The following is a 1,153,433-nucleotide window of genomic DNA, read 5'->3' as shown; positions in this document are numbered from 1 at the left end:
CGCCGGGGAAGATAAATGGCGTTCTGCAAAGGCGTATCGTAATTCTGCCGTTTAAGGAGCGGTACGTGGCTGCTGTCCAGTAAACTAAAATAGAACATGTTTGTTTCCTATAATCATGGAGTAGGGAATATACTCTTTTAAATTGTGTAATAAGGAATTTGGTACGGGCATTGCCGGTGCAACTAAAACTACAGCGAAAATGCAATATGGTGACGGTTTACCTCCAGTTGTAGGTATTTTCCAGTTTGTCGGAGTTGTAGGTATTTGCGGATATTATTAGAAAAACAAAAGAATGTTTTATATACGTATTTGGTCTCCGATCGAACATGTTTCTAAGTACACGTTAGACACGTTTCTAAGTATTATAAATAAGTGTAGCAGATGTAATATACACAATTTTTTTTAATTTTTTTTTTAATAGAACGTAGGTAACTTCTGACTGTTGGCGGAGTTACTAAGATGTACTCTTTCATTACGAAAGATTAAAGTAAGTATTACTGATGATGTTTATTACTATAAACATAATCATTAAATAATAGGTCTATATCCCATAAATTATAACAATTTGTTAATAGCTTAGTAACTTTATACGTATTCATACAACAGATGTTATAAGTAATTTTTTTCGCATTGTTGACTAATATTTTTCGATACAACTGTTTACTTCAATAAACTGATTTAGTTCAATTCTTGGCGAGTCCCGGTAGATTGGTATAGTTGTCTCCTTCTACAATGTTTGACGTATTCATTACGTAAATTTATAAAAGTTCATTATAAAAGCTTACTTGCACGAGACAGATATTCGCTACCCAGAGAATTATATCACTCTTTTTTTCGCACCATTAGGTTCATTCAGTAACTAAATATTCTGCAATACAATGTTTTAACTTGTTAATAAATATCTAAAATTCTTTCATAATTCAAATTTGTTACCAATTTGTTTAATATCAGACAATAATTTCTATAGAAATGATTAGGGTAGTAATAAATATTTCTTAGTCTATACCAGAGGTTCCCAAACTTATTTTTCTCATAGACCACTTTAAACATTTTGCTGGTTCCGGTGAACCCCCTGCAGCTACATTTGTACCATATTTCCAGTCGAGGGAAAATGTAAAGATTAGATCTAACTATGAAAATTTGCGTTACGGCTTAGTTCCACGAACTAACAGCTTCCGAAAAAAAGTGAGAATTGATTGGTTAATTTTTGATTGACTGTGCTGTGAGTAGATGTCAAAAAAGCAAAGTTGGCCAATCAAAAAAAATGCTTCCATCCAACTTTACATTTTTGACATTTACTCACAGCACAAGAAAGCAATCAATTCTCACTTATTTTATTTAGAAAACTTCCCATTCAGATCGGTAAAAAGCAAAAGAAAAATAATAAGCAACATTTTAGTTCTTCACTATGGAAACCAGATGAATTTTCGTGGACCACCGCTTACGAATTGTGAACCCCCATTTTTTTGTCACGCCAACGTAGACCCCCGTCGAGTCTCCCGTGGACCCTTGGGGGTCCACCTGGACCACTTTGGGAATCAATGCTCTATACAATAACAAACCAAATGGTTTATACTTGTTTTAATAGATTATTACACTCTCTCCTCAATCAACTGAGTCATAAAATGAATGACCACTTTATTTCATTTGAGTTATATTTATATCCACTAATTGCAAAGAGTGTAAGTATTACTGATGATGTTTATTACTATAAACATAATCATTAAATAATAGGTCTATATCCCATAAATTATAACAATTTGTTAATAGCTTAGTAACTTTATACGTATGAATACAACAGATGTTATAAGTAATTTTTTTCGCATTGTTGACTAATATTTTTCGATACAACTGTTTACTTCAATAAACTGATTTAGTTCAATTCTTGGCGAGTCCCGGTAGATTGGTATAGTTGTCTCCTTCTACAATGTTTGACGTATTCATTACGTAAATCTAATAACTGAAGCAGTTCCGTAGTGCGTTATGGCATCCGCTCCACTTCTCTTAACATCACTCAGCGACTTCACGCACCAACAGTCAAAGTAGTATATTCCAAACGTCACATCAATTAATCTGCAACGATTTGCACCCTATCTAATTATGACGCACTATTATAGTACCAAAGTATGTTATGGTAATTTGGTATTAAAAATAAAATTTTTAATTATTTAATCTAATATTTTGTTATATGATGTAATTTATTTATGACGCAGTACGTGTAAAGTTGGCTATATGTTGCGGGTGGGTGGGCGAGTAAAGGGTGATCCATTTGAGACATAGGCATCAAGACTGAGTTCCGACTTCTGGGGTGGGGCCCAGGAACGACATAATCGGGCCTGGTTACACCACTCCGGGATCTTCAGGAAGGCAAGAAAAAAATATCCAACCGGCGGGCCAACCTGTCATGGCGGTATGCGGAGGCCCGTTAGAGTTTTATGGACACCCCTTTCTTTGTCCTGTTAAGCCTCTGGTAATTACCGTTCAGATAATGCTTCGGAGGATGAATGAGGATAATATGTATGAGTGTAAATGAAGTGTAGCTTGTACAATCTCAGTTCGACCATTCCTGACATGTGTGGTTAATTTAAACCCAACCACCAAAGAACACCGGGGTATCCACGATCTAGTATTCAAATCCATGTAAAAATAACTGACTTTACTAGGACTTGAACACTGGAACTCTCGACTTCCAAATCATTTGATTTGGGAAAACGCGTTCACCACTAGACCAGCTCGATGGGTTTACCAATTAAGCCTGCTGCTCAAGATCTGCGAAATCATATTGTTACAGCAGTAAATTCAATAACCAGGGGTCAGCTACGAATAAAAATAATTTAGGAAAAGTTAAAATAATTAACTCTTATAAATCACGATTTTTACATCGTTAACTCGTCATCGCAAATAAGCTGATTTCGAAGTCGAGAGTTGTAAGGTTCAAATCCTAGCAAAGATAAGAATAACCTTTTTAGAGGATTTGAATCCTAGATAGTGAATACCAGTGTTGTTATGTGGTTTTGGGATTCAATTAACCACACATCTCAGGAATGGTCGACCTGAGACTGTACAAGACTACACTTCATTTACATTCATACATATCATCCTCATTCATTCTCTTAAGTAATAACTTACGGTAGTTCAGGAGGCTAAAAAGAAAAAAGATAATAACGTTGAAGTAAAAGGTTACATATGTATATGTATATATACAGGTGTCCCATATAAAACGCAACCCATCAATCACTCTTCAATGAAATTTCAAAAGTCAAGCTTACTCCCCTACTCGTTACTGAAATGGACTCGTCCAACATCTGATCATCTCAACGACGCAGCGACGCAGTCGCTGCCGATACTACCGATAGTAACAACAATGCAATCATAACGTTCAGTGTTTTGCTAGAGACAAGGTGGTGTTTTCGCTACGTGAACGTGTTTTCATTGTTGAGTCGTACTTCAGTTCGAAATCAGTGGTTGCAGTGCAAGATTTGTTTTGCCGTAAGTACCCAGATAAACCAGCTCCTAACAAAACATCAGTATTAAGGTTAGTCGCAAAATTTAGAGAGATCGGTTCTGTTAATAACAAGGAACACAATACAGATGTGTTGAATACAGATACAGTCACTGATATCAAAGACCGATTACTCGCCTCGCCAAATAAATTGATCAGACGTTTGTCTGCTGAAATTAATTTGTCTAAATCAACTGTTCATCGGGCGACCAAACAATTACAATTACGGTTCATCAACTTCTTGAGCCCGACAAAGAAAAACGGCTACAATATTGTCAATGGTTCCGTCGATTTCTGCGTGAGGGAATTAATGTTATGGATTCGTTATTTTTCACAGATGAAGCTCGGTTTCATTTGGAAGGCTACGTAAACAGCCAAAACAGTAGAATTTGGAGTGTTGAAAATCCCCACGTTTATCACGAAAAACAATTACACCCGCAGAAGTTGGGCGTGTGGTGCGCGATATCGCGGAAGAAAATAATCGGTCCTATTTTTTTCGAGTACACCATTAATGCATAACGATATCAGGATATTTTATTTCAGTTCATTGCACTCTTGGAAGAGGAAGACAGACACTGCTGGCTGCAACATGACGGTGCTACATCGCACTACGCAGGTTCAACTTCTGATTTCGTTGAGGAATTCTTTGGTAATCGTGTTATCGGTCTAGGCTTGTGACCACCAAGATCTCCAGATTTGACTGCGGGGGATTTTTTTCTATGGGGTTACCTCAAAGAAAAAGCCTACAGCAACAAACCACGAATACTTGAACAATTGAAAGTCAATATTGAACAAGCTGTATTAAATATCCAGCCACAAACTTTGAAAAAAGTTGCAAGAAACGCTGTAAAAATAATTGAAGATTGTATTCAAGAAGATGGTGGCCACTTCCAACATTTACTGTAAATGTAAGGTAATGGATGGTAATAATAATTAAAATTACATTTACATTTACACATGCCTTTTTATTATTTCAATACCTACCAATGTAAGGTTGGGTTGCGTTTTATATGGGGCACTCTGTATACATTTGTTGTTGTATATATTCTAATGTCGACATATTACCAAGTAGAATTATCAAAATGTGTTCCGGTCTAAAGTAATAAAAAATATTATTATATTTGCTATTTAAAAATTAGAGAGAAAACATTTTATTAATTAGAACGTAATATTAAAAATGCCTGTCTTATAAAAACAAAGTATATAAAAGCATACGAATAATATACGTGTATATACGCTTATAGTAAATTATAATATGAAAAACAAGTTTAAATTTAATATTATAATACAATACAAATAGGATATGGCAGCTTACACTTTTAATATCAACGCATCCCTTTGTATTTTTAATGAACAGAAAATTATGACGTGATATTTAATAATTAAAGGTCTGATGTTTACTCTAATATAAACAAGGTCATGATTTCAAATAGACTTTTATTCAAAAATCAGTAAAAGATCTTTAATAACTAAAAATAAATTATTTTTTTAAATTTTATGTAAAATATCTATTTTTCAAACCAAATGAATTACCAGTTTTAAGGGGTTCTAAATGGACAAAACCCCCAAATTACAAAATAGTTTATTTCATTATACTTTTGGACCACGTTTGGACCGTGTTTTAGATAGATTTCATATGAATAAATATTTATTTTATATATATGTATGTATATATATATATATTTCACTTTCTTGTGGACACGATAACTGCCGTAATTTTGCACCAATCACTTTCAATTTGATACATAAAAAATAACCACACAAAATTCGGTCGAGTTCGTTAATGGACAAAATCGGACCAAGGGAATGGAAGTGGGGTGGCTTTTTTAAAAAAAAAAACAAAATATCGCTATAACTTTCTTATTAATTAAAATATCGAATTCGTTTAAATTTCCTACTATTCTTTGGATAAGGGTCTAAACGTTACTGAGTAACGTTTTTGATATCACCAAACATTGGCCCAGGGGATGGGAATAATGGGGTTTGGAAGACAAAAAACTCATACCTCCCGTAATAGGCACAGTATCGAATCTGTTTAAAGTGGTTGGTTGTTAGTCCTTTAAGAATTACCTAAAATCTTTGTGTGTAACAATTGATATGACCAACCCTTACGGCAAGAGATGACCAAAATATTGCTGAATTTGTAAAAGGATGGGGCTTGTCTTATGTTAAACACGTGAAACTTATTTCACATGCAACGATTGTCGAATTGAGTACATTTGAAGTTTTTCTTAATTTTATAGTGGAAATCATTTTATACCCTACTTAGCACCGGTGAAATCTACCTCCGCCTTCCGGCGTGCCAAAAGGAATATTGGTTTTTTTTATAAAAAATATTTTTGTCTTCTAAAAGCCCAAATCTTAGAAAAAAGAAATACGTTTTTTTAGAATTTTTTTTTCCGATTTATATACTTTTTCGTTAGCTGTTACAGCAACATATTTCGTTATAGCTGGGAGAGTAAAAATGAAGGACTAAAACAGATATAAAATGAAGTATAAAAACGAAATAAATCTCGAAAATTTCAACTGAAATTTAAAAGAGAAGTATCATGTACTGTAATGTACTAGTATAATGAATTTAAAATATTACCAAAAAATATCTTTTTATAGACAACTAAACAAAATCCCTGAATGTAGTAGATTAAAGAAATCCAGAAAGATATAAATCATTGATATTAATACCTTGAAGGTTAAATAAAGAAATAATTGTTATAGAATTTCAAAAGGTTCCATGAGAATCCAAACTACGAATTATGTACATGTGCACAATAAAGTAGGCAAAATATGACCAGAGCACAATAGAATAGTAGACTAACAGAAAAAGGAGTAGAAATTGATTTTTTTTTCCTTAGATTACCATATTTTTTTGTAAGCCATTTGACTGGTTTGATTCAGCTCTTCAAGCTTCCCTATCTAGAGCTAGTCGTTCATTTCGGTAAACGCCCTATAACCAAAATTCCTAATAATTTTTTTTTACATATTCCAAATGTTGCCTGCCTGCATAGTTTTTCCCATTTACATCTCCATCCAATATTAAAGCAACTACTCCAGGATGCCTTAATATGTGGCCTACAAGCATTTTTCCAAATGCTTCTTTCTTCAACAATTTGCCGCAACACCTCTTCGTTTGTCACTTTATCCACCAATCTGATTTTTAACATTCTCCTATAGCACCACATCTCAAAAGCTTCTAATCTTTTCTTCTCCTAGGTATTCCGATCGTCCAAGTTTCACCTCCATATAAAGCTACTCTCAAAACACATACTTTCAAAAACGTTTTCCTGACGTTTAAATTAATTTTTGGTGTAAGCAAATTATATTTCTGAGTGAAAGCTCAGTTCGCCTGTGCTAAACGGCATTTTATATCGCCCTTGCTTCCTCCATCTTTAATAATTTTACTTCTCAAATAAAATTCTTTTACTTCCATTATATTTTCTCGTCCTTTTCTTATATTCAGTGGTTTATCTACTTTATTACTACTACATTTCATTACTTTTGTTTTGTTTTTTTTTATGTGGCAGTTCTTGCGTAGAACTTCATCCTTGCCACTGATGGATGAATGGCAGAAATGAAGATTACCATAAAGAAAAAATAATTATAGATTCGTAACTTATTTCGTAAACAGTTTTAATTTCTTTATATACTAGTGAAATAATAAATTGAGACGGTTTTGTTTCGTTTTTAATTTTTGTCAGATTTATTTATAAATTTGAACTTTCGTTTTTAAAAATAGATTCAACAGTTCAGTCTAGAACTAAAGAATTTATAAATGAAATTATATTTCTCTTAGATAGCTCGAAATTAAAAGAAAAATGACATTTATTTTCTTGTTTGATCAAATGAAAAATGATTGTAAATGGTTACAAAAATGTCAGATTATTAATTAAAGTTAAAAGGTTGAGTTTATTAAAAGGAAAAACCAATTTAAACTTAACTTCTTATTTGTATTTTACATCTCATTATTACGATTTTTTTTTTTAACTTATTTTAATTAATACTTAATAAAATGCGTATTATCAGAGAAGAGATACTTTCTAAATTCAACTAAGTAAATACTTTTTATTTATATTTAATAAAACGGTAGTCTATAATTAAAGATTAAATTTCCAGTAAATTTAATCTTAAATAAAAACGAATTCAATAAACTGAAAATTAATTTCAACAAATTTAATTTGCCTTTCAGTTGGTTTAATCTTAATAAAATGTATGGTTAGCTATTATATTGAGTAAAATACTATATAAACATTACTTCACTGATAATATAATAGAAATAAATTTCTAAAAAGAATAGTCACGATATTTAAATTAAAAAATAATAATAGAATAATTAATCTTACTTTAATATGTAAAATATATTATGTTTAAAAACGCGCATTTTCAAGAACGTAATTTACACACTGTAAAATTAAATTTGTAAGGAAAAATAAGAGTTAAAATTATATCCCAATTTAAATTGAATTAATAAAATAATGATTTATTTAAGTATTTCTATACTATTCTATTTATTTATTTCAAATCTTAACTGCCTAATTTCAATTTCTGGCAAATTTTAACAATTTACGGCTTATAATAATGAAATTGTAATAAGAAATTGCATGAAGTTTAATTAAAATGTCTGGTCGTATACCAATGAATTATTTAACAATGTTACCGAGTAGTTCCGTTCAATGCAGAACTAAAGTAGGTTAATTCCAACCATTATTCATAATACAAGTTATTTTTAAATAACGTTAATTTGTTTTAACTAAAGACATCAGAATACGTGACAAGTAAAATTGATTCTGTGCTAATATAAAGGAGAATATACAGTTTAATAAATTTAAACGTAAAAATTGAAAAAAAAAGAAAAAGTCATATATTTACTAATTAAAAATTAGATTGTAACTTCTACTTTAAATATCTATATAACTTTGTGCTATTCAGAGTAATGTAATTTATCTAATCTCTTGGATAAAATCTCATTAGTTGTAATTTCTCTTGTTCATAATGTAAAAATAATAGATGTTTAGTTAAATGACAATGAAACTGATTTCGTATGCAACAAAATCAAATCGTATTATTTTGTCTAAAAGCATTTTAATTAAACTCTAAGTTTGTTATAATTATTAAATTATTTATTATTCCTACATAAATATTTCAGCTGAAATGTGATATCATCAGCTGTGGGTTTCTTAAAACGTCAGAATGAGTTTTCAAGGTACAAAGGTTTTGGGTAGTAGTATTATTATTTTGCGCCAAAATATAGGAATGGTGAACGATATTGATAAAATGAAAATTGTAACTTAATCATGTTTTCATATTTATATGATTGCTAAAATTATTTTAAAAAGAATATTTTCTTATTTAAAAATAAAATAAAAAATAATAATATTCATCTTCTGTAAAACTAGACAATTTAATTATTTTCGAGTTACTAAAAACAATAATTCAGTTTACGAGGAAAGCCTACTGACCCGTTTAGGAAAATCTTCGCATCTACTTATTTAAAATAAGATGAAAATAGTTGTTATATTTACAGAATCTTTAAAATCTTTAAACATAATAATTTAAAAAAATAAATAAATATTTTTTTTGCAATAATTTACACTGATAATTTTTGAGCTGTTATTCAACATGTATATTTTTATTTATTAAATATTTCACTTATTTGCTGTTTTACTATTTCAGATGTTTAAACATTATAGGCTAAAAACTATTATTTTGTGCTGATATGAGCACCATTTTAATTTTTAATTACTTCCCTGGAAGCGTAGCTCTAGACTTATGCTAGAATTAAGTCAAAAAATGGGATGAGTTATTCATTTCTCGACGTTTCATGACCCAGGAACCTCAAAAAATAAAATAAAAGTGAGTGTAGGTAATGCTCATACAAACTACACACACACACACGTATGTACGTGTGTCACCGGTTTAAAGCTTAATAACTTTTGGTTAGATAACCAATTTTATACAGATTCGTGTACGTAGGGTAATTTGCAATTTTTTGGTAAAATTTGGGGGTCAATAGATTCAAGGAGTAAGGTAAATAGATTTTGGGGTCAATTTTCTAAAAATTTTAAACTCCTTTATATTAAGCTTAGTACTTGCGAGCATACTTGTCTTATTATTTTAAAATAATTTTTCCACAAAATTTCCCCTCCCCAAAAATATTGAAGAAAGCTCCATTTTGATTGCTGCATAAACAATATAATTTTAACCGATTTTTACTTCTTTGTACGAAGTAAAGGAATTATTGTGATCGCGTAAAATTTCGGTTCTCATTTTTCAACGGAAATATCCATTTTGACCATCCTTATTGCATCATGAATGCATTTTGATTAGTTTCAGCGTGACGTCTATACGTTCGTATGTATATATATCTCTCAAACTCAAAAATGATTAGCCGTAGGTTGTTGAAATTTTGAATTTAGGACTGTTGTAACATCTAGTTGTGCACCTCCCCATTTTATTGCAATCGACTGAACCAAAAAGTACAAAATCCCCAAAAATTTTGATTTTGGACTTTTTCTTAATTGCAGAAATAAGTCCTCATTCTCAGCTTTTCAACGATATAAGTGGTACTTATTTTCATTGGTTTGAGTGTTATAGCGAAATAAAATTGTAATTAATGAATTATTTGGATCTTACAACAGATGGCACATTGGTTCGAATCAGACTTCACCTCCCTTTGTTTTTTTAACTTTCTTTTTTAATTTAAATATATTGATTTATTAATAATTATTAACCCGTGATTGTAAAAAAAACTTTACAATAAATAATAATTCAGTAATAAAAAAAAATTATGTATATATGAAAAAAAAATCAGAAGTTATTAATGAAATAAAATTTTATGTACTTTTATAAATGTGTGTATGTAATTAAATAGGCATTATTATATAAGAGTATATGTAATAGATTTGGTAAAACATCCTATTATTTAATATTAATTGAAAATTATAAACTAGAATCGTATTATTTTTTAATTTTCTAGTTTAATTTTATTTAATTATTCTGGAATTTCTGTTTAATTTTATTTAAATTTAAGTTAACTACAGAGTAACTGAAAAATAGACCCTCAGAAGAACAACATAAGACACTGAGGCATACACGCCCGATCTTTAATAAATTGCAAAAAATTCTGTCTTGTAGTTCATTACTCCTTCGATATCGTCGGACAAATTCTCTGTAAGTCGGAGTTTATCATTAATTCGTTTATTTATTGCCAATCATTTAATCTCTCTTTGGTTTGATATGATTCTTCTGATCTTAATTTGTGGACACGTAAGGAGAAATCTATAAGAGAAGTCGAAGGACACTAAGTACATGGTTTTATTCTCAAGATCTTCGAAAACAGAAACAGTATTTTTACTTAACTAATGTTAATCTTTTCATAAACGATTATCAACTGTATATTTTCTCCATTAATTCGTTGTATTTTTACATGCTATTCCTTACAGATTATAAGGCGATGTGTTTATCCTATTCTTAAAATACAGAGTTCAGATTTATAAAAGATTTTAATTTTAACACTCTTTCAATGATCATGTTACTCACAGTTTTTTTTGGGAAATTGAAAGGCGGAGAATTATCCTGATATTGTCAACGATCTTACAAAAATTTGGGTTGTAATATATCTTTAAAAGTACACTTCCTGCATGAGCACCGGAAACACTTTCATCAGGAAATTTCAGCTATGGAAAAGAGGTATCAAAACAAATGGAATCCTAACATGCTGGCCGATTATTGTTGAACCATCAAGAGGGATGCTTCGCAGACGACATATAGCAGAAAATCGTCATTTCTTACTTTCTAGGTAAGTCAGGTATTTGAATATTATGTAGTTAAGAATGCAGAAAGTATTAAAATGTTTTAGATTATATATTCCTGTCTCTTGAAAACCTTGCGTGATAGGGAAAAAATGATATTTGAGACCAGGAAAAAAATACTATCAGAATCACGTATTTTTCTTCCTGAGACAAAAAAAAATAATTCTTATTGTTCCCCAGTGTAATTTACTAAAAAAAAATATTATGATCAACGTATAAAAGAATAGATACAGTTTTTTTTTTCTTTTCGTGGAGCGGAGCATTCAACTTCCACAAACCTTTGCCATAATCTGATACTCTATTGTCACGTAATCCATAAGAAGAGAAAAATAAAAACTCTGTGTATACTTTATTTCAACCGTTGAAGAAACAGTGCAAGATGAGTAGATGGTTGTGCTACGTGGCGGCTAAAATTATTCCCATCTGCATACATTTTACAAAAAAAATATAAATTTTGATAAAAATAGTTCCAGAATCGTAGACTAATAAAATCGATTCGTGATCTGAGTTTACTTTAGACAATACCAATAGCTGAGAACGTGTTTTAAACTCACATGCACGCGCGCAAACGCAAGCGCGCGCATGCGCGCTTGCGTTCTGTATCTTCTGTAAAGATACAGAATTTCTATAGCTTGGGTGATCCTTTCTCTGCTCTTGGTCACCGGAATAATTGCACATTATTTATCGGTTTCTTTTTTATAGCCTTACAAAATCAGCTACTTCACTATTCTGACTAATCAGAATTTTACTTCCAAGTTTTGATTATAAGCAGGAGTTTTTTATATCGAAGAGTATATGGAAAATATTAACTGAAGATTTAACTAAGTTTTACGCAAATAAAAAAAAATAAAAAAAAAAACAAACTAGGAAAACTATTAAATTCACACCGCAGCAGTTTATATTAAAACAAAACCTAGAAATCACTAAGCAACTTACTAAAATGAATTTAGCCTAATTTTACCTAATTTAGTAATTATTTCTCTTTAACGGGTGACTTAACCAAATCGTCAACATATGACACCTGAACAACATTTAAAACAGTTCTGATTGCTTATTTGATATTACGTATTCTAAAATTGTTGTTAAGGTACTATTATAATTTCTGCTAAGATCTTATCTTTTTTAGCTTCATTCTTCTATCTCTTATCACGTTTCGGTACCACCCCATTGTCAAAACTTATTTTACTCCTATTGTACAAAACTTATACAGTACAAAAAGTTTTGACAATGGAATGGTTTCGAAACGCGTCAACAAGAGATAAAAGAAGAAAGGTAAGAAGTACTAAATATAGAAATTACGTATTCTATCTAATTATGAGGTCTGAAATACACCTTAATTAATCACAACTCAATATTAGAAACACTCTACAAACCATTCAATACGTAATAAATTATCCTTTTTTCTAGACAATAATTAATTACTAAAATAAATTTAAAAAAATATTATTATGGAAAAAGCAGCAGCCGTTTATTATTTTACATAAATTACTCGGTTTTCAAGACTCTAATTAATTGTGAAAATGAATAACAACTTTCTTTGTTATCTTTATAACATGCCAAATATTATGTAGATCTATTCATGTATATATTTAAGATTGTTAAATTTAACAAATGAGTAATTGCTCTAAATATATATAACGATTCACTTTGTTTTATTTATAGATTTCGCCTTAGTCAGCTTATATACAGTAAGTTTTGAATTAACCATTCCATGTTTGTATATCTTTATTTAACCCACGCTGTCGAAATACTTTATTTTTTATGAAGCTAATGAGCTACGCGGCTACCGTATTGTTTTAAATTACATATTATTAGCACATGAAAGATTGTAACTATACAAAAAGTAAGCAAATTTAATATTGCGTTGTTTTTTTAATAATAAACTAAGATATCTACATACTCTTAATATGCATTCAGTATATGTGGACGGCATCTATTGGAGCTTATTATTTAAATATACTAATTTTTTATCATACGGAACTACGGTTACATAGTGTTACATATTTAATAATGGATAGTGTTACTACACCTTTTTTAATATTTTAATTTCTCTCTCTCTCTCTCTCTATATATATATATATATATACACATTTAAATATTTAAATTAATATCTAAATCAGTACTTTCTTAAGTATATTTTTTTCAGATATATATGTGTACCGATGTTCCCTTACAACTAAAAAACTGCTGGACCGATGTGAATAATTTGCCGGTTGGATGGAAATGGACGTACAGTAAAACTTTTTATAACGAGATTCAAGGGGCCGATCAAATATGCTTGTTACAGCCGAGTGTTCGGTACTTCCGCGTTGCCACCTCCTAACCGTAAACTTTTACGCCGTCATTATCTATTATAATACAAAAAATATACTGCATATTTAAGAAGAAACTGTTTTAAAATAAAAAAAAAATCACTTTTGGCACGCCGTAAGGCGGAGGTAAATTTCACCGTCGTTAAGTAGGGGATAAAAAAGATTTCTAACTTAAAGTTAAGAAAAACTTTAAATTTACTGTATACGACAATGAATGCATGTGAAAAAAATTTCATATGTTCAGGATACGACAAGCCCCATCTTTTACAATTTCAGCAATATTTTGGTCAATCCTTGCCGTAAGGGTTGGTCATATCAAAAGTTGTTATAGATAAAGTTTTTAGGTAATGTTTAGAGGACTAACGACCACTTTAAACCAATTTGATACTATGCCTATTAAGGGAGGTATGATTTTTTTTGTCTTCAAAACCCCATTTTTTTCCACCGCCTGGGCCAATTGTTGATGATATCAAATAACTTTACTTACATAAGTAAAGTACAACTTACATAAGTTGGCTCTTATCCAAAGAAAAGTGGAAATTTGAAACGAATTCAATATTTTACTTAATAAGAAACTTATAGCGATATTTTGGTTTTTCGAAAAAGCCAATAATATTCATCCCCTCCCCCTACCACCCATGGTCCGATTTTGGCCGTTAACGAACTCGACCAAGATTTTGAGACGAGTTATTTTTAAGGAATGATTTGAAAGCGATTAGCGCAAAATAACGGCAGTTATCGTGCCAACAAGAAATTAAATATATATATATTTAAACATTTGAGCGGATAGTCTGTTTTGGGGTCTGGAGGGTGTGAAACGCGAAGATATGTCGAAATTTTCCGGAAGTCGAATCATGGTACCCATTACAATAGGAAGCTTCTTATGACATCTGCTTAAAAGAGAATTTAGTTCTCACGTATTACACTACAATAAATTTCAGCCAATTACAATTCCGTATTATACCATCAATTATAATAATCTTAATAATAATAATAATAGAATATTATTAGGAATAATCCTAATAGAATACCTAATTTTTCGATCAACCGCAGTCCGAAACGGTATTAACATCAAATTCTTTCCAGTTAATTACAAAACTACATTTTCCATTAACATATAACTATTCAGAAATTACCAAGTTTTACCAGTAAGAGAACGAAATTATCTGACCAGCACTAAATAAAATGTTTCAGATTAGGGTAAAAACGTATTAAATAAGTACGTATTGTACATTACCATAATTAATGTTGAATATAATTCAACACTGCAAATCGCCTTCTTTTCAAAATTTCTACAACATCGATTGTACAGTCAGACTTGAAGAAACTTGAAGAATAGTATTTGAACTGAAGAGCCTACTTTCTATAAATTATGAACAAAATGTTAATTTGGAGATCATAAGTTATGTACCATATCAGTAGTTTGATTAATGTTCATGATTTATTAGTGGTTCAAGAGAAGTAGTTTTTTTTAATTATGTCAACAGTTAGATTGCTATTTCAATTTAATTTTTTGGCTGTAGCCTTTAAATGACTTTTTTTTGAAAATTTAAAGTACATTTAACGCGTTACTCGAAAGTAAAGTTCATCGTTACCACAGGTCAAGAAAAAAACACAACTTGTCACATGCAGATTTTTCTCTCTTGGATGTTATATTACATTCTCATGACCGCATCTCCAATACGTCATCATAAAATAAAGATAAATATCAGAATTTATGAACTCTGAAATTAAAAGTTAATTTAAATTCATTGTTTTGGTATACCTGAAAAACGATTATTTTGTTATACATTTTATCAATAGTTACATGTAACCGTGAGAAATCGCTTACACGCACGCTCTAACACCTACACACACCGATATATGTATATACGATCTGCATACGAGAAGTAGTAAAGCGTGCAAGACGACAGGTGAGGTGGAGTAGAAATAGAGTACACATGTTTAAAGATGAAGCCCTTCGGCTATGTATCAGGATGTGCAAAGCCATGCCAGTCTTGACAGATTATAATGAATGCAAATATCCAGTGTCTGATTAATGTACCCGTTGACAGATTATAAATGTAGGCCCGTTTCAACATATTATTCGCATCTGAATGAGGAGGAAAGAGAAAGAGCGAAACGGTAAAGGATAAAAGAGAAATGTTAGAAGGATAAATGAAGGAGAGGGGATTTCATATATAATATTCTACGGAAGAGAAAGAGATAACGATAAAATGAGAGAAAATATAGAATATTTACACTGCCAAATGTGCACTGCAATACGTTATATATCTTTGGTTTAATCGATATTACTCTTCACAGAGATATTAACGTTAAATTATACGGAATTTTATAGTTTATACTAAATATAAACTTAGAAAACAACTGATGAATTTTACAACGCAAATTGGATTTTATTCTAAAAATTTATAAACAATGGAATTTTAGAACTATTTTAAACCAAACTGTTATATAGCAAGTTAAATATAATCTTGGGTGGAAAAACTCTTTACATTAAAAAATATCGTTCGAAATAAACTTTGAAAAATAAATTTTGTAGTTAAATTTAAAACCTGCTTTAAATTTTTCGCTGTAGTGGAAAAGAATGAACAGTATTGTTGAAATAAATATCCTTTGCCTTGAGAGTATAAATTTATAATCTCTACATTATTCCAATATAAAGAAAATAAATCGATTGTTTCTGCTAAGAAGTGACTAACACTTCTCCATTATGCATTACACGCGAGCGCGTGCAGGGCGCACACACAAACACACACGCACACACAAACACACACACACACACACACATACATACATACATATATATATATATATATATATATATATATATAAATATATATTGCATTATTTCATGTGAAAAAAGGTTCATTACTTTGTTAATTTACACTTTCTGCTTCTATAAATCTATAGATAAATGAATAAAAAGAATCTGAGGTACAAGAATTTAAAATAAACATTGTTTTTTTCTGAAAGTAATGATGATATTTTTGCGCCAGTTACAGTAATGAATGAAGTATATGACTGATTGTCGTTTTAACTTCGATAGGAATGGCATGCTGATTTACTACACTATATGAACTCAGAAAAGAATGCAATGGGAAAACATTTTCCCCACGTTTTCTCTATTAGACCTGACACAGGAATTTATTGTACTAAAGAGGAGCTACGGTATTTTCAGAAACGACTTGTTTAAAAGCTTAACTATTTCCAGTGTACCCTGCGATCAATCTGACCATGAAGCTTTAAACGTAGGCTGTTCCAGTAACATTCTGGGGTCAGTGCTCCACTTCAGTTCTGGATTGGATAAACTCACTTTTTCCTTTCCATTATGAGACAAAAACTGCTACCACGTTTCTACGATTTATAATGAAGTTTATCCGCTTCTTTTCTTCTTATCAATATTGGTTTACAAAAATAGATCTGTTATCTGAAACGTCTGATCAAAAACCAATTTCACTTTACCAAGAACAGGAGATTGACGCTACCGACTGAGGTTTGCCTTGACCATCGTAATACTAATAAATTCATGAATCTGCTCAGTCTAACAAAAACAATTACTTTTGAAGAAAATGCAATTAACTTTTCTAGGAAAGAGCAATTTTACATAATCCGTGTACACGTTGTAACGGACATGACACACGTCATTGTCATTTAGGGAAAGTAAGACTAGACTAGAAAAATTACATGCGAGTAAAATGCAAACATAAATTACTCGCGTTGAAAATAAAAATACCAAGTAATGTATATTTTGCCGGCCTCCGTAGCGCGAGTGGTAGCGTCTCAGTCTTTCATACGGCGGTTCCGGATTCGAATCCCGGTCAGGCATGGCATTTTCACACACGCTACAAATCATTCATCTCATCCTCTGAAGCGACGGAGGTCGCTCTGATACTAACGGAGGTCTTGGAGGTTAAAAGAAAACATGTTTTGGTTGAACAGATGTTCGGTGGATAAAATAACCGTTTTTATACGCAACTGAAGACAAAAGTATGGTATTCTGCTGCCTTTATGCTAGAGATTATTCGTCCTGGAAGCATATTTATTAAGAACGAGAAGACTCGCAGTCAAATTCAAAACTCGCAAGAGAGTTACGTGCACAAGACAATTACCTACAAGCACAATTATGTATAGTTCATATATTTGTATGTGTGTTCGACACACACATAAACAGAAACCAAACAGAGATATTTAAAATATCTGGGGTTAAGCAAAATACAGAAATAAGAAACAGTGCGGTACAACATGTAAATTTGTCGATTCGTATCTTTACATGCTAAGTAATAAAGATGGTATCGTATTTTATTTAAACATTAGCTGATATCATTGTGTACTACTGGTTACTGCCTACCAACAGGAAATAATGTCCTTCAGTGTTACATAAGTTATCAAGTTATTCATTTTACTACCGATGTCATTTTAACACCGATGTTAATCTTTAATGCGAAATACACACAAAAGTTGATAATATAATTTAACTTTCATAGAATTCTAAACATTTAATGTCAAAAAATTGCTTATTATAAATTTTCAATTTATAGTTTGTTATATACCTTTTAATACCTCCGGGACTTCAGAGAATGAGATGAATGATTTTCTAGCGAGTGTGATAATGCCGTGCCTGACTGGGATTCAAACCCGGGACCTAGGGTTGAAAAGCCGAGACGCTATCACTCGCGCCACGGAGGCCGGCTGAAGTTGGTATCCAACATTTTGAGTTTTCAAAAAAATATTCACGGAGAACTGAAATTATATTTATGAATTATATTTTACCTTAAAATATATTGTTTTCTGTTGCCTTAGTTTCTAGACTGCATTAAATTTATTTTTAAATCGTTTAAATTTATTTTAGATAAATTAGTGCTAACGACTAACATTAATTTTTAGTTTTATTAATTTTTAAAAGAACATTATTTTAATCGTACTTTTTTTTATTTTTTACTTCTTCTAAATAATATAATGATCCAGAAAAAAGCAGAAAGAACCTCTTGTTTAACACTATTTTACGGTGCTGAAATCATGCCTTCCTGAATTAACGTTAATATATTAACGCTTGAGCCAACTTTTTTCATATAATATACCCATACAGGCTATAAAAAATATAATTCCACATGCATGATAAAATGCATTAAAAATTCATTCATGTTTCGTTCCTGTTAAACATTTTCTTACGAAAACTTCTTTGAAAATAGTACGTAAACTTTTTTTATGTTGCCAGTTTGGTATATACCCAAAAATATTTATTTTTATACTACCCAACTACTGTGTCTTTGTAAATCTCTCTCTCTCTCTCTCTCTCTCTATATATATATATATATATATATATATATATATATATATAAATAGAAAGGAAATTACGGATAACCGATTGTTTCAAACTATTTATTAGCTACTAACAACTAATGGGAGTTCCACATATTGTGCGTAAAAGCTAAAAAAAAGATAATATCACCACACGCGAAAACATATGTGATCTATTGTAAATAATTGTTTCTTTTGTAAAAATCAAGTTTTTTTGTGCTTAAAACAGTTTTTGAAAGGAATTCAAGACTACGTAAAGTTCGAAGATCATTTAGAGAATTAAAGGTGGCACTTTATAGAAATTTTTTTTGGGGGGGTCGAAAAACGTCTGTGCGTTATGATTGCCCGGAATTTTTTTAATAAAAAGGTAAAATAATAAAACTAAATAAGGCTTAAAACTAATATAAATTATATAATAAAAAATTTAAAACGAAGTTAAAATAAAAGTTAAAAAAGTGAAATAAACTCAAAACTAATATCACAGATGGAGTCTTTAAAATATAAAAGCTAAAATAATACAAAAGGAAACTATATAAAATGTAACTAATTCCGATAGGGAGTGCAAAAGACTCTCCCTACTCGGATAATAAAATTAAAGACATAGAACAAAAAAAAATTAAAATTGAAAGCAAGGGGAAAAAATTATCAAAACCTCTTCTAGCGTAAAAAATATATATGACAATATTAAATTTTCTGCAGTAACCTAGTAAAAACAGAAACATCCGGTCCAAAATTTCATTATCATTGTACAAGATACCACGGATGTTTCTGGGTACATTAAATTTACGACGCAACGCCCCATAACATATGCAGTCTATGAGTATGTGGTGCACAGTCATGCGGCAGTTGCATTGTGTGCATAGGGGTGCGTGTCCTCCTAACATTAGGTACTCGTGTATGACCCTTGTATGTCCTATCCGCAATCGACAGAGGACTACTTATTCACGTCGAGGTTTTCTGTTTGAGGAGTCCCATGCCAACACAGAATCTTTAATCTGCCGGAGTGTATTATCGACGGTAGTCGTCCAGTCATGGAAAAATGTTTCGGACAAGACTTACGTATCTTTGTCCCTAAAATCCAAATTCACGGTGAAAAATATGTCTCTCCCATTTAAAAAATGAATTACCAGTCTAGCTAGCCCGCTTCCGGGCGAAGTTGTTGGGAATATGACCAAAAGGTAGAGCGACCCAAATTGGTGTAATTTTTTGCGTTTTACAGAAAAATTACTTTCTTCAATTTTAAAGGTGGTGTACAGGTGATCTAGGAAACCCGGTATGTGTAGTTTATGTTCAAACCACAAAGGAGTGACAAATAAATTGTAAAATTTTATTGTTCAAAATTGCACTATTTATTTTGTTCAAAAAAATAAAAATAAGTTACTTCATTAGTTGTTTCATTTATCAATCAAACTTCATATTTTATGGTAAAATTTAAATATGATTATGAAAAGATTGATTCTTCCAAAAATTTTGAATTAACTAAAAAATGTTCAATTTCTTTAGTCATAAATTACTCGTAAATGTAACGAAATAAAAATATATTATTTGTAAGCCACAGTAGAGTTTATAACCTGCAGTGAAAAAAAAAATTAGTATTTTTTCCTATCCTTCTTACCATTAGAAAGGTTGTGATTTGTTTGTTTCGTGTATAAAAAAAAAAAAAAAAAAAAAAAAAAAACGGAAATGAGATAAAAAAAACACAGCAAAGCAAAGAGTAGGAGAATCCTGAAGGGAAGCTTAGGTCCAACTGCTAATATGTGCTATATGCTATATGGCAGGCGGGTGCTTTGTTATATGCAGTAGTCATGAGTCTTGTTTAGAATAGGGAGACCTTTGTGCGTAATCAACCGCCAAGTTCAGGCATAACAATTAAATACTGAGAATTAATGGTGACGCTGTTCTATATTACGCTACGTTTAGATGATGAACATTGTGTGGATAATTTTATCATACTATGTTTTTTTTCTTTTATTTTTTTTTCTCTTAAAAATACATCTGAATGAATAATTGCCGTGTTATTTTTTTTTTATAAAAAATTATTGTACGCAACCAAATTGGGTTGACTAAATCAAAATGTACAAAGCTTGTTTCATAATTTAATCATAACTTAGTAAAAATTTTTATTACAAATCAAATTAAATCAAACTCATATATCATTAATCATAACATATTTTATATAAATATTTCAAATAGTTAGATATTACATCAAAGGAAAATTAAAACCAAAATAAAAATAATATAACCCATTAATTTGATTCCCTTTAAATGAATGTCATTTGTTCCATTAATAGGAAGTATAAAAGATATTGCCGGTGAAAAAAAATCACTTCATCGAACGACATATAACTAAAACTCGATGGTTGTCTGTCATGGAAGTACATAAAACTACAAATAATGGAATTTGCGAATACCTAAAAAAAAGCAATATAAAAAATGTTCCTTTATAAATTTAAATATATCATTACTATTCTTTTACCGTATTTCATTAAATTTTCACAATAAATTTTTATACTCTTCAATTAATCTTAAAACGATGATAAAATATTGTATTTCATAAATAGAATTGTAAATGTAACGAAATAGGAAAACATATTAACCTTGCTACAGAGCGATTCACAAAGAATGTAACAAACTTATAGGATCTGTTCTAATGGTTAAAATAAAGATACAATTTTTTGCCAATTGACACTTACTTTCTTTTTCCTGTTTAGCCTCCTAAAGTTACCGTTCAGGTATTACTTCAGAGGATGAATGAGGATGATATGTATGAGTGTAAATTAAATGTAGTCTTGTACAGTCTCAGTTCGACCGTTCCTGAGATGTGTTGTTAATTGAAACCCAACCACCAAAGAATCCACGATCTAGTAACACTTGCTTCTTTTTCCTGTTTAGCCTCCGGTAACTACCGTTTAGATAATTCTTCAGAGGATGAATGAGGATGATATGTATGAGTGTAAATGAAGTGTTAGTCTTGTACATTCTCGGTTCGACCATTCCTGAGATGTGTGGTTAATTGAAACCCAACCACCAAAGAACACCGGTATCCACGATCTAGTATTCAAATTCATGTAAAAATATCTGGCTTTACTAGGACTTGAACGCTGTAACTTTCGACTTCCAAATCAGCTGATTTGGGAAGACGCGTTAACCACTAGACTAACCCGGTGGATTAGTAACACTTGCTAACAAAGCGATTCCGAACCTATGTTTATATAAATTTTCTTCTTTATTTTAACCTCCTATATATTTTAAGGTCCTATAAGTTTGCTACATTTTTTCGTGAATTACTGTGAAAATAAAAATCACTTGGAATAGTTAGAAAATGATGAGGAATTTTCCTTTTTTTTCTTGTCAGAAAAAACATTTTTCTGAGGTATTTACTCAACCCATAACGTCTGCGTTTTTATAAAATCGCAGACGACATACATGATTTTAAATAAGTTAAAAAAAAAAAAATTGGAGAAAATACAGAAGAAAATTTTTTTCTAGAATTTTTTTTTAAATTGTAGCACATCAAACACGTTTATTGTTTATATATTTTTCAAAATATACAAATGTAAGATTTTCGTTTATATAGTAAAAATCAATTGCAGACTTATTTAAGAAATACAGACAATAATTTTATTAAAATAATGAGTTTTTAAAAATTATATCTTGATTTATTTCGAAAAATTCATCGTTATTGTTCTTAAAAAAAATTACACGTGTAACTAGTCGTGTCAAATAATTAGTTCTAGTATTAACCATAAGAAATGGTTTTCTACGAACCAGATTTTTATATTATTATTATTATTATTATTTAGAATTAGCATTACTAATAAGTTATTCCACCAATCTGTTTGGATTAAGGATATTCTATTTTCAATTTAAGATAAATCTTAAGTTAAAATGTTTAGCTTTCAACGAAAATATTAAGAAACTTTTTATTTAAGCTGCTCGGATCCCTCAATCCTCGTACAAAAAAAAATAAACGATAAGAGTTTAGAAAGAAGAAAACAGGGATAGGTCTAATGTATTTTTATACATCCCTATTTTACTCTAAGTCAGGGAACGTAGCTGTGTATAAATATACATTATGATATGCGTAGCCTACATAGAATGAAGGTATATACCTAACGTAAACGTGATCGGGAAGGGCGAACAATGTAGAACGTTAAACTAATACCGTACATCGTGGAGTATTCACGCCACCTGTTACTCACCACCACGCCACTTTAGGTAATAGCTACACAACCTTCTCGTATGATGTATGACGGTCGCTTTCTACACTACGCCACTCAAAAGCAAAGGCTTCCATACAACTCACTCGCTCAATCCCTCTTTCTCTTCTATCTCTTGCACATAAAGAGGAAACACACACTATCGCGCACACACACACACACACACACACACACACACACACACACACACACACACACACACACACGCACACTTAAACATATGAGTATGAGAGCTGCGTAACCATTTCTTCATGCTGCATATTATAAATGTCTACCGTATTTGAAGTCTGGATAATTTAAAATCAACTCTGTACGTTGACATATTGCTGGTATTATTCCACTCATAAACACCAAATTTATGTTTCGTATAATATTATTGTATAGGTTACCGATAAATGTATTTCTCGGTTTACTTTTTTCTTTTTTTTACCAAAAATGCATTCAACTAAATAGCAATATGAATTAATTTTTTATCTTCATCTTATATAAACTCAGATTAAATTAGTTGTTAAATAAATAAGACAATGATTGGGATAGAATAACTCTGAAAAACATACTATTTTTAGATTTTATAATCCCTAATCACTTTTATAATTCATCTAAATTTTTATATTATTACAGTTTTATATTCAAATTAAAAAAAAATGTAAATTCAGTCAATATTATTTTTTTCATAATTTTTTAACCGATGTTTTGGATATAAAATTTACACAGTTTTCGTAAAGAAGAATATTCTTGAAATACGGTATTTATATTTCAGTTTTACATCATTCACTCTCTAACCTTTATCTTACTTTACATTTATTTATTGCCAATGACTTTATCAATTTTTTTTTATAGACGGTATTAACATTTATTTAGCTTTAAAAATTAATTCTGATGTGGCTTATTTGTCTTTTTGTCGTACTTAGTTCTGTGAGTTGACGAAAGTAAAAATATAATATATTTTACTAACAGGTTAATAAATCAAAATTAACATGAATAAAATGAGATTTATATTTAGCTACATTATAAAAAGGATTAAGGTATTAAAATGTATTATATAAACGTATTTTTAAAATGATATATATATTTTTTTAAATCGTTATTCGTAGATTTATAGTTCAGGGTTTACATATAATTAAAAATAAGTCATACATGACTGGTCTATATAATTTCACATAAAGTTGAGTTTCACAGAAATCAGAAAATTATGAACCCTTCATAATAAGATTCTGTAATTCAATAAAATTATCCTCAGTTTAATCAATAATTTTGATTACTGTTGCATACTAAATTAAATAACTCAATAAAAATAATAATAAAGATAAGCATTTAATTATAAAATTACGAATCTTAGTTAGGAAGGTTTTCGGCCTGACACATAGAAGCCACAAGCATTACAAAATGACTTTAAGTATGATCCTTTAGATGACATGCTGCAGAGTTTCAGACGGGTGTTTTTAGTTGCTTGTTTGTAAAGATCAAGTAAAGCAAACATTTTCAGTAAAATAAATCAAATTGAAGCTCCTGCCGTTACAAGTATGTTATTTTTAAAGTTTTATTCCGATGGATATATATGAAAACCAGATAGAATCCTCTTTAAAGGATTTTCCCCTTGGTTTTCGACGGTAAAAATGTAGGGTACTGAATTTATAAGTGATCGTAAAACAATTCAGATTAGGAACGTCGGGACACCCAAATACCGTTGCAATCAACGAAATCGTCACAAAAATCATGAATTCTGTATTTAATGATCGCCAGCTGAAGGTATGCGAGTTTACTGGCACTGCAAGCATCTCGGTAGCCCCTGCCTCTACATTTTACATGATGTTTTCTGTATAAAAAGGCTTTCGCTCGATGAGTGCCGCAGTGAACACTTGAGGATGATTAGATATATTTAAACGCGATTAGGCTGAGTTTCTTCAGAGTTTTATAACATTAGATAAAAACATTTACTCACCAATACAGGCCAAATGCCAGACAATAGGTGGGAATAGATGAGACTGCGTCAAAGCAAGTGGAAACGGTTCCTCTGAAGGTAAAGTCATGGTTTCAATTTTTTGGGTGTTCTCGTGGTTTGGTGCTCATGGAATACCCGGAATAAGGCGCGACAATCCCGGGGGAGTATGAAAGTTTAACTACTGGAGTGATTTGCTATTCAGGGTAAACGTCAGTGTTTGGCCCGAAAGAAAATAATGCTCTTTCACCGCAATAATAGGCTTCTACACACGTCTCGGGTTTTTAGCGCATACCTCCATGACCAACACTTTGAAGTGCTTCCATATGCGCAGAATTCACGAAATTTGGCTTTCACCGATTACTTCCTCTTCCCAAACCTGAAGAAATGGCTCATTAGACGAAAATTCATTTCAAATGATGAGGCCAAAACTGAGACAACCACTTATTTGCGAAATGGACAAATCCCATTATAGTGAGATCTGATGTTGGTGTAAATGTACCAAAATGCAATCTAACTACGTTAAAAATATTTTTCTGAAAAATTTTGTTTTCTTAGTTAGGCCGAGAAATTTCCGAACGGCCGTCATACTCGTATACGTATTTACACAGATAATTGCACATTTTTTAATTATAGTTAGTATAAACCAGAGATTTCTAAACTGTGCGCCTCGGAGAGCCTACAGAATCTGAATTATTATACTTTGCAATCCACAAATGCAAGTATTTAATAAGATTCTCTCATAATTAAAAAAAAAATCAATAAATGAATAATTTTTTATTAGTAACTTTGACGAACTAAATTTAACAAAAATAAATTATAATTTGTATAAAATTAATATCTTGGACAGAATTTAACAGGCTGAACTATTAAATAAAGGCTAATTACACCTTTCAGGGAATTACATTTATCATTCTATAATTCAAATTTTTATTTTTGTACTTACAACTAGAAATTAACAGTGTTAATTTCTACCAGTGTTAATTTCAATAGCTACCTATTGTAATGAGTACCATGATTCGACTTCCGGAAAATTTCGACATATCTTCGCGTTTCACATCCCCCAGACCTCAAAAACACCATCAGTCCAAAAGTTTATATATATATACTTCACTTTTTTGTGGACACAATAACTGCCGTAATTTTGCGCCAATCGGTTTCAAATTGATACATAGAATATAACGACTAAAAGTCTTGGTTGAGTTCGTTAATGGGCAAAATCGGACCATGAGGGGCTTTCTTAAAAAGAAATCGCTATAACTTTCTTATAAAGTAAAATATCCAATTCGTTTAAACGTCCTACTATTCTTTGGATAAGGACCTAAAACTTATTAGGTAAAGTTTTTCGATATCACTAACCACTGGCCCAGGGAGTGGAAAAAAATGGGGTTTTGAAGACAAAAAAAATCATACCTCCCTTAATCGGCACAGTATCGAATCTTTTTAAAGTGGTCATTAGTCCTGTAAAGATTACCTAAAGCTTTTCTCTGAAACAATTTTTGATATGACCCTTACGGCAAGGGACGACCAAAATTTTGGTGGAATTTTAAGAAGATGGGGCTTGTCGTATGCTAAACATGTGATAGTTTTTTCACATGCAACCATTGTCATATTGAGTATATTTCGTAACTTTTTTCTTAAGTTTTTTTCTTACCTTTAAGGTGGAAATCTTTTTTATCACCTATTTAGCACCGGTGAAAACTACCACCACCTTCTGACGTGCCGAAAGGGATTTTATTTTTTACATAATAAAAAAGCAATTCAAACTTTATTTAAAAACAATATAATAATCCGCAGGAACGTAACAAAATATTTTGCCTACCATTTGTTTCTGATCAAAATGACTCTTTATCTTTCTTGCTTTAAACACAAATAATCAAACATTGTTAAAAAAATATTAATTACATCATTCCAATATTATAATACAATTAAAATAAATTTTTTTAGTTTGTATATTTCTTATTAATATATTTTTTATGCATGCACGTAAAGGGTGACATGAAAACCAATAATAAATTTAATTCGATGATTGCTATAGCATTAAATCAAAGCGACTTTAAAAAAACATTCATGATTAAATATTTTGATTGAACAGAAAATAAACTGGTAAATAGAAAACTCGATTTCGCTAAGAGAGATACCGCCGCCAGGAATATTTTGCAGTAGAGCTTTCAACCTCTCTTGTGAAGATCATGCTTTTTAACAGTAAATGCTTTATTCAAATGCCAGTAATCATTAACACGTAAGTTACACAGTAATTAGCAAATTAATCTCATTTCTACAACTCATTTATCGGCAGATGAATATATTTATTTATTCTGCTGCCATCTAGGAAGAAACCCATAACAATAAAAATGAATACAGGTAAAAGTAGTAATCGTAATTATAACATCACTAAATACATATGAAAATAAATATTAAGAAATAAATTAAACAAAAAAGGAAATAATTTTATATATACATACATTCATTTGTGTAATAAATTGTGGATTTATTAGGAAATAATACACATCTCTCTAAAGTATACGTGAATTTTTGGAAGTGGATTCTTACATAGATAATGTAAAATAAAAGCAACGTTCCTATAAAATATGTTACAACAGCTACTGTAATATTAATGAATAAAATAAACATCTAACAAGGCTGCTACTTTAAGGTTTGAATACGAAAAATATTTATATTAATTTTCTCAAAGAGAATGTCGGTTTAAACACGCCTTCTAAATTTTAATTGAAAAAAATAAATACACAATCCGATGAACGAAATTCGAAGCTATTCCAAAAATATTTTATTAATGTTAAAATTTATTTTTAAATAAGGAAACCACATCCACATTTCTCTATCAATTTCTGAGACGTAATAAACAAATTTAAATAAAGAAATAATTTTCATAAAATTAATAAAAAATTGAAAAAATAAAATAAAAATTGTACAGAGTGATATTAAAGTTCGGAAACGGCTTCACATTTCAAAACTGAGAAATACTAAGAGGTAGGTGCGGGATCTAACTAGTCGCAAAATTACTATACGTTTGAAATTCTTGACCGCCATCTTGGAATCTTTACATAGAATGAATTTTTTTTTTAAATAGGAAGGTTGATTTTTATTTAATATTTCACGTGAAAAACGATGGCGGTTTTTTTCGATAAATGCCTTCGTTTTAGTGTTATAAGTAAATTAGTAAAAAAAAAAATCGTGGTAGTAATAAAATGAGGTAAAAAGCCAAAAGTAACCTTTCTATTTCGAATTACCTTAAGAATTACATCCAATTCTGTTAATGTTGGAATTAATGGCCCAAAAACAAATAATATTTGTTTTCAAAATAATAAGTAATACTAATAATAGTAAAAAAAATAATAATAATATACAATAACTAATAATTTGTAACACTACTACAAATTAAATAGCTAGGCCAGCTGACATTATTTACTTTAATAACCAAAATATTTAGTTTTAAAGTTTAGTTAAATGTTTTTTTTTCCTAAATTACTTAATACATAAATGTTTAAAGCATACCATACTACAAGAAATGTTCAAAATGATTCTACAGTTTGGCAGTGCGCTAACCTTAAGTAATATTTATTTATAACTTGTATAATCTTCGATGATATATGTACAGATTCGTCAATTAAATGTATTTTCAAGTCAACAATTTTTGTTTCGTATACGGTACGTTTGTTTAAAGTAACCCCCAAAATAATCTAGAGATACATCTGGAAACCTGGCAGGTCATTGCTATGGTGACCTGGCAGATCCCTCTATGACATATCCAATGATCTGGATATATTTCATTAAAACTTTGCTGTGCCCTTACATAATAGTGAGGTGGCCATTCGTCTTGCTGAAATCATAAATTATCTAAAACTTTATAATTACGGATATCTGATAAACACACCATAAAGTATTAATTACGCAACTATGTAGATCCGGACTAGTTTCTACGTCCTATTATCTCTCAGTTTAGAAATATGAAAACGTTTTATTTCCATACTTTTAATACCACTGTATGTATGTTCGATGTTTAAAATTGAAAGTAATCAAGTACATGGTACGAGATGTTATTCATTCTTGAAAAATATATATTAACAATAATATCTTATAAAAGAATGTAGAAAAAAATATAGAGATTTTTTCAAAAATAATAAGCATACTAAGAAAAAATTGGAAAAGAATACAGTGAATTGCTATTCTGTAACCTTCTTTTCTTACCTTAATATACAAATGAAAATCAGTAAGTCAAGCTCACCGAAATTCAGTCCTACATGCAATATTTATAATAGTATTTTGTCACTATAGAAAACTGTTGTATATTGAACAAGATTACTATTAAAAAAAAATGCACAACTGTAGCAATCGTTTCTTTTTTTTTTCCACACTTACACGTCAGACATAAGAGAAACTTAGACAAATCAAGTAAATCAAAATACTTACGTAGACTATACCGGGCGGCGTATTGCTGTGCACATAGGCTGACATTCCGCGCCATTATTATATCTGTCTAACTCTTTGACAATGTAAGTATACGGAGCTATACGAAATGTTTCGTATAGGAATGACTAACTGTTCCACCCGTCCTGTCATTCCATCTCTCTCGCACGCTATGTGCACAGCTACAAGCCGCCCGATATACCTCTTTATAGACTTCGTAAAAACCCTATGTATTTTTTGTAGAGAAAAAAGTAAAAAGAATTATTTATACATACTGTCTTTATTCAAAAGAGAATTATTTAGTTTAAATTGTAAATAATATGTTTGCGTCTAACCGTACTTTAAATAATTAAAGCATCTGATAGTACTGACAAATTTGTAAGTAAATATAATAAAAACAAAAAAGAACCGATAATAATACCACTGAATCGTCACTTTTACAATTATAAGGAAGAAAAAAAACAAATATCTAAGGAACAAAAGACAACATAGGTCGTCAAAAGTATACATAAGCCCTAGATTTAAACGTAGTAAAGGAAAAAGAAAATATATTATCGTAAAGAAAATTACACAATATAAGTGTTTGACGTAAAACTATTCTATTTGTTGGTTAGAGATGATGTATCGGAAATGACATTCGTTTGAAATTAAAATATGAGAAAAAGAAAATATATGACAAAATCAATTAAATCTAGTACGTGTAACAATTAATTATATTATACGAAAGAAGAGAAACAAAATTTAAATTCGTTTTGATAATTTAGGACCAATAATTTTACAAAAATAATTTTTAATATATTTATCACTAGCGACTGGATTATATGCGACATACTTGAAATATGCATGAAAAATGCTTAAAATATGCATGAAAAGTGTCAAAATATGTAACTTTAAATAATACAAAAATAATAATTTTTAGTTTTTTTTTTTAAATCAGCATACAATTAGTAAGTAGTTGAATAAAATTTCGATAATTAACAATTATTTAATATTTCATTACTTTTGTAAACATAAACAATCAAAGGTACTGTTCCGCTGCTGCTAAGTGCGCTCTAAGAGCCGTGCAGCTAATAGGTTTGGCCGGTACAACGTAATATTTCATTTATTAACAAGGTACTCTACGAAAAAATATTGTAAATATAGCAAAAATATGCATCATCACTAGATTTTAAGGAAATTATGCAATAACCGGTGAGAATGGGCTTAATATGCAAATGCATACAATCCGGTCTCTATTTATCACGTTTGAGATCAATATAAAACGATTGTATTAATTCAGTGTCATTTTCAATAATTTTATCACTTAATTCAATACACAAACTAAGGTATTATAAAAAATAGCAACAAAAAAAATGTAGTAATAATATTCTCAAATTAACAAAATCTGAAGGGATATAGAAATTGTGGTCAAACATTTTAATTGAGGTATTTTAGTTATACTGCATGAAACAGTGCGTCGACTGCATACATACTTCCTCGATCGACCAGCTCGTGCTGTTGTCAAATCATAAAACAAAGATTCTGAATACATATCACTTAAATTAACTAACTGCCAGGAATTTGATAGTATAAATATCTAGATCAAGATATAGCAAATACTCAATCGATATAAACATCAATTTTGTTGATATACAATAACTTTTGTTAGTTGAAACCGCATGAAGTGATATGTACTTTTTAATTTTTGAAGTAGTATTTGTAATAAAATCTAAGCTAAAATTGTATAAACTTATAAAAATTGTTGTCCTAATATTTACGTTACAATCTGCCCAACTAATGTACAGTAAGCAATCCCCAACAGCCCACTGAGATGAGGATGATATGTATATCAAGTAAAAGAGGTGTAGTCTTGTATAGACTCTAGACGACCGTTTCTGAGACGGGTGGTTAATTAAACCCCAATCACCAAAGTACACCGATATCCACCGTCTTGTATTCAAATCCTTGTAAAAGCAACTAACATTTACTAAAATTTGAATCTCAGAAGCTTCGACGTCGAAAATCAGCTGTTAAACAACTGATTTTAGAAGACGAATTAATCGTTAGAACAGCCCGGTGGGCTATAAACTTCAAAATCATCATTGTTAAAGGATGAGATAAGGTGAATAAAAAAAGACCATGAAAAAGTTATTTACAAAATGGAAAAAGTAAGAGGGGATCCCCGTCAAAGACACACCGAGAAAACCGACCGTTCAATCCAGGCTGTTTTAAAGAAAGTTTCGAAAATAATTTGCCTATTTAGGATCTAAAATACATAATATGTCAGATAAAAGTATAAAGCGTATTAACTATTGAAAATATCTTCATTAGAGGTGAAGAATAGGTTGCCAGTATTCAGAAGACTAATGTTTTGTTTTCTACATTAAAATAATTAAGATAAAATAACGAATAAAATTAAAATAGAGTGTTCAAAGTTTTCAATGTAATCAAAGGTATTGTATTACTGTTATGAACCGAACCATTAATGTATCGCACACCGCCGCGTATGAAATGTTATTAATGTGAACTAGAAACGATGGGGCAAACTTTAAATTAGCGATAATTATAAGATTAGGCTTTATTTTAAGGCTCATTTATGTATTAATACTTTTGCTATTGGAGATTTTATGTTCCTGTAGATATTCCATAGAATGGAACTTGTGTAATTATTTGTAAAATTATTACTGGAATAAATTTGAATTTGAAATTACCAGTACTAGTAATCCGAGTTGAAACTAGTTATTGAAACAGCTTGGTACTGATTACTAAGGTGGGAAGAAGTTAACTATGGATAATAAACAAACATAAGCTGCTAAAAATAATTGAAACTCTTAAAACTGTAAAGACCTCGAATAATTCAAGGAGACCTCATAAACTTTAATGTTAATTCAGAAAAACAGTTTTATTAACAGATAACAAATTAGAAGATTACTTCTTTAATAAAACACTACTTTAAATCATTAAAATTATTTTAAAGATTTATTAATTCAATAATCTAAAAATACAAAAACGTTTTCCAGAGGGTATCGTGTAATCGACTTAACTTCTATTATAATTTGAATTAAATTTTCCATAATGCCTTCGGGCAAAAACTGATACTTTTTATTTCTGTATTTTACTAATAATTAAATAGTATAAAACAATACCTGTACGAAACACTACTGACAGTCAGACTTTAATATTAATATTGCATAAAAACGTATCAACTGACATGTAATAATAAACTGTTTCATAGATTAATAAATTTTTTTATTATTATTGTTATTATAATAACAATAAACAGATATGAATATGATAACTTTGAATAATTTAATTAATTAAAATAAAATAATGACAAAAACAGGAAAAATTAAATGTTAAATAAATTGTGAAATATTTTTAATTAAAAATCAATATACCGTTAATGTTATGTTTTCTACATTAGAATAATTAAAATTAACATAGAACGAATAAAATTAAAAGAGAGTGTTCAAAATTTACAATATGATCAAAAAGGTATTGTATTACTGTTATGAATCGAACCATTAATGTATCGCACACCGCCATATATGAAATTTTATTATTAATATGGACTAGACACGATGGGAAATTAGATTAATTATAATCAGATTAGGCTTTATTTTAAGACTCATTTATGTATTATTACTTTTGACAATGGAGCTTTTATGCTGCTGTAGGTGTTCCATAGAATGGAACTTTATGAAATTAATTAATGTTATCGATCGAAAAACGTTATCTAAATCAATTAGTTCAACTCTTTACTTTCCTGGCATCATAGCTTTATAGCAGTGATTCTCAACCTCAGGGTCGCGGTAATATGAAAGAGGGTCACGAAATTAGTCTGCAAGAATTTACTCGTAAAAGATAATAAAAATCATTTTAGAGAAAAAAAATTTTTTATAAACATTTCACTTAGAAAATAAATTAATTAAATGGTTGCGTTTGTTTTTCATTTAAAAATTTCTTCATACATCCTGACCCCGCAGGGGAAGACAACCTCCATGTGACGGTTTCGGTCGCTACATCACCTCCACCGTACCTAATCCTTATGGGCTTTCCGGAGGTCATCTTCAGTACCTCGGCAGTGACATCTTTCAGTCAAGTCTCATCCAAGATCCCACCGATGCGAATGCCAAAAGCGACATTCCATCAGTGTCCTACTAACCAACATAAACTCCAAACAAAACACATCTAGCCAAGTCTCAAACAGGACAGAATCAATTTCTAAAAAGGAAGAAACTGAAATCTCCCTACCCAAAAGTTAAAAATGAGTTCGACAACAACGAATCATAAAATTCAACGCAAAAACACTAACAAAACATAACAATAAGAATAAATAATACTGTATAACATGAAACCTAACTAACGAAAAACAAACGAATCTGTAACAAACAGAAACAAAAACAGCAATAGTTTATCGAAGCATAAAATAAAATAACAATAAAACCAAACATAAACACAAAGAAGGGAAGTCCAAGCGGAACATCACACTCATTCAGCAATCCTTTCTTTCGGCAGATATCTAATAAAACTTTCTGCAATCAACCTTACGACCCGATTTTTCCAATTACCACGGAAATCAAATATCGACCCGATAATATCAAGCTGACAAATGGTCCCCGTGCGCATTAAGTCATACTTAGCACATTCATATATTACATGATCAGCATCGTCCAACAATCCGCATTCCGGACACATACCAGAGTCCACCACGCTGAATTTTTTATATCTGTCCCGAAAAGCGCCATGCCCAGTAAGAAATTGCGTTACATACTTGTTCGTTGTAGTGTTGTTGATTTGCGTCCCGCAAATCAACACTAGTGAAACGATCATGCGTATAACGCCCGCAATCTCTCTCATCCCGTCTGGCCTGCCATAGGACCACACCATGCTGTTCTATCTCCTTTATTTTCTTCGAAGTCAATTCACCAGACTACAATGCTGTTGCCTCTCAGACGCAAGCAAGCCAATCGGTTTCACGCCAGCGATCACTAAGATCGCCTCCAGTGAAACTGTACGGTAACCACCCGTTACCGTTACCAACATAAAAGACATTGAGCCCGTAACAAAATATCTCGGACATCGAGGCCAATACGGCTTCATGAAAGGAGTTGGCACTGTAGATTGCATCTTAAATGCTCTTACCGAGATGGAAAGCGCCGACTGGAAAGCCCAAGTGCTCTCCAACCACGTGAATTTTAACTAATATTTGTTTCGGTTCTACCTGGCAGCTGATGAGCTGTGCGTCTGTGGGGAGGTCCAGTCGAACGAACACGTGATGTTCGACTGCCCAGCTCTTGGGGGTCCAGAACTTAGGCCACCCAGGAACTTAGAAATCAAGGGGAAAATTGGCCACTCATAAACGGCGAGTCAATGTGGCGTAAGCCGCATTGTCGGACCGTGTGGGAGTTCTTTGATGCCGATGCTTTGTTCAACCAGAATCAGTAGTTTAAGGGATATAAGACTCTTACCCGTTTGCTGTTGAAAGCTACACTCGATAAATGCCTGGCCATCGTGCTGGTATTCAGCAAGTACCTGTCCACCATATTAGGCGTGGCAGCAAATTGCTGTCTTTGAGGGAATAAACTTTAATTTATTGACAAGTCATATATTTTAGCATGTAGACGGGGTGCGCCTACCCATTTTAGTAATATATGACAAGTGAGCGAGTAGTGTAGGGCACTACGATTATTCCGCTGACAGTTAGGAAAGCTCTAGGAGCTAATTAGGATACTCGTCGCTAAACAGTTTTGAGGCACAGTAGCCGTTTATGGTACGGACATTCGGTCTTATGCTTTAGGGCGACCTAATCGGGTGGTAGTGGGAGAAATGCCAGACAAACCAAATATCCCGAACAGCAGCTAAGTTAAGCTAACAGCAACATATACCTTTATTCTGTAAAAACATTGAGAATGGTGTTTGTTTATCCTGGAAAAATATTATTAATATATCTCGCAATACCCATAACCGGATTAACACTTTCCCCCGTAATAACCATCTGACTTCTGTATGAAAAATACAGAATACTTTCTTTCCACCCATTTCGTCGTATAATTTATCAAACAGCCTATTCTGTAATGGTTCACTTTTAATAGAATTAACAACTTTTACAGCTTTACACAGAATTTGGTTGAGATTTACTCGCATATTTTTTGTGGCAAGAACATGTCTGTGACGGAGGCAGTGCGTGAATCCCGCCCTTGATATTAAAAGATCTTTTAATTTTTTTCAGAAATCCACTGTTCTATCCTGTTATCACCAATGCACTATCACTACACTGATTGGACTGCAATAAATTTTGTCCAATCAATGTTATAGATTTCAGTGGCTTCATAAAAATCATTGTCTTGTTGCATGACCGGGTATCGATTTGCAAAACAACATATTTTCTTATCGTATCTCGCAAAACATAAGAACTGAGAAATGTTTGCCCCATCTACTGATTCATCAAATTGAGTACTAAAAGATTCACTTGAACCCATTTGCTGAATTATATGATCCCGAACATCGGTAGCCATATCACCGATTCGATTTATACTGTAGTTAGAAAGCGGAATTTATTTCAATTTGTTTGCTTCTTCCACGCCTATTAAAACACTGACCATATCAATTACAGCAGGCAATATGAGCTTTTTTGCAACAGTATTGGGTTTGGACATCTTAGCTACTCTTAAAGCTGCGAGATAAGATGCTTCAAGTGTATTTTTATCAGTATGGCTTGATTTACAAATAGTAGCTTATTGATTTCTCAAAGATTGTAATTTTCTTTCGAAAAATTCCAAAGGTTTGCTTTTACGATCCAGATGTTTAGTTTCTAAGGGTAAAATTAATTTTAATAACTTTATACTTTTTTCATCCGAGAGGATTTGAAAGCAAACAACGCGCTGCGGCTTTCAACCCAATGAGCTAAAACCATAACTTAAATAATTGTCACGGTACAATCTTGTCTTTTTACCAATCGATTCACTAGATGTAGATGGCTCACTTTGTTTTTTCACAAATTCAAATTTGCATAAGAATCTAAATGTAAAAAAAAAAAATCCCTTTCGGCACGCCGGAAGGCGGAGATAAATTTCACCGGTGCTAACTAGGGGATAAAAAAGATTTCCACCTTAAAGTTAAGAAAAACTTCAAATTTACTCAATACGATAATGGTTGTATTTGAAAAATAATTTATTTATGTTTAGCTTACGACAAGCTCCATCTTCTTACAATTACAGCAACATTTTGGTTATCCCTTACCGTAAGGATTGGTCACATCAAAACTTGTTTCAGACAAAAGTCTTAGGTAATATTTAGAGGACTAACGCCCACTTTAAACCGATTCGATACTGTGTTTATTAAGGGAGATATGATATTTTTGTCTTCGAAACCCCTTTTTCCCATCCCTGGGCCAATGGTTGGTGATATCAAAAAACTTTACTCAAATTGGTTTTAGGCTTATCCAAAGAATAGTAAGAACTTTAAACGAATTCAAAATTTTACTTAATAAGAAAGTTATAGCGATATTTTGTTTTTTTCGAAAATGCTCCCCCACGGTTCGATTTTGCCCGTTAACGAACTGAACTGAGATTTTGGGTCGTAATAAGTTATGTATCAATTTAAGGACGTACACATCAAGTTGGAACCTGTAAATTGCTCATGATTGTACAGTCATTCATGTATGTTCATACCCCTTGTTATCAAAGCCGCTAAATAGTTTTAACTTGATTTCATTGCATATTGGTTTTGTTGTCGCGAAATATTAATTATACTTTTTTTACTTTTTGGGGGTCGTGGAGTTAAAAAAATAGAGAGTAAATACTAAAATTATTGAACAGAGAGGTAAAATAAAAAAGGAATTCTTATAATTAAAATGAGCGTAAAATTAATATTAGACATAGATATTAATATTACATTATTAATTTAAGACAATCAATAGGGAAAAAACATTAAATTGTTAAACTATTCCAAGAAAATAATAGTTATCTGAAAAACTGCAATAAAGATAAAAGGAAAAGCGATTCAAAATAAAAAGTACGGCGAAAATTGACGATGTTTCAAAAAAACTGAAAAATGAGTAGTGAAATTTAATAACGTAAAAGAAATGGAGGTTATTAAATAGATTCCAGAAGAAATATTTTACCAAATTAAATTATTTTTTTAACACTTTTATTTAACAAAAAAAAAGACAAGCTGTTTTAATAAATATATATTTCAAACTGTTCATTAATGACTTTTATCTTACATTTTGTCTGAATCATAAATGTACTTTTCTGAATTAACGGTTTAAATTTTTTTATCTTTGGGAGAGTTGTTTTACAGAAATGGTTCTATGAATACATTATAACCTACATTTGATTTTGAAAACCTAATGTAATTATTTACACGGTAAAAGAAACACATTAAATTAAAGTCTGACATTAATTAGCCAAATGTTTTAATCAATATAATTTATTTACCAGTTTATAACATTTGAAAAATTATAAATATTATTATCTGATTAGTTAAACATTTAATAAATAACACTAAACATTTTCAAACACTGAGATATCTTTGTGAAAAATGTTCACTGTGTTCACAACTTATTGTCCCCCAAGATTTGGCGGGAAGAAATCTAGATATGATTGCAAAAAATGTACTTTTAGTGACATATTACATTCCAAAACATCCTGACAAACAGGTGACTGTGTTATCAGGTTTAGAGGCTCTAGAAGATGACCTCTAGTAGTAAAGTCCATAATGGCTAGGAACAGAAGGATATATGGAGACCAGGATTGTTACAAGGTGGATGTTTTCCTCTATAGGGCTCAGGACGCCTAGAGGGATAGAGTTTGAGTTATTTCATGAAAAACATATTTTATCTGAACTTTATCTAAAGGAGAAAATTGTTTAAAAAATATTGGTTTAAAAATGACAATATTTATATAGATAAAAATATTTATTAATACAGATGTATTGTATATATATTTACAGAGAAGGCTTTGGTGTAAAGAGGTTGAGGTACTAAATTTTTTGTTTTTTTTAAATGAGGAAACGTACTGTGAAAGAACGGTTTGAAAATTGAAGTAGTTCTATTATCTTCTGTAGGAATAGTGACAATGAGCGATACGTTTCAGATAAAAATATTTTTTTTTTTTTTAAAGAGATTTTTAAAACAATAAATCTATATATATGGATGAGTAGATGGATAGCGATGAGTGAAAGCTCTGTTGGGAAGCATGGAGGAAAATCTTAAACACAATGATGTTTTATTTTATTTAAGTAAATATTTCTTTTTAAAAACAGTTCAATATCTTCAATAGCATAATATCCATTATTTAAACATAACTCTTTTACTATCAAAGAAACCTGAACATTAACATATTCTGTTTGTTTGTTTTTGACAGTAAATTCATTATGTCAAAAACAGATTCAAATATAGCCATTTACATTTAGAATTTTTGATAACTGAGTGATAGGAAGACAAGAGCTCCTTGGTGACTAGGGGCCCTGAAATTTTTGGGGGAAATGATAGTCTTTCACTTTTCTGGAAATCTTTTCACCTTTTTCTAAAGGTTTCTCGCACCTTGAAAAACAACAATTTGGATGTCGCAATATTTCAGTTTTCTTGGTTCGGAGGGCTAGAAATTTTTTGGTGCTAGAAGATCTGAAACTCTTGGATTACAATGATTTTTTTGTTTTAAGGTAAAACACATTTTTTAAAGGATTCCAATATCTCGATATTTTAATTTTTGTTAAATAAGGGAGCTTGGGTGCAAATTTCCTTGGGTACAAAGGTATCAGAATCACTTTTAAAACATGATGTTTGTCATTTTTTTTCTATACAAACCATTTTGATAAATAATGGGTAAAATATCTCAATATTTAAACTTTTCTATATTGAACTACAGGCTCTTGGAGAGGAAAAGATTCTAAATCTCTCAGACACTATTCATCTTCTTTAGATTTTCTGATGAAAAACAACGATCAAATAACATATTTCAGTTTTGTCAATGTAAATTAACAGTACAAAAGATATTAAGATTGTTTGAGATTTTTGTTATTTTGGTGACACCATACTTCTGTACCAGAAGAAACAGGTTCTTCTAAAATTTTATAGTTCTGTTAAATAGTTTTTCACAATCATACTTTATATTTTATTAATGTATGACTTCAAGTACGAAAGGGTACAAAATTAAGAAATATAAGGATGGATGTGGCACATAATAGCCTCTAACACTCTGGAAAGAGTAAACTTTAAAAAATAATAAAGAAATTTTGCATACCAGTCTAGTAATTGTTCAGATAACCCTAAGCAAACTTTGCCTTTATACAATAACATTTATAGCAGTGTTAGTTTTACCCAGAAGATGGGTTGTACACATTCCATCACGTGTAGGTGGTATATATTGTTTTCAGAAAAAATGTAAGACCTATAGATTAGCAAATACAATTTCTGTAATTTTTATTGTGCAAAGAAGTGATCATTTGAAAATTGGTTGGTGGGAAAACGCCTTCCCATAAATATTTCATGTTAAAGTTAAAATATTTCAAAAATGATTTATGATTACTGAAATATTTAATTAACTAAAATTAATTTAATTTCATTTGGTATTGTTTACAAAGTATTTATGTAATTAATGTCAAGAAAGACTAACTATTTTAAAAATAAAATTGTATATCTTTAGTCTCCAATTTTAAATTAAAGGGAATTAGCTACTCATAGAAGATAAAGAGGGCAGCAGTCTTGAATACCATGGTTTTTTTTCAATTTTCAGAAGGTAGAAAACATGTCATATAGAAACCTTAGAATATTCTAAAACTTAAATTTTTGTTAATTGGGGGAATTAGGGGTATGAGCTTTTTAAAGAAAAGAAAACATAATGAACGTTTTCTTCTGTAAAATTTTTATTTTCATTTTTTAATTGAACCTTTTTCGCAGGTAATCTCTTCAATTAACGAACAATAACCAACCCTTCTTCTGGCCCAATGGGATGAGGATGGTATCTATGTCATGTAAATGAAGTGTAATTTTATATAGACTCAAGATTGACTATTTCTATTCCTGAGATGTTTGATGAATTGAACCCCAGCCACCAAAGTAAACTGGTATCCATTATCTAGTATTAAAATACATATAAAAGCAACAAATTTTTACTAGGATTTGAACCTGAAAACTTTTGACTTTGAAAACCAGATGTTAAACAAGTAAATGCGATTATGAGTTTCACCACTAAACCCAGCCTTGTGAGCTAACCTTATTTTGAAAAAATCTTATATTACACTTCATTTTTATTAGTTTACAGTCTGGAAAGTCCAAAACCTTTGAGCGGAAGGGATCTGATTCAATTAGACATCATTATGTATTTAGGTATTTTAGTTTAAATTTGCAAGCATTGGAAAAGGCAAGGAAGGAAATATAGTGGGTGAATACGGGCTGGGCAAAAGGAATGAAAGAGGGGACCGACTTATAGAGTTTTGCACGAAGTATAATTTAGTAATTGCCAACACCCAATTTAAAAATCATAATAGAAGAATATACACTTGGAAAAAGCCAGGCGATACTGCAAGGTATCAGATAGATTATATCATGGTTAAGCAAAGATTTAGAAATCAACTCGTTGACTGCAAAACTTACCCTGGAGCAGACATTGATAGCGACCATAATTTGGTGATAATGAAATGTAGATTGGGGTTTAAAAACCTGAAGAAAAGGTGTCAGATGAATCGGTGGAATTTAGAGAAGCTTGAGGAAGAGGAGGTAAAGAAGATTTTTGAGGAGGACATCGCAAGAGGTCTGAGTAAAAAAGATAAGGTAGAAAATGTAGAAGAAGAATGGGAGAATGTTAAAAAGGAAATTCTTAAATCAGCAGAAGCAAACTTAGGCGGAATAAAGAGAACTGGTAGAAAACCTTGGGTTTCAGACGATATATTGCAGCTGATGGATGAACGTAGAAAATATAAGAATGCTAGTGATGAAGAAAGTAAAAGGAACTATCGGCAATTAAGAAATGCTATAAACAGGAAGTGCAAACTGGCGAAAGAAGAGTGGATTAAAGAAAAGTGTTCAGAAGTGGAAAGAGAAATGAACATTGGTAAAATAGACGGAGCATACAGGAAAGTTAAGGAAAATTTTGGGGTACATAAATTAAAATGTAATAATGTGTTAAACAAAGATGGTACACCAATATATAATACGAAAGGTAAAGTCGATAGATGGGTGGAATATATTGAAGAGTTATACGGAGGAAATGAATTAGAAAATGGTGTTATAGAGGAAGAAGAGGAAGTTGAGGAGGATGAAATGGGAGAAACAATACTGAGATCTGAATTTAAGAGAGCATTAAAAGATTTAAATGGCAGAAAGGCTCCTGGAATAGACGGAATACCTGTAGAATTACTGCGCAGTGCAGGTGAGGAAGCGATTGATAGATTATACAAACTGGTGTGTAATATTTATGAAAATGGGGAATTTCCATCAGACTTCAAAAAAAGTGTTATAGTTATGATACCAAAGAAAGCAGGGGCAGATAAATGTGAAGAATACAGAACAATTAGTTTAACTAGTCATGCATCAAAAATCTTAACTAGAATTTTATACAGAAGAATTGAGAGGAGAGTGGAAGAAGTGTTAGGAGAAGACCAATTTGGTTTCAGGAAAAGTATAGGGACAAGGGAAGCAATTTTAGGCCTCAGATTAATAGTAGAAGGAAGATTAAAGAAAAACAAACCAACATACTTGGCGTTTATAGACCTAGAAAAGGCTTTCGATAACGTAGACTGGAATAAAATGTTCAGCATTTTAAAAAAATTAGGGTTCAAATACAGAGATAGAAGAACAATTGCTAACATGTACAGGAACCAAACAGCAACAATAACAATTGAAGAACATAAGAAAGAAGCCCTAATAAGAAAGGGAGTCCGACAAGGATGTTCCCTATCGCCGTTACTTTTTAATCTTTACATGGAACTAGCAGTTAATGATGTTAAAGAACAATTTAGATTCGGAGTAACAGTACAAGGTGAAAAGATAAAGATGCTACGATTTGCTGATGATATAGTAATTCTAGCCGAGAGTAAAAAGGATTTAGAAGAAACAATGAACGGCATAGATGAAGTCCTACGCAAAAACTATTGCATGAAAATAAACAAGAACAAAACAAAAGTAATGAAATGTAGTAGAAATAACAATGATGGACCACTGAATGTGAAAATAGGAGGAGAAAAGATTATGGAGGTAGAAGAATTTTGTTATTTGGGAAGTAAAATTACTAAAGATGGACGAAGCAGGAGCGATATAAAATGCCGAATAGCACAAGCTAAACGAGCCTTCAGTAAGAAATATAATTTGTTTACATCAAAAATTAATTTAAATCTCAGGAAAAGATTTTTGAAAGTGTATGTTTGGAGTGTCGCTTTATATGGAAGTGAAACTTGGACAATCGGAGTATCTGAGAAGAAAAGATTAGAAGCTTTTGAAATGTGGTGCTATAGGAGAATGTTAAAAATCAGATGGGTGGATAAAGTGACAAATGAAGAGGTATTGCGGCAAATAGATGAAGAAAGTAGCATTTGGAAAAATATAGTTAAAAGAAGAAACAGACTTATAGGCCACATACTAAGGCATCCTGGAATAGTCGCTTTAATATTGGAAGGACAGGTAGAAGGGAAAAATTGTGTAGGCAGGCCACGTTTGGAGTATGTAAAACAAATTGTTGGGGATGTAGGATGTAGAGGGTATACTGAAATGAAACGACTAGCACTAGATAGGGAATCTTGGAGAGCTGCATCAAACCAGTCGAATGACTGAAGACAAAAAAAAAAAAGTTTAAATTTTTATACCAGAACACATTTAAAAAAAAAAGTTTGAATATGATTTTTCCTAGTTTTGATAATTCGGAGGGTGAAAAGTGTGTTCTTTTGGATATAAGAAAATGTAAATGTCTTTTTCTCCTAGATCATTTTTTTTCTAACGGTAAATCAACTTTTTGGATACCAATTATTTACAGGATTTTAATTTTATGATGAATTATGAGGAGTCCATGAGAGGGCTAATGGAAGGTTAACATTTTTTCAAACTGAAGGATAGTACGTACGCTATGTAGCAGGATCAGATTGTAGTTTTGTGGTCAATAAATGATTTTCCCATATCATTTATTTTTATAAATATATAAAATAGTTATATATTTCTTTTCGATTCTCTCAATTCAGATTGGTTAAGTAGTTCACGTGATTACTCCATAAAAAAACAAACCATAAAAACTCTTGGTATTTTTGTAATAGTAGAAGTTGTAATGATAGAAAATAGCCCAAACACAAATTTTTTTTGTTGGCCATATAGATGTATGTGAGAGACAGAGAGAATGAGAGAGGAGAGAGTGTGTGCATGTATGTATTACAAAGATTTAGTAGATGATTTACGATAAATAAAATGTTAGCAGGATATTATCATAATTAAATATTTTTTTAAAAGCAAAATATGCAACTGAAAGTTTCATTGGTAGATAAGAAATTCAAATTTCAAAATCAAGGTTTCTTACAATTAAATTTTTTCTACTTAGAAATTCCTATTGTACTGTAGGTAGAATGTTAGAAACACAAGCTTTTTTCTTAAATGTTTAGGTCTGAGTGCAAAGAAGAAAGGCAAACAATTTTTTGAAGTAGCTTGTCCCCTAGTAAATGTTTCTAAAGATCTGTATAACTTGTGGTATAAATTATTTGTAAAGATAACTGGATCGACAACTTTTAACATTACATCAAACATTTAAAAAATAGAATTTTTTTAAAATACTATATACTATGAGTAGTATATATATATATTTTTTTTAAATACAAATATTTAAATCATAAAACTCTTTCTTCATTACTAATTAATTGTAAATGATAGTATACCATTTATCTTTTTAAATGTATATATAGAGTACTATATATACATTTAAAAAGATTTTTTTTGATTCAGTAAGCTTACTTTAGTCAATTTAGTATTTGGTCTTACTAAAGTTTGCATCAAACATGATCAAGACAGAAGTAAGACAGACTTAGCAGTCATTAAAAAGGTTTCAAAGAATTACTAACATGTGAATTATATGTCTCATCACTAAATTACATTTTGTTGTAAAATGTATATAACTTTTCAGTTAAATAAGTTTAAAGAAATATACTAATATTATAATTATTATAAAAATCCCAGGGTAAAGTTGCAATGAGAATAAAATAGTCTATTACCTTTAAGCACAACTCATGATTTATTCTAATGTACGGATGAGAATTTCACTTGAAACACCATTTAACATTAAGTAAAAGTTTATTTTTCTGAAAGTGTGTAAATTGTCAGCATTTTAAAATTTGTATGTGTTGTAAATTATACAAACGTATAGTTGAAAGTGTTGTAAATTACATAAACAAGTTTAAATAATTTCTTTACATTTTAAACTTTCAATTTCTACCAGACTGGCTAAAATTCTATTCAAACAAGCAAACAAGTGGTGCTGCAAGTACAGATTTCAACGAGACCGCTAAAAATGTACAACATACATAACTGGGTGTGTAGTGTGAGTAAAATGATTTAAATAAACTAAATAATTTTAAAAATTCCATTGCAGTTTGCATGCACATGCGCGCGTGGGTGCACGTGCGCGCGCGCGCACACACACAAAACCAAAGTAACTGAGTTAAATTTAACAAGGCTCAAAGACTAAATTAAAATTTCAAAGGCATTTAGGAGAACCGCATCTGAAGCATTGTGCATCTTGATAGATTTAATGTTAATAATAATTAAAATACAAGAAATTTCCAACATTTATAAAAAAATTAAAAAGAAAAGGTATGCAGAACCCGTAGACAGAAGTTGATCTAGAAACAAAATCATATCCTGCTGACATAATTTTAATTAAAAAAGTAGATGAGACTCAAAAGTGCCCAAAAAAAGGATACACAGATATATAATAGTAAAACTGCAAGTGGTGTTGTGTCAGGTATTGCAATACTTATTGATCAAAGACTAAATATTCAGATATAATACAAGCTCAATGAGAAGTTCTCAACTAACCAAGCAGAGCAGTTTGCTGCCCTACAGGCTTTAGAAAAACTTGCAGTTTTGAATGAAATAGATCTTTGTAGAAGAAATGTCAAAGTGTGCACTGATGGTAAAGTTACTACAGATCTGTTAAAAACAAACACAAAGATGCTCCACTAGTTGAAGAAAGGAAAACTAGTGGAGCATCTTGGAAAGTAAAGGCTTTAGACTATAATTTATGAAACTTAAAGATCATGGCTATTACTGAAAATTAAACTGCAAATTATCTAGCAAAAGATATATCCAGTGAGCAAGTAAAATTAATGAAGAATAATCGTATACCATAACACTGATCTTATCTGAAGAGAGAAAAATAAGATTAGACAAGTGGGAAAAAGAATGAAATGTAACAACAAATGAAATGATAACCAAATGGTTCTTTCCTAATGTAATGCACAAACTTGAAGTTAACATTCCTGCTACCAATATCTTTATAACCTTGATAACTGGCCAAGCAAAACTGCAATCTTACTTCTACAGGTTTATGTTAAAGGATGACATGAACTGTCCTTTCAACAATACAGAACAAACAGTTTATCATATAATCTATATATGCACTAAATTAGATGCAGAAAGATTATACTGTAAGGACTGTGATAATGCATGGAGGAAAATGGCCTTTCCAAGAAAGTAATATGACTGGGAAGTAGATAAAAACAATTTTAAAAAATTTGATCATCTTTGACTTTCAAAATGTTTTGATTTTATTAGTAAAAATGTCAGTGGTCTGACTGAAAATATGGTTTGATGAGAATTCAGAAAACCAAATGTATTAAATTATTATTAGATGATTATATAAGATTATATGTAATATTGTCTATGTTTTGTTTATGTTAAAACTAGATTAATGTGTTGGTTAGTTTTGATGTAGTATATTAATGTTGTTTTATAAGGTATTTAAGAGTTAGGTAGTTCTTGTAAATTGAAAAACACTTTAAAAATTGGGTTACTTTTTTCATGTACTATGTTATGCGAGTCAATATTACTTTTATAAAAATAAACTACCCAGTAAAACAGTGTTTGTACTTCTATTTTAACACAGTGTATTGCTTTCCTATACATTAGAAAAAGTTAGTTAGGAAGTAGTAAATAAATTTCTAGTTATATAAATTTGTCAGCTTTTGTGAGTAGTAACAGAATATATTGTTAAATAAAAGATATTTATGTAAAAGAAACATACACACACACGCGCGCGCACAAACACACATATATAAATTATTGACAATTCGATCTTTATTTGTCTGCAGATTAATTAATAAGTCGGTTATTCCTTATTTAAAAAATCGTTGATGAAATTTTAAACGATCAAAAGGTTTAGTTAACACCAATGAAATAATTTGTATACTATCATTAAAGGTTAATTTTATATACTAACTTAATAAACTAAAATTAATTTTACAACAAAATAATTTCTTGTTTGTTTTAGGAACAAAAACAATATGTTTACTTAAATGAGATTAAAACTTTTGTAATAAATATTCTACTGCTTTAAAAAAATAAAACAAATATTTGAATGAAGACGTTATGACAAATACATATCCTTTAACTCACATTTCATAAGAAAGAGAAATGACTTACCGTACGATTCGCTTGTTGTTTTGATTATTCATAAAACATTTTACATTTAATTAATAAAACCCAGTATGTCTTTATGATTTTACTGAAACAAACGCAAAAAATCGTTTTTATTACTAAATGCACATGATACGGTTTTTATCACAAATCTTAAGACTAGTGAATACAATACTAATAGAAGAGACGCGAACAGTTTGGTTAATTAAATCAACAGACCAGTAGAGGCTACTCTGCACTGACTGGAGACACATGCGCGAAAGACAAGGATAGAACGTCGGTCTTCTTCACTGTAATTTATCTGTAACAGACATGTTGCAAACGTTTGTTATTTTTAATTCATCTATAAACCAACAGCAGCGCTATCTTCTCTTTTTTTTTCTTAACCTCCGGTCTACCGTTAATATGACTTCGCTTTTTTTCTGTTTAGTCTCTGATCAGATATGTGATTAATTGAAGCCCAACCAAAGAGAACTGGTATCCACGATCTAATATTCAAATCCGTATAAAAGTAACTGCCTTTACTTGCAAAAGGCAGTCTTGAAAGACGCAGTCTAGTAATAAATTTGTTATAAGCTTATCATGCGAAATTACTCAATACATGTTTATAAGGAATGAGCCGGATATATTTAAAACTGTTTATCATAAACCCTTTTACTTCCAGAAATCTTTTTACAGTCATGCACCAGAAATCCCAGATATTTATTCTTGGGTATGGGACAGAAATCCGAGCCCGAATTTTACAAATTTGCAGGACATTTTTTTAATAATTCATAACTTTTTTTATGAACCAAATCCATTTTTTTTTTTTGTTTTAAAGGTAATAAATTACTATTTTAAAATATACTGAAAATAAAATTTTGATAGGCATGCACAAGAAAAAATTATATATTAAAAACAAAAAAAAAATTATTTAATTTTTATTTTTCTTCGAAATTTTAAAATTGAAAAAAAAATCGTTGTCAATTCATACACACTAGAAGCACATACACATAAAATTGAAAATTTTCACACAGTTTCATGACTTTATTGCAGTAAACAGCAAAGTTATTAATTTTCCAAGGCAAAAGCAAGTAATTTGAAGAGCATTCAAATTACTATAAAGTATTTGAACTTTAACACAAAAACTAATATCAATATGTATTAATTATCTTAACTTAACTATCACAAGATGCTTGTTAAACAATTTTTGTTAGAAAATACTTTATAGAAAACATATTCACAAAAAAACCAAACAGAGATTTGCAAACAAAAGAGTTTAGCATCTATGATCTGAAATGCAAATAGGGTGTAATTCCTTTTTACACTTTACACAAATAAAAGTACTTTTTTCTCTTTATAGTTTCATTCTCTTTTATTTGGTAATATTTTCACAAATTTTTTAGGCTTACCTGCATCGCCGCCTCCAGCATTCAACTCATCATCTGAGTATTCATCATATGAGCAATGGGGTTTCTATATTCTTCGATATCATGCCATTCATTAGCTAGTACATTTACCACAGTAACAATTAATTTTAGTCTGCTCATTTTTTTTATTTGTATTAAATATAAATATTCAATGTCATCCTAGACAGAAGGTCAAATGTAACTTTTTTCCAGAAGTTGATGCTTTTTTTGTCATATTTATTACTATGAAGCATCTGGTCATACCCATCTACATCACCCATAAAATCATTGTACTTTCTAATAATTGTTGGTTTTTTGGTAATTTAAACTTTGTTTTCTCTTTTCTTTGCCCTTTGCTCATCACCAGTGACAGAATTTGTGAAAAAATATGACAGGTTTTTTTGGAACTTTATTTATTTATTGACTAGTTTCTGTAACTCTTTTTTCCTCCTGTATTTTCTTTCACCAATGGAGTAATCCTTTGCTTTTACATCAATAGGAATACCACTTCTATTAGACCTCAAGGTGCCTGTCAAAAAAGTTAGTTTTCCATACAATTCCTTTTTCCTTTGGTAATTTTATTGAAGTAAAGAAATTATCCACAAAAATGTGATAACCCTTATTCAAGTACATTCCCAATTCCATAAATTTTATTACAACCATATGGCCTAGTACCTTTTCCTTCACCTGTTTTCCATCAGAGCCTTTTGTACCCCAGTACACAAAAAATGCAAACAATAGAGCGTGATAGCATCACAGAGAGCCCATAATTTGATACCAAACCTGTGACGTTTGTTGGGCATATATTGCATTAAAGGATATTTAGATTTAGTAGACAGAGTGTATAATAATACACTCTGTCAGTGGGAGGAATTGTGCGCATGGGTCATAATTTCGTTCTCTTGGTTTTGGCAAGTTAGTTGTGTCTACCAAATAGAAAAAATCTAATATATCTTGAGACATGTTTCTGGTGAACTTTCACCCTACCAACTACACAACTGACTAGGATCTGTCCACCATTAGCTATCTATTGTGAGTTTTCTGTTTAGCCCCATGTTTATCAGTACACAAATGAATGTTTGCATTTCAGAAACTGGTACATTCTGCCACTTGCGTAAACTGTCATCTGGAATTCTGTTCAAATTTGAGGAATTTTTTACCTTTTCTCCATAGAAATTAGTGTACCTTATTTTACAAACATTTCCATTATTTATTGGGTAAAAATAATCTAAAGTAGCCAGTAACTGATGGAACCGACCGGGTTGGTCTAGTGCTTAATGCGTCTTCCCAAATCAGCTGATTTGGAAGTCGAGAGTTACAGCGTTCAAGTCCTAGTAAAGCCAGTTATTTTTACACGGATTTGAATACTAGATCGTGGATACCGGTGTTCTTTGGTGGTTGGGTTTCAATTAATCACACATCTCAGGAATGGTCGAACTGAGAATGTACAAGACTACACATCATTTACACTCATACATATCATCCTCATTCATCCTCTGAAGAATTATCTAAACGGTAGTTACCGGAGGCTAAACAGGAAAAAGAAAGCCAGTAACTGATGAATCTCGGGGTGGATAATGCTTCATTCCAGTTAACGCTTGAAAAGAAAATGCATAAGCAAAATCAGAATCATTGGTTTCATCAACATTTTCCCAACCAATAACATTTTCCTCATCAGAGGAATAATTTTGGTTGTCATTACTTACACCTCTATGACTTCCTTAGACCTACTCCTAGGCATAAATACAGGTAGAGTTTCTTCAGTTGAACTGCGATTGCTGTCACTAAATGATACTAAATGATCGTTAGGCCTGCTTACATCTAGTGGTAACCTAATACTTGACGGTTCAAGAAGATCGTCCAATGGATCATAATGTGAATCGTTATCTGTATAGTCTGCAAGCAAAGGAGACTTGTCCTCATTTTCCATTTCTGAATCATCACTGGAAGGTTCTTCACTTAAAAAAACACACTCTTCAACAACTTCTTTTATAGTGTTCTCACTTAGAGGGAAACAAGCTCTTTTAATTTTATAAAAAACTTTATGAAAAACAATCGTAAAACACAAATACCACAAATAAACAACACTAACCTCCGCACAGATAAAGGTTTTTTCCTGTTTAGCCTCCGGGAATCATCGTCAGGTATTAGTTCAGACGATGAATGAGGATGATATGTATGAATGTAAGTGAAGTGTAGTCTTGTAGTCTCAGGTCAACCATTTCTGAGATGTGTGGTTAACTGAAACACACGCAGCCTAACCAAACAAATCTCACTAACGCTATATCAGCTGACCGCCAACTTCCACAGCCATTAGAATTTTTTTACGACACAAACACGTACATATTAAACACAAATACTGGCGTAATCGAAAAAATCGTTTCTTTTTGTTATTAACATTTTGATGTTAATGGTGTGTTGGTTTAAGTTTGTTTTGATATTGAAAAAAAGTTTTTTCCGAACGTCCGTATATACGGACGCTGGAATTTTTGCGTCATATTTTGCACGTCCGTAAATACGGACGTTGGGATTTTTAAGATATATTTTCAACATCCTTATATAAGTTCGCTGGGAACGAAAGTTTTAAAACATATAACAATTAAAATAACATAAAATAATTAATAAAAAAAAATTTGCGAGTAGAAACAGAAAATAAATTAAATAGTACTGACTTTGTTTAAAACCTAGGCTGTAATACGGCATACGATGACACAAATAGTTTTATTAGGTGTCATTAATTTTTAATAATAATAACTTCAGGGTTAAAAAAAATATGTACGTTAATATAATTATATTGCTTTAAAAATAAAAAATTAAGTAAAATATTAACTCATAAAAAATGTTAAAATTTCTGCTAACGTAGTTAGCAGAAATCTTGAAAAATATATGAATAAATAAATGTTTCTTTTCGATTTTTTTTTGTATATCATCCCGTACTGATCGAATTAACATCATCTAAAGAGTGAGATGAATTTGCAGGTTAATTATTTTTTATTAAATAAAAGCTTGTGTGTACTTACGTACTCCCTTTCTTTTCCTGTTTAGCCTCCGGTAACTACCGTTTAGATAATTCTTCGGAGGATGAATGAGGATAATATGTATGAGTGTAAATGAAGTGTAGTCTTGTACATTCTTAGTTCGACCATTCCTGAGATGTGTGGTTAATTGAAACCCAACCACCAAAGAACACCGGTATCCACGATCTAGTATTCAAATCCGTGTAAAAATAACTGGCTTTACTAGGACTTGAACGCTGTAACTCTCGACTTTCCAAATCAGCTGATTTAGGAAGACGCGTTAACCACTAGACTAACCCGGTGGGTCACTTACGTACTCCCGTAAGAAATTATACTCCTTTGGCGTGAGCAAAAAAAGAATTTTTTTACAAAATTTTGAACCTTTTTAGGTCATGTATATCATAGTAATTCGGCAAGAATCAGAAATTATTTTCATTCCAGGTTTAATACACACATCTTTAAAAATTTAGTAACGTGTCTTTTATTCGATCGGAGACCGCATATACGAAACATTATTTTTGTTTCTTTGCGAATTTCCTCATTCAATCACTGCTGAAATTGTACCGTCCCCACACTGTATTTTCGCCTTGAAAAAAAGACTTGTCTGTTTCCACGTTCAGACCATTCCCGCTTATTAATATTGGGTTACGGAGTAAGATGTCCGTCCAACTTCGCTTACTTATTTTTTTTTCAATCAGTTACAGTGCCACTATCTATATCAAATTATTTGTTACAAAACATAAATGTGATATATTCCCTACTCCGTCCGTACACGAAATAAACAATTCACAATCTTAGTTTTCTGTACTGCAATAGTAATACTGTAATAGGATTGTAACCACCCACGTTCCGCTCTTTAAATAAGTAGAATTGCGACTACTCGCCTTTGAACAACGCTATTTGTTTTTCTGTAACTTAACAAATGAGACTAGTTTATTTTAAAAGCATTGCGTCCAAGCGCTAATCTTCGTTATGCGCCTCAAAACATAAAAAATTACGCAAATCCTAGGATTATGTAAAAAAACCTTTGTCTTGTAAAAAAATAACAGCATGTTGTTTATCTGGCATCTAACGCATTAAATCAATCAACCCCATGTTGGATCCACCAAAGTATTGTTGACAATTTCTTTCACTAAAAAGTAAATTATGGAACTGTTAGAAGACGTGGATTTCTGTTCACGCGATTCAACATACTGTTTTTTGTATTTTACGTTTAATATTTTTCAGTTTGTTTTTATTTCTTGGCATGAATAATTTGCATTTAACAGTTGTTTACAAATCAGTCGTACACACTGAAAGATTCAAATATTTTCATTAAGTTAGCCCGCTCTGAAAACGACTGTAATGTTTAGAAAATTATACAGAAGAAAAAATAAATTTCTTCAAAAAATTGATTTCTTACGTAATATTTATGTAGCAGAATTAAATAAAAAAACCAAAAACCTATTGTACAACTTCATTTCTGAGCTAAAACTGGCTTGGCGGGACTGAGTACCTGGTTGAAAAGATGGCTGATTGATATGAAAAGGATCAGTTGCATACAATTTATGAAAGGTATTTAATTTTATAAATAGGAACAGAGGAGCGCCACCCAATGCCAAATCAAGACACTTTTTAAGAAATTTACAAATACGTTTATATTTTTCTAGGTAACAGAATCGATTTAAAAATATCCCAATTCGGTATCTTTATCGGTTAAGAAATTAAATACATTTATCCGATTTTCCAGAGAAATGGTATTTTAATAATTTCTGAAAACTTTACACATGAAAAAATCACAGAGATGGTTAAAATCAGCCTAGCAAATCTCCAGAAATAAGAATATTTTATTTTTACAAACCTTAGTATTTTATACAGGATTAAAAATTCAAATGTTGAAGTGTACTATGCAGAGTACTATGCAAGCACAGATGAGTTGAGTTACTTGATCTCAGTATAGATTAAATGTTTGTTCAAGTCCTAGTAAAGCCAGTTATTTTTACACGGATTTGAATACTAGATCGTGGATAACGGTGTTCTTTGGAGGTTGGGTTTCAATTAACCACACATCTCAGGAATAGTCGAACTGAGAATGTACAAGACTACACTTCATTTACACTCATACATATCATCCTCATTCATCCTCTGAAGAATTATCTAAACGGAAGTTACCGGAGGCTAAACTGGAAAGAAAGAAAAAGTATAGATTAAATGTAACCCACCGAGTTGATCTAGTGGTGAACGCGTCTTCTCAAATCAGCTGATTTTGAAGTTGAGAGTTCCAGCGTTCAAGTCCTAGTAAAGACTGTTTTATACGGATTTGAAAACTAGATCGTGGATACCGGCGTTCTTTGGTGGTTGGGTTTCAATTAACCACACATCTCAGGAATGGTCGAAGTGAGACTGTACAAGACTACACTCATACATATCATCCTCATTCATCCTCTGAAGTAATACCTGAACGGTATTTCCCGGAGGCTAACGAGAAAAAAAGAAAGTATAGATTAAATGTAATTAAAATAGGAATTTCAAAATTATTTAGAAAGGGAGTTTTAATAGAGGAGTGAGTTATAATGAAAAATATGTTTTAGTGCTCCACTATAGGAAATGTAGATAAAAGTAGAAATGTTGGATTGACCAATAGAACAAATAGCGGCAATATATGCAGGAGATATAAATATGATTCGAACTAGGGTATATAATTTACTACTCTATACACACAAATACACACACATACACACACACACCTACCCTTTATAAACAGAGCTCTTTATTATTATATGATTCTATATATGCTTCCACGTATATTCAACACATATAGTTTATCATCCGTTTATTTCAGTTTGACATTCAAGCATAAAGTTAGAATTTATGATTCAAATTTACCAGTGTTTAATAATATATATATGGGATATGTAGGCAGACATTGATTTCTATTTCAGATCTACTATATTTGTATTATACTATGCAGCGCTGTCTGCTGCACAAACACGACCTCCTTATAAAGCATAGGTTCAATAGTGGCCTATTTAGGATGAAGGGTGACTGGGAGAGTGTAGGAAAAGGGATGAACTGAGTTTTAGGACGAGGAAAATCCAATTCGACCCTCCTTTCCACTTACCTTTACGTGGATAGGAAGGTGCCTATCTACCTATTTCCTACTTCCATCCCTTTAAGGTTAAATCCCTGTTGTATTACAAGGCATGAAATTCTCATTGCAGATTCTATTAATATTCATACAGTTTACGGAGAAGGAAAGAGCTAGCTGCCCAGTTTATATTGTGTTTTACACCAAGCTAACTTTTCTTAAAACACAGATTCTGATAAGCTATTTTTTCTTATATTAGCCTTTTGTTTTTGTTATATTTTCGGAAAATCTTTCGACTAAATTGAATAAATTTGATAAATAAAAAATTTGATTTACTAATAAAAGATACGTCACTGAATCACTCGAAAGATTTTATATATTTCAAATTATAATATGAATTTTCTATATTGTTTACAATCGATTTGTATGTTAAACAAATGTAAATGAAATATTTGTATTTCATTATAAATAAAATTTTCATTTTAAAAAAAGAATGAATAAGAATTTCTGTAATTTGTTCTAAAATTCTAAATAATTTAAGTTTTCTTCCCACATGAATATTTATCACACAAGATAAAATATGAAATTTTAATTCGTTTTTTCTGAGTCATGATCTTATTTTAGTAAACTTTTCTACGCTTAAAAAAGTTTATAAAATTTTCATTTTAAAAAAAATTATATAATAGATGATTTTCCAAAAGACTAGATTTAAATCTTCATTTATTTTTTTTATGTATATATACACAAAACACGGCACACACATATGAACACATTTAAAACTAATTAATCGATAAAAGTTGTGAATTCAAGAAATAATCAGTATATAAATAAAAATTCTGTACAATAAGAAATAAAGAATAATCATGAGTAATATATATCGTGTACAGTGAAATAAATTATACAATCTACATTAGTGCAAATTCAAAAATATTTGAAATAAACTTCGTTTTAAAGTTTGCCATAATGTAATAATTTTATAAATATGGTATCGTAAATGAATATAACGACTTTAGTTTTGAACTAATAACATTCCTAAAGTACAGATCAGGATGTCTGAACTTGGTTTTTATGTTTAAAAATATGAGAAAATATTTCTGTGAACGGGAATGATTTATTTTGTAATATATTATTTATTTTTCGATACATATACCAAAAGTTAACTAACAATCGACTATATTTTTCTTTATTAAAAAGTGAAAAGTATAACAACTTTATAAAGCGCGTTATATTCGATTGACATTAAAAAAAAAAAATGAAATAAATTTAAAATTTATTATGTAGCGAATTTGTTTTGACAAGATTTATTGTTTTATGAAGTCGGACTCTATCTTTCGATTTAGACATTATAGTCAAGAATTGATGATGATTCGCTATTTTCTAATTGATTTAGTAGTTTGATGTACTTCTCAAATCCTTTTTTCTGTGACAGTCTAGACTATCTCCTATATTCTTAATTATTTGTTTCTTTTATGCTAATTCTTATTTTTATTCACTGTTTTATACTCTACATTTCCGTCTAGAGTTAAATTCCTTACAAACCAAAAAATAATTGATTCTTTATTAGTCATTCGCTAACTTAAGTTTCTTTTTACAAGATTCTACAACGAAAATTCTAATACTCTAAAAGTTTATCAGTGTTACTTTCCTGCCATCATAGCTCTAGAATTTCGCTGCAAGAAGGAAAAGTAATCAGCCAAAAAACTGGATATCGTTTTTTTTTCATTTTTCGACGTTTCATGACTTAGGGACCCCAAAAAACAACAATTAGGGGATAATGATGCTGTAATTATCCAACATATGTATTTACGTGTATTGGAGTGATTGAAGTTTAATTACTTTTCACTGGCCGATTTTGATAAAATTTGGCACAGTGACGAGTGTACATGAGGCAATTTGTTGGTAAAGGTTTGGGGTCAATGTCCACAGGAGGTGAAATAAATAGTTTTTTGGGGCCAATTTTTTCAAATTTTGCAAACATAACCTTAATTTATATTAAGCCCAGCACATGCCTACAAGTTGATCTTACCACTTAAAAAAACATTTGTCCCCAAATTATTTTTGCCTTTCCCCAAAAATCCAGCTATTCATTTATTTGTCCCCAAATTATTTTTTCCTTCCCCCAAAAATCCAGCTATTCATTTATTTGTTACATATTTTTTAACTGAACTTTTTTTTTTGGTTACCTAAGCATGGTAGAAGTATATATTTTTTGAGAAAATGGTTCAAAAAAATATTTTGGGAGCAATAGTTGAGGATTGAGGAGCTTTCAAAATTTAAAAATATCGATCACTTTAAATATTTTTAAAACTTCTAATTTATTTCAAATTTTAATAATAATAATAATAATATTGTAATTAAATTTTATCATAAGTTTTTATTGGTTGTATACTTTTCAAAAGAATTTTTTAGTTTCTTCCATTTAACATAGTAAACGTACACAGATCAAAAATTTCTTGAAAGGTGTTTTTTAAGGTGAGAAGCAAAAACCGTAAAAATATCGATTTTTTTTTTCAACCTTTTTTTATTTATCATTATTTTTCCATTGTAAAGAGTAAATAACCAATGCCGGGAAGGTATTGTAACAGGACCATTATAACGGATCAGTTTCACAGATTTCTTCCAGGTAAGAAAAAAGAAAGAGAAAATAATAATGAAAAAAGAATCCAGAAGGAACTAAAAGGGGTGCTTTTTTCAGTGTAACGGGTCCGTTTAGCAATCTGTTCTTTGTAGTACAAACAATGGCATCTCCAAAACCTGTTATTCGACCAGAAGGATTACCGGACCGAAATAAGAATTTATAAAAAAATCTACAGCCGTGGACGATGAAAATCATTACTTCAATAATTAAAGGGATGAGGCGTGTGATGGTTCTGCAGGCCAGGAGATATAAATATTGTCAGGGACCAATGGAGAGGGTCAGTAGCTCTGCAAAGCCGTGTTTGGTGTATTCGTGATAACAAGCGATAACAGAGTAGTTTCCTAAGTCCGATGTTGACTCGGTTGCGGTGACGGTGATTTGAGTAAGCGTATGGTAATGAGTGAAGAGTATGACAGGAGTATTCCATCGCAAATCGTGGGAGAATATAGAAAGTTCGGTGAGTTATTAGAAAATAGTAGAGGGACAGTATTTTAACAATTTTGTCGTCAGTTTTTGTTAAAATTTCTACCTTTTGTATTCAATCAACTCTAATTTTATCATTTTCCTCATACACTATATGTCAAAAACTTCTACTCGTCATTTTTCTCATTTCAAATTTTTCGTTGTCATAAGAGCTGTGTTTACAGCAACAAATATTTTGTTCTACACATAATTATCATATCTTTGCGCGGTACCAGTAGATATCTTCTCTTATAAAAGGATTTCTTGGGTTTTAGTTTTTATTTTATCCAACACATTTAATTTTACTGCCAAATAATAATAATTCTGTAGTGTCGTAATAAGTATGATCTATTATAAAATTTATTATTTTATTATGCTAATTTTTATTATGTTTCATTAGTTTATCAGTTTAGTTTTTTAGGTATATTTCATAAGAAGCTACCTATTGTAATGGGTTCCATGATTCAACTTCCGGAAAATTTTGACATTTCTTCTCGTTTCACATCCCCCAGAACCAAAAATCCACCGACAACTCAAAAGTTAATATATACATTTATATATCTATTTCATTTTTTGTGGACACGATAACTGCCGTATATTTCACTTTCTAATTTTTACCTAAAAATAACTCCATCCAAAATCTTGGTCGAGTTCTAACGGTCAAAATCGGACCGTGAGGGTGGAAATGGGGTGACTTTTTCGAAAAAAAAAATATCGCTATAACATTCTTCTTAAATAAAATATCGAATTCGTTTAAGGTTCTTACTCGTCTTTGGATAAGGGCTTAAAACTTATTTAAGTGAAGTATTTTGACAGAACCAACCACTGGCCCAGGGGGTGGAAAAGTAGGGTTTCCAAGACAAAAAGACACATCTACGTTAATAGGCACAGTATCGAAGCAGTTTAAGGTGATCGTTAATCCTCTAGACATCAGCTAAAACTTTTGTCTGTAATTTTTGATATGACCAACCCTTACGGCAAGGGATGACCAAAATATTACTGGAATTGTAAGATGGATTTTGTCTTATGCTAAACATGTGAAACCTTTATCACATACAACCATTGTTGTATTGAGTAAATTTGAAGTGTTTCTTAACTTTAATGCGGAAATTTTTTTTATCCTCTACCTATCACCGGTGAAATCTACCTCCGCCATTTTTTTCTAATATCTAACAAAGTCATACACTTTATTTTTCTTCAACCTCGTTGCTAAAATTAATACAGGTTTCCATGTAATGTTTTTTTTTTAAATTAACTGGTTTTTTTTATTATGCTTTCTATGTTATAAAAATGTCACACTTAAAAGAAAAATTATACTTAGATGACTGACGTAATATGTTAAGTCATAATATATATGACAGTCATTTATACTAAGTCTTTGCAAAAAAATCATTGTTGAAACGAATTTCATGTATGTTCTATGGTAACAAATATATACAGTAATTTTAGTTAATATCATTACAATACGTGAGCTGAAAGTTTGCCCCTCGCAACTGCTGTGTCCAACCCACCGGTTGGTCTAGTGTTTAACTCGTCATCGCAGATCAGCTGATTTCAAAGTCGAGAGTTTAAGGTTAAAATCCTAGTAAAGGCAGTTACTTTTATACGGATTTGAATACTAGATTGTGGATACCGGTGTTCTTTGTAATATTTCTTAAACATGTATAAAATAGTAACCTCAACAATTACCTCTTTTGAACATTTTCCTAGATTTTTCTTTTGCGCTGTTTTGAACTTGAAGGCTCACCTGTTGTGAGCCTGAACTTCCTCAACCTTAATCTTTTTCAAATTGAAGTATGTTGAAAAATATGTTAATTAATAAAAATACAAGTTTCAATAGTCGGAACAGTAAAATTACCTTAGTATTCTTCCTCAGAATCTGTAATGGTAGTAGCGTTGTTATCAGCTGTTTTCGGCAACTCCATTTTGTAGTCAGGATACAATGAAGCTGTCTACTGGCCATCTAAATACGTAATATATATATATTTTCTGTCTTCAGTCATTTGACTGGTATGATGCAGCTCTCCAAGATTCCCTATCTAGTGCTAGTCGTTTCATTTCGGTATACCCCCTACATCCTACATCCCTAACAGTTTGTTTTACATACTCCAAACGTTGCCTGCCTACACAATTTTTTTCCTTCTACCTGTACCTCCAATATTAAAGCGACTATTCCAGGGCCTTAATACGTGGCCTATAAGTCTGTCTCTTCTTTTAGCTATATTTTTCCAAATGCTTCTTTCTTCATCTATTTGCCGCAACGCCTCTTCATTTGTCACTTTATATATATATATATATATATATATATATATATATATATATATATATAAAACTTGTATATTTAACGTTAATTAGACGAAGTTAGCGAGTGTAGGTTATGTTTAGTTAGGTTATATTGATGTAGTGCGCGATACGTTATTACACGGAATCAATATAATCTAATTCAACATAACCTACGCTCGTTAACCTAGTCTGATTAACGTTAAAAATAAAAATTATATACAATAAGTTTATACGTATAAGTGATTTTATTTTTATATACGCAAACAATGGGATTTCAGTAGGGGTCCCGTATAATCGATAAGTACCGATATTCTTTTTTCGTACATCCTTTAAGTCCATATTACTGTGTCAGATCTCTTTTCCCAAATCAATTTTAACAATTTTTACTTTCAAACGTATAATACCTTGTAGAATTAGCTACACCAGCTATCATACACGCCACCTTACTGCCTACCATACAAAAGTATATTCTTCCCGGTACAATAATTGTTAGCGATTGCTGGAAGACATATAATTGTTTACAACACGAGGGCTACCAAAATTTCGCGATGAACCACAAATATAATTTCATACATCCTAACACAAGAGCTCATACACAGACAATCGAGCGTGCGTGGCGAGAAGTACGTTCAAATGTACCTCGGTAGGAAATCGTAAGCACCATTTACACGGGCATCTCGGAGAGTTTTTTCAAAAGAAAATACAGGAACTACAAGATCAGAGTACATCATTTATGGTCTAGTCTTGCTTCATTGTATCCTGGCTATATAATGGAGTTGCCCAAAACAGCTGATAATAACGCTACTGCCATTACAGATTCTGAGGAAGAATACTAAGGTAATTTCATTTTTCCGACTTTTGAAACCTGTATTTTTATTAATTATACGACATATTTTTCAACATCAATTTGAAAAAGATTAAGGTTCAGGACGTTCAGGCTCACAATTACCTCTATTTTTTGTAAGATTTCGCTGATATTAAATTTTAGGCTGGATTTTCAGAGTCGAATGATATTCCTGATATCAGTCTAGTAATACAGGTAGAATTCAAAATATCTAAACACCTTTTATATGCAGTAGAGAATTATATGTTTATGTGATATCACCTTACATTTACCTATTGTACAACTGAAATTATCAAGTTATTCAGCATGTAAAGAAAACTTAGTATTTTGAAACATACTGAAAAAAATTACTATAAAGAGACACCACGAGTATCCTGTCTTTGGAAATAAGATAGAAGAGGAGCTAATATAATGTACTTATATAATGTAATGTATTACAGATATAATGTATAATATAAGTATAATGTAATTTGTATTTACAGGTTTTTGTATTTGTACGGGGCTCGTGCGCGCGTGTCTGGCATGAATTTTACTACATTTTTTCCTAATATTCAGGGATAATAAATAAAATTATAGCCTATAAAATAAAATAGTAAAAAATGACACCCTTATCTCGGGATTGCAATTACGTCATAAAAATCATGAAATGTTATTAATTTAATATAAAAAAATAAATCGCATACGTATTTAATGGGTTTAGCAGACATGATATTTTACGGTTAACTTATACTATTATCCCTCTTGTACTCGTAGATCTTCCTAAAAATATAATTATAATTCTAATTAGGAGAAATAAATGTTCGTAAACAAATTTAGTTTTTAAAAATATCAAACCCACATAATATTCAACAAATTAACATTACTTATTATTAGACATTAATACACATATGTATAAAAACGTGTTTCATAATGAAATTTTAGGAAAGAATCATACATATTTTATTGTACTAAACATGCTCTTTTTTTAATATTAGCTAAAAAAGCAATTTATATTTTACTTACGTTATACATCACAAACTTGTGGTTGGATGCATTCGTGAATGTTTATAATAATGACTAAAAAGAAACTAATTAAGTAGCTTCTACAAACGATATTTTTTTAATTAAAAAATGTTTTCCTTTAATTTTGATTTCATTACCTTTTTTTTTTATACTTTTTTTCTTTTAACTTGTTTAAACTTTAATATAAAAACGTTTATTTGTATTTATTTGATCTTTAAAATTTCTTCGAATTTAATTGTTAATTTAAAATTAAATTTTACAACCTAATTCCAATCGAAAAAGATCCTATAAAATAAAAGTAATTTCTTTTACTTAATATGACCAAAAAAAAGAATTCGTTTTTTAAAAACGAAGAAATCCATTGCCTCTTAAATGTTATTGTTACAGAGAAATCTGTTTCAATATCAAATAACACTAAAAAGAAGTACTTAAAATACTTTGACAAAGTGAAGAAAGTGGTGAAGATCAATGAATAAGAGAAGACATAAAGGAAAACAATAATAGTTTTATAGAACAATGGAATTGCTTTTCTTTCTGGTATTTCCCGCTTTACTTTTCAGAATACTTATTTCTATTTCACTCTTTTCTAATTTTCTTCTATTTTTTTTTATCTCTAAAGAAATATTTTTAACAGCAAGCAAGGATCTAGTTGATTGCTTTGCAAAAATCCTGACTCACACTCATTTACATTTCAACCCTTATGTTCATCTCATGAATACCAGGATTTTACTGCTTTAAGAAATGTTCAATTATTGTCGCTTCACTAAAAAAATTTCTGGTAGTTTTAATTTTAAATGTAATTTTCTAACTATATATATTTATAACAGCAAAGATTAAATTTAATTCATTATAATTAATACTATAATTTAGTAACTGAAATTCATTATAATTAATCTGGAAAGCAGAAGAAAAAAGAAAATTAAGGATGTATTATTGTTCATTACTATATATGCAAGTTCTAATGTTAAAAACAAAAGCGGTTACTTAGGTTTCATATTTTAATAGTCCTGTATGCTGATACAATAGAGAGAATTTGGAAATAATGAAAAAAAACCCGAATTTTTATAAATGTCATATTACATACAAAATTTACAAAAGGCTCAGCTGATAAATTTGCACCCTAGCGTGCTACACGGATAGAGTAGGGCGTGGCAGCACATGGCAGCTAAAATCCCCCTCTACAAACCTGTGATAATGCGTTGAAATCCGTTTACCGGTTTGTTTTTAGTAGCAGTTTAAATGGAGTCGAGTACGGCAAATATGTCAACAGGGTTAAAACAGCGCGCAGTGATCGAATCTTTAACAGCAGAAAATGTGAATTCTACGAATATTTTTCATCGTTTAAAAGCGATTTACGCAGTGAAACTGTTGACAGAAGCACTATAAATAAATGAGTGTTGAAATTTCGCGAAAGCGACAATTGAAGACGCACCTCGCAACCACAATCAGTTTCTGTGATTGACGAGAAACATCGAAAGGAAGTGTACGAATTACTTCAGACAGGCGAATCGCCCAGCAACGCATCGTTATTCAGTTATACGCATCGTTATTCTGGCCATATTATCGAGTAATTGGGTTACCGTAAAATCTGTGCACAATAGGTACCGCGCAAACATTCTGATGGCTCTCCGGAAGCTGAAGTTTGAGCCTAGTCCGCATCCGCCATATTCGCCGGATTTGGCTCCGAGCGACTTCCACTTCTTCCCTCATTACAAGAGGAATCTCAAAAATAATCATTACAACACCGATAATGAGGTGAAGGAAGCTGTGACCTATTGGATCCAAGAAAGACCGCCAGGATTTTTCAGTGATGGAATAAAAAAATTTGTCACATGTTTGGAAAGGTGTATCAGTGCAAATAGGGATTATACTGAAAAATAAATACTGCAGTTTGTAGCTAAGATATTGTACTTTTATTCATTTTTTATTTCATTCCAATATCTCTTTTCATTCCCATGCTACGTATATATGTGCACAATTTATCAGCCAAGCATCGTATATTATATTGTATTCCATACATAACTCTAAAATTTAATGTCTGTATTTTTTGAAATGGTATTTTAAATTGTTAATTTAAAAAATTAAATTAAAGAAATTACAAAAAATTGATGTCGAACGTTTATTAATATATATATATATATATTTTACTTGGCTAATCCTTCATGGATAAAAGCTCAGTTCCTTTCCTAAACGTTCTGCTAGAGTATATGAACTCTTAATTTCTGTTAATAAACAAATTATTTTTTCTCAAATAATTCAATTTAAAAATTTCTGAAGATACAAATTAACAAATTAATTTCCTTGTAAGATGCGATTTTTAAACAAATAAAAAAAATATTTTAATGAATAATTGTTGGTATTAAACTGAGAATCGATTGTAATATAAAATTCTTAATAACCAATTATAAATTTAAAAATTTAAGCAAAAAGATGAAACAGGTGCATTAAATTTTGTTTACCGTAAAAACTGAGCTGATTTCTTTTTTTTATAAAAGGATTTAGAAAAATTAATAAAATCTCGAGAGACCTTCATTGCGTTTAAAAATTTCAGACATTAAAGTTTCTTAATAACCAAAGTTACGTGGTTGGCGTTCATGTTAAACAAATAAATTAACTTTACATTTTAGTAAAACTCCTACAGTTAAAAAAAAAGTTATTAATTTGTAATTATTCGTAAAGTCTAATATATATTGAGAAAAAACTTTAATTAAACGGCCGTGATCATACAAGTTTTTTCGTGATAAGATAAAAAACGCTCAAATCTATCATGATGAAGAAGTATAGAAGAAATCGTTTCGGTACTTGCAACATTGAAACGACTTTTCTTTCAGCAATTTAATTGTGGCGAGAAACTGGAGCAATCTCAAAGCGACGGACTTTATTTCGTTGATACCATGCTGAAAAAAGTTAGAAACTTTTTTTATAAAGAAATAAGAGTACTTCTCGATCCTGAACGTTTCATCTTAGTAATATTTATATATTTTTATTCAGTGAAATTTATATTAGTTAACTTAATAGGTTAATGTGCATTTTTAACCGGGCGCAATACTTTTATAAAAATCATTTTGGCTACAATATTAATTACTGTTAACTGGTAATAACTAACATATTGTAATATAGAGTATAATAAAGAAAATTGCTTGACAATTTTTGTGATTATTCAATTAATTAATTTACGTATTTAATTACTTAAATTGCGTAATAATTGTCTCACTTTTTGGGCGAGCGTTACGTGTAATCCAATGTTTTATAACAAAAAGAGAACAAAATCTGTAAAAACTGCATTTACCTATTTATTTCATTCTATATTACAATGGTGTATGTAAAAAAACAATCAAAAATGATTCTTTAAATAAATTCACAATACACTCTGTAGTAAAGTGACTAAATACGTTAAATTTAGAACTAAATCTCACCACTGAAGAGAACTTTTTTTCAAATTTCATCTCATCCCATCAACTCATTTCAATAGAAATGGTTATTTTTAATTATTATAAAGATTTATTTATATTCAATTAATCAAAACATAAGACTACCCATTTTAAACAGAAACTATTCCTTACTGAAGGAGCTATTTTTTTAAAAAATGGGTGCAATTGGAAAACTGTTTCTAAAAAAATAAACACGTCAAATTTGGGCGAGGACAATGATACATATAACTTCAGAAAGTTAGTGGAACGAATTTTTTAAATTCTTTTCCCGATCGTTTGTACTACATAAAACCCAGTTTAGTAAACAAAACAACAGTAATTTTTTGTAGTTTTTCTTTTTATTTTTATTTTTAAAGAAAATTTTATGAAAGAAATGAAACAACATAATTTATCCATAAACTAAGAATAAGAAAACACAATTCTCCATTTTTAAAGTCTTGACGAAACAGTTGTTAAGCTTTAAAGTCTTGAACAAAGGATATTTCAAGAAACTAGTTTTTCTGTAATTTTTATTTCATAAATATTATTTTAATTTTCCAGGATTTGATAAAATAAATTCATCTTTATTATTTAAAACAAGATCTTTTTCATGTTTATAAACAAATTTATCGAAGACTTAGTTATAAAACAAACGTAGTAATTCAACAAAACTATGATCAACCATCCGTATTGCGTAAAAAAAATAAATTTAAATGATTAATTATATAAATATAATGTGCACGATGCAATCTGTTAAACTAGTTTACAAAAAGTCCCACCGGGCTGGTCCAGTGGTTAACTCGTCATCGCAAATCAATTGGTTTAGAAGTCGAGAGTTCTATAGTTCAAATCCTAGTAAAGGCATACAAATACAAAAAGTTCAACTCCTTGTAAAGGGTATACTCCTTGTAAAGGGATTTGATTACTAGATCGTGGATACCGGTTAACCACCCAATTAACCACATGTCTCAGGAATGGTCACCTGGGATTGTACAAGACTACACTTCATTTACATTCATACATATCATCCTCATTCATTCTCTGAAGTTATACCTTACGGTGGTTCCGGAGGTTAAACAGAAAAAGAGAATGTACATAAGTATTCCCCCCCCCCCCCCCAGTGGCGCAATATGATGAGGGGTATATATACATATGATATATGTAAATGAGATGTAGTTTTGTACAGATTCAGGCAAACCATTCCTGAGATGTGTGGTTAATTGGACCCCAAATACCAAAGAACACCGGTATCCACTGTCTATTATTCGAATCCGCATAACTGTTCCTAGAATTCGAACCTCAGAACCTTCTGTTTTGAAAATCAGCTGTAAACAATTGATTCTGTGACGACGAGTTCACCACTAGAACAGCCTGGTGGGCTTAAATTATTAAGTAACGAAATTAAAATTAAATTTTTCAAAATCTCATTGGAAAAAACAGAAAGTTAAGAAAAAAAGAATCCCGAATATTTTGAAGTTAATAAGGAATATACTCAGCGGTCAGAACGTTTTTTCTTTTCCTGTTTAACCTCCGGTAATTACCGTTCAGATAATACTTCAGAGGATGAATGAGGATATGTATGAGTGTAAATGAAGTGTAGTCTTGTATAGCCTCAGTTAGACCATTAGACCATTCCTGAGATGTGTAGTTAATTGAAACCCAACCACCATAGAATACCGGTATCCATGATCTAGTATCCGGTATCTCACTTTACTAGGACTTGAACGCTGGTACTCTCGACTTCCAAATAGCTGATTTGGGAAGACACGTTCACCACTACACACACCCGGTGGGTAGCATGCAGAACCTATTGTAACATTGATTTAACGTTTTTAAATGATACATTTTTTTCATTAACTTCACGCATTTTTTTACTCATTTAAAATAATGCATAGCTGATTTTTTGAATTCCGATGTCAAACAATTCATAACAATGAATAAGTCAATTGCATACAGTGGCTGGAAATAGCTTAAATTTTAATTAAAATGCCTGTCATTACAGTTCTGAAATGATACGAAATTTGATGCAGGTAGAGGTAAAAGTTCGTAATTTTACATACACTACATAACATTATGTTACGTAGATTTCATACGAAAGTTACCTATTGTAATGAGTACTATCATTCGACTCCCAGAAAATTTCGACATATCTTCGCATTTCATATCCTCCCAGCCCTCAAAACTACGGTCAGCTCATATATATACATACATATTTTGTATATATATATATAAGTGAAGTATATACACTTTCTTCTAGACACGATAACTGCCGTTATTTTGCGCTAATCACTTTCAAATTATTCCCTAAAAACAAATCGACCCAAAATCTCGGTCGATTTCGTTAACGGCCAAAATCGGACCATGGGAATGGAAATGGAAGGCTTTTTCGAAAAAAAAATATATCGCTATAACTGTCTTCTTACGTAAGGTATAAAATTTGTTTAAAGTTCTTACTATTATTTGGATAAGTGCCTAAAACTTATCTAAGAAAAGTTTTTTGATATAAACAACCACTGGCCCAGGGGGTACAAAATATGGGGTTTCGAAGACAAAAAAGCCATACCTACCTTAATAGGCACAGTATCAAATCGGTTTAAGGTGGGCGTTAGTCTTCTAACCATTGCCTAAAACTTTTTTCTGAAACAACTTTTGATATGGCCAACCCTTACGGCAAGGAATGATGAAAATGTTACTGGTTTTTCTTAACTTTAATGTGGGAATTTTTTTTTTCTCCTACTTAGCACCGATTAAATCTGCCTCCGCCTTAACGGCGTGACGAATGGGATTGTTTTTTCTTTAAATTTATTTATCCATTTCTAGTTTATACATCGCATTAGCCTGAAAAAGTTTTTTTTTTGTTTTATAAAAATATTTAAATTAATTATTTCTTGCTGTTGAAAAGAGTTCCTAATTAAATACTGTAGAAAAGTACAAATTTTAATATATACGTAACATAATTTTGTACACAACGGCTAAATACAAAATTACATTTCCAACTGACCTGATTTTTTTTTACCGAAATTATTTACCTATAACTTTTCAAACGATTTATACTTCACCGTAACATTATACTTTAACTTAACACGCCAAACAATGTAAAATCAAATAAATGAAATCATACATCGACTAACAACATTATGTAACAAGGTTAAACAATTTTCAAATCACCGGTGGTTCGTTATTAATTCATGTTAAAATTAGCTGACATGATTACAGTACAGTGCTCTATTGGTTATATTAAATTCAAATGAATAGCAGCTATTCTCATACACAAATAAACATGATTCTGTTGCCCGTGGCAACAAACTATGTATCAAATTTTAAGTAATACTATTTGAAAACAGTACGTTACATATATAGCCTCTAGTTTGACACAGCTGGAAATGCAAAAAAATAAAGTATTTTTAGTGCCCTCTTTCACTGAAGATCGTTAGTATAAAATGTGAATAGAATTTTATTTGGATATCTACAGATTAAATTATTTTATTTTATTTTTCGCGTACACAATATTTCTCTGTAGTTATTTATTAGATTTAACCTGAAGCGTTTGTTTTTAAATAAAATTTAGAAAGAAATCACTGACGTTATATACATAAATTAGTAATCGAGATTATAAAATACTCTAACCCAAATTACAAAACATTTTGCAACGTTACAAAAAATTATTAAAAAAAAAAAAAATCCTTTTACCAGATTATTTTATTTATTATTCCGTCAGATTTTAACACTAATTTAAATTATTTCCATTACAATGACATATAAAGTAAACTGACTTTTTTGTTTTTTGTACGGAAAAAATAAATTGAATGTGACAGACAGTTACAGCACTTGTGTGGGTGTAAAAATTACCACATTGTTCGTTAGAAACACATGAGTAAATCTTTTTTATCAAGCACCACCGCTAAAGGATAACATTGAAAATTTCCATGGGAAAAAATATCTGAGACTTTTCAACGGTATTAATTAACAAATCACTCTGTCAAACTGCTTTCAACTGATTACACATAAATTAAATTTAATTGGAATAGTTCTCAGGGAAGTACGATTAAAGAAAATCTTCCTTGGCGGTAAAATCAGATCAATCATTTTCTGCAGTGTAATCTGCTTGTAGATTTGCTTGGAGATCACGTTTCTTATTTTGTGACAGCCTATTTTAAAAGCCCAGTCTAAAGGCTTATTGAATTGCACATAGCCTAGCCTAATACTCCTTCCTAATAAAAAAAAGATTTACTAGGCCTTGCAGAAAGTAGACTTACTAGCGACCAGAATACTTTTTCGTTAATTCTTAGAAATTCATTTTTAAATAGTAATAGTAATGTTTTGATCTTAAAGGATCTATATGGTTAATTTTTTTTTTTTTAATGAAGAAGAAAATCTGAATATTTGAAATTAAATTATTGTCTGAAAAAATTATAAAGGTATTTTTTTAAAATAGATTAACCAGTTCCTTCATATTTATTTGATTATATTATTATTACTGAATTTAATTTTTATTTTATTTTATAAAAAAATGTAGGTAGCTCTTAAATTAAACGATTGAAGCAATATATGTCTACAAAGAAAAAATTTTGAATATGTTATATTATATATATATTCAGGCTACCATTTTATATGTATTATAAATAAAGGAAAGTATATAAAGTTTCACAAACTTATGAAGAAATTAGGTCTACGGAATATACTGTATTTTAGTAATACATTAAAGAAAACTTATAATATACTCAATGAATAATGGAACTCCAAAATATAATAATAGGGAAAATTAGCAGTAAGAATCAAATTTTATGTTAATGCGTAGAACAGGATTGTGGAAAAGTAATTTGTCGCTTAGCTTTGAAGACAGAATATATGGGTATGAGGAAGAGTAAGGGAATAATTTGATAAAAGGGAGAAGATGGTGTACAGAAAGGTAAAGCAAGAGAGATTTCACGATCTCTGTACTTGATTAGCTTTAAAACTAATTTCTAAGCGTTATGTTGTGCAAAGAAGGGGTAAAAGAGACAACATTTCCGTTTACATTTATATTTACATCTGTCAAGTGACCTGAAAAGGAAATGTATAATCTTTCAGTAAACTTAAAAAGCTCATTTCAGCTTTAAAATTCAACGTGTGGAAAATTTTTTTTTCTGATTTGATTAAACATGAAATGAATCAAGAAATATAATTAATGTATTCATTTTTTTGTTGTTTTCCTTAATTTCTTTTTTTTATAAAAAATAAAACGTAATGAGTGAAAAATTACATTAAAATATACTGTTAATTTTGAATCTGTTATAACAAAGTAAATAACATATTATGAACTTTAAAATTTTCTGCAATCTAACTCTTAAGAAATTTAATTAATTATATTTACGATTTTCCTACCGAGGAAGTGAAAAAAAAACCATCAACTAGCCGCAACCTAGTTGATGATGATCATATACTTTTATAAAATTTCAAGCACAGTTAATTAATTATTTTTTTAAATAATCAATTCATCCTAATATTAAGTAAAGCTTAACTATGTTTAAAAGAAAATCAATCAAATTTAAAAAAAATATAATTAAAAATTTTTAATTTTCTGAATAATATTATTTTTATTTAAAAAAGTGGTAGTTTTTAAATTATAAAGTAAATTCATCTAAATTAAAATAAGAAATATAGTTTGCATAGTGGTCTAAGTTACACATCTTATTTATTTAAAGAAATTAGTAACATATAATTATAGGTAAAATAAAATTAAATTGTAATAAGGTGTAAATAATAAAGATTAATACCTAATTCATCGCCGGCCTCCATGGCGCGAGAGGTAGCGTCTCAGCCTTACATCCGGAGGTCCCGGGTTCGAATCCCGGTCAGGCATAGCATTTTCAGATACACTACAAATTTAAATTTATTAAATAATTCATCTTTAAACTCTGAAGAATGCCTAACGGTTGATCCGGAGGTAAAAAAGCAGAAAAAATGTAAAAACATTCATCCAATGTTTTACTGTCACAAGACAAAAAAGAAAGTATTGAGAATAATTTTAAGATCTATTTTTAAAGGCTGATGACTTTACTGGATCGTTATGACTTTACTGGGAAATATAGCTTCCCTGGCGTCATTAATAAAAATTAAAAGCAAAAAATAAAAACAAAAAACAAAAAATCCGAATATATATATTGTAACAAGACCGGAATAGCGGGCCTGAGTAACAGATCCCTACCAATTATTATGAAAATAGTAGCAAATATAATAATTGGAGAAATCCAGATAGGAACAAAAAGGAGAACCCTTTTTATAAAAAATAAGTCCGTTTAACAATCGTCCTTTGTTATACTGCCCACTAGCACACAATGAACACCTGTTTACGATGAGAAGAGACCAGGTTTTGAATGCTAGCCACGTTCAACTGTTCTCATGCTTTGACTTGGGTCCGGTCCGACAGGTAAAGAGGCTAGCAGTCAGTACAAATACCCCAGTAAGACCAGCTAAAAATAGAGTTCTATTAAAACTCTTTAGGAGTACAGGGAGAAGAGGCTGCGAGTTGTGTGGGTTCGGCGGAGTTCTGCTAACCAGCCCAGCGAGAGGTTACGGCGTCGGTGCAGCGAGGAGAGTCACAGGTGAGTAAGCGAGACGTCAGTTCAGCGAGGTAAATCCTAAATCCAGTTCGATACGAGTAAGATGACGCCACGAGTAATTCCAGTAAATCAGAAATACTATCGGTGAGTTAGAGTAAAACTATAAGTGTATAAGTGAAAGAAATAATGCAATAAACTTCATTCGTAATCTGTTGGGTAGATTAGCAAAAGTATTTGCAAGTGAACAGTACACGATCGTAAACAAGACTAGTGATTAAACAGGGTTAAGACTGCCAGTTTCTTTTGTTAATAGGTCTGAATTCTAGTTTTATATTTATCTACCTGAAATAAATTCCGAACGATTATTTCGATCTCTGCCTTGTGTGTATTCTGTATTTATTATTTACTATTGACAATTATCAATATTTGATATTTAATACTTTGATTTTTTTTTCTTTAAATCAATTTTACTATTTTAAATCAATTTTAAAGCCATTTTAAATCAATGTACTGTAACAAACATTCTAAATTGACATCCTCTGAGTATCCTGATCGAGCCGCGAAACACGCGACAGTATTTTTTAATATATATTTTGGAGAATAAATTAAAAAAAAATTATTTTCTAAAATTATTGACTTATACGTTAAGCTTATCAAATTTGCTTAATTAATGCTTTATCTTAATCTAATAACGTATTCAATAAGACTAAAATAAGGAACATAAACTTTTCAGCATTTTAGGTCCGGGTCTATCAAAAATATTGTAGACTTTTTGATAGTTCTATATACAAAGTATTAACGTTTAACAAAACATCTTTGAAAAATATTTAAATCTAAGGGAGTGCAACAAAGGAACACAAAGCATATATTTTTTAAAGAAATGAATTGAAAAAAATTGTTATGCATTGTATACATTATATATGCATACATAAAGAAAAAAGAAAAACAAAAATCAAGGATCTAATATAGAAAACAGTAAAAAAATATAAAAGATACCACTGTGCATAGTGATGATTTTGTCCACCCGTTTTATTCGATTTCTCAGATCAAAAAAACATTAAAAAAAAAACAACTTTACCACTTAAAAAACGCCTTAAAAAATTTTAGTATGATCAAATTTCACCCGGGAAAACAGAAATCCGGGATGAATTTTTTGCTAGCCATAGCTCGATAACAAAGCGTTTGCGGACCTATATTTGTATGAACTTTTATCCTTATTCCACGCTCTAGAATCAGCTATCTTATTATTTTCCATTCATTCTGAATCACTTTTTTATATTTATATTGTTATTCAATATTAAAATTTACATTAAAAACTATTCTTTTTAATAAACAAGTATTGCAGAAGTATTATACCGCATTATTGCGGTAAATAATATTACACTATTATAATACTCTACCGCATTATACTATTTGAATAACAGTAGCCTATTATTCAAATTTTATAGACTTATATTTTTTTTTAAGTGGAATAATAGAATTATCTTCAATACTTTTTGTAAAGTTGGAAAAATAATACTCGCTTTTCAGTTGCCATGATTTTGGAAATTGGTCTCGTATTATAATGCTTACATAGAGCGACTGAACCGGTCAATTGATTCTTTAACGTTTTAATCAACATAAAAATTTTGACAGCCGATTTTTTTATTCATTTGTTAACTGACATTAAGAATCTACGAACATAGCTTAATAACTATGTTCTTTAGTGAAAAATTTTCCAAATTTTCCATTTTGATAAAATAGCAACTTTTCTTTTTAAATTGGCCATTTTCAGAAAATACATTTTTAAAATACTTAAACGAAAAATAAAGCTCTGTTTTAAATATAGATAAAATCATTTTGTTAGAATTTCATATTTTTGTAATTTCATCTTTTAAAAAGTTGACATTTCAGTGGTGGAAAAACAGAGAAAACGGGATATTTTTGCACATAATTTCCTTAGGTTTTCTTAAATAAGTTTTAATTTACAGAATAACGCGGAATAAATTAAGTTTTAATATGTTTTAAAGACCAAATTCATTCAACAAGTATTTGGTGATACACAATTCTGATTAGAAAAATACACAAAGATCTTTTTTTTGCCACATAATTTACATATTCTATTTAATAAAATTGATGATTAACAAAAAAGTAGGTTCTAAAATGAATTTTATTTGCTGATTACATAAGCTGAATAGTATTTATGACGTTGTAAAGTAAATATATACAATGGATAGTATAAAGTAAATACACACAACACAATGGTGAAATGGAAATTATTTTCCGCATAATACTCAAATGAAATGAAGTTTCTATTATTAAAATACGTAGATAATAGTTAGTATCACATTATTGAATGCCATTTAGAGGTCAAATATTGAGGGTTAGTTCCCCATCATAGCAATGGTGAAGAGTTGAAGGGCAAAATGTAATGATAGTAGAGGGTTATTCTATTCTATACAATTGTCTTCCATCATACAGTATGGTAAGCTGACCGAATAGCTTCCTATTGTCTCACCCTTTTGTCCAGTGTCTATTGTAACGAAGGCAAGCAAGATACAATACATGCTTATATTTACATGCGGATCTGCACACGCACACATACAAAATATTACTATTCATGAGAACTATATTCTGTTGTTAAAATGTTCAGTTTTAATTGACCACAGAAAATTTAATAAGTTCAATTTTATTTTCAAAACTTATAAATTATTGTTAAGTAGGTTACATTTATTTATCAGAACCAGATTTTATTTTAAAACATAAAAAGTGAGGTAATAAAGATATATTAAGCTTTTATATACTAGTTTTAAGGTGTAATACCTTTTTCTTTTTTCTTAAACCGCGTATATAGAAATAAATAAATAGAGCTACTCTAGATTTTGTTTGGGTCTAGGCATTGCATTATATCCGGTATCTAAAAAAGAAATCTGGGGTTCAAGAACATAGTTTTATTCTGCAACCCTCATTAGTGTTTTATGCGTAATCATGAAACGACAACAATTAAGATTTAGTTAACTCATTCTTCGTCAGATAGCGGCTGCGATGGACTGTTGCACAGACCAAGCTGTTATGAGCCTGTTATTCTCAAGCGTTTGAAACTTCAAGCCTTTAAAGTGCAGCTACTCCATAAAATTAAGCATAGCTGTAAATCGCAGAGTTCAATTTGTAACGAAAATAATAAACATCATTTCTACTAATGATGTTTTCTAATATTGATGTTCATCAAAAATAAAATGACGCATTTTATTTTTGATGAAAGACCATTTCATATTCATGGAATGGTGAATCACAATAATTGTTGAGTACAGGCTCAATAAGTGCACACGAATCTATGGAATTTGTTCGCAACAGTTCGAAAATGAATGTTTAGAATGCTATCACGCATAATTGAATATTAGCCCGTTTTTATCCATAAGCCAGACAATAACGGACATAGTGTACTTGGACACATTAGAGAATTTTGTGCGTCTATAGACTAAAGATTTGGAGGATCTAATTTTCCAACAGGATAGAGCGCTTCTGAATCAAGCAGACTTTGTGAGGTCTACGCTCAACGATAGGATCCCAGAAGGCTGGATTTGCAAACAGTATCTCATCGTTTGGCTACCGCGAAAAATCGATTTGACGCCGGTAAATTTATTCTGTTGGAGTTATATAAAAGACATCGTATACGAAGAGAAAATCCAATCACTTGACCATCTGACGTAGATCATATAATAACAGCCGTGGAAGAGGATTCTTGCAGACAAGCTCGCTTGAGTGTGGAATGGGGTATATGATCGATTTGAAGTTTTCAGGGCTGTAAACGGTGTTCGCATTGAGTTACGATTAAGAGGTAAAATGTTTTTGGACTTTATAATCTCATGTAATAAAACGTATACAATTGTAATTCAAAATGTAGTAGTAAATTTAATTTAAAACCGCGAAGTTTTTTATCGGACACTCGGTATATTATTTTAAACAATGCCACAAAAAAATAAAAATATAATTTTGTGATCGAATGAGCAAGAAAATTAACATGCGTAAGTAAATATCCAGGTGATTTTTTCGACAAAAAAAGGGTGATTTGACAAAATCTTAACTACTGTATTAATAATTTTTTTTCTGTAAAAAAACCCTGCTTAATCTTATCTTTTGCTAGACAAAATAAAAGTGTGAAAGGATTTTTAATAATCCTTTATAGTTTAAAGTTAAAATGATAAAACCATATAAAACCCAAGCATTAAAAATCATAAATTTCATTTTTTTATCATTTCTGAGGTTATCTCCAAATATAAAGTCACAAAATATATTTTTAAATTCTTAAGAAGGTACTGTAATTTATTTATAATTTAGATATCTTTTGAAATCTTAGAAGATTGGCAACTATTATACAGGGTTATCATAAAAGAATGGTGCGGTTTTGAACATGGTTTAATTAAAACAGAATTACTTCAGTTTATGTTTTTTATTTTTCAAATTTGTCGTCACAAACATTTTTTTAAATAATTTATAAATTTCAATATGTGCGCCCTTAGTCGCTTGACAAATGTCCAAACGATACTCAACTTCTCTCCAAAGATTAGTTAACATTTCTTCGTTAATGGTTGTCATTGCTTCATTAATCCTGTTTTTTAAGTGGTTTAGGTCGCGAATTTTTTGTGTATAAATAACGCTTTTGATGTACCCCTACAAGAAAAAATCGCAAGGTGTCAGGTCTGAACTCCTTGGAGGCCAAAGTATGGGTCCTTGCCGGCCTATCCATCGATCTTCAAATTTTTCGTTCAAAGCGTCCGTGACCAATGAATTGAAGTGCGGGGGAGCACCATCTTGTTCGAAATGAAGTTGAAGGTTTTCGAGTTCATCCGGCTGAGGAAAGCAATAATTGGTTAACATGTCAAGATACACAACTCCATTAATTGTTTTTTCAGCAAAGAAGAAAGGCCCTATTACACGATTTTTCATCACACCACACCAAACATTAACTTTAGGCGAATCGCGTTGTTTCTCAATAATTGCGTGTGGGTTTTCAGAGCCCGATATTCGTGAATTGTGTCTGTTAACACATCCATTCACATGGAATGTAGCTTCGTCTGTAAAAATTATATCGTCTAAAAATGATTCGTTTTCACTTAATCTGTCCGACATTTCAACAGCGAAATTGTAACGTTTTACACCATCATCGGGTTTCAATTCCTGCACTATCTGGATTTTATAAGCGTGTAATTTCTTTTTTTTTATGTAAAACTTTGTGAACTGTTGATTTTGGAATACCTAATTCGACGCTTCGACGGGGAATGGACTTCCCAGGATTTCTAATTGCCGATTGTCTAATTAGTTCAACCGTTTCCTCTGGTACAATTGGTCTGCCGGTTGATTTATTTTTCTTAACCGATCCAGTTTCTTCGAATTGTTTGAACCAACGTGTTATGTAATTTTTGTGTGGTGGATCTCTTCCGAATTCACGTCGAAACGCACGTTGAACTAAAATTACGGATTTTAATTCAGCCATCAATAAAACGCACTTTGCTTTGTCTTTATCCGAGAACATAGTAGCTCACTAAACTTACCACAACAACAATACAAGAGCTGACATTGTGTTTACAACTGCTGATAAACAAACTTTTGGTTTGGAGACTTTCAGGGATACCAATATAACATCTAGAAATTTCCCTACAATCTTCCTATGAATTACTGAAACCGCACCATTCTTTTATGAAGTCTGTATTAATATTCTCACACAGATCAGGCACAGTAGATAATTATAATCGGAGATTGTAAATTGAATTAATCATATATATATAAACAGAGCAGATAAAAGTTTAGTAGTAAAATATGTTCAGTTTAATCCTAGGCAGACTAAATTTGAAGCCTTGAATTTCATCACTTTTATTATTTGATTAATTTAATTTGATTGCTGCCATTCTTACTTTATTTCTGGTTTTCATAACTCCTGATTATATAAATGGCTGCTGTACGTACCTTGTATTCTATATCACCAAAATACAGTAGTACGCAATTCCGGTTAGAATTAAGTAGCTACATAAAAAATTATCTGTAAGAAACCATTCTTATCGTAAGGGAATTTTTATGGAAAAATGTTCAAATTGCTCTTTTCAGATTTAATTCACTCATGGCACACAAAAATGCACACTTCAGTAATAGTTTATATCCATTTATTTATTTAAACCTGATTAAATAGTTGATTCATTTATTCAATTTAATGGCCGTTGAAACTGAAAAATACGATAGGAAAGATTTTTGTGTCTTATTTAGTTGAAAACTGCATAAAATAAAATAGCACATTACCTCCGAGTATGTGGGTTGCCCTGTCGACAGATAATAGGCCGAAAAAACGGGGTACAAATCTTTCCATTTCAACATTTTTATTTTTTTTCTTGTTTAACCTACGGGAGCACCGTTAGCTAATGCTTCAGAAAATGAGATGAACGATTTTTATCGTGTGTGAAAATGCCATATCTGACCGTGATTCGAACCCGGGAAATCCGGATGAAAGGCTGAGACGCTACCACTCGCGGCACGGAGACCGGCCCATTTCAACATCTTTTTTCTTTCTTTTTTTGTTTAGTCTTCGGGAATTACCGTTCAGGTATTACTTCAGAAGATGAATGAGGATGATATGTATGATTGTAAATGAAGTGTAGTCTCGTCTCGTCTTTCTTTTTCTGTTTAGTCTTCGGGAATTACCGTTCAGGTATTACTTCAGAGGATGAATGAGGATGATATGTATAAATGTAAATGAAGTGTAGTCTCGTACAGTCTCAGTTTGACCATTCCTGAGATGTGTGATTAACTGAAACCTAACCACCAAAGAACACCGGTAACCACGATCTATTATTCAAATCTGTATAAAATAACTGACTTTGCTAGGACTTGAACGCTGGAACTCTCGACTTCCAAAGCAGATTTGGGAAGACTAAGCTGGTGGGTTAACCAGTTCAACTGGTTATTCTTAAACTTACGGTTGATAATGAACTTTTAAAGTTGTACAAACTGGTGTAAAAAAAATCTATGTAAAAATAAAATTTCTGAATTTAAAAACAAATGCTATCAAAAAAATGTTTTTCCATATTAGCTTAGATTAAAAAACGTTCATGTTTTTTGTTTGTTCTATTAATACAATTAACTTTGACACTTTGATATTTTTCAAGAGAGATCTTATAGTTTTATCAAATAACAGAAAATATGTTTTTAGATTTGTCATCTTTTTAGGTATAAGTATCTACTTGTTAGGATTTAATTGTTTCTTAATTTAAAATTGGTTTTAGAATAATTCTGAGACTACAGCCAGTAACAAATCATGTAAATAATAGAACATTTTTTCTGTTTAGTTTACTCAAGAATAAATAAAGTTTACAAAGATGTACATTGATTATTTTATTTCGGTGAAAATAAGTATTTTTAATTCAATTTACAATCACTCAAATTAATTGGAAAAAAGAACGATTAAAAATTTTATTAAACATTTTTTACTATACGTATTTTTCATAAAAAAAAGATTAATGTCTATCTGTTTTCTTAAATAATAAAGAAGATTATTTGCAATGAAGTAATAATTCTTACAGAGGAATTTAAAATTATTGTTAGAGTTTAAGCTGAGGCCTATACGAACAAGTAAATAAATTCTTTTTTTAAGGTAGAATTTTTGTGGGCAGAATAATGGATAAAGGGCTTAACTGTATCAAAAGATTGCATGATCTTCCACGGACATTTGTCAAATGGATCATCGGATTACGTTACGTCTCTGTCTTACCTACACCTTTCCATTTCGTCTCTATTATTTTCTTATTCTTTATTATATAAAAAATAATTTTCTTTTCATATCTTTATAAAATTATATCTTTGTTTTAACTAAAACAAAGTTTTCATTCTGATAATTAAGTACAATTAATTATTGACAAAACACTACCATCTTAAAATTTTCAATTATCTTAAATGATGACAAAAAATCCGATGTGGACAGCACATGAGTTCCTTCTATAACTTTTAAATTACATATACACATTTTTTTTTTAAATGAAAAGTACATAAAATTTTATTTCATTAATAACTGATATTTTTTATTTTTTTAAATATTATTATTGAATTATTACTTATCGTAAAAATTTTTACAATCAGAAGTTAATAATTATTAATCAATCAATATATTAAAAGTAAAATACAGTTAAAGAAAAGTTAAATTTCAGTTAAAGAAAAGGAGATGAAGCCGGATTCGAACCAATGTGCCTTCCCCTAGTAAGACCAAATATTTCATTAATTAAAATTTTATTGATTATAACTGCGGAACCAATAAAAATAAGTACTACTTATGATATATCGTTGAAAAGCTTTCAACTAGAGCTTATTACAACAGTTAACAAAAGTTAATCAAAAGAGGAGGTGCACAACAAGATGTTGCAACAGTCCTAAATCAAATTTCAACATCTACGGCTAATCGTTTTTGAGTTATGCGAGATAGATATGTACATACGTACGTACAGACATCACGCCGAAACTAATCAAAATGGATTCAGGAATGGTCAAAATGGATATTTCCGTAGAAATCTGAAAACCGAAATTTTTAGCGATCACAATACTTCCATTATTGGGTATTTAGGATTTTTGTAACATCTAGATGTGCACCTCTCCTTTTGATTGCAATCAACTGAACCAAAAATGTCCAAAAAAGCACAAAATCCAAAAATATTTGAATTTTGGACTTTTTCTTAACTGCAGTATTAAGCCATCATTGAAAGATTTTCAACGATATATCATAAGTGGTACTTATTTTCATTGCTTCCAGAGTTATAGCCTAAAATTTTAATTAATAAAATATTTGGATCTTACAAGGGACATCGGCTCGAATCAAACTTCACCTCCATTTTTTTAATTTAAATATATTGATTTATTAATAATTATTAACCTCAGATTATAAAAAAAAATTATGATAAATAATAATTCAATAATAACAATTTTAAAAAATCAGAAGTTATTAATAAAATACAATTTTATGTACTTTTTATTTAAAAAAAAAAATGTATATATAATCTAGTAGGCGTACAAGGAAGTTATGTGGTGGCCACATCAGCTTTTTAAAAATAATTATCATCTAAAACATATATAACCACAAGAGAGAAAATGAAAAAAATTAGATATGCACAGATACGTGGTATAAAACATTTGGTACCTGCTGAGAAATTGTAATTTAATAGTACAGTTAGTATTATTATAGCACAAACAAAAATTAAAACGTTTTACAAAAACAATATGTTTTTTATTCTGTTAACTTCTGTAATGAAAATAATTTTTTCGTTATAATTCGTGTAAAATTAATATATCTGAAAATTTATCTACGAACTGAAATAAATTGGGTTGACTTGAAACATTAATTGAATCTCAAAACTTTTATTAGACATAAAAAGTGAAATTTTAATTACGTTATACTAAATCGTATTTTAAAATGATTGGCATTTTGAACACGAAACTAGCAATTTCCTTTTTAAGATGTTTATCTTTTCGTTAATAATTTAGTTTTGAAATGTAATTCCGCGTGATTTAACAAAGTAACTTTTGTTCTTATAAACCTTATCAGGTAATTGAATTTTCTCTCATACTTTCTTGGTTATCTTACTAATATCAGTTTTTAATTTATCGATAAATGATGCCTTTACTTGGTGAAAATCTATAATAAAAAATTGGAAGAACATTAAATATTTTTTTTTTAACAAGATCTACTTTAAAAAATTACAGAACTGTTTTGATACACAGTATTTTTATCAGCTCTTAGATACAGAATACTAAAGCTTAAAAAGACAATACAAAGAACAAGTTAATATCCGGTAGAGATCACATTAAGTTAAAGTGCAACAATAGGTAATTAGAAGTTTATCAGTAATACCGGGTGGGTTATAAAAACCTTGTCCAAGCCATCTGACTCAATATCTTATCTGAACTCCCGTTCAGTGTTTGTGCTTCATGGTGTATTCAATTGAGCAGCGTGTTTTCATTGTGGAGGAATATGTTCGCACAATTTCAATAAATTTTGTTCTAGAATGGTTTCAAGGGACGTACTCTAGAAGTAATGTTCCTGGAAAATCAGCAATTCAAGATTTATTGAAACAGCAGCGAACAACTGGCTCTGTTACCAATGCGAAGAGAGTGAAACAACCAAAAATTCTAACTCCAGAAGTTGTCGCTAATATAGCGAATAGTATTGGTAGGAGTCATCACAAGTCAACACGAAGATTCGCTCAACAAACAGGAGTTTCTTAAACATCGTGTCGGCGTATAATTCACAGTTTACAAATGAAAGCCTATCAGTTTTTAGATCAACTGAGGATGCGTTCGCATGTATTTTTCTCGCGCTCCGTATTTTTAAGTTTTTATTAGGATTTTGTGTATTTTAGTTGTTTTTCGTTTTTCTGTTGTTTTTTGTCCATTCGTTTTGTTTTTTATTGGTGTTTACCTACCGTAAACAAGTACAGTTTGCTTGGTTACGCAGTATTGATTTAATCAAAGACAGTTCAGATCTCTATTTACCCTTCGGCTTATATGGTCTATTACGTCGAATAATTTTATTTAAATTATTTTTTATTTATAACATTTATACATTACTTGATAATACTGAGCTTTCATAATGTTCTTAGGAGTTACAAAGATTCAGTACAAAAAATGTATTTCACTTACCTAAATAAAGTTGTACGAGGTGATGCAGGGACTCAAACAGTTTTTTGTAAAATCTATTAATGTTCAATATGTGCTCCTTTGGTGACACGGCACACATCAACACGAAAGTCTAGCTCTTGCCAAACTCGTTCTAACATGTCATTTTCGATAGAGTTGATTGCATTTACTATGCGATTCATTAGCTCAGCGATATCGTGCGGTGTTGGTGGGATAAACACCTTATCTTTCACGTACCCCCAGAGAAAGAAATCACATGGCGTGATGTCTGGTGATCTTGGGGGCCACAGCATAATATGTTGGTCTTCTTCAGACGCACGTCCTAACCAGCGCCGAGGTAATGTTGTGTTAAGGTACTGTCGAACCTCGTTATGAAAATGGGCAGGAAAACCATTTTGCTGGAAAATGAAGTCGTTGAATAACTGAGGCATAAGCCATAATTGTAATGTATCCAGGTATATCGTGCCGGTTACCGACGTTTTCATAAAAATGAACGGCCCATACACTGCCTCACGAGAGATTGCACAAAAAACGTTTACTTTCGGAGAATCCCGAATGTGTTCCACATAAGCGTGTGGGTTTTCAGTTCCCCAAACTCCACGTTATGACGGTTTTCTTTGCCAAAAATATCTTGTTTAGAAAACTTTCATCTAACAACATCTTTTCCTGAAACTGTAAACAAAAATCGAGCCTACGTGTTTTATCTCCATCAGAAAGACGCTGGATTAATTGAAGATGGTACGGTTTGCATAATAAACTTTTACGGAAAACTCTCCGCATTGTTGTTTTCGGAATTCCTAATTATCTGCCTGCAGCCGCAGTCGATTTTGACGGGCTGCGAATGAAACTTGCACGCACACGTTCGACATCTGAGGTTGATGGATGACCAGTTGATTTTCGCTTGCACAAGCAACCAGTTTCACTGAATTATTTATACCATGCACGAATTGAACTGTCACTTGGTGGCTCCTTATGAAACTTCAACCGAAACGCACGTTGCACAGAAATTACTGACTTTGACAAGTAAAATTCTAACACACAAAACGACTTCTCGCTTCCCGTGGCAGCAATTTTCTCTACTGTCGACGCCTAGCAAGCAAATGGTTTACTAACTGCCTAGTGTATGTGTTTAAAAGCTATTTGAAGTACTCTTTCGTTCAGTGCTTGTCTTATTCTTATGAGTGAAATACTTTTTTGTTAATGAATTTTCGAAACTCCGAAGAACATTATGAAACGCCCTGTATATTTTATTTATAATTAATAGTTATGATCCAGGTGGACTTGAGGGTGACGTCTCGATCGATGAGAAGGGATTTTCTCCTGTTACGAGTCGAAGATCCTGCAGGCGGAGAGGATCTGGGGTCACCGTGCAGAAAGTTCTGTCTGACAGCAGTGGTGGTGAGAGTTTTGAAGAGATGGTTATAGCAGAGAATCGGCGTGCCGATCGCTTGTTTACATTCTTCGGGGAAGGAGGTACGACTTGGTCGCTTGAGGAGCTGCGGCGGGCGGTCGAAGATGGGTCTGATGCCGATCTTGAACGGAAGGTGCTTAGGAGCTGGCCCGAGACATTTTTCAGTCCTCCACCCTTGGTATTGACAATTTGGACGAAGGCGTTGGCTGCGCCTGGATTGTTAACATGGCGGGTAGAATTCAGCATTTTCGGCATATGATAGTGCTTTAGAAAGCTCCGTGTCTTAGGGAATTGGCCTCTGCTGGCAGATTGGACCTGCCTTGGTCCTCCTTGTAAGGAGGACCAGGGCAGGTCCTGGTCCTCCTGGACCAGGACTGCAGTTGATAGAGTTGACCTATTCGGACCTTTCCGAAGAGGATAGCAGCTATGAGGTCGCACTTGGGCGGACCGATTACGCTCTGGTCATCGATTCAGCGGCGGAGGATCGTGGGGTGACCTCTGCTATATGCAGGTCCATCCCACGGACAGAGCGGACAGTGGTGAGGCGGACCAATTCAGCAAGGACATTGCCGAGAAGGTGGACGGTACTACTACGGCCCTGGCCGGTAGGGGCGGCAGAAGAGCCCACGTCCTGGTTAAGGACGTAGATGTCCTCACGTCACAGAATGAGTTTCTTCGGAAGCTTCGCTATACGATAGATGAGTCGGTCACTAATGACGTTCTGTCAATGCGGCCGGCTTACGGCTCCACTCAGATGGTTACAGTGGCGGACAAACTACTGTCTGATGGGCGAGTTTAGATTGGGTGGATAGTCTGTCGATTGGTGTGGCGTAAATCCGACGACCTTTGCTTCAGATATTGGAATCCAGGCGGCAGCGCCAAGTTCTGTTCTGACGCAGACAAAAGCGGCCACTGTTTTACATGAGGTAAGGCTGGTCATTTACGCAAGGACTGCCCGCAGGACTCTAGCTGCTTATGCTGCAAGTCATATGGTCATGCGTCCGAGGGTGGGGGATGTAAGATAGTTCAAACGGCATCAGGAACTGCTGCTTCGTAGGAACATTATGAGAACATCATGAGGACAGCCCCATCTTAGAGGGGGTGGGAGGCTCGGTCTTCCGCTTACGTTGATCGGGTGGGAACTGCCTTGTTCTACCGTTGGGGGAAAAATAAGACCTAGTCCCGGTGGGAGAGCCTTTCAGGGGTTCTCCATTTTAGGCAAGGGATAAAGACCGAGTCGCGGTGGAGGGGATCCTTTGGGGGTTCCCTCATAAGAGGCATGGCGCCTAGAAGACCGACTCCTGGCTAGGATAGGGTAAACGAGTAAATTATTGCCAGTATTAGCAAAGAATATTACAAAATATTAGAGTATTAGCAAAGGATTCCTTGATTCTTTTCTCTTTATTTCAACAGATGAAGCGTGGTTTATTAGGTTACGTTAATTCTCAGAATACGTGGCACTAGGCTACACCCAAATGAAACCCATCAGAAACCATTCCATGATTTAAAAGTTGGTGTTTAGTGGGCAATTTCTAGAAGCCGTATTTTAAAACCAATATTTTTTTAAGAGACTGTTATATTTGGGGACAGACATACGTCGGCCCCAAAAAAAAAACATTTACGACTGCATAAAGAATTTACCCATAACTTGAATTCAGAAGAAATTTCTTATGATTTTCAACAAGACGGGGCAACTTGTTACATTTTTGATCGGTCTCTTACTCGAATTACCAAAATTCCAAGGATAGAATATATATCAGTAGGGGCTTGTGGCCACCCTGATCTCCAGACTTATTGGCTGCGATTCTTACCTCTGCGTCTGTCTGAAAGAGACAGTATATATACATATAGGTAATACTAAAATATAGAAACGGTTTCATATTTATAATGAGGAATATTAGGTAATAAAAAAGGTGCAAATCTAGATAGTTAAAAATTACAATTTTATGATATGTTTGAAATTTTTGTATGCCATCTTAGTATTTTGCAAATTATAGGTTACTGTGTATTATTATTTATTATTAAATTATTCATTATTTATTATAGTAACGGCTCTTATTATTAGTGTTTGGGCTTAATTCCAAGATTAACTACTTAAAATTTGTTGGATGTAATTCTGAAGAAAATATGAATTAAATACGTTAGTTCGGAACGTTTTACTTCATGATACTACTACCGCGAATTTTTAGTGTTTTTGAAAATGTGATTATTAAAACACAAAACCAAGGGATTAATTGAGAAATGGTTTTCGCAATGTTTTACTTTGTAAAAGTTTGCATTAATATCATGTATCGTGATGTTCGCCTTACTATTTAAAATAGAAAAGTCAAAGTCAATGATCGAAGATGGCTGAAAAAAAATTTCACCAAAAAGTAATAATTTTGTTAACTATGTAGATCCGCATTTGTTTCTACCTCCTAGTGTCCCTCAGTTTTTAAATATGAAGATGTTTCCATGCTTTAATATCATCCTGTATATATAGTATATACTATATAAATTGCCATTATATATACTAAGTTTTAAGTTGTATTAATTTTATTAAATGCCAAATTTATTATTATAGACATATAAAGAGTATGACAGTATATTAAATGAGATAAAATAATGTAAATAAACGGCAAGTATAAAACTTCTAAATAGCACAAAATCATATATTGACTAAATTTAGATTAATTAGCCCTATTTTTATTCTTATTATTATTAAAATTTGTAATGTTAGTTTTTAATTTAACAAAATGTTCTAACTGTAAGTTAAGCATTTTAGTAAATTGATATTTTAATAACCAGTGACGTTTAATTCATTTCAATAAACTTTTAAAAAGTTTAAAATTTTATTTATTTACTTACTTACTGTTTCAAAAGAAATAAATAATTTACCGGTTGGATCTCTAAACGGGGATAGCTCAGAAAAGGTCATAAGAATACATATGAAATATTAGATTTTTCAACTGGTAGTATAGATTGTTAGAAGTTTAATTAAAACATATGAAATATGAAATATTGACATATGACATATGTCAATATATTATGACATATGGTGACATATGACATATGACATATGGTGACATATGAAATATATTATTTAAAGCTAAGTACGGTACGAATAAATTATGTAAACTGAAAAAATAAGAAACATGTTTTTGATCAAGATATTACGGGACAGTTAACAAAAAATCAAAAATTGAGAATGAAGGACTAGGAATATTAATAGATAAGAAAATATTTTGTCACAAGGGCACAATTAGATTATCATTTTATCCGGAATAGGGGTAATGTTCAAGCCTACAAGCCTCTAAAGTAATAGAAATTTACATCTCAACCTCTTCACTAGAATACAGGCATAATGTAGAAGTAGGCTAGTTAATCAAATATTTAAAATAAGTTGAAAGTTTTATAGTAATGGGAGATACAAAAGCGATAGATAAAGAAGGACAAGAACGAAAATTATTGCAGAGGACAGCTAGGTCAAAGAAACGAAAAAAAAAAACTTTAAGAACTTAAAGACTAAGAAATTAGGATTTTAAGAAATTTCCAGCAAGTATAAAATGTTGACTGCGTATCCAGGAGCAAACACTAATTCTGAAGAAAATTTATTAATATGAAGGGTAAACTTATATATTCAATAAATTTAAAAAATAATAATAAAAAAACTGACGGGGGTATAGAAATTTAAAATAGAATATCGCAGAAGAATTAAAAAAAATCTTAGATATAGAATTGAAATTACTGAAAAAGAAAAATCAATTGAAAATTAATGGGTAAAAAAAAAGGAAATAATTAGCCCGCTGGAGGAGACTCTAGTAAAAGTAATAAAAGGTAGGGAATATGTTATAACTAATAAACCTACGGAAAGTTTCATAGAACTGAAAATACAATACATAGAAATGTTAAACGGAGAAGTTTTATCAACGTATAAGAAAATAAAAAAATGAAAACAGTAGAAATCAGCTAAAGAAAACTAGTCAAGGAAAAGGTAATAAGGGGTAAAAGAATATGATCATTGGAAAGGTACGTACAATTGTAGCATGTAGGAATATAAAAGAAAACATTTTTAGATATGCAGCCAAATCCCTATCAGCGATACGGATTCAAATTTTTTGTTTTACAAAGAAAGAGCAAATAAATGGGAAAAATATGTAGAATTATTGTTTGAAGAATAAAACTAATGCGATGGAAAACTAAGTGCTAAGAAAAAACCAACCGGATTATTCTAGTAGTAAAATCAAAATCTAGTAAAATTAATCTAGTAGTAACAGCAAAATTTCGACTTCGAAAGCTCTGAAGTTCAAATCCTATCAAGATAATTTACTTTTATATGGACTGTGGATACACACACACACACACACACACACACACACATACACACACATATATATATATGTGTGTATATATATACACACATACATACAAACAATGATTATAGACAGTGGATACCGGAGAAATATTGGTGGTCAGGGTTCAATTACACATCTCAGGATTGGTCGGCGTGAGTCTGTATAAGACTACATCTCATTTGCATATCTTACGTAATCTACTAATCTCATTGGGCCATGGGGTTACTAAACTGATAACGAGCTGAAACAGAGATTACAGTGTACACACAAAAAAAATGAAGAGTGAAGTTTTATTATTCAGAAGAAATTCAATACTATTGTCAAAATTTTATAGATATCTGAAAAAACAAATTTTAATAAAGAAATAGGAATAAATTATGGATTATCTAAATTACGACATTGCCTGGGAGAAGTAAAAAAAATATGTTTTACACCTTTTTACTAAAAATTTATTTGGCTGGACTAGCACCATTATATAAATAAAAAAATGAAAATCCTCGCATTATCTGTTTAATGTCTATTAGATAAAAATATACGCGTTTTAGATAGAATATGCGATGGAAACTGCGTTAAAAGAAGAAAAGTTCGGTTCCAAAATGATTATAAGTACAAAGAAGGCCATTCGTGCTCTCAGAATAATTTTAGGAGTCAAGCAATAAGGCATTTTAAATAGCGAGAAAAAGTTTGATAATATAGAATAGAATGAAATTTTAAAAAAATAGGGCGTTTATATATTAGGGAAATATACTTTTTCACGATAACTACACATGGTAATCATACACGATATCACATGGTAATTATATTCCAAAAACAGAAATTGAAGAAAGATGAGCTGTGATACACAAAATGAGATGAAATATAGCATTCTTTGCTTTTCAGCTTAACATAATAGATTAAGCTTAAAATAATAGATTGGCAAAATAAAAAAAAATTTACGAAAATAAAGGAAAACTTTGGGAGTAAAATAATTATCCAAAGAGAGGAAATAATGTTAAGTTTTCATGATGGAATTGTTCGGCAGAAACAAATAATGAGTTAGAAAGCTTATTAAACAACAAAGCGTTGTAGTTGACAGAGAAATACACTTTGTAAACAATAAAGACTAAAAAACAGTATATTAAAATGTGTTAAAAAGAAGGTAAATGAATAATTAAAAATTAAGATAAGACTGTACAATGGATCAGAATTTACAGAATTTCGTTAAATAATGAAATAGCAAATGATTGAAGAATTTAGATGAAATATCAAAAATAGATTGGCAAAAATAAGAAAAGCTTTCATTCAGGAAAGAATTGCTAGTATTAAATATACATTTAACAATTCGAAATATATTCGTAAAAACGTTGTGTGGAATTGAAAAGAGAATGGAATATAGGATGTTTAAAACCTCTTTACTGTTAAGAATATTTATACTGAAGAAATATTTACTCTTAAAGAAAAATATTTAAATTAATGAAATGTTTTATTTATTTTTATGAAAATATTAACTCTATTTCATAAAAAATCCATTGCAGTTAATTTTAAACAAAATTACAATCATTTTCTCACTTGAAAGGCTTCAATTAATTTTGTTTTTTTGTGTTGATTCTTATATCTATAGTAAATTTCAACGGTATAAAAACCTTAATAAAGAATAAAGTTTTTCATTTGTATGGATTTTTCTCTTAAACTACTAAAACGATTTTTAAAAAAATATTTTTCATTGTTCAAAACTAAAATTTCCCGAATTAAATGTTAAACAATACGTGTATTATTTCTAATTTTAGACACTTGATCATCAAAGTTTCAAATACGATAAAATCTTAAAAATAACATTTTATGTAATAACAAGTATTTGTTTACAAAATTTATCCTTTTTAATATAAAAGAAAGTAGAAGAGACGAAATGAAGATTTATAAGAAAAAACCTACTGAAATGGTAGAAAAGTTAAAAATTGATAATAAAGTTGTTATATTTTCCTGGCATTGGTTACTTACTCTTATATACTGGAAAAACAGTGATACATGGAAAAAGTTTAAAAAAAAAAATAGATTTTTTTAAGCTTTGATCAGCTTCCCTACCCACAATATTGGTTCCAAAGAATTTTTTTGGTTTACTTTGTTATCTACTAATACTATCACGCCAAGGAATACAAAAAAAGAAATCTGTCAGCAAATATCCAATAAATTTAAAAAAAATTGCTTTGAAAAAGCTTTTTTACCATTTTTTAGGTAGAGGAGAATTTGGGGACAAATTTTTTTAAATGGTAGATACTAGGCTTAATATAAACTGTATTGAGCTTAATATAAAGTGGGGTTATGTTTGTAAAATTTTGAGAAAACTGATTAAAAAGAAATTATCTACTCCACTCCTTGGAAATATTGATCCCAAATTTTTACCAACAAATTTCCCTATACATATAAATCTCTGTGCTAAATTTAATCAAAATCGGTTTATCCAATCAAAAGTTATTAAGTTTCAAACACGCCAACACACTACGTACGTACATACGTACGAATATTACCCCTACAATTTTTATTTTTATTTTTGGGGTCCCTGGATCGTGAAACGTTGAGAAATATAAAAAAAATCATTACTTATATTTTCCTTCTTATAGCATCGATGTAGAACTATGATGCCAGGAAAATATAACGACATTTGAAAAATGTCTAGTTTGAAAATTTATTGTATTTCTTTAAATAAATATTTTAATCTAACAGCTTAATTAATTTTAATTTGTTTCAACTGATGTAGTAATTTAGAACAATAAAAATTTTGTTAATAAAATAATATTTATAATTCAATATGTATAAAAGCGATGAAACAAACTATAGACTGTTCAATACGTATTTTATACATAGGGGAAAACATTATATTACGTTTATTTGTGTGAATACATGACTATAAATACGCTTAAATATCTGTATGAGCGATATGATTTTATGAAGTATATCAGAATAGAGGTGAAAACTGGCCACGTAATGTTAACGTAAAGGATTAATCACAGCAGTTATTTATCTTTACCCAGCAGTTCTATATGACGTCATCAATCAGAAATATTGCCAGTAATTAATCAAACCAAGCGTCTAGCACCGTCTGTCCAATGCCATCTAAATTTCATTTATTTCATCAGACGTTTCTCTTATCTTCACTTTAAATAAAACGTTTCCATTTTCAGTAACTTCTTATTGTTGGTTATTTAATAAAGTCATATTCTTCAGAACTAAACTTCAATTAATCATAAAACTGTCCTATTTTATAGCCGTTAAAAACAATGAAATATGTACAGCCTACTTACATTACAGAAATTCATTATTTTTAAATCCTGATGTCTATTCAACGTTTTACTATAGCGTGCTGTGAAATATTAAAACACTATAAACTAAAGCAACTGATTCAGAGCATTTATAACATGATTAAGTTTTTTTATTTTTTATTTTACAAAATCGCTTCCAGTTTTTACATAAAAGAATATAAAAAATTAACTTAATTTTATAGATGAAATTAATTTAATCCTTATGAAGTGGTAACTCGCGTATAGGCACTGTGGAACTCTCGATTTCCATTTTATATTATCGTAAATATTTAATATAATGACTCCTTTAATTCTTTCTTTACACTTGTACAATACACAATCCCTAAGCTTAATATCTGAAGCCGACCCCAGTTTATGAAAAAGATACAAAAACGTTTGTATGGAATTGTGCGCTTCACAGTTCCATCGGTGTGGAGTTTGGCTGTTGTGTGTATGCGTACTTTGGAAGCTGCACGCGAGGCTGCAAGGGAGAGAGAGAGAGCACTGTTGCTCCCGCAGTGTCAACCCTGGTGTGCTGGTGGAAGGTAGTTTTTTTTTTACTTCGCGTGTGTTTTGCTTAAAAACCCTGTACCATATTCTTGAATGTGATAAAGTGTTCGTAAACGTGATCTTTTCGCGCAATTAAAGCAAGAAGAACATATTTCATTTTTAAATAAATAGATCAAGCTTGAGCTGTAACAATTTAGGTTAAAGTAAGTAAAATTGTTTAATTTTTGTTCTTTTAGGATTATCGAGTTTTTGAATTAATTTTTTTTTATACATGTTTGTTTCCTTTTACGCAATTTTAAAAGACGCTAAAAAAATTGTCTGGAGCAACACTTCTACTTATTTTAGCTACGATCCGCCACTGTCCTTATGTATATTTACATACCCAAAACTGTAAAATTTAAATTAAAAAAAATTCTTCCAATTTATTAAAAAGATAATAATAAATTTTCCTACTTTATTCCTTTTTTCAGTTTTTTACCAACCTTTATAATTTAATACATAAATGCGAAAATCTGTAGCGGATTCTGTCTGCCCGTTTGCAACAGCATCACGCGAGTACTAACCGACCGATTGCTTTCAAATTTTTAGGATATATTCCTGTTCTTCTAGGGAAGGTTTTAAGCTATAGATCGAGGCTCTAGGTGGCTTGGGGTGAAGTTGTGAAGTTTTCCTCGTCAAAAGTCTGTGCACTTCAGTTATTATAGTTATTACTATTCTGTCTTTTATAATTTAATTCCTTTTTCAGGTATTTATAATCTCTATACTTTAATTGTTATTTATCAGTATTATTCTCACAGTCATGAGGATAACGAACACAGTTGGGGGTCCTGACTAGACGGGAAAGGCGTGCAAAGCGACCCCTAATCGGCTAGTACATACTAATTAAAATATTTTTTTTTTTTTATTTATTTAAATTCTGTATTTTTTTGTGGTTTGATGGCTTTGATGTATTATCCTTTAATTTCTCCTGCAAAATAAATTAATGTCAGATTTTTTTTTTTAGATTAATCTAATTTTGATTGATTGTATTTGGAAAACTATGTAAATCCAAATATATGTTTTTTCAAGATTAAATAAATAATATCTTTAAAATTCAATGGCAATAAAAAGAACCATATTAAAATTTAAAAATATGTACCGAATACAGAATTAGCCTCAATCTATACAAATTTAAACAAACCCTCAAGTTTTTGTCAATAATAAACATTAATCATTTATCTAACCAATGCAAAATTCAGGTTTCATTAATTCTTAACTTAAAGCACTGTAAGTCCTTCTTTAGTAAACAATATCAGACAAACTTAAACTAAAATATACATTTAATTGTTAGTTTTGGCTGTATTTTTACTTAAATTCTTTATTATTTGATTGAAAATAATAACAATAAAATATTGTTTACTTTATGTTCTTCTTCTTCTTCTCCTTCTTCTTCTTCTTTTTCCTGTTTAGCCTCCGGTAACTACCGTTTAGATAATTCTTCAGAGGATGAATGAGGATGATATGTATGAGTGTAAATGAAGTGTTAGTCTTGTACATTCTCAGTTCGACCATTCCTGAGATGTGTGGTTAATTGAAACCCAACCACCAAAGAACACCGGTATCCACGATCTAGTATTCAAATCCATGTAAATGTGTACTTTATGTTAATTTTCCTTTCCTTTTTTAAAGAATAATTCATTATTTGCTATTGAAATAATCCTTACGAAAAAAATGTTGCTTACAAAAAAACTAGAATTATTACTTTTTTTAATGCTAATAAATCAAAATAAAAATGTTTATATATATATATATATATATATATATATATATATATATATATTTATATATATATAAATCATTGTTTCTGGTGTATTTACTATACGATTTTCACAATTCTTATTAATATACTCAGAATGTATCACGATGTTCTCCCGGGTTTTTCATGATCTCTTTTGCTCCTGAAAATAATGGAAAAATTTTATATAAACATATGTCCTAAAATGCTCCACTTGCGAGTTACGGGTAATGAAAGATTTCGCTCGGATTTCAGCTACCCCGGTGAAATGAGATTATACTGAAATTTTAGAACAATTTCTTATGGTTTCTGACCTAAAAACTCAAATAAAATAGGTCCCACATCCGTAAATACAGCAGTTTTTGAGACATCTGGTGTAAAGACCAATAATTTGGGATAAAAACCCTGTTCATTATGTTTGACGTACAATAAGGTTGCTAAATGGGTATAAACATATAAAACTTTTAAGGAAAACTTGCAGAAAATTTAATTGTGAACAAAATGGTATAAGATAAGAAACGAAGAAAAGTTAGAATTTTGTTTAGAAAGAGAACGCTAGACTAGAGTGAATTATACGACCAAGTTTATAATAAATATTCAAAAATGAGCCGGCTGTTTTCAACACATTTTGTGGCACGCTTCTATACTGCTTTATAGCTCTTTCTAGCACTTCAATATTGTCCTTAAGTAGCTCAGCCACATTCATACTGCGGACTATTAATTCCTCATGAGAATGTATTTTTTTGTATAGATTATTTTGAATTCATCCCTAGAAGCAAAAATCTAAAGGTGTTAGATCAGACGACTTTGGTGACCAGGAATGTGGATCTCCACGACCGATCCATTTCTCAGGGAAATGATGTTAGTGGAAATGTCACAATAGAACTGGGCAGGCGCGTCATCGTGCTGGAATTGTACTTTGTATCTCAGCGCTAGAGGAACACCTTCAAACAGCTGCGGCAATTCTTCTTCAAGAAAATCCAAGTAGACCTCTGCATTTAAGCGAATAGGTAATATGAACGGTCCAGAGAGCTGACTGTAAAGAAGGCCATACATAAACGCTAAATCGGTGTTTGAAGAGTGTCTTCCACCGTTTCAGAGGATTTGCATCTAACCATGTAAGCTCATTGCGTAAGTTGATGACGCCATTTTGAGTGAAAATGCCTCGTGGGTAAAAAAAACATACAGTTCTCAATCTGTATTCCACCAGTTGCAGAACTCTAAGTGAAGCGGACCGTCTCCTGGGTGTAGAGGTTGAACTGGTTGTTTATGCTAAGGATAAAACTTGGTCTATTTGTGTCCTCCGATCCGCTTAGAATAACGTCGTGTACTGATGCCTGGATTGCGCTGAGATACATCGGTAATAATTTCATCAATAACAGCATCGTATTGGACAAATCACTCGTAGCTGGTACGAATAATAGGTAGTGAACCTGTTTTCTAATTGTTTTGGGATCTGGAATCCTGCGATAAGGAAACGTGTTTCATATTCTACTGCCACAGATATTACTGCCATATCAGCATATTACTCTGTTGTAAAGAAGTATTTTTAACTAAAATTCACGGAAATCCTTCGCTCACGACAGAACAATTCACAGTACCCGTTTTACTTCATGTACCTTACAAAACGATTTAAAAACTAATACAATATTGCGCATTATTGATCAGCTTCTGTTATTTTATTGCCAACACTGAAATAATAATTTTTGGAATAATTTAATGTTGTACTGTCATTAATAAAAAAAATATTATTTAACTTATTTTTATTTACTTATTTTTATTTTACAGTTGTGTAGTTTCCAGTTTTTTTTAATTTTTTCTAAAAAAAAAAATTAATAATGCCAGTATCGTATCTAGACGACTATGATATTGAACGGTAAAGTTATGGAAACCACAAAAAAACCGTTAAATAAAATAATAATTAAAAAACGAAAAACCCGAGTACAAATTGTACACATCTACATAACTAGAATAATTATGAAATACAAGAGCCAAAAATCGTTAAAAAAGTTTTTCTTACAGGCATTTTTTGCGATGGAGTTAGTTACTCCGATGTAAAATTTAATATTACTTCTACATTTTATTTTGTATTCGGGTGCCTGTTAGTCTAAAAAAAATGGTAAACCCACCAAATACACAGGCACCCACACTTTACACAGACACCCGAGTACAACATAAAATTTAGAAGTAATATTTTGTTTCACATCTAAGACTACGTTACTCTATCCTCAAAAAGAAAAACTGTAAGAAAAACTTGTTTAACGATTTTTTATTCGATTTTCATTAATCTTCTAGGTATGTGTGTAAAATTAGTAGTCAAGGTTTTTGTTTTTAATAATTATTTTATATCAAGTAACAATTTCAATTTGGTTTCAGCAAATGAGTTTATCTGTGCACGATTTTATTATTATTTTTCGAAAAATTCTTGGCAATAATAATCATAGATTCTATTTTTATTCCAAGTATTAACATTTCGTTTCGTGCTTGTGTTACAGTAACGGTGAAAGTATTTTCAATTTTTATCAAAATTTGCAGCATAGTTTATTGCTATTAAACAAAACGAAATATACTGATTAACAATTTTTTAACAAAATTTTCCGTTTCAAAATGGCACTCTATAGAGCTGTTCGAAAGAGTGCTGACTATTAGCTTTCACCCAATCTGAGTAATTGTCCAGTTGTTTACTTTGTATACATAATTGTTTATACTGTAGTAAAAAAAGTGCGGGGATTAAGTAAAGTACAGTGAGAGATCCTGGATATTTAGCAATAATATTTATCCTCCTGAAAACAATTCTCACGATATTTTTAATAGAGTAAACCTTTTTTTCAGCACCTAAACTTCACCACAATCGAAAATTTCATGTTTATTATATTTTGCCTTTTACTTTATTTATTTAATTTCGTATTAGAGATTAATTTGTTTAAATTCAGAACAAATGAATGATATAAACTCTTTACAAGAATATTAATTATTTGTCTAATTTTATTTTGTCTGTACTTTAACTCATATTTTACAATTTATTTTAGCTACGAAGGAAAATAATTTTTATCAATTATTAGGTCAGATAGTTATATTGTTTGTTTTTATTATTTTTTTCTCTTTTTCTGTTTCTATTTTTGTCGGTTGTTTTTTATTATTTATCTGGAATGACAGCATCTCGTGATTTAAATAGATGATAATGTTAATTTTTAATTAATTATAGTTGACGTGAGGAATCCATTTACTGTACAATCCAAAGAAAGCTGTCTTAAACAATCTTATAATACATTCTCCTTTATTGTTTTTTTTCGAGTACAACCTTAGATTGCAAAAGAAAATTAATGAGTTCTTAAGATTAATATATATATATATATATATATATATATATATATATATGTATGTACATTAAAATGTTATTCAAACTTATTATCAATTTTTATCCACATCCTATTAACATAAAAAATCGGAATACCATAAGCTAGAAGATATTTTATTCAGAATAAAGTCGACGGTTATCAAATATGTATTTAACAATAACACATACATTATTTACAAAAATTTTATATAGTTCTTTATCATAAAAGTATTAATAATAATATAAATATCTGGAAGGAAAAATTATCATGAAATATGGAATTATAAGTGAATAGTGAAAATTAAATGGCTTGATAAAACTAAGAAAAGAAAATAATGAAAAAAGAAAGTGAGAAGTTTTAAACTTTTTTTCATAATCTTTTAGAAAGAAGCAGGGAAATTTATTTAACCATTCACGGTTAGCTAATTTGTTAAAATGAAACAATAAGGTTTGTAAATAAAAATTCAAACTGAAAAAAGATAAAGATTAGGCTAAATGAAGCAGGTAAATTATGTTCTATATAATTATATCTTAGGTAAAACATATTATATATAGATATTCGCCGGTCTCCGTAACGAAGTGATAGCGTCTCTGTCATTCATCTGGGGTCCCGCGTTTGAATCCCGGTAAGGTGTGACATTTTTCATACGTTACAAAAATTCCATTTACATAATCCCACATACAATGTTTTCAAAGCTTCTGTGATGAATTAATTCATAAAGCCAATTATCTGAGGGTAAAATATAAGTACAGAAAATAATGGAATCGTAAATATATGATTTCAGACATGTTTCGTGTGATAAAATATATGTTAATTTAGTTTAACAAGATCTACCGTTGTTAAAGGTATGCTGCTAAATTATAATTTGATTTACGAAAAACTAATGAAAATATAAAACTGGTATAAAAAGAAACGCAAAAAATATTTTGCACATCAAAACAATACTTAAAATTATTTATAATCCTTGTATAAAAAATAATCTATCTGAAAATCTTTCACAGATGATCAAGCAAATATTAAAAACAGTCCATAAATGATTTTAATTTACAGCGCAAGCCTTTTAGAGTTTCCTTATTAGCATTTTTTTTTTATTTAATATTCTTTTTTTAGATAATACAACTCATGAAGATTCTTGTTTACTAACGCTAAAATACACGGCGGGTTTATTAGCTTTACTGCACAAATTAGCAGCCTTTTATATGTACTTATAGTACATGAAAGGCCAAGAAACATGACACCCTCTCTACACACATACAAGAATTAACGTACTTAGTAAAATAACTAGACAGAAGCCTATATTCATTAATGAAGGCTTTAATGGCATACTTCCGCAAAGTCAAGTGTGTAAAACTTTGTACAAATTAATGGTTAATTAAATAAAATAGGCGGGAGTAGATTACATCCATCTATCACGATGTTAAAGTACTTCTCAAAATTAGGTAGAAGAGGGCAAATGACTGACTAACTTCAAGGGTATGTATGCTATGAACATGACGCTCGAATAATACGGTACAAACTAATGCGCGTAACCCTTTCCAAAAATCTTTTTGTATTAAATTACTTCCAGGGATGTAAATACTGTGATGATAAATACAAGTTAACAAAATTTAAAGATTATTATTACAATTGAATTAGTTATTTTTTGGCGGTAACTGTTTAAATTCTGGATTTGAATTTTCGTGATACAGATGGAAAAATTCTTGGTATACGTTACTGCGATTCTTGTTTTTATAATTTAATTGCTGAACAATCTTCTAAGATTATCACCATCCGAATAAAATACAATAAATACCAAATAACAATTACACGTTAAGACTAAATAAGATTTTACGATGTATGATGAACTAAAAAATACAACAACCAAAAAATTAAATAACATCAGATCTAGAATACTGAATAAATGTTTGAAAGGATAAATTAACAACATGCAACTGATAATTTAAATCTTGCAACCTGATGTGAAATTTTTCCATCTCTATTTAATCATACCATGAGTTTTTTTTTTTTTTTTTTTTTGACTCTCCTCCCCTGGGCCGGTTCGACTGGTTAGTATTGCGCCACTCAGGGGAGTGCCTGTTCTACTCTAATGGGCCTTCCCACCTACCGGCTATAAGTCCGGCATGGCAGGTCGGCCCACCGGTCAGTTCTTTTGAGTTCTTTTGCCCCATCCGTATATCGCCACGTCACGACAATACCAGCATTGTCGCGACGTGGCGATTGGTACTTCTCAGATCTTGATATTAACCTAACGATAAAACCCTTAGGAGTCCCCAGTGGATCATCAGAACCGACACACCTCGGCATGTCAGCCCTCACCACTGAGGCTGTCCACCCTGCCCTATGCTAAAGTTTAAACACCTAGTCTCCTCTCATCATTGTTTTTCTGCGTAAGTATTCTTTTGATGACCAACTCAACTTTTTTCCAAGTTTCTTCACTGTTTATCATGTTATTGATTAGTCTCCCAGCTCCATCAGACGACAGGTCAATACCATCTGTCTCTTCCCTCCATTTATGACATACAGTGAAAGTATGTTCGACATCATCATCACAGTCACAGTACATACAGGCTGCAGTTTCCCTTCTACCGACTCTATGCAGATAGTAATTAAAACTACCGTGTCCTGTAAAATACTGTGACGTGTAAAAGTTTATTTCACCGTGTTTTCTATATATCCAGTTCCTTAGATTGGGGATTAGCCTTCTGGTCCTGTCTCCAGGGCCTGCTGTGCTCCATCTCTCCTGCCATCTCTCTATTAGCCTATGCTTCGCTTCATGTACTTCAACACCTTGATCTCTTTCGACTCTGAAATGAGCCATAAGGTCGATCGGAGGCACTCCTGATAAAACGCACATACCATGAGTTAAAGGGAAATAATCTTACCTCTTCATCAGATTTCCTCATAAATTTATGAAATCAGTGCCTTATATATGCGAGTAACTGTACAAAATTTCATGATTATACGTTTACCTCACTCAAGATATATTGCTGAAAGCAAAATGGATTTTTAACATGCATTCATTATTGGCATACAATTTCTAGAATACAGAATTGCGCTCTACTTATTTTTTGCCATTTTTGAACACAAGAGAACATCGAGAAATACAATAACCTTAATATTTAGAATTTTTAAATATTATAATAATTTTCCTTTAAAAATAGAGTTCTATATTAAAATAACTGTGAAAGTTAAAAAATATCAATTAAGATGGAATAATATTTTTTTCAAAATTGCAAATCGAACCAAATTTTATAATAAAACGCTTTTAAAAAATTTACTTCAAATAATAATTAGAAATTGTAACCATATCTTAAACATTTAGTTACGACTGCCTTGCAACTGAAAGATATTTGAAGTAATTGTTTTTAAAATATTTTATAATTTTGTTCAGTTTGTAGTTTTAAAAATCATACTTTTGTAATAATATTTCTGATCGTCATGGACTAAAACATAGAAAATATTAAATTATTATTTCCTGATTTATTTATTCTTTTAGTCAACAAAATATATATATATTTTTTTTTTTGATGTTGCAACATTTAAATTAAAAAAAAAGTACCAGAGGACCAACCCGTATGAGAAATTAGTGTAAAAGCTGTAGACTACAATTTAAACACACACTTTACTTTCGATTTATACTGTTTACAAATCAAAGTTGTATAATCTTAGTTATCAATCGTTTTTTTTCCCCCAGCACACCACATGTATACTACAAATACTTCCTGTTACACGTCAGAACAGTAGATGAAGCCTGATGAATCCCACAAATCCCTCGAACTAGAAAGATGAAAATATAGTGACGTTCAAAAGTAAATGGAGCTATACCACCCGAAGAATAATTTATTGTGCTGGAAATTTCAAGTACAATATAGTTTTAAAGATTACTTATTTGAGAACAAACAACTTTAATTCTTTTAATTGCAAATAACACGTATTGTAAATAAACATATATAGTCCAACCAAATTACACTTAAAAAAAAAAATTGTTACCTGCACTTTTATAAGTTGAAATGGTAAAGGGGCTTATAATAAACGTAAAATAAAATAAATGCGTGAGCGGTGGTAGTGGAGGGGTGATTTGGAGGTTAGACGGTTGGAAAAAAAATTTTCCAATACAAAAGTTGTAGGATCATTCAAAAAAACTTTTGTAGAAGTCACTTTTTAACATTGTGATTTTTTTGGTTCTATGTCTTTAATTTTATTATCCAAGAAGAGAGCCTTTTGCACATTCTATCAAAATTAGGTAAGTTTTATATCGTTTCTTTATTCTACTATTTTAACTTCTATATTTTAAAGACTTCGTCTGCGATATTAGTTTTGAGTTTTATTTCAGTTTTTGACTTTTGTTTTAATAAATTTTTATTGTATGATTAATACTAATTTTACACCTTATAAGTTTTATTATTTTGGAGCTATTTTACCCTTTTATTAATAAAATTTCCGAGCAATGATAACGCTCAGGCGTTTTTCGCCCCCAAACATGAAAAAAACTTTTTTAACATAACCTTAGAATTTCCGAGAAAAATGCGAAAAATCTTTTCTTTTTTTTCGTTTTTCATTTTTCATTTCCGCAAAAACAATTTAATTTTGACAAAACTTGGTAAAAGTATACCTTTCTGTGTCTTAAATAACCAAAAATTTTTTTGACGTCACTTTTGCCGGAAATCGCAATAATAGTATTTTTCAACCCTTTCTCCAAATAACCCCTCCACCATCCCTGCTCGCACTTTTTTTTTTACGTTTATTATAAGTCCCTTTACCATTTCCAGTTATAAAAGTCCAGGTAACAATTTTTTCCCCTCTGAGTTATTTCGATCGGTTTAATAAAGAAATGAGCAAGCTAATATAATTTTTTTCTGATTTCGTATTGATGTGTTGTATAGGTTTACCGTTTGTTATACGAGGTATAGATAAAATTCGTGTCGATATCTTGTATAAATGATGCAATGAAGATGGCCGAGGCAAACATTCATTCGTTTAATAACTAGTCACTTAACAGCACCATATTAATTAAAATTCACTATCATAAATAAGTCATTCAAACTTACAATAGCAAAATTATTGAAATTATGAAACAGCACTCCTATTGTGATCGCTACAACCAATGAAGAAAATTTTAATACATTTACATCAATCTCAAGGACAATAAGTCCTGACTTATTGTCGCTGAGATTGAGCGACTACCCACGGGATAAAACTCGTCATCTTAAATGATCTGATTTCGGAATCATAGGTTCAAATGCTAGTAAAGGTAGTTGTTTTTATTCGGATCTGAATACTAGACCATGGTTACCGGTGTTCTTTGATGACCAAATGTGTTCTTTGATGGTTCAATTAACCACAGGTCTCAGGAACGCTCGGCCCGAGTGTGTTCAAGAGTCATGTGTTCCGGTTCATTTACAGTTATACTCCAGTCGCTAATGACTTAATTGTTGATGAGACTATAAATAAAATGATATTAAAAAAAAATCATGTGATTATTATTACTTAATTTTTCATTTCTGACAGATGAAAATATTTTGATGAAATAAACAATCGGTAAATTTACACGCATGAGCGCGCGTGCATGTGCGCATATTATTTATTTAAATCTGAAGCATTATCGATCTTTAACTTGTACATACAAAAAAAGTTTTGCAAAATGGAATCTGGACTGATAATATGAAAAAAAAATCCTGCATAAAGCTTTCCTTTTCATTGTAGAAAAGACTTATTAGATTTCTGGTGAGTTTTAAAACTCATTTAATTTAATTAGTTTTCAAAAAGAAATATAACCTTTTCTTATGTTACTTGTACCTAAATTGTTGATATTAAAAAAAAATCATGTGATTATTATTACTTAATTTTTCATTTCTGACAGATGAAAATATTTTGATGAAATAAACAATCGGTAAATTTACACGCATGAGCGCGCGTGCATGTGCGCATATTATTTATTTAAATCTGAAGCATTATCGATCTTTAACTTGTACATACAAAAAAAGTTTTGCAAAATGGAATCTGGACTGATAATATGAAAAAAAAATCCTGCATAAAGCTTTCCTTTTCATTGTAGAAAAGACTTATTAGATTTCTGGTGAGTTTTAAAACTCATTTAATTTAATTAGTTTTCAAAAAGAAATATAACCTTTTCTTATGTTACTTGTACCTAAATTGTTGATTTATACAATCTTACTACGTAGTAGGCGGTCGCCATTTTGGTATATTATAAATTTATTAATAATTTTATTTACCTACATTACTGTAAAATCTTTATCAAATTGTTCTTTTAAGATTCGTTTATGCAGTAAAATATTACCAAAAAAAGATGAAAGAAATTTCGAGTAGGATTTTCAGTAAAAGAAACTATTACACGTAAAAACTATTTTAAACTAGCAGACCTGATAATGCTTCGTTACTGCTAGATTTGAGTAATATAATTACCCAATAATTATATAATAATAATAATAATAATACAAAAAAAAATTACCAAATAATTATATAATAATAATAATAAATACAAAAAAAAAAAAAAAATGACCAAATAATTATAGAGATTAAATGAACACAATTGAAATTTTTGATAAAACATTAACAAAATGAACATTACGGAACATTTCTCCCATTTCCCCTTTCTCTCATTTTCCCATTTTCCTTTTTCCCTTTCCCCATTTTCATTTTTACCATATTCCCTTTCCCTTTTCTCCATCTTCTCTTTCCGTTTCTCCAATTTCCCACTTTCCTCATTTCCCCTTTTACTTTCCTTTCCCATTTCTCTTTACCTTCCTTCTCTCCTTTCTTCTTCCCATTTCCTATTCTCCGTTTTCCCTTTTTTTACTTTTTCCATTTTTCCTTTTTACCTCTGTTCCCTTTTAACTTTTTCGATTTTCCTTTTTCCGATTTTCCCTTTCTCCCTTTTCCCCGCGCGTAAATCGGTCCAGTAGTTTTTTTTTCTATAGCAGATACACATATCGGAAACATTGAAATGGAATCGTAAAATCTTTAGTTTATCGTGTTTTGCTTTTACGTCCAAAAGATAGCGCTGTTTTTCAGAAAAAGCATGTTTTTACCTGTCACAGGTGTTAGGTGTAACAACTAGGTATATAAATAGTAGGAATGCAACGTTGTGTCAAAATTTCAAAGCAATCGGTTAAGAACTTTCAGAGATTTAAGATTTTGAAGAAACGAACATTTAGATTTTTATTTATATAGACTAGTTAATTTAAACTTTTAATGTAAAGTTATTCATTTTTGCTATTTATGAGTATAACGAAAAATAAAAATTAAATATTTATTCAATTTTCATTATTAATAATCATAAAATTTTTAATTGCATTGTTTTTCTCTAACTATCATAATTTTTAAAGTTATTATTTAAAACGAAAATGGTGAAGTTTTAAACTTTGAATACAAAATTAAACTGTAATTCTTTTTTAATATTACTAGCAAATTTCTTCTTGAAAAAATTCAAAATACTGAAAAACAACAATGATACTTCATAGAAATATGCTTAACTCCTATTTAGTATTGCAACTTAACGTAGTATTGAAAGTCTTCACCGATTATAGTTTTACGAGTATATCCTGTTTATCAATATAATAAAACCTTTTAAAAAGATGTATAGAATCGATGCAAGATAATTTGACAGAAATTGAAATTATTATATATATATATATTTTTTAGTAAAACAATCTTTTATGGCAGACACTGACAAAAAAAGTTACTTATGAGAGGGCTTCGTATCGGTAAACCCGTTAAGTGAAGAAGTAGCAGATGTTACTAACGTTTCTATCGTATAAATATTTATTGCCTAACTTGAAAATAAATTGATATTAATAATTTATTAAATAAATTATGATTCATTGCATCGATTCATAACTGTACATTAATTAAAATTTCTCCATTGAATAAATTCATTAATTTTTTAATGCTTCTTTTAATTATTTACGTTGTTTTTTGCGCTATTTATTACAACAGTACAGTTGTCAAATCATGAGAAAAATGTAAAAATAAAAAATATCATTGAACTTAATGTCTATTTGTAATACTTCTGTAAGAAATCAAAAGATTGCTGCAAATTAGACCGATATTATTTACAAAAGTAACTATAATTATATATATAGATGCTGAATTAATTCGCTATAAAACTTTTGTTGACAGATGTCATGTCTTCTTTCTTTTTCCTGTTTAGCCTCCGGTAATTACCGTTCAGATAATACTTCAGAGGATGAATGAGGATGATTTGTATGAGTATAGTCTTGTACAGTCTCAGTTCGACCATTCCTGAGATGTGTGGTTAATTGAAACCCAACCACCAAAGTACACCGGTATCCACGATCTAGTATTCAAATCCGTATAAAAATAACTGGCTTTACTAGGACTTGAATGCTGTAATTCTTGACTTCCAAATCAGCGGATTTCGGAAGACCCGTTCACCACTAGACAACCCGGTGGGTTGGTTCTCATCAACTACAGTACAATAAATTCCGACCGAATAAAATTTTCTATTTTATAACTGAATATTTCTAAAAAATCGGTAATCGCCAAGCTTAAACTAATAATACTCATAATAATTTATCCAATGGTCCTGAACGTCGCTTCATTTTATCCATATCATAAAACCATATCTATAAACCTATGTCCGATATTGTTTATAAGGCTTTTTAATTAGTGTCGTTTACTTAAGACAAATATTCTTCACTATCCGAAGAATAAAGCAATTTAAAATAATTTTTCTTGATCGGACATCTTTGTATTTATGTTTACACAAATTTGAGTCAATTGGTAGGCTACAATTTATAAAAACTCTATAAAACAGTACATTTTGGAAGTCGCTGTATGCTTCAGAATTATGTGGTGTATTCTGTTCTTTTGGGCGTTAGGTTGTTACCCTGTGGTTTCGATGTGCGTTGCTCAGTAATAAATCAAGACGTCAGTTTTTGAGTAGTGATTGAACGACCTTCGATTCGTTTCTTTATCGGAATTAATAGTTCCGAAAACGTAATAATTCTTTCGTTAGAGGAACGTTAGTTTCTTTCTCGTTGAAAACGTCGTTCGTCAAGGTGACAAGTACACTGATTTGGTAAAGTACAAGTTTTCTGAAAAGTTTCCAAATACTCCTGTTCCTCACCGCAATGTAGTCCAAACTCTTATCGAAAACTTTTGGAAAATATGGTCTTTTGAAGACTATGATTGAAGTGGAAGACCACCTAAACTAAACAAACAGAAGCTTCTTGATATTTGTGTCCGAAAGTCCATCAAAGTCAATGCCTAAGTTAGCATAGTAGCAAGATATCGGATTTTGTATTGCACATAAAGTTGTAAGAAAAGAACTGAAACTGAAGCATGGTTTCATCTTGGATAGTGAATTATATGAACAATCCTTACACAAAGCGAATATTGGAGTCGGTGTGAATAGAACGTGTATTGCGGGTCCAATCTTTTTTGAAGATACGGTAAATAGTGAAAGTTATTGTGCTGTTTTAACAAACTTCATTAGTCAGTTAACAGAAGTGGAAATCAATCACGGTTGGTTCCAAAAAGATAGTGCCACAGCGCACACAGTTAACAGTTCAGTGACTACAGTGATTAGTTTACCAATGACGAAATGTCATTGGTAAACTAATCATTTCGAGAGGTAAACTAATCACTTCTGCACGATTGCCCGATCTGACTCCCCTAGGTTGCTTTCTATGGAAAGCAGTGAAACAAGCAGAGTGTGGACACCAGACCATGCACGATTGACAAAAACCGCAATAACGTCATACATGCAAAACATTCCAGTACATCAGCTGGTTAAAGTATTAGAAAACAAATTGAGATGTGTTCAGTGTTGTATTGATATTGGAGATCATTTTCAACATTTATAAACTATTTCAGTTATTGTAATATCCGTTTTTATAAAATAATGAAATAAAAGTACAAAGTAATAATTAAGAAAGTTTTGTCATTACATTTTCATAATTGCAAAGCACAGCAATTTTCCAAACGTACTGTATATCCGATACAAATTCATTTTTTTTGTGTAACAGAAAATCGAAGAGTTTATCATAGATTTCATTAATATATATATTAAGCAAATTAATCGCCCACACTCACTCATACATAAACACAAATAACAACGCGCGCGCGCGCGCGCACACACACACAGATATTTCGTTTAATTTACTTTAAAATTACTTACTATAATATATTTCATGTAGCATTTAACTAATATTCATAGTCGTGAAATACAAATTACATCTTTATCTAACATAGGATTTTCTAAAAAAATAGCTTTGTTTTAAAAAAACGCAGGAACGCCATCGAAAAAACAGGACGTATGAAAAAAAGAATGTAGAATATCCTTTCATTTTGGAAAACAAATTTTTTGGGCTATTTTATATTGGAGACAGAATAGGATAACTATGAAAATTTTCATTTTTACGGACTCAAAAGCTGTACAATGTATACTAAACAAATATATTTATCTATTTAGAAATTGACAGATGAATTTTAATCATCAGATATACTCTGAAATTGCTGCTGCAGGTGATATGAAACATTAATCAACATGAATTTGAAATTGATTTTCTTTTGTTTTAAAACTTTTTTCATGTAAATATTTTAGTAAAAATAATTTCTGTTCATTTAAGTTATTCTAACGTAAGAAAATAAAAAAAAAAAAAAAACATTGAAAATAAATTGACCTAATATTACATTCGCTTATGTTAAATGATAAAACTCTCTACCACTAAATATTTAAATACTCCGTAAACATGAAAAGAATTTTAACGTAACAAATGTTTAAATATTGATTAAATTCGTTCTCAACTCCTTTGAGACGCAAATTTTCTGTTATGCAAATGATAATTAGCTTATTAGAAATATGTAAAACTATGTAAAGATATAAAAAATAACTGTAATATATAAAATTGCGTTTTGCAATAAATATTATCTAATTGTTTAACATCTTAATGATAAAGAAATTAAAAAAATTGCAGTTTATATATTCCTTAAATAAATTGGAGAATTAAGTAAAATCGATCTGGGTTGCAACTAGTATTCAATACTTATGAAAACCAATTAAAGTTTAAGTTAAATTTTCTAGTCTCAAATGAGGTTTTAACCATTCCCAGTTTTTCCATCTGATAGTTTTCAGAAGAAGATAAATTATTGTAACTTAATTCTTTAAATACTTCTTTCCATTTATAATGACTAAGTTTAATTTAAAATTAAAAAAAAGGTATAAAAAAGTTTTAACCATTTTATAAGTACTAAGTTAATGGAACTTAAAAACCACGGAATATTAAAGAAATAATAAATCAGACGTACTTTAGTATTTTATAAACGAAATTCATTGTTTTTAATACTGAAATTTTGTAAAAATTAAGTGTAGAAAAAAATCTGATGTGAACACTACATGACTTCCTTGTACGTCTATTAAATTACATATACACATTTTTTGCTGCAAGTGAGATACGATACCCCAATTCTTTAATAAATGTGGACAGTTACACAATTGCTAAAATATTAGTTTTTATTAACATTAAATATTTAAAAAATTATATTAATTCAACAATCTTACCTGAAATATTAGGTTCGGCGGATTACTCTTTAAATAAATTGTTTATCAAATGATCTTATAATTAAAACTGATTATTCTACACCGTAAGATCAAAATTAATATTTGTAACCAGTACACAGAAGTTCACTAAAAGGAATAGTTTAATTATTATTAACTTTTATTTATACGACAAACCAGAAATCTAGTGCATGTTACGTAGAAGTGAAAATAAATTTTCAGTAATCACTTTAAACTGAATACAATTCAAATGTTTATTTTTTTATTTTTTTTTTCAAATAATTAAATAAAATGATTTAAAAAAAAAATAAATTACAGTTTTTATAAGAATTTGCTAACAAAATTCAAAAATAATACGATCTAAATTATAATTTTCAATTAATATTAAATAATCAAATGTTTCACCAAATATATTACATATACACATATGTAATGACTGTTAAATTACATTTACACATTTTTAAAAGTACAGAAAAAATTTATTTTACTAAAAGTTTTTTCGTTTGTTTTTATTAGTGTTGAATTATTATTTATTGTAATTTTTTTTACAACAAATTTTTTATCACGGGTTAATAATTATTAAATCAATAAAAAATTAAAAAAAAGAAAAGTTAAAAAAAAACAAAAGTAGATGAAGTCTGCTTCGAACCGATATTCCTTCCCTTTAAGATCCAAATATTTCATTAATTAACATTTTAATTTTAATTTCGATTGCAACCAAAAAGTTAACCAAAAAGTTGCTCATCTACATGATAGAACAGTGCTAAATCCAAAATTTCAACATCCTAAAACTAATCGTTTTTGAGTTATTCGAGATACATACGCACATACGTACGTAAAGATGTCACGACGAAACTCGTTAAAATGGAGTCAGGGATGGTAAGAATTGATATTTCCGTTGAAATATGAAAACCGAAATGTTTCGCGATCATAATACTTCCTTTATTTACTTCTTACAAGGAATTAAAAAGCAAAAAAAAAATTATAAGTTGTTTAATCTGTATGAATACTAATTCCAGCGAATTTATTTCAAAATTCAAAAAGAAATATGATATGTTATTTAAGGTTGTACACGATTTAAAATAAGAAAGAGAGGTCATAAATACCTTGTAATATTGGTAGAATAGAAAAATGTTACTAAAATTCATAAACTTTTGCGAATAAGTTCGTAATGTAATTAAACATTTAAATATAAAGAACATTCTGCTGTAATAAAATCAAATAATGGCTAAAATTAACATACTTTTCAGCCACGTCTGCACAAAATAACTTAATTCTATTGAAAGTACAAGGTGATAGCAAGTTTGAAGAAGTTATCTACAAAATGACGTAGAATTCCAACTTTGCGTATTCATTTAAAAGGGACATTAGGAAACGAACTCGTCCTACGTTCATATTATAATCAACGGTTACCAAATTACCTAACTCATCCTAATCGGTAAGGATCTTATCTCTCTGATTACTACATACAGCATAATTGTTATGGGAGGATGTGAGTATTTAAAGTTAACATAGGATTTTATAATGACAAAAAATTATTCAAAAAAATTTATTTTGTTTATCGAGACGTAAAATTATATAACTATAACAAAGATATCGTTTTTTTTTTTGTTTTTTTTTGCGTTCGTTAATATTGATTTTCTCTTTCTTCAGAACGAACAGAAGTCGTTATTTATCCGCGGTGATGGAAGCCAGTTGGTTACTTAAATGAATGTTAAAATAATTTCCTTCTCCAAATGAAACATCTTGTTTTTAAAATTAAAAATTTATGGTAAAGTTTTATTTTATCATTTATTATTCCATTTGCATGAAATCTAAATACCACATCGTATTTCTAAATACCACCTTAATTGTTTTTTTAATATTTAAATAATAATGTTGAATTGTCTTTTTTACCAGTATAATTTTAAAATTTGCGATTCGTTCGGATTAACGAGAAATTTATTTTGTAGTCATATGAGAAAAATTATAAAAATTTTCATTAGAATAGCAAACTGTACATATATTTTTTTAAAGAACATTTCTTTAATAAAAAATAATCAAAACAAGGTTATTTGTCTCTAACGAAAACATGTAAGATGAGGAACAACAAACATTATTCATTCATTATTATTCATTTAACATTATTTCCATAATTCATAATTGATTGAGAAATTTTAATAAATAATACATTGAAAATATTTAAATATCTTCTAAATTTATTACAAAATTAAATCTTCTAACATTAAGTACAAGTAATTTATTTAGGTCCTCAAAATACCAGCACTAGAGACAAGAAAAAAGAATAAAAATTGTCTCACAAGAAAACTAGACAAGAAGGAAAATAAGTACACACTTCATTTCACACTTCTCGTCCAATTACGGAGATAAGAAAGTAAATTTATTTCAGTAGTTTAGACTAAAAGTCACTGAAATGTTATCGACCATCAATACAAATAAGTATACCAGCTTATAAATGGATGTTGTACAATCAGAATGCATATATTTTGTCTACATACACCTGCTAATATTAAATGATCAATTTAATAAAATTAATGTTGATATTTATTTTACAGTACATAAAACATCAACGTGAATAATATTATCAGCAAATAATACAGGAAAAACATATATTTTCATATACTTTCGTATCAATTCATGATTAATTTAGTTTATGTAATATATCAGAGTGGCTTGAAATGTTAGCAATATTTTACTTTTGTATATCAAAGAAGCTATGCTTATATGGTATATATATATATATATATATAAACGCGCGTATACCTTGATGATTTATGATAGAAGGAAGACGCTAGCCCCAGCATCTAATAGCAGACTGTTGCATTCTGACCTGACTTACTATGTATATATTTGCTTTATGACTTGGACTAGCTGTAATATCGCCTTAATTCTTGATTAATCTCTGTACTAAAGAGCTGCGCTCCTGCTAAGGTATTCTGATAATTTCAAATTTAATTTCGCTGTAAGCATATTATATTATCCTCGTCTGACAATAAAAATTATACCATATGAGTTATTTTTTGTGTAATAATAATATTATTAAATTGTTCGACAATTTATTACAAAACAAAAATTTAATAATTACTTATTCGTATGTAAAGAAAATACTTATTTTTTTAAATAAGAATTTATATTTTGAATTAAATATCTGATTTTTATGATAATGAATGCAAATGTATAATAGTACAGAATTTATATTTCGAAAAAAATAAAACGTGTGTTTACAGTTTTTAAATTTGAATGTCCTTGTAATTACTATGCTTCGGAAAAAGATTCAGCAAACAATAACGATAACACGAGTCGTAGAAATAACATACTGATGAACACTTACAAAAGAAAAAATAAACCAAAAAAGAAAAAAATTAAAAATGAAAGTGAAAACAGTAATGGAGAGGAAGGAAATGAATAACGTACTACACTCCGCTGCTGTACACTATAGAGTTACTAACATCCAGAACGTGCAGCCACTTGGCTACAGGATTTAGATTACTTGAGGCCAGAGTAGCCATGTGATCGGCAAAAGAAGCGAAAGTCACTCCAAATCTAAACTAGAAGTTCGGCAGTGAAGATACAGAATAAGATAGGACCCAGAACTGAGTTTGCAGAACCCCCATCTTTAGTGTCGAATAACGGAGATAATAATTCTTGATTATATTTTAAGTGGGAGAAATGCCCGTCCAAGCAGCTACGAAGAATAAAATAATAAATTTGAGGAAGTTTCTTTTTCAAATTCTTTATTCTATTTAACATATTTTTTACACATTCTAATTATTTAGCTTATTAAAATATATTTTTCACGTTATATTAATATTCTATTTTATTTCAAGATTGATTTATTCTTCAAAACAGATTCAATTATATTTATATACATTTCAGCAATTGGTCTTGTCCATTCTCACTTAATAATAATAAGTTAAAGAGTACTATTTATATTACCACAAAGAATAAATTAATTTATTAGTATGTAAGAAGAGGATTAAATTCAGTCAAAAGTAATTATACTTATTTAAACTTAAACCTTTTTTGACGTAATTTCTTGAATTGTGAGGAATTTATTTTTTCATATTAAAAAATGTTATTTGTTATTCATATTAAAAAAAATTAAATAATACTTATTGCATCAGATTTTTTTTTTTTACTTCAACTAAATTTATTACTTTTTAAATAAATTATTAATATTATAATTTTGATATTCGATTCCACACCTAAATTTAAAAAAAAATGTTTCTAATTTATTAAAAAAAAAATGCTTGGATTAAATATTCTTTCTATTAGATACTTCTAACACTCTCACTTTGCAGATTCTGATTTCCATTTTATAACTTTATTCTTCTATTAGCATGTTTACTTGCTTTACTTTCCATATCATTACATTATTTTTGTTTTACTACCTCTAATCTTTATTCAACCATTTTCTTTAGCGTTACATTGTAGATTATAGCGTAGACATAATGTAGTGCGAGTCAAAGCAGTATTCAGTAACAACCACAACATAAATTATTGTATTAATTTGTGACGAGAGATGTTAATTTAAAACTTTTACATGAATTTAATATTTAATTAAATAGGCAAACTAAAAGACAAACAATTTTATAAAATTAAGCTATACAAATACGAGTATACAAGTAAGTTACATTCATTTCATGTAGAAAACATATTACTCTAAGTCATTATATTACTTTATAAAATTACTTAATATAAATTTTAAGATAAGTTGAAGTTACATGCGATTCTGTTGTTTCATTTAGTTACAAATCACGTACATATGTATCACGGTTAATAAGTATTGTATTCATATGTATGAGAGAAAGAGAAATACTTTCTCTACTTCCAAAAAGGGAACTCTTTCACTGTCATTTTGTTTAAACAAGAACTTAGAAGATTTCTCTAACAAAATTTTGCATTTCCGGAAAAGTTAAAATAATGCAGAGGAGTAATTTGCCAGCTGGAGCGAAAATAATTTAATTTTAAGTTGCAAGTATCTCGGAACATAGAGAAAGAACCATCTCTTCTTTAGTTCCACTGAAGCTGCAAGTGAAATCTACTTGAAACTAATGCAAATAAATCTTTTGCTGTTTAAATCTCTCTGACTAAAATACTGAAATTTTAACTTTATTGAAATATCATTACTGTTCTTCTTGCAGTCTTTTCTTCTTTGTTTAAGTTTGCAATTTTCATTAATTACTAATTTCTAAAAAATAAAATTCAAAATAGAAACAAAAATAGAATTCAATAAACACACGAGTTAAATCTTTTTAAAGAATTACAAAAGGAAATAACTTTTTTTTTAAATCAGTAGAAGTAAGGATGTCTCTAATTTACGTAAGATAACAATAAATTAATCCAATTATGTTAAATTCATATGTAATTTAAAATCATCCAAATTTGGAAAGATTACTATGTTTTATTTTAAAATAGCTGTAAATTATTTCTTTATGCATAAATAAAATTGTATCGAAAATATCCATTTCATGAAATATGTCATTTAAAACCCGAAGCCAGCAAAAGAAATACAAAACCATTTAAACATTGATATATAAGCTATTTTCTGATCTTGTGACATTTCTATATTGTGCTTTGAAGTCTAGAAGAGAGATCACTATTAAAGTTTGATATCACTGTCAATTCAATAGTTTAAAAACATACGGCACCCGCTACCAGATGAGTTTATGTTAATTCTTCAGAGAATTTACAGTTAGCTTTCCATACTGTATTACGTAGTGGTCCAGTTCAACATAACCTCTAAGAGTAACATACTAAATAAAATTCTTTTATACATTCTCGACAATTTCACCAATCCTGATGTACTTTAAAGGATTGAACACTGCTCATGTATCGGTTTTACATTTTATTTATACAAGATGATTATAAAGTATGGATTCTGAAATTAACACCTATTAGACTAATATTTCTCCTGGAGTTAGAATAAAATTCTAACTCGAATAAAATTTACAATCTGTTACAAAATTACAGAATTCATAAATAAATATGATCACATAGATCACATCCACAGAGGCTTCCGTAGAAGCTCCTTGATGAACCATCCAAATGACCATCCGTGATCGTGTGACGAGGAGGATAGCAGATTGCCAACATTCTGTGAGGTCCAAGTCTAGGATTTCAACCGTGGTCACCTAAATGTGATCTGACCCGTATTCTGGTAGCTGGTGATGCTTTATTACATCTATGATAAGTACTGCAATAACTCCATGCGCTCTATCATCAGGATGATTAGTCGTATAGACTGTATACCCATGAAGACGAAAATAACTATGATTCATGAAGAGCGTCTCGAAGAGAAGAACATCTTATGATTCAGCCATCATTAAAACCTCGACCAGCGAGACCATTGATATTCCAAGTAGCGACACTTAGAAATCTAGACATCAACCAATTTTACTGTTTACTTTAAAGCAAGAATATAGGCTTACCTAGTTGCTGCACTATAATCTCCATATTGTTAGTTAATTTTTGTAGCTTGTCTTCGTTGTCACCACGGATCCACGGATGTTGCGCTGAACAGTCGCGACATAAGATCGAGGACTAGTGTTGGGATGTGCGGTTGGATCTCTAGTATCTTCTTATCTAATGATGGGAAATTTGCATTACCTAAGTCGAACGAAGTGCTCCGTTTTTTCGAATCTCGAGTGGAGTAGAATTCTTCATAGAGGATTGTACTATTGTACTCTTTGCCTCTGTATCCTGTCCAGGATTTCCTTATTTAGCTTATAAACCCTGCACCCTGCAGGTGTTGCAGTGGTAGTGCGGGGAATGCTCTGTAATTAGCGCACCACACACATAGCCGGAGTATTTCAATTTTAAGTTTTATGGCCGTCGCACATTTAATACAACGGTAAGGCCGCGTGCAATTTCAGTATAATTTTGTGACTGTTGTTACTAATTGTTCTTACCATATTGTTGGCATCACATGTACTTCCTCAATCCAGAAAGTTTTCTGGGCGTCTCAAACGTAACCCCACAGTCCGCGATGTATTTCAAATTAAACACCTCCTCATGTTATCTTTAGATTTTAGGATAATGAAAAACGTCGACAACGGCCCTTTGTGATCTCATGACGGGCATTGATTATACTTCGGACTACGTGTCCGTGCGCCTCAATTGTTTCCTTGATATCTTTCGGAGCCGAGAAGTGAAAGTTCCTCAGAACAACGTGAAATACCCTCTCGACTTTCCTCGCGAACGTACGACCAGTCAAATTATGTTCATGGACCAAACAAATTATTCTGTTGAACACGTTAACATCTTTCGAGATCACACGTAGTTGCTTTGGGCTAATTACCTTTATACTATAGTCACATTTACTAGCCATCGTTTCCAGCAACTTAGTCGCATGATATCGGTAATCCCGTACAGAACTATCGGCAGGGGTTTAATGGCGTTCTTTCGAGATTCCTCAGTATTATGATCCGCCATCGGAAAGTGCTAGTAACAATTTGATAGAAGTGATTCAGCAGCGACAGCAAAGGGAATTTTCACGACTCTTTAGGAGGTACGAAAGACTGGCAGATTCTGCTATGGTACAGAAGTTGACTGTAAATTTGTGATGTCAGTATCCATCTCGCTATTTGAATCTTACAAGGAACATCGGTTCGAATCAAACTTCATCTCTTTTTACTATTTTTATTTTTTTAATTTAAATAAATTGACCTGTTAATTATTAATCTCTAATTGTAAAAAAAAAATTGTACGATAAATAATAATTCAATAATAACAATAAAAAAAGATGAAAAAATATCAGAAGTTATTAATGAAATAAAATTTCATGTACTTTTCATTAAAAAAAAAAAATTGTACATGTAAATTAATAGGCGTACAAGGAAATCTTATCGCGGCTTCATCAGAATTTTTTTTATTAGAACGAATATTGAAAAAAAGTCATAAGTTTTACTGATATTCAAATTTTTAAGTAAAATATTTGTCCGTTAATGTGTAAACTAACTTGACCATTCAAACAAATATTTAATACTCGTACTTTATAGTTAAGAATTAAGACTGATTAATGATAATCAATAGATTATGTTTTTATAATACTTTTCGGTCGTTTCATATGGAAATAGAGTAGTATTTTATGGCAGGTTAAAAAGTATTCAAAACACAAAAGCAAAGGGAAGAAACATCTCTTTTCTATGGTTTTCTTTAATTTTCTGAAGAAAAATTTTAAATAACTAAATAAAATAAGTTAAAGTAATTGTAGAGTAAAATAAGACTCTTGAGTTTCTTAAATAAAACCTCATTATAAAAATAAAACCCTACATAGCAACATTTTTCTCTAGTTTTTAAACTTGGAAGAGGCGGATTTCACTGTATTTTTCAGAGTTGAATTTTAAAATCCGTTTGGAGATTGATCACTTCACGATTTCTCTATCGGTATTGGCTGCACTCATACCAAGAAGTCATTCACAATTAACTTTTTACCACAACACTACCAATCAACACAAAGATTACTCAGATTCTTTTGTACACACCCACCGGGTCGGTCTAGTGGTGAACTCGTGATTACAAATCAGCTGAATTCAAAGTCAAATCCTGGTAAAGGCAGTAGTTACATTTATACGGATTTGAATACTAGGTCGTGGATTTCGGTGTTCTTTGGTGGTTGAGTTTTAATTAACCACACATCTCACAAATGGTGGAGACTGTACACGACTACACTTCGTTTACATTCATACATATCATCCTCATTTATCCTCCGAAGTAATACCTTACGGTGATTCCGGAGGCTACACAGTGAAAAAGAGAGGGAGGGGTTCTTTTGTATACAATTCGTCAGGAAACTGTTTCTCCCTCTTGAAGCAGGTGCTTCTTTTCCCACGTAAGCTTGAAAATGACTCATCTCGTTCAAAAGTAAATACTCTTTCCTAATTTTCCGGTAAGAATTATGAAAATACAAATAGATTTACGACAGGAAGAAAATTATGTAGAATATATTATCAAGCAAACAAACCTAAACGATTTACTACAATTTAAGTGAAAACGTTGAAATTGACAATCAAATACTAATTAAAAAATAAAAATAAAAACTGTTACTTTTATATCGCGTCCAGCAACTTAGAATCCCTTCACAACTATTTTATTAAAATATTGAGGATAGAAATATATTCATATCATATTTTCTAGATACTTAAATATTTAGTTTCACTGTATAAGAAATTTTAAGTCCAAAAAATAAAAAATATAACATCCGTTTCCACTTACCAAATTAGAAAGAAATTAATAACTTTTACATGATTACAATCTTTTATTTCATGAAAATATCTCACCAGTAGCTAATTTATTATCTTTTCGAAATATTTAATTATAACAATTATATTTACCATTTCCAAGCTATTAAATAATATGGTGTACATTGTATAAAAGATTGAGCTAATGATCATTATAACATTCGAAACAATGATACTGCAATTATGATCGTACGATAATATCAAATATCAATTGATCATTTGTAGCTTAATCGCGCTTCCCTCCAACAACTAAGGTAAGTTAAATTATCTCTGATTGGCTGTCCCTACCTTCATTAGTGGTCACTCATACAGACAGGCTTGTTTACGCTTAATTACTGGTTTCCATATATTTTTCAACAATCAGTATCACTGTAAACTCACTTTTGATTGGCTTAAATTAATTAATTAACCAGTCATAAAAGAGTTACGAAATTGTATTAAATCTATTAAATTATCACAATAATTTTTTACAGTTATTAATTCAACGCTTTTAATTTGGATGTAATTATTAAATAATAATTATTATCATCTGGATGCAAAAATTAAATTGTAAGAGTATTCTGCTAGAATAAACATCAGGTAGATTTATTTAGGATATTACACAGAAATATTATTCACTAATATTTACCCGTTCTTCTCTATAGCTTTTTTAATATGAATTAAAATTGTATTATAAAAGAATTAAATTTATTACGAAACATTTTTTGTGTGACCTTAGAAACACTAAATAAATTATCCAACCGTTCTTCTTTCTATAGGACGATGACTATAATATAGGAGGACAGACCTTTTAAGAAAAATTAAAAAAAAAAAATATTTTATCAAGTACTTAGGACCTGAAGGACAAGTTTCAGTTTGATTGATATTGCTGGTGTTTCGGGAGAAATTTTAATTTCAGTTTCAGATGATAGTAGAATAAAAAATGCGACTGATGGAGGTGGGGTAATTATATTTATATTCCATGAATTGATGGCATATTCTTGGCAGGCGATTCACTCTTATCAAAATAAATAAAAGATTTATATGAATATTTATAATATAAAATTGCTACGTTTAACGTTTTTTTCTACTTTTCTATATTTTTTAAATAGAAATTCATTTTTCAAAGACGGATTGCATTATAGTGTTAAAATTCAGTAGATAAGTCTAATAAGAAATTTCTACGAAATGAAGAATGTTGGGTTTCTAAAATTATGGCAATTTTAATTTTTGGATTATAAATTTGTGCACAATCAGCAGAAGAACCATACATATTGCAGGACAAATTTTAAGTGGAATAATGAAGAACGCTGGTCTAACAACTTCAGAAATAGTTTTAAATAGAAAGTAATTTTTCCGTAATTCGTCAAAGCTTTTATACGGATAAGATTTTTTTTTCTGCAACGGAACGGTTACAAACACATTGAATTTCTATTAAAATAAAACAATATTAACTTTACTGGTTTGGATAAAAAAGAAAACAAAAAACAAATACGGACTGTTTATTTATTAGACCTGTATCAAACCGTATGTATTCGTTATTCAGTAACTGGTATTCTTTGATGTTTGTTACCGAATCGTAAAACGAGTCGTTACTAGTTACATGCAGTTAATATCGCATCGTTACTCTGTCAAAACAATAACTGAACGAACATATAACATGATTACGTATCAGCAGTACGCGTTTAGGCCCACCCACCACTGACTGACTCATTTTCCATACGTTATATATGTTATATACAACATTGGGCATTAAATAATAAATAAGTACTTAGTTTGCATTTCATTATCTTAATGACCACTTCATAGCGCTGCGCCGCTCGGGTTCAGTGTTTACATTTACGATGTCTAATTCGTAAGTCTGTATTTCTTAACAATTTTTTTTTTAATGTACCGTAGTTGTAGCTTTACATAGATGTTATTTATCACATTACATGATTCATTCTTTTATTTGTTTGATCTCTTCCGTCGTCTACCGTTTCATTTCTATTTAGTTTTATTTGATTAAATTTTATTTTCGTCACTTTCATTCTGTCATCATGGAAAAGAAAAGGAGTAAACTCTGAAACGTTTTTAGTGAAGAATCGGAAAATAAGACGAAGTGTGATTTCTGCCTCTCTTCATATTCTGTAAAAGGTGGTTCAACAACAAATTAAAAAAAACACTTATTAAAAAAACATCCTTCTACTTATCACAGCATATTCCAATCAGAAATAATAAAAATTACAACACTAACATCTACATCTTCAATGTCAACTCCTCCTCAGTCTAATAACAATTTCAACGGTGATCAAGGACAACAAGACGGAACCGAAGAAAGCGATACTGATAGCTGAAACAACCGCTCTTCTCAATCTGATTCTGATACTTGCGTAGTTAGAAAACAAACTTATTGTCATTTGTTAGGAAACCAATAAGTGTTTACTGAGAGCAAAAAATGAATGATGTGATTTTGTAAATGATAATTAAAGATCTGCATCTGTTTTCTGTAGTTGAAGACGCCGGTTTTAACGAGTTATTAAAATATCTAGAACCGAATTAAAGAATGCCTTCACGATTATTTTTTTTAAGCAACACTGTTTAAAAGTGCACAATATGTAGTGGCCGCAGAAAAATTGAAGAAAGCCTTGAAAATTGCATCCTTTATACCATTAACAACTGATGGGTGGATGTCTGTCTCGTGCTTCAACTTCTTACCAAGCAGTGACTAGATTCAAAAGGCAAGGTTTAGTTATGTGTCTTCATATGAACATGCCAAAGACTCTAATAAAGCTGATTTAGAAAAAAATTCACCGACACGAATGATGCTGGAAGACCAGAGAGAATCATTCAGATGCAATAGATGAAGATTCCATTTTAATGGACTTCGATATGAAGACAATGAAAAATTCCTCTTTGTCAACAATTGCCGCCGGTATCATATCGATAGGTATATTGATGAAAGGCTACTCAATAGGAAAGAATATCCACTTGGTTGGTGGCGTGCACGAGCAATTTTATACCCGGAACTCACTAATTTAGCAAAAACATATTTGTCTGTTATGGCTACATCAGTGCCAACGGAAAGAGTTTTCTCCAAATCAAGACAAATATTATTCGAAAGACGTGCATCATTAAAACCAGAGAATGGAGAAAATGTTATTTTTAAACGACAACGGAAGATTACTTGATTCAGGTATAAATATCATATTTAAATTGAAAATCAAAAACCCTAATTAAAACAAACTAATTAAAAAAACCTCAGTAAGATAAATAAATAGAAGTTATATGTTTTATTAACTGAAATTTTATTTTTGTATTGTGATCGTGATGAATCAGTTAAGTTGGGCGTAGTTGTAAGTTATTCAAGTGTAATCACATTATTATTGTAATATTTGTAGTTATAAAAATTTTTTTATGAAAATTTTACTGGATTCAAGATTAAAAAATTATCAATTACTCACAAAAGGTGTGGGAATATCTTTTTTGTAATAGTTTTCTGCAGAAAATAAATTAAAAAATAATTTAAAAAAAAAAAATATTAAAAAAGATTGGTTGAATGAATGAGTTGAGTATAAAAAATCCTTTTCGGCACAGGAGAAGGTGGAGATAGATTTCACCGGTCCTAAGTAGGGGATAAAATAAATTTCCACCTTAAAAGTTACGAAAAACTTCAAACTTATACAATACAACAATGATTGCATGTGAAAAAAAGTTTTACATGTTTAGCATACGACAAGCTCCATCTTTTTACAATTTTAGCAATATTTTGGTCATACCTTGCAGTAAGGGTCGGTCATATCAAAAGTTGTTTCAGAAAAAAGTTTTAGGTAATGTTTAGAAGACCAACGATCACTTTAAACCGATTCGATACTGTGCTTATTAAGGGAGGTACGATTTTATTATCTTCGAAATACCACTTTTTCCACCACCTGGGCCAATGGTTGTTGATATCAAAAAACTTTATTCAGATAAGTTTAGGCCCTTATTCAAAGAACTGTAGAAACTTTAAACCAATTCGATATTTTACTCAATAAGAGAAAGTTATAGCGATATTTTGTTTTATCGAAAAAGACCATTTCCACCCCCATGGTCCGATTTTTCTCATTAATGAACTCAACCGTCGTTGTATATTACATATCAATTTGAAAGTGATTGGCACAAAATTATCGTGATTGGCAGTTATCGTGTCCACAAGAAAGTGAAATATATATATATATATATACATACATATATATATAAAATTTTGAACTGACGGTGGTTTTGGGGTCTGGAAGATGTGAAACGCGAAGGTATGTCGAAATTTTCCGGAAGTTGAATCATGATGCCCGTTATATGTAAATTTCTTATGAAATATACCTTTTTTCTTTCTCTTTCCTGTTTAACCTCCGGTAACTATCGTCTAGATAATTCTTCAGAGGATGAATGACGATGATATGTATGAGTGTAAATGAAGTGTAGTCTTGTACATTCTCAGTTCGACCATTTTCGAGAAATGTTTGGTTAATTGAAACCCAACCACCAAAGAACACCGGTATCCACCATCTAGTATTCAAATCTGTGTAAAAATAACTAGCTTTACTAGGACTTCAACGCTGTAACTCTCGACTTCTAAATCAGCTGATTTGGGAAGACGCGTTAAGCACTAGACCAACCCGGTGGGTTTATGAAATATATCTAAAATCAGTTTCATTGTAATCTTAATTTTGGTTAGAGTACAAGAACAATAAGTTCCTTTTTTTAAAAATGCTGTACGATATAAATTGTATCGAACGTGCTTTGTAAATGTAATACTTTATATATGATACGGGTAAACTGCCATACAGTATCGCGTACCTTAGTAACGAAAGTAACGAATATTCAGTAACGGGTATCCAACTGGAAAATACCGAATACATACGGGTACTAAATTTATCGTTACTTTTACAGCACTATTATTTATATAGAGGTACATTATTTAAAATATATAAATTATACATATATATGTATGTATCACTGTAAAAATTATGTAATTAATAATCACAACTCGTGGTAAACATTTTTCAATATTTTTTTATCGATCACTGATTACTACTTAAAATATAATGCACTACTTCACGTTTTTATTGTCAATTTTTAATATTATACAGTATATCGATCAGAAATTGCATGGAAACGCTTATTAACAATTAAGAATTCTCCTCAAGCACTCTTAAGAATTATGCAGATTACTGTATATAATACTTTCACTGAACGTAGAGTTTAAAATTACAACTACTGCAATTAATTAATATCCTAATAAGTTGCGTTTTTGATATTTCGATTTTATATAATTTTGTCTAATTTTTTATTACAATAATTTTAATTTGCCGTATTTTCTCAAATCGCAAGTACACTCTTTTCCTCTTTTTAATATCTAGAAAATCGGGTGCAGCTTGGATTCGAACTGTTTTTTAAATTAAAGAAAAGATTTAATATACATTTTTTTTTAAATCCTCTTTTTATTTTCCGATTCCTAAAATATTATACATTATTACAAAATACTTAGATATTTAAAAAAACACATTTTTTTATTTGTAAAACATAAGATTATTTTTATCAATATAATGGCTTCAAATATAATATAAGTAGTTATATGATGCTCAATTCAATTTCTCTTTTTATATAAAAAATAATTAAAATAAAATTTGATTTTTATATAAGGCGTAAATATTCGATATCCGTAAAAAAAAAATATTAAAGAGGTATAAAAGTATTAAGAAATATTATTTTCAATTTAATGTGATTCCCTAAAGGTTCAGTTGACCATTGAAAAAGATCGGCGAGAGGGCACAATATCATATTGAATTGTGCACACTTGAAAAAGAACTCTAGTGTAACCCTATATATATATATATATTACACAGCCTCATGCAGCTTCAACAGTAACCTATATAATATTACTCTTGAATGAGAACCCTAGAGGGTAATATGAACAAAATATCAGTGAATTGATATTTATTACATTTTAAAAACAAATACACAGTGAAAAAAGGAAGAAACATATCGAATGTTTAAGATAATCTATTTATTAAAATGATAAAAATGCATAGTAGGTTTTTCAAAGTAATATTACAAAGAAGTACCTTAAATTATTTATTTAATCAATTTTCTGAATATGTTATAAGATTTAATTTAAAATACACAAACAAAAGATTAGATATGCTGATAAAAACTTTTTTATTATAATTAATAAACCATTAAAATACAAAATAAGAATCTAGTGAAATATTAGAATATTCTCATTAATAACTAGCATTGAATTTATTTGTTGTACGAATCTACGTGTAACCGTAAACATTTTATTTTGTAGAACAAAAATGTTATAATGTTAGCATATCTTTGAAGTGATTATCAGAATCGTGGATACCGGAGGTGTTCTTTGGTGGTTTGTTTTTTAATCTCCGGGTCTACCGTTAGGTACTTCTTCAGAGGAGAAGATGAGTGATTTGTATCGTGCGTGAAAATGCCATGCCTGACCGGGATTCGAACCCGGGACCTCCGGATGACGCTACCATTCGCGCCACGGAGCCCGGCGGTTTTGGTAGTTGGGGTTCAAATAACCACACCTCTCAGGACTGATCAACCTGAGTCTATTCAAGACTACAAATTTACCGGTACATTTACACTTACACGCCAGACTGTGTGCAGATGTCTTGGCATCTCTGAGAGTAATGTTGACGACATCATGTCAGTGTGCTCTATTACTCTGTAACCTGGTGTTACATAAATAAATAATAATTAGCCATGAGTAATAAGCTGCTTCTATCTTTGCTAAAGAAGATCTTCCGAGGAATTCTTGGTTGAGTGTTGTGCGGCTGAGGCTTTGAAGTGTGCTCCCAAATATCGGGAAGGTTCACCACCGTTCTATTGTTCATAAATCGTCCCTTATTTATGATCTATCTCCTCTCATTCGTGATTTCCTCTTCCCCATCGTGTTCAACGAAGTTTTGCTAAATATCCACTGATTTCATATTAATTATATAAAGTTATTTACCTTTGGATTTATGGCTTTTTTTAATTTAATCTTTTTCGGATGATTATATTTAATATGAATCTATTGGAAAAAAACTTTATCTTACCCGATTTGTATAAAATGCCCAAATTAGAGTAAAATTAAGTAATGGATGTAGTCAGACCTTGTAAACCTTATTTAAAAATAGTTCAAAGGCTAATAAAATCTTAATAGAAAGATGCTTCATTAATAATAAACGGGAGAATAAATATATTTTTTTATGAAAACACAACTACCACACTACCCTACATCATTTTTTTTTTTAACACCAGCTGTAATTAAAAACATTAATTAGCCAATATTTAATTAACTTGTTCCCTAACTGGCGAATGGAGAATGTTTTCAATACGGATACTGTATATAAAATGTCTCATAAAAAGAAATTTTCAAATTAATTTTCTTCATTATTAATAAAAGATCAGGCAAAATAAATGTAACAACATTTTTAAACATTTTTTTTTTATTTAGCCAATTTGTATCTACTTTATCATAAACGGATAAAATCAATAAAGGGCGAGTTAAGTGCAATATAGTTTATATCATTCTGAATGTAGTAAGATCTTAAAATCTGAGTGCTTTCTTAATACAATAAAACGGAAACACGAATTAGCTTTGTCACTTTGTACATAACAATGTTATATAATATATGAAAGTAATGAAGGAAACTTCATGACATTTTCTCTCTCTCTTTCTACAAAATTTTAACAAACATTGTTAATAGTTTATAAAAACTATTTGTGTTCAATATAATCTTTTTGGTAGTGGTATCCTCATGCTATTTGTAATTATAAAAACAAAAATTAACCCTGATATAGAACATTATGTTAAAACTTACTAGCACCAGGATCAAACAAAAGTAAGGGGTCTGGCCGAACGGATATACCATATTTGGATATTTACATGCGTTACACAATTCTGGGGATGAAAGAATTCTCCTTCAAAATGTGTGCTTTGTTCTTAGGTGATCATTAATTTTTGTTACAGCATACAATTAGACTGGTAAACAAGATCGTTAATGGATAATATTCTGCTCCAATACAAGGGTAGTAACATCTAGATCTGAGTGAGTTTAGACACTTGGGCATTCACTGTCGGGAGACAGCCCTGTAGCTGTCATAATGTAGCTTTCTCAGTTGCATTGTTTTTTTACTGCCGTTTTTATGATCATCTATTTCCACAATCCTAGAAATATAAGAATGTTACTTGTGTAATAACTTTCACTTATGAATCCGAGGTCTGTGACCTTGCAATATGATCAAAGTTAAACGTCAAAAAAAAATAATTTTTCGTCAGTTCATTTTCCTTAAGCTTTCAAGGAAATCGATCATGAGTTTAGTATATATATTGCACATAATACTGTAGTCAGTCACGTTGTCATGGTAGATTAATCTAAATATTCTTACAAAGAATGCTAGTTTTTCTAGAATGAAAGGTTGACCTTTTTCTTAAAAAAAATTGAGAATTTCCAACTAGAATGAAAACCTTTTTAGATAGAACAAACTTTTGTATTAATGTCCATCCCTATTACTTGCACTTTATCTCTTTTTACCTACATCGGTGGTAGGACAGAATCCACTATCTCTGTCCTATAAATGAGAAGACTATGCTGTGCCTTGGAACAGTTGTGCATAAAGTGCCTATAACTGTACGGCTTACAGTGTACCTGTTGGGAGACTTTCTTTCTCACCATTGGCTGCAAAATACCTCTGTGGACTGAAGTATTAATTAAGTATAGCCGGGCCTCCTTATCCTCACTGGTAGAGTTTAGAGCTAGTGTGTACTGTATTTTTAATGAGATGGTAGATGATGAAATGAAGCAACGCTATGTTCTTCTTGAATCGTTATATTTAATTTGTTGTCACCCTTGACATTTTGATTGAATTACAATAGTTACATAAAACTTAAGAATGTATGACACTTTAGTCATAATTGAACTTGAACATTATCAAGAAACTATGAATCTCCTTGGACTAAAATGAAAACACGACCGCACTCTGCGGGATTCTTACGTAGAATGGTCATATTAGATTGACTCGCCTGCCAGCACTAGTAGATGCTAGAGTGCACCACCAACCGGCTCAACATGGAACGGAACACTCACAGTACACTACACAAACAGTTCTGTTAGTGCCTGAAAAAAAGTCAAAATACGTTATTTCCAAGGTCGCAAGGTATTATAGCTAGTAACTGACAAGACGGTACTTATTTTATTCATCCATGTGTTTTGTTTTTTATATAAGGTATCCGAAGGACAAACGATAGAAGTAAGTTTTCGAAAATTATTATAAAGTAAAATAGTTGTTAGTAGTGTTTAAGTACTGAGTGCGGGACATTTTACTATATACTAGCAAGAGAACAATCTCAGAAACAAACCATAAGCTGAAATATGACGTAAACATTATTCGGAACCACTAACAAAAAATATCGAAATGATTTATAACGTCAGGGTAGGTCGCTTCAGGGGTGCAAGGAATACAAAGTGTATTCAGTTTGAAAGAACGGAAGCTTGATGACACCGTACCACCCAACACACGTCTACGTTATCCTTTCTGCAAAATTCCGTTTTTAAACCAAAGTTTAAAGAAAAACTCGATGTTGCAATCACATATGTTGCAGTACATTGGATTCATCCTTGTAATAATTAAAAATCATACAGCCTTAATGAAAAACTTTACAAAAATCTGAAAAATCGTTTGGTTGTAACTGCAACACAAATACATTGTAAAAAAAAAAGTGTAAAAAAAAAATCGAATTAAAACAGGGTCTAAATTCGCTTACTAAATAATCCAGGCCATTTAATCCGTTGATTTAAATAACATAATATTATATAAAAATTTTTAATAACTGAATCATGCTTACGAATATATGTATATAAACACCGTATATATAAATTCTTATAGTTATGTATATATATTGTAACAGGACCAATAAAATCGACCAGGGTAACGAATCCATCGAATTAAGAAGAAAAAATTAGAAAATAACTAGGAACTAATAATTAGGAACTAAAAAAGATCCTATTCTCAGGCTGACAGGTCAGTTTAACAATCTGTTCTTTTTAATGCAGACAATGATTCCTCCAACTGTTGTTCGACGAGAAGGGTTACTGGACCGGAATAAAAATTTATGGGAAAACGTAAGGGAGCGGACGATAAAAGTTATTACTCTTCAATAGTTAAAGAATGAGACGGGTACTGGTTCTGCAAGCCAGGGAATATAAATATTACCAGGACTAGCGAAACAGCTAGTAGTCAAGCGAGTAGTGCAGAGAATGGCTCTGCGAGGCCGTGTTCGACGCGATTGTGTGACGGCGATACCAGTAAGCGTGTAGTAACAACGAGTGAAGAGTACGTCACAAGCATTCCAGTGTTGAGAGACGTTGAATGCAGGAAGTTGTGCGATGAGTTATTGGTAAACAGAAGTGAAAGTGACAGAATTATATTCATTCATAAAATGTAGGGTAATTCTATTGTAAACAACAAAAGTAATATTATTTGCAGAGAATTGAATCGTATGAACTTTAGACTTATTTAATTTATCTTGTTTATAGTATATTAGGAGTTAATTAATGTTATCGGTCGTTACAACGTTGTTACTAAATTACAATATATTCTGGATTTTGTTATTTAACTATCTTTAAATAAATCTTGTTCTTATTTGAATTAGTATTTTGTATGTAATATATTCATTTTTTTTTCTGAATTTTTATGGGCATCGACTGCTAAGGTCATTAGCCCTCGTCACAATCTTTAAAAGAAACTACTATCATCATCTGGATCGTCATATGTAAGGGTGTAAAGGGCCCTTACATTTTATTTAAAAGCACAAACTACACAAAACATTTAAGACATAAAGACAAGGACAATCACAAACACTTATGAGGTGAAAAGGGCCCCAATATTAAAATTTGAGATAGGTTCCCAAAAGGCCATTAAATTAAAATTAAAATTAAAACTTATCCTACCATATCTTTCTTTCTTTCTTCTACGAGTCTCATTTATAGTTTGTTTAAGCACCCTCGGGGCGACCAGAACCGCCGTTGAGCAGTATATCAGTAGCGCCAGGGTGCCGTGACAGTTGAATCCTTCTTATATGACCGATTCTAAGTCTGGTCACCGCTACTTGTTCACGGCGAGTCAACTTATAGTCGCTTTTCCATTTATAAGGAGAAGATTTTACTGTGTTTAATTTTGTATTTAATCTCCTCCATTCAGCATTCCACTTGTTTTTTACTATGTTTGTTAGACGGTTTTTAACATCTTCCACTCTTACAGGAAATGCATCCAAATCATCGCAGACTGTTGCCTTTCTGGCAGCTTCGTCTGCGATTTCATTACCTGTAATACCAGCATGCCCCGGAGTCCATACAAATACGCATCGCTGTCCTCGTTGTTTTAGTACGTATAAAATGGACAGGATGTTTGCAATTAGGACATCCTTAATGTTCTTGTTCCGAATTGCGACGAGTGCACTTAATGAATCGGAACATATTAGCACTCTCTCTTCGCAATAGTGTTCAGTGTAGCGAAGAGCTTGCTGAATTGCAGTGAGTTCTGCCGTGTAGACACTGGCCACATCTGGCAGTCTCCAAAAGTGGGCTTCTTCATTTACATATATCGAGCATCCAACACCATGTTCGGTTTTAGAACCGTCAGTATAAATTCTAATATGTTCTTCGTAATTACTGACGGTTGCCAAAAATTCCTGATGGATGATCACTGCTGGTTTCTTTTTTATTTCTCCTTCAGAGAGATCCAAACTTGTATTTACCGCTGGCAAGAGCCATGGCGGTATTTCTCTAGTAGAAATTGCTAGAGTCTCTGGTACAGCAATTTCATATTTTCTTCTTAATTCGTGGTACCTAATTCCGGCTGGTCTGGAATAGGTAGCACGACGTTGGTATAATGCAGCCATGGGATGATTCGTAAACAATTTATTATTTATATGAGCAGGGAAAGCCCATATATTTGCTGCATATCTTAACAAGAGGATCTCTCTTCTATAATGTAGTGGCATTATTCCGGCTTCAGACATCAGACTAGCCGCCGAACTTGTGCGGAAAGCACCTGTTGCGTATCTTATTCCGCTATTATGAACTACGTCTAACTTTCTTAAGTGCGACTTTCTAGCGGATGAATATACGATACATCCGTAGTCTAGTTTAGATTGAACCAATGCTTTATACAATCTCAATAATGCTCTTTTTCTGAGCCCCAATTTAAGTTCGATAAACATTTTATAATGTTTAGGGCTCTTTTGCATCTATCACTCAAGTCCTGTATATGTAATCCCCATGTAAGGGATTTATCCAATACTAGTCCAAAATACCTTACGCTGTCTTTATATTGTATTGGATTATCATCAATTGTCAACGCAGGACTTTGATGAGCAATTCCCTTCCTACAAAAGTGTACACAGCACGTTTTTTCTGGTGAGAATTGGAATCCATTATTCCTTGCAACTTCATTTAGAGCATTGATCGGTCGTTGCAATTTGTACCTCACCATAGCAGTCTTGTTGCTGGCATATACGATTGCCAGATCATCAACATAGACGCTTTTGGTGATTTCTACTGGAATGGCTAATATCAATTTATAAATGGCAATGGTAAACAAGGTACCGCTCAACGGCGAACCTTGCGGTATGCCATTTTCCAAGATTCTTTCACATGAATATTCATTGTTGACGCGTACTTGGAAGGTACGGTCATTCATGTAGTTGCTGAGCAGTATAGGCAGATTGCCACGAATGCCCCATTCATGTATCTGGAGCATTATACCATGACGCCAGGTCATATCAAAAGCCTTCTGAAGATCAATGAAGATTCCGACACAATGTTTCCTTGTAATAAAGCTGTTATATATAATGTCCTCTAAGCCGATCATTTGATCAGTGGTAGAATGGTATTGTCGAAAACCTGCTTGATACGGTGATATCAGGTTTTCTTTTTCCAAAACCCAGACGAGTCGATTATCAATCATTTTTTCCAATATTTTCCCCATAGCACACGTCAAAGAAATAGGACGGTAGCTATTGGGGTCTGTTAAATTTTTATTTTTCTTTGGTACTGGAACAACATGAGCTTTTTTCCACTGCTGCGGGTACGTTCCATCCCGCCATATTTTATTATAAAGTTCTAATAATCTACACTTTGCAGTGGTATTCAGCTTCCTGATCATATTATAGTGGATTTCATCCGGACCAGCAGCTGTGTTACCTGCTTTTTCCTACGCTTTCGCGAATTCTTCCATTTTAAATGGTACATTACATGAGTAATTATACTCAGTTCTAAAATTTAGTACACCTTCGAGTTCTTTTTTGGTTCGAAAACCTTCCTCGTAGTTGGCCGTTTTGCTGGCATTTTCGAAGTGATTGGATAACAGCTCTGCAATTTCATATGGAGTATCTTTTATTTCATCTTCATCTTGAAGGCTAGTTATGGGAGCAAAATCATTACGCCCACAAATCGCCTTCACTTTCCTCCAAACATCTGATGCAGTAGTAATTTTGTCGATGGATGACACGTATTGCTGCCAGGATCGTTTTTTCGAATCTATCATAAGACGTTTTGCATACGCCCTGTATTTCTTAAAGGCAACAAGATTTTCTATACTAGGACGCTTCTTAAAGGCGTTATACGCCCTTTTCTTTCTTTTTATAGCTTCACTTATTTCATCGTTCTACCATGGAACGGGTTTCTTTGTAAGTTTCCCAGATGTTTTGGGAATATATCTCGATGCCGACGGAATTATTGTATTTGTTATGGCGTCGACATCGTCTCCGATAACTCCAGTTGTTTCCGGGAGTATCGTTCTAGCTGTGAAGCTCGTCCAGTCTGCCTTATCAAATAACCATCTTTTAGAGACGGGATATGTTTTTCTCTTTAACATCAGTTACAATTTGCACCGGGAAATGATCGCTTCCATGCAGATCGTCTATGACATGGAAGCTGTACCTCGGTGCTATCGATCCGCTTATAAGTGCAAGATCTATACAGGACGTCGATCCATCTCTGGCATTGAAAATGGTTCCCGATCCATCGTTTAAAATAATAAGTTCTGAATTCATCAGGAACCCTTCCAGTTCTCTTCCACGGGGATCTACTCGATGCGATCCCCAGAGAGAATTATGAGCGTTAAAGTCACCCACCAGTAAGACAGGTGGGAGAAGCTCGGAAATTAGTCTTTCTATGTCATCCTTATTCCAATCGTAATTCGGTAAGTATATGCTGCACACAGTGATCTGGAGCGGTCGCTTCATTCTAACGGCGACCGCTTGTAGGTTGGCTTGTAGAACAACCGCTTCGGTGGTAGCTCTAGTCGATGTTAATATAGCTACTCCACCTCTACCTCTTACATTTGGCGGTTGATCTCGCCGAAATATATCGAAACCTTTTAATTTAAAATTTTCATTTCGGCGGAAATGCGTTTCTTGCAGACATATACAAATCTGGTCTACATCATGTACCAAGCGTTGGAGCTCATGGATGTTTGAAAAACATCCATTGATGTTCCGTTGTAAAATCGACTCGCTAATTTTTAATTAAATTATGACCTTGGTTTTCGTTTCGGCCATCCTTTTTTTCTCTTCTTCTCCATATTGCGAACGGCATCATGTTCGCGGAGAACATCGTCGCCGGCGTAGCTTCCGGTCTCCGAATCGGAGACCTCCGAAGCCGCCGACGACGACGGGCATGGATCGGCGCCGGTTTCAGGCGCCGATTGAGAGGCGGCAACCTGGCCGCTCCCCGACACGGGGGGCGCACTGGTCACCGCCAGTGGAAGGGGGGACACTCGTCCCCCCTGTGAAATTTTTTGTGGCCTCTGAGGCCACTTCAGTTACAGGAGGCTTGGGAGCCACCATAAAAGACTCTGTAGCTGTCACTTTCTTATCTTCAACTAAAATCTCGCTAAGACGGACTTGGATATCAGGTTTAGTGTCCGTTTTCTTCTGTGTTGGAGCGACTTTTTGTTTTGCAGATGTGTCTTCAGGAGGCTGTACAATTATTCTTGGCTTAACAGGTTCTTTAGTGCTGTGAGGCTTCATTTTGTTTTCGATTATCCTCTCAATTAAGCCAGCCAAGGTAGGTGCGAGTTTGTTGATGATTACACTCTCATCAACAGCAACTGGAGCAGGAGCAGGAACAGCAGCCGCAGCCTGAGCATATGTTGTTGTTGCTCTAGGTCTGCGGGCGTTTACGATCTTTTTTGCTTCAAAGTAGCTGTCTTTTTGCAGGGTTTTTACTTCCTGCACAGCTACTTCGTCTTTGTAAACAGGACAGTTCCTGGATCTACAGGAATGCTGTCCTCTGCAGTTTATACAGGTAGGAGGCTCCTTACACGGCTCTCCTTCATGAACTGCATCACCGCACACGCATATTTGCGGCCTCTCACACCAGCGGTGTGTCCAAAGCGTTGGCATTTAAAACATCGCATTGGTTGCGGGACAAATGCCCGCACATCCAACCGATGTATGCCCGCTCTTATCTTCTCCGGTAAAGTAGGCCGGTTAAATGTAAGAACATGGGATGCAGAAGGAAGGACTTCGCCATTCCTTCTCATGTTCAACCTCCGACATTCCAATACTCCTTGTGGCGCTAATTCTTCTACAATTTCCTGCTCCGTACAGTTAAGAAGATCCCGACAGACCACAACACCCCTTGAGGTGTTGAGCGTGCCGTGGGGATCAACACGTACAGCTAATTCTCCAATTTTCTTCATTCCTAGAATCTTCTGAGACTGTATATCATTAACAGTCTCTATATGAAGTCCCGTGAAAGTTTTTCTTATTTCTTTAACAGGGCTTCCAGCACATTTGTTTATTTCTCGAGCGATGAGGAAAGGACTCACCCTCGAGAAATTACCTTCTTCCTTCGTAATAACCAAATACTTAGGTTTTGGGATGCAGCTCTTGAAAAAAGCTTTCTGCAAGCTTTTCCTAGCCTCAGTCTCAATCCTCTTAATCTCCGTACTCTTTCGGCGTTTCGCCTCAGGCGAAACAGCCGGTTCTAAACGAGGGTGTTTGCGTGAACCCTCTGCCACGTTTAATTGTTCAGTTTCCATGAACAAACAATCCCTTCTGTAGTAAGGCTAGCCGCCGGGGTACACCCCCACTCCAGGGCTACCAACCCTGGAGGTCCGTTCCGGTACTCCGGTGGAACCGGCATATGTCCTGGCAGAGAGCGGATGCGCAGTCTCTGCACTGACTCCAGGCCCCTACACACCGAAGCTTTCAGGGCTCCCATGCTCCGAACATGGGCACCTTAACTACATGCTTGCCATCGCGGGGGGCATGTGGACGACGAAAGGTCTCCGTTACACTTATTCATTATTATTATTATTATTATTATTAATTTTATTTTTGTATTGTATTTTTGTATTTGTATTTTGTAATTGTATTTATAAAACATTTTTAGTTTGCTAGTCTCTCATATCCTTGTCGAGCCGCCAGCAAGCGACAATATGCATATATATTTTATCATCCAATGAACTAACTTTAAGTAGAAAATTTAAAAATCACTGTAACTGAAAAATATTGCCCATTCGAATAATAACATGTAAAAAATATAATTTACTATTTAGGTGAATCTAGATTTTATCGTTGTAGAATAACCGTTATTAATATGCTTTACCTAAAGAACACAACTTTATAAAAAATAAAAAAGTTTATTTCCTTATGAACATAAAAGTTAACGAAGGTCATATTAATAAAAAATCATTTATTATTAACCCTATTAAAATCTAAAGACTACGAAACATTAAATGCAGTATTCATTCTCATTATAGATTTTTATATTTAAATATACTTAACTACGTTTTAAAATTTATTTTTTCATACATTATTAAAACTTTCAAAACACCTATATTTCCGAGGATATATTTGTATTTAAATATTCGAATAACAAAATGTATACCTTACATAATAAGAATAAAATAAGCGTTCATTATAATGCTTGCAAGTTATTTTATTTCTGAATCATAAAATAGCTCTTTTAAATTATTAAAAAAAAAAAAAAAAGAAAAGAAGTTATTAAACGTATGGCATCATCAAAAAAGAATACAATTTCTGAATATATGTATAATTTACACCTAAACAATTCTAAATTACATCAAATACCTCGCGTGTTATGAAATGTTTGCGACAAAAATATTTAATATAATATTTTAAATAAGAACAGAGAAAGCTTTTAGACATTTCTCTTTAACCTCTCATTTTTATTCATATATATAAAAAAATATATGTCAGACTTTCTCCGGCGTATATTTTTTTTTCTTTTATTAAACAAAAAATAAGTTCATGGTCGACCTTTTTTTTATTAATGAACAGTTTTTTTGAATGTTTAATCAAAAAGTATGCTTTCATTATAAGTTGAAAATAAAAGTAATATGTAACGGTTGTTAGTGGTTTTTAACCCAGAAATGCTATTGGCTTGAAAATAACTTACAGTAGAAGTGTGGCAGGCAAGCAGAAAGGCAAGTTGACAGCTTAGCGTAAAAACTTCATAACGAGAGAAATGAAATGCCAAATCGATTGTTTTAAACTTTTAACAATATTAGGTTAAAAGAGTTATAACCATCATCACCGTAATCATCATTATTATTACAATAATTTTAAATCATTACTTCTCGACATTTAAATAAATTATGTTAGAAATTGCACAGATCATCACTTTCAAACAATAAATGACAAAGTTGAAAAATTGTTGAAATATTTCTATTACTCTTTATTATGTAATCGATACCGTTCTTTGAAAAAGACATCTATTCAGCATTTTTTATTTTTAGTTTATTATTTTTTTTTTTTTTTTACATCGAAGTTCTAAAATATAAATTTATGATTAGCTTACATAGTCAAGTCCTCTTACACTCCAAGGTGTCAACATCAATTATGTTGATTTTAATATATTGCATAATTTGTGTAGTTTAAAATACAACTTTCTAAATTATTAAAGTTAAAAATTATATTTTACCCTTAGTTCAAATGTTATTAACTTTTCTTTACGTTAATTTCTCAAATTGTCTTAAAAAAAAGAAATAACTTTTTTGAATACATTTTTTGTAATTCCTAAATTCTGTATGTTCTACTGTCAACCCATTCACATTAATTTTCGAAATTAATTTATTTTAATTATTTTCTTATTATTATTATTATTTTAGCAATATACCCTTAGTGATATTTGTATTTGATCACTAATTAGAATGAATTTTTATTCTAGATATTAGAAGTTCATTCTAGTATTTTTATCTTAACTTAATATTCTTTTGAAAATGAGGTTTTGGTAAATAAGACTGAGATTGAGAAAGTTATTAATTTTTTCTCACAATTTTTTTATAATTATAATAACGGGACTGAAATTTTATTAAAATACTAAAACATATAAAAATACCCACTTCAGTTGAACTATTTTTTCTTTTAGCCATGTGGACTCAAAGTTGAAATGAAAATATAGTAGTCATTCCTTACTAACAGCTGCAAAGGGATTTAAATGATTTACGATTTAAATACATAACCACACATTATAACTTTGTTTAATTAAGAATAGCTCAAACTGTAAAACGACTATATATATAATATTTAAATTTTTCATTGATATAGCCTCAAAAACTGAATCCGTCATTTCATTCATTATAATTGCGTTAGCAATGATAGGTACCACTAATCGGACTTAACAAGTCGTGCAGAAAATTGATTGAGATATATTGTTGTATATGCGTATATCATCGGATAGCATTAACGTCCGATGGAAGAGACACTACGAATATTATGAATAAGATTATAAAGGGGAAGGAAATTGTAAGAAGGTTACATTCGATTCTGTGGAATAAAATCATATTTCAATGAAAAATAAACATAATATTTTTAAAACTTTTGTTGAAAGCAGTGTGGCGTATGGATCTGAGGTAAGGACTCTACATGAGATAATAAAAAAGACATTAACGGCTGTAGAGATGATATACTGGAAAAAATGTTGCCAAGTTACACTGATAGATGGATAGAATCAGAAATGATCAAGAGAAATTGAAATTTTTAATAGAGAATGTAGCAGTTAGACGGCTACTATGGTATGGTTATATGTGAAGAATTAGTCCAGAAGATTGCCTCGTCAAGTTTGGGAATGGCAGCCATCAAATAGAAGAAAGACAGAAAGGTCACGGAGGATGTGGGGGTCATGATGTGGTGAAGAGTTATGGAGGAACGTGGTTTGATCGACGAAGCAACCTAGAATAGGAAGGTTTGAAGAGTAGGATGCGGAAAATGGCAGTAAATACTGTAAAAAATCCACTGAATAATAATAAATAATATACGCTTATATCAACAATAACACGTTGACTAGGTTCAAAAAAAAATTATTGGTACATCCCGGATTAAGTATCTCTCCTTAGATACTAAATTAATTCATAGATTTTTTTCATTCATCAATTAACTTAGATTCAGGCAGTACACCATGCAATAGTACATAATCTAAGAGTTATAACCATTGAAATTAATATTTCTTAACTGAGAGGAAGTCAAAAAGATAAGAAACACAGAAACCATTGCGAGAGATGATTTTTTCATATATATTATTTTGTTATATAGTACTTTAGCCGGGAATGTAACAATCTAAATATGAGAATTTGGATATTACTTCAAAATTAGTGCTAAATTTAGTTCTGTTTTTATTATTCTACTTTTAATTTTTATATTCATTTTATAACCTCTATTTTCTTTATTCTATTCTCCTGTCTCATTAATTTCATTACTCTCCTATATCTAAACCTCAAAAGCCTACACTTCTTGTCTAGATAATGATAACGCTTTTTAGGTAAAGATATTACTCACCGGGTTGGTCTAGTGGTTAACACGTCTTCCCAAATCAGCTGATTTGGAAGTCGCGAGTTACAACGTTCAAGTCCTAGTAAAGCCAGTTATTTTTACACGGATTTGAATACTAGATCGTGGATACCGGTGTTCTTTGGTGGTTGGGTTTCAATTAACTACACATCTCAGGAATGGTCAAACTGAGAATGTACAAGACTACACTTCATTTACACTCATACATATCATCCTCATTCGTCCTCTGAAGAATTATCTGAACGGTAGTTACCGGAGGCTAAACAGGAAAAAGAAAGGTAAAGATATTGCTTTGGTTCACACAAAACCAGCCGTGTTAATTATTAGCACATCTTATATTAATGGCTCCCATAAAAGAATTTTTCTAATTGTTTCAATGTTCTACCACCGTTTTTAATTCTCGGTTTTTATATCGATGGAGCTAAAAAATTTTAATGCGTTCGTTACCTTATTCACAGGGACGACAGAATCCTTATTATCAAAATAAAATTAAAAAAATAAACGATAATAATATTGATAGTAATAATAAACATAATTCTTATTAAGATTTAAGGACATCATCAAAACATTCAAATGAAGAATAAAGCTATTCGGTTATAATGATGTACTACCACGACCACAAATTCTTATCAATCTGTCCAATTATGATTCTTCATGGAGGACAGAGGTCTAGAACCTAGGTTGAACAATTTGATAATAACTTCAAAAATTTATTGAATCTACTCGCAGCAACACACACATTCATACTGTGCATAAATTATGCCTATTACTAATTTCAAATGATTGATCTCAATAATATTTTTAAGTAATATTTATTATTTATGTAATCATTTTCATACTATGTTATTGTAATTTCATTTGATTTATATTCTTCTAATACGATCCTTAACATGCTCATAAACATTGTATTAACATTTATAATCTAATTTACATATTTGTATTAATTTATTATGATTTCAAATTTATATTATACATTATATTCATGTATGTAATTTATGGAGATTTCTAATTATGCTATTGTCTCAATTTCAATTACATGGTTTAAAAAAAAAATCAAGATTTGGCTGGCAATTATGTTATAACGCAGCTCCTGACGGTTCACTCGGCTTCATACGGTAACCTATAATAATTCACGGTTATTTATCTGTTATAGATCTTTTAAATTTTTTCTTTAATCATTCTTATCCTCAATTCGTATTTGGTATTCTATGGTTAGCCTTCATCATCTTTTAAATAATTATTTAGTATCTCTTTTAAATTAATTTGCCAGGTACAATTAAATTTGAGGAGCTAATAAGGGTTCAATGTCGTCTGATGTGTGCTTGTTTGTATTTGCGAATATTATTGTGAACAAGAGGTGTGCAAGGGTTGGATGCAAATGTGTGTGTGTAAGTGTAATCTTTGGTAAAATACTAAAGGAACAGTACCCTCTCTGTTTAAATTTTAATTGACGAACTGAAAATCTCACATGAAAGTTCATTTAAAAATAAATATAATTTTTTTAACTAAATAACTTTTTGTTTTATAAAGTGTATAATCAGTAATTAAAACATTATTAAACGAAAAAATTAAGCCAGAATATTCCATTTTCAGTTGCTTTACTCGACCAGTTATGAAACTACACATAAAAAACTTATTTGAGAGCACTGTCAGGTTTGAAGGACTGCAGGTAATGTTGATATTAGCGGTTCCTGATATAAAAGTAAACATTAACTGAAATATATAGACATTGTGATTTGTATAAGAAATTTAGATAAAAATTTATAAGGATTTATTATGTTATCATTTTCTATACATAAATATTTATCTTTACTATCGTAATTGATCTAATTATGAAAACAAGAAATGTTAAACGTTAAAAAGAAAGTAAACTAGACAGATCAGGTAGATCAACAGAAGCTAAAATAAATTGCTAGAAACGATAAGAAGGTTTTTGTAAAAGACATCAAAACTTTTAAAATATTGTGTTAGGAAATCTGTGGCAAATAACCTGGTTTAAGAGAGTTCGAAACTACAATTCAACCAAATTCGAGTACCTTTATGTTCTACTGTCAACTCATTCACATTAATCTTCGAAATTAATTTATTTTATTATTATTATTTTAGCTCTTTGAATTTAATATATTTTTATATTTGAATTTGATCACTGAGAAAAATAAATTTTTATTCTAGATATTAGAAGTTCATTCTATTTTTTTTTATCTTAACCTAATATTCTTTTGAGTCCAAAATGAGGTTGTTATTAGTCACTAAAAAGAAACGTTTAAGAAATAACATATTGCTTTGTGATGAAGAAAATTTTCATTGAATGATGTTTGTTCTTAGGTAATCGTAATAATTCTTATTGAATAAATGCTTTCAAAAGGTAGATAAAATTTAATAACTCTGAAGAAGAGAAAGCAATTCATTTTTTTCACAAATTTTGTATAATTGCGTCATGGACATCAACAAAGATTATTATTATTATTTTTATTATTATTATTATTATTATTTTTATAAATGATATCGGGCATCTTTTGACGTGCAATTTTCAGATGTTTGCGGATGACGTCAAAATATATTGTCCGATCAGAAATAGTATGGATCACCAGTTGCTACAATTGAATATTAACAAGGTTGTTGAGTGGGCTGACCGCAATTGTATGCCCTTGAATTTTCGGAAGACCAAACATTTGACTTTGTCTCGTAAGACGTCGAGCTCTGTTTTCAGCTATAGGATTGGTACGCACGTTGTTGTCGCTGAGACATTGGTTGAGGACCTCGGGGTTTTATTTGACACGAAGTTGTATTTTCACGAATATGTTGCTCGGATTGTCGGTAAAGCACGCCGGGACCTTGGTCTTCTCCTTTGGATTTGTGGACGGTTTAGCAATATTTCCACTTGTAACCTGCTGTACAAGTCTTTGGTGAGGAGTCGCTTGGAGTACTCGACCGTGGTGTGGAATAGTACACGACGTTTTGCCTCTGATCTGGTTGAGGGTGTTCAGGATAGGTTCTTGAACTGGAAGCGTTTTAAGTTTGGAGATTGTTTTGTTGGTGCTAGTAGAGAGGATATGTTGAGACAATTAGGCCTTTCCAGGTTATCTGATAGAAGAACGTACTTTGACTTGGTTTTCTTTTATAAAGCTCTGCACAACAGACTTCCGACGCGTTATCATGTTGCCTTGCGGAACCAGGCCAGGTCAGTGAGGTCTTTTAGGCAATTTGTGACGCCGGTTGGTTCCACCGTGTCTCCGATTGAGCGGTGTACCAGTGTTGCAGTGGAGTTCCAGGATAAGCTAAGCTTTTGGGAAGATGAGGCAACCTTCGTTAAAAATTTGAGAGGGTTACGTGGCGATGGATCGTTGTCCTTGGTGTGATGCTCACTTTCATGATTTTAAAATTATTGTTGTTTTTTTAAGGATTATTGCTTATAACATGTTTTATTTGGAATGTATTAGTAATGTTGTCTTTTTGTTTTTGTATGTTTTCATCTATGTGTTTTTATTATCACTCCGTAGCTACCGTTTTTAAAGTTCTAATTATTTTTTGTATTTGACTGCATAATTGTTATTATTATTATTATTATTATTATTATTATTATTATTATTATTATTATTATTGTGTTTTGAATATTGTATTTTTAATTTATATGTGGGTTGTTGACTTGTGGCTGTTCTTTTGTGACTTTATGTGATATTGTGCGGCATACAAAGGTTTTGTAACTGTTCTGTTGCACAATTATAAAATAAAAAAATAAAAATAAAAAATAAATAAAAAATTATTATTATTATTATTATTATTAGATAATAAATATTCTTAGAAAAGTTATTAAAAATTTAAACATTCATTGAAAAAATTAATAAAGTGATTTACTAGTGGGCAAAATTAAATTTTTAGTTGAAAGTAGAAAGAATTTATTGATGAGAAAATAAAGCATGAGGTTTTAAAAGCGTTACATCAACCGTGTTTTTATTAAAAGTAGCGGAAAATGGTTGTAAGTATATGTGTATATATATAAATACATACACACACATGTACACGATTCAACTATCTAATAAAAAGTAAACCAAAAAGATTAATCTCAGTTTTTAATATCATCACACGTATTAATTACTGGGTTCATTTCTTTAATATTTTTTTCTTACCAGCAAACCCCCTAGCACAAAGCAATTTTATGTACTAGTTGTCAATTTATCACTCCGCACAAATATTAAGAAATAATAGAAAAAATTGTTGAAAATAATACATCTTACTCTTAGTCTTTATTGAAGCAAGTATATAAAAAATTCTATTTTAAAATACAAAGTTTATAATCTTAAAAAAATTACAGCAAAGAAATTTAATCCCCGATAAATAAAATTTTATGATTATAAATTTATTTTACAATTTTATTTTTTTAACATGTGTATGTGGATGATTTTAAGTATAATAAGTAGTTGTTTAAATTAACAACTACTAAATTAACAAAAAAACAGTAATGGTTTAAATTAACAAAAAACATATCCTGAAGAAACCATTACGTTATACCAATTTATAAACCAAAAATGGTAGCTATAAAATAAAAATTTATAAGAAATTTAATTGTTGTTATATAGTTACTTTTTAAATATATATATATTTACTAGCGTACCCCGTCGCGACTTCGCTCACAATATAGCTGTAGCTTCACTCGCAATGTTTTTATAATACAAAACTTATTTTTTTATAAATAAAAAAATATTTAATTAGATTTTCATTAAATCCTGATAAACGGTAAATAAAAATTTTTATGAAAAATACTGAAGGAATATACGATAAACAATGAATTGTTGCCCAAAACTTAAATAAAGGAAAACAAAAGAAGGAAGATAAGAAAACTGAACAATATTTGTTAGACCAATTCATTTTATGAATAAATTAAAATAGTTCAATATAAAAGTTCAATATAGATAAACAACAAATTTATTACAATCCCAAACCTAGCATCCTCATCGCGGCTTCACCCGTGCTCTATGGTTACTTGCGCTTCCCGTCACTAATCAGAGGGTCATGGCTCGCTTCGCTCTCCCTTCCCGTTTTCTCCCGTTTCTCTTTCCCTTACATTCCTTTCCACTTCCTCTTCCCATTTCCCTTTCCACCTTCCTCTTTCCTCTTTTCTTTTATATCTTTTCCCTTTCCATCTCCTTTTCTCGTTTTTTCTTTTCCCCGTTTTCCCTTTGTTCTTTTTTCAATTTTCCCCTTCTTCCCTTTTTACCCTCTTCCCTTTTATCTTTTACGATTTTTCCCTTTCACCCTTCTTCACCGGTTTCCGATTCCAGTTGGTTTTTGATGAATTTTGGTATAGGTTCATTTTGCCGCTAAGCAGAAATCATGGTAAAATTCTTTGTTATTCCTAATTTAAAAACAAAGCCTTTTCCGGATGCATGTTCATTATGAACTTTTTTCATTATATTAAACAGAGAAATACAGCTGTAAAATTTAACGCATTCTTCTGCAGCACTCACACACTCGTTCTGTCCCTCTGCGCGCGCATACGATGTATTAATATTACTTATATCACAGATGTAATGAATTACTTCATTTTCATGCTTTACCCGTTTTTAATCTCAACTAATTTTTTTGCATCTGACATCTTGAATTATTATTTTTACATATTCTAATTTTTTAATTCCTTTTTAATTTAATTATTTTAAATTTAATTTTGAATTATTTTATTTTATCTTAATTAAATTTATTTAATCTCCTTCCTCTTCCCTCATTACCCTTTCCTCCTTCCTCTATCCTCTTCTATTTTTTCTCTTTACCCTTTTTCTTTTTTTAATTTTCCTCTTTTTCCGTTTTTACCTTCTTCCCTTTTACCTTTGTAGATTTTCCCTATTTCCCTTTTCCGATTTTTCCCTTTCTCCATAACAGGGCACATGGCTGGTGTCTGACGTTTCCTTTGTTCATAGCATTTACATTTTAGTCGTTGAGATGGAGCCGGACGCTAGATCAACGCCTGTATGCGTATGACAGCTTTGTGCGAAATGACGAATCCGTAACTGCTGTTCAGCGAGATTTCCGCCGTCAGTTTAATATCCATAGTAATGCAAGTGTCCCTTCTCGTAACACAATATTGCGATGGGTAAACAACCTCCGAACAAGCTGTTCAATATTGAAGAAAAAACCACCAGGTCCCCGACGAACTGCTAGCACTTCGGAGAACATCGAACGAGTAAGGGAAGCCATCGTCAGAAGCCCACGCCGCTCTATTCAGAGGCATTCAGCAGCGCTTCAAATGAGCACAAGAACGGTAAGACGAATTCTGCATACATACCTGCATATGCATCCTTACAAGATAGCCGTCGTGCAGCAGTTAAACGAGCAAGATTTCACGCAGCGATTACAATTTTGTCGACAAATTATTACCATTTTTGGAGAAAGTGAATATTTGTTATTGTTAATGAGTGACGAAGCAATTTTCATCTGAATGGCTTCGTCAACAAAAAGAATTGCCGGTATTGGGCAGAAAGAAACCCACATCAGCTTCACGAGAGACCAGTTCATAGCCCAAAGGTGACTGTCTGGTGTGCAATAGGAAAGGTCGGTGTTATTGGACCATATTTTTTTTAAGAAAATGACGCTGCCGTAACTGTAACAGCTGATCGTTATATTGCGATGATGAATACGTTTTTCATTCCTGAGTTACGAAACCGGGGAATCGATTTTCAAAATGTGTTATTCCAGCAGGATGGAGCTACAGCGCACACAGCGAGGGCAACGATGGCTGTTCTCCGTAACTTGTTTCCGGGACGGATCGTTTCCAGATTCGGCGACATTCCTTGGCCCCCTCTGTCCCCCGACTTGAGTAGTTGGGATTTTATTCTGTGGGGGTTTCTGAAATCGCGTGTGTACGGCAATAAACAGCGTACATTGGAGGACCTAAAGATCGCAATTCGTCATCACGTCACCCAGATTGATGTAGACATGCTGCAAAGAATTGAGGCCAGTTACCGTGAAAGGCTACAACAATTTATTACCCAAAATCGACATCACTTGCCGGACATAATTTTTCGTTCATGAGTAAGTAACAAATGCTTTGATTTAACAAGTGTTTCAGTACCAATAAAACTTTTTTAAAGTAAATATTCAATTTTTTATGATTATTTTAAAAACATCCGGTTCCGGTGAATGACTCTGTATAAGAGATTTCTATATAAACAATTTTTGTACATAGTATTATTATATAAATGTTCATATAATCCTATAAATAATAAATCCTATGAAAATAATTTGGAAATACTATTTTTTTAAGAAAGTTTTAAGTCATTGGATAAGTTTTAGAAAAAATGTATTTTATTTCAACTTGGAACAAATAGAATTTTGGAAACAAATTATGTCATTCTGTTGTTTTTTTTAAAAATCATAACATCCAGTATTATTTGGGAACGGAAATAAATCATTTAATTCCAATTTCATAAAACTGTTGCAGTCGTTCAGATTGGTTACAAAAGTACTACCTAAAACTCTAACCCTCTTCCTGACAAAAAAATAGGCGTTTGAATTCAAAATAATCAAAAACATGGTCGCGTTAATCAAAATTCAAAAGTAATAAGATTTTTCATTTTATTTTATAATTCTATAAATATTTATTTAAAACCAATTTTTTTAAGCTAAAAATTGAATAATGCAGTCACTTTAATTTCCGCTAAATAATAATAAACGTAGATAATATAAACGAGCTGCAAATATTGAAATAATGTAGTAATACTAATTAAAATAGAGCAACTACAATATTTAACGATATTAAGAAATAATACTTTAATTTAGTATCATACTTTTTAACAATGATTAACTATGAAACGTTTGCTGATAAGGAAGTTTCTATGTTGACAATAATGTAATTTATTACCAGACTGTTGGAGTGGCAGGGATGTAGTCATTAATATTATTGTCAGGTTTCGTATAGATACCCTCAGGCTGGCTAGTGCTTTTGCTTTAGTAAGGGCGTCGGTTTATATATATATTTTTTTCCACTGAGAGACCCTGAGTTTCGAGATAGTAGGCTTATCTTTGTAACCACCCCTTTCCATATAAACCGAGATGTTCTCATCCACAACCCTCTCCTTTTTCATCTTCTTCTTCATCATTCTCTTCCTCTTTCATTCCAGACCTCAAAATCCTTCTAAGGAGCCACAACATCTATCGTCTTAAAAGTGATCGAATACACTGCCAATTCCAGTTCTTAACTATTTGTTTTGGTTAAATAAAATTGTTTTTGTTTGATTTTAGTATTAATAAAATAAAGCACAAGTTTTTTTGTATTATTAATAATTGCTTGCAAAATAAATAGATGAATTAATATATATTTACACAGAAAATTTCCATCATTCTCTCCACTTCCCTTATTTATTTACATATTTTATGAAGAATGTTAACTTCAAATTAAATCATTATTGTTGTAATTTTTCATTAAAACTTTTAATCTTATTCAATGATTGTCTAATTAAAATTATTATTTGTGTCTAACTTCTCAAGAATGCGATTGATATTACACGATTTAAAACCGGACCCAGTAACCTAACAATTTTTATGTCGTGTTTGTTTTGGAAATACTTACTGTTCCATTATAAAATAATAGAATTAGTAAAAATAATTCCAGATGACTTTAAAGAATTAAATTTGAATAAAAGAAAGTAAACTATTTAATCAAATATTACATACTTGATTATAGCATATGCAATACGTACGTGATACATGCTATTAAAGAAAAAATGCGTGTAAAATATATATATATATATATATATATATAATTATTATAATTTTAATATTAATAACTAAATATTGTAATTAAAAATAAAAGAATAACTTTTTGTGCTATTGTTTATAAATTTGTATATTCCAAATCATGTTAAAGTAACAAACAAAATTTCACTCCTCATAATTTGACAGCTGCTATTACTATTACTGCTAATAATATAGCATCTGCTAATAAGTAAACATTTTTAAAGAATTGAAAAGTATCATTTTTCTCTTTTTGGGTGTTTTTAAATCCAGTTTACACTTTTTTTCTTGTTATTGTTATCACTTTCAACTTCTGGCCCCAGACAATCTGCCTCTTTCAAAGTTGTTCCCAATTCAGAAACTTTGATAAATATAATAATAATAATAAAGTTAGTTAGATAGCTATTCTTCTTATTCTCCTTTCATACCATCTTCACGTTTTTTAACCATCTTCATTACTTAAGCGAATTGTCACTAAAACAGAATGTAATAGCTGAGGAATTGGCAGGTTGCCATTCCAGCCGTTCTGGGATCCAGCAGCATCCTGTGATCTTTTGTGGGATTAGTTTATTGGGTATTTTCATGGTGTGACCAGAAAGACATAGGTGTTTTATACAGCTGTCTTATACATTGAATAATTTAATTTTTCCATGTTGATTTTATAAACTAGTGATGTGATACGGTAAGAACCTTATTGCAAGTCAGGAAAACGATCTCTTTTTCGCCTCTCGCCTTTGGCCAGAGGAAATGAATTAGAAAATAGTGTTATAGTGGAAGAAGAGGAAGTTGAGGAGGATGAAATGGGAGAAACAATACTGAGATCTGCATTTAAGAGAGCATTAAAAGATTTAAATGGCACAGAAAGGCTCCTGGAATAGACGGAATACCTGTAGAATTACTGCGCAGTGCAGATGAGGAAGCGATTGATAGATTATACAAACTGGTGTGTAATATTTATGAAAAAGGGGAATTTCCGTCAGACTTCAAAAAAAGTGTTATAGTAATGATACCAAAGAAATCAGGGGCAGATAAATGTGAAGAATACAGAACAATTAGTTTAACTAGTCATGCATCAAAAATCTTAACTAGAATTCTATACAGAAGAATTGAGAGGAGAGTGGAGGAAGTGTTAGGAGAAGACCAATTTGGTTTCAGGAAAAGTATAGGGACAAGGGAAGCAATTTTAGGCCTCAGATTAATAGTAGAAGGAAGATTAAAGAAAAACAAACCAACATACTTGGCGTTTATAGACCTAGAAAAGGCATTCGATAACGTAGACTGGAATAAAATGTTCAGCATTTTAAAAAAATTAGGGTTCAAATACAGAGATAGAAGAACAATTGCTAACATGTACAGGAACCAAACAGCAACAGTAGCAATTGAAGAACATAAGAAAGAAGCCATAATAAGAAAGGGAGTCCGACAAGGATGTTCTCTATCTCCGTTACTTTTTAATCTTTACATGGAACTAGCAGTTAATGATGTTAAAGAACAATTTAGATTCGGAGTAACAGTACAAGGTGAAAAGATAAAGATGCTACGATTTGCTGATGATATAGTAATTCTAGCCGAGAGTAAAAAGGATTTAGAAGAAACAATGAACGGCATAGATGAAGTCCTACGCAAGAACTATCGCATGAAAATAAACAAGAACAAAACAAAAGTATTGAAATGTAGTAGAAATAACAAAGATGGACCACTGAATGTGAAAATAGGAGGAGAAAAGATTATGGAGGTAGAAGAATTTTGTTATTTGGGAAGTAGAATTACTAAAGATGGACGAAGCAGGAGCGATATAAAATGCCGAATAGCACAAGCTAAACGAGCCTTCAGTAAGAAATATAAGTTGTTTACATCAAAAATTAATTTAAATGTCAGGAAAAGATTTTTGAAAGTGTATGTTTGGTGTGTCGCTTTATATGGAAGTGAAACTTGGACAATCGGAGTATCTGAGAAGAAAAGGTTAGAAGCTTTTGAAATGTGGTGCTATAGGAGAATGTTAAAAATCAGATGGGTGGATAAAGTGACAAATGAGGAGGTATTGCGGCAAATAGATGAAGAAAGAAGCATTTGGAAAAATATAGTTAAAAGAAGAGACAGACTTATAGGCCACATACTAAGGCATCCTGGAATAGTCGCTTTAATTTTGGAAGGACAGGTAGAAGGGAAAAATTGTGTAGGCAGGCCACGTTTGGAATATGTAAAACAAATTGTTAGGGATGTAGGATGTAGAGGGTATACTGAAATGAAACGACTAGCACTAGACAGGGAATCTTGGAGAGCTGCATCAAACCAGTCAAATGACTGAAGACAAAAAAAAAGCCTTTGGCCAAAAGCAAGTTTTTTTTTATTCTGATTTCTCATATAGATGAGATTTCTCATATAGAACTGATATTAAAAGATATTTTTCATCTATATTTTACGCATATCGTGGATTTAAAAAAAAATATAGATTAGGATTTATTTATTGATGAATATTAAAGATTTACATTAAAGATTTTAATTATTTAATAAAGATTATGACAAAGCTTCCATGGCCAGATAAAAGGATTATCATGCAAGAATTGGATAGTATCATTCCGTGAAGAGTACAAGTTCTTGGTGAACAGTATAACTCATCAAAGTGAACTTGTACTTCCTGCCAAAAGATAATAACCAAGAACCAAGTAGGCGTTAAACTGGAGTGCTCCAGAACAGTAAGAGGAAGATTTAAGAAAAATGATGACTACCTGATTTAATATGGTCATCTTATTGGAAACTATAGCTTGTAACCAGGTTTGAACTTATCTAAAAAGAAAAAAAAAACAAAAAATCGTATTAAAACTTTTACTGGTATTTATTGTTTTGAACGTACAATTAAACAAATTGGTAAGTAATCGAACATAGTAAAAAAAAAAAAAAAATTTAAAACAAGTCAGTTTCTTAAAACATTTTCAATGAATAATAGTATTAAAGTCAAATTTAATTAAATTTTGTCAATAAATCCATAGAAATAAAAAAATTAAACATTATACATAAATAAAAGCAAAGAAAAATGGCATTATTTCTGATATGGGATTCATAAATTTACCTTCGAAGAAAAACACCTTCAAAAATACAAAAAAAAAAAAAAAACAAATATATTTTTACAAATAAACGAAGTAATTACTCAGTCTTAGCCGCTGATTGAATCGAAGTGCTAGATATCTTTCTCCAAGTATATAAGTATATATCCAGAAGAATTAGTGTATCAGATATTTATGAAGTCTAATTTCGAAACTATAAATCACGTTGACTCCTTTCGAAGTACAATTAAAACTTTAACAAATTGAGTCCCACAATTTTTCAGATTTAAAAAAAAAATCATAATAGAATCATTTAAAACCAAGATTAATTGAAATTCTTCTAAAATATTTAATAAATAAGAAGATAGATTCTTTTCTAACACTTTTATTGGGATGAAACACTCATAAGAATCGTATTTCCCTATCCCTCTATGATTTTCTTCAAAACTAGTCTTATTATGCTACATTATACGAGAGAAGTCAACCTAATAAATTTAAAGGCTTTTACACAATCCCTTCCTAAAATATTAGGCGAAATAGAGGATAATATACAGACACACAACACATACGTAATCATACTTTTTAGCAAGTTTTTTACTTGTAATTGATGTTTTGGTAGTCTCATGAATAAAAAAAAATTGTGTGTACATATATATGTATATATATCTAGAGGAGTCATTTATAAAATGATTGCACTATTTTCCCTCTCTTCTATTCTATAACTGTCTGGAAATTAAAAAAATTAATTCAATATTTCTTAAAAATAATCATTTTATGAATCGTTACAGGATAATATAATTATCGTAGTGTATTTATCATAAATCTTTTAAATAAATTAAAATTTATGTCTTCTATACTTGTCAACTAAACGTAAGAGCACGGAACGCAAATGTACAAATTAAAAATAAAGTAACACATTTAACCGATCAATCTGTCATGTTATATACAGTATGCTAATTATTAGTAAATGTAGGTAACACGGAATCGATTTCAGGCCGCAATTTAATGTTTGCACACTACTGGATGTGGCATATCACTATCCAATATTCAGTTATATGTCACATTCATGATGTATGTAGGATTCATACATAGGCTTACGTATATGTGTGTGAGTAACATTTCAACATCGGGTGATACAAACATGAAATCACATACGCAAACATCTGGACAGGAAACGCACACGCACACGTCAACACATACGAAATATATACACAAACTAAAACAAATAAATGTACAAATGCACTTAGATACGTGGATAAACGTTGAATTGTAGCGAAACAAGAGGTTGTAAATTTAGAATCACTCTACAGCATCCGATCTGTACACGACCGTGTACAATAGTATTGTTATTCAGAAGCAAACAAGTGTGGGTGTGCGTAGTGATATATGCGATAGGATTTTGAGAACATGCAGTCCATTGTGGTAGGAGAGGGTTTAGTACTGGTGTTACATATTATACACTAGACAATACGATAGCTTGTGTAAGTTTACAGACGCATATTTATCATTACAACACTGATCCCTATCTCCTACTTTCAATCCTTATTGTTTTGTACTTAATAAACTGAATAGAGAAACAGCATTAATAAAACTTTATATGTCATATTTTATTCATATTTTATCAAATTTACGTAATACTATTGTGTTTCAATTATTATTAAAAATATATACTTATTCATTTTTATCTTTGCTAGCCACAAAGGTTTAAAAGATAATTCATACCAATTAATCAATAGATATCTGCAATAATATTAAATTATTTTTAAGAAAATTAGTTACTTAAATCAGTGTTTCTCAACCTGTGGGGCGCGCCCCTCTAGGGAGACGTGATATATTTTAATAACAAAAATAATTAATAAGGTTTTTTTAACCACCTTACCAGCAAAAATCTTGAGAAAAGATTTCTTATATATCTTGAGGAAATATATCTTTTTTGCTGGTAAGGTGATTAAAAAAATCTTTTAAATATTCTTTGTTATTTTTAATTCCATTTTAAAATTGTCTTTTTTTTCCTAATTAATTTAATAACTATATATTGGATAAATAAAATGGTATTTATTTTTTATTCTGAGCATGCTTTTATAAGATAACGCTGCATAAACGTAAAATAAATGCTGTAATCAAATTCATATAACCTAGAGAATAACATTCATTTCTCATCAACAATAAAGAAACTGTAACACAAATGTAAAAGAAAAATAGCTGTAGTTGTTGTCAACTTATACCTGCTGGAGTAAAATAAATTAATGATTTTAAATAAAATCCAAATACAGTATTTGTAAAATTCTGATGTTAAAATCCCAGATTAAACTTTAGAATAATGTGAAAATGTTCGTTTCAACTAATGCGGTTAATATATTAATTTCTATCTTATAAATGTTTGTGGTAATTGCATTTACAAATCTAGGTCACGATAAATTGAGGTGGAATATTCTGTCATGTATATCTTAACCATTTTTCAACTGATTTTAATGTTACATAAGTTTAAATACATGTTAATAGTTTAAATTACAGCTGTATGAATATTTTTATAATCTGTTTCTTGCTGTTTTTTTTATATTATTTAGGATTTTTTTTGTTGAAAAAACGTGGTTAGTTTTTGGTTTCAAAAAAGTATTGCTTTTTTATTATTATAACAATGAATTTCAGCAATATCAGTATAGAATAGTATTTAATAAATATCAAATAAATTATCTTTAAACCTCGTTAGATAGTTTCTGATATGTGTGAGTTAAGAAAATTCTACTCAAATTCCGGATAAAGTTATATTTCAACATAAGTCAGGTTTTTTTTTTTTTTTTTTACTAAACCGCAAACTGTGATCCATTACAGTATTTCATCAACTACAAAGTTCGATGATCCTTTAAATAATGATTCACATAGATATGAAGGTCGCATAACGGTCCGTAAAAGTAAGATGAAAAGAAATTACCATGATTCAAGAATACATAGATTCATAAAATAAATTTGATAAATAAGAAACATTCATTTCGAAATTAGCATAATTGTGTCGATTGCTAGCGTTTAATATAAACAAAAAAAACAAATTGTAGATTAAACAAAAAGGAAAATAATGAAAGCGTTTGAAATGTGGGTTTTTTTTAGTTGACTTTTATCTGGGCGAAAAATGCTCCGGCATTATCTTCGCCCGAACACGATGTATTTGCTTTAAAAAAATAAATTTTAAAAATTCACAATTAAAAATTAAATAAAAACGTCGGGAAAACAAAACATGAAATATAAATACAAAACCTAATAGAATTAAAAAATTAAAACTAAATAAAAACTTAAATAGAAAGTTAAAGCAAAATCAAAACAAACGAAGATATTAAAAACAAAGACAAAAAAAACTTTAACTAAATGTTAAGACACAAAAACGTAAAACTACATTAAAAAAATGTTAAAACACTATTAAATGTATATAAAATATTAGCTCCGTAGAAATAATAAGACCGGGTCCAAAACTTCTTTATTACTATCCAGGATTTGAGGAAAATTCCTGGGCAATTTAAATTTACGACGCAAGGCCGCATAACGTATGTTAATCCACAAAGATGTGGCGCGCAGTCAAGCGGCACTTTCATGGTACGCAGATCGGTGCATTTTTTGCTGACATCAGGTACCGTGAGTAGTTCTCGTATGTCCTGTCCGCAATCGGCAGAGGACCACATCCTCACGACGAATTTTCCTGTATGAGGAGTTCCATGGCAACATACAACTATTAATTTGCCGGAGTTTGTTATCTAATGTAGTCATCTTGCCACTTTGCGCGAAGAGTGAGCTTTACACAGTTAATAAAGTCGGATGTAGTAACACGGGTAGTGAAGGATGGTTGACTACATGCATCTTTATCAGCAGAATCTGAACGTTCATTGCCCGGAATCCCCACGAGGCTAGGGATCCAGCAGAAACTCACTTGTGTGTTGCAATGGTTAAACTCGGCGATTGCATTGCAGATTTCGGTGACGAAAGGATGCCTGGAATTAAGATTTTATAAGGCTTGGAGAGCGCTACGCGAGTCGCTACAAATAAGGATATGACGGTACTTAGGGATAATGATGTTCAAAGCCTTATTTATACCGTAGAGTTCAGCAGTAAAGACACTCGTAATACTAAGTAGACCAAACATATAGGTTCGGTCATTAACAACTGAAATGTGTTGTAAAAGAAAAATATTCAGATCTAGATGAGGTTGTGATGAATATTGGATATCATTGGAATATTGTTAGTATTAAAGATTTTTAGTTAGGAAGTAAAAAGTTAGAAAAGGAAAGAAACCACCGGGTTGGTCTAGTGGTTAACGCGTCTTCCCAAATCAGCTGATTTGGAAGTCGAGAGTTACACCGTTCAAGTCCTAGTAAAGCCAGTTATTTTTACATGGATTTGAATGCTAGATCGTGGATACCGGTGTTCTTTGGTGGTTGGGTTTCATTCAATTAACCACACATCTCAGGAATGGTCGAACTGAGAATGTACAAGACTACATTCATTTACACTCATACATATCATCCTCATTCATCCTCTGAAGAATTATCTAAACGGTAGTTACCGGAGGCTAAACAGGAAAAAGAAAAAAAAGTAGAAAAGGAAAGACTTTAAAAAAATGGTTAATGGGCTATAAATTAAAGGATTCTGAGTTTTATAAAGATTCTGATTCAATTCTGAATTGTATATCAAGAAAACAGGTTAGAATATATAATTCAGACATTTTAGGATGTTTGTTACAGGAGGTATGCTAAAGTTATTACAGCGGAGATAAGAAGTAGTTTTTTAAAGAGTCAAATAATAAAATAATTAAGGATACAAAGTAACTGGTCGAAAACTAGTCATTTATAATACAAAGATGAAATTCGTTTTTAATTTAAAGTATTTATTATTCTAGTCATTTATAATATAAAGGTGAAGTTTTTTATTTATTTTTTTCATAAAAAGGAAAAGAAGTTAACACACATAAACCATTTGAAAATACCTATAAAATACGTTCATGTCGATTGTTAATGAATAATGCCTCTGAAGTAATTCCTTACGGTAGTTCCGGAGGCTAATTATATAAAGAGAGAGAGCCGTAGTAGTAGTACAAGTATCCCAAAAAAAAATATATATATTTCAGGGGCTATATTGGAGGTGAGCAAATCAGAATTTAAAAATATCGATTTTTTGAATTTTTAAACCTTTTTTGGTTTATTTAAACGTACGTATACTGATAATTTTACAGTAAAATTTCATGATAAATTACCTCTACTCCATAAAAGAAAACTTACGAATTTTTTTCATGTATATTTTTCCACTATATAAGAGCAAATAACCAATGCCAGGAATGTATTACAACTTTGTTGTCAGCATTTTCAAAACTTTGGTTTGTAATAAATTAATTTAGTGATCAGTTTCCAGGAAGTGTTAGACTAAACAGCCAATTTCTCTGGTTTCATGTATTTATAATTAGCCAAATAAATCTTAATTCTAGTTACAATTGTATTTTTTAAATTGTTCTGTGTATCCCAATTTGAAGTTATTACCTTTACAAAATAATTAATGAATTTCTGCTATTTTGATAGATTAGTTTTATTATTTGCATTTCCAGGAATAGAGATCAATTTTCTAGACTTAGCCACGGTAACGTTAAAGATATGAAATTTAAAGATACTTTTTACCTTGGATAATGGATAATTTCTGCCCAAGTTTGTATTAACCAGATTGAAAACTTTTTCCAGCTTACAGAAAATCTGAATGGAGGTTTTATTGGGTAGGTAAATTTAAGCTAAAGTTACGATTTCGATAGTAATTCTATAAAATTTCAACAATTGTCTCCATGTTTTATTAATAATCTAAAAAATACGTTATAAGTACTCTTCTTCTAATATATTATAATTATTTTTATTTAATATTAATTCTTTATTATTTATCTATACGAAATTAAAGAATTAATTAATGAATTAATAATCTCTTTTCTTTAAGGAACCCTTAATTCATAGCATTGGACAGTAAGAACATTACTAAAAGCATCTGCAACAATTTCCTAGAAGACAAATTACCAGGTAGAACCCTAACTATTACTATTGTATTGGATGTAACTGTAACTAATTGCAGAGTTTAGTTCACATAATAAACACTTAAATAATTTGTCTGGTTTTTCAAGTATATATTTTATATAATAATTTCACTAAAACCATGTAGAAAAAAAATTTATTGCAATAGCATTAAATTTATAATTTCTATCATTACTTCAACCGTCGTTGTTAAAACAGTAGATAACTGTTAAAAAAATTCTCCTTCTTTATTATTGATGAGTCTCCTATTATTAGATTTTAAGGTTATTGTGATCGAAAATTTTGATTTTATCACTAATTTTAAGCAGTTCTTCAGGTTGATCTGAAGTTCTAATGTCTATTTTTTCTTTTTTTTTTTAATGCCGTTTGATGTAACATCATTGTTATGACTACTGTACTTGTAGAAAACTGTTTTTTAATAATTTTTAAATTTTATCGTTAAAACAACACAAAATTGGTTTAAATATATTTTTAATTTTATTGCAATTTAAAAAAAAAAGATTAAATCTACAAGTAAAATAACTCATTTAATATTACATCCAACTAATAAACCTGTAATTAATTTTCTGTAATTATCTGTACAGTATCCAGTTGTTTATGTTTCTTTTTAATTCAGTTTTTTCTGCCTTTTTAATATAACTTTTTATTTTATCAGTGTAGTAGTGTAGCATCCAGTTAATTATAAAAAAGAAAAATTAAAAATAGATCCAAATTACATAAATGGCTACCATGTTTCATTGGAGAAATAGATATAATTGAAAGCGATATTTAATTGTTTGACTCGAGCTTTATATCATGTAGTTTTTTTCCTAAATCTATTTTCCAGACTGACACTGTACATAAAATTTCAGCACAAATAAAATAGACTACTACAGTAATAACTTTAGGTTATCTTACGCGTTGCCATTATAAAATTAAAGATAGCTATTTAATAAAGTTAAAATTTATTTATTTTATGAGTGTCTTTTTACAAAATTAATTTACCAATTTATTAAAGATTTAATAAATTTTAATTCAACTAGAAAAAAGGTAGGTCTAATTTTATATAGAATATTTTTGGAACGTAATATGTGTGAAAAGAGGAAAAGTAAAACCACTAATCTAAAAATAGTTTTGTATCTGTATTAATCCATAATCTGAAAGTTTAATCAATAATAATCTTTATTCGTATAATAAATCTGCCGTTTTCATTTATGTTTTAGGTAACAAAGATAATTAATTTAATATTCAGGTATACATTAATTTTTTACTAAATGTTAAGAAATCGAATGAAAATAATTATATTAAAATTATAATTATTTTATAATTTTATAATATTATATATATATATATATATATATATATATATATATATATATATATATATATATATATATAATTATTATAAAAAAGATAATAATAAAAGAAAAGTTTCCAAACATTTACACACATTTTTATACAACTGCTAATGAATGTTGGCAACTGTAAATACATAAACTTTGAATTACAAACCCGTATTTACTGACAAAAATGTTCTTTTGTTTATTCATACATATATATATATATATATATGTGTGTGTGTGTGTGTGTGTATCTTATTCGAAAATAATTTATATTTCATGTAATACATATTACATCCATAATTATTTTTATAGTAAAAATTCATTTCTGATTATAGAAACAAGATAAAGATTGAAAAATAATAAAATAATATTTAGATTATAGATTTTAAAAATTAAGTGACCAAAATAAAAAAGCTAAATTAATACATCTTCTCATAAAAAAAAAAGAAACTAAAAAATATATTTAAAAAAAGAGCAATAGAAACCAACGCGTAAATGAAAAACACGAAGTTAATTGCCATTGCTACCCATTGAGGTAGGCTAATAAAAGTTTTCATGTGTCACATATTGTTTCGTACCATCCGTGCACATATAGTCATAGCCTATGTGTACAATATGGTAAGCACCTGCCCGCTATGTAAAAGCCAAACCGTTCCCATTAAAAGTCAAATAATTCATGAAATACTGCATAGCATGCCGCATAATTCCCTTGTGTAAATAACAATACGGTTTGCAATGTGCATATTCTGTTTAAACCTGAAATTTTATACCAAAAAATAATTTAATATCTATAGTTTATTCATTAAAATAGGTTAGGCATATTTATAATTGCAATTTTCATTAACATCGTTCAGCGATTTAATATAATATTTTACTTTCCAATTTTAAAAATTAAAATATGCATTTACCATGTAACCGTTTATAAGTACTTTAAATAAAATTATAACACCTTAGAAGCATACCTAATACTGTGCTGCTAATAACAGACTAGTAATAAACTAATATAGTTTATATTACAATACTGGGCAAGATATGTAATTTAATAAGAACTAGCAGACCCGGCAATGCTTCGCTATTGCCGAAGAGTGGAAGAGAGAGAGTATAAATGAACACAATTTAAAAATTGATAAAAAAATTAAAAAACTGAACTTCACTAATTTTACCTTTCACTTATTCTCCTTCCCCTTTTGCCTTTCCAACTTCTCCCTTTAAACCCTTCTCCCTCGCCCCTCTCCAGTTTCCTTTTTCCCTTTCCGTTTTTCCCTTTTCTCTTTCCACCTTTTCTCCCTTTTTCCCGTTTTTCATTTTCCACTTTTTCCCTTTTGTCCGCGCGTAAATCGGTCCATTAGTTTTTTGATCTTTAGGGAACATACATACGAACATGCCTTTTATATGTATATATATATATAGAATAAAAAAGTCTGTTTGTATATTTGTGTGTTTGTTACGTAAATATCTCGACACCGGCCCCACCTAGCGAGTATAGTTTTTGCAAAATTTGTCCCTTTTCACGTAACTAATATTCATATTCTGAATATGAACCAAATCGGTCTATAAATATAATTTTTCTAAATATCTCAACCCCAGCGCCATTTAGCGGGTTCATTTTTTGCAGAGATAATTCTTTCCATGTAAGTAACATGTATTCTGAATATGAGGCAAATCGGACCATAAATACATTTTTTCGAAATATCTCGACGCCAGCGCCACCTAGTGGGTCCAAACTAATTCAGAAACCTTCCTTGGCATGCGTCCAACCATTCCCCAAAGTTTCATCGCTATCGGATGAACGGTTTAGGAAGACATAAGAGACATACAGACAGACAAACATTCATTTTTATATATATCGATATGCAAATTAAACATTTGGAATGAAATATGTGTTTTATTAATGGAAAGATGAAATTTGTTTTTGTCTTAAAATATAATTTACAGTCAAATACAATATTAAAAGAAACATAAGTAAATATGATCATATACAAGAGGCTTCCATCGAAGCTCCTCTAAAATTACAAACTAATATTTCTACACAGAATATTCGATGTAAGAACACAACATAAAAATTAGTCAGAAAACAGTATCATTGGTAGCTCAACTCAAAACAAACAAAATCAAAGATTAACAAGCAAGAAAAACGATAAACATTGAGAGAGAAAAACTAAAATTAATATCGAAAGATAATAACTAGAATTGAACGATGTGAAATACTAAATTAATGGGTAACATTCAATTGATATAGCTGAAACTCAAAACCCACCGGGTTGGTTTAGTGGTGAACGCGTCTTCCCAAATCAGCTGATTTGGAAGTCGAGATTTCCAGCGTTCAAGTCCTAGTAAAGGCAGTTATTTTTATTCGGATTTGAATACTAGATCGCGGATACCGGTGTTCTTTGGTGGTTGGGTTTCAATTAACCACACATCTCAGAATGGTTGAACTGAAACTGTACAAGACTACACTTCATTTACAGTCATACATTGATATAATTTTCATTCATTCCTTAAGTAATACCTCAACGGTAATTACCGGAGGCTAAACAAGAAAAAAAAGAAGCTGAAACTCATATCACAAAATGTTATCAAGTAATAGAGGAGTCGTTTAACCTTCTAACTTATTCACTATTATTTAGAATTTTAGTAGCTAAATAGTTCACGTACTTGTTTAGTGCAGTTTATACTTTGTACCGAATCTCTGTTTTCTTCTCGAACATACGGCAAATCGAGATATACGTGTATCTCACTGTTTCTTACGAAACAAGGCACTTCTGTTATGCTGTTCAGTAATCTGTTTTGGAACCGCTGTTGCTGTTGCTTGTAATACTTCAAACATGGATCTCATAGATCCAAATCGGTTTTAGGATAGACTTGTACAACAATTACTTATTACATACAGAAAATTGTGATCGCCTGCTCAGCAACCATTACATATCCTTAAATTAAATATTCAGTTATTTTATCTTTTCCCTTACATTAACCTTCCACATCAGTTGACGATCAACATGAAGACCAAGGTACCGTAAACTTTGAGCATGTGTTATGAGAACTCCATCATGATGGACCTGTGGGCAGTCTCCTCTCCTAATTGTGAATTTCACATTACTCGACTTCGTTTGATTAAACTTAATCTTCCAAATAGATCGTCATCCGTAGATTTGGTACAATTCATAGGTACTTACGTATTAACGCCACCACAGCTACAGCTTTATTTAAAATTGAGTATTAATTTTATTGAGTCCCTTTATTAATTTTAAGAAATGGTTACTTATATTTATTTATTTTATAAATATAATTTAACCAAATTTAACCAACGCTCGCTAACCTTGACTAATTAACACCGTAATTTTTTGAGTATTTATTTAATAAATTCAGTAATTATTACACTTATTTATTATTTAAATAACAATGATTACTGAATTTATTAAATAAATACTCAAAAAATTACGGTGTTAATTAGTCAAGGTTAGCGAGCGAAGCAAGCGTAGGTTAAGTTTGGTTAAAATTTATAAAATAAATAAATATTTATAAATTTTATAAATTAATAGACTGTTCATTTTCCACCGAAATCCGATTGACTACTTTGTTTTTTAAATAAAGCTGTAGCTGCGGTGGCGTGAATACGGAAGTTCCAATTCAGATTGTAGTTTGCTTGAAGCTACAGTTGATAAATCATTGACAGCCAGGACAGCCGTATCATCGGCAAATAAAGCGACATTCATGGTATCGGAAAATTCGCTATGAAGATGAAATATAAGACAGGTCCTAAAACCAAGTTTTGAAAAACACCGGACTTAGTGACAAAGAACACAGTAATACGGTTGAGTTAGGTTCTTTTTAGCCCACCGGGCTGGTCTATTGGTTAACTCGTCATCGCAATTCAGCTGATTTCAAAGTCGAGAGTTCTAAGGTTCAAATCCTAGTAAAGGCAGTTACTTTTATACGGATTTGAGTATTGAATCATGGATACCGATGTTCTTGTTGGTTGGGTTTCAATTAACCACACATCTTAGAAATGGTCGACCTGAGACTGTACAAGACTACACTTCATTTACATTCATACATATCATCCTCATTCATCCTCTGAAGTAATACCTTACGGTGGTTCCGGAGAAAAAAAAGAAAGAAAAGGTTAGGTTAGTCAAAATTCTATTGATCAGGTAACAGGTTCTTTTACAACTTGTATATTAGGCGAAGCAGCCAGAAATTGTCAAAGGCCTGCTAAACATCCAAGAAATCAGCCGAATAGTATTCTTCTTCTCAAGGCACTAACAGATTATTTTAGATGATTTTTAAATATCTGTAGAGGTCTTATGAAGTACGTAGAATATATTTACAACACAATTTAAAAAATAAATAATACTTTTTTTTGAAACCATCAGTTTCTTGATGACTGACTGACTACAGAGCTGTTACTCTCTATTTACTTTTATTCCTCTTTGTCCTTTACTAATAATTTAAATTTAAAGTTATCTGTCTTATACATTGCAATCTTTGTCTTTCTTACAGGGTTACCTTCTTTACGTTATTCTTTTATCAAATTAATTAATCTTAATGCCCTGACGAATGGCTTACTAACCTGACTCCCTTTTGATTCTTCAGTAATGAACTCTTTTTTTTTGTACTTTGTCTTGGAACTTATTTTGTAGACTTGATCGAACTAGTTAATTTTGAACATTCACTTGCAAAATTGGATTTTCTTTTCCTTGATATGAGAGATAATTGCAAAAAACTGATTAATAATCTCTTAATAAAACCGTTGAACATGTTATAGAAGGATTCTATTGAATTTAAATCAGCTAGTTTTCCTTTCATTAGGGAACACAGACTGGTAAAGAATAAACTATTTTACCGACATCCGTCTTGAAATGAGTAAACTTATTTAAATAAATGTTAATAGTTGTTTATAAATAATAAAATATATGATTTAACAGATTTACATTAATACTGCTCATTAAAAAAATTAAAAATGGAGTAAAAGTGAACCCCCAGGAGAATTTTAAAGATAATTATCAAAAGGTTAACACGGAGTAATATTTCACAATTCAGTAAAATAATGATTTTCATACTCTACTGTTTATAGATAAACTTTAAGTAGTACATGATTGCTATCTTATTATGAATTTCTTAATTCCGTTAAAGGAAAATATCTATTCTCTATTTTCCACTAAAAGATGTTTTTTATTCCTCTTATTACAACCTTCAATAGAATAAAGCAACGAATTAAATTTAAAGAAAGAGTTTACGAGTTCAACTTGTATAGTTAATTAATTACGATTAAATTTCTTTTTTTTTTAGTATGTATAATAAAAGTAGAACTAAATGAAAATATTAATTGTCGAAGAATATTAAAATATGTATATAGACTAACGAGGGGGCTCTGCCCCCTGGACCTCCGCATTGTTCGTTATTCTCGTGCTTGTGAGAATAACACTGATAAATAACAATTAAGGTATTCAGACTTTATAGATACATGAAAAAATAAACTAAATTACAAATGACAGAATAGTAGTAACTGTGGATACTAAAGTACACAGATCTTTGATGAGGAAACCTTCGCAACCTATTTCAGTTGCCTTGGTGACAGAAATATAGTAATGAATTAAATGGATTTTCTTCTTTTTTTTTATGAATATCTTTAATTCACAACTTCATCCCGAAGGGAGCTAGGGTTTCGATCTACGGCTTACAACCTTCTCTGGGATAACATAAATATATTCCCAAATGCTAATTTGAAAGGGATTGGTCGGTTGGTTCTGGCGTGTTGCTGATTCAAACAAACAAACTTTCGAATTTATATCTAAAATATATTTTCGATCGATGAAGCTTTACACGTTGTTGGAATACTGCACCAACAGAATTCGATAGTAATTATTTAAGACCTTTAAGTTAGGTTAGTGAATGGAACACAATATTCATGCTTGAATGCGGTATGAATCTCAGCAAAATAAAATTCTATGGGTTTAAAAACAGAATAGGGAAAATCGAAAAAAGATTTTCAGTTGAAAGTAAATATCATCAATTCGTAAGGTCGAATAGAGCACGCTGGTGAATTATTTGTTAAATGTAGTTAATAATAGCAGTGGGGAAAAATTTCTGTAAAAAAATACATCAGTGATAAAAACAAAAACGGTAACGATGTAGAGTACATAAAAGAAGTGGCTGAATTGTTTGTGGTGATTCAGATTATTAAAAAAAGCTATGTCTATATTATTCTTTTTAAATATTTGCCAACAAGCGAAATGTTTTCTAAAATTAATTGAAATAATACAACGTGATTTACATGAGCCTAAAAAATATATTTAAAAAAAGAGGAAAATTATAATGGAGATAAATAAGCATTGTTTGACATTTTTATACTGAGAGGACAGACTAAAGTTGGATGATCCTTTGTCTTTAGATTTTAGTCTAATTCAGTAAAAGTTTAAAAACGGACATAAACAAGAATGGGTAGTAGCTGCAAAAAAATAATTTCCTGCCTTTTTTATCTTTCTCCTATGTTAAAAATATAAAAAAAATTAACTAGAGCGTTAAATTAGTTTGAAGCAATTTTAAAGTATTTGATTACAAATTTATAATATCTCGAAACAAGTCTGTACTCAAATGGAGTTTGAGTGGCAATGTACAATATATTAGCCAAATTGCATCGATTAGCTTGCATAATATTTATAAGTCATTATTGGGTCAATAATTTTGGAAATAAGGTAATTAAAAATTGTATGGAAATAGGTAACCTAACTGAAAAAAATTACGTACAACTGAAAAAAAATTCTGTTGAAAATAATTAGAAGTTAAAATAAATTACTCTTTTTTTCTTTTTTACAGTACCTGATTCAAAATAATATTTTATTTAACGTAAAACCATATATTCACCTAATATTGTATTTTTTCCTAATATATTGTTACCAGATTTTTAACACTTTGAGAGATATTATTTTTTAAAAATTAAAATAAAAACTAATGAATTACAGGTCAAATTAACAAAAAAACTGTAAATGATTGAATAAGGTAAGCCAACGGAATATAAATATAATCAAATTTAATTTAACAAACTACTTTTATTTCATAAAAACATGAAATTAATGAAAAAGGAGTAGTAAGGCAACGATTACGAATTGACAGAACTAATTATCAAAAAATTTTACAAAAACAAAATAAATTTTCAGAATAATTTAAAAATCGAAAAAATTTCCTTTGGGTTTAATAGTTTATAATTTTTATTCAGTGTTTGGAACGTTGCTATGTACTAGAATTATGGAAGTGTAATGAAACTTTCGTAATTATTGTTTTCTATTTTCATTTCATTTTATAGAAACAGATATTACAGTAACTGGAGTCATATATAAAAAATGTTGAAAATGACCTCCTCCAACATCAATACAACAGTGCACCGTTTCAATTTGTACACACTTTAATCAGCTGATATACTGGAATATCTCGTACGCATTCCGTTATTGCGGGTTTTAGTTCGTCAATCTTGTGTGGTCCGTTGTGCATACATTGATTATTTTACTCCCACTGAAAAAAATCTGGGGATGTCATGCAGGCCACAAATCCCTCGAAATTATTCGTTCACCAATGACATTTAGTAAAGTAGTCACTGACCTGTTAACTGTGTGTGCTGTGGCGCCATCTTATTGGTACCAATCGTGATTGATTTCAACTTTTATTAACTGTCTAATGAAGTTTGTTAAAACAGCAAGTTTGTTAAAACAGTTAATAGGTTATCAAAAAAAGATAGGACAATACGCGTTCTACTTACACCGACTCAGACTTCAATTTTCGTCTCGTGTAATTCACGGGGGTTACTTGTCGACCACAATCGTGTATTACCTTGGAGGGTAATATACCCTCCAAGATGAAACCATGCTTCATCTGTAAAAAATATAATGTCGAGGGTACCTCCGGAATTTCAGTCAATAGAACGTTTAAACCACTGATAACAATTGACATAATCTCTAGGTTTCAGTTCGTAATTACTTTTAATTTAAGAACATTACTTTGAATGGCAAAGTTTCTGTTCTCTTGTTACAGCTTGATATGCGGTAGCAAGTCCGATATCTTGCTGCTGTACTAACTTACGCATTGACTTTGATAGACTTTTGGCTATAGCATCCGAAATATCAAGCAGCTTCTACTCGTTTAGTTTAGATGGTCTTCCACTTCGATCAGCGTCTTCAACAGAGCCTGTTACCCGAAATTTTTCGATAAGAGTTCGAACTGTATTGCAATAAGGAACAGGAGTATTTGGAAACATTTCAGAAAACTTGTGCTTCACTAAATCAGTATACTTGTCACCTTCCCGAAAGACGTATTCAAACAGAAAAATGCGTTCCTCTACCGAAAGAATTATTACGTTTCTCGCAACTATCCATTGCAATAAACAAAACAATGCGAAAATAAACGAAATGAAACGCATTCATTCACAATTCAACAAGTTCGTCTTGGTTTATTACTGAGCAACGTCCAGCTACTCCACAGGACAACCAACCTAACGCCGAAAGAATAAATTGTACCACATAATTCTAAAGTATACTACATACAGACTTTTCGAACGTACTACAAATTTAATTTTTACAGTATTTACTCTACGTAAAAGAAAGATATTACGTTTTTAAAATTTAAAGGAAAAGCTCTTGAAAATACTTGTAATATCATATTATAAAAAATTAATTGCGAATTAAAAGAAAATTAACTCTACTTAGAATGAATTTTTTTTTTTAATGAAGTAGAACAATTAAGTCATAGTTTCAATTTATTTTTTTAAAAAATATTTTTTCTGGATTCGTTATTTGTATAAACTTATTAGTTTTATATATAGTATAAAAAAGTGAAATACCATAAACTATAGATTTAAATTTATTACCCGTTGCTTAATGACTTTTGAAGTTCATTGTGTTATACATTTAAAATAACTAGATTAACTAAACACCCGCTGGCAAATCACATGGAAATGGAAAATGTTGTGTAATGAATAGCAGCAATATTGTATTATAATGTTTAACGTCATTGTTAAGTAAATCATATAAATTAGACTATAATATCTGTACACATTTTAATTAACAATGTACCTGTAACATTATGAATGCGCAAATATAGAATATGCGTATTCATTAATATACAGTTATTTTAAAATAATAATAATAGTAAAAATAATACATTCCAGTTTAAAACTTTGGCAGTAACTTACGAATAATAATTATCCATTTCATAACACTACCAATAATATGAAATAATGTGAAATAAGAAATATGTAAAATCGATAATATAATTAAGTTTTTGCTATAGTTTTGTCAATCGTTCTATCTAAAACATTTATTTTTTACAATCAATAGTCCAGAAATTATTCAAATTTAATGAATACATCAAGGTAGTTTTACTCTGATTAAAAAGAAATGATACAATCAACTTTAGCTACGTACAGCCCAAAATACTTTAAGGCAAGTTTAAGTTGGTTTACTGATTAAATGATTTGTGATATTACACTTACTAATACGTAAACGAGATATTATATTAGTAAATATTATTTTGCAAACTTTGTTGTCAGTACTAAAGAAGCCTATTATGACAGAACAGTTTTCATTTAATGGGTGCTTAAAAAAATTGTTTCGTATTGTTTTTAATTTTCACAGGATATTTTTTAAAGAAAATTAAATGTTTAGTTAAGTTTAATAATGTCATATATGATAGAAAAAAGAAAAAGTAACTTTTTTTCAGCAAGTCTGTAAATAAGTACATTATAAAGTAAAACAAATGAAAATACTACTAATTTTAAATGGTACACTCGTAACTAACAGCCAATTTATTTATTTCCTCCAGTACCAACTAGTTTACTTCAAATTATAATTTCTTAGTTGAAGGAATTGTGGCTTGAAAATTAAGGAAAATTAGAAGGTAAGGCAAAGGTTTTACAAATTTCCAACCAGATTTAATAAGCAACTTGAAAAATATTTTTAAAAACTCAGCGTAGGAGAAAAGAGAAGTAATTGGAGATGATGTGGTGTTTCTAGAAGGTTGAGCAAAGAAAGTTCAACAGATGAATTCAAAATAAGAAGAGATTATGGCAGAATATGAAATGAAAGTAATTGTTAATAAAAGTAAAGCAATCAAAATAGATGATTACAAAAAGCCAATTAATATCTGAAAAAAAAAAATGGAATTGAACAAATAATACATTACAAGTACGTACGAACTACCTTAATAGAAAGTTGGAAAAAAGGTAACGAAAGAAAAATTAGAACAGCAATAGTTCAGGACGTTTAATAAAAACTGGAGTTAGACCTAAAAAAGAATCTTGTAAAATTTCACTTCTGTATGATGTAATATAGGGACACTAAGAAATAGGAAAAAGAAAGATTGCAGATATTTGAAATGGAAGCATGAAGGAGATTGGGAAAAATAAAATGGACTACATGAAATATTAAGAAGTAATAAAGAGATCGAACGAAAAACAGAAGCTTAATCAGAACAATTCAGAATAAGAAAATTATGTAGTTGGAACAAATCATGGGAGAAGGTCTGATTAAAAGTACTAAAAGAATCAATAGATGGCAGAAAGAAAGACCTAGTTCATCCAGGTCTTTAGCTCTTCAGCCTTCAATCTGAAGCTAGTTAAATTTTGCCTTCCCTGTTTTAAAAACATATTTTTTAAATTATTTTATTGCCACATGGAAAATTATTTTATTTTCTGAATATAAAGAGGAAGAGAGAATATTCGTAGATTCACTAATAACCATTGAAATATATACTCGTATATATAAAACAAAGCAGATAAAACCTTAAATATAACTTTCACTATTTCTTTTCTTCTCTGGAGAATCTAATTAACTAATTGTGAATGTGAGTGAAAGTTAATACTTAGAAAAACAATGCAGTTTAATCAAATAGTTTTAAAAGTTATACCGAAGTGGTTTAGCGGTGAGCAAAGAACCAAAAGTGGTCCTTCTGCATTATAAAATCTTTCAAATTTGGGTTATATTCCAAGAGATTTAGAGTATATTTTATTTTTTTAAAATAAAATATGAATATTACATTAAAAAATGTAAATGTTAAAAATCGCTCTTTATATGTATTTTTTTAAATTACTAGCATTTAGTTCATTTCACTTTATTTCTTACGTTTCATTTTACTTCAGTATTTTACGGAGAAATAATGAAATTTGTTTTGTTTTAGGAATTACTAGGAACCTTTTTCACGGACGAGTTGTATATTCTGAGTTGTATCATTCTAACACAGGTATGGCCGTGCAAAATTATAAATTTTTCAAATTTTAACTATATTTTCCCTTAATTTTTTTGTAGCGTATTTTATTTAAAACTAAGGGTGATAGTAAAATTGTATTTCCATATCTGTAATATACGCAAAAAAGAAATTCATGAAATGGTATCACTCTTAGAGAAACATCAAAAAATCTTTTTTTTTGTCTCAGTGTAATCAGAGCAACTAAATTAATATAACCCAAAATTCACATTAATAACTCATAGACTAAATTTGTGTTTTCATAGATACTTTTTAAAACACATTAGATTTGTTATAAAAACAACTATTCCATTACAGTGTAACGATGTGAAATACAAATTTTCAAGGTCTTTAAATTATAACAGATCTAAATTTCCAACTTAAAAATAAAATCAGTATATTCATTGGTCCAAAGAAGTTTAGATAATGTTTCTTATACATATTTCAGTTTACAATAGTTTGAATCGAGAATATCAAAAAATGACGAGAAATTAAGGAGATTTATATTGTTTTATATTGATTAACTCTTTTCATATCAAACATTGTTTGTCTTTAAAAATTAACCTTAACATTTCATGTCTTACTACGGTGTCATAAAAATACTAGAAAGAAAGAATTTGTCACTGAAGAAAACACATTATCGTTATCCATGATGGGAGAGGTTACATGTAATAAAGAAGGTTCGCCTCAAGCAGACGTATATTATAACCTGTTTACTTAGTATGAAACTAAAAAAAAAATCGTAAAACTCAATCTGATGTGGAGATCATAGTATAATACTCTACTCTGTTGCTGCTGTTGGGATGGAAAATCGTTTTCAAAAGTAATCCTTATCGGTTCTGTATCAGCTTTACACATAATAACGTCATAAAAAAATATTCTACAGAAGAAAAATAACATTTTTACGTTTAAAAATATATAGAACATGAACAAAAGCACATTGTCGTACTGATGGAAAAAATATATTAATAGCAAAAATTAGATCTATATACGTACAAAAATGTTTCATCCAAATACAACTTAATTCGAATAAAATTAAATATAAAAAAAAAAATTAATAATTTATTGATATATAATTGGTGACATAAAATTTAAAAATAGTAATATATATATAAAACAACTTTATGATTATTTGCTTTCTTACTGATGATATTCCGAAGCAGGAAATTCTACAGTAGTCATAATCAATTATTAAGGTAGGAGATGATTATTTTACAAGATACTGAACTACCAGGAATTAGCATCTTTCCTTAAACTATTTTTTACACTATATGTCATCCTCAACGTAAAATATAAATTTTAATATCACATATTGATATTAAAGGGTGGAAATAGCTTCATATTTCAAAAGTAAGGAGGTAGAAAGAAATGGGGATCAAAGTTATAAAATTTTTACTTTATCGTGTACTAGAAAATTTTGCCCACCATTTTTGATCTGCCATTTTGAATCAAACTTTTTTTTTTTAATAGGAAGGTGAATGAATAATAAATGATTGTGATGTAAAATTTTTACGAGAAAAACGATGGCGAACATCGTTTATAAATGAATACCTTAGTTTTCAGGTTATAAATAATCGAAGTTGCAAAAACGGAAAATTGCGGTAATAATAAAACTACTAAAACGTTCCTTTTCAACGTTTTTATTTCGTATTACATTCAGAATTACATCCAAAAATAAGCTTTAAACAGTTAATATTGGAATTAATGGGCCTAACACTAGTAATAATATATAATACTAACTGATAAGGCATAATACTTAACTAAAAAAAATGTTTTTTCTTCCAGAATTAATTCTTTACATTAGTTCGAAGCTTGTGCGTGGGAATATGAAAGTGGACATTTTTTAGTTTAAGAAAAATATCATGCTTGATCGAGATTCGATCCCACGACCTCCGGATGAAAGGCCGAGTCATATAACTTATCACAAGCGTGCGAACACACACATACATACAGAGTTAATGTATACAGTTATGGTCATAAAGCTTCGAGGAAACTCAGCATTTTTTTTTTAATGTACGGACGGGTTGATAAATTGTCAAAGATCATCTTTTACAGAGTATTTGTTTAACTTTAAGTGATTCCTTGCATAAATTGACAGATATAATATATCAGTAAAAACCTTCTACCATAAAAATAAACCTTTAATAATTAGAAAAACTACTTAAAAATAATTATCGGGTTATTAATTAAAGCGATAATAAAGCCTATCATTTAAAAATAACGAAATAACTTTTTTACTTCGCATATATTTGTATTTTGTATAATAGTTTAATAACAACTATAACAAAGATAGTAAGAGTCTTTTATGCTATAAAAAAAGTAAACATATGAAATATATAGAAACCTACTCTAAGAAATATATATATATAAATTAAAGATTGAAAAGTAGTACTTATCCCAATATTACGTTAAAATTCAACATTTTAGTTAGGGCTGAAATAAAAACGAACATTTACTTACAATTTAACTGACCCTTAAATTTGATAACTAAATCAAAATAAAAAAAAATTACTGTATAATTGAATAATATTATTTTGCCTTTTTAATTCAATTTTTGTGGTTAGTTTTATTATTTTTAAATTTATTTTAAAATTATCTCTTCATTTTTATTTGATATAGGGAAAACCTTTTCAAATAAACAGTGCCAATAAAAAAAGACTGTTCCAGAAAATACGGAATAGAAGAATCTTGCGTCTTGAAAAAAAAAATATGTATATTGTTTAGAGAAATGACTTTAATATTGGGTGAACGCTTTCTGCCTGGAATTCAGAAATATTTATCATTTCTTTTACCTCGAGTTTCTATCTAATTTTCTTCAGAGTTTGGAATATTCATGTTATAGATATTTTTAAACGCAAAAAAAAGTTATTTATTTGTAAAATCAGGTTTAAAAACCGGGTTTGTTTGTATACATTTTAAAATTATCAATAATAATTTATCGAAAAGGTGAGAATTCTAAAGAAAATATTGAAAATTTTCTTTCTCATGATATATTTATATCATACATAAAACTTATTGAATATTGATTTTGGTACTGAACGGCTAGTTCTACCACTACTTTACATCATGGTTTCTGAGGTCACCTCTTTCGTAACCTAAGCGTTTGGATATCAAAATTATATGTTATATTCATTATTTTTCCGTAAATCAAATACTAGGTAATGATAACGACTATTTTAGAAATTTTTATAAAACTGAATATCAGAAAACTTTCCTTCACCAATTCATTAAATAAAACTCACTGAATATCCTGAATTTAGTAATAAATAGGATTTGAAGATGTATTAAATGCTTATTAGTACGGGTTGAAAAAAATAACTGCAATCGAATCGAGCAACCATTGTATTTCTTTTTTTTGAAATCGATTAATAAATAACAACTGCAGTATTATTTTAATTTTAAAATTAAAAATAAAAATTTTAAATTAAAAATATATTTATAAGAAAATATATTTGTTTATTAGATACCAACAATTCAATTAAACAGCTGGAATTCGGATGAAGACGATAATAATTTTAAAAAATGTACTCTTACGGGTGAAATGATCTAAATTATATTCCAATAACCCGAGTAATAAATAATAAAATTGATGTATATCATTTTCATTCGTTGCGTATAAATTATATTTCTTTTTTTTTGCACTGAAAGCAAATGACCATTAAAATGTATGTATATTCCTGTATTATATCTTAAAGTCTCCCTCTATGAATCATGAGACCTTGCCGATGGTGAGAGGACTTGAGTGCTCATTGCTACAGTGTAGCTGGATCGAAGGAGCAATCATATCGGAGAGCTATCTGTTGAGAGCCAGACTGAACAATGATTCCTGAAAGAGGGCAGCAGCTCTTTCAGTAGATGTTAAGGGCGTAGGTCAGGAGGACTTAAACGGCCATATCAACATCACTCAATCTTCTGAGTACTGCGCAGCTGAAAGCAATGGAAAACTACAGCTGTTTTTTTTCTAAGAAAATATAGATCTCTGCATTTTCATGTAACAAAGATGCAGGCGCCTTCCTTGGTAAAATATTCTGGAGGTAAACTAGTTCCTCCGTTCGGATCTCCGGGTAGGAACCACTAAGGAACGGGTCACCAGAAAATTAAAAAATCACGTTCTACGAGTCGGAGCGTGGAATGTTAGAAGTCTGAAAAAGGTTGGTAGGTTAGAAAATTTAAAGAGGGAAATGGATAGAAAAAATGTAGTGTAGTATGAATTAGCGAGGTTGGAAAGAGGAAAACGACTTTTGATCAGGTGACTTTAGAATAATTAACTCAGCGTCAAATAAAGGGCAGGCAGGAGTTGGTTTCATAATGAACAAGAAAATAGGGAAGAGAGTAAAGCATTTCAAAAAGCTTAGTGATAGAATGATTGTAATAACATAAAATCAAAACTTAAGCCGACAACAATTGTTAACATCTATATGCCTACAAGTTCCAATGATAATGAGGTAGTGTGTATACAAAGAAATTGACGAAGCAATTAAACACATAAAAGGGGATGCAAATTTAATAATAGTTGAAGATTGTAATGCAATCATGGAAAAGGCAAGGAAGGAAATATTGTGGGTGAATACGTGCTGGGCAAAAGGAATGAAAGAGGGGACCGACTTATTATGTTTTGCACGAAGTATAATTTATTAATTACCAAAACTTAGTTTAAAAATCATATTATGATAATATATACATGGAAAAAGCCAGTTGTTACTACAAGATATCAGATAGATTATATCATGGTTAAGCAAAGGTTTAGAAATTAACTTGTCGACTGCAAAGCACATCCAGGAACTTGATATTGATAGCGACCATAATTTAGTGATAATGAAATGTAGATTGGGGTTTAAAAACCTAAAGAAAAGGTCTCAGATGAATCGGTGGAATTTAGAGAAGCTTGAGGAAGAAGAGGTAAGGAAGATTTTTGAGGAGGACATCGGAAGAGGTCTGAGTGAAAAAGATAAGGTAGAAAAAATAGAAAAAGAAGAATGAGGGAATGTTAAAAAGTTCGATCGTTTTTATAAAATAGACGGAGCATACAGAAAAGTTAAGGGCATTTTGTGGTACATAGATTAAAATCTAATTATGTGTTAAATAAAGATGGTACGTACACCGATTTATAATACTAAAGAAAAAGGTCGATAGGTGGGTAGAATATATTGAAGAATTATACGGAGAAATGAATTACAAATTGGTGTTATAGAGGAAGAAGAGGCAGTCAAAGAGGATGAAAAGGGAAATAAAATACCGAAATCTGAATTTAATACACCGTTAAAAAATTTGAATGGCAGCAGGACTCCTGGGATAGACGGGATACCTGCAGAGTTACTGCGCAGTGCATCTGAGCAAGCGATAGATAGTTTTTACAAATTGATGTCTAATATATACGAAAAAGTGAAAGTTCCGTCAGACTTCAAAAAGAGTGTTATTGTCATGATACCAAAGAAATCATGAGCAGGTAAATGTAAAGAATACAAAACAATTAGCTTAACTACTCATGCACCAAAATTCTTAACTAGAGTTCCGTACAGAAGAATTGAGAGAAGAGTGGAAGAAGTGTTAGGAGAAGACCAATTTGGTTTCAGGAAAAGTATAGGGAAAGGGAAGAAATTTTATCACTCAGATTAATAGAAGAAGGAAGACTAAAGAAAAACAAACCAACATACATGACATTTATAAACGTAAAAGCCATCTGATAACATAGACTGGAACAAAATGTTTAGCGTTTTAAAAAATCTAGGATTCAAGTACAGAGATAGAAGAACAGTTTCTAACAATTACAGGAACCGAATAGCAACAGTAATAATTGAAGAACATAAGAAAGAAGCTGTAATAAAAAAGGTAGTCCGACAAGGATGTCCCCTATCCTAGTTACTTTTTAATCTTTAAATAGAACTAACAGTTAATGATGTTAAAGAACAATTGAAATCCGGAATATCAGTGCAAGGTGAAAAGATTAAGATGCTAAGATTTGCTGATGATATAGTAATTCTATCTGAGAGCAAAAAAGGATTTAGAAGAAACAATTAACGGCGTGGATGAAGTCCTACGCAAGAACTATCGCATGAAAATAAACAAGAACAAAACGAAAGTAATGAAATGTAGCAGATGGACCACTGAATATAAAAATAGGAAGAGAAAAGATTATGGAGGTAGAAGAATTTTGTTACTTGGGATGTAGAATTACTAAAGATGGACGATGCAGAAGTTATATAAAATGGCGAATAGCACAGGCGAAACGAGTCTTCAGTCAGAAATATAATTTGTTTATATCAAAAATTAATTTAAACGTCAGGAAAACATTTTTGAAAGTATATGTGTGGAGCGTAGTTTTATATGGAAGTGAATCTTGGACGATCGAAGTACCTGAAAAGAAAAAATTGAAGCTTTTGAAATGTGGTATTAAAGGAGATGTTAAAAATCACATTGGTAGATAAAGTGACAAATAAAGAGGTGTTGCGGCAAACTGATGAAACATTTGGAAAAATATAGTTAAAAGAAGAGACAGACTTATAAGCCACAATTAAGACATCCTGAAATAATCGCTTTTATATTGAAAGGACAGGTAGAAGGAAAAAATTGTGTAGGTAGGCAATATTTGGAATATGTAAAACAATTTGTTGGGATGTAGGATGTAGGGGGTATACCGAAATGAAACGAATGGCACTAGATCTTGGAGAGCTACATCAAACCAGTTAAATGACTGAAGACAAAAATAAATATCGTAAAGTAAGTTAAATTAAATTAAAAAAGTAAGAATAAATGATTAATGAAACGTTCATTAATAATATTAACGGTATATAAAAATTACTTAAGTTAATGAATAAGATTTATGACATTGTTGTCCGAAACTAGAGAAATAAAAAATATTCTGAAGTTAAACAGTTTAGCTTGAATGGACTTTTGAAGTTTAAAGGCAGCAATAAATTATACTAAAACTTTCGTCGGAGATTCTTATACAAAAAGTTTGTTAGTTGATGATGCGTGAAAAACTCATTAAATAAATTTATCCGCATTAGATGTGAAATAAAGTATATACAGATTTTAAAATGTATTTCACAGTTTTCAAAAATCTCATTACTCATCTTTAATATGCTGTAAGATTGCTCCAAAGAAGTTCTAAATAAGAAAAAGGAGAAAAACTAAAGTACATGAGTCTATTTAATATAACAACATTCTATCTTAATTAACAACACTTGTATACTTTTATTTTAATGTATACAATTTAAAAAGATTCTGAGCTCTTTGTATGTCATCTCTTTTAAACTTTGCTTTTACATTTTGCTACGTTAAAATGAATAGTAAACTCCATCATGGACAAAATTTTAATTCTTTAAAATACTCCAATCATTGAATAATTGTAATTATTAAATAGGGCATGAAACGAAAAAAGTAAACATAATATAAAATCAGACATGGTAGAATACTATTTAACTATAATTTACCAATGGGTTGTCCTGGCGGTTCGTAGCAATAAATGTTTAGATTTGTTTAAATGATAAACTAAGCTATCTAACTTAAGTATTCATTTTTAGTATTAAAATTTCTAATTTTTTTTTTTTTTTATAAATTAGTTCCGTAATATATCACTTTAATCCTCTGGCATGTAGCCAAATGGATTGTTTTAGTAATTCAGGTCAAAAACATAGTTCTGATTTTAGGTTTTTAATGATTTCTTTTTATGTTTTTAATAATTAATTGATAATTAAAAGATATTTAAAGTTTTCCCAGATTTTTTTATGATCCAGACCTGTATTTTAACTAATATTTTTTTTTTTGGTAACAAACAGGATTTTCATCCAATTCATATGCTTTCATGTGATGGTATCATAAACTACTTGAAGTAGTGATTTCAGAATGGTGTTTGGAATGTGTTCGATCACGTAAAATTGTAAAATTTAGCATGCCAGACAATAAGAATTTGATTCTAGAGGAACTGCAAATGTAGATTGAACAAATATTTTTGAAGTATAAAGTACTGAATACTATTTAACATTTTTTATGCTCTTTGAAAAACTATAAAAATTAAGAACGTATAACGATTTCTCTTTCGTTAAACAGCCATAGGAATTCTAAGTACCCATAATTATTAATTACATTATTTTTAATCAAATATATTGGATTTTAAATTTATTATTAATCTACATTTGTGTTAGTTTTTCAACAGCAGAGCTTTAATTCCTGTTTACTTTGAAACATAAAATAATGATTTTTCTGTAAAATCAGATTTAAAAAAGTGAATTTTTTTGTATACATTTTGAAAATATCAATAATAAGGTAAAATTTAAAAATAAAACACTTCAAATTCTCATTTGTATGATGTATCTTACATAAAACTGAGTGAATATTAATTTAAGTATAGAAGTACTAGTATTTACCACTATGCTACAATTTAGTTTCTGAGGTTACCTCTTTCGTAACCTGCAATAATATTTTAAGAGATTTAAAGTAATGAAAATTATCAAATTAATTCCTTGTACGAAATAAAGGAAGTATTGTGATAGCAAAAAATTTCAGTTTTCAGATTTCAACGGAAATATCTCCATTTTTATCAACCCTGAATCCATTTTGACTAGTTTCGCCTGTACTAACGTACGTATCTTGAATAATTCAAAAACCATTAGCAGTAGGATGTTGAAATTTTGGATTTAGGATTATTGTAATACCTAGTTGGGCACCTCCCTTTTTGATTGCAATCGATTGAACCAAAAGTGTCCAAAAAAAGGACAAAATCCAAACAAATTTGGATTTTTGACTTAACTGCAGTAATAAACCCTCATTGAGAGCTTTTTAACGATATATAGTAAGTGGGACTTATTTTCATCGGTTCCAGAGTTATAGCCAAACGAAATTTTAATTAATGATATATTTGGATCTTACAAGTAGAAGGCACATCGGTTCGAATCAGACTTCATTTCGTTTGTTATTTTTAACTTTTTTTTTAATTTTAATGTATTAATTTATTAATAATTATTAACCTCAGATTGTAGAAAAAATTAAGATAAATAATAATTCAATAATAATAAAAAGGAAATATGAAAAGATATTAATGAAATAAAATTTTATCTACTTTTCATTTTAAAAAAATGGACATATGTAATTTAATAGGCGTACAAGGAAGTCATGTGGTGTTCACATCGGATTTTTATATTTTATACACATATTTTCTTAATCGATAAAATTTTTTTAACAGAAATTTATTTAATAATTTATGTTTGTTTTTATAACGTGTTTAAATTTACTTAATTGGGATCAGAATATTTATATGATTTTTCTGATTAATTTTTCATTAAATATGCATCATTGCATATGATATTAAAAAGTAATAATTGTAGACTAGTAATAAAGAAATAGAAAATGAGCACAGATTAAAATTTCTTAAGTTTTTTTTGTGTCAGATTTTATTAATAATCGGTTTTCACTCATTCAGAAAACATGAGTAAATCGCATCACAAGAATCACTTTAAAAGGAGCGTTTATCGATACTCCTTAATACTTCAATAGAAAATAGATTCAATGTTATATGCTGTACATCTAAGAAAGCATTTACATTATAAAAGTCTAGTGAATAATAAAGTAGTAAAAATAATAACACGACAAAGTAAAAAGAAAAATAATATCAAGAACAAATAACACTAGAAGACAAAGGTAAGTAAAAGAAACAAATACAGTGAAAGCATAATCAATTAGCTTCCAAATAAACACATAGATGATGCACAAAAACTTGCGCGAGATAAAGCCTCGCCTCGAGTATCACTATGAGTCTCTCAGATACAATATGGAAACCCACAGGGTTGATCTAGTGGTGAACGCGTCTTCCCAAATCAGCTGATTTGGAAGTCGAGAGTTCCAGCGTTCAAGTCCTAGTAAAGTCAGTTATTTTTACACGGATTTGAATACAAGATCGTGGATACCGGTGTTCTTTGGTGGTTGGGTTTCAATTAACCACACATCTCAGGAATGGTCGAACTGAGACGACTGTACAATACTACACTCCAATTACACTTATACATATCATTCCCATTCTTCCTCTAAAGTAATACCTGAACGGTAATTACCGGAAGCTAAACAGGAAAAAGAAAGAAGATACAACATGGAGGAGCCGCTTTAACTGCCTAACATCTTTGCCATTGTCTAGAAGTTTAACAGCCATAGTTCACATGTTTGTTAAGTCTCAGTTTGTACTTTAATGGGAATAGATTCTTCCCAAACGTACGATAACTCCAATGTACATGATGAATCTCGCTGTACATAGCACATTCGATTTCAGATTCTTCTCGTCTGTGTTATGCACTATACTTATTTGCTCTGGTATCGTAGGATAATTTCAACATTGCTGGTGCTTGTCATACCGCAGAATTTGATGCGAAAGGTCAAAATCGGCTTCAAAATAACTTTTTATAACAGTAGCTTGTTAAATAATGATAACTGGATATCCTGCCTAGTAATCAGTGCAGTTTTTTTTAATTTGATGTCCAGTTGTTTACTTTTTCTTTCACATGAACCTTCTATGCTAAACGATGATCCACGTGAAAACCTAAGAACTTCACACTCTCTCCACGTGAGATGAAATTTCATTTAGATAGATCCTTGGACTGACATCTCTTCCCATTGTGAATGTCGTATGAGTAGATTTCACTGAATTGACTTTAATTTTCCATTTGGTCAACAAGACGATTGTAGGTCCAGCCAATTTCTTTAGTGAATTACAAAAAATATTTTAAAAAAAATCGCTCTTTTTTCATTCATTAAAAAAATTTCAGTAAAAAAAATTATTTTCTACTTAAATTTTCAAATAAAATGTAATACAGAAGTAAAAATAAACTCATATCTACCAAAAAATTCCCAGTAAAGAAAAAAACATTAAAAATGCTCCAATTAAATTAAGTAAAAACCTAAACATAATTTTAACAAATTATATAGCCAACAAAACAATAATAATAGCAATAAAGCCCTATAAAAAATACATCACGTTATTGTATTATAAATACGTAATTAATTAATTAATTAGGAATACAACTCAAACTTTAATTTCCCAATAATATATAATAGAAAGCGTAAACACACTCGTAAGAAATCATAATAGAATTTATTTAAAACAAATCACCTAAAGCATTTTACAAAAAATATTTTCACAAATAAAATAAAAAATTCTTCGAGATTTTATAAAATCAACTAGCTATAAGGTATACAGAACGTCTGCAGATTTTATCCAAGTAAAACTTCAATTAAATTATGAAAAAAACTTTTATGAACATCTACAACATAAAAAGCGCTTAAATTTATATTAAAATTACAGTAATCATATTTAAAAAGAAACATCTGAAAGCAGTGATTCCCAAACTGTGCGCCGCGCCGCAGCGCCGGGGAGCACCGGCCTCTTCACAAGGGCGCCGCGAAATATTGTAAAAGCTTCATAATTAATTGAACCAAGACATTTATAATTATAAATTTAATGTAAATAAAGTAAAAAAATAATGAAGATACACGAGTTTTATTTATTTTTATCTCTTACTTACGAGCAGTCATACTTTTATATAGGGTAGGGCGCCATGGAAAAAGTTTAGTTGGAAAAGGGCGCCGCAATTTGGAAAAGTTTGGGAATCACTGTTTAAACGACAAGATATCGCGCGCGCGCGCACACACACAAACGTTTTTGTGAATAACAGACAACTAATTCAGATAATCAGCTTTTATAAAAAATATATAAAAAAACATATCAAATAAACTACTTAACTGAATTCCAAAATACAGGTCTTAATATTTTAATCTTAACGTTTAATTCAATTTATTAAATATAGTTGTAATCTTAAAAATGTTAAAGGATTCATATAATAAATAATACAAAAACAGTAATATCATTAACAAAGAAATATAATCTACACTTATTCATTTGTTTTTTCTTGATAAATTTTATTAATTTAAAATTTTAAACCAACGAGAAATACAATAATAAAAAAATATGACTAAAATTTTTCTGTTGATAAAAATAATCAGCTGTTACAAGTTGAATTCCAGTATTTTGCTTGGTTTCTATATATATATATATTTTTTTTATCATCAAAGCACAAAAATTGTTAAAAATGCAGTTAAATATTGTTAGATTTTAATAAGAAGACGTTGATGAGGATGAGGGTGGTATTGACTTTATATATAGTTATTTCCTGTTGAAAGAAGTCATGAACTTTCATTTTTAACAAAAAATATTAGACCTAATAACCGAAAAAAGAAATAAAAAAGATGGCAAAAAAATTTAATTCCTTTTCTCTGATTTGCCTTTTATCTGCGGACAGAAAAATACAAGTGAGATTGAGAAAATAAATGAGTTTGGAGGGAGAAATAAAAGAGAAGGGTTGTGGCATCGATTGTGGTGGGGATAACAGCTGTTGCTAGAAAGAGAAGCATCGCGACGCCAGTCTGTGCGGAGTGTTGGAAGCGTTCGGACGTTTCTACAAACCGCAGTAATGAAGCCCTGCGTTTTTCTAGCACTCGCCATCGTCGTCTGTCATGGTTTGTTGACAAATTGATTTTATCTCACTGCTACATTTTCTTTTCTATTTTTTTTTTTTTTTTTGTTTATACAAAATAAATTTTAACTTGCGTATATATTTTTTAAATGAAATTTTTATACAGATATTTTATGTATTTTGAAGCTAAACCGAACAGTTTTTATAATAACATCACATGTTATAGAGCAATAAAAACTCCATTTTCAGTTTTAATCCACAAATAAAATATGACATAATTAAACAACTGTGTTTATGTGATATCGTTTTATAACATTAATTTAAATAATTATAGAAACCCTAGGGGTGACATTATTTTAAATATTGTAGCTTGAAATATGTACAAAACAATTTCTAGAATTTAAAAAAAAAAAAAGAAGCAAATTGTGTATTTAAAATTTTTACAAAATTATCCCAAGTTACTTGATAGTTTATGTAAACCATCTTGATTTATTGAAGTGAATTACTACGAAAACAATAAATGAGTAATAAACACAATATGAAATAACGGATTAATTTTTGAGAATAAGAAAGAAATATTTCTTAATGGAGAAAGTAAAAACAGAAATATTTAATAATAATAAAAAACTAAACTTCAATGTAATGTTAACTCGGCTACAACGACTTTGGAGTTACACACTTTCGGGTATAACGCTATAATGAATATGTAAGCACTTTTTAAAAGTTTAATAATCACAGGTTATTTAATAATGTAACAGTAAGAAACTGTTTAGGACTTTTTATAAACAATTTCTTTTTACTTTGCTTGAGACCTTTGGTCTAATAACTGATTATATTTTAAGTATACATTATACGGGAAATCTATCTGACATTCGGGTTTTATATTTATATTCCTAAACGCAAAAAATTCAAAAATATTCTAAAACATTTATATTTTTTATAAATAAATAATAATAAACATTATTATTCTTTTATTTATTTTTTTCAAAATATTATTGTGTATTTTTTTATCCTCTTAACCATTCATTTATTTATTGCCCTTTATTTTTTCCCTTTGTCATACACTGAAATGTTTATACAACCCTCCCCCTCAACTATTCTTTTAGTACAACTGTGAATTTTTTTACATAAAATTATGCACAGTACGTTAAGTCCTATAACAATTTAAATTTATTTTTGTATTAAAAAACATTGAAAATATTATAGAACTAATTATATAAGTTTCAATATCTTTTGATAATTATCTTTAAGAATTATTATCGATATATTTAAATAATTAATATCAATGATGAATTCCCAGTTTAATTTATACTTTAACCAATTAGTCGACTTCTTATTACTATGTACAATGACTGTTTAATGACGTACAATACCATTATTGTTTATAAAGAAATTCATGTCTACTTGATATTACATATATTTACATAAATATATTTATTTATAAATTATTTAATATTATATTCAAAATAAATATTTTCTTAAAAATTTTCACTAATTTAATTAAATAATTACATAAAAACCACAAGATCTGATACGCGTAGAAACCTTGCTTTTAAAAAAATACTCTTTGGCACTAATGATAATAAGTGCCCAATCCTTCGGTCAGTCAATATCAATTTATTTATATCATTATTTAGTTTATAAGCGATAATTAAATATTGCCTATCACAATTTAAATTTTATTTAAACTTTTAAAAAATTATGACTGGATATATATATATATGTTAACTTATTTATATATTAATTAATTTTCCTAGAGTGTTTGGTTTTGATATCCAGGCAGAGAACAAACTTCTTTGTTGTTTTATTTATTATTTTTTTTACTGTTATAAGGGTGTAGATTATTTTTTAAAAATTCCAGTAACAAAAAGAAAAAAATTCCTTTCGGCACGCCGAAAGGCGGAGGTAGATTTCACTGATGCTAAGTAGGGGATAAAAAAGATTTCCACCTTAAAGTTAAGAATAACTTAAAATTTACTCAATACGAAAATGGTTGCACGTGAAAAAATTTTCATATGTTTAGCATATGACATGCCCCATATTCTTACAATTCCAGCAATATTTTGGTCATCACTTGCCGTAAGAGATGCTCATTTCAAAAATTGTATCAGACAAAAGTTTTAGATAATGTTTAGAGAACTAACGACCAGTTTAAACCGATTCAATACTGTGCCTATTAAGGGAGGTATGATTTATTTTGTCTTCGATACCCCATGTTTTCCACCTCCTGGGCCAGTGGTTGATGATATCAAAAGACTTTACTTAGATAAGTTTCAGATCCTTACTCACAATACTTTAAACTTTAAACAAATTTGATATTTTACTTAATAAGAAGTTTATAGCGATATTTAGTTTTTTCGGAAAGGCCTCCCCCCCGTTACCACCCCTATGATCCGATTTTGTTCATTAACTAACTCGACCGAGATTTTGGGTTGTTATATTTTATTTATCAATTTGAAAGTGATTGGCGCAAAATTACGACATTTATCGTGTCCACAAAAAAGTGAAATATATATATATATATATTATTATTATTAAAAGTCGAGAACTTCCCAATGGAAGACGTTAAGCATTCATGATTCATATTTCTTTCGCTTGGGGTTCTTCTTTTCCCTCCAAAATTCTTTCATTCTTTCGGAAAAGGTTTTCTTCCGTTCTTCAGACCATTTCGGACGATGTTGTTTAGTCTTCGGCGCTTCTGGTTTAACTTCCCATATATATATATATATATATATATATATATATATAAAAGCATATATAACATTTTGAACTGACAGTGGTTTTTGGGTCTGGGGGATGTGAAACGCGAAGATATGACGAAGTCGAATCATGGTACCCATTACAATAAGTAGCTTTTTTTTATGAATATACCTAAAAGTAATAAAGAAATAATTGAAATAAAAATGATACTTTCAGTAATTTCCCTGTTCTTAATAAAATATCTCTCTTGTAACATTAAGATATTATTTTTACCATACTATTTTGTACAAATATATAAATAAATAGTTTCAAGAATTTTTACCTGGTATTAATATAACATATTTTAGATATCTTTTACGTTCTGCATTCAATATGAAATATTGAAAATGATTACATTTCATTGTTCAGTTTGATTTACATTAAAATCTATAATATTAATAATCCAGGTCATAGTCACTATATATAAATGAAAAATCTAAACGGAACATTGATAATTAATTCTGAAATTGGTTAAAAATTGAATTATTAATATTCTGTCATGGGGGTGAGTAATTTTATTTTTAACTCTGCTTGAACATTTTTTTATTGTACATTTTTTAAATTTTTTTTTTTTATTGTCATGTTTATTGTATACTAATTATTTGAAATATTATTTTATAATAAATATCCCTTACAGCTTCATATAAATTAACAACGGCTTTATATAAATTAAAAATTATACTTTAATAAATCTATATAAAATAAAAATATTTTCAAGACTTATGAATTGAAGTGATTATAATATATTAAACGTAGAACAGAGGTAGCTAATATAAAATTTAACATCTTTCACCTGAAGTTTTCTCATCAGAGATGGAGGTAAACAGTGCGTATAACTAACTGATAGTAAATCCACAAGAATTCTTTTATGAAATCATTTAATCTTATGTATATTGTATTGTTTATTTAACTAATAATTTTTATTTATTATTCTCCATAAATAGTACAGTATAATTCACATAATAATTTTATATATATATATATATATATATATATATATATATATATATATACGTATCATAATAATGAATAATGTTAAGCCTCACGTTACAATTACGTTTAAAAAATTCTAAACTCTACATTACTCTTTTGAGATTGCTTCCTTAAAAGATACGTAGATCTGCGGTTAGGAAAAGAAAAGACATTTGTTAATGAGTAATATTCAATAAATTTTACTAAAATATAATTTATTTCTGGTTGTGTATAGAAGGAGTTATAAAACTCCAAAACATTTAGTTTTGTTATAAAACCTCAACAGTATTTCATTTATCTACATCCTATCCCTTCTTGAATTTAATTAAATTTTGCGAAAAATGATATATTTGGGAAAAACAAATATCCCTCACCAGGAAATGTAAGGTTGATTAAAATTTAAAGAAGTAGTAGCAAGAAAACATATATATTTAAAAAAGCTATTAATAAAAAATCTGACGTGGACACCAAATGACTTTCCTTGTACGCCTATTAAATTACACATACACATTTTTTTTAAAATGAAAAGTACATAAAATTTTATTTCATTGATAACTTCTGATATTTTTTCGTATTATTTTTGTTTATTGTTATTATTGAATGATTATTTATCTTTGTTTTTGTGCAATCAGAGGGTAATAATTAATTAATTATAAATCAATATATCTAAATAAAAAAAGGAGATTAAATTTGATTCGAACCGATGTGCCTTTCTCTTCTAAGATCCAAATATTTCATTAATTACATTTTTTTTTGCTTTAACTCTGGAACCAATAAAATAAGTACAACGTTAAAAAGCTCTCAATGAGAATTTATTACTATAGTTAAGAAAATGTCAACAGTCCTAAATCAAAAATTTCAACATCCTAAGGGTAATCGTTTTTGAGTTATGCGACATACATACGTACATACATCACGCAGAAACGAGTCAAAATGGATTCAGGGATAGTCAAAATGGGTATTTTCGTTGAAATCTGAAATTTTTGGCTATCACAATATTTCCGTTACTTCGTACAAGGAAATAAAGATGAGTCCATTATGATAATGGACTCATCTTTATTCATAAGTGCAGTTTTTTTTATATACTTAATGATTTTTTTCTAAATTTCTGTCCTCAATTTTTTCATCACAGCCAATTACTGACTGCACAAAAATTTTGTGTATGCGAAAAGATTCATTTTTACTCTTTTTTAATAAAGGTTTTAGTCTTTTGTATTTTCTTAAGTCGTAATTACTATAACAACAAATAAGAAGGAAATTGCAAACTCAAGTAGAATATCCGCGGCTGATGCGTTTCAAGACTTAACACGGTTAGTCCAATCTGAGCTAGCAGTTGTTTAAGTCATTTATCTTATGTATATACATATATATATATTCATATGCATACAATAAAATACATTTTTATAATTAAACAATAAACAAATAAAATTTTGTGTTATAAAAAAAAAGTACAATAAATAATAAATAAGGGCTCATCAAGAACAGTTAAAAAATGCATTTTATAACAATCAAACTCGTAATTTTATTGATTATTTGCAATGTTGATCTGTGCAACTATTTAAAACGTCTGATAAAATCATTTTACAAAACAAAACCAGTGAATGGCTGAAAGTTCAGTCAAAAATTTGGAATGCTTAAAGGAAGAATACTTCTGAATCCAGCAAATGGAAAAATAAGAATCTATATTGTTCAAAGAACAAAGAGTCAATAACAACATTTTGAAATTGAAAGGTGTTTAAAAGCAATCGATGATATCATGCAGCCTATCTGATTTTGGGAAGATCCAAATATTTCATTAATTAAAATTTCATTTGACAATAACTCTGAAACCAATGAATATAAGTATCACATATGAAATATTTTTGAAAAGATCACAACGACAGCTTATTACTGCAGTTAAGGAAAAGGCCAAAATCCAATTTTTTTTTTTTTGATTTTGGGCTTTTTGGACATTTTTGGTCGTCTATTGCAATCAAAAGGGGAGGTGCGCAATTTACAACAGTCCTAAATCCAAAATTTCAACATCCTACGGCTAATCGTTTTTGAGTTATACGAGATACATACGTGAATAAGTCACGCCGAAACTGGTCAAAATATATTCAGGTAAGTTTAAAATGGATATTTCCGTTGAAATCTGAGAAACCGAAATTTTCGCGATCACAATACTTCCTTTAATTTTTACAAGGAAGTAAAAATTGAAAAATACTTTAAAATTGTCTACGAAAAAAATGTATTTGTTTTAAGATATTTTTCATTTTAGTTGTCAGGAAAAACTTATAATAAGACCAACAGAACAACCTCATCTACGAATAAAAAATGAATTACCGAAACTGATACTTTTAATAAAATGTAAAATTTTGTCATATATATATATACACACATAAACTAAAAACCACTTCTTTTTTTAAACATTGTTATAGAATTAATAAATTTACATGAAAATATGTTTTCTCCAATAATATTAGAAATAACAGCATTCCTGCGGTTTGGTTATTTTCTGAAAAATCTCGTTTCACTCTTCAGTTATCTTTATACCAAAAATACGAGTTTATATAGGGTAAAAGTTCATTATTATATTCCCTAAATAAATGGTTAATAAAATGTTTTTATTGAATGCAGACAATAATAATCATTATATTCTATTATGTTGAAAAAACGATGTTAAAAGCCTACTTATAGCAAACCAAAATAAAGTTTATTCCTTTTAACTTTCCAAACTAATTCCTTAATACATTAATTTTTAATGACGTAGAAAATAGGCAACATAATAGAATTAATAAATAAGAAAATATGCTTTTGTAAAATATAGAATTTGCAGCTTTAAAAAAAAACAAAACCTTAATAATCACCAAATATATCAGCTTGTAAAATTCGCACTGCCATATGATGCAGCGATCACTTTACAACAATTAATTGTTTTAAATTTTTATTTACGAATTTTCTTGTCTTATTTATGATACAAAAGTTACAACAGCATATATGTACTTTAATGAATCTATATATTTTTTTCAAATAAATATAATTGTAATTTTTCAACTAAAATATAAAGAGAGAAGTTTAAAATACATTTTTTTGTCTCGGTATACTTTTATCAATACTTACAAGTAACAAAAACAAAAAAAAAAACTTCTAATATTAAATAATCGAAATAGTATATAAAAAATATCTATAATTAATAAACTAATTAACGTTTATATAAATAACAAATATATAATCCCATATAAATAAAAACAAATAATTATAAAAATAAAAGTCTAAAACTAATTAAAAATGACTGGAATTAAAAATAATCCCTCTTACAATATTGCAATATTAACAATACATTGTGTATTTCATTGTATAATTTAATAATGCATGAAAACAGTTCCTATGACCTTTATAAAAGAAAACAGAGAATGGTTTTACCTTTTATTTCTGGTTAATGCTCTTACTGCGTAACAAATGACGCTCCTCTCTTTAACCTCCTCCTCTCTGTGAATTTTCCTCCCACACTTCATACTTCTTTGCATAACTCCTTTCCGACCTCATCATTTCTCTTTCTACGCTTTTCTTCGTTTGGTTTGCTAAAGTTTACTTCATCTTCTTTGTCCTTCTCTTCTTCTATTTCGTTTTCTTATTCTCTCTTCCGTACCGTTCTCCCTACTTTTTCAGTACGTCTTAACTCCACAACATAGCCAGTGAACCTAACGCTTTAAAAACGAAGAAATCACTCCTTCCACAAATTCAACAGCGATTTTACTCTCAAAATTTTAATCCTACTGTTTTTATGCTACTTTACCCTTTTGTTAAAAAATACAGCCTTAAAATATTTACATATTATTTACTTCTAAAATAACATTTACCTAAAACGAGGTATTATTATTATTTACTCATAAGTATAATTTGTTATTTATTTAATTTATATTTTTTTATATAGTTCTTGTAATTAAAAAAAAAAATAAAATTATCACCTAACGTTTAAGAATATACCCTCAACATCTTTAAACTACGAGGAAAATTTTTTTTTTTTTTATAATTTAGTTAACGTGCAATCTGTTAATAATAATTTTAAATGTTGAACGAATAAGATTAATAAAAAGAATCTGTATCTTTTATTCTGTTATTATTTTTAATTAATACTAGTACAACTATTAATATTGTTTTTAAGTTAAAAATATTTCTGAGAATATGTGTAAAGTGAAAAAGCAAAAGAAATAGCAATTCTGCTAAGTAATTTATTTGGATTCTAAAAAATATGTTCCTGTTTTCCTTGATATTTTTACTATTTTTATCCCCCAATTTTGGCTGTATTATCTGTATTATTCTTGTTAAATTATAAAAATGGATAAATTCTAAGAACCTGTCTATATTCTTTAACTGCTAAAAATATTTGTCTGTTTTAAGTATTAATTGAAATTAATCAAAATTCGCAAGATCAATAAATTTGCAATATTTGGTTATAATATGTTGATAGAATTGCGTACTAATAGTACGTGACTAAAAAAACAGTACGCAATTCTATAATAACAGCTTAAGTTTATTTAGAGAAAAAGATTTTAAACACTGAAAATAAATTATTTAATTATTTTAAACCATTGTTTAAAATAACGAACTAAAATAGTTAGTTATACATCTGTAGTAAAAATAATTGATGAATTTAATTTTATTTTCCTCTACCAATGTTGTTTTATCAATAGAACGATTTTATTAACGATGAATTTGAGAAAAAAATATGAATAAAGAAATTAAATATTTTATTTGTTTTTGCTATATTTAAATAAACATTATCTTCCATATTAACTAAACGGGTTTTAAGAGTTTTTTAATTAAATATTTGTACAATTTTTTTACGAAAATTTATTTTTCTCGAATATAAAATTTAGATACTCGTAGAAGGTGATGTAGAATTAAAGTAATTGGTAAGATTATTTTAAAAATAGTCTACTTATAAAAAATTATGGATATAATCTTATAATTATATTACTGGTAAAAATAAATTATAAATCATTATTATTATACACCATTTTCTATTTAAAAGATTCGGATTTTTTGCCATGTCATTAAAATTATTAAGTATTTACGTATATTAATTAACGTGTATTAAATTTTTTATAAAATGTTAATTAAATTTCTTAATAAACATTTCTAATTAACATTAATAAATGTTAATTAGAATTCAGTTCTGTATTCACTTAAATTGAAAGCAACTTTTGAATTAGTAGTTTAATTAACGTTACTCAAATAACTTAAAAGTGCTTATTCATGAATAATAATTCACTCAACAAGAATATTGAAGAAAAATCTGTAACTAAATTTTCCTTAAAAAAAACAATGAAAAATTTATTAAAAATGTTTAATTTCAAGTGAGTAAAATTTAAAATAATTATTAATTCTGGTGTTACAATAATTATTTTATTAATTACATTATTTATGATTTTTATTACATCAATTATAGTTTAATCTGGTATAACATAGGTGGTTACAATGTCCACAATTAGTAGGCAATTTATTAAAATACTTTTGTATTCTGAATTAGCCTAGAGTTTTTACAAATTGCTGTTTATTCAAACACTGTTTACATTTCGTTTATTCAAACGTTCTGTGTACATTTTATATGTTTATTTGGATTTGCACATGGGCCTATATGTATATATCAAATTTACTATAAAACAATATGTCATTTTAACTCTCATAATAGGCTATTCGATATTTAAAAAGTTAAACAAAAGAAGAAAAAGTACATAACACAAGAACAATACTCCCGTTTTTACAAAAATGTTGCATTTGAAAAGACAAATACTTCAATTTTTGTTTAAACTAGTAAAGTAGAATTTAAAAAGGCTGTGTTAGCACATAAAAAAAGTTGAATGATAACGTGAAAATAAAACATACAAATTTCACGTAATTTCATTTGGTTTTCTATTCCATATTGGTTAAATCTTACATGCGCTTCACCTTTCAATTCTTTAAACTATAATTTAAGTGATTAATGAACACAACGCATTACAAAAAAATTAAAAAGATGAGGAAACTAATAAATATCTCAGGATTCTTCCACAGGAATGTAAAAATTTTCTTCATGTTAATTTTCAAATTCTATAAATAACGTTTTTAAAAGCTGTTATTTATCAACGTACTCTATTTTTCTCCTTAAGAAGAGAATTAAGGGGAAAGCTTTGAAAAATATAGGAAAGAAAATTAACATTAAAAGGTTCATAGATGATACAATGGTTTTCTTAGAAATCATTCAACAGATTAGTTATGAAAGAACATGTTATGAAAACGATTGTTAAAATGTATTGGTAATAGATAAAAGAAAAAAAATGTATGCTTTTTTATTCATGAGAAAGTAATTTCTTATCTTTCAGTAGAAAAAGGAATTATATCCCATTATATGCAGACAAGCTAAAATACATAGTACCCAAACACATTATCGACCTTATTACCACTATCGATATTTAGGGTTGAGTTTTACACTACAGAAAAATAACTTTAAAATATTTTCTACAGCAATCATATAAACTACATTTTGAGTTCGAATCAGTAAAAATGAACCATATCGGTCTGTGTGGTACTTACTCTTACTTGCCCATTATATAATATTTGTAGGATATTTTCTGCTTGAATTAATAGGAAATTTTCAAAGCCATTGTTAATAACCTCAACATCGGTGACTGAAACGCCAGATTTGAAAAATTTCTCATGAAAAATATCTCGTAAATTCGTTTTTTCTCCTAAAATCCAATCACAGAATATAACTTAGAATTACATACGGCTGTCATTTACCTGGAGATGTGATTTTTTGTTAAATTAATCGGAATTCTGGGAAGGAAATACTTCAGTCACTTTAAAACCGTATACGTAAATCTTATTTTTTTAATTTACTTTTTTTTGGAATTAAATAAAATTTCATCGCTTTCTGATGAATGGTTTACTATTAATCTCAGTTAAAATACATTTTTTATAAAAATAAATTGTTCATAAATGTATAAATGATTTTTTAATAGTTAAATTAAAATTTGAATGAAAAAAATAATTTATAAAAGTAAAGCATATTAATTAAAAGCAAACTGATTTGAGCCCATCCAAGAAATCTTTTCATTTTTTCAACGAATAGTACATAATAATTTTTTTTAACCACTTTTGGAAGAAAAATACGATATTATTTTTGGTCAAACGGTGGAAATGGGAATGAAAATGAATTGTCTTTACGTTTTGAGGTATGAGGAGTAAGAAAATACCACTAACTTAAATTGTGGATTTTATATCTATATATATTTAAATATATCTAAATATATATTTATTTATAACATATGAATAAAATTTGATGACTCAAAAATATTCAAAAATACTAAATCAATTTCCTTGGAATTTAGATATGCTACAGTAGTGTACCTGAAATTGTATATGTGGAAATTTGATGAAATTTGGTTGTGTAATTCTTAATTTTCACTAAATTTAATGTCAAAAAGATTTGAGTGGGGCAAGCTAGAAGCGTGGATTTTTATGATGCTACAATTCGGACCGTTTTTTGTTTCTTTATCTGCAGTAACTATTGTTAGCAATAATGTTATTTTTATTTATTTTACTTAATTTTTAATTTTTAATTTTTCTTATAGTGCGCGTTTTTAAGATGGATAAAAGGTTTTTTTTTGTAAAATTTTAGATTAGAATGAGTTGGATACTTTTTTAAAAGGAAACAAAATAACATAACCAAGAAGAGTTTTTTTATATAAAGTTAATGTTTAAAAATGGTTTGGTTTAATCAATCTTTAAGTAACGTTTTGTACGATTAGTTTTATTGTATTTTATATTTATTGCTCAAAAAATTCAATATATCGTTAAATTCCAGTATATTATTTTTTCGGAGATAAAATAGTGAATAAAAAATATGTAGGTAACGTATCCTTTTATATTTGTTTTTCATTTGATTTTTTTTAACCAATTATTTTTCAGTATGAGATATTCAATAAAAACACGAGTGTGGGTTAAACGTTTAAACATAAAAAGAGAAACAAATTATTTCCTTGAGCGTTTTCTTTCTGAAGAAATTTACGTTAAAAAGTATCAAACAGAATAATTGTTTTTAAAGAAAATATTAACTAATAGGTTATTCGTCTGGCTAAAATATGGAACAAATAAGAATTTCTTTCAAGCTCTTTTGCTAAAAAAGCGCTTGGTTACTGATATTAAATTTAAATATTAAGAGATATCATTGCTTAGCTTACTACAATACAATTAAATTTATTATCTAAGAAAATTTAATCATTACATACATCAGGAATTTTCATTGAAGAACATATTCAAGAAATAAGAACTGAAATACCATTTATTATAAGTAAACTGTTTATTTAGTATAGATTATTATCAGCTGATTTCGAAGAGGTTTTTCTTCAATAATAATTTATTTCTTTTTGTCTAATGTAATGGGTGTTTTTTTTTTTTTTTAGATAGAACTTTGAATTGAAATAAAACAAAATAAAAAGGTAAGTTTGAAGCCAATTTTGTTTTTATCTGAAAGATAACTTTCTGACATTTAATTTTTTTAAATAATTCCCGGCATATGTCCACCACGATTAGCTTTGATTAACCGGATTCGATCAGTCAAATTTTTAACCACTTTTTTCAAATAACTGGGGACGTATTTTTTTAATAATACTAGTTATGTTTGCTTCCAAACGGTCAGTTGTTGTTGATTTATCAGCATAAACTAGAGATGCCACATATCTCCAAATAAAATAAACCACTGGCGTTAGGTCACGTGATCTTGGAGGCCAATTCGCTGGAACATTTCGTAAAATAATTTTGTAGCTAAATTATTGTTTCAATAAATCGATTGTTTCGGTAGCAGTCTGAGGTGTGGCACCATCCTGTTGAAACCAAAACTGTTGCAGGTCGATGTCATGCAAATTTGGAAACAAATAATCACCACTGATCATTGATCTGTAACGATCACCTTTGACAGTAACATGCGTTCCGGCCTCATTTTCAAAGAAATAAGGACCGACGATGCCTCCAGCATGTAATCCACACCATACAGTGCATTTTTCAGGATGCAATGGAGACTCGTAAATTTCCTGAGGATTGGTCTTATTCCATATACGGTAATTATGCCTGTTGACATAATCATTTAATAAGAAATAAGCTTCGTCACTAAACATATTTTTTTGATAAAAATGTGGATCAGTTTCCAATTGATTTAGGTACCATTTACCAAACAAACGACGCTTATTAGGGTCTTACGGCTTCAGTTTTTGCACCAGTTGCATCTTGTATGGGCATAGACCAAGATCTCTACGTAGAATTTTTCATGTAGTGGGTGGACAAAGTCCAAGCTGTTGAGAACGGCGATGAATAGACACATTCAGGATCTTCTTCGACACTATCACTGACAGCACCGATATTTTTGTCTGACAGATCTTTGTCTTGTTGGTTTTTCATTGAGTAGAGTAAATGTTTTTCGAAATTTATCAATAGTTCGACGAATAAATTGCTCTGATGGACGATTACGTGCACCATAATAAATACGTTTTGCGAACAGAACATTGATTTTGGAAATATATTTCCAAAATTTCATTTCAGATCAGTGAAGGTCAGTGACCATTGGCATTTGCCAATGCTCACTGATCTGAAATGAAAAAACAAAATGACATCAAAACAAACCAAATGCTATCATTTGGTTCTATCTATCCTATGGTTCTGTCTCCAAAAGTTCTATCATTCTAAAAAAAACATCCGGTAGATACATTAAATTTCAAAGATAGATCTATTATTTCAATTACACCACGTCTTTTATATATATATATAAATGTGTGTGTGTGTGTGTGTGTGTGTGTGTGTGTGTGTGTGTGTGTGTGTGTGTGTGTGTGTGTGTGTGTTTAAATGAACTCAAATATAAATTGTTAAAAAATTCTTCTAGTAAAGTTGATAAATTAATTTAAGATCGGTTTGAATAAGATATTGGAACACTATAGACAGGTTTCTAAAAATGCACGTAAATGTTTCCCTGTATTGATGGCTGCGTTGAAACTTAAAAGTTAGCATTACGTGTAATGTTTTCGGCTGATTTTCTTTGTCGTTTCTTCGTTGATTGATGAATTGTTTACAAAGAAGCTTCTACTTGGGAATGTGAAAATAAAAATTGGTACCATATGAAATATCATGCCTGACCGAGATTCAAACCCGGGACCACCAAATGAAAGGCTGAGACACTACCACTCCGCCACGGAGTCAGTGAAATGGCGATTTATTTTCTTTATAAATTCTGAATAACTTATGTAGAAATGTTATAAAGTAGTTTAATTTTAAGCCAATAAATAAGTTACATTCAAACTTCTAATAATTCGGTTGAATCCATTACGTAGCAGTAAGAAAATTTAAATAAATAAATTCACTCATCTTTACCCTAGATTAGTTTGTTTATACATTATTCTATTTTATGTTTATAGTAAATGAAATTCAAAATAACATGTTTAACATGTTATTTCAAAGAATTAAATCAAAAAACAGTTTTCATAATTAAATTTAGATCCGTTAATTAACAGAACAAACAAATCGAAATTAGTAATAAAATCCATAAATAAATAACTGGTTATTCAAAAGGAATAAATCAAAATGGAACGTTAAGTAAAGTAACAGAAAGGTTGAAGTAAACATGAAAGCACGTTTTTCTATCACAGATTGACCAATAAAATACGGATTTTTACAACTACAGCTCTCTCTACACGTTCGTTTCGGTTGAAAACGTTACGTGAAGCGATTCAATGTACGATTTTAGTATCGAATGTTCAATCCCTATCAGTTAGCTTCAACTCTGATAACGTGAAAAGTCAAAGAAATAATGTGATCACATGAACGAATCCATTCGAGAGGAAAAAATAAAAAAAATAGATTGTAATAAACTTTTTACGTTTTATAGTTCTTTAATGAGATAGATCCTGGTAATCAAAATTTATAATTTTAAAAAAGTTAGTTCAATACGTGAATAATATTATGTAAATATAAATAAATGAGATACAAGATATATTTTTATCGAATCCGAACATTAGGATTAGGGCTTAGCAGAAATCAAATTATTGTACATCATACTTAAAAAAGGTTTTTTATTATATCTTATTATACTTAAAAATATTACATAATTCTCTTACATAATTAGTTACTTTTAACAGTAATGTTAATAAGTACATTTTTATTTTATAAAAATACATTAATTTATACTATTCTTATATTTACATTTTCAGTGAACCTTGTAAACTGTAACAATTTTACTTTTCTGGCATCTTTTTCTTATATATTTTCCTTAAAGAAAATATGATAATCAATAAAAAAAACTGGGGTATGGTTTTTCTTGACATTTCATGACCAACGGACCCAATAAGCAAAAATGTTGGGGGGGGGGGAGATAATGGCCATATGTATATGTGTTGGTTGTTTGAAGCTTAGTAACTTTGATTGGATAAAACAAACAATGATAAAATTTTATACAGAGATTTGTGTATATGAGGCAATTTGTTGGTAACGTTTGGGTGTCTATAACTCTAGAAGATGAATTAGATGGTATTTTGGGGTCAATTTTCTCAAAGTTTTGCAAAAATAATCCACACTTCTTATTAAGCTTATGTGTGCATGATTACCTTAACTTAAAAGATGTTGCCCCAAAATTTCCCTCTTGCCCAAAAATTGAAAAAAACTATTTTTATTTATAGCATATTTGGTCAATCCTGACTTAGTTTCTTCTTTATTTGTAATATCAAGATTTTTCTTTCTATAAATGTAAACATACTTGCTTTTGTTACTGCCAGGGTTACCAGCTGTTTGTACTTAATATTAATAAAATTTATAATATTCATTATTAAAATTATTATTTCTTTATATATCAAATGACACACATCACACCACAGTAACACTTGTTACTGTGGTAACACTTGTTTATCATTTTTGGCCCTCCGGCCAACGGAAATGTGAAAAGTTTATTGTGATACTCAAATGATAAAACTTAGTCATATTATTCAAAGCTTCAATAACTTATAATAATGTAAGTGACATGAATTGATAAGTTGCCTACTCTACAATGATTTACGCTAGATGATACGTATTCATTCATCAATTTCGTAATATTACTTATTTAATTTTTTTAATATTAATTAGTTTTAATCCATTACGGATAAGGAAAAATTGTTAAAGCAAAGAAAGACTGTAAGGTCTGCTATTACCAGAATCTGTACATTTGCTGATAAGTTTAATGTATCAATGTATGATATTTATGCCTTAGAAATCAAGTTGAGAAATCTTCATGATTTACATGGAAAGTTCCAGTTTTTGACAAAAAAATAGTCAATAAACAGTGAAGCAAAGAAAAAGTTAAATTCAAAGACTAACCCCAAATCCAACTACAGCCAATTAAGTTTCTTTTTTCTTTTTTGTCATAAAGATGAGGGGAGGGAAAGTCTTAGATTGGTAACATTACTAACATATATTTAATGATCCAATATGTAGTAGAAATGACTACTAAATTGCAAAAAAAATACTACATTAGTACAAAAATGGCATTATCTTCATTCCTTCATGAAGGATGAAGTGCTAGCCATTATAAAGAATTTGCCAATTACAAAAGAAAATTATGTAATTGCATTAGAATTATTGAAAAGGAGATTTAATAATAAATATTTAATTGCTTTCCATAATGCTGACCGCATCTTAAATCTAAATGCTTTAAAGGAGAATCTTTGGACACTTTGTCCAATTTTATTAATGATGTATCTCATGTAAATGATCTTGAGGTACTGCAAATACCAATTAATACATTTGAATTTATATTGATTCAATTTTTAGTTACAAAATTTGATTATAATACTTTTATAAGATGGAAGGAGAATTTATTAAAAAAAGAATTTCCCAGATTTCAAGACATATAAGAGTTCTTTCAATGACTTAAGATTCTTGATAACACCAACCCAAATAAGTCAAACCTTCTAAACATGGAAAATAACGCTAGGAGATAGCATTACAAAACATCCAAATCTTTCACTAAAGACCTACTTCAAATACTAAAACTTTTAAGGGAAATGAGTTTAATGGTTATTCAAAATTTAATTTACAATGTCTATTGTGTAATTCAAATCATAATTTACAATATTTAGAAGATTTTTTAAATCTAACTATTGATGATAGAAGTAACCTTTTAAAACAATAATAATTATTGTTTTAATTGTTTGTGTAATGGCCATTTTGTTACTGAATGTCATTCTTCTACTGAATGTAACGTTTGCTTTAGAAAACATAATACTCTTATACATATGCATAGGAGTGTATTGATTCTAAATCAGAAAGGATTTGAAAACAATAATCATTCCTTGTTTAAACTGCAATCAAATAAACTAGTAGTTTTGTCTACTGCAATATGTAATGCCATTGATGTTCATGGTAATTCTCATCCATCAAATTCTGTTGGATTCACATAGTCAAGCAAATTTTTGTACACATGAATTTGTTCAAATTTTATGGTTTCCACTTGTGACATGTAATCTTCACATTTCTGGAATAAACAATCCAATTTCTCAGTCTTAACACATTGTTGTGACCACATTGCATCACATCCTATTAGGTGATTCCTTTATTAATGCTAGGAATAGATTATTTTCTTTAGAAAAAAAGTTAAATAATGATTCTAAGCTCAAAAGAGATTATTCTACTTTCAACCAAGAATACTTAGATATGGGTCATATGTCATCACTTAACTCCGATGACTTAATTAAATGAGCTAATGTGTGGTACTTACCCCACCATCCAATTTAACTACTAAACTTTGAGTGGTTTTTGATGTTTGGATAAAACTTCCAATGGCCTATCACTTAATGACACTTTACTAGTCAATCCAGTAGTCCAACAAGACATATTTTCTTTAATGATTAGATTTAGAATACATAATTATCTCATTACATCAGGCATAACAAAAATGTATAGACAAATTTTAGTCAAACCCAGCAATTCAAACTTACAACATATACTGTGGCATGATTCCCCAGATCAATAAATAAAGCACTATGCACTACGTATGGTAACTTATGGAACTGCTTGTCTACCATACCGAGCCACACGATATCTAATACAAATAGCAAAGGAAAATTAAATGAATTATTCGCAAGATTGTAACTCAATTCAAAACAACTTCTATGTTAATGACATTATTCCAGGTTCAAATAACGTAGATGAAGGTAATAAACTGAAAACTGACATTACTAAATTGTTACAACAGTATGGTTTTTCATTACATACTTGGTTTTCTAGCAATTCCAGCAGTTCTTCCGTTGATGATAATAATTGTTTTCTGTCCAGTCAAGAACAATACATACAAATTTTAGGAATCACTTTATCAACTCTTTCATTCTAATAATTCTAACATCTATAAAAAAAGATATATCCTTTCCATCATAGCTAGTATATTTGATCCACTGGGACAGTGAGTCCTATCGTATTTTCTCATAAATATTTTATGAAGTCATTATGGCAAACTAAAACTGATTGGGATGAAACATTACCCAAAACAATACTATCTCAATGGCTGGCTCATTACAATCAGTTGTATTTATTTGAACCTATAAAAATAAATAGATCAATAATTCGTAATAATAATATTAAGGTTAAGTCAATTACATGGTTTTTCCGAAGCCTCAAAAATGGGCTATGGTTGCTGTATTTATATATGAACATTATTTGTTGACAATGCAATTTCATCTAATTTACTGTTCAAAATCAAAACTGGCCCTTCCAAAACAAATAACGTTACCATGACTTGAACTATGTGGTTGTTTGTTACTTACTCGCTAATTAATAAAGGTAACAAATGCATTAAAGATAAATTATTAATGAAATACACTTGTATACTGATCATATGATTGTACTTTATGAACAACCATCTATTTAGAAGATATTTATTAGCAATAGAGTTTCAGAAATCCAACATAATACCGCAAATGCTATTTGACATTTCGTTAAGTCATCAGATAAATCTGCTGGTGTAATGTCTAGGGGTTGTCCTCCAAGCAAATTAATTGATATTTCATCCTGGTGGCATGGTCTGAATTGGCTTTTACGATCTTCTTCCTATTGGCCAATTAATAATAATTTTACCTTTAACAATTCTGATTCAGATCCAGAATGCTTAGCAGAAAAACGCAAAGCTATGTTATTGTCATGTGCATCCGCTGTCATACCTAATTGTACACAGAAATATTCATCTGTACACAAGCTACTCCACATATTTAGCTTCTGTTTAGATTCACTTATAATGCTAAGTCTAATCAGTTAGAACAAAATTCAGGTCCTTTGACTACATAAGAATTAAACCACATGCTTACTTTCTTCTTACAACAATCAAAGTTCATTCATTTTCATCATGAGATACATAGTATCAAAAATAATCAAATTATTGCTAAACATAGTAAACTCTCTTTGGATCCATTCTTGGATAACTCAGGTTTACTACTTGTAGGTGGCAGAGTGCAACACTCTTTATTATACTACCATGTAAAATAACCTATCATATTACTTCCTGATGTTAACATCACAAAACTAATCATTAAGACCAAACATTTACATGTACTTTGGATTTTACATACTTTGGCTTTTACATGCTGGTACTAAGTTAATACATCATTTGCTGCATCATTAGTATTGGATACTAAAAGTCAAAGAACTATTTCATCAATCATTAATAAATGATTGACTTGCTTCAAGTTTAATGCAAGAACTCAAACTCAACAACTTGGTCAATTACCATGTTTTAGAGTAGTTCCTTCAGTACTATTTTGTGCTTCTGTAGTGGATTATGGCGATCCAATTATTATATGCCATGGCAGGTAACGATTTAAGTCTATCACTAAAGCTTATATTGCACTGTGTATACAGTGCAATACAGTGCTTGTAACACAGTGCTTATTATACAGTGCTTGTATACAGTGCTTGTAACTGTGTATTGTCTTGCAACAATATATTTAGAACTAGTTTCTAACTTATCTACACAGTCATTCATTGCAGTTTTAAAAAGATTCATATATTGTAGAGGTATTCTTAAGCAAATCTTTTCTGACAATGGTACTAACTTTCACTCTGCTAAAAATGTATTTTATAACCTATATCAACTCTTTAAATCAGGCAATTTTAAATCGCATTCAATTACTTTCAACGAAACAAGATTTCAATTGGTCATTCATTCTTCCTGCATCTCCTCATTTTGGTGGTTTCTGGAAAGTGCAATTAAGTGTCAAACATCACATACATTGTGTATCGGTCAAACGACTCTTAACTTTGAGGAATTATATACATATTTAATGGACATTGAAGCTTGCCTTACCTCCTGTCCCTTTTATTCTCTGTTTCTACAGAACATAGAGATCCTGAGCTTTTAACTCTAGAACATTTTCTCATTGGGTTTCCATTTACATGCTTGCCTGAGCCCAGTAATCAGAAAATGCAAGTCAATCGATTAGGATGCTGGCAATTATTGCAAAATTTATTCAGTCTACTTGGAAGTGTTGGTCTAAAGACTATCTGCATTATTTGCAGCAACAAAATAAATGGCATTTTCTCAAATGAAATCTTGCTGTTGGTGATTTGTTTTTATCACCAATGAACATTCCACTCCACTGCAATGGAAGCACATCATTACCACTCAAGTTTATCCTGGTTCTGAAAATCTTGTGAGAGTGACATGTAAATACTGTTAAAGGTCGGCTAAAAAGACCTATATATAAACTATGTCTATTGCCAATTATAACTGATTGAATTAATTGATATAATTAGTAATAACATATTTTTTAAGGGTCATAATGATATTTATAACAATAATTTATTAATTTGTTATTTATGGTTCAATATTGTTATTTAATTTCATTTGCTTTGTATTTAATATTGCATTAATTTATATTCTAAGATGCATACTTATGTTGATGTAATTGAAATTCTCATTTTCACATTGCTCCCATATGTCTATACAATATACAGACCGTTGTACAACTTACAGATACACAAACCTACCAAGCTACTTAGGCTACCAGGCTAAAGGCTAATTTGGATGCATTAAGGCAACAAGATGGTATACTCATCACTTGCTTGTGGTTAAAGCTCCAAGCTACCTTGGTTAGATTGAGGCACCAAGATGGTATATCCATAATTTGCTTGGAGTTGGTCTCCCAAGCTCGGTACGTCTTGACGCATGAGGCTGCATGAACAACACTGTTGAAGAAAGCTAGAGCTATGTGACTGAAGGTACAATCTGCCATTGTCATGTGATTGCTCTGGCCAGTGGATACATCTTAATGCATGAGGCTCCATGAAAAACAATACCAAAGAAATTCTGGATCTTGCGATGCTAGATACAATCAATCTAGTGGTTTAGCGAACCCCAGGTAATTTACACATAAACTACCATTGGCATGTGATTGTCCTGGCAATGGATACTTCTTAATGTATAAAGCATCACAAACAATATTATAAAAATCCTAGATTGGTGCAATGCTTGTTATATACTGATTAAGATAATCAGATTATTTATAGAGTTATGTAGTTACTTATGATTATTACATAACTAATCAATTTATGACATTACGATTTATTCTGTTCACTGTATAATTGAACTACTGCATACTATTTGTGATTCATAAGTGATTACAATTTGTTCTAAACATGAATTTAGACATTTCTGTTATGACTTGGCAATATGCGCCTCGTAACTTTGTTACTTTGATAAATATAACACATTTATTTGTTACTTTCAATGTCTACACTAATTGATATGTACAATTATACTGAACCTGCAATTCAAAAATTGTTATTTTTACCATTATTATTACTTGTAAATTTGATTATAATTTAAATGAGAAAAAAATCTTGTATGATTTTTTGGCAGTATATGGTCAGACAATCCTGACTTCATTTCCTCTTTATTTGCAATACGAAGATGTTTCTTGTTATTTTGTTACTGCCATGGTTACAAGCTATTTGTTCTTAATATGTTAATATGCATTAAAATTGGTATTTCTTTATATATCAAATGACACACATCGCAATCACAATAACACTTGCACATATAAAGGTTAATAAAGAATTTACTCAAAATTCGGCTACTTGTATATTTAATTGATATCCATGAATTAGTGCTATGGTGAAAAATAATGTAAAGAATTCAGTTATACGAATCTACAATATTTTTTTAACCAAATTTTTTTTTATGTCTTAGTAGTAGTAGTGTGTGACAAAAAATACTTTGGGGGCAATTCTGGTGATGAGGGAGGCGACAAAAGTTTTAAAAAAATCATTTTTTTTTATTTTTAAAAAAATGTTTGGTTTATTTTCGTATATCATTCATTATATTTACACTATATAAGAATAAATAACCAATGCTAGGAAAGTATAATAATTTTTTTGTCAGTTTTTTTTCATTAATAAATTAATATTTCATATTAATTTATTTTTTAACTGGAATTCTATATAGGTTGTATCACTCATTATTATTACATCTTAATAAACAGCATATTTTTCTGGATCATGTATTTTTTTTGTCAAAATTCAAATTTACCCAGATGTTCTCTGATAAGAACATTTTCCATAAAATTCCAGTTGACCATATTACAACCTACTCTGCCTCTAAATAGAAAACAAAAGTTTTTTTTTTTTATTGACAAAAATTTTATGATTTTTCTATTGTTTTATCTTGAGTTGTAGAGCAATAGTAAGACTAGTAAGACTCTTATATTTCAATTGAACCGTGAGTACAATTGAAAATATTGTCAAAATCTGCTGCAATTATTTCTGTATACCACACAAAAAGTATCCTACAACTCCCTTAAATGTATTGTTATAAACACGGAAAGAAGAAAAACACAGTTTATTATAACTTCATCTGTAGCAATGCACAATACATATTTCTTAATCGTCAAGACCAATTTTTCATTTGCACAATGAAAAAAATATTTATCATTCTTCATTAAAGAATTAAATTATTGTCTTAAGAATTAAATTGTCTAAAATATGCAAAATAGGTTATTTAAACAAGCTATTTTAAATATTTATATTTAAATATTATTTTTTATAATTATATTTTCAAAATCAAGCAAAAATAAACTAAACAGTTCAATAATATATATTTTTTATTTGTTTTTTAACCCTTTATTTTACACACTTTTATTTTTTTGTGTAAAAGGGAGAAATTTAGTGAGATTTTACAGCCAGATGATCTTCCAACCTATTATTAGATACCATGAACACATGATTTAAATGAATGTTCGTTCAACCATTGACCAATCATCTATACCCAGTTTTATTTACCTTCAGTATACATTACGAGGATTATTACAACCAATGATGACACAGTAGATAATTAAAATTAGTAATAGTCAACAAAATTGATAATATATTTTCATCTTGTTCATAATATTTCCAAATTTATAACTTACAACTATTATTATAAGGAGAATATAAAATTTATTTTCCAGTGCACTATGTAATAACATACATTATTAGTGTTTATATCACAGTAAACAAGTGTTGGTAAAGTTAATATTTTATTTATATTATTATGAAACTTCTAAATTCACTGTTTGAGCTGTAATAAATTATTAGCTAACAAAGTTACTATGTTAATCACAAGTATAGTTCCTTTAGTTCTTAGTAAAATAAAAGATTGGGTTGCTAAACGGCAACCCAATTCCTACTTTATTGTTATTTTTAACAAGTAAAAACATTTTTCTGAGGTATGAGTTTATAATAATTTTAGTTACATATATTAAATAAAATACGAGTAAATAAATGATTAACGATTATATGCAAAAATTTCATTTCTAGTCAATTTTTAAAAAAATGTTTCAAGTCTATTTTAATTTATATTGTTAAATTGATATCAATTTATGAACTGCATGTTCATCATAAAGAATTAAAACAACATTTAATAAATACAGGATTACAATTTTTAATAACTAATAATTTAGAAAAAACTTAATTGAATATAACTATGTCTATATATATATATATATATATATATATATATATATATATATATATATATATACAGAATGGAACAGGGAACCGATACCCTTACAATAGGAAAGTTTTAGAGGATTTAAACAATCACGAACTACTGGACATGAAAACAATTCTTAACAGCCAGTAAAACTCTCATTACAGACCAATCAGCACAAATACCACGGCTGAATCAAGTTTTTGTTTTCTTAATACTACTAAAAGTTGGTGATTAATAAGCCAGATTAAAATATAAAGCGAAAGGTTTTTAGGTTATATTAGAATTATATCTTGAATTAGTTTGATCTAATGACAATTCTACAATATTTACCATACTTTTCTGAAAACTGAAAACAGGATCCATTTTCTGTAAGAATATTCCTACCACACGTTAACGACCCACACGTAATAACCAGCCACATATAACTTGGATACATATCATTTTGAGATTAATTATATACCGCATACACTCATGTACCACGCACACTTGCTTTGAAAAAATTAAAAAAAATTGTTCCTTTTTTTGCATTTTGTTACTAAAATCACCATAGAAAATTGTATAAAAATACTGTATAACAGTATTTGTATTTGCATATGTCAGTAAATTAGTCTATACTGTAAATAAGTAATTAAGAGCTTAGAAACTTTATTAAGTATTTAACTTAATTAGGGTCATTAGTGCTCGAAATTCCGTCATCCCTAGTGTTGAAACTATTTTCGTAATCACTTAACCACAAATAACTGTCGTCGTTTCCACCGAGAGTATTGAAATACAACATTTCTTGAACGATTTTTTAATGAAATCATCAGGTATTTCTTATCACGCCACAATAACCCATTCAAAAATCTGTATCAAAGATTGTTTCGTAATTTTTATTAGATGATGTAGTCTCGTGTATCGCGTTGGAAAAAGAGAATTTATTCATCGATGAGGTATGAACCCATAATTGCAAAAAAATTGCAAAACATTCCATCTATTTTGTGTAGTGTATACTGTATGTGGTTTTAAATGGTTGGTTTACCAAAATGGTAGATGTTGAATAATAGATGACATTCCACCGGGAAAAACTTGATCACGCTTTTCAACAATCAGTCTTCGCTTTTACATCAGAATTCGTATGATACCTAAAACAGTCGATTAGAAATATAGAAGATCTTCGTAATAAAGAGCTTAGTCCACGCTCACAAACGTATTTAATCCAGTCTAGTATTAATTCATTATACATTCCTTTTCTTGTGTTCGTACGTCAATATTCGGATGGAAATTTTTCATCTTTCGGTAGACGTTATTTAAATATTACATACGGGGTTAAGTTTCTTCATCGGAAAGTATTGACAGCAACAACGAATAACATTGTTTTTCGTAACTGGCAGTTCGTATCTGAACACTCTTTTCACTTATAATTTCAATTATTGTTGATGGTATTTCCGAAAGTGTGACTGGTCTGCATTCTCAATTTGATCTAGGAAATAATTGTTCCTGTTTCATAAATTTATAATATATCTTTAAAACTTTGTCAGTTTATCCTCGTATGTTTCTAGTAGCCGCTGTATTACTATCGTTCTTGTTCGAATAGAAAAACTATGTCGGATAAGAAATTGGCGTACGTACTGAAGATTCTTCCATACCGATATTTAATTAATTGGCTATTTCCAGGGCTTTAGTTTACACATTTCTGTAGAAACCACGTATCCAAACTGACGCACATTCCATATAAGCACTGCTAATTTTTCTTCTAATTGCGGATATTTTGCATTTTTCAGCAGAAATTCTTTCTTGTCTTTATTGGCTGCGAGAAGTTCGTTTTCTTTCTTTCGCCTATCACGACGCAGGACTCTACTATATCAAATTCTTTGTTTTTAGCACGATTTCCGTATTCCTATGCCTTTACTTGCGTCAGAGAGGCAACAGCGTAATGCTACCAAGAAGTTAGGTGAGTTAATTTTTGAAAAAATTTGAGAAATGCTTTATGGCAGGCCTGATGGGGTGAGGCAGAGGGCGGATGTTGTACGCATGGTCTCTTTCCAGATGTTATTAGTTCGCCTTTCGGGTAAACTCGAACAAGTACGTGACGCAATATCTTTCTGGGCACGGGACTTTTAGGGACACGCTGGAGAAGTTCGGTCTGGTGAACTCAGGAATGTGTCCGCAATGCGAACAGTTGGATGATGTTCATCATGTTTTATATGAATGCTCCAAGTTGGAGTTGATGCGCACGGAGACTATGTAGAAATATAATTAGTGTATTTTAATTTTTAATTATTTGGTATTGATTTTTATTAATTGGACATTAAAGACTGACTGACTATAACAGGATTGTTAAATATTGTTCTTGTTGTATCATGATACATTGATGATAAATTTAGAATTGATACTATTTATTTTGATTAGTGAGATGTAATGTTAATGATTAATTTGATTTATATACTATTTATATAATACAAAATCCCGTTGATGTACTGCATATTGTTTGTGTATTATGGAAAATATATCAACTCCTTTTTTACAAAATCTTGATCTTAAAAATTAAATGTTACGATAAATTCTATATATGTTTTTATTTATTTTCCTGATGTGTACGTTGAAATCCGTCAACTAGTGAACAATATAACCCTCCCCCAAAGGGCCCAATGAGATGAGGAAGATATATATGTCATGTAAATGAGGTGTAGACTTATTTCCACGTCACGTTTGAAAATGTCTGATTTTTACTTTATTCTCTTGTTATTTTTATGAAATTTAGCAAAATTTATGACCTCCAAATATGTATTATATCCTGAATATAATATTATGTATTATAATGACTTTTAATTCTTTCGGAATCTATGTTTTATCATTAGAAATGTATCAAAATTATGTCATGTAAATGAGGTGTATAGCATTCAAATCCGAGTAAAAGCAAAAACATTTACTAGGAAATGAACTTCAGAACCTTCGCCTTCGAAAATCAGCTATTAACTCATTGGTGAATTATATATATATTATTTATAATATCAGCCTACATTGCAACTTTATTATATGCATATATAGATTTTTATTTAATAAAAATTATGCGAAGAAGTTTAGTTTTAATTATATATTCTATTCCTTTTTTTTAATGAACGCAAAATTGATATACCCTTTTATAACTTGTCTTATTTTTACTTTGTTTATTAGTAAACTTTTTATGTGAATAATATAACAATATAGTTTCATAATATTTTTATTGTAGGAAGCATAAGATATTAAAATGAAAATTAAAACATCCGTCTATCATTAAAACTGTTATTAAAAATGTATAAAAGAAGAGATGATGTATAAATTGAAAAAAATTAACGTGTATAAAGTAATACAAAAATATATATATAATTATGGAGGTGTTCATTAAAAATAAAAATTAAAACTTTTAAATTATAAATTCTGAAACAAATAGTAAAACTGGAATTTTTTATTACATCCTTCTTTTTATATAACTTAACTGTTATATTTTAATTTTAAATATTTTACTTATTCTAATAAAAATTTATTATTGTATAATAAAACCATTAACGTTACAAAACTCACGTTATGAATTGTTAAATATTGTTATGTAACTTATCTGATAATAATTGTAACTGTTCAGGGCAATACAAGCAAAAACGTGCGTGATATAGAAATTAGTCGAACTAAGAGACAATGATTTTTTAAAAAATATGGAATCAGTCTTTTGTTTCTGAGTTATTTGTTTGGATGCGGCTAATATCTACATAGTAGAGTGTACCTTTCAGAAGAGTTAGTGGTTGGAGTAACTAGCGTTATAGGAGTTTATGAGTTAGTTAATTATAATATTAAAAACACAGCAATTGTTCAATTATATTGTTGAAAACAAACTTTCATTGTACTTTCAATAATAAATATTTTCAAAATTGATCATTATATCCTGAAAAACGTGATTTTTTTTTTTTGTAATAATATGCTGAAATTTCTTTAGATATTTGGGTATCATATATATTAAGTTTTATATGATTGTAATTACATGATTCTGATTACTTCAGAGGAACAGTACTTTTCTTCTCATCTGTGAGGTTGGTAGTCACAGCAAGAAGACTGGGGTAAATTTACGTAAACACTAACTTATTCTTGACAATATCTTTCAGACACTGTTTAGTTGTTATGACCCAATTACTCTCACATCGTCTCTTTATAATCTAGACATATGAAATTAGGGTAAACTCATTTAAAGGGACTTAATCCCGAATCAATTTTTTTTTTAAAATAATACCCGAAGACTTCCTGGAAAACACTAAGCAATTGGAATTGTTTCAGTGTATAAAATTTCTTTAAATTTTCAAACGTAAAAATAAAAAATGAAATAAATACGGTAAAATGAAAAATATTATTTCTAGGGTATTTTTAAAATTTATATATGGTTATATTTACAAAACAAATAATATTACTGCATTATGTGAACAGTAGTGGCAGTAAAGTGAGCCAGATTACTTTCAAAAAAAAAAAAAAAAAAAATATATATATATATATATATATATATATACTTTATAAACTGTAGAAAAGACTATTTTGAAACTACTTAGAACCCCTAAATTTCGGGTTAAAATGTTACTTGTAGTAACGATTTACATAAATACATAAATGTAAGTTACATTATATATATATATAATGTAACTATATATATATATATATATATATATATAAAGTAAATATATATATTTACTCATATATAAAATTGCAATCAAATTCTCATTACATTATTTAAAGATTAAAGCTCATTTAATACAATGATTACTTTATAGTTAAACAACCATATTCAAGATACGGTATTAAAGTACTCTTGTATTCAAGCACTATATAAACTTGTTTTCCCTCGGTTTACCAAGAAATAAAATATAGCTTAACAAGATAGAAGAATTTTTTTTACTTTCTGAATTATGGAACAGTTCCTGAGAACGATATTTCAAAAAATGTTGCAGCTGAATTGAGTTCAAATATTTTAAATAACGAGTTCATGTAATTTGAAAAATTAAACCCGAAGGTTATATTTTATTTACGACTTATTTCCACGTCACGTTTGAAAATGTCTGATTTTTACTTTATCCTCTTGTTATTTTTATGAAATTTAGCGAAATTTATGACCTCCAAATATGTAGTGTGTATTATAATGACTTTTAATTCTTTCAGAATCTGTTTTATCATTAGAAATGTGTCAAAATTATTTCCTTAGGGTATCATGAAATATTAACAGTAAAATAGATTAAAAGACTATGTTTATTAAAAACTAAATTACAAAGCACAAAGGGGATGTTTTTTTTTTAAGTGCTCACTTAAGACGTATACTATGTTGGCATTTCTGAGGTACTCCCATATAATAAGTGAACATTATATGTTTTATAATTTTAATATTAATTAATGATGGTCCACATAAACGATTTTTCTTATATTGTTTAATAAATGAAACATAGGTTTCAAAACAAACCGTTATTAGTACACATTTGATTAAAAATAAGACAGTTAAAGATGGTATATAAGTATATATATATAAATAATCCTATGGGGATCTGGTAGAATCGATTATTAATCAACCGAAAGTTTTTACAAGCCACATTAGTATTTTAGGGGTAAGTGAAAATTTTCTTTAGAAAGGTATTTGCCTCGGATTTATCTGTGATATCTAGAGAAAAACAAATTTTTTGCAGTGCATGGTATAGTGAGCCACACAAAATTATTATTGATTTCCTTTATCCTACTCCCATTCTGACTGAAGATGTAGCAACTTCTCAAAGAATTAAGGACATGATTGGAAATATTACCTTAAAATACCTTAAAGCGTTCCTTTGAATTCTATATAGACAAGCGGTTGTAGTTGTAGGTTTTGTTTCACGATTATTTCAAGAGAATCTTCTATTCTCACTATCTGTTTACTACTATATTCCTGATGTGTTTTTCTTCCAAATTCTGTAAATTCTGATTAATCATCTACGCGATCCGAAATTCTAATTGGTAGCTTTAAAAAAGAAATCCAACCTGATGCTGAGATGCTTTTTAAGTAAATCTGCGACTACTAATTGATTCTAATTATCCATACCCGTTGTTATCCATAAGTGAATGAAATTTTCATACCCATTTTTGTTGTAATAGAAGATTTAGAATGATAAATATTTTCAAGGAATCCATAGATGTTTTAATTAATAAAATTAATAGAAAAAAGTAATAATATATAAGCTTATTATTTTTCAGCTACATCTGTAATGATTACATTTTTTTAATAAATGTACTTATACAAACATAACTTTTGATAAAATTTGAAATGGAAACAAGCTTAGTTGTTTCATGTTTATATTATTCACACCTAATCTTAAGATAACTAATATAAAAAAAGATGGCAAAGTATTGCATGACTCATCGACTACGCCGGTTAAACATAATTTTTTTGTTCTAAAATTGGGAGCCCCCAGAATGAAAGAGACTATTTTAATGTCTAACATGCTTTAAAATTAGTATTAAAAAAATTAAAATCGAAATCCCAAAAAACTTCTATTTTAAATTGAAGGTTCCCACATTAAAGGGTAAATTTTCTGTTTTATGCTCACAAAAACAGATTTTAGCCATTGATAATTCAGAATTGAAAATAATTGTTTTTGGGGCTCCCTAACTCCAGTGGGAGTAATTGGGTAAAATTAATGTTAAAAAAGCAGCCCAAAAGTAGCAAAACTAAACTGAAAAAAATTTGTTCAAAAAAAGATACAGCTATAATTTTAAATGAATTCAAAAGTGATTTTTTTAGGAAGGTATGACAATTCTATGCCAATTTTTTTTTGTCAGAATACTTTACGTTTGGAGGTAATGAAATATCAATAATTTCACATTTCAAACTTTAAAAAAATTAAAAAAAAAAATTTTTTTGACATTGATTAAAGAAATGGAATGAACGAAATGTTTTAGTGATTTAAAGGCCCATTGATTTAGGTAGGATATCTTCGTGTAAAAATCTTTTACACGAACTTATTTTATTAACTTATTTTCGGAAGCAAGAAATAAAAAAAAGGAAAAAACGGACAAAAATTCAAGTAATTTTTTAAGGGTGGAAGTGAATATAAAAAAAATTGGGCAGTTTGTTATTCTGATAAAAGGGGATTTAACTTTTCAAAGAAAAATGTTTTAATAAAATGTTTAAATTTTATTTTAGATAAAACATCTTCCCCTTTTTCCCCCTTTTTAATTTTTTTTTCAGTTCTAATATAAAAGTTTTTTTTTTCGTATATGAGGATATCTACGTTGTGAAGAAAACGTTTTTTATGTCTCCTTGAGGTATAGTTTTAAAAAAGGTGATATTTGATAATTTTTTGAAATTGATTTACTTTCCTCTCCCAGGAGATTAAAAATGTATTTTTAAATATTTATATTTGATTCTTTTGACAAATATGAGTAGGCTTAAAAATATTATTAACATTTTTATTCCTCCAAGAATATACTGATTTCACTTTTTTTTTAGTTAATTGATAAGTTCCGTTCTGAAATTTCTATTATAAATATATTTCTATATCGTCAAAGTATTGCATTCTTTTCGTTTAGTTTTATGAAATTTATTTTATATATATATATATATATATATATATATATATATATATATATGGAACGTGATTTTGTTCGTAAATGAGTATATCTATTATTCAAACTTAAAATTAAGACAAATAGAGCTGACAACGTAAAATTTTGGAAGTGAAACATAGATCAGTTAATATTATAAGGCGTAAACTTATCTGCTTAAAATACGATGTGTTTTCCAGATATAAGCGGATTTATTCAATGCAAAATATCCATTCTGATCGTATTAAAAGCACATATTCCTGTCAGAAATAAACTTTTCATCGTGATTAATTATAATAAGCGGATATTTTAACAATAATTATCCCCATTTCATAATCGTTTATAAATTTTAATCAACCTCAATTTATTTTCATCGCTATTATATACATTTATAAATTAAATATTACGTTAATTAAAGGAAAAGACATGTTTATTCAGCGATTACAATTTTATTTTTAATTTATAAAGGAATGAATAGTAAATACGTATAGGATTACCTTTCCCATTGAAAACAATAAATAAATAATAGTGTTCTAGATTAATTTCCGCTTCAAAAGGTACAAAACAAATATTGTTTGTAACTTTGCTCTATGTTTATTTTCATATGAATAAAAAAAAAATGGAATATAAAGTCAGATTAATAGTTTATGAATAAGTTTATATGTTTATTTAAATTTCACAACTGTACCTAAAACTTAAGATTTATAATAGAAATTACGAGTATAAAAGAATTTGATTGTTCCTATCATAAATTGACACACAACAAAAACTTATTTCTTTTTAATTACTAGAAATGAATGTTACATAAAAAATTGACCGTTTTGATGCGTATACTCGTATATGTTTACTATATTTAGTGTTGGGTTTAATAAAATAATTACTTACAAAAAAAATTCGGATATTAAAATAAAACTTTAAATTATGAAATGCGCATCATTGTTATGTAAACATTTAATTGTTTTATTAGTGGGCTATAACTTTAATGGTTTTAGACGAACAGAAATTACACACTACTGAAAAACAACATGGTTCTGCTAAAAATAGTAATAAATCCTATATCTCATCAGTTATACAACAGAAAAAAAGTTGTTTTTTCTTTGTTTTAGTGATCAGAATTCTTGGAGATTAATGAACCTTTATTTGTTGCATGAATTGGTAATGTGACATACTTTGAAAGAGTAAACACTCCGATTAAATATGGAAAATAACATCCTCCACGTCTAATAACATTCGCGCAATTTTTTGAAAAAATTTTCAATTAGATTTTCGCAGACTTGTGGCCCAATTGTTGCAATAATACATCGGATTTCCTTGTTAAGATTCAGGAATAGTTGGTATGAGTTTGATGTAAACCTTGGACTTTACAATTCCCCAGAGATAAAGTCAAACGCTGTAAGCATACACGACCTTGGTGGCCAATTGTGATCACTATTACGGGAAATCAACCGCTCATGAAATTTCTTTTGTAACAACTCAATGATTCACTCCGCCGCTTGATAAGTGGCGTCATTCTTTTTCTTTTTTTGTTTATCGTCCGGAATTATCGTAAGGTATTACTTCAGAGGATGAATGAGGATGATATGTATGAATGTAAATGAAGTGTACTCTTGTACAGTCTCAGGTCGACCGTTCCTGAGATGTGTGGTTAATTGAAACCCAACCACCAAAGAAACCGGTATCTACGATCTAGTATTAAATCCATATAAAAATAACTTTCCTACGATGATTTGAACCTTAGAACTCTCGACTTTGAGATCAGCTGATTTGCGATGACGAGTTCACGACTAGGCAACTCGGTGGGTTAATGGCGCCATCCTGCTGAAAGAACATCTCATCATCATCAAAACCACCTGAGGCTAAAAAGGTTTCCACCTGAGGTCACAAAAGTTCTGTTATCATCGCGCGATAATAAACAGCACTGACAGTTTTAACACAACTCTCTCCGTATTTGTAATATGCTAGTTTTCTCGATAGTTATGCGCTCCTGTAACGTACATTTCTCCATCATGACACTCGCTACTAACTGGAATATGATCACTACAAAGTGTGATTCAGAGAGCGTTGCTAACCCAGTGGATATAAATGGCGCGCAATTTAAATCCTGCATTAATTTTGAGACACCATTTATCTAGCAGCACCTTCCTTACGAGAAAGTTATTTTGTATCATTAAGTATTTTATTTATCTGATGAGTGAAACTATAGCTTAATTGATCACTAGGTCGACAAACGTTGTAAACTAAAATTCAGATGTAAAATGTTGAAATAATGAGATTCCGTTTACATTAAAATACACTATCAGGCCATACTATCATCCCAAATAAAAAGGCTTCGTACACAATTTCCATCATAAAAAGGCTAGCGGTTAGTCATATGTACCACTCAAACAAATTTGTATTTTTGTAAATACATATTATTTATTGGTATTTTTGTAAAAGACTGAAAAAGCCTCATTTGGTTAGATTTCTTGTATAAAAAATGATTTAATTTATATTAAAAAAATCTAAATATATTTAGAAACAAGTCCTTTTCCTTGACCAATAGAATATCAATAGAAAGGATATTTGGGATTTAAATATATAAAGGATTTAACATATACAAACCTTTGACGGACTGGTTAAATAGTGAATATTTTCATATTTCAATACAGATCTGTAAAAGGTGAGAACGTTTCTAAGAAAGTTAAAGCTGAATACGATTAACTATATTTATTTTCTATATAAAAAAAATTTTCTGTATGTTTTTTTGAGTTAAAAATTGCCTTAAATCACAAGAACCATAATTTTTCACTTCTTCAAGTATCATTTCTTAGAACTCCAAATCAAAAGCAACTTACTAACGCTTAACTTATATAGCCGATTTCAATTAACCACCAAATTTAGAAGTATTATTTTTTAATTTTTAAGGTTTTATTAACTATCATTGTTTTATATTATAATTTAAACTTTTAATTATATTTAAAATATGATAAGGAGGCCTACAAAAAAGAGATCCGTAAGAAGTCAAACCGTTATCAATAAATAAAAAGGCAAGAAACAAACAAAAAAATAAATAGGTCTTGATAAAACTAAAATTATACAGAGAAACGATGTAAAGTAACCAGTGATGAGAATGAGCTAAAGATGTAAAAGTCAGGAAGATCCTGAGAAGATTTCATCCTGAGTTTGCCAAACTAAATTTCTTTGCTTAAAATTACTTTGAATATTAGAATAGCAATATTAGCTATAACAATTGAAAAAAAAATTGGATATATATATATATATTTTTTTTCCAATCGTCTGCTTATGTAAAATGATATTTCGTTAAACAAATTTTGTACTTTAATCGCCTTAAAAAAGTTGTAATGGTATTAAGAAAGTAAATACTTCCGCGCAAAGCAAGAATCATCAAAATCCTCCAGTTGATGAAAATTAAATGGCGTTAATATACGTACAAAAATAATAATAAACACCAACATACTTGAGAAGTTACCCTTTATTTAGTAACCAAGTCGGTAAAAAAAAAAACAATCCATTTAAAAGAAACAACTATTAATTTCCTCTTTTATTTATTAACTTATTTTTAATCATTTCACTGTTGGAAAAAATCAGAAACGTTAAATAATTTATTTTTTTTATTTTTATTTTAATACTTTTTATTCTGATTAGATAAAATTGTCATTACTGATATTAATTTTGTACTTTTATAATCTTCTTCTTTCAATTAGACTTTTTTAGATTTATTGCATTTAGTTTCTTCTTATTTAGTTTCTTTCTTTCTGTTGTTTTTAGTACTTTTTCTTTCTTTCTGGAGAGTACATGTTTTCGCTCTTCTGCAAATTTTCTGGAGCTCTTTGGTTTTTCATTTTCATCTAGTTTAAAATTCTGAATTGTTTTTCGCAACTTAATTCTATTATTATTTTTTCCCAATTTTTAAAAAAATTTTTCTAGATCTTGATTTATTTCCCGGTGCCACTTTATTATTGTTTTTCTATCTTGGTATAATTTATTGTAAAATAAATATTAATATTTTGTTTACTTATCACATCTCTGCTTATGATTCTAGTTAAATTTCGACGATCTTAAATTAAGCTGTATAATGTGCTCTTATGGTATGTTGTGAACAATATATTGTAACTGTTTTTGTGATTTTGCATTTAAAAAAGTTATTATTATTATTTTATATAAACTCTTAAGTATGTAATGTGTAATATTTAAACGTAAACAGAGCTTTAAGTTAAAATTTAGACATGAAAGCTACGTCACGGGTTATTCTAATCCAGTTTTTACTTTATAGTTATCATTTTACAAGAAAGTTAAATATTACCGTAAGGGTTAGACATATTTCATAATTTTCTTTTTTATATTTATTTTAGAGGCTTGATAAAATTATAAGTAGAAAATAAAATAAAGTATAAATAAAAGTAAGAGAAGATCTTGTGTATTATATTTTATTTTATGAAATAAAACTGGATTTCTTTTAGTTACTGTAGATAAAACATAAAAGATGTTTTTCTTCTAAAATAATCAATAAATTTCTTATACAAACTTAAAGGAATAGAGAAAGAATATTTTGAGACCTCGCTTTATTTTTTGAAACGTTTATTTATCTATCAGATCACATCATTAATATCTTATTGACCTTATATTTATAACAACACTGTCAGAAAGCATCAAAAGTAATTATAGAAAAAAGAAAAATATTCACTGAGAAGAACGAATCTTTCTTTTTGATGTCTTTTAAACTCATTCCTTTTTCTTAACGTAAGTCTATTACTCATAAAACATTAAATTGAAAATACAACTCTGAATACCTACGTCGAAATTTTTTCTCTCATAATTTCTTGTCAAAAGAATTTAATCAGTATGTTTTTTTAGGAATTTAAAACGCTAAAAAATAAAAGAAAACAAATTCAAAAGGAGATTGATTTCAATCTATTTTATTTTCATAAGGCTAATAATTTATTTCGTTGCTGTTCCCTTGTATTATTTGTTATTGAAACAAAATGTTTACGAAGTCTGTTTATAAAACACAATTCCAAAATAGTTAAATGAATTTTCATGAAATATATACCAAATGATTTTATACATCTCAATTGCTAAATGTAGCAATGGTGTACTAGATAGAGCAGGTGTAATAACTACTGTATAATTTTCAAATAAAAAACTAATATTTTTATTTATTTATCAAAGGCTTTATACTGATAATGTTCTTTGTTTTATTGACAACCATACATATATAAAAGCATATCGACTTTCTATTTAGACAAATTAATGTTGACATCAATGCGTAGGTTATAAAAATAAATTGTACACATATTCATTTTAGAATTATATTATTCCACATGCATACATTCTATAACTGAATAATAAACCTATTTACTATTACCAATAATGATTTACCACGTAATACGTAAAAACTAATTTGTTTTAAACATTTTGAAAATTGCAATCGGTCACTGAATAACTCTTACAGCTTTATTTATTTTCTACATTGTAAATAATGATTTTAATAATAAAAAAACAGTAATGCAAATGAAAAATAAAATTAAATGAATCATCAACACTTAATTTCCAAATTTAAAATAAAATGTTTATATTAAAACACACTGTTATTTAAAATGGTAAGAAATTCACTCAAAACTAATAGTATTGTTATTATAATGGCCACAGAATAAAAATAATTTTTTTTTTATTGTACGTAGATATGTTTATTCAATAAATTTTATTGATTATTATTCTTCATATTAAGTGGAATGCACTGAAGATTGTTGTTAATCCTTAGAGGCATTCAATAAACATATATTTAAATTTTAAAAAAAGTTAAAAAAATATATATGTATATGAAGTCGGATTCGAACCGATGTGCCTTTTCTTTGAAAGATTCAAATATTTCATTAATTAAAATGTTATTTGGCTATAACTGTAGAACCAATGAAAATAAGTACCAGTTATGATATACCGTTTGAGGGCTTATTACTGCAGTTAAGAAAAAGTAAAAAATCCAAATGTTTCAAAATTGAAACCTCGCTTTATTTACAGGTCTGACTATATACACATTTTTGGCCCAGTCGATAACAACAAAATGAGAGGTCCACATCTACATGTTAAAATAGTCCTAAATAAAAATTTCAACATTCTGCGGCTAATAGTTTTTGAGTTATGCCAGATACATACGTACGTACAGATATCATACTGAAACTAGTCAAGATGGATTCAGGGATGGTCAAAATGGATATTTCTGTTGAAATCTGAAAACCGAAATTTTTCGCGATTACAATACTTCCTTTACTTCGTACAAGGAAGTAAAAATGAAATTGTCTTTTTCCGAATTTATACGCATTTAATTCATTTATATTTTATCACTTATATACTACAATCTGTCTTATTTAATTATTTATTCCAAAGATCTTTGTTCCTTACACAAACTTTTAATGCCTATAAACAGCGTTTAAAAGATTTGTACGAGAGGAGCTGCAAGGGTTTTTTAGTGGAAAAGTGTTTTTTTAACCAGTACATGTTTCAACTGGCTCAATGTCATTCAGCGTAGCACGAAACAACGAGGTTGGGGAGGGGGGACATCTTCTAACATTTAAAAAAACAGAACTTTAGTCAATTTATTAAAAAAATTATGGATGAAAATTATTATTTAAATAATAAAAAATTATTATTTTAGCTTTTAATAAAAAATTATGGAAGGACAAACAAAAAAAAAAGAAGGACCTCCTTATTTTTTTAAATAGGTTAAAAATAATACAATCATTTTCTTATTACAGCTAATCCATACAACAAATAAAAGTTACGATGTAATTTACAGTAAATTTAAAATGAACAAAATATATATTGTTTAAAAAATATTTGGTTTCAACTTCTTCCTCAAAGCCCTTTGAATGTTTGCAAGTATACATGAGGACTCGAAAAAAATGTTAACAAATTCAAAAATAAGCCAACTCCAAGAAAAAACTAAATTAGACCGGTGGTGGATCAAAAATCGTTCACATTAAAAGTAATAATGCGTAACAATGAGTATTCACAAGAAAAAAATTATATAATACGGATATAATAACATTAGATTATTGAGTATTATAAGATAATACTGTAAACTGGATTTCTTTTTTTGTGATTACATTTGTTAACTTTTGATATCACCTTTATCAAACACAGAAAAGAAACATTTTAACGAACAGTATTACGAAATAGATATTATTTAATAAGAAGTATTAATATGGGTGATATTACCTAAATATGTAATGAATGTGATAGAAAGAAGATAATGAGGAATTAAGTATTAAGATAACGAAATTTTGAAGTTTAATCATTAAAATTGCAAAGGTTGAACAAAATACGCTCAATATCAAAAACAGAAAAAAAAATTCGTAAAAATTCTTCTGAACAGTGAAGCGGTTTATGATAGCGAAAAATGGATAATAGAAAAATGGAAAAGAATATAGATTTTTTAAATGTGGTATTCCATCAAACAGGATGATGATGATAAGGTGATAAAATTTAAAAACAAGAGGTTTTAAGACAAATAAGAGAGGAGAGAAATTTACTGCTGAATCTTCTAATAAGAACTCGGTTGGAAGGCCGTATGTTGGGATATCTACGTTAGTAAAATTGGTTAATATGTAGAAAGTAAAACAGTAAAAAAAGACAGAAACTGAAATATACAAAACTAAAAATTTATGTTACTAAGAATATAGGATGTAGAAAATGTTAGTTTATAAAAGAAACGAATGGAAATTAGTATCAAATAATTTCTTTACATATTAAGTGTCAAAATTAATTAAACAAAAATAACAGCAACATTTTCTGTACATACTAATACATAGTTAATCATATTTAAGAATTAAGGGTGTTTCATTATAACAATTTTCAAATATTTTACTGAGAATAGTTTGAAATCCCGTTTGAGTGGCACGTATATTTTACTAGGTGTCTATAATGATTTCAAAAAGAATTCCTGTCGGTCAGATGATTCATTTCTTCATGTTTCTTGTGTGAAGAAGAAATATAATAAGGAGAACGTAAAAAAGAAAAACAATAATCATTTAATCAAAATTTGTTCTGTTTTATTGAATATTTAGTAATTTCCATGGATGAAGTTTGTATGTAGATGTAATTCAATAAATACATCTACATACAAACTTCTGTAAGGTTGTTAAATATTCTGAAATAATTTTTTAATTTTAATGAATTCTATTACACATAAACTTCTTTAAAAGATATTATTGAAAATATTTGTCTCAAAAATGATATCATTTTAATGATTTGATAAATTCTACAAAAAAAATTTAACCGGAAATAAGTATAGAAAAATACATAATCCAATTCATGTAATGATAAAAACCTAATCGAAAATTATATTTTGTCTTTTACAAAATATGTATGTACAGAGTGTCCCATATAAAACGCAACCCATCAATCACTCATCCATGAAATTTCAAAATTCAAGCTTACTCCCCTACTCGTTACTGAAATGGACTAGTCCAACATCTGAACATCGCGGCGACGCAGTAGAACACTACCGATAGTAACAACAATGCAATCATAACGTTCAGTGTATTGCTAGAGACAAGATGGCGTTTTCGCTAGATGAACGTGTTGAGTCGTACTTCAGTACGAAATCAGTGGTTGCAGTGCAAGATTTGTTTCGCCATAAGTACCCAGATAAACTAGCTCCTAACAAAACATCAGTATTAAGGTTAGTTGCAAAATTTAGAGAGACCAGTTCTGTTAATAACAAGGAACACAAAAGATCTGCGTCAGTGTTGAATACAGATACAGTTACTGAAATCAAAGACCGATTACTCGCCTCGCTAAATAAATCGATCAGACGTTTATCTGCTGAAATTAATTTGTCTAAATCAACTGTTCATCGGGTGACCAAACAATTACAATTACGACCTTATCGCATTCAAACGGTTCATCAACTTCTTGAGCCTGACAAAGAAAAACGGCTACAATATTGTCAACGGTTCCGTCGATTTCTGCGTGAAGGAATTAATGTTATGGATTCGTTATTTTTCACAGATGAAGCACCGTTTCATTTGGATGGCTACGTAAACAGCCAAAACTGTAACATTTGGAGTGCTGAAAATCCCCACGTTTATCACGAAAAACAATTGCACCCGCAGAAGTTGGGCGTGTGGTGCGCGATATCGCGGAAGAAAATAATCGGTCCTATTTTTTTTCGAGTACACCATTAATGCAGAACGATATCAGGGTTTTTATTTCAGTTCATTGCACTCTTGGAAGAGGAAGACAGACACTGCTGGCTACAACATGACGGTGCAACATCGCACTAAGCAGGTTTAACTTCTGATTTTGTTGAGGAATTCTTTGGTAATCGTGTTATCGGCCACCAAGATCTCTAGATTTGACTGCAGCGGATATTTTCTATGGGTTTACCTCAAAGATAAAGCCTACAGCAACAAACCACGAAAACTTGAACGATTGAAAGTCAATATTGAACAAGCTGTATTAAATATCCAGCCACAAACTTTGAAAAAAGTTGAAAGAAACGCTGTAAAAAGAATTGAAGCTTGTATTCAAGAAGATGGCGGCCACTTCCACCATTTACTCTAAGTGTAAGGTAATGGATGGTAATAATAAAAGTTACATTTACATTTACACATGCCTTTTTATTATTTCAATACCTACCAATATAAGGTTGGGTTGCGTTTTACATGGGACACCCTGTATAATTTCTGTAGACGGCCTAACCTAAAAAAACGTTACCCAGAAAAAAGGTACAATCATTCTGAAGAGTAACAATCATCCCATGTTAGAATTCTATGGGAAATCGAGAAGTGAAAGTAATTTTCCGTTATTTTCTTCACTGAGCCGAAAATGTATATATATATATATATATATATATATATATATATTTTCACTGTTTCATAACAAAATGAATACTCTTCCATAATGTAGATTATATTCAGTCCTGCGAGTAACACATTAATTGTGTTCATCACAAAATCTGGCCGAGTAATAATAAATTTCATTACTCTCAGAAAAAGCAGCTCAAACAAGTATCAATTGTTCTTCAGATGCTGTACATGCGTTATTATTTGTGAAAAAGATTTGAACACGTAGTGTAAATTAAGAAATCCATTTCTATTGAATTCAATGCTTTAACATACACTTTCACCATTCTGTATCAACAATAAATATGATACAAAAAAGGGAGAATTCTATCAAAGAGATTTGTACTATTTTAAAACTGTACAATATTTATATTGCTAAGCTATCCTCAAAGTGTGTGAGTATACCAGATGACAATATATTAGAACAAATAAATTCAATAACTCAGAAAGAAATAAAATAAAAACCGCATTTGTAGTTACAGAGAATTTAATGTATTTTCTAGGAAACACACTCATTATTAACATCCTAATTGCAAGCAATAAATTGTTATTTAAAAAATAAAAATGCTTTGAATAATATCTAAGTAATTTATTTATTTTTATAACCGTAATGTAATAAACAGAATATTTAAAAAAACTATTTTATAAGTTTGTATAAATTATTAACAAAATGTAGTTATTTATGAATGAAATTCAGTTATATAAAATATGATTATGACTTTTAAAGTAACAATAAAATGCTAATACCATAATATAAACAAACATAAAAGTTTAAACTTCAACAGTGACCTAGAAATTTTAACGGAGGGTAAATACAAGTAAACATCGCGTTGAAGTAAATGTAGTGCAAGCAATAAAATAGCTTAAGAGGGAAAGAGAGAAAAGTAAAGGAAAGGGTAGCAAACAAGACCGAGAGACTTCTTGTCTAATAGGTAAGCATTCTATATTGTAAAGCATTTGAATCGAACGTGCAAACGAATAAAGAAGGTAGTGTGTGACAGGCTCTTCCGACTTCACTGAATATCGATTGTTTGTTTGTTTCCAAGGCAACGCCTGCCATCCAGGTGATTCCTATTTCCGATCAACGCTTGCCAAACACAATAGCTCAATTTCATCTATCTATATTTGAGCAGTCATCATAAAATCATTTGTAACAAAAGAATTTTCACATGTTAATTAAGTGAAGAAATTAAAATTCTTAGTTTACAAACGAAATGTTAGCGTGTTTCATGAAAAAAAGGAAAAAATTACTGAAGTAAATGATTATTAAAATCACCAAAAGTAGCTAAACTGTAAAATAAATAACCAAAATAAATACATAATTAACAAACTACAAAATAAATAAATTCTAACTTTTTGTTTTAATAAAATTTACCAACTGTAAAATAAATAAGATCATCCAAACTTAAAAATCTTGTATAATTTATACGTATTACGTTTTATTAATTAAATATAAAGTTTTACTCAACATAAAATTGATGTTATAAAATATTGAAAATAAATTTTAGGCAATTTTATTTTGAAAAAAAATTTTAATACTTAGAAAAATTTTAATTTTAGTATCATTTTTAAAGAAATTTCATAGTCAATAATCAGTTTAAAATAATCTATTTAGAGCAAAGCGTGTCACTACATAGTCTTCAGATCATACATTCAGTTTCAAAAAGGTTAAGAATTATTTTTACAAATATTGCGTTCTTCTTTGATGAAAAGTGTGATAACTGATTTAACTGACCGGTTTCTGAATTTTATTAATATGAAAATTGGCTAATAAAGTCAGACATAGAAGCTTACAAAATTCCTATTAAAAAGAAATGCATAGGGCTTCAACCGCTTTAAAAATAAATAAATAAAATAAATTTTAAAAAAATTATTAAATTCTAATTTTAATAGAATAAATTAGTGTTCAGATCATTCACCGGCATTTTTTTTACAAAGTAATGTCAGAAAGAAGACTTATATGATTATCATGAATTGCATGCATAACATTCAAAAATGAATCAAACCCATAACATTATGTTTAACGTAATATATATAAAACGTATATTTAATTAAAACACTTTTTAATTTATATTTCTTTCTCTTTTTGGTTAACGTAAAACTTTTCTGGACCTCTTCTCAAAGTTTCTGTGGAATTTTAATACTTTGAATTATAATCACGAAAAAGATTATTAAAAATCCTATAAATAACCAAAGAATAAATGCGTGTTGATTACTGAAGCATTTCTTCTTGATTGTATTTTTTTCGCCAGTTACGCAAAAGACGTGTACCCCCTTTTGAAAAGTTTCACTAAACTCTGATAGTTTCGTTTCTAAGAAATGTTCCATAGGAATTATTTGGCGTTATATATTTCCAAAGAAAATATATTCCACGTTAGCCACACATTATTTTCCCTAAAGGGGAATTTAGGGAATATCGAGAATTTAGAATATATCGAAGTTAGATTTTGTAGAAATATTCAATTAAATGCCTATTTGTCAAGAAAGAACTTAAAAAAAATATCATATATTTCCTAAGTACAGGTAAGAATCTTATACTGAATTAAGGTACATGACTTAGGTTTCTATACAATTTATTAGAATAACTTGAAAAAATAAAAATAATAACATTACACTTTTTGTGGAAAATCTTTTAAAACTATACATTTCTGATTATTCGTATAATTAGTAATTGAATTTAGATTTCTAGGACAGTGTAAAGGTTTTATGTGATATTTAAAATTAAATAATTACATAATTGAATTATTTTTACATTCAATAAAATATATATACTCACACACGCGCGCACGCATAATTTTTCATAGCAAAACTCAATATTTTCTAATCATGTTAATAATCTTCTGCTCTATATATATATAAACGTTGGCTTTGTTTATGAAGAGGGTAACAATGAATTGATAGAACTTCTGGACACCTCTTAATCTATGCTTTGAAATAAAGACAATTTTTTTTTATTTGTTCTCTTACCGAAGATAAAATTTCAACTATTGCGTTATTTAATGGAGGAAAGATGAAATAAAATTTTCATTATTGCTAATATTTTTATAATTAAACCAATTTTTTTTTATAATAGAAATTTACTTGTAAGTGGAATATAACAAAGTTAATTGCTGGAACGATTGGTAATTAGGACAAGTCAATCAACGGAAGAAAATAGATTCATTTTACAAAATATAGCCTCAGTGTGTAAAAAAATACCCATTTTCTGGAATACAAATAAAATATAATTTATCGCTAGTTGTTAATAAATAAACAATTTTCGGCCGCTTCTGGTCAAAATAATTTATTTATTTATTTTTTTATGAACAAGCGTGCATAATTATACCGGTGGAATTTGGTAGCGTATGAAAAGATGCCATGCCTGTACACCCACTTCCGTAGCAAAATGGTAACGTCCACGCCTTTAATCTGATATGTTCTGCGTTCAAATTCCATACAGATTTAAATCTTTGTCGACGTCCTTGGCTGAATAGATAGTTTTGGTATTTCGTGAGGAGGTCCCGAGTTCGAAACCCTTTCAGGCATGGCATCTTTTCATACGCTACTAGTTTCCATCGAACTAATGACCATCGAGCTAATGCTCGCTCTTTCATAACAAAAAAAATTATTGTTTAATTTTGTTTTAATTTTAATTTCTTTTAAAATATTGTTTTTTATATTAATAGTTTTCTTTTGAGTTAATTTTAAGTTTAACATACTTACGTTATATTAAGAAAAGTTGGAAATAATATTTCAAAATGAGTGACCTAATTTTATGTTAGTTAAAAATTTTTATAATAGATAGAACGCTACGTAAGAAAAATTATTTTAAAAAACACTTTTAAAATAACTGAATTGTAAATCGAACTATCGGGTGTTTTAAAATACTTCTACTGATATATTATTATAAAAAATATTATTTTATAAAAATGAATTTAATATGTAATATTTTTAAATTCCCTTAATACCTTAATACCCATTGCAGGAAAGAAGGCAATATGTCGATCAATGTATTTATGTGTTACAGAAAATATTTATTTACATCTGTAGTACTGTTATTTCAAAATATTAAAACTGATCTTCATGACTAAGATAAACTGTTTCCTATTTGCTTCATTGGAATATACTGACTTTAATAAATATAAAATCTGATTGTAAATACATTTTTATGTAAACTGAAAAATCAAAAAAATTGGAAACTCATCGATTTGAATAGCAAAGAAAACGCTTTTAAAAGTGAATTTCAAAATAAAATTGTATTAATAGAAAGTGATTTTCTTTTATTGTTGCAAATTTCCGAATGCATTTGAAAATTACTTACATTTACAAGTATCGTATAATTTACCGGAATATAAATAAAAGTAATTTCACTGAATTGTCTAAAGTTTTTGATTCATTCTTAGGAAAATTAAAAAAATATCTTTTAGAAGAGGGCATGCGGTTTAACTTCACTCATAAGGTACCCATAGTCTTTTAAACCAACTGCAGTATTTTTCTAAATATTTTTTGATGTTTTCGTTTTTTAACACAGTGCTAAAAAATATTCCGTAATTTTTCTAATGGATGAAACTTTTTATCTTTCTCGTTACACCATCCATAATATTATAAATTTTGATAGTTTGTTAAAGAAAATGAAATATTTTAGTGATACGCAATACATGTACGATATTTTACAAAAATATGCTAAATAGCATAAAAGTTCAAGCGCAACTTCTTTCCTTTCTTTTTCCTGTTTAGCCTCCGGTAACTACCGTTTAGATAATTCTTCAGAGGATGAATGAGGATGATATGTATGAGTGTAGTCTTGTACATTTTCAGTTCGACCATTCCTGAGATGTGTGGTTAGTTGAAACCCAACCATCAAAGAACACCGGTATCCACGATCTAGTATTCAAATTCGTGTAAAAATAACTGGCTTTACTAGGACTTGAACGCAAGCGCAACTTCTAAAAGATGTTAAGTGCACACAACTTGCTTCTTTATTTTATACATCTAATCATTTTTTTTTTTTTCGTTCCTACTACTCCCCTGAGCCGGTCCGACTTGATGGTATTACGCCACCTAGGGGAGTGTCCGTTACTCTAATTAGCCCTCCCCACCTGCCGGCAATATACCGGCATGGCAGGTCGGGCTAACCGGTGGCTCTTTTGAGGTTTATTTCATTTTTGTCCTTTATGGCACCACACCATACCTCAATGCTGTGGTGTGGCCCATGGATCTTTTGATATTTTTTATTCCTACCAAACACACCCAAGGAGTCCTCAGCAGATCATTGAAACCAGCACAACTCAGCATGCTGGCTCTCACTGCTGAGGCTGTCCACCCCACCTAACAAACTAGTACCCCATATTTCTTTCATCTATATTCTTTTGCTTTAAAACTGTTCTTATGTAATCAGCAACCTTTTTCCATTTTACCTCACTATCAAGCATATAGTCAACTGTTTCCTTCGGCGTTTTCCCTCTAATACCTGCATACTGCCTTAACTCCTGCCATTTGTGGCACCTCAAAATGGTATGCTCAACATCATCTTTGGTCTACACAGTACTTACACATAGGCTGATCTCTTTTGGCAATTTTATAAAGATATGCAATGAAAAACCATGCCCTGTTAAAAATTGTGTAACATAATAATCCATTTCACCGTGACGCCTACTTGTCCATAATAATATGTCAGGTAATTAATCTAGTCCAATTAGCTACCCCTGCATCCAGCCATCTTTGCTGCCATAAGTTATATTTTTACTTCATTATCTGTTCTGCCCAAGTATTTCTCAACTCTGTATTTAGCGATAAGATCTATAGGGAAAACTCCAGAAAGGACACAGAGGGCCTCATAAGAGACCGTTCTGTAGGCCGATACAACCCCGAGTACCCCTCTGTGTATCTTCTTCATTCTATCTCTATTCCTTCCAATTTTGAATGCTGACAACCATGCCGGAACGGCATACAACATTGCAGAAGTCACTGTCGACGCAAGAAGTCTTCTCTTCGAAGCCCTTGGTGCTCTCTTCTTTGACATTAACGCATTCAAACTTCTCATCATTCTTTCTGCACTATCACATATTTTTAAAACATGTTCTGTAAAACGACATTTCTTCTGCAATGTGACTCCCAAATATTTTAGCATCTGTACTTCCTCTATTCTGTGACCATCGATGTGTATATCAACCGATTCTAGTACCTTACGTCCGGTGAACTTGACATATTTACATTTATTCACAGATAATTGTAACCCTCTTGTACGCAACCATCTCGCTACTATTTCTAGTGACAGGTTTGTCTTATCTTTAACTTCTTCCATTGTTTTAGCTTGTACGAGCACAGCTAAATCACCAGCATAAGCAATAAGCTGTACCCCTTCTGGATACATTAAACTAAGAACGCCATCAAAGACCAGACCCACAGTAATGGGCCCAGAACTGAACCTTGCGGCACACCGCCTGACATATTGAAGTGTACTTCATCTTCTTGTGTACTAATCTTACACCTTCTTTCATTGAGATAATCCTCAATTTGTCCCCGCAGGTACGAGCTGATTCTCTTCTCTTCCATGGCCATATTTATGTGTCTCCATGCTATTGTACCGAATACATTCTTCACGTCAAGTGATACCATTAATGGAATCTGTCTAGTTCGCCAAATTAATTAGCCAACCTAGTTCTCCTCAGCCCAATTAATCACCTTACTGATGGCCTGAACGGTGGATCTCTCCTTCCAGAAGCCATATTGATTTGGGCTTATACCCAAGCCTTCCTCAACCTCGCTTACTACGCGGCCAGCCAGCATCTTTACCACAAGCTTTCCCGTTGTGTTCAGGAGGCTCAATGGTCTATACGTCATATTTCCTCTTTCATCTGTGCTCTTCTGTAATAACACAACTCTCGCCTCCTTCCAACACTCCAGGAAAGTCTTGTTTACTAGTCCATGACTGACCACCTCTAGCATTTCCCATGGAATGGAGCGTGATTGATAAGTTTCTTAATAATTGCCGCTGGGATATAATCCGGACCAGGACTTTTCTTTATAGCTAACATACATCCAGCGCATAAGAGCTCACTAATTGCAAGATGTCTGCTCTCACATTCAGTGTGTCTTCTCTCATCGGACGTGAAATACGGGAATAGGCTGGGGATTATCCTTTCTGTTTCTTCCTTTGTAATTACAGGGAGACACCTACTGAACCTTTTGGTAATTATTCTGTAAGCCATGCCCCAGGGATCTTTATCGAGTTCTTCACATAGCCTTGCCCAATGGTCTCTCTTTTCTTTTCTTATTGTTCTATTTATCATCTAATCATACTCGTAATTATTTTAACCTGTTTATTTAAGGACAGAAAGTTTTAGTAGTATAAAATAATTTGATAAAGTTTAGTTCAAAATTAGAAAAAAAAATTGTCTGATAATAAAATACAATAACAAGTATCTAAAAAAATTGACTTCATACAAAACATACTTTAATATTTAAGTATATTTTAAAACAATAAGAAATTAATTTTATATATACAGTACGAATGGGTGGCGTAACCTGTAGAAATAGACTGGTATCCAATAAATGTTGGAGAGAATGCACTGTCTAATAAACCAATTTGTCAAACAACTCATACAAAAAGGCATTTGCAGACATTAAATTGCAATTACTTTATCATAGATCCCTTCAAATATCTTCATAAATATTCAATGGAAGGTGGAAAACTTCCACCTTCCGAAAACTTAACAAAAAAAAGTAGTATTAAAATGGTCTAAAAGCTACACTGATACGACCACTCCCAGATTAAGAGAATTACTTTCAACAGTCCTTTTTGAATGAAATTCAACATTTCGGTTCAATTCATCAAAAAGGTTTTCGATATTTAACCGACGTAAAAAATTAATAATATTTAACAATCTTATATTTTTCGCAAACACACCACATTTATTTACTGTACTTTATAATTGCTACACCAATTTTCATGAAGCGATTATTAATTATTTTGATTCAGTCCTTTAAACGAGATTGTATAAATACAAGTTTTTCAAATTTATAAAAAGAAGAGTACTGGGATTAATAAAAAAAAGACTCAAAATATTTCCCACTCTATAAAATCAAATCTCAGAGTTATTTGATTTATACATTACTTTTGTTTTCTAATAATAAGTATTTTACTTTTAAATTAAAAAAATATTTTGACGTAGCTCAAGAAAACAATCTGCTGAAATTTAGGAGGGTTTTTCATTTAAACATGTTTTATAAAAAAATGATAAAGTTATATAAGAAAGTTTTTATATCAATAAAAAATAAATATAATTTCTCAGAACGTAAAGCGTAGACTACTGCAGTTTATTCACTTAACGCTATAAATGTCAGATATATTAAATCAAACTTATTCAATATTTTGTTTTAATGGTAATATATTTTATATTATAAAAGTTTTCTAACATTTCACAAGTTTTATGAAACGAATATAAATACCCAAAACTCAGTAAATTTAATATTGAATTTTCAATATACAGTAAATTATGACTTTGTATAAAGATACATTTTTTGATAGTTTAAAATGTCATGAATAAATATCAATAAAATAGAGTTACGGTAAGTTATTCAATATAAATCTATTATTATTCTTTTTTAAAGATTTATAGCTAGAGTTAGGGAAATTCTTACGTTATAAAATAAGATTCCTTCATTCATAATAGTCGTGAATGTACTTTTGAAATTTATATCTAAATTTTAATTATACATTTATGAATTTTCTTGATTTTATTTTGAAATTTAAATTGGAAAATATACTATTACGATTATTTTTACTGAATAAACTTTAAAATGAAGGAAATAAAAATTACCTTAATTTATTAAAAAGTAATGTAACAAGAGATACAAGAATACATACACGAGTAAAGTAATGTAACAAGAGTATTTGTGGTTATTACCTGAATAGAACATATATTATTAATGTAACTGACAATTAAGAATAAGAGCTCATCAATTCTCTATTGCCACGATATCGGTTTGAAAAATTAAGGGAAGGTACAGTTTCTTTAATCTAAAATTGAATTATCGACCAAAACACACCAGTTTGTTTTTGTGGTAGTGGTTTAAGTTCTGAAAATATTACAGAATATATAAACCATGATTAAAGTAGTTTTTCTTCTTTTTTTCCAGTTTAAACGAATATTTTTCGGCCGGCCTCCGTGACGCGAGTGGTAGGGTTTCGGCCTTTCATCCGGAGGTCCCGGGTTTGAATCCCGGTCAGGCATGAAATTTTCACACACGTTACAAATAATTCACCTCATCCTCTGAAGCAATACCTAACGGTGGCCCCGGAGCTAAAAAAAACAAAAAAAACGATTTTTTAAAATGTTAACAATAATAAATAGGAAATACATCTGTTGGTACCTAAAGGAAAGTCATTTTATCACGCTGAAACTTTAAATTTCTTGTGTAAGAAAATTTTCTCTTATTCACTAATTTTCACAGTTACAGAATATAGAAAACTGAATAATAACTAACAATAAAATCATCATTAATAATTATTTCAAGTTAAAAAAAGGTTTCTTAAAATCACTCCAAATTATCAAAAAGTTATAAACGGGGTTAGAATTTCATTTACTAGTATCTAAATGCCTTCGGCATCTATGTAATAGAAACTAAAGAATTTAGTTCTTTGACAATAAGTTTTATGTTTTTCCTTCAACCATCTAAAAAAAAGGTGGTTAGATCCACCTTATTTGAGATTAAACCATCCCAAATAAGGTGGATCATATTTTCCGTGAATGTTATATTGTGATTTAATTGTGATAAAAAGTATAAATTAATTTTGAATGTAACTTTAACAATATCTTACAAACATGGAAATTCCCTTATAACTTTAACTAAAATGTTGAAACATGATGTCCACGGATTTCCCATTATGTGTGGATATTTTTAAATACTTTCAATAATTAGTTTGTATTTGAAAATTACATGGACACATGTTTCGGATTTATGTCTAAATTATTCTTAAAAACGTGAAGCCTAATTTCCTCGTTCCATTTTGTAGTGTTAGAAATATTTAAATCAGTAAAACCGTTGGTTAGGGTCGGGAAGGATATTCAGCCCATTCCTCAGCAATCTAGCTGAGGAATGGGCTGAATATCCAGAAGGGGAGTCCTGAAAGAAAGAAAGAGTGTCCTGATGTCGCTAGAGAGACCCCGATGGGATGCCTCTACAGGTGGCTAGACAGAGAAGGCAGGCTGCTGCCACGACACCCTGAGGTGACCGAGTGATGCTTGATTGCCAGACTGGTTGCCTTAGGGATGTTTAAATCAGAAAAAAGTAAAGTAATTATATTCTACTAATGAGCTCTCTATGTATATATATTAAATCGGAAATCTCTCACTAACTCATTAATAGACTTTCATTTCCCAAATAGCTAGAAAACTTAAATTTTGTATATGTATTCCTAAAGGATTTTTTTAAAAGTAATAAAAAATGCAGTATAATGAAAAATCACTAAAAGTTTGAACAAGGGATACCTAATCTTAAGAATTCAGATTTTTACGTGCAAAAACGTATAAATATACTGAATTACTGTCAGTATTAGCTTTCAGGTCCCTTTTTTTCAACTGTTTTCTTTCTAGTCAATTCATATTAAAAACCGGGCTTTTTTATTATTATTCACCACTCATCAACCAAAATATAAAGTTTCTATAATTATGCTCATTCTGACTTTGAAATTGAATAAAGAATAAAACTTTTGAAGAATATATAGTAGCTCATATAATTTATTTATTTATTTTTTTTTTGCTTGATGATCTAATTAACCAATGAAACTTTGAAGATTGGACAAAAGCTTCAAAATACGGAAATAGAATTTTTTAGCATAAAAAATCTCATGTTTGATCGGGATTCAAATCCTCATGAAAGAACGAAATGCTACGGAGATCGCCAAGATCTCCGTGGCGGATTGATTTAAACGTTATTTAGCATTTTTACTTATTTACGAAATGAGACAGTTTTAAAAGGGTGGCGTAGAATATCGTCAGAGAAATACGTAAAAGGACGACATTAAATATTAACAAGGAGGTATAGAAAAAACTTCCCCTGTGAAAAACTAAAACATAAATAAACAAAATAAAAAATTTTAAGTCTATGTTCATCTACGATGAAACAAATTAAATTTAATTAATTCATTTTAAAGAGTTTCCGTCTTCCTATTACATGGAAAACCACGATGTAGCATTAGTTAAATCGTAAAAACTTCTTACATAATACAGAGATACGTTCGCTTGACCCTTCCTGAAAATAATATGTAAAGTTAAGTCGATAACAGCACGATGGAGAGCCGACCCTTAAAGCTTATGTACACGTTTACGACCGAACATAATATCAAGGGTAACATTTTGTGCTCCATTTTACAATCTTTCATGTAGCCAACTCTAAGCCGTGTAAATTCTTTAGCCAGGTCCCCGCATAAAGATTTAAAGAAAGGAATATATATTTTTTTTTTTTGAAAAGAAAATACAAAGTAAATATTACGTATTTTACTATTTCTATCATTTTTTCTTTGTTAAAGTCATTACTAATTTTATTTCGCCGCTTAATATAATCTTGTTCCGTTATTTAAAATATATTTGCTTAAATAATAAATAAAATATTTATCTTATACGCGTAGTATATTATCTATAATTTTGTTGAGTTATTAGGTGATCAAAAGAGTAAGAATAAATTAAAAAATTATTTTCTGCAGTATATTAATGGTAAATGAGAAAAATAATTAAAAAACTGTGTTTTATGATGCTAGTTAAATTCTATAGATCTATATAAATCTATTTTTTTTTTTTGCTTGGCTGATATACCTAGTAATTAATTTGATACGCATATAAGGAACGCAATAAAACATGTATTTTTTTACATGTTTATTACATCTAACAAAAACATTTATTACATGTAATTAATTAGTAATGCTAATAATAATACTTATAGGATATAAGATATAAATAATATTAATATTAAAATAAAAATATAATAATATTAATATTAATATAAAAATATTAATTACTTATAAGTAATACTTAGTAGTATTATAACTAATACTAATAAGTATGACTTAATATTTTCTTCACGAGTTTCAATATATTTATTTTTTCAATAAAAAAACAGAATAAAAATTTATATGAAGTTTTATTAATTGAGTAGAAAGAACAAAAAATATTACTTGTTTATGAGAAGAACTATAACAGTATTAAGAATAAGAAAAGAAGAGACCTAGGAGAATTTAGATGGAACAGAGCAAAAAGAGATAATCGTAAATCCAACGAGCAATACTCATTTAGAAAGAGGAAGTTAACATAAAGTCCCTTACTATCACCAGTTAATTGTTTGTAGAATTTGCGGTAAAATCTAGAACACTATATTTCTAACATTGTATAAGTACGAAAATAAATATAAGGGTGCAAATATTAAACTTACGTACACAATTATTATTTTATGTACTTAATGAATGTAAACTGTACCGATTCCTTTCATTACAAACTATATTACACTTGTATTTAATGTTATAGGTAATGAAAATTGTGTCGAAATCCGCTACAATAAATAATCTCGAGACTTGTATTTACCATTAACAGATATCGGTTTCATAAAATATGAATGAATGTTTTATTCTATTTAAAAATCACTATCTTTAGTTATATTTTTCTATCATCCAATTTACTGATTAAAAATCTGAATTGCTGTAATTCCATTTTCGTTACAATATTTCCGAACCATCGGTTTTTTTTTAGTTTTTAATTTTTATTCCTATGGTTTCTCTCAATTAAATTTTTATTTATTTTATCTATAGCCGATAATAAATTCCTCATATTAGCTATTTTAAATTCTGCGGTTCATTCGTAAAGTATTACAAAGGTTTCATTGATTTACATCCATAAAAATTATCAAAAGGAATTCTTTCCTATGTTGAAAGAGAAAAATTAAATCAGAAGAGGCAAATGAACAAAAAAAATGTTTCAAGTTTATAAGATTAGTGCAAAGGAATGTATTGAAACCATTATTATCTTTACGCCATCTATTAATATAATGTAGCTAGCAGAATTTATTTAAGACAATTTTTTTTTTTAAATCACCTCATAATTTTTTTTAATTCACTAGGGCCTTCTGTAAATTTTGAAAATTTTCGAAAAATATTATTTGATCTTTGAAAAGCTCAAACTTTAGTAAGAACATTTGGTCATTTTAAAATGACCATTTTTTCTCTTCCCTCTTTTTACTCTTATTTTATATAAGAAAAGGAAAAGAATAATTTAACCTCATTTAACGAAATGTGTAACGGGAGTATTTATTCATAATAAGGATCTTTTTGGTTGAAATTTCGAATATCATGAAAATATTTGTATTAAATTTCTAATTAGAATGATAATGAGTTGTTTATCCTGAAATTCATCCAGTAAATCCTTATTCTTACAATAATGTCCTATTATAAAATTTATAGGAATCAAAATTTATATTCTGCTATCATTCATGAAGTAAATATTGTGTTTTTAATAATTCAAATCATATTCTTTTGTGTACGAGTATTTAAAACGCGTTCTAAACGTACGTCAACAGTGAATATGTCACAAAAGAATAAAATATTTTTTTGAAGAGTTATCTTACGAAAGATTTGATGGGAAAAGTTAAGTTTTATATTATATTAAAACATTTCTTTCCGGATAAACTTCAATTTATTTGAAAATAAAGCAAAGATTTCCAAATCGGTCATATTTTTGGATACAGATATTATTTAAAAAGGAGAATTAAATAATATAAAAACAATTTTTTGCGGGTAAGGGGGAACAAATTTTAAAATGGCTGCTATGAAGCAGAATAGATCCCTGAAATATTGTACTTAAAATATCGTTACAGCACTTAAATTCACAAAATGACTAAGAATAAAAAATACGATGAAGATAATTTGAATTGGTTCCCGACACGCTGCAAAAAATTTAATAAGAATGAAAATCTATATGATATTGAATAAAAACCTAAATATTGCAAACAAGAATATAAAATGTACATTATTCTTAAAAAACAACCTTTCTCATATCTTTGTTTTTTTTTCATGAACTTGTTGCCTTACATGAACACAGCCTTAAGGGAGACTAAGGCGGAATTATTCATCCTTACACTTCTTTCCCCATCATCGTAAGTAAAATCTTGACTAACATCGTGAACCATGATGCTATCTGGAGAAATTACACCAAATTCTCACCCTTCTCTATGTTACGGAAACCGATTTTATACGAACACCGTTTGTTCTCGAGTATCCTCCAACTTGCTCGCGCACAGGTATGCTTAGAATCAAACGTGTAACCAGTAAGAAATTGGGTCAACTTTTATCCCGGTTTCTTTTGTTTGCACACTAGCCCTCTATGGAGGTCAGGAATCAGTCTGTAGGTCTACCTGCCCTTCGATCGACTGGTTGCATCTCTCCTCCCCAACTCCGAAAACAAGCAATGCTTCCGCATCCGCTTTACTTGCTCCCACGTACATCCTGTACCCTTTTCTCTCTTCGTATTTTACACAAAAATATTTTTTTAAATTAAGTAATTTTCCATTCAGTTTTTATGGGATGTATTCACTTCTCAAATACTTCTTTAGTGTAAGTCCAAGTGCAGAAATGCTGCTTTTTTAAAGTACCGATATTAATAGTTTTAAAATTTTCTATTATAAAATGTAGAAAATTTAAATAATCTTATCGTCACTCTAACAAATAAATGAATAAGGTAGTAGCGGTTATGTCTGTCCGTTTGTAACAGCATCACTCAATAACCAACCGACCCAATTACTTTCAAATTATTAGGATACATTCGTGTTATCCCAGGGAAGGTTTGAAGTCAGTGATTCCCAATCTATGCACTGCGGCGCTCCAGGGAGTCGCGGTCTCTTCACAGGGTCGCCGCGAAATATTGTAAAAACTTCATAATTAATTGAACCAAGACATTTATAATTATTAATTTAATGTTAATAAGGTAAAAAAAAAAAAATAATGAAAATATACGAGTTTTATTATTTTTTTAACTCTTATATACGATTAGTCATACTTTGACTTAGGATAGGGCGCCATGGAAAAATTTTAATTGATAAAGGGCGCCGTGACTCGGAAAAGTTTGGGAACCACTGTTTTAAGTCGTACACCGAAGCCCAAGTCCCCTTGCGTGTGAAGTTGTAAATATTTCACTTCACATTTTCAAAAAAATTACTTATACATTTTAATTTTACTTGCATAATTTTTGCTTAACTTTTTGTAGCGCCTTTACATTAAAGTGAATTTTTTTAAATATTTGAAATAATTTTCTTATAAAACCACACCATAAAAGTAAATAAAATAATATAGATAATAAACAAGCCAAGGCGTATTTAATTCATTTGTGTAAATCAATTTTTAGAGGTTACCTTACATTAATATAAGAAAATACCTATAAAACATTCTACTTTCTTGGTTCAGTCATTCTTATGAAAATGCCTTAACTGCACGTAGAATTTAGTAAAATTATATTAAATTAATAAATTAACAATTAATGTATTCCTCCTTACAAGCATGTTGATATGTACTCTAGATCTTTCGGCTTACTTGGAAGTCATCATGAGGAGTTACAATTAATACATTTAAAGTCAATGCAGTAATGGTGATAGTTGACAAGGCGGTGGCCGGTACCTGGAGGACCAGGCGTAATACCAATCGTAATATTTCTCGATGTGCGCAACGAATTCAACTCCCTCAGTTGGGAATCTATCTTCCGGTGGCTGAAGGGGTTGGGCGTTACTGGTTACCTGAGGAAGATAGTACAGGATTACCTCGAGGATCAGCTGCTTCCATATAGACTGGGGGATAACGGTGGTTCAGGTCTACGCGTGGGGTGACCCAGGGCTCTGTCTTGGGACCCCTCCTGTGGATCGTGGTCTATGATGAGGTACTTCGGCTGCGTTACTCGAGAAGGGTGACTCCCATTGCCTACGCTATTGATTTGGTCCTCATGGTGGTGGAGAAGACTGAAGAAGAGGTGGCTGACTCTGCGAACGCTGCTGTAGCTAAGATTGGAAGATGGATGACGGAAAAGGGGTTGCAGCTGTCCCGAAAGAAATTCGGTTTCCTTCGTCCCGCTGGCGGTGAGACGGGTGCTGGCGCCCATCGTGATCAACATCAAGGGAGAGGTGGTTCAGTCGCAGGAAATCACAAAGTACTTGTGATTTCCCACGACTGGCTTCACCAGCCATGGCTATCTTCCACGCGTTCCGGCATGGAAGAGAGCCATGGCGGTGGAGCGCAACAGGAGAATCCTAGATGGAGTACAGCACCGCATGGCCACCAAGGTGGCATCAGCATATGCCTCGGTGTCGACAAAGGTGTTGACAGAGGCGGAGGTGCTGGTGATCACGGGGCAGCCACCTCTTCAGCAGCTCGCAGAGCTGTTGGACTACCGGGGAGTTCCCAAGCGGGACATACATGAGGCCCTGTGTCGAGATTGGCAAGCTAGGTGGGATGCGGCCACTAAGGGCAAGTGACCGCACTGCTTTATCGCGGATATAAACCCGTTGGCCAGTCGCAGGCTTGGTGAGCTGAACTACTGGCTCACGCAATTCCTGACTGACCATGGGATCTTCCGCGCCTACCTATGTGCCAAGAGGAGGGCAGATGACCCCTACTGCCCTTACTGCGGCGATCCGGATACCCCAGAACACGTGGTGTTCTGGTGCCCGCAGTGGGATGATTACCGCCTAGCTTGCTCGGCGATTACCGGACCGCTCAGCGTGAAGAACATCATCGCCACCATGTTGCGGAGTCGCAAGAGGTTTGATACCATTGCAGGGTTCATGGAGAGGATTCTTCAGGAGAAGATTCGGGGGCTCGGGGATGAGGGACAGCCATCTGCGGAGCTAGCTGCCGTTCGCACGTGCTTGTACGAGTGAGTGGAAGCGATGAGGCACGGGGACTCTGGTACCCCCGAGCGAAAAAGACCGAGTCTCGGCGGGGATGCCTCACTCAGGGTGATGCGAGCGCAAAGTGAGATCCGACCGGCGGGTCGAGACGTGGAGGTCCGTTAGAGTAAAGGACACTTCCCTGGGCTGTGTAGTACTTAGCTTCAGGATCCAGCCCGAGGACAAGAAGAAGAAGAAAAGAAGTTAAATGTTTAAAAAATCATAGTTAAAAATCTAAAAACAGTTATGACTGTCCCGGTCCTACTAGTATACTATAGAGTTTGTTTTGACTAATTCGAGAACAAAAACTGCTTTCTCTACATGGATAACGACCATCTTACAAGATGTGACCACCTTATCGGATTGATTATGCGAGACAATAATTAATATTGACGTCATCAAGAGCAGTTTTACAATTCCACATGATGTGGTTTTTAAAACCACATCATCCTTTACATGTAAAAGTTAATCTTTTAATGAAAACTTAAATCATTTATTTCATTTGTAATCATTCTATATTTAAGGTCGATGAAATTTTGTATTAATTGAAATTTTGTATTATTGAGGGGAAAATCATGGATCTATCATTATGTCGTACTAACCACTCCTTTCCTTATAAATTCTTTAATACTTATTTATAAATAAATATTGAGGTAATCTCCTCAACTTGTAAAATTGTCCAGAGATTTTGTTTCTTGTTTGTCAATAGTCTCATTATTGATTCAACTGCTTGTCGGACGAAATTAGGTTTCAATTTCTCCTACAGTCAAGGGCGTCCAAAACGTTCTTAGTTTGAATACAATCATTTTTTATTACAAAATATATGTGTCCCTTTAATTTTTTGTACTAGTGTAGTAATTATTTAATATTAGTTTGAAATATCAGGAAAACATAATTTTTGCCTTTTTTTTAATTAGTTATCAACTTCCTAGACTGCCTGAACGTCCCCAATTTTCTGTGGTTCTACTACCGACCCCCTGAAGGCCTCCAGCGTCCACAAGTAGGCGTTATCGCCCTTTTTGAGAACAAATAATCTATAGAATTAAAACAGAACATTACGAAAACAATTTTTTTTTGCGTTAGGCAACAAATAATATACAATTAAGGTGTTTTCTCCCTCAAGAGTTAGATTCATCAGTCTGTTCTGAAGTTAACGCTTCTTCCGTCACCCTATATTTGTATTTTGCTAATGAAATGACATGGAGAAATATGTAAATGAATACAAACATTCACTAATTCAAACATAAAATCTTATCGTACAATTCGAAATTATACGTTAAAATTGAAGTAATTTGAAAATTATTCAAATCACTTCATTGTAGTTAGAAACGTTGCTACACTTTTCATATCACGTAATTCACCCTAAAAATTAAAACTATGGGTTATGTAGAATAACAAAAATATCTGATGACTTCCACGACACAAAAGATTAACTAAATATTATTAATTAAAAAATCGAAACATAATAATAATATATGCACAAACGCGCGCGCGCAGTATTAAACTGAAATTAATATGAACAATGTAAAAAATGTTATACTGGTTGTAATATTACTGAAAAAAACTAGTTTAATTAATTAAAACTAATATATTAAACTAATTTAATTTATCTACATGAATAACTAAAATTTTAATTGACTGATAATGTACACATTATTAATTTTAAGAGACCTAATTATTAATATAATTCCTTAATAATATTATAACGTAATTAGGATACCAAAAATTAATCGAAATTCTGTTCTGATAATAACCCATTTTAAGGTGCAATAATGTAACCTTTTTTGTTTGTTTTTGTTTAATGTTAATTTATTGTTAAATTGCAGAATAAATTATTAATACCTGGAAGCGTTTAGTTTTAGCTAAAATTTACTTTATATTAAAATTAATAATAGATAATAGGAATTAAATTATATGACATTATCAGAAAAAATATTTAAATTAAAACAATATATTCTATAATAACAATATATATATATATATATATATATATATATAGAAACTTATAACATTTATAGAGCAAAATAATTTTGGTGTGTTTTGTTAAGTTTTTCTCCGAGTGCGTCAGGTCGTGGTAAACTCTAATATAGTGAGCAAGAAGCAAGCAATTCCCCACATATTCTTTTTCATTTGTGTAGTTTATGGCTGGAAGGAAAGCAAAGCGTGCGTGGATCTTCTGGAAGAGAAAATTGCTCCCTATAAAAATGCCTTCAGGACAAATGACGTTTACATCTTGAACCAGAAAATTCGCATTATTTTAGATTGACTTACAGAAAATAATAGCTTTAAAAATATTTAAATAAATCAAAATAATAAATTGTTACTTTTAATAGAATAAGAGTATTAAATTATTAAATCATTTCATAAAAATAATAATCGAAATAAAAATAAATTAACTAACTTAAAAAAATATATATACTTATATTTGTGAAACTATATGCGAGTGTATTTAGGCGTATAAATGTATTTAAATCTCAAGTAATTTTACTTTATTAGATAATAAATTAATTTAATTTTATGTTTCATTGATAATTTGTTGTATTTAACTTTACGAATCTATAGTTTCTCTAGATTTAATTAATTTAGAAATTCATTGCTTCCTACAACGTGGAGTTTAATGAAAGTTAACTATCGCATTTATAAAACACTCATATATTTTATTTAAAGGCAGAGTAATTTTTAATATTTTTTAATTACGTAATGATACGTCAATATAAAGTAATATTTTTTAAGAGGAAAAATTTTATAATAAAATAAAATCTTCAAAGACTAAAAAATTATATTTATTTTTAAAGATGTTAAAAAATGGTAATAATAAACTTCGTATCAGTAAACGAAGTAGCTTACAAATATATATTCCAAAAAGTTAATGTTAAACCAAAGACCCAGATTAAAAACAAGAAATTTAAATTTTTTTTCTTTGATTAATAAAAATATTGCAAGCATACCGCACTTCTATGTCTGTTAAGCAGTTTTTAATAATAGTAATGAAAAGCACTTATTCTAAGAGTTATCGTTGTAAATGAAATTAATACATCAGTGCAAATTTATTATTTTCTTTAAAAATGTTGTGTTTTTGGTTTTCGTTTCTCGAAACAAAACATAAATTGTGAGGGAACGTCCACTCCTTCCTGCTAATACACACTTGATATCTACGTCATTTGACAGGCAAGCCCCTACGTGTGAATTCCTACTTGTGTGGTAGTGTATCCTACCGCTTAAGTGTAACTTTTGTTCGATACTCGCCCGTCTCGCGACCCTGTGTTGGTGTACACTGTGGAAATGTGAATGAAAATGGCATGTGTCATTGTCATTGACCTACTCTCACCTAATCTAACAGGGCGGTTCCCCACGATGGGGGCCGAGGCCCCCATCGGGAACCCCCCTGGATCTTGAGAACAAGCCGAATTTTTCTTTACCAACCCTCCCCTGGGGAGATACCCTTCCCGGTCCTAACGTACGTTTAAGTTGAGTGGATTCATGCGCTTCCCCTCAACTTCGCCTAACTTGTTTGTGTTGTGTTTTTGGCATAATAACAGGATCGGAGCGGAGGCACCCTCTGCAAAATCAACTTAAAATTCATTCCAGTGACAAAGGCAGTTGTACGTGTATAATCTGTAACTCCTTTTAAAGAAATGAGAATTTATTATCAACGTTTCTATAGAAACAAAATTAATCTATTTTTATTTGATTTTTTATTATTGTTGAGAAATTATTTAATAATTTTAATAATTCTGGGACTATAGATTCCGTAATTTCTTCCCCTATTTAAATTATTTTAATATTTGACTTCCATCAAAACTTTTAAGCCGTGCAGTCCTATAGTGAAAAAGATCCATATACGAGGGTTTTTTTTTCAATATCCGATCGATCACGAAATTAAAACCACAGTGAAAATAAAAATTTTTTTATATGTAACAAGTACTTACATAGTTACGCTATTTTTCTACATAGTCGCCACTCTGATTTAGACATTTGTCGTAGCGTGGTACCAACTTTCCAATATCCTTGTCATAGAACGGAGCCGCCTGAGTTTTCAGCCATGTTTCTACGCTGTTCTGCAGCTCGATGTCTTTGCCAAAATGTTGTCCTCCTAGCCAGCGTTTCATGTGAGCAAAGAGGTGAAAATCGGATGGAGCCAAGTCCGAGCTGTATGGTAGGTGATCAAACCCACCATACATGCATCCAGTTAGAGTGAAGCTGGATTGTCAAAAATTAAAAAAAAATAAAAATACATTTTAATAAATCCCAACAATTCAGACGATATTAAAGTTTTATTATGCATCTATCAAAAATATAAAACATGTTTATTTAAAACAAAAAAAAAAATTGCCAAAAATTTACCAAAAGTTGCGCGGTTCTACGTAAAACTTTAATAAATAAATAAGACGTAATAAATAACGTAAATTAGACCTTTATTATTTTATTTAGTTTGAAAAGGTATCAAGTTATTTTATCAATTATTTTATAACAAATTGTAAAACTAAAAGTTAATATTAAAATATATTTTCTGTTATTGTTCCGTTCCATGTTGAGCCGGTTGGTGCTGCACTTTAGCATCTACTAGCTCTGGCCGGCGAGTTAGTCTCGTACGATCATTCGTGAGTCGGATCCCGCTTGGAGCGATCATGATTTGTTTAATGTAACATTTATTCTAGTGCAGAATAGTTTTGTTTTGTAATCTAAAGTTTAATCTGGTTTATAGTGTTTAGTGATAATGTTGAATTGTATAATTTTAACTAATGTGTCATTTATTCATCAGTCTAATGTGACTTGTATTTTCGATATTCAAAAAATGTCTAATGTGACAAATTAAAATTTAACGATATAAGAAGAATATGTTTTAGTTCATTTCATCATCCCAACCATCTTTTCAAATTACAGTCCATACTCGCTCTACAACTTAAAAGTAATAACAAAATTAAATTAACCCACCGGGTTGGTCTAGTGGTAAACTCATTGTCATAAATCAGCTGATTTTGAAGACGAAGTTCTCAGGTTCAAATCCTAATAAAGGTAGTTAATTTTATTCGGATTTGAATACTAGATCGTGGATACCGTGATTTTTGTGAGGTTGGGTTTCTATTAACCACACTTCTCAGGAGTAGTCGGCCTGAGTTTGTTCATGAATATAAATTTAACGGTACAGTTTATATTATACTGATAAATCGCTAATGACTTTAATTGTTGATACGACTATAAAAAAAATTAATACGCCGTAATTTAATGAAATAATTAGAAAAATAAATTTGTTTAATTTTTGTATAAAATAAATACTATATTTAAAATGATTTATTCAAATATTTATGTTTAAACTTTTTTTAGTTAATTAACAATGTATCATTTTAAATATTTAAAAATTTATAAAAAAACGTCAACGTAGAAACTTGCAGATCATAACGAACCATATTTCTAACATGCCCGCTCAAATTTGTTTGACCTTAAATTTACCGTAATTCAAGAACGACTCCACCGATCATCATCAAATTGTCAAATTTACAACATTAGATATACTACTTCAGTATAACTGAATTTCAAGCAAATTGATCTTGTAGTTTTGGAGATTTTTGAACCACAAAAGTTTACACAGATATATATTTGTTTATATAAGGAAACGTCAATTTAAGTGAGTGGTATCCTCAAACCTCTAAAGGTAAAGGAAATTTATTTTCATCCCCATTGCCACCATTAGAACAAAATTAATACGGAAATTCTTTTCAAAAAGTCGGTAAAAAAGTAATAATAATGCGTAATTTATGATGTTGCATTCTATAGTTACTTAATGATTGTAATGACACAAAAAATTGATCGTTTTTCCAGTTCCTGAGTATGACTAATAGGATATAAAAGTAAAATTAAATAAATAATGGAAAAAGGCAAACTCTCTAAGTGCAAACAAACAGCTGTTTGTGTGAGGATAAGTTGTAGTTTGTTTACTAGTGCCAATATTTAATTTTTTAAATGAATAATTTGGAATTGTGCGACAAGAAAAAACATGAGGGGTTTTAGCTATTTTCTGTGTTGTGGTACGGATAGCTTTTTATATTTTTCAGTAATTATAGAAAGTTTTTATTAATTGGTAATGAGAGTAGTCGGATAACTTATTTTCTAGAGCTGTTATGGAACAGATGGTTGCTATTTGTGACGACAGTGGCAACGCATTTGTAAACAACGTCTCTCAAAACAACAGGAAACGAGCCCAGATGAATAATTCAAACGCGGTTCCCCGGAAGGCTACACGTGGCAAATTAATCAGAAACGAAACGTACTTGATAATGTTAGCGACATCTCGAGCAGCGAAGGGAAATGTAAAACGATGAACTCCCAATTGCACAGCACACCATAGCAAACTGTGCCGATATTGAGAACGCCTAGGGCATCTCATCCTGTTTCTCAATCTCCTGAAAACGGTTTACTACTTTCCAATCAGTTTGAATACCTCACCACAGATGAGACCGCTGAGCTAGCTGAACAGAGAGAGAATGTAAAGCCACTTACCATAGCCTTATATTGTGTCACGGATACAATGAAACTGTATTAACTACTGGAGACAGTCGTGACCATGGCCAAATTACTACTGATTAACAGTAAACAGCTCAGAATCAACCTGAAGAAAATTTGACACTTGCAAACGAACTGTTCAGTTAGATAACAGAATGTCATAGAACATTTTTTCACTAGGAAGGATTTGAGAGCATTTAAGGTACCGTTATGGACGGAATATGCACTACTTGGTTCCTCTTGATATTGTCAAAGAAGGGATTGAGCGTCAAGGTCGTAGAGTACGAGTATTGTTGATGCCCTTCATCAATCAACCAAAGAGCCGATACCAACTTTCTTAATTAATTTTGAGTCAGCGGAAAATAACAAGGAGATATTCAGCCTGAAATATATAGCTGACTCTCCCCTTAAGTTTGAGGAACCTAGATCTGTTGGAAGGTCCAACACCTGTTGGAAGTCGAAAGTTCCAGCGTTCAAGTCCTAGTAAAAGAAATTACTTTAATATGGATTTGAATACAAGATCGTGGATACTGGTGTTCTTTTGTGGTTGGGTTTCAATTAATCACACATCTCAGGAACGGTCGAACTGAGACTGTACAAGACTACACTTCATTTACACTTATACATATCATACTCATTCATCCTCTGAAATAATACTTGAACGTTAATTCCCGAAGGCTAAACAGGAAAAGAAAGAAGGACACCTAGGATTGTTCAATGCACGTGGTGCCTACAATATGGCCACAGCAAAAATAACTGCGTAAGGCCGTACTGCTGTGTCAAATGTGCGGGCAAATGTTCTAAGTCGGCGATATGATTCTCTATTAAGAATTAATTGTAAAATAATTGCTTTGTGTCATAAGAGGTGATGCATAATATTAATATTGCATTTGAGGTGGGATATCTTTGACGGTTTCCTGATACGTTATTCTTAGACAAAGATTTTACTGAAGGTCGCAATTCTTTTGGCGACTAATTGTAAAAATAAATTGTTCAAAAAAACTCACTGTTTAAATTATATTTATGTTTTAAAGCAAACAACTCATATTCTAATTAATAAAAATACTCTTCAAAGGCCTTCTGGAGTTTTATAAAGAACTTTCTAACTGGAGTTTCCACTGAAACATATTTTTACTATTATAATTACTTTTCATTATGTTGCACAAAATTGTAAATAAATGAGTACATAATTTTATTCTTTAAATATTTCAATTTTATACTTTTTTTATAATTCAGTGATATTATTGGAATATTTAATATTTTTAAGTTTCGATAAAATGGACTTTTTCATTGTTTATTTCAACATCAACAACATCTGGATAATCACATGAAAAAAAAAAATAATTAAAAAAACTTCTTCGAGTACCTAATATCGTTAAAATGTTTAAAAACGTTTAAAAAGATGAAGGAAAAAATTAAATAAAATATTAAAGTTTAATTATAGATAAACTTAACTATATCGAACAAACTTCTCCATGAATGAGCAAATCATTTTAAAACTACAATTGATACATAGATTAAATTTATTAGGAATAAATACAAAACCAACCAAAAATAGAAAACGCATAATTATGCACGCTTCGGTAAGCCTTATGAAGGAACTGAGAAAAAATTATTTTAATGTAGCTCGGAATACTTTAATATTTTCTTCAAATTCGCTTTTCTAATGAATATGCGTGTTCGATATATATCTTGGAACATCAAATACACGTTTGTCATATATTTAATCTTACAATATAATAAAACAGTCTATCTAATAGCATCTACAAAGGGATTGCTTCCTTTTAATACAGCAGTTATTCGTTTATGTTTAAAACTATGTTGGTACCGTTTAGATTCTAATGATTTGAGTTCTGATCCTCTTTGAATATACAACCTAACTAGTTATATCCTGTATAAGGTCTTACCAATCGCATTTCAATCGCTTTCATTGTAGGTTTCTCTTAAAGTACTCTTTAAGAGAGTTAATTCATTTATCATCAGTTTTCTCCACATGGAATTGAAAAGTACAGGTAATTATGTAACTTTTGAACCTCAAGTAATATCACAAAAGTAGATTAAATCTAGCGTTAACTATTCTTCTAATTCGCTTTTAGTTGTAGGTATTTTATTTAAGCCTCATAATAAGTTATATTCCTAACTTTTATCTAATTGCTAACAAAACTGAAAATGTAATATAATAAGACATGTAAGACCTGTAGAAGCATCAAATAAAATAACTTTTCACTTATATATTCATTAATGTTTGATTTTAAGAAATCGGCACAAAAAAAACTTAATATTAACCCTTATATATTAATAATAACCCTTATTTTGACAATGATTTAAAAAAATCTGAATTTTAAAAAAATTGCTCACCTCAATAGTAGAGTGGTAAAATCTCAGTCTTATACCTGCTGGTCCCATATATGTATTCAGACCGGGAATGACATTTTTATATGCGGTCAAACTTCCATTCCATTTACCTAAGCATAAGTTTCGTGATGAATAAAAAAATCATCTAAAAAAAAATCTTTATGTTATTTTTAAAATTTTATAGTTTATATTTACTTCCTTGTACGAAGTAAAAGAAGTAATGCGATCTTCAACAATTTCGGTTTTCAGATTTTAGTGGAAATATCCATTTTGACCATCCTTGAATCTATTTTGACTAGTTTGACGTGACGTCTGTACGTACGTACGTTTGTACAAATGTATCTCACATAACTCAAAAATGATTAGCAGTAGGATGTTGAAATTTTTGATTTAGGACTCTTGTAACATCTAGTTCTGCACTTCCCCTTTTGATTGCAATCGACTGGACCAAAAGTATCCAAAAAAGCTCAAAATCTAAACAATTTGGATACTGTAGTTTTTCTTAATTGCTGAAATAAGCCCTCATTGAGAGATTTCAACGATATATAATAACTATTAATTATCTTTATTGGTTCCAGAGTTATAGCCAAATAGAATTTTAATTAATGAAACATTTGGATCCTATAAGGGGAAGGCATTTCGGTATAAATCTTTCTGTCTTCATCTTTCATTTTTTTTTTTAATTGAAATATATGGATTTATTAATAATGATCAACCTCCGATTGTAAAAAAAATTTACAATAAATAATAATTCAATAATAATAATAAAAAAATATTAATAAAAATCAAAAGTTATTTATGAAATAAAAATGTTATGTACTTCTCATTTAAAAAAAAAGTTTATGTGTAATTTAATAGGCGTACAAGGAAGTCATGTGGTGTCCACATCAAAGAAAAATAAAAATAAAGGAAAAGAGAAAAAACTATACATCTAACTGAAAATAGTATAAATCCGTCACATTAAATACTATTCTAAATACGACCGAAATAACCACTAAAGTCATATAACTGTAATTTTGTTGGTTTTTGGTTTGGGATAGTTTTTTTATGTAGCATGTTTTCTTATGAAATTTTTGCCAAACCGTTGAATAAATGAAGTATCTACCACCCAACAACCAAAAATCAACTTCATAAACCTTTTAGTTAATTGCTCTATGTTTAAAATTGCATGTACGAGGTTCGACTGGTAAATCTTTCACACTAGCGTGCTACACAGAGACAAAAGGTACCATCCAACTGGGCGTGGCAACACATATTAGCTAAACTCCCTCTGTACAAATCTGCGATAATGCGTTGAAATCCGTTTACCGGTTTCTTTTCAGTAGCAGTTAATATAGAGTCGAGTTCGGCCCGTGTCAACACGGTTAAAACAGCGCGCAGTGATCGAATTTTTAACAGCAAAAAATGTGAATCCTACAGATATTTTTCATTGTTTAAAAGAAATTAACGGTAGTGAAACTGTTGACAGGGGTACTATGAATAGATGGGTGTTGAAATTTCGCGAATGTGAAGCTGGTAAAGCGACAATTGAGGAGGCACCTCGCAGCGGACGACCAGTTTCTGTGACCGACGAGAAATATCGAAAGGAGGTGGACGATTTGCTTCAAAGTGACCGGCAAATCACCCAGCAACGCATCGTTCTTCAGTTAAGCATATCTAAAGAACGAGAAGGTTATATTATCGAGCAACTGGGTTACCGTAAAATCTGTGCACGATAGTACCACGCAAACTCTCTGATGGCTCTCCGCAAGCTGAAGTTTGAGCCTATTCAGCATCCGCTATACTCGCCGGATTTGGCTCCGTACAACATTCACTTCTTCTCTTATCTCAAGAGAGATCTCAGATGTAATCATTACCCCACCGATGATGAGGTGAAGTTAGCTGTGGCCACTTGGATCCGAGAAAGACCGCCAGAAAAATTTCAGTTACGGAATGCAAAAACTTGTCACACGTTGGGAAAAATGTATCAGTGCAAACGTGGTTATATTGAAAAATAAATACTGAATTTTGTAGCGAAGGTATTTTACTTTCATTCATTTTGTTATTTCATTTCAATATCTGTTTTCAATCCCAGGCTACGCATATATGTGCAAAATTTATCATCCAAGCCTCGTATATTTTTACAAATATATTTATAATTCTTAACTAAATTACGTAAAATCTTTAGGATTTCCTTATAAAATTTAGCTGACTTAATATTAAATTTAAAGTATACTTAAGGTGTACATTTTAGTTTAAAAAATAAAAAAATTTTCTACAAATTTAAACAAACGAAAATCTTTTTTTTAAATGTTCCCAAATTTACTTTTTGAAATTTACCAGAAGCAAGTACACAATGAGAAACTTAATGTTGAGTTCACTATACTAAATGTAATAACTTTACTGATATAATTCATTTATGCCATTATTTATTAAATGCCCATTATTTAACCAAACGTAAAGTAAAAATTTACACTTTTTTTTTAATTGTTCAGGAAAATACTTGATTCTTAGTATGAAAAAAAAAAGATCAGTGAAAGTTGAACTAGTTAGTATTTAATATATATTTATTATTATAAATGGTTCCTTCGCTAAACAAAATAAAAAAAGATGGGTATTTTAAAATTAATATAATACAATATAACTTTATATGTATAAAAAAATAAGTGAGTATATAATACTCGCCGTAGAACGTCAACTTAGGTTAGGTTGTCTCGCATTGTTGTCCTCAATATTTTACCCGATTGCATCTAAATATTTCACTTACATATCCTTCCGTGTCCGTATTTTTATAATGAAAGCTCCATATATTTTCTTTCTTGAAAACTTCTAGCGCTGAAGCCTTATCCGGGAAATCTTATTCTTTGTTCCATAATTTGTCTGTTTTCCGCTGCCTTTTATTCCTAGTAATTTCTTCGTAGTCACTCTTTCTTCCATCACTCTCGTAATCAGGTATTTGGTTTATTATAGCTTTAAAGTTTTAATCACTGTTAACATACATATATATGTGCCGTACTTGGAGAAAACAGATACAGATACCCACCATAACTTGGGTATATGTCTTTTTTACTAAAAAAATGAGGTTTATTAATAGACACATTCAATTTAACACTACATAAGTACTGTTTAAAAATCTGAATATTTTGCTGTGAAATTAAAAAAAAAATACTGTGTAACTTATAAATAAAATACCCAGCATTTAATGGTTTTTACAGAGTTATAATATGGTTAAATACTGAAAATTTAAATATATATGCTAGACTATTTATATATATTATGTGTATTTTGCATATATTTTATGTATACTTGTATAAATTATATATATATATTTACGTATATTTTGCTATACTATTTATATATCGTATACTCTTAAAAATACAACCTCCATTATTTACCCTTAGGTAATGAATAATATTTTGGGAAAAATTTATAAAAGTTTAAAAAAAGAAGATACAACAGAAATTAGAAAAAGTAGCAGTAAATTTTAAAATACATTCATTACTGAATGAATTATGAGAAAAAAAAAATAGAATGACTACATTCTGTATTTAGAATCTGAGTATTCTGTACTTAGCATCGTATCGGTGTATCGAAACAGCTATCATGTTTAAATGAGTCTGTGAAAATCTAAAAAAATATAACCTATTGTTTTCATTTTTTTTATATAATGAAACCTGAGCGTGACAAAAAGAAACAAAAATAATAATAAAATTATTTTTCATCCACAAATTGCCGATCCAAAAGAATAAACTGTGGTTCACGACTAGCAAATCCACTATTTTTTTTTCCGATAAAGTGAAAAGAAACTGAATTAGGGACCCCTATTAAACCCACCGGGTTGGTCTAGTGGTGAACGCGTCTACCCAAATTAGCTGATTAGGAAGTCGAGAGTTCCAGCGTTCAAGTCCTAGTAAAGCCATTTATTTTTACACAGACTTGAATACTAGATCGTGGATACCGGTGTTCTTTGGTGGTGGTTGGGTTTCAATTAACCATACATCTCAGGTATGGTCGAACTGAGAATGTACAAGACTACACTTCATTCACACTCATACATATCATCATCCTCTGAAGTATTATCTAAACGGTAGTTACCGGAGGCTAAACGGGAAAAATAAAAAGGGACCCCTATTAAAATATTTAATTTATTTTCAAATAAAGTTTTTCACAGTAATATTTATTTTTTCCTGTAATTTCCTCTAATTTAATAATAATCATAAAACAGTATTATTCATTTTTTGTTTTATTCTTTTATGTTTGCATTTTCCTATAAAATCTTGTTACTGTACTCTACAGTACAAAATTATTTTAAAAATAAGGTTAAAAAAACAATATCTGCTGTTATAAAAATTGAAGAGAGAAAATTTTAAAGAACATTTTGAACTAAAAACAGGAAAATTAGAAATATTTTTTATGTTTTTGATTTAATTCTCTTAACATTGCATTTTTAACTATGTATATCCTCATTTGTTTTACTCGTTAAAACATTACTTACCTATGTAAAACTGCATTGAAATTACTTTAAAATATATAAAAAACAAGAATTTGTTTTAGGATAGTAATTATGAATAATATATAAATAATATCTGGAATAATGATTCGAGATATTTTATGAATCTTTAAATAATTAATGATGGCATAAATTAAGAAACACATTGTAATATTTTTTTTCATTTTTTTTTGTACTGTAATTTATGCCATATGTATCGTAGTTTATTTTAATTATTTCTTTTAACGTTAATTATTTTTCATAACATATGAAGTAAAGTTTCTTATTAAAATTTATTGAAATAAGTATATTAGTAAGTTACTTTTTTTTTTAAATTAAATAAATAATAAGATCTGTAAAATGTAGACGTAAATTATTTATCTCTAAATGTATAAAGCAACAAAATAAAGATTTAGCATACTCCTTCTTCTTGATTTCCCTGTTTGCAGTAATCATTGTATATTGATAAGATGGTTATTGGTTTAGATGAGAGAAATAAAGAGGAAAAGAAGCTGAATTCATCTTAGTTTACCGGTACGTTGGAAACGAATTTATTATGATGAAGTCCTCTTCAGAAACGAATTATAGAGTCTTATTATTGGTACTAGGAAACTTTACTTTTATTTGTTTCAATAAATATTCAGAGCATTTGTACGACTTATTCGTTTTTTTTTTCATTTGTTCGAATTCATGATTCTCATTCAGATCTGAATGAAATGCAATAAAGGAAAGAGCAAGAAGGACGATAGACAAATAAAGAAGAAGAGGCTAAATTGAAAAGACACTCAATCTATCTATTCAGAGGATCTGGAACTTTGAATGAAAGACAGTAATTTTAAGCCATCAGCAAGAGTACGCATGTACATTGTATTCACTGCATAGTATAGCACGGTACAGTATGGTGTATTTAGAGGATGCAGTGTAATAGTAGAATTTTCACTACACAGATTTAGAAGGGGATGGATTCATCATTTCCTTTAAATCGGAAGAAAACATCACATCACTTTTCCTTTACTTCATCTTACATCTGCTCTACTCTTTCAATCTATTTCTTATCCATGTTATGAATGCGAAACTTTAACGATTTCAGTATTTCCTTATATCTAATCATTTAAATTTTCTTGGTTAGTAAATATGAATTAGTATGTGTGGATAAAAAAGGTTTTTTTAACTTTTTAAATTAATATAATAAAAATAACCAATTAATTTAATTTTAAATTGACATAAATTTAAAATATCGTGTTCATACGTATTAATATTAAGTTGGATATTTTTGGTTAAAATTATAGAAGTTTGTAAAAGCCTCTGTAATATTCTACAAAATCACAATCTACTGTCAACTTCTGAGAATAGAAAGAATGTTCACCAGACTGATGGTTGGGTATAATGCGGAAGATAGGTCTCTACATTATGCATGATTAAGCGAAAACTACAGAAATAATACAGTGACTCACACTTTTTTCTAGAGGTAGAAAATTTGCTGAGAAAACTTGCATACAGAGTAGCGGTATAATGGTAGAGTTCTACTATCACTAAAAAATTTCGTTTTATTTCATCAAACAAGTTCTTCGTATACATACAAGTACATATTACTGCGATTATCATAGTACTGTAATTATAATTATAATATAAAGATGAAGGATAAAACATTAATGAATTAATTGATACTCGAATTGCAATTTCGATTATATTAATTGAATTGTAATAGCATTTTTCAACTATGCTTTTTATTGTGTTTCAAATTTCAATTAGGATTCTGATTATATAAATTAATTCAATATATTATTTACAAAAAGAATGGAGAAACCAAATTAAGACGTTACACTGCCATTAATGAGATTTTAATTAACAATTTTATCTCTTTTTAATGTTAAATTAAGCAAATGAGAAATATTCAATTTAGAAAAGATTGTTAAATATAATTATAATTATCAAAAATAAAAATTTATTTATTTTCAGATATACCTTAAGTATTCATTAAATTTATCACAAGGGCCTTGAAAAAGTTTTTGAAAAGGCAGTTTCTGCATTTCAGCTAACCTCTCTCTCTCTCGCTCTGTCTCTGTTATAATCTGGTTTTAGAAAGAATCAACCCTTTCCAAGGGATGCCCGTTTGCTATTTAATGCGATATCGTTTGATTAGAACCTATGAAACAATTTTTTTGGAATAACTGTTTTGTCCCCACAAGAAAAAAGAGCATGATTGCAAGACGTTCAGATTTCAGTCATTATAGTATAAATGAAAAGAACTGGATTTTATATGGAAATATGATTACAATAATGTTGTATGTCATTATAAATAGCTTAATTAACCTTGACTTTTAGAAATTGAACAAAATATATATTTAGTGTTGTTGCTCTAAATATCCGGATCATTCACGGAACCGGATGTTTTCAAAATAATCACAAAAAATTGAATATTTACTTTAAAAAAGTTTTATTGGTACTGAAACACTTATTAAATCAAAGCATTTGTTACTTACTCATGAACGAAAAATTATTCCGGCAAGTGATGTCCATTTTGGGGAATACATTGTTGTAACCTTTCACGGTGACTGGCCTCAATTCTTTGCAACATGGCTACATCAATCTGGGTGACGTGATGACGACTTGTGATCTTTAGGTCCTCCAATGTACGCGATTTATTGCCGTACACACGCGATTTCAGAAACCCCCACAGAAAAAAATCCCAACTACTCAAGTCGGAGGACCGAGGGGGCCAAGGAATGTCGCCGAATCTGGAAACGATCCGTCCCGGAAACAAGTTACGGAGAACAGCCATCGTTGCCCTCACTGTGTGCGCGTAGCTCCATCCTGCTGGAATAACAAATTTTGAAAATAGATTCCCCGGTTTCGTAACTCAGGGATGAAAAATGTATTCAACATAGCAATGTAACGATCAGCTGTTACAGTTACGGCAGCGTCATTTTCTTCAAAAAAATATGATCCAATAACACCGACCTATCCTATTGCACACCAGACAGTCACCTTTGGGCTATGAAGTGGTCTCTCGTGAAGCCGATGTGGGTTTCTTTCTGCCCAATACCGGCAATTCTGTTTGTTGACGAAGCCATTCAGATGAAAATGGGCTTCGTCACTCATTAACAATAACAAATGTTCATTTTCTTCAAAAATGGTAAGCATTTGTCGACAAAATTGTAATCGCTGCGTGAAATCTTGCTCATTTAACTGCTGCACGACGGCTATCTTGTAAGGATGGAAATGCTGGTGTGTATGCAGAATTCGTCTTACCGTACTTGTGCTCATTTGAAGCACTGCTGAATGCCTCTGAATAGAGCGGCGTGGGCTTGTGACAATGGGCTTCCTTACTCGTTCGATGTTCTTCGGAGTGCTAGCAGTTCGTCGGGGACCCGGTGGTTTTTCTTCAATATTGAACCACTTGTTCGAAGGTTGTTTACCCATCGCAATATTGTGTTACGAGAAGGGACACTTGCATTACAATGGATATTAAACTGACGGCGGAAATCTCGCTGAACAGCATTTACGGATTCGTCATTTCGCACAAAACTGTCATACGCGTACAGGCGTTGGTCTAGCGTCCACGGGTCCATCTCAACAACTAAAATGTAAATGCTATGAATAAAGGAAACGTCAGACACCAGCCACGTGCCCCTCCCACCACGAACGCCCGAGTACAACCCACTTTAAAAACATCCGGTTCCCGTGAATGACCCTGTATGTTTGTGAAGATTTATTTAAGTTTGGCAGTAATTGAAACAAATCTTCATTAAGCAGAAGAAGAAGTAAATTATCGTATTTTGACTATGTATTTTCTTGGATCCCCCTCACTTGCATGAAATATATAATTACATTTTTATTAAGAAATAGCATGTCATTTACGACACAAAAATGATTAATATTTATTATAATACGTATAATAATTATACATCTTGTGCAACTAAAAAACCATTTATAAAAACTAAAAAACCATTTTATTTAATTTTTTAAAGATTGGGAGTTTTAAAAACTATCTTTAGTTTTGAAATATTTGTCGAGCCATCCAATAAAATTTTAATTAAGAAAGGGCAATAAAAAGATAAGTTTAAAAGTAATAAGTCTAAGCGTAGTTTTAGGCTTTCTCCCGTTTTACATGCGCGTAAAATTGTTAGGTTAAAAATTTGGAAGAAGATAATAGTTTTGTTTATTTTTCAGTAATTTTTTTTGAAGGAAAACTGTAATAATGAAATGAAATTATAAAAATTAAGAGAAGAATAGTTTGGAAATAAAAAAGACCACTCACTTATGACTTATATTGTTAATGTAAAGTGAGTTACTAAGTTTTAAATTTATCGGCAATGTTATTATCTAATTCTAACATGAGTCACATGATGCAGTCTAATAAACTTTCATGAAGAGGTTTAACATTTTGTTTTTTAAGAAAGGCAATTTTGATTTAATTACAATCCTCGACCCCTCTGGAATTTTTTTAAAGCTAATTTAATTTAGTTTTAATATTTATTTTAATTTAATAGTTACAATAGATAAAGAAACGTCAACGTTCCAACTTGCAGTTTCATGACGAACTACCCTTCTAACTTGTCCCGCTCAAATGTTTTTGACTTCAAATTGACCTTAACTCAAGAACGACTCAAGCAATCTTCATCAAATTTTCATACGTAGAACTTCAGTTATACTACGACAGCATCTAAATTTCTATGAAATAATCTAGTAGTTTCGGAGATTTTTTACGCACAAAATTTTATACATAGGGATATATTCAGAGTGTCGCTAAGTTTTGTCTTAATACTTAGAATTAATGAAATTGTACATTTTTAAAAATATTTTTTTAATTAATTGGATATTTATTTTTATTTTCTGTTCATAATCAATTATAACAAGAATTGTAAAACGAGATATACTTTCATCTCATTAAAATAATGTAATAAACGTTTTAATTGCAAATAAATAGTAAATTATATTAGAAAAGTAATTAAAATTTAATTTAATTAAAACAAGCTTTACGATATTTTACTTTTAATTTTTTTCATTCTTTCTTTTATATCTTTTGACTGCTGATGGTAATATTGTTAGAAGGGTTTTATCTGTAGATTATAGCATTAACGAATTCTAACAATTGTATGTTGCTGTGAGGTAGGTTAGTTTTCTCTATATATTCACTATTATATCTTGTTACAAAAGATTTACTTAAAGTATAATTAGGATTGCTTATTCAAAAGGATTTATAATCTTTATTATAATCCGAGATAATTTGCTCTAAAGCCATCCATGCAATATCTAATAACCTTTATTTTAGAATATAAAGGTACTTTAAAAAAATTTAGATTTATGTTTTGATAGTTGCGCAGCTGTTTAAAAGAAAGAGATCCAATTTCGAACTTTTATAAAGATTTTTTTTTTTACAATAAACGTGACTAAAGTTCACCAACATGTGGAATTATGAAAGGTTGTGCATCGCATCAGTTTTGTATCCTTTTTTGTGCAAGTTCGCAATATATTTAATTTTTTATAAACTTTTTTTTAAAGGAATGCTTCTTTTTTTTACCTTTAATATTATATAAATTATTATTATAGAAATAAATAAATTATGACTTACACTCTTAATTTATGTAAAAGAACTAAATTTTACTTATCTACGACTTTAATTTCCTTATCTATATACAAACAGCGAAAAAATATTATTAACTAAAGTACACGGATATATTTTTATTTTTTGATTTTAAGACCTATTTTTCGTAATAATAATTATATATTTATTTTATTACTTCTTTAAAAGAATTTTTTACAGAATATTCAATAGACTGATTACTTAAAGGGGTTTTCAGATCTTTTTCGGCAAATTTTTACAAGCTACTTGTTTAGTAAATTTTAAAATAGAATGCTTTAAAAACATTTATTCAATCAGGAATGAAGCTCTCTTTTTACCAAGGAATAGCATAAATTTCAATCAAAATTAAAACAATTATTTCTGCAGGCTGATTTAATTTGTTACTTCTAATTCCAAGTGAATGTATAATTTATTAAAATTAGGGAAATCGATTGGTTCAGTTTTAAATGAAGAACAAAGCTATCATGTAAAATTGTAAATATTATGTTTTCAGTAGCGATCGGACAATATTTAATTCATGTTGAGTAGATATAAAAAGTTAAGACTGCTAATCATTTGTCAAGATTATAACAATAAAAAAAAGTTCCCAGCTTGACTCAAGTACACTTATTTGTTTTCAAAATGAACCAAAACTAATCCTCCTACAGCCTAATGAGGTGAGGATGATATGTACACGGGTTCGAATCTCGGTCAAGCATGGCATTTTCATACGCTAAAAAAATTTTTTTTCATTTCATCTCAAGTTAAAAAAAAAAAAACCACCAACGAACACCGTCTAGTATTCAAATCCGAATAAAAGCTACTAACTCTTACTAGAATTTGAATCTCAGAACCTCGGACTTTGAAAATTAGCTATTAAACAACTGATTTCAGATGAAAAGTTAACCACTAGGTCAGTCCGGTAAAATATAATAATTCTGGTATAACTTCGCATAGTATACATTTTTTTAAAACAAAAAAATACTTATCTTCAATGACAGTTATCTACTTTTATATATATTTTTAGCTTTTTCATTGTTATCACTGCTTTAAATTTAGCTAAGTTTTTGGTTATCGAAAATATAGTATCCCGCTCAATCTTACGAGAATTTTATTATCTACCAACAACTTTTACGTTTTTTTTCAAAGTGAATCAAAGCATCGTTTCTTTGGAAGAAAGGAAAATTCATTTTAGAAACTAAAATATAAAAATAATAATTTATTACCTACAAATGATAGCATTTCGTAAAATAACATAATATTGACAAAATAACGGTAACTAAAGTGTTAAAAAGGTAAAACCTTTGTTTATATGCAACAAAAATTAGGACGATAATTTATAGTACAATTTTTGTGATTTGTTTTCGTTCAATTCCAAAATTTTATTTAAATCGGTGGTATAACCTATCTATTATTTTATCAATAAAAAATCAAACCAATCAAGCGAGTCCATTCACATACAAAAGATTAAAATCGGGGACATATGCAAGGAAGGAAACAGTTATACAGTTCAGTCTTTGTACATTTTTAAAACATAAGAATGTGAAAATATTGTAGGAGTTTGTTTGACCAAAGTGATGTGAATTAACGTAAAAGTTCGCTGCATTAGCCAATAGAAGTTTAACTCTTGGAAATAATGAACGTAAACATCGCTTACGTAGGTAAGTAGGTCAAATTTTCAATCCTGGACAACATTTGATCTGCTTGTATCGTCTAATATCTAAGTTTGATATTGCTGACAGTAGTCTGTAACGACTTTCTATTTATAAGGTGAAATAATGGTTAACTATTTAAGAGTATGACTTCACGTTGAGTCGGCTGTGTGTCTTTGGGTATTATACAACGTACGGATGACCATGCACAATACCTGTGATGAGCCCAGTCCAAGGTTTCCCCCTAAAAAAAATCCTGGATCGAGCTTCATTCAAAAACGAAGGAGTGTAGATTTTCGTCTATCTGTGTCGTTTACGAGCTGGACTGCAACTCGGAATGATGATGAGTGTACAGACCTAAATCTTTTTCCACAACCCACAATGATGTTAGGTAGGAAACTGACGTAATGAAATAAAAGTTAAGAGGACGGCACGTTGCTGCACAGAGCCCTACAAGGATAGATGCAAAGCTTATTTGTCATTCGTATACCGTACTGTCATTCACACGGGGAACCCACAAGGGTGCTCGCAGTCAATAAAAGTAAACTCTTTATTATTACTTATTCACAGTATTCAGCTCTCGTGTAACACATTATGTATTTAGAGAAATATATAGTGTATTCCAGGAAGAATTAAACGAAGTTCAGATTTCGTTTTGTTTTAACGGCTAAGCATATTAAAATGTCTTAAGACCTTTAATTGAAAAATTAAAACAATTTAATTGAGAGATTAAAAATTCAAACTATATAATTAAAATTTACTGGAAAACATTTAAATTAACAGCTAACACTCAATAAGTTATTAAAGTATCTAATTACTGAAATATAAGGTTATTATTCTTGTAGCAACATTATTATTTTTCTGTAAAACCTTTAACACGTACGCGTAAATATAATTAGATATGCATACTTCCGTAGTTAGCATCATGTTCGGTTATTCTATTTCATTATTTACATTTTTAAATCTTGATTAATAACCTTAATACATCTATGCACCCCCAACTATTCATAGATACCGAACTTAAAATTGTTAGTAAAAGTCAAAACTTAAAAATTCAATATTTTTAATTTTTGTATGATAATTTTTATTGTATTGACAAACGTCTTTGAAATGAAAATCTGATGTGGAGACTATATGACTTCCTTGTACGCCTATTAAATCCCATATACACCTTACAGAGAAAATTACATGAAATTTTATTTCATTAATAACTTCAGATGTTTATTCATTTATTTATTATTATTACTGAATTATTATTTATCGTAATTTTTTTTTATTATCAGAGGTTAATAATTATTAATAAATCAATATATTTATATTAAAAAAAAAACAAAAAAAAAAAAAACACGAAGATGAAGATTTGAACCGATGTGCCTTCCCTTCTAAAATCCAAATATTTCATTAATTAAAAGTTAATTTGTCTATAACTCTGGAACGAGTGAAAATAAGTAACACTTATAATATCGTTAAAAAGCTCTCATTAAGCGCTTATTACTACTGCAGTTAAGAAAAAGTCCAAAATCCAAATGTTTTTTTAATTTGAGCTTTTTTTGACACTTTTGGTTCAGTCGACTGCAATCAAAATGAGAGGTGCACAACTAGATATTACAACAGTCCTAAATCCAAAATTTCAACATCCTACGGCTAATCGTTTTTGAGTTATGCGAGATACATACGTACCTACAGACATCACGCCAAAACTAGTCGAAATAGATTTAGGGATAATGAAAATGGATATTTCGTTAAAATCTGAAAACCGAAATTTTTCGCAATCACAATACTTCCTTTATTTCGAACATGAAATTAAAAAACCACATAAACTTTGAACTAAGGGATTTTAATCCAGGATTGATAATATCAAGTACCCTTTTTATTTTACTTTACTTGGAAATCTTTGCACCTCAAAAAATATTTAAGAATTCTTTTTATACGCATAATATTTTCTCCTTGTTCCTATATATATATATATATATATATATATATATATCTTTATACTTCATCTAACTTCCATTACAATTTTCGTACCAAATCTTATAAATTTTCTTTGTTCAATTTATTTATTTTTTTCTTTGTAGCTTATAAGGATATGGACGTAATTTATTTTATCATATAGAAAAAGGCCATGCCTGGTCGTGATTTGAACACGGAACCTTTCCGATGAATGAATGAAACGCTACCATACCGCTACGAAAGTTCGTAAAGTTGGTATTTTTAAAAAAATACCATTATCCATAAACTCGAAATATTCTTTTTTAACCATTAACTACATTTTACCATAGTGAAATAATCATCTTCCTCAGGCCTATTTTCTTACTACGGTAACCTTCTAACTATGATTAATTTTCTTACTATGATGATTTTCTTATTATTAATATGAAGGTAAAACTTTTTATAACAGTTAAGATACTATTATAACACATTGAATGGATATAAGAAATAATATACGAGTGCCTAAAACGCAATTAAATCCGTCCTTAAAAACACAAAATATTAAATAAGACAAAAAATTGAAAATTAGACCCGTCACCTAAAATAAACCTTTAAAAACACGCCCGATAGAATCATCCAGCAGCAAGGGACACTGTCCAGGTTCTGCGATCCGTAGGGAGAATATATAAACTCCCGCTAACTTTGCATTCCGTTCCGAGTGCCTAACGTTCTCTGCTTTGGTATTTTATTTTATGTAAAATACGTGCTGTTAAATATTTGTAGACAACCCAATATGATTCAAGAAACACTGTCCAAGATGAGATAGCTGTTTACATGAATATAAATAATCCCATGCCCTGTTTACAACAGAAACAAAAAAACTTTTTGTTTTTAATTAAAAAATCAATATTTTTAAACTTTGATCGGCTCCCCCACCTCAATATTGATCTCATAGTATATTTTTTGAGCTCTTGCACTACTACTCTGTCTAGGAAGAGAAAAAAAAATTAGTTAAAAAATACGCAATAAATAAAAAGATAGCTTTTTTCGATTTTTAAGGAAGGGGGAATGTTGGGATAAATTTAAAAAAGAAATGGTAGATAAACGTGCACATGCGTACTGAGCTTAATATAAGTGGGGGTTATGTTGCAAAATTTTTAAAAAATTGACCCCAAAAAACTACTTACCACATTTCCTAGAAATATTCACTCCATTTTACTAAAAAATTGCCCTATATTCAGTAGTCTCTGTAAAAAATTTCATCAAAATCGATTTGTCCAGTTAAAAGTTATTAAGCTTCAAATACGCTAACACACCTACATACCCTCATTATTTTTTTGGATCACTGGATCAAGAAAGACCCAGGAAAATTCCTGGTTCATGCAAAAAACTATAAATCGAGAAATGAAAACGCATATCTTATTTTTGCTGATTACCATACTTTCCTGTTTGCAGCACAGTTCTATAGATATGTTGCCAGAAGAGTAAAACACGTGATATTCAGCTATGAAATTGTCAATACATGACCTGAATGTGTAATAGATAAAATTAATCTAATAGAAAAGTACCTCTATGAGATGGTGCCTCTTGACAGCTATATGATTATGCTTCTTGCCTACGTTAAGTTATTTACTTCAGTTACAAAAAAGAGTGAGACAGATAGTATAAATCATCATAATAGTGGACCACCCTTTCTTCTGAAACAATACATTTATAACAAAGTTTTACTTCAGTAAGGGAAATCGTTTCATTAATCGTGTTATATAACTAAATCTCATATTAATAAACAGAAAACTATTAAAAAAAATACATATCAGTAAAATTGTATTGGATTGGTCAAATTTAAAGTACCAAAGGATACAATTTAAACCCAAGTATACTCTCTGTTCAACTAAGAAGAATTGATTAATACATTTTAAAAAACGCTACAAAAATTCAACAGAAGTCATAGTCTAGTTTTATTATTATTATAAATAATTAAATTAATTATTACGTTATTATTACAATAATATAATATGTTATTATTATTATTATTGTTTCAAATCAAAATAAGATGAGAGACTACTATACAGATAAATTCAAGAAAGTTTCTGAAAAGAATTAAATAAAATAATTATATTTGCAGGCATATTTCTACATTTGAGAATTTTCTTTTACTATGCATATTACTACTTTTTTACAGTTATTTTTTAAAAGAACAAATGAGTGAAATGAGTTAAAGATTATACTAATATGTGTGATAATGTGAACTGGGTAATTATTAAATACTAAGAATAAATCATACATGTTAATTGCTTAGATAAAAGTTTAAGAACATAATAATGAAGATGATGTTTTTATATTTTAAAATCATTGTGCTTTTTAAAGTTATGTATTAAATTACTGATTACTAAATATTAAACAAAATATATACTGAATTAATTATACAAGAGTGTATTATTTCAATTTAATTATTTATTAGAATATATTAAAAAAATTACAGAATGAAATTCTATCGTAAATTCATAAATTTTAAAATTAAAATGTTTAAGATCAGAAAAAGAAATAAAATTTAAAATAATATCAAAATATTGTTAATAACAATTATTAAAGTAAGTTTATGTAATATGAAAACTAAATTAGAACTTTTTTTACAACTAGTAAAAGTTTGCTTATCTAGTGATTTAAATTATATTTAAACCGTTTAAAAAACATTATCACATATTAAAACAGAAGTAAGATCTTTCTTAAGACTTTCTAAAACATAATAGTAATAAAATTATGGATATGGAAGGATCCCTAATGAGGAAAGCTATTAGGAAGCGGGAAGTGGAACATCTGAGGTGATCTAAAGTCACATTGGTTGTTATCTAATAGGTATCTAATGCAGTTTCTGGAGATCAACCAAGTTTCTACTATGGTTTTTGGAAGCAGTATGAGTTGTAGTAGTGTGAGAGGTGGTAGGAGAATGAGAAACTTAGGCTGTAACCAAAGCAAAAGCAAATCCCTTTGAGTCGGGGCTTTTATAGTAGTCCTTGCCACTAGTATGTAGTAATCAACAAGGATTCAACAAAGTTGTTTATTATCTTATATACTGAAGCTGTAATCTGTTTTGATTGTTCGTGTTACGTTCCCTCATAAATAATCTAAGGCAAAGCATATCAGTCGTAAAATTCTCATCAAGTCTGCTATAAAGCACTACTACACAAAAAAAAATCTCCACTCGTAGTAAACTAATAAAGTTATTAATAAATTAATCACAAATTTATACACAGAAGTAAATCCCTAAATATTAAACATAATTAAAAATACTTTTTATATATCATTTAAATCGAATTCCTTGAATCAAATATTTAATTAATTCTATTTACAGATCATTACGTAGGTTAATCTTAAAATAAATGTGAAATTTTCATTCTATGCCAAAATTTACTAATATACTTCTTTAAAATATTATAAAAATTATTGATTAAGTAGAAAATAGAGCTAATAAAAAATATATTCATGTTAGATGTCATGAGCATTACCGATGTAGGTCATCTAACCTGAAACACAAGATATTAAAAAAAACAAACCGCCGATCTCAAGAAAAATAATCCGTTATATTGCAATAAATCGGGATCAACTCGTACTAGCAGTTCTAAGAGCCATTGAAGCTTTAAAAAATGATGTTATTGGTTTTGCAGTATCGTAAGTTATCTTTCCAGAGAAATCTGACTTTAGTAATTGGTAAGTTCAGGAACTATTTTCATTATATCGCCTTGTTTTTTTTATTTTTATTTTTTATTTTTTTTGTGGGGGTAAAGCATTAGAGTGGAGAACGATAAAATATAATATTATGGAAGACTAACGTAAGGTTGACAATCCTTATGCTTAAACGTTAGAATAATAGAAAAAATAAAGTATCTATCGCTTGCACGATTATTAAAAATGCTGGACGAAATCAGTAGGTTGCATCAGGAGTGATATGATATAGTGTATAAGAGTAAATTAGAGATAGACGAAATATTTATTAGAGTCTTGATGAAAGAATTTCTTTTCCCCACTTCTCTCTATTCAGTAGTATTAAAAAAACTAGCAGCTACCATTTTCAAACGGAAAATTTTATAAAAACTCCTTACACATAAAATACCCTATTCTATTAAGGAACAATGAACCTTACTGTAATATAAAAATTGTAAAATACTTTTGGTCCTAACCGCGTTAAAAACACAAAAGTAGACGAAATAATAAAAATTCGAGTTAAAAGAAGAACGTCACTTTGTTCGATCAACTAAGAAGAGTGAAGAGTGAGCCGGTTTTTCACTTCTTTCCTCACTGAACCAAATATACCAAAGCAAGGCAACACAAAACACACACGAAATTCAAGAGAGATTCACTCAATGCAACTGATATACTTAGCACAGTGAACTGTTGTATAGTGAACAATATTATTCTCAGAGAAAGCAGTGTTAATCTTCAATCTCTGATATTTTATATATGATACAGTCTTAAACGTACTGGTCAAACGCATTGAACTGCAACAAATTAAACAACCTTTAGTTTTCACTTAATAAAATTATGAAAAATGAAAATGAAAATTAAATACTTAATTTTTAACTAATATATTTTCACGATTATTATTAAAAAAGTAATAACTATGTCTAGATTTAATTTATGTTTTTATATATAAAACATACAATTTTATGTTAGTCGTTTAATGAAAGTAATAAAATTATATTATGTAGCAACAAGTAAAAGAAATTTAAAAATCTTAATGGAAGCGTAAAAGTATTGCATAAAAGATTTTAATAAGAATAAATTTTTATTCATAACGTTTTAACTCATTTTAATCAATTTTAAAAGCATGAATTGACTTTTGTGTGTAAAAATAAAAAAGGTTAGTGTTGTATAAAAGTCTTAAACCCTTAAACTTTCGTAATAAAGACTCAAATAGAAGCAGTAGTAAAGTTTTCATTTCTATTCTCATTTATCCCATTTTCCACCCTTCTTTCATCTACATATCTCTTTTTTTTCATCCTGATAACATACATTGATCCCCATCGGTACAACATTACGTTCTTGAAAAAATCCATCAGCTTTTTTGAATCATCCTTCAAAAGGTCACAAATTACCTTCCATCGTGTATAGGTCTAAACTCTATACGTTTCCATCATCTCACACATTTTCTATTACTCTTCCGCATTTATTTTCATTCTATAAAATGTTACATTATTTTATATGAATTCTTTACCCAAATCGTAGGTTTTACTACTTTTCGAAGTTGCTGTACTTTATGAAACTTTGAAAAGTGATTTTTAGTTATAAAATTTATTATATATATAAAGTACATATCTTTCGTTCTCATATTTATATTTAGCTATTTTCTTAAATAAAGTGGAAAAAGTATTAAGGAAAATTTAAATAAAATTACATTTTTATCTGAGAAACAAAAAACTTACTACTTATTATATTATTCAAATCTGGATGTAAAATCGGGATACCCGTATGTGGTGAATGATCATTGCTTAGAAGTAAATAATGTAATGCATGTGCACCTACGTTATATGAGACCGTATATTAGCTTCTTATCTATTCAACTCGTTACGATTTATTATAGGAAAAGAAAGAATATGTAGTTTAAAAATAAATGTTATATGTATATAAGTACTAATGCACCTTTTGGAACATCTTAAAATTTCATTTGGAACATAAGATTTTACTTTTTACTGAATTTCAAATGTTTATGAATCAAACTAACTAATCATTCTAAGTTTTTCAGTGGAAATAATTATTATGAATCATGAATATATCATTTTTGTTTTTTTTTATGAATAATATTTTTCGTTCAATATTAATGTTTAATAGCTTATACATCACATCAAACTAATTTAGCCTATAAATATCCGTTATAAATTTCTCGAGTTTAAAAAAATATGAGCATCAATCAGCTTTTTAATAGATAAAATGAAAATTATATAAATATTTAATTGTTTACTATTATATTTGATTGATATTATTTTTAAAGTATATTTGATTGTTACTTTTTCCTCTACACCCCTGGTTCAGATCTGCAGTCAAGCATGTCTCAGTCCAGGGGTGTGTCTTTGCGACTCTAACGGGCCTCCCCGCCTGCCGGCATAGGTCCGGCATGGCAGGCCGGCCCGCCGGTTCTGGATCTTCTTATTTTAATTTACCTACCTCTAACATCAGAGGTAGGTAACCGAGCCCGGCTATGCCGTTCCCGGGACCCCGTCCCATCCGCCAAGACCCGGTTTTTTTCTCCATTTTTTTTGACCCGGGGATCGAGAGTCCCATTCCTTCTCACTGCCACCCATGTAAGCACGGATAAACGGCAGCTCAGCAGAGTCCTATCCTTCCTTCCCACGTCTTCCACTCGGGCTTTAGTCTGTCCCCCCATCTCTATAATCCTTTTCTTTCCTCTTTAGGATGTCTGCAGTCAGCTTCTCCATATTTAGCCATTCCCTTAAAATACCTGATAAAGAACCAAATATTAGATATAATTTTGTACAAAATAATATTTCCACTTACCAACAAATTTTAACGTAAATATCCGAGTGCTTTTGGAGTCACTTCTCCATCATCAGGGATTATTTGAAGTTATTAATTTAATATTCATATATATATATATATATATATATATATATATATATATATATATATATATATGTTTTTTATGTATAATTAAATTGAAGTTAAAGTTGTTACGTTCGTAATAGTCGACTGTCAATTAATAAAATAAGTTATACGTTAATAAAAATATAACGTCATGTAACTGTTATCTAGACATTTATTAGTATTTTTGTACTTTAGTTATTTAGACACTTTCATACTTTAATAATTAAAATCTCCGAATCAAAAATCCAATTCAAATCTTTGGAAAAAATGTACTTTTACTTTCACGGGAAATTGAAAGTAATTATTTAAATTTAAAAATATTTAATTAACAAATAGTAGACTAATAAATTACTGTTTATTTAAGTCACAATTAAACTAATAGTTCAGACTCTTTACTTACTACGTTCACACTTCTATGAACATGTTATGTAATTTCGGAATGTTTATTCCATCAGTTTTCTGAATTTATATTAGTTAAATAATTTGTATCTTCAATGATACTTATGTTATGATTTTATTTATTACATAATAACTCTAATTAAAGTACAAAAATTGACTTTAAAACGTGGAAACATTCAATACAATTAAAATAAATGTACGATTCTTTGTTATACAAATCTAATTATAATTTTAGATCATTTACAAAAATTATATTTTCATCGGTAATCAAGAATCTCCTCTATCTTTCCTAGTAATTAATTTTCTTTGTACTCTATTCGTAAAATTAAAAATTCTCTGTAAATCTCCAAAACTTTATTTCCACTTATACAAACATTGACTTAAACTAATTCTATGGAGGACTTCAACTGCAATATATATAGCATGCGCTCAGGTGCATCCGTGTGAGCTTATATAATATTTATTCTTGCGTATATAAGATATTATAACAATTCAAATATTTTGGAAATAAACAAGGCCTGTAAGAATTGGTTAAACATTTCATGTGGAACTATATTTACAAAATGTCTTTATTTTGTACAGGTTAAAAAATACAACAAAAATTATTGTATAAACTGACGCACAGTTATTCTGTTAACAGTAAATCTAATTTATTTGAATGCAGCATATAAAATTATATTAATGGAGCAAAGTTCATTATTGCCATGATTTTCTCTGTACCTTTCTAGCAATTAGCGATATATAATCGTATATCACTGTTCAGTAACTAAAATTGATGACGGAGAATACGAGTTCAACAGGAGTAGAATATAACCACACAAGGGGCGTTCCGTTTCACTGACTTACAGATTGCACAACGAAATGAACGCTCCTTAATTAGAAAACTGATCACCCTACTTTTCATGGTCGTATGATTACATTATTACAATCATTTTCCTTTGATCCACTGTGTTTACAACTATGTAATTGGAAAGACTCTGTAGGTGCAAAACAAATGATTTTCGGTTATTACTATAACAAAGTATTGAAGGATCTCCCTTCTTCTCATCTTAATATTTAACGTGAAAGTTTAATGTTATATAACCTTCATTTTCTCTATTCCAGTTGTTTTTATAATGATAAAGAAGAATTAGTGATGTACAGAACTTTTCCAAGCGTTTGCTTTTTTCTTTAGTAAGGATAAACAATTTAAATAATATTATAAACAATTTCTTTATTATTTTATGTATGTGTTTGTGTTTAAATGATCAAACACTTCTACTGGTATATACACATTCCTTCCAAACAGTCTCTCTTTCAAAACATTTTAGATTCTCCTTTGAGTAAAAATTTAAATCGTTTAATGATTGATTTAAATCAGGAAGAATAAAAACTTCTGCCTATTCAAATATTCGAACTTCAATATTCAAATACATCTATGGGATAAAAGTAAAAATCCAATCTTTAAAATTATTTATATATTTTAAAATGTTTTCTTTTTTCAATTAACTTTTGCCTAGTTGGTTCATGACTATGCTATTTAAAAAATAATATTTCCAAAACTAATGTACTTATATGTTATATTTGTTTTGTTTACGCGATCATTTTTTATGTTTTGTTTATATCTACAATTTTAATGCGATTTATTTTTAATAAATTTCAAAATTCTTATTTTTGTATTTAGTTTCTGCAAATTTTATTCTTACTATTTTAATCACAATCAAATTTTGTATATGTTTTGTTTAAAACTTTTATACGTTTATGAACCATTTAAAAAAATTATTTTAACCAAACAAAAAGTAGCGTGTTTTTTCTACTTCAATTTTTTTCCTTTTACCCCAGATTTCTCTAAAACTACTAAAAATATACTTTCTGGGATCTACTAATTTCAATTTTTCAGATCAAATTTCATTTAAAACCACTACACTTACCCTTTAATCTGGGTCCCAGGAATTACAGTCTGGCTGAATTTTACCGAAGGCGCAGAAATCAGGACGAAACTTTTCGCTAACCGACATTCGCAAACGAAGCGTTTCCGAACCTATGTTTATGTGAATTTTCTTCTTTATTTTTACCAGTAGAACATGTCATAAAAGTTTATTACATTGTTCATGAATAATCTATCTTATACAAAGGCGAGTTTAAATAAATGAACTTATAAAACACAACTTTAATATTTGCGTCAGGTCCAACATAGTCAACTAAAATTTGGATGACAATGAATCTGTTACAGAGAAAAAAGTTGAGCTTGTAAATAACCTTAGATATAAGCAAAGGAAATTAAATATTGCAAAAAGGAGATGATGATAAATTAATTAATAAAATAAGAAAAAATTTAACATCTGATAGTATCAAAATTTATTACTTAAGAAAAAATATTACAAAATAATAGACGAAGAAAGACGGAAATCTAACGCAGATTGACAGAGAAAGGAAACTTCCAAGCAAATAAAACGTCTGTTCGTATCAAATACTTACTGATAAAAAATAAAATAATAATCTTTTATTGTAATTGCTACGTAATAATACGTGATATAGATTACGTTAGAATTGGGTAAATTGCTGCACCAATGATAAAAAAAGATAACTACCGTAGCATTTGGCTGGGTGAATTTTGGTAAACCATGGTAAAACCTTAAATCTTACTATTAGAAAGTCATTCTTACAATTATTCGGATGGAGTATAGAAATGTTCTTTATGTTGTCTTTTTGATGAATAATAAGAAAAGACGAAATAAAAAAATAGAGTCCTTTGAAATGTGGTATTTATGAAGGCTTTTGAAAATAAGTTGGATTAATAAAGTATTAAATGAAGAGCTCCTTAAGCCAAAAAGGAGATACAAAGAGTTTGAATAGAATCTTATAAAAATAAAAAAAACAAACTGGATCGAAGGGGCCATATAATACGACAATCTAAGATAATTTTATAATACAGGTATGTACAGCGTAAAAAAACATAAAAGCAAATATATATGAAACAAATATAGAAGATTAAAATGCAGTAATTATATTTAAAGGAGTAGAAAATACCATCAAATGATTAATAACTAAAAAAAAATTGTAATAAGTTAATAAATATGCATCACGTATCGAAATTTATCCCTACACATTATGAACGTAGAACATTATTCTTCTGAATTATTATTCTGGTTCATATCAATAATAAACTTAAAAAACAAATCTTTTTTTATACTTTAATTACCTCATTATTCTGTTCACACGAAAAACTGTACTGATAAATTCATGTCACAAAAAACTGATGCTAAATATAATGGAACTAATATTTACGACAGTTCTATTTTCAAACGCCTATTCGTTAGTTAAACGTCAAAAGCAATTTATTTTTACTGCTTTTAACTAGGTCGATAATTTTAACTAATTTATTTTATTACATTCGTTTTAGAAAATTTAAAATAATTAGCTTTAGAAACTTTAAAAAATTACATAACAAAAACCTACGTTTATCACAAAATAAATATTTTTTTAATAAAAACATCTTAATTAATCAAACATTTTTTTAAACAAAAATAACACATTTTACAACAGAAATTCAAAAATATAATAAAAAAGTATAATTTTTAAAACTGTTAGTTACAAAATTATACAAACTCAAACTTTTTAATAAGCCAAAGTATAATTCAATTTTTTCCTAATCTTAATAATTTCTTTAATTAGTGATATATTTTTTTAAAATTATTCTATCAATCTTTCATAGTCATAGTTAAATTAAAAAATTGTCAAGAAAACTAACTGAAAAAGAATGAAAAAATATATAGTTACTTTTATTGAGAACCAGTGCTACTACTTGTTCCCTTCAAATCAGTGGTTTTTTGAACTAATTTATTCATTTTTAATTTACATTTAAAGATGAAAGAAAATTTACTTACTGTTACATGGCGGCTTTCAGCGGCACCGCTGAACGTTACATGATGGAACTGAAATGGCACCGTGTTCGGTAGTAGGCAAATTCCAAACATTCATATGAAACGATGGTAGTAAAATTAAACTCTTTTCACGATAAACGCCCAGAATTAACTCCATGTAACTGGTTGCAGTACACAGATGCAGATGCCGATATTAATTTACGTTACTGAGATAAGGAAACTTACTCTTATATTAACCCTTACGTTCGAGAAAATTTTAAATATTCGAGAAAAGTACCAAAAAATCACGTGATATCATAAGGCATTATTCTCTTGAGCTGGACTTTGATGACAGAGTTTTCGCGAATACTAAAGAATAATGTTTAAAAGCTTTAATAATGTTGTTACAAAACGGTTTACACTTTAATCTTTTGTTGAAAAAGAAGGAGAGAGCTTCCCGTATTCATCAAAATAAACTTAATGTTTTGGAGTTACTATAACTATGCTTAATCTTTTAACATTCCATTAAATAAAAGATAAAACCTATTTACTTAATTTAAGTTGTAGGTAACACATTCAACTACAAATTACCCTACAGAGAGATATTTACAGTTAAATGCATCTTGTACTTGAGATATTCCATTCGAAATTGATATATCAAATGACATACATGATATAATACCAATATTAATTTGTGATTCAGGTTACCCTAATAATAAACAATATATATATAATCTATCCATTATTAATGTAAGACTAATGTACGTAGAGTACTAAAATTAGGTCTAATATCAATCAATCAATTAAATTGGTTTCGTAATCCATTATATCCAATGGAATTACCAACTGATACGTAAAGAAATTGCTTATTAACAGAATATACGAAATGATGAATTAATATATATATATATATATACATAGTAAATTGAAACAACTATAAATATTACTTTATTTCATTGATTTCCTTCTGCAATAATGTCAATGACCTTTTAATTGTTATTCTTGTCAATATTTGCAACTTGTGCGTCAATATTTGCATATCAGCAACCCGTAACAAATTCTAGTAAATAAAGTTAATAATAATGATTTCTGATTTTATGATTAGCGGCATAGTAATGAAATTTATTGATTATAATTAGAGTATAAACCTTTATATAAATATTCATTCAGTAAAACAAATATACAAAATGCAAAAGAGAAGATAAAGGACTAGTGAATAAGTGAGAGAAAGAATAAGTAGTTGCCGTAATCGATGGTTCTATTAGATAAAAGAAAAAAAATTGTACTACTTATGAAAACTCTATTCACTATTATAGGCCTACTTAATATCTTTATGTGAAGTTTGTTAAATTGGATTTAGAATTCTAAAAATTCAAAAAAAGAAAATTAAAGAGTTAATGGAAATAAATCATGGTTCTGAAAACGACTCAGATGTTAGAGAAATTTAAAAAATAGAATTTACAGAAAAAATATAAAAAGTATATCTTCAGGAATACATATATTATACATATATATATTCAGGATTATATATATCCTGAAGGTATTTCTATTGTTATACGTATATATAAAGCATAATATAGTACTGCATGACTTTCTCGCCCTAGGCCGGTCAAGTTACACTACACCTTGCATAACATTTATTACATAATATTATTTTATGTAATAATTATAAATACATTATATTATATAATAATAATAATAATAACATTACAACTATAATAAAAAAATATTAACATATATACAGAATGATACAGAAGGAAAGGGAAATAATTTGCAAACTGATTCCAGAGCTCGAAATAAGAAAAACGTTCATATAAAAACCTATATCCGAAAACGCTTTGTTATGGAGATACAACTAGAGAAAGATTTCACCCGGATTTCAGTTAACCCCGGTGAAATGAGATAGTAATTAAATTTTCATATCGTTAACTAAAGGGTAAACTTGATTGATGGTTTCTTATTTTTTTGATCTGAAAATAAAACAAGTCTCAGAACTGTACTTCCCATAGCTTTCATGATATTTATCGTAAAACAGAAAAATTCTAGATGAAAAACATGTTTTTTAAGGTCTGAAGTACAATTTTTTTTTAAAAATACTTTTTATAATAAGATTTATAAAAACTTAGAGAAAATTTAAAAAGAAAATTTATATAATAAACTGTTTGAAAAAAAACCAAACGGCCTTTATTATTAAAAACAAAACAGAAAAAAATTACAGAAAATGTTATGAATTTATAAATATTAAAAAATATTGTTTTTATAAAAATAAATTTAAACTTTTGAAAAATTAAAATAGTTTCAATTTACTTCTAAAAAAGTACTCAGTGATATTTATTTATGTATTAATTTACAATAAATTTTCGAAAATTCCGCCATTCACGTCGATCCAATTTTCAGTTCATTGCCTTAAATTTTCTGTCGCCAATTAATTATATCTTTACGTTCCTTCATGAGGGTAGCAGCATTGAGAATGCGAGCGATCAGTTCATAACGTGTGTCAATTTTTTGTTTGTATAGATCAAATTTCAGCCATTTCCACAAACAATAATCTATGGGAATAAGGTTCAGTGATCTAGGTGGCCAATTTACCGGCTCGCTACATCTAATTCATCTACCGGTACAATTTTCATCTAACTTCTTCAATCGTGAAATGTGGTAATGCTCCATCAAGTACATTTCCTTTCGTCTCGTTCGTTTCGTTTCATCAGTGAACGATTTTCAAGCACTGTTAGAAATTCATTGTTTAAAAATTCCAGAATATTTCTCACCGTGAAACTTTCCAGAATGACAGGGCCTATTAAGCGGTTGTCGACCATGTCATACCAAACGTTCATCGATAATCATAGCTGGAAATTTGATTCAAATTTGGGTTTTATTGAAACCAACCATGTGAATTCCGCGTGTTTTTTACGATGTGAATTTCGTATATTTACCCATTATGAGTAAAATAGAGTCCTCAGAAAATAGTAGGAACAGAATTAAGTGGTAATTGTTGTTAACACATTGACAAAACTACAGTCGGCTCGCGTAGTCATTAAGCTTCTTTCTTTTTCTGTTTAGCCAAAGGAACCGTGGTAAAGTTATTACTTCAAAGGATGAATGAGGATGATATGTAGCAATGCAAATGAAGTGTAGTCTTGTGCAGTCTCAGGTCGACCGTTCCTGAAATGTGTGGTTAATTGAAACCCTACCACCAAAGGACACCGCTATCCACGATCTGGTATTCAGATCCGTATTAAAGTAATCTAAGCCTTTACTAGGATTTGAACCTTAGAACTCTCGAGTTCGAAATCAGCTGATTTGCGATGACGAGTTCACTCACAACTAGACAAACCCGGTGGGTTGCGGTCACTAAGCTAAAACTGTTGAACTTTCTGAACATAAGGACCTAGTTCATGAGAATTTAATGTCAACCACTGTGCAGTATTGAATCGTGTAGAAATTCTTGCGTGCTCGTTTAAGATGTACCATTTGAAGAATGTTTTCTTTTTCATCATAATGTAACGGTTCACAGTAAGATGAAACATAAGGGCTGGGAAGTGTTCCATTCTCACGAACTTTACTAAAAATACTTTACAGTTTGGAACTGTAACTCGTTCAGGATATCTATCGATATTCTTTCACCGCAGCTAAAGCATTTCCATCGCAGAAGCCGTACGCAAAAATCTTACCAGGGTATTATTATAAGGTTATTATTATAAGGGTATTATTATTATTATCAGGGTATTATAATAAGGTTCAAAAGGCACAATTGAGAATGGAGAACCTTTATACAGACCATTGAGTCTTTTAAATACCATGGCGAAGGTAGTGGAGAAGATTCTCGCTGGCCGAATCTTTAAGGAACTTGAGAAAGGAATAGGCATTAGTGGAAATCAGTTTGGATTCATGAAGGGTCGTTCGACGATACAGGCGGCGACAAAGGTGATCGACTGGGCTAAGGATACTAGGAGCGGCACATGGAGAAGGAGGCGTATTCCCCTATTCATAGCTTTAGATGTAAAAAATGCATTCGGTTCTATTAAGTGGGAATCAATAAATAGGGCATTAGTGGAAAAAGGTATCAGTCCTTATTTAAGAAGGCAGATAGGGGAATACCTCTCAAATAGAGAATGCTTGGTGGAGACGCAGAGTGAGTGCCTACGTTTCAATATTTATGGCGGTGTGCCACAGGGCTCTGTACTGGGACCCTTACTCTGGATACTGGCCTTCGATGGGATAAGACTAGACTATCAGGATGGGGTACAAGTAATTGTCTATGCCGATGACCTGGCGATACTCATCAAGGGTAAAACAACTGTCGATGTACAAGAGAGTGCTAACAACACGTTACGGACGATAGATAATTGGTTGAAAGAGAGGGGACTCCAGCTGGCAATAGAAAAATGTAAATATATTATGTTCACAGGGAAGAGGATTTTAGACCGTCCGGCAATCCAAATTGGAAACCAACAAATAACGGAGGTCGAAAAGATTAAATACCTGGGTGTGACTTAGAGAGGAATTGCCGGTTCACCCAGCATATAATAGACATATGTGCCAAAGGTGAACAGATGACTAAGAATTTGAATATAATAATTTCTTCGCAGAGAGCTCCAAGACCCACTAAGCGAAGGGCGATAGCGTCCACAGTGACATCTATGATGTTATATGCAGTACCAGTGTGGTGGCACTCAGTCAGGGTTAAAAGAAATTTAACAGACTGGTTAGTACTCATAGGAGGCTGTTGCTGGGGGTTGATTCAGCTTACAGGACGGTCTCCTATGAGGCGTTGTGCGTGTTGTCTGGGATGCCACCAATAGACTTGATGGCCCTAAATAGAATCGAGAGGGCGCAAGGCCTCGAATCAAATGAAGCATTAGATAGACTTAGACATAGATGGCAGGAGCATGGACCAGCCAGACGCACGAAGGAGCTGATTCCAGATCTTACACTATGGTTAGACAGGGAACATGGTGAGTTAAATTATCATATCACGCAGTTTTTTACAGGTCATGGCAATTTTAATGAGTACCTCCATCGTGTTGGAAGAAGGCCAGGTCCAGAATGTATGTACTGTGAGAGAATTGACAATGTAGAACACACATTTTTTCTGCTGCGAGAGGTGGGCAATTAAAAGGAGGAACTGTGGCATAATAGGTATGAGCCCAGCAGAGGTCCTAGAGCACATGTTGAGGAGCGAAATAAACTGGAAGAAGGTTACGTAATTTATAGTAGCAGTATTAACAGAGAAGGATATAGATGAAAGGCGACTAGGTTGCTAGTGTAGAATAGGGTAGGGTGGACAGCCTCAGTGGTGAGAGACGGCACGCTGAGGTGTGTCGTTCTCAATGATCCACTGAGGACTCCAAGGGTTTAGATAGGTTCCGATGAAGAAGAAGAGTTAGAAAAGACCCGGTGCCACGTTACGGCTATTTAAGGTATGTCGTGGTTTCCAAATGGGCAAACAGAAAATCACTCAAAAGAGCTGACACAGCGAGCCGACCTGCCATGCCGGACGTTCAGCCGGTAGGCGGAGAGGCTCGTTAGAGCTTACCAGACACTTCCCTGGGTGGCGCAATACCAACCAGTCGGACCGGCCCAGGGGAGTAGAGTAAAAAAAAAAAAAAAAAAAGAAAAAAGGGTATTATGCATGAGTGAAAAGAAGTGAAATTTTTCAAAACAAAGAATTCAAAACCGAATTCCTTTTTTTAATTTCAGATTCAACTAGAAAATGTAGGTAAAGTTTGGAATACAAGAAATATAAAATTACTTTATTCTCAAGCATAATTAAACATGATCAAAATTATATTAAAAATAACTAAATGGCGTAACGTCTATTATTAACACGTAAATACAATTTTATGACAACAAAGAGTAGTATTCAAATTAATTTTGAAGCATACAGTTAGTACTGACAACCTAATTTTACAAAGGTCTCAATTTATTGTACGAAAAACAGTTGTTTTCAATTTTACAAATTCATAAAAGTTTTTATGAAAAAAAGTAGTTAGTTTTAGTACTTTGTTTTTTTTTTAATAATAGAAGATATTCTTTTGTTTTTCTTAGATTTTATTACATAAACGTTCTCAGAATTAAATTCTCTACAAGTTTTGATAATACAATTTACGCATTTATTAATCATTTATCAGTCATTGTGCTTAAAATTAAAAAAAAATTGATGTGGACACCACATAACTTATTCGTACACCTATTACATGACATAATACACATTTTTAAAAGTACATAAAATTTTATTTCATTAGTAACGTCTGATTTTTTCATGTTTTTTTTTATTGTTATTATTGAATTAATATTTATTTAAAACATTTTTTTAATAATTTTTAATATATATTTAAATTTATTATTAATAAATTAATATATTTAAATTAAAAAAAAAGTTAAAAAAAAAGAAGGAAATGAAGTCGGATTGGAACCGATGTGCCTTTCTTTTGTAAGATCCAAATCTTTCATTAATTAATATTTTATTTGACTATAACTCTGGAACCAATGAAAATAATTACCACTTATAATATATTGTTGAAAAGCTCTCAATGAGGGCTTATTATTCCAGTTAAGAGAAATTCCAAAAACCAATTCTTTTTGGATTTTGGGGTTTTTGGAAATTTTTGGTCAAGACGATTGCAATCAAAAGAGTGCATAACTAGATGTTACAAGAGACCTAAATCCAAAATTTAAACATTCTACGGCGAGATACGTACATACATCCGTTCCGACGTCACGCCAAAACTAGTCAAAATGGATTCAGGATGGTCAAAATGGATATTTCCGTTGAAATCTGAAAACCGAAATTTTTCGCGGTTACAATACTTTCTTTACTTTGTACAAGGAAGTAAAAAGTGTTTTTGCAACCGAATTTTTCTATTTTATATTGAATATCATGAAAACTACGAGAGATACACTTCTGCGACATATTTTTAAAAAACTTTTTCAGTTTAAAAAACAAAAGAAACCAACAATTTTACCTGTTATATAACCCCTTAAAAATTTCAGTATGACCTCATCTCAGCGGGGGAATTGAAATCCGGGGCAAAGTTTTAGCTAGCCGTAACTAGATAAAAAAGTGTTTTCGAACATATGTTTTTATGAAGCTTTTTCCTTATTTCAAGCTATAGAATCAGTCCCAAAAGTATTCCCCTATCTTCCTGAATAATTCTGTGTAAAAATGTCCAGACAGTTTATGCTTCACAAATTTGCTTAAGTAAAGTTTTCTCTACATCTAACACCTCATTCAATAATGTTTAAAATAAAAAATAAAAAATCTTCAATTAACTTTTCTGTATTTTAGGACTAGTGTCTATAATTACAAAAAAAAATGTAGACATTTATAATAGATCTATACTCCGTAATGGAGTATAAACATTCAAAAAACTTTTGAAAAATATTTTAATCGAAAGGAGATAGACAAAAAAGGACAAAATATATATATATTTCAAGTTTACTTAGTGGGGAGGTTGATTTTTTGAAATAACCTTTAGGATGATTTATATACTACGCATTGTAAGCAAAATATCTGCTTTAGTAAAGTTTTTCCCAAAATGCCATTTGAATAAAATCTGAATTTGTTTGTTTGCTATATCCTCCACTCCTTAATAAATTTTGGAAAAAAATTATATGATCAATATTCGATATATAGAAATATATAAATCTCATTTGAAAAGATCGGTTGGATCAATACTGAGATATTTAGACAAAAGCAGCTACATACACAGATCTAGATGAACTAGTTCGACCGTAAAAAAGGAACGATTTACAAAAAAACCTGATAGCCCATCTTCGATATACTTTTCACTTTAATATTGGCTATTCGAGCTATATTCGGCGGGAAAGTAAAAAATGATAAAATTATATTCAAATCATAACAAAAATATTTTAAAATAGAGTGAAGAAAACATACAATATAAGTGAAATATTAAAAATAATATCTAGTCAAAAAATAAAAATTCAAATGAAAAATTACTAGTAGTAGCTGGTGCAAAATATAATCAACCCACACTAAAATCCTTTAAAATTGAATTATATATGTTATTTTACAACTGATAAATGGTGCTGTGCTTTTTTAATGGTGGAAAGTAGTTATCTCGATGACTACAACATTTAATCACGTAGTAATGGGTTTTTTAAGTGATGTTTCAGTAGTGTGATTAAATCAAAAATGAAATTTATATGAGCATAATTTTTACGAACAATTTTGAGTATTATTTCATCTGTTGAATACTCACTCTTCATTCACAATCTAGGGAAAATAAAGAGTTGTTATTTCATTTATTTTTAAAAATTTTAAGGATTTACTCCACTTTTCCATCAAATAATTGAATGAATTTTGATATATAAACTATGGAGTTTATACAACGTTTGAATATTATTTTTACTTTTTCTTTTTATTTGCTCGCGTCATTATAAAATATTCACACAAATACAGAAACACCGTGTAATTAGGATAAAATATTAATTTCTTTTCATTCTTTTACTTATTAATATTACTGGTATTTAATTATTATGTAGGGTTATTTTTATACTAGTAGCAGTTTTAATTTTATTTAATACTAGTTTTTATTTAATACTAGTAGCAGTAACTGATTTACACTTATATACTATTAAATTTGTTATTTTACTCCTGAATAAAGCAGAGAAATTTTCATAAACTAAACATTTTATCACAAGTTATTAGTTTTAAGAGGATTAAATTTTTCCCCTCCTTATCAAAGCAAACGTCGATTCTTTCCTACATCAGGTAAGCAGATTCTAAAATTTCATAGATTTTCAATAAATAGTTTTCTCTAAAGCAATGAGCGAAAGGATGGTCAAGTGAATTACGTGCCCTTTTAGTCTATAATTCTTGATTAAGGGTATCTCACTAGGACTACCTAGGGATTGTATAGTACCTAATGATGGTAGAAAGGGAAACTGATAAACAAAAAGTATCCGTATTTTCAATTTTAAAACAATCAACATGGTTTTACGGGCGAATGGACTGATGTAATTTAGTACGGTTATAAAATTCATCGACTCACGTATATTTTATCTACCATTAACGATAGATAATGGAGATATACTGAAACTATCGATTGGGTATATTAAATCCTAATTTTAATGGTTTTGAAACGTTACACGTTACGAAAGTATTTATTATGTGTAGTTTCAGTATCTACAAACATTTTTTTTATTTTTTATCTTATCTTATTACTTAGTCTACGTGATAAAAAATATAGTGATATATTATGAAAAATGAAAAACCAGCAAAAATTAAAATTTAATTGATACACTAGAATTCCCCACACATTAGTAAACTAGTAACCTGGTTTCCGGGTAAAAAATTACTGAAATCAGCTATTAATATTAACCTTATAAAAATATTAATGGTTTTAATCTACCCTCTACTGTATTGATATTTCTAGAAGATTAATATAATAGTTAAACTATTACCGTTGTTCCAACTCTCGCATCGTTACCTGTAGGTAGTTTACATTAATTATTTTTAAAAAAGCCATTTTGTTTTTTTGTACGTAGAGATTCTCAGTATATGGAAAAATTATTATTGACCAATGTTCATATAATCTTACAACAATTTAACATAAAATCTGAGTTCACTTAATGAGTTGAGCAGAAATAAACGGATACTACATACCGTAAATAATTAAAAATAATTATTAGTCTATTTTAATAAAGAATATTATATTACTATTCAATCATAAAATTACTGCCTTTAAAATCCATTGTATAATTACCGGGAGCAGAGAAACCATGAGCGAATTATAAAAATGGTAACTTCTACTGAAATGAATGAATCAATGAATTTTAAAAAATTCATTGATAGTGTAGGTACATTACCAATGAATTTTTTATGTTGTAAATCCTAGGATCAAATAGATATTCATAAACTATATGTTTATAAACAAGTATACACTCGATCATATGATCCAGGTTGATATATATTCGATATTTATGCATGTGAATGTATTCGTTATAAATCGATGGTGGCTCTATACTGTAATGTGACGGGGTTGGCATAACTCCAACTTGGTCTGTCTGCATCCAGATGCCTGGCCATTAGTAGGCGAGTTACAACCCATAACATTCTAACGCACCATATTATCTTCCCATCACTATGCTAATTAATTAACATCAGATACCCTCCCATTAATCGCTGCCTAGTATATTTCTTGTAACTACCATGTACCACAAATTGTTGCGGTTTAATGTAAATTTAAACGCTTTAGCGTCAAAATCTCTAACATGATCAACTTGTTAACTTCAGGCAAAATAAATTATGAAGAAACTAGATCTATTTTAAAGTTAAAATACTTTACGAAGTTTACTTTTGTAGCTAATACGTAATGATATTTAAAGAACCTAACAAGGTATTACTGAACTTACAAAACGTTTTGCTTGAGTTTAAAAGTAACCATTCTACCAATAATAAATTAAAAAATTACAGGTACGTTTATGTCAACTTTCTTCTTTGATTACTTAATTCTTATTTTTCTATCAAAATAAAAACATAATATTCCACCAATAAAAAAATTAAAAACTGCCCGAATTTCCTTTGTATAAATACAAAAAAAATAAAAAATAAAATAGAGAATGAGAATAATTTCAATTATTTCGGAGAATGGGTCAGTTTGAATTCTTTAGATAAAAAGCGTTAACAGCTAAAAAAATGGAATTAGCTTTTCAACTATCGAAAAACACATATAACGAACAGTATTTGTCATGAAACTCAAAGTTTCAACACTAAAACTGTGATAAAGCCAGAAGCACTTTATGCGACAGAACCCTAAGACTGTGCAACAAAGGTCTACTAGAAAATCTACAAAGAAGAAAAGATAATTATAAGAAAACTCTTACGTGTTAAATTTCAAAATAAACGGTTAAAATTAATTCCAAATAATAAAATTTATACAAAAATTGAAAATCTATCAGACACGATAAGAAAAAGACTTATTGCGTTTTATTCTCATTTATTTAGAATGAATAGATTGACCAAGTACTGAAAGTATTTGTCCAAGTAAAAATGGTTCTCATAAGTCAAAAAAAAAACCCTAAAAACCAGAAGATAACGATAAGTGAAATTTTTAAGAGAATATTAAAAGATGAAAATAAAAGATTTCCCAGAAGCGCCAAAAGAAGAACGAAGCAAGCAATATCAGAAAGAATGAAGAGTGACTGGGCTGATAGAAAAACAGAAAATAAAAAGAAACTACTGCAAATAAATAAATGATACAACGTGTTCCAAGGTGAAGTATTCCAGGAAAAAATAAAACACATATGTATTAATTTTATAAATAAAAAAAATAATAAATGAATTTAACTCTGTTTTAAGGAAATCTTCTCTAAGATACAAAAAAAAAAAACATTTAAAAATACCAAGAATGTACAAAATTTTATACTAATTAACTTTTTTTTTATTTTAGTTAAAAGTTTTGCTATTAATTTAACGATAAATATGGTAAACTTGCGGACTTACGAAGTGGATGTTAACGTCGTCGTCTTTTAACAGGAATATTATTCGTTCGAATAACAGTTAGGCATATTATTTTTCATTCTCTACAAATATCTCATCATATATCATTTCATAATTGTTTGTTAAACGTTCCATGTATATATAAAACCAAGATTCAAATATCATATATATGTTACAATCAAAAAATTAAAAAGTATACAAGTACTTGTTCTATCAAAAGAAATTGATACATCTTAATGTAGTGAATAACAATATATTGCTTATTAATCTATTCTAAACAAAATTTCTCTTTTTAAAAATAAATTTTTTTCCTCTTATATCTGGATAAATATATGAAATCTTTATAATACCGGACCCAGCTTTACAACGTTTTTTTTGGACCAGGATTTGCTCGGATTTAGTATTATATATCACAACTTGAAATCAGGGGAATAAAATAGTTTTTAATTAGCTTATAAGATTGTAATGTTATCTTATTAGAAATAATAAAACAACAGTAATTAAATTGCTTAATTAATTAATTTCAACTATTAACATCATAATTTGAAAATTGTCTTGTTTAATTTAGCTCCCATAAATAGTGGTAATTAAGAGCTGATCTTTTTTTGTTATTTCATTCTCTTCGCTTTTGGATTCATCTAACTAATAAATTTCTGCTTCCTTGGAGATGTGATTTAAAAAACTACGTCATTGAACAGCTTTATTATTTTTTTTACAATACAAGTATATAGATTACAGTAACTATTCAAATCATCTTGAACATATCTTTACAAATTTGCATGGCATTGAAATAAAAAATATAAAAATTAAAATGTGGGGACTTATCACCACTTAAATAATTGATATGTATGCAATAATTGAAATATACGTAATATATTTCAGTTATATCACACATCTCTCGAAATGTAGATCAAAATACTTTGAGACATCGTAAAAGCTTAAAATATATGATAAATAAATTAAAAGGTTTATAAAGAACAATCGGCAGGAAGTCAACCCAAAATTTTACGCCGTTTCGTCTTAGTACTCGGTTTGCAATAGATATAAAAACATTTTTCCTAACTATACCACAGCACTCTGTTTTTTGTCTCACTAAATTTACAAGTAAATATCTTAACCTCACAATGTCAAACGCTACACCATCAAGTATTCCAGCTAGATTCTTATTCAAATATTACAGTTGAAAATGAAATAAATTTTTCAGAAGCTAAAGTTTTAGCAATCTTCTGAAGTGTTATATAAATCTTTCAAATTTTATGTTAGTCAGTTAAAATATTGAAAACTAAATAAGTCACACAGATTTAAAAATTCAACAAAAAGTTTGTATTTCATTTTTAATTGAAATCGGTTAATTATGAGCAATTATGCCGTAAAATGGATTATTTAATTACAAACCACTATTCCTAAATTAAATTAACATGTTCGTATTTTAAAATTATTTCAGGTTATAAATTTATTTGTTTTTTAATTTAATTTATATTTTCATTTATTTTAATAAATTAAGTTTATAAATTTAATGTCATTTATGGGTTATTAATACCTTGTAATAAACTTTACATATAAAAGGCTATTGTTTTTAATAGAATTTAATACTAATTATGACATGAAATGATTATAACAAAATAATTATTTAAATAAAATATTAAAAATTATTTTTCTGGTGCTATTTAATTTTTTAATTTATTCTCTACATTATTAAAAAAAACAACATTCTACATCAACCATAAAAAAACCCAGAAGGGTTTTATGTGTTTTCATAATTAACAATATTACAACCGCTTTTCTGTAAGGAAATGAGAGTTTTATTTTATAAGGTCAACAAAATTAGAGACATTTTATTTATTTATTATTTTTTAATGTTTACTTCGATGTATTCGCATTTACTCAACATAAAACAATTTAAAAAAATCTTTAAAAAAATTCACAATTTTAAGTCAAGATTTAAAAAAATAATAATTTCTTTTGGTAACGGTTATGTATATAGTAAATGATAAACTCATGGTATACATTAAAAAATTCATTTTTTATATAAAATATTGAATTTTGAATTATTTAAAAATCATCCTTTTACGTTATACCGGATAACCGAGAGCATATATACTCAGTATTTTAATCTGTTCTAAGCTAAATGGAAAGTAATGAAAATATCCTTCCAACTGTAACCTACTTTTCGTATATAAGATATACTTTATATTACAGAAAGTATATAAAAAATACGCTATTTATATGGAAATTTAAAATAAATAATCAAATATTTCAAGTATGATTTATTTTCATTACCGAACCGTTGGCAATCCCCATTTTATTAGTAAAAAAATAATTCATTAGCGACATCTGTTAACAGTGGATTTTCAGAAGTCTCAGTAGACATGTACTGACACTCTCCGTAGTAAAATATTTAATCAGTTTAACACAAAAATTCTACTCCAATTTTTAAAAGTAAAACCACTTTCTGGGAACATAAAACAGAAGATAAACGTACATATTTAGAGAATAAACTAAATAAACTAAACTAAACATTATTCATGTTTATACGCGTTTAGAAAGAAATTAAGAAAAATAGTTGTACATAACCTGTAACAAAATAATTTTATTTATGGGACTACGAAAAAGAAAAGAAAGTGTGATATTTATTGAGAAATTACTTATGAACAATTCTTAATGCCAGCCCATACACTAAGGGGATAATTAGACTATAATCCACTCATAATGATAAAGCTACGCGATTAATTATAGTGTAAGATATATATATATATATATATTTATATAATTATATGTTAATTATAGTGTAAGATGTGGACACCACATGAAATCCTTGTACGCCTATTAAACTACATATACACATTTTTTTTTTTTAATGAAAATTCCATCAAATTTTATTTCATTAAAAAGTTTTGATATTTATCATATATTTTTTTTATTGTTATTATTGAATTATATATTGTATTTTTTTTTTTTACTACCAGATGTAAATAATTATTAAAAAATCAATATATTTAAATTTAAAAAAAAAGTTAAACAAAAAAGAAGGGAGGTGAAGTCTGATTGGAACCGATGAGCCTTCCCTTTGCAAGAGCCAAATATTTTATTAATTAAAATTTTATTTGGTTATAACTCTGGAACCAATGAAAATAAGTACCACTTATGACATATCGTTGAAAAGCTCTCAATGAGGGCTTATTACTGCAGTAATAAATCTACTGCAGTAGAAAAAGTCCAAAATTCAAAACGTTTGGTATTTTGTGCTTTTTTGGACACTTTTGGTTCATTCGATTGCAATCAAAACAGAAGGTACTAAAAATGTCAACATTCTACGACTAATCGTTTTCGAGTTAATGCGAACATATGTAAGTACAGTTGTCACGCCGAAACTAGTCGAAATGGATTCAGGAATGGTCAAAATGGATATTTCCGTTGAAATCTCAATAACAAAATTTTTCGCGATCACAATACTTCCTTTTCTTCGCGTACAAGTAAGTAAAAATTAAGGTTTATTGTTCTGTACTAAACAAGGTAACGAGATTTGAAAAATGTCTAATGTTATGCGTTCAGGAGTTAAGAGACGGATCCACTTACTGTGGATATAATGTAATTGTTTTTATACACTTCGCCATATTCTATTAGTTCAGTATGAGAAGCAGTATGTACATTGACATGAAAATGCGGTATATTCAAAACAGTAAATTACTGTATTTTTTGAAAAAAAAAATGGATTATGTACAATTTTCATAAAATTTCCATACAACTGATTGCAATTAAAGTAAAACCTTTTCAGTCTGACACTTCATTGATAAATAATTTACTAATTTGCATTTGACGTATAAGTAACTATAAAAATCACAAGAATGAATTAGGTTTTCAAACAAAAAAAAAAAAACAAAACATCATAAGTATATCAAATGTTTTTGGACGAATAAAAAAAACCATAGGTTATATTATTCACCAATATTTGAAATTGTCTGGTCAAATTTAACCCGATTTTTCTAAAATAAAAAAGTGAAATTAAGTTAAATAATTCTACTGTATGATTTTCAACATATCTACTATTAAATTTAAAATAAAAAGCTGCTACTGTATAGTTTCTGAATGTTTTCCGTTTTATTTTTGTTTTTAGAAATTATTTGATCTACGATCAAACAAATTGGTGTGATATCTTCTTTATTAGAATAACTGATTTAATTTTTTTTCCGAATGAGCCATTACCAAACACAAAAAACAATCAAAAATTATGTTATTAAATCATAGTCAAAAAACTTCTAAAAATTGGATAATTATACATTTGTTTCAGAATTTTAATGTTTCAACCTTGAAACTCAATTTTTAATTTTGTTCAACTTTCAATTATTTGTAAATAAGGCAAAATTGAGGAGGTCTGGCTTTCAACCAAAGTGACGGTGTAATGCTAAAAGTAATTTACAATTTTGTTTCAAGAAAGGGTTGAATTTTAAGCTCCTTGATAAATTTTTTAAAAGTTTAGCAACAATTGCCAGTAGATTTCCTTCCAGTTATTAACAACTAAAATTATTTTTTTATTTTTAAAAATGTATTTCCTAATTTAATATAAAAACTAATTGGAGAACGTTTTGAATAGAATAGATTAAATCGGGGAAAAAAATTTAAAAATAGAAAAGTACTTGGTTCAAATAGCTTTAGAAAGCCTCTTTTTTATAGCTCGTTATGAGAAACTCAGATTTTTTTTGTAGCCCGGATCAAGCTGTATAAAATGTCTTTTGTATGTCAACGTTCTTGTTCGCAAATAAACCCCTTTTCCAGTTACAGAACAAAGAACAGAATTCAGAGAAACTAGGTTTTTACGTATTATAATTTTTTTTTTTTTAAATAAGAATAATAATTTTAATAAATTAAATTAAAATAAATATTAGCACCAGAATAAAAAGATAGTAAACAAAATGAATCGCAGCATAATCTCATTTGATTTACACAACTTACTGATTTCTGATAAGTTGTTAAAATACACTTAATACTATTAACAGTTATAATGAGGATGAAGGAAGTACCTGCAACAAATCCGGATAACACTCTTGAAACTAATTTATATGTTAAATGCTATTAGTTATAGGATTGGAGCACTTCGAAAAGTACTAACTACCATGAATATTGTAATGTATTATTATAATTTTCATCTTGTCTAAAGTATAAAGGTATTACTGAAAGAGGTTGTGAAGAATTCTTTCAATTGGACTTAGGGTTCGAGTAATTCTAATATTTTTATAAGTTTACCAATAACATTAAGTATATATATATATATATATATATATATATATATATATATAGATATATATATAGATATACAAATATAAATATATATATATTTTTATATTTATATTTATGTAATATATATATATATATATATTTAAAATTATTTCTCAAATGTGTGCTCTCTAGAATAGAAACGGCATTTTGCTATTCATGAAAGTTGTTAAATACTAGTTATATTCACCTTTACAATCTTTAAAATTAGCTAATTTGTGAATTACTAAACTATTTAAATATTATGAGTTACAAGCAAGTGAATTTTTAAAAATCCCCTGTTTTAAGGATTTCAGAATAAACTAATAACATTGTTTTAATACAAAGTTGTATAATATGAGATTAACAATGTTAAAAAGAAATCTGCTAGTACCAGTTCTAAGAATCAGTAATACTGATTGTACAAAAAAGAATATAAAAATATTAATTTGTTAATATCTCATGGATGAAGTGGACAGTATTGATTTAAGGCTGGAATCAAAGAGCATAAAAGATAATTTTAACTGCGCACATAGATTGATTCCCTACCTTTCCGCTTGTCAGCGCCAGTATAAAAAATATCGACTCTTGAACAGAAAGCCTTCTGTATTTTGAAATTTGTTAAATTTGAATTGTTGATACAGTCAACGCAGTTACCTGCGTTCCGTAGAAAATTTAATTGTGATCATCCAAGTGACAATAAGATTTTTTGATGGTATTGCTAGATAGAAACGACCGAATATCTCCGTAAAGGAAAGAGTATTGGACGACCGAGGTTATCTGAAGAAAGCGTTTTACGTATGCGAGAGTCGTTAATGCATAGTAATACAAAAACCGTTCGGAAGGCCAACCGCGAATAAACGATGCTGGTAATGATGATAGTATAAAATGCTTTAAGGAAACGCTTACGTTTGCGTCCATACCATTTATACCGGTTAGACGCTTTGAAGCTTCTTTTTCTTTTTCCTGTTTAGCCTCCGGTAACTACCGTTTAGATAATACTTCAGAGGATGAATGAGGATGATATGTATGAGTGTGAATGAAGTGTAGTCTTGTACATTCTCAGTTCGACCATACCTGAGATGTGTGGTTAATTGAAACCCAACCACCAAAGAACACCGGTATCCACAATCTAGTATTCAAGTCCGTGTAAAAATAGCTGGCTTTACTAGGACTTGAACGCTGGAACTCTCGACTTCCAAATCAGTTGATTTGGGAAGACGCGTTCACCACTAGACCAACCCGGTGGGTTAGACGCTTTGAAGCCTACCGACTAGGTTATGCACGACGACTTCGTGATCGAAGTGTTGCAGCGATGAAGTTGACGATTTTCTCCGTAAAACTATCTTTTGTCGTGAGTCAATTTTTCACTACTGAAAAAGTTAACAATCATAACGATCGAATACGAGGGTAAGAAAATTTCCATGAACAATGCGAGAGGGTCTCCCAAAATTATGTTTTCTATGCAATATCCCGACGGGTAGTTCTTTTTCGAAACTGATTAAATGACGTTCTCTTCAACCGCTGGATCGATAAGCATGGACCCGACGACAAAGATCGTTTATGATTGTTTCTAAGGTACCCGATCTGAACCCATTTGATTTTTGCTAAAGAATCTTGTGTATCTGTCTCCAGTATCTACCGATTTATCCAATTTTATGCACCGGATTGAAGGAGCTATAGCTTCCGTTACTCCAAATATGTTGGTTAAAGTATGACTAGATTGTGGCGCGTGACAAAACGGTCTCACATTGAATACTTGTAGGGAAAAATTATAAGTACACTTTAGAAAGAGTTTAATGAGTAAAGAGTTTAAATTGTAAGAGTTATATTTAATTTCCGATTCATTACTCTAAATCAAAGTTAAAAGATATTAAATACCTTTAAAACTTCGAATTCATTTTTTTGTACCTGATTATTTTTGAAAATATGTTTAAAATGTAGAGAAAATATTTTGTAGAGAACATAGAGAGTAATAATACCAGAACGGAAAAGAATAGGGGCAACTGAAATGTAGTTCATATATCAGGATATGGAAATTTTTTCAATGATAAAATTCAAAATGAAAAGATCATTAATTGGAATTGCAGAGGAGAGAAATTCTTAGAAAGAATTTTGAAAATAAATGAGTTTGTCTGGTAGCGCGTATATTAAGACATCAAAGTTTAGTTCATTTCGTCATAGAGGGAAGCATAGAAGATATAAAATACATAAAAAAGTATAACGAAAGAGAACAATATAAAAAAAAATAAAGAAAACAAGAAATAAAGTAAATATGTTGACGTTAAAAGTGTAACATACTGAACAAAAAAAAAGGAAGATCATATCAAACTACTCGACTAACTTGTGACTCAAAAAACAAAAAATTGATTGTAAAAAAGAGTTTTAAATTCCAACTTTAAAGTACCATTTTGAAATGGTTAAATATAAAAGAAATGCTGTACATTACTTGGAATACTTCTTACTGGAAAATGTGGTTTTACATGATAATTATTCCCACTTAATAAACTGAAAGATAACTTCTACAACATGAAGAATTACTCTTCCATATTCATGTAGGGTGAAAAATGTTTCTTTAGATTTGTAATATAATTTACGAATCTTTATTGAGAAGAAAATCTTTATTTGAAAGAGAAGTCTTCCTTTCCCTGTGCACATAATAGTGGTAATACTAACAACTTTTTAAATTGTAATTTGCCTATTTAAAACATTATTTTTAAATTTGTAAAAGAAAATATATCTGCAGTAATTATAAAAATGTATATAATAATTTCATATTTTCAGTTATAAAGAAAAAAGAAGTTATATATTCTTAGTAAAATTATCCTACGTATTTAATTTTTTTAGATTTATAATTTATTTTAATCTTTAGAATTTGCTTCTTTATTCAGATAATGTAATATAATACATTACATGCAATAACTTACTAGTTGTAAAACAGATTCACTTCATCTTTTATTTTGAAAGTTTTGTTAAAAGGATAAAAGGTGGTAACTTATTTGTAGAAATAAAAAGCAGTCACTTAAAAAAAAAAAAAAAAAAAAAAAAATACCCTATAGTAAAGATGTGTAACAAGTTTAACTGAAGTTTCATAACAAAATAATGTAATTGACATTAAGTCTTAATTATGAAAAATCTGAATAAATTTTTTATACCATCATAAACAAGTCAGTCTTGTTAAAACCGTCCTAAGAATAGTTTAATCACAATTATAAATACTTAAAAAATATACAAAATTAAATATAATTATTTCGTTAACAAATATAAATTAAATAACGAATTTACTTAATCACGAGAATACATTAAAAAAAATAATAGACATATAAAAGAATATTAAAGAGAATAATAATTACTTCTTCGCGGCTTTATGTTTTTTAGTTACAAAAACGACTGGTAATTCTGCTGTTTTATATTGTTAAAAAATTCGTAATCTTTAATAAAAAAGTTATAAAAAATGTAATTGCTGAAATGTATATCAAATGAATAGAAATTATAGTAGATATAATAGTACAATGAACGAATTCCAAAACAGTTCGTAAAATATTTTTACTTGTATGAATCCATTCAAAACTGTGTTTTTAAACAAAAAAAATGTTTTTAGTTTTTTTTTATGATAGGATCTATTTTTCAATGATATTTACTGGATATGTATCTACTGCTAGTTTTAAATAATTTAGATATTTATATTCCAAGAGTTACACAATGTATTGTATTAGAAACATAGATTAGAGAATAGAAAATTTAAAATTTTCCTTATATTCAGAAACGAAGGAGAGATTACTAGAACATATAACTCCTCAATGTTCAGCATATTGACTCGATGAGCATTCAGTTATTAAATCTGTTCAATATATCGTTCTTTCTCGCAAAATACTTAACGATCACGATTTGAACTGACGATAATGGTTGTTCAATAAAAATATCTTTCCATGGCAATACAATATTATAGAGTTGAATGAATTTGTGAAAACTAAGCTACCCTTCTATCTTATCAGTTAAACAGGAGATGGAATCTTAAATATATAAAATAATCGCTGAGATTACTCGCAGTCTTGCTATTATCTATGTACACCATTTCACACGGCAGTGTAACCAGAATCTCAATATTTATTAACAATGTACTTGTTTAATTTCCCTAGATGGACATTTGAAATAAATGTATTATTTCGTTGAATTTATATTTCCATTAGCCAAAACATACTCTTATGAAATTAAAAAATAATAATCAACTAAGTTACAGATGTCTGAAATTAATTCATCTCTCACGAAACCTAGCTAAATGATTTACAGAAATAAAAATAAATTATTTACATTTTTTAATTATAAATGATTTACAGAAACACCACAACATATTTAAACAGAGTAGATCATTTGTTTCCAAAATGGGCGATAACGCCCATTCAAGGGGGCGGTAGAAGGCACACAAAAAATTGGCGATCTAGGAAGGCGATGGCTGATTAAAAAAAGGCATATATGATGTTTTCCTGATATTTCAAACTAAAATTAAATACCTACTATACTAGTACAAAAAATTAAAGCGACACCTGTATCTTATGAAAAAAAAAATGATTGTATTCGAGCTACTTTAACTTTGCAAACAAGAGGCTTAGAGAGAGACGAATAAAAAAAATAATAAAGCTATAATACTCTACTTTTTGACAGTATGCTTCAGATTTTAAAAATTCATCAAATTAAAAAAGGAACAGTGAGAAGAAAAGTCTTAAAAAATTGAAAGTTTTTCTTCATGTCTGATCGGGCGCATGAGGAAACAACATTTTTTCAATAAACTGCATTAAAATCGTTTAAAAGTTTGACTTTAGCTTTAATTTTTTTTTCTACGTTTCTACGATTTTTGTGAACCGAAATATTCCACTTTAAAGAGAAAAGGCCACTTTTTTCTTTAATGCTGCATATCTCCCGACCTAAGCAACGTATTGATATAAAAAGATATGGAAATTAAAGGGTGTTGGTCTAGCTAATCTAGCTTTAATGTAGCGTTGCGGTTTTTGTTTTTTATCCATTTTGTGCCGAGATATTGAAATCATTAAAGATTGAGACTGCAACATGTATCACCCGTTCTCATCTTAATCTAAGATCATGTTACGTCTCAATCATTGTTTCAACACGTAAATAGGATATCCCACGTTTAAAACAGTAACTGCAATTGCTGTTTTAAGAGCACATCTTAAAAAGAGCAATTGCAATTATTATTTTTAAGAAGTTTAAAAAGTTAGTAAGTTTAAAAACTTTGGAAACTAATGGAACTATTTTTCGATCTTTAAAGTCGTAAACTCATTGTCCTAAATCCTAAATATGAACCTTAATTCAATCTAAAGTGAATGAATTTACGTTCACTGGAAAATTAATATAGTATAAAACTCAATTTTATGCGGTTATTTTACGTTAATTAGGAATCATGTTCATGTCCACCCATAATTCATTATTCATGTGGATGTAATCAACTTTTAATTATTATTATCATTTGCTTGTTTTGCTTGTCATTTATTTTTTAAATATGTTTTGTATTTATCATGTAGTCTGGCTTAATTTTTTTAAATAGAATTTATTCATTCATACAATTCATATGTTTTCTACGGACAATATAATAATAAAGTTCATAAAGATTAACACTTATGTTGTATATCATATATAAATTTATGTTTTAAACAACAAAAGAATAAAGCTAGATCTGACTGGAATTCAAACCAGGAACTCTCTAAATAAATAGGAAAAGAACCGGATGGGATATTACATTATATTTTGTAAACGGGCTGCGATGCATTTAGAATACGGTCCATTTTGTCCAGTTTTAGGGTGATACCCTTAAAAAAATATTTTTAGTTGAGCCCGAGCAATTAATTAAATTTTTTTACATGCTCATTGAAATCCTAACTAAATCTTAAATAGGAAATACATTGTAACGGGTAGAAAATCTTCTAATAACAGAAAGTGTTAGAATAAGAAACAGAGAGAAAATGAAAACGTAAACCAATAAACAGATAGTATAAAAAAAATCAGAAAAAACGACAAAGAAGGAGAAACAACTACTACACAAGAATAGTGTAGAAGATTCGGACAACAGAAACCATTAAACAAGCTATTTGATGGATCGGCTGCTGTTACTACAGGTCAGACCCTAGGCCCAGAGATATAAATACTGCCGAAGACCAGCGAAATTCGGTACAGTTTGCGATAAGTGCGAGGACAGTGTGCGAGAGCATTTGAGATATGTGGTAATGATCGAGCGTATTAACGAAGAGTGAGTCGAGTATTCCGTTTTGAGACAGCGGTCCCTTTTGTCTGCCATTAACTACGAGAAGCTCTTCAGTAACTTCGTTGTAAACAGGGAACTAGGGAAAATTATTCATTGATAGAAGTATTAGCTAGTTTCCTTTTGTAAAGATTATAAGTAATTAATATTCTTGTTCTAAGTTCATAATTAATTTTTACTTCCTTGTACGAAGTAAATGAGGTATTGTGATCGGGAAAAATTTCGGTTTTCACGAAAATATTCATTTTGAGCATCCCTAAATCCATTTTGACTAGTTTTTGCATGACATCTGTACGTACATACGTAAGTATGTATGTGTCTCGCATAACTCAAAAACGATTAACCGAAGGATTTAGGATTGTTTTAACATCTAGTTGCGAACATCCCCTTCTGATTTAAATCGACTAGGCCAAACATGTGTATACAGTTACACCTCCAAATAAATTAGGATTTTGGACTTTTTCTTAACTGCAGTAATAAGCCCTCATTGAGAGCTTTTCAACCGTACATAATTGGTACTTATTTTCATTGGTTTCAGAGTTATAGCCAAATAAAATTTTAATTATGAAATATTTGGATAATACAAGGGGGAAAGCACGTCGGTTCGAATGCGACTTCATATACATATATTTTTTTAAATTTAAATATATTGATTTATTAATAATTATTAACCTCTGACTGTAAAAAAAGTTTTACAATAAAAAAATTCAATAATATCAATAAAAAAAACCTGATGTGGACACTACATGACTTCCGTTTACGCCTATTAAATTACATATACACATTTTTTCAAATGAAAAGTAGGAGGGTAAGTCAATTATTATCCGCAATTTAGTTATATTTTTGTAGTACTGTCGTGTTGCGTAGAAGACGCATGCGTGTTTTAATTGTTGTTATGTCTGTGCAGGTTTGATGCTACTAGGTTAGTTCCATTATCACTGCCCTGCCGTTAACCATGGCTGCTCCCCTTTTTGTTTGCACCAAAGAAGAGCAACGTTCAGTGATCTGTTTTTTGTGGTCGGAAGGTGTATCAGGGGCCGAAATTCATCGAAGACAATCGGTACAATACGGTAACAGTGTGCTACCGAAAGGGGAGTGTCTACGAATGGATTAAAAAATTCAAAAAAATAGTCGCAGAAGTGTTACGCAAGACGAAGGAGCCGGACGACCGTTTACCGCCACAAATGAGGACAACATTGAGCTGCACGTGACATGATTTTCTTAGACAGACGAGTAACTATCGATGAAGTGGCACGTCGTCTGCAAATTAGTCACGGTTCTGCCTATGAAATCATCCACAACAGACTTGGGTTTCATAAAGTCTGTGCAAGATGGGTCCCAAAACAACTCACACAGTTGCATAAACGAACGCGCTTGGACATCTGCCAAAAACATTTGGACCGCTATGGTAACGAACGGGGGACATCTTCTTAGACACAATCATCACTGGTGACAAAACACGGATCCATCATTACGAGCCGGAGAGTAAACGGTAGAGTATGGAATGGAAACATCCAAATTCGCCCTGCAAAAAAAACTCAAGACCCAACCGTCTGCAGGAAAACTGATGTTTACGGGTTTTTGGGACTCACAAGGCCCAGTACTGGAACATTATGAGGAAAGGGACACGACAATAAACAGTGCGCGTTACAGTCAGATGCTTACTGCCAAGCTGAAGCCTGCAATTCGAAGCAGACGACGAGGACTGCTGTCGAAAGGTGTTGTGTTGTTGCACGACAATGCCCGTCCACATACTGCTGCCCACACAGCTGAAACGCTCCAGAAACTCGACTTTGAAGTATTGGCTCATCCTCCTTATAGTCCTGATCTTGCCCCTTCTGATTACCACTTGTTTGGTCCACTCAACGAGGCATTAATGGGCCGTCGATTTACCTCGGACTATATAGTGAAAGAAGCAGTGCATTCCCGGCTCGCAGCTCTACCTAAAATCTTCTTTTATGAGGGCAACAGGAAGATTGTCCAACGATATACCAAGTGCGTTGAAATGCAAGGGGACTATGTTGAAAAATTATGTACATGTAAGTTTCCTATTTGAATTGCAATAAAATTTATAACTACATTGCGTATAATAATTGACTTACCCTGGTACATACAATTTTATTTCATTAATAACTTCTGATATTTTTTCATATTCTTTTTATTGTTATTATTGAATTATTACTTACTGTAATTTTTATTTTGCCATCGGAATTTAATAGTTATTAATAAATCAATATTCTTGGATTTAAATTAAAAAATATATATGTTTATGAAGTCGGATTCGAACCGATGTGTGCATGATTACGGATCCTATACGTTCTCATTTACACCACATAACTACTTCAGCGACGTGAAACAAAATTAATATATAAACTAATATAAAATTCTGATATAGGCATCACAATAAAAAGTGATGCAATGTGGTGTCCACCTTTTTTTCCTGTTTAGCCAAGGGAATCACCGTCACATATTACTTCAGAGGATGAATGAGTAGGATATGTATAAGTACGTATTTGTACGTTGGAACTCTCGACTTTGAAATTAGCTGATTTACGAAGACGCGTTCACCACTAGACTAATCCGGTATCTACAGTGCGGTGTCCACCACTATGCAATTTTGTAACAGCCCACTTTATTAAAGAATTGGAGAATCGTATCTCACTTTCAAATGAAATGCAGCAAAAAATGTGTAGATGAAATTTAATAGGATTACAAGGAAGTTATGTGGTATCCATATCAGATTTATTGATTCTTATCTCGTTGTCATGATCATTGATAATTTTGTATTAGTTATTTATTGTTAAGTTCATAGTAAAGTCGCATCGTATTTATGATTTTTAATTTACTTATTTTTTAGATAGTAAGTTATTCTAGGTTAAATAAATTGTATTTGTAAGAATTTTTTCGTGTTCTTTTTCTCAATGGCCTTGCCGTATCGGATCACACGTAATAATATATATTTTCTCAATCCTGTTTTATAGCAAAAGGTTATGATAATTGATGAGTCGTTAAGATTAATTACTCAACTAAAGCAAATGATACATTATTTGTTAAAATTAAACTTACCTCAGTGTTACAAGAAATACATTACATAGAAAAAATAAATAAATAAAAAGAAAGTTAGAAAATTTGATTTTATTTAATTATAGATTTCCAGTAATTTTAGTTAAAAGGTAATATAGGAAAATGGTAATATAAATAGTATAATAGAAAACAGTAATAAAAAGTAATATAGGAAATAGAAAAATTTAATAATTCACAAGCTTTATAGAGTAGTCGAATAATTCTTTATTAGTTAGGTGGTTGAAGTTCCTTAGAGTATAAAGTTCTACGAGTTACATTACACGAATTACAATGAACAGTTTGCAAAACTTATTCTTTTTGTTAAATTTTCCTGTCTACTTTTTCTTTTTCTAATGGTAGAAATGTTTCCACGCAATTCGATTTTTATAATACGTCTGTTAGTAATCCTGTACACTTTCTGGTCAGACGTGATTCAGAGTTACAAAGCGTGTGACACGGTTAGGGTAGAAGTAGAACAAGTTGTTACCTGTATATTAGGGGAGGGTTGTGTTCATTCCTCGAACACGACCGACTCACTATCAACAATACTGCCTGAACAACTATATGCCTACAGTAATCAGGGAAACTTTCTCTTCTAAAATTTCAAGTAAGGTACTACACCCCCTATACACTCACATGAAAATACAGGTATATTTGTACGTTCCCACACGCATACGTACATACCAATACCACAAACTTCCTTGTTCCTAAATCCTACTTTTAAAGTATTTCAGGTACCCTATTAGAAGTAAATACGCTAAATTTCAGGGTTATTAACTCATGTTATGTTCAAAGTATAATTATTTCGCATAAGACCAAATAAATAAATATTCTTTAACAAAATTTACCGATTAAAAAAAAAATATTCAGACCATTTTTACAACTACCCTAATGATTTACCCCTGCTACTTTCCAAGATTCTGCAATTTCTTTTTTTAATATAATTTCTTTTAAGAAATTGCAATTTTAACTTAAGATACGCTACAGCATATTTTATTGACCATTTATTTATTTAGAAAAAAATTAAGAAATTTCAAATTTAATAATCGGAAAGATTATAATATCGATTTTTCTATTTTTTTTTTCGAGCCTAGTCGTTCTTAACAGAAGGGAAGACAGGTATAAAGACTGTGTAGAAAACATTACTTTAGATATCAAATAATTCTTCTTAATCTCTGGTAAACACCAAAGCTGGAAAATCGTTAAATATGCTTACACTAAAACCTAATGACTTTATAACACATAAATTTGAAATATTTGTTTTACTTCCCCAATACCTTTTATCGGATAGATTTTGAAGAAACAAAAATTATTAAATTTGTAATAATTGGTATTACAATATACCTTCTGTAAAGATTAAGATATAAGATACTCGATGATCATCGTTTAAGGTACGAATAAATGAATTTTTTTCTGCACCACTAGTCATGAAACACGATTAAAGTTTAATGAAAGTCACGACATTGAAATTTATAAGAATATGCTGTACCACGTTCATCTAGAGAGAACTGTTAGTTTTAACCAAACGATCTAATTTTGTTGAATCAACTTTACTGATTTTAGTGGTAAGCGCCTTACAACTGTGAAATATGCTCTACATTTTTTTGTTTTTTATACTGAACTAGTAATAAGTAATAATGTATATTACATTAAAAAAATGCATGAAAAAACCTGTTGTAACATCAGCTGTATTAAAAAATAAAAAATATAATGTTATTGAAACACAATCTCTTAAAAAAAAATTATCATAAAATAGTTTTAACTAGATACAATTTTTTTTTTTGTGAAAAAAGTTATTTTTATTTACAATCAGTTCCAATTGTGAATCCTAAGTAAATTTGATTAAAAACAATAAAAAAATTCAGAGAAGTTTCTACTGAAATCTTTTAAAGAATCATATATGCATATATTTGCATATATGTATACGTATCTTATTTAGTACACCTAAATGTATAACAAAGGTAAACGAAGTACATGCAATGATGAATCCAAAGAATGTTGTTAAAAAAAAGAAATCATTAAGAAGTAGTTCTATCAGTTGCACAAAGAATCACAAAAAGCAAATCAAATGAAGAAACGGTGAAATAAAAAAAGAAGAAAATAGAACCAATAAAAGTAAACGTCGAAACGAAACATTTTGACGATTCATAACATCTTAACGTAGCTGATTTCTCCCTAATCTCGAAGAACTTCACTGATCAAATATGTGCTACCGCTTTAGGCACCTAATGAGCTCTTTTTTTTTTTTGAAAAAAAAACCTAATGACCTCCTATTATCCAGAAAGTTAACTGAGAGCCAGCTGACATGTCTGTACAGTATTTAATACAGAAGTACTTTGAAAAAAACGTTGTATTTATTTCTGCATCTCCTCTAGAACGGGTGGTACTTAATTAATTACTTAATTGATAGGTGATACTTAATTGATTATCTAATGATAATCAATTGCTCAATGTTTTTCGCAAACCATGGCGGATCTGTTACATTTCTCAATAATTTGTTCTGGAATCGCTGAACGTTGTCAACATTACTCACGTTTTTTGTACTCCACAACTGAATCCCGTAGGTACAACACCGTTTCAGAATCGTTGTATACAACAAGTGCTTGTTAGATAATGATAATTGCAACCCCCAGGCTAGCAATAAGTACATCTCGGAAATTACTGTTAAGCTGTTTTCGTTCTTTCTTAAATGAATCCTCGACGTCAGACGGCGATTCAGATGCAGTGCCAGGTATCGCACGCTGTTAGCATTCGGGATGAAAACACCAATCAGTTGAAATCGTGGGCATCCATCCCTCCTCATTGCAAACGTAACATGTGTAGACTTAGCCGGGTTAATCTTTAACTTTTATTTACATAGTCATTCAGTAATTAGATCCATATAGTTTGCAATTGACCCTATCGTATACTACGATATCCTACTACTACAGTATCCTGACCCTATCCTATAACTACGATAGGGTGAGAATCCACAGCCAGGATCGCCGTGTTATCCGCAAACGATGTAACTGTTATGCCCTCAGGAGTCGGGTGGTCCGCTGTGAAAGTCGAGAGAACAACAGGTCCTAGAACCGACCTCTTAGGAACACCCGACTACTCAGAATCAAATAATTTAGTTAAATTAATTTTTTTATATCTAAAAAATTTTTTATATATTTTGTTTTCATTAATAATAATTTTTAACTGTGAAAGTGAACAAGGTACGGATGATCATAAAAAAAAATTGGAGCACACCGAGGCCTTTTTCCAAAACACATAATTAAACTTCTTTAAAATTCATCAAATACAAAGTGAATGTATTTGACCACAGAATTGAAAAGCAAAATATATATGATACTACAGGAAAAAATATTACGCATAAAAAATATACAAACACTGTTATGTATATAAGTTAGTAGTAATAATCATGAAAATATTAACAGAAATCATTAAAATAGATTGATTTAAATTAATTTAATTTAATATACTGGAAATTCTTTGATAACGATACAAACAATTTTGAAAAATAATAATAATAATAAAGAATAAATCTTATACCTTAAATTTATAAAAAATAGATTTAAAAATTTGATTGATAAACTGTGGCCTAAATACTTATTTTACGTACATGAACTTTTGTAAATAAAACATTAAATTTATGAACGAGTGACACTGACTGTATACCAGTTTTTATCATCCTAATATAATCTCCGGGCTAGATAGTTCTTGTATAAAAGAAATCAATTTCCTATTCTAAAAATATAAAAGTAATTTACTTTTTGCAGATTATTTTCATACAATTTTATAACTTTAACTGCAGTCAGAGGGACATTTTACTGCTAAATTTAAATTACAAAGAAAATATAAGGGTAAAAATTGAAATGTCTCAAATAATTCAAAAAATGTTTTGCTTAGTCTATTAGTATTGTATAATAAATTGTGTATTTATTTTTTTAAATATAATTTCGGTGTATGTAAGAAATATTTTAAATTAACCGTTTTGCAAATTTTTTAATTTAAAAATTGATTACTTTCTTTATACTTTTTAACTTTAATGAGTCATCAAAAGTATGAGAAATTATTTGATAATCCTTTCTTCGTAAGGATAAGAAATTTGAGCTAAACAGAAATTCCTTGTTTCCAGAATTTATGATTGTTTACTTTTAACATTTATTGCGTTATAAATTGGTAAAATTTTGAATCTTTTCTTTCTACTTCCTATACCAAAACAAGGAATTAGATTCGGAAATGAATGGTGACTTTCATAATGAAGGATTTTAAAAATGGAAAATTCTGTACAATTAAGAAAAAGATCCAATGATATTTTATGTAGAAATAAAAACATAAATACAAACAAATATGTAAAAATTGTAAGAGAAATATTAAATTTAATCTCAATATAAAATTATAACTTAAGTTCGGAATTTACTTTACTGATATTATGTAATGAAAATAATTTTAATTATAATAAAAATATGTTTGTTAATATGTGAAATAAATAAAAGCAAAGAAATTAAGTAATATTATTATATATATATATATATATGTATATATAATAATAATACTTTATATACATATATAAATAGCGTGCATGAAAAATCGTCTCACTATTCTGTAATAAGCTATTTTATCACATATATTATGCATCCAGCGTCAGTTTAATTACCACTTAACATCCTCATTATAACGTTATTATTCGACATGAATGATTTTAATATTTGCATCTTTGTAACTTTTGTTAAAAGCTAAAAGTAGTTAGTATTGTCTTTTATTAATTAATATTAAAGATATAATTTGTAGATTTAAATATGAAAATTATCTCAGATAACTCTAAAGTAGAATTTCTGATATTGCATTACATGTTATACAGTAGAATTAACATAGAATTTAAAATGGAATTCATAATAACTAAAATATAATAATTTGACATTTAAAAAGCATAAATATATGTCTTTTACGTAACGATTTTTTTCCGTAACATTACGGCTGCATAAGAGAACTATCTAATGAAGAGAATGTACTATACATCAATACCTTCCACTAATAAAATAACATGAATATGTATACACAGTTCTGCAACTGAAGTCGATTTTAATTAGTATACTTACTCTTTTTTTTTAATTTAAATATTTCATCAATTTTCCTTGCTGTGGAAATCTACTTCAATTATGTTTTGTGTTCATTATTTTTATATATTTCATCTCTTGAAAATTTATAAAGTAATTAAATATTATAAAATAATATTTTATATTAATATAATATATTATAAAATAAAGAGAAAATATAAAAATTAATCCTTTTAAATTGTTTTCAATAAATGAAAAAAAAATATGTTCATATTATCGAAAAAGTACCATAAAAATGAAATTTTTAAAAGCAACAATTTTCTTTAATTCATATTTCTTATTTCATCATGTTGTCGTGTCATTTTTTATATTTTTCTCCTTATCTTAAACAAATTTATTCAGTTGGACAATAATCAGTCTATAAAACATAAAAATTTTGTAACAGTGGATTTCTGCATAACCAATGCTCTAAGTAACTTATAAATATGGAATGTAAAGAGATAATCCTGTTAGTTTATGCAAGTAATCAATTTAATTGAAGGCTACTAAAATCTGTACATTCTTTTCAAGTTAGAAAATCATTACAATCATTAACACATCAAAAAAGGATTTAAATTTTATATTGTAATAATTTTGGTTAAGAAATAAATTATTTTTTCTGTTAAATTTTTCTAAAATGAAAAATTAACATCAATTAAATTTTATTTTTGATTAATTAAAATAAAGGATACAATTAATTTCTTTTGGTCAGTTTTGTTGCTACCACCTTTTAATCAGTATCTTCTTTTTTTTCATGTGTAATCATTTATGATTATTTTTAATAAAGATTTGTTTGAGTGTAATAGAGTTTGTTTCAACAAAAGTTTGCTCTGAAGTCAAGGCTATTGGTCTTTTACAGTGAAAAAACATTAACACAACGGAGATATAATGGGTAATTATAGGTTTATTTCCAATTTTTATTAGTATTTCTTTCAAATATTTAAAAATAAAATCCACTAAAATAATGATAATCTTTTAATTTCAAAAAAATGATATGCGGTCATATAAATAAAAATGTCAAAAACATTTATTCGTCCTGCAAATAAAAATTTAGAATTGTAGTTGTTGAAACATTTTCATATTTGTAATATAATAAAAAAAGAGAATAAAAAATAACTTTTACACTGAAGTTTACATATTTACTTTATGTGAGGTAGGTGATGTAGTCTGGTAATAAATAAATAATAAACGTTTTTGCAAAATCATTTGATTTGAAAGAAGTTTGATTTAAAAAAATAATAAATCGTTTCTGTAATGTGTTCTACACGCGGATCTTTACATTATAAAAAGCTACTGTTAAAAAACAATTGTCATGTCTAAAATTTTGAGAATAATATTTGAATTTTTATAAAAATTGATTTTATTTTTATTTAAAATTAAAAAAATAACATACATACGACCAACCATCAACTTGTTGCTCTAGTTGAGTAAATGAAGTAAACCCTAACACGGGATTAAACCAGTGATAGCTGACGATAAACGAGATATAATTAGTAGGAAAACGAATAATCGATTAAATCTACAAACAAGAACATGTGTTACTTCTAAAATTTCAGGTTAAATCTCATTCACACAGTGATTATATTCTTAAATATTTTTTCTTGAAAAGCATTTTATTAATTAGTACGATTACAAATATTGAATATTTATTTAAATTAATCCTTTAATTTTTATAAATTTGAGTGGTTAGCCCAACAAAATGCTGCTCATAATGGTATGAGACAAGAAGCAAGTTGGTTATGTGACAACCAGTTGTCGAAAAACCATGTGTATTAATGTATGTAACCTTGCTCAGGCGTGGTCGTCGTGTAGGGCCAGGGAGGCAGCCTCTATGCCTAGGGTGTTCGGGCCTACTTACACACAAGTGGGTGGGTTGGAGCTCCCCGATGATGGCATAGGGTACCCTCGAGGTGTGCATGTGGGGACGCGTAACTGTGAAGGGCAAGCGAAATGCGTGTCTGGATCAGGTAGGATAGCGACGGGAAGGGTAGCTTCCCTGCGGAGAAATATTCTGATCACCAGAAGGTGATTAGTATTTTTTCGAGGAGGCACGGGAGATTCCGACGGGATCTCCGAGTTCGGACGAGCTAGGGAGGGCAGACTTGGCTGCCACGACATCTTGAGGTGACTGTGTTAAGCTTTTTAGCGTGGGCGTCTTGGGGGTTTTAAAAAAATTAATAAATAAAAAATCTTGCTCAGGCACTGCAATAATCTGCTTAATCTGCCGACTTGAAAATTATTAATTAAATAATAGGTAGAATGTCCTTTGGTCGACGTTTTAAATAAAACATATAAATACCTTGCTAATCTGTCTTGAACCTTTATTTATTTTCTAATAAAGAAAAGAATAAAATTGTCTTTAAATTATAGAAAACATTTTATAAACAGTTAATTATTTTTTTTAATATATTCCATTCCAGTTATTCCATTCAAACAACGTTGGAAATCCTGTTACTTTGGTTATTGAATTTTAAAACAGCCTAATACGATTTATTTTTTGCAGCCGTAAAAGAAAAGCTGAAGTGAGAATTATTACACGGACCATGAACTAAGTTTCCTTGCACTTTCTACCTGTCACAGTCCTGTATAGATTTCCTTAGGGTACATAGATTACCTTTTCTTCTGTTGACAGAGTAAAAGAACCGAAATTGAACTTTGCACTCTTCCCGGCTGTAACAACCCGCGAATAATTTGAAAGACTCCTTATAAGGAATTCTGAATTCATTACGTTCCCTTCGTAAAGCTGAACGAATCATTATAAAGCCAGTCTGATCGCAAACGGGGCATAACTGAATCTAAATTTCTTTTCATTCTTTATCGTTTTATTCGATTTACATTTTAAAACCTTTCCTTTTGTACTTTACTATTCAAATCATCGAATTTAATAAGAAAATCATTCGATATTTAAATACTACAGTTATTTCTTTTTTTTACTTTTTTTACAAAAAAAAAAACATAATTTACTTTCATTTATCTTTTACCGATGTACGAAAAAATAACGAAATTACAAATCGAAAGAAAAGTCTGTTGACAATCTTCTTATAGGATAGGTAATACATTCATTATTAATTACATTTTTTTTTTTTAATTTCATTTCTCAAAGATTTCTTAGAATTAAACTGAGTTTGTATGTAATTTTTAATCCACTATTTTTGTAAAATAATTTTTATCACGCTAAAATATCTTCTTTTGTACAAGGAGAGATAATTACAAAAAAAATAATAAATTATTCGCGCTAATTTTGTTAATTCATTTAAATTTTAATAGTATCCAATGTTGAAACGTAAAGAACCCTAAAAACTGTTTCCATAGGACAACATATACTTCACATATTTATGATAAACAAAATTAAGAAAAACAAAAATAAGTGAAAAAACTATGCGTACAATCATCAAGTTTAACCCACACGTAACGTCTTAAAAATTGTGTAAGACCTCTAAAATCCGAGCGAAATTTTTTGCTAGCCGTAACTCGACAACAAAGCGTCTTCGAATACAACTAACACTTCGAATAAAGTGTGTTTATATGTACTTTTTTCCTTATTCCAAGCTCTAGAATCAGTTTCCAAATTATTTCTCTTCCCTCCTGAATCAGTCTGTATATCTTATATATATATATATATAATAAACAGAAGAATTTGTAATTACTAAAGTGAATGCACAGTAAATAAATGGGACATAGCTTACCTCAATTCAATTAAAATGAATTTCAGTCAATTAATAATTCAGTTTGTAATCCCTTTCATCTTTCACCTGTATAAAATGGAAACAATATTCGTTTATTTATAATTCAATACTCTGGTCCAATTCATTAGAAATATCTAGTGAAATTATGTCATTTTTTCTTATTTCACCGTTAAAACACATGTGAAGTTTGTCCATGGCTGTAAAACTAAAATAATAATAAATAAACGTAAATTAAATAGACTTAGGAATAATAAATAAGTTATTAAATAAGTAATTGTGAAAATATCAGCGAAAAATATCACTGATTTTAAAAACACTGTGTTTAAAAAATATCGGCTGTTTTTCTATACTTGGCGTACATTTACGTATATGTTCTTCGAGATTTTTTAATTCTAGTAAAACAGAAACTTCATATTTTTAAAAAAATGCGGGATACTAGGAGTTAGAAAGCAATCAAATAATTTAGAAAATAGAAATAAAAACCGACTTCAGGAAATAATAGTATTAAAAAGTGAAAATAATTATATTTTTTATTTATTAACTAAAGTTAAAATATTTAATCAAACAACTATTTTTGAAGTCGGTGCCAGCCAACATAAGTTAACGTAAAGTTAGTCCCTCAACCGACCGCTAGGCGGCTAAACGGGATTTCCACATATAAAATGGGATGAGAAGAGCATATGAGGAAGAGGATCTCAAGATGATACCTCATCTTGAGTTCGCTAAGCCATATATACTTAAATAAATTAATTAAATTAATCTATTTATATAATTAAATTACGGGTAGACCTACTAAACGCGCAGTTCAAATGAGACAGCGAAGTTTTAAGAAATGTTGTCAAGAACGGAATGATCGTTTAAGGAAAAAAAGAGGAAGAAATGCCGTGAATATTTCCGCAGAGACTTCTCAAACAACGAGAATGTAGACTCTCACAAATGAGAACGTACAACAGTCAATTCCTACGGGATGAAAGTCTAGAGTCATACTCATCATGTCAGTTTAGTACACAACCTTTGTCAAACGAAACACAAGAGCAACATTCTCTCCGTCTCGGTTTGATATACGAGAAAGGAGAGTTACTGGAAGCTGTACTCGTAAAATTTGATGACGAGACTATTGGTCTTAGAATGAAAGATGTTGATGGTTGCGTAGCCCTTTCACCAGTTTGTACAACATTCCAAGCGACAAAGGGATATGGAGATATCAAGCGCAGAAAGCTACCTGTAAGATTAAGCTGGACTGTAATTGTTCATAAACTGCAGGGTACAACTTTTGACAGAGTATTGGTAGACCATGGCAAGAAATATTTTGCCAAGGGGCAGATTTATGTCACTCTTAGTCAAGTTAAAATTACAGAGGGCATCGCCTTGTCTGATTTGGACCAAATAAGTTGTTAAATAGAGCTCATGATGGGAAACCTCTGCAAAAATTTTGAGGTTGCGTAATCTATCCAATTTATAGGTTTCATTATTGCTTGTGTAGACATTTGGACAGGGTTTACGAGTACCCGGTTAAAAAAAGTGTTTTTTGTAACTATAGAATATTATTTATTGTAAAATTATAATACTTTCCTCGCTTCAAACTGGGTGATGTCAATTGAAAGCTTGTTGTGTGACTATTTATTTAATATTGCAAAATTAGAATTTATTATTTCGTAATAGAAATATTTATATTATAATTTTATAATTAGGAATAATACAATTTTTCACCATTTCATATAAATATTAAATGTAGGTTTATTATTCGTATGGTGTTTAGAAGAAAGTAGCGAAGAAAAAAGTAATGATAATCTAAGGAAGGAAAATAGAGAAAGATACGCCATGAATATTTCCACAGATACTAAACAACGATATTATAGACCGTTATTTTATTCTAGTCATACAGGGCAAAGATAGCAACACTACTGGTGCGAACGGCTAACGGTATCGAGCCGTGAGGCACTACTAGTTTCGCCATTGTGATTTCAGTTTTTTTTTCTTTTTATTTCTTCTAATATTATCATCGGATTTGGTTTAAATTTATATAGTACTACTGTGAAAATATACTCCCTGATAATATTTTTTTTTAATCGAAAGAGTATACTTTCGCAGTGGTTCCACATAAACGTAGAAGATACTGCGTAACATAAAAACAATTTTTAAAAAAATACAGTCGAATTGAGAACCTCCTCCTTTTTTTATGTCGGTTAATAACAAATTCTTTTTATTATTGTAATAATAATAAAAGTAAATAATATAAGCTAACCTTGCCACTTAGTTTTAGTAGTGTCGTGAATTATTACCTACTGTGTATTAATATTAGGATAATACGAAATAAAAAAATGTAACTAAGGGCAATTGTATTTTTATTTACACAGCAATTTTTTTCGTTTTTTCAACTTACGTTTATTTTAACTTGAAAATGAAGACATGTGTCAAGAAACGGGTTTTTCCATAATTTTTTTCGTATCATTTTATATTAAAATCATTCATGAAATATCCACCTATTTAAAAAAAAAATTTGCGCAGTTCTGCTCAAGAAGAAAAACTTTTCTTTAATTTAATTTGGTTTTACTATTTTTTTTTTTTAATTTGGTTTAATATTGTTAATAATAGATACCACAGGTAAAAAAACTTCAATCTTCCAACTTGCAGAATCATATCGAACCTTGTATGATATGATTCCTTTTAATTTGCCCCACTCGAATTTTTTCGATTATATAATTGAGCGTAACCCAAGAACCATACGATCAATATTCATCGAATTTTCAAATGCCAAATTTCAAATACATTACTGTAGCATATCTAAATTTCAATGATATTGATGCTGTAATTTTGGATATTTTTGGGTAATAAATTTGAGCCTTAAACTGAGAGTTACTCAAGACCACTAAACCAGCCATCATAAAACTTTCACATACAGAACTTCAGATACCCTACTACGGCATGCATATATAATTTCAACGAAACTGATCTAGTAGTTTTGTAAATTTTCGAGAACAAAATTTTATAAATAGGCTTATATACAGATATATATGTACGTATATAAAGGAAACACCAATTTAAGTGAATTATATTTTCGTACTCGTCATAGTTGAAAATATAATGGAAATTAATTTTCAACCTCCCACTCACATCTTTTTTTTTTTTTTGTCTTCAGTCATTTGACTGGTTTGATGCAGGTCTCCAAGATTCCCTATCTAGTGCTAGTCGTTTCATTTCAGTATACCCTCTACATCCTACATCCCTAACAATTTGTTTTACATATTCCAAACGTGGCCTGCCTACACAATTTTTCCCTTCTACCTGTCCTTCCAAAATTAAAGCGACTATTCCAGGATGCCTTAGTATGTGGCCTATAAGTCTGTCTCTTCTTTTAACTATATTTTTCCAAATGCTTCTTTCTTCATCTATTTGCCGCAATACCTCCTCATTTGTCACTTTATCCACCCATCTGATTTTTAACATTCTCCTATAGCACCACATTTCAAAAGCTTCTAACCTTTTCTTCTCAGATACTCCGATTGTCCAAGTTTCACTTCCATATAAAGCGACACTCCAAACATACACTTTCAAAAAGTGTACTCACCATGCGATCGAAAGTAATATTTTATTTTTACTTTAAAAAAAGAAATTATCTTTATTCTCTTTGTTATTTTTCCCAATTCAGACTTCGGTAAATTTATGATCCTTTATAAAAAAATTTTAGTAAAGTATGAGAATCCTTAACTTTTCGAAAAAAATATAAAAATTAAATTTAGAAAATGCTCCTACCTCAAAAGTGTCTATTTTTTGGTATGAGACTCCCAAATACACGCCAAACTTCCAGTGACCCTCATGACAACGAACATTATAAACAAAAAGAGTAGTATTGTCACAGGTCATTGTGCCATTTTAGTACGACTTGTCGTAGCGTTTATCGATGCTTTAACCCATTTGTTTTGTAATGCCCTTTAATGGTTCTCATACATTATTAACACGTGTGAATAAAAAAATATAAAGTAAGTTTTGTCCAATTAATATACACACTATATCATTATTTCATCTACTACATTATCTCAGTAAAGATGAAAAATGAACATTTTAATATTTTAATACAATTACATATCAGTAGTTAATGAAAATGTAAAAACACTGAAAGCCAAATCTCAGTATTTAATTATTTAATTTTTTATCACGGTTATCATTTTAAAAATAAATCTATATTATTAGAAATTGGAAAAATTTCTAGGAAAATTGTAACTTAAGCTAAGGCAATGAATTAAATGACAGATATAAAATCCTGAACAAAATAAATAAAAAATAATAATTTACATTGATTTTTTTTTGCTTTTTGTAGTGAAATCAATAAATCAAAATGAAAAATAATTCCAAAGAACAAATATGTTCCAAGAACATATTTTATATCGTTAGTTTTTCTTAAAAGAAAGTTATAAAGAAAATAATAAATAAAACAAGAAATAACGCTTGGTGTATATAGTCATAGATGTTTATTTTAGATTTAATATAACTTTATAAAAAAAAGGAAAAACGGTAAAGGTAAAGCTTACTATCTCATATTGAGATATAAAATCAATTTCTTCTAAGAACTCTATTTATTTGACTTATTCATAAAAATGCAATGAAAAATTAAAAAGATTAAAATATAAAATTGTAGAATGTTAATATTATTCAAAGATAAAATAAAAATAATAATAATAAGTAAAGGGGAAAATATGAAAATATACTTATTTTTTTCTTAATGTGTACGTTATAATCTGTTCAACTACTGAACAATAAACAATTTAATTTTCTTGTTATGTCGATAAATTTAAAATCGGTTTCTCCTGACGGAAACATAAGTAAATATTATGTTAAAATATCACATGAGATAGGACCATCCAATTATGACCCTCCTCAAGAAAATAAACAGAAAAGGTGACGATTAATAGAAACGTCCATGTTAAGAACATACTTATAGCAACAAACAGGATCCAATAAACAATCATTATGTCAAAAGCACTATTATCAATAAGTTCTATAATGTGTCCAAACTATGATGGATCACATGCGTTCAACAGCGGGGACGACACTCAGATCGCTTGCGATGTTATTTATCAAACAGAAGATATACTGGGGTAGATAAAAGGAAGAATGAAATTAGAGTTAAACAGTAATAAACAAACAGTAATAGTGTTAAAACAAAAAAAAAAAATAAGCATTAAAACAACAGTAATAAGAAATAATAGCGATGAAAAAGAAGGAAAATAGAGTATCTTAACCGACCATCACTAAAGTCTAGTACTAAGAACTTTTTTCAACCGTGTATGTCATCACCGTTGTCTTGCAGGTACAAAGCGAGGGGATTTACAAGTCTATTCAGCCTAACCATGTAGTATATGTAACTTAAAACGTTCAATCTCATCCCGAACATATGAAATCCCCAAGTATTCTTGTATTTCAGAATTCCCGACGAACCAAGGCGGTTGGGTCACTTTCCGTATTATCTTTTTCTGTGAATTTTGGATCACTTTAATACTGGTTTCACTAATCGTCCCCCAGAGCTAAATCTCATACGTCTATATCGGCTTCAAAAATGTTTTATATAGAAGGACCTTGTTTGAGAGAGGCAACTGAGAATCATATCCATTAGCAATACACATGCTTGAATTTCTGGTCAATCTGTTTCCTCATCTCCAATATATGACCTCTCCAAGTCATACGCTATTTAGGTGTAAGCCAAGATGTTTCATGCTAAATGTATGATGAATTTCAATGTTATCCAAGTAGAATGGAGCGCAGTCTTCACTGTTAGTCGTAAAGGTAACGTGGGTAGATTTCGCCGGATTGATTTTAATCGTCCAATTGTGCAGCCACGTACTGATTGCATCCAACGCCGAATGAACCTTCTCCGAGACTATAATCTGGTCATCGACAAATGCTAAGATGCAACTGCAACAGATTCTGGACAAGAAAGGTCAGCAGTAAACACCAGGAAAAAAACCGGTCCCAATACCGTCCCTGTCGGAATAAAACCGGCCCTGCAGCACTACCAAGGATTTTCAAAGAAGTCAGATAAATCTTGATTAAACCTAACCTGCAAGAAGCGACCATCTGAGTAACTTCGCAGAATCAAATAATAAGGCAGAAGAAAGCAAGATTTCAATTAGAAAACCAGGTCTTCAAATTGCAACTAAACTTTGTCGAAGGCCTGTTGTTCGTCTCAAAATACTGCAGAGCAGTACCTTTTTCTCTCAAGACACAAGATAATAACATTAATATTCTATGGGTTTGCTTTATAGTTGAGTAGCCCATTCTAAAACCAAATTGATGGTCGGGTTTTACATTCTCAGACTCCAAAATAGATTGTAGCCTTCGAGGAAAAAGTCTCTCAAAGATGTTAAATAAAAAGGTAAAATCGGCAGGATGCTAATTGGCTTGCAAGAAGAAACTTCCTGTGAGGGTTTACCTGACTTAGGATCCTGAGAGACTTTCCATTCCAGTGGGAAACGTGTCGGTCAAAGAAACCCATTAAACAAATTTCTTATGCATAATACAACCGAAAACGGCAGCAAAAATAACATCTTAATATTACGGAGTCGAACCCCGGAGACATTTATTTTCTCTATTCCCTTGAATTCACTGGATATCTCTTCCAAAGTGATTTTTCTTATGGACAACTCAAAGGGATAGGGCTATTCAAAAAATCCAGATTTCTTCTCGTCTACTCTTTTCTCACCTTGTGGCCGGAACATCATGTCAAGATGTCTAACAACCACTCAATCTTCTCGACATCACAAACCCATCTGTTAGAAGTTCTTGAAGGAGGAAATGAGAGCGATGGCCACCCAAATTTCCACGCCCTAAATTTTCCTAAACTTTCCATAATGAGTAAATCGTCTCCCTTGAGAGAGGACAAAGTTTCAACTAAATCCCTAAATTTATTTACCTGTTTTATAACAAAAAGATTTTTTGTTAATCTATATTTTTTTTTTCCCATTCCCACGAGTTTCTTATCAGCTGTATGGGTTCTCTATTTGATCCTAACAAGAAAAAATAAATTATATTAAAGTTTATGAAACTATAATAAATTAGATATGAATAATGAAATAAATTAGATTTAAAAGGAATTTAAAAAAAAAATATTGTGCTACCATTGAAAAATTAGAATTATTTCTTTATATTTTCATTTAAAACCAAAACAAGAGTTATTTGTCCAAACTTGAAATTTGTATGGCATCCTGAGTTACATCATATTCGGTATGGACACTAGACAGAAGAAAGAAAAATTGACAGAAGATACTTTTGGTAAAATAATATAAAGTTTGTTCATTTTATTTTAATTGTAAATTTTTATTTTGCTTTAATAAACGTTTGTCTGCTTAAATAAGAAAAAGGAAAACATTAATAATTCTCATTAGATATGGTATAAATAATTTTTTTCAATAATAATTTATAATTTTAATTTTTTTATGGTATAAATAAAAAATATAGTTTAAAGTCGAATATAATACGAAATTAATTTCTTCAGACCACAAAGTAAAAAAAAGCAGACTTTTGCATATAGATTAAAGAAAAACAAATTTGAAATGAATATGCTAAAAAAGTAAGTTATCTTTCATTTCAATCAAAATATTTGATTACTTTTTAAACAATTGTAACAAGTTACATAGAATGTAATTTCTTAAAGCAAAGAAAGAGTTTTCACTCTTAAAAAGTTATCCAATGCCTTTTATGAGTGATATAATATAAAATCAATGCTGATAAGAAAGTTGAAACGCTTGTCCATGTCGGGTTGTTTAGTGATGAACCTAAAAGATGTTTGAAGTTGAAACTCATTTTGTGTTATTATAATGAGAACGACTGGGTTAGAAGTCACTGCTTACAAATTGGTTGTTATGATAAACATGGATAGAAAGGGAGAGGAATGGATTACTTGTTATGGAGAAGAAAGAGATAGAGAATGATGGAGAGAGAGAGCGAGTGAGAGAGAGCGAGCGAGCGAGAACGAAAGAGCGAGTAAGAAACTAAAGGTAATGCAAAGCAGCAGCAATTTGTATCCTATCCAACTCATTTTGTATTCCACCTTCACTCGAAATCATAAATCACGAAAGACTATGAAGGAAAACTGTATCGGCCGAATCACAATAACTTTAACTCGATATTTTTCTTCTTTACTGCCTCTAGATTATTCGATATCATTTGAAAACTAATTACCATTCCTGAAATTTTAAATAATTATCTTATCAAAAGTTTTATTAATCATACGATCTCTATAAAGTATCATAAAATATTACGAAATAAAATTACATCATCACATTTGCCTGAAAAGAAATAATGTTTCTTTTTTTAATTACTAATTAACTACAGAAGCACAAGAAAAAATTTACTGGTTTAATATTATTTTTAGATTATCTTTAAAAGTTACAAGAAAAAAATTACCGATGTTAAAAAGTAAATTAGAAATCATTATTTGCGAAAACAAGTCAAAATTTTTTTCCCTGTTATTAATATGAATTTACAAAAATACAAGAAATCAATTCTGTTTACTTTATTTTTTAGAAGTAGCAAATAAAAAATGTAATAATTTAATCAAATAAATATACAAGAGAGAATATGGAAGGGCCTATGAAAATAGGTATTCCTTGAAAAGTATATATACAAAATTCAGACTTACACAGAATAAATCTGAACAAAATTAAGCACGATATATATGTAATAACTACATTCCCAGTCCACGAAGGATCTTATCAAAGCTAAAAATATATTTCGGTTACGAGATGTCGGATTACGTCAAAAAATAAAAAAAGAAGTAGAATGTCGAATGATATTTGCAGAAATTGTTCCTTTGATTATAAAATCTAAGCTGTAGGCAGACAAATTACTTGAAGAATAAAGAAAAGCAGAAAAGCAGAGGAATGTACATAAATAAAAAAAAAATGGAGATTAATTTTTTGCGTGATATATACGCTGTTATCAAAACAGTTGGCAAGATTTTAACCTATTTCCTACAGATTTACTTACTTTGCGATAGATTTTCGGATTAGTTATACAAAACTAAATCTAAGCAGATATGAAGAATACAATTAAAAAACACTAACTCTAGTATAATTCCAATTGCTTTGTGATGAAAAGCTGGTAAACTGGAAAAATTTATAGAAAACAGTGAGGCTAACAAAAATACATCATATTGAAACCTAAAAGATGGTAAAGAAATAAAAAAATAAATTTAATGTTGTAGACATACAAAATTATAATTAGTCTATGGATTTACGAAACAGGTCAAATAATAGAAATGTAGAAGAAACAGAATGCAACTTAGAAAAGTTTCAGATAAGATTAATTAAGCAAGTACAGATATTTTAATTAGACTATATCGGAAAATATCTTTAGGAAATGGCACCACCTCACTGAGGAAGTACCATCTTCCCGATGGCCAAACGGTGAATATTGAGACCATAGGGGAAAGGGTGGAAAATTATGATTTAGAGATGATAATAGATGGAGGATGAGTAGTTCCGCATCAGTGAATCGTATAAGTCAGCAAGCTGCAGAAGAAGAGAAAGGGATAAGAGTGGAATGGAAGATAATAAGTCTGTAATATACTGAGTATCGCAGTGAAGAAGTAAAAGAGAAAGAATGAAAACAAAATGGTTTGGATGTATTCACTGTGCATTGTACTGGTTAAAATTACAACTTTAAGATATATATAACAGGAAACGATGGAATGGAATGATTTGCAGGAAGAATTTATTTTGGTTCTTGAAAATGTTATTTTTGTTTTATTTTTCTGAATATTGTTGTATAAAGAAAATCTCTATAATGATTTAACATTTTCTTATAAAAGGGGACCAAGTAAATTTACTGATTTACAGTTATTTTTATTTACATGGAACAAATGACTATGAATTCTAATTATATCACAAAATATATTGAGCGTAAAGTTCTGTTCATAAGCCAGTATTCGTAAAATGAACAGAAACTGCTAATTTATGATTTTTTTCTTTTTTTAATACAAGGGATAAGAACCATTTGAAATATTTTTTAATGTTTAATTTATAAATTTAAAATTATCTTTATTTTTCAATCTGATGCATATCACAGATTTGTTAATCATGAACGTATCAGTTTAACTGTAAGAATATTATTTATTTGAAATTTATTTAGCGCATTAATTACATTGAAAATAATTATTTATATTCAAAGATATTACAGAGTAATTTCTAAGGCAGTTAATTTAAAAATCATCATAAAATTCACGTTAAACTGAAGAAATTCGGGACGCCATTTATTTTGCAATTATCATAGACATAATAACTTGACGAAATAATATGAACGTTGGAATTTAACGGCCAATCTAGAAAAGTAAAATATAATAGTTTCCAAAAAAAGGGAAAATATGAAAAAGAAGAAAGGAGGGTTTGCAGGCGAAGATAAATAGAATATGTCAATAAATATATGTTATGTTATGTTATATATGTTATATATTTATGTGTAATTTAACAATCACTACAGCTACATTTAAAAGAAAAAGTGCGAAATGCAAAATTAGGACTAAATGCAGATGGTAGGGTGGGTTACAAAATATATAAATATATATATAAATCTGGCGGCTAAAAAAAATGCTATTTGTGGACTGTTGTCTATTATGCTACGCAGGTCTGGAATTTTAAGCGATAATTAGAGTAATTACAGTGCTTTTTTAGAATAAGACTATTTGCACTTCCTAATAATACCCTTAAGTGTACTCTCCCTTTAGAAACCGGAAAGTCTTTTTTCATGAATATACGTTGAAAATGAACGACAAATTTTGAAAATGTAAAATTAACAAAATTTATTACATTACAAATAACAAAGAGCTTATGGTTGGTATCTACTGCTCTACCATCATTTTTCTACAGAAAAATGGTCAGTGTTAATTTAAAATTTGATGTCCATTAAGTTTTGCATTAAGCCACCGGGTTGGTCTAATGGTAAACACGTCATCATAAATCATCTGATTTCGAAGTCGAGAGTACTAAGGTTGAAATCCTAGTTAAGGCAGGTACTTTTAAATGGATATGAATACTAGATATTGGATACCAGTGTTCTTTGATTGTTGGGTTTCAATTAACTACACAACTCTAAAACGGTCGACCTGAGACTGTGCAAGAATAAACTTCATTCACATTCATACATATCATCCTCATTCATCCTCTGAAGTAATATCTTATGGTGTTTCCGGAGGCTAAACGGAAAAACAAATAAAGTTTTGCATTAGAAAATGTAGCAAATCGGTGAGGCGACACGGAGAAATTGGTGGAACGATGGATTGATAAGTACAGCGAAGATCCGGTTTTGAAAACGGGGGCTTCAATGTTTCATAATCATTACATACGAGGTGTGTGAGAAAGGTAATGAAACTGGTAACACTGCGAGCGATCTGGAAACTCTATGTCTACCAGTCTGTGCTAGACCGATTTGTTCATCTCTTCTACATACTCAGTACGAGTTTCAACTCCATTCAGCCAACACATTGTTTTTGACAGCGCCATCAGTGAAGTTCTGTGTTACGAAAATGGAGCATCGGAATTTAAACCAATGTTGTGCAATCAAGTTTTGTGTTAAACTTGGGGAATCCGCGAGTGTGACCTTTGAAAAGTTGAAACAGGCCTATGGGGAACATTGCTTATCAAGAGCCCAAGTTTTCCGCTGGCATAAATCATTTTTGGAAAGCCTAGAACACGTTGAAGATCAACCTCGCTCAGGTAGACCTTCGACTTCAAAATCTGACGAAAACGTTGAGCGTGTGAGAGTTCTTGTGAGATCAGACCGTCGTTTAACAATAAGGATGATGAGTGAACAGTTAAATTGAAACACTTTCACTGTACATCAAATTATGACAGACGATTTGGATATGCGAAAGGTTTGTACGAAGTCGGTGCCGAAAAACCTCACAACGGAACAGAAGAACAATCGAAGAAACGTGTGCGGTGATCTTCTTGAGAGGATTGACAACGACCAAGAATTCTTCAATCGTGTGATCACAGGTGATGAATCCTGGATATTTGAGTACGATCCTGAAACAAAGCGGCAAAGCGAAGAGTGGCACACTTCGTCATTTCCTCGACCGAAAAAATGTCGAATGAGCAAATCAAAGATCAAAACCATGCTGATTTGCTTTTTTGACAGTAGGGGTATCATGCATTAAGAATTTGTTCCTCCAGGACAAACTAAGTGTTTTACAAAGGTGTCCTTGAAAGGCTCAGGAAAAGTGTGATTCGCGTGAGACCAGACACTGCAGACAAGTGGATGCTTGCTTCATCATGCCTCCGTGTGACACGGAGCATTTCATGCTCCGAGTCACACGGCCATTTCCATCAGGAAAATTTTGATCTCAAAAGGCAATCCTACGGTTCCTCAACTCCCCTATTCACCTGATTTGAGTCCTTGTTACTTTTCCTTTACCCCAAATTGAAACATTTCTTAAAAGGACGTCATTTTGGAACTCTGGAGAACATTCAAAAGACTGTGACCGACTAGTTAAAAGCCCTACCAGTTGAAGCCTTCCAGCGCTGCTACCAGGAGTGGGAACAATGACTCCGCCGGTGTAAAACTGCCAAGGGAACTACTTTGAAGGGGATAATATAGTTGTTTGAAAAAAATTAAAACTTTGGTAAGTAAAAAGTCAGTCTCATTACTTTTCTCACACACCTCGTATTGCTGAATTTGAAGGAAACAGGAAATAGTTACTTACGAAAATAAACATATTTTCGTCAATTAAATGGATTATGAAAGTACGGTATGGGATAATTAATATTAGTTGTAATCCGGGTCAGGGATATAAATGAGCGCTGTTCCTTATTTAACACAGAAGAGCAAAAGGGTATTCTTCATTTTGTTTCTCGATGCCCTGTCTTCGCCGAATGGCGGAGTATCTGACGAAGGTCAATTCAGCTGTCACGTGATTTAATTATAGACTTTTTGAATGGAAAATATTCGCTGGCAGCCTGATAGATGGGTGCAGATAAATTACATTTTAGCTGGTAGAATTCTTCTACTTCTAACTAGTTCGGGAGTTCAACTATTAACTGCTTAGGATTATTAACTGAAAATGATTACAAAGATATGTATTGTGGTGTAGCAAAATTTCATCTTTTTAATTTGAATACTTATGTTGATGTTTCACATTACTTTCTGTCTGAGTTACGGTTGTTTTAAGTTAAGGTGAATGAACTTGAATTTATTGAAGATATTATTTTTATATTATAGTAATGAATTATATTAAATATGAATACTTGTTAACTAAATTCACATTTACTTCACATCAGGTTATTGTATGACTAAATTTATTTCTGTTTTCTAAACTACATTGTGTTACTTATAATAAACTGGATCTTTTAGTATAAAGGAAATTGTTTACTCTTACGAAGATAATAATTATACATGATAGTATAAGTTTAATCAAGTTACTATTGTTGTAATTAGTATTATTTTGCCTCTGTTTATTATTCTACTTAATAGTATTCTTGTTTCGTAGATAGTATTATTTTATCTTAGTACTTCAACTTTCCAGCAGACGATTTTTAAATTAATCTCTAGAACAATTATTATATATTGTAGTTATTTTTTTTGTAAATAATTTATTTTAAAACGAAATATTGAAAATAAAGCATTATTATTAACATTATTTATTTTTTTGAAGTTTTAAGGGCATCGACTACTTTGGTCATTAGCCCCTTTCCACTTCAAAAAAAAGAAAATATGACGTAATACTTTCAGAATTTCATTGGAACTAAGACTGTTAATTCATTCTACTTACAAAGTGTAACAAATATAGAATCATAAAAATTATGATTCTTGGACATATTATATTTATTTCTCGCCTAAGCTTTCCTTTCGGCCATTCTTTCTTATATCTTTTTTTCCATCCTCCTTACGGCTCCTACTTTTGATGACAGTGTGCCTGAAGCCTCAGACCTGTCATCTTCTTCCCTTTCAAATTTCAACGATGTTCTGCGGCTGACATCAGTTGATGATAACTTAGATAGAACGATCAGCATGGCTGTTACTGAATCAAAACTCGATTCCATCACCAGTTGTGTACATGAGAGGGCTGAAGTACTCACCCTCTCCTAAGATATCCTCTGGGCTTTTGAAGATTCCATAGGTGCTGGTAATCCAGTGCTTTCTCTATTGTTACTTGCACTTGCATCGTATTAATCTCGAACTTTTCTGCGCCTTTGCCACACCCTCCTTTCCATTATTACTGGTACAAGGAGTGATGTTTTTGGCTTTTTCAGATGTCTCCTTATCCTTCAACATCGATTGGTGGTTGCATCATCATGGGTTTTTGCTGTTTCTTTACCTTGAGAAGATTCTAGCCTAGCAATCGTAATCTATTCTAGAGATGAAATAAATTCTCGAATCTTCAAAACTTCATAGATTTCTACATTATATTCTGAGTAGGCAATATACTAGACAGATAAAATAATAAAAGTTCTACGATAAAGAGAATTGTACATTTATATATAAAATAAATACATTTATTATTTCTATATAAAAAATTCAGTCTCATAATGGCGAAATTAGAATGGTAAGGGGCAAAATCATAAATTTTCCCTTATTTTAATCATACATTTTTTTTATTTATTGTTGTTAAAGCTATTTAGTGCATTGTTATTAAAATAATTCAGTAAGTTAGAGCCATCAGTTTCTTTTTTCATTAAAAGTAGCTTTAATCTAACTAATAATTTAAATGATAAAAACAGTCTATGTCTCTTATTATGTTTGAAATATTTTTCACTATGTCTCAGCATTCCGATAAAAAAATCACTTTCTATACGCTGGAAGGCGGAGGTAGATTTCACCGGTGCTAAGTAAGAGATAAAAAATATTTCCACCTTAAAATTAAGAAAAACTACAAATTTACTCAATACGACAATGGTTGCATGTAAAAAAAGGTATCACATGCTTAGCATACGACAACTTCATCTTCTTACAATTCCAGGAAATTTTGGTCATCCCTTGCCGTAAGGGTTGGTCATATCAAAAATTGTTACAGACAAAATTTTTAAGCAATGTTTAGCGGACTAACGGTCACATTAAACCGATTCAATACTGTGCCTATTAAGGGAGGTATGATTCTTTTTTGTTTTCGAAATCTAATCTTTCCATTCCCATGATCTGATTTTGGCCGTTGACTAACTCGACTGAGGTTTTCGGACGAGATATTTTTAAGGAATAATTTGAAAGTGATTGGCGCAAAATTACGGCAATGTTATCGTGTCCACAATAAAGTGAAATATATATATAAATGTATATGTAAACTTTTGAGCTGTCGTTGGTTTTAGGATCTGGGGGATGTGAAATGCGAAGATATGTCGAAATTTTCCGGAAGTCAAATCATAGTACCCATTACAATAGGTAGCTTTCGTATGAAATCTACCTAAAACATTAGATTGTCCAAAAATATAATGAAATAAACTATTTTGTAATTTGGCGGGTTCCACCCGTTTAATACCCCTTAAAATTGGATAATTCATTCGGTTTGAAAATACATATTTTACATAAAAATAAAAACAATAATTTATTTTTAATTATTAACGATATTTTACTGATTTTGAATAAAAGTCCATTTAGAACCATGACCTCGTTTATCGGACCTTTAATTATTAAATATCACGTCATTATTTTCAAGTCTTTTAAATATAAAGTGATGCGTTGATATTAAAATGTAAGCTTCCCTATCCTATTCGTATTGCATTACATAATATTAAATTTTAACTTGTTTTCATATTACAAGCGTGTCATTACACGTGTATTATTCGGATTTTTTTTTATATGATAAGCATTTTTAATATTATTTCGTTTTGTTAAATGAAATGTTTTATCTCTTTAATTTTTAAATAGACAATTTAATAATATTTTTTATTACTTAGACCGGAACACTCGTTTTTAATTCTATTCTGTAACATATCGACGTTAGAATATAAACAACACACACATATATATATATAAGGAAGTAGTATTATGATCGCGAAAGATTTCGGTTTTCAGATTTCAGCGGAAATTTCTATTTGACCATACCTAATTAATTTTCACTATTTTCGGCGTGACGTCTGTACATACGTATGTGCGTATGTATCTCGCATAACTCAAAAACGATGAGGTGTATGATGTTGAAATTTTGGATTTAGGATTGTTATAACATCTTATTGTTCACCTCCCCTTGTGATTGCAATCGACTTCACCAAAAGTGTCCAAAAAAGCTCAAAATCCAAAACATTTAGATTTTGGAGTTTTTCTTAACTCCAGTAATAAGCCCTCATTCAGAGTTTTTCAACGATATATTATACGTGATACTTATTTTCATTGGTACTGGTGTTATAGCCAAATAAAATTTTAATTAATGAACTATTTGGCTCTTACGAGAGGAAGGTACATCGGTTTGAATTAGACCTCATTTCCTTCTTTTTTTTTAAATGAAAAGTAAATAAAATTTTATTTCACTAATAACTTCTGATTTTTTCATATTTTCTTTTTTAATGTTATTATTGAATAATTATTTATAGTAAAACTTTTTTTAAAATTAAAACATAATAATTGTTAATAAATCTATATAATTTAAAAGTTAAAAACAAAGATTTCATCCGTACTAAGGAGGGGATAAAAAACATTTCCATCTTAAAGTTAAGAAAAACGACAATAATTGTGTGAAAAAAGTTTCACATGTTTAGCATACACATAAGCCCCATCTTATAATTCCATAAAAATTTTGGTCATTTCTTGCTGTTTGTTATATCAAAACAAAAGTTTCAGACAAAAGTTTTAGGTAAAGAGGACTAACGACCACTTTAAACCGATTCAATGCTGTGCTTATTAACGGAGATTTGATTACTTTTGTCTTCAAAACCCCATTTTTTCCACTTCCTGAGCTGGATGATGATATCAAAAATCTTTATTTATTAGTTTTAGGCCCTTATCCATAGAATCGTAGGAACTTTAACAAATTGATATTTTAGTTAACAAAAAAGTTATAGCTTTTTTTCGTAAAAGCCACCCCATTTCCACCTCATGGTTCGATTTTGCCCTTAATAAAATTTACCGAGATTTTAGGTCGAGTTTTTTTTAGGGAAAAATTTGAAAGTGATTGGCGCAAAATTATGGCAGTTATCGAGTCTACAAGAAAGTGTAAAAGTACACTAAAAATTTACCGGAAGTCGAATCATGGTACCCATGCAATTGGTAGTTTTCTTATGAAATCTACCTAAAAACAATACCGACTTTGGAGGATAAATTGATTGGTCAATCGACTGATTAATATAAATATAGGGAAATATAAGGATTACAGTTTTAGGTATAAAAAAGGGTTTTCAATTAAATGACGATTGTTATTAACAAATTAATGAAACAGCAATGAGATATCAACCACCTTGTCTGAATTGTTAACTAATATTTTAACCTAGAAATTAAAGCTAAAAGATAATTCCAGCATTTCTCTCAAATTTGAATAAGATTCAAGAATGATACTTTTTGTGCTGTTTCTTACTTCTCATCATACTGAAAGATTTTTTAAAGATTAAAAAACATAAAATTTACTGATGAAGTTAGATATAAACAGATTTTGACATTTTTTAATTTAAATTAATATGTAAAGAATCGGATAAAATTAAAACATACACACACTAGTACGTGTATCATTACCTATTTTTTTATGTTACGCAATATAAGATGAAAGCTTAAAATACGGTGGTTTTCGGATAAACCGAGTGTTAATTGATGCAAAAACCTATCAGAGAGAAATGAAGTTTATTAAAAATAATTAACTTCATTAAATTTTCTAAACAACCATTCTCATTATGAAGAGGAAAAATGACAAAACATTTTACTTGGGCAGAACAATCTTACTTCAGAATAACAAAACAAAAAGATCACAGAGAGAATTGGTTGGATAAACACTGCATATAATAAAATAAAAGATTTTTACAAAAACACATATTTAACGTAACTAGCTACTTCTGGGAAATTATTTCTTCCCGTCTGAAGTGCCAAAGACAAAACTATAAGTTTCGACAGGTCGGTTTTTTATAAATTGTTTGTAAATATAATAATTGCAATTGACAGAAGAAATTTAAATCAAATTAAAGTTGTGAAACAAGAATAAAGGAACGTTTGGCTCTTTATAAATATGGAACACCAGAGAAATCGGATATAATCTAATAATACCTGGAAACCGTTCTCAAATTTATTTTACATGAACGAATTAAAAACGATTCACCGTGAAGCATAGCACAGCCTAGTGGATTACCCACACTAATGGATCGTTTCAGTGCCTGCCTCTAACCCCTAGGGCAAGGCATCCAGGCCCGACTATGTCGTTCCTGAACCCCACCTTAGGAACCTGGAGACGATCTTGATGCCTTGCCTCCAATGTGAGTATCCCACAAAGGGGGCCTACACCGGGTCTCGGTCTTTTAGCTGCCTGCCTCTAACCGGGTCCCTCGAGGGAGTCCCAGCTGGCTCACGGTTTTAACAGCTCGAGAACGACGAAGTCCTCGTGTTTCCCGGCAAGCCCGAACGAAAGACGTCTCCACAGGAGTCTGTCCTCCTCACTACCTCGTCATCCTTGTCTTTGTGCTGTAGTATCGTAGTTATATATTCTGACACAGCCCTGAATTTGTCGACTCCAGATAGCATTGTCGGTACAATCGTGTCTACATCGAGGGGTCCAGTAGTTGTTCGCAGATGCCTCTTTTGACCATCCACCGTCGACACTTCAACACAACATGTACAGGGGAGCCAGTCTCCGCAATATTGATTTGAATAATTTAATAAATATATACTGCAACTATTGTATTTTCTACCAAATTGCTAAACCGGTCTTAAATTTATTTTGTTTATCAAAAAATCAAACTTATTTTCAATGTAATCACAATTTATTTTTCTCTTTAATAAATTTCTTCATAAATTATATTTTAATGAAATGCCATAAAATTTTGGTAAAACTTCAGCTTTAACAAACCTAAACGAAATTAAACCGTTTTGAAGATATAACAAACTACATTATTTTCTGTAAATGAATAACATATAGAGTTTAAGATTAAATTTAAACTATGTTAAAATAAAAATAATCTTATTTTATATTTTCATTTATCTGTACATCTAAGTAACAAAGGAAAAAGGTAATTTCATGTAGAGTTTAATTACTATAGTTGTTTATATACATCTACGTGTTTTTGTACCGGTGAAACACTTAAAGTCGATGTTTCTGTTTATTTCCTTGTTTTCCGTCTATTAGCGTAAGTGTATACGTTTGGTATTAAGCAGTACGTACGGTAGATAAAGACAGATACAACTAGTAAGGGGTTTATAGACAGAATGTATGCGTATAGAGAAAGAAAGTGGAGAGGTAAGGAGGGATAAGAGAGGGGAAACTTTAGCTCGGGAGTGATTCGTAGGGAAATGTTTGTTGGTGGGTGCGTACGTGTGTTTGTGCAAGCACGGTGAGCTTTAGTGTCTGTGTGAAGCGCGATATTCTGCTCTCTAAAGTCATAAGAAAATGTATTTCATGAATATTCATCTGTTTAACTGTAAACAGTAAGGAACATAACAAAAACTACCTTAAGATCCATCCACGTAATCAACTTAGTTACGTTACTATTTGGACCTTCCATTTGTAATACGTATTGTATGCAGCATGAGTTTTGTCTCTCTTTTTTTAATATAACAATATTTAATGTTACCCATTTATTAATATGTATATATGAACTAGCCGCTTATTGAACTTTGGTCAATACATACAAAAATATAAAAAGTAATAAAATTATTTTTAGGTTTTTTTTATTGGAGATTCATAGATAGTTATGAAAATAATAATAAGTAGTTAGAATTATTCCAATAATTGGAAATCTATTATTATTATATATATATTAATTTATATTTAAAAGATCAACCTTAAGTACAAAACAATACAAATAGAATGACTAAACTTATTTCATTACATAACAGAAGCGCTTTCGCGAATTTGATTCGCATCATCAGCTGCATATATATATATATTACAAACCATAAAAACTTGTAATCCATGACAGTATACCACCCATTCAATTATAATCTTATGTTAAAAATATTTATAAATAATTAAATTTTTTTGTAATTTTTAAATTAAATTTAACATACTTTAAAACCATACAAAAATTTAAAACCTTTTATTTAAATTAAAAATTTTTAATTATAATCCCAACAAGAAATAAAAACATAATATAAAAAAATTTAAAAATTGGTTAAAATTACAAAGATCAATTAATTAAAATTAACCAAATCAAAATTAAAATGAAAAATGTAATTAAAACAAAGATAAAAATTACATAATTAAAAATTAAAGCATTTAAAATAAAATAAAAACTTAAGCAAATCAAAATCATGTGATAGTCATTTCAATGATTTTACTTTTACTGTAATGTACTTTTTTTTTTAATTTTAGTTAAGTTAAATTTAATTTAAAATTTAAAAAAATGTAATTAGTTTAAAAAAATGTTTAACATAAAAGTATAATTGAATTGGCAGTATGCTGTAATGGATTACAAGTTTTTGATGGTTTTGTAATATATATATATAAAATGTATGCAGCTGGTGATGCGAATAGAATTAGCGAAAGCTCTTCTGTTATGTAACGAAATAAGGTAAGTCATCCTATTTCAATTGTTTTATACTTAGGGTTGATCTATTAAATATAAATAAATTTGTATTGGTGCAAAGATGTATGGTCATTAAAAAAATTTCTTTAAAAAAAGAAATATATATATAAGAATCTAGTTGTCATTGTGAGTTTTTTACAATTTCACGCAAAAACTATTCAACTGATTCAGCTAAAATTTTGCATGAACGTAGTTTTTATACGTGTAAAGAACACAGGACTATTACCGTTACGAAATGTTTTACCGTTCCAAGATGGTAGCCGTTTTAGTGGCTTGAGATAACAACCGGATTATGCTCCTTATCTGTATTTAACATTACTATAGCCAAATTGGTCAAATACAATTCGGAGATTACTTATTGTATTTCAAATTAAATTTTCTAAAAAAAATATTCTTTCATGAGATCTGTATTGGTTATCGAGAAAAATAGCTTTAAATATGCTACGGTGTTCGGCGTACATTCCTTTATACTTGCCCTCCACTTTCAAGGCCTCCAGTTTCCACTTAAAAGTTTCTTTTTCGATGACAATAAATAAATCACAAGGGAAGACGCTTCAAGTGACTGATCTCCAACTGGAAAGTCAATGCTTTTCGCATGAGCAACTGTATGTGGCTTGTTCCAGAGTCTCCTGTGAGAACAATCTATATATATTCCCTCCACGGAGTAAAGCTGTAATTATTGTATACAAGTCCATCCTCTAGACTATATTGTTCACGAACTGTTTCACAAAAAAAACATAAGAAAATATGAGAAACGAAGTACGTTCAACTTCTTGTGGTGTTTAACGCTAAGAACCGTACAAAAAATATTTTTACCTGTACGAAGGACGAGTAACAGCTATAAATATTATTTTTTTAAATGGGAGCCAACTATTCTAATATCCGCAAACTTCAGATTCCTCATAGTTTTGAGTCCTATGGTGATCAAATTGTTTCTCTGAAGAAATTACAATATACTGACATTTATCATAGATTGAACACACTATAATTTTTATTTATTAGTATAATTCATACAAGCATGAGGATAATGAACACAGTCGGGGTCCTGTGGGAGGAGTCCCTTGGATAGACTCCTGGCTAGCATACGTATGGAGCTTCTTTTCCTAATATCGTATTATATCTAATGGAACAATTTTTTATTATACTCTAAATGAATCATTTAAAAATAAAATTGTAATTATCTGCCTTTGTTAAAGGTAAACAAAACAATAAAAATATAATAATTAATCATACAGTAATATGAAAATATAATAATTTTAATTCTTGTTTAAATTGTTTACAATAAAGTAATTATTCCCAAAATATAGAAGAGGCCAGATAACTGGCCTCTTCTATATTGGCCAGAAGAGGCCAATTGTCAACACTGGAAGAGATTGCAGGAAAAATTGGTCTAAAACTTTCAAACGAAAAAACCAAAATTATGGTGAGAGACCCACTATGCATAAGCAAAGTAAAAATAAATAGAACTAGTAGAAAACTTTAAATATTTGGGGGAAAACATCACACACAACCTCCAAGAAAATCCAAACTGGAATGAAAGAATAAATAAACTCATCAAAGCCACAATAAAAACACAAAACATCTATAACAAAAAATGCATGTCCATAAACACAAAAATAAGACATTATAACTCAATTATCCAACCAGAAATACTTTACCGATGCGAAAGCATATTTGGACCGTACAGACAAGCTTTACCGACACACTGGAAAAGATTGAAAGACAGATTCTACAACGATGCATCGGGAAAAACACTAAAAAAGATGGAATTTGGAGAATTATTCCAAACGAAGAGATTTACAAAACGATCATCCCGATAAATAATAAATTTAGAAAGAAGAGAATTTCCTTTCTAGGACATATTTTCAGAATGGAAGAGACCAGACTTATCAGACGGATAATCGAACTTTTCTCAAACAAGAAAAGCAGAGCGAACTGGTTATACGAAGTACAGAAAGACATGGAGGAATTAGACATAACCCATGAAAACCTAAAAACGAAAACCGGAAACTATGAAAATTAAAAAATAAACAAACAAGATTCATATCAAAACCCTAGAAAACAATAAGCCTGGTGTACTCTGAACAAGAAAGGGCAAGAAGATCTGAAACCCTTAGAAATTACTGGCAAAAAAGAAAAGCTGAAAAACAACAAATCAGCAAGAAAAGAAACAACTTGCCAAAAAAAAAAAAAAAAAGAACTAAAGTGATCCTTTATGGTCTTAAAAGTAAAAAAAAGTAATTATTCAAAAAATTAATTCTATACTTGTAAATAAGTTTTACCACACCACTTAAGACGTAAAACTTATATTTGTTATTATGTAATATTTTTATTTTTATTTGTATGTAAAGTTTATTTATTAGAATTCTAGTAACAAGTAATTTTATGCTTAAATCATTTTTTATGGTAAAAACAACAAACTTAGCCAAGACCTATCAAATTTAGTAACGCGAGGAAAATAAGTAATTATTTCTTTAATAAAACTAGATTGCAAAAATTTAAAATATAACCAATTAATGACAAGAGTTTAACAACTTTGTGTTTATTATTGACCTTTTCCATACTGTATAATTGCATCAAATAACTTTTCTATTTATTTTATTATGAAAATGTGCGTAAAAGTACATTCCTTTTAACTTATAAATAACCTTTTATTGCCTTGTAAAAAGCACGTCGTTGATTTGTAAACAGCAGTTAATGGTTCAGATGAGAGGGGTAAGGAAATTCCCTCCTTTACATTGTTAGGTAACTTGTAAAAAAAGTACGACATTTTTAATAAAGTTTGAATGGATAGCACCTGCAGTGAGAAAAAAGACATTAAAAATGCGACGCAATTGCGTTTTGAGTTTTAATTACGTTCCCCCAGTTGTAAATTTTTTAATACTGGAGTGAAGAGATTTATGGGTGAAAATCCATGCAGAAGACTAGCAATCCCTCCCACTAACGTAGTCTACTAGCCCTACAGGCAAAGCAACCGTTTGTTTCTACCCCTTGTCGAATTAAAGCACAAACCCCAAAACCACCCTTAACCCCCTTATTCACCACCCTTATGGTCACACCCATGCTTCAACAAATCCTTGTAAGCTACGTCTCCACTCAGAACACGGATTTCAGTATACGTATTTCTGTTCTCTAAATTTCAATTAATTGAAAATTCTCTTATTTAAATGGAAAAGAAGAGACTTTTAAATTAAAATCGAGTAAACAATTCTACATCGCATCTGTTTTTCTTCTTTGTATGGTATGAATTTATATTTACATATAAAATATAAAACTAATCTTCATTTCTAAATCGATACGTGTGGGAAATACAGTATATAGGATAAATGAAAATTTCTTCAATACTTTTATTATAAAGCGATGTTAGTTTTTATAAATTATTACATTTAACCGCTAGTAAAATCAGTAACGAAAGGTATTAAATAGTTAAAAAAAGGATAAAACCCAAGTTAACTTCATGAATGAATCGTACAGCTATTAACTTCGTTAATTTAAAATACTATTTCTCTTCTTTTTTTTTTGTTAATGCTTATTAAGATATAAAAATACCTACATTTAAAAATTAATCCCTAAAAATTAATTTCCAAAAAGAGAGATTATTTTTTGTTTAATACATAAAAATTATTAAAAATTAAACATTATTAAGCGCAAAAAATCACCGACGTATAATGATGCATGATAGAAACTAATCGCAGTTAAATGTAATGTTCCTTTATTTGTCTTTTCATGTGGCAATTCTTCACATTATTTTACAAGTATTACTATTAAAGTGAAATAATTACAATGTTTATAATATTGGTAACGGATGTGTGTATTATAAATACTTTATACTGTACATATGTTTATTTTCTATTATATAAAAATTAACACAAAATATAAACTATAAAGGGTAGGTAAAAAAATTCATCTTTTCCGTTATTTATTAAACATTTTGCTAAATTTTGAATAAATAGGGAAAAATTAATTAGAATTAATTTTTAATTAGAATTACCTTAGCATTAGCTAAAATCTATAGTATTAGGGCCAATTTGGAATATTAGTCGTCTTCACGGTACAAATATTTGGTCACCTCCATCAATGCTAATTGCGAGTATAGTAATTAACCTACTTTTTCTTAGACTAATTTTATGGGTTTTTTTTTTAATTTCAGTTTTTTATAGTTTGTAAATATAAAATGTTTTATAAATATATTTATTAAAACCTTATTCAAATCAAAAATATTAAACAATAACAAAGGAATTAAAAAGAGATCAGTAAAATGATACGAGTAACTTCACTGTCCTTAATTTTTATATAAAATTTCATTAGTAATTCTGATATAATTTTAAACTTTCCTGCAATAGCTTTCCTATAACTCTTTTCTATAAAGATTAAATCAACAGTTATTTACTGGATCATTAACATAGTCAAAAAACTTTTTTAAGGTTTGCGTTTTGAAAATCTCCTTCCACTTGATGTATTAATTAATAATGGCAAAAGATTTGTTTAAGCCAGTGGTTCCCAAACTTTACCGAGTCGCGCGCCCTTTTTCAATTAAAATATTTCTATGGCTCCCTACCCTAAGTAAAAGTATGACTACTCGTAAGTAAGTGATAAAAATAAATAAAACTCGTGTATCTTTATTATTTTTTTTATTTTATTAACATTAAATTAATAATTATAAATATCTTCGTTTAATTATAAATAAATAAGTAATAATTATAAAGCTTTAACAATATTTCGCGGCGCCGCTGTTAAGAGGCCACAGCTTCCAGGGGCGCCGCGGCGCACAGTTTGGGAATCACTGGTTTAAGCTATGAACACATTAAGAAATGATGACAAACTATCATCACCATCATCATCTTTGTTTTTACTTTTTATTTATTTATGTTGAGATGTCGGGCATCTACTGCTTTGGTTATTTTGCCCAATAAGAATTGAAATCCGTAGCATATGGATAATATCATGCCTGACCGGGATTCAAAACAGGGATCTCCGGATGAAAGGCTAAAACGCTACCACTACACCATGGAGATCGGTATTATTATTATTATTATTATTTAACGCATTTTTAATGGTTTTAATAGATCAGCAACACTATATGTTATCAGAACCGCTGTAAAGTTTTAGAATATTATTATATATTATTTCTTTAATACTATGAAGAAATTAGATTAAATGAAAAAAAAATTTTTTTTCTTTTTATTGTTTTTCTAACGTTAATATAAATATTTTTCCAGCCACCCGGTTGTCGTGGTCGAGAGGTTATGGGCCTCATTAATTTTTTTTTTCTATTCAGAAACAAGTATTGTAAAAGTCAAAATGACTTTAAGATGAAAGGCAATTAAATACGATTTAAGTGATAAGTGAAAGGAAGAAAGTAATTTAAGTGATAAGTAAAATCTTTTATTAAAATATGGCGACTCGTCCGACTACATTAGTAAACTAATCTATCTTACTCTAAATAAATTGACATAGTAATATATTAAGCGTTCCAGCCAAAAGGACGGTTTTGATTTCGAATTAGGACAATTTAATTGATATTTTCATAATTTTTGTTTTTGTTTAATATGCATGAAATCATTATATTTTAACGAAAAATAGTAAAATACATAAAAAACAAATTATTTCGATATTGATTCCGTAATTAAAGTGATAAATTAAATTTATAATACTAAGATATTTAAATTGATGACTTGTTGATTACCTTGGCAGATCATTCTGTACAAATGAAAAATCAAAACACTTATTTCGCAAAGTTCGAAGAAAGTGATTTGCTATCATAAAAATCCACAAACCGTTTGTTATTAAATTCCACATTTTTTTCATTATTTTGAATTAGTGATAACGCGTTCTAACCAGTCACTAGTCTTGACTTCGGAATTTGAAGTCTGAAATTATATTTGCCTTTGTTTTTAATTTCATCACAAAACAAATGTTCATGATGTTATGTGTTTTTAACAAGTGATAGAATGTAACAAACTAAACGATTATATATATATATACTAGCGGATCCGACAGACGTTGTCCTGACGCGGCATTATTCTGTAATAAATGCACACACATAAATATAAGTAACTTAATTAAGTTATAAATTAGCAGGAATGTGTTCTAAATTTCATTAAAATGACTATTAGTATGATATTATCAGTTTGTAATTGTTGTATTATTGTAATGGGTTTATTGATTAATTATGTGTAGTATGGTTAATATTTATTTTCACTGAATATTGAGATGTCCGATGAAAATTGAATTAAAAAATCGAAACGTCGTAAAATTAATAATTAGTGTAATTAATAAATTTTCATCCACATTACTACTAATTTTCACTTAACATCATTCTAAAAAAGTATCTCCTACATATTTTTTTTTTTTTTTTATTTAATAATTTTGATGTTTCATAACCATGTAACAGCTTAATTAATCAATTAATAAAAAAATTGAAGCACTGTAAAAAAGCAACGTAGTAAAAATTTTAGTAAAAATTTTTATCATTTTTCTCATTCTTTATTTTAACATCTATTTTACCAAATTTTAGATAATTGTAAATTAAAAATAATTTTAGAAAACTTTTTATAAAATTAATCAGCTAAAACACTATAAATTCAATTTTTTAAATATACTTTAAACTATATTATAAGTAACTTATATTTTAATTTTATAACTGTTATAATTTATTTTACAAACTTTGAAAATTTTTATTTTCAAAGAGCCGTTAAATACTTCATAAGTTGCATAGAATCAAATGAGAACTGACAATTTAAATTTGTAGGTTAAGTTGATTGTTATTGAATGCACGTGTTACATCATTAAAATTCATGAACAATCATGTAAAATACTCACTTCAATACTGCACCTTACAAATTTGCACAATGTACATTTTTTAATTAAACTTTAAAACGTTATTTCAATAAATAATAATATAATATTCTTAATAAGCGCGCAATTCTAGCAAACTCGGCAATGCTTCGCTATTGCTAGATCTGAGTATACATACAGATTAAATGACAACAATTGAATTGAATGTTTCATAAAACCTTAAAAACTGAACATTAGCAATTTAACAAAATTTAACTTATCACTTTATAAAAGTCAGAATGTAAATAAATCCAAATGGCAAAACAATGGCAAAACTACATATCGAATTTAATTCACAACACTCTCTAATCACAGTATTCGGTAGAAAATAATTTTTTAACGAAAAGTGTTGTGGCTGCAAAATCATTACAATTAATATTGAACATTAAGAAACTTACAAAACATTACGGAACCTTATAAAATTTCACCTTTAACTTTACAAAATTCAGAATTTAAATAAATCCAATTGTCAGAACAGCACTACCTATCGGATTTAATTAAAATTATTCTCTAAATACGAATTTTAATGTAAGAACAACACTAAGCTACGACGCAAGTAACTGATATGCGAAAAAGCTACAAAATAAAAAAAATTCCTAGAATCCAATCGCAGCACCAACTACCGCGTTTGACTGATAAACAAAAAATTAAATAAAAAACTTCTAAAACGCGATGGCAGCTCTGGCTACCGGACCCACACGCTGACTACCGGACCAAGTTGTGAACCTTAACCATCCCAAGATCAACAACATATAGATAAATTAAAAAAACATTTTCACTTCAATACGGTACCTTACAAATCAGCACAAAGTATATTTTTTAATTACACTTAAAACGTTATTTCCATAAATAATAATATAATATAATATTTCTCAACACGCGCACAATTCTAAACGCGATCGCAGTGCTTCCTACTTGTTACTTAATCATTTGTGATTTTGTTTACATTGACAACGGCCATACGGGCTCTTTGTGATTGGTCGTTGTGTTTGACAGCGGCCATCTTGCAGTGATATGATTGCATTGCCATCTGATTTATTAGCCTCTTATTTATTAAAAAAACTGTTTTCTCGCGATTTTTTGTAACACAATAATAACACAAAATTACGAAATATTTTTCTCAATTTGATCGCAGTACCAACTGTCGGGACAAACTAAAATTAAAATAGAATATTACTGAATATTCGATACTGCGATGGTTGTGCAGTCTGCCGGATCCAATGTAAAACATTCCAAAATCAACAACTACTTATAAATAAAAAATTAATTAAAAAACATTTTCCAGTGGACCAAATTGTGAATCTAAATCATTCTCGAATCCGCTTGAACACACACAAAATATTTCATCAAGATCGGTCCAGCCGTTTAGGAGGAGTTCAGTAACATACACACGTACACATAAAATATATATATAAAGATATATATACATCTTATGTGTAAAATTATGATATCACTATCGTAATAATAAATTTAATTTATGATCATATTTTTATTTTATAAACACGGAATAAACTAATCATAACAAACGTAAGTAACATTATAATCATAAAACTTGAATAATTTTAACGTATATAATTTTTAAGGGAATGAGATAAAGTTAGTATAATACATTATTATTTGTTTCGATTAATGGAAAAATGTCGTGATTACGAGAAAAGAACGCGATATAAAGAGTTCACATATAGTAATCATAGAAATTTGATTCGAAACAAATGTAATGTTATGAGATTTTCGAAAAGATACAAATTGTTTTAAAGAGAATAATTTATATTTGTTTAACTAAATTAAACAAATACTAAAAAAAAAGTTTGTTTTCAACAACAGCTTTAATATGACAGAAATAAACTAATGATTTTCATTTGCGTCAATCATATGTTTTTAATTGATTCCAACATTTTAATTATATTGAAAATTTTGGAGATAAAAGGTAATAATATTGAACATCATGATATGAACAAATGATTTTCAGATTATAACAATAAACAAATTTTAAGAACATAATATGAAGCCCTTCAAAATTCGAAGATTATTGAAAAATCATTAACTGTAAACTGAAGGTTAACAGCTAAGCGGAGAATACACTCGTACTATTGAAAAATTATAAAAATAACAAAAAATTTACGAAAATTTGTCTTTTTCAACAAAAATAACAAAAAAGTTGTCTTTTTCAGATAAATAAACTGCTACTTATAACAAAACTAGAAAAGTTTTCATTTTGTGAAAACGCCTTTAACATTTAAATCTTTATGTATTTTGAAATCATACATTTAGTATTTCGACAATAAAAATTCAGTATTATGCAGCACAAAAGGGAATAAACATAAATCCATAACATATAAATATGAAAAATGTAAATTGTGTTCCATATTTGCGGCGATATTTCTTTTATAATTTCCTTTAGTATTTTAAGGCAAAATATTATAAAACAGATTCAAATTAAATTTAATTAAACTTCAACTCGATGTAATATTACATCATCAGATGAGTTATCATTACATCATTATCAGATGAACTGATAATTTAAAAAAAGTCCATTATATTTTGTTAGTAACGCGGAAATTTACTGAGAAAAATTGTCATTTAGACAATCTTTTTTCCTCTTATGAATACTAATACTTTTTATAACAAAATACGTACTACAAAAAATATCTATAAAAATTAAAAGATTCGAATCTACATACTGTGCAATCAAAAATTTATGTTTACTTTTAAATCAAAAACATCGTCAGTAATGGTATGTAGAAATTTCAATTCTAACTCGTTAAAAATAAGTTAAAATCGAGTAATAAATATGTAATAAGAAAAGATTAATGTGTTTTTGCGTAGAGAGGCGTCTACGCAAAAACACATGGATTTTATTTGGATTTGCGAAAACTTGAGCAGAAATATATTATTTTTAATATATAAAGTAAAAAAAAGGATATTTTTATGTCTTCGATATTAATTCTGTTCATATCAGTGATTTTTAAATTGGTTTTAATATAAATAAGTTTTTTATTTAAAGTTTATGAAAGGATTTTATTATTAATTGAATATCTCATAGTTTTCTTTATTACTCTAAAAAATACACGAAATTTAAAATTAACAATGTAAGGTTATAACTGAAAGAACCATTAAAACTTTTAATGAGTTTAGATGTAAAAGGTGTTAGTACTTTATTTTATTTTATAGGTTTTTTTTTTACTTTACCAGTGTTTATTCTCCGTGGAGTCGGATCCGCAACCAAACACAAACACAGCTCCAAGGAGTGCCATCGCCTCAAACTGCCTAGTCGAGAACTGACGTTTCCTCCAGACAGCTTGGACTCTATCTTTAATTAGTCGCCATGCCTCTAATGAGGGGACCTCGTAGAGATTCTCACACCGGGCCTCCGGTCTTGACGCCACACCTCAAATGAGGAACGAAAAAGGGATCTCCACCGGGACAACGGTCTTACTTTGCTCCCCTCATCGAAGTCCATCCGGAACACTAAAGAAGTCCCTGTCCAATCATCGGCAGCTGGATACCTAAGCAGTCCACCCATTCTGGACAGGGCTGTCCAACCCAGGTCTTCCCCAAAAGACAGGAAAAGCACCTCATTTTTTGTTCTTGGCCCTGCAACAGCATCCCCCGAGAGAATGCTGCCAAGAATTACAACGGGCTGTAATTTGGCCTCCGTTGGGAAATCCTTATGTAGATGCCCCGCAATACCGCAGCTGAAACAATGTCCTCGCCTATCAGAACCGCCGCAGGACCCAGCCCGGTGCCCAATCCCCCAACATCTACAGCAACACTTCGCAGCTGATCTCTTTGAAACCCGGCAAGACACCACCCAATGCGGATGCGGCCGTCCTGCAATTTATCGGCGAGCACCGCCACCGTTGCCACTTTTGTATCCCCAAATGAGGGCCGCAAGTAGAGGACATCTATCGTCACTGAGAATGGAACACCACGACTAAGGGAAGATCCCTGTACAAGTTTATACGGGATTTGGGCGGATGGTATGCCTCGAGTTCGTTTTTAAGGGCAGCGGGTGTCCAAGTGCTCACCAACCATGTTAATTTGAACCAATATATGTTTCGGTTCCGCCTGGAAGCTGATGAGCTGTGCGTCTGCGGAGAGATCCAGTGAAATGAACACCTGATCTTTGACTGCCCTGCTCTTGTGGGGGGGGGGGGCAGAGACCGGCCACCCTGGAAGTTAGAGGTCAAGGGGAAAATTGGTCACTCACAAGCGTTGAGTCAATGTGGCGTGAGCCGCATTTTTGGACCGTATGGGAGTTCCTTGATGCGGTTGCTATGTTCAACCGGTATCAGTAGTTTACTTAAGGGAAATACTCCTACCGCAGTGCTGTCGGAATCTAGTCTAGAGATATATGGCTGACCACCAGCCATAAGCCGGTGGTTTATAGCACCGCGCTTGGTCCGCTCACGCTAGGTAAGCTCTAGGAGCTATTTAAGACACTGGTCGCTAAACTGTTTCGAGGCTCAGTAGCCGTTTGTGGCACAGACATTCGGTCTTACACTTTAGGGCGACCGAATGAGGTGGTGGTGGGAGAAATGCCAAGCAAACCAATGTATCTTTACTGAGTCTCCAGCTGTCTTGCAGATATCACGAACTAAATCCATCTCAGAGGTAAGAATGTCCACGTCCTTTATGAGCAAGTGAACACCCTACCGGCTGAATGTCGAACTCCCCTACCGGCCGTAACTTCGTGCTCTTTAACTTGTCCAAAATTTGCCGGCGATTGCAAAATTTGCATGCAGGTATACGGTTTTTTTAAAGCACAAATGTGCTTTACCCAGCTTGTTGGGAAAGGTTGGGGCGATGATAGGAAAACGGAGTATTCTTTGAAGTTCTGTGGATTTTGCAAATGAGTATTTGGGATACATTTGAGCCAGAAGTTGTGACCTTGGCTGATTACTTTCCAATTCGCAATATTTCTTATGAACTAGGTTACCGTTTTTATTGTTATTAGAGTGTCAATTCTTGTTTTAGTTATTTCTCAATTATTATTATTAATATATAAAAATTTTAATTTTCTTTTTCTGTCTTTGTCTTCTTTCTGACATTATACAATAACAAAGGAATTTCTAATCTATAAAGAATTTCAATTACTTCAAGAATTTTCTCTTTAAATCCTTAATAAGCCCTTCGTTGAAAGTATTCCCTTTTAGGTACACTTCCAGCTTTATTTCTTCATATTTCCTCATCCATATTTCATTTCTTTTAAACATTTTCAATGTACTTACCTTACTTTTATATATATTTATATTTCCTAAACTAATTCTTTGAAATACAAATAATCTTAAAATCATTTCATTAATGCTAATTAGTTCAATAATGTATTGCTGTTTTTATAAATGTATGCTACACCACACCATTAATCTGTTTTTTATGAATTTTTTTTTTAGAACAGGAAAATTAAGTTCGCTTATAAATATGGTTCTGTGAAATTCACAGTATTTTTACTGAAGTAAAAATATTTAAACTTAATTTTTTTCCTTTTGATATCATTTCATTCTGTGAAACGAACAAAAAACAGAAAAGTTTTTCTTACCTATTTGTGTTAATAATTTCAGCCTTATAAACTAGGAAAGGGAAGAAACCTTTAAAATAATATATTGCACTAAAAATTGAGATTAAATTTTTTTAAAAGTTAGTGAATATAAATATATAAAAGAAAATAAATCTAATTGTTCTCAGGAAGTTAGTTTAATTACAAAAACGAAATACTTCATAAGGAATCGAATTTATATAGAAAAAAAACCGTTTTATGATTTTTTTTTGTAATTATGATCCTATAAATAAATATGCAGATATTTAAATTGGTTATGATGAGTTGTGGTAAGAAGATATAAATATTAACATATTATTAAATGATACATTCAAACTACAACTGACAATATAAAGTTTGCATTATATTGTATAAAATATATTGATATCCGTAAATACCTCTTTTATAAAATAAATTTACGAAAAAATAAAATTATCTTCTCTCTTATATTTTGAAGGTGAAAAGAACAAAATCCTCTACTAAGCTCTCGTAGAGTTGCAACTTGAAAATAATATAGAGGAGTGCATCATTTTACCGGGAGTAATAGCAAAAAGGATTTAAATAAGTAGATTGAATCTGATATAATTCTTTTTATAAGAAGAGAAAATACAATTTATCAATCACATGAATGAGTCAATAGATATAAACTGAATATCTCTTTTGATAAGTGTCAATCTTATTGTTATTATTATTATTATTATTATGTTTTATATAAAAATCCTTTTTAAATATTATTTCCTGAACCAAACATTGTATATTTTCCCAGGTAGAATAAGATATATAAGATATTTTTAATAAATTTCTTATACGTTTCTTATTACGTGTAGGAAACAATTAAATGATTCTCATCAAATAAGAAAAAATCTTATCGCCCAATATTCAGGATTTAATTTTTGGTTAAAGAGGAAAGAAATCTTACAATTATTTTAGAATATCTCTTTTGGGTAATTTTATTTGATTCTACTCACCTATTAATCTCTGTTCTTTGTTAATCTTTTAACCTCAATAAATTTACCAAATTTTTTTCCCTCAATTATTTATTTTACACATTACAATGTTTGTTTTACTACCCAGCACCCTATTCTCTATACCTGATGAACGAAACTTAAATAAGAGTATCTTAATACATGACCCATCCTCTTCTTACTAGATTCATTCATAATTTTTTTTCTTGTTCTCTTAAAATTTTTGTAATTTTTATTTTATAAACCCATCTTATAATCCCTCTCTGTAACATCATACATAAAAGTTTTTCCCATTACTTTTATTTTTACCCACTCTCTTTCTACTCTAAGTACTGTCAGTTAATAACAAATATATACACTAATACAGGTTTTTAAAATAAAGAATATTTAATAGAAATACGTTTGTTTATTACTCATCTTTATTATATTTTATGAGTTTCTTTCAAATTACGATATAAAATGTATTTTACCAACCTTACCATGATTAATACTTTACTCCTGCAATCAATATTACAAACATAGTAAACATTTTAAAGAACTTATTTAGTTAAAAAAATTAAAAACACTTTTAAAAGCTATTGAATATAACTTTAAAAGTTATTCGTTCATTATAATATTGACTGATGTAATTTTCTGATGGTTTATCTAAAGAGAAAAAAATAAATAAATAAACAGCCCAATAGTGTTATGAAATGTAATACTGAAGTGAAAACTAATATATTTTTTCCCATTAAATATACGTTATAATTGATGCAATACAAGAGAAAACCCATTAGTTATTGAAGTCGCACTATTAAATTTTTACAAATCTATGTTCCAGTAAAAGTAATAAAAAAGGCTATAACTAACCAGACCATTTTATAATAAAAATGTTAGCCTCATAATATAACCTCAGTTTGAAATTATACATAACAGATAATACGTACAAAACTCAATTTGATGTAGTGCATTTTTCATACGCGCTTATGAAGTGAGTCATAGCAGTGCATGAATTAAACTCGATTTTTAAATGAGTTTAAACATTATATTCAATTATTTCATTAAATTACGGTTATAATAATTTTTTTTTAACAGAAAGTATATTTTTAATATTTAAAAAATTTTTCCTATTTTAATTTTCTCATTTAATTTATGTTTTGCTTATTTTTTGCACAAAAATTTACACAAAAATATTACGCAAAATAAAATAAGGAAAGTCGGTCTTCTTGCGCAGTTCTGCGCCAGAATTTTTTTACTTATAATTGTTTTTAGATGCATTTAATTTTTTAAGATAAAAAATTTTTCCTGTAATAAAATGATTACAATTATTTAAGTTAAAATATATTATTTATTTTTTATATAAATTTAATAAAAGCAATAACGCAATTTTAAATATTAGTAATTATAAACTTTGTTTATTTGAGTATAGCGTGTTTTTTGTTTTAATTCAATGTTGTAAAAATAAGACAAATAGAAACATTACGTAATTCATAAAAGAAAAGTAATTTAATAGTAGGAAATTATTTAATTGTCAGGTGATTCTCAATTCATTTAATAGTTATTATAAATAAATAAATAAATAAATGAAATTTATTTTAATTATTAGTTATATATTTTATAGGTAATTAAACATATTTATTAGTGATTAATAAGTTTTTTATTAAATTAATTTTTATATTTATAAATACATAGAACTAAAGGAAAAAATGTTTGATAGATGTTTGAAATCAAAGGAAAACTAATTAGAAAGCTGTACTGGGGTAATCCATTCAGTACTTATAAGATCTGAAAACTTATTTATAGGGGGAACCAGATCCCCGTGGAAGGGCAATGCATTTCGATATGTCAGCAAGTTAATTACTTTGGAGTTTTGAATAGAACTGCTCACCCGTGCGGTAAGTTGTTTTACCCTTTTTCATTAAACTTTTCTACCTTTTATTTTTCCAATTATTATATACAAAAATGAAGAAGAATTACGTTTTGCGTCATATTATTACAGTACGTTAATTATTTTTATTCATAGATTTTTGTCAATAATTGATTTTAATTTTTATTTACTTTCAATTTAACAAAAAAAAGTCATTATTAAAATTTCAAAATCAAATGAACAAATTTTATTTTAAGAAAAGTAAGAGTAATATTATCCACATTACATCCTTCTCTAGTTCCTGAACAATTTTCTCATATAAGATATGGTACACATGATATTTACTCATGTAGTATTCCACACTATCATTTCGCGCTGTCAACATGGTTTCCTTCGTGGTAAAGCCATTGTATCCAATCCACTTACCGCTCTGAATGACTAGGTTTGAGTGACTGACGAGCAAAACTCAATAGATGTTATTTACTTTGACTTTGAGAGGGCTTCCTATAGGGTCCCTCAAACTAGTCTACTCTACAAAATTGGATATTACAGAATTTCTGGCCCCATCTGACAGTGGATTAAGAGTCTCTTGATCAATATTACCTTTTTTTTTTATTACTAACAGCTAAGTCACGCGAATTCCGAGTTTCCAACGGAGTCCCTCAAGGAATGTTTATTGGCCCGATTTTTTTTATAATCAGTTGCTTCGGCCCTTGACAGGGATTGTCCCACGGGTAAGGGTATCAGGTTTCCTGCTGCTACGTGCGAGCGCTAGTTCTAGAGAGTCTTTGTCTTTGCAGGCGAATAGAAGGAAGAGTGTAGAATTTAGTGATAAAGAAGAGGTTATAGATCTGGAAAAGAAGAAGGAGACTCGTAAGTTTAGACCGATGAATAGTGGTTCAGTACCAAAATATTTTGTCATAAAGAAGGACGACGATTTTTCGAAAACTTTCGTGATAGCTCGTGGCATCACGAAAGCTGCTCTGGTGGACCGATGAATGATGTGGATGATTGCAGTAGGACTTTTCTTTGAAACAGTCAACGATTTACAATCCTCGCGATTGTTAAAGGCGAAGAAGATTGAAGTATTAGACGTTGAAGTAGCACCACACGGAACCATAAATACGGCGAAGGGTGTAGTTGTGTGCAGGGACTTGTTGAACTGTACTAAAGAGGAGATCGTCGATGAATTCAGTGAACAGGGAGTTATAGCTTGTTGCCGATTGAACACCTGGCTCAGTGGATAAGTACAACCCTCCGCGTCGCACGTATGGACATTTAAGAAGCCAAAATGCCCAGAAAAAATATAGGCTGGCTTTCACAGACGTCCCTCCGTTTGTTCCAACACCACTGCGATGCTTTGGATGTCAGCGGTATGGACATACAGCGGGACGTTGCATTAGGAAACAAATCTGTATTTATTGTGAACCGCTCCATCCTGACGACCCATGCAGGGATCCACCTGTGTGCGTCAATTTTCAGGGGAATTATTCAGCGAGGTCTAGAAATTGTCCAGTGTATAAAGAAGAGGTAGCAATCCAAGAGATTAAGACCATTCAAAAAGTGAGCTTCGTAGACACGAAGAAAATTGTAAAAAATATATCGCCGAAGAGAATGTCATATGCACAAACTGTGTCACCTCCAGCAGCTTCCTTCAATGCAAACTATATGATTACGGGAATTGCTCCAGCGTTAGCAAGTACGGTTGAACATATCGCGGTTAACAAACTTCGAAACCTTCGTTAACCGAGAGAAGAAAACACCAGCTGCTAAGGAAAAGAGTTCGTCTCCTTTGATAAATGAATCTTTGAAGACGAATGCAGGCAAGAAAATAAGCCTGAAAAACCGTCGAAATCACTAAAAGTCCCCATACAGTAAAGTGATAAGACAGAGATGAAAATCTTAGAAAAAGAAGATGCAGAAAAACAAAAATGAAGCCCCCAAAATCTCGGAAGCATCTAGCAGAGAGGGCAGGGATTTTGGACGCCCAACGTGTTTTGGCGGTGAGTGCATCCAGTTTGGACTGTGTTGACCTACTCACCGCGGTAGAGGAGCCGGTTTCATCTGATGCCGGCAGTTGGAGTTCCTGCGCGATTTCTACCAGAGGAACTGAAGGATCGATCTCAGAAGCCTTAGATACTTTAGAATTTGACATCGAGGCCTTCAGAAAGATGGAGAAGAGGAACAAAAAAGGATGGCGTAAGGGAAAACCTAGGCAATAGGCATTAAGATGAAACTCGTTTTACATGCTTTGACAAATTTTAACGAAAGGATGAATATTTTTATTTTTTGCGTCACATGGAGAATTCTTTAAAACTTTGATTGAAGTGGTCTGTGTGTTTTTAAGTTGCAAGGGTCCTTTAAAACCTTGTCATTATGTGTTAATTTGAAGTAGATATGAATATTTGACAATGTTTCGTTAGAAATGGTTTATGTTTTAATGTAACAAGGTGTTTTAATGTAACCCTTCCGTTTTGTGTTTCTTTTGGGTTTTAAACCCATGACAGGGTCAGGCAAGTATCTGTAGGGTCAAGTAGATGTGTACTGTTAAGTTTTCCATAAAAAGTTATATTATGTCATTTAAAACTATTTTCGCAATATTATGTTCTCCCTTTTTTTATTAGCTTATCTGCAAGTGTTCTTAAACACTTGTCTACTATAAGATTCAATAACAGACTAAAGTTTATAAACTACTTATGACAATTTTTAAATTTGTTTGAATTGTAATTTATGGTAAAAGAAATTTAAAATTCAGGTAAAGGTTCGTTTATTAAGAGAAGGATTATAACATTCTTTAATGTTAACATTAATATTTATTTTTAAATATCTGAAATATTCAATTTGATTTTTCTGCTAAATTTATTAGTAAATTCAACTGAAAAAAACAATATCTTAGCTCTGAAGTAGTATTTTTATTACTTATAATAAAATAATAAAGGTTATCAAACAATGTAAAGAGAATATATATATTAAATATATCAGCTTATCCCAAACGACAGTAGTTATAGCTATTATAATTTTATGCTGATTCTGGGATTTAACACGCAAAAGTTAAGTAAAATCTTCCGCTCATATGTTAATTAATTATTTCTAATATAGGGACGTATTTTACATTCATATTTTTCACTCATTATACTACATTACCATCATTATTATTCTCTTCATTAAATGTACCGGGAAATCTGGTAAATTTTTCAGTTTATTAATTCTAATAATTTTTATAAGCAATACACACAGGGAACGGTATTTCAACACAGAGAAAATGATAAAATATTCAGATTTAGAGATTGTATAATTTGAATTTAAAAAAATAAATTTTTATGATAGAACCAATTTAAAAATAATGAACCTTTTCTACTTTGATGAACACAAGTTAGAGATTAAGACTATTAAAGGATGATGAGGTTTTAGTTTTTTTTAAAAACTATTCCAAACACATTTTTTTCATAATTAGACTCACAGTACATAAATATTAGATTTAAAAAAGGAATCTTTGAAGATAGTAATATAATCTCTTAAAAAAGAAAAAGATAATGATTGATCATATATATAAATATAAAATAAACCATTCAGTGTTTTATTAATATAGTTACAAAAGAAAGGGTAAGGAGAAAATTGTTTAAAAAAAGTTAAATAGATAGACAATTGAAATTGAAGAATCTAGGAAATATGCAACACGGAAAAGAATAATGAACTATTTAAAACCAATCAAGTGACTGTGAAAAATGATAAATAATGAATATTTTACTAAAGATATCATTCAATTTAAATGTAAAAGATTTTTCTAATTAAAATTATATCCTATTTCATTCAGTAAAAAAAATACATTTATTTTCTAAATCAAACTAAAATTTAGATTTAATTTTTTTAAATTCTATTTTCTAAATGAAACTAACTACTCGTCAAATTGTTGTAATCCTCATTAGTGTAATTATACTAATCTAATTAACTCAGTTATTAATTAAATTACATAATAGGTTAATTTTCCGATAGATGAGGCCTTCGAATCAGAGTGATTGCCTTTCAGTTTAACAATTGGAAAGTACCGGATTTGATTACGGATTTTTCACTCAGTAAAAATTTTTGTTATATATTCCCAAGAATAATTATATAGTGAGTGAACTCACTATATGTGAACTCATCTTTTAAAGAAAAAAAAACCGAAAACTTTGTTAAATTCAGAGAACAATATTTCAGATTTTAAAAAGCTAAGAGAATCTAAATATAAGCACATCTGTGAAACAATGTATAAAACCGTATATAATGAAACAAAGGGAGTCTTCCTTTTGAAACAAGTAGCTCAGCCAACCTTATTCGGTAAATACTGCTTTTATCTTTACTAATTAGTACTAACAACTCATTCATATATGAATAAAGTAGGCTAAATTAATAATTTACTCTTCAATAATAAAATTAAGCCAGTATGAGTGTAAAAGTTTAAAATTTAAGTACACCTATATTAATAAGGAAAGTTATTCTCAAACGATAAGATATGTATATACAAGCCAAGCAATAGAAGCGAATAAATGTAAACTTCAAAACAAATTTATTAATTATAACGTTGTTGAACGAAATTATACCATAATTTTTATAATTTACAATATTCTCCTGCGAAGATCATTTATGAAATTTATTAATGTAATTTTTAAAAGATTGTGAAAAATTTAACGTGCGCGCGGTTGCGCGCACACACACATACACAATATATATATATATACACCTAGTTTCCAAGAGTGAATATAGTTTTTACTAAGCAGCATCCAAGAGTGTAATACTTAATCTTAAAGCGACATAAATTACGTTTTACTTTACACTGCATTAGACTATTGCAAAGGTCAATCTGTAATGAGCCCAGTTTTCAGTATCATAAATAAATTATACGTCTTATATAAAAATTCTCCAAGTGATAAAAGTACACGTCAGTGGTACGAACAGTTTTTGGAAACCAGAAGGGTTTTGAAAGAACATTCAGCAAGTCAGCTTAAAATAAGTACCGAAAACACAGAAAGAAATCTACTGTCTTTCCAACGAAGTCCAAAATGTTCCATTTTTATAGTGGAACGGAACGGAACGCAAGGATAGCGGGAGTTTGTTTTCTCCCTATTAATTGCAGAACCTGGACAAATGTCCCTTGGTGCTCTATCTTTCTATTTTATCTGGCGGATTATCATCTCTTTTGTGGCGGTTATAGATATTATTTGTTTTATTTTATTTATGGATGGATTTCGTACTTGCGTTCCGGTCCCTTAGACCAATCAGAAACAATTAACTGGGGCTGATACGAGGATACTAAGCGTGTATGTGCTTTGTACTTACGGCAATATTCCCCTTTAGTCCGTCCTCTGAAGTCCTTTCGGTGCTAGAGCCTTTCGGTCAAACAGGAATTTCCCTTCCGTGGGGGTCCTACTGTTTGGAGGAAGCTTTCAGATGCTCGTGTGTCCGGGAAGGGTTTGGTGGGATCATGTGGACAACTTCACTGTGCTGATTTACCTGAAACAGACATAAAAAGGAGGCGTGTTCTGTATTGCAAAGAAAGATACAGCAGACCTCGTTCAGGATGATACGACAAACCTCTCATGTTTCAACCTACCTATTTATTAAATATTTATAAAATTTTTATTTTTATAAAGAGCGGCAAAATCGCTCTTAATTTTCCCTCTCGCGCGCGCGCAAAAAACCCCTAATAATGTTTTAAAATATTAATTAGGATAGCATGGGCTTAGATTCAGATGTTTTCAATTTGTAGAGTATGTAGTTAACTAAATATTTCTAAAAGCACTGTCCATGATGTTTGGCGAAAGCGATTGGAACTTCGTGTTTACATATTGCTTTACTCCACAAAACTAAACCTAACGATAAGCTCCAAAGATTTCAATCTGTAACGATTATGTTAGACTTCATTTCTGCTGATGAAAACTACTTGAGGCGCATTTTATTTCTGACGAAGCAAACTTCATGTTCTTGAAGTCATGAATAGCAATAATTGTTGAGTATGGGGCTTAGAAAATCCACTCTTATCGGTGTAATCCGTCCAACTTCATAAAGTGAATGTTTGGTGTGGTATCACACATAATCGAATTTTTGGACCTTTTTTTCCATAAAACACATAGAACTTCCTCAGACTGAAAATATGGTGACTCTAATTTTCCAACTGGATCGATTGCCTCCACATCAGAAGTTGAGCGTCCTGTAATCAACGGCAAGTTCCCATTAGGTTGAATACGCAGAGAAGCTCCCATCAGTTGGCCATTACGAAGTCCCGATTTGACGCCGACGGATTTCATTTTTTGGGTCGAAGTAAAAGATATCGTATGCCAAGAAAAAAAAAGAGTTACTTGACCAGCTGCACCAGAAATAACAGCAGCCGTTGAAATAATTCCTGTAGTCATTCTACAGGAATGACTAAAGGAATAAAACTCGTATGTTTATAATTATAAATGTAATATAGTAAATTTAATTTAAAACGGTAAAGTTTTTTTTTGGACACCCGATATGTACATATATATATATTAGCAAATGAAATGTTGCCTAATTTTAGTCACTAGTAATTATAAATTTAAAAATAATATTACAGACTGTGTATTTGAGTAGTAAATATAGTTAAACACATCATAAATAGCCAAAATTTAACAACTTTTAGAACATATATTTTTTTTAATTTTGGAGTAACCATGTACAGAAGAGAATCGAACAAATAGCAAACAGGGCTAACCGACCTTGACTCAGAATAATAGAAAATAAGGATAGATAAAGCATGGGTGAAAACTACAAATTCTTCTCCGTATAACAAGAGATATGAATATTTAAATATATAGCAAGGATTTTTGAAAAATCACTATTTACCTTTACAGTGGTTGCATCAAGGAAATTATTCTAATTATGAAAACGTTTAACTAATAACTAAACCTGTTGAAAGAGTAGGCATATATAAAATGATTTATAAAGAAAATAATTTCAACTTAGGATCCGAAGGGCAATTTTAAAAGAAAGACTAGCCCTAAAAAAGGGCGTTTGATTCATTATTAACATAAAATAGCTAAGAAATCGTCTATACCCCATTAATTATTGGCAGTGTGTCAGGAAATTACTTTATTACAAATTAATTTTTTTTAAATATGTTAATAATAAAACAGTAAGTGGGTGATTTTAAAACTGGTCTTATTAATAGTAATAATACTGAAGTAATAATGATGAATAAACTTGATTGTAAGATAATAGACGACTAATATTTTAGCCTTTAAGAATTTTAAATTTATTTTAAATATTTCTGTAAAAGTTACATATTATAAGAAGATTTAATCCAAGATTATTCCGTATTATAAGAACAATTATCTCATTCCATTAAGTTTTAAGAGGAGAGATATTTCTTTGACTACTTTAAAAGTAGTGCTATCTTTAGCTTTCCTGAGATAAGTGTTTTCTTAGCCAATCCTAAATATGAAAAGTGTATGAAAGGTCGTTACAAAATCATACAATACTACTTCAGTAAATTACATTGTTTATAGTCTACTTGCACGTTTCTGACTGTGATTGTCTGAAATGTTACGTTGAAAATTTTTGTCAACAAATATCTTTTACTTTTATTAGAAAAACATTGGTAAAGATTTTTTTTTTTGAAGTACTGTTTACTTGATTATAAATTATTATCACTGTTATTTGTCACTAACTACATTTTTATATTTTTGTTTCTAAGTTCTTAGTTTATTTAATAAACTATTTTCTCAATAATTCATGATAATTGTTTTACAATCGAAATGATCAATTTTTAGATGTTGAACGACTTAAAAAGTGATGTTAATGACTTTTAGATGTTATATTATTTTTAAAAAATGATTTGTATTTAACATTCTCTAATTTTTAAATAAATAAAACAATTTCTTCACTTTCTGTTGTTCGTGAAATGATATACCTTGAAACATTCGATTAATACAGATTAAATGATAGCCAAAAGCGACATCATCCGGTGCGCGAGTGGTAAGTCTCGGGCTTTCATCCGGGAGGTCTCGGGTTCGAATGCCGGTCAGGCATGACATTTTCATACGCTATAAAATTGACATTTCATCTCATCCTCTAAATCAATACCTAACGGTGGTCCCGGAGGCTAAAAAAAAAAAATAAAATAAATGGTAACCAGCAGCAATATATTCTGGATAGTGAAAAAAATCTTTTATTTACCAACAAATCTTACAATCGCATGTGATACTTATCATCATTGAGTACCGATACATCATATAAGTGAACTATGTTTTGTATCGCGGGTTGTTTAAAAACGTCTAGTTACGTCACATATCAGATAGATATTGTGTATAAATATCGGTTCTAGAAATTAAAAAATTAAGTAAAATTTACAACAATATTTCTGAGTAGTTGGCACAAAATAAGTAATTACCGGCCTCCATGGTGCGAGTGATAGCGTCTCGGTCTTTCATGCGGAGGTCCCGGATTCGAATCCCGATTAGACACGGCTTTTTTTATACGCTACAAAAATTACATTTCATATTCCTATCAAAAGCTTTGAGTTTCTGATAGTGAATAGTTTCTTTTAGTGAATTTCATCAGGCAGAAAAAAAAATTGTAATTCAATTTATTATTACAACAAATAAATTATAAAAAGAGATTATATTTTCTTTTACTTTTCAAGTAATGAAGGTATTTTTAAAGAAAAATAATTAATAAAAAATAAATTTCGGTCAAAACGAAATATATACTGTTGAAGCGATGAACTGCTTTATTTATTCTTTACTTGTACGCAAGATGAAAATATGAAAACAGCTTGTGTAATGATGTGAGAAAAGAGGGATTATTCCTTAGAAATAAAGTTAAAATGAATGGAGTTCTTTGTTTACAAAAGAGGAAAATGAGTAAGAAGAGAGTTTTAAGTAAAAGGAAAGAGAAAGTGAGAGAGAGCGAGTTTTAGTCTACTAAGTGGAGATATTAGCATGCTGAGAGGGTGTACCTCGTAGAGCGAAACGAACAGTAAGCCCCTCAGATCGTAGTTCTTAGAGAGTAATTAGGGATAAGGTACATAAGAGGCAAGTATCGTCGGGAGACTAGGAAAAGCGGCAGGGGGTTTTCGGTCACGTAGGCCTTAAAATGTATAATGCAGTCACAGTAGGTCATCTAGTACTTTAGTGACAAGACGGGTAGATGTTCCTCGCACCCCATCCCGATGTACAACTGAGTTAGAATTCAACAATGTTTGTCTAATTGCATTCGTCCGTAGAATGACATCTTCCCGGTTAAGTTACCGACTACAACAGACTAATAGCATCAAAGTTTCATTTCTCTTCAACACTAATGTAACTATGAAAAATAAACTATCTCTAGAATTCAGTTGTTTGTTGCATTAGTTACTCACAGAGAATATAGAAAGTTACCGAGTAGAATTATTTCCAAAAGACCCTTTCCCATTTCTTTACTCTCTTGTATTTTGTATCACCATTGAATTTTATTCTCATATCACCTCAATGTGTGAGCGCGCGTATGCGTGATGCACTGTTAGTTTATTATTATCAAACCCTCTTTGTATCAGACATTTTCATCGTTCGTCCCCCTTTATTCTACAGCTAATGAGCATTTTTTTGTGATATTACCAAGAGAATCAGCACGTGATCTGCAGCTGAATTCTACTCAATACGTTCTTCATTTATCCTTTTCATTGGATGAATAAAGGCTACTCACATAACGTTTTTGTCTAAATCATCATTGGTAATATAACCTTTTAAATATGGAATAATAATTCTTGTACTACTCATGCAGTTTATCGTACGAATTAGATTTTAAATTCCAAAACAATTTATAATTATATATTTTACAAAAATTTTCACAAGAAAAATGGGGAATATTTTTATCACTTCCCTTGGTATTCTTACTGATGCTAAATGTTGAATAAGTTGATAATAGGAGTCTGCACTTAAAAACAAATCCATAAAGACCTTCTTCAGTGATGTAAATAATTCGTAGAATAGTTTAAAAAAATTTAAAAACATAAAATTATTGATTTTAAATTATTTACAACTAAATCTTAACTTCCATGTTACGGTTTACTAGAATAGTTGTAAGTTAATAGAACCTTTTATTTTTCCCTAAATTAAGATGTTGGTAAAACAAAATATATATATATTAAATACAAACAACCTATTTGAATATATCTAAAGATACTGAAAATTAACAAAATATTACAAATGTATAAAAAACCACTTTGGCGCTTAGTAAATTAGAAAATAAATTAATTTTATGAAAAAAATTTTCTCTAAGTTTTCTAGAAAAATTAGTTAAGATACACCTATTTCTGTTTTTCTGTGTTACGCAAAGCCCTGTTATAACTTGTTGCCTCAGATTCTCTTTTTCTGTTTAACCTTCGGAACCACTGTGTGATATTATTTCATAAGATGAACGAGGATGATATGTATGAACGTACATGAACTATAGTTTTGTAAAGTGTCAGGTCGACTGTTCCTGAGATGTGTTGCTAATTGAAACCAAACTACCAAAGAACTCCGGCATCCATAATCTAGTGTTCAAAACTGTATAAAAGTAAATGCCTTTCTTTATACCGATAGTATAGTACCCTCAAACTGATATGTTATTGTTTCCCTATTTTAATATTAAAAAAACAATAAAAATGAAGGGTTGGCTGAAAGTCTGATAATTTATGTACGCCAACTTGTATTTATTGGTGGTCATACTGTTAACATTTGATTGGCTATGTGGTACTAACTACTCACACAATCGATAAGTTGATTAATTATGCCAAAGTGAAATGAATTCGAAATGCAATTTATGGAAATTACTGTAGCATTCATACAAAAAAATGAGTACTTTTATTTACTGAAGCAAATAAGTACACCCTTCAGGAGGTTATGGTTGTTACAGTAGTACATGGACTACAGACCGATTGGTGTAAGCCGATTGCAACCTTCTGCAATACACGGTAACAAAATTCTTTTTATCTTCAATAAAAAGAAGTCCAATACTATATTCGCAGTATTTAAGAATCATTATTGATTATTATTAAGTTTACATAACGATACTGAAAATCAGTTAAAATTTATTTTTAAATAAATTAGACATCACGTAAGAATTTTCTCCCAACGTCAGGGTACTTAGGAATCGTGAAGTAGAATACCATCCACCTACTACTAATATACATTATACAGGAATCAATGATAATTCGTAAGGAATTTTAAGCATAAAGATTATTGTGTACTCCCAAAAAATAGCTCAGCTTATTTATGAAGGTTAGGAATATTAAAATCTGGAGAAGAACAAACTACAACGATTTGGACAAGCTTTCAGGATAGGATGTTTCATCTTCTATACTAAAATCTACAAGTATAAACTGGAACACCTAATACTTATTGATTGGCTGATTAACCCATACATTCTGATAATTTAGGGACAAAATAACCATAAAGATATTTCTGAATGAAAGGGAAACTCAAATAATAATAAATTTTGATAAAATTAGCTTAAAAATAAGAATTTTAAAATAAATTTTGATAAGTTGAGTCCTACATTGCCACCCGTATGTACGCGTATTTTGAATATATTATCAAACCGCGGTAAAAAACCTATTACTTAAAACAACATTAATATCTTTTGAATAGCTTAAATTAATTTAAAGTAGGATTTGAAGATTAACTTTAAACAGTTCAAATATTCGTTATTTATGATAAAAAGAATTCCTGTAAATTCGTCGTATGTTTTTAAATCTTCCATTTTACGTTAAATTATTATTATTTTATTCTAAGAACAACTTCTGTTTGCTCTGAATTAGTTGAATTTTCTCTTTAAATCTAGTAATACGCAGTTATAAAAGGTTGCATGATGACACCTCATTGCCATTTTCAAAACTTTCTTGCCGATTTAGGTTAGAGTTAATGACCCCATGATATCAGTTGGCTGGACGGAATCCAAGTCTCGAAGACGTTATCAACTACTTGCTCTGGCAAAGCAACCGACTTTAAAAGTTGTTAATTTAAACTAAATTTCTATAATAGTAAAATTATAGAGATTTTTAATCTAATATGACGTATAAAAACTCGTTAATTGTATATGCACTAATTCGATATTCAATATTAATTAAAACAGAAAAGCTATCTACTCTTATTTCTTCTACATACCGTAAAAATAACATATTTGATGTAGAACTATGAATATTTAGGCTGGATGACAAGAGGTCTGTCAGTGACAGATTATAATATATAAGCATGAGTGTCAGTGAGTAAGCTTACATAAATCATATTCTTCGTAACAGCAAATTTAAAATTAAATAAAAGGAAAAAATTAAAATAGGGAAATAAACTCTCTTCTGGAGCCAATCCCCTTCATAAAAGTTGGAAAAAAAAGGATTAATGAACGTTCTCTTTATTTTAATACTTAGACATTTTATTTTTTCTTCTTAGCGCTTTGAAAGAGATATTTGTAAAGATTGAATTCACTCACTCATGTTTAGGATGAGATAAAACAAAAACAAAACAAAAAACACTGAATACGTACTTTGTTGGAAAAACAATTAGATATTTTTAAATCTAAATAGCTATTACGTCAATAGATGGTAGCTGCATTTTGAATGAAATTAAATAAAAGTATTTGTAATTTTAATTAAACAGAAAAAATTCATTAAATTAATATAACTTAAAAAAAGCTGCTGTTGCAATATATACAGTAATAGTGGTAAAATTACAATTAATAAGCAAACAATCCGATTGCTTTAAAGTGGTTATATGTCTGCAATATTATTCAAAACATTGAAAAAAAAGTTATTTCTACTTGTGGTATTTTACCGGTGCATTAAACATTCAATTGCATTTGTTTTGGTGTTCAGCATTTTTAAATAATAATAAATTTATAAAAAACCGTTTTTATTTGCATTATTAAAAAATAATAAACTTTACTTTTTCACTGCTGAATATTTAAAACGAGTTCATATACTCAAAATTTTTTATAACTGCATGTAACGGATTGTGGATCCTAATTTTACAAACCGTTTCAGCTTTTCGAAATCCCACAGCGTATCACTGACTGAAAGAACGTTGACTACATCTACGATCATAACTTTTGTTTTTCGGATATTTAATCTCAGCCGTAGTGCCTCACCTTTTTTGCTGAATTCGATTAAGTATTTCCTTCATTTCAACTTCAGAGCCTGCGAACAGGACCATATCTTTTGCAAACCTTAAATTTGTTGTACACCGGCCTCCATTCTCGGAAAGAGCAGGCCAAAGAAGAATGAAGAGGTCATCGGAAGAAGAAGAGGGAGAAGAAGAAGATGAAGAAGACGGAAGACCCTCTACTCGTCTCAACATCACGGACTGGAGTCCGGAACAGAGCCCAGCAGAGATGCGTCCTGAAAGGCAGCCATAACAGAAGTGGATGAAGAGCTTCTACACAACCCTTCCTTTAAAACTTACATAAAAATTAACACAAATCAGCAATTGCGACTCCTCCGGAAAAGGGGGGGCGCATTGCTCCCTCCATATAGTTAGTGCCCCGTTGTGGCGTATTCCTGCTAGCCTATGAAGCGTTAGCACCGAAAGGACGGTCTGAAGGGGAATTACGTCGGGAGGACAGGTTGCATAAGCCTAGCCTTCCGCGGTCGGCCCATAAAATGGGTTTCTTTAACGCTGGTTTAACAACGGATTGAAATGCAATTAAATCCGTCCCTAAAACACAAAATACTAAGACAAAACTTGTAAAATTAGACCCGTCATTTAAAAATAAACCTTAAAAACACGCCCGATAGAATCATCCAGCAGCAAGGGACTCTGTCCAGGTTCTGCGATCCGTAGGGAGAATATATAAACTCCTGCCAACTTTGCATTCCATTCCATTCCACCGGCCTCCTAATACACCGCCATGCCAATTTTTCTGGCTAAGTATATATTAAACATTTGTTATTATATAGATAAACCTTTGTTACTGTTGAGGTAAAACGAAATTAAAAATATAATAAACTCAAAAATATATTATAAATTAACATACACATATATACGAATGTTATGCAAATTTAGTAATATACACGTACAAAAGGAAACATCAATTAATTTTAGTCGTTTAATTATTTAATTTCTCAGTTCACTGTTTTTAATATAACAGATATTTTATAAACAAGAATGGACCATGTAATTGACATAGAAAACGTGAATATTATTTCAGTAATTTTATAAATAAATTGAGATCAGCAGACTAATATAAATTTAATGCATCCAACCAATTATGAAGAGTTCTTCTGAGTATTCAAATCCATACTTTATTATTTACTGAAGGTATAAATATCTTAGTATGTGTATATATATATATATATATATATATATATATATATATATATATATATATAAAACTTCTTTTTTATTTCAAATAAAATTCTCACCAGTAAGAAAGTTAATTACGTATAGCTTGAAAGTTTCAAAATTATTCCTACTTTTGTTTCTTTTACTACTTCAAAGGAAAATTAAAGCTCACAAACAGCGTGAAAGAGATAATTACTTTTAAGACTTATTCATTAAGGAAACAGAAAAGTAAAAGAAAAGTTTTCGGTTAAATATAAATTTACATAAAATAAAAAAGAACCCAAACCGAATGAAATACAGATCTTAAAGAAATAAATTAATGTTGTTTTTTTTTTATAGAAAAAGAAAAAAAATATTTTTCTTCAAATGACAGGACTCTTTATTTAATGTTTTATCTGTCTCAAATAATATCTTTTTCATCGTATTGTTTTTTTTAATGGGCAAACTAAATTAAAAATGATTTATTAGGTTTTTAAACGACAGATTTTCCAGCTAGACAACTAAAATCAGAATTTAAGAAAACTTCTGTGTAAAACGAAAAATTGTTAAATGAAATTATATTTAATAAAAAAAGTGTATTATTAATAATATAGTATAATTCATTAAAATTCGGTGATGATAAACATATTTTTTTATGTTTGAAGTACAACAACATTGTTACATGACTAATAAATGCGAAAATTTTATTATCAAAACCTGTTTGAGAAAATTAATGTAATACAGTCTAAGAAAAATAAAAAAAATCTACTTTTGTTATTAAAAACAAAACAAAACTTAACAGAAAAATGTTATGAATTTTCAAAAATTAAAAACAGTTATTTTTAGTACAATAAATCTAGTCCTTTGAATAATTAAAATACACTTAATTTATTAAAAAACAAACACTCACTTGTTTTATATTGTATTAATTAAAATTAAATGTTCGAAAATCACGCAGTTAACATTGATACACTTTTCATCTCGTTTTCTTTCATTTTCTATCGCCAACTTAATGTTATATTAGCGTTTCTTGAGGGCAGCAGCATTGAGAATTTGAGCTATCAGTTCATCACGTGTGTCTATTTTTTATTGTATACCTCGCATTTCATCAATCCCCACACAGTAATCTAAAGGAGTACGTTCGGTGATCTAGGTAACCAGTTTAGCGACTCTGTTCGTCCATCTATCAGAAAATTTTTATCTAAGAATTGTCTTACTTCATTCGTGAAATGTGTTGGTGCTCCATAAAGTTAATGGTATATTTAAATTTGTTTCACCAATGGAAAATTTTCAAGAACTGTAAGAAATCCATTATTTAAAAGTTCTAGATAATTTTCTACGCGACACGTTGTTATAGTATGAAAAGGTTTATTAATTTTGTTTAGGTTATCGATCACGCCTTATTAAACGTTCACCGAAAATCGTTGCGGGAAATTTCAGTCATCTTTTTTCAATCTTCATACACTTATGCTTGTTTTATTTATATTTGCATGTCTTGCAACCGCTGTTTTGCATTTGAACCTGCTTATTTTAACCCAGCATGTGGGTTTTCGTCAGATCTTCAAGAATGTAAATTCCGCGTGTTGTTTATGTCACTACGGGTAAAAGCCCTGCTACGTCTGAAAACAGCATGAATGGAATTAAGTGCTAATTATTGTTAATCCATTAACAAAAATTCAGTCGACTGCCATGGTCACCAAGTTGGAGGTGATGAACTTTCTGAAAATGATAAGGATGCAGTCTGTGAGCATAAATGTCCTTCATACTTTGTGGAATGTTGAGTCATGAAAAAATTCTTCGCGTGCACGTTGTACGACTAAGTTGTAATATCGTAAAATACTTTCCCTTTCGTCAACAAGTACCGACGTAAAGACGTTCAGATAAAACATGAGCCCTGGGAAGTATACCAATGTAATGAAGATTGTTAAAAATTCTATAAATACTTCACGGTTTGATTCTGTTATGTTTTCTTCTGTTTTGTTTATAATAATAAAATTAGATTTATTTATGTTTTTCATAGACTTTGTTACATCAATCTTCTCAAAATTAAATTCTCTACAAGGTTTTATAATAAAATTTACGCATTTCTTTCATTTATTTAACAAAGTTATTATAGTTCAAACATTAAATCACTTTTTTTTTGTTTTTCGTAGGCTATCATGAAAACTACGTGAGATACGGTTCGGTGACTATATTACTCCATTTTCAGGTCAAAAAACATAAGATTTATCCCTTATATAACAACTTAAAAACTTTAGTATAACCGCATTTCAACGGGGGAACTGAAATTCGGGCGAAATCATTTGATAGCCATAACTCGGTTACAAAACGTTTTCGGATATAGGTTTATATGAAATATTTTCCTTATTTCAAGCTGTAGAATCAGTTTCCAAACGTTTTCTCTTTCCTCCTGAATCATCCTGTGTATTAGAAACAAAAATTGTGAAATTTTCATTATAAAAAACCAATATGTTCTAAAAGCAGATTTCAATGAATTTATTTTTCATATTATACCTTAATCAAAAATAAAAAATTAATGTTATCGTTTTCTTTAAAGTTGTATGCACTTTTACGAGATTTAAAAATTTTAAAACTGAATTTTTTAGATTTTAAATTAATAAAATTTCAAATGTTAATTAATTAGTAATTCTCTGAAAAAATGATTTATAAGTGGTACTTTTAATTAATCTGAAATATTTCAGTTGTAAATTATTTTTTTATAAAACATTTATAAAAATTTCTATTTATTCAGTTTAAAATAAGATTAATTTAATATAATTATTTAATAAATTATAAATGTATTTTATTAGAGAAACTCATAATGTCAGAACAAATATATTCATATTGTACATGAAACAAATCAGAATATACATTATAAAACCATATGATCAGCTAGTTTCATTGTGTTGGAACACAATGAAAATAAAACAACACAACGAAAACAAAACAACATAAAGTTGTTTTTTTATTCACAAAGTAAATAGAACATGTCCTGAAAACGTTTGTTGCATTCTTCGTAATCATTCTGTATATATTTATATTATGTATACACATAAAAACTATATATGTATATACTGTATTGGATCGTTTTCCTTCACTTAACTTAATAAACAAAAATAAAACTTAAAACTATATTGTATTATATTTGAAGAAATAATAAATTATATAAAATATAACAGTTACAGTTTCATACGATAGCTTTAGTCAATCAATCAATCACCTTTTTACCTTCATTCAATTAAAATAAATTACCAATGAAAATGAACTATCAATATTTCCAACTGTCAATAATTTTAGAAGCTACGCAAAAGAAAGAAAAAACTTTCATCCTATCCTAATTCTAGCTGGTACAAGAAAATGAGTACTTCTTGAATTTTTAGTGAGTACGTGAAATCATTCATATGATTACACGCCTCGTAGTGCATAAAAAAACCCTAATTTTTCCTTGTATAAATGAATATAGAACGTATTTACTAGTGAAAGATTTGAAAAAGAAACATTTAGTAACAACAGGAGGAAAATAGATTAAAATTAAAAAGAAATATTGAAAAATGTGTTCATTCATAGGAGGAAAATTTAAGTAAAAAATAAATATGACAAAAATAACGGTAAGAAAATTGTATTAAATGTAAGAAAAGTGGGGGTTACATATCAAAAATCAAATTACAAAAGATCGAAGTTGTAAAGAATATTGCTTTAGATATGAAAGAAGGTTAAAGAAAATCTTTAAAAGGTAGAAAAGTTTCTTCCAATAAAAACATAGATTTAGGAATTAAAAACACAATTTGTTTTTTATTATTTGTATGGACTGTCAAGTTTAAATTACGGAAAAGGGAAGCTAGGAAGACAAAAAAATAGAAGCTTTTAAAATAATAGAAAAATGCAATAAGTTAAAGGAATAAAGTTCAAAATGAAGAGGTTTTAAAACTAATCAAAAAACCTTTATCAAAGGCTCGAGAAGGCTTTATAAAATTTCAGCTAGAATAACAACAATTAGGTTGGTAGGTTATACATACATTCATGCTTATTTAGTTTAATAAACGAAAATGTGTACGAGATGATGGTAAAAACTATTAAGGCAAAAAAAATTTAAGGAAAAGAAAGGATAATGAATTGATAATGATTGAATAAAATAAGTGAGACCAAAAATTATGTAATTTTTTTTTTTCATTTTTGCTTTCCCGGATATAGCGATATATGCCTCTATGGAAAGTATAACGGGAAAGAATAATAGATCAGTAAAAAAATAAAATACATAAAAATCTAAAACAAAATTGTGATTTTAAGTTTTGTGCCTTGAAGATATTTAAAAAAATTAAGACAAAACTAAGATATAAATAAATTATAAATAATGTGCGAACAACCTATTTTTATTGCAGTGTACGCTAGTTCAATTTTTTTTTTTCTGACGGACGTTTGATGGTACGTATGTGTATATATGTATGTATGTTGGCTAGTATTTGGTCTTACTATAACACTAGTCCCATTTGATTGATTTTATTCAAACTTGATAGAAAGATGCTACCTTATCTTTCGAAGGGGAAAAAATGTATTCAAATTTTACAAAAAATTGGAAAAAGGGTGAGGGTGTTTTGGGTGAAATAAAATATGCAATTTTTACTAGGCTACTTTAGAAAAATAATTTTTTTATAAAAGTTGAGTTTTTTGATCGACTACAAAAACTACCAAAAATATTAATTTAATATTCGCCCCTTCCCAAAAAATGAGTATATATTTTTCTTTCCTTAGCTATATCATGCTATATAAAAGAAATTAATGAGAATTTTTGTATCTATTTTTTCTAGATCAATAGGCCTTTCAAGGCATTATAATTTTTTTTGCCCATTCCCACTCCAATGGTCTGTGATAACAAATAAGTATTTTTTTTTAATTTTAAACAATTTTTTTTGCAATTTATTTTAAATTTAAATCCATCTTGCATGTTATTCATTACATTTAAAATGTAAAAATCTTAATTTTCTAAAGTTCTTACTCTTCAGTATTTCTTGAAAAACAAGATTAGCTAAAAATTTTCACCCCTTTCTGGAAAATAAAAACTTTGTGTATTTAGAATTATGGCTTAACTTTATATTTTTTTTAAATTTATTATCACCACTTAGAAACTACTTTCTTAAAGATTAATTTTATTCGAATGTTTTCCCTTTAAGGGTGCCTCCAAAATGATTTTTTTTTTAGCATCTTTCGAGCAAAAAAATGAATTGCATAACTTCCCAGCTATACCCGTCAAATTATGAAATTCATTGCTGGCTTTCTTATCAATGTGACGAAGTAAATACTGGTCAAATAAATTCAGTTTTTAGTTGAAATTGATTTTTTGTCATTAAAATATATTAAGCTTTTTGTATTATACGATTTTAAGTATGTACTTCATACATCTAATATAGATGTCTGAAAAGATAATTTAAGGGATGTATGGTAAAATAAAATATTCATATGATATTATCCTAAATTAAAGTGAATTAAATACAATGTAAATGAATTACAAAGTAAATGAAACAAATAATTTAAAAAAAAAAAATTATAAATCAAATTATATTAGATAGAGAATAATTCAATATGATCATCAAACCCTACAGAAAAATGTTGACAACAAAAATGAAATACTTACGGTTAAAATAAATTAAAAGATTGTGGTTTTTGTTTTTTGGGAAAGGGGGAATTTTGGGGCAAATTATTTTTAAAAATGGAAAGATAAACATGTTCTGAGTAATATAAAATGGGGTTATGTATGGAAAATTTTGAGAATGGAGTTTGGAGAATTTGAATAATTGGGTTATGTTTGGAAAATTTTGTACAGACTCAATCTGTACAAAATTTCATCAAAATCTGTGTATTTAATTAAAAATTATCAAGCTTCAAATAAGCCAACATACGCACGCACACATAAGTAGGAATATTAGCCCCCATTTCTTTTTTTTTCTTTTTTTTGGGGTCCCTGGGTCATGAAAGATCGATAAATAAAAAAGAAACCCATACCTCATTTTTTGACCGATTACCATACTTTCCTTCTTGAAAGTATGGTAGTGAAGACCTAAAAGAAAGTAAAACCTAGTGAAGACACTAAGATTAGATGAAATATTGAAAAATTGAGCCTTGAATGTAATCTCTCACAGATAGAAACGGTTGAAGTATTTGTAAAAAGAATTTGTTAAAAATCAAATGGATAATTTTACGTTCCTCTAAAGATTATTTGCATAGCTATACCGCGAGGTTTCTCATGCTTATACGTCGTAAAGTTAACGAACATATTATTCGTGTATGTACTATAATGAATGTAGTAAGTACGTCGTTATTCATTTAAAGACATGAAAGATCAAAGGAAGTTCATATTATAATATAGTCTCTATTATATTACACAGACTACAAACCAACCTAAGAAAAACGTTAAAAAACAACACCAAAGGAAACCTTACTTTGACCAAGAGTTTATACGTAAGGCTAAACAAGAAGTTTAATAAGAAGAACAATATGCTATTTATAGAAGATTAAAACTATATATAATACTGCTATTATTAATTATAAGAAAATATTTTTGAAATCATAAATATATGATGTATTTATAAGACGAAAAATATCCTGTATATATTTTGCAGTTAAACTATTTCAAATTTATTTATAATAAATAATATTCAACATTTAATTTAAAAACTGAAGCTTTATTTACAGAATTTTATTCTGATAATATGTCGTTGGAAAATCCTTCCCGATCAACACTAATTAACAATACTTTCTTGGTCATCTTTATCAGCAATTTTGTTTTATTCTGCTAAGCTTTTGTCAAATAAATAAAAAAGGATTTACGTAAATGAACATTGTACAATATTTGTGATAATTTTATTGCACAGAATTGAAAAATAAGTTACTTAACTCATACTTTCTTATTTGTCGAGGACAGACTTGAATAGGGTAGAGAAGGTTACATTAAAATTTTCTTTCTTTTTTTGTTATTACCTATAGCCTGCCGTACTTTTTCTGCTTATTTTTTTTCTCAGGTTTTTGTATTCATTTAAAATCATATTTCCTTAGGAGCCACATTTTAATTTTTTCAATAAGGTGATTCTGTAATAATTTTATTTTATTTTTTTAAAAACGGCCAATTAAAATATAACTATAATAAAAAGTTACTTCATTTTATCGTAAAGAGTATACGCTCTCGATGAAGCAATCACGTTTAAATTCTAAAAATAATAACTATTATTAATAATTCTAACTCTATATATGTATAAAATTTAATCTAAATATCATATTATTTTATATTTATGAACACAGTAACAAACATGTCTAGAGATTTTACAAAATATTTTTAGAGTTTTAACTTCACAAGCTTGTTACAGTTTTAACATCAAGAGTAATTCGTGGGCGAAAATAAAACGAGAATTATGGTTAGAATTGCAGTTACTATGTGCAGACATGCAGAAACGCATGTCTTTAACCGATCTCATTGGTTAGTAATATATATACTCCCAACTAGTTCCCATCTGTCAACGATATCACTCTCCATATACAAAGAATATAATTAGGTTTACTGTCTAAACACCTACAGAAAAAAAATGGTCTTTTTAGGACCTGTTGAAATTACATCGCTGATCAAATACTACTTTTACATTATAATCGTTTCGAAAATTTAAGATGATTTACCAGGTCATAATTAAATAAGCTAAAAATAAGCTTACTCAGGATAACATCAATTCTATTCGAATATTAATATACTTTTTCAATAATTTTTTGTAATAAATTACTGAGCAAGGAAAATTACTTTTTTTTTATTATTATTAAATAATAATAAACGTCGCTTTTAATATATAGGCTGTACTTTAACGGTAGGAAGATCATTTGCAAATGCTGTTTAATTTATTTAGAATTTTCATATTTCTTCAGTTATTTTCACATACCTTTGTTATCTAATAATGAAGAATCTGATGTGGACACAACATGATTTCCTTGTACGCCTATTAAATTACATATACACATTTTTTGCTGCACTTCATTTAAGCTTATTTCATTTGAAAGTCAGATACGATCCTCTAATTCTTTAATAAAATGGACAGTTACACAATTGCTAAAATATTATATTTTATTAATATCAAATACTTTAATAATTAATTATTAATTCAATAATCTTACCTGAAATATTTCGATAGAGTAAAATTCCCTTTATTACTCATTAAATAATTGTCTTATATGTATCTAATACTATGTTTTTTTTAAATTATTGTGATGTAACAATTAAAAAAATTAAAACAAAACGAATAATCAGATGTTTCACCGAATATGATTTGGACACTACATGACTTACTTGTACGCCTAATACAAAGTATATTTTTAAGAAGATGAAATAGGAAAGTTGTTTAAATTAAATATAATTTCTTTTCATATGGGATATTATAATTAAAACAATTTTTATTTTGATAACAGTATAATATCAGTTTTGTTTAGTTGATATTGTTTGCGTGAGTTTTGTTTTTATATAATCAGATCGCGTTAAAAAACGTTACTTGTACCTATACGGTTATCAATAAGCTCTACATGAGGGAAAAAACATTCTTTATCAAAGAAATTACGTCAATTAAGTCGGTAGTCAAAATCATTGCAATGGAATTTAACTTGAAATAAATAAGCTTGAAAGAAAATTTAATTGTTTTTAAGAATAATATACATTTAATATTTTACATAATATCTGTCAAAACAGACAATGCATTTAAACAATGATTACAATGCTACTCACGGACATGCTGCCTGTACATGAGTGTTCGTCAGTCAACCCACACATCCGTGTGTCAGTTGGTTGGAAAGGGTTAAAATCAATATCAAGAACAGCTTCAAGGTTGTTTTCGTACACGTTCGTTCGTCTAGGGTGGACCGATCTTTGGGTACTATCGATAATATTTATCTTGTTTTAAAATTGTGTCTTGATACTTTTAGAACTTTCAGAAAGTTTAAATTTAGTAAAATTATTTGGCTCTAATAACCGCACCAATCAACTTGGTGGAGTTCATTTTTATTTTCAAAACAAATATTTTTTAATAATTTTTATTTTACGTTTCAGTAGTTCATGATTTCGATTTCGATTTTTACTTCCTTGTACGAAGAAAAGAAAGTATTGTGATCGGGAAAAATTTCAGTTTTCAGATTTTAAAGAAAATATCCATTTTGACCATCCCTGAATCCAACTTGACTAGTTTCGGCGTATGTATGTTTCAGGTACGTATGTATGTATGTATCCCGCATAACTCAAAAAGGATTAGCCGTAGGATGTTGAAATTTTGGATTTAGGACTGTTGTAACATCTAGTTGTTCACCTCCCCTTTTGATGCAATCGACTGAAACAAAAATGTCCAAAAAAACCCAAACTCCCCAAAAATTTGGATTTAAGACTTTTTCTTAACTTTAGTAATAACCGCTCATTGAGAGCTTTTCAAGAATATATCATATGTGGTACTTATTTTCATTGGTTGCAGAGTTATAACCAAATAAAACTTTAATTAATGAAATATTTGGATCTTATTTAAAGAAACATCGGTTCGAATCAGACTCCATCTCTTTTTTTAACTTTTTTTTTAATTTAGATATATTTATTTATTTATAATTCTTAACCTCCCATTGTAAAAACGTGTTTACGATGAATAATAATTCAATAATAACAAAAAAATATCGGAAGTTTTTAATGAAATAAAATTTTATGTACTTTTCATCTTAAAAAAAAAAATGTGTAAATGTAATTTAATAAGCGTATAAGGAGGTCATGTGTTATCCACATCAGATTTTTTTATTTGTCATAATTATAATTAAAAATACGGTATTATTTCTAATAACCGTAAAACCAATATAGAATACAAAATAAATGAATAATAGTGTCATAAAATCTAATAAAAAAACTTCCTATATTTTTAGTAAAGCATTAAGAAAAAGGATATATTTATTACAGGAAATCAAGTAATACAATACTCTTGATGCTACAGGAACAAGATTGAAAAATCCAGATTGTGAAACAACTTGTAGCAGGTAGTAGTGGATGTAATAAAGAATAAACAATGAAAAAGAAGCAAATAAAATGACATCAGAGAAAGAGCTAGTCCGGTACAGAATGTTGAGAAAGTGAAATAAAGAGATTTCAGCATAAAGAAAAGACAATAAAAATTGCCCTGCTGCTCAAACTAACTTAGGTTCTTTTATAAATAATGGAATTCTAGAAAATGAGATGAATCTGATTTTATTATTAAGATTATGAATCAACAAGAAAACAGTTTAGAGATGATAGTAACAGTACAACGAAAAAAACAACTTAAATTCTCTCCTATTATTCAGCGACAGATAGATGAAAAAAAATTACATAAGTTATATTCAATAAAAAAAATATTTTTTTCGAATTTTAAAAATGGTAACAATAAAAATTATAGTTAATGAATAAATTATAAGTATTTTTATTTTTATTTAAAAAAGAATGCTGACAACAAAGTTGTAATACTTTCCTGGCACTGGTTTATTCTTATATATATGGAGAAATACTTTTATGGAGAAATTCGTATATACATGAAAGAAATTACCTTTTCTGGAGTGGGGAAATTTATGATGAATTTTTATTTTGACATCATCATTGCAGTTTAAAAAATGAAAAAAATTCCTATCTTCATACTCCTTCATCTCCAAAATCATCTTTAAATAAATTTTTGTTGATTAATCTACATTTATTATGTTAAATGGAAGAAAATTAAAAGAAAATTCAGTAAAAATTGTACAATCAATAAAAAATGACCTATATACATTTTAAGGTGGTGGTGAGGGGTGAATACATTTTAAGGAGGTGGTGAGTGGTGAATACATTTTACTGAAAAATTATTGCTCAAAATTTATTAATTAAACTTTTAATAAACCAAAAAAATCGCGAAACATTAAAAATAAATCTGATGTGGACACTACATGACTTCCTTGTATGACTATTAAATTATATATACTCAATTTTTGCTGCATTTCATTTAAACTTATTTCATTTTGAAAGTGAAATAAGATTCTCCAGTTCTTTAATAAAGTGGACGGTTAGTTACACAATTGCATTCTGGTGGACACCACATTGCATTACAATTTTTTGTGGTGTCCGTATCAGCATTTTATATTAGTTTATAAATTAATTTCTTTTCACGTCGCTCAAGTAGTTATGTGGTGTAAGTGAGAACGTGACGAATTCGTAACCATGCACACATCGGTTCGAATCTGACTTCATATCCATATATTTAAAAAAAATTATTTCCATTTAATTAAAATATATTGTTTTATTAATAATTATTATCATCTGTAAAAATGTTTGAATTAAATGAAAGGTACATAAAATTCTATTTCACTAATAACTTCTGACTATTTTTCCATATTTTATTATTATTATTGAATTATTATTTATTGTTAAAACTTTTTTACAATTAGAGGTTAATAATTAATAAATCAATGAATATAAATTAAATAAAAAGTTAAAAGAAAATATATATATGTGTAGTCGGATTTGAACCGTTGTGCCTTCCCGTTGTAAGATCCAAATATTTCATTAACTAACCAATGAAAATAAGTGCCATTCGTGATATATCGTTGAAAAGCTCTCAACGAGGGCTTATTACTGTAGTAAAGAAAAAGTCAAAAATCAAAATTTATTTAGAGGTCTAACTGTATACACATTATTGGCCCAGTCGATTGCAATCAAAAGGAGAAGTGCGCAACTAGATGTTACAGACAGTCCCAAGCACAAGATTTCAACATTCTACGGCTAATCGTTTTTTAATTATGCGAGATACGTACGTACGTACAGACTTCACGCCGAAACTAGTCAAAATGGATTCAGGGATGATCAAAATGGATATTTCCGTTGAAATCTGAAAACCGAAATTTTTCGCGATTTTTACTTCGTCAAGGAAGTAAAAATCGATATTTTTAAACTTTGATCGGCTCCTCCCACCAATATTACCCCCATTTTATTTTATTATTATTTTTTTTTTGTTCTGTCTTTATGAATGTCTCCACTGTTATATCTGCCCGTTATATCCGTTGCATAAAAAATTGTTAAGTGGATTCTTTAATTATTGATCAGATATATTCGTATATTGATTATTTTTTTAGTCGGGAAATTCATGCAATGCTGCCTGCTTTTTTAAAAATAATATTTTTGTTGAAAATGTCATTTTTTATCTGAACATGGAATTAACAGGTTAAAACTTCCCTTCTCAAATATTTATTTTATTTTATTTTTTATTTATTTATTATTTTTTTAAACATGAATTTCAATCAAATCATTTACTTTTTTTAATGTAATTGATCATCTTGACTCCGAGAGGAAGACATCCAGCATGTGACATGTTTGACCGCCACGCCACCTCCTCCGTACACAACCCTTCAAGGCTTTACCGGAGGTCATCTTCAGTAGCCTCATGACATATTTCAGTCTGACCGCTGTCAAGATGCCACCGATGCGAATGCTACAAGTTACATTCACATCAATGTTCGTCGCCTAACATAGACACTAACCCTAAACCGATACCATTTATCAGTCTGAAACGAGACCACACCGATTGAGCTGCAATTTAATTGATCAGAATATGCATTAAAACAGTGAATTTAGATTAAATATTTCATTCAGAATTTCACATTCTAACTGAATGGACGAGAAATAATCGCCCAGCCAAAATTCAGTACTCCAATTTCTAATTTCTCCACCTGCGAGATTTTACGTGGCATGCGTAAAATAATAATTACTAAAAAAGATGTTTAACCAACATAAATCAGGAACAGTAATAATTTATAATTAAAACATTCAATTGCTTACAGTAATAAATATTAAAAGAAACAGTTTGTGGTTTATTTAATTTCCAGTATTAATTTACGCATGTATTGCTTAGTAGAAGGTTAGGTGGAAATGTCATTTATACAATGATGTTGTATAACCATGCGCTGCAAATAAGTTGTACAAGAAAGTGCTTTTGTGTTACTTAACACTCGGTTGCCTCAAAATTTCACAGTTGCCAATGAGGAAGGTTTAATTATAAGCTACATTAATGGGTTGTGGAAGAAATCACTTCAATGTTATCAGTAATCGTGCATTTTAGCGTAAATAATAAGGTTAGTGTAGAAGTTCTTTTCAATTTATTTTAGATATCATAAAGGTAATAAAATAAACTGTAAATGACCTGATATAAGGCATAAATCAGAGCTAATTAAGACTTACTTATTCTGATAGAAAACTTGAATTTCAGACATTACTAGGAATATTAAGAAATGAAGTTACATTCATAACCTTTTCATTGATATAAAAAGTCTAAGTGGCATTCAGACCTACAAGTGACATAATTCCTCTGTTTATCTCAGGGAAAAGTAATATGGAGAAGAATTGTTGTTATTATATTAACATAAAAACACTCTGATTAATGTTCCTTATGCAGCACATATTTGCTACTAAAACACTGAGAGAAGGTAGCAACAATGTAATTTATCCTTTACCGTCATGAAAAAATTGATTAGGCCTACATACTCGTATTATACTTCAAGAGAGTGAAAGGTTATTTTAATCTTAGGAATAAAGTTAAAATAATCCTAAAATTATAAAAATGCAAATCATAGAAGGTAAGCAAGAATATAAATTCTATGTGTAATTACTTGAAGAGTAACGTACAAATAGAACAATAAATATATCTGAATCTTATGCCAATTTAGTATCGATTTAAATATAGTTTTAGTCCGATTGGATTACTACTTACCGTTGCAATTTACTGAGGTTAATTTTGGATTTCTTCAAAAACAACTAAAAATAAATGTGCTCAAGTTTTTGTTAGACGATAAGGTGTATTCTTCAAAAATTGAGTTTCACACAATAGTAAGGCTATCATGTTTAAGGGAATATAATTTTTGAATCGGTAAGATGCAAAGTAAAGTTGGAAGGTTAATAATAAGAAAAAGCCGTTTACTAAACCGAATCCTAGTAAAACGAAATGAAACCAATACGGGAACATTTTTGTTTTGATTGTTATAGATATCTACATATAATTTTATTTTGCTTGATAATCTCACCACATATACTTGTAATGGGAGATGGAAATTAAATTTTATAACATATGAAAATTGCTATACCTGACCAGGATTCAAACCTAGGACTTCCGGATGAAAGGCCAAGACGCTACCACTCCTCCACGGAGGTCAGGATTTAACAGATTACATAACTGAAGATGATGGTTAACATTTTTATTATAAGTAAATATTTTCCATTATTTTTACGTAAAATTTTGCTAACAAAAGACGTGAATTCCTGTAATAAACAAATATAAAATATGTATATTTAGTTGTAATTTCCTCAATTTTTTTATAGAGCAATTACATATGAAAATGATCCAATTTTAAGATTTTATTTGACAAAATCATTCTTTTTTCAGGTAATGAGCATGCTGCGAAAGAAACATCAAACGTAAGTATTCTAACAAACATTTTTCTAATAATAAGATATATCTATATAATTATATTATACTCAATGACTACATTATAAAAAATGGAGTGCATCAACCAGTAAGAAAATTCCATAAAGTTAAATTATCATAGTCTTTTCCATTATAACCCACCGGCTTGGTCTAGTGGTGAACGCGTCTTCCCAAATCAGCCGATTTGGAAGTCGAGAGTTCCAGCGTTCTAGTAATGTCCTAGTAATGTCAGTTATTTTTCCACGGATTTGAGTACTAGATCGTGGATATTGGTGTTCTTTGGTGATTGGGTTTCAATTAACCACACATCTCAGGAATGGTTGAACTGAGGCTGTACAAGACTACACTCATATTTATCATCCTCATTCATCCTCTGAAGTATTATTTGAAAGGTAATTACCGGAGGCTAAACAGGAAACGAAAGTCTTTTCCGTTATGCGCATGGACAAACAAATCATCGAAAATAAAATTAGCCGTGCTTTAATCCCGGTGACACATCTTAAAAACTAAAATACGAGTACTAAAAGTTTTTATTATTATAATTATAACTCATATAATTTCCTATTCGTTAATTTCAATTTAATTTAATTGAGTAATATACGATTTAATATACAAAAGATTCATTATCCCATGCTACAATAGCTTTTAATACAAAATAACATTTGTTTATATTTGTTAGTTCCATTAATAAATCAATTTACAAAACACATACGAAAACAATACATTTACAATACAATTTACAAAACAATACATATTGAATATAAAACATAACATAAAAAGAATTTTTCTAATTAATTTTTTATTTCCTAGAACATAAACTATCATTTTAAAAGAAATTTATTTTTCCTCTCGCAATCCTTTTCCACACTTTGTTTTTCTTTTCCCTTTTTGCACTTTCTTTTTTTCTGTTAATATAGATAAATGCATTATACTATTTATATGTTAAAATTGATTTATAAATTTTTATTTATTACTACTTTTTTTTGAGTACATAATTTTTTAATCCCCTCGGAGCTGGGTCCGCAATTAAGCATTTACTTGGCTGCAGGGGGTGCGATCGCCTCAAACTACCTCGTCGGGAACAAACTTTCCCCATGTAGCCGCGACCCGATCTTTAATTATACGCTGTACCTCTAATGAGGGGACGACAAGGGCTCCCCCATCGGGACTCCGTTCTTGACGCCACGCTTCAAAGGGGAACCCCAAAGGGATCCCCACCGGTACTACGGTCTTACATTGTCCCCCTCCATTTTGGAGACACAAGAGAGTCCCAATCCAATCCACGTGAGTGGGAGACCTAACCGGCCCTCCCCTCCTAAACGGGGCTGTCCCAACCTTAGACCCTCCATAAGCGTATCCATATTTTGCTGCTGGCCCTGCAGTCCAGACCCCCAAGTGAATGGTCGCGAGTATAACGAACATTTAGCCTCCGTTTAGTAGTCCTTCCGGAGGTGCTTCCCAGCTCCAAAATTAAAATAACGCCCCCTTTTGTCGGGGACACTGCAGAACCCTGTCCGGTGTCCGATGCCCCGGCACCGATAGTATCGTTTCTCAGCAGACCTCCTCGAAACCCCACAAGATACCCATTCCACACGACGTCGGCCAACCTTTAGCAGTTCCTCGGCCAGCAGTGGCAGGACCGCCACCGTCGCTACCTTAGTTTCTTCATACGATGGCCTCAGGAAGAAGACAATAATAGTGACCGAATCCCCAGTAGTCTTCCCCATGTCACATAACAATTCCTCCTCCGAGGTAAGAACATCGATGTCCTTTATCAACGAATGGGCTCGACGAACGCCCCTACTAGCTACGGCAGTGGTACCTTCAACCTTGTCCAGTATTTGTTATTTCAACTTGAAAGCTACGTCACCAGTATCCTGAACTCTGTGGAGGTCCTCTCCCCGACCCCCTACGTACCGACAGAATGTTGGCTTCTCCCGGTGGCACGGTATCCTTCACTGTCTGGAGAAGATCCACGTATGACCTTTCCGCCGCCATCACCACAACTGTCGCGGTTGGGGTCCCCACCGCCTTCCTCACCTTCCTCATTGGGACCCGACTACCCGTAACAGCCAACGAAGTAATGTCTATGTGTCCCCGGGGCTTAGTAGAATTCCTCCAAACCATATACTCGGCCACTGAATGAAGGTGGAGTCCCACCCTCCGTGAGGGCTACAAAAACAAACGTTGGGGTTTCCGGCCAGAACCAGCCGAGCTGATTCCACCATACTGGTAACTGACCGTTCCTCGCCGTCAGAGGAGTCCACTTTCACCACAAACTTCATTCCACCTACTGTCACCTCCCTGTCGGCCAGGTCCATGGCACGGGTGCCGCCGACAACTACTTGGCCCACCCACATTGAGCCCGACCGAAGCATAGGCCCGGCTCAGGGCATCTCCTCTAACAACCTCGATTTGTCCAACAATCTGCACCTCGTGCAGAAACGACCACCCATGCCAATCCGTCGATTCCACTGACGCCCTAAAGAACTTCAGTGGACGTAAACACCTCCTTTTGCTCCTCCGCAGGAGGAAAGGAAACCCCTAATAACAAATAAACAACAAAACATAAAATATGGACGCAATGAAAATGTCAAACTGAGAGCGCTATCAACACGTCTACACTCCCTCAGATCTCACCTTCCATTTATTTAATATTAGATTCATAATAACATCCGGAGATCCTGAGTTCGAATCCCGGTCAGCTATGGCATTTTCAGTCGCTAAAAATCTTCCATTTCATCTCATTCTCTAAAGTAATACAAACTGTGGTCCTGGAAATTAAAAAAAAATGCTTCATAGTAACAATTCGATTTTTTTAATATTTTTTGTGTTATCCTTATTTTGTTTGTTTATTTTTACATACTTCCTTTTTTTAATTGTAAAATCGTAATTTATTTATTTATCCGTGTATGTAATTTAAATTTGCAATTATCAACATTTTATAATTTTCAGATATATCAGAACATTATATGGACTCTACCATAATAAACCAATTTAATGTTATAGGCGATTTAATGTTATAGACAGATTATAATTAAAATATGTTGATGAGGTTGTATAATAATTGTTGAAGTGTGGTAATTATAAAATGATTTTTATCGAAAATAATTGGTTAAACAGAAATAAGGCTTTAACATTTTTGATGATACGATACGTTTAATAAGTTATGTACACTTGAATTATATTCCCTTTTTTAGAATTTAATTTATTTATTATCAACATTTTATAGAAAATGTTGTTATAAATAAATACTTCAAAACGAGTTGTTTAATTTAAAATTAATTATATTTAGGTTACGTTTTTTTATCAACAAAAAATCCCAGAATCCTTATTTCTCATACTGCAACAAGGGAAAATTAAAATAAAATAAACATTTTTATTAATGTATAGTCTATCTAAATATGCATTATAATATCTCAAATATTCATATCTCAACAAAAATAACCTTTACACCAGATATTCTTCAATAAAAATTAATAAAGATTTAAAAAAAAAACATTTAATATACAATAATTCACTTTTAAAAAGGAAATTTTTTTTACTAACCAATTATGAATGTGGTATTAAATGTGGGAACTGTAACTCATTTTATGTGTAATATATATTGTAAATAATTTCCATTCTCTCTAAATTATTTAAAAATTTAGTGATACAAATTTAGTTAATGTTTTTTATAATCATAAATATAATTAAATAGCTGCGACTAATTAAGTAGTTTTTAATTAAAAATTGATCAATAATACTCTATATCAATTAATTTCAACTTTAATGCGTCTTACCACAAATTTTAAAAAATGGGTGCTTTTATCGAATCCCGGCGCCATTAGAAATTTGTTTAAATAGTCAAATTATTTATTTCTAGCAAATTTGATTATGCCTTGAACGGAAACGTAATAGTAAATTATAACGATATAAATTCAACTCTGTATTTGTATATAATGCTTTGCAGCCGGTTATCTGGAGTTGAATCTTTGTATTTATCGTGAAAGCAGTTTAATTTCGCTCCTGACGTGACATTGTACAAGAAAGCAGGACATGTCGCAAAGGTAACGCTAGGCATCTTTACGAATAATAGCCAATAACAGGAGAGAGACAGTCGAGAAGATAACCAACGCTTTCAACACAAAAAGCGGATGGATGAACGAGGTCAGGCTACAGATGTTGCCGGAAAAGACAGAAGCCGTCGTGATCACAAAGACCAAACGAAGACCCACCATAGTGATACCACTGGAAGAACAAAGAATAGTATCACGACCGTTAGTTAAGTGCCTAGGCGTCTGGAGAGACGCCCGGCTTCGTTTCGGCGCACACGTAAAGGAGGCGTGTGAAAAAGAACAAGAAAGTTAGTTCCTGTCCTTCTCCCGAACTGCCATGGCCCGGGGCAGCAAAGGAGGAATTTACTTGTAAGCATAGTTTATTCAACGCTACTCTACAGAGCAGAGTTAGGAGGGGGGAGTAACGAAGTACCAAAAGTACAAAAGCATGATAGAGTCATTACACAGGAGGTGCTGCCTAAGAATCACGGCAGCATACAGTACCGTGTCGAAGGATGCGATAGAAGTACTTGCGGGAATCCTCCCGATAGATCTAGTAATCGAAATACGGATAAGATTTACGTGAACTCGGTGCTTTCTCTCTCTCTCTCCCGCAGACAGAAGAAGATGGAGGACGCACACTGACGGAGGAGATGGAGAAAATCTCCGTTGTGCTGCCGTGGGACGGCAGCACAAAAGGCAGATGGACACACCGCCTGGTAAGAGATATAAGGCGCTGGCGAGGGAGAGCTCATGGCTCGCGGGATTACTGCCTTACCCAGTTTATGGCGGGCCATGGGAGGTGCAGAACATACCTTCATAAGTACGGCCTCGACGATGAAACAGAACTGCCGCTATGCTAGGAAGAAGAAACGCCATACCACGTGTTCTTCTACGGCCCAAGGTACGAAGGATCTAGGACAGAGCTACTCGATATACTTAGCAAGGGAGTGATGTTCCAGCCTGAGGAGATGATGGACATAGTGATAGAAAAGAAAAAAAACTGGAAGGCGACCACTACGTATTTGAAAATCATGAAGAGAGACCTCCAAGCATGGGAGAAGTCACGAAACAATTGGTGGCGTCTGTGGGTGCGGGGGCGGACAGGTTTGCGAGTGAGCAACTAGGGGGTCCCCGTGCATGTGAGGGTCGCCTTGATGTGAAGAGGCCGCGGGCACTCCGCTTCCGTATCTGATGGCGTCGCAGGTAGTAAGTATAAGGGGTATGTAGTTGTGCCTGGTTAGTTTATGATGCAAATTTGCTGTACTGATATGATGCAATGTGTTTTTTTTTCTACTGTCCGGTAATGCATTTATAGTGTTGCGTTGTTGTACTGATCGTGTAATATTAATGAATGTCTCTTTTCAGGCGTATTTTTATGTTCTTGCTGTTTGGCTTGAATGATTTTTTTTATATTGTTGTGAAACTTGTATTCTGAGTTTTTCTTTTCTTGTATTTTATTGTGTGACATTTTGCTTTGTAGGTAGTTTCATAATCTGTAAACTGCATCTTGATGTATGATGATGCATCTTGTTTGCTGTTGATTTACTGTGACTGATGTGTTTTTGTTGATATTCCTATTACGATGCGATTGTATTATGACGTATGAATGCATGAGTGGACGAGTAACCCTCCTTCCAGAAGGAATGCTTCGCTAGCGGTTCCAGGAAGACTGATAGCCAGGGGTGGCGGTTTAGTCGGTAGTGCACAGGTTTACATACGCATATTAATAACATCTTGCGGTACCTGTTAGCGAGCCCGACACTGCTTAGGTGTTCGTAAATGGGATTCCCCACCTCTTTAAAAAAAAGAGAAAAACAGCATCTTTACGAAACTGACGGTTTTGTATGGCCTTGCAATAAATGTTTCAGTGTTGTACAGCGTTGAAGCTTAAAGGGATCACTGAAATGGCGAATAAAAAGAACAGGGGAACTGCCAGGAACTAATAGTAAGGCTTCCCGTATTTATGTAGCGTTGCATGAAAGGAGAGTGAGAACCCGTTCCAGAAAATACTTGATTCAATAAGTAATAATAATACTTGATGAACACCTGGCAGCCGGTAGTCGTCAAGTAGCAGTTACTACACAAGTCTTCCGTGATCTTTAAGTTGATAGTGCAGTAGCCAGTAAATTAAAAATGAATAAAAAAAATTCGTTCGAAAAAGTCACCGATTTGTAGAGAACAAAAGATGGCGCCGGTATTCGATAAAAGTACCAAAGAATGACTACAGTTTCTTATAGTTAAAACTATAGTATTGGTTAATTTATGATTTTTTTCTTTGAATCTAAACCTTTGTTTAATCAAATAAAGAAACAGTAAATTCACTCCTTTTATCTGATAAGCAGAAGATAGAATTTTATTTGTAGTTTACCGCCGTTCAATACAATAAATTTCAGTTCTAATGCTGTATTTCTTTACTTTTGTGTTAACATATATTTTTATTATTCTCAACACCTCTTCTGTTCTAAATATAAATTTAACGATATAAATAAAAATAAAATAATAATTTATTAAAACGTAGGTATATCGCATGAAAAATTCAACTAAGTTTTTTTTAAATAAAAAAACGAAAATATAAAATAAACTACAGTTCATTTTCTATTACAAATATTTCTATGCAGGTTAAAACCAATAAAATTTTGCAATAAAATTCAAACATCCAAAAGCTACTTATTTATGGAAACAAATTATAAAAAAACACATTAAATAACAAACAATATGAAAAAAACAAATACAATGCAACTACGGCTTGAAAGTTACTTTAAAAACAGAAAAAAAATTTCTGTTCCTAACTACAAATGTAATGTCGTGTAGGAAAATATGCCAAGAGTAATACAGTTGTATTATTTTAATAATATATATAATATTATTAAAGTATTGAAAATCGAAAACTTTTTTATCATAAAAATGTATGAAAAATAATTAAATTATTTCCAGCGAATTATAAAATAAACAACAGAAAATCGTTTATGAAAAACCAAAAGGTTGTATGATTTGTATAAACAAATCATACAATCTTAATTCTGCAAAAAAATATTAAACATTTAAATATCCAAAGTAAATGAGACTTCGCTAAATAAGACCAGAAAATTAATAGTGGTAAGATTAAAAACGTATTTAAATTAGTAAAATTAAATTTGGCATTTAAAAATTATTTAACGCAAATAAAACATTAACCACGAAAAATATTTTATTTCGTTAACAAAGCAGGGATTTATCAACCTGAAAACTTTTTTAAGTGCTTAATAACTTACATAAAAGTAAACCTATATAAATTCTGTTAGTTTAGTAGTCATGAGGGATTTCACTTTGTTGTTTTGAAAACTACACAACTGAGAATAATAAAAAGTTGAAAACATTGAATAATAAACTTTTCTACATTATTTCATAATTAAATAATACTGTAGTAATAATAATAATTGATATATTTATTTCCTTATTAAAATTTACAAATTTATAATCCTAATTATCCATCCAAACAAATTTTTTAAGATACCGGTTTTTATTTTAATTTATAACTCTAGTGAAAGATTCTCATAACATTTCTGAAGGAATTTAGTGAAGATAGAGTCGTAAACGATATAATACGGTTTTCCAGTTTGTAGAAGGTGACTAGGGAGAATTTTTAGTACTATAATTATGTTATAATGGAAAGAACAAAAAAAAACATCACTCTAAACCTCATAGTGAAGATTAAACAGAACAAACCTATTGGTTTTCTTATGGAAACGATCCATATTTCAAACTTGAGGGATAATAGGAAATAGAAACAAGTTGAATAGACGCAGATACAAAATTACTACTTTATGATGTTTGATATTTTTTCCACTGTCTTGGATCAGGCACATTGAATCAAATTTTTTTTAATAGAAAGGTGGACATATATGATTTCAATATAAAGTTTTTCGAGAAAAAAAAAATGGTGAAAACTGTTTCTCGGTAAATGCCTTTGTTTTTGAGTTATTACCAATCAAAATTGCAATACGGATAATTCGCGGTACTAATAAAACGAGGTAAAACGCCCCGTAGTAACTTTATTATTTCATATTACCCTCAGAATTACATCCACAACAAACTTTAAAAAGTTAATATTAGAATTAATGTTCCAAACGCTAAAAATAACAGTCTTTACAATAATAATAATACGCAATAACTAATAATTTACACATTAACTTGAAACGAGGGCATATATCGAAAAACGGTTTTTGTTAATGTTTTTTCGTAAAACGTTACATTAACATTTTGATGATATACCGCGCTATTTAAAATAAAAAACGCATGTGGAAATATCCAAGGTGGCAGACAAAAATTTCAGGCACATTCCAAGGTAATTTTTTAACCATATATATCTACACTTGTTTCTGTCTTCTACTGTATTTAAGTTTTGAAATATGAAGCCATTTTCATACCTTTATATCAATTTGTATATGTTACCTTTCTTAGTTGTTTTTGTTTTATATAAATGTAAACTTTTCAACTACAAACCGAACCAAAATTTGTAATAGAACGTTTTTAAAAACTTACTTAACTTTCATTTCTTTGACATTTTAGACTCTTCGTATTGTTTTCACATAACCATCCGCTTCTCCTACTAATAGGAACTTCTTAATATTAGGGAGACATGTATTTAGAATGTGGTTTAAATGTTTGTAGGATTTGAATTACGTATGTTCACTTTATTATGTACAATAAGAACAGATATTTCTGTATATTATAGAATATTATTATATTGGTCAACCAGGATAAGTTTCAAACAAAATACAATAAAAATTTAAAAGTCCTACATTACAACATACGATTAATTAATGCCTCATCTTCCAATCATTCTCAAAAAATATCAAACACAACAATTAAAATGATACGCTTCAAATCTAACACGTTTTTTCGACTCCATTTTAATACGTACCTGAATAATCTGTATGATTAAAAAACTAAACAGATACGTTTCTGTTTAATTAAACGTTGACTGTAGTCAACGTGAATGTAAAATTAATAGCACATTTAAAGTAAAACTGTCGCAAAGACAACTGAAAAGTTTTAAAGTTTAAAAAAAGTTTTATAATAAAATTTTGTGGTTCGTCGTTGTGCATATTAATATTTTTAAATCAGCATCATTACCATGCACAAAAAAAAACAACCTGTATTTAAGAAAAAAACATCTTACTGTATAACCATTTAAGTTAAAAACATTTCCACATCATATCGTTAAAAGAAATTACGCTATTAAAATTATTATTATTTTTTTAAGTTTAAATTCCTTCAAGGTATAAATAATTTTTTATTTACCTGTAATTAAAAATAATGTTCTGAGTTCATTGAAGAACATTACAGGCTGATTGTAATATTAACCACTTCACGAAAGTAATCAATATTTCTTATTAAAAAAAAATTGTTTACATTTTATTTGTCTTTATTATATTTATTTTTAATATACAAATAAATTATAAATAAATGTGGTATAAATTCTAACCAGATAGTTTAAATTTCTCAATATTACTTTTACTTTTTGTTTCATTTAACCCAAAATAAACTTTGTGTGACTAAAAATTTATACTTGATCAGTTTTTTGATCGATACATTTTTTGAATTTTGAATCGTTGAATTATTTTTGAGTCTTCTTTTTAAAATCCTATAGAAATGCAAGAGATAGAATACGGAAAAGGTGGATATATTCGGGTAAAGCGTTAAGACAAAGTAGTTATATGAAAGGGGAGAACTAGCAGAAACCTTGTCTGGTATAGTTGATTCCGGTTCATCGCTCATGGCAATCTATATTAGTCCTTTTGGGTCTTCAAAGGGTTCAAGACTTATACTTAATTGTCATTGACTGAAATTCTATAATAATATAACTTAATATAAACCTTCTTAAAAGGGGAGTTCAGATGAAGTTCATTTGATGATATGATTTTCATACAAAATTAAAATTTATATATTAATAATAAACCTGGTTTATAATTGAAGAAAACTAATACAATGACAAACATTTTTAATTATATGGGTTAAAAAAAATTAATTAAAATAAAAAATGATCAGTGAAGTATAATAAATAAATAAAAAAGTTGTTGGAAAAAAGATTAAAGGGAAATGGATTTTATCAGAGTTATCGGGTAAAAATAATAATAAAATAATAATAATAATAATAATAATAATAATCGGGTAATAATTTCTCTTCTAGATAGAAAAGTTTTTTTTAAGCAAAAACCTAAAAGAAGACAAAACATTAACCCTATCATACAAAACTATTATCATTTCTATTTCAAAACTACAAAAATTAAATTAAATAAAAAATAATTTATAAAATTAAAACAACTTATATCAAAAAATAGTTATATAATTATTGTATAATTCGTTATACTAAATATAAATCAAGAGTATTAAATTTTTCGACAATGTTTCACTATGTTATAAAAGCACTAACCCATGTAACTATAGTAAAAATGAAACCAATATTACAATTTTTACATTTTACGGAAATAATATTTGAATATATTAAATATAACTGAAAAAAGTTGCTAATAAATGTAGTTCGCCTTCTCACTGACTCAGAACCTATAAAATAGTAGATTTAAACTTTATTATTAGCCTTATTTTTGTAGTTGTAAGATCATCAAACATAAGAAGTAATTAAAAGTAGAAACTTAAAATCAAATTAGATCAATATAGAGGCGCCTTATAAAGACAAAACTGATAAGTTTTTTGAAATATTTTATCTTATTAAGGGATTAAAAATAAATTTTCTTATATTTGGGTAATAAAATTGGCAATGAGAGTTTTACTATTACAAATGTTGATATTTATACGAAATTAAAACCTATGCATTTGTTTGCTGATAATCATCTAGAATTATGTTTTCGTGATCAACTACTCTTTAATCTACGCATTATAATTGTTTAAAAAATCTGTAACGAATATTTGTTTGAAGAGTAGAAAAATATAATTGTAATTTAGAAATATGTTCCGTGGAAGTTTAATTAAGAAGGAAAAAATGGTAATCAGTCAAAAAATGGGGTTTCTCAACATTTCATAATCCAATGACCCCAAAAACAAAAAAAAGTGAGGGGTAATGTTCTTACATATGTGTTTTGGCGTGTTTGAAACGTAATAAAGTTTGACTGGATAAACAGATTTTGATGAAACATTTTGTACAGAGCTCGTGTAAATGGGGCAAAGTGTTGGTAAAATTTTCAGGAAGTAATTTTGTTGAAAATTTTTTTTGGGGAAAAAGTACCGAGACGCGGCTGCTGGGGAAGGGCTCGGAAACGGCATAGCCGAGTCCGGGGTCCCTAGCCTTAGCGGTTAGAGGCAGAGGGACAACATGAAAATAAGGAAAATATCCGGAACCGGTGAGCCGACCTGCCATGCCGGTAAGTGGGGAGGCTCATTAGAGTTGCAAAGATATTCCAATGGCTGAGTAATACTTGATTGTTGAGCGGGCTCAGGGGAACAGAAGAACAAACACAAAAAAAAAGTAATTTTTTCGGGTTAATTTTCCCAAAATTTTGCAAACGTAACCTCACGTTATATTATGCTCAGTACATGCGTACATGCTTACCATTACCATTCAAAAACAGTTTTCCCAAAATTCCCCCTTCCCAAAAATGAAAAAAGCTCTTTATTTATTGCAAGACTTCCTAGGCATAGCAGTAGTGTAATTACCCAAAGAAATACTTTGGGGGGAATATTGTGGATGGGGGTGCCAATCAAAGCTTAAAAATATCGATTTTTTTAAATACTTTTTTTGGTTTATTTAAATTTTTAATATTATTAAAAGTTTAAATAATAAACTTTTAATAATATTACAATAAAATTTTATCATAATTCACCTCTAACCCGGAAAAGAGAAATTTTAGGAGAATTTTTATTGGTTGTACATTTTTCAGTGATTTTTTTTTTTTTTTAGTTTCTTCCATTTCATATAGTAAATAGAAAATAATCTTAGGTAACTTAAAAAAATAAATAAATCCTAGGTAACTTTTTTTCATATATAATTATTTTTCCACTATTTAAGAATAGATAATAAACGCCAGGAATTTATTAAAGGTTTTTTTTAAATAATAGAAATTTTCTGATAAATTTTTACTTTTTTTTTCAAGTATATTAATTTTAAGAATCGACTTGTTAAAATATATATGATTACTGAATTGGAAACATTTACAAACATTTGCGCTTTAATATAAGCCAATGTACATAATTTAATATTTAATATACATTATAATTTTGTTTACGGTCTAGGAAGGATGTAGAATAAATCTACGTTTAAAATTTTCATTTTTAAAATGACATGAAAGAAAAATATTTCTGAAAAAAAGCTTTTATAACAATCGATACAATTTACATTAAAGTACATATTATTTTATGAATTTTTAAAGCAAGTTAAAATATGGTAGAATGGTGTGTTTAAAAACTTTACTGCTTTTAAAAATTAAATATTGTACGTAATTTTATTGGATTACAAATATAGTATTAAAATCTATGGTAATAATATTGAAAACATGATTGATCCAAGAGAAAAGTAGATATAATGATTGTTACTAAAATTTCTGCAAAAATGTTTTTCTTTAAAAATATTTCATATTAAAACAAAAAATTAATTAATCATTTTCTGAAATAAAAATAAAAACTAATAGTATTCATTTTTGAAAAGGTGCGATAGAATATATGTGATTAAGTAATAAAGTTTATTTCAACACTTTACAGTGCAATACATTTAAACTTTTATTTATTTAATTTATATTTAGATATACAGTACATTATTTTATACAGCCTAACCATAGAATGACCGTGCTATTGTACAGGCCATTATGGGGACTGAAAGCAGAGGGAACATAGACCCCAATTAATGAACAAAATAACGCGGAAGCATTTACAGAACACTGGAATAAATTTACCTAATGCAAATATAATTTCCGAATAGAAATTCGGTCAGGTACCGTACCGTACCGTAGGTAAAACAAAAGGTCTTTCCTTCTCGCAGAATGAACAATCGATTTTAATCTGCAGCCCCGCTATTGGACAGGACGTGATTCTCCCAACAGACACCGTTGGGTTTGCTTCCTGATTTTCCATTCTGATTACTTCCTAATCAGAATTCCAGTTGGCCAGTATTCTACATTTCCCCCATTCCACTATGAAATTGTAGTATATTAAAATATATGTGCTGAAGGAAAATAAAAAAAAAAACGAAACAAAATATATTTGAAAAGTAATGGGAAAAAACAAAGACAATGTTGCTCTAAAAAATAATATTTAATACAAGTAATTTACAAAAGACAAAATATAAATAAAAAGAAAAAGAAAAAAATGTTTATAAATGTAAAAGTTATTTTTCGTTTTGTTAAATTGAAATTTAAAAAAAAATGTTCGTTTGTTTAGTTTATTAATACTTACATTTATTATTTTTTTAATCGGCATGTGAGTTTATGTAGATTTCATTCACCGGGAATAAAAATAATTAATATTATTGTTATGATATAAAAAATAGAGCTTTAGAAATAGATAAAACTAACAACTAGACGATTCAGCCATGTTAATATTCAAGTTTCAACGTGAACACTGGATTTAAGTAACATCGACAGCATGATTAATGGGTAGACCGTCTGTTTAAATATTGTGCCGCTGACATCCTATAGTAGGTTGACGTCACAGAAGGGCATCAGACCGTAAATCAATTAGTAATTATGTACAGGAAATTATTATACACCGAATTCTAAGTACATAAAACATATGATGTAATATATAAAATAAATGATTTTTTATCTTTAAAAGAATGTGTATTTCTTAAGGAAAAAAAGTATTAGTAATTTAAAATCCCATCTAAGTCAATTTTTATATCTTCCTGAATGACAGGCTCAACAAAAAAGTATGAATTTTTTTTTTAAATCTGATGTCAACGACTGTAGAAAGACATTAAATTATGACATATTATATTTGCGAGCATTTTTTAAAATGTAAATATGCATATTTACTCACGTCATTTAGAGGTGTTCAATCGTTTCGCGGTAAACATGTTTAATTGTCTTATACATGTAACAACTAGGTTATCTTCCTTGCATCGTATGTGGATTGATCATATTAACAATAAAATATTCAAACTAATTCCTTTGATGAATTAAATCAGTAACCCGCATATTACAACAGAAAAGGTACAGATGTTTGTTGCATTACAGTATCTGTCCTAGCCGTTTTGCACGGCTTTCACGTATATAAAGCTCATAAGTACAAGAGGAATCATCACAACCGCTTTCTCTGAGATTAATGATATTCACTATATAATCCCTTTGGGGAATAGGATGAAACTACCACTTGTAGTGCTGAATATCCTGTGCGTTTCTGTGAGCTAACGTATCGATTTGCAAACCATACATGTGATTACGAGAAGGAATGGGAAAGTACTCTACTCTTGACATCAGCCAGTAGGAATTTCGTTTACTTGAAGACGGCATTTTGGGATTGTCTTATGATACATGTAGGATCGCCTTTAACGATGATGATTATTGTGCTTAACTCATAGATTACAATTTTTAAAAAAAAATTTCCATTTGAATATTATTCTATAGGAAAGAAAACGTTATTGTTTTTACTCGGTAATTAAAACCATAGTACCAAGTAATCAGAAGATTGTAAAAGAGAAAATGAAATAAAAAAAATCTAATACGCATTTGCAGAACACTGGAATAAATTTACCTAATGCAAATATAATATCCGAATAGCAATTTGGTCAGGTAACGTACCGTAGATATAAGAAAAGGTCTTTCCTTCTCGGAGAATGACAATCGATTTTAATTTGCAGCCCTGCTATTCCATAAGTCGTGATTTTCCCAACACCGGATAACTACTAATATCTGTGAAAGTGTTTAACAGAAAGAAATAATATAAAGTAAGATGGAGATAAAGTTGAAATAATGTCTTGCCAAATGTTATACACAAATGTATGCGAGTAAGAAAATCAGAAAAAAAAGTTGGAGGAAATTGAAGATAATTAAATAGACAGACAAGATAAAGAATAAAGAAGTAATCAGAAGAATTAACCAGAATAGAGAGCTTAATCAGAACAGTTCGGTGTAGGAAAGTTAACTAGCTTCAAAATTTTATGAAAGGAAAATGATTGAGACTGACTGAAAAAGGGTTAGAAGAACCAAAAAAGAACGGTCAGAAAAAAAAGTTTTTAACGGATCTGAAAGTAAATAGAATTTATCAAAATCTTATAAGTTTAGGGCAATGGAAATGGAATCGTCGAAGGGGAGACTGTTGCCTCAGGATAGAAGAACATATCATAATAATGGCCTATTATTGAGTTGATATATAGGCAGTTTAAAAAAAAAATTGACAACAAAATTGTTATAATGTCCCGGCATTGGTTATTTTTCTTATAAAAATGGAAAAATTTATACACGTGAAAAACTTTTAAAAATTCAAATATTGATAATTTTTACTTTCCACCATCCCCAAAATCATCTCTCAAAAAAACTTTTAGATTACGTTTACTATTTATATGGAAAAAACTAAATGAAATTTTACTGAAACTTAGAACTAATAAAAAGGAACCTAATATTCATTTTTTTTGGAGTGGAGATGAATTTTGATAAAATTTTATTGTAGTATTATTATTAAAAGTTTAAATAAACCAAAAAGATGTTTTAAACAATTTCAAAAATTGATCTCTAAACTATGATCGGTTGACTTACTACAATATTGCCTAAAAGTATTTTATTTTCTTAGTTCGTTTTCACTACTACTATAATTAGGAAGACGTAAAAAAAATCGTTTAAAAATATTCCATAAATAAAAGGTTACATTTTTTGAGTTTAGAGAAAGTGAGAGAATTTGGGGGGCGGCAAAACTTTACTGAAAAATGGTATGATAAGCATGCATACGTATACTGAAATTAATGTAAAGAAGGAGCTATATTTGCCAGATTTTGAGAAAATTAACCCCAAAACAATCTATCCCATCCCCTGGAGATATTCACCCGAAACTACTTTATCAACACACGAATCTCTGTTCCAAAATTTCATCAAAATCGGTTTATCCAATCAAAACTTATTAAATTTCAAATACGTCAACACACGTTCATACGTAAGTACGAACATTATCCATCCACCTTTTTCTGTTTTTTGGGTTCCATTATCATGAAACGTTGAGAAATACAAAAATTCATACCTCATTTTTTTGACAGATTACCATACTTTCTTGCAAAATAGCTCTAAAGCTATGACGACAAAAAAGAAAAGTTTAAATTATATAAAAATCTATTTTAATATAAACAATATAAATATTTATTAGAAACTACCAGACCCGGCAATATTTCAATACAGCTAGATTTGAGTATACATATATATATAGATTAAATTAACAAATTAAAAGCTTGATAAAACACTAACAAAATGAACATTAGGAAACTTCCCAAAATTTAACCTTTCCTTTTGCCCTTTTTCCCCCTCTCCCTTTACCCGATTCCCTTTTCCGTATTTCCATTTTCCCCTTTTCCTTTTTTACTCTTTCCCCATATTTCCTTTTCCATATTTTCCCTTTTCAAATTTTCATTTTACCATATTCCGTTCACTTTTCCCCATTTCCCCCTTTTCCTCTTCCTTTCCCTTTCCGTTCACCCGTTTCTCGTTCCATTATTTCCCTTGCCCCTTCCTCTTCCCATCATTTCCCCTTTTATTTTTTCTCCTTTCACCATTCCATTTCCTTTTCGCGTTTTTATTTTTCTCCGTTTTCCCTTTTTTCTTTTTTCTTTTTTCAATTTTCCCCTTCTTCCCTCTTACATTTTTCGATTTTTTCCTTTCTAACTTTTCCCCGCGCGTAAATCGGTCCAGTAGTTTTTTTATCTACAGCAGGCACACATATCGGAAACATTGAAATGATATCGTAGAGTATTTAGAATAGCGTATCTTGCTTTTACGTCCAACAGAGAGCGCTGTTTTTCTGAAAAAACATGTTTTTACCTGTCACAGGTGTGACATCTTAGGTATAGTGACATCTTAGTTGGTATATAAAAACACGCGCGTATTCGAATGCAACGTTGTGTCAAAATTTCAAAGCAATCGGTGAAAAATTTAGGGAGATTTAAGATTTTGAACAAACGAACATTTACATTTTTATTTATACAGATGTAAGTATTTATGTGCTATGTTACAGTAATTAGTTTAACCCTTAATATTTATAGAAGAACTGAAATGAAGTAAAGTCACTCCTGAAATCGATGCAGCTACTATTAAGAATTACAAAATTATTACGTATAGGATAAAATAATACAAAGATATTTTTATCGTAAACAACATTCTGCTTAAAAATAATTACAGTAATAAAATTACTGTTCTACTAATAAATAAAAATAAAAAGTCTATTAGGCATAAAAAAAATTATTTCGATGAATCCATAAACTAAATTAAATCACCACAATACGAACATCATTAAAATTAAGTATCTATAACCAACAATAATAGTTATTCAAAGTAGCTGTGTTATAAACTACGTGCTGTTTCTATGTGCGTGCTGAATAACCGAGTTAAGATGTATATTAATTGGAGCGTCAATTTGCTGTATGGAGACGACACTTGTATTGCACACGTGGCGAGTAATTAGAGGTTATGGAGAACATTTCAATACATTACGTTATTATGAATGGTCTTTAATACGACCGAGATCGATCATTATCATTGATACTCAATTTTCCTACTTAACAGAATCGCCATCCAAAACGAGTTAGCTATTATCATTACAGAGAATCATAACTAAATGTTGACATTTTAACATATTGTTGCATGTTCGCGATTCGACAAGGATATTCAGAGATTAAACAATGTAAAAATTTGTTATAAATACAATTTATTACTCTAAAAATACAATATGTAGAATAAAATAAATAATAATAATAACAATAATAAATACACATAACAAACAAAATAATAATTCATATAAAAAAACAGAATTGATTTATATAAATACCAAAACACAATGCAATTTAGTAGAACGTTATAATCACTGATATAATAAACTAACATTGCATTAACAATAAGATAACAATAGAAAAATGTAAAATTCCTACAATTTACTCTCTGCAAATATTATTGCTTTTACTGTTTATAAAAACCTACCCTACATTTTATCTCTTTATGAATGTATGGAGGAATGTTGTCACTTTTACGATTATTTGTAAATAACTCACCAAAAAGCTACTTGTTTTTCAGCCTCTATTCCAAATGGAATACCCATGATGCATCCTTCGGTTATTATTACGAACACTTACTGTTATCGCACGCTGCACCGAACTCGGGCTTGCAAAATTACTGACCCTGTTCGCTGGTCACCGGCAGCATTTATATCTCCTGGCTTATAAGTACGGCACTTTCATTTCATCTATTTCCAATAAAGATTGCGGTAATTCTTTTTTTCCAACTAGATTTCTATTTTCAGTAACACTTATATAAAACTATTTGTTATTAATTATTGATATTTATCATTATTACAAAGAACCGATTACTAAAGTTTTAATCATTTAACTCGATATGATATTTAATTATTTATGTAGTAAAATTATAGAAATTATTGCTATCAAGGCAACGTTTATTTCTATGACAGAGTTTATCACATTGAAAAATATTTTGTAATAATTCGGAATTTAATAGAAAAGAAATCGTGGAATAATGAAAATTTACGAAAAATAAAAAATAAGAAAATTAAAAGTTACAGTGATATGTTATTGTAATATGTAATGTTATTTAGATTCATTAAATACCTATTTAAGTTTTATAAAAACTGTTCAAATTCACAATTTACTTTCCTTTAATAAAATTAAAAATATTAATAACATGAAGTAGAAATTCGCATTTTATTATTTTAAAAAAAATCCCTTTCGGCACGCCGGAAGGTGGAGATAGATTTCACTGGAGCTAGGGTATAAAAAAGATTTCCATCTTAAAGTTAAGAAAAACTTCCAATTTACTCAATACGCCAATGGTTATATGAGAAAATGTTTCATATTCTAGCATACGACTAGCCTCATCTTCTTACAATTCCAACAACATTTTGGCTATCCCTTACCGTAAGGGGTAGTCAGATCAAAAATTGTTTCAGACAAAAATTTTAGATAAAGATTAGAGTAACCACCACTTCAAACCAACTCGATTCTGTGCCTGTTAAGGGAGGTATGATTTTTGTTTTCGAAACCCCAACTTTTTCCACCCCCTGGTCAGTGGTTGGTGATATCAAAAAATTTTACTAACATCAGTTTTAGTCCCTTATCCAAAGAATAGTAAGAACTTTATATCAATTCGATATTTTACTTAATAAGAAAGTTATAGCGCTTTTTTTTTTGAAAAACCCCTAATTTCCATCCCCATGGTCCGATTTTGCCCATTAACGAATTTGATCAAGATTTTAGGTCGTTATATTTTATGTATCAATTTGAAAGTGATTGGCGCAGAATAACGTGTCCACAAGAAAGTGAAATATAAATGTATATATAAACGTTTGACTTAACGGTGGTATTGGAGTCTGGGGAAAGTGAAAAGCGAATATATGTCGAAACTTTCCGGAAGTTGAATCGTGGTATCCATTACAATAGGTAGCTTTCTTATGAAGTCTACCTAAAATGCATAACACCCAAAAATGCATATAATAAATGGCTTTTTCAAAAACTTCAAAAATATCGTTTACAAAAGTTTTTCTGAGTGTTCTCACACAATTTATAAAGTAAATGATACACAATGAAAAAAAATAAAAATATCTTCGCAAAATAAATTGACATTTGATTTTTTTACTAAAGCAAAGACTTATTAAACAGAATAAAACTGTGTTACATAAAAAAAAATCATGTAATCCTAAGTAATTTATAGAATGCTGACAACTTTCATATTAAATTATTATTTTTAATAAACAAATTTTTATATTACTGAAAATAATTAAATACCATTACTATTTTGCAAATAATTTGAGTTAAAGTAGTTTGTATATCGGTTACGGGCTTAAATTAACCTTAGACCAATAAACATATTTAATAATTTTCATAGCTAATTAAGCAGTATTAAGCGTACAACTGTATATCTATTAATAATTGTCTTTAACTTCCCATCTATCTACCGGTCGTGATCCTATCTACTACATATTTCCTTATCTACCGTTGGATATAAAATGAAGTAAAAATGAGCTCACTTCTACACAGAAATTCGCGAAGAATGTAACAAAATTTCAGAATATATTCTACTGATAGAAATAAAGAAGAAATTTCATATAAACATACGTTCGGAAACGCTTCGTTAGAGAGTGTCGGCTAGCAAAAGATTTCGTTCTGATTTATGCACCTTTGTTAAAAATTTAGCCAGAATGTAATTATTGTTGCTCAAATTAAGTTGTAAATCTAATGGTTTTATGTGAAAACGCATCTGAAAAATTGAAAAAAAAATTGGTCTCGTGCCTGTATTTTTAATAATTTTTGAGAAATCTACGATAAAATATCAAAAATTGGATAAAAAACAGTATTTTAGGTTTGGTGTAAAATAACTTTGTTAAATGGGTAATATGCATGTAAACGTTTTAAACCAAGTTCGTAAAGAATTTCTAAGTTTAGTAAAAATAATACATAACGTAACAGATTTGGTTAGAAATTTAAAATTATCTTAAAATTAAAATTAATTTAAGGTTGAAAGTTAATTTTTGGTTCATAAAATAATTATAAATTTAACGATATAAATAAATTTAATATATAATATAATATATATATATTTTACATAATTATATATAATTTACATTATATATATATATTTAATATTTAATATATTTAATTATAAATTCAATATGAATAATGTGTCAAGTGTTTCCGTATGCGTCTGCATTTGTGCGCAAGTTATAAAGCTACATGAAGAAGAAGTGTAATTTTTATTGTAATGATGATAAACTAGTTTGAATGAAACGCGTTAAATAAATAAGTAATATCTCAAAGATCAATAATGTGAGCAATAAAAACTACCGGTCACTGTTTTATTTACGACACAATATTGTACGTACAAAACAGAACATTGCTTTTATTTTGCAGTAAATGTTCAAAGTTATAAAAAAAAAGAAAGAAAATTCATTCAGTCCTAGTAAAAATCGATTTAATTTATACATTAAAGTTAGAATTAATCAACGTAAATTTATTCTTGGTCTTTTTTTATTGTTTCCTGTGTTATACAATGGATTTTAATTTCGAGTTTAATTCATACCCCAAAAATCCCTAAATCATTAAACTTTCTGTCATTTATCATGTAAGAATACGTCTATTAAACGAACTACACAAGTTTTTTTTTCAGGTTGAAAGTAATATAAGCAGTTATTAATTTCAATCAGCAAAATATATTTTTCGCATCTTTTATACTTCAATACATTTAATAATGATTTTAATGCACAATTTCTTCAGTCTTATATCTTCTCCTCTTTATTTTATGTAAATAAAGAAACTAACTGTCTCTTCTTCTTATTCATGTAGTGGATAAATATGTTGTAATTCAGTAGGCCTAATCACCAGCTGAATTATTATAGAGAATTGCTATTAATTATGAAATTGTTCAATCTAAATTAAGCATTCACACAATTAACATGTATACTATTCATTTAATGTTAAATTAAGTAACAATGTAATACTATTCATGAAACATTAAAAGATCATATTTAAACATAAAGTGAACAATATCTCTTTTATTCGATCAACACAATTCAAGAGCATAATATATATAATTTATTTTTATTTTTTCAAAAGTATAATTTATCGCCCAAAAAATAAATTCTTTTTCGAATATTTCTTTTGTAGCAGAATGTTGGTTACACTTTATTTTTTTTATGATCTCGAATTGGTGTGAGGATAGTTTATAATATGTTGGATTAAAGTTTAATAGAAACTGTGAAGAGAAAATATTCTTTGTGGTCTTTCTTTCTCCGAGAAAAATGATGGTAATTGGCTGTTGGAATATCATTCCACAACGTTGGCCATGACATCAATACCGAACAGATTTTCGAACAAATTAAACATGACAACAGTTAATAAAAAAAAACAATTAGAGGCTATTTAAGTAAGGTAAATTTCTAATTTAATACGAGTGTCAACAATAAAAAAATAAAAAAATTTGCATGCTTTATATAATTGCAGTACATCTTTTAACGTATTAGTAGTTTTAATAAATTCCAAAATATATTCGACTTTTTTTTTTTAATTTTTTTTTATTTCATATATTCAGTTGAAATTCAAATCAGCTGTTATTTTTCGGTGCAACTGTGTTAATAAACACAGTGTTGTTATATTTGATAATTTGTGAAATAGATATTTGTACGAGATTATTGCGGACCTTGTTGCATATTTGGGAGATAAAACAAAAACGTTTTTTAAGGTGTACTTATTTATACGTCATTTTAGTCTCTCTAAAGGGCTAACCTAGGCCACAGAGGAATCCAACATGGATCAGTTACCACCAGCTGATATAATTGGCAAAGGGGCACCTGATTGTGAAGATCGTCAAAAAACATAAAGAAAACGTGATCCATTAATGTCGTCGACTAGAGATCCGAGGAGGGTAGCTCGTAGAAAATTAATTAGAGCTGACATAGCAAGTAATTTATCCGGTAACTCAAGTGATAACGACAGGGTAATTATGGAATACCAACCTACTTCTAGTCAGTAGAGGCCATACCTATGCCGGGAAAACAAACTGCAATTCATATCATAGCAATGCTGGATTACCCATATGAAATAGATTTAGTCTTCCATTAAAGGATACGAATATTACGAACCAAACGGAACCCGTCAAGGCCCCCCCTCCACCTATTTTACTTTACGGGATAAATGATGAGCTAAGGTTATACGAAATGTTAGAAACGGTCGTGTGTAAGCAGGATTACAACGTTAGCATTAGGTAGTAGGTATACAACTTAGAATAATTTCTAAAGATATTGAAGCGTACAAGAAAATCATAAATATAGTTCGTGAACATTGTTTAATAGGTCGTACCTTCAGTAGAAAGGATCAACAAGTCTTTCGTGTAAGGATTAGGGACCTGCACCACTCGATTCTACTGGAAATGATCAAGGAAGAAATCGAAGGACACGGGAATACGGTGAAGGACTTAATAAAATAAGGATACGCTACAGAGTAACTAAAGAACCTACATAATTTTTTTCGTGAACCTAGAGCCACAGAAGAATAATAATACTATATTGGTCAGGGATACAAGACTCATGACTCATGTGGACAAAGAGAGATTTGCTTCACACTTAGGGGAAACATTCCTACCTCACGATAAAGAGGTTCTTAGTGACTTCACACTTCACACAACAGGTTCTTAGGATACTAAAGACTTCATAGAGAGCCCAATGACAGTCTGCTTTCCGATTAGACCGCAGCAAGGAAGTTACTGAAATTAATGAACCACGGAAGGCAACTAAAGAAAGCCCCGGGTTTTGGCTTAGTGATGGACAAAATGCTTGTCATGCTACCCTTTAAAGGCATCGTATATTAAGGATCTCTTTAACGTTGTTCTATCCTGCGGACGTCTTACTTTCCAGCGGAATGGAAGGTATCATAGGTGGTAATGACTTGAAACCAGGGATGTCTACGCAGGAGGTTTCTTCTTACAGGCCAATTATCCTCTTACCAGTTATATCTAAATTATTTGAAAAGCTGTTACATCGCAGGCTTAAACCAGTTTTGGATGGTGAGGGAGTAATTCCCGACCAACAGTTTGGGTTCAGGTACGGCCACTCCACCATCGAATAATCCCATAGAATCGTCGACATCAGTGGTTGTCTGAAGGAAAGAAAATTCTGCTCGGCGGCATTATTCTTGACATCCAACAGGCCTTTGATAAGGTATGGTTACGTGGCTTGCTTTATAAATTAAAATTAAAACTTCCTCAACCCTACTACCTTGTATTAAGTAATTACCTTGAAGGAAGTTTTTCTTACGTAAGAAGTATTATGAGTCATCGAAATTTTTTGACATTAGGTTGGGTATCCCTCAGGGCTCTGTACAAGGTCCTGGGTTATATTCCATATTCACAGCGGACCTTCCAGACGTGGAATATTGCATCGTCGCCACATTTGCCGGTGACACTACTATCCTTGCCTTTAACGAAGACCTGATCTAGCCTCGTGGGAGCTGCAAATGGCATTAGACTTTGTCTGCGCATGGCAGAAAAAATAGAAGACTGACGTTAATCAGGATAAATCAAAGCATATCACATTCACCGTGCGAAAGGATGACTGTCCCAGTGTGTACATGGATGATGTCCTGATCCCACAGAATGTGTGCGGCATCAAGGACTTCACCTATCGGCATTTGACCTAGAAGTGTCACGTGAGGATGAAAATAAAATAACTGTACCCGAAGTATAGTAGACTGCATTGGCTGCTACGGAGAAACTCATGCCTCTCGTTGTCCAATAAATTTCTGGTTTACAAAGTTATCCTATGATCAATCTGGATTTGTGGCGCGAAGTTATCCGGAACAGCAAGTAATAGTGACATCGATGTCATACAACGCTTCCAGAACAAAGTAACGAGAGCAATTGCAGAACACCATGGTTCACACGGAATGAAGAAATTCATGAATATCTATCTGGAGCTTCCGATGGTTTGTGAGGATGTGAGACAGCGCAGTATTAAATACCAGCAACAACTAGAAAATCACATAAACCACTTAGCAATCAATTTGCCTGATAACAGCAGGGACGTTCGAAGGTTGAAACGTCTCCATGTGCTTGACTTGGGGCTTCTGAAAGACGTTTTAATAAATGACAATGCCAAATCTAGTGATATTATTTTGTTTACTTTATTTTTTTATTTTTTATTTTTTGGTTTGACTATTTATTTGTTTATGGTTTTTCTTTTTTTTTTATTAATATTTTGTTTTTATGGACTAGTGTTGGCAGAAATATTTTTTCTAATAAACTTTAAAATTACTACTTACTGATAACTATAATAATGAATTACTTATTATGGTAGTTCCTTAAGAACCCCTTATCATGTGCTTCTTATCAATTGATTTACTTATGGTTTCACTTAAGGGGCCGATTGTAAATATACTGGTAGTAGAACAAAAAATAAATAAAAATATATTCAGTTATTTTTATCAATTTTGTTGGTAAAAAGTGCGTGAAATTATCTTTTGTCCTTCTACTTACTTTATTTCCATCTCATATAAAAAAAAACATTAAACACAATTAAGAAAAAAAAAGTTTTATATAACATATCAAAAGATATATAAAATAACATAATACCGGTTGCTATTTTCTATAATTTTTGAATCTCTTCTAAGATTTCTTTCTTTTAAAACTATCTAGAATACAGTTACACATTCTCCTGCTAATAGTGGAATGCATGAAGTACTGCAAAAATTTAAATATTAAGATTCTAGACCTTCAAAAAAATTTATGTTGTTACAAAATTATAGTTCTGTACCTGTTTTATATCTTTTTTATATCTAGTTTAAAATCTATCCGTGAAATTCTGACTTTTGTTATTCAATAATATTAGAATTTTTACATCTTCTACATCTCAACAGGAAAAAAAAAAAAAAATAAAATTATTTTTAGAAATTTAGAAACAAATTAAAAATAAATTTATAAAAATGAATGTATTCAAAACGGAAAAATTAATAAATTTCTCCTATCCGAGGATACAAGTAAAAAGGAAAACGAAGGAAATAAATTTTAATAGTAAAATGAAAACACATAAATAAAATAAACATACAACTTCGTTGATAGGAAGTAAATTTAAAAAATTAAATTAAAAATCATTAGAAGTAGAGCTGGAAAAATTACTTATCGTTAATAAACTAAGTAAAATTAAAAAAGTTTGCAGTAATTAATTTAATGAACTAAGATATTAATTAAGGAGAAAAGAAATAACTTTATGTGTATTATCTAATTAAGCTATGTAGTAGTAATACCACTTTAAACGACAAAAATTAATTTCTCAACGAAGGCAAATTCAACCATCCCTATAAATGTTCCCTGTAGATTAATTTAATAATATAATTTCTAGTGAAGCATATTATAAAAGGGAAAAAAAAAATTTATTAATTACAAAAACGTTCGGGATGCAGTCTGCAATAATTAAAATAGTCAGTTAACACGATATTACATTTAAAATTAGAAGGAAATTACTAAAAATTTAATTTAAGCATTTTTAAGATTATTTTAATATATAAATTCAGCTAATTTAATAAAACTACCCTGCATAAAATATCTGTTTTATACATAAAATTTCATTAATTTTTTTTTTTAAATTACAGTGTTTATAACTGGTTTTATAAAAAAAAAATCCCTTTCGGCACGCCGGAAGGCGGAGGTAGATTTCACTGGTGCTAAGTAAGGAATAAAAAAGATTCCACCTATAAGTTAAGAAAAAATTCGAATTTACTCAATACGACAATGGTTGCATGTGAAAAAATGTTCACATGTTTAGCATACGACAAGCCCATTGCCGTAAGAGGTGGTCATATCAAAAATTGTTTTATAAAAACGTTTTAGGTAATGTTTAGAGGACTAACGACCACTTTAAACCAACTCCATATTGTGCCTATTAAGGGAGGATGATTTTTTTTGTCTTCGAAACTCCATTTTTTCAACCTTCTGGGCTAATGGTTAGTGATATAAAAAAATTTACTTACATAAGTTTTAGCGCTTAACCAAGCAATAGTAGTAATAAGAATTCGATATTTTACTTAATAAGAAAGTTATAGCGATATTTTGTTGTTTTTTTTTCAAAAAGCTCTCCCATTTCCATCTCCATGGTCCGATTTCGACCATTAACGAACTCGACCGAGATTTTAGTCGTTTTATATTATGTATCAATTTGAAAGTGATGGGCGCAAAATTACAGCAGTTATCCTGTCTACAAGAAAGTGAAATATATATATAAACTTTTGAACTGACGGTAGTTTTGGGGTTTGAGGGTTGTGAAAATATATCGAAATTTTCCGGAAATCGAATCATGGTACAAATTACAATTAGTAACTTTCTTATGAAATCTACCTAAAAAAAGGTGCCAATTTTACCCGTACAAATATAATTTTCAAGCTTGCTTTTCACCATATGAACCATTTCAGATGTTTCTTTAGTATAAAAAAAAATTCTAACTTTCGTTCCATTGAACAGGTTTTCTATAGAATATTGGTGAAAAATTTACGTTGTCAACAGAAAAGCGTTTATTACACGCTTTTTAGATTTTTTATCTTTATTTTTTTTTGAGATAGCGGTGATCTACTACTGTGGTCTTCAACCCTTGCCCAAGCCGGAACTTTCCCACCCTGCGATAGGAACCGCGCCACTTAAAAACATACAATTCATTTCTAAAGGAACGTTGTTAAAAACTGGAACAATGGGCCCGCAATTAAAAAAACACACCCTTAAAATAATTTTGTCTGTATTTTAGAAAACTTACCTCATATCGCCTAGGTTTCCTCTTTGGTCAAGCTTTTTCATATCTTTCTCTATCCTCCTGATGGCCTCCACCTCTCACCTCTGAAGACAGAATATGAGATATCGGAGATGGGAAATGGAATCTTCATCCATCTCCGATATCACCGATGGTGGTTGAGAGGATGTTTTGCAGCCGGTATGGGACGATACCATCTCAGATGCAGCAGAGAGTATTGCACCCAGATCTAGACTGGGTACTTTCCCCCTTGAAATTTTTGAGCAAGCTAAAATGCTACTTCTCTCTTTTGTAGTCAGGTCTTCTGTGCTTTTGAAAGCACCATAGCTACTTGGTCAACAGTCTCTGCCTACAATCATTATCTTATCATCTTTCTGACTTCTCTGAATGAGGATTTTCTCTATATGAACTTCGATTTCCTGGTTTGAAAACTCTTCTTCTTAGTGGCATCTGACTTTTTTTATAACAGTTTTGTTTTTTAGATATTGTCTTTTAGATTTAAGATATTATTCATATTTTTATGGTTATCAATGCTCAATATAGGATTGTTATAATGTAATAATATATATTCTCCTATCGTTCCAATAATTTTTCCCCAAAATTCTAGAAAACATTAGGAAAACTAAGAGTAAAAGCAAAACCGGATTTTATAGGCCTTAGCACAACTTCAGTAGCAGTTTTTTAACGGAGGATGTCTGCGTATCATTTTTTATCTTTATCAAGACACGAGATTTTTCAACTTTTCTTCTCGACAAATAGCTTTATTTTCATTTGTTTTACTTTATCTTTTTTCTTAGAATTATCATAGTTTAAATCAGATAATTTTATTAGTTATTCATTATCATAACTTGTAATAGTCAATTTTTATTAATTCTAAATTCAGTTTATACGCCGGCCTTCGTGGCGCAAATGATAGCGTCTCGGCCTTTCAACCGGAGGTCCCGGATTCAAATCCCAGTCAGGCATGGCATTTTTCACACGCCCTACAAATCAATCATTCATCTCATCCTCTGCAGTAATGCTTAACTGCGGACCCGGAGGATAAACAAAAAAAAAAGTTCAGTTTCCACGCAATGGTTATAAAATAACAGCTTTTACGTTCTATAACCATCTTCCACCGAGAATTCTGAAGCTCGTACTGTCAATTTCGACGCAATTTTAGCTTGATGATAGATAAATAAAAATTAACTACAGGACAATGAGTATTTCAGTACGCGTTTTTTTGGATTTTTTGAAATAACCATACCTTATTTATAAGGTATTAATATTTGACGAATTAAAAATCAATGTCTTCTGGTCTGTGATTTAAATAAATTATATTATTAAATAATAATATTAATATTTTAAGTAATTAAAAAAAGAACTAAAAAAGTTTAAATAAATAAATTTCACATAATTAAATCTACAAAGAAAACTGCCTTAAAAATATAAATTAATACTTTTTCAATCTTTTTTTTTTTAGAATTTAGACTTTTTTCATTTACAATTCAGATTCGCTCCTGTAGGAAATTTTTGGAAGGTGTTTTTTGTGCGGATTCCTAAATCATGAAATTTAAAAAATTGAAATATTTACTTTAATTGGGAAGTTTAATTTCGTTTAATATTATTTTATTTTTTATTATCTTATTTTATGTACAAAATATTTACAAAGTTCCAACGGATTACCATTAAAAAATCTCTTCGTTAACATAAAATTAAATATTTTATTTATATTAGGAAGACCGATATTTTTTAACAAGATTCATTATATTTTAAGTACCAGTAAAGCTTGATTTTTGTAAAAATTTGATTTAAATCGATGAGTAATTTTCCTTGCTCTAATCTATGGGAAATTTGAACTTTCATATCATCAGATATAACTTAAAGGAAAAATTATTAAAGTATAACTAAAGAAGTTCTGTAATAATAAAGAATAAAGAGTAATAATCTGAGTAAGAGTAAGTCTGAAAAAACTGATTTCCTTTGTAGCAAAAATAACTATTTTATATTAGAAGTAAACCTACAACGAGTGTGCAACTTGGTTTCTTAACTAATACTGGAGCTATGGAATGTGAATCTCTGCTGAAATGGTAGGTTTTGGTTGATGTGGAAGGGAGAAGGTGTATAAAAATTACGAAGTGCACTTAACTTTATTAGTAGAAATCGGAAAGCGTCAGCCGTTACCAATTCAAAATACTATTAAGAAGTTTTTCAAAAAAGTTCATGGAATTTACATTCCCTTAAAAAAGTCTTTATTTTACTGGCTCTGAGAATTGAATAAAAATTATCTCAATCTGTATTTTTAACAGTTAATGAAATAGGAAATTTTTTCCGTTTTCCTGGAAGGTGTTTTCGAGTAAAACAACATTTTAAGTATTTCTTAACCAAAGATTAGAAATATCAAAGAGCACAAAAATCACTGTAATTGGCTTAGTAAAACACTAGAAAATAATTGTGTAAAACTACATTAAAATATAGTTTATATGAAATATTGTTTAAAATTTAAATTCAGATGGTCGGTCATTTTGATTGTAATCTATCATAATTGGTAAGAAGTACAGGAAAAAGAGTTTGTAAGAAATATGTCATAAATTAAATAAAAATAAAAAACAAAGTAAAAATGAAAAAAAAACTAATAATAAAAAATATCCTATGAAAAATATATAGTTTTTACACTATACAACATACATGGTTAGCCGAGATTTTAGAATAAAACATAAAAAACAAATAAATAATTATATATATATATATATATATATATATATATATACTCGTGTATACATTTATAAAACCTGCTTCGTTCTTGACAATCCCAATGAAAAGCGTAAATGTTGTTTAAAAATATTTAAATCACTATGACAGACTAGTATAGCATTTTATTAGTACTTTGCAAACAAGTTGAACCTAGTGTTGGGGTTAGCTATCCATATGTGCGTGGACTGTTTTTTTCTCCTAAATCACTAATAGATCGAAATAATTATATATTAAAGAAAAAAGCACTTATATATTTATATTTAAAAACTAATAATTATATATGTTTAAAAGAATTATACCTTCATTAGATATATTTTAGTTTTCCATATAAAAGTTCCTTTTAAATTATATTTTTAGAAATTGATAAATCAAATAAAAAAGTTGGGTGAAATAAAAAACTGGATGTAAATTTCTCCTACGCGTGTTGTAAACTACAGCAAACCAACATTCTTGGATTTCATTATTAAATAATGAAATTATTATTATATTGTTATTATTTTCCTTATTTCGATCAAAACCTATTTTACACAAAACAGTACATTGTAATTATAAGTCCCATTTATGTCTCATTCCTCAATTTATATTTTTTGAGACACCAATTTGTATCTCACACACTAAAATTTTGTGAAGCCCAAATTTATATATCACTTTTTTTATTATAATTAATTATACGGAATTTACGAAATTGTTTTAACAGTGAAGTCATGTATTGCTGTTTTTTGATGAAGCTTGTTAAGTAGTGATCAGAAAAAATTAAATTTTAAATAATAATTTATTTGCAGTCTTTTTTGAGGCAATGTAATTTTTGGATAACGTCAAATTATTGTTCATTCTTAAGGCAATGAGGTTTTAACACTTTGGTTGATGTAATGTAACGTACGAGTAGTTTAAATTGTACGACGTGATTATTTTGGTAGATTAAAAGATGCCAAATTAAACTTAGAAATATGTTCCCATAGTTTTTAAAAAATAAAAAAAGTATTTTCTACATGTATTTCCAATAACATTGTTTATTTAAATAAACTTTACACAACACAATATTTTCAAATTTTCGAAGATTGACTTGAACTTAATTGTAAAGGTATTTTTTATAACTTCACTTACACAAGTTTGATTTTTCTGAATTTGTTATAAAAATGATTAAATTGATAAAATTAAAATAATTAAGTATCTTTGCTTCCTTAAAGCACAAGCTTTCCATTATAAACTAAATTTATGTATGGTTTTTTTACAGAATAAAATAAAAATTTAATTCACCATCTTATTACACAATTTATCTGTTTATCTGGTATATTATTTACAAATATCATATTCCTGCCTTCTTAAGAAAATGGTAATGGGAAACATTAAAAAAAAAAAAAAACTGGTATAAGTGTTTCACCGATACTAACTATTATACGATACTCCTCAATTAATTTTGTCTTTCAGTCTATTTTGGTCTAGAGCTCTCATTAGATCTCGTAAGGATCACAATATAAAAAAATAATAGGCTCTTAAAAAGTGATGGTACTAAAAAAATAAGTCTTGTTGTTTTATGTTGTACTTCAAGTTTAATGTAAAAAAAAAACAAATTAATGACAAACAAATATCTCTTTTCTCGTCATCGAAGGCGAAAGCTCTTCCAGCCACCACCTGCCCGCTCAGACGGCAGTGCTGGGATCTCACCAACTAAAACCCCTCCACCACGTACGAAATGCCCCGATGACTTTCGGTATAATTCAGTAGAACGTCGTATTACTTGTGGGACTCCAACAGATGGTTTAGAGAGAGAGTCCTCAGAGCATTAACTGAAGCGGCGACCCTTGGGGGCCCCAAATACCTGACCCCCAGGCTGCTTCTTCACCACCCATCACGACAGCTATTATTATTGACGACCCTCTTATGTCGTCTTAGTCTGAATAATTTCTCTGTTCAAGGCTAGTATCGGATTCCAGAAATTTTTAGTCTCTAATAGCTTGCTCATCAGGTTGGCAGCACAGTCATCCGGCTATGTAAATACATCATTATCTCTCCTCAGCCCACCTGGGACATTCAAAGAAGGTTTGAGTAACTGCACCATCCAAACCACAGTACTCACACCTGCATTTTCTCTTCTTTTTCTTTTCGCTAGGTAACCATTGAAGGCTTCATGGCCCGTTAGGAGCCGGTTAAGCCAGAATTTTACCTCCCCATGTCCCCGACAGATCCACCTTCTCACCTTCTCTTGGGATAACATGTGTCCAACGACCAGCAGTGGCATCATCCTACCTCTCTTGCCATCTGTCCATTAATAAAAACCAGGCCTGCTTCTTCTTTTCCTTTCCACCTCTCCACAGACTCTCTTAATAGGAGATCCAAAGGTGGAGTCCCGGCAATCTCGAAAACCGCATCACTCGAAACGCTCCAGTAAACGGAAGCGATCCACAACGTCATCCTCCACTGGACTCCATTAAGCGCCTTCTTGCATTTCTCGTTGTCTAGCGCATTGTCCAGACGGGAGACTTGCATAACGAGCAATAGAACTCATAACTGTGACCAGCAACTTCCTTTTGGAAGCACGAGGGCCTTTTGGAGCACGATATTCCTCATGAATCTGGAGAAAGCCTAAGCCCCCTTTTCGTTTTCTCTGCCGTTTTGAGAACATGGACCGTAAATCTCATTCTCCTATCTAGCCATACGCCCAGATATTTGACTGCTGCAACCAGGCAAGTGGCACTCTTACTTGGACGGTAATTCAGGAAAGCTTTCTCCTACCGGCCCGGACCAGTCTCAACCTTTGTCCTCCAATCTCGACAGCTTGGTTGGCCATGGTCGTAAGTTGTTTAGGTGACTTGTCTATTACAACCAAGACACGTCATCAGCGAATCCTACTGGTTCGACACCCTCCGGTTTTTGAAGAGACCATCATAGCCTACGTTCCACAGAAGCCCAGCAGTGAGCCTTCTGAGTCTTGTGACAAATGAATAATTAATTGAATTTAAGTACCTCTAAATATCAATAAGAAAAATGGAGAAAATTTTTTTTTATATATACTGCAAGTTAATATTTTTCACATAAACAAATTAAAATTATCTAACTAATTAGATATTTTTTTAGGAAAATGATTATCAATAACATTTCTAATAAAATTATTTTCTTAATAAAATGACAATAACTATTTAATTAGTTATTTCATTTCGGAAAATATTTATAAATATTGCTCTAAATTAAAGAAAAATAATTTTAACATATTTAATTAAACGGTATTAAAATTTTTATCCGCTTTAACAAAAAAATATACCGATATGTGGAACTTTTATAAAATAAAATTATGTTTTTAATAAAAAGAATGGTAATTTAGTTTTATTTGTCCTTTAATTTTGTTTAGATCGATTAAAAAATAACATGAACAAGCTCTTGTATCATTTAATATGAAATTTGTTTTGGAATCAATAAATTCACCTATGGACGCAATATTTATTTAGGCTATATATTTTCATTTATTTATTTTATCTATTAATGATCAGAACTTAATTAATAAAAATTATTAAATTGTAAATACCATATATCTAATAAAAGATGAACAAAAAATTAATATTTTATATAAATTAATAAAAAGAAAATGATTATATTCATTTTGCTCTGGTTTCAAACAAATAAAAAACATGTAACTTTTAAAATGCTTTAGATAAAATTGTGTAGAATGCAATAATGTAAAACAAGACAGAGCTGACTCAATAAAACTCTTTTGACAACTCAAGAGAAAGTTCTTTAATCCAAATAGGTACTCTCTTGTGCATCTTTCAGTAGAATACGGGTATGCAAAAGTTATTATATGAATAAAACTGAAATTCCATCTTAAATACCCTTTGCAAAACTCTTGTTATATGAGTACGACCAAAATTTATCATAATAAGGATGAATTTATATACCATGTTTAAATATTTAAGTAAGTTCTCCTTCGAAAATGTTTAATATGCTTAAGAGAAGTTTTGCAAAACGTAACCAAAGGTAGCCAACCGATAAAATGTGTAAATTTTTTATTATAACTTTCACAAAGAAATTTCTTTATATTAATCGTTAAATATTTTTAGAGTTATATAGTATTATTATTATTCTTGTTTTTATTATTATTGTTATAAAACTTTAACACAGCCTCCGTTGATTGGAGGCAGGCTACTATGTACTCAATTGCTTCTTTTTATTGTCACAACAAAATACTTGCGATGTTGAACCTTTTCCACTATAAATACAATTTTCCTGTCAGAGAAAAATCCACACTGCATCTAGATAATGTTAAAATTTCAGCTTGCGTTGAAAACGATGACTGATGACGACAGGTACGTAGGTTTGTTAAAATTCATATTAAAAAACTAAATATTAATTAAAATTTGTAAAATATGACTGCAAGAGAAAATTTGAAATTTTATTATATTTATCAGTATCTAATATTACTTTTTTTAACACAAAATATGAGAAAAAAATAATTTTTAATTATAACATGAAATAACAAAAAAAAAAAAAAATAAATAAATAGCGGTAAATTAAATCGGATGACATTCAATACTCTTAAAATAACATTTTAATTATTATTTAAGCTTTTAACAAAATACAATGGTATACTTACGTAACCGTAGAAATCTATTGTATATAATTTTTATCTGGTTTTTGTAAGTATGTTTGAACTAAGGTTTTTCTGTCGCCAGTTAATGCCACAATAGGTCGGTCCTTAAGGAAAACTAAGAAAAAGAGCAAACAGAGAAAGAAAAGATTTTTTCGTTGGAAGAAATATAAATATTTGCATCGAACAATAGAAACTAACAAAATAAACAATTTCTCTTCCATTTACTGTGGCTTTCACTGTGTTTTTCCTATTTACCTTACAAATAAAAGTTACATGTCGCTTCTGATTGTTCTTTATGAATGACAATTTATATTTTAAGTTAACTCCACGTGTAAAGTTATCAAATAAAAAAAATAATAAATAATAAAAAGTTTTTAATAGTATTTATTAAAAATCTTCATAAAATTCGGATATTTTATTTTATAATAGCTGATAGGTTTTAAAAACATTACCCGGTTTTTTTTGTTAGCTATATTGGAGTATTAAAAAGCGCCCTTCTTAAGGATACAATATTTTCTTTTACATATCTCTACCACGCTAAAGTTTATCTTTCCTACAAAACGATAACGCCCGCAGGAATAAACGCTTTTAAAATTTGGCGCAAGAAGCGTTTTTATGTCTTCATTCACAATGTATTGATTTATAGAGATATCGGATTAAATATTTCAAGAAGTAGCCTACATCATATTCTTTCTTTTCATGTTATCCTATTCGGAACGCATATTTATCGAAACTATGTTAATAAAACATAAGTTCTCCCGATTTATATTACCGACATAAATCATTATTTGATTCCCTATAGAAATTCTAAATTTTGCAAAATTATTAACGAATAGTTTTATAAAATTTCGTAATTTCAAACATAATGTACCAATTTCAGTCTAAGTACTCTTTAACTAATCTTTTTCCACCTGGAAAAAACACAACCAACTAAAAATAAAACAAAAATTAAAAAGTACAAAAGGAAAATGTAGTATTAACTATTAAACATTAGTTTATTTATTTACCATATTTTTCTGCATTATCAATATTTACAAATTATAATTATTTAAAAAAATATTTTTCTGCTTTAACCAAGGTTGGTAATTATCAGTTTTATTTTCGTGTAAGAATGAATTAACCTTCCAAAATAATTTGGAGGAATATATATTTTTCCAGTCATGAAATGATCATATCTTCATTGCATATATATAAAACAAGAAAATGCACAAAATAAATGAAATTGTTTAAAAATAGATCGGAATCGATTGGACATATGTCATAGGATTGTTAATTAAAATAAAATTATCCTAAATTATGTTCGTAGACTTGCATGAAGAAATAACGATTATTTTCAGAATATTATTTGAATCATTATTTATTTTATTTTTTACTTTCTATAAGCGGGGATTTAATTTTCTAAAAGTATTTTATTACATTTTTTTAAAGTTGAAATGTTGGTTTCAAAGTAAATCTTTACTATGTGAAAATAATTTAATGATATTTTCCTGCAAAACAAGTTTTTTCTATTTAAAATTCGCATAAAAAAGTGATTCCAATCAATAAATATTTTGTCCTTATCCCTGATTCATTCATACAATATGGTGCCTATTCGACCTATTGCTTCATTTTACATCTAATTAAAAATAATATTGTCTGTTATGATCAATGTCTATTTTATGTAGAGTCGTAGTACATTACGTGATTTTGATATTTTCGATGGGCATTTTTAACAATAAAGAAGTGTTGAAATTGCTCTTATAAGAACAAAGTACAGATTATTTTTAATGGAAGAGTCTCATTTAGCATCAATAAATTAAAAAAATAGAGTAGATAAGTAAAAAAATAAGAAAGCTCTCGTGTTTTATCCATTTACGTACAACACAAAAACAAATTCCTGTATAAACTTTAAGCCTAATAATCGAAAACAGTTTCATGAAAATTTTTATAAGACGGCTAATAAAATTAGCCAAGATAGATATTATTGCTTTACTAATTCTCACTAATCCTGTAAAACAGCCTAGGCCTGTAAATAAATTAAATTTTAACAAAAGGCAGATAATGAACTTGCATGTAACATTAATTATTTTTATGGATAGAATTTAGACCAAAGAAAAGTTTGCAAAAAAGCTTTTTTGTTTATAACAGAACTTAAACTTGACAAAAAATATTATTTTAAAAGGTATACTGGTTAGGCAATTAAAGAAAGTAGAGTAGGGACAGAAAAAACTTTCTGAAATGTGTTAAAAAAGAATAAGATAAAGAAATTTATAAAGAAACTCCAAGGGACAGAATTTTACTGCAGTAGAAAAAAATCGAAAAGATTATATTCGATAAGCAACTTAAGTATTAGAATATCGCAACAGTTTTACAATGATCAGGCTAATGAGGAAGTTAAGGTACATTCTAGTACAGAAAAATATTTTAAAGAATTTATTACCAAATTCGGATCCTCGCATCAGGTTTTGCTCATACAAAATTAAAAATGCAAACTCAGCTGAGAAAATTAAATATATAGTCAAGAAAAGGGTTCACCCAAATTAAGTCAAATATTTTATAAACATCTGAATAAAAGTATGCCTCATTCCATGAGTTGTTGCTTTGATCTACAATAAATCCAACCTCTACTGAAACCCCCACCAAGACGAGAAGCATATTAGTTTAAGAATAATGTATATGAACACAAAAACCATACTTTTACACCTGGTCAGAGGAACAATCTGAAAACAGAAGATTATAAGTAATCTAGTCTCTGCTTAGACACCTAAAATATTTTCAAGGAAAAATATCTACTTCAATTATATAGTACAATTATATTTCACAAAACAAAAATAATATACTACATGGAAACCTCAATAACGTTCATCAAGAAAATATTTTTTTCTTTTTGATCGGGCACATCTTGTTGGCGAATTAAATATTTCACCGACTTAAGAAAATATTTAGGAAATTTTAATTATTCTCTTTAAAGATGAATATATTTTTTACTAATAACAAAAAATAGAACATGTTAAGTCTTAGGAGAACAATGGTATTTGAAGACTGCAAAAAACTAAGTATCACTTAGAAAAAAAGTATCACTTAGAAAAAAATCACAAGGAATCATACAATATCAATAAATTAAAAGGCATTACTAATAAGATGAAAAAAAAGATGATGATGTAGTAAAAAATTAAATAAAAAGTAGAAAAACTAACAAACGAAATAAAGAAAAAAGAAAGGAGAATAATGTTTTCTTTAACTTAATCTTTTAGAATTTTATTTTACATCGTAGTAAAAAGAATGTCTAATTGCATAATCAATGAATGAAGCTGTTACTTGGTAAAAATCCATCATAAAAAAAATAAATAAACAAATATGTTATTCGATTTTTACAAAATTAAAATCCGTTGTGATTTTTTTAAATGTTTACTGAAAAACATATACGGTATTTGTTTAAATTCTTTTGGCCTAATTTTATGTTTTAAACTGAAGAAAAACAGTTTGACTCATTTAGAAAAAAAAGGAAATGTGATATTTCAATTATTATGAAGTAGCGATAGATTTAAAAATAATTTCGACACACCACTGAAAAAGATATCTGGTGAAGAATAGGATTTACAAGGCTGTATCAAGGACTGAAATAGTACAATTTGATATTTAATCAGCCTGAAGTACAAAACCTACTCGAAGAAAATGAAATTTGTAATTGTTTCGACGAAGAACGGTACGAAATGCATTTTTAAAGACAAAAACTAATTTCTAAAAAAAAAAGAAACCTAACCTAAATGTTTTTACCAAAACTTTAAATTTCCTTGTGTGTTTATCATCTTTCAAATTAAGTTTGTTCAATCATCATTTGTATATCGAGTTCATCTTAAGTACTTTGAATTTAAGAAATAGTAAACGTATTACATTTAAGTAGTGTGAAAATTTATTTTTAAGGTGTTACATTAAATTATTTGTGGTGTAAATCTTTGAAACATGAAAATGTATATTTAATAATAACATGTATTTTATATATTGTATAATTCCATTATTGTAAAAAAACAAGATCTGAAAGTTATTTCGTCGAGTGTGGTTAGACTTATAGAACTTTATGAATTAAATCATAAAATTTCTCTTCCATTGTCTTCAATTAATCTTACCATAAGATAGTATTTTAAATGACACTGAAAACAAAATGAATTAAAATTTTAATAATATTATTCAATTTCAAAAAAGCAATAGAAAAATTAAATATACTAATTCCACTAGAAGAAAACTGTATATCAAATGTTTCTAAAAATAACACTGAAAAGAAACAAGTACATAATGAGAGTGATGAATTTCTAACATGTAATACATACTTTGCATTTCTAGGGGCACTCAATCAAGCACGATTGGAGCGAAACAATCCAAATTTGCACGATAGAGCGTACGTGTACACTAGTATACATGTACTCGTATACAAGAGTTCACGTAATAATTACATACGTATATGGACCTAATGGCCTCTGTCAGTGGTTGAAGATTATCAATAGTATGTGTATAGTTAACATACCTATGTTGTTAATTCGTACTTCAGTTATGTTGATTGTTTAGTAGGTAATGCGAAACAACGTTTCAGAGAATATCATTTCTGAGTATATACTAAAGACAACAATGAGGCAATATACAGCACAAACACCTTGTCTAATTTATAAACTATTAGTAAGAGATTCTACTATTTTGAAGTTTAAAAACAAAAATAAAATTATTGCTATCTACTCTAAACAGATGAATTACAATTGTAACAACGTAATGGAAGAGGATAAACGCTAGCAGCTGTTAGTAGATTTGAAGGTCGTTACCATGGTGATACTTTCAAGATTGCCAGTGTTCAAAAACTGCCTGAGAATATGTAAATAAATCACTTTTTCTTTGTACATAAAGTATAAAAAATCTGTCTGAACATTGTAAGGACTTATACCTGAGTATAAAAGACAAGTATATAGGTTTATTGAATCATTCCCTTCGCTCCTGTTCTCTGCTCTTTGAGTCGATTTTGCGCTAAAATACGGTATAAGCTAACAAGGATATATCTCTGCTTTTTAAACCTTTATCACTTTTTAAAACTTGTGAAACATTACTAAATATTAACTAAATAATACTATCTCTGGTAGAGTGGTAGCGTCTCGGCCTCCGGATATCCCAGATCCGAATCCCGGTCAGGTATAACAATTTTTATACAAAAATTTCTGTTTCGTAATCCCTGCATAAGCTTCCAGCTTTGGGGGATAATCATCCCCCAAAAATATTATGATATTGTATTATTTACATTACTATTGTTCTTAACAGCAATAAAGTAAAGATTATTGAAAAGTTACAGGAAACTTTCTTTTTTTCTAAATAAATCGGCTTTAATCAAATTAAACATACAATCATCCGATATCACAATCGGTATAATTTCATAAAAAATTTGTTATATATTATAGTTGCAAGTATTTTAACCGGTAGGGTATTATTTGTGATCGTTAGTCACACAATCCATTTTTAATTAGAAAACATTAAATTTAAGATCAGCTTTTAAAACACCATAGCTGTCTGCTCAATCTCAAAAAACATACACTTTTGATCTTCACAAAAATTAATCCTATTACGATACAATCCGTAATAAATGAGATAAATTTTGATTTACGTCGGGAAAAATGGTCTTCTAATATTTATATAAGAATTTTATAAATTTTCTTAAAAACAATGACATTTGAGTGTCATTCGTTTATAACTAATTTTTGTCTTGTCTATACAAGTTCACCGCGACTACTGATTAAATCATTCCGTATTTGTGGTATACAAGCATCTCTACTCGTGTGTTTGTTTTTTATTACTTTTATTTTAATAAAAATTCTATTATATTCGTTTTTTTTCAAAATTGTTGTGTTTTCAAGACACAACATCTCTAAGAAGAGATTTTTTTTATTATTGTTGTTGTTATTATTATTATTACTATTACTATGTCTGTATATCGGACGGGAAAAAATCTTCAACGCTTGCATTATTCTACTAAAGATTGAGATCAGTTCAAGGTTTCTGTTAGATAAGTTATATTTAACGATGACAGCTTCTCGATTTTTCCTCTTGTTCATAATTTTGTTGTTTGGTTCAAAATAACATTAAAACTTTTGACATACCAAACCAGGATTGAAACAATTTTAAGTACACTCATTTCACGATTAAGAAAACAGTTAAAACTAACAAACCAATAAATTTGTACTAGAAATGAGTAAAATTTCAGAAATAATTGGTTAACCAATAATTATGTGTAAAAAATGTCATGTTGCGAAAGTTAATTTATTAATTTACAGACCGCATTAATCTAACCAGAAATACTTTCACAGACTACTCTAGTTCTAGTTTACACTACTAGCTCTATGATTCCGTTATACGAAAACAACGGAGGGTAAAGGAATTCAGGGGTAAAATTCTATTTTATATACACCGTTTTCATTCATTTTCAGTTTCTCTTCTTTCAAAAAATCTACTCTTTAGTATTATAATGTCATAGAACTTTATAAATGGCATGCCATATAATCATTAAAAAATTATTTTTTTCTGTGTATAATAATTTAAATCAAACCAGTTTTACATTTTTTACAGGCCAAATTTCATAGCAGTTGGTAAAACTGATACCACTAAGGGTATAGGCTTGTAGGGATAACGAAATAACCTTATTTACTAGCAACAACACCCACTATTTATCTCTATAAGTACGAACGTGTTAAAACAAACGCATAAACATACACAAAATCAGAAGACCAACTACGCGCAGTATGTGGTATGCGGTGAAGGAATGAGCTGTTTTCAACGAGAAGAGAGTAATTGGAGCTCGCTTGTTATTCGCAACGATGCTGGCCGTGTTTGGTCGTTGTTCAACCACAGAAACCCGACCGTTATTTGTGAACAGATGTCTGCAGAATGGCAAGCCCAGTTGTATTTAATATAACCAATGATAAACTGCCCTACCAACTACTGAACTCCTGGTTGAAAGATTATTTTAACAATAGAAGGTTACGTTAAATGTCAAGGCACTATTAGTAACAGTATTATCATTTCCTTTTCGTTTGCTTACAAAATGCATATATTTTAATATATGTGAATACGTCATATGTTTTTTATGTGTTATATTTTTACAGATATTTGTATTATAATCACTCAAAGACAATTAAATTCAAAAAAAGTTGAGAAGTTTTCGTTTTGAGTTTAACCCGACAGTGGTCAAGAAGTTTTGAAAGTAGCGTAAACTTCTCTCAATAAAAGAATACTGTGAACTTTAAATACTTGATTTTATTTGTTTATCATAACAGAAATTTATTCTCTGTATATTTAAAATAATTGGAAAACCTTGACAGAGTCGCCTGCCTCAACCACTGGACCGATTTTACCAATCGTTTTTAATGAAAGCTTATGACCCCAGAAGATGTATTATCAATGGTCGTCTTCCCACCATTGTTGAAAGATATGGAATAAATAAATATGATGAACTATTGCATCATTCTTTAAAACTGGGGATATTAATAATTAATTTCAATACTAAATTGAAATGAAATATATTAAACATAAAAACAAAATAATCATAAACTTTTTTAAATAAAAAAATTTAGATGAAAATATAAATTGCATAATTTTCAGACTATCAGTACTGAAATGAGGGAGGAATGTACAGTATTACGTCATCATTATGTAACCAATCAGTAGCAAGCATAGCTAATCAATCAGAATTCTCCATAGTTATTACGCAAGTTTAGAGCTGTATTTAAGTTAGTATGTGGTTCAAGGATGTCCTTTGAACTAGTCAACATGGCGTCTCAAGAATATAGTAAATTACTTATTTTAGATTATGGAAACTGTTTATTAAGAGCAATCTCATATTGTATTTATGGATGTGAAAACCTTTATGCAGAAATTCGTGATAAAGTTGTACAAATTATTATAACCCATATATATAATAATTTGGGGTTATATTAATCCAAAAATTATTTAAAGATTTTATTGTTGGGGGCCTCAGTTATTCTAGATTTATTAGAAGCTCTGGAGGTTATGGGGATTTACTGAGTAGAGATGAAGAGTATGCTGGTCATGTTGAACTACACAGCATAAGACAGTTATACTATTAATATTTATTGAAAGTTCATAAGGGGAATGAAGAAGTAATCTCATATGGCAAAGGAAATAGTGTTAATATGAGAAAAAGTACTATGAACCATTCAAATCTCTTTCTCAGTGTGCTGATAACTAAAAGTGACAATGAACTTCTACAATTTCCCAAAAAAATTCTAGATAGTTTGGATCTAACTGAATTACCTCTTCACATTTTGGAACAAAAAAAAAGGTCCGATAGTCATGCTTCTGAGAAATTTGAATCTCGATTAAGGTTTATTAAATCGCACAAGACTAATGATTCGTAAATCTAAAATACTGTTTTAGATTTTGAAGTAATAACTGAAGTAAATAGTGGGAAAAAAGTGCTACTCCCTAGAAATTGATCTTTCATCAATTAATTCAACCCTTTCATTTTCATTTAAGAGGAGACAATTTCCTATGCATCCAGAATTCTGTATGACCATAAATAAGGCACAATGATTGGATGAAATTGGAGTCTTCTTTCATGTCTTCAGTCTTCAGTCATGGACAATTGTACGTGGCTCTCTCAAGTGCGACATCTTTTTAAAAATGTTAGATTAAAGGTAAAACCAAACGTGGAGTGTATTGAAAATCTAGTTTGAAGAGAGGGTACTCTGAATAATAAATTATACAAAATTTAACCTAGTTTAAAAAGAAATTCCCACGTACAACTAGTCAACACATCTATGAACAAAAAAAAAAAAAAACGACGAGAAAAGGCGAGATCTAGCGCTAATGCTAGTAATTTTATAAATTTCACTGGACTACTTAACTCACGTTTCTAATTTTTTTAAATAAATATCTGACTATAAAATTAATAATAAATGTGTTATAATTTTAAGTTTTTAAAATTTAACCTCAAAAATAATAAAACCTTATTATTTTACAATCAGAATTGTACTATCTATTTGTAAATTAATAATCTATCTTTTTGTAAATTAATAATCTATTTGTAACTTTAAAAAGAAGGTAATAAAAATAATTTCCGAAAAATAAGATAAAAATAAATTTTAGAGATAACTGATTACAATCTAAATGATGTTTAACAATTTAAGTGAGAGAAAATTTCGTTAATATTTTGCCCAATGGCGAGACTAAGAGAGTAATATATGATTTTGCTTCACAAAAACTATATTTTATCTAACTATATACCCTTAATGGTACTCAAGGAATATAATTTTATTAATATACGTTAAGATATAAGATTTCGAATGAAGCGTTCTAACATCTCAGATAAGTTTATTATTCTCACAGGTAATATACAACTACATAAACCATATATATCTTAATTGATTTAAACAAAAATGTTGTACCCTAAAGTATCACAGAATTATACAGATCTGTATAATTCGCAAGCTAATAAATAAACTGTTTAGATTTTAACATCATATTATAATTCTACTCTAATTTTTTAATATTTTTCAGCATTACAATGTAATGTACAATTTTCCCGAAACTAAAATTTTATTCTTATCGAAATTATCCAAATTATTACAATAACCAAAAAGTAAATCAGGGAATAAAAGCGTTTTCTTATTTTTAAATTTTCGATGCAGTGCCTAGAATTTTTAGTATATCTTCGTTTCTGTTTTCCATATCCTGTCCCTACTTATTTCCTTACTTAAAAAAAATATATTATCTAAAATAAAAATAATTACAAATAAGCCTATCAAAGATGCTACTTAAACAAAATTTATTACAGATATTACATTTTTTACCTTTGGTAACATCATATACATTAAATCATACTTCAATATTTACACTAGAATTGTTGAATAATATATGCAATGGAAGCTTTAGAGCAACGTTAATTCCTTCCTACCACACATCCTTAAACCTGAATAGAAATAGTGTTTGTATAATTCTAGTTTTACTTCAAGAGGTTGACTTGAATGTTATGTAAACAGTTAAATTTAACTGTTACTTATTGTCTGCTTTTAACACAACCATGTACTTGTTATATTGATAAGTAGTTTGTATATTTGTTTATTTAAATAGAATAATTAGTAAACTTCAATATAGTATTATTATCATTAGTTTCTATAAATATATATTTTCTAAATACTAGATCATTTTTAAATGTAATAACAAAAATACAGTTTTACGAAAGCATAAAAACAAAAAGTTACATTAAAAATAAAACTTGTATAAATTATTCAATAAGTATATAAGCATGAAGTTGGGGTCATAAGATGCAAAGTATTACCATTTAAAATGGAACAGCACAAAAAAAATTTGGAGAATCTGGAAATTTTAACTTAATTATTCTCATTACAGGCCATATTACTTTTAAGTTCCCTAATATAAGAACATATAACATACAAAAATACCACTCTAAAACATACAGCACAATCATGAAAACATTAAATAAGTCAGACAGTTGATATGGTACGTAATTAAATAAGAAAAGATTTAGAACATATCTAATGAGAAAAACAAGTTTTTAACGCAGAACGTGTATATAAAAATAAAGGAAATAAAAATTTGTTTACATTTCATATTGATTTATCATCATATACTTTTCTGTATGTTGAACGACTACTAAAAATATTAAAAGAGAATCATTAAGTTTCAAATTGAAATATACATTTTTCTACCCGCACTAGTAATTGAATCAAAAACCAAAAATAAATTTAGAAATTGATAGTTATTAAATTTTTAGTCACCATACTATGCCAGAAAAGACTCAATCTGATGTTATAAAAAGTTGAATTTTGGAAAGATTATTTTTCTTAAGTATTTACCTAACTTAAATGAGTAACACGTATCTCGAAAAGGTTTTTTTGAAAGTCGAGAAAATGTGGTCTGTTTAAACTTTTAAATATAAAACATCGATTTTGGGTAATTTTGAGCGTGAACGTTCTCAACCTTTTTTTTTCAAATTTAAGTGTATTGAAAAATATTTTATTTAATTAATAAAAATACAAGCTTCAAAAGTCGGAAGAATGAAATTTCTTCCTCAAATCTGTAACGGCAGTAGCGTTGTTATCAGCTGTTTTGGGCAACTCCATCATATAGTCAGAATACAGTGAAGCAAGACTGAACCTTAAATGATGTAACTGGACATAAATGATGAACGTTTGAACGCACTTCTCACCACTCACGCTCGATTGTCTGTGTATGAACTTCCGTGTCCGGATGTATGGAATTATATTTGCGGTTCATCGCAGTTGGTAACCCTTGTGTTGCAAAGAATTACATGTGTTCCAGCAATCTCTGACAACTATTGTACCGGGAAGAATATACTTTTGTATGATAGCCAATAAGGTGGCGTGTGCGATAGTTGGAGTAGCTAATTCTACACGGTATTATAATGTTAAAAGTAAAAATCGTTAAAACTGATTTGAGAAAAAAGATCTGAAACAGTAATTTGGATTTACAGTGAACAAAAAAAAAATGAATATCGTTACTTATCGGTTATACGGGACCCCTATTGAAATCCAAATGTTTGCGTATATAAAAATAAAATCACCTAAACGTATAAATTATATATAATTTTTATTTTTAACGTTAATCAGATGAGGTTGCCGAGCGAAGCAAGCGTAGGTTCTGTTTGATTAGATTATGTTGATTCAGTGTAATGACGTATCGCGCACTATATAAATATAACATAACCTACGCTCGCTTCGCTCGCTAACTTCGTCAGATTAACGTTAAATATACAAATTATATTAATATTTTACCTATTAGGTGGCCAGTAGACAGCTTCATTGTATCCTGATTATATGATGGAGTTGCCCAAAACAGCTGATAACAACGCTACTGCCATTACAGATTCTGAGGAAGAATACATATTTTTCAACATACTTCAATTTGAAAAATATTAAGGTTGATGACGTTCAGGCACACAACTACCCGATTTTGTTTTCCCAAGTATTAAAATTAAACTTTAACGTCCACATTGTAGATTACAATATGTTATTATCATACAAGCTTCAAAGTTTCTCTGTAATTTCATCAACCAAAAATTAAATAAATAAGCACATATCAGCATAAATATGTATTTGGGCAATGAGGATTTACAAAATAAAAAAAATATATAAATTAAAGGTAACGCTTTTATGAATACTAAACCTTCTTTAGCACTTCCCTTGCAATTTATATTTGTCAAACGATTTTGAAAAAAATAAAAGTAATTACCTAATTTTTTGTTATGCTGAATATTTGGGTTTTTAAATTTTTATAATTTATCTGTACTATTTTTATGTTTTAAAGATAAATATAGTTGTTATTCTAACTAATATGATTCCAATAATCCGTTCAAAATAGCTTTACAATATAATTTTTTAAAAAATAATAAAGAAGTTAGAATTATATAAAAATATCATATGTTTTTATACAAATAAAATTTGATTTGATTATAATATTTTCCTTATTTAATTTTTATTTTATAGTTAGTAACATAATAGATATAACATTTTTTGAATGTTTGCATTTTTTAAAATTTATTTCCGTTCTTATTAATATTAACTAAGTAAATTTATTACTTAAATGAAATACAGTTTAGTTAACGACTAGTATATATACAACTATAAATAACATCAGCTTTAAAATAAATACTTTCCTTGATCCATCTCGACTGGTCAAAAGCTCTAAAATTAATGATAATAATTTACAGGACTTAACTTTTGTGTGCAGTTATTATTTTTGAACCATAATAATTATATATAAGCTATTTTTCTTTATTTCATATATATATATATATATATATATATATATATATATATATATATATATATAAAGTTATGAAAATATTATTGTAAAATGTAATAATAATTAAATTAATTGATGTCACATTGGCTGGCGTAAAACCAACATTTATTTCTCCAAAAGTTTTTATAATATATTTTACCTTAAATGGACACTTAAAAAAATTATCATTCAATTTTTTAGACAGAAAATGTTATGCAGGGGATAAATTAACTAAGATTTTGTTAATAAATTATATTTGACTATCTCATATAACCAAAAAACTATTGGTTTTTTCCTAGATCAGATTTATTTTTAAAGTATTTTAATAGAGTTGGGGCCAAACCGTAGTTTGATTTACACACAATGCTATTTTTAAAAAGAAATTTTCTTTTTAATTTTAGGTTTCACCCTTTTACAATAAGTTATAATCGGTTCATGGGAAAGTACAATTTATATCCTTCAGTGCCCAAAGGTGTATCCATTTCGGTGAACTTAATCTTCGGACTTAGTGCTCGTGCACGCGCTCGCGTGTGTGAGTATGAGAGAGTGAACAACAACTGAGGGAAAATCTGATACCTCAAAGCACAATGTGAACAGATTTAACGCACATTAAACAGAATTCACACATCTTATCTGGTAAGAAAATTGGTTTCATTCCATCTATCCTATTAAGCCAGGCAGAATGATAAGCTTGAGATAATACTAACTAACCTTTAGGAATTGTATTCACGCGTTGTTTATACGAGTTTTATCCAACCAACGCAACTTTACGGTACGAGTTGGTGAAAATATTCTAACTATAACTAAATTGAAATTAAATCCTGCAATGGAAAATAATTTTTTTCCATTGATCATTTGGACAGAAATATCATCAAAGTTAATCATACTTTACTCCGAATTTTAAAAACAACTTAAATAAATTTTATCGTTTGGTTTATCTAACCACATAAAATAAAAAATGCAATAAATGAAATAAAAAGAACTCGAAAATGCATAAAACAAATCTGAGAAGAAACTATCAAACAGTAACTTTAATAAAAATGAACTAAAAACAGATAAATAAATTTTATTATAAAATATAACATTATCTTTTTAACTATTGAAGAATGAGTTTTAAAAGAATTGGAACAATCCAGAACTGAAAGAATCGAGAATTTGGTAAATATTTTTTTGAAATGCCTTCATTAAAACTCCAGACCTTTGCTCCGGGGAAAAATTACCATTTTTGTTTCCAATAGTCTCCTTTTTTAATTTATAATACAGTTTAAACACAAAAATTTAAAGGAAAAATTAAAAAAAATAATAGCATCTTTTTCTTAAGTAAAACATAATTTTAACTTCATTTTAAAATTCATGGAATAAAGATTTGTGAAGATATTAACTAATTTACGGGTCCTTCGTTACATGATTTCCATACGTATTTTACTTTAAAGAAATTTATTTCTTTATATAATAATTTTATAATTATTAAATACTTGATCAGCAAATAAAAAATGATGGTTTATTATTTTTTTTAGGAAAAGTAAATGCCATTTAAATTATGTAAACATATTACTTTAAATGATACTTGTACCCGTATATATACTTTTTTTACTATAACATATTTCGGAAAATTAAAAAAAAAATTCATCAAAAATTATAAAACGAATAATTACTCTATTATTTTATTGTTCCTAAAAAGAAAAATATGCTTTATTATTTCTTCTATCTTTTTGAAGAATTTTTTTTTTGGTTTTGTGTCGGAGGAACCGCATATACGGTCAAAGTGTTGGAATCGCTAACAGTTATTTAGAGAGCGTATGTGTGCCTGCGCCCTACCGACTAAACCTCCTACCTCACCTACACCCCTCCCGGAGCCGGATCCGCAATTAAGCATTACTTAGCCCTGGGAGGTGCCTTTGAGCTCAGGGGGATTCATAATTCGTTGTATTTTTGAGTCCTACCACTAACAGAAGCAACCCGAGAATCGCCCTCCACCGGGACTCGGTCGTTCGATGTCTGCCTCTAACGGAGGCAACCTAAAAGTCGCCTCCGCTGGGACTCGGTCTTAACTACTCCAGGATGTCAGAGTCCCCGTGCTTCATCATCGGAAAGTCGACGAATTCATATAGGGCTGTCCGACACCCCGTCGCTACCACGCCTTCTATAAGCATACTGAAGGGGATCGATAACATCCCCGAAGGAAAAAGGAAATCCGGAGACTGCTAGAAGGCAACACTTCACGAAGGACCGACGGTCACCTGCTCTTGCTCGCATCACCAGGACAGAAGTTCACCTCCGGTCACGCACTCATCAGTACGGTAGTCCAACTTTTCGCAAATAACACACATCCGCGGGTTTTCACAGCTTGCTCGCTGATGCCCAGGCTTCCCATAGTTAAAGCATAGATTCGAGCGATCAACTCCTTGACAGGCGAAGGATACATGGCCTAGGCCCTAGCAACGGAAACACCTGTCTTCGGAGTGACGCTATCGATCAAACTCTCCAATCAGTAAGTATAATCCATCGCTTGAGGCCATATAGTACGATGCCCGCACTATCAGATCCTCTCCTTCCATATCTTCCTGTTCACCTTCCTCGGTAGAAGCACCAACGACTTCGGAGCAGGGGTCACCATCCCCGATACCTCCCTCCATACTTTCCTACATTTTGTATTTAATTTTCATACTTTTTAAAAAGTTATAAAAAGTTGTTGTTTGGAAATCTGGTAGATCGTTATTATCATTTACAACTTGTAACACTGTCTATTGTAGGCTGTTCTTTTCAAAAATAAAATTCTTGTATTTTTTTTTACGAATCGCGTTTTTATCGAAATCGTCTACTATTTCTACAATTGACCTATGTGGGTTTTGTTTTCTTAGGAGACGGTGCAAGAAAGGATGGCCGAAAGGAAAGCCTAGAAAGTAATATTCTGAAGAACGTAAATTCTTGATTGTTAAAAATGTGAATCATCGAACCTTTTTTTTTTTTTTGAAGTGGGATGGGGCCAATGACCAAAGTAGTCGATGCCCCTAAAAACCTCAAAAAAAAAAAAAATAATAATAATAATAATAATTAAGGTAGGTATATACCTACAATTTATTTTAGAAAACATTTTATGCTGTTTTTCAATTTAAACGTGTGCAAAATTTATTATTATTAATAAAAACGTACCTAAAAAGCAACAACAACAAAATTAAACAATTAGACTAATATAAATTTAAATAAAAATAAAAATAATGAATCACAAGTACTTAATTAATTTTAATTATTTTCAATTAAAACATGAAATTTTTAGAATTTTTATAGTTTCATATTAAAATATACTATACCAGTATGTAAATAAAATTTAATTATTATACTAATTATAATGAACATGCCTTAAAGATATTATTATTATGCAAATATTTATAATTATAGCAAATTTATCAATGTTTTTGTTGTTAGTCATTATGCATTAAATAAATATAGCTCATACTTCTACTTTAAGCAGGAGAAATTATTATAAAATTCACTAATAAAATACTGTAAATTTTCCTATAATACAGTAATATTATCTTAGAGAGACATTATCGTATTGGTGTTTATAAACACCAATATTTCGCATTATGTATATCGGATATTTAATATAAATGTAACAGCAATTTTTTTTCATTTTCATAATAATTAGGAATAATTATGAGAGTCTATTTTGTACGAACCAATGTACTCGCGCAGGCATGATATAACATGCCTGCGCAAGTCATGCATTCTTAATCATTACATCAAATGATTAAGAAGTAATATCACGTAATTTTAGTTATTTTTGTTGGACTGAAATTTAAAAAAGTACTACCTAAAAGGGTTTTTCGCAACTACCGAGCGAAGGAGTGGGCGGATTTTAATTTTCTTTTCACCAACATTCATTATTTTTTTCGGGTTGTCAATTAATGTAATTAAATGTTACCATTGGCATTTAAGATTTTTGAGTTGGAGTAGGTGTAGCGGAAAGGGTGAGTTTCATCCCTTTGAAAATAATTTTAAAAAGGTTCCTCGGAGACTAGTATACATGCCTACAAACAGAAATACGATGGGACTGATATCTGTTTAATAATAAATGTGGCAACTTTTCAAATGATCTCATGTATATTATATGTTTATTTTGGTGAGGTGTATTTATTTTAAATAGATTTTAAACATACTTCGTGTATTTTAAAAATAATATTTCAAATAGTTCTGTTATTAATATAACTTCTCCTTTCTAAACACTTATACTACCAGATTAAAAAGTATACACCCCTTAAAATAGCAGTGAAAATTTTCTTTTGGATATCACTGTAATATTCAAAATACACACATAATGCAACCTAAGTATACATAAATAAAAGAATGTTTAAGTATATACGAACGAATGACCAATAGCGATGTAATATAAATCAACAACTTTATAATTTATACTATTTTCAAAAAATGTATAATTTACCACTAAGATGAAATAAGATAGTACAGAAATACTGGAGCAATCTCATAAATTCTGCATCATATTATAAATATAATTTTCTAACAATACTATATATCTTGCCTGAAACAGAAAAATCTTAAGAGTTACAGTATATTTCATCTAGGATGACAGGACTTAAAATTTCTTTCAGCGGATATAGAGACTAGTAGAAGTATATTTTATATAAATTGCAAAACAAGAAAGCGTTCAAAAACTGGTGACAATATTTTCTACATGTCAAACTAGGTGGCCATTTCGATTTTTTAAACATCATCACAAGATAATGAGGGGAAATAATGTACGTATAATAAATGAAGAAACTATATTGAAGAACTAATAATAGAAAGTTATCTAAAATTATTATTAATGTATATGTTAAGGAGAATTTTATTAATCAGTTATTATACATAATTACCGGTGAATTTGATTAATCGCCCTCAGTGTTGGAAAATTTAATAAATATATAACAATTTATTAAATATACCGGTCATTTCACATATTTTCCAAATTATCATATTTTACATATTAAAATAACAATTCGACTATAAGCAGTAATACTGATTTTATTAATTAAATAATCAAAACATTATTGTTAATTAGTCGAAGTTAGCGAGTGAACCGAGCGTAGGTTATGTTTGGATAGATTGTGTTGAACTAACCAAACATAATCTACGCTCGCTTCGCTAGCTAACCTCGTATAATTTACGTTAAATATACAAATTATATATTTTATTCTCTTCGACTGGAAGTGATTATCAAATTCACCGATAATTACGCAAAAACACCGCATTAATAAAATTTCCCGTAAGATATATATATATTCTTTTTTGCTACTGTCATCATTTTTATATTGAGTACAATTTTCTTCGTCATAATTAAATCATATGTTGACGCGTTTCGGATATACCATTTTCAAAACTCACGGTATTCACACTCACTACAGTCTCAAAATTGAACTTCAAAACTCACTTAGTACACTGAGTTTTGAAAACGGAGTATGTCCGAAACGCATCAACATATGATTTAATTATGACGAAACTAAGAAAGGTAAACAATTGTACTCAATGCAAAATAAAAAAGTTATTTAAATATATCGCTTACATAAATCATTAAAATCATTATAATTTTAGTGTACAATCTAAACTAGTCTTTCTTCAATACTGTGTAAACAGTGGGAGCGTACTCATAGTTTTTAGAATTAATCAAAATAAGGTTGATTAGCAAATGTTCATTTTATCCGAGTTAATTCACATTTATTTTTAGAATTAATTTCTAATTATAATCTACATAAATAGAAATGTAAATGTTCGTTTGTTCAAAGTCTTAAATCTCCGAAAATTCTTCATCGATTGCTTTGAAATTTTTACACAACGTTGCATTTGGATACGCGCGTGTTTTTATATACCTATTATATGTCACACTTGTGACAGGTAAAAACATTTTTTTTTTTTTTTTAAACAGCGCTATCTGTTGAACGTAAAGTAACACACGCTATACTGAATACTTTACGATTCCATTTCAATGTTTCCGATATGTGCGTTCGCAATAGACTAAAAAACTACTGGACCGATTTACGCGCGGGGAAAAAGGGAGAAAGGGAAAAATCGGAAAAGTTAAAGGGAAGAAGGGAAAATAAAAAAATAAAAAAGGGGAAAGAAAATGGAACAGGGAAAGGAGAAAAAATAAAAGGGGAAATGGGGAAAGAGGAAGAGGGAAAGGAAAATAAGGGAAAGGCAAAATGGATGAAAGAAGGGAAAGGAAAAGAAAAGGGGGAACTGAAAAGGGGAAATGGGGAAAGGGAAATGGAATATGGTAAAACGAAAATGGAAAGGGAGATGGGGAAAAAGGATAAAGGAAAATGGTGAAAATTAAGGGTGAAGGGAAGGGTGAAAGGGTAAAAGGGAGAAAGGATAAAAGGGAAAGGTTAAATTTTGTGAAGTTCCGTAATGTTCATTTTGTTAATGTTTTATCAAACTTTTAATTGTGTTCATTCAATATATATAATAGTATATTCTCAAATCTAGCAAGCGAAGCATTGCCGGGTCTGCTAGTAGATAATAATTCGTTAATATTATTCGACATATAATAACGTTAAAAATTTTAATAAATATTCTTTATGGAAGAGCTTACTTATTAAATTACTACATACATACGCAACAATACATAGTTTTTATTTAATTTAATTTAACGCATATATAAGCGCCTTAAAAAAATTAATAACAATTACAAAATGAAAAAGTAAACATTCATTTACTATTTCAAATAAAATTCTGAGTTTTAGTATTTTAGGATATTCAGTAGTGTTTACCTAATTAATTAGGCCGCCATCAAATAAATAAAACTCTGTTATTGAAATGACCCTTTTCATTTTCTTTTTTTTTATAATAGATCATTAAAAATAAAAATCAAACTAAAATAATGAGTTCCCATAGAAGACAACAAAATTCACGATTTTATATAATATTGTATTTTTCAAACGTTATGTAATAAATTTGTGCTATTTTAACCACAGGGAAATATTCATAGCAACAGACCATAAATTTATATATAATATATGGGTACATATTTGCGCTCATCAAAATTGCATGACGTTTATAAACTTTTTTTTATCATTTATAACAATGACGACAAACTTGCTGATCAACTATGATACGTTCAATATTGTAAAATATTATTTCTGTTAGCATAGAGAAAAAATTAACTAATAAACGAGAGCATTATACACATTGTAACAACATACACAAACACGGGTACAGCATTCACAAACACATTCACACAATCTTTTTCCCTCTCTTTCTTTCTTTCTCTCTATCTCTCTCTTTCTTTGCTTCTCTGTTCAAACTGAAATAATAATGGTACTTAAAACATGTATAAACGTTTTAAATGGTAGAAATTAGTTATTTAATCACAAAATAAACTTGAAATACAAAGACGTATATAAAATAAAGAGATTAATTAAACCGAAATAAGGTAAAATAATTTTTTTTTTAAAACTCTCAGTGGAATTTACTTAAGTCTATTCTTAGAAAATTATTCTAAACATTAAAAAAATATATTTAAAGAGATTATTAAACAACCAGTAATTTCTGACAAGTACTTCATATTATAACAGGATATATTTCTAGATAAAATTATGAATTATATATAAAATAATGAACTTTTAATTAATAACAAATATTTTATTCTCTATTGTACAAGTGAGTGTTTTAATTAGTATACTACTTTATTTTTAAATATAGACTTAATTTAAAATGGAAGATTACGGTGGAAATCTATAATATTAACATAATTTAATTTTGCAATCATCCGACGTAGTTCTTTTTTTTAATATTTTCCAATAAACTTACTTCATGGTTAACAGGTTTTGAAACAGTTGTTTTTAATTTTTTTTATAATTAATATATAAACCTAAATAAGCCTTTTTAGTACTTAACTACTCCAATAATTACTTGATGCCTAGGAAACGTTTGATCCTATCAGTAATTTACATCAAATAATAAATTACTAATTTCTCAAACATGGCACTGTTGATATGTTAAATGAATAAATTAACAATTAATATAATCCACCTTACCAGCACGTTGAAATGTATTCTAGATCTTTCGGCTTACTTGGAAGCCATCATCAGGAGTTAAAATTAATACATTTAAAGTCAAAAGTTTAAAAAAATCACAGTTAAAATTTAAAAACAGACATGACTGTCCCGGTCCTACCATTATACTGATTTAATTTTTAGTGTATACTAGTAGGACCGGGGCAGTCATGACTGTTTTTAAATTTTAACTATGATTTTTTTAAACTTTTGACTTTAAATGTATTAATTTTAACTCCTGATGATGGCTTCCAAATAAGCCGAAAGATCTAGAGTACATTTCAATTTGCTGGTAAAGGTGGATTATATTAATTGTTAATTTATTAATAAATTATTGTATAATCTATTATTTGATGTACAAGGTTTTATTACTGGAACAAGGTCCAATGGGTTGGTTTCAATAGGATAATCTTGAGATCTTCCTCCAATTATTTTCCTTCTTAAATAACCGTTCTACTATTCTTAAGCTAAGCCTTGTATATAAAAAAAACTTTGATTGTTAATTAGAATTGCTTTACGAGTTTCGTTATATATATATATATATATATATATATATATTTTTTTTTTTTTTTTTTTGCTGAATTCCTTTATTTACTTAAATTCAGCTTCTATAATGAAGCTATAAGTCGTATGACTGACCATCATATGAAACAGGACCACCCAGTGATAATCCTCAAGTAATACAAAAACAGTAATATAATATAGCAAATAATAGAATAACATAAATAATATAACATTTGATAGTACCTTTGATTGCCCATTCGAATGTCCAGTCAACATTAACATTAAAACAAAAAAATAAATAACTTTAAATAAAACAATAAATGAAACAGTAACTTTGAAACAGCCAAGAAACAAAAAACGTGAGGAACAAGCCGCCAAACCGGATCATCATAACGGGCCATCAACAAGATCAGGCGGATGGAACCTTTTCAGTCTTCTAACCTCCTCGCTATTGTCTGCAGATTCAAAGGGAGATGATTAATACGCTTATCCAACCTGGACATACGCCTTGAAACTAGACGTCCAACTTCCTCTCGAACGTATGGAATGCCTATGTAATCGTGGATCTCAGCATTCCTCGCGAACCACGGCGCGTGGGTTATGTTCCGTAAAAACTTGTTCTGAAACCGTTGAATGACCTAAACGTTGCTGATACTGGCCGTTCCCCAGAGTTCAATCCCGTACGTCCGCATCGGTTTCAAGAAAGCCTTGTAGAACAAAACCTTATTGGACAAAGAAAGATGATCTCTTACCCAACAACCAGTAGATCTTCTTAAGCCTAATTACAAGCAACTTTCTATTCTTCCTAATATGATACATATTATAAATATATCTTGGTTTTTTATTTTTCTTTAATTTAATTATTATGATATTTCTTAAACAATTACAATACAATTTGCTGATTACATTCAATATCACTTTATTTTCATTAATTATGTTTAGCGTAGATCCAAGATATCTGAACCCTTATATAGTTTCAGAACAATTGTTTTCTGATAGGACTTAATTTCTTCTTTATCTACTTCATTTTATTTTCTTGTTTTTTTCACTAGGTTTTTATTAAGTTTTAAAATTTACTTTTTGTTTATTCATTTAAATTTTTCCTGTTATTTTTGGCCTGTAGAAACAAAATCATCTCCAAAAATCAATGAAGTAATTTTTTTTACAATTCAGGATCTATGATATAAATTTCATTTCCCATAAAAAGCGATAATGAAGAGCGTAGTTTATGTTATATAAATATTAAATGTATTAATACTAATAATAAATATATAGAGATTCATAAAAAATGACACTGAATCAAGTGATTTATCACTTTAAATTTTCATATAAATCGTTTCTCATTCAATATTTACATAAATTATTTCCATTTCTTCATATCTTTAATTTTTCGTTATGTTTGTTTTTCCCTATAATATTTCAAGTGAATCATGTATATCTTCTATAATAAAATACATTACAGAATTTTCTCTTAACACCGTAGTTCAATTTACTTTACAAAGGTAGAATAATAAGACTTTATTTCCTTAAAAATTACTGCAGAAAATGTATTAGTGGATATTTTTTATAATAAATTCAGTAAATTCTTTAAAACTAGAGATATAAAACTACAGACGAATACCTTAGGAAGAGAATATAATAATAAATAATTTAATTTTTTTTCATAAATTTCTATCTCGTTAGAGATATTTTTTGTTGAAAATCATTACAACAAAAAATCTTATTTATTTTAGTTTACTGCCATCTTGATAGCCATCTCAATATAGTTAATTGAATTTGAGTTAATTAAGCTTGTTGAGAAAGTTGTGGAAATACTTTTGGATTAATTAGATTAATATTAAATAATAATTTAAAAACCTGAATTTATTCAAATTTAACAAATTAAAGAAAGTTTAAAAAGGTATTTTCATTTGTAAATATTCGATCTATTGATAAAATTTCACAATAGTAAATCATTAAAAAAAAATTCTTATTACAAAATAAAATTAAAATGAAGTATAGAATATGAAATGAGAGGTTAAGATAAAAACGTGTTTCACTTTTTCCGCTGATAGGAGTAATAACGTATAAATTTAGTCGAACATAACCCTGATAATGATTGTTAAATGGTTTTAATATCAGCATCGTTTTATAATACGTTATAAAGTTAAGTTACCGTATCTGTGTTTCATGCTAAATTACGTTCAAATCCAGCAATTCAGAAACCAGTCACAATGTACTACTGTTTTAGCAGTGAACAAATGATTTATGATTGGAATTCTGAACTTCAGCAAACTTCCATTTTACCTAAATATTCCTTAGTAGTAGTAGTAGTAGTAGTAGTAGTAGTAGAATAACATTCAAGATTATATCCTAACATTTCCAGCATGTAACTAGCAAAACGATATGGTAGGGAGAAGACGTTATCATTACGTTAAGTTACCTTACTTCTGTGGCAGTCAGAATACTCGTATTTTGCTTCAGCGCGCTAACGATCTCAAATTAGTTAACCTCTGCTCATTTCAGCTTTGTAACCAACATTTAATTTTTTTTCTTACACACAGAAGTGAGTAAAACTGAATTATATATTTACTTTACTTTTAGAAGATAAAATTAAGATAAACAGAGTAATTTTATCACTTTCTAAATACATCTTTTTGAACCTAATACTAATTTACCACTCTGCTGAGCTCCGTGGCAGAATAGTAGCGTCTCTTACTTTAATGTGGTAAATTGTGGGTTCAAGTCCTGGTCAGGCTTGCCACTTTTCATTCGCTCCAGAAATCATTTTCTCTTGCTAAATAATAAGAGAGGGGGTAGTCGTCAATTACAAAACGATGAAAACCTTTTTATACCAATATCAAACTACTTCAATATTAATATATTTTAATACATTTTAATATTATACAATATTTATTTATTTATTTTGAAGTAATTGCAGATGATGGCAACAGGCATCAGCTAAAATATATCTTTTTAACATTAAACATAGTTTTTGTCTGAAGTAATTACAGAAAAAAGCTGGTTACACAGTTTTGTAGGACTTTCTCGTCACGCGGCTTTTTACTGATGCGCGGCTTACACACACTATTCAATTTAAAATATTTATGATTTTATTTAAATATAATATTTTTTGTTTATTTAATTCAATGATTCTAACTAAAGCGCGCGCGTATTCAGTATTTCATTCTCACGGTACTGGTACTAGCGGCTACTTTAATTACTTTTTAAACTAAATATTACTCATTTATTTAATTCTACCGCTCACCTGTGACGTCACAACATAGCGGGCGAATACAGTAAATGTACGGTAATTGCTACACTAGCGATCCTTGTGACGAGAGGATACCTACACAGTGCTATACCTACACAGCCACTAGTTTATTTAGAGCATTTTTTGGGGTGGGGGTACGATTTTGTAAACTTTTTTAAAATATTATTTTTTAATTGTTAACAAATGTGACTAAGAAACATAAGTCCTTAATTAGCAGAAATTTGAAAATATTGAGGGGGACTTTGCTCTACAGCCTCACCCCCTTGGCGTATTAAGTTGAAAATTTAATGGCATCAATGCCCCATACATAAAAGTAATATGACCAACTTTGATCAAAATCGGTCTAGTAATTCTGGAAATATAAGGCGATTTAGAGAGCGAAACCGAACATACACACGTACATACGAACATACGGAAAATTTCCATCCGATTTTTGGTTTTTTAGGGGAGCAAACATCTCACCCCAAACTAATACCCCCAGACCGATATATATATATATAAAAAAACAACTTGTCCTGACCGACTGATTCATTAACGCCCAGCAAAAGCTATTGAAGATAAATTAATGAAAATTTGTATACATAATCTTTTTACACTGAAAGTGCACACAAAGAAAGGATTTTTAGAAATTTCGAGTTTAAAGTATTAAACTCGTTATTGGAGTAATAATGAAACTTAATTTTTATTTTTATTTCTCGATAACAAGTAAACATATCAACTTGATTTATTTGGCGGCTCCACCACCACAGCCACTGTTACTATATGTGTGACGACTGACTACATCTACCTCCACTTTGAAAAATAAAAACATAAAAAAAAAAGAATTAAATTAAAAAAGTGAGAAACGAAGTTCACCTCCTAGTGGCGTTTGTCGGGTAACGTTAAGAACTGGGCAAAATACTCATTTCTGTTGCATTTATTATTTTAATTACCCGTATTTTGTATGTGTAAAAATTTAATTTGCCTAGTAACTAACTAATTAAATAGTACGGGTAACCAGGTATAATTAATATTTTTAATATGGAGGCTGACTGTACTTAAACCCAAATTCTTAGATCACTCAATGCTTCGGATCAGGATCCGAAGCTTTGGTCAGTACAAGACCAAAGTGTTGCCTGAAGAAGTTACAATTTACTGATATTCTTTTTATAAATTGAACAGGATTTAAAATTTTATTTATCATTATTATTCTCACAATATCGAGTTTAATGAACACAACGGAGTTCAACGGGCAGAGCCATGACCAGCTAATTATCCCCTGACTGCGACGGGAAACGCAAACAACCACATAGTGCGGCAAAGACGGGACGGAGATGCTAGTATTTTTTTTTGTCTTCAGTCATTTGACTGGTTTGATGCAGCTCTCCAAGATTCCCTATCTAGTGCTAGTCGTTTCATTTCAGTATACCCTCTACATCCTACATCCCCAACAATTTGTTTTACATACTCCAAACGTGGCCTGCCTACACAATTTTTCCCTTCTACCTGTCCTTCCAATATTAAAGCGACTATTCCAGGATGCCTTAGTATGTGGCCTATAAGTCTGTTTCTTCTTTTAACTATATTTTTCCAAATGCTACTTTCTTCATCTATTTGCCGCAATACCTCTTCATTTGTCACTTTATCCACCCATCTGATTTTTAACATTCTCCTATAGCACCACATTTCAAAAGCTTCTAATCTTTTCTTCTCAGATACTCCGATTGTCCAAGTTTCACTTCCATATAAAGCGACACTCCAAACATACACTTTCAAAAATCTTTTCCTGACATTTAAATTCATGTTTGATGTAAACAAATTATATTTCTTACTGAAGGCTCGTTTAGCTTGTGCTATTCGGCATTTTATATCGCTCCTGCTTCGTCCATCTTTAGTAATTTTACTTCCCAAATAACAAAAGTATATAAATACAAAATAATATATCATGAGTCATTCATAATCAACACCCAGCAGAACCTACTGAAAATAAATTGATGAAAATTTCTATGCATGTTCTTCTTACCATGTAAGTGCACGCTAAGAAAGGATTATTTGGAATTCCGAGTTTAAAGTATTAAACTGGAATAACAAAAAAATTTACTTTATTTTTTTATGATTTTGTTTTAAATTTCTCAGTAAAAAATCTAGATATCAACTTGATTTTGATTGTATAACTTTAATTTGATTATCTAAAAACCAATTTCTAGATTTTTTTTTAAAATAACGAGTATAAAGGATTGAAATGGATTTTTGTTTTAAAACAGTTTTTTTTAATTACTGGGTAAAAAATGAAGATGTGAACTTTATTATTGGTTTGTGTAATTTTCATATGAATATCTAAAAACCAGTTTCTAGATTATTCAAAATTCGACCTTGAAAGGGATAAAGAAAGGTAAATCAAAATTTGAACCATGATTGAAAATTTTCCCCGTTTCCCACAATACTAAACGATATATTTACTCGATTTGAGCTTGGAAACAATGTTCAAATAAATATCTAAAACTCATTTTTGGATTTTTTTTTTAATTTCGATTTTTTAAGGGATACGACGGTGTATAGCACGACGGTTAAACTAACACAGCCTTTGCCATTGCTAATGTATGTGCGGCAAGACTGGGTGCACCGTGTTCGGATTACTTGACTAAGACACAAGAAATAAAAAAAATTGACCGCGACAGAAAAGCGAGTAACCATATAGAGCGGGCGAAGCCGCGAAGGGGATGCTAGTATATATATATATATATATATATATATATATATATATATAAAATACATAAATATTTATATATATTGTATATATAAAATATACAATGCCTAAATATAGCACCTACTGTAAATGATTCTTTCCGAGCTATGAAAATTAAAAAATACACGTTCAATTCAATTGAATTATAAACCAATATTGTCGTGTTCTTTTATTAGTTCTACTGATAGATTTTTTCTTAAGTTTTATAATTATTTAAAATAAAGTACGTTTGGCTAGATGACTGTAACGGACAACAGTTTTGATCATTCCAAAAAATTCTGTTTGCATACTACCTGCTAAATTTAATTCAGTTTATGAATGTAAACAGAAGGGTCTAGAAGAGACCTCTCTTTGAAATAAATATGTTTGCATCACATTTATTTCAATTTTATGCAATTTATCTCATTTCAAACTAAAATTACATAAAGGAACCTACACTTCTTTTAGTTTCTCTTATTTCCAGTTCATTTTAAAAAAACATGTTTGTTCTTAAATTATATTTTGCTATTGAAACAATAGGGTACATAGTAATTCTTGATTTTAAACTGAAATATTTTTTGACAAATAGGAAAATTATGGTAATATTTTTAGAATTATATTATTTTGTTTAAAGAAAACGAGCAAGTATAATCGAGTATAAAATTTAAAATCGATATTTATTATTTACAAGTTAAATAAGTTCGTTTTTTTTTATAAAAGTTAGTAAAGCGTTATGTGGCTATGGTGGTTATCCAAATCGGAATGTTAGTTACAGGGCAGCTGTCAGAAAAATGAATAATGTGTGTATTTTATGGAGGGATGTTGGGGGAAAAGCAATTCAATGAGGAAAGGGGTAGGAAGAGAAATATATGGAAGGATTGCTCAAGATTCTGATAAATTTGTAGCCATGAGGTGCATGCATTATGCCTAAGGCAAGGGAAAATAACAGCAACTCTCTGAATTGGATTTTTGGCCTTGGGAAGAAAATAACTTTTAAGTTATTATTCTTTAACGAGATTCAATATTACATACTAAGGTATATGAATGACTATAATTCAACAAAAATACAGATTCGTGCACATGTATTGAATTCTAAAAAATACCGTTTAAAATATTTTTATCCGGGGAATAATTTTTCTTTAAATAAATATAAAAACTTATGTGTACAAATATGTAAGCAAGGCATTCTGTTTTTCATTTACTGTTTAATTTCTGAGAAGTAGAATTGCAATATCAAATTTATTTATCTATATAATATTATATTATGAAAACGTATAAATATAACGTATGCGGTTTGATTTAGACTTAAGTAGATCTAATTTTATAATATTTTCATTAATTATCATCAGATTGACAAAAAGCATCGGTTATTTTATCTACCATTTAAAGTAATCTGTAAATTTACTAAAGTTACTGGTATGGAGCATTTATTACTTTAAAAAAACTTTAACTTTAACCGAGTTTGAATCAGAGTTCTACATTATCTCAAAAATGGTGTTATGATCAGCTGTTATAGTCATTCCCCATTTATACCTCTCTGATTGTATAAATATCAGAAAAGTCCACGCCTTAAAAGATTTATTTTATAATAAGGCTAACATTTTAATGGATTCAATTTAAAAAAAAAAAAAAAATTTCTCTTCAGTAAATCTGCTCTATGACAGGTATAATCTAGACATAACAATATTTCTTCTTCGTAAGAATCTTCCATAACTTCATTATACTACCGTCTTTCTTGTTTGACTCCAAACTTCATTTTTCCCGCTGTTTCCTCCACAGTCCTTCACGGTAGACGATTCCATCATGGGTAATAATACAACCAACATTTTTTCCTTTTCATGTTTTATCATTATCCTTTGCCTCTCACTTCACTTCCGTTCCACTTTTCCATTCTTCTGTAAAACCACATCTCAAAGTTTTCCAAATAACCTTAACTTTAATGACCGTATTCCCGATTTGTACAATCCCAAAATCAATATAAAATATTTAACAAACCTTTTTCTTAATTTAATAAATATCCTTCTGACATTCGTAAATACTTTTCAGAATTTCAAAACTTCGATACTTTTTCTTTAAGTTAAAAATATTTTTATTCTTAAAAATCCTTATTGATTACTAAGTAAATAACTTTTGTTATTTATTAAAATAAGGTACAACGAAGAAGAAATAAGATAGAAATACTTTTTCTATCAATTATTTATATAAATAACGTTTGCTAATTTTTTTTCTTATTTCAGATTTTTCCTTTTACGCAAAATCAAGATAATTCGTTGAATCGGTCTAATTTTTAAGTCCAAAGTAAAATTATTCTACCCTCAAAGGAAGTGAAAATTAATAATCAGTTTTTATCTTCTGCAATTATTTTCAGGATTTTCGCTTCTGGAGTTTGAGAGCCAGTATTTTCATATGTTAAGGGATTAAAAAAAAACTTCACTTAAGGAACAAACGGAAAATACTGCTTGGCAAAACAAAATTTCATGGTTTTTAAGGAAGCAACTCAATATATTAATTATATTATCTCTTCTCTCAAAGAATTGATATTTCCTAGGTAATTATCGTGAGCATTAATCTTTTCTAGTTCAATTTCTAGTGTAATTTTTCTAATTTTAGTACAATTCTCATTTTCTAGTACAATTTTGTAAAGTATCAAATAATCAAACAAACTTATCCTACAATAATTTACAAATCAAGAGCTCATAGAAAGGTAATGTATTTAACAAACCCTAGTTATCTTCTTATAATCGTATTGTTTACTGATCGTTTGTAGTTTATATAAAGTTAGCATGAGAAAACACGCCGCAGTATCACGTTACAATTATCATCTCGCCACAGTACAATCTCTACACAAACTACTATAATAAATAGGATATACGTACGTTGTACGTAGTATTTTATGGTATTTTTTTTATTTTGGTAAATTATGCGTGATTTAAATCAGCTAGTGTCAAAAAAAAACTGATGTAATATTTTCATCAATCCATTTTTGTTGTTTTTCATAGCTTACATTAAAATGTTTTTATTTCATTAGTAAAATTAGCTAAGATTATTAATCTTGTTTGCACTATATTTCAGAAAAAAAATTTAATAAATAAGGTGAAAGAGAAAATGAGTCTTTTGAAAGGCATAGTGACAGCCATGTAAATTTGGCAACATTGCCTTATGCAAAGGCAACCTCGGCCATAAAAATGTTTTACAAAACCAACCGTAGTTTTGAAGGTGCACAGATGAAGTTAAAATTTTCCCGTTTTTTGTATCACCTGTATATATACAGTTATTTTCTATAATACAATTTTAAAGAAAATACGCGTACAAATATATATCCTTACAAATACATTTTTATAAATTTTTATTATTTTATTATACTGGAAAATGATGTTTCCGATATTTCTCTGTTATAAAAAAATACGATTTATTCCATAAAGTAAGAACAAAACATCAATAAATAATATGAAATGTAAAAATGTGTAAGTAAATACACAACATACTTACACATGTGTAAGTAAAATTGATAGAATAATTTTTTTTTTAAATTATACCATTGTAACTGAATTTACTAAGATGAAAATATTTCACATGCAAACATGACAGATAATATATTTTCATATGAGTATACTGTGCCCTATTGATTTTCATACCAACAACAAAAACGGCAGAAATAGGAATTTAATCTTTTCATCGAAATTCCTGGTATTGACAGTAAATTTTCAGTTCCTGCTGGTCTCCTCCATACATATAAATATCGTTGTTGTACACTGATAAATAAAATAAATACTTATAAAAAACTAGGCTATGGAATTGATATAAAATAAAGATTATTAATTTATTTATATTGAAAATATATATACAAAGTACAGGCTAAAAATATAAATGTTCGTATATGTTAGTCAATGTATATTTTTCGATTTAAGAACGTATATGAATTAAAGTCGATAATGCAATTGTTTTTTTTTTTAATACAAAAATCAAGTTACATTTAAATAGAGTAGACTCTATCCGAATAGAGTGTTGGATGGTTGTTGAAAAAATAGTACTAGAAATAAAATAATTACCGAAATTCACCACCTATGCAAATCTATGGTTATGCAAATCTATTTGGAGAAATGCAATACTACTATTAACGAATTTAAACGTAAAGAAATTGAGAATTTTTTTAACCTGTACCTAAGTTTGTTTTATTTTGTTTATCCGCGTATGTTATTCATAGAAACAATACGACGAAACTATGTTTCCAATCATTAAAAATACACGTGAACTTCCTAATTCAAAGAAAATTAGCCATACATAAGAACTGATTATTATTTAGTTGAGATAATATTGCTGTATTTATAATTTTCCATTATTGATATACTATTAAAATTATACATCATCCAAAAAAAGTTCCTCAGTAATAATTTAATGAATGTATGGAAGCAAAATAAAAAAATAAAAATTTCTAATATTTTTCTCAAAAAAATACACATACAAAAGAAGTAATATTAAAAAAGTTACTAAATATTAGTTTAAAGTAACTAATTATATATATAATATTCAGTTAAAATAAATACTTATAAAAAACTAGGCTATGGAATTGATATAAAATAAAGATTATTAATTTATTTATATTGAAAATATATATATAAGTACAGGCTAAAAATATAAATGTAAAATATATATATATATATATATATATATATATATAATTAGTAACGTTAAACGTAATAGAAATTATAAAAGATAAAAAATACTTTCCATAAGATAATATATAATGTTTACATCAATAAAGATACAGTACACGAACATATTTGTGCTGGGCTTCTTTACATCCAAACGTTTATCAATAAAAAAAACTAAAAAAACTAGTAAAGTGCAATAGATAACAATATATCTATAGGAAAGATAGAGAAAAAAGCGATAAAAATTCCACCTGATAATTTATTATTTTCTGATAGGACTCGGTATCAAAACAAACTAATATTATAAAAATGTTATATTACAAGCGATAAAAATTCCACCTGATTATTATTTTCTGATAGAACTCGGCATCAAAACAAATTAATATTATATTACATATACATTTAAAAATATTTACAATGTTAAAAACAATGATGTTTTAATATACAAAAAATATTACTAAAAAGATCTATCATTACATTTCAAAAGTCTATGACATGTAAAAATTAAAAGCAAATGTTTTCAAATAACTATATATACGGAAAAAATACGCAATAAAGGCAATTTCAGTACGAACGATTTCTTACGATTTCCTTAAAAAAGCAGGTAAAGTTAGATTTTCTGTTGTTTCCAATTACGTGTACAGCTCCTTATCATAGCGCCCTAACTTTGTTTCTTGTTTATAGTGACTCCTCTTTATCAGATCAGTCATCCGTAACATTAAAAAGCGAAACGGCAGAATCCGATTAAATAAGTGATATTGAAAGTAGAAGAGTAGTAGTCAAAATGTTTTAACGGTTAAAGCACTGTTTTGTAGAAAAGTGGGTTAATTCTGCGTATAATTACTGGGAATCGACTTAAACGTTATATCTTCATAACGTAATATTCTAGCACTCGTCTTCTCGTTAGAAAAATTTAAAAGAATTCATTTTATTTTCTAAGACTTGATGTTAACGCTCAAGGCTAATTATTCTGAGCAGGTATCTAAAGATGAACGAGAACAAGAACATGTTGTACGAGTACTATGACACAAAATGAAGAAGGAACGTAACTGCTAACGGGTCGTGATTGGATTAAGCTTCTATTGTCAGCCCAGAGATTATCGTAATATGTTACAAAATAATACAACGATAACGCTATGAACCTTCATTATTTTAACTTTTGATTACGAGAACAATTAAATACAAAAAATCGAAATAATTCACCGTAACTTTATTTCTGTTAAAAAGAGCAAAATTAATTAATTTAAATGTTCAGTAAACAAAATTTATATAAAAGGACACCTTACCATATGAAATAAGTATTGTTTTTAAATGCCATTTTATTATGAAAGAAAGAAAAATTATAAAAAGACCAATTTGTTGTGGTGAAAAAATAAATAAGTTTTAAAGGATTTTTTATTTTTTTAAATAAAAATTAAAAACTTTAAAAATCCCACGACGAAAAAATGTTAAAACAAATGAAATAATTACGTAACTGTATTTTTTACTTCATAATTCTTTATGAAATTGTGATATTCTTTTTAAGACAATAAAATTTAAAATTTTGATTGACCGTTGTGCGTTACTCGTAGACTGCGTAGATAAGCTTTTTTCGTCTCTACTCGACCCGCAGTCGGATCCGCCATTAAGTATTAACACGACTCCGGGGAGTACCATTGCCTCAAACTACCTCAGCGGTTGCCCTGGACCCGGCTAACGCCGTTCCCAATGCACCACCCAGGTAGCCGGAACTGGGTCTTAGAATGCCATGCCTCTAGCGAGAGGACCCCCAAGGGTCACTCGTCGGAACTCCTGGCGAAGATTAGAAGGTAAAAATTATAAGGTCACAGAGGATTATAAGGTAAAAATACAGCTATTTAATTATATCATGTTTTTTTAAGGTTTTTACGTCGTGGGTTTTTTAAATTTTAGTTTTTATTTATTATTTTTTAAAGATTAGTAGACATGTGCCCAAAAAAGGGACGTTTATATAGTCTGATGATGATGAAAGTTTAGTGTAATTTACCAGCTCAAATTATTTAATAATCCACACAATAATGTAGCCATGCTAGAGTTACAAATGCCTACAAACATTCAAAAGCCGGTTTAGAGAAACAGATCTACTGCAGTGCCCCCTGGTGATCTATAACCGTAAAACTAATCTAAGAATCTGCTCTGATGTGATACACATGTAATGCAAAAAACCGCATCGAAATCGGTTCAATAGTTTTTTGAGGAGAATAGTAACAAACATACAGACAACCTCTTATCCCAAATGCATATGCCCAGTTCTCTCGGGTGTAATAAACTTTAAATTTTAAATATTTGTTTGTAATGCACAATGTATTGTTTTTTTGATAGAAAAAGATACATAATTTTGTTTCTTTACACAATGTCTGTGTCAAACTTTCTCATACGAATATTACTTTTACGTAAAGTAGTTTTATTCTCTTGGAACAGATGATGTTTGGTATAACATACAACTATTCCCTGTTGTATTGAATAGAATAAAATTGACACATTTAGAGCAGAATATTTCAAATATTTCAGGTAATCTGACATGCTAATTTGAAGAATAGCTTTAGAACAGTAATACAAGAGACAGAAAAAACACTTATTTTTCAATTTCCTTGATTTCCTTTTGATTCTTTAGAATTAATAAACTTTATTGAGGCTTACAAAGATTGTATTGTGTCTCATGTCAGATCGTGTTCGGTCTGGATCTTAGTAAATATAAAACAATATAAAAGTTTTTGATTCCACAGTGCTACTAGAATAATAAAATTATCTTTCTTTCTGGAAAACGGTAGAACGTGCATATTCACTTTCCCAGAATTTGTGTAGAGCTTAACATTACCTCCTTACCAATACGGTATATCTTGTTTTTTGAATTACTGAACTCTTGTCCTGATGAACTCTCAATTCGAAAATAATTATTTAATGTTCCAAGCAAAGAAGTTAAATATTAAAAAGTTTGAAAGATTTATTGAATTATTAAATTAAGGACTGAAACCACCATTATGAATAATATAACGAGATTAACCATTCATTTTATCTGTAATATATATTATTAATAATTTCCAGACTTGTTATGAGACTAGAAAAAACTTAAAAACCTATAAATTGGTACTATAAAAAGTTCTTAAAAGGAAGATTTTTAGCTGACTGTTTATGTTAAAATTGTTTATTATTTCCTATATTACTAAGATTTAATCTTTTTAATTATTACAGATATTTGAAAAATATTTAAATGTTAGTAATTTAAATACGACAAATATAACAAAATTTATATAACATCCAACATCGCAGTAATATTCAATATCACATTACTCCACCCCCAGATATATTTGTTAATTTATTAGTATATAATTCCATATAAAATTTTATGATTGAATAATTTTAAATTACATCATTCTTACTGTAAAAAAAAATTGCACAATATATACCCAACATATTTTATAACCTAAAATCTTTCATCAGTATAGTATTTTGCACCTGTACTTACACATCCTATAATTTATGGCTTTAACGATATTTGTAAACATTGCTTTTTGCTGAGAAATCTCTAAAATTCTAGATGGGTAAATTTTTTATCTGACAATTCCACAATGCTACTACACAAACGGTAACTTTAGCATTGCTTGCTAAGTTCATTGGAGATGAATTCGATTTTTCATTTCATGAAGATAATTTGATACCAAATATCAGAAGTTTTATGTATTTATCTATCAAAAAAATGAAAATATGATTTATCACTCGTTATCAAAGAGTGAATAATGTTTCCATTAACTTTTATAAGATTTAAAAAGTTAGCGGTAAAAATCAAATGATTACTTTATCAGAGTTAATTAATACTTATACTACGAACATTTTATACGGTGTATCTCGCTTTGAAGAATCTTCCGAACTCCGATGTTCAATATATCAAGTGAAACGGAATGACAAGAGCGTAAAGCGCTTGGAACTTCGTAGCATTGCAGCATTTCTTCTTTAATGGAACTGTCTGTTGACAAGTATCAAGAAACAGCATTCTCCATAATGGTCTGTTCTGAGTTTTTTGTTTTAAATTATAGTATCCTTGTCTCCATTTCAAATCATCCAACATTCCTTTCGTTCTTCTTCCTCTTCCCCTCACACCCACAATCTTGCCTTAAGTTATATTACTTTTTGGATACAGACGTGTCCTAGAATATGGCTATCAAATTAGGTTTTCGTTTTTTTATTGTCATAATCATACCCCTAGTCTCTTTTATTTTTCTCAAGCCCTAACCTTTAGTAATTCTCTGTCGCCAGTTGGTATCTAGTAATTTCCTTCATAGCCACGTTTGAAAAATTTCCATATATGAGTTTTATCTTTTCTTTATTGCCCATGTTTCTGCACCATATAATATCACATTCCGAACAAAACATCTTGTAAATCTCTTTCTCATATCAATAGGTACAATTTTTGATGTAGCAGTTTTCTAAGCTTGCTGAAAGCTATTTTACCATTCACAATTCTGCTTCTAATTCCCTTAGTGCAACTTCCATCAAACTTATTGTGTTTCCGAGGTATTTAAAACCACCAACCTGTTCTAATTATTTCTCCTCATTAATAATTTTTGTTGCATCGTATTCTCTACACATCCTCATTACTTTGAGTTTATCAGCGTTTATTCTCATTCCGTATTTTTATCCTATCTTGCTTATTCTATTCATCATTTGTTGCAGCTTCTCTTCAGTTGTAGCCATTAGTGTTTGGTTATCCGCATACTTAATTGATTTTATTTTTTCTCCTTCTACTGTTACATAACTACCATCCTCTAAGTCTTTCAAAGCTTCATCAATTAGTTGGTCTCCATAAATATTAAAAAAGATTGGACACATGCAACATCTAGTCTAACTCACTTACAGAATCTACATTTGCAGATGAATGTTTGTTTTTTATATGGCTTTTTTTTTTCAACGGCTTCGACTGACGGAATCGCATTATTACGATTGATTTTAAGTGGTGTTGAATGCTTGAACTGCAAACACATGCTGTTCACCCGTCTAATCCTAACAAAATAGCATATCATCTGTCCAATATAATTAAATACTATAGAAGGAAAACGAAATTGTTATAAAATGTTACAGAGCATCATCCGAATTTTACCGAAAAAGGAAGATTCAATAGTTTATCATTTATTTTAAAATTTTATTGAAAAAATAGCAAGCTTAAGATAATAATGTCATTTATATAGTGTTTACGTAAATTATTCTATTAAGAATTAAATTAAAATGGAATTCCATTTTTAAAGGATAAAATTTCTACTAAGAGTGAGGGTTAACAAGTAGTGTATAAAGATAATTTGTTGCGGTCTAAAGGTATTAAGACTAATCGGATGATCAATGTGTAATTAGTTCCTCTAATTAAAGCATTAACCCCCTAACTAATCCACGGTTAAATGACACAAACGTACATAAAACGATATTTAAACTAATTGAAACACAAATCTGAACTTTGAATTCTAATATAAAAAGTGTGAGTTATAATTTTTTTTTTTTTACGCAGGTAATGATATATAAACTAAAAATACGTTATATATATATTTATTCGTAAAAGAAGATATTATACAGCGTAAGTATGAATAAAGTTCTGACACAATTTTATCGTAAATAGAGTCTACAAAATTATTATTGTTTCTTAAATATTCTAAAGTAGATGATTTGAAAAAGAAACATATAAACTGTGACATTCCGTTTGGAACGATGTAGGAGGATGTTGTAATGGGAGTGAGAGAGAACGACGGTACAGAAAATCTGTCTGGCTTGAGTTCGACCCGAGCAAAGCAATAATGAAGTAAGATTAACGAACCGTACTGCGGATTGCTACGCGACCTTGTTTTGCTGCGGCGGTAAACTGCAACCCACACAACTTTCAAACCTTGTACAACCTTACTGTAACAAATGATAGAACAAACCTGTACCACGAGTAAATTCATATAAAAACGCAACCAAAAAATGCCTACCTTGTGTTTTCAACTTCAATATAATGTATATATATATATATATATATATATATTACTTTGATGTTTGTTTATTTTTATCTTTTATCGACATTCTGATTTCGTAATAGAAAAATTTTTTTCAAACGTCGTGCGAATGATTCATTCACTGATACGGAAAATATTCTGCGTCCTCATTCGAAACAAAATTAAAAAATCTGAATATAATAACGCTTTAGTTGATCTACATTTTAATAAAATATTAATTACATATATATATATATATATATATATGTAATAATAATAATAATAAATAAACCAAAAGATACATAAAAACACAAATAAATGTGAATTGATATGTATGTACTTAAATATACAGAAAGAGTAAATTAAACTACAAGCATGCGTGCCCGTCCACTCACACACACACACACACACACATATATATATATATATACACACACACACACACACACACACACACACACACTATCAAATATGAAGCAGTTGCTTAATAATTAAAATAATATTTGCTGTTAAATAATCTTAATATAAATAAAAGTATTGTATGTGTATATGCTTGGTTCATATCTCTTCCTAAACCACAAGACCGATTTCAGCCAAACTTGGAACAATTATTACTTATTAACAAAGCAGAAATACTGTGGGTGTTAGACATCTCTACCGCAATCACTGTGGTAGAAGTGAGGGGTGAGAACCTTAAAAATTATAAAAGATTAAAATTCTAGAACATTTGGGAATATTCTAAAATATTCACTATTTATTTTGAATTTTAGAACTTTATTAAAGTTTCTACAGCATTTTGGAGCATTGTAGATCATTCTATAAAATTATAGAATATTTTTTTAATTGAAACTTTTAGATCAATCTGAAATTTTCGTTATGTTTGTAGAACATTTTAGAGCATTCTTGCAATAAAGAAGCTCTGAAAATTTCTTTGACAATATAAAAGGAGGCATGAGATGTCAGTTGCTTTAGTTTAAAACTTAAAAGCACATACATTAAGGTCGAAGTGTAATGTATAGAACTTAAGTTTCTTGATAATAACTAAATTCAGATCATAGTGTTTAGTGAAATTTCGGACTATATTATCAATGAAATGTACAAAATTTAACGTAGTGATTTGACGATGCCTAAAAGAAATCCTAAATTTATCGGTCAAATTTAACCGTTAGTGAAAATTTTGCGAGCAGACAAAACAGATGATCTGCTTCGTCTGTTTTGCAACGGCTTCAATCTGTGCGGAACATGCCAGAAACATTCTACAAACATTTCAGGCTGCAGTTACTGACAATTTTTATAAAAAAAAAAAAAAAAAAAATGGATGGGCCTGTGAAGAAATTATGACTCAGAGCAAGAATGGATATATGAGCTAATTTTAATTAAAAATTGTTTTTTTTCTTCAATTAGTTAAATACATGTAGTTGGTACATATTCCTAATTAATGAAATTTTAAACATTCTTGTATAATAATGTTGGTGAGAAACCAAACACCTTACAATAATAAGGTAGTTCGTATTTCAATTTTTTTTATTTTTAGTACTCATATTTTGCTTACTGAACATTTTCAAATTTCCTAAAGAAGTTTTAAAAATGTCTTGGTTTGTAGTATCTGTTTTAGACTTTTTACGAAACTCATGTAAGCATCTAAGGTACATACACATCTAGAATATAAACCGTTTCGTCTAAGAATAATGGTATTCATTATACAGCGACGTCCTACAGTGATTATATTGAATGTCTTACGTGTATCGTCACTTCCGTTCGGATGAGCTTGCCATATTAAAATGCAACAGTTTATTCATATTGATGAAGAACAATAAACCACTTCACTCTTTACTTTCCTTAGCAAACTTGGTACAAGATGGGTCTCATATCAGATCCCCTACAATCGTTTGGTTATGATTCCTAATATACGTATAAAATAATGAGCCTTTCTAGTACCATAAAGGCATAATTGTAAGTGTTATAATTATCAAACAATTTTAATTATCAGTTCAAATAACGTAATTATTATATCAGATAATAATAAAAAAATTTAAAAAGGTGAAATTATAACATCATGGTTGATAAATAAGTTTTAATGAAGTAAATATTAATAATTTACTGATTAACAAGCAAAAACGTTAAGCGTTATATATATAATTACAAAGCTTTAAAACCCTTTGTAAAAATAAATTACTGCTGCAAATAGACGAACAATAAATCACACAATAAAAATACCCGCATATGAAAAAATTATATCCCAAATAAAACTAAAGTAAAAAATAAAAACAAAAAAACAATTGCTTCATTCATCTTCAACTATTTATTTACATCAATTACTGTAGCGAGAAAATAGCATTATACAATGTAATTTATCATCCAAGTCACTTACAAGAAACAGCGTTATTTATTGTTTAATTTTTGTTTTATTTAAAAAAAGAACTAAATTAAAAATTCGATAGTGCAAGTTGCAAAACTTTCCATTTATCCATTAATCGAAGGCCAATATAACGTAATTTAATCGATTGAAAAAGAATAAATCGAAAAATATTTTATGTAAAATAACAATTCATAACTAAAATAAAATTACATTTATACATAGATTATTTGTATAGCTTATGTAAATAAAACTTATTTTATTCCAGGAATTTAAATAAAAATGAATTTTGGTTACCTGTGGTAGTTATTAGCTCTAATTCAATTAACTAATAGCGTTTATACACTCGAAATATTAAATAAAATGAATTAAATTTACGTAAGCGGATCTTATTTTTTATATTAATACTAGCCGGTCGGAACTTGCTTCTCTCGCCCGACCGTCTAGCCAGGGAGCTTCGCCCTCTAGACACTCGGGAACGACCCAGGGATTCTTCACGCTCTCCCGGGTGCTGACCCCAGGGTCTCAGAGCTCGCTTCGCTCGCCATTCCTGTCTAACCAGAAGGTACCGTCCCCTGAACTCTGTAGTGTGTAGTGTTTGTTACCCCCATGATAGTAAGAATAATACTGATAAATAACAATTAAAGTATTCAAGATTTATAGAAACTTGAAAAACAGGCTAAATTACAAAAGACAGAATAGTAGTAATCATGGTAAGTAAAGTACGCAGTAATTTGACGAAGAAAACTCCACAACTTATTATTGTTACCATAGTGATAGTAATGAAGTAAAAGGACTAATTTTTGTTTTCTTTAAAGAATATTTTTAATCTATAACTCATCTTCAAGGGGGCTAGGACCTCGATCTATGACTTAAAACCTTTCCTGCGATAAAGCGAATGCATCCTGCGAATTTGTTTATGGAATGCGGTTGCAAACAAATAAACAAACAAACAAATTTTCAAAATTATATATAACATTGTATTGTCTGTTAAGATTAAAAAAAATATATTTAATTTATTAAAAAACTAAATTGAAAAAAATTTTTTTTTTTATTCATAAATAATAAAATAAAGTACCTAGCATGAAGGAATTTAGGGAAACTATAAAACTTAGAAACTAACTTAGAAACTATAAAAATTTATCTGTATTTGGATAATATGCTTAAATCTAAAATTTGTTATAAAAAAAATATATTGTTAACATAATTATATTTTGTAAACGGTGCATAATCTACATTAAAAAATTTGTGAGATTAATACATACATTATAAAACTAAAAAAATTAGATCTTATTGATTGGACAATTAATAATTAATTGTGTACTTGATTTTTATATATAAATATCCTGAGTTAGGATTTGGAAAATGTTAAACAAATTAAAACCACCGCAGTCGCTAATGACAATTAAATAAAAAGTTAATCATTTATGTAACAAAAAATATATCTATTCATATTTATGCAGATATGAAAAACAGAAAAAGTACATGAATTTAGAAAATACATTATCAAAATCAATTTATAATTAAAGAATAAATCATTCTTTATAACAATATATATTTTTAAAAAAATTAATATTCTTTAGTAGAATATCATTAAGTTGAAAAAAAATCCTAAAAAAAGTAAGATATTATAATTTTCATGATTGTAACTTAAGTACTCAGTTCCTAATTAATTTGTAATACATTTTAAAGTAATTGGGAAAAATTAAATTAAACACATAAACAATAAAAAATTTATAAAAAAAAATCTATTTAAAACTAAATGGAATCAAATGTAAGAAAATTTGAATTTATGAAAAAAAACTATTATAAAAAGGAAACCAAATAAACCTAGTTTTCATTCTAATATATAAAAGTATGCTAATTATAATTTCAATGATGACGAATTTAAAATAGATTTAAGTAGTTTCCGTGGAATAAAAGATATTAAGATTAAACATAAATGAATACTAATCTATGTTTAATATAAAGACTTAAAATATTGTTCTTATTTGTTACACTAGTTCTTTGCCAATGAGTTAGAAGCTTAATAGCTCACTTCGTATTAGCGGTAAGAATACAAGGTTGGCAAACTGAGTAAAATTTAATTTAACAAAAAAGAAGATCATTTTTTTACTATGTATTTTAACTTAACTCGACTTTGCATCTGCGTTAAACTCACAGTAAACCTAAAAATATCTGTTTATTATTTCCCTAATTACTAATCTTTTCTCATTGTTTTTACCCCAAGTTGGACATATCTATCCAAACCTTTTACTGTTAGTAGGCGTACTTTCAAGTAATAATTATCTTAGTAAACTGTTTTAATATTTAAAAATAAAAAATATAGTATGTTGCTTTTTGTTAACTAATTAAGAGAATGAATTAATACGATGCCGATAAATTGTATTTATTTATAGTTGAGCGCGCTCCACGTCGCAGTCTGTAACAAGAAGCGCAACGTCGTCAGCCTGCCGCGGTCTCATATTGAGACCGCGGTTCCTCAGGTATGCGCACACCATTCTGAGGAATTATTGAGGCACATGGAACGAATGCTCTAGGGCCCGAATGATATCGCTCCACCGTGCAGAATTGAAAGCGTTTTTAATGTCTAACGTAACAAGAAGGACCACACGCGCGAAAAGTGGTTGTAGCCCTCTGCTCTCCGCATTGCCTCAACAACCTCTTGGACTGCCGGCCGACCCTGCCGGTAACTGTACTGGTTGGGTGACAGGCCACCTCCACCTGCCTGATTCATTTACATAACGAGTCTTTTCATTAACAGCTTCTCCAATACCTTCTCAGCTGTGTCAAGCATACACAATGGGCGGTAGGAGGACGGCGAATAATAATAATAAATTATTATTATTAGCCGTTAGCCTTGAGGTAGATACACCCCACGTCAGAAACATACCATCTACGTTCCACGTCCAAGGCGGTAGTATCTGTATTTATATATAGGTGGCTAACGGGATTATAAGTTTTTTTCAGATACGTGATCACTGTTAATTACAATGACCCCGAGGTGTTTCCAACTTCAGGTCAATATAGGACTGGACTCTTTGGTCATCTGCAAATCATATTTATTACTAAATGATTTTGGATATGGACTTACACCATCTTTAGAGCTGGCAATGTAGCGTCCAGGGTCGATGCGATTTAAAGTGTAATAGACACCCTTCCTTTGTCCACATTCACACCCTTCCCACAATGGCAAGCAGGTAGTAAGATGGCCATGTATTTCGTCGATGCATAGGAGCCCTGAAAGCTTCGGTGAGTAAGGGCTTGGATTCAGTGTGGAGATTTCGCATCCTCTCTCTGCCAGAACATATCCCAGTTCTATCGGAGTACTGACTCGGACATTCAAGGTTAGCAGTCCTAGAGTGTACCTTGACGGCTAGCCTTGGTACAGGAGTAATCCATATTTTATGCAGAATCTTGAACAATCAAAGGAAGTAGAGGGTTCACGACAACACCCTTGTCTAGAAACAGCCGATTCGCCAGAAGTGAAGAAGAACCGAAGTATGGATACAGATAAACTTAGAAAAGAGAAAGTCGACAAACGTTTTTAGCAATAGTGTGCCCAGATCAAGGCATCTTATGACGAGAGAGAATGATAAATTTCAGAAAGGTAGCAAATTTGCAAGGTGAAACAACAAATCGATTAGAACTTTATCAGTAGATGATAAAATAAAGATATTTATAAAAAAATTATGTCAGATGATGAATAACAGTGGTCAAATGAAAGCCTTCAGTCTTTTCCAAATTTGGAAAATTTTGTGACAGTACAGAAAATTTAGATTATTTACGATAATTTAGACTATGTACGAGTATAACACCATTTTCTAATTTTCGCTAAAACGTTTCAAGAGTATTTAAAAAAAAATCTATTACGAATTTCAATGAATAAGAAACCCTTTCATACTGCATATCATTCCTGGAACCCTAAGTAACAACGAAACAGAATTTTTGATAGATCTATCTTGCGGTGAAATTTGAAAATGGAATTTCCTAAATTAGAGTTATGTGAATTTTGGCTAGAGGTTAAAAATGGATATTATCCCTATCCAGAAAAGTAATGTTATTTTTAATTCCATTTTCTAATACTTACCTTTGTGAAACTGGATTTTTTGCTATGGTGAAAGCAAAAAAATAAATTTCGTTATAAATTGAAGCTGGACCTAATTTGAGGTTAACCTTCTTGCTGAATCTTTAGTCATCAAAAATAGTGTAATCAATAACGCAAAGAAATCTATAATGAAACATTTCTTGTTTTTCTAAAGAAAAAAGATTAGAGAATTTGTAATAAATAGAAAATTGAAATACATGATTTTTTTTTAATAATATAAATAGATACTTTAAAAAAAGTTGTAACTATTTTTCCTTTAATATACTGAAAAATAACTCCGTCGGTAACGTAATGACATATTACATATTTAATAGATCTGTAGTACACTATTGATCAGTAATTTATATGTGAGCAACCATATGTAAATGATTATTCGGGACCTAATTTATTAGCAGCAATGTGGGCTATGTTATTAGTTAATCGTTATTATACATTCTGTTTGTAGTAGCTAGTTAAAGAATAAGATTAATAAATTTATTTTGAAATATCACCTTGTCCTCATAGTTAAATATTTTTTTTTAATTTATTTTTTTCTTTTATTATAATAAAGAATATACAGCATCAATAAGCAAAAATTAAATAATTTGAAAAATATAATGACAGTTTTTTTTTACTTCCGGGAACATCGTTATATACTACTTCAGAGGATGAGATGAATGACAATTATTTAGCGTATGAAAATGCCATGCCTGACCGGGATTCGAACCCGGGACCTCCAAATGAAAGATCGAGACGCTACTACTCGCACCTCGGAAGCCAGCACCTTTAATCTTTTACTCTCACTATAAGGCGAGATATTAAATTTTATACTCACAAGTGAATATAAAACATTTTTAGCACAGATTCCACACGTTATTTATATAAAAGCATTAATTTGTCACGAATAAAACTTAAAAAAATATACGTATTAAAAAAATTCCATGTGGATATAACCAAAGCAACAGCTTTTTTGAAAACAATTAAATATAACGGATTTCCGTCTGTAATATACTTGTATTTAAAAAGAATCATTGGGTAAAGGTTACTCATAGACATTCTCTTCAGTCTCTTTTACTGCAATAAATTGCAATACCTATTATACCTTTTAATATAATAATACATTTTGATTTTTTTTTTTTTTAAGTAAAGTTTATATTTATTAAAAACCCCGTTTATATATTTTTTTATATAAATTTTAGTATTTCAATTAAGCTTTACAGTTCATATTGAAAATCATTAAAACTGGGGTTACTATTGCATACAATAATATTCGTATTTTTTTTAATAAAATATTTACAAATATCACCTTTACAATTTTTTTTTCTGTTTCTGGATTCAAAGGGCTATGAAAAGTCGAGCTATGCAAGAAAAGGGAAAAGTTCTATATAAAAGAAAAGCCTGAAGAAATTCATAAGTATTTTTATGTTAGATTTTTTTTAAATTAATTGCATTAACACTATTCTAAATGGAGAAAACATTTAAGAAATTTGATTAAAAAACAACTTTTTGATTTTTTATGTAAAAAATTAAATACTCTTTAGTAAGATAAACGTTTAAATACTTTGCTGAAATAAAAGAATGTATATTAAAAACACTCTGTTGTTTATTATAAATTAGATAAATATTGCATAATCTTTAATAATTTCCTATATAAATGAAAAATATTAGATTATATTATGAAGTTTGATATAAATTTATTATTTTCGTAAGTAAAATTATTCAAAAGAAGAAATTAAAAATTGTTTAAATTAAAATTTAGTACCTTCAGTTCTCGTTCGTTGATTCACCAATTCGTACGTTCATTTGTTGAATAGGACTTTTTTAAGAGTTTTAAAATAAATCATGTCTTTAAACGCTTCAATACTTTGACTAAAAATCCAATAAAATTACGCAAAACAAAGAACCAAGCTACGATGAAATATTTGAAAACAATCAGATATAATTTTTTTGCCTTGATGTATCCTGAAAATTAATTAATTTTTTATTGTCAGAAATATTTATTGTCATTTAACGAATTGTACGTAAAACAGCTATGCATACTGATGTAAAATAACTGAAGTATTACTCTCATGCTTGTAAGCGTAAGAAATTATTTTTAAAAAATGCGAATTCTACCGTCGAGAAATAAAAATTTCTCGAGAGTGAATACTATATGCTAAATATTTAATATGTGCATTAGAGTGCGTTTAGTGAAATGAATACTGTTCTAATATTTATAAAAGAATAAAAAATGGTAGGTTACATTCAAATGCCTAGTATATTAAATTTTAATGCAGGAAACCCGCTAAAATTTTGCTGAAATTATTATTTGTATTTTAAATCAAAAGCTATATCCCTATTGCTATGTAATTTACCTCATTAAATGCATCCACATATACTCTGTTTTTTAAAATATCAGTTCTCTCAGTGTCCTAATTTGTCAATAAAAATTCTTTTCAGCGCCTATATCGATTTTTTTTTGTAATATACCAAAAGCTTTCGACAAATATCATAACTATTTATATCATTGCCTATAAATTAATTAACTATTTCAACTAAGAAATTAAATTTAAATAAACAATTACTGTATATAAAAAAATTAACTGCTTTCGGTATGTTATTATTTGAAAATTTTGAGTTGTGTAATTTTGTGGCACTCTAAAATTTGTATTTTGTAACTTATTTCTTTAATTTTTAACTAGGAGGGGAATAATGTTTATGTGCTTGAAGGTTCTTTATGAGCAAAATGGAAAAAACTCATAATTATGATTACTAATACCGAAATAAGCAACTGTAAATAATTAACTGACACGAAACATTGTAATGCTGCTTTTTATCGATAGATGTATAAGTATTTTTACTCCACCGATCTCTATATAACTGGATCCTATGTATTGAAATTCTTTAAATTTGAAGCATAAACTAGCGCCACTAAATGAATGGTAGAACCGGTAGAACTAAATAAAATGAAACAGCGCATGCGCAGAGGTAAGTGTAAAAGTAGGGATGAAACCACGTTTTAAATTTAAACCGATGCAGTAGAAGTGTTCTAATTTTGTATTTTGAAAAAAGTGTCCTATTTTTATTGCGTAAAAAAATAACTGATTGTGATTGTGAATACTTGTAAATTGAAAATAAATTTGTGAGTAAAAATCATGCGAAAGTGTGTTTTTTGTAAAACAAAAGATACGAAATTGAAAAATGTATCTTTCTTTTAAGTACAACGTAAATATGAAGTTATAACAATGTAAGAATTGCAAACTTGTGTAATTACTGTGAATTCATAATAAGTTGTTTTTCATAAATAATACAAAAATGTTGATTAATTATATAAAGCAGTTGTAAAACGATTGTCCAATTCAGTTAAGATTGATATCAACTGCAAGAAATAAAAAATACTTAGAGGAAGGCTTGAACCTTGGTCGTTTAAATGGTGAGCAGGCTTGCTACTAATCAATTTACTGCAAGATTTAATGTAGGCCTTAATAAGTGCTAGTATATAATACATGCTGAAAACTTGAAGGTTATTTTTTGAAATTGGTTCAAAATATATGTTCCGGGAAATTGGTTGGAAAAATTGGACATCTTTTATTATATTTTAGTTATCCAAATTGGCTTAGAAAATTGTTCATATATTACCTCTGTATAAATATTAAATATTTAAATACTTAAAAAAAAAATTTCTACAACTGTCCATAAATTGCTTGTGTTGCAAAAATGCCCTTTTTTGTTTTTATTATCGGACTTGGAGTAAAATAAAAAACCCTACCATCACGATTAGTCACGCAAGTGTACAATGGTTTTATTTAGTTCCCAGCATCTCATTATGCGGCGCTGGAGTATGCTTCAATATTGAACACTTTTTATTTTACGCCATAAGGATACCTATCCAGTTATATAGAGATCAGTGATTTACTCTTAAGACGGTTAAAGCTAAATTACTATTTATACATATTTTTCATTTGCTTTTTAAAGTTTTTTTCCTTAAATACTTTCTTTTAATTTCATTTTCATTTAATTAATTATAATTTTTCAAAAAAAGAAGTTTAAAAAATTAAAACCCGACTATTAAATTAAATAAAAAAAACAACGCAAAAAAATATTTCTCATTAAATTAAAACGACAAACAATATCCTGAATTTTATAAATACGGTAGCACAAGTACATGAAATAAAGTTGTTTTAATTTTATACTCGCAATAAACTTATTGCGCTCAATAAGAAGAAATGATTAGACCAAGATTAAAAATTTATTGAGCGTAAGATAATAACTTGGTTTATAAGTTTAATAGATTGTACTAAAAAGCAGAATGAAAAAATCAACCAAATATAAAAATATATGACCAATTCAGGTATTAAACAATCATCAGTAGATACTTATTTATAAACACAAAAAAAAATGAAATATATAATATACATTTAATAAGTAATAATGATTAATTAACAAATAAAAATTACTACTAGAGGTGCGTTTATGCCGATCTTTATAGAATGAAAATAATATTAAATGTAAAAAAAAAAAAATAAGAAAGACCTAAACTAATGTTCACTCCCAATAAAATGTTGAATAATGCAAAACATATCTCTAGAAAAAGCATGGACCATAAACCAACCATGGACGTATCCCCTCGAATAGTAAAATTTTCGGAGGAAGAATCTATTATTGTTCTTATAAAAAATATAAGAATTAATGTTAATTAAATTTCTTCATTGTTATTGAAAAATTAATAGTCTTAATTACCTAAACTGTTTATTACAAGCAATTTTTTTTTTCACAATTTTCGTCTCAACAGGTTTTATGATCAGTTTTCAGGCACTATAGATTTTGATCAATTTCTCTTATTTTACGGTTTTAATGAATCAAATTGGTCCTTTTATTTTAGTCTCAATATAATTTGACCTTCTTTCTTTTTCCTGTTTAGCCTCCGGTAACTACCGTTTAGATAATACTTCAGAGGATGAATGAGGATGATATGTATGAGTAGTGTAAATGAAGTGTAGTCTCTCTTTGTACATTCTCAGTTCGACCATTCCTGAGATGTGTGGTTTAACCAAAGAACACCGGTATCCACGATCTAGTATTCAAATCCATGAAAAAATAACTGGCTTTACTAGGACTTGAACGCTGTAACTCTCGACTTCCAAATCACCTGATTTGGGAAGACGCGTTAACCACTAGACCAACCCGCGGGTTGGTCTAATTTGACCTAAATTTATAGAAGAAGCTTTTATGTGATAAAGTTTGTTTCTTTAGAGAGCAGATAGGATATTTGATCTTGATGACACCCATAATTCAATAAACGAGTACAGTTATTTGTTTTAGTTTTTACATGGCACTACTCTTCAAACACTGCCATTCATAATACTTTTCACAAAACCATAAAGGATTTTCTGTATTTTTTGCCATTTATCATTTAAAACATTTTAATTGGGACTAAATTTAATTTATTTGAAGATACTTTGGATTTCATAAACGTTTTTTCATTCTATAGCCTGAGTAATGACTAACACGGATTGAATAACATCTAATTGATCAAATTCAGTTTACTTTTGTGTTACAAAAGGGATTAAATATGTATATATATATATATATTTAATATAATTTATATATATATATATATATATATATATATATATATATATATATATATATATACAGATTATAGCTGAAATCATAATCCTAGATTCAGATAAAAAGAAGTGATTTCAGGTAGTCCAGAATTCCTATTGATGCTTTACATATGAAAAGTCGATATCTGTGGCACTATATGTGAGTGAATGATTTTTTCGTACTGGAGTGTAATAAATACTCGAAATTGCAAAAATATAACCTTTCTTTCATAGCTATTTTTAATATAATAAAAACACTACATATCCTCCAACCTGTGTTAGAAGAGTAGCGCCTCTATCTTTCAACAGAAATGCAGTGGTTCGAATTCCGGTGAGTTTTACCATTTTTATTCAGTTACAGAACTTACATCTCATTCAAAAGATAAAGTAAGATAATTTTAATTGTCTAATTAATTTCTCTTTTAAATAATTAATTATTATTATAATTAATAATTTTTATTATATTTTAATTAAGTTTTACAAATTGAGACCTGACATAAGAAAAAGTTATTTCTCTATAATATAAAGCACAATTTTTTTTTAATACTGTGTTATTTATAGTCCCACTAACAATAAAAATCATTTGCTACTTATCAGTATAATGTAACTGTACCGGTAAATGAACAAACAAGGGCGACCATTCCTGGGACGTGTGGTTAATTGAAACCGAACCACCAACAAACACCGGTACCCACTACCTATTATTCAATTCCAAATAAAGGCCAAATCCTTTATTAGGATTTGAACCTCGACTTCGAAATCAGATGATTCACGATAATTTTAAAAAAATTCAATATTTTTAATGAAAATTGTTTGTAATTACTAAAAATACATAAGAATTGTACGTATAACAATAAATTAATATAAAAATCTTTAATTAAAATTTTATCAAATTCTACCAACTGTTTATCAAAAAGCCAAGATTCACTTTTATCATGTTTTAACGTAAGGGTCATGCGTTGAACAAAAGCCATTACAACGGTTGCATTCATCTTACGGTGAGGTTTTAGCTTTTATTTCATATACAAAAATAAAGGTTAAAAATCTTTTTCATGGTACTGTATTTTACAATTTTTCTTAATTAGGAAGATATATTATATTGGTCATTCATAAAAGGTGTAATTTATTTATTTCTTTTATTAATAGATTACTAATAGAATACGTTTTCTCCTTTACATAAACCAGTTTTCAATTTCACACACATACACACACACACACACACACACCTATATATATATATATATATATATATATATATATATATATATAGGGGTGTGTATGTGTGTTTGCGCGCGCACGCGCGATATTGTGTAAAATTCTTACTCTAGAAAAAAGTAAAATAACTGTACTTAAATATTCATGCACTTGAAATATAGGGTTTAATTTGAATTATTTAAGTAGATTAACACTAATTTGTACGTACATTAAGTGAATTTTGCAAAATATAAACCCATTATATTAATATAATAGGAATTTAATTTTTATTTATTTAAGTAGCATTTAATATATAGGTAGGTAAGACGTATTTAACCCTATAAATCTAAACCAATTTCATAGCGTTAATTTAGATTTAAGCTCGATGTAGGAGTATGACGGCTTGGTATTGAAGACCCTGATTAGTAACAATGTTATAAAGCTTATTTGAGAAGTTTAGCAAGAGACGAATTATATTTGTTGTACCGTGTGGTGGAATTAAGAGGCGGGTTTAACCTACCCCTATTTAAGTTTCGAGTGAGTCATAGCTAAGTAAACCATAACCGATTCTAAACGGTGGTGTAAAGAGAAAAGTTAGAGAGAAAGGATAAAGATTTTCATTGATTTCCTCTGTTAAAACAAAATTTTAAGAGAAAGTAAGGTTAAATAGTTATAACAAAAAAATAAAAAATAAAATAAAAATAGTATTCTATTTAAAAACATATGAGAATTTAATGTTATTTTTACTACTTAAGATAAGAAAAATTTAACTTAATAATGACTAGGAGAAATTCAGAATGCTTCTAACATTTATTTATAAATAAATTTTAATTTTAAACAGCTAGTATAATTGGAAACAATAAATTTAACTTTAAATAACAAAGTTTAAAATAGTTACTTAAGCTTATTTACATGTTGAATGGAACTTCTTTGCATAAACCAGTTTTCAAAATTGTAATTTAATTTGGGCAAAGAACAATGTTTTTTACCATATGGAAAATAAACTAAATTCCAAAATATTCCTTTATTTTATGAATTTTTCATTGTCTGAAACAGTAAACTTCCATTAAAATATTCATGAATATTCAATTACGGAATTATCAAAGCATGAATTTCTATGAAATAAAATTTTAAATCTAGAACACTTGAGAATTCTCAAGTAATTTTTTTTTTTTTTAATTGTGATTACTATCATTCAAATTAGTTTCAAACTTGCATATTTTATCATGATTTTGTATTAGTGCTTAAAAAACATTATACAATTATATAATTCTGTACATTTTTTTCAAAAAATATTAAAATAATTAATATATTTTCCATTATAATCATTTGCCCCAACAGTACAATCTCTTTTATAGTAAAGAACATCAAGTCATATATCCACTGATGTGTGACGTAATATGAATGGTAAATACGAAAAATAACAATTACTGTGTCTGTGTACGGGATTATAACAATAATAATCATCGAGATATAACCAAAAAACTAAATTTTTATTCAAATTTTCATTGATTTAAATCATTTTTTCAATAAAAAAAAATCTTTTTATGCGATGATACGGATAAGTTAACAAGTAGTTTTTCATCATTACGTCAGTGTTGAAATATCTAATCATGATTATTTGAAAACTTAGCGATTAATAAAGGTTTTATTATAAAAAATTATTATTCCAAACTGTATCTATCAAACTGATTTGTAAATAAAAATATATTATATATTTGTAAAATATAATTTATATTAATAGTAATATAATATATAGTTAATATATTATATTAATAGTAATATATATTTGTAAAATATAATATATATATCATATATTTGTAAATATATATATATATATATATATATATATATATATATATATATTCTTTCCCTTGTACAATAACTAGAATTGATGAGGTGGTTATGTGATAAAAAATTAAAATATTCGCTTATTATTTTTCGATAATTTTTATTGAATTTCACTCCGAATTCTTCTTTTTCATTATTTATTTTAAGATATGATAAATATTCTCGCTACTGATTTACCATGGATAAAACGTTTTCCGGAGTGTTTTAGATTGGAAGAGTCCAAGTACCTCATTAATGGAATTAGCCAAATATTTTCCATAATTGGATATCGCACATTTAAACCAAGTTGCCTATTTACTGGAAGTCTACTGGAAAATTACAGTTAAGATTATATCCAAAAAAACTTTTTAGAAACATACATCTAGGTAATTCTTTTTTGATAATAAAGTATTAGTACATAGCTTTCATTTAATACATAGCTTTCTATATGTATTAAAATATGCTTCCTACATACCTATTATAAAATATATACTTACAAGAAAACTTTACTGAAGGCAATTATTCCTAGCCAGAATAATTATGCTATTAGTGAACTTAGTTATACATTTTCTTCATATTTAACCTCTTTTTAATACCATCTAAAATGACTTGTAATCTCCTTTAGACAATACAAGGATTTTTATCATCGGTAATAATCGTTGCGTCACGTACAATTGTTGTAAATGTGATAATAAATAAATTGTTTTATTAAAGAAATTAAAACTTTGTTGAATTTTTATGTAAAAAGAAACATTGTTGCCACGTTTCACAATTCGTAATAAGTATTTCATACCGTAATAAATAATTACAGAGATCTATTAACATATCTTTTTTTTGCCGTAATGTTTATTTTACAATCGGTTCCAATTTACCGGAACCATAAGTAAATATTGTAACAGGACCAGTTTAACGGACCAGGGTAATGGATTCCAATTAAGAAGATAAAAAGAGAAAATAATAAATGAAAAGAAAAATCAAGAAGAAACTAAAAGGGATTATTTACTTAGAATAATAGATCTGTTTAAAAATTTGTTCTTTGTAATACAGACAATGGGGCATCTCCTAAAAGTGTTGTTCGACAAGAAGGGTTACGAGACCGGAATATGAATTGATAGAAAGACGTAAGGGTGGGGATGATGAAAATTATTACGCTACAACAATTAAAAGAATAAGGTGGGTACTGGTTCTGCAGGCCAGGGGATATAAATAGTGCCAGGGACCAGAAGAGAGAGTCTGTAGTTCTGCGAGGCCGTGTTTTATGGATTTATCGTGATAAAAAGCGATAACAGAGTAGTTTCGCAAACCCAAGTTCGACACGGTTGTAACATACCAAGACGCGAATGTGGTAACAAATGAAGAGTACGTCAAGTATTCCATTGTGGGCAGTGCGTGAATACAAGGAGTTATTCGGCGAGTTATTTTTAAACAGTAACAGAAAGTGACAGTATTATATTGATTCATAAACTGCAAGGTTGTAAAAAGTAAAATCAATAATATTTGCAGAAAATGAATTGTATGAACTTTAGACTTTTCTAGTGTTATTTTTTTAATGCAATATTAGGTTCTAGCGGTCATTATAATGTCTTTAGTAAATTGGTTTGTATTCCGATTATTATAATTTAACTCTAATTAAATAAATCTTGTCTTTATTTGAATTACTATTCTGTCTGTTATATATACATGTCATCATTATTGTTATTACTATTATTGTTATTATAATTATTATTTTTATTATTTACTTCGTTTATGTCTCAAGAGTAATAAATTGGGTTTATAAGAAATTTTTAATTTGTTAGTCTCCCAATATCCTGGTCGAACCGCGAACAAGCGACAATATAAATGTAAAATAATGACATGAACAGAGGGGTTTCCATTAAAAATCCTTCTAAGAAATAAATATTTATATAACATATGTATACATATATTTTTCATTATACATAGGTATATAATAAACGTTAATAAGTATATACAAACATGAGTCCAAGAAACATTGATAAAGTTCAAAACATAAAAAGCAAAAAACACTAAAAATAAATAGTCTTGTTAATCACACAAAATATAACTAATCAATTACAGAGATAATGAAATAGCAAAACAAATCAAAAAAGTGTAAGTGACGAAATGAAACAAACAATTTTGCACGATGTACAAACCTTAGCTAGCTTAAGTGATTCACCCCAAATGTCAGAGAACTTACAGATCTAATATATGCAGTCACTTTAGACGCCTTACATCATCGCTGTTAACCAGGAGATTAACCGCGAGCCAGTTTATATGTCTGTTCAGTCTTGTTTTACAGCTTGTAATGAATCGTAGTTACTCCTCTCGAACGTTTGGAAATCCCAGAGATTCATGAATTTTAGTATTTTTCACAAACCAAGGTGCTTCTGTTTGATTTCTTAATAGTTTGTTCTGGAATCGCTGTACGACTTTGGTGTTACTCTCAGTTGTCGTCACCTATTAGTTGGGTTCCGTAGGTTTAAATCGGTATCAGAACCGCCGAGTACAGCAACTGCCAGTTAGGTAGTGATAGTTGCGACCACCTACTTAACAATAAGTTAATATTATGTCGCGTCCTTTTCTCCCTGACATAATATCAATGAATAAAAATCTTTTGCGCAATTTACTTATATGGGAAAGCAGAAAATGCTTCTTCTTATTTTATCAATATCCTTCTAGAAATAGTAAGAACTATAACGAACTAAAACTCAATTATAATCATTTACTCAAAAACAGAACAAAATTTTGAAAAAACCCTTTCGCCGGAAGGCGGAGATACTCACCTGTGGTAAGTAGGGTATAAAAAAGATTTCCTAAAGTTAAGGAAAACTTCAAATTTACTTAATACAACGACGGTTGCATATGAAAAAAAGTTTTACATATTTAACATACGACAATCTTCTTACCCCCATCTTCTTACAATTCCAGCAATATTTTGTCATCCCTTGCGATAAGGGTTGATCATATCAAAAATTGTCAGACAACAGTTTTAGGTAATGTTTAGAGGACTAACGACCACTTTAAACCGATTCGATACTGTGACTATTAAGGGTGGTATGATATCTTTTGTCTTCGAAACCCTACTTTTTCCATCTCTTCAGCCAGTAGTTGGTTTGTGATATCAAGAAACTTTACTTAGATATATTTTAGGCCCTTATTCAAAGAATAGTAGGAACTTTAAACGAATTCGATATTTACTTAATAAGAAACTTACAGCAATTTTTTTTTCGAAAAAACCCCATTTCCACCCTCGTAGTCCGATTTTGGCCATTAACGAACTCGACCGTGATTTTGGGACGAGTTATTTTTAAGGAACAATTTGAAAGTGACTGGCTCAAAATTACGGCAGTTATCGTGTCCTCAAGAAAGTGAAATATATATATATATATAAACGTTTGAGCTGACGGTGATTTTGGGTTCTGGGGTATGTGAATCGCGAGATATTTCTAAATTTTCCTGATGTCGAATCATGGTACCCGTTACAATAGGTAGCTTTCTAATGAAATCTACTTAATAAGTTTTATGAAATAGGAAATTAATGATCTCTGTAGTGACATGTCTAACACTTATTTTTTCGGATTAGCACTGTCATCATTATGGAATGGAATGGAATGCAATGTTGGCGGGAGTTTATTTCTCCCTACAAATTGCAGAACCTGGACAGAGTCCCTTGCTGCTGGATGATTCTAATCGGGCGTGTTTTTTTTAAAAGGTTTATTTTTAAATGGCGGGTCTAATTTTTCAAGTTTTGTTTATTATTATTTAGTATTTTAAGGACGGATTTAATTGCATTCCAATCCGTTGCTGAACCAGCGTTATCGAACCCATTTTATGGGCCGACCGCGGAAGGCTAGGCTTATGAAACCTGTCCTCCCGACGTAATTCCCCTTCAGACCGTCCACTGAAGTCCTTTCGGTGCTAACGCTTATAGGCTAGCAGGAATACGCCACAACGGGGCACTAACTATATGGAGGGAGCAATGCGTCCCCTTTTCCGGAGGAGTCGCAATTGCTGATTTGTGTTATTTTTTATTGTAAGTTTTAGAGAAAGGGTTATGTAGCAGCTCTTCATCCGCTTCTGCTATGGCTGCCCTTCAGGACGCCGTCATCATTACATCAGTGAGAGTTAGTATGAACACCATTTACAGATTTAAAAGCTTTACTGGTTTTCAGGAAATAACACGATTATAATCGTGTAATTGCTATGGAGTGAGGGATGATTGTAATTTTAATACTTCTATACAAACACTGCCCTGACTTTCTATAATATTAAACAAAATATTCCTTAACGTATGAATGAACCTTATATGTGTTTTATACTTTTATCCCTAAACCCAAACTTATTTTAATTTTAATTACAGAAGTATGTATTTAAAGTTATTACTATCGTTTACTTTACAACTCAGAAGTTTAACCTGAAATCATCTAAGGTTTGTATAATTATGTGATTATTTAACAGATTTATGTAAATCTTCTTTTTCTTTAATCAAACCACAAAGATTGGATTTACTGAAGAGAACAATAATTCAACGGGTGATGGATGTAAAACTTTACTCTTGCACGTTTATAAGCTTATTTTTTCATTTTTTTACCTCTTCTTTCTTTCAACGTTCTGCCATTAAAAAACGTTTTAAAATCATTCTTTTTTAAATTTAATGTATTTTTAGGACGTCAATACTTTTGTCTTCTTTTTCTCAAGCAGTCCATGTTTTTTTTTTCTCATTCCATCCTAGGTCTGACATTTTCCTGTCTCGCTTTAAAGGAATGTATAAAAAAAAATGTCATTTTCTCTTCAGCCCAAATATTCAAACCATACTTTGATTAATTGTCAAACGTTGACATAATCCGTTGAATAACTGTTCATATTTAGTTGACAATTATTCCTACCTAGAATAGATGTGGTATGCGTGAATTTAGTCATAAATGTTCTATATATTTACCCATTTTGGAAATCATTTGAAAAGAATTGTATCCTCCTCTTGAAAACACGATTTTTATCATCGGTAACAATAATTGCTTCATCTACTAATATATCTATTGTTAATGTAATAAAAAAAAAACTCATGTCTAAAAAAATGTAATTAAGATAGCTAACGATAACATTATTTTCAAATTTATCAAGTATGGAAGGAGTTTTATTCTAAGCTCTATACCCAATTCCTAATTCCTTATTATTACACGTCTTATTCCATCCTTTTTGGCATGACATAATAATTTTTGCCGACACTTTTTATATCTATGGCTATTAGCTTTTTTTTCATTATACCTCAGATTCACATAGAAACTTTAAAATATATTATATTTTATAGTTATATTATACTTATTATATTTTTAGTTCTTAATAACTTCTTTTTATCCTATTATTTAGGTTATAAACAACGTAATTTGTTTTTATAATCTTATTATAATTATGTAATGTATTTAACTATTTCCATTAATTCCTATATACTTATTACTTGTAATTTTTCCCAAATAAACACCAGTTTATCTTATGTCCAGCTCTCTAACTCTCACAATTATCATTACGTTACTCTTCAAAATTAACTTTCATGGTTCTTTATAAATTTTTCATGTTAATAAAAAACATAATGTTATAAAATATACAACTTGAAATTATATTTAATCAAAACTGTTGAATTTATTGCTTGAAACAAAAATTTAAAAGAACTAGAATTTTATATACTTTTTTTTATAATTTTTTTCAACCAAAACATTTAGAAATTACATTTATTAATTTTCTGTATATAATATTTTTAACTGCGAAACTCCTAAAATCATCATAAAATTGAGAGTTTAAACTTTTCTTGCATTTTTGCAATTAAAATCTGTTAAAATATTATATATTATTCTTTATCAAATTATCTATACAGAAGAATTGAGAGGAGAGTGGAGGAAGTGTTAGGAGAAGACCAATTTGGTTTCAGGAAAAGTATAGGGACAAGGGAAGCAATTTTAGGCATCAGATTATAGTAGAAGGAAGATTAAAGAAAAAAAAACCAACATACTTGTCGTTTATAGACCTACAAAAGGCATTCGATAACGTAGTCTGGAATAAAATGTTCAGCATTTAAAAAAAATTAGGGTTCAAATTCTAGCCGAGAGTAAAAAGGATTTAGAAGAAACAATGAACGGCATAGATGAAGTCCTACGCAAGAACTATCGCATGAAAATAAACAAGAACAAAACAAAAGTAATGAAATGCAGTAGAAATAACAAAGATGGACCACTGAATGTGAAAATAGGAGAAAAGATTATGGAGGTAGACGAATTTTGTTATTTGGGAAGTAGAATTACTAAAGATGGACGAAGCAGGAGCGATATAAAATGCCGAATAGCACAAGTTAAACGAGCCTTCAGTAAGAAATATAATTTGTTTACATCAAAAATTAATTTAAATGTCAGGAAAAGATTTTTGAAAGTGTATGTTTGGAGTGTCGCTTTATATGGAAGTGAAACTTGGACAATCGGAGTATCTGAGAAGAAAAGATTAGAAGCTTTTGAAATGTGGTGCTATAGGAGAATGTTAAAAATCAGATGGGTGGATAAAGTGACAAATGAAGAGGTATTGCGGCAAATAGATGAAGAAAGAAGCATTTGGAAAAATATAGTTAAAAGAAGAGACAGACTTATAGGCCACATACTACGGCATCCTGGAATAGTCGCTTTGATATTGGAAGGACAGGTAGAAGGGAAAAATTGTGTAGGCAGGCCACGTTTGAAATGTGTAAAACAAATTGTTAGGATGTAGGATGTAGATGGTATACTGAAATGAAACGACTAGCACTAGATAGGGAATCTTGGAGAGCTGCATCAAACCAGTCAAATGACTGAAGACAAAAAAAAAAATATCAAATTGATCGTTATTAGAATGGGAATAGTTTATAAACTATACGACAGTGGTAGTGGGAAAACTTAAAAATAAATTTTTTTGCCGGTATTTGATCAAAATTTACCAAAACCTTATGATATATTAAGCCTTTAACAAATATGTTGAACTAGTATGAGTTATATGTTACTACTGATTTAAAAAATGAATCAAGACCGATTATTAGATAAGAGAATAAGTAATAAGATCGTTAGTTTCAAAGTTTAATTTTAAGCTTCATACAACTAACTAGAAATTTTCCGATAAATTCTTGCCAGCTTTTTGAGTGGGATGAAAACAGTAAGCAGAAATAAAGAAAAACTATTTATATATCCATTAATCACAAATAAATTAATTAATTTTTCACAAAATAATATAGAAAAGAAACTTTCAAAGAGTAAATAATTTTGTGAAGAATCTACAGTATTTTCAGAGTAACAAGGCTTTGGGGGATTTAAGAATATTACATACAATACACTGCACTACAGTCGAGTCTATTTTAGTTCAGGTTAAGTGTAATAACGTTGTCTTCAATTACACAGGGGTCTCAGAAAAAAAAGCAACTTCTTTCTTAACCCTTAGGGCAATACCTTGTTCTCACATTTTCTTTAGGTATATATGCTTACCTTCTTTTGCATCTCTTTCCTTTTTCTTTGTGTACTTCTAGAAATTCTCTTTTTATTCTTTTGTGCTACTGTTGAATATATTTTTAGAAATCCCTTATAAGAGACGTATAATAAAATAAGCATGCATTTCTTTCTTTAGAGTTCGCATTTATTATTTTACATTTTACAGCCTGAACTCTTCACTATATATAATTTATTTTTATAAAACGTAATGTATTTCTTAAAAAAACCCACATACAGATAAACTAAACGACTAATATAATAAATTAATCCAAATGATTATTATATCTTTTTATAAATAAAACAAATGCCATCTATTTCTTTAAAGATAAAAGCCAATCCTTTACATAGCCATCCATAAAAAAAAAGAATTTTTCCCCATATTATATATTTACTAAATGAATTTTATTACTTCTCTAAAGTTTTGTCTTTTGATAAACTTCCATTTACTACAATCAAATAAATAAAAATACTTTTTTTTAAATATCAATAAAAAAATACTTATTCTTTGAATTTTTTTTTTTTTTTTTTAAAACTTATTCAGTTTTACATTGATATGTTTGGTCATGTAGGAATATCTTCCCCTTAGTAAATATTAAAATTAACAATGAGAAACTAAAAATTTACTAAAATAAACAGAATCAATTGGTTAAGTAATATGTTGTTTAACATCTGTTAACGGTGAAGTATTAATTTATTTGTTTTATATTAAAAAAAAATAGTTACATGTTTTCATCAAAATGTTTTGTTTTATGGATCTTGAAGCCTTTCCGATATACTCATAAAATTAATAATAAACACTAAATTTTTATTATTATACTTACTTTTATTACTTCTTTTTTTCTGTTTAATCTCCTGAACCACCGTAAGGTATTACTTGAGAGGATTATATATTTGAATGTAAATGAAGTGTAATCTTGTACAGTCTGAGGTCGACCGTTCTTAAGAAGTGTGTTTAATTGAAACCCAACCACCAAAGAACATCGGTATCCAAGATCTGTTATTCAAATTCGTATAAAATAACTGCCTTTACTAGGATTTGAACCTTAGAATTCTCGACTTCGAAATCAGCTGATTTACGATGACGGTTAACCACTAGACCAGCCTGGTGGGCTACTTTTATTACTTACAATTTTTATTCAACACTGGAAACAGAAATGACGGTATATTTTTATTATTCTATTACAGAATAATAAATATTTCCTCCTTATCGATTAAATAATAATTTATTTTACGTTCTTAAACTATTTTCTGAAATAAACACTTCTTACTTATCAATGGTACTAAGTTTCGGATATAGTTATACGATTTCTTCTTTTTATTATTGATAAGTATAAATTATGTATTGTGAAATTAAGAGAATGTTAAAGTCTGCCTTTCCGAAAATTCTGGTGTTTATATATATTTACAGAGAGCACTAATCATTTTTTTTTTTTTTTTTAGTAAAACATAATAGTGGAAAACAGACGTTAAATAGATAAATTGTTCTAACCAAATTTCTCTAATCTATTATCACAATTTGTGAATCCTCTGCTCGCTTGGTTACGAAAACATTTTTTGGGTAGTCAATTACTTATAACCTATTCAAATATGAACCGCATTTGAAACATGAAAGAAACAGTTTGAAAACCCAAATTGTTTTATCCCAAACTTATCCAATTTTAGATCTAAAAGGTTTTTGATTTATCATTTGAAAATGATTCTTTATATCTTTAAAATCTTTTTGGGTTATTAAGTAAATGCTTTTATTAATAACGTAATAATAATAAATACAGAAATAATAATACTGAAAAAATTTTTAAATATTTTGATGAAAGAAGGAAGATTTATTGAACAAACAAAATATTCAATAAAAAACATAACCTAGAGTGAATATAAATAACTTGGCGTAGAAACGCTTACACGTAAAAAGATACGATAAACGAAAAACATATAGTGAAAATGAAAGGATTGGTAAGTGGCAGAATAATGCCAGTGTCAAAATCTGTTATTTATACCATCATGTTTTAGAAGAAGAGTGTTAGGTAGAAGATGTGTTAAGTTAAGAGCAGCATGTAGACGGATAGGTAGTGACGGGTCGGTAGGGAAGTAGGCACGCTGTGGTACGCTAACCGACAACACAAGCTGTATACCTTCTTAACAGCAACACAGCAAGAGAGAGAGGTAGGCGGCATCCGCCTTACAGTAATTAAATAAGCTTTGTAAAACAGAGAAGAGAGGCTTCTTACAAAATCAAATCTTCTTTGCAACCTTAAAGTGCTCACAATCAGCCATTGAACATTCGAATTGGTTCAATTTAATCACTGTTCTACCCACAACTAATCTTTCTTCACTTCACCTTACGAACACATTTTCCTTTTTTTATAAGGAAATTGTATTTAAATAAACCTATTAATTTTATTTATAAACGGAATAAATAGTAAATTGAATTATAAAATAACATAAATAAATAAACACGTTTCTTCTTTACCTATACCAACAAAGTTTAACTTAATTATAGAAAAAAGTACGTAAATTAAATTACATTTACTTAAATAAACCAGTAAATTTTAAAACTCCATCCAATGATGAAACAAACAGTGACTAACACTACTAATTTTATTGTTGAGATTCCCGTGACAGAAAATTACTGTAATATGATTTTTTTTTAAACCATTCATTACGTAATTATACCCTTTTGGCATATAGGCTATATCTTTAATAAAGAAAATAAATTATACACAAATCTCAAATAATTATTATTGCAGAGAGAGGAAATTAGAATGGAGTGGAATATGATAATGGTTTCTCATATAGTATTTTCTCTTATAAATTATAACTTATATCTATCGCATGAAAAAAAATACGTTTCTACCATTTAATAAAGCAAAAAGAAATGTTTACTTCACATATGCAAGAAGATCAAAGAGAATGAAATGCCCTCGATTATGGCGCTTCAGGTAAAATTAAAAATTTAATGTTTTTATGTAAATAAATATAAATATAAAAAAATCTGACGTGAACATGACTTCCTTTTACGCCTATTAAATTACATGTAAACATTTTTTCCTGCACTTTATTTAAACTTATTTCATATGAGATACGATCCTCCAATTATTAAATTTTGATACAATTATTAATTCAACAATGTTACCTGAAATATTAGGATAGAGTAAAAGTCCCTTTATTACTCTTTAATTAAATGTATGTCTTATATCTAGGTAATACTATGTTTTTTTTAAAAATTATTATGATGTAACCATCAACAAAATGAAAACAAAAACGAATAATCAGATGTTTCACGAAATATAATGTGGACACGACATAACTTTTTTGTACGCCTATTAAATTACATGTAAACATTTTTTCCTGCACTTTATTTAAACTTATTTCATATGAAAGTGAGATACGATCCTCCAATTATTAAATTTTGATACAATTATTAATTCAACAATGTTACCTGAAATATTAGGATAGAGTAAAAGTCCCTTTAATACTCTTTAAATAAATGTATGTCTTATATCTAGGTAATACTATGTTTTTTTAAAAATTATTATGATGTAACCATCAACAAAATGAAAACAAAAACGAATAATCAGATGTTTCACGAAATATAATGTGGACACGACATAACTTTTTTGTACGCCTATTAAATTACATGTAAACATTTTTTCCTGCACTTTATTTAAACTTATTTCATATGAAAGTGAGATACGATCCTCCAATTATTAAATTTTGATACAATTATTAATTCAACAATGTTACCTGAAATATTAGGATAGAGTAAAAGTCCCTTTAATACTCTTTAAATAAATGTATGTCTTATATCTAGGTAATACTATGTTTTTTTAAAAATTATTATGATGTAACCATCAACAAAATGAAAACAAAAACGAATAATCAGATGTTTCACGAAATATAATGTGGACACGACATAACTTTTTTGTACGCCTATTAAATTACACATACGAATTTTTTTAAAATGAAAAGTACATAAAATTTTATTTCATTAATAACTTCTGATATTTTTCCATATATATTTTTTTACTGTTATTATTGAATTAGTTATATTTTTTTTTTTTTTTTTACTATCAGATGTTAATAATTGTTAATAAATAAATATATTTAAATTAATAAATATATTTAAATTAAAAAAAAGTAAAAAATGGAGATGAAATCTGATTCGAGCCGATGTGCCTTCTAAGATCCAAATATTTCATTAATTAAACTTTAATTTAGCATTAACTGTAGAACCAATGAAAATAAGTACCACTTATAATAAATCGTTGAAACGGTCTCAATGAGGGTATATTAGTGCAGCTAAGAAAAAGTCCAAAATCAAAATATTTTTAGATTTTAGATTTATTTTGACATTTTTGGTTCAGTCGATTGCAATAAAAAAGGGAGGTGCACAACTAGATGTTACAACAGTCCTAAACCTAAGATTTCAGCAATCATTTTTGAGTTATGCAAGATACATACGTACGTACAGACGTCGCGCCGAAACTAGTCAAAATTAATTCAGAGATGGTAAAAATGGATATTTCCGCTGAAATTAGGAAACCGAAATTGTTCACGATCACAATACTTTTTTTTACTTTGTACAAGGAAGTAAAAAAACTTCCCTATCAGAAAAAATTATTTTTTTATACAACAGAAACATTTCAATTTACTTTTAACGTTTCTATATACGTATACCCAAAACGAAATAAAGGCGTTCTCTTATTTACAGAGAAAGTTCCGTTGTAATTTTAATTGGTAAGTTTTTGTGCTTAAAAGAAAGGATCAACTTAAATTTTAATTTCATAAAAGTTTATCTTATAAATCAATGATAACTCTCAAAACTTATTTATAGCATTTCTTGGAAATAATTTTATTCCGTATAATTAAGTGGTATATAATTTAATAATACTCTTAACTTGTAACAATAATAGTACAATGCTAAATAGTTGAAATACTACTTATGAAATTTCTTTGAGAAATTCTATAATTTGTTATTATTTTGGAGTTACATATAAGTTACGTGTACAAAACACTGACGTTATCTAAGTTCAAGGGGACAGGTCTGGTACAGACTGATACATCAACCTAGGCTAAATCATGACTTATTAAGAGCTTACCTTATTATTAAGGTCTTAAGACTTAATAATATTTCAAGTTTTAGTCGAATATGATTAGAATATAATGAAGAACTAATAAACTTATTCATTTAGATTTTTTAATTATATAAAAAAATTTATGGGTGATTGTTAAAATAAATATGTTATCTTAGAATAACAGTGCCATACTGTGAAGTAATAATACATTTCCTGATTTTATTTTATTTTATGATTGTAAAAATATTTCCTTCCAGCTGAAATGATTGTTCAATTTAAAGTTAAATTTTCTCTGCTTCCTTACATTCTTTTTATTGAATATTTCAACAACGATACAGGAAAGAAGTGGCAATAGTCGAGTGTAATATTTCATTTTCAATGAAAATTAATATTTTCCATATTCTTTTTTCGTAGGTTTTATTTCAAACATAACAGTTAGAAAATATATATTGATGTACATTTATTAAATTTTACTTAATATCAAAAAATAAAACTTATTTATAAACAAATTACATTATTTTTTGTTTTATTTTGTATTATTATAATTTTATTCAATTATAAAAGTGTCCGATTTCACAATTAAAAAATAATAAAAGATGTTTGTTGTTTTATTTCTTACATTAAACAAATATTTTACTTTTGTACAGGTGAAAAAGGTAAATTGAGGTATTCTGTTGTTTTCATATATTTTTAGATTTCTTTTGTGTTGTTTTTGAGATTTTTTTACGAAATAGAAGAGTAGCTTGTTATAGAATAGATTTTCAAAATAGGGGAAAAATGAACAATTATGTGTGTGTGTGTGTGTGTGTGTGTGTGTGTGCACCAATGAGAAGCATTGTCTTGTAATACAAATTTAACACTTTATTAACATTAAAATTAGCCTTGTTTTTATACAAAAAGGAACTTATTTACTCTTGTAAATAACTGTAGGAAGTACAAAAACATAGGAAAAATAAACATTATTTAACGCTGTGATAACTTCTTGATGATAGAGTGTGGGAAATTGTTTTGTAGATTATGATTTTCCGCCCTGTTTGTCTTTTAAATTACATGAGGAAAACATGAAATATAGTTATTAAAATAAAAGCATTAGAATTAATAACTATACCTTTACATATATTAGGAATTGATGAATTTTTCAATGGTTTTTAGAAATTACTTTTACAATAAATTTTCAAATATGTTCTGAAAATAATATACCCGTAAAATAAGAGAAATAACAAAATTCACAAATTTTGTTAATGAATTTTTCTATAAAATATAGTCATAGAAAATCAAAATGACAAAATAATTTTATTTCGTGTAACCTTCAGAGATATCGAGATACCATAACTGGTGGGCATTTTACTTTAGATAAGCATATCAAACTGCAGAATAACTGTTAGACGTTGGCAGCATAAGGATGTTTATCGTTTTTCGTTCCCGTTTACTGTGCGTTTTTCGGAAGGTTGTCGATTCATTTCATGGGAGTTGTCAGTAGAAGCGTGAGAGATCGAATTAAAATTGTAAGTGTAGTTTTCTTTTTTTTAATGTGCATGTGATTTTTATATGGATATTTAACTTAATAATATTAATATTAAAAATATTTCGTCCTTAAGGATTATTTTCGCTTGTCGGTGATAAACAAGTATGGGGTGTCCAAAATTGAGGTATCATTTTAATTTTAATAAAAAAATACTTTTTTTCAGATATTAAAAATATTTTTATTTCAGTTTATTACAACTAGGTTCCGGTTAAAAATGAAAAATTATGTCGGTCAAGTGACCCCCCCTACTGGCTCGGCAGGCTCGTAATCTTTTACCAAAATTATCAATCACGTTTTTTCAATAAACTGTTGTCAATGGTTGATATCTGCTCGATAATGTTGGTTTTAAGCTCTTGAACTGTTGTGGGATTATTGCTGTACACTTTCGATTTCAAAAAACCTCACAAAAAAAAATCTAAATGTGTCAAATCGCACTATCTTGGTGGCCAATTTACTCCTCCTCTACCAGAAATAATGCGATTTTTGAACTTTTCTTTCAAAAAATCCATTGTTTCTCTTGCTGTGACAAGTGGCACCATCCTGTTGAAACCACATATTCTCTACTTCTAAATCATCAATTTTTTGCCACAAAAAGCTTCGGATCATCTCCCTGTAGCGATTTCCATTGACCGTAATCGCATTTCCGTTTTCGTTTACAAAAAAATATGGTCCGATGATTCCTCTGGACCACAAACCACACCAAACCGTTACTTTTTGTGGATGTAATGGTTGGTCTAAGATAACTCTTGGATTCCTTCACCCCAAATGCGGCAATACTGCTTGTTGACGTAGCCATTGAGCTGGAAATGGGCTTCGTCGGTGAAGATTATTTTGTTAAGAAAATTCTCATTTTCTTCTAGTTTTTCGATGGCCCAAGAAACGAATTGCCGACGTAATGCGTGGTCAGCTGGTTTTAATTCTTGGGTCAGCTGGATCTTATAAGCCTTTAAATGGAGATCACGATGCAAAATGTTGAATAATGTGGATCGTTTGATGTTTAATTGCTGCGAACGATGACGAATGGATGTTTTTGGATCTTCTTCAACACTTCTGCTCACAGCTGCTATATTCTCGGTTGAACGACCACTACGTTGATAAATTCTGTTTCTGTTATCATGAACGGATCCAGTTTCTTCAAATTTCTGATCGTGCCATCAGCTTGATGGCACGATTTGTTGGAGCATTTTCTCTACCGAATTTTGTTCGAAATTTCCTAATGACAACTCGAAAACGTTTGCCATTTTCAAAAAAAATGTTTTAATAATAAAAACATGTTGTTCCTTCGTGTAACGTTCCATATTAACTAACCGGAATGTATTTAGAATCTGAAAATAAAAATTTCGAATAAAAATTACAAGTAGAAAAAAATGGCAGAAAAATTAAAATGATACCTCAATTTTGGACACCCAATATTATTCTGTTATTGTTATCGAAGTTAAATAACTTTAATCCCGTCTAGATAGTATTATTGGTAATTATATTATCAGCAGTTATTGTGCGTAATGCTTCTTGTGGCGAGTAAAATTTTTGACTGCTATCAGTATTTGGTAACAGAGATATTTTAATAACAGAGATAGCCGGAGTGACATTTTTATTCAGTTAAAACCTTTGCTCTATGTAGAGTAAAACTATATTTTTGTACCGTAAAATTTTATGTTTAATTGTTGTCTCTCCTGAATTTGCTGGTTTTTTGATAGTCCATCTCACAGGATTAGGTCATCCATCATAGATGACACTGTTAGAAAGAATAAGAAAATCGGCAGAACTCCCGTCACCTCAGGGACGGGGAATTTAGATTGCTGAGATGCCCCTCTTGGGAACCTCCTCAACAGGTATAGAAAGATTTAACGCCTACCTGGTAGCCAGAAACAGACGGGATAATATCCGTGTGCCTGTTGTGGCCATGAGGACACGGTCAGGCACATCTTCTTTGATTCAGCCAGGTGGGCAGATGAGCGGATGACCGTTGACAGCATGCCGGAGATGCTGCTGAAGAGCAAAAGCACATTTCGGCAAGAGCAAGAGAGATGCATTAGCCGATAATATCGGCAATTTTATCTATACATATATATTTTATCGGCACGAATAACCAATTTTATTAAAGAAAACCGATTTCTTTAATAAGAAACGGTGTTATTAAAAATCGTTTACTACGGAATATTGTAACATGTAATAGGATAGATAAATAATATATCCTATTCATTGAAATAATATATCCTACTCATTGACGTGCTTAATCAAAAGATGCTGTACTATTTTGTATTGTATTTACAAAACAGAATTTTTACAATAGTTTGTAAAATAAAAATTAAAAACAATAAACAAATAGAAGAATAAAATAAATCAGTAGTAGTGCATTATTAAATGTTCCAGTACAATGTTTCAAAATTATTTACTGCACGTTAATTTTTTATTTATTTAATTTATCATACGGATAAGTTTTGATGTCTTACCTTATTAAATTGTGGGAAAATGAAATCACATGTATCCATACATATTAAAAAAATCCTACTGCGAATGATTTAACATGATATCAACTTACATGGAATATTGTTTAGCTAATTTTTAACTTAATTGCTTTTCCTGTTCTGTTCGTCGAATACTACTTGTAGTTTAATAATAATTTATCCTAGCTTGGTAAATCTAGTTATGGTTTTATCAGCTTGAGGTTTGGTTATTACGCAATAACAACAGTTGTTTCATTTAACTATGTGATAGTTCCTTCAGTCTTAACTCATCTACCATTTTCTCTTGTTGTAAATACAACTTTTCAGCTGAAATTAGCCTGCAATAACATTAATTATAAACACTGTTCAATTAGTAATGGTAAAACGTAATAAATTTTAGTAGTATATTAATGAAATTGTATTATTTTCTTAAGTTTTTTCTATTACAAAAGGAAATAATTTTTCAAGAATGTTTTATCATGAAGTGTTTACTGAAGAGTAAAATGTTTATTTAAGAAAAATGAATTTTCAGTTAGCTTTAGCAAACAGAAACCTTATACACGTGTATAGTACTAACACAGGTTAAGTAACACTGATCTAATAAGTTTTTTTTTTTTACTTCTTCTTTTAGTAGAGAATAATATAAATATAATATATAGGAAAATATGTAACCTAGAATTGCTGCGTATAAAAACTATCAAGTTTTGCTTTTTCATCACTATTTAAGTTCGTATTAATGTTAACAGAATAGTAAATTTATATTAAAAAAAAATCTATTGTAAATGGAAAACTTTTCAGAGCTCTGAATTTTAGTCCGGTGTACTTTTAAAGATATAATTTAGTCATATACTAAATAATTTCTTTATTTTTTTTTTTTTTTGGATGGGGAAAGAAACATACATAAAGTTTTCTTTGAGTAAATCATCTTCGAAAATATAAAAAAATAAATTTTACTTTGAAAACTTTCCTATCTTTAAGAAAATGAATAAGTTTTATTTTCTAAACGTTTTGATGCCAAAAGGTTTCAGTTTCTTATCGTTTTGGTTTCGATGACTTAAATTTTCCCTGAGAAAACTCACCCAATTATTTTTTATATTTTTCTGTATAAATCTGAAATTTTTTTGTATCAGAATTAAATAATGAGAGAAATTTTAAATCTTGTCTTTTCATCATAATCGTAATAATCATTTTATACCTTTACCAATTGTTATTGGGTAGACAGAAATCATAGAACTCGATCTAACTGTTTCCCTTGTATACAAGACATTGTTCATTATAGATAGGGGTTTCTTAATTTTTGAGAGAGAAACTTTTCTCTATCGCCTTCTCTTTTTCACGTCGTCTTCCTTTTTATAATTTTCTTTCTTGATCTTCCTCTAAGTCTTTTCCTATCATATTTAATTAATCAACTTTTCTCGTTATTCTTCTCACTGGCATTCTCCGTAAGCCCCTTTGAAAAATGGTATGTAAAGTGATGAATAGCTGTAATATTTATAAAGGATAAGAAAGCGGTGGCTAAACGACTAGCTGGATAAGGTATTAATGTCTGTATGAAATCACCTTACATGTAAATATAAATTTTATAATTAAACAATAAATTTCAGATAATTTCTCATTCTGCTTTAGTTATTTAAGTATAATAATTATATTATACCGGGTGTCCAAAAAAGCCGTTTAAAATTAAATATATTTATTTTATGATGTTATAATTACAAATGTATGTTTTATTAGATGAAAGTACAAAATCTGAAAGTTTTTTTTACTTCTTAATGTAACTCAATATGCCTGCAGACGACGTAACGTTAATGCATTTCATTCCATACTCTGATGAACATGTCTGCAGGAATCGCTTATACAGCTGCTGTTATTCTTTGGTGCAAGTGGTCAAGTGACTGGATTTTTTTTTGTATACGTTGTTTACGTAGTCCCAAAAAAAGGAATTAATCGGGACTTCAGAAATCGGGAATTCGCAGTTGCAAATCAATGGAAGCTTCCTGCTTACCTAGCCTTCTGAGAACCTAACTTTGAGCGCAGTCAACAATGATGTGGAGGGGTTCCTCCTGTTGGAAAATTAGGCCCTCCATATTTTCAATGTGCATAAAAATAAGGTTCTCTAACATGTCCGAATACACTATTACAGTAATAATCTGCTCAAAGAAAAAGATAGCCCAAAAAATTCGACTGCGCATAATACCTCACCAGACATTTACTTTATAAAATAACATGCGCGGAATGTAGTTTTCATCAGCAGAAATCAAGTCTATCATGGTCATTCATTACAAATTGAAATCTTTCTGGCTTATCGTTAGGTTTAATTTCATGGAGTATAAGTACAAAGTCTCAATCGCTTGCGAACAACAACATGGACTATGCTTTTAGAGTGTTTAGACGACTAACATTGCAAATTAAGCGTTTTGAAATTCGTTAGAAAGACCGTTTCAAAAGAAAAGAAAGACTTACAAAAACTGTTCACAACACTTACGCATGGTATTATCATTCCAAGAATTACAACATTAATTTAACATTATTAATTAAACATTAGACTCGCGTATAATTTCTTTGTATAAAAGGCACTGATTTCATTTCTTCGAAACAGTACATGCACTGTGATTTCTCTAGTGGCAATGGTACTGAAGCCAGGGCTTATAGGCCTGTAAAACAATTTAACACAGCTGCTATCTGATGAAGAATTTATAAACTAGAACTTAATTGTTGCCGCTTCAAGATTATACATAAAACACGATTGAGTACTTCAAAATAAAAACTATATTTGTTCTTGAAATTCCGGAATTTTTTTCGGACATCTGGTATTATCGAAAAAAGGGAGTAAACAATTGTAAAATAGCATAAGTATGGTAATTTAATTGAATAAATAATTATTTTTGAATTTTGTTTAAAAATAGATCACCACAGTGATTAAAACAGCTAAATTACGTATATGTTTCTTCACATAAAATATTCGTTTAAAATCTTGTGCAAGTAGTTAGTTTCAAATAGATTCGATACAAATTTATTTAAAATTACCAATTCACGATAATTTTATTATTTATAAATATATTAAATGATATTCGAACTGATTTTTAAAAAGTGTACTAATGTTTTGTGTATTAATTGGAGAATAATAAATCTCTTATATTTTTAAAATATATTTCATGCATATGATACAATTTTTTACATTCTCTTTTGAACAATCTTATTTAATAGCCTACTTTAGCAATTTCCAAATATTTTGGTTTTAGAGCTTGAGAAAAATAACGCACCACATAATTATCTTTAAATTTTCATTTTTCCTGCATCGCTTATGTGATTATGAAAAGATAGGTCGGTACTTGTTTCAAGAAAACCATGTAATTTTTTTGGCTCTTAAAAAAATATTTAAACATATAAGTTATCCTATTCCTGGAGTAGTCGGGTAAAAATAAAACAACATGTAACTAAAATAAAAATACATTCAAGGATTTAACCACTATTTATTTCTATTTAATTTAAATGTGAATTACAGTCTATTTGAAAAAACATCCTTTTTTACAATGAAAGTACATTGTAACTTTACTACGGACAATTTACTGCTACAATGAAAAATCATCTACGTAATGTCTTTTTTTTAAGTAGCTTACTCTTAATTGCAAAAAACAGACGTAATAATTTATTTTTCGTTGACCACGTATAAATTTTCTCATGTATTCTAAGTCATTATAAAAGCCTTCTACAGCATTACTTTCCTGAGCAATTTAATTACGGTTTAAAATAGATTTTAGTTGAGAAGAAATTAATATAAATTATGTTATTTCTCTTAAAACCAGTATTAAAACGGTTTGATGATCAAGGAGATGACTTATCTAAAGTAAAATGTTATATAAAGAAAAAAAAATTTATTTAAACCAAACAGGAAATAGAATTTTCTTTGTTTTCTCTTTGCCTAAATATAAAATTCATTGTTTTAGAATTTTCAACCGAATATTACATCAAGAAAATGTAATCTTCAGTTAACGTAAGCTAGTTATTTTCATTCTTTTACAGGAAAATATTACTTAGTATTTTAAAATGTACACCTACTTTTTTCAAGAAGGAATTCTTGAGATTATAATGCATTTTTTGAAAATGTTCATTTTACAAACAAAATATTGAATTGTTATATTAATAATTTTTTTTAAAATTAATAAGTTTTGTTTTTATTAATTAATAATAAAGAATGCCAATTACATAAATAATTTAAAACTGAACGATTATTTTTAACCCTACTGGTAACACACATCAGACAGACGCTTAGGTAGCTAATTCTCCGCATTTTATAATTTAGAGCTATTTGTTACTAGAAACCTTCAATGTATGCTCAAGTTAAACACTGAAAATACCGTATGTGAAGTTTCAAGCTAAACGGTTGTGCGGTGTGATTTCAAAAAGAACTTAATTAAAAAGACGCCAGTTACTTAACAAGTGTTGATATCATCTTACAGACATATATTACCTGAAACGTCGTTTTTTACTACGTATGAAGTACGTATCTTACCCACTATGAGATTTTTTTAAATTGTTTGTGTTTGCTAAGAATTTTTACACTTGGTTTCCTCAATTTATTTTTATATCTGATACAATTTTTTTTTTGTTAACATTTCATTTTTGTTAATTTTTTTTTCTCTCTTAAATACCGCGGAATCCAGTATAAAATTTTTTTACTAATTACATTATTGGTTGCATAATTTTTCTCTTCATCTTTCTCTTTTTAATCTGAAAAATATGTTAGCAGAAAAAGTTTACAAAATAAATTATTTAAACAAAATTTAGTGCAAATATATAAATTTCAATTTAATATACGACAATTTTTTTTATTTTTTTAGCATGGCAAGTATAATTTTGGCTAGAACAAAAAAAAATAATGTCAATGGTTGCTCTTCCTGAAGAAGAGGTAGATCCGAGTGATCAAGAATTTGATTCAGATGATTCCTACAATGCTGAGGATGAAATAGAAAATTCAGAACATGACAGTGAATCCGAATAAGACGGGAAAGATATTGAGAATGAGGTGAATGAAAGAGCGAGTGGAAAATTAGTAGAAGATGTGGTTCTTGGCCCCTTTAGTGATAGTTATTCAAAATGTTTTGGAAATGAACCAAAGTATTTTTTTGGAAAAAAATAATGTTTTGCTTGGTGTTCAACTGAGCCAAAGTTTACAAAGACAACAGCCAAAAGTATTATAATGATTAAACTTCCTGCTTTGCTATCAAATGCGAAATCACTTGGCAAAAATCCTAATGTTGAAGATGTATGGCCGCTTTTTTTTGATGAGATGATTACACAAATAGTAGTTAGCACTGACCAAAAACTGGAAGCAACGAAAAAACTGACAAACCAAAACTCCCCAAATTACAAAGACATAGATGTTATTGAAATTGAAAGTCTGATTGAGTTCATGATGCTTTGTGCTATTTTTAAATCAGGAAGAGAGGATTTTGCATCATTATTTTCAACGCAACCTACTGGACACCTATTTTTCAAGGTGTGATGTTTTTGAAGAGATTCCAAACTCTATTATTGGTGTTAAGGTTTGACACAACTAGGAAGGAATGTATGAAATGTAATTCTGGTGCAGCAATTTCATTATTATTTTCACAGTTCATAAAAAACTATCAAACATCATTTGAAATCGGGAACCGTGTCTTTATAGATGAAATGTTGGTGAGTTTTTGAGGGAGGTGTCCTTTTCTGGTTTTTATGCCAAATAAACCAGCAAAGTACGGACTTAAAATAACGAGCTTGACAGATACACATATTTCCTATTATTATAATGCATTATGTACTTGGAAAAAACAGTGATGGATTTATACTGTCTAGTGAAGAACAAAAATTAAGTAAACCATCACAAAGCTTAATTCGGCTAACGAAACCTACTTCACACTCCAAGCGTAATGTCACCGCAAGCAGTTGATTTTCATCATTTGAAATAGTTAATGAATTAAAAGAAATCAATATAACTTATTTTGGCACTTTGGGAAATAACAAAAGAGAGATCCCACCTGAATTTCTACCTACCAAATAAAGATCAAAGGGATCAAGTTCATATGGTTTTTGTAAAGATGTAACACTTTTATCATATGTACCTAAACAAAGTAAAGCAGTTAATTTGATACCTTCAATGCATAATTTTACATTTACAGATGAATCTAATAATAAACTGGAAATAATAAGTTTTTATAATTCAATAAAATTAGGAGTGAATAATTTAGACAAAATTATTGACGATTATTCACCTAATAAATGACCGAGACGATAACCCCTGACAATATTTTACAACATGATTCCGGTTAATCTTGTAAATTCTGGCATTATCTATGCTAGCTATAATGAATGAGACGACATTGGCGAGTCGATTTGATAAAGGTGTAACGTCGTTTATAAATTCCAACCCTTTCTGACGATCTTAAAAAAATGGTAAAAGATATTCTTAGAGGGCTTGAAGAAACGGGCAGCGGTTCTCAGGAGATTTGTGTTAAGCTTCCCAAGAGAAAAACGTGCAGGTATTGTCCTTATCAAAAAAAAAAGAAGCAAACAGCATACAAATGTATAGTACGAAAATCCGTGTTGTCTAGAGTATTAAAAAAAATGTGTAATTCTTGTGCTCCTCGTGTGAAAAAATAGTTTTGGATTATGGATTCTGATTTTAATTTAAAACAGAAAAATTCGTTTAATTTTCAAATTTGTTCTTTATATATAGTACTAGTTAGTTATAAGTACTATTCGTAATGATTGTAATAAAATAAATTTAGTTTATTTAAAGTTTTATTCAGTAATTCACTCCTAAAATAAATCTTTATTATGTAAACGTCTCACATACGCATGTTACTCACAACGTAGAAAATATGTGTTATCAGTCAAGGGTTAAATATACAATTCACAAAATACTGAAACAATAAGCGGTTGTACATCAGCAAATATCCGTACCAAGTAAGCCCACACTGGCCAATAATTTTTTTTTTTTTTTTTTATGAAAGAAATATTATTATAACAGCTTTTACTCAAAAACTCTAATCGGATTCCATTTTTACTTCAAGAATGTGAAATTATCAACAACAAAAAAAATGGAAGAAATTCTTATCAACGGAGAACAGAATTCCATAGGGATGGTCAGAAGAAAAGGTTAGAGAGTAATTCACTTTAGTAATTAGCTTAAGAGGAGATTAATTAACTGATGATAAAGAAGAACGCTTTCTTTTAATTTCGATAAGATCGATTTATTGGTTTTCGATCAATCGTAAACAAAGTTTAATTCATCACACACGTTCCTAAGTAATTGTTTTCGAATTTAGATTAAGAAAATTATTTATTTATTTTTTTGTATTTTCTTCCCTTCAACTTGTAAAAATTATTTTCCTTTTAAACATATGCTTGTATTGTTGTAACTTGGTATATTTTTATCGTAATATTTGACTTCAACAGCATTCAATGCATTCATCAACTTAGATGTTTCATCTAACCTAACACATGAAATGGACTAGATGTACTAAAATGTCAATATCACTTAAAAGTCAATACTGAATGTTTTCAAAATCACATCATTTACTACCTTGACAAAATTTACAAAATTTCAGATAACCGAACTGATATATTTGATCATTCCAATAACTAAATTAATCGTTACTCTTAATTCTAATTCAATTTTTCAAGTTGTTTCGTTATTCGGGGTTGGATTACAAAGAAAAAATTACGTTTTTTCCCTTATTTTTATATTAAATCCACTTGAAAAGTTCATAGATTTCCACGTTTAACTGATAATATTCTTACGCTCATCCGGAAAATTTCCTAAAGTATTTTCCTTTTCATAAATTTATTTATTTAGTGTCAAAACCACATAAAGTAACACATATCTTACAGTTGTTTCGTAAATTTAAATTACTGTTTAAACATTATTTTATGAGTTTTTTTAACTAATGAATTTTTTTATCAAAAATGTCCAAATTGTACTTTTTTTATATATTAAATCGATTAGTTAAATTCTGGTTCTACTATAATTTACACAAATAGTAAAAAAGAGAAAATAAGTTCGTACCAGGTTAACATACAATTTAATCAATTTAACTCTTAATAAAAATTAATGAACATGATGAAACTTGAAAATACTTTACTAATTTTATTATTAACTTTATAATTATTCAGTTTACTAAACCACCAGTTACACAGAAGATTTTCAAACTTATAAAAAAAGAATAATTTCATTTCAACAATACTTGCAAATAAAAGGAATAAATAAATAAATAAAACAATGAACCCAGTTGTAGGAGGTTGGTACTTAACTGATATTTCCCTGTTCGTAGTATAATTAAAAGTTCAATTAATTAAGGGCAGTACTACCGGTTAGGTTGACAGGAAGCATTAGTCACTGGGTGATTCTATTTATCTTGTCACTAGCAATGCCATGCTCATGCCCGCTGCTGCTGCTTACGTCATCAATCAGCTACAATCCTACCAACAACCAGTAGGCTAGGTTACAGCTATTCATCACTGCCGACCAATTTACAGAAAAAAAAAATCGCCGCTAGATCTTGCCATCTCTCCCCCCTCCTACCACTTATTCTATCAACTAAAAAAAAAAAACTTATCCTCACTTATTCAGTTAAACGTAAACGTTTTAATTGCTTCCATCGATGAATGTTTACTTTTCGGATTAAAACTAACTTTACTTTGTTGTTCTACATCTACGCTAAATAAATACAGCCTATTGATGAGTACTTTGTAAGTCAGCAGAAAAAAAACTTCATAACATAGCAATTATACAGTTAGTATAAGCTGATTTTAATTATTCTACTCTCATCTAAAACTTTTCTTTGTTTTCCGATTGATTTTTTCTTATTAAAAAAAAAGCGCTTAAATATTAATAATTTTAGGGAAATAAAGAAACATTTTTATCATTTATCCTAGCCGTCAATAATTATTATTGATAAAGGCAGAGGCTTAAATCTCCTTGATCCTTTCAGAAGAATGCTTCTTAGATGCGAGGTGAAGTAAAACGTTATCAATAGATTTATCAAAATTCAACCAAATTCAATACTTAAAATTCATAAAATGATTTAATAATAATATTAATAATTTTTTTTTCTCAACTAAATCAATGATTTTACAATTTGTGCAGATTAATAATAAAACATTAATCAAGAAAATACAAATAAAAATTTCAATAAAAACAAATTTTTAACTATATAGGAAGATTATTTCACGAAGAATGTTTCCAACTTTCAGGACATGTTCCATTCCAGAGTTCTAGAGTTTTATACGGATTTGAATAATAAGATCATGGATACCAGTGTTCTTTGATGGTTGGGTTTCAATTAACCACACAACTCAGGAACGATCGACCTGAGAATATATGCGTACAAGACTACACTTTACATTTACATTCATACATATATATCATCTTCACTCATCCTCTAAGTAATACCTTACGGTGATTCCGGATGCTAAACAGAAAAAGAGAGAGAGGACATGTTCTATTGGAAAAAATTAAGAAGAAAGTTCATATAAACAAAGATTCGAAAACGTTTCTTTAGGAGCTATTGTCTGGAAAAAGATTTCACCCTGATTTCTGCGTCTTCGGTAAAATTAAGTCAAACTATAATTTTCTGGACCCAATATAAGCAAAAAACGTAAATCTAAATGTGACCTAAAAAATTCGTAAAAATGTCCAAGAACTCTATTTTAAATAGTTTTTGAGAAATCTGGGTTAAAAGATTGAAGCGTAAAACACTCTATTTTATGTTTGGGTAAAATAACTTTGTTAAACAGATAATAAAACCATAAAAGTTTTAAACAAATTATGTAGAGAATTTGATTCTGAATAAAACGGTTTTAATAATATCCACATAAACTAAATACAGACGTAAGAATTTCGTTTCGGATCCCAAGAATTACAGTCTGGCTTAATTAATTAATTAGGCTGAAACTCGCTAACGAAGCGTTTTCAAACTATGTTTATATCAACTTTCTTTTTTATTTTCATCGTAGAACATGTGCCTAAAATCTTTTACATTTTTTGTGACTGAAGAATACATCTGAGTATATATATATATATATATATATATACGCGCGCGCACACACGTACACACTCACACGCACCATATTAGGACAATCATTTGGTGAGGACAGCTCTGATGTTCATGGTTGTCAGTCCAATTACCAGATGAACGTAATTGCTAAACTTTATTCTCTTTATTTTTATAATTACTATCTAATAATTAAATTCATTGACAAGAACCCTCCTGAATTTTATGTTTTCTCTAAAGTATCCTGCCAAATTATTCCAGCTGAGCACTCCTTTATTGTATTAACATTCTTCCCCGAATTCAGCGCACCCTATAAAATCGTTTCTTACCCCCTGTAATTTATATTTGCTCAGAATATCTAAAAATTGGCTCTTTTTCTCTGTCGTTACATATGGAGCAGAAATGTCTATCAGCCGCTCTGTTTAGTATATTATTCAATGACAATACAGATACCCGGACCCTTAAAACAACTTCTATAAATCCTCGACTATATTCATTTTCCCATTAAAAACAGTTCTAACCGTACTTTACTCCTTAATCCTTCCACTACCTGTACCATCCTTAAAAAAAATCGATTATAACCTTAATGAACGGCCGAATCTGGCAAGTTCTCTGAATAATTACTGTATGATAAGAAAATTAAAGAGCTTTTTTTTTGTACATATACTAAATCTGATTTAGATTCTAAATATATTATATAATTTGCCCTCATACAAAGCAGTGTACATATTTTTTTAATAAAACTTTACCAAAATCTCTCATTATCTCACTATAATTTTTTCCACACACCTCAGTTCCATAGATTATAACCAACTTATATAATGCATTAAAAGTGATTTTAATTGCAGTTCATTTTTCTTTCCACGAACTGTTTAGCCAAGATAAAAAATGTTCAACCGAAAACCTCTCTTTTATTCGTAAATGAAAATTTGGAGGAAGCGTAATTTCCAAATATTTAGAGTTAGCAAACATCTCAATAGCAGTATTTTAAAAATACCATTATCTAACACCTCCCTTACCCTACCTAAAGACCATTATCTTTAACTTCTGTAAATTAATAAGTAAAGCAATATCATCAGCGTATAACATAACCCTAGTCTTGAGAAGATGACTAATTTTTATACTGCCCCCAACTTCCTCACATAAATTCTCCAAAAACAAGGCAAAGAGTAAAAAAAATGAACATCCTGACACCGTAGGAGAAGACATCCTGTATGTGGGAGTTTCGGTTGCCACGCTACCCCCTCTGTTCTTACCCATAATGGGTTTACCGGGAATCATCTTCAGAGAAAGGGAAAAAGGAATCTCTCAGCCTTGTTCTTGCTTCAGTCAGGATTCCACCGATGCAAATACCACATCGGTGATATTCCCATCGGTGTACTACTAGGAAATTAACTCGTTAAAACAAAACAAATCTATGTCGAGTTTTTAACAAGACAGAGTGACATGAAGAAAATGAAATTAAAAACCCAACTACCTACCAATAGGTTAGAAGCTGAGTTCAACACGGAACCGTAACATAACACAAAATAAAAAGTAAAAATGAACTTATAAATAAAACTGAAAACAAAACACTACAAAAATATCAAACTTCATAACACCAGAACAACAAAATCACAACCCAAACAAGACCAGGTGGAACCCTAAATTCCCTCGGCAATCCGTTCTCTTGCCAGGTACTCGAAAAAATTTTCAACGATTATCCATACGGCCCGGTTTTCCAATTCTCACGGACATCTAATGTCGAGCCAACAAATGGTCTTCGTGCGTAAAAGTTCGTATTTCGCGTATTCGTAAATTACATGGTATGCATCGTCTAGTAGTCCACAATCTGGACACACACCAGAATCCACCAGGCTAAATCGCGGGAGTCTGTCTCGGAAGGCGCCATGACCAGAAGAAATTGCGTCACACACTTGTTAGGGTGGACCCAAGGGGCGCCCCGCAAACCAACAACGTCTGGGAAGAGATCATGCGTGTAACACCCACCCACTGCCTTATGATGAAAGTAATGAAATATAGTAGAAATAACACGAAGATTGAATGTAAAAATGGGAAGAGAATGAATTGTGGAGGTAGAAGAATTTTGTTATTTGGGAAGTAGAATTAATAAAGATGGACGAAGAAGGAACGATATAAAATGCCAAATAGCACAGGGGAAACGAGCCTTCAGTCAGAAATATAATTTGTTTATATCAAAAATTAACGCCAGGAAAATATTTTTGAAAGTAAATGTTTGGAGCGTAGCTTTATACGGAAGTGAAACTTGGACGATCAGAGTACCTGAAAAGAAAAGATTAGAAGCTTTTGAAATGTGGTGCTACAGGAGAATATTAAAAATTAGATTGGTGGATAAAATGACAAATGAAGAGGTGTGGCGGCAAATAGATGAAGAAAGAAGCATTTGGAAAAATGTGGTTAAAGGAAGAGACAGACTTATAGGTCACATGTTAAGGCATCCTGGAATAGTCGCTTTAATATTGGAGGGACAGGTAGAAGGAAACAATTGTGCAAGCAGGCAACGTTTGGAATATGTAAAAAAAATTAGGGATGTAGGATGTAGGGGGTATTTCGAAATGAAACGAGTAGCACTAGAAAAGGAATATAAGAGAGCTACATCAAACTAGTCAAATAACTGAAAACAAAAAGAAAACAATAGATCTTTAAATTTAGTTTGAAATATCAGGAAAACATAAATTTTCCCTTTTTTTTAAATCAGCTATCCCCTTCCTAGACCGTCTGAACGCCCCCAATTTTCTTTAGGCCTTCACCGCCTTCCCTGAAGGACTCCAACGCCCACATCGGGGCGTTATCGCCCACTTTGAGAACTAATGAAGGACTCATCGATCTATCCTTGAACCACATTTATAAATTAGTCATGCAATAATGATCTTCCACTATCTTTAAAATTGTACTGATAAACCTAAAATTATGCTATTTAAAAATAAAGCAGGCTTAGCAATATAATCAACTGCTGCTATAAAATCAATTAAGAAGGAATAAACCCTCTTTCATCCTTTTCCTAATTTTAACTAAACAATAAATATATACAAATGTAGTTATAGTTAATTATAATTATCATACTCTACAATTGATTTAATTTTGTCAGTTATTTAGAATTATATATATATAATTTAATAAACTTATTTTTTTAATAAATTATTTCAGAACACCGTATTTGCTTAGTTTTGTTCAGATTGTCGTTTTAATAATTTATAGTTTTATAAAATCATATGTCTCTCTATTTAAAAAAAAACATAACTTTTAAAACATTTTCAAAATTCTACGTTAAGGTAAAATGTCTACTTAAATGATGATTGTTATAAACAAAGGACATTGATAAGAAAAAAAGATATATTCTTTTCTTTATAGATACGACTTATTTCATTTGGTACAGTTGCTACTGGATTTATATATGCTAGAAAAAATTGCTAAACAGTTTGTTACTCCTTTCTTTCTGGACTCTTAAAGAACTGTATTTGATGTTATCGTGACATCTTAAATGACTATATGTGTGTTAAGTCGTTAAAATAAATAGCGAAAAGAGGGAATAAAATATTTTCATTTCCGTTTGTTAGGAGAGAAAAATATTTCTTATCAGTTTTATCATATGCCCTCTTTTAGGTCAACTGAGGTCCCATGGGACATAGAGAGAAGGAAACATTTTAGTGTTGGAAATAATTCAAGGCACTGAAGTCAGCACATTAAAGGTTAAAGCTCCAAGCATTAGACACCATCACTCTCTGATGCTCTTATTCTTCAGAAAAATTGTTTGTTTCATCTCTTTTTATATATAAGTTTAACTAAAAATTATGCAGTTAACTCATAATTGTTATTTTTAAACTAAAAAACTGCAAACTACTATACTACTATAACTACATATGATTCATTTTTGATATTACATGAAATAATAATTTTTTCACCATTTTATTATTATTTAACTGAAATGTTTCGTGAAAAGAAAAGATAATTTCAAAAATTCAATTGTTACAAACACAATTTAAAATGAATATCTAGATACATTATTGCCTAAAACCGAATATCGCAATTTATTCACTATTGTTTAATTGGAATCTTATAAGAAGTAAAATAAATTGACTTATAAAACTTGGAACAAATTTATTTACATCAAAAAGTAAAAATAAATCTTATACAAAACAACAAAAAATTCAATTATATTGTTAATTACAATACTAGCTAAATCCACAATATATATGTATCATTACGGAATTATATTGGTTGTTTTCAAAAAAGACACGTTCCCGAAACATTCACTTAAAAAAAATTGCTATACAACATACAAATTACTTGTACTTCTGTTGACCAGAAAATTTCGACTTCCGAGTTTGATTTTAGTAACAATTAAAGAAAAAAATTTGTCAATTACTTGTTTGTAAGCACTAATTATTAAACTTTTAACAAGTACAAATATTTTTCAAACAGTTTCTTTGTTTTCTCTCATTTGGAGAAGAAAAAATTGTTTCAGACAACATTCCTTGCAGGAATACTAAATATTGTAAACATATTTCTAGAAAATCCACGGATTCATTTTGTTTTCTCCTAGAAGTCATTTTCGATACATTCTAGGCAACGTAAACAATTTTATGGAAGTATTCAGATAGCGAAAAATTTCTGGAACCCAAATCATATTGGATTCATAAAATGCACAGGTTGCAAGAATTAAATAGAGAAAATACTGCGTGACTTTACGGTGGCTTATAGGATTTCTTAAAAAGTATATTTGGTAAAATTTATTTTACTAATAAAACTACGTTCAACATCAGTAGAAAAGTGTAATAAGAACAGAATTTGGTATCTGAAATTCCAAATGCCTCCTATACGCTTCCACTTGGCTGTGTAAAAATCTTTCTTTCATTTTCTTTAGCATTTCCGTTGTTAACCAAGGTTTCTTCGTTCTACTTTCCTCATAGTAGCCTACTTCTTCCCCTAACATTTTTTCTATTACATTTTTATTTTCATCCAGGTCTTCTCACAGTTCCCGTTTAATTTCTTTTTGTTTCCTTTAACTATCCATCGTTTTCTCATCCAATTTCGTCAAACTTTCTAAGTTACATTTTTTAAATACCTTCGCTTTCTCTACTTTCTTTTAAGCTATTCTCATTTCTATCATACGTATATGAGCATTGTTGATATTTTCACCAGGTAATCTACTGACTTTCTTAAAGGATTCCTATACGTTTCATTTATTAAAATATGGTCTGTCTGATAGCGTAGTTTGTCCCCAAGGGATTTCATGCAAATCACTCATTCTACTAATTAGTGATATGCGTGATCATTCTCACGACAAAATTCTGCTAATCTGCTCCTCCCTCCTTTCTTTCTTCTAAGACAAATTTTCCTACTACACTTCAAATCTTCCCTACTACAGCATTCCAGTCTTATATCAGTAACCTGCAGAGTCTTTTTCTGATTTTATTACATCTTCAATTCTCTCATACATCTCTTCAATACCTTTTTCAATAATTTGATGGCATATATACTTGCCCTATAAATCTTTTGTTAACATACCAGTTCTTAACGATATTAATTTATCATTTATATAGCTTACATTTTGCACCCGTTTTGGTCGTTCATTCCTTATAATTATTGTCAGTCCACCTTTTCCTTTTTTCTTCCAGAATAGAATATGGTAACTCCTCCATTCTTCATTTCACTGTTCTTCCTACCTTATTTCACAGTCCTATTTTATTTACCATTTTATTTATCTTCGTTTCCTCTTAAGATTCTCTGAATTTTTACTCTGTATCAAAATCTTGATATTCCAAGTTCCTAAATGCAATCAGTCCTTTAACTTCTTTTGTTGCATCTCCCAGAAATCCGAATGAGATGCTATTTTAACTCCAAAACATTTAACAGAAGAGGCAAGAATTATAGCGTAACGCAATGAATTATTACTTGGATCTTTAACACAGTGGTTTTCCGTTGTCTTTTTTATTCTAATACCGTTGATTTCCTTAAGAAGTTCCTCCAATTTTGGAGGAAGATCCCGCACTCTCAGGGCTATAGATTGCCTTATACCCACCCCTGCTCATTCGCCGTGTGAGGAGGCCGTTGTCACAAGCAATGGGCCTCCTTACATATCGGAAGTTAATCGGTCCCTTCATCCTTTAGTCCCTTTTATATACTAGCAGTTGTTAATATATTATTTTAAAACTTCTATACTGTCACATAATATTAAAGAAATAATTAAAATCTTCCTTATATTTTTAGGTAATTCTTTGTAATCAAGTGTTCATTCCATACTGTAAACACAATTCAAAGATCGGTGTTAATAAAATTCCGGTATAATTTAGATAAAAAAGAAACAATAAATCTTCTTTAATCCGAAACGGAAAGTTCAATTTTGATGAACTAAAGCAATAATAACATTTTTACTTTTTTTTAGTTTTTACTTTAAAAGTCTTTTAACAATACAATTTGTTTAAAGATTGAAAATTAAAAATGTAGTATAAACCGTAAGAAATCTACAGTAAATGAGTAAACATCTAATCTAATATTATTAATCTTCAAAAGTATAATTTAAAATAGAATTATAATTTTTTAGTTTTTACCTTCTAAAACTGAGGCTTTACGAGAAAAATCTGATAAATTGACTAAAAAAAAATGAATTCATCAAATTTTTATTTGTGGCCGAGTTGTCAGTACATTAATGATTAGTAAATTAAATTTACTTTTTTTTAAAATGATTAGTACCAAAATCGAATTTAATGAAACTCATAAAACGAACTTTTGTTTCTCTCCGTAGTAGATGAAAATAAAACTCCGACTTTTCTTAAACAGATTTTTTTTTGTTTTTGTTGAACTGTGTAGAAATTTATATAAAATTTACAACTAAATGACAAAAGTTTTGATGAAAATTAACATTAAAAAAAATATTAAAATGAAAATAATAAAAACGTGATAATATTTGTAAAACCAATAATAAAATTTTAGTTTGTGAAAATGAAACCTTACAATTTTTGTATTATGATGAACAAGAATTGATATTAAATAATATCTTACCTTTAAGAAATAAGGAAAAATACGTAATTTATAGATAAAATGAAAATAGAACAAACTCAGCAGAAAAATTTAGATATGATGAGAAAGGATATTCAGATTGGAAATTGTCACGTAGATGTTCGCCTTCACTCAAACTGTATCCGTCTGCAAACTCAAATGTCCTATTTTTTACTCCTATTACAATTTGTGTAATAATAACAATGATGGTTTCTATTATAATAATAGTAAATCAATATTTCTATCATCATAATAGATCGTTGGAATAGCCTCCACCATTCCACTGACATCCATGGCGAAGAGGTACCATCTCTACCTTTCATTCGGAGGTTCGGGGTTCGAGTCCTGATCAGTCTGAATTTTACAAAAACTATAAAATTCATTAACATCCGTCAGATAGTAAATTATAAACTATTGTTACCACCATCTCTGATATGTTAGATACGAACTCTAACAAGGGAAAATTAGGTAAATGATACAAGTGGAAAATATCAGACGTAGCATAACATCAGGCAAAGTAACGTAAAAAAAAAAAAACTGGAAAAGTAATGTTTATTTCAAATATATTACTAATTAGAATAACAAAAGAGAAATATTTTTTAATATAGTTTATTACGAAAAAACACAATTTTCAGAATATGAAATCTTCCTAATTTACTCATTGTTAGTTAAAATAAGAAACCTGAAAGTTTCATAGCTCATTTTCCCTTTTAATTTTAGAATTATTAAAAAATAATTGAAACTGTTTAACAAAATAAAAAAGCTGACAACAAAGTTGTAATACTTTTCTGGCATAGGTCATTTATTCTTATATAGTGAAACGAACAGTGGTACATAAAACACAACCAAAAAAAGTTTTAAAATCCAAAAACCAATACATTATACTTTATCGGCTTCCACACCCTCAATGTTGCCCCCAAAGTATTTTTTGAGGATCAATTCCACTGCTACTACGTCTAGGAAAACGAAAAAACGTCCGGTTGAAAAATAAGTAATAAATAAAAAGAAGCTTTTTTAGATTTTTGGTGAAGGGGAAAATTTAGGGTCAAAATATTTTTAAAAATCTTTAAGATAATCATGCACCCATGTAATAAATTTAATATAATGTGCGATTATGATGTGCAAAATTTTGAGAAAATTGACCGCAAACAACTATCAACTTCCCTTGGAGATATTGACCCCAAACTGTTACAAACCAATTGCCCAGTATACACAAATTTCTGTACAAAATTTCATCAAAATCAGTTTATCTAATCAAACTTTATTAAGCTTCACACACGCCAACACATGTACATAAGTACGTACGAACATTACTTCCCAATGTCCGTACGTACTTTTTATTGTTTTTTGCGGTTTATGGGTTAATGAAACGTCGAAAAAAGCAAAAAAACCTATTTTTGGACTGATTTTCATATTTTCCTTCTTACTGTACAGCTAGCTCTACTGCTATGATTGCAAGAAAGTAAAAATTATAAAATTATTTCTATTAAAATTATTTATTATATTAAAATTACAAAAGAAATTATAATTTAAACAAACTATTTTTATCTTTAATCAAGAATTTTCATTTATAGCTAAGTTAATTGCATAAAACAAGATTTTTGAGAAACTTACTAATAGAATTCTATTATTACTAATAAATTAGTAAATTCAATAATTAAAATTGAATGGTAGAAATAGTAACTGTAAAATATTTATTTAAAATTATAATCGATCAACTGTTCTGTAATTGAATCAAAACTTTTTTTGTACCTACGATATTTAACTTTATTACATAAAATTAAGAACAGAAAAATTACAGATACAAACAAAATGTTTAAATTAATTTTATATATATTTAAATGACTACTATTCTGAATAAAGGAAGAACCAAGCTAACCATTATTTAAATATTTACAGAACAAATAGCTTCATTTTATTAGAACATAAAAAAATTATTCATTTTATCACCAAAAAAAGATATGAAATAATAAAAAAAAAATATTTTTTTTAATCCTTATAAATACTGCATGAAATAGTAAGCTACTATATTTTAATACAGATAAAGCCTTTTTTAAAAATTACTTTATTATGAAATAGTCTTGGACGATGAAAGAAAGAAATACCACAAATGTTGGATAAATTAAATGATTAAGAAGAAAAAAGATAGAATAATGTATATTACAAGATTAATCAAAGGGCTCAAGGCTTAAAAGAGAAATTCTGGTGTATTCTACAGATCTTTCTTAAGGCAAAAACGCTAATGAATGAGATAAAAGAAAAGAAACATTAATAAGAAAAACCAAGGGATTTAAAATAAGAAAAATTGAAGCAATTGTTTTCAAGATTAAGTGGTCGTAAAAAATATATACATATTAATAATATTGTACGTATTTAAAGGCCTATTATTTTATAAAAATAAACTTGTTACATCGATTCATATTAAGCTACTTGTAGTTACAGATTTTTAACATTTTTTTTACTTTAATTAAGAAAAGAAAGGTTGTTAAATTATCACAAAAAGACATAGTTCAACGTATCTATCTTTTAATGTAACAGACCCGATTTTTCCGTTATCTTTTGATAGAAACAAAAATTATAGAGAAAAAAGTTTATTTAATAGAAAAAATTCTATTCTAAAAATTTTCTGGGAATGCTAATGTCTATCTTTAAATAAAAATTTGTTACTTCGCTCATTCTCATTAAGGATGCGTTTTAGCACAAAAGGTTGCGTGGAGAAAGTTCTGTAAAGTTTACAGTAAATTATAATGCAATATTTAATGACATTTTAATACAAACATTATCTGCTTTTATGAAAATCGTGATTATTTCGTCATCTGAATGCATTTTGCTTATAGATATTTACTGTAAAAAAAAAGATATATACCTATTTTTTTAACTGAAGCACAGAACTGGAATCAAACTAAGGATTTACATAGAACAAACTGAAAAAAATCCAAGAGAAAATAAAAACAAAATTAAAAAAATTAAATTTTTATTTATAATTTTAGCCAAAAATTTTATTTTATTATACTTTCTTGACATAAACCCCTAAAAAATGCTGAAAAGTTAAAAAATTACCTTTTCTTTAATTGCCATACCTTCATTAATATTTACGTAATCATATTCTAATGTAGGTTTTTATCTATAAAACTAATTACGAACTTCATAAATTTTTTAAAGAAATACTTTTTATCAGAAAAAATGAAGTTCTTTTTAATTTGATATTCACTTTTTTAATATAGCTTATTTTCTTCTTCAGCAATATCTTGTTACATTTAAATAAAATTTTAAGTAATTTATTGTTTTTTTTAATCTAATCACATACAGAGGTTTTCTAATTTAATCAAACCGTGGTTTTATTTTCCATTTTGACTGACGATATGATTAATAAATTTATAAAAACACAAACATTTATTAAAAATAAACACTATCGTAAAACTTTAATAAATAACTAACAATAATCCAACATTAGTTACACATTTGTGGTGTTTTAAATTTACTGCTGTGTTTTATTAAATTTACAAATTTAGAACTTGTTGTAATGTATTAAAATTTCAATTTATTTAAGAAAATTCAGGTGAAAAAATATACAAAAGAAAAAAGAAACAAATGTACGGTAGAAAGCAGGTTGTGACCTAAGCAAAGAATACCACACACAGACTGCAATAACACTGAGTTCTTCCCCTTATAACAACCAACCAGCCTTTACTATTGTAATCGAGCTACCAACAAACTCAGACTGTGCAAAACTTTATTTTGCTTTTTGTCCCTTTTAAAGTAGAATTTGTGGATCACGTTAAATAAAACTGGGGAAAAACTGGAGTTTATTAACAAAATAAAAACGCTAACATCGTTTATATTTTTTCATATTCACCAGCATAAAATAGAAAAATTTACTCTTTTGCTTGTTTTTATATAAAATAAAAAAAACATTTACAATAATAAAACTAAAATATTTTTGTAACTATAGATATAATTTAAATTGTATTGCAGCATACATTCTAATTATGTTTGTAAATAACACGAGCTCGTGCGCGTATGTCTTGATACTGCTTTGATTGTTTTTCAAGTCCTTGTTTACATCCATCATATGGATAAAATAATATAATATAATCACATGAATATAATATAATTAAGAGATTTACGTTTGTTCCATTTTTTTGTCTTGCTTAAAATCGTCAATAGTACTACATAGAAGATGTAAAATATATAAATATTAAAAATATTAATATTATACTTTAACTTTTTTAATTAATTCTGCTTTCATTGATTGTTTTCTACGAGAAAATTGTATCTGAAACTCATAGTATTTGAACACTCTCGTTTAAATGAAATTAATCTAGAGAAAAGCAGGAAGAGTTTCACACCTTTGTGAACAATTGATTATCACTGAACTGCACTTACTAATCTCAGAAGAAAGAAGTAAAAAGTTTTATTTCAAATATCATATGAGTCTAATTTACTTTATTTTCTTCTTTTTTTTTTTTTTAACTTTTAAGGCCGCAAAAGACCACTTTAGTCAGAATAATTCAAGTCTTTTTTGCCGATCTTTTGGCCTTTAAGTTCTTAGCTTTTACTTTCTCCCAATATTTAGGCATTCTTAATGATCTTGCTTTACGATCCTCTTCTGAATAAACCCTTTTTGTATAATTAAAAGTTCTTACTTTAAATTTGGTATTCGGATCTTTAATAACAAATTTTAATTTTTCGGATTTATTAAGTAAATCTTCGTAAGTCAAATTTAATTCTTTGATATCTTCTTTAATTTCTTTGATCCATAAAGGCGGAATTTTTAAAGACCAAAATTGATCGATAATTGTCTTAGTAATCCATATATTTGTTTCCCATTTATTTGGTAAAAAACTTTTATGTTAATAAAACATTTTCATTTATATAAATATATATATTTTTTTCTTTTTCAAACATTTTTTCCTACTTTATCATTCAAAATCACCAGATACAGTACATTAAAAGCATTGCTTTTTGTCATGTTATTGGTATGAGAAGGAAATTTCACGTTAAATGATAAGGTAGAGTATGCTGATCTACGTGTAATTTCTAATTTAAAATAAATTTTAAGTAAATCTTTGAACAAAATACAGTTGGAAAGTGTTTCTTACTTTTAATGTACTGTAATTGGTGGTTTTAATTTTATAATTTATTGAATTATAAAAATATGTGTGTGTATGTGGGTGTGTGTGCGCGTGCGTGTATGTATGTATTTGTTTAGGAAAAATTCAGCTTTTTCTAATCGGGATCTTAATCCTTGGTAGATTTCTTTAACCCATATAGAAAACATAGTTCGACGAATAGTCCATCCAAAGAACCGTTTAACCAAACATTCAAATAGATAGAAGTAGTAACTAATATAGGTCCCAACATTCTTTGAACAGATGTAATGAACGATATACCAAATCCAAAGATCTCTACCACGGAGGAATAAACCAAGAATAAGGAAAAGAGTGGGTATGTGAAAACAGATAATCTACCAGTTGAAAAAAAGAGAAACGTTACCAATTTCACCTACATTATGAAGTAATTCATGGTCCGCCTTCTGATTAAAAGTATATCCCTTAAAATAGCACGGAAGATGCACCGAAGCATCTTCCGTGCTAATTACCTCAGATGGAAAGCAGAGATGTTTACCTGAGATGGAAAGCAGCACATAAATCAACTTTTTGTAGGGAGTAAATAGCAGCCTCAGAGCATGTTCAGGGTTCCTAAAGGATAATCCTCACTCATCCTCAAATTTTGGTCCTGAAAGTTTGATTTTATGGAAAGACTTATATTTTTATGCAACGTTTTTACACGAGTAATTTATTCTCTAAAATAGGTTGACATGAGGGAAGTTAACACGGCCATAAATTTCTCCTTAAGCTTTTTCAAGTATATTCGGAAAAACTTGAAAAAATAGGTAAATTTATTTACTTAATTACAAATTTATTTTATAAATATTAGAGAGGTTAAGTTAATCTCCTTTTTAAGGAAAATTATAAATATTCCCAACGATATATTTATAAAATATTATATTTGTTTCCCATTTATTTGGTAGAAAACTTTGCATCTTTTATGTTAATAAAACATAAATAAAAGATTAAAAGAAAATTTTCTACAAAGTAATTATTTCACTTCCTATATCATGTTGATAGCTAAACAAAAAATATCAATCTGCGTGAGTCTTTCTCAATGTTTTCTATTAAAATTCTGGAAGAGAAAGCAATTCAAAATTATGTAGTATTTCAGGTTCCTACCGACTTCTGTAGTTAATTAAAGTTGAAATCCAATCTGTTTTTGTAGCCTAGAACGTGGAATTCGATACCCCATTTTATTTAAATGAAAAAATAATTTCATCAGAATCATTAATCCGGAATGATTTTAAAATCACTAATTATATGATTTTTAACTAATGGTCACAATTTTACGTATTGCAAATGAATATTAGCATTTTCTACTTGCATCATAATAAAGAGATTATATACTGAAGAATGTCAACAGGACGGTGAGTACAAGATAAGTAAGATTACTTGCTAATTCTTACAAAAATTTAAAAGGAAACAACGCCGGACTTCGTGGCAATTTATATTAGTGTCTTTGCCTTATATCCGGAAGTTTTTGGTTCGAATCCAGGTTCGACATAGCATTTCCATATGTTTCAAATTTTTATGTTAAATCTCTCCAACCCATTCCCGTAACCACTCGGTCGTGAAAATACCACTAAATCCGTTTCTCTAACGCATTAAAACTGAAAAGATTTTAAATTGATATAAAAAAAATATGTATACAAAAAACAATTTAGGCAGTACGTATTTACATATTGGCTTTTGTTTTATTTTACTATCTGTTTAAAGATATGAAAGAATGTATTGATTATTGGATTTTGGGTGAACTATAAAACACAAGGTATTTTTTTAATGCTTAGTTAATGAAAAAAGAACAACTAAAATACTGATAAATAAATCAAAACTAAACCTGTAGTCAACTGTCACATGATCTGTTCTAAAAAAAAAAAATACGTAAATTTTTAAATAATATCACTTTGCATAAGCTAAAATGTTTTTATACGTCAAATATAGTTAGCTAAAACTAAACAAAACATTACTTATCTAACATACATCGTGAAACAAAATTATACTTTAACATGTATTTAAATATAAAACATCCGTAAACTATTAGATTAAGCTTGTGTACTTAGTAATTTTTTGCAGTTGTACTTTTGTTAAATAAAAATTGCTTGACTCTTTTTTTTTTTTGCTCGTTTATTCTAATTTTTCTTATTTCTCCCAATTCAGTCTGCAATACTCATGACTTTTTCGGCTTCAACGAGCCTATTCAGGCCATCTTCTCCTAAGATTTTCGCATTTCTGTAACCGACCTGACGTTTGTAATGCAAGATATTCTTTAGTAGCCTATTACAATCCCATTATTTTAAAAGATTAATACCACTGTTTATATGAAGTTTTTTCAATAATATTTTATTTAATAATGTTAAGTCGACTCATTATATCATTTTATAACCTACCCCTTATGCTCATACTAAAAATGAATCTAAATTTGTTTAATTTTTAATTACCTTTAAGGAGATGAGTAAAAATGAAATATATATTTATTTTGAGTATCGAGAGAAAAAACTTCAGTAATCACTAAACGACATATTTCTTTTTGGTTTATTGTTACTTATAAATTAATTAGTCAAACCACATAGTTTATTTAAATAAAAATGTCAAAACACTCATATATTACAACTAAATTTTCTCTACCTCAATAAAAAATGATTTACAAATAACCAGAAGTGAGATTAAAACAAACACTTTTTATTAGTTTAACTTATTTATATAAAGCATAATGTTTTAAAAACTTGCTTTTATTTTATTTTTTAACTTCGTGTAATTCAATTTCTTTAAAAAAAAAAAAATCTGTTGTAGACGAAACATGACTTCCTTGTACGCCTATTAAATTACATTAACACACTTTTTTTTTTTAAATGATAAAGTACATTCATTTGTTTTAATTGTTATTATTGAATTATTATTTATCGTAAACATTTATTTACAATCAAATGTTAATAATTATTAATAAATCAATATATTTAATCTTTAAAAAAAAGTTAAAAAAAGGAGAAGTCTGATTCGTACCTTCCCCTAAGATCCAAATATTTCATTAATTAGAATTTTATTTGACTATAACTTGAAAAGCTGTCATTGAGGGGTTATTTATTACTGGAGTTAAGAAAAAGTCTAAAATCCTAAGGTTTTTGGATTTTAAGCTTTGTTGGAAACTTTTAGTTCTGTCTCTTGGAATCAAAAGGGGAGGTCAATAACCAGATGTAACAGTCCTAAATCTAAAATTTCAACATCTTACGGCTAATCGTTTTTGAGTTATGCGAGATACAAATGTATGTACAGTCGTCAAGCCGAAACTAGTCAAAATGGATTCAGGGATGGTCAAAATGGATAATACCGTGAAATCTGGAAAACGAATTTTTTTCGCGATCACAATACTTCTTTTAATTCGTACAAGAAAATAATAAATAAGTTTTACAGTCACATAATTAGCTGGATTGTGTACTAGCAAAGTAAAATATATGTATTTATAATAAATTTAAATATACCAAGTATTTATAAATCTTTTTTTTTATAATTCAAATTTAAAAAATACACATTGTAAGACGAATTTGTAAGTGTAAATGAAACACTTCTTTAAAAAAGGTATGAAATAAATTTTCATCTACAATATTTAATTTTAAAATGAAGCATCATTATACAGTGATTAAATAAAACACTTTCATGCTGTATTACAAAGGTTAAGTTTTATAAAAGTTGCTTCCAAAACTTAAAGCTTCTGACTTAAAACTTTTTAGCTGAGAAAAACTTTTCTGAATTTTCTCAAAAATTGAATTCTTCCGTTAACTTCTACAGCGTATACTTCATTATTATACGTACATTTTTTTGTTTACAACATTGGTTCTAATTATTCTACATTGTTTTAAATTTTTTTAAATAAAACAAAATTTTAGTAAGTTAATCTATTTCTTTTAAAATGAAGGCAGTTCTCATAATATTACATAGCAAAATAACAAGCTTTTAATACATAATAAAAAATAAACACATCTTTAAAGAAAACGTAATAAATTTAATAAACATACTTCAAAAGTAGAATAAATAATAAATGTACTCAAAGTTTATAAAAAATGTTCTTAACTTAATTCTTATCTATATGCATTGTATGTTTCTAAAAAGATCATCCACTTCCAATTACGTTACAACATGCAAACAATATAAAAAATTACTTTAAAACAAAAATCAGTTCAGCTATTCACTCTGTGTTAATGAATGTGTTTTCTTTGAAACCTTCATAATATTTTACTTTACTTGATCCATAATATCAAGTTGCTTTTACTTTTACAAAAACAACGGTAACACAAGAAATTATAAAAACAGTCTCTTATTTGAAAAGGTATAATACTTATATAACATTGTATTCATATTACAAAAGCAGCTGGACAAAGTAAGGAAGACATCAAAATAAATTAAAAAATAAAATGAGAAACTACAGAAAATAAAACTGATAATATCAAATATAAATATACAAATTGATTACTGTTAGATAATATTTCGTTTTATCATATTAAATGTTAAGACGAAAAGAAAATGCGGTATGAATTTAGAATTTGATCAAATTACTTCTTCAAACATAGAAGTTTCCATAAAAGTAAATTCACTTGTAAATCACTGTATAAATTTAAAAAAAACCCTAAAAAAACATAAAATAATGGTATAATACTGAAATTAATTGATAAACACATAAGATTTTTTTTTTTTCAGTCATTTGACTGGTTTGATGCAGCTCTCCAAGATTCCCTATCTAGTGCTAGTCGTTTCATTTCAGTATACCTTCTACAACCTACATCCCTAACAATTTGTTTTACATATTCCAAACGTGGCCTGCCTACACAATTTTTCCCTTCTACCTGTCCTTCCAATATTAAAGCGACTATTCCAGGATGCCTTAGTATGTGGCCTATAAGTCTGTCTCTTCTTTTAACTATATTTTTCCAAATGCTTCTTTCTTCATCTATTTGCCGCAATACCTCTTCATTTGTCACTTTATCCTCCCATCTGATTTTTAACATTCTCCTATAGTACCACATTTCAAAAGCTTCTAATCTTTTCTTCTCAGATACTCCGATTGTCCAAGTTTCACTTCCATATAAAGCGACACTCCAAACATACACTTTCAAAAATCTTTTCCTGACATTTAAATTAATTTTTGATGTAAACAAATTAGATTTCTTACTGAAGGCTCGTTTAGCTTGTGCTACTCGGCATTTTATATCGCTCCTGCTTCGTCCATCTTTAGTAATTCTACCTCCCAAATAACAATATTCTTCTACCTCCATAATCTTTTCTCATCCTATTTTTACATTCAGTGGTCCATCGTTGTTATTTCTACTACATTTCATTACTTTTGTTTTGTTCTTGTTTATTTTCATGCGATAGTTCTAGCGTAGGACTTCATCTATGGCGTTCATTGTTTCTTCTAAATCCTTTTTACTCTCGGCTAGAATTACTATATCATCAGCAAATCGTAGCATCTTTTTCTTTTCACCTTGTACTGTTACTCCGAATCTAAATTGTTCTTTAACATCATTAACTGCTAGTTCCATGTAAAGATTTAAAAGTAACGGAGATAGGGAACATCCTTGTCGGACTCCCTTTCTTATTACGGCTTATTTCTTATGTTCTTCAATTGTTACTGTTGCTGTTTGGTTCCTGTACATGTTAGCAATTGTTCTTCTATCTCTGTATTTGAACCCTAATTTTTTTAAAATGCTGAACATTTTATTCCAGTCTACGTTATCGAATGCCTTTTCTAGGTCTATAAACGCCAAGTATGTTGGTTTGTTTTTCTTTAATCTTCCTTCTACTATTAATCTGAGGCCTAAAATTGCTTCCCTTGTCCCTATACTTTTTCTGAAACCAAATTGGTCTTCTTCTAACACTTTCTCCACTCTCCTCTCAATTCTTCTGTATAGAATTCTAGTTAAGATTTTTGATGCATGACTAGTTAAACTAATTGTTCTGTATTCTTCACATTTATCTGCTGCTTTCTTTGGTATCATTACTATAACACTATTTTTGAAGTCTGACAGAAATTCCCCTTTTTCATAAATATTACACACCAGTTTGTATAATCTATCAATCGCTTCCTCACCTGCACTGCGCAGTAATTCTACAGGTATTCCGTCTATTCCAGGAGCCTTTCTGCCATTTAAATCCTTTAATGCTCTCTTAAATTCAGATCTCAGTATTGTTTCTCCCATTTCATCCTCCTCAACTTCCTCTTCTTCCTCTATAACAACATTTTCTAATTCATTTCCTCCGTATAACTCTTCAATATATTCCACCCATCTATCGACTTTACCTTCCTATTATATATTGGTGTACCATCTTTGTTTGCTCCGTCTATTTTACCAATGTTCATTTCTCTTTCCACTTCTGAACACTTTTCTTTAGTCCACTCTTCTTTCGCCAGTTTGCACTTCCTGTTTATAGCATTTCTTAATTGCCGATAGTTCCTTTTACTTTCTTCATCGCTAACATTCTTATATTTTCTACGTTCATCCATCAGCTGCAATATATCGTCTGAAACCCAAGGTTTTCTACCAGTTCTCTTTATTCCGACTAAGTTTGCTTCTGCTGATTTAAGAATTTCCTTTTTAACATTCTCCCATTCTTCAAATATAAGACACATAAGATATGAAAATCTAAAATATTATGAAAGCAACAAAGCATAACATATTCAACATAACATTAACAGAAAGTAGCAAAGAAAGACAAATACAAATAATTATAAGAAATATAAAGATGTAGGGTACGTAAAAATAAGATAAACCTTTAAGAGACAAAACCAAAATATAAAAAATATGAAAAAAATAATTTTAAACAGAAAAATGAGCTGAGAGAAGTTGGCAAAAGAAACTGATAATGATTTTTCAGGAGATTCTATACTACTATTCTAACTTGATAGAACTCTGAAAGTTTTACACTAGAATAAAGGAAATATTAAGTAAAATGAATGATTGAAATAAAAAAATAATAATTCAAAAGTATTAAATATATTGTCACTATAGAATGTTGAAAATGTTGTAGGTTGTTGCAATAGAAGAGGTTATTAGGTATATCAAAAAAGGGGACATTTGTAAAAAACTCTTATAAAAATAAGCCCCAGGTACAGCATGTAAACATCACCCAGGAGTTTTATTCTATAAGAAAATGTAATGTTAAAACCTCTAAAGAAAGGGAGAACATTAGAAATAAATAATTTAGGATATGAGATGAAGAAAGAAGCTTAAGTAGGTTAAGTGTTAAAAAGAAAATACAAAGGAATGCAGAAGTATAGCTAATCGACCCCTGTGTTACATCAATTCCTATGTTTATACGACTGAAATTAAAATATGTAGAATAGAAAAATACTTTACACTTAATAAATGGTATCTGAAACACGTTTCATCGATTCATAAAATTAAAATCTGACAACAAAGTTGTTATACTTTCCAGGCATTAGTTATTTAGTATTATATATTCTAAAAAATGTAATATGTTAAAGAAGTTTAAAATATTCAAAAAGTTGATATTTTAATCGATTATTAAAAAAATCGGTTAAAAATGTGCAATAAATACAAAGATTGCTTTTCCGATTTTTGGAAAGGGGGAGAATTGAGGAGAAATTTTTTATAAATAATAAGATAAGCCTGTAGCCATGTATTGGTTTAGTATAAAGTGGAGTTATGTTGGTAAAAGTTTGAGAATATTTACCCAATATCTACCCTATACTCCTGGAGATATTGACACCAATCTTTTACCAACAAATTGCCCAATATACACATGTCTCTGTGTCAAATTTCATTAAAATAGATTTATTCAATCAAATGTTATTAAGCTTCAAACAAGCCAACACACGTACATGCATACGCATATAAGAACAAACCCCCCATTTTTTTTTTTAATTTTTGCTGTTCCAGGGTCATGAAAATTTGAACACCTATACTCCATTTTTTGACCGATTAAGATACTTTCCTTTTTCCTGCATAACTTAAGAGATATGATTCTAGAAATGTAAAAAACATTAATTGTTGAATTCATAGAATGAAAATTACTTTATTAATTGATTTTTGATTCTGTCATTTTATAAAATAGATTTTCTATTGATAATTACTATTTTTTATCAAACAAAAAAACAGAACCGAATAAATTAAAGGGATATATATGAACCTTCCACATATGTTCTTTCAAAACTATACAATAAAGTTTTTTTTTTTTAAGAAGAAACTAGAGAATACTTCATCTTATTACTGTATGGAAGACGTGTCTAAAATGCCTATAAGTTTCGAATTTCAAACTTCTCTTATTGGACCTTTGCACCATCTTAAATGGCGTAGAAACAAACTTTGTTAAACAGACAACTTTCAGAAACAATTCTGGTTCACACTAGAAAACTATTCATGCCATGATCGCATTTCACCCCTTTATAACATTTATTCGTTCTGCACACTCTAACTGATAACAAATACATCAGTTCTTTCTACGATATCGATATTCGAGTAATGTTAACGTACTATAAAATTAATTATTTATACTGAACTTGAATTTAACATAAACTGCATAAACTTTATAATACAAACGTTCCGGTTGATTAATTTTGTTATATAATAGATATTTCAATTATTATTGGAAAATATAATAGACTTTCTTAATATTATTATTAAAATTGATAAAAAAGTGAGGATGACGATCATATAGGCTATTATTTACAGCTATAATCCCTCTTTATTGATATATTTATAAAAATATATATTAACTATAATCTTTGGTTGTAATACTATTTTTAATTTGGTTTAATATTGCTAACAATAGATAACTCAGATACAGAAATTTCAAACTTCCAACTTGCAGCATCATAACGCTTCTATCTAGTCCCGCTCAAATGTTTACGACCATAAATTAAGCGTAATTCAAGAATCGATGTTACACATGCACAAATTCAGATAGACTGCTACAACATATCTAAATTTCAGTGAAATTGATCATCTAGTTTTGGAGATTTTTGAGCCACAAAACGTTCGTTATACATAAGCCTATAAATATCTAAGGAAACCCGAATTTAAGTAAATGGTATTTTCGTATTTTTCATACCTAAAAACATAAAGAAAATTCATTTTCACTAGCCCCCACTCTACTCAAACCATGGGACCGAAAGTATACCGTACTTTTCTTCAAAAAGTCAATAAAATAATTTGATTATTTCAATATTTTTAATTGTTTCAAATCAATATTCCATCAAATCCTGATATGAATAACAATCAGTTAGTTGATTAATCTGAAGATAGATTAAGAAAATCGATTTTAAGTTACAGTACATGGCAATTTAATTACACCATTAAACAGAGAAACATGATATAATACATTTTTTTTATAGAATTGGTATATGTATTAACCCACACAGGCGTTTAAACTACAATTCCTAAAGTACTTATCTGATTTTCCTGTATTTTAGTACACCATTACCGTACTCGCAATTTCCCGGATTAATTTAAAATGTATTAATTGATAAAACATATTCTTTTTCCCCCGTTTTACTTATATAATTTTACATTATAAAATACACATAGACTATTAAGGATTTTTCCGTTTGTTTAGACCTTTTCCCAATTTCATCCAGTTTTCCCTCGAATATTTTAAATATCATCAGCCATTATCAGTTCTTTCACTCCTCTTCTCCTGTTGCAGTATCTTCATTCTAAAATTTTCATTTCACATCTTACTGAGACCATTCATCTAACATTACATATCCATTGCCGTTTTATCTTTGCTATCAATTTCCTAATATCTCTTACTCCGGTTTGTGAAGTTATCCAGAAGTACATTTCTCTTTATATAATTAGTTTTACTCCTAAAATTTACTTCTCCATAGCACTCTGAGCCTTTTTTAAGTATCCTATTATTCCCTTAGATATTAGCTAGTTTTCTACTTCCTTGTATGAAATGAAGGAAGTATTGTGATTGCGAAACATTTCAACGGAAATAAATTTCAACAGAAATATCCATTCGACCATCCCTGAATTCATTTTGACTAGTTTCGGTGTGACGTCTGTACGTATGTATGTATATACATACATACGTACGTACGTACGTCGACTGAACATACGATTGCAGTCGACTGAAACAAAAGTCTCGAAAAAAGCCGAAATTCCAAAAAAATTGGATCTTAGGCTTTTTGTTAACTGTAGGGATAAGCCCTCATTGAGATCTTTTTAACAGTATACCAATCATAAGTGATACTTATTTTCACAAATTTTAATTAATGAAGTATTTGGATCTTACAAGAGGAAGGTACATCGGTTCGAATCAGACTTCACCTCCGTTTTTTAGGTAGATTGCATAAGAATGCTACATATTGTAATGGAAACCATGATTCGGCTTCCGGGAAATTTCAACATATCTTCGCGTTTCGCATCCCCCAGACCCAAAACCACCACCGTCAGTTCAAAATGTTATATATATATACAACTTTCTTATAGACACTATTACATCCGTAATTTTGAGCCAATCATTTTCAAATTGATTCATAAAATATAACGACCCAAAATCTCGGTCGAGTTCATTAATGGGCAAAATTGGACCATGGGGAACTTTTCGAAAAAAAATATCTCTATAACATTCTTATTAAATAAAATATCAAACTACTATTCTTTGGTACTATATCTTTGGTTCCTACTATTCTTTGGATAAGGACCTAAAACTTATTTCAGTAAAGTTTTTTTGATATAACTAACCATTGGCCCAGGGGGTGGAAAAAATTGGGTTTTGAAGACAAAAAAATCATATCTCCCTTAATAGGCATAGTATCGAATCGGTTTAAAGTGATCGTTAGTCCTCTAAACATTACCTAAAAGTTTGTCTGAAATAATTTTTGATATGACCAACCCTTACGGCAAGGGATTACCAAAGTGTTGCCGAAATTGTAAGAAGATAGGGCATGTCGTATGCTAAACATGTAAAACCTTTTTTCACATGCAATCATTGTCGTGTTGAGTAGATTTGAAGTTTTTCTTAAATTTAAGGTGGAAATCTTTTTTATCCCCTACTTAGCACCGGTGAAATCTACCTCCGCCTTCCGGCGTGCCGAAAGGGGCTTTTTTAATTTTTTTCTAAATTTAAATATATTGGTTTTATAATAATCATTAATCACTGACTGTAAAAAAATGTTTACGATAAATAATGATTCAGTAATAACAATAAAAAAAATTAAATATCAGAAATTTTTATTGAAATAAAATCTTATGCACTTTTCATTTAGAAAAAAAAATTGTTTATGTAATTTAATAGGCATACAAGGAAGTCATGTTGTGTCCTTCCTTGTATGATTTTTTCATACAAGGAAGGACATCAGATTATGTCAGATTTTGTATGAAAATCTGACATATTTTTTTATAATAAGATTTTTTTATCATAAAGCTGCTAACAGAACATAAAATGATTGATTTACAAAAACGAATTACATAACTTGACCGACGTAGCCGTTAAAGTAATGCAACTCAATGCCGGATTTTTAATTTTAAGTTCGTTATCATTATACATTGTTTATTAATATATAAATTGTTGAATTTCAACGATATTCTTGTTTATTAGAAAGTAGATTATAGTTTTTAATTTAATGATAATGATTTTATTTTAATATTTTCATTTTTTAATTATTTTTTTATAAACGTACTTGGGTTATGGTATAAAATATGGATTAAATCCGAGGTTCCTGCTTTTATTTTATTTTGAAACTATCATGATAAAAAACTTAATAATTGATTATTTTCCACACCTAGAAAGAATGTTTCATGAATTTAAACAACAATGAACATTATAATGTAAATCAACATTAATGTATATAAACATCAAAATATTTTTTTATGTTTGTTGTAATAAACAAGATAAAAATGAAAAAATATTCAGCCATTTAGAGTACAAATATTATTTAATATTTAATGATAAAAGGAAGGTACTCCGGTCGAGAATAAAGAAGAAAAGGGGTGGCAGAGTCCTTTTACGGAGGAGGAGGTGGTTAAAATATAGGGAAACAAAAGAGCTCCATTACACACCGCACAGCATCGGATGATGTTGCAGAGATTTGTGCCTCGCCCTTTGATCATGAATCTATCCGTCTGTTGAAGCATACTAGCACAGCAGGCACAGTTGTAATAGGCATCCTGCACTGTGCCATACCATAGCTGCAGTGCGTGGTAGTAGATATCCGGTATAGGCAAGCAACCCGGGTGGTTACTCCCGCACACCATCATTCCTTTTGATCAAATCGCATCCTCACCACTTCTCTTACCGACTAACACACAAAAAACTCATACCCGTCTTCCTCTTCATTTTACTCTCCATTTCTCTCATCATACACTTCTTTTATTTTAATTTTTCTTCTTTACTTTCTTATTTATTAAGTACGAAACCTTTCCCAGAAATAAAAATGAACTAAGTTCTGAAAACGACATTATCATTTATCTTAAACAATAATATAATATATCATTCCCTTAATTTAATTTCTTTGTGAGACAGTTTATAAATATATTTATTAGCATACTTTTTTAAGTTATTGTTATGAATTTTTATTAACGTACTGTTATTTTAATTACCGGTCTAAACCGAACATAAAACTACTTTTATATAACGCATATAATTCCCAATTTTTCAAACTTCAAAGATGGATTCTTAAAAAAATTTACAACGATTCTGATATATGTATTTGTATATTTATATATATAACTAATTTTTTTAAGTAAGCTGAAGTCATATTCTTCATCAAATGGCTCAACAATTTCTATGACTTTTTTTACAGGACATTTTAGTAAAGATTGAACTGTAAATTGTAAACAAAAAAAATTACAATGAAATTGTAAACTGTAGTAAGAGTCTCGCAGATATCATTTCTTCCGATCAAAAAATAAAAAAATTCTGTAATATAAATAAAACTGTTTTTAACAAAACGATACTGATATCAAAAAAGGTAAGACACTACATTTCTATTATCAAAATCTGTTATTGATTTAGAATTTTCTTTAAAAAAAATACATGGAAATATATTTAATAGACAATGAAATTTCTAAAAAGTACAATAGATATACAATAATAGATAATAAACAATGTTTAAGCGTTCCAAATAAGCAAAACATAAAAAATAAAAATTTGTTACAAAAGTCTTACCGGCCTTTATTTCTCATACTATTTATTCCTTTTTTAATAAAAGTAGTATAATCCCTTGTAAACTAATACTTTTTTTTTAAAGAAGTGATGGGAATTAAAAAAATTGTTTCATCTTCAGTACTTTAATTTAAATAACAGCATTTATATTAAAGCAAGCTGTAGTATATTCTTTTAAATTGTGTTATTTGAAGTGCATTATTAAGTTTTTGTAAGCTACCTAGTACTATCAAGTACTGCTATCTAGCGGAGTGATTCGTAAAGGTACATTAAAAAAAAAGAATAGAATGACATATTCGAGCTTCGCGGTTCATCACATAAAAAAAAAGTTCCCTAACAAAATTCGAGGTACATTTTTGAAAGTATTCTTTATTACTAATATAATTTAACTGAAATATAATGTAATCACGCTTATTATTCCCACATTTTCATTTTACTGTTAGGTTAAATCATGTTTATAACTGTAAACGTAAACGTAAATAATTGACTTCGTCGTTTCTTACCGATGAAGTTCTAACGAACTCCGTGATACTTTAAGTGAAATATTTTTAATAAAAACTTAGTGTGTTGATACGAGTAGGTAATTTAAAATCGTATATTTATATATATACATATTTTTCGCCATCATTGATTTCTTTGTTAATAGCGTAATGACACAAATACTGGCTGTATCTATAAGGATGACAATTGCACTAAAAACATGTTTTTAATTTTTACAAATTCATAACATTTTACTGTTAAGTTTTATTTTGAGTACTAAAAATTGATTCTTTTTCGTTTTTCGTACACTTTATTACATCATATTTTTTTATAATTAAATTCTCTACAGGTTTTGATAAAAATTTTACGCATTTATTGGTTATTTAATAAAGTTATTTTACTTAAAACCTAAAAAAACGAGATTTTCATCACAAATTTCTTCGGTTTATCATGAATATCATGGAAACTACGGAAGGTTTACCTTCTTATTCGATTTTTCCGTTCAGTTAACATAAGAAACCATTAAGATTATCCCTTATAAAACTGAAAATTTCAGTATTATCTCATTTCACCTTGAGTTATGTAATCTGGCAAAAATTTTCTTTAGCCATAACCCAATAACAAAGCGTTTTTGGACTTAAAGTTTATATGAACTTTTTCCTTATTTCAAGCCCTAGAATCAGTTCCAATATTATTTCCTTTTCCTCGTTAATCATTTATATAACCGGCCTTTCATTAGTAAATTGAAAGTTAATTTAATAATTCATTTTTGTTCAAAAGTTTAAAGACAAATTTACTTTCTGACATTTAATTAAACGTAATACCAAAAGTAATATAAACGAAATTATGTAATGTAGAACTTTCTGTTTCTTTATTAAATAGTAATATCCATATTGAAGAAGTTCTAATTATCTTAATAGGTTTAAAATAATTTCTCAAGTCATGGATGTAAATTTAGCTAATAAAAAATAAATCTATTTTTCGTTTAAAAAATCTTTACATAATTATTCATATTTTATGTTAATAAATATAATCTTATATTATCACATTTACATTTATTACATTTAATTTTATATTATAAATTGGAATATAGCCAGCCAAGTACCGTTTCAAGAATAAGGTATGTTAATTTATTAAGATATACACATTACGTTTGAGTACGGTGAATATCATATTTAACGATGCCTTCAAGGTATACTTTAACGTACAGTATTTACTTTTTCCTTCCAGAGTGCGTTTTGAATAAAATATTAAACATAAACACCGTCAGTTTCTCGTAAAATAAACATACAGTAGTGAATATTAACTTTTATCTTAATAACTTGTTATTATGACATTTTTTGTTGAAGCAAAACACTGTTAGAAACTAACATAAAAATATATAGTTATATTTTTTCATCTTAAGAGAATGCATAGTCCTTCCTAAATGGCCTAAGTTTACACAGGTTTTATAGTTTTATAAATGTCTTGTGTGTGTGTGTGTGTATGTGCGTTTGTGTGTGTATGTGTGTGTGTGTGTGTTTGGTGGGTGTGTGTGCGTGTTTGAAGTGTTTTTTTGTTACTGTTTTAAAATTTGTGACTCATTATTTTAATTATTCGTATGATCTAACTCAAACCATCACTTTACACACTTTGGTTTACGGATAAAATTATTCAATTTTTAATTTAATTCCCAAAGATCAGTTCATATTTATCACAATTAAATAATATTCTTTCAATATTATTGACTGTCATCTTACATTTTTTCACTGTAGAAATATTTCTATTGTTTGTTATATTACGGTGGAGATAGAAACTTAGATAATGGTTATATTTGTGCGATTGGGTTTTAAAAAATTTACTTAACTTTACAATAAATCAATTTGGAATATTTCTGTTAAATATTTTTAAATAAATAATGTATTTATTTAAAAATAAATGCAAAAATAAAAAAATATCACATAAATAAAAATACTTCCCACTTTAATGACTGGAATAGAGATTATATTTTAAGCTTTATATAAATATGAAGAAGTTAAAAATTTTTTTTTCTCACTCGATTTCCCCGCTCCTTAGATCCGGATTTGCGACCAAGCATTAGCTCAGCTCCAAGGGGTGCCATCACCTCAAATTACCTCGGAAGAGCACAAGGACCCGCCCAAGCAGCCGGAATTCTGTCTTCCTCGCTTGCCATGCCTCAAAAGAGGGGATCCCAAAAGGTTCCCCTCACCAGGACCCCGGTCTTAACGCCTCGCCTCTAACGAGGAACCCCAAAGAGATTCCCCGCCAGGACTACAGTCTTACTTTCCCCCTTGAGACGCCGTAACCTCCCATCCCTGATGTTGTAAAGCATCTCCCCCCTGGTGTTGAAAGAGATATTGAAAGCATCTCTTCCGTGATGAAGGCGTTCCTGCGGGTCCTACAGCGCTAATTTCCCCTTCTGGTAAATCCTCCTCCATGTGAGAGATGTCCATGAAGGGTTCATACCATTTCAAGTTTAAAAGGTCACCCGACAAATAAAGATCACTCCAACCACCAGTCTTAAATTTTTTTCATCTCTTCACCAGTAGGCGGGGAGCAACGCAGCCGTTACTTCCCCGAAGTCGTAAAAGAACGACGATCTGCACCTACACTGCCATCGGACGTAGTTGGAAGAGACGGAAAACCTTCCCCAAGGTCTCCACTGGTCGAGACTACCAGGTTGACAGTCTTCCGCCGCCGCCGAATCGACTTATTCCCGCCTTCTTCCCAGAACTCGCCGTAACTTTTCCACAACCATGTCAGCAAAATTCTCAGCCTCACTGCTATCAGAGATAGCAGTGAACCCCTCCTCTTCTGGTGGGGCCATCTCCTTGGACCGATGCGGGCCGGCCAGGTTGACAACAGTAAAACTTTCTATGTACCAATGTAAATAAGCCTATGTAAACAAACTTACAAATGTAATCAGACTCACAGCTGTATAAACAAGTCCCTAGCAACTCTAAGCTAAGTTCAATATTGCAACAAAAAAAATTATCCTAAACCAACAAAGCAGAACAACTAAACTAAAAGCTAATACAACCTAACACAAACAGAAATCCTGAAACAAAATACTTAAGAAATCAAAAACCATAAGTAACAACGAAAAATACCAAAATACAACCTGAGTTCAACAATATTACTAGTTGTTGCTCCTAACGTTTTGAACGTTATTTATTCAGTTGTTTTTTTTGCAAAATGTTTTATTGATTCGTAATCAGAGACACTTAAAATCATTCAAAGTTTGGCCCAAGTTATTACCCGCTACCGAAAAATTAAAATATAAAAATTTACAAAACTAAACAGAATTGGTTAATTTAGAGATTATCACATAAACTAGTAGAATAAAACTAAAAGAAATTAAAAAAAACTTCTAGCATAATAAATACAAATCAATATAAATACATTCCATTAATATGAAGTTATTTATATTAGATAATAAATGAAATCATGTTAGCATTGATTATACATATTAAAATACGGTATTTAAAAAAAAGTTTTTTTTTTTAATTTCAGAAAATATATTTCTACTGAACAAGTAAACAAGAAGGAAAATAATGGATTACGGATTGACTTTTGATAAATAACAAGCGAAAAAATAAAAATAAATAACTGCAGGATTGGAAAACTGAACAGTTACTCATTACTCTGGCCACGTTTATAAATATACAAGCAGTTAGAAATTCCAAAAAGCATTCGGTGAAAAACAAGAATGTCAGGAATAACAGATGAGCGTTAGGTTGGTACATCTCCACATGAGGTTGTGCAAACTGACCAAACATTCTGGTCAGTAGTCCGAGAGTAACATTAACAGTATTCTGTTACTATGTGGCTATTGCATTCTACTGGAATTGAACTGGCCCAAAAAAATAAACAAAACAAAAAACCCTATCTTCGTTGTACATAAGCTACTCTGGCAAACCGCCAGCGAATGAGAATAGTTCTTTCTTTTAACCCTGCAACACCTTTCACCTATTTTTAAAAAAACAGAAAACTACCATTTTTTCCTGAATTTTTCCCCCGTCTTATTGTCTACTCTATTTTATATTAATTTTAGCAACCATTATTTTTTAAACAAAAGAATGTAAACTGTTTTAATACTTATTCATAAACAATTTATTTATGACACAGGTGGTTAAGTACTAAATTTTCACTAAAAGTGTTCAGCTATCCATCCCGAAAAAAGGCTGCTTTAACAACACTGATTTATATTTTACAAGTAGTTCCATTACATACTCTTAGCTAAATAGATATTTGTCTGCGTCACCTATAATCAAAAATAGGCTTATAATAATCAATTCTTGTCTCAGTGATTTTTAAACGTTTTTTTGCAATTTGTTTGCAATTAATAAAATAATATAATAATATAATTGATAAAAAATATATAAACAATACATAATTTGTATCAAATTAAAACACATCTAATTAAGGTTTCAAATCTTAAAACATTATACGTAATAAACATATACGTAAGACTTATCCAAGCTGAAGAAAAAGATTATCTTTGAAAATAAGGTTTAGATAAATAAATAAATACGCGAGTACAGTGCACGAACTTAAATATATTATCATAAAATAAAAATAAAAAATAAAATATCAGGAATAAATTCAATCAAAAGTAATAATTAAAACAATTAGACATATTCTTTAAATAATTATTTATAATAATTATTTGTAGTAATAATTTCCTACCATTATTCGCAATCAAAACTGCAAGAAAACCACATAACATCCGCACAAATTAATAAAATAAATTAAAAAACCAATCATTAAATTTATTTGTTCGTATAGTATAATTTAATTATATTTATCTGTTCAAAGATATAATACTGCAATATATCTGCAGATTATGCTATAATTCATGTTATGTTTTACACATATATTATTTTCATATGAGGCTTATAATAGGTTAAACGCATATTAGAACAAATTACAGGAAGTCATGTTTAATAATAAATAAGTAAGAAATGCCATAAAATGCTTTAAAAATATTTATTTTTTTCTTAAAACTACAACCAAACTCTCAATTATCAACACTTGAAAAATTCCAAATCTGATCGATATTCAAGCCAGAATCTTCTGGATGAAAGGCATATTACCGCTACACCAAAAAAGGGTCTATTTCCGTTTATTCTAGAATATTTCGTAATAAAGTATTCATGTAATTATAATTTAATAATCATATATAGCTTATAATTTGGAAAAGAATTCATTATAGGAGTACACAATAACATTAAACGATATTAAATTCGGATGTAATTATAGAGTGAACTAATTTAATTAATGCAATGTGTTTGGTAATTAATGCGATTATTTAATATTTAATTACAAGCAATCATTATATTATAGTCTGGTCCAATACATTTTAATTAAGAACATGAATTAATAAGGTTATTTCAAAGTAAGCGAAATTTACAATAAATGATATAATGAATCAGATTTTTACGTAATCTATACCCTAGATAGAAGATATTTAGATAATTAAATTCATGAAATATGATAACATAAAACGAACTAAATTTTGTTATTCCTATATTTTTTCTAATCGAATTGTTTTGGATTAGAAAAAATCCTAACCGTGTTTTAAAAATCCCTTTCAGCAAGCCTGGAGGTAAAATTTTACCAGTGCTAAGAAAGGATAAAAAAGATTTCCACCTTTAAATTAAGAAAAACTTCAAATTTACTCAATACAACAATGGTTGAATGTGAAAAAAAGTTTCACATGTTTAGCATACGGCAAGCCCCATCTTCTTATAATTTCAGCAAAATTTTAGCCATCCTTTGCCGTAAGGGTTGGCCATATCAAAAATCGTTTCAGACGAAGGTTTTAGGTAGTGTTTAGAGGACTAACGACCACTTTAAACCGATGTGATACTGTGCTTATTAACGAAGATATGATTTTTTTTTTAAGCCCCATTTCTTAAACTTTTATAAACTTTCCCAAGTTTAAACCAATTCGATAATAAGAAATTTAAAGCGATATTTTGTTTTTTTTTTCAAAAAAGCCCCCCATTTCCATTTCCATGGTCCGATTTTGGCCGTTAACAAACTCGACCGAGATTTTCGGAAGAGTTATTTTTTAAGGAATAATTTGAATGTGATTGGCGCAAATTTACGGTACTTATCGTGTTCACAAGAAAGTGAAATATTATATATATATATATATATATATATATATATATATATATATATTTGTACTGACGGTGGTTTTAGAGTCGAAATTTTCCGGAAGTCGAATCATGGTACCCATTACAATAGGTAGCTTTTCTTATGAATACCTAAAAACCGGTTCTTTACTACAATAACAACAAATGTTCACTACATATTTATAAGTTGTGTACAACGTACAATGCAAAGGAAACATTAGAAACTAAACAAAAAACAGTTTTTGGGTGTATAGGGGTCTGAGTGTTTAGGCCGTGTGCGTCCACTCATACATACAACAATAGATTTATTACAAGATACGGATAAAAAAAAATGAAATTACCAGTAGGTTGACTAGAAAAATAGAGGATTATTAACATTAGTACATCAAATCATCGCAAAACCATGAATACTGTAATTCAAAGTGACTGTTTTGATAATAATAACCTAATTATTGCTAATAATAATTAATACATGCGGATGTACTTACATGTACTAATCTATTTCATCCTTTCAGCTTTGTAAACAGGTTGTCTTTACACTATTTGATTACCATTTTATTGCCTAAGAGAGGTCTTTTCTTTATAGGAGATCATTAATTTAACAGACAATCCAGTGATCGAACCGCATTCTCATTTATTTTATAGTTTCAATTACAGCCTATAAAAGGAAAAACACAGAATAAAAAACAGATAAATTATATGTGATTATGAATTAATAATAAAGGAAAGTAAAAATCGTTTAATATAAAATGCGATGATTATAATAATTTATATTCTAAAACGGATGTAAACTGAAGCTGTTGTAGTATTGAATTTCAACGATGAAATTAGAAATCAAGATACTTCTTCCATCCATTACAAAAAAAAAATATTTTTCCTTTTTTTTATTATCTAATGTTTATAAATTTATTATACTAAGGATGTTTTGTAAGGTGAATTCAATACTATTTCTGCGTAACCCACCGGGTTGGTCTAGTGGTGAACGCGTCTTCCCAAATCAGCTGATTTGGAAGTCGAGAGTTCCAGCGTTTAAGTCCTAGTAAAGCCAGTTATTTTTAAACGTATTTGAATACTAGATCGTGTGGATACCGGTGTTCTTTGATGGTTTGATTTCAATTAACCACACATCTCAGGAATGGTCGAACTGAGACTGTACAAGACTACATTTCATTTACACTGATACATCCTCATTCATCCTCTGAAGTATTATCTGAACGGTAGTTACCTTAGGCTAAACAGGAAAAAGAAAGAAAGAATACTATTTCTGCAATGAAAAAATAAATATACAAACGTTATATCGTTGTCTTTAAAACTAACTTTATTGAATATAATATCGTTTCCATGTTCTTGGTTTTTCATAGTTTTCATTTCTCGTGCCACAGAATTTTTATTATTTTCAATTTACCTTTTTTCAGAGGAGAAAATAAAAATCAATAGAACATCAAAATGTTCCTGTTTGGGTCATTAAAATACATGCCGCATCATGCACATACGCATCCTGAGCGAATAAATATCTTGATTCGAAAAAAAGATGATTACAATTGTATTCTTCATCGAAAAAACTGTTTCGTTTTCTATACATTTTAACAGATATAAAAGAATTCAATTTAGATCAGATTTAAAAAAAATTTATTAACGTTTATAAAATATTTAATAATAGGTTAATCGTTAACTATTTAGCCATGCTTATGGTGTGTTAATTATAAAACGATTACAAAAATTTTTTATTCAATTCCTTATATAATTTATCTTTCATTGATGACTTTAGAAATGGGAAGGTTTGTTGTTTCTAGAAAAAAAGGAACTCTCCCAATATTTTCCTGAATAGATAAAGGGAAAACACGGTAAATTCTTGATCAAAACAGTGATATTTATGACACAGATTTAGAATTAAGTTACAAACAATTAACAAGTTAAAGTTAGTACTTACTCATCTATATAAATAAAAATGTAGATGTTTGGTTGTTCAAAATTTTAAATCTCCGAAAGTTCCTACCCGACTGCTTTGAAATTTTGACACAACGTTGAATTTGAATACGCGCGTGTTTTTATATAACTACTATTTATATATCTAAGATGGCACACCTGCAACAGGTAAAAACATGTTTTTTTTTTAAAACAGTGCTATCTGTTGGACATAAAAGCAACATACGCTACACTAAATATTTACGATTCAGTTTCAATGTTTCCGATATGTGTGTCCACTATAGGCTAAAAAATTACTGGACCGGTTTACGCGCGGAGAAAAAGGGAGAATGGGAAACTCGGAAAAGGGAAATAGGAAAAACTCGTAAAAGAGGTCCTTTCATCCGGAGGTCCTGGGTACGAATCTCAGTCATGCATGACATTCTACATACGCTACAAAAATTTCATTTCCATATCCCATCACAAGCTTCAACTTTTTGTAGTGATATCTTCAAAAAGAAAAAAAAATCCTTATTTCAAAATTTACCCGAATGTAGGAAAAGCTAAGATGCCAGTTATTGAATTCCAACAGACACTAATAGAATATTGGCAGTGATGTAAAACTACTCTAAATATGATCGCCTGAGCGATTGAATGGGCATGCTAAAGTAGCCTACTCTATGCGTTCGAATACTATTTAATAACTCATCCAAAGATAGAAATATGTACTATAAAAAAAATCGTTTAATTTAACTTTAAATACAGCGATTGGAAAATTTGTTCATTGTTTATTAATTTATTAAAGAAAATAGCCACTGGAGCATGATATAACTCTCCTAATGCCAAAAATTTGCCCTGTATTACGGGAAAATAATTCTGCAATTTGGTTATTCTTCCACAGAAGTGGAAGTTGTTTCGTTTTAGTTATAAAGAACGATTTTTTTTCAGCAAAAATATATATTAACAAAATCAAACCGGCAAAATGTTAATATGAATTTCCTTTTCAATCATAAATATTAATGCATTATTCGAACTTTTAATTTGTTAAATATCGGTAAATATAATTCACATTTATTAACGTGATAATAATTCACATTATTTATAACAAACCATTTTTTTAATTTTGTTACTCATTCTGATTCTTTGAAGGAGTTCAGAGAGATAATTACATTTCAGATAGTTAAATTTGTGTGCATAATAAATAATTAAAATAAACTTGACATTTTATAAAGGCTATTTAAAATGAAACTTACATTTGATTTTGTTCGGTCCCAACAAATTCGATTAATTATCTTATGTAAATGGATTCATTTACGATTTTACGATATGCAACAAATTATCCAGAAATTTCAAACGGTAGTTTATATTAGTACAGCTATTATAAAAAATACAATTCGGAATAATATTCTGGAAATTATAGACCAATTGTTTTAATGTTGTATGAAACATACAGGATCTACAAATATGAGAAATACAAAGAAAAACTAAATTTTATATAGAAAAGGAGAAATCACTCTCTCTTTCCTTCAATGTATTATTTATATAGCAAGAAGGAGATTAGGGAAAGGGATGGAGTGATAAAGAGAAACAGGAAGAGACAAAGAATGGAACGCATCCTACCACCTGGGTATGTATATATATATATATATATATATATATATAGTTAGCATTGTGACAGGTGAAATTGTTGAAATAAGTGGAGATGATAGGAAGCAAATACAAATTCCCCATTCCCCAAAACGTCTAGCGCACCATTTACCTTATATTCGTACAAGTTTCCTTGCTTTCCAAACCCGAATACGTTTACGTGGCGTAGTATACTACAATACAGAAACTATTGGATGTTGAATGTAATAACAAAACTCCAATGGAAAAGCAAATACTAGGGATTATATTACATGCATTCTTCAGTATTATTCTACAGTAAGGTGCCGTTTTCTCGTTTCAGAGTATAACCTAACGCATTGAATTTATCAAAATATAAAATCTCGCTTCATATCGTAGACAAACGTGTAGTAGATACGTACCAGTAAATATATGCTCGACTCAACCCATCGATTCAAACTGTTTAAATTCCAACAGCGGTTCGTTCCTATTACAATAAGCATTTCTTTCGAATGCAGAACAGAATTTATTATAAAATTCAAGCGGATTACATGTATATTTCAAGAGAATTACCAAAACCGTATGTGATGTACTGGTATTTATAATAACTAAGTAAATATGCATCCTACAATCTAACAGATATTTCAATAAAAGATAATTCTGTATTTAGAATAATAGTAATAGGATTTCGATTAATAATTTTTAACTACCGTATTCTATAAAATTAAAATTTTCCTTCATTTACAGTACGCATTTTTAAAAGATTTTTTTTTTAATCAAATTCAGCTAAAATATAAATAAAAATATAAACAATACCATTAGAGAGTTAATGACTTACAAGGCGTGGCTATTAAATAACGAGACTCATGTAAATTATTTTATTTTAAATTTCCACATATTTAGTTATTATCCCCTTCCATATACACCTCTCATCTATCCCTTCAACGCTCCATGCGAATTTTTCATTGTTTGAAACAGTGCTGAAAGACTTCTTCTGTAAGCTCATTCATGAAGCGTGCCGCTTTTTCTTTCACATCTTCAACGGTCTGAAATTATGTTTCTTTTAATGCAGATTTGACCTTGTGGAACAGACAGAAGTCATATGGTCCCAGATGAGGGAAATACTTGGCTAGAAAGATCTTGATAGACAATGCAGTGCGAGCCGATGCGTTGTCCTGATGAATCCATGACTTGTTCCTCCACAATTCGGGTCGTTTTTTCTTATTTTTTCATGAAGTTGAGCAAGGATTTTGAATAAAGACAAAAATAGTTAACCGACTAGACAAGAATAGTTATCAGATCGGATCAGAACACCAATCTTATCAATATTTTTATCCGTTTTTGACAAGAAAGGGCAACCCGGGCGAACATCATCTTCAACATCTTCTCGGCCGTCTTGGAAATGCTTAACCGCTCAAAAACCCGCGCACGTGATAAAAATTCATTGTCATATACTTTTTTTTAATAAAAGATAAGGTTCAGTAGCGGTTTTTCCAAGCTTCATATGAAATTTCACGACAATTTTTTGCTCTCATAAAACACTTATTTTTTTGGCAAAACAAAAATAAACAAATGTTATCCAAACGAAGGCCACGGCCCGACTAATACGTCTACAGAAACTGGAGTAGCAACAATCAAAAGAGAAGGCTTCCCGCTACACAGCTGTCGGTCGTACGAATTTGGCGCATGCGCAGTTCTTCTGTAGCAGCATTAAACTCATTATTTAATAGCCACACCTCGTATTCTCTTACACTCACCGAAAATTAAATAACCAAACATGGTAAATAATTAAGTTGTGATCGTTTTTCTGTAAATCATTCAGCTCTAGCACATTATAATATGCAAGTGCTAGAAGTATAGCTGGCAATAAATATGACGTCATTTTTCGTTTCTAAATCTGTTTACGAATGAATGAACACGTATAAAGTGTAAAAAATAAATGGGCATACGAAAAAATTTGTAAAGATAAATTGTTGAAATAACAATCATAACATGAAGTAATTTTAAAAGATTGTAAAGTTTGAAACATATTATTACTTACTACTCAAAGAATATTCGTATAAGGATGTAAACGGCACTATTCAAACTACAACTGTACGCTTATTATTTATTAATTAATTATTAATTAAAATCTTAGAATCTTTAATTGAAGATTTCTCAGTTTTTCATTCTAAAAAATAAACTGTGTATGAAATTACCCTAAATTTGTTACGGTCACAAAATTGAGGTCATTATTGGTAAACATGATTACTGATCACAATGAAAAATGAAAAGACACTAAAGTAGTGGACTGTATTGATTTATTTTGCTTATTACACGTATAATAAACGCTCTACATTTTTTCACTGTTACTCACGCACACAACATAATTCAAAGGGACACAAAACGCAACCATCCATACCCCCACCATCAACCCACGCAACACACCAAAGGCAGGCAAGCAAACACCTACACAACACACGCACGCGCTTACACACATGCTCACAAATTTCACATGTATACATTACATTATCCAATTATTTAAAAAAAAAATTAAACAAGAAAACTTTCCTCTAAAAAAGTTATTAAAAGATTTTTTTTTAGAAAGAGTGACTATTACCTAAAAATTGTAGTTTTTTTCTAAACAAATGTTAAATAAATTTGAGATTAATTTATTAGGTTAATATTTTACAATTTCAAAATTACTCGTAAATACAAAAATTTTCATATAAAACAATTTTTTTTTGATAAAAGTTTGTAATTTATAAATGTTATTTAAAAATGAATTACGATTCTATAAAAATGTCATTAACTAATATACTGTTTAATAATGTTAAAATTTCCAAATACGTTGCCTTTATATTTATACGTCTAGAAAATCAATTAAAAATATCGAAAATATAAAAAGCAATCTCATATTGAAATGGCATAGCCGTTCTCAAGAACAAGAAATATTCCATGCTAAGAATACTACGGAATGTGTAAGGAGTGAAGTAGTTTTCTACCGTCTTCTTCACCGAATCAAATATACTGTGTCATATCCTTTTGTCAACCCCACCAAAATTCAGAAGATAGTTAATTACATTTAAGCTATAATTATATATAAACTGTGAAAGTTATGCCTTTACCCTTTTTATCTCAGAGAATGAAATGGAGAATATCATTACTTTCAAAGAAATAAATATGACTTCTGCCTAATACAAGTTAAGTTAAGTAAGTAAGTTAAGTTAAGTTTTAAGTACGTACACATCGTACATACTTAAGTCAGTCATAAAGAAGACTGATAGAATTAGTATAAAGTAACAAATTAATGTACCCCTTTATGCGGGAAATAATACTTTACTTAGAATTTCATACACAATATACAAATCGTATTCCCTCAGACTGGGAAACTGTAAAAGAATAAAAATGGTAATAAGACAAAAAAAATTAATTTTATTGTTTAATCAATGTCATGCAACAAAAGAAAAGGAAAAATAGCACTATTTTCATTTTAAAAAGGTTTGTGTCTCAATTATATACTAAACAGTAGTGGATGAAGGAATGTAGTCGCTGATACTGAAGCAAAAAATTTAATCACCACTTCAAATGTATTTATTATGTGATTTTATAACATTACTAGCTCCGCGTTGCAGCTACCCTCATGATATATGGTTACTTGCGTTTTCCGTAGCGGTCAATATTTTTATTTTATGTTTATTAGTCAAGTAAACGAAGGCAGGTACCACTCATACTTACAGTAACGGTGGCAGTGCCTGTGGTGGTTGAGCCACATGCCTTTACACTCCTTAAAAAAAATCGGAATTAAAAAAACTGAAAATCGTTTTTAAATATTTACCTGAAGTATATTTGCAAGCCCAAATATACTGAATTTTTGTTTACTATACTCGGGATTGGGAAAATTTTCAATTATTTTTTTCAAACGTTTTTAACCTTTCTTCATCCCCTTTCAAGGTAAAATTTCAAAAATCTAGAAATGGATTTATTGATATGAAGATTACGCTCTCCAAAAAACAGGTTTATTTCTTCATTTGTTACCAAGAAATTAAAAAAATAACAGGGATTCAAAAAAAACTCCAAAAATCAATTTTAACCCTTGAAACTCGGAATGAAACTAAAAATAGTTAGAAATTGGTTTTTACATGTTCATAATCAATCAGTTCATCAAACTCAGCTCACATAGTGATAGGCACTCACATTTCACAATTCCGTAAAGTTTGTGCTTCAACCGGAAAATTTCCAGTATTACATTACATATATATATATTAGAGTTTTTTCCTACAACATTCTCAGTTACGCCAAAAAATGTGTAAAAATTTTGTAGGAATAGATCGTGTAGTTTTTTCGTTTATCCCTAACAAACAAAACCCTCTTTATATAACAGTATAAATAGATTTAATGTAAATTTAATTCTATTATTATGTAATATTATTCATTCGATTATTTCGAATCATTCAGTTCAAGCCCTGTTCGCAGTTCATTAAAGCTTTTACTTCATCCGGTAAACCTACACTACTATATTTTTTTCCAGATGAAATATATCAATAATCCTTCTCTGTTATTGCAAGAATGGATAAAAATTTAGTAGCGATAAATCGGGTATTCCGAACAAAAAAAACCCTCTTTCTCTTTATAAAATAGTATAGATTATTTGCAGTATACGCTCACGTAAAAATAATATTATAGGGTGAACGTAAATTATTCAGCTCATTTAAGGGTTTATAAAAAATGAACAAAGCTAGCGCGCATTGATTTTTTCAAACATTACTATAGATGCTATAATATTGATGATCTTGAATCAACATGCAGGAACGATAAGGAGGTCATCAATTTAGCAATGGTTACTGTAAACGAAAAAGCAATAGGCGTTTTATGGTTTCATGAAAATTATTGCCGTTATTGCTATTTGTAGACATTTTTGTAGAGTACAGCCGTGATCCTCCTAATAAAAACTCTATTAAATGTTCTATTAAAACCCTAAAAATGCTCTATTAAATGCAACATTTTTGTGCGGCAAAACCTTCCGTCTCCGAGGAAGTTGTGGATCGAGTAAGAGAAAGTTTTTGAGAAACCAGGATAAATCGACTCATCGTACGAGTTGTAGAACTGGGAATACCACAAACTATAATCGTCAAGCTTCTATACAAGCTCCTAAAACTTCATGCATACAAAACTCAGTTGTTGCATGCAATTAAAGTTAACGATAAAACGCGCTGTTACAATTTTTCCGTGGGCATTTTTGATAAAGCATTTTAAAAAAATTACTCTTCTTGACAAAGTTAGCTTGTGTGTTTCTGGTCACGTTAATCATTATAATTGCCAATTTTATGGTAGTGATAACCCTCATGCCGTTCGAAAAACACAATGTGATAGTCCGAAAATTAAGGTTTGGTGTGTGTTGAAATGAAATATCATTAAGGATACCTACATGAGCAATTTCCTCGACGTTAGATTTGATGTGAATTTCTTGGCCACTTCGATCACCTGACACTGGACATTCGATTTCTTTTCTTTTTTTTTTTAATTTTCAAAGACATGTGAACGCAATGAAGATTGTAAACATCAATTAAATAAAAAGAAGAATCAAAGGTGTAATTAATCGAATAACTCCAGATATTCTTCGTAATGTGTGATTTGAAATTGAATATTGTCTAGACATTTTATGCGCAACCAAAAAAAAAAAAGAAAAAAGCTAAAGAAGAACTTCTTTGACGTTACTAAGTGTGGTTTTTTAACAAAACTGTTTGAAATGCACTGTTCAACAATAAAACATGCATGCAAGTATAAACTGGTTTATTTTTTTTATTAACCCCTAAAGTGCGCTGAATAATTTATGATCATTCTGTATATAATTAGTTCAACAGTCACAAGTAAAATTTGCTTTCTCTGTTTGAGAATAATGATGGCCCAATAAAGCCAAAAAAAGAAATAAACATGTAACTTCTACTCCAGAATATTATTTAAACTTTAGTTGTCTTGATACTATAACATACAACTGAATAATTTCGGCTTAGTAAAGAAGATAACGGACGCTACATAATTAACATTTGTTTGTATAGCCCACTTGCCATTCGATACTTGTTCTTGAGCAAAATGTCCTTCTTTTCCATGATTACTCTAGCACACAATCAGGAAGCCTGTGCGTGGACATATAGTATGAAAATTTTTTAGTGTATGAAAAATGACAAATCTGATAGGAAATCGAATGCGTGACCTTAAACATGATAGATAGTGAAGCGAGTATTCTACCATATTAGTCGGAATTTATAATTCATGTTATTAAATTACGGCTAGTAAGTGATTTGCTATGTTATATCATATCATGTTCTGAAATTTATTATTAAATAAATCACCTAACTCCTATAAAGGCCGTACTCATCAATAACAGTGTTATTCTTTCGGTTTCATTTTAAGGAGGCATTACTATTTCATAGAATTAAATGAATAAACGAAGATTATAATAATAATACTAATAATAATAATAATAATAATATTAAATGTTCACTAGAGAACAAAGATTTAAATCATTATAACGTAATTTTCAGTACGTAATTGATTTAGAGACAATCGAATACTGTACTTGTATGTTGAGGTAAAAAGCCAAAATGAGAAGTTAATAACTTGTATTATTGTAACGTTATAAAAATTGCCTTGTTGTAACATAACAGCCGACTTGTGGCTGATTTATTAAAAATTTGTAATAATTTTAAAATTTTTATTTTTTTCAAATTTTATGGTATTGAAATTTAGGACCCGAAACAATAAATTTAAAAATTAAATATGATAATTAAAGTTAACCTTGCCATTAAATTTGTAGTAGTGTTGAAAATTATTAGTAATTGTGTATTATTATTATTATTATTATTAATGTTTGGGCCATTCATTCCAACATTCACTTTTTAAAGTTTGTTATGGGATGTAAATCAGAAGGTAATATGAAATAAAAAAAAAGTTACTAAGCGATGTTTTACTTTGTTTTATTACTATCGCGATTTTTCCATTTTTTCAACTTTTATAACGAATAACTAGAAAACAAAGGAATTTGTTGAGAAATGGTTTCCGGCAACGTTTATCAAGTAAAATTTAACATAAAATTCATGTATCTCATGTTTATCTTTCTATTAAAAAAAAAAGTTTGATTTAATATGGAGGATTCAAGATGGTGGACAAAAGTTTTAAAAATCATCGTAAAATAGTAATTTAGTAATTAATTAATTACTACAAAACTTAATTTAATAACAATTAATTCGTACTTGTTTCTACCGCTTATTATCATTCAGTTTTGAAAAACGATTAAAAACAGTTTTTAAATATAAAGCCGTTTCCATACTTTAATAACATTTGCGTTCTTTCTCTCGCTCTCTTCTATATTGGAAATATATTTCTTAATTATTTATTGAGATTTAATGATTAATATATATAAAATATTTGAGTATACGAATAAGCATCTACAGTAAAAAAATATTGTTTAAAATTAGAACATTACATAGCAAAAAAAAGAGAGAAAGTGATTAAAATTACAATCCAAAATCAATAAAAATAAAATTAAAAGAAAAAACTGAAAATCTATTTATTTTTTTTCCCCAAGGTTTTTTAACTTTAAAGTAATTTAAGGTGAATTTGTGGTAGTAATAGAAGAATAGAAGACGGGAGTTAATTAATGTACAGCATAAAAAGTGAACGTATCATCGAGTGCTTTTATTTACATGGGTTGTGGTTTAATTAATCATTTATATCATTCTTAGACTTATTTGCATTTTCGATTCAACTTAATTCATTATTTACGCTCATTTCATATTGCATTTAGAAAATAATGAAATAGATTTCTCAAAAAGAAAATAATACGTATAAATAAAATTTGAATATTTTAATTCTATTGAAAAATTAATTAAAATTCTGTGAAAAAAATTCTAATACCGTATGAAGATAAGTCACAGTTTATCATTTTAACTCGGCCACCATGACCTATTCGTTTATTAATTAAATTGTAAGAGCATTAAAACATATTCAGTGCTGGAGAATAAGGGAAAAACACTGACGTACCTTAAATAAATTTCCATAACAGCGGAATATTTCAGTTACTTTATGGTATTTTAAAATAAAATTTCATTATAGATTTACTTTCCATTTGGTAGATTTTTCTTTCTATACCGAGCAATTTACAAGAAGTATTTAATGAAATTTTAATAAACATAAATTCTTTACTAAGAATAAAGAAGGATTTATTATGTTTGTTCATTATTTATTTATCTGTTTTGGTTTACATACGGATAAAAGAAAATTATTATGTACACAGATTATGTTCTAGAAAATGAATTAAACATAACTCAATGAAAAAATCCCGATCTCCGAATCGGAGTAGTCTGTCATCCGCAGGTCTCGGGTTCGAATACCAGTCAGGCAAATGGTAATTATCAAACGCTACAAATTTCCATTTCTATATTCCCATATGAATTTATTATGCATTGTGGTAATAAAAAATATTCAATGATGCGAATATCTATGATGAAATAGTTTTCACTTACGTGGCATCACGCTTTAGAGATATGATGCAAGAAGGAAGAATGGTAATCAATCGAAAAATTGGATATAGGTCTATTGCATTTTTCGAAGTTTCAAACCCAGAGACTACAAAAACAAAAAAAAAAAAAACGGGGAGAATGTTCGTCCGTACGTGTATAAGTAAGTGTGTTCGCAGGTTTGAAGCTTACTTTTGACTGGATGAACCGATTTTGATGAAATTTGTACAGAGACTGGTGTAAAAGAGACAATTTGTTGGTAAAAATATGGGGTCAGTATCTGTCACTTTACATTAAACTGAGTGCATGCGTGCTTGCATATCTTACCATATTTTTTTTTTAAATTTGCTTCGAAATTCCCCCTTACACAAAAATCCAAAAAGATATCTTTTTATTTATTACATATTTTTTAAGCAATTTTTGTATATTTCCTAATCATAGTAGTAGTGCAAATTAACCAAAAAAAAAAATACACTGGGGACAATTCATCAAGTCAATACACAGAACACATCAAAGTTTAAAAATATGTTTTTTTTTTTAATTATTAAAAACTTAATTATTTAAACTTTTAATTATATTAAACGTTTAAAAAATATTTCAATAAAATTTCATCATAATTCAACCCCTCCACCCCTACAAAAATAAATCTTAGGTAACTTTTTATTGGTACATTTTTTAGTTTCTTCCATTTAACATTATAAACAGAAAAAAACAAATTTCATGGAAGGGAATTTTTGAGATGGGGAGCAAAAAAGATTATAAAATAACGAGTTTTTAATTTTTTAAATCTTTTTTTGTTTACCTAAATATATAATGATAATTTTACTAATTATTTATTTATTTAGCGTATGGCACCAAGACACAGCACCAACTACAGTCAAAAATTACAAACATCTAACAAATTAATATAAGCTTTTGATTCTGAAGTCGCCATCAGGAAATCTTCAGAAGTCCCTTCATAAGCTGTCCTAAGGCAAACTTCTGTGATGTGTTTAACAGTTTGATTTTCACCACACTTGCAAAGGGGCGTCGGTGTTTTACCCCATTTACACAGGAAATAGGCGCAATTACAGTGCTGAGTTCGTATTCTGTTTAACGTTGACCATTTCTTATGTGACAAGTCAAAACCCGGCGGCTTTTGAGTAATACATGGAATTTGGTTATTCTGCTTTGTGGTCCATTCTTGACGCCAGGCGTCAGTTAGATAATTTCACAAATTATTTTGTGAATTTGTATATATATGTAATGCAAACTGTACAGTAAATCCTTTCGTAGGAAACGTATGTTAAACATCTAAATAGTTTTGAATAAGAACCTTAAAACATAAAGAATTATAAAAATCCTGGAAGTAATTTTTAAACAAACGGCAGCTTTTTTATTTTTTATACAATATAAAAACTGTAAAATTGTTATTTTACTTTTTTATGAAAGGTGTAACAAAGAAGATAAATTTAATAATAATAATAATTAACTAAAGTGAAGTACTTCCGTTTAATTTTATCGAGTTAATTTTATGTTTAACGCCATCATTAGAGAAATTTCTGAGTAAAGAGACTTTTAAATTAATTGATCTATTTAAATTAACATTAAATGGCTGTTAATTCAGCGTTAAACGAAGTACAGCAATTAATTCTCTCAAGTGGTCATAATTATATATTGTATAATTATCCAATTAATTAATTATTTATTTATCCGGATTTATAATAAATAAATAAATTAATTAATTAATTTTTAGATTTCATATTTTATTTAAACTATTGACTTCAACTTACATTAATTAATATGACACTTACAGATAAATAATATTTGTTTTGTAAAATATATATAAAAAAACGTTTTAATAAAATGTTAATTGAAAATAAAGGAAGCACAACAAAAAAACAAAATAGCATATTTAATGTTGTTTCTAATTATTTTGTCGAATTATTTAAACAAATAGACTATAACCCACTTTCTAGCCACTACGTAGTTTAGTCGTGATTATTTTATTCAGTCTTTTCTTTTTCCCGTCCAGCTTCCGGAAATTACCGTTCAGGTATTACTTCAGAGGATGAATGAGGATGATATGTATAAGTGTAAATGAACTGTAATCTTGTACGGTCTCAATTAACCATTCCTGAGACGCGGTCCTGAGACCGTACCGAGACGACTTCCAAATCACCTGATTTGGGAAGACGCGTACATCACTAGACCAACCCGGTGAGTTTTATTATATTCAGTCTTCTTTCTTTTTTCTGTTCATCCTTCGGGAATTACCGTACAGGTATTACTTCAGAGGATATATGAGAATGATATGTATGAGTGTAAATGAAGTGTCTTGTACAGTTTCAGTTGGAGCATTCCTGAGATGTGTGGTTAATTGAAACCCAACCATTATATTCAGTCTGCCTACAGAATTCTTCACTCATTTTACCTTCCTGCCATTATAGCCCTACAGGTAAGGATGCTAAAAGAAAGAAAGTATGATAATCAGTCAAAAAATGGGATATGAATTTTATTGCATTTCTCCATATTTCATGATCGAGGGACCCTAAAAAGCAAAACAGTGGGTGGTAATGTTTGTCCGTACGTATGTTCGTGTTTTGGGGGGTTTGAAGGTTAATAACTTTTGACTGGATAAACCGATTTTTATGAAATTTGGCACAAAGACTTTACTGGGCGATTCGCGGTAAAAGTTTGGTTCGTCAATATCTCTAGGAGGTGAGGTAAGTGGTTTGTTTAGAATCAATTTTCTCAAAATTTTGCGAACATAACCCCACTTTATATTATGTTCGTATATGCGTATTTATCTTACCAATTAAAAAAAATAATTGCCTCCAAATTCTTCCCCATCCCGAAAAATTGAAAAAATCAATCTTTTTATTTAAAGAATATTTTTTAACCATAATTTTTGGTCTTCCAAAGTTCCAAAGTATAGCAATAATGCAAGAGGCCCGAAAAAATACTTTGAGGTCAATATTGTTGACCCCAAATTTACTTTGGTCGGCTTCTCAATCCATTTATTGAATTTAAGTTTATATATTTATTTGAAGTGAAGTTTAAAAATATAATTTTATTTAATTTCTTAAATTTTTTTAGTTAATTAAACTTTTAATAATAATATTAAAATAAAATTTCATTATAATTTACTCCCCCCCCCCCCAATAAAAGAAATCTTAGGTAAATTTTTATTTATTGTAAATTTTTCTGTAGATGTTTTTTTGTTTTTCCATTTAACACTATAAAAAACAACTTAAAATTTCCTTAGGAGGTTTTTCGGGTAGGTGATAAGAAAAAAAAATCGATTTTTGAATTTTTAATACTTTTTCCATCTATCAATATTTTTTCTTCGTAAATTTATAAATTTATTAGACACGTTAATTTCTCTTTATATTTCTGTTGGATTAATTTTTTCATGAAATTCATTTAAATAAATTTTTTTCCCACAAGAGACGTTTTACTTAAACGACAATCAGATCTTACTCTTTAGGGTCTGTTTTCCAGCCATATAAAAATAAAGATACATTTACAGCTTTACGTACCGTAATATGTTATATAAATGCCTTATGTTCCCGTAGAAAAATCAAAATGATATAAAAGAAATTAAGATTAGGGAATCATATTTTTTGCCAATTGAACGATTAAATATTAATTTTTTTCAGAAAAAGGAACTTTTTTTTAAGGAAAAGGATTAAAGATAAAATACAGGCCAATTTGTATTTAAACATAAATTTTAATTTAAAATAATTCAATATTTAAATGTTTATTTGAAAATAAATATTAAAATAATAAATTTATTTTTATAAATAATTCTTGATTATGTTTAATAAAACGTTGACGATTGCTTTGTTTGTACACAAGTATAATGCGTGTGGTTGAATGGTGTACATGTAATTTGAAAAGGGAAAAGTAATTTTCATAAATAGTACCTTGTATTAGGGAAATCTCTAAGTACATTTCTGGGCAAGGAAATATGGGTTTATTTTCCCTCTTTATTCTATACAAAAACCATTTATGTATTATAACTATTACGTATTTATTATGTCAGTAGTTATATAACATAACCTTTGAAAATGTAAACCACGAATCATTCTAGGGACTATTTTTAACTTTGTGCTTGTTTCCGATTTATTAGTCAGAAGGAAGCATCTCAGTTTACATTATACTTGTATAATAGTTTAAAAGGAAAATTAGAAAATCATGGATAATTAATTATTTTACGATTATTTTTTTATAAGAATGGAACAGTTGAAAATTTGTAGTCTAACATGCATCTACGTATTTATATTGTTTTTGTACGAGCTATGAATTAATACGGTTGTAATAAAACCCAGAATATTTGTCAAGTTGGTAATTGTCAATGTTGTGTAAATTGGCCCTGATGTTTGATGCGGTAGAATTAATGAAATTTCTGTTCTCCTCTACTTCATACAAAAAATTTTATAATCTCTTTTGTTGTAATTTCTCTCTGGTTTATATTTAATTAACTCAACTATTTTCCCTTTTTTCGATAAAAAATTTAGCCGATAAAAGTTTTAATTATATAGATGTTTTTTTAATTTTTTAAACTATTTGGGTTTATTTAAACTTTTAATAATATTAATATTTTAAATAATAAACTTCTAGAAATAATATTTCACCATAATTCATCCTACCGCCAAAAAAAGAGATCTAAGGTAACTTTTCATTGGTCTTTTTTTAAGTGGAATTTTTCCATTTCTTTTTTTTTGTTTTTTTAGACATAAATGATAATTTTACAATAAAACCTCGTAATAAATTATCCCCCTTCAGAAAAGATTCTTAGATAACATTTTTTCATGTACAATTATTTTCCAACTATATAAGAACAAATAACCAATACCAGGAAAGTATTACAACTTTGTTACCAGAATTTTTATTATTTTTTTTATAATGTCTTATGAAAACTCAAAAAATAAACTAATATGGTTAATAAATTTATAATTATTAAAAATAATTGCTCCTTCCGTCCCACCTTTTATTCCATCAATTTCTCACATTTATTATTTTTACAAAAAAAAAACATTTATACAACGTACATATAGGTCCAATTTTAATCAAATATTTAAAAATACTGTATATTAATTGCATGTATCACACTACAGTATAATATCCCTGCATAATGAATAAATTATGCATTCGATTATCGTAAAACAACATCATCATCATTATTATTATTATTATTATTATTATTATTATTATTATTATTATTATTATTATTATTATTATTATTATTATTATTATTATTATTATTATTATTATTATTATTATTCGTAGTAGTAGTAGTACTAATAATAATAATAATAATAATAATGTTAAAAGATTAAAGGGATAAAGCTACACGACGGGTAGGTTTCATAACATTACATGAACAAGTTTACGCTTGACGAACTCAGCTTTAAGTGACAACCTATATACGTACATAAACTTAGTGAACTGAACAATTTAAGTTAAACTAACTAACTAACTAACTTACACTGAACTAAGTATATTACCGTACTGAACAATTTCAAAATCCCATACAGAAAACAAATTGCCAACTAGTCACATAGAAATCAAGGCTGCATTACGACTGATATAAATTATAACAGTTGTTTTAAGATGGAGAATTTATTTTACATTAAACTTTTCTTAACATTTCAATTAGTAAATAATCAATTTATGAAGTAGCTAATACCAATTTATAAGGTTATCGGTTCTATTTAATATATCCTCGGTTTTGATTCAAGACTTTTCGTTAATCTATCAACTCGTTCACTTTTTATTAAATTTAACAATTTTGATATTTTATCCAAGGTTATTGGATTACTGTCTAAAAATGTAAAAACGTTTAAAATGTTTTACTTATAAAGAAGAAATAACAAGAAATCTAAGAAATGTTGTAAATATTTTGACGTGAAACGTCTTTAAAATCTCACCGAAACATACGGGTACCAGCACAAAATACGACTTTGAGTCTGCGTTATTGGCGAGCGAGTTGGCGCGGATGGCGCACGGCGCAGATCGGCCAAAACTGGTGTTCTCCCTCATTTCCATTTAGTGCAGCTCACGACATAGACGTGATAGCGCGGTGATTCGTATGTTTGGGTTTGTTCAGACAGATGGATTTAAGTAATGATAGGTGTATTTTGGACAATATTTATGTGCAAAAATTAAAGTAAAGATGTAAACAAATATAAAAATTCTGTCAGCCTAAAATTTTTCAATGAACACTTTCAGATTTTTTAAAAAAATACGTTGATGGCTCTTCCATTTAACTCAATATATAAGTTGGTCAGTCTGTAGCTCGGAGGAACTTCATCCAAGGTCTGTAACGTTTAACGTTAAACCAACGACCGTGCGCCCCGAGACAGCACCACCCCATTATTTTTTATACCCGTAAATAAAAAAAATTCTCAAAAAATTATTTTTTTAAGTCATTAAAAATTAACTAAAAATGTTTTTTTAAATAATTTAAAAAAAATTTTAGTAGGTAATTAAATTCAAATAATTAAAGTCTGTTACTTTAAGAATGACTAATAGATATTTATTCGAAAAAAGGTTTTCTAAAACCACACAGAAAAAGACTTCTATAATTAGTGGATTTAATTAAGTTTCATATCTTAATATTTTCGAGTGGGAAATAAATTTAAAAAAAAAATTTTAGTAATATGCATTAAAATATTGACTTTTTTGTCGTTATTTTCATATAAAATTTTTCCTTTAAAAGAATTATTATTTTCATCGTTAGATATCGTATCAAAATAATATCTTTAAAATAATACATTTTTGACTACATTACAAAAATGTATTATAATCATTTATAGTTTAGTGGTGTCGTATCTAATTTCTTGTTAATTCTCTTTCTTTTTATTTTTTATTTGTTACTAATATTTGTTTTGTGGACTATATGGTGCTGAAATTAATGGTTTGTGATTTATGACTGAGCTTGACATTTCATATTTGACTTTAAGTTTGCTTGTAACTGTTTATTGTGTATTATTTATGTTGAGGGTTCCTTAAGGACCTTCTTATCACGTCCTTTTGTCAGGAAACTTACTTATGGCTCCGCAGGAGAGCCGGTTGTAATTAAAATTGTTATTGAACAAAACAAAAATTATAAATTTAGATCAGCTGGGTAGTTGAATAAAAAAAAAGAAGAAATTAAATTACTAATTTAAAAACCTTCATTCAGTTGTGTATAGTAGTGTAAACTTTAGTTAGTGTTGTAGTTATCTTCACAATCATATTTTTAGTTGTACTTTGGATGTAAAAATAAAAATATTACGTAACATATATTTAATAATGAATGCAAGTAAAAATACTAATGTAAATTAATAATAAATTACAGAAGTTGGATGGTTTACCACATGAAGACAACTGGATTTCAGAAAGAGTATGAATTTAAGAGAGCCCATTTTATCTCTCATATTAAATTTAGAACGTAGATTTCCAGGGAGAATTTAGAACGTCGAGATTTCCAGCGTTCAAGTCCTTGTAAAGGCAGTTACTTTTATATGGTTTTGAATACTAGATCGTGGGTATCGGTGTTCTTTGGTGGTTGAGTTTTTCAATTAACCACACATCTCAGAAATGGTCGAACTGAGACCGTACAAGACTACATTTCATTTACAATCATACTTATCATCCTCATTCATCCTCTGAAGTATTATCTGAAAGGTATTCCTAATTACCGGAGGGTAAACAGGAAAAAAAGAAAGAAAAGAACGTAGATTTGAAGAAGAATAGAGTTACATGGAATTATTTAACCTCGAAAAACTGAAAATTAATCTTTTTATATTATAGAAATAAAATAAAAAATATATATTTGAAATTATTATGAGCTGAAATAAAGAAGAGAAATAAGGTAGTCAATGTATGCAAGAATTATGTAAGTTGTTAGAAGTGGAATAAAATTAGTTAAATATTTATCATTTTATTTAAATATAATATTTTCTATTTAATTCAACGATTCTAACTAAAGCGCACGCGTATCCCGTATTTCATTTTCGTGGGTGTGGCGGTACTAGCGGTCATTTTAAATACTTTTTTAGACTTTAAATATTATTCATTTATTTAATTCTACCGCTCACCTGTGACGTCACAACATAGCGGACGATTACAACAGCTGTACGTCAGTGCTACACTAGCATTAAAAAAGAAAATTATTTATTAATACATTAATTATTATTAATGAAATTATCGACTCTTTTGAATGTCGATAAAACTGGACCATATGTCTAAAATTTGCAGATATGTTACCAGTTATTTTTTTTTAACATTTTAACAGACCTGTAAGCAGAAACTGTAGGTTACAATTCTTTTTTAAAAATTCTTTTTCTTACTTATTAATGACGATAACGCGTGCTGCAAAATGCTGGTTTTATTTATTTTATATTTTAATTGTACAGAGTGATTTAGGAAGGATGTAACAAACGTTTGGTACATACATTGCGGTTATACATGGAACAAAATATGTGGATTGAACGAAGTAGACCTACCAACTGGCTTTCAAGCTAGCCTGAATTTAACACTTCTGGACTGCAACCTGCGGAACCACTTGAAATCATTAGTATATGAAAAAAAGTCCGGGCTGTATGGTGGATGATCAAAAACTTCCCAATGTAAACGCTGGAGGAGCTTATTTGTTACAGCTGCAGTGTGCGGCCGAGCATTGTCATGGAGAAAGACAATTCCTGGTGACAACATTCCTCTCCGCTTATTCTTATTCACTCACCTTATAGCCCGGACTTGGCTCCATCCGATTTTCACCTATTTGCTCACATGAAACGCTGGCTAGGAGGACAACATTTTGCACAGATATCGATTTGCAGACCAGCGTAGAAACATGGCTGAAAATACAGTCGTCTCCGTTCTATGACGAGAGCATTGGAAAGTTGGTACCACGCTACGACAAATGTCTAAATCGGAGTGGCGACTATGTAGAGAAATAGCATAACTATGTAAGTACTTGTTACAAATAATTTTTTTTTTATTTTCACTGTGGTTTTAATTTCGTGACCGATCGGACCTTGATAAACCCTCGTAGTATAAATTTTTGAAATTTGTTTATTTAAATAGCCTATAACTCTCCTGGCAAAATAAGGATTCCAACGCGGGGTCATACATCTAAATCGGTTCAGTCATTGAGCTGCTACGGTGGAATAAACAGACATACATACACCCTATGTACATTACACTCCTTTTTGGGCAGTAGTGTAAATATAAAATCATGTCCCTTTTTTTTAACCTACAGGATCAAAGAGGATGAGACGAAATGACAATTTTGTAAAAAATATGCCGGACATTGCAAGAAATCATATTGGAGGATATTAAAAAAGTGAAAACTGTAGTACAATCCTCCAGTCTTTGTTAGTCTTTAGGTAAATAGATTCAAAGTTTGATTCTTGTTGTAATAGCCTAGCGCATTTTTATTAAAGTAAATTATATTACTCACGCAACAATTTCACGAATTTAAAATGTGTTATATTTAATATGTTATTTTTTTGTGTGTTTATTTAATCATTTCGGTGATTAAATAATGAATGACAATAAGTTAAATACCACGCCAGCCATGTTAGTTTTTACTTATTTTAAGGTTGTTTTTTTTTTTTTTTTTAACTTTTTCAGATATTACAGAACCTGACCGAGGTACCATAAATATCGGGTTCAATAACTGGTGTAAATTTTAAACGTTTTCATTCGTAGTTAATCATTTTGCAAATTAAACACAAATAAATATTGCTTCTTTAGAAATTGTATTAAAAATATATATTGTAGATAAATAATGGTGAATATAACGGTAAGAATGAAAAAAAAGTAGACAACATATGATTTTTACCATAAATATTGGCAACACTGCATGTTATTAACCATTTAAGATATTCTAACAATGACTAGAATTATAAATAAAATCATGCTAGAAGATAGTGTAATAATGATAAATCAATAAAACAATAAATAATTTACCACCAATAAATTGATTTCACATTTTTAGAATAGAATTAATATTTAATACTTTTAACTAAGAAGCTATTTAATTTTTGTATTTTGTGAATAGTTTCTCCTTAGAACCTACTTAAAATTGTTTGAAAACAATTCAGAAACTATTTTAAAATATTTAATAATTGTAAATAGAATACATAAATATACGAAGATAGATGTACATTAATAATTCTGATCCCATACAAAAAAATAAAATGTACCGAAAAAATATATTTTTAATAAAAAGTTTTAATTAATGTTATTATAACTAAACTAATTTCAGATTTCCGTAGTGGAGTGGTAGCCTCTCGGCCTTCTGTATAGAGAGGTCCATAGTTCAAATCCTGGTCAGGCATGGGATTTTTTATACGATAAAAAAGCTTTCCACATACAAAGCATCAAGCTTATGTGATAAATTAATAAAAAAATAAAAAAATGTGAAAGCAGTTACTGAGTAATAATATTTCAATAATCATACATATTATATGAGTTACTCCTTTACCTCGTTACATTGAAAACAAAAAAATGAAGTGAACATTTTTTGTTCGATAAAATTAATAATATCAAGTATATTCAACGTAAATTGGATTTTTAAATTGATAAGGTTTTTTTTTTATTAATTTACTTTAAACATTTTTAGGCTATATTTAGCTCACAAATCCAAAGGTTTGACAAATTAAATTTTAATATTTTTCATTAAAATAACAATTGAAAACAAAATTTTAAAGTGAAAGTATACCTAATCATCAATCAGTCAACTTACATTCTTATCGATTTATTTATATTCATGCATACCCTCTCTACCAGACATGAATTTCTGATAAATTTAATATCAGAACCAGAGTTCAATTGTTTCAACATGAGATTTAATTTAAAAACATTTCCTTTTGTTTATAAATTGCAACCTACTACCTAGAAATTTAATAAAAATATTAATGACATTTAACTATAAATTAAAAGTGATTTTTTTTTTCAAAGAAACGCTTTAGAAATAAGTTAAACGCTACCTTTCATCCGGAAGTCCTGGGTTCGAATCCCGTTTAGGTATAACATCTGCACACTTGCTACTTGTCATCCATCTCATCCTCTGAAGCAATACCTAACGGTAATCCTGGAGATTATACCAAAAAAAAGTAAAAAAAAAGTTAAACGTTAAATGATAAACAATTTATTAAAACAAATTTTTAACAGAAAAGTTAATAAACATTGAACTTTTTGGAGGAAAGTTATAAAATTTAATAGATTTGTTCTACTCTTTTTCTTGTAGAAGTTTAACAAGAGTACATTCATTTAAGTTACTGCTGCTCCAAACAAATCAAAGAAAGTAGAGTTGAGTTACTCTCTAAAATTTCTAAGTTATCTGGGACCTTCAATATCGTACATGCTGCTATGTTTTCATGTTATATAACCTTTATGAATATATATATGTATATTTAGAACCAGCCAGATATTAAAGTATTGACATCAAATTTTTACCTGAAAAAGGTATAAATTCTTATTTTGTGGAGTGTTGTTATGAGTCTTATAAATTTTATAAATCAAACTAAAAATACGTCCTAAATTTATTTAGCATTTTTATGTTATAGAATAGTTAATATATCTGAAATTTTAAATCCAATGAGAACCTTGGAGTTGATGAAACGAAGTTAGTTCTTATATGTTCGGCTGAAAATTTATTAAACCTAACCTAAGGTCTCCTCGGTTTCAATATTCAATCGATTTCGGGATTTGGATAATAAATAATTAGTTTTTCTATAGCCATATTCCACCATATAGCTTCTCCAATAAACTAATGTAGAAAATGCTGTCTTTCAGAAGGTAAAATGTATCTTTTATTTAGGAACTAATCAAAATACTTGATGGTTTCGATTATATCATAAATGGAATGGAATTACTTTGCAAAACCTACAAGTTGTTCTTGGGGAGTTCTATAGTGACATTAACACACGATTTGATAAAATAAAAAATAATTAATTAAATATAAATAAACGTTCGTTTACATTCAAACGCTGTTAATCAAAATAAAATTAATGACGCGGCAGCCATTATAGCATGTGCAGCCGTTATTAAATTGGCTATGCAGCCGAATATTTACGAACGTAGAGATCGCTGTTCACATCGGTAAAGTTCGGCTAATCAGATAACAAACCTATGAATATTCGACGGGTGGCGATAATATTGCGGGAAAATTTGTTAAAAAGCCTGTTCATGGAGTATTAAAAATTATGACTGAGATTTGCTATTGTGTATACTTATACCGACGATGAGCTCATTTTATTTTTAAATATTTCACGGCCTGCCTTGGCAGTTTTTGTAACCTCTCAGTTTTGAAAAATTTTCCTATGGCTACCCAAAAGTTTTCTGTGGCCTCAAGGAGGACATATAGCTAAGGTTGGACACCCCAGAGTTAGTGTGCGATGGTTTATTTATACTGTTGATATATTTTCTCAATAATTCCTATAGCCTGACTCTTCTGTCTCCTGAGAAAGGATTGGGTTCACTGGAAGGGTATAAAGTGAACCACAAAAATAGTGTGCGTCTGCATAAAGTGTATGTGTTTGTGTGTGTGTGTGTGTGTGTGTCTGTCTGTACTAAACTTACATGTTAGTTTGCATATCTCAGTATATATACATACTACACTACCTGATTTTTTCTTATAAAAATAAGTAAAAAGCATAATATTAATTTAGAATACATTAGTTTATATTAGATCATTAACTTCTTGTACTTCGATTAATTAAAAGCTTATTTTTCTTTTTACAGAATTCAAAAATTCATGAATCAAAGGAAAGAGGTAAGTTATTCATTGTATATATTTATAGTATTGTAACTGAAATTATTGAAACGGTTTTCATAATACCTAATTTTACTTAAAATTTATTTACCTGAAATATTTTATCCGTCTACAACATTCATAAAAGAAGCTGCACTGAAAATAATTATTATAAAGTAAAACTATTGTAATTAACTAGTTAGTGTAATTAATCTAAGTAAACTTTATAAGAATTAAGAAAAAAATGTACAAAAAACACATGTGTGTGTACGTATGTGTGTGTCGCACTGCTTGAGGCCTTATGTCTCAAGATTGACCAAATCGATTACCTTCAAATTTGGTTCAAATATATCTATATATCTAGCACTGAACATATTAACTTTTTCAAAATTCGTTAAAAGGGTGGGGATAATGGGAAAAACCTGATTTTGATTTTCTTCCCAGGAATTTAAAAAAACTAAATTAAAACAAATTTGATACCTACAATGCATATTCAATAAATTCAACCCCCACTTCTAAAATTGAAATGTATGACGTTTTCTTTCACTTTACCGTCTATAGATTTAAATAATTATCAAATATTTTGAAAGTTTACACTTTATAAAACTATCAAGAAATGCTTACATTCTTTTTAAATTACAAACCCTGAACCTAAAATCCAGAAGAGGATTTTTAAAAACTATCTTTTTCTTATTTTAGACTTTATTAAAGGGGGTGTTAGATTTATAGAAAAATTAATAACATAGTTGTATATTTTATATTTTGTTTAAGTGTAAATTTTTAATTTTATATTTAATATTATAAATAGGACATTATAACGTTAAATAAAAGAAAACTAAACAATATGGTTATCAAAAACGTTTTCTGATCGTGTTAGTATATTTTGATTTTTTTATTGTTTTATAAAAGTATGAAATTATATAACTATAAAAATAAAAGGCAGATCCTTATGTCTGAATTTCAAAAACTTTGCATTGGAAAGATTTTGAAATGAAAAAAGCTGTGCAAGATATTTTATAACTTCATCAACGTACCCGGGCATCAGCTTTTTTTAATGCCAATCAGTCGTATATAATCACATACAAATAATTAAAAAATAGTCATTAAACAAAATAACAATTAAAATTATTACGGTGCAGTAAAAAAACCATTTTATATGATATATAAAATCTGAAACCTTAAAAAAAATTATTATTATGAGAAACCTAAGTACAAAAAATAAGTTACAACATAGATTTTACCACCCAAGCTTCTATACAGTGTTCTGCTAATTTTAAAAAGTTTCTTGTCTATTATTCAGGAGAATTTTTTATCGTTTTAATCTTTTTTTCGAGCATTATAAATTTAGCTGCATCTTTGATAAAATCCCTTTTTAAACGAAAAGAAACCAGGCAACGTGGATATACACATTACCAACAATTCTTTTCTTCCTTTTTAATGTAAAATGAAAAGAATAGTTTGCAATTTATCTATCAGAATACATACTTTTTCTAGAATTATCAAAGCGATTTTATCGTTTCTATAATTAGTTATTGTTGTGTAACTTTTCCACAAGATTTAGTTTTTAAAGAATAATAAAAAGAACAGATTATAAAACATGAAAACTTTATCATATTTCGATAACTAAACTATCATTTTAAGAAGAAGATTTTATTTTTATGATAAGAACTATCATTTTTTACATTAAACTATCATGTTACTATCAGTGTATAGTAATTAGACAGAATTTAAAATAAAAGTCATTAGAATAGATAAAATGTAGATACAGTAGTAAACAAAATATCTACCAAAAAAAAAAAATGTCTACCTGTAATAATAAAATATAAAAATAAAAAAAAACAATCAAAACTAAATTGAAATACATTTTTTTCTATGGATGAACTGATTTGAAAGAATATTCATTTTTATTTGTTTTATTTCAGTTAGTTTTGTTGTCTGTTGTTGACCTTTATTTATTCAAATTATTTATTTAAAAAGACCAAGTATTTTAATTGAAATTAGAAATTATTCTCCGTTCAGATTAAAATCACTAAAGAATTAAAATTTACCATTTATTCTTATTCCCTTACTTTAAAATATATAAATTAAAAAAGATCTCGACCAATTTAATGCTTATAAATTGATTTGACGAACTGTATATACTATCAAACCGATCAGGTTTTCGAATTCATGATAAGATATTATTACATTATTATTAAATTACTGTTTTGTTTCAATTTTTCCTCATATTTATCTATTGTAAAAATTATTTTTTTTTTCGTGGAATAACTAGCTTAAATGTAAGCTGAAGTAACATAGTAGAATTTGATGAAAGGGTGAGGCAATAACTAAGTCTTTCGGTATTATATCATAATTTAAAGAAGAAGCATTGAAGGAACAAAAGAAATTTCAGATCAGAGTAAAAAGATCAACGATAAAGTGTAAATACACATTCACCGATTATACTGTTCTTTTGACTAAAAGTAGAATCTAATTAAGAAATTTAATAATTTAAATATTTAGGAATGAAATTATTTCAAATTTTAGAGATCATAAAATGAATATAATGGAATGTGACGACAGAAATGGAAGAATTAATCATTTTAATTAAGAGAACGTGATGTAATAAAACATTATTTAGCACATTTTTTATTTGTAAAAACCTTCAACAAATAAAAATAATATCTGATTTTTAGTGAAAATAATATTCATGAAGTTATTCATACGATTATTCATAATACATTCGTAGTATTAAAAAGTTATTAATATCGAATTTTCATTAATTTGGGAAGTAAAGCTACAAAAAAGTAGGTAAAATAACCATGGATTACATGGATTTGAATACTAGATCGTGGATACCGGTGTTCTTTGGTGGTTGGGTTTCAATTAACCACACATCTCAGGAATGGTCGAACTGAGAATGTACAAGACTACACTTCATCTACATTCATACATATCATCCTCATTCATCCTCTGAAGAATTATCTAAACGGTAGTTACCGGAGGCTAAACAGGAAAAAAGAAAGAAAGAAAGGTAAAATAACCAAAACGTTCAAAGCAAAGCGGAGATGCCAGGAAAGGAATCACATGGTACAAGCTTATAGTAATCACAATACTTTCCAATCCCACCACATATACAGCATTACTTTTTTCGTCGTAAATCCTGGCTTTTCCACCTTTTGGGGAGTTTCACCTTGCTTTGAACACGATCTTTAGCATACATTGTTGTCTTACGAACTGTGTGGGAGAATGTAGGCACTGATCTCGCTCCCGAAAGCGAAGAAGACCAGAAAGAGAAAGGGTATGTTTTCATTAGAGACTTATAAAATTTGTAAATCTATTTCTTGATTTTAAGTATATCAAGAGAACTTTGAGTAAATTGAATTTTAGGACAAAATTATTATTGCGTAATCTAATTGAAGTTAGATGTGTGAAACCTTCTGTGTGAGGAAGGCCTGCGGATCGCGCTTCCGCGAATCGGTTAATCAGTTAGTTGTGACTGGAAGAGACCATTCGAAGGCGATAGATAGTATGCTATGTAAATACACTGATGTATAATACAATGTCTGCCGAGACATTTGCATCGGTGACATATTGACAGAGGCAAAACTGATGACTATTGTGTTGTCAGGTTCAGGGAGAGTCTAAAAGACGACCTCCGGTAAAGTCCTCACGGCTTTGAACGGAAGAGGTAGTGTGGCGACCGGGATCGTTATATGGCAGGTGCTTCTCCTACGGGGGTCAGCATATCTTGTGAAGTTCACTTTTCATCGCTCGTAACGAGCCCCTACAAAAATGTTTCGATTTCGATTATTTTTAGGAACAATTAGCAGGTGGAATTTAGATTTCTTAAATGTTTCATTGTAAAAAAATTTGGCACCCAAATATCGAGTTTTTTTTGTTTTCAATCTTCCTCAAATAATTTAAAACTGTTTTTTGGTCGATATCTATTTTGTTACTGATATAGCAATCGTTAATGTGCCATTCTTGCACAATTTTTTCTGTGATTTCTTTCACTTTTTCAGTCATTGCCCAAACAGAGCAAAGTAGATCATCGGCATAAAAATTTCCAGATTGAAAACTTTTGAACCAAGTTTGTTCTACAAATACTTATACTGCATAATATTAATAAACATAACATATTTTTTATCCGCAGTCTCGTTCTTCCCTTTTTTGTAATAAAATGTCAAAATTTATCGAATTTTTTGTTTAATTTTGGATAATTTTTAAATAAATGAATTAATATAAAACATAATCTTTCTAAAAATATTCAGTGAAAAGTTACTTTTCAACAGTACCCAGTGTTGGCAGATTAGATTAGCAATTGCAAAGTAATTCGATCCTAAAGTTATCTATCGAGAGAATAAGAAGAAACGTTTTCAGCAACCTTGATATTTTTTGTATGAACTGATTCGTACAAGAAACAGAGATTACTTTATATGCAGAGTTTTTAATATTAATTATGAAAATTTAAAATAATTTTATGAATTACAACTGAAATATATCCACCAAAACGTGCAATAAATTATACGTTTTTTACAATACATTTGATAAACTGCATTTTTGCAACAACTGTGTAATTCAATTAATTTGATTCAAATGATTAATTACAATCGATTAAGAAAAAAAAATTTAACATCTTTAAGTGATCAAAGAATAAGCAAAATAAAAAATGATCTTAAAACAACAATATTTCCAGTTTTATTATTAAAAAAAAAAATTAAAAAAAAAAAGTAATGTAATAAAAATTTGAAAATATAGCTTATATTTATGCTGAGAGAAAATAATTACAAAATACGAAAAGTTTAATGAAAAATTAATATCATTGAAAGTGAATAATATTAACTAATAATAAAATTTAAAAAAACAGAATATTAAATTGTAATATAAACAAATTGGTTATAACATATAAATAATCATGTGTTTATGATAATTATAGCTGTTATAGATTAATTGGTAATCACAACAATCAATGATAATTTTTAAAAATTATCATTTTATTAAACAGTAAGCAGTAATATTTACAAAACCTTTGATGAGATCTAAATACAAATTTGTATAATACATAGTAAACGTTTTACACTTTTCAGTCAATGCAGTCGATAATTTAAAGTAATGCAATACTAATATCCACAAGATAGATTCATCATATTAAAAACTGACAAATTTATTATTTTAATTATTATCTTAATTTATAGATATAAACATTTTTTAAAGTAACATTTCAAGGACACAAAATTAAAGGAAAGTATTCATTAATTATTTGTTAAAAAAAAAGACATATATATATATATACAGCCGAAATAAATTAAAAAGTGTATTCTAAATGACAAGGGTGAAGTTGATTAATGAAATTACATACTCAGTCAGTAATAGAATCACATTCTCGTGTGATATGCTCACACTTGCAAGTACACTCATACAACACAAGCACACTCACACCCCTTATTCTCTGTGTATATTTATCTCGTTTCTTTTGCATTTATTTCATTCATTATCCCTCATGTATTTAATGTTACATTTTATTTTTATTTGGTACTATTACATGAAATAACGCAGATACATACAAATATATCTTTCTCTGTATTGTATTATTATGTTTGTGTGTGTGTGTACGGGCGCGCGCGCGTGTGTGTATGCATGTTGTGAAGTAGCGAACTGAATGAATAACAACTCATAATTAAATTTCCAATTCTAATTAATCCAGATCTCTCTAAATGTATTCTAGCACACCATTAAAGAGTAAAAAAATAAACTCTTCAAACTTCAAATTGCGTACGGTTGATTCAGCGTGCTAATAAATACGAATTTCATTACAAATAATATATGAACAATTATTTATTGCAGGTGTTTTGTAATTTAGAATGTCATATATTATATTATATGAAGTAAATTAAATTGTTAGACATAACTAACGAATCGACTTTATTAATTTAATAATATTAAGTTAAAACTAAATGTGATATAATTTGCTTAATTAAGTGATGATTTCACTTATGTAACGATTTTGATATAATATTATACTGCATAATATCTAAACTGGATTCCTAGTATAAAGATACGTATACCTCAACTGTATTTTTTAATACAGAGTGCGGCAGAAACAGTGATTCATTTTAAACACTGCATTTAAGCATAAAGAATTACGACTACATATTTTAGTGCACGGTTTTGTTTGAAAGAACACTTCATACTATTTCTTACTCATGTACCTTTTTGTAAATTATCTTCTTCAGTTGACCGCAATTACTGGCAATGCAAACTTTGGCACTAGTACGCATATCTTACGCAGAGTGTCTCTTGTTTTGCCTTCAATTTCGGTGCGAATGTTTTTTTTTTCAATTCCTGAATATTTGATAGCTTATTAGCATATACTCTGGATTTCAAGAATCCCCACAGAAAAAATCACACCCCGGTAAATCGGACGAACGGCTGGCCAGTTGACATGACCAAACCGGGAAAAAACATGCTCTGAAAACATTCTTCGTAAGGTTTTCATGGACGTTCTTGGTGAGTAAGCGGTTGCACCTTCCTGTTGGAACCACATCTACTGCATATTAATTTTTTTCGGCGCATTTTTAGTGTTACGAACTGTTGCAATATAACATCATAACGATCTACTATGACTATTACAGTGTCGCCTGGGTCATTTTTAAAAAAATAGGGATCAATAATACCCTAAGAAGACACTCCACACCACACAGTAACTTTTGAGTTATGAAGTTGTCGTTCATAAAGTTGATAAAGATTGCGAGACGCCCAAGACGCCCAGTACCTAAAGCTTTTATTTTATTACATAGTCACATAAATGTAAATCGGCCTCGTTAAATATCATAAAATTGTTGAGAAAATCGGGTTGAGTATTTATCATCACAGAAATTTCGACTGCCTTTGAATGTCTAGGCAATAATTCATCCACCACTTGCATCTTTTTCGGATGGAACTTAATATGCAGATGCAATATACGTCCCATATTTCTATCTGATATTTAAGGACTACAAATGCCGACTAACTGATTGCACGGGCGAATCGTTCGTGGACAATCAGTGGTTTCTTGTTTGATGAAGATGCTGTTGTTCTGAACTGCTTGTTCATCTTCCGCGACGAAACGTGTCCATTCCGTTCGATTTCGAAATGTGGTTGAAAAAACACTGCATTCTTACGATACTATCAGCGCATCTGAAAAAAGTTTCAATTGGAAACGCAATGTTCTTTAGATAAGCGTACCATACTGACTGCCAAGGTCATGTAATATGTCGGACAGAAAATTCTTTGAACTACACAATGGAATAAACATCAACTCTCTACGAAGCCGTGACAAACAATAGAGCACGATTTAAAATGAGTCTGTTTTTGCCGCATCTTGCTGAAAAATCTCGCTCTAATTTGAGTCCCAATTATAAATGATGTGAAAAAGAATCTTAATAATACATATTTATGTTGTAAAGAGGATTTTGTTATTGAATAAAATTAAAAATATATTGATACGCTTAACTTTAAAATCATGTTAAAAAAATCATAAATAAAAATTATAATCTTTATTTACGAGTATAATTCTCTTAAAACAACACTTTTTTTGCTACAAAAATAATTATTTAATAAAAATTTGATTAATTCATCAGTCGGGGTCATAATTTAAATCAAAGAAGATAAACAAAAGCACATGAAAAAACGTGTATTTGTACGTGAAGGAACTATTTTTTTTTTTAAATAGAAGAAAATCTACAACTAAATGTTTTGGGTGTGATTCGGTTCAATTAAGTTTTATCATCTTTATAATAGTTTCATCTTAAAATAGAAGCATTATTTTTTAAATAGTTTGAAAGGTATTTAGTAATAATAGATTAATAAATATTATAAATAATGTAAGTTTATACTTCAGACCGTAAACAATTAATATGCTCCACTATTTACTATAGAAGTTAATTTATTATACTATGTGTTGATCATATAAAAGGGTTAAATTTCCGTTGTCCGTTTTTCATATTAAACTAAAATGGAAATTTCCAGTAATGTTTGTTTAATACAACAAAACTCCAGTGGAATTAAATTGAACAAACTTAAAAATTAAAACATTTTATATACATCAATATTATATATATAAAATAATAAAAGATAAACTGTCGGAAAATAAGAGTTTAATCAATCTTATAAGTTTTAACGAGACTAAAACCTAACGCTCTGATGTGGTTGATTTGTTTGTTATTTTAAATACCTGTATTAGCAGGATAATTGTTTCAATAAAAAAAAGTGTGTACTACAGTTTTATTGATAAATATTTTTTCCATCAGGCTATTTGTCACATTACTTTTTCTTTAATACATTTAGCAGTATAATTAAAACAAATAGAAAAAATAATTTTATAAATCTGTTCATTGGAAAACATACGTGTAATAATTTTGTTTCTGTTTTTGTAAATTGTAGTGTTTAAAGTTTTTTTTGAATAATTTTCTCTATCATTTTTTTTATTGAGATTTTTTAGAGTTTTTTATCTTTTATTTTTTATATTCAAATTATTTTTAATTGGCTTTACCTGCACAGAGATTAAACAATTTATCCAGTAAACTTCAAAATCGAGTTACGGCTTTTCCAAACCCTTATTGACGATAAAAAAATCTTCATAGTTTGTAAATAAATAATGGCTTAAGCAGTTACTGAATTATGTGTAAATCAATTCAGGTTCGAAAAAATACGAAAATTAAAAAAAAATATAAAGGAAATTTACTTATAAATATGTCACATAAATGGCAGTCGGGATGTACAACAATGGAGAGAAGTCCCTTTACGCTACCTATGAAATTATTAGGATAGGTGTAGCTTTCCTTCTATGGATCTAAACTGTCCGTGTGGGTTCCACCATGTTCAAAGCACAATTTTTTGCACTTCCATATCCGGTTGTTCATCCACAACAACAAATCAAGGGTGATAATTTCAAATGCTGACCGAACAGCGTCTTGGAGCTGCTCGTTGTTGACATATCTACGTTTTCGGATATCTTATTTTACAAAACCTCAGAGTGCATTGTCAGCAGAGGTGAGATCAGGTTTCATGTTGGCCAAGGCAATGGTGCCGGTAACTTTTCTGATCCATGTCCAATCCAGCGATTAGGAAAAATTTAATTGAGGCGTTTGCGGACATTCAAAGCAAAATGCGCTGAGTACCATCTTGCTGAAATATAATGATGTCAGCGATACTTGCCGTTAATTGTAGAAGCAACCAATCACCGCGATGAGATAACTGTGTTAATCAACTACGCCATCGTAAAAATAAGGACCAAGATGTTTAGCTATTACTCCAGCGCAAATCATAACATGAGCCGAATATTGTTTGATTTTCTTAAAAAAGTGAGGACTGTCTTTCGTCTAGAAAAAAAATTTCGGTTTAGAGAACTACGATAAATCGCACACTCGAACAAGGTAAATATGTCGATCAAGTTCATTACCGCTCAACAAATTAACTATGGCTGGATGAAAACATTTATCTTTCAAGTCCTTCCGCGTATGGATTCGCATTGTCAATCTTGGATTGCCTAACTCTGTAGAATATTTACGCGTTGATTTCATCGGTGATCGTTAATCGATTCCTCCATTGAGCACATGTTTCAGCTCAGTTGCTTGGCCTCCCACTGCGTGGCGCATCACCAACACTTCCCGTTCCAAAAGCCTTCTTCTCCCATATAAGTAACGTTTACCGTGATGGTGACGATTTCCCAAAACGCACAAAGCAGTCATTTATAATATTCTCCATTGTTTTACCAGCGTGAATGTTGACCCAAATACAAGATAACAAACCCTTTTCGACAGTGAACACACTCTTATCCACAATCGTTCCACACTCGACCGACTAAGGTCATCCCACCACGAATGAAAACACCGGACGATCCCCAATACGGCTTATCCTCCCCATGTTTTCCAACAGCATTGAGCAATATCAGCGATGAGAACTGGCTGCAGTAGAGCCCAATTAAGCTAGATTTATTACAGCGTAAAGGGACTTCCCGTCCACTTCGAACAATCAGATTTTAGCTCATTGTACAGAACTAATATTCCTAGGATTTGTAATAAATTACTTCCAGAAATTCATAGCTTGCAGAAGTAAATGAAGAGACTCTATCCATTTTCATAAATTTATTCTGGTATATTACAATTTTATTGTCAGTTGTATATTAAGCAAAGTTATATGGTTCAAAAATAAAACTTAAATACATAATGACGTAGTTAATTAAAAACATGTTATGAATGTCTACATTAAAAAATCTGATGTGAACACCACATGACTTCCTTGTACATTAAATTACACATTCACATTTTTTAAAATGAAAAGTACATAAAATTCTATTTCATTAATAACTTCTGATTTTTTTTCATATATATATATATATATAAATATTTTTTATTTTACTGTTATTATTGAATTATTTATTTATTTATTTATTTTTACGATCAGAGGTTAATAATTATAAATAAATAAGTATATTTAAATTTTAAAAAAAGTTAAAAAAACGAGATGAAGTTTGATTCGAATCGATGTGCGTTCTCCTAAGATACAAATATTTCATTACTACAATTTCATTTGGCTATAACTTTGGAACCAATGAAAATAAGTACCATTATAATATATTGTTGAAAAGCTCTCAATGAGGATTATTACTGGAGTTAACAGAAAGTCCAAAATTCAAATTTTTTGGATTTTTGGCCTTTTTGGACACTTTTGGTTCAGTCGATTTCAATCAAAAGGGGAGGTGCACAACTGGATGATACAACAGTCCTAAATCCAAAATTTCAACATCCTACGGCTAATCGTTTTTGAGTTATACTAGATACATTCGTACGTACGTACTTACAGACGTCACGCCGAAACTAGTCAAAATGGATTCAGGGATGGTCAAAGTGGGTATTTCAGTTGAAATCTGAAAACCGAAATTCTTCGCGATCACAATACTTCCTTTACTTCGTACAAGGAAGTAAAAAAGTTTTTAAAAATACTAAAATAACAATGACTGTAAAAGACTGTTTAGATTTTTTTTTTTTCTTCTGAGATTACAGTCATCAACTGCTACGGTCACTGAGCCTTAATGGAAACTTTAGTCATGATTGCCATTATTTTCATGATTTGATTGTTCTAGTAAAAAAGTCATGCCTCTCCGACATTCGAATTCGGATGAAAGCCTGAGACGCTACCACTTCATCATGGACATCTAAATTGTAATATAAGATTAAAAAAGGTTGTACATTGTTAATAACAATACTAATAGTGATATTTTTTATGTTAATTTAATTTTTACATAACTATTAAAATCGCAAAAAAGAATACAAAATTTATTATCATATATTTGAACATTTAAATACAAAATATGAAAATATAAGGCACTGTATTTTATTAATTAAAAACAGTAAATTTGATATCCGAATCTGATTTGCATTTTCAGAGTTCAAAATTACCTTTTAATGATTTTTTTTTAATATAACTTTTTTTTTGTTTGTTATACATTAAAAAAGCTATTTTACACTTTACAAACTTTATATAATAATTGCCTTTTTTAGGTCTTTTGATTAAATTAGATATTTATGACCAAGTATGCAATAATTTGAATTTTTTAAATCGACTCTTAAAATCTTTTTTCGGAAACTTATCGTTTAGTTTATTCTTCCATTGAGAAGAAAGCGGATTAGAAATCAGGTGTTAAGAATACATCTAAAAGAAGATTATATTTCTAATGTTTAAGTTGCCAATCTCTGTTTATAAATACAAGCATATATACTTACATATATATTTATGCGTGCTTATATCACTGATCATTAGTAAAATACTATAAGTTAAAATTAACATTTTTCTTAGTTATAAATAATGATAAAATGTTTTATGTATTATTTAATAAATAATTTATTTTATTTAATAATAAATTAATATAAATAAACCTATAAATATTATTTTCTCCGTGATGGAGTGGTAGTGTCTTGGTCTTTTGTCCACAGGCCCAGGTTTCAAATCCCAGTATAGCATTTTTCATACGCTACAAATTTCCATTTCCACATTCCCAGGTATACGTAAGCTTTCAAGCATCTGTGGTCAATTAATTCATTAAACAAACAGAAAATAAATGTTATTATACACTATTTGTTATACTATAAATATTTATATTCTACTGAACCATCAAGATATAAATTCCTAAAAATTAAAAATAATCATTAAAATTGAATATTACATACTTTTCATTCTAACATAAGGAAAAACCTGTTATTTTTTTATATAAATAGTAGATTTCTTTTTTTGTACAATCAAAATTAGTTTTACCTTATGACACAGAGGAAAAAAAACAAAAAAGGAACAAAAACGAAAAATAATTTGACCAGTAAGCCGGACTACCATAGCTGTGGTTTTCTTCACAGCACCCATTTGTGGGGAAGTCGCATGTCGTGATAAATTGCAACTAGAGCTCTAAACACACATATACTATTACTACAACTCACACACGCACACATGTTGTACCCTTAAATTGTTCTCTTTTACTTTAATACAATAATCTTCACGAAAAATTCATTTACAATTATTTCCAGTTTCAACATTTTCTGTAAAACTCATGTGTAAATAAAAATTTATTTATTGTAGCAAGCTATCGTTATCTGATTATAAAAGATGTCATTTACAGCACTTAACAAAATTTTATTAATATTTTTTTACTATTTTATACTTTACTTTGTTTCATTTATATATATATAAATAATAAGCATAGTGTTTATTTCATCAATTTATGTCTCCTATTTTCATAGAATTGAGTAATTTTATAATGTTGTTTCGAGACTGATAAATAAAGAAATATTAACTTTAGGTCTCAAAAAGAAAACCAAAAAGTATGTTGTTAGAATCCATAACAGTATAAGACTGACCGTATATAAAAAAAAAATAGAAATATCAAGGAATAGGCTACGTGCAAATTTTCCTGGTTTCCTGGTGGTGCTTCTTTCAGTCTGTCAATATTCTATAATCTGTGTACATACAACACAAAAAAAAAAATTAATGAAAGTTTGTACATAACTTCATCAATTTTTTTCTGTTTATACAACGTCATTTAATGTTTCCGTAATTTCTTTACTTTGCATATTTTTTTTTTTTATAAACATCCATAACGATTAAAATACATATTTCACTTATCTAACTACTTTAATATTTTTTATTTGTTTTTGATAATTATTAACTCACCAAGAATCTTGAGGCTTGTAAGTGACAATATACACGTACGTAGAAACTAAAATTTTGTAGAGTAAGAAAAATGCCATGCCTGACCGGGATTCGAAGCCGGGACCTCCGGATAAAAGGCCGATATACTACCACTTCGCCACGGAGATCGACATAGTCCGGGAATTATAATTCTAATTGAAAAAATTGCGGAATACAGAAATAATACAACCTGTATTGTAATATTTTATTCTCTAAGCCCTGTGTTTTACCGTTAATTTTTACAGCATACTTTGTGAATTACGCATAAATTATTTAAGAAATTACATTCTTTTTCAATAGCTACGAGTATATTACAAATACGAGTATTTAAACGACTTTTCTCCATAATATGTTACTGTTAACATCCAGTAGAACCATGAATTTAAATGCTGAGTGTTATCTAAATTTCAGCTTTTGTTTTTCTATTTTGGCCAGCTAAAGGACCGCATACCATCTTTCATTTAGCTTTATTTTTTTTTTCTCTTAATGTTTGCCCAGATTTTTTAATTTTTTCTGATTGTTTTTCTTGTGCCCATTTTGATCTCGTTTTTTTTTTGTAATCCTTTCATGATTTTTTATTATTTTTCTCTACTTTTAAACATTTTTTGAGGTTATTTGTGTGTTTATTAACCTTTGCAGGTTTCTGTAAACCATTTTAGCAATCGATTATTTTTTTTTTGCTATTTTCGATTTGCTAGTTTTTGTTATCGATTATTATTTTTTGTCATTCTACAAAGGTGGCCATGAAATTAGATTTTAATTGTATTAGAAAATATTTCAGCATTTTATTTATTTTTTTTTTAGCAAAGTTTCCTTTATATGTTATTAATTTGTAATTGACAGGTACACTTTATAAGCTCCTAATATTGGTTCAATATTTCAGTTGGTGCAATATTGAGATTTAAAGATATAAATGAGATTTATTTATATTTTTTTATTTATTATTTATATTTATATATATATATGTATCATATCATACTAAAGGGCATTTGTATGTGGATCTGTGTGTGTATCCGTCCCCCTTGGCTGAGAACATAATTTTTTTTATTTTACCTCCACCGATAGGTATTGCATCAGAGGGTGAGATGAATGTTTTGTAGCGTGTGAAAATGCCATGCCTGACCGGGATCCAAACCCGGGACCTCCGGATGAAAGGCCGAGTCGCTACCACTCGCGCCAAGGAAGCCGGCAGAGAACATTTTTTAAAAATCTTTATAAACAATAAGAAGAAGCAATACCAACAAATACAAGAGTAAATAGAAAGAACATGCTTATATGATTGAACATACTTTTTCTTTTTCTGTTTAGCCTCCGGAACCACCGTCAGGATTACTTCAACTGATGATATGTTCGAGTTTAAATGAAGTGTAGTCTTGTACAGTCTCTGACCATTTCTGAGATGTATAGTTAATTGAAACCCAACCACCAAAGGACACCGATATCCATTATCTAGTATTCATCATGGCTTCGAAACTATAATTGAACATACTGCCCGTAAAAAAAAAAAAAAAAAAAAAAATCAAGATTTTTTTCTTAAATGTTAATAAACAATAAATAAGAACAATAATAATAATTATAAAATAAATTTTATGACCGTAATTCATTCATTCAATATCGTAACAAATCTTGAAGCTATTTTCGATAAAATAAATCGATACTGAAAATACTAACGATTATCCATTTAGAATCGTATAGTTTTTTTTTGGCCTTATAGTTACAATTAGACATACATATAGGCAAAAAATACTTGAGACAAATAACATGGTAAACATATAATAAAAATTAGAAGAATTTTGAATCCTATATATACTCCTTAGCGATTTATTGACTTCTAAATAAATTTCCAAATAGAGATTTCAGAATGAGTAGCTTGCACTTTTGTATGAATTCAGTATTGAAATCAAGAGACTTCAGTATTGAATAGACTTCAGTTTCCTGTATAATTACCTTTTTGTATGACGATTAATAAGTCTCACTTTTGAATTGATTAGTACTGATTTGAGAAGAGAAGTTTTTGGGCAAGGACAGTTGTATGTTCTGTTATCAAGAGTAAAACCATGTGAAGTGTAAATAAAGTAAAATTGTCTCCAGAGAAAAAAAATAAACGAGTGAAACATGCTTTTTAGAGAAATTTTACCTGGTCTAGATTGATAAGTGGAACAGTGATTTTTGTTTATTGAAGAGAAGAGTTTAAAAGTGCAAGTGGATATTTTGTTTTGAAATTATTTTGGGTTTAGGAAACGCGATGATGGTAACCCACCCTAAAACTTATTTCTTACTGAGGAAGGGTGCTTAACTGAGTGAAGACGAACCCTTTTTTCGCATTTCTTTGATCAATTTTCATCATTCAAAAAAAAAAAAAAAACATTTTTACACAAGAGGTAATCAATTTTGGACATCTAACAATACCATTCCGAGACTTCGCTCGCCGGGGCAACCCGCCGGGAGGGCGTTCCGTGGCACAAAGCATTTGCTTTTACAGAAATCATTTACAAATGGTTGTAACTTGGATGGTCTCGTAGCGCTCTTTTAAAAGAGAGATTTCATTTTATTGTGAATTATTCTCTCTGTCATAGTAGTCAAAAATGAAGCAAGGGTTCTGAGGAGCTAATGTACATAAAAACTTTGTGCAGGAACCGTGGCCGCTGCTTTAGCATATGTTGTTGCTGTTTTTAGTGGCAGTTTCTTATCGACGTGAATGCTGTCCTTTGCAGTTACCACAGATGAGAGGATCCTAACATGGTTTCCCTTCCCAAGTTTCTTCACCACGCGCACACATACTTGATGTTTCTCACACCGAATACGATGTAGCCAAATCGGTGGCACTGGAAGCACCGCATGGTTTTTGGCACGAAATCTCACTTATCTAGACGGCATATACCATAGCACATTTTTCAGCAGGGAAGGCCTATTAAAGCTGGGGACATGGAGGCAGAAGGTAGAACTTCGCCATTTCTTCTCATGGTCAGTGTTCGGCACTCTATTACTCTCTGCATGGACTACTCCTAGGCAATTTATTGTTCTGAACAATTTAATAGATCAGAACAAACCATAACACCCTTTGAGGTATTGAGAGTACTGTGAGGATCGACACGTACAGCAAACTAACCTATTTTGTTTAATGTAAGAATCTTCTGGTACTGGATGTTGTTAGTTGTCTCGATACAAAAACCGTTGAAAGTTTTGCATATTTCTTTTACTGAACCACGAGTACATCTAGTAGTTACACGAACGATAAGAAAAGAGATTATCCTCGCGAAAATTATCTTCTTTCGTGATCATAAGGTACTTTTTTTTTTTGAATGAATTGGCAAAATACAATTTACGTACTGAGTGTCGGGCTTGCTAACAGGTTCCGCAAGATGTTATTAAGAGTGCGTATGTGTGCCTGCGCCCTACCGACTAAACCTTCTATCTCAAGGATCTTCCCTTCCCAGGGCTAAACCCATATTAAGCATTAAACAGCCCTGGGAGATGCCTTTGATCGAGGAGGATCCAGAGTCCCCGTGCATCATCACCATCGCCCTTCCACGTAAGCGCGGATAAAAGACAGCAGGAGATAGTCCTTTACCTCGCACTCACCGGTCCTTGTCTTCACCTCATCACTAGTGGAGGTTTTTTCCAGCTTTAGGGATCAGAGATTTCCGAGTCTTTTCACTGCCACCCATCCGAGTAACACGAACAGACGACAACTCTACCCGGGTAATCCCTTCTGTAGAAAGGCTAGTTGCCAGGGTACACTTCCAGTCCAAGGCTACTACCCGGTACTCCGGTGGAACCAGCATATGTCGTGGCAGAAACCGCATCCGCAATCTCTGCACTGACACTATTCTCCTATTCACAGAAGCTTTCAGAGTTAAAGTTTAACCCTGAAATTAAAGTCACCAGTGCATCTTTCCGTTATTTTTTAACTCAAGTTAGTAATTGATGGTTTAGCTGATTTTTATTATGGTTTAACAGAATTTATTTATTTTTTAACATTGATAATGATTTTATTTCAGCTTATTTATTTTATTTGGTATATATATAAAATGAGCTGCTATGTAAATTATTATGATCAAATTTGTTTTTTGTAATTGAAAATAATAATTTTTTTACGTACTTGTCATGAAATTTTATTTACTAGCTTTTATAGTACGGTTTTTATTTCAGTTATTCACTTACAAGTATATATATATTTATTCATACAGGCAACTAGAGGCTGAAATCCCATAACAATTAAATGTTTTTTTTTCTTCTATATAACAAGGTTTTTTGCATACAAAAGCGTTTTATATAACAAGTGTTTTGCATACAAAAAAGTAGGATCTGATCTTGATTCAAACCCAAACCCTTTCAGATGAAAGATAAAGATACTAAAACTCCTACATGGATGCCCTCTGGTATTAAAAATATACTTTCTATAATTATTAACAGTAGGAAAGGATAAAAAAGTTAACCGAAATGTTAATTCAACGAGAAAGAATTCAATTCATTTCTCACTATTAAGGGACTACATTTTTTTTAATGGTACAAGCGTTTTAAAATATTGATAAATATTTCATATTTAACAACATAATCGTTGAATAAAAATAATCTCAGGTATAAGATTAAAAAATGTATACGTTTCAGTGAATATACGAAGATAAATTGGATATATAGAAATTAACCAATGCAAAATTTTGAATTATAGGCCTCTGAATCCTAATTGTATCAATAGGTATAAAATGTGACAGGTTTTTTCCTTTATTTTCATTTAAAAACAGAATCCAATCGGAATTAAATGAAAGTGTTAATAATTCAATCGAAAATGGTTCCATTTAATGGGATTTTAAACAAAATAAACTGTCCAATTGTATTATTTATAATGGTCATGAATGCATTAGGTTTGCAGAATACATCATAGGGTTTAATCAAGTACACTGGATTAATACTCAGATTCTGTTTAACAAAATTAAATTCACTAAACAAAACATTTCAACAACTGAAAGTTCATAAAAGTGAATTAAATCTGGAAAAAGGATGCGATTTATTGATATACACGAAATAATTGTTCATTTATAAATACAGTTCTACCTACAATTTATTTCATTAAATAACACTTTACTTAAATAACAATCTCTACTATAAAATTTTCTACAATATTCTACGGAAAACTGCTGCAAATTTTATCAATTTTACTTTTTTTTAGATTCAACTTAAATACGCTTAGCTAGAAAATACAAATCAAAATTTATCTATTAAAAGGTGAAGGCATTTTTAATGCTTTAATTATTTAAATCTGATAATTTAGAAGATAAAATTAAGATACGGTTTCAGGAATGTAATAGAAAATGAAAATTAATTCACAAGATAACTGAAGAAAAGGGAAGCCGGAATCTTTAAATATTTTGTGTGTTTAGTATGCTGTTGTAAAATTTAGTTGGTATAAAAATTTTTAGAAAATAAATACATTAAAAGTAGAGTCATACAGGTGTAAATTAAAGTATTAGAGTTGAAAACTGTAATGAATAAAAGAAATCTAAGGTGGTAATGAAGAAAGACATTTTATTAGTACCATTATAAAAAAAAAAATTGGTTAGAGCATGACCAAAATAAGAGTACTTGATGAGGGATATATTAGTAAGAAAGTGAAATAAAATATTAAAAAAAGGGAAAATAAGGATCAAGTCTGTGAATCATGATAAATAATCAGGTTATACAAACGCGATGAAAAATAAGATAGACGGAATATCAAGGAGAAACAGTTTGAGTAGAAGCAGAAGAAAATAAAAAGGCGGTTATAAATTATTCTGCATAATTCTCAAAAGTGTGTTATTCAAAAAAATTTATTTGCGTTTTATCACATTAATACTGGAATGAACATTTTTCCTAACGAGAAAGAAATGGACAATGGATCACAATCTAATCCCAAACTCTATTACCAAATTTATTCCACACAGAATATCTATGCGTTCTTTCCTATATTATTTGCCTAATTAAAATTAACAAGCATTAACTTATTAAGACTAAATTCTATATTATATCTGACAAACCAAACTCTAAATTAACCCTTATCGTTCGTTGTAAGAGGCAAACCTGATTTCAATCTACAATTCCGACGAAGAAGTTTATTCCTGGATAAACAGAAATACACGGGAAAAACGGTCTTAGTACTCACTCACAAATAATTGAAGCATATAATAATAAGTTTTTTTTTTTTTATGGGGAAGGTGGAAATGCATTTACGCATTGAGTGTCGGGCTCCCACTGATGGTATTATCCAATCACCATCAGCAGACCACCGACTAAAACCACTGCCCTTTATACCAGGACTCTACAGGAACCGTTTAACACATTACTTCAGGAAGAGTCCTCCTATCCTAGCCTGAGAAGGCAGCTACTTAATTTTCACGACTATCCAGGTCACACTTTTTGGTCCTGAGAATTCTGCCGACGAATCGTGCCACACTTATCAGTTGCTCAGGTGGAGCATCATCGCAACTACGTTGTGGCGGCGGAGTGCCCCGAGATCCGCCTCTAGTGTCCCTCGATCTGCCGCCCACCGAGCACAATTTAAAAAGATGTGCTCGGCATCCTCCCGTACACAGAGGCAATAGTGGAAATCGGGGACGACGCTTTCCCTATGACATTAAGATAAACGCGAAAGTACCAGTGACCCGTAAAAAACTGGGTCACGCAGTACTTCACCTCTCCTAGCCGCCGCTCTGTCGGCGGTCTGAACAGAGAGATAAGCCTTCCGGTCCATCTTCTTCTGGTCTCGTGATCCCAGGTCTCTTTTTATGCGAGAAACGTGCTAGTTCGTTTCTCCTTAGCAATGGACTCCCTGTCTCCACCTTCCCTTCGCCTCTTGTAGGCAGTCTGGCGCTCCCTTGCAAAAAGAGCAATGGGTATGACGCCGGCGACCACTAGTAAGGCAGGCTCGGAAACCGTCCGATACGCGGACGGTACACCTGAGCGAGCCGCCTCGGTTTCTTTCCACATCTTAATGCCTGAGCTCATACTTTTGTCCTGTATAACAAAATGGAATGCACCGAGGGCATCAGCAGTCACCATCTGCTGGCCTTCGGTCTGCCGATATTCGTCATGAACCGGCTGAGAGCGGTTATGGCTGTCGCAGCTTTATCGGTGGCTCTCCGAAGCTGCTCAGCAAAGCTGAGTTTCCGGTCAATCAACATACCGAAGTACTTTGCAGCCGCAAAGCACTTCGATAATCTCTTGGCTTGGCTTGGTCTAAGCCAAGAGCCATTTTAAAAAAAATTAGGGTTCAAATACAGAGATAGAAGAAGAATTGTTAACATTTACAGGAACCAAACAGCAACAGTAATAATTAAAGAACATAAGAAAGTAGCTGTAATAAGAAAGGGAGTTCGATAAGGATGTTCCTTATCACCGTTACTTTTTAATCTTTACATAAAACTAGCAGTTAATGATGTTAAAGAACAATTTAGATTTGGAGTAACAATACAAGGTGAAAAGATAAAGATGCTACGATTCTGATGCTGATGATATAGTAATTCTAGCTAAAAGTAAAAAGGATTTAAAAGGAACAATGAACAGCATGGATGAAGTCCTACGCAAGAACTACCGCATAAAAATAAACAAGAACAAAAGAAAAGTAATAAAATGTAGTAGAAATAACAAAGATGGACCACTGGATGTAAAAATAGGAAGAGAAAAGATTTTGGAGGTAGAAGAATTTTATTATTTGGGAAGTAGAATTACTAAAGATGGACGAAGCAGGAGTAACATAAAATGATGAATAGCATAGGAAAAATGAGCCTTCAGTCAGAAATATAATTTGTTTACATCAAAGATTAATTTAAACATCTGGAAAATATTTTTTAAAGAATATGTTTAGAGCGTAGTTTTATATGGATGTGAAACTTGGACGATCGGAGTACCTGAGAAGAAAAGAATAGAAGCTTTTGAAATATGGTGCTATAGGAGAATGTTAAAAATCAGATGGGTGGATAAAGTAACAAATGAAGAGTTGTTGCGACAAATAGATGAAGAGAGAAGCATTTGGATAAATACAGTTAAAAGAAGAGACGGACTTATAGGCCAAATATTAAGACATCCTGGAATAGTCGCTTTAATATTGGAGGGACAAGTAGAAGGAAAAAATTGTGCAGGCAGGCAGTGTCTGGAATATGTAAAACAAATTGTTAGGGATGTAGGATGTAGGGGGTATACTAAAATGAAACGACTAGCAGTAAATAGGGAATCTTGGAGAACTGCATCAAACCAGTCAAATGACTGAAGACAAAAAAAAACATTTTCTTATGGAAATCATCTCTTAAATTACATTTCATATACCTCTCTTTAAGTTTTAATGAAACACCAATAAAGTAATGATCAGTAGGCTTAGATTCTTTGACAAAAGAAGTACATATAATCTGTCTGAATTCTTAAATTAATATGATTTAAACAAGAAGATACTAATCTGTTACTTATTACTCCTGCCCTTGTTGGTTTCATTTAAGTGTAGAGAATAACATAATTATGCAGCATTATATTCTGATGACCCATAGGCATTTGAGAGAAAACATATATTTATGTCTCCAATCAGTATGATATTCCTTTTCATTTTTGAGAATACTATTAGATAATAAAGATTCTAATTCTGCATTAAAAAAATTAACAATAAAAGATGGAGGCCTATATAAAATTAAAATAAAGAAGCTTTCATTTTTCATCTGAAGATTCATTAATAGCAGTTCTGTATTGATAAATTGAACAAGAATAAGAATGCATTGATTCGTAAATCATGTCTATAGATTATAATAGCACCACCCCTCTACCAAACGATCTACAACAAGAAAATGAAAGAAATCCTGGCAAGCAATAAGTGTTTGATACATCTTTAGGTACATTGATTTCAAGCAGAATCAATACGTGGATGAGTTAGAATTTCCTGTATATAAATCAGGAGTAGGTCCCAGTGTTTCCTAATGCTTCTGATAGTTACATAAATAATATTAAGGGCACCATCAGCAGTTAATAACTGCAAGCTGGATTCAGGAGAATTAAATGAAATAACATTTCTATCTAAATGTATATCCAAGTCATCTAGGTCTATATAGATATTTAATGATTTATTTTTAGGGATTAAGGTGCTGTAGTTAATGATATTGTAGTAAATAAAAATTGATAGTTTAAATTTTAATGCTTAACTGTTAATATGTATGAATTTAAGTAGACATATTTGATGTTTAGTATTCTGTTTTACAGTTCATTTCCTGTTGTTTTACTAGATAATTCACTTACCAAAGTTTATAAAATAGTTAATATTTAAAATATTTATATTTCACTAGTTAAAAGAAATTTTAGTTACAGTTAAATTTCAACTGAAGACTACAAACTTTTACTTATTTTTAGTTTAAGTTTGGTATTTAATTTAGTAATTATAATTGTATTATTAAGAGTAATTTAAGTGAAAATTAGATTATGTTAAATACAATATATACAGACAGAATATTCAAATATATTGTCTGTGGAATTAGGATGGGTTACGTGATGAGTTCAAAATTTGAATTTTTATTAATCATAACAGGCCTACTGGTATCATGATTGTTGATCATTATGCTTGAACCATTCATTCATAGACATTTATAATCTTTATTCTTCCCAAGCTTCCTAGCTTTTGCAAACAATATTGAAAAAAGAGATAAGTGATCATTAAAGAAAATAGGCCTATCCGAGTAGATTTATCTACCAGAGATAACTTAGGTCTACACTTTCTTGCTTTTTTAACTATCTCATCACATGTGTCTTTGTTGAAAAATTGGACAGTTACTGGAGCTGCAGCATCATTCCACCCTCTTAGACGATGAGCTGTAAATCGTTCTTCTCGTATATCAATTTTCATTTAACCAAGGAAGTTGGAAATCTTCCTCTTGATATTCTCTCCTTTTTCATTTGGGAATCCAACAACTTTTACATTTCTGGAATATGAATATAGCTTCTCGGATTCAAGGTCTATCGTTAAAAATGAGACTTCCATTTTAAATGAGGAATAATTCACCTCCAGGTCATTCACTGTATCGAAATATCCCTTGAGGTGATCTTCAAAGCTAGAAAAAATTGGTTCTATGTGGGATATCCTTTCACTGAACATTTTTTCATGTTTCTTAAACATTGATTCTAAAAGCATTCGGAGGGCAGTCAAAGTGTGCTCAACTAATTCATCGTCCTCAACATTGATATATGTGTCCTTCCTTGAGTAAGTTTCTTGGCAATTGTTACATTTCCACTGCTGCTTTTTCTGCGAGCTTTTCGCTTTTCTATTGTTATTAATAATAATAATAGTAATGTCTTGAGGTAGATAATCCTCACGTCTGGAACATAACATCTGTGTTCCACTTCCAGGGTGGTAACAGCTGTACATAAGTACTATTCATAATTTTGGCTAACGGGGGTCCGAGTGTTTTCCTAGGAAAAGGAATTTTCTTCGGCCTGATTCCATCTACAGGCCGTTCTACAAGGACTGGATTTTTCGGCCACTTGCAGATATGATAATTAATATGATTAAGGAAATGGATTCACACTATCTCTAGAGCTGGAGATTTGGCGACCAGGGTCGAAGTGATTGCAGGTTTAACGGGGAACCTTCCGTTGTCCATATGCCCCACGCGGTGGTAAGCAAATAGCTAAGGTAACCATGCATGTCGCTGCATGGGCGCCCTGAAAACTTTGGTGTGTAGGGGCCTGGAGTCAGTGCAAAGATTGTGCATCCGCTTCTGCCACATATGCCGGTTCCATCGGAGTACCAGACTGGACCTTCAGGGTTAATAGCCCTGGAGTACGGGTGTAGCCCGGCGAGTAGCCTTGCTACAGAAGTGATAGGGAATCATGTAGATAGAACAAACATCGCACGTGACAGAGGGTTCACGTAAACATCCTCATATTGAACCAGCCGTTTCACCTGAGGCGAAACGGAGAAAGAGCTATGAGCTATAAAGGATAGAAAATGTCAAGAGTTTACAGAGAGCTGTATACAAGAATAGTTTTTCTAAGCCAAAATATATGGTAATTAGTAGAGAGTTTGGTAATTCTATGGGGTTAAATCCTTTCCTTATCGCTCGAGAGATAAGTAATTGTGCTGAAGACCCAGCAAAGAAAATCCGTAAAACTTACAACGGACTTCATGTAAGACCACTAATGACAACCAGTCGCAGAAGATCGGGCTAAAGAAGATAGGTGAGCTTACTATATGAGTCGATCCACACAGCACCCTCAATATCTCAAAAGTTGGTTTGTCGGAATCTACTCATTTGTACAGAGCTGGAAATTGTAGAAGAGTTGATACCTCAAGAAGTGATAGAATTCCGAAGGCCAAACATGAGGAAGAGAGAAGTTCTTCCGTCTGCCTCTCATGTCCATACTTTCAACAAACCAACCCTACCGGAGAAATTGCATGCAGGAATAACCGATTGGATGTGCGGGCTTTTGTGCCGCAACCAAGGAGATGTTTCAGGTGTCAACGTTTTGGCCACACCGCTGCTCGATGCAAAAGGCCACAAATATGCATATGAGGTGAAGAAATCCATGAAGGAGAATCATGCAAGGATCCTTCTTCCTGTGTAAACTGTAAAGAACAGCATTCATGCAGATCAAGAAATTGAACTGTTTACAAAGACAAGATAGCTGTACAGGAAATCAAAACCCTGCAGAAGGTCAGCTACTTCGAGGCAAAGAATATTGTAAGCACTCGCAAGCCTAGAGCAACAACAACCTATGCTCAGGCTGTGGCTGCTGTCCCTGCTCCAACTGCCGTTGATACAGACCAGCTTCTTGGCAAAATTGCGCCCACATTAGCTGCCATGATTGAGAGAATAGCAGACAATAAAATGAAATTTCTTACCCAGAAGGAATTTACAAAACCTTTGATGAACATAACGCCTCCAGATAATATGCCTACCATGAGCCAAAGCGCATCTGACCAGAAGAAGACACCTACTAAACCAAAGGTTCAAGAACGTCTGCATAACCTGTCAGATGACGGAGCGAGAAAAGTGGTTGCTTCGGAGTCTTCTATGGAGGCTCCCAATACTCCTACAACTGAGGTGGCCTCCAAACCACAGAGACCATAAAAAATCATACAGAGAACGCCTGTTTCCCCCTTGCCTGAGGTGATGACTGATGTGACTCCTGTTGCCGGGGTCTCCCGGGTTCCCGCCTCTCAATCGGCGCCTAAACCAAGCGCCGATCCATGCCGATCGTCGTCCGCAACTTCGATGGTCTGCGATTTGGAGGTGGAAGCTACACAGGCGATGACATACTTATATGTCATACTTATATGTTAACACGAAGCTGTTCGAAAGATGGAAAAGAAGACGAAAAAAGGATGAGCAAAAGGCAAACCTAGAGAATAATAAAAAATATATTTGAAGATTATTTGAAATTTCAAATAGGGTTCTATTTCCATAGTCCTTGGACAGACTTTTTTTAATTTACCTGCTGTGAATAAATTTCATTAAATAATTTTTCAGAACAGAATTAAACCACAGAAATAACTTCTTTTTTTTTTATTTTACAATAAATCATGATTTGGAATCTCGATCGATGAGATTTGGTATCCGGAGGGGAGGAACATCGGCTTATACAAATATATATATATATATATATATATATATATATATTACATAATTAATATATGGGTGTATCTATCGGATATGTATGTTCATCAGTCTACTAATATTGTGGTAATTAATGCAACTGGTTGTGTATTGTTGTAGAGATTAACATGTACGATTAATATCACTGACTCGTTTCTACTAATACTAGCAATGAATATTAGTAATAGGTTATTAATTATCATAAATTGCTTTAGTTCATTGAATTCTATCTTATCTTAGTTTTAGTTTTTAGCGTTAGTATCAGAATAAAGTAGAAATACTAAATAATTTAATGTAAATCCATTTGCATTATTAATTATAATTTACTATTTCCAGTAATTCGAATTCTATTTATTTATAATGCATAGAGAATCTAGAATAGTTTTTAGTTTAGTATACTCGTACTATAATTTAGCATTGTGTGCAGTAATATTAGTTCTACTAGTACTAGTGATAAGTTATAGTCTTTGTTAGGTTCAAGAAATGACCATAGCCTAAATATAAAAAATTTGATGTGAACAACACATAACTTCCTTGTACGCCTATTAAATTACATTTACTCATTTTTTTTTAAATGGAAAGCACATAAAACTTTATTTCATTAATAACTTCTGATATTTTTTCAATTTGTTTTACAATTTTATTATTGAATTATGATTCATTGTAAAACATTTTTTACAATGAAAGGTTAATGATTATTAATAAATCAACATATTTAAATTAAAAAAAAAGTTAACAATAAAAAAAGATGTTCCTTCCCCTTGATCCAGATATTTAATTAATTAAAATTTTATTTGGCTGTAACTCTGGAACCAATGACTTTGGTTGAAGTACCACTTCAAAAAATCCAAAATCCAGATTTTTCGGATTTTGGGCTTTGTTGGGCACATTTGGTGTAGTCGATTGCAACAAAAGGGGAGGTACACAATTAGATGTTATAACAGTCCTAAATCCAAAATTTCAACATCCTACGGCTAATTGTTTTTGACTTATGCGAGATGCATACGTACGCACGTACGGACGTCACGCCGAAACTAGTCAAAATGGATTCAGGAATGGTGAAAATGGATATTTCCGTTGACATTTGTAAAACGAAATTTTTCGCGATTACAATAATTTCTTTACTTAGTACAAGGAAGTAAAAACTTTTTTTTTGACTAATCAAAGTTCATTATTAAGTAAACTGAGTAGAAAAAAGTTACCTTAGTGTTAATTTTATTCGCTTTATATTAATAGTATTTACATATATATATATATATATATATATATATATATATATACGTGTGTGTGTGTTTTACCATTTTCTCGCACTTTGCTGATCTAGTAAAACATCCGTTAACTGTTGTCACTCTTCTAGAAGTTTGCTCGTAAAGTTTACCTAGCAATAATTAACAACTCAATTTAGCAATAATTAACAACTCGCAAATCCTAAACAAGGAGATAATCTAGCTAAACAAATTTGATCAAGTTTTGCTTTACCGGTAACATAATTATCTGGTTAGAGTATTATTTTTAAGCTAATTAAAATAAACAGATGTGAAAAACCACATAAAAGAGATTCTTTGTTTCTAGTAATTTTATTTTTAGTGGAAAATAATTAACAATATGTAGTGGCCACATTTTATTGCTATAACACTTTTTATCCTAACTAGTAATTTTGTAATTACTAATCACAGATAAGTTGTATTTTGTAGTTACAAATGTAATCACTAGTATGTGTAATTTTTGAGGAATCTCAATGGCAATTCCTTTTTAATGTGAATATAATTTACGTAAGGAGGTTCCAACAAAGACGAATTGATTATAAATAAAATTTGAAACAAAAAGTTTTATCGGACTTCTTTATTGACGTCTGAATTCAATTCACAGGATAATAATATTATTAATGTAGGTTTTACTGGAGGATGTCACTATTCAATATGGAGAACGAGAATATTTCATTCCCTATGATCTTTTCATGATCTATTCCATGATAACTTTTCATAGTAGTTTTATTACAATATAATGAAATCATTTTTTTTTTGTATCTTTCAAATCTTATTTGGAATATAAGAACCCTTTTTGTTGATTTGGCGTTAAGAATTGAACGTCAAATCAATTTTAAAAAAGCAATAAATGAAATACTATTGCTCAGAAATAATTATGCATAATATTTGCTTATAATATTTTTTTTTAGGAATATTAAACATGTTTTCTAAAGTGAAAACTATTTCAACTTTTATTTTGCATTCAAAAGTATGAAAAGAATAAATAATTTTACTCACCATTATCCTATTAAAGTGATAAAAAAATGGAAACAATCTTGAAAATAGTTTTTGTAAATGAGAGGAAAGCGCTCATCATCCAAGTCACTGCAAAATTAATAAATTAATATGAGAATACATCGTATATTATTAAAACGGTTTTACAATTGGAGTAATTGAATAGGATTACGAATCAATTTCCTCTCTCAGTATTTTTTACACCACTATTGTTTGAGAAAGTTACTCTGGTTGAAATTATTTATTACTAGCAGACCCGGTAATACTTCGCTATTGTTATATTAGAGTATAATATATATATATATATATATATATAGAGAGAGAGAGAGAGAGAGAGAGAGAAAGAGAGTGAGATTAAATGAACACAATTGAAAGTTTGATAAAACATTAACAAAATGAACATTACGGAACTTCATAAAATTTAACCTTTCCCTTTTCCCTTTTCCTTTTCCCCATTTTCATTTTTACCATATTACCTTCCCCTTTGCCCCTGCCTCTTTCCCCTTTCTTTATTTCTTTTTTCTCCTATCCCCTCTCTATTTCCTTTTCCCGTTTTCCACGTTTTCTTTTTTCCGTTTTTCTCTTTTCCGATTTTTCTCTTTCTCCCTTTTTTCACGCTCGTAAATCGGTCCAGTAGTTTTGTAGTCTATAGCAGACATACATATCGTAAACATTGAAATGGAATCGTAAAATATTTAGTATAGCGTGTGTTGCTTTTACGTCTAATAGATAGCGCTGTTTTTTCAAAAAGAGCTTACAGATAGATGCCACAAGTGTAACATCTTAGGTATATAAGTAGTAGGTACATACAAACACGCGCGTATTCGAATGCAACGTTGTGTCTAAATTTTATTGAAATCCTTGAAGAACTTTCAGAGAATTAAGATTTTGAACAAACAAACATTTACATTTTTATTTATGTAGTTGATATTGGTGTCTAAAACGCGTCACAGCCGGAAGAAAAGAGAATATTGTATAAATAACGTTAAGAAACGAATTGCTGCAGTCCGTTTTACCCGGAAACAATGCAGCTTACATTCCTCCATTCACTAGAACAAACATTCTGTATAAAAAAATGAAAAGTTCATTTAATTTTCTTGTACCCTTTATTTTTAAACCATATATTTAATAAAAACCTTTTATTTTTAATTAGTTACCCTTTTTATACTGCTGAGATTATAAAATTTAATGTAAAATTGAAAATAAAAAGGAATCCCTTAGCAAAATTCAGTATGAAAACTATAGCCGGCGTCCGTGGCGAGAGTGGTAGCGTCTCGGCCTTTCATCCGTAGGTCACGGATTCGAATCCTGGTCAGGCATGGTATTTTCACACGCCACAAAAATTTCATTCATTTCATCCTCTGAATCAATCAATACCTAACGGTAGTCCTGAGGCTAAAAAAAAAAAAAAATTAAGACTATGAATGGAACAAAATGTACTATTGCTACCCTCGCTTTCTGATGTGGGAAAAAATTACCGTGAAAATTGCATACAATAAAGTATAAGTTAATAGAGGTTAAATAGTATTAACTGGAAGTTAATAGGAAACGCTGAATGAAATCTAAGCATAACAGTGGATCACTGATTTAAAACCACATACGTTCAACTAATACGGGTTTCATCAATTTGTATAATATGATCAACTAGAATAATGATTCCAGATTCGATCAGCACAACCCCATAAGCAAAACTAAACAGAAACAGATATAAATATAATTTTGCTCAACAATCTGTTACAGTATGCTAATAAATTATAAATTAATGTTCATACATTTTACTCATGCGAATTATTGTTTTGTTTAATAAACTAATTTTTTCTATTTTCTAGAACGATATACAAATCGTATGAATTACATAAATTATATATATATATATATATATATAGATTATAACACATCACAATTAATTTAAAATAAAAGAGCGTTCAGTGAGATAATAAATTTAAATTTTAAATCTCAATAAATAACGTGTGTTTAATTTTCTGCAGTAATTCTTTTTTTTATGAATTTATTTTCATAATATTAAAAAAAGAAAAAGAGAAACTCTTTATATATGAGGCTGGTATAAATGTTTATTAATAAAGACAATGCATATTATTCTTTCTGTTGTAAAATAATGAAATTAAATTATTTTTATACTTATTGCCTAGTTCAGACAGAGCAACTTTGTATTATCATTTTCAATAATTAAAAAAATAAAAATACTGTTATGAAAAAAAGTACAAAATTAATAAATTTTAATGGATATTTTTCTCTCTGTAAAATGTAAAAATGTAAAATTCAAAGCTTGTAATTTACATACAGTATATACTTACATATATATGTATACATTTCTACTGGCATGTTTTTTTAATTAATTTCTGAGTTACAAGTGTATAAAACTGAACAAAAATAACACAAATATACAAGGATTTCTGCACGCGTAAACACATACCAATTGGAGCACTGAATAAATGATATAAACATATTTACATAATGTTGGGTATTTAACTGTGTAAATAAAGCTTACATATCGTTACTTTTTCGAGGTTGTTAAAATAGGAAAAAAATAAAAATAATAAGCAGCGTCAAGAGGATAAAAATAATAATGTACTGCCCGCTACTGTGAAAGAAATCTTTTTCATTATACGTGAAAGTGACAAAATAAATAACGCAAATCATCGTATTGAAATCAATGTCATCGTAATCATCAACAGTAGCATCATCCGAAAAAGGAGATAAAAGCGAGATGACGTTGAGAAGAGGGTTATGAAGAGATGAAATAGCAAAACGGAAAATACGTAGATAGGGGTTAGATGATTCTCTTGGACACACCCTTCAGCGACCAACCAAGAAAGCAATCAACTGTGTGCGTGACTCCCATATTTAATCTACCTTGATACCGGTCTCGTATAAACCTTTCCCCCTTAAAATATATTTCGTGATATATGATAAATTTCCTTTCGTACTCAGTATTGATAGACAAATAATTATTATTAATTAATGTTATACAATTAAATGAATATTATTATCTATCGGTTAAAACAATAATTAATCAAATTATTTAGTTACATTAATGCGTTTTAATTCATTAATTTTACAAATGGTCTTTTTATTAATACTAAGAAAATGAAAATACCAATATATGAAAGGGAAAACTAAAAACTAGCGTGATTTTAAAATTCAACTGGTTATAATAATAAAATTATTTAAAGAACTTAAACAATATAAGCGATGAAATTCTAAGAACATAGTTTAATTCAACGTGTTACATGTTTAACAATGAAGAAATCTTGCAAATTCAGTGGATCAACGACTGCTTAATCGAAAAATTTTATAAAAAAACTTTATCAGTTTTTAAGTACGACTATTGTCTATAAATAACAGATATGATCTACAAATGTTTATAACATCTATTAAATGACCGTATTAAATATTTCAGTTTTCAAGTTATTTCCGTTTATGTTTAAATAAGTGTAAAAAAAAACTATTTGCTTAATGGTGTTTTTCTACATGATCACTGTGGCTCATCCTAATGCTATTACGATGATATACATACAATGTTAACTTATTAACACAATATATGCTATTAAATCGACAATTATTATTTGATTTTCTTATAACTTCTTATGTTTGGTTGCATCGGTTTAGAAATTATACATGCAGAAATCTGTTATTAGGAATGATTTTAACAATCCAATCTTACTCTGACACGGTTTATTTACATCAATTTCAAATATTAATGAAAAAGATTACACACATTCTTGTCAATTTTTTAAAATTTTGATTGTCAAAATACAACCTTTAAAATAATTAGGCACTAGTAATGTTGATGCTTTACAATAGAAAAACTGTAACTTTTTGCTCGAATAATTTTAAATTTTTTTAAAAGCCCTTAAAGTAAATAAAAAAAACTTATGTTAAAGTATAATATTAATATTTCAAAAATTTTTTATGAAAAAATCTATATAATATATGGGCTTAAATTAAGTTGCCAAATATATAATAGTACTGCATTTTCAGTTATCGCATAAATTAAAATAATTATTTTTTACCAAAAAAGAAGTACTTTTACTGACACATGGTAAGACTAACGTCTCAAATAAAAATCATTCACGATAAATTACAATTACTATAATTCAATCAATCTCGATCGAATGTATGATCTTCCCACCCTAACTTCCTATAGTTGTTCCACAATGTGGCCAAATCCAGATTATATAGAGGAAATATAAAAAGATAAAACCCATTAACTATTTGATAAAACTTAGTATAAACCACTGTCCTACAGGTAAATATTGTTTTGAATACACATTACGAAAACTTAAAGCATGTGCGTTCATGCTTTAAGTTTTTCGGCCCCGTACTCTTGTATGAAGTAGAAATTGTTTACCTTATGTAATATTTTAAACCTGACCAGAATAAGAGAAATAGCTGAGACCTACCACTTCACCACACAGGCCGATGGTTTGTTACAAATATATTCCATGCTTTCTTTAAGAAAAATATTCAAACGATTTTAAATTTAAAAAAAAAAATTTAAAAACCTTTTGTTACTGACATCTAAAATAAAATTATTCCAAATGACAATCAAGAAATGTTACACTGAATAATAATAATTAAAGTTAAATTTTTTACCGTTATTTATCAATAAAATTGGTAAAATCTCTTTTAGGTTCCATAAAACAAGAAGATATTTTTTTCTTACCAATCGTTTCTGAGTAATTTAATTTTGAAAATTTTCATTATAAGCTATTAGTTGTCTATGAAGTTGATAATATAATTTTATTAAAACTGAAAAATTATAATTTATTTATTATATTGTGATTAAATAATTTATTTAGTATTAATAATACGAGTACAATTTATTTATTTAGTATTAAAATATAACTATAAAATAACTTATTTTTCTCTCCTTTTTAAACTTTGTTTTAATATCTAATATTTTAGAAAATACTTAAAAATTATTAAAATCTAGGAAATTGAAAGAAGTTAAAGAAAATTTCTTATAACAGACTAGAAATTAAATATTTAAAAAGGGATTAATTTATCAGCTTCCGTAATCATACTTGAAAGTAGTTTATATTCCAAACGAAAAACTAAAGATTAAAATATGATTTAAAGATAAATGAAGTTACATATTCAAAATTTTAATCATCTAGAACATGAAACTTATTTTCTTTAATGGTAATAATATTATCGGATCCGTTATTGACAAAAATATATAAATTGACAAGATTTTAAAATTATATTTTGAAATTTTGACTTACCTATTCCTGAGAAAACAGTGAAATATCGGAAATATTAAGTCAGAAAGTAAAAAAAAATTAGGTAGGCCGTCAGAAATAAGATTATTTAACAAAGTCTAAGGTTTTAAATATTCGATATAAAGAACATTTCGGTTTTCATTTATCTCAGAATTAGGTAGATTTCATAAGAATGCTACCTATTATAATGGTACTATGATTCGCTTCCGGAAAATTTCGACATATCTTCACGTTTCACATCCCCCACATACCAAAGCCACCTTCAGCTCAAAAGTTTATATATATATATATATATATATATATATATATATATATATCACTTTCTTGTGGATACGATAACTGCCGTAATTTTGCGCCAATCACTTTCAAATTGGTCCTTAAAAATAATTCGTCCAAAAATTTCGGTCGAGTTCATTAAAGGCCAAAATCGCACCACGGGGATTGAAAAGGGGCTTTTGGAAAAAATATATTGCTATAACTTTTTTATTAAATAAAATATCGAATTCGTTTAAAGTTACTACGATTGCTTGAATAAGAATCTATAACTTATCTAAGTAAAGTTTTTTGACATAACAAACCACTGGTTCAAGGGGTGATCTTCCATAATAGGCACGAGTATCGCATCAGTTTAAAGTGTTCGCTGATCCTCAAAACATTATCTAAAACTTTTGTCTGAAACAATTTTTGATATACCAACCCTTACTGCAAGGGATGATCAAATTAAAAAAAAACAATCAAAAATAAAAATTAAAAAAAAATCTCTATAACGTTCTTAAGTAAAATATCGAATTCAATTAAAGTTCTTACTATTCTTTGGATAAGAGTCTAAAACTTTTTTAAAGTAAAGTTTTTTGATATAACCAAGCATTGGCTCAGGGGGTGGAAAAAAATTGGGGTTTTAAAAACAAAATAAAACCATACCTACCTTAATAGGCACAGAATCAAATCCGTTTAATATGGTCGTTAATCCTCTAAACATTACCTAAACCTTTTGTCTGAAACAATTTTTTATATAACCAACGCTTACGGCAAGGAATGACCAAAACATTGCTAGAATTGTAAGATGGGGCATGTCGTATGCTAAACATGTGAAACTTTTTTCACGTGCAACCATTGTCGTATTGAGTAAATTTGAAGTTTTTCTTAACTTTAAGGTGGAAATTTTTTCATCCCTTCCTTAGCATCGCAGAAATACATTTTTTAAATTTAATTATAATGATTTATTAAAAAGTTTTACAATAAATAATAATTCACTAATAAAGAAAAACAAAAAAAGGAAAAAAGTTATTAATGAACTAAAATGTTATGTACTTTTCATTTAAAAAAAAGAAGGAAATGAAGTTCGGATCTGAACCAATGTACCTTCCCCTTGAAACAGCCAAACATTTCATTATTAAGATTTTATTTGGGTATAACTCTGGAACCAATGAAAATAAGTACCACTTATGATATATCGTTGAAAAGCTCTCAATGAAGGCTTATTACTGCAGTTAAGAATAACTCCAAAATCCAAATGTTAAGGATTTAGGACTTTTTTGAACACTTTCGGTCAAATCGATTGCAATCAAAACGGGAGGTACCCAATTAGATGTTACAACAGTCCTAAAGCCAAAATTTCAACAATCTACGCCTGATCATTTTTGAGTTATGTGAGATACATACGGACACACGTACATACAGACGACATGCCGAAAATAGACAAAATGGATTCACGGATGGGCAAATGGAAATTTCCGTTCAAATCTGAAAACGGAAATTTTTCGCGATCACAATACTTTCTTTACTTCGTACAAGCATGTAAAAATCGACTTTTATAAACAGTTAATTATTTTAATTGATCCCAAATTATTTTTATTGCTAACTGGTTATTGAATGCACTGCTGTAATAATTCCATTTCGCAGATCTTGAAGAGTAGCAGTCTTAATTGATAAAACCCACCTGGTTGGTCTAGTGGTTAACTCGTCATCGCAAATCAGCTAATTTTGAAGTCGAGAGTTCTAAGGTTCAAATCCTAACAAAGGGAAGAATAACCTTTTTACGGATTTGAGTATCAGATTGTGGATACCGGTGTTCTTTGATAGCTGGGATTCAATTAACCACACATTTCATGAATGGTCGACCTGAGACTGTACAAGACTACACTTCATTTACATTCATACATATCCTCATTCATACTCTGAAGTAATACCTTACGGTAGATCCGGAGGCTAAACAGAAAAAAAAATAAGTAAAAGATTACATACGCACATATATATACATACATATATATATGTCGACAAGAATTATAAACGAGTGTTCCGGTCTAAAGTAATAAGAAATATTGTTACATTTGCTACTTAAAAATTAAATTATCTATTTAAAAAATAAAGATAAAACATTTCATTTAATAAAACGTAATAATATTACAAATGCCTAACTTATAAAAATAAAATTTATAAAAATAATACGAATAGTACACGTGTAATGACAGCTTATAAAAAAAATAATTTAGTTTTTAGTTAAGTTATATTTATATTATATTAGTTTTATTTAATTTATAATTAAGTTAAAATTTACAATATAATACCAATAGGACAGAGAAGCTTACAATTTAATATGAACGCATCACTTTATATTTAAATGACTTGAAAATAATGACGTGATATTTAATAATTAAATGTCCGATAGTTAATACAAACGAGGTCATGGTTTTAAATGGACATTTATTCAAAAGTGTTTTGATATCACTAACCATTGTCCCAGGGGATGCAAAAAATGGGGTTTTGAAGACAAAATTATACCTCCCTTAATAGGCAGTATTGAATCAGTTTAAAGTTGTCGTTAGTCCTTTTAACATTACCTAAAAACTTTTGTCTGAAACAATTTTTATATAACCAACCCTTAAGGCAAGAGATGACCAAAATTTTGCTGGAATTGTAAGATGGGTTTGTCGTACGCTAAAAATATGAAACGTTTTTTCACATGCAACTACTGTATTGAGTAAATTTGAAATTTTTCTAATATTTGAATATAATTCTAAAATATTTGGAAATATTTTATCCCCTACTTAGCACCGGTGAAATCTATCTCCGCTTTCCGGTGAGCCGAAAGGGATTTTTTTTAATTCTTTTTTTCACCATAATTTGAAGTTACAATATGTAACTTAAATAGATTTTTATATTTAAATAGATTTTTAAACCGCTTGCTATTTGATAGATTTATGAAGAACAAAATCACAAACCCTTTTGTAACATGAATAAATAACTGTACCTATCGTTGTAATAACTGAAATTTATCACCAATTAATTGGAAATAGATAAAGGTAAGATGAGAGAATGCTGCATTCTATGAAGCTCTTTCCGTAAGATGATAACTTTGCTGTCGCTTTGTGGAGCTTGTTCAAAGGAGGTGACAGCGAGGAAAGGAAATACCCTGCTCCTTTACTAACCAACAGAGCAAGATTAAAGTCATGCCAGTAGTGGTGTAGGGTATAGTACTTCTGGTTTGGTCGAAGAGAATTGCAAAAGGGGTGAAAAGGTGGAGGTAAAGGAGAAGTGTAAAGGATGAGGAGAAATGAACGGTTGAGGAGAGAAGGATAGCAAAAGGACAGAGAAGCGAAACGATGACACTGAAGGCCGCTGTACTGTCTCCGTTTCCTGCAGGATATAAAAACCTGCCCACTCACTTCCATTCCGTAGAACAGCCATTTAATACATTAAATGTGACAGCACCCAGAGCTGTCACCGAGGGTAAAAAAAAAGTAAAGGTACTTTTAACAGTCGCTGCTTGCAAGCAATCAACAGAAATAAGTTACACCTTGAACAGAATTATTTTTATTGCATTTAATGGAATAAAACTTTTTTACTTTTAACGTAACAAAAAATTTAAAATAAAAAGTAAGCTACCAACAATAATATTTTACGTAATTTTAAGTACCATAAAATAAACTACTTTTTATAAAAAAAATTATAATCTACCCTAGAACTAATTAACAACAAAAACCCATTAGCAAATTCATTATAATCTGTTGCAACAAAGAATTGAGCAAGGATAAACACACGTTTGTAAACATAATTTTGAAAAAATCACATCAACAAAAATTATGATTAAAAAAAAATTTTATTAATGTTGTCTGGTAAATATTCTTAAAGTAAGTACGGTTTCATGCATTTTTAATCAAATTTTCGATTTTTTGAAATCAAGAAAAGAAAAAGATACATAAACTCCAGTTACAATGCTTTTTTAGCCCACCGAGCTGGTCTAGTGGTTAACTCGTCATCGGAAATCAGCTGATTCGAAGTCGAGAGTTCTAAGGTACAAATTCTAGTAAAAGCAGTTACTTTTATACGGATTTGAATACAAGATTGTGGATACCGGTGTTCTTTGGTGGTTGGGTTTCAAGTAATCACACATCTCAGGAATAATCGACCTGAGATTGTACAAGACTACACTTCATTTACATTCATACATATCATCCTCATTCATCCTCTAAAGTAAGAAATACCTAACGGTAGTTCCGGAGGCTAAACAGAAACAGAAAAATGTTGCAATGCTTTTAATATGACGTAATTCAAGTTTTACTACAATTAAACATACACTTAATAACATTTTATCATTCGAGTTGTTTTACGGAAACGAAAAATATAATGTGAAAACTGAAATTATGTTGGGAGCCTATTTTAGCTGATGTAAGGAGTTCATTATTGTATTTATATATATCCTACCCTACTAAAGGGCATTTGTATGTGGGTCTGCGTATGTGTCCGTCCCCCTTAGCTTAGCACCGGATTCTGATGATCACCAGCGGAAAATTCCGGTTCGTTAGTACATGTCTCGTGGTGGTCAGGTGCATACTTGTTATATTATTATATATCGATATATTGCATACACTCTTATGTCGTATATATGCGAAATACATAGTAATGAAATTTCTTTTTATTTATGTCATATTTTTCTTCATAAAATAATTATCAACAACCAAACAGTAGGCACAGGAATGCACCAATCACTAGCAGAAAATCCCGATTCGTTAGTATCAATAACAAGAGTTTCTAGTTTACTTTCGGTATATCAATTTTGGACACCTAATAATTCCATTCGCGCCCGCCAGGGTAACCCGCCCGGAGTGCCTAGCTTCAAGGTCTAAATTACCCTGTCAGAGCCCGTTTGACCGTCTAGCCAGACTCCATTCCTGGACCCTCGACGCTTTTGTTATCCTCATGGTTGTTAAAATATTAAATATTTTACAGATATTCATGAAACCAGATCGTGGATACCGGTGTTCTTTGGTAGCTGGGTTAATTAACCAAACGTTTCAGGAATAGTCAACTTGAGGCTATACAAGACTACATTTCATTTATATCATCTTCATTCATCCTCAGAAGTAATATCTTACGGTGGTTTTAGAGCCTAAGCAGAAAAAAAGAAAACATTCATTAAAAAAAAAATATGTAACAAAAATATAATGAAATAGAAGGATTAATTTTTATTTATTTAATGAATATCTTTAATATATTAACCCCCCCCCCCCAGGGGAGGAGTTAAAATATATGGCATACTATCTTCCTTAGGATAACATTAATGTATCCTAAAAATTTCAAAGCAATCGGTTTATATATAGTGTAACAAGACCGGTATAACTGACCTGAGTAACGGATTCCTGCCAATTAAAATGAAAGGAATAGAAATTATAATATTGGGTGGAATCCAGAAAGGGAATAAATGAAACCCTTTTAGTAAAGGTAACAGGTCAATTTAGCAATCGTCCTTTGTAATACTGTCTTCTGACACACTAACAGATGTTGTTCCGTAAGAAGAGTTACTGGACCAAGGTAAAAATTTCATGGGAATATGTGAGTAAGGACGATCATTCTCAGCTTTGAGTTGGGTACGGTCCGTCAGATAAAGAGGATAGGAATAAAAATACTCCGGGAAAGATCAGCTGGAATCAGTTCTGCGAGATGTTAATCTGCGAGACAGTGCTACTTTAGAGTTCTAAGCGAGAAGTTATTATGCGAGTTTGAAGTTAGAGTATTCTTCGAGGAGGCCAGTGAAGGATCAAATTTCTATTGAATTAAGTTGACGCGATTAAGGTAATGTCATAAGTAATTCCAGTACATGTAAACAAGAAGTGGTTCGGTGAGTTACTGATAGACTATAAGTGAAAGAAAGATATACTAAATTTCATTCTTGAATTATTAGGGTAGTTTTATTTTGAACAGCAAAGGTATTTGTAGTGAAAAAACTTTATACCTGTCTTATCTAATGTACTATTGTTGTTAATACAAGACTAGTCGTTTACGTGTCATGCAAAAAAGTCTATTTTCAATGGGACTGAATTCTGGTTTTCATTATTTAACTACTTGTAAATAAATCCTGACGATTACTTTAAATTCTCTTTGTATGAAAATTACTGTCGATTATTTTTATTCTTATTATTATTGTGCTTGTGATTACTATGATCTTATTTGCTTATTACTGTTGTTGTTTATTATTGTTTGCTGTTGACATTATTATTCTGATAATTATTGAAAGTTGTTTATTATTGTCGTTTATTATTAATATTACTATTGTCATTATTTTTATTATTGATTTGTCTTATTTTACTTATGTTCTTAAACTAATAAATTGTGTTATATAAGCATTTTCAATTGGCAATCTCTCAATATCCTGTTCGAGCAGGAAACACGCGACAATATATATATATGTATATAAAATATTATATAAATGCGAAAGTTAGTATGTGTGTTTGCAGCATCATCACGCGAGAACCAACTGATCGATTATTTCAAATTTTCAGGATTTCATTCACATGTCTGAGTGCTCCATAATCAATCCCAACAAAAACTACTGAAGATAAATTGATGAAAATTTATATATACCATCTTTTTAAGCGGTAACGCACAGTAAGAAGGATTTTTTGAAATTCAACGTTTAAAGGGTTAAAATAGGATAACATTAAATTTACCATTTTTTTTATTAATTTCTTTGTAAAAAAGAAGATATTAACTAGATTTTTGGTGGGTGTGGGTGTGGGTGTGGGTGTGGGTGTGTGTGTGTGTGTGTGTGTGTGTGTGTGTGTGTGTGTGTGTGTGTGTGTGTGTGCGTGTGTGTGTTTGTGTGTGTGTGTAATATCCATGTAAATATCTAAAAATTAATTTTTAAAACTATATACCTAAAAACTAAAAATTAATTTAAAACTAACTTAATTTCTAAATTTTTGAAATTCGATCTTGAAAAAGTAGAATAATTCGAAAAATGATTGAAAATTTTTCCCATTTCCGACTATGCTAAACGAGATATTCACTCGATTTGGGAGTGTAAATACTCTTCAGATAAATGTCTAGAACCCATTTTCGTGTGTTTTAAATTATAATATTTTAAGGGGTAAAAAACACAAATCGTTTTTTTTACATTTTTGCTGTGTTATGCTATCGCTAACGAATCAATTTTTATGCAATTTTGTAACATTGTAAAGTAATTTATGCTTTTAATTTTTATTATTTATTTCTCAAGCAATGCTTGAGGGGGAGATCTAAAGATCTTGTTGGGAGATCTAAAAGCCATTATTGAATTCTGTACTGATCAAACTGTTGCTCTGAAGAAATTACAATACACTGATAGTTTTTATAAGTTGAACAGGCTTTAATTTTTACTTATCATTATTATTTTCACAAGCATGAATTTAATGAACGGGAGCAGAACCCCCTGTCTAAACGGGAAACGCAAGAAATTATACAGAGTGGGCGAAGCCACGACAGGGATACTAATATATATATATATATATATATATATATATATATATATGTGTGTGTGTGTGTGTGTGTGTGTGTGTGTGTGTGTGAAAGATCATCATTATATTATATATATATTATGCGCAAGTATTGTACATGTACAAAAAAGTATACAAATATTATGTTGTTGTATAAATATAGTACTCGAGCTTCAGTTAAAATACACATTTTCCAAATTTGACAAGAGATAATAAAATAACTTAAAATTTATTTTATCATCTCATATGATAAGTTATTTTATCATTAATATGTGTGATATACTTCTTTTCACGTATGAATATATATTTCTTTGAAATAAAAACAGAAATTCAAATTACAAATGTTTTAAATTTGGCACCGAAATATAAACAAGTAAAAATTAACATCTTACCAACCTTAATCTAGCATATGAGTAGTTTCAAAAAACCCTTGAATTTCCGAGAAAAAGTAGACGTTTTGCTTCATAAAAAAAATTATGCTTTACAAAACAATCCGGATATACAGAATTCAGTTATATGGAACAGAAAGGAAATCAAAAATTAAAATATTACAACCGTTTGAATTTAAACTCCTTCACATTTTCAGAAAGTCTCACCAGTGTACATTTACATTTCAGTTGCCCACAGGGACTTAAACAAGTACAGAAGAAATGTTCAATTACTACAATTTATTAGTTTAAATTATAAAAATATTTAATTAGAAAATGTTAAACCTATTATACAATATGCCAATCTCGTAAATTATGACGCCGGCGTCTATTAAATTTCGTTTTGAGGAGATACAAAATATATCCATTCAACCTTAAAATAAATTATTCACAATTACGAAAAAATAAAACATGACTTAGAAGAGCCGCAAGAAGGAAAATCCCAGAGATTGAGTTTCCTTAATGAAGACATCTAAGTGTACATTTAAGCTATTTTTAAAATATGAATAGACCAACAAGAAGAAAACATTGGTTGCGTGAAAAACCCGTTCACAAGAAAAGAAAAGTGAAATAAAGCATCGTCTTTATAAAAATAAGAAAAAAGAAACAAAGAGACTACATTAAGAAACTTCAACCGAAAATGTGCGAAGGTTGTCTGGATTGTGGGTGTATGTACTATATTACTTTTGTACCTCAACTTTTTAACCCACTTTAAAACATAATACAATAATCAAATCGTCTTCAAGAATATGTATTTTTCACTTAAAAGTTGCCCAATTATAAAAGCTGTAAGGGATCACTACAGAAACTTTTTCTATAAAATAATATCAAAATAGATACATTTGTCTTGTGCAATGCTGAATTACGAAAAAGAAGAGATTATAGGGGTCGAAATGAGAATTTCTTTCTTTTCATTAAGAAGGTTGAAAATGATGAAAATACGACAAGAATTACGGTATTCTTGCCTGTTAAATATTTATTTAAATAAAATTTCTTCCAATTATAATTTCTCTGATTTTGTCCGTTCAGAAATAAAACGAATAAGGAATGACAGATTAGGAAATACCAATTACTTTTTTAAGACGAAAAAATATAACGGATGTTTTTTTTTTAAGTTTCAATGTAATTTTTTTTTTTTTTATAAAAATTACCGAAACTGTAAAGTTAATAAAAAAATAATAAATTAAAAAAATTTAATCTTGTTTGAAACGTTACTAATGAAATCTACACTAAAACTTCGAATAAAATTCAAGCAATAATATGATTCTTTGGATAAATCAAAGGAATACTGGGAAATAATCTGGATAATGAAAAAAAAATTAAGTTATACAGTTTATACCTATTTTTGATTTCAAATAAACATCAAAAAGTGAAATGTATAAAATAATAAAATTAACATAAATCTTGTTTCTTTAGAGACGACCAAAACTGAAAAGGCCACTTTTTAAGTTTATGAAATTTATGTATTTGAAAAAAATAATTGTCTTATAGAAGACATCTTATATTAAAAATAATATGTCTTATAATGTACATATATAAGGAGAGTTGTAGTAGATCTTACTACTGGTTGAATAATAATGGTTATAAATAATAATAATAATAGTGGTAATGAATAATAATGGTTGAATGAAAACAGTAAAATTTTTTTTTTGTAAATAATACTACACAAAACTGATTATTACAGGTAGAGAACGCAGATGGTCCATCAGAGTGCTCAAAGTTTGAAAATTCTAGAACAAATATTTTCAATTAAACTATCTACTCCAAAACAAACAAAAAAAAATAAATTTATGGATTGATTTGAAGCATATATATATACACATATATGCTTGAACTAAAACAGCAAAAAAGAAAAAAATGGAGACTGTAAAACTAGTATTTTCAATAAATATTAAAAATTAAAAAACACGACTGCCAAACAACTGCTGACAAACATTGCACTTTAATATAGGATAATTATTAATATATGATAATTAAAGAGCAGGCGGGTGACAACAAATTTGTATATAGTATATTTATATAGTATAATTCATTTTTTAAATTTATTATAAAAAATATATATATATTTAAAAATGCAAACAATTAATTGTATATATATATATATATATATATATATATACAATTATATAGCCTATGACACTTCGGTACATCAAATTCGGTTCAGCCGTTGAGTACTACGGTAGACATATATACATAATATACCATCAGAATACATTATACTCCTGTTTGGGCAGTCGTGTAAAAATAATAAACTTAAGAAAACAGCTGAAGCTTTAGGTTTTTAATTGCTATAAGAAATACGGTCTTTAGTTAAATTACCATTAAGGAAGAAATTAATAACAATAATTGAAATAATAGGTAAAACGAAAAAAATACTATCAAATTTTTAAAACGTTTATAAATTACAAACGATAAGAAAATTCTAATATCAGCATGAAGAAGGAAAAATTCAGTAACAGGTCATCTAGAAAGGGATGTGAAAGAAAAACAAGAAGAAAGATAACAAGAGTACAATTTTGGATAGGATATAGTTGTATTATGCTTGTAAACAACTTCAATCTTACCTGTAGCGGCACGAAAACCCTTGCCAAACTGTTAAGTTCTACTTGTAGCAAAGGATAACATTCCCTTTGAAAACGTACATGTTGTACCACGAGAATACTTATTTCCATAAATAAAAGTTTTCCTCTTCAATTTTCATCAGTGCTTTATTAAATATTTTGCACATCTGCTTATTGTAAATTTATTGTAACATATCGGAACTTGAACTAAAAAATTATCATTACAAATCTTAGCAAAGTGAACATGAAAAACCATAAAAAAATGTAGCCAAATAAATGCTAGACAAGAGTTAATTAGATAAATTAATATTATAAACACTTTGTTCATAATCTCTTTGTAAAAATCAAATTACCGATCGGTTTAAGTTAAGAAATTGGAAATAGATTATATAATATGACTTCTGTAATGATCATGAAAAATATCTTTGTCAAATATGAAACAAATTATCTAAACTACCCATGTTTCTCAAACGTTTTTTTATACACATTTTTCAATTTTTTCTGAGCTGTAAGGTGGGAAATATTTGTTGGTCCATTACTATTTTCTTGAAAGCGATTTATTTAAACGCAAAATTACATGGCGTACGTAGACGATTTGAAGATTTTTTCCACTTTTTATCACCATTAGTATTAAACTGTTGTAACAAAATGAAATACAGTTTGATATCATTTTAATAATCATTGTATTTACTCAGGAAATTTCAAGAAAATTAGTTATAATAAATAAGGTTAACAGAATACATTCTCGCACTTCAGAAAAACTTAACTCATGCTCGGTAGTAATCTCTTAGTCATTCTTTACATTTGTTTTCTTATTTTAAAAAGATCAGGGTTTTCTTCTTTCCCCTAACCTACTTAGTTAATGTTTTATTTCTATTTAATTAATAGCTTTATTTATTGTTTTATTAAATTTAATTTATAAAAATAGAAATACGGCATTTTTTACTTCCTTATACGAAGTAAAGGAAGTATTGTAATCGCGAAAAATATCGGTTTTCAAATTTCAATGGAAATATCCATTTTGACCATCTCTGCATCCATTTTGACCAATTTCGGCGTGACATCTGTACGTACATAAACAACGTATGTATCTAGTATAAATGAAAAACGATTAGCCATAGAATGTTGAAATTTTGTACTTGGACTGCTGTAACATCTAGTTGTGCACCTCCCCTTTTGATTGCAATCGAATGAGCCAAAAGTATGTGTATAGTCAGACCTTTAAATACATTTAGATTTTGGAATTTTTCTTAACTGCATTAATAAGCGGTCGTTGAGAGCTTTTCAACGATTATCATAAGTGGTACTTATTTTAATTGGTTCCAGAGTTATAGCCAAATAAAATTTTAATTAATGAAATATTTGGATCTTACAAGGGGAAAGCACATCGGTTCGAATCCAATTTCATATACATATATATTTTTTTCAACTTTAATGCTGATACGGACATCACAAAAAAATGTAATGCAATATGGTGTCCACCACAATGTAATTGTGTGACTGTCCACTTTATTAAAGAATTGGAAGATCGTATCTCATTTTCAAATGAAGTACGTTTATATGAAGTGCAGAAAAAAATGTATATATGTAATTTAATAGGCGCAAAAGAAAGTCATGTGAAGTGTACATCAGATTTTTTTTTGTTAAAAGAACGTTTTTAAAATAATTATTCAAAGCAAAAATAAAAACCTTAATTTACTAAAAACTGAAACTTTTTTTGTAATTATTCTTTTTACTTTTACTTTCCAAATAGAGATAAGATAAAATTTTAGTCTGTTGTTTAGATAGAATTGATTTCAGCATAAAATTATTTGCAATTTAAATTTAAGGAACAATTAAAAAAAGCGTTATATTTTACTTTTTCGTACGATTGTTTTTCAAAAGTGTGATTAACCGAGCTCTCTCTACAGAATTATTATGAATGAAAACTATAAAAAAAATCTAAAATTTAGATTTATAAACTACATATACATTTTTAAATAATTAATCAAAAGCTTATCATTATTGGGTTTTAAACAATAATAATGTTACAAAACTATCTTATACTCGATTTTAATAGCGAAGTTAATGTTTATAATTTACATAATTCATTTATCTTTAATCTTATAATCCATGTAAGCTTTTAAGTTAGTCAAGAGTTTCATCAACAACTACTTACTTTGTTACGTCTTTGCATTAAGAATAATGTTCTGAAGAGCATTATAGGAATAAACTTCATAATAAAGGTTTACTTTACGTTTGGTATGCGATATTATATGACAGTGGGAAGGAGTTTTATAAATTACGATCACTAACCGACATTTTCATTACTTCCTTTGAATAAAAGTACACTCTATCTAAAAACAGTTTATGATTAAAGATTGTTTTCAGCGCAAGGATTTTTTCTATTATAAGAACACCAATCATCGGTTCACTCCGAAAAGAAACAAGTGAAACTTTCAACTATACAGCTTCGCATTCCAATAACAAAATGTTATCGTTAGACATCTTCTTAAGTACGCTTATAGCTTACTTAAAAAGGCAATGGAAAGCCATTTCATTCCTTGTTTACTTATCAACCCTTCCATGAAATGCCTGTTCCCTTGCGAATGAATATGTCAATTTCAACACTGGTCTTTATCTCATGTAAAGTAGTCTACAAACTTTCGGTTATGGCAAATAATATATCATAATATAATAATTTATTATTACTTTAGACTGAAAATATAGATTTATTTCCGAAAATATCTTTCGGACAAATCCAACATGATTTTTAATTTATTAAGTAATAAAAGTTTACTTTATATTATATCTACTAACTTTTGTTTCTGGTTTTCTTTCTTTTCTATTCATAATTTATGATGAATAAATTATTCTATATACACATTTTAACCAGTAAATCAAGTATATTTTCTACAACTCCGATAATGATAATTATCATTTAAAACTTTTGAATATAAACTAGAATTCTGAGTGAATAATTTTAACAAATAACTAACTATTCGAAAGTTTTATTCATTATTTAACAAGCAACACACTATTTCACTAATTTTCCTTATTATTAAACAAGAAAACAAAATTGTAGTTCTAAGAAATGAGCTTAACAAAATTTCTGTGAATGATTAAATAATTACAAATCACTAACAGAAATAGATATAAATAAGTTGGTTAATATAAACTATGAATGTTTTGAAATCTTATACTATACACAGCTGAAAAAGAAAATCTAAAACTATAAATGAAATGCATGATTACCCTTTAGTAGAAATTACGACGGGAATAAAATTTACAATTTAGAAAAAAATACAAGAAAACATTACCTGTTTTCCTATCAAATTTATTTCGATCCGTAAAAAAATACAATGAAAAATGCTTCATTTACATTTTCCAGTTCTGTAGTTTTAACCTTTCGATTCTGAACAATGTTTCCTAATATTTTTTATAATGAAAGAGAAATCGGTGAATTTAAGCGAATAATTTTTTATTGAAAAATTGTTTTTGATTTTTTTTTAAGCTATTATTTTAATAATAAATAGCCTAATTTGTTAACCTGAGTTAGTATAAAGCACATAGTTCTGAATTATTATTTTTACTTACTAAAAAATATATATATATATTGACTTCAATAACGCAGTATTTAAACATACAGTTTGTATGATTAAATCTGTGTACGAAAAGCATAACAAACGATCGTTGCGGGCAGAAAAATCATTGTAAGCAGAGAAATGGTTGTAGGCATATAAATCGAAACGATTGAACCGATTTGCATAAAACGGATGTAGAACAATCATCCTATAACGTACGAGAGTATTACTAGTTATTTAGATTAGAAAAAAAGTAATGAAAATGGTTTATTGATATATTTCAACGCATAGAACTTTAGTAAAAAAAATATTGATTCCCATGTCCGGAGTTTGGGTTTTAAAATATATATATATATATATATATATAATTCAGCAAAATTCTATGAATCAAAACAAATAATTTAAAATTTCTCTCATTAAAATCAACCCAATTTGAACTGTAATAATTACAAAAAAGCGTTTATTGAATGCAAAATACAATCCATAAATGGAGAGCAGTATAGTAAAATTTAATAAATATTTTGAACCAGATAAAAAAAAAGAAAGAAAAACAAATCGCACAAGCTGAATCCATAAAGGCGATATTATGTCTGGTGGTCGTCCCACCGGTACATCAATCACTACACGGCGTAATATTATACAGTCCCGTGACCATCAGCCGAAACGATGACTCACATCCATCATTTCCAACACGATGCATCTATCCCGTATACATGGTCATTTTATATCATTAACGTAAAACAACCCCAACCTACAAAAAAGAATACCCGTTAAAAAATACAGATTGTTCGATTGCATGAATATATTTAATAATAATCTATTGATACATCCTACAGATACATAATTATTAAGATTTCTCACTGATTAATCTTAAATTAAAAATCTTAAGAAATATCACTCATAATATGAATTGTCCCGTCTCTGTATAGGATAAATTTTTTTAATATAAATTTTATAATTTGTTATTGCGCTTTACTTAAAAAACTGAATAACTTATACACTACAATAGGAGTATGTAGACCATTATGAAATTGTTCACATTGGTATAGTTAGTTAATAATACCTCTGCCAAGCGCAAAGGGAGGAAAACACAAAATCTAATAAAAATATAAAAATCTTTAAAATACAAAAATTAAAAAATATATAAAAACAATTAAAAATTAAAAAAAAAAAACAGTGGGCAGGCCAGGAGGACGAAGCGTGGCGACGTCTAGGGCCAGGGAGACAGCCCTGTTATGGAGAGGGTGAAGGTCCACCTGACATATAAGAGGAAAGTGGGTCGGCGCTACTCGATGAAGCACTAGGGACCCTCGAGGTAACAAGATGGGTCGCGAGGGGTAAAAGCGACCATGTAGAGGACATGTCGCCCATTGTAGGATAGAATGGGAAGGGTAGACCTATGGGGGAGGGGGTCATGGCATGCCAGAAGAGGGATGTCTATGGTCTCTGTTACCGTGGGGACCCCGTCGGGAGAAGCCCTAGTAGAAGGGTCAAGTTAGGGGGTGGTAGTCTGCTGCCACGGCATGCCTATGGGAACTGCGTTTGCTTAACGGCGGGTACCGGTTTCCATAAGGTTCCTAAAAAAGGTTGAAAAAAAAACTCTGCCAAGCGCTAACAGGACGCCTCGATGTAGACACGATTGTACCGACGATACTATCTGGAGTCGACAAATTCAGGGCTGTGTCAGAATATAAAACGATACTACAGCAAAAAAGGAAGGTATGGCGAAGTAGCGAGGGGGTGGTGGACAGCCTCCTGTAGAGTCGTCGTTCGTGCGGGCTTGCCGGAATGGGCGGTGACGATGATAGACGAGGACTCCGTCGCCCTTGAACTGTTAAGACCGAGACCCGGTGTGGGCCTCCTTTGTGGTATACTCACATTGGAACCAAAGCAACAGGTCCGAGTCCCGACTTCTAGACATAGTCGGGGATGGATATCTTGCCCTACGGGTTAGAGGCAAGCACTGAAACGATCCGTTAGAGTGGACATTCCCCTCGGCTGTGCTATACTTCACGGTGAATCCAGCTCAGAGGGGTGGAAACAAACTAAAACAAAAAAAAGTGATGCAGCTGGTTGATCTTTATTGAAAGGTGACATTAATTAGGCCCAATGAAAATATATAAAACTAACGTAGAAATTTAAATAATATTAAAAATAACTACGCATTGTAACATCCGCATAGTACCTTTTGCCGATGAATAACATACTTAACAGATCGCTTCATCAGAATAGTAAAAGAATTCATGTAAATATATTTTTTCCTATGCATTTATTGTGAATCTACCCTATTTAACTATATTAATCAAAATTTTTCTTTAAACATTAAAAGGAAGACTAATTAAAAAAACGTTCGTTGAATAATTTCTAATCTAACATAATTTACGACCCTTGTAAAAGGCATAATTTTTTTTTTAATATTTCTATTAACTGCTTGCTTAATAGCTAATCTTTTTTCATTGTCACTGCCCAATTTGAGAATTTTTTGTCGAACAATTTTCCATTTATCAGTCATTTTCAAATGAATACAGATTTCAATTAAGAAAAGATCTATTTAAAAATTTATCTATTTATTATAGTTATAAACAGTGGTGGCTCGTAGCTAAAATGAGTGGGGGTTCTCCTCCAGAACATTTTTTTCTGGGCCTTTTCAAGGCCATGGTTACAGTCTTCTGTAAAATAAAAGAACCAAAAATAATATGAATCTTTCCTGTCTTTAACTGTTGATGTAAAAGATTATTTAATTATTTTTTCAAATCTGTTACATTCAGATACCATTTTCTTATTAGGTTCATTAGAAAAATTAAAAAAAAAAAAGAAGATAATAGTTATTTAATTTTTTTTTAAACACTAATTTTGAATGAAATAGTTATTACACTGAAAATGGCCGGAAACGGGAAAACTAAGTTTTTAGGGGAAAAAAATCTAAATTTAGGGTAGATAATGGAAAAATACTAGTTACTATTAGGTCGTTAACAAGGTATTATATTTATACGTTTCACTCCGACACGTTCGAATAAGGTTAAGAAACCAGTTCTGTTCTATCATTTTATAATTTTTCGATTAAAATTTCGGTAATGAAATAATAAAATTGTATAGGTTCAGAGAAAAGTAATTTTTTTTTATCCTTCGGGACCAACGTTAAGCATTGCTTCAGAGGATAAGATGAATGACAAGTAGCGTGTGTGAAAGTGCCAAGCTTGACCGGGATTCGAACCCGGTACTTTCGGATGAAAGGCCGAGACGCTGCCACGGAGGCCGGCAGAGAAAATTAATTGTAGAATAAAATAGTCCCACCCATTATTTTATACTTATATTAAGGGGAGAGTTATTTAGATTCAAATTCATTGGAAAAAATACATCGTGCCTAGGATAAATGTTACTATAAAAAATACATTTATATGTAATATAAATTGCCTCCTTAACCATTCTTCTTAAAAAAATTGTTTTATCTATGTTTATGTTGTACTTACAAATTTAAAAAATAGTAATATTAAGTAAAATTAAGGCAACACGTAATTTGTTAGCTGTTAACTTACATTTATTTGAAAGACCATTTTATCATTTCAGAGTAGACCGGGAAGGACGCATCGTGTTTTAAAACAAGTATTGACTAATGATTATTGTTTATGATTCAGTTATAAATTGCAGTTTCATAATTATAAAGTGGATGATACAATAATAAGTTATTTGTTGTAAATTTACGTATTACAGCCATTACTAATAACAAAATAATTAGGGGCTAGTACAGTCTTACTGATGCATACTATCGAAATAATTAAAAGATTATAATGAGAAACAATTATTTTTCAATGACAAACAATTTTGCAACAAAACTGATTATAATTTCTTTATATAAAAGAATTTTATATTATATATTTATATTAAAAAAATATATAAACAATTATTAAATTAATAATAATTTAACAAACTACATCCTGCAGCTCAACACATTAATTTATTAAGAGTAATTCAAAATGTTATAATTTTTATTTTTATTCTGTGCTCGTCAATTACGTTCGCGTAGATATCTGTTTCTTCAAAACAGGTTTTAATAATAAAAGTCAAAAAAAACATTAGAATTTTAAAACTGTAGAGATAATTCGTTTGTTCAGTCATTGAAACTAAATCTTTGATGACTGTCAGAAAATTTTGTTAACAGTTACTTTGGAAATCCGCTAAAAAATTCTAATATATTTTTACAAAATATTTTTTATTTTGATTTACAAGAAAAGTTTTAACTTCTTCCTTTTTACTGCCTTGTGCGAAGTACAAGGAAGTATTGAAATCACGAAAAATTTCGGTTTTCAGATTTCAACGGAAATAACCATTTTTACCATCCCTGAATCCATTTTGACCAGTTTCGGCGTGACGTCTGTACGTATGTATCTCGTATAACTCAAAAACGATTAGCCGTAGAATGTTAAATTTTGGATTTAGGACTGTTGCAACTTCTATTCATGCACCTCCTCTTTTTATTGCAATCGATTGGACCAAAAGGGTCCAAAAATGCACAAAATCCAAAAAATTTGGGTTTTGGACTTTTTCTTAACTGCAGTAATAAGCCTTCATTGAGAGCTTTTCAACTATATACCTTCTAAAGATAAGTGGTTCTTATTTTCATTGGTCCCAGAGTTACAGCCAAATAAAATTTTAATTAATGAAATATTTGGATCTTTGGTTCGAATCAAACTTCATCTCCTATTTTTTAACTTTTTTTTTAGTTTAAATATATTGAATTACATATTATTAACCTCTCATTGTAAAAAAAATTACGATGAATATTGTTAGATGATTTTATTATAATGAATATTACGAAGAATTCAATAACAAAAAAATAAATAAATAAATAAAAAAATATCAGAAGTTATTAATGAAATAAAATTTTATCTACTCTTCATTTAAAAAAAATGCGTATATGTAATTTAATAGGCGTAAAAGGAAGTCATGTGGTGTCCAAATCAGATTTTTTACTAAAGGAAGATTTGAGAAATTATTTTATCTTAATTTTTACAAAGCTAAAAAGAAAGACTTTTCATTATAATATAATTTGACTTTTTGATTAGCGAACTGGTCAATTGATAAAGATACGTAATTTTTACGTATTATTATCTGAAACAGAATCTTTTCAAAAAGGGTTGCAAAGATATGTAAACTTATTCCGGGAATTGTACCGAAAATATTCAATTTCATTGCGCCTAAATAAACAAATAAATTACTATTCATTGCTAAAATTTCTAAAAACACATACCAGATTATCGATATTTCTTTAGAATTTTAGTTAAAAAGTCAGTTTTTTTTTGTAAAAATATACGGTTTCTATTATTCTAAACTGTTTTTTTCCTCTTACTCAAGCAGTAAACCTGAATTAGAGCTCAGTTATTAGTTTAGAAGTTATTAGTTTAGTACAGCCTCAGACCTACTAATTTTAAGATAAGTAATTGCTCAAAATCTATAAAACGCATATAAAAAACCGGACATTTATATCCAATTAAAAGTTTCTATATCTATCATTTGATGTGAACCAAGATCATGCAGCATAAAAACCCCAACTTACTTTTTAATTCAAGTTTTAATATCAGGAATGATGATAATAATCACTCAATCATCAAATTTAATGAAACTGTAGATAGAGAATATATGAATTTTATAAAAATGTTAACAATTAAATAAAACAAAGTTAAAGAATAATAAAAAATTAATTATATATATACATTTTTTTAAAGTATGAGATTGTATAGATAGAATAAAAAAAAAAGTTACGATATAAATTGTTTTAACTGTCAATTTTATAAAACGATTTGTCCCAATTTTCTACTTTATGATACATTTATCATTTTTACTGTGAAATTGTTGGGATATGGCATTTCAAATGTGGAACGGTGGATTTTCTTGACATTTTATAAGAGAAGTGGGGAGTCTCTTTTACGCTCTGTCGGACTTTTTCCCAGAAAAGTAAAAAGGAAGGGGACTGACAGTTTTATTTTTAAAGTGAGAAAAATAAAACCAATGTCCTTCTTTGGAAAAAAAGGAAATAAATAGAATAAAACCATACATCTGACTAATTGTATGAATTATGTACAAAAACTTTTATAGGGTTTGAACAGTAACGCATATTAATTCGGATCATTTTTCCGGTTGTATTCATAATTTTTTTTTTCTTAGTGGATATTTTATAAATTAGCTGTTCCAGAAAATATGATGAACATTCCAATTTATTGATGTAAAAATATTTATATATATTCTCTTACAATAATTAAAACAAAAGTAAGCTTGAAAATATAATAACAGAAAATCGTTAATATTAAATTAATTGATTCATATAATAAAATTATTCTAACAATCATGAAGATAATGAACAGAACGGGTGACCAGGGGGCTTCGCCCCCTTGCTTAGACGGAAAGTAATGCTAATAATGAACGGACTGACCGGCTAATAATACATAAATGTAACGGCTCGAATTATTTAGCTATTACAAAAACATTAGAAATAGAACCCTACTTCTTTCATTAAGAGCGTTAACCATCGTCAACAAAAATTAATTAAATCTAAAAACTCTCAAACATCCTAAATTTCCAATAGGTTAGTAAGGAAAAAATCGTTAACAAAATATTTCAGTGTAAATAGAGATTTGTGGGAATGAAATCTGTAATTAAAATTCGTCTATTACTTCAAAAAAATTATTTATATAAAGCTTTGTATAAATATAAGATCAGAAACAACTACCATTCTGTATTTTTTTAAACATAAATTCATATTTCAATAAGAGATAGACTGCTTTTAAGCATGATAAATTGTATCAGAATGGCAAATTGCATTACTAAAAAAAACAAGCATTAATACCAGAACAAAGATGTTTAAAATATAAATTAATGTTTGAAACATAAAAACAGACTATAAAAAATTTTTTGATACACGACTTAAAAATTATTTTTGGATATTTCCGTTCAATGTAACTACGGCTTTAATACTGTTTTAAAACTGTTACATTTATGCATTTAAAAAAACTGTATGTTACTATCCGCAATATATTATTCATTCAGATTTTTAATTGGTGAATGTTTAGCGGTTTAATTTTTAACAAGTGGTTTTACTGTGATAAAAATAAATTTACAAACTGCTTTTTGAGATTTATTTTATGGTGACCTCGTTTTACATCTACTCTGAATTTTATATATATATATATATATATATATATATATACGCTATATATACTCGTACAGTTATAAAACAGTAAAAAAACCGTACTTTAAATATGCTATATGTTTATGACAGTAAATGGAAAACTATGTGTTACACAGAAATTGTCATACAACGAGAGAGTCATCAAGAATTTTCCAATGTAACTTACATTCCAGACATACTTGTGTTCGACCAGTCAAAGAGCTGCGGTCAACAGTAACTGGGCTCCAATCCATCTATTCACGGTTTAACGGTCAAACGATTGTCCCATTGTGTACAATGTGGTATTTTACTCGTTACTCGACATCAGGAAACGAAGAGTAAACATGGTGTGAAATACGTCCGAGGGATAATAATCATGATATAGTCCCGTTACATAATCACACTTGCACACGCCGATAGATATATACTTGTGTACTGGAATCCTCTGAAGTAAACATAGATAATATAACATAAAGAAAACACATACACAAACGGATATTGATCAAAGAGGTGGAGTATTATTACTCCATCTGATTAAGTTGTTATCATTAATAAGCAATACTGCTGTAAACCATTTTCACACTTATAATAATAATAATAATACACCGACATAATAACCAATACACCGGGAAATGCATAATAGTGTGCATTATCGGAACTAATGATAATATGATAAAAATTTCGTGAAATCAATAACTATGTCCTCGTTAAAAACGAGGACATAACTTTTCCTCGTTTTTAATAAATAATATAAGATAAAAAGAAGCTAATAACAAACTTATTATCCATTCTTGGCATTAGTTATTTATTTTTATATAGTGGTAAAATAATGTTACAGAAAAAAAAGGTTTTAAAAAATCGATATTTTTTCTGCTCCCCACACTAAAATTTACCTATCAAGAATTTTTTTATCTATCTGCGTTCATTATGATAATTTTTTCAAATTATTTTCTCTTGTTTAATTAGAAAACATTCCCAATGTGTGCATGTGGTAATTTATGTACAAAATTAATCTGCCAATAAATCTAATCACTCAATATATAGTCTATCAGTAAATTTATTAGTATTGCTGAATAAACTTTATGGTTTGCTTTACTATCTAAATGATATAAAAAAAAAAAAATTTAAATAAATAACTAAAAAAAACAGCATTTACTTCCTAATCAAGTGGGATGAAACTATCCTAAAATTCCAACTAATCCGCTAATTTAACAAAAACAGAAAAATCAAGAACCAACACTCGAAAAAAACGAAAGGTTAACAATTTTAACCAAATCATTAGAAAAGGTATTAAATGCCTAAGAAAATTAGAGGAAACAATCCAAACATTTCAATTAATCTTCTAATTTAATAAAAACAAAAATCAAGGACCAAAACTTGAAGAAATCTTATGTGGAAACCACATGACTTTCATGTACGCCTATTGAATTACACTTTTTTTTTAATGAAAAGTACATAAAATTTAATTTCATAACTTCTGATATATTTAATTGTTATTATTGAATTATTATTTACTGTAATTTTTTTGTTACAATCAGCCGTTAATAATTATTAATAAATTAATATATTTAAATTAAAATAAAAAAGTCGGATTTGAACCGATGTGCCTTTCCCTTATAAGATTCAAATATTTAGTTAATTAAAATTTCATTTGCCTATAACTCTGGAACCAATGAAAATAAGTACCACTTATGATATATGTTGAAAAGTTATCAATGAAGGCTTATTACTGCAGTTAAGAAAAAAACCAAAATATTTTGAATTTGGGTTTTTAGACACTTTTGGTCCAGTCGATTGCAATCAAAAGAAAAGTGCACAACTGGATGTTAAAACAGTCCTAAATACAAAATTTCAACATCCTCTGGCTAATCGTTTTTGAGTTATGCTCTAGATACATACGTACGTACAGACGGCACGCCGAAACTAGTCAATGTGGATTCAGGGATGGTCAAAATGGGTATTTCCGTTGAAATCTGAAAACCGAAATTTTTTGCAATCACATTTTTTTACTTCGTTCAAGGAAGTAAAAAAGAAAAGTTAAAACTACTATATACTTGTAAAATAAATAATAATGTATAAAGCTATACAAACTATAAAATCGAACCAAAATCACATCCTAAGAATTTTTTTTTCTTTTTCAACGTTCTCTAAGTTAAATGAAAGAACTAAAAAAATTCCACTGAAAAATTTATAACCAACAAAAAGGTACCTAAGATTTATTTTTGAGAGGGGATATATTATTGTGAGATTTATTGTAAAATTTTTATTAAAAGTTTAAAAAATCAATAAATATTTAAAAAAATTACAAAAATGATATTTTAACTGATCGGCTTCCCCAACACCTTATCACACTTTATCACTCTTTATCAGTCAATAAATTTACTTCACTTTACTATCGATACTTACTATTAATATATATATTTGTGTAAGTATTTATTTACATACACAAACTTCTAAACAAAATTATATATTAAAATTTCATAAACTCCAGGTACGAAAGTCCGAATCAATTTTCAAAATGTTATAAAGCAAGTTTTTTAATAAGATTCTGACCAAGTACGATTATATATCTCAATTTGTATTTTTGTCCTCACTCAATCGAGCTGTGTTTGCGGTTGAATGCAAAATTTAAAGGGATTCTTTCAGACCAATCGCGATTCTTTAGTGAAAATTAAATATTACGACTTATAATTGTGTAAAATCTACATTTATTTTATTGTGACATGACCTCGTGTATCGATAAAAATTAAACACCACTGTATGCTGTTAGATTGTTAAGTGTTTTCGACTCGTAAAACAAATATGTTAAATGAACAATAAATTTATAAATTTAATTTTGAATTCCAAAATAAAATACATTTCCTACAATCGCAGTTGCTTTTAAAATAAAATTTACATGCTAAGAAGTTAACTAATCGCCTACAATCAGTTTCCTACAATCAGATTGCATTAGTCAATAAGTACTAGATTTATAGAAGTACATAGTTTCGCTTGTTAAATTGAAATGTTACAATATATTTAGAAGATTTAAGCCAAAATCTCTGCATGCACTTACAGACAAGCATACATAAGTTAGTTTTATTTATATATACGAGTAACAATACGGAATTATATTACTTTTTTTATTATTAATCACATGGAGATCTTTGAAATTACAAAAAAACTAACTCATTTAAAAACAACAAATTACTTTGCAAATGTTACGATTTTCACATTTAAGACAAGCGTGATATAAAATTGGACGGTATATTCTATTAATCATAATTTGAAATAAATTATGATAAACGTTTCACGGTAAGTTATGTCAATTTCCTTGATTAATGTCAGTCAGTATATTCTAAAATGTTAATAATTTTTGTATTGTCAGAGGCTAATGTAAGAATATGTAAACGAATAAGATACCGGCATTCATTAGTTTTTAATAATAGTTGAAATTTGGTCAATCTATGAAAGTATACTCAATAATTTTTAATATAAGTAGAAAATTGAACTATGTGGGCAAAAATAATTCGTAACTATCAGTCCTGGGAAAGGTAAGATATTACATTTTTTTACGCAAATCCCAATAAGTCCAACAAGCTTTTGTACTTTTTTTTAATAAATTTTACAAATAAAAATCTATTCTTATTCTGTGTAAATTACTTTGATAAATAATAATATGTAATTTTTCCGTAATTTATTCTTAAATTCATTTATACACATAGGTTAATATATAATGCGCGAAATACAATAAAAATTCGTTTTTTACTTCTTGTACGAAGTAAAGGAAGTATTGTGATCGCGAAAAATTTCGGTTTTCAGATTTCAACAAAAATATCCATTTTGATCATCCCTGAATACATTTTGACTAGTTTCAGCGTGACGTCATTCCATACGTACCTATGTATGTATGTATCTCGCACAACTCAAAAATGATAACCGTAGGATATTGAAATTTTGGATTTAGCACTGTTGTGCACTTTCCTGATTTTATTGCAATTGACTGAACTAAAAGTGTACAAAAAAGCCCAAAATCAAACAAATTTGGATTTTTTTACTTTTTCTAACTGCAGTAATATGCCCTCATTGAAAGCTTTTTAACAGTATATCAGCTAGTACTTATTTTTATCGGTTCCAGAGTTATAGCCAAATGAAATTTTAATTAATGAAATATTTGGATCGTAGGGGAAGACATCGGTTCGAATCAGATTTCATCTTTTTTTTTTAATTTTTTTTTTTAAATTTAAATATATTGATTTATTAATAAATTATTAACCTCTCATTGTAAAAAAAAATTACTATGAATAATATATTCAATAATTACAACAAGAAAAAAATCAGAAGTTTTTAATGAAATAAAATTTTATGTAGTTTTCGTTTTAAAAAAAAAATGTGTAAATGTAATTTAATTGGCGTACAAGGAGGTCATGTGTTTTCGACACTAAATTTTTTAAATAAATGCTTCAGTTACACTATAATTAAATCAATTTCATTAGGTAAAATTGTTAGATATTTAAATTCATCATAAATTTTTACCAGTAATTTTAGAGAATTTAAAAGAAAAAAAAAGGTTATTAATCTGACCGGTTTTTTACGTATCTTTGTAAGCCTTACGTTTAACAAATTTGATGTTTTTTTTTTCTGTTTAGCCTCCGGTAATTACCGTTCAGATAATAATTCAGAGAATGAATGAGGATGATATGTATAAGTTTAAGTGAAATGTAGTCTTGTACAGTCTCAGTTCGACCATTCCTGAGATGTGTGGTTATTTGAAACCAAACCACCAAAGAACACCGGTATCCACGATATAGTATTCAAATCCGTGTAAAAATAACTGACTAATAGGACTTGAACGCTGGAACTCTCGACTTTCAAGTCAGCTGATTTGGGCAGACGCATTCACAAACAAGCTTGACTTATTCCAATTATTCTTTATTTTAGTCTGTAGAGAAAATTTCTATGACAGTCCTGTTGTTAGATTTTTAAACATAGCTAAGTTTTATTTGAAACAATTTATCATTCAAAACTAGCGAAAACCTTTTAATATATAAAATAATCATGCTTACATAATTTAAAAATGTTATTTTATAGTCATGAATTCTTACTATTAAGGTTTTATTAGTATAGTGATATATTTCATCTCATTCTAGTTTTAAAAGTAAAAATAAACATTAAGAAAAATAAAAATAATACTTTCTTATGCTCCTATACAGAAAATTTAATGTAAATACACATAAAAAGTTAGGTCAAAAAACGGTGCCAACGAACACAAAACCAAAAACAATCATAAGAATTCATAAACAAGAGAAAAAATGAAAATAAAACTATAATTAAAAATGAAAGAATAATAATTAAAGTTGAACGATAGTTTATATATATATATATATATATATATATATATATATATACATACATATGTGGTAGATAACGATAAGTTGATGGAGTTCTACCTCAGATCACATCAAGTCACCAAGGTCCAACACGTGGAATCGTGTTAACCTTCTAATTTGTTTGAGAATCACTGTTTAGTATCGACGTTGTGGCTGCTTGTTCGTCCCCAAAGCTGGATCCGATAGATTCAGATTGGTTAATTAAAATAAACCTAAAAGTATAAAATAATAAAAGCTTTAAAAAATAAATAAGACCCGACTTTAACATTAAGAATTATAAAATAATTATTTTTTCATTTCTTCATTAAATGACGACTTTTGAAGTTTTTAAAAAGGAAGTTTAGTTAAGTGTTAATCATATTCTAAAATCCTAAAAAATATTGGCAAATGTTTTTTTGTGGAGTTTATTATTTGATGACGGTTTTTTTTTAATTTTTCTTGTTTTAACCGTAATATAAGATTAGCCGCTGTTAATAGTTAAAACGTTTTTCGAAAAAAAATCAATTTCTCTATATTTAAATATAATAATTTCGATTATTACTAATTTATAACGTGATATCAAAAAATTAATGATATATTAAAGATAAAGTTACAGTTGTCGAAACAGACTTTCAATAATTATGCGAAGGCTATTTCAGGCTATACAGAGTTATGACATTCTTTTATAACTTTACATTGAATACAAAAAACACACATACACACACACACACACACACACACACATATATATATACACAAAAACTGGAAAAACCCTTTTGGAGAGCTATGTTACATTAATATACGTTCTCTAGTCTATATTATCAACAAAAACGATCATTCTTCCCGTCACATACACACACGTAACACAATTACACAATGCAGTGTAATATTAGTAAAAAAAGGAACGAAATATAATAGCTCTGTAGTAAAAAGGACAGTGAAAAAAGCTGGTGTAAGCATCAATTCAACACTAATGGAATTTTATAGCGTGTATTATTTACCCCTAGCATTTTATCCAACCAACTGAATGAAATATTACACCTAATATTTAATGTAAAAAAGTAACAAAATAAAAACAAAAAATATATATAAAAATAAACACACAAAATAGAAAATTAAACATCAGTTTAGCTTAAATACAACGTATGTAGTAATAATAAATTAATATCAAACCAAATTTCTATTTAAAATGTTTTAATACATATCTAATCTACTTTTTAAATAAAACTTATTAAAATAAAATGATTACTTAATATAAAACAATAATTATGGTATAATATCACAAAAGAAAAACCGCTATACCTCGGCAAGAATTATTGTTACCTTATAAACCATTTTTTTAAATCTGTAAGATAAATATTGTTATTCTGCTAATTCAGTTTAACCACTATACGACAAAGTATATATTTAACATAAAACGAACTGGAATTGCTGGCCAATAATTTATTTTTCAGTGTTTTGACAAAATTGTTGTTAATTTCATAATCAATTGATTATTCAAATGTACAGTTTAACGCATTTGAGGAAAAACTGCAGATGCAATAAAAAAATTAAATATTTAAAAAGAACATATTCAGAAGCTGGTAATGAAACCGAGATTTTTGGAATTTCATCATAAATGTGTGTATGTGCGTGTGTACGTGTGAATGTATAGTATCCATGCTTCACATTGTTTTATTGAGGCAATCAATATCTTCAAATTGCTCGTCTTTATAATTTAATTCTGAATTAATCAAATACTACTACGTAGAACGTAATTAAATTTATTTTAAAACAACTTTACTGGTTGCTGATTTTTCCAATTTTGATCCCAAACAAAAACTTTTTTAATAAATTTTAATTACATCAAATGTACAATAAACATTAACCGTAATTTATTACTATTACTATAATTGTATGAAATAAAATACAAAATATTTAATACAGGTAGAATAGTTATACTAAATAATGTACAGTGCCGATAAATTTACGAGTAAATTCTATTTTTATACTCTAACGTATTTTAGCCCAGCTGAATTCACAGGTCTCATATAGTTTAGTGATTATAAAATTTAATCATTCAAAATTTCTGAAGAAATCACAACTGAATACATAAGCAGTTCAGTTCATTTTATAAGACGATAATACCAAGTAACATGCGGTTATTACGACACCATAAAAAAAATTTTGTGTAATATTTTTTTCTGTTTGTTATCTGGGGTTCATCCCAACACTTTTCAAATATTCTTTCAAACAACATAATTTTTTAATATTATAAAGTTGAAGACTAATAAAATACTAACTTTTCTTTGTTAATATTTTTATTTATTTATTTTTGTTAAAGAGGTGGGGAATCCCATTTACGTATGCCTAAGCAGTGTAGGGCTCGCTAACAGGTGCCGCAAGATGTTATTAATATGCGTATGTAAATCTGCGCACTACCGACTAAACTGCCACCCTTCCTGGAACCGCGAAGAATTCCTTTTGGAAGGGGGTTACACGCCCACTCACACACTCATACGACATAGTGCAATTACATCGTAATAAGAATATAAACAAAAACATATCAGTCACAGTAAAACAACAGCAAACAACATACATCACCATACATCAAGATACAGAAAACTAAAATACTGACTTAATAATATTTTTATTTTAAAATAAGAGATTATAAAAAAATATCAAGAATATATATATTTTTTAAATTTATATTGCTAAAAAAATCATACGTTTTCTATTAAAATAAATTACACTTCGGCATTATTTAATAACTTCCATTTTTCTTTGACATGTTTAGATTCCGAACTTAATTTATTTTTCGTGAGAAGCGAAACAAAGAGATGTTATACAAAAAGTTAAATTTTCTAATTTTACAAAGAAATGAACTTAATTATCAAGGAAATGTGAAATAATTATTTGTAATATAATTTTTTTTGTCGAGATAAAAAGGTAAAGTTTAAAAATAATTTTAATATAAAAAGAACAAAATTATCATCAAAAAATAAAGGAGACCTAGAAAACAACTTAGTTCAGTGAGCGGTAATCAAACGAAAATTATTTTAATTCTTTGTCAAAAAAAAAAAAAAGAAAAGAAACCGTCTGTCTAATAATATTATACACGAATTTTTTACTTTCCTGGCGTCACATCTCTTTGTTGCTAAAATTAAAGTATGGTAAAATCAATAAAAAAATTGGGTTCTGGTTGGTATGCATTTCTCGACATTTCATAACCCAGAGACCCCCAAAAACAGAAAAAGGGGGTAATTTTCGTACGTACATATTTAGGTGCGTTGGCGTGTTTGAAGCTTAATAACGTCAGACTGGATAAACCTATTTTGATAAAATTTGGCACAGAGACACAGAGAAATGACACAGAGAAATTTGGTACATGATGCAAATTTGTTGGTAAAATTTTGAGGTAAATACTTCAGATGGCGACCCTGCCAACATAACCCCGCTTTATATTAAGCTCAGTATATTGCCAAAATTTCTACCCCTTCTCCAAAAATCAAAAATTATATTTTTCTATTTACTACATATTTTTTAGCAATTTTTTTTAAAAAATGTTTTCCTAGGTTGTAGCAGTGAAGAAATAAAAAAATACTTTAGGGGCAATATTGGGAGGAAGAAGCCGTTCGGAGGTTAAAATTATAGATTTTTAAAATTTTTTAAATTTTTTTGGTTTATTTAAACTTATATTTTTCTTATATAGTGCGTGCAATTTATCTCCAGGCCCGGTTGTACTGTCTTTATTACCTCTAATAACATCTTTTATATTAGCAATGTATTATGCCAGATATAAAAATTGTATAAGGTATTTCTGAAAACACATCTTAGAAATTCATCGATGTCAATTTTTTTTTTCCTTTCTTTTACGATATTTTTCGGGCTACTAAAATGTTCATATTCTTCTTATTTATTTGATTCTATTTAAACTTAATACATCATTTTAGCAGTCATATCGTAAAGATCAACTAAGTGACGCTTTAATCTTAGACTTAAGATTTCTGAATTTTCTTTAGTTATTTTGTTATAAATATTCATTTCTGTAAATTTGTTTTGACTTTTTAAAACTTCTTCTCGTCCTATTTCCTGCAAGATCTTGACTGACACATTGTGAAGATAAAAGTCAATGACGAAGTAGTATAAAAAAAACTGTTGGTAATGAATATTTCAAAATATATTTTAAGATGTGGAAGCGTAAATCGCAAAATTAACTACACGACTGCAACAAAGCGGTTCCCTACTTCTACAAGCGATAAACAATATTATCCCCCCATAGATGCGGTTCACTATCCTCTGCACTATACTATTACCAGTACCAACATTACTTCGGATTGAACTTCTATGTTTCATCTTTCTAAAGTTTTATTAGTTATAGGTACTTAAATAAAAAGATTGACCTTTTTCATAATTTACAAAATTGTATTTTTTTTCTTTTATTAAGAAGCCAGAAGTTTTCATCTTTATTGTGTAAACTGCTACCCGTAATTTTACTAAAAATTTAGATCGGGTGATGAATAGATGAAATAAAAGATTAAAAACCTTAACTTACTCTAAGAAAAGTTACGAATATGACATACTAGAAGAATAACAATTGAAAAAGGCCATAATAATAAAGATAATACAAATTGCAATACAATTACAAAAACATTATTTAAATTTCTAAATAAAATAGAAACAATCAAATAACAGCGGTACGAAATATACGTTTACCAAAGCAGAATATATACGTTTATGTTTGGCAAATATTTTGTGTTATTTATTTTACTGTCGTAATTGGGTATATCAATGTTTATGATTGAATTGCATGACAGTAATACATCGATACAGAAAGGGTACATGGATATTGCAATAATACAGAAGGTTGATTCAAATTCGAGTAACAATTAAGTACTAAAATATTCATGATTATAACTATAGTACAAATAGATTCAAAATAATTTTAAATATAATATTCAAACATTGTTGATTTGTGTAATAATAAATAGTGACTATGGGAGATTTGAAAAACAAACATGACACATTTAATTGAAATGAGCATATAGTATCTATATTTATTTCTAGATTATTTTATTATAATAAACTATAAGAATAAATTATTGTTATTGTGGTTGAAAAGTATCGTCTTTTCTTAGTTGAAATAAGCATTTCTATCTTTTTGGCAACCTGCATAAAAAATAAAAATAATCTTTACTAACAGAAAAAACCTACATTTAGGAAAATATTTGTTTTTTTAAGATAAATCTTAAAAAAATAACACAAACCTATGGCGTACCTCGGCGTTGATTACAAAATTATTTTGTACAGTGTGCAGTGTTCTGTTCTAGTTACCTGTTAGCGTTGTTACTACTCTGTGTATGTATTGTCAATGTTACTTTTTTTTTTTTTTTTTTTTTTATCTGAATTTTTACGGGCATCGACTGCTAAGGTCATTAGCCCTCGTCACATTCTTTAAAAGAAATTATTATCTCCATCAGGGATCGTCATATGTAAGGGTGTAAAGGGCCCTTACATTTTATTTAAAAACACAAACTTCACAATAAACATTAAAACATGAAAGACAAGGACAATCACAAACACTTACGGGGTGTAAAGGGCCCCAATATTAAAATTTGAGATAGGTTCTCAAAAGACCATGAACTTAAAATTATAATTAATCTTCTCAATACCATATCTTTCCTCTTTCTTCTATATGTATATATATATATAACTACCGCTTAGAGTATCTTTTACCACAGCTTTAAACTTCCATTTTACAGACTTTTAAGAAGTCCACTGGCGTGTAAAAATGCAACTATATTTTCTTCATTTCCATTATCCAGATCAGCACTAATATTATTTGTAAAACAGAACCTCTTTCTGAGGTCCTCATATATGGTACACTCTTCTATTAGATGCTTGATTGTCAGTGTTTTATTGCAAACACCGCACATTGGTCTCACTTCGCCGGTTAACAAATATAAATTTGTTAATCGCGTGTGACCGATTCTAAGTCTGGTCACCACTACTTGTTCACGGCGAGTCAATTTAAAGTCGCTTTTCCATTTATAAGGAGAAGTTTTAACTGAGTTTAATTTTGTATTTAAACTCCTCCATTCAGCGTTCCACTTGTTTCTTACTATATTTGTTAGACGGTTTTTAATATCTGCCACTCTTACAGGAAATGCATCCAAATCATCGCAGACTGTTGCCTTTCTGGCAGCTTCGTCTGCGATTTCATTACCTGTAATACCAGCATGCCCTGGAGTCCATACAAATACGCATCGCTGTCCTCGTTGTTTTAGAACGTATAAAATGGACAGGATGTTTGCAATTAGGACATCCTTAATGTTCTTGTTCCGAATTGCGACGAGTGCACTTAATGAATCGTAACATATTAGCACTCTCTCTTCGCAATAGTGTTCAGTGTAGCGAAGAGCTTGCTGAATTGCAGTGAGTTCTGCCGTGTAGACACTGGCCACATCTGGCAGTCTCCAAGAGTGGGCTTCTTCATTTACATATATCGAGCATCCAACACCATGTTCGGTTTTAGAACCGTCAGTATAAATTCTAATATGTTCTTGGTAACTACTGACGGTTGCTAAAAATTCCTGCTGGATGATCATTGCTGGTTTTTTTTTTATTTCTCCTTGAGAGAGATCCAAACTTGTATTTACCGCTGGCAAGAGCCATGGCGGTATTTCTCTAGTAGAAATTGCTAGTGTCTCTGGTATAGCAATTTCATATTTTCTTCTTAATTCGTGATACCTAATTCCGGCTGGTCTGGAATAGGTAGCACGACGTTCGTATAATGCAGCCATGGGATGATTCATAAACAATTTATTATTTATATGAGCAGGGAATGCCCATATATTTGCTGCATATCTTAACAAGAGGATCTCTCTTCTATAATGTAGTGGCATTATTCCGGCTTCAGACATCAGACTAGCCGCCGGACTTGTGCGGAAAGCACCTGTTGCGTATCTTATTCCGCTATTATGAACTACGTCTAACTTTCTTAAGTGCGACTTTCTAGCGGATGAATACACGATACATCCGTAGTCTAGTTTAGATTGAACCAATGCTTTGTATAGTCTCAATAATGTCTCTTTTTCTGAGCCCCAATTTAAGTTCGATAAACATTTTATAATGTTTAGGGCTCTTTTGCATCTAACACTCAAGTCCTGTATATGTAATCCCCATGTAAGGGATTTATCCAATACTAGTCCTAAATACTTTACGCTGTCTTTATATTGTATTGGATTATCATCGATTGTCAGAGCAGGACTTTGATGAGGAATTCTCTTCCTACAAAAGTGTACACAGCACGTTTTTTCTGGTGAGAATTGGAATCCTGTATTCCTTGCAACTTCATTTAGAGCATTGATCGCTCGTTGCAGTTTGTACCTCACCATAGCAGTCTTGTTGCTGGCATATACGATTGCCAGATCATCAACATAGACGCTTTTGCTGATTTCTACTGGAATGGCTAATATCAATTTATTAATGGCAATGGTAAACAAGGTACCGCTCAACGGCGAACCTTGCGGTATGCCATTTTCCAATATTCTTTCACATGAATATTCATTTTTGACGCGTACTTGGAAGGTACGGTCATTCATGTAGTTGCTGAGCAGTATAGGCAGATTGCCACGAATGCCCCATTCATGTAACTGGAGCATTATACCATGACGCCAGGTCATATCGAAAGCCTTCTGAAGATCAAAGAAGACTCCGACACAATGTTTCCTTGTAATAAAGCTGTTATATATAATGTCCTCTAAGCTGATCATTTGATCAGTGGTAGAATGGTATTGTCGAAAACCTGCTTGATACGGTGATATCAGGTTTTATTTTTCCAAAACCCAGACGAGTCGATTATTAATCATTTTTTCCAATATTTTCCCCATAGCACACGTCAGAGAAATAGGACGGTAGCTATTGGGGTCTGTTAAATTTTTATTTTTCTTTGGTACTGGAACATGAGCTTTTTTCCACTGCTGCGGGTACGTTCCATCCCGCCATATTTTATTATAAAGTTCTAATAATCTACACTTTGCAGTGGTATTCAGCTGCCTGATCATATTATAGTGGATTTCATCCGGACCAGCAGCTGTGTTACCTGATTTTTCCAACGCCTTCGCGAATTCTTCCATTTTAAATGGTACATTATATGAGTAATTATACTCAGTTCCAAAATTTAGTAGACCTTCGTGTTCTTCTTTTTTGGTTCGAAAACCTTCCTCGTAGTTGGCCGTTTTGCTGGCCTTTTCGAAATGATTGGATAACAGCTCTGCAATTTCATATGGAGTATCTTTTATTTCATCTTCATCTTGAAGGCTAGTTATGGGAGTAAAATCATTACGCCCACAAATCGCCTTCACTTTCCTCCAAACATCTGATGCAGTAGTAGTTTTGTCGATGGATGACACGTATTGCTGCCAGGATCGTTTTTTCGAATCTATCATAACACGTTTTGCATACGCCCTGTATTTCTTAAAGGCAACAAGATTTTCTATACTAGGACGCTTCTTAAAGGCATTATACGCCCTTTTCTTTCTTTTTATAGCTTCACTTATTTCATCGTTCCACCATGGAACGGGTTTCTTTGTAAGTTTCCCAGATGTTTTGGGAATATATCTCGATGCCGACTCAATTATTGCATTTGTTATGGCGTCGACATCGTCTCCGATAACTCCGGTTGTTTCTGGGAGCATCGTTCTAGCTGTGAAGCTCGTCCAGTCTGCCTTTTCAAATAACCATCTTTTAGGGATGGGATATATTGTTCTAGTAACATCAGTTACAATTTGCACCGGGAAATGATCGCTTCCATGCAGATCGTCTATAACATGGAAGCTGTACCTCGGTGCTATCGATCCGCTTATAAGTGCAAGATCTATACAGGACGTCGATCCATCTCTGGCATTGAAAAAGGTTCCTGATCCGTCTTTTAAAATAATAAGTTCAGAATTCATCAGGAACCCTTCCAGTTCTCTTCCACGGGGATCTACTCGATCCGATCCCCAGAGAGAATTATGAGCGTTAAAATCACCCACCAGTAAAACAGGTGGGGGAAGCTCGGAAAGTAATCTTTCTATGTCATCCTTATTCCAATCGTAATTCGGTAAGTATATGCTGCACACAGTGATCTTAAGCGGTCGCTTCATTCTAACGGCGACCGCTTGTAGGTTGGTGTTTAGAACAACCGCTTCGGTGGTAGCTCTAGTCGATGTTAATATAGCTACTCCACCTCTAACTCTTACATTTGGCGGTTGATCTCGCCGAAATATATCGAATCCTTTTAATTTAAAATTTTCATTTCGGCGGAAATGCGTTTCTTGCAGACATATACAAATCGGGTCTACGTCATGTACCAAGCGTTGGAGCTCATGGATGTTTGAAAAACATCCATTGATGTTCCATTGTACAATCGACTCGCTAATTTTTAATTTTTAATTAAATTATTGCCTGGGTTTTCCTTTCGGCCATCCCTTTTTCCTTTTCTTCTCCATCCTACGAACAGCATCGTGTTCGCGGAGAAGGTCGTCGCCTGTAAGGCTTCCGGTCTCCGTATCGGAGACCACCGAAGCCGCCGACGACGACGGGCATGGATCGGCGCCGGTTTCAGGCGCCGATTGAGAGGCGGCAACCTGGCCGCTCCCCAACACGGGGGTCGCACCGGTCACCGCCTGTGGGAGGGGGGACACTCGCCCCCCCTGTGTGATTTTTTGTGGCCTCTGAGGCTTAGAGGCCACTTCAGTTACAGGAGGCTTGGGAGCCTCCATAACAGATTCTGTAGGTATCGCCTTTTTCTTTTCATCGAGGATCTCGCTGAGACGGACTTGACATTCAGGTTTGTTGTCCGTTTTCTTTTCTGGAGGAGCAACTTTCACTTTTATCGACTTATCTTCAGCAGGCTGTATCACTATCTTTGGCTTAACAAGTTCTTTATTGCCAAAAGGTTTCATCTTGTTTTCGATGATCCTCTCAATCATGTTAGCCAAAGTGGGAGCAAGTTTATTTATAATTTGTGCCTCATCGACAGCAATCGGAGCAGGAGCAGGAACAGTAGCCGCAGCCTGAGCATAAGATGTTGCTGCTCTAGGCTTACGGGCGTTAACTATTTTTTTTGCATCGAAGTAGCTGACTTTTTGCAGGGTTTTTACTTCCTGCACAGCTACCTCATCTTTGTAGACAGGACAATTCCTTGATCTACAAGAATGCGCTCCTTTGCAGTTTATACATGTAGGAGGCTCTTTACATGGCTCTCCCTCATGCACCTCTTCACCGCACACGCATATTTGCGGTCTTTCGCATCTAAGAGCGGTGTGGCCAAAGCGTTGGCACTTGAAGCACCTCATCGGCTGTGGGACAAATGCCCGCACATCCAAACGGTGAATCCCCGCTCTTATCTTTTCTGGCAAAGTAGGCCGGTTGAAAGTGAGGACATGAGAAGCTGAGGGTAAGACCTCACCGTTCCTTCTCATGTTCAATCGACGGCACTCTATTACTCCTTGTGCTGCCAGCTCCTCTACAATCTCTTGCTCCGAACAATTTAAAAGATCCCGACAGACCACAACACCCCTTGAGGTGTTGAGCGTGCCGTGGGGATCAACACGTACCGCTAGCTCTCCAATTTTCTTCAGCCCTAAAATCTTCTGAGACTGTATATCATTAACAGTCTCTACATGAAGTCCCGTAAAAGTTTTCCTTATTTCTTTAACAGGGCCTCCAGCACATTTGTTTATTTCTCGAGCGATGAGAAAAGGACTCACCCTCGAGAAATTTCCATCCTCCTTTGTAATGACCAAATATTTGGGTTTCGGTACATTACTACTTTTAAAAAAAGCCTTTTGTAAGCTTTTTCTAGCCCCAATCTCTATCTTCTTACTCTCCGTACTCTTCCTCCGTTTTGCCTCAGGCGAAACGGCTGGTTCTAAACGAGGGTGTTTACGTGCACCCTCTGCCACGTTGGTTTGTTCAGGAAAATTCATGAACAAATAATCCCTTCTGTAGTAAGGCTAGCCGCCGGGGTACACCCCCACTCCAGGGCTACCAACCCTGGAGGTCCGTTCCGGTACTCCGGTGGAACCGGCATATGTCCTGGCAGAGAGCGGATGCGCAGTCTCTGCACTGACTCCAGGCCCCTACACACCGAAGCTTTCAGGGCTCCCATGCTCCGAACATGGGCACCTTAACTACATGCTTGCCATCGCGGGGGGCATGTGGACGACGAAAGGTCTCCGTTACACCTGCAAATAACTTTGACCGTGGCCGCCACATCGCCAGCTCTAAAGGCGGTATAAATCCATTTCCGTAATCGTTAAAAATGTATTATCTGCAGGTGGCCGTAAAGTCCAGTCCTGTAATTCGGCCTATAGATGTAAATCGACCGAAGAAGGTATATCCGAGAAACAACACTCGGAACCCCGTTAGCCAGCTATATGTAATGTACTTGAGTACAGCTGTTACCGCCCTGGACGTGGAACGTAGATGTTGTGTTCCGGACGTGGGGAATATCTACCTCAGGGCAGTCAATGTTACTATTCTAGGTTCTAAAACCATTATCTATTGACATTGCTACTTTTCTAGTATTCTAACATTCTTTTACTGACTGTCACGACGAAGTACTGTCATTATTATATTTTTATTGACTCATTTTAGGTAGATTTCATAAGAAAGCTACCTATTATAACGAGTACCATGATTCGACTTCCGGAAAATTTCGACATATCTTTGCGATTCACATCCTCCAGACCCCAAAACCATCGACAGTTCAAAATTTTATGTATACACAAATATATATAAATTCTTTATATATATATATATAAAGAATAATATATATATATATATATATATATATAAACTTTTGAACTGACGGTGATTTATATATATAAATATATATATATTACACTTTCTTGTGGACACTTTCAAATTTATATATGAAATATAACGACCCAAAATCTCAGTCGAGTTTGTTAATGGGCAAATCGGACCATGAGAGTAAAAATTGGAGGGCTTTTACGAAAAGAAAAACGAAATATCGCTGTAACTTTCTTATTAAGTAAAAATATCGAATTTGTTTAAAGGTTTTGCTATTCTTTGGGTAAGGGCCTAAATTTTATCTAAGTAAAAATTTTTATATCACCAATCATTGGCTCAGATGTTGGAAAAAATGGGGTTTTGAAAAGACAAATAAATCATATCTCCCTCATTAGACACAGTATCGAATCGGTTTAAAGTGGTCATTAGTCCTCTTAACATTACCTAAAATTTTGTCTGTAACAATTTTTGATATGACCGATCCTTACAGCAAGAGATGACCAAAATTTTGCTGGAATTGTAAGAAAATGGAAAAGTTTTTTTGAAAAAAGTTTTTTCACATGCAACCATTGTCGTATTGAGTAAATTTGAAGTTTTTCTTAATTTTAAGATGGAAATCTTTTTTCTTCCCTACTTAGCACCGGTGAAATCTACCTCCGCCTTCCCCGTGCCGAAAGGGGTTTTTTATTATGGTTTTGGTCCTTTAATATTCTTTACTGTAACTATCTGTTATTCTTGCTTGCCGCGCACGTACTCGTGCACACACAAAGGAAAGCATACAGAATCCAATGAATGATTATGATTAAATAATAAAATGTTTTAAAAACGTTTTAGAATAAAACTAAATAATAAATGCAGAAAGATTAGAAATCATACATTTGAGAATCGCTTAAAATCATATAATACCTGCATTAAATAATCAGTATTTAAATCTATTTCATTCCACATTAAAATTTAAAATACCGTCATTTATTATACGATGTACATGAACATTATTTGACCAATAATGATATACTACAGCCTATAAGGTTTGCTTTTGTTAACAATTGTAGTTGAAGTAAACTAAGACAACATGCTGCAAACAATATATTCATATAGTGTTATTATAAGGTGATATTTTAAACAGGGTTCGCAAGAGAATTTCTCTTTATGTTAATACTCATTATTATTATTATTATTACTACACAGTATTTCTGTTGTTTCTGACAAGGTTTGTGGAAGTTTAAAATCAAATAATGCAAGGGCTGTCATTGCATTTGAACAAACATTAATAACAATTGTAGGGTAATACCAACTTTATGAAACGAAACTTTAAACATAAAGCTGTGGTAATTATTATAATTAAATATGTTTCACTTACAATCTTCAATCAAACAGACATAATAATATTAAATTTTTATCTAGATAAAGATATTATAAAAATAACTATCTTTATATTAAAAAATAAGTATTATACTAGTTCATATTTAATTCCCTTTTTTCAGCGTTATTACTCATATACGTGCAAACTGTTTTTCTATCTAATAATTAAATGTCTTTTTATTTTTTTGTATAACAATAAATAAATGAATCTTTATGGAGTTTTATTCAAATGCAGAAGATATGCAAACAATTTTTTAAAAAAATATTTATTCCTGGTGATCTGCTTAAAATATTTTTTAAATTCTTACGTAATGGAAATAATTTCATCTTTATAATTGTATCAACCAATTTTATTTATTGCAAACTTATTTTTAATTTTTATAACTTTATACCTTTGACTACTGCACTTAAGAGTAAAAAAACTTATTTCTCTGCCCTAACCTATCTACATCACCCTCTTTTCAAGAAATAAAAAAAATGATTGTGACATGTTAATATAATTTATTACTTTTGGGCGAAAATGATTCTTATTTCAAAATAAGTAAAAAAATTGTTTTATATCTTAATTGTTATTTAAAGGTAACGGCATATACTTTTTCTAAATATTTTGTTAACTTTGTAGAAAATTGTGAACTATATCCTATTTAGTGTAATGTTAGCTCTAACCACAATAAAATTAAAACGGCTGTGTAATGTGAAGATAAGATTATATAGTTCACACCAAACTCTATTTTTTCAAACATTAGTTTTTCAATGTTATATATTGACAAATTCTTTTTAAGTTCGCAATTTTCAAATTTTAACTTCTTCCTGAGATATTCTTTGATAAATATGTTTCTGTTTTCAACTTGACCACGAATTCAATTATCTAATATTGTTTTATAAATTTTTACTTTTATAAATTGATCTGTTAAGATAAACTTTAAATTTTAATAAGTATGGCTAACTAAAAAGCAGAATATCTCGAATAAAGTTGGTTTTTAGCCCACCATTATTTTGAAACTGATTACAAAATTAATTTATTGGAAAAAATATTTTTTTTTTTAAATTTACTTAACAATCATGACTTGGATATTTTGGAAATCTAATTTATCAACAATGAAACAGTTACTTCATTGTTCATTGTGTAAAAATAGGGGAAAAAATACAGTAATCTGTTTTTAAGTTTAAATTTGTTAAAAATTCCATCATGGAATGTATTAATAACAAGAATATTAGAGTATAATCCTCAGCCATAAAATTTAGTTCCTGGGCAGGGACTGGTTTAATATTCATGTTCTCTCAATCTCTCTTGAAATATATTTTATCTGTTACATCTACCTAAGAGCCGTACGCTCCCCAAATCCACTGGAGAGGATTTGGGGAAGTCAATTTCTGACTGACCCAGTTCCTAAAAGGCCACGGTGGTTTCAGGGCTTATGTGTGGGGGAGAAAAAGGGTGGACAATGATGATTGCCCGTATTGTGCAGCGGCTACCCCTGAACATGTGGTGTTCCGGTGTCGCAGGCGGATAGCCGAGAGGTGGGAGATAGGGACGTCGGCTAGCCCGATGTCTCAAGTTGGCCTGATAGTTATCAAGATGCTATTGGACAGACGATAGCCGGGTTTATTTCCGGCATTTTTCAATGCAAGGAGATAGTGAAGGATAGCTCCTCATGGAGTTGCCGTTCGTCTGGGCTTGATTGGGTTGTTTAGTGGTGGTGATGTGGGGGGGGGACTCTGAATCCTCTGTCTTTCCGAGTTTTCGGCAGATCGCTGTGAACGGTGGAGATTATTGGAAAATAAACGTTCCAAACCGGTGGGGGAAGCCAGCAATGGTGTTCCCTCATTTGAGCGGACGATTAAAGAAAATACCCGAACCCGGGCAGGAAGCCAGAAATGGTGTACCCCGCTACGGGCAAAATCAAAAGAACAGATCTAACCGGCGACCCTCGTTTGAGTTTCAAGTACATGTCCCTGCGCTGAGCCATGCTTAACTGTTGATCCAGTGCAGGGGGGTAAGGAGAAAAAAAAGAGGCGTACGCTAAGTCGTGATGGTCAGTCTGAATTGAGGTATAAATGGTTTAGATATTTTTAAAGTAAATTTAGGGTTTCTAATTGGTATACAGAGCATACCTTCATAAGTACGGCCACGACGATGAACAGAACTGCCCGGTATACGAGGAAACGCCATACCACGTGTTCTTCCACTGTCCGAGATACGAAGGACCTAGGACAGAGCTACTTGACGTACTAGATAGGGAAGTGATGTTCCAGCCGGAGGAGCTGATGAACATAATGATAGAAAAGAAAGAAAACTAGAAGGCGATCTCTACGTATGTGAAAATCATGATGAGAGACCTCCAAGCATTGGAGGAGTCACGAAACAATGGGCGGCGTCGGAGAGTGCGGGTGCGGACAGGTTCGTGAGTGAGCGACTAGGGGTCCCTCGTACATGTGGGGATCGCCTTGACGTGAAGAGGCCGCGGACACTCCGCTCCCGTATCTGTTGGCATCCACAGATATTGTGTGACTTTCTTCTTTGTGTGTAGTATGTAGTTACATATAGTTACATTCTTACTTGACATATGGTGATGTTTCTTGTATGCTGTTGTTTTGCTGTAACTGATGTGCTTCTGTTGATTATTGCACTATGACGTATGTGAGTGGGCGTGTAACTCCCTTCCAGAAGGAATGCTTCGTTAGCGGTTCCAGGAAGGATGGTAGCCAGGGGTAGCGGTTTAGTCGGTAGTGCGCAGGTTTACATACGCATATTAATAACATCGTGCGGCACCCTGTTAGCGAGCCCGACACTGCTTAAGCATCCATACGTAAATGGGATTCCCCACCTCTTTAACAAAAAAAAAGAAAAAAAAAGCTTTTTGATTGGAATTGCCTAAAACTTACACCTACAGCAACAGTTGTTTGTAAATATTTTACTTTTATTTTTTTATTCTTCTAAAATACTGGCTAATAATCCTTGTTTTACATTGTTTAGTAATTATTTTAATTGCTTTTGTTTATTTACATTTAAAATTTATTACATATATATATATATATATATATATATATTTTATTTTTATTCGTTTGACCTCAAACATGTTTTTACACTATTTTAACGACGAAGATCAGAGAATGAAACGATAGATAAAAAAAATTCCCCGACTCTTGCTGGAAATCGAACCCGAGATCAACTAATTTAGAATACATGTTAACCTTTACACCAATTAGCTGGCCCATTTCAAAGGATCTAATGATTTTAAAAAAAAATCGAAATGAACGTCTAGTTATGGATTTTAAGTAAAATACTTTATAAACTGTTTTTGGAGCGTAATCCCATTTCCAGTTTTAATAACAGTTAATATACCTCTTTATTTCTAATAAAGTAATTCATTTAATTCTTTACATAATTTACATTTTGAAGTCTAATAAAAAAATTTATAATTTTTACGGATTAAAATATAGATTCCTTACACTTTACAAAAATGAGCTACTGATATAGCTAACTAATAAAATAATAATTGATTTATAAATAAAAACAGGATTCTGTTTAATAAAATTTGTTTTTTTTTTTGTTTTACAGGAAATACGACATCATTACGTTTGAAAAGAGAAAACGCTAAAAATCAAAAGGTAAGACAATATTATCTAATTTTTCTCTGCACTGCCATTGGTATTAATCATACTGATTGGATATTGGTATTCCAGTGATATTGATAGTATAATTTTAAATTCAATTAAGTTAATTTAGAACCATAAATTGAAGCTAAATTTTTCGTCACAATCTAAAACAAATTTTATTTTTGTAATTATAGAGTATATTTCATCACATTAATCAATAGAAAGTATCTTACAAAAAAGTATGAATACTTTTCGTTCAATGATGTTAAAATTTAACAAAAATTACTTTTCTAATTAAAGGGAGACTATTATAAATCCAGTAATTAAACGATTTCATTCATTCATTAGTTACTATCAAAGATTTTAATTTTTTTAAATGAGATAATTTTATTGTAATTTAACTATAAAATTAACAACAATCGATTAAACGTTTAATGAAAAGTAGAGTTTCGTTTTTTATATATATATATATATAGTAAATGCTGTAGTAGTTTACAAGTAAACCAATCACAGAAGAAATGAGTAGATCCTTCGGTCTTCAGAGACCGTTAAATTGCGTGATTTTCAGAGCTAAAAAAAAGAAGGGGACGTAAGAAAAAGAACTGGGGACCGATTTTCAACGAGATTAACGACTCATGGGACACAAATTAGGGTCTAAAGAACAAGAACAGACAAGACACAAGAATAAAAAAAAACGAATGGATCTCTGACGTTAAAATTGTCCCATTCGTACAACGAAGTTAAGGCAATTCAAAATGTAAATAACAATATAGTTAGTTGTAAATGTACCTATCTCGTCATTTTATTTTTAATGATATTAGATTTTTTCTTTCTTATACTAAACGTAAATTAATCTAATTTTAAGCATATATGTTAGTCATTATTATATTTTAAATACATAAAATAAAATTTTGTTTTAAAAGATATATTGAACGTTTTTTCAAATTAAGAATTACAGTAAAAAGAAGCTATTAATATTGACTAATCGTTATTTAAATAGAACGTGTATAACGATTTATCATTTTAATTAAGCTCTATGACTGAATGTTGCTATAAAAATCGTCATTTCCAGATAATGCCGTGAGGAAATCTATCCTTAGTTGATTTAATGTTGTTTGCCTTCTTTTCCCCTGCTTCCCAGAACTCTTTCAGCATTTAAGCATAAACATGGCCCTGGGAGGTGCCATCGCCTCTAACCACAGGAAATGAGCAGCGCCAGGCCCGGCTATGTCGTACCCAGCCGTCCCAACCCGGTAACCTGGAATCAGTCCTTTGATATCTGGCCTCTTACGGGGCACCCATGCCGGGACTCGATCTTTTTAGTTTTGGGGGTCAGGAGTCCCCCTGCTTCCTCACCGCCACCCATCCGATGAAGCCCAGATGAACGAGACTCCATAGAGGGCTGTCCCTCACCCCTCGCATCTTAAGCTTTCTGATGAATCGTCCATGCTACGTATTGCGAGATCAGCGTGCACCAATGCTCGATCGACAGCATCTTGCATCTCCACAGTCAGCCCTACCAGCCGTTCACATACCCGACGTTCATGATTCCACCTGCCGCATTCAAAGACCATGTGCTCAGGGGTGTCCCTGCCTCCGCAGTATGGGCAGTCCTCACCTCTGCCCTCCTCATGCCAAACATAAGCCCCGTGGCCGGTCAAGAATTGCGTGAGCCAATAGCTCAGCTCCCCAAACTCACTCCCGAGCCACGGTCTTATGTCCCTGATGAGTCGGTGGGTCTATCGCCCTTTACCGGCAGTGTCTCACAATGCCTGCCATTTAACGATCATCGCCTCAAAAGAGTCCTTCCGATCGTCTCCCTCGTAGACCTTCACCCTGTGTCGGGTCAACTGTTGAAGTGGGATGACTCACGCAACAACCATGACTGCCTCTGTGGACACGGAACTATACGCTGCCGCCAACCGGAGCGCGACCGGGCATTGAACCCCCTCCAGCAAGAGCCGGTTGTGCCCCACTTTCAGGTCCCTGTGTCACACTTGGACTCCTTACAGGACCACAGAGTTTACCACATGCGCATACAGGCAACGCTTCGAAGTTTGTGGATAATGTTTTTTTCTTTTCTGTTTAGCCTCCGTGAATCACCATCAGGTATTACTTCAGAGGATGATATGTGCGAGTGTAAGTGACGTGTAGTCTTGTACAGTCTCAGGTCAACCATTTCTGAGATGTGTGGTTAATTGAAATCCAACCACCAAAGAACACCGGCATCCACGATCTAGTATTCAAATCCGTACTAGGATTTGAACGTTGGAACTCAAGACTTCGAAATCAGCTGATTTGCGAAAACGCGTTCACCACTAGACCAACCCGGTGGGTTCATGGATAATGTTTGAGGAGCACAAGGTTAACGCATAAATTTATGCATCGATTGTGGTCTAATTGTATTCTAATCTTCTTTATAATTATCTATAACAACCTCATCGAATATCTAAGTCATTCGTAAACGAAATAAGTAACATCATTTATAATTTGGTAAAATAGATATATTATTTACACTTAGAGAAAACTATACATTAAACTTCAAAATTTCAGTATTTTTATGTGATTGATTTATATCTAACAGGGAGTACAATTATATTCAATTTCTATTGCTTCTAAATAATATCAAACCTAACGGTATTCGAATCCGGGACCTCTCCTTTGAAAGTCTGAATAGATACAATTTACGCCAGAGGTAGGCTTAGTTTTCAATTTATTTATTACTTTCAACATTCAGGAAATAACAACCTACTGAATTGTTTCACCAATTAAAATCTATAAAACGGGAAATATTAGTAAAGACAAAACAACAAGGTCTAAATGAAAAGTATAAAAAATTAATATTAGTATGTTTTTAATAATGTAACCAATTAAATAGAAAACTTATTGATTAAAAAAGAAATAAAAATCGTATTTTAAGGGTTTGCGTTTTCAAAAAGGTAGAAAAAAACTGTTATGAAATTTATATTAATCAATCGATATTGAATTATGCCAGTAACACAAATATAAACTCAATTATCAAAACACGCGACTAATTAAATTCCCTAGCGATATGATCGCTGACTTATTCGTTTGCAACGTCATTTCATGAATTAGTCACGTTTTTCATCTACACGCACACGGGTCTTGAAAAGTTCATGAAGTAACCGAATGATGGTATACCTATACGTAGCACTTTTATCTTCACAAATATGAATGTGTGTGTGAGCGTGTTTGTGTGTGGTAGATAGAGACAGAGAGAGAGAGAGAGAGAGAGTGGGAGAGAGAGAGAGAGAGAGAGAGCGAGCGTGTGTGTAAACTGATATATATATATATATATATATATATATATATATATATATGTGTGTGTGTATGTATGTCTATGTACATAAAAATATATTAAAAGGTAACAAAAAATGAGAGAAAGATTAAAAAAATACGATACTAATGGTAAGCAGTCATCAAAAGAAAAATTTACATACTCGATACAAAATAAAGTACGATACATCTATTAACAGAGTGTGTATGTATATATGCATAAATATAAAACAAATATATATATATATATATAAAAAAAATATTTATTTATATATCTTTTATATTAAAACTGTGAAGCTTCTAAATATTTTTAGTTATAAAAATAAGAAGGCCTCCGTGGCGCGAGTGTCTTAGCCTTTCACCTGGAGGTCCTGGGTTCGAATCCCGGTCAGGGATAGCATTTTAATACACGCTAAAATACAAAACACTCATCTCATCCTCTGCGGAAAGAATTACTTTACTGCGGACCCGGAGGTTAAACAAAAAATAAAAAAATACAATTTTTTTTAAAAAAGATAATATGATTGAACTGCAGTAAACTAAGTCATTTATTTTTTAAACCTGCAATAGACAGGCTTATAAAATTAAAAATTTCCACTACTACTCTTTTTGGACATAACCAGATGTAAAAAGATCAAAATTATTATTCTTAACTATTAGTACCAGTGCAACCAAAATATGATGGGAAACATATATACATGTGCAGCAAAGACGAAATCAGTTTTATGATAAAAATGAATAGCCAAATAAATTATTTAATTAAATTAGAGGTTTCGAAAATTTAAAAGCTTTACAATTACACACACAAACACACACACACACACACATATATATATATATATATACACTCACGCACACACACACACACACAGAATTACGTCAAATTACGTCTATTATAATTGAACACAACTTTGAGAAGTTCAACTCTAATAAAAAACAAAACAAAAATCTGGATCGGAAAAGTGAAACGATTTTAAACAGAACATTTTCATCAATGTTTGAACAACGTAATGTAAATGAAAAAAAAATAGAAAACTTATTAATAACAGAAAAATTGAATAAAAGATAGATTTGAAAAAAAATAAAAAAAAACATACTTTATGTTTTTTTTCTTTCTAGAAATGATTAAATATCAAAAAGGTTACTTGATAAATCTCCTAGCATTTCTTCAAAGCAGTTGTTCAACGTGGCTGCCATTCTATTCAATCCATACTTCAGCTGGCGAATCAATGCTAGCCGAGCACATAAAATAGCATCATTATTATTCCTAATACTAGCTCCATCTTCTGTTATACGAAGTCTCAATTTTTCTTGTTTGTCAATAGAACCGAAATAGGCTAACGACTTCAACCAACCCCATCCGCTGGCGTGAGATTGGGAGATCGAGATGGGCATTTTACTGTCCGTTTCTACCAATTCATTGCTTACTGAACGTGATATTTAAATGATTCGTCACATCACGAAAATAATAAGCAAGTGCGCCATCATTGAAGAACCACATGTGCACTCTATCTGCAAGTGAAATATCTTCTAAAAATTCCATCAGATTTCTTTGAAAAAAATGCAAATAAATATATCGGCAATTATGTTGGTGCAGGGACTGAAAGACTATGAACTAGCATTTTGCATGCATTGGTTCTGTAATAAGCAAACTAAAGACATTTTCATTTTTTATATGTCTTTTGTGGTAGGATAATACATAAAAAATACCTATTTTTCATAAAGTTATAGCATATGTAATTGTTGAATTTAATTCTAAATTATATGTTGATGTTGTGATCTTGGCCTACCTCCTGTTGTATAGCAATTAATAATAGCAGAATCATGCATAATTAATGTGCTATTTAAGAATTGTTGTAAATCCAATACGCAATTCTACGAATTTCATTTACTTATTTTTAATCTACTCTAATCATTGCGCTATGAAGAGTCATATGTCGCTTGAAATTCTGTTCTAGAAGTGATTATTACAGCAATATTTATTGCGGTGTATATTTTACTTAGAAGTGAATAGCTGTTAGTGATTTATTTTTACTATTTGTTGGATTGTTAGGAGGAAAAGGTACAGTGGTTCATAGTCAGGCGAGGGAAATTGTATTCAGTGTTTACAATTTCTTTTTAGGAAACAATGCCGGAACCGAAATAGTGAGGAAAACTGAAGTGCTGAATACGGTTGTTCAAGCGACAAAAGTATCAAAACGAACTTAGCTTCCAGGAATAACCGTCAGGTATAACTTCACAGGATAAATGAGGATGATATATATGAGCGTGACTGAAGTGTAGTCTTGTACAGTATCAGGTTGACCATTTCTGAGATATGTGATTAATTGAAACCCAACGACCAAAGAACACCGGTATCCACAACCTAATATTCAAATCCATATAAAAGAAACTAACTGCCATTAATAGGATTTGAACTTTAGAACTCTCGACTTCGAAATCAGCTGATTTGCGAAGACGCCTTCATCATTATACCAACCCGGTGGGTTACTCGATCACCACCTCTGGTGCATTAATAGTACAGAAACGGATCACAACGGTATTGAAACTTGAAACAATGGTATTAGCAGTAATATTATTCTTTTTCAGAGTATTTTAACCTACAATGTAAAGGGATTTACCATTGTGAACCCAAATCAAAAAATCATGGAGTAGAAGCACTCAAGTTTACCTTCAAAAAATAACTCCGAACTCAACTATCAGCGGGATAGATCATGAAAAAAATCTTTTGGTCTGCATAAGTCCCGATTTTTGTCGATTTTCTAGAAGCTCGGCGAACAATAAATAGCACTTATTAGTGTAACATGCTTATCGACGAAGTGTAAAACCAGCAGCGTTGAAAAAACTCCATTGGTCTCAACGCAAAGAAATCATTCTGCTTCACAATAACACTATAGCTATGTAACTCGAGAAACCATCCATAAATTGCGTTCGGTACTGCTACTTCACTCCCTATACAATCGGATATTCAGCCCCATCGGATATCCACTCGTTCGGTCTATTCAAGGAGGCGTGGTAAGAAGATTACTGGTAACGACGACGTCAAAGAAAGTGTGATAAATTGGCTCTGATATCAAGACAAATATTTCTTTGCAGCAATCATCAATAAACTAATTTAGATATGAGACAACTGTATTAATGTTGCTTGAGATTAGACTGAAAAGTGAAAAAGTGTCACATTGATTAAATAAATCATTTTGGTCCAAACAAATTGGATCTTTAATTATTGAGTGACACCAGTATAAAATTAAAAATTATAATGAAAATAAATATATGTATTAGATGTCTTAACATAATCAAAATGTCTTCAGTAACCTGACATGAGATACAATCATTTACGAAAAAAGTCATGTCATTGTTAAAAATAAAAAATATGTCAGAATTACTGGAGAACGTGTAAAGAGGAATGTTTTTTGATTTTTTCTTCGCTGAGCACAATATACCGTGTTGAATATCATTACAAGCACAATAAATTAGTTGATATTCAGCCATGCAAGTTACCCAATTCTCATAAAAAAAAAAACAAAGATCATTTCTCTTAAAAAAGTAGCTCTGACTATTGCTACTTTTATCTCAGAAAATTTTAATGGATGAAGAATACTACGTGATAATTTAAAAATGAAAGTTTACAGCTGTAAGATATGTTATTAATAACTAGAACTAACTATAATTTAGCTACTAAATAGTATATAACAAAGAAATTTTATTGTAGCGTTTAATTTTTATTGATAATTATTAAATATCCTTTTTTTTAAATTAAGATATTCTTATAAATAATTTTATATAGTTATACCATTTTCTGGCAGCAAAACACGGGCAATAGTAAAGGTAAAAACCAATGAATAAATTTTATGAAATTCAATGTAACCAAAGAATTTTGTAAAGTAGGAGTTAAAATAAAGGTCGAAAGAATTAACTTTTTAGATAAATAGGAAAAAACACTAAAAATTCTAGGTTTGTAGGTCATGATATTTCATCTAAAGATTATTTAGACTAGAAATTTACATGATGAAAATAATAATTCAGAATATATTAAGCAAATACTTGAAGTTATATTAAATCATGAAAAATGTGTGAGTACAAAATACATTAGTCCAAAAGAGAACGAAAAAACCTGTCAAGTGATTTTTGATAAAAACTGTAATCAGAAGATGAAAAAATTAATTAATTTTTGTTTTGGATATATTTTCGCAAACTTTCTTCAAATAAAAAGAAAATCAACTAATCAAATGATGAATTTTTTTAATTTTTACTGACTTTTCGAAGAAAAGTATGGTATTATTTTAGGTCGCACGGTGGGACTAAGGATGAAATTGAATGTTTTTTTTTACGATTTGAGGTATGAGGAGTACGAAAATTCACTTTAAGTGTAATTTCATTATATGTTATATAATATATATTATATATCAGAGAGGTCCAAAAAAAAAGTACTCACTGTTTGGTAGTCCATAACTCGTGACAAATTTGACGTGACAATTTTTAGCACTAAAGGTTATGGTATGTGCTCGAAATGGACATAGTACAGAAGCTGCCACGAGCAGCTTCTATACAACGTCCATGGCGCCGAAATGCACACCGAACTACGACTGTTAGTACATGACATGACAGCTAGTATCGCAGCACATGACTACGATTTTTTCACCTGGCTCGTCGATTTTTATTGGTTTTTGTCGATACATCTCATTCTTGACAGTCCCCAGATGTAGAAGTCCAGTGGTGTCAAATCAGGAGACCGAGGTGGGTACTCAACAGCACCTTTTCAACCCACCCACCATCCGGGTAGAGTTTTATCAAGGTACAACCTGACATCTCGATAGTAGTGAACGGGGCTCCGTTTTGTTGCAAGTAAAAAATTCATCGCCATACAGGTTTTGGATGGCAAGCAAAATCCTTATCTGAAGCATATCAAGATACGCTCACCAGTTACGGTACCCTCGAAGAAAAAGGGTCCAATCAAGCATCGCACTAATAGAACACACCACACATCAATCCCCGGTAGATTTACTACGCTGTCCACACGAGCGTAAGGATTTTCAGGAGTCCAGTAGACACAACTGTGGCGGTCCACAATACCTTTAAGCTTGAATTGCGCCTCGTCAGTTCTCACAAACTTCCCTGCAAATTCCTCATCCTCACCAACCATGTGCTAAAACCATTCATAGTACTCCATCCTTCGATCTAGTCGTCCTGATTCATCGCGTGTAGCAGTCATGGAACGTACACTTTCCTCTTTGCACTCTTCAGAATGCGTCTTACACTTGACTGGCTCACCCCACTTTTGGGCAGTTCCTGGTTCACTGAATTTTGCGGTGATCGGGTGAAATACTGCAAAACCGCAGTACTGGACGCCAGACTTGTAGCTGTTCGTGGTCGGCCGGATCTTTCCTTGGGCACATCTTTAAGAGTTCCGTCGGCTTTTAATTTATCGCGAATGCGGGCAGTTCTTCAACGTGTTGGTAGTAGTGTTCGAATGTTGTCGTACTTCCAGTACCACTTCGGTACAGCTTTGGGTTCAACAAACGATAAGCGAACCTCAGCCATTGTTGCTACTCGTCTGTTTTCTGCTGCACTGGCTAATATGACTGGCTCGTTCCACCACCAACCACCCGCGCATGCGCGGCATAAATTGCCAGCTCCGCCTATTACGACAAATTTAATAGCTTACACTACATTACACATTAGATTAGCGAGTGTAAGTCTTTTTGTTAAGATATTATTTAATTACAAGCAGTGAGTACATTTTTTTAGACTCTCTGATATATACATAGGTCTCTACGTAGATTTTTGGGTCAAATATCTCAAAGGCTACTAGATCAATTTCATTGAAATTTAGATATGCTGTATCTGACGTTGTGAATGTGAAAATGTGATTATATTGATTGAGTCGTTACGGAGTTACGCTTAATTTAAGGTCGACCACAGGCAACATAACCTCAATTTGAGGTATTTTTTCGGTCGAATGGTGGGATTTAGGGTAAAAATTAACTTTCTTAAAAATTAACGTTTTGAGATATGGAGAATACAAAAATATAATTCATAAAAAAAAAAATAATTGAGATATAATTCATTTTTGGCTCGAAAATCTCAAAAATATCATTCATATATAAGGTTTTGTGGCTTGTAATCTCCAAAAGTATTTGATTAATTCCACTGAAATTTAGATATGCTGAAGTAATGATATGAAGTTATGAATGTGAAAATTTATTGAAAATTGATTGAGTCGTTCTTTAGTTACTCTTAATTTAAGGTCGAGATCAGACAACATAACCTCAAATTCAGGTTATGTTGACTTTGTATTGAATTTTCATACGCACTTGTGCAGGGAGTCACAGTGGTGAGTGAGTTAAAAATGATGCTTGTATGTAGGATTATCATTATTTTTAGTTACTTCGTCAAATTACGGTTTCAATAATTTAATTTTGTTATAAACAGATAATATATTTTAATATTAAATAAAAAAATTTTACTTCTTTTAGTTTTCTCATTTAATCTATATGTTTTGTATATGTCTTGCGCAAAAAATTATACAAAATAATATAAAGAAAACTCGGTGTTCTTACGCAAAAGTGTACACGAATTCTTTTTATCTATTTATTTAATTATTTATTGTTTTTGTAAATGTTTTAGCTTTCATACTAAATCTTCAGGAATAATAAAGGGAAAACCTCATATTCGCCAGATCTTCATTTTTATTGAAAAATAAAGAACGAACAAGAAGTTATAAGAGAGAAATTAAATTGATTTCTATTTTTAATTAAAAATATTTTTTTCAGATGAATAAATGTAATAAATCAAAAAAAATTTTAAACAATATTGATGAAAAATTTACGCTTCCTAGACATTTTGACGTATGTGACAACTTGAGAGGATTACTAAAGTATTCATTTAGATGTACGAGTATAACGAAGTCAATTAAATACCTAAGTTAAACATTTATACATATAAATACTATCAGATTTATATAAAATTGAATACAGTTCTATAAGAGAACAGGTTGTTTACAAAAATAAAAATTAAGTCAATCAAAAAAGGGTTTAAAACGGATAAAAACATCACCAGAAAAACTTCATTTTTTTTAATAAATCAAAATCTACTACAATTCGAGTCCGATAAAACAAGGATTAGTTGGGGTTAAAATAAATTAGTTTCATTTCGCTAGCTTAAAATGCTTTACCTTCAATATATATTTTATATAAACATATCGCTAATAACATAACGCGCGTACACAAACACAAAAAACACATATATATATTTTTTTATATTTGTATTTGTGCGTGCGTGCGTGTCTCTCTGTATGTGCGCGCGCACATTCGTACGCTTAATGAATCGTGTGATTTTAATGAAAATAATGTACACTCAGAGCATCCACTAAGATTTCCGATGATCATTTCCTACCGTATGTAAGTAAAAATGAAAATTAATTATAGTTTTACATTATTTAAAATAATAAGGAAATCATAAAATTGATTTTTAAGTAGGCCTACTTGATAAAAAAAAGAAAGAAAAAAAAGAGTTAATGAATATTTTTATTAATGTACTTAGTAAAAAAATAATAGTAACATTAATAATTATTATTATACCGGAGTGATTAATATAAAAAAGTACTCATATTACAACGCTGAACTAAAAAGAACACGACTGTAATGTTACAGCTTTGAATTTAAGTAACATTTAGATTTAAGACGTAAAGAAACGTAACCTTTATTTATGAAGTTCTACAAAAAGGGAAATGTGTAAATTTTCAAACTAGAAAGTTTTTAATTAAATTTTACATTAAGTTAAAAACGAATATATTTTATTAAAAGATATTGAATTTGATGCATTTTTACTTTCTTAAATTCTAGATATGTGTTAGATGTGTGAATAGATTAATTTTATATTTATCATCAGGATAATTTAATTACTAAAATGAATATTTTATTGTGCTTGTAATTTTTTTTTTTTCAGAAAATCCGTTTAATAATAAAATCTTTTACTACAGAAAATTACGATTATAGTTAAAATAATAAATAATAATTACTACAACTAAAAGCTATCACACTTAATATTTGGAAAAATAAAAAAATTAATGCAGTTCAAAGTGATTCTTAATTCCACTGCAATGGATTGGGATGTTTTATTATTGTATAATTTAAGTGCTATATCTGAAATTGTCGATAAATACGAGTATTAACAATCCTTATATTTTTCTATTTTATTAATATTCTTGTTTATATATTTTATTACTTTTAATAATTTATTATTTTATGATAAATTTAAAAACATATATGAGTTTAAACAATTATTTTACTTTCGCCATAATAAGGTAGAAAAAAATTGTATTCAAATTATTTTATTTTTTTGCTGATGAGTTAAATCACCATAGAAACTTACAAAGGAGGTTGTACGTGGGAATATTTAAATCTAATCTTGTAGCTATGAAAAATCGCCTGAGTGACCGGGATTCGAACCCGCGACTCTCGGATTAAAGGCCAAGACACTACCACTCGGCCACGTATTTTACTTTTACAATTGATTTTACTTTACGAATGAATATAGCTAGAATTGCTATATTAAAGGAGAAAATATGTTGATCATGTCAAAAATGGTGCACTGGGTTTTTGCAAATCTTTACGTTTTAGGGCCCAATTAGTTCATCTAAATAAAACAATTTATGTCAATAAAACGTATTATATTTATGTATGTGCGTACGTATGCATGTATGTAGCACTGCTTTTAGCTTTATATATATATATATCAGAATTGACCGAACCGATTTTCTTCAAATTTAGCTCAAATATTTCTATTTATGGAACACTGATCAAATTATTTTTTCAAAACTACTAATGGGAATATATCGCAAAAAATCCACTTTAGAAAACTTTCTTAAAGAAAATTTGTTACAATGATTATATAAATAATCCAAAAGAATTTTTTTTTTCAACAGCACCCCAACTTACAACTGAAAATGTGTTTTTTATTCTTTCACTTTATCTCTCTTCGATTTAAAAAAAAAAGTTTATATTTCATACATGGAACTATCAAGAAATATCCTTTTTTCTAGATCCCGGCCCTAAACTGCAGAAAATGTTTTTGAAAATTTTCTTTTTCTTATGTTCTTGGGTGTTAGATTTAGATAAAACTTTACAGAGATCGGTGGAATATATCTAATGTACTTCGAAACAGAAATTATTTAGATAAAGTTAAAATGTCTCTTGTATTAAAAGTAATAATAATAATAATAAATGTCATTCTGGAAAAGTATCTCAGAATTAAAATATAAGGTAACCACATTTTTTCGTTTATTTTGTGTTCTATAGAAAACCTTCTTTTTTTGTTAATAACACATTTTGAATACGTTTTACTTTAATGGTGTTTAAATCTTTTAATTTTTTCTTTTTTTCTCTTTAACAAAATGTATCTATATATTTTTAATGTAAGGACACACAAATATTAAATTCTTATTTATTTATTTACATAATTTTTTTAATAATATCCATAAAGTTAATATTAAATCTATTATAAAAACTTTGTTATTTTTTCTTTTTAATTTTTATAATGGGTTTGTCTATCGTAACATAGAAAACAGTATTTCTATTATTTATAAAAGCTTTACAAAATTTATTATAATTAATTTAAAAAGAAAAATATAACTAAAAGGAAAGAAAGTAATTTAATTTCGCGACAGTCTACAGTTGACGAAGTCGATGAATAATTATAAAAACTGAAAAGCACATTAGTAAAGGGTAGACTTTTTTCTTTTAGATTTAGAAATGAACTACATTTACAAGTACCAAATATATATATATATATAAAACTAGTGCAGAAGACGTTGGAAGAAAGTAAGGGAACCAATAGAGCAAAAGGTAAACTGGTGAAATTAAAGAAAAACTTTTTCGCTTAAAACGAGAAGCTGGTTGGTTTCATTTGTAGAATACGTCAGGAAATATTCGATTGAACTAAAAGATTTTGTTTTAATTTACAAATCTGTCAAAACTAGATATCTCTGTAGAAGGAAAAGCACCAAACGTTTCATCAGAAGAAGTAACAGTCAATGGAAAATGGGAAAGTTTCAGAAACAAATGATATTATTGCTGAGATTCTGAAAGCTGGTAGCAAAACGTTGCACTCAGCATTTGCAAAACTATACTCAATTGCCTCAAAAACCGAATGATTCCGAATGTATGGAAAACTGCTGAAGTGATTCTCCTTCACAAGAAAGGAAATTGGAAACCCTGAAGAATTATCACCCAATAAATCTTTTCTCTGTTATCTAAAAGATTTCCACAAAGAGAATGCTAACAACACTAAATAAATCACAATTCAAGTAGCACGAAGGCTTCAGAAGCAGATTTAGCGCAGTGGATCACATCCAGGTTGTTCAGCAAGTCATAGAAAGACCCAATGAGTATACCATGCTCCTATATATGGATTTTATTAACTAGGAAAAGGCATTTTATTCGGTAATAATGCAAGCCATAATGACTTCACTACATAGCCAAGTGAAAACATAGTTTACATAAACTTTCTCCGATCGCCGGCCTCCGTAGCGCGAGTGGTAGCGTCTCGGCCTTTCACCCGGAGATCCCGGGTTCGAATCCCGGTCAGGCATGCCATTTTCACACGCAACAAAAATTGTCATTCATCTTATCCTCTGAAGCAATACCTAACGGTGATCCTGGAGGTTAAAAAAAAATTTCTGCGATCGATATAAAAAGAAGTAAATATTACCATCTGCATCAACGAACTTAAAATAGAGACAAATGCGCAAAAAGTTGTACGACAAGAAGTTCTAAATACCTCCTAAAGGTATTTAGAAAACTGGAATGGGAAGAATAGGGTATACGAATAAATGATGCGTATCAACTCATAAAACACCTGATATTCACAGATGATATAGTTCTCTTGTCACAAGAACCACAAAGACACATACAGGATCTGCAGGTGGCTGGCGAACCCTATGGTCTAAGGTGAAGTTTAAAAATAGCCAGGTCATGTTTAAAAAAAGGACATGACCTGACCATAGCGGTTAGAGGCAGAGGCAAAACAAGGAAAAGAAGAGGGAAAATAGGGAAAAGATCCGGAACCGGAGAGCCGATCTGCCATGCCGGACGTACTGCCGGTAGGAGAGGAGGCTCATTAGAGTCGCAAGGACACTCCCTTGGGCTGAGTAATACTTGATGGTTGAGCCGGCCCAGAAGAGTAGGAGAACAAACAAACATAAGAAAAAAAAGGTCATGTTCAACAAGTTTGCCGAAGACAGATTTTTGCCTCTGGAGAAGAACTCGTACAGGTAGATCATTACATAAATTTTGGCAACGGATGTCAACTGAGGGTGATACAATCAAAGAAGATGAATGACAAGTTAAGCTTGAGTTGTAGATATTCGGGAGAATTTCATCGTTTTCAAGAACATACTCACCTTTTGCCGTTAAAAGAAAGTTTTCGATCAATTTATTCTTCCTGTACTTATCTATGGAAGCGAAACTTCCATACATTAACCGATCAATCACTACAGAAGCTGCGGCTTGATGATATATATATATATATATATATATATATATATATATATATATATTAAAATTATGATTTTAATCGTTTAAAAATAGATAATTATTAACTTGAAATATAAAAGCCCTATAATAAAATGTGTCTTTTAAAGCTGGTATGTTTCTGTTATACGTTCACTATATTTTTATTTCGTAAAAATAAGTTGACTATTATAACCAAAAAAACGCGTTATAATTAGTTTCATTAAAAGTTGTATAGTGAATGTTATTTTGGAAAGAATACCAGTTTTAGTGTACCAAAATAATGCGAAATAAAATTAAAATGTATCAGTTCCTATCTGCAGCATCATAATATTCACACAGAGTACAACTTAGGATATAAACATGTGTTTGATTTATGTTGGTTACCAAATGTATTTTAAATTCAATAAAACCTTCCTTATATTTACTTACAAGATGTCCAGTGTGTTCTTTATTTAAAACAAAATACTACATGTACATAGATACATCCGAGGAAATACTAAAATATACACCAAATATCCTACTAGAATATGAATTATAAACAGATAGACAACATTTATTTTATATTTCTTGCCAGAGGGACTGAGATGAATATGAAATTTTATTACTGACTCCAACTCTGTCCAGTTTTACAACCCCGTTTATTGCAGCTACAAAGCCAATTTTAAGAAATATGACCCAGTATATAGTATGCATTTCTATCTCTATATTTATGTAATAAAATAAGTATTTCCTTCCAAGTTAAGCTGTAAATTTTTCCATTCTCTAATATTAAATATTTTACGACTGCATATTATTTTTTGATAATTTAAATATTATCATTTCTTTTCTCAATAAAATTTTAAACAAACACATTCTTTCTTCATTATTACTTAATATTACTGTATATAAAAAAGTTTAGTTTTTTCTAAAAAAACAATGTAACCACCCCCAAAATTATAAAAATAACAAATTTACTTATTTGCCTATTTTTTAAAAATGAATTTGTTCAGGTAGATTTCATAAGAAAGCTACCTATTGTAATGGGTACCATGATTCGACTTCTGGAAAATTTCGACATATCTTCGCGTTTCACATCATCCAGACCCAAAACCACTGTCAGCTCAAAAGTTTTATATATATACATTTTTTTTACGTTATTTTGGACAAGATAACTGCCCTAATTTTGCGCCAATCACTTTCAAATTGTTCCTTAAAAATAACTCGTCCCAAAATCTCAGTTGAGCTCGTTAATGGCCAAAATGACACCATGTGGGTGGGAATGGTGGGCTTTTTCGAAAAAATAAAATATCGCTATAACTTTCTTATTAAGTAAAATGTCGAATTCGTTTAAAGTGTTAACTCTTCTTTAGATAAGGGCTTAGAACTTATCTAAGTAAAGTTTTTTGATAATACCAACCATTGACCCAAAGGATGGCAAAAATGGGGTTTTGAAGACAAAAAATCATACCTTCCTTAACAGGCACCGTATCGAATCAGTTTAAAGTGGTCGTTAGTCCTCTAAACATTACCTAAAACGTTTTTTTGTAACAATTTTTGATATGAGAACCCTTACGGCAAGGGATGACCAAAATGTGGCTGGAATTATAAGATGGGGCTTGTCGTATGCTAAACATGTGAAACGTTTTTCACATGCAACCATTGTCGTATTGAGTAAATTAAAATCTTTTCTTGTTTAAGATGGACATTTTTTTTATCCCCTACTGAGCACCGGTGAATTCTACCTGCGCCTTCCGGCGTGTCGAAAGGGGTTTTTTTTTGTAGGTAAGCATACAAGAAATTATAGGTGATCGAATTAAAACATTAAACGTAAAACTTGGGAAATGCTTTATATTATCGCCAGTCAGCAGTTATCACAACTGTTTGTTTTATTTCATGTTGTTAAAAATTGACCTACAGATGACCTAGAAAAACTGATCTAAAGATTCAATGAATAGTATTGTTCCGGTAATCTTCGATGTAAAAATTTAACGATTAAATATTAGATTTTAATTGGCAGATCTATTGTAAGTGAAATAAACTTATAAATAAATAAAATAATTTGTCTTCGTATTATACGGCTGCCTTCATCAAATGTTTCCCTAATAAAAACATCTACGCTGATGAGAGTCGTCGTATACGTTAACTACTTCTGTTCAATACTTTATCAGCTGACGTAAATTGCAATCTAATTAATCTGTTTATTTCTACCGGCTAGAAAAGTTTATTAGTATTTTCATTACAAAATAAAATTGACCAGTTACGCAATGAAATTCTGGGAGATGGAAAAAAGTGAGAAATAATCTTCTAGTTTTTTACAGAACTTGCATAGTCTTCCTTCTTAATGTTTTTATCATAATAAACATTTAATGAAGATCTTTCAGTGGCGGTTTTGTAATTAACGTCGTGTAGGAATGAAAAATCGGGTATTGAAATTCGAAAGTATCTTTTGCCATGAAAGGTTTGATTCATTTACGCGTGGGCTCATAAATTTTCTTCAAAGGAATGGTGTTTTCGCGAATTCAATATGCGTCACAACTCTCTAAAAGATTTGAATAGATCTAAGCTTGAAATATTTATCCAGAAAATTGAAAATGTGATAAACGGACATTAAAAATAGACGGTGTATGTTTGTCCAGTAGACAAAATTTAAATGAGATTTGTTTTCAAAACGAAAAAGTAACTCCTGTTTTATGGATGTTCCTGTTTCCTGTTTGTGGATGTTTGGCGGTAACTGTGATCATAGAACAGTGTTTTTTTTTTTTTGGAGGGGGCAGGTTTAAGTGCAAGATCAATCCTTTTTTTAATTTTAATAACGGAAAATATTAACCATTTCTAAAAAAGAAATAACTTTTATTCGGATTCTTTGAATTAATATCAACCTACGGATTTGCAGGAACAAGGGTTTTAGGATTTCAAGAAAAACCACGTGTATAATTTTGTTGACTGGAGTACATTCTTGAGACATTGACAGTTGGTAAAGAACGGTAAAATTGCTAAAAACCTTGCGACTTATTATTTCGTTGTATTTTGTAGAAACTATTTGACTTCATTAGTGGCTCCACATTATCGGAAATACAAATAGTTTCGATATCTTCTTAGTTAATACCGACAAATATCGGCCTCCTGAATGAAACATGAACCATATAAGTAAGGTAGGTTTATTTTTAGTCGTGGAATTCATAAAACACTAATAGGAAAAAAATTGAGGCTGACTGTCGTATACTAACCAAGACTTAAAATAAATAACCTGAAAATAAACTATATTTATTTACACATTTATGTTGTTTTATTCTATCAGTTATTTTATCTATTTACCACGGCGTACATGAAGCTCAGTTATCATTAGGTTTATCAAACCAAGATATACACACTATACTTATTTAAAATTCAATAACTATTCTCCATTGTGTTTAGGAAATAAAACCGAGCAACTTATAAATATAAAATATAATTGGTATGATTAGGTTTCGATCAACTTTTCTTCCACAAAAAAAAAGTTGCTATCCTATTATCGTTAAACTGAAAAATTTTTACATCCCGTAGCCATAGATCAAATAAAAACTGCAAATAGTAATTAAAATTTTGATCATTATCAATTATAAAGCAACATGGTTCTGATGAATCAAAATTAACGAAATGAAAATAGAATATAATCTGGCCAATTAAATAACAGAAAGTTCTAGCAATACTATTTTTAATATTCAATAGGTTATATCTCGAAACAAATGTGATAGATTTTTAAAACACAAAGAACTATATCATTTCCGTAGATGTTAAGGTTATTGGTAAAAATAATCTGTGATGATTCAATGGAATTTTAACAAAATTTGACAAATTGAAGTTAATAAACTTATAAATTATTTATGAATTAATTCTATCAGTTTTTAATAGTGAACTTAATTATTGTTCATTTGATATATCAAAAAATTTAGACAATAGAAATTCAAAGAATAAACGTACCATTTTTGTTACATATTACGTCACTTCATAACAGGAGGTAAGATCAACAATAATATAAGATTTTTTGTCCAGTTATGTATCAACCAGCACTGAGAGAATTTGTAAAATGATTTGTTATCAGATACACTAAAGCATTAAGCATTCAAATACAATTGTAACTAAATGTATTTATTGAATTTAAATTACTATGTTTAAATTCCTGTAGGTGAAGCTGCATCAATAGCTGATCATGAAAATGCTGTTGACACTAATCAAACCAACTGATCGAGTGGTTCGTTTTATTATTCATTCTTTTTTTTGCAATTTTTATAAAATCTATTTAAACTATTATTACTATTATAAACTCTTCAATTTCTTAAAATAATTGGTACATAAAGCTACTAAAATATCTACGTAGTTTAATAAAACCAAATACGCATTAAAAATAAATGTTTAAGTAAATTTACACCCATAAAGAAAGTTGGCAAACCCTCCTTGTTCACATAGTTGTTTTATTTAGTTCACTACTAGAAGATAACGCTTGTTGAAAATGCATAACCCAATGTTACTCACCGTTTTAGTCATTAGCAGACGCTGTTGGTGTAACACATATAACTGGATAAGCCCCAAAGTCTGAAATATGGTAGAGAGAGAAAGAGCGAAAAGAGAGAGAAAGTAGAACCTTCTAATAGTGCGATACGACTCTGTTGTTTATTACAAGATGATAAATGTTTGTGGGCACCTGGTTGGCAAGTACCTGTTACCACTATATACATTTATTCACCTAAGCATTTCTTGAAGTACAACTCATGTTTCTCTCCGGATAATAAGAAAAGAAGTCAAAATTAGTTTTTTACTAGATGCTCTTGTCTTCTGTTCTAATAAATAGACATGTTTTATTTAAACATTTTAAAATAAATTTTGTTTATGGCCCAATGAAACTTGTTTATCTTAAATTTTAAGAAAGAATTGTACAATATAAGGACTTTTTTGTATACTAAAATTTAAAAGAGATGTTAAAAGGTTGAAGGCTGAGTTGTAACAGAATAGGTTAAAATACCTGCCGGTCTCCGTGGCGCAAGTAGTTGCGTCTCGGCCTTTCATCCGTTAATCCCGGGTTCGAATCCCGGGTAGGCATGGCATTTTCACACACGTTACAAATCATTCATCTCATTCTCTGAAGCAATACCTAATGGTGGTCCCGGAGGTAAAACAAAACAAAAAAAAAAGGTTAAAATATCTAACTAGTGATAAAAATGTCACAAATAAATAAACAAAGACGTTGATGGACACTGAAATTACTGCATATTTAAATATAGTTCATCAGCCTCTAAAAACATAAAAATAATATGTTATTTTAATACCGAAGCTTTGTTAAGTCCTTCTTTTTATCGCATCAACATTAAAACGGTTTCCAAAGTCAAGGTGAAGACAAAAAGGGAAAATTTCTTCCATCAAGGAAACTGATGTATAATCGAATTGAAATCAGCCTTCTGGTGTGATTTGTGAGCAGATCAAATAAAAATAGTCTATACACAAATACCTGGTAATGTTTGTTCTTTTCTTTTTCTCCTCACACCAATTGTCTACAAAAAATTTTTAATGAGTTAAAAGATATAATTTTTTCACTCTTGAAGTTAACTTCATTCAAATTTCAGCTTGATAGAGAAAAAATAGTAAGCTCCTAAAAAACTACTCCAGACTTTTCTCAGTTACTCGGATCCAGAAGAACAATATCTTATATTTTTAAAGGGCATTAATTAGTGATCAATCACGACTAAAGATATATCAAAACGAAAAATATTTGAGAAATATTATACTGCATCGAAAATATTTTTTCAATAAAATGTAAAATACTCCATTACTGAAATTTGGTTCTCTCATATGAATAACAAACATATTTCAACACAAATATTATTGAAATAACATTTTAAAAAAAAATTTCATTACGTATCGTAAACTTATCCCTAAAAAAAAATTAATGTTAAAACTGCTTTATTCTTAAATTACCGGCTCCGAACTAGAAATAGTAAATAAAAAAACATAACTTTTTGGCAATAGGGGATTGCCAAATTTATGATATTTTTTTAACTAAGTTTTCGATTTCATTTAACAATCTAGCTAACTGTATTATTAGATAACTACAAAAGTTCAATCGAAAAAATCAATTCTAGTTTTTATCCACTGTTTATATTTTGTGGTTTTTAACACCTAATAAAGAATTTAGTATCCTTAATTGAAACATAAATTATTAATTTAAAATGAAATACATGTAATTAGTACAGAAGTTAAAAAATACGATGTGGACACCACATGACTTCCTTGTACGCTTATTAAATTAGATGTACACTTTTTTGCTGCACTTCATTTAAACTTATTTCATTTAAAAGTTAGATACGATCCTCCAACTCTTTAATAAAGTGGACAGTTACACAGTTGTATTGTGGTGGACACCACATCATCACATTTTTCTGTGGAGTCTGAATCAGCATTTTTTATTAGTTTATGTATTAATTTTGTTTCACGGCGCTCTAGTAGTTAGCTAGTGTAAGTGAGAACGTGTCCGATCCGTAACCATGGACACATCGGTTCGAATCCGACTTCACATACTTTTATTTTACTTTTTTTTATTTAAATATATTGACTTATTAATAATTATAAACTTCTATAAAAAAATTTTAATTGAAATGAAAAAACATAAAATTTTATTTAAAATGAAAAAAATAATTTTTTTCCATATCTTTTTTTTTTACTGTTACTATTGAATTATTTAATGTGATTTTTTTAATAATCAGAGGTTAATAATGAAAATGAAAAGTACATAAAATTTTATTTCACTAATAACTTATGATTCTTTTTTCATATTTTTTGATTTATTGCTATTAATTATTTTTGTTAAAAATTTGTTTACAATCACAGGTTAATAATTATTAATAAATCAATATATTTAAATTTAAAAAAAAATATGTATATGAAGTCGGATTCAAATCGATGTGCCCCCTTGTAAGATCCAAATATTTTATTAATTAAAATTTCATTTGGTTATAACTCTGGAACCAATGAAAATAAGTACCACTTATGATATATCGTTGAAAAGCTCTCAATGAGGGCTTATTACTTCAGTTAAAAAAACGTCAAAAATTTAAAAAAAACTGATTTTTTGGACACTTTTGGTCCAGTCGATTGCAATCAAAAGGGCACAACTAGAAATTGCAAAATAATTATTACAACAATCCTAAATCCAAAATTTCAGCATTTTACGGCTAGTCGTTTTTGAGTTATGCGAAATACATAAGCATATCTACGTCACTCCGAAATAGACAAAATTGATTAAGAGATTGTTAAAATGGATATTTCCGTTGAAATCTGAAAACCGAAATTTTTTGCGATCACAATACTTCCTTTACTTCGTACAAGGAAGTAAAAATTAGTTAAATTTTTTGTTTAAAATTTCTAAAAGATTATTTTTTCACAGGTAACTGGACTTCCTCCACCGAACGAAGATTTATTGGAATTAATGGTTCGAATAGCGGAAACTCCTCAAGAGTGGGAAAGAATACAAAAAGTTTTAAGTAAGTATTAACAAAATTAAAAAAATATATATATATTGTTTTACTCATATATATATATAATATTAATGGAAATCTTTATTACATTCAGAATTGAAAAAGTCTATATACTATAATTTTCTCTTTACAGCTAACAGCCCAAATGCATGATTCTGACTCTCTTATCGTACCATCAAACGCTTCCACCATATATTATAAAACATTTGATATTATTGTTGTCGTTAACTTAATTATTTCTTGAGCTAAAAATATAATTCAGTAAGTCGCTTACGAATAGAATTTAATGGATGCAAAATAGTTTACTGGGGGATCCTCTAGCATTGATGTGTAGTGTTTTTGTGTTATCGAGTGGTATTTGCGGGAACGAGTAAATAATTACGTTTATATATACATCTAAGTTAGTTATTTTAAATTAAAAAGTATAGTTGAAGCATTGGTAGCATACAGAAAGGAACAGGCAAACATTTTAACAAATGCAACAAAACAATCTTACTCTAGAAAAATAAAGAAAAAAGATAGAAAAGAGAGATAAAAGTTTAAATTGCCCTCCAAACAGCAACAAGGTAAAAAATATTTTTTTAAAAATTATAACTTGATGTTGCTACATCTAGGAAATTGGACTCTGTCCTCGGAAACAAGAAAGATAAAAAAAAACTTTTTAAAATAGCGGACATTTTATAAACTGATTATTACACAATATGACTGCAATTTAAGATACGAAGGGCAAATTGAAAAAAATATTAAATAATCAACCAATTGTCTGATTATGAGTAGTAGCGCCTTTATTTTTCATCCAAACGTTATTCCACATTCGAGTCCCTGTCAGACATGGAATATTTTTTCGCAACAGAATTCATTATCATCAATCATATGGACTATTATATGCTATCAGACTATCGTTGCTATTGCATAAATAATAAATAAATAGAAGAACAACATAATTATTAAAGTACAGAATTTCCTGGAAACTAAATCACAAATTTAGTTTATTTAAAAAAAAAAAATATTGTATAAAAAATACAATAACCAAAAGGAATTAAGATAGTTGGAAAATTTACTTTACCAACAGTAAAGCAAAAACTTCATTGTATATTGATAGAAGACTAATATCCAACTGCCTGTTTGAAACTCAATTTGTTAAAAATCCTTTTGCGAAATTTTTCAGTCTTAAGAACATTAAACTGTTATCTTCTTCCTTAAAATTCTTTTCATCAATCATGATAATTACATTAGTTTAAATTTCATGGCATCAAACAATATTTATGATAAGTTTAATTTGCACAACCAACAAAAGAGGCACGAAAATTAACTATGCAGCGATGTGTGATTGAGAATTACATGCTTAAATATTTTAAAATTAGATTTACGTCTTTATTGGGATTGCCCAGTACAAAAGTTATTATTTGCATCTTTTTACTATATTTTTTATTTTCTTATTCTTAAATCCCGGCTAAAGATACTTGTTTTATAAGTTTTCGTAATCGAAATTATCATTAAGGTTCAAATTTTAAATAAAATTACTTGTAAACTGTTTCTGGAGTATAATTATGTTTCCCAGTTTATTTTAATAACCAAAACAATAGAAATAACAATAGAAATAATTTTCAACTTTAACGACTGAAAAAGGGTTAAACTTTATAGTGTATATAAAATTCCGGTAAAGTTCAACATCCTCTTAAAAGCAGTCCTACTTTGGTTTAAAATTTTCCTCACAGTTATATACGATTTTAAATCAGAATCATTTCTGTGGCAATAGGTTATTAGTCACAATATATTATTAGAAGTTAATAGGTTATTAGGTTCTGCCTTTTTTTTAAGATCGATCGGTCTTAAGATATTCCTTCCTCAGAATTAAACATAATTAACAACACCATAAACAATGTAATATAGAAACTTCGTTACCAATTGGTGTACTTTCAGATTAACCTTTGTTTGCTAACTACTAAATCGGATTAAAAATCAAAGTAAAAACAGCAGATATATAAACAATACCTGATATATAAACAACATCCGTTTCTAATTGAAAAGAGTAGATTGGCTGAAAAGAGTAGGCTTTTAATTGGTTGAACACCTGTATCATAATGAAAATCTGTTTCATAATGATTCTCATTATGAAACAGTTTCCAGCCCCGTGATTCAAATACAGCTATAGAAAATATTTATTTATAAAATCAAATTTTTTTATGGTGAGCGATGTTTTTAAATTATTAAATCTATAATGTTGAGTGAAATATTGATTTTTTTTTTAATTATTGTACCGTAAATATATTATACAAAGTCGATCTTCGTGACGGAATGGTAGAGTCTCGGCCTTTCATACAGGGATCGAGGTTCGAATCCCGGTCAGGCTTGGAATTTTTCATATGCTACAAAATTTTATTTTCATACTCTCACATACAAGCATCTGTGTAAGATTCTATGGTGAATATTAAATTAAACTACATCTAATATATATATATATATATATATATATATATTTTGCAAATAGAAACATACAAAGGTATTTTATACTGGTATCACCTTTTTTTTTTTTTTTTGATATCACACAAACTTTCATATAATTCGTGTATAAGTTCATCAATATTTTTATTCCTAATTTTCCAAACTTTACAAACGGATAAACATAAACTTATAGCATCTCGTCAATCATAATTATTTTTCAAAAATTATATTTATTTGAATGAAAATTTTTTCAAATTAATTTTTGAGATCCAAATTACAGGCGCACGTTCCTTTTCTAAGTATTCATATAACATTCGAATTCTAATTAGTAAAACACTTTATGGAATAATCAGCGATTACTTTGAAATAATATATTAGATGTTTTTATAATGCAAAAATACATATTCTAAAACAAATAATACTGATAATAATTTATTATTACTCAAGTATAATTGGATTTACAGTAAAAATATTCACATATATTTCACAAAAAAAAACCCAATGTGCACGTATAATTTATGGATCTACATACAATCTTTAATTTATCAATCTAAATGGTGAGTGTAGCGTCTCGACCTTTCATTAGGAGATCCCGAGTTTGAATCCCGGTCAGGCATGGCGTAAACTTCGACCTCCGTGATAAATTAGTCACAAAAAAAAACTGGAAGGTGCGCATGATGGAATACCGGAAATAATATTAAAAGCCATTAGAATGTCACAATATGTAATCGGCCAGATTGTTAAACGGCACTGAGAAAAATGAATCTAAACACACGCACTAAACTGCTACCTCTTTTGCCACTAAATTGCTAACCCTTCAAATATCTTTGTAAATATGCATACGATGATAGCGTATAGTGTTCGAAAAAAATTACAGCATTAAAAGTATGCCGTGACCACACCTGGATTAAAAAATAAACCAGATAGTCGATAAAATTGAGTATTGAAATTAATATTCTCTGCAGGACACGATGTATTGACGTAACATATAAAATATATTTAAATCATAAAACCTCGTAACACTATTTCACATTTTTAGTGAGCCTTTTACTGTAACGAGTTACGTGATATTTTTTTAATATTGTACATTGAAATCTTCAGATTAACCAACTATTTACTCTTTTTTTGTCTTATACTTTTAAAAACAATTTATGAAACCTATTTTATTCTTGTATAATCGATACAAATTCCCTCTTCTTGGTAAGCCACATTAGCCCTTTTTGGATGTTTTTATTTTTTGTTGATGATGTATGTTTTGTTGATTTTGTTGATTTTGTTGATGTAAATATTATTGTTATTTATAAAGACTAATTACTTACTAAATACTTGCTTGCTTGTTTTTTCTCTCTTTTCTTCATGTTGAGCGAATTTCTACTTCTTCAGAACGAATGAAACGATAAATATAATAGAATAAATAACATAATATATAAACATATTAAAACAATTATCTTGATTATTAGATAATTGACTAATGATTAAACTGAAAAAATAAACTTAATGGTCAAACTACCTTTGACTATTCGATTAAGTATAAGGGTAGTCTAGCGTAAGTAGGATTCCAAATATGAGTGCCGGACAATGAGGTGGAAACGGCCATTTTCTACCACTGCTGACAGCATACAAGAGTTTTTGTGTGATAAATAAGAGCAATTGATTTGAGAATTGTTTAGTTTTCTTTGTAATCTTTGCCTTTCACTTGGTCAATCTGTAGTTTGAAATTCTTAAAAGCGATTATTTTAATACCAAAACGTGTAACCGTACAAAAAAAATCATAATAAAGATGTAAAAAAATAATCAAATTATTTTTGGATTGCTAATATTTTGAAATTCCCTCCCGAGGGAAGAGGGAGGGGGTACGGTTAGAGGCAGGCATATAAAAGACCCAGTCAAGGCCTACTGGGTGAACGATCCGCGCTGGTTCACGGTATGTTAGAGGCAGGCAAAGGCAACTTCTGAGGATGTGCAATGAATTAGCTGGTCCACCCTCCTAGATACGGGAAAAAATATATATTTTTAGATGTTTTTATTTTTTGTTGATGTAAACATTATTGTTATTTATAAAAACTAATTACTTACTAAATACTTGCTTGCTTGTTTTTCTCCCTTTTCTTCATGTTTAGCGCTTTCGCAGGAATTTATATTTCTTCAGAACGAATGAAACGATAAATGCAATAGAATAAATAACATAATATATAAACATATTAAAACAATTATCTTGATTATTAGATAATTGACTAATGATTAAACTGAAAAAATAAACTTAATTAAAATTTTAAAAAAACTTATATAAGAAATAGAAAAATAAATGTTAAAATTTTAAAAAAATAAAAAGGGTTTATAAAAATCTGCATTAGAATCAATGTTGATAAAATAAATATTTTGTTCACACTTTTTGAAAACGAAATAAATTGATGTTATAAAATCAAATAAAAAGGGTCTCCAGTAAAAATGAATTGTGTAATAAAAATTACATTTTTTTTTCTGTAATAAAAATAAAATTAAAGTTATCTTAAAAACCGATAGGTACAGGCAGAAGTATAAAAACATGATAATCAATAAAATCATTTAAACAAAATAAAATAATACCAGAATTATGCTTTCAATAGCCGATTATATAGAAATAAACGAGAAAGTAAATTAAATGGATGTAACTTACCGTACAATTCCTGATCAAGATAAAATTCGTTATTAAAATAACCTGTTACTAATTTCAGTAGCTCTTTAAAAGCAATAACTTTTTTTTTATTAAATTGAGATCTACATCAACGTAATACTAAAACATTCATTTAGCGTAAAATATTTGTTTTCATATCATACATTGGAAAATATTTGTTTTTCGTTGAAATTTTAAGTTAGAGAATATCTATTCTATACTACGTACATTACCAGTAAAACAAATCTGAGTTCAATTATTCCGCCCGAAAGTAACCGCAAAAGTTTTAATCACCAGGTTTGCTTCAATTTTCATTTGTAAGGTCTAAACGGGAATTGAATTTTTCGCTCTACTCATTTCGGCGATTCAAATTTAATCCATGATGATTTGAACGAGACAGGTCGGTTATATATATCTACCTTATAATGTAAAATATTATATCAGTAGGTTAAAATCTCACCGGAATCGTCCATGAAATTGCATCCATCATTCGTACGTGAATCCAATCATAAGAAGTAAAAATTTAATTTATCTAAATGTCAGCAAATAACGAAATGTTACATCGCGAAATAAAGTTATACAACTCATCAAAGAATAAAAAATCTACACGCACGAGAATGAAAAAAAATTAAAAAAGCAAATTTCAATTTAACTTTATCTGGGGCTGTTCTAAAACACATAGATACGCAAAAATTAATTTCGATAGGAAATAATGAATACTTAACGGACATTAAATATTAACAAAACAAAAATCGGTCGTTTTATTTAATATTCTATAACCTTTTTTTCTTCACCGTTTCCCTACTTACTGTTATTTAAATTAAATTTTATTTTAATTTACAAATTATTTGCAAAATATTTTTAAAAATTATTTTTTATATACATAAAATTATATTAAATTTTATTGATTATTACGTAATTGACTAATGATTAAACAGACACAACAAACATAATTAAAATTGATGACTCATATTTATTTACTGTTTTTCAACATATTTTAGCAGAAATAATTAAAAATTATAGAGAATGATCTGATGCTCGAGTGCGATTTGCTAAATTATATATTATTTATAAATATTTTAAAAAATTTCCGGAATAAAAATAATAAACTGTACAGTTAAATAATTAATCCCTTTAACAATGTGTGCACAAAATGTTATTTTTTTAATTTTAAATAAATTTGCTAATAGCTCATACATATTTGCACATTTCAACTGAACTTAGTTTAATCTGTTTTAGTTTGTTTCATTTGTACAAAACTCAGAGGTACATTTATTTAAAATAATAATATCCTAAATGTAAATATCAATTACTTAAAAATGTAAATATAAAATATTTTTAATGTAAAATATTTTTAAGCATTTCAAGTCAACCTTGCGATCATTTTCAGTGAACAGTCAAAAGTCACGTGCGGATCCCTCGCCCAACACGCGCGCGTGGGCGCCCCCCCACATACATTTATATATCCATCACACATATACATATATATACCATAGTGTCGTATCGTATATATAAAATAGTATCTTATAAAAAATTAAGTAACTTTATCTGATATATTCATGTATACATATATATAAAAATGTAGTGGTGTCTGTTAGTCTGTTATTTTTTCACGCAAAAACTACTCAATGGACTGAAATGAAATTTACATACATACTGTTTATATCCGGAAAGAACTTAGGATTACTGCCTTTACGACATGCTTCATCGTTTCAAGAAGGTGGTTATCTTAATGGCTTGCGATAACAGTCGGATTATATTCCTTGCCGATATTCAACTTTATTATGGCCAAACCGTTGGTCAAATCGAATTCAGAGATTACTTGCAGTACTGGAAATTTTTATACAAAAGATCCGTTAGAATTTTTCGATAACTCTTTCGGTTATTGAGAAAAGTAACTTTATAATAAAGAATGAGAAATGATGTACGTCACCTACTCGTGGTGCAAAGTACTTTTTTATTATTTGTATTTCATATCTGAATGAAAGAGTAATACAAAAAATTAAATATTATTGCCCCATTCTATCTGTTATTTTCAATTCGTTATTTTTCCATATTTTGGTATGGTTTTTAGTAATAGACCTACAAAATGTAAAGCGCAACCATAAATAAAATATTGTAATTTTGATTGCCTAATTTATTCTTCAAGACATCTGTCGCAATTTACAAAAGTACTTTTTTTTAACACTCCCAGAGCGACCGGTACAGCCGTAATGCATTACCTCGATCGCTCCGGAGTGTCGTGGCAGCAGATTACTTATACAATAAAATATGGAATATTGAATACAAAAGAATGCAATCAAATCACTAACGTAATTACATTATTTACAAACACATGATTATCAGCATAGCTCAGAACGGTTATGATCACAAGCTAAGCGCCATAAACATTGGTGCCCGCGAGTACAACAAAATTACCTTATTTCATAACAATACAAAGGTCATTACAAAATATATTACACAACAAATTTGATACGTAGCATATCTTAGTTCGACCATGACCGCCTGCTCAGTGCGACGGGACATCAGCGCCCACCGGCAAAACCAGTCAGTTATTAATATTACGCAATATACACAATATAACTAAAATTTATATATAATATCTACAAGTTATAAATCAGTGATAACCAACAGTTCAACACGACACACACTAGTGCCCATTGTCACCGTTAATTTAATTCACAATAAGGCGTAAATTATACTATTCCAAGAAGTTATTTACAGGTACATAATAGTTTAGCCGGCACAAATTTCTCAAATTCGTATGACAGGCAGAAAAATTATTACTAAAATTAAAGTTCATCATCCCATGCGATGTAATTTACATAATATTACAAGTCTGCCCATATCATGGGTAATCACAGTCAAATAAATCAAATATAAAACAAGACAAAAACAACAAAACAACTTGAACAATTACAATCAGAGTGTACTAATTACTAAGAACCTTAATCTAATAACTAAGCTTATTATGCTTAAGGCTAAATGAAGCTCCAACCCTGGTAGATTGGGTATTCCTACTCCATAACTCCTTTGTCACTTCCCAACATATTATTCTATGCCCCAGAGTACTTCTTCCCTGCCTTTAGTCTGCAGTATCTGTGAGGCCAGTGACGCAACTTCAGCCCACTGCCTCCGACCCTGGAGCATGTATCCCAAACGTGCTTAATAAGTGCAAAATTACTTAATAGCATTTAAGCTTTTATATCGATTTCTAAAACGTGTCTGATGCTGTTTGAAATATTGCTGGTTTTAAACAGACTGTTTCAAGGCGTCAGCTGTAACTTGTAATATACTAAAATATTTTAACTTTCTTAATTAATATTAAATAGTGTGTCCACTCGCACACATACAAGAGCATATTTAATAACAAACAAATGCTTTTACATATATTTAAAAATCCTTCAGTTTTCTTTTAATAGAATCTTTATTACTAGGGCTATAATCATTATTCTCGTATAATCTTTTTCGAAAGAAGTGCAAAATACAAGGAACAAAATATCATCCTTATCACAACTTCGATTTGTTTACGCTAAAATTTTCTGTATCCTTAGCTTCTTCATCTTAATCATCAATAGAATTGTACTAATTAACACAATTACAGAGAAAAAGCAAAATAAATTGTTAAAGTGTTAAAGATTTATATCCGCTTGGGAATTTCATAATCGCTTGAGTAATACTCTAATGATTTCCGTAGGGTTATACCTTCTTTATGCCATATTAAATTATAACATCGTTAAATTAAAATTTCTAAAATTTGGGAAAATATGTTTAATAAGAAGAAACTGTTGTAAAGAACAAATAATACTTTAGATATTATCTGTAAGGAACAAATAAATTTGTTCTTCTCATCACTGCATATGGATTTTTACCTCTTTATATTATTAACAATACCTTTTAATTTTTCTTTTATATCCCATTTAAGAATAATTATCCGTTTGGATAATTTTACTCAACATTATCCAGTTCACATTTCTATTGTATAGTTGTTTTTAATTTTAACTCGATGAATACATTATAACGTAACTGTAATGTAAAAGTGTAACTACACTTTTTATAAATTTACCACAAAATTTTATATTTGTAATTTTTTCCCTTTTATGAAAATCTAATACTTAAAGGGAAGCGAAATAATTTTTGCTGTAATTAAAATTTTATACTCCATCAACATGAGTCTAGAAATGTTTTGGATTCCAGTTACCTCTCTTGAAAAATATTTCCAGATTTATGTTTTAGAAGTAATATAAAATGATATTACATTCTGTGTGCTTACATAAGTGGGGAAAAAGTTAATTATTTAATTTTAATTTGACTAAATGAACTTCAAATAAAAGGAGCCAAGAGTAATATTTCAGTTAAAATTAGACAAACGTTTAGAAAAGTATAAAGTTAAAACAATTTATCGCTTAATATCCCTGATGATGACACCTTGTTTTTTGTACAAAAGTTAACAGCAGTGAAGTTAAAATTAAAATTCAGACCATTAGTAACGAATGCTGTGTAGGAATCTAAAACATGTTTTTTTTTTTTAAATTGTTCATTAAAGAATTATTTAATATATATATATATATATGTAATACGCTATAATATTGATTAAAAATTATATAATTTATTTTATTTTTAATTAAAATTAAATATTGATTAAAAAGGTTTTTTGAATATATATACATATATATATATATATATATATATATATATATATATATATATATATATACACACAAAAAACTTGCATATCTCTGGAAGCGACTTAGTTTAATTTTCACTTTGTATAATCAATAATTATTTTTTTTATATAAAAAAAAAATAAAGCAAGATAAAACATGTCCATTTACCATGATATTTTATAGATTTAGTATAGAAGTGGCCCGATGAACAACCTGATAAGTTGCCCAGGAGACGTGTCAAAGCTACAAGTTATATAAACGATATACGTTTCTGTGTGAATGCGTCCAACCTTTACTGATTTTGTGGACTGTACAAACTCATATCGTCGTATTAGATGAAAGAGGAAAGTATTCTTACACATATATATATAGGAAAATACTTTTTGTCAATAGAAACCTCACATTTCATAAAAATGTTAATTTTATTTTTTGAAGGTATAATATTTATAAAAAAAAAAATAATGCTGCTGATTGTTAATATAAAATCAAGATAATTACATATAAATGTCACTAGTCAAAAATAGACCGCAGTATTAAAAGTAGACACCAATTTTATTTCCAACTTTATACCTTATTTTCCAGGCCTTTTTATCTTGTCAAACAAAGGAGGGCAGATTGATAATATATATGTAAATATGAACACCTAAATCGGATCATACGTTGGAAATAGCTATTTTCGATCCGTTGAAATCTTTCACCCCGTGGACATTTAATTTTTCAAATTTATTTGTAGCTGAAAGAAATTTATTTATCTTTGTTACCTACATTTTAATTTCTATTTATAAAATCCTTTGAACAACTTAATCAGGCTTACAACTTCCCTTATATCTTATTTTAAAAAATAGATATCTGCGTTAACAAATGGAAATTAATGAACTAAGGTTTACACATTTTTAAACAAGTTTTTTAAATATCGTTAAATAAATTTTTATTAAGTAAATAACAACAATAAGGTGATATTATTATTGATATAATAAATCGCGATATTTAACTTTGACGACTCACCCAGTTACGTTGATTAGAGGATGAAATGTGTTATCAAACGATAATTTTCCGGCTAAAGGACGATAATTTTTTAGCATTCAGTAGAATCGCGGTTCGTTAGGAGCACAAGGAACGACACCGTGTATTTCATTGATGGTTAGCCTATGACCTTCAAAAACGGTCCAACGTCATACGTGTATTTACATATTCCAATGAAATTTTTGCTTTTTTCATTGGTTGGATCAAAAGTAGGTCATTCTATTTGAAAAAAATCGTGTTAACCTTGAAATGTGTTAACCAGCCACAGCCGGCCATCATGGCGCGAGTGTAGCGAATCGGCCTTTCATCCGCAGTCCCTGGGTTCGAATCCCGGTCAGGTACGACATTTTTTATACGCTACATTTCCTTCGTATTCCACCGCACAAGCTTCAATCTTATGTGGCGATATCATCAAGGAAACAAGTAAATAATGGACAAGGTCAATGTCAAATCAAAAGTCATCGTAAGGTGTCTAATCAAAGTTACTTTCGTTTTGGTAATTTTATTTTTATTGTGTGAAGTTTACGAGAAAATCCCCTGGAGCGATTAAAAAGAAATAACCTATAAAAATGCTTTAGCTTCCGTTTTCGGCTTTGCTCGTGCTGTCTGGTATAGAAGTTCAAAAATTGATAATATCATCTTAATAATTATGTGTGGGCTGTTGCTCTCAGAATTTTCGCTTCCCACAACTTACCGGATAAAATAGGTTAATTTTGTAGAATAAAAATTTTTCAGTAAAACAAAATTTCATAAAACAAAAGAATTGTAAAACTTCTGGGCAAATTAAAGGGAAAGCGCGTTCTTCTGAAGTAGAAGAACTATTTTTGAAAAATTTACATTACATTTTTTAAATGATCAATTACATTTTTTTAACATTGTATCAATGTTACCTTCATTTGTTAACTTCATTTCTTGTAGTTGATATAATATTTATAAGATTTCATATAGTAAGTGTTAGTAATAATACATTTTCGAATTTGTATGATGTTTATAGAGATATTTTATATCAATTTTCTCAGAATTATATTTTCTACAACTTTTAATAATAAATTTTACAAATTTATAAGTATTTAAAAAAGTTTTTGTATTAAAAATGTAAAAAAACGTGGTTTTAAATAACAGAATTTTCTTTTTTACGTAGAATATTATATAAACTACTGGAGTTATGGTTTTGAAACCTGTTTTATTCAATTTCTCAGGTCAGTTGTAAGAAACAATCAAGTTTACCCCTTAATTTGGGTTTCTAGAATTTCAGTATGGTTTTTTCACTTTTTTTCCCAGGAATCAGGGCAAAAAGTTTCGCTAGCCGTTACTCGCTACCGGAATGTTTCCGAACTCATATTTATATTACCTTTTTTTCATAATTTTCGATAGTAGAATGAGCTCAGAAATGATGAATGAGCTCCGGTAGAGATACACAGCGTGCATTTCTTTTTTTGTTACCGTTGGTATGGTAAATATTTGGTCGTTAGGAATTCCAGTTCTGGAAAATCCTACATATAATTGGCCTTAGTAGAAACACACTGAACATAGATCCCCTCCAGTTTCACTAAAAATTCACCCTTGCGACCTGTTAATAGAAATAGTCAAAGAAACTCTGACGGGAAATTGTAAATGTTTAAATTGAAATGATAGATCTGTAGGGATCATACAGAATCGAGGAATAAATGTAATTTTTCCTGTCGTTGGCCTAGTAAGAATTATAACTTCAATGATATTGTTACCCATAGATCTGTCCCATATTTTACTCATAGTCTGATACTATTATACAGATTGCGAGGTTGATGGTTACAAAACAACATAACTGGTGAACCAACATTTAATTTCAGTGTAACAGTTGGAAATCATCCCTAAATTTAGTAAAACATATAATAACTTTCTGAAAAAATTGATATCGAAATTCGATATTTCTCAAACCATCAAAACTTTATTAAATATATAAATAGCAGAAATTCCCTTTCATTTTATTAGCAATCTAATTTGTTTTTATATAAATCAATATAATATAAAATGAACTTTTATGGATAATGACATTAAATGTAGTATATTACATAGCAAATGTCTGAAGAAGTCGATATTATTAAATTGTGTAAAAGAAGTTCTAATTATTTATATAATTATTTAATACGTTTTCTTTTATTTATGATTTATGCAGTAGTAAGACTGATGACATTTGAACTGTGGTAAACATTCCGAATTCTGTGTTAAAATTTCCTAACATTTGGATCAATGGTTTTTGCGGTTATCGCGATCATACGAAAAATACGTCGTCTCTTTATAGTAGTGAACATTAAATTTTCAAACTGTCTGTTGAAACAGAAGAACCTTTCAAGAACCATTAACATCGTGATCTAATTTATTTGTTTATAACAAAGTAGATTGTACTACGAAATAAAATTTGTTTTATTAATGAAACGTTTAATTATTACTGTTTGATAATGAGAAAGCGGTTACGTCTTGTATATTTATATAAAATCTAGGATTTTCGTAGAATTTTCGAACTGAATGATACTTACCTATTAATAATTGATTCTGTCTTATTTTACAACCATATAGGTTATTATTGTCCAATACAATATATACATCAAAACAAGTTGCACACGATTTAGTACGGCATCATAATTCTCTCTCTTTCTCTCTTTATTTATCTACCTATCTATCGCTACCCCTGTCACCTCTACCTACCTACCTATCTACCTTTCTATCTCAAACTATATCTATTCTTAAAAACATTGACTCACTGGAATACGACAAGTTGGCCTACAGAGATGCCAACTTGACCTTAAAGGGATGTTGTTAAACAGACTGGTAAACTAATCGATGTGGGCACACTAGCTTCCCCACTCCCCAACTACGAAATTCATGTAACCTTTTCTGGTACGATAACCCGTTAATTAATATTGACTATATATCATTATCAATATCAATTAACGTCTAACGTCTATGATATTACGGTAACTGAAATTCTACCCTACTAAATGGCATTTGTTTGTCTGTTCCCCCTTACCTTAGCACCTGAATGTACTGAACACTAGCGGAAAATCACGATTCGTTTGTACTTGAGACATGTACAAATGAATCGTGATGGTCAGGTGTATACTTGTTATAGTATTATATATCAATATATATATATATACATCTAAGTTTTGGGAAAATATAGTACTTTTTAACCAAATCCGAATTTTCGGACGAAAATTGCAAATATTTCAAAAACGGTTGGTCCTAGCGCATTGAAAATTTGTTCGAGCCCCCTGTAACATGGGCTTATCCGTCCCCAGTAGTACTCGTCGGATAATAATATTTTCAAGTGCCCCCGGGGCGCTATTTGGAAATAGGGGAAGGGGTGCGATGAGGTACAATCGTAATATCTCGGCAACCGCTTGTCCGATTTTCCCAATTCAAACGGCGTATGTATCAGCAAGTCAAGCGCTAAATGTTTGACAAACGTATGTACTCTTTATCGACCGGATCTTGGTTATCCGGAAATTAAATTGTTTAGCCCTATATTTGGATTGCACTTTCCCACCGTAAAACGTAACGATCTGAACTGTCGCTAAATACGCTCAAAAGTATAAACTGTCAAAAGTATAAACTTATGAAGGCTAAAAAGTAGAAAATAAAATAATATATAAAAAACTTTTTAAAAACCACTCTTATATTAAAGCACTAAAAAGCGCTTTAGAAGCACTTAAAAGTGCTTTTTTTCTACTAAAAAGTAGGGAAAAAAATACGTAAAAAAGTTTTTAAAACACCTCTCTTAAATTAAACGCATTAAAAAACTTTGTTGGTGATGTGTAAAATTATGTGAAACTCATAGTTTCAAATTAAAAATTTTATGTTTTTACCAATTTTTTCTTATGGGTGATGAATGGCCTAAAGAGTGGGGTGCAAACACGCATAGAAAAGATTGGAAAAAGCATAAAATTTTTAATTTGAAGCTATGACTTTCACATAATCTTACATATCACCATCAAAGCATGTTGTCAAATCCATTCTGATACCGTCCTAAAATTATTTTTTACCTTTTTTACAGCGTTTAATTTAAGAATGATGTTTTAAAAATTTTTTTAAAATATTTGTTATTTATTTATGTGATCGTTTTTCTTCATAAAATAATGAACTATAACCAAAAAGTAGGCACCGGAATATACCGATCCTAGCGGAAATTTTCGATTCGTTAGCATCAATTTCTAGAGTTAAATTTCTAATTTAACTTTCATCATATCAATTTACATCATTCAAAAACAAAAAAATTATTTTCACAAGTGGTAATCGATTTTGGATATCTAATAATCCTAGTCCGAGACGCCGCCCACCAGCACAACCTGCCCGGAGGGCCTAGCTGAGGCAGCGTGCCGTAGGCATGCCATGTAGCTAGTAATAATACTATAATACAAAATATAAGTTAATATATAATAGTTTTAAACAGGATATTGTAAATTTTGTGCTAATTTACCAAAAATTTTAAAAGATAAAAGCTCTGCAATTAATTTTTTTACTTTAATGAAAATTACATTTACGTAATAAAACAATTTTTTTATTTGTAAATGATAAAGTTTTTTTTGTAAAAAACGCTTTGAAATATTACCGATAAAGATTAAAAAATGTGTGATATGTTTCTTTAAAAGTCATATATTGTCTTGAACTGAATATGCAAGAGGAAATGCAAATTTTTTTTAGCTTCTACGATAAGCTCATAAAGACTAGAGTGTACGGTATTTTCAAGAAAAAAATATTTAAAGCATACAACACTCAGAGTCAAAAATATTAATTAATTTTAAATTTTACTTACAGTTAAAAAATTTCAGCATAAAATGATTAATATTTTGCAGGATTTTAAATTTAAATATACTTCCAGTTTATTTTTTCTAATGTTCATTTCCGCTTTTACTTTTTAGAAGTACACCGATACATCTAACTTAAATCCTTGTTTTGAGAAGAATTATTAAAAGCTTTTAGTTTATGTATAACTCAGTAAAATGATTTTAATAATTTTGTTTATATATATATATATATATATACACACACACATGGAGAGAAGAAGAGACATACATACACTGTCTGGCCTGAAAGTAAGGAGACTGGAGTGAAGAAAACACTATCTGACAAAATCTTTCAGTACGTGTGAGTATTCTTTTATATCACCATACCCCAAGTCTATCAGAATACAGAGATAATCGAGCTTATAAGTGACATCTTCACTCTATTGACTACATGTCTAGCCACTCACATTATTACTCTCATAGGTGGCAATTTTAACAAGTCTCTTGTATCTCAAGTGCTTTACTTCCGTCATATTCATAAAATAAGACTGGTTAGATAGCATAAAGCAACAAATAAAACGTACTCTTTCTTGTTGTAGAAACACTGCATTAAACATACTGTTTAATCTCAGTACGGTAAGAAAATATAAAAAATAACAATAAAAGAATTAGATAGCGATTGCAGCTGAAAATTTCAAAAAGCAATTGTAAATATTTTACAAAAGCAATTTAATAAAAATTATAATATCCGGTTAGAGAACCAAACTGGTATAAATTTAATTAGGACTGTCCACCCCTATACTGCGACATTAATTATTATTCAGTTTTTTTTTTTTATTATTTAAAAACACAATAAAAAAATTAAGTATATTTCGTTAATAACGTTGACGTTTTCTTTATTACATTTTTATTATTTTATCTATGCTTTACTTTTTAATTTATATTCATTTTTAATTAAATCCATTGCAGCTGCAGGTGACGGTTCTTTATTAACGATAGAAACATGCACTTATAGCAATAGTTTTTCTCTTTTAAATTATTTCTTTTAGTTATTTTATTAATTTTTGTTTAATTTTCAGAGGTATTTAATTATACTTAAATATAAAACATATTATCATCATATTTTACAAAATAATTAATTATAAGACGAATAAATAAAATAGAAAATTTTTAATTCCGCCTTGGGATTTAATTTAACGGAATAAAGGAATCTGTTTAATAATCACGCAAACAAAATTTCAAACTTTAATTATATTACGTCGTACATATTTCAAAACGAATGTAATATAGGCTGTTATTAAAACCTTAAAATTACCGCAAGCAATTTTAAAATAGCCACTGGCAATTATTACCGTGCAACGCAAAACTCGGTTAACGTAGTTAATGCAGTTAATAACTCCCACGGACATAGATGTAGTTGAAGTGAAACCGTTTTGCGTAAATATATTCTTATTTGCATGTTAAATGTAGTAGGAGAGTAAAGGTTATATGAATGTACAAAAGCTTTATCCGTCCTTGCTTAAAGAGGAATTCATGCAGCAGTAAACATTTTGGCTGGTAGTTACGTAACGTCGGTATGTAATAGTGTTATTCTACTATGCTGCCAGGCACGTACCTTTACTGCTCGAATAACATTTCTAACATATCTCTATGTCATAAATGCTTGTCACTGCAGATCGCTGAATGTTTAAACTACTTGACGATATATATGTTGCCATTCTGTATACTTGTATACTACGTTATTTGTAAAACGATAGTACTCGCTTACACTGCCGTCGTCCCTCGTACACATACAACTTGTTATGCATTATGTACTCATCATTGATGCTTACGCATATCCACAGATAATACTACAACAGAAGTTGTCCTAAATTTCCATATTTATTTAGTTTTCTCTCCCGCATATAACGAATGAATTAATAACTTTAATGGGACGAGAAAAAGATATTTCAGATGAATATTTAACATTAAATTTATACAACTGTATAATGTTTTCTCAGCATAGAAAATAAATACCTGATATCTCGTCCTTCTTAATAAAAAATAATTTCAATCAGAATCTATCCCGAAAATTTACTTTTTAGTCATTTTAAAATAAAATTTCGTTTTAAATGTTATCAATGAATATTAATTTTATATTTATTACCTGCACAACATTAAATTATTCAATCAGTGGCGTACGATAAAAAATATAAAGCGTCATTTCTTGTAACATCATCTCACTGAGAATTCTTTGCACTGAGGGAAAGAACCCTTATGAAATAAATGAAAAGAGCCTTCACCTTATTTTTTATCGAAGGACAATTTAGAAGAACTACTCAAGACAATACTTGGAACTTTTATATTTAAGATGATCAGCGTAAGATAATTTGATTCTTCGTTTATTTTTTGATTTACCATTAGGTAGTAGAGGATCAATGGATATCACTGGTTTAGATTTTTCTCGTACGTTCTATGTTTTGCCTTAACTCACATCGTACAAGTTTGCGGGCTCAAATTTTGTCACACATAAGTTTTTCTTTTTACTAAAGAGATTTTATACTCTTCAGACTTCTCTTCGGCTCTCCTTAGTGGTTAAAAGCCTTTAAAAATCAACTACAAAGAAATAAATTATATTTAAATAAATTACTTCAAACTATTACGTATTCATCTTAGGAAAATAAGGAAGTGAAATATGAATTCTGGCTCTATAAGTATAATGAAATAATATTTTTTCCTTAGGAAGGAATTATTTTTGTTGTGTTGGAAGGTAAATTGTCTTTAATTCTCAAATTCTATAAATATAATTTATAACGAACAAAATTAAATACTCGATTACTTCAGTCAAAGTCATTTACTCGTTATTTTTTTCTGTAATACGCAATCCGAAAATTGATCGGCAGGAGCTTTCTAAATAGCTCTTTCAAATGATTTTTCCTTTCAATTCCCAATAGCGTCCACAGCCCATTTTTTTTTCAAACTATATTTTAATATCGATCTCCCTCTAGGTTTCTCTTCAACAAATCCTTCAATTGTTAGTTAACAATTGAACTGAGACACTTACATGTCTCAGTGAATGGGGAAATAATTCATTTCTCCTTTTTTTTAAACTTTACCAGAATTTTTTTTCTTTTCTTATTCTTCTGAGAACTTCCTAATGAGTCATTTTATCACTTTTATTTCAAATAAAAGCATAAAGTTCAGATTTCTTTATTAAAATAATTCTGTATATTGATTGTAAAACAAAATATATATAAAACATACATCGCATAAAGGATATACAGATTTAGTATAATAGAAGATTTTATAGCTCTGCAACAAACAAAAATAAAACAACATATTAGTTAAACCCAAAACTTCTTGATAATGGTGAAATATTCTACAATACTCAAACTTCTTGTGGTTTTAGGATTGAAAGTTCTTCTGCGACAGCTTCATATTGGACCAAATGAAGCGAAACAGGTAAATAGGGAAACAATACGTAGATAGATAATTGGTTTACGTCAGTGACAAGATAACCAATCGACATTTATCTAGTCATTTTGTCTTAACAATATCATGGAAAGCCATTATTGTAATCTAATAAAACAATAATATCACAAACACCCACTCTGACTAATGAATTGACGAGACGATATTCTTAACTGGTCCTTACGACCAGTTACGCTCTTGTCAAAGTTTCAATGATTTCTGTCGCTACCGCTCGCTTCTAGTAATACTTAATTGAGGTATAAACCTACAACACTAATCATTATAAATTAAAAAAGACCTGGTCGTTCATAAGTCAGATTGTTTAACACTTCTTTCTAATCTTCTAAATTAATTTTGCAACGCAAGCGACTAAATCATCTGATGAGCCAAACATAAACAATTAAAGAATATCGACGTTACTACAAAACAGTATCTAATGAAACACGACATTACTTAATGAATAAGTTTGTTCTTTGCCAACAGCTTTGTTTTCCCAAAGTTCTTACTCGAACTTCTCCCCTTCCAATAGTGTTAATGCAACTTTATTAGTGCATCGTAGTACTTCTGCGTGATCTGGTGGTATAATGAGACTGCGTTTGGCATTTATAAGATCCCCTGCATCATTCCAAGTTCATTCCAATTTCCTTGTTAGGTTCCCTTCTACTTAACAATCCCCTCATAAGCAATTTACCATTCCCTTAATATTTATATTCTCTTCGACCGTATTACATTCCTTCTTTCTGTTAATTCCTCACCATACACCCACGATTTCCTTGTTTCACACTCATCTTAATGGCCGTTACCATTACGATTATGTTAAGCCATTTACAGAAGAAACCACTTAGGTTTATTATATATGAAATATTCCCTTAATCAGTGTTCAGTTCTGTATTATAACTCCTGTTGTATTACTCCTATTACGCTACTACTGCTACTCTTCTACTACCTCCTACTGAACTGTATTATGTATTATAACTCCTGAAACTCTGTTTTTAAATTAAATTTTTTTTTTTTAATAAACGTTTTGTCTTTTGAACTCAATGTTTCTGTAGAGTACTCTAACAGGTATATAATTTAAATCTTGACAAAATAAGAAATTGTTTTTATAAATATCTGTTCATGGTTACCGATTTGGAAACCGCAATCAATCGTCTAGAAATTTAATTATATAAATTGTAGAGCTATTGATTTTAATAATTATATATATATATTATTTATGAAACTGTATTATCATTGACCAAAAGAAGCCTATAAATAAATTAATTTTATGCCATCAACCTATCTGACGGAAATCAATAAAAAATATACATCGAATTAAATTTATCAGTAAACATTAAATGATTCTAATAATAAATGGGAATGAATTAGTAAACACATCTACTAGTAATTAAATATAATCCGTTTAGCAATGTATTATATTTAATTTATTCAATTATTCAATATTAAGTACATTTGAAAAATTATATTAACAGTATAAATTTTTAAAACTAACGGTTTTATGAATTTTGAAAAAGGATATTTTTATTTATATAATTTTAAATTAATTCATATATTTCAATATCCAAAATTTCTACCAAGAAAGCTCCAATAATTTGGTAACGAATAAATCTGAATTCTCTGTTAAGACCTACGGGCACAGTAAAAGTAAAAAAAAGCACATTGAAACACACATGTCCATTCCGGTAAGCTGTTAAGGGTATAATATTTATGAAAAGTTTAATTTATACAAAAGTAGTTTCATGTGATATATAGGACAATTAAATGTTTTCTTATTAAAAATGTGGGAAGAGTACAAACTTTTACAAAATATAGCAGTTTCTGTGATGCTGTATGAAAGAGAATTGGGAGAACTGTGGATGGTGCAATTAATTAGATTTTAAAGAAGAGATGAGATATTTTTAAAATAGATTTAAGGTTTCTTCATTTAAATAATACTCTATAAACATAGAGAATCTTGAAAACAATAGAAAACTCGATGGATATCAAGAAAAATAAAAACAGTAGTTGGACTGTGTCTCAAAAATTCTATTACCAAAAGCAACATAACCATAAATATGAGAGATTTCATAATCATGAAAGATCAATGTTGAAATTATTTACGAATTAGAATAGCTCGATTGGCTTTGCTCTTGATAAAATAAGTGAGCTGTAGGTTTGCTCTTCCTGTCTTCAACCGAACTGTCGACTGGATTAGGCTGGATGGGCGAGCGTGGTTTGTTGTACTACCTAATTAGATGACATCATCCGATTATTAATAACACGACAGTTTTATGTTAAATGCAAACACAACAAACTAGTACAGTACAATGACTAGTACAGTAGACACAGCAGTTGGCGGAGGACAAACTTTCATGTAGGTAGCACTACAACAAAAAAAAAAAACTCCTTACGGTAGATGTAAACTATTATTATAAATTAACTTCTTTTTTCTCGGTTGCATAGAATTTTTAAAGCAAAAAATAAAAAGGTCATGATAATAGATAATCGTAGTTAACACAAAATCACTTTTTTACTAAAATATAGTGAACAATAGTAGCGAATTTGGATGTTACAGATAGAACTTTCATTTAATTTTTGTAAATATGTGTTTTTACATCTTAAGTTTAAAATATAAAATCATGTAACCTAACAGCTAAGTTTTAAAGAAATGACTGTTACAAGTTTCTTGTTATTCATAAAAGAAAATGTTACTCATTAACTACAATAAAAGTTAAAAATAAGAAAACGGATTCCGTGGGGGAATTAAATTTATTTTTTTAAAAATATATGTAAATCTCAATGATCGGTTGTTTTTGTTTTTTTTTTTAATACTTTTAGTTATAGTCGCATCAACAATTAAAGTCATTACCGACTTATCAGGTTAATGTAACTGTACTGGTAAATTTGTAGTCTTGAACAAACTCAGGTCGATTACTGCTGAAATGTGTGGTTAATTGAAACCCAACCACCATAACAACACCGGTATTCACGATATAGAATTCAAATCCGAATAAATAATCTTTATTAGAATTTTAACCTGAGAACTTCGACTTCGAAATCAGCTGATTTACGATGACGAGTTTACCACTAGACCAACCCGATGGGTTAATCAATTTTTTTTATTTATTATTTTATTTTTCATGAATTAAAATACCAAGTCTGGTATTTAAATCTTAAAATTTTATAAATTTGGTTTTGGATTTTTTCATTTATAGTAAGATTATCACAGTTAAAAAACTTACCTGATTATTATAAATAAATAAAAATTTATAGTAAAAATAAAATTCATCTGTTCTGTGGAATGCTTTTACTGATTTAATACTTTTTAGATTGAAATTAGAAAGTTAGGATAAATAGCGTACAATGAAATAAATATCCCTTGGGAATTCGTATATACGTATTTTGTTAATAACCGTAATTCCATCCCACCTTTAAAACTTCACCTATTAAATCATTATAGGTCGAGTAAATACGTTCAGTAAGAGTATTAATTATTTACGTGAAATTTTATTTTTTTTATACGGCTGTAAGCTATAATTATAAGTTTTCAATAGAACTGAGTATTTAGAACTTTTATATTTTATTTAATTGAAATGGAATATTTTTAATGGGTAAATCGTTAACTGAATATTTCTATAAATAATAATTATTTAGATATTTTGATTAAAAATGAGACAATAACAATTTTAATCTTTATGTTAACATTCTTTCTTAAATAGAAAAAATAAATAAATATTATTAAACGAGTACATAAAATAAGTTGTAGAAATGTATTTACCGGTATAAAAAATATTTACAAGGGGATAAATTATTTTATTATCAGAGAGTACGAATCATTTACTGCACAAAAAATCGGGATAGAACGTAAAACATGCTTGTTATGATATGGTGTTTATCTTCTTTTGAAGTTATACAAAATAATTATTCTGCTTTCGGTAAGGTAAAATACTTCTCGTATTTTACAAGTTGTATGATAAGGTATAATAGTTCTAACATAAACGAACGTCTTAAATTATTGAAGTAAACAAGAATTACTTGAAGATAAATCTATTGGTCCTTTTTGTAGATATTAGCGTCTATACCACAACTTATTAGATAGCAAAATTATTATAATTATTTTCAAATATGTTAAAAAATTAGCGCATGTTACTTTTTTTTTAAATTTTATCAGTTAATCTTACTGACGATTTAATTGACATTAATTGTGCCCGAATTACTCGATAAAAATATTTTAAATTTGGCTCATAATAATTTTTGTTGGAGTCGTTATAAAAATTAATATTTAAAGATAATTATACAGAAAAGCGCAATATGACCATTACAAATATTTTTTCTCATCCAGCCATAAAAAAATATCTGAGTTTCAATTAGCTTTACAACAAATAACAACCAACCGCTCGGTTTATGTTGTCAAAAAAGTGACTGAAAAAATTATCAGAAAAATGCTCACTTTTTAGATAAGACAAAAAGTTATTAATTCAAGAATGTAATTCTGTAAAAGATAAAAATTATCAGTTTTTCAAGTATGTACATACATATTTATTAATTAACGAGTTATGAATTTTATGCATTATAAACTTATGCTTGCATGTTTTGTTTTTTATTAAAAAATCTTACGACAGTTTTTTTATTTCGATTTATTAATTTGTACAACTACAAATATAAAAAAAAGCATGATATTTTAAATCTAATAAAATGTAATAAACATTCAGAGGTTTTCCTTTCCTAGATTCTTATAAAATTGCAACGTATTCAAGTTAAAAAGTTTAAATTACAATAAGTTTTATAGTAATTGCAGCCTGTTCGTCTTTTATCAAAAAATTTCTTGATTTTTCCACTTTAGGAAAGTGTGATAAGTTCTCAAAAGCAGTTTTAAGCAAATATTTCTGGTGAATCCTTTTTAATCGGAGTCATGATAGTATTTAACTTTGTAATTACATGTATTTAAGTCGATTGCATTTTTATCAAAGGTCATAGGTTATTTTCTAACTGGCAGTTTAACAAGATATAAAAATCATTCCTTATCACAGTAACATATACCTAAAGTTTAAATTTCTTATTTTCATAAAATTTTTTAATAAATCATAAAATCTAACCGAAGAGGGATCTTGTATGCATATTTTCTTAATACTGAACTTCGATTGCCTAAAATTTATTTTCTACGATCTAAACATTCAAAATATACACTAAGTTACATATATCATCATTTCTTGCACAGATTATTTCAATGACCTGTTCCGACTCCATACTTTCCTCGGTCTGCCTCTACCACATCTTCCACAAGGAGCATAAACTAGAGCTCGTTTTTGGATTCGATTTTATTCCATTCAAGTGCTCTGTCCATTTATTCCTATACAAATCAATACTTTCATTATTTGAGAAAATATTTAAATTTGCCCAAATATCTTAATTTTTTATTCCACCCATAACACTCAATCCCTGCAATTCTCTCAAAAAGCCCATCTATACTCCTTGGATCCTACTGTAATCTCGAGATTTCATCACCCAGGCTTCATTTCCATGAAGTAAAACTGGCACTGCCATTATTTTATAACGTTACTGGCTTTCGATGCTAACCTTATTTCTGAGATTCTTTCGAATAGTTCCACACACTGCACAAAACTTATTCAACTTGTTATCTATATCATGTCTTGATCAAAAATTAAACGGCAGCCCAGGTAAATAAAGGATTGAACCTGTTCAAGAATTACCTCATTTAATATTATGTTACTCCCATTTATTTTCTCTTGAGTACCATTATTTTCGTTTTACTGGTAGAGACTTTACAGTTAAAATCCATAGCGGTCTTACTAAATTAAAATTGATTTGTAATTCGTCTTCAATTTCAACTAGAATAATCATTCGTCAACAAACAATAAATGATTCATAAAACTATGGCCTAATGTCACATCAAATGGTGCTTGTCTTTTCAATATAAAATTAAATAATTTAAATAAAGATAAAATAGTGTGTCCCCTAAATAGTGTGTATCCCCTAATAGTGTGTAAATAATAGTGTGTATCCTTGTGTTACCCCTAAATTAATGTTTAAAAGTTTGGTTACTTTGGTCATACTTACTGCTGTTCAAAACCTCAACCTTAATTAAATGTATAATAGTTAAGTCTTTTATTTACAATATTTGCCACTATAAACCTCCGCCCACACGATCAAAAAGTCTTCTCCAAGTCGACGAAGGTGATTTGAGTTTCTAATTAAAATTCACGTCTTTTTCAATTTCTGCTGTAAACTAAAAACGTTGTCTATATACGATCTTTCCTTCTAAAACCACTTTTTTCCTCCAACAATCAATCGTATCTTATCTGTACTCATCAATCAATCATCTGTACTCTAGCTGTAATGATCTTAAAATAGATTTTATATGCTAATTTTAATAAACAATTACCTCTATAATTTTTGCAATTATCTCTATTACCTTTTTTATGAATCTGTTTCACTTTAGAGATTACATTTTACGGAGATATACTCTATTGCAATCAACATATGTTGAATGAAATGAAATAATTCATGTATCAAAAGAATACCGTGTATTTAAATAACTCTCCATTAATTCGATCCCTTCCACTCGCCTTCATATTCTTAATTAATCTTAACGCTACATTTGATACCTCCAAAATGATTAAAACCACCAGTGATGAATCAGAATCGCAGTCCATAACAGCCTGTATTACAATATCAACTTCATGACATTCATCATACTATGAAGACTATGAACTTCATTAAAATCCGGCCCGAAGGACCAAATGTTCACGAAATTTTGAATCGAACAGCGTCCGCGATCATGCCCGCTATTATAAGTAATGTAATCCATAAATCAACTTTACATTAAATAAAGTGCACTGGTTCGCTTGTTCAAATGATTTTAATTAACATACTAACATACATCAATATAATATTATCCAACCAGTCCTGTTCCAAGATTATCTCCAATTTCGCACCATCTTTCTCTTCTCTATTCAACCAATACCTTCTATATTTTGTACGCGTAAGCCTGACGGCGATGTAGATCATGCTCCAAGGAATACACAAATACCTATCAGCTATTTCTATGAGATGCTTGAACGGCCCTTTGTGCAATATTTCTCTTCTGCTTATATAATCGTTGAATGATTGTCAGATTAACTGATAATCATTCTCATGTCTAGTATGCAAACCTTGATATGTGTTTTCCTCTATTACTACTTCCAAACTCTCATTCCAAACTCTTAAACCTCTCTTCCTTCCATTCTTCACACGTTTTCCCAGTTCTTCCTCTATAGCTTTCCTAAGAGCTGTCTTAATATTTGCCCGTTCGATTTCTATATGTTCAGCAGTTAGAGTGGCTGATAAATATTTATTCAGTCTATTCTGAAACAAATGGGGTCTAGCGCCCTACCGAGGTAGTTTGAAGCGAAGGCACTCCTCGGAGCTGAGTGTATGTGTAATTACGGATCCGGCCCCGGGCCGGCGGGGAGATTACTGACGAAAAAAAAGTAGTTCATAAACCAATTACTAATAATTTTAAATTACTAATTTTAAACAGTGGACCTCGGTTAATTTTACTGAAGTTAATAAGCTGAGCTCTATATCGTATATGATTTAAATAGTGCCAAAAAGTAATCTGTTTATATTAGCAATACCATAAACACTATTTCTCGGGTCACCGGATATTACTTATTCCGAGAAGATATTTCCCCCTTGTTCAGTTCCCCTTGCTCAGTAAATTCCCCCTTGTTAAATTTTTTTCTTATATTATTCTATGTTACTGTACATATAATAAACACACAACAATGTTAATATTTATCAAGTTTTTACATGGAACACAGCTGGGTAGTGATTTAACGAGTGGTGGCTAATAGTTGGCGTTCTTCTGAAACGACTGTACCAGCTGCCATTTTGTAACAAGAGACTTTTATGGAAGATATTCATGCATACATCATTCTGCCTAACAAAAAAAAAAATGAAAAGCTCGACTTAAAACAAGTCTGGCTTTAAAATGTTTAATTTTTATAATTTTTTTATATTTATCGGTGAAAATAAAAAAATGTATAGCATACAAAGTTATGATTTTTTGCATAAATTATATGCATGTTTTGAAAGTATATTTCATTACTTAAATCACACTTTATTTTAATTGTGTGTATTAATTTCATTTACAACTAATACTATACTTTACAAATTCCTTAAAAATAGTAATTTTTTTTTTATAATTATTTACTTCATTAAAATAAAATTTTCTTAGTTTTTTACCTATCAAGCTATAAAATAGCTTAAAATTATGATACATAACTGATTAAATAAATTTAAATACATTAATCTTTCAGCGTTTAAAGTACGTTTTATATTTCTTTAGGTTTTGAATTACCGACTATAAAAATACAAAAAATAAGTAGGATGCATTATTATATGTAAAGGTGTGTGAGTGTTGACGTCTGATTTTTTAATTCCTGGAACGGGTAAATATATAGTTATAAAAATTAGTGTGATACCTTGTGTACATGAATGATTAAAGTTATTACATATTTATTAAAATCGGAAAAAGGGGTAATAATCTCCCTTTTATTCATTACGGTGTTAAATACAAACGGAGAAGTTTGGAAAAAAAATGTTACCAACGTTTTTCATATTATGTCTCCCCTGGCGAGGGATCAGTGGTTTCATATAATACTCTACTAAATAATTATAAAATTCTAGCAGTCTTTACATAAATTAATTAAAATTAAATATACAGACCTAATAGTATATGGAATTCATTTTATATTTTTATTAATCTGAATATAATACTTTTTTTTTATTAAAATATAGTAACTAAGAATTTTTTGTATTTTATTAATGTTTTGAATTCTTTACTTTGATGTAGCATTTAAAAAAGATGAATATCATCATTATTTTCATATCATTTTAACCGTACATTTAAAGATTAAAATGAAATTTTTAAAGAAGAAGAGATAGAAAAATTAACCTTACTTTTATTCAGAGGAATATATTACAAATTCTAACGAATTGAAAAGTAAAATATTTTATATTAAGTTATTATTAAGCAATACCACATGGAAATAAAAAATGAAAATAAATTAGTTGTTATTTATTTAAATAATTAAGAATAAAACATTATGACGTGTTTGACAAAAAAAAGAAAGATCATTTATGCCATTAATATAGAGTATAACGCTTTATAAACTAAATGAAGCTCTAACTGAAACATAGTAGAAATTGTTATATCAGGCGATGTTAGGTTGTATTATAAAGAAAATGAGATGGTACAGAGATGAAACTTCAACATAAAGTCTTTTATACAATACACGGTGCCTCTGATCTTTATCAACTCTTTGAGAGCCCCTAAAAGTTTAAAATCCTTAGCTGCAACGCCAAGTTCTGTAAAATTATCCTGAATTTATAACATACATTTAAAATTATTCATTTCCACAAAGGTTTATTGTAACAACAAAAATAAAATACTGTTTTAATGAATTACTCGTAAAATAAAACAAACCTAAACGAAAATAATAAATAAATAAGATTCACCAGAATTATAACGAAATGATTACCTGGTAAAAAATAGCCCGTTTAGAATTAAGCAGTATAAATAAAGTTCTTTATTATCCTATTCCTAGATGAAAACTAAAAATATTCTAGTATTTTTCCGTATGAAACTACAAATTTCTACATAAGCAGTTTGTTCAAAGTAATGCACTGCTACTATTAACTTTTATTTGGTAGTTTATTATCACGGAGTTCGTTAGAACTTCGTCGGTAAGAATTTGCAGACGGCAAAGTCAACGACTACGTTTACAGTTCTAAACATGACCTTACCTAAAAGTGAAATGAAAATGAGGAAAAGAAATAAAAAATAAGCGTGAAAAGATTGTATTTCAGTTCAATTAGATTTGTAATAAAGAATACTTTCAAAAAATGCCTCTAATTTTGTTAGACAACTTTTTTTTTTCCATTTGATGAACCGCGGACTCGAATATGTCATTTATTCATTTATTAATGTGACTTCATGAATTGCGCCGCTAATATTTAATAGTATTTGATAGTACTAGGTAGCGTACAAAAACTTCATAATGTACTGAATATTATAAAATTTAAAGGAAAATATTATACAGCTTGTTTTAATAGTAAATGCTGTTATGTAAAAAAAAGTACTAAAAATGAAACAATTTGTTTAATTCCCATCACGAATAATAACAAGAATTGTATTATTTCTGTAAATGTGATATGTATTATTCGTTGTTTAATAAATGAAATACGGTCGGTAAGAGTTTTATAACAATTTTTTCTATTTTTTGCATAAACGCTTAAAAATCATTTATTATCTATTATTGTATATCTATTGTCTATTACATATATTTAATATGTTTTTCTTTTAAACAGATTTTGATAATAGAAATGAGGTGTCTTAACTTTTTTTGATATCAGTATCGTTTTGTTAAAAACAATTTTATTTATATTACAGAAATTTTTGTTTTTTGAGCGGAAGAAATGATATCTGCGAGACTCTTACCGTACGATTTACAATTTTATTGTAATTTTGTTGGATGTAATATTATTAAAGAATAATTTGCCAGACAAATAACCTGGGTAAAGGAAGTTTAATATCACATGGTAATATCAAAATGGCAAAAAATTAAAAAAAATTATTTTTTAACAAAACACTAAATGTCTAAATCATTATTTAACGGGTAGATTTAAATCAAAATTAAATTATCTTTTAATTTGTATTAAAATAATACTAGTTGATACTCGAAATTCCTTTTTTCCTTAGACAAATAGAAAGAATTCAATCCGTCATTTATTACCCTTCCACCTGGCTGATAGGGTATAGATCTCGGTTTTCAGTAGAAAGTAAATTATTGATTTATAAATCAGTTTTGAAACCTGTTTGGACTTACGGGCTTGAATTGTGGGGTACAGCGTGCAACTCCAGTACTGACATACTTGAACGCTACCAGACAAAAACATTGCAAAAAATGCTAAATATACCCTGGTACATAGGCAACAGCCTCATAAATAATGATCTTAAGTTGCAAACCGTTCGGCAGGAGATCTCTCAGCTCAGCCTACGGTATCAAATTCGTTTTAATCGGCACCCGAATTATTTGGCGGTCAATTTATTGGATAACAAGATCAGTGATTATTCAAGATTACTAAGAAACAATACTATTGATTTGCCTTATCGTTTCAATTTGGTGACTTTATAGTCTGACTGTACTCTTCTATTTCATTTCTTTCATTTTTTTTATCGTTAAGTGACCAGCCGCTGGACTCTGATTACTTAATGTTAGTTCAAGTATAGATTTTATTTATTTATTTTTCAATTATCTTGCTGAACAGATTGTAAAGCTGTTGTGTCGTTATAATAAAAATAAGAAGAAAATTACCCTTTCACCAAAGCAAATTCGAGTGGTATACAATATGTAATTTCCTTTAAAGGATAAAGAAAAAATGTTATTGATGATATCTAAGAAAAGATTAAAATATCAGACAGGGAGCAAAATCAGGTTTATATCTCCATAATTAATTATATATTTATTATGTTATCTAATTTCAGTTAAAATGCATTTATGCAAAATTAAATTCGTTTTTTTTCCAGTAAAAATTTAATATAAGTAGTTTTACGTTAAAAAGATTTACATGAAAATTTTACTTCATAAAATTTATAAATTAATTAAAAATAAAAATTTGTTCCATTATTTTTTAATGGTTAATAATATACTAACCATTAAGAAATCTATGAAAAAATGTATGCACATTCCTAATGCTTTGTGTAAAAACAATTGAGTTAATTTGTTCATAAAATTAAAATCATTAAAGGTTTTGTTAATTTTTAAAAAATTTTCCTTTCAATTTTATGATTGTAAGGGTCAAATAGCTTTTAAAACTAAAATTATTTAGACATCATAATGTAACATTAAGATAGTAAGTAATTTCACTGAAATAATAAATCTTTCTTGGTTTATTTTTCGGAAATTTACGTGAAAATTATAATAATAAATTATTTATATGTTTTTATCATTTTTCTGTAAAAAGTAAAATCCAAAAACTGAAATTTAAAATTTTAGAATACAAAAGTATTTTCACTTCACAGAAATTAGATTTATATGCGAAATTTTAAAAAGTTATAGGGCCTTGTTTAATAGTTAATCACGGTAAAAGCGAGAAATCAGAATTTTTTTTATCCTCAAAACTAAATTCTTGATTTCCGAATAATTCTTTGAGGGTTAGATCTAAATTAAAATTTTAATTAACACATTTAGTCAATTTTGTTATTTCCAAGTAAATGAAGTACGGTGTTTGAAATAGTAGCATTAACCTGATTTTTGCTACATTCTCTGGAACACTTTTTTCTGAAATTGAATAATTCACATTATAATTTATCATACGTCCAGCAATGCAAGAAGAAATTTTCGTTAAAAATAAATAATCTTTCATTTACGCACGCTTTATACATAAATTCCTAATACGTAAAAAAATGCAGTAATTTCCACAGCAAAAGTAACTTTTTTCTTCTATAAAAGATCGTATGTTTGATTTTCAGTGTTGAAACAATTTGAAAAGCAATAAATTATACATACAAATCATTTCCATGGTGGAGTGGCAGCATCTTAGCTTTTCATCCGGAGCTCCCGAGTTCGAATCCCGATCAGGCAGGGCATTTCTTATACGCTACAAAATTACATTTCCATCTTCCACGCACAAGTTTAAAGCTTAGGTGGTGAGATCATCAAGCAAAAAAGAACAAAAATGGCCTTTCAGGTCACGGATTCTAAGTAACTTCTTAATTGTATATTGTAGATAACTCTAAAGCTATTGATTGAAATTTTCGTTTGAACCGTGAATTTCTTATTATCAACGGGAAAAATGTACGCGTATAATATAAAAATAAACGGAACTTACAGTTTGTTAAAGAAAAATATTATTGTTTTATGTTACTTAATATTATTGTTTTTGTTAAATATTGTTGTATTGTTTTATGACTTGTGTATAAGATCAGAATAAAATAATAATTTCAATAAACTTTAGCAAACTGTAAGAAAACTAAACTTACGTATTTAATTTAATTTATTAAATTTATGTAATGCTTATAACAATTTTTTTTTAATATTGCTGAAAACCAAACGACCTACTTAATATGTAAATAATACTTCAACTACATAAATTTAATTAATCCATCCCATCAAATTTCTATCAAGTGAAATCTGAATCTCCATGGTAACTGACCAAAAGAGAAAACCGATAACTCAAAACGAGTATGAACTTCAAGTGCCTTGATGTAATATCAAAACTCTATTTTAGGCAATAGTTTCGCTTCTATTTAGGCAATTAGTTTGAAATATCTGAACTGATTTAAATCAAAGTCCATATTATAAATTATTGTAAAAATAGTTTTGTAAGATTTATACAATTTTAATATAATACCTAACACGAAAAAAACTTGTTTTGCAGAGCTGTCTCTTAAGCTATAAAAATGTAATTTATTTCTCGAATTGCGGAAAATTACACAATAAACTTCTTTGTATCATTCTCAGTAGTGCAAACTCAATATTCTAACGGTTAACAGATTATATAAAGAATAGAGTTTAATTTATTTTTAAACTAAATTTTATTGGAAAGGTAGAAGAACACTTGTACAGGCTATAAAATTTTGTAGCACTACGAAAAGGAATTTTCTAACAATTCCCTTTCTTATTTATTTGAATTTTCTCTTTCTTTCTTTTTCTGTTTAGTTTCTGAAACCACCGTAAGGTATTACTTCAGAGGATGATACGTAAATAATAGTCTCAGTTGATCACTCCGAGATGTGTAGTTAATTAAAACCCAACCATCAAAGAACACCGGTATCCACGATGTGGAACAAACATTCGGTGCTACGGTAGAACATACATACATACACCCTAAATAAATTACACGCTTTTTTTGGGCAGTCGTGTAAATATATTAGTAAGTGTTAAAACCTACACTTTTAGGTTTAAAAGTGAAATACGTGTCTCAACCTTCACACACGTATTAGACGAGGTTTCCGAATCGTTCAGAATGAAGAGTTAAGATGATGCGAGTTATTCAAAAACGATTCATTCATCTGATAGATTTTTTAGTTTTTTTAATTTTAATTAAACATACATACATATAGTCTATGAGAATCCCGGTAACGTAACGATTCCAACGTGGGCCATACATCTAAATCGATTCAGTCATTGAGTGGAACAAACAATACGGTGGAACAAACAAACATACATTCATCCACCCTAAATACATTAAACTCCTTTTTAGGCAGTAATGTAATTAAATCTCGGACTTTTTGTTTTAGTACTTCCGTTATATATATTTAAATACTAAATTTTATATGATTTCTTAACGAAGTTACGGAATTTTAAAACTGCGCTACTGAGAAAACAAAAGAAAAACGTCACACTTTTTACATGTAAATTTCTTTAATTCCTACAGATAAATTGCAACTTATAAAATATCATTAAAAAAATTTAATACTTTATAAACTTAACTTTTCATCAAACGTTTTGTAACAAATGGGAAGCTTTTTCATGATAAATCCTGTAACAGGTTCTTACAGTTAAAACAAGATAAAAAAAACAAAGCTTGTCGGAAATAAATATTTCCGACACAGTTCAAACTGACCGTTATTTCGATTAACATTATCATTAATAGTAGTTATCTCAGTATGTTAGTGGGTTTTTTCGTACAAAGTAATCAATATAAAAAATAATTCATAATGTAGATGAACCTCGTTTATTTTGTAATCTGTTGCTAATGACAGAGATAACTACGTTCTGATAATCTTCATTTGGATTTTTATTACTTTAAAAAACGACATCGCTCAATGTTATAAAATCGTAATTAATAAATTATGCTTTTGTTTTGTTTAACTGTTGTACTATTATTCACTTTGATTTATTAATTATAATGTTACTAAAAAAAACCCAGTCAAATTGCTATTAAAAAAAAAACATCTCCTGCAATAATGAAATCATTGTTTAACGAACTCAGTTTCGTTAAAATAATTTAATTTTTATTAATTTTCTTTGTTTCACTGTTATTTTCATGTCTGCATGTCAAAAAAAGAAGAAATCAGAGGATTTGTCAGTTCTCAGAACAGCAGTTCCGAGAAATTGTTTGTATAAATCTGACGTCACTAGTACAATATTTCTAGTGACAAATCGACAGGTTGAAATATATATTTAATCCACCGGGTTGGTCTAGTGGTGAACGCGTCTTCGCAAATCAGCTGATTTTAAAGTCGAGAGTTCCAACGTTCAAATTCTAGTAAAGGCAGTTATTTTTATACGGATTTGAATACTAGATCGTTGTTATTTGGTGGCTGGGTTTCAATTAACCACACATCTCAGAAATGGTCGACCTCAGATTGTTCTTCACATACGCTCATGCACATCATTCTCATTCATCCTCTGAAGTAATACCTGACGGTGATTCCCGGAAAATAAACAGGAAAAAAGGGGTTAAATATATATATATATATATATATATATATATATATATAGGGGGTATCATAATGTTCTTCGGAGTTTCGAAAATTCATTAACAAAAACCTATTTTACTCATAAGAATAAAACAAGTACTGTACGAAAGAGTACTTCAAATAGTTTTTTCCACGTATACTAGGCATTTAGTAAACGATTTGCTCGCTAGGCGTCGACAGTAGAGAAAATGGCTTCCACGGGAAGCGAGAAGTCGTTTTGTGTTTTAGAATTTCACTTGTTAAAGTCAGTAATTTCTGTGCAACGTGCGTTTCGGTTGAAATTTCATAAGGAGCTACCAAGAGACAATTCAATTCGTGCACGGTATAAACAATTCAGTGAAACTGGTTGCTTGTGCAAGCGAAAATCAACTGGTCGTCCATCAACTTCAGAAGTCAATGTTGAACGTGTGCGTGCAAGTTTCATTCCCAGCCCGTCAAAATCGACTGCGGCTGCAGGCAAAGAATTAGGAATTCCGAAAACAACAGTGTGGAAAGTTCTCCGTAAACGTTTATTATGCAAACCGTACCGTCTTCAATTAATCCAGAGTCTTTCTGATGAAGCTACTTTCCATATTAGCGGCAAAGTAAACCGTCATAACGTGAAAGTTTGAGGAACTGAAAACCCACACGCGTATGTGGAACACATTTGGGATTCTCCGAAAGTAAATGTTTTTTGTGCGATCTCTCGTGAGGCAGTGTATGGGCCGTTCTTTTTTATGGAAATGACAGTAACCGGCATGATATACCTTTCTTTCTTTTTCCTGTTTTAGCCTCCGGTAACTACCGTTTAGATAATACTTCAGAGGATGAATGAGGATGATATCTATGAGTGTAAATGAAGTGTAGTCTTGTACATTCTCATTTCTACCAATCCTGAGATGTGTGGTTAATTGAAACCCAACCACCAAAGAACACCGGTATACACGATCTAGCATTCAAATCCATGTAAAAATAACTGGCTTTACTAGGACTTGAACGCTGGAACTCTCGGCTTCCAAATCAGCTGATTTGGGAAGACGCGTTCACCACTAGACCAACCCGGTTGGTTCGGCATGATATACCTGGATATGTTACAATTATGGCTTATGCCTCAGCTACTCAACGACTTCATATTCCAGCAAAATGGTTGTCCTGCTCATTTTCATAAAGAGGTTCGACAGTACCTTAACACAACATTACCTCGGCGCTGGATAGGACGTGCGTCTGAAGAAGACCAACACATTATGCTGTGGCCACCAAGATCACCAGACCTCACGCCATGTGATTTCTTTCTCTGGGGATACGTGAAAGATAAGGTGTTTATCCCACCAATGCCGCATGATATCGCTGAGCTAAAGGATAGCATAATCAATGCAATCAACTCTATCGAAAATGACATGTTAAAACGAGTTTGGCAAGAGCTAGACTTTCGTGTTGATGTGTGCCGTGTCACCAAAGGAGCACATATTGAACATTTATAGATTTTAACAGAAAACTGTTTGAGTTCCGTGCATCACCTCGTACAACTTTCATTTAGGTGTGAAATACTTTTTTTGGACTGAATTTTTGTAACTCCTAAGAACATTATGAAACGCTCTGTATATATATATATATATATATGTATATATATATATATATATATATATATATATATATATATATATATATATATATACATATATATACATATATTATATATATATTATTTCCCTTTCATCCTATATATATATATATATATAGGATGAAAGGGAAATAATTTGCGAACTGATTCTAGAGATTAAAATAAGGAAAAAGGTTCATACAAAAATATATTCAAAAATACTTTGTTATCGTGTTACGGCTAGCGAATAGTTTCGTCCGAATTTCAATTCCCCCGGTGAAATGTGGTCATACTGAAATTTAAGGTGTAATTTTTAATATATATAGTAATTTTAGCCTTCTATCCCTCCAGCGTTTCTTGTAATTTATCGGACTAGACAAACGTTATTTACTTCTGACTGATTTTCTACTAATCTATTTAAGTTAACTTTAATTGGGTATTGAAAATGCCATGCCTGAACGGGATTTGAACCCGGGACCTTTCATCCGGAGGTTCCGGATTCGAATTCCGGTCAGGCATTTTTACACGCTAAAAAAATTTCGTTCATCTCATTCTCTGAAGCTATACCTAACGGTAGTCCAACAAGTTAAAAAAAATTATATCAATTCCATTTAAAGATACTAACAGTCTAAAAAATCTTAAACGTAACAGTAATAAAATAATGTCAAAGATTATAATTATAATTTTAAATTGCACCAAATAACTATTATAATTAAATTATAAAACTTTATATTAGTCTATATTATCATATCGAACCTACTATTATACCCTTATTGTTATAAATAACGTTAAAACTGTAACGAGATAAAATCTAGTTGATTAAACGATTTTTATCACTCATATACATTTCCAAGGAATTTTAAATATTAATTTACTTGATGACAATATTAATCCTTGATGACATTAAAAAAAATAATAATAAATAATGAAATAAAAAAAGTAATAACATTAATACTATACGTTTGAGCAGTACATAGAATTTTCTTGTTTCAATCAGATTCACGTCAAACCGAAATAAAAATTGAACATAACAATAAATGTTACATGTCAATTTTATAAATAAATAAGATGAAAGTGCTACACGATAAGAGATGCAGTGTGTAACAATTCTAAAACATTTTGATATGTGAACATTCTCATGAGATTTATTTCCATCATCTTGTACTCATGAGACTGACAGTCAAGAAATGTTGCTAAAAAAGAAATAAATAATAATCTCGCGGAGGAGTGGATGATGCAATATTCCCCTGATATTATCCTACCTGTAAGAAGCGACTTAAAGGAACGCACATATCGATTAACGATTTTTATAGTTATTTTTCTCTGTCCAGAAAAGTAATTAATGCTTTGTTGGTTAATACTATGCTTAGCTAGGTAAGTTCAAAGCCTTTTAGCTACGCTTTTGGTATTAGATATATGAGGATACATAACTAACGGCTCAGCAACCGATTTTATCAAATCCAGAATAAAATTAAAAGTTATGAAAAACTTTAATAATATGTTTTCTTGCTTCCCTGGGTCGGATCGGCGTTAAAGCAATACTCAACCCAAGGGTCGGATCTTTCATTCACCTCATTCGCCTGTCTCAAATCACTGAGGCGGGATAACTGGGCCCGGTTATGCCATTCCCGGGCCCCGCCACAGTAACCGGGACTCGGTCTTGTCTCTTGCTTGCCTCGAGCCACCAGTGAGAGAAACCAAGTCCGGCTATGCCGTTCCCGGATCCCTCCAGTAGCCAGGTATCAATCTTTCTCTTCCTTTTTTTTATACTTGCTTTTTCCTGTTCCAGTCACGAAATTCTATTTCTTTCCTCTGAAGAACTTCCGTGGCCAAAACGTCTATAGCATTCCAACACTTATAGTGTTTTCGGTCGTTATCCATCCAATGCCTGCTCTTTCTTTACATTAATATACCTACTGAATTTTACCAAACTTATTTCATGTAAAAAATACATTTTATTTTGGAAATTACTTTCATTGGTAATTTATTAAATATAATTTAACTTTGTACTTCCTTTGTCAAAAATGAAATAAGATAATTAAAAATGAGCAAACTAGCTTTAATAATACCTAGTTTACAAACAATATTGTGTACAGAATCTTTCACAACTACATTATTTAACTACACTCTTCAACATTATCTAAATTGCCACAATAAAGAAGCAGAATAACACTGTAGAACTGTTCACTAATCTCAGATCTACAACAATAACTACTGAAGTAATCAATAAAAATTAAATTTTTACGATATATTATGAAATTTTTATTATAAGTTCAAAATGTCAATAAAATGTTCAATATGAGTAAATAACGACTACATAACTAAATAAATCGAGACAAGATGTACGTTAAAATAATTCAATAGTGGATAAATCCCACATTACATTGGATATTAAATTAATATTCAACACATCTAATGAAAGAGCAAATAAAATAGTTAATAAAAATGAAATTAAAAAAGGTCGTATGGTTTGCGATTATGAGATTCATTAGCTTGAAAACGACGTAGGGTTTGATAAATATTAATTTTTTTTTTAATTAAATTTTTTTTCAATAGAGCAATAACACGCATCATTTGCGTAGTAGAGACGGATCGTTTGATAAATATTTCATTAAATTCGTTGCATCCATTCTGACGTTATAAAGGCATAAATAAATATATAAAGTAGTCATTAAACCGCATTAGATTTATGTGCTTCATCCGTAGTCGACGAAAATTAAATTAAGTATAATATTAAAAATAATTTTCTCGCAAATGGAAGAAAGAAACTTCACATAAAAAATTATTGTTAAATGTAGTGATGTATTTTACAAAGAAATATATTGATTAAAACCTTCTTTTAAAGAAAATAAAAAACGTGCCGTATATGAATACCAATATCCATTTGTAATTTTAATCAAGAAGTTGCAGATTCATAATATTTTATTTACTACAAAAAAAAAAACCATATGCAGTAAAAAATTATAAACACATACCCTTTCATTAAATTAACCTTTTTAATAAGTAACTGAAAAAAAAATCCGAATCTAATTATTTTTTTAATTTTATTTTCCTACTGAAGAGTAACATTATACACTGACTCTTCATGACGTAATTTTGGTATCGTTATTGAAAATAGGCTTAATTAATTTTTAAATAATAACATGGAAATTTTCCACTCAGCTAACCAATCTAAGCCAAATTCATAACTATTCCATGTGTAGCAAATTTTGTAAAACTTTAAAGCTAAATTTCTTTCGAGTATATTTATTATTAATTTATATATCTTTAATATTCTAATTTTTATAAAAAGAACAATAAATAAAGTAATGTTTATTCTCATATGGAATACTTTATTCTTTCCCACATTTTTATCATCAATGGAGAGTTTTTTACGAGATTTATATTTATAAATATTCGATTTTGTATTAATACTGTATACATTTTATTAATAAAATAGAAATTCTATCTAAAAAATGTAATAAATACAATATAAAAGAATTTCTACTCGATTTTAAACCAAATTGCTGAAAATATTCAGATTTAGTTGCGTATATTCCGAAAAAAAATAAAGCAAATTTAAATCCGGCACATCGAATTACTTTAGTCCTAAACAGAAGTAAAGAACTTTTAGAATAAATTGAAATTTTAAACTTTAATTATTACATAAACAATATTTTCACAGCAATCTTTTTTCTTATTATAAAAAGTATTTTAGTCGAAAATTACATTAACTGAAACAAAAGGAAACACCTGAGTTAGATAAAATATGATTTTTAATTAACTTCACTTAATAGACAAAATTATTTTTCAAAATAGACTAATTATTGTATATAACTAACGTACCAAAAATATAGAAGAGAAAAATATAGACACTATCCAAATGGATCATAGACAGTATCCAAAAAAGCAGTGCAAAAAGTAAAACCAATCAACGTAAAAAAAAAAAAATAATATTTGATTTTTCAAACAAAAACTTACAAAATTTCACATAAAACCTACATATATAAACTCGGAATTTAAAACAAAACCTTTCTTAGTGTTCACTTATACCATAAAAAGAACATGTTTAAAGATTTTTATCAATTTATCTTCAGTTGGTTTTGCTGGGCGTTGATGAATCAGTCAGTCAGAACAAGTTCCTTGATAGGTACATATTTAAACATATATATATATATATATATATATATATATATATATGTTTGACTGATTAATCAACGCCCAGTAAAACCTACTGAAGATAAATTGATAAAAATCTTTAAACATGTTGTTTTTATGGTGTAAGTGCACACTAAGGAAGATTTTTTTTTAAATTCCGAGTTTAAAAGGTTAAAATGGAGTAACAGTGAAAATTAATTTTTTTTAATTTCTTTGTAACAAAATAAGAAATTAATTTGATTTTTATTGTGGGTAATCTTCATGTGAATATCTAAAAATCGATTTCTAGATTTTCCGAAATTCGACCGTAAAAGGGATGAAGAAAGATAAACAAATTTTGAACAATGATTGCAAATTTTCCGACCACACTAAACGAGATTTTTCTTCGGGTAAATATGTAAAAAACATTTTCGGTTTTTTTTTTATTTCGAATTTTTAAGGGTGCAATGATGTACGGCGGGGCGGGGCGGTTCAACCAACACAGCCACTGTTATTTTACGATGTGACTGACGGCACCTGTCTCCGGTTACTTGATTAAAATTCTTAAAATAAAAGTAATTTTAAAAAAATTGAGAAACGGAGTACGGTCCACCTGCTAATGTTGTTTGTCGGGCAACGTTAAGAACAGAGCAAATACATTTTTACCCGTACGACGCACAAATAATCAGTTCTAAGTAATATTTTTAAGATGGAGGCCGGCTATTTTGAAACCCGTTTTCTTAAGACCATTCAGTTTCTGGTCTTGCACTGATCAAACTTAGCTCTGATGAAATTGTAATACACTGGTATTTTTTTATAAAATGAACAGGATTTAATTTTTATTTATCATTATTATTCTCATAATCATGAGGTTAATAAATACAGAGGGATCCAGGGGGTAGAGTCCCCGACCACAGTATGGGAAATAATTACGTCACATTTGGAGAAGAATAAGGAGGAATCCTCAACTATGACGGAAAATAATTGGGGTCGCAACTAATCGAGCTCCGATGAATATTTCATTCAAATGTCCAAAAGTTTAACTTGTGGTGGATTGTGTGAACTGGTAGCGGCTGGTAGATTATTTCCATTTGTATTCGATGCTCACCGCAATGGCGAACTTTATACTACTTTCGGTAATGAGGTTCACCCTGTACTAAGGATGCGCTTCTCTGATCGTTATCCACTGGTCATTTTGAGGTATACGAACCCTCACCGTTAACTTACCACCAACATTTGACAGCGTCATCTGTTACCAAGGTAACACCTGTTACGACTAACGAGATACACAGATGCCTTGCGAAAAAGCAGCTTATTCATTCCAGCACTACAAAAAAAAATGGTAATGTAGTTTACAAGGAAGTCCTGAAATAAAAATATATCAAATAGCACTTTTCAGTGCTACATTTTAAATCAGCCCTTATTATGGATGTAGAAAACACCTCATCGTTGGCAAAAATTAATTGTTTATCGTAATAAGTAATTTTTCTATAAATTTAATAAAAATTCTTATTTACCGTTTTATCAGAGTTTAAAATCTAAAAGACAATATTATTGATTAAATAATTTTTATTTATAAATAAATACGTTTGCTATTAAAAAAAAAATATTGAGGCTGAAACCTCATTGATATCGCAGGCAAAGCCACGAAGGGGAAACACTAGTGTGTATGTATATATACGAATATATATATGTGTGTGTGTGTATATATATGGGCAATGAATGATTCCCAAACTGTGCGCCGCGGCGCCCCGGACAGCCGCGGCCTCTCACAGGGACGCCGTGAAATATTGTAAAAGCTTCATAATTAATTGAACCAAGACATTTATAATTATTAATTTAATGTTAATAAAGTAAAAAAGTAATGAAGATACACGAGTTTTATTTATTTTTACCTCTAACTTACGAGTAGTCATACTTTTACTTAGGGCAGAGCGCCATGGAAAAATTTTAATTGAAAAAGGGCACCGCGACTCGGAAAAGTTTGGGAACCACTGATAGAAGGTGATCATTTGAAAAGTTAACATATTTATTATGCAACAGATATCAGTCCCATCGTATTCGTGTTTGCAGGCATACCAGTCTCGGGGCAAACTTTTTTAAATTTTCAAAGGAGTGAAACATACCCTCTCCGCTGCACTTATCCCAACTTAAAAATCTTAAATAGCAACGGCAACATTTAATTACATTAATTGACAACCAGAAAAATATAATAAATTTTGGTTAAATTAAAATTAAAATCCATCCACCTCTTCGCTTGGAGGTGCGAAAAAACGTTTGGGGTAGTACTTTTTTAAATTTCGGTCCAACAAAAATAACTGTAAAATTACGCGATAGAACTTCTTAAACCATTTAAGATAATCATGATCTGTGAATTAAAACTGTGAAAATTATTTTTTAAGTTATCATCAAAAAATTTCGCTCTTAAGGGTTGAAAAAGTATTTTTTTTTTTTTTTTTTAATGAGATTATATAGCTTGTGACACCTTATTGGAAGACCCCTTGAATGACACGTTATTTGGTACAAATAAAATAAAAATTGGTTCATTGGTATTGAATTTATGATTAAAGATGTGATTTTTTTTAGATTATGTTAGACTTTTTTTAGGTTATGTTGGGATACAATGTTACTGACCCAAAGCATTAGGTCTGAAATCGTCCGTTCATCTTAAAAAATATGGGTTTTACGTTTCTCCAGCATTGAAAAAACGTTCCGATAAACACAATTATGAAATCAGTTAAACATACAAAAAAAAAACCAATAATAAGGTACTTACTTCTTTGCTGATAACATTGTTAAAAAATGCAATGGTGCACAGCGGGCGGTTCAACCAACACAACCACTGTTACTGTATAACCAAAGTTATGGTTACTTCATAATTATTACCATTATACACAATGATTCGGGAGGAAAAGGAAAATAATTTGGGAACTAATTCTAGAGCTTGAAATATGGAAAAAGGTTCATACAAACATACGAGTACGTCTGAAATAGATTGTTATCGAGTTACGGCTAGCAAAAAATTTCACCCGGATTTCAGTTCCCCCAATGAAATGAAATCATACTGAAATTTTTAGGGCGTTATATAAAAGGATAAACTTCATGGTTTCTTATGCTTTCTGACCTAAAAAATTAAATTAAACAGGTCCTATAACTGCATCTTTCGAAGTTTTGTTGATATCTAAAAAAAAAAAATTCGGTGACGAAAAACATGTTTTTTTTAAGTTTAAAGTACCATTAAATGACAAATACGTAAATTTTATTATCAAAACTTGTAAAGAATTTAATTCTGAGAAAATTAATTTAATAAAGTTTGTGAAAAAAATGTTTATTATTACAAACATAACGGAACAAAATTTAACAGAAAAATTTTATGAATTTGTAAAAATTAAAAATTCCACTTTTTAGTAAAATAAATTTAGACCTTTGAAAAATTAGGTTGGCAACACTAACTGCATGCTTCAAAATTAATTTGAATGCTACTCATTGTTGTCATAAGATTGTGTTTACGTGTTAATAATAAACGATAGTTGTTTTTGACATAATTTTGAGTGTTTAATTATGTTTGAGAATCATGTTATGCATTATTTTTGTTGTTTTCTTTGTACTTTAAAATGTACCTACATTTTTCCAATTGAATCTGAAATTAAAAAAAGTGAATTTTGGTTCTGAAAAATGGTTTTGAAAAATGCTGCGTCTCTCAGAGCTGATATAAAATTGGTTTGTACCCTTTTTCTTCTTCTTTCTTTTTCCTGTTTAGCCTCCGATAATTATCGGAGGAGAGGATGAATGAGGATGATATGTATGAGTGTAAGTGAAGTGTAGTCTTGCACAGTCTCAGTTCGATGATTCCTCAGATGTATGGTTAATTGAAACCCAACCACCAAAGAACACCGATATCCGCGATCTAGCATTCAAATCCGTGTAAAAATAATTGTTGACTTTAGTAGGACTTGAACGCTGGAACTCTTGACTTCGAAATCAGCTGATTTGGGAAGACGCGTTCACCACTAGACCAACCCGGTGGGTTTGAATTTAGTACCCTGACGAGTAGTTCCAAACCGTAAAACATTTTGTAAAATTTTTAATAATGTTCATGAGAATTTACACTTCAACAACTCCAGCACGATGATCATGCCGAATAATTGAAAATTGTCAATGGGTTAACGATAACTACCACTTAATACTATTCATACCACTTTCGGGCGAAGCTACTTTTGTCCATAATGGCAAAAAAAAACACACGGAATTTCGGTTGATAATAAAGCGTTATCGGTCCCTAATAACTCGAAAACGAAGACATTTATCGAGAAATGTTTTCTTGATCGTTTTATTTTTTCGTAAAATTATATATATATATATATATATATATATATATATATATATATATTCAAATCAAATATTATATATAATATTAAATATCAATTTATATATATATATATATATATATATATAATTTGATATTTAATATACAATTTGAAAGTATAACAAGCCAAAATAACACATTCGTAAACTGGTTTGTCATTTTCGAGATAAAAAACACGTTTTATGTAAAGCTAGATCTATGGAAAAAGGCGGTATATATATATATATAAAAAGAAAGCTAAACTATAAATTATTAGTGAAAAAAATGTGATTGTACGGCTCCTTTTTTTATTTATTTGAATAAAAAAAAAACTAGAGTAAATTGGAATTAATAGATATTGGTGTTTATTCGGTCTGTAATAAGCAATAAGCCACGACTAGTAATTAAAATTTCCATCTGGTAGTTCATTGGATTCGTTGATGAAAGGTAATGTTGTTGTAGAGTGTGGTATTAGTAAAGGTTGTATGGTGTATTGTGCAAGAGAGTAATTAATCTGTACCCTGTAGTGAGTGACGGAGTAAACGAACGACCCCAGCTAGCTAGTGAGCGAGTGAATGAAGTTCGTCGGAGGGTGGAAGGTGCTGTGGGAGAGGTAGGTTATAAGCGGGCGTACCTCCTTTCTACAAGGCAGGCTAATAGAAGGCGGTAACACAATTAATGTTGTACAGACCCGAGGCCTATCATATGATATGACGACAACGTTGATATCGTATCATAACGCCACATAATCATTATGATGGAACGGCTGCTTTCCTTCCTTATATGCCACCATCTTTTATCCTTCATAGTCTTCCTACATTTATATTTCCTTAACATTAACAAGCTTGTGTATCCTTCTATTCTTCATCATAAATTACTATTTATTATTTTAGATAAAATTATAAACTGTTATTGTACATTTACATTAATTGTAGAGGAAAAAATCAACTTAAAAATTGAAAAATGATTTAACCCTTACGTTTTCCTATTTTTGTATGCGTTTACATATAAATTAAATTGAATTAATTACGTGGAAATAAAATTTAGACTGGAACATAAAATAAAAATGAACGGTATTTTTTTATTAGCGTTACATCTTTGCAGGCGTAGAAAGTATTGCAAAAATCATCCAACTGTTTTTGTTTTAATCAGAATTCTCTGGTGAAAAAAAAAATTAAATATGGCAATATTTGATTAATATATATATATATATATTTTTTTTTTAGAAATAGCGCATAAAAATTTCACTAAAAATATAAAAAGAAATCGTACAAATATTTCGTATTGTATATTTTGGTTCATCAATCAATATTTCCACGTCTCGAAGAAAATATATGATGATAAATTAAAATCATATTGTTTCCTGTGATTTAATGTGAAAGTAATGGAAGTAAACATCAAAGAGAAATTAGTTGTAAGAACAAGAGAAAGAAAACTGCAGATATTTGGTATAAAAGGAAGGATGACAATACCAAAGGAAGACTTCATTAAGAATAGGAAATTATAATGTAATAATAGTCTGGACTTTATAATTAAGAAAAAGGTTAGCCAAATATTATGTATGGAGTGTTTTAATGCATGAAAAAGAAGAATGGACAATTAGAAAGAAAGAAAGGAACTGGATTGAGGCTTTTGAGATGTAGGTATGGAGAAAGTGGGATGGACGGTTACAATGACGAATGAAGAAATGAACAGAATTAAAAAAGAAAGAGAATTTATGTGGAAAGTACATAAAATAAAAAGAACTGATTATTAGGACGTGAAGTTAGGGGAAGTGAAACTTGAGAACTGCATTGGAAAGGTCAGTAGAAGCAGAAAGGAAGCGAGGAAGAAGAAGGATTATGTTAATAGATGAGGTGAAGCTTGAAAACTACAAAAGGACAAAAAAGCTTAGGACAGAAATGGATGAAGGCAGCGCCAGCTTTAAGATCCTGCCACCAGGCAGAACAGCAGATAATGATATAAAGAGTAACAATAGGTTCACCATCACATCATACCTTTGGTCATAATCATCCTCATTTTAAGCAGCTTAAAAAAATAATTATTATCGTGATGCTTGGCAAACAAAGACTGAGGGGAAGTAAAATATAAAAATAAGTCGCAGCATTTTTCCGAATATATAATCACATTTTAAGTTTTATATCTCCAATGAATTTTTTATTCAATTTTATTTATTGAAAAGACTTCTATTTTTTTTCTGAAAAAACATCCTTATATAAAAGAAAATTTAAAACTTATTTAAAAGAAAATATTTTTGAAAACTAAGTTTCAAAAAAAGGCATACAATTAAAGACCATGGTGTTTTTAATTAGTTTATTACATTCCTTCTCTAAATTTGTTTTTTTTTTTCTAATTCATACAATTACATCAAAATGCACTAGAAAATTTGATAAAAGAACTGTCTCTACTAATTAACTAATTCTAAAAATCTGTGGGGAATAAAGTAACATGAGGTTACTACTATAAAGCATTTCTGAATAGACACCCCTTTTTTTCATAAATTGTCATAAAAATCTTTTAAAAAGAAAAGAAAATTAAATTAGATAATTACATTTTATAAAATATTTCCTTAATAATAATCCTTTTCTTTTACACTGAAATAATTATCGTAACAAAATATTTACTTAATAAAACATCAATAAAAGAAGAATCCAGTTTATGGAATAAATATGTCAATATAATTAAAGTAACCTTTTTCTTTAAGGTGTTTATTTCGTATAATATTTATTATTTAATACTAAAAAGCAAATATTCCCAAAAAAATAAATTATATCGAACAATATTCATTTGAATTTTACATTTAAAAAAATATATATACTGTAGTCATTTTTATTTAAAAGAGCTAATCATCACTAAATACGAGTAGTTACTTTTCTATAATACTCAAGGATTGTAATTAAAATTCAGTTAAAGATATCATGTAATTACTTGGATAAAGGTAAATAAACTTGGATTAAAGTGATCATGTTGACGGTGTACTTTGGTTATTGGGTTCTTCAATTAACGAGGCTACCTTAGGAATAGTCAACCTGAAACTTGATAAGATCAACTGCTAAACTTAATTGAACTTGTGGTTAGTTTTGAGTCTAAGTAAGCCAAAAGATAATACATATATATATATAAACGTAAACCTCACACAAATAACGTTGTTAATAAAATGTAGGTTTGAAAAAATCTCTCTTTTGTGGCTTCACCATACAAGTCAGATAAATTCAGTAGTGTTAGACGAAAAGTCTAGGAAAAATATTATTCAAAGATTTAAGGATAATTATCAAATAAAACTCTATTTAATAAAAAACAAACTCTGTTGCGCAGTTTTGAGACCGATTTTATATTTCCGACGTCTTAATTAATTCGCATTTAAAAACGCATTGCTATTCAGACAACACACTGGTTCTATAAACCAGTAGACCCAATATAATAGGTTCAAGTTTCATGTCGCTCACCACTGTGACTTACTGCATAAAATATACCACTTGAAAAATATACCACTACACAGTCAAGATAATCTCAAAAATTATTTTTCTGTTGTCGACCTTAAATTGGGTGTAACTTAAGAATGACTCATCCCACCTTCATCAAATTTTCACATTCACAACATCAGATACAGTACTACGGCATATTTGAATTTCAGTGAAACTATGTAGTAGTTTTGGAGAGTTTTGAGCCATAAATTATTTTACATAGGCCTATATATATATATAAATATAGAGGAAATTAAATTTCAAGTGAATGGTACTTTCGTACTCCACCACACAAAATGTAAAGAAAATTCAATCTCACCCCTCAACCCAATCGTGCGACCTAAAGTAATACCGTACGTTTCTTTGAAAAGTCGGTAAAAAATGTGTAAAACGCCCTTCTCAGAAATGTAAAAATTACGTCAATTTTAAATTTTTTTTAATGTAATGGGTACCATGATTCGACTTCCGGAAAATTTAGACATATCTTTGCATTTCACATCTCCCAGACCCCAAAACCACCGTTAGTTCAAAAGTTTATATATATATATATATATATATAAATTACACTTTCTTGTGGACAAGATAACTGCCGTAGTTTTGCGCCAATCACTTTCAAATTAATACATAAAATATAATGATCTAAAATCTCGGACAAGTTTGTTAATTGGCAAAATCGAACCATAAGGGTGAAAATGGGAGGCTTTTTCGAAAAAAAAACCAAAAATATCACTATAACTTTCTTATTAAGTAAAATATAGAATTCGTTTAACTACTATACTTTTTACTAGGCTACTACTATTCTTTAGATAAGGGCCTAAAACTTATCTAAGGAAAGTTGTTTGGTATCACCAACCATTGGCCCACGAGGTGGAAAAAATGGGGTTTCGAACCAAAAAATTCATACCTCCCTTAATAGACACAGTATCGAATCGATTTAAAGTGGTCGTTTGTCCTCTAAACATTACCTAAAACGTTTGTCTGAAACAATTTTTAATAAGATCAACCCTTACGGCAAGGAATGACCAAAATGTTGATGGAATTGTAAGAAGATGGGGCTTGCAGTATGCTAAACAAGTGAAACTTTTTCCATATGCAGCCATTGTTGTATTGAGTAAATTTGAAGTTTTTATTAACTTTAAAGTTTATTAACTTTATTAATCTTTTTTATCACCTCTTAGCACCGATGAAATCGTCCTCCGCTTTCCGGCGTGCCGAAAGGGATTTTTTAATGTACATATTTCTTTTAGATAGACTGACGGATGGCTTTTATGTTCGAACAGATCAAAATTGCATTGGTTAAATTAAGTATTTCCTTCTAACTGTTTTCTTTAAATTACATAACTTCTTTTGAATTCAGTCGTTCTTGGTAAGTAGAAATACTATTTGCATTTAATGATCCAGCTTTACATAATTAATGAAGAGTTAATTTCCATATTCACGAACGACGGGAAAGGTTCATAAATAGGTTTATAAATATAATTTATTACATACCAGGTTTTTTCATTAAGATTATAACAAAGAGGTGGATTATAATAATTGTATGCATGATAAATTATAAAAAATATATCAATATTTAACTGTAAGCATTTATGTGTACGCCCATATCCATGTATATGTGAGTATTTTGTTTAAGTTATGGAGCATATACGTAAACAGTATTTCCAATACTTGCCAGATTCTACCGTAGGTCAAAACATAAATTACAATTATTAATTAACATTGATACACAGGTTATTTCTGTTGTGAAAAATTGCTCATTATTTTCATCTTTTTTTGATGAACCATAATTAGAAATAGACATAAAAAACATAAATAAATTACACATTTACTGATATTATTAGCATTGAGTAAAGGCTTAAATCTTTTTTAATCGATTAATAAGGACAGGATTAATGACAGACATCACTATTTGTTTTAAATGAACTCATGATATAATCAAACTTTAAATTTGTAATAGGATAAAAATCTGAAACCATGAAAATTAACAAAAAACTTAAGTAAATTGATTTTTATATTATCAGATATGTTTATTTTTAAAAACGCTTTCATACAGTTAAATTTAAATGATTTCTATAAAAATAAATTTTTAGATTTTAAAATTCTCAGTTGAAAAATTATAAAATGTTGAGAAAATAATAAAAGAAAGTCAGATCCGTCAGAACTGAAAGACAGATCTGTTGAGAAAGTAATAAAAGAAAGACAAATCCGATTAATCAATCCATGACCTCTATGGTTTATCGAAATAAAAAACAAAAAAAATAAAAGACAATTTTTTGTTCTTTTTTATTTAATAAGATGCCTTTTCGATTTTTTTATATTAATAAATATTACTTATTTAGTTAACTTTATGCAAAAACTAACTATATCCTGTCAATTAACTTCAAACTACGTTCAAAAAAATCGGTAAAGAATAGAAATATTATCGAATGAAAATGAACCAAATCCTCAAATTGATATATTCGTATGGATGCCACAAATAAACGTTCGGAAAACTGAACAATAATAAAAAATTTCTGATGAGCATCAATATATTATATTACATATTTAATAGAAAAATATTCTTTGATAAATATCAACGAATTTTGTTGTTATTGGCAATTATAATAATTATTATAATAATAATAATAATCTTTATTCCACATAACATAAACAAATTACAAGTGAAAATAAAATTATTTATTCATAAATTCTTAAAACATAAGCTTAACAGACATATAATCAAACAATAATATAAAATAGAAATAAAATAATAAAAGTAATTATTTATTATATAAATGGTGTCCAATTGGAACTCGGTATCCCCTATAGTAATAACTATATTGGAGGTTACCATCCATCATTTTTCAATGAGTAAAATAATTAACTAAAAACTTACTGAAAAATGGTTAAGTGTGAAGTTCCAAGTGGTTTATAATTACACAAGTCTTGTAATACTAAAATTTCAAACTAGAGACAAGATTATATATACACACACAGATTAAGTAACTGAAAACTAATCATAATTACACACATAAATTCAATTTTCGAGTGTTCTGGTGGTGGTGTAGTTGAATATACATATGGATACTGGCTTATGTGTGTATATATATATATATATATTTACCGTCTAGCCAATCCGCTATGTTCCTTACCTTCACGGTTATGAAAATAATACTGGTAAATAAAAATTTATACAGACTTTACAAATTCTGAAAAAGAATTACAAAAGACACAACAAAGTAGTAACTATAGCAATTGAAGTGCAAAGACTTTTGACAAGAAAAACTTCACAAAACAACGCCCAAGGGAGGTAGGACCTCAATCTATGCCTTAAAACCTTTCCTGGAATAACATAAATGTACCCTGAAAATCTGAAAGCAATAAGTCGATTGGTTCGCGTATAATGTTGCAAACGGTCAGAGAGAACCTATACTACAAATTTTCACATTTATAAATTAGATTATAAAAATATAATAAAACATAATTTAAGTAAACAGGAAAAATATAATTTTTTATTGTACGACGAATGAATTAGGTCCTGGATAAGCGACAAACATTCTGAAACGTCTCAACATTATAACATCTTGAAAATGAAAAGGGGTGAATCAATAATACTACGGTGGAAGCCACATTTAATGAACTAATTTCAATATACAACCACTGTAATTCTCCATTTAGACTGTCAATTAGAATCATCTAAACACAACGTGACTCAAAAGTCATAATCCTTTACTACTGTTACAACTTCACAATAGGAAGAAGACAGATGACACCGGTGAAACAGTACGAGTCTGTGTATCTTTCAAAACGTCGGCCAGTCAAGTGAACCCACTATATCCAAACATTTGTCATATTATTTGAGTATTATTTCTACGGAGGATTTTTATATATTTCATCTTTCGTTTGATTGTATAAGACTGCAATTGAATAGTGAAATTAAGTGGTATTTACTTGTACAAAAAAAAAAAAAAAATTATTTACTTCAAAACATAAAAGGTTCTAAGGACCGCAAAACCAACGCCGTCCATAAAGAAAGATATGAAAATCTATATCTGCCATTAAATAAATAATGACCCGATTGATGAAAGAAAAACACAGCAGCTAGGGACATTTGTCCAGGTTCTGCGATTAATAGGGAGATAAAAATAAAACTCTCGCTACCCTTGCGTCCAAAAGATTCTATTTTTTCAAAAAAAGAGAAAATGAAAACTTTTTAGACATTCATGAAAAGAAACCTTATTTGAAAATCTAATATTAAATCCTATCATCAGATTATAGACTCATAGATTAATTTGGAAATAGATGAACCTCTTTCTTCTAACAAATAATTCCTTACTTTCAACTTCAAAATATTGCAATATATTATGTTTCAATATTAAAGGAATATTATAAACTTTGTATACAATTGGCAGGGATTTTGTGGATGATGACCAGCATTAAAACTCAAAATTAAAAAAAGAAATAGTTAAACAAAAAATGTACTAAGAATAAAGAAACACACATTGATAATTATACAGTAAAGGACTGTAAAAACTTTGAACCACAGACGCTCATGCGCGCACACATAAATACAAACGATGGATTTAGTTTCTTTTTCATGATTTATTTTTGTTTGTGATAAAATTTACCACGCATGTCAGTGTGTGTATTCGTATCTGCATTTAATAAGAAATTAAAATTTATGTAACTTCTTACAACTTTAAAAAAGATCTAGGGGAAAACCAACGGGTATGTTTTTCATTTTACGTAAGGTTATATTTATATAGGTTTCAATTCGCAGAAAAACATCTTATTAAGAAATAACCACTCATTTGTCAATATAATGACAGTAACGTTAATATCTAACAATCTAGGTCACTAGTAATTTAATTAAGGAAGAAGTTAAAAGTTTTAGCGTCATATATTCATCTTTTTAGGTAGTGTTATTAACTTTACTTACTAAATAATGAAGTAAAAGGGCATTTCAAAGTAATGACTAAGTGCAAGTACGTATCTGCATGAATTTACAATGTACACATCATGCTTATCCACACCAATTTCATAATTAATTTTGTAAAGTGTCTAGGTTACAAAGTGCAAAGTTAGGTACGATGACGGAGAAGGTCGGACGTTCCTTGAACGAAAGGGGGTGTTGATTTATTCAAATCTCAGGAGGCATCTATAGCTTTTGTTTACAAACCTCACAGCCCAGCCCGACCTTTAAGTCTCTTAAACTTCTTATTCTTCAATATCATCATCAAAATCAACGTCTTCTTGTTCCTCTTTTTTTTTTAAATTCACAAACATTTTATATATTCCAAGTCCCTTAAGGATGCCTTCTTCATACTTCAAACATCAATAATCCTCTACAATCAAAAACCCTTTTCCTACGACAGTGCGCTTATGTCAGAAAAAACCGTATGAATATTGGAATCTATTCAAAAATGCTTTAATGAAAAATTTATCAGAAACATGAATAATTTCATACAAAATAATTTTCATGAAAAGAAAGAAGAAATTTAAAAATTTACTTAAAATATTTTTCCCTTTTTCATTAAAAATAACGTATTTAAAAAAAAGAAACGAAATTTTTCACAAATGTTTCATCTTTCATTTCTGTTTGAATTAATGATTTTCAATTTAAATCGTCTTCAGTACGTTCCTCCTATTCACTTTACCACACCTTTCTTAAAAATTCTGTAAAATGAAAAAAGTAAATAAAATTAATTTCACTAATGGTTATTTCTACTATAGTCAAATCATGGAATAGTAATTAATGTAACCGTACCCATACACCTGAGATTAAAAAAAAAATTATAATTAAAATTCCAAATTTTTAAATTTAAGATTAATTACGATGAACAGTTTAAGAGAAAAGTTATCTCTGTTAACTCCTGAAAGACAATATCTATCATTAACTCATTTGGTCACTTCTAGAAAAATTGGATAAAGATGATACAAAATAATAGCTATAGTTTCTGAAAGCATCAACAAACAAACAAATAGATTGTTTAATACAGAAAATCAAAACTGAATTCGAAATAGCTATTTTAACGTTAAGAACAAAGAACTCAAGAAGAATCAAAGGATTAATCTTTATAATGATACATTTAAATTTACTGCTACTTGCTTACCGGGTAGAACATTTTTTATTTTTTTATTATTAGATGTAAAATGAATTTATCTGTGAAAAAAGGTAATTATAAATAAAAAAAATATATTTTAGAAATTATGCGTTACTAGTTAAAAACAATAAAATTGGTTTATGTGTCGTACTGTACCTGCGAGTAGTTACAATCAAACTTCAAATTTAAAATCCAACGTTTAAATAAGTGTACCATTTTAAAGAAAAATAAAATCCGTTACTTTATCGCTCGGATTAAATTATCAATAAAAATTCATGAATGGTTGGGTTGATATCAAATAAGTTATACGTCCAAGAGCAATTAGTTTTGCAGCTTTTGATGAGGTTCACTGAATATTTTGAAATTAATTAATAAATTAGTATTTAAAAAACAGGATAGCTCGTAAAACTGCATTCATCAGAGTTAAGAGAAAATTATTTTAAAATAAAATAAAGAATACTTATAAATGATTAGTAATCAAATCTCTTCCTATATTGGATGCGATACCTTGATAAATTATGATGGGCTTGCTAATAATATTTCAGATTAACCCAAATTGTTCTTCCATCATAAAATATTTACTTGGAACTTAGTACACCTTTTTAATAACAATAAAATCAGGAAATACTGACATAGAACCAAAAAGGGTGTAATGGAATAAATCTGTACTAACAATCCTCCAACAATATTACGTGAAGTAGAAACCTGAGTTCTGACTAGAAGAGGTATAAATAAAATGATGACTACGAGAAGAAGGATGATAAAAAGAAAGATCGGATTAACAAGGAAAGACAGGAAAACACAGAAATGGTTTCAAGGAATAACAGGGATACACGATATTGGAAAGGTAAAGATGATAGCAAGGAAATAGGACCAGCCCGGTCGTTTAGTAAGAATAACAAATAAAAGATATATATAAAAAAAACAAAAAAAAAACAATTAAATGGTATCTACGTGAGTTGAAAAGATCTAGATGAAGGGCGACTAATGTTGCTTGGAATGAAGAGATGAAACAATCGTCTGTTTGGACCGTTCATATTACCTGGCTGCTTAAATACTACTTGTACTTTCTTCAAGAAAAATTGCCGCAGCTGCTTGAAAATGTTCCAGTAGCGCTGAGACGCAAAAGTATACTTCCACCACGAAGGCGCGCCTCTCTACTTCTCTTCTGCCATTTCCATTCACTTAATCATCATTTCCCTGAGAAATGGATCGGTCTTGAAGGTCTACATTTCTGGTTACCAAGATCGCCTGATCGAACAGCTTTAGATTTTTGCGTCTAGGGATGGATGAAAAATATTTTATACAAAACAAAAATACATTTTCCCACGAGTTAAAATGACGGGCTCAGTATATACTGCATTATGGTATAATGCAGTGTGGATTTGTGAACTGGTTCTAAATAAAATACGAATTTTTCTAACTTTTCTTTGTTTTATTCAACTATCTTACACCATTTTGTTCAGATTTAAATTCTTTACAATTTTTGTTTAAAAGTTTTACGTGTTTATTTCCCATTCAACAAACATATTGTACATCAAACATAAAAAAAACAGCGTTTTTTACCAAAATGTTTTGGTTTTCACCCAAGATCTCTCAAAAACTACTGTTCACACGGTTCTGGGAACTATTTTCTTCGAATTTTCAGATTAAAACCATAACATAAAAAATCAATAATTCTGCCCCTTAATTAACGTTCCAAAGATTTCAGTATGACCTCATTTCACCGGGGTAACTGAAATCCGAGCGAAATCTTTCATTAGCCTTTCAAATCTTTCATAACTTGCAAACGATGCATTTCAGAATATACGTTTATAAACTTTTTCCATTATTTTCAGATTAGAATAGGTTATGAAAGTCCCGGGAGAACTACGCGTTACACTCTGTATTGATAAAGAGATAAATATATCCGCGAATATCGTGCATATTTTATCAAATATTTACATTTTCTATTAATCTAAAATTTTCTGTTACACTTTTTAAGAGAAAAATTGTATTTGTATAAATTTTTTTCATTCTTGTCTGATTAATAACGTATCATTTCTGAACATTTCATGTATTTTTAAACGAAACCAACACTTTTGATTTTTTGTGTTAGCCCTGTTTAAACATAGGCTACACAAAATTTCAAAAATATGTTCGGATACCATCCAGTTGTTAACTGTATGTAAAAACCGATTACGGCAAAAGAGTACCGTTATAAAAGTCGTTACAATCATCGTAAATCATTGCTGTTTAATCTAACTGTAGCTAATACATGCTTTGCACAATTAATTATAATTCCGTTCTCTATTCCACTTCATTTAGTTTGTAAATTAATTACAATGCATTCTAATATCAATATCCACATCGATATTTCATTTTCGTTATATATGAATATATGACTCCGTATTGATACGTTTTATCGATTTAAATATGACTAATATAATTTTATCAGTTCTAATAGTTTTCATCCGTATACGTTTAGTTGTTTAGTTACCATCCAGGTTGTACGTCGCAGCACAAGTTGAACTATCAGTTTTAATACTACCTAACATACACCCGGGGTCAAACATCTGTTAACTTGATATACTTCCATCGAAACTAATGATAATTATATATTGAAATATTATCGAAGTTCGTTCGTTTGAAGCTACCTCTAAATTCAAAATTTGTAATATACAAATATCATTTGTGACCTCTTTTGATTTATGCGAGTCAATACAGAGCGGGTAAAACGTTCAATTATCGAGCGTATTCAATGATTTCTGTCAAAAACACTACGATTACTCGGTAAGCGTAATACTACAATAAAATACAACAACGTATATTGTAAACAAAACTTATCATAATGGCTTAAACATTCTTTACGTCAATACATATTTTTTACCTTCATATGATATCGTAAATTTAATAGTAACTTAATTAAATCAATAATAATTAATTAATTGGTCGTTTGTTCCATACCAAAACCCAATACAAAAACCGACCATGGAGCAAAGAGTTTCTAAGTAAATTTATTAACAAAAATTTAGTTAAAATATATGTACACCAGAGTCTTATTTAAAGTATTCTTTTCACGTTTCCATACCGATATATTTTTCCTGTTTAGCCTCCGGGAATCACCGTCAGGTATTACTTCGGAGGATGAATAAGGATGATATGTACAAGTGTGAGTGAAGTGTAGTCTTGGACAGTCTCAGGTCGACCATTTCTAAGATGTGTAGTTAATTGAAATCTAACCATCAAAGAAGACCGGTATCTACGATCTAGTATTCAAATCCGTATAAAAATAACTGTATTTACTAGGATTTGAACGTTGGAACTCTCCACTTCCACATCAGCTGATTTGCGAAGACGCGTTCACCACTAGACCAACCCAGTGGGTTTCCATACCAATATTATCACTCATTATCAGCACATTCATCAATTTTAAAGATGTACAGTTTTAAATGTTTTTTTAATTTTATTTTAATAAAATTAAGGATGAATTGGATTATTTAGATTTGAAAGTTTCGATACATTTCATTACGATTCTGTTGTTTAATTAAACCGGTTTATACTTTGAAATAAATACTTTTATTTTTTTAGCTATTAATTATTTTATTTTTTAGCTAATGAAAGATTTATTTATATATTTTTTCTTAATTATTTTTGTTTTTGTAAAAATAGTAGTTGAATTATATAAAATTAGTTTTTTCGGGGACTCATTGAAAGTATTAAAACGAAAAGTTTTATTACTTTCTTTAATTACTTTCTTTACTTACTTAATATTTCTCGTTTCGTCTTTGTATCACTTAAGTTACAACCATCATCAACAGGAATTACTATGATTGAAAATATTTTTATTTTTATTTAAAGGAAAAGTAAATCTAAACGAGATATTTAAAGTGAAATGTTTTAGTAAATCAATGACCCATTAAAAAGCATGAAAAGAGAGGGGTTTTAAAAGGGACCAAAATTAAAAAAAAACAGAACTAGCTAATTAGGAACTAGGACATGCGGGAGGTAATGTGCGCTGACCTAAAAGAATAGTTTTAATACATGGAATATTGTTTGTCAGGCTATCCAATTAGGCTATTTGCCAATAAATCGTACCTTTCTATCCCTCTTCGCATTCATTTAATATATAAATAGTAGATTCAATTTTTACGAATATTACCTAACGAGATTACTACAAGCTTGGTTTAAACTTTCATTACGATTTATCGAAAAATCTTGACAAAAAAACAACTCTCTTTTAATAGAAGACGCATGATCAAAAGAAAAGTCGTGAATATGGCTAGTAAAAAAATACGCTGTAAAATGTTAATAGGAAATAAAATTTAAAATAATGAAAACAGAAACACATTATCTATTTTAAAGCAATAAAAAAGTCGAAGCAGTAATATGATAATAATAAAAATCTAATAATAATAATATTAACAAATATATCCAGCAAATGTAATAATAGAATGAATAATGTAACTACATTTCAAGTAATAATGGCCCATTAAAAAAATATTAAACAAGTACAATGAAGCATGGAATAGCACATAAAAGTAATAAAAAAATTGGGGAGATGGCACCATAAAAGTTGTAACAGAATTACTAACATTAAAGAACAAGCAAAAGTCTGTTTCTCTAATAATATAACTGTCATGGAATAAAAATAAACATAAAATATTATTTTTAAAAAACATATATTTTAATCGGAGTTATGGCATTAGATACCGTAAATGTTTACTATAATAAACATTATATATTTATTTTATTAATTATAATAATACAAAATATTATTATTGGTATTATTAATGTAGAATAATCTATATATTACTTACACAATAGATAATGTGTATTTTCATATCATTCCACATTAAAATAAGGGTAATTATTTATTATCCCAATATCATAAACTATTTATATGATTTAATATAATCCAGATATCACAAATACCATAGTTGAAATTATATTGATTTTAAGAGAAAATATTACTATCATTAATATGTATTAGAGAATGCAACGTAATACTATTTCATAACGTAATGCTAATACTAATTGTAAAATTTAATTGCGTATTAAACCACAATGTTTACTATTAATTAAATTTAATTAATTATTTCATATCGTTATTTTATTTATTTATTTTTAAGCGGTAAGACAATTTTATATATGTATTTTAAAATTCTGATGAAATTGAGGTGTTACATAATTTGCATATTTTATATCTGATATATTTATAAAAATCTGATCGAGTCTGTGGATCCGTTATTCTATCACGCAAATACTACTGAACAGATTGATCTGAAATTTTGCATGAACATAGGTTTTATAGCTGAAAAGAAGATAGGACTGTTGCCGATACGAAATGTTTCACCGTTTCAATATGGTGGCCGTTTTAATGACTTGCTATAACAACTGGATTATGTTCCCTGCCGATATTCGAAATTGACCATCAGTCAAATTCGAATTCGGAGACCCCTGTAGTATATAAAATTAAATTTTCCACAAAAAAGTTATTTTTTTATTTTTTTCGATATCTCTATTAGTTACTGAGAAAAGTAGCTTTAAATATGCAACGGTGTACGGCGTACATTCCTTTAGACTTGTCCTTCACATTCAAACGCCTTCAGTTTCCCTTTAAAGTTACATTTTCGATGACAATAAATAAGTCATAAAAGCAGATGCTTCAAGTGGGTGGTCTCCACTTGGTGAATCAGTGCTTCTTGCATGGGCAACTGTACGTGCTTTCCTCAAAAGTTTCCTGTAGGAACAGTTTATATGTATACAGATAAAAAAAAAAATATATAAAAAAACTGTACAAGTTCATTAAAGAATGAAATACAAAATAATCTAAAGAGATTATTTTGTTCACAAACTGTTTCACAAAAATCTCAAAAAAATTAATATATATAATTTAAAAAATTGAAATGTGAAACGAAGAACGGTCACTTCCCGTCTCACTTCCTGGTATTGTCGGGTAACTGATCGTGCAAAAATCATCTTTACCCGTACCCGGGTAACCAGCTATAACTACTATTTTTAAACCAAATATTCTGAAACTCGCATACTAAAGAAAGTTTCGAGTCCTGAACTGTTCAAACTATTGCTCTGAGGAATTTCCAATACTCTGATGGTTCTTATAAACTGAACAGACTTATTCTCACAAGCTTATTCTGAACAGTTCCCTTACACTTATTAACTTCCCTTACACTTATTAAGTTCCCTTAACACTTATTCTGAACAGTATTATTCTCACAAGCTTTAGGATAATGAACGCAGTGGGAGTCCAATCTGGCTAGACTGCGAAGCGAGCCCTTACCGGCTGGTATATATTTCATTATTTCTGATTAAATACAGCTTTAGAACATCTCTAGACAACTGTTAAGTGAAGGTTTGTCGAATAACTAACTGATTGATTTACAATTTCTATTCTAAATATTTATAAATACACATACATTTTACAGCAAAAATAAAGACGCTACCTTCCGACTTAACAACAGAATGTACACTGAAACTATCAAAACCATTCCTAAATATGGTTTTGTTACAAATGCATAGTAATTTTAGATATAAATACAAACAATTTTTTTTTTTAAGTTAGTACCTTTTAATCACAAAAAGAAAACACAGACATCACTAAAAAAAAAAAAATAAATAAAAATATAATATAAAATATTAAATAAAACTTTTATAGGAATCCTTGTCACAGTATCGCTATATTGACACTACATTCAGAGAAATACGAGTATATATAAATTAAGTTAATAAATTGATATGTTGATGATTTTAAAGGTTTTACTCTTCAGTTTATTTGTTACATCACAGATCGCATCTCATTTTTATTTTTTTAATTACTGACACAAATGGGCAGCAAATAAAAAAAATAAATAAAAAATAAAATTAATAATTGTTATTAATTAATAATTTATTAAATTGATAAATAAAATAATAAATAAATAATTTTGGTTTTCTTTCTTGTTTTTTTTTTAAATTTCAGGTTTTTTAGCTTGCGTAAAGATCATTTTATAAGATTCGATTACTCATATTTGGGTTATAAATGGTACTGGTATTTGATTATCAACTTCGATTAGCCGAAATTATGATTTTTTTTTTCTTGATTTGTTATATGTGATTCAAATTCCAATTTTTTAGAGTATTTATATGATCAGTATAGTATCATTGATGCCCAATTGTTTAGATAGTAAATACTATCACTGACTGCTTCAGTAGTTTTGTATTTTACTTATGTCATAAAATTTTAATTAAAGTATAATTCGAAATTGCATTAATTAAAATAAAAACAATTTACAGTGTTTCAGTATTTTTTTAAATAAAATCCACCAAATATAAACTAGGGGGATCTAAATTTTTTTTTTTTTTTTTTTTTTTTTTTAATTCCAGGTGTTTTAGCTTGCATAAAGTTCATTTTGTAAGATTCTTAGTAGACGAATGATTGTCTCACACCTTATAAAATTTAAACATCTACAATGTTCATAAAAGAAATACGCTTATATTAATTTCAATAATAAAGTTAATATAATATAGACGTCCCTTTAATAACACTAACACGAACACGATTACCTAGATTAGATACAGACATTTTCAAGATACAGACTGTAATCAAAATTTAAGTTAAGTATTAACTTAATTTAAGCAAGTATAACTCATTAAATTTTATTTGATAATCTAACCGAAAAAGCTTTTCATGACTTTCCGACTTCACCATTGATAAACTTTATTTAAAATTACATCGTTGGGTTTTAAGTAGATTTCATAAGAAAGCTACCTATTTTAATGGGTGCCATGATTAGACTTCCGGAAAATTTCTTTCACATCCCCAGACCCCAAAACCACCGTCAGTTCAAAAGTTTATATATTTAACTTTCTTGTGGACACGAAAACTGCCGTAATTTTGCGCCAATAACTTTGAAATTGATACATAAAATATAACAACCCAAAATCTAGGTCGATTTTGTTAATGGGCAAAATCGGACCATGCGGGTGGAAATAGGAGGAATTTAAAAAATATATATATTGCTATAACTTTCTTACTAAGTAAAATATAGAATTCGTTTAAAGTTCCTTCTATTCTTTGGATAAGGGCCTAAAGTTTTTTGATATCACCAACCACTGGCCCAAGGGGTGGAAAAAATGGGGTTTCAAAAACAAAACAATTATACCTCCCTTAATAGGCAGAGTATTGAATCAGTTTAAAGTGATCGTTAGTCCTCTAAGCATTATCTAAAACGTTTGTCTGAAACAATTTTTGACATGAACAACCATTACGGCAAAGATGATTAAAATAATACTGGAATTGTAAGAGGCTTGCCGTATGCTAAATATGTGAAACTATTTCACATGCAACCATTGTCGTATTGAGTAAATTTGCAGTTTATCTTAACTTCAAGGTGGAAATCTTTTTTATCCCCAAATTATCACCGGTGAAATCTACCTCCGCCTTCCGGCGTTCCGAAAGGGATTTATTTAAGTTTAATTAAACACATTAAAGTCAATAATTATAATTAACAACTTTATTTTAATTTAAAAATCTATCAAATAAATTATAAAATACAAATAGGAAACGATTTTAGAAACTGATTTTAGATTTTTAAAAATGTAGTAAACAGTTTTAGAAATCTGTTTCTGTAGAGCTTTCCTAGAGGTTCTAGAGATACTTCACTAGCAGGTACTGAATGTAACAACTTTATATAAAAATTAATAACCCGTTGTATATTTCTTTTATAAGGAATTTTTTTAATTAATCTCGCCCCTTAATATAAAATCTGCGTTATGGTTTTAGGATAAAACTAATAAATGTGAAATAAGATTCCCCTTACCCGCTTGTCTGCAGCTGTGCAGAGACTGCAAATTATTACAGTCTGATTATTTATGCCTCTTTTCACGCATGACGTATTAGTTCCACTAATAACTTCGGTTATATAGGTGCTGTTTATCAATAGATTCGAATAAATGAGGTGTCGTTATGTTCATAATAAAAGATTTAGGCTTAACAATTTATCTAATTAAACATTATTCGATAAAACTAATATTTATGGCGCTATTGGTGATTAAAAGATTTAAATTTCCGCCATCTTGGAATTTTCAAACTTATTTGTTTTGTAGAAGAAACGTTTAAGATATAAATTTTTATTTAAAACACGAAAAATTTCTAACAGAGGTAAAATAAAGCGTGATGAGGTATTTATCTGCATGATGTATTTTCGGTCGCGAGGAGGGGATAACCCTCCCATCAGATGAAAAATAAAACGAGATAAGGGATTTGTTCATATTAACTTTTTTGTTTATTTTGATGTCCTGAATCTATACCTTAATTTTTTCTAATTCAATCCTAGTTCGTATTCTCGGAGTGGGAATAAATAAATATGAGTACCCTGATCCTCCCTTGTCCGATGAAGTTGAAAATCAGGTCAAAACTCGGTTATAATATAGCCAAATATTTATGCCAATTTCAACTTTTTCAGTCAACGGGTTTTTGAGATTTGAGATCAAAACTGTTAGGAAATAATGTTGATCATCCCTCCCACCAGAAAGTAACGTTTGATTTAAAATTTTGGAATTTTATATAACTTAATCAGTATTTTCATCATACTAAACCTAATATTTCAAAACCTACTAAGGAGAAAATCAAAGATTCAAAATGGCGAAAAACTACCTTTCCCCTTTTTTAATTTTTTTCCCAAAATCTAATGCCACCAGTGGCTTATATAGAAATTTTTTTAACCATTTTCAAATAAGTTACATTGAGCAAGTTGGAACATATTAATCAAAATATGCCAACACACGAACGTATGTACAAACAGCTTTGGGAAATTTTTACGGTTTTTTAAAGTATTTTGGACTCAAGGAATCGTGGAACTTCGACATTCGCAAAAAAATTGAGAGAAAAAAATTGGATCAATTTATTTATATAGTTTTTCTTTTTACTTATAGCAGCAATATAGTTGTGGTCGGGAAAGTAAAAATAAAAGCATATTAACTTCAAATCCATTGAAATTAATAAAATTACTCACGATTCGCTGGATTACTTCCGGATTATCTTAACATAATTGTTAGATATATATTTCATTTAAAATTTACAGATTTTATTCTGAATAAAAGGTACGAACAAATGTCCTTAGATTTTGTCTATTTTACTCATAAATTTTATGTATATTAATTAATTTTATGCCTATCCATGGTACTAATACAAAAATATTTCTGATTTTATTAAATTAATATACATCATCTCATATTTCATAGGCGTGAAATTTTAAAAAGTAATTTAATTATTTCGTTTTTGTTATTTATTTAGGTTTGATTTAATTAAATTTTATCTAAATCTAATTTAAAAGAGATCAAAAAATGAGGCTTAAATCTTAATTAAAATTATAAAATCCCATTATCTAGATTACATACAATTCATTCTTAGATATCTGATAAGCGTGGTTTTTTTTATGATTTATTTAAACCTAATCTTTTGAAAATAAAGTTCTTGAAATGGTAAAAGTATGTGAGAAAATCTGCTCAGAATTATTGATTAAAATTTTATAAATCATTTTATCAACATTTTTACAGCGATGTGATAAAAACCATTGTCTTGTAGTCAATTGGAGGTTGATATTGGTTACGATATTAAGTCTAACTTTTTTACCCGCACCTTTACCACTTAAAGTGATGTAAAAATGAAATAAAATCTTTGTTTAATTATAAAACTGACAAATAGAGAATAAAAAAATAATATACATACAAATAAAGTTTTTCTACTTTATAAGTAATAATGTAATTTTAATAAACGACTCTTTGAATTGAGATGATCATAGGTGATGTGTTTTATCAGTCTTTCGTAATGCATTTCAATTTGTTAAAATTGTATAAGATATGTGATAAAATAGTTAATAAATAAAAAGACTGATAAAAACAGTGCAACCAGTTATACGATTTTAGAATTGATTGAAATTTGTTACCTAATGATTTTCTTAGTCTATATATTTCACAGTCACTCTCTTCTTAAAACTTCCGTTTTAAAGATAAACTCAACCGTATTAAAATATGTATATCTTATATATATATGTAAAGCCGAAAGTTTGTCTGTTTGTTTGTTCTCGCACCACGCGAGTTCCAACCGACTGATTGCTTTCAAATTTGCGGAATTCATTCGTGTTATCGCAGGGAAGGTTTTAAGCCATATACCGAATACTTTAAGCCGTAATCCGAATCCCTACTCCCCTTGGGGATGAAGTTGTGAATTAAAGATATTCATTAAAAAAAAAAAAAAAAAAAAACAGAAGATTTAATTTCCTTATCCTTATCCTTTCCTTATTCCTTATCCTTTTATTTCATTATTATATTTTTGTCACCATGACAACAGAGCTAAGTTATGAATTTTTTCGTTTTCAAAAGAGTATGTACTATAGTTACCAACACAGTTACTGCTATTCTGTCTTTTGTAATTAAGTTTCTTTTTCAGGTTTATATAAAGCCTGAATACTTTAATTGTTATTTATCAGTATTATTCCCAGAATCATGAGGATAAAGGAACTGCAGAGATTCAGGGGGAGCTCTCTGGCAAGACAGGAATGACTAGCAAAGCAAGCTCTGCGGCCCTGAGGTAGGTGCCGTGGCCTCTGAAAGGTCCAGGGTTCACCTGGGCTGACCTAGGCCTCGGGGCTCCAGGTCAGCTAGACCTGCTGAGATGGCCGGTCAGTCGAGCAAAATGATCCTCGACCGCAATATATACATACATAAAAATAAAAAATTATATTTTTCTTGGGTATAGCTATGAATTACTGTATTAAAGATTATATATAAACACATAAAATTGTTAATGCTTGGTTTAAAATAAATCACATTTACCATACATCATTTACGCTGCTTTATATACAGGAAATTGTTATTAATAACTTCTAAAATCCAGATGTAATTCTTTTTTTTTTTTTTATATATACAAACAAAACAGCCTATGAGAGTCTAAACAGCTTTTCTTTATTGCTACAGTCTTCTACTACGCTGGTGTGAATGACACTTGACTAATTACATTTTAACTCCCCCAAGAGAAAATAAAACAACAAAAAAAGAGGAATATAACAGGCTGTATGTCATAAAAATTACTCTAGGATATAAATTGTAGAGAAAATTGGTTATTTCTATTACAGATTCCATTTTTACAATCACAAAAAAAGGAATTCTCATTTATCTTTATCTGAAATGAATCAAATTATTCGGTAAAATAAATATACTAGCATGGTTCAATTTATCCACCTTTCTACCTCTATGTATTATATTTTCTAGTACATTTTATTAATTTTAACTATTTTTTAAAGTTTTAAAGAAATTTTTTACGATTTTAACTACTTTTTTGCAATTTGAATGCAATAAAGTATTAGAGAAAGTTGTAATTTACTGCTTTTTAACTCGAATCGCAAATCGCTCGGTATCATGTTGAAACATCAGTCTCGTTAACATAAATAGAAGAATGACTGAAACTAGGCCAATTGTTGTCAATGTAGATAAATAAATAAGCAAACTGAAACAAATTTAAAAGATTGTAATCAATCTTGACTAAATTGTATCTACACATTTATAAAAAAAAAAAATATGTAATTCTATTATTAATGTGAAAAAAAGGAAAATATATGATTTTTGAGGCCGGCTTTCTTTAACCAGAAACAACTGTTAGAATATTAAACGAAATTCTTAAGTTCTTCATGTTTAATTCAAATAAAGCTTGTATATAGCTAAACTTGAATAAATAAGACACATCGCGTAGTTCTATGATATGGCTTACAGCAACTCCCCGATTCAGAAGAAACATACTTAAAGGTTCAGTATATTTAATTTTACTTTTATTGATCGGGTCTAATCAACGATACTAACTAATATGGAGTGACTCATATGTAAGCCAGATATTAATTAATATTATCTACTAATTTCTAGTAAGGTACGCAGTTAAAATTTCGTAACAAGTATGATATTTTAAGAATGTTGATATTTGTGATATATTAAATAAATATTTTTCATATATTTTACTACCAATCACAGTTTTAAAATTAAAGCTTACAGGAAACTGTAAAAAATAGTAACTATGTTACAATTATGAGAGTTCTATTATATGAAAAAGTTAGTGGTAGAAGATAAGTACTTCACTTTTTCAAAAGTTCAAAAATAAACTTTTAGTAAGCAATAAATGAATAAACAAACGAATATTTCTTCTAGGTCTGTGAAGAGTATTTTTCCAAATAAATGAACTTATCAATGAAAAACTTCAATACCTTCCGAACAATATCACAACAATGCAACCTAGAAGAAAGAAAAAGTTGAGTTGGGTTGATGAAAGATTTCAGAGAAAAAGGACAAACTGGAGAAAGTTATCATAGAAAAAAACCATGGAAATTCAGAGAATGGGATGTAAAAAAAGTAGTCTAACAAGAGTTGTGAATGAAATACAAGATAATTCTCGGTTTTTCCATGACAAATTGTTCCATTATACAGGTTAATTCTGTTCAAACTCCTTCAAACTTTTTTCTGGCACTATCGGTAATTCCGGTCACAGAAACAACTGAAAAAAATCTCTTTAATGTCTTATATTTAAAATATTTTAAATTAAAGGAATAAGTGATTTTTAAATAAAAATTAAATACTGGGTCAAAATATTGTGATATAAATTTTGTTGCGCCTTCAACGATTCACATCGTGGCGAATATTTAATTAAAAAGGTGTATGTGTAATAATAAAAGTTTGGGAAAAACGCTTATCATTGAATAAAAGAACACTAGAATCAAGATCCGATTCAAGGGCTGTTTCTTGAAACTGGATTTGATCTGTCTTCGTTACTCCTTCTTGTTCATCACTCTGTCTCACCTCACGGAATTTTCAATTTACGATCTAAACTTCTAGCCAACGTAGGATATAAGTTACCTAAGTTACGTTTTGTCAAACATTCTTTTTCACGACGAGAGTTTTAAAAACTTTTATAAAAATTGCAAATCTCTGTGAATTTGAGATTTTCAAGGTATTAGAGAACTTGTTGAAATTTGAATCAAATTTTAAATTTTATGAAACTTCTTGAATTTGTTTTCAATTTTTAAATTAAAATTAGGAATCATTCCCAATAAAACAGTTTATGTTAATATAGAGAAGTAAGTGTATGCAAAATTCTTAGAAAAAGCCAAGAAAATAAAGTCATAACAACTACGCAAATGCTAAACCAGTAAGTAAAATCTAGCATATATACAATTTGCTGGCACGAACTTTACTTTTTTAAATTAATTAATAGTTAATTTAATATTTGTTTAATTAATACATAACAATTACAGTAGTGTGGATATAAGTATTTGCAATTAATTAACGTCTAATGACGTTAGTAATGTTAACTATTTGCAGACTATTTATCAAAGTTAACTTCCTACAAGGAAGAAGCAATTTATGTAAAGTTTAATCTAAAGTAACTGATTTAGTATACACAGTTGGTTATGTAAGGTATTTAACCTGTCTAATCGGTTACAATTTAATGCACTCAACTGCTGAATTTCATTATTACATCAGCTTTAAGTCATACGTCATCTTTTTCTTCCGTGACTACTTGAGATAAAAACTATTATAAACGAAGAAAAATAAATAATTCTGGACTTTATAATAAACATATAGATACGTAACAGAAAAATAATATTTTTGACGGTTTTTTTTTTTAAGAAATATAATCTAAATTTAAAATTCTAATATATAAAATTTCTGCATTTTCGAACAATGTTAGAGATTTTAAAAAAATAATATCGAATAAAGGTGTTTTTATTCTGATCACAAATAGGGTGTCACTTGTAGAAATAAATCTCAACTTAATCTCTTTACGTTTGACGTGTAATATCTAAAATATTTTATATTTATTAAAAAATGACAATATAGAAAAACAGTTTTATTCATCACTTTAATGAAGTTACTCGCTATAAACATATTCTCATCTAAAAGTTGTACATGATTTATAATTTGAGACTTCTCCATTTCATAAAGTATCAAGTTTAAATATAATAAAGCTGGTTTCTACAAAATCAGTAATACACTACTTTTATCTTCGTTAATGATACGCAAATCTTCCAAAGAATTGGGAGTCGTAAAAATGAATAATGGGTAAAGAAAAAAGTAGAAAACAAAAAAATTGAATTTAAAAATGTTATTTTCAACATAACCGTATTTCAAATACCGTATTACAAATTTTTTTAACGTTTTGTGAACGTTAAAAAATGAGACTACGCATGTAGAATTAAAATGTAACATACATTTCATTTGTTTTCTCAACAGATAAATATCACTTGATATATAAATATTTTTGTTCTATGGGTCGCTTAAAAAATTGTTTAATTTAATTTTTATCTTTTATTTAATTTACTCTGGTAAATTAAGTAAATGTTTTTTTCATTTATATTTTAGCTACTCGTATATTTTAAATGTTAATTACACCTTCGATTGTTTGTCCGTTTAAAGATTTTACATAAGATTGGCAAAAATGTTCGAAATTAATCTTCGATTGTTTAGTTAAACCTCAAGTATTAACCTTCTGCCCATTCTGAAATTAACAACAAGGTTAAATTAATATAAGTGCAGATTATTATTATATTATTAATTTGAAATACGTTGAACCCAATAAAAAATTAATTAAAAAATGTTAAAATCAATAAAAAAATGAATTGTGGGGTACAGCGTGCAACTATAGTATTGAAATACTTGAACGCTACCTGACAAAACATTGCGAAAAATGTTAAACATACCCAAGTACATAAGCAACAGCCTGATATATAAAGAGCTTAAGTTGCGAGCCGTTCGGCAGGAAATCTCTGAGCTCAGCCTACGGCATCAAATTCGTTTGAGTCGGCACCCGAATTATTTGGCGGTCAATTTATTGGATAACACGATCAGTGATTTTTCAATATTGCTAAGGAACAGTATTCTTGGTTTACATTATCGTTTCAATTAGGTGACTTTATGCTCTGGCTGTACGGAGTGCTCTTCTATTTAAATTCGTTATTATCTTTAAGTTACCAGCCGCTGGGTCTGTGACTCTTTAAAGTTGCTGTCTAGTTATAATAAAATAATAAAAAATAGAAAAAATAATGTTTATCCCATTAATAAAAAATAATTTAGCACACCAAAAAAATAAAATTAATAAAACTTTAGTATTAGTATTATTTCTTTACCAACATTTTGAAGTAAATTTAAATTTAAAAGTAATGCTCAGAATGCTTCTATATACAGATTTAATCTCATCAATATTAAGTTATTGAATTCGCAGCGTATAATTACGTCTAGTATTTAATTTGTCTATCAGAGAGTGAAGCAGCTAGCTCAGCTGCACACGAATATCAGACTGGAATCAATAAAATTATACGGTAAAATTGGATCTACAACCTTAAAACCTTCAGACAGACAGAATTATGGCCATAACGAACTTAATAAAACAAATATAATTTGTTATATTATAAATTTGTGATCAATATTAATTTTTTTTTAAGATTTATCTTTTTAATTAAATTTTCTTTATATTTTTTTATATTCTATTGATAAGAAATTGGTTTAAGTGTTATGCAATTTATAATTATATAAAATTTGATTCTACGATTACAGTTTGTTAAAAATTAGTTTATGAACTACCTGAAGTATGAATATTAATTCGGTATTAAATTTCATATATTTTATAAAACTGGTATTTAAAAAAACTAAGTTATTAAAATAATTAATCATGGCATTACATTCATAACTCATAAAGTTGGTCCGAATAAATTAACATAGAAAAAAAAGTTAAAACTAAGAATAATTTATTTAACGATGTAAGCGTTCAATCTACATCATTTGCATGTATGAACGCACGCATAGAACCGTGCATATGTGAACACAAACACACACACAATCGAACAAAACACACTACTACTACACCGCAAAGTTTACATTCATGTTTTATATATGGATAAAATAAGCAAAGAAAAAAATGTAAATATAAAATACATTCATGTCCACATAATACTCTTTTAATTTATTTACTTGTTTTATAAATGCACCCTCAGCTTCATAACAAGATAAATGCGAGCTAACAAGCCAACAGAGACGCACAATGCTCTTCTCAAAAATCCGTATAAGTGAAAACAAAATCGTACCTTTGAATCTACATAATCCGTAAGGTTTATATTGGATAACAACCGATGCACTCAGTACGGCTCACCGATTATTGTATCGTATTAAATTCTATTCATTCTGTTTGTAATATATACATTCTTTTCATACTAGTTGATTGTTATTAACAATTCATTAACCGATTCAATAACTTTCTGTATCACACTTTTATTTCATTTTGGATATATTGTTATATAAGCTATCTAAAATGTAATATTATTATTAAAATTGTACAGTAGCTAAATTTATATAGCAAAAGATAGAGATATATACGGAAAGCCTCTAGTTTAATACATGATTTTTTTTTCATTTTTATGTACATTATTTTTAAAAAAAACCACAGAAACTTACAATTAAAAACATCCTATCGACTTTCAGCAAATTTTGTACCAACTTCTACCCAAAACAAAGTAAGATGCAGTAGTATACACAGATGGGTCGAAAAAGAATGATACCGTTGGATGCGCTTTTGTTGTAAATGACACAACTCGTATGTTCAGTCTACCTGATATTACAAATATTTGCAATGCTGTACTATATGCCATCAATAAGGTTTTTAATATCATTCGTCTAAAATACCGTCAGATCTTTATTTGAAGAGATTCGTTTAAAGCACTCCAATCTTGGGAAGATTTGTATTCTAGACATCCTATCATCACTGAAATTCATAATGCAATCGCTGAGTTGAACTGTCGTAACAACAAGTGAGGTTTTGCAAGATCCCTAGCCGTGTGGGAATCCCGGGTAATGAAGGAGCGGATTCCGCTGCTAAATTATGAATGTGGCTAACCGTCTTTCACCACTCGTGTTACTTCTACCGATTTCATTAATTCTGTTAAGCAAACTCTTCGAGAAAGGTGACAAGGTGAATGGAATGCTACAATAGCTAATAAATTCGGTTACATCAAGGATACTGTGCTATCATGGAGCTCTTTAATCCGGAATAACCATCGAGAGGTTGTTATTATTTTCCGTTTGCGAATAGGTCATACTAATCTTACACACGGACGCTTAATGAATCAGGCCGATGTATTAGTTTGTGTTCGCTACAACTGCCAACTAACGATACACCGTCTGGACTACATTACGTTACAAGATGTTACGTCGGAAATTTAAATTAGTAGCTACCATCCGAAATATTTTAGGAAATAATCTGATAATGTTATCGAATCTGTTGTTCTTTCTTAAAGCCGGACATCTGCATTCCATTATCTAATACTTATGTTTTCTAAGTATTTTATATTGAGATTAGTTTTTGTGATCACGTTTACCCGTGTTATTGTACGGTTTTCTGTTAATTTTAATTTATTTTTTCAGTTATTTAGTTTATATTTCGTTATACTTAACGCATGTGCTCAAAATTAGTTTACATATTGTAAAAAAAAATCAAAACGTCCACAAAAAAGAAGTTAAAACATTAAAAAATAAAATAAAATATTTTGTTTTCCGACTGCGTCATCAATATAATTTTAAAAACAATTTCACAAGAAAAAACCAGGATATAAAATCATAACAGTATCTCTTTAACATAAAAGATAGATATTTATAAATAATCACAGTAGTTTTCTTCAAACATTATAATCTACTTCAGAAAAAAAAAACAATCGAATTTGCCATAACGAGGATGAACTCTGTCAATACATTTACACAAAGAGATTTATCTAAATAAAAGTTGTTATTATATGTATTACGACGGTTTTTAATATTCATTAATTTTTACTAATATGTATTCACAAAGCACACATGTTTCAAATTCAAATTTTAAAATCTCAATAAAAGTAATTTAATTGTATTGTCCGAAATGAATTATAGCCTGGATTTTGTCTATTCTAACTTCCGCTTGCACTATTATCGACGCAGTTAAATTTACTATCTATGAGTGCCGTGATATTTTATTTGCGTCCTGCGTATATTTTATTACTGCATTTATACACTTTCTAAATATGTACTACATATATTTTTTATTGTTGAATTTTACATACATTTTTATTTCTATTTTTCCCCGTTTAAATAATTCAATATGCTTAATTCAATTCAAAACTTACTTTAAAACTATTATAGTAATAATACTCACTGTCTATACCAACTCTAATATAAATAATATATTGTCCCTCACAATTTTACGTTATAACAATTTTTAACGATGTTTTGTTGTAAAGCGACGAATTGTAAGCATGATTTTTTTAACTTTTTATTATGTATTTTTTTAACATAATTTTTTTTCAATTTTTAATCATCGATGTATTTAAATGGATTGCTAGTAAAGCACTGTAAATGCGATCCGATCCTACACGGATATCCCCACTCTTCAACGTCAAGCTAGACATTAATTGATACAGGCTTCATTAGAAATCCATCGTTTTGTCACTTATCTGAGCTATGCGCGATGTATTTAAACTGCCGTTTGCGGAATATAATTATATCGTAATTTTGTCTAGTTTACGTTTCAAATATTCAGTAAATCATTACATTTATTTAGCCATTAGCTTTATAATCGAATGAATTATTTTTATAAATAATGAAATTCTTACTGTGGTTTGGGTATCAAAATAATTTCACAAAATATTTCAATATAGTTTTATTGAATACAAATTAATAACTGAATATAAATGGTTTCAATTTTTTTTTATAAATAGAGATGAAGAATTAATCTTTATTATCATTAATGTAGCATAAAGATTATTGTTTTAATTTCATATTGTACATTGCTAAATAAAATTAATTTTGTTACTTTTTGGCGTTCACACATAGTTACCCATACATATATAGTTCATATATAGTTCATACATAGTTATTGCGGACTCACAAAAAAAAGTCTACCCTTTTTTCCATCCGAGCCCTCACAGGCCCAGTGCTTTTAAAAGTCTAAGAAGAACATTCTGAAATATTGTCTTCTAAATCAGCCAAATATACAACGAAATGACCACTATTAATATTCCCAGTAAGACGACATCTTTTTTATTGTCAGTACCAAATTTCCAATAAAGATTGCAGTTGTAATAAACTTTAAATAAAAAAGTAAAAATCTTACCAGCTGCAACTAATTCGCAATAACCACCTTGACTGAATGAATTGACATTTTGCGTACATATTCCTCACAAGTTGGAAAGTTGTCACCATTTGAAGATTTGTAAGATATATGAGCAAAGTCAATCCAATGATCAGCCACGTACGAAACGGTTGTATTTCGTACCTCCTGGCATCGTTTTTCTAGTGAAAAGCAAGTGCTCGGAACAGGCATGCACCATCTCCTTTGATAAGTTTAACTGCTTGGGTTATTAACGTGCCGTCGACAGTTATCTTTGTTATCTTTTTAATTGACATGTTTATTCACTTTTAAAAACACTACATTAACCTGTTCACTCATAAAAAAATCATATGATTTCTTTTTTCTTAATTATTTATAAACGATCGGTAGGAAGAAACAACACAAAGCCAGAAGCCAGAAGAAAGAACATGCTTACATGATGATGCTCGTCAAAAAATCATAAGATTTTTTCTTAAATGTTTATAAATAATAAATAACAACATTAACAATAAATTTAAAAATTAAATTATTAACAATAAATAACAACATTAATAATAAATTTTAATTAAATTAAAGTATTAATAAATTTTACTACCATAATCCATTCACTCAATATCAATTGATCTTAAAATACAAATATTTTCGACACAAATAAATCGATACTGAAAATACTATCGCTTATTCATTTGAACCCTTTAAAATTATTTATTTGAACCCCTTAAAATCAAAATTTCGCAAAATCCTTTCTTAGTGCATGCCCACTTAAAGATACGAAGGTACCCTGCAAATTTCAAGTATCTACCTATAATAGTTTTGGCTGTACGTTGATTAGAGTCAGTCAGACAGGACATTCTCTTTTATATTTAGTGATTGTAACAATGGAACTATTTCTGTATTGTTCAGTCTAAATTCAATGCTCATACAGTCAAATGTACACTATCATTAAATCGTATATTCACTGACAATGTAATAAAATTTATGGAACATTAAAGATTACATATACAAATTGATAAATGTCTCAATTTATTATTATTTGAATCAGCAAATTAACATTAGAATAATAGAACCAGGACGGTTTGTTATTCGATGAGCAATTACATTAAATCCTTTTGATTATGTTCATGAAACAACCTGAATTAAAAATGTTCCACATAATAATTTTTAAATTGACAATATCATTAATAAAAATAATGAGTGACGTAATCAAATGATTTTTTTTGGGCATAATATTGTTTTATTAAATTTTTATAATATTTTTAACAAGTATGACATATGCATCTCTCGGGATTCAAACAGTTATGCTGCCGCACAAACGACCAGTTCAGTTAGCTGGGCATGATCCACGGCTCCTTTCTTGACTGTCAACAGTAAATTTGCTTTAAAGAAATCTTTTTAAATATTTTTTCGAATACAATTTTAGCTACAAAACGTTACACACAGCGCATAGATAAAGAGGAAAATGTTTTTTTTTTTATATCTGATATTTTGGAAATAAGCTATCCATTGAGAAAAATAAGGTTTGCTTGCTACTATTTCAGATGAAACGGTAAACAAGGATCTATAATATGATTAATATCATGACTATGATGATGATATTAATATGATGATTATGATAAATATTCTGATGATTTGTGATGATGATTAATATTATGATTAATACGATACATGATGATATTAATATGATTTGAACGCCTTAATTTTCCCCATTAATAAAAATCTAGTTGCCAATATACACAGATACAATAAGTTTTATAGTAGTCATTCCTTCCAGTATGAGTTTCAACCAAAATTCAAAACAGCAATCTTTCGATTAGATAATTCCTTATCGCTGTGACCGTCATCCCTTTATTTTATACATCTGTAAGAAAAATTCTTAAATGAAGTGATACTCATACGACAGCGAATTAAAAAGTTCTATTTAAAAAACTAATCTTTAAAAAAACATTGGCTCACAGCGATATGACATGAGCAAGAATATAAAGCGCTCAGCCGAGCTATTAAAATTTGTTTGGGGATTATTAGTATATTTTACGTATGAGCAATAGGACAGTACTCCAAAAACAAAAAACACATAAAATCTTTACAAAAATATTTCGTGTGTATAAAAAGAATTATACAACTTTTTCTTATTTAATTATAATTCTTTATCCAATTATATTAACAAAATTAAATTAATTTAAATACATTAAAATTAGTTAAACAATTTTTTTTTTTAAATTTAATCCGTACTCTTGGAGGTGTAGAAAACAAAATAAATATTAAAAAAGTTACTGCTAATTACTAATAAATAAATAAAGTTTCTTCCAATAATTTATTATAATTAACTGCTATTACATGTAACATAGAAGTAACAGTAAAGTAACATTGTTTGAGGGACAACAAAGCATGGTGTAAATGCGGTTTTACTAGTGTATAGTTAAAGTGCGTTTAATTGCGTTCCGCGGTTACGGGGAAAACCCTTTCCAAATTCTGACTCCATCCCGTTGTTTAAAGCTAAAGTTTCTTTCCCATACCACTGAAGGGCTACTCATAGATTCAGTAGAAATTTCCCTCCGTTTCTTAAATAGATAGTTCAACATTTCCTTCACGAAATTTAAACTCATAACAAGCAATAAATATATAACTTCATAACTTTACACTTTATATATATATATATATATATATATATATATATACAATAAGCTCTAACTTACTCTAACTTATAATAACTTCTAAGCTCTAACTTTATAAGTATATTATATATAAAAATTAAAAATAAAATAGTTTAAGTGAAAATATAAAAATATTTTTAAAAAAAAGATATTTAAAAAGGAAGAAAAATAGAATACAATATAAACATACCAGGTAAACTATACGGATAAAAATTATGGATGTAAACAGAGTGTATCATGAAGTTCTTCCGGGACTTTTATAATCTACTCTATTTGTGAAAATAATGAAAAAAGTTCAAATACATATGTCCTAAAATGCTTCGTTTGCGAATTACGGCTAGTGAAATATTTCGCTCGGATTTCAGCTACCCTGGTTAAATGAAGCCGTACTGAAATTTTTAGGACGTTAATTAAAAATCAGAATTAGTGATTTTTTATGGTTTTTGACCGAAAAAATTCGTATTTTATTTAGAAATTGTATATTGCGGTACACTTGTCAGATGAGTACTTATTTAATTTAAACAAAAACGAAATTCTTTTTTGGTGATGCGAAATTTTGTAAAAACAAAATTTACGGTTAAATATTTCAATTAAAAATGTAAAAGAAAACTGAAAATTACTCAATAATTGTAAAATAAAAATAAATAAATAAAAATTATTTATATAATCTTTTTATTAATTACAGAAATAAAATAAATCAGTTGAAAAGTTATTATTTTAAAATTGGCAATAAAATAACAGGAGCTGATCAACAATGCTTAATACTGTATTAGTTTTTAAACCAATCTGTAAGGTACATTAAGTACATCGGGTACTGTGAATCGTGCTGTTGTTAGCGAAGGTTTTCTGTGAATTTTATTTTGAACGTGATCGGTTTGCCATTAAAGTAATGCCGCACTTATTTACAACAGAGGAGTATGCTGATATGGTATTCATTTTGGGTGTGTGTAATGGTATTGCTACAGCTTCTGAAGAAGAATATGAAATACGTTTTGCAAATCGCAGGATTCCCGATCCTAAAACAGTTACTGCGACTTTTCGCAATCTTTTGGAAACAGGTTCAATATCTAGTATTCGTACCAGCTACAAACAATCTGTCCAACACGATGATTTTATTGATGAAATTATTACCGATAAAGTTCAGTACATTTCAGGCGTCAGTACACGTCATCGTTCTAAGTAGGTCGGAGTTTAGCATTCGGTGGTTTGGAGGACAGATTGTTCAAAACAATCCTTTATAAACAGTTTTATCCTTATCATAAACAGCAAGTTCAACATCTACACTCAGGAGACGGTCCGATTCGCTTGGAGTTCTGCAACTTGTGGAGTACTAATCGACAACTCTATAAGTATATTTTGTTTATGAACGAGGCAAATTTCGCTCTAAATAGCGTCAATAACTTTCGCAATGAGAAAATATGAACAGAAATAAATCCTAATGAAACAGCAGAAGGCAATTTTCAACACCAATTTAGCGTCAACGTATGGTGCGGCGTTCTTCACAATCAGCTGTCTGAGCTGTTTATGTTACCTGACCGCTTAAATGTTGAGGTCTACTAACACTTTTTTCAAGAAGAATTGCCGCAGCTGCTTGAAAATATTCCTTTAGTGCTGAGAAGTAAAGTATACTTCCAACACGACGGTGCACAACCCCAGTTCTCTTCTGCCGTTTCCACTCACTTAAATCATCATTTCCCTGAGAAATGAATCGATCCATATTCGTGTTCACCGAAGTCGTCTGATCTAACACCTTCAGAGTTTTGCGTCCGGGATGGATTAAAAATATTCTATACAAAATAAAATACGTTCTGGTGAGGAATTAATTGTCCGCATTATGAATTTGGCTGAGCTACTTAAGGACAGTAATGAAGTGCTAAAAATGGCAACGAAAACAGTATAGAAGCGTGCTACAATATGTGTTGAAAATGGCGGGTTCATTTTTGAACATTTATTATAAACTGGTACGTATAAAATCACTTTGGTCTAATACTGTTTCTAAGTAAAATAAGGATTTTTCTAACTTCTCTTTGATTTATTCAAATTATCTTCCATTATTTTGTTCAAAACTAAATTCTCTAAAAATTGTGTTAAAGTTTTATGTGTATTTTACCCGTTTAGCAAAGTTATTGTACGTCAAACATAAAATAATAGGGTTTTATACCCAAATTTATTGGTTTTCACACCAGATTTCTCAAAACTTACTGCAGTTGGATGGTATGGTTCTGGGATCTGTTTTATTCGATATTTCTGGTCAAAAACCACCAGAAGTCACTAATTCTGCTTCTCAATTAACGTTCTAAAAATTTCAGTACGATCTCACCGGGAAGACTGAAATCCGAGCGAAAATTTTCACTAACCGTAACTCGCAAATGAAGCATTTTAGGATATATGTTTACATGAACTTTTTCAATTATTTTCAGAAGAAGAACAGGTTATGAAAGTTCTGCGAGTTATTTTGCAAAAAACCTTCTTGATATATTTTGCATATGTATATTTTCAACGGTATTAGGATTATAATTAAATCCTGCTAGCTCGAATTTGGTTTATGTCTTTTAACAGACTACTCTCCAACCACTTCAGTTTTAATGAATGGATACCTCGTTTTTACTGATTTGATAAGCTAAAGGCAATCATTTTGTGTGTTAGTCACATCGCCTTTTATATACCGTTAAATTTAAACATACATAACATACATCTCCATTAAAGTAATATCTTGTTGAGGGAAAAACTTTTAATTATAACTAATTAATTAAAAATAACGAGCAGTAAACTGTACCAGTGTTGATCATTCCAGTACAAAGTCATAATAAAATAATTATTACTCTTATCTCTAGCTAATGCAGGTTGATTAAAAACTTTTATCGACGTTGCATGTTATTGCAAAGCTTATTTAATAATAGAGCAGTAATAAATAACAAAAATATAAATATTGACGGTAGCAATAAAAAGGTACGGCGCAATATAATCTTTGATAAAATTATGATGTTTCACATAAAATTAGTTTTCATTAAAACAATTTATAAATTTATTAATCTATAAACGCCAATGAATTTTCACTATTTTTTTTTTCTTTACTGAACGCTATTAATTAACATTACAATAAAAAACAATGCTGATAACAAAAACTATTGATAAGAAATAAATTACATAATTAGACGAGAATTTGTTTCATGCCATGAAAAATTTATTTATCTACGTCTTCTAAAGTTTTACCTTCAAAAAAATTAAACATCTTTATCAACTTCAGGTTTTTCTGTAGTATTGCATAACTTGACAAAAATTCGGTCATTATCAATCATTATCAAAATTATTTGTCAAAATCAATCATTATTTGTTTACTTTAAACGTAGACAAATAAGCTAATAATATTAGCACAGAAAAAATAAGGAAAACATAAGCTATAAAAAAATGTACGACGTCAATTATGCTAACACTGTAAACGAATATAATCTCCTCAAAATTCAATACAAAACGTTAAAAGATTAACAGTTTTAGCTATATATGGGTGCAAAATCTAATTTTTTTTATAACTTCAGAAAATTCAAAACGTGTGAGAGAAAATTTAAATAAACGTAAAGAAAAATCTGTCTATCAGAAAAACGTTACAAACAGAGAATTAAAAAAATAAGCTAAACGAATTGATTGCAACTGATTATGCAGCTCAAATGGGTATATAAAAAATATTTTCAAAAAAATAAATCCGTTATGAAACTCGATAAAAACAAAGTAATTCAATAAGCAAAAGCCTAAGGACAAGAAACCTAAGGTATGTAAAGGTAATTAAATTACTAGAATAGGATGATTAAGTCACAATTTTTATACATTTTAAACAAGTTAATGAAACAGTAAAAAATATATTTAATTAGATTTAAGCTTTAAAGTGAGCCACTAATTACTGAAAAGGTAAATTTCGTTAAAAAAGGAAGTAAAATATGAAAAAAAGAGAAACAAACTATTTGATTACTGACGGTAGAATTTTCTAAATTATAAATGGAAATAAGGGCTTTACGAAGAGTAAATTTAGTTTTTAAAGTTTTTTCAAATGTTTTTATTTAAATCGGCTTTTAAAAGTTATCATTTACAGAAATTAGGTAAAGATTTCATAATCTTATTCATGAAAATTCAATTATTATTAATTTATATAAGTAGCAGTTACATAAAATACTAATTAGTACTTCAAGTATTGCCGACATTAGACGAAACGTTTAACCTCACTGAACACAGGTTTTAAGTCAATCTTCTAATTAAGAATTACAATACCTATCTAGAAATGCTGGACACATTATCATCAGGGTTGACAGCTCAGCCCCCTGAGCTGAGCTTTACTTAACTATATCCGGCCCAGGGGTGTAGGGGAAAAAAGTGCCATAATACAGTATCTATCTTATATACCTCGCAATGTATAAAGGTGATGCTGGACACATATTACAAAAGGTTTGATCTGCTTAAACGTGAAACATGAACGTTTCCGGTTCTGTAGAAATGGCTTTTTATCAATATCGTGGCAGAACTTTTAGCAATTTTTTACATCTTGTTTTTTCTCTTTTTCAGCAAAGTTTTATGATTTTTATGTCGTCAATAGTTCGTTTTGAATAGATTAACAATTAGGTTGAAGTATTTGTTTATCGTGTTATTACTTCCTTGTACGAATTAAAGTAAAAGAAGTATTGTGATCGCGAAAAATTTCGATTTTCAGATTTCAACGGAAATACCCGTTTTGACCATCACTGAATCCATTTTGACTAGTTTCGGCGTAACGTCTGTACGTACGGATGTATGTATATTTGTATGTACGTATGTTTCTCGCATAACTCCAAAACGATTAGCCGTAGTATGTTGAAATATTGGATTTAGGACTGTTGTAGAATCTAGTTGTGGACCTCCCATTTTGATTGCAATCAACTGAATCAAAAGTGTCCAACAAAACCCAAAATGAAAAAATTTAGATTTTCAAGAATTTCTTAACTGCAGTAATAAGCCCTCACTGAGAGCTTTTCAACGATATATATATATATATATATATATATATATATATACTAGCGGATCCGACAGACGTTGTCCTGACGCGGCATTATTCTGTAATAAATGCACACACATAAATATAAGTAACTTAATTAAGTTAAAATTAGCAGGAATGTGTTCTAAATTTCATTAAAATGACTATTAGTATGATATTATCAGTTTGTAATTGTTGTATTATTGTAATGTGTTAATTTGATTAATTATGTGTAGTATGGTTAATATTTATTTTCACTAAATATTGAGATGTCCGATGAACATTGAATTAAAAAATCGAAACGTCGTAAAATTAATAATTAGTGTAATTAATACATTTTCATCCATATTACTACTAATTTTCACTTAACATCATTCTAAAAAAGTACCTCCTACATATATATTTTTTTTATTTAATAATTTTGAAGTTTCATAACCATGTAACAGCTTAATTAATCAATTAATAAAAAAATTAAAGCACTGTAAAAAAGCAACTTAGTTAAAATTTTAGTAAAAGTTTTTATCATTTTTCTCAATCTTTATTTTAACATCTATTTTACCAAATTTTAGATAATTGTAAATTAAAAATAATTTTAGAAAACTTTTTATAAAATTAATCAGCTAAAACATTAAAATTCAATTTTTTAAATGTACTTTAAACTATATTTTTAGTAACTTATATTTTAATTTTATAAATATTATAATTTATTTCACAAACTTAAATTTTTATTTTCAAAGAGCCGTTCAATACTTCATAAGTTGCATAGAATCAAATGAGAACTGACAATTTAAATTTGTAGGTTTAGTTGATTGTTATTGAATGCACGTGTATACACCATTAAAATTCATGAAAAATCATGTAAAATACTCACTTCAATACTGCACCTTACAAATTTGCACAATGTACATTTTTTAAATTAAACTTTAAAACGTTATTTCAATAAATAATAATATAATATTCTTAATAAGCGCGCAATTCTAGCAAACTCGGCAATGCTTCGCTATTGCTAGATCTGAGTATACATACAGATTAAATGACAACAATTGAATTGAATGTTTCATAAAACCTTAAAAACTGAACATTAACAATTTAACAAAATTTAACTTATCACTTTATAAAAGTCAGAATGTAAATAAATCCAAATGGCAAAACAATGGCAAAACTACATATCGAATTTAATTCACACCACTCTCTAATCACAGTATTTGGTGGAAAATAATTTTTTAACGAAAAGTGTTGTGGCTGCAAAATCATTACAATTAATACTGAACATTAAGAAACTTACAAAACATTACGGAACCTTATAAAATTTCACCTTTAACTTTATAAAATTGAGAATGTAAATAAATCCAATTTTCAGAGCAGCACTACCTATCGGATTTAATTCAAACTATTCTCTAAACACAGTAGTCCGTTTAAAATACGAATTTTAATGTAAGAACAACACTAAGCTACGACGCAAGTAACTGATATGCGAAAAAGCAACAAAATAAAAAAAATTCCTAGAATCCGATCGCAGCACCAACTACCGGGTTTGACTGATAAACCAAAAATTAAAAAAAAAAACTTCTAAAACGCGATCGCAGCTCTGCCTACCGGACCCACACGCTGCCTACTGGACCCAATTGTGAATCTTAACCATCCTAAGATCAACAACACATAAATAAATTTAAAAATCATTTTCACTTCAATACTGTACCTTACAAATTTGCACAATGTATATTTTTTAATTACACTTTAATACGTTATATTAATAAATAATAATATAATATAATATTTCTCAATACGCGCACAATTCTAAACGCGATCGCAGTGCTGCCTGCTTGTTACTTAATCAGTTGTGATTTTGCTTACATTAGCAACAGCCATACGGGCTCTTTGTGATTGGTCGGTGTGTTTGACAGCGGCCATCTTGCATTGATCTGATTGGTTTTCCTTTGTTTAGATTTCAATCTGATTTATTAGCCTCTTATTTATTAAAAAACTGTTTTCTCGTGATTTTTTGTAACACAGTAATAACTCAAAATTACGAAATATTTTTCTCAATTTGAGAAAGCACCAACTGTCGGGACAAACTAAAATTAAAATAGAATATTATTGAATATTCGATACTGCGATGGTAGCGCAGTCTGCCGGATCCAATGTAAAACATTCCAAAATCAACAACTACTTATAAATAAAAAATTAATTAAAAAAAACATTTTTCAGTGAACCAAATTGTAAATCTAAATCATTTTGAATCCCCTTGAACATACACAAAAAATTTCATCAAAATCGGTCCAGCCGTTTAGGAAGAGTTCAGTGACATACACACGCACACAAGAAATTATATATATATATATATCATAAGTGGTACTTATTTTCATTGGTTCCAGAGTTCTAGCCAAATAAAATTTTAATTAATAAAATATTTAGATCTTTCAAGGGGAGGAATCATAGGTCTGAATCTTTTTTTTAATTAATTTTTTTTAACTTTGTTTTTTAATTTAAATATATTGATTTATTAATAATTATTAACCCGTGATTGTAAAAGGGTTTTACAATAAATAATTATTCAATAATAACAATAAAAGAGATATGAAAAAATCATAAGTTATTAGTGAAATAAAATGTTATGTACTTTTAAAAATGTGTACATGTAATCTAATAGGCATTATTACATATGTGTATATGTAATAGATTTGGTGAAACGTCTGATTATTTTATATTAATTGATAATTATATTATATATTTTATATTAATTGATAATCATTTAATCTCTCTTTGGTTTATTATAATTCTTCTTAATTTGTGTACACGTTTTCTAGTTTTAAAATTTTCTCTCTCTTTATATTCATAATCCTCTCTTAATCTTTTAATTCCGTCCTTGGTCTAAAGGTTTTCTTCCTGTTTATATTCATCATCTTCTCTTAATCTTTTTATTCTTTCTTTGGTTTTAACATTTTCTTCCTCTTCATATTCATCTTCTTGTCGTTTTTGTGTATTTCTTCATGTTATCTTTCTTTTTCCCGTATGTTCATTTTTTAATTTTTTAATATTCACCAATAATAAAAACTGAACATTAAGGTCAAATTAACATTTGTAACCAGTATACAAGAGTTAATTAAACCGAATAGTTGAATTATTATTAACTTTTATTTATACGACACACCAAAAAGCTGGCAATTTTGTTAATAAGCAAGTCACGAAGATACGAATAATACTGATCTAGTAATACGAGTAATTAGGGACTTTTAATATATCCTTATACTTAATTAATAATTGTATAAATATTCAATTTTAATAAAAACTAATATTTCAGCAATGTGTAACTCCACTTTATTAAAGAAATGCAGGATGGTATCTCAATCTCAAATGAAATAAATTTGAATGAATTGCAGAAAAAAATGTATATATATAATTTAATAGGCGTACAAGGAAGTCATTTGGTGTCCACATCACATTTTTTTTTGTTAGGACGATACATAATATAAACTACATCGTAAAGACAAATAAATAAGTAGTTTATTGTTATTAACGAAATTGACTTTTGAAAGAAACTTTACACGAACTATATAAAGAAATCTAAGGAGAAAATGCAAATTGTGATTATGCTTATTAATGTATTAACTTGTACCTTTTTCCTGGCATATTTGATATTACAATTGGCGACTCGCGTAGAGACACTGTGGAACTGCAGCAGCCCCTGTTACCATTTGATAATATCGATAAAATTTAATGTAGTGAGCCTTTTTTCTTTAATTCTTTCCTTATACTTGAACAATATACAATCCTTAAGCTTAATGTCAGTAGTCATCCCCCCAATTTATGAAAAAGATACAAAATTCTTTGTATGGAACGGTATGCTTCACAGTTCCAGGGGCATGGTGTTTGGTTGTTATGTCCATGCGGACATAAGAAGCTGTACGCGAGGCTGTGAGAGAGAAAGAGCACTGTCGCTCCCGCAGTGCCGACCCTGGAATGATGCTGAAAGGTAGTTTTTTTTTACTCTACGTGTGTATGGAACGTTCCTTGTTTGTTCTCTTTTATAGTTTAATCGGTGGAAAGAATATGAAAGCGGTTTAGTTGTTTTTTCAGTAGTGATCAGAAGATGGCAGAAAGCAAGGGCTCTTTGATTGCCAAATCTGTCCATAAACATGCTGGAAGGATGAAAGAGAAGGTAATTAGTAAAAACTAATTATATATATTTCTGTATACATAGAAATTTAAATTAAGCACCATTGGACTATAGTGTTTTTAACCGGACATTTTATTAAGTTATTATCTAAAAATACTAAAACACATTATTTGTATTGACATTTTGTTATTTATTCGGTTAAACCGATTTTGGTTTAAAAGCACATTGTCGTGTACTTCCGAATGTGTACTACCGTGTGTGTTCTTGAATGTAATAAAGTGTAAAATTAGATTATTATCCTGCTTCCAGCTATTTTATTATATTCATTTTTTTAGGTTCTTTTATTTTACAGAAAACTTTAACCATGACCTTGAAAACGCCCAGGAAAAGTTTTCTGGAGCAGCACTCACTAATGTTAGCTATGAATATAGCTAATTAGCCACTGAATATTATTCCATTATCAGTCGAAGCACCTTGTGACTCTTCAGTAAATATCAAGCTATACATACAATTTACAAGCTATATATATAATTTACAAATGAAGTGATAAAGAATCTGTAAGTTAAACCTGTTCCTGACACTTTGCGTGTTGTTCAATATTTCAGGATACATACAGTAATTTTTATTAAAAAATTTAATTACAACATGTGTCCAATGTAGTTACAAATTTCGTACAGTGCATAGACAGTTCATAAAACGCATGTGGCTATGACATATATATAATATTCATAATTCGTTTCTCAATGTGTGCTTCTTCTTTTCTATTGTGTTTTTTTAACTATTAATTTTGAATTATTGTTTAACATACTTCAATGATAAAATTTAAAGCTATCTTAAATTACGACTTTATATTTGCTAAGTAAAGAACCTTCATATTTATTTTAATATTATTACGAATAAATGTTTATACTATATTTACTGGATTAAATTTTTCAGTTTACTTTCCACCAATTTTGGATTTTAACTGAAAAAATATCGTCACTCTTCCAGATATTTTATTATTTTAAACAATATACATTAAGTATTTCTTGCGCGATTATAAAGAACCATTTCATTTTTGTAATACATGATAAAAATTTTTGATACAATTTTAAAGGTACGATCATAATATCATGTACATAATTACAAGTATAGAGGTACATGTATTTAATTACCAAACATACATCAAAACATATAAGATTTTCACTGGAGAAAAATATTGTGGTATAAAGATTATTTGGCGTCATTTATACTTGAGGAAAAAAATTAAAATTGAAATTATAAAATGATGAAAATGTAATATTTCACATAATTATAATATTAAATTAACATCCTAATCCCATAAATTTTGTTTATTACAGAATATTACACCTAATTTTTTTTTCTCCTAAATTAAATTTATTCCAAGAAAAGAATAAACTTCAATTTAACATTTATAAAAAAGTTGAACGAAATGATTAACAAATTAAGGAATTTCATGTATAATTTTATCAAAGGTGTATATATTGGCCTTTATAATTTTATAATATGTAATATTAGTAATTTTCCGAGTGTAAGTTAATAACCGGTAATCGGAAGTCGATAATATAACAAAGTAATTTAAGTTCAAGTGTTAAAGTCCAATAGAATAGAGTCAAGCGGAGCGGTCGCCGTATAACACTTCAAATTCCTGTGGCCGAGCACGCGTAGAAACTGCGGTTTCTTGCCGCCAGGTTTTGGTCCCGGTCACACAGGAGGGCAGTTTTCGGGTCAGGAAAGAAAGACAAGAGATGTGAGCAAGAGGAGGGTTATGTTGGTGTTCCATTAGTATAGCGGTTTTGTGCATATAGTAGTTACAGAGCTCCATTAAAAGAGGAAATTGCTTGGTTTAGCCCCAAACTCTGTTGTTATGTAACCCTTAAACAAAAGGCCCTATTTATACTCATTTAACATCAAAAACAAGTATAAAACAGTTTTCACTTCATACTTCGTTCATATGCAAATCACCATTAATATTAGGCAAAAACATTTTGTAACAATGTTCTTCAATACTTTTACTGGCTTAGTAATTTTAAAAGAAAAAAATTACTCTGCATTTAATAATTTACACAAAATTGTACCCTTAAAATTCATTATAAGTAATTTAAAAAAATTCTCTTAAAAAAAATTCATTAAATTCCTTATTATTTAATGTTTAATTTCTGAAAAACTTGTCAATCCCGTTTAATTAATTTTAAAATAAAGGAGGTTCTTCAATGGAATGCCACAAAATTTTTACTTTGCCATATAGATAACGCTATAGCAGAGCTACAGCTCTAGAAAAGAAAGTATTGTAGTCGATCCAACCTATGCGGTTTCTACTGGATCTTGATGTTTTGACACCTAAGGGACCCAAAGTAACAGATGGAAATTTTCCATATCTTAATATTCGTATGTACATTTGTGTGTGTTCAGTGTTGGCATCTAAATCACCCTATATATATACAAAACCACTGAACCGATTTTGACCAAACTTGGTCAGATTACTTCTATGTACGGGCCATTGATGCCATTAAATTTTCAAATAAAACGGTCAAGTGGATGAGGCTGTGGAGCAAAGTCACCCTCAGTATCTCGAGATTTCTACTAATTAAGGTTATATTTTTCTTAGGGACATTTATTAATTAAAAAATAATAATATTTGCAAAAACGTTTTTTGCCAAATCGCACCCACACTGCGTCAATAGTATCCGCTGTCATCACAAGGAGCGCTAGTGTCACAGTCCTACCTCTTGGAATTTCTCATTCCCCGTGTGGGAAATTCCATTTTCCCTCATCTTGGACCGGGAAATTTGAAATTCTACAGGAAACATTACTTGTTTTATTTAATTTAATTAATATTTCAAAGATTGGCAGCACTGACATACAGCTGTTGTACTCGTCTGTTATGCTGTGAAGTCACAGGTGAGTGGTAGAGTTAAATAAATTAATAATATTTAAAGTATAAAAAGTTAACTCGGTCTGGCTGGGTCTTGAACTCGACCTCCTGGTTGACTTCGGACCTGGTGCGTTAAGCCTCACGGCTACACAGTCTGCCGACCGTACAAGCGAAATTTGTTCCACGCAAATTGTGAAATTACATTATTTTAGTTAGTGCCGACCGTCGCTTCTAGTAACGCCACACCCACGCGAATTAAATGCGATATGCGCGCGCGCTTTAGTTAGCATCATTGAAGTAAGTAAACGAAAAAATATTATATTTAAATAAAATTATAAATATTTTAAATTGTGTGTGTAAGCCGTGCATCAGAAACAACCCACTGTTGAAGGACTTTCCCGGAACGCGGCTTTAGCCGCATGACAGCTTTTTTAAGCTAATTTTATTTACTTTTTTCCAGATACACTGTTCTCCACGATTAAGTTTTTATTTTGTACAAGAAGTACACCTTTGATGATCCAGCACCAAGTTTCTTTCATATAATTAAATTGGAAGCCGCGAAAAGATTTCTAAAAAAAAAAGTGCATGTACTCGTAAACGCACATTTTGTATTGATTAAATCAGGCTGACTAACCCTCCGTTACATATTGTAAATGTAATTTATGGTCGATTTAATCAAAAATGTTCGTTTGATTAAAGCCACTTGAACGACAGTTTGCAAACAACAATTTCTTTCAATTACTGTTTAGTTATATAAGCTCCTCTGATATTTACTGTACTGACCAATAATAAATCGTCGCAAATTTACTCACTTAACAATCTTCTTTGCATTAAGCACAAACGCATTAAGCACAAGCTCGTCATGTTCATTTGATAGATATTCGTAACTCGGTGAGAGGCCAACTCTAAATTTTTTTCAGAGTTTCATCCGAAGGTCCCGGGATCGAATCCCGGTCAGGCATGGCATTTTCTCACACGATATAAATTATTCATCTCATCCTATGAAGCAATGCCTAACGGTGGACCCGGAGGTTAAACAAAAAAAGAAAAAAGGAAAATCAAAATTTTTACTTCAGATATTTCTATATCAAAAAAAAAAAATGTTCTCTTTCGGGTGTGATTTATATTTGTTAAGCTAACCGAAAAATTCCTCCATTTTATATTATTTTAGTTCACGCTCCATATTTATTTCTTTAGGTCCTTTCAATGTATTTCGTTCCTTAAGTTGATCATGGCACAAGTATTTTTTAAGTTTTCCCATTTCTTGCGAACAGTTTTTTATTTAATGAGCAACGTTTTTTATAAGCCACCAATATATTAAATAAAAATAATTGAAAAAATTAAATAAAATGAACTTTAAAATAAAAAAAAAAAAATACTTCGTTAATATTTATTTAAGTTTCGACTTTATGAAATCTACGCCTAATGAAAAACAAACAAATGTTTTTTATTTTTATTATGGTTAACATTTTTTGTAATTCTTTTAAATCTGTTTTTTTTTTATTTCAAAACCTATTTTATTTTTTTTTAAAACATGCAGTGGAATTCGTTTTACTTTTATTATAAAAGCTTTTCTAAAACAACACTTCAAGTTTATTATTAATTACCGATATTCAGAAGACTTAATCTAAACAATAAACGGATTATTAAAAATAAAACAGAACCACAATCAATTTTATAATTAATTTAACGCAAAAACAAACCTTTAAAAATTTACAGGTTACAAAAAGTATTAAATTTTACCTGTACACAGATAAAAGATTTGTTAATAAAAATTTCGTTGAATGCATTTAATTAAATAAAATTTTTACTCACATTACAATGGAGATGTTCTTGGATCCACCACCCGACACAAAAAAATGAAATGATATCAGGGAATCATTGAATTTTGTATGAGTAATACAACACGTGTACGGACGTGTTGAAAATTTAAATTTGACATTTAACATTAGCCTAAAAAAAAAATCAACAATCAATATTAATCATTTATCATTCAAAAGAAAAACCATTATCACATCACAATAATCATTTTTCAAGCAAAGAAAAATTGTTAATTAAAAGACGGCCTGTTTTGTATAAACTAAAATATAAAACATAATAAAAATGCTTTACCATAAATCTTAATTGATAAACTTTAACAGCCAAATTTGCAATATTTATTCCTAATCTAATTAGTACAACCATCAGGTACTCAACTCGAACATTTATTCTAAACAATCTATTTTCTTATTCATAAATTACAATGATACAAAAATCGATATAAATACCATTATTTATTTATTAGTAATGCTAGATAATATAAAGAAACAATTAATTTAAAAAAAATGCTGTAAACAAGTTCCTTTTTTTAATAAAATAATATTATAATAATAATACCTGAAAATATTAGCATACACTACACAAAATATACGAGTATATAAATTGTTCAACACTCATTAAGTTGTTTGTATAGTAAAAATTTAAGTAAAAAAGCAGAAATACAAATCTATTTAACAAGTTGACTTGGAAATATATCAATAATTTACCGAGATAACCTCATGGTTAACAAACAAAATAATTATACAAATATAATTCTTGCCGGCCTCCGTGGCGCGAGTGGTAGGGTCTCGGCTATTCATCCGAAGGTCCCGGGTTCGAATCCCGGTCAGGCATGGCATTTTCACACGCTATTGTCATTCATCTCATCCTCTGAAGCAATACCTAACGGTGTTCCCGAAGGTTAAGAAAAAAGAAAAAAAGAATAATTCTTAAATATTAAAATTACTGACAAAAATTAATAAAATAAAATTGTACTAAAAGCGAAATTCAAAACAAACTGAAGACTAAAATTTTATCAAACATAAGAAAGCCAAATAATAAATAAAGTAATAATTAGACTTATCTTACATGACGTTTTGCTTAAAAATCTAGCCTTTTTTACAGTTTAAAAACTCCTTCACACTTTACCAACTAAAATGGATAGTCTTAGAAAGTTTAAGATTTTAGGTGAAAAACGGACATAATGTTTCTTAATTTTTTAGCTTAGCGTAATTTTTATTTGCTTTTACTATTTTTTTTTCTATATAATTTAATTTAATTTAATTAAATTAATTATTTTATTTTATTTCTTATATTAATTTAATTTAATTTTAAATGGTTTTTTATATTGTAGATTGTATTTTAAGATTAGTAATCTAAACAATTTTTTTTAAATGTTAAAATTTTATGCATTTCCTTTCATTTTTATAAAATTTGACATCAGCCAAGAAAAACTTATTTTTGAAATTATTTATTTGAAATACTTTCAGAAGAATTTTTTAGTTTATTAATCTTATTTTTGTTTTTAATTTTTTTTTTTTAGCTGGTAAATTTTTTCGTATTGGAATTATTCTATCGTCAGAATAACTTTCACCTTTCATGAATTTCAATAAAGCTTTACAAATATTTTATTTTAAGATAAAACGTAAATTGAAGTTAAACATTATTAAATATTACAATTTGCTGAAATCCATGAAGTGAACTTGAGTAAACATCTTCAAAATTTCAAATTAAACAATATAAGACACATTATTTATCTATTGGTAGACAATTGATAATTTATTTATAAATTTAACAAATTTTTATTCATAGTTTGGTTTGTTTGCTTCTGTTCAGTATTTTTACTACAATTATAAATATGCTGGTCTTCCATGTGAGTTTAATTGGCTCCCTTTTTCTACTTGAATTAGTAATTATAACTCGTGTTTGTCAGGAAAGTGATTGCAGTTTTTTTTTTTTTTAATAATGAGTAGAATATGCGCCCTTTAAACTAGAAACAAAAACTTCCTTCAAGATTCCACTTCTATTGTTTGCATCTTTCTAAAACTGATTTTTTTTCTTTTTACCAACTGACTAAAACCAAATTTTATTGACATCATACAAACATGCATCATTGATATACTATAATTTTTTTTTTTTTTTTACTCCGGGACCACCGTTTGGTATTGCTTCAGAGGATGAGATTAATGATAATAGCGTATGAGAATGCCATGCCTGACCGGGATTCGAACCCGGGACCTCCGGATGAAAGGCTGAGACGCTACCACTCGCGCCAAGGAGGCCGGCTAATAGAAAATACTGGAAAATCAATACTTAAAAATAGATGTAAAGGAAAAACTTAATTATGTATCAAAAAGAGGAAAAGAGAACGATTATCACGATAAGTAAATCGACTTTGTTTCGACTTTATGAAATTTACGCCTAATGAAAAACAAACAGTGTTTTTTAGTTTTATTATGGTTAACTTTTTTCGTAAGTCTTTTAAGTCTGTTTTTTATTTTATTTCAAAAACTATTTAATTTTTACAAAGAACATACAGTGGAATTCAAATGAATGTTAAATTAATAAAAACATAACAAAAAATAGAATGAATCACTGCCGCTTACACAATTTCGTGTTAAAAATACTCTAGTACTATCGAAATATAAATAAAGAGGTGCGTTTACAAAAAAAAAAATTATAATAATGGATTCTACAGAATAATAACATTGTATTATAGAATAATGTATGTATTATAGATGTATTGTTATATGTATTACAGATAATGTTTGTATTATATAAATAAATTATATTATAGAAGGAAATAATAAAGAAGTAAAGCAATAAAGATTCTTAAGTATCATCTTCAATTAATTTAAAAAGTGAAAACTAAATCCAAACTAGAGTTAAAAGTTAAGTTAAAATTGAAGTAGTAATAGGAATAGAAGCTGAATCTGAACAGATCAGAATAGAAAAGCTAAATGGGTGCGTCATATTATGAAACAAAAATTATTGATTAAAATAGTGATAAAAGGATTAGTAAGTAAAAAGTGCAAAAAAAGAGGTCTATATTGAATAAAAATTGTAGATTGTTTAAAAGGAAATGGATGTAAAATGATCTTAAAAATTTAGCTGCGAACAGAAAAGAACGGTAATGGTTATGATGAGTGAAATTCATGATAAGTGATACGTATCAGGCGACGGGTTAATCTCGAAACCGATCGTAAATGAATGAAAATTCGCTTATATGAAAGTAAGATATTTTTATTTTGTGTAATTGAGTGCGTCTACAAAAAAAAATAAATTAAAATTTCCAATCTCGAAATATTTAATAAATTGTTCATAATTCTTTAAAGCAACATTAAAATTAAAAAAATATATATATAAACAAAGCAAACAATTATTGCTGTACTAAGCCATACTAAGGATTTTTATGGACTTATGGGATACAACTTTGGCAATCGATAATCAAATATTGTGATTAACCAACGACATCAATGAAACGTTTTAAGAATGGTCACGAAAGGTTTACAATCTATGTATTAATAAAAGCTGACAACACTGTTTCTGATGCACGGCTTACACATACATACACACACAACTAATTTAAAATATTTATCATTTTATTTAAACGTAATATTTCTTTTTGTTTATGTAATTCAATGATGCGCGCGCGCATACCGTATTTAAGTCACGCGAATGTGACGGCGACAGTCGGCAGTGACTAAAATAATGTAATTTCACAACTTATATAAAATAAATTTCGCTGGTAAGGTCGGCAGACTGGTGTAGCCGCGAGGCTTCACTCGCCAGATACCGAGTCAAACCGGAAGATCGAGTTCGAGACCCATCCAGACAGAGTTACTATAAAATTAATCATTTATTTAATTCTACCGCTCACCTGTGACGTCACAACATAACAGACTACTACAAAAGCCGTACATCAGTGCTACCAACCTTTGAAATGTTAATTAAATTAAATAAGACAAGTAATGTAGAATTTCAAATTTCACGGTCCAAAGAGGGAAAAGGGAATATCCTACAAGAAAAAGGGGAAATTCCAAGAGGGCGGACTGCGATAGCGGTCCTTGTGGTTTCACGGGGTATTATTGACGCTATGTGGTATACGATTTTCCAAAAGATTTTTTGCAGATATTGATATTTTTTAATTAACAAATTGTGCCTAAGAAAAACATGACCTGGTGATACTGAGGCTGAACTTGCTCTACAGCTTCACCCCCTTGACTTTTTAAATTGAAAGTTTAATGGCATCAATTCTTCTTATGAAGACATAATTTGACCTATTTGGTCAAAATCGGTTCAGTAGTTCTGGAGATATAATGTAATTTAGAGGTCAACACCGAAAACCTGTAAATTTACGTCCGGAAAATTTCTATCCTTTTTTTTTGTTTTTTGGATGCCGTAGTTGTCAAAAACAAGCGTCAGGATTCGGTGAAAGCCGCATATGTTCAAGTTGGACCGATTACAATATTTTCCCTTCTACAGCTATAGCTCTGATATAGCACTATCTAAACGGGAAAGTCATTAACTTGCATGCAGAAGTAATGAAATAAATAATTCATGAATGAAATCAAAACGAATCGGGAAACAACCGTAATGTTTTATAAAGCTAATCAATAAAGTCTCGTCTCGGGCTTTCATCCGGAGTTCCCGGGTTTGAATCCCGGTGGTCAGGCATGGCATTTTCACACACGCTACAAATCATTCATTTCATCCCCTGAAGCAATACCTAAGGTGGTCCCGGAGGTTAAAAAAAAAAAAAATAAATAATCAATAAAGTCTGAGCAGTTTAAATACTTTTCATTATATTTATACGTAACTTTTTTTTATCAAAAGTAAATATTATTACTCATTATTTTTTATATTTATTTTATTATTTTTTTAATTTAATTAATTTCTAAAACTTATTAAAATTTATATTGCTTGGTATTCTTTATGTAAGTTCTTTATATAGAATTTCTTTCCTTTTATTTACTTACAGTTTTTTAATTAACAGATTTCAAAAATCGTTAATATTAAAGAAAATATATACATATATTTTTAAATATTTTTTTTTAAAACACGGAAATTATTATTTTAAAAATACATGAGAGATGGTTGTACTTTGAAAAGATTAAAAAACAAATAAAATAATTTTGATTTGTAATGAATTTAATTTATAATTAATATTATTATATTTCTACCGTTTAAATACATAAGAACGTAATTTTATCTTAAACAATATTTTTCAATTTCTTTTTTTTTTTCATTATTTAATTTCTTTATTATTTTTAATACGATTAAATATTTTAAAAGCAGCAATCTGCGATCATATTTATTTGAGCAAGGGAAACGACCAATTTCCTTTATTGGCAATAATGTTGAATATTTTTAGGTCGAGAGAAGGAGGTGAGCTAAGTTTTTTTATTCTTTATTTAGATATAGAGGATGGTTGAGCTCCACCCTTAAAGTGGAAGACACGCGCTAAGTACTGACTTTAAAGGGTGAGAGAAAACAGTGGAACGAGGAGAACAGAAGCGAAATCGGGAGGTGATAGTGAAGAGAAGGGCTAGTTGATCGGATCAAAGACGATTGCAAGCAAGGCAGATCTTAATCTAATCTAATTCCTTCTAATCTGTTAGAAGACTCTTCTGCCCCCCTCTTTCATTTCCAAACACATTTACGAAACCTATTTGCATTCATGATATTGGCCTACTACAATATAACATAATAAAGATATTGTAAATTAGGAATTATTAAGAAGTATAGATTTATTTAAGCACTAACATAATCTGCTTATCTACTACATTAATAAACGTTGCTTAAAATTAAATATGATTTTACAATTTAATTAAACAGATTTTGAAATCTTTTCACAGTTAAACTTAATTATAATCACTAAAACTAGGCCAAAATGTTTTCAAAATATTTAGATCAATTGGCTGCATTTCATTAATAAATACTAAGATAATCACAAAAATATTAATTCTTCTTTGGAAAGTTACCCCTAAATATGATAAATTAAACATACAGTATAATAAATCGTCGTGACAATTGTAAAGAATTATATAAATTTCCCTTCTATGTGGTGTTGGAATGTTCGCGACCAATCAAAAAATAATTTTTAAATTAAAAATATTTTTCCACAAGTGTCTTATATAGCCTCGTTGTCTAGGAGGTTCACGGGTATGTGATTCATCTGGTTGTTAAGTCGCAGTTCGTACTTTAACTGAAACGTTGTATTTCCTTCCGGACGTATCGTAAACCTAAATATTCGTGTATTTTGCTGTTTTTTTGCAAATCAAGGTGCTTCTATTATATACCTGACAAGTTTATTTGAAACCGTTGTAGGATTCTGACATTTAACTTGCTCTCAGTCTCCCGAAAATGCATCCCATAGGTCTACATAGGTTTAGAATCGTTGAGTATACCAGCAGCTTTTTAGATGAAGATGATTGAGAACCTCTGCCCAGCAACCAGAACATTTCCTTTAAAGTTGCCTTCTCTTCTTTCTTATATGAACTTAGCCAACAGTCGAGGTTTAGACCTAGGTACCTCACATTGGTTCAAAGTTAGTCAAGAAATCAGACAGAGCTATCAGGCAGAGTATCTTGTCGTCCTTTTTCGTCAACATTTATGTAGAGATAATTATGCGGAAGTTAAACTTGGAAGAATTTAAGATCGAAGTCAAAATTGGGAGGTCGCAACATCAATAATCTCCATTATACAGATGACACAACACTTCTAGCTGAATCAGAGCATGATCTGAAGACGTTGATAAAAAGATTGAAGAAAGAAACTGAAAAGACTTCAATGTCAAAAAGACTAAAATCATGATAACTACTAGAAAAAACAACAAAGTTACGATTAATAATGAAGACTTAGAGTGCATTAATGCTGCGAATACCATGGACAGCTAAAATTACCAACAAAGCAGTTTTAGAGCGGGTCAAACCAGTCTCCTTTGCCTCCTTTGAAGGCAAAATACTTCAGCTCAAGCTCTCGTACTTCGAACATGTCATGCAGTCAAATTTATTAGAAACATCAATGATTCTTGGTACGGTCAGCGGCAAAAGAAGACCTGGCCGCAAAAGAACACGTTGGCTTGATACCAACAAAGCTGACACAGGTATGGCCGTGAAAGAACACAACTGTAAGAAGCAGTCAATTACAAAAACGAATGGAGAAAACATGTCCATAGAATCGCCGAGGATCGAACATGACTGAACGAATAACAACAACAACAACAACCACCACACAATCTCAATTTGCAAAATTACAACCCCACCAGGGTGGACCCGTGGGCAATTATCTCTCTTCAACATGAATGTCACATGGTTCGACTATGCTTGATTAAAGCGTATTCTCCATGTACGCAACCACCTGTTGATCAAATCTATCTGAAATTGTAGGTTATTCGATGCTATACTTGGGCTAACATCAACAACGAGAAAGCTGTGTCATCCGCAAAGGTAGCGACTGTAACCTCATCTGTAGTCGACATCTACAGACGTATTATAATCCTTTTTACTGCAGTAAAGATGCGGTGAAGATGGTGGAGCTCTGAGGAATTCCCGACTTGATTTCGAAGAACGTAAAAATTCCTGATTATAATTCACCTAAGAAAAACATCCTTCTAGGGGTTCACGTAGAATTAGGTATTAAGGTTGAAGAAGGCTCATCAATTTGTATAAAGTGAGAAAGAGTGTAGCCAAAGGCCTGTTGAATGTCTAAGAATACTGCCGAACCGTATTTTTTCTCTTCAAGGCTTCTACTGAATACGCCTACGTAACAGTGTGTTCGCTTGCTAGTGGAATGTCCTCAATGAATACCGAACTGATGGTCAGGAATTCTGAAAACAAGATAATATATGGTTCAATAGTCAATAAAGCTTCTAGTTCTTCTTTCTGACCCACCAGTCCATTAATATTCCACGTTGCAACTCTCAGGAACTTAGCAATTAACAGAGTTTGGTAATTACTTAAGTGTAACTTCAGCTGTGAGTGTTGTACATTATATCTTCTATTTTTATTTTCAAATTTATTGCATATTTTTACTTTTTCTTTCTCTTCTCATTTTTTCATCGTTTTTCTTGTTATTTATAACTTATTTTATTTTGCTTTCTCTTGTTACACTGATAGGTGTTAAATTTTCATAATATCTTAGTACAAGGGCTTGTTGACACAGAAGTTCTTTGTAATATTAGTATCTAATTTTTCGCAGGAACTTCTTATCAAGTGATTGCGAGTGTGATCTAATTTTCTCAAGGTTATACAATTGTAACAGATTGTAAATAAACTTTGAAACTAAAAAAAAAACTAAAAAAGTGTCATATATAGAATTCGAGTAACTAAATTATGAAGTTTTATGTTAACGAAGTTCGAAGAAATGATCAATTGCTAAATCCGTTATTTCACCTCATCTTTTCAAATAACCCTCAAATTATATCATATTTCATATGTTATAACCATAATTAACCATTAAATTACAATTGATTAGTTATTGCAAACCAGTTCTGAATGAAATTCATATATCTATACGAGTATATATAAAAGGAGTCGATTTCTCAGAAATGCAAGATTAAGAACCCCGTAGGTATTCAAAAAATATAATTCGGTCGGCAAAAAGTTTCTATTTATTGTAAGGGTGGTATAATCTCGATTAGTCGGTTGTCCGGTTATCCTGTCATACTCTTATTCCGAAATTCAGTTATATCTACGAGACAGTATGACTAATTTTAAAAATTGAAACGACTTTTTTTTTACCATGTTGAGTGTGAATAAAAATTACGTACGCTGGACCAATTAGTTATCCGGTTATCCGTTATTTTTCTGAAATTAAGTTCATCGTGGCGAATTGCTAATATTTATTTTCTTTAAATATTTCAAAAAATACTTAATATTCTTACAAACAAGAGGATACAAACGTGTCAGGGGTCCAGGAGGCAGAGTCCCTGGCTAGACTGTTGAGCGAGTAAAGCGAACCCTGATCGGCTAGTTTTAAATATCTGGTAGAAAGAGTTATGCGTAAATTTTTTGCATACATTTAATTACATCGAAAAGGAAATAAATAGTTTTCTCCCCTGATATTTTTATCGATATACGATAGTATAAATTTTTATCTCACCCCCGTTTCAGTGATTTAATATTATCAGTATTCTACTACAGAAACCGTCCGACTTTAAGCGATTAGTTTAAAGCAGTTAGGAGATATGACAGGAAATATTAAAGGATTTCTTCTCTTCTTAAGTCCATTTGAAAGAAGATTCATTAAAATGAGACATATGCATCTTTAAAATGTATTTTAGTAATAACTATTAAACTTACGTTAAAATTTGTAAAACAGCATCGGTTAAAATTTATATGTATGAAATACTTGTCGGAAGGGGTGGTTTTTTAAGTAATCCTTCTGTATTCACTGTTAGAATCAAAAAGGTAATAAAAAAAGAGAAAATTTTACCCTTCGGAATTTTTATCGAGATTATGACGCTTCTCTATCAACTGAACTCTTCATCTCCTCCAGCGATTTTATTAAAAATTAATAGAATCAACGTCCCATCCATAAAAGTTACTCCCTACCAAATTTCAAATTTTATATCACTCTTAAGATAATAAGCGAGTTAGAGGCCAACAAACAGATATTTTTGTAAACTCATTTTTTATCAAATATCAATGTTCCTGGTGATTCCCTAAGTCAGAAAATGTGTGCGTGTGTTTGTTTATATATTGATGGATAATTTTGACTCAATAAAGTAAAAATCTATTTAAAAACCAGAGTTTTGAATATTTTATATTTTTGATATCTTTGGATGTATTTTATGAAGTTAAAAACCACTTTTTGAAAAACAAATAAAGTCCGGATTTTAATATTAAAAGCTAAATGGTATTTTTACTTTTAAATTTGTCTACATTTTTTAAATAACAGAGAAATCAAAATAGTTATTCAGTAAGATTTTGCAAAAGAAAAAATATTAAAATGCGGAACTTGTTAATACAAAATGTGCAGCCATAGAAACATTTATCGTTTTGATCTTTTAAGAAAAATATGTTTCAAGAGAGAATACCTAATTGTAAAATTTTGAATACCTATCATCCCGTTTTAGATATACCGTTAGATATACCGTTTTAGATTGCAAAAATGTAGAAAATTTAATTTTCTAAATCTAACTTTAGCATGATAATGAAAGAAAAGCTCCCGGCTATTTCTATGATCTTAATGTAATTTAAAACTATCTATATGAAGTAATTTAAAATCTGTATTATTATAGGTAAAAAATGAAATAAACCTTTCTTATACAATAGAAAAAAAATTGGTCGTAATCGAGATAAAAATTAATCCAGATATAAAATAATGTATTTTTCTTAAGTCCAACGAATTTAATTTTAAAAATCTTGAGCTTATCAGTTCATTATATTTAACAGTGTGAAAGAAGTAAATAATCAATTCATCCAAAAAGAACTCCCTCCCAAAAAAAATGTTTACCAAAGCACCACAGTTCTTGGAAAACATTTTAAAGAAGAATCTACAGATTAGGTTTGTCTATCATTATTATTGAATAATAACTAAGAAATAGTTTTCAGAAATAATTTGTTTAACCAGTGAGACGACTTTACACAAAACGTTAGGAAGACTTCTATTTTTTACAGCCTTGTAAAATTAATATTGAAAATTATTTCTTAACTAAATAGAATAACTGAACGGACAAGTGACATTTGATATGATATCATTTTTCTCAGCCTGTTGTTTTTCTTGTGGCATTCAGAATTGTACCATGAGTTTGTAATGGTCACAAAGTTAAGTCTGTAGTATTTCAGCTATATTACATAATTATACATATTTGTTTTATAAAAGATCCATCAAGCTAATATTTCGTCAAGAGATATTTTAACATAAATACTATTATAAACACGCTTTTTACAATATACTGAAAAATATTTTTTTTTTTACGATATAATTTAATTAACGTTTAAAATTGTAAATAATTATCATTGATTACTGTTAGTTGCATTAAATTAAACTTGCATTACATAACGTCATCTTCTACTTTGTATTTATTATGTCTGCATTTATATTCCTCAGATAACATGTAGAAACAGATTACGAGCCAATTTAGGTGGTGAATACAAATGTACAATACGGCGTAATAGTTTATTTATTTTAATTTTCGAGAGTAATGAATAAATAAATTAGTCAACTTGAGGTCTATTTAATAACAGGTACAGTATACATATATGATAATAATCATTACTAACCTTAACCGTTTATTTGGATTTAGAAATTCTCTCTACCGTTCAAAGGAAAAGACAGTTTGACATCTGATAATTAAAGTACCGATGCAAAGTTGTTAAAACTACTATCTCGTTCAATTTATCCGAGTATTTAATGATAAGCTTAAAAGTAAAGGTAATATTTAAATGTAAAATGCATGAAAAAACTCGAACTTAACTACTATCATTTTTATCTCAAAATCACGTATGTAATTATGTATAAATAGATTAAATGTAATCAAAATAAGCAACATTTGTTAGTACAAAGAAACTATTTTATGATAAAATCACGTAATATATCGTTGGTTAATAAATTTAGCGTAATTTAATAAAAATAGATAATAATGTAGTAAAATCTGAAAATAGAATTTCATGATCCTGAAATAAGGTTTTCAGAATTATTTATTACACATTATTTTAATACAATTATATAAAAAGATCTGCTTCTTTAGAGAGGATTTGTAATAAAAATTAAATAAAAATGAATTCCTGATATATAAATTTGTATTTTAAATATTCAAGATAATCAATGTAATATATTGATAATAATCAATAATGTGTTCCGACTTCCATGGCGGAGTGGTAGAATGGTAGCCTCTCAGCTTTTTATTCCGGAAGGTACCGAGTTCGAATCCCGGTGGGGCATGATGACATTCTTCCTACGTTATGAGCTTTCCATCGCATATTACCGCACCTTATGTAGTGAATTAATTATCAATTACAAAAAATCTCTATATATAATACGCTAAAGAAAGACGACGACGGATTTGCACCACTTATAAGACGCCAACACAAACCCCATAAATGTGGTATTGCTGGATAGGGAATTACCTCACGGATGTGCAACAAACAGATTTAAGACGAAAAAGAAAATGAATAAGTGTTGAAAGTGCAAAAAATTTAGTTAAAATTCAAATTTGTTTCACTGGCCCGTTAACGCGTACAATCGCCACCGATGCACTACCGTACGGTCGCTGTGTTATAACCAGAATCAGTATTAATGTTTTTGTATTAACGTAAAAATGTTTCGTAGCAGATATATTTTTCATGTTTTCTAAATTTCTGTACGGTCTGTTACTGTAACATTTCAATCAATGTACACGTGCCAATTTCAATCATTATGAAAAAGGAAAGAAAGCTTTCTTACACCATAGAAAAAAAATTACTACTGATCGAGATAAAAATTAACCCAGAAATACAATAACGTATTTTGCTTAAGGCCAACGACTTTAATTTATATAAAATATCTTCAGCTTAACAGTTCATTGTATTTAATAGTGTGGAACAAGTAAATAATCAACTTGTCCATAAAGGAGCCCCCCAAAAAACAAAGTTTATTAACATTCACCAAAGCACTACATAAACATCCTCATTTTAGGTAGATTTTATAAGAAAGCTACCTATTGTAATGGGTTCCATGATTCGATTTCCGGAAAATTTCGACATATTTTTGCGTTTCACATCCGCCAGACCCCAAAACCACCGTCAGTTCAAAAGTTATATGTGTGTATATATATATATATATATATATATATATAAACTTTTTTGTGGATACGATAACTGCCGTAATTTTGCGCCACTCACTTTCAAAATGATACATAAAATAACATACAAGAACCTAAAATGTCGATCGCCTTCGTTAATGGGCAAAATCAGAACATAGGGGTGGAAATGGGAGGGCTTTTTCGAAAAAAACAAAATATCACTATAACTTTATTATTAAGTAAAATATCGAATATTTTTACAGTTTCTACTTTTCTTTGGATAAGGACCTAAAACTTATCTAAGTAAAGTTGTTTGTGATATCACCAATCATTGGCCCAAGGGGTGGAAAAATGGGGTTTCGAAAACAAAAAAAATTATACCTCCCTTAATAGGCACAGTATTGAATTAGTTTAAAGTGATCGTTAGTCCTCTAAGCATTACCTAAAACTTTTGTCTGAAACAATTTGTAATAAGATCAACCCTTACGGCAAGGAATGACCAAAATGTTGATGGAATTGTAAGAAGATGGGGCTTGCAGTATGCTAAACAAGTGAAACTTTTTCCATATGCAACCATTGTTGTATTGAGTAAATTTGAAGTTTTTATTAACTTTAAAGTGGAAATCTTTTTTATCTCCTCTTAGCACAGATGAAATCTTCCTCCGCTTTCCGGCGTGCCGAAAGGGATTTTTTTTATCGGAGTTGCGGTTTATTCGCATAAACATCGGCATTTTCTTATCCAAGCTGGGGCGTTAAAATTTTAATATCAATGAGGTTTACTTCAATCATTGTTCAGCTATGTTTTTCTTGTTATTTAATGATCATGAATGTTACTACGAAAGTACCAATGAATGTACGTACAGCACTATTTTACTTTTTTCTAATTTCTGTACAGCTTTTTTTAAGTACAAAATTTCAATCATGATATTACTTTTCCTCTGTGTAGAGATAAATTATCTCTGTAGTTAAAGTAACTTGTTTTTATTTTTATGTAATTTAAATTGCGAAATTTTCGCACAGATTCGCTTGTACTGTTTTAAATGATTATAATAGCACATGGTTTATTTGTTCATATTGGTTCTTAATAGATAGAGTATTCTGTTTAATTTATAATGTTGAGATGATCTGATCCATCCAAGTAACGATAGGTTTATGACTGAATGAGTTTTCTGAGATTTCTGGCGAAGCTATTTATTATCTTAATTCGATCGATCTGATCCTATATAGTTGAAGATGAAAATCTATAAAAGTAATGCCAAAATATGTAGATAATAACATATAAATGTTATTTAGAATTTCGTAATGTAGTTTACAACAGTTGAACGTCAACACGACAGCGTTATAAAATTATTATAAACAGCTGTTCTATTGCTACTTTAATTATTAATGCAGTAACCTTTTATTAAAGGAAAAATAACATCGTATTTCCAGGAATATATCACCAATTTTTACTATTTCACTTCTTACTTCACCTCATCATGCACTAATATTATATAATTATTAATTCGAATTCATATTTAAACAGCCAGCGCGCAAGTATTGATTCATAATCGACAAGGCTTATTGCTATCCTTTGGATAGAAATTCAGATGATGATCGAGAATTCCTTGGTCGTAGAGACTCCTCTTGTTATAGAGATTAAATCCCATGTTACACCTGCACTGTTGTTATATTTGAAACTACCTTAATTTCACCAAAACGCAATCATCCAACCCGTGAATTTTATTTATTAAATTTAACCAGCAAACTTGGATATTATTGTAACTTAACTGACATCCACTTTAGCGGTACTCTTTATAAAGTTATTTGCCTACAAATTACATATAATTTTCAAAATATAGCAGTGCACAATTTTTTGATAATTTATTCTTCCTCAATGTAATTTTATACCAAGACGGTCCTATTATAATTACAATAACTGTCAAGTTTACCTTTTCCACACAAGTTACTTTTGATCAATATAATACAGTGGATTCTATAGCTACATTCTATGTTCTTTAAAATCTTTATATATTTACCAAGTAACAAAATTTTTATAATTACAGGAATGATAATGAGCTTTAGAACGTCAAGAACGTTTAGAAACGTTAAGTATTATTATTACTCGATAAGAAAATAAAAGGATTTTTTTTCTGCCATCACTCATTTTTAAAACTTAATTCCTTTACAAATAAATTATTAATTATAAATATATATAAAACTTTCAATCTACGTATTCCTTCCAGAAAATAGTACTTACGGTAGATTTATTAGAAATAGTTTTGAAAACAGTTTTTTTTTATGTTTAAATTTTGCTATATATTAATATTACACAAATGTTCGAAATTTACGTACTAATTACTCATATGCTTTTGTTTCACTTCTATTAATATACTTTCATTAAATTTAAAAATAAATTATTCTATATTTCAGAACCCTAAAGCTGGTGCGTTATAGCTTTAATATCATTGAGGATAAAAATTAAAATTCCAACAAACTTTTTTAATGGAAAACCGTACCTATTTAATATGTAACATTATTTTATTTATGTCAAAGTAGAGGAAGATCACAAAAATACTCTTCGATATAAATAAATTACGTCTGTGAAATATAAGTTTTGTTAGGTTTGAACTAAAACAAAAGTTTAACAGAATTGTATAATTTTATTAACAAAAATAACAAAAAATTCTTATATACAATTATAGTTCTTGTAAGAAAATCTTAATTTATGCCGCGGGAGTTGCCAAAATATAAGTTTGTTAGAAAATTTATATGACACCGTTGAAACTTCTTAATAATAATAATACACATATACCAAATATAACACTTCATAATTTTTAAATAGTCTAGAATAAAAAAAATCAAATCGAGATATCTGTTTTTCTACTATTACTTAAAGTAAAAATATTTTCTATACTTTTCCATTCAGCCTATCAAAAAACAAATACAAAAAATGTTTTACCATTTGAGATACAATTTTATTACAGATTTAACCAAACCTCCAATTAACATCTTATGACTGCAGTATGAAATTCTCAAATTCTAGGCCGTTTCTCAAACTTTCTTCCATTCTCCCTCTACTTGTCATTGGAAAGCTGTCTCATTGGCAAAATCTCTTCAAGAGCTGTCTACAACAACTAAATTTTAAGTGAAGCGTACCAGTTACAGGGCAACTGTCAGGTAGTTTTAAGCTGGTAATTATAACAGATGTATTTGAATATAATTGTAATTTCCGGAAACATCCTCATCGAATAAATTCTGTTTATATAATTTCATGTAAAATGTATCTTTTACGATTACTTATAAAATTTGTATAAGAACGCACCGAATTGTTTTTCTTAAAAACATACGTACTTGATTAAAAAAACAATAATAATTATCATAGAGATAAACTAAATTATTTTATTAGTAATTTTGAAGAGTAAATTGTTGATTTTGAAGTTCATAATAACAATTATAAATGATTTTACCCAAACAACAGATGGTGAATGAATGAAACTGTCAGAATAATGTGAAATAATTTATTGGATTCGTAATTTTGAAACAAAATGTCGTATACTCGTATAATCATTATGAATAATTCATTTTATTAAACGGTTCTACTTTAAATTATTTCCGCCAAGTCGACTTAATTTTATGTCATATAATTGGCGGCAATCATCGAAGCGGGTTTGTGAGTAATATAGGGGTAAAGAGAGACAGAGAGCGAACAGATTGAAACGAGTAGGAGAATAAGAGAGAGCTTAGATTAAGTCGTGTATGCAAATGTTTCTCTCTCTTTTCCACTTTCCACGGGTAGACCTATTTTCTCACTCGTTCCCTCATTCTCTCGACTGTCGGGCAGGAGTTAAGCATCGCTTCTTCTATTGATCTGTAAATCTGAATATTCTAATGAGTCCGGGCCGGTTGGTACGCACAATTTCCCGCCAACACACCCAAAAACCACACAATCTCCGTCTGACTCACACTCTTTTCATTTTTTCTCAGCTTCTCTCTACAACGAAAATGCGTCTCACAAGTGGGAAAGCTGTAATAACTTTATTTTAACAAAACTTTCAACTTTCTCTCTACTGTTTTTTCCACCGCTGTATGTTTTCTTCGTTGATAAAATCATTGAAATACGAATAAGTTTTTTTTTTTTTATAGTTTCTTCTGTAAACAATACAATTTAACAAAAATAAGCAGTACCCAATGCAAACAACACAATTTAATTCAATATAAATACATTTAAAAGAAATTATATTAATACAATTTCAACAAGAATTACATTAAGATAATTAATTAAAAATAAAATTAATTTTACGAAGTAAAGGAAGTATTGTGATCGCGAAAACTTTTGGTTTTCAGATTTCAACGGAAATATCATTTTGACTGGTTTCGGCGTGACGTCTGTACGTATGTATGTATGTATGCATTTACTTACGTACATATGTATCTCGCATAACTCAAAAACGAATAGCTGTAGGATATTGAAAATTTTGGATTTAGAACTTTTGTAACATCTAGTTGTGCACCTCCCTTTTTGATTGCAACGACTGAAACGAAAGTGTCCATAAACCCCAACATCCAAATTTTTTTTAGATTTTGGACTTACTCTTAACTTTATTAATAAGCCCTCATTCAGAGTTTTTCAACGATATATCATAAGCGGTAGTTATTTTCATTAGTCCAGCGTTATAGCCAAAAGAAAGTTTCATTAATGAAATATTTGGATCTTATGAGGGGAAGGCATCTTTCTTTCTTTTCTTTTTCCTGTTTAGCCTCCGGTAACTACCGTTTAGATAATTCTTCAGAGGATGAATGAGGATGATATGTGTGAGTGTAAATGAAGTGTAGTCTTTTACATTCTCAGTTCGACCGTTCCTGAGATGTGTGGTTAATTGAAACCCAACCACCAAAGAACACCGGTATCCACGATCTAGTATTCCAATCTGTGTAAAAACTGTGGAAATCGAACTCTCGACTTCCAAATCAGCTGATCTAGGAAGGCGCGTTCACCACTAGACAAACCAGTGGGCTGAGGGGAAGGCATTGGTTCGAATCGGACTTCATCTCCTTTTTTTTAACTTGTTTTTTATAATTTAAATGTACTGATTTATTAACAATTATTAACCTCTCAATGTAAAAAAAGTTTTACGATAAATAATAATTCAATAATAAAAAAAATGAAAAAATATCAGAATTTATTAATGAAATAAAATGTTACATACTTTTCATTTACAAAAAAAAAACGTGTATATGTAATTGAACTTCAGTTTTGGCTTACAAAGCCAAAATTTAATGGGCTTTCAAAGAAGTCATGTGGACCCCTCATCAGAATTTTTATATATAGGATTTCAATTGATAAAAAGCATTTATCTATAAAAAAAACAGTCAATGGAATCATAACTAAGATCACTAATTTTTAAAATAACGAAATTGAAGAAGGAAATTAAAAACCATTTTCACTGTTTACTTTCCGTATTAAATTTGGCATAGCGTGCTTGTTGTTCTTGGGAATAGTTAACCCATTACAGGGAATGACTATGTTTTATATTGAGTAACTTACAACCGTTAGGATTATGGTACCAGCTAAAGCTGAATTTCTCAAATATGAATTGCAAGATGTTTATAAAATTCTGTATTATTTTTGTATGTATTTGTTCATATTTTTAAACGTTTAAAGGATTTTCACTTAATTATTTTAAAAGCAACCGCTTATAATTTACTTTAAAACGATTTACATCATTTCAAAAAATATTGTTTAAAATGGATGGATTGCTTTAAATGGATTCGTTAAAATTTTAACGAATTATAATTATAACGTGTAAAAAATATATAATGTTTACAAACATTTTATAGTACAGCATTAATTTTCTATTATAAATTATTTATTTACAATTCACATAAATTATGATATTGTTGACTACTGACTAGACAGGAGACGATTTATTTCAATTATAAGGAAAAAAATAAGATCTACTAAAAAGAGAGAAAGATATTAAAACTAACATACGAGTATATAAGTGAAGTGAATGACAACGGTAAAATTTAATAGAGCAATCTCATTTCAAAGTAATATATATTTTGGCGTAATATTTTATTACTATTATCATCCTACTGAAGACTTTGGATTAGGATTACTTTGTATTCGTATTTTCGTTAATTATTTTTAATTTCAAACAAAAGCACATGAAAAGTTTACTTATCTGATGTTTTATTACAAAGATTTTTCAATATTATTTCAGTTTAAATATTATGATTTCAAGAAATTCACAACGGGGAACCACCAGCGAGTAATTAGCTTACATTATCAAAATTATATAATAGGAATTCTTTTCTTTTTCTTTATTTCTGTTTTAGCCTTCAGAACCACCGTAACGTATTACTTACCTTAAGAATGATGAGAAGGATGATATGTAGTCTTGTACAGTCTTCTAACCCACCGGGTTGGTCTAGTGGCGAACGCGTCTTCCCAAATCAGCTGATTTGGAAATCGAGAATTCCAGCGTTCAAGTCCTAGTAAAGTAATTTATTTTTACACGGATTTGAATAATAGATCGTGGATATCGGTGTTCAATTGGTGGTTGGGTTTCAATTAACCGCACACCTCAGGAGTGTTCGAACTGAGAGTGTACAAGACTACACTTCATTTACACTCATACATATCATCCTTATTCATCCTCTGAAGTATTATCTGAAAGGTAATTACAGTAGGCTAAACAGGAAAAAGAAAAGAAAGAAAGTGATATTCGTTCCTTACATTCATTACATTTCAAGAAAAAAATGTATGAAAATTTTTGCAGAAAATCGTAAAATATATCAAAATTGCAGAAACTTCATGGGTTTTTTCTTTTAACTTAAATAATTGAAATATATAATTCTAAGATATCCTTCATTAATTACTTTAAAAAATTATTATTTTTTTCTATAAACCGATCGACTACAAAAATTACGTTTTTTCTTTCTTACTTCAATAATTTAAGTATTAAGAATAAATGTATGTTTAAATATGTACAAGATAGCGGACCCACAACTAAGAAAATATATAACACCGGATATTAAGTTAAAATAATAAAAAGAATACCACTTTATCTCAATCTCACTGAAAAATCTACAATTTATAAGATATTATTCAGAGAAAGTTATTGACTTTAATACACTCAATCAAATAAATTTTTAAAGTATACCTTTCATCTTTTGACGTAATGTAAGATTACATTGCGGTTATCAGCTAACCGGCAGTCTGACCACGGAATTAATGCCATTATTTTTATAATTTCTTTAGTTGCTTTTAATTTAGGAAATAATTGCATCTTTACTTTCTTTTTTATTTGATTAAAAGTGATAATCAACTTTAAACTACCAAGTATCACGTTATATATATATATATATATATATATATATATATAATTATTTTATATAATTTTGATAAATTAAATTTACGATTCCAACAGTCAAAAGATGGTAGATCATCCTGACCTCCTAGGAGAAAGACACCCCCCGCCTTATGGTGATTCCATCACCACACCATCCCCTCTGTTCCTAAATATGGCGGATCACCGCTATTTATATACACAACTTTATTTTAATCAATTTTCAAAAATCTTATTTTTAATTTAATAAGCCGCATAGTAAATGATTTACCATGATAATATTCCACAATAATATTTTAATATAACAAAAAATTACCTGGTTTATATTGACCAAGCACGTTGATCATTGGCACGCTATACTGTTCTAGTTTACTAACTAATATCTATAGCCTACAGTACTGCATAGGTAATAGGTGATGGCATATTGCAGACAAGAACTAAATGTTAGTTCTCTGTGTGACAACGATTATTTAGTTAATGTCACATTCACTGAATAAAGCCGGTAAGTTAAGTGAATACATCTTTAATTATTCCCTAAAGAAATTAAGGTGACCGTGTTGGTTCAAAGCATGCATAAGTATTTAATTACATCCCATTAGAATCGAGTTGGATACAAATAGTTACAGTAATAACATTTGATGTACTATGACTCATTGAAAGATAATTATACGTATCTTCAGCATTATGCAAATAGTGTAATTAAACTACTGCAGAATATGTAAATATTACGTTGTATTCACTTCTTATATAACCAACAGCATTAAATCTACACGGCTATCTCGAAATTTATTATACTGCAGTTTATCTTTTACCAAATATTGAATTAAAAAAATTCCTGCATAGAAAAATTGAATAAAAAAAAACATTAGGTAACCTAAGTGAAATCATACCTACAATAAACGAACAGATTTACTAAAAATTGAAAATTACAGTTAGGAGATAAATTTTAGTAAATTATTTCCACGCATAAATAAATATTTAATTAGAAAAAATATTTTAATTTTCTTTTAAATTTCTCACCCAGGTACGCAGAAAGGTAGTTATGAGGTATGTTTGGTTGTTTGTACCCCTGAAATCCAGAATATCTGCATTAATCTTTATGATGTAAACATAAAAATTTTATCTCAATCACTCCATTATCGTAAGGTAATTACATAAACAATAAGATAAGATGATTACTAAAAGAGAATCACTTCAATTAACCAAACCGACAACGTTAACTCAAGTATGAAAAAAAAACTATATAAAAACGGAATTTTTAGGCTACACACTTAATAATGTTTCATTATAATTGGCCAGGAAAAAAAGCTTACAACAAAGTTATAAAAACGTTCTTGGCATTAGTTTTATTCTTATATAGCGGAAAAACAATGATACGTGAAAAAAGTTAAAAGTTAAAAAAAATCGTTATTTTTTACACTTTTGTTCTGCTCCTCCCCGAATATTGCCCCCAATGTATTTTTACTGTGTCACTTACACCACTTCTGTGCTTAGGAAGACATTAAAAAAAATCGGTTAAAAATTCAATAAATATAAAGATAGCTTTTCCAATTTTTGGGAAAGGGGAGAGAATTTGGGGGCGAAATTTTTTTTTTTAATGGTAAAGCACGTAAGCATGTACTGAACTTAATATAAAGCGGGTTATGTTTGCAAGATTTTGAGAAGATTGACTCCAAAAAACTATCTACTCCACCCCCTGGAGATATTGACTCCAAGATTTACCAACAAAATTTAATCAAAACTGGTGAATCTAGTCAAAAGTTATTAAAAACACGGCAACATACGTACATATGTACAAACATTAGCCTCTACATTTTCTGTATTTTATGGTCCCTGGAACATTAAACATCATTAAACCATATCATTTTTTGGACTGATTACGATAATTTTCCTTATTACAACATAGCTCTAAAACTATGCTGCCAGGAAAGAACAAATGATACAGTTTAAAAGTTTATTTATGTATAAAAAAGTTACCGTTAAAAATATAGTAGCTTGGTATTTTTCATATGTTACTCAGTTTCCAACGTACAAGCTAAGTACACGCATAAACTTTGAGCTGATGTTTTAAGCCATGTATAAGCGTTAAGTACCAGAATAAAAAAAAAATTGTAGGTGACATGAGATATCATTCAAAAAAATTTAAAAAAATTCTCAGTATAACCAGGTACAATTCTTGGTTTATTAACGAAAGTAAGGTACGAATATGATTTTCTGTTTCTTCTTCCTCCAGCTAAAATATAATGTTATATTACACAAATCAATATGCCAGTCCCGCTGAAATGTAAAACATGTTCAGTTCTACAAGTGACACTTCACGTCTGTTCACCAACAGGACTGGGTGTTAGTGAACGCAATTACTCTCAGAGAAAGCGACTCTGATTAGTACCTCTTGCACCAGATATTTATGTATAAGAGATTAAGAAAGTCTGGGAAGAAATAAATTTCAATATACTTCTGTTGAAAAACAATAAATTATATGTTGATTATTGGAAGGAACATTCAATGAGAGATATTCAACGCGTTTAGTATATTAGTGAAATCATATAGTGAAATTGATAATAATTAAAATAAATGTGATTACGTGATTTTAAAACGATAAAAATTGAACTGATAAAAATTCTTTAATGAAATAATTTGAAAATGATCCGTTTGAAAAAACAAATTAACAACGATCTCAAATTAAAAATTAAATTAATATTAATCACTTTTAAAAACTGAAAAAAGAAATTTGAAGTGGACACCTCATGATTTATTTGAGCGCCTATTTTTGTACGTACACAGATTTTTTTAAAATGAAAAGTACATAATAATTTTATTTCATTAATAACTTCTGATATTTTATCATAATTTTTTTTCATTGTTATTATTGAATTATTATTTATCATAAATCTAATTTTACAATCAGTGGTTAATAATTATTAATAAATCAATATATTTAAATAACAAAATTAAAAAAAGGAGATGTCTGATTCGAACCGAAATGCCTTCCCCTTATAAGATCCAAATATATCATTAATTAAAATTTTATCTGGCTATAACTGTGGAACCAATGAAAATAAGTAACACTTATAATATATCGTTAAAAAGCCCTCCGTGAGGGCTGATTTCTGCAATTAAGAAAAAGTCCAATCTGTTTTGGATTTTTGGCTTTTTTTGGACACTTTCAATTCAGTCGATTGCAATCAAAAAGAATCTGCACAACTAGATATTACAAAAGTTCTAAATCCAAAATTTTGACATCCTACGGATAATCTTCTTCGAGTTATGCGAGATACATACATACCTACATACAGACGTCACGCCGAAACTAGTCAAAATGGATTCAGGGATGGTCAAAATGATATTTCCGTTGAAATGTAAAAACCGAAATTTTTCGCTATCACAGTACTTCCTTTACTTCGTACATGGAATTATGAACTCTTCACTTTATGTACTAAGAATGGGGTTAAATAATACAATAAAAGGATTCTCATAAGTCGCTTCCAAGCTAGAGAAATGCCTCTATAAGAAATCATACAGGTTTCTTCTTTTTCTTCATTTAAATGTTAAATAAATAATTTTTCCTCTTTTATACATAGTTTGATATGATTCAGTAAAGATCGTTCACTTACTGATATGGATTGATAAATAATTCGGTATTTTTCTACAAAATCGATTAGAAATTAATTTTTTTTTTTCATTATATTATTAGATCGTAATGCAAAAAAATTATATACAACTCTCGAAGTTGCTTTCTCAGAACGATCATTCCTCTGCAGTAAGTCGCGATGATGAACAGAGTACATTGAATATCAACTCTATTTTGGTCGGATTTGTATACTGTTCTACAATAGTTCGTATATTCGGCTCAGGAAAAAAAACACCGAAGCCCATTTCACTTCTTGCCTTACCTAAAAACCTGGCATGGATTGTCTTTTATTTTTGAAAATATATAGAAATCATTTATTGCTCACGTAAAATTGAAAATTTTTGGTTTGTAAAATTAAAAATTTAATAAGTTTTAAACTCTGAACTTACAGATCGCCAAAAACCCAACACATTCTCACAGAGATCGACTTTCATAAACAAAACGAATTTATGAATTTATTTAAGACATATTTAAGTATTAAACATAAAAACAGATAAAAGTTAGAACATTAATTTATTTATAACAATCCTAATTATATAATAAAACATACCAAATTTTTTTTTTGTCATAATAAATATATAATATTGCTTACAACTGCATTTGAAGAAAATATTTGTTATCCTTTGAACCATTTGACCTGGATTAATTAGAATCAGAAGATAAAAAAGCAACGTTAAATAAAATTCTCAATACCTACAGGGTATTGAGAATTACCATAAAAAAAATTTCATGGGATATAAACCTCCATAATTAATTTCCAGGAAAATACTAAAAATAAAAACCTAAAATAATCTTATGTAGTCGTTTTGTACTATAAAATTATGTATTCAAGTGATAAATAAATACGAGTATATCTATACAGATATACTCACTCACTTTGTACGTACACAGATTTTTCTAAAATGAAAAGTACATAAAATTTTATTTCATTAATAACTTCTGATATTTTATCAGTTTTATACAGAACTTGAATACTTTCTTTCTAATTATCAGTGCTTTTCAGTTTTTTCTCTAAGCCAAAGTAATTGCTGATTAATTAAAATGTATCATTCTAAAATTGTTGTGAATGTTTTTCATAAATGAGAATAACTAATGATATAACCGCTTTTTGGCTACATTAACCTTTTATCTACATAAAATAAAATTAAAACATGTGAGGAAAGTTTCTTAAGTAAAACTAAAGGGGAAAAGTTGAAAGTTTAATATTTCAAACTGTTTGTATATTAAGCTGGTATTAAAATATTGTCAGAAACTTTTAAGTTGGTCAACTCTTTTTTTCTTGCTAATATTGTTTGATAAATATTACAAAGAACCGTCATTAAATACTCATTATATACAAAATTTTAAATTCGGGCTTACTTAAGTTCCTCGCATTGCTTGTTTAAATATTTTATGCATATAATGAAAATAATAATTTTATTTAACGCGGTATACATTTTTTCTTTCCTTTTTTTTAGGATTATGAAAATAATATACATTTTATATGACAGCAGTTTAAAAACGGCTACTAATCTGTGAACGGGTATTATATATATTTTAAAGTGCTAAAATGTTTTATCTTTCATAAAGATAAATTTCTCTTTAAAAAAGTTACAATTTCCTGTGTGTTTTACTTTTTTCTCATTACTTTTCAGTTAATTCTAGTCTCTTTCTAACTATTAATATTTGAATATTTTTTACGTGAAATCATCAATCCGACGGCAATTTTGATTATTTCAAGGTACCATTAACATTTTTAGAGTTAAAATAAATTTTTTTAGAATTTTAAAATTTACATTTTTTTTTTTTTTTTTAGTAATAACTATCCAAAAACCTAACATTGGATATAATCCAATAAGGGTCTACTAGGCTAAGAATATGGTAGAAATTTGTTTTCTTTTTTATATAGAAGGATTATTTACCAAAATACTTAAGAGACCAATTAAGCTGTTAGATAAATATTCACTCTATTACTAAGCCAAAAATTAATTGTAAAATCGAATTTTTTCTGAAATACTTTCTACCTTTACTGTACTTGCTATTTACTATCTTAAAATAAAATTGGCTTAGCAAAGGCAAACTGGATAAGTATAACTAAAAGAAATAGTATTCTATAACTAATAGAAACAAAACCAATAAATGATGTATATAAGTGTATATATATATTACAAATATATTATTGTTTGTATAATTACAAACAAAAATGGTTGTTCTCAGATACAAGTTTGTACTACGTCTACAATTAGGTTTTCATTGTATAACTTTGTTATGTCTTATCAATTCCCAAGATGACGTTGATATCTCTTAACTGTTTTTATTTATTTGAGAATTTAGTCCAACCAACATAAGAAAAACTGATTAAAAAATTAACTTTCAGATAATTGCTTTTAAAAATTTGAAGACAAGGGCCTTGTAGTTCACGTAATTCATTAAAACTTCTTTGCAGTAAAATGGATTTTCTTATTTCTCTACTTTTAACTTTACCTCTAGTTTTTATGATGAAGCTCTGTCTAGCTTTATTTTTATTTTACTTTGGTGAGAAATCTTCCCGATTTCATTATTTTCGATTAACAAATAACATCATTTTCTAAGCATTTGGCACCGTTGGTATTAATAAAATTGTATAAAGTTCCACTTACCAACAATCTTCAAATGCATTTCCAAGTATTTTCGGAGTCGGTACTCCATCATCAGGAATTTCTTATAAAATGTTAATTCAATATTCATATGTCATATGTATAAGTATATTTAAATTAAAATTGTTACGTTCATAATAGTCGGTCGTCAAGAAATAAAAATAATTAATACATCAATAAGTCTGTGATGTCATGTCACAGACATAACGTCACATAGACATGACTGACGTCAAAGACTATGTTCATAAGAAGTTTACGACTATTATCTATACATAACATCTATTGGCATCTATTGTAACATCTTATTTTAACATCTACTGTAAAATCTTATGGATATCACGTTACAGTCTATTTTATTTTACTTGTAATTCTTGACGACCGACTATTATGAACGTACAATTTTAATTTAAATATAATTATACATATGACATATGAATTTTGAATTAACATCTAATAAGAAATCCCTGATGGTGGAGTAGCGACGCTGAAAGTACTTGGAAATATATTTGAAAACTATTGGCAAGTGGAACTTTAATTTATACAATATCTTCATTACTTTTACAAAAGTAGTCTCTAGAATGACTTCTAATATCGTAAACGTTTTGTTTTTCACGATTTTCCTGTGATTAAATGTATTTATATTGATTGTCATTTACATCTAAATATAGTATTTTTAAGACTACAAACATTTGTTTAACAGACCTAATTTCTTTTTGTATACCCTACTTGCACGTTTGGGTAGTTGAGTTTTTTTTAAGAGATACTCTTTCAAGTAAACGTGCTTCAGCTTTTCCTCTAAAAATAAATTTTATTATTTCATAGCTACCCATGTAGTTTATAGCCTTTTTAATTCATTGTATGAAGTAAAGGAGTATTGTGATCGCGAAAACTTTCGGTTTTCAGATCTCAACGGAAATATCCATTCTGATCATTCATGAATCAATTTTGACTAGTTTCGGTGTAACGTCTGCACGTACGTATGTATGAACGTATCTCGCATAACTTAAAAACGATTAGCCGTAGAATGTTGAAATTTTAAACTTAGGACTGTTGTAACATTTAGTTGTGCACTTCCCCTTTTGATTGCAAACTACTGAACCAAAAGTATCCAAAAATGTCCAAAATCCCCCAACAAGTTGGATTTTGGAATTTTTCTTAACTGCCCTCATTGAGAGCTTTCCAACGATATATCGTAGGTTGTACTTATTTTCATTGATTCCAGAGTTATAGCCAAATGGGATCTCATGAGGGGAAGGCGTATCGGTTCAAATCAGACTTCATCTCCTTTTTTTTAACTTTTTTTTTAATTTAAATATATTGATTTATTAATAATTACTAACCCATGACTGTAAAAAGGTTTTACAATAAATAATTATTCAATAATAACAATATAAAAGATATGAAAAAATCAGAAGTTATTAGTGAAGTAAAATTTTATGTACTTTTAAAAATGTGTATATGTAATTTAATAGGCATTATTACATATGTATATATGTAATAGATTTGGTGAAACATTTGATTATTTAATATTAATTGAAAATTATAATTTAGAATCATTATTACTTTTGAATTTTCTGGTTTAATTTCTCTTTAATTTTATCTACATTAAAGTTAAATACAGAGTGACTGAAAAATAAACCCTCACAACAACAACATATACACGGAGGCATACATGCCCGATCTTTAATACAGTGCAAAAAAATTCTTATCTTTTAGTTCATTAATTTTCTGATATTGTGGACTATATTCTCCCTAAATGGTTGATCACCATTTCGTTCATTTGTTTTTATTGCCAATCATTTAATCGCTTTTTAGTTTGTTGAAATTCTTCTGATCTTAATTTGTGTACTCGTTCTCCAGTTTTCAAATTTTCTCTATCTTTATAATCATAATCCTCTCTAATATTTTTATTCTTTCTTTGGTCTTATTTACGTTTTTAACGTTTTCTTCCTGTTTACATTTATGATCTCTTAATGTTTTTATTCTTTCTTTCTTTCTCTGCAACAATTTCTTACTGTTTAATTTTTTTTTGCTTTGCAACATTTTCTTCCTTTTTATTCTTTCTTTGGTTTTAACATTTTCTTCCTCTTCATATTCATCTTCTTATCTTTTTTTTTTTTAGATATATTTCTTCATGTTATCTTTCTTTTTCCTGTATGATTGTTTTTTTTTTTGTTTTTTTTGACATCAACTAAATAATTCAATAATAAAAACTGAATATTTTACACCGTAAGGTCGAAATTAACATTTGTAACAAGTATACAGTTGTTTACTAAACGGAGCAATTAAATTATTATTAACTTTTGTTTATACGAAACACCAGAAATCCAAAACATTTTGTTAATCAGCAACTCACGAAGATATGAATAATATTGATCTGGTAATAGAAGTAATAAAGGGACTTTTAATCTATCCTAATATTTCATGTAATGGCTGTTTAATAAATAACTTTATAAATATTTGATGTTTATAAAAACTAATATATCAGCAATTGTGTGTAACTGTCCACTTTATTAAAGAATTGGAGGATCGTATCTCATTTTCAAATGAATTAAGTTTAAAGGAAGTGCAGCAAGAAATGTGTATATGTAATTTAATAGGCGTACAAGGAAGTCATATGGTGTCCACATCATATTTTTACGTTTAAATTAACTGCAGGACAAACTACGTGCTTTGACTGCTCATTAGTGAAACCAACATAAATGTATTAAGCCTGTACAACTTGTTTCATTTTATTAACTCATACGTTTTATCATATACATCGAAACCATACAACGTTTGTAAATTTTGAATCTCATAATAAAAAAGATGATTTTGTTCATACCATGGTTATCTATGCAAAAAAACTTTTGTTAAATTTCAGCATTTACAGTTTCATTCCAAACCGTTTTTTTTTTTTTTGCCAGCAGAAATATTATAATTTTTTTTTTGTTGTTCTTAACATAAAATAAAATTACTAACGAAATTAAGCCCAATAAAACCACAGATATATGTTACTTGTATAATGGTTGTTTTTACCATACTTATATATCGCTCAAACCATACATATAAAACTCCATAAAAAGATCAATAAAGAAATTAATTTTTTATACTACAAACTAGACGGTCGGGGCCCATATCGGTCCAAGCAATCCTTAGAGCCACGGGTCTCTTCCAAAGCCGCAGAGCTCGCTTCGGTCGCGTTTCCCGTCAACCCCTGGACCCCGTTAGTATCATTAATGATTACTTATAAATAATAATTAATTTTTGGCTTTATAATTTTTTCAGGCTTTATAAAAACCTGAAAAAGGAACTAAATTAGAAAAGACAGAATAGTAGTAACTATGGTAAATTAAAACACCTTTGACGACGAAAAATTCATAACTTATTTATGCTGCCATTGAGACAAAAATATAAAAATGAAATAGAAGAATTAATTTTTTTTTTCTTTAATGAATATCTTTAATTCCCCCTTACAAATGGGCTATGGTATTGGCCTGTTGATTACAACCTTCTCTTAGTTAACATGTTAACTAACATTGTGAGTTAACATGAAGTAATCTGCAGATTTGAAAGCAATCTGTTGGTTGTATCACGCGTGATACGCGTGAACAAACAAACAAACAAACATTCGGTTTTATGCAAGATATAAGATTTATAAGAAAGCACCATATAAAAATATAAATTGTATTCAGATATGGATTTAGAAAATCTGATGTGGACACGACATGATTTAAGGAAATCATTAATAGGCGTACAAGGGTACGCCTATTAAATTGCATATACATATTTTTTGCTGTACTTCATTTAAACTTATTTCGTTTGAAAGTGAAATACGATCCTCTTAATTCTTTAATAAAGTGGCCAGTTACACAATTGCATCGTGGACACCACATTGCATCACATTTTTTTGTGGTGTCCGTATCAGCGTTTTATATTAGTTTATATATTAATTTTGTTTCACGCTGCTCAACGTGTCGGATCCGTAATCATAGACATACCGGCTCGAATCCGACGTCATATACATATTTTTTTAAACTTTTTTTTTAAATTTAGATATATTGATTTATTAATAATTATTAACCTCTATAAAAAAAATTAAATTAAAATGAAAAGTACCAAAAATTTTATGTTACTAATAACTTCTGTTTTTTTTCATATATTTCTTTTTATTGTTATTATTGGATTATTATTTATTGTAAAACTGTTTTACAAAAAGAGGTTAGTAATTATTAATAAATCTATTTATTGAAATTAAAAAAAATAAAGTTAAAAAGAAATATATGTATAGGAAGCCGGATTCGAACCTATTTGCCTTCCCCTTGTAAGATCCAAATATTTCATTAATTAAATTTTTATTTGGTTATAACTCTGAAACCATTGAAAGTAATTACCACTTATGATATATCGTTGAAAAGCTTTGAGTGAGGGCTTATTACTGCAGTTAAGAAAAGGTTCAAAATCTAATTTTTTTCATTTTGTGCTTTTTTTAGACACTTTTGGTCCAGTAGATTGCAATCAAAATGGGAGGTGAACAAGTAGATATTACAGCAGTCCTAAATCCAAAATTTCAACATCCTACGGCTAATAGTTTTTGAGTTATGCGAGATACATATATACCTACGCATTATTATTCGTTTTATTATCCGATAATATAATTTGTCAGCCAGAGATCTCTCTAAACTTGATGTTATATTTTTTTCGATTTTGGACATTTTAGAGATACGTTCTAACTTCCTTCACTTCTTTTTTTTTTACAGTTCAATGTACTTCTTCATTCTCTGCGCATGTAGTTCTTTCTGGTTTTTCTGACCACTTCATTTTTGGATTGTCTTTTATAGTCTTTTGTCCATATAAACACATCATAATTTTGTTCTTAAATGGTGTCTCTATTTTAATAGCTTTTTAGCTACATTATTTAACTTTATGACTTTTTAACTTCTTTAAACCAGTTTAATTCTGTTTTCCTGTTATAGGAGAAATAAAAGAATTTCCTTAGTTAACGTGTTTCTCATTTTGTCGAGGTAACCAAAGAAAATTCATTAATTTTGGCTTTTTCATCGTGTCCATTATTCTTTGTAAATTTTAATATGTTTCATTGTTGCTTATAAATTTAATTTTTTTTTTTATACTTTCCGAGCTATCTGTCTAATCCCTTTTTTTCTATGATTTTGATCATTTTTAAACACACTCACGCATATAAACTTTTGGATTTTATTACTGTATTATAATGTCAGATTTTCAAATGTTTTGATAAGCAGTTTTTATTTTATGTATTTTTAAATTATTCCGTATTTTTTTCTATTTTTGAAACTTTTATTTTGTATTGTTAAATTTGTATTCGATTTTTCTGTATCTGTATCGGTATCTAGATATCTGAATTCTTTGAATATTTCTGTTTTTCCTATGCCTATTTGTACGTAATATTTTTGTGTTTTTAATACTTGTCATTATTTCTGTCATATCGACTAATTTTTAGATCTGTTTTACTACCTATTGTATCTAAAATGTTGATTTGTGCTCTCAACGATTCCACTTCAGTTAAGAGAATTGCAATGATATTTACGAAAGCTAAACAACTGATTTTAATGATGTTATTTATTAATCGAAGAAAAATTAAAGCTAGATTTAAATTTTAACATTTTTTTATCTTAAAGAGAAGTTAAAAATAACATATTTTTTCATATAAAAGAATCCTAGTTGGAATTCAAAATTAATCAAAGAACAAGATCCACCAGTAGAAGGATTAGGTTTCTTTCACATATCTGAAAAAATTCTCTATAGTTCTAAGTTTAAATAAACGGATGAAAGTTTTACTTTGGTGGTTTCAAACGAACGTTTGTTGACTTTTCATAACAGAATATTTTTGGAGTGTAAAAAGTGCTTCACACTGTTGATGTCTATGGATATAAATAATTTAACAAATAAACAAAATTATACTGTTTTACACTGCAGTCTGTAAACGTAATCGGTAATCAAGGGTAAATTTTGAGTCAAATTAAAAAAAATAAATATATATATTAACATTGTTGAAAAGGCCTATTGGCAAAATAGCTCCATGAAATATCGTATTTCAGTTACTACAACTCTTAAACTTCTACTTAAATTATAATGAATGAAAATAGTGAACATAGCCAATGAAAAACATATTTAATTAGTTATTAAAAAGATTCACATAATAACACCCCATTCAAATAAAAATGGAAAACTTGCCTTATCGATTACAAACATTTATGATTAATAAGGACGACAACATTTTAAGTATTTTATTATGTATTCTGGATGAATAGCGATTTTTTTTTAAAAATAAAAACAATAAATGAATAAATATGCGAGATTATGTCCTCGGAAAGAGCAATTTATTATATTGGAAATCGCACCTGCTACATTATCTAAAAGACGATTTGAAAAATGGACTAAATATCACATTCTTTTTATCTTTATTAACAACTGAAAAATTTCCAGATAACTTTTATACATGACAATATTTATAAAAAAGAAGCTATATATGAGCCATACATCTAGTTTTAAAGATTTTTATGGATGAACTACTTGGATCTAAAAACAGGCTTCATGTTTCGTTGTATGCTCTATTATAAAATAGGAAAACTTTCCAAATAATGAAAAAAATAAAAATTTAACTGGTAAAAATATTGTATAGTATATAATATGCTCCCTAGATTTGTTAAACTCGAAATAATATTTATTCATTATAACCTCAATCATATTTCATTAAATTAACTATATTCTTTTACAATTCCTTCAAAAATTCCCTTTTCTTTTAAAACTACCTTATCTGCAAAAAAAGTTCAACTTTCATAAACACAAAATTCTTTCTATGATTTCAAAGAACTTATTTAGCTTGAAAACATCCAATTTTTGGTTCTCTTATTGTAAAATTTCAGGGATATTTTCTTTACTCGTACCTACAAAAATAAAAAATCTATCTCAAATTAATTACTTTTCAGATTTTCAGGAAGACAAAGAAAAGAGAAATTATATATATACAGATAAGTTCATCTAATACCACACAATAAGTCTTACAAACTTTCTGTAAAAGTTTACAAAAGTTTTACAAAACTGGATGTAATCTATAATATATTAACCAACATTCCTACCAACTGAACTAAAACGTCGCCGACTGAGCTGAGTGGCGTGATTTTCTGGACGAAAAAGTTGTCAATCAATCGACGGAAACGTAAAATTTGACTTTATGATTTCAAAGACTAAATTTCTGCGAGAATTTAACAGCTATAGGTAGAATAAGAAAACCCTACTTTATAAGGAGCACTACTTACAAGTTCCAAAATCTAATCTTCTTTTATAAAGAAGAAAAGCTGGACGAACTTAACAAGAAAAATATTTAAATTAAATGATTTTCTTCTTTTATGTAATCAGTAATACCACTATTGATAATTTTTTGTATAATGATATTCGAAAATTTTAGTTTCCTGTATGTTCGTTTAACGTTTACAAATAATACATATTCAAGTAATTTCAATTAACGCCTTATAATTTTTTTATATTTCTTTAAATTTATTTAGTAAATTTTACATACTTTTATTTTACATAAATATTATTAAACACAACACGAACTTAAAAACGTTCTTTGATAATCCAATGTGAATTCTATGATACTGCTCTCATCAATCTTTTATCAGGTTTCTGTAATCCGTCAAAACGGATGAAATGCAGGAGCCGTTTGTGTTTTTCACACCTACCCATTTCTGACGATATTTATACAACGTATTAAGCAATGTGTATAAAAATATATAAAAATAAAATATTTATTAATATATTGACGTTGACCCGTTTGATAAAACGATAGGAGCTTTAACGTGGGACATGTTCTAAAGGTTTCATACATTATTTACACTAACGTCGCCGTTGTAGAATAGTACAAGAGATCAGAAATGTACTTAACGAAGTAAAGATGCATTTTCTTTTCGATGAAGTCTTTTCTTTTAAATTAAATTTCTTAGTGCATAAAGAGCGCTTTCGCATCGTTTTAAGGTTTTTAAATAACTATTCCTTTTTGTATCGTAATGAATTTGGCCTCATCTAACTCAAATAAGCGATTCTTTGTTTCTGACAACTTATTGATCAGTGAAGAAAATATGGATAATATAAGAGAATGTTTTCCAATGCATTCAGTAAGTATACATAACGGTTTAAGACACAATCTAAACAGGTACTGTCTAAATAAAAAAATAAATAAATTTTTTTAATATGTACACAGTTTATTCGGTTTTTTGCCATAAAATTTATTAAGAAGATTGCAAATTACAGGATAAAATGAGATAAACGTGTTGGTTTAATTTCATGTTAGTAATATTACAATGCTTCTTTAAGGAAGTCTATTGAATGTAATATTTTAAATGTAGTTAATTTTTTTTTACCGACAGATAAAAAAAAATCATAAAACGATGAACTCCATCGTTTTACATATTTTAATTTACAAATTTTAATATCTAGTTAAATATATCCTTGAAAAAGAAATAAACAAGAATGCATTAAAAAAATTGACTATCGTAAAAGTAACCTAAAATAAATATAATAAAACTGAAATAGATACAAATTTTATTTTAATAGCGATTTATAATTCTCTTGAAAAGAAATTCATGTAATTTGAATTTAACCCTAAAGATCTTTGGATGTACTAGCGTTTCATAAGAGAAACATGAATGAAACTAACGTAACGTAGAATACTTTGAAGTATAAAGTATGTTAATACTCCTTAACCCTGTCAAAGCCTAAACGATTCGTTCAAATGTTCCGGTTTACTGAACTTAAGAGAAACATACATTTATGCAGCACGACAATAAAGATGATACAGAAAGTACTTTTTTTTAAATACACTCAGAATATTAAGGTAATATAAACAAGTGTATTCGTATAAATAACATTAAAATGTAAAATAAGATAATAGAAAAATGCACTTTGATAATATTATTAACTTGAAATAGTATATTATGCAACGAACGTATAATTATAGCCATTAATGCACGAGTGCAAAGTAAATTATGAAACAAACCTTTCCGAGTATCGTAAACTTCTCAAGAGTGCATTAATCGCCGTTATACAAAGTTGGATACCGTATCTTTTCTACGGCTGAGAAAATACTGGAATTATTGACTTAGATTAACGATAAAATACATTGTTTACGGAATATCTTTTTTTAATTTCTCAAAAAATACATTTCTGTGGCAACACAGAAATGTATTGTGATGTATTAAATGTATTTATGACTAATAGGTTATTAGTCATAAGTTTTGCCTTTTCTTTAACATTTTCAGAACTCAGAATCCGACATAATTAAAAAAAGGCTAAACAGTGTAATATAGAAACTTAGTAGCCTTTTTAGTGCACTTTCAAATTAACGTCTGCTTGCTAACTACTAAATCGGATTTCAATAGAATTTTAAAAAAAGTGATACATTAAGCAATAACCGTTTCTGCTTGATCAGTGGTTGAAAAGAGTAGGCTTTTGATTGGTTGAACATCTGTGTCATAATGAAACTCCTTTGATAATTACCCTCATTATGATACCAGCCGTGTAATTCAAACGTTATAGTACACCCGTACGTACAATAACTATTTTTTTAATTACATGGTTTATGGTTATTTGCCTAGTTTTCTGTACAAGATGGGTTTTTTAGCCCCCGAGACCGCCTCCGAGATAAGTAAAAATATCCTTTACTATATTCATGATTACAAATAAAATTATGTATTTGAACAATTTTTCTTGTTATTCTACATTCTTACTGTTACAGAACCAAAAAAAATATATACTTTTATAATTCGTTTTTTAAGCTATTGATTATATTACGTAAAAGTATCGTTGAAGCGTTGTAGCGTAAAAGTAGCGTATTTTTATGTGGGAATATGGAAATTTAACTTCTATCATATGAAAAAAAACACCATGCCTGCCCGGGATTTGAACTAGGAACCGCAGGCTTTTCATTTATATATTTTGTAAAAAAAAAATTGTCTTATACTAACCAAACCAAATTGTTACATAACTCCTAAAAAACGTTCATGGAAACGAATCGTAAGATACATATTTAATGAAATTCGAAATGTAACTTCTAGGAATTCAATTAAACAAATAAAAGTGCTAACCGAACATGTAATTCTCCATCTAGTGTAGTTTGGTCCCACCTCAGGGACTATCGTTTCGTTTGGTATTCCTTCAGAGGATGAGATGAATGAAGACTAGTGTGGGAAAATGCTATTCCTGACCGGGATTCGAACTCGGGACCTCCGGATGAAAGTCCGAGACGCTACCACTCGCGCACCTAGTGTAGCTGATTCAAGTCAACGGTGGGAGAACAAAACTCAATATATTATTTGAATTTTTTTTCTTTATACTTTAAAACATTGGTCTTTTTTTAATGAATTTATAATCCAGGTTTCCTACATTAAAGTAAAGATATTAAACAGCTCTGTAAAATAATAAAGTTAAAATGAAAAACTGTGAGTAAACAAAACTTTTTCTACATTAAAAAAAAATTTGTATGAAATATTTTACTTCACAAGACCGTTTTATTATTTATTTTTGTATTAATTTATGAGATTATATCACTCTCCTCGAATTCTGGCTTACATGTTGGAAAATAAAAATAAACGAACAAAGTCGAAGCACGTCACGTTCATCCTTCAAAAGGAACACAGTCAAACTGTTTCAATTTTCAGTATTCCAATACCAAGTTCTCAAGACTGCAAATATTTAGGTTTTCATCTTGACAGACTACTTACCTGGACAAAACATATCAAATATAAGCGCATACAGTTGGACCTCATGTTTAAAAACATGTACTGGCTAACAGGACATAGATCTAGGCTTTCAGTAGAAAATAAATTATTGATTTATAAATCCATTTTGAAGCCTATTTGGACTTATGGGATTGAATTATGGGGTAAATCATGCAATTCCAATATCGACATACTTGAACGCTACCAGACAAAAATGCTAAACATACCCTGTTACATCAGCAATAATCTCATATATAATGATTTTAAATTGCGAAAGAACGGTCTCTGGCTGGCCTAAGATATCAAAATCTTTTGGATCAGCACCCAAATTATATGGAAGTCAATTTATTGGATAACACAATCAGTGATTTTTCAAAATTGCTGAGAAACAATATTCTTGGTTTGATTTATCGTTTTAATTAGGTGACTTTATAGTCTGGCCTTACGGAGTGCACTTCTTTTTCGATGTTACTACTACGTTACAAACCACTGGGTCTGTGGTTACTTAATGTTGATTTAAATAGATCTTATTTACTTTATTCTCTTACTGAATAGATTGTAAAGTTGCTATGATGTTACAAAAAAAAAGAGAGAAAGATAGAATGATAATTTTTTTAGCATGTGAAAATGCTATACCTGACCGGGATTTGAATCTGGGATCTTTACAATTACAATTATAATTTACAATTATAAAAAATATTAAACTATATATAAAAATATTGTTATGTAGGTTTAGTATAACAATTTTACTTATTTTTCTATTTATTTCTCGTTAATCAATTATTCATTAACATCAATTTGATTAAGATACAAAGTTAACTACTGAATGAAAATTCAATCTGATTGATCGGTTATTATGAGGTAGGTCTTTATAGCGGTACAATTTGATTAAACTCTAGACACTTATAAAACTATTAATCCGTACTTAAATGAAAATTAAACGATATTACTATAATGGCAGTGAGTAGAGTTCATTTACATATTTATTTTCTAATTAATAAAAGAGCTAAAAATTAAGTAACTATTTTTAAAAATTACGTAATAATTAAACATTTTAATAAATTATTAATATGCCGAAAAAAATTATACAAAAATGAAATAATGAAACTGAATTTAAATAATTCAAAATTTTAAATTCATTAACAATATGAATTAATAGAATTTAAAGTCAAATTATTATTATATCCAGTGATTTAGAATTTACATTTTAATTAAAATACGAGAGTTAATTACTTACTGGTAATTAGTAGTTGATGAATCATTTATTAATTATAAAATCAAATATTAACCTATTTTTGAAGTGATTAAATTAAATTCCATCATACCTTCCTCTGAATATTTTATTGAAATATTCAATTTAATATTAATAATTAAGTAGAATTTAAAATTTATAGCTGATTACAACACGACATATAAGAATATTATTCTCTAAAAAATTAACATATTAATTACAATATAAATAAATCTGAAAATTAACGGAATAAAAAAAAACTGACATTTTTCAGGCTAAGTCATGCAACACCTTGCACAGCTTTTATTACATTATATTATTATTATGTATTTACATTATATTGTTATTATATGATGTTATAAAAAATATATATTAACCTTTATATAAAAATATTGTTATAAAGGTTAAATTTATAATTCTACATAAATGAAATTTTTTCTAAACCTAACACACCCTTCAATAAAGGCTAAAATAAGAAAAAAAAAGTTTTTTCAAAACCCTTTTCCGTAATTTAGGTGTGAGGTCCATAATTTAAAAAAAGTGTAGTAATTTCTTGACAGTTGTAATATATGTGAAGAATATACTTTCACAAAATATTATGGAAAATGCTTAAGCTGAAGGGAAATAGAACGAAAAAACATAATATATATATTTCAATTTTAAAAGGTGGGGATATATTTTTTAAAAAGGAATTTTTGGTTTATTTATACGTACATGATGGTAGATAAAAAATCTGCTTTACTGAAATTTTCTTTATAATATCTCTGAATAAAATCGAAATTGTATTTTCGCGATATCCCTCAATCCCCTAACGAATTTTGAAAAAAAAAGTATGACCATTGCCCCATACAAAGAAGTATTTGAGCCAAGGGGAAGAAAATTGGTTGGGTCAATTCTGAGATATAAGGCCAAAAGCAGTATGGCACATATTCATACCAACTTACGTACATGGATGTACACATATTTTGTTTTTTTGGTCTAGATGAATTAGTTGAACCCAAAAACGTAAAGATTTGCAAAAACCCCAATACCCTATTTTTGACATGATTACCATACTTTCCCCTTTTATATAGCTAGCTATTGCTGCTTCATTCGCCAGGAAGTAAAATGAAATTTGAAAAAATTAAAAAAAAACTAGATCATTATCCTTCAATTGAATAGCCTGAGAAATTCGTTAAATGAACTGTTGGTGAGTAGTATTATGAGTGTTGTACTGCATAAATACGAATGTTACATTACACGAGAACCAACCGACCTATTTTCATATTTTCAGATTATATTTGTGTTATCCCAGGAAAGGTTAGTTCCCTTAAGCTGGCCTTAGTTCCCTTTGGGATAAGATTGTGAAGTTTTCCTCGTCAAAAGTCTGTGTACTTTAGTTTCTACAGTTATTATTCTGTCTCTTGTAATTTTGTTTCTTTTTCAGTTATCTGTAAATCTGTATGCTTCAACTAATATTTATCAGTATTATTCTTACTACCATGACAATAACGAACCCCTGACTACCGACACAGTGGTGGCCAGGGAATGGAGCCCCCTGGCTAGTTAAATAATAATATAAAGAATTTATAAAGGAATTATTTTGTATATTTTTACTCATAAACATAGTAATTTAAAAGGAATAATAATTATTTTTAACAAATTTATTTTGACGGTGCAATACCGCTTCCCAAACTCAATGGCTAAATTGCAATAAAGGTAGTATAAACTAGAAAACGACCAAGAAGAAATAACAACAAAGTAGCTCAATTAGCAATGCGGTTCTAATTCAATCAATTTGCGTATTCAAACTTGAACGAAACCAAACTAAACTAAGCTAAAACCACATTCGTACACCACCACTTTGTAAATGGTTTGAATGTGTTTATTACATTTTAATAGAAGTGTAAATTAGCAATTTCGATAATTACACGAATAAGGGTAATTGGTGCTTAAGTGCTCACTATATAGATTGAATTGATGATAGGAAGCAGTGAAAAGGAAACACAGTGAATTCTATATAGAACTAGTAATGGTAAAGGGTCGGGATTCGGTACAAGTAGTAGTAATAGCAGTAGCAGTAGTAGTTGTACTGGTAGAAATATCACAGGGGGCAGGGGAACCGTTGGTGCCCGGCTTGAATATTGATATAGTTCACTTTACCCTGCCCCTTGCCGGGCCCTAACCTCCCGCGACACTGCCTTTCCATATACTTTGCTAGCCAAGCGTTTCATAGTCACGTCTTTTATACGCACACTCGCGTACTTATACATTTACAATGTTCAACATCCTATAAAAGCGTACAAATTTTAACTCATAGCTCTGTAAATACTATATAATATAGGCGTACTGTTTTAATATTACATTGTAAACATTAATGGTCTATATCAAAATATCTAAAATATTATTAAATTACATTATTATGGGAGCGATAAAATTAAGTGGTAATTTTAAACGTCAATAAAAATATTAACATTACTGGATATTTTCCGTTAACAGCATTTTTAAAAATATCTATAAAATGTGTACATCGACAGCACGAGATAACATTCACTCCTCTATAATTTAATTTTTATTCGCTCTTCAATCAAGATTTAAAAAAAAATCGTATGCGGTGAATTGTAATAAAACATATGCCGACATATGAAAGATTCATTAACTAGTTGAATGTATGAAATACCAATGATATAATTATGCTGATCATTTTGATAAAATATTATACAATATAACAGAATTAATGTTTGTTTCCTGAATGAAATTATTACTGTAAGAATATGCAGTTAGTTAAATAGAATTCTGCACGAGTGAGGCAGATAAGATACCTGATAAATACGTAATAAAGATGCGTGTAAATAACATAGAAAATTGTCGAAAAAGAAATTTGTAGTAAGTCAACCTCCAAAAAAAAAAAAAGATGAATGATGAATTGCTGATTGATAATAAGAACGTTATGTAAATGTGGAAGGAGCATTTTGACGACATATGTATCTTACAGCAAATAAAATTGGGTAATGAGTTGAATGTGGTGGTGGAAAATGCGTGAATTGGGGAGGGTTTATTGATAGATGATAACCAAAAAAAATTGAAATTGTAACAGCAGTTAAAGAACTCAAAGCTATCCAACGCCTGGAATTGATAATACTACTTGGAAATGATGGAATTTGGTCTGGCTTTCTAGGATTACAAAACTTTCTTTAAATATATTTGGTCGTAGAAAGTTACATCTGTGGGCTGAAAAAAAAAGGCTTAATGCTAAAACTTCTTAAGAATGGCCATCTATCAATTGCAAAATTTATAAAGTTATCGTCCAACTTTCTGAAATCAGCAAGGTAATGATAGAGTAATTTTGTTACAGTAAACAAAAATATTCGATAGAAGTGTGAGAAGTGAACAACTAACAGTATTTCAGGTGAATTGTTCATATATCGATCAGATAGACTTTCTACGAAATATTATAGAGTTGTCTACTAATTAGAATACAAAACTGTGTCTTTTATTTATTGGTTTTCATATCATTATTTGAAGCGCCACGGAACGATAACTTACCACAAACCAAAGGAAATTATAAACCTCCTAAAAGAAAAGCAAGATCATATGCCTGTGAAGTTGTTCAAGGAAGAAAGTTGGTCGAGAAGTTTAACTTTTCGAAAAATTCTCGTAAATTTAGGTGTCAGATAATAATAATAATGTCAGATAATAATACCGGCCAAGAACTGTCTCCTTGCACATTTCTATTTGATAGTGTTCTCTGTACGAATAAATGAAGATAAAAGTTAAATACAGAGCGGAATTTTTTCGGAAGATTTAAGGTTCTGGTCTTAGCTGATGATATGTATATTTGCTGCCAAGTAACTTCGCTAATAAAACAGAGAATTCTTTCCTTACTTCCTAAGAACTGTTGCGACTTTTCTTCAGTAGCTTTTGCTGTGCGTTGTTTATTAGTCAGTCAGTACATGTTGTTTAGTCAGTCAGAACAGGGCAAGAGGTAGGCGCCCTATATACTGGTGGAACAGTGAGATTGCGAACTTAAGGAAGAAATTGCATTACGCCAGGAGGAAAAAACACAGACTCAGACCCAGAGGTGGGCAGACTTATGAAGCTGCCGTAGAAATGTTTCTGGTTGCTAGGCGTGCACTAAATAGAAGCATAAAACAGGCTAAGAGGGGTCATTGGATCAGACTGTGCAACGAGCTGGACCAATGACCCTGGGGACAAGCCTATAAAATTATTACGAAACCCTTTGGCAGGCGGATACCTGTATTGAGCAGAAATCAGGCTGTGCAACGAATCGCGGACTTATTCCCCTGTAGGGAAGAGACAGAGGTCATCAGAACAGAGTTCGAGATAAGAAGATTCACGCCTGCTGAAATTGCAAGCGCGGCTATGCAACTGGGAAACAAAAAGAGCCCTGGGCCGGACGGGATACCGACGGCTCTTGTTAAGGGTCTTATAAAAAAAGCTCCTTAGCAGATAGCAGATGTAATTAATCAAAGCTTGGAGTCCGGTACCTTTCCCAGGTGTTGGAAAGAAGCGGGAGTGGTCCCGCTTCCTAAGGGTAGAGATGAGGATGGCCACCTACAGTATAGGCCACTTAGTCATATATTTAACCTTGGGAAAGGTGCTTGAGAAGTTATTATCAGCCAGAATAGTTAAGGAGATTAATGAAGGTTTGGGTATCAGCTGTAAGCAATATGGTTTCTGGAAAGGGCGTTCTACCATACAAGCGGCAGCAAAGGTAATGGACTGGGCCAATACTGTGAAACAAGGGACATGGAGAACGAGACGCATTCCCCTCTTTATCTCACTCGATGTTAGGAATACATTCGGCACTATCAGGTGGAAGCACATAAACAGAGCACTACTGGATAAAGGTATTAGTCGATATTTGAGGAGACAGATTGGGGAGTATCTCTCGGAGCGAATCTGTTGGATTAATACCCAGGAGGAGCCTATTGAGTTCGAATTGTATGGTGGGGTCCCACAGGGATCTGTCCTTGGGCCATTATTATGGGTTCTTACGTTCGACACCATCTTGCAGATAAACTACCCAAGAGGCGCTGAAGTAATAGCATACGCAGACGATCTAGCAGTGATAGTGCAGGGTAAAACTACTCAGGAGGTGCATGAAATAGCTAATACTACTTTGCAAAGAATAGAGGAATGGCTACACTCTAGAGATCTGGAGTTATCAGTCCATAAGAGTAAGTTTATCACTTTAACCGGCAGGAGAGTATTGGAACCGCTTAATATAAATATAAACGGACACGCGATTAGGGAGGTACAATCCCTTAAATATTTAGACATCACATTTTAGAAAAATGGACTTTTTACGGACCACATAAATAATGTATGCGAAAAGGCTGAGGGCATGATCAAAAGCATAAATGTGGTCATGTCCTCACAGCGAGCACCAAGGGCCTGTAAGAGAAAATTGATAGCCACAGCTGAGACGTCGGCACTCCTATACGCTGTGCCGGTTTGGTGGCCTTCGATAGAATACAAGAGGAATTACAAAAAAATGGCTAGTACACATAGAAGGATGCTAATAGGCGTGGTCTCGGCGTACAGAACGGTGTCGTACGAGGCGTTATGCGTGCTCTCCGGTACACCTCCAATTGACCTGTTGGCCAAATATAGAGTAGACAGAAATAACAGACTATCAGAGCAAGATGCCAGAAGCAGACTTTTGAATAGTTGGAAAGACAGATGGAGTCAGGATGGACCGGCAAGCAGAACTAAAGAGCTGATACCAGATCTACAAGCATGGCTCAGCAGGAGACACGGGGATATGGGTTATCACATGACACAGTATTATACAGGCCATGGCAATTTTGACAATTACCTATACAGGATAGGCAGAAGGCAGGAGTCGGCCTGTATGTACTGCGGACACGATGATGATGCGGAACACACGTTCATAGATTGTAATAGATGGGACCAATACAGAACGGATTCTGGTTTTGTTGAAAAAACCACTGGAGGGATAACCGCGTACATGTTACAAAGCATTGATAAATGGAATGAAGTAACAGGCTATATCAAAAGAATCTTAAAGACTAAGGCTGAAGATGAAAGACTACAGGGCTATTAGTGTAGAATAGGGAAGGGTGGACAGCCCCAGTGGTGAGAGTCGGCATGCTGAGGTGTGCCGATTTCAGTGATCCGCTGGGGACTGCAAGGGAGCGTAGGTAAAAATAAAAATAAAAGAAATGCTATGACACACGTTGCGATAGATCAAGGTATGACGTGAGGTCATCAATTTCAGTAAAAAATCTCAAAAGAGCCGACTGGCGGGCCGACCTGCCATGCCGGATATTAAGCCGGTAGGCAGGGAGGCCCGTTAGAGTATAACGGACACTCCCCTGGATTGTCAAATACCAATCAGTCGATCTGACCAAGAAGAGGAGAAAAAAAAAAGGACATATTGTCTTATACGTATAGATAAAATAAAGAGATTATAAGTAAAATACTTTTAAAAATATCAATATTAGTAAACAAAAAAGTAGATAGATGAGATTGAAAATAGAATGGAAAATATATAATTACACAAGTCGAAATTTAGTCTAGACTTTGTAAGTACGTTATATATTTCTAATAATCCTAAAAAACTAAAAGGTGCAAAAATTTTATTTCAATAACAGAAAATTCGGAATATTGACAAAAAAAGCTCCATATTATTTATTACGACTAGAAATTATTAACGAGATGAATTTTTAACAATTTCATTAACAAGAACATAACATTCGTAAAACTGGTGTTATCACCTACTCTAAATTCCGTTACACTCTCTTGAAGCTGTATTCATTATTCATAAGCGAAATATATATATTTAATTTACATTTTTATTTTGATATTTTACTACATTACAATAAGCCTAATTCCGGTTCGAAGGCTGGTCCTTCCATACACCGGTTTTGAGAATTTCATAAAATATTTTATATTTCAGAGAATTAAAAATTATACCACTAAAATGGATATACTTAAATCCACTTATGAATTTTTATCGTGATATTGTATTTAATTAATCAACTCAAGACAACGAATTCTAAAAATTCATAAAAATAAAAATCTGGATTATGATCTCGTCGGATAGAAATCCATAATACACATATGTATGTCTATATATATATATATATATATATATATATATATATATATATATATATATATTATAATATCATCTTATTATATATATTATAATAGCATCTTATATATATATATATATATATATATATATATATATATATCTTTCCTTTTTACTTCTCTACTGTAAAGTCAAATTCAGTATATTTAATACAAACTCCGATTAAAGTAATTCAGTATCGGTTTAAGAGTATGAGATTTACTTTTTGATTCAGCAGAGTTAAACCAGTCAGAGACATTTTAGAGCAGTCAGATATAAGAGATAAAAATTGCTAGCATAAGTCCTCTAACGTTACATTAAAGCATTCTCAATAAACATTTAACTTCAAAATCAATACCTACCTACTTAACCAGAGAACAATATCTGAGATCGCAGATGTTATATAAAAAAACATTTGATGTACAAATTCATGAGCTACTTTTTATTAAACTATTTTCAATTAAATCTCAATCCGTACAAAACATTTTTATTCTTATTACTATTATTCAATTTTTTTTTATTATTAGACAAATTTTATTTTGATTATACTTTCCATTACATAGTATTGAATGGCAAGTTTTCAGAAAGACTTCTTTGAATGCATAAAAATACAAAATATGTGAAATATTTTCACCCGTATAGGGTTTTTCTACTCAACTAATTTTTGATTCGGTTTCCAACAAATTATAATTTTTATACTATCATAAAAAAACAATTGAAATCTTAAAAATTACTCACGCGTAAAACCAAAAACGTAATAAAAGTTAAAACTTTTAAATTCACATGTTCTATATAAACAAAATTTAGTTTTCATTTCTATTTTATTTGTTAAATTTAAAATCCTTTTTTAAGAAAGTTAAGTTTAGTTTTTAAACTTAATAATTGTGAAATATATCTCTATGTATTTCAAGCATTATGATTTTCCAATTACTGACTTAGATGATACTTTGCTTTATTTCGTAAAAGAAATTCCTCTAGCCAACCTTATTTCCCTACGTAACTAAATAGAAGTTCTTTTAAACAAGACTTAATATGAACTACGTAAACAAGAGAAAGATTTGTTTTTTCATCATCATTGCTTATTATTCGATTATTATGTTGTATTATGTAATTAATATTTTCTAATATACAAGGAATTTTCGAGTGACAATTTAAAAAAATTATATAAAAACAGAGTATTCACTTACCAACAATTGTTGAGTATTGAGTATCCAAGCGCTTTCGGATTATTCTTCCATCATCGGGAATTATAATTGTATAATACCAATGGTGTCAGATGTTAAGAAAAATTGAACCTTAACAAAATTAATTGAAAAACATAAGGTTAATATTTATTAACATTAATCAATAGTCTTACTTTAAACTCTAAATAATTTCTTTGCGTTTCTTCTTCCATTTTTTTTTTTTAACCAAGACGCAAATTCTTGCCTTTGCATTTCTCGTTCAGATTTTTTTTAAATACGCGGAAGCATTTTTATACGAGAACGCTCCACATACTAGATGAAAAAAAAAAAAAAATTAATATAAAAATAACCTTTTTTTTCTTTTTCTTTGGCTTGATGAGTTAATTCACCACAGAAGCTAGAAGCTTGAACGAGAGAATATGGAAATGGGTATTCTTAGCGAATGAAAAATATCATTGCTTGACCAGGATTCCAATCCAGGACCTCAGGATGAAAGACAGACGCGGTACCACTCCAGCAGGGGGATCGGCAAAAAATGTTTATTACAAAAACTTTAAATTACATCAGATTAAAAAATTATTTTTGTGTCGTATTTTAAATTTCAACTTTTTTATTTGGCTGCAAATTAAGGGTAAGTAAACAGTTTTTAATTTGGCTCCGACTTAACAAATGTCGAAATTTAGATTGATATTGAAAAATATAATTTTAACTCTTTAATTATTACAGTTTACTTTACACATACTTTTTTTTAAAAAACTTATTATTTTGTAGAAAGTTTTCTTGATCCTAGAATATTTAGTTTTTTATTTCATTTTCGTAATTTTTATATTTTATTGGATTTTTATTATTACTAAATAATGATGGTTTTTATTCCTATTCCACTAATAATAACATTTAAGCGAAATAATAATGCTTCTTCCAAAAAAAAAATATAAAATGTATGAAAATATGTAAATTTAAAAGACCAAAATGTGGTGTACAATGCTTTCTCCTTTATTTTTTATTTTAATTTTCGGGAAAACTATAAAAAGTAAGCTCTACAAAATATGTTTCTATTTCTTGTTTTTTTTTTCTTTTCCTGTTCATACTCGTATTTCAACGAGGATAAATTTTAAAACAAAAAATATTAAAATATTTTTCAGACCACCCTAATTATTGTTATATTACTAACCAATCATCAATTGATGAATTGATTTTTTATAGAATTTTTTTTCATGGAATTGAAATTCCAAAATTGATGAATCATGAAATTTTATTATAGATTTATTTTTCGGATTATGCATGAAGATGAAGGAAAAGGAACCGATAATCACAACATAACTTTTTGTAGTGTACCTTAAAGTTGTGTAAATTATTTACAACAACTAATTATGTAATTTAGAATTTACCAACCAGATCTCACTTATTCATCACAGGTTAGCAACTTAAGTTGTTAACTTAAATTCGAACTGAGCCGGCCCAAACCGCACTTACTTGAGGTCAACTTTAACGCTGCTACTACTACCGCCTCTGCTGGTTGTGTATGTAACTATTTTCATCAATTGTTAGCTATAAACTGTTTGCTTCAATGCAAAATACTAAAATACCTTATTTAAATTATTTAATTTCTAATTTATTCTAATTCTAATTTTTATTCTAAAATATCTTATTTAATCGAAGAAAGGGTTGCTATAGGGGAAACTTATGTACCCTTTCAAAATACGAGTCAAATCTTCGGGGGAAAATTTCCGCATACAAGTAAAGAGTAGTACACACGATTTAGTTAAAAAATGACATGCAACGGGGTCGGTTTCAAACGCTAAAAGAGGTAGAATTCTAGAGGCCATAGCCGATATTGAAAGAAGAATTTTTACAAATCCGAAAATTTGTACGTAAGTTATCACAAAAAAAGTGATATAAAATACAAATCTTACAGTAAGGTTCTTCATGATTTAAATTTGAAAACGTATTATAAAACCAATTATGCAACAACTTAAAAGAATTGCCAAATTAAAACGTTTTAAATATTACGACAGCCTTCTCAAAAATCATTGTCGATGGATAGGTGGAACCGATGCTGTATTTCATGTGAGACGACTATTTCATTGGATGACTAAAAATATTCCCAGGTTTGTGTAGCTGCGATTTTTTCCTTTGGGATTATATGAAAGATAGACTTTATGAATCAAATCCCCCACAGTACCAATGAACTGAAAGGGAACATTCAACAAGAAATAAACGCATTGACAACAAAGTTTTGAGTCAAGTGACTCTCAATATGATCAATCGAACAGAAAAGCGCATCGCTGCGCAGGAGTTCACTTCGAACAACTGTAAAAATAAGTTAAATATGTAAAGACAGAATTTATTTAATTTACGTATTCATTTCATTCATAAAATGTCGTAACCGTGTTTATTTTACAGCGGTTCGGTTTTAAGTTGCTCACCCAGTAGAAAAAAATTAGTATAAAGTAATTATAATTAAATAAAGTAAAAGAGGCAAAACATTTACATGTTTTAGCACTGAAATAATACTTGTTATTACAAGTGCATTAGAATAATAAATTTTTATATGTTAATTATCAAATAATCCTAAAATTTGATATTCATTTCATGTGAATGTGTAACGGTGCAGGAAAAGTTGAGAATACGAGCATATATAATTGTATGTTATATATATTTATATATATGGCTAAAGCAAACGTTTTTATTATACAATATTGTCTATGCCTAGAGCAAATTTACTTAATTAAAAAGGGATACGTTCAGTATTATCATCAGTAACGGAACTTAAACGAGGTTAGTATATTAATTAAAGATACTGTATATTAAGTAAAATAATATTCTACGTATATATATATATATATATATATATATATATATATATATAGAGAGAGAGAGAGAGAGAGAGAGAGAGAGAGAGAGAGAGAGAGCAGTTTAAATAATGATCATAATAATAATAAAAATAAAGCAGTAAAATATTGAATATGTACCGTGAAAATAAAGAAAATTTAAGTGAAATAGATGGTAACTTGTAACAAGAAAAGAATGAATAAAGCTAAGGTAGGAAAAAAGATTACTTTTTTATTAATAATTTGTTAATGGAGATATTAAGAATATATCCTTAATGATCCTTAAGGTCATTAACGCTATACAAAATTAAAAGCATGAAAAGAAGCTCTATGTTACATTGTAATAATAATAAATAAATTAAATGAGAAAGTATAATGAGTCTGAGCCAAACTTTTTTAAGAAAAATAGGAAAAGGGAATAATAGAACTAAAAACAAAGTATAAAGTTGAAATTATTAGGTAGGTGTAAATAAGTTAGGTAGATAACTTCATTCTACAGATTTCCCGGTAGATTTTTCGATTACTTAGATACAAGAAAATTAGCAGAATTTATTATATACCATAAAATCTAATTTTAGTTTTTAAAAAAATCATTCCAAAAAATATCTGGAATTTTATCTTCAATCATCCTGAAAAATATACACTACTTAATTTTCTAAAATTTAAAGTTATTTTTATAATAATATCTGCAATCCAATTGTGTAATATTCACTTACCTTTAATAAATTTTACTGATAATTTAATAACTCAAAATAAATAATAAAAAAGATCCAAATTGTAACATTTTAAGAAAATGTTTTTCTCATTTGTATTTGCTTAAGACCACATGGTCGAAGTGAAAACTTCTACGGCAGTCGTAATCGTTATTACTAAAACGTACATATTAAAACTATGATTCATTAAACGTATACACTGAAAGACAGGTATAATAATTATACGAAGAGCAGTACACGAAATTAACTATAATGAAAAATTAGCTATAACGAAATTAGTAATGAAAAGTAAGCTTTGAAATATTAAATTATCGCATTTCGTTTACAACATATATGAGAAACATATTAATTTATTTACATTACACGATGACTGAATTACTCTTCAATAATATTTTTCAGTATCAGAACGAAGATGTAACAATTACTGAAAGATAAATATAGCGGTTACATGAGTAATTACACGTACGCCGAACAATTATAAATGCAGTTAACGTAAAACGAAACACAGTCACGGCGAGCTTAAACAAGTTTTCACTTCAGAAACTATTTATAATCTTTTTTCAAATCTTTAAAATATTTTTTTAAATAAAATTATAAGTAAATCTGCTGTAAAATTTAAAAGATAAATATTCTTTCTTACAATTTTAAATTTCCTTAGAAATTGATATCGATACACACTTTGATATCGTTTTTATAGAAAAGATTTATTTTTTAAATAGAAGAATAGATACCCGATTAAAATTTTAAAATGTTTAAATATTTGAATCACAAATATATAAGAAATAGAACTAGAATTTATTAATTAGTATTCTTGACGATAAATTGCTTTTATTCGGTTACTTCTGAATAAAAAAAAATCATTTAATTCAAACTTTTACTGGAAAATATTCAGACAGTGGAAAAGTAGATTTTAACTTTTCATCGCAAAGTTACCGGGTTTGAACCCTGAAGAAGCTTACAAGTATTTGTATTTAATATCTTACATGTGTATCTTTTCAACTTATGTAGAAATGTTCCCAAAAATCTAATTTCTATCATTTTAGAGCATGATATAAATTTGTCTTGAAAAATATTTTATTCTTAAAACCTCCGTTTTTTTTTTGATTTTTTTTTGAAAAGTAAAATAGTCTTTAATTTTTACTATTTAAAAAATATATATATTTTTTTTATTAAGACATAATATTTTTTACGTTTTCGCATCGTTGATCTTGATTTTAAATCCTTTAATCCTTTCTTCGTTTAATATTATCGGCTTCTACAGTACGTAATGGAGTGGAAGTATTGTAATCGGTCAAGAAACACCATCCCGGACGATGTTCTACTTCTGAAGGGTTTCAAATTCCCTTTTATTGAAGTGCAAACAAGATTATTGTAAGGAAATGAACCTTTCCGTCTTCCGGGTTACAGATCCTTTTACCCAAATACAAAAATAGTAAAATTTTCGTCAAAAAATAGTGTATTATGTACAAAAATGTATTGGATTATATTTATCTTTGTTTCTCAAGAATTTTTTAACGTATACCGAAATAATTCTATGTAGTAACAAGGTATTACTTTTTAAGTCGAAGTAGGGAAGTGCCTCGCGTGATTGTCACAACACAGGAAGAGAGATGGTTCACTATAGAAGAATTACACGAAGCAGTTGGTAGAATACATACAAAAAAGACCCCGGGTCTAAACGGGTCAATAAAAGTCATGGATGTGATTTTTCTAAAGCCTTTAATAGGTGCCCGAGACCCGTCTAGACCCGGGCTCTTTTTGTATGTATTCTACCAACTGCTTCATGTAATTCTTCTATAGTGAACCATCTCTCTGTCTGTGTTGTGACAATATTGGAGGTAATCAACAAGGCGTTGACTACAGGGAATTTTCCTACAAAATGGAAAGTGGGAAACTTGCTGTTGATCCTGAAACAGGTGAATGCAGGTCAGCGACAATCATACAGACCGATATGTCTATTGCCGACGTTCGGCAAGTTATACTAGAAGCTTTTTGCGGGACGAGTTCAGTCTAAGTTAGAGGCATCCGGAGAACTGGCGCCACTGCAATTTGGGTTCACCAAGGGAAAATCCTCGGTGGATGCCCTCACTAAGGTAGTGAGGTGGATAGAGACAAGTAGAGCGGGCACGCGAAGGGCCAGAAAGATACCACTGATGGTCCTCCTGGATATCCGCAATGCTTTCAATAGCATTCCGTGGAGACACGTCTTGGAAGAAATACGGAGGAGGAATATAAATTCATACCTGAGAGCCTCAACAAGCAATTACCTACAGGGTAGAGAGCTGCTGATACAAGTAGAAGGGGGAGAAATAAGTTTTCAGATATATGGGGAGGGTCCACCAAGGGTCTGTGCTATGCCCCCTCTAGACTGCTGGGGCAGGGCACGCGTTGGGCATGGATTGGTGTATATATCAAGATAAATTGATGAAACTTTGTCAACGTGTTCTTCTTACCGTGTCATCGAAAAAGATTTTTTGAAACGACGATACCTCTTAATGAATGGGTACTCCGCATCTTAAAAAACCCCGCAACATTTTAGAAAAACGGTGTATGGCAAGGGGATCAACCAATTCATTAACTATTAGTGTATGTACGATGCGATTGGCTGCATCTGCCTCCGGTTACTTGATTAAAAACCAAAAAACAAGATTAATTAAAAAGAAAGAGAAACGAAGTACTGTCACTTCCTACTGGATTTGTCAGATAATGATAAGAAAACAGGAAAAAATATTCAAGTGAGTATCAAAAACCAATTTTTAAATTATTCGAAATTAAACATTGACAGGGGTGAAGAAAGGTAAACAATTTTGAATAATGATTGAAAATTTTCTCCATATTCGACTATACTGAACGAGATATTTATTCGATTTGGTCTTGGAAATACTCTTCAAATAAATATTTTAAAACCATTTCCGAGGATTTTTGAATTTTGATTTTTTAAGGGATGCAAAGCTGTACAGCGTGCCTCAACCAATACAGTGTCACTGCCACTGTTGTACGTGTGACGCGAATGGCTGCACCTGCCACTGATTACTTGACTAAAAACCATAAATTAAAAAAAGTTTTTTAAGCTAGTTTTTTATATATATATATATATATATATATATATATATATATATATATAAAACAAATATAAATATTATATAAATTAATAATTTTAATAATATTATATAATTAATATTATATAAATATTTATATATATATATGTATATAATCTTATTAAGTGATATTCACTTGATCATATGTATTTTATCTCTTATTATTATTATTACATTTTATTGTAATGAATAAATAATAAATACTAACTATTAATTATTAAAATAAATAATATATAATTCACCAGATTTAAAGATTAAAATCCTTTGTTTTAGAATTCAATTTTATGATGACTAGTTCTAGTTTCTACCAGATTAAGTCATTTCTTTTTTAACGTAATAATTTTTCGTTAAAAGAAAAATTAGAAAGTAAAAAAGAAAAAGATGATTTTAAGATATTTCTTTATCGTTGTTATTGCAAAATTTTGGTTTGCTGTAAAATAATGGTATAGTCTTGTTTTATTTTCAAATGTGAATTTAAGAAAATAAGTTAGAAATTTGGAATGATGTTCGTGTGTACAACATATACTCTTAAATATAAAAAAAAAAAAACGGTGTTTGCAAATCTCTATTTGACTATATTTTATACGAAAATATCTATTTTCATACAAATGAAATAATTTTTTTTTTTTGTTTTTTTTATAAAGAAACGGTACACAATAGAGTTCAAATTCCCGTTAAATCATGCAGCTAATTGACGTTTCTCTACACTCCTTTTCTTATTTGCATTTAATGAAGGTATCTTACGTTTTGCGTTTCTGTTAAATAATCAGCTTTTCAGACAGATTTCTGAAACACTTATTTTATGATTACCCATGTTGTGTGAATAAATAAAAATTAAATTAAAAAGTTAATAATAGTATTTTTTTTAAATAGAATTAGTTTAAAAAACATTAAATTAAAAAAGTTTTCCAATTATTTAAATTTTGATGTTTTAAAATCGGCGCGAAATTAAAGTGTTTAGACACTTAATTTTTGTTGGTAATTTTTGTTTTATATTTTCCTCTTCTAATCATCTTTTTGTTAATTTGCCTATTGTGCCTTCGGGTACGAACACCTTAAATAGTTCTCACGAAGACTGTGATTTAATTTTATCTTTAACTTACAGAAATATTTTATTATTACATACTTTAAATTTTTAAATAACATAAATTTTATACCATAACGCTCAGTAACGGAAGTTAAAGCGAACAAAATTTGCAACCTTCTCTAATTAAAATTTTTCGACTAAGTTACTGTATCATTTCTTGTGACTCATGTATGTATATATTTTGCTTTTGAGAATGAATAGTAACAAGATGCAGCTAATTTAAACAACGATTAAGTAAATGCTTTCTATCTCTTTTATTTAAAAACGTGATATTTCTGTTTGTTTATTTATTTACCATTATTTTTAGATTTTTCAAGCATAAATTTTTATATTGTTCAAGCATTTTATATTTATTTAGCTGAAAGTATATTTTATAAGTTAATAAAATGTTAAATAATATTTCCATCCTAATTTGAGATTTTGTCATCAACGATTTAAACATCGTTGAATGAATCAAAAGCAGTTAAAATATAACCCTGAAATTAATCAGAATTTGTTTAAAATTACTGCAGCAAGTAAAACTCAATACGAATTAAGAAAATCAAGATGTATTAACTTATATTAATTACAGTTTCTGTTTATAATTATTTAATTTTTGTTTAATTAAGATGATTTAATACAGACAGTTGCGGTGACATGAAACAATTTTCAGAAGCGTTTCATGTACGAATATAAATGAACAAACAAATTACGAACCAATACGTAACACTAACGTCACAAGCTCGTGTCAAAGATCGGTTGCTTTTAGAATATGTGGGTTGAGTTTTACCAGTTTAAGGTACGGGTGGAAGGCACCCTCGCGTGTTACGCCTCGAAGGGATTTATCACACGGATTCTCAGGTATTGATCGTAACACGACATTCCTCTCCGTTCCCCTAACGTTACGCATTATACAGTACCCGTCACATCTCTCTGTCAGACGTTTTCTCGCTCACATCTCTTCTCTTACTCAAACTATTCTCCCCCCTTCAAATACGCAGACACACGTTTAAATCGCACACATATACACGCACGAATGTGCTGCACACACGCTCAAGCGAGCACGTAGACATATATAAAGAAAGGATGCAGCAACGGAAATAATTACTGCCAAGTACACATAAGTCTCTAAAATATGTAAGAATCATTTTAACTAACTTCCCATCGCTGTTAATTAATCACTAAGAGAACTTGTTTGAAAAATCTAGAAAATTTGCTCATTCTGTACTATTTTTTATTATAATACTATTTTTACTTTACTCCCTAATTATTGAAGCTATCAAATATGAATAAAAGATTGTATTTTTTTAAAACTAACAAAAATTTGTTTCTTTAACGTGATTTTCCAATACGTCTGCAAAGTACTTTCATGTAGTTTTGAGATGCTTTTATAAATGAGTCACGAACTAATTAAAAAAATTATAAATATCTGTTAATTTTTTTTTTTAGATGGATTACTTTTGGTCTCTGCTTTAATTTAAAAACAATGTATTTAATATGATTTACTTAAAAAGGAATTCCTTACTACAATTCCTTTTAATAATTAAAACAACTAAAACATCTTTTAATTTAAAACAACTAAATCAGAAGAGGCATCAGTCGTTTGGATTCTCTGAGAATAATGATATTAACTCCATAGTCCAGGCATGGCCAACATACGGCCCGGGGGTCAGATACGACACCGAAAAATGTTTCAATATTAGTTTTTTTTATAAGCAATTGAATAATGGAAAATACGGAAATTTAAAAAAACTTGGCAAGAAATATTTAGTAATCTTCTGCTCAACTTATTTTTGAACAAACTTTTTCTTTAATGAATCTAAATAAAAGAACAACAAATTCCGTAATAAAATTTTGTTTACTTAAATGAGTCGTTATTGTTTTTAACATTTTTTAATTTTAATATTTCGTTCGGCCAGTGAAAAAGGTTTTCTTTCCAATTTGGCCCGCAGGCAAAAACTGTGGGCCACGCCTGTCATAGCCAATCCTTGTGATGATAAAGTATAGATAACGTATGTATGGCTCAGAACAGATCAAGAACATATCATAGTACATAACAGGGCATAAAATCATGCCACGTTACCTTCTAACAGTCTAAAGTAAGCGTAAAATAGAATGCTTGTTATTGTTGACAATGGCTTTTCGGAGAAAACTCGTATCTCATATGGGGTCCTCTAAAACCTTTCGGTTATGGTATCGAACTGAAAACTTTTCATTTAAACAGAAAAGTTTACTCTTTAACATAGGTTTTTTCCGAAACTATTTTTAAAATATTGATTTTGGGCTGTATTATGTTAATATAAAATGGATTTATAAAATATTTTTCTTTCATCTTAAAATTTCGAATAAATGTAAAAATTATTGGAATTTCAATTGATTTCATGAGCGTCACATCTAACGGGTCTAAATTTGATGCTATTTGTACAACTAAGAACAAATATAGTAGTACAGCAATGTCGTAAACATCGGTAGCAAAGATGTTGGTACGTTTTATTAAGATAAATAACTATTTTAGCATTTTTAGGTATTTAAATACGCTCACAAGTTAATACAATACACACACCCAGTATGTATGGCTGCTGGGCGTTTGGTTGAGGCAAATTTTCCCACTTTCGATGTAAAAGAAAAGTTATAGAAAACAAAATAAATAAAAAAGAATACGTGTTAACAACTGTTTATGCTAACTGAAAATTAAGTTATAAATTAGCCAAGTTATGTTAGTTAACGTCAGTTCAGCCGAAATTAATAACGTACAACTTTATACAATTTTTAATGATAAGAGCTATTAGTTAATGATTGCATCTGTTTGATTAAAAATGATCATGTTCCTGTTTTTTTTTACTTCCTTGCACAAAGTAAAAGCAGTATTCCGATCGCGAAAAATTTCGGTTTTCAGATTTCAAGGGAAATATCCATTTTGACCATCTCTGAATCCATTTAGACTAGTTTCGGCGTGACGACAGTATGAACGTATCTATCTCGCATAACTCAAAAACGTTTAGCCGTAGATGTTAAAATTTTGGATTTAGGACTGTGGTAACATCTAGTTGTGCATCTCCACTTATGATTGCGATCGACTGGACCAAAAGTGTCCAAAAAACGCCCAAAATCCAAAACCGTTTGGATTTATTAACATTTGGATATTTTCATTGGTCCCAGAGTTATAGCCAAATAAAATTTTAATTAATGAAATATTTGGATCTTATAAGAAGGCACATCGGTTCAAATCTGTCTTCATCTCCTTTTTTTTAATTTTTTTATTTTTACTCTAATTTAAATATAATGATAGATTAATAATTATTAACCCCTCATTGTAAAAAAGTTTTACAATATATAATAATTTCATAACAATAAAAAAAAATATGAAAAATATCAGAAGCTATTAATGAAATTAAATTTTATGTACTTTTCATTTCAAAAAAAATTGAAAATGTTAATTTCCCCGACACCAAATGACTTCCTTGTACGACTGTTAAATTACATAAACCCATTTTTTTTTTTTTTTTTTAATGAAAAATACATTAAATCTTATTTCATTAATAATTTCTGATATTTTATTGTTATTACTAAATTATTATATATCGAACCAATTTTTTTTACAATCAGAAGTTAATAATTAATAATAAATAAATATATTTAAATTGAAAAATAAGAAGATAAAGTCTGATGCAAACCGATGTCCCTTATCCTTCTAAGATCCAAACATTTCAATAATTAAAATTTCATTCGGCTAGAACTACAATGTGTATATGTAATTTAATAGGCGTACAAGGAAGTCCTGTGTTGCCCACATCACATTTTTTTATATGTTGTAGTTTGCACACTTATTCTTAACAAACTTCTAAAAATAAATAAGATTCTCAATCAGACAATTTGTTTCAAGCGTGTTCAAAGATATGGAATGGATAGATTCATTAAATCTTTGTTTATTCTGTAGAGGACATTTTTCTGATCGTTTCGTTAAATATTTAATTGAAGACTTTTGAAAATCAAAAATTATACTGTTCAAAAAAATGATTTGAAGACATTTTGTATTTACCATTCCTTATTTTATAGCGTAATGGTGTATTTATAGTGTGGTATGGTGTTATTACATTCAAATTATTTTATAATCGAAGAAAACTTTATGAAAAACTTTGTAAAAAAAAAAAACAGTTTCCTCGTTCCAGAGAGTATTACCTCAAGATACCTTTACGTTGGTAGCAGTATACATCTTTTCTCGACATTCCTTTCCTATTTTTTTTCGAGACGCCCCCTCTGATTTCTTGCATGTTTCTTACGAAGTGCCGTTTTTCATAAGCACCGCTTTTTTATTGTTCTATCTATATTTTAAATTAAAACATATCCATATTAAAAGTGTTGTTTATTTTATTTTTTGGGTGGCTTTTTAGAGTGTTTAAATCTGTTCTGCTATATTTTTATTAATATTATTATTATTATTAATAATATTGTTGTTGTTTCAATGAAATTAAGAAGAGCCGACATTTTATTTAAAAAACACAATTATTATTTGAATAAAAGATTCTGGAATCTTAAGTATACTAATTTTAAAAAAATATATTTTTTTGTTATCACTATTCTATTACACATACCAAGTTATAAATGCGTAAATAAATTTATGAAACATAAAAATATGTCACTTGGTATTAGTTTTTATTTCATTCAGAAAAGACAGCGTGATGAACTATACACAATTACTTTTTATTGCGTAAAGTTATATTTTCTTTTTCCAATTTTGCAAGAAAATAATGATATATTTTCAAGGATCATTCCAAAAGGTTATTATGTAACTTTATTGAGCCATTTCTCAAGATACCCACTGCCAAGGAGATCGGCAGTTTTAGAGCAATTTATGGGAACTCCAAGTTCTTCCTCGCTCTGCTAATGGAATTGTCCCGACTCCTTTAGTTGAATACGTACTTCAAGAAGGTGATTTATATTCAACTGCGACTCCCGTATCCAGTTACAAAGTTCTTCCAAGTATGACCGTAACGTAACTTTCAAGAAAAGTTATGTAATATTTCAATATTTTATAAGGCGCGAATAAGAAAGTTATTACAGTCCTAATCCTTATATAATTACAAACAAACAGAAAAGTAAAGGTTCACTTTATACGGATCAGAGAAGAATTTAAGATGTAATACAGACAAATACACACACACACACACACACACACACACACACACACACACACACACACACACACACACACACACACACAAGAGAGAGAGAGAGAGAGATATATATATATATATTAACTCAACCAAATCAGTTTACGTAGATTATCTTTATTAATACATTTATAAATTAAAAGTAATGTAATTTTTATTTAATTTATTACCCAAAAATTAGGTTTTTATAAAAATCCTGGAAAATGTTTCCTACAAAAACAATTTTAAACACTTTCTTTGACTTTTAATCTCTATATTCTTAAGCTAATATGTTTAAGTATTGAGCAAATTTAAAAAAAATTTCCCCGTTAGAGAAACGTCTATTTTTATTTTCAAAAAATATTACGTTGAAAGTTATACAAATTTTTTTCCAATGCAATTTCTATTCCTAGAAGTTTTACGCTGTAATGTTTTACCAGAGAGAGTTTACATATAAAACAATTGTTTTTACTGAAAATAGTGAAGTGCTCTATTTAAATAGCTAAGAATGTTTGTTAAATTTTTAAAGTTATATCTTTCTTTAAATTTTTCGTACTTTGCAACACATTTTTTTTAAATCTTTCTTTACTGAGTGTTTTCGATTAATTTTAGTTATTAAACCTAGTTTAATACTGGAAAGTGTACTTTTTTGTGAAAATCGTTTAAAATTTCTATAAAACCGATAGAAAAGTAATTTTTCATACATACATTTTATAAAATAAAGGCAACAAAAAATTGATTGAAATAGAAAAAATGTAATGGATTTAATTCTGAACAATTCATGTAAAAATATCAATAAAACGAATTTTTTTAAGGATAAAAAAAGTTATATTCTGAACTGAATTAATAAGAAAGCATATAAAAAATCATTTGATTAAATTTATCTGTCGTATTTTGTTAAAATTTAATTAAAATCTATATTACATCATGTTTAATATTTCATTTGTAAGTTGGTTGAAACAGGTTTTACAGTTTAAACTTATATCATAAACCTATCATAGATTTTAATTTAATTTAAACAATATATTTTTGATAAATTAATAAAACCGATGTCAGGTTAATGTAAATTGTTAATAAGTAACGGATAATACAATCGACTTGTAATGATCATATGTTTCGTGCAGTTTCTTTATTCTGCTGTAGTCAATTAGCCTATTCATTAATAATAATTTTCTATTTACGAACAAGGATATACTCATTCCAAATATGAAACTACAAAACCTTCAACAACTGAGGAAGACCTCTTAATACTTTAACAAGAAAGACTGCATCATCATTATAACTACCAGTCATAAATATACAACAGAGCACTCGAAACTATAATTCTGTGTTCTCGAGATACAAATTGCAACTTTGTTGAGAAAAGTTTTCATTTTTTACAATCTTATGCTTTTTATACGTTTGGTATGAATAGCGTATATTAATACCTGTTTTTGTGACAGCAACAAAATACAAAGTGCTCATCAAATGAAGAACGTAATTATTCAGTTTAATCAAACGGTTTTTATTGTAAACAAGTATAATTATCGTGTTTAAAAAAGAAATTATTGAAATTAAAATTATATAAAATTTTTAAAAGAATTATTAAAAATTTTTTTTAATTTGCTTCCTACGTACAGAAAAATATTACTTATTCGAAAACATTGAATTTGTTACGACTATGTTAGAAATTACATATATATATATAGCGGACCCGCAGACGTTGTCCTGACGCGGCATTATTCTGTAATTAATGCAAACACATAAATATAAGTAACCTTAATTAAAAATTAGCAGGAATGTGTTCTAAATTTCATTAAAATGACTATTAGTATGATATTATCAGTTTGTGATTGTTGTATTATTGTAATGGGTTTATTGATTAATTATGTGTAGTATGGTTAATATTTATTTTCACTAAATATTGAGATGAAAATTGAATTAAAAAATCGAAACGTCGTAAAATTAATAATTAGTGTAATTAATACAATTTCATCCACATTACTACTAATTTTCACTTAACATCATTCTAAAAAAGTACCTCCTACATATTTTATTTATTTTTATTTAATAATTTTGATATTTCATAACCATCTAACAGCTTAATTAATCAATTAATAAAAAAATTAAAGCACTGTAAAAAAGCAACGTAGTTAAAATTTTAGTAGAAATTTTTATCATTTTTATCATTCTTTATTTTAACATCTATTTTACCAAATTTTAGATAATTGTAAATTAAAAATAATTTTATAAAACTTTTTATAAAATTAATCAGCTAAAACATTATAAATTCAATTTTTTAAATATACTTTAAACTATATTATAAGTAATTTATATTTTAATTTTATAAATGTTATAATTTATTTTACAAACTTTGAAAATTTTTATTTTCAAAGAGCCGTTAAATACTTCATAAGTTGCATAGAATCAAATGAGAACTGACAATTTAAATTTGTAGGTTAAGTTGATTGTTATTGAATGCACGTGTATACATCATTAAAATTCATGAAAAATCATGTAAAATACTCACTTCAATAGTGCACCTTACAAATTTGCACGATGTACATTTTTTAATTAAACTTTAAAATGTTATTTCAATAAATAATAATATAATATAATATTCTCAATAAGCGCGCAATTCTAGCAGATTCGCCAATGCTTCGCTATTGCTAGATCTGAGTTTACATACAGATTAAATGACAACAATTGAAAGTTTCATAAAACCTTAAAAAACTGAACATTAGCAATTTAACAAAATTTAACCTTTTTTCACTTTATAAAAGTCAGAATGTAAATAAATCCAAATGGCAAAACAACAGCACTACCTATCGGATTTAATTCACACCACTCTCTAATTACAGTATTCGGTGGAAAATAATTTTTTAACGAAAAGTGTTGTGGCTGCAAAATCATTACAATTAATACTGAACATTAAGAAACTTTCAAAACATTACGGAACCTTATAAAATTTCACCTTTAACTTTATAAAATTCACAATGTAAATAAATCCAATTGTCAGAACAGCACTACCTATCGGATTTAATTCAAACTATTCTCTAAATACGAATTTTAATGTAAGAACAACACTAGCCTACGACGTAAGTAACTGATATGAGAAAAAGCAACAAAATAAAAAAAAAATTCTAGAATCCGATCGCAGCACCAACTACCGGGTTTGACTTATAAACCAAAAATTAAAAAAAAAAACTTCTAAAACGCGATCGTAGCTCTGCCTACCGGACCCACACGCTGCCTACTGGACCCAATTGTGAACCTTAACCATCCTAAGATCAACAACACATAAATAAATTTAAAAATCATTTTCACAAATTTGCACAATGTACTTTTTGTTTATTACACTTTAAATCGTTATTTCAGTAAATAATAATATAATATTTTTCAATACACGCACAATTCTAAATTCGATCGCAGTGCTGCCTACTTGTTACTTAATCAGTTGTGATTTTGTTTACATTGGCAACGGCCATACGGGCTCTTTGTGATTGGTCGTTGTGTTTGACAGCGGCCATCTTGCATTGATCTGATTGGTTTTCCTTTGTTTACATTTCCATCTGATTTATTAGCCTCTTATTTATTAAAAAACTGTTTTCTCGCGATTTTTTGTAACACAAAATTACGAAATATTTTTCTCAATTTGATCGCAGCACCAACTGTCGGGACAAACTAAAATTAAAATAGAATATTATTGAATATTCAATACTGCAATGGCAGTGCAGTCTGCCGGATCCAATGTAAAACATTTTAAAATCAACAACTACTTATAAATAAAAAATTAATTAAAAAAACATTTTCCAGTGGACCAAATTGTGAATTTAAATCATTCTCGAATCCCCTTGAACACACACAAAATTTCATCAAAATTAGTCCAGCTTAGGAGGTTCACTTTCATACACACGCACACAAGAAAAATATATAAAATAAATATATATATATATTTCTTTTTCCTTTTCACTCTATTTGGAGGTAAGTTGGATCAATCAATTTTTGTGTTTTATGCTCTCATTCTAGCCCAGTATTGTTTCATTATTTCCGATTTTTCTTCGGAGAACTCAATTTTCAGTTTGGTTTTGGATTTGGCTTGGTACCTCATTTTCTTGTTCTTGGTGATTGTTTTGACAGTTTTGCCCAGGAGCATGCTTTCTTTGATTTGCTGTGCCATTAGATTTTTTTTTTTTTATTTGGTTGAAACTGTTTGCGCTCATTCTGAGAATGTGTCTGTAGAACTCATTCTTCTTTTTCTCACTGTGACAGACAGTTCTTATGTTTTTTGGTATAGGGTTAAGTTTTAGACGTAAATTGGTCTGTCATTTTGAAATTTTGAGCCTAGGATTTTTCTTAAGATTTTCCTTTCTCCAGTCTCAGGATAATGTTTCGGCTGCATGCAGGACTTCGTTATGATTATCGTATTTTAGTGTTGTATTTTTGCATTCCAGGATAAAGATTTTTTGGTGTTGGTATTTTTGGTGAGTTGAAAGGCTAGTTCGATTTTGTTCTTTCTGGTTTATAACTGCCTTTTCTTACGAACATTACAGCTGATCTATTTTACGAGATAGTTACATCCTTCAACTATTTCTATCTTTTGTTTTCAAATTTTAAGATGCCTTGTTAAGTTTGTGATTTCTGTTTTTATTTTGTTCTCTTCGAAGGAATTTTAGGAAACTACTTTTTGCTTGTTTTTCAAATCTGTTCTTTGGTTTTATCCCATGATATATATTTTATCTTAATAGATTTTTTTTTTTTTTTTGATTTTTTAATACGAGTTTTACATTTAAGTATTCTAAATACGTTATTTCATATTTATATACTATTTTATTCAAAGGTGATGAAAGTTTATTGGTTTTATTATATTAATCACTAATCTGTGCATAGAAATCTACGACTAATCCACAATAATTTTTATTATTATTATGTTTATGTTATATTAATTATTATGATTTAATTGACACTTTCGTCTCAATTAAAACAAAAATTAATTTAGCTACACTTTTATCAGTCTTGAGATAGTTCTCAACTCCATTACTACCTGGTCACATCTTGTACAACTGGTAATGATAACTTCATGGTTACCATTCAGACAGTGGTCAGTTATTTTCGAAAAATAATCCTAAGGAAATTATTACTAATTACTGTAATTTAAAAGAAAAATAATGAATAAAAAAAACTTTTCAGCTTATAGCTTTAAGCAGTTGGAGAGAACGTACTACCTCTTTGAAAAATTCTAGGTCATTTCAGCAACGTTTAGTTTATAATGTGAGGAAATTAACCGGGTATTAAAAAAAAGAAAACTACAAATATATGGCAATAAGGAAAAACGTTATACCTACAACGTTTTTTTTATAGCAACGACATATTCTGTTCATAAACTAAATAATAAATGGCAGCGACTTTTACTAACTAGGTCAGAAATACCCGACCTAGTATTCCAAACAATTTAAAAGAAAAATGACAACTGTATGGATGAATTTTCCCAGCAGATGTATACAGCTTTCCCTAAGGATTTAAATGAATATCATATTTGCTATTTTTTTTTGTCATAGTCACTATTTTATTTTTTTTTAAATTTAATATAAGTTAGTTATTCATTTTCATAAATTAATAAAGATTATAAAAGGACATGTATAACAATTAGTTAAATAAATAAAACGTTTTAAAAATTATTGCATTTTTTACTACAACTTCACTTTACTACAACATCTTGAAACGTAATAAAAACAACTCATAAAAGTTTTTGGTTATTTGAAAAATAAGATTAATTTTGATAATATATAAAAATTTACAATCCGTCTCTGTGATAAAGGTTGAAAACTGCCTCCAACGCATGATTTAATGGGGTGAAGGTGAAAATACACATATAATTTATTCGCCAGATAATAACTGTAAAACGTTGGAAAAATGTACGGATCTCCTCTTCATTTAGAGGTATAACATTTTTTACGGTGTTATAAGGTCTAAAATTGGTCTTCTCCTAAAAAGAAAGAGTGCACTTAAAAACTGCTAAGAAAGTCAACTTGTTATGGGGAAACAGTAAAATGTTAATAGAACACGTATTTTTGAGAGTGAAGGTTATAATAACCTAACCTTATAAGACTAAAATTGTATCCATCAAATAATGTTGCATCTTGTGAAAACTAATTTTTAAAACATTCTGAATTAGTTCTTTGAAACAGTCGAAGAATATAAGAAATTATAAAAATAAAACTTTTAGTATCGGGGTGTTCTTTTTTTTTTTCAAGAAAATTTTCATTATAATTTCAATAGCGAATTCAAAGATTTTTATAAGCTAAAAACACAGTTTAGTATACTTTATAGCAATTCCCACCAGATATACCATCCGTCTAGATAGAGGTTTCACCTTTTTTTTTTAATAAATTAATTATTCGATTTTTTTAAATAAATTAATCCCCTAATACACAACCACCAAACCAGGATTTATAATTTTATATATCACTATTCCTTAACTACTAAACCAAGTATATACAAACAATCCTACAAGAATTTATAAGTAAAGAGTTTTTTAATATTTTCTGACTTACGAGAACTTCAACTTCTATTGTTAAAAAAACAATAATAAATAAAATTATATCAATCAATTTCAGTGCATACGGTACCCAACCAACAATCAATCATTTGTATTTAAGGAAATTACGTGTTCCTCACTTAGAGATTCCAGAAATAATTTTATTATAAGAAGTAATAGAAATATCTTACGTTTTTAATCTTTCCTCCACAGCTTTTTTTTATTTTTTTATTTATTTCTCTTGTTTTCTATTCAGCCTCCGGAACCATCATAAGGTATTCCTTCAGCAGATAAATGAGGATGATATATATGAATTTATATGAAGTATAGTCTTGTACAGTCTCAGGTCTACTAATCCTGAGATGTGTGGAATTGAAACCCAACCACCAAAGAACTCTGGTATACACGATCTAGTATTCAAATCCGAATAAAAGTATTTGCCTTCACTAGGATTTGAATCTTAGAACTCTCGACTTCGAAATCAGCTGATTTGCGATGACGAGTTGACCCCTAGACCAACCTTTTTTTTTTTTTTATTCCTTTTTTAAACACCCCCAACATCCCCGGCCTCTGCCGTTAGGCTTTGCGCAGGAATGTCAGGGTGTCGTGGCAGTCGACTGCCCCCCTGTCTTGCCAGTTATGGCTACCCATCGGGGTCCTACCAGCTTCATCGAGACGCAGTTGCCCCCCTCTTCTGGGCGACCGCTATATCCCTCAGCTGAGAGGCTACCCTTCCCGTTCCTAATCTAGGTTGTCGACTGTGCGTTGCACATAGCCGGCAAACCACCGCGCCCCCCATCACTCATACCTTCAGGGTCCCGAATGCATCATCGGACCACCCCGACTAACCCGCATTCTTGCATATGCAGGAGCCAGAGTGACCTCTGCATCCAAGCTGCCTCTCCAGCCCTACACGGCAACCACGATTCGCTTTTTTTTTCAAGACCAACCTGGTGGACCCCTAGACCAACCTGGTGGTGGGTTTCCTCCACGCCTTAAATTAAACAATCTATAGATAAAGTAATTAGTTAATATATAAATAAATTTTATAATTTAAAAATTTATAATGTTAATAAAGAAGTAAATAACGTAAAATGTATGTTTTATTCGTGTACATTTTCCAAACTTAATTTTTCAAAAACTTTTTTAAATGATTATTTTAAAAGAATCTTTCTAAATAAATACGAATCGTATATTACGGTAACATATTTTTAATTTATAATGTAATAAAAATAAATACTTAACATTATTAAAATTACATATATATCGCGCGCGAGCGTGTCTGTGAATGGAATTACACAAAAACATCATTTATTCTTTGCCTTTCATTGTTAAGACATAAGTAATGCAGAATATTATAAAAGAAATTGTGCAGTAAATTTATATCCTTGTGAAAATATTCATAAGGTACAATACTGAATAGTCTATATATATATATTTTAGAACTACGCAACAATCAGTACAGTTAACGAATTCGATTTCCGCATAGGCCATTTAAAAAACAAAAAAGAACACAGTTTTGCGATATTCGTATTTTAAATGCCAACTGGAAAACAGTACGAAATTAGTTTTTCATTAAAGTTTTACCGCAGTTAAGAAATCTGATGTGGACACTTTATGACTTCCTTGTACGCCTATTAAATTACATACGAATTTTTTTTAAAACGAAGAGTACATAAAACTTTATTTCATTAATAATTTCTGATATTTTTTCATATTTTTATTTTATTGTTATTACAGAATTATTATACATTCGTAACAATTTTTTTTACAATCAGGATTTAATAATTATTAATAAATCAATATATTAAAATTAAAACAAAAGGAGATAAAGTCTGATTCGAACCGATGTGCCTTAACCTTCTAAGATCCAAATATTTCATTAATTAAAATTTAATTTGGTTAAAACTCTGGAACCGATGAAAATAAATACCATCTATATTGTTAAAAAGCTGTCATGAGGGCTTATTACTGCAATTAAGAAAAAGGCCATATTCCAAATGATTTTGGATTTTGGGCTTTTTTGGACACTTTTGGTTCAGTCGGTTGCAATCAAAAGGAGTGGTAAGCAACTAGATGTTACAACAGTCCTAAATCCAAAATTTTTTTGAACATCCTATGGCTAATCGTTTTATAGTTATGAGGGATATATACGCACATTCATACATACGTACAGACGTCACGCCGAAACTAGTCAAAATGGATTCAGGTATGTTCAAAATGGATATTTCCGTTGATATCTGAAAACCGACATTTTTGGCAATCACATTACTTCCTTGACATCGTACAAGAAAGTAAAAACCTCGTTCCTTATTATATAGTATCACAAAAAAAATTAGAAAATTATTTTAATAAAATTAACAGTGAGATCTGAATTAAGACTTTTATAATCCCCAATAGGAAAGTTTATTAACTAAATCGACGGATAATTTCAAAATTGCACCAATACCATTAATAGGATTAATAGTGATGATTTCTTTTATAAATTAGAGAATTTTCTTTAAGTGGTTTTCACCGATTGTAAATCATCACACTGAAACCATTTCATTATTTCCACTTTAATATCAATATGACGAAAGAATTCATACCTAGATTATTCATTTTATACATAAAAACATCGTCCTTCCATCTAATAAGTAGATATCGTAGGGGGCTACTTGTTTAGAAATAGAAAAGCTGTTTTAAAAAGAAATATATTATAAACCAGCTATATTATGTGAGCCAGCCTTTCATGTGGGTTCGGTAAACTGAGGTACAAGAACCGCCAGCCGAGAGTTGGTTTACTTGAAAACAATGAAGTAAATATTTACTATTAATTCAGTTCCTATGTTGAAGGGAATGGATTTATCGCCTAAAAAACTGACTTTCATCTGCATTTTGGTTTATTTGTCAAACTGATGCGTTTTTTTTTTTGTTTTTTTACGTACACTTCTGTCGTTAACTATGCATACTTGGAATTTATTAAGCTTGTTGTTCTAATGATGACTATGCCCTTTTCTAAACAATGTTGTGTCTCATGATAGGTAAAGTTAATCGTTAATAGTTTTGTCAGTTTTCTAGTCATATTATTTTTTTTTTATATATCCTTACGATTAAAGGAACCTGTTCAGGAAAAGAAATCATATTTTTCTACTTTATAAAAAAATAATTCATTCTCTATATAAAAATATACATTTATTATTATTGATGGACCTAAAATATGATGTATCAAGATATTACGCTGTCTTTAATGAAAATTCTGAATGTAAGGTTATGTCAGAAGATTCAGAAAATAAAAAAATTTATGTGTACTGCTGAAAATTATCTACATGACATTTCAGCTACCAAACTGTAAAGAATGTTACCGGAAATTATCGTTAAGAATCTTTTGAAAAATTATTGGTTGTACATGAGAAAACAAATGTAAGTTTTTACAAATTTATTTGTTGTTTATTACCGAAAAGAACACAACTTTAGAAAATTGAATCACAAAGTACACAAGTGATAAATTATAAAATATTATTTAATTGTGATCAGACAAAGCTAAGCTTTACGTGAAGTGAATATGACCGCAGAATTGACATATTAAAAAAATGAATATATAAATAAAAAATCAATGGAAAAGACATAGAAATAGTTAGACAAGCAATAGACAATAGACAAATAAAAGATAAAAAAAAAACTAAAAATATAGGAGTCTATAGTAAATGGAATTTTGCAGTCTTTGTATACTGCAAAAAGGTTTAAGCAAATATAATATATTACAATTTCATATTTATTAGTAGTAGTACGACAAAAGGGAAAGTTTACTTAAACCGCTATATTTTAACGTTAAGCATTCTTAGTCAATTTCAACATATAAGTTTCTACGCTAAATTTTTCTTGAATGGATAACTTTATGAAATAATTTTTTCTCAACAGTAAAAATTATTCCCGTAGTACTACATATGACTTAAATAAAACTACTATTTTGGAATTAAAATATATATTTTTAGAATGAAAAATCAAATTCTTATTCTAACATCTATTTTAAATCCACATAAATTTAGCGTACATAACAATATAAATATCCAGAAAAATATAACAAAAATATTGCTTATAAATAATCACAACAGACTTGAAGACTGGCCTCGAAAATGGAGGATTAAGATTAATTACAATAAACTTATCACCTTCGCATACAAGACTACGCTATTACACTCCTTTATTTTTAAATAACTCACAGATCCCTGTTGAAAGCGATGTATCTTTGTCTAGGTAGATATGTTAATAGAATTCAACTGTTTGGTAAAGTTTTTAAAACGAGCCTAATACAAATCGCGAATTTTTATATTTCAATAAACATTTTGAAAATGAATCTCTTATAAATCTCTCTTTTTCGTAGGCGATTTTAAGTTACAGACTTATTTTTTTACAGTATATTTTACTGTTTTTGAAAAATATAAAAAACTAGACTACAACACTTCTCACAATCGTCTTCAAAATCGAAACATCAAAATCTTTTAGTAAGTCAGCTCTCCGGAAAATTCTCAGAAATTATAACATCATAAGTAAATTTTAATGTAAATATTAATTTGTACAGTATCGAATAATATAGTTTGATCTACTTAAAAATTTATCTTACGTTTGATCTTAAAATTTATCTTTTGTTGCATTCAAAATAACTTTTAAATGCAACATTAGTAGCGTACTTGGAAAACTCTAACCCTAAACTAAAGAGTGTTTTCGTTTTATAGTATATGACACATAAAAATACGATACATATGTAACCTTCACCGATTACACAAGCTTTCCACGATTTTAACCGTTACAAATTCTATGAAAAATTATAATATCTGATGGAAAATATAAGATTGAAAATAAATTATTCAGCGCACTTAGGGATTAATACAAAATGAACAAAGCAATGTAACGCACGTTGATTTATTTTAAACATTTAAATAAATCAATGAATGAACATACCTGTGCGATGTAACGACGGTGCGATTGCCAGTTGAGCAACCAACGGCTAGCCTGCAGGAGAAAGCAATGTGCGTTCTACGGTTTCATGAAAGTGATCTATTATTACCGTTAATAGATATTTTCTTTTAAAGTACGGCTGTGATCCTCCTGATAAAGATTCTATTAAACGCTGGTATCAGCAATTTAAGGATATAGGAAAGGTGCTAACAGACCTCCCGTCTCCGAGAAAGATGTGGATCGGGTAAGAGAAACTTTTCAGAAAAACCTGGGTCTTTAGAACTTTTTGCCGCTTTAGAACTGCGAATACCGCAGTTTAGAACGGGGAATCGACAGCTGTGAAGCTTCTATACAAGACTCTCAAACTTCAAGCATACAAATATTCAGTTGTTGCATGCAAATGAAGGTGACGGTAAAACACGCCGTTACAATTTTGCCGTGGACATTCTTGATAAAGTGAACGAAGATGCGTTTTTAGACAAATTAATCTCTCTGAAGAAGCTACGTTCCTTGTTTCTGGCCATGTTAACCGTTATAACTGTCAAATTTTGGGTAGCAAGAACCCTCATGTCCGATAAACACACAGCGAATATAAGAAAATTAACTTTTGGTATCCGTTGACAGCTTACGAAGTGTCGGACCATTCCTCAGTTAGCCGAGCCAACTGTTACTACTGCTAGTTATCTAGATATGTTGCAGGAGTATACACTACCACAAATTGAATATCGGCAATTTAACGTTTAGTTTCAACAAGATGGCACATACACTAGGTTACATGTTAGGGACTATCTACATGAACAATTTCCTTAACGTTGGATTGACCGTGATGGACCAATTATCTGGTTGTCAACATCAATAAATTAAAAAGAATGAATAATCGAAGGTATAATTAATGGAATAGCTACAGATATTTATCGAAACGTGTGGCATAAAACTGAATATCGTGTAAATATTTTACGCACAAGATGCTCATATGGAACTTCTTTGTAGTTAATAAGGGTTGTAAATGGGTTGCAAGGTAAATGGTCTAGTTAGTAAGTAAATTTTGGTGTGTTGCACAGAGTATGGTTTTGGGTCCTACTTTATTGCCGATATTACTTCGGAATTTTTAGCTTAAATTCTACAAATATTACAGTCATTTACTTTTCTAACTGGAAGAAAATAATCGTATATATATATTTGTATATTTTAGTAATATATTTTTAAAGATTACGAAACCTTTTTTTAAGCTGAAAATTCTAAAATCAATATTAAGTAAACTTATAATATATTATTGTCAACTAGCCAGATCTTTATTTTTTAAAGTATGATTATTGCGGAATAATTATTTGGAATAATTCCTACGATTTTTTGCTAAATTCTCTTACTTTGACTGTGAATTCTTTGTTGAAAAGTTGTTTAAAACTGTTTTATATCCAATAACTGAACTATTATATACGAATTTTAATGTTACCAGTTAAAAGGTTGTTAAAAATTTATATATAAAATTAATAGTAAAAGTAAATAATTTAATTTTTATTTTTTACATCGAAGGTAACTAGATATTAAAAAATTACTAATATTTGCTTATTTTTCTAAGGCTACATCAATGTTTAAAAGGGATACTTGTGTTACTGCTAATTGGCTTCTATTAACAGTAAATATTAATATCAGACATTTAAATATTCTTTTGTTTTTAAATAAACCACAATTTTGATATAACTATTTATATTAATGAAGTGTATATTATTCAAATTGTTTTTTATTCTGCATAAATGTAGTTCTCCAATTTTTTTTTAAATGTATAAAAATTATATTTATGAAAATTATGAAGACAGTTTACCGTAAGAGATTTATGTTTTGTTGTACTCCTGCTCTTGGCTCAGGCACTACTTTTGAGAGTAGCATTATACGAGTAATATTATTATTATTATTATTATTATTTATGTGTATTATTCATATTATTATGAAATGTATATCACTAAGTATTAAGAGTATTATTAATTAGTAAATATTATTTTGTATATTTTTTCAGTAAAAATAAATAAAATTACAATAGAATGTTACAGTATACGATTACAAAAATAGATTAAAATAAATCGCATCACAAATGATTCAACAGGATGTTAAACTTTCCCGTATACTGACATTTTTCTTACAGGAGTTAAAAGTTAATAAATGAAATGTTGAATTTAGAATTTTTTTTAGTATCTGTTATCTTGGTGTACAAAATTTTACAAGCTTTGTGTACAAGTTCAACGTACAAGCTTTTTTATGTTATATTTTTAATTAATAACTTTTAAAATTTATTCATATCCGTACACGCCATATCAAAGTTACTATTAATTAGCATCACGTATAAATGAAATTCAATGTTACTTAGTCACGAAGAGTATTGTGAAAATCAAGTTTACTAAAACAGTAAGAAACTTAATAACAGATTTATTTTAAGACGAATAACTCATTGAACAATTTAAATACAATCAAGTTTTAAATAGATTTTCAATAAACTTATTGGTAGCTAAAGTTCAATATAGGAATGTCACCGGCAGCTATGTTAAAAGTTTTTTTTTTTTTTTTACTCGTCGAATACATATATTGAAACAAACACTCAAAAAGGGAAATTTATTTATTCTTTAAATAAAGTTGCTTTCGAAAACTTATTTTAGATTAAATGAGGTAGCTCTACAGAATTGTTATTTAAAAGTTTGATCGGTTTAAAAAGTTCTCTGTTGAGATCGGAAAAGATAAATCCAAACCGACATAAAGACTATATCAGGCTAGGTACAACGTTCAACTTTAGTATCTATGTTAGCGTTCACTTCCATTTATTGATCGGTCGGGTTCATGATAATAGATACTTATTTTTAACATTTCTTTAACATGAAAAATTTCTATTATAACTGACATAAAAACGAAATAACTTGTTTTAGTAAAACCATTTATCTATTAACATAACCTCGTTTATTATTTATTGAAAAAATAAATAAATAAAATTCGGTTATGATTTATTTGACTCTATTGGCACGAATGATATAAGGGGATGATTATATTTAATAAAGTAAAGCAATAATCGTTTGCAAAGGACGTGTTTCGTCACATTATTTTCTCTTGCAAGTCTTCCATTACAATCATCAGAAAACTACTTTATGACTTAGTTTTGACTTTCTTAAAAAAAGCTAAATACTGAAGGATTTCTAAGAAATCCTATTAAATTATCTTTTTACCTAATTATCTTTTATTTAAATTATATATATATATATATATATATATATATTTGTGTGTGTGTGTGTGTGTATGTGTGTGTGTGTGTGTGTGTGTGTGTGTGTGTGTGTGTGTGTGTGTGTGTGTGTGTGTGTGTGTGTGTGTGTGTGCATATGTATTGTAGGAACAGATAATTACATTTGGGCTGTACGTATGAATATATATCTCCGCTATCCGTACCGTCTTTGAAAATTACAATTAAAATAATAATAATAATAATAATAGACTTGGTGGTGGTTGCTGGATACATTTTTAATTCGATATAACATATAGATGGCACACAGAATGGAATTTATTCAGTTCCATTTCCATGATACACTGACCGGATTTTTGTCTGATTAAATTTTCACGCTACCAATTGTTCAGTTCTATCTGTAGTTCACATTTGTTAATTCTTAACATCAATCCTTAACGATGTGACATGTAACACAGATGTCACGTCAAAAACAAGGGAAGCAGTTGTTAAATAAGGAATAATTTACGTTACCAGATGGATGAAGTAACATATAAAAAATCCCTTTCGGCACGCCGAAAGACTGAGATAGATTTCACCTGTGCTAAGTAGGAGATCAAAAATATTTCCAGCTTAAATTAAAAAAAATTTAAAATTTACTCAATACGACAATGGTTGCATATGGAAAAAAGTTTCACATGTTTAGAATACGACAAGCCCAATCTTCTTACAATTCCAACAACATTTTGGTCATTCCTAACGTAAGAGTTGGTCATATCACAAACTGTTTCAGACAAAAGATTTAGGAATGTTTTGAGAAATAACACCACTTTAAACAGATTCGATACTGTGCCTATTAAGAGGGGTATGATTTTTTTGTCTTCAAAACCCCATTTTTTCCACCCCCTGGGCCAATGGTTGGTGATATCAAAACCTTTACTTAGATAAATTTTAGGCACTTATCCAAAGAATAGCAGAAACTTAAAACGAATTCAATATTTTACTTAATAAGAAAGTTATAGCGATATTTTGTTTTTTTCGAAAAAGTCCCCCCATTTTCATCCCCGTGATCCGACTTTGCCCATTAACGAACATGACCGAGATTTTGGATCTTTATATTTTATGTATCAATTTGAAAGCGACTGGCGCAAAATTACGACAGTTATCGTGTCCGCAAGAAAGATAAATTTTGAATTGACGGTGGTTTTGGGGTCTGGGGGATGTGAAACGTGAAGATATGTCGAAATTTTCCGGAAGCTGAATCATGGTACTCATTAAAATACGTAGCTTTCTTATGAAATCTACTTAAAAATTAACTCCTTAGAAGGTTTAATTTCGCAAAACATTATAGAATCTAAGCTGAAAACATCGACTGATCTATAAATTACTTACGTAAGAAGTATATCATACTATGCTTGATCTGACGTTTTATCTTTTTTCACTACATGTGATGCCATTTTTCGCTGTGAATTTTTCTATTATTTTTAACGGTAACGACCATCCAACCTGTATTATTTAAGCTATTCCGATGATTTAATTGTTATATCAGGTAATTGCACGAATGAGAATAATAAACAAATTATAATTCCATTTCATTAAAAATCCCTTTCGGCGTGCCAAAAGAGATATATATGTTACTTCCATCTGGTAACGTAAATTATTCCTTATTTAACAACTGCTTCCCTTGTTTTTGAATTGACATCTGTGTTACATCGTTAAGGATTGATGTTAAGAATTAACAATTGTGAACTACATATAGAACTGAACAATTGGTAGCGTGAAAATTTAATTAGACAAAAATCCGGTCAGTGTATCTTGGAAATGGAACTGAATACATTCCATTCTGTGTGCCATATATATGTTATATTGAATTAGAAATGTATCCAGCAAGGGGTGATGTAATGAAGACTTAAATAAAAATTTTGTTATTTTCCATTAGAAAGTATTATTTGAAGTATTGTAAACAGAGAGATTGAAATATTTTTAGATCATAAACTGAATATTAATTTATTAATTTGTTTGCGATCTGAAGTTTATTAATGCACGGCTTTCCTAGTGATAATATGCAGCTACATACTCGTAATTATCAGTTTTTAAATCCAACTTACTTTTAAATGAAAGATTTAAAAATTCATACCATTTAAATCTACTGATGTAGAAACCACTATAATTAAAATGTTAACACTTTCAGCGTACATCATTCACTCCATGCTTCTTATACTCATTATCAACAACGTAAGGTTCAATATACTTTTTCGTTAAAGAAAATATAAATATTTTTTCAACTATAGAAAACATATCAATATTAGAAATCCGCAGTAATAAATTAATCCCTTCTACTTGAAAAAAATACACTTAATACAATATAGGAACAAAAATATAATTAATCAACCAATAAAATTTGAATACAACGGTTAACTTGGGATTTTAAATAATACTTTTAACTACTCAAAGATGCACAATTTATATTTTAAAATACACGTAAATATGATACCAAAACAATATTTTTATTATCGACCAATATATTTTAATAGCGTTAGAAAAGTTTATTTAATTTCAATGACAGAGAAGTAAACATTTATCTTATGATTTTAACCTTTTAATTAATTTAAACAATTTCTTTACAAAAAAGTTCTTTCTAAGGAATCAGAAATCTTTCCTAATGTTCTCCGGAGATAAATAAAAACAAAAATTATTTTATTTGTTCATTTTATTAAAATATACTAGTTAATTCACTTTCTTTTAAATAGTAAAAATATAAATAAATAAATTTATTTAAAGATTTTCCAATATAAATCTTAATAATCCCTTTACTGAGATTGATCGCATTTATCCCATATTTATAGAATTCATCTTTTATTGTTTAAAATTCCACAGAAATCTGTATTCTTGTAATGGCCTAGAGAAACGGGATTTTTCTGCGGAGTTCCTGAAGACATATATACAGAGTGTCCCATATAAAACGCAACCCATCAATCACTCATCCATGAAATTTCAAAAGTCAAGCTTACTCTCCTACTCGTTACTGAAATGGACTCGTCCAACATCTGAACATCGCGGCGACGCAGTAGAACACTACCGATAGTAACAACAATGCAATCATAACGTTCAGTGTATTGCTAGAGACAAGATGGTGTTTTCGCTAGATGAATGTGTTTACATTGTTGAGTCGTACTTCAGTACGAAATCAGTGGTTTCAGTGCAAGATTTGTTTCGCCATAAGTACCCAGATAAACCAGCTCCTAACAAAACATCAGTATTAAGGTTAGTTGCAAAATTTAGAGAGACCGGTTCTGTTAATAACAAGGAACACAAAAGATCTGCGTCATTGTTGAATACAGATACAGTCACTGAAATCAAAGACCGATTACTCGCCTCGCCAAATAAATCGATCAGACGTTTGTCTGCTGAAATTAATTTGTCTAAATCAACTGTTCATCGGGCGAACAAACAATTACAATTACGACCTTATCGCATTCAAACGGTTCATCAACTTCTTGAGCCCGACAAAGAAAAACAGCTACAATATTGTCAATGGTTCCGTCGATTTCTACGTGAGCGAATTAATGTTATGGATTCGTTATTTTTCACAGATGAAGCACAGTTTCATTTGGATGGCTACGTAAACAGCCAAAACAGTAGAATTTGGAGTGCTGAAAATCCCCACGTTTATCACGAAAAACAATTACACTCGCAGAAGTTGGGCGTGTGGTGCGCGATATCGCGGAAGAAAATAATCGGTCCTATTTTTTTCGAGTTCACCATTAATGCAGAACGATATCAGGATATTTCATTTCGATTCATTGCACTCTTGGAAGAGGAAGACAGACACTGCCGGCTACAACATGACGGCGCGACATCGCACTACGCAGGTTCAACTTCTGATTTCGTTGAGGAATTCTTTGGTAATCGTGTTATCGGTCGAGGCTTGTGGCCACCAAGATCTCCAGATTTGACTGCGGCGGATTTTTTTCTATGGGGTTACCTCAAAGAAAAAGCCTACAGCAACAAACCACGAACACTTGAACAATTGAAAGTCAATATTGAACAAGCTGTATTAAATATCCAGCCACAAACTTTGAAAAAAGTTGCAAGAAACGCTGTAAAAAGAATTGAAGCTTGTGTTCAAGAAGATGGCGGTCACTTCCAACATTTACTCTAAATATAAGGTAATGGATGGTAATAATAAAAATTACATTTACATTTACACATGCCTTTTTATTATTTCAATACCTCAATATAATGTTCGGTTGCGTTTTATGTGGGACACTCTGTATTAGGTAACTTCAAATTTAACACTATTAGTGCTGGAAAATAAAAACCATATTCATTATTCAAACCCCAGAGTTTGAATAAACCCCCCCTGAGATTCTCAAAAAAAATCGTGTTATTATAAAACCTTTTACAAAATGCGAAAGGATATAAACTAATTAGTTTCTATTTAAGTTTATTCATTGGTAATTTCATTTTTAACCGAAATCAACTGACACATTATCTAACATTCTCAAACGATCAGTACGGCCTCAACAGAATTTCAGTTCAGTCGCATTAATTTAATCCTGAATAAACGATAATAATTTTACTTGCTTATAAGTAAATAAAGATAATATTAATTATAATTCTGGATAAGAGGTGATATTTGAAATTTTATTAAAGTAGGAGATGATTAACCATAATGCCTAACGAAGAATGATCAAGTGATCCATACAGCAACAAAATACTCAGTTTTATTTTAATAATTCAAATGTAACTAAACAACTCTATTTTTCACATTTCAAACGTAGCGAAAGTAAGATTATTTATTTAATCAGATACAAAATTTTCCTTTTTTTAAAGAAATTTCTTTAATGTTGATAATCGAAACCTATGGGAAGGTTTGACCATGTAAACATAATAACAATAATTTTTATTTTTCAAACGTTAATTGATGTACATAATCATCAAATATATTAATAATTACACTTAAATATAACATATAAAGGAAATAGATTGAACTAAACTGAATCCATCCAACATAACTTATTGAAGATATAAATAATAAGCACAACTTATCATTAAGAGGAATGAAAAAAAGATATCTTGGAAAAATAAATTTCCATATTGTAATTTATTTATACATACTTTGAAAAAATAGTTACTCTAATAATAATAATAAGAACATTATTTTTAAAAAAAAGCCAGTTGAATAATTTTATTTGTTACCGTTTTCTTTCTCTAATTATTTTTGTTTCAAATAAAACACATAAATATTGCAAGGAATAAATAAATATTTTATTCTACTTTCTACTAAATAATACATTCTATTAGATTTACAGAATGAACAACTCAAAATGGCCACTGTTGGGATTTCAGAAACTATAAGTTTTATGAGAAACTTTAAATGGAGAACCCTCCCTAGTTTTTCCCTACATTGAAAATACAGTGTTAATATTTTTTAAATCTTCACCCTTTTTCCAATATTGGCTGCCAACTTCAACTTTCAAATGGATACCTCGCGTTTGTATTGTCTTTTTTGGGGGCAGAAAATATAATTTTAAGACTTTTTATTCTTGGGTATTTTTCTCTAAACGCAGCCGTTACGAAACTACAATCTAACTTACAAAACAATAAATATAATTTGAATGCTATGTAATTATCAGATGTTTTATGCATTCTTGAAAAACTTCTTGAATTTAACAGTACACTCATTGATGGTTAATTTGTCACCTTCATTTATTAATTGTTTGAATTGTTGTCAAGAAGTCAATAAATACTTTAGATTTTAGTATTCTTTATTTATTTTCAAAATGTTTATCGGTTGTTTGTATAGTTTTTATTTTAACAGTACAGTTTTATAATAACGAAAAAGTGGATATGCTGGAAACCTATTTTTTTAAGTAAAAGGAATTCAACATCAGCAAGAAATATGAAGATATATGTAGAGCGATATCGTCAGAAGATATCCACCTCACCGTTAATTGCATTTGCAAGATTAGTAGGAAAATTAGGATTTTTTTTCTTTGATATCGCCACATAGAAATTTTTCCGTGGGATATGGAAATGTAGCGTATGAAAAATGCCGTGCCTGACCGGGATTCGAACCCAGGACCTCCGGATGAACCCACCGGACGCTACCACTCGCGCCACGAAGGCCGGCGATTAATTGATCATTTTAGAAAAAATGACATTGTCATGACGAGTTGATATGTTTTTACTGAAAATATTGTGTAAGATAATCTGACCTTCTTTGAAGTACATATTACAGCTTCCATAAGGGAAGCGCAGCGCAATTGCTATCCGTATGGCTCAATAGTAAGTGTTTTGCGGTAACATAGTTGTCATGCATAGAAACCGACGGTTTATTACACTATCAAATCTGGTAATGAAGGAAAAATGCTTGAATTCAGAAGATTGAATTCAAATAGAACAGGTTGCAAATTAACCTAATTTTTTTTTTAATACCATTTGTTGTATTGAAACAAATTTCTTCAATAATGGAATGTACAATTGAAAAGACAATCGTTATTGATCAAAAGAAAATCCACTTAGAGAAAAATACAAGCAAGTAAGATTTTCCATAAACTGCTAATGCGCCATCATTAACAATCAAATTTTGCCCGTGCATTTCTGTGAAGAAAATCTTACGGGAGCTCGATACCATCAATTTCTGGAAGACGTTCTACTGCCAACTATTTAAGACTTGCCTTTAGATTTGCAAGTGTAACGTATTTCCAATAAGATGGACTCCAGCACTTAATTATCTGCGAGGTAAAGGAATTTTTAAATGCTCAATTCTAAAACAGGAGGATTGCTAACCAAGGAGCTATTGCTTGCCCAATAACTCCAAGTTGGCCCGCAATAAAAACATGAAATATCCATTTGAAATAATGAAGTTGGTTTCCATATTAGAAAAAGGGCAAAAAATGATAATACAGAATATCTACTGTAGAGAAAAATCTGTACAAATGATACAACCAGAGCATTATCAGTAAAATAGAAGAAGATATATTATTAATACTTAAAAATGATAAGTACATAAAATAATATGAAGATACTAAATAAATAGAACAATGAAAAAAAAGGAAATCGTTTAGAAAGAATTAGTAAAATTATTTAAGAGTATATTACTTATACGCGTTAAACAAAGATGAAAAAAATTCAGTTTTTTATATTAGTTGAAAACCTAAGATTAACATTATTTTGGTAAAAAAAAATTATTTGTTTATGTAAACTGGTGGGAAGATCGTTTAGATAATTCATTAAATTATAAAACAAAATAAGGAAAATGAAGACTGATATTAAATTTCTTTCTTCAAGATTAATATAATGACCCCTTAAAATGGAAATAATTCTGTTTCCAGGTTTCGTAGAGATTAATTTAATTTTTCCTTTTTAGGAATAAGTGGCTATTTCTTTTAACAAAAGACGTATTATTTTTGTAAACCATTCCTGATGTGATTGTATAATTTATAAAATTAAATACTGTTCTGAATAATATAAATATATATATGTTACGAATCATGTAAACCATGTAATAAACATCTGTTTCTGTGTAAAATACATCAAAATCTCTATGACTCAAGTAATTAAGCCAATTCAACTACAAAATCCAAAATGTTGTAAACAATCGGCTTACTATACTTATCGTTTTACATACATGTACAAGAAATACATCAGCATGCGTGCACGCTCATACAGAGATTTATAAATGCAGATTATTGTAATTAAATAGCTAAATAATTTACACTTTAAACCATAGACACCAAATTTACACTTTCCATGTCGTTTTACAAAAATTACGGATAAAATAATCTAATGCGCTTATTTCATATAAAAAAGCTGTCAACAAAGTTGTTATACTTCCTGGCATTGTCTATTTATTCTTATACAGGTAATTTATTCTTATATACTCGTATAATAATAATAATAATAATTATAATAATAATAATAATAATAATGATACAAAAAGTTTAAAAATCGATCATTTTAAACTTTTATCTGCTCCCCCACCACCAAAATTGCCCCCAAGTATTTTTATTTCCCCCCCCATTTGTATTACTACTATGCTTAGGCAGCCATAATAAGAAATTGATTAAAAATATGTAAAAAATAAAAATATAGCTGTTTTTTTAATTTTATTGGGGAAGTGGGAGAATTTGTGGACAATTTTTTTTCTAAAATGGTAAGATAAGCGTGTACTAAGCATAATATGAAGTGTAATTTTTGCAAAATTTTGAAAAAATTGACCCCAAAGAAACTATGTACCCCATCCCCAGGAAATACTGACTCCAAACTGTTATCAACAAATTGCCCCGTATACACAAGTCTCTGTTCCAAAATTGTCTTTTCCAAAATTCTCTGTTCCAAATACGCTTCCCACTGTAGTGTATTTATTTAATTTCATCATAATATCTTTTAGATTTTATTTCAAAGTTATTAAGTTTCAAACAGAAGAACAAACTTTGCATACGAACAGTCGCCTACCACACATTTTTTTTTTGTTTTTTTGAGGCCCAAGTGCCCATAATATGTTTCATAACGTTTCATGACTTTTTTCGTCTAAAACTATTCCTCTCATTATTCTAAACTAACGTTTCTCAACCAGGGGGTCGCGGTGATATGAAAGGAGAGTCACGAAATTAGCCTACAACTTTACATGTAAACAATAATGAAATCATTTTATGAGAAAAAAATCATTTATTATAAATATTTTACTTAGATTTACAGGTATATGTCTAAAGAAAGTAAATTGATTTGTGCATTTATTTTTCGTTTAAAAGTTTCTCCATGCCTGGATCTATGTTACAAATACAAAATTAAATTAATTACGTGTGATAAAATACGATTCCTATGTTTAGATTTCAGCAAAATCATAGATGAAAACCCCTATTCACAGAGGTAAGATTTTGCGAAAGGGATAATTACTTTCAATGCTTCTGTGACTAAATTTCCATATTTACTTCGACGAACAAGCCAAAACGTATCAAAATCTTCAGAATTTGTTTGAGGTTTTCTGGTATTTTTTTCTAGTAAATTGTAGTTGTAACATTTTATCGGCAGATGTTTCGATGAGCTGATCGTGAATTTCAACTGGTAACTTAGCAGCTGCAATAACGTTTTCACCAAATGAATTCAGTAACCACCACTTCGAGAAATCAGTTTTATCTTTCGGGAAATACTACGACAATTGAATCTTTTGCTTCAGCATATGCACCTTCATGCTATCCAAACTGTGGTGAATAATAATGTCTTCTTGATCCAAATTTTTCTTAATATAATCGAAAGTAAGTGGAAATATATCAAAATGTTTGCTTTGAAGGCGAATAATTCAGATGTCAAGTTTCCTAATGAAATCATGATCTTCATCATTAATAAAATGTTTTTTTCATCACGACCTTATAAATTCACATTCAAGTTGTCTAAATACGAAAATGCACCAGCTAAGTAAGCCAACAGCAACTCATTCTCTAAAACTTACATAATGATCTATAACTCATTATTCTGTAAAAACATTAAGAATTGCGTTTGTTTATCAGGAAAAATATTATTAATTTTTCTTGCAATTTCAAAAACCGGGTTAACACTTTCCCTCGCGATAATTATCCGTCTTCTATATGGAAAAGAAGAGATTTTGTTCTTTTCGACCATTTCATCTTATAGTTTAACAAACAGCCTATTCTGGAATCGTTGACTTGTAATAAAATTAACCATTTTTACAACTTACAAAGAATATGTTTGAAATTTTATGACTTTTTTTTTTGTAAGAGCATACCTGTGAAGGAAGCAGTGCATCCACTCCGCCCTTGGTGTTATCTCGTTGCGCTATCACTATATATATATTTTTTTTAACCTCCGGGATCACCGTTAGATATTGTTTCAGAAGATGAGATGAATGATAATTTTTGTAGCTTGTGAAAATGCCATGCCTGACTAGGATTCGAACCAGTCACCATATATTAGAATACAATTTGTACACTATATGTTATATTTTTTAGTAACTTCATAGAAAACATCAAAAAGATATTGTCCTGCTGTATGAACAGTATTGATTTGCAAAGCAACATATTTTCTTTTATTAATCTGTCCCTATCGCATTCATATCTCACAAAACAAACAAACTGAGAACTGTTTGCTACATCGGTTCATTCATCAAACTGAATACTAAAAAATTCTCTTGAACTCACCTGGTGAATTATCCGATCGCCAACATCGGTAGCCATGTCATCGATTAGCCTTGATACCGTATCGTTAGAAAACAGAATTTTTTTCAATTTTTTTTCTTCCACGCCTATTAAAACACTGACCATATCAATTGCAGCACGCAATATGGGGTTTACTGCAATTGTATGGGGTTTGGACATTTAGCTACTTTTAATGCTACGAGATAAGATGCTTCAAGAGTACTTTTATCAGTACGGCTTGATTTACAAACAGAAGCTTTTAAAACTTTTTCGAAAGAAAGTTTCTTTCGAAAAATTCCAAGGGTTTTTTATGATTCGGCTATTTAGTTTCCAAGTGTCAAATCAATTTTGATGGCTTGATGCTGTCATCGGAGAAGACATGAAATCAGACAACGAAACTATGGCTTTCCATCCAATGAAGTAAAATCATAATCTAAATAACTGACATTGTTCAATTTTAACTTTTTACCAGTCGATTCACTGGATATAAATGGCTCACTTCGTTTTTCACAAATTTACCCATTTTTCATAAGAATCTAATTGAAAAAAAAGACTTACACCGTTTGACCGCACACTAAAAAAAACGAAACTTCTACGATTATTATTTTCAGTAAAACTATGCTTTTAAAAACGTAAATAAAGGCACCAGACGCACTTTTCGGATTCGAAACTATTTTGGCATCTGCAATCCCGTACACCTCTTTTAAACTGCTGAAAGCACGACGTGTTCAAACGGTATCATATGCATGTTCGAACATGACGCTCTAACAGCAAATATTATGCAAGCAGACTAAATTACAAGGAGAACGTACACATGAAATTGAAACCTGTAAATCGCTCATGTTTGTACACTTCATGGATGTTCATATCCGCCGCTATCAACACAGCTAAATAGTTTTAACTAGGTTTCATTGGATAGGGGTTGGAGGTTGCGAAACATTCGTTATATATATTTTCTTTACTTTTTGGGGATCGTGGAGCTAAAAAGTTAGAGAATCACTTTTCTAGAGCTGTGACGACAGGAAAGTTAAAAATAGTTAATTGAGGTCAGTAAAAATGTCACTATAAAACGTTTATGAAAGATAGAAGCAAAGTTTATAAGTGGTAAAAAAAGAAAAATAATAATAGTAAACTTTTAAACGTTCTAAAGTTATATGTACAAGTTTACCCCTTTTCTTAATACATGAATAATTTATTAACTACTTTCATTAAAAAACTAAAGGGTTGCAAAAAAATTAATCTTAGTTAATTCTTCGAGTAAATTACGGTTTTGTTTTTTCATGAAAATAAAATGTAAAAGTTTTACTGAAATAATTTGCTGCTATATTATGTACTCTTAACGTTTAGAGATTTACTTCAATTTATCAAAAGTAAAATATTTTTACTCTTAATGAAATTCTATTTCAAATAATTAGTTACGAATAAATTTATTGACTATATTATAATGTTTTAACTTAAAATTTATTTTATAAACGTTTTAAATTGTTTACCAATATACCGTAAATTGGATTAAAATAGAAAAAAATTTTCTTAAGTTTAAAAAAAATCAAACATTTCATGCCAGAGAACATTTTAAAATAGAAAGGCCAATTAGTGATACATTAATAATAACACAAGAGTTTTTGCAAATATAAAAGAAAAAATACATAGATATACGGATATATGATTTAATTAAAATTAATTGTAACACTTTGTGTAAATAAAAAACTGTGCTAAACCGTTTTTTAAATAAACCTGAAAGCAAGAATGCACTCAACTATTTATAAAAATTTAATTAAGAACTAAACTTAAATGATCATTTCAAATTGCTAAAAAAACATCAATATATACTGTTTTAAAAAGATTTAAAAAAAGTAAATAAATGAAAAAATAACAGTAAAAAAAATACTGATTGATTGGCAAATGATCACATGAAATACTATTAAAAATTTACTCTTGAAATAGAAACTACTACTGTCATTTCACCGATACCAATAGACAACAACAGCTGTTTGTATTATCACTTTGTATAGCGAGTGATTCATACGTACAGTTCATTTTTCAATTAATATTTTATTATTATTCATTTCTTTACTAATTATTTACCGAAGCGTCTATTGATAATTAGATTGTTTGTTTAAAAATCGAAATGGCAAATTGGGTTCACATTTTAAGTAAAAATTTAAAAAATATTTTTGACCGTAAACTTGTCTTCCAATTTTAGAATTTTTTATTGATAAAAAACTTGTATTCTATTCTATTTCAAGAATTATTTTGTAAAATATTAGTGAATTTTATTAAATTCCTATCAAGCCTGTATAATTCGTAGAATAAAACGGTCAACGTTAATAATGAAAAAAAAAAATTAAATTATACTAAGAAAAGTATAACCGTATGTTGTCAAGAGTAGCAAAATGACGTCAGAGAGCAAGCCCTATCACATTACACGCAGTTTGTATTCACCCCTTCACTGTACGTTACCGACCTTAGAAAACTATTTTACTAAATTATACATTCCTTCTTGTTTCAGAGAAACCCTTCATTTCACCACAGTTTTCCTTCCTTACAGGATATATATATCGTCTCAAACAAAACATTGATGTAATAATTTCAAACAAAGGAACAATATCTTTGTTCGCTACAAAAGAACAATTCAGTTCAGATTTATTTCCGTGATACATAACCAGTGTCCTTAAGAAAAATTAATGGGGGATTTAATAAGTACGATAACACGACGAGTTCTTTTGTTTCATAAAACGCAGTTTACCACGAAGAAAATCGTAAACTTTATTCACTAGGAAATTTTTGTCATCAAACACTTAATCGGTTTAATGAGCTTCTCGTTTCTTTCCAACTGAATGTTAATATTTTGATCTCGACTTCCAGTAAAGTACGTACACAGTTTATCTACCCAGTGTACTGAATAGAAACATAAATTTCAGCACGATTGTATCAACGTATCTCTTATCACTGAATCATCCGGATTACTGTAAACTATGTAATTTTTTTTCTGACTGATGAATTAATTTACCACAGAATCTTACAAAGAAGTTTGTACTGAGTATATAAAAATACAAATTTATAGCGTAAAAAACTGAAATGCTGACCGGAAATCGAACCCGGAACCTCCAGATAAAAGGCCCAGATGCAACCACTCCGCCACGAGACTGCTAAAATTACGTTTTCAACTACGTATTAATTTAAATTACAACCTTTCTCGCTGAAAGTATTGTATCTATATTTTAGAAGATATTAGGAGACGCGGCTTAAAATGATAAGGATTTCAGCTCAAACATTATGTACAACTCCGTATCGGAAACAAAATCCATAAATATCCACTCCCATGTAATGACAAGGATAAATAATTTCCACAAATCTATTCATTCAGATCATGAACTAAGAGAAGACTAAACTTATAAACTGGTTATTAACCTATAGATAGAACATCGATTTAGTCGAATTTTAAGAAAACAACAAAAATATTATTATTATTACAACAAAAAAAAATTGTGAAAATAGTTAGGAAAAAAATTTATTTTTATTATTTTACATTGGCAAAATACCAAACTGTTAGTAGCAACGAATCATCAGATTATAATGAATAAGACTGGTGATAATGGACTTATTGATTAACAATATAAAATGAAATAGTTATCGATTTATATTCACAAATTCATTTAAAGCTTTTTTTTTTATTTATGAATCAATTCACCAAAGATGCTTGTACATGTAAATATGAAAATGGAAATTTGTAGCGCATGAAAAATTTCAGGCCTGATCAGGATTTTAACCCGGAATTTCCGAATGAAAGGCCAAGATGCTACCACTCCGCCACTGAGATCAGCAACTATGATTTTATATATTAAATTTTATTCTTTTGTAATCATTTAACTTTATAAATTTAATTTTTCTTCGCTAAAATACCACTGAATGTTTTCATTTTAGTAAACCCATACTTATAAAGAATTTTCATTTAAGTATAGATAAAATATAAAGAATAAAAATGAGAAAATCACTTAGCAAATAAAAAATTCTTCTAAAAATGAAGAAAAAACAGGGCTTATATTTAAATACAATATTAAGATTATATAAATAAATTTTTAATAATAATCGATCCAATGAATCCAGATTTTACGCCGTCAAATATTCATAATATGAAGAAAAGAATGAATTTATTTTAGAACGGTTTGGATTTACATAAGGATAGAATTATAGAATATTATATCAGATGAACTTTTATCTGGGCTGATTAAATATTATTACAGTAAAGATTAATAAATAAAAAGTTTTACTCGTAATTCTAATATTGGATTAAATAACATACCTCGTATATATAAAATACGTACAGTTTTATTATAATACAACTGGATTAGGCAGTAGGTAATACCAGTTAAACAGATATATATGAAGTTTAGAAGAAAACCATGTTTTATTCATATTATTCGCTGTACGGTTTTTATATTCTGAGTAAAGTTTTTTTTTTTAATAACTAAACGCATGAATTGAACAGGATTATATTATTAAAAGTGAAAAGATTGAAAATATAAACAAATAATACGTTTGAATACGAATAAAATCGATATCGAAATATACTCGTAACGCATAGATTTTATTAAGAAATAAACAGCCATTTTCTGACCCACCCTCGACAACTGTTTTACAAGTTTTCTTCTTCTTTCATCCCCAAACTTCAGTCCCTAAACATCAAAACCACAAAGTGCTGCCTTAGGATAAACCTGAATCAGATCTCAACAACCTACAACCCTTGAACTTATTCCTTATATCGCATACAAAATCACAATCGATGTTAAATAACGCCCCTTCTTTCTTCTTAAAATTGCTTCTACTCCCCTCGGTTCAACCCTCTCGGTTGTAATTATCCAAACGCTGTTATTAGCGTTTTGGAATACATAAGCTGCACCATTATATTTTATGGCTGGTACAAGGGTTATTTTTAAATGGATAAATGGAAACAGGAAGAAGCCTTATCGTTACTGAAATAGTTTTTAATTGTACTAAAACAAAGAAAAATTATTTAACGTTGGTTTAGTTTTAGTTTTATCGATTTCAAAATGACAAACGGATAAAAATCTCCAAATATTTTCACTAAATAAACTTTTTTCTTAATATTTTATTGATTTTATTTTTTCATTTGAATTTTTTTATATTGAAATGCTTACTTATACAAACAGATCGCTATAAATGTTAAGCCTAGACATCAGATCTCATAATTATCTGCCCTGAAGCAGACCTTTGTATTATGCCCCATCCTCATTTTCTTCTACTTGCAGCAAAGTTTTAAGATCACGATAGCTTGTTTTTTTTTTTTAGATTGTTTTACTTTTTTCTGACCTTTCCAAAAATTTTTCTTATTCTGAATTATTCTGATTAAGATACTATTCACTTTATCTCATTTTTCATATTTTCATTTAATCTCCTTCCAATTTCACAATTGCAGATCCCTCTAGGATAAATTGTCTTTTTTTTCTCAGGAGTACAGCTTAAACATAACACTTCATAAAACGCTTCTTCAAACTAGCTTCATTTTACTACTAATTACATAATAATTTAAATGCTTCCCTTGTTATTTATTTTGTTTTTACCTTTACAATCTTATGTTTACATGACACATAATTATCTGCAGTTTTATACCTTCAATTTATATTTCTTTTGTTTAGACATTCATTGACTTATTATCTCCTATTCTTATTATTTTTGATTTTCCAAAATAATTTTATTTCCATATTCTGTAATAGTATTTTCTAATTTTGAAACTATCTGTTAAATATCCAAAACTTTACCTTCTAAAATAACCATAAAATGGTAAATATAGTGTTTAGAACCATTTCATCTACTTTATTTGATTGTATTCCTCTCACGTAATTTCTAGTCATGTTTCCTGAATCCTACCAAACTACACTGTAGTATTCTTAGATTTCTTAAGTAACATCTCAACATAATACAAGCTAACAGGCATTTTTATCTTCCTGTTTCTTTTACCTCGGTTCTGCACCTTCAGTGAAGGACAGAACTGGCCTAGCTAGCTAATTAAAGACCGAGAAAAAGGATACGTGGAGAACAGGTTCTTTTACAGTATTTCATAGTACATGATTGAATGACTACCAGAATCAATCGATTATTAATAACATCTAAAACGAGTTAACCGTCCTTGAATTAAACAGATTTTTTAAAAATTTTCTATATATAAAATGACCGCTAAGAAACTAACTTATCAAAGATTTTCCTATGTAATCGATTGAAATTTAGTAAACTTTTTTGGAAATTTTCAATGAAAAACCTTCAAGATTGATTTGAGTGTTGAGTTCTCATTCATCGTTAAATTACAGCCTTGGAAATAGTTATTTAAATTTGTTTAGAATTGTGATATCTAGTGCCAAGTTACGTTTACAAACTGATTTGGTTCAAAACAGATGATGTTTCACGCCTTTTTTGGTCAAAAACCTATACCTCTCATTACCTTAAACTAACAACTGTCCCATTCCCTTCCTAGTATTATCACTTGTATCGTTTACAACCATGTAGATTTTTTCCTCAACAATAACGATATGAATATAATTGTTTTTCTGTTATTTTATTAATTTATAATTTCATATTACAATTTTTACATGTCGTTTATTTCTTTAAGAAAATTACTTTATATTGATTTTTTAAGCTTAGCTATATTGTATCTTGAGCAGGGGTTATTATTGCTGATTGTCAATGATGTTCTAGAAAACCAGTTCACATATTTAAAAAAAATTCTTATCCATAAATAATTCACAGGAAAACACACAAAAATATAATTTATTACTACATATTAATTGTTTTATTTATTTTTAAAATTGTTAATAAATATAAACTAATGAAGTTTGAAAAGAAAAACCAGATTTTATTCAAGAAAAATATGTTTTTGGTTTTCCTTATTATACTTTTTAAAAAGGAAAAAATACTGTAAATCGAAGCGTTTATAAGAGAATAGTAAAACTAAAATGAACTTTTAAAACTATAAAACAATGGAAAAAAATATTCTACAATCTACTCTGAAGTGAATGCTGAATTAATATAAGACCATATGTGCTTTCGATATTGATCTAACCCTACCGAAAGCAGCCCTTTTCTTAATACTTTCATAATAAAGCAGAGTCATTCAATTTACTTAAACAACTTTTAGCGAAATCTATAAGATTTTTTTATCAATTTTTACTCAGCTATTTAATTTTTACTACTCTCCCATAGAAAAATAGTGAAATTTAAAAAACTTAATATAGATATAATAAAATACATCTTCTACTATTCTGATTATCAGGGAATATCACTAAAAAGGTCATCTTGGGTTTTATGTACTTTGACTTCAAAAAAATTAATTCGGGAGACATCCTTCCTACATGTTCTTTTCACTGCAACCTGAAGTCCTTGATTTGATCATTCAGTAACTTTACTTGGAATTCTGCGCGTGTATCGGCATTAGGAGTTTTATCTGTTCTGAACCAATCTTTAAACACCTTCAGAAAGTACATTTCTGCTGATTGGATACAGTTTATTTTTTTTTTAACTTAAATACCAACCATCACTACTATATTTACCGCTAAAATTTTAATTTTGTTTTTATCTTTAATCTTCAAATTTCTGTTAGTGGTCCAACAAATAAATTAAAACTCGTCGATTTTCTGATGGATGTCAAACTTTTTGGGATGCATAGATTACAACCCAAGTTTTTATTTCAAAATATATAATTTTTGAAAGCATTAATGTTTTTTTTTAAGATATTATAATTTTGTCTACTGTTATTATAGTTGTTTATAACTGCACTGAAATTTAGTATTTACAAATGGCTTTATTAATGCAGTATCTTAAATGTTTCAGACTCAGATTTTACAAGGTTGTTTATCAAACTGAGTTGCTATTTACAATAACAATAAAAGATTGTACTATTTTTAATAAATTTAAAAAAATTCTTAAAAAAAGTCGTAGCAAAACTTTTATCAGATTTTAAAAAATCGAGTTTATCTGACCTTACATTATAATAAAATATTTGTGCACTTTATTTTATAAACTAAAATTGAATGTTCCAACTATAAATTAATCCTATTAAGACAGTTTATAATAGTTAATCAACTATCAAGATAATTCGTACAAATATTATATTATTTAAATCATCAATTTTTTAAATATAAAAGTATTTAAATTATAAATTAACAAAGATCATAAACTAATAAAAAGTTAATCAACTGTAATTCTATTTTGTTTTATATTAATTGCAATAATTTATAACATACGATTAACGAACAATTTACACAAAAGAATGATTAATCAGAAAAAAGGCTCTAAAATTTAATTACTTTTATATCGTTTTTACAAAGCAGACAGGAAAGCAAGATCTGTTCATTCAACAGTTTCATTAAATGGAATAAAAAATAAAAGTATAGAAAAAACGTTGACGCTTATACACATATGCAAATACACAATTTTTCTAAAAGCACGTACGTACTTTTATTAAAGCAGAGAACTGGAAATGATTAAAAAAGGTGAAATATACTAAACGGACACCTATTGTGTGAATTTGTATGAAGGTTTTCGTACCGTGTGGTAATGTTTAAGTATATACAAGAGTATGTGTGCGTTTTTAAATTTCACTAAAACATTATATTCAGCCAGAATATATTTAATGGAAAAAAGTCATTTTGTTTAAAAGTCTTGTCACTAAATACTATTTAATACATACAGTGTGTTAGCACGTTTTAGGTTTTCCTTAGAGAAAACTAACTTAAATATTATTGTATGAATATTAATGTAACGCATTATTTTAGGTGTATTTTAAAAAATTTTATAGTTTTATTATTATTATTATTATTATTATTATTTTTATTATTATCATTATCATTATTATTTTTATTATTATTATTACTATTTATTATTCTTTATAACCACTATCTATTTTTAAAAAAATAATATTAACGATCCGGTTACTGCTAGAAAAGTTACAAAGGCTCTAGTATCGTTGTTATTAGCATAAATAAGATTTTTATAATTTTATCTTGCACAAAAAAGACATACGCAATAAGTCATATTGATAAACAGAGATATTGCGAAACAGATTTCGCTTACATCTACCAGATAGATGTTATTATTTAGGTTAACTATTCAAAGGTAAGGTAAATTGTAAATGTAACATTCATGCATGCGGATTAAGCCAGTATACCCTAATTTTCTGAAACCCTCACCTATTATCAGCTGTGCAACATTCTATAGCTTCAAATTAACAAATTACTTATAAGTTCCAAACTACTTTTAAAAAATTACAAATTAAAATTCTTCAAAAGAGAAAAACTATACCTCTCTTAATATCTGAAGCTGAATTACCAGAAAAGTTGTGTACTATTTTTATAATATTTTATTACTTTTATGTCAAATGCTAATATTTTCATTACCTGAAAGTAATTTTTGAAAAAACTTTTATACTTATTATACTGAAAAGGGATGTCATATTTTGGCATAGTTAAAGTTCTAAAAAGAATTATAAATTGCTCAAAAATAACTACTGTAAATGCTGACTCATAACCCTGCTCAGAGTACCCAAAACTGTTTCCTGATTATCGGAAATTTTTTCTTTTTTTCCATTTATATCAAAATTAAAAAAAAAAGAAAAAGATTTTTTGGCCATCCCAAGATTATGAAACATTTCTTGTAATAATTTTTGAAAGTTAAAAGAGCCGAATTAATAAAAACAGATTAAAATGAATGTAATAATCATAAATTGTAAAAAAAATAATAAAGAAATAGGAATTTTTTACGTATTTGTGTGCCTCTGAATATATTTATACGTATTCTTGGAGGTTATATTCCATAGTTTGAAAACTATCGGAGAATATCTACACATAAGTATCCAACTGTACGTATACTAAATTATATTCGTGATAAACTAAACATTTATGTAGAAAATTTCTTTTGAATAAAATCTGGCAACAATGTTGGTGGTCTTACTCGGTAGTTCCGTAGATCGTATGAACTTCCTAAAATATTACAATTAAAATTATTTTTTATTTTTATTTTTTTTGTATTTTTAAGGGCATCGACTACTAAGGTCCATTAGCCGTCGTCACATTCTTAAAGTAAATTAGTATCACCATGAGGATCGTCATATGTAAGGGTGTAAAGGGCCCTTACATTTTATTTAAAAACACAAACTACACAGAAACATTAAAACACCACAAAAACAAAAACAAAACAACACTTATGGGGTGTAAAGGGCCCCAAAATTAAAATTTGAGATAAAATTCTCAAAGATGATAAAAGTAAAACTATAAAAACAATACCATACCATTCCATTTTTCTTATACCCGTCTCGTTTAGTTGTTAATTTTAGCACCCTCGGGGCGACAAGAACCGCCGTGAAGCAGTATATTAGTCGCGCCAGGATGCCGTGGTAGTTACTCCTTATAAACAGGCTACAGGCATCCATTGCGCTTACCCATAGCCTCGCGCCCTCAGTCCACCCTTGAGGGTCCCTCATGCCATCATCGGACACACCCCGACTCACTGCTCTTGAATGCAGACGAGCCAGGGTGGCCTAGGCATGAAAGCTACCTCCCGTCACTATACGTGCCACGCTTCGAGACTCCCATATATAAATAAATGAAACTACCTCTTCGAGACTCTTTATCACAGCTTTAAATTTTTCATTTTTACAGACTTCTAAGAAGTCCACTGACGTGTTTTTTTTTTATTTTACTTTTTTTTAATGAAAAGAAACAAAAGTATGTTCTAACTGTTTTATTTTTTTTAAATCAGTTAAGTTTTACAAAAAAAAACTACAATCCAATGTTATTTTGCCTTAATTTATTATAAAATACAGCCTTTAATTTTAGGGAGAAAGTATTCGGGTTATTTGGATAAAAAATCCTTTACTAAGATAAATCGTTTACCGGAATATCCTATAATAAAATGTTAATATTATTTTCCTCTCTGAAAAGCCTTGTTTGGAGAAAATAATAATCATAAAAAATCTTGTAGATACATTGAAAAATTGTAAAAAATTTTAAATAATGAAAAAACAGGTTATAAAAGTCAAAATTTTAGAAGTAGCTAAGATTTCAATCAGCACTGAATCAGTACTCCCAATAAGACCACTAAGGCTGAGAAAAGTTTTTCATTTAGCTGAGAAAATTCTTTCACCCTATTATTTAAACTAATATAACAGCCAACACTAAGTTAAATTTTAAATAAAATTGCAACCATTGCAGCCATTACTTAATAGATAAAATATAGATGTTAATATATTTCCAATTTTTTTTTTTAGCAAGATCTAGGTGGCATTAGCGAAATCAGTTGATTTCGAAGTCGAGAGTTCTAAGGTTTAAATCACGGTAAAGGTTTTTGATAAACTTTTATACGGATTTGAATACTAGATCGTTTATACCGGTGTTCTTTGATGGTTGGGTTTCAATTAACCACACATCTCAGGAACAGTCGACCTGAGACTATACAAGACTACACTTCATTTACATTCATACATATCATCCTTATTCATCCCCTGAAGTAATACCTTACGGTGGTTCTGGAAGCTAAACAGAAAAAAAGGCAGCATTAGCTATATGTAGTCCACTATATTCACAGTTAAGAACCAGAGAAATTAATTCCTTTCGCCTTAAGAAGCAAACGCTGCTGATTAATCGATAATATGATCGAAAATATGTATGAAAAATATCCCCAAAATTTAATCATCAGTATTTAAAATCTTAAATTATAAACCTCATTACACTTTAGTATTTTTTTTTTTTTTTAACTAAGTCATTATTTAGGAAAATAAATTTTAAAGAAATATATATTAAAAAAGAGATAAAAAGTTTTAAATGAATGTATATTTTCATAAAATAAAATAAGTCAATGACATAACGATTCTTCAGTTATATTCATACACAAAAGGTTTTTCACTAATAAGAAAACTTTACTCGTGTTAAAAGTACTTCTACATTTTATGAGCAATTTTATGTTGCTAGTAAAATAAAGTAAAATTAAACTTCTAATCTTGTCTAATATTGCTTTAACTATAGTGTCATTATTTTCCACTACTGCTCTTTTCCTCGTACTTCAACCATTATTATTAGTATTTCTCTCGTAAAAGTTTTTAAAAATTAGCATTCACGTTACAGTTGAAACTTTAATGAGATAGAACATTAAGTTTAATGAATTATATTAAATATAATTCAAGATGTTGTATTGTTGCGATATAACTAAACTTCACAAAGATAAATTGTTATTCCAACATAAACTACAATGAGATAAGTTAAAACAACAATACCGCTGCTATAAAAACCAGAACAATTCATAAAAATAAAAGAGATTAAAATAGTTTTCCTTTATTCTTTAAACGAAACTAGTTATTGCATTTTACCAAATTACTACTATTTATTCCTAAAGTATGGGAAAAAAATATTTAAAAAATTAATATTTTTGTTGCGGACGGAGAACTAAGAGCAAAACACTTATTTTTATCTGGACGAATAACCTTTGGGTCATTACCTCCCGAATACTCTTAAAAATGTAAAAAAAAACGAGAGTTTATGTGTACTTAAAGAAGTATGTTCATTCACATTGTCTTAAGAAGAATATTCGTGTAAAAGAATATTTTAATTAAATAAATTAATTTTCACTATTAATCAATAATTGTAAGTTATTTATTCATTATATGTATACTGCTGCGAAATATTTTTTGACTTGTAGGTAATGAAATAAATAACAAACATTTGTAAAATGTTTTTCACTTTTGTATTATTCTTCGGATATTCGTTTTGTTGAACTATCCAAATATATGATGATAAATTTACAAATAAAAAATTAATGTCTAAAAAGTTGGTTTTAAATTTAAAATAAAATCGGTTACTTTTTTTATTCATAATTTTTTTTCGTTTCCTTGAAAGGACCTTAATTAAATACGTTCTAAAAAACATCAATAGTAAATCAAAGGTAACTTAAGCCACGATAAAGTCTAGACAATTAGACACTAGAATTCTTATAAAGTTCAGTAATATGAATAAAATCCTTAGAAAAAAGAAAAGTAACAAAAACCAACAATTTACTTGGATAATGCACAACTCAAGCCTAGTCACGAGTATCGTTATTAGGTTTCTTGGTCTAATACATGTAGTTGCTTTAACCACTTAACTTCTTTACCTTTGCCCAAGAGGTTTTTTTTTAACCTCCGGGACCACCTTTAGGTATTGATTCAGAGGATGAGATGAATGAATTTGTAGCGTGTTTAAAATGCCATGCCTGACCGGGATTCGAATCCGGGACCTCCGTATGAAAGGCCGAGACGCTACCGCTCGCGTCCCGGACGCCGGCTTGCCCAAGAGGTTAAAAATTAGATAGTTTACGTAGTCATTACGTTTTATTTTTTAGATGGCTGTCAATTCATTGCATTCTTCCCGAACACACGGTAACCCAAAGTATTCATAGATTTCGGTGTTCCGAACGAACCATGGCGCCTGCGTCATGCATCTCGCAAATTTATTTTGGAAACGTTGAATTGTCTGTATGTTGCTGGTACTTGCCTTCCCCAAACTTGTATTCCGTATGTCCGATTGGTTAAATTTGAGGATAAAATTAGTTTTCGCAAAGAAATCAGTAATTTCAACTCGATGCTTACGAAAAGTATACGTAAATTTTAATGATATATCAAAATTGATGAATTTCCTTCCTCTTGTTATAATTTTTTTTTATTCAAGAAGTTATGCAACACAAGTATAAAAAACCTAAATATAACACAACCATAAAATTATATATAAAATAATATTCTTAAAAATGATAAATTATTGTAAAGAAAAATTGCTCAAAAAATTTGACTACTTTAAATAGATAAATAAATCTAACGTTGGAGTGATTTCAATTACATTCAAAACCTAATTCACCATCTATCCACTGTAAAAGCGAGATAGTTTGATCAAGCTGATGATAATTCAGACTTTCGGTAACTTACGAGGAGTATTGAAATGGATATTAAAAACATGGATAAAACAGAAAAGGTTGAACTAAAAGGATTATAAAAGTTAAGTTGGTAACATAAATTTTCGTCTATACCAAACGGCAAAAGGAAATAATTCAAAAAATATAAACGTTAAAAAAAATTTTAAATTTACTTAATATGAAGATCTATAAAAGTAATACTGCTGAGATTCTGGATAAAATTTATAATAATAACTGGATAAACAAAGTGATAGCGTAGAAAAAACATTAAGACCGTACGAAAAAAATTCTCAAAAAATTTAGGAAGGACCTCAAAACAATGTATTATATTAACAGAGAAGAAAGATTAAAAGGAAAAAAATTCGTTTGCAATTTTCGAAAAAAGTTTTTGCAAAAAGCAAAGTATAAGTATTGTTTATCCAGTCATTAATTAGTATTATACAACCACCAGAAAATTTTTAAAAACTTTTTCTAAATTTTAAGTCCGAGGTCTACAATTTAAAAAAAATGTAGACCTTTCTTGATAAATCTATTTTTTTTTTTTTTGTCTTTTTTTGTCTTCAGTCATTTGACTGGTTTGATGCAGCTCTCCAAGATTCCCTATCTAGTGCTAGTCGTTTCATTTCAGTATACCCTCTACATACTACATCCCTAACAATTTGTTTTACATATTCCAAACGTGGCCTGCCTACACAATTTTTTCCTTCTACCTGTCCTTCCAATATTAAAGCGACTATTCCAGGATGCCTTAGTATGTGGCCTATAAGTCTGTCTCTTCTTTTAACTATATTTTTCCAAATGCTTCTTTCTTCATCTATTTGCCGTAATACATCTTCATTTGTCACTTTATCCACCCATCTGATTTTTAACATTCTCCTATAGCACCACATTTCAAAAGTTTCTAATCTTTTCTTCTCAGATACTCCGATTGTCCAAGTTTCACTTCCATATAAAGCGACACTCCAAACATACACTTTCAAAAATCTTTTCCTGACATTATAATTAATTTTTGATGTAAACAAATTATATTTCTTACTGAAGGCTCATTTCGCTTGTGCTATTCGGCATTTATATCGCTCCTGCTTCGTCCATCTTTAGTAATTCTACTTCCCAAATAACAAAATTCTTCTACCTCCATAATCTTTTCTCCTCCATTCAGTGGTCCATCTTTGTTATTTCTACTACATTTCATTACTTTTGTTTTGTTCTTGTTTATTTCCATGCGATAGTTCTTGCGTAGGACTTCATCTATGCCATTCATTGTTTCTTCTAAATCCTTTTTACTCTCGGCTAGAATTACTATATCATCAGCAAATCGTAGCATCTTTATCTTTTCAGATAAATCTATATATGAAGTATAATTTTTCAAACTTATAAATTTGGGTTTGTTATTTTTATTCGCTAACATACTCATTTCATCCAATCATAAAAAAATTTCTCGACTGGAGTTGGACATAAGCCGGTTAACATCAGAGACGTAAATAAATAATTTGTTATTTAATTTTTTTTTTATATTACATGCGTCATAGTGTGTGGTAGTAAGTTTCAACATAATTATTACCTTCTCAACGCCTTATATAATAGTATAACTTTCTTTCCGTAAATTAGCAGCCGTCTGCTAATAAGGCAGAGTCGTTACATTTTCTACCTCTTAAAATTGGAGTTGTGGTAAAAAGATGAATTAGTTGCTGCAAGGCATGCAAGTTGCTGCAATTAAATTACAAGGTCGTACATTATTAAACAAAAAAATTTATCAAATTACGTAGCCTAAAAAATTACATTAATGTCATTTGAAACACTAGAAATAAACACAACGAAATATATATATTTTTTTCTAACTACATTATAATTTATAATTTAATGTTAATTTTCATTAAATTACGTATGATAATTTACCCATGCTGAAATAAATTATTATTTTTCCATACCATGGCTTTTATGGGAATAATAGTAATCAGGAATCAGTAGAATAAATAAATACAGAAATAATAAGTTTTAAATAGAAAACAAACAAAAAGAAATTTCTTTAAAAAATAAAACGGACGTGACGCGGGATCAAATCAGTAAACGGTGATGGGGATGTCAAACTCTACAAGTGCGGACAGACAACATCGGAAAGTGACATCGGTTCTACTTTAACCCCAGTAACGTAAATATTTTATACGTTTAAATATTTAGTTACATTGAACTAGTACGCTCTGGGCGAATTTGGCTCATTTTTCGAACTCGACTGAGAGAATGCTTCTGAAAATGTTCATGATGATAGGATGAACCCCTAAGCAGTTATCATGCATATAGAAAAGAGTCGACCAGACAAGTTTGTTTAAGCTATATTTAGCTTTAGGAACTTCATAAATACTCGTATATAAAATTTATAAAAAGTTATTTAATATGTTTATTTTTTCATATTGATAAGTTTTAGAGACGAATACAAAAGTAGCCCTGACCTTGACCGGCTGACTTAACCGCTTTATTCCAGTATTATAACTTTTTATAATCTGAAAGCTCCATATAATGAGTGTACAAAATTTTGTATAACTTTAATAAATAAAAAAATACGCCATAACAAAACTATCACGTCATTTATCATTTTTATTATTGCAATATTTCATTATTGATTTAAACATTATTATGCTGAAAAATTTCTATTCACATTTTTTGTAAACATGAAAGTCTTTAATACAATAAATCAATAATGTTATCCAATCAATAATTTCACCATTAAACATTCTACACTATTAATGCTATTTTACGTAAGTATCATAGTACAAACAAAACTTGTTGGATATTAATCACTGTACAAGAATGCCAATTCTTTTTCTTTTTTTGACTAGAGAATTAATTCACCGCAGAAGCTTACAAAGAAGCTTGTGCATGGAACTGAAAATGGAAATTCGAAGCGTATGAAAAATGCCATGCCTGACCAGGATTCAAACCGTGAACCTCCGGATAAAAGGCCACTCCGCTAAGAAAATCGGCAACGTTTTAAAAATCTTTTTGTGATAATAAATCTGCCACTAACATTTTAATGTTAAGTAAACAATTTAAATTAAATTTATAAAAATTAGTACCAAGATAAAATAAATTACGTTTTAAAACAAAAAATCGTTAAAATAGTTAAGTTGTGCGGGTCAATAAATTATTTATATCAAATTTTATGCAGGCAGATATGATTTTTTTTTAAATTTAATGAAAGCTTTGATTTGATTAAAGCATATTGAATTATTTAAAAAGGGAAAATAGTGATAAAAATATCTAATAAATAAGCAGTTGAGACAACGCGATACTAGTAGATTATTGAACGTTACCGAAATGATAATAAGTCCTTGAATTAATGTTAGACCAAGACCCAGGACTAATTGTGTTCCTTGTCAACAATCTCTTGATTCACTCGTAAAATACAAACGGAGAATTTAATGATTTTTTCGTAGATAATTATTTTATTTTTTAATTAAAAGTTTAAATCGATTACTCATTACACATACTAATTGATATACTGTAAAACATTAATTAAATGTTAGTGGATCTTTTCCTCCTAAAACAAGGTTTGCTCTGTTAAAATATGCTAATAGTATTATATTTGGTAGTAGAAGTGGTACTACCAACACATTATATTATAAAGTAACAAGTTTATTACTTACTATTCTTCTTTCGTTACGGCCGCCTAAGGACCACGTAACAATTTCATTTCCTTCTCCTTTGTTGTTTCCTTATCTTCCAGTGCTCTTTCATCTTTTCGCTATGCGTTTTTTCCTTTCCTCAGACCACTTTATTCCAGTTTAATTTTCTTTCCTACCTTGGAATCCTTCTATACTTTCCTACGAAACACGTCTTTTTCTGTTATTTCATTCTCATTTATGTTGTTTCTTTCTAGGAATTTTTCAATTTCTTTGATTCTGTTTGTTGTTACCTTCTTTTCCCAAAGGTAGTTAAAAATCTGTTTCGGTAACCTATTGACATTCTTTCTCTATAAGTGCCCAATGATAATCAATCTTGGTTTCTTATTGTTTACGAAATTTTTTCTACGTTTTCATATACTTCACCATTACTTATTACTTTCCAGCGTTCATTGGTTTTTAGTGGACCCAATAAACTCCTAATAATTCTTACCTTTAACAATTCTAATTTATAACTTGGTGATAGGAATTCGCAAGCATTAAACATTTTTTTAAATTAAATGTTAAAATGAGTTATTTTTGCATTTTTGATAAGCATTTCTATTTTTGCAACTTTATTATTATTACATTATTGTCCAATTTGTTCGAACGATGGGCTTCCATAACATTTGGTATTCCATTTTAACCATAATATGATTCATAAAAACCTTCAATATTCACATAGAATCCTATATGTGTTTTTGTTTTTCATTCTATTGCTCAATGAAATATAATATTCAGGGATAATTTGGCTCGTTTTTAACGTAATACTAGTATGATAAGATGATGCCACATAAATATTAAATGATGACTAAACTTTTCAGGGATTCTTACTGCAAATAGTATTACTTTTCTAGAAGGTCAGATATGCACATGAATTCTTTAAAGCAATAACCTTTGATTATTTTTACAAGAATACTGTAGATGTATCAGCATCTTACATCACAAAAATAACGCATAATAAACAAGAAACGTAAATGTATCCTGAATAACCTAACTAAAAAACCATATGAAATTAGTATTTCATATTAAAATATTTTAGAATTTATAAAAAATAAATAGGAATAAATTATTACGTAACTTATATTTCTTTACAATAATTATAATAATATAATAATTAAATTTATAAGATTAATCATAACTAATCACAATTTTTTTTTATAATAAAAGAAATCCCTTTCAGCATTCTGGAAGGCGGAGGTAGATTTCACCGGTACGAAGTAGGGGATAACAAAAGATTTCCACCTTAAAAGTTAAGAAAAACTTTACTCAAATTTACTCAATACGACAATGGTTGCATGTGAAAAAAAGTTTCACTTGTTTAGGATATGACAAGCCCCATCTTCTTATGATTCAAGCAAAGGTTTGGTCATCCCTTGCCGTAAGGGTTGGTCATATAAAACGGTTTTTAGACAAGGTTTTAGGTAATCTTTAGAGGACTAACGACCACTTCAAACCGATTCGACACTGTGTCTAATAAGGTAGGTATGATTTTTGTTGTCTTCAAAACCCCATTTTTTCCATTCCCTGGGCCAATAACCATTGGCCCAGGGCCAAGTTTTAGGCTCTTATCCAAAGAATAGTAAGAAGTTTAAACGAATTCGATATTTTACTTAATAAGAAAGTGATAGCGATATTTTGTTTCGAAAAAGCCCTCCTATTTCCACCTCCCTGGTTCGATTTTAGCTGTTAACGAACTCGACCGAGATTTTGGGACGAGTTATTTTTAAGGAACAATTTGAAAGTGATTGGCGTAAAATTACGGTAGTTATCGTGTCCACAGCGTTACAGCGTGTTACAGCGTTCGTGTTACAGCGTTCAAGTCCTAGTAAAGCCAGATATTTTTACATGGATTTGAATACTAGATCGTGGATACCGGTGTTCTTTGGTGGTTGGGTTTCAATTAACCACACATCTCAGGAATGGTCGAACTGAGAATGTACAAGACTACACTTCATTTACACTTCATACATATCATCCTCATTCATCCTCTGAAGAATTATCTAAACGGTAGTTACCGGAGGCTAAACAGGAAAAAGAAAGAAAGAAAGTTATCGTGTCCACAAGAAAGTGAAATATATATACATACACATATATATATATATATATACATACACATATATATATATATATATATATATATATATATACATACACATATATATATATATATATATATATATACATACACATATATATATATATATATATAAACTTTTGAGCTGACGGTGGTTTTGGGGTCTGGTGGATGTGAACGCGAAGATATATCAAAATTTTCCAGAAATCGAATCATCGTACCTTTGCAATGGGTAGCTTTCTTATGAAATCTATCTAAAATATTTTACACTTTCCTCATAGTTAATAATTAAAACTAAATCGTTTTTTCTTCTAATGAATGAAGATGTACTATTTTAATATATGGCTTCTTACAGAAGTGCCCTCCCTGTGTTAGACAAGTTATAATTTGTTGCTTTACATTATCTTTCATATGGCTATCGTGTATTATTAAAGCTTCTGAGGTACAAAAAACACAGAAATTAAGCAGAATTATAGTTGACATTTTAAGAGTAATAACATAATAATAATAGTAATAGTTCTTTATTTTCAATATTTCGTTTAAAAGTGCATTATTTACAACATAAAAATACAGTATATAATTCACAACATACAATAAACACATATTCAACAGCTTAATGTCCATTAAACAGACAGTCCTTTGACGGACAGTCCACACCAAACTTTGGGTTTGGTGTGTTATTATGCAACAGTTAATTCAACTCAATTTAGAAAGTAATGGAAAACCGACTAACTTTTCACTTTTAATAGTAAACCTAACACAGGATCTTTGAGAATATATATGCCATTTTCTGGAGTGATCACCACCGAACTTTAACCTAGTTTGTGTAACAGCAGACATCTAAAGTTAAATTTTATGGGGTAGCATACATTTTTAAATAACCTTAAAAGCACATCATGTGGATTATACCTTTACGCAAGAAAAATGAAAACTGCTATGTACATTAAAAGATTATAATCTGAATATCCATTCCAACATCCACACAAGTTTACATTATAAGTACAATCACAGAAATAAAAATTAATAAATAGTAATTATATTAGTAGTAAGACTTTTCACAAAAGTAGAGAGGGATTATCAAAATTCATAATTACTTAAAATCAGTTTTAATTAGCGTTCAAGATAATTAAAATTATGTTTATGCACAGTTTTTTTATTACTTATTAAAATAAATTTTACGTTTGCAAAATTATTAAGTTATGATAAAAAATAAATTAAAATACTGAATATTCTTAAAATTAAGTACACCTGATTTTTCAAAAACGTCAAAATTTAATGAACTATATTTGTATTTTTTGCAATCAAATAAGAACCACTTTCATATCCATATTTGTGATTTATAAAAAAATTTGGGTAATATATTTGGTTTTATATATATATATATACTTTAATTTTGAGGTGTACTGCTTTTACTTTTTAAAGACAAATCATTGTTGAAAAAAATTATGAAGAGTTGTGGCACGGTAAGGGAGAGCCTATACGAAAAGAGATTAAAATGTATAAATATAGCTATTTTTTAATGGAAAAGGGCTTCTATGTTTTATAATAAATTAATTAAGTTAACAAAAGGAATTAGTGTATATTTTATGTTACCAAGAAAGAATATTACGCGTATTTTCATAGTTCTTAAGGCTTTTAAAATGCAGAAGAATGTTTGAAAAGTGTTAAATTAAGCCGTTAAAATATTCAAAAAAAGATGACCTACTTTCTTATACCTTTTCTTAGGTTAGTTATTATTCTTTCTTTTCTATTAAGCTTCTAAAAGAAATGTAAACAAGTAGGATAAAAGATTGTAACGTATTCACGTTTCATTATAGTATAATAATTATACATTGTTTCATAATATATATATATATATATATATATATATATATATATATATATATAATAACTATACTATAATAATTATATATTAATTATACTATAACTGTACTTGAAGGTACAATTTTTTAATATTCAAAATAATATTTCATTAGTATAATGGACTTGCCATCAAATTTTTCTAAAGAATTATAACAAAAGAAACACATCTACTGACTCACATTCAAATATTCATACACACTAGGACAAATAATAAAGAACTTACACGTCAAAACTAGAATTCAGAAATTCGTGTAAGTGATAACTAAAAATCTATTCTAATATTCTAAAATCTATTCTACTGCTTTCTTTTCAAAGCCGATTCTAAAGCAGTATATACTCTAAAACAGCACCCAATTAATACTACACTATTTATTTATTTAGCGGTTGTTTTACAGCCGTTACGGCCATTTCCCGCATCCTACTCTCCAAGCCTTCGTATCGTACGAAGGCCTGCGTCATAAATACCACGCTCCTCCATACTCTTCACTGCATCATGACCGCACATCCTTCACGGTCTTCCTCTCTTTCTTCTATTTGTTAGCTGCCATTCACAAACCTGACAGTTGCCGGCAGTCTGTCTGGACCCATCCTGCGCATATTACCACACCATAATAACCGTCTGTTACGTTCTCTATCAGAGATGATGTGACCATAATTTCTTTTACTCAATCATTTCTGACTCCCATCAGTGTAATTTGGCAACATCTTCTCCAGTATATTTCTACAGCCGTCAGTCTCCGTTTTATTTCATGTACAGTCCGTAGCTCAGATCCATACGCTGCACTGCTTTCAACTACAGTTTTAAAAATATTATGTTTTTTACGTTATGTTATTTTTACAAAATATGTGTTTTTCATTTACATACGATTATTCTACCAAATCGAATGCAACCTTTTTACGATTCTCTTTCCTTTTATAATATTATTCGAAATATCCGTAGTATCTCTTCTATCATATTTATATTTCACAGATATTTAAATTCAGAGTTCTTAACGACGTTTCTAAATCCTCTACTTTTCTTCCGATCACCGTGCACTGTGTCTTTTCTACTTTTAATTTCCAGTTCCCATTTCTTGTATTCAGTAATTAAGCTCTCCACCCACTGCCAAAATAACCTGATCATCTCCAAACAATAAAGTGTAAATATAGTTTTCCTTCAACAGAACTCCCATTTCAACATATTTACGAGTCCATTTCAGAACCTTCTGCAAATAGATTTTAAACAACATTGAGGAAACACCACACTCTTACCGTATAACCTTAGTAATAACGAAGTCATCAGACAAATGAACACCGACCTTGACCCTTCTTTTAGAACCCTGATAAAAGTTTTTAACTGCATTTACCTTTCTTTCTTTTTCCTGTTTAGCGTCCGGTAACTACTGTTTAGATAATACTTCAGAGGATGAATGAGGATGATATGTATGAGAGTGTAAATGAAGTGTAGTCTTGTACATTCTCAGTTCGACCAATCCTGAGATGTGTGATTAATTGAAACCCAACCACCAAAGAACACCGGTATCCACGATCTAGCATTCAAATCCATGTAAAAATAACTGGCTTTACTAGGACTTGAACGCTGGGATTCTCGGCTTCTAAATCAGCTGATTTGGGAAGACGCGTTCACCATTAGATCTACCCGGTGGGTAACTGCATTTACCTAAATTTATTTAACTCCACAGCCTTTCATAGCTAAGATACTTAATAAGAACACAAAAGCTTTTTTCAAGTCAATAAAAACTATATCTCTCTATTATAGGCTAATCACTTTTTAATAAGCTGTTTACGCAAAAAACATTACTTACACAAGAACGACCAGGTTTAAAAAGACTGATCCTCCGATTCCTGCATTATTAATATATATGCGTATATTACATATATACTACGAGTATATTATCTATTTACATATGAGCTTTAGCAGCATTTCCGTCTATTTATTTTTACGCATAGATTTTTGCATTTAAAATATAAGAGTGATATTACGTAGATGGTCTGATCTACATAATTCTTCTATTATTAGTTTCCAAAACATTAGAAAAAAAATCTTAAACGTTATTTCTTTAAGAAGACTCCATAATAGGGAAATAATACAATTTAAACATAACTAACAGAAATTAATATGACCAAAAATTTGAAAATATAAAAACAGCACGACTTGCATTTTTATTTTACACATCGATTAAATACTCGTTTATATATATATATGTAGAATTTTACAAACTATTTTATTCGATTCATAAGGTAAATATTTGTACTTAAAGAAAAGAGAGAGAGAGTGTGTGTAACAAGCGTGCGCGCACATGCCTTTCATTCTCTCTCTTCACCAACCCACCCATTCCCTCTGACTCCCTCACACTTGTTCACTCTATCTTTATATATATGTTTCTCTTCACACTCACTCCTCGTACGTGAGACACAGAAGAGCGTCAGAAGAAAACGAAATATCTCTATGAGAACTTTTTAATGTCCCGAATCGTTTCCCAAATTTATTCTGTTTATTTACATTATATAAATTCAGATTTCCGTGTGTTTGTATCCAAATAATTTCATAATAAATTGAAAAATCAGGTAAAAAACGACAGCTTTATGAATTTTACTTCATAAATTTACAATTATATGATTACCGAAAATGAAATTTAGAAAATAGACTAAATTTTATTTTACTGTTTATTTCTAAGAATTGTTCAATAATTCCTGTAAATATAGAAAACTTTACGTCACACATTTCTCGTAGACAGGCAAGTTATTTTTTTCCTTTTTAACATTATCTACTTAATGTATATACGAGTATAATTAACTTTTTTTGCATGTTCTACCAAAATGAATTTAATGAAACTTGCAGAATGAAATTGTTGTTATTACTATTAATTTCAAAATTTATGCTATGTCTGTTACAGCTTAAATAAAATATCTACCGAAGACGCACCCATAAATTTATGAAAAATAGTTCTTTTGCCCCTAATCGCTCATTCAAATTCCTTTTTTTTACTCCTAGAGAATAAATCTTTCAAAAGATCTATATTTATATATTAGAAGGAAGAAACATTGAAAAACCTTTCTAGACTACGTTTTTTTTTTTTTAATTTCCTTGGAGCTCTGTCCTATTTTTTTTAGTAACATTACATTTCAACTTACTAATGCATATTTTTTAAATTTCCTAGATATTTTTACATTTTTTTAACTACAAAAAAAAATTTAATGATTTACTTACCGTAATGCTCCATTTTAGACAAAAAGATTAAAAGTATTTATTCGATTAAAGATAAAAGCAAAATGTATTTTTAATACTTTCTAAAAAAAGTTTTAAAATTTCAAAAAACGGTTCTGGTTGTTATCTTACAAAAAAATATTCGTTATTAATTGCCGATCTCCGTGGTGGAGTGGTAGCGTCTCGGCCTATCATTCCACAGATCTCGGCTTTAAATCCCAGACAGGCATGAATTTTTTATACGCAACAAAAATCCCATTTCCATATTCCCAGGTACAAGCTTGTCGTGTTTCTATGGTGAATTAATTAATCAAGCGAAAAAGTAAAGCGAAATTATTTTATTAAAATATTGATGAAACAAGAATTAAACAAAATATAATTAGAAAATATAATCATTTTTTCTTTTAAATTTAGACTGATGTTTTCCTTCCAAGTAAAAACTGATTTATAGGTTTTGAAATGATGATCGAGATTTTGCGAAAAACATGTGAACAACTAAAACAAGTCGAAAGTTAATGTGGAGAAAATTTTTAAATGTTAGAGAAAAAATGAAAAATTGTAACAGACCTAAAGGGCATGAATTCATGTAACATAGAGTATCAAACTACTTCTTTTTGCGCATTGAATAATCACGCAATGTGAAATAATATTAACAACGGTGAGAAAAGTAAGTATATCTAGGAAAGCAAAGTGTCAAGCTGTAGTAGAAATATTAAAACTGCGAGAGAAATTTTCCAGATTTAATTACGTTGGTTTGAGACTCAACTGACACATCAATTCTGTCCCATTTTACAATATATACTCGTAAAATTGAAAAATAACAATGTATACAACATTTCAGTTAAATAAATCTAATTAAAAATTGATTTATCCTTTAACATACAGATTTCACACACATGCTGACTAAAATTATCCCTACAGACTTTAAAAACGAATAAATTAGAAGTACAATAACTGCTGTACTTTTAGATGATTTTATAAAAATTCTAAAGATTTCAGTTTTCAAAAATATATTTTTAGGGAAACAATAATAAATGTAGAAAATTAAAATGACACGTTTTTCCGCTTTATGATTTATACTCGTATTTTCAAATTATAAAGAAGACTGTCTAAAATACTTAATAACTATCTATTAAACGGTTTTTCAAAAAAAATAAAAACCTTTTCATAAATAATTTCGAACATAAAACTGGTCAAAATGATATCTTAAAAAAAGTTTCGCAAAAAAAACATTTTTATAGTTTGTTCATTAGTTTTCGCACGCTTCGGAATATAAAAATTCATGAAAGTATACTACTCTAATAAATACACACCAAACATCGTACAAATAAAATTTTCTACAATTATCTTGCAATAAATACAGTTTTTTCTGCTAAAATCTGGCCGCCATATAAAAACATACTGCTAAAAGTACTAATGCGCTGAAACTTTGTTGCCAATACCTCTTTACTAGTAGATGTAGCAAAGAAATTAAAATAACAAATTTCAAAGTGGAAACAAAAAAAGAGGATTCAAAACTACAAACTTCAATCTTTTTATCCAATTGAGCAAAAAATCAGAGAAATGTTTAGAAAAATAACTTTTCTAAAATACTACTTTCTTAGCGAACGCGTGCGCGCTTGTTAACACACACACACACACAGAGAGAGAGAGAGAGAGAGAGAGAGAGAGAGAGAGAGAGAGAGATTTAAAAATGTTAGAGAAATAATTAAAAATTGTAGCAGACCTAGAGGGCATGAATTCACGTAACATAGAATAACTACTTCTAATAACTACGTAACTACTTCTTTTTGCGCATTGGATAATCGCGCAATGGGAAATAATATTAACGGTGAGAAAAGTAAGTATATCTAGTAAAGCAAGGTGTCAAGCTGTAGTTTTGTGTACGAGTCAAACACAAAAATTTAGAAATATATGTGTGTATATAAAGAAATCAAAACAGGATTTCAATCAAGCTTACAACTGATTAATATTACCATTAGATCAATCAATATGTCATTAATATTTTACATCATGTTAATATTTACATTTGTTTATTTTAGAATATATTTTATATTAAACGATTTATTGATTTTTTTTTTTTTATTTGCAGGTAAGTTTCATCTTCACAAAGACTATGTATGAATAACATTATGTCAGTAAATACCAATTACTATAAAATATTCTTTAATATGTTCCTTTACAGAAATAAAATTTCTCTAAAACCGTAACATATGCCATCTGCATTTATAGTAGATAAAAATTAAATATTACAAACGTTTCCTTTAATCCTATTTAAGAGAACCATAAATAAAATATTCGTAATTTTTTATTTTATATAATAAAAAACTTATATGACTAGTTAGCGTAATAATTTTTTGTTTAAAAGAGAGGATAAAAGTTCATTTAATATTCTCTACTACTTTAGTGTCGGACAGTGTGGTAATTACTAAAGAGTGTAAGCGTAAAACATTCCTTTTGTAAATTTATTATAAATGTTAAATACGTAAGGACGCGAGTTCAAGTTGCATATAACTCACTGAACTGTTAAAACTGATCTAATTGATTACTTATTCCGTTAAAGAACATTTGTAACCTAAGAAGTACTATTAAAATACAAATATATAAAAAGAATTCAAGAAAAACTATAATATTTTTTCTAAAATTAAAAGAAAAATTATGCGTGGTTGTACTAAAAGATATTATTAAAAAAAAATATTTAGTTAACAGTAAGTAGCAGAAAGTCAGAATAGAGATGATTTCCCTATTTACAATTAAATATCATTTGAAGGTTTTTTTGAGGTTTTAGGGGCATCGACTACTTTCGTCATTAGCCCCTTTTTCATTTCAAAAAAAAAAAAAAGTAAAAATAAAATAATTTTTTCCTCCCCTAAAAAGAAGACTAGCGACATAGTCAAGGACTAGTATTGTCAAAAAGAGCATCTTAAGATAGACTTGTCAATGGTTATAGAAACCCGAAAACACCACATAACAAGAGTATAAAGAAGACCCTTGTTATTTTAAAACCTTTCTAACCATTTCTTATGAAATTTTGTCAAAAACTATCAAAAAAAACTCTTTACTGTGATAAAAATTAAAAAACACATTATAAAACTTTTAAATATAAGATGACAAGGGTGTAAAGATCCTTGCCACTTAACATCACACAGGTCATTATAATGAAAGGTGTTTTGAAAACATCAAATTATTCAAAAATTAAATATACACCTATTAAAAAATTCTTCATAGAAACATAAAATCAACCTCTTTTCAAATTCTATCGCTTTGGTTTCCTTTTAGGCCATCCTTTATTGCTTCGATTTTCCATTATTCTAAAAGGCTTTGCTGTCGAAATCCAAGATATCTGAGGCCTCAAAGATAGCGCCTTCAAATCCTCCACGGTAAGTTGCGGAGGATCTCCTGCTGCCGGCATGGGATGATACCGGCTCCGTTGGCACGGTCAGAAGTATATCACAGTCCAGACTGGATGCAATCACCGCTACAACATGTGAGGCGATCGAATTTCTCGCCCTCTCAGCTAGAGGTTTCCGTGCTTTCGGAGGCTGTATCATTGATTTTTCAAAATCTTCCTTTTCTAATATCTTTATTTCTGGTTTCGCGTATACCTGATTAGGGATTTTTTTCTAGCTGGACTTTTACTTTAAATGTAGTTAACAACAGCTTTCTCTCGGTTTTTGTTTCTTTTGGCTTCACTTGTGTACTAATCGTAGGCTCAAACTTTGGCTTGACGGAGTTCTTTTCCACGGAAACTTCTGCTTTGTTCTTCGTCGACTTAGGACTATTTCCTCTTGATGATCGTCTCATCATTCTTTGGTTGATGATATGTTCGATCATATTTGCAAGAACCGGTGCTATTTCCAATATTATGAGTCCTTTGAAGCTACAGGAGCTGCAGTAACCTGCACATATGACGCAACCTTTGGCGTTCTGCTGATCACGAGATTCCTAGCTTTCAATTAGCTAATCTTTTGTACCGTGTTGACTTCCTGAATACAGTTACATCTTTCTTGTAAGTAGGGCAATTTCGAGACTGATCTCGCAAAATGATGTCCATGACAACTGACACATACAGGCGGGTCCCTGCATAGGTCATCAGGATGTAATGAAACACCACAAACGCAGATTTGTTTTCTGGTACACCTCGCCTCTGTATGTCCAAATCGTTGACATTGCAGTGGAGTCGGTGTAAAAGGAAGCACATCTAATCTATAAAATCCTGCCTTTATTTTCTCCAGACACTTCGCGGGTGTCTGGGTTCCTGAAGGTCAGGAACCCGTTTTTTCGCGTATTTAATCGTCAATACGCGACGACTCATTGGGCACGATTTCCTCTTTGACGATTTCCTCTTCAGTACAGTTCAATAAATCTCTTCATATAACACCCTTTGAGGTGTACCGTGCGTCATAACCTCAAGTCTAGTACTTCAACTTTCTTAACATTAAGTAACCGTGATGATTGTACGTCGTTCACGGTTTCTACAAATAGTCCAACTGTAATTTTCTTCTTTACCGGACCTCCGGCGGCTTTCATGATGAATCGAGTTATCTAAAAGGGCTAATCTTTGAAAAATCGCCTTCCTTTTTCTTGATAAGATATTTAGAAATCGGTCCACCACTCTTCGGTTGAAACTTAGATCGATCCTTCTTTGTTGCTAAACTCAACAATTTTCCTCCTCTTCGCTTCCGAAGAAAGAAGTTATTCAAGAGGAAGGTTTATACGTAGTCCCTCTGCCACGGAAGTTGTGATGTTGAAATATCCATAGCCTATAATTTCTCTAGTTTATATGTAACAAGGTGCGAGCAGAGAGACAGTTGTGCATGCCCCGGATCGTTGATCCTGACTGGGTTCCCCCAGTCAGCCACGTCCTACAGATTTAACTTGGTACTACCTGACCCACGATACCGACATCCCAGAGATCGCACGTAGCAGTAAGAGCTCCGATACCCTCACTCACGGGACAATTCCTGCCAAGAGCCGAAGTGACTGTCGACAAGACAAGTGACGGCGCAAGACTTCGGCAGATTAAGCTCACAGCAGCCCATCTCAATCCGGTCTACAACCAGGAAGAAGTATAAGCACTCTCCTTCCGCATTCCGCCCAGCGTCAGCAGATCCCGGTAATGCCTCCCGCCCTCGAAGCTAACAGAAAAACCGAGAAGCACAACCACAACCAGCTTGGACAGCTCGGAACCACCAATTCTGTACCTCACAGGGAAGCTCCTGAACAAAACCATTTTCCCATTGGCCGATATATGTGAAAGGTAACGAAGTACCATGTCGATGCTCACTCCAGACCTATGCATAGATATTATTGCACGGGCGTGGGGTCGGATTTATTCGAAACATCATTATTATTATTATTATTACATTAGAAAACAATGAAAAACATTTACAAACCTTATTATCGGCTTTTAGATGTCAAATATGAAAGAAAACAGATTTAGTTAGTGAATGGAAAATTATTCACTACAACATAAATAAATTTATAAAATTGACATTGATAAATGGAAATTATATGTAGAACCATATAACGTAATAATCTGTAACAAAAGGAAATCATATACTTACGAAATAAGTAAGGAACATCAACACCCCAATTTTACAGTCTCAAAAAAAAATAATCCAATAATTGAACAAATTCTATAGGACAAGAAAATTCATACTGAGTTTGACCATAACACAACATAACAGGATTGTGAGTATTCATTTGGTTACAATTCACTTTCATTAGAAAAATCAGGTATATTTTAATTCCAAATATTGGACGTAGCATGTTACTGGAAAAGAATTTTTGCATTAACGACCTTTAAATGTAATGTAAAGTATTGATTTTTCACCAGATATAATAAAAGTATGTTCACGCTTGTGCAAACGTTATTTTTGGCCATTCAAGGAATAAAAAGTACAAGGAATGAGAAAATTTCTAACTAAACTCTATAAATATTAATGCAGTATCCCTCCGTTGTTTAAAGTTTACATGTCCAGAAATTAGAAGTGCATTTACAAAGAGAGAGAGAATGAAACCTGTTTTCAGATCACAATCATTATTTATGCACTACAATATTACCAACCAGTAATACTGGCATTACTGATACCGACTGTAATGAATTAGTCAACCAATTGCGAATTTAGAACTACAAGCATTAACCTTTACTTTATTTCCATTTTCAGATTTAACAAAATGATTTTTTTTAATGGTCAAACTTTTTAAATTACATTTTAAAAAACTACATAGTAAAGAAAATACAGAGAAACTTGAATGAAATTTATTTGAATCTAAACCAGAGTTTTGTTAATTAGAAGAAACGTATATTAAATGTGTAAAAAAAAACTAAAAGAAAAATTTTTAGTTTAATTTTTGTTAAATTATTGATTTCCTGTAATTTAAACTTTTCCACAAAATGTATTATTTCATACTTAATATATCATTAATTTGCCATAACAGAATTGTATATTACGTTACAATTATTCCTTAGTTACTAAAATACAGATATAATTTTAAATAAGTTATATTTTTATTTCCTATTTTTCTGATAAAAATTACAAGATTTTTTGTTATAGCTCATTGACTTTACAATAATAATGACTCGATTTACTACCATGTTTTTAAAATTATAAAAATTTATATTTATAAAATTTATAAGCCTTATGTATTTACAAAAATTCTTTAAAAAAACTATTTCGTGCTCAGCTATTCACCGAACATATTATCTACTGATTTACAGAGCTCCTGTTCAAATCAAACTAAACTTTTTCTTGTTTCTTTTACTATGTTTGAGTGTAATTTCCACTTCGCTATATAGTTTTTTTTTTAAACCGCGCTAAACAGGTTTAACATTTACAAAAGAGATTTGTTAAATTTTTAAATGGAATAAAAGTTAAACCAAGTAGTTTTAAAATCAGAATAAGTTGACTTACCAAACCTGACAAAAAACTGTATTGATAATCTACTTATAACTCTGTTTGATAATCTTATTGTGCATATATAATCTATGTACATAATTTTCCATATCTCTTTTAATCGAGTTTTGATGTTTGATCAATTAATAAAAAATTTCTGCAACTTTTTTTTTATAGAAGGAATTTACTTTTTATAAAATAAGGAATGCGAATGAATGAGATTGTTAAGTTTTTGAAAAAACGTGAGATCAAAGTACATATATACCTGTTAATATATAAATATTGAATTTCTTAAAAATATTCTATTCTATTTGTTCTACAAATTGTTCATCATAACCTACTTTTTTTTCCTGGTTAGCCTTTGTGAATCACAGTCAGGTATTACTTCAGAGGACGAATGAGGATGATATGTATGAGTGTAAGTGAAGTGTAGTCTTGTACTAAAGTCTCAGGTCGACCACTTCTGAGATGTGTGCTCAATTGAAACCCAACCACCAAAGAACATCGGTATCCACTATCTAGTATTCAAATCCGTATAAAAGTAACTGCCTTTACTAGGATTTGAACGTTGGAACTCTCGACTCCAAAATCAGCTGATTTGCGAAGACGCGTTCACCAATAGACCGAACGGGTGGGTTATCATAACCTACTTTTTTCCTGTTTAACCTACGGGACCACGGTTAGGCATTTAGAGAATGAGACTAACGTTTTGTAGCGTGTGTGAAAATGCCATGCCTGACCGGGATTCAAACCCGGGACCTGCGGATGAAAGGCCGAGACGCTACCACTCGCGCCAAGGAGACCGGTATCATAGCCTACCTACTTAAAATTAACTCACACGTATAAAACTCCATTAGCAATGAATAATTAAACTGTGGAACATGAAAAGCAATTCAAATTACCTGAAACAGATGAAAAAGAACGTCTAAAAGATCGGCTTGAAAGAAGAGGACACTTCGATAGTATGACTTCTGAAGAATAGTTTACAATATAAAAGTTCTTGTGGCAAAAAAGCAAAGGAAAATATAGACAGATGAGAAAAACGAAACCATAAGAAAATGAATACCGTAACAAGAGAACGAAACCGTAAAAACGAATGGAAAAAGAGAAAAAAGCTAGAAAGAAGGGTTATTTCCGTAACCCTAAGCTTCCCTTTTCACTTAAAAAAAAAATCTACAACCTTTTTTGAGTTGGTTATAGTTAATTATTAATGATTTTCTGCTGTGCAGACGTCGTTCAGATAATTGTCCTGAAAATCAATTTTACGATAATCTTCTACTGAAAAAAAATTATCTCCCAATTTTTATTCATGCCATTTAAACGTTAAACCAAACAGAAATTAAATTTGGAAGATTCTCATATTTAAAAATACTTTCATTCTAGAAGAATAATAAAAGCCAAACCGTTTTAGGTGCAGGCAGAAAGGTATTCATAGAGTTACTTATCAATAGTAATGTATTACACACGATCTCACAAAGAAAAAATTAATCAAAATTTAATATTCTTTTTAAATTATTTTTTTTCCTTTAATCAACTTATTTTAAATATAATTTTTAAATATTAATTAAAACTTTTAAACAAAAGACAATCAGTATATTTTATAATTAAAATATCCTTAAAGGCTGAAACATGATCTCAACTTATTTTTTTCAAATGTATCCCAGGAAAGTAAGACAAGTACTTCGTAACTTGAGAGGATTAGAAAGGATTGTCATTTTCTTCCTCTATCTTAAGTTTCTTTTGTCCTTTTTTCCGTAAAAGACAAGCATCGGATAATTGTTGCACTGTACTTCCTTTTATACTCATTCTTTTTTCTTTGTCTTTTTGAGAATGTAGTAGAACATTAATGACAGCTGAATTTAAACAAAAAACAAAAAGAAAAATACATAAGACACTTCGCCCTACTTCGAATTCATTAAACTCACTTTTAAATCAGATGATAAACTAAAATTAAAAAAAAATTGCTATTTTATTTTTCAAACCATACTAAGTATATTCTTTTTGTTTTCTGTTTAATAGTACTTAACTATTGTATTTTTTTTTCTAAGTTTTTTTTTTCAACCAAATTAACTAATTCAATCGTTTTTATTTTTTACCTCAGCTAAGTCTAATTGAAAATTCTAGAGAATGCATTAATGTTAGTATAATAATCAGTACTTCAGTCACTTATAACTATTCTTTTTTTATTAGTAACATCCAATAAATTACTTATTATACTGTAAATTATTAAGCACTACAGATCATATTTGGAAAATTATTTCATTGGTTGCCAGAATACACCTCAACCGTAAGAATATATCTTATTCTGGAGAATAAACATTAAGGAAAAGTTGGACTTCATCCAAACGAAAAGGTATTTATCCTGAAGACAGAAATGTCTTTTAAACATACATCACTGCGCTTATGTAGGAGTTCAGAAATCATAGCAGCATTATTAAAATATAAATATTTTCATTCTGAAACTACGAAATATCTTTATCATTGTTTTCCCTGCATTGTTTTCGTTGTATTAATGCGGGAAATAAAACAAATCTAGAAGAAAACTTCACCCAACTGAAGGGTGTTCTTCAAAATATATTCTATTAAGTAATTTAGCAGCGGATTTGTTTAACTAAATCTTAAAATGAATTATTGTGAAAAAACAAAGTAAATAATATGTGTTGACCTAGCCATTTAATTACGTAGTATTGATGCAAATTATTAGATATTGTATAATATTATATTATTATTGTTTTACTAGTAGTAGTATTAGTGTTATTTATTATTGTGAAGCTGTTATTATTAGTGCTTGGGTCATTAATTCCAACATTAACAGTATAAACATTGTTATTGCATACAATTCTGAAGGTAATACGAAAAAATTTACTACGGGGCGTTTTATTACTACCGCGAATGTTTTGTTTTTGCAAATTTAATAACTTACAACTAGAAAACGAAGGCATTTATCGAGAAACAGTTTTCGCCATAGTTTTTCAACATGTATCACAAAAATCATAAAAAAATCATGTATCACATGTCCATCTTCCCATTTAAAAAAAAATATTTGACTGAATACGGCAAATCCAATACGGCGGATAAAAATTTAAAACACAATAAAATATAATTTTTTTTTAACTACGTAGATCTGCAATTATGTCAACCTCTTAGTATGTCTTAGTTTTGAAATATGAATCTGATTCCTTACTTTAATACCGTTCTGTATAAAAATAATAATGTTTTAGTATTTTGCAAGATTTCTTAGTACTGTAACACATGTACACTTGCAGTGGAAGATTAAATTTAAAATTAATTATACGCTCAAATTATTGGTTCAAAGATAACAGTCGTAGTTGAATAATAGCGATTCTTCTTTTCTTTCTAATTTATATATACGGAAAGTGCTGATTTTGAATTCCAAAAATCTTGACATATCTCATACACTATAAATAGTACATACTATACATATCAATCCACAAAAACTTGAAATGATATGAATTAACGTCTAAAAAAATAAAAACGATCTTCTTGAAAACGAGACTAAAAATCCGACACCTTTTCCTTTACTACAGCTGTATTAGAGCTTTTCTTATATTTACAGCAGTAAAGTTCCAAAATAACTTACATAAAACGAACAGTACGTGAATAAATTAAAACAAATAAACTAAAATAACTGTTTAAGCTTGACTTGTAACAAATGTTTATAAATTCGTACTGTTAAGTTTGCTGATTGCAAATCCCAGTTTTATCTTTTTTTAAAGATGTATTTTACTGTGTGATTTGATTTATTACTTTACTTTAATATATTAGCGAAAATAATCCTCGTTAAAAAATTTTATATTTTCTTTATACGCTAGTAAGACAATATTAGACTTGATTAATCTCCTAATTTAATGAAGAAAAAAGTAATTTCATATTTTTCTGGTAAATTATGATAACCTAGAAATTATGATCAACTAAGATTTATAATTATGTTTTTGGCAAACGTTTAGTGGATTGACCTCCTATTGATTTGACATTACGCGAAACGCTAAAATTACTTCGTATTAATAAACGGAATTCTTGTTTTTCACTTTTTTCCTTATTCCTCACTTTTTATTGTTATAATTTTTCATTACTTTTAAAGGCAGACAGGCATCTTTATTTTTAATTAATTATTTTATTTTAATATTTTTAATGTAGTATTTATATAATATACACAAATTTTCCCCCATTCATATGATGATTAAAGTGTTGTTTTTTTTTTATACAGTAAAATAAGTTGATAATAAACCTTACGTCAATGGTAATTATGTAGATGGATTTCTTCAGTGTAAGCACAAACGTTTAAAAATTCTACTGTAATAAGAGTTATGAAAGAAACCATTTTACGAATAAATTTTCCTTTTTTTGCATGATGATATCGCTACATAAGCCTGAAACTTGTGTGTGGAATATGAGAATGGAATTTTGTAGCGTTAGAAAATGCCATGCCTGACCGGGATTCGAACCCGGAACCTCTGAATGAAAGGAAGATACGCCATAAAGATCTTTCACTGGCGGAGATCTTTTATTTAACTCTTAAAGATTGTAATTTTTTACATGATACATGAGTATTGTAAGTATAAGAGTATGAGTGTTGTAAGTTATAAGTTACTATCAGTTATAAAAAATAAATTGTTGAAATTACAGGTAATTACACATAAAAGAAACTTGTGTTTTTGAATGTTTTCCTGGGACTGCATTTTCAAGTTTCCATAGCTTCTTTAAGAAATTATGTATTCTTTTAAATTCTTGTACAGTTCTGTGCTATAACACCGACTTTTTGTAATTTTATTTTATTTCGTTTTGAAAGAGTGAAAAATTATCCGTAAAAAATAATTACACGTCAAAAACGCATTACAATAAAATATTTACAAAAATAGAAAAAAATATTAAAAATTAATAAATAAAAATAACAATATTTCTAAGAATAGATATCGCATATAAAGAAACATCGACATTTTTAACTCGCAGCATTACAAAGGACCACGCTTCTTACTTGCCCCGCTCAAAATTTTTCGAACTAAAATTGAATGTAACACAAAAACGACTCAACCAATCTTCATAATATTTTCAAATGCACATCAAGTATTATTACAGCATATCTAAATTTCAATGAAATTTATCAAGTAGTTTGAAGTTTTTCGAGCCACAAAATTGTATACATAGGCCCAAGGTCTATATATAAATAAATATATATACGCTTATGTATATATGTGTATATACACACCGTTGCGTATATACCCTTTGCGGTTTCGCCCACGCTATATGGTTACTTGCGTTTGCCGTCACGGTCAAGGGATATTTAGCCGGTCAGGGCTCTCTTCACTCGCCCTTCTCATCTAGTCAGGAGACTCTACCCCTGGACCCTCCTCTATTCAATTAACTCTTTCTTGCGAAAATAATAATTAATAAAAGTTAAAGCCAGTTCAATTTATAAAAACCAATCACTCTACAATTTAGAAAACATGTCAGTCAGTCAGGACATGTTTTTCTTATATTCATAAATATAAAATAGTCGGTCTACTTCCCCTGCTAACACGTAAGTATATCATAATTTCTTCACCAGAACAGTTTGGTCAGTACAGGCCTTAACTTGAGTGATCTAAGAATTTGGGTTTAAAAACATTGGCCTCAATCTAAAAAATATTAGTTATTTATTACTGGTTATACCTTTGAAATACAGATAAACATATTTTTTGCCCAGTTGTTATCGTTACCCGACAAACACCACTAGGGAGAGTAGCAGTCCTTCGTTTTTCATTTTTTTTTTTTAATACTTCTATTTTATGTTTTTTAATCAAGTACCCGGAGGCAAATGCAGTCAGTCGCGTCGTTCATACATTAACAGTGGCTGTGTTGTTTGAGCCGCCGAGCCGAACACCGTCCCACTCCTTAAAAAAACGAAATTAAAAAAAAAATCGAAAATGTGTTTTAGAATATTTGGGAGTATTTGAAAACCCCAGCCTAGTGACTATCTCGTTTTGTATAGTCGAAAATGGGAAAAATTTAAAGTATTGTTCAATTTTTTTTTACTTTTCTACGCCCCTTTCAAGACTGAATTTTGAAAAATCTACAAATTGATTTTTAGCTATTTACATGAATATTACACACACCAAAAATCAAGCCGATATTTTCGTTTGTTACAAAAAAAAAATAAAAAAATAAAAAACAAATTTCATTGTTACTCAATTTTAAACCTTTAAGCATGGAATTCCAAAAAAATCCTTTCTGTGTGAACTTACACCGTAAGAAATGAATACAAATTTTCATCAATTTACCTCCAGTAGTTTTGGCTGGGCGTTGATGAATAAGTCAGTCAGTCAGAACGTGTTCTTTTAAATATATATATTTAAAGCCGTTTAAAGCTATTTATAGAGCCGCTTAGGGCTCGTTTCGCTCGCCCAACCGTCTACCCAGAGGGGAGAGTCCCGTGGGCCCTCAACACGTTCTTTATCCTTATGGTAGTGAAAATATTAAATATTTTACTGATATTAATTCATTAAAGAAAAACGTTAAAGAATGACGAAAAACGTCATTATATTTCTGTTGTCATAGTAGTTGTGATTTCGTTAATCTTGATTAATATTTTCATTAACTTTTTGTTTCTTTAATTAATATCGTAACCCTCAAAGGTGCTAGAATCTTGATCTATGACTTAAAACGTTCCTTGGGATAACACAAAAGTATCTTGAACATTTCAAAACAATCGGTCGATTGGTTCTCGCGTGATGCTGTTGTAAACAAACAAGACAGATCCATAAACTTTCGAATTGATATATAAGATTTATAAATATATTAGGAAACCCCAATTTAACTGAATGATATTTTCGTATTCCTTATACCTCAAAACTTAAGAAAATTCAATTCCACCGATTCCCACCACCACCATGCGACCGAAAATAATATCGCACTTTTCTTCGATTAGTCGAAGAAAATTTTTAAATATATTTATCGATATAAGTTTATCTATATTTTAAGTGCTTTTAAATAGTTTTCCGATAAGTGTTTTTTAATATGACAGTCTTTTAGAATAAAACTGGAATTTCGTTTTGGAGTAAAAATAGATTTTTTTTTATTACGATAAAATCTAAAATGGTACTTGCGCATTTTCATAATTTCAATAAAAAGATGGACAAGAACTATGAAGTAAATATATTTCATCAAAATTGCTGATCAACAAAAGAAGTCAGACTGAAAAGGTAATGGACGGTGTTGGATTCTAGTCTTTACTAGTAAAGACTCCCGCCTGCTTTAATATAGATGCTTCTTTCTTTACTGAGAACTAAAATGTATTTTTTGATATGCAAAAATCGGGTTTTTTGCATATCTTTACGATACAGGGTCCAACTAGTTCATCTAAACAAAAAAACAAATGTACTCGTATGTACGTGCGTTCGTATGTACATGAATCGTTTTGGTCTTATATTTCAGGACTGACCGAACCAGTTTTCTGGTTCAAACTATATGTGGAGCATTGATCAAATTATTTTTTTTTTCAAAATTCGTTAAGAGGGTGGGATCATATCGTGAAAAAACACAAATTTCGATTTCCTTCAGACCAATTTTAGGAAAACTTTTGTATAGCAAATCTATTACCTACAATGCATATATATATAATCCAAAAACCTTTTTTTTGCACAAAATCAACACCCACCTCTTGAAATTAAAATGTATGTTTTTATGTTGTTTTTTTTGCCGTAAATATTTCTTTTTCTTTGCGGTTTATATTAAATATAAAATATTTTTCAAAACTTTTTTGAAAGTTTATACTTCATATATAGAGCAATCAGGAGATGTTTACATTTCTTTTTAAGTTACAGATCACACATGTAAAATTAAAAAAAAATTAAAAAATTCTTTTTTTATTTCAACGTTTATGGAATGGGGCATTAGATTTGAGAAAATCTTACTTAATCAAATTCTTTAAGCTTAACCTATGTATGAATATTTTTGGAATAATTAGCTTAAAATTTATTCCACCATCTAAGAAAATATATATTCTTTTTTTTTGGTTTTTGATTTTTTTAATTTTTATTATTAAAAAAAACCGGTTTTTTGTATTTTTTCTACATCAATTCCAAGGGCTATTAAAATTAAATTAGCTTTTGCACCTATATTTCTGACCCAAAATGAAAAGCTTTTTTTCATTACTTTCATAAAATTTATACTTATTAAACAAAATTTATATTTTCAGTGTTTTTAAACAGTTCAAAGTAAGAAACCTCCTAAACGTGAAACATTTTTATTCTAAATCTGGGAATTTTGAATTTTTGGGGGGATTTTGATCTGAGATTTTTATTTTGGTAATCATCATAATCGATAAAAAAAGCCCCCTTGCTACTTGGACTCAAAATGTATTTTTAAGAATTCGACAATTTTTTATAACTTTTTCAATCTTAACATCTTCAGAAACAATTATGGTGAATATTAGTGTTATTAAAAGTCTTTTTAATACATCAAAATTGTACAACATATCAGTGACTTTATAAGGCCATTTTATTTCACAATTTCGTAAACCTTTTTACTTTGTTTTACTTATTTTATTTTACTATTTCTTTACTAATTTTTATAATATTTTTATTTTACAATTTTTGTTCGAATTTTTTACGATTTTACCATATTACTTTTTGACCGGTGTAGATGGGAAAATCATGCAACACTTGGGCATCTCAGTTTTCTTAGCAATTTTATTTCTATACGTAAGTTGGATTTTAAGAAAGTTAAACACAATATAATCTTGTTTTTATATCAAATAAATCAACCAGTAATCTACAGACGATATAAGTCGATATATAATTGAATTTTTGTAAGACTAATAACAGAATTAAAAGATATAAAAACAACAGTTTCCATTATTTTTTTAGGAAATATTTTCTAACTAAAATGTCAAATAAATTATATTGTATCATTTATTGAGTTAATTCATTAGATTTTTAATCTTCCCCGTAAATCGATCAAGTGTTTAAAAATTGTTTCTGAAAAATAAAGTAAAGCTAACAGTTATTTTAATTAATAAAATTAAAATCATTCATCTGTTTCTTTCAAATAACTTTCAATAAATATATATATATATATATATATATATATATATATATATATATATATTTTAATAATAAATAAACTATACAGTTAACGTTGGTTGTCTATTTTCAGTTCAAGGTTTAAGAGTGATATCAATAATCGGCTTATAATAGCATAATCTACACAACTTGTTACATATTTTAACAATTTTTTTCCAAAAAAAAAAAAACACTGATTATATAATACCATAAAATGAAAATTAATTGTAGTTACATAAAAGGATTACCGCAGGGTTATTACAAAAGATCTCAATCACATAATACCAGATTTTAGTTCGATAATCTATTTAATCTATTCCATTTTCAGACAATCTATATGTAAGCACATTTAAGCTTTTAAACGGTTAGGCTGCATTATAAAACACCTATAATTTTTTTTTAATTTATCAGTAAATTAATTACACATAAAGTAAATTAAGACCTTCTAATAAATTGACAATATAACAATACATTTTATTTTGGAATTTTTTAAATAAATAATTACTTATAAAAAAGTACAAATAATATAGAAAATTGTATAAAATTTCTGAAATTTAAAACGACTCGTTTTTAACATTTTAATTATAGAAAATTTGTTTTATTTTTAAGAATTATTATATTATTCTTTTTTTAGTACATTTATACATTTTATTATACATTTTTATACTTTTTTTATTATACATTTCATTTAAGAGATATTATACTTTTAATAGTGCCCATTTTAAAATGACTCGGAATAAAAAATCTTTGAGAGATCAATGCTTTTTCAGATCTGAAAAAACATTTAATGTTTTTGTAAAAGAATTATATTGTTTTATACTTTAACAAGAAAGTGTTACTGATGACAAAATCATTTATGTTTAAGATCATAAATTATCCTAGACAAAATAAATAAAATTATGAAATTTTTTAATATTATTCAGAAGAGAATCCTGAGCCAATATTCTAAAAACTCTTCAATTTTCATTATTTATTTTTCTTCATACATATATTTCCTTACGCCCGAATTATTTTTCTACAACGCTTCCTCAATGAATAAAACACAAAAATTATTTCATTAGAGAAGAATGGAGCTTTTGTTTAATAAAAAGTATTTTACGAATGTTATATTAACTTCTCTTTGCTTTAGTTTCTAATTTATCTCGAAAATTTACAAAAGAAAATACTTCTTTAAAATAATACTGAACAGACGTAACACCCGTCTGAGAATCATATGTTTAAAAATATAATATAAATATATTTAGCCTCTAACTCTCTCCTTCTATCACTATGGTTCAGTTTCCCTTTTTCAAAAACATTTAAAATTTATTTTTTTATTACCTTTGAAAATATTTTAATAGAATTTTTTTTTCTGGAGGGGTTTTATTCGGTTTCCAAATGAGGTTTGTTTCAAGTATATTTATGTGCTTATGGTAAATAAAAATTGTTAATTACTTATGAAAATTTTGGTAATTAAAAATTTTTAATTAATTTTTTCCACTTAAAAATATTAAGTGAAAGATTTCTGAAAAAAAAATTAGGCTAAAAATATTATATTTTATTATTAAAAATGATATTTTTTTATTTTTACTGGGATAGCCTAATTTTTATGAATAACGATAAGTCTAAGTCTATACGAAATATGATGATTATCTACTGCGTATTAAATTAAAATGAAGTGTCAGTTTACATTAACAGCACATTTTCCATACATCAACGCCTACATACATACATATATATATATATATATATAGGCGTTATATATATATATATATATATATATATATAATAAATAAAAAGAAACACTCATTCATTATTATAACGAAAATTCAGAGTTCGTCAAAAATAAAATAACAACGCCTAACTTATTTGTGACTTTTTTCATAAAGTATAATTAAATTATAATAACGTGATAAAAAGGCTATAACTTTATTAAAAATAATAATTTGAAAGCTGTGCAGAAAAGCAGTTCCGCTTTAGTTTTTTTCCTATCTGCTTTCTTTTTCTCCCTCTATCTCTCTTCCTCTACCACCTCGGTTCAGTTTCCCTCTTTCAAAAACTCTATAATATATTGCTTTCTGAAAGGTATAACGTGAGAGGATGGGTGTAGAAGAAGGGTTAAATGGGAAAAACAAAACAACAGCAGTGAAGGAATGAATGCTATGAATAACAACAGCACTGAATTGTGAACGGTGGAAGGGGTGGAAGCAAAGAGGGAAAAGGTGCTTGATGCTTTCATACCCTTCCATCCCTGCCTTACCTCATCTCTTCCGCACTTATATCGACTCATCTCACTCAAATACTTCACGTCTGCACATCCCCTCAAAACCTTTATATTTATTTTTTTTTTCCTGTATTCACTTCACTTTTTTTTTATCCTAACTTTACCCTTCTAAAAATCGAGATTTAAAATATATACCTTATATTAAAAGAGATGAAATTAAAATTCCATTTAAGTGATATGTAGATGAAACAACACTTCCAATATTAACATTTAATTTTATTCCGAGCTTAGAAGAAAATAATTTATTGAAAGAAAATAATATTTTACACAAAATCGATAAATAATTAATTTTTGTAGAAGTGACAAATAAAAAAAAAAATATTTTAATTAAAAAATATAGGATAAATTATAAATTAGCTTGAAACATATATGTTCCATATCATAAGCTAAAGGTTATTAAACCTTTAATAAAGGCTAAAGACTATTACTCTTTTAGTTTTCCATATAAAAATAAAATAAGTAACTAATTATCTATTTTTGTAACCGCCATCATCTTGTTAAATAAAATATTTTCTTTTTTGTATTTACTTAATTTGCATGATGTACTCAAAAAACATTAAAAACAACCATTTTATACCAAGCGGGGTTCCAATCCTCTTGCTGCGAAAACCTTTTATTGATTTAATATTGTTAAATTATTTTTACCTATTTTTTTAACATTAAAAAGATAAATTCTACCCGACGAAAAAACTCCTGTTATTATGTTTTACACGCACACAATAAGTAATCCAGAGAAACAATTAACGATAATAATTAAATAAAAACTAAAAATAACTTTTCTAGAAATAGTTTTTAACAGCAACTTGTTCTACTTAGAAAAAACGTTTTTCTTGATTAATTAGTCGTCGTCTATAACTTTTATAGGAAAATTAAAAAAGAATAGTCAAATTTTAAAAAAAACTTTATTGAAAATTTTCTCAAACTGTAAAATGTAATTCTAAACCCTCTAAAACAAAAGTACGATATAAGGAACACCAATAAAAGTAAATAATAATTTTAAAAAAAAACCTTTTAAGAAATACTACTATATTTTGACGGATGGTTTACTTACGAATGCCAGATAAGACCTCATAGTATGAGAAACTCCCAAGTAGTATTTGTTAACTTTAAGAGCTAATTGTTTATTAACAAAGTGAAAACACATTCACAAAAAATTGTGGTCCTTCAGAAGATTTCACCGCATAAATTCAGATAAATTTAATTGTTGGCGTACCCGGATCTTTTTTCTTAGTTGTTCTACTCTTGTAATTGTTTTATCAAGTTATTTTTAATAACAAAAAAACAAATTTTAATGGACGCCAAAAGCAACTGGTTCATAATAACGACTATAAATAGGTTGCTTAAATAGCATATGTTTAAATGGTACGCAAATTCAAAGGTAGTACCAATTATTTTGTATCGGTCTCCTTTTGCTTCGCTTGTTCCAGTAATGCTAATGAATTCACGTGGTATCCGAAATGAAAGGGTAATAATAAAGTTTCACTTGCATCCATCTCTGCTTTTAACTAACAAGAAATACCTTTTATGTTTGAATGCCGTATGAGATTTGCATTAAAATTTTAAGTAGATTATATTAAATACACCGTAAATAGAAATTAATGCATAAAAAAAGGAAATAATTAGTTGATGAACTATTAACCGATAATACTAGAGAGAAACTGAACAATTAAAAATTATTTCAGTTACACATTTCATACACAAATTAAACGATTTATTAGTATTAAAAAGAAACCATAATACAAGCTTTAATATTATTTTAATACAGAATTTTATTCTTCGTTTAAACCATATTTCAGATTTTGGATTTTGTTTTTAAATATCTACCCATATAATCCTCTAATAATATTAGTTTCTCTATCACTAATAATAAAAGAACCTTGGACCAATTTCAGTGATAGTTTTACCACAGTATTTATTGCAGTTTATAAAGATTTTATTAGTGATTTTCCCAGTTTTGTTTTGTAACAAAACTAAATGTTATGTTACAAAAATCTAGTTTTGTAACAAAACATTTAGTTATGTTACAAAAAACATCTAGTCGTGCACCTTTGCTTGATGCAATCAACAAAACTAAAAGTGCCCTAAAAAGACCAAATTTCAAATTGTTTTGGATTTTGGACTTTTTCTTAACTTTATTAATAACCTCTCATTGAGAGCTTTTCAACGTTACATCATAAATGGTACTTATTTTCATTGGTTCCAGAGTTATAGACAAATAAAACTTAACTGATGAAATAACGAGGTCTTATAAAGGGAAGGAAAGGAATCGGTTCGAATCAGACTTCATCTCCTTTTTTTCTTTTCTTTTTTATTATTATTATTTTTTTATTTATTTATATATATTGATTTATTAATAACTATTAACCTCTGCTTGTAAAAAAAAATTACGATAAATAACAATTCAATAATAATAAAAAATATGAAAAAAATATCAGAAGCTATTAATGAAATAAAATTTGATGTACTTTTCATTTTAAAAAAAAATGTAATTTAATAGGCGTACAAGGAAGTCATGTGTTGTATCAGATTTTTTTAACATAAATTGAGCGTAACTCAAGAACGACTCAACCAATTTTCATCAAAGTTTCACATGCACACTTCAAATACACTACTATAGCAAATATAGATTTCAATGAAATATAATATTTTTTGAGATTTTTGAGCTACAAAATGTACAGTTCTGTACATGCATACATTTTTTTTATTATACCCTGTACATGATTTTCTTTAATTATATAAAAGAAAGCCCCAATTTAAATTTTTTCCTATTCCTTATGCCTCATAACGTAAAGAAAATTAATTTCCCTCCCCCTCCAGCGTGTGACCGAAAATAATACCGTACATTTCTTCGAAAAATCGGTATTAAAACATCATCATAAAATATCAAAAACAAAATTACATCCAAAAAACACTAGTTTCGCTATATAATACCTTAAGTTTCGCTGTAATCCAAAATGTGATCTGGTATGATGGAAAGAGGTTGGTGTCCAAAAAATTAGTATTGAATTTTTAAACGTTTTGAACACATGATACTAACATATTAAAAAAAAAAAAAAAAAAACAACAGCAAAAGCTAGCTAAAACAATGAAAACTATATTATTTTCAAAAATCATTACAGCAGTGGAACATCCATTCTTTCTTAACTAAAACTGGAAATACGCCGCCCTTCTGACGCATTTACTGCGACTGTGTTTTTTTATTAATATCCTTGAGTGGTTTAAGGATGTAAAAGTTGCATGAAGATTATATTTTAATATTTTAGGAAGTGAAATAAAATTAAATCTAAATGATATTTAACTTCACAACTATCTATCAACTATATATGTACAACTATCTATATAATACGTATACTTATTTTATTCTTTACTAAATCTATATTTAAAGTTGTTAAATATCTATATATTTAAATCGTTAAAATGCTTTTTATTTTTATTCTATTATAACAAAAAAGGTTACAGTATTATCAATAAAAAAACTGTCTGAAGCCCATTCTTTCAAGCTTTACCAGTAAGATCTTGTTACGCCACACCTAACCTCAGTTATGCCGATTTATACGGATTTACTCATGAATGACATAACGTTTATTTTAACCAGATAACTCTCTCTTTTATTCAGTAAAGTATAAATTATCTGTTTGTCTTCACTTAAAATATTTACCGACTACATTTTTGAAAATCAGTCAGTCAGAAACTACTTAAATAAAAAAATCTGATATGGATTTCCTTGCACGCCTACCAAATTACATATACACATATTTTTTTTAAAATGAAAAGTACGTAATAAAATAATGAAATAAAAATTTCATTATTAACAACTTCTGATATTTTTTCATATTTTTATTTTATTGTTATTATTGAATTATTATTTATTGTAAAAAATTCTTTTTACAATCAGAGGTTAATAATTATTAATAAATAAATATATTTAAATTTTTAAAAAAGTTAAAAAAAAAGAGTATGAAGTCTGATTCAAACCGATGTCCCTTCCCCTTGTAAGATCAAAATATTTCATTAATTAAAATTTGATTTAGCTGTAAGTCTGGAACCAATGAAAATAAGTATCAAATATGATATATGCCGTGGAAAAGCTCTCCAATGAGAACTGGCTTATTACTGCAGTTAAGAGAAAGTCCAAAATTCAATTTTTGGGGGATTTTGGGCTTTTTTGGACACTTTTGGTCCAGTTGATTCCAATCAAAAAGGAAGTGCACAACTAGATGTTACAGCAGTCCTAAATCCAAAATTTTAACATACTACGGCTAATCGTTTTTGAGTAATGCGAAATACATATGTACATACAGATATCACGCTAAAACTAGTCAAAATGGATTCAGGGATGGTCAAAATAGATATTTACATTGAAATTTGAAATCCGAAATATTTCCTTTACTTCGTACAAGGAAGTAAAAATATGATAGAAAAAAGTAAGAAATAAGGTCACAATACTTGCTTTACTTAGTACAAGGAAATAAAAAAATTAAATAAAATTAAAAAATTAAATCTGAGAACAAATTTTTTCTGGAATTGGTATTATAGGTTTAAGTATTTCTGATTATTATTATAAAGTGAATAGATAATGATGTATGGAAAAAAATTACCTAAGATTTATTTTTTGAGGTACGGATAATTTATGATGAAGTTTAATTATAAAATGATCATATGTTAAAATAAACTAAAAAAATTAAAAATAATCGGTATTTGTATATTTTTTCTGCTCCCCCACCTCCAAAACCACATTCCAAAATAATTGCTTTATTTTTCTACGTTCATTATGTCAAATGGAACAAAGTAAAAAGAATTTCACTGAAAAATATAAAACCAATAAAAAGTTACCTAAGATTTTCATTTTTGATGGTCGATGTCAATTATGATGAAATTTTATTGTAATAATATTATTAAAAGTTTAATATAATAAACTTTTAATATAATTTAGAAAAATATAAAACAAAAACATTTTTAAAAATATAAAAAATCGATATTTTTAACTTGAATTGGCTCCCCCAGACAAATAAACCAAACCTTCATAGTATTTTTTGGGGGTTACTTGCACTACTACTATGCTTAGGAAGACATAAAAAAATAGATTAAAAATATTCAATAGATAAAAAGATAGCTTATCCGATTTTTTGGAAAGAGGAGAATTTTGGAGAAAAATTGTTTAAGATGGTAAGACTGACTTTATTTTAGGTAAATATGAAGTGGGGTAATGTTTGCAAAAGTTTGAGAAAATTGATCCCAAGAAACTACCTTCCCCACTTCCTGGAGATGAGATATTGACTCCATATGTTTACCAACAAATTGTCCTATAAACAAACACGAGACTTTGTATAAAATTTTATTAAAATCTGTTAGTTCTGTCAAAAGTTATTCAACGTCAAACACGTCAACACACGTACATATATGTACGTATAAATACTACCTCCAATTTTTGTTTTTTTTTTTTTTTTTTTTTGTGGTCCGTGGGTCATGAAACGTCGAGAAACGCAAAAAACCACCCATATCCCATTTTTTTACTTGTCTTCTTACAGCATAGGCTCTAGAACTATGATCCCAGGAAAGTAAAAATAGTAGACAAAAATTTTAATTCACTTTTTTGTTAGTTTTTTACATTTTTAAATGGAGACGAACAGGTCTGATTGTATTAAAGCAATTTCAATAGACAAAAATACTATTTCAAAAAAAACTCTCTCTAAAGTTTACTATTAAATTCGAACGGTGAACGAATGATTACTCTTCCTTTAAAAAAACATTTTTATTCTTTTTCATTTTTTTTACGAATTACAAAGCAAAGGCTGCATTTTTGCGACAAATTTAAAGAGATAACAATTAAACAAGATTAAATAAGAAATATAATTTTAAACGACTTTCATATGAAATATGTATCCGGATTGGCATCAAACAACACAGTTTATTTAACAATAATTCAGAATGCAGAATAATACAGTCTTTTTATGTAGATTACACAAGCTTTTTTTTTTCGCTATTATTATATATATTTTATTGCAAAAAAAAGAACATTGCAGTCAGTATTAAAAATAAACTGCTCTCTTTTGTTTTCTTTATTTGTTTTTTGTATTGAATTTCCATTGTTAATAGTTTGAACATGATATTTCTCTATTCCTTTTTATCCTATTATCTCTTCACGCGACTAGACGAATAAAATATTTAACAAAAGACATATATCCGCTATCTAGTGTCAAAAAACACTAGAGAACGGTATTAGTGGTTAACTCGTCGTCGCAAATCAGTTGTTTAACAGCTGATTTTCGAAGTCGAAGGTTTTGAGGTTAAAATCCTAGCAAAACGTTAGTTACTTTTATATGGATTTGAATACCAGACAGCTGACACCGATGTACTTAAGTAATTTATTTTTACTTTTTTTTGTTTAACCTCCGGGACACCGTTAGGTATTGCTTCAAAGGATGAGATGAATGACAATGTAGCGTGTGAAAATGCCATGCCTGATCGGGATTCGAACCCGGGATCTCCGGATAAAGACCGAGACGCTACCACTCGCGCCACGGAGGCTGGTTCTTTTGGTGATTTTTTTTTTTTATCCTCCGAATCGACCGTTAGGTACTGTTTCAGAGGATGAGATGAATGATATGTAGCGTGTGTGAAAATGCCATGCCTGACCCAGATTCGAACCCGGGACTTTGGTTATTTTCGGCCTGAGTCTGGGCAAAAGTAGATCTCATTTGCGTGTGATACATATCATCATCATCTCAATTGGGCCGTGGGGAGGGTTGTTAATTGTTCACTAATTGAATCTATTGCAACGTACATAGGAAATAATAAAAAAGACAGTTAATATAAAAAAGAAGTAAAGTTTGAAATGTTAATATAAAGTTTGAACATTTTTTAAAAAGTAATTTTTGTAAAGTTTTTTTCAGTAAAGTTAAAGTTTGAATTTTTTTTTTTTTTTAATTATTTTATATAATTTTATGTTTTAAAGAAAATTAACGATCGTTAAAAGTCTTTTTGTTATTTTTAAAATTTATTTAAAATTGTTTCAGCAAAAGTTTCTCTTTTACGAATTTTTATTATATTCTTCTTCATGAATCATTATGTTTATTGATATATTTAAATTTTTACAGATAAAAAAGAAAATCTTTAAAGTATCAATATGATAAAAAAACTGATGTGGAGACCACATGACTTCCTTGTACGCCTATTAAATTACATATACACATTTTTTGCTGTACTTCATTTAAACATATTTCATTTTAAAATGAGATACGATCCTTCTATTGTTTATTATAGTGGACAGTTACACAATTGCTGAAATATCAGTTTTTATTAACATCAAATATAGAATTATTAATTCAACAATCTTATATGAAATATAAGGATAGAGTAAAAGTCCCTTTATTACTAGATCAGTATTATTCGCATCTTCGTGAGTTGCTGATTAACAAAGGTTTCAGATTTCTAGTGTGTCGTACGAATAAAAGTTAATAATAATCAAACTATTCTGTTTAGTGAACTTCTGTATATTGATTATAAATGTTAATTTCGAACGTACGGTGTAAAAGATTCAGTTTTTATTGTATTATTTGGTGAATAATCAAAAATGAAAAAACAATCATACAGGAAAATGAAGGATAACATGAAAAGCATATATATATAAAAAACCGACAGAAAGATGAATATGAAGATGAAGAAAATGTTAAGAACAAAGGAATAATAAATAAATTAAGAAAAGATGATAAATATAAAGAGGAAGAATATTTTAAGACCGAGGAAATTATATTAATAAAAAGATTAGGAGAGGATTATGAAAATAAAGAGAGAGAAAATTTGAAAACTAGAGAACGTGTACACAAATTAAGATCAGAAAAATTATCACAACCAAAGAGCGATTAAATGATTGGTGACAAAAAACAAACTAACGAAATGATGATCAACTCCGACCTAGGAAGAATATTGTTTGACAATATCAGAGGCGTAATGAACAAAAAGATAAGAATTTTTTGCAATTTATTAAAGATCGGGCTCGTATGCCTCAGTGTACTCGTATATGTTGTTCTTGTGAGGGTCTATTTTTCAGTCACTCTAAGTTAACTTTAATGTAGATAAAATTAAACAGAAATTCTAGTATAATTAAATAAAATTAAACAAAAATTAAACTAGAAAATCCCAAAATAGTACGATTCTAAATTATAATTTCCATAAAAATTAAATAATCAGATGTTTCTCCAAATCTATTACATATACTACACATATGTAATAATACATATGTGTAGTTATTTATTGTAATTTTTTTTTATAATTACGGGTTAATAATTATTAATAAATCAATATATTTTAATTTAAAAAAGTAAATATAAAAAGAGATAAATAATAAAGGAGATGAAGTCTGATTCGAACCGATGAATCTTTTCTTATAAGACCTAAATATTTCTTTAATTAAAATTTCATTTGGCTATAACTCTGGAACCAATGAAAATAAGTACCACTTATGATATCGTTGAAAAGCTATCAATGAGGACATGCAGTTAAGGAAAAGTCCAAAATCATTTTTTTTTTTTTTTTTTGGACACTTGATTCAGTCGATTGCAATCAAAAGGGAGGTAACACAACTAGATGTTACAACAGTTTTAAATCCAAAATTTCAACATCCTACGGCTACTCGTTTTTGAGTTATGCGAAATACTGTACGTACGTACAGATATCACGCTGAAACTAGTCAAAATGGATTAAGGGATGGTCAAAATGGATATTTCCGTTGTAATCTGAAAACCGAAATATTTCCTTTACTTCGTACAAGGAGGTAAAAATATGATAGAAAAAATTAGGAAATAAGGTTCTAATTAATAATTTTCATTTTAAGAAAGTTATTTAAAAGGATAAATCTTTAATATTTTTGGAACTGCCTTAATAGATATAAAAAATAATTTTGATTAGCTGTTTATTATAAGCATTTTCTATTACGCTCTCTCTTTTCTTCTGTATTAAATCATAAAACATTTTTCTATCTTTTTTTTATGTAACGTAATTTAGCCACGCAAATAATTTATATAATAAAGATTATTAAAAATAATAAAAACAAAAAGGCTCAAATGAAAATTATAAGTTTGTTTTTCAGTTCTTTAAAATTTAACTTTTAGAATTCCACGCTTAATTGAGATCAAGTATTAACAGCTAACAACTCTTAATTTGGTGCAGATTTTAAGACATCGAATTCCTGTAAGTTTTCTTTTGAATTTTACTTTATAGGTCAAAAGAATTGTTGCCCGTATGAAAAAATGCTCTTCAAAATACAAGAAAGGCGAGAAATCTACGTTTTAATAAAAATAAGAAAATAAGGGATAACAGAGAAACGATCTATCGAATGCAAGCTAAGGCTCTTTAGATTGCGGGAATATATTTTATTTCTTTACTGCGTCTTTTTTAAAATAAAAAGGAATTCAGAGAAATGATGTACAGAACGTGAGCATAGGCTATCTGGAAGGCTGGAGTATATATTATTGTTTTATTGTATTTTCGTAAAAAAATTTCCCCAAATTTTCATATGAAAATACTTTGAACAGCGTAATGGCGTAAGGCTATGATATCGACCTATGAATATCTAATAATTACAATAAGCAATGATTTCTTCAAAAATTGTAAAATATTTCCAGCTCGATAAATACTGTAATAATTCGTAAAAGCGGAAAGTAATATGCAGTACAGACTTATAACTTTATCTCACTGAATTTAGGTATGATCTTGATTATAGGTAACGGAGGTACCTTATAAACTTAATGCCTTCAAAGAATAAAATTTTTTGAAAAAATTCAGGGACACTTTGTAATTTTACGGATACTCAGTTCATCCGAACACATGAGCGAATGCATTCAATCGTACAGAAAATATTTTTAGACAAATTTTCATTTCATTTTTTATAGACTCTAATCTTAACATTTCATCAGTATAAAATCTCTCCAACATAATTTACGTATAAAATAGCAGCCAATACACTTAAGATACTTTTAACTGATAAAAGCGTTTTTTCTTTAGTAGTTTTAAGAAATTTGTAATAAGTTCTTCAAATATATGTCAGAATTTATTATTACAATAATAGACATTAAAATTATACTTTTTACTGCATTTTCTGTTTAAAAAAAGTTTTAAATTACAACATAACATAATGTAATAAAACACAAAAATTAATGTTTTTGTAATACAAAAACATTAAATTGTAACAAAAAAATTCGTAAAGAATAATTTTTCAATAGAGGTTTTGTAAGATTATTTGAATACTCGTATATTGAAAATGCATACAAAAATGAACTATTTTAGATAAAAATTAATTCATTACAAATCCTACGGATTTTTTTTTTTAAATCAACTGTTAAAATTTTCATCTTTCATTTTTCGGTAATCATTATAATTTTAGTTACAGAAGTTTATTTTAGACAAACTCGTACAGATTGATTTGGTATTATTAAAAAAGGCACTTTCTTCTATTTTAAGTTATTTGATATAGGATTTTTATTTCTGTAGTATTACATCGATAAATGAATCGATCCCAATATTAGTAAAATAACAGTCATCAGTTTTAGTGCCTAAGTTTTATAAACTTATTTAACTTTTTTTTTAAATTACCGAAATATATGCTAAAATAGTCATTAATTTTATATTGCACCACAATTGTTGACTTTTATAAAAGTTATGAATTTTTATCGGAAATTTAATTTTTAACTTAAATGATTTTTCGTAATATAAAGATAATTTTTATTAAAATTCTATAATTACTTATAAATATTTTAATAAGAAAAGTAGTTTCTGTATTCAAATTACATTATAGTTTCTCCCAATGTTTCCTATTTCCCTCTTACTTTAATTTTATAGTTATTTCATATAAAACGTATGACGTATTCTTTACTACATACATGAATAGGTACTGGTGATATAGTAGATGCATAGCCCGTAGCATCTAGGTTAAACTAGAACAAACTACTAGTTTTAATTAAATTTATATTATTATACAAAGGATTCGATATCTGGTTTGAATCATAACAGACTGGATGTTATATAGATATTCTATGAATCTGTACGTTATTATTATTTTGATTTCAGTTCCCAATCAGACGCTGGAATTGAATTAAAAACACTACACCAGGAATAATTAAAATATAATCTTGAAATAATAAATAAAAAATGTATGATATCTTTATATCCGTTATTTTTCAGTAGTTAAAATACAGCCATTAGACCAGCAGCGTAAACTGCATTTGTCAAACATGTAAAAATGAATAGAAAACCAGCAAAGAAATTTACCTAATCTGAACATTTCCTGACAGTGAACTTCTTTTCTAATATTAGGAAAGTATGTAGAAAAATATTATATATATATATAAATACAAGTGGTGTGTACGTGTACGTGTGTGTGTGTGTGTGTATGTGCGTGTGTGTGTGTGTGTGTGTGTGTGAGAGAGAGAGAGAGAGAGAGCCTGTTATAAGTACGTACTTATAAATCACTTATTCACTAAGAATTTATCACATCAAGGACACCAAAATTTAACTCAATATTGCCGATCTATGTATCAGTATGTAATTAGTTTTAAAGATAAAACCTCTATAAGACAAAAGAGAATCCAACAAAGTTATCTTACACTAATTTACGTGAAAGCTTTTAATAACTTAATAATTTGATTACGAAAATAATAATACAAATAAATTCAAAAGTTTCTTCCATGGAATAATGAATTTAAAAAATATTTTATATTATTGTTTTAAGTAGAAAGTTAGCGATAATAACATTTGCTATAAAATTAAGCTATATATACTAATTTATTTATTTATTTAAAGAAACATTATCATTAAATAAACATCACTTAATTAATCATTTATAAACTTTATTTATTTCTTTGAATAAATAATAGTATACTTGATGTATTAAGTTACTAAAATACACATATGTTACTATTAGATCGAACCTTAACAACGATTGAATGAACCAGTGAAATAATTCACCGCATTATCATTTTTTAGTTATAGCTTTCAAACTTTACAGGTATTGCTGCCTTCAAATAAAACTTTACTTTTAAGATACTTATAAACCAAGAGCCTACATATATATATATATATATATATATATATATATATTTGTGTGTGTGTTCCGGCGCGCGCGCGTTATGTAAATTTTAACAATCCTGTAAATTGTAGTATATATATTGTTTTACAATTTTAGTTAATCAAAACCATGTAACTTAAGGGAAATTGATTACTTTTTGGTTTAACAAATATTTTACTTTATATATTGCACTTCATAATCAATTTTTTGGTCTTTAGTCCGGTTAGTTGACATAAAGAGTACATAAAGCTGTGACACATTACAGTAATTTCTGGTAAAAACAGATGGACCAACTAAATAGAAACCTATATTACTAATTTTAATCTTCAATTAATATTGATTAGGTTTCATAAAAACACAAACAAGTAGTATTGATTGAACATAACTCATTTCCAAAAATGATATCTAAGAAAAACAAAAATATTTCCCATGCTATTTATTGATATTTGTCATAAGTATTAAAAATATCGTTCTTAGGAGAGAAAAAATAAATATATTTTTCTAAAATATATTTGATTAGTATATTTTCCAATGAAAGGATAGATAATGCATTAAAATATTTTGATCTTAATAATTAATAGATGACTAGTTCATCAGGAAGTGTTACAGCTTAACACCAAAGCAAAATCACAAAATCGCTGTGTAATAATAAAAAAGCTAACAATAATATTGTTTAAATTTCTCGGTATTTACACAGAGCATAAAATTTAACGCTTCTTCAAATGATGGAATAAAAAATTAATAATTATTTGCCAAATAAATCTTACAATTTTTATATTTATTTACTTGTTTGCTTAAATAAAGAAAACCCTGTTTTAAATAATTAAAACAACGATCTAAAATGAATAAAAAAGAAAACAAATAATTCTATGTTTCTATATAATGGTTTAATATAAAATATTTCAAATGACGATAGCCCTTTTTTTGCTGAATAACATCAGTTTCTCCTGAAGAAACGATAAGTAAATATTATGTTAAAATAGCACATGAGAGAGGGGCAACCAATGATGACCCCCCCCCCCCCCCGGCACCACAAACACTAAAACAAACAGTAAATGATTATAATAACAGTAAACATCCGTGTTTTTTAATAAACATACTTATAATAACAAACAGGAAAACAATCATTATGCCTTAAGCAATAAAAGCAGTGGATTCTAGAACTGTCCAACCTATGGACCACATGTGTCTCAACACATTCGGTTCGCACGCCATGTTTTTTAACAAATAGAAGATCATCATGCACATATGAACACGGTAGATAAACGAAAGGATGAAGAATTAAACAGACATAAATAAAAGGCTGATAAAAAGCGACTATAGAATACGACAAACAGTAGTAGTATTAAAACAACAGCAGTAAATAGGTAGGAACAATGAGAAAAAAGTAATAGAAACATAGCTACTGAAAATAGCTACTGAATTAATCGTTAAAATAATAATAACAAAAATTGTTTAAACCATTTAACTATTAATCAATTACTTTAATAATCAAATTTCACAATTTTTTTTACACAGTGTACTCAAAACGTACTAAAAAACATGAAAGTAGAGTATTTTTAACGACCGTCACTAAGATCACGTAACCCCTTTTCAATCGTCTAACGTCATCACCGTTGCCTGGCACGTGTAAAGCAAGGGGATTTACGTGTCTATTTCGCCTAACCATGTATTTGATCTGGAACTTTGAATCTCATCCCAAACATACGGGATCACCAGGTATTCAAGTATTTCAGAATTTCTGACAAACCAAGGCGGCTGGGTCACTTTCCTCAATATCTTGTTCGGTGACCTGTAGAGATCAATTTAATAATACTGCCACTAGTTGTCCTTAAGACCTGAAAATAGCTACTGAATTAATCGTTAAAATAATAATAACAAAAAATGTTTAAACCATTTAACTATTAATCAATTACTTTAATAATCAAATTTCACAATTTTTTTTAACCTGATAACTCTATTTATTAAACAATAGGTAAAAAGTATTTTGGCTGGTATATTGCAACAGTAGAAAGTTATAAAAATATTAGAACTGGGGTTTTATTATTTCCTGAAATTCTGATAGTGTTTAAAACTTGTACCACCCCAAATAATTTTAAAGATTTCAAGTCAGCAGGCAGGAACAATCCAGAGAATTCCCCCAAAAAAAAAATGGACCACAATAAATGATACTAACCAGGATCACCAAAATGAACTCCTATTTTATTAAAGAGCTAAAAGCATTTATCATTGTGTTACTAATATTAGATTTATACTTTTGATACAAATTTCTAAAAATGTCATGTGCCGAGGTCAGTAAATCTTATTTAGAATTTTAGATTTATTTTTTCATCCTTGATTAATAATACTGCTACGTTAATGTTAATTTATATTCTACTTTAGGGCGTCTCTTATCTTATGCCTCTATGCATGAAGCAGACGGTCACTATGTCTCCAAACATGTTGCTACCGAGACGGTAGTATCCCCTACATGTCAGCGTACGCTTTAGATGTTCAAAAACATGTCTGCTGTTATTTTGAATGTTTCAGAAAATTCAGGTATTTTAGATAAATACAATATAATTAGCATACTAGCACTTCCATTCACTTCGATATTGTGTTTAAGTCTGTGTGACAATATGTGTACATAAGTGGGTGGTAAGGAAGGAGTAAATATTATATTTGCTAGAAAATAAACGGAAAACCACTTTTAAAACATTGGAAATTATTGTCCTAACCCTAAGATAAAGGTTGAAAATTGTATCCATCCTCTCTTTAAAGCCAATAATAAATTCAAAAAATTCGAGAATTATATAATTTATAAAAGCTACATTTTTACGAATGAAGGTGATATAAAAACGGATGGAGGAATTAAAAACCTTTTAATTTTTAATTTTCTACATGGATTTCAAACAGTATATTATTTACCTTACTCAAAAAGCATCGCTCAAGTAAAACTATCATTTAATCCAAATTTCTTCGAGTGTCACCCCTCAATATCAACTAACCCAAAACAGATATTAAAAAATAAATTTAGTAAAATTAAACTTTTTAATACATAAATGATTGCTTCACCAAATTTCATTATTAACTTGACTGTTCCTGTATTTTTCTGTTGTTTTGTTGGATGTACTGCAGACCTTTGATAAAGTCTGTCTTCTTGGCTTATTCTATAAAGTGAAAAGAGACTTTCTCATCCGTATTACTTGATCCTACACAGCTACCTGGAAGGACGTTTTTCCCAGGTGAAGTACTTCTCAATCCCCCCCGAGGGGAGAAGATCCCTCCTCGTAGCGTGTCTGGTCGCTCCGTTCCTAGCCAAGAGTGGCTTAATCGGAGGTCATCTTTTCACCCTCAAACTGATCACATTCCAGTGTTCAGTCCGGCCTCGTGAGATGCCATCGATGCAGATGCCCCGTATGTAATTTGTAATTTCGGCCTAGTCAAGTTTTGCCTTCAAAGAAGACATCAGACACCCTCGCGTAGCCTCACGTATAACACTATCACGTAGCCCTTAGGAACTAAGCTACAAGCCTACACGTGGAAGATTGAAGACCCCGCGCCTATCACTACAATCAAGCCCTCCGTAAGTACCCTCAGTACAAACAGTTGCAACAAGTTATGCCACGACAGCATTCAAACACAGCAAATTCAGCCTAAATTGGCACGACGGCATACCGTTAAATTAAGGGATTGGAGTGCAGGCAGCATGAAAGAACAAAGTCCCAGAGGACCTCAGGTCTGATCCGTTCGGGAGCTGAGAATAACCTCTAGTCTCCCACTTCAGCTCCAACTTTGAGGACCGCTCGGATTTACACAAGGTTGATCGCAACCAACATTTAATCTTATTAGCCCCATAATAGGTGTGCACTGTAATTCGACCCAATGCCATGCTAAAATTAGTAAATCACGCCCGGGAGAGCGAACTCCCCGAGCACGACCTCCATTGAAACTTAGCTAATCTAACCGAGGCACGATGCCAAGCACGCCTACCTCTGGCCAATTCAACTGCCTGGGTGGAGCCCTAGCCACCCGAGATCCTAACCAGGACAAAGAACCCACAGACGCCAGCGCAGGTTAGAGGAGCAGGAAGCTAGTCAAGTAGGAATACACAGCGGTAAAAAAAAGCCGCAGGGAACCCAGGTGAACTACAATTAAAACTTATTTGATACTTCTTCGATACTAGATCGAGTGTTCCTCAGACTACGATCTGGGGCTAGTTCTATAGTCATTCTTCACAGTGGACCTCCGATTTCAGAGGACATCACAGTTGTATCGTTTACGGATAACATGGCGATCCTGGCTGTGGATGCTGACTCTTTCGTAGCTTCTGCTAAACAACAAGCTGTATTGGATCTAATTAATGAAGGCTAGCTAAATAGAAGATAATCCGGCTAGGTCTACACATATTATGTTTGCGATGAGGAGGCGTGACTGCCCACGAGTTCAATTTAATAGCGTTTACATCTCATTTTCTAACAACGTGCGATACCTAGGACTGCATCTGTGTTGTCGAACGTGGAGACTTCATACCAGGGAGAAAAGAACACTGCTTAATATTAACTTCAGAGAGATGTACTGGTTGTTAGGCAGGGGTCACAATTATAATTACGTAACAAGAAATTGCTGTATACTCAGCGGTCCTGAAACCGATATGAATCTACGGAATCCAACTATAGAGCACAAGTAAGAGTAATATTGAAGTCGTACAGAAATTCCGTAAAATACTATTGAGAAATAGAACAGAATTGCTGTGGGTTGCGAAAAACAGAGAAATACACGATAATTTGGGATTGCCAACCGTTCGAGAGAAGATATGGTGATTTCATAAAGACACAGAACGAAAATAAACATGTGAACTGGCTCGCAGTTAACCTCCTGGATAACAACGAGAACGTAAGGGGCCTAAAGCGACTACATATATTATTATATTTGTAAGTTTTCAGAGATTTGAGGTGAATCAGATACCCTAGGATGTTGTGCATCATCAAAACTCTTCATTTCGTTGCGGCACTTTTATTAGTATTTTGATCTGTTTCACTATTTCTTTTTTGTCTGATTAGTTACCCTTTGTGTGATTAATAAGATTATTTTTTATGTTTTTGTTTTTTTTTTTTTATGTTCTGAACTTTATCAATGGTCCTTGGTCTCAGGTTTATTAATGTATTTATGTGTTTACTATGCATTTATTAATTTTTATTATATATCTATATGTATTGTATAAGATACGTATACTTATATGCATACATAAACTGTTCTTTGAGAGATTTAAATGGAGACTCCCCTCTGCATGTTATATTTCTTTTATTTATATCCAAATTTGCTTATGATTCCGGTACATTTTAAGTGATTGTAAATTAAACGTTGCAGCTAAGAAAAAATGTTAACCGTCCCTAAATACAAACCAAAATTGAGGCCAAATGGCACAATCTGTATGTAAGTACTGAAGTTTGTAATAAACATTTCAATATTTCTGCTCACAGATCTCAAAAATCGAGATGTAAAAAAAAATCGAGTCTGGGTGATCATTGTTTGACTTCAATTAATTTCTTTTATTTAATAATACCGTATTATTTTTTTTTTTATAATATCGTATGTATAACAGCCGAGAATGTAAAATATTGCGGGTTACTTTTAATGTAGATTAATTAATTTATTACAAGGATTTTATCGTAATATTTGTTCTACCATTTTATTTATTTTATTCTGTTCCAGATAAAATAACTGGTTTAGAAACATAATTAAAATAATATTTTCAAATCTGTTGCGTAATGCCTTTGAATTTCACTGAATAACTGTTTACACTTATATTTCTGTAAACAATTTTTGATTTGATTTATGGGAACGGATATTTTTTTTTTCTTCTTTTTAATTACCTACCCGAAATGACGGGAAAGTTTAATTACATTACTTCAGAAAAATCTCTTCGCATTTATTTTACAAATATAAACGACATAATTCTCGTTGTTTGTATAAATTTTTAATAAAATTGAAATACGAGAAAACAGAAATTATTTTCTATTTAATTCATGCTATAATTCTTTAACAAATAATTACAGTAGCTGAAACTCAATTTTTTTTAGAAAAAATTATTGTTTAATTAACTTGCTTAGTTCAAATTAAATTCGATAAAAGTTCATTAATACATATAGAGTAAATGCTATACCATTAAAAGTGCTACAGAGTAAGTGCTACACCATTAAGTTGTATACGATGAAATACAACTTTATTTAATAACGGTAAATCTATTTTATATCAATTAACTTCTACTCCACAAGATATTACGTAACCTAGTAAATATGCATTCATATATTATTAGAAAATACGCTACTACTCCATGGATTGCCCATGAAAAGTAAAAGTAACCCATGAAAAAACTAACATCTCTAATAATAAAATTGTTGTCATTTCTGCTGTAATGTAAATTGTCAAGATGTAATGTTAAATATATATATATATATATATATATATATACATTTATATTAATTGTGCTTTACAAAATAAAATTGGTTATATAAAATATGAATTCACAGAATATATATATAATAATAAATTAAATAAAAGAATGAATATAAAATACACGTAGCGAATTCATTTTTCAATATTTATTTAATAAACATTGCACTGCACTGCATTACATTCCATGGAAACGATCACTGTTCAATCAACAGTAACATTTATGGAGTTTTATTATTGTAGATGAAATCGTTTATTCCTTTTTTTAATGAAAAATGTGTGATAAATATATATATATATATATATATATATATATATATACACCTATAAAACAAGATGTACTACTGATTCATAATCAACGCTCAGTAAAACTAGTGAAAATAAATTGATGAAAATTTTAATACATTTTTTTTACGATTTAAATGCCCATTAAGAAAGGATTTTGTAAAATTCCAAGTTTAAAGAGTTAAAATGGAGTAACAATGAAATTTTCTATTTTTGAATTTCTCGGTAACAAATTAAGATATCAATAAATTTGATTTTTAGTTTGAATGTAACCTTCATGTGAATATCTGTACACTAATTTCTAATTTTTTTTGAAATTCGACCTTGAAAGGAGTGAAGAAAGGTAAACAATTTTTGAAGAATGATTGTTAATTTTCCCCATCGCCGACTAAGTAAAAGATATATTCACTCGATTTGGGCTTACTCATGAAATAAATATCTAAAAACCATTTTCGCAGTTTTTTGAATTGTTAATATAAAGAAAATTTATTCAATTATAATTGATTACTATAAACGGTTCCGAGATTTTATGATTATAATTAATTGTAATAGAAAAAAAAAGCAATTGGTAACAGTGTTATTAATGATGCTGGGAATTTTTGTAGATCTTAACATTTAACCCTTACTAAATTATAAATTTAAATATTATCATTCTTCATTTAACCTAACTTTTTTATTTATTTACTAAACAAATTAAAAATAATAGAAATATGATTTACAATAATTTATTCAACCAAATTAGCAGAAATTCAGTCCTCTGTTGTTAATGTTCTCTGTCTTAAACGTTTCAGCATTTTATTTAATTTTAGCCGAATGACCCGTCTATCCGTTAAAAGCATAACTCGTTTTAAATGCAAGGTCATGAAAAACTGCAAGATTTGACTATACTTTCACGATAATTAAAAATGAATTTTAATTGTGTTACGATGCTACAATAATTATTAAAACACTAGAATTAAAAATTCGCAGTTATACAATCGGAGTTGAAAAGCAGGCTTATTTCTGATAATTTTATTCTTTACATTCTGTTTTCTTTGCATTTTTAAATAATTATTTTGTATGAGAAATATTTTCATCTAATTCTTTACAATTTTTAGTACTATTTAATAGGTTATGACTTTTTTTAAAATTTTTATATCATTTGTTACTATTTTTGTTATCAGGAAAAAACTTTTATCACAAAAGAAATAAATAAGCTATACTGCAAAATTTTATGTAATTATAATAATTTAATTAATTATTTTAAATTTACTTATACCGATTTTTTTAGCAGTTGTCTATTTTGAATGGTAGTTAAATATCTACCTCTATTTTTAAAATTGTTAAAAAGATTACTGTATAAAAGATTATTGTTTATAACTTACATTTATTTATTTTTAATATTTAATGATTAATTAAAACTTAAAATATTTTTACAAAGGGATTTTTTTAATTTCTATAAATTTCATCTTTAACTGTTGAAGGGGGAATTTTGTTTAAGGGATACGTTACTTTGTTCTTTTAATTATTATTTTTTAATAACGTTTAAGATAAAAAATTATGAACATTTAAAAATGCTGCGTCGAATTTCATTTTTCTTTTTTTCAAAAAAAAATTGCGAAAAGTTTACATGGAATAGAATTAGATAAATAATTAATTAGATAAATTAAGGTAAAACAAATATTTTTTTATTTTAAAAAATAGATAGTTTAAATAAAACAGTATAACAAATGAGAAGGAAATTAAATTATTACGTGGTCCTTAGGCAGCCGTAACGAAAGAAGAAAATAGTATGAATTAAATAAGATAATAGTTTTGATAAAACAGTTTAAAACATCCCAAATAATACTTTAAGACCTTCTAGCCGGTTTGTAGAGGAAATGGAAAATACAGGTGAATCAAGAGAAGTCGACTCGTATGACATTCACCATTCTTGATTATTCTTGAGTTGTGCATCATACAATAACCATTTATGTTTATGATGTAATTAGTTCTTATGTTACTGTATTTTACCTTGTGGCTTTATTCATTCATGTTATTGGACTTTTTATGAATTCTACTGCCTATTTGTCTAATATTTATAATTGCTTAAGCTATCTTTGATTTACTATTGCTGTTTTTTAAAAAGTATTTAATTTAAGTCCTTTCTAGAAAACACTTTTCACTTGCTTATTGCAATGAAATTTACTTCGGTTTTTACCTATGAAATCGACTGTAAATATAATTCCAGAGAGAAAAAAATATTGATTTTTAAAACAGAATTTCTAACTTCATGACAAAATATTTAAATTACTTAATTCTGAAATTATCATATTTAGGAAAAATGTAATCACAAAATTTCAGGTTAACAAGTTAAAAAATCCCTTTCGGCACGCCAGAAGGCGGAGGTAGATTTCACCGGTGCTAAGTAGGGGATAAAAAAAATCTCTACCTTAAAATAAAGAAAACTTCAAATTTACTAAACACGACAATGGTTGCACGTGAAAAAAGTTTCACATGCTTAGCATACGACAAGACTTATCTTCTTTCAATTCCAGAAAAATTTCATCCCTTACGAAAAGGGTTGGTCATATCAAACGTTGATATGACCAACGTCATATGACGTTGATATGACGTCAAAGGGTTGTTTCAGACAAACGTTTCAGGTAATGTTTAGAGGACTAACGACCACTTTAAACCGATTTGATACTGTGCCTATTAAGGGAGGTATGATTTTTTTTTCGAAATCCCATTTTTTCCACCTGCTGAGCCAATGGTTGGTGATATCAAAAAACTTTACTTAGATAAATTTTAGGCCCTTACCAAAGAATAGCAAGAACTTTAAACGAATTCAATATTTTATTTAATAAGAAAGTTATAGCGATATTTTTTTAATTTTTATTTTTGGTTGTTTTTTTTTTAATTTGATCATCCCTTGCAGTAAGGGTTGGTATATCAAAAATTGTTTCAGACAAAAGTTTTAGATAATGTTTTGAGGATTAGCGAACACTTTAAACCGATGCGATACTCGTGCCTATTATGGAAGATCACCCCTTGAACCAGTGGTTTGTTATGTCAAAAACTTTTTTAGATAAGTTATAGATCCTTATCCAAACAATCGTAGTAACTTTAAACGAATTCGATTTTTTTTTTAAAAGCTCCCATTTCCACCCCATTGTCTGATTTTGTCCATTAACGAACTCTACTGAGTATGGTCGTTATATTTTATGCGTTAATTTCTAAGTGATTGCTGCACAATTACGGCAGTTATCTTGTCCACAAGAAAGTGAAATATATATATATATATATATGTTATGTCAAAATTTTCCAGAAGTCAAATCACAGTAATATGTAGCTTTCTTTTGAAATTTACTTAAAATGTAAAGTATAAAATATGTTAAAGTAATATACACTGTATATAGCATACATTAAAAATATTAAAGTGTAGCATATATTTAAGTCGGAAAAGTACAACTTACATTTTTAAAAGTTTAGACACCGTTACTTCTAAAACTGTAGTCGGGTATAACAGATCTCTTTCTAATGTGGTAATGGATCATTTAGAGAAAAAAAGACTTCAATATGATAAATTGCAATTGAAAAAAACTTAAGAATTTTTACTTAATAGTAAAGATGTATTTCCTATATTCCTCTGATAATCGAAAATGTATCCCAACCTGATGATACATCATTTAAAGAAAATAATAAAAATAACTATTTAAGTTGATAGGTTAGAACAAGTATTTTTTCACAAAATTCTTAGTTACGGATTGATTTCGTGTGTTTATTATAATTCCTTCAGTAAAATTAGCTTATTTAAATCGACCCTCAAATTACATTTTTTCGTTAACAAAAAAAAAACATAAGTAAAATTATCCTATGTTATGTTCTTAATATAATTCTTTACCATCTTATAAAGCTACTCGTAGAAAATAGAATTATATAATGCTAAATTAAACAGTTTCGTAAATATAAAGGGAAATAGAACTTGCTACATTAGTTTATAACTTTATTTTTCTTCTTTCTCTCTGATTTAAACACCCCTACGACAACCAGTCCGGCAATCAAGTTTCACTCGGTCACCTCAGATTGTCGTGGCAGCCTATCCCTATCCAGCCCTCTGTTGAGGCAACCCATCAGGGTGTCCCTAGCGTCATCAGGACATGCCGACTTCCTCTTCTGGACAGCCAGCCCGTCCCTCAGCTGGAGAGCTGTCCTTCCCATCCCTAATCTACGAAGCACCAGGTGTGCGTTCACACATGTGGTGTTTACCCCACGCGACCCATCTTCTCATACATTGAGAGTCCCCCTTACCATCATCGGGTAGCTTCGATCCCCCGCTCTTGCATTTGGGTGGACCAGAACACCCTAGGCATGGAGGTTACCACCCTAGCCCTAGACGTCACCACGCTTCGTTCCATGCTTCATCATTGTAGTAGATTCCCTCATGAAAGCAATAGACCCCTCACCACAAAACTACACAACAGTCAGCCTGCACCCCACACGCTGTACTCTGACTCCTTCTTCCGCAGGATCACAGCAACCATTCCTGCAACAGTCTTCCACTGTTTGACACCTCGTAGCATGTAGGCTACTGTGTCATCCGTCGGAATCCGTCTTAGGTCCGAGCGTGTCTTGACTTGTCCCATCTGAGGCACTCATAAAATATGTGCTCCGTAGTGCTCACCAGTCCATAATAGATACAATTTGGGAAGTCCCTTCTTCAAAACCTGTAGAGATAGGATCCAAATCCTCCGTGACCAGACAAGCTGACAATCATAGTAATCATCATCCTCATGCTTCCTCCTCAACCTCTCCTTCAGCCCTGGAATCAGCCGACTGGTCCAAGCTCCCGTATTCGCGGTATACTTTATAACTTAGATTTTAACATTTTTACTTTTCTGACGTCATAGCTATGCTGCAAGAAGAAAGTATGATAATCAGTAAAAAAAAAAAAAACGGGGTATGGGTTTTTATTGCATTTCTCACCGTTTAATGACCCAGGGAGCTCAAAACTTTTTTTGGTTTATTTAAAATATATAATGATAATTTTACTATAAAACTTCATCATAAATTACCTCCCAAACCAAAGAAGAAACTCAGGTAATTTTTTTTATGTATTTGTCCACTACATAAGAATAAATAACCAATGCCAAGAAAGTATTCCAACTATTTTGTCAGCTTTTTAACTTTTTTCCTCCTGGTGCGGAGAGGAATCCCATTTACGGACAAAGGGTTGGACTCGCTAACAGGTTCCACAAGATCTTATTAATGTGTATATCTACACCCTACCAATTAATCCTCCACCATATCAACTCTCCTGCCAGGGCCAGACCTACATACCACAACCCCGGGAGATGCCTCCAACCATGACAACTCGACTCGCTGTAATGCGAGCCGACAGGATATTTTTCTTCGTGCCCTGCTTCTAACCTCTGCGGCGGGGTAACCAGGCCCGACTGTGTCATTCCTGGGCCCCACGCAGGAAGCCGGGACTCGGTCCTTATGCCATTGCCTCAAATGGGGGCACCCCGGACGGGGTACCCCGCCGGGACTCTGTCTTCTTAGTGCGGGGGTTCAGGAGTCCTCATGCCTCATCACTACCGCCCACCCGCGCAAGCATGGACGAACGGCAGCTTCGCAGGGAGCTGTCCCTCATCCCCTCGCCAGCGGACCCCTGCCACAAATCCCGCAATAGTATTGGAAGTTCGAGGAGCTCCGCAACATGATACCGATGATGTTATCCACACTGAGTGGCCCAGTGACTAATGTACAAGTGTGAGGGTGTTCCATCCACCGCGGGTACTGGAATACCACGTGTTCGGGCTGTCGGGATCACCACAATAAGTGCAGTTGGAGTTCTCAGTCCTCCTCCTGCCGCACACGTAGGTTTTTAACTTTTTTCCTCAAGCATCACCAGATCCGTGAAATTTTGCAAGGGTTATTTTTTACTGATAAAACTACTACTTTCTTTGTTTTACAAACTGTAATGCAGACGAGCGATAAACAAATTTATAATGTTTCCTTCAACATCAATTCACTTCAATTTGTTCACATTTTTATAATCTATAATAACTAGCCAAATATTTCGATATAAGACTCATTCTATTAATATAATTAATAACTCTATAGTTTACTTTTCTTCCGGGAAGGGTGATCTTGTTTTCATCGTTCAATTAAGATTTTATAACGGATTCATTTCAGAATCGTAGTATTAGTAAACAAGAAGTAAATATTTTTGGATTATTAGTTACTTAACTGAACTGATATAATCGTTTCATTGCTTTCCATTCTTTGCTAATTTTGTTATATAAAAATGTCTCCTATTTCCTACATTCCCGATTATTATTTTCCTTTAATACTATTCTTATTTAATTTACCTTGCCGATTTTATCTTACTTCTTTTTCCAGCTTTATCTTACTCTAGATGTCATAAATTATATACCTCCATAAATGGAAGTTTTTTTCTTCTTCAGTTATTATTATTCAGTTATTATAAATATCATAAATTCAGTTATTATAAATGGAAGTTTTTTTTCTTCTTCAGTTATTATTATTTTTTTTTATATTTTTTTTTTATATTCATCCACTTGATTATATATTTGCCTTTCAATTTTTGTATATCTATTTAACTTCAAAAGGTTTCGAGCAAAACTTCATTTCCAAAGTATAATCTCTTCGTTTCTAACTCTCTTATTGTCTATGTTTCTCTTTCTTAACATTTTATCACTAGTAACAGTTTAAGTAGTATTTTTGTAAACTGTCATTGTTTCCGTACAAAATATTTACTATCAAATTATTTTTCGCTTTACTTATTTGCTTCTTCTCATTAATTTTAAATATTACATTATCTGAAAAACATCATTTCAACACTTTACTTTTTTACCTTTGAAAAATTTGTCCAGCAATGTTTAAAAATAAGTTAAATATACACCAGAATATTAGACTATTTGTTTACACGTCCTTTAATTTGACTTCCCCTATCTTCTTTACGTTATACGATAAACATGATAAGATACGTGTATGTAGTAATTGGGAGGAAAACTACGAGGGAGAAAAGAGCTAGATATATGTGTATTAGGGGTGTTGTGTGAAACAAAAGGGAGAGGAGTTGATTAGATTCCGTATATAGTGAGTGACGTATGCAAAATGCTGGCTTACTTTCACATAATGCGAGCAAGCAGGTAGCCATAGCAACAACATGATTCTCTTTTTCACTCTTTCTCTCTCACTCTCTCAATCACTCTCTCTCTCTCTCTCTCTCTCTCTCTCTCTCTCTCTCTCTCTCTCTCTCTCTCTCTCTCTCTCTCTCTCTCTCTCTCTCTCTCTCTCTCTCTCTCTCTCTCTCTCTCTCTCTCTCTCTCTCTCTCTCTCTCTCTCTCTCTCTCTCTCTCTCTCTCTCTCTCTCTCTCTCTTTATGTATCTCACTGTTGATAATCCAGCTTTTTATCTGTTTTCATAGATTTTTGTATAAAAAATGAATTCTTTTCTGATATGAATGTACCAATTATTTATTACAAAGCTGTTAAAGCAAAAAAAAAGTAAATAAATTATATAATTATAGCTAAAGTCAAATAATAGTAATAATAAAAATTGCTAAAATTCTGGCATTCTTCTTTTCTTATAAGGGAAGTATATCACAATATTAAACTGCAACAGCTGCACTGTTAGGTATAAGCTTAAGTCCTGATAGTGGCAATATGTAGGTTCAATGTTAAAGTATTTATTATTTTACTACAAATAAGGGTATATTTGTACCAGAATCTGGTAATTTTGAGGTACGAAGGGATCTCAGGAGTCCGAGTTGTTTCCATTAAAATAAAGTGAATATCATCTGTAATTTTGTAGTTTTGGAGTGTTGAAATGTTATTTTTCTAACTGACTCAAAAAAATAATAAGTTATCAAGTCATCATATTTGTTTTCTTTATGTCTGTTCCCCGATTATTCGAGAATGGTAGGAACGATTTTTTTTGTTTTTATTCTAGTTTTAATGGAAAGAGCTTAGCCCACAGTGGTTTCATAACGTTTTGGGAAGATACTGAACCAGCACTAAATCAATACTGGCAAAATTAATAAAAACGTTGGGCGAATTTTTATTCTTAATGATTGTAGTATATTGGAATTGAATCAGTAACCAAATTTGTATTATTTTTGAAATGAAATGATCTTAACAGATGAAGAAATACAAAATTCCTGAAGAAGAAAAAAATAAAAATGTTTTTTTGTTTATTTTATATTATAACAAAATTATAAGTAAGAATAAATACAGAAATATACATTATAAAATATTGCATTAAAAGTTATAAAAAAACCATTGCATTAAAAACCGTTGCATTTTCAGTAATGCAATATTCACTACAGACAACATATATTTAAGGTAGTACAATCAGCACAGAAATGACATAAACACTGTTCATATTTCATCCTGTTTGATACCTATACGAGTATACAGATTTGTAAGCGAGTTATACATTAATTATGTGCATCTAGTAATAGCTCCGCTTTCCAGTTATATCTATCATTATATTAACACTGTGCTATTGTCAATCTGTTAAAAATTAATTTTATAATACATAGATATTCAATACTAGCAATTACTTTAACTTATTGATTTTTCTCGTAAAATGCGCGACATATTTAATTATTAACAATTCAGTTTTCTTTTAAACAATCAATTTTTTTACACACATTTTTATAGAACTGTTATAAAATAAATTAATCATAAACGATGTAAAGTCATAGAATTTATTATAGTACCGTATCCTTTTATTGGTTAAAATAAATTCTGCAAGATCCACATATTCCAAGTAAAAACTATTAAATAAACTGCAGAATTATGGAATAGTTTTTAGTCCCTGCCGTGATTTTTTTTACATAAGCTGGATTTACCAAGTTAAATTTAAATGTCCTAGTGAGTATCCAGAATTAGTAACAATATGGAAAATAGTATAAAAACTTAATTAATGAATACAAACAGAGCTAATGTTTTAAAGACCTCCGCTATAGTTATTACTTCTTAATAACAAAAAAGGTGCTATTACAAAACAAACGTATCAGTTTCACGAAAGTTTGTTTGCGTGGTAAGAATCTGTAAAGATAATTATCAAGTCTTTCATCATTTGTACTCTTGGTGAAGCATTACAGGTATATATGTAGGTTAAAAAGATGATTACAATCAGAAACATGGTCGCGTGCACCATATCAGCCCTTGAGACTACACCGAATACAATTAACGTTGCAGTTCTGAATTACATTTAAATAAACGGCTATTGACCTAATGTTCAAGTGCTGCTACAGTCTTTTCTTTCATTTTAATACTACCTATTACGTAATTACTTCTGTAGCAGCCAGGAAGTATTAGATATTTATTTTGAATTTTTAAGCAATTTAAATATTTTTTTAAAAAATAAATAATAATAATAATAATAGAACGATTTATAGCAAATTAAAATCATGTTTAATTTTCCAAGGTTTTAAAATAAATTTTAACAAACTGTTCAATTCAACATATTTTACTTTAAATTATATATTTTTTAATATAACAGTTTTTTCGCTTTAATTCTTAAAATTTTAGTACGTATTAAAAAATATGTAAGTATTTACCAGACATTGATCTTAATAAATGTCAACAACTCTCTTTTCCTGATCTCTTAATTGGACCTCTGACGTATTTTAACTATTGTAGATTTAACAATTAATTATTACAAAATAGTAAGCCTAAAATAAAATTTCGATAAAACCTTATTAAATCGTAATATATCACAAATGTAGACTGTAAAAAACGCACAAAAATATTTCATATCAACGAAAAACAAACTAGACTATAAATGAAAATCAACAGACAAACAATAGGAAGGGTGATTTCATACCAAGAAAGAAAGTTAAGAACCGAAAGAATGAAGAAGTACTGGGCTAACAGAAAACTGAAAAACCCCTCCTATAAAAACTGACTAAAGTGGTCTAGTTCAAACAATTAAAAAAAAAGAAAAAAGCAAACGTTTTTTGTCTAAAGATATTATCCTTATCATAAGATTATTTACTTAAAAAAAATAAAACCTCAAAAAAAAATTATTCAGGTAATTTTATTTTACTTTTTTTTATTGACAATATTCCGTAGATATCAATCTGGAAACACGTCTGTTTCGTTTTTTTGTTTATCTGCCTCCCTATAACAACAAAATTACACAAAAGAAGATCAGCAGTACTATGTATTTGATTGAAAAGACTCAAATAATTTTAAATTTTGAAAAGTTGTTAAAGATGTCATTATGAAAACAGTTTTTTTTATAATGTTACCTTATATATACCTCATGATAATTTTGGTGGATAAAAATAAATTATTTCATCCTTCCTCAATCTTCAAATTATTGGGTATTGATAAAAATATGAAAATATTGATTATAGTTTTATTATTTCGTTATTTAAATAAATATAAAATATACCTACGATTTGCCTACCTGGTCTAAAGGTTAACTCATCGTTGCAAATCGGTTGCAGCTAATTTTATATGTTCCAGGTTCTCAGTTTCAAATCCCAGTAAAAATTTGTAACTTTTATACGGTTTTGAAAATTAGGCAGAGGATACCAGTGTAGGTTGGTGGTTGGGGTTCAATTAACCACACGTCCTAAGAATGATCGGTCTGAGTTGTACAAAACTATAGCTTATTTAAATGACATATATACGAGTATCATTCTCATTTCACTGGGTAATGGAGGATTGCTTATTGCTCACTAGTTGAACAGATTACAATGTACACATTAGGAAAATAAAAAAATAATTATACCTAGAATTTAATTTTTTACTACTGATTTTCTTTTAAACCATAAAAATGTTATAATTAAAGAATTTTTAAAATGCGAATTGCTTGTATGTTTGGAACATATAATTTTCTGAATAAATCTTTTCGATTTCTTGGTAAATCGTTAAACGATTTACCAAGAAATCGATTTTTTGTTAAATTTGATGAACTTATTCATCATGAAATTATTTGTTTAGCAAGAAAAAATTAAGCCATTGTTTAATTTTTAATTAATCCAATGTCTATGTCTTAGATTTAAGAAATAATGTGTGATATATAGTGTAGGAATCTTATCTTAAGTTTGTCAATTACAATGATAAACAAAAAAAACTTTTTTCAATATTTCTCCATTTCTTGAATTTACCATTTCTTGAATTGCTTTTTTACGTACATTACAAATCTGTAAATACAATTTTTCTATCACCCTTAGTTTTAAATAAATTATCCTTCAAAAAAAAAAATAAGGGAAAATATAGATAAAATCTGTAAAATTTATAATTTTGCATGACCGTATCTGTGTTAGAATGATTTCCCTGATGCGTTTCTTTTATAAATAGCCTCAGGCACATCCCGAATTAATCTCCAACAGTAATCGGCTACCATGTTAGTATTCAATTTCCCTTTATAGCGGCTTTCCATCACCGAAATGTCTTGGTGGAAACGTTCCTCACTTACGTCTCCGAGGTTTTCCGAGAAAAATCCAGATGTAAATGGAGGAAATATATTTTCAAAGACATATTACATCCCATAGTTCTGTATGAAGAAAGAAGTTTATTAACAATATCGTAGTAATTGTCGGATTTTTGTTTGCCGAGAAAATTTTTGCAAACGTCTTTAAATGAAGCCCAAGCTGCACTTTCTACATTATTTAACATCGCGTTAAATACATCATCTTTGACCAACTCTCTTATTTGAGGACCAACAAATATTCCTTCTTTAATTTTTTCTTCACTTACATGATAAAAATATTATTTTGGGTTCAACTAAGGGCTCATGAATAATATTTTTCCCAACTGGAGTTAAGTTGTCTCGTTTCTTCCACTCTTTGGTAACATAATGTTTATCCCGAGCACGACTGTCCCATTTTCAAAGAAAACACATGTATTTGGTATAGCTTAAGTGCATACCTAACAAAATAATTCACCACATATGTTCCAACTATATTTTTTATAATTTATTTTTTCAAGAACGTCTTTCATCACATCGTATGTCTCTTTCAAATTAATCCCATAAGCGTTTAATATCGAAGGATATTTTTTACTGTCGTGTAGTAGAACCACTTTTAAACTATACTTTGACGCTAGTCTTCAAAAGGCGCTAGTCTTCAGGTTTATGAACTTGTCCTAAGTGCAACATAAACTCATCAATATTTGATTTTACGGTAAACTCACCACATACATAACAAAAGGCATCCACATCATTTACACAATTTCGAGGCATTATGACACTGCACTGTGTCATACTGTACCTATGTTTTCAGGTACATGTTTTGACCTGCACAGACATGTTTAATCTTGTCAATGAAGGCTCACTCTTCAGTATTAGATATGATGTCATAATATGTGACTATGATATTATTTAATTTTTTGTCTAGTATTGTTTATTTATAGCTTACAAATTACGTTAACAAAGTTAAATAATAAAAAATGACCTAACAAAATACAATATAGGAGCTTAAAATGCTAACTATACGTTGAAAAATGAAAAAATCCTTTAATTAAAATTTAAACATTTTTCAAAAATGGTGGGTAATAGAAAGATTCTGATTTCATATTCGCTTTCAGCATCAAAAATCAGATTATAATAATGTATCACAAGTTAGGAAACAAAAATTATGTTTATAAGTGTTATCTTTTGTTGTATTATTTCATATTGTTCTATTTTTATTTTTTGTTATGTTCTTTAATGTGTTCTATTTTTAACTTTATTCAATCTATGCTGATTTTTATACCAGAAACGTATACAATTGCTTATATGAATTCTTTATGAGAAATTCATTGGGTTTTTTCTTTCACGTCATTGCTTTTTCATGTATTGTAATTTTAAATTAAATTTTGATTGTAGATGTATTTTTAATGATTTAATTTATACATTTTATATATAAAACTGATCGTAAATAAAATTTTGAAGCTAAAAAAATATATTAATTTAAATTAATAGTTTTTATCAATACTTATTGAAAACACAATTTTCATAAAATTTAAAAAATAAAGATAAAATTCTGCAATATATTATAAAAAAAAGAATTTAATATAAAATTATATATTTGAGTATATTATCAAAAGGATAATATTACACATTACAAACTACAACGGAATCGATAGAAAAATAATAAAACAAGAAATATAATATCAATTTTCTTGAAAGACAATGTTTTACAATATTTGGTTTTGATTTATTGAATATAAAAAAAAAAATATGAACTATGATACAGTATTGATGATGCATAGCGGTCTTTTATTCCCTATTGAGACCAAACATCAATCTTTTTTACTCATTATTATGCAATCTACTTCACTGTAGTAGAAATGTATATAGAGCATGGCTTAAAAATGATGTTTAATACATGTAATAAAAAAATTTGTATCTATCACAAGCTCTTTTCTCTATACAAATATAATAAGTATATAAAACGAATTACATTTCTATAAAGATTATTTACTTAATTTATTTACGAATAACTTAATTAATATTGATGTTCAGTTAGATCCACGTATAACTTGAAATTAATAAAATAAATTAAGCGAATCTAAACAAGATAATGGACATTATGATGGTACCTATATATATAAATATATATAGGTAATTACAGTATAAACGTTACAGCATAAACGTGTTAAAATGTGTATATATATATATATATATATATATATATATATATATATATATATATACATATATATATAATTAGATTATTTTAAATAAATTATTATTCTCTCAAATCTAATTTATTTATTATTTGTTGTATGCAAAATAGATACCACAAACAAACGATCTGACATGAAACACAAATCATTTATTACAATGGTAAAGTTTTTCTCAAGATTAAATAATCTGTAGAAGACTTACAAGAAAAGATAAGACTGAAAATGTTTCCTTATGCTTTCTTCAATGGGCATAAAATACTATTTTTATAAAACTTTGAAGCAAAAGGAAAAAACATATTAATTTAAAGTAATAGATTTTACCAATACTTATTAAAAACAAAATTTTCATAAAATTTAAAAAAGATATTATGTTTGCCAGTATATCAAGCTCGCTGATGTACAGGTGAAATTCATTATTTCCAGAACCCTAACTCTGATAACTATTGATACTAGCTGTATAAAAAACATTATTACTTTCAGAGAAAGAAACTGTGACTTACAACGCTTGGTACTTTTAAGAAAAACTGGCGCATACTCGTATAATTTTAAATAATTGATTTCCGGTAATGTATTCCCCTTGATGCAGGAAACAAAGAAACAAAATATTATACAAATTATCTTCTCCGTAAATGAAATTATTAATATATTCAATTTTACGGTTTTTTTTTTTTTTTTTTAGTAATACTTTACAAAAACGTATTAAAGAATTTCGGCCGTTCTAAATTTTAAAGTTAGAAATAGTTACGTTACTTAAGCATTTACTTAGTTAAGTTTATATTAACTTACTAAGAGTTTATATTATCAACTCTTTAATTAACTAGCGCAGTTAAAATGGAATAATCCAACCGTGACTTTTAGAAATCGTAAAAGCAGCTCTGGAATTATTTTTGGCGCAAATGAAATCACTATATTCACAGTCGTTTAAAAATTTCAATTCATTAGCTGATTGGAAAGCGAATATTGGAACCCCCAATGATGAAGCCCAGAAGGAGAATTCAAAGGTTCGATGTAAGTAAATGATTTCTCTCTTACTCTTCAAAGAGACTTCACGAAGAAAACGGAATATTCCGATTTTGTACAAATAAAAATGTTATAAAGATTTAACATCTCTTTGAGGAAATCCCTGATGAAAAACTAAGTGCAATGCCGATCTCAGTAATGGAGTTGTAGCGTCACGGCCTTTCATCCAAAGGTCCCGGGTTCGAATCCCCGTTAGGTGTGGTATTTTTTATACGCTACAAAATTTCCATTTTGTATTCCCATCCATAAGCTTCGAAGCTTAAACTAACCATAAAAAAAATACAACTAATAAATTTTAATTTTAGCACAAATATTGTGTAATACTCGTAAAAATTTTAATTCACGTAAGTACATAGATGTTCAGTATTTTTCCTAGGTTGTCTGAACTATCAACAGGATATCATAGGTGGAAAAAAACCAGTCAGGAGTTCGGCAATTCATCCCAACTATATCAACATAAGTTTTCTAAACTTTAACGAGTAGCAATTTATGAAATTGTTAGTCGGGCTGAGAACAACTTGAATAAGTCTGTATACTCTAATATAACTTTACTATTAAACTCAGTTCTTATATTACACTAGAACTTTTTTATAAATATTTTTATTTAATATCTGAATTCGTACAAAAAAAAATATATTTTAAATATCTTCATAATTTATTTTTTCTTTAATTTTAACTAAACAGTACACGTATTGCAGTCATTTTGAACAGATGCAGGAAGAAGTGCAAACTTACTGAAAAAATTTCTATCTATTCTTTTTCTATAAAAATCTTTACGTTTGTTAAAAAAGTCAAAATCTTGCATGAGGGTAACGTAACGATTAATTTCATTTTTTAATATTAACAGTTTATGTTAAATACCACTAATTTGCGTACAATAGATATACAATCGCTTTAGAAAAAATTTGAAAGTCAAGTTTTTCGAAAAAAGGTTTTCCAATTTTCATAAAATGTTAGTATTTTGATTATGTGAAATACTATTGTTTTCCTCTTATTTTTTAAAAATTAGGATAATTTTTCACAAAATAATGGAAAATATTTTTTTTTAGTTTAAAGGACATCATATTATTTATAAAATTGTACAAATTCTTGTTGAACATATTTTAAAACTGATGTAATTGGGATTCAAGTGATGAGTGATGGGTGTCGGTACGTCTTCGTTAAAGTTTTAACATTACTGATAAAAATGAATCTACAAGCATAAAACATCCGTGAGCTGTGTACCCTTCTGCTCAAATCGTACCAGCAGAAAATGAATGCTCATGTAAAATATAAAAAACCTACTTAAGGGCTTGTTGCACAGCTGCAAATTATTTACCGCTCCTGCATAGCGGCAGACTAAGGTAAACACTATTGAATCTAATTCTATTTACCTCGTTTAAACAATAGACGACCTTAATTCTTCTGCCGTTAGTTGTATGTATATTCGATGCACTGAATACAAAAATGATTGGTATGAAATAAATTTAAAATAGTATTACCTGATTGTGTATGAAAGATAATATCATTTATACGGGTTATACTGTATCTGTCTATACGAGTTTAAAATAACAAATAGATCACTGGAAATTTTCATCTGTTTACGACTATCTAAACTCAAGACAAATACAGTTAAGTAAACACATTTAACTCGAAGTAATAAGTTTTTCCTTCATAACTGTTACACATAAATTTAAATTATACAAACAGCTGGAAATTTCATTTAAATTTAAATTCATATTTATTTAAAACAATAATTAAATTGAATTGAAGTTATTTGTTTGGTGTTCAGAGTATAAAACCGTAATATTAATTTCATATTAAATTGTGATACAATTATTTATGTTATTCTTAACTCATTCAAATCGGTTTCAATTCATCGATAATTAAAATTTAATTATTATTTATCGATAAAATTAAGTATTACCATTGATCTTAACAGGTATTAACTAAATAAATTACAGTTTAATCTCATCAATTAATTAGTAGTAAATGAACAGATTTTTTTTAAATATACCGTCCAACTTCTTCGTCATCTACCGGCAAGCAACTTTATTGAATTTTGGTTAATTAAACAAATCGGTGGACAAAGAATCAGCTTATAATTTATACCAAATGATCAAATCAACTCAAACAAGATATATTCGGTTATCGATATTACATGCATTATTTTTAAATAAAACATACAAAACATTATTTATACTCAGTATATATTTATTGTATTTCTTTTTACACAATTAACCTAAAATATGTTATTAACATTTATAAACGTTTCATGAATCTATTTTATTTATTTTTTATACAAAATTGCCAGAAAGAGATATTTTTTTTAATATCTGATGTATTGAACCATTTTGTTGTACAATAATTAAACTACCAGAACCTCAGGTTAATTTTTGTTTTATACTTAAATGAAACTTGTATCTCTATAATGAATATTAAATGAACTTAGTCATATATACTGCTTGAAATTTGTTGTTTGTCCTTAGGATTTGATTTAAAATGGAAACGGTTACCCGTTACCACGATTTCAATGCGGCATTATGCAAAAATAGTGTCTTCCATTTTAAATAAATCCTGATTAAAATCTTAAACATGGCTTAACTTTACAGGCCTTTTTTTGAAAGAATAATACGTTTCCTCAGCTGTGTTGAAGCATTGTGTTTAATGTTTTGTTTTACAACAAAAAAAAATCTATTTTTACACCCGAGGTGGATAAACAAGATATAATGTCATTACTACTTTCTCTAAGCCTAGTAAACTATACAGCTAGTCCCTGTGGTGAACGGAAGGAAAGTCACTTTAAGGGCGAATACCATGTATAATTTCAGTGGAGTTAACATATCAATACAGTATCACATACGTTTATACATTTCGATCATTGGGAATGCTATTCACTTCTCGCATTCTTAGCAAATCTTAAATACGATACGCTTGTTAGTATTGAAAATGGTGATCTTTGTCTGAAATGAGTTGCGCTGTTGTCAAGTCTCTACAACTAACATATTTATGACACTAACTTCCCTACATATTATGAAATCTATTCATTCAGGGTACTCGTTACTAAAAATTAAAGCCTGTAAAATTTTTAATAGTATTTGCAGTGAAAATTATTTTAAACTTTCTACAAAACATAAAAACAAAGTGCTTTTATCCGTTAAAATTAAAGAAAAACAGTCCAGAACGTTTAGAAAAAGATTTTAATCTTAATTAGATGCACATTTCAATTTTATAACAATCATGTTCATTAAATATTAAGAATTAATATAAATAAAAAATAAATAAAATAAAAACAAATAGAAAAGCAATTCTGGATATAAATTCCTGTCAGGTTTAGAATTTTTCACAAGATTTTTTTTTTGTCTTCAGTCATTTGACTGGTTTGATGCAGCTCTCCAAGATTCCCTATCTAGTGCTAGTGGTTTCATTTCAGTATACCCTCTACATCCTACATCCCTAACAATTTGTTTTACATATTCCAAACGTGGCCTGCCTACACAATTTTTCCCTTCTACCTGTCCTTCCAATATTAAAGCGACTATTCCAGGATGCCTTAGTATATGACCTATAAGTCTGTCTCTTCTTTTAACTATATTTTTCCAAATGCTTCTTTCTTCATCTATTTGCCGCAATACCTCTTCATTTGTCACTTTATCCAGCCATCTGATTTTTAACATTCTCCTATAGCACCACATTTCAAAAGCTTCTAATCTTTTCTTCTCAGATACTCCGATTGTCCAAGTTTCACTTCCACATAAAGCGACACTCCAAACATACACTTTCAAAAATCTTTTCCTGACATTTAAATTAATTTTTGATGTAAACAAATTATATTTCTTACTGAAGGCTCGTTTAGCTTGTGCTATTCGGCATTTTATATCGCTCCTGCTTCGTCCATCTTTAGTAATTCTACTTCCCAAATAACAAAATTCTTCTACCTCCATAATCTTTTCTCCTCCTATTTTCACATTCAGTGGTCCATCTTTGTTATTTCTACTACATTTCATTACTTTTGTTTTGTTCTTGTTTATTTTCATGCGATAGTTCTTGCGTAGGACTTCATCTATGCCGTTCATTGTTTCTTCTAAATCCTTTTTACTCTCGGGTAGAATTACTATATCATCAGCAAATCGTAGCATCTTTGTCTTTTCACCTTGTACTGTTACTCCGAATCTAAATTGTTCTTTATCATTAACTGCTAGTTCCATGTAAAGATTAAAAAGTAACGGAGACAGGGAACATCCTTGTCGGACTCCCTTTCTTATTACGGCTTCTTTCTTATGTTCTTCAATTGTTACTGTTGCTGTTTGGTTCCTGTACATGTTAGCAATTGTTCTTCTATCTCTGTATTTGAACCCTAATGTTTTTAAAATGCTGAACATTTTATTCCAGTCTACGTTACCGAATGCCTTTTCTAGGTCTATAAACGCCAAGTATGTTGGTTTGTTTTAATCTTCCTTCTACTATTAATCTGAGGTCTAAAATTGCTTCCCTTTTCACAAGATATAAAATTATTTCTCATTCGATCACAAAAAAATAAGGTATCCTGTCGTTACTTTATAAATAAATACATAACTAAGAGTTACAGGTACATTTTTGTTTGTATTAACAAAATAAACAATGGATACCAAAAAAAATAATAATACTTAGCGTAGCCAATCCAAGTTGAAACAAAAGGCTTACCTTTAAAAATAATACGTACCACTTTATAATTCGAGTGGGGAATGTTAAATATTTATATTAACTTTTAGGTAAACCTATTTCTATCGACTTAGACTGCCCATAATTAAATTATATTACATCTTTTTGGTTTTCATTTTCAAGTTTTATACAAGCTGAATTCTTTTGTAAAGCTTGGCGAGCATTTGTAACTACTAATGATATTTATTTAAAATTCAAAAAAAATTAATCCAATTATAAGCATTCTTTAAACAGTCTTTGAGCGTTTTCATATGCCAGTTTATTTCAATAATATTCATTTAGCACCGAATATTTTTTTCGCACAACATTTATATAGTATTAATACTTTAAAGTATCCACCCTAATGTTTTTAAACTTAAGTTTCTTCTGGGAAAATTTTATTAATAACCAACAAAAATAATACTTTAACCGTAAAACGATAATAAACCATACCAAAAATTCTAAACACCGGTCTTTTTCTCTCATATAACATTCATTGAATATATGTTCAAAAATTATACTTAGATAAAAATATATTAATAAAGAAATCATAAAATTGTTTAATAATATTAACACGAAAATAAAAATTTTTGTTGAACATAAAAAAAGCAAAACGTAAAGGAAAAAGTAAATGTTATGAGGAGAAAGAAAGATGACTGTAAAGACACACTTTATTACTTCTTTTCAAAGATAAGAGAACTGTAACGTAAAACTTCGAGTAAGACACTCATATTAGCTACAAACCATTCTCTTATGTCCATTACAGAAAGAGACTAGAAAAATGGAAGCACAAGGAAAAAATATCTCTTTATCTTGAAGAAACTTTTATCTTAACGGATATCTTTGTCTTGCGCGAATTCTAGTGTAGAGTGAGCGTGTATATGAAATACGTTACAGGAAAAAAAAATAAACATTTTGAATAAATAATTTCTATTATTTTAAACCTTCACATCATTCAATAAAATAAATAATAAAATTCTTTCTTATTATGAAACAAATTAAAATCTAGATTTATTTATTTATTTATTTATTGACATGTAATATACGTTGCGACAGTTATTTTATTATTATTGTTTGTCCACCGTATTATGAACAATCAGCAAAACCAAGTTTGAACATCAGTTGTGTTCATTATATTCAAAGGCTTAACTGTATCAGTGGATATTTATTTATAAATAGATATATTATAAATTTTGTTTGTAGAAGAATAAATAAGCACAAGATATAAAAACAACAAAGTTGTAATACTTTCCTGGCATTATTTACTAAAAATCGACCTAGATGAAACATACCGTGTTTAACATCAAACAGATCTGACAGACCATTTTTTTAATACTGAAATTTGTTCAGTCTTTTGAATTTAATTGATTAATAAATAAATAAAAAACTTTTTGAATGATGTTTACGTGCATTTTATTTCATTTTACATTAATTTAGTTTAAATTAAATTACGGTGATGCAAATGTTAAAGAAATTATTTCTGAAAAATTCAAAATATTTCCGGCATTTTGTAATTCTAATTTGCTGAAGAAAATACGTGTAATTAGAGATAAATACTCTCTTGTGAAAGAGAGTATTTTCATAAACTTTTTTGAACATTTTTTGAGTATTTTTTAAGAAAAAATTACCAAACGTTTTACTTTCTCTATCCGTAATCAAAATGAACTATATATTGTAAAACAATATAGCTTACAAAATATTTTTTTTTTAAATTAAATTTTTCATAAAATATTAAAAGGGTTCTTAACAAAAGTCTCTAGTAAGTAAAACTGCATCAGCGTCTAAACTATGTTCTACATCTAAACTTATTTTTTAATCTAATTCATCCACTGAAACGCAAAGAAAATTAAAAACAGGAAAAATTCGGAGTTATTTTTGTTTTAAAGCAATTATGATTGCTTAAAAACAAAATAAAAGAAAATAAAATTACTTAAGTTAATACGTGTGCTAACTCACACGGTACGTAGAAAGATTAAAACTTAAGATCCTGTATGGAATATTATTTAAATTTTGTTGCTTCTTAAATAACCGGAATACCATGAAATTTCAGATAAAAGAGATGGAAGCAAGGAGGTGGACGGCGTAATAGCAACCACTTTTAAAGTGTACTTCCACTTGTATAGATTACATAAATGAGGCGTCTGTAATGATTACAATCTCTGAGAAAAATAATTATCACTAGATCGGTGACCAATGAAATAAAGATATACTTGTAGCATATAAGTTTGCATGATGATGAGGAACGGCTCAAAGAAGAATTCGAAGAAACTACTTAATTTCTCACATTTCCAAGTACGCTGACAATTATTGTTACGAACATTACTTTATTACTTTCAGATGTTAATCAAGATTCTTGTCAATTCGTCTGTAAAAATTCCTGGGTTTTTTGTACAATACCTCATTCAGTTTCAAAAAAAAAAAACTGTTTAAAATTAGAATAAAATCTTTCTTTTAAATCCAGAATAATACTTTTAAAAACTAACTTTTTTAGATCATCTCCTTCTTTTACTAACAATCCCGTAGGATGTGGTACCTATATTATGAAAGATATAATCCTATATTATGATTATGGAAGACGTATCTTTCGAATCTGGTCGATATTCTTGAGCCTCGGTCTTCCTCTAGCATTTTTTCCTTCCCTACACCTTCTAATATAGTTTTTGTCAACCCACTATATGTTAACCAATGGCCAACCCAGCTAGCCGTTCTTTGTTTGAAGTTGATCAAGAGGCAAGTTTTATCAATGCCGGCCATCTTTAACACCTCCTCATTACCTCTTTTGTCTATTCACCCGATTTTCTTAATATGTGATAACACCACATTCTCCTTTTCTCCTCTAGTCCATGTTTCGCTTGCATACGAAATACCCTCCACACAAAAGTCTTTAACAACCTCTTCTTGAGATCATCATTATGTTTGTTATAAATGAATTATGTTTGCCGACCTCCGTAGCGGAGTGGTAGAGTCTCAGCCTTTCATTTAGAGGTTTCGGGTTCGAACCTTGGTCAGTCCAGAATGGCATTTTTCTTACGCTACAAATGTTCCATTCTCATATTCCCACGCACTAGCTTCGAGCTTATGTGGTGAATAGTTTCATAAAAAACAAAAATAATAATAATAATAAAGAAAACAAAAATAGATTACCGCTTTTTGTTAAATCCATTCTTAGCCTGGTTGATACGGCTCAATATTTCGTTTTTTTATCTAACATTATCTTACTGTCCAAATATGTGTAAAGCAGTCCACATTCATTAAACACTCCCAACATGCATTGTGCTTTCGTTTGATTCCGACTTGTCACAAGTATCCTAGCCTTAGTAAAACTGATGCACATATTACACCCTTTACTAAGCAGGAATTCCATTTCTTCCAACGTTGTCATTAGATCCTGCTCATTCTCTGCCAGAACTGGATATCATCAAAAAATCTTACCATACTCATTCTTTCTCCTTGAATTCTTTCTCCTCCCAGCTTCCCTCAACCACTCTCTTACCTCATTCAGTCGTTACTGTAACCATTGAACAAATACGATTATAACATGCATCCCTGCCGTACATCTTATCCAATGTTGGCCTCTTCTTGATATTTTCCACATCTTATTACTGGAATTTCACCATCGTACAAATATTTTCACTCTCTTATCCCTATATTTCACACCCGTCCCCCTCACAGTCACCCAGAATCTTAAAATATCTCGCCCAACTCACTTTGTCAAAAGGTGTTCTACGTCTATGTTCTGAGCTGTATAGGTGACTGAATCTTTCATTAAACTCTTTTTTATAATCCTAAAATAGCTTCAATTGTTCCAATCCTTTTCTTCTATTTGTTCCTCAATCCTTTAACATTATTGAGATCAGTAATTTGGACACATTTGGTACTAAACTAATTATTCTATACTGTTCACATTTCTTGGCAGATGTACCTTTACATCTATGCAAAGCCATCTCTCTTAAGGAGAATTTAATAAAATGATTACTTAATAAAAATAATTATACCAGTGGGCTGATATGAATAAATACATATTTTTGTAAATATGCTTACTAGTTTTTTTAAAATAAAAACACGTATTTATTTACAAATGTATAAAAAATAGAAGTTAAAAAATACAAAAAAATTCTATTTACGGTTCTTATTTTAATAATTTAAAAAAAATTAATTCTAGGCAAATTTTCTACAAAATACTAGGTTACAGTGTCTACCAAAACCTAATACGTTACATTTTTATTTGAATAGATTCTACCTAAATTTAAAGAAAAAGAAGACAAAAACCTTTTCTAGAAAATAGTTAATACAGCGGTCATTAAAATATCATGTCAAGAAAAAACCAACAGTAATTCTTTGTACCTACCTAGAGTCTGAAAAGTTACAAGGAACAGCAATATCGACTACTGTTTTCGATTTTTGTTTTTTTTTTTAAGAAGCTTTTCTATTCTGTTTTAAATGTACCGAAATACTTACGTAAAAAGAAAGCTATAACTGTAAAGTTAAGATATGTCATGACCATTACATATATCTATATATTTACCGGATATATTTATATCCGATACTTGAAACGTTACAAGTACAGTAATAAAAATATATCAAGTCACTAGAGGTTGTGTAAAACAACATACTAAAAAGCACTTTACTTCATCACTTTTTATTTATTTATTTTAGTTTCGACTTCTATTTAAATTTATGATTAACAATAATTTCCATGATATACATTGATATCTAAATAATTGATTTTATTTATTTTTTTGTTAGCGTGTTACTTATTTTGGTGTTACTGTGTGGAAGCTACGAATAGAAATTACACACCACTAAACAGGTCATTCACGTTTCAATAGTTAATCCTTATTTATTCACGATACTATTAACTGATTCATAATAAACAAATTAGTAGGGTATCCAGGTCATTCAAGTTCATTTAAAGAAATTAATCTAGATCTGAAAAATAGAACACCTGCGATATCTTATCGATGTCGATGCTATACACATCCATTTAATATGGGATATAATGAAACCTCTTTTATAAATTCTCTCTCGAAGAAAATAAAATAGATAAATAATTTAAAAAGTATTGAGTTATTTTTCCACACAATAGTTTCACAGCTTATAACTCGGAAAAGCTTTTGTGAAGCAAAAAATTAAATTATTTAATTACACACAAATACCCGACGTTTTTTTATTTTTTCAAGATTAACAACAATAAAAATGCTAACTGAATATTTTTTTATAATTTTATGGTTATAGTTCTCTAATTAATAAATGGAAATTGTGCAATTAAGTTGCACTTATGTGATGTAGATTCTATAATAAAGTAATATAAATTGAATGCTATCAATACGAATGACAACTCAATCAGCCATTACCTTTTTTATGCGAATAGGCCAACTTAGAGCCACCAAAATATCACTTCATTCTAGCCTCTTTTCTTTTTTCCATGCGTTTCTCATCTTTTCGGCATGGCTTCTTCGCTTTTCCTCTTCTGTAAATTCCTTCCTGCTTTCCTTTTTCCTGTCATAAGAACCATTGCATTGTAAATTATTCTTCGGAAGTTATTTCTATCGTAACCGTCCTCTTCATTCAAGCCAATACTTAGGAGGTCCTCATCCATCAGTTTAAGGTAGTTGAACTTTTCATGTTGCACATATCTTGTCAAAGATTTATTAATTTAACCTTTTTTTCTTGTTTAACCTCCGGAACCACCGTTAGGTATTGCTTCAGAGGATGAGGTGAATGATTTGCAGCGTGTGTGAAAGATGCCTGACCGGGATTCAAACCCGGGACCTCCGGATGAAAAGCCGAGACGCTACCCTCGCGCCATGGAGGCTGGCTCTTTATTTAGCCTGTCTGGATTCATCCTGATCAAATGTCCCAAGAAATTTAACTTCTCTTTCTTACCGCTGTTTCTAGGACTTCTTGATTTTGGTAGATCTCTTATTACATTTCAGTCTGTATCCTTTGTCTGTTACTCTCGGTCCATGGATACGCCTTAATATGTTTCTTACAATCTTCAGCAATTATTCCAGATCGGTTAGGTGTAATGTTTCAGTCCCGTATAGTATTACTGATGTGTCTTACTATAGTTGTATAATCTCTCAGTTTCGCGGCCTTGGAGAGATTCTTCTTATTGTAGATATCTTTGGTAACAAATATACGCTTCTCCAGTTTTAATGTTCTATCTTTAATTGATTTTTTATCTATTTCAGTCCTGTTTATAATTTCTCCTAATTATTTAAAAGGTTGGTAGCTTTTACCTCTCCGTACTTAATCTCTATTGTCTTTTGTGTGAATGATTTTATGTTTGTTATGATCTCCGTTTTGATAAAGGATACCTGTAGGCCTAATTTCTGGGCTATTTCTGTTAACTGTTCTATTTCTTCTTTTGATTCAGCCAAAAGAGCCAGGTCATCGGCAAAAGCTAGGCTTTATTCTTTTTTTTTTTTTTAATTATTAAGCGATACAAACATCCAAGTGATATGAACTAGGTAAAATTAATAAAAGTATAGGAAAATAAGAAATTTTTAGTTAAATAATTTTTAATTTAATCTTTATTTATATGTTTGAAGAAAAAGAAAACTATTTCAAAAAAATGAATTCTACATTCACTACTACTGTCTTTAACAATTCTTGCCACTTCATAACTTTTCAAAATATGTAACAGACAAAGTTAAAAAATAACTTTAGTTAAAAATAATTTATATATCGTATAATATGTTTTTTCGTTGTTTTTTTTTTTTTTACTGTAAAATTATTTTTTTTACCAAAATTAATTTTAGTAGAAATTATCTGGCATCTGCCAGGTCAACAACAAATTAACAGAAGATTGCTTCAAGATGCAAATTATAACAATGATATATTAATTTCTTCTACCCGGAAATTTCCCGTGGTTTTTTAATCAGTAAATATCCAAAATTTAAAAAGGAAATTTATTAAACTACAATTTGAATTTATACATTTTTTAATTTAGTTTCAAACACTGAATTTAATTATTGTAGCTCTAATTATTCAAGTATTACTAAAAATCATAGTAAATCTTGCGAACTGATATCAGGTTACTTTTTACGAAAAGTAATTACGTTAAAATAATAATTTCGCTGCTATAAACGGATCATTTTCAACTACTTAAAAGTTTCAGTCATAATTTAATAGTACGAATTTAATAGATCATCTGGTTAAGTTTCGTGCAGACAAGTGAGATGATCTTTTGAACTTTAGTTTATTTATAAAACATAAAAACACAAAATATTTGGTTAAATTACTAATAAATCATGGGAAATTTCCAGATGGGACAAATTATAATAAATGGAACTTTTAAGGGATCATCTGTTAATCTTTTTTTTATTTACTTAGCAGATTATATATATTCTTCTTAAAATTGAATTACGGTAAAACAAAATAATAATTTCAAAATAAAATGACCGATTAACAGAAAATCTGTTTAATAGTAAAACGTAAAATTGATAATTTAAACATTTTCTGCTAAATTAATTTGCTTATTTAATATGGATTTAAGATTACTACTAAGATACTTCAATTAGAAATTACTTGCTAATGGTTTTAATTAAATGTTTTAATTTCAGAACAAACACTACTGTGTATTTTTAAAATCATAAATATTGTTTTTGAGAATTATACGTACAAGTAAGCGAATTGAAGATCGAAATTAAAGAAAATAACCAGAATAAAGAAACTCAATCAGAATTTTTTTTTTTTAAACTTTATATAAGTGCGGACTTTTTCATAGGAGAATAAAAACATTTCTTTCGTGATTCAGTAAACTAACTACTTAATATTCATTCATATGGTATAAATAATAAGATTACATTTTTACATGTATTTAAATTACCATGGCCGTAATCTCGAATGTGTAGACTATTTCACAGGAAATAGTACATTTATAATAACATAGTCTCCAAATGTCGGTAATGTGAGCATTCTACAACACAGGAATGATTTTAATTATTAAAAATAATGTATATAATTCCCCTGTTGAATTAAAATAGAGTACATAACGCATTGTTTCACTACAGAAAGTGGAAAATTAATCCGTTGCTCTACACCATCCCTCCCAGTCTTTCTTATAGCGGGACACGTATTAAGCACCTGAGTTAAAATAGATACTAGTTAAGAGTTAGAGAAATAATTTCCACTACGCGGAAAATAACTGCAGGGATTAAAATAAAGGAAACGCTCGAATAAAAGGCTGAAAAACAGTTGAATTTCAGTAGGCTTGGCGTGCTGATGTGCATTCATATATTTGATTAAGAAAAGAGGTCAACAAAAAATCATTTCGCTTCTCACTTTTCCTAATAAGCCTTGCATGAGATGCTTATTATTCTTGCAAATAACTGTGTCATTTTGAAGCGTGACTCGTGGTCATACTTAGTCACCTATAATCGTTACGGATACAGAACTTAACATAACACAGCATATATACGAGTAATTATGAAAAGAATTTATAATTTCTCTGTAGATAGATTTTTAACTATACTCGTTTCGGTATCGATTCATTCTGTCAAATCTGATAATGGCTGGACTTAAAATAGTTGAAATTATTATTCCACAGTTCAGGCTACTTAGTAAAACATTGTGCACGTTTGACGCAGCCAAACACGACAACGAAATAGGTCATCCAATATTAAAATAAAATTTTAAGTTCTGCAGTTTCAACTTCTATTTTTAAAAATGAAAGCTCTGAAACCCTATACTGAACAAACATAAAAATATACGTTTTATTTCTCAAAATCGGTTTCATTTATTTGAAACTATAGAATAATTGTTAAAAACATTTTATACACAAAACTTTCCGAAGTAGTAATTTAAAGTTTTAGGCTCGCATTATAACGGCAATTTCGAGATTATTGAAATTTCGATAAATTTATTTAAAATTATATCTTTTTAATAAAAGAATCTATGAAAGCGTCTCCATAAATTAAGAATATTTTATAACAATTCTATTTCTACAAAATATATAACTGCAAAAGAGTATTTTCCTCCACACAATTTTTTACTTCCTTGTACGAAATAAAGGAAGTATTGCTATCACGAAAAATTTCGGTTTTCAGATTTTAACGGAAATATCCATTTGACCATCCCTGAATCCATTTTGACTAGTTTCTGCATGACGTCTTTACGTACGTGCGTATGTATATCGCATAACTTAAAAACTATTAGCCGTAAGATGTTGAAATTTTGGATTTAGGACTGTTGTAACATCTAGTTGTGTAACTCCCCTTTTGATTATAATCGTCTGAACCAAAAGTGTCCAAAAAAGCCCAATATTAAAAAAAAATTGGATTCTTGACTTTCTCTTAACTAAATAAGCGCACATCCAGAGCTTTTCAACGATATATCAATCATAAGTGGTACTTATTTTCATTGGTTTTAGAGATACAGCCAAATAAAATTTTAATTAATGAATTATTTGGATCTTACAAGGGGAAAAAAGACACATCGGTTGAAATTCCACTTAATCTCTTCTTTTTTTATTTAATTTAAATATGTGATTTATTAATAATTATTAACCTCTAAGAAAAAAAAATGTTATATACTTAATATTTTTAAAAAAATATGTAATTTAATAGTATATGTATATGTAATTTAATAGGCGTACAACGAAATCATATGATGTCGAGATCAGATTTTTGTTTATATTTCACAGGATTTTTCCGTTCTTCAATCATATGTGACCAGGCTGATGTGAATAATTTAAAAATTAAATTTTAAAGAAATACTTTTTTTTAATCCGAATTACTTAATGTCTACGTACAATAATACATGTGTGTCTGTGTGCGTGTGTGTGTGTGTGTGCGCGCGCGCGCACTCACACACACAGGGTTAGAATTTAACCGTTTTTAGCTAGGACTAACTTCAACTTAATTACAAAAAATATATATACAAAAAATTCGAGGAAAAAATATTATGTTCAAATAAAAAATCAAAAAAAAATCAACCAAACTAGTTTAATTCATGTATTACATATATTTTCACGGTAGATAAATTTCATTGTTTCATCAGAAAAATTCAAACACAGGCGCATTGATCAAAACAATTCATTGTTTATGCAATTATGCATAAACAATTCATGCATAAACCGTTTTAATAAGTTTAAATATTTGATACTTCTCTTTAATATTTTACGTAGGCTACAGCATTTGTTATCTATTTGTTATATAATAAATTTAATTTAAATAAATATGTAAATTATAATTTAAGTCGTATATTACATTAATTTCTGATATAATAAAATTATGGCCGCAACAATTACAAAAGTAGCATGCCCACATCCTTCACTGAAAGTTCCGTTTGATTTCAGCTAGGTCTAGAAAATTTAGAATTTATCAATCCCAGAATAAGTTGCTAATTACTTCAGTATTTGATGCGACTTTTAACTAAAAAAAAAATAATTAAGAATGAATTTATCGGTTTTTTATGTATTATAAATTTTATATTTTAATATTACGTAATATAATAAGTACTATAATTAAACTATGGGTTTAATATACATTCTATATTTACACAAACCTAAGCTACTTAAATTAGCTTTTTTTTTTTTTTTAAGCGATGCGCAATGTTACAATCCCAGTAGGTACACCAAAGAAAAAAATGATAATATACACCGGGCTACATACAACTCCACTCACAGGATAGTTTGTTGTAACCCCCGAGCCTACGGAAAATATTGCCTTTTTCTTCCTATCCTACCAAACAAAATAAAATAAAACCCTTTTTTTTCTTTTATTTGGTGTCTATGTTTCAGATTCCACAGGCAACACAACATAGGCAATTGACAGCGGCCACGCGGTCCCTCCAACCCCTTCCCGGACACTGGTGTGTCTGGATAATTTATTAATTACGTTTAAGTAAGAATGCCACTTCTTACTACTTCAAAAATTAAGGTGATCGCCGCTCCCAAACCGCGATCGCGAGATTAAACGCCATTGTAAGTTCCTTACTTTCTTTTACATTTCAATAAAGAAAAAATGGGAAAGAGCCAAGCAGCCACCAGCCGTAAACCGAAGAAAGACAAACCTGCACTTTCCCCCGTTCCGCCCTTCCGGGCCACGGGACTTTCTAAGGTTAGTGACGTGTAATTCGATTACTGCCAACTCACAGAAAGGGCAGGCCAAAAAAGAAAGAAGAAGTCAACAAAAAGAAGAAAGAAGACCCACAACTCGACTCACCGCCACGGATTGGAGTCCGCTAGAAGAGCCCAGCAGAGAAACATCACGAAGAGCAGCAACAAAAGAAGATGAAAATCTACAATCCCTACAAATTTCTCCCTACAAATAACTAGGGCCACGGTAGACCTATTCCTGCTAGCCCGAAAGGCGTTAGCACCGAAAGGACTTCAGCGGACGGAGTGAAGGGGAATCAAGCCAGAAGTACGAGGCTCAAAAGCTCAGTCTCCCACGGTCAGACCTAGTAATTAAATTCCACGCTGGTCCGTACGGATAGGAATGCAAATCACCAAATCCGTCCATTAATAAAACTTAAAATTAATAACAGCCACTAAATAACACCAAATAACCAACCTGATAATAGAAAGATACAGCAACAAGGGACATTGTCCAGGCTCTGCGATCTGTAGGGAGAAATAATGAAACTCTCACCATTCTTGCGTTCCGTTCCGTTTAAATCACCTTACAAACAATGGCAGTTAATGTACTTATTTTAAATATCTGTAGACCAAAACAATGTTTGGTAACAAAATATGCCATCCTGTTGGAAATTTTTTATTAATAATTGTTATTAAAAACAGTATAACTGATGTAATGTTTTAACTGATTTTAAAATTTTATTGAAAAATTTATGGAAATATTTGTAAAGCTAATCCTATTGTACATTTTACGGAATTTTAATTTTTGCTTAAGGATGTTTAATCCGGCATGAAAATATAAGTATTTAGTGGGATTACAGGAAACAGACGTTCTATTTCAAATTTTACCTATTTAAAAAAAATTCTAATTCTTAATTTATAAAAAAAAATGTTAGATAGCATTTGTGTATAACATCGAAAATAAAAGTTTGTATTTATATTAAATATGTAAATACTTTATAATCATTTCCCAGAATTTTAGAAATAAAAACACGGTATTGGGCTGAAAATGAATGATTATACTTGTTTCCTTTAAGAGGTACTTGAAGGAAAAAAATAAAAAGGTAATTTATTGAAAACATTAACGTACTTCTCGTCTTTCAACATACAAATTACTTGAATAAGTCATTACTTTTGCATGCGTCAATTAAAAACTCAAAATACCGGTTCTTGATTAATGACTTCATCTATTGCTTCAGTTCATCACTTAGTGAAACATAAATGTTGTTGAAATTCCTTTGGTAGTAAAATTGTAACCTTTCATTTTTCTGTTTATCCTTCAGTAATTACCAATCAGATAATACTTCAGAGGATGATATGTATGAGTGTAAATGAAGTGTAGTCTTGTACAGTCTCAGTTCGACCGTTCCTAAGGTGTGTGGTTAACTGAAAGCCAACCACCAAACAACACCGGTACCCACGATCTAGTATTCAAATCCGTGTAAAAATAACTGACTTTTAAAATAACTGACTTTTAAGTAAAATTGTAACCTACCAAATCTGATTCATACGGAAGATAAGCAAAGAGTCAAATTTCTTTATTACACGAGCAATCATAGTTCGGAAAGCATCTAGGATTATTCAGCTGCTACACTATCGGATTTGTTGATTTTTGAATTCGACAAACACATTTTTTTAGTTATCTTCAAGGTCATATTGCCAAGCAGAGTTCGAAATATTCAACCTCCAAATAATCGGTCAAGTAAATAAATCCCAGAAAAACTTTTAAAAGAATAAACGGTTACATAAACACTATATTTTGACATTTTTCCATTAAGTAGATAATTAATAGTACGTGTTCTTTCTTTTAATCTTTGAGCGGTAATGATGACCCATCCCTAAACAACAGCCACGTCATTAAAAAGGAATTCCTCCTCTTTTTCATGAGACCGATTCAAGTCTCCTCTTTGTTTTCCTTAGATAGTAATCACTGAGATCAAATCTTTCTACTGCCGGATTAATAACGTTCTTTAAATATTCCGACCTTATTTGGGATGAGTTTTTGAGTAATGCGTAATCTTGTAATCATCATGAGGTAATCATCGACCTGAATTTCATGCAAATCTGTCACAGATACTACTATGTTCCCTTATTCCATATTAAGAAACTTACTGCATATTTAAGAAATTGTATTATCAAACGATTGATTGAGTATCCTTCGATTAGTAGTTTTCTTATCTTAAACAGATTTGAAGAAACGATGAAACTGAATAAGAATGATTTTTACTTAAAATTCGATCACTACGTGCACTTTGTTCTAATTTTATTTACAATGTACAATACTCGAAATTGTTTATAGAGAATATCTGCAAAACATACACGCTCTGGGGAGTTTTTTATTGAGAGAATATAACCTACCATCCCGGAAGAGGCGTCTGCATCGATCATTCTATTCCTTCTTGAGATAACCAGGACTATATATTACTTTTCAGCTTCACTTTCGTAAATAAAATAAGTAAGAGACTGTCTTTTTTTATCAGCCATAAAAAATCAATAAAGTTTTATGGTTTTCCTGGAAGTAGTAAAAAAAATTTAAATGTAGAAAACGTCAATTTTTTTTTAAATTTCACTTAGCGTATTTTTTTATTTATTATTGAACATTTTATTTTACGATGTTATATTTTGAGAAATCTTTTCTTACGGTAATAAAACAATTACATGCACATGGATGTAATGGAAGTTCTCTTTTTACCGTTCTTCAGTTTATTTTTAAATACGTGCTGCGTAATAAAATATTTAGTTTTACATATAAATTAAATTATGGGGTGATTCTTGACTTGAATCAAAATGATTTTTTAAAATTAATTAATCATATTTTACATAAAAAATAATAAACTATTTTTAAGGAAGAATAGAGAAAGAAGGAATTCAAGTTAAAATAGTTTCATAGAGATAAAAAATCTGACTTCTCGATACAAAAATGTGATGTTTTAAAAACTGTATTTTTTTGTACGAATTTGTGTTATGTATTCGTTTCAAATTATTTTGAAGATTTTTTTTTATGTGTATCACTGGACGAGTTTAAATTATGTTTATATACAATCTATTTTTCTTAAAATCACGAGTGACAAGGATTGCTTGAAGGATGAAGAGTTAAAAATACAGAGCGTACGGAAAGTCTCTGCAGTATGTTTTAGAATTATGTAGTGCATACTGTCTTTCAGCTCGGGTGCCCTGTGAGTTTGTTGAGTGTTGCTCAATAATAAATCAAGACGTCAGTTATTGAGTTGCGACTGAAATTGTTTTGTTTCGTTTTGTGTTGTTTCGTTTATCCGGAATCAATAATTTTGAGAAACGTAATGGTTCTTTCGGTAGAAGAACACATTTTTCTCATTAAACTCGTCTTTTGTGAAGGTGACTAGTACACTAATTTAGTAAGCATAAGTTTTCTGAAAAGTTTCCAAACACTCTAGTTTCTCACCGCGATGCAGTTCGAATCCTTATCAAAAAGTTCGGCTCTGTTGAAGACGCTAATCGAAGTGGAAGACCACCTAATCTAAACGAATAGAATGATATTTCGGACTCTATGGCCGAAAGTCCATCAAATTAAGTTAGCATAGCAAAGATATCGGGCTTGCTATCGCATATAAAGCTGTAAGAAAAGAACCGAAACTTTCTCCTACAAAGTATTGCGTGTTCGTAATTAAAACCTGCAGATCATGCCCATAAACTATTTTATTTTCAATAGTTTAAACGTTTTATTAACCAATATTCCGGAGATATCCAACATTGCATTTTTCGCAAATGAAGCGTGGTTTCATCTGGGAGGGTAAATCAATTCAAAAAATACACGACTGTGGTCGACAGCTAACCTCCATGAATTACACGAACAATCTTTACACGAAGCGAAAATTGGAGTCTGGGTCAGTGCGAGTAGAACGCGCATTGTAAGTCCAATCTTTTTTGAAGATACAGTTAATAGTGATCGTTATTGTGCTGTTTTAACAAATTTCATTTTTTTTAAATATTTCAAATATATATATATATATTATTATAGATAGTCTATAATTTTTCTTCAGTTTACAATGTTCTAAAACAAAAATAATATTATTACTCTTAAAAACCTCACTATTTGTGAATTTCAAGAATTTTGAAATCTTTTATTATTTTTTACAGATCTACTTCAGATTTATTTTTTTTATATCCTTTATGAAAATAAGGGACATTTTTTTATATCCCTCATCTTCTGAACAAGGGAAAAAATTCGCCTAATTTTAAATAAGAAACGCTATCAAAATTTCTTAAAAAAAAAAAATTTATTTTTATTTTACGATAGAAATTCAGACCGTGAGTTTAATGTATGAGGCGTTTGAAAATTTACTTCTCAACAGATAATAGAACATTTAATAGTAAAAATTAAAAGCTATGAGAGTTGTATTATTTTAAATAATTAATTTGAAGTAAAGATTAATATTTAATTAGTTCTCATCGCTGTAATACAAAAAGAGATTTCATTTATCATTAAAAATACGAAACTTAATTATATTTTCTTTTGAGTTACATCACTTCGCGTAAATGATTAAATTACCACTAAATAGTTCAATAAAGTGTATAAACCCGTAATTTATCATCTACCTGCTGTGAGTTAGGACTCCCTGCTACGTCAATTAAATTCTGAAAAAGTACACATAAAAAGAAAAAAAAGACAAGGATGTTCAATATTTGCTATCGATTCCATCTCGGGGTAAGACGATTAGAATTGAATAGGGTGAAGTTATATAGGGTCAAGGGGGTGATCGGGGGATAAGAAAAGGGGGAAGGAAGTACCCGTCTTGAGGGAAATCTTATCGGAGACTCCTTGTGAACGATAGGGTGGCCTCGTTCAGAAAATAATCCTCCATTCTGTAAGTTTTGTCACACGGATGCACATCGAGCGTGACGGATCAAATAGATTTTTCCATTGTCAGTTCTGCTCGCTCAACAGTTCCCTCTTCTCAACTCTCTTTTCCTCTTTATATATTTTTCCCAATATTTCTTCTTTGTCTTTCTTCTTTCATATTACATCTGCCTTTATCAAAAACTGATTGCGAAATTTATGATAAAAACTTAAAGGAAAAGTTATGTAAAGAAAAATATCAAAATTCAAAGATAAAAAAATATACTAAAAGGAAAACATTCATAATAAATCCAGCAACAAAGAAACTTAACATTTTCCAAAAAAATGTAGTTTTAAATGAATTGTTAAAATTAAACAAAAATTCAAAATTACAGTTGATTTTTGCGAAATTATCACTGCACACCTAATAAACTAAGTAAACTAATTTTATAAGAAATATTTTTTTGAATATTTTTAAGACAAAATTATTATATTATTACTTAATTAGAAATTGTATTATAAGGGAATAGTTATTTTTTAAGGCAGAACTGTCTAATCAGGAAATGATTTCAGGGAGTTGCCAAAATACACCAATTTTTACTTGATTTTTACACCATTTTTACTTCAATTTTTTATTCTTTTTCTTTGCAAATCCATTCATTTGTATTTGAATAATTGTTCAGAAACTTCTATTTTTTTTTAAATCAGCCTCTCTCTTAAACTAATATTTTTGCAGATTTCCATTTCCAACGGACTTACCCTGACCCACAACAGATTTAGAATAAACACGTTATACTAAAATAACGTATTATTAAAACATCTATACTCCTGTCTAGCTGTTCAAAATTACGTAAAGGTAAATATTCAGAGCAATACTAAAACCATGGTGGATGTATAAAAGTCATATTTATACGTTACAGCAAAACAGTAAATAAACCGGAACTAGGCTTTCAATAAAAATTCATACTTTTAAAAACTTCGACGTACGTATGCAGTATGATAGATACTAAAAAAAGAACGTGCAACTTCAGTACATTACGATATTTTTAGAAATTTGATCGATGATTTACCGGCAAAAATAAATATAAATCTTTTAGTAGTTACCCTGACTTACTAGCAATAATTATTTAAATAATTATACCGTACTAAAATTTACTATCCCCTTTTTCTTACCAATATTAATATGGCTAAGAAAATAATTCCAGTAATTAACCGCTATTTATTTAACTAACGAAAGTATGTTCTTTAAAATATATATATATAAATATAACCTAATTTATTACTTGCATGCGCTGGTTTACGGTTGTATTTGTAAAATTAAGTGAAATGAAGATTATAGAGAGACTGAAATATACTTAATATCACTATATAATGTTCAGGTATTTTTTCACAGCTAACGTCAAACTAGTTTTTTTTTTTAAATACTTAATTTATTCAATTTTTATTTATTTTAAATTGCTTATGTATGTTTATTAAATTTCTACATGGGGGGAGTAGTAGTACAAAAGCCAATCATTCGGAAGATTTTCGGTTAGAAACCCAGAGAAGCACTACAATTTTACAAACCCCCAAAAAAAAACTTCACCAACAACAGGAGAAACTCGAACGAAAGGTATAAAAATAAAAAACCACCTAATTTATTAAATGTTAGTTAAATGCATAATGTTATTTAAATATAGATTTATCAAAAAAGTATTTTTTTAGATATAATATTATTATGTAATTGTACAATATATATATATATACATTGGAATTTCAAAAATCTTTACATAATATTCCACCTGATGGGTTTCAAAAAGAATTATTATTTTACTATAATGTTGAAGAAGGCGTCTTATTGGTCGTCATTCTGTTTTCATTTAAATTTTGATATATTTAGTATTACTCAGACGATCGCTCAATCGTTTGATAACCATTTCTGAAGATCGATAGGAACAAGGGAACAAACAAATCTCCCAGACTCACCTTCTTCTTGGAATTTTGTTTGGTCTGAATGACAATTACCCTACTTTATTTATGCAAAAAAAAATTGGGAAATCGTTTATCAAAATAAATTTAAGCAATTATCGTGTTAATAAAATGTAATGCATCAAAGCGAGGCTACAGATAAAACCTAGTAAAAAATAAAAACTCAATCTACAAGAATAAATTATTATAGAAATAAAAACACGGTTTTGTAATTCGATAAATGTTCAAAACATAAATTTTTTTTATGATGCAAAACATTATTGCCCGCATTCATGTTATCTGCCAGATTCAGACCAAACAGATGACAAGTTCAGTATGTTAAACAATTTTTTTAAATACATAATACTGCTAGAGGAAATGTATTTTGCTGCCAAAAGGAAATCATTCTATTTCTATATAAACTGATAGTGTAAAGGGGAAAACGATGTGTAGTATTGTATATTTTATCGAGGGAGAGAGAAAGAGAAAACAAGAGAAATTGGCAGGGAGAAAGAGTGCGATGGAGGTATTTTATGGTAAAAGAGATGGAATGTATACGTTTATTGAATGACATAACTATTATTAAACAATTCTGACAGTTTGTATTTGTAAATGCATTATAATGTCCATCACAAAACGTTACTAACAGTGAACCGTAACAGAAATCTCTCAATACATTTGAATACATCAACACCTTAACTACATATATGTAAATATATGAAACCGTTACAAATGATACAGCTCGCTATCAAAGAGCTTAATATCAAAAGCAGAATCTTCTCTAGTATTCAAATTAATTTACTACAAAGTTCAAATAACGCAATTTCTAAGTCGGATCAAATTGATCATTAATCCTAAAATACTATTTAACACAGTTTAATACCACATAAATAGCGATATTACTACAATCATTTTATTTGTGCTTTTCAAATTATCCATTTTTTTCAGCTTAAATGCTTAAATTATTTAACTACAATAAGTTTTTAATGATAGACATTTTCTTAATAAATATTACTTTCCTTATTGATAAAACGATATAGTTTTTGTTTATCTAACGTTTAAGTTAAAATTTATATGAAACCATTCCCAATTTTTAATTAAATTCTAGCAAAATTAATAATGTAGTAATTGTACAGTTCTTGTCTGGCATTTATATAACTATTACCTGATTACCTTTCTATTATCTATTTCTCTATGCTATACGAGTATAAGCTCTTTAACCTTACAACTAAAATGTAATACAATTTGTAAATATGTTATAACCATGCTCAAAAAAAAAAACAACAAAAAAATTCATACTCTGAAAATTATGGAAGTAATTGATATTCCAAGACATTTTCCTGAACCTTTTTTTTAACCTCCGGGACCACCGTTAGGTATTGCCTCAGAGGATGACAAGTAGCGTGTGAAAATGCTATGCCTGACCGGGATTCAAACCCGTGAACTCCGGATGAAAGGCCGAGACGCTACCATTCGCGCCACGAAGGCCGGCATTTTTCTGAACCTAACACAACTTACTATTACGTACATCACAACCCCGTAGGAGAAGTTACCCCTACGTGGTTGGAATAGTCTTGTGGCGATTCCGGTTGCCACACCACACCCTCCCGTTCCGAGCTCTGAGGGGCTTTACCGAAGTTCGTCTTCAGACCCGCTAACCGATTACATCTCACAGTCATCAGCCAGGTCTCAGTCGGGATGCCACCGATGCAAATTCTTCGGCAGACATTTACATCAGTAAAAATTATTATCTCAGCCAACGCATTCGCTTTAGGCTTCTTTCGGACATCTTCACTCTTCTTTTCCTACAACATCACCCTCTGAACTAACTAACCGAGTCCGCGGAAGCTCGGACCCCGCGCCTAGTCCAATTTTAATACCAACGCTTGTGACTGTAAATGCCTTAAACATCAACTAAGTAACGAGTCAATATAATACTAAATTCAAACCTTTCAAAATGTGTTATACGTAACAACGAAATTCGGGCCTACATCCACCCACTATAAACCCATTACCCACTATAAACATTATACTATTACGTATACGAGACTGGTTAAAATTTAATTATATTCTGGATGAGAAGTCACACTTTTATTACGTTTGCTTTGTGAAGCAGCCTTTTTTTAAAAAGCAACTATGATTTATGCTTCTTGTAGGCTATCTTAGATTTTTAAATATAAGGTAGCTGATGTTTTTTTAATTAATAATCAAGATAATTTAGAGACAAAGTATATAATCTAATATATAATTTTTCCCCCTACGCCCCTGAAGCGAATATGCAGTCAAGCATGAATCAGTCCAGGGACGTTTCCTTGCGACTCTAACGGGCCTTCACTGTTCAGGTTTATGACTGGCTACAGAATCAACATGAACACTCTAAAAGTACTACGAGTGAATCTTTGATTCTGCAGAGCTTACATACGACATTGTGTGTTAGTTACAGTACTGCTTACAAATTTCATATTTCTTTCTACAACCGAAGTTCGAAGCCGGTTTCGAGAAAATAATTAACTTCACTAGTAATGAATGGGTAAAAAAAAAAGAAAGGAGCAACAGAATGGTATTTTTTCTTTTAAATGTTTCCTATTCATTTTCTTTATTCAAATTATAGTTCCCAACAGTAATACGGTGGACAGGAGCAGTAGATACATCGGATCTTCATCGTTTCAAATAAGAACGGGTTACACTGGTCTGCTGCATAAGTCTATCTGTTATAGTTCATTTTCAGGTTTGTTTCACAGCAGAAATAAAAGAGGTATCAGTTTAATCTCCTTTAACAGTAAATATACAGCCGGTATACCTATACAGCTATCCTCTGAACTGAATGTATGTGGGAAATTTTATCGTTGGTTGTCATCAAAATTTTAGTGAAATGCTTCATTGGGCACAAAAATCGACTCAACGAAGAAGGAAATACCAAAATAATTCATTTCCCCCCTTGTTATTATTAAAGTGTTATTTTTGAGAGTATTTGTGCAGTTTTCGGAAATGAATTATTTCTCATACCAGTTCACCTTGTCACCACATATATGTCTAATTTAATATCGGCGGGCGATAACGGTAAGAACGATGTGAGCTGGTGCACAGTATACGAACGCGCTGATACAGCATCACTCCCACCGCATAGATGACTGCCAGTTCTCCCACCATAGCGGCGCTGCAGCTTCACCACTAAAAGACCTTGCACGAAAGTGAATTTTGGATGGAAAAAGACAGAAGAAGTTCCCTGACCGGCTCAACGTGGGACCTCCCGGCGGATGCCAACATCCACGCCGGAGCAGCAGGCCTGGCCGACCCTCCGAGGAAGCCGCTGGACGCAGATGCTACCTTCCCGCTCCAGCTCCAGTTCGCCGCGCTTTATTCGCCCTGGCCGGCGGACTTACCAGCAGGAGCCGGCCCAGCATGAGATCGCTCGGGGAGAACCGCCTCGGCCGCGCCGACCCGACACTGCTGGGCTCTGTGGGCTACCACTGCCGCTCTGTAGTGGGGACCCAACTGCCGCTGAGGGAAAGCCCAGTTGGACTTCAATAGACGAGCCGCAACTACCCGACTTCGTCGAAGACCAGCTTCCGGAGACCAGTTTCCGGACCCAACAGCTCTTCTCAGAGCTAACGCAAAATATGACCCTTTTCAGGGCCACCACCAGATAATGAATTACGAGCCATCGAAGCCATTTGACGACAACAGCCCTTCTCAGGGCTACCATAAGGTTACTATAAGGTTACCATAAGGTGCTACGTTCCGTCGAAGCCATTCGGCGACACCTATAATTGTTATACTTTTGGCAACTAACAACATTATATATGAACAACTCTGTTTTTCTCCCCTCCCTCTCTCTTCCTGTACACACACATAGGTATAAAATTAACATATGTATAAAATTATGTAACTTGTATGTATAAAATTAACATAACTTTATTACCAGATCAAATCGTATCAAATCGTTCTAGAAAATTTAAAAGCTGTATTTATTGGGTTTTTTATTTGTTAATTCTTAGATTTAAAATTAACTTTATTAGATTCCCTGCTATTTAGATTTTTACTTGTACTGAGTACAAATATATAAACTAAGGAAATAAAAACCTTTCGAGTATAAAGTTCTATACGTTTTGTGAACATGAAAAGATTAATTTTACCATTCCAAACGAAATCGGAAGCAATGTAACTGATTCTGTAGAATTATATTAATAAAATTGGCATGAAATTGGAAATGAACAGGGCAGTTTGCCAATAGTTAGAATTATAGATGAGTAAAGATCACGTAACAAGAACTTAGCAACTCAAAAGAACACAAATATATAAACTTTACAAAAACTCCTAAAACCGGCACAGTGTTGTTGAATAAAACTAGTCAGTTGTTTCATTACAAACAATAATGAAAAAATTGTAGAAATATATTTCAAAAAGGCTACGAATTTGTATGTTTTTTCATAGTTATGATAATTGATAAAAATAAGTAATAACAAGCTAGCAAACCATAAACCAATTGTAATTTAATTATAGCCTCCAGAAATTTATTCTAAGAGATAAAAAGTTATCTTTAATACTAAAAGATATGATTCCTTAAAATATTTTCAATCAAATAATCTTTTACTGATATTTTGAACTTATTTAGAATTGTGTACGAAATGCGTAGTATGTATACTCTTACTTTACACTCACTGTAAAAACTGATTTTATGTTACTTCATGTATTAATTACATCATTTTTTAAATAATTTTGAATTTTATTAAACTAGTATTCAAATCGACACGTTCGCGCGTGCACACACACACACACACACACACACACAGACACACACATATATATATATATATATATATATTACCAATTTTGTATAACCAATTTTACTTATGGTTTTTTGATAATTGAAATTTACTGTTTAATTACACCTTTATAAATCTTTAAATCTATTATAGCTGCTTTAAAACTACTTTAATACTTTTTGTTATTATTTTAAATTATTGTTATTTCATACTCATTATTATTCTTTAAACATGTTTTATATATATTCTGGGTGCATAATATTGTAAAAGAATCCAAATTCTATTTTCAAAAATCTTTATTTGATACCTAGATTGATGAATTTTGTTTTTTTTTTTTTTGTTTTATAAAAATGACATCATTCGGTTTTTTTAAGCATTGTTTAGAATCATAAATAATTATCCTAATATAGAAAAATCATTTCAAGTTCTACAGTCTTGCTAGATTGTCAATTACCTTTTTTTTAATTGGTCGGTAATGAGTTTAAATAAAATTTTTATTAAAAAATATACATGTAAGAATAAACAAATAACAAAGTAATCTCTTTTTTTATTGTAATGAATTAATACATTAATAGAAATTAAGACATCAATAGAAATAATTAAACAAACTTGATTAACTGGGTTTAGTATAACTTACGTATCAAGTTTTAGATAGGTCCAAGTAAAGAGAGATTTAAAACTTTTCAAATTATTTGTTAGCAATTTATCAATTTATTTATTTTTAATTGAGACAATTATATTAAACAATCCTTTTGTAACCTGCCTATTATAATCTGAAACAAGAGCGGTAAGAATAAAGTGTACGAAAAATATACCATATTATACGCGTAGTATAGATTATAATTTATGTAATGACCATATAAATACACATATGTATTGTAACTATTATTATTTCACTTCTCTTTTTTTTGCAATCGTTAATAAATAAAAAAGAATAAAATAAAATATAATGTTACCAAAATTAAAATAAAACGAAGAGGCTTTTTCAAAAGTTGAAAAATAATAATCTGTATATTAATATCAGAATAACTGAATATCAGAATAATTATCAGAATAATAATAATAATAATAATAATAAATATCAGAATAATTATAAATGAGACTCGTAGAAGAAAGAAAGAAAGAAATGGTATCGATAAGTTTAATTTTAATTTTAATTTAATGGTCTTTTGAGAACCTATCTCAAATTTTAATATTGGGGCCCTTTACACCCCATAAGTGTTTGTGATTGTCCTTGTCTTTATGTCTTAAATGTTTTGTGTAGTTTGTGCTTTTAAATAAAATGTAAGGGCCCTTTACACCCTTACATATGACGATCCAGATGGTGATAGTAGTTTCTTTTAAAGATTGTGACGAAAAAAATCAGAATAACAAAATTGTTAAAGAAATGAATAATAATTTTTGGAAAATATAATTTGGAAAAAAGCGAAATAGAATTGTAAATTACGCTTTTTTTTAAACAATGAATTAATTTAAGCTACATAAATGGTAGTATTTATGTAGTTAACCTTCTTGTAGTTTAACTTGTAGTTTCCTTGTAGTTTAACCTTACAAGAAAAAAGAGTACGGTAATAATTTGTTCTGCATTTGTTGGATATACTCTGATAAGAATAAGCATTAAACGTCATTTACAGTTCCTAAAAAATGTTGTAATACCATCTACTAACTTTACCGGAAGCAATAATTCAGAAAATACAGACCATAAATTATGAAAATAGAGATTTAAATATCGGATTTAAATTCTGCAACCAGCTTAAATCTGCTTCATTTTCTGATATTGTCACACCAGAAAAGAATAAATTTTCAATTATTTTTATAGCAGATTTCTTGACATTATTTATTTCTTTATAGAATAATTTAAATCGTTTGTCATTATCATTAAAACAAAATAATTTACCAGTATTTCTGTATTATTTCTCGTAAATGAAGGTCAATGAATCCATTGAACCAAAGTAATATAAATTCTTGCGTAGCAAGAAAACCGACTTTTCGTTTACTTTATATAATATTTTTTGTATAATTTTTTGCGCAACAGTTATAGAAAACATAAATTAAATGAGAAGATTAAAAAAGGTATAATTTTGTTTTTTATTTAATATTAAGATATGTTTTCTGTTTATAAGAAAAATAAATTATTATAACCGTAATTTGATTAAATAATTATAAACAACGAGCAGACCCTACACACAAGCTTCAAATTTAAACACGCTCACCACTGTGAATCCCTGCATATACACAACATATGAAAAAAAAATCTGATGTGGGCATCATATGATTTCCTTGTACGTCTATTAAATTACATATATACATTTTTGCTGCACTTCATTTAAATTTATTTCATTTGAAAGTGAGATACGATCCTCCAATTCTTCTTAGCAATTGCTAAAATATTAGTTTTTATTAACGTCAAATATTTATACAATTATTAATTCAACAATCTTACCTGAAAGCTTAGGTTAGAGTAAAAGTCCCTTTATTATTCTTTAAATAATTGTTTACCAAATAATCCAATAATAAAAACTGATTATTCTACACCGTAAGGTCAAAATTAATATTTTTAACCAGTAACCATGAGTTCACTAAACGGATTAGTTTTATTATTATTAACTTTTATTTATACGACACACCAGAAATCTGAAATACGCACCAGATCTTGCGCATATTACGCACAAGTGAAAAAAAATTTCAACAGTCACTCTAAACTGATTATAATTCAAAGATGTATTTTATTTTTCTGTGAAATAATTAAATAAAATGATTTTTTTTTAAATAAATATACAACTTTTATAAGAATTTCCTAAGAAAATCCAAAATTAATACAATTCTAAATTATAATTTTCAATTAATATTAAAATAGTCAGATGTTTCACCAAATTTATTATTTTTATTTTATTTTACTTCTAATGTTATTTCACTATTTTTTTTTTTTTTTATTATTATTATCAGTGAATTATTATTTATTGTAATTTTTTTTACAAATCACAGGTTAATAATTATTAAATCAATATATTTAAATTTTAATTTCGTTTGCAATCAAAAAGTTAGGTGCACAACTACATGTTACAACAGTGCTAAATCCAAAATTTCAAATCCTACGGCTAATCGTTTTTGAGTTATGCACATTACATACGCCCATACATACATACAGACATCACGCCGAAATTAGTTAAAATAGATTCAGGGATTGTGAAAATGGATATATCCGTTGAAATATGAAAACCAAAATGTTTCACAATACTTCTTTTACTTCGTACAAGGAAGTAAAAAACGCTTAAAAAAAAGAAAAAAGAAGATGAAATCTGACGACCGAAATTTTTCATGATCACAATACTTCGTATAAGCAAATAATACACCAATAATAAGTAAACAAAACCTAACATTGAGGTTATGTTATCTGTTGTCGATCTTAAATTAAGCGTAACTCAGGAACGATTAAACCAATCTTCATCAAATTTTCACGTACACAACTTCAGAAACATTTCTATAGCATACCTAAATTTCCGATTGATCTAGTTTTGGAGATTGTCGAGTCACAAAGTTTATACTTGGACCTATGTATAATAACATTTTAAGCGAATAATATGCAATTAGTGTAATTGGTATCAATAATGTTTTTAAATTTTTTTAGGTTATATCAATTCGGTGATGATGTGGCTTTAGTCAGAGCAATCATATGAACGCGCTGTATTTCAGATGCAAAAAGATCTTATTGCACTGTTACGCTGGGCTCATGATCTAGGTATAATTATTAATGAAAAAAAGACCCTTGCAAAGCACATCCATTGCCCAAAATCAGTAATTAAAGAAAACTTATTTTTTTAAATACATATTTGTTTGCAAAATTATTCATCTCCTGCGATTGCCCTGCACTAGCTTATAAACCCGAGCATAGGTATTTAGACATTATTATTGAAGAATTTTTTACTTGGTCTAAGCAAATTAGAGTTATTTCTGCTCGAATGAGCAGTATACAATGTAAAATGTATCATCTGCGGTTTCGTTCCCTAATTATGTTTTAAAAATTATTTATTACTCGAGTCAGTCTTATGATATAGTATTACTGCTTGAGGATTGTTATTTAAATGTAATCCTTTCCATTCAAAAACAAGTAACTATTCTAAAACCTTATAAGAATAGACATATTTTAACAAACACTCAAGATTTTCATAAAATCAGCAGACCTCTATCACTCAGACATCTGCTGTATGAAAATATTATTACGGACAACTTTTTCTCATCAAACCTTTTAAAAATAAAAAAATATAAATTACGAAACTCGTAACACACCTTATACACCAGCCTCATAACAAGTATGGCTATCGTACGTTGTCATATCTTGACCCAAAGATATTCTCAGATTTGTCACCGAGCACATTAAATTTTATTTCTATAAAGAAGTTGAAGAATGACATTCTTAATTTTTGTTTAACTATTTATTTAATTTTAAGTAAAAGGAAGGATAGAACTGAAGAGCCAAATATTAATATTAAGGAGATTAGTTTTCGTTTTTTTATGTTAATTAATCGTAAGTTATGAGTTTCGTTTTTATGTTTTATTTTTCAATGGAATTATTTTTGTTTTTTTGTTGTTTTATCTCCGTATTTGTTATTTATATGGATAGCCCTGATAAACTGCTGTCAGTTTAGGGATCCTATAAAAATGTAAACTGAATGAAATAAAAAATAAAAATTATAATTATTACAAATTAGAGAGTAAAGATTTTCTTTATGTTAACAAACACCATAGACCTAAACAACATATATTGTTTCCTTTTTCAGAATTAATTAACAACAGATTTTATTTTTGATGTTCATGAAATTTATTACTTTTCGATTAAAAATTATACGCGTAGAGAATGAGGATTCGTATCCAGGAAATGGATAATCACGTTTTCATAAAATATAAAATAATTAGCTTGTTCAATTATGTTTTTTTTTTACTTTTTAAAAAAATTCAAGTAATTTATTTAACATATAAAAATTTGTTTTTAGAAGTTTGATTCCGAAGGCCTTACTTGGCTTACTGTAACCCATAACCAGATTGTTTAAAATTATGAAATTTTAATTGCCATAATGATTTAAACGGTTATAAATTTTATAGACTACAAACTTTGTTCGTCTGTTGTTGAAAAAAATAAATGATTGTGCCCTTGCTGACAAATCAATAGCTAGCTCAGACCAGAAAGGTTATAAAACTAAATAAAACTTAGCACAGATATCCCATAGTAATCTACTATTAATAAAGGAATTTTACATCATTATCCTTTAAAAGGGAGGATCGATGTGAATGTAAATTTGTCAAAAATTGACTTCTCATACCAGTTAAAATACAATACGAAATTTCATTACTAATTTTGTTCATGCCAACATTATAATCTATAAGGAGGCTTTAAAAGTACTGAAATTAATCAATATGAAGAGTTAGTTGACGATTCCTCTCAAATCACAATGTCTTATTGACGTAGTAACTTTTTATATAATCTTCTTCTTGTTCTGTTTAGCTTCCAGAACCACCGTAAGGTATTACTTCAGAGGATGATATGTATGAATAGTCAATGAAGTATAGTCTTGTACAGTTTCAGGTCGATCATTCCTTGTTCTCTGATGGTTGGGTTTGAATCAATCACATTCTCAGGAGCGGTCGAACTGAGACTATACAAAACTTCATTTAAATTTATACATACCATCCTCATTTATTCTCTGAAGTAATACCTTATGGTGGTTCCTAAAGCTAAACAGAAAAAGAGAGATAGGTCTACCCCATTCCTGAGAATGGTCATTTATATAAATTTTTTCCTGTTTAGCCTCCGGGAATCACCGTCTGATATTACTTCAGAGGATGATATGTATAAGTGTAAATGAAGTGTAGTCTTGTACAATCTCAGGTGGACCATTTTTGATATTTGTGGTTAATTGAAACCCGACCATCAAAGAACACCGGTATCCACGATCTAGTATTCAAATTCGTATAAAAGTAACTGCCTTTACTAAGATTTGAACGTTGGAACTTCCCACTTCGAAATCAGCTGATTTGCTAAGACGCGTTCACCACTAGACCAACCCAGTGGGTTATTTATACAACATATACTTCATAAAAGTCAACACCCATGTGAAGCACAGCTTTTCCGCTATTTTTATATTCAATACCATATAGAACTGTGTGTTTGAATTTCAATATTTATTTACATTATACTGATTTCACTTTGCTGATATTTGCAAAAGAAATTTACTAAATAAATAAAAATTAAAAAAAAAATCAACGATATAGAAATAATAAAAACATTTTATGTGGTATTTGACGTATCAGAAGAAATACCTTAATTTCAAAGGAATAAAAGCATCCATTCATGCCTTATTGAGAGGAAAAAAGACAAAAATCGGGAGGATGAGATAAGATGAGCTTTCAAAAGATTCCATAATTCAAGACAAAAACAGAAACCCCACTCTATCACACTAACACTGTCCACTTCAAAGAGACAAACACATCGGACTATATATAGCCATCTACTTTTACTTTCTTTTTCTCTTTATAAGAATACTTCTTGAAAACGTCTGTTAATTTCCTGTACAAAAAGTAGCTTTGTTGTGAAAAACAGCAAAACAAACTATAAACTTTCGTTCATTGGGAAAACAATTATATTTGAGATGGTCTATCATAAAATCGATTAAATAATTTTATAATAAAATTATTTTATTAAAATAGAAATAATTAACGGTTTACACAAATCTTTCCTCAATTCTAATTTTTTAAGGACTGTATAAAATAATAAAATTCAAAAAATCACAGGGCAATTAATTACTTAAGAATCATGAATTCCAGTAAGGATCTTGCTGAATATTGAATATTTTAACGTAATATATTCGGATGTTTCATCACGCCACATAAATTCAGAATGTTTCTAAGGGAATATTAAATCTGCTCTCAGGTGGTTCATTTATAACTGAAGGAATAGAGAATATTATTTGCAACCTTAGTAGTCGTTTAAATATTATATCATTATACATTCTGACCCTTTTCCCATTAGGGTCATCCGGGCTGCCACAGTGGTAGATCAACCCTAGTCGTACCCCGATCGAATATTTCTATGCAAGATGATTAATTTAAATCAATGTGTTCGCTAACGAAACCTCATTATCATATAAATCTCATTATTATTTGATTTCAAAATCTTCAACAGAAATTGAAAATAATTCTACTCTGATAACGCTTCGTTTAAAAAAAAATGATGAAACAAGAAGGATTAATAAAATTTCTTTGTTTTTAATTCTTAATTTAAAGATATTTATTCGCTCGTAACTCTATGGTAAAATAGAAAACTACTATAAGCCTGATAGCCTTTTGTTAAACAAAAACAAAAAATTGTTTAATTTCTAAATGATGGGCTAACATCGCAATAATAGTTTGGCGACTGGAATTTGGCTGCTCTTGCTTGTGACAAAGATTTATCCTTTCAATTGGATTAATTTTTTTCCCCATCAGTATCATTGAATGGGACATAATATTTCTTATTTTTTGTTCTGCCTAAATTCAATAATATTAATGTTTTTCTTATTAAAAATTGTATTACACATTTTAACTAATACGTGTATTACTTTTTTTGAAGAAATTAGATTTCTGCACTGATAAAGTAATTTTTTAAAATTAAGTTAATTGGACATAACCAAAAAACCAATAAAAAATTGATTTTTTTTATGTACATTATTTACAATCGGTTTCATATTTATTTACGATCGAGAACCAATGTAAATGTATTAACAAAACCATTGACACGAATGAAGAGTACCCAGAGATACTCCTCTCATGAAATACCGATACCAATAGTTTATATTATTTCTATTCATAACGGACATTTACCAACACAAGCTTAATAACAAAACACAAAAATAATCACAATGGAAAAACCTACTGTAATAGAAAACAAATTATTAAAGGAGTTCAACAAACAAGTTATGTAAAATAGTAGTCTCTACACAAACAACACACAGTAGAAAGATTCATAATTTAATAATGTCAGTCGAGAGGACGATTGACCCGATCACAATAGCCCTCAATACATCAATAATCCTCAGTTAATTCCATTCGGCGAGTGTATTCTCTCTATTGGCAGATACATAAAAGTAATATAAAAATATAAGAATATAAATCCAATATAACAAACTAGGTTGTCAGTAATAATTGATATTTTAGTTCTGAAAGGCAAAATCCATCGCTACACAGCATAATCCGGGTCCAACACTTGTCGCCTAATTAGACGTCTGATACTTCTTCTGTTGCCTAACAGATTCACCGCTAGGTGGTTCACATGTTCATTTATTTTAAGTATGTATTTTGCTCTTATATCTTGGGTTTCCTCACATACGGGAAGAGATCCAACAATGTTGTTTAATCTTAACAATTCAGAATAGCAAAGCTAACTGGCTGTAATATCATTAAGTAAAGCTATGTTAGAAGATGCAAAAAAAAAGGCTGAAAATTAGCAAAGATTATTGAAAATTTAAAAGGAAATGGGAGATATCAGGATTAAAAAAGTTTAACTGAAAATAAAAAATAATGGAGACGGACTGGAGCAAAGGGCTTGCCTAAGGGCGGATCCCGTATGATAATGAGAATGAAACTAGACCACCACTAAACTGTTTACATGTAAACTCGATGCAATACTTTTGGCTTACAAGAAAGCCCCTTATCACACTTTAATTGAATATTTCATGTTCTTTAATGTCTTTGCAACATGTTTACATTTTTTTAAATTCCTTATTACATGATATTTCGTATTCCGAGTTGTTCAGTTTAAAAAGAAAAAAAACAAAAAACTACCTTTTCTATAAGTAAATTGATTTCTTTTTACATAAGTATAGAAATACTTATGTATTTCTAAACACAAGTATTGTCCATATTATTATATCCAAGGATATATCATTGGATATTCGGGATCTATCATTTCTTACAAACTATGGCCCTTCTGTTAAGATTCTGAGCACTTTGTTTTGGAATTTCTGGGTGATCTCAACGTTGCTGTTACACGATGTTCCCTATAACTCTATGCCGCAGCTCCTTATATAGTAGTAATCTGTTTGATAGAGATAAAGGAGATCCCCTCCTGCCCAGTAACCAGTATATTCACTTAAACTTTGCGTCTAATTTTCTTTCTCTTCTCTTTTATGAGTTATCTCGACATTAAAATACGATCTAGTTGCAATCACAGATACCGTACAGTGTTCGTATGTGGGATGTAAATATTATCCAGTTGGATAACACTTATATTTATGTTACATGAAAATTGATTTAAAAACAAATATTAAGTAATGGTGGTGGCTTACGTTAAAACTGTTTTGTCGCTAGTATATTATCGATATAATTTTCAATAGTATTTTCCACCGGATAAAACCACACGAGTAAAATTTTCATTAATTTCGTACCTTCAAGGTATAGCGTCTTTTAACAACTTCTCACACCTCTTCCGATTATTTTTTAAAATTTTTAATGGAATCAGTGCTCTAATACACAAGCCACCTACCAAGGTTATATATATATATATATATATATATATATATATATATACTTTCAACTCAGATTAAACGCAAAATAGATGATAGGCAGCAAATTCCTTCGTATAGTATTTTGTAACCTACATTTTATTATTATTTTAAATAAAAGAACTTCGATAAATACAGAATCTCAGAAATACAAAAATCCTAATGTATGATTAAAAATAAAAATATTTACATTAATTAATAATAATAAAATATATGCACATGGGTACAACACAAAACACAAAACGAATATAATGGTGGGTGAAGTGCAAAGGACTCGGCTATCTGAATTTGGAAAAATGTTTTGTATGATTATGCTAATATTAAAATAAAATTTAAAAGATTTTACAAAGATTAAATAATATGCACTACAAGTAGTATTACTTGTCTTGCACCCTTTCTGTTCGAAACCAACCCCTTTGCTGATTTCCTTACCCTTTTTTCCCCTGCTGTAGTTGTTTCTCCCTGAAAAGACACAACGAGGGAGCGAGACCTGTAATAGCCGTAATTACGTAAACAATGAGTCCTTTCTCTATGAGCCAGTCGAGGGACTCTGTAACAACCGAGAGTTTGCACAAACGGTCCTAGCGCCCTTAGTTACACCAGCACACAAACATATATATATATGAATGTATGTGCTAGCATCCCCGTCGCGGCTTTGCCCACACTATATGGTCACTTGCTTCCTCCTCACGGTCAGGGGATGTTTAGCCGGTCAAGGCTCGCTTCGCTCGCCTTTCCCGTCTAGCCAGGGGGCTCTGCCTCCTCGGGTGTTCATCAAACTCGTACTTGTGAGAAGAATAATGATAATTAAAAATTATGGAAGGAAGTGCAGTTAGTCACGTAGTCGCGTCGCATGTACAGCAAAAAATAAAATTTAAAAAAACCGAAAGCCCCGAAATAAGCCCCAATCAGTTGAATATCTCGTTTAGTAAAATCGGATACCGGTAAAATCATTGTTAAAATTTGACTTACATACTTTTCCAGATCGACTTTTGAAAAATTTAGAAATTTTTATTCAAGTAGTTATGAATGAAAATAAAATTTTTTATGTAAAATAAGGACAGAAATTCCAAAATGTTGTTTAATAAAACAATATTGTTTTCCAATCTCACCCAACTTCCGTATACCTCGTACAAACTTGAACTTGATCTATAGTAAAAATAATATAATAGAGATAAGCTATACAACAATTATTTATTGTTATTAGAAAATATTAAGGTTAACACAGCCTATAAAAAGCCTTTATTATATTATTTAATATAATAAATAATGATTCATCCCTATGGAAAATTTATGACAGTTCATATCAAATGGAAAATTAATTAAATTTCTCTTGCTGGTTATACATCAGATGAAAACTGTTCACTTATAAACAGATGATTGAATTTTGACGTTTTAATCACAATCTTCAGAAACAGTTATAATTAATAAAAGGTTATATATCTAATTTTAAAAATATTTTATACATAATAACTTTCATAATTAAAAAGTATTCGTAAACATTACCGTGTGAATAACGTGCCAAATACCTAATTTTATTATTCAAATTTTTTTAATCGAATTCGAAATTTATATTTATAAAATAGTTTCTGAAATATAATTTAATCGAGATATAACTTATGAAATTTTAATATTATTACTACTCCTATGAAAACATATCACTGTTTATTAAATCTGGATTTAAAATATCTAAAAATTTATAAGGGGTCACATTGGTAATACCTAGTTTTATTAATAGGCTAACCACATTTGTCATATTTACTACAAAAATTCATATATAATGTATTTACGTAGACTTATAGTTTTACGTGATCATTACATTTACGTTTTTTTTTAGTTTTTTTTTTTTTTTTGTAGTAGAATGTCTTTATAACAAAATTTTTCCACCAGCGATATCAAGAGTTATTAAGTTTAGGTATAAATTTTAAATCATTATTTCTCAATAAACATTCCCATTAATATATTTTTATATGTTATCAGTAAAAAATATTACCGTCTATCATTCCTAAAAAATTTTCTATTTATTTTTATGTTTTACATTACAAATAAAAACTAAATATCTTTAAAAAGTATGCAGTATTGTCACAAAATAACTGGGTTAGAATCTAGTCAGGTTTGGAATTTTTCACACGCTTCAAAAATTCATTACTCATCAGCGGCTGTAATTGCTTAAAAAAGTAAATAAATAAAATAAAATTCGTATTTGTCTCACCGTTCATTTAACCACATTGAAGTTTATTAATTTTGACAACTGTTATTAATAATAAAATGATTCAGTATGTTACACGCGTTTTTAATAATTACAATTGTTTCTGAAAATATAATACCGTAAAAAAAAGTTTAATCGTATGTTTGGTGAATAAATCATTAATAATAATTAATCTTTCTGCTTGATGGTTCATAAATTTATCAAATCAGTAATACAGAAGAAGAAATATTTTTAAATAAAATATATTTTTATTATAACATTTCCAATTCAAACAATATACTGAAGTGAAATTATTTATTTTAATAAATTAATTTTAAATTCAAAAATTTTAAATATTTTAATAAAAATTCAAAGCCTACAATAAAACTCCTTTAAATTGGGAAGGAAATGAATATTTTATAAAAATTCTAATAAATTTTTTTTAAATTATATTTTTGCAAGACTAATAGATAACTTAATAGATTTGAAAGAAATATATACTTCATAACAATTTGTAACTTAAAATATCCCATAAAAGCAATAAATAATCATTACTGAAAAATTAATTGTAAAAGAAAACTATTGAATCCGTATACTGAAGTATTCTGAAAAATATTGAATGGGCCTCTAAAAATAATATTTTCTAAATTTATGCAAAAACTCGAAAAATTACGGTAAAAATATAATAAGAAAAGCACACAATAAAATTGAAATACTTTCCTGGTATTGGTTATTTATGTTTATATAGTGAAAAAATAATGATACATAAAAATAAGCCAAAAAATATTGCCCCCCCCCCCAAGTATTTTGTTTGAGTTACTTGTATTATTATTATACCTATAAAGATAAAAAATATGCAAAATATAAAAATTTTCAAATTTGAAAAAATTACCAAAATTTTGAGAAAATTGATCTCAAAAATCTAACTACCCCACCCCCTGGAAATATTGACGTTAAAATTTTACCCTCACGTCCATTACCCTCACTTTTATTTTGTTTTTCGGGATTCCTGGGACATGAAACTTCACTTACAAGAAATGCAAGATAACCCATACACTATTTTTTGTCTGATTACCACACTTACTTGCGGCATAGCTCTAGACCTATGATGTCAGGAAAGAAAATCATTCTATACACGCTTTCTTACTAGAATGAATATTATTAAATATAAATAAATAATAATATTAATATTTAATATTAATCCCAATAAATTGGGATTCTTTACAAAAAAAATATTCGAAAGTATCTAAGTATCTATAAAAGTTACTATTGATGACTTGGATGTGCCTATCCACACTTAATAAGTAAGCTGAAGATTTGCTCCGGTCTTAGTCAACCGAACTGTCAGGTGCCTTTGGAGGGAGGGTGAACGGGGTTTGTTATCTACCTCACCAGATGACATCATCCGATTATCAATAACATGACACATTAAATATAAAATGCAAATACAACAGACTAGTACACTAAACATAGTACTTAGCGAAGGATCAAACGTTCAGCTCGCGTATTGTAAGGTTAATTAGTCTGTATAGCACGTATAAAAGAGTACTCGTGCTATAGAACAGAGATTAATATTTATGCATTTTGAAATAGCTGCATTAGAACCTGGTATATGATTCTAAATTTCGAACTTCTTCCTTTTAACGTTAAAAAGTTGGTTCTACAACTCTTCTAACCCTGAATTTGATGTAGACTTAATAATTCTGAAACAAAAGTTATATCTATCTAACGAATCGAGCAATCAAATGTTAGCGATATGGGCTACTAAGATGATACAATGAGCTGAAATGTTTATCATCCTTGACTTGTCTTCAACCCTGATGTAGTAAAGGTGTATATAAAAGCACTCATTAACAAAAGAGTGCTTTTATATACACCTTATGTAAATAGGTAATTTCGACTTTTAGAAGATCTAACGAACCTTCTTTCTGTTAACTATACGAACACCTTAAAATATTGTAAAATGTTCATAAAAGGAATATTGTATCCAAAACAAATTTTATTACAGCCATACACTAACGATACTTATATCAGTAAAAATAATTCAGGGAATAAATCAAATCAATTTCCCTAATAGTCGACAACCATCAAAAAAAGTAAAATCTAGACTACTTTAAAGGCAGCTGGGGTGTTGATTTAATTTTACTTATCACAGCGTCAATCAATTTTTAATAACTTTATTCGTCAGTTCAATACTTGTCAACAATACAACCAGTAAATAAGTAATAAACAGATAAAATAAAAAATTAATAAATTTTGCTGATAACAGAATTCGTATAAAATATTAATGAATTTAATTGTGAAAATTTATTAATAGTACTGACAACCTATATTGAAATATAGAGATGCGATACGATGTAATCGACTACAACCAATTCAATTTGCGCTTAATATTTTATAAGACTAAACTCAGAATAATAGGAACAATAAATTTATAAATAAAACAATATGATTTCTATCTACATATTTTTTTTTAATTTTCTAAAAAAAAAAACAAGTAACAAAATAAATAAACTTAGATGCATGTATATCGACCTGAAATGAATAAAATATGAAGAAAATTAACTAGAAAAAAATAAAACTGTAAAGTATAAATTTTCTTAATATTCAAATTAAACAAAAAATAATAAAAAATAAATTTTATTATAACTTTTTACTCTTATTTTGAGCAGATATTACGTAAAAAATTTTATAAGCTTCGTGTGAAAACATTTATGATATTTTTTTTCTGAGTGTTTTAATTTACTGGAAATATATTAATAAAAAAACAATATCAATTATTTCACCTTTTGTATAACCCTACTTTTTTTGGTTTTTACAGACTTTTTGAAGAAAAGTACAGTATTACTTTCGGTCGCTCGGTGGGATTTGGAAATAAATTTGAATTCTCTATGCTTTGAGGCTATATGAGGTTATAAATAGACCTATGTATAAAAATTGCCACTCGAAAATTTTCAAACCTAGTAATCAATTTCATTAAAATTTAGATATCCTACAGTAGCGTATCTAAAGTTTTAAATGTGAAAATTTGTCGAAGATTGGTCGTTTTTGAGTTTAAGGTCGGTAACAGAGAAAAAAACCTCAATTCGAGGTTTTTTTTTCGGTCATATGGAAGGATTGGGATGTGAAAATGAATTTTCTTTACGTTTTGAGATATGAAGAATACGAAAATACCATTCGTGTATAAAATTATGTGGGCTGAAAATCTCCAAAATACCATTCATGTATAAAATGTCTTTTGGCTTGAAATTCTCCAAAACAACAATTTGACGTTATTTTTTAAGAAATCAGTCAACAGTAACGAAGCCACCGGGTTGGTCTAGTGGTGAACGTGTCTTCCCAAATCAGCTGATTTGGTAGTCGAGAGTTCCAGCGTTGAAGTCCTAGTAATGCCAGCTATTTTTACACGGATTTGAATACTACATCGTGGATACCGGTGTTCCTTTGGTGGGTTGGGTTTCAATTAACCACACATCTCAGGTATGGTCGAACTGTGAATGTACAAGACTACACTTCATTCACACTCATACACATCAATCCTCATTCATCCTCTGAAGTATTATCTAAACGGTAGTTACCGGAGGCTAAACAGGAAAAAGAAAGAAAGTCAACAGTAACGAGTAAGTTTAAACTAAATGCTTGCGTGTAGGATCTATTCGATATTTTTAATTATTTCATCAAATTACGGTATAATAATTTAATTTTCTTATAAACATAAAATATATTTTAATATCAAAAAAAAATTAACCTCTTTTGGTTTTCTAATTTAATTCATGTTATGCGCATTTCTCGCGCAAAAACCTTTACAAAAATATTATTAAAAAAATTAAAATAACGAAAAGTCGGTCTTCTGGCCCAGAACTGCGTAATAATATAATTAAGTAGAATGTTAAATAAATAAAATTACATCGGATATTACCTATAAATATTTAAAATTTGTAGATAAATTTATATACAAACTTAAACATAAGATACTTAATCATAAGAAACACAAAACCTATAGATTCCCCTTGATGAATAGAAGCAGGGGATATAATGTATTGTTTCACAACAGAAAAAGGTACACTAATTTGCTGCTTTATACTATCTGTTCTTTTCTTTCTTACATGGATGTGACGCATGTAAAGCACCTGAGGTACAAGAAGCACAATTCAGAACGGCTTTACTTTCCGTGATTGCACTATGTTTCTTTGTACTCGCAAGACAGTTTGTAGGACTGAGATGAGAATCGATCAAAGTTTTTTCGTATGCTTCTCGAGTATATAAGAATTTCTGTTACAGAGAATTCCACTCAATAAGAATTATTTTACTAATCTCAATGATATTCAGAATCCTGACCAAAAAATCTTAGAAAAAAATGGTTGTGACATAAATATCGAAATCGAATATTCAAAACAATAAAAAAAATAGATCAGAAGTTACATCTAAATGCTATATTGCAACCATACCTTGTAAAAAACTATTCTGTGAACCCAGCAACCTTTCTAGTCTGTAAACAACTTGTATGCTTTCAAATTATATGAAGTATAAATTTGTGATTTCAAAAACATATGAAATTAAATCAAATCAAAAATAATTTTAAGAAATATTATTAAAATCAATAATATTTCATTTATAAATTTTAAATAAAATCCTGCAATTTCATTCGACCATCACCTCATATTTAAAAACTAATTAAATGAAAAATCATCAAATCCAGATAACAATTTTGTCAAAGGTAACAAGGCGGCTTATTAAAGCACAAAAATTAAAATAATTAAAGTTAGATGCCCGAATAAATTGGAAAGAGAATGTTTTAAATAATCAAACGATTTTTAAAAGGTAATGGGTAAAAATATGAAAACCCTTCGCTTGAAAATAAATGGAACTGATATTAAATCATGCAAGGTTTATATTTATATGAGAATATTTCTTATAATTATAATTCATTATAAATCTTTCTCTAGCTCTCTGATTTTTATTTATTTATTCATCGTAATTTTGTTTTAATAAAAAAAATTAAAAATATGTTTTTTAATCAGGATAATAGTTGCCTTTTATTATTTTACTTCCTTACAAGAAGTAAAGGAAGTATTATGATCGCGAAAATTTCGGTTTTCAGATTTCAACAAAAATATCTATTCTGACCATTCCTGAATCCATTTTTACTAGTTTCGGCATGACGTATGTACGTACGTATATATCTCGCATAACTGAACAACGATTAGCCGTAGGCTGTTCAAATTTTGGATTTAGGACTGTTGTAACATCTGGTCATGCAACTTCCCTTTTGATTCCAATGGACTGGGCCAAAAGTGTCCAAAAAGGCCGAAAATCAAAAAACCTTTTCTTAACTGCAGTAATAAGCCCTCATTGAGAGCTTTTCAACGATATATCATAAGTGGTGCTTATTTTCATTGGTTTCACAGTTATCGCCAAATAAATTTTAATTAATGAAATATTTGGATCTTATAAGGGAAAGCACATCAGTTTGAATCAGACTACATGTCCTTTTTTTAAGTTTTTTATTTTTATTTAAATGTATTGACTTATTAATAACAGACCCGGCAATGCTTCGCTATTGCTTGATTTGAGTAGTATATATAGCATATATATTTGAGTAGTATAGTAGTAGTATATATTTGTGTAGTACATATATATATATATGAGCATTTACCCTTTCCCTTTCCTTCCTCATTTCTCCTTCCCTTATTTCCCTTTTGCCATTCCTCTTTCCCCTTTACCCCTTTTCTTTTTTCCTTTCCAGGTTTTCATTTTCCTGGTTTTCCCTTTGTTTTCTTTTTTTCAATTTTCTCCTTCTTCTCTTTTTACCTTCTTCCGTTTTACCCGATTTTTCCCTTTCTCCCCTTTTCCCCGCGCGGAAATCGGTACAATAGTTTTTTAATGTATAGCGGACACACATATCGGACACACTGAAATGGAATCGTAAAATATTTAGTATAGCGTGTGTTACTTTTAAGTCCAACACATAGCGCTGTTTTTCAAAAAAAGTATATTTTTACCTGTCACAGGTGGGACATCATAGGTATATTAATAGTAGGTACATAAAATCCGCGCGTTTTCGAATACAACATTGTTTCAAAATTTCAAAGCAATTGGTGAAGAACTTTAGGAGGTTTAAGATTTTGAACAAACGAACATTTACATTTTTATTGCGTAGATTATTAACCTCTGATTGTAAAAAGATTTTTACAATCAGTTTTCAGTATGAAAAAATATCAGTAGTTATTAATGAAATAAAGTTTTATGTACTTTTCATTCCAAAAAAAAAAAGTGTATATGTAATTTAATAGGCGTACAAGGAAGTCAGATGATGTCCATATTAGATTTTTTTTTTGAAAAATTTTACAAAGCTAAGAGAAATTTTATTTTCGTGTAACGATTTCATGTAGTTGCAGAGATAAGTTATCTTCTATAATGTTTTATACAAGGCAGCATTTTTATAAAAAAAAAACATTTTTTATACAAAGAAACTTCATCAGACAATTAATAAATAAAAATTAAAAAAACAATGGATCATTCATAAGTAAATTAAAAAACAAAATCTTTCTAATCTGTTATTACATTTAAGGCTGTTTAAAATGAATCATTAGAATAACTGAACTCCCTATCTATATATTTATCAGCTAACAAAATTTACTAAAAACAAAGATAATAATAAAATTAGGAAAACTATTTAGAAAGAAATAATTAAGTAATTATTAGCCCGAAATCTAATTTCATCCTCTCCAGGACGATCATAACCCGTTATATACACCCAAGGCTGGTGTATATACACCCAAGACCCGTTATATACGGCCTTGGGTGTATATAACAGGTTATTCAAACTATTCAAACTTTTTTAGTTAAAAAAGTTTGAATAGTAAACGGTTATTTTCCTCTTCAAAAATATCAGATTACCAGTTAATGATTAATCCATTACTTATTTATATATAAGTTCTTTGTAATAAATACGAATATATATTTCACATACATTCCACTAGATATCTATGTAAAAAAAAAAAAAAATGAAATCATAAACATATTTCACAACTAACCCACACTCCCTGAAGTAATTAGGGTAATATTTTCTACCATAATGATATTATGAGATATTAGAAGAAATAAAAAACAATTTCAAAAAAATCAAATCAAACTTCCAAAACGAATTATATAAAAAATATACTAATTCCGGTTATGAAAAATGAAAATTATTTTTACCCTTATTGAAAGAAAAATATAGGTAAAATTAATTTTTTTTAAAAATCACATATAAAAGGCGTAACATGATTTATTAAATTATTAAAAATTGTTGGAAGTCATATTATCCTGAGATTTAATAAAATGTAGTTAAACTTTTTACAATGTTATTTTTTTTTACATCTTCTTCTCCTTTAATAAAAGTTGCAAACTACTTTCACCCAAATTCACGGTTTATCTAGAAAAATATTATTATTGTTTTTTGTAATTTTCAAAAAGTAAAGTTGAAAAAACACTAAATTATAACTTCCGTGTATAAATTAACTACGTGTATTAATAAATTATAATTTCGTGTATTAATGAAGCATTTATTTGTAAAATTATTTTTTTCTTTAATATGTTATATAACAATTATATTAAAACTTTCGACGTTTTCGGGTTCAACTAGTTCATCTAAACCAAAAGAACATGTGTATGCATGTCGCACTGCCTTTGACCTTATATCTCAAAATTAACAGAACCGATTTTGATTCAAATTTGATTAAAAAAAATATATATATATATAAATGAATTTGATCAGTTTCCCGTAAACAAAAATGAATATATATATATATTTTTTTTGTTTTCAGGGGTGGGAGGATATCGTGAAAAAGCAACGTTTGTTTTTGTTGAGAAAAATTTTTAAGAAAACTGAAAATCCTTTTCAAAAAATGAACCCGCACTTTTTAAAAATTAAATTTGTTTTTTTTTAACTTTTACTCTTCTCCTTTTAGTTATATATTTTTCAAAAATTTGTTGAAGTTTCTATTTCATATAAAGAGCTATCGAGAAATGCTTACAACGTTTTTAAATTATTGACCAAGGTCCTAAAACGAAGAAAAGGTTTTTGAAATGTTTTTTTTCTTACTTTAGCCTTTATTGACGAGGGTGTTGACTTATAGAAAACTCAGTTAACCAAATTTCTTAGGCTAAACCTATTTATGAATATTTTTAGAAGAATGTTTTTTTAAATTTTATTTCCCACCTCTAAAATACATGTATTATTGTTTTTTTGTTTTTTTTTTGGCTCTAACCTTTTATTTTTTATTATTAATAGCCGGGAAAGTCAGTCATACAATATTATGCGAACATTTTTCTTTTGAAATATAATAGTTTTTCAATTAATAATCCCTGTTCTCTTATCTGATATTTGTATTGTTTTTTTTTATACCAGAACCCAAAAAATGAGGGGAAAAATCTTGACGGTCGGCTTTTTTTTTACCAATAGTTACATACTCAGTATATGTTACATAAATTAAACGTACACATTACTTTATAATATAGATTATATTTTAATTTCTTAAAAGCCACTTCCTTTTTACCTAATCTATATTATTATATAAACAAGAAGACGGTTTTTTTTTTGTTCGGGATAAACAAAAAGCTATTCGATCAATCGCAACCAAATTTTTAAACCATATTTCTTGGCATAACTGAAAAGGTTTTTAGATATATTTCATCTCGAAAAATCTCAAAGAACCAACTGATCGATTGCTTTAAAATTTTCAGGATATATTCGTATTTTACCATGGAAGATTTTAAGCCACAAACCGGAGCCTTAGCTCCCTTGAAGGTTAAAATAATAAAAATATTCATAATTTTTCTTCACTCCCAAGGAGGATGAAGTTGTAAATGAAAGATATTCATTAAGGAAAAAAATGATTAATACTTTTACTTCATTATTATATTTCTGCCTCCAAAGCAAAGAAAAAAGTTACGAATTTTTTGTCGTCAAAGGAGTGTGTACTTCAGTTACCGTAGCTGCTATTATTCTGCCTTTTGTAATTTAGTTTCTTTTTCAGGATTCTATAAAGCCTAATACTTTAATATCAATATTATTCTGACAATCATGAGGACAACGAATAGTGCGGGAATCCAGGGGGTGAAACCTTCTGGTAGACGGAAATGGCGTTCGAAGTCAGTTCTGCGGCCCTGGGTAGGCCCCGTGGATCCGAGGAGCCCCTGAATTGCCTGCGCGGTTGTCTGGGCTCTGAGGGTCCAGGTTCTGGCTAGACGGGCTGGCTAGTTTACTTATAAAATATAAATTCCGGCTTAAACAGTAAACAATGAAAATATTTTTAATTTTATTTTTACAGTTCGGTTTTTAAGGAAGAACACTTGCTTTTTTCTTTTTTATTTCATCTCCACTTCCTTTCCTTCCACCAGATGTTAATATATCTTCCCTTTTAATTTACCATGTCAAATCATTAAGAAACTTCATACTTATAATTATTATATGAAAATGTGTACAAAATACATAATAAATTGACAAAATTAAAATATTACGTTATTTAAAATTATTACGTTAAATATATTTCGTCGAAACAGAAAAAAAAATAACACTTGACGAAGGAAAGGGAACAAACATAAGGAATAAAACCGGAAAACAGTTTCTTTCTATTAAAAAAAAATCTTAATCATTTCTTACAAGAGTATACAAACATATTTAAAAAGTAATCAAATTAATACAATCCAGAATATTTCGTAAATTTAAATGAAATAAATTTTTTTGCGAATTAATTAAACTATGATTTATTTTTCTCTGATTTTCTTAGATTTATAAAATGAAAAAAGTCTGCTACTCCTACATTTATCGATTGATTTAAATGAAATTATAGGTTACTTTATCAAGCAGCTTAAATTAAAGAGGATTTAAAAATTACAGATGCAAGAATTTTGTAAAAAAGGGAATTTATTCATCTTTATTAAGAATTAGTAATTCTTTCTTTCGTTATACTTTCCATTTCATATATGATCAAGTAATGCACTTAATAATTTATGTTACAACGCGCCCGTGCACGCTTTTCTTTTATATATTTACATATATATTATATGATGGAGGGTGAACTCTTTCCCCAGCGATACCTATTTCTTGTATATGATAATGTATGGGAGTTGATGTTATTATTCAATTATGCATAGAATGTGGATGTAAATACAACACAATGACAATATGATGTTAAACGATGTAATATAATATATGTGATAGGTGACAAAGAATGGGAAAGTTTAAAAAACATGGCAGATAAAACAAAACAGGAAACTGGGGTCGAAATACATATATATATGTACATATATGTATATGTGTATACATGTGTGTGTGTATATATATACACACACACACACATAAAGCCTATATATAATAACATACTACTGAAATGGTTTGTTCTTCCCTCCCCTCACTCCACCGAAACCGACCGACCCGTACCCGTTCTACCTACTCGCATATGATGGATGGCTAGTCAGATGTATAGGACTCGTGGGAGTGCAAACACTCATTCCAACTTTTTCCGCTAGGATTCCTCCCTGTCGCTGTGTCTTCAGTATAACTCTATAACCGAAAAATCAATTTGAATGGTCATCCTGTGTGTCGTTTCATTTCACTTTGTTTTTATGTCAGTGAATTTGTGGTGGCTAACTGTCATGAAAACTTTTCTCTCTTTTTTTCTCATGTAATAGTGTAGTCTATAGAATGGGAAAAACAATATGGAGTTGAAAGTTTACAACGTTATAACAAGCTTACAGAAAATCAAGAAATTTATAATAAAATACAACCAGTTTCTTGTAAAATTCTGTATCAATTGATATCATAAAATAACAAAATAAAGAATATGACTCCCAACCTTTTAGGATTTATTATTTCAATGAAATAAGAGTAATAATAATGAAAAATGATTATTTGAATTTCGCAATACTCTAATTATAAAATTTACTACTCTATAGTAATAACAATAAATAGACGTGTTGTTCTATTTAAAACTGAATATATTACTTTTATACTCGTAAGAAGTGTACGTTATTGTAATGTTAATTTTTTTTCTGTGTTAACCAATCCATTAACCAAATAATTTTTCATAGAACATGATCAAGTTTTAACAAAACTCTAAAAAAAAATTTAATGCTTGATTTCTAATAAAGATTTTTCTCTTTTATATTGGCATACTAATCAATATTAGTATATTGTATATCAGTATATTGTAATATTTTCAGTATATTGTTTATGGGCTAACAAAATGAAAACAAGAATGTTTACATTCAAGTTTTCATTTGAATGTGGGAAGTTTATTTGCCATGTAAAAGATTGTGATGTAGTTTTTTTTAAGAGTTCAGTTCATTAAGTTTACATATCGAATTTAAGTGGGGGGTATGAATGTTACACAACAGGGGGTGTTTAAAAATTTTTTCTATATCAGAAAAAATTCCTAAATTTTAAAATGATTTGGCTTATTATACTAGACTGTAATATTTATTGATATAAGAGGAAAGAGAGCTAAGCCTCTGGAGCGTCGAAAAATTCTGCGTCGAATATCATATTATAATTTGGCGTACTGATTTAAGCATAAGTTCCAAACTAAAACTTAAAATTTGATTTTCTAAAAGAGGTTTATAGTTCTAGGAATCCTATTATAACCTTAATATCCTACTTACTGTTTTAATATTCCAGTTAAGAATAAAAAACAACCTGACAACAAAGATGTAATACTTTTCTGGCTTTGGTTATTTATTCTTACATATGTATATATAAAAAAAGTTAACAAAATTTTATTTTTAGGTGTAGCGGTAATTTATAATAAAAGTTTATTGTAATATTACATTATAAGTTTAAATAAACTAAAATCAGTTTTTGAAAGTAAGAAAAATCGGTATTTTTTAAAACTCATTCTGTTCCCTAAGTCCAAAATTACTTCCAGGTTTTTTTTTATTTTTCTACGTTTACTATTTTTAAATGGAAATAACAAAATAAAATTTCACTAACAAATATAGTATTACAACCAATAAAATGTTATCTAAAACTCAGTTTTTGGGAGCAGGGGTGAATTATGATAAAATTTTATTGTAATATTATTACTAAAATGTATTATTTAAATAATCTTTTAATACTATTAAACGTTTACAAAAAAGATATTAAAAATTAAAAAAAAACGAAATTTCAAAATGTTTATCCGCTCCCTCACCCCAATACTTCCATAGTATTTTTTTTTTTATTCGATTTTTGATCTACTACTGTTCCTAAGAAATAATCCTAGAAATTAATCATGTGAGAAATTTTTTTAAATTCTGTTTTTTTTTTTAGTTAGCGACCCATGAAAATATATACAAAATACTAAAGTAACACATCGTTTTAACGTGGCGACATATGCAAAACATTATCAACAAAGTTAGTTAATTAAAACCTGTGAATGTTGAATCAACGTTAAAAGACTGTACAAACCTTGCCACTCACTTTATTGCGTGGCAATTATTACGTACCGATTGCCGGTTCTCTAAATGAACGTTGACAATTTAAAAGTTAAATAATATTTATTTTCACAAACATAGATTTGAAGAGAATAATTAAACAGCCAATGCTCTGCACTTTTTCTTACGATTAGATTAAAACAAGTTAAAGATTACATCACTTAAATTTTGAACTGAACAGAATGGAATATTAAGTCATGATTAAATATTCTCCGCTGTTTAAATAGAATAAGTTATTAAAGAATACATGTAAAACAATTCATCAATTGATAAAGACGATTAAAGAGTCAGCGGACTTAGAAAAATAAAATAAGTTAAACTAATTCATGCCTGAACAAGAATAAACCAATGAAAAGATAGTTTATTAATGTCGTGCACTTAATTTTCGTTTTAAAATATGCAGTTAAATATTATTTGCCAGTTTTAAAGAATGGTTAATTTTTTATGCATATAAAAATTCAGATTAATCATTACGTAACTGCTTTTTTTAAATCATTAAAGAACAATAATTTTAAAAATCAAGGATTTAGTCTCTTCAATAACAAATCAATTCATATTACGAATTGATTAATGGTAACCTCCTCTCTTTTTATGTTTATTCTCCGGAACGACTGTAATAAATTACTTCAGAAAATGAATGAGAGGATGATATGTAAGAATATGTAGTCTTGTACAGCCTAAGGTCGACCATTCTTGAAATGTGAGCTACTTTCTTGAAAAAAGCTACTTTTATAAGGATTTGCCTTTACTAAGATTTGAACCTTTGAACTCTCGACTTCGAAATCAACTGATTTACGATGATGAGTTCACAATAGAACAACCCGGTGTGTTAATAATATGAATAATAATAATAATACAAAAATAAAATCAATATTAATAAACAGTTTGGTAAATGTATACAACTGCGTCCTCACCTCAAATGTTGATGCAATTTGTAATATGCAGAGTGTGGCAGCATAATTTGCTGATTTGAATTAGGCATCAACAAGCGAGGTTTCACCGTTAGAGGTCCGGATGGACTTATTCGAACGGGTGGGTCGAGAAGTTTTTTCTCCCTTCCACTTCAGTACTGAGAATGCGGTGGACGAAGGAACAGCGTACGCATGCCGTAAATGCTTACTTTTCTACTGGTCGCTCGATCGTTGCCACGCAGCGAGCATTCCGCGCACACTTCAAGATTGCCACCTGAACTCCTTTTTCTGGTCGGCAATCGATTGTTACATGGACAAACACTCTGGGGAACTGACAGTGTTGAAAATAGAAGATCAGGGAAATGGTCCGTGAGATCCCCCTAAAACATCGAGGCGATCTCCTCGACGCTCGGCACGCAAGCATGCAGTTGTCCTTTTGCTTTTTTTTTTGCCAAGGCTTACGAAATGGATGTCGGGGATGAGCGGGTTCAGCAGTATGAAGCCACGGTACCCATGGCGCGAACGGCAATGCGTGTTTTGCGGGCAAACTTCCCTGGGCGCCTGACCTCTTTGAGGGGCGATCTTCAGTGCCCGCGCTCACCCGATTTAGCCCCTTGACTTAGCCTTAACCTTAACTTTAACATAAACCTAACTAAACTCAATTTAATTTCAAACAAATCAAATTATTTAGTCCGCAATTAATGAATATTATTCTTGTCCAATGTTGAATTACGAAATTTTTGGTGCGGTCACTGTGTAACTTACGAGGGACTTAACGCAGGTGAAATGCGTTTCTGAGGTATAATTTCAATTATAACGAATAACTTAGGTCCTAAGCAAATTCCACAAATATCTGAAGAAGTTCATAAAATAAATGGATTGATTATATTACGCGAAAATTACCGACTGGCATTTAACAAATAACGACACAAAACAGGAGTTAACTGACTGACATCCGACAAGATACGATAATCGTTATTATTCTGGTACTGAAAACCTACAACCTACAGAGCAGCAGAGGGAAAAAATCTCTCAAATATTAGAGAATACTACCGGAACTCACAGAGCGAGAGGTAATAATATAACTTTCTATGAACACCAACCATAGGAAGTTTTTTAGGGGAGTAAAAATCCTCCCTTTTTTACCCTAGACATTTAGTAGACAAAAGATTACACCTTAGTAACGATGCGTACAAGTAGGTATTTAACATTTATTACAATAAGCATAGAGTGGACGCAATTTCTTATATTTATGAAAGATAAATGTTACAATTATGTGAAAGATTTTATCTCTCTCATGTTACATACTGATTATAATCTAAAACAATCTACGTAAATTAAATTAATATAATAATAATTAGCGGTTATACTAAAATCACCGTGAATTATTGTTTGCATCTGTTTTATTAATATTTTATTTCAAGCAGCTAAATATGATTTTTTTTCGATAAATATAGTGTTCTTAATTTTATTTTAATTATAAAGGTACAGGCCAAATAACAAATTTCCCGTTACCTCATCTTAGTCTATATTTTCCTCGTAGGACTAAAATATCATCCCTCATTTTAGATTTAGTAAAATAACAACACTTACTTCACAACTTTATCATCCTCTCCTTCTATATCACAAAATTTAGTAGCCTCCTTTTTACGTATTAGCCACAAAGCACTTTTGCCGATCAGTTTAAAGCTTCGTAAGATGTTAAAAAATCGAATCTAGTCTTTACTTACATCCATATCACTTTTCTGTTAATCTATAAAATGTAATTTTATTACTTAATTTTTTTTTTTAATCCTTGTACGAAGTAAAGGAAGAATTGTGAGCACGAAAAAATTTAGGTTTTCAATTTTCAATGGAAATATCCATTTTGACTATCCCTGAATCCATTTTAACGAGTTTCGGTGTGACGTCTGTACGTATGTATGCGCGTATATATCTCGCATAACTACAAAACGATTAGCCATAGGATGTTGAAATTTTGGATTCAGCACTGTTGTAACATCTAGTTGTGTACCTCCCCTTTATATATGTGTAAATAAAAATATGATTTAGGTATTTTGCGTGGATAAAGGAATTACCGCATTCAGTTATAATTACGTCATCAAGAAATTACCGCAAGAGAATGATAGGGACTAAAAGTTACGAGTAAGTAACTAATCACTACGTAGTCACTACGGTAATTTTTCCTCTCCATAGTAATTAATATAATTAAATTATTTTAAATAATCTTTTATTTCATTTACCACTTCATCCTCGAAATAATATTGGTATCCCATTGTTATATACAATCTCTGACGCAGTTTATCAAAATTAACAATACCGTTTTATAATTTTTAAAAAACAATCATTCCTGACTGAAATAGAAATTACTACAAAAGCTACAATTAACTTGTATACTGTTACACGAAAAAAAACATTTAAAATGGCAAAAACAAGTAGAAAAAAATTAGGCATAATTAGGGCATAATTTTAAAATATGTTTTATCTTTTGTTACATAGATGTAAATTCTTATTAGGTTAAATGACAAATCAAAAAGGTCACCTTTTGTTTTTTTTCTGTTTTTATAACGAAAAAATAATAAAATAAAATTATTTAAATTTTATAGCAAAGTAAATGAGAAATAATATGAGACCATCGTTATTTCTTTATAGTCCGTGCTTATTAAGTTATGATAAGTTCCAAACTCATCGGTAAAGAACGACGCTACTAGAATTATTGATAATGACTAACTTGTGACAATTAAACAGTTTTACTTAAGTTAAATTACAAACATAAATATAAAAATTAATCATTTCCTTAAAATATATATATATATATATATATATATATATATATATATAAAACTAGAACTGAATATTAGATATCAATAAGGTAAAACTTTAACGTGAATTGTTCAATACCTCAAATTCACACACAAAATCTGTGATTGTTTTATTCAAGTGTTAACTGAAAACAGAAAAAAAAAATCTAATTTAATGTATTAATAGTTTTCTACTAGCCATTAAGGTGCACTCGTTTTTATTGAAGTTTTCAAAGAAAAGTGCAGTTACTTTCGGTCACATAGTGGGAGGAGAGGGGTGAAAACTAATTTTCTTTACGTTTTGAGGAATGAGAAATATGAAAATACCATTCACTTAAAATCGGGTTTCTTATGTATAAATAGGTCTATGTATAAGATTTTGTGACTCGAAAATCTCCAAAACAACTCGATCAATTTCACAGTAATTAAGAAATGCTGTAGTAGTGTATCTGAAATTCTGTATGATTAAGATTAACTGAGTTCTTTAAGGTCGAAAATTTACGTTCAATTTAAGGTCGAAAAGATCTGAGGATATGTTATGTTGCCTGTGTATTGGTCAATTTTTCACACGAGCTTATGCAGTGAGTTAGTTGAAAATTGTTTTTTTTTTTTGTGAAATGGCTCAAAGGTTATTTTTGTACAATTTTAGGTTATAATGTAGTATAATATATCAAAAGGAAACAAAATAAAAGAACAAAATTATCTTCTTTTGCAGAACTGTGCAAGAATTTTTTTAATCAATAAAATGTTACGTTTCATACACATAGCGTATGATGTTCTTAAATATTTCTGGGATCAAAAAAAAGTCCCTTTCGGCACGTCGGAAGGCGGAGGTAGATTTCACCGGTCCTAAGTACGAGATAAAAAAAAATTTCACCTTAACATTAAGAAAAACTTTAAATTTACTCAATACGACAATGATTGAATGTGAAAAAAAGTTTCACATGTTTAGCATACGACAAGCCCCATCTTCTTACAATTCCAGCAAGATTTTGGTCGTCCCTTGCCGTAAGAGTTGATCATATCAAAAATTGTTTCAGACAGAAGTTTTAGATAATGTTTAGAGAATTAAAACGACCACTTTAAACAGATTCGATTCTTGGCTATTAAGAGAGATATGATATTTTTTGTCTTCAAAACCCTATTTTTTCTACCTCCTGGGCCAATAGTTTGTGATATCAAAACACTTTACTGAAATAAGTTTTAGGCCCTTATCCAAAGAATAGTAGGAACTTTAAATGAGTTCGATATTTTACTTAATAAGAAAGTAATAGCGATATTTTTTTTTTTTTTCGAAAAGCCCCCTCATTTCGCCCCCATAGTCCGATTTTGGCCGTTAACAAACTCGACTGAGATTTTGGGACGAGTTATTTTGAAGAAACAAATTTAAAGCGATTGGCGCAAAATTACGGCAGTTATCGTGTCCGCAAGAATGTGAAACATATATATATTGGTTTTGGGGTCTGGGAGATGTGATACACGAAGATATGTCAAAATCTTTCGGAGTCGAATCATGGTACCCAATACAATAGGTAGCTTTCTTATGAAATCATGAAATCTACCTAATTACGACTAGCTGATATCTATAACTTATTTTCATAAAAATTTAATAATAAATTACCCAGAAAAGTGACAAAAAAAAATCATAAAAACACAAAACTGATTTTTAGGAAATTTAGTTTTAATTAAGCCTTTTTCTAACATAATTAATTAAATTGAAACTTCTGATGGATGATTAACCTATTCTATGATAATTTTATTTATTTAATTTAAAATAAAATACTAAGATTCCTTTCTAAACGAGTAGTCAGGCAATGGCAGATCCACAATAGAAGTTTTCACTTTCAATTCGTACCTTATCGGAACTATTTATCCAGTTAAAGCTTAAAAACTGGTAATTTTAGCACAACAGTTCCAACTTTATTTCCACTGTTAATGCAAGCTTTTTACAACTTTCATTTTCGTTAAGTTTTCTTTAACAGTTACTTTTATTTTCTCAGATTCTTTCTTTTTTATATCATCGATATTCGATTTTATAATTCATTTTTAATGCTACAATAATTCTTTCTCAACGTACAGTTCTATTAATTAATAAATCTAGTATTTCTTGGTTAAGTGATCAATTCAATTTTCGTTTTCTGTTAAGAATTTTGATTCTCAACCGTACTGCAAAAATTTAACTCTACACGATTTTATTTATTTATTTTTTTTTTAATTGTCCAGATTTTTCTGAGTAATAGTACATTGTCAAGGCTTATCAAAAGATAGTAAAATTATGTTTAAACAGTATCTGTGAATCAGTTACATTTATAAGTTTACTTTAATCATAAAAATAAATGAAGACGTAGGTAATAAAACAATAATAAGCTATATATTCCATTATTTGTAGATAATTGTTCTACTCTAAGTGTAAAATTACGTAAACGATTCAATACATTATTAGTAATATAAATATTAATATTTTTACTTTTATTCTTTGATTTGTATATATTATTCTTGAATGTAATTATGACGTCACAGTATATCAACTTTTATTTCTAAAATGAATATACCAAATCTGTAATTTTTCAAAAATATTAATATACCTTTCCTTTTTCGTGTTAGATATGGTAACCACATGGTTGTAATCCGACATAATAAGTTATTCCCACAAATGTTATAACCACGAAACCAGATGATATCCAACTCTATAATAATGACATCATTGAGTGCATCGCAGGTACTATATGTGTGGAGAACTTTCATAAACAACTCTGATTAGTTCTTCCTGCACTTCTTCAACACAGCTTAAGAAATATTTAAGAGATCGCTAGTAGTTTTATTATAGTGAAAAAATTAAATTACCGTTGGACAAAAAAAATGTCTTTTTTATAATTCATTAAAAAATACAGACCCAATCTTATGAGGAAACAAATCTTACGGAAATATATTACCATATTTTATGTATGATTTGTAAAGTTATGTAATCTTCTAGAATGACCGAAATCATTCCTAATCAACTGTTAAAATAATTAATATGTGATTGTGTAATACCAAGAAACTACATTTTTCATAGCAAAATTAAAGTATATTTAATTGGATTTGAATCTCTAAGTTACCGGAGTAATTTTTGATGTAGGGTTCAATAAACAGTATTGTCTCAGGAGTACGACGGCGTGAATCAAAACAAAACAATAGATTTTACATCATTATTTACTTGTACTAATCTAGATAATTGAGGTAAGATAACTCGATACTTTTACTTGAATTGAACGATTAGTCCACGCAAAATTGCGTTCTTTAGATAAAAAATATAAAACATAATCATTAATGTTTGTCAAAGTATCTCCGTGTATATGTATTTATATAGATAAAAGTTTTTTAACAGAAAAATATCTTCAGAAAAAAGTACATATTTATTAATCTGGAAAAATAGTTTATGTTTTTTTTTCAAACAAAATCTATAAAACTAGCAGGCGTATATCACACTAGTTGCCAGACAAACAGCTTTTTTAATTTTCGGTGAAAGTGTTAATCCAAAGAAAACCTTCTAAATGAAACAATATATTTCAAAAAATCTTAGCAGGTTTGTTCTACAAAATAATTCGAAAGATTTTTTTTTTCTTTTTGTGTTGGAAAAGAAACTGACTGACTGAAAGATTTATCCGCCACATAGGGAAATGACGGTTCATCTGTATCTACAGATTTCAATTGCATTACTCTTCACGCAGAATCCAATTTCATCGTAGTTTTTAACCGATTCCCTAAAGTAAATCCCAAACAGAAGAGGAGTATTTTTTATTTAACGTTCTGCATTTTAAACAATATAGCGTGCATGAAGTACATTTTTGTATGAAATGCAGATGTATCATCATATTTTTTAACTATATTTCCCCTAAGATTAAGCCAAATGGATTACGGACTAAAACAATCATCCATTTACGCAAAGTACGAATACTGTAGCAGTTTTTAAGGTACAAACTGTACCTGTAGACTGTATTAGTCTTGTAAGGTACAATTTTAACAAATTTCTTCAAGTGTAAACTTAAAAATATGGCTTCATTCGGATCTTCGTCAATTTTTTAAAATTTATTTTATGAAACTCACTCGAACTTACATTTTCTTAGAAACTAAATGTCAGTTCATTGGTTACATAGTCAAATTTATTTAGCTTATATTATCAAAAATTAGTTAAAGGTCGAATTAATGAACAAAATAAACAAACAGCTTTTAAGGAAAAATATCTTACAATATTTGTTCCAGGAATTCCCTTCCGCCGCTATGACGATACAGACCAGAAAAAGTTTTAAAACCCGTAAAACATTTACAGAAAAGTTATTTACAATTTTATGACGATTAAACTTGCTCTTAAATAGTTTTTCTAAAATCACATTTAAGTAAAAAGATTGTAAAAATAACTAACTGCCTAAAAACAGAATGTTACTTTCACCATAAATTTGAAATACCATGTAGGCTAAGTTTGAATCAAGGCTAAGACCAAATAAACACACACACACTTTCATTTCTATAAATATTATATAAATTAGAATGGTAAAGAATAAAAAAAAAGATATTCTAATTGTACCCTTTGATATTTATTTTAATAAAACATTTGGTCTGATTAATTAAATTCACTACAATAGCGTTTCATAATGTTCTTAGGAGTTACAAAAATTCAGTACAAAAAAAGTATTTCACTACCTAAATGAAAGTTGTACGAGTTGATGCAGGGACTCAAACAGTTTTTTTAAATTTATAAATATTTAATATGTGCTCCTCTGGTGACACGGCACACATCAACACGAAAGTCTATCACTTGCCAAACTCGTTCTAACATATCATTTTCGATAGAGTTGATTGCATTGATTATGCGATCCTTTAGCTCAACGATATCGTGCGGCATTGGTGGGATAAACACCTTATCTTTCACGTAACCCCAGAAAAATAAATCACATGGCGTGAGGTCTGGTGATCTTGGTGGCCACAGCATAATGTGTTGGTCTTGTTCAGACGCACGTCCTATCCAGCGCCGAGGTAATGTTGTGTTAAGGTACTGTCGAACCTCGTTATGAAAATGGGCAGGATAACCATCTTGCTGGAAAATGAAGGAGTAGCTGAGGAATAAGCCATAATTGTAACATATCCAGGTATATCATGCCGGTTACTGTCGTTTCCATAAAAAAGAACGGCCCATACACTGCCTCACAAGAGATCGTACAAAAACGTTTACTTTCGAAGAATCCCGAATGTGTTCAACATAAGCGTGTGGGTTTTCAGTTCCCCAAACTCGCACGTTATGACGGTTTACTTTGCCGCTAATATGAAAAGTAGCTTCATCGCTGAAAATTATCTTGTTTAGAAAACCTTCATCTAACAATATCTTTTCCTGCAACAAAAATCGAGTCTACGTGTTTTATCTCCATCAGAAAGACGCTGGATTAATTGAAGATGGTACGGTTTGCATAATAAACTTTACGGAGGACTTTCCATAATGTTGTATTCGGAATTCCTAATTCTCTGCCTGCAGCCGCAGTCGATTTTGACGGGCTGCGAATGAAACTTGCACGCACACGTTCGACATTGACTTCTGAGGTTGATGGATGACCAGTTGATTTTCGCTTGCACAAGCAACCAGTTTCACTGAATTGTTTATACCGTGCACGAATTGAATTGTCACTTGGTGGCTCCTTATGAAATTTCAACCGAAACGCACATTGCACAAAAATTACTGACTTTGACAAGTGAAATTCTAACACACAAAACGACTTCTCGCTTCCCGTGGCAGCCATTTTCTCTATTGTCGACACCTAGCGAGCAAATCGTTTACTAACTGCCTAGTATATGTAGAAAAAAACTATTTGAAGTACTCTTTCGTACAGTACTTGTTTTATTCTTACGAGTGAAATAGTTTTTTGTTAATGAATTTTCGAAACTCCGAAGAACATTATGAAACGTTCTGTATAAATCCAGCACTATTTAATGACTATTAAAACAGAAAAATATCTGCATCTACGCATCAGTATCTTTTTTATTACTATTACTTAAAATTTTTATCGTTACCCAGTATACACTTCTATTTCCATTCATTCTATCTTTTTTCTTTCTTTCTTTTTCTACTTATCTCTTCAAATAAGTGGCGGGTACGCAGGCGCACGCACACATACATACACACACCCACACACAAATAAATATATATTTTTTACTTTATTATATTATTATTATATATATATAAATATACATATACATATCCATATGCATATAAATATACATATATATATGTGTATGTATGAATGTATATAAGTAAAATAAGAGAAATTTGAAGTAGTCTTTGAACTTAAACTCTCAAGGGATTCTAGTGGTAGAAGACTGCCGTTGGTACACGCAGAATACAATACGATCTTGCAAAAGCTGATTAAATATTTCATCTGTCACTATTGAATTTGAACAGAAATCTCTTAAACCCACCTTTGTGCTCAGTAGCACAGAATTTCCTCATATTACCCACCAATTGTAGATCTAGTAAACTATGCCCATTTTGTTAATTAATTCATTTATTTTTAGTCAACATTTGTCCTTATAATTAATAAACAAATTTTAGTAACATTTTTTACCAAAAAAATTGTTTAACAAAAGATTACCCAGATTCTAAAATAACATTAAATATTTATACAGGCTACTACAATTATCATATTTTACTGACCAAAAAAATCCAGTAATTTATTTCTGTTCTGGTATTTAGAAAAAACCCAACTCTTTTTCTTAAATAATTTGACTGCATTAAATGAATAAAGAGATATATAGTTCGTTCTACAATCCATTAATTTATGTTTATTCTTCTTGAAAAAAAAATGAAATTTTTTTTTCTATTATGGGTAACTACAAGAGAGGGTATGTTATAGTTGCAAAACAATGATTTATAAATTAATCAGACGTTACTCTAGGCGTAACAACAAAAAATATATTATATACGGCACATATATAGTATATAATATATTTAAAGTAATATGTTATAAAATTATATTTAAGCATAATATAGTATAAAATATATCTATTTTATATACATATAAAAAATAAATATATTTTATTTATATAATTATAATTAAAAAGGTCACATTATTAATGGATAGTTGTGTTGTTTCATACATATATTAAAGGACCTTTTCTTTTAGAATTAACCAGGAAATTCATAATAAGCAGTAGGAACCGTAAGAGAGAAAATGTACAAATTGCAAATGTAATTAAAATAACGAATAAAATTCTTACTAGTACATTAAATAACAATTATCTAAAATAAAAGGAATAAAGTGATATGACGATAATAAAATAAATAACATTAGTAGAATATACAATTAGAAGCCATAAATTTTTAAAAAATTTAACGTTAAACATGCTGTAGCTAAATTGCATATTACCCTTCACATTTTTGCAAAGTAAACAATATTTTACTTTTAGATCACAGCTATCAAAGATAATTGCAAACTAAAAAAAAAAATTGAATCTGGAGTAAAAGAGTTTTGGCTAGTTATAAATACAGATGATTAGAGAAATAGTTTGTAATCCAGCATTGCTTGGAAACTAGTAAAAAAATTAGTTTATGAGAAACGAAGGTTTAACAAATGTATATAATAAAGAAATTAGATAGTTGGAAAACTTACTTTATCAATAGTGAAGCAGAAACTTCATCGTTAAACAACGATAGGGGATCCATTAACTTGTACGAACTTTAAATTTGTTAAAAGTTTTTTGTTAAGTTTTCAATGTTTAATTTTTAACGAGGTTATCTTTGATCATTTTAAGATTAATCCGTCTTTATCTTTTTTATGACAAGTTTTTATCTACCCAATCTATAAAAGAGGTGTACAATTAAGTCATGATGTGCAGTCACGATTGAAGGATTAAGTAGTTAGGTAATTAACTAAATTTACACTTTCTATTCAGAATTGCCATAAAAGGACGACATAAATACTTAGTACATTTTTTAATCTTTTTTCTTCTTATTCTGAAATCGCAGATAAGGATATATGTTTTTTAATACCCTGTTTGATTGTTTATTAAAATTGTTTAATTTTTTTCTCTGGCTATTTTTAATTTAATTATTCTTATAAATATACTTTCTCTATGGTATTTCCTGATGATTTAACAATCAAAATAACTATCTAGATTTAGATTTTTATAAATGGTTTTTGAAGCTTAATTTTTTCCAGTCTATTTTAAAAACCATAACGCTTAGTTCTTTATTTGTATGTAGTAACATCTAATGAGTATAGAACAACTAATTTTTAACTTATAACAAATTAGGAATAATTCCCATGTTAGTGATCCTAACACCGAACGGTTAAACAAATTGTCTCAAAATTGTCGACATCTACTTAATTTTCTCGTGCGTAGTACTTTTTTTTAGGTATCTCTGCTTCGATAGGGCAAATGTAAAATTAATCAATGTTCATAGGCTAAAACAGCTATTCATCAAACCTGACAGAGCGGACCCTCCCATCAGCACGAGTGATACACACTAGGGATCGATCACTCTTCTCAATGATGTCTATTCGTGTCAATACCCTACTGCAGCTATCAAATCTAAAATTGTTGAATGTTCAATAAAAAATAAATAAATCAGATCGATGAGTAGATTTTATAACAAACACAATCAGTAAGGCATTAAAATATGTAGATTTTTAATTTAAAATTAAATATTTAAAACATAAAAAGCCAACTATTGACGTAAATAATTAACGACGCTCCAAATTAATTAAATCTGTTACCCGAATAATTAATCGATTGACAATCTTTTCATATCTTAGGTTAACTTTACCAACAAAAAAATTTAGTTTTTATTTTATAAATAAACAAAAATCACTTACTTACAAATAAAATAACAAAATAAATAAACTTAGCCCCCTTCCAATAGTTAGCCCCCTTCCAATTAATTTCTCACAAAGCCTTAAATTTAAAAAAATCTATAAAAATTTTATTCACCTAGATTAATTAATTTACAGGTTTATCTCTGACCCACTTATCGCCTAAAAATGTTGGATGAATCATGTATTATATTTATAATTTAATAAAAATAAAAAGAACTATTTTTTTTCTTGGAAAAAGAAAGAGTGTGATTAGCAGAATATTCACCCTAAATACGATAATAAATTTTCAGAGATAATCTTTGAAACATTTGGTAAAATTATTTTATATAAAGAGGATAACTGACAGCACAACTTCGTGTTTTATGCTTTTAAAATTTAATCTTTCCGTAACAGAAAATTTTAATTTACCTAGGTTGAAAATTATTCCATTTCGATTACGCGTCAACTGGAAGGAAAATAGAATTATACAAATCGATTAACCGACACGATCAGAGGTTATAAAATAAAGTCCGACCCCTCTTTTGGATTTGATGGCAGAGGAATATTAGTACTTGTAATCCTTGTTTAAGGATTATATTAATATGTTTATTTTTTTATCGCATCAATATTTGAAGTTAGTCATTTAAAAAAACTTGAAATTTCTATGTTAGCGGTTAAAACAATTATTCACTTGATGGATTGCAATAATCTGACGTTAAAGATGCATTTTACTTCTTAGGTAGATGTAACATTGCTGGTCGCGTGAATAAAATTCCTATTAATTATAAACAGTATTTCTGTTGCCCGTAAAACGAAACCTCTGGCTGTTTTATTAAATGACAGATTCTTTAGGGATGAACAAATTTATTTCGTTAGCACCAAAACAAACGTACGTTTTGTTTTAAAGCGCATTAATAAAATACTAAGATTATCATCATAATTAAATATTTATTATGCTTACGTATATTCCCCTCTGAATTATAATACCATCTTTTAAGGCATCCTCAGAAAGTCAAAAAGGCAAAATTGGTCTATCAGATGACTGTTTGGCAGCTAAGTATGAATTACGTAAACTGATATTTGAAAAATAAAACGTTTAACTTATCTTTTTCATATTTACTCTTGAGCAAACAATCTTTGCTAATAAGTCAATTATTCTTAACAACTAACAATATCCAACTCTACCAAATTAGACAACAGATCTGTTTCCATGTGTCTCAACACAAATTTGACTTACGAGAAAAAATTGTATTGTGCTTCCGTTCCCATTTTTAATTAATTTTCAAATCATTAAAATCTTCCGACAATTTTATTAAAATATAATTAATAGATTCAAGAAGTTCGTTAGAACTTCGCCGGTAAGAGTCCTCAAAATTGGATGGCATGGCGAAGTCAACGAACTGTTTACAATTCTAAACATGACCTAACCTAAAAGTGAAATGAAAATGGGGGAAAAGGTAAAAAATAAGCACGAAAACAAATATATTTCACATCAATTAGATTTGTAATAAAGAATACTTTCAAGAAATACCTCGAATTTTGTTAGAGGTTTTTTCTTCCATTTGATGAACCGCGGGACTCGAATATGTTATCTTTTCCTCAAAAAGGTGGGTTTACGAATCGCGCCGCCAGGTAGCAGTACTTAACGGCGCCTTTGATTTTACGAATTGTACAAAAACTTTATAATGTACTTGAAATAATAAAATTTAAAAGAAAATATACTATAGCTTGTTTTAATAGTGAATGCTGTTATGTAAATGAAAGTACTGAACATGAAACTATTTTTTTTTAACTCCCATCACTTCATTAAAAAAAAAAAAGTATTAGTTTACAAGAGATTATGGCAGTTAATAAAACACAAAAAACAAGAACAGTAGGAAAGTGTTAGATAAATATTTATTACATTAAACAGAAATAAATTCGATTGGTAAAAGTTTTATTCTGCAATTAGAACTATTTGAACTAGTTGATGGAGAAATAAAAAAAGTTGATTTAATAATAATATAAAAAGTGTGTCCACGGATACGATAAAAATCGAGAGTTACATTTACAAAGTAATAAGTGCAATATTACATCACCGATTTTTTATTCGTAAAGGTCATTACACTAGTTTTATTAAAAAAGGGAAATTTGGTAGGAAGTGAATGACTGACTATCTACAAATAAACTGGTCGAGAAATACAAAAAATGTATATTTGTTTGTTCTAGAAAGGCAATAAATTTTAATAATAAATCCATAACATAGCAATCAGTAATTCATACAAAAAATAAAAGAATAATCTAACAAAACGAAGTGATATCCAATAAAAATGACAACGAAATTGTAAACCGTACGGTAAAAGTCTCGTAAATATCATTTCGTCCGCTCAAAAAACTAAAATTTCTGTAATAAAAATAAAACTGTTTTTAACAAAATGATATTAATATGAAAAAAGGTAAGACACTACATTTCTATTATCAAAATCTGTTATTAATTTAGAATTTTGTTCAAAAAAAGTACATTTAAATATATGTAACAGACAGTAGATATACAATAATACTCGTAGATAACAAACAATGTTTAAGCATTTCATATAATAAGAAAAAAATAGAAAAATTTGTTACAAAAATCTTATCGGCCCGATTTCATTTATTAAACTACGAATAATCATAAGAAATGTATTCTGTAAAATGTGAATATGAAATTTAATAGGCGTACAAGTCATTTGGTGTCCACATCAGATTTTTTATGGGAAAGATCGTATCATTTTTCTCGTCTAATAGAGTTCTTTAAAATGATTCATCAAATGACGACCACTGGTCCCGTTTAAAATTTTTGAGTTGCCACCCGCCCGCCGCCACCCAAATATCAAAAATACTGAAATAAACGTTCACTGAAGTAGCCCTTCGGTACAAGGAAGAATGCCGCAAACCGCATCTAGTTTACTCAATTATAAAAAAAAGTTAGTGGGAGTGTAAGTTACTTTTCAGCCACTATATATATATATATATATATATACCTGTTTTATATAAATTTATATAAAGGAGAAATAAAATATAAATATATGAAAGAAGAAGAAGAAAATTATGTGATTTTTTGATTTTGAGATTCTCTGGATCAGAAATGACTACAGAAGTTTCACGAATAATAAATAAAATTATTTCTAATAATATCTTTTATCCATAATACTGTTTATTCCGTATTTATTTATTTTAAATCCTCTTTTAAAGTGATTTTATTTAACGACATTGATGTGTTTTTCCAAATATTTACTTACTGTCATTTTCACAATGAAAATGAAAAGAATATTTTTCATGATAAATCAGTGTAGTCCTTATGGAGTTTTATAATACCGTTTGTACTATTGATATGTAGTGTTTCTAAATATGCACAATTATATATATTCTCCGTTGAATATATTTTTTTCATCAAAAGAATCAGATAAAAACGATTACTAAGCATCTAAAACCCGCAAAGAATCTTTTTAAAGAAAATTAAATTTACTGTTTTTTATTATTATTTAATAATTAAAAAAATCTTGTTATTATACAGTTTATCTTACATTTAATGAAAGAAAAAATAGTACGGGGAAATTCCAGGTCATATTCTATATTACTAAATAATTACTTTAATCTACAGCGGGTCTAATAATTATAAGCTTTTTATCACTCTTAACAGCAAAGGAAATGTGAATAAGACATTAACCTATTTATTTTTCATTTAAATTTGAAATTAAAATAATCTAAAACGTAAGTAAGGGGTTGGGTAGAACTTTCTGTTTATTTTAATTACATTACCTTACTTGTACTGTAGATTAAAACAGACTCCGTTAAATTTTTTAATACAAAAATTAATAAATAAAAATTGTAAAATTACTAGAAACATTTATAATATTAATCTCATAGCTTTATCAAATTTACCAAATTAGTGGAAATAGGAACTTTCAAATCTATTTTTTTGAAAGAAGTACAAATTAAAAAAAAGATAGAAAAAATCTCCAGGTATCTCAAATTTAGTTACATTTAGATAATTATAGAGAATTCTGTTATGTGGATACTCTGTTGTAATTTTTATTATTATGTAATAATAATGCGATATCACACAAATAAATACCATATTTAGTTAATTAACTGCTCAATAAGTTTTCTTATAATAATTAGGCTTTCTTTCTCTGACCTTTAGACCTTTAAATTTCTTTTTACGTAGAAAAATATGAAGCCATGTAAAATGCATATTTTAATGCACAATTTAGGCTTTGTTAAAAACAAGTCTGAGTTGAACTTTGAAAAGTTAACTCACGGTAAAGTGCACTTCATAAGTAAAAGCACGTAAGATTTTACGTATGCTAGTAAGGTACAGAAGAGAAAAAGATAGTCGTGTATATACGTGACTTAGGCGAATGACAAGAAGCAGTTTTCGGACTAGGAGAGAATTCTGGAATATGAATCAAGGCTGGAGCGAGCAAACCTAGTTGTCAATTCTTATTGTGTTACATAAGTTTCATAAAATATAAATAAAGAAAAAACCACGTTTATCTTTTATAAATAAAAAATTTAATTCCCTCTATCAACAGATCGTCAAATAAATAAGTAAATAAAACATTGACTACCTAAATCATTACTTAATAACGTATACACCCATATAAGACGCACACCCAGGTTTGGAAAATAGAAAACGTAAAAATTATTGCTACTTTTTTGCATTTTATTAAAAACTCACCATAGAAGATTGAACATATAACAATATTATTTGCATAATGTCAGTAAACAGTCTACACTGTAGATAATTAATTAACAGCACAGAGATTACATTACGTATTTACCTTAATTATCGTCATCAGTTCTCGAATTTCCGTTATCCTTAGAATTGCAATTATATTCGTAATCACTTAACCACAAATAATCGTCCTCACTTCCATAGACATCCTTTGAAATATACCATTTAGTAAACGATATTTAAATCACATTATCCGGTAGTTCTAACCAAGCCGCAATAATCCACTCACAAATATCTGTATCAAAGACGATTTCTTATGATGTAGTCTCCTTCTGTCGTGTTGGTTTGTAATGTTTTCAGAGGTCGTTTTCAAATGGTCGGTTTACACAGTTACGACTAGCTTTAAATTTATCCCTACCAATATTTAATTCATCGACAATTTCCAGGGCTTTCATCTGACACATTTCTATAGAAATCGCCTATCCAAACCGATGAACACTCCATATATGCGCTGCAAGTTTTTCTTTTACATCCGGATATTTCACGTTTTTCCACCGAAATGATCTCTTGTTTTCATTGGCAGCGAGATATATTTTTTCTTTCTTTCCCCACTCACGAACGCAGGTCTCTACAACATGAAATATTCTGTTTGCCTGTAGCACGATTTCCACGTTCCTGTGCGTACGCAGTAACAAATAACTTTTCCAGCAACAGTGAAAGAACGCAGTCCTTATTTTTCATTCATTATATTAATCTACTGTACACGAAACGTTTAGTATAACGATCATCGTCACAATAAAACTGATTATAAAATGACTAATAAATGATCGGTAAAATTGTTTTCGTATGAAATAAGAATACGTGTTAGCAAACTGGTTTTGCAAATCGACTGCTAGTACACTGAAGAATGTTGACCACCGCTAAAGCGCGAAAACATTGTCCCACCTAAAAAAGTTAAGTATTCAGAGTTCAACTCTGATTATCATAACATCTTTTTTTTTTATATCATTTAAAATTAGAATCATTCATTTTTAGGAAATTCGTTTTGCAGTTCTTTTTTTAGTGAAAAATTTGTAAATGACAAATGCACAAATGCACATTTACATCATGATAATCTGTTAAATTTATTCACTTTTAAAAACTGCTCTATGTAAAAACCTTAAAGACTGATTTGGTCACCGCTGCTGACAGATGTGATTCAAAGCATTGAGCACACTGGTAACGTGAGAGCCTACCTTTCTTCCTTGGCACGACTTACGGGATAAGACCATACTTATTCTGAAGATTTATCAGAATATGTTCCACTTGTTTACCTAAAGTGCATGACTTTCATCTTAAATAAAACAAACATGACAGTAGTACTTTTTGTACCTAAGTAGACAAGACGGGTATCAGACTAGTCTTCTGCTACCCGCAGTCTCACATACAGAACAAAATTAACTGCTATTGCCGTGCTGGATATATTATACCTGTAAGTTAAAATCCGACATACATTCAACTTACCATCTGATCAAGACCGTCTTATTCAGATGGGTGTCAGATGGTCTTCGGTGACAAACGAGAAGTTTCGGACAAGTGCAATCCTGTCATGATTCACTCACTCTGCTTCATCCGATTCACTATGTAAAATAACGACCGAGGACCACTTTTGCTTTTGACCGGTATATGGTTTGAGCTGCTCACGATATGAGGAAGAGACCACTTTTAAGAAATAAATTTGAGACAAAAAACAATCTGTACAGAGTAGAGCCCGTTCCGGCATTAAAACTACAGTTTTCTACGTGTCCTAATGTGATAAGGGCAACCAGTAACCCGATGAGTCTAAACTTCAATTGATAGAAACAACAGACACTTTGACAAGACAAATAGCCGTGTTACCAAAGATAGTTCACACATTCCGCACGCAAATAGACAATCGGTTTTACAGTCGGGTGAATACTTTTCAGATTTAGATCGCTACAAGGTCAGTGTATGTATATATATATATATATATGTGTGTGTGTGTGTGTATATATATATATATATATTGAGCTCAAGTCCATGATAATAATAAGATATACTTGTATATAAATCACTGCTTTATAAGAGAGACATCTTTTTCATTTGTTCGAAACTACTGAACCAATTATTACGAAATGTTAACTGTAGCTTTCGTATAATTCCCCGAAAAGTTTATCACAGTTCAAACCTCACTAGTTTAACTACTAAATAAATTATAAACAAAAAAAAAGAAGAGTATAAATATATAACCAAGAAATATTTTTTACCAAATTTAATATCATTGTCTACACCGATTATTGTCTAGATCAATATCGACTTCTTCACACAGTTATTATTTCATTTACTAAATTTAGTTACTGTCTAATCTGGTGACGACTCATCCTCACCCGATTAGAGTAGCACTGTGAAGATTTTTTATAACCTGAACTAAGAAGTTCCATCAGGATAAGTCATAAAAATAATAGGTATGAATTCAACTTTAAATTCGGTATAAATATTTTCATATTAACATGATCAGCGAGGTCACAAATAGGAAAAAGTACTTCTAGGGCTACTAGAATTTATAACTGTAGGCGACGTGAATCTAGACCAGAGAATTCTCAAAAACTTGAAGAGTAACGTATATGATCAGCTCAAAATTAAGTTTAACCTTTGAAAAATATGTTATGAATTGTGAACTCTGAGAACAAGAGCCCATAAATAATTACTAAAACGTTATTTCCTTTTTATGAAATTTTTTAGTTCACGTATTGCGGGCGAAACCGCAGCGGGGTTAAAATCGATATATAGTGGATTTTAATTAAAATCTTTTCCTATTCATATCATCTTTTCTAAGTTTACCATATATATGTATATATCTCATTTATTACGATTTTCTTTTTATTAATAGACCTGCAACCAGAAGGTTACGTAACATTTAATAAGTTATTTTATTTATTTATTTTTTTATTTATTAATTTAACTGACGATGACACGCGCATTGAAACGCGTTTTAAGCTGTAAAATTACATTATTCAGTATACACTCTTTAAGCATGCAATTCTATTAATATTACAAGAAATTATCGTACTATTTTTTTTAATTTTAATTTACAACGAATGAGTTTTACAGAGTAAAATCTATTTCGATAAATTTTATCACACTTTAAGCATCTCGTAATCATAACTATCATTACAATTTACACTATTTTACTGTAATTCATATTTTTAATCCAATCAATAATTTATTATTTTGTTTCATTCGTATACGTTCTACAATAATAATTATTATAAATAACTGAATTCAATCCTATAAATTACGAAAATCCCAACTTTCAGGCAGTAACCAAGGTAAAAAATAATGCATTGTTTTATAAAAAAAAAATAAATAGTAATACTAAGTAAAATAAATTAAAAGAATGACCTATGAAAGAGAGGATATCAACAGCTCCGGTCATTAGCCCGTGGAAATTGGTAACGTATGAAAAGAGACTGACCGGGAATCGAACGCGGTACCTCCTCACGAAAATGCCGAGACGCTCTCTACTACGTACGCTCTTTTACGATACGCTAGGTTTCATATATAAAAATATTCAAATTTAACCTCAAACAAACAAGATTAAAATTACTTTCCTTGTATTAATGATATCCTTTTTACTTCCTTGTACGAAGTAAAGGAAGTATTGTGATCGCGAAAAATAACGGTTTCCAAATTTCAATACAAATATCCATTTTGACCATCTCTGAATCCACTTTGATTAATTTCAGCGTGATGTCTGCATGTATGTATGCATCTCGCATAACTCAAAAACGATTAGCCGTATGATGTTGAAATTTTGGATTTAGGACTATTGTAATATCTTTTCATTTTTGACACAACAAAAAGTGTCCGAAAAGGCACAAAATTAAAAAAATTTGGATTTTGAACTTTTTCTTAAGTGCAGTAATAAGAACTCATTGAGAGCTTTTCAACGATATATCATAAATGGTACTTATTTTCATTGTTCCAGAGTTATGGCCAAATAAAATTTTAATTAATGAAATACCTGGATCTCATCGGTTCGAATCAAACTTAATCTCCTTTTTGTACCTTTTTTTTTAGTTTAAATATATTGATTTATTAATCAATGATTATAAAACATTTTTACGATAAATTATAATTCAATAATAATAATAGAAAAAAAAATATTAAAAAATATCAGAAGCGATTAATGAAATAAAATTTTATGTATTTTTCGTTTTAAAAAAACCGTTGTATATGTAATTTAATAGGCTTACAAGGAAGTCATCATAGGTTTCCACATCAGATTTTTCACTTACAAATGTATTGTTTTAAAAAATAACTGAGAACAAATTTTACTTTTAAATCATTAAGAGAATTTAAGCGTATATTTAAATTGATGGAAGTCTCTGCATAAACTGATGATATTTTCAGAAACTGTAACTTATATTGGAATATTATTAATAAAAAAAATAACAGCTAATGAACACAGACTTTTAAATATCTAAATATAATTTATTTTAAATAGAATAAAAGAAATAAGAATTTAAGTTAAATGATAAGAATACTGTGGACTAAGATTAATTTATTTGAAGTAACGTATTTGCCCTTTAATTTTATGGAACATCAATTCTGTAAGACGATTTACGACATTCTATTAGACAACACGGAATCAGGTACGTAGAAAATAAGTTCATTATTTTTTTACCTTCTTTTTAATAAAATAAAAATACTTAAAATTTTTCAATTCTCTTTTAATATAAAATTTAATTCTCATGAGACTTAAAATTTAATTCGCTTAAGTTATTTCATTTTACCGTTTTCGTATTTGATGTAGACTTAATGATATAAAAGAGTACGAATAATGTAGCCACCGAGTTAATACATCAAATTGTGTCTTTATTTCTAAAGAAAGTACATAAGGTAGCAAAAGAAATAGGCTATACTGTGAAGGTAATATACCAAGACAGCTAAATCTCTCGTGTGGCAACAGACCCTGTAATCTACTAAGCTAATAGAAATTGATTTTTGTTTGTTTTTTTTTTTTTTTACAAAATAGAAAAGGAAAAATCGTAAATCTTCTAGATTTTCTTATTGGAAATAGCTTACTTACATCAGTAAACTTATTTTACATTACTTTTCTCCACTTATATAGGCAAATATAATCTAATCCTAAAATTGAAGGCTTTATTTTTATAACTTTCTTTCCTGTTCTCTTTTTTTGGAATTTCTCCGAAAACCCTGAATTTGTATTTTTAAGGATAAAAATATTATTTTAAAAAGACACAATAACTTTGTTATTCTTTTTAAACAATTTTATATTTAAAAAATTAAAGAGATTTCTACAATCTATTAATTACACTAAGTAGGGGAAAAATTTTATAGTTTTTATTATTTATACTAAACTTGTAAATAATCTGTGTTAACTACATAAATATTAAAAGAAAAAATAATAAAATCGATATATTTAAATTATATAAATAATTAATTAACGTACAAATTAATTTTATTGTTATTCCTTAAGAATGTGAAATATTTCGTGTCACTTTTTCCCTACTTATTACTATGCAGAAGTATATTACTAACGTAGAAAAAATCATAACACTTTTTTCTTTAATAATGTAAAGATGAATAATATTTAATTTAGTTTAAGTCTTTTTTATTGTAAATATATTACAATAAGTGCATTGTAACCACATACTAAATTCATTTTTGTAGTTTAAACATTTAACGAGGTAACTTTTATGAAACTGCTTTCTGATGTCCAGAACATTTTTCTTTAAATTTTTAATTTTAAATATATTATTTTATATTCTTTTTCTTCGTAAAGATCTAGTACTTTTTTTATAACAATTTGCTTTTATTTTTAATTTGACCTTAATATAGTAGTGTTTCATTTCAATCGCCCTAGGCGATTTTCTCTCCAACTACGCACAACGTAAAAAAATCACCTAAACAAATTTTACTCAGATTGAAGGGGGACACATCATGGTGACCTTGACCTTGACCTTGACCTTGACCTTGACCTTGACCTTGACCTTGACCTTGACCTTGACCTTGACCTTGACCTTATTTCAAGGATAACACGATTTTCCAAATAGAATGACTTATTTTTGACACCATCAACAAAAATAGCAGAAAATTTTACATTGGAATATATAGCCGCACATATGACCTTGAACCTTTTTTGAAGGTCATACGGCTACCAGCAGAAATAGTGTTATACGATAGTGTAAATTTCATTTTTATGCTGTTTCGTATAATTTGCGAGATAAGTGGCCTAGAATATAAATATTCAGGAATATCTCTGAGGGCAGTTTTTATATATTTATAAATAATAATAATAATAAGCGATAAGTTGGTTTCGTTATTTTCTTGACTTTAAGATTAAAGTTTATGGTTCTCAATTAATTAAATGTTTTAATATTACTTTTTTGATTCGATGCCCAGAGGTAAAACTTCTTTCCTGTTTTCGTGTAATAAGTGTACCTGTAATTCATTAAATCTATAGATGTAGCCAATATATTATGATAATGAGAACCCTTCAACAGATCTGTGATGAAGGATAGTGTCAAGAAGCCAACAGCTTTAAAATGGAACTAGTTCGACCGGGCTCCACAAGGAACGATAACGCTTTAATCATGTAAGTTTATAAAAAAATAAACTTATAAAATGAAATATTTATTCCCCGTAAAGTAAAACTGATAGGAATAAGGTAAATTAAAATTCTACTAAATAAGTATTTACTCAAAAAATAAAATGCAATGTAATTACAAAATACAAACGCCACTAATTAAAATTAAACGCTTCTTTCTACAAAATTAACATTCGTACTTATTTATCACAAAATTTTGTTACTTTGTCCAACGGATATACACTACAGATTTTTTTTTAATCTAATTTAACTTTTTTTCAATTCCCCGAAAATCAATGGAAAAGTAGTTTAATAATGATGTAATAATTTATTTTTAAATTACCATGGCTCAGAATATGCTTCGGAAATTACTCTGTAACTCTCTCTCTCTCTCTCTATATATATATATATATATATACTAGCATTTACCCGCGGCTTCGCTCGCGGTGAACCTTTAAACGAAATACGCGAGCAACTATGTCATGTCAATCAGTGGCTTTTTGCCCGGGCATTAGCTCTTTAGTTACATCCTGCCACGAAGGATTTCAAGTAAAAGTTACAAAGAGGTCAGGCCTGCCGTAAGTTCGTACATAAGCGAAAGTGTCTTGAGTGTATTCATGCAGATAACGGGGACTGTTCACAAAATTAGAAGGCAGAATAACCATCTTGCCTATGTCGTTAGGTCTAATATTACCATCTGCGCTAATCGCATCTTGTAGATGAATGTAATTTTCAGCTCGTAATTTCGTCTGATTTATAGAAATGTAACGAAGGCGTTCCCTCTCTACTTTAATATACATATCTACCAAGAATTGATGAAAGAGTTGACTTGGCCGCGAAAGGAGATTGAAGTCGTGCTCTCGAAGCATCATGTGATAGGCATAAAAATCCATGCAGGAAACTTTTTTATTGGGAACTGGCTGTCTTGTTGTTGGATTAATGACTGGAATATTGAAATTATATCCTGGCTCACCTTTACTGAAAATTAACGGGTACTGCAAAGCATCATAAAATTTATGAGTATCGGCTACGCATTTCAGCGGATTATCATGTGCCCGTAACACTACGTCTCGTGGAGAGCACGGGTCACCAGCAACCAAAACAGCAACTTCATTGATCATCGGCGCATTAAAACGCCTCTCACGTTCGCCATGTGGAGTCCGATCAGCATGAATGACCACTATGTAATTATCTGGAGGCCAGTTTTCTATTGCACTTTTAAAGGTATTTACCAACAAATTGTGGCTGTGTAACATTCGTTGAATTTTTAATACTGTATCTCTTTCGACTCCTTCAATATACTAACAACGAAGGTTTACTTCATTTTCTTCATCACCCTTAAAATGCACCTGCAAAAATGTATGCTGTTCATTATCTGCTGGAAAGAGTGATCCAATTTGATGATATATCTGTCCTTGTACAGTAAACGTTGGTGAAAATCCGGGCATTCTTATCACTTTATCTACTCCAAAGGATGTCATTAGGAAGTAAGAGTTATACTTTCTGATTTTACTTAAAAATTGCTTCGACTCATCTGTAACACTTAAATATAGTTTTTTCAAAATCTCCTCTGGTTCACCAAGTAAAGGAAGCGAAACTTTACCACTGGAACAGCACATTCCAGCAGTTTCATCTTTCCATTTCAAAGCATCGCAATGCTGACTTTTTCTATTCACTGAGCCAATAAAAATTAAAGAATGCTTATGGTATTCAAGTGAAGGATCATATAGAAATTCAGAATTATTAAATACAGTCCAATTGTGTTTGCATTATATTAAACGAATTTGTGTTTGAATTGGCGTTTCAGCTGCTCTTAAGGTAGCTTGGCGTTCAGCTTGCTCATCTAATCTTTCTTGTCTCTGAGAAGTTGTTTCACCAGCCCTCAAAGCACATTGTCGCCTCGCTTGTTGTTGTCGTCTTAGTTCTGCGTAAGCGGAAGATTCTTGAGTTCGAGCAATTTTTGCCGCCCGGGCCCGTGATGAATCCCTTGACAGGTTAGATTTGCGCTGGCATTTTAGGAAAAAACAGAGTAAAAACTGAAAATAGCGTTAGAAGTAAAACAATAAACAGGCAACTAACCTCAAAATCTGGAAAAGTTTTAGTTTTATTTAGAAGTGACAGAAGAATAACAATAAATATAGAAGGATTCGAAACAGCAGAAGCACTATAGTCAATTGAATAATGACTTGACCGTCGGTGTTACAGTGTTGGATTGGCACTTTACTTCATTTACTTATTGGAACGCCAGATGGCGTTGAATTTGGTCAAATTTTTTGTCGGACGATCATACCTACCAATATTTATTTAATATAAATTTTTTTACCCTACCGAAAAAATATTGTTTTTTTTTTTTTTTTTTTTACTAAAAAGTGTCCTTTGTCCATCGCAATACCTTTGAGAATACGTGTACGAAGTTTCATGATGATCGGTTGTGTAGTTTCTGCGTGAAAGCGTAACAAAGAAACAAATGCACATTCACATTTATAATATTAGTAAGGATGTATGCATGTATATTTAGTTAGTATTTATAACTAACACACAGAACAACATATGTTTATATATATATATATATATATATATATAATTAAATATTATTAAAAAGTACGAATCCACCTTCCCAGCTATTAATTTTGAACGCAAGCAAGATCTTTGAGTCCTTAGACCATCGTCAAGAGATTAAAATATATTATAAAATAAAGTTATTATTTATAATTTTTTAACTTTGTAATAACTACATACCTAGCCGTTAAAAATTTTTAATTTTTTAACTTTTTTTTATTATATTTTAATCTTCTGACGATGGTTTAAGGACTCAAAGATCTTGAGAAGTTCAAAATTAATTGCTGGTAAGGTGGATTCGTACTTTTTAATAATTTATTAACATATCAGCGGTAACCAAGTTTGAAAAATGTATATATATATATAAAAGAAATTTGTTATTAAAACAACAATAATTTTTTATGTGTTTATAATTTGGCTACCTTGAAATAATGTTCATCTTAATTCGTATCTTGTCAAGTATTTACGTAATAAAATAAGACTCGCCTATAGTATAAATTACTGCTGATTTACGATTAATAACATACTATGTATTTGAAGAATGATACCCTGATTCATTATAATAACATTATTCTTTGCTTCACCTTTGTAAGCTATATCCTTTTTCTTTTTTTTAACGAACCACAAAAAATAAATCTAAAATAACACGTTTAATATTAATTATTGTGTTCATTTGTTTTTATATAACCTTTTTTTTTATCAGTTAAAATAGATATCTTTATTTCGATTTGAAATTACATTTTATTATATAGATTAAACAATGTAGCTGCTCTCTACACAAGCTACAAAACAAACGCCACCAATGGGAAATAACACCCAGTATTTGATAAAACTAACACCAAAAACGGACTAACGAACGTACCCAATGGTACGAGTATATACACCAGTGCAGGAGTAAAACACTGAACTGATTAATAGCTTACAGAGGTGCACATATATATATATATATATATATAATGTACCATGAGGGGGGAAGGGTATAGGCGGCAACTCAGATGTATTAGAGAGTTGGAGTTTGGAGTTCGAGGAGGGGGAGGAGTAGTAGGTACGAGTATAGCTTCCACTGATTAATAGCATCTGCTTTTGACAACATTGTTTCGTTCCGCCCCATAATTTAACACATACCGAATTACACATCTCTATCCTCAACTCCACCTCTTATCCGTTTGTACCCCGCACCTCCCCACCACTAATTCAAAAACCTGTCATCAGTTCGGTCTAAATAACCTATATCAATAAATGACGAAAACAAACACTGTAGATGGGTAAACGCACTAAACGTTAAAGCAATTCATCATTAATTATTATTTAAAATCAATTCAAAATTTAGTAATCTATTTAGCCTAGCCGTTATACAATTTAATTAATTTATTAATTATACCAATTAATAAGTTAACTGAAAATGTCAGGTTTAAGTATATTATTGGTAACTGATTTTCAATATTTTATTTTATATTTTTAATTAAATTTAGCAATAAGATTAACATAATAAACAATCAATACTGATGTAAAAATCAATAATTAAAAATTAATTATATATTTTTACTCTCTTGGCTTCATAGTTCTAGAGCTATGCTGCAAGAAGTATGATGATAATAAGTAAAAAAAATGGGGTATGAGTTTTTTCATTTCTAGACATTTCGTGATCCAGGGACCCTAAAAAACAAAAACAAAATGGGGGTAATGTTCTTACGCACGTACATATGTACGTGTGCTGGTGTGTTGGAAGCTTAATAACTTTTGACTAGGTAAATCGATTTACTTAAATATATGTGCTATAGATATATATGTACATATGCTACATTAGCTTAAATATATGCTATTTACTTAAATATGTGTATTATTTAATTAAAATATTGAGGCCTTTTGTAAAATAAGATTCATTATTTGAGTATATTATTAAAAAGAAAATTTAAAAACGTTAAAGAACACGTAAGTAATAGTATGCACAATAAGGCTCGCAGACCTCATTATTTTAATAACGTGCCGTAGTTTAAGCACCACAGAAAGAAGATACAATTACTAAGATTAAAATTAAAAGAAAATAATAGGTATTGAAACTCTCGTAATATTTTTTTTTTTTTTAATTTAAAACAACCATTAATATTTAACAAAATTCTATTAATTGATAGAAATAACATCTACTAATATATATGTAATAATTATTTTAAATATTTAAAGTATAATATTTATTGTTATTCAAATTATATAAATATATACGTAAATATAACAAAAAATTACAAACGTAACATTGCATTTAACATAATTTTAAGGATCAAAATATTTAATTATTGAGGATCAAAATGAGGACCAAAAATTAATCAATATTTTGATCCTCAAAGTTAGACCCCAAAATACTTTTGTTTTAAAATAGTATAGCTACAGTATATAAAAAATAAATATAATAAATTAAAAAAAAAAGAACTTAAATAAAATATTGATTAGATCTTCAAAACAGTCTGCTTTGCGAATTTGATGTTTTACAAGTTTTATATAAATCGAATGTTTGTTACGAAAATAGAGTAAAAAACACACCCACACACATATATATATATATAGAGAGAGAGAGAGAGAGGGGGGGGAGAAAGAGAGAGAGAGAGAGAGTGAGAGAAAGAGAAGTATAATAAAATATGTTCTGCTGCTGACAAAATTCTAGTATACATAAAAGAAAACTCCGCTGTTATAAAGAGTATTCACATTCAGAAACCCAAGATTCATGAATATGAATTGGCGAATGATTTCAACCCGTTTTACACGAATTACGATGTTAATAAAACACAGTTGTTTTAGGAGATAAAAAACGAATTAATTCTGAATCCATAATGTTTTATTTATATTTCAAAAATAGTTTTAATTTTAATAATAAATAATTATTCCGTGAACACATTTATTAAAACTTAGAATTTATCTGTTTTAAATAATGTTAACTAGGAAACATTAAAACTTTATTATATTCATGATGATACTGGCGAAGTGAAAATTATTCGGGTGGTAGAAAACAGTTCGAGTGGTAGCAGTTCGAGAGACAGTACCAGTGGTAGAAAACAAGTCGCATCGGAAAAGAATACAGATTGAAGAGATCGTAAGAGCAATATCCTTAACGTTGCGTCGGATTAGTTGGGTAATAAATAAATTACACATATTCATTTAATTAAGAGCCATTAAATGAATGTAAAAAAACGGTATTTATTATTATCATTATTAATAGTAATAATAATAATAATAAAAAATCGCTTGTCATTTTCATACTTGTTTTCGGTTTGATTACAACTGTTCTCGTGGAGGAAAAGGCTCTTGCCAGCCACCGTCAGGTCCACACTGACGGCAATGCAGGCTCTCACCCGCTAAAAAAAACCTTCCTTTATCATGCAGGGGAAGAATCTAAACCATGTATGTACAACCCCTGAATGATCACCCAGGCACTCTACTATCCGAATTTGGATCACCAGAAATTGCCACGAGGGCGCGATAGACGAGCGACGACTCCGAGGAGCCCCTGCCGTCCAGCCCCAGATGCTGGCCTCCATTGATCACTCGTCATCGAACTTGTCTCTATCGATCCGAATCACTTCACCCTGTCGTCGCCTCTCCTGATTGGCCTTCTCTCCTATCATTGTTGCGATCGTAGTCGAGACACATTCCCATTTGTCGCTATTGCTGAGCATCATCTCGATTATAGTGTTGGCTCCCCCACACCCTGATCCTCGAGCACTACTCTTAAGTCGCCCATCTAGGGAAAAAGAACACCACATGCTCTGCTGTATCCAGCTCGCCGCAATCATGACAGAGACTTCTATTGAATGTGCCAATCATGTTCAGATAGTCCCGGAAATATTCATGTCCAGACAGGAACTGGGTGAATTCTTAGCCTATGTTACCGTGCTGCTTTCACATGTTATTATTATAATATATAAATAGAATAAACAGCTATTTGCAAGGAATATTAATGTCTTAAATAAACGAAATATATTAACGTTCAGTGTGAACCTAGATATTCTTATATTCACAATATATCAGGAGAATGTACCGTTTAGAGATTAAAAGTCTTTTTAAGTTTATCTTTAGCCGACTTCAAATCATTTGAAATCAGGTATACGTACGCTTAAAAATACAGTTTTCTTCTGGCTTACGTACAGGTATTATTTGAACTATAAAGCTACACGGAATTACATAAAGTACCCAAAATAATCGCAAAATTAATCTGTACACAAATCTAATTCACTAACAAGGAACATAAATTTTCATTTTATCATAAATCAGTTTTGTATATAGATAATTCACGTTACAGTACTGTTTATTTAACATACCAAATGTGCATACACGTATTTAATTATGTAGTATTACAGAAAAATAAGGACTGTTGTATAAAAAGCCATTAAGTAAAACAAAGCTTATAAATTAGGAAGCCATTTTCAAAGATATATTTTTGAAGGTTATATTTATACTTACATTAAAATACGAGAAAATGTTTAAAAAACCTGAAGGTATTTTTTTGAAATGTAGGATATTAAGCGCTTTTGAATTATTTAAAATATGAAAATAAATTTTCAGCTACAACTGCAAGAAATTATGAAATAGTAAAAAAAACATTAACTAGACTGGCCGCGATTTAAGAATAAAACGAACATTAAATGATATTGAGGAAGGAATCTTCTAAAAGTTAAAGATAAAATAAAAGTATTGATGACGTCACGAAGAGGTAAGATTATTCTGAAAAGATTAGACAAAAAAGAGACGATTGGAGAAGATGATAACAGAAAATTGAAAATGATGGTAATCATTGATAATGATGATTGATAACGATAATAGTGAAAAATAAAGCGTAGCAGACGTATTATTGTTATCTAGAAGGGTCAACAGCAGATTATTTCGGTGATTAAGTAATATTTTTTACTTAAAATTTTCTTAATATTGTGATACCTTGCTAAAAATGGTACTTTTTTAAATCTTGACTCGATATACTCGTATATCGAAAATTTATCTAATCTAATAATACTTTTAGCGGTTAGGAATTTTTTTTCAAATTAATATGAAATTCGAGGCTGATTCATATACTCGTATATCATATAGACAAAACTTTTTATACTTTGTTCACAAAAACTTAGTTCAAAATCTATTAAGAACATCAAGAAAAATTTGATTTGTTAATTATTTTATAAAATTAACATTCAGTCCATCTCAGTGTATATGAAGAGTAATATTTTTATTTTCCTTATGTTTAGTATCAATCTTGATCTATTTCTTTAAATGTCATCCAGTTATGGATAATGCAAATTTATTTTAAATTACTTCTTAATTTTTATATAGAGTGATCTACAAAGAATATTACATTATTTCAGGATATGTTTTATGATGAAAATAAAGAAAAATATTCGTATTTCCGAAACTACGAACAGATTTCATCCTGATTTCTGCGTCTTCGGTAAAATTAAGCTAGATTATAATTCTTGAGACCAAAAATTAAGGGGTAAATTTAGTGGTGAAATACGAAATCTGGCCTGAAAAAATAAATAAATCCCAGAACTGCAGTTTTAGTTTTTGAGAAATTTTAGATAAAAAACAAAAGACTACGGGCGAAAAACGCACTATTTTTAACTTTGTTAAATCGGTAATAAACAAAGTTTTCAAGAAAACTTGAACAAAATTTGATTCTAAGTAAAATAGTATGAATAAAGCTCAAAGAAACATAATACAAACGAAAGAATTTCGAAATTTATTCAAAACAAAATATTTCAAAATGTGTGATTTTAACTACGCATTTTTTAATTTTTTTTTAATTTTTTTATTGCATTTGAACTTCAATAAACATTTAAATAATTGAATGGAATAGTGTGCGTATGTCATGATGCCAACAATAGAATAATAAATTTTCCATTGAAGAATACGCAGACATCATTCTTGTTTATATGTTCTGCAATGGAATGCAAAACATTGGCTACTAAATAATTCTTCGTCAGATCAAAAAACAAGAATTCTGTCTTCATTGTGGTGGAAGACATTTTCAGCAGCTTTTTCTTTTTTTATTGTCGAACTTCGTGGCGCGAGTGGTAGCGTCTCGGCCTTCCATCCGGAGGTCCTGAGTTCGAATCCCGGTCAGGTATGGCATTTTCACACACGCTACAAATCATTCAACTCATCCTCTGAAACAATACCTAACGGTGGTTCCGGAGGTAAAAAAAAGTTGGTTTTATTGTTTATATTTCTATACGTTATTTTCTAAAATATTTCATTTTTCTGTTTTTTAATATTGAAAATTTTGTTTCGTTTTGAACTGAAAATTTTACTGAAGTAGCAGAAATCAGTGCAAAATTTTTCGCCAGACTACACTCGCTAACGAAGCGTCTCCAAACCTATGTTTATACGAACTTTCTTCTTTATCACCAGTAAAAAAGTCTTAAAGGTTTGTTACATTCTTGTGAATCTTTCTGTATATTAATGATGTTCAATTTTTTTAAAAATATTTTCATGATTAATTCTAATTTTTTTTTTTTCAACTTTTATTACTATTAGAATATAATTATTTTCTCATCCTTAATTAAAAGATTAAAAAATTAACATACTGATTACATCAACTTGTTCTTTCCCAATATAACTTTCATGATTAAAGCAAATCTTTTGGCGTCATTAAAATCGATTTTTCTGTATTACACACAGGAGTGACAAACCAAATCATAAACACATATGATTTGTGTTGAATTAAACAACCTTAATTCTAAAATACTTAGTAAATTTAATGAAATAAACTGTTAAGACTGGAGATTAAATAAAAACTTCTGCAAAATTTTACACGATAATTTTCATTACGAGTATAAATAAAACCTTTCAAAGGGAAATTTTTGTCTACTAATATGGTAATATTACTTCGGAGCAGTAAGGGAAGAAGATAAATTTACATTTAAAAGACAGAAAGATAGAAAAGGGAAACTGTATGTTAACTACTGGTATATTTTAAACGAAGAGAGAAATGGAATTCATTTGTTATATATTTTATTGCTTAATCAAACAGAAAAGCAGACACTATCTGCTTGCCAAACATAATGTATAACAGTAGTACGCCAGTCATGAATTATTGTATATACCGGGTTCCCTTGACAGCTACGTTAATATCTCTCGACTCACTTCAGTTGGTCGTTACGGAACATGGGTTTACGGATCGAGAGGATTAGGTCAGACGGAAGAGAACGGTTTCAGTAACCGAACTAATACTGATATAGTTAGTTAAATATCATATACAAGTTTACCTGACCTTCAAAAACAATCAGGTCAACCTGTCATTACCTTTCAAAACAATAGGTTTACTAATGATAACATTATATCGAGTTTTGCAACTGAAATTCTATTAACTAACAAAAGTATAATCTATTACGTGTTTAATTACTTTTCCTTACTCACTTAAAGTAACGTCAATATACTAATTGCTATATTAATTAAGAAAACAATTAAGCAGTTACTAGTAATTAGAAGAAAAAACCCTCGTAAGACGATTTTTTAAACTAAACATTAATTAGTTGACATTTCTTTTGAAATTTAAATAATTATCAGGAGCTTTCTAATATTAAAAGGATTTTTATCTTAAAATAAATACAACTTCACCTTTTTTTTTTTTTTTTTTTTATTATTATTTCAATAACTATTGTTATTCTAAGTATTGTGTTGTACCTTTTGATGATTTTTATTTTAAAGAAATACGAACCGAAATAATTTTTTTGTGACTTTTAAGTTATATTTAGGCTATGAAAATAATTATTATTTTATTTAAAAAGAAAAAGGTGCTAAAGATTTTTCTGAACTTTTCCGGCATTATTAAAAGCTTTTAATTTATCTACCCCATCTCACGATAAAAGTTGGAAAATATTAATTTCTTCTATAGCAGTCTTAAAAGAAAATAATTTTTTAAAAATTCTACATTAATTTTTTTTATATCACAAATAAAGATTATGAAAATCTGCTAAACTGGAGGAGAAACCACAAAAATTTAAGAATGGTAATATCATAGAAACTAGTTTAAAATTACCAAAAGTTTAACATTTAGGATTATAAAAAACTGTAAAAACGTCTTTATTGAGGATATTTATTCTTACAAAGTTTTTTCATATATAATTACACATGTGCATGCACACATACACATAATTCATACTACTATAAGTTGTATGAATACTAAACAAAAAACAGATAGAATAATACCGAACATACCAGACAGTTTTTTTAGGAGTTAGGAGAGGTAAAAATGTACGAAAGCTAAAGTATACTGTTATTACATAAATTTTTGACGATTAATCTTTTACCGATTGAACATGTCATTTTTTAAGCTGTAGTAAAAATTATAATAGAGAGTCTGGAAAAAACTTGAAAAATTTAAAAAACAATCCTAGAAGATAATGTCAGTCAGATGCACGATATGTAGTACACTAAAACTAACTACTCCAATTCTCTTAGCTGTATAGAAATACACAACAATAAATAAATTATAAAAAATTCCACTTATCAGTTGTCGAGATGTACTCCAATAACAGAGTTCTTTTAACTTCATCTTTTGGCTACTCTCGTTTTGTGTTACAAACGGCCAAACCGTTTTCCAATATTTTTTTACGAAATTTTGAAATAAGGTTCTTTGCTATTAGGTGGAACAACACATTTGTAAACAAAGTTGGAAATAAATTTTCTTTTAAAAATGGCGGCCAGTACGGTTCTAGCCTTTAAAATTAGAATAACGGCTTAATGAGTGATCAGATGATTCGTTTCTTTTTTTAATCTTTTTTTTCATTTTTCAACTTTTATTTTAAGGGTTTTCAATATAGTACACGGAGGTATACATTAGTTTTTAATACACATGTATAAATCCAAAAAGAAATAAAATCATGATCATAAACATGAAAATTTGTTCGATAATCCAGGTAAATAAAAGGAATAGTAAAATCCATAAAATTAAATTACACTTATTTACCCACTAATAATTGTAAAAATCTGAATTTTGAATTTTATTTTTTCTATACATTCACTGACACGTGCAAAGAAATTAGTCAAATAAAGTTCTAATCTTGAAACAGCCAAGATATGCACGAAAATAAAGTAATGGACAATTTATACATTTTTACAAAAATTATATTATCAGAACATTCTTAATGACTTATCCGTAACGCGATTACCTTTAAAAAAAATGTAACGATTTAACGTATTAATAATCCACTCTAAAACAAGTCTTTTCCGAACTTAATAAAGATATTACGTATGAATATTTTAAATATATATCACAATAATAATAATATAAAATCGTAACTAAGATCGAGAAATTGCTGAGACACAATAACTGATAGTTGCTGTTCTTCACCCTCCTTACAGACAATTTCAAATGCCTCTTAACTTTTTCAATTCTCTCTTTCTTAAAGTCCATTCTCTAAACCCATATAGCAATTCGTTCCAAAAATAGCACTTTAAGAAACGTTTCTTTAGATTTAATTCCATTTTACAACACAGTAACAATTTCTTTGAGTAAAGTACTCCTTTTGCCGTTTCGGCAGTGGTACTTTTCCCTTTATTTCTTTTTCGTCGTTCAAGTTACTGTATTTCTTGTTTTTACACGTACATTTCTCCTCTCATCTCATGAAAAATTCCTAGTTACCTCGTATTCTATAGTTTTATTTCGGTCTTATAATGTAATTGTTAATTTATTAAACGTTAATTTTTATTCCATTTTCTTTGCATCAGCTTACCTATCTTTTATCATTAGAATACAACTCTATGTTCGTTGATTTTTGTTAGGTTTCGTAGGCGTAATAGTTGCAGAAAATCTAATAACAGGATACAAAAGTAATTACTCAAAACGTTACACCCATTTTCAAGAATAATAAGCATCTTATGCTATGCTTAAAAAGAAGGTCAGGAATGAAATGTTTTCCCGTTTCCTTCTTTAAATATAACAGATTCTAAACAATACAGCTAATGATGCTTGTACTGCATAACTCTAAACCCTTTAATCTGTCACTCAATTTCAACATTTTTTAAAGTTTAGTTTTTAGATTTTAGTCAGGGTATTTGCCAGTTTTAATTTTTTAAATTATTTTTATTTTACTTTTTAGTTTTATATTTATTTAAGATCTGTACAGTTTTACGAAAAATATTTCACATATGAAAAAAAAATACTACTTGCTAAAAACGCAAAGGTGAAAAACGTGATTTTTGATAAATATACGAAAAGATAAGCAGAGAAACAATGTAAAAAGTGTGAGCTACAACTGACTATAATTTGGGAATACTCAATATATTATGCTTTCAATCTTAGTTTTCAAAGTAACTCCCATGAAGTTTTAAGTTAAAATATTTTTTTTTTTATGAAAATGAAATCAAAATATATCATTAAAAGCTACTAAACGATGACGACAACCAAAATTGGAACAAACAAAATTTCAAATCATTTTCACAGATTATGTAATTATTGGTTTAAAATTTTCAATTGTTATCGGAATAAACTCACAATGGAGACTATAGGAAGGTTCTCGATAAAACAGAAAAAAAATTATGAAAAGCTGTTACGTTTTTATGAAAAAAAGTCTTAAACACTGTCGACATTGAAAAAAAAGCTGGCTAAGTACTGCATGACTTTTCCGGCTAAATAAAAATTAAGAGTTAAAATAAGAAAAACGAAGTATATATTTTTTGAGAGGTGGTGAATAAATTTTAAGAAACATTTTTCGAAGAATATTCATGTATAGGTTAAGGTTAACAAATTTACTTAAAGTTTTTTTCTAAATCTAACACTCCCTTTTACAAAAGGCTAGAAAAATAAAAAGAACATTTTCAAAAAATCTTTTCTGCATTTTAGGTCAGGGATCTATATTTTTTTTTTAATTAATGACATTTCTGGATAGTTCTATTTATGAAGTATAAACTTTCGATTAATTCTTCGAAAAATATTTAAATTTATAGGAGATATAGTAAAATAACAAATTCCATTTTTAAGAGTTGGAGTACATTTTTCGAAAAAAAAATCTTTTGGCTTATTTATACATGCATTGTAGATAATAAATTTACTTTAATAAATCTTTCTCTACCCCCTCCACCACAAAACGAATTTTGAAAAAAAGATTATTACGATCAGTACCCCATCTATAGAAATATTTGAGCTAAATTTGAATAAAATCAGTTTAATCAATCCTAAGATTGTAAAATTCATTCATACATATATATATGTTTATTTTTTTGTCTAAATGAACTAGTCGGAACCGAAAACGCCAAGATTTTCAAAAACCACCCCATTTTTGATATGAATATTTTCTTCTTTAATGTAGCTATATTCACTGCGTGTTACACAAGGATCAAATTGAGAACTTTCTCCTTTTATTGAAATGAGTAGATTTTTTTTTTGCAGCCAAAGGCTTATTACTTCCTTGTACGAAATAAGGTATTGTGATCGCGAAAAACTTCAGTTTTCTGATTTCAACGGAAATATCCATCTTGACCATCCCTGAATCACTTTGTAGTTTTGGCGTGATGTCTATACGTACGTACGTATGTATGTATGTACGTAAGTATGCATCTCTCATTACTCAAAAACGATTAGACCAAAGGATGTGTGGATTTTGGACTTTTTCTTCTGCACTAATAAGCTCTCATTGAGATATTTTCAACGATATATCATAAGTGGTACTTATTTTCATTGGTTCCAGAGTTATAGCCAAATGAAATTTTAATTATTGAAGTATTTGGATCTTACCTAGAGAAGGCACATCGGTTCAAATCAGACTTCATCTCCTTTTTTTACCCTTTTTTTTAAATGTAAATACATTGATTTATTAATAATTATTAACCTCTGATTGTAAAAAATATTTTACGATAAATAATATTCTACAATAAAAAGAAAATTATGAAAACATATAAAAAGTTATTAATGAAATAAAATTTATGTACTTTTCACTTTTAAAAAATCTGATGTGGACCCCACATGACTTCCTTGTACGTCGGTTAAATTACATATACACATCTTTTAAAAACGAAATGTACGTAAAATTTTATTTCATTAATAATTTATTGAATTCTAATTTATCGTTAAAATGTTTTTACAATAAGAGACTATTAATTATTAATAAATTACATGAACTTTATTTATACAATAAGTATTATTACAATTGGTATAGATTAACTATAAATAATTAACTTTTAACATCATTTAGCGTGTATGTTAATCATGAATTAAATAGGACGATGAAGCGCATCGAACGAGTACTGCAATAGAACTTTACACGACGAGAATATATTCAGAGCTGAATAATTATTCTGTACACTTGCTACAGAATGCAGCTGCATTGCACTCCATCATACGGTAGATTTCTAAATATTAAGTGACATGAAACAAACACACGTGACTTATGGAATGCAATGAGTCAGGAGTTTACTGTAACATAACTTCCCCATCCCAAAATAAAACACCGTGTGGTTGATTATCAGGCACAGGTGTGCTTTCCCATAAATATTTCAATATACAATACAATAATAACAATTATAATTAATATACAATATAATATTATTACCCAAATCGATATATCATCTGTGACCATATTATTTTTCCTGACCATTGACAAATTGTTTAAGTTTATTTTTTATTTCTTTGTACAAAGTAAAGGAAATATTGTGATCGCGAAAAGTTTCGGTTTTCAGATGATTTCAACGTAAATATCCATTTTGACCATCCCAGAATTCATTTTGACTAGTCTGTATTTATAGATCCAAATATTTCATTAATTAAAATCTCATTTGGCTATAATTCTGGAACCAATGAAAATATGTACCACTTATGATATATCTTTGAAAAGCTCTCAACAGTAGCTTATTACTGCAGTTAATAAAAAGTCCGAAATCCAATTTCTTTTGGTTTTTGAGCTTTTTTGGACTTTTGATTCAATCGATTGCAATTAAAATTAAAAATTTCAACATACTACGGCTAATCGTTTTTGAGTTATGCGGGATACGTACATGCATAAATACATACGTACGTACAGACGTCACGCCAAAACTAGTCAAAATGGATTCAGGGATGGTTAAAATGGGTATTTCCGTTGAAATCTGAGAACTGAAATTTTTCGCAATCACAATACTTCCTTTAGATCGTAAAAGGAAGTAAAAATGTGTATATATAATGTAATAGGCATACAAGGAAGTCGTGTGCTGCCTAGATCAGATTTTTTTTAATTTTTGTAATACAAGAGAAGACTCTTTATTTATTTGTATATTTGTTTTATAATCTATGATATCCAATTTTTATATATTTGTATATTTAGACCCTTTATTTATTTGTATATTTATTTTATAACCTATTATATCCATTTTTCATTTGTACAAGCTTCATTTATTTGGATTGTAAATATGAAAATTATAACAATACTTTTTCAAAATTCCTGCATTAATGAAAATTCTTAACCTTCCTAAATGACATGGTACTTTTATGTTCTGGCAAATAGATATACAGACCTACGAAAAAATGAAAATTTCTTTTCATAAAACTTTTATAAGATGGCCAACCTACACCAGATGAAGAAAATTTATCGAACTCATGGATGATCTTTTACTCTAATTTAGTTCTATAAAAACGTTTTCTGTACCGAACCAAAGCAATTTTTTTTTTTTTTTTTTTTACCATTTGCAGCAAATCATAATGACTTCATTATAATTAATTTGGGGAAAAATTGTTTGATATATTGTATTTTAATTTAAAACAAAATATATTTTAACTTTCATTTTACTTATTGTTTATGTACCTTAGTTAAGGTTTTTTTAATATTCCAGTGAATGCTATTTAGCTTATTATTACTCAAAAATCTTCATTATTTAATATATGTCATGCCATACGACAACCAGAAAGCAGAATCGTTGCTTCTTTATCGAATAAATTCATTGACTGAAACATTTTGCAGTAATGTTAAGATAGAAATTAATTAAAAACATGGTCGTACAAAACAATTTGAGGTCTACAATATTAGGTAATATTAATTCAGAATTTTACGATGATTAATTATATTTAATAACAAAATGATCATTTATGTAAATATAGATCTATAACGTAGTTATAAAACAAACATAGTTTATACCATTTATTTACTAACAAAACTTGATAAGTTAAACTTAAGTTTATCAAACTGATGAATGTTCCCTTAAGGAATCATCAATCTGTAGGCCTATACAAGAAAGTTGAGAAGTAAAGTAAGTTGTAACATCAATGTAAACTTTAACTTAGGTCGCCCTCTACTCCTGCTTACACCAGCCAACGACCCTTTTACCATTACAATCATCAACGTTATGTAACTGTATCGAAATTATGCCTGAAGGAAATAAACCTATAATAATAAATATAACATTTCTATACAAATGAAACTTTGCGTTTAAATATCACATTAATAAAGTCATACAAATTCATTTTCACTAAAAATGTTCAAAAAAACAACAAAATTCTTCTGAATGCAAGTAAAATTACTAAATTTATTGGTAGATTTTCAGATAGAATTTTAGAATTTAAACTTTCTTCGACTGTTTATATGTCCCCATACTTTTATTTAAATTTTTTACTAAACAATTTTAATGTAAGTTTTCTCAACATGGCACAGTTGATTATTATTTATGTTCAACTTACAAGTTCAACTTACCAACATATAAAAGTTTAATTCATTCTAGGCTTTCCGATAATTATCCATCTTCAGGAATATACAATTATAAGATGTGTAAAAATTCATTTAAAATAGTAGAAATACAATAAAAATAAATTGAAATAAATTATCATAAATCAAGTAAAATTAAATATATATATAAAATAATTGATCGTCATGGTCATAAAATTAAAATAAGTATACGTTAAAGTAAAATGCATCTTGTCAATGAAGTAATCTCAATTGTTATGATAATATAAAACAAAAGCAGTCTGGCCAACCGATAATCATTAATTATTGTTAAAAATTTGTTTAAATAATGTCGTTCTCGAATTTAGTTTGTGCGTTCATCAGTTTGTTATTATTTAAATAAATGTAAAATTTCTGTAAAATATTAGTTTAATGAAAATTGTTAGTATATTCTAATATATTGAAGAAATCGTTTGGATTGTAATTATGGTTTTATTCAAATACATTTTTAGCAAAATTAGAACGGTCTCTATTTCCTTTATTTATGCAGTTAATACGTTCTTTTGACCTATCTGAAAATGATTGATTAGTCATACCGATATATTTTAGTTCATAGTTTTCGCATTTTATGCTATATACTCCTAGTTTGTTTAAATTATATTTGTTATAATAAATTATAATAAAATATATTTTATTATATTAAAAGGATTTTTATTATTTACATATTTTATTATTCTGATATTGGTTGTATTTAATTCAAATGATTTAAATATTTTATTAAATTTCTGATAGTTTATATTCATTCAATTTTAATGTTATACTGAATTTTTGAATAACAAATATGTATATAAACATGAATTATTAAATTTACGAATACTTTTTCTGAAAATTTTAAATTTTATTATTTTAATAATACATTTAATAAAAATAATTTTTGAGCAGAAAATCTGAATTCAAAAGACTCTTCTACCAAATCTTTCCCGGAATTTATAATTTGATTATTAAATATTTATAAATTAACTTACAATTAACGGAACACTGAATAAGATAGCCAAGTGATTGATAGTAATACTCGTAAATGCAAAAAATGTATATCGTAGCATATCCATCACAATTAATTTGTTTTTCTTGAAATGACAGGCATCGACTGGTTTGGTCATTTTGCCGTACGAAAATGGAAATTTGTAGCGTATGAAAAATGCAATGTCTGACCGGGATTCGAACCCGGGACCTCCACATGAAATATTTTATTTTTCTGTTTAGCCTTTGGGAATTACCCTTCAGGTATTACTTCAGAGGAAGAATGAGGATGATATGTATTAGTGCAAATGAAGTGTAGTGTTGTACAGTCTCGGTTCGACCATTCCTGAGATGTGTGGTTAATTGAAACCCAAACACCAAAGAAAACCAGTATCCACGACCTAGTATTCAAATCCGTATAAAAGTAACTCTTTACTAGGACCTGAACTCTGAAACTCTTGACGTGATACACAAATCACTTCCCTAAAAGCAACATAGCTATTCTCAGGAATATAAAGCAATTCCTATCAAATTTACTAGCCAATGTAAAGAGTGGACAGTTTATCGATGCATTATTAACTAATCCAAATATATTGTTGCATAATCAGCATGTCAAGCCTATCGAAATACAATTTGTACTCAACAAGTGATAACTCGTACTGTTCACCTCAGGGACTGGTTGTAATATCACCCACATCACACTGACTATATCTATTTTAACTCTAATTTAACCCTAATTGGTGCCTACTATATCTCAAATGCATAAAATATAATGTTAAAACAATAACATATAATTATGATAAGATTTTACGTCAAACTTAATTTAAGTAAAAACTTAGATTTTGTCTTAACGGTGTACACTCTCTCATCAAAATTTAGATTTAAATCTGATCGATTCGGAACCACACGTTACCGGTTTAAAGATACAAATCACCGAATTTGGAAAGTATTTGTAAATATTAGAAATTACAACAATACTAGTTAATCAGGAGCCTACTATTGTAACTGTCAGGAGAGTACAATATTACCTACAAATGAAAGCTTAACCTATAATATTAACTTTATAGGAAAATGGATGACACGGTTAGAATTTTTCTATGTTTTAACAACTAGAAGTTTACGGCAGAATCGTAAAAAGAAGGAATACAATTTATTAGTTGATAGGTCGTATCTTAAGGAAACAAGTGTTGTTTAATTCGGTTGGGGAAGAAGAAATGTGAGGAGAGTAAAAAAGGTCGTTTATTGTGCAATCCTTACAGCGAAAAGAGTAAAAGAATTTAATTTCAACATCAAAACTGTCATTTAAATAGTTTTTCCTACGAATTTATTAATTTTCTTTTGAAATTAATTTGAAACTGTTATTGTTAAAATAATCGTGAAGGATGTAAAAATCTGTGCATTTATCAATAGTAATCATCAGTAATTCAAATTTACGTACGGTTCCCGTCTACTGGAACAGATTGTGAATTAAACACTACGGTAAAAAAATAGAAAAAAAAATTTATTTTAGTCCACCTGGCTAATCTAGTAGTAAACTCATCGTCGCAAAATCATTTATTTAAAAGCTCATTTGCAAAGTCGAAGGTTCAAATCCTAGTGAAAGTTGGTTGCTTTTATATCGGTTTGAATACTAGACGGTGGATGCCGGTGTACTTTGGTGGTTAAATAACCATGCATCTCGGGAATAGTCTGCAGAAGTATGTTCAAGACTACATTTCATTTACATACCATACATATTAGCATCATCTCAATTTGCCGGTGGGAAGGAGGTGCTTATTGTTCACTAGTTTAACAGATTGCAACGAACACGTTAGGAAAATAAGATAAAAAAGTATTTTTTATTTTGTAAAATTAATACTCTTTCAATTGAAAGACTTCTGGATTTCTTACAGAATTGAGTATCTTTTTAAGCGCAATTTTCTTTTTTTACAGAATCCCAATAATCATTTTAAATTTTATATTGATATAGTAATTATTTAAATGTACCGGTTTTTTTTTACAATATCCATTGAAAAATTCTTAAGAATATAAATTTTAATGCCATAGTCCATTTTTTGTACCTAAATTATTGTCTAGAACAACATTTTTTTGTAGATTTTTTCTAATCAATTATGTAAGATAAACAATTTTTCATCTATATAAATTATACATTCAGTTTCTTTTTTTTTAAATAAGCTTAGATAAATTTTTGCCTTTTACCGCTGTAAGTTATCATTTAATTACATGGCAAGTCGAAAAAATAGCGCTGTTTCATCTACGTTACCAATCATGTGCAGGAGATCTTCCTTAATTAAATTAAAAGAAATATGTTTGAAAATGTACTCGTACTCCTTGAGTTTTGTTACCCATTTGTAGGTACTATTTAATTAATTATAGTTCTTTCTAATCGCCGACATTTTTCCTCATAAAATTTTTACACTACGAAAAGTCGAAAATAAAATACCTTTTTCTCTTGCTAATTCTCTAGCCCTCCTCCCGCTTCCTGGGCACTCTCGTTTTAGGTAATCCCTCATTAAAGTAAAATACAATAACAACCTCTATCTCGCATGAAATTTTGTTTTCTTTTGCCCAGAATTATTTTCATAGTGTACTTCCTGCAAGATAAAAACTTGATACCTCGCGCATTTTCTTCAATCAAATCATAAATTTTATCTGCTGCATAGTTACCGATTTGTTCAGAACACAACATTAATCTTCTTTTGAAATCCAAAATTTTCCGCGGTAAAAATTAAATAAATAAATAAAAAAGCACATATAATCACACGATAAAACAACAGAATGAAGCACGAATGCTTTATCAGTCTAGTAGTATTGTAAAAAAGATAATGGTGGATGGACATGATAAAAGAAGGAAGAAATTCACGCATATAGGTATTTTGTAATTCCAATTCTTTACATTGCAGCTGTTATAGCTATGATTTCTAGTATTTTGGATTAAATTAAAGATTTTATAAAATACTACGTTAAAAATACTATTGGATTTAAGGCACTGATTTGAAATGGAAGATTTTGTGATAAAAGGATGTCTTAAATTCGAAAAAATACGATTTTAATTTACAAAAGCATTTTCAAATTTATTTAAATTATTTTAAAAATTCTTTTCATTATGTACCAACTAAATTATATTTTTATAAACACCCCTTTAATTGGTAAAAGTACTGACTTGATAATTTCAAAATTAAAAACTTGTTGAAAATTGTTTAATTTCAAAGAAAAATAAAACTTTGGATGATATAGTGCCTTTCTTAAGTACCTTATAAAACGTCCGTATGTATAATTCATTTCTTTGTATGCGTGCATACGTGTATTTTTAAGTAATTCTGTTTTTAATTTTTGTTCTAAAAATACAAGAATGCATAAACATGGAACTCCTATAAACGATATTTTTTAAATTAGAGCCAATACACAGAGTGATTCATGAAGAATGTAAAAAACCTTTAGGACATGGTCTACTGGTAAAAATAAGGAAGATAGTTCATATAAACTTAGGTTCGGAACCGCTTCGTTAGCGTTTCTTAAACAAATTCGCTCTGACTTCTTCACCATCGGTAACATTAAGCCATATTGTAATTCTTGGGAATTAAATTAAGGGATAAATTTGGTCGTTTTAAATGAAATCTGACTTGAAAAATAGAAACCAATAAGTCCCGAAATTGAAATCGTTTTAAGAAACGCAATTTTTAAGAACTGTTTCTAGAAATCTGAGGTAAAAGACAAAAGATTGGGATCCAAAAACACACACAATTTTATATTTGGCGTAAAACATCTTTGTTAAATACTTTTTAAAAACACAACATTTTTAAATAGACCTTGTAGAAAATTTGATTCTGAGTAAAACGCTATGAATGAAGTCCAAATGAACAAAATACAAACATAAGAATTTTGAAATTTATTAAAAACAAAGCATATCAAAATGTGGCAGATTTTAACTAAGTATTAAACGAAACAAAATTTACAGTATTATAAAACAAACGAAAATTAAATAATCTGCGCCAGCTACCGCGACGTTAGTGGTAGCGACTCCGCATTTCAACCGGAGGTCCTGGGTTTGAATCCCGGTCAGGCATGACATTTTTCATACACTACAAATTTCCATTCGGGCTAAATTAATCCGAGCACTCGATGCCCGCACATTTCATTAAATAATTTTTTTTTTTAAATACAGACCAAATATTTAACCAACTTAAAAAAAAAAACAAATAAAATGCTAAAAATGTTCTCCGCCAATGGATACAAACTGTGCTCGACAACCAATGTTTCTGGTGGATTCTGTATTACAGCAAGGTTTTTTGGTATTATTTGTACTGCACTGAGAATTCTAATAACTAAGACTTCCTTTGCATTACATTTTTGTTCATATACCGATGATTTGAAGTGGCCGCATAGTAGTCCAGAGGTATTAAGTCAGGTGACTTTGAATTATTGATTTACAAGCGTCCTGTGAAAATTTAAAAATTTGTATCGATAAGATAAATTATAATTTTTACCTTATCGAATAAAGACAAAATCAATTTAGAATCGCATTTGGTGTAAAGATGCTGATTTCTAACTGCAGTATATAAGAAGCCTGCTTATGTATATTTTTATAACGTATAAAAGAAACGTTCAATAAGTATTGCTAGAGATATGGTGTGAACAAAATTCAGTACCGCGATTTACTAGCTGAATTACAGATTACTATTGATCATTCACGAATATCGCTAAAAATGAAAATCTTTGCGCTTTTTTGTTTCGTCCTCCTACAAAAGTATCGACATGTAAATTTTTACCGGCCTGTTGATCGATCGATTATTGAATATTGACAGAAGTTTAGGACGTAAATAAAGGGATTTATAGTGTGTGTGTGTGTGTGCGTAAGGTTTTAGGCGTGCACACGCGTTTTGTACATACAGTGTTATAACAGACAACATATCTTATAACAAACACACATTTTGTAAAAAAAAAAATTTGATGTAGGTTTCACTTACAATTTACTAACGTTTTAGAGTTCAGAGCGTGGGTATAAAACAACGAACAAATATATAATTTTACATTACACAATATGCATTCATATTATTTCACCAATACGCAACGCAAAACTTGAGGGTATGTATTTAAGATGGCAAATTATCTGTTGATTAATGAGAAGCATAATATTTATTATTTCGAAAAATCCCTTGAACAGTTGTAAAATGCTTCAGGGGAAACATACGAATGTTGGTAAAGATATTATTAATTAAATAATATTATATTTATTATTAATTTAATTATTAATAAATATATTTATTTCAATTTAAAAAATAAATAAATAAGATATTTTGAAAATGATACATTGTTCAGATAATTAATTTAATTTTACTAATGATAAAATTTAATACTTGTATTACCACCTTACAAAATAAATTAGCAAGTTAAATATACTGAACGAAACGATGTTTTATGTTTTAAGAGAATTTTAGCTTTTTATTTTTAGACGTTTAACTAGAAAATGTTTTTAAAAATTAATAATTTACAATTTTAAAAAATATATAGCTGCTGCTGATGATAATTTTATCTTTGAAAACGAGATTTTTAGAATATCTTTAAAATATAGGTCATGAACTACATGATTTTTCCTATTGCAAAAACAGATAAAAAAATATTAATATTTTTTATCTATACCTGTATAGAATCACAAATCATTATTTGAAATAAATATTTCAGACGTTTTCAAAGATGAAATTTTTTTTTCAAAACCTCTTATACGGTTTAATAAGTCTGGTTTTTCACTCTGAGAAAAATGTACTTTATCTACTGTTGTTTAGTTTATTCAAATCATCATATAAGCTACCAGTTTCGCTAGTGCGATCGAAACGAATTTTAGTTATTTTCATCTGTTTATAATTCTACTGTAAAATTTAATGCTAAATTATTACAGGAAATTTAACAAAAGAATAAAAAATATATTTTTTACGGTTTAACAATAAAAGGATATTTTACAATCTTTTAAGGAACATTTGATGAAGAATTTAACGGGTAGGCCAAAAGAAGAGGAGATTTCAAAAGACGATATTGAATTCCTTTACTTTAGAATAAGAGTTAAAATTCCCTTAAAATATAAGTCTCAAAGGGTTATTCTGTATGAAAATTATAGTGAACTGTTCTCGTTTTCTTACTAAAACAGTGAAGAAGAATTGCAACGAAGGAGGTTATATTAATTTATCATCTGCTAAGTATAATGAGGCCGTCTGTGCTTTTGCTATTCCTTTCTTCCTTCTTCCTCATTCGTTTTTCTTCTTTGTCTTCTTAGCCTACTCTTTGCTTTATTTCTATTAAGTTAACAGCCTATTAGATGCTATCATCTACAAGCAATTGTTTCTGTTCCGTGATAAGAAAACAACTTTACAAGGTATATTTATTGCAAAACAAACGGTAAGAATGTATCAAACAAGAGTTCAATTACAAAACACAAGTTACTATTCCTAAATTAAAATGTAAATTCCTAATGTCTTCTTCCCTTTTTTACCTGTATTTCGTTTTAATAAAACTAAGAGTAAAGTAAAGATTTCAGATAATATCCAAAGTAAATCGGAGAATGATATTGTAGAAATATTCTCATTATAGTAAAAATAGAAATGAAATTGAGTGCGAAAGACAAATATTATTATAGAGTTCCAATAAATGTATAGCTGAGAATAGAATCTAAAATTTATTCATCCAAGTTAACAATTAAAATTACAATCCAGAACTTTAAGTTCCCGTTCGTAATTTTGTTATTTAAAAGTTATATCACCCTAAAAAGAGAATATTAGAAATTTAAAATAAAATAAATGTCAACAATTTAGAAAAGTTTTCGCCAAATTAAGGATCCTTCTTGCTATTTCTATTTAGCCTCCGGAACCACCGTAAGATATTACTTCGGAGGATGATATGTATGAATATAAATGAAGTGTAGTATTGTACAGTCTCAAGTCGACCATTCCTGAGATTTGTAATTTTGTAACTATTCTGCTTATTCACGGTTTCTGAATTTTTAAAACATATTTTGAAAAACACTTTTAACTTCTGAGTTTGTAAAACGTTATTGGTTTAGAATTCAAATCAACATTGTCAATTTGCTCTTGTTTTTGAGATTCGAATATTTAAATCATTGATTAAAAATCTTGGGTAATGTTCGTTAAGAGGCAGATCTTCTACCGATGAAGTTTTAAGCACCATTTAAATTAATTAATTAATTTTAAGTATTGTTGAAATTTTACTTGAAATTCGTAGAATTATGCAAATACGAAGTTCAATATTGCAAATTGGTAATTCGAATTACTAAATTAGTTTTTTTTACATGTTTTTTTTTTTTTTTAATATTTTATTTATCTCTTTAATTTGATTAACATTAATTTTTCTTTATATATATATATATATATATATATTTTAATTTCAATAATTTATTATTTTACTTTTAAAATATTTTTTTTAAATTATTTTAACCATCTCAAATTTTTATTAAAAACACTATTTTTTATTATTTGTACGATTAATTTAGTTAAATGAAATATTACATTTATATTAATCTACAGTATATAATTAACTTCAGATGTTTGGGGATATACATAAATTTACCAATAAGATAAGAATTCAACATTAACTATTATTTCATCAAAAATATCAACATTCTTGTATTGTTGTCGCTACATAAATTGGATGTAGAAAATCTTAAAAATTAAAGTTTTTAAGAAATCTCTTTCTCAAGTAATACTAACAACAGAGATGATGGGACATCAGCGTACCATACTCTAGTGTACCAACAGATTATCTGAAAATATCTGGTAATAGTTGTATTATCTGTACAAGTCTATTGACTTGCAACGGGCTGAAATTTAATTTTTTATTATACTTTTACGTTTTTACCTTCACTTTACTTTTTTCTTTATAATTTATTTAAAATCTACATTTTACGTTTCTTTAGCGTTAGTTATTTTATTTATAATAATGTACATACGGATTTTTACAAATTTAAAACAATAAACACAAAAACAAATAGTACTTATTTTAAAAAGTTGTCACTCAAATATTCTAGCACTGAAATTTTGATTGAAGTTATCCGCTATCGATAAATAAAATAATTTAAAGAATTTAAGAACGTAAGCTCAAAGATTGTCCCTAATTAATTGATGTGTCTAGTGTACTAGTCATGCAAAAATATGCATCGCCTGCTCATATATATTTATTTTTATTTCCAATATTTTATACGTTATTAAACACGATATAAATTTATTAACTTCACGTATTAATTTATATGTATTTTATTTTTGTCCTTGTTTTTATTTAGGTTATTTTACTTTAACTACAAGTAAATATTAAAAATATAAAAATATTTATTTTGATTTTTAAGGTGTTACTAAGTCTTCGCTGCCGAAATCATCTTCGCTTATAAATGAATAATCATTGTCCTCTTCACTACTTTCTCGTAAATTAAAAACAAATTCTTCTTCAAAATCATCAACTAAATGTTCTCTGTCCAAATATTCATCTTCTAGTTTTTTCACATTCTCACATATCGGTGATCAATTTTTCTCTGTTATATTAGAAATTATTTCTTCACATAGCGTAATCGCGGCAATTAACTCGAACGTGATGTTTCTTTGGGCCACATATCCTTTTACTACGGATTTAAATACTAGATCGTGAATACCGGTGTTCTTTGGTGATTGGGTTTCAATTAACCACACATCTCAGGAATAGTCGACCTGTGACTGTGCAAATCTACACTTCATTTACACTCATACATATGATCCTCTGAAGTAATACCTTAAGGTGATTCCGAAGACTAAACAGAAAAATCCTTTTACGTTGTCCACATCATTTCGATGAGGTTTAGATGAGTTTCCAGAAGGCGATCCAAAATACACGTCTTATGCCTTCAGCTTAATTAATTTGTAAAGTTCTAATCAAAGCATTTTAGAATAAAACTGTATTTGCTTCTCCTGTAACCAAGATACCATTTCCGATTTCTTAGACTTTGTGTTAGGTGCCTTATCGTATGGATTATTATGGTACTCAGCATTATCCAAAACTACAACAAATCGCAAGAGTAGATTGGACAGAGTTTGTTTTCCACCCATTTCATGAAATATTCGGAGTTCATGTTGTCGTGATAATTCCCACTTGAAGTACTTTTTTCTATATCAACAGAGCGTTGTTTATGAATCCCATCTCACCGTTAACGAGCACGATTATCGCTCGGTCTTCTTTTGATACAGAACGAGGTTTGCCCTGATCAGAATTGTCCGATCACGTTTTATTTGAGATATGAGAAGATAAAATGTGCGCGTTACATCTACATAAACAATGGAACGTTTTTTTTTTCTGTAACGTTTAATACATAATTAAATAACGTATTCTGTATTCTCGTATTTCAACATTTTCGACGAGAATATTTTTATTATTTTTTGTTTTTTCTTTGACATCAAAAAAGAATGTTGAAAGGATTTAAAAATTTTCCTGATGCTCTATACACTCACCCTAAAAATTAATAACCTCTTTCAGTTTATTACAGATACGTTTAGCTGCAGGAAGCGCTTTTTCTTGCAAACAGAAATCTAAATAATTTGCCTGACAAAACATTTATCGAAAATGTCTAAATTAGTAATTCTGTTTTTCCGTTTTCATCTTTTTGGGGTTTGAAACGAGCAGTCACCCTCCCGACATCCCATTCTTTTCTTTCCTAATAGTTTTAATAGTCCTGGCCGAAACCCCACATGCAGAGGCAGTTTTCTCAATACAATTTTTACAGTAATAATAAATGATACACTTGAACCGCCCTGTTCTTGGAACTATTTGGCCTTTCTTTCCATAAACTGATTATTGTTCCATATAATTTCCCGAGCTTGACAATGGAGAGTTTTCCCTATTTTAAGTTTTAACGTAAAACCCTCTATAATTGTTCGAAGAACATTAAAAATATGCAAGAAAATAAATATTCACTAATATTAAAATACAAGTACAAAAATATTATACGCAGGATAATCCACACCACACGTGAAAAACAAAAAAATAGAAGAGTGTAAACAAATTAACTTTACGCGCACTACTACACAATTAAACTGTAACAACAAGATTCTCAATGTGTTCGCATTTTATACACAAATGTGCCTTGTTATTAGTAATCTCATGATGTAATCTGGTTAGATAGTACAACAAAACCCGCTAGCGCCTGTCCCGCCTAAGCCAGCCGACAAGTTCGGTTGACAAAGACAGGAGCAAACCTTCAGTTCACTAGTATATTTATCTGACAAAAGTTTCGTATATAAACTGTAAAACTCTTTTCTTTCTGGAGTCTACAATCAGTAATCGGATTTACCCATAATTTCCTGTTTCTCTTCAACTTTTCGTTTATGCTGAAGCTCACAGATATAATTTCTTGTAGTTCCAACATATTTTTTACTATTCAATAAGATAAGACAAAATCTTCAGTAAACTTAACTAAGTTACACAACTGTTTGTACAAATAGTACACTAATTACAAAAATTATAGAAAAAATCGATTGATTGACAAGTTCAGTTACTAAATATAAGAAGATATTTAGAATGTGGCTATGACGTCATACACACAGTTTTTTCTGAAAGGTGTGAGTCGGTTACCAATCTATCGTACAGCCGATGTCTAATCTCTTTTATTCTAAGTGATCTGAACTCTCGGCAGTCTTTTTTACAAAAGACCTATAATGGACTTTTAAAATTTCCACCCACACCCATTAAAATAAAACTGACTATTTCGTGAAACCTCTTTTCTTATAGCTTCACTTTATTGGAAACTAGTTAGGGAAATTGTTGTAAATTTATGGTTATGAATAACACAATTGTGGGATGTAAATTACATATATACATATTTGTGATATAAATTTGATGATTTACATATGATATATATCTATGTGTGTGTTTGTCTGTGTGTGCGCGCGCGCGTGCGCGCGCGAAAATTTACGTCCGCGTGCGAAATGGAGAAAATTTACATTCTTCAAAAGTTTTTACCTTTCTTCACCCCTTCAAGGTCAAATTTCGAAAAATCTAGAAATTCTTTTTTAGATATTCACATGAAAATCACACACACGCGCGCGCGCATACATACATACACACAGAGAGAGAGAGAGAGAGAGAGAGAAAAAAAATTAAGTTGAGATCTTCATTTGTTACCGAGAAATTTATCTCTTTTAATTTTCGTGTTATTGTTATTTGAGTGCATCGTGTTTAAGTGTTTGTACGATTTTTGTAATATGCGATTTTCTGGGCAGCGATGCAACGTAAAATTTTGCGTGAAACTGGAGAAAACTTTCACAGAAAATTTTTCAACTTTTGAAACAAGCTTACGGTGATGATGTTCTGGGTCGTACGCATTGTTACGAATGGTTTTCACGATATAAAAATTGTTGTCAGTTAATTGGAAGACCTTCCTGTCAGTCCGACAGCAAGGTATTCGAACTGATGACACCCACGTTCAGAAAATTAACGATCTGGTGTGTGCAAATCGCCGGTTGCCTGTCAGAGAACTTACAGAAGAGGTTACCATCTCGATTGGATCATGCTATGACATTTTGACTGAAAAGTTGAAAGTGCATAGAGTTGCAGCAAAGTTTGTTCCTCGTTTGATGACCGAACAGCAGAAAAAAATCGAATGGACGTTAGTCGGCAACTTCTTGAACAAGTCAATGGCGATGAAACATTCATGTAAAGAATCATAACGGGAGACGAAAACTGCGTGTATGGGTACGACATCGAGACAAAAGTTCAATCATCACAATGGATTGGCAAAAGATCTCCCTTTCTTTTTCCTGTTTAGCCTCCGGTAACTACCGTTTAGATAATTCTTCAAAGGATGAATGAGGATGATATGAATGAGTGTAAATGAAGTGTAGTCTTGTACATTCTCAGTTCGACCATTCCTGAGATGTGTGGTTAATTGAAACCCAACCACCAAAGAACACCGGTATCCACGATCTAGTATTCAAATCCGTGTAAAAATAACTGGCTTTACTAGGACTTGAACGCTGTAACTCTCGACTTCCAAATCATCTGATATGGGAAGACGCGTTAACCACTAGACCAACCTGGTGGGTTGGCAAAAGATCTCCCATCGCCGAAGAAAGCACGTCAGTCTCGATCCAATGTAAAGTGATGCTCTCTGTTTTTTCGATTTTAATAGAATTGTGCATTTTGAATTCTTGCCTGGAGGTAAAAGAGTGAATCGTACGTACTATCAAGGCGTTTTACAACGGTTACGTGAAAAATCCTCTACGAGAGACCAGAGTTTTGGCGAGAAAACTCGCGATGATTCTCCCTTCACCACGACAATGCACCCGCACACTTAGCTTTGTCAATTCGTCAGATTTGTTGACAGCCTTTCTTCAGCCCCCTACTCACCAGATCTGGCTAAGTGCGATTTTTTCTTATTTCCGAAATTAAAATCAGTGATGAAAGGACGCAGTTATGAAAAAATTGGTGACATTAAAATAAATTCGTTACAGACCTTAAAGGCCACTTCAAATGAAGTTATCCAGGACTGCTTCGCAAAGTGGAAACACCGCTGAGAAAAGTAAGTGAATAGGGAAAGGAAGTACTTTGAACAGTCAATTACTAATAATCCGTACAATTAACAATAAAAATTAAAAAAATAATTTTTGGTTATTTTCTGAACAGACCGACCTCATATGTAACATTATAAACAAAAGTTAAGGTAGATGTCTCCCAAGATTCGTAGCATACGCCATTCGGACATCAAATGTATTCTGTAGATATTACTTTCAGGCTAAATATGCTATTAGTTTGTTTTATATTATTATATTTTTATTAATTACTCATTTTTATGTCTTTAATATAAGGTTCGAGTCAACAGACCAGATGAGTAAAAATCACTGGAACATCACATGTAAAAAAAAAAACGCTGTCGCAGTAAGTGCATCAGAAGAGCGGATTTCCAGTTTTATTTAACCTTGAAAACGTGCCCAAAAACCCCGTTTTTGCCTCTAACTCCGATTCCTATGAACCGATCCGCTTGAAAATAAGTAGGGCTCTATTCCTAATAGGTTTACATCACCCCATCGAGTTTCGCAAAAATCGGTTAAGATTTCCATCCGGTTCAGCGGAAGAAAAAATCTAATACATACTTACATATGTATATAAACATTGGAAAATCGTGTTCAGGAGTTACTAAAACCGCCTTAGAAAATCTGGCCGGGCGCAATAGCGATTTTCTATTTTTTTTTTTTTTTTTTTTGAAATCCACTAAAAAATTAATATTTATTATATTAAATATATAAATTTCTCGGTTAAGATAACAAAACTTATTCAAAAATGTGTTTCTAGTGGCATGTAATTAAACATTTTTTACAGTATACATTATCATATATTTAAATATTACCTATTACATTATAAAAAAAGTATTCTGTATGCTTCACCAGTGTTACATAGGCTTGAATAGAACATGACAGCATCAATCCAGTCCTATCTCTTAAAATAATTCATTCCTAAGAAAATGTAAAAAAAATTCGCACGGTAGAACGATAAAAAAGCTGAAAATCTAAAAAAAACCTAAAAACCTCGTTTTTGGTCTAACTCTGGTTCCTATGTATCGATTCACTTGAAAATCAATAGGACTCTATTCCCAATAGGTTTATATCGCCCCACAAAGTTCGTCAAAATCGATTACGATTCGTCCGGTGGAGCGAAAGAAAAAATCTTAGACATAAACATTAGTAGATATTTATATAAACATGACCTGGCGCAGTAGCAATTTCCAAATTTTTGAAAGTTCACTAAAAACTGTTCAAAAAATTACAAAATGCAGAGTTTATCTCCAAAATCTAACTTTTTCAAAACACTCATTGACTCATCCCTATATAATATCAAAAGAAAAATAAAAACAATCAAAAAAATACAAACATTGATGAATACAGGTAATGAATGTGAATAAATCAGGTAAAAAAACCGCTTTCTAAAACCCAATATCATATTTATAAAATACTTATTAAGATACACCATCTAATGGCAATATAAATACACTGTGCGATGAAAAACGTTTTTCGTTGTGTAAATAAGACAACAAATCAACGATACATTGAAGAAATAATAGAACAAATGTCAGAAATTTCTAGGTAACAAATTTAGATTAATAAATCTGTCTCTAAAATGCCTTTGAAGATAATTGAAATTTTTTTTCGTATCCCCCAAACCGCCTTAAACAAATTTTGAAAATAGATTAATATGTTCAATGCTCCACATATAGAAATATTTGACCCAAATTTGAGTAAGATCGGTTTGGTCAATTCTGAGATATAAGACCAAAAGCAATGCGGCACATAAACGTACATACGTACGTTCACACGTACGCACATACATACATATGTTTTTTTGGTCTAGATGAACTAGTTGGACCCTAAAACGTAAAGATTCACAAAAACCCTGACATCCAATTTTTTATATAATCCCCACACTTTCCTCTTTAATAAAGCTATTCTAGTTTTATTTACCGAGAAAGTAATTATGGATGAAAAACATATGCAGCCTATTTATTTTACTAATTTTTTAAAAATAATACAATAAAATAACATTTCTTAAAATAGATCGTACAAATATTTAATTTTGACAAAAAATGAATACTTCTACTCCAACAGAGCAGCTCAAGAGTTTAATAAATACATTCGTGTTTAATTAAATATATTACTGTATAATAAATATATTAATGGTTTAATAAATAAATTAATTTTAATAAATATATTAATAGAAATGCATTAATAAGTTTAATAAATATATTAATGGATTTATTTTATTTTTTAGTTACGCCTCCATAATTAATAAATATATTAATTACGAAGGCGTAATTATAATGACATTTAGTTTTAATTATTTTTTTAGATGCTTTGTTCATTCGAAGTTTTTTGGTAAAATTGTCAGTTTTTGTGTGTTTTATGTATATCAAACCAAATAATACTGTAATATATTATATTTTACTCCTTCCGTTTTATTCTTACAAAACGATCTCACATTTATCTTTTATATAACTCCATACAAAGAATATCTTTTATAACCCAAAAAAAAAAAAAAAAAACAGGTCAGATGTCAGTGTTCTAAAACATGTTACATGAATTACTAATACTACCTTCGTTATTACAGCATTATTATAAAAAACAAAAAAAAACTTTCAGAGTAAAATATAAAACTTTCACGCGAAAAAACTTTGAAACGTCACAAAATTTAACTGAAACAAATATTCTCAGCTGACTATTCTCAATTAATGTCGAATTATGCAAACTTAAGTATAAAGCCAACTAATACAACTTGGATGTCTAAAATAAGACAATGATTTATAACATAAGAGAAAAAACTTGAAAGATATGAATGTTTTAAAAATCCACTCTTCAAAAAATCATTAAAACTTTTTTCTCCTCAACAGACTTATTCTTGTACGCTTGTTTACATGTATATGTGTGTGTGTGTGTTGTTAAAAATTTTATATAATGAGGTTTAACAAGAAATTTTCTTTCTTATATACTTAAAATCTACACGTTATAAAGACTTAATTGTATTATAAAGTAGGTAAAGCCACGTTGCTCCAATTAATGTAATTAGAATAACCGTAAAATAATTAATAGAATTTAATAAATATAAATGTTAAAAAAGACAAAGAAAATATAAAACTGATCGGTTTATTTATTTCCAAATTTTTTCCCGCCTTCTGGTGAGATATAAAACTAAAATTTTAAGCCGATCACTTTTGTACTGCATAAAGATGCCCCTTAAACTTTTATAATTAAAATTATTAAAAAAATATGGAATTAAAAAAATTATTCATTTTCCTTTTTCAATTAATTCTATAACCCTTCTTCTCAGGCCTATATGCGTCATAAGCCTTCTTATTATTACTATGATTACTTTTGAGTCTTATACGCTCAGTAACGTTGACTATCATATTGGCAAATATAATTTTATTCACCGCTAACTAGAAAAGAGATGTACTCGACATTCCAAACCATTAACTGAAATTTGTAGACCAGGCCTCACTGGACCATGACGTCCTGGTATCTTTCGCTAGATAAGTATATGTAAAAGAGAATATTAATCTAAAAGTCAGATGACGTAGAAAAAATATAGGATAATTTCCGGATTTTGTCTATTCGTATAATCTCTGGTTTCTTTCTCATCCGGCTTAGAATACAACGCACTTTAAGAAGACGTCTTCAGAAGAGATCTGGTGACACGAGCACATTCTTAAGCCGGAAAAAGGCTGATCTGCTTCCTTCTAGATTCTGCACTTTATTTCCAAACTGTTATTCCATCGTTCATCAATACTACTATTCCCTAAGTACACATGCTTTTTCATCCTTTCTAGCATCACTGCCAGTATAAAATTACTCCACTCACCCGATCCTCAATGACGACCATTTACTTGGAAGTTTTGGTGATCAGACGTAAGCCATACTTCTTACACGCCTCAATAGCTCGATCTAAGAGTTTTGGCATATTCTTTTCAATCTCCACCAATAACACAGCGTCATCAGCATAAGCCAATATCTGTCATAAGCCTATACGCCTTATACTACAGAAGTTAATTTATTATGATTACTATTTTGATTTAAGGCGCTGCATAAAGAATTTTACTAACACTTAAATATGTAGAAAGCAATTTTTATAATAAATTACACATAACTACAAAAAAAAAACTTTTAATAGTTATTTAAATTATTTAACCCATCATAAATATATACGAATGTCAGAATTTTGTGCAAGTTTAATTTCCATTATCTGAAGCACATAATAACACTTCCTAGCGAAGGGTAAATTATTCCAACTTTCGATTTAAGAAATTAGAGTGTTTGTATTTACGGTTTATGTAAAAATTATTACGATCAATATTTTTTACATTAGCTTTCGAGTTTGAAATCTAGTGAAAGACCACATCTTTCACCAGACTTCAAATTTGAAAACATGTCTTCTGAAATTTATTTATATTAGCTTTTTTTTTTTTTAATAATAAGTTTTAATATTTTTCTTCTATGAGTAGCAAATAAAGACTTTTATCTGTATGAAATGTCAGTTTTATCTGTGCAATTTAAATTAAAATTTCTAGTATTTTCAGCTGTCTTACAGAATTTTTCGGCTATAATTCTATAAAATAAAAATATAATCTAATGTATTCAAAAGAATTTCCAACAAAACCCTAACAAATCGCTTAATTCTCTACCGGTTAAGTCTTCATTAGACAAAATAATACTACCACGTGTCACAAGGCGCTGATTGGCCCATTTATTGTGATGGAAGTAACCCAAATAAAAATGAAGATATCTACAATAATCTAATTGAAAACTAGATATAATTTATTTTGCTTCGTTCAAAGTTCCCATTCAACCTTCGAATGAATAACTTCGAATGAAGTAATGCAGATCTGATAAAAAAGAAGTGCATTATAAAAATAGAATAATTCAGCTAACCGTTTCATAAATTTACTACTTGTATTTTTTAAATAAATTAATAATATTTGGAATATATACATACACTAAAGCTGCTAAAACCGGTTTGATTGAATTATGGTTTGAAAAGCGAAATTTTAATAATTGCGCGCTGCTGCTACCTTGTAGCTCAACAAAACCAATTTATAAAATTCAAGGATAAATAAACAATTCGAGGATATTAACAAGGATTAAATTAAAGGATATAAACTATTCAAGGATGTTTTTGTCACTTAAAATTAATAGCAGTAAGTTTTAAATTACTGTAATTTTACTTTTCAGAATACAGCTATAACCTCAAATTTAATAATATGTACACTAATTTTCATATTTTATCAATTACGTTAAACTACTATGAAAAACCAAAGAAAATTTTTTTCCCCGATATAAATTCATATTTAAATTAAGAACTATAAACATATACAAGATTATTCACATTAGTTATGTTTTTTTTTTTTTTCAAAAAGTAGATATCTATAAACTACAGATCACTGCAAACAATGATTTAAATTATTATTCTTTTATTACGTTATAGACAATGTACAGTACAGTTTACTTGTAACGTTTACAACTACATTTAGAATTTATTGGATAATATTTTTCATTCACAGTGAAAATTCTCTTTTTAAAGACAATAAAAGGAGTACTACTGTAAAGTATTAATACGAAGCAGATGGCAATAAACATAACCTACTTAAATCAACGTCGTACGCACACATAAACATATATGAATAAGTGTACGTAATTTTATTACTAAAATAGATACTGTTGAAATACTTTTTAAGCTCGAACACTTATCCCATATAGCGAATAATTCTTTGAGAAAGTAACGGAAAGGAAGATACTTCGTGTAAATAATTGCAATGGGCATTAAACGACATTAGCAAAAGCTCCGCATTGTATAATTAAACACATAAATTCTGGAATACTGAGCCTAAAGATAGGGGATAAATACAAGCCAATTCAACCCCTTTCATGGTTTATTGCAGAAATTAACTTGTATAATTTGAAGAAAGCTCCGTAATGTTTTTGTTTTAAAAACAAGATTTTAAAATTAGTTCTGAGGATGTCGACTAGGGAAAATAATGTTGTTAAAACAATTGTTTTCACTCTATTTTAATACCGTTTTATTATTAATTTATTCTAATAATTGTTCCAGTGAATGAATGTAACATCGTAAATATATATAACATCGTAAATTATTTTACATTAAATTATGGGCAATTTAATTTCACGAGCGTGTAGGATATATTTCATTGGAATGGAATGCTAGAAATAATAGCTCTATTATAGATAAATTTAAATAGAGTTGAACTGCCTATTTTATACAGAGCATAAATATTCAGAACCACAAATGTAAGTCTCTCTCTCTCTCTCTCTCTTTCTCTCTCTCTCTCTCTCGCGCGCGCGCGTGTGTGTGTGTGTGTGTGTGTGTGTGTGTGTGTGTGTGTGTGTGTTTGGTGTAGAGGTAAGCTTAACATTTAACTTCACATTCATAGCCTATTTACATTAGATTGACTGTCTACAAATGATTACCTTTAACACTTAAACATTAAGAACAGCTGGTACAGTCTAAATGAATCTTTTACCATTAAACGTTAAGAAGTAAATTAATCTAGTTAATAATAACAATTAAAATTTTGATCAGGTAATCTAATCCTTTCGATTGTAGTGAACAATATTGATTTTAAGGAATCGTTTCGCATTTTACAAAAGGATTTTGTTAGTAGTAAAATTTTAATTCTCTTATTAAATCATGTTATATTTTAGATAATAATATTTTTCCTGATGTAATTTTACGAAAGAAGTTTTGTCTATAACTAAAATTAATGGTTTGTCTTTACATTGGAAAAGAAACGTTAATATTTTTGGGTTACACAATAAACTGAACACTCAAATCGACGTTTTTACTCGGAAATAACGAATGTTTCATTTATTCGCAGAAAATTAAAGAAAAAAATATTTTCAACAACATAAATAAATGATAATAAAATTTTAAACAACTTTGGTTAAAAGTTTTTTTTTTTTTTGAAGTAATATATTTAGAATAAATATTAACATAGTGTTCCAACAGATGAAAATGAAACTTGAAATAGCTTTCTTAACTTTTTTCTTTAATTTTTAATTGGGTAATGAAAGTTTTATTCACTTAACTTACGCCGAAGAGATTCCACTAACTTTTGAACGTCTCTCAAGATTTGCTTGCTAGAATCCATTTTAATTTCAGTGTAAAATTTAAATGGATAAAACTGAAATAAAAACGATTTCAAATAAATTACACCAAAAACATATATATTTTTTTTTAAATTTTAAACTGGGCCTTCATCCGCATGATTACTAGTTGGGAACAAATATCTCTGTGAAGTATTTCACGGGGATAAAAATTAACCTTTGTCTGATCATCTCCTGCGTAAAATGTGCCAGATAAATTTAACATTTTTGTAATTAGAATCTTGGTTACGTCTAGACTTAACTTACTTTTTATTACCACATTCAAAAACAGTTTTATTGGTGTTCAACTCCTTGTTATTCACTTTATCAAAACATTTAATAAGAAGATCTGATCAAATATTCACAACTATTTCTGAAAGGTAAAATTTATTTTTAATTCTCAACAGTTAGTCAAGACCGTTATAAAGAAAATATTTTTTTGTGGTTTGCATTCTGAAGATGCATCCTCCTAAAATATTTCAATAGAGAAAAAAGAAAATAAATTTTGAAACATCTTTCCTAATAGTTCTGTCTCTCAGGAACAGACAGAATACCTTATGACTGAACAGAAGCAACAGTTAGCTTGTACTATTCAGAGTACACTGATACTGTATTATTTACATAAGTATGACAGATTTAGCAAAATATTTTCCTTACCAGACTTCGAGTAAAATCGTAACAATACTCAACAAGATGCAAAATTACAAAATAACGAATTGCACACACAAGCGTTACTTGGCAAAGTGAAGGAGCTCGTATGAGACATACCTGCTGCTTACTATCTTTAAGAAAGAAAGTGAATAAATATATATTATTCATGTATTTTGGAAACTACGATTTAAGTAAACCCAGGTCATTTCTCCTTCCTAGTGTTCAACTCTGAAAAATACAATGCGTGAACGCAGTTATTTTCAAAAGTAACCCACCGGGTTGGTCTAGTGATGAAATCATCCTCGCAAATCAGCTGATTTCGAACTCGAGAGCTATAAGGTAAAAGTCCTAGTAAGGGCATATACTTTTATACGGATTTGTGTACTAGATCATGGATACCGGTGTTCTTTGGTGGTTGGGTTTCAATTAACCACACATTTCAGGATTGGTTGACCTGAGACTGTACAAGACTATACTTCATTTACATGTATACATATCATCCTCATTCATTCTCTGAAGTAATACCTTACGGTAGTTCCGGAGGCTAAACAGAAAAAGAAAAAAGTTATTTTCAAAGGTGGTCTAAAGTACACGTCAAGAAGTGGTCTCGTATCAAAAGAGTAAATCGTTTTGAGGTAGAGCAAATGCGAAACTTCATTTTACTTTAACAGTTGAAAGTTATTTAATGGTTTATAAAATTTAAAGATAATTAAGTTTTTTCTTATATTTAAACTTAAAAAACATTTTACAAAATTACTGATAGAAATTACTTTTATTCACCTTTTCAGCTATGGTTTTAAGAAATTTTCTTTGAAGGTACTGGATACAATCTCGAATCTAACAACCTACCATTTAAGAAAAATCGAATCTGGTATATTGCAAGTTCTTTATGAGTCAGAAAAAAAATCAGGCAGTTCTAAGTAATAAATAATAGTGTCTACACTGCTGAAACCGATGCTAAAAGTAGACTGTAGTAAATGTATACGTACTGATTCAAATTCCTTTTCAATCTCTCGTTCAAGCTCGCGTTTATGCTTTTGTGTGTGTGTGTGTGTGTGTGTTTTTAGATACACTATTGTAAGATTGGTACAGCCGTAAATCTTGAATCTAGGACCGTTCATACATTTTAACGATTTAAAAATTACAAAACATAAAAAAACTGAAATTAGATTTTTAGTTTGCTTACCTACTTTTTTTTACTCTGTAATGTAATCAAACGTAGATGGAGAAGGGTTCTGACAAAAGAAATAATATTCGCCAGTTTGAACGTGAAAGGAAAAAGAAAGAAATTTATTAAACTCAGATAACATTTAAACGCTTTTGTCCCTATCTTTTGTTCAATTTGTACGTTTTAAATTAAAAAAAGAATATTGCAAAATTTTAAATACGATCAAATTGTAAAGTATATTTCTACTGTTTTGTACTACATACAGTAATTTTTTTTTATTTCTACAAGCCACCACACAACAATAAGATATTATGCAAACTTTCACGAGTTGCAACTATTTTCTTCACGAATTATTAACAACTAGCATTCACAAGACTATTTATTTATTGACGTGGAATTACTCAAATAGCATCATTAATCTCTTGGACATTATTTTGTACTCTTTTTAAACTTCATATCAACTGAAATAAGACATATCTCTAATGATTCAGGAAGCATAAACATTCTAACGAAAAAATAATAGAATAAACGAAAAAAATAATATTTTTTTCACGCTCAACGCGTGAGCGGTGGTGGTGGTGTAGGAGGGACGATTTGGGGTGTTGAGGTTGAAAAAAAAATGTTTCAATACAAAAGTTGTAGATCATCTACAACATTTGTAGAGGTCACTTTTTAACATAACCTTAAAATTTCCGAGAAAAATTCAAAAAATCTTTTTTCTTTTCGTTTTTTACATTTCATTTCCGCAAAAATAATTTAATTTTGACAAAACTTTGTAAAAGTATACCTTTCTATGTCGTAAATAACCACAGACTTTTTTGACGTCAACTTTCGCCGGTAATCGCAATAATACCATTTTTCACCCCTTTTCAACCCCACAAATCAACCCTCTTTCATATTCGCTCACGCATTTATTTTGTTTACGTTTATTATAAACCCCTTTACTATTTCCACTTATAAAAGTCCAAGTAACAAATTTTTTCCCCTCTAAATGAGTTATTTCGATCGGAGTAATCTCAATATCGGTTAGAAATAATGTGGTATCTGTAAATCTTACTGAGCAGAAATATTTTTTACAATTTAATAGTGTAACTTTACTTTTCATTTTAGATAATATGTTAATTCAGTTTATAAAAATCTTTTTACTGAGTTTTACTAAGGTAGTGTTTTTAAATTTAAATATTTGAATATTTTACAAATTAATATGGAAATATAGAGTAGTTACAAAATGAATATTTGCAAAGATTAAAGTACATCGATCACTAATTTTCAGTTAATTTATAGTTAAGTTTTTTCTTTTGCTGAAAAAGAAAATTAATCTAACTAAAAAGCAGCCTTCACAGACGTAAACCGGTCAGCAATCATAAATCCATATAACATAAACACTCTAATATTCACTGAAAAACTAGGTAGAGTTTTTACTCTATTTAAACATAAGTAGGTAGTAAATTGTACGTTATCTTCTAACTTAGAATGCTATACCATATAATTATGATAAAGGTCAGTATAAACAAGTGACACGTGAACTATTAATTTAAATTTAATGAGTATAAATTACAGACCGGTTACATTATATTAGGTTGAGTATCGCACGCAAGATAAAGGAGTGTTAATGTATATTACATGGTGATTTAAGACATAATACTGCATTTGCTGAACTGCAGCGATGCACATTAATATTGCTGCTTGTTTACAGAATGGCGTATCCACTCCATTATTCTGTTATTATCCAATCCATATCGAATGCGGAGGCTAATTCTGGTCAATATCGTAGGTCATACGTAATAAACTTTATGCATTAAACGCTTATGAAAATATTAGTTACTAGACTCGCGACAATATATCCATCTATCGATTAAGTTCAAAAAGGAAACTACATATATTGCTATCGATTTATCAGGCTATCATTTTTAACACGAAGAATGATCAAAATCAAAAGTGAACCGACATAACACACAATAAAACAAATTACAGTCAATATTTATTATATCATATAAAAAACTATACTGAAAGAATACAAACTGAACTGCATATTAGCCTGTACATGAGATAATAAATAATTTTAAAATATGTTTTTTGATACGTACATTTAAAACTGGAGTACAACCTATCGATAATAATGTATTTATTTTAACATAAAAATCTGACGTGGAAACCACATGACTTCCTTGTACCCCTATTAAATTATACAAACACATTTTTTGCTGCACTTCACTTAAACTTATTTCATTTGAAGGTGAGATACGATCCTCCAATTCTTTAATAAGGTGGACAGTTACACAATTGCACTGTGGTGGACATCACATTTTTTTGTGGTGTCCGTATCTACATTTTATACTAGTTTATATATTAATTAATGTTGATTATTAATGCGTTTGGAAGGAAATACATGGAAAGTTTTCCAATGCTAAAAAACTACTATTATATAATCTAGTTTCATTTTTAAACTACTACTTTTTAAATCACACCATGTTTAATTTGCCATCTGTTTGCTTCAAGATTTATTCTTAACTTGGATGACATTTCTTTTAAATTATTTTATAAAGAACTAGCCGATGAGGTCTCGCTTTTGTCTAGCCAGGGGGCTCCGCCCCAGGACCCTTCGCTGTATTCTTTATACTCATGATTGTGCAAATAATACTGATAAATGATAATTAAAGCATGAAAAGCTCTTTTTTCTCCTAAGTTTTCTTTGTTCTTGTCAAAGGAGATCCTGTTGTAGACAAACATATCCCTTTTGGTTTCCCTTTTCATTACCCTAGAATATATCTATATCTCTATCATTACTCTATATCTCGGGAAGGGATCAAGGTAGAAAGCTGAAAGTCGAATATGTTATAAAATGCATAGTATGTTATTTTACATCGAAAAACGGTATTAAGTCGTCGTCCAAGAGAAAAATTTCACAGTTAGAAAATTTGAAATCAGTCGATCGGTTGGTTCTCGCGCAATGCTGTTGCAAACAGATAAAACCCTCGCAAACTTTAGTATCTACTTTTAGATTTTTTTAAAAATATTTTCCTTAAAATAATGAATTTCCATAAAAAAATTTTGGTTACCACTTTTAAAGTCCTTACTTTTATGAAATGATATGTTAGTTTATCATAAAATTTACCAAATAGTATTCTTCTAACAAAAATGAATAAAAAACATTCAAAACCATTTCCATGAATCTAAAAAGAATATAATTAAAGTTAACATACAAAAACCGCTTACCAACAATTGAATTCGAAGCGTTCAAGTGCTTTCGGAATTAAATTCCATCTTCACAAACTCTCATATTCGTCCTACTCGTAACAGTAATTAAAAAAAATCGTGTTTATTTGTTCAAATCACAGCCACCAAATTAACAGGACGTTTACGTTGACATAATTTTATAATATATGACTACCAACTGTTATGTTTTAAACAAATACCACGATATTTTATAAGTTACATGTGAAATTTTAATTACTACACCTGTGAAATTGTAATATTCACCTACACTAATTAAATAATAATTATTTTTAAGATGTTTTTCGACTGTATTTTTTGGGTAATTTTATTTAAATTTCTCATTTTAATATATAAAAACTATGTCTTTATACATGAAAAAAATAACCTTGTGTTAAGTCTCACTGGACCTATTATTTAATCTTCGTAAAGATGTTAGTGGGGATAACACGGAAGCGCACAAATAAAAAAAGAGTAATCTCCAAAAACTACTTTAATATTTTCAACTGATAATCAATAACATGTGTCTCTAAAATATTTTCACACGCGATACAAAAACTCCTTGACATGAGAACGTCGACGAATGTTAGGTTCATAAACAAGATATTTGCAGGTTGGCTGACATGAAACGAAAGTCATTCACGACAATGTCATATCCATTCTTAAGGCTCATATGAGCCTGTCATATTAGGCTCATTAAAGAAGCGAACGGAATTTCCTCTCTACCTTTTTCACTAAGCCGTTTCACACCAGCACGCCAAACCACATGAAAATTGCATAAAAGTTATATTAAGTTGATCTACAAATGCCATCTTTGTTCACCGTTGGGACTTCTGTGCCGCGAATATCGTTACTCTAAAGGAAATCTGAATGATTCAAAGAGAGCTGTAGCTTTACTTCAGTTCCTTTAATCGCGTCATACAGAGAGAAAGAAGATTTTGTCCTTGAATAAACTGGAATAGTCTGACGTAAAAAATTAATGTAACTTTTTCCTTTGTGAAGCAATGTATTGTATTCATTAGAAAAATTATATTATATATTTAGCAAATATTAAAATATAAATAAATTATGAAGTTAAACGAATACTAGTCGAATTACTACGAGATTGCGAAAGGTGAAGGAATAAATAAGTACTAATTTTCTGTCATGATCTATCGTAAGTCGCATTCTGTCTCGAGTTGTTCTGATTATTCGATTCGTAATTCGTTCACCTAAAGCACGTACAGTACGACACTGCACTGTACTTTAAATGCACCAACTATCTCAACACCAGTCAGACTCCCAACCATCAACTGCTTACGTACTGTATGTCGATTTTTTCATGTCACGTAGCAGCAACGACAGGTGGATAGTAATCATTTGAATAAATTTTCGATTGAATGTTTGAATTGATGTTCAATTATTTTTGCTGTTTGGGTGGTGGCAACTGAAATTTATATGAATATCTGGCTGAATGGTTGAATATTCGTCATTAAAATATTTAGGAAAAATATTCGTGAATCATATGTTGTCATGACACCTGCGAGCCATGAAATATTATTTTGCTATACGAAATAATTTTTTTTACGAGAAATAGACTGATACAATATACCGATTTAAGGTATATAACTTTATGTAATTAACAACTTCTATACATCAACTACTTTAAAATTGTTAATCAATAAAGTCGATATACTTAAAAATAATATATAATAAAGTAAAAGTTAGGTAGTACATTCACAATATATTTAAATCAAATAATTAAAAGTAAATACGTGATATATTCACGTTTCTTTCTTTTTAGTTTTTCTGTTTAGTCTCCGGGAATTACCGTTCAGTTATTACTTCAGAGAATGAATGATGATGATACGTATGAGTGTAAATGAAGTGTAGTCTTGTACAGTCTCAGGTCGACCATTCCTAAGATTTGTGGTTAATTTAAACCCAACCACCAAAGAACACCGGTATCCACGATCTAGTATTCAAATCCGTATAAAAGTTACTGCCTTTACTAGGACTGGAACGCTGGAACTCTTGACTTCCAAATCAGCTGATTTGGGTAGACGCGTTCACCAACTAAACCAACCCGGTGGGTTCATATATCCACCTTACCAGCAAATAAGAGTTCAAGTCCTCGAGATCTTTCGGTTTTTTTCAACCATCAAGAGTTAAAATATTATATATAATTAAGTCAAAATTTAAAATATGCATATTTCAGTATACTGTTTCAGCATAGCTGTTAACACGCAGACACTCATTACTGTATACCTAATTTAAATTTTGACTTAATTATAATATTTTACCTCCTGATGATAGTTTGAAAAAATCGAAAGATCTTTAGGACTAAACACTTATTTGCTGGTAAGGTGAATATATCACTTATTTACTTTTAATTATATTATTAAAATATACCAGCCGAACAATTTTTTTTTTTTAACCTTCGGGTCCACCTATAGGAATTGCTTCAGAGGATGAGATGAATGATTTGTAGCGTGTGAGAGGAACCATGTCCAAGAAATTTATATTTAAATCAATCAAAAAATCGATTAGTTAAAATAGTTTCGCTACTTCAAAAACTGTTCAATTATTGTCAACTTGAAAATTATACAAATTTGAAATTATATTCGAACTTTTTTAATGTTACCGTTTATTTATATTCAACCTTAAATTATTTATAATCGATAAGCAAAGAATGTACATCGATTTTATTCTCCTTGTAACAATAGTTATATTCAGGTAATTAACAGATGAATGACGGACAAACACTAATTTTTTCCTTATTATTCAGTAAGATAATAGGCTGATCAATTTTTAATTATGTCGATAGGCTACGAAGTTCATAACTTACGTAAATACCCTAACTGCTTTTTTCTTATTTCATTTTAAAGTTGCTGGGAAAGCACAGATGTTAGCTCAACTGCTATTATTAGCTTAGAAAATTTTAAAAAAATGTTTCCTCATTGTTTGCCCGATATTTTTTTATTTATGAGAAACTTTAAAATTCAATTTTTTTTAACCAGAATAATAATTAGATAAAATTAAAAATCTATTTAACATCGATTTAATAAAAAAAACTGCAATTTCCACTCCTGTTACTAGATACTTTAAAATGCTGTTATATATAATTTGCCGGAAGCAGTGTTTTATTTTAAACCAGTGGTCCTAACTAAAATTTTAGTTCGAGCTACTATCGGTGTGGTAAACGTGTATTGGGAACCGTAGTTAAATACAGCCTTAGGCTTCTCATATAATCGTGACCGGGTAGTAAATTCCGATACCAATAAGATAACTAACTGGTGCTATTATAATGTTACGCTCCATTTATCGGTAATAAAATGTACTTAATTCAATAAAAATATAAAATTGTATCTTCATAATCTTTGCCTGTATGTATAAAATGTTTACCTATTGCAATATTTATTATAACTATAAATAGTAATTAATATAAATATAAAACTTCTAGCTACTGCAAAAGTCGTACAGGCTTGCTCGGGTGGCGGGGACGCCTTCTCCGGGGTGCCCCTGTTAGAAGAAATGACAATATAGGACCGAGTCTAGGCTACCGGGCTGGGAACGGCATACCCGGGCCTGACAGTGCTTAATTAGAGGCGATAGCATCTACCAGGGCCGTGATAATGCTTAACTGCGGGTCTGGCCCTCAGAGGAAGGATGAAAAAAAACTATTGCAATAGGTTTTAATATTAGTTATAATAAAACGATTTATTTGAATATTAGTTTTGTTATATTAGCCGCCTGGCAGCTGATGAGCTGTGTGTCTGAGGGAAGGTCCAGTCGAACGAACACATGATGTTCGACTACCCAGCTCTTGGGGATGGCCAGAACTCAGGCCACTCTGGAACTTAAAAGTCAAGGGGAAAACTGGCCACTTACAAGCGGCGAGAAATGTGTAGAGAGCCGCATTGTCGTACCGTGTGGGAGTTCCTTGATGCGGTTGCTTTGTTCGACCAACATCAGTAGTTTACCTAAGGGAAAAGACTCCTACCGCGCTGCTGTAAGAAGCTGTAAGAAATATGGCTGGCTACCAGCCAGATTAAGATTCCAAGCGCTTTAATGATGGACAGATACTTGTTGGCATTCAGCGGCCTAGGCGTGGCAGCGAATTGCTGTCTTTGATAAATTTAATTATTGATAGTCATATATGTTGCAGTAGTTGAAGGGCATGCGCCTACCCATTTTAGTGATATATGAAAAGTGGGCGGAGGGACATGCAAGCGAGTGGTGTATGATACCATGTTTATTCCGCTCACGCTTTTAGGTTAGCTCTAGGAGCTAGTTAGGACACTGGTCGCTAAACTGTTTCGAGGCTCAATAGCCGATTGTGGCACAAACATTCGGTCTTATGCTTTAGGGCGACCGAATGGGGTGGTGGCGGTAGAAATGCCAAGCAAACCAAGCCAGTTAGTTTTGTTATATTTCTAAACAAGTCGTTAAGAATATGTAATAAGTGTGCTTGAGTTATTCGTATTTACGAGTTTTAGTTTTGTAATCCATAATAAAGATTTTTAAACTTTATAAGTTTTTTTTTTTCAATTTATTAATGCGTAATATTCGTAAATATTTAGATAATCTTTTTCAAAAAAATCAATAGTTAATAAAATCGAGTAATATGTCGGACTAGCTATTTATATAACTCCTGAACTGCCCACCTAATGATCATACAGACGTAAATGTTTTCATTTTTGCAACTTTAGTTTGAAAATTAAGCTGTTGCATTAATATTTCAAGAATTAGCTAAATCCCCTCTCAAAATTGACTTGGTATATATATATTACGTAGGATTATTTGTAAATAAGTGATTGATTAATTTCTATACACTAAGGTAACTGTAACATTAAGAATGAAACCTTAACTATGACTGCAATTACAAAATTTTACGTCTAAATGAATAAATAGAATTCCAAACTGTACGGTACTGGCTTACAAACAACCTCGGTATTATTCCTTTGAGGAAAAATTTACATCCCGTAAAATTTCACGTTTTATCAAAGTAACAGGCAACGAAATTTTTCTCAAAGACCGGAAATTTGTTGTTTGATTATAATAACTTTTATATGAATTGTTCATGTTTTTGTTCATGAAACAGTATATCTCTTTCTCGCCTTTGGAATTCGACACGACGCTTATATGTAAGTCCGAGGTTCTACTAATTTTTACGGTTCCAAAATTCCTTATATGGTTCCTATTCCACAGAAAACCGCTTCGGTATACTATTGAACTGAAGTTTTGAGACTGATCGTTAGGTCTAGGGTCAATAATTAAGGTTACGTTTTATTACTATGATTTTTCGAAAATTTTTAATATTAGATTTAATTTTGCGACCAAATTCAGATTATCTATAAACTTAAATCCAAAGTTTTCTTGGAAATATTAATTTTTAAATTGATTGATGTAAACTAAAAAATTTATACAACTAACATTCTTTCTTCTTTTTTATCATTAGCAATACTTATAAAATAACAGCCTTAATTTGCTTATATGTAAGAACATGCAGAACAGTCCAGAAGCGTACGGTTTAAAATTGTACAAATTTAATTTTAAAGCCAGAAAAATAAGTATAGTAATCTAATAACTGCCTTAATAAAAATTTTATAATATTTACTGCGGGTAGCAGCAACGTCCATTTGTCACATCGTATTTTTCTAGAGATAATAATGCTTAACTGAATCGCGCAAAAAATTAGTAACTGCAACAGTATTTACTTAAATCAGCATTTAATACCTTAGCATTTAATACCAAGCATTTAATACCTTAAATTTTCACAAAGCAGCATAGATAACATAATATTAAAAATTAGAAATTGAATAACAGAGAGTTGCTAAGGACACTGGTTACAGATTTAAAGGCTTTTATTGGTTTTCATCAAGATGTAGCACTTATACGATTAGTTAGTTATTGGTTCAACTAAAAATGTCATTCTTGTAATAATGTAATTAATGCCATAAAGAGCAATCTGTAGTATATTAATAGCTATAAAAACGCTTACAGATGACTTAATAGAAGTCAAAAGTTTAATAAATAAATAAGTGAAACTGTTTATAAGTATAATGGCTAAATAAGTAAAATGGTTTCCCTTTGTCTCCTTCACCGATCCGATTTTACTGATGATGTCAGCATGGACCACCATAATAGTGAGATAAAAGAGGTGTCAATCGAGATCATCACTCTGTATAATATAGGTACAAGCTATATTATAAAACAAATTAATTTAAATAAAATACATTAAATATTTAATACTAATATAATAAAATCATTAAACTAAAATAAGTAAATATTTAAAATAATAAAAGTGAATAGGATAAAACTAAAATAAAACCAATACAATTAATTAATAATAGAATAAATTTATAAATTAAATAAATAAAAATCAACGTATAAATTACAGATAAAAATAACTAACTAAATAATAAAAAAAAAACGAAATAATATTTAATTAGTATAAACCATATTAAACTAAAAGTAATAACAATAAAATTAAATTAACTAAATTAAACCGAATTAAAGTAATTTATATTATATTAATTTAATTTAATATAATTAAATTAAAGCCTCCGGGAATCACCGTCAGGTATTACTTCAGAGGATGAAACAGGATGATATGAATGAATAAGTGAACTGTAGTCTTGTACAGTCTCAGGTCAACCATTTGTGAGATGTGTGGTTAATTGAAACCCAACCACTAAAGATTTTCACGGATTAGAATACTAGATCGTGGATACCGGTGTTCTTTGGTGGATGGCTTTCAATTAACCACACATCTCAGGATGGTCGAACTGAGAATGTACAAGACTACATTTCATTTAGACTCATACATATCATCCTCATTCATCTTCTGAAATATTATCTGAACGGTAGTTCCCGGAGGCTAAACAGGAAAAAGAAGAAGAAGAACCACTAAAGAACACCGGCATCCACGATCTAGTATTCAAATCTGTATAAAAGTAACTGCCTTTACTAGGATTTGACGTGACCTTACGAACGAAGTCCTGCATTCATGTGAAGGACCTGGACGCCGATACAATGTTCTGTGACTCAAGCGAGCTCTCGGCGGCAAGACCCAGGTGACGGTCACGTCTCTCAGGTTGGCCTTCCACGATTCCCAGAAGGCGACCGTGGCGCTGCTCGTAAGTTCCACGACATGGGTAGGAACCGTATCGGGTAGCTGACTTATTCCCAGACGGAAGGAGGAACCTAAGTGCTGGGATTCTGACCATCTTACTTCTAAGTAAAAGGGCCCAGACCGCTCTGTCCTTTGCTTCAATGTGGTAAGACCCGCCACAAGAGGACCGAATGTAATAAAGGACAAAGATGCGCGGTCTGCGTACAGGACTGGTAGCAAGCAGTGCCCGAAATCTCCCAGGATCTAATAGGATTGAGCCGTGGGATCAGATCAGTAATGGAGGTGTGTATTTATCAAGACACATAGGGTGCTGTGATTATTCGGTAAAGATGGGTCCGGCCTCTCATCTGTTTGAGGAGAATGGATTTTATTGGATAGGCTTGCAAGGGAGAGTCCTATAACAAAATATTATTACGATGGATTTCGAAACCACTCAGTGCCTATAAAAATCTTCCCTTCTTCCGACAAAAAAAAAAAGGGAAGGGTATATAATTATGATAATAATAAGAATAATTAATTTCAGAGAAAAGTATGAGTATTTTACTTATACTTCAGATACTTTAGTTTTATCACAGACAAAAAAAAACACCCGGTTGGTAGTAATCTGTTGAGCAACAAACGCACTCATTTTTGTTATGAAATTATAGCCATTTATTAATAAGATACGTAAATCCCAACTTCGTTAGTAAAATTATTAATTTCATTTAAATATTTTCCAGATTTTTATTCTGGCCGAATGCTACAAATGATTTACATTATATATATATGTAATGATATTTCTTTAATATCATTTTTAACCTTTTGATACAAGTTAAAAATCAGTATTATTTCATTAATGTTAACCGATAGTAATTTTTTAATTTTTTTTTTCAGATGCTCTAGGAGTGGAGGAAAGAAGCAAAAAGGGGACAAACAGCACCAATGATTCCACAATAGTAAAAGAAAATAAACTGAAGGAAAACAATAATACAATAGACGAAGTAAATGTTAATAATACATATATAATCACAACTACCGTACGTCCTCATATTCAGAATGTCACTTTTAAAAAACGAAGGAAAGGAAACAGACGAAAAGAACATGTAAAAATGAAAAAGGCTGCTGCAATAAGCATAGAGAATAAAGAAGATGGAGATAACAGAAGATGGTCAAAATTCGTCCAAACAAAGAAACGTGTCAGGGACAGAAGAGACGAAGGAGAGGATGACAGTGATGAAGGAAGATGGCCGCAGCCCGATGAGTGGCTACAACCGGTTAGATTTCGTCACGGAAGGCAAGATATACTGTGGTCGGAATCGGAGAAAGAGGATTGGCCAACGGCTTCCGTACAAGATAAAGTAAAATGGACTCCTAGTAATGACAACAGTGAACGAGATGGTGGTAAGTAATGTGAATTATTACATCATCTAAATCTAAAAATTAACAAAATCAAACAATTTTTTTTAATCTTTATATGTGTAATCAACGTAACGCTATAACTGAAGATTTAAAGGCTGAATATCAGTAAAGATATTAATAAATTTACAGTACAAATGTACACATACAATAAAACTATTTAATAATTATAATTTGTCTTAAAAGAAAGGAAGTTAATTGCCGATGTTTTTTTTTTTAATTCAAGTCTACTGAATATTCAACACATTTAATTTTTTTTAAATACTTTTTTATTTATTAATTCAATGAATCTAGTAATTTTTAAAGTATGATAAACAAACTTTAAAAATACTGGTAGTAACTACAAATTAAATTATTTCCACAAAGAAATATAAAATTCTACAGAATAAAAAAATCATTTCACTCTAAAAACCATAAACTCACAACAAAATAACATTTCAATTAAAAATCTTTAATTAGCAGTTTAAAAAAAAAATAACAATTTGACTAAATTATGAAACGACATATATAGAATGATTCAAAAAGAATGTAACAAACTTTCAGATCATGTTCTACTGGTTAAATAAATAAGTTCGTATTAACACAGATGAAACCTGAGCGTTAGGAAACGCTTCGTTACGGAACGTCGGTTGGCGAATAATTAAAAAATAAACCAAAAATCGTTGGTACCCAAATTAAGGGATAAATTTAATGGTTTTATATGAAATCTGACCTCAAAAACTGAGAAAAAAATACGTCTTAGAACTGTATTTTTAGTAGTTTTCGAGTAATCTGGGGAAAAAGACAAATGATTACAGTCGAAAAACAGACGATTTTATATTTGGGATAAATATCTATGTTAAATAGCTAAAAAACATAGAGGCATTAAAAAAAACTTGTAAAGAATTTGATTCTGATTAAACTGGTTTGAATTAAGTCTACAGAAACTAAACACAGGCGTAAGAATTTCAATGTTTATTATTAAAAAAAAACATCCTCTACAGATTTCAATGTCTTTTAACTAAACAGAAGAGAAACCATTTTTTTTATGTCCACCATTAATTATAGAAAATAAGATAAAATAGACTTCAAATTATAACTGTAAAATCAAACCTCTTAATGCGGTTTCAACATTTTACGAAAGATTTAAATTTTTTTTATATAGAATTTCGAAATCAGTATCTGTGTAAAATGCAGTAAAATACGTTTTTCAAAGTAGCGTTCCAGTATTTTTACGCCTTCTAACAAATCATTTAAGGCAATTTTCTTATTTTCAATTAATTCCCATCGGAGTTTAATTTTCAGTGAGATTACAAGTTAATTTTTCTTGATTTTAGTGTACTCAAAATTTGTAATTTAGTATCATAGTAATAATTCACTATTTATTAGCCATAAGCAAACATAATACGCTTGCTTATACAACCTACATATTATAATTAACATGTCAATCAATTACATGATCTAATTAGCAGATCGATGAGTAAATACAAATTAATCATAATAGAATACGTCTTAACAGACCAATACTTACTAATTTAAACAATAAAAAAAAAACGATTATAGAGTTCCTCCTTATAAATTAAGTAAATATTGCAATATTTAAAAGAAATTAAAATAGCTGACAAAAATATTTGTAGGACTTTCCCATCACGCGGCTAAAGCCGCGTTCCGTGGCTTGTTTCTGATGCTACGACTTAACAGACAACTTAATTTTAAATATTTATCAGTTCATTTAAATATAATATTTTTTCGTTAATTTAATTCAATGATTCTAACTAAAGCGCGCGTGCATGCCGTATTTAATTCGCGCGGGTGTGGTGATATAGAGGCGATGGTCCGCGCTAACTGTAAGTGTGGGTGAATATAATTTCACAACTTGCGTAGAACAAATTTCGCTTGTACGATCAGCAGACAGGTGCACCTGCGAGGCTTCACGCACGAGATACCGAGTCCATCAGGCGATCCACCAAGTTAGAGATACTTTTTTGCACTTTATATATCACTCATTATTTAATTCTACCGCTTAAATGTGATGTCACAACATAGCAGTAGTTTAAAGCATTTTTTGGGATGTGGGTGCGATTTTGCAAAAGTTTTTTTAATAATTAACAAAATATGCCAAAGAAAAATATGACCTTAATTAGTCGAAATCTCGAGATACTGAGGATGACCTTGCTCTACAGCCTCAACCCCTTGGCCTTTAAAGTTGAAAATTTAATGGCATTAATGCCATTAAATAGAAGGAATTTAAACACTTTGGTCATAATCGGTTCAGTAGTTCTGGAGATATAGGGTGATTTACAGGCCAACACCGAACACACACGATGTTCGTTCATACGAATATTAACATCCGGAAAATTTCCATCCGGTTTTTTCGTGTTCCTTAGATATCAAAAGTGAGGATCCGGTGTGAAACATATGCCCAAATTGGACCGATTACAATACTTTTCCTTCTAGAGCTATAGCATTTTTTTATATTACGATTTATATTTTATTTTTAATTTTATTCAAATCATAAAATCATTTTCTCGTATATTAGTAAAATTTATATTACCGCAAGAAGGTTAAATTCTATAAAAAAGAAAAAAAAACTTTTTTTATAAATTACACGGCAGTGTTAATAGTATAACAGATTTTATAGTAACAGCAGACTACAATTATTTGCAAAACTTAACTATTCTACTTATTGTTTTGTATTTTCTTAAGAGTTTAGTTCTCTTGCAGGAATCCGCTTCATCAGAAAATGTTACGCGGAAATTAAATTAAAAACATAATTTAAAAGATGAAAACTTTAGAGATGTATGTTTACCATTTTAAAGTGGAAATATTTTTTTTTTTTTATAAATACAGCACATAATACACTAACACCTGCTTTTTGCAATTTTTTTTATTAAAAAGAATGTAGAAAAAACATCCCAACCCGTAGGTGAAGATAACCTTGTGGTAATTCCGGTCGCCACACCACACCCTCTGTTCCGAGCCCCTATCGGAAGTCGTCTTTAGACCCACTAACTGATTACATCTCACAGTCATCAGCCAGGCCTCAGTCGGGATGCAACCGACGCAATGCCTCGGTAGACATTTCCATCAGTCAAAATTATTATTTCAGCCAACTTCTTTCGGACATCTTCACCCTTCGTTTCCTATAATATCACCCTCTGAACTAGCAAATCGAGTCAGCGGAAGCGCGAACCCCGCGCCTAGTCCAATTTTAATATCAACGCTTGTGACTGTAAATGCCTCAACCATCGACTAAGTAACGAGTCAATACAATGCTAAATTCATACCGTTCAAAATTTATTATACGTAACAGCGAAATTCAGACCTACATCCCATCACCCCTATAAATATCATACCTGAAGCCACACCTCACGGCTGCATGGACTAACATGCCCTAGACAGCACAGTCACCCCCTCGCCGACAGCGGCTCCACCAACCAACTTTAACATTAACCGCGTGACATTTACTCCAACACATTCGAAGACTGCTCTTGGCAAGATAGTTCCACACCTCACGGCTGCATGGAAAGCTATGCCCTCGGTAGCACAGTCCCCTCCCCCGCCAGCGGCTCCGCCACTCGACTTCAACAATCAAGGCTTTTGAATAAAAGAGGCTCGTAGAAAAACACTATATTTACGTTAATTTTTACTCTACGCAATTTTCAAGCTTCATAACTATAACAGAACAATGATAAATGAGTAAGCAGAAACAAATTACGTTAAACGTAGCTTTTTTTAATGTTATCCATTTACGGATCGTTTCTTTCATTATTCACGTTTCCTGATTGGAAGTCTTTAAAAAAATTTCCTTTCCAAGACATCGAAAATATCTTTTTCATAATAAAAAAAACTGCTAAAAATCGTGTATATAAGAAAAATCAAATACATATTTCTCTGACGAAGTAAGCATGGAATTAAGTAGTTAAAAATAAAAATGTTTAGTGTATATTTAAAGAGTATCCGTGTTACTTTCACCATTTTACTGAAACTATGCCACGTAAAGGAGTGCACGGTGCAATAGGTAACTGGTAGTTGATTTGACGTTTTTAAATGAATGATGGTTTATTAGTAGTATAATATTGTATGTATACTTAATCCATAAATAATTTACTTTTTATCAGTAATTCAGGAAATGATAATTAAGAAATGAGTCCGCTTTCATGGTAACACCCAATAATACTTAAGTAATACTATAAACAAGTGTATCTGAGACCGGGATATTAGAGTAAAAGAAAAAATAAATAACTGTCGTTCTAGAAATTCCAACAGAAAGGATAAATTTGGTTTTAAATTATTTAAACAAACCTTCAATCACGTCACGGTCACTATGAATTAGTACACACTTCATTCATAAGCTAGTGAGAAAAATTATCTCAAAACAAACAAAGACAACATGAATCTTAAACCAGGCAAAGAAATTTCCCTCCATCGAAAATAATTTCAAGGGAGGAGGTAATAGTTTAATTTTCTTACTTAATTTTCTTTGAACAGATTATTGGATTCATTAACGTTGTTCAACAATGAAGTTTCTGCTTAGCTTTTAATAAACTAAGTTTCTATTATGTTATATACTATTTTATTTATCCAATCTATGTTAATTTCGTAAATCTTTTAAAACCATCGTTTCCAATAAAGTGTAATCTTATAAGCAACTTCTAGGAAATGTTGGGGTCAGCCGATATGTCTTCTATAAGTACAGCGCGTTCGGAAAATTGCTGTGCACTGGAATTATGGAAGTGTAATAACGAAACTTTCTTAATTTTTACTTTGTATTTTTATTTCATTATTTTATAGAAACTTATATTACAATAACTGAAATAGTTTATAAAAGGTATTGAAAATGACCTCCTCCAACATCAATACATTGCATACGATTCAATTTGTTTTCAAACACTTTAAAATCGGCTGATGTAGTAGAATTTTCTTATACATATTTATGCCGTTATTGCGGTTTTTAGTTCGTCAATTTAGCGTGCTCTGTTGCGATGCACTACTTCTTTTGCTGAACTTCATAGAAAAAAAATCTGGGGGAGTCGGATCAGAAAATCTTGCAGGCCAAAAACCTGTCAAAATGATTCATTAACCAATGACATTTCGTAAAAAAAGTCATTAACCGGTTAGCTATGTGCGCTGTGACGCTATCTTGTTAGAACCAACCGTGATTGATTTCCAATTTTGTTAACGGACTAATAAAGTTTGTTAAAGCAACACAATAACGATCATTATTAACTGTATTTTTAAAAAAGATTGTACCCTCAATGCGCGTTCTACTCACACCGACCCAGACTTCAATTTTCGCTTCGTGTAAAGATTGTTCGTGTAATTCATTAGAGTTGTTGTCGACCACAATCGTGTATTTCGTGAATTAATACAACCTACCAGATAAAATCATGCTTCACCTGTAAAAAAAAGTAATGTCGACAATACCTACGGAATTTTGGTCAATAAACAATTGATAGTAATAATTAGTATTTTGGCATGATCTGTAATTTCAGTTCTTGAACACATTACTTTATAGGGGAAAAGTTTCAGTTTTTTCTTACAGCTTTATATGCACTAGCAAGTTCAATATCTTGCTGCTACGCTAACTTACACATTGACGTTGCTGGACTTTCGGCCATAGCAACCAAAATATCAAGCAAATTCTGTTCGTTTAGCTGATTTTCCACTTCGATCAGCGTCTTCAACAGAGCCTGTTTCTCGAAATTTTTCGATAAGAGTTTGAACTACATTGCGGTGAGGAACAGGAGTATTTGGAAAAGTTTCGGCAAACTTGTGCTTCACTAAATCAGTATACTTGTCACCTTCACGAAAGACGTATTCAACGAGAAAAACACGTTCTTCTACCGAAAGAAACATTACGTTCTTGCAACTATTGATTCCAATTAACGAAACGAAGCAAATTCAATCATAACTCAACAATTGACGTCTTGAACTATTACTGAGCAACGCCCAACGAATCAACGGGGCAACCAACCTAACGCCGTAAAAGCAGAATGCACCACATAATTTTAAAGCATACTGCTTAGCGACTTTGCGAACGTACTGTAATGAACAAAATACAGTTTATTTTTCAAAAATTTGTTGTATTGTCTGATGTTGATGATCGGTTAACAATCGAAATGGCCAAATAGGTTCATATTTTAAGTAAGAAATTAAAAAAAAAAAATGAGACGGTTTTGGTAGCGTAATTTTCTTTCCTAATTAATTTTTGACAGTTTAGTAATACACAAACCATACACTACTCTTAATCACTTTTTAACCACTATGAATGACAAAAAAACATTGTAACTTCAATCATTAATCATTATTGTCATTAATATCATTGATATTTTTTAATTACAAATCTCATGATTGTTTTATAACAAACTATAACTGGCATTTGTTTTTTGTTTGTTTAACAGAAACAGAAAATAAAGCAGTAATACAAGAGACAAGAACATCTTCAAACTGGCAGAAAAACAATGGATCGTGGCCGGAAAGTGCCCGCAGTAGAGCGGAGTTTTCGTATCACCGTGTTACCGCAAACCCTCGTGAAAGACACAAAGCCGCGACCGCATTTGTGGCAGTTTCAGTTGTCAAAAACAAAGCCCCTCCACCACCATCACATAAAACTCATCCGCCGCCTTGGAGTCATGCACGACATCTACATAGGTTACAGGTAAATGAATTAAAAATATCGTAGACAAATTATTTGTGAAACATTTAATTAAAATATATAGACAGTTTCCTTCATACAAGTTAAAACTGTTACTGTTAGAAGGGAATTGGCGATGGAGTAACCTACCAATTCAAACGGGCATATTTTTCAAAATAATAACAGAAAAAACTTTCATCTTGAAAAACAATTATTTATTTATAGTTTATCAATTGCATTAATTATTCTACACGAGTGAGAATAATAAATGCGCATTAAATTTGAATAATTAATATTTAAAAAATAAACAAAAATATGATTATAAAACCTTAATGAAAAATATCATAAATAGAAATTTAGTACGTCCAAATTCCGTGAATCGACAGAATTCGCGCCTATTTACAAACATGGGCAATATTCTTATACCTATTCCGGCGATAAATATGCCATTTTTAAAATCTGACCCCCTCGAAACGGCCCCCCCCCCGATGTTTTAATCGAAATTTCCCGAAAGACATCCCACATAATTTTGAATAGAGGAACCGTATCCGGTTTCAAAATCCGAAAGGAAAATAGTTGAGCTTCATCCGAACTGAATTGGTAGATTACTCAGCATTAATTAAAGAAATATGAATCCAATGAAGAACAAATTAAAACAAAACAATATAAAAATAATTCACCGATCTAGAAGATTATTTTTAGAATATATAATTTATATATTTGCAGCTTTAATTCTGGGTTTAACTTTTTTATAGTAAATACATTCAACTGTTTTCCTATTCCACTTTTTGCGGTTAATTCCAAAGTAGTATATTTGCACAAACTCCAACGCAATAACCAGACTAAGAGCAGCATATTCACTCCGATGTAAATTACAAGGAAAAAAGAGAATTTCAGAGGACCTGACGTAGTGCACGTAGCCTTTTCTCGTATTTTCATTACACTGAATGGAAATTAGAAATTAACTTTTAAAGAACTTGATGATATACTGTTAAAACAGTTTCAACAGCACTTTTAAATTCTTTTTTTAAGTTGAATGAATAATAAAGACATATCAACGGTTAAAACCTCTGTTTTGATATAAATTAATTTAACATCGTTTTAAGAAGAACTATTCGTTATGTATCCTAAGATATGATAAAAAAGGAAAAAAAATAAAATGTTTTTTCAAATTCTTAAACCATTTTTAAAATTTAAATTCTTTTGAAGTTAAAAGATATTTTAACTGAAATAAATGGAACAGAATATAAACGTAAAAAAGAGAAAATTGATTTTTTTATGTTTATTATTTTAAACATAAAACTTCTTTCTTTCAGAAGTCAATTCCTGAATTTAAAGGAGAGTGTTACAAATTATTTCTTGAATATAAAATAACTAGAATCATCGTCGCGGCTTCGCCCCTGCTGTATAATTACTTGCGTTACCCGCCGCGTCAGGCGTTATATTTAGAAGATCAGAGCTCGCTTCACTTGTCCTTCCCGCCTAGTGAGAAGGGTCTGCTAGATCCCCTTTCTTTCTTTTTCCCGTTTTAGCTTTCAGGAATTACCGTTCAGGTATTACATCAGAGGATGATCTGTATGAGTGTAAATGAAATGTAGTCTTGTACAGTCTCAGTTCGTCCATTCCTGAGATATATGGTTAATTGAAAAACCCAACCGCTAAAGAACATCGGTACTCACGATTTAGTAATCAAATCCGTATAAAAATAATCGCCTTTACTACGACTTGAACGCTGGAATTCTCGACTTCCAAATCAGCTGATTTGGGAAGACGCGTTCACCACTAGACCAACCCGCTGGTTTGTCTGCTAGACCCTCCCCCCCCCCGCAGTGTTCGTTAAACTCGGACTTTTGAAAATAATAATGATAAATAAAAATTAAAGCCTCTTTAATTTATAAAGTCCATCAGTGTATTGTAATTTCTTTAGAGCAAGAATTTGGTCAGTAGAGAACACACGATTGGTTTTTAGATTTCCCGTCGCGGCTCCGCTCGCGAATACACGACAGAATTACAAACATAAATTAGCATCTCAATGTTACCAAATCTCGTAAAGATTGATTCAAGAGCGGTAGCGTAAATCCGGATAAATATAAAAAACAATTTATGTTTCCCTCTTAAAATATTATTCAAAAAACCCGAAAATAATTTTTAGATATTTACCTGAAGTGTATTTGTAAGCCGAAATCGAGTGAATATCTCGTTTAGTATTGTTGGAAATGGGAAAAAAAATTTGCCAACATGTTTGAAATTTTTTTATCTTTCTTCATTCTTTTCAAGGTTGAATTTCAAAAAATCTAGCACCTGTTTGAAATTAAAAACATAATAAAAAAAACTTAATGTTAGCCCATTTTAAACCTTTAAACTCGGAATTTCACAAATTTTAGATTGATTTTAAATATTCACATGAAGATTATACACGCTAAAAATCAAGCTGATATTTTCATTTGTTACAAAGAAATTCATAAAATATTAAAATAACTAAAAAAATAATCAAATTTACTTATACCCCATTTTAACGCTTTAAAACTCAGAATTTCAAAAATCTAAAAATTTACTTTTAGATATTTGCATGACGATTACACACATCAAATATCAAGCTGATGTCTTCATTTTTTACCAAGAAATTAAAAAAAAAAATTAGTTAATTTCATCTATTGTTTCTCTATTTTAACCCTTTAAACCAGGAATTTCAAAAAAATACTTTCTTTGTGTGTACTTACTCACTTTTATCCAAATTTTCATCAATTTATGTTCAACAGCTTTTACTGGGCGGCGTTAATTATGAATCTGTCACGACATGTTATTTTATATATATATATAGATATATATATGTTATATTTATATTTATAATTATAATAAAATATAATAATTTATCAATTAACTTAGAAAATATTTTGATGAATTTCTTATATAATAAAAATAAATTAAATGTAGGAATTGATTCCCGTAAAACTGTATTTTTTTTCAAATCTATTCCTGTATTATTAATATTCTACATTTTTCTTTCTTTCTTTTGCTATTTATCCTCCGGAAACACCATAAGATATTACCTCAGAAGATGATATGTATGAATGTAAATGAAGTGTATAATCTTGTGCAGTCTCAGGTTGACCATTCCTGAGAATGTGCAGTTAATTGAAACCCAACCACAAATATTCTATATCTACTGCTATGTAAAATTCTACTGTTTTCCACATGATTAAAATGAATTTCAAAAAAAAAAATTATGAAAAATAATTTTTCAATCAAAAATAAATTAGAAAAATAGACATACTCAAGGAAATTTTACTTGAAAAAAGTTTGTCTGTTAAATAGTCGTACTCAGGAGATATAAAAAAAGTACCTATACAAAACAAGTAGGAAAGAAAAAGAAAGCAAAGTAACTAAATAAAAACCGCTAGACACAAAATTCACAAAACATTTTTTTTTTTAATTCTATTCATAATATGAATTAAAACCACTTTAAACTAAATAGTAGTTAATGAAACTATGTTATATAAATAGAAATTTATAGAATTGCATTCTGTGGCTTTAAATTCAAATTATTGATAAAGTAAGAATATTAGCTCACCTTTACCTCTTAGCTGCTTTTTTAGTAACATTTTTATCAAAATGTTTTCGAAGTGCACCCATCATAATGAAGTATGACATAAATAATAGTACACTACGATACAACATATATATATATATATATATATATATATATATATATATATAAATGTACTGTACACAATTTATTTTATATACAATTTAACGTATTCAATTATTTAATATAAACTAGCCAGTCAAGAGACGCTCGCCCCCTGGATCCCCGACGTATTTTTTATCCTCATTGTTGCGGGAATATTAAATATTTCATAGACATTCATTAAAGAAAAAAGGATTAGTTATTTTACTTCATTATATTTTTGTTGCTACGGTGACAGGAATATAATGAAGTAAAAGGATTAATATTTTGTTTCTTTGATGATTATCTTTAATATCTTAACGTCTAAGGGAGCTAGAGCTTCAATTTATGACTTAAAACCTTCCCTAGGATAACTCAAATGTATTCTGAAAATTTGAAAGCAATCAGTCGGCTGGTTCTCGTGTGATGCTATTGCAAACAAACGAAGAGACAGATGCACAAACTTCCAAAATATATATATAATTATAAACAATTTATTTAATTTTTTAAGTAAACAGTTTCTGATTGTTCCCTAATTTTATTTTGGTAATCTTAGCATGGTCCTTATTCTTTTTACATTTCATCAATTTTTTATTAAATATTATGTAAAGAATTAAGTTTTATAATTTTTACTCAAACGCAATTAAAAATAAATTTGAAAAATATTATCCAACTGATTTACCTGTAATTATTGATATATATATATATATATATAATTCCTGAGTCTCTTATATTCAGGACGCTAAACTGTGATTGTGATCACTCTCACTCCCACTCCCACTCCGTCGCTCTCAACTAAAAATGCATGTAACTGATTATTTAATAAAATGATTTTCAAGTGTAATCAATTTAATATTAAAAAAAGGAAAAAATTTAAAACAATAATCAAAATAATTCGCAAGTTGTTCTTTACTCTATTATTTTTCATAGTAATATAATATCTTCAGAAATTCAATATCTACACGGTTTATTTGTTTTCATTCGTCTCAACGACAATTTTCATAACAATTTCCTTTACTGTTTTATTAAAAACGTAGAAGTTAAGAAAGTAGCTTAAATAAAGAAATAAAATATATATATATATATATATATATATATATACATACATCAGGCCTGATTAATAAAATAACAAGAAAAAACTTATAATACTTTCATGAAGTCTAACTGTTAAATTAAGTTTTAATGAGGAAAACTTAATCTAAAAAGAAGAAAAACCAAAAAAATATGAGCTTTATATATATATTACATAACAAATAAAAAAGTTTAATTACAAAAATGTCTTCTTAATTACAGTTGAATATTTTATGTCACTTTTTATTTTGTTAAAGAAAAAGAATACGAAATTAAAGAATACAGTAAAAAAAAAGGGGGGGAGGATTAGAGTGCGTAAAAGAGAGAGATAGAGCTAGACAGAGTGGATGCCGAAAGTAATTCTCAACTCTGACCAGGCTTAGCTCGGAGGGATTTTAAATTGAATTACAAGTTCGGAAGCTGGCTAAGTTAAGTCTTCTTGGACGTTTATCTCCACACCTCCTCCTTTAAATATGTTCCATCTTTGTTCATCTTTATACACCGTACTGCTGAACAAGTATACAGCCATCAAACCACTACTAACAACTTTTCAACAATTAACTGTATTGTCTACAAACTTATGTAAAGTCATAAATTTACTACATATTCTTTATGAGATAGACAACTTAAAACATTATTATAATTGTTTAAATGTATATTTTTATAATTGTTTTTTCACTAATTTTTAAAGATAATGATAGATCTATAGTGATCAATCTAGTGTGTTAAATGTGTTATACAGAGTGTCCCATATAAAACGCAACCCATCAATCACTCATCCATGAAATTTCAAAAGTCAAGCTTACTCCCCTATTCGTTACTGAAATGGACTCGTCCAACATCTGAACATCGCGGCAACACAGTATAACACTACCGATAGTAACAACAATGCAATCATAACGTTCAGTGTACTGCTAAAGACAAGATGGTGTTTTCGCTAGATGAACGTGTTTTCATTGTTGAGTCGTACTTCAGTACGAAATCAGTGGTTGCAGTGCAAGATTTGTTTCGCCATAAGTACCCAGATAAACCAGCTCCTAACAAAACATCAGTATTAAGGTTAGTCGCAAAATTTAGAGAGACCGGTTCTGTTAATAACAAGGAACACAAAAGATCTGCGTCAGTATTGAATACAGATACAGTCACTGAAATCAAAGACCGATTACTCGCCTCGCCAAATAAATCGATCAGACGTTTGTCTGCTGAAATTAATTTGTCTAAATCAACTGTTCATCGGATACCAAACGATTACAATTACGACCTTATCGCATTCAAACGGTTTATCGACTTTTTGAACCCGACAAAGAAAAACGGCTACAATATTGTCAACGGTTCCGTCGATTTCTGCGCGAGGGAATTAATGTTATGGATTCGTTATCTTTCACAGATGAAGCACGGTTTCATTTGGATGACTACGTAAACAGCCAAAACAGTAGAATTTGGAGTGCTAAAAATCCCCACGTTTATCACGAAAAACAATTACACCCGCAGAAGTTGAGCATGTGGTGCGCGATATCGCGGAAGAAAATAATCGGTCCTATTTTTTTCGAGTACACCATTAATGCAGAACGATATCAGGATATTTTATTTCAGTTCATTGCACTCTTGTAAGAGGAAGACAGACACTGCTGGCTACATCATGACGGTGCGACATCGCACTACGCAGGTTCAACTTCTGATTTCGTTGAGGAATTCTTTGGTAATCGTGTTATCGGTTGAGACTTGTGGCCACCAAGATCTCTAGATTTGACTACGGCGGATTTTTTTCCGTGGGGGTTACCTCAAAGAAAAAGCTTACAGCAACAAACCACGAACACTTGAACGATTGAAAGTCAATATTGAACAAGCTATATTAAATATCCAGCCACAAACTTTGAAAAAAGTTGCAAGAAACGCTGTAAAAAGAATTGAAGCTTGTATTCAAGAAGATGGCGGCCAATTCCAACATTTACTCTAAATGTAAGGTAATGGATGGTAATAATAAAAATTACATTTACACATGCCTTTTTATTATTTCAATACCTACCAATATAAGGATGAGTTGCGTTTTATATGGGACATTGTGTATATAAGAGTTATTCTGAATTTGAAGTAAATCTATTTCCAATGCGTTTTATACCCGTAACATGTATATACGGGTATGGTATACCCGTAACATGTATATTGACATACGGGTCAATTATTTATTTGTCACGAGAACCAAACAAAAATAAAAAAGATCAGAACCACGTTGTAATAGTTATAATCCATTACTAGGTAAGATACTTTGTAGGCGATTTGTATGTATTGTCACAAACACTACAAGAATATGTTTAAAATATTTTTTCAAACGCTATATACGAAAACTTATAATAAAAGAGATTCCTGGAATTTAAATCACAGATTATTTTTATACCCAAGTAAAAATACCTAACTTACATATGTAAAAAATATCAGTTCTTAGAAATACATGATAACAATACCGAACACAATTCACGGGACAATCATACAAAGCAATAAATATTGCTAGCATTCCCGTCGCGGCATCGCCGGCGCTGTATGAGAATAAAACATAAAAAGTTGGTAATAATTTTCAAAAATTAAGTGTGTTTTCAGAATTATCGCTATTCACAATCGCTATTACCTAACGGATAAAATAAAATGTTTAATTAAATATTAAGGATGTTTTCCCAAAATTAAATTTTTAATTAAATCAGGAGGATGTTGAAGTTCTTCAAGAACTACTGTACCCTCAACACAGCAAAATCCAGAAATTTCATCATTCCATTTTTTGGCATTGCAATGAATAAATTATTTTAATCGTGTTATTTATTTGAACATCTTTCAGATTTAGCTGTTTTGAGGCCTAACGTATTTCTCGAAGCTTCGATTTTGAGTCGAGCGCATACGTTCAAGTCTTTGAGAACGTTCTGAAGTAGATTCACGTTGTCTACGATCATAAATTCTATTATCCCTAGAAGTTCTTCTTCCTATCAGCTGTGACCTCTCCGACTTAGGCGTTATAAAAAAATTAATATCAGATTGAAAGTCGAATCTATGCCGATTATGTGTATGGCTTACCCTGATGGAACTTTTTAGTTTCATATATAAAATCTATTGACTGCTAGCTTTACTTATGTGAGGATGAGTTCTCACAGATTTGACCAGATTAGACAATAACATTAAATTTGTAAAACACATAATAAATAACTTCCTGAAGAAGCCGATTTTGATATCGAAATTAAGTATTCCTCAAACCTTTAAAACTTTGTTAATAACTTTGTTAAATAATTTGTTTTTCGTACATTATGATAATACAAATTAATTTTTTTATATACAATGGCATTAAATTTAGTAAAATACGTAAGAACATTCTGAAGAGATCAATTTATGTAGACAATATGATTATGACATTAAATTTTGTAAAAGAAGTTCTTGTTTATTTATTTATACTTTTTTTATTTATGATTTATATAATAGTGAGATTGGCGAGGTTTGAACTGTGGTAAAAACCCCGGGGGGGGGGGGAGATCATAAGTAAACTAAGTTAAAATTTCATAATGATTGGTTCAGTAGTTTTCACGGTTATTAGGAACAAACGAAAAAAAACTGTCTATGTAGTAGCGAGATAATTATTATTAAAAAAATAATAATAAACAATTTATTACGTGTTATTCTGATAGAAATTCGTCCACTAAATAAAATAATTCCCCAAAAAGACCTTCCTTTCCTTAAGTAATTTTTTTAATGATATGGTAGATCAAAATTCTTTAATTATATTAAATACGCCTTTTTATCTGCATACCCGAAGAGTAAATATTTATTTTTGTGTCATATTAAATAAATTAATATGGGATTGGTTTCTAAGCATGGTAAGATTATTTTTTACATAATTATAGTTTGAAATACACCATATAAATGCGTGACAAAGTGGAAAATTTCAATCTTTTAAACCATACATAACATGAAAATAAAATCAAAATATCAACTTTTTCCGGATTTTTTTTGTATCATAAAATATTTCTGACTTTTTTCAAGTTATACACCAAAAGATAACTCGAATTAAAATATATTAGAGTAATGAGCCGTAATCAATTGGTTTTTCTCTATAAGCAATTATTTAATAATAAAATTTTTTTTTAAAAATTGACAAACTTTAACAATATAATATTCACAGCAAAATAAACAAAATAAAATTTCGGTAACTTGTTAATTTAAGCTAATTACAATAATAATAATAATAATAATATTGATTAAATATTAAATATTTTAAAAATTTCGTTAGATGATTAGCAAATACATTTAAATACTCAGAGAGTTTTTTCTGTTATCATGGTAACAGAAATATAATGAAGTAAACGGATTATATAGTTTTCTTTAACGAATATCTTTAATATCTGAACCCTCATCAGGAATATCGTGATAATTCTAATTGAGGATATTAGAAACGTCTTTCTATTAGGATATTAGAAAGGTATAAATCTGCGAAGTTTTATTAAAATTTGATGAGTAGTTTTTGCGTGATGCGCCCACAGGGACGACTCTAGTTATCATTTTATTATATGTATAGATTTAAAAATCTAACCAATTTGGTTTAAACTAAAGTTTATTGGGGTTTGACCAAAGTTTAAGTCGAGGCTTCATGTTTCATAAAGATCACATATGTCGTTCAAGTGTGTAAAGAATGAGGCGAGACAGAAACAATTTATTGACATTAAATAACAAACGACCTACATTAATTTCTACTCCATTGATGTTTTGAAATGATGTAAATAAACGCTCTGTTGATTATTGACAGGACTGTTATTGAGCTTACTCACACATACGCTTAGCTTGACACATCTCAATATTATTAAATTAATTTCAATCTTTAATCTTCTTATCGACAGTAAACTATATATATATTAAAACGTGTTTAAAGAAAACTTATTCATAATGTTTTCAGTCGTTTTTGCAATCATTCTCATACTGGTTATAACTGTTAATAATTTTTTTTTATTAGGTAGATATATTATAAAAAACTGGAATTTTCAAATCGCCCACACTTTTTAATCAAAACTTTCATAAATATCAGCTTAAATTAAAAAATAATAAAAGTTTAAAATATGTTAACAGAAACATGAGCTGATACCAGTCTAGAGATAGTAACGACAGTCATTCAGGATGATTGCATAAACGACTGAAAAAATATTAAATAAGTTTATTAGCCGGCCTCCTTGACGCAAGTGGTAGCGTGTCATCCTTTCATCCGGAGGTCCCGGGTTCGAATCCCGATCAGGCATGGCATTTTCATACACGCTACAAATCATTGATGAGCGGTGGACTAGGATGTTAAACAAAAAAAAAAAGGTTTATTAAACACATTTTATAACATAACCTGGTTCGGTGTGGGTTGTTAAAAATGGTTTAATTTCAAATTAATATCATCGCCTATCATAACGGTCAAGAAAATAACAAATATTAAATTTTACCCACAACATTAATATTATTTCATATTAATATAAGGTATAAATATTAGATTATTTACTTATGAGTCGGGTATCTATATTTTCGTTTCACTACGTACATACGGTTATATAGTGAGAGAGACAATTTATATAAAAGGTGGCCACAGGCAGACCAGTGTAGTAGTGGTTTTAATAATCCAAACTTGCGTGGTACGATTTGTTTAGAGATTCGTTAGACTACACTTTTCAATACCACTTCCGGATTAGCTAATAAGGATGAATTTTAATGTAACGTATTTAAAATTGCAACTTAAGTATGGGTTTGTAACACTCATAATTCTACAAAAGCCGAGGTAATTTTCATTTAGTAGGCATTAAATGATTTGTCCCGGCTGCGTAAGTGATACTACGAATTTAAACCAACTCAACTTATATTAAACAACTTTTTTCAGAATTATAATTAGAATTACAGTGACACTTAAATGATAAAATATAATCAGTTTTTTTGGACAACTAATACGGGTCATATGTATGATTAAGTAGATTAGAAAATTCATTTCTTTTAACAGTAACTCCCATCAACCTATTCCTACTGATTTTCAACTTTCGTGTCGCGTAACTGTTAAGAATCGAAAACAAATTTTAAATTGATAAAAAATTCAGTAAACTGAGGTAAACTAAAAAACACATCTTAAATTCTTCAGTTCTAAAAAAATATGAAGAAAAGGAATTCAATTCACAATACCGAAACATTGATTCTAAATGAGAAAATGTTCTGCAGATTTTTTACGACCGACCGTAGAGTAAGATCTATCGACCTTCCTTTACGGTAAATAAGGCAAAGACACATTTTATAAAAAGTTAAATATTATTAAGAAATGAATCATTAAAGAAGAGAATCATTCATTTTTTTCAACCAGTTACTATCATAGTTCGATTACATCTCATTTATTTTTAATTTCTTAGATATTTAAAACTACGATGAGACCGTGTATTAGAAATAATATTTCTTACACTGACCACAAGTAGTTAGTGGTTAGTAAATAAAAATACGAGTAATTATAAGTGTATCGTTTTTATCCCTTAAACTACACTATAATAGTATACTATTTTTACTACACACAAGTGATGAAAATCTTACTACAAAACTACTACAGCATTCGTCATGAAATGAAAATATTATCTTGAAAAGTTACTCTTACGAAAGCAGTTGATCGAAAATGTTTAGTTTTATAAGATTTGCCAGTTTCTTTACTCATTTTTAAAAATTACTTACAATCTCCACTTTTTATCAGAAAAGTTAATAATGCTGCATAGAAAAAAAGAAAAGTACAGTGGCTGTAATAATCTACGTTTACGTGAAATAACTGCATTTTTTCATAACTGTCTGTAAAAGTTCCCCCTGTTTTTATGGAAATCTTTCTTTCCCTAACCAACCGTATCCCAACCCATTGTTTACCGAAATAACATTATTAAAACACTGTATTCACAATCTATTTTTTTTTTTTTTTTGTTTTACAGAACTTTGTATGTTGTTAAAACACATAGATAGTGTAAAAAATATCTTTGTTGTCTCTACCAAAAACCAAAATAGCATATTTTTAATGGTTCAGTATTTAAACCGACGTTCGGAAAAATTATTAGAAACTTAATAGATCTGACTATTGTGAGTAGTTCATTCTAATACTTATAAAGGGTTGAAATACTCGCGTATAAACGTTACTCGCGTCAGTGAGTAAACGAGCAAAACTTTTGCGGTGAGTTTCATGCGTAACTTGCCTCAGTTCCTGTAGGTAAGTTTCTGCAGGTTTTCTTCTAACAATGTTAAGCTTTAATAAATAATAACACAGAAAAGAAGATAACATCGTATAATTTAAATATTTTCAATCAAGTTGTTCGTAAAATAAAAACTCTTCCTGATCAAGCTTTTTTTCGTAATGTATTATTGTGGTAAGTTGGTAATTTTCGTTTCTCCATCATGGAATAAACTTTAAAATAGATATAATATGTAAATATTATCATTTTTATTCGCAGTAATTTTTTTTTCAAACTAGATCATTTATGGGCCGCGTGAACAATTTTACGTATGGTTTTTAATCTTTTTACTCCAGTAATATCATTTTTTGTTAACGGGGTTGTTTTCTTTCCTCAGACCACGCTATGTTGGGTGTATTGTTTTGTTAGTTCTGGAAATCAACTGAAATTACTGATTTAATCTCGAAATGTTTAGTTTCTTTAACCGTGATGTTTATTTCTTGCCTACCTTTACGGATATCGTTGATCCATTATTGTTCTTTTAAGATTTGATATAGGTGAGATTTCGTTTTATTAGTATTAAGTCATTCATACGAAAAATGTAGCCATAGAATTGGATCTTGCTTTTCCAGATTATATAGGTGAGTTTTTCAGTTTATGTAGAGTTCCTTGTTGGTTCAAATTTGGTAGTTACTGATGAACTATTTCTTGATTTTGGTCACCGATTCATACTTATGATTAAGAAATAATTCATTGATTATTTGATTATGTTTAACAGCTTTTTTATTGTAATAAATAATACACTGATAAAAATAAATAGGTTAATAATAATCGTATAATAGTATTGTACAGATTCAAGACTTATGTTTACTCTGTGAACTCCGAACTTGCATTAAACAATATAAGAAATTAATAAAAAGTAAAATAAATGTCAGCTGGTGACTGAATTGTAACAACTTCATATATTAAGGAGTAAGAAGAAGGTAGTTCATTTAATTAATAAAGATATGATTTGAATCTCAACAGTTATATCAGTTTTCCTTGGGCTTAAAAGTTTCCTGAGGAATGTTCTTTCCCAAGTTCTGAGATGTCGCGTTTTGTTAACGGTCTCAGTCATTTGGCTGAATCTAAGCATCCGGGTTGAATGCTAAAAAAAAAGTAACTTTTTTATTATAATAAAAATTATTTTTTTTAATATTAAATCCTAGGAGTTGCATCAGGCTTCGACCAATCAAAGCGCGTCTATGTTGCCTACCTTATTAACTCATCCTCTCGTTGGCGCATTACACATTTTTTCAACCAAACAATTTTACATTACGGTAGTAATAATTATAAAAAAAGGTTATTTATTTATTCTCTTACCGGTAACTGCATTTCTCACCCGCTTATCCTATTCTTTTTGTTCATGATAAAAAAACAATAATCTGTATTCGAACCCACAATCTTCCGGATGAAAGGCAGAGACTTACCTCGCGGCCACGGAGGTTAGCAGACCTCAAAACATTTTATTTATATAACCACCTTATCAAATTTGTTTATAATTAGATAGATATTCTATATCATAACTAAATTCTGGTCTTACTATTCTGTTATGATAACCTATAACTTATATTATGATAATTCCATTATCATAATATACACCAAGTTATATGCTAAACTAATTAATACACACTACTTAATCATCTTGCCAATAACTAACCTGATGAAAATCAGTCTATGTAACCTATACCGTATACTAAGATATAATGTTTACACTTGCTTTGTATAAAATTGTGATCTCATATTACTAAGCGAAGTAAAAAAAAATTATAAAAACTACGTTTATTTTTAGAATTGAGGGAAATAATTTAGATATAATGAAGAATGATAATCTACGTCTCATAATACAACAGTGCAGCATCTGAACGCACATAAACACATGTTGGTGGGAAGGACTGAGAGAGAAGATATTTTCTACAACATTCTTATATAAAATAACCCTCAGCGAATTTCCTTAAATAAAAAATAGCATTAGAATGAAATAAATATCTACAACTGCATTTATGGCAATAATATTTTATTAGTTTAGTATTACTACTTTTATAGAAAATGTGGAACTTCCATGTTCTGAAATAAGTACACTAAATAAAATTAATTTAATTTCCGTTAAAAGTTGGGAGATATATATATATTCGTGAAGGATTCTTTGGGGATAAATGAATAACGAATGTTATTGCAACAGATTAAATCACAAAAGTTTAGTTTAAGATATTTTTTTAAATGTTCATTTATAGAAACAATCTTTGCATCTTGTTGTACTTACAAGTTAGTCAGAATTTTTTTTTTTTAGTTATTAAAAAACAAGAATAGTTGTAAAAGGTTAAATTATCTGAAATGTTGAAGCCGAAATAGTTTAGTTAGAAGAATAATTTCTAAATAAATTTAGCAAAATCACCAGTACGATAGATAACCTTATGTTTAAAGAAAAAATTAAAAATATAAAAGAATACGAAAAATCCTACAGTTGCAAGCTTGAAAGATCTGTAGAATCTTTTTACCGATTAATTCTTTCTTCTTTTTTTGTTGATTGTAAAAAAGTATAGACTGTTCTACTTAGAGTGTAAATAAAATTAACATAAGTATTTTGTATAAAATAGATTGTTTGGAGTACGAAACACTATTTTTTCAACAGTATTGATCGATTTAAAAGAAATTCTCCATTCCTTTCTATTCTATGCTTACCTTTTAACTTCATCACATTGATTACATCTTCAATCATCTACAGAAAATATTCCCAACTTTACCTTCCTTTGTAGGTTTACTTATTTATTGCAAAATTGACTAAACCTGAATGTCTTAAAACACGACCTACCAATCTTGTTCGTCTATATAGGATTCTGTAATAGATTTCTTTACTCTCCTAATTGTTTTAAAACCTCTTCATTTGGAAATTTGATTGACACATTTAATCTTCAACAAGCTTGTGAAACACCACTTTTTGGCTTGATGATATCGCCACATAAGCTTAAAGCTTGTGCGTGGGAAATGGAAATGGAGTTTTTGTAGCGCATGATAAATGCAATGCCTGACCGGGATTCGAACCGAGGACCAAAATCGGTACTCTTTCGTAATTTCCCCCAAAATTTTTCTATTCTTTTTTAACGGTATACGACGAATTGTACGAATATCACCATAACTTAACCAAATATAACCTACGCTCGCTTTGCTTGCCTAGTTAACGTTAAATATACTAATTATATAAAACAATGATGCAATCTTTAACGATGGCTAATAGAGTTTGTTGGATTCTTATTTATATGAATTTCTATGGCGTCACTGACATAAAAATGAGGAAGATTTTTTCAATTTAATACTTAACGTATTAGCGAGTTTCATCCTGAACTATCATTTAGTAAAATAAGTATTGTATTGTGTTCATAAAAGTAATTTCAATTATGATTTATAATAAATGTTATATTAAAAAATATATTACATGGATTTTTAATTATACTCTTGTATCTCCAAAATAATTTTATCTAATCATTAAAATACATGCATTTTAATGAATTATGATATTGAACAATATTACAATTATATATCGTTCAAAAAATAGAAAACTTTTGAGGGGGAAAACTCCGAAAGAGTGCCTCAAAATTTATAAAAGACTTGAGATTAATAGAATCTAATGCCTGAATAGTTTTTGTAATCGTAATGTAAAAGTAATTGTAATGTTAAACAATAATTAAATTCCTAATTTCAATGTTTATAAATTAACACAAAATAGTTTGATTTGCTTATTAAAGAAAATTTAATATAAGAAATATCTTAATTTTTTTTGACGTACTTCAGTTTAAAAGTATTTTTAATCCTGCTACGTTTGTGTTTTATGTTTCTTTAAATTCAAAAAAGATATACAGTATACTGGGTATGATGAAAGTTTGATAAAAGTTTAATTAATAAATTTTAAGTTCTTTTTAAGCAATTTTCTTCAGTCTAGATTTATATCTGTTTTTCCACGTCATTTGTGTAATAGTGTTTACTGCCTGTTAAAAGTAAGAAATGAAAGGATTGTATCTGATATAATTATTTATAAGAATATTAAGCCTCTTATTAGTATTAAGTCTTTATTTGAATAATAAAACAAATTTACAAACAGTAAAAAAAATAGTATTAATAAAAAAAAGAAGAAAACTTTTATCACTGCAGTAATAATTTGCAAAAATATTTTCACCAAGCTTTTCCGGTATTATCTAAAAGTAAATAGTTGTAAAATTTGTAAAATAAAAATTTAATGGAAATATCAGACAAAAAACTTACGTAATAAAACTTCAAATGAGTATGATTTTTAGTAGATAAACAATTACGATCAATAAAAAGCTAATATTTAATTTATTAGATAGATATTTTACGTCAAAAGCCGCATTAATTTAAATTAAACTCAAACTGAAATATTTTTCAAGCGTCTTTTAAAGGAAATCAACGTTAATTTCACTAGGTTTTTTTTTCTATATATATATACATACGTGTGTGTGTGTGTGTGTGTGTGTGTGTGTGTGTGTGTGTGTGTGTGTGTGTGTGTGTGTGTGTGTGTGTGTGTGTGTGTGTGTGTGTGTGTGTGTGTGTGTGTGTGTGTGTGTGTGTGTGTGTGTGTGTGTGTGTGTGTGTGTGTGTGTGTGTGTTAATAATTGATTTTATATGCTTCTAAAATAACAATCTGAAAAAATTACTTAATAGACGATACGTATACCAATCCATTAGTTTTTTAAATCTTACAAAAGAGACTCAATAAGTTTTTGTTTTTTATAAACCAATTCAAATTAAAGTGTCATATCGATATATAATCAATCATATTTTTAAAAGTACACTATTTAAACCAAAAACTGGAAAAAACTATAATCTCTTTTAATATTATATCTATTTTTCCCTTGCACTTGAAAACCTTTTAAGAATTCGAAAAAATCCATATAAGCATTATGTACGCCAACAATAGCCTGCGGTAAGTGTTGTAAAAATAATAATAGTATTTTATTTATAGCTCTCCTGGGAACACAGCAGTAATAAAAAAAGGTTCCAGCATTGAGTTCATGTACCCTTGGACGTTGTAGATTACGTTATGTTAACAAAAAAGAATCTATACGACATTTACCGCAATCTGCTGTTTTTGGTGTCCTATTATTTATACATTTATTTTTTTCTTTTAGAAAATTGATATACAAAAAAAAATAATAAGTATTACTAACTTAATAAAAATGTAAACAATCGTTATTTTTTGTAGTAAATCCCCTCTTTTACCATTAATTTAATCCATATGCATTACTATTTTCGTGTAATTTATCAGAAAAAGAATTACTATGAGTGTACTGCAAAATTCAGGGTGGATCTACTGCGACAACAGGTGATAAGAAGTTTGCTTTTGACTTGTAACATCTGGTCTGAAAAAATTCAGGTGTCCCCTTAAAAATAATCACAATCTGGATTCATCTCCGGATGTGTTGCACATAAAAAGTATGTTTTTAATAATGTTTAATACTTCTCATCTCAACGAATCTGAATGTACTGTTACGTAAATTTATTTATTTTGTATATGATTATCTCATCATGTAAAATTGAAACTGTACTTATATATGAAATGAAGAACTTTGTAGCGCATGAAAATTGTCACGACTGACCGGATTTCGAATAAGAGATTTTCCGGATGAAAGACTGAGATGCTACCACTCAATCACGGAGGTCGGCGAGTGGCGAAGTTTACTCATTACTTTTTTTTTTTTTGAATAACCAAGTAATTTAATTTTATTTTCTATCCAATAAAGTTAAATAACAATAGTAATAATAAAAATGTTATATAAGTAAATACTTCACCTAAGGAAAGTTGTAAAAAAATTCAGTTCAAAAGAAAAAACTAAATTTAAGTTTTATGAATACACTACAAGTAAATGTAAATACCAAAAACTACACCAAAGTTTACTTCTTCTACATCTTCTTCTTATTATTATTCTCCTTTTTTCTTTTTCTTAGTTATACTTCTACTTTATACTCATCTGAATACATCGTGCAGCCTTGGCGCAGTTCTACTTGAATCAACCTGAATGGCATTACTTGGCTTTTGTTCGTTTTAGCAAAAGCAGCAGCAAATGTTGTTGTAGAACAAGATGCCTACAGCCCAAGATTCTAACTCGTACCTTTTACATTTCTTCTTATCATTCTATCTCGTTCCTTCTGTTTCTCTTTCCTTATCTTATTTTCTTGTCTGTCTTTCTGTGTGTCTGTACAGCCGCGTTTTTTTTATTCGCCTCAGATTGAGTTGGCAAACATCCATTCGATGAACTTAGTTTAAAAGTTTTCATTTGGACTGTGATGTCTGCGGAATCTCATGCAACTTTTTTTTTTAAAGTAAGTAAAGTTTCAACTTTTACTGGAGATAGAACTGTTGACGGTTTCATAAGAGGTGAACGGAAATGTTTTTCTTAGTTTGGCCTCCCTTTTTCACTTAACCCACAATCTTTTTTTTTTTATTTTATTTGAAACCAACGGTTTATAAATCAAGAGATATTTTAAATAAAATTAATTTGTTTTTTCATGACCGCAACTTAAATCTAAAAGAAGTGATTAAATGTCTTCCAAAGTTTATTTTTGAGCTAATTACAGCTAAAACAAATCACTTATGTACATACTGTAAAAAGTAATTTATAAGATTAATGTTTGAATTAAAATTCCTTTAAAAATAATAATTTGTAAGATTAAATACAAGTCATCAATGACCTTTAAATTATATTAAACAAATATCATTTAAGTAAACCATAAAGCTGTAAATTTTTACGTCAATTGAAATACATATAATTTAAGAATATGCTACAAATTGCAAAAAGTGTTTTTTTTTTTTACATTAGAATGTTAAAATTTTAAAATAACAGCCTCTACTTAAAAAAAAACGCTTCATAACAGTCCATATTTACTAAATTAAATCACATCAATCTAAATAATAAATAAATCCGATGTTAATAAATAGTCCAGCAAATTGCATCCTAGAAGCAGAATATAATTATTTACAAAAATTAATTTTTCAATTTAGTGTTTTATTATTTTTTTTCTTTTCCTCTGCCTTTAGCGCTAAAAAAGTTTTTATTAAAAAGAGTGTAAAAAAAAACTCAGCCCTGATAGTTTATATCAGCGACCGAAATAGTAAACACACCTCATTCTTTCACTTTCTTTTTATTTTAAATTAAATTTTTTTACCCTGAATATCCACATGTACGTTCTGAAAAATCATAAATCTCTACGAAAGCGGTAAATGTAGAAGATAGGAAAGAAGAATTAACCAGTAAATAAAAAAAAATATAATTAATTTAATAATTTTTGTTGTACTCTAGTCAATACGAAGCACTCGATTTAATAAGCCACTAAGATCTCCTTTGCAAACTTAGATCATTTCTTCCAACACTTATTTTCTAATATTTCATTTTTTCTGTTTTCCAGATTTTAAAGAATATCAATATTTTTCCCTATTTATCATGCTAGAACTAGAATCATAAAAGTAATCTTTGAAATTCTACAGACACGCGCGAACACACATTATACTAATTGTATCACACCTATTTATAAAAGGAAAACAACGATTAACCCAATAACAGCAGTTAATGAAATAAATTCTCTTTTATATTCTAGTAAATCTATATATATATACAAAAATGAATGTTTGTCTGTCTGTATGTCTCTTATGCCTTCCTAAACCGTTCATCGGATAGCGATAAAACTTTGGGGAATGGTTGGACGCATGCCTTAGAAAGTTTCTGAATTAGTTTGGACCCGCTAGGTGGCGTTAGCGTCGAGATATTTCGAAAAATTGTATTTATGGTCCGATTTGCTTCATATTCAGAATACATGATACTTACATGGAAAGAATTATCTCTGCAAAAAATGAACCCGCTAGATGGCGCTGGGGTTGAGGTATTCAGAAAAATTATATTTATGGACCGATTTGGTTCATATTCAGAATATGAATATTAGTTTCATGAAAAGAAATATTTTTCCAAAAACTATAACCGCTAGGTGGAGCCGGTATCGAGATTTTACGAAACAAACAAACAAATATACAAACAGACTTTTTTATTCTATACATATATATATAAAATGCATGTTCGTATGTGTGTCCGCTAAAGACCAAAAAACTAATGGACCGATTTACGCGCGGGCAAAAGGGAAAATGCAAAACGAGGAAAAGGGGAAAAGGTGGAAAGAGAAAAAAAGGGAAAACGGGAAAGTGTAAAAAGGAAACTGTGAGATGGTGAGGGAGAAGGATGAAAGGGAGAAGTTGGAAAGGGAAAAGGGGAAGGAGAATAAGTGAAAGGTAAAATTTGTGAAGTTCAGTTTTTTAATTTTTTTATCAAATTTTCAATTGTGTTCAATTAAACTCTCTCTCTCTCTCTCTCTCCCACTCACTCTCTCTCTGTCTCCCTCCCTTTCTCTCTCTCTCTCTCTCTCTCTATATATATATATATATATATATATATATATATATATATATATAGCAATAGCGAAGCATTGCCGGGTCACCTAGTTATAAATATTTACATTAAATGTGTGTCAATAACTACTAGCCAAATTCTGCAATATATTATATTTAGAGCAAACATTTGACAAAAATTAACTCTGAATAATTCATATAGTTAAAAAAAATAATAACGATTGATAGAATGAAACTTCTTTTTGATCTATTAGTAAAATATTTCCCTTATCACTGTCTAGAGAGACTCGTTAAAACAAATGCCAATAATTATTTTTACCCTTTTGACGCTATTAGCTCACTAGCAGCCTCAATTTCACATTATTGCATTAAAAGAAACAAAAACCCTACACAGTAAACTACGGTTATTAAAATTCATTTCAATAAAACAATCCTAACCCACCGGGTTGGTCTAGTTGTGAACGCGCCTTCCCAAATCAGCTGATTTTGAAGTCGAAAGTTCCAGCCTTCAAGTCCTAATAAAGTCAGTTACTTTTATACAGATTTGAATATTAGATCGTGTTCTTTGGTGGTTTCTTTCTTTTTCCTGTTTAGTGTGTTTAGTGTGTGGCAAACAATTCGCGGGTGACGATTACCTTAAAAATGTTGTTAATCAGTAGCCAAATGGATTGGCGGCAGAAGAATACGACGAGGGTATATTGAAGCTGGTGTATCGCTACTATAAATGTCTTAATTCATATAGCGATTATACAGAGAAGTTGTATAAGTTATGTAGTTTAAAAGAAACAAAAAATATTTATAAAGTTTTCAGAATAAGTTTTTTTAAATGAAACGGTCTTTAGTTCAGATATAACCTCAAATAATATTAAAATTTTTTCTATATAAATCCTGAGTATAATTTAACAATGAAACCGTATAATTTATCAATAAAAATTGAACCAATTATTTGAATGATAAAGTTGAAAAACTGTAAATAAAATCATGAAATTTGGAACTGTTGAACAGCGGTCGGGATAAATCGCTGATGTTTAACAAACAATAGTAATAATATACCACAATAATTTAATTTATTTGTTTAAACAGTAAAAACAAGCTTATACCCATTTACAGATACTGATGGATGATAATGAATTTTGTAGCGGGTGAAAAATGTAAATTGTCATCGGAAAAATTAATCTCTTAGTAACTAAATGAAAACTATACTTGCTTTCTTCTTAGAAGAACCTAGAAGGTATTAAAACATTCAAGGAAGTAAAAGTAATTAGAATTTTAAAATTATTATTCTGAAATTTTTAAAGGAATGTTATTTCCTACAAAATTAGATCTTAATGATTTGTATTTGGTTTATCTAAACTAAAAATAAAAGTTCTAAATATAAAAAGATCAACAATCTTAAAGTTTAAAAAAGTTAATTTGTCATAAAGTTCTCCGACGGAGTTTTGTAAAATATTAAATTTGTTCTTGTTTTAGGGCGTTATTTTCTACACGATAATTTATTTTAATTTTATAAGCCTAACACACAAACATTGCATAAAATTAATTACAATTCTTAAGCTACTCATAAATTAAGATTAAACAGCCTAATTCTTTTTTTTTTTTTTTTAATATAATAAAAGCAAATATATTTTGTTATTTTATTTTAACTAACTAATTAATAAAATATAATCTAAACTAAGTAATAAACTTACGCACTTAGTAATTTATTTTTTAATTATTTAATTTAAAAATAAATATTACCACAATAGGAATTTCGACGTATCGATCAGTATAATTCCGTATGAGAAAGCCACAAGTGGTACAGCAGGATTAGTACAACGTATATTTTTAATCCGAGATAGGTTGTGTTAAAGTAATGGGCCCATTTGCCACTGCGATTACAGGAGTTACGGTAACCGCTAGGAAAAACATTAGCTGCTTGTGGTCTTAGCGATTGCGGCCATTAACCGGTCGGTTAGCTATGCGTTTTCGGAAGGTGGATTTTTAAAGATAAACTTAAGTCAATTTATACTTTAAGAATTACTGGATATAATTACGAATACACGCATACTGGTTATATTAATACATAAACGTCTACTAAAATAAGTTCTATGAACAATCCCGCAGTTAATTAATTATTACTTAATAGATAAAACTTTTCTTTAATAAATTATTATCACAATATTTTTATAATAGTAATCCCTAATCGATCATAATCTGGTATTGAATGTTTTTAAAACCGAAAGAAATAACACCTACCTAGTAATTATGGCTATGAACAGAACTTCTTCAATGTTTAACAAACTTTATAATAATAGTTTATGAAAGGGTTTTTTTTAACCTCCGGATCCACCATTAGGCATTCTTCAGAGGATGAGATGAATGATTTGTAGCCATTTGAAAATGCCATGCCTGACCGAGATTCGAACCCGGGACCTCCGGGCCGAGAAAGGCCGAGACGCTACCACACGCGCCACGGAGGCCGGCTTGAAAGGGTTAATGGAATTTAAACTTGCTTTAGAGAATATAAATATAATAATACAAAAAAAAAAAATTAGGCAAGGTCTACAAATAGGTTATTCGCAGCCTAATCTTCGTCTGTACCATCATTTATTTATTTCAACAATTATACTTCTTTATAACTTCCTGAGCCGAGTAACAAATTTTACAATTATTCTGGTCCAATCTCAGGTCGGTCATTCACGAGATAATGACGTTTAATCTTAAAGACAAAAGCATTTTGGTGTATTTAGATCGTAGCTTTTGTAACAAAGAAATTATTTTTTGTAAGTTCGTTAGCCTGTTGGGATCAGTTGACGAAAGCCAGATGGATTCACAGACAGATCCCGGATTTCCAGAGATGGCTGGCCGACAGACACGTGGAACTGAGATACAAGCTGATCCAGTTCCTTACCGATTAAGGGTGTTTTAAGACATATTTGTGTTCGCGGACGTTGAGACCCTCCATTGGGTGTGATTATTGAGAAGAGAATACCACAGAACAGAAGTGTTCGTATGGGATCGGTTACTACAACATAGGGAAGCATGCCGGAGAGAATTCGGCGTGCTTACCCCAGAGAATATCATTGGAACTATTCTGCAGATCGAGCTATCGTGGCATGAGGTGTCCACGATATTGATTATTATCTAGACAAAGATGGCGGAAGAAAACCAGGAATGATTAATTCCTCCTGAAATTCCCTTGGGGATGTATTCATATCGAAGCAGGTTCGCTTCAAGGTGCAGAAACCATAATGAAAAAAATTAAAAATATTTTTTTTTAATTTTATCCCGTAAATTAAAGAGTTTTAATTAACTATTAATTAATTATAAATTAACAGTTGTTCTATCTCTTTTGTTTAATGTCAAAATTAAGGTACATTCGTATTAAATTACTAATATGCAATTACGTTTAAATAGTATTTACGTTAGTATGAGACAGTCCATCACTGGCTTTCCAAACAGCAATATTTTAGAATAGGAGCGTAATAAGTGTTCAGACACGAATATATCAGTCAAACTCACTAAAAACGGATGTAGAATATCTCGAGAAATCCAGAAATTTTCACCGATCAGCCTTTTAGTACAGACCCTGAAACCTTGACTTCATTCAGATTAACATCATTGAGAACATTCAGAATTCCAAAGAAGTCGAAGTACTGTCTGAAATAGTATTTATGTTGAATTTTTCTTTAAAAAAACCACCTTCTAGTGGAAAAAAAACAAATTTCTTTACCATAAATAGTATTACTGACTTCTTAAAAAAATATAATTGTATTTTTTTGCTAAACGACATTCCTGAAATATTTCAAATTCCATTATTTGTCATCCTTTTTAATAATTCATATCATTCCCTTCCATGTGAAGCAAATGAATCTCCAGTGCAATCTAGCTTCTAATAATGTCATAATAATCATAATTTGAAAAATCGCTCAAGAGCGCACGACCTTCGTGCACTGAATACTGATAATTTTATCGGTTCGGTATCTGTCAACTGTCAACACAAAGAATTAGTCACATATAGCAAAATCTATGAAATCATTTTTGCTCCAATTTCAGAAGTAATCACATATCAATCCAATTCTTACCCTTTAATTCAGATTTAATTGGTTTGAAAAGAAACCGATTAAATAGCTTTATGTCTGCTCGATCACAAAATCTTCCAACAGTTTAATGAACGTGCTTCATTAATTTCTGTAAAATTTTCTTCCCAAAATTTGAAATGCTTTCACGCCGTTTATAGTTCCTCTGATTACGGTGAACTCTTCGCTCACATTTGAGAGTTTTTCCGAACCTCGAATACAACCTTGTAGTTTTCACAGTCCTTTTTCCAATTTTTCGTCAGAAACTGGTAGCATCATTGCAGTCTTTCATCAAATCACCATTCACAAAGTAAAAAAAATAATTCTAAAGATTTAAAAGCTAAAGAAAATGAGGTTACCCATCCATCTTAAGGGAAAGAATTAAATTAACTGTAACAGTTTGTCGAATAGGGCATGGCATTAAGAAAAATAGCTTTATGAAGAGGTTTGAACCAATGCCGGTTAAAAAATATTTGAAAATTGTACGATATGATATTCGTTGGGTTACTTTCAGTCACATTTAAAGAATTTACGTTGTCTTCTCTTTGGCTTAAAAGATTGAGTGAAGAATATAAAAACAGTTGATCATTTTAATGTTTTCTTAATACAAATAAAAAATTTGCGCTTTACTTGAAATAAGCTAAAATATCAGAATCATATGTTGACTACATAATCATCTAGCTTCAATGACAACAGACCAGAAAAGGACATGATCGATCTTTTAGGTTAGGAAAACAACTTTCCCATTTACTTCGTAGGATTTACAGCTTTTCAGATGACTCTCGGCTTTAAATGAGCGCGGATCGTCTTAAATATGGTTCTGTATGTCCAACTTTTCGCTTAATTGTAACTGTGTAAAAACTAGACTAGATGAATGAGTGAATACTACAGAAATCAATGTAAATTTTAATTATTTTGAATTTTATTCAATCATTAAACTTCAGGGTAAAAAAACCGGTGTTCTACTAAATCTGTTGATACTAAATTACAAGAATAAATAAACTAATCGTTAGAAAAAAATAAATCATGATAACCTCATGGTTATCTTGAAGTTTATGTAACGTTCTACTATTCTTAAATCATGCCGCTGATCAATTGTAAATGGTAATTATGATTAATTTCTATAGTTTTAATCGCTTAAACTTTTTAACCCCACCCAACTTTATGTATATTAATTCGAGATGTTAAAGGTAACAGACGGTATTACTTAACAAAGTTTAAAAGGTATACACACATAGATGTGCAGTAATTCTACTTGGGATATCCGAAATGGTGTTGGAAAAATCCATTGGGGTAGTGAAACTCGATAAAATGTAATGGATACTATTGTAGGCATTTTACTTGGCGTGTAGAGAGATAGAATGCGTACAACCGGTTCAATATTTAGACCTTTCCCACCATTGGTAAATTGTAGTAATGTTAATAATAATTATTATTATATTTTAAAACAAAAAACTACAGTTAATACTTATCTTATTAATAAAATTTATCTTATTTAATTATTTATCTTTTATTTTATAATAGGCCTACTTATATGAGAATGTTGTAGGATTCTATCTTACAGAGTAAGTATTTAGTCCAATCTAATTCTGAAGTATCTCTGATTTAACTTCTAACATTTTTTTAAAAATAACTTACCACCAGACAAATATCACACTCGTCTACTCCACTCACAGCTTCAGTACCAATATCCGGATCGCTGTCATAGACACTGCTGTCACCCGTATCAATACGGTGGTAAAAAATACAAATATGAATTTTTTGCAAAGATTTTTTGTACAAAGATTAACGACGTCTTCATGTATGAAAGTTTCGTTGGGTTTCCAACCCAGTTTTTCACATTTCCCCACATCAGTTCAATGGGATTTAGTTCGGGGTGATAGGGAAACAGTCTTAAAACTTGTTGGTTTTTTTTTTACAATCTCGTCAAAGGCATATTTCTCGCAGCGCTTTTTGTTATTCTTGATAATATTATAAAATTCCAGTTTCAAGGCAATTTGAGATATTGGAATTTTATTAAACTGAAGTTTATCATAATTTTATTTGAATTTACATTGTAATAAGACGCGTTGTCTATCACAATTACAAAGTTTTCAGGTAGTTTAAGAAGTAATTTATTTTAAACTTCATTTAGAGAAGTTAGCGTAATTCATACCGTGGTGGTAATCCCCTGTTATACTACTTGATTTTCACATCATCAGACAATCCGGTATAAATCCCATCAATTCATACAGTCTTCTTTACTAATAAGGCTTCTTCAAACATTCTGCCTTATTAAATTTTCCAACCCACAGTTTCTTTTGCAAATGATTACTATAGATGTACATCTCATCTACAAAAATAATTGGTCGATTCGCTTTTCTGAATTTATAAATTTTTTGTAAATACGTAAATATCTGGTCCCGAATATGAAAACTTTCAACCAATACAGACTTATTAGATGGAATTCCAGTCAGTTTAAACTCATCGCTTTAAGATCCGATGTAATGATCGGTTTGTACCGTCAAACACATTACCATCCTTCAGTTATCTCACTATTTTATTAACCAAAAGTAAAGATTTTCCGGAAAAGTAAAAGTGGTACACTGTATTTTGGATAACATGGATATTAAAATTATCAAGTCCTGCAACAGGTGTCGGCCATTAACTGGGTGCTGATGAACCTGCTTCAATTCTTTTTAATAATTTTTTATGCGAATGATAGATTTAATCGAGACACCACTGACACGTTCTATAATTCTCTTAGGGATAAAGTTACCACCTTTCTCTGTTCCCTCTTTCATAAGCTTTACGACATTAGCCAGAATTTAAAAAAAGATACACAGCTAAAAACGGGACACAAAACTTTCCCCTTACTCAAACAGTATACAGTGAAAAGATGAACAAAAACTTTCAAATCACTGAATCTGACAGTTGTAAGAACAAACTGAACTGATTCCTAAGATTTGCAGTGTATGTAATTTTAATATGCGTACATTTGAAGAAATGGGCAATAGGGAACGTTTCAACAATGAGTAATTATTTCTAAGTTTTAACATTCAAGCAAATTTTTGTTTCTGTTATATTTCATTACCGTATCTTTAATTTATTTACGGCAATGAAAATAAGAATCAAAACAAACATGACATAATTAGTCATTTTATGTGACCGAGTAAACAAGCTGTTATAGGTGTGTTGAGTCATAATTAGTTGTCCCGCGGGATCTCAGTAGGTTAAAGGCAAAGGCAACCTCTGAGGGTGTGCAATGATGGTCCACCCTCCTACGAATGTGAAAAAAAAAATAGTCATAATTGGTTATTTGAAACGACTGCAGAAGACGGACTGATTCAGTAGGGGAACAGGGACTATGCTGAAACGAGTCATGCGCCATGTGAAATGTCTACAGTTGTAGCAATGTTTCATCGCCGATCCGACAATCTATCTCTGCGCGCCAACTGAATTGTCTAAACTTTAACGAATAGAAATTCCAACTTTGTCATTACTTTGAATATAAAATTATGTAAACTACTGCTACCTCCTTCATACTTGTACTAGATTTATAATTTTTGGTTCAACATTTAGATAAAATTAAATTTCTGATTAGTACATAAATTCTTTTATCAATTCCTGGAAAAAAAATTTTAATTTCAAAAAAACTATTAGAAAATTGATTTTTGCCTTATTCCATGCTAAAAATTTATTATAGAAAACCTTTTATACCAATGTAGAAATTGTAGTTAAAATAGTAAACATTAATTCCAGGAAGCGGCTGCCGTTTTGAAAAATTTTTTTTCTTTTTTTACTTCCTGTGTACGAAGTAAAGGAAGTATAACGATAGCGAAAAATGTCGGTTTTCAAATTTCAACGGAAACATCCATTTTGACCATCCTCAATCCATTTTGACTATTTTCGGCGTGACGTCTGTACGTATAACTCAAAAAGATTAGCCAAAGGACGTTGAAATTTTGTTGTAACATCTAAGTTATGCACCTCCCCTTTTGATTGCAATCGATTGAACCAAAAGTATCCAAAAAAGCCCAAAACCAATTTTTTTGGATTTTGGACTTTTTCTTAACTGCAGTAATAAGCCCTCATTGAGAGCTTTTCCACAATTTATCATAAGTGGTACTTATTTTCATTGATTCCAGAGTTATAGCCAAATGAAATTTTAATTAATGAAATATTTGGATCTTACAAGGGGACGGCACATCGGTTCGAATCAGACTTATCTCTTTTTTTTAACTTTTTTTTAAAATTTAAATATATTGATTAATTAATAATTATTAACCTCCTATTGTAAAAAAATTTACGATAACTAATAATTCAATAAGAATAAAAAAATATTTGAAAGAATATCTGTAGTTATTAATGAAATATAATTTATCTACTTTTAAAAATGTGTATATGTAATTTAACAGGCGTACAAGGAAATCATGTGATGTCCACATCAGATTTTTTTTCAAAAAGTCCTCGATAAAAGAAATTTTAGATGACATAAATTTAGAAATTCTATGTATTTTTTTTTTTTAATGAGATGTGCGGGTGGCAGGGACTGCTAATGATCGTTTAGCCCGAATGGAAATTTGTAGCGTATGAAAAATATATGAGGCTACCACTCGCGTTACGGTTATTAATTAATTATAGACGGTTATTAAAATTATACAGTTTTTCGGAATTTCGGAAAATTATCGGAATTGAAATCCCATCATAAAAAACAAATTATTTAATAAAATCCTTAGTCATTCATTTGTGAACAGCACCAAACCCAAAAAAAAATTTGGTTCATTAGCTTATAGGAAGCTAAAATAGCATTAAAAAACAAACAGTTAATATAATATGTACTCATTATAATACTCGCATTTTTAACAGCTTTATTTACTTAAATATTTTTTTTCATCTGTAGAATATGTTAAATTTAGTTACTGCCCATCTGAAGTCAGCATCTCACGTTTCAGTTCTTTAATTTAAACGTTTTATATTAAACTGAGTACGATATTAAAATTAAATTTTATTTTCTAAGAGAATCATAATGAAATGATATTTTGTTCATTTCAAACATGACTTAATTAATAATCTTCTAAAATAATTAATAAGCACTTTATTACATTCTAAAAATTCATTATTTTTTTTTTTTTTAATAATAAAGTAATGTACTGAAACTAATGGAAATTTTAAATAATGGAAATAATTGTGTTTGATAATCAAACACAATTATTTTGAATGGCGTACATGAAAGGATAATAATAATTTTTTTTTTAAATCTTTGCAGATAAAAATGTACACAAAAACAGGAAACTTTATTTCATCATTAATACCATATTAACAGTGAAAAGTTATGTACTATTTTGCGACAAAAATATAAACTTTAAACTACATTAAAATGAAAGGTGAAAGGTGATTTGAAAAAGGAGTAGTAAATAAGTAAAGAAATGAAGAATTTCATTAAGCAGAAAGTGTAATTATCAAAATCTCTCTAGTGCTAACTGTAAAAGGAGGAAAGTTAATTTAAAGACGAAGGATTTTTTTTTGTTTCTTAATACAAAAATTCTTCTCTAATGGTTCAAAACTTCTTTTATTTCAGCAACACATCCCCCTTTGTCGACCAGATTGAAATTTCTATTTATAGTAAATACAAACATTATAAAATTTATAATTTAATTAATTTTTACACTGTGGTAAAAAAATTCGAAAATTTGTGGTGTAAAATTTCGAAGACCGACCTTTTAAGTAACCGATTTTTATTTTATTATCAAACTGAGCAAAGAGCATCAAAATGCGATTCATAACTATAAACTAAACTGAACATTTAAAATAATAATTTGTTCCGAAAATTTGCAGGAGAAGGATCGCTGATTAATCCCTAATGAAATTATGTATTAAATAACATACCAACATCGGTACAATTCTATCAGGTGCCACAATTTCGTTTCGGGTTTAATTATCAACATATTTTGGCTCCGGAATTTCTCGTTCAAAATAAGATACTCATCTGGTTATGAACTCCCAGTCAGCAAATCTGCAAAACAATTTGGAGTGTTCGGAATATCATACGAATCAATAAACTTATTATTTCGGGAAGCGTTAAAACTACACCTGATTATTATTTGAATTTATTAATTTCTTATTTACGCTATACGATATTAATGTGTTGTACGTGTAAGATTTCTTACTCAAAAATAAAATATTAATCAAGTTTTACTTGATAAATATGTTTTACTTCAAAATTATCATTGATTATACGCAAGAATATATGATGTTATTTGGTACCTTTGAGATTCCTGTAATCGGATACTCGAATAACATATTTCATCAAAAACTATAATTAATGTCAATTTGTGACAGTATATATCCCATAATACCGGAGGTTAAAAGACAAGAGTAACGAGTTATCGACACCTAATAAATAGGTTTATAGATTTCAACGTAGAAAAAAGGACGTAAGTTACAGCATCTCGTTTCTGGTGTCTGTATTTTTACCTAAATTAATTTTAAGCAATAATTCACATTTCTAAAGTTTACTGTAGTTAAATTAATTATTTAATAAATCAAAAACAGTTTTTATTAATCAAAACTTTCTAAATACATAAATCTTTCATTCTGATTAATATATAATAATAGATTACATAGATCACGTCCTTGTAAAATAAATTATAATTACAAAAACCAATTAGAAGATAAAAAATCTGATGTGACACCATATGACTTCCTTCTACGCCTATTAAATTGCATACTCACATTTTCTTCCAATTAGAGGTTAATAATTATTAATAAATCAATATATTTAAATTAAAAAAACGGAAATGAAGTCATATTCGAACCGATGGTCCATCCCGTTGTACGATCCAAATACTTCATTAATTAAAATGTTATTTGGCTATAACTCTGGAACCAAGGAAAATAAGAACCACTTATGATAAAGCTCTCAATGAAAGCTTATTACCAAAGTTAAGAAAAAGTTCAAAATCCACTTTTTTTTATTTTCTTTTTTTTTACCCTTTTGGTTCAGTATATAGCAATCAAAAGGGAAGGTGCGTAACTAACTAGCTGTTACAACAGTCCTAAATCCAAAATTTCAACATTATACGGCTAATCGTTTATGAGTTACGTGAGATACGTACGTACTTGCATATGTACAGACGTCACGCTGAAACTAGTCAAAATGGATTCAGGGATGGTCAAAATGGATGGGCTTAAAGTTGACAGGCGCGGGATTTCGATCTTCCGCGAGTAGGCTTTTAACATACCACGTTCCTGAGGGCAACGTGGTAGCGTTAGGTGTCAGCTGTCTTCTTCGGAAGGCAGAACTCAATACTATCTCTCGGGATGAATTTACTGATGTAGGTGTCCCTCGGGGCATCTGCATCGGTGGCATCTCACGTGGCCGGGCTGAACACTGTGGAATGTGATCAGTTTGAGGGCAAGAAGATGTCCTCCGTTAAAGCCATTGTTGGCAAGGAACGGAGGGGGTGGTGTAGCGACCTGACACGCTACGAGGCGGGATCTTCTCCCCTCGGGGGGGAATTGAGATGGTAAAAATGGATACTTCCGTTGAAGTCAGAAAACCGAATTTTTTCGCGATCACAATGCTTCCTTTAATTTGTACAAGGAAGTAAAAATGAGTTTTAAAAATTTGTATGAATAAAAAATAGCTGAGGTACAATTTTTTAACTGTCGCATAAAAAAAAAGGAACAATCTTCAATTTCATTCTTCTCCAAAAAAATTTTATTAAAATCACACCATAAAAAATCGCATCTCAAAAAAATAACATATTTTTTTACATTTTCCAGATGTAGACAAGATCCAGCAGTAATTAAAAAAATATTCAAATTTATAATACTATGAGATGTTTTGTATTAATAAACAAAAATTTTTAAATTATAAACCGTGAATAAAAATAATTTATCAACTAAGTCTACTTGCATTTAAAAAAAAAAAAAAGTTTAATAGTCTAAGCATGTCAAAAATTACACTAGAATGAATATTTTACTTTTAATTAGTCAGACGTTGTTTTCAGGAGAAATACAGGACACAACCTGAGCACCCCAAGAGGTGAGTTAATGATTCCAGATTGCGCTCAACTGCCTAAATAGTACCGTAATTAAAAGTAAACATTATAACAAGGAGTTTGAAATTGGAATTAAAAAAAATAATTGCTACATTAACCCTTGCAAAAAGGAAGTTCCTGGAAGGGTTTCCTTATAAATTACATAGGTGTTAGTGTAAGCTGATTATTACAACATAAGACCAGGTGGAAAATTATCTGCTGAGAATGGATTTTTTATTTACAAATATCAATTCATTTGCAACGTAACAAAGAAGAATGTTGGTTTTTGTTTTAAATTTTAATAATAAAAATTTTTGTAATAAAACTATTACTTGAAAAAAAACGGTCATAAATAGAGAAAAATTAGCCGAAAAGTACGAAAATTAAATTATTAATAGGTTTTTAAGAATATTTTTGCACGGCACGCTTAACAAGAACGTAAATCGAATTTCTTACAAAAAAAGTACTACTTACTTAAGTACTTATAAAAAAAGAGTACACGAAAAAGAAAGTTAAATTAAAGAAATTACCCTGGATGTTTTATCTCTATTTACTTCAAACTCATCGTTAAAGACACACCAAGACTAATACAAGGTTATTACTTAGTTTGAATCACCGAAATTAAAATTATTAAACTATTATAACCAGCTAAGGAAATAGTATTTTTTGTTTATTATTATTTTTGTTATTTTAAAATCTGGATTCTAGTATTAATAATTAATGTAATATAAAATGTACGATAATAAAATTTGACTTTGAATTATAAATTAAAAAAAGTGATAAATATACAAAATACAAACTACTTTAAAACGAAACTATACAACTAAGCCCGGCAATAATTTATATCAGCATTATTTGCATTAAATCCATGAAAAATTTGAATAAATTCTATTTTGTCTACTCTAAATACTTCAGTTTCTTTAAATTCACTGATCCATAACAGTTATATTCTACTGTAAATTGAGAAACATTCTCGTTAATTTATATTCTAAAAAAGAATAACTTATAAGCTAGAGACCCAAAATAAACATCATTGTTTTTAATTAAAAACCCCTTTATAGCGAACAAAAAATAAATAAACTAAATAATGAAATAGAAAAAAGGTGGTATGAATTGCAGATTTAGTGCGCAGTATGTAAGTTCAAAATGTACAAACAACGTTCGACGTTTTTAAAAATAATAAATAACATTAATAATTTTTGTTATGTTTTACATACCCGAAATTTGATGAAATGCACAGATTTTTCCAGAGTATTATTTTTCTTATACGTATTACTCTTGTACTAGTATTTATTGTTAAAACATACAATACAATATTATATATATCGTTTAACAATACTATATGTATTGTTAAAACTATTTTGACATCAAAACATTTATGTATGATATTTTATAACGCATGAAAAATATTGTGTTAAATAGTTTCAGATATTCATTATATAAATAATTACGCATATTAATAAATAGATATTAAATGATTATAAGCAGATATTTATTAAATAATTATAGAAGCATAACAGTAAATTCACCAGCTTTATGAAAATATATGACTATATAAAATCCATTATTGACGTGAAGCTTGTATATTTCATTACATCTAAATTCTAAATACTATATAAAAAACTGATATTTCTTACCTTAGTAATTGCGAATTATTCTGTTGATTATAAAACAGAGCGCGAATAATTAAGATATTTACAAACATGAAACTGTAACGGCGTCAATCAAATGTTCTAAATGTATTCAACGGTTTGAAATAACGACGCAACCCACGTAGACGATAAACTGATCGTTTTGTGCATGTCGAGACAGGTCCACAGCACAGCTAGAGCAGTCAGATGGCTCTGCGCAAGCGCGTTAGCAATATCACTGTGCGTCGCCAAACAAACACCAGCGCAGAATATCTGAAAAACAAGCAATTACACGTATTCCATCATAACTATACGAAATAAAACCCACCTATTACAAGCTGACGCAACAATGTGTATAGTTCTTTTTCTGGTTGTTAGTATATTTTTCAACAAAGAACAAAATTACTATCTACAAATACAAAATATAATATGTTTATAAAAATTTGCGTTAATGTACATATAAAATAAGCATATATTACAAAATTAACATATCGTAAAATATTTACAACAATAAAATTCCCCCGTGATATTTTTACTTCTTAATGTTTTTAAGATACCTGAGCCCAGAAATAATAAGATCTTGATTACATAATTCTTTGTATTTGCAAGTCTACCGTACAATATATATATATATATATATATATATACGTTTAATGTTTATAAAAATATTAGAAATGTTAATCATAGGAAATGAAATTCATTAAACACGCTTATATCGAAACGATAATTCTTTTTCGTTTTTCGAAAGCGTTTGAGAAAATCAAATTCAAATTTGGTAAGCTGTATTAAAATCATATATAATGATCTTTCTTTTTGTATAAGCCCACCACATCCCACCATCCCACATTCATCCGTAGCGGGAGGCAACTCAACAATTTTAAATGAAAAAAGAAGAGTTGTGACACTTAAAAATCATTACAACACAAAACTTTTGACGTACAAAATGTTGGGATTACAATCTTAACCAAAATGGCGACCATTTAATGTTAATTCACAGCTAGCTAGGTTCAAACGTTGTCTTCAGTACGTCTTAAAAAACTGCTCAACAGTGAAACATTAAAAAAAATAAATTTAGGCAAATGTCTCCATTTCAAAATTACCTATTTTTCAGTATGACACCTACACCCCAACCAACTCAAAACTTAAAATTAAATTGGTAGCCTATATTTTGCATTATTTCTCAAGAATGATTTAAACTGTTATGAAATTTAGCGTGAGTTCTATGCGTTATGGGAATTTAGTGTGGAATATTCATGGAAAAAATCGAATTAAGGAGTTGGGGAATATTAACCGGGAACTATATCTTAAAGGGGACTTAATTTTAAGTCCCCTTATAATTTTTAGTTTACAAAAATAATATGTGAAAAGTAATACAGAATATAATGCAGTTGAAAATTTTTTGTAAAGAATTTTAAAAAGCTCTATGCTTTTAAAAATTTTTTGAAAACTAAAAATTTTGGTACTTTTTCGTTTTATGCCACCCAAAAATTCTTGCCTGAATCAACTCAAAATCACTTAAAAATAATTATTATGTTGAATAAAACAATTTTTAGGTGAGATAAATGATAAAAAGCATTCTTTTTTCAATTTTTGAAAATTTTTTTTTCCCAAAAAAAGGTTTTTACAAAAAATGCAATTAACATTATTACTTATAATTATAGAAATAAATTAACAAAAACTTAGCCTAACAGTTATGTTTAAACTTAACCTAAACGAGATTATGCTCGCTCCGCTCGTTAAACTTGACTAATTAACAGTAATGTTTTGATTATTTAAATAATAAATAATTGTAATAATTACTGAATTTATTATTTAAATACTCAAAACATTACTGTGTTAATTAGTCAAGGTTAGCGAGCGAGCGAGCGTAAGTAAAGTTTTGTTAATTTATATATATAAATGTTTTTGTCACATAATTTAACCTCCGGGACCACCGTTAGGTATTGTTCAAAGGATGAGATGAATGTCAATTTTTGTAGCGTGTGAAAATGCCATGCCTGACCGGGATTCGAACCAGGGACCTCCAAGACGCTGAAAGACCGATATGCTACCATTCGCGCTACGGAGGCCGGCAAGCATTATTGCTTATTATTATTATAGATATAAATCAATAAAATTTAACCTACGCTGGCTTCGCTCGCTAACCTCGATTATTAAACAGTAATGTTTTGATTATTTAAATAATAAATAATTGTAATAATTACTGAATTTATTTTTTAAATACTCAAAGCGTTGCTGTTTCAAAAAAAAATTTTATGACATAAGTTTATCAAAAATTTAAAAAAAATGTTTACCTTTTTTCTCGCCTAACAATTGTTTTTTTTTTCAATATAATAATTATTTTTGAGAGATTTTAAGTTGATTTGGGCAAGAATTTTAGGGTGACATAAAACGAAAAGTACCAAAATCTTAAAGATCCTAGAAAATGTATTTTTATCCAATTTTAGGTCTTATTTCGAAAGCACATTCTTTAATTTTCATTTTCTGAATTAATAATATCGTTTTATAAATTATTTATCAATTAATTAATAATATACGATATTAAATAGCTGTTTATCTTATCTGTCGTTGTAGTAATTTATATCTCAACCTGACATATTATAGTTAAGTAGTTAGCTGTTAGTAGTAGTAGATGTAGTTAGTAGTGGTAGTTAGCTGTGTGCTAGTCGGTACAGTCAATTATTTCAATTGTATACTTCACGTGTTTGCTGTGCTAGTAACTATTCGTTATTTTCATTTGATATGGGTTTGACTGACTTACTCTGTGAGGTGGTAGATAAAAAACACGCTGTTGGTTTTTTACAAGCCGAAGGGATTTTACGTAATCCTTGGTTTTGCATACACGATCATGAATCTCTCTTTCCTTAAGCGAGAAGAAGGTAAATGGCGTTGGGCAAAGGCGAGTTGATGAGTCGTCGCCATTCCTCCCGTTTAAGGACTGGTGTGTGGCTACAATCAACAAACTGAAATCAAATGTTGTTGTTATTTCCTGTACGCATGGCGTAGGAAACATACCTCGTTTATGTTTTGTGACGAAGAATTTGGTACGGCTGTGCCGCTGTAACAGAGAGGAAAATTCTTTAAGGGAGGTGTGTGCAGATATCTTACACCTTAGCCCAGTAGTAATAAGAGGGAATGGTCTGAAAATATGAAAATAAACTATTTTGTTTCAAGGCGAAAATAAATTGTGAAAATTTCCGGAGAAACAAAAGAATGTTTCTTGTTTGCGGTCCTCGATCGAACGAATGGCAAGTTATTATAAAGAAGTGTATTAGACCAGGGGCGAACATACTTTCTGATTGTTAGATGATATACCTAATATGTAAGGTTACATTTTTACACATCAAACTGTTAATCAATAGGTTAACTTTTGAGATCCAACTACGGGGACGCTTACAAACACAATCGAGAGTTAATGGCAGCCGCGAAAAGACGGAATCGTAAGGAGGGATACATTGAGATCTACGCTAAACTCCTTATACGAATTCATGTGGCGACACCCCAAAATGTGTTGTATTAGCCTTTACAATAGTGAATATAAGTAAGACTTATTTTTTACAATTATAATATCAATTTAGGAGATGTGTCCGCTTTCGAAATGAGATTATTTTTTCCTAAAATACTTATTGACGAATTTACTATTGTATAAACACAGAACTGTTTGTTTATACAATAGTAGTTTGTATATCTGTTTCTATGAGATAATACAAACTACTAAACCGATATGAAAATTCACACATTTGAAAAATAATATTTATATACTCCTTTCCGAGTATCATAGGGTAAATACTAAGTACATAACAAATATCTCGTTAAATTTTCAAAAAGATATTTAATAAGTGAAATATTGAAACTGTCTCTTTTCGTTAGATAATGTTTCTTTTCGCCTTAAAGAATCGAAAAGTTCCTGTAGGAGATTACAAATTTACATTTCCTGGTCACCAAAGAGCTCATGCCCTTAAACACCATAAATTAACAAAACCTTAAGTATTTATTTCAATATGAAGCCTTCATTTTAAAAATTTCTTCTAGCTACTGTAAAAATTAAAAGCAAAATCTTGTGCAAGAGTTCAGACTTTCTTGCTCAGTAAGGACCTCTTATTTCCTCTTATTCAACACTGAGAATATTCGATTCCTTTTTATTTTTCAGTGTCATGATTCTTGGGGGTGAGAAAAACTTTGTAACATTAAAAGTTCGAATCATGTTGCCTAACTGCTACTTTTAAGTTCTTTAAGTGCTTTCATTAACAGAAATTGCCACCTCAGTATCCATCAATCACAAACATCAATTATCATAAAATGAATGTTTGAGAAAATTAATAATAAAAAATATACGTATATAAAAGTAAACACTTGTTTACATACTCCAATCAATAGGCTATTTTCACGTTGAAGATTTTAGAATGGAAAATCTAATGCAAATAAACTCATTATTACCCCATTTTATACTGCTTTTTATTTATAATTAAAAAATCTTATTCATTTATAATTACATCCTTTAATTTTTTATCGCATAACTGCAAACCGATTTTTAACAAAAATTAATCATAAACCACGATTAAAACAGTAACGTTCAAATCATCCTTGTTGCGTATAGTTATAAAAACTGTATTATTTTGTATGTGATTATTTGATTACATAATTTTTGTAAGGACTATATTTACCTCCGACTAATAAGTATACATGCCTACACTATTCGAGAAAAAGGAGTACCTCATCACGCAAAACATAAATCTCGGTTTATTTTACGTAGATCATTGCTCACTTCTGTCATCTGATAAATGCAGCTAAATAATATTTCACTCTGTGATCGGTTATATGGTTACCGTACTGACATTAAAACAAATATGAATGAAGAATTAGCAGAAAAGAAGTCACAGCAACACTGAATTTTTAAAAATAAAATCAATATTGAACAAAGAATACTAACTAATCTATTTATTTACGAATGAAATAAAGTTCGAAATGAGGTTGTGAATAATGCTTGGAAAATAATCTATGAAGTATAGTATTATAAAACGGAGTCGGGATAAAGATTTAGAAAAGACTAACTTTGTTTCGATAACAAAATTGCTGTGTTAGAATAAGGTAAATTATGGATAACATAAAACGATAATACTTGTTCCTTTCATTTCCACTCGTGACATAACTTACATAAAATATTGCGATCTCCACTTCTAGACGGATTATATTTAACTACTTTTAGCAATTTATATTGTATATCCTTGAAAGCAAACGTATGTTATTTAACTTACTTCTATAATAGTTTCTCAATATGAACTTTTCTTTAGAGCAATGTACTCCATGAAAAAAAATTGATATAAAAAAGTTTGTAAATATTACTAAGTTATTTAAGACCAAAATAAGAACGCGTGCACTATAAACGGTTTTAAACAAATAAGCGTTAAAGAAATTGTATAACTTCTAACTTGAGTGCAAAAAAAAGAATGAGTAAAATTCGATTAGAAATTATGACAAAAAGCGCCAAACTTATATACATTTTTTTTTTTTTTATATATAGTTATTTACTTTTTGTTAGTAATAATAAGAATAATTAAAAACAAATCAACTCTTATCGTCCAGACTTAATTTTTTATAATACTGGATCAATCGGCAGACAAAAATTAGCACATAATTACAAAACTAATATCATTATTTAAACTGAAATTGTTCACTGAAATTTGTATGTTTTAAAGCTATTCTTTTGTCCTCTTATTACATAGTTACGCGCGCGCGCGTGCGTGCGTGTGTGTGTGTGTACATATTACACATTACTCTTCACTCTACCAGCAATTGGAAGGTAATAAATTTCATAGTCGTTCTAAAAAAAAAGCATTTCACGCTCACTAAGATGAGTAAGAAAGAAGTGATTTCGCGTTGTTTTCTTCGTAACAGTGAATTAAATGAAGTCGTACTGTAACGCATCATCAGTCACCAACCCTGCCGGAATGGAGACGATATACAATTTCACAAATGATACTTTTTTCTGATCAAAAAGGAACTAGATGTTTAATTAACATAAGTATTTCTATATAAATGAAAGAATTTTAGATGCCAAATTCGGATTGAATAATACAGTGATTTTTGCAGTGCAAAAATGAAATTTCGGTTAAGAACAAATGGGAGGTATTTAATGCGGTAAAGGGCGGTAGTTGGTGATGGAGGGGCATGTGTGGCTATATATTTTAGCTTAAGCTAATAAAAAATAAATTACGTGGGTATTAGGGAATGGATGTTTTTAAGTGAAAAAATGTCTTTAAGTGAATGAGAGTGTGAATAGAATAAATATTGAATATCACAATAAATATGAATAGAATAAAACGAGGAACTTGATTGTCTTCAAACTTGGAATTATCTGCATCGAAAAGGAATCGAGGAATTAACTGCACGAAAAAGAAACATGATGAGATATCTACTACGTGTGTGCCAAGAGAACGCAGTTTCATATCATGTTCGGTGTATTAATCAGGATTTCAAAGATAAGAATTTTTTAATGGCAATTTTAATAGAAGTGAAATGTCAATTATATTAAAATGTCGCATTTTGTATTTAAATTTTAATGCTGATAGGTTGGGTAAGTAGCTTTTATCCTCATTATGTATTTACAGAAGGAAGATGACATTGTGCATTTTACAGAAAGATGCCCATTACTCGGTGAGATCAGAAGAGCTAAGTTGCTAAAGGGTTGAAGGTCCAGCAGGTTATTAAATTATCGAATTGTAGGGACTTAAAGGGATAGATTACGTTATGTTAGAAAGGCGTAAGAGGACAGAGGAAATTTAATACCGGAATATAATAGCAAGATCATTTGTGTACGTTTGATTATAAGTGTATTATGTATGTATGTGCGCGCGGCGCGGCGCGGATGCAAATGCGTGTGACATAGGAGTAGTTTGTATGTAGAAGCAATGAAGGAAATCTTTTTTCTACGACTCTAATATAAACTTTGAATTACGCGGTTGAAATCTGTATCATAATAAGTGTTATTATGCTACAGGTATTTAATCAATCAAAAGCCTCCTCTTTTCAACCTCTGATCAATCAGAAGCGGGTATTGTTTAATATATTGGTTAAAATTAAAGTAAAAAAAAAAATTTTTTTTTACTTTGATTTTTATCCGATTTAGTAGTTAAGCAAGTACAGTGTTGTACAGTCTCAGGTCGACCAATCCTGAGATGTGTGGTTAATTGAAACCCAACCACCGACAATATTGTCGGTTTAGAATATCATCATTTAACACATACTATCTTAAATTGTTCTATCTAGAAGGGAGATCGGCTACAGTTGGGGATAAAATGTAGCAGCAATATTAAATTTCACATAGCGGACTAATCGTCACTGTATCCTGTACAGGAGATCACCGAGGCTGAGGTGCGTCATGCTTTCTGTAGTTTAGGTACGGATAAGGCCCCAGGCTTTGATGGTATAACAGCGGAGCTTCTTGTTCGCTCGGCTGGGGTGAGTGTATTTAATAAATTTTTGTTTGGAGGATACTTCCCTGTGCGTTGGAAGAAGGAGATTGTGAAATTGTTGTTTAAAGATGGCGACAAGGATCCTGCTGTTAGCTCGTCGAATAAACCTCTGACGTTACTTCCGATTATTGGCAAGATCTTTGAAAAGGTTCTGTTTCTGCGTTTAAACGAGAGAGGTTAACCTCGCAAAGATTGTTGATGGAGAATCAGTACGGAATTCGTTCCGGAAAGGGTACGTAAGACGCCATACTCCGTATAATGAGTAACCAGTAAGACGGAATATGTCCTGGGGATTTTCCTGGACATTTCCGGAGCATTTAATAATCTATGGTGGCCTTCTGCTATTTACTAACTCCAAAAAAGAGAATATACTGTAAATGAGTTGCAAGTTATGCAACGTTACTTAGGGCAGCCATGAGGTTGGCAAGACGCTGTCTAAGGGATGTCCAAAGGGCAGCGTGTTGGGTTCATCATTTTGGGTGGTGGAGTTTGATTCTCTCCTGCGGCTGACGTTGCCCAGCGGGTGTTGCATCGTGGCTTATGCTGATGATGGGCTCCTACTGGTCGAAGGAAGCTCGCGGAGGGAGGTTGAACTCCGAGCCATTCAGGTTTGCAGGATGCTTGAGCTGTTGGGTCGTTTAGCTGTTTGACGTTTAGCCCGGGAAAGATCACAATAATGCACCTCAAAGGACGTTTGGCAGTGAGTCGGGTGTCCGTGTTTCGATGGCAGGCCAGCTTATAAAGTATGTTGAGGTTCAAATATACCTTACGGTATTTCTTGATGAGAAACTGCAATTTAAGAAGCACCTTCAATATGTCGCGGAGAGGGCCTGCAATGCCTTCTTTGGTATTCGACGTGTAGTCAATCCTGATTGGGTTCTTAACTACTTTAAGACCATGAACATTCTGTATAAAGGCGTGTGCGAGGTTATTATGCTATACGCGGCGCCTATTTGGGTGGCTAGGTTAAATTGCAAAATTTATTGGGACATATTATTAAGGGCTCAACGCCTAATATTGTATTGTACGGGAGGCAGTCTTGGTGATTGCAGACGCGAAGCCGATAGACTTGATTGGGTCTGAAGAGCAGCAGCGGTATGTTGCTAAGAAGTCCAGTGAATTGACTTCGAATAAAGTTCGAGAAATTGAACAACATGGCAATGCCTTGTGGCAGATCAGAAGGGATGAGACAGATGGTGGGTGTTATACGCATGATCTCTCTCCAAATGTTGTTGGTTTGCGGGAAGCCTCTTGGGTACACCCTAATAAATATATGACGCAATTTATTTCCGGCCATAGTGCTTTTAGGGACAGACTGCAGAAATTCGGCCTGGTAGATTCTGGGATGTGTCCTCAGTGTGGACAATTGGACGACACCTACTATGTTCTTTATGAGTGCTCGAAGTACGATTTAATGCGTACGGAGACCATCTGTCGGCTTGATCTTATTGGGTGGGCGTTGGATCTCCGTTAAAACTGGAGGATCCAGGCCGAATGGGCAATATGGAGAGTTTTATAGTGTGCTTATCAAAGGAAAGGATTGCTGAGGGGATCTAAAAGCTTTGCTTGGATTTCTCTTTTATTCTATTTTTGTTGATTTTTTGTTTTATAAATAAATTATGTTTTTGTTGTCTTTTGTTTTAAATGTTGCCGTGTTGTTTTGTTCCGTGTAATATTTTTATGTTTTGTGTTGTGTATTGAACTCACTTTTGCCGTAGAAGGCAAAAGTGAGTTTAATTCCTTTGTTTAGTTAAGTATTTTCAGACTCGGTGAGAAGGGTTTTGTTTTTAGTTCATTAATTACTAACCGATAGGAATGTCACACGTGGCACTCGCATCGGTGGCATCCTGGCCGAGGAGGACTGGAATATGTCAAAAGCCGAAGTGTCGAAGATGACCTTCGGTAAAGCCGATAATGGCTCGGAACCGAGGGGTTGGCGGAAGATGTCTTCCCCTACGGGGTCAGGATGTATCCCGAAAATATGCTTGTAAGAAAAGAAAGAAAAACTTGTTTTTCTTTAATTTTCTTGTTTTTATAAAATTTTATTAATAAAAATTGCATTTTCTTACAATATTATCAGGAGTATTTACGGTGGATAAGTTTGAAAAACAAAAATTTAATTATACAGATAACATTAAAAAATATAAATGCATGCTTTCTAAACCAAAAAACCTAACAGTTACTTCTTTTAGATACTATATTAGAAGTTTAGCAACAGATTTAAATGTCGCACTATTGAAAAATTGTATATAATAAAGAGTAATCATAAAAATAGAGTAAATGAACGTTTAAACTTTGACAATGATAAGTAGATCAGAGAAATAATAAATTTTATTTAATAATTGCTTATTTTAAATCACTTTTAAAGAAACTTAAAAAAAATCTGTTTTAATTACCTTAATTTAAAAGAAAATAAATTTAATAGCAGTAGATAGTTTCATTTAATGATTGAGAAAATCAAATCATACCTTCCTAAACTTTTAATGTAATGAATAATAACGTGACTCTTGATTAAAATAATAAATGTATATATATATATATTTATTACAGACTCATACACACATATACACACTCTGTTTTGAGTAAAGATTTATCTTACAAACGCTTCTCTTTGAAAATATACACCCACATACATAGTTACTGTTTTAATAACTAATTAAAATAATTGAAAAATATTTTTACAAAACAAAAATCACAGTCTAAGCAAGATGAATTAACATTAATTGCTTTAATTGTATCTTTCTTCTAATCTATTCATCATTTAGGTTTATTTATCAGTATATTGCGTGTAAAAACAATCAGAACACTTTTTTTTAAGTAATAGAAATATTTTTCTATTTTATATTTTATATTATCTCATTATTTATATAAATAAACATTTTGAAATTCCATAACTTTATTTTATTTAGATCTCAATATGATTATGATAGATATAATGATAATGATGATGATGATAACTTGAAATACACTTAAGTAATCCACACCTAACTCCACCGAAACTGAAGAAAATAATGATTGAAGAGGTTGATAAGAAATAAAAAAAAAAACTAAATGCATGAAAATTAGTTTACCTATAATATGATTCCACCCTACCATTAATTGAAACAACGACGAGTGTTGTTCAGTAAGTAGTAAGTTGAAATCAATTATATGTCGATTTTTTTTAACTTTTTTTTTGAATCGTTGTTTTAATCACATAAAAATATTACTGAAGTATAGAATTTTCAAATCATTATAAAAGCAGACAAAGTATAACAAGTAGCAAAGTATAACTTTTCCGGCTACTAATAATAAAAATTAAAAGAGTTAGGAACAAAAATAATAACCAGAATATTATATGCTTTTAGTGGTGGGGAATAAATTTTAGGAAAGATTTTTCTAAAAATATTTATATATAGGTTAAGCTTAATAAATTTACTTACGTAAATCTGACAACCCCTGTAATAAAAGCTAAAATAAGAAAAAGAAATTTTTCAAAAAATATTTCCTGCATTAGAACATAAATTAGGTCCGGAGTTCACAATTTTTTAAAAATATAAATATTTCTTGATAGCTCTATAAATTATATAAAGTACAAACTTTCAAAAAACTTTTGAAAAATATTTAAAACTAAGGAAGGTGGATTTTTTTAATGTTTTGGAATATTTATATATCCATTTTAGGTAACACAATTGCTTTAATAAGATTTTTTTTAAATGCATCTGAAGAAAACCAAAATTAGCTTTTCCCGATATCCCTCTATCCCTAAACGAATTTTGAAAAAAGTTAGTATGATTGAATGCACCATATTTAGAAAAATCTGAGACAAATTTGATGAAAATCAGTCAATTCTGAGATACAAGGCCAAAAGCAGTGCCACATACATACGGACATTCGTATGCACATACATACATACTGTCGCTTGTTCGCGGCTCGATTAGGATGTTCAGAGATTGAACATTGAACATTTTTATATAATTGCAATTTATTGGTTTAAAAACACAAGTAAAACAAGACAAATCAATAATAATTACAATAGTAATAATAATAGTAAACGACAATAATAAACAGCTCACAGTAATAATTAGAATAATAACAATAAAGCCAACAGTAAACAATAGTAATATTAAATGTCAATAATAAACAAATGATAATCTCAGTAATCACAACAATAATAATAATAATAACAGACAGAGATTACATACAAAACAGAATCTAAAGTAATCGTCAGGATTTATTCACAGATAAATAATGAAAAGCAGAATTCAGTCCCATTGAAAATAGACTTTTTTGCACGACCTCTAATCTTAACACTTTTAACCACACAGTCTTGTATTAACAATAGTACAATAGATAAGACAAGTATAAAGTCCTTTCACTGAAAATACCTTTGCTCTTCACAAATGAAACTAACCTAACAATTTATGAATGAAATTTAGTTCATTTTCTCTTTCATTTATAGTCTTAACAGTAACTCACCGAACCATTTCTTGTTTTCATGTACTATCCACCCTGAAATAACTTGCGACGTCACCTTAATCGCATCGAACGTGTACGTACTGACTTACTCTCAGAGTACTCTCGCTGACTGACATCCCGCAGGCTGACATCATAACGTCTCGCTTAGAATCATTTCGCACAACTAACTTTTAACTGGTCTTCCCCAGAGTATTTATACTCCTATCCTCTTTACCTGTCGGACCGGACCCAACTCGAAGCATAAGAATTGATTGACCTCCTCATATTTTCCCATGAAATTCCAAACCTTGGTCCGGTAACTTTTCTCACGGAAGAACATCTGTTTAGGTATGTCTGTGGGCAGTATTACAAAAGACGATTTTTAAATGCTACCTTTACTAAAAGGGTTTCTTTTAGCCCTTTTCTGGATTTCTCACATTATTATATTTTCTACTACTTTCTTCTTAACTGGTAGGAATCCGTTACTCACGTCCGTTATACCGGTCTTGATACAATACATATATATTTTTGGTCTACATGAACTAGTTGGACCGTAAAACAAAGATTTTCAAAAAACTCGATACTCCCTTTTTGACATGATAACCATACTTTGGTCTTTAGTATAGCTATTCCAGCTATATTCGCCCGAAATGTAAAATGTGTTTTTACATTTTTATATATTTAAGACTTACATATATTTTACACTTTTTATATATTAAGATCTACCAATTATAATACGTAAAACGTTTTATTGAAATTTTTTAATGTTATTAATAGTTTATTGGTTTACACTGTAGGAAATCAGTTTTCCTGTTGGTTATAAGTTATAAGTTTATTCAGGAATATCAGTAACAAAAGTACAATTAATAATTCGTTGAGTAATATATTTTAATATTTACAAATATTTTATATAATAAAAAAGTTTATTGGTCATGATATAACAATAATTCATTCATTGAAAGTAATTTTATGAATAATTCAATATAAAAAAGAGAAATAAATAAAAACTGAACGAATAACGTGTATTCATATTCGTATATAGAGTCGTAAACTACACTTCCGCCTATACATGTGGATGTAGAAATATATACGTTTGTATAATTTACGTAATGTACCATAAATAAACACATCTAACCCCTATAAAAAAAATTCCTGGGAAAAATATCGTAAAGTACCCTGAATATCAACATATTAATGTTAAACCACTCGAAAATATTTCAATATTCGCCGCAAAATAAATCTATGAACGTTTTTAGATCTCTCTTCCCCTTTTTTTATTCTATCCGCTGGTAAAATGGAGGTAAAATTTCTTCAAAAAATAACGGATGACCTGTAACAGTACAGTAGTGAAAGAGAGAGAGAAGATATCGCTATGAATCATAAAAGGCAGTAATCTGGAATCCTGCTGTCATATGTTCTCCTACACACGCGTTCTACTTCTCACTAGGTTTCGAAAAGCAAAAATCCCCGTACTGCTTTGCATAAGGAAAAGAAAAGCGAGGTCCCCCCTTAACGGCGTGTCAGATCTCTATACCTATTCAAACACACTTTTTACTTAAGTTTCCACTGGTGTATGATTCCGAGCTACATCAACAAAAACCTCTACTTACTTACATTGCAAATAATACTCTACAAATAAAATATATTTGTGAAATCTACCTATACATTGAATTAGATTTGAATCTACCTATACATTCATAAATATCAGCTAATGCTATGCATATACTCAATGAAAATGGTACTGACACTATAATAATTGATTTTCACTGTGTAAAATTAAGATTTTAAAAAAATGAAAAAGCTGAATAAACGCATTAAAAATTTAAAAATATTCTTTTTTTAATTCCATCTATTTAAAGGCCTCATTAATTAAAAACAAAAAAGTAGCCTTTATAAAACCTGTATTTGTATTAGAATTCAAAACATCCAAGTTAAAGAATTATAAAATATTTTTTGTATTTAAAAGTTGGTACCCCTACAAAAATTCCTTACAAAAAGCCGTTTTCAAAAAGACAAAAATATGTTATTCTTTAAATAAATTATTAGACGATGTGTTCAGCACGAAATTTATGCTGCTTTGAACAAATCTAGTCTTCCAAAACTAAGTAATTAATTTTCTTGTTTTGACATCCAAGACCTATACAAATTTTTTTCTTTCTTTTTCCTGTTTATTAGCCTCCAGGAATTACCGTTCAGATAATACTTCAGAGGATGAATGATGTTGATATGTATGAGTGTAGTCATGTACAGTATCAGTTCGACCATTCCTGAAATGTGTGGTTAACTGAAACCCAGCCACCAAAGAACACTGGTATCCACGATCTAGTAATCAAATCCGTGTAAAAATAACTGACTCTCAACTTCCAAATCAGTTGATTTGGGGCTTCCAAATCGGTTGATTTGGGATACATCCAAAACCAAAGTAAGTTATTTCTGTTTATACATATGCGTTGTACTTGCTCGGGTGGGAAAGCGGATACATGATATCTAAATTTAACAATCTGACGGACGTTCCGTGTTTTTTGAAGACACCTCATTCTTCAGAAAATTTTGATGATTTTCTTAAAAACCAATTTTTTTAACGTTGACTGCTCCGTTTTCTGTTTTTTTTTTTTTTTTTTTGTTTTTTTTGTGGAGAAATGAGTAATTACAGTAAGAATTTTAATGTTTTTAAGAGAGGAAATTTTTAAAATGTAACAAAAGCTTTATTTTAAATTATTTTTTATAGAATCTTCTTCAGAATTCACAGCAGTTTATTTAATATCCGGAAATAGAAAGAAATAAAAATAGATTAAAAATTAAATAAAGTTCCACCATCTTCCCACTCTAACCACTCACCTGGCATGATATAACTCGCTTCTTAAATTAAAATAGAGAAGAATAAATTACCCAATTACAATTCCCTAAATAATAAAAGCATACATAATGCATTCTTCATTCATACTGATTATATCCTATATTATTATTTAACATTATAAATTTATTGTCCAGTAAATATCGCTGAATAAAAAGGTTCTAAAATAAATAGAATTTTTCGTTCAACAGAAGTTTTCCAATAGTTTTCAACTAAATAATTTACTTACGTATCTTATTCATTAAACTTAAAATAAGTCTTATTACGTTTTTATATGAAGGTTTCGGCTTTATAATAAAGTTAAATTAGATATATCTAAAAGTTTCATCTTACAATTAATTTCTGATTCAGAAATCACATTAATTATTAGCCGTACAATTACATTTTATTTTCAAATCATTATGACTTTCTATCATTTTTTCAGAAAATAAAATTAGTTTCATTTTAGTATATAATAATAAAATTTACTGTTATGCGAGTCAAATCAAAATTATTTTAAGAATTCTCTTATTTAACTAAAATAAACATCTAACAATATTTATTTAGTTTCTTCTTTTTTTATACTTTTTATATTTTATTTAAAAAATAACTTACAATGGAAAAATAATTTAGGTTTTAATATATTATTTCCATGATATAAATTAAGTTAAAAACTTGAAAATACCACAAATCAAATTATTTTTCTGTTAGAAAATATCAGCTAGCTCAGACAATAAATATTATAAATAAAATATGTATGTATTTTATTTTATCTTTTTATTGTAAATAGATTTAAAGTTGTTTGATAGGTAAAAAAAATGTATTTATCAAGGATTAATTTTATATAAACGTCCACAGAAGATTAAAAAATAAATATTAAATATCACTGAAGTATACAAAACCACACAGTTTTTACTTCTTATGCAATATATCCGACCCCATTCGTTTTATTGGATAGACATTTCAAGCAATTTTTATAAAATTACTTTTTCCCATACCTTTATTAATTAAAATGTATGAAATAAATACGATAACAGTGTAAAAAAAAATTTCATACGTTATTTTTTAACTACTACCACATTAAGACCGATCGCTAGATTTTTATTAATGAGATACAATTCTCTTCTTAATTATAATTAAACACAATTTTTTTCATATTATCTCTTTACGGAAGGTTTAGGTGTAAAAGCAGGAGAAATTTTATAAGTAATTTTCCGTAATTTTTCCGGGTTTTTTTTCAAATAAATCGAAACTTATTACAACCCAGAAAAAAATTTAAATCGGAACAAATCTCAAATTTTCTATGAAGTGGTTAGTAAAATTTAACATTAAGAACGTAAAGTTTTTTATTATATTACATATCTTTCTTTCTCATAAAAAAGGATAGTGCGTTTGTTTGTTGTTGTGCTCACATTTTTGTTTTAGCTGCTACTGACTCAGAGCGGACAAATGGTGATGCGCCGGGCGGCTGCGCGCAGCACACAAACTATTAATTCATCCGAACGATTTATCCTTCTCAAACGATTCATTTGTTCGAACGATTTTTACTTCTTGGTACGATTGATTTATCTAAAATTATATTTGTGGTTTGGGGATAAAAAGGGAAAATATTGTATTTAAAATCACAACTCAAGAAACAGCTAAAAATGTTCAAGATTTGAAGCTTTTCGTTGCAAACGTATTTGCTGTTAATACGCTAAAATCAAACGTTTAATCTGAATCATTTTCGCGGCGGTCCGTAGGCCCGGCTTTTTCCTAGTCGTAATAAAATAATAATAAAAATAATAATAATAATAATGCACTTACTTTGGTTTACAAAGTAAGTGTATTTTATAATTACAAATTATTTGTATTCTGGCCGTTTCAATTGTTAAACGATCATTATAGGAAAGAGTAAAAAAAATAAAATAAAAAATGAACGAAAATATGTAATGAAATAATAATGACAAATATTTACTGACAAAATCGATCCCGTGGCTGAATGTAGCGTCTCAATCTTTTATCTAGAGGTTTAGGCTTCGACTTTGGGTCAAAAATGGCATTTTTCATAGGCTACACTTTTCCATTTTCATATTCTCACTTACAAGCTTTTTAAAACTTCAGTGGTGGTTTAATTCATCAATCAAAGAAATAAAAATAATTACGGATACTAAAATCGAAAATTAGTTATTTTTATATTTGTAAAAGAATTTATAATATGAAAAGTGAAGTAAGAACACAAAAATATTTTCTGTAAAAAATATTTAATCACAAAAGAAAACACGACTTTAATTTTCTACATTCATGAATTATCAGACCTACAAAAGATTTATATACTTTTTTTAAAATAAATAATTTAAGTTTACATAAATTATTTAATACACGAAGGAGATCTTTCAACAAGTAAAATTACTTATTATTATAAGAGGTTTATTTTTTAACTTTATACAAAGAGTAAAATATGTTTTCAAAATCTTAAGTTCGGATTTCACTTTCTAATTACTTCGGGATGATAAGAACGGTAACCGGAAAACTCCAATTAATTCAGATAGTTCAAATAAAAGGAATTAATTTTTGGGAATTGTTTACATAACAAATTTTGAAATATTTTTCATTTACGTTAAATATTCCAGTAGAAATTTTTATTTTTAAATTGTGATTGGATGAAAATAAAATTTAAATAAAAACTTGAAACGCTATACTTCTATAAAAGTAATGAGAACTATATTTCTGATAATATATGTTTAAAAGTAATATTTAAATAAAATCAGATTAATAAAAGAATAGCTCACGGATATTGGTGGTTGGGTTTCAATTAACCGCACATCTCAGAAATAGTCGACCTGAGACTGTGCAAGACTGCAATTCATTTACATTCATACATATCATCCTCATTCATCCTCTGAAGTAGTACCTTACAGTGGTTCCGAAGGCTAAACAGAGAAAGAGAGAGAGATTAATAAAAATAAAATCTGTACAACAATTTTTCCATTATTTAAGAGGAATATTAAAAATAAAAAAGAATTACCATTTGTTTGCTTAATTCTAGTCTTCTACATCCTGACCCTCGAAGAGGAAGACACCCTCCGCCTCCCAACCGCTCCGAGTCCTTATGGGCTTTACCGGAGGTCATCTTTGAAACCTCGGCTTTTGACATATTCCAGTCCGCCTCGGCCAGGACTCGACTGCCACGAGTGACACTCCCATCGATGTACAACTATTTACTCAAATCAAAACACATCTCATCGAGTAATTTGTACATCCCCTCCCTTACAACGTCGACAAACATATAAATTTTATATCTTTCTCAGATGATCTTTTCATTTTTCCCTTGCTCCCTCTAAACGTTTTCTTTTGTAGTTGTTAACTGCTAGTTTTTTTTTTATTTCTCCTGCATAGAAAAAATATGATGGCATACACGAAATACAGTAAAAAATAAATAAAAATATTATTATTTCCCATAAACTTCACTGAATTCCGTGTTGGAAGTCCCGGGTTTAAATCCCGGCATGCCATTTTTCATACGCTATTAATTTCCATCTTCATATTCCAACTTTGGGCGTTTAAACGTTATTCGCAAAAAAAAATAAATAAAAAAAATAAAAATATTCCAAGCTTCTGTGATAAATTAATTCATCAGTCGAAATGAAAATTACTGTATTGATTTTTTACTAATGGGTTTGGTATACAGTAAAAATACTTTTGAATAAAGAGATTTGGTTTTTTTCACGTAGCTCAGTGCTTTACATGTAATAGAAAGTTTGGAAAAGTAGCATGAAGTATAGTTATGTACATTTTTTTCTTATTAAGCTACACTATTTCTAATCGTAAGGCAGAAAAATTCTTGGATTTTCTTTATTTTTTAATTAAGTTTATTATTAATTAGTATCGAAGCTAGAAAAAAAGTTATTTATCCACTCGGTCTTGTAGAATTTTTTTCTTTGTTTGTCAAGCCTTCACGTTTAATCTGATAAAAAGATATGGAGTCCGCTTGTTTTCAAAGAAACGCATTCAAAGCTGGTAGTTGCATCAAATATAATATTCCTAGTTTTTAAATTTTTATCTATAATAGATTCTTGTTCATTAGTTAATTTCTCACTTTTTTGCACATTGTAAGGTAGACTGCACGCTGTAGACTAAAAAACTACTGGACTGATTTACGGGCGAGGTTTTGCAAAATGGTCCGCGTTGTCTGGAGAAAGGTTAAAGATATTGAAATCTTCCATCTGACCAGTAGAAAGAAAGTTAGGGGTATCTTGAACGGACTACTGTGTTTAGAGACTAGTTTGAATTAAATCCGACAGGTAGTGCTGTTTTGACAATTGGATTTATTTTACATTCTGACTTATATAAAATGAAAAGTTAAATTTCGTATTTCCGTAATGTTCAGTTTTTTAATGTTTTATTAAACTTTCAATTGTGTTCATTTATTTTATATGTATACTCAAATCTAGCAATAGCGAAAAGTATTGCCGGCTCTGTTAGTATATAATAAATTCTTGTTCATTAGTTAATTTCTCAATTTTCTGCATTCCGTATGTATAATTTGTCTATTTTACTTACATAATCAAGAAAATATTTTTGTTATTAAACTGTTTGAGACGATGTCTTCTCCGTTTTCCAAGTACCATCATAATGCACGGAATATATATTAGTCGCAAATGAATGTGCAAGGTTAAATTCATTAGGATTTTACAATATTTCTGTTCAGAATATTTTCAAAAATTGATAAGAAAAAGTCTTTACCATTCTGATTTTTTTTTTTTAGTTCAGTTTGTGCTAAAAAATTTGTGTATTTCATACATATATTTTTGTGAGCTTTAAGTATATTATTTTATTTAAAAACTCCGTATGTTTTTGGGAACTAGATGTTTGTGCAAAAACCTGACTTTTCTCGTCAGGTTTTTGTATAACCTTGTTCTTTATTTTCTTTATGAAACTGATAACGACCTTTTAACACCTACTCTAAAATTATCTGGGTTGTCCTAGTATTTAGTGCATTCTAAGGTTATACACTCTTGAATGGAAAGCAGGACATCGTTAAACGATTCACTTATTTAGAGAATCTTTGCGAATCTATTGTTTTAAATTAAAATAATTGTAAAATATACTACGAATCAGTGTAATGTTATGCGGTTTGGAAAATACGTATATAAAATTAGTTTTGTTTAAATTTTATCGACAGAATATAACTGAATTATCTTAGTTATTTCACTTTTAATTAATTGATTAAAATTGTGGATTCAACGTTTTTCCTTCTATCGGTCTTCATACGAATCCGTATGATCAGTTTAATTTGCTGTATAATTAAATTTAATTATTAACCCTTGTATTCATAGACATCATCATCATCATCAGTTACATCTAAATTACTGAGTATTTATACTTTTATCTAAATTACTGATTACTTAATTTTCATTTTGTGGAAAACAATTTTGTTAATTATAATTTACGTTATTCATTCTAAACTCAAACAAAATTATTTAATTTGTTATACACACAAACAAAAATAATTATATTCTAATTAGAACATATAAATTTTGTATGTAAGTTTTTAATTGTTTTATATTTTAGACGTATGAATCGAATCTATATATTTTATACTTAGTGGATAGAGATACCTAATTTACTTGTTATTACACCAGAGAGTGGTTCTGTCATCAGAAATTCTATTGAACTTCATTAGATCAAAGGTTGTGGGACGATAGACCAGTTCTTCCATTAGAAACATCCATGTTAAGTTAATTAAATAATAATATAACTTTAATGTACGTTACAACATTAAAATATCAAAACCTGTTATTTCATGGAATAATACTAATTCTCCATTTTAAGTGTGTATTTATAACTTTTAGTTCTTTAATCATTTTACTATATATATATATGTGTGTGTGTGTGTGTGTGTGAAGCCAGTCGCGTCGCATGTATAATATTTGGATCTAACAAGGGAAGGCACATCGGTTCAAATCGGACATCATCTCCTTTTTTTAACTTTTTTTTTTAATTTAAATATATTGATTTATTAATAATTACTAACCCGTAAGTGTAAAAAAACTTTTACAATAAATAACTATTTAATAATAACAATACAAAAAATAATATGAAAAAAATCAGAAGTTATTACTGAAATGAAATTTTATGTACTTTAAAAATGTGTATCTATTTTAGTAGGCGTTATTACACACCCTCACAAGAACAACATATGCACTGAGGCATACATGCCCGATCTTTAATAAATTTCTAAAAATTCTTATCTTTTATTTCATTACTCCTCTGATACTGTTGGACAACATTGTCCCTAAGTTGGAGTTAATCATAGTTTCGTTTATTTGTTTTTTTTTTTTTGCCAATCATTTAATCGGTCTTTTTTGGCTTGATATAATTCTTCTCATCTTAATTTGTGTGTACATTTTCTAGTTTTCAAATTTTCTGTCTCTTTATATTCATCACCTTCTTTTAATGTTTTTATTCTTTCCTTGTTTTCAACATTTTCTTCCTCTTTATATTCATCTTCTTTTCGTTGTTTTTTTGAGCTATATTTCTTCATGTTATCTTTATTTTTCCTGTATGTTGTTTCTTTTTTCATTTTTGATTATTCACCAAGTAATCCAATAATACAAACTAAACATTTTACACCGTAAGGTCAAAATTAACATTTGTAACCAGTATACAGTAGTTCACTAAACGGAATTGTTTAATTATTATTAACTTTTATTTATACGACATCCCATAAATCTAAAACTTTTGTTAATCAGCAATTCATAAAGATACGAATAATACTGATCTAATAATACGAGTAATAAAGGGACTTTTACTCTATCCTAATATTTCAGGTAAGATTGTTGAATTAATAATTGTATAAATATTTGATGTTAATAAAAACTAATATTTCAGTATTTGTGTAATTTTATTAAAGAATTGAAGTATCGTATCTCTTCTTTCAAACGAAATAAGTTTAAATGAAGTATAGCAAAAAATGTGTATATGCAATTTAATAGGCGTACAAGGAACTCATGTGGTGTCTACATCAGATATTTATTTTCATTAAAACATACAAATTTTATTCATTTAAAAAAATAATAATATTACGTACGACATGGGTTGTAAACTTAAATATTTAACGCATCGTTTTGTAACAGAAAGGATTACATTAATTATTTATTGCTTTGCATTATCATTACTTCCAGTCTTTCTTATGGATGACTTATGTCAAGTTGTTGTTATTTGAGAGTACTGATGTTTACTATTTAGCTAATCCTTACGCTGTAGAGCGAAAGTGAAATTTGCACGGCTAAGTATTAGCTGAATTTCGGCGTTTTTTCTATGATGATGTGAGATAGTATATTTGGCAAAAATGAAAGATGAAAGGTAGAGGTTATGGTGAATTTAACAGGTAACATAAAATGCTAATCGTCTCATCTTTGTACATTTAAGTGAGGTATAATGTACAAATATATGGTATGCAGCTGTAAATTGAGATACCGTTAATAATAATAGCCTGTACAAATATTTCTACTTTAAATACTGATAATTTAAATAAGGCGAGATTACCGTTAACTGAGATTTGAACGGATTATTTTATGAAGATGTATTTTTCTTTAGTTAATCCGTAGTATCCTTTCTCTAACAGTACTAAATTTTAAGCATCACTTTTCCCTAAGTTTCAATTTTTAAATTAATTGATCCTACTTTATATATTTATTAAGAAGAAATCTAAACTGAAATACATTCAAAATATTACGAATTTTAATGTAGTGTACGTGCTAGCTGCGCGTACTATCTAGAGATTAAACAACTTTTGTACTTGCTTGAACGGTTTATTTATATGCATATGTTTTTATTATGTTTACGCACTTGTAGTTTACGCATTTACGCAACGTAATATTTTTACATGTAAGTTTCATATATGGTAATATTACACTAAGGCGGTGTTGTTAAGGCCTTGTTCCCTAGTTAACCCTCTTTCGATCATCATTACTTACAAATTCCCGTTAATCTCTTTTCATCCCGGTTTAGCCACCCTTTGTATTAAGTACAGTAGTTGTATCCTAGTACTGAGAGAACGTAAACTCGCTCGATAATCCTTATACGAGTGCAAATACATTATTCTGTGTTTAGGCTTATGTAATTAAGTCGGTGAGAATTTATGTGAATAAATTTGACATTAAATTTTGTAATATATTTTAGGTGATCTAACAAAGGGATTACTTTTACCAGACGATTTTTGTATTTTTGTAATTTATAAAAAAATTATGCTAATTTAAATTTAGGATTAATAATAAAAATTTTCGATGAATATGTAAATTTTAGTACGGGTAATAAGTTATGTTAGACGGTTAAACATAGTTTAGGGTTAAATTAAATTTTTGTCTCGGTGGATTAAGAACATTATAAAACGATAAAAAAACAATAAAACATTAAAAACGATAAAAAACATTATAAAACGATAAAAATTGTTAATTCTTAAATAATGAGAAGGATTTAGTTCTCCATTTATCTATTACGTCACAAAGGAACCGAATTTTCCTCAAAAACTTACTAGGCTTCAGAAAGTAATATCCAGATAATGTATAATATTCTACGAATTTTTGTTTGATTTATTATTTTAATATAATCTACCATTCTGTTCGTAGAATAAAAAAAATCAATGTTTGTGTTTAACGATTCATTTTTTAGTTGAGACGTTCCCGATCGGTATCCTTCTAATGCTTATGTATAAATAAATTGTGGATGTTTAATCATAAGGATAAGAGTAGTAGATTTAGTATTCGACGTGTTTTAATGCTATCAAGGAAATTTATATATTATAAATTTTCATAGTTTTTGACCGATTTCCAAATAATTTACAAATTTCTACTGCGCCCGGTCATGTTTATATACATATGTATAGATTAAATTTTTTCGTCCGCTCTACCGCACGCAAATATTAACTGATTTTGACAAAACTTAATGAAGTAATGTAAACTTACTGGGAATAAAACCCTATTGATTTTTCAAGGAAATCGGTTCACAGAAACCGGAGTTAGAACCAAAAAAAGGAGTTTTAGGTACGTTTTCAAGATTAACTAAACCGGAAATACGCTCTTCTGGCGAATTTACTGCGACAGAATTTTTTGTAGTTTTCTTTTATATGTTTTACTGAAGTGTTAAATCTTTTAGTGTATTATGTGAGTGTTCATATTTCTGTTATTATGGTGATAAGTATGTAATAAATATTTAATAATTGTATTGACCTAATAAAGATACATTTTAGTCTGATCAACATACAGAGTATATAGATCACGTCAGGAAGAATAAATAAGTGTGCTACTCTGGAATTTAAAAAAAATACCCCAGTGTGTGCCTGGATTGACCAAGTAAAACCATTGTAAAAACTCGATCAGAACCGGATCATAAAATACATAATAAATTATTAAATAAAAACAGAAGTAGTTAAAATCTATAACTATCCTTAAAAATAGCTGTAAATTAAATATGTGAAGGTATTACTAAATTAGAAAAAATACAAAATAATTAAAAAATTCAGAAAGGGTTTGAGTATATAAATTTACAGTTAGTTGATATTAGTAGACTATTCAAAAACTCATCTATAAAGTAATTTTGTTTCTACAAAACAAAATCTTTTAATGTTTGCATACATTTTATTTTCCACCAATTTATATAAACATATTTTAAATGAATATGATATTAATGAAATGTAATTTAATGTATTTTAAATAGGTTTGTAATTCATTAAAAAAATCCCCAAAAAAATAATAAGGTACATTCTCATATTCCAAAGTACTGAATTAACACAAAACAACTTTTTTGTATAAAGAGGTGAACATTTTTATTTTTTAAGATTGACTATTTTATTAAATCAAAGGTTGGAGATTCCAACCTTCCATAAATAATTATGCGTTATTATTTATTCCATAAATAATAACGCATGGATAAATTACCATTTTTTTATTTCTACTAAATATTCATCTACATGATTCATATCTATGTGTGCATAAAACGATCTCATAGTCCATTTTTGTGTCTTGAAAACTATTTCTGATTTTTTAATGAGCCCAAGAGATGACATTTTCATATTTATTTTATTTTTACCCATACAGGGTCATTCACGGGAATCGGATGTTTTTAAAATAATCATAAAAAATTGAATATTTACTTTAAAAGAGTTTTATTGGTATTGAAACACTTGTTAAATCAAAGCATTTGTTACTTACTCATGAACGAAAAATTATGTCCGGCAAGTGATGTCCATTTTAGCCAATACATTTTTGTAGCCTTTCACGGTAACTGGCCTCAATTCTTTGCAGCATGTCTACATCAATCTGGGTGACGTGATGACGAATTATGATCTTTAGGTCCTCCAATGTACGCGGTTTATTGCCGTACACACGATTTCAGAAACCCCCACAGTAAAAAATCACAACTACTCAAGTCAGGGGACCGAGAGGGCCAAGGAATGTCGCCGAATCTGGAAACGATCCGTCCCGGAAACAAGTTACGGAGAACAGCCATCGTTGCCCTCGCTGTGTGCGTTGTAGCTCCATCCTGCTGGAAAAACACATTTTGAAAATCGATTCCCCGGTTTCGTAATTCGGGGATGAAAAACGTATTCAACATCGCAATGTAACGATCAGCTGTTACAGTTACGGCAGCGTCATTTTCTTCAAAAAAATATGGTCCAATAACACCGACCTTTCCTATTGCACACCAGACAGTCACCTTTGGGCTATGAAGTGGTCTCTCGTGAAGCCGATGTGGGTTTCTTTCTGCCCAATACCGGCAATTCTGATTGTTGACGAAGCCATTCAGATGAAAATGGGCTTCGTCACTCATTAACAATAACAAATTTTCATTTTCTTCGAAAATTGTAAGCATTTGTCGACAAAATTGTAATCGCTCTGTGAAATCTTGCTCGTTTAACTGCTGCACGACGTCTATCTTGTAAGGATGGATATGCAGGTCTGTATGCAGAATTCGTCTTACCGTACTTGTGCTCATTTGAAGAGTGCTAGCAGTTCGTCGTGGACCCGGTGGTTTTTCCTTCAATATTGAACCGCTTGTTCGAAGGTTGTTTACCCGTCGCAATATTGTGTTACGAGAAGGGACACTTGCATTACGATGGATATTAAACTGACGGCGGAAATCTCGCTGAACAGCAGTTACGGATTCGTCATTTCGCACAAAACTGTCATACGCGTACAGGCGTTGGTCTAGCGTCCACGGCTCCATCTCAACGACTAAAATGTAAATGCTATGAACAAAGGAAACGTCAGACCCCAGCCACGTGCCCCTCCCACCACGAACGTCCGAGTACAACCCACTTCAAAAACATCTGGTTCCCGTGAATGACCCTGTATAAACTTACTTATTCTCTTATCAAGAAATTTAATTTAAAAAAATATGTTATAAACTGAGTTTTTAAACCAGTAAAAAGTTACTTACTTATTATTCCGTAACTTATCACTTGAATCAATCCTGGAATTGAAAGATTATTATCTCCCAATTTCAGGCTTTGTAGAGAAAGTAAGAAGTGATGAGCAGTGGCGACTCGTAGCTAAAATTAGTGAGGGTGCTGCGCCAGAAAATGTTTTACTGGGCCTTTTCAAGGCCATGGTTAAAATTTTCTGTAAAATAAAAGAACCGAAAAAAATTAATCAAATATAATAGCTGGAAACAGGATAATAATCTAATTCTACACTTTATCACAGTAAAGAATATGGTACGTGGTTTTTAAGCACATTGTGCTTAAAAACCGTATTCGGTTAAACCGAATAAATAATAAAATGTCAACACAGATAATATTTTTTAGTATTATTAGATAATAACTTAATAAAATGTCCGCTTAAAAACACTAGAGTTCAATAGTGCTTAATTTAAATTTCTATGTATACAGAAACAAAAACATAATTGGTTTTTAGTAATTTTCTTTTTTTTAGTATTATTTTATTTAGTATAATTGGTTTTTAGTATTTTTTCTTTTGCCATTCCAGCGTGTTTTTGGACAGATTTGGCAATCAAAGAGCCCCTTACTTTCCGCCATCTTCTGGTCACCACTGAAAAAAACATCTAAACCACTTTCACATTCCTTCTACAGACTAAACTAGAAAAGGGAAAGAACAAAGAACATGCCATACACAAGCGGAGTAAAAAAAAACTACCTTTCACCAGCACGCCAGAGTAGGCACTGCGGGAGCGACAGTGCTCTCTCTTCCTTGCAGTCCCGCGTGCAGTTTCCTACGTGTGCATGTGCACAACAGCCAAACACCACACTGCTGGAACTGTGAAGCGCACAGTTCCATATAAAGATTTTTGTAAGTTGGGAGTTGGTGGCTACTAACATTAAGGTTAAGGATTATATATTGTACAAGTATAAAAGAAAGAATTAAAGAAAAAAGGACTCATTATATTAAATGTTATCGACAATATCAAGTGGAAATAGAGGGTACTGCAGTTCCATAGTGCCTATATGCGAGCCGCCATTAGTGATGAGGTTTTCAATACCGTTCATCGATAAAGCTAATTATATTTTTTGTACATTCCCATGAAAAACCCATCGAATTACAGAAATTACTCAACCCTAAAAGTGACGTTTTTTACTCTGTTCGTCACACAGACAGACTTACTGTTTGATGAACAACTCTCAGAAAAAGCAATACTGACTGCTTGACCATTTCTGTTAAGAAACAAGAATTATATATGTTGCTTTGGTGTGTCTTCTATTAAGATGTTTTTGGGTAGCCGTACTTCAGATTCTATGAAAGCCAATTAATAGTTAAAATACCAAACTGAAGGATAGAAAAGATGTATGGTGTATTTTGTACTTGTCAACGCTGTTTAAAATACTTTTCTTCTGTAGTACGCACAGAAGTTTTCACAACAATTTATACCTAGTTCAATTAAAAGAACTTACGTGTACATGGATATTCAGTTCTATGGATCAGTTTTGATAATTACTTTTTAAAAGCTGTAAAATAAAAACTTATATCATTCTCTTAAATATTTTCCTTTACTGTATTTAAAATAGCTACCAGTAATTTGAAACAACTTAGGATAATTTTTTTTTTTAATAATTTTCTGGAAATAGTTCATAGGTCCTCAAAAAGAAGTAAAGGTACTAATTTAACCATAATTTTATTTTTTACTGCTTAATTTTGTATAAGCCCAATTTTAAAGATAAACCGTGCTTTTTGAAGGCCTTTTAAAAACATTTTCAAGAAAATACAAAAAAATAAGAAGTAATGTAATTAAAGGTAAGGTATAGTAATTAATACATTTTATAAATATGGATTGCAGTGTATGAAAAGAAATATATATTTCTTTTCATAAAACAAAAAAAAGATGTATCATAAAAAGAATATATATTTAACTTTTAAAATAACTCAGTAATATTTTAATAAAATTGTTTAAACTGTATTTGAGAAATGTAAATTTAAAATTCCTTATATTAAAGAAATATTAAGTTCTTCTGAAAATATAAAACTTTTATGTAACTGCAAAAGCAAATTTCAGTATTTTATTGCCACAATATGTCGAAACCGTTTCGAAAGTATTAATTATGATACAAAATTGATAAAAATTTTAAATAAAATTCAGAACAACTGATGGTTAATAATTTTCTCTAAAGCTGTCTATAATAAGAATTCTTTAATAAACAAAACCTTAAAAAAATTATGAAAGCAAAAATACTCATTTATATTCTTCGTTATTGAATCAATTTATTGAAACTTCGTATTTTATCAACAGTACCGTTTTGCGCTTTATTTAATTTTTATATTTGATTGCCTTTTCATTATAAGTTAGGGTGTTTATTGCCTGACAGAATTATTTTTACATCTAGTTATTCATTTATTTCATTTCATCTTCATTTTATGAAATATTTAAAAACTATTTCGGTGGTTTATTGGGTTCTGGTTATGAAAAATGTATCGCGTATTTTATGTATGTATATATGTGCAGGTCCATGTAAAACAACAACTGCATATCGTATAATACAACAGGACCACAAAATGGGAATAAATAAAACACCATTCAAATTGTTAGTAATAATAATAATAATAATAATAACCCAAAAGCTTAAGGTAAAATTACCCCTATGTTTTACTCATCAAATCTTCTTTCTTACGGGTAGCGTTTATATCTACCTGTTTTCATTATTTTCTGTTTTCTTAACATTTATTTTCAATCCTTTTCTACCATTATATTATTCAATTTTGAAATTATCCATTGAATATTCTATTCATCTATTATGAGAAAAAAATGATAACATTTACAAAACTTATATAATTCATTTTTCTTCCTTCTACTCCGAACTCTTTTGTAGAGTATTTTTTATCACCTGTTCAACATGTATATTAAAGAAGATCGATGATAGGCTATTGTCTATCACCTTATCTGCTTATCCGTTCCTGCCTTTCCCCCCTTTCAAGGAAAGTAAAAATTCGGAAAGAAAATAAAAAAAAAATTATATTCTATAATGTGTTTGCGTACGATGTGATATCTGTACGAGCGTATAAAAATGACTTACATTTTTCATAAATCAATAATTTGTCAATCACTCAATAATATATTTGTTACATTAACGGTACATCTAATCTATCAATTTTATCTAGTTGTGTATTCATCCAAGCAGGAAGGATGAAACCACTTAGACTATAAATATTGACTCGTACCACCCCCCGATAATCCCAACCCTTTATATAAAAACTCATGGTATCAGCTTCATTTATAATTAAAGCAGCCTTTCTGGATATTACTTAGCCGAGTAATATTAGGTTATTACTGTAATTTTAACGTACTGTATAAGTTATAATTAACGAATGTTTAGAAAACAGACATTTCACAATAGACGAAAGTATTTCTGAGCTCGACGGTACCTAAACTATCGCGTAAATATATAATAAACTAAAATATCTATTCCGACATAAAATAGATATAAATAAATTTTATTTATTCTCTAGTACTTAAAAAGTGAAAAATAAATTTCTATAATAATTGAATCATATAATGTTTTTAAGTTCGAATCGTATAACAGTAATTATTTTACGAGATGATCAGCCAAGTTAGATAACGCAGATTAAATATTTAATAAGTTTCCCCTAAGAAAAATAAAAAAAAAGGAAAACTTACTGAATAACTAAATCATAATCAAATAGACCAATGAAAAAAGGGAAAGAGAATTGATTAAAATAAAACAAAGTACATAAAATTGTACCGAGAAAACACTGATTATAACAACTACTACGCCATATAAAATGTGAGGTTTCAAAAACGTTAGAATACCTGTGTGTTATCAATGAGAATTCGAAAAATGAAATAAATAAAAAAACACAAACTTCTGCGACTAGTAGATTCTAGTAGGCTCATCTCACACTGTATCTGAAAAATATATATCGACAAACACAAAAATTAAATTGCGCTGTAATACAATATGTACTAATGTTTGGTTCTAAAAACTATACGTTAACTAAAAGACGAAAGATTTTTACTTAATAATCTTAGAAATAAAGTTCTAAGAAACACTGCCGATTTTGTCTTAGAAAACATAAAGAGAAGGAAATATCTAATATAATAAAAAATTATGGAGAATAAAAAATAATAAACGGCTAAGAAATAAACATACTGACTCAGATTAACAGAAACAGTTAAAATCACTATCCCAGCGGTTTTGATATGTATAAAAAAGATCGGAAAATAGAACGGTAAGGAAAACTTAGAAGAAGAGAATACAACAAGGATCTAGACTATAGAAAGACCGAAATTAAGATGACCATACAAGTTAAAAACTTTTAGCAGCTGAAATAATGGCGTAAGATTGAGAACATCCAAAGATTTGTTAACAACAGTAAAAATTTCTTGAGCCCTGAAGATCATACACGTTAGTAAGAAAATAAAATTTAAGATTATTTTTAAATTTGTAAAGCGTATTAAGCACTTAAGTACAAAATAAATGTAAGTATATGAGAGTGTAAGGTACGTGAGATTAACTGTTTGCAGAAAAACTAACAGTGCTCAACTGATATAACACTGCAATTCTATAGGGAATGTGTGTAGTCATCCCTTTCATATGATAAGCGATTAAAGTACTTATTTTGTGAACAAGTCTGTACTTTGATAGAGGTGATGTAACAATTTTGTTTTGTACATTACTGGTTTACGAATACAGAATTTCAATATTTTTATAACAAAACTAGTTATTGTATGAAATTACTGATCGTCATCGTTACAGTATGAAACTTACAGTACTTTAACAACATATAGATACTGTACTACAAAAATATTATTATTTAATAATATTTTATACATTTTCGAATTAGATACCTGTACCAATGTGAAAAATTCTGTACACTTTAGTTGCCGAAGCGCAGCTCAATCAATTAAATATATATTTATTTTACTACTTCAGTAATGTAGCTAGAATAGTTATATTAAAGGGGAAATTATAGTGATCTTGTCAAAAATGGAGTATCGGGTTTTTTGAAAATCTTTGCATTTTAGGATCAGCTAGTTCACCTAAACCAAAAAAACATATGTAAGTATGTGTATCGCACTACTCTTGGCCATATATTTCAGGATTGACGAAATCGATTTTCTTAAAATTTAACTAATATTTCTATTTATGGGACATTGATCATAGTGTTTATTTTTCAAAATTGGTGAAGGGGTGGAGAGATATCGCAAAAAAAGCCAATTTCGAATTTCTTCAGAGGTATTTTAGAAATAAACTTTATTATAACAAATAAAGTTATTATATAACAAATGAATATACAAATCAACCATTATTTTTTTTAAATCAACCCCAATTCATAAAATTTAATTATGTTTTTTCTTCTTTTGCTCATCTCCCTTGCTTAAATATTTTTAATTTTTTTTGAAACTTTAAACTTCATATATAGAGCTATCAAGAAATGTTCATAATTTTTTTTTAAATTATAGACTGCGGACCTAAAATGCATAAAAAGTTTTTGAAAAATTTATTTTTCTTACCTTAGTCTTTATTGAAGGGTGTGTTAGACTTAGAAAAACTTTACTTAAGAAAATCTGTTAGCTTATCCTATATATAAAAATTTTAAGAAAGACGTTTCTAAAAATTCCCCACCTCTAAATTTTTTTTGCTCAGTTCGATCTCGAAAGGGGGAAAAAAGTTAAAAAATGTTTTAACAATGATTTAGGAATCCGACAGTGTAAGGCGCAGCGGATTAACCAACACAGCCCCCTCCCACTGTTACTGTATTTGCGACGCGACTGGATTCACCTGCCTATGGTTACTTGACTAAAAAGCATTAAATAAAAAAAAATTCACCGCGACAGGAAACGCAAGTAACCATATAGTGCGGGTCAAGCCGCGAAGGGGATGCTAGTGCATATATATATGAACTAAAAGTTACAGAATACACACTAAAAATGGAGAATTAGGATTAGCCCATGAAATAATAGATTGTGACATTTTAATGTTGTAACATAAATTGAAGTTGTATTATTAGTTAAACAACTTAACATCGATATTTAGATATGCATTTTTCTAATAGAAGAACCGGTCTACCATCCCACAACCTTCGATGTAATGAGTTCAATAGAACTTCTGATGACAGAACCACTCTCTGGTGTACTAACAAGTAAATTAGGTATATCTAACACTAAGTATAAAATATACAGATTCGAATTATACGACTAATATAGAAAACAATTAAAAACTTACATACACATCATTTATATGTTTTAATTAAAATACAATTATTTTTATCTGTCTGTTAAACAAATGAAATATTTTTGAGTTTATAATAAATAACGTAAATTGTAATTAACAAAATTGTTTTCCACGAAATGAAAATTAAGTAATCAGTAATGAACATTGATGATTATGATGATAATGATGACTATGAATACAAGGGGTTAATAATTAAATGCAATTATACAGCAAATTAAACTGATCATCAACAGAGGATTCATATGAAGACCGATAGAAGGAAGAACGTTGAATCCACAATTTTAATCAATTAATTACAAGTGAAATAACTAAGATAATTCAGTTATATTCTGTTTGATAAAATTTAAACAAAACTAACTTTGTATATGTGTTTTCCAAACTGCATAACACTACATTGATCGAACTATATTTTACAATTATTATAATTTAAAATAATAGATTCGCAAAGATTTTCTAAATAAGTGAATCGCCTAACGATATTCTGTTACTATCCTAGGGTGCACAACTCTAAAATACAATAATCACTAGGACAACCCAAATTAATTTAGAGGGTGTTAAAAGGTCGTTATCAGCTGCATAAAGAAAATAAAGAAGATAACTGACAAAAAGAGTCAAGTTTTTGCAGAAACGTCTAGTTCCCAAAAACATATGTAGGAATTTTAAAACAAAATATAATTAAAACTCACAAAAATATATATGAAATAAAAATCTTTTAGAGCAAAATGAAGTAAAAAAAAAAAAAAAATCTGAATTGTAAAGACCTTTTTTAATCAATTTTGAATATATTCTTAACAAAAATATTGAAATTCCTACGTTATGAATTTAACGTTGTGTATTCATTTGAGACTAATATATACTGTGTACATTATTATGGTATTTGGAAAACTGAGAAGACATCATCTCAAACAGTTTATTAACAAAAATACTTTCTACTGGTCAGATGGAAGATTTCAATATCTTTAACCTTTCTCCAGACAACGCGGACCTTTTTGCAAAACCTCGCCCGTAAATCAGTCCAGTAGTTTTTTAGTCTACAGCGGACATACATACGAACATTGCGTTTTATATATATAGAAGAAGATATATATAATACACCTAGAAGCTATACACCTAGCGGGTATAGTTTTTGCAAAGGTTTTTCTTGTCACGTAACTAATATATATTCTGAATACGAGCCAAATCGGACCATAAATACAATTTTTCTAAATATCTTGACCCCCAGCGCCACCTAACGGGTCCAAAATAATTCAGAAACCTTCGTGGGCGTACACACAACTCACCAATGTTTCATCGCAATCGGACGAATGGCATACGAACGCATTCGGGACAAGCAAACAAACATTCATTTTTATATATATAAAATAAAAATTTAAATATTACGAATATATTTGATGCGACTATTAGCTTTGAATGTGCGGCTTTGAAAAGAAGCGGACTTCATATCTTTCTATCAGATTAAACGAGAAGGTTTAACAAACAAAGAAAAAAATTCTACAAGACGACCGAGTGGATAAATAATTTCTTTTCTAGCTTCGATATTAATTAATAAGAAACTTAATTAGAAAATAAAGAAAATCCAAAAATGTTTCTCCCTTTTAATTAAAATAATGTAGCTTAATAAGAGAAAAGAGTGCATAACTATACTTTATGCTATCTTTCCAAACTTTTTATTGATTAATATATGTAAAGCACTGAGCTACGTGATAAAAAAAAAACAAATCTCATAATCTAAAAGTATTTTTACTGTATACTAAGCCGATTAGTAAAAAATCAATACAGTAATTTTCATTTTGACCGATGAATTAATTCACAGAAGCTTACAAAAGCTTATACGTTGGAATATGCAGATGGAAATTTGTAGCGTATGAAAAATAGCATGCCTAAACGGGATTTAAACCCGGGACTTCCGCCACTGAAATTAGCGGAGTTATGCGAACTAATAATATTTTTAATTTTTTTACTATATTTTGTGTACGTCACCATATTTTTCTATCCAGGAAAACTAAAAAAATTAGCAGTTTAGAACTTTATAATGTTTATTTTTTATTAAAATACTATTAACTTGTTTTTTGTAAGTGAAAATTGTTTGTCGATGGAGAGAGGTTACGTAAACCATATTATCAATATTGACATAGCCAAGGGAAAAAGATCTTAGGGAAAAAGGGAAAAGATCTGCGAAAATTATAAAATTTATATGTTTGTGGATGTGGTAGGGAATCGATGTACAAATTACTTGTAGAAGACTAGAATAAATCAATCAAATGAAAATTATTTTTACTTCCATGTACGAAGTATTGTCATCGCGAAAAATTTCGGTTTTCAGATATCAACGGAAATATCAATTTTCACCATCACTGAATCCATTTTTACTAGTTTCAGCGTGTCGTCTGTACGTACATATATATCACGCATAACTCAAAAACGATTAGCGGTAGAATGTTGAAATTTTGTATTTAGGGCTGTTGCAACATCTAGTTGTGCACCACCCCTTTTGATTGCAATCGACTGAACCAAAAGTGTCAAAAAAAGCCCAAGATCCAAAAGATTTGGAGTTTGGAACCTTTATTAGTCTGTTTTTTTTTTTTTTGGTTTTTTTTTTAAGTACTACTTTATTCTCATTACTTTATAGAAGTATAGAATTTCAAGTCTTTTTATTTAAATTTTATTTTCACCTATCACAATTTAAAAATAAAAATTTGTTCTAGAATATCTGACGTAAATTCCCAAAATTTTACTTGTTTTTTTAGAACTATCTGAATTAACTGGAGTTTTCCCGTAACCGTTTTTATCATCCCGAAGTAATAAGAAACTGAAACCCCGAACTTAAGATTTTGAAAACCTATTTTACTGTTTGTATAGTAATGATACTGATTCTCCGTGAATATTCTCAGCGCATTAGTTTTAAATATATTCGCGCGCGCGCGTGTGTGTGTGTGTGTGTGTGTTTGTGTGTGTTAATTAACGAATTAAGTATTTTTATTACATTCTGATTTTTCTTTTTTGCCTAAGTTAAGCTGTTGCAAAAATCTTTTCTTCTCCAGAACAAATTTTATTATAATAAAATAATTAAGTTTAAAAACTGTGGAGATAGAAGTTTACTATTTTAGTAATTGAAATATATTAATTTTTCCACTGTTATTATAATCTACTGGTAGAAAATGAAATTATTATTTTTTTTAATTTTAAATATTGAATAATTTAAATCTATTATTTCCTTAACCCAGATTTCGGGTTCAAATTTTACTTGATCATTAATTTTATTTTCATTGCCATGTTATTTTAACGTATATTTTCGGGAATATGGTTTTTAAATTTGTCACAAACATTTCTAAAACTGTCATAATTTTTAGAGTAGAAAATATTTTATTTATTTTTTACTGACTTTTGGAAAAAAGTTCGGCATTCCTTTGAGTCGCATGGGGGAGGGGGTGAAAGTGGATTTTCATTACATTCTGAGATATGAGGAGTACGAAAATACCATTTACTTAAAATCGGGTTTCCCATATATATATATATATATATATAAAATCTTTCGCTCAAAAATCTCAAAAACTACTAGATTAATCTAATTTCAGGGAAATAATTATTATGATATGCTGTAGTAGCGTATCCAGAATAGTGCATGTGAAAATTTGATGAAGATTAGTTGAGCCGTTCTTGGGTTACGCTCAATTTAGTCGAAAAAAGTTAAAGTTATGTTGACTGAGTAGTGGTGAATTTTTCATACGCGCTAAATGCAGTGAGTCACAGTGGTGAGCGAGTTGAAACTTGTTTTTTTTTTTATTGCCGTGCGTTTTTGACGTTTAACAACTTTTATACATCAAATATTTTTTTAATAATATTTTAAATTATAATGTGTCGATACTTTGTCAAAAGGAAACAAAATAAAATAACAAAATGTCGGTCTTCTTACGCAAACATTTTTAAAGTTTTATAATATGTAATTTGATTAAATTATTTATTGATTTGCTGATGATATAGTAATTCTAGCTGAGTAAAAAAGATTTAGAAGAAATAATGATGGAATGGATGAAATCCTACGCAAGAACTACCACATGAAAATAAACAAGAACAAAACGAAGGTAATGAAATGTAGTCGAAATACCACGATGGAGCACTGAATATAAAACTAGAACGAGAAAAGACTGTGGAGGTAGAAGAATTTTATTATTTGGAAAGTAGCATTACTAAAGATGGACGACGCAGGAGCGATATAAAATGCCGTATAGCACAGGCAAAAGGAGCTTTCAGTCAGAAATAAAATTTCCTTCCATCAAAAATTAATTTAAACATCAGGAAAATATTTTTGAAAGTATATGTTTGAAGCGTAGCTTTATATGGAAACTTGAACGATCGGAGTACCTGAGAAGAAAAGATTAGAAGCTTTTGAGTGCTACAGGAAATTTTAAAAATCAGATGGATGGATAAAGTGGTAAATGAAGAAGTGATGCGGCAAATCGATGAAGAAAGAAGCATTTGAAAAAATATAGCTAAAAGAAGAGACAGGCTACATCTTAAGGCATCCCGAAGTAGTCGCTTTGATATTGGAGGGACAGGTAGATGGAAAAAAATTGTGCAGGCAGGCAACGTTTGGAATATGTAAAACTAATTATTATGGATGTAGGATTTAGAGAGTATACCGAAGAATGAAACGACTGTCACTAGATAGGGAACCTTGGAGAGCTGCATCAAACAAGCCAAACGAATGAAGACAAAAAAAAAATTGATTTGTTAATTGTTTTTTAATTCATTCAGAAGTACTTTGAAAATGAAGAAAGTATTTAATGAAGACTTTCAACGAAAGCATTAAATGATAAAAAATTTTAATTTATTTTAATAAATTAATATATTCGGTTGAAGTCGTGAAATTTATTAGTTATATCACTACAGTTTCATTCTCTAATATCATATTATGAATACAGAATAATAAGTCATATACTCAATATATTATTATATACAAAAAATTGTGATTATACAGAATAGTGTCATATTATACAGAGTACAGGCATAGGTAAAATATTCATTACTTTATCATTTTGCACAAAAATAACGAAATTTAATAAAATAATCAGCTTAAGTAGTCTTAAGCTGTCTAATTTACATAATCCATTCGTTTACTATTATTATTTAACATTTCCTTTTAATACTATAAAAACATCTGGTATTTAATTAGAAATCCAGTTTAATTCAATTTTGATTTACGTTTTCTCACATTTTTTTTTTTAATAAAAAATAAAGAGAATTTTTAATTAATACTTCACTACAATTTTAAATTAACTAGAAATTTGAGTAAAATTATAATTTTACGTGCGAAATAATAAACTTATAAATTAGGTGGGTAAAAAATTGTCCAAATGAAACCTTTTAAAAAAAAACATATTTTTGCTCTAGTCAAAGTAAATTTTCACAATAGAGATACATTATTCAGCTGACTCGACAAAGTTCTGACAACGTCGCAATCTGATATTGGTGAAACCATTACCGCTCACAGATATTGTAAATACAACGTAGGTGTGAATATACTCGTGCAAAATATGCATACTAACGTCTACAAATATGCAAGTTCAGCGGACAAAAACAGTTTATAAAACTTTTAAACAAATAAAACCCTTTTATATATTTTTTTACTACATTGAACTTACGGTTCAATAAATTGTAGTAGTAATGTTTATAAAATAATATAATTAATATCTAATAATATTTAATAAAATATATAATTTTTGTATTATTATTTTAAAAAATAGTATTGTATTATGTTTTTTAAATAATTTACTACAATTAGCTGTAACCTTTACAATTTTGTTTTCATTTTTTTAGTAAAAAATAAATAAACACATAAAAGAGATTTAACTTATTTTCAAGATACCTCTTACTTGCACAAAATACTTTGACTTTCCGTATACAAAAATAACACAGGTCAACAAAATAATAATAATTTGGAACTGAGATAAAAGTAGGCGAATTATATGTATTTTTTATGCTGAATCTTAAAATGAAATCAGTTTTTCTTCATAATACCCTCAGATTATTAATTATGACTCTAAAATATTGAGAAACTTCTTAAATAATAGAATGAACAAATAATAATAACAATAAAAATTCCTACCTTTATTTTGCAGACATTTACTTTAATTTCTTTTTTCTTATTCTCCTTTTGTGTTCAGTGAAGTCTTCCCTTTTTATCATCCAGCAGTAGTCATCATAGATTCTCCCCATCTGCCTCGATAACGTTGTTCCATCTGTAATATATCTTGATGGAGCCTTTCTCCTTATTCGTCGCTGATGTCACCAAGTAAAAGTCCACATGAGAAAGTAAGAAATGAATTTTCAGTGACATTCTGCAGCCTAAATTTTTGTAGTTCACTAAGAGTTTATTTATAAGCTGATCATGGTTTTCGCTATTTTGTTTCCAAGAAAACCAGTAACGATATCAGTGAACGATTTCCATGCTGCTAGTTCCTTAGGATTCAGTTTTCTGTCAAATATATTTTCACGAATTAATTTTCTTATTTGTGGCCCGATAAATATTCCCTCTTTTAATTTGGCTTCACTTAACTGTGAAAAAACTTCAGTTAAATATTTAAAGCCGTCACCATCTTTATCAAATGATTTTAAAAAATTCTTCATCAAGCCTAGTTTTATGTGTAGAAGTAGTAAAATAATACGATCTGTTTCGACAAGGGAAATATTAACAGCATTTTTCCTTTGCTGGGGGTAAACTGATTTCTTTTTGGCCAGTCTTTAACTGCGTAATGTTTACCTATAGCCCGACTCTCCCACAAACACAAGAAACACATATATTTTTTAAAGCCACTTCGAAGAACGAGAAGAAGAACTACCGCTTTCAGATCAGCAATGAGTCGCCATGACTGTTCATCATACTTAATAGTTTTTATAATTTTTGTTTCTTTCATTCCTACAGCATGTACTACCGAAAACTTATTATAGAAGAAAACAATTCGATTTACGCAACAACACTGCCTTTAAGCTTCTTTTTCGTGAGTCTCTGAATAAACTCTGATCATGAATAACATAGTCAACGTCCATTTCAGACATTAGCCCCTAACATCATGGCAGAACAAATTAAAGAATTTCAGTAAACTTTCGTTTCAATTTCTATATACTGAAATTTTAGAATCCTCGTTTAATAAATTCCATTCTTTAAGAAGTGAACCTAGAAGATCTGCATGTAGTTTCGACAAACACAAGTCACGAATTAGGTCGATCAGTTCTGCTTGTGTGATGAGGTGAGGCTCAGTATTTGATTCTTCTGGAATGTAACTAATTTATTAAAGTTGAGAATTCATCGGTTGAGCCTTCTGAGGAATCAGAATTTTCTTTCCAAGAAATTGGAGCAATCGGAATCGGTAAAACAACTCCATGAAATACTGATCTCAAAGCTGAACGAACATTTGGATATACAATACTACTTTTATTGTTTGAATTGAAATCAGTAACATTTGTTAAGCGAAAATAGCAGTCATCATAATGGTTAGTAGGCTCTCACCAAATCAAAGGTACGCCAAAAGGTAAATGCTCTTTTTTCCTTTTAACCACCGGGTTAGTTTAACGTACCACTTGAAGAATGCTACATGCGGAGCCCAGGGTTTATCTTGGTCTCCCAAGGGACAGTCAACATAATATTTGTAAGCAGTTTTCAGCATATTCGATACTGGTTTTCGTTGACTTTTCGTGGTGAATTCTCCGCAAACGTAACAAAATATATTTGGAGAATTTTTACAGGCCCGATTTTTATTCATTGTAAAATTCAAAATGTTTAATGAATGAAAGTAAATTGAAATATTACAGAAATATCTAATTACAAAAATAATTAAGTTTTATTTTATAAATACTTAATTATTTAAAATGTTTCATAAACTTATTTTAACATGCAGTGCAATAAAACACAGCGCGAAACACACACACACAACTTAACAAATCTTAATGTTCAATTAAAATAATACCAGAAGTTGTTCTGTCAAAAAATTACTAAATTTACGGCATCACTTACGAAACAGTTTTTATATGTGTATGATAAAACTACTACCACAACTAAAGAACACAGCAAGTCAAACCAAGAGTTGAACTAATTCTGAAGAAAATTTTATCACGTTGAATTACTCATTACTTGACTCATTGCCATGTCTATACATGCCTGGCTTGACATGAAATGACATCATTCGACTGTTATATATCAAACGTAGGTCTACAGCATGAAAGACAATATAAATCAGACGTGAATAAGCAAACTTATTTATATTGTGAAACTAATAACTTATTTGTATTGTTTGTTACACGAATGATGGAACAAATAAATTTAAGTGGTTTTAAGAATGTAACGTTAAGGGTTGTTTCGAAATACATATACAGATTCAGTATATAATATACTGCATACACATGTACTCCCTTTCTTTCAGTTCCAAATTTTATGTCGACTAGTGTAATTAATAGGCCTTCATTTTATAGTATATATTGATTTAAAATTTAAAAAGAAAAATGAAAAATACATTGAAATATTTGAAAATTTGTTTAGTAGTAAAATGGAAAAAATAAAATAGATGAACAACATGAGGAATGAGATTGTGTTGAGAGAATGGGGAAAACTGGGGAAACTTTATTAAAAAAAAAGGAAAACAAAGTAAAACACGTTATTTGAATAACATTAGAACTATTTATAGCGTATGATCATGCAATGAAAAGAAACAAAGAATATGATTGAGAAGCTAACAATTTAAGAAAACAATACCAGGAAATAAAAGATGTGATAATAGGAAATGTCCGATTGACGCTAGTCATAGAAATTATTACCGATGCAGAAAATATTGTAACATCTAAGAAATACTGTGATGAGTATAAGTTGTAATTAACTACACTAATAAGAAAATAATCTAACAAAAAATATTTCATAATTTTATTTTATTTGTTTTAGGAACAATTGAAATCGCTTTCGGCGGCAAAAGCAAGACTTCGACACCATTGGTTTGAAAAAGAAAGATTGCATCAATCGTTACTAGAAGCAGAAAAACAGAATGAAACTGAACAGTCGTAGATAAGGGAGATAATTAAAGTGAAAAGGTAAAATAATTAATTAATTGTAGTAATTTTAATGTATTATATCTAATAATTATTTTTTTTGTGGATAAATCCAATTAATTCTGTCTTCGAAAGTTATGATGTTACTTTATGATAGATTTTTTTTTTATAATCTATCTCTTTTTAAACGAAGTTAAAGTTAAATTTATATGACGATCGAATAATGTACCTTTAGTTTAACAACCTAAAAAACATGCTCACCAAAAAAAACGCTGGCTACTTTTTCACTTCCAATAAGAAGGTAAAATTGAATTTTGTCAATTTTCGGTTTCCCTACAATCAAACACCTGTCCGCATGTCAAATTTTCAAGCTATTTCCTTTTTACCCACAGATAAAAACTTTTATCAGCTTGAATTTAGTATTAGGAAATAACCGTACTTAAAGTGTTCCTAAACATTTCAAGCATAATCGTAAAGAGAACTCTGAATTAAAAATATTGATCCTCATCGACATATTTTTGTACAGATTCTAATACGTAATACAACCTCTTGTACATTTTCAGAGGTTTATCCATTTTTCCTATCATGAAATCAATGAAATTTAAGAAAGGTTTTGCAAAGAATGTTTTTGCATTCTCCTATTTGTTTAAAAATGAAAATAAATAAAACTATTAAATACGTACAAAAACGGTATTCTTTATATAAAACATTATTTATATGCAGTTTTGTGGTCCAATTTTTTCGATTAAGTATATTTTTTTTACCGTTAAAAGAATCTGGCAAAGTATTGCATGACTTTCCCGGCTACACCGGTTAAAAAGTACAATTTTAAAATCGTAGAAAAAAAAATAGTAAAATAAAAAAGTAAAGCAAAGTTTTATTTTACTATTTTTTTTCTACGATTTTAAAATCGTAAAAAGTTTACAAAATTGTAAAGTAAAATAATCTTAAAAAGTCATTCTAATATGTTCTTGTACAGTTTTTCTGAATTAAAAAGACTTTTAATAACGCCTACATTTTTAAAATTAGTTTTATAAATTTTTATATCGAAAAACTAAAAAAACTTTCCAAATTTTGTTTATTAATTATTACCAAAATAAAATTTAAACACCAAAATTTCCAAATTTCGATTTTTTGGACTTCCTTATTGTGTGAGAGGAAATTTTGGAAAAGTTATTTATAAAGAAGTGATTCCTAACAAAAAAATTAATTTAAAAGAGAATTGTTTTAAAATATTGAAAAAATAAAGTATAACGTTTATGAAAGAAATGAATAAAAAAAAACTGCTTCTCATTTTATGTCCGAAATATAAAATATAGGTGCCAAAGCTACTTTAATTTTAATATATCTTTAAATAATAAAGAAAAATACAAAAAAATAAATAAAAAAAAGACCTAGAGCCAAAAAACCAAACAAAAAACAGAACATACATTTTTTAGGGGTAGAAAATAAACTTTTCTTAAATAAAGTTTTCTCTAAATCTAACACAACCTTCAATAAAAGTTAAAATAATAAAAAATTTTTTTCAAAAAACATTTCTGCATTTTAGGTCCACGTTTATATTTTTTTTCGTACAAGGAAGTATTGTGATCGCGAAAAATTTCGGTTTTCAGATTTCAACAGAAATATCAATTTTGACGATCCCTGAATCAATTTTGACTAGTTTCGGCGTGACGTTTGTACGTACGTATGTATCTCGCATAATTCAAAAACCATTAGCCGTAGGATGTTGAAATTTTGGTTTTATCTAGTTGTGCACTACCTTCCCTTTTGACTGCAATCGACTGGACCAAAAGTGTCCAAAAAAGCCCAAAATCCAAAACATTTGGATTTTCGAATTTTTTTAACTGCAGTAATAAGCCCGCATTGCGAGCTTTTCAACGAGTATTATAAGTGGTACTTATTTTCATTGGTTCCGGAGTTATAGCCAAATAAAATTTTAATTAATGAAATATTTAGATCTTACAAAGGGAAGGAAGAAGGCACATCGGTTCAAATCCGACTTCATCTGTTTTTTTAACTTTTTTTTTTAATTTAAATACACTGATTTATTAATCAACCTGTGATATGTAATATCAACCTGTGATTGTAAAAACATTTTTACAATAAATAATAATTTAATAATAACAATAAAAAAAATATATGAAAAAAATCAGAAGTTATTAGTGAAGTAAAATTTTATGTACTTTTAAAAACATGTATATATGTAATTTAGTAGGCGTACAAGGAAGTCATGTAATGTCCACATCAGGTGTTTTTAAATTCAAAGTCATTTTTTGATAGTTCTATATATGAAGCATAAAGTTTCAAAAAAGTTCTGAAAAATATTTGACCGAAGGGAGATAGAGCAAAAGGATAAAACACATAAATTTCAATTTTAGGAGGTGAGAGTTGGCTATATAGTTTTTTTTATTATTTATATATGCTTTGTAGGTAAAAAATTTACTTTCATAAGTTTTCTCTATAATGCCTCTGAATATATCAAAATTAGTTTTTTCGTGATATACTCCACCCCTTTAACGAATTTTGAAAAAATTAATATGATCAATATCCAATATATAGAAATAATTGAGCTAAAGTTGAAGAAAATCGGTTCAGTCAATCCTGTAATATAAGGCCAAAAACAGTGCGACACACACGTACGTACTTACATCTTTTTTTCTGATCTAATGAACTAGATTAACTCTAAAACGTAAAGATTTTCAAAAAACTGATTTCCCCATTTTGGATATGATCACTATACTTTCCCCTTAAATGTAGCGCTATTCTAGCTACGTTCACCGGGAAAATAAAAGATAGATGCCTATTAATGGTAATAGAACTCGAACTTCCTAGAACACAGAAATACATTGACTAAAAACAGTTTAGAATTTTCTACAATTTTCATTTTTATTTATTGTATTTTTATCTTTACACAACAATAATTTTTGTATCATTGCACTTTGTAAGAACGTAAACCTGCTTTGTACGTGTTTCGTTTTCAGACGGTGAGTGTTAATGAAATAAAACAAGTTTCTTGTATTTGTTTTTATTTGGCTGTTTTACGTTGATTTTCTCAGAATTAAATTCTTTACAAGTTTTGATAATAAATTTTACGCATTTATTAGTTATTTAACAAAGTTTTATATTACAGTAGTAAAATATGATTTTAGACAAAACGTTTTCTGTTTTATGTGTAATATTATGAAAATTGCTGGAGATGTGATTCTGCAACCTATTTTATTCAATTTTTCAGATTAGAAACCATAAAAAAGCATAAAGTTTGCCCCTTAATTTGGATTTCTAGAATTTCAATATGGTTTTATTTCACCCTTTGGCTAGGAATCATGTTATATATGAACGTTTTTCATTATTTTCACTAGTAGAACCAGCTCAGAAAACGCCGGTAACATTACGTAAATCACCTTGTATAAACTAAGATAATAATTTTTATAAATAAATTTAGCATAAAAATGTAATACAGTTCAAATGAATTTTGTCCTTGAACGAACTAAATCGTTGCAGCTTACATAAAAGCGGTATTATTTTTACCAAACGAATTGACTGGGAATTCTTCTTTTTTGTGATGTTACTTATCGTTTATTCATTATTAGATAAAAAAACAATATAATTCAGCTGTATTATTTGAAAAAATGGATTAAGAACTTATTGGAAAATTATTAATAATAAGCAGTTATAATTATTTTCTTTATTTATCTTTTTATTAAAATTTACGTTTGGAATTCATATTAACGCAAGATATAAATAATAACTGTTTAAATATTTCAGTTATTAAATACCATTATATTTTATTAAAGTTTTCTAAAAAATCAATATAATTTATAGTCGTAATATTCATTTATACAGCATTATTCAATAAAAAACATAATAATAATAATTAAATAAAAAAACAAATGATTGAAAATGGGAAAGTTTTTTCACAAGCTTTTCAATTTTATTTCAATCAATCTCTGGTAATCCTCCAGGCTTATGATTTCTCTCAATATAAAAAGTAATTACTCTGACATCCAATTAAATTAAAGAGAAAAAATAAACCTTTTCAATTATCTCACCAAATTTTAATTTTTAATTTCAAATTCAATTGAAAGTAAAATAAAATAAAACGATTTGAATTACTTTTTTCTCTCAATTTAAGTTACTTAAAAAAATGCTGCTATTGAAGTAATTTTTTTTTTTTCAACAAATTGTACTGACCGCCAACGAACGACCTGTGAGCCCTATTAGAGTTAGTTGGTTTTACCGGATCCCAAGCTCGTGATCAATTCCATTAGTTGATTCTCATTTATCTACAAGTGAACTATACCGATAAAATCGGAAATCAGATTCAAATGCATCCAACAATAGCTTTAATCTTATATCATTAATACCACAAAACTATACACCAATTACATAACGTTTAAATTTAATCAAAAGTAACTATTCCTTGTAATTATTGAAAGTAAATTTTATTTTCCAGAATAACTATTCTGCGAATAAAACAATTCTTACCCACAGATTTATAAAAAAAAATCCTTTAAAAAATCATTTGTACCTACAATAAGATCTCATTAACATTTTACCATCTCTTTTTCATTGATATTTCATTTTTGTAACCGAGTTAAAAGAAAAATTGAAACGATGTTGTTGAAATTTCCCAGTATTTATGAAGAAATTCGAATTTAGACCTCACCAACTGATAAAAGTGATACACTTTATTCGCATAATGTAGCTTTCTTTTTTATTGCTTTCCTGGCGAATATACAGAGTGTCCCATATAAAACGCAACACAACCTTATATTGGTAAATATTGAAATAATAAAAAGGCATGTGTAAATGTAAATGTAATTTTTATTATTACCATCCATTACCTTACATTCAGATTAAATGTTGGAAGTGGCCGCCATTTTCTTGAATACAAGCTTCAATTCTTTTTACAGCGTTTCTTGCAACTTTTTTCAAAGTTTGTGGCTGGATGGATATTTAATACAGCTTGTTCAATATTGACTTTCAATCGTTCAAGTGTTCGTGGTTTGTTGCTGTAGGCTTTTTCTTTGAGATAACCCCATAGAAAAAAATCCGCCGCAATCAAATCTGGAGATCTTGGTGGCCACAAGCCTCGACCGATAACACGATTACCAAATAATTCCTCAACGAAATCAGAAGTTGAACCTGCGTAGTGCAATGTCGCACCTTCATGTTGTAGCCGGCAGTGTCTGTCTTCCCCTTCCAAGAGTGCGATGAACTGAAATAAAATATCCTGATATCGTTCTGCATTAATGGTGTACTCGAAAAAAATAGGACCGATTATTTTCTTCCGCGATATCGCGCACCACACGCCCAACTTCTGCGGGTGTAATTGTTTTTCGTGATAAACGTGGGGATTTTCAGCACTCCAAATTCTACTGTTTTGGCTGTTTACGTAGCCATCCAAATGAAACCGTGCTTCATCTGTGGAAAATAACGAATCCATAACATTAATTCCCTCACGCAGAAATCGACGGAACCGTTGACAATATTGTAGCCCTTTTTCTTTGTCGGGCTCAAGAAATCGATGAACCGTTTGAATCCGATAAGGTCGTAATTGTAATTGTTTGGTCGCCCGATAAACAGTCGATTTAGATAAATTAATTTCAGCAGATAAACGTCTGATCGATTTATTTGGCGAGGCGAGTAATCGGTCTTTGATTTCAGTGACTGTATCTGTATTCAACACTGACGCAGATCTTTTGCGTTCCTTGTTATTAACAGAACCGGTCTCTTTAAATTTTACAACTAACCTTAATACTGATGTTTTGTTAGGAGCTGGTTTATTTGGGTACTTATGGCGAATAAAAAAAATTTTGCACTGCAAACACTGATTTCGTTCTGAAGTACGACTCAACAATGAAAACACGTTCATCTAGTGAAAACACCATCTTGTCTCTAGCAACACACTGAACGTTATGATTGCATTTTTGTTACTATCGGTAGTGTTCTACTGCGTCGCTGCGATGTACAGATGTTGGACGAGTCTATTTCAGTAACGAATAGGGGAGTAAGCTTGAATTTTGAAATTTCATGGATGAGAGATTGATGGGTTGCGTTTTATATGGGACACTGTAGTTAAGATAGCTATATTAAAGAGGAAAGGTACGATGATAATGTGAAAAATGGGGTATCGGCGACTTTTGCAAAACTTTACGTTTTAGGGTCAAACTAGTTCATTCAGACCAAAAAAACGTATGTACGTATGTGTATCGCACTGCTTTTGTCCTAATATGTCAAGATAGACCGAACCTAATTTCTTCAAATTTGCTCAAATATTTCTTTATACGGAGCCCTGGTCATATTAATTTTTTTTCAAAATTCATTAAATGGGTGAGAAATATCTCGAAAAAAACCATTTCGATTTTCTTCAAAGGTATTTTAGAGAAAACTTTATTAAAACAAATTTCTTACGTACAATGCACACATAAATAATCCAAAAAATATTTTTCAAGATTTATCTAGATAAATCTATTTATCTAGATATATATCTAGATAAACAAAATGTATGTAGTTATTTTTTTTGAGGGGGTGAATATTAAATAAAAATCTTTTGTAATTTGTAATCATAATAAAAAAGTTCAAATTTTGTAATAAAAAATTTTGCTAAATCGCCCCAGTAAAAGAAAAAAAAAATTTAGGCTAAAACAACCCCACCTTTTTTCTAATTCGTTCAATAATTCTTTCCCTCCGAAGGTAATACCTATCAAGTTTTAAGAAAATCGGTCATGACCGTAGTTATAAGACAAAATACAGGCCGATATATATCTGTAAATATACATGTACATATGCTCAAACCTCCGTCTGGCAAAATTATGATTTTTTGGACTTGGGAGCATTGGAAAAAAAAGATTTTTCGCTGATTATTTACAATTTATTTAAATCTGTTTTTTGTTAAATTTAAAAAAAATGTTTCCTTAAGGTACAAAACTTAAAAAACCAATTAATTTCGATTTTTTTTTACCGATCTTTATTATTTCCCGTTACAGCTGTAGCTGCAGTAGCAGCATACACTGTTGTAGCCGGGAAATAAAAAATTAAGAGGCTAATATTCCTTAATCATATTGCTATTTCGAGAAAAAACAAAAATGAGTTATACAAAATAATGAAAGGGTATGGATTTACTGCTCGTAAAGAAATTCAGTTTGAAAATAAATAAGAGTGAAATAAAGGTATAGAAATTTAACAGATAAATTAAAGAAGAGTAAAGAAGAGCGAATTTGAAGATACATGAACATAATATATTAGTATTTTTAGAATTTTGCAACGTAGGGAGTAAAATTACAAATGACGACAAAGTTAAGTAAACAGATTAGCACTAGCAAGTAGAGATTTTATAAAGTTAAGAAGTTTGAAGTTGTCAGATGTAGGTAGTTATTAATATAAATTAGAAGAAAGTTTCTAAAACATTTAAAAGTTAACTATGGTTTTTTATGGTAGTGAAACATTGATAAAATAAAAATAAAAATGAAAATGAATAGAGCAGGCTGTGAAATATGGTGTCGAATAAAAATTATGATAAAGTAAATTGAATGATAAAGATAAAATTGAGGAGATTATTGAATGGAAAGGAAAACAAATTGAAATCCAATCTTTTGAAGGACGAAGTTGATGTGGCATTTATTAATAAATTCAGATTGTAATTTGGTTGTAGAAGGACATCCATAATAGTTTGTTAACACAGGGAAAACGGTACAGGAAGACAGAAATCGGAGTATATAAAAATAAGACCACAGAGCATATAGTAAATATGCTGAGGTAAAAATGTGATAATGAACAGGAATGAATGGAAAATAGGATTAAACCAGTCATCTGATTAATGATTCATAATTAAATCCTTACTATAAGGAAACGTACTTTAGAATATATAAATTGATTCACGGAAATATAACAAATTTACAGGACAAGATAATTTGTAATTCTGATCTAGGAGAATATTATATTGCGATTATTTATAAAAGCTGAAAAAGTGTAGAATGGCTTTTCTGGATATTAATAATAAAAATTAAAAAAAAAAGAGTTAGTCAAAAAAGAAATATAAATTTTTTAAAGGCGAGGGATAAATTTTAAGAAAAAATTTTCTAAAAATATTCCTACGAGTATATAGATTAGTTTATCAAATTTGTTTATTTGGTTTGATCTAAATCTAACACTTCCTTCAATAAAGGGTAAGATAGAAAAAGAAAATTTACAAAAAACTTTTATAAATTTTAAGTCCCGAGTTTATAATTAAAAAAATAGGATACATTTCTTGATATATATGAAATACAATGTACAAAAAATTCTTGAAAATATTTAAACAAAGGGAAATAGAGCAAAAGAACAAAAAAAATGTATTTTTACTTTGAGACAAGGATTGATTTGTTGAAAAATATTTTTTGGATTATTTATGTGTGCATTGTACGTAAGAAATTTGTTTTAATAAAGTTTTCTCTAAAATACCTTTGAAGAAAATCGAAATGGTTTTTTCGAGATATTTCTCACCCATTTAATGAATTTTGAAAAAAAATTAATATGACCAGGGCTCCGTATAAAGAAATATTTGAGCAAATTTGAAGAAATTAGGTTCGGTCTATCTTGATATATTAGGACAAAAGCAGTGCGATACACATACATACATACGTTTTTTTGGTCTGAATGAACTAGTTTGACCCTAAAACGTAAAGTTTTGCAAAAGTCGCCGATACCCCATTTTTCACATTATCATCGTACCTTTCCTCTTTAATATAGCTATCTTAACTACAGTGTCCCATATAAAACGCAACCCATCAATCTCTCATCCATGAAATTTCAAAATTCAAGCTTACTCCCCTATTCGTTACTGAAATAGACTCGTCCAACATCTGTACATCGCAGCGACGCAGTAGAACACTACCGATAGTAACAAAAATGCAATCATAACGTTCAGTGTGTTGCTAGAGACAAGATGGTGTTTTCACTAGATGAACGTGTTTTCATTGATAAAATAACTACATACTTTTTGTTTATCTAGATATATATCTAGCTTCAGAAAAGGAGTTAATGGGAGTCTTTTGCATCTATATTTTCTACATTAATACGTTTCAGTTTTCTATAAAAATCTTTTGTTATACCACTCCAATGGTATAGGGTAACAAAATTTAAATATAAAAATCTTTAAGTTTTGATAGACCTTACTCTTTATTATTTCTTTTTAAAAAATTCCAACCACTGCTACAAAAACCCTTTGTATTCTAGCAGGTAAGCAAACTTTTCCGCCCGAATTATTAAAATGGTTCTATTTATGGGAACGTTTTCATTCCTCTTCAGTTTGAACCACGTAATAAGAGCTTTATCCAAACAATGTTTTTCATATAGTTTTATCTTATTTACTAGAAACTGAGTTTTTCGAAAGCTATCCGAAACGTATCACGATTCTCCCAAATCGTTGAGAAAATGGAAGTAGAAAGCCCTTGAGTTTTACATACGTCAAAATTAGATCGCCCGTTTTCTAATTCCTCAAATTTTAATTTGTCACAAACTGAAAGAATTTTTCTTTTAACGCCAAACATTATTTTTGCGCCGTAAGAGTTTATAAAAAAAAACACCACAACACGCTCACAAATAATACACTGACTTCTCTCTTTTTTTCTGTTTAGCCTCCGGTAACTACCGTTTAGATAATTCTTCAGAGGATGAATGAGGATGATATGTATGAGTGTAAATGAAGTGTAGTCTTGTACATTCTCAGTTCGACCATTCCTGAGATGTGTGGTTAATTGAAACCCAACCACCAAAGAACACCGGTATCCACGATCTAGTATTCAAATCCGTGTAAAAATATCTGGCTTTACTAGGACTTGAACGCTGTAACTCTCGACTTCCAAATCAGCTGATTTGGGAAGACGCGTTAACCACTAGACCAACCCGGTGGGTTAATCCACTGACTTCAGCCCGAGTTAAACACACGAATCTATTGTACAGTAGCAACAAACCCGTTTAAGAGTCGACTACCTGAACTCGGCTGTAAAATTACTCACACTTCCAATCGCCACATTACCTTTATAAACTTCATAATATTGGAGGAACTGAATTTCCCAGAATCCAGTATTAGCCAGTACAAAACTGTAATGGCTTCCTACTGTATCTGGTTATTTCTTAATATCCACGTTCACTTATTGTGAACGTTAGCCTCCCTAATCTAACGTCGTTATAACATTCAGTATTACAAACATACAGTACTAATGACTTTAATATATAATTCCTAAATCTGTATTTTAAAATAATTCACCTTTTTAATTACTCAAGGAATAAATCTATTATTCAGAAGAAAATAATTTACTCGCTACAACCGATTTCTAAAGCTCGTTAAAACAAATTTTGCTATACATTAATAATATAGAAAACAAATCATTTTTTTTATTTCTGTTCGTTTTAACCAGATTCTAGTTACAAACGATCTCGTTATAAGCGATTTCTACTGTAATATTAGTTACTAGGATTGTAAGAAGAATTCCCCGCAATTAACAGTAGTTCACTAAGCAGAGGTTCGTAACAAACATTTTAACGTATTTTACATTCAGAATTAACCCAAAGTAATAAACACTAATTAACTTTTAAAATGAGCCAAATCAATAAATGAAGATTTTCTCGTTCATTTTTGAGAAACAATCGATTGATTTTAATAGTCACGTTTTAAAAACTGAACAGAAGGATGAAATTTAAGCCTATTATACGTAACCACAGTTGCTGTAATTATCCGCATACACCATACAGCAATTATTCTCTGGAGATTATAGATAAGTTTGTAAGGATTTCCAACTCGATATATGACCTTTGTGGTTAACTATTTCAGAAAGTTCACAAAGAGAGAGAACATAAAATGCTATTAACCAAAATTTATAACCTTTGTACTTTACCGTGGACGGTACCTTTTCATTTCCTTTTTGATCAATAAAATGGTATTAAAATTAAAAGTGCTAATGCGTTTCATTCAATAAATAAAAATCTTCTACCTAATAACGTGTTTGTTAACTGTTGAAATATCAAAAGCATATTTCCTTATACGTAATTAAAATACATACGTTCGCATGTTTTTACGTAGTTATTAATTAATACACGGAAAAAAGATCTTCCGATTTAAAAATTAGAAACATTAAAACACGATATGTTGACATGAGAGACGGCGTAGAATTTTCGCCTAATGCCTACATCTTAACCCAATAAAAATTCAAAAAACTGACAACAAAGTTTTTATACTTCCCTGGCATCGGTTTTTATTCATAATGAAAAAATAATGACGCATTAAAAATGTTTAAAATCGATATTTGTTTACTTTGATCGGTTTGCCCCACCAATATTACCCTATAAGTATTTTTTGGGGGCAACTTGCACCACTACTACTATGCTTAGAAAGACATAAAAAATATTCGGTTAAAAAATGCATAAATAAAAACTTATTTTTTTGGTTTTTGGAGAAGAGAAAGAATTTGGGAACAATTTTTTTTAATGCTAAGATAAGCATGTACGCATGTACTGAGCTTAAAAAAGTGTACTGAGCTAATTAAAGTAGTGTTATGTTTGTACAATTTTGAGAAAATTGACCCCTTTCTTTTTCCTGTTTAGCCTCCGGTAACTACCGTTTAGATAATTCTTCACAGGATGAATGAGGATACAAGGCAAGCCAGAACAAGAGGTCAGGGATGCCGTTTATAATATCTGGCAGGAAAGATGGTCGCAGGAAGCTGTGGGTCGATGGACGAGAACCCTCATCCCCACAACCAACATCAAGCCATGGTTGTCGAGAAGATTTGGTGAGGTTGATCATCACCTATCGCAGTTTTTTACAGGACATGGTTCCTTCAATAATTACCTGCACAAAATAGGCAAGAGAGAAGAGCCAATTTGCAACTACTGCAACGAGATAGATGATGCTGAGCACATCTTTTTTGAGTGCAATAGGTGGGACACACTTAGACATAGTAAGGCACTCACAGGTATAACTCCAGAGACAACAATAGACTACATGCTAAGAAGCGAGTCAAACTGGAATAATTTTGCTAGTTTTGTTAGACAAGTTATTCTACAGAAATACTCCGATGAGAGAAGACAAGGTGTTGGCTAGAATAGGACTGGGTGGACAGCCTTGCTGGTGAGGTCCAGCATGCTGCGGTGTGTTGGCACTGATGAGCCACCAAGGTCTCCACGAGTAACAGTCAGGTAACAGCACACTGAATACTGAAGGGACCCGGCGCCGCGTCGCGGCGAACTGGGTCTGGCGTGGTGTCCAAAATAGCAATATTAATAAAGAACTCTCAAAAAGAGCTAACCGGTAGGCCGACCTGCCATGCCGGTATATAGCCGGTAGGTGGGGAGGCCTATTTGAGTTTAAAGACACTCCCCTGGGCGGCGTAATACCAACAAGTCGGTCCGGCCCACGGGAGCTGAGAGAGAAAAAAAAAAAAAAAGGATGAATGAGGATGATATGTATGAGTGTAAATGAAGTGTAGTCTTGTACATTCTCAGTTCGACCATTCCTGAGATGTGTGGTTAATTGAAACCCAACCACCAAAGAACACCGGTATCCACGATCTAGTAATCAAATCCTTGTAAAAATAACTGGCTTTACTAGGACTTGAACGCTGTAACTCTCAACTTAACTCTCTGGAAGACGCGTTAACCACTAGACGAACCCGGTGGGTTTCAGAGAAAATTGACCCCAAAGAAACTATCTACTACATCCTCAAGAGATATTGACCCCAAATGTTTACCAACAAACTGTACCATATACACGAAGAATCTCTGTGCCAAATTTCATTCAAATTGGTTGATTCAGTCAAAAGCTATTAAACTTCAAACACCCCAACGCGCGTACGCACGAACATTGCCCCCCACGTTTTTTTTTTTTTTGTTTTTTGTTGTTCCTGGGTCATGAAACGTTGAGAAATGCAAAAAACAAACCATACCTCATTTTTTGACTGATTACAGTACTTTCCTTCTCGCAACGTAGTTCTAGAGATATGAAGCCAGGAAAGTAAAAATACATAAAAACATACAAATAGCCTTATTTTCTTTATTATTTACTGCCAGTTTTCTTAAATACAGGTACTTCAGTTTTAATATAATACGATTGTTTCAACAGAAGAACAGGTCAATTTGCAGTTTCAGAATAGAGTTCTACATCATTGGTTTGATCCGCATATGTACGAAATGTTTATGTTTGAATCATCTGTTGAAAATAAGACTTGTTTAGTAACTACAGACGCATTGAATATCGATTATCAACCAAATAATCGTTTTTTTATTATTTCATAAAATTATCGTCTTATTAGTAGTTTATATTGTATTATAACGTTTATATATATATATAATTCATACAGTTAGAATCTGTAGTAAAAGTTAAGCAATTCGATATCCTTGACACAAAGAAAAAATGTTGAATACGTAATACCTAAATAATTTCTTATACTACATAATCACTTATCACTTACATATGTGTAATGTAGCGACCAGCAAGCAGAGATATATTTTTTTACGCTGCCTCAATTCGTCTTTATTTTTTAGGCTTATTGAAAATCATTAATATACGTGAAATATCGAGAACAAAGAACTTGTTTTATATCTAGATATAAAGTGGCAAACGTACCCATCATCTGCTGATTAATGTCTCATTTTTAAAGACAAAAGCTTTGTCGATCATATTCGTTCCGAAAGTCTAACTATCATTTATCCGATGAAAATATGTAAGATCTCAGATTCATTGGTGCATTCTAATAAAATGTGGGAGGAAGACTTTTTTTTCAAAAAAAAAAAAAAAAAATATATATATATATATATATATATCACGAGTATATCTTAGAATTGGTTGATAAACGGCATATATTTTGAAGTTCCATTCATAGCAGATTCAGATATAGCATTTATCACAAAAACCAGATAAAGGAAAAAATTATTTCTACTTATTTACTTACTTTCCGTGTCCAAAAATAAAAAACCATCATATTCTCCACTTCCAGTACTCAGCAACTATAATCGCTTTATCATTTGGTACCTGCAGTTCCTCATTTGTTTAAGCCTCTCCCATATTTGAGCACAGGAGCAGATGTTTCATTGTCTGGATCTGCACATAATTACACCTCTCTTCATATCCCCCACCTTACCATATTACTTGACTTCTTGCCACTCTAGTTCTAAATCGATTCAGCGCCCGCCAATTAAATCTGATGTCCTCTAGGGAGCTCCTCTTTGGGTACAACACCATTTATCTAGTAATGTGTCCTTCAACAACTGTTCGCGCCGGGTTTCAGATGGAACCTTCAGAGGTGCTATTTTCTGCATGAAGCTAGTTTTTAGACTTAAGCCGAGGATTTTAGGCCAAATTTTTATATATAGGGTGTTTAATTTCTGTTCCCTGTTTTTTCCCCCATTTAACCCGTACTTTCCATGCTAGAAAATGCTCTACGTCAGCTAAAGCGTAAATCCTTTATCTGTAATATGACAGTATTATACATATTACAGTGTTGTAGATGGTTTACCCATTTCATAAAAAAATATGTGATTTTTTTTTTTATTTTACAAATAAATCATGGCTCCATCTTTATTGAATACTGTAAACAGTCAAAATAGCAGAATATGGAATTCTAAGGCCTTAAATGTCTTCCATGAGTAACAATTTCATTCTGTGAAAATCTGGTAATGGTATGTTTCTTTCTCTATAGGAGAATTATCGGGCGTATATTATATTCTTAGAAACAATGATATACTTCATAGTTAATCTGATGAACAGTGCCCATATAAAAACTTAACGGTTTTAGTCTTAACATTATTTTTTTTGGGGAGGGAAGTAATTAATTTTTGCCTTCTCGATCTCCACATCTTTCTCTTCTCCTGCTGATTATATTTGTGGGGTTTTTGAAAGAAAATTTTTTACTTAAGTAAATCCTCAACACATTAAAAATCAAAATTAAATATTCAAGGCTGCATCTCAACCATTTCGAAAACAGTACTATAAAAATAAAACACATTTAACCATTCATTAAGATACGTAGTAAAACTTTCAATATGTAACAATGCAAGTAGCACTTTCAAATCGTTTTTTTAATTATATAATCAATTATAAAAAAACTGTATTTAAAATAATGAATTCTTTAATACGTATGTACTATCTAGGTTGTATGACATGGATGTAGATATATTCTACAGTGCCTTACACAGTTTATATATTTATAAGATGATTTTCTTGTATAATTTATGTCTTTTTAGTTAATTTTAAGCGGTATAAATTAGATTCAAAAGTAATTTTAAATTATACAAAATAATTTGAATATTTATCTAGTTATAATTTTGAAAACCCCTTATTTTTAATCATCCAACTGAAAAATCTCGGAATATTTTGGGATTCTACTCTTATTTTGGTAATGAATAAATTTTATGCCAAATTTAAACACGATGACATCACAAAACGTGCTTTTTGGATTAGACATACAAAATAACAAGTACAGATAAATATCTACATAATTTTGAACACTATTAAGCTTATTAAAGAATAAACAAAACTTAAATACTGAGTTTGGTAAATTTTTTTTATGTAGTCTATATTTTATAGGCCTATTTACGTAATATAATCTGTGTAAACATATTTAACCATTTCTTTACTGACAAATTTATTTCTTAGGTCAAAATATTAAGTAGAAATTACTACCTCTGATTTATCTTTTATTAAATCAGTTAGTTAAAAACCAACATTGTACAATAGGCCGTTAAGTTATTTTCTGGAATAATCTTTAACTTTATATGAATGAACTGATGTCTGTTATGCATAAAAAATTTCATTCCTCTTTCATTTAAAAAAATAATAATACGTTCAAGATTTTTTTTCAGAATATTAATGTTTTTTTTATTATTTTTATCCAGGATTTAACCAAACTTCAAAAAATTTAACCAAATTTTAATCTAACCAAACGTAAACTACGCTCGCTTTGCTCGCTAACGTTATCTAATTAACGTTAAATACACAAATTGTATACAATGTATAAATAAAACTTAACTAGTGTATCACGAAGTTCTTCTAGGACTTTCATAAGCTATTCACTCGTGAAAATAATGGAAAAAGTGTCTATAAACAATGTCTTAAAATGCTTTGTTTGCAAGTTACAGCTAGTGAAAGATTTCAGCTACCCCAGTGAAATGAGGCGTAGTGAAATTTTTAGGACGTTAATTAAGAGGCAGAAATAGGAATTTCTTATGGTTTTTGACCTAAAATAATGAATAAAATAGGTTCCAGAACCGTATCTACAACAGTTTTGAGAAATCTAGGGTGAAAATAAATAAATAAAGGTAAAAAAAAACCTGTTCTTTATGTTTGAAGTAATTTCGTTAAATGGGTAATAAACACATAAATCTCTTATTGGATTTTCGCATTCGATGCTATGGAGGATACTTAAACAAAACAAGTTTTACCCTCATCATAAACAGCCAGTTCAACATCTACATCCAGGAGTTTTACTTGGAGTTCTGTAACTGGTGAAATACAAATCGCCAACTCTGCAAGTATGTTCTTTTTACCGATGAGGCAAATTTCACTTGAGATGGTGTCAACAACTTACTCAATGAGCATACATGAGTAGAAGTAAAGCCTCATGAAACGCTTGAAGATAATCTACATTGATTTAGCGTCAATGTAAGGTGCGGCCTTCTTCACAATCAGCTGTCTGGACTATATTACCTGGCTGGTGGCTTAAATACTGAGGCCTGCTTGCACATTCTTCAAGAAGAATTGCCGCAGCTGCTTAAAGATGTTTCTCTAGCGCTGAGACCCAAAGTATTCTTCCAACACGATGGCACGCCTCCTCACTTCTCTTGAGGCGTTTCCGCTCAATTAAATTATCATTTCCCTGAGAAACCCGTCGGTCGTGGAAGTCCACATTCCTGGCCACCAAGATTTCTTGATTTAATACCTTCAGATTTTTTCGTCTGGAGATGGATGAAAAATGTTGTATACAAAACAAAAATATATTCTCGTGGGGAATTATTTGTCCGCGTTATGGATGCGGCTGAGCAACTTAAGGACAGCCCTGAAGAACTAAAATGACCAAAAAAAGTAGTACTGAAGCGTTTCAAGAAATGTGTTGAAAATGGCGAGCTCATTTTTGAACATTTATTATAAACGGTACATATGATATAATGTACGTTGGTCTAATGTACTGTATCTAAATAAAATTCAAATTTTTATAAATTCTCTTTGTTTTATTCAACTTATCTGACACCATTTTGTTCAGAATTAAGTTCTCTGCCCGTTTTTTTTAAACGTTTTATGTGTTTATAATCCATTTAACAAAGTTATTATTGTACGTCGAACATAAAGAACAGGGTTTTTTACTCCAATTTCTTTGTTTTCACCCCATATTTCCCAAAAATCATTGCGGATACGGTTCTGGTATCTACTTTATTCAATTTTTTAGATCAAAAACCTTAAAAAAATCACTATTTTTGCCTCTTAATTAACGTTCTAAAAATTTCAGCTGAAATCGGAGCGAAATTTTTCACTCGTAAACGAAGTATTTTAGGACTAGATTTACCTTATTTTTTTTTCAATTAATTTAACGAATAGAATAGGTTACGAAAGTTCCAGGAGAACTTCCTGATGCACTCTGTATAGCAAAAGTAAACTAAATAAATAATTATTAACGGTACTTAAAAACAGCGCAATAAATTCAGTAATTTCTGCTTATAGCGGAATTGTTATTTTAATACCTGATCTCTATAGAAAAACGTTCCAGTTCAAATTGTCTAAGTGATTACTCATTAAATTTCTCTCTCCTGATCAAATAATAACAATAATTTAAAAATTATTTACAAAATTCTATTTGTAATTTACTGATCCATTAAAAAACCTTAAAACTAAAGTGTTTTTACCCTTTCTAATACCTGGAGAGGGACCTTAAACCTTAAACTAGAAAAGCTTAAAACCTTAAACTAAAGTGTTTTTACCCTTTCCTGATAGCTGGAGAGCCACTGTAAGCAAATAAATAAATCTTTAATAAGAACAAGTGGAAAGAGTGGCATCTGGTGCACGGAGAGAAAGTTAAATATTTAGTTCTTCTAAGCTCTCTAGAGCACGCTATAACTCTCTGATAACCTACGTTTTTACATCCTATTGTAACAGTTGCAATCTTCTACGCAAACTACTGTTGTTATTTATTAATAGTTAAGACACTCTAAGAATCCCATGATGGTTGAACTAGTCCAATCATTACTTTAAACGCTAAAGCGTCGTAAACGATTATTTTTTAAGAAACATCGTTAAAAGTTTCAATTTCTATATTAATTTAATATTTTTATAATTAATTATTTATCTCTTCTAACTCAACTGAAAAATAATTTCCGATTGTAATTGCCAAAAACTGAAATCCCAACTAATTTAGGATTAATAAATCTTTATTTTCAAGAAAGTAAAATTTTTTTATGATTTCGGAAATATTTCTTAAATTTAATTTTCAAATTTTTTTTAATCACTTGATGATATCACAGTTTAAGGTTTTCTAATTGCTTTGTATTTATTAATTTCTTTTGATAATAAGCAATTTGAAAAAATTACTTCTTTATATTAGTAACTTCCTCAATGCGAGTTATATGAAAAAACAAAAATATTTTTTTACAGGACTCCATCATTATTAAGGTTTCCAGTTTCTTGTATAAGTAAATTAAAAGAAAAATATATTCATTATAGGTAGATATACATATACATTGGATTAAAGAAATTCACTATCAGTCAAATTAGACTTTTGAACTATTTAGCCACTACCTGCAGTTCTAATATATCAAATACGAATTATAAAAAAGGGATTTCTTTATTTTTTATTTTTTTCATTTATACATTTTGTAAAACATCGAGTAGCTAATTTAAATTACTGGAAAACTTATTATGCAGTTTATATTTTAGCGATTTAATTCACCACAAACGTTTGAAACTTATAAAGGAATATCTTATCCAATCTTTGTAGCAACTAAATAAGACATTCGAACGCAGATCTTTCTGAATTTAAAGAGAAAATGTTGTTCCTTCACAATCACCGCGAAGATTCGGTTTATTTTTATTATTTTATAGTCTTGTTTAAGAGTGCACCAATCAATGCGACCAGTTTCCTGAACATTTTTTTCAGGTTTTTGTTTCGGAAAAAAATACGGATTCCAAATTTCTTTTAAATCAGATCATTTGTTTTCTAACTAACGCATTCAAAAATCTAATCACTCAATCATACACGTAAAGGAAGAATAAACGTACAGAGTCCGATTTATTTTCAAAACAGCTTTAAATATATTTGTTACTAAAAAAAAATAAATTTCTAATAGTAATGTTTACCGCTGTCAAAGATTTTCTTAATAATATCTAACATATCTATAATTCTAATAACTCATATCTAACAATAAATAATATCTAAGATTTAGTTCTAATTTATAAATAACTCGACAAAAAAATGTTCATAGTGTTGTTAGGTCAAGTAATAAACCCACCAGGTTGGCCTAATGGTTAACTCGTCATCGCTAATCAGCTGATTTCGAAGTCGAGAGTTCTAAGGTTCAAATCCTAGTAAAGGTAGTTACTTTAGACGGATTTGAATACTAAATCGTGGATACCGGTGTTCTTTGGTGGTTGGGTTTCAATTCACCATACATCTCAGGACTGGTCGACCTCAGATTGTACAATAGTATACTTCATTTATATTCATACATACCATCCTCATTCATCATCTAAAGTAATACCTTACTACCGAAGTAATGCCTGAACCGAAGTAATACCTTACTACTGAAGTAATACCTTGTTCCGGAGGCTAAATAGAAAAAAAAACAGAGGTCTAGCAAGTACAAAATACTAATTAAACTAAATAATTTCATTTTAAAGCAACTCAAATAAGAACATGTTTGTTAGTTATTTTATTTCAAATCTTGAATAAATAACTTAAAAATATTATTTTTTTTTAATTTCGATTTGAACTATTTATGAAAATCAATATATCCTACAGCATGAAAATTTTTGTAAATAATTTTATGGAAAAACTATAAAAGAGTACAGAATTAGAGTTCATTAAAAATGACTAACTTCACGAATTTAATTTAATTTTCCGTTTAGCGATAAAAATACAGACTAATTTACAAGTGGGTTTGGGAATAAATTCCCAGCTTGTTTTTTCTCTTTAAAATGCTGGCACACATATTTACGTAAAAGCTGTGAAAAAACACCCGATGGTTAAATCAATTAAGTTTTATCTAGTTAACTTTAATATTTTGCACAAAAAAGTTATTATAATTAAAATATATATCTATTATTATGAAATTGGTTTCGTAGAACAAAATGAAAACAACCAAATAATTTCTTGAGTGAAGTCACCGTACGATGTCGGAGATAAGCCACCCGTTCATTATTACTAAACAAACACAAGAAATTATTAAAAAATTACAACAGATATATTCCGTTAAAACATAGCAAATAAACATAAATAGAAATTTAAATAATTTATAGTAATCAAAAAATCGAATGCAATGTATTTTAGATAAAGAGAGAATATGAGAGTCAATTCGAATCCAAATAGTTGAACTTTCTACATAAAATAAGCAGCTTACGAGATTCTGAGAAATCAAGCGAAATCTGCCGAGCCAGCATCAGTGACGCAATGTGTACATGAAGGCCGCTATTTTTATGTAATAAAATAGAGATCAGAATAATTCAGTAATTCCAGAACAATGTTACACAAAAAATTGAACTAGTCTTCAAATAAAAAGGAGATATATTGTGTTTTTGAGTCCTTTATGTATCCAGTAAATAAACTTTTACTTTTGTATTATCATGCATTTTTTAAACAACGATTTTTAGTTCACAACACCAAGAACAACACAGATATAAGATTGATTTTTTTTTTTTTTTTTACTCTCTCTTCATTAACTTACTACATCGCTTGTTTTACTGAAATTTACTACGTTCATTTTGAACTACCGGATACACTAGTTTATAACACAGTTAAACTCTTTTAATCTCATTTCTCTTTATTCTTAGGTTACTTCAAATAAACTTAGTACTTTATTTCATTAAAAAATTTGTAATTTTAAGGCTCGTTAGTAGAAAAGTTTCTGATTTTCTAAAACTTGAAATAAACGTTCCGAATTTTAAAGTTGTTTAATTTCAATTAAAGACTTAATAAAACTTAATAAATTTTAAAGCTTATAATTTAAATTTTTTAAAACCGATTCGAAAGTATGCTAATATCTCTTATCTTTTACATTTCTTTTAAAAATATAATCTGTTAGTAAAACAAAGTAATTTCCTTATTTTTTTTATTTAACAAAAAAACAAAATTACACATTTTTTAAAATACATTCACCCACACACACACACACACATATGTAAAATAACTAAAGAACAGTTACATGTATGAACTTTGATTTGTGTTGAACGAGTCTCTCGCTGATATTGATGTTTAACCTGGCCTTACAGTCAGAACTCAACAAAATTAATGGCATTTCAGTAAGAGTTAACCCAGCTATTTTCTCAACAAATCCATTTATCTGAACTGTTCATTCATAGATTATTTTTTGGGATTTTAATGTATGTATCTTAACCAATACACCAGTTATATTAAATGAAAGCGATCTCATTTATCATTTATATTTTTAATATATCCTTTTAAGTAGTATTTTTTTTTTTAATTAGGCATAACATACGAGTAATATTTAACAGTCGTATATCCAGGATCAACCGGACAATGAGTATCATTAAATTGTATATCTGGTATTGGCCTGTAAACTCGGTCAATTAATTTCATGTTATAGCTGTTTACAAGCGATGACCTTCAATTATTAACCACAACAAAAAATTAAATATTGTTACAAAATAATAATCATATAAAAATAACAGTTGTTATTTTTGACAGCTGTATTATTCGGGTTAGACAAGAATTTTGAACAACAGTACATTATAATTAATAGTGGTTATACGTAAATATCTTCTTCTTTTCTTTTTTTGTTTTCCACCAATATTAAGAAGTATTCGCAAAATTTAAGTAAGAATCTACCTGAGAATTTTACAGAACGACTCGTGACAGTCGGAAACATGATTCGCAGTTCGCATATTGCGCAACAAAAGGCAGGCGATGAAATACCGCTCAATACCAATTATCTTACGTATATCTTACGTTATCTTATTTATTATCCTACGTTAATTATATTACGTTATTTTTTTACAATAAAAAATTTAAATCATGTATATTAATAAATCATAGTTATTTATCATTAAAGGCCCATTTAGTTACACAAAAATTCTATCATATCTTAATTAAAAATACGTTTCAATAATAACTTTTTAATCAGTTGATATAAACATTCTTAAAAGATATAAAACTTCTAATTAAAGATTAAAAAGGTTATGTTTGTAATTTAGTCGTAACATACATGTATAAAGTAACACTGTTGCGTCGATGTGGGAATGTTTGCAAAATAATCAGTCCTAATAATTGATAAGTAGTTGATATTTATTGATTATTAACCCACATGTTAGCTATTTAATAGAATTGTTCTAAGTTATTCTCAGCTATAATTACAGATTTAAAGCTTAAAAGGGCGCTTTTATGTCGTACCAATTCAACTGACATCGATACTTAAAGTAAAAAGATTGTATAGATGAGAAATTTAATTGAAACAATAATAATCTATACAAATAAAAATGTAAATGTTCGTTTGTTCAAAATCTTAAATCTCCAAAATTTCTTCACAGATTGCTTTGAAATTTAGACATAACTTGCATTCGAATACGCGCGTATTTTTGTATACCTGTGACAGGTAAAAATATGCTTTTTTTGAAAAAGAGCGGTATCTGTTGGGCGTAAAAGCAATACACGATATACTAAATATTTTACGATTCCATTTCAATGTTTCCAATACGCGTGTCCACTATAGACTAAAAAACTACTGGACCGATTTACGCACGGGGGAAAAAGGGAGAAAGGGAAAAATCGGAAAAGGGAAATCGAAAAAGGTAAAAAGGAAGATGGTAAAAACGGAAGAAAGAGAAAATGGAGAAAAAGAAAAAGAAAAAACGGGAAAAGGAAATGGAAAGGGGGAAGAGGAAGAGGAAAGGGGAAATAAAAGATAGAAATGGTGGAATAAAATGGGAGGAAATGGGGGAATGGCAAAGGAGAAAAGGAAAGGGAGAAAGGGAAAAAGGAGATAAGGTAAAAGGGAAAGGTTAAATTTTGTGAAGTTCCGTAAAGTTCATTTTGTTAATATTTTATCAAACTTTCAAATGTGTTGATTTAATCTATATATATATATATATATATATATATATATATATATATATATATACTCAAATCTAGTAATAGCGAAGTATTACCGGGTCTATTAGTAAATTTAATTAAATTTAATTATAATAAATACACATTATATTTAAATGAACTGAATATTTTTTTTTAAATATTCAAATTATACCAAAAAATAAATACGCGTGAGTGTGTGTGTGTCTATATATATATGGTAACGTCACTTTTTCGGTCCGAAAGTTCTGGGTTTAAATCCTAATCATTTTTTAAATCTACAATATATTTATCATACTAGAAAAATGTACGATAACAGAAACTGGGCGTCATTCAGTCTTTACTTCACGAATAAATGAATAAATAAATAAATAAAATTTAATCAAGTATTCAAATAGAGAATCAACAAACATACGTTTGAATTTTACATTACATGAGTTTTATTAAAACTGTTATTGTTATTATAATTATTATTATTATTATTATTGTAAAACAGTTCGGTTTCCTTTTCCTTTTGATAAAAGTACATTAAGCTGAATAATTTACAGAATAAAAAAGAAATAAGCATAGAAATTTAAAATGAAAAGGTTAAAACGGAAGACGATTAGAATACGACAGAGCTTTGCTTGTAATAGTACAAAGAGGTTCACGGATAAAAAAGAGAAAGAAAAACATTAGAGACTGGATATATATATATATATATATATATATATATATATATATATATATATATATTATATATATATTATGGAGAGAGGATGAGAGCAATGTTGAAGTGGGCAAAGAACGAGGCCATCAAACGTACGTAATAGTAAAATATGTATATATAAGAAATCGGAATAAAATTTCACTCGTTTTAATTCTAACAAGAATACTCGTATGTTAAAGAATGTTGAAAGCGCTTTAAGTTTTCTGATATTAATACAGGAATTGCTTTTGTATTTTTTAAATTTTTAACTTTGCATTATGACTTCATGCATTAAATACATTTATGTAAATATATGTTAATGCATGTAATGATATAGCGTATAAATGAAGAAGTCATTGTTATCGTATAATATTAATGAGTACATGCATGCGCAGTGTAATGCATATATACAACTACATTCTAGAAAATATTTCCATCTCGTTCTTAGTGGAATGAGGGTGATTAGTTTTAACCTACTTCCATCTATTATGTAGAATAAAGGATAGAAATATACGAACATCTAACGTTAAATACCAGAAATATTTAGAAGTTCTAAACTTCTAAGAAAGCAGTAGTAGTTTATTTCAAAACTATAATCTAACAATATATGCACATACATGTTATATATGAAAAAAATGTACGTTTTATTTTACGTACTTATTTATACGTAATTTTATTAATTTACTTATTCGTTATAAAAATTAACGTTAAATTATAAATTATTAAAACGAACTAAAATTCATAAACGCAATATTTCTAATCCAGTTGAAAAAGCTGAATCAAATTTAAAAACAGATTACGTATAAAAAATAAGTGTGTATATATTTACCAAGCAACATTACTATTTCTATAGTAAAAAAATATATCGGTTTAAATGACGCACTATTAAAGCTGGATTTACACGTCTAGTACTGTGTGCTAACTGTACCGCTACCATGTCGTGACTGTTTCAAGTGAAAAATGCTCTAAACCATTTGAATCTTTAAATAGGCTGTCTTCAATTTACACAAGTGGAACTGTACGCATACCCTGCTCAGACCGTACGCTCTTCAACTGCTTCGAAGAGGATTCATCAAGGTCCATGACAGACGACAGTCCGACAATTACTCATTTTTCATGTCAGATTTGTAACATTTCCGTTAATCTTTGGTTGCATTAGGGCCTCTTCTTATCACATCAACTTGCTGTGGAACTTTTCCTGGTCTTTCAAAATAATCACTGAATTTTCTACATGCTTCTGTGGTACCTCAGGCCTCCGATTTTGGAATGGAAGTAGGTCAAATTCGGAATCATCAAACGAAAATTCAAGAATGTATTCGTGAAGGAAATTATATAGAACACAAGCAGCGAGTGTAACTTTTTCCGCGTTTTCAGGCTTCATCTGAAAACGCCCGTAGAATACTCGGAAGCTTTTCACCAATTGACCAAAGCATTTTCTGAAGTACGCCGGGCTCTTGATAGACGATTATTAAATATATTTTGATTTTCAATATTCTGCGAAGATTTTGGGTAGGGTCGCTGTAAATATTTCTTAAGAGGGAAACCTTCGTCTCCCACCAGCACAAAATGCAATGGATTTGAAGTTCCTGGTAGTGGTTTTAGTGGAAGTATATGCAGCGTCACTTGTTCCAGATGCTAAACTAGATTCGAGGTTCTCAGAACACCGCCATCACTAGATTTCCTGACTTCCTACATCCACGACTACAAACTTGTAATTCGCGTCAACTATAACCAACAACATTATTGAAAATGAACCTTTGTAATTAAAATAGAGTTAACCGCTAATTGGAGGTGCTTGTATCACTACATTCCCGTCAAGCGCGCAAGTACAATTTGGGAGCGGCCAATAATAGTTAAATTCTTCTGAAATTTTCTGTATAAATTACGAGCCAAATAGGCTTTTCTTTTATTTTTTGTTTTCTTCTGTTGTTCTTCTTGTTCGAGCTCATACAAGCAGCAGGCAACAATTACGTCACCTTCGTCTCGATCCATGACACTACGTTTCTGTCTACGAACGAGAGAGTACTAATGAGCTAAAAGAAAATCGAGATGGAAGGAATATGCGCACAGTGTTTCCATTACAACAGTAATCTAAGTTCGGTACAAGCGCAGTACCGTATGTGTAAATTGAGACAGTCGGAGACAGTTACGACGCGGTAGCGATATAGTACGCGCACAATACTACATGTATAAATCCAGCTTTACAGTTTAAATAAAACACTCGACTTAGATACTACCACTCCGCTGACCACCGTTGCGGAGTGATAGTGTTTCAGCCTTTCATTCACCCATAAGATTTCGATTCCCGGTCAGGTATGGCATTTTTCAAACGCTAAAAAATCTGCACTCCATGTTTATACACACAAGCTTTAAAAACTTATATCAAAAACCTTTTATAAACAGCAACTTTATTTCGTTATAATTTTAATCGTTTTGCATAGTAAATAAAAACACTCTTTTTTTGTATTTTTTACTCTCACTTTTTACACATTTTTAGGGCCGTAATGCTGGATAGATTGACAGAATTTTACAACTGGATGTCTGTCATAACAAAAAGTAACTGAGTGTAGAACAAAGGTTTGTAGATTAGAAATATAGTTTAATCAAGATTCGAACCGGTAACCTTATCAGAAAAAGAATCAAACTAAAGAAGATAAACGGAAATCTATGATTAATTTTAGTCATCTTTATGAAATTATTAACAAAATTATTAAAATCGTTACGATTTTATATCAATCAGACCGTTCATTTCTTACTTAAAAGATTATTGATACTGTTTTAAGATATACTAGCCAAAACATATACTCCTGTACAAATTGTAAACGAGTAGATTAGATATCCGACTTGAACAGGGTATAAATTCGAGTAATTACAAACTTTTCAGCAAACAGCAAACTTTTCAGCTGAACGGCCGGATTGAAGTTTTAATTCGTGGGGGCTATTAGCGACTACTGATATAAATGACGGGTCGAATCTTTTGCCAAGGTCATTTAGTGATTCAACCCAGTTTAGCGTGGCAGCGTCTTCCACACACTACTACCATGCCTAACCTCGGTTATCACAAAACAACTTTTGTTCCAGGCTGGCCTGCCGTCGATTTCTCTCACAAACGAAGTCGCTATGTTTTACTCGGTGTGTCGGATGGAAGTGAATAACTCCTAAACGCTAAGAATGTCCGTCCTCGAAATCAACGATAAGTTATAGATAAATCTACCTCCGAAAAAATATCCATTGCTCTCGTCGTACCACCATAATGAGAGGTTGAACTCAGCATACCCCTTCTTCCGTCTTTCGGAAGGGGTATGCTGAGTCAACAACATTATCACTACAAAAAAAAAAACAAATATACAGAAGTAAAGAATAAAATAGTGTATATAAAAATTTGTTATATTTATTTTTTTAATAAATATTTAATTTTCTGTTTCAGTTAAAAGCCGCCTGAAACTGAAGAATGAACCACTGTAAATATGGTAAATAAATATATAAATAAACTAAGAAGCGATCTGTGTAAAGTTTTAATGTATAATAAAATACGTGGGACCTTTTTTAAAAAAGAAAAAGAGAGAAGAGACCATAAAATTACATTTTGTATTTAAATATAAATTAAAGTGTAAGTGATAAAAGTAAAATTTAATACGAAAAACACTGTAAATAAAACATCAAAAAGAGTTTTGTTGTTTGAAATAAAAATACATTAGTTTATTATTATTATAGTTATTCCTTTGGTTTAGAGCTGATTTTATTTTCATCTCAAATTTAATTTTTTTTCTTAAATTTTTATAACAGCTGAGATTCTAAATCATTTTATATATAATATTATGTCGTTAAGTAACGATATTATCCAACAAAAAAAATAAAATAAAAAATATCAAAATTAATAAATATTACTAATAAAAACAAATCAACTGTTCATAATTTGTATGGTAAACTCTTTATTAAGTAAAATATTTTCTTTGCACGAAATACTACTAAGAAATGTAATTTTGAGTTGTAAAAACGTGCAATAATATTTATTATATTTATTTATTACTGTAATTATCATTACAGTACCCTGACAAACGTCAGGGGGATTCATAATCTTCAGATTTTTCGCTTTTTAAAAACTTTATACAACAGTTAAAAGTACATAGTCAATAATAATTTATTAAGATTTTTCTAACTCAAATATTGAAATTTATAATATTAAAGGCAAAAAAAAAATTTAACAATTCTAGATCTTTTTAATGGTATTATCTTACATTTTTCGGTCTGTGTTAAAACTTCTCATTTATCAAGAAAAATGTTTTTAAATATTACAAATAATATATAAAAGTCTGTATTTTATGCTTTTTTTCAGATATTTATTGATAATAATGATTGACCGACATAAAAAAAACGCACTAAAATTTTAAAATAACACTTTTTCATTTCTACTCATAAAAAATGCAGCCAATGTGAAAAGTATGATTAGCAGAAAAGACATACGTCTTTTCAAATATTATTTCTGCATATTGACAAAGATAAGAAAAATCTTTAAAGAAAAGCAACGAAAAGAGACTGTTATAAATTTCAAAGCTCTATGGAATGCGAGAATAAATATATATTTTTACTTTAAGTTTTCCCGCTACTTTTCTAAAATTTCCAAATGAAAACTTAAGAAATTTTCAGTTTAAGTATCAAAATATCATAATGAATGTCATTACGAGTAGATATACTCGTAATGTATTACGACTATATCTACTCGTAATACATTGCAATTACAAGTAGATTATAATGAATATAATCTACTCGTAAAAGTAAGCAATACTAAAGACAAGAAGGGAAAACATCTTCAAATCATCTATTTAAACTATTTAATTTTTTTTTAAATTACCTGCGTTGTCTGGAAAAAATTTATAACAGGATCTCCAAAGAAGTTTCCTGTATAAAATTTGTAAACAAAAACAAGTTATGAAAATCAGTCCATAATTTCCTCTTTTTTTTTTGAGGTCGTTAAAAAAGTTGTATATCATTTTTTCTTTTCTTTTTTAAATTAGTAATAATATTTTACTGTTAAGCATTCGTATGCAGCTAATTTATTTATTTTTTTGAATTACGAGAAATAAAATGAAATTTTTTTTGAGTAAAAGTGAAATATTTAGATTAAAAAATGTAAACGCAGATTAATATTTTTAAATTAATAACGTTTATAAAAAGGCGAAATTCACTATTCAAGAGTTTTTATTTGGTTTCCCAGTTAACGGATTGACAAACTTAGATTTTGATATCATTTTATATTTTTATATATCCAGTTGAATTAAAATTAAAAGAAACAATTGATTTTTTTTTTTACGAAAATCAGTTCAAATATTTACGATATAACTGAGAACAAAAAATAAAAGTAAAACTTAAAAATTTTACGGTAAGAAATTTCAGATGAAAAGTTAAATTCACCCATTTATGGTGAATCTTTTTTATATTAAATAAATTATGTATCAAAAATTATTTTTATGATACCAAAATCTGCCTTTTTTTTATTTTCAACTGCAGTTTTCAAATTGAAATATTTGTAAATTTTATAAATTTTTTCCTTTGAATATTATATAATACTCTGCGACATATGGAATAGTCATTACGTATTATTCACTATTTTAGTGAAGAAAAAAGATAAATAAATCAATCGTATTCCCCTCCGCAAAAAATAGCTAAAAAATAATTAAACATTTTTATTAAAAAAAATAATAATTTTTTACGCTAAAATTTATTTTTTTTGTAATTATTTAATTGAGGTGCCTCACCCCGAAATCACAAAAAAACATATCAAAATCTTTTGAAATGTATTTTATGATGGAAATGAAGTGTCGGAAAAGTAGATATTTGAATATTAATACACTCGATAATCCAGATTCTCACCTCCGGATAATGGATAATGTAGAATTCTTTCTTATTCAGTAAACTACTTTTATTATATATAACTTACTCATTTGTCGTTACTCATATATAACTTACTTTGTTGTCTGCTATTCTCACACGGCGTCTAAGTTTTCTGAGTTTTCTTTACAGAATTTACAGTATTCAGTAAGTAAATAGCGTGAACCACAATGGATGAAAAAAAAATCTGCTGGACGTGAAATGTATTTGTAAAAATTGTGAATTTACATTTATTACACGAAACACAAACAATGTCCATCGTATAATAACGAAATGAAGCTGAATGAAGATCGACACATTTTCCTTTGTAGAAAACGCTTTCGTGTAATTAACAAACATAAGAAATACGTAAATAAACGGTGTAACGTAGCCATTTCGCAAACGCCGATACATGGTTAGCCACCGCTAGGTGAGAATTACGTGTTATTTTATGTTTCTCCATAATATAGTGTGTAATAAAGTCACCTCGTCAAGATATGTTGTGTAGTGAGCTAAATTTATCGTCTAGTACTGTGGTAGATTGGAGCAATTATTTTCGGAAAATTTGTTTTGAATATTTGTGTACAAATTCGAAAAAGTTTGGAGGAGTAGGCAAAAATGTAAAAATCGTGTAGAAACGTTTCTCGATTTTAATTGTGTTAATTGTATCGCTATGTAAATTTTTACTAATTTTCTATTTTCCGACACCCAAAATACATAATTAATTGAAAAAATATTAATTTTTAATGAATTTGATGTTTTTTGTGATTTCAGGGTGAGGCACCACAACTACATATTACCAATTTTTTTCTTAAAATTCTAAAAATTATTCTATTTAATATTTGTCAAATAAAAATTTGGAATTACTCGTATGTAGAACAAAATTATATTATGTATTACTTGTATTCTAAAAGTGTATTTTCTAATTCCTTATAAAAATTATTGTTTATTAGTATTTGTTTTATAAATAAAAATAATAAAAAGTTTAAAAGTAGATGGATAAAAAATTAATACTTAATTTTAGTTTATCATGAAAACCACATAATTTATCTGCAAATAATCTACATTAATAAAAAAAAAAATCATGTAATTATTACTTTTTATCCTTTTTTTATAAATTAAATTTTTGTATTATTTATTGAAAAAATTGCTATATTATTATTTAAAATTATAAATAGCTTACGTTATACCCTGATGTTATTGTTTAGAACATGTTTAATTATAACATAATATAAAAACAGTGTAGTGTAAAACACCAATTATATTAAGATGAATAAACATACATATGTAACTACAACACTAGTAATATATAGTATGTACAACCGAAAACTTGTGTAATACGAGAACATAATATATATACGTGTGTATAAGCGTAATGGGAAAACAGGGAACTATTTAACTAGAAGCAATGAAACGACAAATGTTTGTAGTTTCTAACTGCGATGGGAAAAGTTGTAACCAGATAAGTTACACGTATAAAATAGTAGATAAACAAAGTACACATTGAAACATAATTTAAAATTAGTTTACTTTTAATTTTTAAAAGGAAAACTACACAAACTTCTCAAATAATATGAAGCGTATTATTCGTTTTTTATTTTGAAAAGCGTACCTTACGAGAGAACGTGAAGGAATTTTTTTTTTAATTTAACGTTTTTTTTTCCTGAATTGATCCTAACCTAAAAAATAATCATATGATTTATTACCGTAATTATATGTGTATGATAGGATAGATTATAAACTATAACAATGAATAAGTTAAAATCACGGATTGTTAATTCTTTTCTAAGAATAGTTTTCGTAATAATATTTACTAATATACAAATAAATTCTCTATTTTATATTTGTTTTATATTCTATTTTATATTTGTTTTAAATACATATGAATCAAAGTCTATTTAGTCATACTATGTCATTCAAAATTCTAGTCATGCGTACAATGCCATTTAAATTAAACAGCAAATTGCCATGACCTAAATGGTGAGGTTATACTCATCGATCTGAATGAAAACAAACCTAAAATGAAAAGCGACTTATTAAACTTGTCGTTTATTCAAAATCCTCATAATTTTATTTTATAAAAAAAATTACTCTCTAATATTTTCCTGATATTCTGGAATCATCAGTTTATAAGGTTATCCAGTAAGATGCCAACAATGTTTCCAACAATCGACGTTGACTGTGCAAAAATAAATCAGCGGTGAAAAATTTGTAACGCGTTATGTAGAAAAAGATTGTTCAAGAAAAGTACTGTAAACGTACGTTACATAATACCAAATTAAATCTCCTGTAAAATTTCTAGGAGATTTTGATATATATATAAATAAGCCGTTACAAAAATTTCTACCAAGTTTTCAATTTTTTCTTAAAAATCAGTTGAAGCCAAAAGAAAGGATCAATACTTTTCAAAAATAGGCCGAGTGCTAAGGTGTAATTTTTTTCCACTTCGAATAAAGTCATTACTTACAAGTAGGTGGTTTGTATGGTTCTGGGACGCAAACGCGTCACATTTTTACCGTTGCTCGATGACAAGATGCATATTAATTACGGCGGTTGATCTTTGGTTTCAAGAATCATCATCAACCTTCGTAATCTTGATGAAATCAAAATCATCATAGACATATTGCCCCTGAGTGACATCAAAATGAATCCCTTTCTTTTCTCATATTTGGAAGGCAGCTTGGGCACAATCTCTGTATAGCAGCACATAATCAAATCCCTCAACTAAAACTGAGTATGCAAAAATATCGCTAATGCCAGTGTCACAAACAATTTTGGTTAACTGATAGAATTTCTTTATTAGTATTTCTTACAACGTTATAAGAGTGCTACTAACCTTATTTAGATACAATAATACACTGGAATTCAAATCATTACAGCATTTTATTTAACTTTCAATAATATGTAGAACTTAACCTACCGGGTCGATCTACTGATGAACGCGTCTTCCCAAATCAGCTGATTTAGAAGTCGAGAGTTCCAGCATTCAAAGTCCTAGTAAAGGCAGTTTATACTTTTATACGAATTTGAATACTAGATCATGGATACCGGTGTTCTTCGGTGGTTGGGTTCCAATTAGCCACACATCTCAGGAATGGTTGAACCGAGACTGTACAAGACTACACTTCATTTACACTCATACATATTATTCTCATTCATCCTTTGAAGTAATATCTGAACGGTAATTAAATATAATATCTAAACAGGAAAAAGAAATATGTACAGTTTAAAAATTCACTTATATTACAGTCAAAAATATTTATTTCTGTAAAAATTTCATTAAAGTTTTTCATCATAAATAAAACGGTGAATTCAATTACTGTAAGTTATGAGTACTAGGTTTATTGAATATTTGCCTAGAGCGCATTTTAATAACAGGGACGTATAAATCTATTTTACTTAAGTATATTAAACTTGTAAGATTTTTCCTAAACTGTAAAGAAGGTGACTGAAATTCCTCCAATAGACGAATTATGATAGGATAAACTGTTTTCTAAAATACAAATATTTCTACATTTTTTTCTGTAAACTTACAATTAGTTTACTCCTTGTATTAGCTCCGTAGCCCCGCAGCTTCAATAGATTAGCCTCTTTTGCATCACTGGCTATGAAATAAGATACCTGGATGTTTCTATACCTCTCCAAGAACCTTTGTTAAAAGATAATCTGTTTAAGTTAATATTAGTTGATAACGAGTTAAATTTAAATTTAATATATACATTGAAAAAGATCACAGAAGATATCTGCAATCGGAAAATAAAAGAATATCTTTTTCCTGTATTTATTCTCTGCTAGTATAACTTATTTGTAAAATATATACCTAAATCAATACATTAATAACAGTGCTATTAAAGAACAGATGCGCAGTTTCGCCAGTACCGATTCAACTACATCTGAACAGGACAGATTTATTATCCTTTATTTTAAATAAACAAAGCGTGAAATAACTTTAAATATGACTTGGCGTATTTTCAGACTACCGCCTTTAATTTGAAAATAAAATGAGACAGATCCAAGAGAAATTATACATAGAATAAACGTATAATAAAAAATAGTGGTTCCAAATAAAAATGAGAAAAAAGTTTAAGATAATAAATTATTAGCTTAATGTATTAATAAGGTCCACAATTTTGAAGATTTTAGTTTTAGATTAAGTTCACTAATTTTTTACCGTTTAATTAATGCAAATCACTTAAATTGAATTAAAGGACACATAAAAATTAGTTACTTTATGTCAAAATATGCGCATTACAAATAGTAGTTAGTTGCATTTTAACGTCATTTTTGGTATTGATCTATCATTAACCAATTAAAATTAATATATTTTTTAAATAACAGAATTAATTTCTACTAATAGTTTTTTTCCCCGTGGATAATTTAAGTACAATTATCAGTAAAATTTTAATGCACAAATTAATGTACGTAGTAATGATAAACACTAGTTCATTACTTATTTAGTGTTGTTAATAATAAATACTGATAAAGAAGACAATAAAAAAAAGGTAGATAAAATTAGTTTATCTAATTAGTTATGAACTGTTGTAATTTAGAAAAAAATCTTAAATCATTTAAATAAATTTATTTCTAAAAAGTAAAATTCTAGAATTATTTTTTACATATTATGTGAAGAATATCTTCTTTTTGTTTTTGTAAATCGTTATTTTAAATAGTCATCGCAGAGATGTGCATAGGCCTACTCATTTTATATGTACGCACAAAATGAAAAATATTTAAACTGAAAGTTTTAATACTTAACTAAAAATAAAACAGAAATTTAGTTTTAGGCATCTTTTCATACGTTACCACTTTCCGTCAGCCTAATGGCCGTAGCAATTTATGGTCGCTCTTTCAAAACAAAAAAAAAATCACTGAGATTATATTAAAATCATTGTAACAGTTTTGGATATATATTAAAAGTTTTATTTTTATTAATATATCTACAAAACAACAGAATATTTAATAAAATTCAAAAGAACCTTTCCGATTAATTAAAAAATAAATTTTTTTCAAATAATTACTTTTATTAATTTCCATAAAAGGTAAAAATAAAGTAGGTCAGATTATAATATATATCCAAAATGGTAAACAAAAAATTGATCATGTAAATGTTGCAACTTGTATGTGGTAGGATATATAATAGACTCGAGGTAACTGCAATTTAGTTCCGTTTCAGTATGACAAAAATTTTGAAAAGGATCGAATTTCTTTTACAAGGGATCAAATATAAATATTCTTTGAATTCCATTCAAAATTGAAATACGTGATAACTTGATCGTCTAAGATGCAGAAAGTAGACGTTTTCAGTTACAAGGAACCTCTACTTACTTTCAGAACAAGAAACATGAACACCTTCCGCACTAAAGCTACTCTTATACGTAAGGGAATGATTTGATACCCTATTAAAAGAATGTACCATCAGGTGATTACAGAAATTAAAATAAAACAAGTAAATTGTAAAACATTAACAAAAACATAGACATCGGATAAATTATACAATAAAACTGTAATAATTTTTTTTTTAAATAATTATAATGAAAGAAAAAGAAATGGAATTCTCCACATAACAGTTTGTTGAGGCTTCATTTCTTATTCGAGAGAAATTTTCTTAAATCACTATTCAATCTCACTATTCTTATTTTTTAATTTAAAAGAATGTTCTCAAGCGAAAAGCTATACCTAAACAGCCGTTGAAATAAAATCTCCAACGAAACGGTCAGAATACTATTAAAAAACAAAATCTATAGCAGCTACCACATTTCATTTCTTAAACATAACGATATTGTCAGTAGACGCATAAGAATTAGTACAGTAGTAAGTGCAAAATAATAACTTAAATGAGTATAAAACAGAAATATTTAGAATTAAAAAGAAAAATAGTAATAATTTTTTTTAAATTAATAAATAAATTACTAATTCTTATGAAGCACTACAGAATATTGTTTCTACCTGAAATTAGAGGAAATAAATACTCAACTCCTACGAATTCAGTAGCGGAATAGTAAATCTATACAGATTTATATTTAATATTCCCACGCAGAAACTTCTTGTTCGTGTTGATAACAAAATTTTCGACTAAAAAATTATCAATAACGCTTTGGGCAGTCCAAAACTAAAGTGAAAGGTTTAACAATTAAGTTCCACTTTCACACCGATCTCTTATATAGGACAAGATAAGAGAAACGTTTAACCTCAATAAAGACATTTTTTTACGGTTTGTCCGTGTTACCCCTTTTTACTTTACAGCAACATTTAGTAATTTCCTTTTTTTATTTTATTATCAATTTTTGTAGATATTTTACAGAATTTTTAGTGATTCAGGGAAGTACTTTTTTCTTCAATTTTTATAACGTTCTGCACCCATTTGTTGAACTCCATAATAGGCATATTTTAAAATTCTCCTATAATCACATTATTATTTGATACCGAACATAATAAACCGTAATAACAGAACTTTATCGTTTTAGTTCAACATTTTGTTTTTCTTTGTCATATACGGATATCACTTGTATAATTGTACCATCCGAAACCCCATTCATACAAATCATTTAGTCGTTAAAATGCACCAAATATTTATACAAGAACAAATAAATTAAACATTCCCTCAGCGTTCGAGTAAAAACAAACTGATATATTTTAAATTAGTCAAAAAATACATTTTTTTAAAAGTAAAATTGCTATTTCATGTGATCATTCACGTAAATTTTACGAATTCTACATCATTTTCTAATATTTTAAAGTACTATATTTTGATATGTTTTTTTTTTTTGCCACAAGAGTTAATGACCCGTTTTTTTGTTGGCCCTCATGATAAATCTTAAAATATTAAATATCACTGAGTTTCGGTGCTGTTGACAACAGAAAACTAAATCTAATTTACAAAATTAGACGAGGAGATTTAATAATGTATAGTAAACTTATTTACATTGTTGCGAAAACTAAGTTGTAGAATTAAATCGTAACAGCCTGCCAAAATTGTACTATAACAATTTATCCTAGCTTGAACAATTACATTTCGTTGCTAGAGATATTAGTTTTTAATATAGTTATAAAATTTCTTATAAAATAAATTTAGAGTAATACTTTTTTTAATTTAGAATTTAGATCAGTATGCATTATACAACTTTTATATTATAAAATAGATAATCTTTCGTCATTTGCCAGAAGCAAACATCAATATAATAAAATAAATTAATTTTCAATAGTTATGATTAAAGGTATTTAATAGTTTAAAAATTCTGAAAAATTTAACTAAAAAAAAAACATGTTTCATTTTAAAATATTTACAATTTAAAATTAAAAAATGGCATATAGAAGCTACATTACAGATATAATATCCTTTTATTGTGAAAACAACATTACAAATCGAGATAAGAAATAATGTAATATTTATATATACGTAAAAACAGATAAAAAGAGAAACAGATATTCTATTTCCCTCAAGGGTGCCTCAAAAACCGTCCCCTAAAATCCCACAAGAGACATACATATGTAAATTTATGCCAACTGATTGTAAAACCCTACCTTCTCAATCGTTTTAAAAAATTTATGTAAGTTTTAATTTCACAATAACATCAATTTTATTTCTATAAATAATATATTTATTGTAATTATAATTATAAAAATATCAGAAGCATATTATAGCTCAAATTTATTAAATACTGATGAAAAATAATACCCGATTACAATACGTAAATTGATTTTTTTTAATATGAATCAAATTGATGATATAAATAAATTAAATATAAACTATACATAAAAACTGAGAAAATTCATTCAAATAATTGATTTAGTTTTTTATGAAAGAAAAAATATTAGAATTAAACGAATTTCATAATTAAGTGAATCTTATTAACAATTATAACACACAATAAGTCTCCCCCAGAATAATATCGTTCTAGATAAATTGATAATAAATTTTACTTAAAATAATAATATTTAAATCTTTGTAATATAAATGTTTTATAAAAGTAATAATAATTAAAATAAGCTATCCTTTTAAAATTGAAGAAATTAATTTTTAATGTTTTTTTTTATTGTTTGAATTTTAGAGTTGTATTATAATTATTATTATTGTTATAATGAATTGTATAAGTAAGTTTATAGAATTAATAAATGTAAATAATTATAAATAGCTTTAGTATTAATTTATTCATGGACACAAAAATAAAAATAAATTTAAAATGTTCATATATTTATTATTATTAAAATAATATTTATCGTAAACATAAATATTCATAATTTGTTACAAAATTTATGTAACTTGCGTAATTTAAGATCACTAATAAAGAAGCATTCCAGAAAACTGAACTATCTATTCAGCAACTGATGGAAAGGGTAGATCATCAGAATTGTAAGAAAAACTAAATTGATTTTTAATAATTAAAACGGCGAAAGTAATTAAAAAGTTAAATTAAAGCTGTATCATCAAAATACATAGCCTACAGTCTATTATCGATACGAGTAGTTCGGTTTCTCGACACCAGATAACATAACAATTATCAAATTATTATTGTCAATTATCATTATTGACAAATTTTTATTGTCAATTATCGCATGAATTTTCGCACCGCTGCATCGGATAAAGGAACAAAATAAATTACTGCATAATATGAACTTTTAATTACTATTTAATAATTAAAAAATAATGTATCTAAAGTGATCAGTGCATGTTAACATACTATGCTTCACTGACAAGCAATTTTAACAAAATTAATGAAATATAATTTTTTTTTTTAATTAAAAAAAATGATAAATTTCAAATTTTTTTCCCATGAAATCGAGTTATACTATTTTAATATGTTTACTTTCATTCAGAAAAAAGGTTATTTCGTACATGGTAATACGTAATCAACTTTGAAAAAAAAAAAACACTTTTTTCAGTTAAAATTTTTTTAGAAAAAAATTCCGATGGAATGGATTTCATACTAATATAGTAATGAACAATTTATTACAGTGATAAAAAAAAAATGAAATCGGTATATAAAAAGTTTTGTTTATGCGAGTAGATAGGACACATTCAAACAGACACATAAACAGACTCTCCGTAATCTAAAGAATACTGAAGAGCTGTTTGGATCGAAACTAGACTTTTTTTTTTAAATAAGCGATTTTTAATCATTAAAATAAAGGAAAAATATTTGCTTGTCTTTTAAATAATCTATGGGATCGGCGGAGTGGTTTCTGCCTCCTCCCAACCGAAATTCGAATTCGATTGAAACTCATTTTCATAAAAAAGATCTTAGTGTAACTGTAATCATTTCTTACTTTGATTAGTAAGAAAAAAAAATTAATTAATTAAATTTAAATTTAATGTCTGTCTATAAATTTAAAAGTCGTTACTGGTTTTCAAAAAATCGTGATAGTTATTAACATTCAACTGTCATATCATTCTAGTATTAATATTACTACACTTTTTTTGGTGAGGAAAGGAAATACCAGTTACGCACGCCTAATAAGGGGCAGTGTCGGACTTGCCACAGGTTCCGCAAGGTGTTAATTAAAGAGTGCGTATGTGTTCCTGCGCCCTACCGACTAAACCTAAACCCCCTCACCAACTCCCCCATCCGGGACAGACCGGGATTAAAGCATTACCACGGCCCCGGCGGGACCCTTCGGACTAAGGGGATTCCGAGTCTCCATGCGTCATCACAGTCACCAATTCACGTAGCGGTCCAGCGGACAACTCTAAAAAGGAGCTGTCCTTCATCCTTTCGTCCTCCGGTCGTACTCTTCTGCGTCTTCTGCGTTCAGAAGACTTTTCCCAGAAACTATTATTCCGCTGACGGCACTATAGAAATCCTACCGAGTGCCCAGTTCAATCAGCCAGCACTCCAGTTCTCTCTTCTATTTCCTTTGTGCTGAGAATATTTGCTACCATACTTGATACCAGTTCCCATTGTCTAGTTTCTTTCAACATAAATTCTATCGCATTTTCAGTACAGCTGTATCGTTTTATTTTTGCGTCCATTTTCAAAAAATTTTCATTTTTATATTTTTTTTCATTTTGATGATCCTAAGTTGTATACTCTCTATAATTAAAAAACTAGTCACATTTTTTTTTTTTTTTTTATCTAATCATTTCAGGTTAATATGCTACACTTACTGTAGATTTTTCCGATATAAAATTGTTTTTGGTGTTATAAAGCTCAACTACATTGTTTCACGACAGAAGTATGTAAATTAACGTATATTTAGGTACTTTTAGGTATCTGTTCCAATCTTTGTTTGACTGACCTATGTAACGTGCCTGAGATAGAAAAAAAACCATCGGTTGTTTACACTGAGAATAATTATGTTTATTATACGAAAGGTTATCCAAAAAGTAAGTTTCGAAGGGCTATTAAAAAAGAATGAAGAACATACTCAAGTAACCTTATTTTTTAAGTACAAATCGTATTCTCTTTTTCTCATCTCCATCATTTTTGAGGCACTTACCAAAATAAAGCACCAGAAATTGTATCCCTTAATCATAGAATCATGCCCCCTGTAAAACAAGCCACGCATTAAAGGCTTGTTTGACCTCGTATTAGTCGTGGAACTTTCGGCCAACAAGGAAGGTTCTAAAACATAAAAACAGTGTTAGTGCCTTGGTGTTGAGTCCGGGCTGAACGGAGAATAATCGAAATGTTCCCAGCCGAACATCGTGAGGAGGCATTGCGCTGTGGCGTCATCGTGTAGGCGCTATTCCGGCCGCTTTCAACACAACCCCTCGGATAAGCAAAGTCATTTGTTGCGGATCACATGAAGTAATTTTTTCAAAGATTCGCAGTAGATATCGCTACTGATTGTAGATTCTTGAGGCAAGGAAATCGACAAACTGGATTTTTTTTTCCTAAATCGTCAGTAATCTAAGATTACACCCGCTCAGTTCACTGTATACGTTTGTTTCATTAAACAATCGCGCCCATTTCCGTACTGTGGAATCACTCATTACATTTTCTCCATAAACGTGGCAAATTCGAAAACGAATTTCATCCGGTCTAATGTTTCATACGCGGCAGTAGACGATTTTCTTAAACATTATGAATAATCATTAAGAAGCACACCGACTAAACGTCTGAATAAGAATAGTTTCCCTCCTTAACATATCAAGCGATTCAGTACGCATGCCAAGAATCGCTATAGTAGCGTTGTAGCGACAATATTTAGAAACTGAACTTACTTAATGAGTGTACCTCGAACGATTAGTTCCTTGCAATTCGAGCTTGTCAAGCTGATATGCGATTGCACATTTCACTCAGTGTAGTGGGTGAACATCACTTTTTACATTCCATAGCAAGTCTGGCATGAGATTCCTACTACTATTGAGAATGGCTACGTCATTTTGAAGAGTGATTTATGACTTGCCAAGTCGCCTGTAACAGTAGCTGTAAAACTAGTAAATGATTAGCGTACGCTTTGCATTAAAATAACAATACGCTTATAAAAATAATAATTATGAATTATATTTTAATAACTCGTTGTTTATGTTTTTACAACTCACATTTTATATGAATTTATGTTTTATAACTCATATTTTTTTACAATAATTAATAGTATCGCGGTAAGTTTCTATTTACAAATTTCAGAAAAATTTAATCAAACTATAATTATATTTACAATATTTTTTTCTGAAGTACTATAGTTTAAAAAGATGGAAATGTTGTGATCAGTAACAAATTATGAATATCATTTATTATTTCATGATTATGAAAAAAAAATCATTAAATAATAATTTTTTTTAAAAATAACAAATAGTAATTATATGTTAATTACGTAAAATTTATTTTTGTTTAATATTGTGTTGATTAAAATTAACTCTATCTTTGCCTTTAAACAGTAATTTATACATGTATAATAGAATGTAATGTCAGTTTAAATATATTATGTAAAGTTAGACGTTAAATGATGAAGTACATATTTTTGTAAAAAATAAAAAAATAAAGAAATAAAGGTTTTTAGGTGAATATATTTATATATACTTATAATATTGGTCAGTGTTTTTAAACTATAAAAATAATTTAAATCTATATTAAATCAATATAGATTTGGTAAACATCAGTTCTAACCAAACACTGAACTGTATAATATACAAAAAATAAATGAATCTCCTCATTTGTACAAAATTATTAAACAAACAAATATTAAATAAAACATAAAATTTACGAATTATAATGTATAATGTACATTTAAAAAAATAATAATGAAGAAAAGTAGAAGAAAGGTAGTATTAAAATAAAAATAAGTATGAAAGAGACTAATAGAAAAACACACACACAAACATTGTATACATTCACACAAGAAATAAACTAATAAAGAGTGAAGAGATGTATTATGTAAAATGAAAATGTGTTCATAACCGCTTGTAATATACATGGAATAATAATTAATTAATTATAATAATATTAATATTTTAGTCAATGTTGGTTTATGTTTATGTTAGAAATTTACATGTAATACAGGCAATTATGAAATAAAATAAAAATTAATTACATAATAAAAATACGTCTAATATACTTAAGTATGTTTTTTTTGTTTAAATTATTATCTAATTGAATAAATGTTATGATTATTATTATTATATTAAATCCTCTGGTCAGTTTTACTTTGTTCTCTGTATGGGCCAAAAAAGTTAAAAACACAGTGAAATTTATTGATATATAATTTATATTAACACAAATCGATATAAACAAAAATATAAATCATGAGTTTTTCATAAGGTAGCTCAAAAATCAGGGTTTCCTAAAATTCTAGATTGTTAAAGGATTAATCAATCATATTTTGTGTTCAGAAGATTGGAATTCTACTTAAAAGAAAAAAAACAAATAATAGCCCCGACAAATAATACTTTTCTTTCAAAAAAAATGCTAAAAAACTAACAGAGAAACTTTCTTCTTGAATAAGAATTACGAATTAAAGCTTTTTTCCTTTTCTTTTTTTTTGTTTTACGTCGGAAGTGGGAAAATTTGCCTCAACCAAACGTCCAGTAGCCCGTACATACTGGGTATGTGGGGTTCACAATCTACTGCAGTGAGACCCACTAGAAAGCCACTCCCTCACGCAACGTGATGCTGGAATTGCCGCCGATTGCATAACTTCAGCACCACGCGCGTCACGGGCGCACCTCACATTCATGCAAATATTTACACCTCTCATTCACACTCTATTTACAAAAATATATATATATACACTACATAATACATTCAGACATCATTTACACTAAACATTTACAATCCACATTATATATAGTTCAGAATACATACACCATAGCTATGCCGGCCTCAGACAACAGGAACGCATTCCGCGGAAGCCATTGGTGACGACAATGCCGAGCCATCCCCACCACCCGCCCCCGAAGGCTGGCGGAACTTGAAAAATGGCAATTTTGGAGCATATTTTTCAGCTAATAATGAAGAATAAAACGTTTTCAAACTAATGTGTCAAGGTAAAAGATAACGTTAGTAACCCCACCTATTATTTTTTAAATTGTATGTCATATTTTTCCGTTACGGTGTTTAATAATTTCCTAACTTTGCCAATCAATTTCGAAAGTACAAGAAATGAAAAAAATTTAAAAAGTAGAAAGATTGTATTGAACATTTTTTACATGACAAGTTAAAATTATGAGATACGCTTAAGAAAACGAATTTGCTAAAGGCGATAAATAAACATTGCAATTGGTTACAGTGTGACCTACTGTTATTTTGTACAACCACGTTCCGTTGCAGTACGTCAGCTCACATTCAATCCAGATCAATGTGCGTGCGACCAGTACAACACAAATACGTAATAAATTAGCTAAAACTCGGGACAGACTCTCACGCATGTCGGCTCATTGAAATAATATTACAAGGGAAATTTAATAAACTGCTGAATAATTTAAATGCTGTTATTTAATATTATTTTTTATTATTAATCCACATCGTACCAAAATTATAATGTTTATTTTACGCAACCATATTATTAATTGTTTTAACCGATAGTGGATCTTTTAAACATGCTCACATATTAATGTGATATTAAATAAAAAAATGCCTTTCGGCACGCCGGAAGGCGAGGTATATTTCACCGGTGCTAAGTGGGGCTAAAAGATTTCCACCTTAAAGTTAAGAAAAACTTCAAATTCGATAAAGGTTGCGTGCGAAAAAGGTTTCACATGTTTAGCATACGACTAGCCCTATCTTCTTACAATTCCAGAAACATTTTGGTCATCCCTTGCAGTAAGGGTTGGTCATATCAAAAATTGTTTCAGAAAAAAGTTTTAGGTAATGTTTAGAGGACTAACGAACAATTTAAACTATTTGATTTATACTGTGTCTATTAAGGAAGGTATGATTTTTTTTTTTCTTCAAACCACATTTTTTCCACCCCCTGGTCCAATGATTGGTGGTATCAAAAAAAACTACACTTAGATAAGTTTTAGGAACTTATTTCCAATTTTTTGAACTTATTATAATTTTATTTAAATAAAATAAACCTTAAACAACCAGCTACAACTTAACAGATTAATTATACATTTGACATTAAATAATATTTATTTTAATGACGCAGCGTGGTTCCACCTGTAGCTAATTTAACACACAAAGAGAAAACACTTGGGAGAAAATTATTGGTTTCATTCTTCTTAACAGTATAAAGAAACATATTAACAAAGACATTTATTATAAATAGGTTTATTTCACTTTTAAAGCCTGAGAACGGTGTTGTTACATACAACAACATTGTGTCAGTGCGCGCGCGCACGCACACATACACACACACACTCACACAAAGTAGCGGAAATTATTGACTTTTTAGAAATTTTTAGATTATTATCTTGAATTCATCACAAGATTTTTTTTCATTGGAAGCAAAGTACTTCGTCATGTATTTTACATTATTAAAAAAAACACTATTTCTCGCGCGCGCGTGTGTGTGTGTGTGTGTGTGTGTATCAATAATCAATACAAGCGTTACAAATAAGAAATTATGACCAACAAAACAAATTAAATTAACAAAATTGTTAATTGATTTAATTATGATTAATTTTAATGAATGCAAAAATGCCTAATTTAATTAATTAAAAACTATAATTTGTTTAAAAGTTAATTATAATTTACGGGAGATTAAGATTTAATAAATTATTTACATATGTTACTAAAAATTAAATAAATAAAACTTAATAATTTTTAAAGGAAGTATTGTAATCACGAAAAATGTCGGTTTTCAGATTTCAACGGAAATATCCATTTTGACCATCCCTGGATCCATTTTTACTAGTTCGAAGTGACGTCAGTCGTACGTACGTATCTCGCATAACTCAAAAACATTTAGCCGTAGAATGTTGCAATTTTGTATTTAGGACTATTGTAACATCTAGTTGTAGACCTTCCCTTTTGATTGTAATCGGCTGGGCCAAAAATGGTCAAAAAAGCCCAAAATCCAAAACATTTGGATTTTAACTTTTTCTAAACTGCAGTATAACGATATATCATAAGTGGTACTTATTTTAATTGGTTCCAGAGTTATAGCGAAATTAAATTTTAATTAATTAAATGTTTGGATCTTACAAGGGTAAGGCACATCGGTTCGAATCCAACTTCATATACATATATTTCTTTTTAATTTTTTTTTTCATTTAAATATATTGATTTATTAATAATTATTAACCTCTGATTGTAAACAAATTTTTAACAAATATAATTAATAGCAATAAAAAAAATATGAAAAAAGAATCATAAGTTATTAGTGAAATAAAATTTTATGTACTTTTCATTTTAATTCAAAAATTACAATCAGAGGTTAGTAATTATTAATAAACCAAAAGAAAAAAAAGTTTAAAAAAAATATATGTACATGAAGTCGGATTCGAAGCGATGTGTACATGGTTACGGATCCGAAATGTCTTACTTACACCACATATCTACTTCATCGACGAGAAACAAAATTAATATAAAAAACTAATAAAAAATATGTTTGGGAAATATTTAGGGCCATTTTTCTTGAGTATAACTGACTATTCCGTGTTAGTATTCTGCGATGAAGACAAGTAAACAGTGTACTATTCACACACGCAATATGGTTCAAATCGGTGTCCCGAAGCCCGTGCCTTCCCCTTGCTAGTTGCAGTAACTATAAGCATGATCATAAACACGATTGATCTTATGAATGATTAAACGTTAAGCATGATCTTAGTATATTAGAATAATTTTATTTCCAAACCATATCTTGTTTTACCTTTTACAGTTTCTCAAAAACGATTAGCCCTAGAATATTGAAATTTTATATTTAGGACTGTTGTGCCATCTAGTTGTGCACCTCCCTTGATGATTGCAATCGACTTTTCAATCAAAATTTTGAATAATTGAATGTTATATTGATAATAACCATGTAAATTATATCTGATTATTTAATATTAATTGAAAATTAAAATTTAGAATCGAATTATTTTTTGGATTTTCTTAGCAAAATCTTCTAAAAATTGTATATATATATTTTTTTTAAATCATTTTATTTAATTATTTGACAGAACAATAAAATACAATATTATACTGATACTAAATTTACATTTTGGAATTGCATTCAGTTTAAAGTGATAGTTGAAAATGATTTTATTAATTACCGTTGACATTTTAATTCAAAATATATATATATATTTTTTTTAATATTTGTATTTACTAGAAAAATTACTTTCATTTATAAGAAGAATGATTTGTAAATTATTAATTTCAAAATACTTACTCTAACACTTAGTCTGATTCTGGTCGAAGAAAAAGTATAGTAACTCGATTGTAACACATATTACGCACTCGTGAAAATACGTAATTTTTTTCATTTGTGCGTAAAATGCTTCTACTCTAGATCAGTATTATTCGTATCTTCGTGAGTTAATGATTAACAATAGTTTCAGATTTCTGGTGTGTCGTATAAATAAAAGTTAATAATAAACTGTTCCATTTAAATAAAGTTAACTGGTTAAATAAAGTTTAAACAGTATAAGTTTAAATTAAATGCAACAAAAAATGCGTATATGTAATTTAATAGGCGTACAAGGAATTCATGTGGTGTCCACATCAGATTTTTTATTGAATGTGAAGTTAAAAGATACCTTTAAACCATAAAAATTATAGAGCTCTCTTCTCTAGAAATTTTTTATGGCTTTCAAGCAATAAATTCTTTTCACGGCAATAACTTTTCTCTTAAGCAACAGTTTTCTATTACTGGTTGTCATCAGCCACTAAGTAAAATCGTTCAATGTAGTTTTTATACTTCCTTCCCATTACCACTACAGTTCATGTTCTTTTAATTTCTTCACAGTTAATATGTTTTCTAAATCAAGTAAAAGTTGAGAGCAATTCTTCTAATAGCAAATGAATTAAAACTGTCAACAGTTATTCAGATTTCATCTTTATGCAACTTCACCAAGAGTATTGAAACTCGATCGCTCCTATTTTTTCTAAAATTATGATCTCAGCTTTCTTCTTTGTGAACGTTATCGTAATGACAACTACAGCGTAAGGTTTATTACAACGAAAGTGTCAGGAAGTTTTTCCTGCATAATTCTAAAAGTTTATTCGGAAGATCAGACGTGAAATACCAATGCCGGTAATGATAATGGTGAATATTTTAAGGAACTCCTCAGAAAAGCGTTTATACTGTTTACAGATGTTACTGGTTTTGAAAACTACCAACTACGATCCGCCTTCCGACTTTGCGATCGAAATTTTGCAGTAAAAGGATGATGACTTTCTTGAGCATATTGTGTTTAGTGATGAGTCAATAATTCACCTTAGTGAAAAAGTTACCAAACATAATATCCGTATCTGGAGGTCAAAAAATCCACATGAATTCTTTCAATGCCTAATTATTTTTTCTGTACGATATCCCAACGCTAAGTTTAAATGCAGTTTTTTTCGCTTAAGCGAGCGTAGTAGGAGTTTCTGGATCTTTTTCGGAATTCCCGCCCCCCGAAAAAAAAAACACTTAACTTTTTTACCAATCGGCCAAAAATCGATTTATTTTTAATGTCCAATAAGAATTAAGTAGGAATATGCATGTTTCAAAATAAAAAATAAAAATTCAACCCCCAATAAAACACTTGATATTAACAATAACCAGGTTGGAGAAATAACCTAATAACCAGATATAACCATTTATATTACCATTCTTATAACCATTTACATTTATTTATTTTATTAATATAATCTAACCAAACTTATTAACCTACGCTCGCTAACTTTAGAAATTAACAGTAATGTTTTGAATATTTAAATAATAAATTCAGTAATTATTGCAATTATTTATTATTTAAATAATCAAAACATTACTATTAATTAGTCTAGGTTTGCGACCGAAGCGAGCGTAGGCTAAGTTTGGTTAGATTAATAATTTTTTAATAAATTCAGTAATTATTGAAATTACTAATTTATTTAAATTAGATATAAACTATAAATATAATTAACCAAACTTAACTTACGCTCGCTTCAATCGCTAACCTCGACTATTTAACAGTAATGTTTTGATTATGTAAATAATACATAATATCTATGATTATAGGCAATAATGCTTATATTTTTAATATGTAAAGTATATTAATATGGAGGGGTGTTTAAAATGACCGGTATAAAAGAGCATGTTAGTGTATTATCGGGTTATTTCTCCAACCTGGTTATTGTTAATATCAATATTTCCTGCTATTTTGAGTTATTTCTTGTTATTTTGAATCATGCATATTCCCACGTAATACTTACTGGATATTAAGAATACATCGATATTTAATCGATTGGTTAAAAAATTGTGGTTTTTATTTCGGGGGGGGGGAATTCCGAAAAAGAGTTGCTTATTTGAATACGGTAAGTGTATGTCTCTTCCATCAACTGGAAGAAGGACCAGTTGATGGCAATTTTATTTGGCAACAAGATAAACCTCCATGTTGCCATAACTTTGTACGGGATCGATTGAATGACTTTTTATCCTAACTGTTGGATCAGGGGGCATGGACCCGACGACAGAGCTTGTTTGAGATGCTCTCCAAAATCGCCGGATTTGATGTGGTTTTTTCTTTTGCGGTTTTATAGAGTTACCTACTGTTACATACTAATTTAATTGTAGGATTGAAGCAGCTGTTCCTTCCATTATTCAGGAGAGGCTGGTTAAAGTATGAAACAAACTCTCCTATCAGTTGAATGTGTGTAGCATCACGAAGGGGCTAACATTAAATAGTTGTAGAGAAAAACTGTAAGAATCACTCTTTCACTTTATTTGCGATTTATTACTGTAGGTCGAAATTAAGAGATATTAAATAGCTTTAAAACCCCGATATTCTTTATTATATACCCTATATAAAACTCGTAGTTCTATTCCCACTATCATCATTATATCAGCGTCAATCGTAAACTTAACACTGAGACTTGTACATACGAACGTTTACTACAGATTAAAGGAGAGAAATTTTGTAGAGGTCAATAGTGGACATTTTCAACAATTATTGTACAATTCCAAACTAAAAATTGTAATAAATTATTTTAAAATGAAATAAATCACGTTAATACGTGATTTTTTTTATTTTGATTTAATATTTTTTGAATACGTGACTTTTAGACCATACGATGGTTAAAGGTTTTAATAGGTTTTTTAAAGTTTTTATTGACAATAATCTTTACATTAGCGATAGTAAAAAAATAATGTATTCTGAAGATTGAATTTGTCTTTTTTATTTGTATTTTTTATTGCAGCCAAATATTCACCGCATCATGATAGTAAAGTGGATAGAATACAGTATAGTGAACGGTTAATTCAATAATTTATTTAAGATTAAAGCAATAAATTATACCTGATATTAAGCCTGTAACTTACACGCCCGATAGATCCTGTTTCACATTATTTAATTTATAAAGTCTCTGTCACACATTTGTATGAACAGTAATCTGCTTACAAATAAATAAGCCTTTCCAGGAAAGCCTTTTAAAATTTAAAGCGCGCATAGCCTTTTTGAATTTACTGTTATTTAACTATGTAAACACCTGTATTTCAATGACTTACGCTTACGTAATTCTGAAAATTCCTGTTACATCTGTTGTCTAACAAATATTTAATTTTAAACTACACAAAAGCTTTCTGAGAATCATTAATTACAGTAAACAGAAATAAATCGCTCATTATAAAATATTTACTTAAGACGATGTAAGATTCAAAATTTGATAGACTATTATTTAGAGTTTCATGGCAGGCATATCTTCCCAAAGACTTCCACCTACACCTAAAAGAAATTTATTTTTTTAGGTACTGTAAAAAAAACACAAAAAAAAGAAGTAAAATGGAATTATTTAAGAAAACATTTTCAAAATCTGTTATTCTAAGCAGAACAGCGCTGTTTCCTAGAAAATACATTTTTTTTTAGGAATATAATATTAATTCAAATCTAAATGTATGATGTATTAAATTTAAATATAATTAAAAGCTCCATACGATAAAATTTTTTTTTTAGAGAAAGAAATTAAAAATCACCAATAAAGAAAACAATAAAAAAGTGATTTTTAAAAATCATAATAATTGTAGTTTATGCAGCCTGAAGTAGAACTACACAAGTACTCCGGGAACCAGATCATACTTACTACCCCGAAGGGAATTCTCTACCAAAATCTCAAAAATATATTTCCTTCTAAAACTGCTTTAAATTTTTAATATAAATTTTGTTTTAATTTTTATCTCCAGACAAATTTTTAACTAAAATTCATCCACGGCGTATAACTTACAAAAACTATTCCCTTCAATTTGGAGAAAGGAATCCCCGTTCGAGATTTTAAGAAGTTTAAATATAAATTTACATTTGCAGCTGCAGGCCTGGCAAGCCGGTAGCAGTAATTGCATTTGCACCCAGATTTTGTGTGTGTAAATTGCATTTACGCACAACCTGGCAGATCTGGCAGCAAGCTGGAAAAACTGGTTGAAATATATAAATATATATTTACATTTCAAAAGCTTTAATATATAAGTTTCATGTCTTAAAATGAACGTACGAGGGTAAGTCAATTATTATCCGCAATGTAGTTATAAATATTATTGGAGTACAAATAGGAGACTTACATGTGCTTCATTTTTCAACATAGTCCCCTTGCATTTCAACGCACTTGGTCCATCGTTGCACAAGCTTCCTGATGCCCTCATAAAAGAAGGTTGAGCTGCGAGCCAGGAATGCACCGCTTCTTTTATTGTTTCGTCCAAGGTAAATCGACGGCCCCTTAATGCCTGTCTGAGTGGACCAAACAAATGGTAGTCAAAAGGGACAAGATCAGGACTATACGGAGGATGAGCCGGTACTTTAAAGTTGAGTTTCCGGAGCGTTTCAGCAGTGTGGGCAGCAGTATGTGGACGGGCATTGTCGTGCAACAACGCAACACCTTTCGACAGCAGTCCTCGGCGTTTGCTTCCAATTGCAGGCTTCAGCTTGGCGGTAAGCATCTCACTGTAACGCGCACTGTTTATTGCCGTGTCCCTTTCCTCGTAATGTTCCAGTACTGGGCCTTGTGAGTCCCAAAAAACCGTAAGCATCAGTTTTCCTGCAGACGGTTGGGTCTTCAACTTTTTTTTGCAGGGCGAATTTGGATGTTTCCATTCCTTACTCTGCCGTTTACTCTCAGGCTCGTAATGATGGATCCGTGTTTCGTCACCAGTGATGATTCTTTCTGAGAAGATGCCCTGTTCGTTACCATAGCGATCCAAATGTTTTTGGCTGATGTCCAAGAGCGTTTGTTTACGCAACTGCGAGTTGTTTTGGGACCCATCTTGCACAGACTTTATGAAACCCAAGTCTGTTGTGGATCATTTCGTAGGCAGAACCGTGACTAATTTGCAGACGATGTAACACTTCATCGATAGTTACTAGTCTGTCTAAGACCATGTCAGGTGCACGCTCAATGTTTTCCTCATTTGTGGCGGTAAACGTCGTCCGGCTCCTTCGTCGTGCGTAACATTTGCGCGACCATTTTTGAATTTTTCAATCATTCGTAGACACTCTGTTGCGGCAACACACTGTTCCCGTACTGTACCGAATGTCTTCGATGAATTTTGGCCCCTGATACACCTTTCGACCACAAAAAACGGATCACTGAACGTTGCTCTTCTTCGGTGCAAACAGAAAGCGGAGCAGCCGTGGTTAACGGCAGGGCAGCGATAATGGAACTAACCTAGCAGCATCAAACCTGCACAGACATAACAATTAAACTACGCATGCGTCATCTACGCAACACGACAGTACTACCAACATAAACAAAAATATAACTAAATTGCGGATAATAATTGACTTACCCTCATATATTTTTAAAAATATATTTTTTTT

General features: G+C 29.5%; 1 protein-coding gene across 1 annotated transcript; it reads left to right on the top strand.

Annotated features, from left to right (window-relative positions):
- Nucleotides 1-180,426: 180,426 nt before the first annotated feature.
- Nucleotides 180,427-1,128,835, top strand: LOC142324457 (uncharacterized). Its single transcript, XM_075365286.1, has 9 exons — nt 180,427-180,506; nt 371,109-371,140; nt 542,073-542,103; nt 618,907-618,956; nt 641,148-641,244; nt 1,018,652-1,019,158; nt 1,025,557-1,025,813; nt 1,101,219-1,101,364; nt 1,128,699-1,128,835. Exons 1-8 carry the CDS (start codon nt 180,461-180,463, stop codon nt 1,101,336-1,101,338), a joined length of 1,140 nt encoding a protein of 379 aa, XP_075221401.1. The 5' UTR covers nt 180,427-180,460; the 3' UTR covers nt 1,101,339-1,101,364; nt 1,128,699-1,128,835.
- Nucleotides 1,128,836-1,153,433: the final 24,598 nt, after the last annotated feature.

The sequence above is a fragment of the Lycorma delicatula genome, chromosome 5 (assembly GCF_047948215.1).
Source record: "Lycorma delicatula isolate Av1 chromosome 5, ASM4794821v1, whole genome shotgun sequence".
Lineage (NCBI taxonomy): Eukaryota > Metazoa > Arthropoda > Insecta > Hemiptera > Fulgoridae > Lycorma > Lycorma delicatula.
Note: the sequence above shows the minus strand (reverse complement) of the source record. Positions and strands in the feature narration are given on the sequence as shown.

Bases quoted from the DNA above. Each gene is read 5' to 3' on its own strand.
- LOC142324457 (XM_075365286.1), top strand. From the start codon at position 180,461: ATGAAGCCCTGCGTTTTTCTAGCACTCGCCATCGTCGTCTGTCATG. The intron at 618,957-641,147 runs GTAAGACAATAT...ATTTTTTCACAG, and splicing joins AAAACGCTAAAAATCAAAAG to GTAACTGGACTTCCTCCACC. The intron at 1,025,814-1,101,218 runs GTAAATGAATTA...TATTTGTTTTAG, and splicing joins GACATCTACATAGGTTACAG to GAACAATTGAAATCGCTTTC.